The following is a 1,153,433-nucleotide window of genomic DNA, read 5'->3' as shown; positions in this document are numbered from 1 at the left end:
TGGAAGAAACAGCTGTTGCCCATGATAAGGAAAAGTCCATTGTCATGCCTGGGCATAAGACAAAAAAATCAATTTCTTATGTTTGGAATTATTTCTACCTAAATCCAGACAACAATTGTTAAGCCATCTGTACCCTTTTTAAAGCCAGAGTAAGTAGAGGTAGGAACCTGAACCAACTAGGAACTTCCTCCCATTTACATCATCTGCAGCGCATCCATCCAAAAAGTTTTTCAAAATTCAGTAACTTTGTCTAAAAAAGAGCCAACAAGCAGTCTAGCATCAGCTAGCTCCATTCTCTCTGCTAGATCTTAGCACCTGCCATCTTTACCACCTTCATCAACAATATCAATCATGAAGCGATTGGTTTGTTTGGGCCCCCACAAAACAAGCTACCAATTGGCAGCTAACATTGCTGGCAATGATCTCTGTGTGCACAAACTGGCTTTACAGAGGCAAGATGTTGTCGACATCATCATCCGATTCCTCACCCTCATCAGTGTGTACATCATCTTCACACAATATTAATTTGTCCCAGCTGGAATTCACCATTACAGCCATCTCTGTAATTTTTTTATGTAATTGGCATAGAATTTGTAGTTCATTTTGATGGACATCATCTTTTCCACATTTTGAGGAAATAACCTCCTATGCCGATCGCTGACAAGGTTTTTGGCTGTGCTGAAAACTCTTTCTGCGTACACACTGGAGGGTGGGCAGCTCAAGTAAAGCAAATCCAGTTTGTGCAAGGGCCTCCAAATTGCCTTTTTTTTCTGCCACTTGACAAACGGACTGTCTGACATGCCTATTTGGATGCTATCATTATAAAATGTAAAATAGTCCTCAACCATTTTTTGAATGGTGACCGTATCAGATGAAGTCATGGTACAGATCTCATTAATTGTAGGCAAAATTTAAAGACCCAACGAGAAAACTTGGATGTGTTGACTCATCTGCATCATCAGTGGGTCTTTTGGGAAAGTTTAGTTTTTTATCAGCAGATGCACTTGCTGGAGAAGCCATCACTGTATCACGTGCAACAGAATGTATGACTTACACCTTGGATCCAACTTATTCACCAAAATGTATTGATCCGATTGTAAGATCCTGATGAAGCGAATAAAGGACTTTATCTAAAAGTCCGACAGACTTAGCAGAATCGCTTCATTACAGTTCCTTCTTCAGTTTCTCAAGCTGCTTTTCCAACAGTCTATTTAGGGTAGTTACCTGATTTAAGCTGGCAGTGTCTGAACTCACTTCACAGGTGACTACTTGCACAACATGTAAAGTGCTTTCCGCTGAGCTTGATTAAGGTACATTCCCATTCCTCTTCCAATGTCATAGTACTTTATGTTGTGTTGCTTTGGATGGCTTTTTGCTGTTCCTCCATCTGCTGAAGCATATAAAGGGTGGAGTTCCACCTTGTAACTACCTCTTGCTTCAGCTGGTGGCAAGGCAAATACAACATTTCCTGAAGATGCTGCAATCTTCTACATTCACCTGCTGAATAGTGAAAATGTCCTGGCATTTTTTGGGCCACAGAGAGCATCTCCTGCATGGCCCTGTCATTTTTAAAAAAAATTTGCACCACAATGTTGATTGTGTGAGCACAACATGGGACATGTTGGAATTCATCCATCTGTAATGGTCTCACAATATTGGTGGCATTGTCAGAAATCACAAATCCTGAGGAGTGTCCTATTGAACTGCCACAGCTTCTGCAATCTTTGACATGAGGTTGCTGAATACCAAATACAGTATGTCCAGAAATGTTTATGGCCACAAACAGCATCTCCTGCATCTCTGGTCCTAGATTGGGTATCACCCTTGTGGGAGTGGGCAGATCCTCTGATGTCTAATTATGTTGAACATTAAAACTATTAAAAGAATATTTGATGAACCAGGATGGTCTATTTCAGTGTTTTCTGATATTCTATGACTCCATCAAGGTTCCCGTTTCTTGGGTCAGTACATTGTACAATTCCAGACCATGGCTTCTGATGTCCAATGGTACAATGCAGCCCTCAGAGCCTCTTTCCTACATGGTTTCTCAGATAAACTCAAGGATGAATTGGCTCCTAGAGATCTGCCAGAGACTCTAGCTGACCTGATCTCACTGTGTATCAGAATCGAATTACATCATAGGGAAAGGCAAGTGAGTCGGTGGTGTGAAGACTGTCCGTGGACTCGTCCATCTTCTACTCATCCTGCCAGTAGTCCTTCATCTCAGGAAGAGCCCATGAAGGTTAATAGGTCTCACCTGACTCCAGCTGAAAGAAGTTGTCATTTGCGTAATCAACCTTGTCTCTACTAAGGAGAATGTGGATATTTCCTGAGTTCTTGTCCCCAGCTTTCAGGAAATGAAAAACCCTAATCATGCAGGGAGGGCTCTGGCTGGTTTTTTTTTATCTAAGTCCTCTCATTCAATTGATCCTTTATTTCCGGTTACTCTCTGGGTAGCTTCACAAATGAAAAATCTCTTGGCATTAGTGGATTCCGGTGCAGCCGGGAATTCTATCTTTGAAGCACTTGTTCTAGACCTTGGAATACCAATTAGACCCCTACAGCATACTATGCTCCTATCTGGGGTAGACAGAAGAACTCTCCAAGCCAATTTCTAGTTCTTCCTAAAAGTACCCATGCTCTAGTGTTGAGTTTGCCTTGGTTAAAGATCCGTAATCCCACCTTGGACTGGGTTACTATGCAGGTATTAGCTTGGGGATCTCACTGCCAGAATAATTGTCTTTCTAAAGTCCTTCCCATGCGTAGACATCCTGTTTCCCATAAAGATGACACCTTCGGACTTCCTGTGACCTCAGTAAGATCTAAAGTTGTTCCTGACTTCCAAATTCCTGATCTGAGCTGATTTCAGTGATGTCTTTTGTGAAAAGCAACCAATTTATTGCCACCCCATCGCTACTGGGAATGTGGTATTGACCTTATTCCAGGGAAGATGCCTCCTTGAGGTCGAGTTTACCCTCTTTCAGTTCCGGAAACAACAGCTATGTCCAAATATATTCAACAAAATTTGAAGAAGGGATTTATTAGACCATACACTTTTCCAGGCGGTGCAGGGTTTCTTTTGTGAAAAAAAAGATGGAGGCCTTAGTCCCTGCATCGATTATCAAGGCCTCAATGACATCATTAAGAACAGGTATCCTCTCTCCTTCATCTCTGAATTGTTTAACAAGGTGCACTGTGCTTCTATTTTCACAAAATGATCTACATGGGGCATACAATCTCATCCGCATAAGAGAGGGAGATTAGTGGAAAACTGCTTTTAATACCTGGGTTGGCCACTTTCAGTATCTTGGGATACCTTTTTGGGGTTATGTAAAGCCCAAGCAGATTTCCATTGGTATGTCAATTAAATTTTTCATGACATTCTCTATCAGTTTGTTGCACTTTACCTGGACAGTGTATTTAGATTTTTTCGATAAACCTTCAACTTCACCAGCAGCATATCAGAGAGGTCCTCTCTTGTCTCTGGACTCATCATTTATTTGGTAAAATCTACAAATGTATTTTTGAGAAACCTGCAGTACCTTTTCTGGGTCATATTATTTCTGTAAAATCCAGACAAATGGATCCTGATAAATTGAGTGCCATCCAAGATTGGCCACAGCCAAACCCTTTAAAGGGGGTCCAACAAATCCTAGGATTCTTTAATTATTATTGGAGATCTATTCATGGTTTCTCAACCATCGTTGCTCCCATTACAGCTCTCACTAAGAAGGGAGCTAATCCTTCACGTTGGCCATCTCAAGCTCTAGATGCCTTTCAAACCCTCAAATTAGCTTTCTCCTCCACCCCCATCTTAAAGCAACCAGACTTGGAGAGACCATTTATGGTAGAAGTTGATGCTTCTACAGTAGGTGTGGAAGCCATACTATTTTAATTGGCTGAAGACAGGCAGAACTATCCATGTGGTTTATTTTATAGAAAATTCTCCCCTGCAGAAATGAACTATGCCATCGAAGACCAGGAAATTCTAGCCATGAGGCTGGCGATGGTGGAATGGAGATATCTGTTGGAATGGGCTCGATACCTTATTACTGTGATCTCAGATCATAAAACTGTCTTATATTTAAAAACTGCTCAACGACTCAACCCTAGACAGGCTTTTCTTTTCTTGTTTTGTTTTAAAAGTTTTGTTTCATCCTGGCAGTCAAAACAAAAAAGCGGATGTGCTGTCCTGATTTTTTCTGCCGCTAGAGGGAGATGAAAACCAACACAAGATTCAGATCATTCTCCATCCCACCATCTTTGCTTTTTGCATGATTGGACACTCCATCTCCGGGCAGAATTTTTGTAGTTCCCAGCCTCCATAAACAACTCCTCTCCTGAGCTCACACTTCTTTGTTTTCTGGCCATTCTGGGGTTCTCAAGACCATAACATTACTCCAACATTCCTATTGATGGCCTTCCATTAAAAAATATGTCAGCGGATTCATTGCCTTCTATGTTAAGCGTGCCCAGCACAAGTCTTCTTGTAACAAGGTGGTAGGTCCTCTTCATCCATTACATATTCCTAATAGGCCTTGGTCCCATCTCTCCATGGATTTTATTTCTGATCTTCCAGTTTCCAATAGATACAATACTATGTGGGCTGTTGTAGACCGATTCTCTAAAATGGCTCATTTTGTCCCACTAGTTGGCCTTCCCTCTGCACTGCATTTAGCCAAGGTTTTTGTACGAGATGTCTTATGACTCCACGGTCTTCCTACTGAAATCATGTCAGATAGAGGAGTAGAATTTGTTGCAAGATATTTGCGTGCCCTACTTTCCTGTTGTGGGGATAAACTCAAGTTTTTGTCTGCTTTCCATCCTCAGACTAATGTACAGACTGAGCACGTCAACCAGGAACTGGAAACATTTATCCGTTTGTTTGTGGTCTCTTCTCAGGGTAATACGGTTGATCTTTTGCCTTTGGCAGAATTTGCCCATAAATTTTGTTATCATATGTCTACAAATACCACATCCTTTTTAACAGTGTACTGTAGGCATCTTAAAAATCCAGAGTTTCAAGAGCTACCACCTCTCGAAGTTCCAACAGTTTCAAATCTCCTAGAGTCCTACTCTAGTATTTGGGATAAGGTGCACTCCTCTTTAAAGAATGCTTCTAGCAGTTATAAAAAATTGGTGTACCAGAAATGTTTGGCTGGTCCTATTTTTAAGTTTGGTGACAGAGTTTGGCTCTCTACCAAACATCTCAGGATGAAGGTACCCAGTATTAAACTAGCTCCTCAGTTCATTGGTCCTTATCCTGTTTTGCAAGTCATCAATCCTGTACCCTATAAATTGAAACTTCTTTCTCATTTAAAAATTCCAAATTCTTTTCATGTTTCACTGCTCCATCCCTTGGTTCTTAATCAATTCCAACGTTCTCCTCCTAAGACTCCTCAAGTTCATACTCATCATGGAATCAAATTTGAAGTAATGCAAATATTTGATTCTCATCTTCGCCTAGGGCATCTGTAGTACTTGATTGACTGGAAAGGCTATGGTCCTGAGAAATGTTCTTTTATTAAGGCTTCTGATGTCCATGCTCCACAACTCGTTAGTGCCTTCCATAGGAAGTATTCTAAAAAGCCATCTAGGTGTCCAGAGTCCCCCCTAAAAGGCGGAGGTACTGTCATGTTGCAGCCTGGGATTGGCCACCTATCACCTATGTACCGACATCTTCAATCTCTGAGGCAGTCAGACGCTAGGTGTGTGGTTGAGTAGTGGACTGAGTATTCTTCCCAGGGTCTTCTAGGACCTCCATACTGTGTCTCTGTGTCGCATTCTTGTTCATGGGCACAGTCATGTTGGTCTGTGTCATCTGATCTGGTCCCTCCAATAGTAGATTTTTGGTCACTCAGCTGATCTCTGCATCCAAATACCAGCTACCTAAGGGTATTTAAGTCTGGCTTCATGAACAGGAAATTGCCGGTGCAACTTTGCTTCTCTAGTGATTATTTGCTGAGACTGCATCTTAGGCTCCACACTATTCTCTAGTGTTCTCTATCAAGTATCCGTTCCTTGTGTTATCCATCGCTATTCAGCATCTGGATACCTAGTCACCTATACTTTGTATACAGTGTCAGGATCACCGGAGCTGTTACACATTGCTATTCAGCATCTGGATACCTGGTCACCTATCCTTTGCTATACAGTGTCAGGATCACAAGAGCTGTTACCCATTGCTGTTCAGCATCTAGATTCCCAGTATAGCCACTTCTGACGAACAGTATCTGGATCTCTAGAGTTGTCCCCATGGCTAATCAGCATCTGTTTCTTATAGCTGATTGTCATACTCTCAAGTTATTGCTCCAGTAAATTTCTAGTTCTGTTCCCTGTCTTCTCATTTTTCTCAGATACCTACTCTGGGGGTCATGACCTGTTCACTTGGTGCAGCAAAACCTGTCATTCAGCCATTTGGGGATTCCTACATTGTTGTTTATGGATCATGTTTTAACCAATGTGTATTAAATTGTCCTTCACTATATATGCCCCCTTTTTCCTTCTTTTATTTTATAGGGATATATGCTATAATACCAATGAGGAGGAATTGCTTATGAGTCATCTATATCATATCATTCGTTGTTGATGAAATCTGGAAAAGATTCACTATACTGTATTAACCTATGTTTACAAGTATTGTATACTAAGATTAGCGGTGGCAGCGCTGTGTCTATGTGGATATTAATACAAATCACTTACCAAAGCTCGAGATTGGGCTTTATCGATTTCTCAGCAACATTCCTTAACACCATTGACACAAAAACAGGTGGGTAGCAAACTGGTGTGGACACAACAATTTACCATAAGAAGTGATGAACTAATGAAGACTGCCAAGACAGCATGGCCTATCATTTCTCTGGATAAACAGTTGCCTGCCCTATATGGGTCCTCCATCTTACCGTCCTTCAAGAGAGGGTGGAATATGAGAGATATAGTGGTGCACAATGACATTGGACAAAAACTGACTAATCCTTTTTTGACATGCAAACCTGGTAATTACAGGTGTGTAGGTTGCACCACATGTAGCTTCTTAGAGATTGGCAACACCTTTGTTCATCCTATGTCAGGAAAAATCTTTCAGATTAAGTATCCATTGACATGTTCTAGCAAATATATACTCTACTATATCAGATGCCCCTGCAATTTACTATATATCGGAAAAACAACATGTCAGATGAAGGAAAGAATGGCATTGCATTGATCAAGTATAAGGGTGGCCCTTGAGGGCAAAAATTGTAACCAACCTTTTGCACACCATTTTCGAGACTTTCATCACAACCTTCTAAACACAAATTAAGTTATTGGTATCTGCCGGCGCTCTAATGATATAACATTGCTAATAAAAGTCATTATAGTATATTATATGCAGTCCTTCTTTATAAGTATGAATGTCTTATCCTTCAATGAATGTAAATGCTCTGTTCATAAAAGGCCAGACTTTCAGTCACTTTAAATCTTCTCAATCATGTCACCGATAATCCCTACTTCAGAGGGCAGAGATGAGGAAGTGACTCTCAAAAAAAGGAGAAAGAGCAAAACATAGCATAATCTCCTTTTAATTACAGATAGGCACATACAACATAATAGACAAACATGTGCAAAGTTAAATCCTGAATGGAAGAAAAAAGCACAATTACCATATAGGCTTTCAGAACCTGAATGAAGTTCTGGATTAGCATGTAAGGAAGAATAAGGGATACTTCCTCTGGTCTCCACAGTTTCCAATCAGCAACAGAAGCAGAGCCACCACTGCAGCATGTTCCAAAAGAGTAAACCTTTTATTAGCAATGTTATATCATTAGTGCTCTGGCAGATACCAATAACTTAATTTGTGTTTAGAAGGTATTAGATTTGAGGTTGTGGGAACAACGTCATAGGTTATTTGATCTGTTGGCTGCCACAGTGCACTGAGATATACTCCACTACCTTGTTTTTTTCATCACAACCTGTCTACTATAAGATACAAGATCATCGATTGGGTCCCTCCTAGCATAAAAGGTGGCAAAAGGTTGCAACAGAGATTGCATCCTTCTGCAAAAACAAGCCAAATGGATCCATACATTACAAACAGTCCACCCTTTGGGTTTAAATGAAACCTTATTTTTTATAAGTTTTTTATGAGCTACTTTAATAGATAGGTGCACTATTATTTTGGATTTAGGCCATTGTAGTACTGCGAGTGTATCCTTGTCTTGTCAGTATGTTTCTAGATAGGCACCCTATTATACAGTTATTGTTTGAGCCTTAATGCAGGTCAGACATGCAGATTTTTTTCTGATCTCTGATGATTTATTCTATCATGCATTAATGTCTATTTAGCTTTTTATCTGGGTTCCTGTATATGTACAGTAGGTTCCGGATATTTCTTCATATTTAGATTAGGAGCTCACGTTATTGTAGATAGTCTTGCCAGATGCACTATATAATTTTCTGTTTTAGACTACATGCCATCATGCTAGATGATATACTTTTGACAGTCTCTGAACTGCTTTGTATTTTGTATCATATATAGGCAAGTTGAGAGTTTAGAGTTCCAAGCACATTTCATATGTATATAACTGTACTTATTTGTTTACTTTGTCATGGTGACAGCACCATGGTGATTTTGACCACACCCTCCCATGCTGTCCACCCTGACGGTGCATCTGTGTCTGATGATGTCATTGGTGTGAGTGGCGGTGTCTGTGGGCCGGAAGGTGATGGACATGAGGTGATTGTTACAGGTATTTATACTGTGTGTTTTCTATACTGTGTACAGTATGTCTTGATAAAAGCGCGTAATCGCTGAAATGTTGACTTCTGACACCAGCTCTGTCTGCTGTTTTTTGCTGAATTTATCTGTCTGTGAGTGCCATCCATATTTGCCAACCAATACTATTTAATCAGGAGGAGCACCCTGGCGAGCTGTGGCTGTTGTGAGCGAGTGCCGGACCATGTGAGACTATAATTATATATATATATATATATGTAAAACAAAAAAGGGTGGAGAAAAGAGCACCTCCTAGTGCATTAAATATGTAAATGATGTAACCATCACCAAAGATAATCACCCTCTGTGTAGATGGGGGTGTACCTTATATAGTGGAATTCACCACTTATTCAACAGCAAGAACAATCACAATGATTCCTTATTTGTCCAACTTCTGGAAACCCTCAGGCTTTTCCCTCCATTTAGACCAAAGTGAATATGCTTTTCAAACTGCAACTCCTTTGAACATAGGGAATGTTGGTTCCAAAATATTGCAATAATTTGTTAAGCTGGCCACCGCTTCACGGTCATTCCCATCTAGCCAGTCCCTACACTGATTCTCAGATAAATGAACTTGATCAAGTTCAAGTATCATTTATCAGCCCAAACTCCTGGACCTAGAAACATGAAATTTTGGGAGAATGGGCCTGATTCAGAGCTGCTCGCAAAAAGCTCACGACCATCGCGACCATCGGGCTTGCGACGAGACTCTTGTGGTGGGGTCTCATCTGCCGCAAGCCCCAGTGAGCTTCCGGCTCTAGTAGAAACAGAAGCTCACTACTGACGTTCCACAAATGGCAGGCATCTCCGTTAGTCCAGCCACCCCCCCACCTACAAAACGGGGCCAGCTGTCGATCAACATCAACAGCCGCCCCATTTGTAGTGAGCCCCGGAGCGAGAGAATTTCTCTCTCACTCCGGGGCTAGCGCACACGCCTTGCGTACACCGTGAGTGCGCAATGCCCCACCATCGAGCTTGCGAGTGCGTAGCGATTGCGAGAGGGTCTGAATCAGGCCCTATATACCTTCCAAGATGTAGGCAACCACTAAGCAGGGATTTTCAATATGTGACTCCTAGGGGGGGTGAATAGGGCTAAAATGTTTTTACCCCTGTGCAATGTCCTGACTGACTTACCCATTGTGGCTGCAGCACAGTTCAATATTCAAATAGGGAAACCACACCAACTGCCACCCCTAAATGCTGCCAAACATCACTATCCATTGGTGTGGCTCCGCTATCTGATTATTAGACTGCGCTGCAGCTACAACTCTGGAGCCACCACTAGCCTTATGATCCTGACATGACTTATGAGGCAGACAGCACTGCATAGGGGTAAAGTAAGTTTTCCCAGATTCCTCAATAGCTCTTAGGCCACAGGTGAGGGAGGGTAATGTGTTAGTAAAAGTGTGAGGAATGGAATGTCTTACTAAAGAGGTGAGAGGAAAATGTACTACTCCCCAGGTGAGGGAGGAAAATGTGTTACAACAGCAATGAGGGGAATGAAATGAAATGAAAAGGAAAAGAAATGTGTTACAACAGAGGTGAGAGATGGGAATGTGTTACTGCATGGGTATGGGAGGGGAATGTGTTACTACACAGGTGAGGGAGGGGAATTTAAAATGTGTAACTACAGGTTTGACAGAGGAATTGTGTTTCTACACAAGTGAGGGAGGGGAATGTTGAATGTGTTGCAAGTAATACAGGTGAGGGAGGGAATTGTGTTACTACAGAGGTGTGGAATGGTAATATCTTACTATAGCAGTGAGGGAGAGGATGAATTACTATAGAGGTGAAGTATTAATGTGTTATTGGAGTGGTGAGATGGAAATGGAAACAGTAAATATCTAAGGTCTACCCAGGTGAATCTGGGCGCATCAGCTAGTACACAATATATAGAGGTTTCCTCATACACTATTGCATTGCTGCAGTCACATGAAACAGCTCTTCTCATTGTGCCAGGTGCCGTATGACACGGCTTGTATGATTGGCTATTTTGCTTATTTTTTGCTCTACTGTGCGTTTTAGTTGCAACATGGTGTGACAAAATGAGACTGCACTGATTAATTTGATATGCAACATTTTGTATATTTGCATGGGACTGAGTCTGAATCTATATACAAAGTGCTACGATGCAGTGACCGGGGCTTTTTTCACGGCAAGTTTAATTGTACAAGTGTCACCTATCAAATGAATCAGTGCAGTCTCATGATGTTGTCATATTGCGTTGTGACTAGGGACCTGATTCAGTGTGGATCACAAGTGCAATCGCAGCTGCAAAATCGCACGCAATGCAGCTGCAAAAATATGGTAATCTCTGCCACAGCTCAACAAGCATAGAGACGCCCGCTGCCGCTTTCTCACATTCTTCGAACCTCGCACCCTTCCGCAAACATCGGTACCATCGACATACATTAGCCTGTCACGCACATTTACAGCAGGTCTGACCAGCTGCAGAAACTGCAAGTCTTGTCACACACAGTGAGTGCTCAAGCTGTGTATGCAATCACAGTGGCTAATTTATGCACGCCCATGCAAAGACGTTCAGACAGGCATGCCTTCATTCCTCCAACCACTCCCCCGTCACCACCCCAAAACGCTCACTACCTGTCACTCACTCTGCAATGAATTCCTCTGTGCGTGCATGAATGCAGTACAGTGCGGCTTATATGCTTGCGCAATGGCTAATAATCGCTTGATCTGCATACGTAGCTGCATTTGCGATCGCTGCTGAATCAGGCTCTAAGACATTTAAAAGCTTACACCTCTTAACACAGCTAACTTGCACAAGGTGTCTCTAGCTACATGGCATATTGAGGCAAAGGGCCATATTCAATTTGAGGCAAAAAGTCTGAGGTCGGACTTTTCGCCATCATCGCCGTTTTTTCCTGGGATAAAGTATCTGGCGCGTACCCGCTTATCCTCGTATTCAGTTAGGAATCAGCGAAAGTATCCAAAAGTCCTGTCACTTTTGGGGAAATCAGCCGGTCACCCCCTATTAGATGGTCTGACATGGGGGATCACTATAGGTACCCCCCGATTTTCCCTGCTAAAGGTAATTGGGGTTTTTAAACAGCCGCATCACGTGCATAAATGCGGCTTTGAAGAAGTGGTGAAAAATAGCATTTTTTTTTCTTTGGGGGGGGGGGAATAACTAGTCCCATCAAATTTGGAATACAATTTTGCTGGTTTTTAAGTTTCTTCCACAAACGTTTTTTTTTGCCCCCAAAATGAAACCACTTTGTTTGGGGTGTCATATGTTTTTTTTTCTTTTCTTTTACACATATTAATGAAAGGGGACATTCCAAACGTTGCAGGCTACTTTTTTTAATTCTGCACCCCAAAACCCAATTCTGCACTTTTTTTCGCCACCTCTGCAGTGGTGAAAACTTAACCCTGTTTTTTTACAAAGACTTTTTGACCAATGATGGTCGATATCTATATCGACCATTCTTGCCAACGCATCGACCATTGTTTGGTCATTTGAGGGGGCCAGAAACAGGATGATATGAACAATAGATATAACGATATTGTTATTGTCCATATCGTCCTGTTTAATCGTAGGGCTTAATTTACTAGGGCTCGTTGGGCTTAATTTACTAAAGTAGTATGTAAAGTATTGGTACATTTTGCTGCTGGCACATTGGAATGTTTGTGCTTTATTAAGTAAACCAACACATGCCAAAGAGGGATGGATGGATGGATGGATGGATGGATGGATGGATGGATAGATAGATAGATAGATAGATAGATAGAGAAACATAGTTTTGATGCAATAAAATAACATAAAGCATGACATGAATAGCTAATTTACTTTCAAAAAGCAAATACCACTGACAGCTATTAATAAAGAATCCAACTTTCAGGACTGCAATGCATTTGATGTGTAGTGAATGCAAACTCCATTCAAATTGCAAATCAGTATGTCTGGAAGATTATTAATCAAAACTAAGGCTTGCCTGAAGGGATTGCTTCATATAAAGTGGAGTGCTGCTTTTAGTGAATACTAAAATAATGTTTTATTACATGTTGGCTTGAGCCAGTCTCTTAATACAGCTGATGGATGAATTTTAAGTCTTAGATATAGATTTACATTCATATCCATGCATGTTCATGTGGCCAGAGGTCAGTAATCATTTCCTTAAAAAAATTGCTAACACAAAAAAATATATTATTTTTGCATGGCTCCCAATATCTTTAATGTGTCTTTAAGGTGTACTCTTGGTAATAAAAACAAATGGATATCACATTTCACCACTGTTCTCTGTCTACTGAACATCACACTAGGATACAGTTAATAAAATAGCAATGGCCACTTTGATTTCAGTTGATCCATGTACCGCAGCGATGCACTGTGATGACCAGTGATTTCTGTTGATCCATGTACCGCAGCAATGCACTGTGATGACCAGTGATTTCTGTTGATCCATGTACAGCAGCGATGCACTGTGATTACCAGTGATTTCTGGGGGTCATTCAGACCCGGTCGGACCGGGTCGATGGCCCCCCACAAAACATGCGCACGGCGGCGGCGCCGTCATGCACATGTGTGAGACCTGCTACGACCGACAGCACCGGTTGTAGCGGGTCTCGATCCAAAGGGGGCGAGCTGTCGATGTTGATTGACAGCTCGCCCCGTTTGGAAGGCGGGCCGGGGGGTGGCAGCCCAAACGGAGGTGTTCCCAAGGGAATGCCTACCGTTTGGGGGCGTCCCCACTGACATCACTAGTGATGTCAGTGGAGAGCTTCCGGCTCTGACAGAGCCAGAAGCTTTCTGGGGCTTACGACAAGGGAGACCCTACCCTAGGGTCTCGTCGTAAGCCCCGATGGTCGCGATGGTCTCTGACAATCGCGACCATCACCAGAGCGGTCGTTAGAGCTGTGGGTGTTAACCCACACCCTAACGACCGCAACAGAGGCGGGCGGTCAGGATGCAAGTGGCCGCCCAGTTTCTGAGCGACCGCTTGCATCCTCCGACCGCCTCTGAATGAGGCCCTCTGTTAGTAACCCGAGACACACTGTGCAGCTGCTCAATAAAGGATACATACTTTACTCAGGGCCTGATTCAGCAAGGATCGCAGTTGCTAATATGCACGCCATCAGAGGATTATTTCGCACTGCGTATGAGTACGCATCACAGTGCGCATGCGATAACCAGATGCTGCGATCAGAATTGCTATTGCAGTGGTGACACAGACCCATCGCAGAATGATTGACAGGAAATGACATTTGTGGGTGGTAACGGGGCGGTGGTCGGGTGAACGCAGGTGTGCCAGTGCGAATGGCATTGCAGGGGTGTGCATAAATTAGCCACTGCATAACCATGCGCAGCCTGAGGCCTCATAGCATGCGCTGAAGTTAGCAGTTCCTGAGTGAGGTCTGACCTGCCTTAACTGTGCGCATGGGTCCGATGTTACTCAATTTTACAGATTATTCCGCTATGTTGCCATATGGATGTGTGTAAGAGGAAGTGGGCGTCCTTATGTCAGGCTGCATATCACCGCTGATATTAGAAACTGCATTGCGTTCATATTAGCAGAATAGTGATCCTTGCTGAATAAGGCCCCCAGTCTGTATGAATGCTACCCTAGAGATAACATACTGCCTATTGCTACCAACCAATATTTTATTAATCCTTTAGTACTTTTCTGCCAACCTGAATTCTGTGTTCCTGCTTTTCACAATAATGTGTTTCTGCAATAAATTAAACAATTGAGGTTAAAATAAATTGAACTCCGTCTAATTAGTTCTGTTAAATTAGTTTAAATTAGTGAAGTTGGAAAATCAGTGAAAACAACTAAAAACAGATAATTATCACCTGTAAATTTGAGTCAGTCTGGCTATTATTGTCCTGAATAAACTTTGGCCCTCATTCAGAGCCGTTCGCTATTTGCGGTCGTTCGTTTAAAAACAAGGGGTGGCTATTCAAATGATCCCTACGCACATTGCAGTCTGTTCACACCTCTAAGTCTGAACGAACGAGCAAAACATACGCTCGTTTATTTGTTAAAAACGCCCCCTGGCCGCTCGCACCATACGTCATGTCCGCTATTTATTAGATTAATCGAGTACATCGACCAGCGAATGAACTGCTCGCTATTCTTGTGGTTGGTGTTTGCTACCACAAATTTGCGAGCAGTTCTGGCTATAAAATAACCCAGTGACGTGGACAATGACGCTGCTGTTTTAAATATACACACCCATAAAACGCCCGTTTTGACCTTTAAGCACGCCTGCGTTCGGATCTCCACTCCCCATTTTCAAGCACCTTCCCCTGTTACCACCCACATACGCCTCATTCTGTCACTCAAAATAGCAGGTACTCGCAATATAGCGTACAAACGATTTTCGGCCGCACTGACTGGTTCGCGCATGCGTACTAAAAACCGTACGCATGCGCAGATGTGCAAACATCGCTCGGAACAAGCGTACTGCCGCTAACGAGCGGCTCTGAATGAGGGCCCTTGTTCACTACTTACAGTACCTGGTCAAAAGTATTTGGTAATATTGTACTTATATGGTAATGTTAACTGAAGGCCTTAGCCCTTACTTTCATCAGTGGTTATCTGTTTGGTTAAAAAAAAAATTCCTTCCTTGTTCCTTGGCCTTTATATTGTGTAGTTCAAATAAAATTAAACAGATTCTAAATATTTTTATATTGCTATTGATTTGCAAGGTGCCACAGGGCTTTGCAGTGCCGGACATACAGTATATTGCATAAAACCCCCCAAAAAACTTGATGTGCAAATGAGTATTGTAAAATTGTTTGAATCTATTGATTCATACCTCTACGTACAAATCAGAGAACTAGAAAGGAGAATATGAATATTCCAAGGCAACAGATGAGGCTTATGTAAAATGGCGCAACTTGCAGCTGCTGCGATAACTCCTGTGAGTCTTCCTGTATTTTGAAAGCAGCAATCATTTTAAAGGCAAAACCAGCTTGGTTTTGCCTGTATCATGATTGCCGCTTTAAAAATGCCCATGACCTAGTGTAAAGGTGTAATGGACTGCACACTACTTCCTTTCCCAATAAACCAACACAAGTACACTGATGGAAAAAGAATAGCCCTCATGGGTAGGTACTCTTTGCTTAGGATATAAAAAATATATGCAAAGATAACACTAATTATACAGTAATATAATAGTTAGCCCCAAACATGAATTTTTGTTATGGCAATATACAGTACACCAATATTTTCAGGTTAATCAACTTTTCTATGTACTATGCAAGTTTTCTACTTTTAAAACACTTTAAAAGAAATTTACCTTTGCAATATTTTGTAAAACAAGTAATACAATACTGTAAATAAAACATTTAACCGCTTAATACAATAAAATAGGTTCTAAGACACGTAAATAGGTTTCCACTTGAGTTACCCCTTGGTCAAATTTCCTTTCAATACTCTTAGTCTGACTATACAAATACACCAATTCCCTTTCCCATCCCCTAATTAAAATATAAAACCTTTACCGTAAAATAACACCCAACATACAGTCTTCCACTCATATTCACACCTCTAGATTCAAAAGGCAAAGATGTAATCAATTACAGTAATACTCATTAAATCACATGGATTTTATTGTTAATACATATTGGCCTAGAACATGTTACATAAAATGGTGCAATATGAGCCAGATTCAGTGTTTGAACTATAGTACTGTACCAATTATATTAACTAGCTGCTCACCTTATAATCACAATACTACCGAACCTGTTTGATCAACTTGTAGGGATATATCTGCTGTCCACTTTACCTAACTGGTTAAAGGACAGTTCAGTTAGAGTTTGGCTCTATAAGATTACTTCTAGATGTTAATCAGCATGCATTGGTAGCCTCTGATCTCTTCTCTGGAAGTAGTAGATAATTTGTTAGTAGATGGGCCAACTGTAGATTCAGTCCACTCCTCCAGTGGTGCTGAAAGTAATTTACAATTAGTCACTTTATCTGCAGCTCTCCAAGCTTCAGTATCCTTACAGTGATCTACTGGTAGAACCGCTTTGTCCTCCTCTCTCTTTATATCTTAATAAGGAAGCTGATTGTCAAAAGTGTCCTACAACTGCTACAAGTCAGTTCAGTAAGCTCCTGCGACTGCATTTCCAACTGTCACAAAATGACACTGAGGGCCTGACTCAGACTTGGGAATAGAGAGAGATATCTCTCTCAACTGATCATCTTGATGAAACCATGCTGCACTGCATGTGGGGCAGATTTAAAATGTGCAGAGAGATTTAGATTTTGGAGGAAGGTGTCCAAACTGACATCTAAAGTGCAGTGTAATAATAAAGCTATGCAGTATTTGTGAGCTACAAGCAAAAGTAGCCAGTGTTTACACTTCATGCAAAAAAAATGTATGTTTTTACACCCCTTGCATTGCAACATGGTTTGCCCAGGTACACAGTTAAGTGCTATCTATCTCTCTATTCCCAACTCTGAATCAGGCTCTGAGTGCCAACTCATGGGTCCAGTGGGGTCTCCAGGCATCCCACTCTCCTGCTGGTGAAAAGCTGCCGCAGTTAGGCTACGGCTATCTTCCCCCAGTGGCAGCATTTCCCATAAGGACGTGCACTGCATCCTCCCAACCAGGGCTGTAACTGGGGTGGTGCAGCCGTTGCCATTCCACAGAGCACAGGTGCCCTGTGGGCACAACTGGCTGCCACCACCACCATGGAACTGTAAGTGCCCTCACTGCCTAGAGCCTGCTGCCATGCAAATTAGTAGTGTTGCACCAAGCTCCTTCATTGCCAGGTGCACTGCTATTAATATATATTGGAGCGGGCGGTGCCGGTCACTGTCTCCTATAAATGTCTCCCACAGTGTCTGCAGGAAGAGACAGAGAGACATCATGAAGTCACATCTCTCCTGCAGAAGATCTGCAGGCTAGTGGGGTACCCCATTTTAGAGCAGGTTCAGGCATGCTCCTCCTAAATAGCATCCCATTGGCTGGCTCCTAAACAGAGACTTCTCAGGGTCCTCACAGTCTGGGTCATCTCCTAGTGTCCCGACGTCCTCATCAGCAGCAACAGCAGCAATCCTGGGCAGGTCCAGTCAGCAGCACACTCCATCACATCACTCCCCAGCGGTTTCCTCTTCAGCTGGAGCACCCTCCCAACAAGCGGCTATCTCCCTGCAGAAGCCCTCTGGGTCTCCTATTCTGGGGCTGTTGTCTTTGTTGCCCATGCTGGCCATAGGTTCTCTCTGGGGCTGGGGCTTACAGTCCTCTTCACCCAGTACTCGGGTGGTGATGACTTACGCATAAGTCCAGTTCTTGCTCCAGACCATTAGTCTTCAATCAGCAGCAGCCCATTACAGCAGGCACCAGCAGGTCAATTATCCAGCTCCAGGGGTCCTCCAGCTAGCAGGTAAGTGCTTCTTCTAGATGGCCAGTCACACCAGGTCCACGGAGTAGCAGGGGTCTGGGTCCCAGTCGCCAGTTGCCCCTACAGCAGCATGGGCTTTCTTCACAGCAAGGGAGAGGTAGGCAGCTGGACTCTGGGACTTTGTTCCATAGCAGCAGAAGCACCCCCGATGGTAAGTCCCTCTAGACAGTGGATGCAGAGTCTGCAGTGGTGTCCCCACTGGGGTAATCGGGTGCTCAACTGTGCTCTGTCCCGCAATCATCCTTCTACCTTCAGTGGGGCCTCCTCTAAAGCCTTCATCTCTAACTTTAGCCGACCACCTGGCTCCTGTATCAGGGGCCTCTAGTATAAACCTGCCCCTTGGGCCCTCTGCCTCACAACCCAGTTCAGCCAAAAATGGTCCACGCGGGCTTTTTGGTTGCTAGCCAGCTCTCAAATCTTCTTCCTTGGCTGCGTAGGCTCAGAAGCCCTAGGGAGAGAGAGAGATCACTTCCTGCTATTACAGGCTAAGGGCAGTGATTTGTATTATATGCATATCTGTGGAGCCCAGTACTTTATATAAAAAAATTAAATTGGGGTACCCCATTTGCCTAAATATGGTGATACAAGACTAGCGGCAGGGCAGGTAACCAGCGGAAGGTAAGTAACTTTAACTTAGTGTTAGGGCTGGGGTTGAAATTGATACTGGGGGCTGGGGCTAAAAGTGATACTGGGCCCTGAGGCTGGAAGTTACACTGGGGACTATAGATGGAATGAATGTAATAATAAATTCTTAATAGAGGCATAGGGAGGGGATTGGGGGGTGATAATTTGTGCTATAATGTGTAAACGGCATTACTGGGTAGCATAATGTGTTAAGGGCATTAGTGTGGCATAATGTGTATAAGGCCACTACTAATTTGTGGCATATTGTGTATAAGGGCACTAGTAATGTGTGGATGTCTAAGGGGCATTATGATGTGGCATAATATGTGAGGGGCAATACTGTGGCATAATATTCATGGACACTACTTTGTGGTATAATGTGTAAGGGGCACTACTGTGTGGCATAATGTGTATAAAGGGCTCTACTGTGTGGTATAATGTGAAAGGGGCACTATTGTGTGGCACAATGTGTATAAATGGCTCTACTGTGTGGCATAATGTGTAAGGGGCTCTACTATATGGCATAATGTGTATAAGGGTCTCTACTGTGTGGCATAACATGACTAAGGGACACTACTGTGTGGTGTGTGGTGTTATGTGAATAAGGTTTCACTACTGTAAGGCATAATTTGAATTGGGGGTACTATTGTGAGGCCACACCCCCTCCCCACAAGACCATGCTCCCTTTTTTTGGGTGTGTGCTGTCCATATTTAAAATATGGGGGGCACCAATGCTTTTTCTGGCACAGGGCACCAAAATGTCTAGTAACTGATCTGCTCCCAACCATAAAGGCACAGGTGCATGCAAATGTGATGTCCTAATGCCAAAATTAAATTCCTCTTCTATTTTAGGAAGGCTGTAGGCACTAATTAGTGCCAGAGTTTCATGTCACATCACCTTGCTCCAGCGTTTGTTAGACTACCTGTCTGTGTATTGACTACTGATTGTTCTAATTACTGTACATTTCTGTTACCTGACCTCGGGTTGTCTTACACTTATATATTTGCCTGTGCCCCTTGACCTCAGCTTGTCTACTGTACTGCTACCATACAGTACCTGTTATGCAAGATTTGGATTGCCTAACTACATTATTTGTTATGATGATTTTGTAACTCACTTTGATTACACATCCACACCGTCATCTCGAAGGTGCAGTTAGAGGGCCATGACCTATGGACTCCCAACAGTGAAACCCATCTCGTCTTGTGACACTTTAAAGGTGGCCCGTGGAGACTCCATGTAACCACCCCACCAGAGCAAATCCTGGTTTGACAGCATCCTATCTGCCCAGAATGTGATACTGTACAAATCAGCAGTTCCCCTCCACTAGATAATTACCTTAGGATAGTCCATGGGAGCATCTGTTTATATCTCAGTGACTAATGCTACACTTCATCCTGCCAGCAGCATGAGCTGTACCACTGAGCCACTGTCTGCAAAATAATTTATTTTGCCTGTCTTCTGGGACTACCTCTTTTACATAAGCATCCTGGTTTCTCTGAAGATGCTCCTCTCCCAGCATCTCAGTTATTAACCCCACTGCTATTGCATATCCACTACAGCCAGCAGTTGTAGGAGTTAAAACTTATTAAAAAATATTTACAAAAAATATTAACTTATATTAAGTTAAATAGAGTAAACGGTTCTATTTGAAGTTACTAGACATGTGCGGTTTGGTTTTGCAAGTCAAATTGAGTCCTGGCTCGGCTCTGCTGTAAGTTCGGAACTCTGATTTAAAAAACAAATCTTGGGTTTTGGATTGAATGTAAACAGGTCCAAATTACATGATTTTAGCTATTTTTTAAATCAATTTGAAAGAAATACAAAACTGACAAACAGAAAATAACAAAAACAGTTGTAGGAGCAGTTGTAGGAGTTGCATTTAATAAAAAGAATTTACAAAAAAATAACTTATATTAAGTTGAACAGTTTGCAATCTGCAACCAACTTTAATTCATTCTATTGTCACAATTCTACTGCCACTTCTTCCAGAAACATGACTCTATCTTTCTGGTTCCTTTTGAGCTTTTTACTGGAATAAACAATTCTATTTGAAGTTACTAGACATGTGCGATTCGGTTTTGCTGAAAACTGAACACACCCGATCTTCGGGGTTCCAAGTCGAATTGTGTCCTGGCTCGGGTGTGCTGTAAGTTTGGAAACCAGATTTAAAACTGATCTCTGGGTTTTGTATTGCATGTAAACAGGCCCCTATTACATGACTTTATCTGTTTTTTTAATCAATTTACAGATAAGAACAAAACACTTAATGGTGGTTTTGCCAAAACCCAAACCATAATATTTAAGAGTGCTTTTGCCAAAACTAAAACGTGTAAACACCTATAGAAGTTATGGTAGATACGATGCAGAACAAGTGTTGTAGCAACAGTGGCTATAAATGAGACCAGGCCAAGAGGGATAAGGAACCAAGATTTTGCACCTTACAATTTGTTATTAGTGTGGAACTAGCAATAGGGCCTCTGATCAAAAGGGAATAGCAGTGGACTCAATATTGTTTCTAAAACAGATTACATTTGAAAAACACCAGGCAAAGGAGCCATCCACCATGTACATAAGGAAATGAGTAATTGATAGACCAGTATTTATTTATAGGCTGTCTCCTAACCTGGTCAGTGTCACAAAACTGGAAGAATGCAGATATGATCCAGAAATAATTTATGAGCAAAATATTTTATCTGATTCTGAGGGTTACTCTTCAGAAACTAATTGTACAGAAAATTTCAGTCACAAAATGTCAACATGTTTTCTTGAAGGCCCAGTGATTAGGTTTTTGATGAGGAGGTACATTTCCAGCTGGGTCATAGTAATGCAATACAAGAGATATAATTAGACTCACAGAAACACATTACATGGGAGTACAGGTTGAGGGAAAGAACAAGAAATATATTTATAAAAGGAACATATTCAATTTAGGATAAAATAAAGTGAATATAGAGAATCCTATATACTACAAATTATATGTTATATTTTATTTAAAACAAATTATTTTACATTTTTCGTATTATGCTGCTTAAAATCTAAATTTATAATGCATAATAGTAGATGTTTTTTTACATATTGTACAGATTATACTCCAGCAGTTTTATTTGATAGAATAAACATAAATACAGTAGATAATGAAATATTAAGGGGGTGATCAGGGGATGTAACTCACAATACCAGGTCAGAATGCCGACAGCTTCTAATGGTAAGTATGAGGGTTAGGGTTAGACTATGGGATGGGGGATCAGGTTTAGGCTGTGAGAGGGGAGGGTCAGGGTCAGGCCATGGGAAGGGAGGGTTAGAAGGGGGATGGTTAAAGATAGACTGCGGGAGGGGAGGGTTATGGTTAGGCTGTAGGAGAGGAGGGTTAGGGTTAGGATTAGGTTAAGAGTCAAGTTAGCGTGAAAATACTTATCAAAATTCACAAGCATTTCATCATCGGGATCCCACTGCCAGCATTCCGACTGGGATTCTGACTGTTGGGCTACTGTATCCAACCCATGATCATGGCTATAATAACTAGGGGTGTGCGACCAGTGCTACCAAACAGAGCACCGTGCTCTGTGGACAGCACGGTCGCCATCCCATGGCTGTTGCTTCTGGATAGCAGGGTGCCTGGAATGGGACCCTGCAGCCAGGATTGCTTCTGCAGTGTCACCAGAGTTTCCTGTAGATGCTCCAGATAGGCAGTGCATTCAGGGCCTGATTCAGAGGTGCACGCTATTTCCGTGCGCTCGCTCTGAATCAGGGAATCCCTATTTTTTTCAAATTCTGGCCTCCAGGCCGCTCGCACAGCTGTGGGTGACCACCCTTGAGAAGTGAGAAATGCGCATCGGCATTTGGCTATATTATCTTTGTACTGTGCCCTGAGTAAATGTAACTGTGCTTTAACTGTGCTATAACTGAATTATCCGGACAGCAACAGAGCCGGCATTAGCTGTAATAGTGGATGGGCCGCGGCTATGGCCCCATTATTTTAAAGATACTGAATAGCATCATACGGGGATACCGAGAAAAGTTTATGTGTCTTAACATTTGAACCACTATACGGGAATTGCGAGAGAGGGAGTTACGAGCTTAGGTGACCATGAATAGTGGCATGGAAAGCAGCAAACAATACAACATAGAGTAGTGTGATCTTAGAAAGTAAAAGATGTAAATTCCTACTCTATTAGTACATACTCACCTGCTATACCTATGTGATGTGGTAACTGTGTCACTGAGAGTAAGACACGGGAATGCAGGAACCACAATAAGATATCATCTGATTAAGAAACAACAAAATGGGACATTAAAATAGTGTGTACATTAGGGACAATGATAATAGTGTTACCTTTAATGAAAGGAGTGAACTATATAAAACCTAAATTACTGCATGCTCAGTTGCAATACTGATAGTATACATTGTATAAACTGACACACAGGACTTCATTCAGAGTCGAGTCGCTCGCAACCGACTCGATGTTGGTCCACTCATGCGTGAGACCCGGCTAACAACGGGCACTCAGTCATTAGGGGTCTCGCAACAGACGGAGCGAGCTGTCGATGGTGAGTGACAGCTCGCCCCACTTGCTGGGCGGGCCAGGGGCGTGCCCGGCCAAACGGAGGCGTTCCTTAACGCCTGACCATTTGTGGGCGGACCCACTGACATCATTGCTGATGTCAGTTGGTAGCTTCCTGCTCGACCAGAGCAGGAAGCTCCCTGGGGCTGACGACTGCCCAGACCCAACCTTAGGGTCTGGTCATAAGCCCCGATGGTTGCGATGGTCTTGACCATCGTGACCATCACCCATGTTGGTCGTTAGAGCTGTGGGTGTTAACCCACAGCTTAGCGATCGACAAGGAGGCGGTCGTTCAGGATGCAAGCGGCCGCCCTGATTCAGTGTGACCGCTTGCATCTAACGACCGCCTCTGAATGAGGCCCACAGTCCTTTCCTTTCTCTTAAAGTACTCCAGATGATGAATTGTCGTCTTATTTTTCTTTTCAATTCTATATGTAGAAGGCTAATTACTTAGAAGTAGAGACTGAATACATTTGTTTCTGAAATCTATGTTTTTTTGCATCCGAGTAAAAAGAAACAAATGTATCAACTGTAAGCGTATTGAATCAGAGGTGAATACTAATGTTGGGTGCATACAGTGAAGGCATTGAAACCTGGAAATGTTATAAAAGGATCATTTACTTCACACATTAAGTATATAATTATATATTCACACTATTATTTAATTAATATCACACATATTTGTCTTCTGTATAAAGTGAACAGCTAGATGTACAGTATGTTGATATTTAAAATATTAACAAATCAGGCAAAGGATACTCAATAAATACAGCTTGAAGTACTAGTAATGGGACACAGAGATATTTACAGCCTTTTATTTTAATTTTCATCACTTCTATATTATTTTACTTTGCTGATTTTAATAATATTTCTTATTAATGATACCCAATAAAAGTTATGTTTTAGAACAGGCCTGGCCAACCTGTGGCTCTCCAGCTATTGTGTTTGCTGTAATCAGCAGCCACTGAGCGTCTGTCAGACTCTCAGCGGCTGCTGCTGCTCCCACTGCGGGAGCCATCTTCCGGCTCCCGCAGTGGGTAATAGGAGACACGTCGTCATGATGACGTCTCTCCCATGCAAAGCGGCCGGAGGAGCGGATAGCGGCGGGACCAGGAGTGGGAGTTTCAGGTAAGTGATTTTTTTATTATTATTCTTATCACATCTCTCTCTACTGGGGGGGGGACTACAGGGGGCACTACCAGGGGCGATTACTACAGGGGGCACTACCAGGGGGCGATTACTACAGGGGGCACTACCAGGGGCACTAAAAGGGGGGATTACCACTGGGGGAACTACCAGGGGAGGATTACTACAGGGGGCACTACCAGGGGGGATTACTACAGGGGGCTCTAAAAGGGGGGATCACCACTGGGGGTACTACCAGGGGGGATTACTACTGGAGGCACTGAAAGGGGGTATTACCACTGGAGGCACTGAAAGGGGGGATTACCACTGGGGGCACTACCAGGAGGGATTACTACTGGGGGCACAACCAGGGGGAATTACTACTGGAGGCACTACCAGATGCTGCCATTGCCCACACTAGGCTTATACTCAAGTCAATAAGTTTTCCCAGTTTTTTTGGGTAAAAGTAGGTACCTCGGCTTATATTCGGGTCGGCCTATACTCGAGTATATACGGTACATGTCCCAGCATGCCCTAACACTGTTTTAGGATTCCCAAATAGCAAAACTCTGGCAGGGCATGCTGGGACTTGTAGTTTCACAACAGCTGGAGAGCCACAGGTTGGCCAGGCCTGTTGTAGAATAATGAATCTGTGACTATATTAATATACATGTGCATTCCACTATTTGGACTACTCTGTCTGTATTGTTGAATTATTATTGGGTTGTGTTTGATATATATTGGGAGAGTGCAGAGTGCCCACCCAGCCTGTTTTGCTCTCCTCTTTGAGTAAATAGGAATATTTTCAGTAACCTATGTAAAGTATTTAATGCACTTTGTATTGTATTTTGCCTCAGATGCAACCTGAGACATTGAGAACCCATCCCCTTTCCTCTGGCTCAGTACCAGACCCTCCCACAATAGAAGTGACCAGAAACCCCCACAAAAGTGTTGTCAAACTCACCACAGTTAAAGGAGAGTACTCTCTAATCACATCATGTGACTCTACAATCTGGCCAATGAGTGCAATTCCTTTCACCAGAACCACAGCACACCACCAACTAGAGCTCTTAATAAGAAATCAAAATCACCTAACAACTGGTGAATAAACAGCCCCAATCCCTTATCAGAAACACAAATCCCATCAGATCAATACAGCTATGCATATCTAAACTATAATATATGATGCTTCATGACATGCCCACCTTCATTTCACTAAAAATAATGTTATGGCTGATTCCCCTTCTTCAAGATTCATCAATGACCTACTGGGTACCCACCATGACCTACTGGGTACCATGTATGACTTTTGAACTTTTGTATGGGGCCACCTGGTCATAGCCTCAGCTAAATCTGTATTGATTTTGTAAAAGGAGGTCTTTTAGATGTAGTCTCATCTTTCTCCTGCCAAAATTGTCCCCCAATCCCATATGTACAGATGTGTCCTGCTACATCATTGCTCATAGCATGCCATATAGGCCTCTAAGTCATGGCATGAGAATAGCACGGTGTGTCGTGTCAAGGCCCAGTGAGACTTGACAACATCCATGGCATGCAATACACAGCTTCACCTCTGGGTGGCCATGTGATTAAAAGTACATTAAGGCACAGAATACAGGGCCTGATTCAGACCCGGATGCTATTGTGGCCACTCGCTGGCTAAAAGGGGCCGGCTATTTAAATCATGTGCTCGCACTGCCTCGCGTAAAGCTGCCCACTAAGTAGTGGCCGCACTATGCGCTCGCACCTGTATAAAGATGCCCCTTTGTCACTCGCAACACATGTTATCTCCAGCAGTTCTAGGATTAATCGGGAACATCAAGAGCCATCGGAGCTGCTCGCAGTGCTTGTGGTAGCCTTTTCCCACCACAACATTGCGATCAGTTATGGCTAAAATACAACCCAGTCACATGTGTAATGACGCTACTTTGCTAATTATGCACACCCATTAAACACCATTCTGACAGTCGGACACACCTGCGTTCACACATCCACACCCCTGTTTTCAAGCACCTTCCCCTGTTACCACCCACAAACGGCACTATCTGTCACTCAAAATAGAGGCCTGACTGCGGACTATGGGCGAGCACTTTCCCATCACAATGACTGGTTTGCACACGCGCATTGCGACTCATATGCATGCGCAGATTGCGAAAAATTGCTCAATGTGAGTGAGCACAGCATAGTGCCTGGGTCTGAATCAGGCCCACAGTACAATGGAACAGTAAACTCTGACAGGCGGACCAATCAAATACTGTAGAGTAGAGTATTGCAGAGAAAATACTGTAGTAGTAAGGTCTGAGTAGCGAAACTGACTGTGCATTTTATGCTGCACACTTGAAGCACTGTCGGCGCTGTCCCAGCTGCAGCGCTCATACATGTACTGTACTGTAGTGATTTCATGACTTAGATACTGTACTGATTTCATGTTTTAGAAACTAGTAATGGGGTTTGAGTGAAAGAAGGGTCTCTGGATTACAAACTGACTGTGTGTTTTAAGTCGGGATGTGCAGGCTCGGTTCTACTCGGTTCCGTTCGGTTTTTTTTACCGAATCTTATTGGCTATCCAAAACTCGTGACAGCTGAAACCCAATAAGATTCAGGAAAAAAAACGAACGGAACCGAGTAGAACCGAGCCTGCACATCCCTAGTTTTAAGCTACACACTTGCAGCACTTGGGGGCGCATGCCCAGAGGAGCCGGTCGGGAGTGAGACACAGTGCATCAGCACTAGGCTGATGCATTGTGTGCTCAAGAAAGTGGTGTGCGGTGTTCCTTATGCCATGTAGCGCCCTGCTAGTCGCACTATGCTGCACATGGCCAGTGGAGCCAGCCGGGAGTGACAAACAGTGCATCAGCACTAGGCTGATGTGCTGTGTGCTCAAGAAAGTGATGTGCAGCGCTCATAAACTGTACTGACTGTACTGATTTCATGAATAGAAGCTAGCAGTGGGGTCTGAGTGAAAGAGGAGTCTCTGGATTACAGACTGACAGTGTGTTTTATGCTGCACACTTGCAGCACTGTTGGCGCTGTCACAGACGATGATATGTATTGAAGTGATTTCATGACTTAGAAACTAGTAGTGGGGTCTGAGTGAAAGAGGGGTCTCTGGATTACAAACTGACTGTGCATTTTAAGATGCACACTTGCGGCACTGTTGGCACATTGGCGCTGTGGTGGCTGCCGGATCTGGGGGCTCCAGTGTATGCCCAGTGGAGCTGGTCAGGAGTGAGACAGAATACATCAGCACTAGGTTGATGTGCTGTGTGCTCAAGAAAGTGGTATGTGGCACTCCATATGCCATGTAGCACCCTGCTAGTCATGCTATGCTATGGTGTATGGAATCTCATAGTACTGTGCATGCCCATTGGAGCCTGTTGGGAATGAGACAGTGCATTTGGTCCCTTCCCCCAAAGTAAGCAACAGCCTTTCATTAACATAACAATGGACACTTTGTTAGCCATTTAAGCAGTCAGCTCAAGGTCTACCCTTGTGTCCTGAGAAGGTGAAGAATGGTGACCATTGCTAAGGATACCATGCCCCATCCACTAGGACAACTTATGTGCAGCTATGAAAGTGTTGGTTGCTGCGGAACTGCAGAATACTGTACGTGATGGCATGTTTTAGCAAATTGTAGTGTTATCTGAACAGTGGCGCATAAAACTGCAAGTCAACCCAAGAAAACGTGTCTCTATATTACAAACTGACCATGTGTTTTATGCTATACTTGCGGCACTATCAGCACTGTCCCTGGCTGCACATTTGTGGACTGTCGGTCCTGTCCCAGCTGCAGCGCTCATACACTGTACTGTACTGTAGTGATATCATGTCATAGAGACAATCATAGCTCCAAAATGGGGTAGCAGTTGGGAAGCTGACCAATGTAATCCCAACTGCCGGCTTCCCGACTGTCTAATCCCAGCAGGGGTCTAATGACACCCATTTTACCGATCGAAGGTAAGCTGGCTGCCGGGCATGGACAGCCATGGGGGGGAGGGATAGGTTATGGGCTCCCAGGAGGATTTAGGGTTAGTCAATGCCCCAGGGGACCTAAGTTTAGGCAGTGGGGAAGGGGGGGTTAGGTTTAGGCACTTAGAGGGGGGATTAGGGTTAGGCATTTGGGGGGGAGGTTAGGGTTAGGCACCCCTAAAAGAGGGTTAGGGTTAGGCGGTAGAATAGGGTTAATAAATACTTACCTTTGGACGATCAGAATTTTCACCATGCGGCCGGCGGTAAATCATACTGATTCCCCAAAATGTTACTGCTATCGAGTACAACATCACTCTAAAATTAATCCATCCCCTTGATCCTCAGCATCTAATATTCTGCTCTACCCTCAGATGACTTTCTGATAAATACAAGTAGGAATGGGCTCATGTGACCATCTGTAACATGAAAAAACACTAACATTTCTTTTTAAGCATCTCTAACACACCCATCACCTTAAAAGCAACTACACAAAGCATTGCTTAGTCCTGGGAAAGGTAACAGGTAACACATTTCAAAAAAGCAAGAACCACATGCCAATTGGGCTCTCTTTAGATTTAGAAAATATCGACATTGCCAAAATGTCAACAGTCAGCATGTCAACCATGCAGTTTGGCATTTTTGAGGCAAGTATCCCTAACGCTAATCACAGTCTAACCCTAATCACAGTCTACCCCAAAATCCTTTAAAAAAATTAGCTGTCAGCTTTCTATTGTAGACATTTACAATGTCACCATTACTGTTAGCTTAGTTGACATTTTTTTATTCTTTTTTTTACTTGTTTATTAGGTTTCATCAAATTAAAATACATATATAATATACATTTTGTTCATTTGTACATTTTCCAATTTCTTCACAATTTTACATATTCAGATTATTTTTGCATTAATTATAATAATCATCTCTTTAAAAATACACAATTTTAGTAACATCTCATTTAGCATCCTATTACTTTTATCAACTTTAAAATGATTCAAGATGTAGATTCTCTCTATTTTTATTATATTACTCATATATTATTTCATCAAAACTATAGGTGGATCCCCCATAGTGATCCTTGTTTCAAACCATTCTGAATTTTCAAAGCACTTAAATAATTGAGATTTTATAGATTCAGGTAGTACATTTATAAACCCTTCCCAAGTCTCAAATAATTTCTCAACATATTTTTCTCTATGTATTTTTTTATTCTTGACATTCTGTCAATATTGAATTCCAAATGTTGACAATCTGTCATGGTTGACATTCTAAATGTTGACATTCAGACCATTTCGACATTCTGTAGTTGATATTTTGAACATATACCACTCAAATAGCACCTTTGGCATATTCCAATTGATGAGGTCCATTTTATGAGAATTTATTATATCTTGTAACCACCTTATTCTCACACACGGGTTTCACACACTGCTGTCTATGGCCTTATAGTGTTTTAATGTGTTTTTCACTTGAGACTTGGAACTATCTATTCCTCCTTCAAGTGTAAAACAGAAGTGATACTTTAATTCAGAATCTCACCAGATACAGGCTTCATGAAGATAGCCTTATCTTACATATTCTGTAAAGGCTGATCCAATCACTAACACTCGCACATTCATATGATGGTTACAAGATTAAAATAGTCTTCTAACGAAACAGAGAAAAATATATTGTTTAAATTATTCAATGCCAGTCAAGAATTAGATAATAATAAACATTTTACTTATACTTAACCATTTGTAAACAGAAAAAAAGTAAAGTACAGTATAAATACAAGATAATACAAAATTTTATTTATAGTTACGTGCAGCAACATGTCATCCTAGAGCTTCAATCCCCAGTCCTTTCTAACAGCCTTTAGTCACAATATTTATACTTTTCTCTATCTCTATTAATTTACATAAACATGACGTTAATTTTAAATATTAATCATTATAGTGGAATATCTAGAAATTGATTGGATGCATCCTCCATCTTGGTGGCCTTGGCTTCACCTAGCAATCATCATTGGTCAGTAATTATATGGGATGTTACTTATCCAAGGTCACTTGAATATTTGGATGCTATCCATAAGTCAACATCATCTTCGCACGTGTATTCCTTATCTGAAACATATGTCAGAATAAACTATATAGCGAGTTTATGGAGGCCATTTTAGGATCCGCTATTATATTTTTATTTGTTACTTGTTACAAATAGAACTTTTCTACATCAATATTAGTTATTACAAATATAATTTTCTTCATCGCTATTCTACATTGAATTTATACATATTTTATAACTAGAAATGTTGTTTCTTTAGAATAGACTTATCTCCATAATAAGATCTACTCTAATTCAAGGTTAGTAAAAGTTTCGAAAAAAAATAATTACATGACATGCCTCTTGTTCTAATGAAAAGTGCTGTATTCTTATGTCTCATTATTTTGCTGTCACTTTCTAAATCATAAAACAATTACATCCTATTAGTTGAATATTTGTAATTTATTCTTGTGTTTAATAAAAATTAGCTGAAGATGCATCTGTAAAATGTCTGTAGCAGCCATTTTAAATCTCTTTCTAAAAACTCTTCATTCCTTTATTTCTATATTTTTCCCATTGCCTACTATTTTATTAACACATTCTTAGCCATAATTACTTTACTGTTAATCATAATTAATATCATTATTCACATTAAGCATATCTTAGTAAAACATTTTAGTTTTAACATCAATCTTTTAAAACATAGTATTTTAGAAACTTTATTAGGTATTAATTAAATTCATAAAATGACTAGAAAGATACTAAAGCCATGACCAAAAGGTTTGAGAATCACAAGTATTGGTTTTCACAAAGTTTGCTGCTTCAGTGTTTTTAGACCTTTTGTCAGATGTTACTATGGTATACTGAAGTAAAATTACAAGCATTTCATAAGTGTCAAATGCTTTTATTGACAATTACATTAAGTTTATGCAAAGAGTCAATATTTGCATTGTTGACTCTTCTTTTTAAAGACCTCTGCAATTCGCCCTGGCATGCTGTCAATCAACTTCTGGGCCACATACTGACTGATGGGCCACCCATTCTTGCCTAATCAATGCTTGGAGTTTGTCAGAATTTGTGGGTTTTTGTTTGGCCACCCGACTTTTGAGGATTGACCACAAGTTCTCAATGGGTTTAAGGTCTCATGAGTCTCCTGGTCATGGACCCAAAATTTTGATGTTTTGTTCCCCGAGCCATTTAGTTATCACTTTTCCCATCATGCTAGAAAAGGCATTGTATCGTCACCAAAATGTTCTTGGATGGTTGGGAGAAGTTACTCTTGGAGGATGTTTTGGTACCATTCTTTATTCATGGCTGTGTTCTTAGGCAAAATTGTGAGTGAGCCCACTCCCTTGGCTGAGAAATAACACCACACATGAATGGTCTCAGGATGCTTTACTGTTGGCATGACACAAGACTGATGGTAGCACTCACTTTTCCTTCTCTAGACAAGTGTTTTTCTGGATGCCCCAACAATCTGAAAGGGGATAAATCTGAGAAAATAACTTTACCCCAGTCCTCAGCAGTCCACTCCCTGTACCTTTTGAGGAAAATCAGTCTGTCCCTGATGTTTTTCCTAGAGAGAAGTGGCTTCTTTGCTACCCTTCTTGATACCAGGCTAGCTTCCAAAAGTCTTCGTCCTGTGTCATGCAAATGGTAAATCATCCTGAGACCATTCATGTGTGGGGTTACTTCTCAGCAAAGGGAGTGGGTTCACTCACAATTTTGCCTAAAAACACAGCCATTAATAAAGAATGGTACCAAAACATCCTCCAAGAGCAACTTCTCCCAACCATCCAAGAACAGTTTGGTGACAAACAATGCCTTTCCCAGCATGATGGAGCACCTTGCCATAAAACAAAAGTGATAACTAAGTGGCTCGGGGAACAAAACATCAAAAATTTTTAGCCCATGGCCAGGAAACACTCTAGACCTTAATCCCATTGAGAACTCATGGTCAATCCTCAAGAAGTGGGTGAACAAACAAAAACCCACAAATTCTGACAAACTCCAAGCATTGATTAGGCAAGAATGGTTGGCCATCAGTCAGTATGTGGCCCAGAATTTGATTGACAGTGTCAGGATGCAGCCTGGGATTGGCTGCTACTCACATCCGCACCGGTGTTCTTGGGCTTTGGTGTTCAGTCACTGGGAGTGGAGGTAAGTGGTGTCTGAGTATTCTCCCTGGGGTCTGTTAGGGCTTCCATGCGTGCATCCTGGTTTCCGGGTTGCTGGGCATGGGCGCAGCCATGTTGGTCCATATCACCTGACTAGTTTCTCCCAATGGTAGTCCTGTTGTCATCTCTGCTGATCCTCTTATCCAATAACCAGCTACCCAGGGGTATTTAAGTCTGACTTCAGGAACAAGAAACTGCCATTCAACTTCGCTGTTCCTGTGATTATTATGCTCTCTGGTGTTTTCCACGAAGCATCTACAGTGTGTTGTTCCAGCCCTTATGCTGAACACCAGTGTTACTTATATTAGCTTCCATGCTAATTCCCAGCATGTTACTTCAGCTCTCACAGAACTCCAGTGTTTCTTGTAAATCCCTGTGTTGTCTTTTAGTGTGCTGCTCAGCTCTCTAACCACCTCCCTGTGTTCCTGTGGTGTCAGCTTTCCTGCTATTTGCTAGTTAGCTTTCAGCTGGATCTCTAGCTATTCCAGTAGATTATCCTATGTTCAAGTAATCATTCCATTTTATTTGAACTCCTGTGTTCAAGTATTAATTTCAACTTCTGTATTCAAGTATTAATTTCAACTCCTGTGTTCAAGTATTCTTTTCAACTCCTGTGTTCAAGTATTCATTTCAACTCCTGTGTTCAAGTATTAATTTCAACTCCTGTGTTCAAGTATTAGTTTCAACTACTGTGTTCAAGTATTCATTTCCACTCCTGTGTTCAAGTATTCATTTCAACTCCTGTGTTCAAGTAACCAGTTCATCTCTTTTGTTCAGGTATTCATGCTAATATAGTTCCAGTCTTCCCGTCACTCATAGGTACCTGTCCAGAGTGCTGCAACCTGCTCACTTGGTGCAGAAAAACCCATATCCCAACTGGGGGAGTCACTGGTGAAGACCACCAAGTGAGCTAGACTCTGTGCCTCTGGGCATGTCTAGCCAAACCTGGGTTTGGCTGCAATAGGGAGACCTAGCTGTCACTCACCTGCTTGTTCCCTAGCCACTCTACCCCCTGGCTTTTCCCATACAGTTCATGACAGACAGCATGCCAGGACAAATTGCAGAAGTCCTGGGCTCCAAATACCCTAGTTATGCCACTGTCTTCTAGACACATTTCTACCTATATAATAAAAATTATTTTGTAGCAGCTACACCAGCTTTACATTTGTCATCATAAATAAAAGTAACAAAATGGAAAGAACTGTCTTGTTCAAAAAGCATATAGTAGATATTGACTAACAGAAAGATGTTCATATTGGCAGTCTAGAGTCTATACAAGGTATAAACATGGGAGAATATCTTGACATATGACAGTTTGGGAATCATTTCTGTCATGCTATTTTGCAGTTATGTCAAATGTGAGTAAACAGAAAACTTTTTTAAAAATTACAAATAAAGCTATACCATTGTATATGTTCTTATGCAGGTCCCTTAGCTGTCAAAGTATTGGAAAAACTGTTTAGCCATAAAATCTAATAAGTTTTGTTTGAATATGGAAATACACATGGACAGAATCTATCAAGTGTGAAATATGATGTATTCTCCCTTGAGATTTGAGATAAAGGTGGACTAATTTACTATAGAAAACCCTTTTATTATTTACAGATCTATACTTGTTCATCAGGAGGATCAACATGATAAAAGACATACCATAGAAATGAGTTCTATTGAAGTATGTACTGCTGTGTACATATAAATTATGTAATAATATGGCTCCAATACCTGATAGAGTATGGATGTTGTGTTAAGTTGATAAAGACTATATACTCAATTTAAAAACTCTCTTTACCAGCTGGAGCTTGGATAGCTAGTTTAAAGATTGTATGTACCATAACTTCAAAAAAAAAATCTCAACATATTATAAATAGCATAAAGCAGCTTTACCTAATAGGATAGATCCAATTTCCTCTTCAGTAAAAAGTTTAACTTCTTGTGCACAAGTAAAGTTACAATATTGCATTAAAGGAAGTCACAGAATTGCCTTAACAAAAAAGATAAATAAAAAGAAAAGGAAAAAAAACTTAAAATATCCTAGAATGCAGCCATAGAAATATGGGTGTTGACAGAGGTACAAAGGATGTTAATAATTATTATGAATGCCAACTGTTGCCAAGATCCTTACCTTTTAAATCCTTATAAATGATTGACATAAGATATTACAAACCCTTAAAATCCTGAATTCTGAGGTTTATCCACTTATTAGTTATGAGGTACAGTACTGTGTAATATTATACTTGCTATTAGTACCAGTTGAAAATTACTTGTGCAATAGGAGAAATAAAATAAAAATACCAATGCATATATTCTTTGCCTATAAGTCTAAACATTCTTGTGTTTCCACCACACCATGGCTTTTTGAAATTAAAGTAACAGTTACAGATATGTAAAAAAAAATGCAAATATTGCCTTAAATCCAGCAACTGCTTTGACTTTATTTAACAATTATTTTTTATGTTCTTTTTTATTGCATGTTTTAAATGTAATATATAAAATGTCATACATTTGTATGTGACAGAAGACTATAGTATGTTAAAGCATATAAACACACAAAGCGTTACATAATACATGTTAATAAACAAATAAATAATACTTTAACACTATTGGCAATAAGAAAATATGTTTTATTTGTCTCCTAGAAACTCCTGTGATCAGGGCATCAATGTATCCTGCCTGACTCTGGTGGCCATTATGATTCATGGGGGATAGAAATCTCACCCAACATTTGAGCCAATGATATCAGGATTACTGAAGTTCTTTGTTGCAGCTATTTCTTTCTTGCATCTAACAAGGAGGGAGCAATAGCCTCCTAAATTTGGTATAACCCTCTCCATAAATCCTAGGACAAGGCAGCACCATACTTGCCAACTCTCTCTGATTGTCAGGGAGACTCCTTGAAATAACAGAAATCTCCCTGATTCCCTGAAGAGTCTACCAATCTTCCTGATCCTTATCCCCACTATGAAGCTATTATATATAAAAAACAGAGATATATACATTCAATTGGAATCACAAGTATCATTTCCATGCATTGGTTATAAGGCACAATAATCCCTATGGCTACATGTATTTTCTGAAAAGTATCAGTTTGTTTTCATCAACATTGTAGATCTTACTAACTGCTTTGAGGCTCATTTACATTTGGCTGTAAATCAGTTTTATGGCACATCTCTACTACTTCTCTCCCTCTACCCTGGTTTCCACTCAATTGTGCATTACTCAGTTTAAGAAGAAGGTGGCAATATACTGTAGATAGCACAGGAATTTAACCCCCTGTGTCTGCACCTCTCTGCTCACTCATGTGTGTCTCTTTCTGGTTCCCCTCTGTCTTTGTGTCTCTGCAATTTTGTATGTGTGCCTCTGCCCCCTACTAATGTGTACCTCCCTATGTGTGCCTCTTCCTCAATATTTTATGAGTGCATCTGACACCCTGCCCAAGTTGCCCCTGCCCCTGCTCCCCATACGTGCCTTTGCCAGCAATGGGATTATCTGTCCCAATCCCCATGCCCCATGTGTATCTATCTCTGCTCTATCTCTTCATATGTATCTCTGCCCCATCTCCCCATGCCTCATGTGTGTTTCTGCCTGAAGTCCATTCATGCCTCTGCCCCACCTTGTAAGCGTGCATCTGATCCCCCTCCCATATGTGACTCTGCCCCATCTATCCATGCGTGGTTCTGCTCCACCTTGTATGTGTGCCTTTGGTCCCCCTCCCTTATGTGGCTCTGCCCCACTCACTATGCGTTTCTCTGCCCATTTGACACTTTATTTTGCCCTTTTTATCCCATTATCTTTCTGTTTGCCCACCTTCTTCTCCCATCTGCCCACACCATGCACTTTCCCCTTGCTCCACAATTTCTACCCCTTCAGCTACTACTTTTCTCTATTTTATGCTTTTATATCCTCATCTTCTGGATGTTGTAGGTAGAACCATGTCTGGTGGCTGCTAATCTAAAGTAATCTGGATAAATAAAAGAACATCCATGTTCAACACTACATAAATAAACCCAAGGGTGGCATGTAAGCACAATTTTCCTTTATTAAATCATCAGAGCTTCCTCTCCCCTCAAACAGTTACTACTGGCAAGAACATTGATAACAAAAGTACTAAGAATGCCTTGCGTTGGGAATCCTAATTGATATAAAGAAGCTTTGATAAAGTTTCAGTGTTATAGCAAAAAGTGTTAGCAGTTTATTGATCGTAGACATGACATGATAAAAGCTAGTGAGCTTGTATTACCATGCACTACCCATGTGAGACTACATTGTTAATGACCTTGGAAACTAAGCACACTGAATTGTATCGCTATAGACTTTTAAGTACCTCATTTCCGATATTATTATAGAAGCTGGATATTATTATATGAACTGGCTACTGTTCACAGGATAGTAGACGGGGGCTGTGCTTGCTCTTAAGGATTTAACCCATTAAATTCATATATTTACCATCAACAGCTACATGGAATTGGGACTTTTTATGTTCCTTATTGTTACAAATAGATGCATACTAATAATAATTATTGCTCCTTTATAATTGCTTTTACAAAGATTATTATGATCTTCTCATTTTGTTCATCTGTGCTTTCTATGTCCAGTGTCATACTGGAGCATGAAGGGCCCACCGGGGAATTGCAGTGGTAGGTACCCATGCTTTGGGGTGTGGTCATCCCCCACAGAGGCTTAGACAGACATTAGAGACCATGTAACTAACCCTCTAATAGAGTAACAATGTATAATTCAAGTGCATAGTCTGAAACCTGACATTAGAGCAAATGGTAGGGCCCTCAGTCAGTGAGGCCCACCAGGGATTTCCCCTGTACCCCTGTGGGCCAGTGCAACCCTGTCTGTGTCTATCATACACATTTATGTAAAGTGTTAATCTACTATGAGAAATTATATATTATAAATAAATGTATAGTATTTATTATTTTTTTAGATATATACTGGTCTATTGAGTCTCTCAAGGTTCTTTGCATTTATAGTATTTCATTTTATTAAATTTTCCTTTTGCATATCAGACAGCACTCTCTAAACTTTGCCCATATGTCAATTTCAACTGTTAATGTCAACTTTATCTCTCTCTCTCTCTATCTCTCTCTCTCTCTCTCTCAGAGCTGCTAATTTTATTTAAAGTGCATAAGGGCTTTCAATAAACATAATTTAAGTTATTAGTGCCTAGCTTCCAAATATTGTTATTCTGGTGAATCCAATTTAATAAATATCACAGCAGTACTTTCTTCACTGGAATACATAAAGATATATATTTTTTATAAAGCCAATCTTTTCAAAAAATGTTTTTATTGTTATGTAACATTTGTGGAGCTCTGAAGAGAAGAGACTTGAGGGGAAATGTGGCCAACTAAAGTGGGGGGTTAATAGCATATTCATTCTCTGGATAAAAGGGCTCTATGCTTTGTGCCGACCAGGCTATTGGGGGTTGGGAGTCGAGAAACAGTGGGGGAGTTAAGGAGATGGGCATGCTACACATGGTGGAGTGTTTAAGTCATAACAGGTCAAATCTTATTCCCCTCATCACTCTTATTCTCCTCCCTCTTTTCACACCTCATTCCCTTACCAGTCCTTCTTTACCTGACTCTACTCCCCCCCATCCCTCTCACCCCTCTTTTTTTACCTTACTCATTCCTTTCAACTGTCGATTTCCATTATCTCCTCTCTTTAACAGCCTCAGTTGTTTCATCTATTTTACCTCTCCTTCTTTCCTGCCCCTTTCCATTTTTACACCATCCTCTGCCTACTGCATGCTATCCCCAAGACAAAATATTCCCCACTCCCTCAGTCAGTGCCAATGTAATAGCATAATGTATACACACACAAACAACACTCTCTCTCTCAATGCAATCCGTGGCTGGGCAACAAGAATTGCAAATCAAAAAAGTAGCAACCCCAATTCCTCTTGTTCCCAGGGATATATAAATAAATAACATACTGTATGTATCAATATAATGTATAATTTGGGTATAAATAATCTACGATAATCTACGGTAACATATACACATGGTTGATGGAAGCCTGGTGATGTGAACTCTGAATAGTGCCAATAATCTAATTTGCATATATTAAATGAGGATAGTATCAGGAATCTCATTTCCACATAATGAACCTAGGGCCTGATTCAGAGCCACTCACGAGTGCACAGCACTCGCAAGCAGCTCAATGTTTGGCCACTGCACATGAGCCACATCCAGCATGCGCATGCACTCGCACCGCTGAGCCACTGAACTTCAGTCGCTCCAGGGCTTGCTACAAGATGGGGCGGTTGTCGATGGTGAGTGACAGCTCGCCCCGTTTTGTAGGCAGGTTGGGGGGATGGCTGCACAAATGCTGGCATTCCCTTAGGAACACCTGGTGTTTGTGGTAGGACCTACTGACATCACTAGTGATGTCAGTAGTGGACTTCCTGTTCTATTAGAGCAGTGAGTCCACTCGGGCTTGCGGCAGCCAAGACCCTACCCCAGGGTCTCGTCGCAAGCCCGATGGACACGATAATCACAATGGTCTCCAACCCGCTCGCTGTGAGTGGACACCCACTGCTTTGCGAGTGGCTTGGAGACAAAATACAAAAAAAAAGCCCACAGACCCTGCGAGCTGCCTGCAGCAGCGAGCGGGTCTGAATCAGGGCCTTAATCTCATTGTCATTGTGGAGTGTTTGTAGGAGGACCATCAATTTTAGTTATTGGTAGATCTGTTGCAGATAGTCTGCTCTTCTCCAATTGTGTTACACTTGTTTTATGGCTGTGAATTTGGAGACTCTATGGTTGCACTGATGGTTTTCTTTAAAATGGTTTGCTAAATATTGTTCCTCTGTGTACCTTTTAATCTATGCTCTCGCTGTTCTCCCTACATAATGCATGGGACATAAACACTCTAAAAATGCAAAAGCAAGGGGTTCACCTATCTTTTAGAGTGCCCCACTCCCATACAGTATGTACGGAGAACAGTACAACTATGTGCATAAGACCAACAAAGAAGAACTAAAATGGATGGTGTTGCTAAGTCACAATGCTTGTGGTGGTTTAAGGATAAACTTTTGGGTACACATTTGGATACTACCGTATGTATATTATGTATGTCTATGGTAGCCCAAACTAGTATCTTCAATAGGGCCCCTTGGGGCATTAATCTTTCTCTAATCCTGTGACATTTTAGAATTCACACTGGCAATCTTCAAACAACCCCTTGTTGGTAATAAGAACAGTCAATCTTCAAACAACCCCTTGTTGGTAATAAGAACAGTCCTACAAGATTGGGACAATTATGATGCTGAGATCTGTCAACATTTGGCAAACACAAAAACCTACAGGAAACTAGATCACAACTCAGTGATGGAAAAAAAACCTAAATGAATCATTGATCATGGAGTATTTAACAACTGGATTGAGGACAATATGGCTTCCTTTTTCATAGTGACTCATCCAGTATGCCCAACATTCCACAAAACACTAGGAAGGTCCATCATTTCGGCCTGCAGTTCTTTGTTGCAACCCCTTTAACATTCCCTGGACAGTTTCCTGCAGATATTTGTGACAAACATGTCCACATACATTAAGGATACAGGGGATTTCCTTGCAAGACTATCCTCCATTGTACATACTGTATATCGCCCAATGCTTTGTTAGCTATGATGAACTTCATCCCTCTACACCATCATCCCTCATGAGAGAGATATTAATACAAAAAAAGTCTTCTGGCTGCTACTTTTCAAGCTGCAGCTGGTTCCACTGTCAGTGGTGCGGCAGACGTTATGTCATGACATCACGTGCGTGTTATCTTAATAAGAAAAAAAAAACATTATTGTACCAGGCAGCCACAATTCCTCCCACGCATTTCTCTCTGTGATCCCCCCACATTCACCTCTCAGTGATCCTATACATTCCCCTCTGTCTCAGTGACACCCCCATACATTCCTCTCTCTCTCAACAATCCCCTCCAGATTATCCTCTCTCAGCAATCCCCCCCACATTCCCCTTTCTCTCGGTGATCTCCGCCACATTCCCTTCTCTCTCACTCAGCAATCCCATCCACATTGCCCTCTTTCTCAGTGATCCCTCCATATTCCCATTTCTCTCTCAGCGGCCCTGTCCACATTCCCCTGGATCTCTCTCAGCAATCCCCTCCACATTCCACTCTCTCAGCGATCACCTCCACCTTCCCCTCTCTACCTCTCTCAGAAATCCCATTTGCCTGTCAGTGACACCCCCCACACACTCCCCTCTGTCTGTCAATGACCCCCATATACACCCACATTCCCCTCTGCCTGTCAGTGACACCCCCCACACACACTCGCCTCTGCCTGCCAGTGACATGCCCCCCACACATATACACACATTCACCTCTGCCTATCAGATTTATGTTACACACTAAAATGTAGTTCCCCCTTACTCACCTATTCATCATCTTCTTCCCCCAATAAGCCCTGCCCCTTTACCCTCTTCAGCCCCTTGGGTTCATGGGAAAGGAGACCTGGCTCCCCATTGGTCAGTGGCAGCCTTCATTCTATAGCCTGCTATGAGGGCAGCCTTTTTCTGTTAGGCCCTGCTGCAGTCTCAGCCTGCCAGATCCGAGTCATGTTACAGCATGGCTGGGGAGCAGATGGCCCTGAATCATCAATGGCCCAGCCTGCCCTTAATCACTGGTAAGTCGTACCCTGAATGGGCCCCTTGCTCTGTCCGGGCTCGGGACTCCAGACCTGTCAGTCCCCCCCTGATGGCAGCCCTGTATATTACTGTATAAATAAGTTAAAATGGCCCCAGGATTCTTATGAAATTATAGAAGTAAAATGGCCTCTGTATACTTATGAAGTTATATAAGTTAAAATGGCCCCTTGATACTTATGAAGTTATATAATTTAAAATGGCTGCTGAAATTACTTAAGCCAAATGTTATAGAAGCCAAGTGGGATAACTGTTAAAGTCATATAATGTAAGAGTGACAGGAGCCAAGTGGGACATAGGTCAAGGTTATGTAGAGCGACATGTTCACAGGCCTACACTTGTCAGATTAATCAAAGATGTTGAGACAGATAAGAATGACCATCTGGATAAACCTTGATTACATCATCTGATAGATAAAAATTAATAGTCCTGCTAAAGTGGGCTCAAGAGAGGACTTTTGGACTGAAATGCTTGGGATGCCGTGATGAGACGTAATGTTAATGTAATTTATTGGCTGAATTGTATTTCGCTTAATTACTTTTAATTTCTCTATTTGAACTGATTATCTTCTGTTAATGAATGTTTGCATAAAATTAAAATATATTATTATGTAACTTCTTACTGGACATTGAATAATTAAAAGAAGAGGTTTAATCAAATAGGTACCCTATCTTGTCAGACAGATGGAGCAGAAAGTATTGGGGCCTGCCCAGCAGAAAAGTTCAAGAGGGCTAAAGGCAGAAAGACATCTGCCAAAGTAAGTTCAATAGGAAAATCACAAGTGGGGCCATATGAGATTGGCACTGGCCATCTGGAGGTACACCCAGCAGGCAGTCCTTAGTGGTAGCAAAGACCTGGTCACAGAAGTGAGTGCGTGAGAGTGCGGGAGATGGCACCATGTTAGAGATCCTTGATTGGCAGGCCCCAGCACCCAAGTGATCCTGGGATGGGATGATGTGGCATTCTGAAGCCAGGCCAGCAGCTGCAGACATCAGTTGCAGCTGAAAGAGACCTGTTGCACATGGGGCAATGCACACAGGTCTTTCTCCAAAGAGAGTGTCAGCTGGGAGTCAGGTGGGACAGGGGTTGCCAGGTCAGTCACAGTCTGGAGGGGAGCTGGTGAGTGGGAGGGTCCATGGGGACCAGCGAGCTGGCATGCAGAGGACCAGTAGGCCACAGGACATGAAGCTGTGCTGGATACCTTTTGCAAATTCACAGGTAAGTTGGATTGTCCACGGAGTGCAGGGGGAGTAAGTTGGACCCAGCTGGTAGGGTTGGATGGCTCAGAAGCTCCAAGGGTCATAGATTATAAACACTGAAGGCCTGATTCACTACTGTTTGCAACTGCAATTCCACTTGCAATCTGCCAATTGTTGCATTCTGCGCATGTGTATGCATCACAGAATGCATGTGCGAACTTCATTTGGGACTACGATCGCAGTGACTACACAGACCCATCGCAGAGTCTTAGATTATAAACACTAAAGGCCTGATACATTACCGTTTGCAACTGCAATTCAACATGCAATCTGCCAATTGTTGCATTCTGCGCATGTGTATGCATCACAGTATGCATGTGCGAACCAGCCACTTCATTTGGGACTACGATCGCAGTGACTACGCAGACCCATCACAGAGTGATTGACAGGAAGTGCCATCTGTGAGTGGTGACAGGAGGGTGATCAGCGAAATGCAGGCATGCCAGTGCATTTGAATGCCGTTGCATCGGTGTGCATAAATTAGCCACTGCCTTTCCAGCCTGAGTTCTCATTGTATGCGTGGAAGTTAGCAATTTCTGAGTAAGGTCAGAGCTTCTGCAAGTGTGTGTGAGGCTGCGATGGTACTCGATTGTACCGATGGTTTTGCAGTCTTGCTAAACATTACGGATGGTAATGGTGGGTGTAGTGCTGCGATCGCAATGGATTAGCATACTAGCAGAGTTGAACTGCATGCGTAATCGCTATTGCATTCGGAGTTGCGATCCGTAGTGAATCAAGCCCTGAGTACAGAGCTTGAGCAAAATGTGGCTATGCAATAGAGATGTGCAGCAACCCCAGTATTTTGGTATTGGTTCTAATTCATCATCATGTTTTTTCTTTTGCCAAAACCACCCTCACGTGTTTTCGTTTTGTATCTCTATTTTTTCTCAAAAAATGATAAAAACAGCTAAAATCATGTAATTTGGGCCTGTTTTTGTTCCTACAGTATTATTAACCTTAATAAAATTAAGTTCTATTAATTTCCATTCAACTTTGACCACCTCACTGCTCACAAAATTGTTCACAATATTGTCCAAAGGTTGACTGGCTAAACTAAGCAACAAAACAACAGCACAAACACACAGCAATTTCGAAAACTATAGCACATCTGTAAAACATTGCCACACAGTAGTGGTGGCAGATAGGTTGGCACTTTAATAAACTATATGACACCATAGAAATTAATAATGTTTTCATTAATCAAGAACTAGATCAGAGGCCTGAGGGCAGTACAGGTAAATGTTAAATGGAGGTAAATTAAGCAAGGATTGCTATTGCAATCACAGCTCTATAATCACATGAAGGTCTGCTGCAAAAATATGCTAATGATTGCAATTGCAATGTTGTTGCACTGCTAGCATAGAGACACCCACTAATGCTATCTCACATTTGTAATACTTTGCAATCCTTTACAAACATCGGTAACATCGAGTACCATCGGTCCCTCACACAGAATTACAGCAGCCCTGACCATACTTAGAAATTGCTAACTTTGTTGCAGTGAGTATTTATGCTGCATATGCCATCTCTAAGGCTAATTTATGTATGCAACAAAAAGCAGAGAGAGAAAGAACTCTGTATTGTGAGCACTCTTAAAGATCAATATATAAGTTAAAACATAGCCTTTAATAAATCAGATATAAATAAAATGACCAAGAACCAGCCGGTACTTAACAAAACTGGACACATATAAATAGAACAGGAATATTAATCACATAAACAAATATATAGCAAGACAAAAACAAACACAGATGGACAACATCAAAAAACACAGTGATAAGAATACTGAAATAATGTGATACACTAATCAATATAATCACCTACTGTGGCTCTATCTAAATCATATATAGAGTTATCCTACAATAATATATGGCAAAATATAGAAAAACATGGATACCATATCAAAAAACCCAGATGGTATAATAAATAGAGAACTGGTTGGTATCATTAGACAACCACATACATTAAAATACCCCTAAGAAGAAGTATCAGAAAAGTCAGGAAAACAAGTATGATGCTGGCAGCTCTGCTGCATCCCCCCTGGCCTTAGGTCATCTATGGGAAAACTGCTAAGCCGCCTGCATACAATGAACCTTAGAAACAACAGAGTGATTGATACATTGCTCAGATATGCATTCTCACCCCTTGGTGTCTTGCTAACGTATAGGACGCACAAGGGAAGACCAATTTTCTGAGTTAGTTTTCAGTCAATCAGAGAGATATAGTTGTGATAAACTCATAAATAAATTTCTAAATATAAAATTCCGTATATTTTTATGTAATGCCCCAGGAAAAGTACTGAAGTAGACCAATCATCCGGCTCTATGTCATAAACGACAGGTTAGTAAACCAATCAGTGACCGTGCGCTGCTGAAACCAATAAAAAGGGAGGTGTGTAAAAATCCTCCTATCACCTCATACTATGGTGGGATGGGCCTGTTGGATGTCCAATGAGCATTCTTTAAACAGTATCTTATGTTGGAATAAGCTAGACTGTCACGTCAGGCTAGGTAAACAGCGCATGGCCCTTTGAGGTAAATACATAAAGGTATTAGTTTGATAACCCTATCTTAGTAAATCAGTCACCACATACATGATACCAGGGTAACCAGCCATAGAGTGATCTCATAATATCAAAGCCCCAAAGAACTGGAAAATCAACAGAAATCTCTGCCGTCCTAAGTTTAAATAGGCAGGTGAGAGTTGTCATTATCAAAGACCCTGCAAAAATTTAGTATATCAGATATCATAATGATAGAGTATACCATTGCTTTTGCCCCAATATAGGAAAAGTACAGATACTGCCATGTAGATCATCAGAGGAAAATAATAATAAATACCAAACATGTTAACTCCAAAACATCTGCCACATATTGTAACAGTGTAAAAAGGATGTTAGAAATATAAGACCATTAGAAATTCCTTACAATAGCAGTAGTGTTATGTAGTATCAATCAATGTTTGGTAAAACATTTTTTACATCCAAACATTATAATAATGAAGGTATAATATCAGTTAGTCCCATGCACCATGAAATATTGAATCATAGTGTAAATACTTCTGATATATCTTATCTAGTTAATATAATAGTCCTGGATACAAGTTGCACCAGTCTGCTAAAGGTGAGAAATAATCAGTGATGACGGACCCATGTAAGTAAGTAAGGTGATAGTGACTGAAAATCTGGTGAAAAAGAAAACAAGGAAAACCAAAGATATAGTGCGAAAAGAAAAAGTGATTACTAACAAGTCTGGTAATATAACACAATATATATTATTAATAAGACGTGATAATAGATGTCTGTGTAAGAAAGGGTGAAGTGTGAAGTACACAAAAGGCGTATCAAGAATACACATAATTTATAATGTCAGAGATTAAAAAATATATATATCTGGCATCTGTGAAAAAAATGTGTGTGAAAAAAGTTTTTTTATTAAATTATCTAAAAAGGTACATACAGTTATAAACTGCTCAAGAAATATAAACAAATCAAAAAAATATTATATATATATATATATTTATATATATATATATATATATATATATATATATATATATATATATATTATACTATCCATTAAAAATAAATGGTGAATTTGCAGTTAAAGTGCCTGGGATAATTAAGGATATTACCCGAAATATATAATCTGCAAAATCATGTGGTTACCACACTGGAGTGTGGCCAAGTTGATACATCTTTACAGAGAGTAGGTTTATATAAAGGGACTGTAGCTATTATACTCATTTAGCCCCTGGGGTGCTAGGGTGCCCAGTCTAAAGATCCATTCAGTTTCTTTTCTGAGTAAAGCCATGTTCAGATCTCCTCCCCTGATGCCCATCTTAGCTTTATCTAGACAGAAAACTCTGAGAAATCTAGGATCACTATTATGTCTTAGCAAGAAATGTCTATTTGAAGGACACAAGGGATATCCTACAAAAGATACATGATGTCAGATTGGAGGAACATCATCTGTTAATTTCCATCGATGTAGAGTCATTGTACACCTCCATTAGGCATCAAGATGGGCTGAAGGCAATGAGATATTTTTTGGAGATGAAAAGTGTTAGTGATTTCAATAATTTTTTGATTGACTTATTACACTTCATCCTTCATAAGAATTTCTTCACCTTCCAGGACAAATTTTATTGGCAAATTAGGGGCACAACCATAGGCTCTACCTGTGCCCCCACTTATCTGAACATGGCTTTACTCAGAAAAGAAACTGAATGGATCTTTAGACTGGGCACCCTAGCACCCCAGGGGCTAAACGAGTATAATAGCTACAGTCCCTTTATATAAACCTACTCTCTGTAAAGATGTGTCAACTTGGCCACACTCCAGTGTGGTAACCACATGATTTTGCAGGTTATATATTTTGGGTAATATCCTTAATTATCCCAGGCACCTTAACTGCAAATTCACCATTTATTTTTAATGGATATTATATTATATATATTATATTTTTTGATTTGTTTATATTTCTTTGAGCAGTTTATTTCTGTATGTACCTTTTTAGATAATTTAATAAAAAACTTTTTTCACACACATTTCGCAGCTAATCTTCCGCCCCATAGTCTCCCAACCCCTCCTCTAGCTAGCGAACGTTCTAAATAGCGACCGTCCGTCTCCTCTTTGGTTGCAGTGAACGCTCGCAAAAGTCAATTCCGGAAGTGGCCCTGTCAGTTTTCGATTGCCTGCTATTTCATTCAGCAAACATACTTGAATCGATTAATGGCAATCACTATATTAATTACCTTAATTGGTATTCACATGTTTGCAATCCTTTTTTTTTTCAATGTCAATAAACTTTATTATTGTTAGTGTGTGTCATTGATTCCGCAGAATACGTACGGATGGACCAAGGGGATGGTTGTTCAAAATTAAAAGTTTGTTTGAATGCTACTGTTGTTTTGCGTTTTCTTATATGCATATTTTTCATCTTTTTTAATAATATTTAAATTAGCTTGCGCATGTCACTGCATCAAGCCTATCATAACTCACATTATATTTGTGAGGGTGTAGGTCACATGACTCATACAATAACCAATAGAATGCTTTCTGTTAATTTACAAAGTACATTAGCCAATCAAAATTTTTCTAGGCCCTTTATTAAAACTGTTTGGTGTAAAAAAAATCATTGCCATCATGAGAGCCGCAGCTTTTTGCCACAGAGAACTCCTGGTCCTGACTGATGTGATGGACCAGAGATTAACGAACTCCATGGGCCCCATCACTAACCTCCGCAAGCGGCTTGCCTACACGGAGGTGCGGCGCCACCTGCGTAGGATCGGATTCTGCAGAAATATCATCCAGTTGGAAAGGCGGTGGTCCGATCTCCGGCGCCGATCCCCACGCCTGTTGGACAATTTGCGTCAGCAAATCATGGCAAGTAAGTGTTTTTTTTTATAATATTTAAAATGTAAGCATACCTGCGTGTGCATGTTTCACGTATAGCCCTCTTTCTTTATTTTGGACATACCTGCATGTGCATGGTTCCCGTATAGCCCTGTTTCTTTATTTTGGACATACCTGCGTGTGCATGTTTCCCGTATAGCCCTGTATTTTATTTTTTTTTTGGTGTGTAAATTTTGGATTCAAAATTGAAAATATGTAATAATATACATTTTTCAACATCATTTAGAGGCAGAGCGCAGACTACGACGTCCCCAACGTCACCGACATTGGGCTCGTCCCCTCTCCCCCACTCCCAACCAAACATCCTCTCCCCACTCTTCCGAAATTCCCCCTCCACCCCAGACCTTGCAGACCGTGAGGCCCCTGCCTCTCCTCACATTCCCATCCCTCCAACTTCACCCTCCCCTCCACCACCCCCTCTCTTTTCCTCACCCTCCCCTCCACCCCCCCCTCTCTTTTCCTCACCCTCAACGTCTTCCCAAATCACCCCTCCTCCCTCCGTGCAGCACTGGCCCACCTCTGAGGAGGACGAGTTTGGGGCACCTGGCCCAGGCAGCTTTAGGCCCGGTATGTTTCCCTTTTAAACTATGGTTGCTTTTGCATTTTTTGGTTTTTGGGTGATGTTGTCCTTTTGCCTGTGCAGTTCAAAATTGTAAAGTAGTTCTAATGTTTTGGATATATATGTTTGTGAAACAATGTCTAGGATGTTTTCCCCTTACACATATGACACATGTCCAAACACTCATACTTGTGTCTTTCTTGTTTACGGTAACAACAAATGTAGTATTTTTGCGTAGTTGTAACTCTCTTTTATGTTATTTTGTCCAAACAATTTTTGTCTTTGTTTTTCCACAATCTTTTCGTTTGGCATTGATTTTGTTTGGTTGTTTTTTCGTGTCACCTTTTTTTGTATAGTTTGTTTTTTTAGTTGTTTTCTCACATATAAATTAAGGTGTCATTTTAGTAATCCGCACATTTTTTTGACCCACAGAGGACCAGAGGCGTTATGAAGACATTTATGCAGGATTGCAGATTATGAGGGGCCATGTAGTTGGGCTGTTTGTGGCGTTGGATCACATTTTGGCGTGCCTGCGCCACTAATTTTTTTTTTTACACCACCAAAAATGTTGAAAAAAATAAATTATATTTTGGTTTATTTAAGTCTCATTCCTTGTGTGTCAATTTTAGATTGGTGAACCTTACATAAGTCTACTATTTGTCCATGTTTTTTAAAGAAATGTAAATGTGTTTGTCGAAAGCTCAAGTAAGTATGTAAGCTTGCACATTAAACACATAACAATACCAATAGGTTTGGAGAAGTAACCTCAAAATGTGAAGATTGTTTGGTGTGGGTAATGTTACATTGAAAGCTACCTGCTTAGGCCTACAATTGCAAACATACGGATTCACCATAATACCTTTGGTGTTTGTTTTTAGCAACAAAGCAGGGTACTAAACTTTTCCAAATAAGAAATTACAGTATTTAGCTTTAAGCAACTTTGCATTTTTAGAAACAGGTTACACTTGGTTGTAATTTACGATGGAAATGGTTGGTGAACGTCAAATAAAATTTTAATGCACACAAATAACACCAAGTGAATACACACAATAATTTCAAAAAACCAAACCACACACACAAGTTAAAAATCATACCCAAAACCCCAAAAAAACACAATCAGGAACTGTTTGAAGAAGTAGCATGCCAACATGAATCCACAAATGAGGAGAAGAAATCATTGTTCCCGAAGTAATATCCAATATGTCCACATAAAGTCATTTGTGTTGATCAGGTAGTAGGCATGGTTTTTTATGGTCATTTTAGGGATTAAAAAGAAAGAAAAAAAAACTGTTAAAAGAGAACTTTTAAATATTACTGTTAGGTAATACCACCCTGCAGAAGAGCGGGATGCCGCCATTCCACTGAACATTCAGGCCACTTACCTTCCCCACACCCCAGTTGCCACAAGTCTGTCGACCAAAGGTCCAGCAGGGGGATGTGCAGGAGTGAGGACCGCATGCAAAAGCAGCCCCCTAAAAGGGTCAACCCACCCCCCCAACCGCGGGGCCACAAAGACTATATAATACAAATTACTGGGCACCCACCCACGGAACCACCTTTGGGAGCAGTGTGTCTACCCAATAAAATAGTTTTGGATCCGCATACATTTGACAGTCTTCATTCCATCCATCCACCCACACATCTACACATCCCTCCCATTCCCCTCCCACCTCCAGACAACCACATCACACACCCTACACCTCCCACCACATTCCTTTACACTACACAGGAGCGCACGTATACCTATCCCTCTTCAGTGCATATGCCTAGCAAGATTTGGTACTCTTGCATACGTTGCAGCACCTACCTAACCCTTCCTAATTCCCTCACTTACTAATCCTACCCCACCACCCTAATTGGGAGCGCGATCCACCCTTTTCCAGTCTATTACATGTCTACATTGTGGCATTTTCAAACATTATGAGGAAATAATTACCTAAAATATCTGGCCACAACTTCATCGCGTATGGCCCCCCCACATACTGACCTCCGACCAACCTCGGGGGGCCGTCCTCAGGCAAGGCATCCTCTGGCTGCATTGGGACACCACTCCTTATGGCGATGTTGTGAAATATCCCACACAGGACCACAATTTTCGAAACCATAGCCGGCAAATACATGAGGTCGCCACCAGAGCAGTGGAAGTATCTGAATCGCCCTTTTAAAAGGCTGATACAGCGCTCCACCACCTGCCTGGTGGCTATAAGTGCAGAATTATACTCACTTTGTGGCCCTGGTGTGGGAGCCAAATAAGGAGTGAGCAGCCAGGGTGTGCAAGGGTAACCACTGTCTCCTGTGAAAAAACGAAAACAAACATCAGGACCATTGTGTAACAAGCTTTGCATTGGTTTCAACAGGTGTCATCTTACCCAGAAGCCACGCATCACCAGCTTGTAGGTTGTTTAATTTGTGCCAAATCCCTGATTGCTGGATGACGAACGAATCATGTGCACTGACGGGGAATTTGGCATTCAGGGACAGGATCTGGAGGGAGGCATCACATACCACCATTACATTCAGTGAATTAAAGTGCTTGCGGTTCCTAAAAATAGCCTCTAGCCTTGCTGGAGGCTGAAGTGGTATATGAGTGCCATCCACAACCCCTATGATGTGTGGGAAGCCAGCTATTTGGTAAAAATTCGCCTTCGCAACATTAAGGGTACCCATATCCAATGGCATTTTAATAAAATGATGGAGGTGTTTAAAAAGGGCCTCCATCACTGCCCTCAGGATCCTTGAAAAGGAGGATTGGGATATTCCCGCAACTATTCCCACAGTGGTTTGAAAGGATCCTGAGGCACAAAAATGTAACACCGACATTAATTGAGTAAGTGGTGGTATTGCTGTAGGTCTGTCAATTTGCCGTTCAAGATCACTCTATTAATGAGAGAGTGATCCATAACACCTCATCATCTGGCATTCCAAAAAGGGTGACACGTGTTCTATATATCTGGGGCCTTGCACACCTATGAGGCCTACGCCTGGGACAAAGTTGAGGTTGGTCGGGTTCTGGAACCATGGGCAATATAATATGAATAAACATCAACCTGAAATGGTAAGCCAGGTAGTTATTGTTTTAGACAAATGTGTAAAGAAAAATATACTTATCTTTTCTCAGAAATCCAAAGATGCTTACAGGCCTGGGACGTGTCATGTGCAGAACACCCTACATTTCAAAAGTAAAAAATATGTTTAAGATTCATTAAATAAAATATGATTCTAAACAAATTGTTTTCGTGAAAAAATAAAGAAGGGAGATAACATTAGTTCAGAAAATAGTATGCTACATTTAATGTTAAGACATGATTTTACACTGAAAATTTAAAAATACATTAGTTCGCGAAATAGTACGCTACTTTTACCGTTAAATCAAGACACATTAGTTCGCAAAATAGTACGCTACTTTTACAGTTAAATCAAGACACATTAGTTCGCAAAATAGTACGCTACTTTTACAATTAAAACCACTCAAACATTATTTCGCTAAATAGTACTCTACATTTAGTGGTAAGACATGATTGTTCCCAGAAAAAAAACATTAATTTGCGAAACATATGCTAAGAACAACACATCTAATTTGTAAAATCATGAAAACAAAAACACTTACCAGAAACAGACAAATATCCCAAAGTTCAAAAACTTCACTGGGGCAATGACAAACTAACTGTAAACCAAAAAAAAAAAATATTCTAAACATTTGTAAACTATTTACTATTATTTTTTACGGTGGTTTTTTACAATACTTACTCCAAAAATCACAAAAAAAAGCCAAACAATAAAAAAAATAACCAACGGAAAAGAAAGAAGCTAGAAAAATAACAAAATATCGCTCCGAAAATGTCCTCCTTTTACCCACTAAGCCTCAAAACCACTCCAACGCCAAACCTCCAACAAACAACATGCCACATCGACTCCAGTCACACGAAGCCATAAATAGTCTTTATTTTCCCGCTCAAATTAAGGACGGACAATAGGAGCGCATAGTGAATGATGCTGCCGAATAATGCTGACGCATGTATAAAAACGTCACTGAAAAGCCAAATCGGTCTGCTGTAGTGAGACCTGAAAGTCCAAAATGACTACAGAGCAGCAAAGCAGTGGCCAAGAGGCGCCAGGTAAGCATTTCTCTTTTTTGGGCTAAAGGATTCTGTTTAACAATAATTTTGGGAACATTTTACATTATAAATATTAATCCCATTTTAAAAAAAGGTGTTGAGGATGCCAAAGAAGAGGCTGCTGGGCCAAGTAGGCCAACTAAACAAAAAAAAAATGCAGCCACAATTCACAAGAAAGGAGATGGAGGTTTTGGTACAAATGTGCAATGACAACCAGCCACAGGCAGCAAGTAATATGGGTGCAAGCCAGAAATGGAAAATGTGGGATGACATAGCCAGTGGTGTCAATAGGGTGGGTGATTTTGAACGTTCAACCCGGGAGGTCAAACGCCGGTACGTAAAACTACATTTTACTAAAAAGTGTTTACAGGTCCAAATACTGCCGGAATAATGCCAACTTTTTACCCCACAGATGGAGCGACTTCAAATATCGTCTTAAGCAAAAACTGGCTGAAAGGGCTAGGCATGCAGGGGGGACAGGTGGGGGTCCCACCCCTGTGTCACTGGAGCTCACAGATTTGGAGGAGATGGCCCAGGGGTGTGTGCAGGATGAGGAGGTGTTTGGCCTGTCGAACATGGATACCGACATGCCAGACTTTTTAGCTCCTCATGTTGCCCCAGGTAAATGTTGTAATGTTAACAACTCAGAAATGTGTTTGGGACAATATCTAGATTATAATGTTACTCTTTTCTCTTTTTTCTCACAGAGACACAGGCGGATGAGTCTGCTCCAGAGGGGAGCTTTGGCTGCAGAATTTCTGCTGGCTCTGCAGGGGAGGAAGCAGTAGATCCGGCTGGGGACCCTGTGGCAGACAGTCCAGGGCATTCCCCCTCGCAGGCAGTGGGCATCCTCACTGATCTCAATATTAAAACGGATCAGCAGACCGAGATTCTGCTGAGGATGGACGCCAATCTGCTACGGGTGGCAGACGCCCTGGAGCAAAGTGCTGTGGCCAACGTGACCATTGCTAAGGCCCTGGCGAAAAATACTGGGGCCAACGTGCGAATAGCAAATGCCCTGGAGCGGCTCGTTCGCCAGCACATGTTGGAGCCGGCCTCCCTTCCAGCCGGAACATCAGGACCCTCCACTTCTGGCACAACAGCCATCCCTCCAAATGTGCCTAGCCCCATGCCTAGTCGAGAGGCCACAACATCTGCCTCTGGCCAGGCCAGCAGAAGGACATCCCGGACCCGTTCAGGCTCCCTCCCTACCCCTGTCAAATGGGCCAAAAGGCGATGACAGCACTGGCTAATTTTCCCACAATCCTTCTCAGTGTTTGCCCCATATTCCTTAATGCCCAAAACCTCCCTCTCCTTTCTTGTGAATTTTTTATTAATTGTGTTTGTTTGTGGATTTCAAATGCCACTTATTTTGTTTGTGTGTTTCTAAAATCATTTGTTATCTGTTTTTACGTTATCAAGTTTTTTTTATTTCCCCAAAATTTTTTATAAAGAAAACAACAAAAAATAAAATAAAGTTGAAAATCTGCACAATTCTATTGTTAATTTATTCAAAAACTGGTTAAAAGGTAATCAAACAACATTACAAGCAATACAACGGAAATCTAAACATTATTTTTGAATAAAAAAAACCAAGGGTTAAAAACAATTTATGAGTTTTAATTAACACTTAGCAAAAAACAAAAGGACGATTGTTTTCTTGGCCCCTAAAAAATGAAGAAAAACAAAAAACATGCGTACAATATTGTTGCCCTAAAAAAAAAAGAAAACAAATTTGGCAAAAACACGCAAATGTAAAATAAATTTGTAAGCTAATTGATTGTCTAACCCAGAAATTAGCAGCTGAGTAGTTCACCTGCGTACGGTTTTTTGCTACTAAAAAAGGTTATTGGCTAAACACCTTACAAGCATTTTTGCAATTCAAAACTGATTGTTTTTGAGGCCTCAATTGATAAATGGGAAAACCATCGATGAGCCTCGGGAAGAAGAGACCATCGTCATTGCGGTAGAGAATACCAGACCACAAGCTGAGCGAGCAGCTTTAATGGAAAGTGGATCAGACAGTGACGTAACACTTGTTCCGTTCACATTGGCCGTTCGCATCAGATAATTTATGTATGCCCAAAAAACGTCTCGACACGCCTGCGTTTTCCCATCTCCACTCCCATCACCGCCCCAAAACGGACAGTTCTGTCAATCACATTTGACATGTCACTTCCTGTTCGCTATTCGCCGAATGACTGAAAAAATGATCGCAATCAGCTGTACGCACATGCGCACTGTTACACCAACGCATGCGTGGTTTAACAACATCGGATGACTACGAGCGTACGACCGCTTACGAGCGGCTCTGAATGAGGGCCTACATCTTTGGTTTTCCTTGTTTTCTTTTTCACCAGATTTTCAGTCACTATCACCTTACTTACTTACATGGGTCCGTCATCACTGATTATTTCTCACCTTTATCACACTGGTGCAACTTGTATCCAGGATTATTATATTAACTAGATATGATATATCAGAAGTATTTACACTATGATTCAATATTTCAAGGTGCATGGGACTAACTGATATTATACCTTCATTATTATAATGTTTGGATGTAAAAAAATTTTACCGAACATTGATTGACACTACTTAACAGTACTGCTATTGTAAGGATTTTCTAATGGTCTTATATTTCTAACATCCTTTTTACACTTTTACGATATGTAGCAGATGTTTTGGAGTTAACAAGTTTAGTATTTATTATTATTTTCCTCCGATGATCTACATGGCAGTATCTGTACTTTTCCTATATTGGGGCAAAAGCAATGGTATACTCTATCGTTATGATATCTGATATACTAAATTTTTGCAGGGTCTTTGATAATGACAACTCTCACCTGCCTATTTAAACTTAGGACAACAGATATTTCTGTTGATTTTCCAGTTCTTTGGGGCTTTGATATTATGAGAACACTCTATGGCTGGTTACCCTGGTATCATGTATGTGGTGACTGATTTACTAAGATAGGGTTATCAAACTAATATATCTTTATGTATTTACCTCAAAGGCCCGTGCGCTGTGTACCTAGCCTGACGTGACAGTCTAGCTTATTCCAACATAAGATACTGTTTAAAGAACGCGCATTGGACATCCAACAGGCCCATCCCACCATAGTATGAGGTGATAGGAGGATTTTTACACACCTCCCTTTTTATTGGTTTCAGCAGTGCACGGTCACTGATTGGTTTACTAACCTGTCGTTTATGACATAGAGCCGGATGATTGGTCTACTTCAGTACTTTACTTGTGGCATTACAGGATGTGCCTCGGCAGCTGTTTCCTCCGTGAACAAGCCCTTTAGGCGAAACGCGTGCCAGCAGGACGGGTGCTCGTGGCTGCGCAGCATGGGACACACCAGCTACTAGTTGGTATCTCCACTCTTTCTGTTACTGACATTTGTATTATCGCATATGATGGGTGATGTTCTCACACAAGGGGTGGGTATAGCACCATATTTCACTTATTTCCCAATCAGCGTGAATACACGTGTATAGTTGACTTTGCGGTCTATACATGTGCTTCAGCAATTGGGAACTACATCTTGATTTATGGGATAAATTTTTGTTTATTATTATTTTTCAGCCATGTGGCTTTAATGGATGTGAATTTTGATTCATGCTTAATGATACATCCCTTGTGATGAATATACATACAGTATACTACTCTGTATGTTTTTCCACCGGATTTATACATTTGTATTTTTGATCAGTAACGGATGATCAGACAGTATAGATTAGCTGAATCCTATTTAGAACATATTATAAAACACTATAGGATGACTATACTTGTCTATAATACGACTGATTTTATATATTTAATTAACAGTCTAAGGGCCTGATTCAGACCCACTCGCGAGCGGCTGTCCGCTCGCAAGTGGGTCGATGTTATGGACTGAGCATGCGCACGACGGAGGGAGCTCCGTCGTGCGCATGCGCCAGACGCGATGAGCGAAGGAAAGTCCTTCGCTCGTTGTGTCCGATCAAAGGCTATGTTTTAACTTATATATTGATCTTTAAGAGTGCTCACAACACAGAGTTATTTCTCTATCTCTCTGCTTTTTGATGCCAATTATCTCAACTCTAGTGAGCACCATCACTACCTTAGTGCATTCCTTGTTTGAGGATCAGACACATTACTATAGGAATAGTGGTCTTTTGCTATGCATACAGGTTACATTTTCATTGGTCTGTGCGATGATATCCCTTTCCCCTTTTTCCTTTTAGTTTAGTAATTTATGTATGCACCTGTAACAGTGTTCAAACTCACTGATATGCCTGCGTTTCTCCGACCACACCCGTCAACAACCCCAATCTTCTTGTCAATCACTCAGCCATGGGTCTGCGTTGTCACTGAGATCACAGTGTGATCGCAGTGGAGCCTTCACGCATATGCACTGTGATGCATATGCATGCGCAGTACACAACATTCACCCCTCTGCATGCGTAATAGCAATAGCAATCCTTGCTGAATCAGGCCCTATGTATGTAGTGGAAGGCAGATAAAAAAGGTTGGATTGATTAGTTTAGGAAATTTAATTTAATTGTTTGACTGCTCAAAAAAAAGATGGTTTGACAATTGTCAAGATTTTGGTAAAAACAATTGCACACATAAGAGGTGGATTTTTTGGTCTATGCCAAGGTTTGACAATGGACTTCTTCTTATCACAGGCAACAACTGCTTACACTGGTGCCCAACTTACTCAAACAACATTATCAACATTAACATCCTCATTAGCACTGGCGTCAGCTACACAAGTGTCCCCCTCACTCTGTTACACTTCCTGAGTAGCATCCTCAATTTCTATGTCGCTATCTTTACTTATGCTGCTAATCCCCACATTTGAAGATTGCTGTGTTTGCAGACACAAATAGAATTGCCCTATATTAGTGTTTTTGTATAAATATAGTTTTATTTAGGTGAGTCAGGGTTAATTCATAAGATATGTTATTGCCAAGAATACATTGGATACATTGTAAAAATCAGAATAAAAACAGGTACAATTCACATATGATGCAGAGATCAGTAAGACATGTACAGTAAAATAGTACACCAGAGGACATCAGTTTAGAAGAAGGTAAGAGCCACTTGTTGCTTTGCAAACGGCATAACAAGCATCAAAGAAGCCAGAAAGCCTCACACCACATTCAAATATACCAATCATTGTCTATTTCTACTTTACAATCATCATAATATCAGCTTTAATTTTTTTTTTTTTTTAAAAACAGCAATATGGACTGCATATCATCAGTTGTGCAATTTAAGGACTACAATAAGCAATTTTTTTCTGTGCAATGTAATTTTTCCAAAAATGGTCAGCACTTGTTTTTACTATTTTACTGTATATGTCTTACTGATCTCTGCATGATATGTGAATTGTACCTGTTTTTATTGGTATTTTTACAATGTATCCATAATAACAAATCTTATGCATAAACGCTGACTCCCCTAAATAAAACTATATTTAAATACACTCATCTAGAGCCATTCTATTTGCCCCTGCAAACACTGCAATCTTCAATAGTATACAATTGTGACTTTGAAAAGGATCACAACTTTGCCGGCAGCATTAGCTTTAAACCCTACCTACAAGATGGGGAGAGCAGCACACGTTACAAAGTTTTCTACAGATCTTCCACACATTTGAGGAGGTTGCAGAAATGGTGGAAGGACACTTCTCTACAAGTACAGTATCTGAAATGTCAGACTCACACATAGCACTTGTAAAACAACCTAGTCTCTACTCAGGGATTTGTGACATTTCTGAACACACAGTTTGTTCTTCAGCCTCAGTGTTTTTTTCTGCACTGATTTGCGTGTTTTTATTTTAACACCTCTTCTACACTCTGAGTGAGAAGGTTTTGCATCATCCCTGAGGATACAGAGATAGATGCCTAACTGAAAGCAATAACAGAACGATCACTAACAAATAAAGGCCAAGGCCTGAGCCTTTTCTTGCCATTACATGTGGTGTAAGGCATGTTTGCAATTTTAGATTTTTTGGCAGGAAACTTTCCTTTTATTAGGTAATGTTTTTTTCTTTAACAATTTAAAATATTGTTATGACTCAGATGTCTTGACTTAAACCCTCTATGTGATTGAGCACTGGCTTTAGTAGATGTTGAAAGACTAGCATCATCATGGCTGGTGACAACAGCTCTAGTGTTTGGTTGCTGCTCCTGCTGTTCTACCAATTGATTGTCGTGATCCATATCGACTCTCGACTATTACAATATTAATGTGGTGACCCTGGACCTACTGACCATTCATTTTGGGTGTCTGAAGTTCTCTGAACACACATCAGTTTAAGCAAAAATATATATTTTTTCTCTGTTTTTTTAAGAAGTGACCACAAACTGTGACTCACTGTATAAGTGCGCAGATATTAATGAGATGGCCCTGCCTGGACCTGAATTTCTTTTTAAAAAAAATAAATCTAGTTTTTAACAAGTGACCCCAAGAACAGTAGATCATTGCTCCTAAATAACTTTTTTTAATTAAAGAATACATACAATGTGCTCATAATAACGTTTTTTTTACACACACAGACTTCCCCTGCTTGAATACAGTATTCCCTCCCTGATTTCACATCAGGCCTTATCCAGCAAGGATCGCTATTGCGTACGCACATGCAATTTCGTACGGAATGCAGCAGCACAAATATGATAATGCCTGCCATAGCTCAGCCAGCATAAAGATGCCCTCTCCTGTTTTCTCACATCGGAACTACCTAACACTCCTGCGTATACGTCAGTACCATCAAAGCACATCAGCACATCACGCAGCATTTACACCAGGTCTGACCAGCCGCAGAAACTGCAAGTCTCGTTGCACGCAGTGAGTACTCAAGCTGCATATGCAATCACAGTGGTTAATTTATGCAGGGCCATAATTAGGGTTGTGCAACCAGTGCTATGGCACAGGGCATCGCAGAGCAGGGGGCGCTGTTTGGGCTTGTTAATTTTCCTGTTTATTATCATTCTCAATTGTAGCTTCCTTTTCTTTTATTCTCAGCATCTCCTGGCCTCCCCTATCTCATCCCTGGCCCTTCCCCATGAGGCCATGGCCATTTTTCAGGTGTCCCTATTTAAAACATGGTGATGCATTCTCTGGCACAGGGCACCAAAAAATCTAGTTACGGCTCTGAATTTATGCATGCCCATGAAACAGCATTCAAATGGAGAGACATGCCTGCATTTTTCTAAACACTCCCCCATCACCACCCACAAATGTTCACAGCCTGTCACTCACTCTGTGATGGAATTCTCAGTGTGTCTGTAATTGCAATGCGACTGCAACGTACATGCAGTGCATACGCATGAGCAGTGGCTAACAATTGCTCAATCTGCATACAATTTGTAATTGCAATTTTGTATGCTGCAGAATCAGGCCCATAGTGCCCCTGCTTTAAATACAGACTTTAAGGAACACTGGAGCTCATTAAGACCCACTCGCTAGGTGCGTTCGCTCCTTGCGTATGCAAATCCAGCACACACCCGGCAGGCGATCGCACGTCAAGGCATTAGCACACCCACTATGTCTTGGCGAGTGATCACTATGTGTATGCAGACACCCACCAGCCATTCTTAAGACACCCACTTGCACATGTCATCTCCTGGAAGTGCTTGAAAACATTTTGTACTTCGAGCACCATTGGTTGCGATCGCAGCACTTGAGGTTGACTATACCCTGCCACAAGCACTGCGATCACTTCAGAGTGAAATCCCACCAAGTGACATGTACTATGACGCTGCCGTTTAATAATGCATGCATCTGAAATGGTGTTTATACACTCAGGCACGCCTGCATTCGCACTTCCTCTCCCCCGTTTATAGTGGCCAGCCCCTGTCATCACCCACACACGGTTTCTTCTGTCACTCACTCTGCTGGGCAGTCTATGCGCAGCTAGCGAACGCATCCCGATCTCTTGCACTGGTTCACGCACGTGCATTGCGCTACGTATGCATGCGCAGAAAGCGACTATTGGCCAGCTACGAGCGTTCGTATCATGGCGAGTGGTTCTGAATCAGCGCCACTGTGCAGTAGTTTTTTAGCTGCTGCTAATGCTAACTAACTTGCTAACCACTTTCACTAAGAGCACTGCCTGCCTACACAACTTTCCTGTCGGATCTTTAGCGTGAAATGGCACGCAGACACGAGGGAGAGACTTTTATATGTAATCCAAAGCACGCAAGATTCAACGTCGGGAATATGACGTTTTGCCTTGTTTTAGGATCCAAGTTAGCCGGGAAAACCCGAGCCGGGACTCGGATCACATCGAAAATGTGGGATTGGGGTGGATTTGGTTTTCTGAAAACCGAACCCGCTGATTTCTAGGATGCAATTCCTGCCAGGCCATGCCCCTCTTGTTGCCCATTTTTATGGTGTTTAATCCTGAAGTGAATAAGGTTATTTGAATTAACTTCTGTTTGGCAAGTGCAAGTTGGAATTCAAAAATGCTAGAGATGCAGCTGTAGTCAATCATCTCATGTATTATTTTATTATGGTTTATTGTTGATCACCATCAATATAAACCCTCTATAATTGTTTGCAAATGTAATTTCATTAGTAATGTATTCTAAGTATATAATAATAATTAGTACAGAATAGATATCTTCACTTAATGATTAATTTTGAATGAAGGGCCTGATTCACTACGGATCGCAACTGCGATCGTGGCTGCGATTACGCATGCAGTCTGACTGCGATGATATGCTAATCCTCTGCGATCGCTATACTGTAGCAGCACTACATAGGGATGCCCACCTTACCTTACACACATCCGTAATGTATAGCAAGACTGCAAAACCATCGGTAACATTGAGTACAATCGAAGCCTCGCACACTTACACAAGGTCTGATCTTACTCAGAATTTGCTAACCTCACTGCACACAGTGAGTACTCAAGCTGCATATGGCATCGCAGTGGATCATTTCTGTACGCCCCTATAAAGGCATTCAAACGCACTGGCACATCTGCATTTCGCCGACCAACCCCCTGTCACCACCCACAAATGGCACTTCCTGTCAATCACTCTGCGATGGGTCTGCATAGTCACTGAGATCGCAGTCCTGATCGAAGTGGAGTGTTTGCGCAGTCGCAATGCGATGCATATGCATGGTCAGAACGCAACAATCAGACGATTGTGTGAGTAATTGCAGTTGCGATCCGTAGTGAATCAGGTCCATAAAGTCATTTTTATGGAAATTGACTATATTAGAGAATATTACAATATGTTCATAAAATGCCTTTCAAGAGACAATACATTCCATTTAATTAAACTATTATAGAAATTATACTAATACAATATAAAACTTTGGGCCTGATTCAGAAGTGGACGCAAATGCCATCACAGCTGTGATCTCTCACGGATTTGCAATTGCAAAAATACACTAATGAGTCAGTTGCCATTTAGTGCTTACAGTCACCCACTGAAACCCTCTCACATTCGCCGCTCACACACGAAACAGGAAACATTGACAACAGATCAGGCGACCAACAGCCTTCTGAGTAAGTCTTAGCTGTTGCAGGCATAGAGTAGTGGGTCTCCAGACATGCAGAGGGCTATCCTGCTATGAGCAAGAACACAGTGGCTAATATATGGATGTTCAGAAAACTGTGCTTAAACGGTCCAACATGCCTTCATTTTTCCGACCAACCCCCCCGTTACTTCCCCCAAGCGCTGACTACCTGTCACTCACTTTGCAAATAAATCCTCTGTGCGAGCGTAATCACAAAATAATTGGTGTGTGTGCAGTGCAGCTGACACACATGAGCAATGGCAAACAATAGCGTAAACTGAAAATATCGGCAATGCGCCAAAATCTGAATTAGGCTCTTTATTAATTGATTACAATCTTGAGTGATAGGGCCTATTTTATATGTTTTTATCATGTAGAATAATGCTATTGTGTCAAACAGTACTGTTATGACATTCTGAGTCAGACTAGCAAAGTAGCTGACAGCTGAGACTAATTATATGGTCCTCCTGTACCTTCCCTGTATAAGGGAACAAACACTCAAACTCACCCATTCATGAGAAGGTGTTAATCAGCGTTGAAAGGCATTGAGCAAAACTCTACTCAACTCACCTCTGCAGAGCAGTAACTGCACATACGACTACTTACTGCCTTCCTCACCTTGGAAGTTAATAAAACTCTCATTTATGCCCTCATCATTTCCAGCCTTTACTGTAAACTGCTCCACTCTGATCTTCCTAAATCCTACCTTGTCCTTCTTCAGTCTAGTTTTCAACTCTACTTCCCACCTCTTTATCCTCTCTCATCACTCTACCTAAGCTTCTCACTCTGCCAGTCACTCCACTAGCTCTTTATACCACATAATTAATTGAAAACTTCTCTCTTTCACCTTCTAAGCTCCCAACATCACTGCTCCTCCCTATATCCCCAGCCTCATTTCCCCATACATTTCCTCTTGTCCTCCGTGCTCTGCAACTTTACCTCTTCCCTGATCACCCCTTTCTACTCTCACATTCAGGATATCTTATGAGCTGCTCCAAACCTCTGAAATGCCCTATTTTGCTCCATTCAACTTTCAGCCAGCCTTAAAGTGTGTCCTTAAACTAATTTTTTTTTCTTTCTATCTTACTACTACTCTTAAATGCTTTCTTTAACCTCTTCTCCCCATTGGAATCCCCCATATCCCCTATAGATTGTAAGCTCATATGAGCATGGCCCTTTACCCGTAATCTTTACTACATCATTATGCTAAGTGCACACTTTAATTATGCACCTATTTGAATTCCTATAACTGTGTATTAGTCAGTAATTTTTGTTTCAGACATTTTTATCCCTTTGTATAATGTTATTGAACCCTTGTGGAGCCTTATAAATAAAATATAATAATAGTATCACAAACTGACATTTTTGGAGTGAACAGGCAGATACACTTTCCACCAGATTTTCTTTGCTTCTGTGCAAATTGCAACCTTAGGACCACATCTGGGAAAGCAACTATTCAAGGGTTCAAGCTGCTTGCATATGAATAGATTAGTAACAGTCATATATTGCTATAGTATGAGTTATTCAGCTTTAGTTAAACTTCTATTCCTCCTACTCATTATTCCTTTTCTGATGTAAACATCTGCATTTGACACAAATTGCAGGTATACATAATAAATCTAGAACTTAGTATGGGGTAGGTCAACCTGAAATGGCATTTGATTTTTTTTAAATGAATGTATAATATTCAGAACATCATTTTACTGCACTTGTATAAACCTTCTGTGAAGCAGTTTGATAACTCATCAAGATTCTAAACTTGTGCACCTTTTTAAATTGAGCTATACTGTATGTCAAATGAATACATCGAAATATACCAAGCAGAACAATGGTAGTTCTCTACTGACAGATACATATATATTCTACATAAAGGGCATTTGAAGGATGTCAGCATATTTAAGGTAATTTCACCAAAAACTGTAACTTCTTTACTACTTCCAGTATCTTGGGTCAGTAGTCATGCAATCTAGTAGGTCCCGTGAGCTTTCTTCACTGGTTTGCTTTCTCCTGGTCACTTCAACTGGTAGTGTATTGTCAATGATTTCATATAGCTAAGCTTTTAAGTTCATGTTAAGTTCATGTATAATTTATAACTCAAACTGTAAGGTATACTTTAAACATTATTGTGTCACTAGTGAGCAGTATTATTTTGTCAATAAAAGTAGAAAGGAATAATAAGAACAAAGGTGAATATTGAACTTTCATTTGCTCTTCACAGAAAAACACAATGCACGACAAAAACACCAAAATTCAATGCACAATTATCAATGGAGAAATAAATGCAATAAAACCAAAAGATAATGCAAATGTTTAAGGCCTGATACAGATTTGACCATAGGTAAATCATAATTTATGTTAAACAAAGAAGGGCATTCAATATTTTCCCCCAGATGCAGAGGTAGGCACCTAAAATCTCTGCATCAATTAGTAAATGATCCACATTTATGTCAAATGCATAAATACCAGGATTCCACCCATATGCAGAGCTTGCCACTATTGCATTAGAAGCATACAGTATGCATCAGGTTTAGGTTAAGAGTATTTAGCACTTTAGGCAAATCAGAATGTTAATGCGGGCATAACCTCAGTTGGGCTCATTAAATATTAGACACTGGGGCTGATTCAGCCATGCAATGCTGAACACACATTCCTGATTATTGGTATTTTGTGAGTGTGCAGGACCCATTCTGCATACAGTATGTGCAGAACAGGTCCTGAGTGGTAGCACACAGGGCCTCATTCAGAGGCGGTCGCTCAGAAACTGGGCGGCCACTTGCATCCTAACCGCCCGCCTCTGTTGCGGTCGTTAGGCTGTGGGTTAACACCCACAGCTCTAATGACCGCTCGGGGGATGGTCACGATGGTCAGAGACCATCGCGACCATCGGGGCTTACGACGATACCCTAGGGTAGGGTGTCACTTGTCGTAAGCCCCAGAGAGCTTCCGGCTCTGTCTGAGCTGGAAGCTCTCCACTGACATCACTAGTGATGCCAGTGGGGCCTCCCCCAAACGGCAGCTCGCCCCCCTGGGGCGAGCTGTCAATCAACATCAACAGCTCGCCCCCTTTGGAAAGAGACCCACTACGACCAGTGCTGTCGGTCGTAGCGGGTCTCACGCATGCGCACGAGGGAGCCGGCTCCCTCGTGCGCATGCGCACTGGCAAAACATCGAGGCGGCCGTGCGGTCGTAGACTGTACGGCCACCTCTGAATAAGCTCCACAGTCCCTGCTATGCATCTACCTGAATGACAGTGGAAGGCATTTAAGGGGCGGGGTGGCCGGTGTTCCTGGAAATGGGGGCGTGTTGGCCCCGGTTTCTGGGAGTGGCAAGGCCAGGGCTGCGTCCATGGATGCAGTTTCCTGGCCTCGCAAGCCACCCAGCCTGCGTAAGCTGAAGCTTGCACAGCTGACCAATGGTAGCAATGGTTAATCCAGCCTTGGTCGCAGTGCTGGGATTGCAAATACAGCAGGGGTGTCAGACACCTGCTGCTGCATTTACATATTTGCAAGGACGGAATTGCAAAGCTGCTTGCAATTCTGTCCTCTGCCAGATTAGCCCCACTATTCAGTATTACCAATAAGCAAATGGTAACCCTTTTACATAATCACTGCAGATTTATGTTGCACTGACACATCCCTATTACTATCATATTACTAGAGATAAGCAGGTTCGGTTTCCTAGAACCCACCCTAACTTACCGATTACAAAGGAATCCGAGTCGTGGCCTTGGTTTTCCCACCAGGGTTGGATTCCAAAACAAGGTAAAACACCATTTTCTCAGCATCAGATCTCGCGAGTTTTGGATTCAATATAGGTCCCTCCTGCAGTGATTCGGGCACCATTGCACACAGATCTACCGGATGGAGAGCAAAGTAGCTCCTTCATACAGGGCAGCAAGCAGCATTATATTATTTTTTTACTGTTGCACATGCACACTCACAGCCCCCAGACAGCTCCTCCTAATATACAGGGTAGCCAGCATTATATTCTTTTACTGGTGCACACGGCTCCCAGAGCTCCTCCTAATATACAGGGCAGCCAGCACTATATTCTTTTACTGGTGCACACGGCTCCCAGAGCTCCTCCTAATATACAGGGCAGCCAGCATTATATTCTTTTACTGGTGCACCCAGCTCCCAGAGCTCCTCCTAATATACAGGGCAGCCAGCATTATATTCTTTTACTGGTGCACACGGCTCCCAGAGCTCCTCCTAATATACAGGGCAGCCAGCATTATATTCTTTTACTGGTGCACACGGCTCCCAGAGCTCCTCCTAATATACAGGGCAGCCAGCATTATATTCTTTTACTGGTGCACACGGCTCCCAGAGCTCCTCCTAATATACAGGGCAGCCAGCATTATATTCTATTACTGGTGCACACGGCTCCCAGAGCTCCTCCTAATATACAGGGCAGCCAGCATTATATTCTTTTACTGGTGCACACAGCTCCCAGAGCTCCTCCTAATATACAGGGCAGCCAGCATTATATTCTTTTACTGGTGCACACGGCTCCCAGAGCTCCTCCTAATATACAGGGCAGCCAGCATTATATTCTTTTACTGGTGCACACAGCTCCCAGAGCTCCTCCTAATATACAGGGCAGGGTTGCCTACCTTTAATATTCTCTTCCCGGGAGAAGCCCGGGTAAGAGAAGCAGCAGGGGGCCGACGGGGGCGGGGCTGGACGATTTGCGTCATAAAGCCCCGCCCCCTCACGGTAAAATTGCCGCGATTGGGCACAATTTACATAGGGGGCAGGGCCAAATGCTGTGATTCATGCAGAATCACAGCTTAAGCCCCGCCACCTTCACGGAGACCGCGATCGCCGCGGGTATTCTCCTAATTCTGCCCACTTCACTAGGAAGTGGGCAGAATGCGGGAGAAATGCCTACCCTTCCGGGGGTGCGGGGGGTTACCCGAAAAATTGGGAGCCTCCCGCGAAAACCGGGAGGGTAGGCATGTATGATACAGGGCAGCCAGCATTATATTCTTTTACTGGTGCACACAGCTCCCAGAGCTCCTCCTAATATACAGGGCAGCCAGCATTATATTCTTTTACTGGTGCACCCAGCTCCCAGAGCTCCTCCTAATATACAGGGCAGCCAGCATTTTATTCTTTTACTGGTGCACACGGCTCCCAGAGCTCCTCCTAATATACAGGGCAGCCAGGATTATATTCTTTTACTGGTGCACACGGCTCCCAGAGCTCCTCCTAATATACAGGGCAGCCAGCATTATATTCTATTACTGGTTCACACGGCTCCCAGAGCTCCTCCTAATATACAGGGCAGCCAGCATTATATTCTTTTACTGGTGCACACAGCTCCCAGAGCTCCTCCTAATATACAGGGCAGCCAGCATTATATTCTTTTACTGGTGCACCCAGCTCCCAGAGCTCCTCCTAATATACAGGGCAGCCAGCATTATATTCTTTTACTGGTGCACCCAGCTCCCAGAGCTCCTCCTAATATACAGGGCAGCCAGCATTATATTCTTTTACTGGTGCACACAGCTCCCAGAGCTCCTCCTAATATACAGGGCAGTTAGCAGCATTATATTTTTTTTTTACTGTTTCACATGCACACACACACAGCCCCCAGACAGCTCCTCCTAATATACAGGGCAGCCAGCATTATATTATTTTACTGATACACACAACTCCCAGAGCTCCTCCTAATATACATTATACAGGGCCGCATTTTGTTCTTTTTTTTGGTGCACACAGCCCCCAGAGCTCCTCCTAATAATACTGGGCAGCAATATATTCTTTTTTTTCTGTTGCACACAGCCCCCCAAAGCTCCTCCAAATATACAGGCAGCATTCATTTTCATAAACCTTTTATTGGTCCACTGGACAGTCACATTGGTGCTATAACTTAACCCTCCCACAGTGCAGCCCAGAGCTGCTGAGTCCTAATACAGGGCAATTGGTGCATACTCGTATTGTTTTTTGTCCCAGAGCTCTTATTGCTGGCAGCATTAACTCTTTATTGTTACACACTGGTGCCCACAAAACAATTTGGTGTGTGTTACCATTACTATAATATGCAGTGATTTGCAGCAGTGTGTAAAAAATTAATATAAAAAATAAAGAAAAACCTTGTGTGTGTTCAGGGCCATGCTAGGCCACCATGTTAATAATATAAATGCTATATGAGCGGCAGTTGTTGTCTATTGTTAAAAACATATATTTTTTCTAAAATGTGAGTGTACACTGGACAATGCACAGTAAATGTTATAAAATAACTTATAGTGAATGCAGTCCATCAGTTATATCAGTGCTGTGTGTAGTTGTCATTTCTTGCAAAAGTTTTAAATAAACCACTAAAAATCTTTTTATTCTAAAACATGTGTGTTCACTGGGAAGTGTGCTGTAAAAATGATAAAATAACATATAGTGGGTGCAGTCCACAGTTAATATCAGCGATTTGAGTTGATATGGATCACAATCAGTTGATAGAAGAGAAGGAGCAGCAAACAAGTACTAGCAATTGCAGCTGGTGCCATCAGTCATGATGATTCTAGTCCTTCAATATCTACTAAAACTAATGTCCAGGGGCATAGAGTGTTTATGTAAGGGCATCTAAAATCAAAACAATATATTACATTGTTTAAGAAAAAAACTATCACCTCTAATAAAGGAAAAGCTTCCTGTAAAACACTATAAAAAAATGCCAACATGCCATACACCACACACAGTGGCATAGAAAGACTCAGGCCTTGGCCTGTATTTGTGTGTGGTGGTTCTGCAACTGCTGTCAGTCAGGTATCTTCTTCTGTAACCTCACGTGACAATGCAACACCTTCTCACTCAGGGGTATATTTACTAAAGTGAGAGTTTTTAGATGTGGAGATGTACCCATAGCAACCAATCAGATTCTACTTAACATTTAACTACTACCTTCTATAAGATAATAGCTACTGTAGACTCTGACTGGTTGCTATGGGCAACATTTCCGCTTCTAAAAACTATATCTTTAGAAAATGTACACCTCAGAGTAAAGAGGTGTCAAAATACAGGCAAATCAATGCAGAAAAAAATACTAAGGCTGAAGAACAAAACTGTTCAGAAATGTGTTTACCTCTATTAACCTTACGTTTCCCATCATAGGATACAATGTAGTGGTTTCCACCATAGACTTAAATGGCATTTTCCCACAATTGAAGTCTATGGCCAGCCATACATGGTCGATGAGGCGACAGGGGATCCAACGTCCGACATATCGGGCAGTCCACACACACGGTGTGATTGGGTGGCCGACCACCTAATATGCCGCCCCCCCCTCATCTGCATAGCAATACATTGGATCGCACATTGCATCCCCTGATTGCATGATTCTGCAGTGTGGTCAGGCGATGCGATGTATGACCCAACGGGAGCGTGCTTTGTATGAAATCAGGCTCATACATGGTGCGATACCAATCCATGGAATTGCCTACTTTATTGCACCATGTATGGGCCACACATGGGGGAAAGTTTGACAGACAGGCTGACTGCTCAGAGCCAATCAGTGGGCAGCTCCTATGGAGGCACCCATTGATTGGCTGCCAGCTCCTGTAATGACAGGAGTCCTGCGGGTCCCTCTCATTTATGCGGTGGAAGAGTATGTGTTCTGCCCAGGATTGTGTACACTCTTTTTTTAACCCCTTGGATGCCTACTTGGATTGAAGAGGACATGATCTACAATAGGATAGGTGAGTATGAAAAGTTTTTTACATGTGTCGTGGATGCTACTGGTCAAGTGGACACGAATGGCTACAGACATTATAGGAGAGTATACATGAGTGTGAGTGTGCATGTATGTCTTAATAAAATTATACATTCATGGTGTGCAAGTCTTGTGTTTTATTTTAATATTTATTTTGCAGGTGAACTAAAGGTGCCAGTGGGCCCTTAATGCCCTACATGCTGTTACTTGTAGTCCTGCAAGTAGCAGCATGCAAGGGAGGTTTGCTGGGACCTCTAGTTCTCCAGTAAAAGACGATATTTATCATTCTTTTTTTGCACAATCAACCTGGCACCCACCAGCCAGGGGTGCTGGGGAGAGCCCCAAGCTATCAGCCCAGGCCTGGGGTGCCCTGGAGGGGGGGAACCTATTTATAGGGTGGGCCCCCACCTCCCCAGGGATCTTTGGCCTTGGCTGACTAGCAGTCACATGTCAATGCCTTGGCCGGGGAACCGAGTGAAAGGGTACCTGGCTGTGGCATTACACCCCTGCTACAAAGAGTCCGGTGCTAGTTTTAGAAAATTCAGGAGACCCCTACTAATTTTGTTGCCTGTATTTTCAGAACCAGGACTGTCTCATTAAACCTGGAGCTGGTTTATTAAAAAACACAGGGTAACCTGTATTTTCACAACCAGCAATGGCTCAGAAAAGCTTGGTGCTGGTTGTGCTTTTAGGGGGCAACCCCACCTCATTTCTATATTTTTTTTTTTACATTTTTAAATATTTTTAAACACGGACGCATGCATGGATCTCGCGGATGTGTGCTTGTTTCTGTGTAACTCAAATCTGCTCAGGCTAAACTCGCTAGCCTGAAGCAGATCTGTTTTTTCTCAGTTTTCAGTCAGTGTGCAAGTTAAACACTTGAGGCCAAATGTAATAGGTAGTCTGTTTTGGTAAATTGCGAGTTTGGTGCTAAACTCACAATTTTTCACAACTCTCCAATGTAATAGGGTGTCTGTTCACTAAAACTCGCATTTTTCAGAGTTACTAAAACTCTCCATTCTCAAACTTGCATCCAGATGTTTTCACATTGAAAACAATCACCTCACCCAATGTAATAGAGTGTCTGTTTCAGGCTCGCAAAAGAAAGATTACCAAAAGTCCCCAAATAATAGACCTGCTTCAGGCTAGCTAGTACATCCTGAGCAGGTCAGATTAACACAGAAACATGCACATATCCATGAGATATGTACATGTTTCTGTGTGTACTTATGTAAAATGTTTTTAAATAAAAAAAAAATGACGTGCACCCCCTCCCCAAAAGCATAACCAGCCCCAGGCTTTATAAAGCCTGTTCTGGTTCTAAAAATACAGGGGCCAAAATGCGTAGGGGGCCCCTGTATATTAAGAACCAGCACAGGGCTTTGTTGAGCTGGTCCTGGTTCTGGAAAATCAGGAGACAAAACGAGAAGGGGTCCCCTGAAAATTCCAGAACCAGCACCGAACTCTGTCTAGCGGGGGGATAATGCCACAGCCAGGGAAAACCTTTCACCGGTTTCCCCGGCCAAAGCATTACCCCTGACTGCTAGTCAGTCCAGGCCGGGGATCCCTGGGGAGTTGAGGACCCCCAATAAAGGGGACCCCCTCTCCAGGGCACCCCAGGCCTAGACTGATAGCCCAGAGCTATCCCCGGCACTCTATGCCCGTGGGTGCCGGGTTGATAGTGTTAGTGTAAAGTGTAAAAATAAACTTTCCATATTGTCTTTAGTTGTAGAACCACAAGTACCAGCAAGCCTCTCCTGCATGCTGGTATTTGGAGAACCACAAATACCAGCATGCGGGGCATTACGGGCCCTCTGGCACTTGTAGTTCCACAACTAAAGAAATATGTAAATAAACAAACATACACCGTGAAAGTATAATTTTAATAAAACATACATGCACACTCACACATACTCACCTAGTATCCGAAGTAATCCATAGGGGTGTACCTGAAAAAAAAAATCCATACTCACCTCTCCTATGCATCGATCATGTCCACTGGCAATCCAGGGGTTAAAATAAAAAATGCAAAAAAACCCGATCCATGCCAGACTGAGCAAAGGTATGTGTGAACACATACCTTTGCTTCGCATAAATGACCGGGGCACACGTGTGCCCCGTCAGTGAAGGGGCCGCCAGCCAACCAGGGAGCATCTCCGTCGGAGCAGCTCCCTGATTAGCTGAATGCGGCCAGCCTGTGTCTCCCATAGACTTCTATGGTGAGAAATCCCCATTGAAGTCTATGGTGGGAACCGCTACATCGTAGCCGCAAGATTAATTGAGGTTAATCTTGTGGTTACATCAATGATACAATGTCGCGACAACAAGGCTGTCTATGCACAGCGTGCAAATGTGTCCCGATCGCTCGCACTGATTTGTGCATGCACACTGTGATAAATGTGCATGCGCAGAATGCAAACCATTGGCTGGCTGCGTGCGAACGCATCCTAGCGAGCGGGTCTGAATTGGGCCCCAAATCCCAACAGCAAATCACAGGTCTCAGGACAATAAAGTTTTGAATATTAGAAAGTAGAAACAAAGTACAAAATACACAAAAGAAATTGGTAATCAGTCAATAACAACTTCACCAAGCAGCAAATTACAGGCCTCAGGCCTAAGTATTCCTAAATTTGTTTGATGTAGCCTCTTATGCCGATGGCTCACAAGGTACCTGCCTGTGCTAAACACTGGAGGGTGGGCAGCTTAAGTATACCATAGCTAGTTTGTACAAGGGCTCCAAATTGCCTTTTTTCCTTGAAGTATTCAAAGGAATGTGTGAGATGGTAATTTGTACATTATCATCAAAGTAGTCCTGCACGATTCTATTGATGCTTACTGCATCAGACTGAGTCATGATAGAGGTGCTAACAGTGACTTTTGCAAGATGGAGCCTGCAGCCCTTATCAAAACTGTCAGGGGGAGTTCAATTTAAACAATACAATTCTGCTCCAAATGCTGCTGTCCAGGAATAATCATTAAACTCACCAAGGTAGGATCAGCTGGATCTCTAATTGACAGGTGCACAAGATTAGCCCGCCCCCAGACTCCTGTGTCAGCAAAAGTAGCTCCCATTACCTAGTTTTAGCCATTGGAGCTACATTGTATTTGGCAGTTTTGGGGACGGGCTAATCCGGCTAGTCAAACATGCAGGACTTAGCAGAATTGCTTAATTGAATCTTTCTTCACTTCTAGCTGTTTTTCTAGTAGTTTAAATAGTAGTTAAAATAAGGATATGACCTGACTCAGGTTGTTAGTGTCTGAACTCACTTCATTGGCTACAATTTCAAATTGTTTCAGCAACTTGCATAAAACCAAGAGTATTATCTAGTATGCAGCAGTAAGGTGGTAACTTGTGCCCTCTCTCGCTGTGTAGGTTTGGATGGCTTAGTGTTGTTCCTCCAGTCTATAAAGAATGTAAATGGTGAATTCTACCTGGTTACTAACTCTTGCTTCAGTTATTGGCATGGCAAATACTACTGTCTTTGTAGCTGCTGCAATCATCTACATGCGGTTGCTGAATGCTGCAAATACCCAAAAATATTAAAGACACACTCAGCATGTCCTACACATACCTGTTATTTTTAAAGTGATCCTGAACCAACAAGTTTACAAACGGTATGTGATCAAATTGACCTAGTTGTAATGCTCATATAATGTTACTTGGAGATGACAAATCCTGATAAGAGCCATTTTGCTATCACATTCCTGAGTTTTTTTCCAGCAGATTGACACAGGTATGCCTCTTAATTAAGCCAGTAATACAGTACTGTGAGTGAGCTGGCATTGTGTGTTAAATACTGCTACTGCTGAAGGTAATATACCCATACAATGGACTGTCACAGTCATGTAATCTTTAGTTTCACCAGTACCACTTGTCCACATATCAGTAGTTAAGTTGATAGTTGGTACAGTGGACTTTTCTAGGTTAAGAGTAACTTTTTTTAATGTCTTGGTACAAGTGAGGTATTGTTGTTCTGGTAAAATAGAAATGAGATGGACGTGGACATATGACCTGAACTAATCATCTGAACCCTGATGCATTGATTTTGCATATTTGATGCAAATCTAAAACTAGTATAACCATCTTGGTTTCAGCGAACTGCTGTGCACTAGGATGGCAGCTGTCATATTTGGTTTCTCTTGCAAATGATTGTTTCATAGTCAATTGTTATTTGAAACTACTAGTCTTCTTGATCCCCTTCTATAAAGAAGATTCACCACCAGCAGAGGCTAAACTATTCCATGGACCCAAGATCCACAGTTAACCCTGCATCTAATGCCCCCAGGGATGTGGGGAACAGCCCTGCTGGTTGATCCTCGGTAGGGGGGACACCATTTTATTAAAATAAAATGGGGTCCCTACTTTCTAAGAATTTCTAGCCCTGGGCTGACCAGTTTGGGGCTGGTTTTACATTATGGCAGGGGGACCCACACTGTGTGTCTCCCTGCTATAGTGTAAGCTCCCCAGCTAGTTGCTGGAAAAACAAGGGGACCCAAGCCAGTTTTTCTCCTGATTTTCCAATATCAGACTGGGATAAGAGGTCTGGGACTGGTTATGCTTTTGGGGGGGACTCCACACAACCATTTACTCTGTAACACACTAAAACCTGCACAGTTCATAATAATCTGTGCAGTGTTTTGGACAAACCCGCCGGTCACCATCAGGTCTATTTAAAACTTCTATTCAGATGCAATTTTGGTGTGATTGTGTCATTTTTAACTACACAGTTCTTAGTAAATCTATTTCTATTGTGGTCTATGTAAAATATACAGTGTTTTGACTGATGGTCTAATGCCATCTATTGGCATTTAAAGTATTGTTTGAAATGTGATTTTCCATTGGCTTTGCCTTTAGTGAATCTCAGATCTGTCAAATTGATGGAATATTGCAGGAAAACATAAATTCGACCACAATTGGTAGTGAGTAAATGTACCAGTTAGTGTTTTATTTGTGCACGGATTAGCCAGTTTTAAAGGTGACACATCTAGAGTTAGCAAGACGATAGTGCATGCGAGGTTACAGAAGATGCCTGACTGTGTTTAGTCATGGCTTTTGCAATAGGCATTCTAGTGCAGGAAAGAGCAGTAGCAGTGACTAGCACTCAGAAAGAAAGGCAATGGTCAGCCTTTCCTTGACACTGCATGTGGTTTATTGCATGTTGGAAATGTTTTATTTTTTCATATGTAGTTAGATTAGATGTGAAATATTTTTTAGATATGAGGTGCCATTTCTTACACTTTCTTAGCTACTATGCTGCAAACACTAGTACTGGGTTTCTCATATTCTATCAATCATGATTGATTTAATTTATTGCTACCAGAACAGGAGTAAAGCTACTGTAGTTGATCTTCGACCACACCAAGTAAACTTACAATGAGATAGGGAAATGAGGGACAGTTACCATTACCCTGCAGTTTTATTAAAAGACTGGAGAATTTTTCTGTCACTTTGCAAGTTGTCATCGTCCTCGTCATCCCCATCAGTGTGTACATCCTCTTCTTCACACATTATTTTTTTGGGGGGTTCCAGCTAACAGGTACATGAAAACACCCAGAGTACATACAGTAATATACCCTGTCTCTTCAAGACACACACTTTTGAAATACTATTGAATTATAAATGACATACTGTAGATAATAAAAAATAACTTTTTTTTGCAATTATTATATTTTAAAAAAAGATGTATTCTTTTGGGTGCAGCTCACACAAGACAGTACTATTTTTGGACAAATAGGGGTACAATTATTAAAGTGAGAGTTTTTAGAAAAAGAGATGATACCCATATCAACCAATCAGATTCTAGATATTATCTTCTAAAAGGTGCTTGTTAAATGTTAAGTAGAATCTGATTGGTTGCTATGGGCAACATCTCCACTTCTAAAAACTCTAATTTTAGTAAATGTATCCCATAATCTTGAAATCACACTCTCTGCCCTCATACAATATAAGTTATATACCACAGTGTAGATATATTAGAGAGATATATTCTTGTGAAAAAACAAGTGCAAGAAATTCTCTTTAACTAACACATACAACAACCTCTTTGCAGCACTGGATTGCAGGTGCTGCTACTGTATGTCTGACAAACCAATATAATAAGAAGAGATGTGCGCCGACCCCCATGTTTTGGTTTTGGATCTGGATCTCCCCTGATTTTGGATCTGGATTGGTTTTGCAGAAACCTCACCTCTGTGTTTAGTTTCGTTTTCATGTTTTGGTTGATTTTTTCCTAAATAATAAAAAAACAGCTAAAATCACATAAAATGGGCCTTTTTTGTTCCTACAGTATTAATAACCTCAATAACATTTATTTCCACTCGTTTCCAGTCAATTTTGACTACCTCACAGCTCATAATATTGATTTTTTTCATCTAGTCAAAGGTGCAAAAGGTTGCATCCACCTTGCAGGCTCAAAATTGATTGATATAATTATTAATAGAGTTGAGGACTGTGCATAGATGATGGTTGGGATACCCTTGAAGATTTAAGAATTGATAGTTGATAGTTGGTGCAGCCCCTGGCTGTAAAATTGATAATAATTTAATTAAAATACAATTCATTGGTGCAGCCCCGGGCTGAATAATTAATAATAATTTAATTAAAAAGTAAAAAACTATTTTTCGGGTGCAGCCCCTGGCTAAATAATTAATAAAAATAAATTAATCGGTGCAGCCCCTGGCTGTAAAATTGATAATAAAGTAATTAAAAAACAAATCATTGGTTCCTAAACCAAACATAACATTAATTTAAAATGTCAGGCAGCAATGCCCCAACCAGCACATAATGGAAAGGAAAAAGGTGCTAGATGGAACAGTCCTTGGGACCTCCCACCCACCCTTATGTTGTATACAAAACAGGACATTCACAGTTTAACAAACCAATAATTTCAGTGACAAGGACTGCCAATTATGGCTGAAATGATTGGTTTGTTTGGACGACCATTAAACAAGCTGCCAATGTGCATTGAACATGGAAATTAAAATTATCCCATACACAAACTGGCTTTACATTACAAGTTGTCATCATCCTCGTCATCCCCATCAGTGTGTACATCCTCTTCTACACGCAATATTAATTAGTCCCCACTGGAATCCACCATAGGCGCCTCTGTAACTTTTTTATATAATTGTTGGTAGAGGTCTTCCTCGTGGAATTTGGAATTCATTTTAATGAACATCATCTTTTCCACATATTGAGGAAGTAACCTCCTATGCCAATCACTGACAAGGTTGCCAGCTGCACTGAAAACTCTTTTGGAGTACACACTGGAGGTGGGCAACTTAAGTAATGCAAAGCCAGTTTGTGTATGGGACTCCAAATTGCCTCTTTTTCCTGCCAGTACTGAAAGGGACTGTCTGACATGCTTATTAGGATGTTATCTCTGAAATAGTCCTCCACCATTCTGTGAATGGAGACCATATCACACATAGTCACGGTAGAAGACATGTCACTAGTAGGCAGTTCTCTCAGGCATGACCAAATGTAATTTTTTGGTGAACAATCTGCATGACCAGCAGGCATTCTGTAAGGAAAATGTAGTTTTTTCCTGGCAGCTGCAGAAACTGAAGGAGGAGATGATGGCGTTTCACGTGTGGCTGCAGCTAACAATTTTTTTACCAACAACTCTTTGCATAGTTTTATATTTTGGTCTGTTGGAAAAAAAACTCACATGGTTGGACTTAAACCTAGGATCCAGAATAGTCACCAAAATATATTTTTCAGATTTCAATAGATTGACTACTCTTGGATCCTGGTGAATTGAATCAAGGACTTGATCCACCGGTCTGACATACCTTGCACAATCGCTCTGTTTCAGTTCCTCCTTCAGTTTCTCCAGCTGTTTTTGCAAAAGTCTGATGAGGGGATGACCTGACTCAAGCTGGCAGTGTCTGAGGTAACTTCACGTGTGGCAAGTTCAAAGGATTTGAGAACCTTGCACAACACGGAAATTATTCTCCACTGCGCTTAAATAAGGTGCATTCCCCCTCCACAGCCTATGTCATAGGCCATTGTATAGCCTTGGCTGGCCTTTTGCTGCTCCTCCATCCGCTGAAGCATATAGAGATTAGAATTCCACTGAGTTACTACCTCTTGCTTCATCTGATGGCAGGGCAAATTTAACAGTACCTGCTGGTCATACAATCTTCAGCAAGCATTTGCCGAATGTCTAAAATGTCCCGATATTTTGTGGGCCACCAAGAGCATCTCCTGCACGCCCCTGTCATTTTTTTAAAAATGTTGCACCACCAAATTAATTGTGTGAGCAAAACATGGCATGTGTTGGAATTTGCCCACATGTAATGCTCTCACAATATTGGTGGCATTGTCCGAAATCACAAATCCTGAGGAGAGTCCAAGTGGGGTAAGCCATTTAGCAATGATTTCCCTGAGTTTTTCTAAGAGGTTCTCAGCGGTATGCCTCTTAGTGAAACCAGTTATACAAAGACTAGCTTGCCTCTGTATCAGCTGTCTTTTGGTAAATGTTGCTGCTGCTGTTGCTGTTGTAGGCAATACACCTACCCAGTGGCCTGTCATAGTCATGTAATCCTTAGTTTGCCCTGTACCACTTGTCCACATATCAGTGGTCAAGTGGACAGTGGGTACAACGGCATTTCTGAGGACATTAAGTTTTTTTTAATGTACTTGTACAGACTTGGAATTGCTGTTCTAGCAAAGTGGAATCTAAAAGGGATCTGGTAGCGATGACACAGGACCTAAATTAACTGTTGAAAACCCACTGCAGTAATGGTGGATACTGGCCACACATCTAATACCAGCATAGCTGTTATGATGTCAGTAATCCACTGTGCAACTGGGTAATTGCTGTCATACTTGTTTGCCCTTGAAAATGATTGTTTGACAGTTAATTGTTTTTTGGAGGATACACTACAAGCAGTCTTCCTCCTGGTCCCCTTCTGGGATGAAGATCCACTCACAGCAACAGCAGCAGCAACAGGCGTAGTCATCAAGGATCCTTCTGAGGAATCATAGATAGGAGAGGAGTCAATCATGCTTCGAATGACAACATTGGATGCAGCAGGACTACTCAATATGACGAATGAGGATGTTGATGCAGGTGTTGGTGTTGGAGATCGAAGGCGTTTGGATCCCACAGAGAGGGAGCAGGTAGGTGACACTGGACTTGTTATGTTTTGAGTTTTGGAACTTGGCGACATACACTTTGATATATGATGATTGCGCTCCAAGTGACGTAACAAGCAGGAGATTCATAGGTGGTTTAGGTCCCTCCCTCTACTCACTCTTGCTTGGCAATGGTTACATATGGCTTGAAAACTGTTGTCCGGATTGGGGTGGAAATAATTCCACACGTGAGAAGTGGATTTTTTTTTGTCTTTTGCCCCAGCATGAAAACAATGGACTTTGGCTTTTTCAATCCATGGACAACAGCTGTTGCCTTACTTACACAAAGGACATCCTTGGCATCAACAGCCTCATCACCAACATCTTCATCATCAACATCCTCATCATCCTTAGCACCTATAGCAACCAAAATATCCAACTCCTCCATGTGCAATTCCCCAGAAGCATCCTCACTGACTACGTCTGCAAGATGTTGACTGCCCTTCCCCAAATTTACAGAGGGCAAACAAATGTTGGAACTTGGAGGATCCTCCAGTACACTAGTATTTAGGTTTGGCTCACACATGGAAACTGTGGACACACTTGCACACTCCTTGGGGATTTGTGATTTCAATTTCTCAGGGCACACAGTTGGTTTTTCCAGAGCTGTCTTACTCTTCTTAACAACTTTCAATTTTTTAATGGTACCAACACCACTACTACTACAAGCAAAAGGGCTATCAGAACCAGCAGTCAACATAAATAAAGGCCAAGGCCTTATCCTTTCCTTGCCACTTCTTGTAGTGAATGGCATATTGACAATTTTTTGTTTATCTTAAGGCAACTTGCCTTTCGATTTTTTTTCTTTATTACAGTAAAAGTAGCTTTACCATATCCTTGGTGTGACTTAAGCCCTACGGCATGGCCCTTCATAGAGCACAAGGAAGTTGACGACCTTGAATTATCATGATGACATCTGGCTGCAGCTATATCATGTGGTTCTTGTCCTTGCTCTCCTGTCATGTGACAGCCCTCCATATTTTCTGCAGTCTTGAAGCAGTGTCACAAGCACCAATATTGTAGTCAAGGTGCGGTTACAAAATTCACACACGTGGAGTCGTGCACACACAGAAAAATATTAGACAAAAAAACAATTTTTTTTTCGGGTCCAGAACTTGAGCCCAGAGCACAGATTGATGACGAGACTGGAGTCAGGCAGCACTGGGTTGCAACTTGCATTGCTGGCTGTATCTTGTTCTTGTGCGGCTAAGCCTAACACGCACACACATACAGAAAATATTAAACAAAAAAGACACTATTTGTTTTCTTTTCGGGTCCAGAACTTGGGCCCAGAGCACATATTGATGACGACTGGAGTCGGGCAGCACTAGGTTGCATTGCTGTATCTTGGGCAGCTAAACCTAACACACACACAGAAAAATATTAGACAAAAAAGACACTATTTGTTTTATTTTATTTTTTGCATCCAAAACTTGGGCCCAGAGCACAGAATGATGACTGGAGTCGGGCAGCACTAGGTTGCATTGCTGTATCTTGTGCGGCTAAGTCTAACACACACACACACAGAAAAATATTAGACAAAAAAAGACACTATTTTTTTTTTTTTTTTGGTTACAGAACTTGGGCCCAGAGCACAGATTGATGACGACTGGAGTCGGGCAGCACTAGGTTGCATTGCTGTATCTTGTGCAGATAAGCCTAACACGCACACACAGAAAAATATTAGACAAAAAAAGACACAATGTTTTTTATTTTTTTTCTGGGTACAGAACTTGGGCCCAGAGCACAGATTGATGATGAGACTGGAGTCGGGCAGCACAAGGTTGTGTTGCTGTATCTTGTGCGGTTAAGCCTAACATGCACACACACACAGAAAAATATTAGACAAAAAAAACACTATTTGTTTTATTTATTTTTTTGGGACTAGATCGTGGGCCCAGAGCACAGATTGATGACGACTGGAGTCGGGCACCACTAGGTTGCGTTGCTATATCTTGTGTGGCTAACCCTAACATGCACACACAGAAAAAAAATGAAAAGACAATATATATTTTTTTGGGGGTCCAGAACTTGGGCCCAGATGGATGCAGCAGACAGCACAGCACCAGCCCAGATGGACACAGCAGACAGCACAGCAGTGACACCACCAGATGGATCAGCAGTGTACCAGCCCAGGACACAGCAGACAGCACAGCGACAGCACAGCACCAGCACAGCACTAGCACAGGTAAGTACCTCCCAGCCCTACACTACCCACCCTCCCTTTTCAGTCTCCACAGCTGGAGTGAAATGGCGGACGCCACTTGGTCCCTTGTACATAGAGACGAAAGCTTGCGAGCTGCGAGATTTCGTCTCTATGGTTATCCCTCGGTTTGAGATCCGGGGCTGGTGGGGGAACCGAACGCACAGTTCTCGCCCCGGATCTCAAAATTTGGGTGGGTTTGGATCTCTGAGATCCGAACCGCCTCATCTCTAATAATAAGTAACCTGTTTGCAGTGCACTGGATTGCAGTTGCTAGCTAGTGTGTCTGACAAACATATACAAAACACATACAAAGATTCCTGCAGGCACCCTTCCCACCTACTCCATCTACCTGCTAATCTAATCTAATCTAATGGCATCCTAATTGCATCCTAATGGCGTCTTTTGAAGACCAACTACAGCCTACACCCTTTCCATACACTCTCCTGTGTGAAATGGTGCCTGGTCTTGAGTAGGGCCAAATTTGCAAGTTTGGGGCTGAATTTCATCAAATTGAGTTGGGGATTTGGTCAGGATTAATGGTGTCCTCATTGCTGAGAAATACAGGCATGCAGTACCATCAGGGAGATGTCTGATTGGCTCCAAATTTATTCTGCAGCAAGACAACAACCCCAAGCATACAGCCTATGTCATTAAATAGAAATATTAGTGATGAGTGGTTAGGTTTTGTTGAAAACCGAACACACCCTAACGTTAATCACTTTTGGAGTTCCGAGTGGAACCGAGTCCCAATTATGGTCTTCACGTAAGTTCAGAACTCAGATCTAAAAAACATATCTTTGCCTTTGGAAATAGGTCCAAATTACATGATATTAATTGTATTTATAAATTTTAAAGAAATCCAAACCCCAAACCAGACCAAATCACTTGATGGTGGTTTTGCCCTGAAAACCCCAAAACCTAAATTACAATATTTGAGGGTGGTTTTACCAAAACTAATACACGTACAGTAGGTCCATGCACATCTCTAGTTTTTTTTATGAGGTCTAATGCTGAATTCACCTCAATAGCCACTCACATAGGAACAGGGAGGAGCTTGATTATCATCCTGTTGGAGAGGGAATAGGAAGAAATTACTATTTTTCCTGTTTGGCTACTACTGCACAATTATAATGCCAGCCTGAGCAGCATTATCTTTTATTCCAAACCTGAAAAAAATATAGCCTCTCAATATGATACATTTCATATACATCACAATACTCATAGCAGGCTATGGGAAGGTAGGAAGAAAATAAAATAGAGGGACTGCAGGAGATAGCAATGATTTCTCTGCTGAATCTTTTTTTATAATAGAAAGTGGTGTTAACCCCTTTCTCTGTCAGGAGAGCTGTTGAAACTTGTTAGATACTGCAGGTCCATAAGTACTAAGTGACTAGAAACATTTAAACATAGGCACATGAATTTAAGCTTGTGTTTATTGCTTATACAATATACTCTTTGACATTAGTGAGGCAACTTAGAGCAGCTGTCTCAAGCACCAATAGTTCAAAGTTTATGGACAATAAAATAAAGAAATAATTTATTAATACAAAATAAATAAGTCTTGCTTAGTTACATTTACCTTGTTTGATCCATTAATTATTAAAACCGACTATGTCTTTAAATTGTAAAAAACTCAAATATCTCTGACCAAGAAGTGGGGCATTCATTTTACTTTGTGCAAAGAATAATCTAAGACTTATTAAGTGATAAATAAGGTTTTAGAAGTGAGATGACAGGAAGAATGAAACTAACATTGAACAAAAGGGATATTAGCAGTTGAACATGATTTATGAGAATGGCCAATGATGCGCTGGCAATTAAAGTAATTTACTTGGACTGAAAATGGCATCTAGAGTATAATACTCTGCTGCACATCTATATCTATTTGTGCATCAAACGTTTCGTGGCCTTCAAAGTTTGGAAAAGAAATAGCTATAGTAGTGTGTAAATGATTTTAAATAAAAAAGATTTGTTGTGTTTTTTTCAGGACCTATGTAATGGCACATGTCTTTACTGAAGGTGGTGTATTTATTATATGCTGCCTTTTTGCTACTACCTATTGGAAGGTTCAGTGAGTTTCTCAGAGCAGCCCAATGTGGTTGGAAATGGCCCAGGAAGAGCATATAAAAGACCTTCAAATTTGAGAAGAAAAGATAAATATATGTAATTGTGATACCGCGCTATGATGTGTACAAATAAGCTGCTCTATTAGAAAAAATACTTGTAATAATATTACAAGTATTTTTAATAGAGCACTAATAGTATGCGAGTACAATGAATGAAAATAGATGTAGGCTATAAAAGAAAAAGAAACATTTGTTGCACAATAGCTATAAAAAAGAAAATTATATTGTTAGTTTATGTTTATAGCCTCTTTTGCCGATTTGGGCAGTTGATATGTCATATGAGGGGTTCCTATATAATGCCAATAGTGTGCCGCTCTGGGATGGTAAGGACTCCAATCTGTCTGTCCATCGGTTTTCAATTAACACATGAAAAATTATGGTTAGTGAATATAGATACAAACAAGATGGGAATCACTGTCATTGTTGGTCAGTTTTGATTTAGTAAATTTACTCCTAATGGAGAGAGCCTGAGAGAAAATGGCTGTAAATCGAGAGGGGGTACTTGTCCACCCAGGACCAGAGTTGTAGATGATGTGGAAAGTGGGATGGCTGAATTGTGACCCAGGCCACCAGGAGGACCTTCACAGCAAGTCTGTACATGTAAGTCATTTCATTACATACATTTTCTAGTAAACAAAAAACAAACAGCAAATAGTAAGCTTTTCTGCAATTAATTTGCATATCACTATAGTTTAATATCAAATATAAAGATATAGAAAACAATTGTGAATTTAAATTTAATATGAAAATAACATACTAAAATAGTACTTAATGTTATGGATACAAAATATGAAAATTCATAGTGTTCCGCTACATAAAAATTCTAATAATAGAAAACAAAAGTACAGTAGCTTCTTGTTAATTTTTTAAGACCTTAAACAGCTAATGTAACTGTATTAAATTATATGAATCATCTGATTTTTCTTATTATATCCAAACAGCTGAGTATGTAACTATGCTTGAGAATTAAAATAAACATCCACAGGGAATATTTAGCCTTCTGTCTGTTAATTTGCCAGAAAACAAAGCATACATATTTTTTATAGAGTCAGCAAAACATATAGAAACAGTCATAGTAGGATTTGATTTAAAAATGTGTTTTCTTTAAATAAATATGATCCTTAATGTATTTAGGTTCCCATTCATATATTAAAATTCTGAAATATATTACCCTAACAATTTTGTTATATCAATGTCCTATATGTAATCATTAATACATAAAAACAAACAAAAAATACCCATCAATATATTCAAACAAAATTTAATAGTTATAAAAATCATACCTGCAAAATGAATGAAGTATTTCAATTTAACAATTTGCTACTTTCTTTATTTTGTGTGATTCAAAATATAGGGAATGTATGTAGGTGCGAGCATGCTATTATTCCATTATTATCTTTATTAAATCATGTCCTCTCATGTTTAAGCAGTGAAAGGTTATGGGGCTTGTGCAATAGGTTGCGAGCGGCAGCTGCTGCAGGAATGTCTGCGAGTCTTCCTGTATTTTTAAAGAAGCAGTCATTTTAAAGGTAAAACCAAACTGGTTTTTACCTTTAAAATGATTTCCATTTTAAAAATACAGGTAGACTCTCAGAAGTTCCCAAGAGTAGCTGCAGCTTGCAACCAATTACATAAACCCCTTAATCTGTTGTTTTTGTACCAAAAACCTTCACTTGTTAAATTATCATATCCAATTTCAATGAGAGTTTATAGCAATCCCTGTTCGGATGGAAGTATATATTATTAAAGGTACAGATGTGTTCGCATACATCTAGCCTCCTTGCGCGTTAAACAGCCCTTCTAGTCACGCCATGCCATGTCATGACTCGATATGGCCAAGGGTCTTTTTGTGCAACTTTTCTGAGTCATAGAGATATCTTTCATGGACACAAATGGTGAGTTTTTACATTCAGCGCATGCCCAGAAGCAACTTTACCTATTTTAATCTACAGTATGTTCTATTTTGAGTTGGATGTAAATTAGCCAAATCTGTCTTTCCATGATATAGGGTGAGTTACGATGCAGTGCCAACGCGATCGCATAGATCCACCCCATCTTGTGAGTGTCATGGGAGTGTTGTGGGCATGTATCAAAAGTTCTGTGTGAGTCATGCATATAAAGAAGAGAAGCTTGATTCAGACATATCTATCGCATCTACCATAGGGCTGATGCCACTGCACATACTAATGATAAAAATGATGTTGCGACTGCTGGCATAAAATCAATGGGTGACTGGTTTCCACTTGCACATGCAGAAACCCCCACATTATTTGAATGGTATGAATTAGAAAAAGAAGAACAATGATTATGATGACTGTGTTGTACGTCAATAAGATGATGACAATAATGGTGATTACTGTCTTCAAGTAAGGACCCATAAGCACATTATTGTTATGCTTGTCCAAAAGACAAAAATGTCCACATCTCAGATGTGGAACTATTTCTAGTGGTTCATCCCAAAAAGTAAAACCACATGCAATAAACAGTACAATTACAGCTACCAGCGGCATGGGTAAATTCCTCATGCAATTTTAACTGCCAACACCTTAAGTAGTCCTGTATCATTGGATCAAATGCAGTCAGACTCCTGTAATGCAATCCATATTTTCCAAGAAGAATGTATGGGCACTAGGGCAGCTGTTGGATGTAGATTTTCAGAAGGTGAATGAGTGTAAGCCTAGTTTCCATCGCCTGTCTGCAAAACAATTATTTGAAAGGGGAAGCAAGTTTGACAACCATCGTCCTGTTGCACAGCAGATTACCTAAGCCATGACAGCCATGTTGGCACTTGATCTGCATCCTATAGCTGCAATAAGTGCAACAGGTTCAGCTGATTAGTAAAGGTCATCTGCCTACGCTATCAAATTCCATCTCAGTTTTATTTCTATTGAAAAGCAATCCCACAGTTATAAGGGAAGGTCAAAGCCAAAGCTATTATTCCCTTGAAAAGAACATCATACCCACTATCCACTTAACTACAGATATGCAGACAAGCAACTCTTGTCAAACAAAAGACTACATAGCCATGACATTCCACTGAACAGGTGCCACACCCTTAGTAGCAGTGAGAGCTGTAGTAGCAATATCATCATCATCTTAATTCTGTCAGCACAGCAGTGCTAGCACACAATGCCAACACATTCATAGGCAAGTTACTTTATGTATTGTTATGTATTGCTGCAGCTTAACAAAAGCACATACCGGTGTAAACTTGTTGCATAAACTTCATAATAAAAATCTCCTCTGGATTTCTCATATCTACTAATGGAACCAACATTGTGCAAACTTGAATGGCAAATTCAAAACATTCCATGCTTTGCCCACACAATAAACTTGGTGGTTCAGACTTTCCTTAAAAAAGAGAGGTCTTTGTAGTAGATGCTCTCTGTGGCATAATTGATCCTTTAGTATATTATGTCTTTTTTCCAAAAGACCCAGAGACATGTAATGAGTTCCTTGTCAGAAAGTTTACAGACCAAGGGGTATATTTACTAAGAATCAAGTTTGGTCAAGTTAGCATTCTCTGGAGAGCTTGGGCATTTTTTCCCACTCAGACATTTACTTATGTCAAATTTGGGAGCGATTTCTGAGAAAGTTGGCAAACATGCTTCAATTCACCATTGACCAAATTCGCAAGCCATTTCCCTAGTCAAGATAGGATTCATGAATTTACCAAGAATTGAATTGCAAAGCTCTCACAAGAATGTACAAAACTTGTGTCCAAATTCGGGAAATTAAATCACCTGTCTGTGAGCTGCAAATTCTGCAGAAGCCTTTCAACTTGGCAGAGTTTAAGAAACCCTCCAGAATTGTCAAGCGAACTCGGGAGAACTTTGCATGTGTTTCAAATGTGACTTAATTAATCCACTATCAGCATGCCTAGAAAGGACCAGAATCAGCTGCATTATTTTGTGTGGCAAGCACTTGGCTGGGATACCAGAGGCTCTACCAACAGGCTAGAGAGACACAGGAGCAAGAAACTGAACAGGCTGAGGAGGTTCTGGAGCTACCACAAAGGCTGCGCAGGCCACAGTTTTTTTAGAGAGATTTTGAACCTGAATGCATTGGCTGATGGCAAGGTCATACAGATGTTCTGGCTCAATTGTAACAACATATTCTATCTGTATGACCAAGCCGTACTTGACCTAGACACTGAGACAGGACACTCACATGTTGTCTCAGGCCTGAGTGTGTTGTACTTTTTTGCTTCTGGAAACTTCCAGTCTGTAACTGGAAGAGTTCTCGGTATCTCACAGTCAACCTGCTCATGCTACCTCACTCAGGTCATTGCAGCATTAGAGCCTCTCATAGACACCTGTATCTGCTTTCCTAGCCAGGATTCACAGTGGCTTGCAGTCAAGGTAGCTTTTTATAGCATTGCAGGCATGCTAAATGTTTTGGGTGCTGTAGACTGCACACACATTGGGCTGAGAGCATCTCGGGTCAAGGCACATGTATATCTAAATCACCATGATGGCCACTCTACCAACGTCCAGGTGGTTTGTGATACAAAACTCAAAATCATGCGTGTAGTAGTCATCTACCCTGGCTCATGTCATGATGCCTTTATCCTCAGCCATTCATCCCTCCAGAACAAATTTGAGGCAGGTAAAATGCCTAAGTGATGGTTGGATGGTAAGCTTGTGTATAACTCTTCACAAAAACAATCAGATATTTAACTTACTGTTGTTTATTTTAATTCCCATCAGGGGATTCTGGCTACGGCTATGTTAGCTGGCTTCTGACTCTGTTGTTGCTTCCAAATTCTCCTGCAGAGCACAAGTATAATTATGCTCATAAGGCCACCAGATCAGTGATAGAACATATCTGTGGCCTATTCAAATCTAGGTTTCACTGTCTTGACAAGTCTGGGGGCATATTGCTGAATTTTCCATGAAAAGATCCAACATTGTGCTCTGCTGCTGTGTTTTGCATAATATGTGTTTGCAGCAGCCTGTAATGGATGATTATGCACTAGACAGTGAGCAGGTTGGGTAATTTGTTGCATCAGGAGAAAGTCTGATAACAGAACGTAGGAGGAGGGTCAAGTTGCAGGTCATCAGAGAACATTTCTCTGGTAAGTATCCTTCTAACCATGCTCAATGTAAATTGTGTTTTATTTTGTTTGTTTTCTGCCAATATTATGTTTTATATCTCAATAGCCTTCTAATGACAACTGACAGCCTGTAAATGGTGTGGATCAGTAAAAATGTGGCAGTAGGACATAACAATGGCTCATTTTAATCTAGGGGTTTACAATATGCTGCACCTCAGCTGTTGGAGAACTATACAGTACATCCCAGCTATGCTATTTGAAAACTTGTCCAAGGCATGCTGGCACTCGTACTTCTATAACATCACTTCCTCACCACCGCTGTTTTATATTTTAGTGAATTATGTGGTTCTTTGGGATGTTGAATTGCATAAATTTAGTGATAAACAAAGATTTCCACTGCAGGTTATAAACTCTAAAGTTTTATAATTGTGTATAAACTTACTAATTTTTTAACCAGTATTTTTTAAAAATAACACATCACAAGAAATGAACCACAATATTTAACTGTTTTTAATATGTGCTTTCCACTGTTTAAACCTTGTGCCAAAAAATAATATATTCATAAATGTTTTTGTATTATTTGTATGATCAAAATGCTAACGTTAACCATTATTTGACTTTGTGTGTTTTTTTTCAAATTACTCAAGACCCGTGACCCCATCCACCCTGTTGAAAGGCCACTCTGCTACAGGTTTTTGTTTTCCTTATGTTTGTCGTAAAAAATGTCCTTCTGGATTAAGATGTGATGTTTGTGTTGAGTCAGGCTTTTCACATAGTAAGTCCACCATAATGTTTTAATTTCCCCAAAAAGTATCCTTAACACCATGTTCTTAACATTAACAATATGCATACATAAGGCAAAGTCATTTTACACAATACTATAGCACTATATAGTGTGTGCATGATTTCTTTTGAAGGCCTACGTCACTTGGTTTGTTGTTTGCTATGTCTTTAGCCAGCTAACTTCACAATTGCAAATATTTGCTATAGGTGATTCACACTTTCAAATGCAACTTTAAAGACATTAACCACACACATTTCATAAAATTTCTTTATTTTTGATGAATACTTTGGTATGTGCCAAATGTCAATCTCAAATGTGAGAAATAAGTAATTGGGCTGCAAATGTACAAAATTTTGTTTAAAATAATGCAATTTTTTTGGTCTTTTATTTTTTGTCCTTTTTTAATGTAATGTATTTGCATTTACATTATTCTCCTCATAGAATCCCTTCCACTACAGGAAAGTTGTGAGCTTCCCCAATTAAGGGCTGTCCACCTTGGTGGTGTGGAGACTGGTGTTGTGTTGGGGTCTGTGAAGTGCTGCTGGTGACGCTGGCATTGGTGTCAGGTAACCGTCCCAATATCTGAACCCCAAAATTTTGAACTGTGGCATTATGGTTGTGAATGGCATCATTTTGCTGCTGTAGGAGTCTCAGAAATTGTTCCTGGAAGGTTTTTTGTTGTTGATGCTGCCTTAGGTTGCCCTGCTGTATCAACTCGAGGGTGTTTGCCACTCTTGTCATTTTGACAAGTAGGCCAACTAAGTTGTGATTGAATTGATGGTGGGATTTTGTGGAAAATGATTTTTGGGTCACTTGACTTTGTAGAAGGTTTGTTTGTTGATTTTGGTAATCCAAAATTTGAGACCAGTATGGGTCTAGCTGTGGTGGAGGAGGGTAATGGGCTACTAGTGATGTTGTTGAAGTCACTATGGGTGTGGGTGGCATGGGTGGTGTTGGTGGGATGATATTTAAGGTTATGATATTTTCATCAGCAGCAGCAGGGTTCTCGTCATCGGAAAAGGCAGCTTGAGGCCTTTGATAAACATCTTCAGATGCTAGAACAGAGAGAAGTAAGTAAGTATTGCTTCATCATAACAATGTACAATGCAAATAGATTTTATGTAAAAAGAAAAACTTTAGTTTGACTAAACTGGGTTTTTAATGTCAGCTTCAGATATTTTTTTATATATGCCACAATGACACTGTCTAGTAATAATGTTTTTGCATTTTAGTCATTATATAGTAATGTAATTACTCACCTTTGAGTTATACCAAGGCAATATTATTGTGTGTAAGTGCACGGCCATTATGCAATTCATTTATATTCTTAGTACCACATGCATAGACTCTGGCTGTCCATTTCTAGTTTTCTGATATAGGAACAGGTTTTCATTTAATGTTTGTTAAATGATAGTTTAAAATGGTTGTCTTGTGTGTCACTATACCTACTATATAGTGTTTAAAAGTAAAAAGCAATGTGTGTGATGTAATAACATGCTAATGTAGTCAATGTCATTCTTACATACAAGACGCTTCACAACTTCTGTTGTTTTGTTTATGGGACACTGCGACATAATTCTAAAATATTGACTGACATTTTCAAACTGAGGGAAAATTATGTTATTTGACAAAAAAAATCTTTATTTAGTGTTATACGTTGTTCCTGAGCTCCTCAAAATATGCATTTGGGTTGTGCTCACCAATACCAGTTTCTTAAGTGTAATTAGAAATATGTCACAAACATTGCATGTATGTTTTGTTGTTAGTTAAATTAATTATACCTTGATCCTGTGACAAGAGAAGGTTCTGCTGCACAAATTTTTGTAAAGGAATGTGATTTGAAAAATTATTTAAATGCTATTAGGGGTATACAGGTTGAGTCTCCCATATCCAAATATTCCGAAATACGGAATATTCCGAATTACGGAATATTTTTAGTATGACTGAGAATGTGAAACCTTTGCTTTCTGATGGTTCAATGTACACGAACTTGTTTTAAAGCACAATTTCATTAAAATACAGTATACAATAACCTTCAGGTTGTGTGTATAAGGTGTATATGAAACATAAATGAATTTCATGTATGTACACAAACTTTTTTTGATGCTCAAAATTATAAAAAATATTGTATAAAATGAGCTGCAGGCTGTGTGCATAAGGTGTATATAGAACATAAATGCATTCTGTGTTTAGTTTTGGGTCCTATACCCAAGATACTTCATTATAGTATGCAAATATTCCAAAATACGGAATAATCCGATATCCAAAATACCCCTGGTCCCGAGCATTTTGGATATGGGAGACTCAACCTGTATTTACTAAAGTGCAGGTTCATAGATGTGGAGTTGATGCCCATAGCAGCCAATCAGAAAATAACAATTATCTTTTATAAGGTGCTAGATAAATAAGTTGAATCTGATTGGTTGCTATGGGCAACTACTCTACTTCGATAACATTTTAGTAAATATACTGCTTACTGTTTTTCTGTTAAGAAAAATGGGTATGTGTTGTTTAGTGGGTTTTTTTCCCCTACATAGACTGACCTTCCAAGTGTGGGGACCATGGTTCGCCTGGCTCGGATGATATATCTGGAGAATGATGGGGCACCATAACCTGATGGCTTGGACCTGCTTATTGTAGTCCTGAATGACCTAGGAGCAAAAAATGATCACAAAACCTTAGAATGTTAAATTGCTTTAATGCATGCTAAATTATTTTTCAGTTTTCTTACCGGCCTGGTTGGATACATACTCCTCCAAATGGCGTCTCTGACTGTACCAATGTTCTGTGAATAATGCAAGTAAATGTAAACATTTATTTTATGTGGCATGTGCACATGTACAAACTGTTTTTGTTTTGTGATGTATGAAATTTTACAATGGACACTAACATACTTCTGTCATTGCACAATTAAAATTACCGTCAACAATCAATGATAAAATTCATGTTTCTCTGTGTTTCAGGAGTAAAAGGGTCTTTGGGTAAAAAGGTTATTTGTGTCCTGCAATAACAAAATTATATTTGAGCAATATGACTATCACTATTTTATGTGACTATATAGAGCACATGATCGTAATGTGAATAATGGGTTAATGACTGGAATTAATCGAAAGTGTTCTTTAAAATCTAAGGCCAGTATGTTGTGACGCAGTTTGCATATGCTCTTATACCACGATTATAGCAAATCATACTGCAATGTGTACTCCCATAGCAGGTGCAGGCCAATATACTGAATTTGTCACCCCTTGTTTTATTGTGTTAATTAGATATATGGCTGCATAACACATTGTTTGTAACTAATAATATTAGTACATTTTAAATGTATTATATGGATAATAATTGGCAAACCATTTTTACATTTAAAATGTATTTTTATAAGGAAAAGTTTATATGTCAGACAGTATAGTTCACATGTCCAGTTTGTTCAACATAAAAAATAACATGGTTAAAACTATAACTGCATGGCTCTTTGTCTAAACTTAATTTAATTTAAGAATAATCTTTAGATGTTCTAATACAGACATATGTTAAAAATACACAAATAGCATACTGTATATATGCAAGTTAAATAGCTGAAGCACAATGAAAGCCATTTAGTACATCTACTTTGTGTTAGACCTAAGAGGTTGGCTCACTTTTTAAAGCTTCACAATTTGATACAATTATAACTTACCATGTCTCCTGGGGGCATAAGTGTCCCGGACATTGGGCCGATGCACAATCTCAGGCGGAATAAGTGCCGTGACAACTTCCTCATCCTGGAAATATGTTTCCTGACGTGGGGACCCTTTTCCAGTGAAGCGTGCAGCTTCTGCCTCATTGGCCATTTACTTTTTTACATGGTGCTTCAAATCTGAGAAGCGATTCTTGCAGTACGCTTCAGTGGGCCATCAGCATTTATGGCTTTGACAACAGTGGCCCATATGGCTTTTTTGGGCCTGGCAGAGGTGGTAGCAGCATTAAATAGCAATAGATGGTGGTGCCTCATGACTTCCCTGACAAGGGCCACATTCTGATTAAAACTTAACGTTCCTTCCAGACTTGGTTTTGCCTCTCTGGAGGGCCCCCTCATTTCTTTTACCAGAGCTGACATTGCCCTAAGCATCAGCCACCTCCTGTCCCTGACTCTGTCCTTGCCTCTCCTTACCAGCAGACATAGGGCCTAATTCAGCAAGGAACGTACGCAAGCAGACGCATGCACCCATCCCCTGTGAGAATATACTAATCAATGCATATGCACGGAGATCGCAGCACAAGATGTAGACGTTCAGCCCAATTTTAAGCCATCCATCTCCCTTTACTCAGAGCCTGATCAGCACTCAAGATAGCGTAAACATCAGTTACATCGAGAACCATCGGACCCATTAGAATAATAATGGTTGACCTGACCTGCCTCAGGAATTTGGCCACTTCCTGTGTACAGCTTACGGTATGGCTGCGTATGCCACCGCACTGCCTTAATTATGTAAGCCCCTATAACGGCGTCATAATGACTGTGTTCGCCTGACCACCCCCTGTCACCACTCACAAATGGGACTTCCTATCAATCATTTTCAAAATGGTCTGCACACACACTGCGTGTAGTATGCATACCATAATCGAATCGCACTGGCAAGTCTGCGCATGCGTAGTGTGATGCATATGTGTGCGCAGAGCAAAAACATCGGCCAAGTGCATGCATTCTCTCCTGTGCGTTCCTTGCTGAATCAGGCCCATAGTCCTCTACTTACAAAAGACACCTAATACAGAAAAATAAAGACAAACACAAACCTCCACTCCCACCACTAACACACACACCACACACACACAAATAAACACTGACAGTACAAAATATAAAACACAATAAAGACAATAACTATAGACAAACTGTAAAGTGACTAGACCACAAATATAGACAAGACTACTTACAGACAATTCAATCCATAATCACAAAATATATAGCACCAAAACTTTCCAAACTCTCCTAGCTCTCCCTATCTCCAAACTCCTCACTGAAACCCTTGTGGTTTGGCTGTTGCTGGGTGTATTTATAGTGATTTCAAACACATCCCCACATGTGACATGTTCAGCCAATGAAAATTAGCTAGCAAAACATATCCCTATTGATTCCTATGGACAAGTTCTCCTTCATTTGTAATGCGGACGGAAGATGTTGGTTTCGGGTGTAAAAAAACTCTCTTGGGTGAATCAATTATTAAATTGGGCGCGAGGTTTAGCGAGGTAAAAACCTGGCACCCCTCGCGCGCAATTTAGAAATACCATGGGTATTCGCACTCCCGATACCCGTGGTATTTAATTCCAAAAATACTGGTCACAGGGTTTTCAGTACTGAAAACCCTGTGGCGCATATTTTTTACTGAAAAAAAAACACCACTTGCCTTACTGGGGGTCTCCAGTAGTCTCCGCAGCTCCCGGCGGCATCCCCTCTCTCTTCTTACTGGAGAGGGGGCTGCTGGGAGTCCCAAGGGCTGCTGGGAGATGTAGTTCTCTTAGCGCCCATTCCGTGGGGGCCACACTAGCACTGCGGGGGCACAGTGACAGTGGGACACACACACATACTTACATACACCACACACACTGACATACTCACCACTGCTGCAGAAGAGCCAGCTCCCAATGCACGATGAAGAAGACAGCGGAGGTAAGTAATTAAGGACTAATAAAGCTAATTGGATACTTCCAATTGCTTAATTAGTCCTCAGGGTAGCCGCTGCAGGGGTGTCAGAGCAAGTGTCTGTGATTTAAACTAAAATCAACGATTTTAGGAAAAATCACGCTTGCTCAGGAGGTGCATGGAAAAAAACCTCCTGTCGAGTGTTTAATAAAAAACCATGCACCTATTAGAATAGCAAAAATCCTGCACCTGCAGGAAAAACCTTGCAGGTGCGGGTTTTTTGCTATTCTCACAGCCTATTGAATATGCCCATTACTGTTAAGTATAAAACTCTCGTGAACATAGCAAACTCATCAGGAAAAACTTGATTTCATTCACTATCGGAGAACTCTATTCATTCCAAACTCTATCCTTTGTAAATTTGCGTACTTCATTATTGTAATCTCTCCCGAGTCTTGGCAAAGCTCAGAGAGTTTGTTCGCAAACAACTAGGGGCAAACTCGAATGTTAGTAAATATACCCCCAAGTCTCAAGTGCCACATCCTATGCTCCAGCCTCTTCTACTAGTGCTGCTGTAAGTACTAGTAGTAGTACTGTACAAATAATAATAATGAATAATAATGATCAAAAGGTTGTTGTTATAAAATCTGGGCAGTCTTAATAAAATGCCCAATTTTGCCAGTTACAACTCTGATGGCTTCTATTGTTATAGTGGCTGATGGATCAAAAATGTTGAATGGATTAGAGCCATAAGTAAGAGGAGGCTGGAAATACAGAATAATGAATTGGCCGGGATGTAGTTATGAGACTCAATACTGACATTTGGTTAAATAGGCATTAAAATACCAACAACTATCTTAACCTAGACGCCGGAATGCCAAAGGATGCCAGCCTGAACGAGGTAAGTTCGGGGTGCCCTTAGCATTAGACACGGGGGAGAGTGTTAGGTTAAGGGAGCATAGTGGGGTTAGGTTTTGTTGGGGGGTTAGGGTTAGGCACTCACGGGGGGAGGTTAGCATGGGAGGGTTAGGTTTTGGGTGCGGTAAGGGGTGGTTAGGGTTAAGCACCCCCGGGGGAAGGTTAGGTTTAAGCATTAGGGGGGAGGTTATGGTTAGGCACCGCTAAGGGAGGGTTAGGGGGGAGGGGTAGGGATAGGGTACTTACCTGCCCTGTTGAGATCTTCTCCCTTCAGGCTATTCACCTGCTGGGACTTCATACCCATTCCGAATTGGCCATATGGAGCTCATAGTTGTTAAAGCTGGTTAACAGTGTTAGTTTTTGTTATTCTGTGCTGCCATATCCTGAATGGTGTTTACCAACAGACAGAGACTACCTATCAGCTTTGGCATTACCACTCCAGAAAATACACTTTTAAAAATAATAGTGGCATCTTCTTCTTTTCTAGCTATGGCAGATTCAGGCTTTCTGAATGTGACAGAGCAGTAGCTTTTTCCTTTCCCAATTCTTTGGGTCACTATACAGCTTGTTAATGAAAGATATGCATCTACTGAAGCAATCTGAAGACACTGTCTTTGTGCTAACGCAGGCTTAAAGATGCTGTCATATTATTACTACTACAATATATCAAGGAGTTTGTAACCTGCTCATTAAAAAGCTTTTTGTAACCATGTTCTTTTCAGGTGATTTCTTCTATATGTACTTCTCTTCAACTTTCTGACAATTTAACTCCTTATGGGGCAATGGGTGAAATGCAATTCTGGTCACTTTCATATCATTGCTTGATGCATTTGTTCCTGCTGTAAAATATTTTTCAACATTATTTAGTGCCCTCTGACTCTTTATATCACTATTTCCATTTTTATTGATGTAGTGTGCTTCCGCTTTAATACCATACCTTTATTAATGCCAGGTGCTTCCCTTTTGTAATTAACATATATAACAGAAGTTTTGTCAGTCTTTAAAGCTTTTGCCTTGCCAGGTACAACACTTTTACCCACAGCATGGTATTTGAGAGCTGAAGACTCATCAGTGCAATTTTCATTGTAAACTATTCTTTGTCGTCATGTTAAAAGGGTGCGGGAGCCAGATAGCCCCTGCACACCATAAAGGTAGCATGGGAGGTAGAGAGCTCCTTTACACAAGCATAGTCGTTGGAGCCCAAGAATATGAGCTATCTTTTCCTCGGGCCTAGTTACCACTTGCTATACCAGTCTCCCTAATTGTATTAAGACCTGAAGCATGCCTACTATGTGTGTCCACCCTACTTATAACATGAGGGCCGATAGCCCAGCACACCTCAGGCCTAGTGTCCACCTACTATTTGCAGCCTTCCTACTTATAACATGAGGGTCAAGTGTCCAGCACCACTCAGGCCTAGTGCCTGCCTATGATTGGCCTCCCTACTCATAAAATGAGGGCCTAGTGCCCAGCAGGTCAAGTGTCTGCATAATATGTGAAGCCTGATTGGCCCACCATGAGCATCTGTTCCCAGACACACAGCAAACAGTGATTTGCTCGCTGGCCTTGTTAGAAATTCATCCTCCTGAATGGCAGGGCCAGAATCCATTCATATGCAATGCTGCCAGGCTCAGAAGAACACAACAATGATGCAGCCCCATCACCAATTAGCCCTTCTACACTTGCAAGAACTTTCTTATATTTTGAGGTATGTACTGACTTTTTCATTTTGTCCACTACCCATCCCTGCAGAGACCAACTAGCTTTTGTTTTGATGATGGCCATTTTCTTTGCCTTTAGTAGTTTACCCTGAGATATTAGCAGACACAGCTGCTCCACAATAAATTAGTGTACTTTTTCAGGAGATTAAACTATTTTGACCTACTCGCCTTCTTTTAATGAATAAATTTTGTTGACACTACAAAAACATTAGAGATTATGTTGTGATTCTTACTGATTCCAGGTATAACATTCATATAAAGAACAAACTGAAACAGTATATTATAAATTACAACTAGAAATCACTGAAGGGGAAAAAACTATTCCTTACCCCACTTGCATGTGTACTAAGGGATACAGTCAGTATCCCGGTGGCCGCGATGCCAGCGCTGATATTACCGTCACTGGAATCCTGATGCCTCTCACAATAATAATGCCGGAATCCCAAGTGCCGGGATACCAAAGGTAGGTAGCAAAGCAGGGGGTAGGATTAGAGTTAGGGTTAGAGGTTAGGGTTAGGCACTATGGAGAGAGTTAGGTTTAGGGTACAGGGAGGAGGAGATTATGTTCAGGCACTAGGAGGAAGGTTAGGGTTAGACACCCAAGAGGGAAGGTTAGGGTAGGGAGAGGGGGAGGGTTAGCATACTAAACAATAAGTATCATTATGCTAGCCCTGTAGGGATGCCGGGGTCAGGATTCTGACAGCCGGGATCCAGACTGCGGGCATCCTATACCCAACCCGGTACTAATACACCTGTAACATTTATTAGATGGTGGTGAGGAAAGTAAGGAATGCCTTGGATGACTAGAATCAGTTCAATAAATTAATCCTAACAAAAATAACATACAAATGGGACAAAGTTTGATCAATAGTTCTCTCTGCCACTTTAACCACCCTGGTTCACGATCTGATATTCAACTGCTGTGGTTTGTGCCACTGCTCTAGACAGCCAACAAATATTGAATGAGTTTGAGATGTTAATTTATAAAATTGACTGTAAATGAACTCTAGTAATATTAATAGTAATGCAGGAAATAAAAAAAACCTACAAATTACATGGTTTTTACTTTTTTATGACCATTTTTAATGAAATCCAAAACCAATTTTATTTGGACCCAAGAAAAAAGCTCTGGCCGAGGCAACCACATCAGCACTTAACCTAAATGAGTGGCATAATAGATATTTTTTGAACTATAGTTAGAGCTCCTTACGAAACAAAAAAAATGTACAGTAAGCCTGGGAAGCTTACCTAGCCAGACAAATTTTAAAATCAGTTTCTATCTTGCTGTAGGGACTTGAATGTAATATACAGGAACATTATCTGGATAATATATTCATTTGTACAGCAACCACCCTTCCGAACCAAGAGATAGAGAATTTTAACCACAAAATAATTTTATTGTAGGCCCTTGCTTGTAATGTATGTGCACAGATATTGATTGTTTTATGGTTTCCAGTTAAAGTGAAAGTTTTGAGATAAACATTTGTCATTTTGGAGAATGTGGATGAGCAGTTCCTCTGATTTGGTGTTATTATAACCTGGCAGAATGAAATTCAAAGCAAGAGTCTTATATAGGTTTGGTAAGTAGTGGTATTGCCCAAAGTAACTAATCAGGTTAAAGCTATATATTGCATTGTAGAAAATGATAGTTAGAATCTGATTGGTTTCTACATGCAACACTCCCATATGTCTGTTTTAGAAGCTTTAGTAAATCTACACCCTATGGATTCAATCTGATAATAATCCATGTAAAGCACTTTGAAAATGTTGTGGTGTCTTACATATAAAAGATAGTAGTAGTAATAATCAAATTTGCTAAAATTTCAATAGTTAGTAGTGCAAACTATAAAGGAGACAGTGTGCCTGATTCAGATGTGGATGCAGCAACAAAGCAGCTGTGGTTTTGGATGCAGCTGCTGTGTGTGAATATTCTAATGCAGCAGGAGGTGTCTTAAGGAAATATACACTTCCCAAAAGTATCATAGATCCAAATGCTGCGTCTGAACACTGATGATAGCAATGTTGTAATTTCGTTCATCTGAGAAAGCCAAAGGCTACTCAGAATGTCCATCTTACCTGTGTTGCCAAGGCCAGGATAATCTGCATCTTCCTACACAGAGTCTGGCATCAGCACTATCAGAAAACAGGGGCGATGCGCCCTCATTTCCAGAAAGGCAGGCACACATGCTGCGATTGGCTTGCAATTCCACACATACAGAGGAACCATTCACAAAGTGAGTGACAGGTAGTCGAGGTAACAGAGGGGTGATTAGAAGAACGCAGGTGTGTCTGACCGTTTAAACGCTATTACATGGGCATGCATAAATTAGCCATTGCGATCTCCTATGCAGCATGAGAGCCATCTGCGACTTAGGAGAGCTGCCGAGTCTGCGGCCGGTCAAACCTGCTATAAGGGCAAGTTGGCCGCAGATGTGCGTTGATGTTACCAATGTTTACGCAGGTAAGCAACGTCACAGACATATGAGAAGGCATCGTGGGCATCCTTGTGCTCGGGTAAGCTTTGGAACTAATAAATAGCAAATATATATCCTCTCAATGGCGCACAATGCATATATTGATATAAAAGAAAGTACTTACACAAGCAATGGAAAATAAATGAGACCACAATTCTTCTGTTCTTTACTCAATTCTTCCCATTCATATAATTGATTCTCAGACTTTCAGTAGTTTCACTTCCCCTCAGACCATGTATAATCTCTCAAAAATAGAGACGATAGAACATGGTGCAATACTATCCAGAAATAGAAAAGATTTATTTTCAAGTTGCACTCACATTTAAAATAAGATAAAATGCATATCACCACACAGTGGATATAGGGTTTAACATTCATTGCTGAGTCCCTCCAATTACACTCCCAGATGGATAATGGGTACAAATCCAGAAGTCCAGAACTCCCCACGGCTTTCAGGGTTTTTAAAGGGAGCAGCCACGATATCCCCATAGCACAATCACCAGCTTAAAGCATTTCAAACCTTAGTCCTTCCTCAGAAACATGGTGATTCAAAGAACAGTCACAAATATTTATACTATGTCTAATTACTAAATCAGTCTCTGGTGTTCCTGTTAATTCCTGCCACATCCAGCTCTGCCTCGTTACTGAAAATTATGCCATCACAAAGATCCAAAACCGTAAGTTGGCGCTGCGTTCCATTGCTGCCGAAACCGGAAGTCATCGCTTGCATGTTAAATAGCATGCATTTTAGAGAACCAAAGGAAACAGAGGGCATAAGACTCCAGTTTCTTGTCCTCCAATAGATTTCAAATGATGGAGGAATCAATTTGTCCTTATAAAAACTGTTTCCATAGTGTTAACTCCATATCTCTTCATAAATGGGACATATAAAAAATAATCAAAAATACCAATAAGCAGTATAATATAAATACATAAAATTCATACAATGTACATTAAAATGCAGATAACATATTTATAAAAACCACTCTATCTCAAACTCTCCATTCAAGCCATTTGGGGTCAAAGTGTTAAATTTATGGACCCATTTAATTTCTGCCTTGGAAAGTCTCACTTCAAGGTCCCTATTTTTCATGTTGAATGGATCGCCTCAATCCCCCAAAAAGCTTTAATACAGCAAGGAGTAGACTTGTGCATCTGTTTAAAGTGCATTGAGACAGTGTGGGTTTCTAAGCTCTTTTTAATATTATAAGTGTGTTCAGCCAAATGTACTTTTAAATTTCTACTAGTTTTATACAAATTAAATCACATTGGCATTTAAGAGTATATATAACGTTTTTAGAATTACAGGTGATGAAATCCTTTATTTTGTAATCCACTCAATCAACCAGAATTTTTTCAATCTTACTTTGACTCTTCACAGTCCTACATATTGTACATAGGCCAAACTTATGCAACCCATGGCTTCTACTGCTAGTTCTTCCCTTTTCTGCAATATCACTACCCAACAATTTATAATTCAAATTTGGTGCCCTTCTATTGATAAAGGAAGGTTTCTCCGGTATACACTTTCCAATTATTGGATCCTTTTTAAATAGTTTCCAATTTTTTTAAAAAATGCCTCAATTTCCTTGTGTTGGGAGTTAAAATTACAAATAAAAGACCATTGATGATTTCTGGTAACATTTTCCCCTTTCCCCTCAAGTAAAACTTTCCTCTCTAAAGCTTTTACCCTCTCTTGGGCTTTAGTGATATTTCCACTCTAACCCTTATCTAAAAATCGATTGCCCATCTTGATCAATCATTCATTACAGACCTCTTCCTCTGTACAATTTCTCTTCAGTCGTAGGAATTGTTCATACGGAACCCCATCTAACCAATTTTTATGTTGTAGGCTATTGATTTTGATGTAGCTCTTTGAGTCAATACTTTTCCTACACATTTTCATATGTAGGTCACCGTTTTTAATATATAGTGAAAGGTCTTAAAAGGCAATCTACTGTTTACTTATGGAAAAAGTGAATTTAATATTAAAATTATTCATATTCAGGGAATTACAAAAACACTGGAACTCTTCCACTAAACACCTCTGGATGAAGAGCACATCATCTATAAAATTTTTCAAGAGCACCAGGTTTAACCCCAGCTGATCTTTATGCCATATCTTGGTATCCTCCCAATATGGCAAACAAAGTGCCCATAGCTGTTCCCACATTTTGCATACAATAAGATCCATCAAAATAAAAATAATTATTTGTTAAAATAAATCTAATACTATTTAAAATATTTTTTTAAAATTCATTACATAAAGTCAGACTTTTCGAGGAAATAAGATACTGCTTCTATCCCCCTTTCTGTATTTATTATCGCATATTAGGTGGATATGTCCCAACCGACCAGAATGAAGTCCTCTTTCCATTCCATATTATTTAAAGTCTTAACAACATCTCCCATATCCTTTAAAAAAGCTTTTGTTTGTCTCACTAGGGGCTGTAAATAAAAAGTAATACTGTTGACAACTGCTATTATAGGTCTACCTGGAGGGTGAAGAGGGTCCTTATGGATTATTGGCAGAACACAGATAGTCGGAATGGATGGATGTTTGATATTAATATATTCATATTCAGACTTACTTAAAACCCCCTTTTGGAATGCATCTTCCATTAATTCATATAAAGATTTTATAATACACAAAGTGGGGTCATTCTTAAGTTTTTTTTATGTTTCACCACTTTCCAACGGTTTAAATATTCCTGCCGTATACTTAATTTTATCCACAACGACCACACCTCCACCCTTGTCTGTAGGCTTGATGATCAAATCATCATGCTCTATCAAGAACTTAAGTGCTAGACATTCTTTCTTAGTAAGATTGCATTTTCTAAATTTTTTTTTTCTTTTACATTTTTTCAATTTCACTATTGACCATTTTGCTAAAACATTCAATAAAGCTTCCTTTTCTATAAACAGGATAGAAGGTTGATTTGGGTATAAAACTAGAGCCAGAGGGTTCTTCTGTCTCTTCTTTAATGTCATCATCCTCTTTACTCATAAAATATTTTTTAACTGTAAGCTTCCAAACAAATTTGTTTAAGTTAATAAAAAATTCAAATGGATCAATTAAGCGAGTAGGGGCAAACTTAAGCCTTTTCTTTAAAACCATTACTTCATCCTTACTAAGATGTCTGTAACTAAGATTGAATATTTTAGTTGTCTCTCTTTCCCGTATATTATTACTGGTATTATCATCAATCATCATTTTTTTAGATTTTCTCTGGGGCTTTATCCCACCCCTTTTACCCCTTTTTCTTTTTTGGTTACTTTTCACTTTATTCCTATATTTTAGAACCTCTTTTGATCTTGTGTCCCCATTTTAATAAATAATAATAATAATACATTTATTTATATAGCATTTTTCTCCTAAAGGACTCAAAGTGCTTTACATTTGCCTTTACAGTACAAAATACAAAATAAGCTTAAAAAGGGACATTAGTGAAATGCTTGGGTGAAGAGGTAAGTCTTGAGTCTATTTTTGAAAGATTCTAGAGTGGAGGCCTCTCGAATTGTGTGGTGAAGTGAGTTCCATAAGGTTGGAGACCCAAAACTGAAAGCTCAACCCCCAGACGAATTCCGGGAAATTCTAGGTACTGTTAATAATCCTTCATCAACTTTTCACAGTAATTGAGTGGAACAGTAAGGAATCAGAAGCTGCTTTAGGTACCTTGGGCCATGGTCATGTAGGACTTTCTAAGTTAGTAATCCAATATTGAAAACAATTTGCCATCTGACAGGCAGCCAGTGAAGGGAGTAGAGAATGGGTGTTATTTGGCTGGAACGGGGTTGGTTGGTTAATAGCCTGGCAGCTGTGTTTTGTACCATCTGCAAGTGGTGCAATTCTTTTGCTGAGAGTCCAAGGTAGAGGGTATTGCAGTAGTCTAGGCGTGATGATATAAATGCATGTATGACATTGGGCAGATCTTCTGAGGGAATTAAGTGCTTGAATCTGGCAATGTACCTCAGATGAAAGAATGAGGATTTGATTGTGGCTGATACCTGATGTTTAAGTGTCAAGCCACTATCCAGGACAACACCAAGATTCCGCACATGTTTAGTGTTTTGTAATTCTGATCCCCCAAGCGTAAGTCCTGTTGGTTGGCTATGCTGTAGCCCTGACTTGTGACCTATCATAAGGACCTCTGTTTTATTAGGGTTCAGTCGCAGCCAACTGGCACTCATCCACTCCTGAAGCTCAGCTAGCCAGCCATTTAGGGTTGTTATGGGGTCCTTTGTACCTGTAGTAAAGGACAGGTACAGTTGTGTATCATCTGCATAACAGTGGTAGACCAGGCCATGATGTCTGATTATTTCACCCAATGGTAGCATGTATACTGCAAAAAGCATAGGAGATAGTATACAACCATATGGGACACCGCAGAGAAGTGGCACTGGTGATGAAGAGTTTACCCAGAAGAAACTCTCTGTGACCTGCCTGTCAGAAATGATTTGAACCAGCTAAGGACTGTGCCATCCAGTCCACAGAAATTTTTCAGGTGCTCAATTAGAATCCCGTGGTCCACAGTATCAAATGCTGCTGAGAGATCCAGAAGGATTAGGATTGAACAATCACCTCTGTCTCTTGCCATCAGAAGATCATTAAGCACACATACCAGAGCTGTTTCAGTGCTATGTCTTCTCCTGAATCCTGACTGGAATGGGTCATAAATATCATTGGTAGACAGGCGGGTTTCCAGTTGCATTGCCACTACTTTCTCAATGACCTTTCCTAAAAATGAAGGTTTGATACTGGTCTATAGTTGGTCATGCAGTCGGGGTCTAAATTAGGTTTTTTAAGAAGTGGTCTAACAATTGCTTCCTTTAGTGGTTCTTGAAAAATGCCTGTTTGCAAAGAGCATTGAACTATTTTTGTGATTACAGGGCCAATCAAGTCAATACACCCTATGAGAAACGTGGTTAAGGCAGGGTCCAGATCACAGGTCGCAACATTCTGATAATTTTGGCAATATCTTTTACATCCATTTTGTCAAAGCTATTCCAGGGAGACTGGTGGCTTACCTTGGCAGGCTTGGTAGTTTGGCAATCATTTGATGGCACTGTGGGGATTCCAGCCTGGATGGAGGATACTTTATCTGCAAAGAATTTTGCAAACTCATTGCATCATGACTGGGAGAGGGTTTCATCAAGCTGCAGGCATGCTGGTTTGCAAAGCATTTCCACTGTACGGAAAAGCTGAGCTGGCCTATTGTTTGATGCCTTGATCTCATTTGAAATGTATGTGGTGAATCAATGGGCCCAACTACAGCAATAAATATAAGCGAGCTGCTGAAATTGAAGAGCTGGTAACTTTTAGCAAGTCATTCCATGACGAGGCTTCACCACAGTGGGTGAAAGCAAAAATACTAAATTTGCGTTCTGTGGGCCTGATTCAGAGCCACTCGTAAGCGGCCGCTCATTCGCTCTGAGCAATGTTCGCACAACTGCGCATGCATATGGGTCGTAATGCGCATGCGCCAACCAGTCATTGCGGTCAGAAATTGAGTGCTCGCAAAACAGCGAGTGCCTGCTAATTTGAGTGACAGGATGAGGCATTTGTGGGTGGTAACAGGGGAAGGTGCTTGAAAACGGGGAGTGGTGATCCAAACGCAGGCATGCCAAATGGTCAAAACGGGCATTTTAAGGGTGTGCATAATTAACAAAGCAGCATCATCGACAACGTCACTTGGTTGTTTCTTAGCCTGAACTGTTCACATGATTACGGTAGGAAAATCCAACCACAAGCACTGTGAGCAGTTCAGACACCTTTCGATGTACTCGATTAATCTAATAAATAGCGGAGATGACTTATGATGCGAGCGGCCAGGGGGCGTCCTTACAAAATAGTGAGCGCATGTTTTGTTCGCTTGCTCAGACATAGAGGTGTCAATAGACCGCAAAGAGCGAGTGCTCAATTTAAATAGCCAGCCCCTTTTTCTGAACGAGCAAGCGCAAATAGCATCCGGCTCTGAATCAGGCCCTCTGTTTTCTTACAGGTGATTGTTGATTGATATTGTCCAATATGTTTAATTAGTGTTAACTTATCTTTTACCAGGTTAGTCTGCCTCCATCAACTTTCAAGTCTACGCCCCCTTTTCTTGAGTTTACTCACACTATTGTCCAACCAAGGGGCTTGATGGTGTGGTATGCGGGGTCGTATACACACAGGGGCGATAATATCCATTGCAGATGTCACATCTCTGTTATAGTAATGGACTAGAGACCAAGGATCTTCACAGGCCCCCATTACCGCAGAAAGATCCAGGTTTGCTGCAAGAGCCTGGGGGGTCATGCCCCTCCTTGGATGATACCTTGTCAACTCCATGGGTAAAGTTCTGTTTTGAGGGGTTGCAACTAAGAAGCGAATTGAGTGGTGGTATGACCACGTGACTGGGTTTATATCTAGGTCAGAGACTTCTAATCCAAACTGGAAGACAAGATCAAGAGTGTGGCCACTTATATGAGTAGCTGTAGGAATGACTTGTGTGAGGCAAAGAGCATTCATTGTGCACAGGAGATCTTGGCCAAAGTGAGAGAGCTCATCATCAACCCATGCATTGAAATCCCCAAGGATCAGCCATCTTTGATGCTCCAGAACTAGTCCAGCAACAATATCTACAAACTCTTGTAGAAATATCTTTCCATCTCCAGGGGGCGGTAAATGAGAAGTACTCTGAATCCTAAGTCTGTAGAACTCCGAGCAGCAATGCACTCAAATGAGTGAGTAATTTCCATTGGGTGGATTAAGTTTAAGTTTTTTTTTAAAGCAGATTGCCCCTCCCTCTCCCCTGCGGTTAAGTCTTGGGTTGTAAAAGACATAGTAAATTGTTGGAACTGCAGCTTCCAAAATAGGAGCTGCATTTTCGTCTAGCCAAGTCTCTGTAATACAGGTAAGATCTGAAGATTCAATATGGTCAGCAATTGTAGCAGTCTTGTTTCTTATACTGATGTGCCCAGCTATAATGTGGCATCACAGCGCTATCTCTCATGCCATGCATGGTGCGCCACACACCACGCCATGAGTCGCTCCACAAAGAAAGTTTATTAGTGAAAAAAGTCATTACGTGTAATACAACAATTTGCCCACCAGATGTCACTTTTCCTAAACTACATAGCGCATGCATCTGATTTCATTAAGTGTAATACAACATTTTGCCCACTAGGTGTCACTTTCCAATGTACCGTACGGTATGTTCTGTATCACCGGCCGATGATTGTTTGACAGAAGCTTAGACATTAGACTTTACAAACTACAGAACTCTAGTAATGGGTGAAGCGTGTGGCCTAGCGGTCTAATGCCTAGTCTCACTGCTTCTCCTCTCTTCTTGTTCCGTGGGTTCGAGACCTTGAAAATACAGTATGTTTTTTTAATTTATTTTTAAAATCTTCACTTAAAATATTCAGTATTCAATACAGTACATGTGGAGCGCATGTCTGCCCAGTGCTTCGGGAGTCAAACAGCGAAACTAGGATTTTTATTATTGTACATACAGTACTGTACCTTAGAATGCAAACTTGCATCAATGCTGGCGCTGACATGAACGCGGACATTATAGTGATTTATTATGACCATCAAGTGGCAATGGGCCCTGTTAAAGAGACTGGTTTCTGTATATCAAACTGACTGCGCATTTAAACCGCAAAATTGCATCAATGTCTGCGCGTGCCCAGTGGTCTGATTTTAATCACAATGGAATGTGTGCCCCATGTCCAGTGGAGCCAAGCCATACATTAAGTAGCGCTATTTTATGGGGCATGCCCAGTTGTCTGTATTGCTAACAGTACTGTTGAATTTTCACACTAGTACCATTCTGCACTGTCCGAGACTTACAGTACCGCACAGTATACACAATAGTAAATTCATTACTACATAAGGTGCTACAGTAGTGGACTAACAGCAGTTTGTAGGGCAGATGCAGAGCGCAAACTTGCGTCAATGAAAATGCTATCTTAGACTTGGTAACATTAGTAATTTAATATGTTTAGTAACTGATAGTTGAATGTGTATAAGAGAGGGGTCTCTATAGTACAAACTGACTCGGCGTTTAAACCGCAAAATTGCATCAATGTCAGCACAGTTTGCGTTGTGGTAACTTATAGCCAGTTCTGATGGGTTACGGTACAAATAGGATCTCTGGTGCGTGCCCAGTGTCGGGGTTGCAATGCATTGCCAGTGGTGCTGCGCCATAGCCATAGCCTTGTAGCGCTATGGCTATGTACTGTACGCCATGGCGTACAGTATGGAATATCATACTGTACAGTACCAGGTCATGATTCACACTCAGTGAAAGTGTGTTATTATTACACTGACTGTGTAATAATAATATTACAAATAAAAAGTGTAACCTTGACTGCCTAATAATAATGAAAAGCTTCATTATTAAGCTTCCTGGTTTCGAACCCGGGTTGTACAGATGTCTGCAATGTAGAAGTTCCATTTCTTACCTCTACGCTACAGACGCCTGAGTACTGTACTTCATCGTATGGTACTGTAGATGTCACATAAAGACTGTAGAGGACTAGGAGAGACTTGTGAGCAAGGGCTTAGGTGATCCGTCTTGCTTACACTTCTCTCATTATGTTCGAGACCTTTATAATTTAATTTATTTTTTTAATGTTCACTATAGTACTGTAGTTCAATCTTGTTATCCAACCCTTACAAAAATCAATCTATTGTACTGTATATGTGGCCAGCTACAGTACTGTAGTTCGTTGCTCCATACGGTACGCCATACAGTATACCGCATTGTTGCGCGCTACACTGTGGCGTATTGAGTCTCATAGCACTGCGCATGCCCAGTTGTCTGTATTATACGGTACTTATAACTGTAGTTGTAAGTACAATACAGTAGACATTGTAGTGATTCCCTGACTCTAGGAACTACAGTACAGAAGATGCAGTAGTCTAGGGGGCTAATGCCTAGCACTACTGCATCTACCATTTTCTTGTCCCGCTGGTTCGAGACCTTTAAAGTACATACTGTATACAGTAATTTTATTTTGTTTTAAATCTTCACTAATACAGTACATTATCCAGAAATTCTGGTATTTCTATGCCACTAGTACTTTGATCAAAAAGAATAACCGTGTTAAAAAAAAATAAAAAGTGTAACCTTTCAAGCTTCGAACCCACAAAAGGGTTGTACAGGCATCGTAATGTATTGGTTTGATTATTTACCATTGCACTACAGCCACCTGCAATACCAAGTTTCCACCTGGCTTGAGTGTTTCCTACAATACTGTACATCATCGTATCTCAGGCGCATGCCCAGATCTACTGTATACCCATTTAGCGCTTTTTTTTTTTTTTACTAAACTCAGTACATTTTATATATTAGGGGGTAAATGTACTAAGATGGTAGTGCTATTAAGTGATGTTGCCCATAGCAACCAATCTGATTCCAGGTATTACTGTACAGTATCTTCTAGAAGGTGCTACTGTAGATAAATGCTAAGTACAGTAGAATCTGATTGGATGCTATGGGCAACATACAGTACAGTAACTTCTTAAATAGAACTCCCATCTTAGTAAATTTACCCCTACAAGTTTCACTTTTTCCCCCCAATTTTTTTTCTTCCGCCCCCCAAAATGAAAGTGAATTTTTAGTGTGTTCTGACTTTTTTTTAAAAAAGTTACGCAGTTTACAGTACCTTTAGGGTTCCGCCTGCTATTCATACAGTAGGCGAAACTTTTTTACATACTGTCTTACTGTACATTGCATTGACTTCCCACCTACAGTAGGTAGAAAAGCTTTCAAATTGAATACAGCGATAATTTCACGCCTGGCAAAATGACGTAATCTCCCAAACTGTTTTTAGCCAATCCCGTGTTTTTGCTCCAATGGGTGAAAAATTGCCAGCCAATGTTCTCCCAACTGTCATCTCACAGGCTGTGTTTGAAAAATGACAGTTGGGAGCTGATTGACTGACACCTTATAACTTTTTTATCACTTCTCACTGTCTAACACTGCTTAGTACAGTAAATAGACCCCCTTGGAGTGAAAAGACGAGACCGGCTAAAAACAGTAAATAGACCACCCCAAAATTGAAAACGTCCCTCAGTGTATACAGTACTGTATGTCTACTGTACTGTATTCTACTGTAAGTGCCGGGCAGCTGTGAAATCACTGTGATGGGCAACAGGGATACTGTACAGTATATGACTATGGGCGTCAACCCCCATCGGCCGGCGCGCCCCTGGTGAGTGAAATCCTGGCAGATAGGACGATACACCCCTGCATCTGTGTGTTATTGACTTTTTGTACAGTACCTTTTTAATGACAGATGCACGTGTTGTGTCTCAGGCGCACTTAAAGACTGAATTACATACAGTACAAACACCAATTGTATAAATTAATTACAATTTTTATTTAACCTACAGTAACATGCTTTACAGAGGGGGGGGTGGGGGAACTTGTTTAGCTTTCCACTCCTGTTGTCCTCTACTGTCACACGCTTCTTTCTTCTGCTGCTGGCATGTCCTGGAGATCCAAGCTGGACACGGACATGACTACTGTACAGTACCTACAGTAGGAGGAAAGAGATGACGTGAGAACAGTCCTTCCTCAATGCCGACCGATACGCCCTACAGGGGGACCGAGGACTACACAAAAAGAGTTGGCTTTTAATTTAAAATCATCACTGGCACTTTTGGCCTCAGATTCAGAGTTTCACCTATACCAGGTGCAGACTCTACCATGCACCAGAGTGCAAGGTCCACTGTACGCCCCGAAGAAAGGAGGATAGGCAGAGACAAACAGACAGTAAAAGACAGACACACAGGTTCTCACCGGAGATGCTCTTGTTCTTCATCCTGCTTGATCCCATACACCCTGTAGTGTAGGAGAGAGAATCCGCTGTGCAGGGCCCTTCCCTGCTCTAACAGTGTCACACTAATCCACTTCTCCACATTAATATATGCCCTAACTAACCAGACTAACAATTTTATTAATAACTACTGTAATTTGTATTATACTATAATTAAGCCTGGTGGTGAAATACTGTAAGCAGTGCCCCTAGGCCCACAGCCCATAATATAACGATAAAAAAAAAAATACATGAAACAAGGCAGTATTTGGGTGCCCCAGATGGAGGTGAACACCAGCTGTGTGAATACGATAACAGAGCACTAACATTACCAAAAATCTCACCTTATCCTGATGTCGAAGGGACCGCCGCTCTAACCATACAGTAGATGTACAGTAGAAGCCTGTCTCTCAATTCACGGTGCACCCACTACTGTATGTCTGCAACTATGGATGTGGATGTTGAAGCAGCCACTACTACTGTACTGTATATGAACTAAAGGAACCTGAAAACTTGAAACATCTGCATTACAAATGGCAACATCAAGCGCAGTAGCAGAAAGTGGCAGCTGCAGCACAATCTGTGACGATGCCAATGTGTGCCTTGGAACAGGGGTCAATGTAGGTGTAAGGAAAAGAGGAAAAGTATGAAGTACAGTACATAAGGTACAGTAAGGGAAAGTTATTGTAGACAAAGAGCTTATAAAATAAATTAGGAGAATACTGTATAATGTAGGGACAGAAAGCACAACCACAATACTGTACATGCAGTACAGTATGGACACAGTGTACAGTACTTAGCAGTCCGGATCACAAACTGAAAAGAGGAAGTTAAACCCCTCCTCCACATTATAAATTATATACAGTACAGTATAAGCTACATAGCAGTTGCTTGACCGTTTCTTTCGATGACAACTGGTAAGACTCTATGGAGATGATCAATATAATTGTTACACTGGGCACGTGTCAATACTGTTCTCCAAAACTTCATTATCCCATCCAAAAGTTCCTGTTTAGTTGTTGGTTTCACATCAGACCTGATGAACCTCTTCAACTGGGCCCAGACCATTTCAATGGGATTCATGTCCGGTGACCTACAGGTAAGTAAAAAAAAAATATTCAGTCACAGTACTGTACTTTAGTAAAAAGTGTACTAGAATAATTACTGCTTGGTACTGTACATACTTTTTGGTACAATAAACAGTTAATACAGTACTATAGGACAATACTCACTCTGGTGGTGTGCGTTCCCAATTTATCCCTCTCTCTTCCATGAATTTTGCTGAAGCCGAATGTTTGGGATCATTATCCTGGAATAATCGATGTCCTGATGGGAAGCATTTTCTCACAAATGGCACCATACAGCAATCTACTATTTTTTCTTGGAAGAAGGTCTTATCCATGATGCCTAAAGAGATGAGAAATTGTCATTAACAAGCATACACTGTACAGGACTGTAAATAATTTTTAGAACAAGCATTACTGTACTGCACCTTCAAAAATATAGATCGGTCCTGCACCCCAACGAGATATACCTCCCCATACATGGACTTTTAACGGATGCTTCGGAAGTGGTTTAAGTGAGAGATGTGCACGGTGTCGGAAGGACAGTCTTGAGAACCTCTCGAGAGAAACCGAAGTTTCATCTGTGAAAATGACGTCATTAAAATTCTCTCCACTATCTATCCACCGTCGTAGCTACCATGTGCATTTAGAAGGAAATCTATATCTGGTCCACATTCTCTCAAATGCATGATAGCGCACAGTCTGTAAACTAACAAGAACAACACACTCTTTCAGCCAGGCATGGATCTGTTGTGTTGTTTTGTGTTCTTTTTTTCATGCTTGCAATTATCTTGCTGATGGCTTTGCTGATTTTTGCCATGTTTGACGACAAAATCTGTGTAAAGAACAAGAGAAATACGTTACAGTACTGTTGCTGAGTATACAGACTGAGTACAGTATACAGTACATAATTTAATGTTCAGTATCTTAAACACAGGGAGGTATTACATTCTTACTGTACATCAGCCATAACATGTACAGTATAACCAGCTAGTAAATTTCATTTTGCAGGCTGTGTTTAATAAATGATAGTTTTGAGCTAATTTGTGATATATATTTCCCAATTTAATCTCACATCAAACTTTCATACAGTATGCCCCTAAAGATGCAAATATGCATCTACCGTATGAAAGAGACAAACAGGACAATAAACACAGCAATATTGCGACTGAAACTAAAATGGCCGCCGAGCAAAACAAGATGGCGACGGTCACTCACGGGAGACTATGAGGGGCAGTGGGAGGCTAGGGAACGATTGTTGTGTGTGTGATAGTTACTCCATACACAAATAAGCCTCTATGGGGATGGGTGAAGGACGGGGCATAACGAGGTAGCGGCATGATAAACACAGCAATATTGCCACTGAAACTAAAATGGCCGCCGAGCAAAACAAAACGGTACCGTATATGCATTGAAAAGTCGCTGCGCAAATCAGCGTCTAACACAGCAAACTGCAAAATGACCGTGAACCTAGTAAGCTCCCATACTTACAGTACTAGCGGGTTGATACTGTAGGAAACACCTGTAGAAGCTCAGGGTACTCAGGGTACAGCAACGAGCAGCAACAACAACAGCGACTTACAGTAGAAGTCAGGCAGCATTGCAGATGGTGGTAGTAGTAGTAGTAGTAGTAGTAGTAGTATCTCAAGGGTTCGTACTGTTGATACATGCCGATGAGACAATCCGAGCAGCAAGTCCGTACAGTTAAGTAGCAGATTCACAGTGTGGATAGCTAGTGCAGTCTGAGATGCTCTTTTATGCTACCAGAGACAAAAGAATTCCTTCCCGCAGAAAATCTGGCCGCTGATTGGTGTATTTGAAAAATGCACTTCCTTGTGGTCCAATGGCATGGCAGAGTTTCGGCAGCAAGGGGGAGAGGAAGAGAGAAAGACAGAGAGAGAGAGAGACTGACAAGGGTAAAAAAGGAGAGCGATACAGTGCTGTATAAAACAATGTGGTGTACTTTACTTATGCGGCATGGAGATGCCAGTCAGTGGTGGTGGTGGTGGTGTAGCCACCATTGTTGGTGGTGGTATGACTGTGACTGTGGACAAAGAACAGTTTCCATCAAAACCATTTGGAAACAAATAAACTGTGTAATGGTGCGTACACACTACACGATATGCTCCCTGAGTCATCCACTTTATCGCCTAGTGTGTACGCACCATAAATCTTGAACAGAGCCTCTATAACAACAAAAAACAAACACAGACAGAGGGAGAAAAAGAGAGAGGGAGGGGGAGAGGAAGAGAGAAAGATAGAGAGAGAGAGAGAGAGACTGACAAGGGTAAAAAAGGAGAGCGATACAGTGCTGTATAAAACAATGTGGTGTACTTTACTTACGCGGCACGGAGATGCCAGTGGGTGGTGGTGGTGGTGGTGTAGCTACCATTGTTGGTGGTGGTATGACTGTGACTGCGGACAAAGAACAGTTTCCATCAAAATCATTTGGAAACAAATAAACTGTGTAATGGTGCATACACACTACACGATATGCTCCCTGAGTCGTCCACTTTATCGCCTAGTGTGTACGCACCATAAATCTTGAACAGAGCCTCTATAACAACAAAAAACAAACACAGACAATGGGAGAAAAAGAGAGAGGGAGGGGGAGAGGAAGAGAGAAAGACAGAGAGAGAGAGAGAGACTAAGAAGTGTAAAAAAGGAGAGCGATACAGTGCTGTATAAAACAATGTGGTGTACTTTACTTATGCGGCACGGAGATGCCAGTGGGTGGTGGTGGTGGTGGTGTAGCCACCATTGTTGGTGGTGGTATGACTGTGACTGTGGACAAAGAACAGTTTCCATCAAAACCATTTGGAAACAAATAAACTGTGTAATGGTGCATACACACTACACGATATGCTCCCTGAGTCGTCCACTTTATCGCCCAGTGTGTACGCACCATTAATCTTGAACAGAGAGAAAAAGAGAGAGGGAGGGAGAGAAAGACAGAGAGGGAGAGAGAAAAAGAGAGAGAGAGAAAAAGATACAGTACTCTACTTACGCGTACAGAGGCCAGGGAGCTGTGGCTCCGGCTGCTCCTGTTTGAATTTTTTCACTGTGTGTTTAAGAAAAAAAGATGATACGGTAGAAAAATAACACCTACATACTGTACATAACACCAATACAAACACACAAAAAATGAGAGTGATACAGTAGAAGACAATTTATAGTACTGTATACTGTAGTAGTGTAAGGTACAGTACTTATGCAGGCAAAAACCCAAATTTGGGTCAGTGGGGGACTGCCGCCGAGGCTTTCCTTGTTGCAGAACTGTGGTGGGAAAAAAACAGAATGTTCCTGTTATACAAGTACAGTAGAGAAAGAATTACAGTAGGGCCTGATTCTGATCCACGCGTAACCATGTTGATTGTCCGGCAGTGCACACGCGAGCACCGGAGCAAGTGAGATGGGTCTTTGTAGTACGGGATGGAGAGAGAGACACTGTGAACGTAAAAATAAGTAGTGCGATACATTAGAAGACAATGTACAGTAGTGGACGGTACAGTACTTACACAAAATGGATTGCCTCCTTTTCCAGTCGTCCCTGGGAGTCTGGTGCCCTTCTGTGACTTGCACTGTGGGTAAAAAAAAATTGTCATTTTGCATGAAAACAATATGGAAAAATGTCGCACACGCATCCTTGGTGATTTACTGCATACAGTACACACTAGATGATATGAACAACACTGCATAATGTACTGTACTGTATCATTGAACAATATTGTTAGCATTCATCCAAATCGTCTAGTGTGTATGCACCTAAAGACAGGTCACCGAAACATACTGTACAGTACTGGAAAATAAGAAAAACACAAGGAGAGAAAGAATTAGTGTGTATTGAGAAGAGGTTGGAGATGCATGGAGAGAGAGAGACAGTAAGTATACAGTGGTAGAACAATGTAATGTACAGTACACTACTGTACTTACAGATCGGGGCAGGGCTGCTGCCTGCCTCCACGATAAAGCAGTCATCTGTGTGTCAAAGAAAAACAAATGTTGACAAGTCAAAAAATTAATGAAAACACACGACAGAGAGAAAAAAAAGAGAGAAAGAGACAGAGAAAGAAAAAGAGAGAGAGAGAACAATGTACTGTACTTACACAGACTCTCGCTGGGGCTGGCTGGGGGCATGGTCTCTGGAACTGTGGGGAAAAAAAACATGTAACATGAGAAAGGGAAAAACATGAGAGTGAGAGAAAGCGAGAGAAAAAAAAAAGAGAAAAAGAGATAGAGAGGGGGGAGAGAGAGGGAGGGAGAGAAAGAAAGAGAGGGAGGGAGAGAAAGAGAGAGAGAAAGAGAGAGAAAAAGAGAGAGAGAGAGAGAGAGAGAGAGAGAAACAAAGGAGAGGGAGAGAGAGAGAGAGAAAGATAGAGGGGGAGAGAGGGATAGAGAAAGAGAGAAAGGGAGAGTGATAGAGAGAAAGGGAGAGACAGAAAGAGAGGGAGGGAGAGAAAGAGAGAGAGAAAGAGAGAGAAAAAGAGAGAGAGAGAGAGAGAGAGAGAGAGAGAGAAACAAAGGAGAGGGAAAGAGAGGGAGAGAGAGAAAGAGAAAGATAGAGGGGGAGAGAGGGATAGAGAAAGAGAGAGAGGGAGAGAGAGAGAGAAAGGGAGAGAAAGAAAGAGAGGGAGAGAAAGAAAGAGAGGGAGGGAGAGAAAGAGAGAGAGAAAGACAGAGAGAAAAAAATAGAGAAAAATAGAGAGAGAGGGGGGGAGAGTGAGAGAGGGAGAGAAAGAAAGAGAGAGAAACAAAGGAGAGGGAGTGAGAGAGAGAGAGAAAGATAGAGGGGGAGAGAGGGATAGAGAAAGAGAGAAAGATAAAGAAAGGGAGAGAGAAAAAGAGAGAGAGAAAAAAGAGAGAAAGACAGAGAGAGAAAAAGAGAGAGAGACAGAGAGAATCAAAGGAGAGGGAGAGAGAGTGAGAGAGAGAAAGAGAAAGATAGAGGGGGAGAGAGGGATAGAGAAAGAGAGAGAGGGAGAGAGAAAGAGAGAGGGGGGGAGAGGGAAAGAGAAAGAGAGAAAGGTAGGGAGAGAGAGAAAGGGAGAGAAAGAAAGAGAGGGAGAGAAAGAGAGAGAGAAAGAGAGAGAAAAAAAGAGAGAAAAATAGAGAGAGATGGGGGAGAGGGAGGGAGGGAGAGAAAGAAAGAGAGAGAAACAAAGGAGAGGGAGAGAGAGAGAGAAAGATAGAGGGGGAGAGAGGGATAGAGAAAGAGAGAAAGATAAAGAAAGGGAGAGAGAAAAAGAGAGAGGGAAATAAAAGAGAGAAAGAGACAGAGAGAGAAAAATAGAGAGAGAGAGAGAAAAAGAGAGAGAGAGAACAATGTACTGTAGTGTACAGTACTGTACTTACGCAGACTCTAGCTGGGGGCGGCTGGGGGTACCGTCTCTGGCACTGTGGGAAAAAAAACATGTAAAGAGAGAGAAAGAGAGAGAGAAAAAGAGAGAGAGAGAAAGAGGGAGGGAGAGAGAAAGAGAGAGAGAGAGGGCGAGAGAAAGAGAGAGATAATAGGGAGAGAAAGAGAGAGAGACTAGGGAAATAAAGCAGAGAGATACAGTACTGTACTTACATGCATTGTGAGGCCACTGGTTGATGATGCTGTTGAAAAAAATGACAGTATGTTACAGTAAAGAGAGAAGACGTTGGAGATGTTTAAAGAGTGAGAGAGAGAAACAGAGAGAGACAGGGAGAGAGAGAAAGAGAGAGAAAAAGAAAGAAAGAAAAACATGGAAAGAGAGCGAAAAAGAGAGAGAGGAAAATTAAAGAGAGAGAAAGATAAAGAGAAAGAAAGAGGGAGAGAGAGAAAACAGAGAGAGAGATAAAGAGAGAGAGAGAAAAAAAGAAAGAGCGAAAAACAGAGGGAGAGAAAGAGAGATAAAGAGAGAGAGAGAGAGAGAGAGAGAGAGAGATACAGTACTGTAGAAAAAAATATGGTGTAGTGTACTTACGAGGCCAGATGAGGCCACTGGGGCCAGGAATGAATGCTTCCGTTGGTGATACTGTTGAAAAAAAATAATGTTACTATTACACTAGCACAGAAAAGAGAGACACTGAGAAAGAGAGAGAGGGATAAAGAGAGAGAGAGAAAGAGATACCGTAGGTAGAGAGAGACTGACAAGGGAAGAAAAGGAGAGATCTACAGTGCTGTAGAAAACAATGTGGTGTACTGTACTTACAGGGCAGGGGGCTTCCTGCAGCCTCCTCATCAATGACGAGTCTGTGTGTACAGTATAAGAAAAAATATATTATACAAAAAATCAAAAAGGCAGTAGCATGACACTATTGTGTCCATACTGTAACTGTTGTAATCATTACCACTGTCATTTGAGGAGGCTGCAGAAGGTGGTGGTGCTGGTGGTCGTGGAGGTAGGACTGTGGAAAAAGAACACTGTACTGTCAGTTTCCCTCAAAACCATTTTTAAACAAATAAACTGTACAAATTTTGTCCAGAGTCTCCATAACACCAAAAACAAACACACAAATGAGAGAGAGAGAGAGAGAGAGAGAGAGAGAGAGAGAGAGAAAGAGAACAGTGTAGAGTAGTGTGTACTGTACTTACTCCGAAAATTCACCCCACTGGGCCCTGCTGCTGACGGTGGTGGTGGTGCTGCCGGTGGGTTCGGCGGTGGTGGCGCTGCCGGGGCAGGGGGGGCTTCTCGCCCTGTGGGGAAAAATACATGTCATCATTAAGGAGAATTTGAAAACAAGAGTTCAGACCTCTATTCCAAATTGGAGAGGGATTACGGTACAGTACTGTAGATGGCCTTAGGGAATTAGCTATTGATTAAAATACAAACCAATACAGTATACTGTAGTACAAAAACTACTGTAGTCTGTGAAGCTGGCATTGGGCCCAACATAAAACAGTATGGTACTGTATTGTCCTGTATATAAAAAAATATACAGTCCAGTAAAGTACTGTATGACCAAGTGGTGCAACATCACACATACTGTAGGCTATGTGGGTGGCACTGTCGCCACCCCACGAGCTGTACAAGATGGCACATGTGCATGACACTGGAGCCCGAACCCAGCGGAGGACCCCGCTGAGGACTTTGCGAGACCTCGGCGTAGGGTACGTACGGTATGAATAAATACAGTACCAGTGGAATTTTCGTTTGTATCACAGTGATACCAAACAAAATGTCCCCCTGGTATTTCCATTCGTTTGTAAATGGGGCACAGAGTGAGAAGTAAAAAGATACCAGCCAATCAGCTCCCAAATTTCATTTTTCAAACACAGCCTGTGAGATGACAGTTGGGAGCTGATTGGAGACCCCTGAATCTGTCCATGACGTACAGTAATAATGTCAGACTTAAAGGGGGCAGGGCCAGCACAGAAAAATAGTGTGTACAGTACTGTAGGTTAACATAGATTTGGTCAACAGAGATTAGAATGGTGGATCAATCAACTTGCCTTTTGTTACTGTAGGTTTATTAATCAAACAAGCCATGTCGACCAATAGTGTGTAACCCTTTAGTCCATGTACAGTACTGTAGATTTAATCAGCCTGTCAATCAAATGTCTGCCAGTCATGTCAGTTTGTGTTAACAACTGTCAGTCATCGTCAGATACTGTACTATCCAACACCCTACAGTGCAGTGTACAGTAATGTAGAGTATGTCAGAGTCGTGCATTGTACTGTATTCGTTATTGTACAGTATACTGTAATTCATGTGATTATAGAGCAATACTGTACTTACTTTGCCTTATACGCCTCCGGATGCGCTGTAGGCGAGGCCTATCCCTCCTCAGCAGGTCCAACCACCTGCGCTGCAGTGAGCGAACGTTGCAGTGCAGGCCGTATAGCCTGTGTATCTCACGGCTTGCACTTCTGTAGGCGAGCTCTTTGTCTTGGTTAGTGGCGAACGCTTGGTTCCGCCACTTAACCAACACAAAGAGCTCGCCGGACGAGTAGCGTCTTGCCCTGATAGAAGCCATTTTGACTAGCCAGTGACGCACGTCATACTTCGCACGACGCACAACGCACGGCGTCCTCCTACTGGGCATGTGCCCGCCAGAGATGGAAATGCAACAGCATTACAGTAGAGTACAAATACTGTACCGACTGCAGTAATACAGCCAACTGCGCATGCTCAGTGATAGCAGTTATGAAATCACTATTCTGTGGTGCTAAATTGTACGGCACCGTCAGTTTTGAATATTCAGTACAGGCACATTCATAGCGGCACACTAGTTGTCCTAGCAGACGGGGGATGGTGTTTTTGGCAATGGTGACAATTCGTAGCATTTTTCAGGACACTAGGGCAGAGCTGACTGCTTACAGTAAATGGATTAACAAAGCTTCCTTTATTATGGTAATGTGAGGCTCTTGGCTTGCTTTGGGGGAAGGGACCTGATGCACTGTGTATGACTCTCGGCCCACTGGGCATGCGCCAGAAATCCCATCGCAACCCTCCTACTGGGCATGCGCCCGCCAGAGATGGAAACAACAGAATACAATACTGTACCGACTGCAGTAATACAGCCAACTGCGCTACATGGCGTATGGCTTGGCGCCACAGATCCTATTGTACCCCCTCCATTTCTAATCCATCGCAGATGGCTGACAGCCACCATAGCGCCAACTGTGTAATACAGAGAGCTCTCTCTCATACAGATCCCACTACTACCGTACTTAGTGTGCAAGGTTGGAGCAGCATCACCAATGTCATCAGTTTGCGATGCAATGCTATTTTGCGCATCAAACGCACAGTCAGCTTTGAACACTCCTTTTTCTACTTAGTGTGACCCCTCCCTTTCATGCACCTGATTAGTACTGCTGGATTGATTGAGCAGCTGCCATTTTTGTTTGTTTGTTATGAGTTGCATGAAGGAGCCAGCATTAGTAGGGCATTCTGGTTCTAGTAGTGCTAGTTGGAGTTCCCAGGGGGGACTCCCAGGTAAGCTGGCTCTCAATTTGGATGCATTTATGTATGTGCCTTTATCATGAGGCCTTACATTTGACAAAATTATATATGTGCCTTTATCATGTGGCCTTATAATTGGTATATTTTACATTTGGGGTGAGCATTTGGGCGTAGGGCCCCCGGGACTGGTCTGGCTGGGCCTCCTCAGGGCATCACCACTTAATACACATAGTTGCTTTTCACATAACCTTTTATGTTTGTTTATTATTCATGTATTTTTTCACATATATTTTAACCTCTCATTCCACACTTAATGATTACTCACACACAGCTATACTTTACACTGCACTGTCACTCTTTTTCCATTTTCGTGTGATGCCCTGGGGGGGTCCTGGGCTGGACATTTTTTGGGGTGCACTGCGCCCCGGACATGAACCCCTTAGTGTTAGGGACTGCTGGTAACAGAGAAGCCGTGACGTGGCCCAGCAGCCTCCCATGTATTTGCAAATGCATGCAACTAATATCTCTGAATTTCTATGACCATATAGTCTTCATATATTGTTGCAGGTATTATTCAGTGTGCTGAGGTACAATAGGGGGTTAAATCCCCCTCCTTTTTCTACTTAGTGTGACCCCTCCCTTTCATGCACCTGATTAGTACTGCTGGATTGATTGAGCAGCTGCCATTTTTGTTTGTAAGCATAACATGTCTCCTGGAAAAAAAATGGGATCCTTTGTTTTAAAATGACCAGACCTCCAGATTTCAGTGACTGGTGATACTGTATTTTAGATTATTAATGCAAGAAATCAGAGTTATTTGCTGAGAAGAGAACAGAGGTGAATGATGTCTTAGGGGGGAGATGGGGCCAAAGATAATTTGTATTCCACAGTACCTTGCTCTGGGGTGTCCATTGCAGAGGTAATGACAGTCTGAGTTCTAGTGGAGAAGGTAGAGATTTTAATCCAATCCAATGTGAATCTCAGTGCAGGAATGCAATCCGTTGATTTTGGAGAGATGTCCATGTAGTGCAGTACAAGATAAAAGGTAAGTCCTTGGGTATTTCTTGTGCTTCTGATGTCACTTTTGTAGAATTTAAGCTTGTTTATGGAGATGTTCAGGAGCATGTAAAAGGTGAGGCAGCCATCTTGGGCACCTGTAATCATCAATAAAGGTGACTGACTTACTTCTTCTTCCCTTAAAATTTCATAACAATTTCTGCTTATTGGCAATTCAAAATCATTTTTATAATGATCTCTTTTCCAATAAATACTTCCATTCCTACAATAATTACCTTGTGTAAAATTCCTATATCTAGGATATTGGTCATCATATTCCCAATTATAGATTGGTTTCTCAATATTATTATGATTTCTTCCTACTTTTGTCCATGTTCTTTCATTATTTCTATTCCTATCAATTTCATTTTTTCTGTCCTGATTTTTCCTTATATTTGATCTATAGAGTTTCTTAACTATGCTTTCATGACTAATAGGGGGGAATTCAATTGTTTTTTTTGGGGCGTACTATTTCTGTGCCCAGTTTCTTCACAGTCATCGCGGCTAGCCAGCCCACTGGTTAGGTTGCAATTCAAATGAGTTTCACACGGGCGTGTAAAATTGGTGAGCGGCAATGATCCTCTCTTCACGCCTTGTTAAATGCGTGCTCAGCCAGACCCAGCTTCCCGATGTTAGCCCAGGTAACTCATGTGTGTAGTGCAGACTGCACTACAAACAAACACACCAGTGCCCCCCAGTTTAGGTCCTCCCAATGAAGTGCCCCCAGTAGTTCCCTCAGTAGTGTCCTCCCATTATGTATTGTCTTTTAGAGTGCCCCCAGAAGTGGTCCCCCATGCCCATTACAAATACACAAACAAATACATACTTACCTTAATCCCAGCTCCTGCACCCACCACCACCATCCGCAGCTCGGTCCTCCAGTGTCTCTTCACCCACGGCGTGAGCCGGAAGGCTGAGCTCGGGAGTGAGCTCCAGCCGGCCCTGCCCATTGGTGCTTGGCTTCTAAAACAAACTGTTTTAGCAGCCAAACACCCACAGGTGGAGCTGGGCTGGAGCTCACTCCAGAGCCAGCCTTCTGGCTCCCACCATGGGTGAAGAGACGTGGGAGGACTGAGGTCCAGATGGCGGTGGCGGGTGCAGGAGCTGGGATTAAGGTAAGTATGTATTTGTTTTTGTCTGTATAAAGGGGCATGGGGACTACTTTTTGGGGCACTTTAAGGGGCAATATATATGGGGGACACTCCTGGGGGCACTCTGGGCACTACTGGGGGCATTTTATAAGGGGCAATTGAATAGGGGGGAACACTACTGGGGGCACTGCATTGGGAGGACCTCTAATGGGGGAACCCTATAAGGGTCATTGCATAGGGCGGCCCACTACTGGGGGCATAAGGGGCATTGCATAGGGGGGACCAAAACTGAGAGAACACTATAAGGGGGACCACTACTGGGGGCACTGTATAAGGTTGCATTGTATGAGAGGCACTACTGGAGCAACTGTATAAGAGAGCACTGCATAAGGGGTACTGTATATGGGGGCACTGCATAGGGGGGACCACTACTAATGGCACTGTATAAGAGGTACTACTGGGGGCACAGGTCAGTATCCTGACCGCCGGCATATTGAAGGTAAATATTGGGGGGTTAGGCACTAAGGAAGGGTTAGACACTGGGGAGGGAGGGTTAGGATGGGGGTAGGGACAGACTTACCTTGATTCTTTATGGGTGTCAGGATGCTGCTGTCAGTATTCTGACCAACGGCATCCCAACTGCGCAGATTTCATACCCAACCCATCGACTACATACTGATCACCTTCCCACTCCCCACACTGCTTATTTTTTCTCTGTACTTTGTCAACACAAAAAGTCATTTTATTGAAATATTTGATTAAAACAATGATATTCACTCTTAATAGTATACCAATTAATTAAAACTCACACCCTCTAGTGGTGGTGAGTACAGGTGATAAAGTGGAAAATAGGTTGACAAATATTTTTTATCATGCCTATTTTGCAACAATTAAATAGCCCTGGCCATGTTACAGATAGGGTGAAGTTAGGCATGATAAATCACAATTATAATGACCAAAAAATGTTCAATTGAATAGCGACTAAATTTTATCACACCTAAACACATGTTTATCACGGGAAAAAACACAGTGACAAAACAATTGAATTCCACCATTAAATTCTTTCCTTCCTAGATCCTTTTTTTTTTTTTTAAATCCCTATGTCCCTAAAATATTTATTTTGTTTCCTTTCTTTTAATTCCCTAGTCTCCTTATTAAGCTTCCTACTTTCTCAATTTCAGCCTCTTTGAAGTCTTCTAGATCTTTAAATGGCTCTACAAGGGAATTTAAACTATTAATCTCTTCTACTACCAATTGTAAATTCTGTCTCCATTCCTTTAGAATGAATCTAAATGAACAATGGTCTAACTTAAATCCTATTCTTTCCTAAAGTTTTCATTACTAGTACAGGTTGAGTCTCCCATATCCAAATATTCCAAAATACGGAATATTCCGAAATACGGAATATTTTTAGCATGACTGAAATAGTGAAACCTTTGCTTTTTGATGGTTCAATGTACAAAAACTTTGTTTAAAGGCACAAAATTATTAAAAATAAAGTATAAAATGACTGATAGGCTATGTGTATAATGTGTATATGAAACATAAGTAAATTTCATGTATGTATACAACCTTTGTTTGAGCCACAAAATTGTTGAAAGTATTGTATAAAATTATATTCAGACTGTGTGTATAAGGTGTATATGAATCATAAATGCATTCTGTGTTTAGATTTGGGCCCTATTTCTAAGATATTTCAATATAGTATGCAAATATTCCAAAATACGGAATATTCCGATATCCAAAATACACCTAGTCCCAAGCATTTTGGATATGGGAGACTCAATCAGTATTGAAAGAAGGGGGTTTGGAAATGTTTAAACCTTTAGGGATCAAATGATCAGTTTCATACCTCCCCATGATTATTATTTCCCACCATAACCAGTTTTCTTTTAAAACTGCATTTTCAAGTTTCTGTAAGACTGATGTTAAGTCCTCATCACAAATATCAACATCTCTCTTATCTCTACAGAACAAATTGGGAAGGAGTTTTCTACTATTATCCCTAAATGAAAGCGTGATTGCAGCAAATATTAACAAGTGAAGATAAATCAATCAAAAATAAAACAGTGAAAATAACTGAGCTACCAACCAATTGCACTGCCTAAAGCGGATATCAAGAATTCTTCACAATATCCTAGTATAAGCAAATAAATAACAAAAAATATCCTCTCAATGGCGCACAATACATATATTGATATAAAAAAAGTACTTACACAAGCAAAGAAAAAATATTTATATAATGGTTTCTTTCAGTAATTTCACTTCCCCTCAGACCATGTATAATCTCTCAAAAAAGGAGAAGAAAGAACATAGTGCAATTCTATCCAGAAATAGAAAAGATTTATTTTCATGTTGCACTCACAGTTAAAATAAGATAAAAAACATATCACCACACAGTGAATATAGGGTTTAACATTCATTGCTGAGTTCTTCCAATTACCCTCCCAGATGGATAATGGGTAGAAATCCAGAGGTCCAGAATTCCCCACGACTTACAGGGTATTTAAAGGTAGCAGCTTTGGAACTATAAAGAAATTTTCTCAGCTGCGTTCCATGTGAAATCGCAGCTGCGATCGCATTAGTTCCCATTTCTGAATCAGGCTCTAAATATGTAGAGAACCCTCATTATCCTCATAATAGTGTGTGTGTATGATTATATATATATATATATATATATATATATATATACACATACAGTATATATATATGTGTGTGTGTGTGTATGTGTGCGTGCGTGTGCGTGTGTGTGTGTGTGTGTGTGTGTGTGTGTGTGTGTGAAAATGGTAGTTGTAAGACAGTTCACAAATTAACGTCCCATATATTATTTTGGTGGAAAAAAGTTTGATGTGGAGTTAGAGTACAATACACAAATCCTTCTAGTGGAGGCAGCAGCAGTCTTTCTGTATATCCATATGGCAGCTGGGGATGTGATCTGAAAAGGGGGGTTGGAAAAAACATGTGCAAAACTAGTTTAATCAATTAGATAATAGGGTGCACGTGCTCTAAAAATAAATGTGCGTACAAAATAAAAAACTTTTTAGGCTTACCTGAGTTTCCACACAGGGAGGTCGATGAATGGGATGAACCCATGGTTCTGATGATGAGGAAACCTTGAGTTTGGGGGGCTCAGAGAGCCAGATAATAAAGGAAATATAGTGCAGTATTTAAATCAGTTCAATGGCACTATTAATGAAATATGCGTACCAGATAGCACTTGAAAAATGACATTTAACAGAAGTTAATGATCATTCCTCCAATATCCCTTAGTAACCCCAGCACTTCTCATATGGGTAGGTTATAAGCTTAATATCAAGCAGAGATGACCCATCATCAGTGGAAATTTTTCCAGATGGGGTTTATTATAGCATAACAATGCAAATGGAGATCTATTGCGCACTAGACTAATGCAAACATAAGAGGTATGGCTGCACTAGTAAAAAGGGTGTCCAGCCTTTCTAATATACAGAGAAACAAATTTGAGGACATGCGCTCTATACCCCTTACAGATATACAAGTACATAGGAATGAATATACTGCATCCAAAAATGACCCAATTAACTAAAAATATATATTTACTGGAAGAAAAACATACATAAACATGAGAAAACAATATTAGCAAAGTATTGTGATAATTGGTACATGAATCACCGGGATATACACATGCAGGTGATATGCAGTGTACGGCTGTGTGGGGCAAGTCTTGAGGTACGTGCCTCTCTGTAAGAGAATCAGTCTCCCACTATGAGAGAGTGGGGTATAGATATAACAAAATACCACACTGTAGGAATCTGGAGATAACTTGGCTGGGAAGAGTTAATGAGTGAGGGGGGAATTAGTTGGTGTGGTGTCCCGCACAGTAAAGTCAGTGGACAGCAGTGTGTATGCAGAGTATAGATGCCCGGGGTGATTTTCTGGGGTAAGCAGTATGGGTGAAAACCTTGATAGCAGTGGGAGGCGTAAGACACTGCACCGAGTCTGGCCCGTGGACTTTGCCGGAGAGCACCGGGTAGACCCCGTGACCACCGGCGCGCCTCGTCGGGCGGGACTGTGTGGTGTAGCAGAGATGGAGGAACAAAGACGGCTCTAGTGAGAACAGTCCCCGCTCTCCAGACCCGCTAAGGAACTCACCTCCTCCTGCCTCTACAGGACTCCGCTCTTACCCCTGCCGGCTCGATGATCTCTGAGGTCCTCCTCTCTGGTCTGGTGTCCCTTGTAACGTGTCCTGGCGGTTCGTGTCAATTGACACTGTGAAAATACTGTTTCTCTCCAGTCCTCGCTTGTGGGTTTAAATGGGATTATGGTTCTGGTTCCAACGCGTTTCGACCCGCAAAGGGTCTTCTTCAAGGCAATGTGGTTCATGTCCAGTCTCAAGGGTGTGTTTTAAACATTCAGTCCTGGTCGCAAGCTCCATTGATTGGTGCTGGAGTGGTGGGGCGTGGTAACCAGATTGCTGACTGAATCTGTTCTCTTAAGTGTGTATTAGCAACACTTGGTGCAATTAACTTCATATCATGAATGCACAGCAAATTACAGACATAACGGATGTGTAAATATACACATGGCTTATGTCGCTTGTGTATTGACCAAGTAAGGGCTGAAATAAAGAATAGCAGAACAATCTAAAATGAATCTACTACAGACACTATCTGACTGTAATCTATAGAATATAAGGTTATCTCAGTATGAAACGATTAGTTTATTGTAACCTAGGCAATAAAATAACTCAATATATAAATAAAATATAGACATAAATAGATGAAAAAAATCTAATATTAATATTTAGTCATAAGGAAAATCTCTGACCCTTACAACATAGGGGGATGGTGATACTAGTCTAGGTCATTTATCGCATACAATTGACCTGATTTCGTTGTCCAGATTAAGATGCCTAGGGTGGAGGGTGCCCATGTTAATGATGGTCCTAAGCTCTTCCTTATTTATTTTTTTGAGATAGTCACCCCCCCGCCAGTTGTGTTTGACTGACTTAAGTCCAGTGAACATCAGACATGTTGGATCTGAGTTGTGGAATCTCTTAAAATGTAACGATAATGGATGGTCCTCACAACCTTTCTTAATGTTGTAAAGATGTTCGTTCACCCTTATTTTTATTGAGCGAATTGTTCTGCCAATATATTGCTTATGGCAAGGGCATTGTAATAGATAAACAACCCCCTTGCTGTTGCATGTTAAGTTATCTTTGATCTTCCAGACCATATTGTTACTCACTGAATTTATGGTCCTGATGGGCTGGGTGCTAATTTGTTTCGTTGTAGTGCAGGCTTTGCATGTGCCACAGTAGAAAAAAACCCCTAAATTAACCCCTATGTTTGGGCTCCACATTCTAGTTAGTGTGTCCTGTGCATATCCCTCCTTGTTTGGGGGAATGTGATTCCTAGTGATAGTGCTTCTAATATCGGTTGTTTTACGGAACACTACTTTCGGTTTGTGTGGTAAGGCCTTTTGCAGCGTTTCATCTCCTAGGAGGATTGGCCAATGTTTGTAGACTAATTGTTTAATGCGTTTGGCTTGGTTGCTATATTGGGTGATAAAGTATATATCATTATCCTCATTGTTATGTTTTGTACTTTGTATTCTGTATTCTAGGAGTGGTTCCCTATCAGTTTCTTTGACATTTGTAAAGGCTGCTTCTACTAAGTTGGTATTATACTTCTTGGATATTAGTTGCGATTTTAAATGTTGCCCTTGTGTTTCGTAGTCTGCAATTCTTGAGCAATTGCGTCTCAATCGCTTAAATTGTCCTGTGGGTATACTCCTAAGCCAGCTGGGGTAGTGGTTGCTGGTGGCTAAGATATAACTGTTGACATCTACCTGCTTGCGATAGGTGTTTGTGTGGATGTAATTGTTGTCTATAAATATGTTTAAATCGAGAAATTCCACATTGGTTTTGCTGTATTTGCTGGTGAATTTTAAGTTGCAGTCATTGATGTTGATGTGATCAATAAATGATAAAAGTGATGATTCGTCTCCCCTCCAAATGAAAAATATATCGTCTATATATCGTTTCCAGAGGACGAGGGTTTGCGCCAAAGCCATGCCCGGACCAGATGTTATTATCCTCCCAATGGCTCATAAAGAGGCTGGCATAGCTGGGTGCAAACCTCGTCCCCATAGCTGTCCCTTTGGTTTGTAGATAAAATTGATCATCAAACCACAGGTAATTGTGTGATAGAATGAATGCAATACTGTTCAAAATGAAATCAGTCTGTTCCATAGGCATCAACGAGTCATGTTCCAAAAAGTGTTTAGTACTTTGTAGGCCTTGTGTGTGTCTTATAACCGAATAACACACAGGCATTGAAGAGTAAGACCCAAAATAAGTCCCCGAGCACCACAATAGACTCAGAGACTAGTCTATCTAGTGAAGATTCATTTACAGTACATGATATAAATGAAGACCCAGAATACCAGCTAGCTAGATTATCACTAGAACGAGGCTGGCTAGATACTGATCCCGAACTTCTAAATCTTACAATACACGACACATCTCAATCAAACCAACTGGACAGCACGTGTAAACCCTCGTCCTCTGGAAACGATATGTAGACGATATATTTTTCATTTGGAGGGGAGACGAATCATCACTTTTATCATTTATTGATCACATCAACATCAATGACTGCAACTTAAAATTCACCACCAAATACAGCAAAACCAATGTGGAATTTCTCGATTTAAACATATTTATAGACAACAATTACATCCACACAAACACCTATCGCAAGCAGGTAGATGTCAACAGTTATATCTTAGCCACCAGCAACCACCACCCCAGCTGGCTTAGGAGTATACCCACAGGACAATTTAAGCGATTGAGACGCAATTGCTCAAGAATTGCAGACTACGAAACACAAGGGCAACATTTAAAATCGCAACTAATATCCAAGAAGTATAATACCAACTTAGTAGAAGCAGCCTTTACAAATGTCAAAGAAACTGATAGGGAACCACTCCTAGAATACAGAATACAAAGCACAAAACATAACGATGAGGATAATGATATATACTTTATCGCCCAATATAGCAACCAAGCCAAACGCATTAAACAATTAGTCTACAAACATTGGCCAATCCTCCTAGGAGATGAAACGCTGCAAAAGGCCTTACCACACAAACCGAAAGTAGTGTTCCGTAAAACAACTGATATTAGAAGCACTATCACTAGGAATCACATTCCCCCAAACAAGGAGGGATATGCACAGGACACACTAACTAGAATGTGGAGCCCAAACATAGGGGTTAATTTAGGGGTTTTTTTCTACTGTGGCACATGCAAGGCCTGCACTACAACGAAACAAAGGAGCACCCAGCCCATCAGGACCATAAATTCAGTGAGTAACAATATGGTCTGGAAGATCAAAGATAACTTAACATGCAACAGCAAGGGGGTTGTTTATCTATTACAATGCCCTTGCCATAAGCAATATATTGGCAGAACAATTCGCTCATTAAAAATAAGGGTGAACGAACATCTTTACAACATTAAGAAAGGTTGTGAGGACCATCCATTATCGTTACATTTTAAGAGATTCCACAACTCAGATCCAACATGTCTGATGTTCACTGGACTTAAGTCAGTCAAACACAACTGGCGGGGGGGTGACTATCTCAAAAAAATAAATAAGGAAGAGCTTAGGACCATCATTAACATGGGCACCCTCCACTCTAGGCGTCTTAATCTGGACAACGAAATCAGGTCAATTGTATGCGATAAATGACCTAGACTAGTATCACCATCCCCCTATGTTGTAAGGGTCAGAGATTTTCCTTACGACTAAATATTAATATTACATTTTTTTCATCTATTTATGTCTATATTTTATTTATATATTGAGTTATTTTATTGCCTAGGTTACAATAAACTAATCGTTTCATACTGAGATAACCTTATATTCTATAGATTACAGTCAGATAGTGTCTGTAGTAGATTCATTTTAGATTGTTCTGCTATTCTTTATTTCAGCCCTTACTTGGTCAATACACAAGCGACATAAGCCATGTGTATATTTACATCACACATCCGTTATGTCTGTAATTTGCTGTGCATTCATGATATGTTGTTAATTGCACCAAGTGTTGCTAATACACACTTAAGAGAACAAATTCAGTCAGCAATCTGGTTACCACGCCCCACCACTCCAGCACCAATCAATGGAGCTTGCGACCAGGACTGAATGTTTAAAACACACCCTTGAGACTGGACATGAACCACATTGCCTTGAAGAAGACCCTTTGCGGGTCGAAACGCGTTGAAACCAGAACCATAATCCCATTTAAACCCACAAGCGAGGACTGGAGAGAAACAGTATTTTCACAGTGTCAATTGACACGAACCGCCAGGACACGTTACAAGGGACACCAGACCAGAGAGGAGGACCTCAGAGATCATCGAGCCGGCAGGGGTAAGAGCGGAGTCAAGTTGAAGCAGGAGGAGGTGAGTTCCTTAGCGGGTCTGGAGAGCGGGGACTGTTCTCACTAGAGCCATCTTCATTCCTCCGTCCCTGCTACACCACACAGTCCCGCCCGACGAGACATGCCGGTGGTCACGGGGTCTACCCGGTGCTCTCCGGCGAAGTCCACGGGCCAGACTCGGTGCAGTGTCTTACGCCTCCCACTGCTATCAAGGTTTTCACCCGTACTGCTTACCCCAGAAAATCACCCCGGGCATCTATAACTCTTCCCAGCCAAGTTATCTCCAGATTCCTACAGTGTGGTATTTTGTCATATCTATATCCCACTCTCTCATAGTGGGAGACTGATTCTCTTACAGAGAGGCACGTACCTCGAGACTTGCCCCACACAGCTGTACACTGCATATCACCTGCATGTGTATATCCCGGTGATTCATGTACCAATTATCACAATACTTTGCTAATATTGTTTTCTCATGTTTATGTATGTTTTTCTTCCAGTAAATATATATTTTTAGTTAATTGGGTCATTTTTGGATGCAGTATATTCATTCCTATGTACTTGTATATTTGTAAGGGGTATAGAGCGCATTTCCTCAAATTTGTTTCTCTTTATAGCATAACAAAAGGGATATGGAATACAGGAAAACAATCACATCAATAAAGTACACAAGGAAAAATTGCTTATCTGCATATGGTCAGGTGTTCTAGGATTGGCTGGTAAAGAGGTCCCAATGCGTTTTGTTCTGCTGGACTTCCTCAGGGGTGATATTGGGTCTTTGTGGGTGCCCCTTATATAGTGTGCTAATAGTAGTAATCAGCTAAATCAATTTTGCCACTGAACTCCTTTCTGCACATACACAGAGACATGGTGGCCATGTTTGTGACATCATCTATGATGTCCATAATGTCCCATAATGCTTTGTGGTTAGTGACGCGCATGCATGGTGGCCATCTTGTGGTGTCTGTTGCGGGAGAACATGAGCACCATGGTATTTCCGCTGGCCTCAGGTGTTTAGGATATCGGCCTTTGCGGTGTGTGAGGGCTCGTGTAGTATATGTTCCACCTATGACTGGATATGTAACTGGACATATGACTGTCTCTATAGATGTTACAAGGACATGGTGGTCATTTTGTTGGTTGTCTAAAAGCTCCATAGTGTCAGTGGTCATTTTGTTGGTTGTATAGGACATATAGTAGGGTAAGGAGGCAGCAATTTTCTTGGCTACATCATATTAATACACTGTGGGTAGCCATTTTCAAATGACTCATCAGCAATAGCAGCAAACAATAAACATAATATAATAAAAAGGGGGGATACAGTAAACAATTATCAATGGAATAATAATAAAAGGACTAAAATCGGTATAAAACCAATAAAGCAATACAGACTCTTAAAAACTCCTTAATAAAATAATTTACATAGCTAAATATGTGAAATTAGGCTAAGAGACAGGGAATATGTGAAATAGAGGTGCTGACATACAAATTATAATGTGGCTAATTTGAGGTATTAAATTGAAAGAATAATTCTAAAATTTCTTCTAAAATCACTGTTTTCACCAACAGAACATCATTAGAGAGAAGAAAAAAACCTTTTTTAGACACAGACTAAAAAGATTAAAAGACCTAAAAAAGGGAGGGTTTAAGAGTACCTAAAAAAAGTCATCATAAGAAAGGAGCAATTTCATAACTGTTGTTAAGACCGTATATGAAAAGATCCAGAACATTTCTTGCTGGGACAATCTGGTGGCCAGGTCCCCTCCTCTAGGTCCCAGCTTTACATGTTCAACACCTCTGAATAGTAGGTTCTCAGGGTTAGCGTTGTGATGTGTTTTGAAATGTCTGGAAACAGAATTACTTTTGACCTTGTTCTTAATGTTTCTAACAGGAAGAGTGATGAAATACCGCCGGCTGCATGGCCACAAGTTCAAATCCCGGCAGCGTGAGGCAGACTGCTGGAGAGATCCCGGCAGCGGCAGCCCGACAGTGCTGGAAATCCTGATCGCCCCTAGGTCAGTACTTACTAACCTATCCTAACCCCCCTAACCCTAACCCTCCTTAGGGGAGCCTAACCCTACCCTCCTCCCCTGTGCCTAACCCTAAAACCCCCTCTAAGTGTCTAAACCTAACCCCCCCTTCCCCGCTGCTTAACCCTAAGTCCCCTGGGGAGGTGCCCAACCCTTACCTCCCCCCGGGGGTGCCTAACCCTAACCCACCCTCCCCCTAGCCTAGCCCTAACCCTCCCAGGGGGGTGCCTAACCTTAAGTCCCCCCTGGGAGCCCTAAACCTAACCCTCCCCCCCGTGGCTGTCCACTTGCGGTGCACGGCATCCCTTCGATCGGGATGCCAGGCGCTGGTCTCCCAGCATCGGAAAAATGACAGGCGTCTAGATTTAGATGCCTGTCATTTAACCCTTGCTGGGATAAAGCAGTCAGGAAGCCGGCTGTTGGGCTTACGTCAGCCGGCTTCCCATTTGCATCCCTTTCTAAGATGCTCTTGTATACTCAACTTGAGGTAAAGCTTGGTTTTTCCTATGTATTTTAAGCAGCAAGGGCATTCTAATACATATATTACAGAGCATGTGTTACAATTAATTAAATGTTTCATATTAAAAGTTTTAGAACCGTCAAAATGAGAAAAGACCTTCCAATTAGGGTATAGATATTTGCACATATTGCAGTATCCACATTTATAAGCCCCTAAACATTTGTAAACTCCTAAACATTTAAAAATATCTTTCCTGACTGGTTCTGCTTGTTTAAGCATACTGGGGGCCAGGATGTGTTTACATTTCTAACCTTTTTAAAAATAATGGTAGGTTTACTGGGTAAGATATCCAACAGGATGGGGTCATCTTGAGGATCCCCAAATGTTTAGTCAGAACCTGTCAGATTCTCTTCTCTTCATTGATGAATTGTGTGATAAAAGGTACCATCTCCTTTTTTGGCCTGATTTTATATTTTAGAAGGTCTTCCCTTTCTAGCGTTTCAGACTTAGAGATAGCTAAGTAGGTCTAGCAGAATACTGAATGTTCAAAAGTGGCAAAAGTATTCTTTAATTTACAATTTATAAAGTAAATCATATGACTGCATTTAAGATCAATTTATGGTCCACCTCCGAATAAGTTTGGTGGAATAGTGAATAACCATAACCCACGGGTAAATTACGGCACTCTAATATTGCAATGGCATTTGCTACAAGTGAAATGAGGCACTTGCTAATGCCTCTAAAACAAATATAGAAAAAAGAAGAGGGTATTTATTGTGCTGGAAACAAGTAATACATCTTAAATGTCTGTTTATGGCCATACAACCAAAACTTTCTAGTGAAAGAAAAATGTATAGTATAAAAAGTTGCTTAAATGATTATAGCATATAGTATTGTTTCTCACATTTGGTTTAGAGGTCATCATTTTAATACATAGAAACATATTTTATATAGCAAACAGGAATTTATATTTTTCCACTAAAGATTAAACATTTATTTAGTATCTCACTTTAAAAAGAACATACACAGTGCCCTGTATAATGTATAATATATTTATATAAAATGTAATAAATTGCCTGGCATTTTAAAATATAGAACTGCAAAGCATATTTGAGAATAAACAATAACCCAGACAGCCCATTCTAAATGAAATCACCTCATTTTAAATTACCACATATCTTTCAATAAATAAAGGCATTTTTGAAAAAATCAATATCTACTATGTGTACATTGATTTTTTTTATACATAGAAGATGTTTATCCCAACAAGAACACATTTAATATGTGTGATTAACTTCCAGCTTGCCAATTTACAAGAAGCAATAGACTTGTTCAAATTTTCTAGTGTGATCACTTTTGCCTGTGGTGAGGTGACGTGTTCAATGCTGGGTGAAGACATATATGTTACAAGGAAAATGTAAGTGGTCAGAGAGATCATTGAATATTATTTATTTGTATTTGTTTTTTTAAGATGTCACTGAGTCACTTCAACTGCTTGGGTCGATATTTGCACTTGTGTTGGAAAGCAAAATAAATTTGCTATACTATCTCTTTTTTTTCAAATAAATGATACATCAAATATCAAGTCACTAAGGAATAATGAAAAGGAATCAGGTCAATTTTAGGAGAAAAACCAAGTGGTGATGCACTTACTGTACAACAAAATTCCGTCACCACAGATTGAGTTAAGAGTTAAACTCCAAATAATGTTTGTTCAAATTAAATACAGAAATGTACATCTGATTGATAAAGATTTATATGTACCTATTGTGGGAAGTAGATGTATAATCAAATGTTGGAATGGAAGGTCACCATCTGCCTTTTCAGAAATAATGAGCAGAACCTCAATTATGTGTCAAGGAATGTCTAGCATTAGTAGCTATTTTAGACAATACTGCCACTTTATCAAATTGGAGGTTTGCACCGAGATCCCCAGTTCTTGACCAGAGACGGACACCACATCTGGTGGGCATTGGATGACAGAATAACAAAACTGAGTGTTTAGTAGAATTATTGTCTGCTCTTGACAAAACTTTTCTATCATACTGTGTCCAACTAGACATGATCTGTCTTTGAGTAAGACTCAGGGATTGTCAGTCTCAGTAACCAGGCTTTTATATGTGCTTCTGTGTTATTAGGTGCATGATTGAGTGAGTGATTGATTTATGTTGTGCACAGGAATATGTCTGTCCCTTTGAAACCTTGGAGTAAAGACTAACACAGATCTACCACAGCTGGCTTGAATGGCAGGTTTACTTGGATGCCAATGACTCCTTGGTTGAAGAGATTTTTATGTTGTGCACAGGAATATGTCTGTCCCTTTGAAACCTTGGAGTAAAGACTAACACAGATCTACCACAGCTGGCTTGAATGGCAGGTTTACTTGGATGCCAATGACTCCTTGGTTGAAGAGATTGATAGACTGCTTGTGCCAATTGAATCAATTGATGGTGTATAAAGCTGCTCATTGACTCTGGAAAGGTTTCCTGTAGTTCCCTGTTGGTACCCATATGAGGTGCCTGGGGTCAGGAAATATGTCTTAAATGTTTGTTTAAATATTATAATACATAGATTGGCAGATTCTAATTTGAGGGGGTATCAGTGGTGTTAGATATTTGGACTTACATTTTGGCTAGTGAACACACATCTAGAGTTAGTTGTTGGCACCAGATTGTATAAGAAGTTGTAGTCAGTGTGTCTGTACTGTGATTCAGACTCAGTTATCGGGTGGGCCAATCATCCTTATCAGCATAGATTCAAAAGTAAATCCAAGGGATCCTTATGAAGAAGGATCAACTATTTCCATTCCACTCTGTTGCCACTTTCTGTGATATAGGAAAATGGTGGGATACAGTGGTAAACAATTCCAATAGATGACCACAAAGTACAGTGTCTGACGATCCTTTAAAAGGAAGTCAGATTAAGCTCCATTATCCTGATTCGAGATGTCTAAATTGTGGATTTTGTAACATTCCAGGAGATACCATATGTCAGAATTATGGTTCACCATGGTCTGAGTCTTGTCCCTCCTGTGACCATCCTAAGAGAAATATTACAAAATATTCAGACAGACTTACGGGGTCCTGGAGATATGGATTTACTAATGGTTTATATTACTGGTCTAGTAAAATTTATACACAATGTAAATGTCTTCATCCAGGAGTACCCCCCCAACCCTGGAATTGGCCATTCTGCTCCCCATTCATCATACTTCTCACTATTTTGAAAGCCATAGAGCAAAATCACAAAGAGAGAGTAGAAAGACATTACAAATCTGCCCCTCAGACTGTCTATGTTATAACACAGATAACCAAAACAATAGAGACTACCCTAGGTCAGGAAGAGGCAGAAAGGGACAGTAGGAACTATGGGCAGATGAGGCAAAATGCAGGGACCTTTGCTTCCAGTGCTATCAGCATGTTCACATGAAAAGTGATTGTTGGGCCCTGACAACAAAACTTCAGAGCCAAAGGGACAAACCCAAAGTGACAGGAAAATGGCTCCCATGTCCCCACTCTGCTGTGGTGACACACAATGTTTTAGGGCCTCAATGCACCATACTTGTAGAGTTAGAACATGAAGTGACTATACCCTGCTTAGTGGATAGTGGGGCTGCCAAAACCATTGTAAGGTTAAATCAGATTCCTCCCAGTGTAATAATAATGATAGTATGAATGTCATTGGCTTACTTAGCACTACTATTCCATTACAAATAACCAAACCCCTTTTAGTACAATTTCCTACAGGGAAATCAGTGGTAGCCTAGGTGTTAGTGTCAGAGACATGCCCAGTCAATTTATAGTGTGCAGACTTATTGTCAGCCCTTGAAGCTGCCATAATATACAGAGATGGGGATGTAGCAATTATAACTGGAGCAGGAAAGCAGCAGTCAGTTGCTTTTGACACCTATATGTATGCCCATACATTAGATGCACACATTAACCAGGCAGACATCAGTGAGGAGGAAATTCAGTCTCAAAATCCAGATAAACTTTGGGCCTCAAGTAAGTTGATGTGGCACTCTTGCCCATTACACTGATGTCTATACAACTCAAACCCAATGTCCAACCAATGTCCAACCTGTGCATATAAAACAGTATCCTCTTAATCCAGACCAAACAAATGCAATTGGCAAGCAGATACAAGAATACATACAGGCTGTAGTACTGAAGCCTTGCCGCTCCCCATGAAATACACCCCTGTTCTCAATTAAAAAGAAAACTAAACCAGGTGAGCCAACATCCTATGGGATGATTCATGACCTTAGAGAGGTCAATAAAAGGATGGTGATAGATAGCCCTATTGTGCCCAATCCCCAAATGCTGCCTAACTAACTTCCTACTACCTCAAATGGTTCACAGTCATTAATTTGGCAATTGCTTTCTTCTCAGTTCTCCTAACAGAGGAGAGCCAACTTATACTGGTCTTCACATTCTAGATTACCACAGGGAGAAGCTACATCATCCTCCTTTTCAGAAGCCATGTCACTAGTTCTTATAGAATGGCACTCTTATAATACAAGCACAGTTCTCATTCAATATGTTGATGATCTTCTTCTCTATTCAGATACTAAACAAGTGCATGTTACTATAAACTCATGTCCAGTTTCTTGGCCAATGTACAGTATATCAGCTAGAGCCAAGCACATTACAGCTGAAAGGAGAATGTCTATTTCACAGGTGCCACTCCCCAGTACATTAAAACAGCACAGCGAGTTTCTAGGCCTCATAACCTATTATAGGGAGTGGATTCCAAATGCATCACAGAAGCTTCAGGTACTGTATGATGCTCTGAAAGGACATCCTAAGTAAGGACTCATAGATCTGTGAGACTACCAAAGCCTAATTTTCACACAACTAAAAATTACATCCTTAGTGCCCTAGCTTTGGCACTTCTTGATTATATGAAACCATTTACACTTTTCTATCATGAAAATTCAAGTCATGCCCAGGTTTTATTTATACAGCAACACAGGGGAAAACAAAAGCTTCTTGGATACTATTCTTTACAGTTGGATTCTGTAATATGAGGAGCACCTTTGTGTGTCTGTGCTGTTGTTTCTGTAGCCATACTGTACTTATAGACAAAGTGGCAGATATTGTCTCAGGTGACCCACTTACAATACAGGTACTACATGCAGTCACTGAAATACTCAGTCAGGCCCAAATCAGACACCTCTCCGCTGCCAATCTCACCAAGTATGAAGTAGCATTACTAACACCATCCAATATCACCATTAGCTACCCTATTACTGCTGGGTCTAAAAGAGGGGAAAATAATAAAAATAATAATAATAATGATGTGGATGACAGTGCAGTGTCACAACTCTGGCAAGTTTTTTAACTTTTGCCTTGAGACTTACCTCTTCCAGCTGCTCCATGGATCTTTGTGTGCAATTTGCATGCTGGCTGCAACACTTCTCTGTATACATTCCCTTCCACACTGATTGTTCACCTGGGCTCTCCTCTGTCTGTGAGCATTGCTAGTCTTGATTGGAATAGCAGGTGTGGTTCTGATTCTCAGTGCTGGAGAGATGAATACTCCCTCTGCATGTTGTGCCTTCCACCACGCAGAATGCTACTGCCAGACCACCTGTCCATATCCACCAACTGCTGCCAGACCTAGGGTATGTATATCCTTCCCTGATGGCATTCTGGGCCTGAACATCTCGTTACTTCCCATGGTGTATGGTTCGTGCTGCTTCTGTGTACTAGTGTATCCCTGGCTCCTGCTACTGCAATTCCTGGCAATCCAGAAAACCTACTATTGTAACTCCTGGCAATCCAGAAAAGCTGCTACTGCAATTCCTGGCAATCCAGAAAACCTGCTACTGCAATACCTGGCAATCCAGAAATTCTACCAGTTCCCAGGCCAGTGCATTATGTCCATTGTTTTTGCATGACTTATGATCCTGAGTTCCCTGTGTGTTACCAGTGCTTCCTAGCACAGCCCCTGGATACTCCAGTCCGGAGTGACATTCCAAGTCCATCCCATGATACTCCAGTCCGGAGTGATATTCCAAGTCCATTCCATGATACTCCAGTCCAAAGTGATATTCCAAGTCCGTTCCTCGATATTCCAGTCCAGAATCAAGTTCCAAGTTCATCAGTTCAATCCACGTTATTCCAGTCCAGAGTCAAGTTCCAAGTTCACCAGTCCAGTTCAGCAAGTCTTCCTGCCGGTCCAAGTCTGGTTCCTCCAAGTCTTCTTCTAGTTCCAGTCCAACATTACAAGTTTCATGTTCCTGTCATTTATCAGCCAAGGCAGTTCTCACTGCTGTACAATTCTTTTGCAAATAGAGCTATTTACCTCAACCATGGTTCCAGTCAAGCTGGTCTCCACTGAATCCACTTCAACACCTGAGTCAGGTAATTCTCAAACACCAATCATGACATGCAGAAGGCAACTATAGGATACGAGACTCAGATACCCCCACTTTTTTCTCTGATGACCATGATGTTTTGAATTAATGAAACTAGAGACATGTGTCATTCCCACCATGGCTGACATGCACCTTCAGGATACAGACCTTTACCTTTTTATTGATCGGCCACATTATTATGTGGGGGGTAAGCCACACACAGGTTATGTAGTAACCACGGAAACTGATATTCTCATACAGGAGGCTCTACCACCTTCCAGATCAGCACAAGAAGCCAAGCTGTGGACCATAGCAGCCATGTCTATATATGCAAGAGGACAAACAGTGAATATTTAATGATTCAAGGTATGACTATGGGATAGATCATGATTATGGCACAATATGGAAGAGTAGAGAATTTATGGGATCATATGGCAAGCCTATTAAACAAAAAAAATAAAACCTTGTTTGCTGCTTTGCAGTTACCCAGGCAGGTGGTCTTTGTAAAGGTAAAAGCACACACCTAAGACAATACTATGGAAGTAAGAGGGAATGCATTAGCAGACAGGGTGAAAAAAAGGTTTCCCTGAAACCACCCCTAGTTAACATGTTAACAGTATCAGTAGGACTATTCAACCCTAGCCTACTGCAGAAAATGTAAGCACAAGCCCCATAGATGGAAATAGCAGCCTGCAAAAGACTAGGAGCAGAAGAAAGAGAAGAGAGGTGGATGGTGGACCAACGCCATTGTCTGTCCAGCTCACTCTACCCAGTCATGGCTCAGATACTTCATAGGAAAGCACATAATTCCAGAGACACTATGGATAATACTTTAAACAAACATTGGGTACCTCCTGGGTCCATGCAGGCAGCACAGGCCTATACCATTGGCTGTAAAATATGTGCCCTACATAACCAGGGAAAACAGCTTCTGTGCTTCTTAAGGCTACCCCTTCCAGATTGACTTCACACAGTTACCCAAAGTAGCAGGCTATGAGTATATTTTGGTGTGTAAGGACCTCTTCTCTCAGTGGCCAGAAGCCTGGCCTTGCAGATTAGCAGACACAAGAACAGTTGCAAAAAAATGATTGCATAAGTGATTTGTAGATTTGGAGTACCTGAGGTAATAGAGAGTGACAGAGGTACACATTTTACTGGGGTGGAAAGATTGAACTATAGCCTAAAATTGAAATTGCAGAAACTAATGACTGGAACTGGTTAGAATGTTTACCCTTGGCACTATTTTCAGTCACACATAGCCCAGTGGGAAGCATAAAATTACCTCTTTGAAGATACTGTTTTTGTCTCCAGCTAGAACAGAATGTTATTTCTCTCAGCAATTGCAGCATGAGCATGCAGATTTAACTGTCATTAACTTGCAACAAAAACTAACCAAAATACACCACCAAGTGTCTACCTCTATTCCAGATCCCAATTTCTCAGGAGAATCCCATTCCCTGGAGCCTGAAGACAGGGTGGTCATAAAGAATCATGTGAGGGAAGGATTGGACCCACAATTTGAAGGTCCCTACCAAAATCTTCTCACTACCCTGACCTCAGCCAAGGTGACAGTATGGATCCATGCATCCATGGGCTGCATAAACCAGTATTAATTTTGCCTATGGATTTGGATTCCTTGGGTTAAGGTCCCTGGGATAATGAACAGCTGGTTAGATGTTTCATTCTTGTTTATTGTATCATTAATTTATTCATGAAGAAAATGCATTTCTGGTGGTCTATTGTCCAATGGACTTTTAAGCAATGTTTTAGTGATGATCTCCATCTGATTTTTCATTACTATTTTTTATGATTGGATAGCCCAGTATAAAGTTAAATAAATTAAGATATAATAAAAAAATGACAAAATAAAATATGAGGTCTATCTATTATGACTGAACTAAAAAATTTATATATGGGTTTATTCCCAAGATTTAGGGGTAACTAATGAATTCATGTGAGAGTATAGAACTATCTATGTGATAAGGTTTGTGTTCTTTTGCCTTTGTATAAGAACTATCACTATGGTGTAGAGGTAATGTCGATGGGTTAGTGATATCAGGGTCATGTGTTTGAAACCTGGTTGAGATAACATGAATAATTTTTGTTGATATCATTAGTCAACAATTGTATTCATCATTTTATATGTTTTGAGATATTAATATAAAACAAACAAGCAATAGCAATTAGTATGTATTTCAAAGAATTAATTGTGATTATTGAATATATAAATATTAAGAACACTAAATGAGATGAGGTCTAGTGTTATTACCTAGGATAATATACCGCTTCTGTGGTGTAGAGGTAATGTTCAGTGAACAATGTTAGAAGGGTTATGAGTTCGGATCCCAGGCTAGATTAGAACTGATATCCAAAAGGCTATTAATTAAATATAATTTTTTAATTTATTTATTTTTATTTTGAAATACTTGACATTTTATGTGATCTTAGTTTTATGATAAGAATTTTCAGTCATGAGCTCCAAATGGGTAAAAGATATGTTTGTTTATATTGAATGTATATATTGATATTATATTTGTTATTGCATATATAGATATTTATGTAAATGTGCATATCAACTAAACATAAAAAATAGCATATTTTTCCACAAGCTCTATGTTACAGTTTTCAGTCGCTCATGATCCCATCTCACTAAACCTGCATGCAATGTATCCTTTAATGCTATCCACATTGTTCTGTAGACAGTGGAGATAGTGCCTAGGTTATTTCTCCTGACAGATGTCCTCAACTGTGGCTACAATATTGTAAAATCAGCAGATTGTTAGTGTATGATGACAGACAATATTGAACCTAAGGGATCATCCAGAGTTCAGAAAATACTTTCTGTTAGCCATCATTATAGAAAAAAAACTCTTGTCCAGGAGGGAATAGTTGGAGAAAAGAGTTTTTCTAATGGTAGAATGTACAGTTCTGATTAGGCTTCCACTAGTTGTGCTTAGGCTTCCACTAGTTGTGATTAGGCTTCCACTAGTTGTGCTTGGGCTTCCACTAGTTGTGCTTGGGCTTCCACTAGTTGTGATTAGGCTTCCACTAGTTGTGCTTAGGCTTCCACTAGTTGTGATTAGGCTTCCACTAGTTGTGATTAGGTTTCTACTTCTTAGATCACCTGCAGCATGAAGACACTTTCAGGGTGGGTGATAGTTTGAGAGTGTGCACTTACTATATGAACACCCTGCATGCTGCCAAGGAGATTTATTCTATAGTACTCAAAATGTATTAGATATTTTTTTTAGAAACCAATCTAATATATTATTCTATTATATTATATTGCATATGGGTTTAATACTAGATTAGATAACATTTGGCATCATTGTTAGATTTAGAAGAAGTCCACCAAAACTAGTTGAAGCCAACATGTAAAAATGTAAATCTAATAAGAGCAGCCTAGATATTTAAAACTAAGGGCTTATTCAGATATGTATGCAAACCCAATGGTTTGAGTACATCTCCGATGTTAGAAGATTGGCGCATGTGCAACATCTGTTTTGAGCATGCGTCAATTGTCTATTGTGAGATCTCTTGCAGTTCCCCAAAGCCACAGCCTGTTTGAAAGACAGGTGCTATTTGGGGACAGAGAGTATGTGGAGACAGCCTGCATTTCCAGAAATGGTGGCGTGTCATCCCCATTTTCTGGGAATGTGGGGGTCAGGTTCTGTGTCTTCCGACACAGACTTTCTGACCCCGACTGAGCAATTTCGTTGGCCATTCTGCATAAACTTAAGCTAACTCAGATGGACTTTGTGACCAATGGTGATCTGATGCTGCAGCTTTGTCGGTATTATACAATGTAAACTTTATCCTGTCTCTCCTCATTTAGCTTAGTGCCATTCTGTATAAAATCTCACCACACTACATATTTATGAGCCTTCAATATCATAGGTTTGTGAAAGCAATTTTCTGTAAAATATATTTTGATATCATGATGTTGTTATTGGTCACCATGTGGTCATTAAGCAAGGAAGGATTGGGTCTCCATTATTCCCTATTAAAATTGGCTACATTTGTTATATGTTAGGAATGTGACTCTCCCCTATTATCAGAAATAAGGAACTAAGTCTTACTTATATGTCCCAACCTGGGACTAGTTAGTTGTTGTAGACTGATTTGTTAAAATTTACGAATGTCTTCCTGCATCTTTTGCAATGCATTCCCACTTCTTCCATTAAGCAGAATCAAATCAAATGAACACTTGTTATATTCTGTCCTGACCATGCAGATTAGCATAACTGTATCTCCAAATATGAGATATCACAATATGCTTATTTTAACCTAAATGTTCAATCAAAATGGATAGATAGATAGATAGATAGATAGATAGATAGATAGATAGCAGTGGTGAAATGCAGGTAGGATGTGATTTATAACCTCAACGTGATGATCATGTGACTTGTTGTAGAGCTTTCAGTTATCAGCTCTACTGTATCTGCTAATATGTCTTTTGACCATGCACTGTAAGCTTTTCTTAACCTAAATGTAGGATAGATAGATAGATAGATAGATAGATAGATAGATAGATAGATAGATAGATAGATAGATAGATAGATAGCAATGGTGAAATGCAGACACCATGTGATTTTCCTCCTCAGTATGATCATGAGACTCAGCCTTTGTGATGTCACTCAGCTTTTATAGAAAGGTCACTGCTTTGTAGAAAACTGTCAGTTGTGAATAGTATAGGTTGAGATGATATCTCACAGTGTATTTTAACCTAAATGAAAATAATAGATAGATAGATCAGCAACATTTCAAGCATAGCTTTGCCCTTTATCAAGCAACTTTACAAGTGATCGTAAATGGTTTAAAATAAATAGGTTACAGGGTGACCAAATTGGAGCCAAAAAACAGCTGCATCCATTATTAATGTCACAGATTACAAGCACTAACCAATCAAAACAGTGCACAGAAATTTAAAAACATAAACTGCATTTTGTTATAGAAAGTAAAGTAAACTTTCATAAGAGAAAGTATTTAAGGGGGTACATGGTGGTGTGTACTGAAATTGTAACATATTATGACATGTTAGCACAATTTAAATAAGTAAACATGAAATGCACTCTGATCAAGAGCAATAAATATTGTGTAACCACATATATATTATAGGAACCTACCCTAGATTGTATCATCAGTGTACTCCCTGTGCCTGTATCTGAATCGAGCCATTGCATATAGATTCTGAGGCTAGTGTCAGTCTCAAAAGAAAAAAGGAGAAAAAAGGAAAGGGGTTTTCTTCTTCAGTGCACTTATCCCTTGGTAACATACAGTATTTATGTGTTGATTAGTCAAATTAAAACATAACCTTTAATTATTTTGTATATGAAACTGAAGCAACAGAATGTTTATTTAACAGTTAACAATAATAAATGTAGCAGTGAAATATTAATATACTGTAAAACCAACAGTAGTTGAAAGATCATCCAATAATATAAATTGCTGTACAGTATATGTTACCCATTACTATGTGATAAACTGTTATGTTTGTAGATTTGTGATACTGGATGGAATAAGGTACTGACTGTAAAGCTGCTGTGTGTGCAGATCCCTAAATTACAGCAGCGAATGGACTGGGAGATGTAACATTAAGGCAGTCACATATATTCAGGTTGTGCTACCATACATACCTCAGCCAATAAACAATTTATATCATAAAAGAATCACACTTCAATGAATATACTGTGAATATATAATACTGTCCACTTTGGGAGAAATCAGAACGGATGGATAATATATGTAGCTGTATGTGTTGATCAATATTAAGTGACTAGCTGTTATGTCAGCAGATCTGTGATATCAGAATTGTGTGGTGATGGTATAACCCATATATACACTAACAGCTGTTCTGTAAATGCCCGCTGATCAGCAGATGTAACTTTATAATAACCAAATACTGTATACTCTGGCTGCACAAACACACATATTATGGCTAATAAATTGAACAGTGCGCTGTATATTCTCACTATAAACCCTGTGACAATCATAATAGCAGCTTAGGGAAAGATCCTTTACAGCATCAGTGAAAAATAAGGTGCTTTATTGGATTTATACACTCCTTATAGCGGATTTCACTAGTAAGAATAAGAGACTGACAAATCATCAAACAGTAACAATATAATAGCTACTACACAGCAAGTGGATACATGGTACCTGATTCATTAGATACATAGTATCATGTACAAAACACTGAATAAAGTGTATAATGGGGGGCATCCACTAGACGATTTTATTCCTGTCCAACATCTTAACGATTTTCCCTTGAAGTTTCCCTTGAAATATGATCTTCCACTCTGAACAATTTGCAAAAGATTTGCAAAAGATTTGCAAAAGATATGCAAACGATTTGCAAAAGATATAACAATAAACTATGTTGTTTTAATCTGTGATTGAGAGTTTTCAGCTATAGTGGGCAGATAGTGGTTCATCGTTTGATCGTTCAGCGTGAACGATGTGTAAACGATGTGTAAACGATGTGTAACCGATTTGTAAGCAATCAAGTGAAATTGACCTGCATGTTCAGTCGATGGAGGAGACGATCAAACGACCAGCGGGAGCGCGCATCGTACATCGTTAGAAACAATTACTGCACGATTTGCAAACGATGTTCAGACGATTATCGAACGATTTTATCATTATCGTTCAATCGTTCAACTTTATCGTCTAGTGGATACCCCCCTTAAAAGAAATCATGACATCCAACTTCTGAGCAAAATATACAGACATACAATGATGATCTAACTAATGCAGAGCATGCGGTGACAGTATGATGCGAATAACAATAAATGTAAGATTTTTAAAAAATATTCAGAGCAGCACGTTTAACAGTAGTATCTATTTGATGAGGATACATCACTAATGATAGCTTGAGCCACATTATTCTATACACAGGTCAAAATAATTATGGAATAATTGAAATAAATAAGATATTTCATACAAGGAGTAAATAATAGATTCCTTACTAACTAGACCAGTGAAATAAATAATATATTTCTTGAGATCAAGTTGAATGATAATAAGCTCTTATAAGAGCTTGAATAGGAACTGGGTACAGAGGGCACTCCTTTCAATTAAAATATTTTAAACACTTTTTCTATCTACAGTATATACACTACTGTTAGTTTTATATTAATATTTTGCTACTACAATTACTATTGTTAACTTTTATGTAAACATTCTGCTGCTATATTTTAATATAAAAAATAATTAAAGGTTATGTTTTAATTTGACTAATCAACACAAATAGAGCAAAAAAATACTGCATGTTACCAAGGGATAAGTGTACTAAAGAGGAAAACCCCTTTCCTTTTTCTCCTTTATTCTTTTGAATCAGTTTAATTAAGGGGTATCAGTGGCACTTCTAAAAAGTAAATTAGTAATTGAGACTTACATATAATAAAAACATGAATATCCCTAGGACACCATTTATATAAATAAATGATAATAAGTAGGTGAAACTAGTGCAGGAATACAATTTTGCTTTCTCCATTAGGTTCACAAAAAATTACAGTTCCTGCAAGGGTCCAAAAATTGCAGTTCCTGTGAGGGTCCGTGTTGGATTTTATTGATAGTGGCTCAAGTGCCCAATAAGATGCTACCCAATTCATAAATAAACACTTTATATTTTCATAATAAAAAAATAAAATTTATTTTGTGAATGTGTTGCAAGGAACAGCAACATGTAAAACATATGGGCAAATGAAATACAAATGCAGGGTGCAACTGGGCAATTCAGAAAAGGGTAGGAAGTAAATAGTAGTTGGAGACAAGCACCATTTATGAACAGAATTGTTGTTAGTAACAGAATCTAGGTTGTAGTCCAAAGAGTGGCCTGAGTTAGTGAATACAACAAAGGGAGGCTTTGTATTGATAAAGGTACCCGAGGGGTTAATCAGTCAGGACCAGGCAAGGAGGGTGAAATATTTATCAACAATGACAATCATGCTTTATACTGTTATAAACAAGTACAGGTATCCCTCCAGACAATTAATATGTATACTGTGAATATATATATATATATATATATATATATATAGAGAGAGAGAGAGAGAGATATCATGTTACTAATTAAAAAATATGAATATATTAGATAGTATGAGAAAAAATAATGTAAAAGCAGTGTAACAAAGTGGAGAGGTGTCCAGGGGAACCAGACAATCAAAAATGTATATTAGAATGAGTACCTTAACTGCATAATGGTAGCATTCAAAAGTCAATATTTTAGAGAAAGCAAGAGAGGTTTTACTGTTCAATGAGCCCAGATGGATTAATAGCTTTCAGTTTGAAAATCTAGTATGCTTCCAGTATAAGTAACAGGTTGGATTGGTCACCCTCATGGGCAGATGCTGGAACATGTTCGAAGACCATGTGCTACAGTGAGTCGACAGGATGCTTTAATTTAGCAAAATGGTCAGCAAATGGTTGGTCGCTCATTCCCGTGGTGATGGCCTACTTGATGGCTGAGTAATGTAGAGCCATCCTCTCCCATAGGATGCGTTCAGTCTTGCCAACAGAGGGTAGTTGAAGGGACATAGAATTACATAAATCACATAAGATCTCAGGCAGCTCAGATAATATTTTATGTTAAAATGATGTTCCAGATTGTGATGGAAAAGTGTAATCCCAGTAATCATGTATCTGCATGTTGTGAATCTAATGCACTTATAGCAGAATTTCTTGTTTATTACTGAGGCAATATTAAACATGGGAGTCTCATATCAGGTGCACCAATAGAGATTTTATGTTATATACCCGTTTATAGCTGAGCAGTGGTCTGGCGTTCTGGAGAGCCAAAAGGGATTTGTCTGTGTTAATAGTGGCCAAAGTTGTTTGATTGATGATCAACATTCTAAATATCTGTGATTAAATTGGGTGATAAATGGCAATCTGTTACAGTCTACAGTTTTGTTTGATGTCCCAAGTAGTAGAGACTCCATGTTGGAACCTCCAGGGAGGCTTCGCTCCCTTACTGAGCTGGCCGCTGAACCTACTACTGAACATATGAAGTGCCATCTTGTTCACTGTGTTAGAGCACCACTGTGGGAGATTCAAGTCTCCATATGCTCTGTGAGACCTGAGTGTTTGCCGATTCCACACCAATATACAGAGAGCCTGTGTCACGGCCAGGGTATTTCAGCATGGCGCTAGGCGGGTATTACCTGTGAGGTCTTTGTGGCGCAGGCTGTCTGGTGGCGGAGCTGATGTCTGGCGGGGGGCTTTGGCTGTGCGCGTTGTTGTGCGGGCCTGTTGTCACTCTGCGCTGGAAAGGCCTGGCGGCATCTCCGTTCCGTTTGGCATGGGCGCCGCCATTTTGCCTTCTGGCCATGTGATGCGGCTGGCCAATCCTGGTGAGTCACATGTTCCCTCTGGCCAGTAACAGCACGGCGTGGGGTATTTAGGAAGGTTCAGTGCCTTCCTTCTTTGCCAGTGCAACGTGTATTTCAGCCTGTGTATTGTTCCTGTGTAATTCGCTGTCTGCCAGTCTGCCTGTCAGCTCCTAGCTTCCGCTGGACTACCCTGCTTCCTCCACCACCCTTGCCCATACCTGAGTGCCTGAGCCTGCTGACATCCTGCTCATTTGCCTTAGTTCACTACCTGCATACCTGGCTTATTTTTTTCCTGCATCACTACCTGCATACCTGGTTGATTATTCCAGTCTCACTACCTGCACACCTGGACAGTTCTAATTGTTTCTACTTGGACATTAACCCATTACTCCCACTACAGAACTTTTATTTACTGCCATATTTTATGTCTACTCAAGCACCTATTAAAAAACCTAGTTTTATATTCAAACCCTCTTCTGTGATCGCTCCTGCTACCACCCCGGGTCCACAAACAACCCAGAACATAACAGCCTGCACTGCTACCCGCTGCCCATATACACTCATCGGAGAACAGTGAACAAGCCAATTAACGTCTGTGAGTACGAGGTTCTGGTCTGTGCATGGACCAGACTTCAGAAGACTAATTTTGGGTATCATTGTATTGAGAAACTATGTTGACTTATCGTTGTGAATTACCGTGACACAGCCTATGTGACAGCATCTCTATTTCATTTTCCATTGGTGAACTCTCAATGTGGGCTGGTCAGTTTTGATTCCTTGCACTGGTATTCCATCAGGTGTCTTGCTCTCCGGTTCCCGCAACAGCAGATTCACCTCTATACTTTTTTATATTTGTTAGTGCTTGTTGCATGCTTTATCATCTTTTTGTTCACCTGCGGATCATTTTGGACATACAGAGAGAAAGCAGATGCGGATTCGGTGTTATTACAGCTTTTTACTCTGCAGCATCTAGTATATGTCATATTGGATTATCTGATTATGCATGTTGTAGGATCACTATAGGTGCCAGAGGGTTTAGTAACAGATGTGTATCTAGGAGCATGGTTTACTGCTATAAGATTGAATAATGAGCATCGATGTTTGAAAAGAATTATTGGTATACCACTACTAGTTTATATGGCAATATCTGTTACCTTACTGTTTTGTAAACGTGTCTGCACAACACTCAGGGGCTTATATGGCAGACTTTTTCAGGATCTAGAGGATTTATTGCCTCAGGAGGGACATCAATATATGTATGTGAAGCCCGTCCATTCCAAACGGTAATCTTGAAATACGGTTTTGAATGATCTACCTATGGATGTGTAGGTCTAATTGTATCCTCTTATATGCAAATGTTCTGATACAATGCAAATCCTTTATATTACTGTCACAAAAAGGTGAAAGGTTGACTTATAAAATATTATTTTGATGATTGGCTCTCACATAAGCAATATTATAGTAATAGAAAACCACAATTCATTAGCTCCAGGAGGGAGGATATAAGAGACACTGTTTTACTCTAATGAATTAAAGCTATATTCTCAGACTAAGATCCTCTCTTATAATTTAACTAATCTTTATATTTTCACCAGAGAATGGTTTTCCACTAGTTATGGAGATTCCTTCTCCTTGTATTTATCCACTGAAGGTGATTTATTTTATGTATAGATTTATCAAAAGTTAAGTTTTAAAAGTCATTAGTTTACAATATTTTAATTTGATATTCATATTTAAGAGTGCCTCCCAAAAAGAGTCTTCTTTTTCTTTACCCTGTATATGAGCTGTATGATACCCCACTCAGCTTAAGCTTTGCTCCATGTAACCAGTGTGTATAACTGTGAGTGAGGCTGTACTGTATCTACCATCAATAAACCACTTACTGGTTCAGCATTTAGGCTGTTTGTTGCCTCATGACATCCGCTGGTGTGTACTCTGGTGTTCTGGTGTGTAGACTACCTCTGCCAAACCAATCTGTATAAACACATGACAACAATAGTGCAATTTTTGGAAAAAATATTTGCCACTTAAGTGGTTAAAAAGACAGTTTCCAGGTTAACCACATGTGCTGTATATACAGGCTCCAATCAAAGTGTGCAACAAAGTGGTGCTCAGAAATAAATAGATAAAAAAGATATGTCCCTTTATGATGTTTAAAAGTTAATAGTGTTTCAATTATGTTCCACAGTCCATCAATGTTACCATTTGATTGGTGATATATATGAATGGAGCACTTCTATTTGTCAATAGTCTTAAATAATCCCATTTAAAGTCTCCAATTCTCCGCCTCCTTAGGAAGTTTTACTCCCAACATGTAAGGAATTAGAGAGAGAAATAGTGGGATAGTGTAAAAACGATATAAAATTAAGTAAAGGACAAAATAACAAATATACAGTTGGAATGGATAAAGTGCATTTGAAATGGACTCCTACCAAATGGTTTTGAGACAGAAGCCTCAAAATCAGCAGTTGGGTAAAGATGTTTCAACGAGGACATTCCACCGCCTGAAGTGTCGGTCTCCTCCTTAACCTTGGTAGCGTCAGGCACAGCTCCTCTGCCAACATGTTTCAACCACGCTGTGATCTTTATCAAATATGAATTAAGATCACCCCTTTGTTGCATTGTATATTTTAAAGTAATTGGTGAGACTGTAGATTTTAATTTATGCTTGTTTCTCTTTTTTGCGCTAATTGAACTCTATTGATTTTGTCTCCTATTACAGTATATTAAAGGTTATTTAGCTGTGGTTTTAAAAAACTATTTTTTGTTATATTTTAACTTCTTTACCTATACCTCCTGACATTCAAACATGACAAGGGTCCAAAATATGATCTGGCAAAACATCACCACTAATCTGTCCTAAAATACCTACTTTGGTCTGAATATTCACCATTTTTTGCATAAGCTTTCCTCTTTTGAAATCTTCAATTTTAGAGCACTGAATGCTAACCTGAGCCAAAATATTTATTTTGTTAACTATTTAGAGATCTCTTTGTTTATTTTATTAATCATTTTTCAGGGTTGTCTTGTCTTTCTGGGGTATAATCTCTCTTGTACTGTATGTCTTTTGTAAATGGCTAAAGCAAGTTTCAAAAATAAATATAGTGGGGGAGATGTACTAAGCTCTGAAAAGTGATACATTGGAGAGTGTTCAAGTGCCAACCAGTCAGCTCCTAACTGTCATTTTTCAAACACAGTCTGTGACATGACAGTTAGGAACTGAATGACCGGTCGTTTATCACTTTCCAATTTATCACTGTACAGAGCTTAGTACATCTCCTCCACAGTATGAAAATATATTTTGTAGCTTTAGATTTACACCAGTGACAACTCTATATTAGACTCCCAGGGGTAAATTTACTAAAGTGACAGTTTTTAGAAATGGAGATGTTGCCCATAGCAACCAATCAGATTCTACTTAAGATTTAACTAGCACCTTCCAGAAGATAATAGCTAGAATCTGATTGGTTGCTATGGGCAACATCTCCACTTGTAAAAACACTCACTTTAGTAACTTTACCCCCTACAGCAGTGGCATCACAAGGGGGATGCGGGCCGCACCCGGGTGTCATCCACTGAGGGGTGACACCAAAGTGCAGACTCTCCCTCAGTGACAGGAGCCAGGTGCTGCACTGTAGAATTATGTGTAGCACTTGGCTCCTGTCACAGTGAGAGAGCCGACATTACAAGTACTCTGGTCCCCGGGGGGCAGCCCACACCTCCGGACCCCCCCGAGAGACTAAAGCCAGGGTTCGGGTGCATGACCCCACCCTCATTCCTGAAGTCACGCCCCTTTTTCCCGGCGCGTGGCGTTGCTGCTCACACTGCTAAGTTACCCACCGCACCAGGTGCATCAACAGGTAGGGATGCCACTGCCCTACAGTCATTTAACCTTTTCAGGTGGGACTTCAATGAATGCAATTTTATCATTAAGTAGGCTTGCCAAATCTTCACTTTAGTTTGGAACACATGTAACTTACACAGGTTCCTGTGGCTAATTAAAACCAGGTGAAATGGAGACTTGAAGTCAGCCAGCCACAGAACCTGTGCATCTCATGTGTCCCAAATTAAAGGGTTGATATGGCAAGCCTATAATTAAGCAGAACTTAATATTATATTTGCCCTTTCCTCTTTGTTAAATATTTTTTTTTATCATACACTGCTTGTTTGGTTCTTATTTATACCTCATATACATTTGCATTTTTAAATAGTTGAAATAGTTTTTATAAATGTGTGCATTGCTCCTAAAACACATTTTTGTGCCATAATGGTGAATGTGATTTTCAGAGCAGTGCACATTTTAGATCCACTTGCAAACTAAAAAGCTGTTTCTTCCCATACTCCAAAAGTATACTGTTGACTCCAAACAAAAAAATAACCCTAGTGTGTATGTACATTATGTGTACATACTCTATGGTAGGGAAAATAGATTGTAAGCTCCACTGGGACAGGGACAGACGTGAATTGGTAAATATTGTCTATAAGGCGCTGCAGAATATGTGTGTGCTATGTAAATAACTGGTAATAAATAAATTATTATTATTCTGCAATCTCAGACATAAATTGAAAAAAATTGGGCAAATATCCATACTTTGAAAACACTGATGTCTGTGGCAGAGAGATCTAATTAACAGCACACTGCCACAGATACAGATTAACAATTTAGGAATAAGAGACATGATGCTAGAAAATATATATATATGGTGTATGCAGCCATACTGGAAACAGTTGTGTATGTAATAATATATACACAGATATCTGCAGTTGCAAAAGTCTCTCAAAGTATTTACCACATATTGCAGATGGATTAATAGAGGCTTTAACAGAGGGTAGGTAAGTCCAAGGTTAATTAAATTAAGTATGCAAACCCAGTGTAGAGTAGCATTAAACACAGCCAGATAGAGAAACTGTCATAAGGAATGGAGAAAAAAGAAACATTGCAAAAAACAATAGCCAGGTCGATACACAGGATTAAAACTTTGTTTCATTTTTTTTCTAACCATTTAGGTTCATTGCTTATATCCAGAAATCGCTCATTAACAAAGTGTTTGTTGATTGGGGTCAGGAACCCTAGGGCTAGTTGTATGGGCAGAAGTGTGAATGAACAGCATTTAATAATACTGTTCTTCATGAAGGTTTATTAGCAGCAAAAGACTGATGCTGGAGAATGGTATTGAGAATGGATGCAGGCTAGCATGATTATCTGTGGATGCAGCAGATGTAGAATGTGCAGAGGCACACTGCAATGAATTATTACTGGATTGCAGAAACACAATTGAGGCAGACTGCAATGACATATGCTGTGACGCAACACTGGAACTGATTTTCTGGGTAGTACTGGAGCAGAATGCTGTGAAGCAATAGTGGAACATGTTTTCTGGATAGCACTGAACTGAATGCTGTGAAGTAATGCTGGAACAAGTTTTCTTACAACACTGAACAGAATTCTGAGAAGCAATAACAAATCAAATGTTCTGGATAGCACTTAACTGAATACTGAGAAGCAATGCTGGAACAGGTTTTCTAGATAGCACTGAACAGAATCTGAACTAGGAGCCAACGTATAGAATCTCAGTGAGAGTGATTGTTCTGGCAATGAGTATTCAGCAGTTCCCATTTTAAAGAGGTCAACCTTAGAACTGATATTATGGATGAATCATGTACAGGAGTTGCTGAACACTGGTCTGAGCAGATCTTGTGATACTATCCAGGATGGCAGTGCCCATGATGCAGAGCAGCAGGAATTGCACATTTTAAGATGAGTGCCCACAGATCTCTTCGATGGCACATACTGTACAGCCAGCGGGGACACAGATGACAGTAAGGTGAAACCACCGGACACAGTAATGGGGACTTAGATCCCGATATGTGACAACAGCAATTTTATGTTTTGAAGATAACTTTATTTCCATTTATATAAGAAGAATAAGAGGGAGATAACAAATATGGAAATTAATAAGGGAAAAAAACATTATAATGTATCCACTCTCACCCAGTAATTTAACCACATCATGCATACTAACTCTACCCATCCCAAATACCAAAATGATCGAGTATTTACATTTTTTAAACTTCCACACACCTTCCCCAACATCCATTCCAGCAATACCATTTTTTTTCCATAAATGATATGTAAAATGTACCCATAAACATTCTCACATGAACTTAATTATGACTATTCTTCACACCAGAATGATAATGCCATAGCACAGAGTGGGGGCCCTCTGCCATCACAGTAAGCAGCCCCAAACTGTTCACCCCCCAAAAAAATATGGTCCCCCTACCCAAGGAACAACCAGTCCTGGCCTGAAAGCCCATGACTCTTCCACACACCCCCTGGGCTTTGGGTACTTAGGTAATAGTAAAATAATAGTTACTCTTATTGTTCTTTACAGGCAGTCTACAGGTCCCAGCAAGTCAGTCCCAACATGCCAGCACTTGTGCAATATCAAGTGCCTGCATGCTGGGATATTATGGCCTGCTGGCACCTGTACTCCACCTGTAAAATAAATATTTAAATAACCACAGTACACACACAACAAAAGTTATAATCCTTGTATAATATAAGTTTCCACATTTTATTGTAACCATGTAAACCTCCCCCCAGGGGTATCAGGAAGAGGCCAATGCTACATAGCATTGTCATGGAAAACATTAGGTGCAAGGGAAAATTTATGTTCAAGCCTCCATCTAGAATGGCAGTAGTTTCCCATAAACAATATATGGTTTACATTGAGCCACTTGATATTTAGGGGTTGGGTCAATTTGCTAGATAATAAAACCAGTAGTTTGGAGGGAAAAGCAGAGAAAAGCTGCCCCTTTATATATTTGATGTATATAGGAATGTACAGTATTTGGAAGAAACATTCAGAATGATTATTATCAGGGTGGAGTAGGATAGGTAGAGAAGTGGATGGCTTTTCAGAGAATGATTGAAAGTTTTAATTTTTGAAGGAAAATCTAGTGAGGTATAAACTTACAGAAATGGGGAGCAGTGAAAAGTCATGGAAGCAGAAGTACAGTAAAAGCTTACATCTAATGGAGGGTTGTATATTGTGACAAGGTTTGGTGATGTTCTTGAAGGTACAGTAAGTATAAGTAGTTTGAATTGAGTTAATAGAGAATAAATATAGTGATTTGAAGAGTGGTTCAATGGATGTGGATGACTGAGAAAGGAAGAGAGGAAAACATTATCCTCATTTGGGTTGGGTTCTAGAATGGAAATATGGGTGTTGCTGAACCAAGATTGAAGGAGGATGTGGTTGTTAAGTTAGGAAATTGTCAGAAAATTACATACTCTAGAAATGTTTTCAAGGAGATAATGGGCCAAATGTAATCGGGTGAAAGTTTAGAAATTGTGAGAGTTTAGCAGTAAACTCTGACACTTTTTAAACTCTGCCAATGTAACAGAGTCTGAGAACATGCAAACTCGCATGTTTTCAGACTAAAAAAAACTCTCACGATTTAAACTCTCATCCAGATGTTTTCCCATTTTGAAGATAAAACTCGACCAATGTGAGTTTACTGCTAAACTCTCACATTTTCAAAACTCTCACCCTATTACATTTGGCCCAATAAGGTAAAAAAAGGGGCGTATACAATTTCGAGCGAAAAGCCGTTCTCGGTGAAACTTTTTCGCCGATGATGTCATTTTCCCCAATTCCAATTTTCCCCGTATTCAATTTGGCTGACTTTTCGCCGGTGCAAAAACTCAATGCATCAGACCTGGCGAAAAAGTATCACCTAGGAATAGGTGGTGAGTAAAAATGCAGTATTGGGGTTTTTGGTGTGCAGACTTCCAAATACCACCCTGCACCCCTTGGACAGTCCCCTAAAGGTAATCTGTGTCAATTTGTTTTTTAAAAAGTACCTTAGGAGACCCCAAAAAAGTACTTTCATTTTAGGGGCAAAAAAAAACAAAGTTGGGTACAAACTTTAAAACTAGCGAAATAGACTCAGGGGGTGTCCCCAAGTATGTGCCAGGTGTTTTTTGGATTGCAGTTGGTTGCAGCAGGTGGATTTTTCAAGTTATTTCAAAATTCACATTAGCCACTTAAAAATATGCTAGCACCCATTTTCACGTACCCCACATTTGATGGGATTACTTATTTTGGCAAAAAAAACCTTCCTAAATGCTATTCTTCACCACCTTCTTAAAAATGCAAAACAGCAGCTATTGAGACTGTTTAAAGACCCCACATACCTTTATCAGGGCTATTTGGGGGGTCCCCGAAGCTAGCCCCCATGTCAGAGCATCTTTTGGGGGTGTCAGGCTGATTTCCCCAAAAATGACAGGACTTTTCGCTGATTAAGAATTTGTCAGGTCCCTTTTTTTCACCGATTTCAAATTCAATATGGAGATACGCAGGCACGAGCGATACTTTTTTGCACCTGATACCAGCGATGACGGCAAAAAGTCCTGCCATGGATGAATTAAATACGGGTCAAAATGTGTAGAGAGAAGCAGGATGTGGAGTTGAGGATGACACCAATGCAAACAGCTTGGAAAACTGGGGAGAGTGTGCTGTTTTCAATTATGACAAGTTTACATATACAATGTCATTGGAGAGGAATAGACAAGGATAGAACAGTGCAATGATGGTCCTAATAGAAAAACATGTTTAGGGGTCTGAAAATGCAACTGGAGCCTCCAAGGCTCCACACTCTACTCTCAACCATATCAGAAGTAGTTTCCACTCTGTATTTTGTGAGAAAAGCAGGACCACAGGAGGGACAGTGGAATCCTTGGGGAATTTGAGGTGACCTGGCATTGCTGTGGCCCCTCAACTTTGGACATTTACCATGAGGGCTAGATGAATACTACCTCTTTTCCACCGAAAACACGGGTCCGACCTGGGTTTGTAGACATGATTCTAACCCAGATCAGACACTGTTTACACAGCAACATCGATCGGGGTTATTCTCAGGTCAGCCCCGTTCACACTGAACCTGAGTCTGCCCTACTAAACTTGTGAGGTCATAAAAAGTAGGAGGTGACTGCTCCACAACCACCAATCAGCTCATTTTAGGTATGACTCAGGTTGGATAACCCGGGTTGCGCCATTTACACTGCACCATTACCCAGGTCCATCCTGGGTTTGACCCTGGTAGCTAACTGGGTTGGATTGCCAGGTCACTTCACCCTGGTTATTTTTCAGAGACCCTTTTACATTGAGCTGTGACCCGGATAGACCCAGCAAAAACCCAGGTTTTTGCTTTGGTGTAAAAGGAGTATAAGTAAGATAGTTGCAGACCTTGTCTTCAGTAATGGGAGAGAAAGAACAAAAGAGGAGGAGGTTATCTTGGAGTGATAGAGCTGGTGAGAGTAGGAAATAACTTTATGGATGTGGGTAGAGTGGGTATAGGAAGAAAAATTAGATGAAGGAGGCAAATAAATTACACAGCTTAATTGATTCTGTTGATAGAGACTTCAAGAAGGTTTGCCTGTTGAGAAAGAGGGAAACAAAGTATGAAGACAGAACAAATGTGTAACGAATGCAGTCAGCATTTGGGTGAGACCATCTATAATTCTACTCAACAGTACAGGGACACTTTTGCAGATCTGTTTTGAGTGTCACAGTAGGGACTTCCAGTAGATCTCCAGAGTTAATGGAGCAGACGCTGAGTTGAACAAGTTTGCATAGCATATAAATGGCAAATAGTTCTGTCCAGAAAGAGGCTCTATGCATATGCTTAGATTCAGATTTGCATTAATCTGACACTTATGATTAGCTGCGCCTGGAGTTTATATTGGGGCAGGGAAGCCACAGACTTATGTAGGCATAGTTGGGTATGGATGCAGAGCAGCACAGAGACACATATACTAAGGGAAAAAAGTGGATAATTTAGCTGCTGAAAACAACAGATCTGATAGCACTTAGATAAACAACACTAGCACCACTCAAAAAAGGACTCTGTTATTCCACAAAAGCATTAAAATAATAAAAAGACAAGTGGTGCTTTGTTTTATTAAATATAATTGTGAATATACACAAATATGATGAGCAGTGCATAATTTTAAACAATTTAAAAATGAATAGTAATAAAAAAATCAAAGCAACTCCTAGAAGCTTAAAATCATAATAACATCAGAAACATAGATATAAGTGTTAATTAGGGTAAGTTGCAAAATGAATCATCACATTAATACACATGAGCATATGAAAATAAAATAAATTAACAGATAATTGTAATTAGAATTGAAACACCAGTTTCAAACAGTCACCATAACTAGATAGAATAAATGTTCAGTCAAATTCGGTATCCCACGTGCCTCAAACCACTGAAGGTACAGTAAATGAGCAGATGGGGATTCCAACAAGTATAATGCCAAAGTTGATATTAGGGAAAAAGCTCACCTCATTGAGGGATACTTGTCCAGCAAATTGTATTAGGATGAGCAGTGACAGATTAAGGTCAACATGAGCCTGGAGCTGCTTTTATAAAAGGCCTATTGTGTGCTGCCGCAGTGGGTGTGACCAGCACCTACCTTCAAAAACTTCAGTCTCCCTCCTCTCTTTGTTTTTATCTGTAAAATAATGTGAGAGTCTACAAATGAACAAAGGGGAAATCCCTTGGTAACGTAAGCCTAATATGGCAAAAAAAGCCACCTAATGAAATGTAAATGTAAACTGCAAAATCTCTCTATATAAAAGAAGAGAGACCTTACAATACTAAATAGCTATATATAAGATTGACATAGACAGAGAGGAGGACCCGCCGGGTGTTGGGAATGGGTTAAGTAAAAGGGCTGGATGGAGTAGGTAGGGGGACAACGGAGATGGGGTGCAGGACAGGACAGATTGGTGGTGGGGGAAGCAGACAGAGCAGCAGAGAGAGGGGTGGAATGGGACAGAGACAAAGTCCGTGTGGGGAAGGGATGGGGTGGGGGGCAGACTGAGAAGACGCTTACCCTGGCCTCTGCACTTCCCAAATACGAGGGCAGAGTGCTCTACAGCCCCCAAAATGCAACAGCCTGTCAATCAGGCTGCGGCTTAGGGGACACTGCATGTGATCACGCATGACCCATTCTGCAAATGCGTAAAATGGGTCCTGTGCACCCGCAGATCCACAATTATCAGAGATGCACGTAAACCATCAAGTTTACGTACATCTCTGAATAGGGCCCAAAATGTTTTAGCGCACAGATGAGTGACAACTAAATTTAGATATGATGTTTAAGTGCACATATACATCAACTCCTAAATACAAATTGCTATACAATGTTATTAGTAACAGAGCTCCCCACTAGCACCAAGTAATACTTATGTTCGTCAAACCTCCTCAAACAGACTTTGGTCCTGCAAGATAAACCCCCTCTATACAGTGTATATATATATATATATATATATATATACAGTCAGGTGCATAAATATTGGGACATTGACAGAATTTTCATATTTTGGCCTCTATTCACCACCACAATGGCTTTGAAATTAAACAAACAAGATGTGCTTTAACTGCAGACTTTCAGATTTAATTTGAGGGTAATTGCATCTAAATCAGGTGAACGGTGTAGGAATTACAACGGTTTCTATATGTGCCTCCCACTTTTTAAGGGGCCAAAAGTAATGGGACTATCAACTCAAAAGCTATTTCATGGATAGGTGTGGGCTATTCCCTCATTATTTCATTATCAATTAAGCAGGTAAAAGGTCTGGAGTTGATTCTAGGTGTGACATTTGCATTTGGAATCAGTTGCTGTTGACTCTCAATATGAGATCCAAAGAGCTGTCACTATCAGTGAAGCAAGCCATCATTAGGTTGAAAAATCAAAACAAACCCATCAGAGAGATAGCAAAAACATTAGGTGTGGCCAAATCAACTGTTTGGAACATTCTTAAAAAGAAAAAATGCACCGGAGAGCTCAGCAACACCAAAAGACCCGGAAGACCACGGAAAACAACTGTGGTGGATGACAGAAGAATTATTTCCCTGTTGATGAAAAACCCCTTCACAACAGTTGGCCAAATCAAGAACACTCTCCAGGAGGTAGGTGTATATGTGTCATAGTCAACAATCAAGAGAAGACTTCACAAGATTGAATATAGAGGGTTCACCACAAAAAGTAAACCATTGGTGAGCCTCAAAAACAGGAAGACCTGATTAGAGTTTGCCAAACAACATCTAAAAAAGCCATTACAGTTCTGGAACAACATCCTATGGACAGATGAGACAATATCAACTTTTACCAGAGTGATGGGAAGAGAGAGGAGAAGGAAAGGAACTGCTCATGATCCAAAACATACCACCTCATCAGTGAAGCATGGTGGTAGTAGTGTCATGGTGTGGGCATGTATGGCTGCCAATGGAACTGGTTCCTTTCTATTTATTGATGATGTGACTGCTGACAAAAGCAGCAGAATGAATTCTGAAGTGTTTCGGGCAATATTATATGCTCATATTCAGTCAAATGCTTCAGAAGTAATTGGACAGCACTTCACAGTGCAGATGGACAATGACCCGAAGCATACTGTAACAGCAACCAAAGAGTTTTTTAAGGCTAAAAAGTGGAATGTTATGCAATGGCCTGACCTGAATCCGATTGAGAATGCATTTCACTTGATGAAGACAAAACTGAAGGGAAGATGCCGAAACTGCAGGACATTTGCAGTAGAGGCCTGGCAGAGCATAACCAGGGATGAAACCCCAGCATCTGGTGATGTCTATGCGTTCCAGACTTCAGGCTGTAATTGCCTGCAAAGGATTTTCAACAAAGTATTAAAAAGTGAAAGTTTCATTTAGGATTGTTTAGTTTGTCCCATTACTTTTGGCCCCTTAAAAAGTGGGAGGCACATATAGAAACCATTGTAATTCCTGCACCATTCACCTGATTTGGATGTAATTACCCTTAAATTAAATCTTAAAGTCTGCAGTTAAAGCACATCTTGTTTCATTTCAAAGCCATTGTGGTGGTGAATAGAGGCCAAAGTATGAAAATGCTGTCATTGACCCAATAGTTATGCACCTGACTGTATATAATATATACTGTAAATATACAGGTTGAGTCTCCCATATCCATAATTCCATTATCCGAAATATTCCAAAAACCGAAATATTTAGTGGCAGCGGTGACATCATGACGTGACCTGGCGTCATGACATCAAGAATCAATTACCAATCACTAGCGGTGTGGGTGTGGTCTATATGCCGCGCTCCCCCCAGTGCAGCGCACGCCAGGCACTTTGTGACACTCACTGGACTCCCCCGCAGCACCTGACAGACCCTATTGCGACACCACCGGCCCCCAGTGACACCTGCAGGACCCACCCCCGCCGCACATGCCGGGCCTCAAATGACACCTGCCGGACTCCACCCAATGGATCCCTCGTTACACTCACCAGACACCCCCGCAGCACATGCCAGGCCTCCTGTAATACTCGCCGGACACCCCGCAGCACACACCAGGTCTCCTGTGACATCTCCCGGTATTCTGAAAACTGAAATTATCCAAAATCTGAAATGCTCCTGGTCCTGAGCATTTCGGATATGGCAGCCTCAACCTGTTTTTATATATATATATATATATATATATATAATAATCCAACGGACCGGCACTCTGCTAAACTGGTCACAACAATTCTCCAGTGCCTCCTGTGTAATAACAATGCAGCAACAAAAATCAGCGGCACCTGGAGCTTTTAGTAGAAATTCATTTAATGTGTACCCAGACACGTGATACCAACATTTCGGGGCACTGCGCCCCTTTGTCAAGGAAAAGAGAAATAACAGGAGTAAGAAGAAACACCTTACCTTATACCGAAGAAGCCCGCCATGTGAAAGCGCCAGGACGCCGCCCGGGACCCCTCATGACGTGAATGGAGTCCCGCACTGATGACGTCACCGCGTCGGGCGTCCACGGGAACCATGGCAACCCGGGCACCCGCGCTACGACGCGGCTGGTCGTCCTGGAAACAGAGAAAGAATACAGAAAAAGTATTGTGTGTATGTACATATAGTAAACATCATATACCACACGTAATAAAAACACCTCCGTGACCGGGCCACCAGGCCCGTGCTACAGCTGAAAAATAAGAAAAGAAAAAGAATGTAAGATAACGTAAGGAAAATCAAAAAAATTGTACTGATACATTAGGATCACTGACAAGCATCGATAATTAGATCACTCTAACATATAGTGTCCTAAGTACAGAAAAAAGTGCAATAGGAGAACAGAAAAACAGGGAGACACTTAAGGAACTGAAGGCATATAAATGTTAAATCTAGATCACAAGATCATAAAGTCACCAACAAAAAGTCCAGGGACAGACCATTCGGGACCCCTGATAGGGAATACACTACACAGCTAGAACCTAGGTGTTTAATTGAATACATTCCAATTGATTCTCTCGTTGAGGCCAAGGGGACTGATGGTCTGCAAATTATATATCCATTTGGCTTCTATCTGAAGGAGGCGTGTTGCCCGGTCCCCCCCTCTTATAGTTTTGGGTACATGATCGATGGCCATATGCCGGAAATCGCTAAGGGTGTGTTTCTTCTCAAAGAAATGCTGGGCCATGGGTTGATCCGTAGCTTTACCAGAGAGGGCTGCTTTTATAGCGGAGCGATGGAGGGCCATTCGTTCCCTCATGGTTCTAGTAGTTTTCCCCACATAATGGAGGCCTCAAGGACAGCTGGCTAAATAAATGATATGAGAAGATGTGCATGTCAAGATGTGCTTAATGTGGAAAATGCATTGAGAGTGAGGATGAGTAAATGTATGTCCTACAGTCATATGCTGGCAGGTGGTGCATCCCAAGCACTTATAACAACCCGGCTTTTTTTTCAAAAACATACCGTCGGGGCTACTGACCTCGAAATTGGTGATGTCGTTATGGACTATCATATCTTTGATATTGCGTCCTCTAGTAAAACAGGCTAGCGGTCGTTTATTCCTCAAAGGTGTGAGATCCTTATCTGTATTGATAATAGGCCAAAGTGCCCGTGTGGCCCGATGTATAACAGCACTGCTTGTGCTGTATCTACTTTTCCAAGGAATGACATGTTCTTTGTCCCTATTTCTAGGGATAAACAGTGAGCTTCTGGGCATATTCAAGACCTCCTCTTTTTGTCGTTTAAGCATGGACAGATCATACCCTCTCTGTAGGAATTTATCAATAATACGGTCGATATTCATTTCCACCTCTGCAGGTTCACTAGTGATCCTTGCCACTCTCAACATCTGCGATTTTGGAAGGCCTTTTTTGAGGGCTGGGGGGTGATGACTGTTGGCCGACAATAAGGTATTCTTGTCGGTGGGTTTCGAATAAATGCTGGTGGTAATTCGTCCCTCTTTAATAGAGACCTGTACATCCAGGTAGCTCAATGTTTGTGAGCTGTATTGGTAAGTGATCCTTATAGGAGAATCTCTAGAATTGATGATGGATAACAGTGTCAAAAGTGCCTCTTCACCCCCTGTCCATAACATAAAGAGATCGTCTATGTACCTCGCGAATAATTTAATGTATTTTGACGTCTCATGGTTAGAGAAGAACATAAACTGCTCCTCCTTAAACATGTAGATGTTCGTGTAAGAGGGGGCGACATTACTCCCCATAGCGCAACCAGTGCGCTGGAGGAAAAAGCGCCCATCAAAAAGAAAATAGTTCATTGTTAAAGTTAATTCCAGTAGTTTCAAAAATAACTGATGATCGATAGAAGATACATTTTCCATAGTTAGAAACTCCTTCATGGCTGCCAATCCCCCTTCATGTGGAATGGAGGTGTATAAACTACAGACGTCCAAGACGCAGATCAAGGTGTTATCCGGTATCTCATGTATCTCCCCTAATACCTTAAAAAAACTGGAAGTATCTTTAATGTAAAAGGGGCATCTCGAAAGTAAGGGTTGAATGATACTGTCCAAGAATTGAGAGATTGGTTGGTATAAAGAATCTCTGGCCGAGATAATTGGACGGCCAGGAGGTCTCTCTACCTGTTTGTGGATCTTCGGCACTGTAAAGAGGATAGGAACCACAGGGTACTCCGTCATTAAAGCTTTCATCAATGAATCTGATATCTGTCCATCACTAAAGGCTTTGTGAAGAACTAGATCCAGTTCAATCTTAAATTCCGCTTTAATGACGGAGTACCCTGTGGTTCCTATCCTCTTTACAGTGCCGAAGATCCACAAACAGGTAGAGAGACCTCCTGGCCGTCCAATTATCTCGGCCAGAGATTCTTTATACCAACCAATCTCTCAATTCTTGGACAGTATCATTCAACCCTTACTTTCGAGACACCCCTTATACATTAAAGATACTTCCAGTTTTTTGAAGGTATTAGGGGAGATACATGAGATACCGGATAACACCTTGATCTGCGTCTTGGACGTCTGTAGTTTATAAACCTCCATTCCACATGAAGGGGGATTGGCAGCCATGAAGGAGTTTCTAACTATGGAAAATGTATCTTCTATCGATCATCAGTTATTTTTGAAACTACTGGAATTAACTTTAACAATGAACTATTTTCTTTTTGATGGGCGCTTTTTCCTCCAGCGCACTGGTTGCGCTATGGGGAGTAATGTCGTCCCCTCTTACGCGAACATCTACATGTTTAAGGAGGAGCAGTTTATGTTCTTCTCTAACCATGAGATGTCAAAATACATTAAATTATTCGCGAGGTACATAGACGATCTCTTTATGTTATGGACAGGGGCTGAAGAGGCACTTTTGACACTGTTATCCATCATCAATTCTAGAGATTCTCCTATAAGGATCACTTACCAATACAGCTCACAAACATTGAGCTACCTGGATGTACAGGTCTCTATTAAAGAGGGATGAATTACCACCAGCATTTATTCGAAACCTACCGACAAGAATACCTTATTGTCGGCCAACAGTCATCACCCCCCAGCCCTCAAAAAAGGCCTTCCAAAATCGCAGATGATGAGAGTGGCAAGGATCACTAGTGAACCTGCAGAGGTGGAAATGAATATCGACCGTATTATTGATAAATTCCTACAGAGAGGGTATGATCTGTCCATGCTTAAACGACAAAAAGAGGAGGTCTTGAATATGCCCAGAAGCTCACTGTTTATCCCTAGAAATAGGGACAAAGAACATGTCATTCCTTGGAAAAGTAGATACAGCACAAGCAGTGCTGTTATACATCGGGCCACACGGGCACTCTGGCCTATTATCAATACAGATAAGGATCTCACACCTTTGAGGAATAAACGACCGCTAGCCTGTTTTACTAGAGGACACAATATCAAAGATATGATAGTCCATAACGACATCACCAATTTCGAGGTCAGTAGCCCCGGCGGTATGTTTTTGAAAAAAAAGCTGGGTTGTTATAAGTGCTTGGGATGCACCACCTGCCAGCATATGAACGTAGGACATACGTTTACTCATCCTCACTCTCAACGCATTTTCCACATTAAGCACAACTTGACATGCACATCTTCTCATATCATTTATTTAGCCAGCTGTCCTTGCGACCTCCATTATGTGGGGAAAACTACTAGAACCATGAGTGAACGAATGGCCCTCCATTGCTCCACTATAAAAGCAGCCCTCTCCGGTAAAGCTACGGATCAACCCGTGGCCCAGCATTTCTTTGAGAAGAAACACACCCTTAGCGATTTCCGGCATATGGCCATCGATCATGTACCCAAAACTATAAGAGGGGGGACCGGGCAACACGCCTCCTTCAGATAGAAGCCAAATGGATATATAATTTGCAGACCATCAGTCCCCTTGGCCTCAACGAGAGAATCAATTGGAATGTATTCAATTAAACACCTAGGTTCTAGCTGTGTAGTGTATTCCCTATCAGGGGTCCCGAATGGTCTGTCCCTGGACTTTTTGTTGGTGACTTTATGATCTTTTGATCTAGATTTAACATTTATATGCCTTCAGTTCCTTAAGTGTCTCCCTGTTTTTCTGTTCTCCTATTGCGCTCTTTTCTGTACTTAGGACACTATATGTTAGAGTGATCTAATTATCGATGCTTGTCAGTGATCCTAATGTATCAGTACAATTTTTTTGATTTTCCTTACGTTACCTTACATTCTATTTCTTTTCTTATTTTTCAGCTGTAGCACGAGCCTGGTGGCCCAGTCACGGAGGTCTTTTTATTACGTGTGGTATATGATGTTTACTATATGTACATACACACAATACTTTTTCTGTATTCTTTCTCTGTTTCCAGGACGACCGGCCACGTTGTAGCGCGGGCGCCCGGGTTGCCATGGTTCCCGTGGACGCCCGACGCGGTGACGTCATCAGTGCGGGACTCCATTCACATCACGAGGGGTCCCGGGCGGTGTCCTGGCGCTTTCACATGGCGGGCTTCTTCGGTATAAGGTAAGGTGTTTCTTCTTACTCCTGTTATTTCTCTTTTCCTTGACAAAGGGGCGCAGTGCCCCGAAACGTTGGTATCATGTGTCTGGGTACACATTAAATGAATTTCTACTAAAAGCTCCAAGTGCCGCTGATTTTTGTTGCTATATATATATATATATTTATATACACATATGTTTTCTCTCTCTCTGTGTATATATATATATATATATATATATATATATACAGTCAGGTCCATAAATATTGGGACATTGACAGAATTTTCAGATTTTGGCCTCTATTCACCACCACAATAGTTTTGAAATGAAACTAACAAGATGTGCTATAACTGCAGACTTTCAGATTTAATTTGAGGGTAATTACATTCAAATCGGGAGAACGGTGTAGGAATTACAACAGTTTCAATATGTGCCTCCCACTTTTTAAAGGGCCAAAAGTAATGGGACTATCAACTCAAAAGCTATTTCATGGACAGGTGTTATTTCATTATCAATTAAGCAGGTAAAAGGTCTGGAGTTGATTCTAGGTTTGATATTTGCATTTGGAATCAGTTGCTGTCAACTCTCAATATGAGATCCAAAGAGCTGTCACTATAAGTGAAGCAAGCCATAATTAGGCTGAAAAATCAAAACAAACCCATCAGAGAGATAGCAAAAACATTAGGTGTGGCCAAATCAACTGTTTGGAACATTCTTAAAAAGAAAGAACGCATCGGAGAGCTCAGCAACACCAAAAGACCTGGAAGACCACGGAAAACAACTGTGGTGGATGACAAAATAATTATTTCCCTGGTGAAGAAAAACCCCTTCACAACAGTTGGCCAAATCAAGAACACTCTCCAGAAGGTAGGTGTATATGTGTCAAAGTCAACAATCAAGGGAAGACTTCACAAGAGTGAATATAGAGGGTTCAACACAAGATGCAAACTATTGGTGAGCCACAAAAACAGGAAGACCAGATTTTGCCAAACAACATCTAAAAAAGCCATTACAGTTCTGGAACAACATCCTATGGACAGATGAGACAAAGATCAACTTGTACCAGAGTGATGGGAAAAGAAGAGTATGGAGAAGGAAAGGAACTGCTCATGATTCAAAACATACCACCTCATCAGTGAACATGGTGGTGGTAGTGTCATAGCGTGGGCATGTATGGCTGCCAATGGAACTGGTTCCCTTGTATTTATTGATGATCTGACTGCTGACAAAAGCAGCAGAATGAATTCTGAAGTGTTTCGGGCAATATTATATGCTCATAGTCAGTCAAATGCTTCAGAACTCATTGGACGGCGCTTCACAGTGCAGATGGACAATGATCCAAAGCATACTGCAAAAGCAACCAAAGAGTTTTTTAAAGCTAAAAAGTGGAATGTTATGCAATGGCCAAGTCAATCCCCTAACCTGAATCCGATTGAGCATGCATTTCACTTGATGAAGACAAAACTGAAGGGAAAATGCCCCAAGAACAAGCAGGAACTGAAGACATTTGCAGTAGATGCCTGGCAGAGCATCACCAGGGATGAAACCCAGCGTCTGGTGATGTCTATGAGTTCCAGACTTCAGGCTGTAATTGCCTGCAAAGGATTTGCAACAAAGTATTAAAAAGTGAAAGTTAGATTTAGGATTGTTTAGTTTGTCCCATTACTTTTGGCCCCTTAAAAAGTGTGAGGCACATATAGAAACCGCTGTAATTCCTACACCGTTCACCTGATTTGGATGTAATTACCCTCAAATTAAATCTGAAAGTCTGCAGTTAAAGCACATCTTGTTTGTTTCATTTCAAAGTCATTGTGGTGGTGAATAGAGGCCAAAATCTGAAAATTCTGTCAATGTCCCAATATTTATGGAACTGACTGTATATATATATACATAGCGATCCCACAGGACGGCACTCAATAGGCTACCATCAATAAAAAGGTCCTTTATTAATCCAATGTTTCGAGGTTTCCCTCTTCATCAGGGACAGCAGCACAATGATAACATCATCACAAACAGACATATATAGGTTTAATCATAATTACAATTAACACAATACCACTCACCTGCAGAACGCTCACCTCCTGCTCCACGCGCAGGGCACTACCACGAGGCGTCGCACCGCCCGTGATGTCATCAAACAGAGTCTCTCACACACATGTCTCAGACCTCCCGGGCAGCGCGTCACCAGCAGCAGCCCGACAACAGAGGAGTCATCAGCCTGCGCCTGTAGGGAGTGTTGACAAATACTATATATATATATGTATGTATATCTACACATACATACATACATACACGCTAATATATATATATATATATATATATATATATATTTTAGTACTGTACACATACACACACTTCATTTTATTATATTACAATATGTGGTCATTCATACCCTGAATAACAGTCTACTCTATGTGAAGATAACCAATCATTTACAGTATGTGTGTAATTTACAAGTCAGGTTAGGGGGTGTCAGAGTGTCACGAATTGCAAAGCAGGAGCATTAGACAGTTTGCAGTGGACCTACCTTGGTTCCTGACGCTCTGCTGGAACTCATCAGTTTGACAGGTAGTGGCCTGAGATGATGAACCGGCGGGGCTGAGCTACTCACTGATTCAGTGCTGGCGGCATGCCTGTTCATTTACACACAGTGGGGCGGTCGCAGCACATAGGTGACGTCGCACAGCTTGAAGTCACGCAGCACGGAAGATGCACTGAGATCCTATGTGGTGCAGGGAGGGCTTGTGAAATCCTCCACTGCGCCGCCATTTGTATTATTCTCAGCATTCTCTTAGCTCCTGTCGAATGGGCAGGAAAGGATGGGGGATGGTGGGGGGAATGTTGCTGCCAGCCGGTGGGGATTAAACACGCGGTGCCTTGGACGGCCGCTTAGAGGCTGTGTAAGGAAATTTTTCTTCCTTTCACCAGCTCATCCAGTAGACGGTGGGCCTATTTTCATTGGAGGCCTGGAGCTGAAGCTCCGTCCGCCCCATTGTTATTCTGGCCCTGAGGATGAGTAGTGGTAAGTGGGGCTCCCCAAGTTGTGAAAGGTATGTACAGGGTTATAGGTCCCCCTTCTGCCTGAGGGCCCACCCTCTCTTCTAGGTGTCAGGTTCCAGACTGTGCACTAGAATTATACATATGTTACATTATACTGCATAGGACTATAGTCTTTTTTCTACAATGCATTGCTGTTATTAATCTGCTACATTATTATGCATGCACTAGCAGTATTTACTATATATATTTTTTAAAGGGGCCTAGACCATGTACTCTCTGTGGAGGCTGGCCATGCCCCTAATTAGGTGCCCCTATCACTGCATTCCCATGGTGGGCCCTTCATGCCCCAGTCCGACACTTGTTATGTATGGCATGTTTCACTAGTCTCTCAGTGCTAAGCGGCTTGGCAAATCTGGCAGATGGCATACACTGATCACGTGCAACACATAGAGTATAAGCCTCTCCAAGCAGTATCATTTATGTGTGCCCAAGGGTAGATGCAAGTAATACTTAATGAGTGTTGCATCACTGATTGTGAATTAATTTCTAAGCTCATGAATAGTGAAAAACTGCACATGAGTGACTACTGGCTTTCTTGCCAAATATAAAATCATTTGTGTCAGGAAGCTCTACAGAGTATTTATTTATTTATTTTTAACCCATTGGTCTATGCCAGATCAAGACAACAAGATCAAAATAGGTAGATATTACCCATTACACTATGGAAATATGGGAGACCATTATATAATAATAATAATAATAATAATAATAATAATAATAATAATAATAATTTAAAATTAGTATTAATATGGTGCATATAATATTGTTATAAATTACAAACAAATGAATTCATAAATTATTACTGACAATGGAGTCAATAATAATATGAATGGTAATGGGGCACATACATTAATGTATCATTATAAAGGGTGCACAGACATATGTTTTTATTGGGAAAAGAATAGAGATATTATTGTTATTTAATAAGGGGCTCACATTTTTTTTAACTCATGCACCAACCAGCCAACGTTGCTAGGAAGGGTATTACTAGATGTGGGTCCTTAGAGGATTGGACCAATGCTAAGTAGAACAAGCTTGTTCCCTTTTCTCAATTTTACAGTATGATAGACAAGATAGCTGCAAATTCACTTACTTGTCAAACCACTTATTTTCGTGTGTGATTTTTTTTCAGCTCATTACCACGCATTTTTTATAATTGCAGGTAATGTATTATTTTAATGAAAAAGTTGGGATGACAATTTGTAGCAGATCAGTTTTGAAAATAGTGGAACAATAAATTCCCCCAACTTATCCAAAAGATAACTTCCATACATAGCGATTACATACTGCAACATTAGATGCAGTCACCTTGTCGACATTAAAAATGTTTTCAGTAATAATATCGACAGTTAACATGTTGTTGAAATATAAAGATGGAACATGTCAAAATCACAATGGGCCTGATTCAGCTTGGATCACAACTATGATTATGCACACAATCAGCCAATTGTTGCATACTGCATATGCATCACAGTGCCCGTGCGCAAACACTACACTGCGAGTGGGACTACAATCGCAGTCACTATGCAGACCCATCGCATAGTGATTGACAGGAAGTACCGTTTGTGGGTGGTTGGCGAAACGCAGGCATGCCAGTGCATTTGAATACCATTGCAGGGGCGTGCATAAATTATCCACTGCAATGCCATATGCAGCTTGTGTACTTACTGCATTCGACGAGGTTAGCAATTCCTGAGTAAGGTCAGAGCTTAAACAAGTGTGCGTGAGGCTGCGGTGGTACTTGATTTTACCGATGGTTTTGAAGTCTTGCTAAGTTTTACGAATGTGTGTAAGGTAAAGTGGGCATCCTTATGTTGTGCTGGGATGGCATTGCGATCACAGTGGATTAGCATATCTTTGAAGTAAAACTGTGTGCATAATTGCTATTGCAATCACAGTTTCGATCTGTACTGAATAATACCCAATGTCAACATCTGAATGTCACCATGTGAAATGCCAACATTCTGCAGAACGCAAACATTAGGATTAGGCTGCGGGGAAGTGTTATAGGGTTAGGTAAAGGCCAAGGGTGAGTTATAAGGGTTAGTGTACTCACCATTGGATAGATGACACAGCCGGACTTCAACATCACCTGACACCACCAGACCTGAAAGACACTGCTCTACCACTGTAGCTGAACGGAGGTAAGTGATCACCGCTCCTCCAGGACCCACCATTTTGTCAACATTCTGAGCACGTCAACATTTTATTAGTGTTGACATGATGAATGTCAACATTAGAATCACATCATAATTGTCATGTTGACATGGTGAATTTCAACATTATGAATGTTGACAAAACATAGCAAACCCTGAGGCAGGGTTGAGTATGATATGTCGACAGTCATAATGTTGACATGTATCATGTTTACATGGTCATAATATCAAAGTTGGCCATGTTGACATTCATCATATACACAGTGATGAATTGTCAACATGTTAGAATGTAGACAGATCATCCTTAGTGACCGAGCATTGACTTCTGGGTCCTGGCGGTCATGTGACTGTGACTCCCAGGTCAGACCTCCAATCCTCCACTATTTGTTCTCTTTCCCTAACGCTAACCCTCCCTCTAGTGCTTAACCCTAACTCTTCCACCTGAAGCCTATCGCTTCTGTCCACAGCCTAGCCCTAATGTTGACTTTGTGACAATGGCGACATTTCACCGGCAGCATTCTGAGTATGTAGACACATAATAACTATCAACATTGTAGAGTTGACTTCTTAACTACATCACCTGGCCATGGAATTTGGTAAGAATGGAATTTTTAAGTGTGTACATGTTTCTAACATGGATGGAATTATTGAAACAGTCTAATGCTGAATTTTAGTATTACCTAATAATCCCAGTATGCTGAAGCAGTAGGGTGAATGATATGAAACTTATAAAATGTAAAAACAGAGACCATGAAAAAACTTTTTACAATGTGATGGAATTAATTTTCTCAGTGTTATTTTAGTGAAAAAGGAGTAAACAACAACAAAGAAAATACTGTGTTAGATCTAATGGGTCTTTGGAATCATATGTTATTTAAGCATCTTCATATCCTTGGAAACAGTAAGAATTCATATGTATGTTTTTATTTTCTATTGATATGGATAAATCTCATATTGTGCATTCTCTATTATTTATAGGAAACTTGATAACTGTCGAGTTTTACTTTGGAATCTTGTCCAATATTATAATGTATACAAAGATAAAATCTTTGTTGTTCATTTAATTCATTTCATTTGTCTCTCCAGGAATAGAATCTGCATGGTGTAATTTATAACACAATTACATGGTAAGCTCCAGCAATTGTTTCAGGAACAGTTGGCAACCCTAATTGTGAACCACAGGAGGAGGCCACTATAAGACTTTGTTTAGCAGGAAAAACTATTTTCTTCAGTACTAGTTAAACTTACAACTATTTTAATTTTAGAGAGCAAAATCAAACAAGCTACACATATTGTCAGTTCTTACAGACATATGATTATTTATACAATGATATACATAAGGCAATTAGGTAATATTACACTTTAGTTTATGGAAAGGCTAACCAGGCCTGGGCCTTAGCACCAAAATGACAACCTAGGCAAGTAACTGCTATGTCCAATTTGTCATCTTCAGGAAGTTATATCTCCTTTCTCCCTATAAGGATTTGTACTCGGAGCTTCTGCTCTACTGACTGAGTTACAGTATTCTGGCTGTTAGACAGCTCCCTGCCTCAGAGATGTGACCGGTTCTGGTTACCCCCAGTGTGCACTCTGTATCCCACAAAAGGGGTGTGGACCAACAAAAAGGCCTCATGATAAATCACTCCAGGGGTGTGCCCAGCAGCCCCAGTGATGCTGGGCTGCCCCCGGAGACTAGATCCTGCACTGTCAGCTCTTTCTCTGTGTGGTGCAGGAGAATGTCACAATGCAGCACCTGGCTCCTGTCACTGGAGCCAGGAGCTGGCATTTTGGTGTCACCCCTTCCGAGGGTGACACTCGGTGAGACCCACACCCTCAGCACCCCTATAGCGCCACTACTGCTCTGCCCTTTCTAGCCCAATTTAACTGTTTTCCTGATGTTCCAGCATGTTATAGCTCCACCCCCTTGACTTTCTATACAGCCTTTGACTGTTCCTGTCTTCCTTGACAAATTATTGTGCTCATGCCACTAATGTAGTTCCTGTCACTGCATCCTGCATTCTATTATCTACTATTCATGTACCCACCCCTCATTGTCCATGCCTATGCCTAAACCCTTTGTTTTATTTGCTTCTCTGTGTACCAGACCCAGCTACTGTTGACCATCTTTTATTGCACTATCCACTAGTGTCCCTCTTTCCTTCCTGCCACTGGACTCCAATTCAGTCTCTGGATCGTTGCACTCCCCCATCCAGACACACAATCTTATTTGACAGAGGAGTTCCCTGTAGAAAATATTTTCTGGTGATCAGTGTGATCAAAAGACAAAAACCGTATACACTGCAGAAAGACAGGAATGGGGAAAGATCTCCCCCTTCCTGGCTTCCAGTAATTCAGTGGCACTCACTTTAAAAAAGGGGAGTCCCTGATTTCAAATAATATGGCACATTGGTTGTTAAAAATCACATTGTACTATGGAAACCACTACAATTTTTCCATACACAGAAGGGCATATTCAACCCCTTACTGGCACAAATACATTATTCAGAGTCCCATCTTTCAAACAATATGGTTTCTTAGTAGTTATTGTCTGGTAATTGCATTTGATCAGATGACAATTATACCCTATATTACACACAAATTTTTTTTCCAGAGATGGAGGGCAACATGATGTACAGCACTTTGAACATACCCTATAACTTTATATTAAAGCTTGAGAATTAATAAAGATACATTAATACATTGTTTTCCTTATGAAATTCTGCATGTTTGATGTCACATGACTACCTTCCCAAATAAGAAATTTGTCCAAGATGGCCGACTTCAAAATGGCCAACATACTGGTGACATTCCCTAAAAAGTTTTCCCCCAATCCCATATCATGTGTGCAGACACTAGATTAATATTTCCATATTAATTTCCTTTTTGCAAAGGTGTTTCCACACTTATGGACCACCCTCCATGTATGTATGAATATACAGGTTAAGTCTCCCATATACAAATATTCCGAAATACGGAAAATTCCAAAATACAGATTTTTTTTTTTTAGCATGACTGAGATAGTGAAACGTTTGCTTTTTGATGGTTCAATGTACACAAACTTTGTTTAAGGCACAAAGTTAGTAAAAATAAAGTAGATAATTAGCTTCAGGCTTTGGCTCATATTCAATTAGAGGCGAAAAGTCGGAAAGATTTCGCCTGTCCGACTTTCCGCCTCCTTCGCCTGTTTCAGAGGCAAAAACTTTTCATGCCCGTCCCTGCTTTTCGCCCTTTCCAATTCCAAACCACACTAAAACGGAAAGCGGCAAATGCGGAACAGGCGGAAAGTACGGTCAGAAGTGGCGAAATCAGTCTGTACCCCAAAAAAAGATACACTAACATAGGGAATCAATGTACATGTGTACTAATAGCCCTAATAAATGTGTTTTGGTACTTAAGTAGTTTAAATTGCTTCTTGGTAGAGTCTATGCAAAAGTGGTGAAGAATACCGTAATGCAGCATTTTTGGGGGAGAATAAGTAATCCAGTCAAATTTGGGGTACTTGAAAATGGGTGCTAGCATATCTTAATGTTTCTAAAGTGAACTTTTAAAAAAATTCAAAAACACACCTGCTACATGCACCTGCAATCCCAAAAACACCTGACCCATCCTTGTAAATCCCCAAGAAGTCTATCTCGCTAGTTTTTATACTCATCCCTGAACTTTTTACTTTTTCACACCAAAAATGAAAGTAATTTTTTGAGGTGTTCTGGGTTCTTGGTCGTGTCCCCACCTTTGCACGCCAAAATAAAGAATTTGCACTTCTTTTCACCTGCTATTCAGAGGCAAATCTTTTTCGCCTATTACATTGCATTGAGTTTCCGCTTAGGCGAATTCTGGCTGGAATTGAATTTGGACATAAGTTCCGACCAGGCAAAAAACGGCAATATGCAAAACTTTTTCGCCGATTATGGCTTTTCGCCTCTAATTGAATACAGCCCTAAGTGTATAAGGTGTATACAAAACATAAATTTATTTCATGTATGTAAACAAAATACCTCTGGTCCCAAGCATTTATGGATATGGGGACTCAACCTGTGTGTATATATATAATATATATATAAAAATGTAAAAAAAATGGCGTGCACTCACCAGTCTTCTGAATAAAAATCATTATTGTAATTTATGGCATAGCAGGTTTCACATCATATCGACGTTTCGGTCCCAAGTTTGGACCTTTGTCAAGATACATAACTGAGTGCTGCAAACACCTGCAGACACCACCCACTCTAATTGATAACCCCCCCTAAATGTCTAACCTAAAAAAATCCCCAGTGAAACAATATCTAAACTAACAAATATACAACAATATGCAACACATCCATCAAAGTGTTATATAGCATATAGACATCTAATCTGTGCATAAACTTGCTAAAAACAAATAGCAAACAACTTGTGGCTGCTGTAAATTGTGGTCAATCGATCAGCCGCGTGTGCTGCACCCAGGGATCATTTCCTGTTGCTGGAACGCACGCTCGGCTCCAGTGTAGTCTGACTAGGACTGGGCTTGTACCGTGGCCGGCGGTGCCCAGGCCACGAACCCCGGCAGCCCTGCCCTAGTTACGCCACTGGTCTTGTGTTGTCAGAGCAGTACACTTTATGTGACAATAATAAACCAGTACAAGTGTACAAGTTCCAGCATTAAACTTTTGTTTTATCAGTTCCTGCTCTTGAATTCAAATATCTACTATTTAAGATATATGTAGGGTATGCAAACATCAATAAATCTACTTAGTCTGTAAAAAAAAAAATACTTCTCAGTAAGACCAGTATTGATGTTCATTGCATGTGTTTTTCTTTAGTGTTTAATGATACCAGGGGGATTATTTACTAAATGTCGAGTTGTAGACCCCAGCACTATTGTTCAAGATCTTGCCTGATATTTAAAAGGTCAGTGCTTTTACTAGCCGTGTCTTGCTAGTAAAAGCACTGACCTTTTAAATATCAGGCATGCAGGGACATTTTAAGAGAGGCACTCTGGAGATTATGGACAGATATGTACAAGACTATATGGGTGCATGGTGTGCAGTGTGGGCATCCCTGGACCCTGCACCCATTATAGATACACCCCTGACTGTAGGTCTTTCTTTGTGATTTTGGAAATATTAACATCTGCAATGCTAAGGGATAACATCCCCAATTGTAATGTAACATCCCCTACAGTACTGTAACATCCACAATATTAAGGTAATATCACAAATAATTATGGTAATATTCCCAACAATAAGGTAACTTCCTCAACACCAAGGTAACGTCACCAATACTAAGGTAACATCCCCAATAATAAGGCAACATCCCCAATAATAAGACAACATCCACAATAATAAGGTAACATCCTCAACAGTAAGGTACCAACCCCAATACTATGGGAACATCCCCAATACTATGCGAACATCCCCAATAGTACGGTAATATCCAAACAGTTAGGTAACATCCCCAGTACTAAGGTAACATCCCCAACAGTTGGGTAACATCACCAATACTAAGGTAACATCCACAACAGTAAGGTACCATCCATAATAGTAAGATAACATCTCCAATACTAAGGTAACATCCCCAATAGTAAGGTAACATCCCCAACTGTAAGGTAACATCCACAATAATGTGGTAACATCCCCAACAGTAAGTAACATCACAAAAATAAGGTAACATCCCCAATAGTAAGTAACATCCACAATAATAAGGTAACAGCCCTAACAGTAAGGTAACAACCCCAAAAGTAAGGTAATATCCCTAATACTAAGGTAACATCCCCAATCATAAGGTAACATCCCCAATAATAAGGTAACATCCACAATAAGGTAACATCCCCAAAAGTAAGGTAACAACCCCAACAGTAAGGTAACATTCCCAATAATAAGGTAATATCCCCAACAATAAGGTAACATCTCCAACACCAAGGTAACATCCCCAAAACTGAGGTAACATCCCCAATTATAAGGTAACATCCACAATAATAATGTAACATCCCCATCAATAAGATAACAAATACTATGGTAACATCCCCAACAATACAGTAATATCCCCAACAGTTAGGTAACATCCCCAATACTAAAGTAACATCCCCAACAGCTAGGTAATATCTGCAATACTAAGGTATCCCCAACAGTAAGGCGACAACCCCAATACTAAGATAACATCCCCAATACTAAGCAGGGTGACTAATTGACCTGTGCAGCATAAGGAGTTAGTTACTTCAATTAAATAAAAGCTAATGCATAGTAAGATTTCCTGCTACCACAGGGTCAACATCTTTTATTACTTTCATCCACACCATTTTCCTACCCTCTTTTTCACTTTATCCACCTGTTAGTGCCCGTACTACTCTTCCAGAGTGTGTAAGAAAGTAAGAAGATGTTTTTTTAGGACAAAGAAAACTGTAGGATAGCATCTGATTTGAGTCTATCCCAAACCTTGGCTTTGTTTATATAAAGAACCTTAAATTAAACACCTACAATAGAAATCATACTGAATGAAAAATAAAAGAGGTATTCAATTATCCATGGTATTCAACTAGCCTGCAGTCGCACTGAACCTCACAGCTCATGGAGGTGCGAGGGAAAGTCAGTGGAAAAAAATCCAAATCGGGCTCGCGTGGGGGAAAACCCATTGATTCCGCAGTTTACGCGGAATCAGTGGGTTTTTTCCCCACGCGAGCCCGATTTAATTGATGGCTATTTAATTGAATAGCCTTTCCCCTCGCCACAGGGATTTTGGCCAGCAATTAATCACAGGGTGAATCCCACGGCTAATTGAATATCCCCCAAAGAGACCCAGGTGCAAACATATAAGGACTGTGCACCAAAGTTTTAGTGGCTATAAACTAGACACTTGCATAGACATTGAATGGTTCCAAATATTGCAAAGTGAGAACAAATCATTTTATTGCAGGGTGAGAGTAGGACTGAATGGTGTGAGTGAAGGCTAAGGGTTAGGGTTAAACAGTTTTTAATACAAAAGGAGAAGTACAGTAATTAAATAAAGCTAATTTTCTAATTTAAGTTTTGTAAGTCTTTTAAATAGAAAGATTATCTGTACACAGTGAGTACAGGCTCTGAGATTTGAAGTATACCACTAGACTATAGTCATATTGCTGGGGGAGAATATCTATTTCTTAGCTTTATAGGTGGAAACATATGTAATCAGTGGTTTATAAATAAATAGCAAAGTAAAGTTAATGGACTACTATAGTATATAGAGGTTTTTTTTACTATAAGTGTTATTTTATTTGAAATGGGAGGGATTATGGTTAGCCACACCTACACCATAAGCATTATAGGTATCCCCAAGCTGACCCCTTAAGTCCCCTCTATTCAAGATGAAGAAGATCAAGGCTCATGTGGTGACATGCCAATACTCAACATCTATCTGAAAATCTTTTCAAGTTAGTTAAAGTGACCCTATCACCTACTAGGATGATAAATACCAGTGAGCAAGTGTTACACCAATAATGTAACTATAGCAAATAGTAATGTATCCCTTTAAGCCTCTGTTGTCTCCTTGTACCACATCAAGGAGTGTCCTTCACTGGGAATTTATAGCAACAGTGGAGAGTACAGTATGTAGTGAACACAGCAACTTAAAGAACAGAAGCCAAAGTACAGTATCAAGTCTGTTTGCTCAAAACATTGTGAATAAGTTATGTTTCAGTTTTCTGAGATAATGAAAGGGGCACAGGAATGGAACCCTTGTGAATGATACTGGGATAATGGATTTTAAAAGAGAATGTTAACTATGAGTAGTGAAACTGGATATGCATTTTAGCCCTTGACTCTGGGGGAGTGGAAGGATCGCTATGCTTGTAGTCTGCAAAAGGTTGGTACCAAGCCTTCAACACTATAAATGTAAATTCCAGCGCTAGCCATGAACATGGCCTTGTTCCATTCTTAACCTCTGCTTAATAGTAGTACGGGATAATTGCTATATTGGAAGGGTTACTCTATGAATCCTGAAATCCATAATTTGTAACATGGGGTGATGAAGATGTTCTTGCTTTACATTCCTACCAAAATAAAACAACATAAACAAAATGTTTTCATCTTATTCTAGTTTCTAGGAATAACACTCTTTTCACTTGTTTTTATCTATAAATACCATTTCTTTACATGTTAAACACAAGATATTCTGTAGAGCAATAATGTCAGTATCACATAATTTATTTTTGTTTCATAAATACTTTTGGAAGATGCAAGGATCTTACTGCAGATTTTGGTCTCAATGGTACAAAATGTTTATATTTTTTACATCCATTAAATTGGTAATTTTTGCTAAATGTCACATTACGTTTAACAAACTGCACAGGTTTGATCATATATTACAGATGACTAAGTGAGTTTGAGCTGAATTCCTGTAGTAAACGCTGCTGTGTCAAACACATTTCTTCCTGTAATTACAGTCACATGCACTGTGCTCATACAGCTGTCAAATGTGTACTTTACTGACAATTCAGCTGTAGCATTACTAATAAGTAAGCTTCTTCTGATAGTTTGCTCTGCCCGTCATTTATTGTAATAGCAGCCTTGTTAAGTAGGCACATACACGAAAAAAATGGGGTACCAATAATTGGGTACAGGTGCTGAAGTGAGTGGTTTCATCCCAGCTGCTACTTTATAAGGGCTAGTCAGGCCCATGCATAGGTAAACATACAATAGACAAAAGGTAGTAGCGCTTTGATGATGAAAATTCACAAACAATTTAAAATTGCATCAACCATATAGGTCACTTTAATAAAATATAATATATTACACTAGAATCAAATAAAAACAATTATAGCAAGCCAATATATACACCTAGTTTAGGACCACAACAGCACATTCCCTGTTCCTATAATACTGCCGGATACATGGGTAAATTTAAATGCAATGCTGTCACTTAGATGTTTAAAGTGGTAATGTCCAGTACATAAACACCGGATGTTGGTATAGACACTGAATCCAATATAATATTCAATTGTCCCATATATAGTTATCAGATCCTCATAGCGATAGGGGGAATGCTCCTATTGACATACAGGTGAGTATGCTGCACTTGGTGTCCTCCAAATTGTACAGTGTGGACCTCTGTTGTAAATCCAGGGTGTGGACAGCGAAAACAAAAGTTCAAAGATGTTCCCAAGAAGAAGTCAAATCCGGAAAGTTAGTTCATGGTGGCTGAAAAACAGGTCGCTGTGTGTGTAGACACTTGGCAAATATAGAGGTGTGCTGGTGGTCTCCTTGGTGGTCTTCTAATGCGTTTCGCTGTGCCTAATGACAGCTTTGGAAAAGGAGACCACCAAGGTCTTATTTTATTAAAGTGACCTATATGGTTGAAAACCCTGTGTCGCATAAAAAAAAAAAATTTCCGGGGGTCTCCGGTGGTCTCTGCGGCTCTCAGTAGCCTCCCCTCCATCTTGTCACGGGAAGGGGGCTGCTGGGATCCTCCAGAGGCTGGTAGGAGGAGCAAGGGCTGCTAGGATCCAAGCAAAATTACAGATATTAGGAAAAATCAGATTTGCTCCGGAGGTGCGAGAAAAAACACTTGATGATTTCTATAGAAATCATTGCGTCCCATTTTCAGGCAGCTTGTAAAACCCTGTGCTGCAGGTTTTTTTTTTTTTAAATTTCCCACCCATAATTGAATATGCCCCATAAAGTTGCTTTAAGTATTGGATGGGAAGAGAGTGACTAAAATATCATTCTCCTATTTGTACAGTAAGGGCCTAATTCAGAGATGGATGCTAATGTGATCACAGCTGCATTTTCGTACACAATGCAGCTGCGAAAATATGCTGTTTGCAAAGATTACCCGAGCATAAAGACATCCACTGCTGCCTTCTTACCTGCGTGCGATGACGCATATCTGCATAAATATTGGTAACATCAATGCACTTCGAGCGGCCATCTTGCCCCAGACTCAAAAGCAGAGGGCTCTCATTCTGCATAGGAAATCACAAGGGCTAATTTATGCACACCCCTATAATGATGCTTAAATGATCATACACGCCTGCATTTTTCTGAGCACCCCACTGTTACAACCCCCAAACAATAACAACCTGTCAATCACTGTGCGATTTATTCCTATGTGCATCCGTAATTGCAATGCAAATGGAGCGCACACACAGTGTGGTTTATATGCATGTGCGATGCAAACAATCGCTCGATCTGCATAAGGAATCGCCATTGCATTCATCTTTGAATCAGGCAAGGTCTTATGTGGGGTTTTTTTTCATTTTGTGAATCAGTCTTAACTTAATTACAGTAAATATATATTTACTTTGTTAGACCAAGCCTACTCAATCAGTAATTGTCAATGTTATGATAGCAAAGAGTGCTAAATGGAGACATTTTACTTAAAAAGACATGAGCTTTTGAGCACCCCATCAAAACCATAGTTGGCTGAGAAGATGAACCATTAGCCTGCTTAATGCTGAAGAACATGATTTGTACATTATGTACAGTACAAATCATGCTTTTCAGAAATGACTGTACTTTTTCATTAAGTCTGCAGGGATAGTGCAAAAACATGTCATATTAGTGTTGTATATATCAGATCCAGCTTTTGCTTTAACAAACAGAGAAAAAGTATTCTCTACACATTAATCAGAGGTAGCCAGGAGATTCAAAGTAAAGATGTTTTGTTTAAAAAATGTACATTTATGTAAACTATTAATGTTATTGATTTTATTCATTTTCAATATGTTTAGTGTTAATTAATTTGCTTGCCACTAAAATAATCAAATATTATGTGTATCAATATGTGGGTGCTGGCCGCACCAGGTGGTACCATCACACTAAAATAGCTGAGCTGCTCTGCTATTTTGGTTTCACCCTCTTGGATGGTGTCACCAATCAGCATCTTCCACTGTGCCGCTAGAGGCTTGGGTCTGAAAATATTTTTTTTCTGTTTTTGTTTTTTTAGCATTTGAAGCAAATTCCCAACTTTGGATTATGATAAAAAAAATGAGGCTATATCACATAAAATAACAATATTGCACATACTATAGGTTCATAAAAAGTCTTTACTGTACACTTTGTAACATTTTCAAATGATAAATGTCATGCCTTTATCATCATTTTATGTTTGTTGTATGCACTTATTGAAATGTTCTTATTTTCTTGGCTTCCATTAAAGTTTACCATTTTAGAATCCTTATGGTCACTTCAAAAGGAGCAACTATATTCTCCCCTTTGTAACAGCAACAATAATATGGAATTCTGACTTACATTTACTATCTTTAGATCTGCTGACACTTCAGAACTTAGTAATGTTTGTATGTTAACAGCCAGTACATTATCTTACTGTGTAGTTTCTCCTGTATGTTTTTAATGTTGTTTGCATACATTGATATAGCTCATACTGTACCTATTGTGGCCCTGATTCATAGGTAAATGCAGTGTCAATGTCGGATGCAAGTGGCCGATCTTTCTGTCTGCACATCCATCCAAGTCGCACTGTACATGTGTCCTGATGATTACCACCCAAAAGCCACAGAAGTACTTTGGATGTAGAGAGAGACAACTTCAGTGGGTATTCCTGGGTGGTAATAGGGTGCTGTCTAGAAACATGTGGTCATGTTGATGGCATGTCATGATTTTAGTGCCCACGTTCAGACAGACATTCTGCACCTCCATCATGCTGGTATAATGTTTGATGGTGCGACCGATGTGCTGCCGATGGGGCTTCTTAATATGCAAAGTGCTGGATTATTACCTCAGCCAGTGGGTATCTCTTTAGAAATCCCATCAGCTGCAGCTTTAGCACAAAGTCGCAGTCTTGCTATGAAAAATGACACAGTCGTGGTGGATGCATTGATGTCCACCTATGAATCATGCCCTGTAGGTTTTTTACATTGGGATTACATGAAGCGCATATTGTAACTCCATTCCATTATTTGTTTGTATTACAGTTTTACCAATACCTCCTATTATGACAATAGACACCATTCTCCACTTTTTCACATCTTGATTGGAGTTATTGAAAAGTAAGTGTGGTTATGCTGTCTGTCCATTTATACTCAGGCCATAGCGAAGTTTCTAGAGAGGACAATGCGGTAAATAATGGATGTCAGTGAGTGGGACAGATATATTCTGACTCACAGATCTGCCACACTGCAATAGTGGCTACTCAGCAATAGGAGTGCTGCCATTTGACTTCACAGAAACCTGCCACACTGTTAGTGCCGCCACTTGCTTGCAGCAATACAGCAGTCCCTGCACAGTCAAGCACCTTCTCAACAGTACGAAGATATTGACTTCTCAGAGACCTGCTACACTGTCAGCACAGTTACCTGCATACAGCAGTACAGCAGTATTTACACAGTCAAGCATATAAACCTATAAATATGGATTTAAACAAACCCATGAGACACTGTTACATTTTCTGATGAAGCCCTACGAGTGAAATGCGATAGAAGGCAGGAGTTACAAGAATGGATCAATAGGAGGATATCCCTGACGTAAGCAGGGACCCCCCATCAGGTGACCTAGGAATACCTCCCATCGCTAGCTCACTATTAAGACAGCCCGGACCAGCATGCAGCTGGGGAACGAAGTTGGAGGAGGACACAGGCGAGCTGCACATGCTCCAGGCGGCAGAGGGACCATGAAGAACACACGTCTTACCGGTAAGCAAAGTTAGGGTGGGATGCCGCTCCTATCATCACTCCGTCTGGAAAGTTGACTCTTGAATAGACTATGATATGCAAATGGAGCCTTCAGAAGGATTTTTAAGAGACGTTTAAGGTGTATGTACAACACATTTACCTACACCAATTGTATGCCTTGTATGGGATTTCACAGGCAATTAATACCAGATTACCATGCTGTTTAAAACTGTTAGGAACCTCCTCCCTGTGTATACAGACATTCATCGAATCGCAGGCACAAGGGAATATTGCAATATATATTTATGAAAAGTGACCATTCTTAATTATGGACATTTAAACAATAGTTATCAGTGATCACTATTCTGTTTTATATATGCGTACCAGTAATACAACCCCTGACTTTCTTTTTCAACTCCACGATTCAACTTGGTTGACTAGGGCTGCACACCCATGATTAAATATATTATTTATTCGATTATATTTGGGGCCTAACATTTATAAGATTCAGTGTGCAGATACTCTTCTTCCCTTTGTCCTCTTCATGATTATATATGCATACTTAAGGCATTACCTCACTTGCACACTGCACCTTCTCCATAGAATTCTGTGGTATATTTTTAACATTTATTGTGTATATTTATATTTTGAGACACATTGCTTGAGAACGCATAGTTTATGTGTATTATATATATTTTTATAAGGATTTATATAACATCATGCTGATATACAGTAAATAATAAATATTATTCATACCTATATATGTTTGGTGCCCATTTTCATACAAAACTTCTGATAAATAGTATAAATTGTACCTGCGCACTGAGCCAGATGGCTATAAATGTTTTCTGAGCTGCCGTATAAGGTACAGTAGCTGACTCTGGGCCTGATTCAGCAAGTAGTTGCCAGGAGGGTGACAGTAATGACCTGCAGAGTCCCACTCGTCTAATAACAGTAACTATGTGAGCACTACTAGTGTTGCCCAGGGTGATCTTCATGGGGCAAGGAGTTCGGCAGTAGAAAGACAAGTGGGGGTTATCTCCTGACTGAGTGTCCTTACTCCGGGCAAATATGCTAGTGGTGTGCCTGAATTCCCGATGCCCACCGGCAATGGACACCAGAGAAGACAGCTGCCATCTGGTGAGGGGATGTTACTGTTGTCCAAGGAACAATTTGCCATGCACTGCCTCCAGATAGAGACTTACCTCCCTGAACCTGTCAGTATGCCGCTCCTTCCCCTTGGTGGCTGTGTGTTCCTTCGCCATGTGTCTCCTTTCCTGTCATGTGCTTTACTCCCAGAAGAAGGCTTTAATGGCTGAAGCATGTTGGAGAAAAAGATTAATCACTAAAACACACCAGGAGGCTCTAAAGAGTTTTATAACCATTCCCTTCTTATACTTTGAGAAGCACTGGACTAGCCGCGATCACGTGATTTAACCCGGAAGTCCCTGACAGGAAAGGAGATACACACCAAAGGAACACACTGCCGTCAAGGGGAAGGAGCGGCATACTCACAGGTCCAGGGAGGTAAGTCTTTATCAGGAGGGTGTGCACGGCGAACAGTTCCTTGGATCCCTACCCGTAACATTGCCTCCCCAGATGGCAGCTGTGTACATTGTCAATGGGCGTCTGCAAACTCATCACTAGCATATGTGCCCGGAGTAAGGACGCTCAGTCAGGAGATAACCCATACTTTTTTTTTTTTTGTAAATCTGTTTATTGAACAGTGAAAATTGTTGTACAATAGACATCATATAAAGCAGAAATAAAATAGAACATTCAAATAAAAGACCATTGTTTCTTGATGTAAACAAATATAAATTCACTGTTTATTTTAAATTTTTCAATTTGGGACAAATATATATTGTAAATTGTAAATGAAACAGAATTTATCAGAAATAGACAAATTAAATTATCAATACAATATAATTGAGCATAAAATCTATAGCATGCGAGTCAATATACTTAGCACTTCACAATGCATAATAACTATCGTAATCCTAAATTACCGTAGAGGAATTTTTGTGGAGAAAAATGATACAAAAATTACATACCGAATGTGACACATAGAAATAGGGGGGAAATTGGTGGAACAATGCTGGGGGAGGAGATGTAATCTTGAGAGCTTAAGTGAGATAAACAAAAATGAAAGACACAGGGTGTCTCAAGAAGAGTAACATACAAAGGCACATAGGAAAAAATCTTAGGTAATCTGACATAGCAGAAACCATTCCGTGTGTTCAAATACCTTCCAAATATTATTTTGAGTTTGAATAGGTAGGCACTGTATATAAGGTTCCCATTTTCGTGAGAAGGCCAGAACTCCTTTTTCAACATTAAGGATAGCCATATGGCGTTCTCAATAAAGGACTTCCAGTACTGCAGCTTTCCACTCACTCAAAGTGGGTGTTGTTTTTAGGATCCAATATTTGAGTATTAATTGTTTGGCAGTTGTGACCATTACACTTAGGGAAGGCATCCACTGACCCAAAGACGTTTCTGACTCCCATACTGATAAATCCGCAAAAAGAAGGGCACTAGCATTTTTAGAGATTCTGATTTTCAGTGTAATATTAATATAATATAGGATTTTATTCCAAAATTTGTTGATCTTTCTGTAATACCATATATTGTGAGAAATAGAAGCATTTGAGCAGTTGCATTTTATACATCTCCCAGTCTCTAATGGTACAAAATGTTTTCTTTGGGCCGGAGATATGTAAGTGCGGTTAAGTATCCTAAGGTGAATCTCTTGTAACCGTGCAGATTTGAGGCATGGAAGAACAACATTTAGGCTTGAAAGAATTGACTCAAAGTCATTCAAATCAGATATTTCCGACTGCCATGCCAGTTTTATAGCTGACCAGGCAGTTGTGGGTAAGCCAATTAAATAACTATAAAGATTTTTTATCTTAAATTTAGTTGAGCAACATAAATTAAGAATACGGGATAGGGCATCTGAGATATTTGATTTACATAAGGGGCCAGTCAGTGATTGAATATAGTGACAGGCCTGCAAAAACATGAAAAACTGAGAGTGGGGGAAACCGTATTTTTCCTGCAGCTGTGCAAATTAATATATAGTGCCACCTGGGTCGAATACATCTTTGATGGACATAACGCCTTTATGTGTCCATTGTTTATACAAATGGTTGTCAAGAGAGGGAGGGAAAGTTGGATTACCCCATAAGGGGATGTAAGGAGAGGAGGAGGGGTCTGTCTTTAAATGCATAATGACCTGCAACCATGCATTATAAGTATCCCAAAACACTACGTTGGAGTGGAGGGTTGAAGGGAGTTTTGCTTTTGGTGTGTGTAACAGAGCTGCTGGAGCATAGGGGTAAAATAGAGCTTTCTCTAAAACAGGGTTACTGTAATGATCAGTATGAAGCAACCAGCCTGCTATGTATCTAAATAAGGCCGACTTTGCGAAAGCAGCAATATTTGGGGCACTGAAGCCTCCCTTGCATTTTGGTAAGTACATTCTGGAATGAGGCATCCTTGGTTTCTGATATTTCCAAATAAATTTAAAGAAAATTTGGGTATACCGTAGCAGGTCGGTTTTTGATAGTGTTATAGGCAAGGATTGTAAGATATATGCTAGTTTTGGAAATATTATATTTTTAATCACTATAACTCAGCCCAGAAGTGAAAGTTTCAGGTCTTTCAAATTTAAAAGTTGAGACTGTAATTTGTTTAGGAGTGGGGTAAAATTAATGTCATAAAAGGTAGATAGTCGAACTGGTATATAAATACCCAGATACTTAAACTTATGTGTCGTGATTGTAAAACAAGAAGCGATGTGAGGATGAGAGGTTAGAAAAGTAGGTGCATTAATAGGAAGCAATTCTGATTTGTCTAAATTTATTCTGTACCCTGCAAAAGAGCTGAAAATAGAGATTGTATCTAGAATTGCAGGAATGGTACATAAAGGGTTTGCAACGAAAACCAACATATCATCTGCAAATAAGGTTAATTTACATTCCAGATCCCCAATAGTAATGCCTTTAACATTTGTATTTTTTCTCAATGCAATCGCCAGGGGCTCAAGCGCAATTGCGAACAGAAGTGGGGAAAGTGGACACCCCTGCCTTGTTCCTCTTTGAATATAGAAAGGAGACGACATGTATCTGTTAGTGTGGACCCTGATGGTGGGAGAACTATATAATTTCATTATAATCTCTACAAAAGAGAGGGGTATATCAAATAATTTTAGAGATTCAAACAGGTGATCCCAGGTTACCAAGTCAAAAGCTTTTTCGGCATCAAGTGATAACAAGAACCTGGGATCACCTGAGTCAGCACCCTGTGAAGATTGCAAGGAGGTGAGGACTTTCCTAATGTTTGTTACTGAGCTTCTACCCCACACAAACCCAATTTGGTCTGACTGTATGATTGATGGAAGTATAACCTTAAGTCTCTCAGCCAGTATCTTTGTCAGCAATTTATAGTCTACATTAAGTAGGGATATGGGCCTGTATGAAGAGGGCAATAGGGGGTCTCTTCCTTGTTTCGGAAGGACTTTTACAGTGGCTGAATTGAAATACCGGGGGGGAGACTCTCCATCTAGTAAAGAATTAACATACTTGTATTTTTACTGCCGTACTCCTTGCCCCGTGAAGATCACCCCAGGCAACACTAGTATTCCTCACATAGTTACTGTTATAAGACCAGTGGGATGCTGCAGGTCTTTAGCATCATAGCCTCCTGGCAACTACTCACTGGCATATAATTCGCAGTCTATTGGGACCTGCTCCCATTTATTTATTCCCTTATTGAGATTCACGATATCTTAACAATTAACATTTTACATCCATCATCTAAGTTGTACTTATTTTATTTTGACTATTATTTTACATTTTTGTTGATGAACCATTGGTGGCTGATGATGTTAGAGGTGGACTTTTCACCTCTAATTGAATTCGGCCCTCAGTTGCACACATATATACAAGTTTTGCAAATCAAATTAATCTGCAGTCTCTTGGTGCATTCTAATAGCATCACATTGCAACAAAGATAAATTTTTGCCAAAAAAGACACCCAAATCTATCAGAGTTGCACGTGACCTGCTGCCTCAATCACGACAGGCATGTCGCGTTGCATAGCGTATTGAGGATAGATGTAGAAGGACACATCTGTACAATATATTCTTAGAATGATCAAGCAATCTTAAGCCAAATACTTCCAGCTCTTGGGGCAAAATCAGCAGCAGCTGAACCATAACATGTTTGGACTCTAGTCTCCAATGAATCCACCGCCAGACTTCCCATCTGGCAGTTCTGGCAATGCCAGAAGGGCCGATGGCCAGATGGGCCAGTCCGCTGTTAAAGCCTGGCCGAGAAGCTCCGCCTCCAGGTGCACTGCTCGGCCGGGATACTGAAAGACGGGGGTGTTCCATGAGGCCAAGCAGTAGTGACTCACAGCACGCCTCCGTAAGATGTAACCATGCCCCTCTTGCATATAGATCATAACCCTTTTTCGTGCATGCAGGGGGACTGTCAGGACTGATAAGCAGCCCTAGTTCATCCCTGAATGAATCTGTCTGTATTTGCAGCAGATGCTACCCTGTCATCAGCTCCTAAGGACAGTTAGATGGTATGCAGGTGTGGATCAAAAGTGACCAAACTAGATCATGAATAGCAATAGACTTAAGCTTGCAAAGTATCATACACACAGCAGCCACTGTACAGTTCTTGGTAATACAGCTGTGTGGCAACAAAGTATGACAACACTCGAGTAACTTGGTTAGAGTTCATACTAACCCTGATGCATTTTTCCATCAGTGTATTAGGATGGAGAAATGCATTAGGGAAAGTAATAAATGGTGGTTTAAGAGGGAATTCAATTAGCTGCAGCAATTTTCAGCTTGCTATGAATAGCCCCGGGGCTATTCATTTAGCCCAGAAAGCAGCCTGCAGGCTGCACTTAATGGGAATTTTGTTTTGGTTTGTTCAGACCTAAATGAAATCCACAATAAATAGGCTGTTAACGGGTGAAAAGACCCTGTTAATGTATATGTCCATGAACTCTTCACGGATTCCATGTGCTTACACCCGTTAACACGTTAATTTAAGGAGTGTTAAAAATGGACTTGGGTGATAAAAATTGCTCTAATTGAATAGCCCCTGGTGATGATGCCAGAGGTTATCACCCTCTTTCACAAACGTTAAATTAATGGGTCTAATTGAATTTCCCATGAAAGTAGAAATGTATGGCTTGGTTTTCCTGAAAAATGAACACACCCAAACTTGGATTCAAAAACCGAATCTTAGTTTTGTATTGCATGTAAACAGATTAAAATTACATGATTTTAGCTGTTTTTATTAATTTTAAAGCAATCCAAAACCAAAACTGAATCCGAACCAAAACACTTGAGAGTGGTTTTGCCAAAACTAAAACCAAAACCATAACATTTGAGGGTGGTTTTGCCTCTTTATGTTCACATGGGGGTGATAGGTCAAATGTTAAGGCAAATTCAGTTTTAAAATAACTGGTGCTGGTCCTTTATGTTCTGCTCAGAAAGATTGATTCTGCCATGCCTGGGAAGCTAAGCAGTATGAGCCCTGCAGTGCTCTGGATGGGAGACCATGAGCTGTAGGCATTTTCTGCACAATAGAGTCTCTAGTAGCTTTTAAGTATATCCTACTCAGGGCAATTAGTAGAGCCACCCTCATTATTGGCGATGGGCTAGCAGGTTGACCAGAGCTGTACTAATGAGTTTAGACCCAAAACCACTTGACATGCCCATTCTGGTAGATGTAGACCTCTTTGGCCAGATTTCATAAATGAGGTCAGGGGTCACATTCAAGGCACACAGGTCATGTTCAGACAGGTGTTTCCTAAAAATACTTTCAAGAGTATCCTCATGTACTATTCTTTCTAAAATATGCTCAAGGAGTTGTAGCCCCTTGCTAGATAAAGTCTTGTCTATAGCTTAGCAGCAGGGGAAAATAGATTTGGCAGGTATGGCCTCCAAAGTCTGCATGATTCATTTCCCATAGGGGTCAAATGTGTCACTCAAACTAGAGCTAAATGTGAAGGCACTGAATATATATATTAAAGAGAGATGGTGAAGGATAAAAGGGCTAACATATATCCCCTATTTCTTTTGCCCACTTATTGGTTTTGCCTCAAATTATACCTATAGGAGGTTTTCTATTTGGTCTCAGTCTACCACAACCATTGGAATTTTGCCATTTTCTAATAAAGAGACCACCTGCTTCAGTGGACTGTAATGGTGGTTGGACTCTTAATAGTACGTTACACCTGCAAATGTTTAATGAAAGCAAAGGTTACATTCTATGTTATTGTCACCTTCGTCAAAAAGGAGTCCACTACATAATAGACTGGGGTATATTAATCAGTCACCAAGGTCTAACTCTGTCTACCCTGGCCAAGCTCAGATTATCCATAATGAGCTAGAATCTGTTCTGACCAGAGGCATTTCTAGAGAGGAGGGGGCCTGTGTGCAGTCTCCAACACAGGCCCTTTCATCTCTGTCCGGCATCTGGCTCTGCACTGAGCGGTGCACGCCCAGTGCCGGACTTATAGACTCTAAGCACTAGAGTGTGCCTATAGTGCATACACAGGTCACCAGGATAATGGCCGTGCCGGTCATTTTCCATTTGTTTTTACAGGTGCAGGCACTGGATCCAACGTGGGACTCCATAGAGGTAAGTTTTATGGGTGCAGGGTCTGCAGTGCAGGTCCCCCCTGGACCCAGGGGCCCGTTTGCCTTGCACACCCTGCAAAACTATTGGTACAATCGAGTACCATTGCAGCCTCATGCACACTTGCACAAGCCCTGACCTTACACATAAATTGCTTACTTCCACACACGCTAACTGGCCTCAGGCTGAGTAGACCATTGCAGTGGATAATTTATGCACACTATTGCAATGGTGTTCAAATGCACTGGCACGCCTGCAATCAGCCAACCACCCCACCATTACAATCCACAAATGGCACTTCCTGTCAATCACTCTGCGCTGGGTCTGCATAGTCACTGTGATCACAGGGCCTGATTCAGAGGCGCTCGCAAAAAGCGATCGCTCGCTCTGAATCAGGGCAGGCCAGCGTTTTTTTTATACTGGCCTCTTGGCTGCTCGCTAAGCAGTGGGTGACCACCCACAGCTTTTGCGAGCGGCTAGGTGATGGTCGCAATGGTCGCAATGGTCGACCCACGAGACCCTTGTGGTAGGGTCTCATTCCCGCAAGCCCCAGAGAGCTTGCTGCTCTAACAGAGCTTGCTGCTCTAACAGAGCGATTTCTCACCCGCTCCGGGGCTCGAGCACCGCCGTGCGCACTGCAGGCCCACAGTCCTGATCGCAGTGGAGGGTTCGCGCACGTGCACTGCGATGCATACTCATGCGCAGTACGCAACAATCAGCCGATTGCCTGTGCATTAATAACTGTGGGCCTGATTCAGACCCGCTCGCAAGCGCATTGCGCTTGCAAGCAGGTCAATGGTGGCCCAGTGCGCATGCGCAGCAAACACGAACCCCGTAGCGAGTGAGACCTTCACTCGCTGCGGAGCTCACAGCAAAATGAGCCGGCTGTCGATGTTGATCAACAGCTCGCCCCATTTTGTAGGCGGGTAGAGGGGCTGGCTGAACAAACGGAGGCATTCCCGAAGGAACACCTGCCATTTGTGGGCGTCCCTACTGACATCACTCGTGATGTCAGTAGTGGACTTCCAGCTCTATTAGAGCTGGAAGTCCACTCGGCATTGCAAGTGCTGAGACCCTAGGGTTTCCTCGCAATGCCGATGGTCGCAATAATCACGACCACCATCTCCTGCCCGCTCGCACTAGCTGTAGGTGGGCACCCACATCTTAGCAAGCGGACAGGAAAAAAAAGATACTCCCCGTCCTGATTCAGAGCATGCGCTCGCAAATAGCAAGCGGCTCTGAATCAGGCCCTGTGCTCCTTGATGAATCACACCCTTACCCAAAGCTATTAGAAAAATTAGAGCCTTACACCTGAAGCTTTTCCATTTTTCCTTTCACTGTAAACAATCACAAAACCTATTGAGATTTGCATTTTTAACAGTTGGGGAACATTCACTCAGAACCAGACATGAGAGGCAAATGGTCCACAATGGAGCAGTAGATTTATATCAATCTGCTCAAGTTAAGGCCAATCATGTTAGTCCTTAGAGCTTTAAATGCCAGTCACCTATGGGAATTTGCAGTTTCAATTTGTCTGAATAACAACTGTGTTATCTTACCAACAATATGGCATGTTTTTGTTCTCTGTCACAAAAGCCTTAGAGATTAGGAAATGGGCCATTCAAAGGATATTCACCTAACAATTGCATTCTGGGAAACTAATGAACTGGACAATTTTCCATGGATATCATCTGATTTTGGACAATGTTGCCTTAAATTAATATTTCAAACATTAGTTCAAACCTTCAGGGGTTCCTTGAATAGATCATTTTGCAACTCTTTGCTAAAGCTCAGGTTCCCACCTTTGTGCCCAGAGTGTGGAAACAGGGATCATTCAAATGGGATGTAATGTCTTTCCCATGGTCAGACCTTATTCTCCCATATGTTCTCCCACCACCTGCTTTTTACTGAAGATACTGCACAAAATGAGAGATCAGGTATCCCATTTAATACTGGTTTATCCTTTCTGGCCATCCAGGGTATTGTTTCCTCTAATCAGTTTCTTGTGCAAAGGGCCCAAAATTCCTCTGAAACTCTCCAAAGACTGCTTCCAGGGTTGTTCAGATCTTCTGGACAGGTTGCCACTGTGCATATTTAGAATGACATGGATGGGCTACTAACAAGACTCAAGATTGTCATCTACTACAGTAGTTGTTATCATTACTCACTGAGTCCAGTCAAGGAACAGATATTCTACCATGATTAGAGAATTTAATGTATGGTATAGTACTGCTAATACAGCTAGAACAGCTTCTCTCCTTCCTGGGCTTCTGTCTGCCAAATATGATACAGGGCTTTCATTAGCCCCCATCTGCTATTATGGTACAGCTCTTGCCTTTTTACCACAAAGGCTAACTGAAGACAGTTTACCATTGCTTACTCAGAGGAGTTATTTCCTATCCAGCACATTTAATCCACAGTATTCTAGTACTTAGAATATAGAACTTATGCTAACCCTCTAAGCTGTCCTGGACACAAGCTTAGAGAGTGTCCTTTTATTGAGAAAATGTGCATTACTAGATTTAGCCTTAGGGGCCAGGGATACTGGGCTATCCTTAATTTATATTACTGATATAAAACAACCTCCTTTGAAAATTGTATAGTTGAGTTTGATAGGATCAAAGATGGGACAAATCCAATTTATCATTTAGTAATTTATCTCATAATTGAAACTTACTGCTTCACTAAAAGTTGAAGCTTCAAGGTTATTTATCTCTTGCCATTAACCCCTTTATAGGACACTCCATCTGGGGTGCTCCCACCTCTAGTGCAGTAGCAAAGGTTATGTTCCTACATTCCATAATGCATGCCACTTTTTGGTCCTTTGAGCATACATTTTCCAAGCATTATTGGAGACCAAATGATCTTCCAAGCAACCAACAGGTATGTGGTAGTCTGCCCACCAGATGTTGCAGTCCTCCCAATGAACAAACAGTAGGAATCTATGATCTGTAAATTTTCTATGTTCTATGGAATAGGATTGCCATCTAGCAACAGCACCCGTACTACCAACCCTATACCTTGCAAGGTCTGTTGGTTGCTCTCTCCAAAGTTGCCCCAGGAGATTGATACCTTTATTATTTTCTCCTGAGTGGGCCAGAGGATCATGAGAAGCCACAGCCATCAACTGTTAGATATATCAAATAATTATCTCTGTCTCACCCTTTGGTTGTCCAAATTATGTTCAAGTCAGCATCTGTTCTTTCTCCTTCATGCCATTTGGGCCTATAATAGTTCCTAGCCTGTGGATGCTCTTCATATTGCTATGTTTGAACTGTATAATTACTTAATTGAATTGATCAAAACTGTATTTTTGTTGCCAGTTCAGTAAACAATTTAACTGAAAAGATTAATGTCAGTGTCTTCTTTCCTTGCATTTGAACTGATAAACTTTTCTTCATTATCCAAGTCTAGGCTTGGGGTTACCATCAGTAGGCTACTAAAAAAATCTGAGTAGGCTACTAAAAAAATCTGAGGGCAGGCTCAAGGGGTCACATGACCACTAGGTCAGAAAGCAGATGCTCAGGCCCCGCCCTCCTGTTTAGGGACAAGCTAAGTTACATTTTTTCACTTTAAATATATATTAGTTTTTGCGGTAATCATTAAAGAGATCTGGCATGTGAATTATACACTCAAATACTCTAAAATACTTATATGAAGTTATTTATTGCTCCCAGAAAATGGAGCAAAACTGGTTAGCGACAACTTGCCTGGACACATCACTTTTGCTGTTCGCTAGCCACAGAGGTGTGCGCCTACACAGATGATGCATGGTGACACCAGGAATAGTTGCTCTGTGTAAGGGGGAGCTTTCACCCACCGGACTGGTGACAAGTAAACATGATTGTACATGCAAGCCACTCATTGTCTGGGGACGTGGCATAACAAACTGAGTACACAGCTAAAATGCACAGCGTTTTGTGCACCTGTGCTTATAATCTTACACAGGTTCAAGGCACTAAGGTGAATTTAGCCCAGGAGATCCTGTTAACCGGGCCAGCATTACAGGACTTTGGAAATTTTGTTTAAAAACTAACTTGTTGCTTACAGATCTACTTGGATACAATATCATTTACACCCGAAAAAGAAAAAAAATCTGCTGTGGTGAGCTTTCACACTAATAGCCATTAAAGGGGACCAATTTATAGACCCCTGGGGGTAAATTTACTAAGAATCGAGTTTGGGTGAGTTTGTGTGATTTTGCAATCTCACATGAGTTTAGGCATGTTTTTCATCTCACAAATTCGAGTGAGTTGGAAGTGAGTTTTCTCTTTTCACTGTTAAAACTCATATGAGATTGCAAACTTGAAAAAACTCACCATCGGCCAAATTAGTAAGTACTTTACATGAAAAAGATGCAATTCGCAAATTTACTAAGAATCAAGTTTCCAATCTCATGTGAGATTGTAGCAAACTCATTGTGAAATTGAATTTTCAAATAGACCACCTCCTGAGCTGCGAGTTTGGCAGAAACATACACAGATTAGTGTGATTTGTGTGTGTTTCTGCCTAATATAAAGTGTTTTTATAAAAATAATGACTTAGCCCCCCCCCCCCCCCAAAAAAAAAAGCCTAACCAGCCCCAGACTTGCCAGACAATCCTGGTTCCTAAAATTATTGGGAACAAAATGAGTAGGATTCCACCGTAATTTAGGTACCAGTACCAGGCTGCATGGCCAGTCCTGGTTTTAATTATAGGGGGAAAAAATGCGGTGGGGTCCCCCTATAAATTAAAACCAGCACCAGAAACAAAATGACCGGGGTGTAATGCCAAAGCCCGGAGACCAAATTACCGGGTCTCCAGGGCCAAAGCATTCTCACCCCAAGTCACTCATGCCAAGCCAGGGATCTCAGGGGAGGTGGGGACACCCCAAAAAAGGGGTCCCCCCACTCCCAAAACCCCAGGCTTAGTCTGAAGTAGAAATGTCCCTAATGGTGCACATGAAGATTACAATATAACTTTATTATTCAATATTAAATGATATGACACAAAACAGAAAAAATAGGTTGAAAAATATAGAAGTGTATATGAAATAAAGAATAGTGATTAAAAAGAAGCGTGCACTTATATCCCCAAAACTACATCACAGTAAAGTTATTATGGCAGGTTAATGATATATGATTCCTTGTATATACCACGTGTAGTAAGAATGCCTGATAATATAAGTATATATGTGATAGCCTCAAATAAGGCTATCAAGAATTATCTTCGAGATGCGTCCCCAAAGTGTATTCGAAGTAATTCTATCTTTGGGTACACATATAAAGATTATTGGTTGGAAAGCAGTTCTCATAAATCTCTAATGTAGTTATAGTGATACATACGTTAATCACTTATATAGTGCTTTCTGTCACCCTTGTATGCCTGATGTATCGCCCAGGAGTGATATCAAAATATATTTGCAAATAACTCCTGTCTTAAACACAGTGTTGTAAATCTCTTAGCATAGATACAGATGGTGCTGGGAAATATGCAAATGTAATACTCGGTGTAATGCCGTAGAAACACTACACCACATTAGTCACTGTTATCAAGCATGACAGAGCGTTTGGTAGTTAAAGTCACGTATATTTAGAACCCTCTCAGGATTATCACATATGACTTTTACTAAAACACATAGTAAAATAACTTTTTTCAAGACATGAGGGGTATAAACATTCGCCGCTAACCGACGCGGTGTTTCGCTTCTGTGCTTTATCAAGGTAAGCCGAATGTCTCATTGAGAAAGCCTTAAGTAGCCTTAGGTGCCGTGGTCAGCCAATCCCAGATGTTCAGACCTTAAACGGGCCTATTGCTTTATGACCACTAAGATAGTACCGCCTTATTGTCTCTGATTGACAGACATAGCTGCATCAGAGAAACGATGATGTCAACCAAGGATAACCTAGTAGGAGCTCGAGTATCCAGATCGTATTCAAGCTATAGTAATCAAGCCCCGATCAATATATGATATGATTCCTATAACAAAAATTTGACTCAGAAATAAGCATAATTGTGTATGAGATTGATTATATAATAGGTAGATCCTCTATATATGAGCAATCAAAGTTCTCATAAAGGAAATAAATAACAATATTATTTGTTATAGGTCACATGATCGCTGTACAGAGTATTGTATATAGCCTATTCATGTTGAATAGTTGATGACCTATTCGCGGATTGCCTTCCATTCTCACTTAGATAAATAGAATCTAAAGCCTATATTGGACATAACATATGATGCTCAAATAATTATAAAGATCACATATTATCTTGCAATAATATAATACCATCATAATGATAGCATCTGTATATGATTAAACAAAAATATAAAGTATCCACATACCCATAATTAAACTATACTTATATAAAATATAATGAAATTGTGTTAAGTACTGAATAAAAATTTCAATATTCTGAATAAAAATTAATTATTAGTGGTGTGATAATATAAAAAAAATATAAGAAGTGATATATAATATAATAATAGTGAATGAAAAATGAAAACTTTTTTTTAATATATTTTTTAAGACATAATCTCGATATCCAAATAAAAATGTGTATAAAAAGGTGAATTAAGGAGACTAATATATAGTCTCAAAAAAGAAAAGTGATGTGAAAAAAGGGGAAAAGGAGAGAAAAAAAGTAGGGAAGAAGGAAAGAGATAAAAATAATAATAATATAAATATTAGAATATATACTGTAATGAGTCTAACTTAGATATAATAAATATCTAATACATGATAATATCTAATAAGGACTGCATAATGTTACTCCATATTAGATCTTTCATCATCTGGATAACCTAATATAATTAGGATAATAAGATTTCTAAATATTAATATTGGAGGTTTTCACCATAACTCCTATTGGGTTGAATTTTACGCCAAAAAAGCTGTATAGGTATTTTCTTCATTCAGGCCCCTAGGTGTTAGAGTGTCCATGAGGAAGATGAGTTTGGTTTCTTGTTTTAATGTCTCTCCCACACTACCACAGCGCTGCAGAGAAGGGACCAGGCGTCCGCTGGTAATATCTCAGCGGCCGTCTGTTTTGGAGCCCTCCTGTGTCGCTGGGCTGGAGGACACTGGTGGCGGGTGCACGTGCACCTCCAGCCCCCCTTCCCCCGTCGTTGCAGCCCTGTCACTGTATCCTAGGTTCTCACATTTACATCTGATATTCTGTCACAATTCGCGAGTATCATGCCCAGAATAGCATTTTTTGAGTGGGCTCCTTCACCAATTGTTTGAGAGATGCTCCCTGAAGGGATTTTAGAAAATCGCCATTTCTAGAGGAACTTGCAGCAGACACATCCAAGTTTACATCAGGTAAATTAAAGTCTCCCATGTTTATGATCTCTCTTTCTAAAGCCATTCTAGTAATGTCCTGCAATAGGTACCTGTCCAGTTCCTGTCCCTGTCCAGGTGGTCTATAGATCACCCCAGTGTGACTTATGTCCTTGTCCCCCATTTCTATGTTCACCCAAAGTGCCTCAGTTTTTTCTTCAATATTTTGTATTATAGCAGCATTTTTGCTGTTTTTCACATACATAGCTACTCCTCCTCCAATCCTCCCCATTCTGTCCTTTCCAAATAGAGTATAGCTTTAGCCTGGTGTAGCTATAGTATGTCCCAGTCATGATTTTCATTACACATGATCCTGTAATTGCTACAATATCTAGTTCATCCTTTGTCATTATTGCACTTAGTTCAGAGATTTTATCAGCTATGCTCCTGGCATTTGCACACATAGCTCTGAGAGTTGTGCTTGTGCATCTTTTTTTTTAAAGACATGGTTAGACCGTATTTATTACAAAATGACAAAGTTTAAGATGAATTTTGGAATTACCTGGTCTCAGATGTTGTTCAATGTTTGGTCAACTGTTTTTTTAACTGTTATTTAAAATTTCTTCACACTGTATAATTTCCTCACTTCGCACTGTATATTTCCAACTCAAACAACTGCCCCCCTCAGACAACTACATCATTTACACCTCCACATACCTGTCCCACATCAATTACAGCTCCACAACCCTGTCCCACATCATTTAGACCATTTGAGCTTCTTAGCGAAATTCAACTGAAAACTGACTTATTAACGTCTTTATTAGCCAAATTATGTTATATAAACCCCTCTCATTGCATGTGCACAAAAATATCAAATTTTCCTCAGAAAAATCAATGTGAGTTTGGGATTGGATTTCAAATGTAATTGGCTGTGCAAGTTGACCATGAGAACGGCTTGCAGGACCTAACTTGCTCCTTAAACGATTGAGCGCATAGGATGATTTTATAAGTCCCAATGGAACAATATAAACATAAAATAATTTGTACACCAAGAGACTTTCAGTATGATTCAATCACAAATGTAAAAATATATCTCACAATAATGTAAAATGACCTTTTAAATAAATGATCATTTGTATATTGGAAAAATCATGAGGGAAATGATTTATGAAAGGGGGTAATTTCACAACCCTTTAAGTGAAAGAGTATCAAAAATAAATATCCAAGCAATGTGACTTTATGCAAATTTCATGTTTTTATAACCTTTCTCCCCACCCCCCCTGTTTAATGTAACATGTTCAAAACATTTTTCTGGATTTGATTTGTGATTGCATTAATCTTAACTCCTCTTTGCCTTTCCAGTATATAACTGGAATTCAACTACATTCAATCCTACATAATATATTTGACATATACTGTACTTTGTTGCAACTTATAAATATTCAAAGGTTTAGTGGTAGACTTCCGTACAGGATTAGAAAAACACAAAGTAATATTATAACCAACAATACCATATGTATCAATAAAGACCAAAGACCAAAAGAGAGGTCTTGTTAAGAATATTTGTGTCAAATGTTTTAGATGGTAGTGCACCCCATAGTCACAAAAGTATTTGTCATGAAACAAAAGATTCTCTACCTGAGTGTAGAGTGGAAGGAGACTTTTGGGGACACACTTATATAGTTTGATTTAATAGAAATTAGTTAAAACATAACTTTGAATCATTTTTGTTTAAAATAAAATTCAAGCATATTTTACAACTGTGCAAGCAATATTGCTCTCTGTTGAGTTACAAACTTTAATTGACAGATGCCATGATATTTGACACCTTTTACATAGAGTTAAAATTTTTACAGATGTCAATAACAAATGATTTAGTGAATTTGGTCTTAAATATAGACCCACTCTTGAATACTTATATGACAATATAACGTAAAGCAAATTATTTCTGCCATTTTTATTTGAATTTCAATATTTTGACCCCAGATCAGAGGTTCCCAAACTCCGCAAATACAGTCCAGGGTTTAAGGCTATCCATGTTTAAGTCCAGACATTAAAATCAAATTTACTGAGGTACTAATTAAGTCACCAATGTTCAAGCATGGATATCCTTAAAACCTGGACTGTAATGGCAGAGTTTGGGAACCTCTGCCCTAGACACTACCTACCTATAATTCAGGAATATTTACTAGTAGGGGTAAATTTACTAAGATTAGTGTTGGAGCCACGTTGATCCAAGTATCAAAACAGATCGGATCCATTGAACACGGGACTTCTATATCTTGGTAAATCTATAGTACTAAGCATCCGTGTTTCACAGAACCATGTTTTCCGATGGTGTATGTATTCGTAGTTGTGAACAGTGTTTTACTAGCGACTTCGTTTTTAATTGGTTGAAAGTGTCAGAGTGGGAGTGACATGCCTGAACCATATAAAAACGCTCTAAACCACCTGAACCTTATGGGTTTAGTGGGACAAGTAGGGAGAGGTTAGTGTTTAGTGGAGGTGTGTTGGTATTTGGTCTTGTTTGTGATTTCTGAGTGCTCTATTGTTGTTGAAAGTTGTCTTGTCTCTTTTGTTGTGGTGTAATTTCAAAGTCTGTCTTATTTTTTTTACTTTGTCTGTTTTTAGTTCAGTCTATTGTCATTCTTTGTGTGTTTCTGTGTTGTGTGGGTGCTGTGTGTGATGGTAGTGGAGGAGTCTGTTTGTCTGTCCTTATTTTAAAGGGTTTTTTTTGTTCTGTGTATTATGTCGGGGCAGAGGCTAGTGAGGTGGAGGAAATGGCACCACCACTAGGCGCAAAAAAACGCCATATGGGAAAAGGTGATGGTGTCTGTCAATGCGGAGGGACCTGTGCAGTGTACAGTGGATATTTGTAAAAAGTGCCTGTCTGACACAGGGCCGTCAAGAGCCGCGCCGCGCCCAGGTGATATGGTGCGTGGCCTAATCGCGGGAGGCGTAGTCATGCCTCCTTAGAAAAAAAAATTTAAAAATATTATTTCAACGCCGCAAAGCGGCGCTGCGCACTGGGGAGGGGGGCCGCTGTGTGCTCCTCAGCCAGGTGCACAGCCAATAGGGGCATGATCAGCTCGCCCCCCATAGGCATAGGAGACTTCTCCAGCAGCTGTTTTAGCAGCCACGAGCAGTCTCCCAGTGCAGCCCAGCACACAGCAGCGTGTGCTGGGCTGCTGTGACTTAAGAGGGAGGGGGAGCAGTGCCATATCTGGGCCCCCGTTGGGCCCCTGCAACAAGCCCGAGCCCGGGTAATTTGTACCCACCCCCCCTCTCTTGGTGCCCTTGGTCTGACATCAAGCGGAGGGTGAAATCAAAGATGGGGATGGATGTCAAGTCAGCTGCTGGGACAGGTGGAGGCTCCCCCTATATTGCCACTTTCCTGGACTATGAGGTCTTAACCAGCCTGAAATTTTGTGTAGGAAGTATGTGCGGGACACTGTTGAGCCTAGGCAGTCTGGTAATTACCGTATATACTCGAGTATAAGCCGAGTTTTTCAGCACAAAAAATGTGCTGAAAAAGTACCCCCTCGGCTTATACTCGAGTCAAGTGTAGCGCTGACCGGACGGAGTTCGGTCAGCGCTACACACTGCCAAACACACAGCCGCCGGAGCCGGCAGCTGCGTATTTGGTGTAATCAGCAGCCGCTGAGAGTCTGTCAGACTCTCAGTGGCTGCTGCTGCTCCCACTGCGGGAGCCATCTTCCGGCTCCCGCAGTGGGTGATGGGAGACATGTCGTCATGACGACGTCTCTCCCATGCAAAGCGGCCAGAGGAGCGGACAGCGGCGGGACCAGGAGCGGGAGTTTAAGGTGTTTATTTTTTTTTGATTATTTCACGTCTCTCTCTACTGGGGGGGGGGAACTACAGGGGGCACTACTAGGGGGCGATGACTACAGGGGGCACTACCAGGGGGCATTATCAGGGGGCACTACCAGGGGGCGATTACTACAGGGGGCACTACCAAGGGGCATTAACAGGGGGCGATTACTACAGGGGGCACTAAAAGGGGGGATTACCACTGGGGGAACTACAAGGGGGGGATTACTACAGGGGGCACTACCAGGTGGGGATTACTACAGGGGGGGATTACTACAGGGGGCACTAAAAGGGGGGATTACCACTGGGGGAACTACCAGGGGAGGATTACTACAGGGGGCACTACCAGTGCGGGATTACTACAGGGGGCACTAAAAGGGGGGATTACTGCTGGGGGTACTGCCAGGGGGGGATTACTACTGGAGGCACTGAAAGGGGGGATTACCACTGGGGGCACTACCAGGAAGGATTACTACTGGGGGCACAACCAGGGGGAATTACTACTGGGGGCACTACCAGCTGCTGCTATTTCCCACACTAGGCTTATACTCGAGTCAGTAAGTTTTCCCAGTTTTTTGGGGTAAAATTAGGTACCTCAGGTTATATTCGGGTCGACTTATACTCGAGTATATACTGTATTTACATAAAATTTTTAACATTGAAATCTGTGATACTGAGTGTTTGGTTTAGTAATGTAAATTTACAATGTACCAGCAAATTTGAGTGTGTTAAATCTCTTACATTTATGCAAATATATGTACATTGTAGTGGGAGCGGTGTTATTCCCACTCATATATCACTGTACTGTCCCCTCTCCCCTCTATAATATTAAACCCACATATCAGTGTGTGCTGGGAGCTGTGTTATACCGCTCATATAATCACTGTACAGTCCCCTCTCCACTCTATTATATTAATACCACATATCAGCATAGGCTTCTTTACAATGGGTGCAAGGTGTGCGGTGCACACAGGCCCTTGGGTCCAGGGGGGCCCTCACCGCACACCCTGCACCCACAACTAATCATACTTACCTCTCCTCTGATTCCTGAAGTGCTGCTCCGCAGCGCCGTTCCGGCGCTGCTGAGCAGCAAGCACTCTGGGAAAATGGCGGCGGTCAGCTTCCCAGTGATCTGCGCATGTGCAAAAATTATGTCCCTGGGAAAGTAGGTGCAGGCGCCAATTTCCTGGAGACCCGCGCATGCGCTGTTGATTCTGGCATGAAGCCAGAATCTACAGCACTCAGTCCTGCCCAGAGCCACCGGCAGAGAGGGGGGGCCAAACTGAGGCTGCACACGGGCTCCCTCCTCTCTTAAAATGCCACTGCATATCAGTGTGTGCTGGGAGCTGTGTTATTCCCCCTCATATAACTGTAAAGTCCATTCTTCTCTATATAATAATAATAATAATAATAATAATAATAATAATAATAATAATAATACCACAAATCAGAATGTGCTGGGAGCTGTGTTATTCCCCCTCATATATCACTATACAGTCCCTTCTCCCCTCTATAATATTAATACCACATATCAGAATGTGCTGGGAGCTGTGTTATTCTCCCACCTATATCACTGTACTGTCCCCTCTCCCCTCTATAATATTAAAACCACATATCAGTGTGTGCTGGGATCTGTGTTATACCTCTCATATACAGTATCACTGTACAGCCCCCACTCCCCTCTATAATACATACTTGCCGACAATCAGTTCCCTCCTTCCGGGAGGGAGCTGAAAGTCAGCTAACAGCGGGGGGCGTGCCCGGCCATGATGTCACTTTTGGGGGCGGAGCCGGGGGTAGAGCTGCGTGATCGCGTCATCGTAGCCCTGCCCCCTCTTCACAATGCCATAATTTTTGGCATTGTGAACCAAGGGGCGGGGCCACGATGACGCGATTCAACGCGAATCGCGTCACCGGCCCCCCCGCTGCGGGGGTTTTACGTTTATTCTTGGGGGTGGTCGGGAGGGTTGCCGGGAGGCTTGCCTGCCTTTCCGGGGGGCCGGGAGCGGCACCCGAAAATCGGGAGGCTCCCGGCCAAATCGGGAGGGTAGGCAAGCCTGCTATAATATTAATACCACACATCAGTGTGTGCTGGAAGCTTTGTTATTCACCCTCATATATCACTGTACTGTCCCCACTCCTCTCTATAATATTAATACCACATATCAGTATGTGCTGGGAGGTGTTATACCCCTCATATATCACTGTACTGTCCCCTCTCCCCTCTATAATATTAACACCACATACTGTATTAGTGTGTGCTGGGAGCTGTATTATATCCCTCATATATCACTGTACAGTCCCCTCTCCCTTATATCGTAACAATACCACTTATCAGTGTGCTGGGAGTTGTGTTATTCACTGTACTGTCTCCTCTCCCAGATATAATATCAATACCACATATCAGTGTGTGCTGTGAGCTGTGTTATTCCCCCTCATATAGCACTGTACTTTCCCCACTCCGATCTATAATATTAATACCACATATCAGTGTGTGCTGGGAGGTGTTATACCCCTCATATATCCCTGCACTGTCCCCTCTCCCCTCTATAACATTAATACCACATACTGTATCAGTGTGTGCTGGGAGCTGTATTATATCCCTCATATATCACTTTACAGTCCCCTCTCCCTTATATAGTAACAATACCACATATCAGTGTGCTTGGAGCTGTGTTATTCACTGTACTGTGCCCTCTCCCCCATATAATATCAATAGCACATATCAGTGTGTACTGTGAGTGTTATTCCCCCTCATATATCACTGTACAGTCCCGTCCCCCCTATATAACAACACCACACAATGTGCCGATGCGAGAACTGTATTATTCCCCATCATATAACACTATACAGTCCCCTCTCCCCTATATAATAACACCACCACACAGTGTGCTGAGAGCTATATTATTCCCCCGCATATATCACTGCACAGTCCCCTCCCCCTTATATAATAACACCACACAATGGCTGAGAGCTGTATTATTCCCCCTCATATATCACTATAAGGTGCCCTCTATTGTAATTGATAAAAATACCCCCCCTTTCAGTGTGTGCTGGGAGTTGATAATTAACACTCCCTCCCTATACCAGCCCTTCCAGTCTCCCCAGAGGGTCACTTACCAGCCATTTTTGAATGCTGGTCTCACTGGTCCCACAGTCACAGGGTGGCCTTGGTGAAAGAGGAGTGGGTCCTGTTACCTTCTGCACTCCTCCGTGTCTCCACCACTGAGTTCCGATTGAAAAGCAGGAATAGTCCAATGATGCTGCACAGCTGCTGCCTAGAGGAGGCTGCACTGTGTTGAGTGGCAGAGCCTAAGAATGGGCAACACCTGGTGGTGGGAAGAGGTAACTGCTAGTCAATGTTTCTATTCAGCTGTGAGAGACTGTGCTGCCTCTGCACTGTCCAGCCATCCCAGTCACCCGACATTGCCAGCCCTCTTCCCCGGCCGCACAGGCACAGCTCGGAGGGTGGTCACGGCAGTGAAGGGGCTGCTAATGAGATAGGTGTCCGGATCAGCGGGAAGTACCTCGGCAGCCCAATCCGCCCCTGGTTGCATAGCATGTCTTTCATTTATAATTAATTTGGACATAAATTTCCATTTAGGCATATTCATTGTTTAGTGATTGAAAATAACTGAATGGGATTGTTCACCCGCCGGATCAAATCCCAACAGTGAAAACCCATTGGTTGGAGATCCCGACGGGTGGTAAGTATCCTATCCCTCCCCTCTCCCCCCCTAACCCTAACCCTCCTTTAGGGGTGCCTAACCCTAACCTCCCCCCAGGGGTGCCTAAACCTAACCCCCCCTCCCCACACCCTAAACCTAACCCTCCCGGGGGTCGCCTAACCCTAACCCCTTGCTAGTGGCGCCTAACCCTAACACCCCTTCCCCTAGCTTAACCCAACCCTAAGTCCCCCACGGGGGACCCTAAACCTAACTAAGTGTTATACTTACCTGTCAGACAATGATCGGGATGGCAGGGGTCGGTCTTCCAGCATCAGGATTGACATTTTGATACCTATGTTAAGTCACGTGTCAGGCAGGAAATGTCTGTATTTAGACCAGCGGCATTGCGTCCGCCGGTCTAATAACTACATCCCGAAAATAACTGCTTATTCAGGTGTTGTTATCCAAATCAGTCCAGCATTTCCAGACACAATGATTTTTTTTGTTTTGTAAATTCCATAATAAACAACAATAAGGGGTAAATTTACTAAGAATCGAGTCTGGGAGAGTTTGCTTTTTTCAACTTGTTTAGCTTCACCTAAACTCAGGGGATTTGAGGCTCCTGAGACTCTCAAATTTATAAGAAGTGAGTTTAGCTGAGAGTGAGATGGCCGATGGTAAAGCAGAATGAGATTTCTCTCCCGAGTAGCAGGTTTTGCAGGAGATTTCTCCCCCGAGTATGACTCACTCAAGATTGCAGTGTCTTCTATCTGCAAAACTCTCCTGAGCAAGCAGCCTGCACATATCAGTCAGATATGTGTAAGCATCTTTTGTTGAACCTGTTAAAAAATGGGTTAAAAGTGTTTTTTTTAAATGACATAGGGCCCCCCCATAAAGCTTAACCAGTCCCAGGCTTGCCAGCCTATCCTGGTTTCTAAGATTACGGGGAACAAAATGTGTAGGATTCCCACATAATTTAGAAACCAACACCAGGCTGCAGGGCCAGTCCTGATTTTAAATATAGGGGCGGAAAATTGCGTAGGGTCCCCCCATATTTAAAACCAGCACCATACCTAAAATGGGCGGGCGGTAATGCCACAGCCTGGAGACCCTTTCACTGGGGCTCCAGGTCCAAAGCATTATCAGCCCAAGCTGGTCAGGCCAAGCCAGGGATCTCAGGGGAGTTGGGGACCCCCCAAAAAAGGGGTCCCCCCTCTCCCTTAACCCCATGCTTGGTCCCTACACCCTTGGAGCATTTGGTATCGGGGTAATAAAAATAAAGTGGGGAAATTTAAGTAAACTATTGTATTTTACAGTGGGACTACAGGTGCCAGCATGCCTGCCCTTTGGCACTTGTGGAACTACAAGTGCCAGCAGACGGGCGGCACCTGTACCCCCACTGTAAAATAAATAGTTAAAGACAAAACACACACACCGTGACTAGTAAAATTTTATTACACACACCTACCCATTCACACATACTTACCTATACTAGATTTCATACTCACCTATATCCTGGCGCTGGTCTATCTATAGTGCCTGCCACAGCACTGCCAAATCCAGGTCCCCCTTACCTGGTTTGGTGGTGCTGGGGTCCGGGCTGGCAGGGGACAGCGGGCGGGAGATTCCCGGCGCCCACTGTCAGCCGTTCTCCTCCTTCTCCGGCAGCTGTGTGCAGGCGGCCGCGGCTTCAATAGAAGCGCCTGCCGCTCTGCTAAAAGATTTAAAGAGACAGGCATGAAATAGGAAGTGCTGATTGGGGGCTAAATTGAAATCTGACCTGTATAAGGAAGTGGTACAGGAAAAAAGAGAGAATTCCGCACAGAACTCAAAGTAGGGATAATAGTAGTAATTATTAGTAGAAACCAACCATTAGATTTTTTAGATACAACTGTATCAATAATTTTTGTTGGTGGTGCTCCCACAGCCCAGTATTACATATGTAGAAAGGAAAAGAGGGAAAGAGAGGGCTAGTCGCTGGGGCACTCTTATTGACAAATGTCCACTTTAAATAATATTTGCTAGTTAATTATTTAAGATGATAACAAATCCACCCTACATAGCACAAATGTTGCACAACCATATATGAGCTGCAGATAGAAAAGAGTTGGGTAATTTGAACACATTAACAATGGATAATCCAACACAATTCCTATCATTAAAAATTAACTTTTAATCAAAGTTGTATTAAAATCAATATCCCTTCAAACAAAATATAAGAATGATCAATTTAGGGCGAAAATATGTGTACTAAATAGTAAAATCCCCACATGTATTCATATATACATGTGGATAGGTAAATACCCTGGTCGTAGATAGAATAATAATAGTGATACCAATATCCTATTATCTGGATATATGTAGATCGTAATAATGGTACTGAGTTGCCACTCTGCTGAGTTACCAAACCGTCCCAATCCACCTCCAGTATTAGTAACCTACAGCACCTGGTATTCCCAAGTGGTCTCCCATCCAGGTACTAACCAGGCCCATAACTGTATAGCTTCCAAGATCGGACGAGATTGGGCGTATCCAGTATGGTATGATTGTAGATAATTGCCCAACTGGGGAGTGTGAATACCCAGGTACACACAGCGTAAGAGTGTATGTAGGACTACCTCACCAGAGAAGTCCACTTTGTTAAATAATGCACAGTATCAATGAAAGTATTGCATGAGCGTACTTTAATTAAGAGTGCCCCAGTGACTAGCCCTCTCTTTCCCTCTTTTCCTTTCTACCTATATAAGGAAGTTCCTGGGAGCACTCCAGTGCCAGAGTATAGGCTCCATTACCATACTCCAGTGTTCCTGTGCATATCCTGATTATCGGTTCTGACCTTGGCTTTGTTCATGACTCTGATTCTGCTCGACCCCTCGTTCTGTGTTAGATATCTGGTTCTGACCTCGGCTTCTCCCTGTGACCCGTTTACACCTGCTCCCTGGTACCATCTAGTCCATTTGGTTCTGACCCGGCTCGTCGACTACTCTAAAGTCTTCTGTATTCCAACCAAGTTCGCCAGCACCTGTATAGGGAAACCTAACCTGAGGGCCGCAACCTGTGTGTCAGACGCAGCCAAGTCCATAACTTCTTGCGAGGTTCCCTGGTGAAAACCGCCAGCACATTAGACTCTGCGCCTCAGGAATAGGTCTAGCCAATTCCCTGAATACGGGTAGAATCCACAATCTGTCCGAGAGTTTGTGACAGTGTCTTGTACAGTACATTTTGTAGTGATAAGAAACTGCATTACTGTCACACAGTAATGAGGCCCCTTAAACATTATATTATAATCATGTGTAAAGGGCATTACTGTGTTGCTTAATGTATAAGGGACACTACTACTGCATGACCTAACGTGTTATTAGGGGCACTACTATTGTGTGGCATAATGTGTATAAAGGGTTCCATAGTGTGATAAACTACACTGATGAAGAGGAGGCATGTCTTTTTGAGTGGCCATGTCCCTTTTGTCCGGTGCATAAGTATGACCTTAAATTTTCCATACCCCCACTTCAAAATTCCACTTTGACCACTATACAGTATATATGAACATGCATTAGGTATGTGTACGTTTTTTCCCATGAGACCACGCCCCCTTATCTTTTTCGATCACACATGCACCAGTACCCATGGGTTCGCCCAAAAAATATTTGCTTACCTAAAAAATTGGGCTCGGGTCAGCCCTGCATACAGCCCCCAAAAATACATGACCCATTTTAAAATAGGCAAAAAATTTGTTACTCCAAAATGACATGCCATTATTATGTTCAAATAATGTAATTGTAAAATTATATTGGCATCATTAGTCATTAGGGGGGTGTACAAAGGGTTCTGAACCAAGTCCACACAATTTTAGTATCAAATATATTTGAATTTAACACTTCCAGAGATGAACAATACATAATATACAACAAAAAATATTGAAAGGCTTGTGCGATAACTCTGGAAATAGTATTGGATGATATGCATTTAGGTGCTAAACTTTAGCAAACTTAGAACAAAATGGTGCCCTTTTACATCTAATTGAAATCCACCATAGATCTCCAAAGTTTCAACGTTTTGGGGTAAAAAAAAAAACAACTCTTATGTCGAAAACCTAACAAAATATAATGTTTATATGCATGTAAAAACATTGTGCCAGACATACTAGCGCTACACACAGCAGTACTTACGGTAACTCAAGTTGCATTGTAGTCTTTTACATTTTCAAATTGTATTTAATGCTTTCCTTAGACTCTGAAAAAGTTAAAGTAAAGGTCAGCAGGATTACATCAATGTTGCCCATTAATAAGGGACACACAATTGGGTTCTAGACCCCTAAATTATTCATAATGCCAAAAAGAACATATTTGTGGACTACTATTACACGTGTTTAGTTCCTCTTTCAACAATATTAAACATGAGTAATGTACATGTATAAATACAGGTTGAGTCTCCGATATCCAAAATGCTTGGGACCAGGGGTATTTTGGATATCGGATTATTCCGTATTTTGGAATATTTGCATACCATAATGAGATATCTTGGGAATGGAACCCAAATATACACACAGAATGCATTTATGTGTTATATACACCTTATACACACATCCTACAGGTCATTTTATACAATATTTTCAATAATTTTGTGGCTCAAACAAAGTTTGTGTACATACATGAAATTAATTTATGCATCATATACACCTTATACACACAGCCTGAAAGTAATTGTATACCATATTTGTAATAATTTGTGCCTTAGACAAAGTTTGTGTACAGTGAACCATCAAAAATCAAAGGTTTCATTATCTCAGTCATGCCAAAAATATTCCGTATTTCGGAATATTTGGATATGGGAGACTCAACCTGTATGATTTGTTAAAAATAATATACAGTACTTACTCAGTTTACTCCCTTAGTTTCCGAAGATGACAACCAGGATGACACGCAGGCTGCAACCATGGTGGAGGATCCTATAGAGGAAGAGACCTTCACATTAAAATTAGAAGCTATACCTCATGCCACCACAACACCCCCAATGATGCCTACCCCACCTGCCCCACAATTTAGTGATCACAAGAACCAGCAGCAGGACATGAGAACAATTTTAGGCATGGTACCATCACCAGACACAACAGCTGGAGTTTATAAATAGGCAGGTGCAACAGATTGCTGATCAAAAAAAAAGTACCCCGCAGGTTAGCTGCAATGTCAGCAATTTGGAAACTGAGGTTACCCGAGTGGCTAACACCCTTGACTTTATTAGGGTAGATTATAATAGATTCCACGATTCTTTTCTGAGGCAAATGGAAGACAACCAAAAGTTTCACCAAACATATATTCATCTCCTTGAGACCAACACAACTAACCAGCAGACCCTAATTGGCCTACTTTAATCAAGAAAGGCTGTTATGAGAGATTTGAATCAAACTATTGCCCATTTAGGGTCCCAAATTATATACTGCCTCCCTGAGCCAGGATCTAGTACTTCTAGGGGCAACACCCCACAAACCACACCTATGGGTAGTCCCGAAAGGCGCTCACTGTCTGTGGCTAACAACAGCCGCCATCTCGATCCAGTAACGGTTGGCTGTAATTAAAGTATGACATTTTTACACTCTTAAAAAGTTATTTATGTTAGACATTCTGTGTAAGAAAAGGTTAATATATTTTGCATTTCATATATGCAATGTTATTTTTTGGGTTTACTTACAACAATGCTCAGATGTACTATTTTGTGATTACCTAACACTTTGACATTCTCTTATTTTCTTTCTAAAGATTTTCAAGTTATGATATGACCAGTGCATTTTGTAAAATTTGGCAAACATTTTTAGTTACATTTTAACAGTATGAGTGTCTGTAAATGCACACATATGGTTAAAAAATGACAGGTAAAATATACAAACATTCAAGAAGAGTTTACTGTAAGCCATATACTTACTGGTGAAGTGTTGGTGTATGAGGTTCTGCCTTACTTGCCTCCCACTGTATGATGTCAGATTGTCACCAGAAACATCAAAATCCTCTGTCTGCTCACTATCTCTTACATAATCATGTGCATGAGGTTGTCGCAAACACAGATTATGTAAAAGACAGCAGCTGAGCACAATGTCTGATATTTTAGATGGAGAATACAACAAAATGCCACCAGAACTGTCCAGACAGCAGAACCTAGTTTTTTCAGTAGCCCAAAAAAATCTTTCTATCACCACTCAAGTTGGCGGTGTGTTGGTATATGATCTTATTTGCGATTTCTGAGTGCTGTATTGTTGTTGAAAGTTGTCTTGTCTCTTATGTTGTGGTGTAATTTCAAAGTCTGTCTTATTTTTTGTCTTTGTCTGTTTTTAGTTCAGTCTATTGTCATTCTTTGTGTGTGTGTCTGTGTTGTGTGGGTGCTGTGTGTGATGGTAGTGGAGGAGTTTGTTTGTCCGTCTTTATTTTTAAGTGTTATGTGTTCTTTGTAAATTTATCATGAAGGGCAGACTGGCTGAGAATAAATGAGTCATGACATGCACCATGGTAACCCACCACAACACTCATTGCTTTCATGTTTGCATCACAATCCACCTGCACATTAGTGGAGTGTTGGTGGTGCCTATTGTGGTATATATGTGCACGCGCCCTAGGTGGTCAATGTGTGTGCAGTCAATCGCACCCAATACATTAGGCATGCCTGCAATATGATAGAAGGCTACCCTGACTGCATGCTGCCACTGTGACTCTCGGCTAGGGTAGCAGATATAGGCTCCAATCAAAGGCTGGAATGCAGCCAACACCTGCATCAGGTACCTGGAGAAGGTGGACAGTGCGATTCCAATGACTCTACCAGCGACAAACTGAAAATTCCAAGTAGCCAGAAAATGCAGCAAAGCTGGGAGTTTATTCAGGTTTGAGCATGAGCATGCTGTCTCAGGGTCTAGATCAAGTTCGACAAGGTCATACAGTTGGAGTAAGTTGTTATGATTGAGCCGGAACATCTGTATGACCTTAGCATCGACCAATGCATTCAGGTTCAAATGCCCTCTTAAAAAACGAGGCCTCTGCGGAACCGGCAAATCCTGCTGACCTTGCTCAGTTTCTTGTTCCTGGGTCCTTTCAGCCTGGTGGTAGAGTCTTAGAAATCCCACAGCACCCTGCATCAAAGCCATGCTGCTGATTTCAGCCATGATGTAATCAGAGGAATGTATGCAGCTGGTTTGTCCCCTTCTATAGGCATCATAAATGTGTGCAGCGTGTTCTAAAGTGGTTACACATGACAAAGATGCTGGGCAACAGGTGGTCTATTTTTTGTCCGATTTTTTCCACAAATCGTCCGATTTTGAAAATATGATTAATGGTAAATACCCATGTATTGCTGATGTATATGGAAAGTACTTCCGTGTTTAGTCGATGGTGTATTATTTTCTATTATGAAATTGGCCGATTTTGAAAAATAAACTCGGTCGTAATAACACAAAACACACCCAAGTTTAACTTTAGTAAATTTCCGTGTTGGCGAAAATTGCAATTTACCCACGTGTTTGAAATCTTGGACCAACATGAATCTTAGTAAATTTACCCCATAGTATCAGTCTCTTACTTCAGAACTAGTCATAAATTTTGATAGTTCAAGATGATTTTAGTACTTATTAGTATCCTTATTATTATAATTTTTTTTTACCTATTCTGAAATTATAAGCAAAAATGATTAAGTTATGTTTTAACTAATTACTATTATTCAAACTATATAAGTGTGCCCCCAAAAGAAGAGTTTCCTTCCACTCTACACTCAGGTAGAGAATCTTTTGTTTCATTGCAATTTATAAATGTTATAAGTATAATATTAGTCCCCTAAAGCCTGTTTCCAGGATTATTCTGGCTCTGCCTCCCTACTTATCAAGTCCTACTTTCTATCAGTCTCACTATCTTCAAAATGCACTCAAAACACATCTTTTCATCCTTCCTCTTAAATCTCCTCTATATTCACCTCTCTTTCCCTGCTCTTCTTCCCAGATCACTCTCCAACAGTTCACCCCTTCCCTTAATATGTAACCTCTCATGGTCAGTGACCTCCTTCCTTATGTTTGACCCCTACCCATCATATTAGTCCTCATGGTACCATTCAGTTACTCTGACACTGTATGCTTGACCATACATTGGGAAAAGGGTCTTCTACCTGTAACTCACCTCCACTTGTACATCAAAATGCTGTAAGTTACCCTACCCTTGTCCCTTTGTCCATGTCCTAAGGTTTATTTCTTTCTGTTGGTCCTAAGACCTGTCAACATTTACTGAACTAAAGTCAAGTTTCATTGTTGTTGTGCATAATCCTTGTACAGCATTGCACACACTATGTTGCACCATAAAGATAAAATATAATATTTTGACAGAAAATGTATTAAATTTTAATATAGATCAATGCTAAGTCAATATAATTTTAAAGGTTTTCTCTGAGTGGTTGTATTCTGTTTTATTTTTCCTAAGTAGTAAATAGTCATAATCAATTGCATAACCACTGCCTATGGAAGTACCACATGACTGTAAGAAGAATTGATTAAGAAAAACAAAATAATTATGTTCAAGATTGAGTCATGTCCATTGTAGAATAAAATATTTTTTTGTCATTAGATATCTTTGACTTAAACGTCCCCCAAAAGTCTTGACTCCTTTGATATGTAGAATGGAGGAATATAGGAATTGCACATCTACTGTGCCCTAAATATATATTTTTCCTAGATAATGTTTACAAAATGACTTAAAATACAATATTACAAAGTATAAATACTGAATAATTCTTCAAAAAAAACAGTAAATCAATAATTAAAAAAAAAAAATGTTTAGATACCTTACTTAAAAAAATAAATGACTGCTTTGAATAGAAATAGTAACCCTAAGAATTTTGTTATAAAGTAAAGTAATACTCACTCAGTCCAGTTTCACTGACAATTTGCAAATTGGGACAATAGATCTATTCTATACTAACTATTGACAAATGTTTAATTGTTGTTTAAAAAAAAAAATTAAAATATGATTTTTAGATACACCAATGCATTTGTAATGTATCCACAGTATTGTTATTTGACATTATTAATAGACTTTGTTGATAAAAATAACATAGAACAGATAAGCATACCAGCACACTTATTTCAGTGAAGTCACTGAGTAGGCGGGGAGGGGGGGGGAGTTGAGCATGGAAGTAAGTTTAAAAAATAATGATATGATTTTACACTTTTGGTGAATTAGCCTGCAACTGAGGATTGTTCTAAACTTCTAGCCTTTCTCCTGGTGGCAGATTACATAAATACTATATGAGTGCAGTTTTTTTTTCCTCTGCATTATTTCTGCTTTATTTAAAATAAATTGTCTTGCATTTTTTTTCCCAATGTTAAATTGTTATCACCATTTTTCATTCAACATTCAGCATTGTGACATTTGTCTTATAAAATTAACTTCATTAACATTCTGTCACTGGTTTCTTAAAAAATAATATTGTCAAAAAGGCTTGTTTTTAATGTATGCAGCGAATTGTTTTTTTTAATAGTAACTCTTTAAATTAGATTGTAGTTGTAGTTGTGGGTAAGTACCTGAAGAGTGTCAGCTCTTGAATGAAATATTAGCGGTGTCAGCACTGATTATGAGATATATTTTGTGCAGTCAGTTTAGTCAATTTAAATCAGAACCAGTGGTTTCAATTGGATTAGTTGTTTCACATCCACGTTTCACATGATGTATAAGGGAGTATCCTCATTTTTTAGTCAAACTGTATCTTCTCTTGCACACAATAAGGAGTTAAGAGCTGATGCATTTATAGCCATCCCCACAGCATGGGGATAGATACAAGGGTCCATTACTTTAAGCATAAAATATACTGCATTTATAAATGTTGTGACGGTACTGATTTTATACTAATGAAACTTCAGTATGCTCTGTAACTTTAGTATGGTATTACCATAATAATGCTACCATGTGGAAATGCATATCTAACTTACAGCATACATCATACACCTATTTATTTAACCATATAGTGTGAGCTGCTTGGCACAATTCCCATGTTGTCCATTTTTCCTCAATTTTGCTACTTTTTGTTGTATTTCGCATCAAAGTTGGCATATTGGGGCTGATTATAAGTCAGATACACTCCCGATGTTGGCTGCTGTGGAGACATTTCTCTCTTCTGTGTTGCACTGCGCATGCACAGTCTCAGAAATGTCTTGAAAATGTAGGGGCTTTCCTGGGTGGCTTAGCAGGCTCACCGATATGGTGCGTCAAATGGGTGTTTTATGGGCGTGTCATGGGCATGTCACAGAAAGGCAATTCCGTACAAAGACACCAAACATTTCACAGAAGGGACCAAACTCAGACAGAAAAATTGTACTTGTCATAGGGCTGGTGCAAGTTTCAATGTTGCAACCAATGGTGTATTTAAAGATGCACCAATTGGTATTTCAGCAACTACGGATGCTGTGATTGCGCTTCTCAGTCCATGCACATTTGGAAGCATGGATGTACACCAGGGAAGGGCTTTGTAGAGGCAAGTCACATACGGGTAACTGCCAAAAGTCCCATAGTGTATTTGTTACTTAGGAATAGTTTTCTGTCACAAAGGAAGTGGCAGAAAACACATTACATTGCATGGTGCAGGTGACCTTTTTAATGCATACCTAAATAAAGATTCCAAATTTTAATATGTGTATATACTGGCAAATATTATCTCTTGAGTGTACTATGATAATAAGCTCTCCTACTTTTCTTTTTGCGGTCATATTTGTTATGTATGCTAGAACTTGTTGTAACAACCTAGTACAATAAAATAAAATTAGAAGACCTGATTATTGTAATACTGGGTGGAGAGAAGTGAAGTATTCTATCTACAAAAAATAAAGATTGTTGTGGGATAATATGTCTTTGTGTGATATTATGACAAGGTCGACAAAATGTCCCTAGTGATTTAGCGGTAACTTTCCAGGTTTAGCGACTCTGGTGACTACAGTTATGTCTTCTAGGTCTGGCAGTCAGCTGACTAGGACTTCTGGTGGATCCAACGTCACTCCCGGCAGTGAGTCTGGATAACCCTAACCCTTCCCTGGTGCATTACCCTAGACTCCCTCCCATAGTTTAATCAGAACTCTCCCCATAGTTCCTAACCCTCACCTACTGCAGCCTAACCCTAACCCTCTGCTGCTGGTCCATGCCGAATGTCAGCATTTCACATGTCGACATTTACATGACGACATTGTGAACATGTTGACATTCTGAACATGCCGACAATGTCGACATCATAGCCGAGGACATTGTGGTGTCGATATTATGAATGTCAATATTGTATATGTCCACATTTTGTCTACATCCCCACCTATTTGCTACATGGGATGTAAAGGTAATTGGTTATACAGCAGCTGCAGCCATTCCACTGATGTATTTGTGTATTTATTCAGCTTATAGCAGTGCACATTTTCATTAGCCAAAGATAAGGAGAACAGTTAGGGGTTATTTGCATTTGAGTTTGCTGTTACTGTGATTTAGAATTGTAAGGAATTAGTTATTGATATATTCTTAGTTAAATATTCATATCTCAGGAAGTGAACAAAAAGTTTAAAAGTTTGTTACAGACCATTCAACATGTACTCTATACAGAATCTCACTGAAATATGAAATCCCCTGCAGTACTGTTGGTTTCTACTTACAATCATCTAAAGAATGCATCAGAGCAAAGTTCGTTAAATGCTTTTTCCGTTAGTTCTTCTAGACTGTTTACTTCTTTCCCATTTTGCTAACAGAATTAAACCCCTTTGTGCACTCATTGCTGAATTGCAGAGCCTGATTTGGTTTATTCTCTAGGAGATAAGGACAAAACAGCATTCTCTTACAGAACTAATGGGGTCTGTCTTTACCCAAAGGAATCAGAATGTTTATGTCCTTACTAATCAAACACCTAAATGCTATAAACCTAGAAATGCTGTCTCATAAATGCTTAAATATTACCTCAGAGGTTATTTTATGTTCATGTAGATTTTAGAGTGCAAAAAAGTCCTGCCAATCACACAGTCACATTTTACAGATTTACGTCTCAAGCGGCTTAAATTGCTCAGCATTAAGCGCTGTGCCTCGCAGGGTCCATAACTCTTTCCAGCACGTTCTCACAATGTGCACCCTGATGGGTATTTGTTTGCAATAAAAATTGTGCATTCAAATGTATATAAATGATCTTGGATCAGTCACTGTTGAAATGACTTGCCTTAGTGACATGGCAACAAAGGTCATGTGAACTTAAATAAAAGAAAAATGATTGATTAGAATGAAAGCGGTTTTGCAATGCTTTAAATTCTCATTTACTTTGTATTAGTACTTTGCTTATAAACCGTACTTTATTAAGAATTATTACATTGTAACATGTACTGCAGGCATCATCTTAATGCACTCTGTGATACACTTACATGTGATTAAATGTATGCATTAAGTATACAGTACCTGTTTCTTTTTCCTTGCGATTACATTTTGTGCAATTATAAGATGACTAGACCAATTTTCACAGATAGTCAAATAAAATTGCAGTAATCAACTATATATTCAATATCAGCGACACTAAAATATAGAAAAAAATTACAATTACAGCTGTTTGTTGCATTTATTATTTATTTTATAATACTGACAAATAAATAATACATGTTCAATCAAACCAGAGTTATAGAACACTATATTTTTTTGTACTTATTTCTGCATTTAATTTTGTACAGCTCTAAAACTCCATATGCCACCCTTCTTTATAGCCATTGCCACCTTGCATCTAATACACCCACAAATTACACTTTTTTACATATTGTCTGTAGTTATTTATGTAATGTCCACTCCAGTGTTATATGGCCACAGTATGGTTGCAGGAGGAGTGACACAGTCCTGAGTAATCCGCCAATAAGCTGTGTTTTTTTACCTAGAATTTTTTTAAAAGCCTGCTATATTTATTACTGGGATACATTTTATTGTTTATTATTTATATCAAAGACAAATAATATTATTGAATGTAATTTTGTGATTCGTACAAAAATTGGTTTTATTAAAATTTTAATCAACCTCTTTGATGGACATTCTGTGATTTCAGCTCATGTATGGAGTAATTGGATTTGTACCATTATGCTTTACCTATGATATTCAGGCTAATTCTTAAATAATATATGTGAATCTGCATTAATTATAGAGTTCATTATTTCTAAATCACTGCCAGAATACTAATTTCTGTATATCCTTATGTCAGGGTTTTCTTGGGTAAAATCAGTCTTTTCTGCTGCAGACTTAGATACCCCATTAGGCACCAAATTTTCACACCCCCTCTCTTCAAATTATGTGATGACGTTTAAGAATTGAGCATGAGGAGTAAGGTGTTGTTCTGAAGCCTGATGAAATTATATTTGTTTTCTCTAAACTATGTCAACCACATTACTAGGGGTGTTCGAATGGTGCCCCTGGGGGCAGCACTTTCGCACTACCATGGCACATTTATTTGTCTTGCAGGGTGCTTGGAATGCCAACTGCAGCCAGTATAGCAGCTGTAAAGACACAAAGAGTGTCCAAAGGTTTCTTTTGTAGCTGGTGGCCCTGCCCCCTCAGTGCAAGATCATATTGTCATTTCACTTGCCAGCATAGAATAGAAAATCACACTACTATGGCGCTGACCTGTGCACTGCCCATGCCAGTATCCACTTATGGAACTCCTTACCATGCCCTATCACACTTTTTCTCAGCCTTTACATTTTTAGGCACTCAATGAAATACCATAATTAAATTAGAACTTATTAGCCTACTCCCAAATATACTCCCCTCAGTAATGGTGTGAGACTGTACCCCACCAAAGGACTATTTATATACAATGTTGGAAAACCCTTATGCTAAAAAGGAACATATATATATATTGCCTCTGTTTAGAATAAACTGTTGTGTGTGGGCTGCATTAGGGACATGGCATTATGAGATACTGTGCAAGGGTTCCCCCCTCTCTCATGACACACTGTAGCTGAAAGAACCATTAACAGTTGGGGGAGAGGAAGAGTTTAAACCTGCTCATGGCCAGAGCAGGGGAGAATCCAGGCACTTGGCCAAAGAATATATATAAAGGGACGTCACTGGCAGTTCTGAAGTGGCTGCTGAAGAAAGGCACTGCACTGCCGGAGTCCCGCTGATAGCACAGTTGTGTGAGAGCTGCATCAAGGTGACTAGTGGATCTGTGGGGTGGAACTGGATGCAGGCACAGGTGGAACTGTAAGACAAGCTCCAGCCTCTCCATGGTGTCTGGACTGAAAGGAGACAGAGCTGAGGTACTGCTCCCATGAGTAGGGTAGAGCTGAAAGCAGACCAGTAGACACAGCTGTGTGGAGGAGAGACAGACTAAAGCTCTTCTACCTGACAGCTAACAGGCAGAGGTTGGTGATTCAGTTGACAAACTGCTGTACCTGAGGCAGTGAAGATTGGTCATAGTGGGGGCTGCAGTCTAGCTGAGCAAGTGTCACTTCAAGATTAAGATGGCTTCTGCAGTTCAGCTTAATTGACAGGATTGCATGTCAGTGGAGGGGCAGTGCAGAGTTGAATACAGGGAGACACTGATAGGATCAGTAGCCAGGATGGAAGACCTACCCAGGGGTGATTAGAGATGGCGTTCATCAGGAGCAGAGCTGAGGTTAAAGTTGTGAGCACAGCACATTATCTTGGACTGTACATGACTGAGGTAAGATTTACACCCAGCACACTCCCTTCACCAGTTGTAGTACTGATAGTGCAGGTAGGGAAAGAGAGAGAGAGCTGGCAGATCGTATGGAGTAAAGGTGAGAGATATGACTCACTAAGTTATTAACTCTCGGGAAGTGATGTAGTCAGGATCCTGACCATCAGAATGCCATTGGTCACAATACCAACAGTGGCATCCCAATGGTCACAATCCCAACAGATCCTATTAGTAAGTATTAGAGTTATGTTATGTTTGGGGTTAGGCACTAGGAGTGAGGGTTAGGGTTAGGCTGTAGGATGGGATGGTTAGGCTGAGTGAGGGCTGGGTTAGGATCAGGCTGTTGGAGGGCTTGGTTACGGTTAGGGGGAGGGTTAAAGTAAGTGTTACAATAATTAAAATACCTACCAAAATCTGTTGACTTTCAGATTTCATACCCAACTCTTTAGAACAGCCCATCAATACACAAATCTGATGTTTGCTATTAGATAGCCTGCGAGATAGAGCACCTAGGAAAAAACACCCCTCATCTTCTGGTCTATATAAAGATATACAGATTTATGGCATTATCTACAGTAGAGATATCTAGCACTGCATAGACTGTGTAATTTCAAAGAACTTAAAGGATAACGTCAGAAAGGAGCTCATCGGTTTATTGGCCCATTGCTCAGACTCAATAGCTTAAATTATAAACAATTAGCTACAGTTGCAGTTGTTTAACTCAGAAACTTGCTTGGAACAGTCTATTATTACTTTGATGTGTAATAGTGATTCCACGCTGTACAACTAAAGCTTACAGATATGTCCTGCTACATCTTTGCTCCATACACCATGTAGCGCGCCCTGCCGTGCCGCTGCTTGTTGCATAATGCTGGGAAAGAGGTAGCAAGTATTGTGAAAGCAAAAAAGATGGCCTTTAGGAAATACAAGCAGATGCAAAATAAAGAGGACAAAGAGATGTATCTTGTAAAACAGAAGGAGGCTAAGAAAGTAATCAGATGTGCAAAGGCAAAAGCTGAGGAGAAAATGACAGTCATTGGGTAAAGGGGGCAAAACTTTTTTTTGTTTTTTTAAATAGTTTATTTTTAATTAAAATATATAAGACATACATAACATAAGCTTTCAGATGAGAAAAGGGAAAACATTATGAGTCAAAATAGACATCTGAAGGATATATTACTCATAGACAATCGTATATGATATAACAAGATATTGTAATAAATTGTACAACTTTAGCTGCAAAAAAACAAAGGTAGGAGGAGAAAAAAGATATGTGAGAAAAGAGAAGAAAAGAAGAGTAGAGAATGAGGGGGGGAAGAAAAAAAGAGAGGGAGAAGGGATGGAGTAGGAGGCCTCGCTGGTACAAAATCGCAAAGCCGATTGCAGTATGAGCAAATGGTACTAAAATAGAATCAAAAGAGTCTGTAGGAAACACTTATAGAGTAGAAAGCGAGAAGGTAAGTGAATATGTAAAAGCATTTGATCAGAACAGAAGGGCCAAAAGACCACCCAGCAAGTGGGAGCTATGTGAGGGGTTTTGATAATTATACCAAGGTCTTCAAATCTGTACGAAATTAGAAGATCTATTATTAAGATATGCAGTGATCTTTTCCATACTCGCCAAGAGCCAAATTCTATCAGTAACTAGGCAGAGAGGAGGAGTGTCTAAGCGTTTCTATAAGGCATCTGGCAGCGTTCAAAATTTGAACCACCAACTTATTGGAGATTGTGTCTAACGTTGCTATTGGCAAGCCCAAGAGAAAAGACCAAGGGTCTTTAATTATGGGAGTATTAACTATCTTACTTAATGAATTTGCAATGATGTCCCAGTAACATGCTATTTTGGGGCAAGTCCACCAGATTTGAATAAAAGAACCTAGGGCACCGCAACCTCTCCAGCACCAAGGGGAAACAGAAGGAAACATCTTATGTAATCTTGTAGGAACCAGATACCACCTGTAAAAAATCTTGTAGGCATTCTCCTTCACCAGGGTTGAAATAGATGTCTTTGAGATCGAGATATTAGATGTCTTTGAGATCGAGGTATATATATCAGACCAAGTCTGCTCACCTGGTGGTGGATCTAGGTCTCTTTCCCCAAATGATGGGGAAGGAGACTGCCAACATGATAAGAGGAGCAAGTAAGTGACAGATATAATGCCCTGAGTTAGAGGACTGCGATAACACAGAGATTCAAGTGTTGACAGAAAGCAAAGTGGTATAGGGCTAACCAGAGAGGATACAAAATGCCTCAATTGAAAGCATTGAAAAAGGGTTCACTTCAGGGAACTTATATTTAGTTATAATATCTGGCAACAACATACATACATCATTATCCAAAATATCTATAGCAAAGCAGATATTCATATCTACCCAGGGGTGAGCACGGACCATGGATTGACCTGGTGGGAAGGCAGGATTGTCCCATATCAGGGTTAGGGAGATGATAGAAGTTTAAAGCGGTGGGTACAGTGATCCCAAATCTGACAAGTAAAATTAAGAACAGGATGTAAACCAATATAAGGAAGTCTGGATTTGGAGGGTAATAGTAGTTGAGAGGCCAGTGAGGTAGAGCAACCTAAATCCATCTCTAATTGGAGCCAGTGAAGAGTGGAGGTGGGGGCAAACCATGCAACAGCTCGACTCAAATGAGAGGCATAGTAGTATAAATGGATGTCTGGGAAACCCCTTCCTCCCTCCATTACATGTCTCCGTAAAGATGAGAATCCCATTCTGGGTACTTTGGCCCTCATTCAGAGCCGCACGTTAACAACAGTACGCTCGTTGCGTTCCGATGTTGACTAACCGCGCATGCGTCGGTGTTACACTGCGCATGTGCGTACGGCAGATTGCGAGCTTTTTTTCTCTCGTTCCTAAAATAGCGTACAGGAAGTGACATGTCAAATGTGATTGACAGAACAGGGCGTTTTTGGGTGTTGACGGGGGTGGAGATGAAAAAACGCAGGCGTGGCGAGGCGTTTTTGGGGCGTACATACATTAGCAGATGCGAACGTCAAATGTGTTCGGACCGTCTCATACGTCACTGGAACATCCGCTTTCCCTTCAAAATGCTCGCACAGCTTAGGGTCAGGATTACTCGACCACATTGGCGATGGCCTTCTCCTCCGTCCCGGGACTCAACGATGGTGCTGCGATTAATCGCGGCTGGTCAGTAAAGTAATTAGTGTTGGATTGAAAACCAGCTTGGTATGTGTTTGGAAAGCAGTTTATTGGGATAGCACAAAAGCGTACGCAGGTGGAAATCAGAGCTGCTAATGTCATGATTACACAATCAATTAGCGTACATTTTGGGTGTTTTATTTTGGCCACAATTTGTTGGTTATGGCCTATTGTAACAATAATGTCATCATGTTTTAATTATCTCCCCTTTTTTTGGTTTACTGTGGAATTTGCATCGCTATGTGATTTTTTAAACGTTCCTTAAAGAGGCCTTTTTTTTTTTTTAAGAGGGTCAGTTTTTGCCTTTAGGGCCAGGATTAAATGTAACCCATTTGTACAATAATGTCACAATACAATGTCAGTTTTTTGTTTTAAATTTATTGTTTAAACACAAACAAATTGGCCTAATATTTTTTGGCCTTTTTTTTGTGGCAAAGATATTTGTTAAAATAAAAAAAAAAGCCATAACTGGTAACATAAACGTAAATACAAAATTTAAAAAAATTTCACAAGAAAGGAGAGGGAAGTTTTGACCAGAAAGGAATATGAGCCAAGCACAGAAGGAGTGTGGGCAAAGTCGCCATTGCTGTCACCGTTTTCTCGCCCGTTTGGCTGGGTGAGGGTGGGCGCCAGACCGGGTCCGGGATGCCATCGGGCTGGCCTGTCCAGAGGCAGATGTTGTGGCCTCTGGACTAGGCACAGGGCAAGGCACATTTGGAGGATTGGCTGATGTTGTGCCAGAGGTGGAGGATCCGGATGTTCCGGCAGGAAGGGAGGTCGGCTCCACCATGTGCTGGCGAACGAGCTGCTCCAGGGCATCGGCGATGCGGATGTTGGCCCTGGTATTTTCCGCCAGGGCCTGAGCAATGGTCACGTTGGCCGCAGCATTTTGCTCCAGGGCCTCAGCCACCCGTATCAGACTGGCGTCCATCCTCTGCAGAATCTCCGTATGGAAATCCGATTTAAAATTGAGTTCTGTGAGGAGGCCCACTGCCTGCGAGGGGGCACGCCCTGGACAGGCTTCTGCAGGGTCCTCAGCCGGATGTACTGGTTCCTCCCCTGCAGAGCCAGCAGAAATTCTGCGGCCAAGGCTCCCCTCTGGAGCAGACTCATCCGCCTCTGTCTCTGTTAGGAAAATTGCGAAAAGACTCACATTAGAATCTACATATTGGCACAATAGCATTTCAGAGTTGGTGACATCACAAGACTTACCTTGGCCAACATGAGGAGCCGCAAAGTCTGGCATGTCCGTATCCATGTTGGACACGCCAAACACCTCCACAGCCTGCACACACCCCTGTGCCAGCTCTTCTAAGTCTGTCAACTCCAATGACACAGGGGTGGGACCCCCACCTGTCCCCCTTGCATGCCTAGCCCTGTCGGCAAGTTTTTGCTTGAGACGATATTTGAAGTCTGCCCATCTGTGGAATGAAATTGGAACCATTATCCTTTGTTTTACAATGGGGTTTGTTTATAGGATGGGAAAGTGTTTACTTACCGCCGTTTGACATCCCGGGCTAGACGGACATAATCACCCACCCTATTGACAGCAACGGCGACCTCCTCCCACATTCTCCACTTCTGGCTTTGGCTCATATTCCTGGCTGCCTGGGGCAGGATGTCAACGCACTTCTGGATCAAAACCTCCATCTCCTTGCTTGTGAAATGTGGCTGCCTTTTTTTTTTGGCAGCTTTGGCGGGTTGACTGGGGCCAGCAGTCTCTTCCATGTCATCCTCCTCACCTATTTGGGTAAATATGCAGATTTAGCCACTTCACAACTTGCACAATATTATGTTTTAAAAGAATCATTGAGACAAAATGCATGAAGGCCTTACCGCCGGATTTTTGGCCATTGTTTCCCTGGTCTGAAGCCATGTCTCTGCTTCCAGAATGAAATCAACCAGAAATTAAATGTGATTTCGTGACGTATTTATACATGCGTCCTTAGTTTGCGGCCGCATCATTGATTGTGCGTCCCTATGATTCATCCTTAATTTGTGCGGGAAAATAAACACTATTTATGGCTTGGTGTGTGTGGAGTCGAGGTTGCGTTGTTGGATTGTTGGCGGTTAAGTTGTTTGGATTTGGTTGTTTGCGGTTGGAGGATTTGGCGGAGTTTTTTTTGTTTTTGTTTTGCTACAGTTGTTTTGGTTTTCCGTTCGCATTTTTTTGGTTTATTTTTTTCCATCGTTTCCTGATTTGGTAAGTTTTGTGCAGTCTAATTTGTGGCCAATTGGTGTCTACTTCTGGTTTTTGGTTTTATATATTTTTTTTTACACTAATTTCATCTATTTTAGTTTGTTTTGGCTTTCGGACCCAAAGACCTTTTTGTTGGAAATCTTAGATATTCGAGTTGGGTAAGTCCATTTTTTTTCTTGCATTTGCGAACTAATTAACGCATTTTTGACTGTTGGTGTAGTGACTTGCATTTGCGAACTAATTAACGCATTTTTGACTGTTGGTGTAGTGACTTGCATTTGCGAACTAATTAATGCATTTTTGACTGTTGGTGTAGTGACTTGCATTTGCGAACAAATTAACGCATTTTTGACTGTTGGTGTAGTGACTTGCATTTGCGAACTAATTAACGCATTTTTGACTGTTGGTGTAGTGACTTGCATTTGCGAACAAATTAACGCATTTTTGACTGTTGGTGTAGTGACTTGCATTTGCGAACTAATTAACGCATTTTTGACTGTTGGTGTAGTGACTTGCATTTGCGAACAAATTAACGCATTTTTGACTGTTGGTGTAGTGACTTGCATTTGCGAACAAATTAACGCATTTTTGACTGTTGGTGTAGTGACTTGCATTTGCGAACTAATTAACGCATTTTTGACTGTTGGTGTAGTGACTTGCATTTGCGAACTAATTAATGCATTTTTGACTGTTGGTGTAGTGACTTGCATTTGCGAACAAATTAACGCATTTTTGACTGTTGGTGTAGTGACTTGCATTTGCGAACTAATTAACGCATTTTTGACTGTTGGTGTAGTGACTTGCATTTGCGAACTAATTAACGCATTTTTGACTGTTGGTGTAGTGACTTGCATTTGCGAACTAATTAACGCATTTTTGACTGTTGGTGTAGTGACTTGCATTTGCGAACTAATTAACGCATTTTTGACTGTTGGTGTAGTGACTTGCATTTGCGAACAAATTAACGCATTTTTGACTGTTGGTGTAGTGACTTGCATTTGCGAACTAATTAACGCATTTTTGACTGTTGGTGTAGTGACTTGCATTTGCGAACTAATTAATGCATTTTTCGAGGCTTATTCATCATGTAAACCAGTTTTGCTTTTCCCTTTTCCATTTTTGGGGTCCATTTGACCCCTATTTGACGTACGGTGTGCAATGTCGTTTTCATCGATGGCCAAATGTGTGTTTCGCCTATTTTATGTGTTGGCTTGCACCAATTTGACAAACAAAAAATCACCCTCTAAATTTTTGATGTCTCATTTTTGGCTTTTTTACAGTTTATACGTATCATGACAATACCCCGGCATGTAAGCAGCTATGGATGGTATCATAAAGCTAAGTTGTTTTATGTTACTTTTGGGGTGGCTCAAAAGCCTTACATTGTAAACTTTGAATTTCAGGTAGATCTGGGGCGAATTGTTCTGGCCCTGCTCCCGGAAGACGACCAACCTCAAACTCGTCCCAGGCGTAGGCATCGTAGGCATGCAAGGCCCCAGATATTTCGAACACGTGTCACCCTTTTTGGAATGCCCGATGATGAGGTTTTAAGACGCTACCGTCTACCTCCCAAAATCATCATAGACACTCTCTCATTAATAGAAAGTGATCTTGAGCGGCAAATTGACAGTCCAACAGCAATACCACCACTGACGCAATTTATGGCGGTGTTACATTTCTGTGCCTCAGGATCGTTTCAAACAACGGTGGGAATAGTGGTGGGCATCTCCCAATCCTCCTTTTCCCGGATCCTGAGGGCAGTGATGGAGGCACTTTTCAAGCACCTCCATCATTTTATTAAAATGCCTTTGGATATGGGTGCCCTTAGTGTGGCCAAGGCCAATTTTTACCAAATAGCTGGCTTCCCACACATCATAGGGGTTGTGGATGGTACTCACATACCACTTCAGCCTCCAGCACGGCTGGAGGCAATATTTAGAAACCGTAAACACTATCACTCCCTGAATGTAATGGTGGTATGTGATGCCTCCCTCCAGATCCTGTCCCTGAATGCTAAATTACCAGGAAGTGCTCATGACTCCTTCGTCATCCGGCAATCAGGGATATGGCAGAAATTAACCAACCTACAAGCTGGTGATGCGTGGCTTCTGGGTAAGTGGAGACCTTTAGTACATAACAATGTTAAGCTTGATACACAGTGTTCCTGATGTTGGCTATTTTTTTTCACAGGAGACAGTGGATACCCTTGCATGTCCTGGCTGCTCACTCCTTATTTGGCTCCCACACCAGGGCCACAAAGTGCATATAATTCCGCACTTACAGCCACCAGGCAAGTGGTGGAGCGCTGTATCGGCCTTTTAAAAGGCCGATTCAGATGCCTCCACCGCTCTGGTGGCGAGCTCATGTATGTGCCGGATATGGTGTCTAAAATTGTGGTCCTGTGTGGGATATTTCACAACATTGCCATAAGGAGTGGTGTCCCAATGCAGCCAGAGGATGCCTTACCTGAGGATGGCCCCCCCGAGGTTGGTCGGAGGTCAGTATGTGGGGGGGCCATACGCGATGATGTGGTGGCCAGATTTTTTAGGTAAGTTTGAACAAAACTACAGTGTTTATACCTAATGTGTTTGTGTTTGTTTGCGAACATCTAATTTTGTGTTTTTTTTCTCACCATCTTCTGTTTGTTCACATAATCTTTGGCACTCCAACGCTCACTACTTCCTGCTACCCTTACCAAACCTGGATATGGTCCTTTTGGGCATATATTCTGGAACCCATATTGCAACGCCATGTTTGTGGAATCATGTTGGCATGGTCCTTCGTCAACCAGTTCTTGATTTTTTGTTTTTATTTAATTATTTCTTGGTATGTGTTGTATTTGAATTTATCACTGTGTTCTTTTTTTGGGAGTGACCACTTTGTTTTCTCTGTTATGTTGTGAATAAATGTTTGGAGAGTGAAATGGTCTTCCTTTTTTGGGACGTTAACAGCAAGTGTAACCAGGTTAACACAAGTTACATTTGACTAAGGGGTAATCCAGTACTGACGCCAGTTGAGCTAAACTGAAATATGTTTTCAGCTTCCCAACCCACACCAAAAGGAAGCCTGGCCCAACCTTGGGATTTGTAAGATTGGCCTAAGCAGCTTGCGCACCAACTAGGAATCTGTAAAATGTAGAAATATGTAATTGACACTACACCCAAAAAGGGAAATGACATTGTTACTGTTATGTGTTTCTTGTGTCTGTTTGACATACAAAGACAAAACACAATCTAACTTTTAAAAAAGGGAAATCCTTGCAGGAACAGTCTACTTATGTCATGCTAAACTATCTTGGTTTTGGATTTAAAAAATGAGCCAGAACGTATATTTGTCTGAATAAATTTATTTAGAAACGTTAACAAAAAAAAAAAAACTACTGGCGAAGGAGGCCAGACAGCCGGTCGAGGGCCACCAGAATGCCGATTACATGTTGCCGCATCTGGCCAACACAATCCGCCACCTCTTGCCGACGCCTCTGTTCCTCTGTGGGTGAGAAAAGTGTGTGGGTTAATACAACAATAGGGAATCCACATTAAAAAAACAAAAACACAACGAAATCACTCCTAAACCTAAAAAAAAAAAAAAAAAGGGGGTGCTGCCAAAAATACAAGGCCTATGTACAAATTCCCTCAGGTGTGATATGTGTATGTTGAAATCACCAGGAAGAGGTAAAGGCAAACTGCAAAATCACCAAAAGTCAAGCCACAAAAACACGAAGAAAGGCACGACACATGATTACATACAAACAGTTTGTGCTTTAAAAAAAAACAAAATAAAAACATACCGGGAGCCAAAACGGGAGCTCCGGAAATGCCTCCATGATCCTCCTCGGAGGATCCGTCATTCCCCAAAGAATGGGGAGGAGTTATGATGGACTCCGGGGAGGGGGTAATTGGAAGAGGGGTGGGTGGAGGAGAGGGGGAAGTGGGACGGAGGGGAAGGAGGCCCGACATTTCCGGGAGAGGGTCTGGGAAGGATGGGGAGGAGTGGGGAATAGGGGAAAGATTTGGGGTGGAGTGTTGGCTGGGGGTTGGGGATAGTGGCCGGGAACGCCGTCTGGACGGACGGTGACGGCGGAGTCTTGGCTGTCCCCCTAAAATATGACAAAGAAATTGCGGTTAGTTTATGGACAAATCCGGGGACCAAAACTAAAAAAAAAAAACAACCCAAAAAATAAGCCAAATAGGAGTAGAATGAATAAATCAGAAATAGAGGGAAAACATGCACACGCAGATATGAGTACAAATAATAAATAGGACAGACAGGAAAACATGCACACGCAGATATGAGTACAAATAATAAATAGGACAGACAGGAAAACATGCACACGCAGATATGAGTACAAATAATAAATAGGACAGACAGGAAAACATGCACACGCAGATATGAGTACAAATAATAAATAGGACAGACAGGAAAACATGCACACGCAGATATGAGTACAAATAATAAATAGGACAGACAGGAAAACATGCACACGCAGATATGAGTACAAATAATAAATAGGACAGACAGGAAAACATGCACACTCAGTTTGCCCCACAAACACAAACATTAAAACCACAATACATAACACTTACTTTCCAGGATCTGCATGCGAAAGCATGCCAGCAAGCGGGGCGTTCGCCGTTGCAGGTCGGACCACCTGCGCTCCAGCTGCCCGATGTTGCGGCGTGAGCCGAAGGACCGCAGGCGGGACCGTGCCTCCGCATACGCGGAGCGCTTCTGCCGGTTGGTCATGGGTTGAGGTTGGCTGGTGATCCGGCGATCCATGACCTCCGTAAGCACCAGCAGCTTGCGCCTGGTGAATGCGGAGGCTCTCATGATGGCAATGGTGTTTTTCTTAAAAATCATTTTTGATAAAGTGTGTAAAAATTTTCTGATTGGCTAATGTATTTTGGAAATTAACAGGAGCAATTTTATTGGTTAGTGTATGAGTCATGTGTTCGACAGGGCCAGAAATCTCTGGAGAGTTATGATAGGCTTGATGCAGTGACATGCGTAAGCAAATTTAAATAAAGAAATGAACCCAGGGAAATATGCGGGGATCCACAGCAATAGAACAATTGTTTAATTGTGGTTCACATGTTTTTTGAACAATAAAAGCGAATGTTTCATCCGTAGGTATTCTGCGGGTAAACACAAACACGGAGAGTAAAGAGTAAAGTTTCTTGCATTGTGTTGAAAAAAAACAAACAATTAAGCTAATTGATACATTGATTGGCATGATACGATTGAGGGAGGTAGGCAGAATAAAGGAGCAGGTAATCGACATCTGACAAGGCCACTTCCTGTTTATACTTGTGCGTGCGTTACTTTCAAGCCATTTCGGGGATGTACGCTCGCTATTTCGTACGCTAGTTAGTTAGAGGAGGGGTCGTCAGAGTTTAGGGAGGAATTTTAGATGCGAACGAAAATACGAGCGAGCCATTGAATTTAAATATTTTTGTACGTACGCCTATCGTACGTGCGCCCGCTTGCGAGTGGGTCTGAATGAGGGCCTTTGTTCCTCCATACACAGTGGAGAAAACATGTAATTGAGCTAAAGTTGACACTGGGACTTTAACCAGTAAAGTTTGAAACAGGTATAAGAGACGTGGAAGTATATTCATTGTATGGACCACTATATGACCTAACCAAGAAATGATGAGAGATTGCCACCTGTGCAGGTCCGCTTTGATGGATGATAACAAAGGTATAAAATTCTCGTTATAGAAAGTGTTTTAGTGGTTTGTAACAAAGACACCCAGGTAACGAATTTTAATAGTCTGCCAAGAGAATTTTTAGTTGGTTTGTAAGAGTGACAAGCAGGCCGAATCAATATGAAAAGGCAAGGCTTCAGTTTTGGACCAATTAATTTTATAGCCCGACAAATGGTATATGCAGTGAGAATACAGAATACATTTGGTAGAGAAGTATGGGGTGAAGAAAGGGAAAGTAGGATGTCATCAGCAATCTCGTACTTGGACTCACCCACAACAATCCCCATAATATCCCCTGAAGCGTGAACATAGGCCACCAGGGGTTCGATGGTAAAGTGCCATTTGTAATCTCCAATGGGCAAAAAGCAAGACCATTTACAGACACCCTAGCCGATGGGCCCGAGTACAAGGCCTGAATCCCAGTGAGAACGTCGCCTCCATATCCGAAATGTCGCAAGGTCTCAAACATAAAGGGCCAGCTAATCCTATCGAATGCTTTCTCTGAGTCCAGAGAAAGCATAAGGGCAAGAATTTTGTGTCAAATGTAGGCAAGAATTTTAGCATATAACTAAATATTCTTGTTAAGCAAAGATATGGGATGATAATTAGCACAATTCAATATATCTTTACCCTCTTTAGGTATTACGATAATTTTGGCCTCAAGGGCTGATTTAGAGGGGGGGGGGGCTACCTGTAGATTATCATTAAATAAGACTGACAAATGGGGTATAAGATGACATTGAAACTGGTCATGAAGCCATCAGGACCCGGCGCTTTATTGCTTTCCTGAAGTTTTTTAGCGGGAGCGACCTCCTCCTCAGATATCTCAGCATTTAGTGTAGAAGCTGCCTCTGATGATAGGTTGGGTAGGTGGCATTGTGAGAGAAAATTTTAGATCACTGATCAAGTGAGGGCGAAACGCAGTATAGAGTTTGTCGTAAAATTTTAAAAAAGCCTGGGTGATGAGTTTAGGGTCTCGTAAGATGTGACCTGTGGGGGAACGATAGAAAGCACATAACTTCAAGCGATCTTAGACTGCAACCTAGAAGCTAAAAGCCTGTTGGCCTTGTCCCCTTTTTCGTAGAAGGACTGATTGAGCTATTTTAGACTAGTCTCGGCCTTTGCAGTTAAAAGTAAGTTCAATTCGCCCATAGCGGACGACAGAGCGGATAGATCTGTGGGAGAACCTGTGTTTGTGTTTTAAAGAAAGGGATCTTATCTGCTCCAAGAGATCTTGAATGCACTTGGTCCTAGCTTTAGTAGCGTGGACAGATGGTCGGATTAAGTAACCTCGCATAACAGCCCTATGGGCATCCCAAAGGATTATAGGGGTAATATTTGGAGTCTTATTGCAGTCAAAGTAATGTGTTAATTCCTCTCCTAGTTGAGCCTTGAGCAAGGGATTAAGAAGGAGTTTATCATTCAAACGTCATGAGGGCTGGCGGTTGGGTATTTGGGGAATGGGGATGGGTACTGTAATGGGCCCATGGTCGGACCATGTACTAGGATGGATAGTAGTGTCCAAAATACATTGGGCCAGTTCAGTGCTCAAAAAAATCATGTCCAATCTTATATATACAGTGCATCCAGAAAGTATTCACACCGCTTAACTTTTTCCACATTTTTTTGTGTTACAGCCTTATTCCAAAATGGAATAAAGTAATTTTTGTCCTCAAAATTCTACACACAAAACCCCATAATGACAACATGTAAAAAGTTTTTGAGATTTTTGCAAATTTAATTAAAAAAAAAAACTAAGAAATCACATGTACATAAGTATTCACAACCTTTGCTCAATACTTTGTTGATGCACCTTTGGCAGTAATTACAGCCTGAAGTTTTGCCCATTCCTCTTTGCAGCACCTCTCAAGCTCCATCAGGTTGGATGGGAAGTGTCAGTGCATAGCCATTTTCAGATCTCTCCATAGATGTTCAATTGGATTCAAGTCTGGGCTCTGGCTTGGCCACTCAAGGACATTCACAGAGTTGTCCTGAAGGCACTCATTTGATATCTTGGTTGTGTGCTTAGGGTTGTTGTCCCGCTGAAAGATAAAGCGTCGCCCCAGTCTGAGGTCAAGAGTGCTCTGGAGCAGGTTTTCATCCAGGATGTCTCTGTACATTGCTGCATTCATTTTTCCCTCTATCCTGACTAGTCTCCCAGTTCTTACCGCTGAAAAACATCCCCACAGCATGATGCTGCCACCACCATGCTTCACTGTGGGGATGATATTGGCCTGGTGATGAGCGGTGCCTGGTTTCCTCCAAACATAACGCCTGGCATTCATGCCAAGGAGTTCTTTTTTTTTGTTTCTCATGGTCTGAGAGTCCTTCAGGTGCATTTTGGCAAACTCCAGGCAGGCTGCCATGTGCTTTTTACTAAGGGGTGGCTTCTATCTGGCCACTCTGCCATACAGGCCTGATTGGTGGATTGCTGCAGAGATGGTTGTCCTTCTGGAAGGTTCTTCTCACTCCACAGAGGAATGCTGTAGCTCTGATAGAGTGACCATTGGGTTCTTGGTCACCTCCCTGACTAGGGCCCTTCTCCCTCGATCGCACAGTTTAGACGGCCGGCCAACTCTAGGATGATTGAGGCCACTGTGCTCATTGGGATCTTCAAAGCAGCAGCTATTTTTCTGTACCCTTCCCCAGATTTGTGCCTCAAGACAATCCTGTCTCGGAGGTCTACAGACAATTCCTTGGACTTCATGCTTGGTTTGTGCTCTGACAAGCAATATCAAGTGTGGGACCTTATATAGACAGGTGTATGCCTTTCAAAATCATGTACAAACAAATGAATTTACCACAGGTAGACTCCAATTAAGCTGTAGGATCATCTCTAGGATGATCATTGGAAACAGGATGCACCTGAGTTCAATTTTGAGCTTCATGGCAAAGGCCATGAATACTTATGTACATTTGATTTATTAGTGTTTTTTTATGAAATATGCAAAAATCTCAAAATAACTTTTTGCAAGATGTCATTTATGGGGTATTGTGTGTAGAATTTTAGGACAAAAATGAATTTATTCCATTTTGGAACAAGGCTGTAACATAACAAAATGTAGAAAAAGTGAAGTGTTGTGAATACTTTCCGGATACACTGTACATCATACTGTATATGGGAGAGTAATATGTATAGTCTCGGGCAGTAGGTTCTTTTACTCTCCAAGCATCAAAAAGAAGATGCTGTGATAAGAGGATATTTAGGGTGGCAGAGTTACGAGTATGAGATTGTTGAAGGGACCTAGGGAGGGGTTTGGACCTTTCGAGATGGCAATCAAGGGTCACATTAAAGTCCCCACCCATAACCACTATGCCTCATCTATGAAGAGCCAGTAAACTATTGAGGGAGTTGAAAAAAAGAGCTTGAGATTGGTTAGGTGCATATACACTCACAAATGTGTATGGGATCCCATTCAAGGTCCCATCTAAAATCAGTTATCTACCTTCAGGGTCTTTAATTATTTCTGAGGGCGTAAAGGTAAGGTGTCATGCAAATAGGATAGACACCCCTTTCTTTTTGTGAGAGGGATTGCAAGCATGAAAGGTGCTAGGGAATCATTTAGAGCAGAGGTTCTCAAACTTGGTCCTCAGGACCCCACACATGTCATGTTTTCCAGGTCACCCAGCAGGTGCACAGGTGTATTCATTCCTCACTGAGACATTTTAAAAGATTCACATGTGGTTATAATTATTTCACCTTTGATTCTGTGAAGAGATCTGGAAAACATGCACTGTGTGGGGTCCTGAGGACCGAGTTTGAGAATCTGTGGTTTAGAGTAGAGTTCAGGGTGGTGCTTACCATCAAAGTGAGTTTCCTGCAATAATATCACATCACCCCTCAGTTGCTGGAGAATGTGTAACAGGAGAGAAAATTTGTGGGGGCTATTCAGACCCTTTGTGTTCAGAGAAAAAACCCTAAGTACCATCTATAGATAAAAAAAAAAACAGACACATACAGAGAACTACCAGCAGGACCTCCAGGTGAGAAGACAGGAAAGAAAGAAGGAAAAGAAGAAGAAGAAGAAGGGGGAGGAGAAAGTAGAGAGAGAGCAGAATAGAAATAGAAGTCTGCCCATCAAATTGGATGCAGGGAGAAAGTAGGCCAAGGGGCCAAGTATGTCCGATGCCAGCCATGCAGACCGGATGGGGGGAATGGTCATAGCCGCCCGGAGAAAGGACGAAAGTAAAGGAAATAGAGTCTAAATCCCATGTGCAGATAGTTAAGAAAAGAAAAAACAAAGTTGGTATAAAAACATATTAACAAAATCGGGATGGTAGGGAGGTGGCGGGGAGAAGTAGGGAGACATCCCAGGAAGGGCACATAAAAAAATAAACATAGAGACTCAGCATTGATACAAGTAAAATGTAACATGTCAATAAAGGCAGAGCATCAACAGGGTGAATAATAAACAGGAGACCAGACGGTATAGGGCGTATAAGGGAACAGCGTATCTAAGCCATATATTGCATATATGTAGGTAAACACCCTATGAAGAACTGTTAATAACAATATTAGAGGACGACAGATATGTAACGAAGATAATGATTACAAACTGTAAAGAAGTTCCCACAAAGTCCAGGTTCTTCCGCAAGAACCCCCACATCAATGAGGAAGCAATGAGCCACCTCAATATCAATGGGGAAACTACAGAGGGTATTCCACATGTAAATAGAACATTAAAAGGAGGGAATGAGAACAGGTCTTAGGGAGGGTGCGAGGACACCCCAACTGTGTGCCATTCCTGGGATGGGGCTCTTCGGGGTGGGGAGGTGTTGACTGAAGGAGAGCATTGCGAAGGAGTAGAAGAGCTCAAGAGGTTTAAACATCAAAGCAGTTGTAGGGCTTCATCAGGTGTTTTGGCCGCCAAAACTTTGCCATCTGACAGAACTTGAAGGGCAAAGGGGAAACTCCAACGATATTTGAGGTTATTGTCTCTCAGTACCTTGGTAATATCTTTCATCTCATGACATCTTGCCAGAGTAAAGGGGGAGAGATCTTAAAAGATAAGGAGCGTGGATCCCTCAAAATAGATAGCATAGGTTAATCTGGCTTTTGTATAGATCTGATCTTTTGCCGAATAGTAATGTAGCCTCAGAATTACATCCCTCGGGGTGTTTGCATCCAAGGACCTAGAGTGATGTGTTCGATGGGTCCTGTCAAGGAGCAATATATAATCCAAGATAGTGGGGGCAAGGACCTCTAGGAGGCGGAGAAGATAGTCCAACAGATGATCCAATTCCACAGTTTCAGGAATGTTGCGAATCCGGAGATTGTTACGGCAGCCTCTGCTGTCTAAATCTTCTTGTTTATTAGGCAAGAGCATCACATCTCTGCGTATTTGTGCTACCACCTGTTCAGACTCTTGTTGAAAGGCAATAAGTTCTTCTTGTTTCCTCTCAATCATGTCAACTCTGGAACCCAAAGTGGCCACCTCTGTTTTAATACCAGACAGGGCATCCTGGACTTCCTCATGAATTGTATTCTCAATAGTTTTCATTTCAGTGAGGAGCATCGCAATGTCAGCTTTAGTAGCTGGCTTTGAAGAGAATTCCTCATCAGAGTCCTTTCCGGATATCTTGTTGGTAGGTGAGGTGGCAGCAGATTTCTGCAAAGATGAGAGTGTAGAGTTCTTGAAGTAGCCCAAAAGATTGTGGGATCATGATTTTTCCCCTCCTTTAGGCATGGTGATGAAGTAAGGGGAGAATGCGTGGCTGTCAACACCGATTGGGGAAGAGGGATATCCTTAAAGCTTCATTAGTATGCACAGGACTAGACTCTCAATATAGTGATATCACTATTCCGCGGTAGCAAGGCTGTGTATAAAGGAATTTGTGTCGCATACTGTATGAAAAATTTATTTATAGAAAAACCCCACTAGGAGGAGCTGTGGCTCCAGGTATGGGTTATTCCCTTATATGTATGACATTCATGAGTACCCACAAATATGAAAGTTAAGAGTGATGCAGTGCAGGGGGAGTCTGTTGGCATAGGTAGATCTCAGGGGTGCCAAACAGGGGGCACATCAAAGGAGGGTTGTAGTAGGAGACCCACACAGCACCATGAGTAACCCCGACAGTGACCATTATCTTTATCTCTGTGGAACAGTGCACTACTGTAAAACAGCACTAGGAGGGGGCCACAGGGCACCAGAAGGGACCGGCAGTGAACCTCCAGGCATGTGAAGCAGCCGTGTCGGCACCGGAGGCCACAGCACTCACCTCCGCGACAGTCAGAGCGGATGCGGGAGCAGAGAGGAGAACAGCTGGCTGGGTAGAGAGCAGGCAGCACAGGCAGCCAGATGGTAGCAGGAGTCCCTCAGCCACGTCCAGGTAAGTGCAGCGGCTGCATCAGTTAGCTAGTGTCCTCTGATGGCACGAGGAGACCACTTGCGCAGTCAGCCAATGGCCCCGGAGTTCTGGGTTGTGCTAGTAGCAGGGGCTATAAGTGTGGCAAAACTTTTTTTAAGTATATAAGTGAAATGAGACAAACAAAAGGTGGAATAAAAAGACTAAAGACAGAAAGAGGGAGTCTTGTTGAGGGAGACAAATAATCTTAATAATTATTTTTGTTCAGTATTCATTCCTGAAAGAGAGGGCAAGGGGCCACAATTAAGTTGCAGGTGTAATCAGAAAAATGAGGTACGAAAAAGCACATTTACAGAGGAGAAGATCGTGACAGAACTCTCGAAACTGAAAGTGGATAAATCAATGGGGCCAGATGGGCTACATCCAAGGATACTAAAAGAGCTTAAAGGGGTGCTGGTAACACCAATAACAGAATTATTCAACCAGTCACTAGCTACTGGAGTAATTCCAGAGGACTGGAAAAGAGCAAACATTGTCCCACTGAACAAAAGTGGAAACAAGGAAGAGGCAAGCAACTAGTGACTAGCTAGTGAGCCTTACATCAGTAGTAGGGAAATTGATGGAAACACTTTTAAAAGAAAGAGTCATAGATTATCTCAAATCCAGCAATTTGCAGGACCCCAAACAGCATTTATTTACTGGGGGGGAGATCATGTCAAACAAATCTTATTGACTTTTTTGACTGGGTGACTAAGGAAATAAATAAAGGGGGGCCATAGATATAGCTTATCTAGACTTTAGTCAGGCTTTTGACACTGTTCCACATCTCAGACTGTTAAATAAACTGGAAACCATGGGATTGGATACAAAGATAGTTGAATGGATAAGATCATGGCAGGATAGGATACAGAGCATTGTAGTAAACTTAGTGCAGTCTCAAGAGGGATATGTTACCAGTGGAGTACTTCAGGGATCTGTACTTGGACCAGTGCTTTTTAATATCTTTATTTGTGACATTGCAAATGGTATTGAAGGGAAACTATGCCTTTTTGCAGATGACACAAAAGTATGCAACAGGGTAGACACACCAGGAGGGGTAAAACAAATTATTGATGATCTAGGTAGACTAGAGGAATGGTCAAGAACATGGCAACAACAGTTTAATGCCAAAAAATGCAAGATCATGCACTTGGGTCTCAAAAATCCAAAGGCTAAATATAGTATTAATAGCACTATACTGGAAACTACTGAAGAGGAAAGGGATCTAGAAGTCACTATTTCAGGTGACTTAAAGGCAAGCAAACATTGTAACAAAGCAATGAGGAAGGCAAGTCAGATGCTTGGTTGCATAGGGAGAGGAATCAGTAGCAGAAAGAAAAGTGATAATACCACTGTATAGCTCATTGGTACATCCTCATCTCAAATACTGTGTTCAGTTGTGGAGGCCATATCTCCAGAAGGATATTAATACATTAGAGACTGTACAAAGAAGGGCAACTAAAATGGTGCAAGTTCTACACCACAAAATGTTTCCGGAAAGACTAAAAGATCTTAATATGTATAGTTTGGAGCAGAGAAGTGAAAGGGGGAAAATTATAGAAACGTTCAAATATATAAAGGGTTTTAACAAGGTAAAGGAAGGAGACATACTTCAAAGAAAGAGAAGTGTTAGAACAAGAGGACATGTTCTGAAACTGGAGGGTGGTAGGTTCAGGGGAAATTTGAGGAAAATTACTTCACAGAAAGGGTAGTGGACAAGTGGAATAGCCTCCCATCAGAGGTGGTAGAGGCTAAGACAGTAGAGCAATTTAAACATGAATGGGATAGACATAAGGATATCCTTCAGAATAAGTAAGGATCAATAATGGTGTAATGGTTAGCATTACTGCCTCACAGCACTGAGGTCATGGGTTCGATTCCCACCATGGCCCTACCTGTGCAGAGTTTGTATATTCTCCCTGTGCTTGCGTGGGTTTCCTCCGAGTACTCCGGTTTCCTCCCACACTCCAAAAATATACTGGTAGGTTAATTGGCCCCCATCACGAATTAACCCTAGTGTGTATGTGTGTGCGCATGTGATAGGGAACATAGGGCCTGATTCAGACCCACTCGCGAGCGGCTGTCCGCTCGCAAGTGGGTCGATGTTATGGACTGAGCATGCGCACGACGGAAGGAGCTCCGTCGTGCGCATGCGCCAGACGCGACGAGCGAAGGAAAGTCCTTCGCTCGTTGTGTCCGATCAAAGGGGGCGTGCTGTCAATGTTGATTGACAGCACGCCCCCTTTGGTGGGTGTGCCGGGGGCGTGCCTCCCTGACGGGGGCATTCCTAAGGGAACGCCTCCCGTCAGAAGCCGGCCCACTGACATCACTAGTGATGTCAGTGGGAGTGATTTTGGCTCTGATAGAGCCAAAATCACTCCTGAGCTTGCGGTTGAAAACCTCAACCGCAGGCTCCGGCTCGCAAATTCGATGGTCGCGATGGTCTCGACCATCGCGACCATCACAATGCACGCTCGTATAGCCTGTGGGTGGTGACCCACAGCTATACGAGCGTCCAGGAGGACGCTCCATGAAAATGGAGCCCGGCCCTCATTCAGAGCATGCGCTCTGCTCAGAGCGTACGGCTCTGAATGAGGGCCATAGATTGTAAGCTCCACTGGGGCAGGGACTGATGTGAATGGCCAGATATTCTCTGTAAAGCGCTGCGGAATATGTGTGCGCTATATAAATAACTGGTAATAAATAATAATAATAATAATAATAAGGGTTGAGGTAACAATATGTTTAAAAATGGGGCAGACTAGATGGGCCAAGTGGTTCTTATCTGCCGTCAAATTCTATGTTTCTATGTATGTTTCAGTAAGTCGCAACGTAATGTACTAAAGCCCTGGAAAAGCTGGAGAGTGTCATACAACTTTCTGTCCACCAGATGTCTCCTTTTTTTTGCAATAAAGTATTAAATCATTTGGTGTGTGAGTCCTGTGATTAATAAGAATACTTATCCACATTGGTGTGAAGACCAGGGGCGTATCTATAATGGGTGCAGGGTGTGCAGGGAACATGGGCCCCTGGGTCCAGGGGGGCCCTGCACCCATAATATTACTTACCTCTCCGGAGTCCCACATCGGTGCGGGGGTCCGGCACTGTAAAACGACTGGAAAATGGCCGCGGCAGACATTTTCCCGTCGTTTGCGCGTGCGCAGTACAGGGAAAATGGCCACCATGGTGATTTTCCCGGTGACCTGTGCATTCATTATAGACTCTGGGCACACTCTAGTGCCCCGAGCCTTTAACTCCGGCGCTGGCCGCGCACAGCTCAGTGTGCTGCCGACTGCCTGGCGGAGAGGAGGGGGCCCGTGTTGGACACTGCACACGGGCCCCCTCCTCTCTAGAAATGCCCCTGGTGAAGATGCAGCATTTCATAAAGACAGAGCAATTCAATTTCAATATTCTTAAGGTACTCTGCCGTACTTAATACATTGCTCCAAACTTGCCACCACCTTTCATTTATATGTTATGCCACCGAGCTGTATTTCACTCTAAACCACTATAGACATTGTATTTTACTCATGGGCCATCCATACTGTATACTGTTGGCACATGGTGTAAATATATCTGGCCAATAGAAGCATGGGCAGTTTTTTTATAAAGAGAGATCATTTCAGGATCAATACTCTTAAATTACTCTTCTCAACTTTGGGGATCATTCAGACCCATTCTCGATCAAAGGACGCCCGCAAACGGGTCGATGTTGCCCCACTGCGCATGCGCACGACGGAGGGAGCTCCGTGGTGCGCATGCGCGAGACCAAGATAGCGACGGGCTCTCCGTCTCTCCGGGTCTCGCACCAAAGGGGGCGTGCTGTCGATGTTGATTGACAGCATGCCCCCTTTGGTGGGCGTGCCAGGGGCGTGACTGCCAGACAGAGGCGTTCCCATGGGAACGCCTACCGTCTGAGTCTGGCCCCACTGACATCAGTAATGATGTCAGTGGGAGTGATTTTGGCTCTGATAGAGCCAAAATCACTCCTGTGCTTGCGGAAGCGAGACCCTACCGCAGGGTCTCATCGCAAGCCCGATGGTCACGATGGTCTTTGACCATCGCGACCATCTTTTTGGCCGCTCGCATAAGCTGTGGGTGGTCACCCACAGCTATTCGAGTGGCCAGGAGGCCGCTCCAAATTTAGCTGGGACGGCCCTGATTCAGAGCGAGCGCTCTGGTCAGAGCGTTCAGCTCTGAATCAGGCCCTTTATGTATTGCATGCACTTTCCTCATCCCTTCATCTTTATGTTATGCCATCCAGCTTCATTAGACTCTACACCGCTATTGACATTGTGTTGTACATGTTACTTGGTGTAATGATGCATGCTTAACTTGACATACACAACAGGTGTGAATACTGCTGTGGCTGGCTTATGTGGGTGAATGGGTAAGGTGAGCGGTTTCCATAGCCGGCACCGCAGGTTCGAGGCCCAGAAAGGGACAATGTCAATTTGAAAATCAGTATTTAAAAAAAAATATGTGAGTACTGTGTTTTCTAAAAATACATTTCTGTGTTTGTATAAAGACGCACATGCAGCATTTCATAAAGCATTTCATATAATGTAAAAAAAATGTGATATACTCTTACTGTACTTTAATCCTATTACTGTTCTAATAGAGTTTTTTTTCTCCACAGAACAACTAATCAGACTGATCATCATCCTGTGGGCGGTGGTCAACAGTTTATTTACATTATTACAATTTTACAGTAAATGTTTTATACGTTCCATACTTTGTAGTTGTTTTTTTTCTTCTTAGTATTAAAACAGTAAGATTAATAAGTGGTTTAGGGAACATGTATCATGTCAAGCAGATTAGACTTCAAGTCCATGCTTAGTTGGCTTTATAAAAGTTTCTGCTTACAGTATGCCCAAGCCTGTCACTGTGATAATGTAGCATCACAGTGCTATACGACTGAACAGTAATTATCCCAGGAGAGATTGATACTGTATATTATCATATTGACTACTAGTTATCTTCTATTACCTGTATCCTGTTATCTACAATAACATGATTGGAGTCAACATTTGGGCTAACCTCCTAGCTGACATCTGCTATGCACCAATAGTACTGTACCAACTTGTTGGCATCTGCCAATAGCTTATGGACCCAGAGCTGTGGCTATGAAGGACACATTCAATTACAACTTCATATTGAAGGTGAAAAAGTATGTACAGTATACAGTACGTAACATGCAGATTTGTTTATTAAATAGACAAAAGTAACACAATCATGATCAAAATAAAATACATTTAACAATGTTAATAGTAATAATAGTAATAATAATTTTTAGTAGAGCAAACAAGCAATGCAACATAAAATACAGTTACTGTAATTCACAAAACTCTTAATGTCTGATTTAAAGTCTTACTATACTGTAGGTTTATGAGTCTTTTTACAGTAAATTGATTTGTTTATTTATACTGTTGTTTCGTTATTATGAAGCAAATTACTTGCCACAAATTATTACTATACAGTAGTCACAATTTACCGTATCCAGTAGTTTCATATTTTTTTTACTTTTCTCTGTGGGGATATAGTTTACATGCTGGCTGTCGTGATGCCAGCGCTCAGAATGCCAGCACCAGAATCCCGACACCAGTCAGAAACCTGGCACCATCATCCCGACCGCAGGCATCCCAACAGTAAGTAGTGGGATTAGGGGGAGAATTAGGGTTAGGGTTAGCATTAGGTTCTAGGGGGAAGGTTAGGTTTAGGCTGTGGGGAGTGAGGGTTAGGCTTAGGGTAGCGGTAGGGTTAAGATACTTACCGACAGGTGTCTGTATCCTAGCCCTGTTGGGGTGCCAGTATTGGGGCTTTGTCCGCTGGGATCAAAAGTGCCGGCATCTTGTACCATGATATTACTGTACACTACAGTATACCCCATGCCAAAGATTATTAGTAAACAGTTTATAATTTGTCATTATCCATTTTATTTGTTTTTTACTGTACATATGTTTTAACTATTTTTGGTTTTCCTATTCATGAGTGACTGACTGTATACTGTTCAATATGTTTTATGAACTGTATTTTCACTGTACCTATTTTTTGTGTTGGGTCCTATACAGTACTGTAAGTTTTGTTAGTGGGTAGCACCTCTTCACCATTATACTGAAGTAAAATTACTGTATGTGGTCCAATAGAAATGCTATTAAATGTATATTGCATGGCTTATATTCTGTTGCGCTATACAGTACACCACACCATGCCATAACACATACTTACATGCCACAGCAGGGAAGACAGAATGCCATGCTATGAGCAAAGATGTAAGAGGACACATCTGTATATCAGCTTTGCATATACTACAGGGAAAAGTACAGTAACATTGTACACCACAAAGCTCTAGAGAAAATTAACTTTATTGTAGCAATTTATTAAAGATGTTCGATTTGGTTTTCCTGAAATACTGTATGAAAACACCTGAATTTAGGGGTTACGAGTCAAATCGAGTCCTACTGTAGCTCGGAACAATTTTGAAGTTCCGAGTCAAACAGAATCCTGGTTCGATACTGCAGTCACTTTGGAACTCAGAATTAAAAGCTGAACTCAGGTTTTGGATTGCATGTAATCAGGTAAAAAAAATGTTTTATTGATTTTTTTATGGATTTTTATAATTTTTTTATAAATTTTCATAGATTTTGAAGGCATCCCACACTGAACCAAAACCATATCCCAGCCAAAACGCTTGCAGGTCGTTTTGCCAAAACATGATGATGAATTAGAACCAAAACCAAAACATGGGGCCACGCACATTTCTACAATTTATACTGCAGTATAAAAATATTTAACTTTCGGTTTTTGGGGAGATACTAAATATTGGTTTATATAATGTTTTTAAGTTTAATGTTATGCATGTTATGTAGTGAAGTGTTAAATAATTTTAATGAGAATTATTATGTAATTGAGCATTAGATAACTATATAACTAAAAACCGGTTACTGTACAAGATAATTTGTTATAATTCAACTCAGTAAGGCTATTACAATGTGTGTTATATGAATTTACCTTTTCCTTTCTGGAAAGCATTGGCCAGAGGAGACATTTTTTCCTCAGTTCCTGACAAATAAAGCTAAACTGGTTGTAACTATTGTATGCATACAATATAAGTATAAGTAAACCTAATCTAAGGTATTGTAGGAGAACTTGCCTCTCTGAAGGGCTGGGGTAATTGAGAAAAGTCATTGAGAAAAACCTTTGTATACCCATCACCTTTGCATCACAAACCTGTTAGGCCACCTGGAATAGTGGATTTGGGTTATCATCATGGTATGCACTGTATTCATTAGTTCAACAATAACAATGTTGACATTCATAATGCTGACACCACAATGTCAACAGTTATGATGTGGACATTGTTAAAATGTCAAAAGGTAACATGTTAATTTTCTCAGAATGTCAACATGTGAAATGTCAACATTATCAGAATGTCAACAATAGGGTTAGGCTGCAGGATAGGAGGGATAGGATTAGGCAATAGGGAAAGATTAGGGTTAGGCTTCGGGAATGGGATGTTATAATTAGGCACTAGAGGGAGGGTTAGGCATTAGCCTCTAGAGGGAGGGATAGGGACTATACTTACCTTAACACCACTCCATCAGATCACTCCACTAGAAGTCACACTCATATGACCGCTGGGATCCAGAAGATGCCGCTGGAGCTGCTGCAGCCGTTTTAAGCAGATACAGTATGTCAACACTGGCTCACCAGGGATGATATGTCCACATTCTAACATGACGATATTTCATCAGTGTCTACACGATTAATGTCAAAATGGTCAGTATCGACAATATGACCATGTCCACATTCTCATGTCAACATAATAAATGTCAACATACTGTATCATATCACATGCCTCACAAATATATCCTATTAACTGTCCCATTATCTACTCTAAGAGACATGCTCGCTCCTCTTGTTACAGCTTTACACATTTTCAAATTGGAGAGTAAGCTGTCTCATGGCAGGGCCCACCCTACCATTTGTTTTCATGTCTGCATTTACTTTGTCTGCAGTGTTTTATCTATGCTCTAATAACTGTATTTTTCTAAACAAATTTATTTGAGGAGCTTAATTGTTTAAATGTATATTGTTGTTATTCACAACACTGATTACATATGGATAATCATTTATATGAAATAAAATCACAATACTACAGAAATGAAGCTTATGCTTTCAGAAATGCAAAAAAGGTTTCAATGGTCACAACTGAAAACCCACTATTGATTTTCTGTAGGTCTCACAGATTTTTATCAAAAGTACTGTAGTCTTGTGGTCTGCAGTGGAACATCAATGAAATGAATCAATGAATTTCTATAAATATGCAAATTGCCTCAGTCAAAATGACTGATTTTCATCAAATATTATCTAATAAATCTTGAAAATCCTAATACTAAGGGTCAATCCTATTACTAGTGCAATAACTATACTTACAGACTCAGGACCTGGCCGCACTACTGCATATGCCTGGTCATCAGAACATCCATATATGAGCCATATCCCTCTCACAGAAACTATTGTGGTATGTAGCCCATAGGCTACAATCGCTAGCACCATCTGGTAAATATACAATTTTAACAGCTTTCATAGAAATATACATTCATAGAATGCCTAATTTCTGAAAACGGGTGCCTAATACCCTGAAAATGGGTGTTTTTGGGGGGATATCCCGTAAATATTGTATGAAAAATATGCCCACAAAGTCTCCTGCAATTGGAGAACTCACTGGTTTGTGCATAGAGAAATATTATTGGATAGTGCTCTCCTGGAAACAGAAGTGACATTTGACTGACTAATTTAACTGGCTAATTTATAACTTTGGATCCCAAATAGTACAGTAAATAAATTTTTTACTCACACAAACTGTACTAATTATTATGCAGGAAAAAAATACTGTATTTTCAGGATTTTATAATGCAAACCCAATTATCTAGACTATACTGTATAAACAGTGTGTATATATATATATATATATATATATATATATAATATAAGAAGGGTACTAATATTGGCGCTACACCTCAAAGTTTGTTCACTAGCATTTTCTTTCCCTCATACACCTCCTAAATTCATGGTGGCAGCTCTTAATTTTCAAAAGGGGCTGTTGTTGTATGGCCCCCGAAGGTTATGAAATACAAAAGGTAAGAATACAGGTGCCTGACAAAGTCCTGCTAAACCAGATTAATAGGGGTATTCTATATGGGTGCGATAACATCGTTTTTTGGGTTAATATCGCACTTTTTAACGTTTTTGTGTTAATATAACTTGTTTTACTTTTACACCCTATTCAATTTCAAAGACTTATCGCAGTTTTGACAAGTCTTTGATAAAAACCGGTGATAACTTTTCACCATTGAATAGGTGTCGAAAAAAAGTGCAGAATTGGGGTTTAGGGGTGCAGGCTTAAAAAAAATAGCCTGCACCCCTGAGATTGACATTTAAAAAAGAATTGTGTCAAAAAAAGTAAAAAAAAAAAAATAGGGACACCCCAAAAAATTAATTTAAAAATTGGGGTGCAAAAAAAAAATGGGATAAAATTGTTTAACAATAGGCAAATAGGTTCAGGGCTATTCTGCAAGGATGCGGCAGGTGTTTTCTAGAATAGAATTATAGCGGCAGGTGCACAAATGCAGAATTTTTAAAAACTTACTTTAGGGACATCAAAATATGCTAGTACCCATTTTCATGTACCCCAAATTTGATGGGACCACTTAAAAAAACAAAAAAAATAACCTAAGTGCTCTTCTGCATCACTTCTTCAATGTTGGGAAAAAAAACACCTGCTGCGGCTATTTAAAGCCCTGACTTTCAATTAAAGGCTAAAACGGGGGTACCCATAGTGTTCCCCCATGTTTTTACAACTTTAGGGGGGTCTTACTATTATTTTAAGGAAAAATTCGTAACTTTACGCAAATCCAACTTCGGAGTTTCCCGTTTTCGTTAATTTGATATTGAATACAGGGATAAGCGGGAGCGCGCACCATACCTTAACGCAGAAAAAAACTCCGATATGAAACGTTAACTTCGCCATGGAAGTTAACTTTTCATATTGAATACCCCTATAAGGGCCTGATTCAGAGCCGGACGCTATTTGCGGTCGTTGGTTCTGAAAAAAGGGGTGGCTATTCAAATGAACCGTTCGCTCTTTGCGGTCTGTTCACGCCTCTAGGTCTGAACGAGCAAACAAAACTTGCGGTCATTTTTTGGAAAAATACGCCCCCCTGGCCGCTCGCATCCTACGTCATGTCCGCTATTTATTAGATTAATCGAGTACATCGACCAGCGTATGAACTGCTCGCTATTCTTATGGTTGGTTTTTCCTACCGCAATCATGCGAGCAGTTCTGACTATAAAATAACCCAGTGATGTGGTCAATGACGCTGCTGTATTAATTATGCACACCCATAAAACGCCTGTTTTGACCTTTAAGCACGCCTGTGTTCGGATCTCCACTCCCCGTTTTCAAGCACCTTCCCCTATTACCACCCACATACGCCTCCTCATGTCACTCAAAATAGCAGGCATTCGCTATTTAGCGAACAAACGATTTTCAGCCGCACTGACTGGTTCGCGCATGCGTATAACGATCCGTACGCATGCGCAGTTGTGCATACAACGCTAGGAATGAACGAGCGGCCACTTGCGAGCGGCTCTGAATCAGGCCCTAAATACGTTGAGGGTGATAGCAATTTCGATATCCTGATCCAGCACTTTGTGAGTCAGATAAGCCTTTTTGAAATATTTTCAAATGTAATTATCCATTTGCTTTTTGTATGTTTGGTGTATGTAATACATTATTAAAAATATACTACACTATACTATGAGATTGTGATATAGCTGGGGAAGTGAACTCTGTACTGGGGTGTCAGTAGTGTAGTGTTAGAAGCTGGAATGAGGGTCCACAAACAGCTTTCCAGGTAAATGAAAATATTGCTGTAAAGCATGCATCAAACTGAAAACAAAACACATAGCCCTCACTCAGGGCAACTATCTCACTTTTTGAGCCCTCACTATTCTTGGGCAGCTAATCTGCAAACATAAAGTTTCTCAAAGTCTCTCCAGTCCTGTCTCCCACAGGAACTGTATATCATAGGCTCCAGCCTGGCTTGGCTTTGGCTGTCACAGTTACTCCTATGTACAGCTTTACAATCTGGCCTACTTTCTTGCAGTTAACATAGGCTCTGCCTACTCATATTCACATAGCACAGCCCAGAGTTTGTTGGCCTTCACTATCTCCAACAGGTCTAGGCTCAGGCCTACTGGCCCTCAATGGCTTGCTAGCAAAATTGGCTTCCACAATCCCACTAGGAGTGTCTGACTGCTTCAGCCCCACCTGGTCTCTGAATCCACTAGGCAATCCACTAGGCAGCATCTAGATCTAGATGTGTTCCCACACTCATTTTCTTCTTTGTGTGGTAGGATCTCTCCTGCCCCACGCAGAATCTGCTGCTCACCAGTTCCATCTCTAGTGATGCTGTCACAATTTATATAATAAGTGAGACAATGTGTGTGTCTGTTTGTCTTTTATGCATGACCAGAGTTGTGTAACTAGCTCCACCAAACTTGGCATGGTGGTGTAGTTTGACCAGGATTAGGTTTCTTGCTATGTTGAAGTTTGTTAGGGCCATGAAGGTCTACATGGTGCCCACTAAGTAGGCCATGGAGTCTCTGATTTTAAATTTTGTTTTAAGCAAGTTCGCTTAAGATATCTTCCAGTGGCTAAAACTGCACTGATCTGAAGGCACAGGCTGATATGTACCACTGGGGAGCAGGCAGAACTCCAACTGAAGAGAAGTGAGTTAGAGGATCAACTGTCACACTGCACCTGTACTGACAGCTACTAATTTCTTCTAAGTACATTTTCATATGCCATGGTCTCCAGTGTTGTTCTGCAGAGATTTCTACTTAGTAATAATTTCTGTTCTGCAGTGATTTCTGTTCTGCAGTGATTTGAGAAGCTATACTGATTTCTGTCCTACCCCATTCCAAACAATCAGAGAAAATACCTGCCTGCACTGCCATGTAAGTTTCAGAATAGCCATGCCATCAAGAAAAGATCCAGTCTGGGTCGTAGCTACACAGCTCATAGAAGTAAAAGCAAGGCAACATGTCAGAAGACCTCAGAGGAAGTACAAGCATGCTTGGCAGCTCAACAAGAGAGATAAGCATCCATTTGAGAGAGAGAATCACTCAATGCAAGGCTAGCTCACCAATCTCCTGATGCTGCTAGACATGGAGTTCCCAGCTGCAAGACAAACACACCAGTCAGCTAATGCTGCTAGACATGCAACCTAAAGGGCCATGGAGTCAGCAGCTGCAAGAAAAAACACGTCAATCAAGGCTGCACAAACTGCTTAGCACAGGACCCGTTCTGCACATGCGCAGGACGGGTTCTGTGCAGATACAGACCCCTAACAATATGAGACGTACGTTCATCATCAGATGAACGTATATCTCTGAATCAGGCCCACTGTGTGCTTAAGTAACGTGTGGTGAGGTAAATGGCTGGGGAGGCACTGACTAGTATCAGAGCCAGATTTACAGATACATATATGAATGTGGTGTGGTCCCTCTGTCACTGGTGTGCTCCCTCTATCATATTGCAGTCACTAGGATAGTCTCTGTATTATATATCAGTTATTAAGATATACAGTACACTGTATTTTATATAGGTCACAAGCATGCCATCTGTACTGCATGCCAGTCACAGGGTGCTGTCTATATAGCATGACATTCATTGGATGTTCTCTAAATTGTATACCATTCCGTAGGATGCTCTTTGTATTATATATCAGTCACTTGGATGCTATTTGTATTGAATATTAGTCTCTAGAATTATTTATGTTTTGTATGTTAATCACTAGAATGTGCGATCAGATATTGTTTATTCCTTAAAAGAAATTCAAATTAATCAGCCTATTCTGAGCAATTTTTTCCTCCTTTTCTGTATCTCTTTCACTCTACTTTACATCATCTCCATGTAGGACTATTTTGTCACTACAGGGGCCATTTTATAAGATAGATATACCACTCTTGGGTATGCAGTTGTCCTCTGGTATACAAACACAAAAAGAAAAATTACAAGTGCACAACTCCAACATTACTAATTATATATAATACATTTTGCAATAGAATTTTGCAATAAATAGAGGTTTTAGCATAATTTGTTTAATATATATGTATTATTTTCACATCTCTATTTTTCACCTTACTTCTAATATATGCAGCAGTAGCTGCTCTTATCACCTTTTCTCATTAGAGTGATGCCCTGGGGTGGCTCAGCTGGGCTGGTTTGGGGGTGTTCTGCGCTCTGGATTTCAACCCCAGTATGTTAGGGACCTACCCTCAGAGGTTACCTGGGTGCGGTGGGTAGGCCCATAACCATGGTCATGATTATACTAACACCTCTATTTGTTTATTTATTTATTTATTGCAAAATTCTATTGCAAAATGTATTATATATAATTAGTAATGTTGGAGTTGTGCACTTTTTTCTTTTTGTGTTTGCAACAATAGTCTCCACAGGTAACACCTCCCATTATACACATTCAGGGTGTGCAGTCTAGGGCCCCTTTCCACGTGTTCTGGCATACACATGCCATGGGTGGTCCCTTTGTGATGTCATCACGGGCCACTGCCATGATTTCTTAATATTGAGGGTTCCTTACCCTATATCCTGTCACTAGTAATTATTTGTTGGGCTATGGTCAGTAAGTTTTTTACTTACTCATACCCTGCAGCATTAAAGATGAATGAGACTCATTTTTAACATGTTTTATGAACATGCTGAAGACAACGCAGACTCATTCTTATAAGTCAAGGGGCTAAAATATTCTACAAATCTATAAATAGTTTATTTGGTGTTATTCTGCAGGTGATTTTTTAATATGATTTATTTTATTATACTTGAATCATTCATCACATTGTTTCATAATTACCCATAACAACAGTGACATCCAATGTACCACCCAATAAGTGCATAGAGAAAAATTTGTAATTTTAAATAATGTGCACATTGTGGAAACAAATCACCTTTACTCATTACTATATGAACAACTGAAAATCAGGAACTAATTTTGAGCTCTTGCGGGGGCTTCTAAAATAACTGTCATCTATTGCCTTGGAGAATTGTAGTTTAGCAGTAATTGGAAATACATACAGTACATATCGCTTCTTGTCTTCTGAGTTGTTCCTCTATTTAAAAAAAAGCAATATTAACTAGATCTAAGAACATTTTAATCATTGCATTTCCCCCCCCCCAAAAAAAAAAAAAACTTTGCCAAGAGATTGTCACCATGGCAATATATTGCAACATGAGAAAGGTACAGATGTTGGATGAAAACAGAAGGAGATAACAAAATTATTGGTCTAAATTCACAATTCATTCAGAAGACTGTTAATAGAATCTGTTGCAGTAATGAGAAGACTAGTTTGATTAACACAGCCATTCCATGCGTACAGTTGTGTCAGTAATTGAATGTATGTTAATTACATTTCTTATTTATCTTCTTAATGTTATACAGATGATATTTACATTGCCAAATTGAAATGTAGAAGTGTGACAGCAGATAAAGATGAAAAGTCCATGAAGTTTGATCAATAACCTGTGATGAGATCACTCTCACTGCTTGCTTCTTGTAATCTTAGTGTAGCAAGTTGTGGCAGGAAGACATTTAATTAGAAACTGCATTTTCTGTATCTTAGTTAAACTGTATCCCTATAGCTGTTGTTGAACTACAGTACTGTGGTTACACCAGCTACAGATGATAGGAGTAAGGACACTGTCAGCACTAACAATTGCACATAATTTTCCACTTACTGCAATCAATACTTTTGTAGAAGGTCAAATCAATTAGGACTAATAGTCCTCACCTTCATGTAGCCTTCATAGGACCCTCACTCCAATTCCAATATTTGCACAAGAAAAGTTTTTAATTTACTTTTTCTGCTGGTGTTTCAAAGAGTCTTGATTTGTTTACCTGTTTATTTTGTTTTGCTTTGTCCCTCAAGATTCTACATTTTACTGGTAGGGGTTTGTCTCTGGCAGAAACTCCAGCCAAGGGGTTCTCTCCTGGGAGCAATAAGCACCATGAAACTATACTCTAAGCATGTATAGAGCCATAGATTGCCTTCCTAGAAAGGGTGAGAATCATAGCTGAGGGACATTTAGGCTCCATATTGCAAAATCTAATTAAGTGATTAAATAGACTCATAATATATTTCATAGTTATTGGATGATGTGATCTATTAGTATACATTTTGCATATTGAATATGATAAACAAGGCAGCACAAGTAATCAGCTGACATTGAACCCAGCAGCGAAATTAATCTTCCCTGCAAAACATTCTTTGACTGTGTGGTACCCCTAATTCTGGGAGTACCACCTGTGAGCCCTATTAAGGTTGAAGTGCCCCTGTATATGAGAACTATATATATTTGTTGTATTTGTGCCCTGAGTTGGCAATTGTATGCCCCACTGTGTTCCAGAGACTGTGCCCTGATTCCCCCGGATTGTGGACTTTTCTCCCTGCCTTGAACTATTAATAATGGTGGGGCGTGAGGCAAGGACTTCCCTACCGGACTTGGGAGGGAGCGCCAAGCATGTCCGTGAGCCCAGTTGCAGTGTACAGCACACGACCCCGGCGGGAAGAGTGGCTGGCGCGTGCAACAGGACCCGGACGGAGGACTTAAGAGGCGCTGCCCAGCTGACCATTGGGCAGTCCTGAGGCAGCGGAGTCAAGCGCAAGGTCTGCGCACTTATCTGGAGCCTGGAGGAGCCCATCGGTGGGAGCCACGGGTGCCGCTGAGAGAGGAAGTCCTGAGGTGTGAGTGACAAGGAGGGGACCTCTGCTGAGCGGGTTACCTGATTGCTGATGGTGACCAGAGCTGGGAGTGCAGAGAGGACAGCGCTGTCTGGTGGTGCTGTGTTCCGGAGGTGTGGTGTGACAGGGACCCAGAGACTGATAGCCAGCGTCATAGGGCGTGTCGGAGGCTGGAGCTCATCAGTCCGGAGGCTGGCTGGAAGGTGTGCTGGAGCCCTGAGACAGTGTCCATTGGAGGGGGCGGAGTCTGATTGCAAGGCAATCCCCTCCATCGGGAAAAGGTCTGTAAAATACAGCAAAGCCTTGTCTTAAGGTGCGTACACACTACACGATATGCTCCCTGAGTGATATCGTGTAGTGTGTCCCCGGCAGGCTGTGCTCAATGTCGTTCATGACATTGAGCACAGCCGCTGAACGATATCATTAACGATATCGTTCAGCACCGGGCTCTCTTCCCCCATTCTCGAACATGCAGCAACCTGACAACATCGTCAGATTGTGCTGCATGTTCAGGCGATGGACAATGTCGGAAATGACCAGCGGGAGTGCGCATCGCTGGTCGTTTCCGACATGAAAATGCACGATTTGTGCACGATTACTGAGCGATTGCACGATTACAATGTCGTAATCGTGCAGTTGCTCAGTAATATCGCCCAGTGTGTACTCACCATTACTGCCCTATCACTACTGACAGGATCTGCCATCACCCACATTTGATGGTGAAAGGGATACCTTCTCCCCAAACCCAGCAGAGTAGAGTGTACTCAGAATATCCCTTACTTTAGTTAAGAAGTTTACTCAAGAGGAGATTAGACAGCAATTACCTCAGGAATATTTTACCTTATAAAAAGGGAGCAGCCATTGTATAGACTGCCATTGCAATTAATCAACTCCAGACTCACTGCATTAAGCAGTTATAGCTGTCAGTTACCAACAGGATTACTACAGTTTAGGAGACAACAGGAAATGCTTTAATTGCTGAGAGGAATTTAATTGTCAATCCTAGGAGAAGTTAACATTTCACTGTAACATCTTGGTAAATTTATTGCTACTATTTGGATATTATTAGGGGTATTCAATATGGGAGCGATAACATCGTTTTTGCGTTAATATCGCACTTATGACGTCATTATCACAGGTTTTAGTTTTACACCATATTCAATTTCAAAGACTTATCGCAGTTTTGAAAAGTCTTTGATAAAAAACGGTGATAACTTTTCACCATTGAATAGGTGTCGAAAAAAAGTGCAGAATTGGGGTTTAGGGGTGCAGGCTTAAAAAAAATAGCCTGCACCCCTGGGAATGACATTTAAAAAAGAACTGTGTCAAAAAAAGTAAAAAAAAAAAAATAGGGACACCCCAAAAAATTAATTTAAAAATTGAGGTGAAAAAAAAAATGGGAAAAAAATGATTAACAATAGGGAAATAGGTTCAGGGCTATTCTGCAAGTATGCGGCAGGTGTTTTCTAGAATAGATTTATAGCGGCAGGTGCACAAATGCAGAATTTTTAAAAACTTACTTTAGGGACATCAAAATATGCTAGTACCCATTTTCATGTACCCCAAATTTGATGGGACCACTTAAAAAAATGAAAAAAGAAACCTAAGTGCTCTTCTTCAATGTTGGGAAAAAACAACTACTGCTGCTATTTATATCCCCAACTTTCATTTAAAGGCTAAAACGGGAGTACCCATAGTGATCCCCCATGTTTTTACAACTTTAGAGGGGTCTTACAATTTTTTTAAGGGAAAATTCTTAACTTTACGCAAATCCAACTTCGGAGGCTCCCGTTTTCATTAATTTGATATTGAATACGGGGATAAGCAGGCGCGCACCCGATACTTTAACACAGGTAAAAACTCCGATATGAAACGTTAACTTCGACAGTGAAGTTAACGTTTCATATTGAATACCCCTCTTAGACTTGCAAGTTACCAATGCTACAAAGTAGCTCTAGTGCACCACCTCTACAGATTCAGCTGGCCAGCATTACCGTTATGTACTGTTTTGATGCTTGAGAACTTTTAATTTAGATTAAACCAAGTTATAGGATAATATTGTATTGATGATGCATTTCTGCACTGTTGACCTTGATTAATGTTTCAGGAATAGTGATCGGAGGAATTGTTAGCCTTCAGTGTTCCAGTATAATAAAAACTGCATTGTGCTGCATGAGTTTTACTTACCTGTAGTAACAATTAACTGTATGTATCTTATTGTTCATATATATTGCTTTTTGTTTCAAATGCATATGCTAGTAGTGTAAAGTTTATTTCTTCAAATAAATAATGGTCTTGCTGACACTAATACCACTTTCAGACAGAAAAATCCCCAAAACCTGGGTTTTTCACGTATCTTTCAACCCAGGAAGGACCTGAGAATTTGCTCCTAACCCCCTTTCACACAGCACATAATTCCCGGGAAATTCCCGGGTCGATCCCTTTCACACAGAACACAGATTATCCCTGCAATATACAGTGTGTCATAATAAATGGACTGCTTTTATGGCACACAGAGATGATGTCATGAAAAGTGCAGCCCGTGCACCGCCATCTCAGCCACTAAGCACTGCTTACTTTGCCTGGAGTAGAAAAACCCAGGTCGGTACCTTTCAGACAGCCACCAACCCGTGTAAGACCTGGGAAAAACCCTGGTAAATACCTGGGTCCAAGTACCGGGAATTAGGTCCCATGTTGACCCTTTCAGACAGGAAAAAAACCTGGGTCGACCCGGCAAGAGCTGGAAAAAACCGGGTTCTTTTCTATGTCTGAAAGGGGTATAACTGGACTGATTCATTGTGTGAAGAGTAGACCTCCCTCTACACTACTGGAGATTCCACTGCCAAATAAATAAACTCTGAGTGTGACCAACTACATCTGTGGTAAGACACCTACACTCCACAACACAATCCAACTCAAGTTATCTGGGTATCACATTTGTTTTTCCCATCTCCAGTTATACTCACACCTTTACTGAGACCAAACAAGCTTAAATGGTGTCTGTAGTGTCTTTATAGTGTTGTTTTTTGTATGGATATTATACCAGTATTTTAGAATCGAACATGTAATGTGGAACAGTGTGATGGAATTTTAGGGCATATGAAGGAGTCTGCTGGCATATAAGGGGCATATAAATGGTCTGATGGGGCATATCCTGATGGCATATAATAACTGTTAAAAAGGGAGGTGGGGGCATAGGGTGTCAATCTGAGACTTTGCCCTCAGAGACAGAAGCGTAGCTTCACTCCTGGGTTTAAAGCCACTGATTGTAAAACAATACTAAAGAAAAGGAGATGATGGTGCAGGTAAGCAAAGAGAGTAGATGAGGGAAGATGGCCCAGCTTGTGAGAGCTTGCAGTCTATAGGGGAGAGGTTACTGAACAGATGTGACACAGAATGGTGATAGATGCAGAAAATGCACTGCTTTGTGGTCAACATTGTAATTTCCCAAACCTCCATTTTACTTACTCACACTGACACTGCCACTCAATGTTATTCTGGTCCCCCTCACCCACCATATAAAATTAATTACTAAGAAAGATAAATTTACTTCACTTTTTGTATTGCCTTCTGCAATAAGTAGCTAGCATAATGCTGATGTGAGAGGCTAAGATAAGTGTCCCTTCTCCTATCAATACAATGAACACTATAACTCCACATACCCCAGCCACATCCTCTCCAACCTTCATCCGCTTTCCCTCACACTGCAGTCCCATTCTCTCCTCTATCACCCTGTGCCTCTGGTCCCATCATCTCCTCTATCACTCTGCTCCTCCGATCCTATCCTCTTGTCCATCACCCTGATCCTTTCCTTACACTCTGGCCCATCCTCTCCTCTATCACCCTCCTTTCTTTACAGTCACAGTGCTCAGTGAATGTCAGAGAAAGCAGGTCTGCAGTGTCTCCATGCCTCCAACCTACCCCCTCTACACATGCAGCCTGCATGACCAATGTGTGCATGGTACACTGAGCCTGCACAGGCTGCCTGTCACCATATGCAAAAGTAGACATTTGGTAATGGGTGGTCACATTTTCAACTCATAGCCCTCCGAGACATCTTGCAAGTCTCATTGCTATAGAGTGAGCATGACAAAGCAAAAACAGTGTGGCCATTCATGCTCAGAAAAGGAGGTTATAAAGATTTTGAGCATGGCTGCATAGCAGCAATGAGCACTGAGGAGGGGAAGGATGTTGGTACAGGGCCCCCCCAAAAAACTAGTCCCCATAACTCACATTATGCCAAATAGTAATTCCCGCAGTTCATATTATGCCAAACTATAGTCCCCTCAATTAACATTATGCCAAAGAGTAGTACTGACAATTAACATTATGCCAAAACCATCACTTCCTTTTTTAGGCAGTTACAGTAGCCCCAACATCATAATTTTTATTTGTGCACCTCTATGGAGTGCAAGGCATTGCAAATACGTCAAATATTATTAGGAAATGTATTCTCCTGTGACTTTCTATTGCTAATCAAGAAAATGCTTGTGTTTGGAATCCTATGAACGGTGTTGAATGATATTCTGGTTATTTCATGCAAGATGAGGAGGAATGTGGCCAGTGCATCCTAATCATCTGTGGCCATACATTGGAGAGAGGAATAAGGGCATTCTTGTTTTATCATTCTTACAGTGCAGGCTTGTTGTATGAGATAGAAAATATTATATATACAGCCAAGGCCAAAAGTTTTCACAAAGTTTGCTGCTTCAGTGATTTTTAGACCTTTTTGTCAGATGTTACTATGGTATACTGAAGTGAAATTACAAGCATTTCATAAGTGTCAAAGGCTTTTATTGATAATTACATTAAGTTTACTCAAAGAGTCAATATTTTCAGTGTTGACCCTTCTTTTTCAAGACCTCTGCAATTCGCCCTAGAATGCTATCTATCAACTTCTTGGTCACATACTGAATGATGGCCACCAATTCTTGCCTAATCAATGCTTGGAGTTTGTCAGAATTTGTGGGTTTTTGTTTGTCCATCCATCTCTTGAGAATTGACCACAAGTTCTGAATGGGATTAAGGTCTGGGGAGTTTCCTGGCAAAGTGCTCCATCATGCTGGAAAAGGCATTATTCATCACCAAACTGTTCTTGGATGATTGGGAGAAGTTGCTATTGGAGGATGTTTTGGTACCATTCTTTATTCATGGATGTGTTCTTAAGCAAAATTGTGAGTGATCCCACTACCTTGGCTGAGAAGAAACCCCACACATGAAAGGTCTTCTGCTTCGGGGCTTGAACAGCTCCTGAGGAGATACTTGGTATGCATCCCATCTTTTAGGATGGCACCCATAGACTATTGAATCACTTAAACTGAATGCCAAGCTACAACTTAACCCTAGTCTCCCCCCCAAACCTAATGCTAACCCCGCTAGACTCCCTAACATAACCCTCCCCCCGTGGCTAATTCTAAGGGCGCCTTGGACTTACCTTCATTCGGGCTGGCGTCATCAGCATTCTGGCATTGGGATTAACATAGGCGTTGGTATTTCAACTCTTATATTACATCCCTTGCTGGGATTCCGCTGTCGGCATTGAGATCGGCGGCTCTCATCGCTACATCCCTTTATATTGCTGACATATACTGATGAGCCAGTTTACTATTGGGGACTGGAGGCTTTAGTGGGAGAATGTTTTGGACAATGCTAAGAGCAATACATGCAGAACATACAAAGCAGAGCTGGAGCAGTCAGTGAAGGACTGTCACTCAGGAAGATAATGGGGTCTAAATAAAAACAAGAATTTCAGCAGCAGGAAAAATCTTGTTGTCATGTGCTTAGACCTATTTTGGAACACAGGTGAGTGTTAAGAGTGCAGGGCAACCAGGTATTGTACAAGTGTAAAGGGTCTCTACCCCATAAAGCAGCACTCAGCAGCACCTAGGGAGATAACACTAATTTCCCCATTTACAGGCACATACCCAGACCTCATGTGCAAGTCAGGTAGATAACATTTACATTACATGCCAAATTGGGGTCATCTGGCTGACCTGTGTAAGTTTCTGCAATGTGGGAATGGACAGTGTCGCAGTATAAATTCTGTTTAGGCTGGTGCTGGGTCTGCACTGTTACATAGGGACAGATCTGAGCTAGCAATGCAAAGTTTCTCTGCAACTGATAGTGAACATGCATTGATCATGGTACACTAGCCATAATGTGATCCCCTGTGCAGCCATGTACAGTAACAGGGCCTTATATATTACACCTGCCTGTGTTCCTGCAGTCTGTTTCCCATCACCAGTTACGTTACATCTTCAATATACCAGAACTTCACCATGAAATCACAGCTGTGCACTATACAGGCTGCAAAATCAGTAGCACATTAACCCATGTAAAATGCAAAGAACACAAACGCACGTACCATATAAGTATCCTGTTGTTCATCAAGGGGCTGCTGCCTCGTCCAGGGGTGCTCTTCCCCACTGTAAAAAAAAATATTGTTCGGTGACACTGCCAGCCAGACCACAGTTTATCATCCACGTATTTGTGACTCTGCAGGTGGTCTATCTGCACTCCACAAGGGTGCTTTGTTTTCTCTAAAGGGGTGCTGTGTTGTTCATCAAGGGGCTGCTGCCTCATCTAGGGGTATTGTTCGGTGACTGCCAGCCAGACGGCAGTTTATCATCCATATTTTTGTGAGTTTGCTGGTCTTCTGTCCGCACTCCGCAGGGGTGCTTTGTTGTCCATAAAGGTGTGCTGTGTTGTTCATCAAGGGGCTGCTGCCTCATCCAGGGGTGCTCTTCCCCAGTTTAAAAAAACTAAAAGTTTAATAAACAATAGCATTCCAGACAAAATTAGAAAAAAAAAATTCAGTTTGTTTTGTGTGTGCTAGCTACGCTATTATTGTTCAGTTACACTGCCAGCCATACAGCAGTTTATCACCCATGTATTGTTACACTATAAGTCATAGCGCAGTGTCTTATTCTTATTAAAAAAAAATATTGTGACACTGTAAGTGGTAGTGCAGTATGTTATTATTTTCTTATTCATAACAAATCTTGTGACACTGTAAGTGGTAGTGCAGTGTGTTACTCTTTTCTTATTCATAAATATTATGACACTAAAGGTCATTGACACCACAGTGTAATTTTTAAAATTGGTACAAATTGATGTGTATGCTGTACCCACTTAATTTGTGTTTGTTGATATTCAGAACGATCAGTTGAGAGGAGAGCAAGAACCACATATTAGTGCTGGAGCTGCTGCCAGTGTCACCAGTCATGACGATACTAGTCCATCTACATCTCCACTTCTTATGTATGGAATCATTTCTACCCAAATCTGGAAAACAATTGTAAAGCCATCTGTACCCGTTGTCATGCCAGAGTAAGTAGAAGTAGGGACCCTAACCATCCTGGAACCTCCTCCCTGTTACATCATCTATAGCGCATCCATCAAAAGTGTTTGCAAAATTCAGAAACTTTGGCTATAAAAGTAGCAACAAGCAGTCCCACATCACCTATCTCTCTTCTCTCTGCTAGATTCAAGCACCTGCCATCTTCATGTCATGATCAAAACTAGTCCTGCATCCAATTTGATAAGGCTAACTCAGTCCTCCCCTATCCTGGATTCCTCAGAAGAATCCTTGAGTGCTCTGCCTACTGCTGCTGCTGGGAGTGGATCTTCATCCCAGAAGGGAACTAGGAAGACTACTAGTAGTAGTTCTAAAAAACAATTGACTGTTAAACAATCCTTTGCAATGGGGAGCAAGTATGACAGAAGTCACTCAGTTGCACAGTGGATCACTGATCATCTATGCTGGTATTAGATGTGCTTCTGATATCTGCCATTAGTGCAGTGGGTTTTAGACAGTTAAATGAGGTCAATTGTCCTCGCTACCAAATGCCATCTAGGTTCCACTTTACTAGAAAAGCAATTCCCAGCCTGTACAGGGTCATTAAAAAAGATAATTAGTACCCTCAAAAGGTAATTAGTGTCATCCAAAATGCTGTTGTACCCACTATCCACTTAACCACAGATAAGTGGACAAGCAGAACAGAGCAAACGCAAGATTACATGACTGTAACAGCCCACTGGGTGGGTGTATTGCCTTCAGTGGCACCAACAGCAGCAGCATTTAAGAAAAAGCAGCTTATTCAGAGGCAAGCTGCTCTGTGTATAACAGGTTTTACTAAGAGGCATACTGCTGACAACCTCTTAGAAAAACTCAGGGAAGTCATTGCAAAATGGCTTACCCCTCTTGGACTGTATTTGGGAATTGTGATTTCTGACAGTGCCACCAATATTGTGAGAGCATTACAGCTGGTTGAATTCCAACATGTCCCACATTTTACACACACTATTAACTTGGTGGTGCAAATTTTTTTAAAAGATAACAGGGCCGTGCAGGAGATGCTCGCTGTGGCCCACAAAATTTCCGGGCATTTTTGTCATTCAGCAAGTGCATGTAGAAAATGTCAGCACCTGCAAAGAAAGTTGAATTTGCTGTCACCAGCTGAAGCAAGAGGTAGTTACGAGGTAGAACTCCACCTTTTATATGCTTGAGTGGATGGAGGAACAGCAAAAAGCCATCCAAAGCTACACAATGAAGTATGATATAGGAAGAGGAGGGGGACTGTACCTTACTCAAGCTCAGTGGAAAATACTTTCTGTGTTGTGCAGAGTGCTGAAACCCTTCGAAGTAGTCGCTTGTGAAGTGAGTTGAGACACCCCCAGTTTGAGTTAGTTAATTCCCCTCATTAGACTGTTGGAAAAGCAGCTTGAGAAAATGAAGAAGGAGCTGAAACAAAGTGACTCCGCTGTGTATGTCGGACTTGTAGATCAATTCCTTTATTCACTTTGCCAGGATCCAAGGGTTGTCAGGATCTTCCAATCGGAGCAATACATTTTGGCGAACGTGCTTGATCCTAGATTTGTCATATGTTTTGTCTTTCTTCATAATGGAGACAGATCTGAAGAAATGCAAAGAGCTGTTGGTAAGCAAATTGTCAGCTCAAGAGGCACGTGATGCAGCGATTGCTCCTCCTTCAGTTTGGCCAGCAAGCGCAGCTGCCAGGAAAAATCTAAAGTTTCCCAAAAAAAGACCCACTGGTGATGCAGATGAGTCAACTCAACCAAATTTTGACATCTGGTCGGGTCTAAAAGAGTTGTCTACAATTAATGAGACCTCTATCACGACTTTGTCTGATACAGTCACCATTCAAAGAATGGTTAAGGACTATTTTAATGATGGCGTCCAAAAAAGTATGACAGACAGTCTGTTTCACTACTGGCAGAAAAAAAAGGCAATTCGGATGCCCTTGCACAAACTGGCTTTGCTTTACTTGAGCTGCCCACCCTCCAGTGTGTACTCAGAAAGAGTTTTCAGCACAGCTGGGAACCTTGGGCCTGATTCAGACCCACTCGCGAGCGGCTGTCCGCTCGCAAGTGGGTCGATGGTCTGCACTGAGCATGCGCACGACGGAGGGAGCTCCGTCGTGCGCATGCGCCAGACACGACGAGCGAAGGACTTTCCTTCGCTCGTTGTGTCCGATCAAAGGGGGCGTGCTGTCAATGTTGATTGACAGCACGCCCCCTTTGGTGGGCGTGCCGGGGGCGTGCCTCCCTGATGGGGGCGTTCCCATGGGAACGCCTCCCGTCAGAAGCCGGCCCACTGACATCACTAGTGATGTCAGTGGGAGTGATTTTGGCTCTGATAGAGCCAAAATCACTCCGGAGTTTGCGGTTGAAAACCTCAACCGCAGGCTCCGGCTCGCAATTTCGATGGTCGCGATGGTCACGACCATCGCGGCCATCAAAATGCACGCTCGTATAGCCTGTGGGTGGTGACCCACAGCTATACGAGCGTCCAGGAGGACGCTGCATGAAAATGGAGCCCGGCCCTCATTCAGAGCGTGCGCTCTGCTCAGAGCGTACGGCTCTGAATGAGGGCCCTTGTCAGCAATCGGCATAGGAGGCTATTTCCTCAAAATGTGGAAAAGATGATGTTCATCAAAATGAACTACAAATTTCATGAGGAAGACTTTTACCACCAATTACATCCAACAATTACAGAGGCACCTGAATCTGTAATGGTGGATTCCAGCGGGGACAAATTAATATTGTGTGAAGATGATGTACACACTGATGAGGTTGAGGTATCAGATGATGATGGCGACAACATCTTGCCTCTGTAAAGCCAGTTTGCACACAGAGAGATCATTGCCAGCAATGTCAGCTGCCCATTTGTAGCTTGTTTTGTGGGGGCCCAAACAAAGCAATCGCTTCATCCAAAATTGGCAGTCCCTGTTGCTGAAGTGATTGGTTTGTTAAACTCTGCATGTCCTATATGCAACAAAAGGGTGGGTGAAAAGCCTAAGGACAATTCCATCTTGCACCTCTTTTCTTTGCATTATTGCTGTTTGGGGCATTGCTGCCTGACATTTTTAATTTTATAAATTATGAAACTGCCATCCTGTCTGCCACTGCTGTGTTGCAAAAGTTCCATAGATGCCCTATATTTTTTAAAACTGCCGTGCTTTTGTGCCGTTGCTCTGATGCCTACTTTTTTTTATAGTTTCTCACTGTATTTATTTCAACTACAATCACAAATAGGTATACATCCAAAATACTCTTTTGCCATTTTTCAACCTTGATTTGTAGATACCAACATGGTGGGCTTGGTTTTCCTTGATCATAACAACCATGTTTGGTCAGATGCAACTCAAACACCAAATGGAAAGGCTATTTGTGATGGTATCTGGAGATGATCTCTTTTCTCCCTTCCCAGCCTTGACATCCATAATCCCAGAAGCACAATGATAACAGATGTTTAGTACTGTACCAGACTTTAAAAATCCCTCTGCCCACTTCCTGTTCAGAGCTTCCATTTTGTGTGCTGCCACAGACAGCACCTCCTGCATGCCTCTTTATTAAAGAAAAAAAACCTGGACCAGCACAAGAGCTGATGTGAATGAGTAAAATATTCTTTGGCAATGACTCCCCACCTCCCTCCCTCATAAATTTGCTTTTCGAATCCAACACCTAAATTAAATTTACTATGAATCAACCCTTCCTTTCCATGCCTTCAACTACATACATACTCCATCTCCCTCAAGCCTCTTGATTAATAATCACATGTTTCCTTATATGTCATGTTTGAAGTTGAATTGCCATGTGTTTGTGCTGCCCACTTCTGCCACTTAGCTTAGTCAGCCAGCTAGCTTGGTGCAAATTATGGGTCTAAAGTGGATGTAAAACAATTTCGTGGGTTGTGAGGTGGTCAAAATTGACTGGAAATGATTGGAAATTAATGTTATTGAGGTTAATACTGTAGGAACAAAAGCAGGCCCAAGTTATGTGATTTTAGCTGTTTTTATGATTTTTAGAAAAAATACAAATCCAAAACCAAAACAGGCAAGGGCAGGTTTGCCAAAACCAAATTCAGATTCAAAACACGAAGGAGATACATATCCAAAACCAGAACACGAGGGTTGGCACACATCCCTAATAATTTGATGGGTGGTCACAGACACTGATGTTACCGTCTTGTAGTATGTCAGCTTTCTGTACCACCTCTCTTCCTCTGCAACACTCTTAATTTCACTCCTTTAACAACACAGCAAAAAGGTAAGGAAATCTCCCCTAAATACAGACCTTAAATCAGACCAGAGGTCAATAACAAAAATGTTGTATTTATTGCTAAGTAGTACACCAGAAGTGTAAAGGTGTACCACTTTACTTAAAGGATATAGTGGTAAGGGTATTGAGTACAGTATCAAACAAATGTTTGGAGGAAAATATATACAATTGTAATTCTAAGGTCTATCACATGGTACTTGTTACTTTCATAAGTTAGTTTAGTGAATATGTAGGTGACTAAATTCTAACTAGCACATAGCTTTTTACATTTTACAGACCTGACACAATTGCTATCTTACTGAAACAGCTCTAGTATGTGTGCTTAATGATCTTCTGATGGCAAGAGACAGAGGTGATTGTTCAGTCTTAATCCTTCTGGATCTCTCAACAGCATTTGATACTGTGGACTACGGGATGCTAATTGAGTGCCTGAAAAATTTCTGTGGACTGGATGGCACAGTCCTTAGCTGGTTCAAATCATTTCTGGCCGACAGGTCACAGAGAGTTTCTTCTGGAGTAAACTCTTCATCACCAGTGCCACTTCCATGCGGTGTCCCACAGGGTTCTATACTATCTCCCATGCTTTTTGCAGTATACATGCTACCATTGGGTGAAATAATAAGACGTCATGGCCTGGTATGCCACTGCTATGCAGATGATACACAACTGTACTTGTTCTTTGCTCCAGGTTCAAAGGACCCCATAACAACCCTAAATGGCTGCCTAGCTGAGCTTCAGTAGTGGATGAGTGCCAGCTGGCTGTGAATGAACCCTGATAAAACAGAGGTCCTTATGATAGGTCACAAGTCAGGGCTACAGCATAGCCAACCAACAGGACTTACGCTTGGGGGATCAGATTTACAAAACACTGAACATGTGTGGAATCTTTGTGTTGTCCTGGATAGTGGCTTGACACTTAAACATCAGGTATCAGCCACAATCAAATCCTCATTCTTTCATCTGAGAAACATTGCCAGAATCAAGCACTTAATTCGCTCAGAAGATCTGCCTAAAGTCATACATGCATTTATATCATCACGCCTAGACTACTGCAATGCCCACTACCTTGGACTCCCAGCAAAAGAATTGCACTGCTTGCAGATGGTACAAAATGCAGCTGCCAGGTTATTAACCAACCAACCCCGTATCAGCCACATAACACCCACTCTCTACTCCCTTCACTGGCTGCCTGTCAGATGGCAAATTGTTTTCAAGATTGGCTTACTAACTTACAAAGCCCTACATGACCATGGCCCAAGGTACCTAAAGCAGCTTCTGATTCCTTACCATCCCACTTGATTACTGCGATCCGTTGACAAAGGACTATTAACAGTACCTAGAATCTCCTGGAATTCGTCTGGGGGTCGAGCTATCAGTTTTGGGGCTCAAGCCTTATGGAACTCACTTCCCTGCATAGTTCAAGAGGCCTCCACTCTAGAATCCTTCAAAAATAAACTCAAAACTTACCTCCTCACCCATGCATTTCACTAATGTCTCTTGTTTAAGCTTATTTTGTACTGTAAAGGCAAATGTAAAGCACTTTGAGTCATTTAGGAGAAATGCACTATATAAATAAAATTATTATTATTATTATTTTCAATATACTGAACAGATACCCAACTAATTAAAATTCTACTAAACGGTACTACAGTATACTGTACATACTACAGCTCTATCACATGTCGATGGTCTGGTAATCCCTACCTCGCAGTAATGGAATCTCACTCTCGTGAATCCATGACATCTTGACATCTCTCTGGATACTTCATCCTCACAGTCTCACAACTAGAGATGTGCACTGACCCTCATGCTTTGGTTTTGGTTTTGGATCTCCCCTGGTTTTGGATCTGGATGGGTTTTGCCAAAACCTCACCTCCATGTTTTGTTTTTCGGTTTTGGTTTTGGATCTGGATTTTTTTCTTAAAAAATCATAAAAACAGCTAAAATCACATAAAATAGGCCTTTTTTTGTTCCTACAGTATTACTAACCTCAATAACAATTATTTCCTCTAGTTTCCAGTCAATTTTGACTAACTCAAAGCTTGCAATAATAATTTTTTCATCTAGTGAAGGGATAAACGGTTGCATCCAGCTAGCTGGTTGAAAACTGAGTGATAAATAGAGTTGAGGACTGTGCAAAGATGAGGATTGAAGACTTGATAATTGGTGCAGCCCCTGGCTGAAGAATTAATAATTGGTGCAGCCACTGGCTGAATAAATTAATTGATAATTGGTGCAGCCCCTAGCTGAATTGATAACTGGTGAAGCCCCTGGCTGGCTGAAGAAATGATAATTGGTGCAGCCCCTGGCTGAATAATTCATAATTGGTGCAGCCCCTGGCTGAAGAATCAATAATTGGTGCAGCCCCTGGCTGAAGAATTGATAATTGGTGCAGCCCCTGGCTGGCTAGAGAATTGAGAATTGGTGCAGCCCCTGGCTGAAGAATTGATAATCAGTGCAGCCACTGGCTGAATTGATAATTGGTGCAGCCCCTGGCTGGCTGAAGAATTAATAATTGGTGCAGCCCCTGGCTGAATTAATAATTGGTACAGCCACTGGTTGAAGAATTGATAATTGGTGCAGCCACTGGCTGAAGAAATTCATTGATAATTGGTGCAGCCCCTGGCTGAATTGATAATTGGTTCAGCCCCTGGCTGGCTGAAGAACTGATTATTGGTAAAGCCCCTGGTTGGCTGAAGAATTGAAAATTGGTGCAGCCCCTGGCTGAAGAATTGATAATTGGTGCAGCCCCTGGCTGGAGAATTACTAATTGGTGCAGGCATTGGCTGAAGAATTGATAATTGGTAAAGACCCTGGCTGAAGAATTAATGATTGGTGCAGCCCCTTGCTGAATTGATAATTGGTGCTGCCCCTGGCTGGCTGAAGAATTGATATTTGGTGCAGCCCCTGGCTGAAGAATTGATAATTGGTGCAGCCCCTGGCTGAATTAATAATTCATGCAGCCACAGGCTGAAGAAAATAATTGATAATTAGTGCAGCCCCTGGCTGAATTGATAATTGGTGCAGCCCCTGGCTGGCTGAAGAATTGATAATTGGTGCAGCCCCTGGCTGGCTGAAGAATTGATAATTGGTGCAGCCCCTGGCTGGCTGAAGAATTGATAATTGGTGCAGCCCCTGGCTGGCTGAAGAATCGATAATTGGTGCAACCCCTGGCTGAAGAATTGATAATTGGTGCAGCCCCTGGCTGGCTGAAGAATCAATAATTGGTGCAACCCCTGGCTGAAGAATTGATAATTGGTGCAGCCCCTTGCTGAAGAATTAATAATTGGTGCAGCCACTGGCTGAATAATTGATAATTGGTGCAGCCCCTGGCTGAAGAATTAATAATTGGTGTAGCTCCTGGCTGAATTGATAATTGGTGCAGCCCCTGGCTGGCTGAAGAATTGATATTAGGTGCAGCCCCTGGCTGAAGAATTGATAATTGGTGCAGCCCCTGGCTGAAGAATCAATAATTGGTGCAGCCACTGGCTGAAGAATTGATAATTGGTGCAGCCCCTGGCTAAATTGATAATTGGTGCAGCCACTTGCTGAAGAATTGATAATTGGTGGTGCAGCCACTGACTGAAGAACTAATAGTTGATAATTGATTGTTGATGCAGCCTCCGGGCTGAGTAGTAGTGGAATACAGATTTATCATTAGGAAGGAACCAGTCCTGCAACAGCCTTGAGGCCTGGAACTCTTGGCAAGTTGTGGACATTACAGCCTTGAGGGCTGGTGAGGAGTGATGACAGGTGGCCTTTGGGCCATGAAGCAGGATGTGGCCTTTGGGCCGTGTAACAGCCTTAAGGGCTGAGAACCCTGGCTGAATGTCACTGTTGTGCGACTTGCGCCATTGGGTTGACATAACAAGCAGCAATTGGTTCCGAAAAATGAAAGGGGGCATGCAGGAGATGCTGTTTGTGGCCATTCCAATTTCTAGACATTCATAAACCACAATATTAAAAATGTCAGGTAGCAATGCCCCAACCAGCACATAATGGAAAGAAAAAAGGTGCAAGATGGAATTGTCCTTGGGCCCTCCAATCCACCCTTATGTTGTATGTGAAACAGGACATACACAGTTTAACAAACCAATCAATTCAGCAACAGGGACTGCCACTTGTGGCTGAAATTATTGATTTGTTTGGACTCCCCACAAAACAAGCTGACAATGCGCAGTGGACATTGGTGAAAATGATCCCATACACAAACTGGCTTTACAAAACATTAGATGTCATCATCGTCATTGTCATCCTCATCAGTCTGTGCATCCTCCTCTTCTTCACACAATATGAATTCCTCCCCATTGGAATCCACCATTACAGAGTCAGATGCTTCTGTATTTTCTGGACTTAAGTGCTGGTAAAGGTCTTCCTCATGGAATTTGTAATTCTTTTTGATGAACATCATCTTTTCCACATTTTGGGGAAGTAACCTCCAACGACAATCACTGACAAGGTTCCCGACTGCGCTGAAAACTCTTTCAGAGTACACACTGGAGGGTGGGCAACTTAAGTACAGCAAAGCCAGTTTGTGTAAAGGACTCCAAATTGCCTCTTTTTCCTTCCAGTAGTGAAACGGACTGTCTGACAAGCCTATTTGGATGCTATCCCTAAAATAGTCATCCACCATTCTCTGAATGGTGACCATATCAGACAAAGTCACGGTAGACATGTCACTCATTGTAGGCAGTTCTTTCAGACCCAACCAGATGTCATTAGATTTTGCTGACTGATCTGCATCACTACCAGCAGTGGGTTTCTTAGGAAAATGTCGTTTTTTCCTGGCAGCTGTAGAACTGAAGGAGGAGATGCTGCCATGTCAAGTTCCGCTTGAGCTGACAATCTTTTCACCACCAGCTCTTTGCATCTTTTCAGATTTATGTCCATCAGAAAGAAAGACACAAGATATGACTTAAACCTAGGATCAAGTATGGTCGCCAAAATATAGTGATCTGATTTCAAAAGATTGATGACCCTTGGATCCTGTCAAAGCGAATGACAGGCTTGATCTACAAGTCCCACATACTTAGCAGACTCACTCCATTTCAGCTCCTCCTTCAGTTTCTCCAGCTGCTTTTGCAAAAGTCTGATGATCTGAATGACCTGACTCAAGCTGGCAGTGTCTGAACTAACTTCATGTGTGGCAAGTTCAAAGGGTTTGAGAACCTTGCACAACATGGAAATTATTCTCCACTGCACTTGACTAAGGTGCATTCCTGCTCCTCTCCCTATGTCATAAGCCATAGTGCAGCCTTGGATGGCCTTTTTCTGCTCCTCCATCCGCTGAAGCATATAGAGGGTAGAATTCCACTTAGTTACTACCTCTTGCTTCAGCTAATGGCAGGGCAAATTCAACAGTTCTTGCTGGTGCTGCAATCTAAGACACACAGTTGCTGAATGTCGAAAATGTCCAGAAATCTTTCGTGCCACTGAGAGCATCTCCTGCACGCCCCTGTCATTTTTTTTTAAATGTTGCTCCACCTGATTGTGTCAGCAAAACATGGGATGTGATCAAATTCGCCCACATGTAATGCTCGCACAATATTGCTGGCATTGTCAGAAATCACAAATCCTGAGGAGAGTCCAAGTGGGGTAAGCCATTTTGCAATGATTTCCCTGAGTTTCTCTAAGAGGTTCTCAGCGGTATGCCTCTTAGTGAAAATGGTGATGCACAGAGTAGCCTGTCTCTGAATGAGCTGGCATTTGTTAGATGCTGCTGCTGCTGTTTGCACAGTTGGAGGCAATACACCTACCCAGTGGGCTGTCACAGTCATGTAATCTTTAGTTTGCCATGTCCCACTTGTCCACATATCTTTGGTTAAGTGAACAGTGGGCACAATGACAATTCGGAGGACATTAATAAGATTTTTTTGAATGCCCTTGTACAGTTTGGGAATTGCTATTCTAGAGAAGGGGAATCTAGAAGGCACATTGTAACGGGGACACAGGCCCTCCATTAACTGGGTAAAACCCACTGCATTAATGGCGGACACTGAATACACATCTAATACCAGCATAGTTGTTATAGCATCAGTAACCCGCTGTGCAACTGGGTGTTTGCTGTCATACTTGTTCGCCAATGCTAGGGACTGTGTGATAGTGAATTGTTTTGTTGAACTTCCTGAACTACTAAAATTAGTCTTCTTCCTGGTGCCCTTCTGGGATGAAGATCCACTTATAGCAACAGCAGCAGCAGGTGTAACACTCAAGGATCCTTCTGAGGAACAATGGATAGGAGAGGAGTCAGTCCTTATGATAGTGGATGCAGGAATACTTCCGATCATGAATTAGGATGTTGATGATGATGCAGGTGTTGGTGGTGGATATTGCAGGTGCTTGGATCCAGACAGAAGGGAGCAGCTTGGTGACACTGGACTGATTGTTGTTGTTTTTTTTGTCCCCAAAGTTTCTGTACCCTTTCTGATTTGATGAATGAGCTTCAAGTAACGTAACATGTAGGAGGTTCCAAGATGGTTATGGTCCTTACCTCTTCTCACTGTTACTTGGCAACAGTTACAAATGGCTTGGCAAAGGTTGTCCGGATTTGGGTGGATATAATTCCACACATGAGAAGTGGATTTTTTGGTCCTTTGCCAGGCATGGCAACAATGGGATTTTTCCCACCATGGGCAACAACTGTTGCCTGATTTACAGTTTTTACACAAACATCCTTGCCATCAACATCCTCATCATCCTTGTTGTTATCGCCAACTACATAAATATCCTTCTCATCCTCCTTGTGCAATTCCACAAAAGCATCCTCAATTTCTACGTCAGAAGGCACACAAATGGTCGAAGGAGGATCCTCTTCAAGTACAGTATTAGAAAGGTCAGGCTCACACATGGCAACCGTGGACACACTTGGACTCTCTTCTGGGATTTCTGATTTTTCTGAGCACACAGTTGATTCCGGTGTCTTACTCGTCTTAACAATTGTAATTTTTTTTGTACCTCTCCTACAACCAGAGGGGCTTAAATTATCACTAGAACCATCAGTCATATATACAGGCCAATGCCTTATCCTTTCTTTGCCACTTCGTGTAGTGAATGGCATATTGCCAATTTTTTATTTCTCTAAAGTTGACTTAGCTTTATTTTTTTTTTGCTTAACAGGGTAAAAGTAGATTTTTTTAGCCTGAATTTTTGGCCTGACTTAAGCCCTAGTACTGCGGCCTTCATAGATGACGTTGACGGCCTTGCATCGTCATCATGACTGCAGCTGGCAGCTACAAGACTGGTATGTGTATCCTGCTCTCCGGTCATGTGACTGTCCTCCATACTCACTACGAACACAACCACACACAAGAAAAATTGTTGGTTTTATTTTTATTATTTTGGGCAGAAGCCCCTCAACAGACAGGAGCACAGCACCCCTGTGCAGCTACACCGATGACAGTGACAACCAGGTGTGGCTGACACGCACACAAAAAAAATGTTTATTTATTATCTTGGGCAGCAGCCCCTCGACAGACAGCAGCACAGCACCCCTGCACAGCTACACTGATGACAGTGACAGCCAGGTGGGGCTGACAAGCACACAAAAAAAATTGTTTATTTCTTTTTTGGGCAGCAGCCCCTCGACAGACAGCAGCATAGCACCCCTGCGCAGCTATGCTGATGACAGTGACAGCCAGGTGGGGCTGACAAGCACACAAAAAAATTGTTTATTTATTTTTTGGGCAACAGCCCCTCGACAGACAGCACCACAGCACCCCTGGACACCTACACTAATGACAGGTGTGGCTAACACGCCACACAAAAAAAATTGTTTATTTAATTTTTTTAACACTGGGGTGAACCCCTGAAAAGAGGCAGCAGCCCCTTAACAGACAGCAGCACAGCACCCCTGCTCTGATGACAAGTGTGAATCCGACAGCGGGTTGATGACATTTTGCCTCGTTTTCAGATCCGAGTCTGGCAGGAGAACCCAAGCCGACTCGTATCTGCCTCGGATCCCCGAAGTTCAAGTGGGTCCGGTTCTCAGGGAACCGGACCCGAACAACTCTGTAGCACAGGTTTTCTGCCACAAGACATTCTGGTTAAAGAGTATATTCTGCTGTACAGTACACACACTCTGCTGTCAATGATGCCTTTCACTCTCTCTTCCGGCACATCAATCTGATTCCACTTGCTAACTTTTATGGGTTTGTCTACTTTTACCCCTCCTTTTTATAGTTTCCACTGTCTCCTAATGTGCATGCACCTTCTTCCTCTGCTGCAATGGCTCATGGGGTTTGTAGTTCCAGGCAACTGCAGCTCCCTTGCTGCCACAGCTGTGTCTCACCAATAAATGCAATACCTTGTGTTGCAGGGCATCATATCTACACTTGAGAAGTTGGAAGGATCAGAATATTTGTTGTGGAAAGAAAGGTTATCTATTTAATAAATATATAAATAAATATATAAATAAGTTTGCACTAATATTCTGATGGATAGCAGGGTGATCTGCTTGCCAGCCACCCCATTTGGCACTACACTGACACCTACCTATTTTCCGCTTCATTGTAAATCTGGTGGGTTATTGGTGAGAGAGAATGATGAAGAGGTACAGTATGTTGGTAGGAGCTGTGGGGGAAAATGAATTACAGATGTGCTGGAAGGATACCTAGCATTTCTAAACATTGGGGCATGCCCCTTGCAAACTGGTCATTTCCATATTTCTATATGATAATTGTATAAGCAGATGTCTCCAAGCTTCACAGTTATCTGCTACACCATTGTATGCATACAGGAAAAAGCAGAGGGAGAAACTTATATTTTAGATATTGGACAAACCTTGATGGTCGAGAGCAGTTCTCAGCCCTGATAAATAATCTTACTGTAAATGATGATGACCAAATCCACAAAAATTTGTTGCTCCATAAAAAGCTAGTCAGAACATTGAAATAATCTGGAAAAGAGGGTATATTTAAATTGGTCACATGGCCTTGTAGCTGGCAAATGGACCTAACAATTACATCACCATGGTAGCTGCTGAACTCAGTACATCATTTATAAATTTAAAGCCCTTATTTATTTTGTAGGTAACGTGTTTGTTTTGGAGAACATTTCTTATCAACACTGCACAAAATAGCGAATACATATTCTATCTTTAGTAAAAATTTTGGGTCAGTTTTCGCAGTGCACATGCGTCCAAGGCAGTCCGAGGTAGACATAGACATCTCAGTGGTCCTGCAGCGCTATTCAGAGTAGCGCAGTAGTCAGCTGGATCTCCACTTGTGGCTAAATGAAAATGGGTGTAACTGAGCGGCAACAGGGTATTTGCACTCACTGTAGCATGAGTTTGTTGAGGGCATGTTGATGGAATTGTGATATATTCATTAGTAAATATATACAAAGATCCAGCAATTTAATATGGATATCTTGTAACCAGGATAGGTCTGGTGCAAATGCAAATGCAATTACTGTTGATGGCTGCTCTCACAGATGGATATGTAGGGGCAGTGTAGTCACATAGGGGGTGATTCAGTAGTGATTGGAACTACAAAGCTGCACACAACCAGGTTTGCAATTCTGTTCTTGCAAAAATGCAAATGCAGCAGGAGGTATCTGACATCCCCTTCTGCATTTGCAATCCCAGCACTGCGACTGAGGTCGCAGGCTGGGATAACCATCGCGACCATGGTGGACTGCGTCGGCCGTCTGAATAAGCCTCAACTTACGCAGGCTGGCTGGCTTGTAAGGCCAGGAAACTGTGTCCGTGAACACAGATCCTCGCCTTGCCACTCCCAGAATATGAGGTCAACGCCCCCGTTTCCTGTACACAGTGGCAAGCACAGGATTTCTAGAGGGGGTTTCCAAATGCTTGATTTTAGAGCGAGTGTGGACAGTCCATGAAGAGGGCAGAATTAGTACTTATCCAGCTTTAATATGTTACATACTGTACAAAGTATATTGTGTGTCATAATTCCAGCTTATACAGGACCAGCAATCACAGTAAGCCATTTGATCTGGAAGTAGGTCCATTCTGTCTGAGCTGAATGTTTTTCTTCAGATGTGGGCATCATTCCAGAGCATTGGAGCAATTCCGGGGGAGCAGCAGAAGAACCTAGCACTGCCCTGGACATATATGTACATATTGGTCTCCTTATGTACTGGATAGTGTATTATTATACAGTATTAATAATTAACCCTATTTATGGTCTATAGCATTGCACCCCTAACAGTGTATGTTTTCCACATGTCCTAGTTGGTGCACAGGTATATTTATAACTAGCTGACACATTTGAAAAGATCCACAGGTGGTGCTAATCACTTCATTTGTGATACTGAGAAAAACATGCAGCGCTAGTAACATTCTATTATATTACTATTTCTACTGTGGTCATGGTGTGTGCTGGGGAGGGGGGTTTCCAGGCAGACAGAAACCCCCCCTGCATTTGCCTATTGCACACACGCAGATTCCTGATAATCAGGAATCTGCAATTCAGCTGAATTAGCCCCTCCGATCTGGTCTACTATAATTACAGGTGGAAATACGCAACTGCATATATTTTCAAGCATATGTGTAACTCTGAGTCAGCCCCTTTAGTGAAAATTCTGCAGATAACTTCTTCATCACATAAAGTAATTATTGAGCCTTTTAACATATTTGATGGTAACTCTGGCTGGTTACTTCATAGCCTTATCAGTGAGCAAATAAACCCTTTTTTACTTTGTAATAAACACATGCAGCTATCAAATACTGATGTGACATTTTCAACCAGTTGGCCAATGGTCTTCACCTTGCATTTTTTATTTTCTGGAAATTTGTTAGCCCTATACATGTACAGTATATACCATTTTCTATTATTCTGTCTTGCATGCAGTCACACTGCACAGCAGAGTCCCTAGTGGCGACTGGGAAAACATTGTAACTGATGTAGTTGATTCAACTTGCTTTACTATGATCCTGTAAGAACTACTGTACACATAAAACACACAAAGTTATAATGTCCAAGGGTTAAAAAAAACCAAGCAGTGTGTTTTTGACATATTGTTTGGAACATGTAGGTGTACTCCAAACAAGTTATGTTCAGAAAAGTGATTTTAAAATGAACAGGGTTTCTTTGGATAATGTAAGAAATACAGTTCTGAGCAAGTGATTTTCTTATTATTTTTTTAAAAGTAATCAGGACTTACACTGATAATAATAATAATAATAATAATAATAATAATAATAATAATAATAATAATAATTTGGCAACCCATAATCATAGAAATTAAAATGGACTATATCATACAGTAAATTTATAATTTGTTGTAACTATTTTGTCTGTTGTTATGGCAAAAATAACCAACTTAAATCATGCACTGAAAACAATAATCACTTATAGGAGCTGTCCACATGCGACTAGTTTGTGTATATGTTCTGTTTATATAATACCCATGTATGCTTTGTGTTAATATTTAATATTTGGCAAGTACTGGCAGCTATACAGGTCTTTCTTACTAATGAAAATATCACATCTTACAAACCAAAATCAATACACAAAGTGATTGTGGAACAAGTAAAGCTTTTTCTCATGAGAGCCCCATTTGAATGACTTTCTTTTTTTTACTGTAACAGGCAGCTGCCTTTCCTGGTGAGGGTTATGTGAATTGAATGTTTAAGCCACAGCTCTCTCTTGGGGATCCCCCTGAGGTGTCCAATCAAAACTGCAGGGACTGAGCCACAGGGAGCCAACTGGACACTAATTACTTCCATCTGGTGCAGTTCCAGACATCTCCTGAGAAGGAAGGAGTGCAGCTCTTGGCACCAATTGGCTAATTCAATTTACTTCAACAGCATTAACCTCTGTCAGAATATTCATGAGCAGGAGAATGAGAAGCTGTGGCACAAGCAGACAGAATACACTTAGAGAAAGAGTGTGTGAGTGAACAAGGTCCCTGCACCAAACTACCGTAGAATATCGATCCGCAGGCTCCACAGCCTCTGTCACTGAACAGTTACAAGACAAACATACACACACACAGAGGATTGTAGCGGAATCCTGAAGAGTGGGCAGCCGAAAGGCACGAACGGCACAAATCTTGTCCAGCACACACGCTGGGGGACGCAGGTAGATTTATTGGACCATTTAAAATCTGACAGAGGAAAGCAAGAGATGCTGCAACTGGACAGATGAAGTGAAATTAAGCAGGTAAATGATTTTTCTTTCTTACAGCTCTTTCTATTCTCGTAACATATTATGCATGGCAATCTCAAAAGAATGTCAGAGAGCAGACAGATGGAGGAAATGTAACATAGTAATGAGGGGAACACCATTGCTTTAGTGTGTGCCTTCTAGATGTGCGGAATACTTGTTATATATTAAATATAAAACCCTGAAAGTTGCACAATACATTGTGGGCTGTGATAATGGCCAAACAGGCATGAGGAGAAATCGGCGTGGAGATCAGGACGTTGGACAGCTCCCTGTGTCTTTGTACTGTGCTGTACTGTATGAGTCTTTGTACTGTGCTATACTGTAGGTGCCTCAGGGTTCACCACTCAGCTTTTTAAGGCTACTGTACGAAACGTAATTTCCCCAAACTTTTCAATCATGTTCAAATAAGTTTCTTCAACTTCATAGTGAACTTAAAACACGTTTGCTCTATTATACAATAGGTCAACTCGACCTATATTTTAGTAATCGAAGTTGTTAACTTTTTTCTCTGCTATATATACCCGCAGAGCTACGGGGACAATATCCAGGTCACCCTGTACCTAAGAGATTGCTGATAAACGCAGCAGCACTACGATTATGTTGAAGATTGGCACAGAATAGGGGGAATTAGATTGGAACATGTTCTGTTAGTAGAAGAAAAATGAAATTCAAGTGTTAGGAGCATTTATCAGACATTTACCATACACAGTGATATAACGGACAAGAATAGGACTTTTACCCATTAAAGCATTTTACTCAGCAGAGGCACATGAAGCAGATTATTGGCAGAGAAATGCAGTGCTACTTAAAAATGCAGGCAGCTGATTCTCAGGCAATCTAAGGGGTCCAGCTCGTCTCAGTTTATAAAAAAAATAGCTAGGCAGTCTCTGCCAAAGCTTGCTGTAAACACAGAATAAAGATTTCATTGTGTGTGAACTGACTGGAATAATTATGCACTTAATTGTTCATTCTGATAGAAGATTCTGTCATCAGTGCTAGTTTGTGTGTGGAGTATCAAGAAAAACACAGACTTTAGGCTAGTATATGCCACAGAAAATACCAGAGTTTAATGCTTGTATTATATTCCAGGTCACCCATCCCATTCCGCTCATTATCTTGGGGAGATGTAAAATCTATTTCTGATTTCAATTATTACATTTACTTTACAACTACCTTTTGTACTTCAGTTTATATCTTTATTAAATAGTTTGTTTGATCATTGCAAGAAGTCATTTCACTGTTGAAAAGTGCTAAAAAGTGCATGCACTAGTTTTCCCTATTAAAATGTCCCTTTATTTTTATTTACATAAAGTATACCGTAGTATATTTTATAATACTGTAGTTGTTGAAAAAAATATTTATAAACCAATGTAAGTCTTATATGTTCTTGTTGTACTTGTTCTGCATTTTGGGGCCAATTTTAATACTGTGAAGTTTAAATAAAATATTTTGAGCTATTTGGCCAGATATAGAAGAAAATTATAATATCCCTCCTTACAAAGTAATTTATTATGTATGTCTTATCTAATTACTGTAGCAGTATTTTGTATTGTGATTATAGGTGTTAATACAAAATAAATAGTGAAGCTTGAGGAATCCAATAATCACACCACACTAGTACAATAACACAATGTTTCCCAGCAATGTAGAACACTGTAGTCCACAATAATCACAGCATTGTAACAGTAATAAGTTTAATAATTTTTGTTTACTGCTTAAATCAAACTGTTGTTGTAGTGTACAGTAGTCGTAGTAGTGTTGAGTAGTTGACACTTAGCTTTTATCCCCAGAGTGCATTTTTGCATTTCTATATACAGTACAATTGTTTAATCATTGATATTAATAACACTATCTTAATCCCAGAAGTTGCTTAGTTGAGTACTCTACACTATCAGCTATCTAATGATTTTGCAAAACTATTCTGAAAAGCCAGCTATATTAGGACACTACAACAAATAAATAATTATGTCCGAAATGTATTATTGGACAAGATCCTCAGTTCAGAGTTCTCATTGAGATCTAAGGTTACTTCTGCAATATTACAAAAATCTGCAAGCAAAGCACCAGTTTTATGTTGAACTAGATTCAGAGGTTCTCCATGATGCATTATATGGGCTTGTTTTTTGAGCTAAGTTTGTGTTTCAAATGGAAAACACCTTGAAAAAAACAGTAGAGAACTAGCATAGCATACTGAGCCATTAAAATGTGTGTCACAGCTCCTCTGTTTTTTGTGCAGAGAGCAAAGATATACATTGCTGAGAGGTTACAGGAAGGAAATGATGCTGACATCATTTTATAGGTACCTTCCAAGCCATGTATTTCATTAACATTTGTGTGGATAACCTGAGAAACCAATTTGTCCATAAACCCTGAGATCTATCCTAAACTATTTTTATCTAATTAACACCTACTGTAGGAGTACAACTTTTGAAATGTCTCTAGGAATAACTGAATTCCGTAAATTGTAAAATTAATGTGGGATTACTGATGATCTATGTGTAACTTTTGAGAACAATCCATCAATAATAGTTATGCTGGGCATACACAGCCAGATAAAATGTCTGTCAGACCGACAGACATTTTATCTGGCCGGCTGCCAGTCGCAGATGTCCACGGCATACACTGTGAGAGAAATCTCACAGTATATAGCCCCAAATCCGTGCTCCGCCCCCGTGGAAGGAGACATTTCCCTGTTCCTTCCATAGGAAATGGCTGTCTGTCGGCCGCGCTGGGCATACACTGCCCGATGTGGCCGACAGTTACCGGGTAAATATCGCATCGGACGGGCATGCTGGACAATCCTGCATGCCCGACCGAGCAATATTTAACCCTCGGTCGCCTACACACACGCTACAATTATTGGGGTGATCCACCGATATCAGGCGGATCACCCCGATAATTATAGCGTGTATGGCCAGCATTAGTAATATCTCCTATGAACTCAATTTGTTATTTATGTATTTGATAATAAACTTAATAAAAGGAAACATATTTCTTTCTGAGTAAACACACTGGATTATTGTGGCTATAGACATACTTAGCTTTGGAGATGCTGCTACAGAGTATTGGGTGTACACTCGTATTGCTGAGTGAAAGGTTGTCAAGACAACTTGTTGAACACTATGGCCCATATTCAATTTGGAGCGAAAAGTCTGAGGCCACACTTTTCACCATCATCGGAGGTTTTGCCAGTGAAAAGTTATTGCGCATGTCCCTGCGTTTCCCCATATTCAATTCATTTTGTTGACGCAGTTAGTGTCAGGGGGTGTGTCCAAAGGGTGCAGGGTGGTCCTCGCAACATTGCACCCCGATTCTGCACTTTTTTCCGCCGGGTATTCATAGGCAAAACCTTTTCGTCTATTACATTGCATTGCGTTATCACGCCGGCGAAAAGACGCTACAATTGAATATGGGATAAGTTGAAACCAGCGAAAATGATGTCATTGGCGAAAAAGTATTGCCAAAACTGATTTTTCGCTTCTAATTGAATACGGCCCTATATGGCAGTAGTTCCATTAGCTACATTGACTGTAGGAGGAAGAGCTTCAGTGACTGGCAGTGCTATTAGAGCTGGTACAGGAACAAGAAATAACTTCCTCCCTGGATCCACCTATACTCTTCATTCATTGACTTGCGTAATGGAGGAAATTCATGGTGATTAGTCCATGTACTGTATTACCATTTGCTTCCTTATTCATTGATTATGGGCCTGATTCATTACAGATCGCAACTACGATCACAGCTGAAATTACGCACGCAGTCCTGCTTCAAAAATATGCTAATGTCTGCGATCGCTATGCCATTGCAGCACAACATAAGGATGCCCACTTCCCCATACACACATCCGTAATACCTTGCAAGTCTGCAAAACATATCAGCATCGAGTACCATCGGAGCCTCACACACACTTGCACAAGGTCTGACCTTACTCAGAAATAGCTATCCTCAGCGAACGCAGTGAAAACACAGGCTGTATATGGCATTGCAGTGGCTAATTTATGCATGGCGTTCAAATGCACTGACACGCCTGCGTTTTGCCGACCGACACTCCCGTCACCACCCCCAAATGCTCTCTTCCTGTCAATCACTCTGCCGTGGGTCTTTGTGATCTCTGCGATCGCAATGGTGCCTTCGCGCATGTACACTGCGATGCTTACGCATGCACAGAATGCAACAATTGGCCATCTGTGTGCATAATCGCATTTGTGATCAGTAATGAATCAGGCCCTATATATGATGTGAGAAGCATAGGAGATTCAAGTGGTCAGTTCAGGAGGGATAAGGCTGAAAAACCCAAGTGTGTATTTGTTAGGGTGTTTCCAAACATAGAGCCTGATTCAGTACAAATCGCAATTGAGATTGCAGCTGCGATTTCATAAGGAACGCAGCGACAAAATATGCTAATGCTTTCCAAATCTCAGCGGGCATAAGTACTACTGCATTCTCACATCGTCCAATGTTGTCCTTCTGCATAAATATCAGTACCATCGATGCACATCGACCACTCATGCAACATTTAAAGCAGGTCTGACCTGCCGCAGACACTCACACTGCAAGTCTCTTCGCACACAGTGGGCTCTCAAGCAGCCTATGCAATAGCAGTGGCTAACTTATGCACTCCCCCATCACCACCCCAAACACCGGCAGCCTGTCACTCACTCTGCGATGGATTCCTCTATGCGTCTGTAGTCGCAGTGCAATCACAGTGTCCGCACAGTGTGACTTATATGCATGTGCAATGGCAAACAATTGCTCAATCTGCATCCATAGTTGCACTTTCGATTATTACTAAATCAGGCCCTTAGTGTGTAAGAGTACATGTGTATGAAGGTATGTGTGTGTATATGTTGTGCTTACAGTTCTGAGGCAAAATTATAGTAGACACCTGGGCATACTGCCATAGGAAACAGAGACAGTCACTGCTGTGTTTTCTGAAATGGCAGTGTCTTGAGTGTATTGAAAATGGGTTATCACCAAAACTCATTAGTCTGTTGATAACAGCAAAGCCTTATTAGAATTAACTATACTTACCTATAACATGGTTTCCAATCAGGATATCTTTCATGGTAGTAAACTCATCCATAAAAGGGCTTTTGGGAAGATAAATGGTCACCATTTATGCCAGTCACCATTCTTAGTTCAGTCAAGCATCTTTTGAGGTAAAATAAAAAATAATTATATGGTGTAGAGATCACTACTTGGATACCTTTGCAATGACTATAATACTTTTGGGTATATGTACTATGACTAATAAAGTGGCCATTCAGTGTATTTATATGCAGACACAGTAGACCTGTCCTGTTCTGACAGACATGTCAGTTTTTTATGCAAGTTTTGCACTAATGTATATCCATTTCAGCCCTGAAGTGCTTGGTTAGCAAATATGGTGTCATTATTTAAAACATGAACTACAATGAAAGGGAAAAAAGACTAATAAAATGCATTTGAGGTAACTTGATACATAAACCTTTTAAATATAAAATGGAAACATTTCAATTCATCTTCTTTATAATTACATGTGCATAACTATACTATATACCAAAGAGCTGTTTTCAATGCACTCTCAATGCTCATAATGTTTTATATTTATATTCACTGGCGTACTTTAGTACCACTAAATGGAAGTTAAAAGCTTTGCAATAATGTTAACGCATGCAGTCCATGTGCCACTTAAGATCTGCTGTGCTATACAGTAGTATGTGCATTGTTATTGCTTTCCATTCTTTTTCAGTATTGCAGTACCTTTTGTTTGAATCATATGGGCATTTTATACTCTATTACTTAGTCATTTCCATTTGATCTTAATAACATAGTACTTCAAAGTATGCCTAGTAGGATACAGCTACACTACATTACAGGATTTCAAAGATTTGTTCTTCAGTCTCCCAACACCAGTGAAATGGAATGAATCTAGCATACATATTTTCATTCATAACACTATGTTCATTGGAAACTTAAAATCAGAACAGTCACAGATTTGAACATCATTTTCTTTTACATTTTCTTGCCACTACAAATTTGTATGCATAAACACAGATTCAGATCATTTTTAATAACTAAGGGAGGGGGATTGTAACACACTCCAATTAAAATTACAGACATTTTAAAATACCCAAGAGGGAGATATCAGTATAAAGGGTAGTTTTGGGACTGATTAATAGCTATGCTCTGCAGGTCCTGGAAGTCAGTTTCCTGTGTTGCATGTGTGGAAACTGTCTAAGTTTATTACATGGGTCTTCAACCTTTGGCCCTCCAGCTGCTGTGGAACTACAAATCCCAGGATGCCCTGCAACAGTTTTAGCATGCTTTTATATCAAAATGGTGGCAGGGCATTGTGGGATGTGTAGTTCCACAGCAGCTGGAGGGCCAAAGGTTGAAGACCCACTCTAAGAGATCCTGCTTTGTCTCCCGTGAATGCTATTATTCTTCTGAATACTCACTTATGCCAGCTGGAAGACTCAGACTGAAACTGGATACACACCTATAAAATTCTTAAACTGAGAATACGATATTGATCGAGCAGGGGGAAACTGCACATCTAATTGAGAAATTTTTACCTGATCAACCTCTGATTTAGAAAGTGTGTACCCAGCATGAGGCTGGAGGACTCTGGACTCTCAGGAGCCTACTTTCGCAGAGAATGGAAACCTGCAACCTCTCCAAGTGAAAAGTTTGTTGTCTGGGTGTTTCATAACTGAGAACTTGGGCACTAGTGGAAGACTGGTATAAACTTTCCTATGGATGTTTAATTAGAGCAGATTGCCATTAGCAATTGTCTTTATGGACACTGATAGAGCAATGCACGGAACAACCTTGCCGCAGGGTTCATGCCCAGAGTGTGGATTGGACACTCCATGCAGTGCTCTACTTCCGGAAACCAAGCTCATGTGACTGTGGGCTCTATTTACTACAATCCGCATATTGAATGCGGATTGTAGTGTGATATTACCGAGTGAATTCGCATTGCGAATTCAGGCAATATCACAGGGATTTACTATAAATCCCTTGCAGGGACAGAGCTTGCGATAAAGCTCTGTCCCTGCGGATCCCATCCGCACTCTAGTCGCGGTGTTTTCGGAAAAAATACCGCGACTAAGAGCCCGCGCATGCGCCGACCGACCACCGCTACTACCCCCCCACCAACGCTAAGCCCCGCCCCCGGTGCTAAGCCCCGTCCCCGGCAATCGCGGACCCCCGCGACCCCCCTCCCCCCCCGCGACCCCCCCTCCCTTCATTACACTTACCTGCATCCTCCTGGCCTCCGGTGATCTTCTCCGGGCTTCCCGATCAGGTGATCTCCCATACTGCACTGATACCCGATCACCTGATGACCGGGCCCCAGTGCACTGTGGGAGACCAGCTGACCGGAGAGGAGCCATCACCGGAGGCCCGATCACCGGTCCCTGGATTCAGGTAAGGAAAAAAAATTTTTAATTTTTTTTTCTTTTTTTTACAGTAATCAGCTTGCGGTCTACTTAGACCACACAGCTGATTACAGGTACCGGCTCCCGCCTCTGCTCTCTCCGTTAGAGCAGAGTGGGAGCCCGGTAACCGGGGGAGACCCTGGATAACGCCACCTCCAGGTGGCGTTATTATCACAGGGCTTCCCCCGGTATTTTTTTACAATTTATTTTTAGTAACTTGCACACAGATCACATTTCCCATTACAATTATGGGAAATGCGATCTGCTTTACTAAAAATAAGTGATACTGGGGGTTGGAGTAGAATTTTACTAATTCTACTCCAATTGCCCTGTAATAACTACAGGTGAAACTAAAATAATGTGAAAAGGGTGTGAAAACACCCTTTTTCACTTTATTTTAGTAAAAATAATGTTAATAAATAGAGCCCTATGAGTGATGCAGGGACTTGTGATTTGCAAGTTCAGTGAGGTTATATCAACGAAATTGTGGGGTATGCAGAGTTGTAAGTATAAGTAGATAAGCTTGTTTTCATTGTATCTTTTGCACGTAATATAGGGCTGGTTCAAATATGCACTGAAAATGAAGACGGCTGTGAAACCCTGTGTACACATAGTGGGCAGTCCGGTAACAAACATGCGTACAATTCTCTACACAGGAGACAATATGCAAGTAAATCCATGCAAGCAATAACACAGGGGTGAAGCTAGGCTTTCTGTCACCCAGGGCAAAGACTCTGCTCAGTGCTCCTTCTCCCCTCCCTTAATAGTTATTAGTTACCCCCAGCTTATTTGAATACAGATGTCAACATTGTAAAGTCTGAAATATATGTAGGATCAAGGCAAAACCCATTTTTAGTCCTGTGCATTGAGATACCTGAGCTCTCTGCATTTATTTTATGGTTTCAGCATGTCTTCACTTTTAAACAGCGCAATCAGGCTCCATTGTCTCAACACAAAAATGTAAGTGTCGTTGCCTCTACTACTACACTTCAGCCACCACAGAGAACATAACAGTGACCACCATACTATACAGAGAACATCACAGTGATTGTACAGTATATCATGCAGAGAGCATCAGTGACTGTTCGACCCAGTCACATACAGCTGGATTATAGGTGCATATCTGCACTGCTCACCACTTGGCTACTATGATTTCATTAATCTTCCTCATTATGATTTGACACTGCTTTACCCAATATGTTTATAGCTTTTTAATCTCCCCTTTCAGAAATGTACATCTTTAACCTACATAGTGAATTGGGCAGGATGGAAATACAGGGATTTGGTACGGAGGGGCGGTCCTGTAATGATATGAATCGCATCATCTATCCCCGTCCACTCCTCACAGACCCACGAATTGCGGCTTTTTCTCCCCCCCCCCCCCCCGAAACTGTCTGCAGCATCTCCTCTCCAGGCTTCTTTCAGAGAGGAGTTAACTAAAGTTGGCAAGTATGGAATATTAAATGCCCTCCCTACCCACTCCCCTGTTTTTTTTGTCATCCTATCCAGCTCGCCCCCCACACCACACACGCACACACACATATACACACTGGACATGCTCCTGCAATTACAGCCAACTTGCATTCAATTCTGCATCTGCCCTTGTTTGTATGTCATGTATGACAATCACATCAGTGTGCTTGTTCCTATTAAACTCTTGCTGGTTCCGTTGCTGCCAAACATTGGCACAAATCACTTAAAAATGTCGAGATAAATTTATTATGCAAAACTTTTCCAAGCTGCAGTGTCTTAGGAGGCTTTGACCACTGGATTTCAAGTGCCAATAATATTAACCACAAAGCCAGGTGTGTTTTGTAGAGGATTTAAAAATATAGGGCAGATTTACTATATTGGCAAGACCGAGCTGCTATAGCTCTTCCTCCGTCGCCTCTTTACCGAAAGGGAAGCAGGAAGCGTACCAACGAGATGTATTAACATCTCAACTGCCAGAGTAGGAGAATAACAGCAGCCCCCTCCGGCAATCCCTGCCAGCCGGCTCCAATGGGCATGTGCGAAATCTCCCAAGCACAGCCCTGAGCCCAGCAGGCACTGCAGCCAGGGACAGTGCTGTGCAAACGGCAACGACAGTTGTAGCTGTTGAAATCAATAGCTGCAGCTGTCAGAACGGTCAGTGCCACTAACCGTTCATACATTGTAGATAGCAGCGCCGATAATGACGGGGGCACATAACATCACAATAATACATGGGAAAAGCGGTATCTGCAGCACATAACATGCGCAGATATCTCTAATTCCCATAATAAAGCACCATACAACTACCCCATTGTCCCTTTTAAAGCAAGTGGGCAAAAGTGACAAAGGTGCAGTGGCTTTGAAAAGCACTGCAGTGTAAATTTATCAGTATGACTAACTTTGTGGATTGTTTATATTTTGCATATAAAAAGCAGGCAGTCATTATTTTGTAACCTTTATTTATATAGCACTTTCATATTATCAAGCTGTTTAAAAAGATAAGGCATCCTTTGGAGAATGGTTAGAACCCCTCCCTCCTTTACCTATGCACTCATTTATTGTGGGATTCAATATATACTTGTAAGCAACATGTCACACAGAGCTGGGCTTATTAGCTTAATTGCAGATTTCTTTTGGGTTCTCAAATTTGAGTTATTTTGCGTGCTCAAATTTCCTCCTACAGTACATTCTTAGGGGTATATTTACTAAAGTGATAGTTTTTAGAAGTGGAGATGTTGCCCATAGCAACCAAATAGATTCTAGCTATTATCTTCTAGAAGGTGCCAGTTAAATGTTAAGTAGAATCTGTTAGGTCGCTATGGGCAACATCTTCACTTCTAAAAACTCTCACTTTAGTAAATATACCCCTTACTGTAAGTCATGCTGGTAGTTTAAATGTTTGCTTACTAACATGGACCCTAGTGAATGTATGCGTGTATGTTAGGGAGTTTAGACTGTAAACCAATGGAGCAAGGACGGATCTGAATTCCAAAAGATTTCCTCTGTACAGCACTGCATAATTTGGTAGTGTTATATAAAATAAATAAGTGATAATTTCAATCCTGTATTGAAGGTTCATATGATGTCTTGTTTTTTAGTGCTACATTCTAATTTTGTTTTTCAGACATCTCATGAGATATTCATCCTTTTATCCATAAATTACAATCAAAAAGACAAAACTAAAGGATTGGGTTCTTTGCACTCTAAAGTTGTCTGTCCTGTAGTAACCAAAAGTAGAGACCTGCCATAACCTTCATAGATCACTAATGCATTTTAACACTGTAGGGTTCTTTCAATATACCAATATGCACATTCATTTTCATAAATGTTGTACAGTACTGTACAGTTATGTAGTGTACAAAATGAATGTATATTTAGCTATATACTTTGGCAATAATGTACAGTACAAAGCTCTTTGTTTAACAATGTACTATAGATTTTCATAATACCTCACATAACTTTGTTAGTCTCCAAATGTACAGGATTAATGAGAAATTGACATATAAATCACCAGTTTTTCAAACCTCTCAGCGTCACAAAATCACCTTAATCATCAAATTCTGAGTGTTAAGTATAACAGGAGGAATCTATGGAAGATCAATTTAGTGAATCACTGTAGAAATACTAAGAATGTTTTCACTGTTTCAACACACACTCAGGATTATTGGAAAACTAATGAGATGACTGAGATGGAAAATGAACCCAAACCATTCATGCATGTATAGAACTTTTCCCATTTAATTGAAAGATACACTACATTCATTTCCATGATGGTTTCAGCACTTGCAATGCATGTTCAAACCCCATCAAAATGAATGAGCCCATTGAATGAATGCCAAAACCACCAGTAATAAATACTTAATAAACATGCAGTGCCATCCTGCCCTCCAAATACTCACCCAGTGACATAATGAGCTGTACTGTCACTGACATCAGCCCTGCCCTAAAAAAAAACACTTTCTAAACCACAAAATATTTGAATTACTAAAGTGGAAGATTTCCCAGTATAATGGCCACGTACACACTATACCAAAATATTAAATATAAGCAAACTCAGATGATAACAAAAAAACTTTAATTGAATAATAGACTCGTCAAAATAACTATTACTGTACCACTTTATTAAATGTAAAAAAGAAATTCCATTATTTTTCCATCATAATCTAATTAGGAAATAAAATATACAGTATGTTCTTTCTTACAATGCAGCATTCACTCAAGTGGGTTGTGATTAATGTAATAGTGAATAGGTTCCCAAACGCGGTCCTCAAGGCTCCCGAACAGTTCAGGTTTTAAGGTGCCTACACACTATGCGATGTACTCACAATGCAGTTTCGTGCCCGATTTCCCTTGAACTCTCCCCGACAGCTCCCTGGCAGTTGTAGGCACGATTTGGTGTAAAAACTGTCCAAATTGACCTATCATGCATCATGCCCGATGTCCAAATCGTGAGATAGTACACAGTAAATCTTTAGCTTACACATCACGATGATTTGCCAGATTTCAAATAAGTTTAAATAATGGGCGGGTTTAAGTAGGGGGTATATAAAGCAGGTGCCATTTTAGGTCTCTGCACTTCTGCTTTGTGACTAGTAAGGCTTGGTGTATACCTGCTGAATGCTGTACATTGCTATTGTGCTCTGCTTTGTTTTGCCTGGCTCAACAAAGTGTGTTTATGCTGCATTCTATCCTGTATTCTGTGCTTATGGATCCTTATCAGTATAGAGTTCTGCTCGCTTATGCTGGAGCTAAGGTGGTGAAGGAGAGGGCCCAGCAAAGGAGGAGAGCATGCTGGACCAAGGAGTGGTTGCTGCAGAGGGATACTCACTCTTACATGTCGCTGCTGATGGAGATTTGGGAGAACAATCAGGACAACTATCGCAACTTCCTTCGCATGGATGACGACACCTTCCAGGAGTTGCTGCGTCTGGCGACCCCTTATATCCAGAGGCAGGATACTAAGCTGCGGAGGGCTATCCCTGCTGAGGAGAGGCTGGTGGTTACCCTGAGGTACCTGGCTTCAGGGAGGTCCCTGGCTGACCTGAAGTTTGGGAACCTCATATCCCCTCAGGCTTTGGGCGTCATTATTCCGGAGACCTGCAAGGCTATTGTCAAAGTGCCGCAGTACCAGTTTTGTAAGGTAAGAAAAAAAAACACTACACATTTGTTTCTTGTGAAAGAAGAAAAACGTTTTTTATTTTTTTGTTTGTTTGTTTTTTTGGGAAATGTAGAAAAGTACTGTCTAAACAGGTTAAAAAACAGTGTTAACATTTCTACCAATATGGCTGCGAGTGATAAAACTGTCTTTATGACAACAGTATAAACATTTGCATTCCAAACATGGAATAAATTACTTTGCAATTTTGTATTTAAATAAGGCTCCTATATGCCTTTATAATGTAAAACTGCATTATCTATCACCAAATTTTACCAGTCCCAATACCTAGCCTGCTCTATGGTATATGGTGGGTCAGATGAATAGGCCAATACATACATGGCGCAAGGACAGATTGTGGCCCTGGCTTCCAACAATCAGTCCTTGCGCCATGTGTGTACTAACCGTGTCCAATCAGCGTCATCACCACCGTATACCATAGGGGAGGTATTGGGAGTGATAACATTTGCAGATACTGCAGCCAACAACAATAAAAGTTTAGATTTCGTAAAAACCCTGGAATAACCTCCTCAGCATCTAAAAGGGCACTATATATAGCCTGGCTTGTGGGTGGGGGAGTAGGCTGCGACTGGGATGGAGGCATAACAGAAGCAGTTGGGGCAGGTGAGCAGGGCACAGGGTCACCAATATAGGTAGCTGGATACAAATTGTTATGCAGCGCCCTGATGAGCAACTCATAGACCAGATGCTGGAATTTGGTTTGTGTTTCAGAACTCATTTGCCACATGGTGCTGTTTATATGAGTGGTGAAGTTATCTAGGTGGTCTGGGGCCTTTTTAAAAGCTCTTCTGCCTGCTCTAAAAATTTGTCTGCCTGCTCCCTGCTTTGCGTTTTTTTTTTGCCATGGCGCTTTCTCTTTTGCTGGGGTGCGGTAGGTGCTGGGGGTGGTGCGGTTGGTAGTGAGAATGGGGATATCAACACATCCCCCTCACTGTCAGCAATGATGCTTAAATCAGGCGTAGAAGCCAAATTCCAGTTCTTGTGTCGGAGTCTGTGTTGAAAGAAAAGATTAAAAAAACTTTGAACGGCATTGGAATTTCCCTAACTGCAGGGGAGCCATCGAATAGAAACATATCCGCAACACCCTACCTGCCAACAGCGGATCCTACTATTACAACTACAAGGGGTGCTTCAGCATCATTCTCATGGTGGTGAATGCAAATTAAGAGTTTGTCTTTGTGGATGTTGGCAAAAATGGCCGTGCTTCGGATTGGGAGTCATTCAAACAGACGGCATTCTGCCAGAGGCTCACCTCCAAAACCCTCAACTTCCATCAGTGGAGGAGACAAAGCACGGCCTAAAATTTGTTTTTGTGGCTGACAAGGCTTTCACATTACATAAAAATGTGATGAAGTAATATGCTCAAAGGTCCTTGGCAAGAGAAAAGAGCAGCTACAATTATCAGCTTTCTTGGGCACGCCAGATTGTGGAAAATGCGTTTGGAATTCTCAGTAAGCAGTTCTGTATTTTCCACACCAGCATAAACCTGCGTCTGGACAAGATAGACTGGGTCGTGTTGGGGTACTGTGTTCTGCATAACTTTTTACGGCGCAAAACAACCCAACAAAGGGCATCAGGCACAGCTATGCCATAAATCCCAGACCATCCAGAGGATATTGCCCAGTTAACATCAGTGACAGAACAATCAATGCAAGCCACAGGGACTGCGTGGGCCAAACAGGTGAGGGAGGAGTATATGGCCTATTTTATAGAGCCGGGTGCAGTGCCATGGCAGGAGGACTGTCTCAGATAATTGCCAATTAAGTGGACATTTGTGGAACATTAAACAAGTGTTTTAAAAAATAAAAACATGGTGTGTATGCACTGTGGCCCTGATTCAGAGCCGGACGCTCTGACAGAGCACTCGCTCTGAATCAGGGCCGTCCTTCTGAATTTTTAGAGTTGCCTCCTGGCTGCTCGTATAGCTGTGGGTGACTACCCACAGCTATAGCAAGCGGCCAGTAAGATGGTCGCGATGGTCAAGACCATCGTGACCATCGGGCTTGCGACGAGACCCTTGTGGTAGGGTCTCGTTGCCACAAGCCCTGCAGTGCTTTCGGCTCTATCAGAGCCGAAAGCACTCCCACTGACATCACTTGTGATGTCAGTGGGGCTGGCCACAGATGGTAAGTGCTCCCATGGGAACGCCTCTGTCTGGCCAGCCACGCCCCCAGCACACCCACCAAAGGGGGCGTGCTGTCACTCACCATCGACAGCACGTCCCCTTTGTAGCGAGGCCCATAGTGACGGCTTGACCGTCACTATCCGGGTCTCGCGCATGCGCATGATGGAGCCGCCACCGTCGTGCGCATGCGCACTTGCCCAACATCGACCTGCTTGCGAGCGTTCACCGCTTGCGAGCGGGTCTAAATTAGGCCCTGTGTCTCTACTTATCAAACCTGCCTGGGACGGTTCACTGTGACCTTCATCCGCCTCCTCTTCTCCCTCACACTCGGCCATAAGTACAAGAGACTGACGCTGTTGTTCTTGTTCCATGATAAATTACATTATAAGATAGTACCAAATGGTGGGCCGATACACGTCATCAGTGGATTCTCCAGAACGTTTTAACTCCTGTACCTTTTTTCGTTCTTTGACAAACACTGTAGGGAGATTTTGGATTTTGGTGCGCACCCATATCACAGATGCATCAGAACAGTGTTGTCGGCTGTAATCCACCAATTCCTCCAATGCCAAAAGTTCTTTGGACTTATTGGAATAGTCGCGACAGCTAACCCTCCATAGACACTCCTTTGCCTCCAAACGCTCCAGGAAGCCGGTGATAAACTCAAGGTCCTTATTAAAAGACATTGCTGGTGGCAAAAAAAAACTTAATAAAAATATGGACACATACAATGTTCTCATAATTTTTAATAGTTCGGTTAAGTTTAAAGTATTTTTAATGTTGATATGTTTGGTTGTTTAGTAATGTTGTGTATAGTTTTACATTTTTAAAAATTGTTATTGATTTGGTTCTGTTCTTATGGTGTTTTAATTAATTGTAATCCAGATTGTATTTGACAATACATTTTAAAAATTCAGTAATTTATTGTATTCTGTTCCAAATATGATTTAAAATTTAATATATAGACACATTACACATTGGTTGGTCTGTTGATGCATTATACACATAGGTGGTCAGTGGGTGGTTTGGCAATGCATTATACACATAGGTGCTAAGTGGGTGGGTGGGTGATGCATTATACACATAGGTGGTCAGTGGGTGGGTGGGCGATGCATTTTACACATAGGTGGTCAGTGGGTGGGTGGGTGATGCATTATACATATAGATGGTCATTGGGTGGGCGATGCATTATACACATAGGTGGGTAGTGGGTGGGTGATGCATTATACACATAGGTGGGCAGTGGGTGGGTCATTCATTGTACACATAGGTGATCAGTTGGTGGGTGGGTCACGCATTATACGCATATAGATGGTCATTGGGTGGGCGATGCATTATACACATAGGTGGGTAGTGGGTGGGTGATGCATTATACACATAGGTGGGCAGTGGGTGGGTCATTCATTGTACACATAGGTGATCAGTTGGTGGGTGGGTCACGCATTATACGCATATAGGTGGTCAGTGGGTGAGTCACATTGGTGGACAATGGGTCAGGCATATTCATTGGTGAACATAGTCTGCATATACATTGCTGCTCAGCAGCACTAGTATCAAATACTCACCAAATAATAGCAGGTCATGTGATCAGGTGTGCTAAACAAGGTAATTGTGTCCATCTTCCTTGAAGTCATGATGCTGCACAAAATGGAGACTGGGGGTGTACATGGGTATGCCGGTCATGTGATGGAATGGACGATAGATCGAGCGATAGATCGTGAGTACAAACACACGTACGATCCGCACCACATCATGTCCGAGATTTGATCTGAAGATGTGATGTATTACCAGTGTGTACATGCACTGGCATCTTGATCGTGAGTGGACACTCACGATTTGGACATATTTTACACGATTTGATGTTCCGAGGTATCAAAATCGGCAGAATCGTGTTAAAAATCGCATAGTCTGTAGGCACCTTTAGAGATATGCATGGTTAAGCACAGGTGGTTAAATCTAATTGACAATCATGGATATCTCTAAAACCTGAACTGTTGTGGAGCCTTGAGGACCGTGTTTGGGAGCCTCTGCAATTATGCTTTGAGTTTACCCAAAATGCAATTGTTGACATTGAATCCTGTGATTCTGCCACAGATGAGCTAGCCACTATGAATGGTTGGCATAGTGGATAGCATCTGAGTAATATGTGTGCACTATATAAATAACTGTTAATAAATAAAATGAAAATAAATAAATGTAAGGTGAAAATTACATTAGCGGAAGTTACCCTCAGTAGTAAATAATGTTCTCACCTTAATATTAGTCTTGCATTGACATTAGTTTGCTTTCTCTCTTCTCTCTTCCATCTAATTCCCTAGCATTACAAATCCTTATTATACTGTGATAACATTGTAAAATGTTAGTACCTTTGTCTAACAGAGTAAAATGTGTGTGATATACTTTATGTACACTGATTTGCGATACGATCGCTTACTTTTATTATAACTATTTTCTACCAAATTATCATTAATTTATCTTGGGATATAGAGCCGTCTCACTTCTTTACATCAATTAAGTGCAAATATATGTGTAATAATGATACACGCAGTAAGATTATTTACACAGTTATTACCTTGTCCTCTGCTACTGCCAGAGATTTTTTGAAAAACCACACACACATTTTAAAATGTATAATTGTTATTCATGATCATTATTCATGTAATAAAGTATCACAGGCAAAATCTATCCCTTGAAGTAATGTGTCTTAGTCAAGCCAATTATGACTAAATTACTGCATGTCTGTGCTGTTTCAACTAATTAAAGACTAATTAATAAAATTATAATTCCATTTGATGGCACTGTCTACAGCTGGTTTCAGGAGCTAAATGCTGTTTGACATCTGGCTAAATGGTTAGCTTGTAGAAAGTAGAGCTACTAAACACCTGGCTGGAAAGTAGAATCAATCTCTATGCATTTTGGTACAATTATGTGTTCCAAGGTGTCATTGAATTTATGTCCACAGCTCACACTTCTTCAACAACAACATCATATATTATCCTGCAGCCCTTCTTAACTTCAAACAGCCTGCAAAAGGGACTGACAAATAACGAGTGAACCACTAGGCTTTTATAAATTTGCTGTGACTTACTTCACTAAGCAAGATGAATCTCACAGACATTTCAATTAATGGCCCACTGGCTACTATATTTTATTGCTGATTGATGAAGGAGAACACAACCGGAACTGTTTAGCTCTCTATGTATGCAGAATAATTGTATGTCAATAGAAAATATAAGTAAAGGAAAGCTATTAGGTTAATATTCCAGTGCTGATTGTGACTGCTTATATTTTTTGGTTAGGTTCTGCAGCTTCTCCATCATTGATCCTTTTAAGGTATGAAATTCATGGTTTCAAGGGAATTGGTATGAAATACCGCCAGCCGCATGGCCGGCGGTTCGATTCCCGTCACCGGCAGCCCGACAGGAGCAGAGTGCGACGCAGCGGAAGCCCGACAGCGCTGGAAATCCCGATCGTGGATAGGTAAGTATCCACTAACCTAACCTAACCCCCCTAACCCTAACCCTCCTTAGGGGTGCCTAACCCTAACTTCCCCCCCAAGTGCCTAACCCTAATCCCCCCTCTAAGTGCCTAACCCTAACCACCCCCTTCCCTGCTGCCTAAACCTAAGTCCCCCGGGGGGGTGCCTAACCCTAAGTCCCCCCCGGGGGTGCCTAACCCTAACCCTCCCTTCCCCTAGCCTAACCCTAAGTCCCCCCCAGGAGCCCTAAACCTAACCCTCCCCCCCCCGCGGCTGTCCGCTCGCGGCACCCGGCATCACTACGATCGTGATGCCGGGCGCCGGTCTCCCGGCATCGGGGAAATGCGGGCGTCTACATCTAGACGCCCGGCATTTCACCCTTGCCGGGATAAGACAGTCGGGAAGCCGGCTGCCGGTATTTAGGCAGTCGGCTTCCCGATTGCCTCCCGTTTCAAGCACTACCTTTGTGTTCCCTCTGCATTATTGGAAACATTAGAAATTAAAAATGTAACAAACTTGCTATATCAATTGGAATAGCAATGGAGGTAGAAGTGACAGCAACCCTAATATGGTGGGGGCTCAAGGCTGCTCTCTTTTTGAATCTTATGCTGGGTACACACTTAAATGACAGTTCAAGCAGCCGATTTGTAAACTAGACACACTTACCAATCGGCCGATCAATATGTCTCGCTTGACTTCACAACTGGGCGGGCATTTCAAATTGTCAGCGGTCTCTGCAGCCAGTGTACGGGCGGCCTGTGGGTTGCTCGTATACACAGCCAGACATACCGATATGTTGGCGTCAGCTTTGCTGCAGGGCCGACCTTTGATGTCTGTGAACGATATGCACTCACGATATATAGTTCGCAGATCAAATGAACAATATATCAAGTGTATCAGTGTAGAAACATCACTGTGAACTATTTATCATAAAAAGGAGGCTTTCAAAATCAGAGCACTGTGCAATTACATCTCTATACAACATTGCTGTGAAAATTCAGTTGTAAAGACTAAAAACATGGGTAGTGTAAGGGTTAGGCACTTGGCAGAGGGTTAGGGTAAGGCTGCGGAAGGGGAGGGTTAGGGTTAGGGTTAGGCACTAGGGGGAGGGTTCGATTAACTGGTGACCATTTGACCCTGTCAACCTTTTGACCCCTGTTGAACTATTGCCTGACGACCATCTGGTGTTGCCCTATCGACTGTTTATGTAGACACCTAGACAATGTAGATCTTTTATACCACACCAGTTGTCAATGTGTAGAAGTATAATGAGAAGACTATAGGGGCAGCATGTGCTGGATATTGAGGCAACTGATAGAAAAAGTGTAGAGAATATTCAAGGAAGACACTAAAGCAGTGGATCGGTGGTAACAGCCTGGTTAGGACAGTCCAGTAGTATAAAGCTGCTGAGCATCTGGGTAAATCATTCAAAACCAGCCTTTGAACTGATTGCCACAAATTTATCTGCAAACCTGCTTAAATCCCACTGGTTCCGTAATTTTGGAACCATTAGGTGTTAAAAATATGTATTCCACACATTCTAAAGTTTCGTGGCATAATTATTTATGGTGTCTAAGCTTTTACTATGGGTTTAGTAGAGAAATGACAACAATTCAGCAAGGAAATAAGTTTTCCAGTTTACAATGTCTGGCAAAATAGCTGACCAACTGAAAACCAAATTAGTGGTATATTTATTTATTAACTTTGAAAACTGTGATTGTTTATTACAAAATATCATAGTTATTAACAATGTCTTTTCAGAGAGATTTATTAAAATTTGCCATTTGCTCTGGTAGATCCCATCCTGGCGAAATGTAAAGTGATAGCTTTGCACTATCAATAACTAACACCATCTGAACATGGCTTGGTAAATTGGCCATTGCCTAAAGTGTTATATGTGATGATACCCTTGTGTTAAATGGCCCCAATATTAAATAATACAGCAATCCTCCCTCCTTTGAAGGATTGACTGCAATTTATACACTAATAAACAGACCCCCTGGTTTCATCCTATAGTTTTATTAAAAATATGCATGTTGCAACCTTCACTTGTACTTTGGGGAGATGCTCATTTATATTTGCTCTATGCCCATTATCAAAATTAGATTAAAATATGCAAAAAATCTGATGTGAAAAAAAATGTTTGGACGTTCCCCAAAATCTCATGATTATTTTAAGACATAAATGAGGCCTAAATGAGCAGTATTATTGGAGAAAAGTGGAATGCATGTTATTTAAGGAAAGGGCTTTTTCTAACACTGTTTGAGATTGGATGGTATGTTTACCATTGTACACAGGATATATATTCAAATTACAGCTTATACCCTCCCTGATAACTAAGGTGCATTTCTAGTTGTTGGAGGGGTCTACCAAGAGCAGATAATCGCTGTATACCTTGACGTGTTTTGGGTATATATAAATAGACGTACCAGTGCAAAATCAAAGCGATTTGTAGTGGGCATCCACTGCACTTTGGAAATTAAGACTCGAACAAAACCCACTTGTGGAATGTTTTTGTTAGATATAGTTTAGCAAAAAAAGAAAACACCAATTGCACTCATATACTACATTCATACATAGATCAATTTTAAATCGTTTTACAGAGTATTACCTAATAGGTTACAGTATATATGCAAAATATGTAATATGTAATTTGCCTCAGCTAAACATTTTGCTTTCATATACCCTGTGCCTCCAATTATTCTGTAAACGCCATAATGGATGCATATCCAACCTTTCTAGGGCTCAAATAGAAGAAAGTATTCAGGATATTGGCTTGTGTTACGCAAAACTGTGCTGAAATTTAATGATGTCACAATATAGTCAGTTGGCAATATGTAAACGATATTTCCAGATATTTTTGCTACTAGGCATGCCTGTTTGGTGAGTAGAATAGTTTGACACAACATGAATAGTGCAAACATTATGCCTTTTTTCAGTATACAGATATGTCCTCTAGCACCTTTGCTGCGTACGCGGCGAATCGCGCCAAGCATCACATGACAGGTGCCCCCGCGAGCGGATACATGCATTTCATTCACACTCGCGACTCCATAGGATTGCATGGTAAGATCGCAGTGTGCGCCATAGCGTATCGTAGTGTACACTCCTGTGGGTAATCACATGGCACGATGCGTGTGCACGTTTGTAGCGCGCTCGGCAAGGATGTAAGGGCACACATCTGTATTTAGGCATATATACGGTATGTATTAAAAGAATACTTATGACATTTTATTGATAAGCACTGGTTATAATAAGCACTGGTTAAACTAATTTCACCAAGCTAAGTACTTTGTTTTGCTCCTTGTGGCATGCTGTGGTAATTAGCAGGAATTCTCCTTTTAGTAGAGCCAGGATGCTTATAAATCACTGTCTGTAAGAGAGGCTTCTTCACATTGCAGGTGTTTTTTTTTACTCAAGTTATTATTTACCCTTCTAATACGATATATCCCAGAGATGATCAAAGTGAGCATCAGTACAATTAAAAGTAATAGGCATTAGAGGCTAAATCAAAAAATTAGCTAATGTATAATGTATTTTAGGTTAGGCTAATACCCTGTATCTCGTACATCTGCTGAGTATAGCTGCTGCTGCTACTGTATATATATATAGCGGCACATCAGCCATGCACCTATTCCCACTCAGTGACTGCCTGACTGTTTCCACCAGGTTGCAGAGCTGCTATTAACCTTTATTATAATGACTGACATCAGCTCGTTTTGCTCTACTGCACTGAAATCCAGTAGTTCATTTAATATAGAGGCTTTTAATTTTTTTTTCCTCTACTTAGACTATGATGGGTCAGTACAACATGTCTGTTAGTGGATGTTAGTATTTCATTTCTTTAGCTTTATTGAACTTGGCTTCTGGTCTTCAATGTAGAAGAAGAAACAGAGCTGCTAGCAGAAATATACCAGAGGCTGGAGCAGCTCATATATTTGGCACTAGCATGAACTTGGTTGAGATTGGTGAATCAAGGATTTCTAACATGTTGAATTTTTCCGATTCCCTGAACCCTGCAGAATGGGCAATTGGGGCAATAAATCGTAGATGTATGCAGGGACGGCAACAGAAATCATTGGGCCCAGCATTTTTTAGGGCCCCCAAATCCCGTTTTCCTGCAGCCAGCCCCCTGTCAGTGTCCCTGCAGCCAGCACCCTGTCAGTGTCCCTCCAGTGGCCAGCCCTCTGTCAGTGTCCCTCCAGTGGCCAGCCCTCTGTCAGTGTCCTTGCAGCCAGCCCCTTGTCAGTGTCCCTCAAGTGGCCAGTCCTCTGTCAGTGTCCCTTCAGTGGCCAAACAGCTTCCACAGTGCAGCCCCAACACTTACCATACCGAGTCTCCTCTGCTAGCAGTGTCATTGCAGCGCTGGGTGACGGCTACCACCGGTGCAATAAAGCTACATTAGTACACAGACTCCCCCTACAGTCCTGGCCTATACTTGCCTGTTGCGCCCTACCGATCATGCAGCAGCGCAGGTAGTGATCAAGGTAAGTATTAACTTGGGGCCCCCGCAACTTCTGTGTCCCTAATCCCCCCTGTCATAGTGCCTGGATATATGGGCCCCTATACTGATGGGATTAGTGTACTGCGGGCCATACATCTATGCCCCTGATTTCCCATTCTGCCAGTATGCCAATCGGCAATCAAAACCATCATCGATGACCGGCGATCTGGGAAAAACAGCATGTTAAAAAATCTACAACTCACTGATCCCGATAATTTTTTGGTCGAAATCTGTAAATCGGGAAATCCAACATATTGGATTTCTCTGATCCCAAACTAGCCGTATGGGTAATTGCGGCAATCAGTCACAGATGTATGGACCCCTTAAGAGGGAGGGGGCACCATAACATGTCATAACAAAGGGCCTGATTCAGAGATGGACACTATTGCACTGCCCTGTGACCTTGTACGTAGCGGCTGTGCAAGGATATGCTAATTGCGCAGAAGGCATCTTGTGTAAATAGGTACCTCCTGTCGTCTTCTCTGATCCACTGCTGTGTCTAAAGATGCAGCATTGGATCATCAGTGTGACCATCAGCCATCTGAGTGACCCTCTGGTGCTTTCATGCTGCCTGGGGCAGTGAAGTTGCATTGGTAGCCGTAGTCACTGGCCTCGGCACACCTTGAAAATGGGGAACACATGCCCCTGTTGTCAGTAACACTGGTTATTGCCACCCCGTCCAGGTTCCCAAACATATGCAGCATGTCAATCATGCTGCAAATTGGGGGCACTGCATGCGATCTCGCAGAACAAGATCTGCACATACACAGTGCTGCATCTGTGCACGTGCAGATCTCATGCCATCAGAGATGTATGTAAACCATTGGTCTGTGTACATCTCTGAATCAGGCCCAATGGTCATAATACAGTAGTAATAGTGCTTACATCTGAGCACCTGTTGCTGAATGTTTTACAGTGAAACATCTTCAAAAGCTGTAAGTGTTTCTTGGTCATGTTGTTATTATTCTATTTAATCTTAAACTAAATGAAATTGTTATGTACATATATTGGTGTATTGTCTATGTCCACACACACAAATACACAAGTACTGTATCTCCTGTAAACATTTTTTTTCCATTTTTCAGCAGTGGAAGGAACTGTTGTGAATTTAATTTCTGGGTATCAAATGTTTGAAAATATGCCAACTGCTATTCTAATATGTCCAGAAACCATTATGTTTTTATCTTTTCATGTTAAAAGTTTCAGACAACCCATAACGCTTTGTATAGAATTCATGGAAACTGCCATGACTAACACAGAAGGTAGCCAGGCCAGTTATCATCCAAGTTAAAGCAACATCTTTGGAATCTCACTGCAGGGTGGCTGTTTTCTCAAAAGGCAAAAGGCAAAGATGCAGAGCCTTGTGGAGCAGAATAGAAGTCACAGCTCTCTGTAACTATCATTGCTGCATTGTGTATTTTCTAATAGTTTTTCCATGTTGTACACAATGTTTATTTTGCAGAACTTGCACTGTACAATGTCATCCATTCATAATTTCATATATGTTAATAAAAATATGAATGAATTATGTTTGAGTAATACATTTTGCTGTTGTTAATATGGATATGATTTTAGTACTCTTTCTGATTAAGATTGCTAAGAAAAAAGTCATAGCAATAAAATATTTGCCAAGTAGAAACATAATCCTACATAGAGGCAACTTCACATCAATGCGCACTCCCGAGAATTCCCCAATCCAATTAAAAACTACTCACGAATTGACTGCCAAATGAGATATGAGAGAAGTGCATGAAAAAGTGGGGAGACCATCCTGAACCCCCCAAAATTGATAATTTTGTTAGCAGGACCATATAAAAGGCTGTTTGTGGGCAACAGGAAGGTACTTTAGGTTTTTAAATGGTGTCAAATGGCTATTAGTGTTTTTTTAAATGCAAGAAAATGATAAATAAAACAAACTCTTTTCGCTTAATCTCAAACAAATTAAACAAAAAATGCAAAAAAAGTAGGAAAAAATTAGATTTTGGGGTACTTTGAGGGCACCGAGAAAGCTAATAAAAAATTGGTAAAAAAAAACAATTATCTTTCAATTTAAAAAATATTGCAATTAAATTTGGGGTGCCTAAATTAACGAAAAAGTTGATTTTGGGGGTAAATTGAGGACAATTTTTTTTTTTACTCCAAAAAACTTCCAATTGCCTAATTAGTCATTAGTGGGGATGTCCAAGGGGTTCAGCATAGTGTACCAACATTTTAACCGTAAAATAAAGATTTTCCTTTCCATCTCCATCTGAAAATGGAAAAATCTGAATTCAGTCTGACTGATTCAATGTGAGTTGCTAATTGGACAGCAAAATTAATTCGCTATGCGAATTTGAAGAGAAAATAGCACCTCGCACCTTGCAATTCGCACCTAATTGGATTGACCCCATTGTGTCAGTCCCAGAATCGGCTGTTGTTGGTGGTCAAACTTTATGTGATATAATTTAGTAATCTTAAACTGGGTGCACACTTGTCCAATCTTCGGGAGATCTGACTCCCAACCGATGAGTCTGAACAACATTGGACAAGTGTGTACCAGCCGCCGACAAATCCACAGACCAGATCCTAGTCGCCTATAGAGTCTCCTGGTTTTTGTACATGCTTAAAAACTAGGAAACCCAACTGCCAATCAGGCGACCAATGTTGTAGTGTGTAGGCTGTGGAGACTGGAGCTGGCGTCTGATCTCCGGTCCCAGCAGCCCAGCACACTATCAGCGTAGCAGGAACCGGTGGGATCTCACACTGTCTGCCACTGCAGTGGGCCGCAGCGGGAATGGCGGCAGTGGTAGCGTCAGCAGGACACAGCGGGCATGGCGGCAGGAATGGTGGTGGGGGGTGTGGCGATGGTGGTGCGGGGGCAGCAGCTGGACATGGCTTACCTTGCAGAGTGCGGCAGCTTCCTATTTCAAAAATGGCATCGCGGTGTCATTTTTGAAATTCAAGATGGCCAAGGTGAGCCAATCACGACTCACTGCGTCATCGCCCAGCCCCTTTATGCTCGCTTATATAAGCCAGCGTGAGGCAGCATGTGTCAGTGCAATGGTGGAGGAGGAGCAAAGAAGAGCTCCTGAAGAAAGAAGATATTGGGGAAGTCTTGGGGGAGGCGGCGGCCATGAAAAAGAGCTTAATGGCTGTCACCCCCAGGTGAAGGTGCAGCAAAATAAATTACTAAAACATTTGATGATATGTTTTAATTTGACTATTTCTTTTACAGGGGTACTATAGGTACCAGCAGGCCCTTAATGCCCAGCCGCTGATACTCATGGTTCTCCAAGTACCAGCTTGCAGGGGAGGCTTGCTGAGAACTGTAATTCCACCTGTAAAAGACATTATTACACTTTTAATAATGGACTATCAACTCGCCACCCACAGCCCTGGAGAGCCTGGTGCATTCACCAAATATGGGGGACCCCTACACATTTTGTTCCCTGTATTTTTTGAAACAGGGCCAGCTCAAAGAGCTATGCCTCTGTGGGGGGAACCCCACGCCATTGTATTTTGATTTTTTGGTAACCTGAAATCCTGTCCCGTTCCAATTATCAGGTTATTAATTCTCAACCTCCCCCTCTTCACCATTATAATTAAATGTATCATTAATAAATCCCCTTTCCTGCACAGTGATTGTAGACACAGATTGGAGGTCTGCTGAAAAATTGGACAAGTGAGAAGAGAGGATTGGATGTAGAAACTGTGAGCAGGTCTGCAGTAGGATTGTATAAACAGTCTGATCTGTGGTCTGATCTGCTGTGGATTGGATAAGTGTGTACCCAGCTTTAAGGTGCACATCCTCTTGCCGACTGTGAAACGAGTGCACAATTACGACATTGTAATCGTACAGTTGTTTCACAGACTGTGAAGTGCCTACATTAAACGTTCAGTCGTTGAGTGTAGGCACATCAATCATCCCCGAACATTGTCAACCTGACGACGTTGTCAGGTTGACCAGCATGTTCGGGCAATGATAGATGTCATAAACGACCAGTGGGTGCACGCATCGCTGGTCGTTTTCGACATTACATGGCCGATTTGCAAAGATTAACAAGCGATTGAACGATGTTGTTATTATTCAATCGGCCTGCTTATTCGCATAGTGGATACGCACCTTTAGTCTAACATGGTTGAGGATTTGGTGTTCTGTTTAGCAATTGGCTTCATTGTCTAATCCAAGGACATGGTACACAATGTATTATTGATGGCAGGTTGAGAAACAAAGACTACATTTAGGGGGAATCCAATTGCGGGCATGAAATTTTAAAAACCCTGTGGTGCGGGGTTTTTCCTGCAGCTGCGGGCCTTTGCTATTCACTTAGGGGACTGAAAATGGGTCACAGGTGATTTCTATAGAATCCGTTGCAACTTTTTTTTCGCACCTCCAGAGCTAGTCTGATTTTCCTAAAATCATTAATTTTAGGAAAAATCAGCGGGACTTGCTCTGGGACCCTGGCGGCATCCACCTCTGATGACTAATTAAGCAATTGGAAGTTTCTAATTAGCTTTATTAGTTATTAATTACTCACCTTCCGAGGCGGTGTCTTCTGCATTCAGAGTCGGGAGCCGGGTCTTCTGCAGCAGGGTGAGTACGTGAGTGTTTGTAAGTGTGTACGAGAGAGTGTGTGTATGCATGAGTGTGTACGCATGTGTGTGAGTTACTCCCAGTGTGTGTGACCCCCCCATGTGTGTATACCCCCCTGTAGCAGGCGCTAGAAGAACTACATCTCCCAGCAGCCCTTGCACCTCCCAGCAGCCCCCGGAGCCTGCCAGTAGCCCCCTCACTAGTGATACCACAGGCAGGGGTGCCGAGAGGGGAGGGAGCGGGTACATATTACCCAGGCCCGGGCTTCCTGAGTCCGAAGCCACCCCCCTCCCTCACAGCAACCACAGCAGTCTCCTATGCCTGTGGGGGGGAGCGATCACACCCACCCTGGCTTTGCACCGGGCTGAGGGGGCTCAGAGCACCCCCCCTCCCCAGCGCGCTTCGCGGCGCTGAAAATCGTTGTTTTTTTTTCGCGACTCTTAGCGGGCCTTACCACAGGTATTGGTAGTGTTCATTCACGCAGTAATCCAAAATTGGGCTCGAAGGGCACAAGGTTTTTTACCTCACTAAACCTCGCGCCCAAGTGAATCACCCCCTCATTGAATAAATTGCAGGGTTACTTATAGTATGTACACATTGGGCCTGGTGCAGCTTTGAACAGAGCTCTGTGTGCTTTCGCAAGTTGTATGCCATGGTTGTGGTGTGTATCTCTGTATGCTTGGTTTGATACTAGTCATCATAATCATCAGTGTATATTTCCAATACCATAATACTGGGTGCAAAATATACTCCTGCAAACAACATCCAACTCTGTATAGCTCACAGTTGTGGCATCATTAAACTATGGCTGTGTGAGAATGCTCCGTTAGTCCAGTTTCACCTTTTCAGTCATAAGGGGAGATGTGATTGAAATGTATATGACTGCATCGCTTGTACTTACATGGGCACAGTTGCAGTGCATTTGCCGGACAAAAAACCATACTTGTCTAATTTTGAAAAAGCATTTCAGGGAGATTGTGAAAGCAACACTTATGAGCGCAGTGGTAAAGTGGACTGTACTGCTACATCTGAGAGGTGTGCCATAAAATTAGAATTTAGTCCACATGTAAACAAACCCCAAGGCAGTTAGCAAGATCTACATGTTGCTGAAAACATAATGATACTTTTCAGGGTTTGCTCATATATTGTTTTACAAGTGCTCCCATATACAAGTGACCACGAGAAACCTTATATGAAACTGCATGTAGCCATAGGGAACATAGTGCCTTACAACCAATGCAGGGAAATGGCACTGATGATCCCATTTGAATGTATATATATCTGATATCTATTTTTCTCCAAGTATATAATAGCTACATAATGTGATAAAGCTGCAATCAGGGAGATTGCTAGACCTTTCTGGGAGTCAGGGAAATTGCTACTATTTCAGGGTCTCCCTGACAATCAGGGAGAGTTGGCAAGTACGACGAAAGCACACAAGACTCACTCCATGAACAGATGTACATTCATCACAGCATCAGTCCCAGAATTGTGCACATAACGCTTATGTAGTCATTGATTAAGAGAAGCTTGAAAATGGGAAACACGCAGAGTGCATCAAAAAAGGCATCTGAACAATTATTAGTGGCACAACACATTCATATTACCACCCTTCAAACACAGAACCCTTTTTACCTTTTCAAACAGTTTTCATTGCTGATAAAGGGGGTGGGATGTACTAAGGGTAAACTTTGGTCAGACCTCCGTAAACTGATGTTTTCTGCATTCCCCATTTGTATGAAGGTCCAAAAAAGCAAAACTCTCTATAGATGGTGTAGACTTAGCATTCCCCTGAGAGGGATGCAAAAGATCCCTTTCTGACCCCCACGGTTTGTAAATTTGCAGGCCAACAGCTGCGCATGGTCAATTGCACTCCCAGGCCATAAACCTAAAAGTTCTCACAATGCAAAATACAGCTCTTATTGGAAGCGCTGTCTTTTGCATTTTAAATCACAATTATCCTTTCATACGATGTTTATAAATGTCTCTATGCATGCGATGGCAGAGTGTATAGCATACCTAAAGTAGATTAGAGATTGACTTTTGTACAGATGGGAGGAGTTGTTGGGCAATGGTGGTTACTTAATAGCAACATGGCATACTTGCCTACTTATGAAAAAGCTTCCCAGGAAGATTGTGAAAGCAACACCATGAGCGCTGCGGTTAAGTGGGCGTGTAGTGCTACATCTAAGAGGCGTGTCATAAAATTTACTTACATCCAAATTTAAACGAGCCCCAAAGCAGTTAGTAAGATCTACAGTACTTGTTGATGAAAACACACTGGAACTTTTCAGAAATTGCATGTAGGGATCATTGTGCCTTAAAACCAATGCAGGGAAATGATTCTAATGATCCCATTTGAATGTATATTTATCTCTGTTTTTTATATATCTTTTAGAATGTAAGCTCTCACAAGCAGGGACCTCTTCCCTCATGTGCTTCTCTTTACATTTTCTTCTACTACTAACTCCCCATAAGGGCACCTAACACGGGACTGCCAACTCCCTGCTGCTTATTGTGAGTGCTTTAATCGCTATTGCAGCTATGTATATAAATTGTGTCCTTGTCCTGCACTGTAATGTACTGTAAGTTACTTGTTTACTTATTATGTAATATGTAAGAGCTGCGGAACACTTGTGGCGCCATATAAATAATAATAATAATAATAATAATAATATATAACAGCTGAATAATGGGGGTAAGATGCAATCATGGAGATTGCTGGACTCTTCAGGGAGTTTGCTACTATTACAGGGAGTCTCCCTGACAATCAGGGAAAGTTGGCAAGTATGCAACATGGTAATGTGCAGGCCATCACTCACGCCATTGCTTATATTTTCTACATTACACTAACTATAATGATGGTAATTGCTGATTGGTTGCTACTGGGTACTGCACATTTTCACTACTGTATGCTGCTTTTGAAATAACTCGAACTGAGTACATTCAACATAGGTTTGACCTGGATTATCAGTATTATTTTATTGCAATGGAGCATAACTAAGCAGCCACTATTTTTGACTTTGCATATTATTTGTGGCCTTGGGTGAAAACATTAAAGCTATTTTAAGGTCACTACTTGTGGTAAAAGAATATAAACACATGTGGACAAACATTTCTTACATTCAATGTACAACAGACGTTCTAAAATCATATGCACTTATTTATTCATCATTATAGTCAAATGAAAATCCCTGATGTATTTTATCAGCTCTTGTTAAACATGAGGAATAAATAGCTTGTATTTAAAATTGTAAGGCTAATGCAAGCACTGTATCTCTTATGCATTGCCAAACAAAGAGCAGAATTATTAAAGAAAGTAAAGAACAGCATGAATATAGCATTACAAAGTGGATACAGATAGTACTAGAAATTTCCATGTGTTGGTTTATTTGCTGTGGCTTTCACATTGAGTATGTTATTTTAATGTACTGTAATGTTTTAGTCTGAATAATGCAGTAAGTGCACATTAGAATTCTGGACATAACTAATTTCCAGCACAGAAAATACAATATAGTTGCTTTACCATCTGGGCAAACATAATTTGCGTTTTCTTTTTATTATTCTACCTTTCTCTTTATGCCTTCTATCTTGCAAGAAAAAAAATGCAAATATTAATTTATTAACCTAGGTGTTGTTATTAATGTGTTAATTTGCTGATTAACTGTCACAGCTTTAATACACCACATGATCACTTAAGTGTATGGTAATTTAAGAAAAAAAATAGACCAAATAATATTAAAGCTACAGGTGATAGAGAACGAAAATGAATAAATGAATTGTGGAGACTATGGGAGGTACTTACTAAACTACTGTTTGAGCAGTCCGCAGGTTTTCATGAGCTTTGATATGCAGTTTGTAAACCATGTTATTAACTAGTTGCCAAACTGCACATGAAAGCACATGCAAGGTAGCAAACAGCATTTGTTGGTCTGATTCAGAGGTGGAGGTAGACATGGCTGTACTGTAGCTGTCTGAGAAGTGAAGATGAAAATGCCGCTACAAAGCCCTTCCTTGGTGTACATCCAAGTATCTAAATGTTTTAGGACTGAGACGCCCGCTAGCAGTGTCCATAGGCCCTGTTTAGCCAGCCCTATGGCATGTGGAGATTCTCCATCTATGTATGGCTTCCTATCTGAATGGTTGGGCATCTGTGTACACAACCATTTCCATATGCCCATAACACGACCCACCCAGGATTTCTATGGGACTTTACCAAGACATTTCTGATACTGTTTGTATTAATCGCAACAGCGGATTTGAGCGTAGACGTTGTATAATACATGCACTGTAGGAGTTTTTAGAAAGTTTTGCAGAAGTGTTGTGGCAAAAAATCACTCAACTACGTAAACATCGGCATTGCATACGGATCTGAAACAGGAGCATAAATCGGTGCTTTGCCAAACTACATGGCAGGTGGGATAGCTAAAACCACAAATAAATAAGTTAAAAAAGGAAGAGCCCAGTGTTATCCAGCATTGGTCCAGTAATCTCCAGGTTTGGGGCCAAAACATTGTTGAGTCCCCTCTAGAGGACTTGCCGATGCTGAGTAGGCTGGGCTTAGGAATGTAAGAGAGGAGACTTTTTATTTATTTTTTGTTTAGATTTAATACAAGTGAGCCCGGCAGGGTGGTGCACTTTTGATTTGTCACGCTGAACACAGTACACCTCACCTGGTGCTCCACAGATTCAAACCTCAAAGTTAAACCTGTTATGTCACATCCGCTTTTACCATACAGTTTGGCCTAAACCACATGTGAAATGTTTTTTGAGTTAACACCCTCCAAATTGCAGATTTGAATCGGAAAAAATTAAACCTATGTGTGGTGGTTTTCAAACTACATACTATATCATTAGAAAAGACCAGTGGCGTAACTTCATCCCAGTTGCCCGGAGGCAAGATAAAACCTGGCACCAAGATATCAAAGGTAAGTAGCGAGGTTGGGGGGGGTTAGAAGTTAGGGATAGGCACTAGGGGTAGGGTTAGGGTGCGGGGAGGGGCAGGTTAGGTTTAGGCACCAGCAGGGTAGGTCAGGATCAGACACCAGGGAGGGAGGGTTAGGCTAGGGGGAAGGTTAGCATACTGACCAACAAGTGTCAGCATACTAACCCTATCGGGATGACATGCTCTTTAAATATATGACTCGGTCATGACAAAATTAAAAAATATATATAGTGTAAAGATGGAGTAATAATGTCATTATTATGATAGATTAGATACACTACGAGTGTTACCATACAGCATATATATATTTGGTAGCACTGGAGGTGTATCTAATCTATATTAAATATATTAATGCACCATAATTACACTATCTTGCTCTTTAAATGTATAATGATGACAGAATGATTTACCTTGCTCTTTAACTTTATCACACTTCAAAAGTCACCTCCCAGCCCACTGCTACTTATATGCTGCTCTTCCACTGCACACCATGACAGCTGCGCCATCCACCTCTCTGTATGCTCGCACAGTCTCCTGGCACCTGTGGTCCATTCCACATAGTGACAGCCGCACTGTCCTCCCTGCACACCCGCCCAGTCTCCCATGGTCCATTCCACACAGACTATCAGTGACAACCGCGCCATCTTCCCTGCATGCCCACACTGTCTCCCGGCTCCCTTGGTCCATTCCACCCTGTGATAGCTGTGCCATCCTCCTCCCTGCATGCCCACACAATTTCCCAGCTAAGTTAGGTTCAGGGTTGCAGACGTATTTTACGTGATGTCCCACGACCAGAGCAGAGCACAGAGCAGGGGAGGAGCGCCACTGATGCAGACCAGGGCTCCGCTCGGTGGCTCCTTAGTTACACAGCAGGGAGGACACGGAACAAGACAATGGAGCAGGTGCCCCCTTCAGGGCTGGAGCCCTGAGTCAGCTGCATCCATTGTCTCCCGTAGCTCCGCCACTGGAAAAGACCATGACCCACTTTTTTTCTTCTTCTAGTTTAGGCCTGGCCAACCTGTGACTCTCCAGCTGTTGTGAAACTGCAAGTTCCAGCATACTCTTCCACTGATCAGCTTGTAAAGGATGCTGGGACTTGTAGTTTCACAACAGCTGGAGAGCCACACATTGGCTAGGCCTGTTCTAGCTCATCAAATGTTCCCAACAAATTCCATGTATACTGTGAACACAATCCTCATAGGTAGCAATGATATTTATTTTTAAAGATATTGGGGCAGATGTACTAAGCTCTGGAAAATGATAACGTGGAGAGTGATAAACTACCAACCAATCAGCTCCTAACTGTAATTTTTCAAACATAGCCTGTAACATGACAATTAGGAGCTGAGTGGCTGGTAGTTTATCATTATCTAGTTTATCACTTTCCAGAGCTTAGTACATTTTCCCATTTATGTCTACAAGTTGTCATTTTACTTCAAGCTAAAAAGTGTTGGATTTCTATTTAGGCAGTACCTATTTGGGAGCAAACTTAATTGGGGCGCAGCCTTAATCATCATGGTTTTCCCACTATAAATGATGGAAATTATGAGATGACCATGCTGCATTATATGACCGAAAACAATTCAGTTGAGCTGGACACAGTTATAATTGTACTGTACACTATGTAGACAAAAGTGATTGGACACTCCCGTGCAAGTGAAATGGTGTGCTCCTGCAGCAGACACGTGTTTGTGAAGGTATAAAACGAGAAGCATAGAGATGTTCTCGATATCTCTGTGCTCCCTACATTGTGACAACAAATGTTTTTATAAGGATGACAAAGCCACCTGTCATGTTTCCAGGGCGTCACTAGACTGATAAACAGAAAATTAAGTAACCCAGATGGACTGGCCAGCTCAGAGTCCAGATATTAGCCCCATTGAGAACCTCTGGGACAAAATGAAGTGATGGGTGCATTCTAGGCCGACTCGACTTTCTTCAGCATCACAGATGTCACTGTCCAAAAATCTGTGGACAGTTTGCCAAGAAGGGTGGCTGCAGTAATCACTGCATGGGGTGGACCTACAAAGATCTGATGTCAATAAAATCTTGTTAATCTATTTGCTGTGAGTGTCCAATCAATTTTGTCTACATAGTGTATGTACCAAATAAAAGTTGAACTCATGTATACCTCCTAACTGTCCTGCTTCTGGCGGTGCAGTCCCGCTAATCAGGGACTGTCCTGCTGTCTCATCCATGTAACACAGTGTCCCAGTGGGGGGAAGTTGGGGGAGATCACTCTCACTCAGCAGAGCAGCGGGTGAATTGATGAATGCCTGGCATATTTTCATTGTGAGGTTAGAGCCTGCAGGCAGCCCAGCAGCTCTGGGAGTGCTGGGCTTGCCTCCTGGGTGCTGTAAATGGGGGTGTACTGCAAGGTCACACCCTCTTTACCGATAGACTATGCCCCCTTTTTGGGCCTCTAGCGCACGGAAGTCACGCATCTAATATTGCAACTGTTTAGAGGTATGCATGTGCACAGAGGCAACCAAAGTAAATCATTCTGATGTTAAACACGATGTAAAGGGTTGGGTCCATAACATCTACAATCAAAACATAGACAGTCAAAACACTGACATGGTCAAAACACCGACAACAGGAGCGTTTCTAGAGAGGAGGGGGCCCAAAAATATCAACATGGTTAAGATGTCAACATTCAATATGTCAACAGTCATCGATCATCTGCTGCTATTCCCCCTTCGATTTTAGTATCATACTGGTGTATAGGGTTAACTATAGGGTTATCTACTCATGTTCGATATAAATAAAAGTAGATATGGACATTATTGTACTTGTGCTAGTATGGATTCCTATATGGTAACAAGTGAGCCTTGTTGAAAGTGATAAAACAACCTACAGTAATCAGCAGAGCCGTAACTAGACATTTGGTGCCCTGTGCCAGAGAGAGCATTGGTGCCCCCCCATTTATTAAATAGGGACATAAGATAGTGCACATGAAAAAGGGCCATGGACTCATGGGGAAGGGCCAGGGAAGAGATAGGGGAGGCCAGGAGATGCTGGGGCTAAAATAAGAGGAAGCTACAAGTGGGAATGATAATAAACAGGAAAACTGACAGACCCAACCAGCACCCCCTGCCCTGTGGTGCCCTGTGACATGGCACTGGTCACACTACCCTAGTTACGGCCCTGGTAATCAGACTGTTTTCATAAACATAAAAGATCTGAAGACACCCACTAAACAGAAATGGGACGTAGTTGATATACCGATGGCTGGGAAGCCGTCTGTCTAAATCCCGACATCTAAATCCCAACACAGGACTAAAGACAGTCATCAAAATACCAGTGCCTGTCTAGATGCCGACACCAGAATCTCGACAGATGGCTTCCCAAATGAAGGTAAGTCATCCCGGCTTAGCTTTAAGCCGCGTGGGAGTGTTAGGTGTTAGGCACTTCCGGGGGGAGGGTTAGGCTTCGTGGAGGAGGTGTTAGGGTTAGGCACCTCCAGGGGGAAGTTAGAGTTAGGCATCCCCCGTGGGAGGGTTAGGATTAGGGTGCGGGAGGAGGGGGTTAGGGTTAGGCACTTCAGGGGGTAGGGTTAAGGTTAGGCACCCCCCTGGGAGGTTAGGGGAAGGCACCACTAAGGGAGGGTTAGGGGGGGAGAAGGTTAGGGTTAGTGTGCTTACCTGCCCCTGTCAGGATCTCTTGCATCGGGATTCTGACTACTCAGCCATCGGGATATCATACCCAACCCAACAGAAATACCTCCACAAATGCATACCTCTTTAAATTAATTTCAGTATCTCCTACAGCTAATGAAAAATCTTAATTTTATATTTTCATATGGAATTAGCCTGCACTCTCCATGGACTGGTTTAATAAAATAAAAAGTCTGGTCAGCTTTCCTATAAGTACGAAACACTTAGGGGTATATTTACTAAAGTGTCGGTTTATAGAAGTGGAGGTGTTGCCTATAGCAACCAATCAGATTTTACTTATCATTTATCTAGCACCTTCTAGAAGATAATAACTAGTATATGATTGGTTGCTATGGGCAACAACTTCACTTCTAAAAACTCACACTTTAGTAAATATACCCCTTAGGCCCTGACTCAGAGTACTGTGTAAACCCGATTGTTTGCTTGCTTCTCCGATTATAAGAGACCTGCACATGGACAGGGTCTGTACTACACATGTGCAGGTCTCCATCTGCGAGATCTCTCGATGTTCCCCCAATCAGGCTGTGCCCATTTGTGGGTGGGGTTTGGGCGGGGCTTGCCTCAGTGTTTTGGAAGTACCAAGGCAAGGGTCTGTGTCATCCTATGCAGACTTCCTGGCCTGTACTATGGAGCTGCGAGGGTCAATCTGAGTAACCTCAGGGTTATTCAGTTTGCAGATGGTCTTGCAGAAAATCCAATATTGCATCTTAGGACATGGCACTCAGATTTGTGATGCAGTCAGGAGGCGTCTGTTTACACTAGACACCTCCTGCTGCATTTGCAGCTCTACAGTACTGTACAACTCTGAATCTGACCCTTAGTCCTTTCAAATCAGCACCATCATGCACCAGTACATGGAACCAGGACATAGGCAAGTGACACGACATAGGAAGAAGAAATATATCTCTGTATTTTTCCCCTTTTCTTCTGTTAATAGTTATCCAGAAAAAAAAAATAATATTAACCAATTTCTATTTCAATTTAAGTTTTTGTAAATCATTATAATGCTACCCTGATTTATAATCTTTGGAAATATACAGCAATGTATACATATGCATATTTAAATATAATATATATAAAAGTAAAATGTATAGAAAATGATAAGGTCAGAGTTAAATTGATTGGACACACTCTTGTTTCATCTCACTCATTTCATAGTATTAAGGAGACACACTATTAATATTCTTTACCTACCCACACTTTGTTCCCCTAATGGACATGTTGATGTATATATCCATGTTGTAACATGGGAGAATCAATCACTTTCCTAGGCTTTTATTACTGTGTCAATAAATAAGGTGCACAGTCATAAGGTATGATAGTGGGTCATAAGGAAAGGCATGAAATCACTAATTCATCATGTGTAGAACTAATGACATTCTTGTCAAGAGTTTAATTTATAGAACAGAAAAACGTCAGAGGCAACAGATTGCAATTATATTAGCAAATAATACAAAAATGTTAATATGTATTATTACACATCTATTGTATACTGCTGTCTAACACATTATGTTTGTGAGAAAATAAGACTACTACTGACGATTAGCTTTTCTGTATTATATTATTAGGTTTATTTTTATATTAATATTTGTATGATTATATTTTCTTTGTAATTTTTTTTAAACAGAAACAAATATATATCCTTCCATACATTTGGAGGTCACAATTAATAACACTTGCCGATTCCTTTAGGTCTACAATTTCAGCTTTTGATGACTGTGAACTGGTGTTTTTCAAAGTGGATTGTACTATGTTGTATGTAATGAGAGAGAGCAAAAATCCTTGACGGAAAAAATGCTTTGCTCAATAATGTAGGCAACAGATTGCAATTACAGTCAGGTGAATAAATATTGGGACACTGACAGAATTTTCATATTTTGGCCTCTATTCACCACCACAATGGCTTTGAAATGAAATAAACAAGATATGCTTTAACTGCAGACTTTCAGATTTAATTTGATGGTAATTACATCCAAATCAGGTGAACGGTGTAGGAATTAAAACAGTTTCTATATGTGCCTCCCACTTTTTAAGGGGCCAAAAGTAATGGGACTATCAACTCAAAAGCTAATTCATGGACAGGTGTGGGCTATTCCCTCATTATTTCATTATCAATTAAGCAGGTAAAAGGTCTGGAGATGATTCTGGGTGTGACATTTGCATTTGGAATCAGTTTCTGTCGACTCTTAATATGAGATCCAAAGAGCTGTCACTATCAGTGAAGCAAGCCATCATTAGGCTGAAAAATCAAAACAAACCCATCAGAGAGATAGCAAAAACATTAGGTGTGCCCAAATCAACTGTTTGGAACATTCTTAAAAAGAAGGAACGCACCGGAGAGCTCAGCAACACCAAAAGACCCAGAAGACCACGGAAATCAACTGTGGTGGATGACAGAAGAATTATTTCCCTGGTGAAGAAAAACCCCATCACAACAGTTGGCCAAATCAAGAACACTCTCCAGGAGGTAGGTGTATATGTGTCAAAGTCAACAATCAAGAGAAGACTTCTCAAGAGTGAATATAGAGGGTTCACCACAAGATGTAAACCATTGGTGAGCCTCAAAAACAGGAAGACCAGATTAGAGTTTGCCAAACAACATCTAAAAAAGCCATTACAGTTCTGGAACAACATCCTATGGACAGATGAGACAAAGATCAACTTGTACCAGAGTGATGGGAAGAGAAGAGTATGGAGAAGGAAAGGAACTGCTCATGATCCAAAACATGCCACCTCATCAGTGAAGCATGGTGGTGGTAGTGTCATGGTGTGGGCATGTATGGCTGCCAATGGAACTGGTTCCCTTGTATTTATTGATGATGTGACTGCTGAAAAAAGCAGCAGAATTAATTCTGAAGTGTTTTAGGCAATATTATATGCTCATATTCAGTCAAATGCTTCAGAACTCATTGGACGGCGCTTCACAGTGCAGATGGACAATGACCCGAAGCATACTGCAATAGCAACCAAAGAGTTTTTTAAGGCTAAAAAGTGGAATGTTATGCAATGGCCAAGTCAATCCCACTGACCTGAATCCGATTGAGCATGCATTTCACTTGATGAAGACAAAACTGAAGGGAAAATGCCCCAAGAACAAGCAGGAACTGAAGACATTTGCATTAAGTATTAAAAAGTGAAAGTTAGATTTAGGATTGTTTAGTTTGTCCCATTACTTTTGGCCCCTTAAAAAGTGGGAGGCACATATAGAAACCGTTGTAATTCCTACACCGTTCACCTGATTTGGATGTAATTACCCTCAAATTAATCTGAAAGTCTGCAGTTAAAGCACATCTTGTTTGTTTCATTTCAAAGCCATTGTGGTGGTGAATAGAGGCCAAAATATGAAAATTATGTCAATGTCCCAATATTTATGCACCTGACTGTATATTAGCAAATAATACAAAAATGTTAATATGTATTATTAAACATCTATTATATACTGCTGTCCACCACATTATGTTTTTGAGAAAATAAGACTACCACTGACGATTAGCTTCCCGGATTATATTATTAGGTTTATTTTTATATTAATATTTGTACGATTATATTTTCTTTGTAATTTTTTTTAAACAGAAACAATTATATATCCTTCCATACATTTGGAGGTCACAATTAATAACACTTGCCGATTCCTTTAGATCTACAATTTCAGCTTTTGATGACTGCGAACTGGTGCTTTTCAAAGTGGATTGTACTATGTTGTATGTAATGAGAGAAAGCAAAAATCCTTGATGTAAAAAATGCTTTGCTCTAGAATGTAATTTGTGATATATATATATATATATATATATATGTATATATATATATATATACAAGTAAACACGGAATAAATTAGTTGCCATTGTATTGTTTTCTGCTAGCGAGCTCATATTAGGTGGAAATTACAAAACCAGAAAAATACAACAGACCTTTCTAACCTTCAGAGTCCTCTGGAGACCTTGAAAAACGCTGATTCTTCCCTCTTTACTTTAAAACTGCCAAAGCTCCACTATAGCCATTGTATTCTTATTAGAATGCTAATGTATTTACTTATTCTTTTAATCAAAACATCACTGTGACGTCTCAGAAGTACCATTTGTAGAGGCTGCACAAGTTAATAGAGATTAGTGGCATAGGTTCACACAAATGATACAACATGGGGGAAGTAGTGTGTGTCACACAATGTGGCTGATTGTGAGTTGGGAGCAGAGTAAAAAGAAGCAAGTAACTTTACATCTAGGTAAAACCATGTGCATGCAGGTGATGGAGATTTATAATGTGCAGAGAGATTTAAGCTGGGTACATGCTGAACAATGTGTACCCAGCTGATATGTTTGCCGGATGGGCTGACATACTGTATCAGATCCTGTGTATACATCAGAATGAGGTAATGAATGACAGAACGATCCTTCATTACCTGCAATGGGGCTGCATGCGATATCCTCTGGTTGGACTGAGCGATGCGGTCGATATGCCATTCTGATTCAGTTGAAAATTACATATCATGCTGACATCGTCTCAGTGTGTACCCAGCTTAAGGTTTGGGAGGGGTGTACCCAAACTGAAATATAAATTGCAGTGTAAAAATAAAGCTATCCATCATTTGTGGGCTACACACAAAAGCAGTCAGTATTTACTCTGCATTCCCAAAAATAAATATATTTGCACCCCTTGCACTGCAACAGGCAGGGGCGTATCTACAATGGGTGCAGGGTGTGCGGGGCTGCAGACACTATAGACTCTGGGCACACTCTAGTGCCCAGAGTCTATAATTCCGGCACTGGCCGCGCACAGCTCAGTGCGCTGCTGGGCGGAGAGGAGGGGGCCCATGTTGGAAACTGCACGCAGGCCCCCTCCTCTCTAGAAACGCCCCTGGTAACAGGGTTTGTCCTGGTACACAGTTACTTTTTTTGCTTTGCTTCTAAATCAGAGCCAGTCCCAATGTGTGTATACTGGGGGAATGTGTATACTGGGGGAATAAACTATGGACAAAAATAAGATGTGAGAATTGTGGAAACAAAATAGTACCCTGTCTCAGTTATCAGCAAATAATATATGACACAATAGGACTTGTTTGGTGTGATCATATCCTTTAAGAGATAACCATCAGACAAAGGACCTGATTCACTCTGGATCGCAACTGCGAAGCAATAGGGGTTACACACGCAATTCCACTGCGATAGTATGCTAATACATTGTGATCGCTCTGCCGCCTTTGCATAACAAAAAGACACCCACTTAACCTCACACACATCCATAATGTTTAGCAAGACTGCAAAACCATCGGTACAATCGAGTACCATCGCAGCCTCACACACACTCGCACAAGGTCTGACTTTACTCAGAACGCAACAGTTGGCCGATTGCATGAGCAATCGCAGTTGCGATTGGTAGTGAATAAAGCCCAAAATGTATTAACACAGTAGTCACAATAAATATAATACTGGTTAGGTATTGCAATCACGCTTCCAGAAAACAAGCTACTGTAACATTTGTTTGTGCTATAGAAATACATTTGCAGCTTAAGACACAGGAAAGGTTACATTTTTCTTACAATAACCTTCAGACATTCTTTAACTTAGATGGAGTTTATATTACTAATTTCACATTTTTATACATGCTTAGAATTTTCCATATCCATGGGTGCTACTTTCATTTAAGACTCACTGCATTTCTGTTTCGTCTGGTAATGAACACTTTGAAACTTAAAGCATATTTCTGATTCATTATGCTGTGAAGGAAATCTAAGGTAGCAGAACACATGTGGATAATTGTGCACTTTCCTCCATTTCATGTACTCTATTCAACATATTATCCAATCCAGTGATTTGTTTTAGCTATGATTTACCTTCACTAATAAAACTATAATGATGTGGTATAAAAATTGTAGCTGTTTCACAGGAAAAGTGTAATCTACATAATCTTTAACAGAACTCTCTGTGTGTCCAATGTTCCTTGTATAGCTTGATATTTCCCAGCAAGAACAGCACACGGACGTCTAAATTGTGAATTGTTTAATCAAAACTCCCCAATATTGTACTCCTAAATAATTGTTTCAATAGCATTTCTAGGTTTTTGTCTAGCAGAATGTTTTTTACGATCCCTCATTTTAAACTAGAGTTTCACTTGGTAGTGGTCTGCCCTGTCTCCTGAATGCACATACAGTGGGAGCCACAATGGCTCCCACTGTGAGGGATACAGGAGAGAGATACAGTAGTGCCACAGAAAATGGCTGGCCACCAGGGGTAAGTATGGGAGTGAGGGATGGGGTGTTACCAATATGCAGTGGTTAGTACGTACCAAAATGAGTCCAAGGAAATACAACCAGTGACAAGGTCACGGGTGCCAAAGGCTCATTGATGCGTGTGGGGAGCGAGGACTAGCTCATCTGGTCCTATCCCACAGAAGAGCTACTTTAACACAGATTGCTGAAAAAATGTTTTTCATACATGTTGGAAATTTTTTTAATTACATTTTATTGTTTAAAAAAAAAAGTTTACAAACTCCTTCCCAATTCATATTAACATTAAACCTAAAGTGTATTATGCACTGTGGAGATTAGGTATATTATAAGCAGGAGAAAAAAAATAACTAATGTGTAAAGCTCAGTTCTTGAAACCTATAAAGTGTGTAAAACAGGGTATAAAGTATACATGGTGTATACTTTTTCATCACTTTCACTACTTTTCTCTCAACTTTGATTACTTTTCCTGCTATCTTTTCCCTAATTTTTCATTTTACTTTGCAAATAGTGTACTGAGTACTTAGGTACAGGTGTTTTTGTTACAAACGAATTGGTATAAAGTCGCAGATTAAGTATAACGATGCATGGTGTGTGTCCGGTCCTTTCTTTTGCCTGTTTAACCTGGATTTTTCTACTTTTTCCTCAACTTTGTTACTTTTTCCTGTACCTTTTCCCCTTAATTTTACTACTTTTTCCTCAGTATTGCTTCTTAATATGCTTATAGTGTACTAGGTACTTAGGAATAGTGTTTTGGTGCACTAGGTAACAAAGTCTGTGGTGAGATAAACATGAGGAAAGATGTATGTGGAAAAATCTATATAGATATATGAACCATCCAATGTTTCAGTGTGTTTTGCTGTTGATGTAGCTTTGGTTTTGGATTTTATCCAAAAATGTTATCAAACCATGAAATGATGGTGGTTTCATCCGAGTGCTAACGCTAATTATGCGAATCTATATTTTTCATATGTGTATTTTCTAAGTTGCTACTAAGTTGCTACTAAAAGAAAGTAGAACATGTAATGAAGAAAAAGCTAGAAATGTCACTTATCTATATTAAGAAATTAAAAAATACCCATTTTAATCAGTGCATTGCAAAATGTAAAATGTGGTCTGTGCATGCATGTACTCATGCAGAGTTGAATACAAAGTTTGGGGATGTATCTTATGTGTTTTTGAACTACTCAGCAGTGAGAATGCAACAACAGGTAATGCTGAGTCACATGCTTGGTTCAGAGAGGGCAGGTTGATGGAATTCCAGGCTACACAGATGACATAAGCATACACAATGCAAGCTTCTCACACTCACTTACAAAGCTCTCATCCATTCCTCTCCCAGTTACATTTCTGACCTTATCTCCTTTCACGCCCCAGTCTGCTCTCTTCTCTCCGCTAATGAATGCTGCCTCTCCTGCCAACTGATTACTTCTTCCCATGACCATCTCCAAGATTTTGCACATGCTGCTCCCTACCGCTGGAATTCTTTACCTCTTCCTGTCAGACTCTCTACATCTCTGCAAAACTTCTTCATGAAAGCCTTCCATCTCTCATCCTAACACTCTGTCATGAGCAGCGCCCTCTTCCCTTATGTATTTTTCCTTCCCTTACTATTACTTACGGAACCTAACCCTTGACTTCTGCCAATGTGCTACTTATTTGAGTGTTATGACCACTGTTGCAGCAATGTTTATATACTATGTACTTGTCCTGCTTTGTTGTCACTCTTCTCGTGTTCTGCTCATGCTGCAGAACCCTTGAGGTGCCATATACATAAAGAATAATAATAATAATGTGTCCACATACACCTAGCCTCAATACGCCATAAGGCACAAGACTATACTTAATGAAAATATGGAATAACCAGCGCTGGATGTTACTTTTCCTCTAATCAAGATATGGCTTCTCTTCTCTTTCATATAAGCTGGAATCCCACTTACATTTGTATTCCAACAGGTGTGTATACAAAGGTATCTTTCTACAGATCACCAAAATGGTATATGATGAGATGTCAAAACCCCCGTTGTAACGGCACTTACATTCTATTTCTATACCGCTTGTCTCAAAAGGTTTCTTTATACTATTCAAACTGGATACAATGTAGTGCAGAAAGGGGATACTTTTCTATCAGACAGAAACTTACTTTCTAGTTCTGTCTCGAATACGCATCAGGTTTTCTTTAAATCCTAAGGCTGGGAGTGCTATAGTTTCCGGAGCCACCAGATTCCCAAACTTAAGTAGAGTCCACAACAAATGTGTCAAACCAACACGAAGATTTATTAGAATACAAATTCTTCCACAATACGGATAAAATCCACAAAATAAAAACACAATCGTACAAAAATCAAAGTAACTCTGCTGGTAAGTAGAGATACATATAAAAAGTCAGTGGATAATCACCGCTCCAGTAAAATGTCTGGCCACACTAGCCGGCATCCACGCTGCAGACTGGGAATGTGATGGAAAGTGTAGTGTGGCTTACTTTCTTCAGGTGGTGTTCTCACAGCGGTCACACTGTCAATGCATTTCGGAGCTTGCTTCCTCCTTTTTCAAGACATGCTGCACCTAGTGAAAAGCCATTTTTTTTAATTTTCCGGTGTCTTTGGTCACGTGTATATTCTGTCCAATCACATCAAGTAAATCACGGAACCACATGAGTGAATTTCATTCAAACAACCGGGATATTTCGGACCACATCAAGTAAATCACGGAACCACGAGTAAATTTCATTCAAACAACCGGGATATTTCGGACCACATAATTAACTCTTGAGGCGTTACAATAAGATTTCATCCATGCATTATATAAAAATAAATAAAGGAACATCCATTAGTGATGGGAAAGACATATAATAAAAAAAGCACTGCCTATAGTATAGTATAAGGAATAAAACACACTATGGGGCATATTCAATTATCTGCATGATTTCACCCGCGGCTAATTGACAGGCTAAAGTCCCGCGATGCAGGGTTCAACTATTCAAGTAAATAGCTATTTCCCCACGTCATTAGATCGAGACTCCTGCGCGAGAACACACTGATTCCGCGAGAACTGCGGAATCAGTGTGTAATAACCTCTCACGCGAGGCCAAATAGGGCGGCCTCATGCTGATTTTACCTCGTACCTACATGAGGTGCGAGGTAAAGTCAAACAGCGGGGACTCATGCGCGGGGTCTCAGGGACACCCACGCATGGAATCCCTGCTAATTGAATCCCGCCCAGCGCAAGAATTAGCCGCGGGGTAAACCCCGCAGCTAATTGAATATGCCCCAAACTATAAGATATTAAGATAGGCAGAAGCCTGCAATTAATATAAATAAAATATGTATGAAAAGGATATGAATATGATAAATTATAATAAATATATTTAAAATATGAAACCTGGAGATACCTATTTAAACCATTTGGATTCAAAATCCATATTTAGACCTCCTGGTGTTAAGGTTCTTAATTCAAATATGGTTCTCATTTCCAATTTTGCTAGGGCAATCTCCATATCATTAGTTCTCCAATTCTATTTACAAATTTTAATTCCACAAAAACTTTTCAGTTTTCTTATATCACATGTGTGTTTTTCTTTAAAATATAGGGAAATATTATGTTTGTCATAGCCTTTCTTAATATTTCTTATATGTTCAGCTGTTCATTCCTTTAGCATTCTCCCTGTCCTACCTACATATTGATATTCACATTCCAAAAGATATATTACGTTTTTACTACCGCATGTGATAAAATCCTTTATTGGATAGGACTTGGATGTTACATTTGATTTGTAGTGGGTTATTTTATTTTCTGTTTTACAATTTTTGCACATATTACATATGCCGCACCTGAAAAATCCTTTGGAGTTAATTCGAGTAAGTCTTTTATCTACAGGTAGAGCAATTTTAACTAATACGTTTTTAAAATTCTACGCCTTCCTATATACAATTTGAGGTTTCTCTCTAATGTAATTTTTAAGAATAGGGTCTTTTCTTAAAACTTTCCAATGTTTTTTGATTATATTTTCAAGTTATGTTGTGAAGTATATTTAGTAATAAATAATACTTCATTCTCTATTTTTGACGTTATTTTTTCTTTCTTTTTTAGTATTTCATTTCGTTCTATATTTCGATTCTTTTCTTTAGCTGTTAGAACAATATTTTTATCATACCCTTTACTGAGAAACTGTTTTTCCATGATTTGTGCTTGGTCATCATATATATCCAACTTAGAACAGTTCCTTCTTAATCTTTGAAATTGACTGTATGGCACACTTCTTATCCAATTTGCATGGTGATTGCTATCTTGGTTGATATATGAGTTGCAATCCATTGGTTTTGTAAAGTTTTTTGTCAGGAGCTCTTCATTTTCAACATATGGTTAAGTCCGAAAGTTCACTTCTTTCTGGCTCTTTTGAAAAGATAATTCTATATTTCTTTGGTTTGAATTCAAATATGTACAGAATTCACTCAATGAAACATCGTCTACTTCCCATATAAACAGCACATCATCTATATACCTTATCCATAGCACTAGGTTGGCACCTTATTCATGGCCCATCCATACTTGTTGATCTTCCCACTGGGCCATGAAGAGGTTAGCATACCCTGGCGCCAACCTAGTGCCCATAGCTGTACCAGATAACTGTAAGTAGAAGTCTCCTTCATACCAGAAAAAATTGTTCTTAAGTATGAATTCTACACCTTTAATAATGAACTCCTTTTCTTGTTCATTAGTAATATATTTATCTAGATGATATTCCAAAGATTCCACACCTAAATGATGCTGTATAATGGTATATAGAGATTTAACATCTGCTGTTATTAAATGCATGATTGTCTGCCATTTGAAATCCTTCAATTTGTTATTCACTGATATGGTATCTTTCGTATAAGACTTAGTCTTAATTACTAAAGTTTGGATTTTGTGATCCAAAAAACGTGAGAGATTTGATGTGATGGAGTTAATCCCAGCTACTATGGGGTGACCTGGAGGATGTTCTGTACATTTGTGGACTTTTGGTAGTATATAAAGTCCTGGGATATAAGGTTTGTCCATGTTCATATATCTATTTTCCTCTTCTGAGAGGATATTACATGTTGTATATAAATTAATTAATACCTCCATCTTTTTCTGTATAGTACCAGAAGGATCGCCCTTAAGTTTTTTATGTTTTTTGTCTGTTAATTGTTTTAGTATTTCTGCATGATATTCATCTTTTTTAAGGACTACCACCCCACCACCTTTATCATCTGGTTTTATCACTATTTGGTCATTACCTTTCAACCTTTTTATTGCCTTTCTTTGTTCTACTATAAGGTTGTTTTTTTTTCAGAATTTTACATTTCGTGTTTTCCTGGTCTTCTCTTACCAGCCGTTCAAATGTTTCTACAAAACACCCTCTTTTATGTTTAGGAAAGAAAGTTGATCTTTTTTTGAAAATATTAATATTCGTATTTGGAATATCCATTTCTTTATTCTCATGGAAAAATCTTTTTAATGATAATTTCCTTATGAAGTGTTGTAAATCAACATATACTTCAAACTGATCTATATTATTGGATGGTGTGAATTTTAAGACTTTCTCCAAAACTTCTTGCTCCTCTTTTGTTAAAACATATTTGCTTAGATTATAGACCTTAGTTTTTCCAGTCTCACCTTTTTCTGAACCTTCTTCCTGATTATTCACTATATTCTTTTTATTTCTTTTAAGTCTTTCCTTTTTAGATAATTTTAAATGTGCCCCTGCTCTACATCCTCGTTTTTTCTTTCTTTGTTTTTTTTACATTTTTCCTGTTTTTTTGTTGGGATTTTTCTAGGTATAACGCCTCAGGTATTGGTCTCTTTCTAAAAAATTCTGGTGTCTAAATTTTCTTTCTTTGTTCTCTTCTCTCCAATGTTTCTGTTTTCTTCTATTTTCATTTTCGAAAACATCTTCTAGCTCATTCCTGTATTTCGTGTGTCTGCCATTATATTTAGGTATATATGGGGAGTCCCTATTTGGCCTTCTAGGAGTGTCCTGATTATACTTGGTTTGGTTGTATCTCCTTTGATATATCAATGGGTTTCTTTCTCTTTTATTATAGTACTCATCTTCCTTCCTACTTTGGAAGCTAATTTGTTTGTAGTCATTTCATTCTGATCTAGTTCTAAATTGTTTATATTGATTTCTAGAGGGACCCTCCTCCTTCGAATTCATTTGATTTATTCTTAAATCATCCTCTTTATCTCTGTCTTCCCATTTATTCAACTTCTGGCTATATTGGACTCCTTCTTTATAATCCTTTTTATCTCTTATGTATTTTTTCTGTTTTTTTAACATTAATTCTCTTTCATTTTTTTCTATTTTATGCAGAATTCTATTTTCATATTCTTCATATTCCTCAAGGCTTGTAAAGGGATCTATTAAAGTTTTCATTATTAAAATCCAGTTTGAATAGTATAACGAAACCTTTTGAGACAAGCAGGATAGAAATAGAATGTAAGTGCCGTTACAACGGGGGTTTTGACATCTTTCTCATCATATACCTTTTTGGTGATCTGTAGAAAGATACCTTTGTATACACACCTGCTGGAATACAAATGTAAGTGGGATTCCAGCTTATATGAAAGAGAAGAGAAGCCATATCTTGGTAATAGGAAAAGTAACATCCAGCGTTGGTTATTCCATATTTTCATTATCTTATTAACAGAGTATTGGGTGCACTCATATCGGAATTGGTACTGCAGCTGGTTTTATGTTCATAGAGGCGCAGAATTTAATGTTTTTATTTCTACAAGACTATACTTGCCTAATTTTGAAAACTAATTTCAGGGAGATTCTAGTTGGTAGTAAAATCTGCTGTGCGCCATTGAGGGTGTGTGTCATGCTCCACCCAAAGGGCATGTCTATAGGGGTATACGTGCTTAAATGCTTGTTGCAAGATATTTTTAGATAATATTAGTAGCAATATATTTGGGGAATTTTTGCAAGTATTGATACTAACATTTGTGCCAGCAATACTGGTTTTCTTGTTTCCAACTGTTAACTGTGATATTTGTTTTCTTCTCACTCAGCACAATATACATGTTAAAAGTGATGCCTATGCAGCTACTTTTGAACCTATATTTTTCCTAAAAACTATTTCTTTACCAGATATGATAAGAAATTACATACTTACTTTAATGATCATCTCTTAAAAAACAGATCTCAAAACTATTTGTTGTATTGTCCATTGTAGTGTGTTTAACTAAAGATTACTAATAAAACATTCTCACCATCAGCCACAGCTCACATACACTAGGAACAGCAGCAGACACTAAGATAAGAAGACTCTGGTTATCACAGAGGTTGGCAGGCTGTGGGCCTGATTCAGACCCACCCGCAAGCGCTTAGCGCTCGCAAGCGGGTCGATGGTGGGCCAGTGTGCACGTGCGCCATGCGCACTGCGCGTGCGCAAAAAGCACTCGCTCCGGTGCTCACAACAAATGGAGTGGCTGTCGATGTTGTTCGACAGCTCGCCCCGTTTTGTAGGCGGGGAGGGGGGGGTGGCTGGGCAAACAGAGGCGTTCCTGCAGGAACGTCTGCCATTTGTGGGCATCCCTACTGACATCACTCATGATGTCAGTAGGTGGACTTCCTGCTCTATTAGAGCAGGAAGTCCACTGGGGCTTGCGGCCACGAGACCCTACCGTAAGGGTCTCGTCACAAGCCTGAAGGTCACAATGGTCAAGACCATTGCGACCATCACCTGGCCGCTCGCATAAGCTGTGGGTTGTCACCCACAGCTATGCAAGCGGCCAGGAGGCCGCAACTTAAAAATCAAGCTCCCGCCCTTATTCAGAGCGAGCGCTCGCTTTTTGCGAGCACCTCTGAATCAGGCCCTGTGTTCCATCCTGCTGGGGCTCCAACAGGGATTTGCTGAGAGTCGACAGCAGAGGCTGATGAGCCCGGACTGCAGTCATAGTGACTACAGTAAATCATTATCTTTGCCCAGAAATTCCTTGGTGGTCTCCTGGCTGCAATTAAGAATCCAAAGAATCCAGGGGATTTGATATACAATGCAGTGGAGAGTTAGATCAAAGTTTAAAACAAGACTCTCCTGCAAGATTCAGGAGGGTAGGCAAGTATGTGCAAGACACCCAGCGCGACTGACTGACTCACAGTGGTGTACTGTCATTTTCTTTAAAATATGCATATTATTCTCATTTCAAATGCAGCGAAAAGCCACTCACAGTGTACCCGAGATGCTAAACTGCAACACTAACTGCACAGGAATTAGTTTTACATACGTACAGAGTCACAGATTAAGCACAATAGAACTCAACATTAGAAAACGCCGCGGCCGTTGCATCTTGGCACTTCATATGCAGATTCAGACTCACATATGTACAAATGTTGCATATCAAATTGATCAGTGTAATCTAGCAGAGTAGTTTTGTTGGTTCTAGTTGTTTTAATTGTTTGAAACTGCAACTTTAACAGCACAAAAATTAGTTATACAAATGGTACAAAGTAGCAGATGAAGCACAATTGAACTTGACATTAGATAAAGCTGTGGCCATTGTACAGAGGTACAAATGTTGCACAACAAATTGATCAGTGTAATCTAGCAAATTAGTTTTGTTGCTTCCAGTTTTAATTGTGCGAAAGGGATGAACATTTTGGGTGAAAAAGATGTTTGGTGTGGATGAGTCACCCAGGACCTGGGGCAACTGCAGCCACAGTGCATGAGGACACATCTGTAAGGGGATGTAGTCGGCATCCTGGCATGCAGGATGCCGACGGTCTGAATACCGGCACCGAAATCACAACAGGTCGGGATCCTGGCACCAGGGCCGTAACTAAGGTAGTGCGACCAGTGCCATGGCACAGGGCTCTGCAGGGCAGGGGGCGCTGTTTGGGCCTATCAATTTTCCTGTTTATTATCATTCTCACTTGTAGCCTCCTCTTCTTTTATCCCCAGCATCTCCTGGCCTCCCCTATCTCTTCCCTGGCCCTTCCCCATGAGGCCATGACCCTTTTTCAGGTGCACTATCTTATGTCCCTATTTAAAAAATGGGGGGGAGCCAATGCTCTCTCTGGCACAGGGCACCAAAAAGTCTAGTTATGGCTCTGCCTGGCACCAGTAAACCGACTGCCAGCATCCCAAAGCTAAGTATCGGGGTGTTAGAGGGCAGGTTAGGGTTAGTTAGTGAAGGGGGAGGGTTATGGTTAGGCACTGGGGAGGGAGTGTTAGGATTAGGGTGCAGGGAGGGAAAGGTTAGGTTTACACACTAGATGGGGAGGTTAGGTTTAGGCACCGGGGAGGGGGTGTTAGGATTAAGGTGTGGGGAGGGGGAGGTTAGGTTTAGGCTCTAGGGAGGCAGGATAGGGTTAGGCACCTGGGTGGGTGGGTTAGGGTTAGAAAAAGATATACCATTACTTCCTATGTATGTCGGAATTCTAGCTGTCGGGATGCCGCTGTCTGTATTCTGACCAGTGGCATCCCGACAGATGGGATTTCATACCCAACCCATCTGTAATACATCTGTTTTCAGACATGTTTTGTACTTAAGATGCATACAGCTGTGCATATAGGCAAATATATGAATTTAGTTCCTTTCAGGCAGTGCGGGAGCAATTATGGCCAACTTGCATTCTTCATCAGAGTCTTTATTTATTGAGGACTTCCATATCCAAATAACTAAAATATGCACATATTGCTTTACTGTGTGCATGCATGACCTATACCCTGTGTATAACATTGTTTATCTTTTTTATATGTAATGCTTTTGTATTAAGTTTTTACAAACTGTAGCATTAGCATGCTTTAATAATGGTAATAACTAATATGTTATTACAGTGTAAATTAGTTGTTGTTCATGTCTATTATGTATCCAGCCTATCACACTTTTTATTGATGTGCATTGCATCTATTATTGGCGTTACTTCCCTAATTTGCACATATTCTGCCCTTAGCATAAAGGGCATTTGGTAAATTATAAGTGATAACAAAATTCAGTGTAATTAGCTATGGTGATAAAAATAGCAGAGACCAAGAGGAGATACATTAAATGCTCTTTTTTTTCAAACACAAATGAAGAGCTCTGTTCCCTTAATAAGTTAATATGCAGACAGACTGTCAGGCCTTAGAGGTGTATGTTTTACTGTGGGTCTGCTGGGTCCACATCATTTACATTGACTGCCTTGGCTACAGTCATGCCCTAGGGTAAAATGAATAACACTTAATTTAATTATTAAACTTGACATTTGTGCTGCAATGCTAAGTAATAGCTCTTTTCAGAAACCTTTGCAAAATTAATGAAACTACCAATTACCATTGTGAATGATGAACAGCAGAAATACTACAGATATCATAATTTCACAGAAGTAAAAAGACCAAATAAAGGACAAAATGTTCATTACAAGTATGGAAACATACAGATTAACCATTTAAAGATAAAAGCAAAATGATTGTACATTTCTGTCCGCAAATGTGTGGCCATTCATCGTAGATCCACAGATAAACCTTAAGGAGAAATGAACCTGAAGCAATGTCCACCCATTTGATTGCTCCCACCAGGCTACAGAATGGTGGGTACCCCTTTTCTAGAACCATATAATTATCTATTGTTTCCTCTAAATCAGTGCATAAATCTTCACAGCTTATTCAGTACTTACATACATTATGCCTGGAGATCTTGGTGGGAAGTCTAGTTTGTCTATGTGGGGCTGTGGCAACACAATTTGCATAATCACTGCCTCACTCTCACTTCAAAATATTGTGATTTAACTATGCTCTTCAATGGGGATGTGGGAGTGGTCTGGCAAGATGGGTTATTTCTCCCAAGAGTCCAGAGGAACTTAGAAACTCCTAAGAGTTGATAATCATAGTTCACCCATTAAGACTCATCTTAACTCTAAATACTTAACTAAAATAATGACAACAAGAGTTGGGATCAAATTAAGGTTAAATTTATTTTTACATCAGCCAATAAAATGTAATCATGAATATTTCTTGAATCCTTAAAATAAAGTTAGTATGGTGGCAAAAAATAAAAATAATGGACACAATACAACAAGAACATGCAAGCAAATAATTTGCTTGTATTTAACTCTCCTGAAAAATCATGCCAAGACAGGCTGTCATTTCCCAGTAAGGGACTATTGGCCTATATTTGACTAAAGGAGAGCACACCCATCTAAAACATCTAACTAATCAACTAAAAACTTCTGTTCTTTCCACCACAATACAAAGCAACCACTGAAACCAAAGGGAAGGGAGGAAGGGATTTCCAGAAGAAGAAAGGCTGTAACTCTGTGACAGGCAACAATATAAATGTCAAACATGCCCCTTGGCACCCCCTTGACACCCTATAGGCTATATCCAATTCTAATGCAAAAAACACTCCTGAAAAAAGGGGCAGTTAAATTAACACTTAAAGGGCCACAGCTAATCCAACTTTGGGGTATAACCCAGCACATGCATAATAAATATACCTTATGCTACTCTTCCAGGAGAATAGGAAAAGATTACCTAGCCATGGTCTCCAGGCATTTCAGGAATGGCACATTATAGAAGGAACAAGAAACAATCCAAGCATTGTTGTAGGACTAGATGTCAGTATGAATTATTTCAGCATATAAATATACATCAGCCGGTGATAATTAAGATTTCTCTAGAGGTGAACCTACATATTACACCACCAATAAATCTGAAAATGTATGCCTGTATAATATAAATTGAAATATTAAAATCTATACTAGTTCTAAATTATAGACAATACCTTTCTTCAAATGAGAGGATATTTAAAAAGTTGGCAAGCATTATCTAGCCCAGTGGTTCCCAAACTGTGTGCCATAGCACCCTGGGGTGCCAAGGGACACTTGCAGGGGTGCCTCAGGATGGTAGTCCTGCACCAAATCAAATTCTTTATGGTCAATGTAATGTAAATATGTGGACAAACAGAAGTGCAAACCTGTCCACCACCACATAACTGAACATAAGGATGACAGGTAAGCAAAATTTACTTCACTTTACTAGTTTACTACATTTTTTCTGAATTTCTCGATAACAAACTTTTGGCTTAAAGGGTGTCATGGAAACAATGTTGATACTCTAGGGTTCCATGATTCAAAAAAGTTTGGGAACCACTGATCTAGCCACTCTACACCTAGTGATGCACAGCCGAACAATAAAATACACTGGGCTTCTCCTAGTACCCCTGGGTTTCAGATGAAAAAGTAAACAAAGTACCCATTCTGATGCACCAATATATAATTGCACTTCTATTGCCACAAGAAAAAAATACTACAATTAGTAGCACCCTCATTATAATAATAAACTAATTGTGTCGCTTGAGTGTAAATAAAATACAAATGTAACCAATTATTAAGAAAAATAGAGAACAGTGCCCCCTTATTGATATAGATAACTATACACAATAATTTATATATATATATATATATATATATATATATTTATTTATATATATATAGACCAGTAGCCCCTTATTTATATTAACATATAACTTATTGGTTCACAGTATTATTTATAATATTATTGTGCCCAAATTATTTTCTGCAGTGCAATGACCAAACTAAAAACCTTCCTGGAATCATCTTTTGTCTATATTCAATGTAAATCATAAGGGGAGAAAAATGGAAAACCTTCATAGACAATGTGCCAAATGAGTTAAAGCCTACTTAATGGATGGGTAGCCAATCATGAATGGTCTCTAATTTTGGAGGACTAATATTGGTGTTGAGTAGCACAAACTGTTACAGAAAAGGAGGAAGTGTTGTTGTTTTTTTAATTATCCTAGCTAATATAGATTAAAACTAGATATTTTGAAACCACCACTCAGTGCAACACATCACTAGTGGTTTGAGGTTTTAACCTCCAAACTGTTGGCTATTAATCATGTAGTTTGGAGGTTTAAGTACTGGTAAACTAATTTATTTATAATTTATTTTTTAAACAAATGTTAGGGCAAATTTTAAACAAATGCCCTTACAATGTACATGTAAATACTTAAGATACAACAGTTGAATTGTATAATTTATTGAAGAATATTTTAAATAAAGCTATTTCATTATCTATTATTTCTATTGAGAATGAATAACTTTTTAATTGAAGAAACTTGCCAAATGTTCACATTTTGCCTATGAATCATAAAATTTACAGTTTTCACCCCATAGACCAATTGTTTTTAGAATCAAATTGTTATCTGCTAATCTTTCTAAATGTATTGATTACTTTTAAACCCTTTAGTGATTCATGTTAAATCTTACTAAAAGGATTCAACTGAAGTGACTAATTTTTTGTGAACAATTAAATTGAGAATCTCATTATTATTTTGTTATCCGTGACATAAAATCAATTTACATCAAACTGATTCATAAGCTCTGTTTTTACTGTAAGTTTCTTTTAACAATTTTTTTTTTCAGAAAAAATGTCCGTGATTATGGACAATTTGGCTGCACCAAGTATAGCCAATTTAGTTTATATTTTTATATATATTATTTATTTGGAGAGGCACTTTAGAGGAACTTAGTTTAATTTGATCTGGACATTTATATCTTGGCACATGATATATAGTAAATAGCAAAGCATATACAATTTTTAAATCAGTGAGTGGCAAAACATAATGCAAATAAATCCATAAATGCATAAATCCACACAATTGCATAGACTTTCTAAAAGTCATCACATATGCCCGAAGAAAAATTAGACTTTATTCAGTGATTCTAAGGAACAATCAGCTTTTCTTATATATACTTGTCCAAAAAGTATATAAAGAACAATTTTATCAACATGTTAGCCTTTTATACAAGAAAGAGCTACTTAAACAACTACTTAAACAAATTCAGTAAATGTGGTGCCTTAGAAACAAAAATGTTAAATCTTACTTCAACAGAATTAGCCCTTTTTTTAGCTGATCCTCTTTAGGGTTCAATTTTTATTCACACAATGACTAATCATTTATAAAAAAAATCACTTGTAAATACATGTTAACACTGATAATTAGGATGAAGATTTCTATGACGTCATGTTTTTTTCATGATCATTTTTTATTTTCTAGTTTAAACACATTACAAACCTTTCTGATGACAATTATATGTTTTTGGGGGCATATAAATGAATGTTTTACTATGCTAAGATTTAGATCACATTGTTGAGGAGTTTTGGAATAAAATCATATTTTAGTCATATATTAAAGTAATGCCAATAACTGGACTGCAGGTAAATTGGTATTGTTTTACAGTTTTATGGTTACCTATTAGTCAAGATTAGTTACTAAATACAACTTAAACATAATTAACATAACTTAAAACTTCCTGTGGGAAACAGGAAAGTCCAAATAAGGATGCCAAGGGCCCAAATCTGATTTCAACAGGCTTAAGGTTACGTATTCAGATAGTGTGAGGTTAAGTGATTTTGGTCAAGACTTTGGGTTTTTAATGTTCAACAACATTATGATACTTATGTATGTTTCAATCATAATGTGCTAATAGTATATAAGATAACTCTGAAATCGAGTCCAAGTTTGTAATCAATTTGTAGTTCTGAGTTGAACCGAGTCCCGACTCGGGTCTTCAGTCAGCTCGGAACTCAGATTTAAAAATCAAACTTAGGTTTAAACAGGTCCAAATGACATGCTTTTAGCTATTTTATCGATTTTATGTCAATTTTTTTTTCATTTTTAAGGAATCCAAAACTGAACCGAAACCGATCCAATACATTTGAAGGTGGCTTTATCAAAACCACAACACGAAGATGAATTAGTACCAGAACTCAGGGGTCCATGCACAGTTTTTATATTATTATTAATATTTGTATTATACACTTGTAATTAATACACTTAAGTATTAGGTTATATAATACCCAATTTCCCAAAAAGCACATCCACATTATACTTTTTCACCCTGTTGGAGAACCACACTAGTATCAGATAGGTATTTACACTAGGGGGTACATTTATTAAAAAGAGAGTTTTTAGAAGTGAGTTTAGAAGTGATGTTGCCCATAGCAACCAATCACATTCTAGCTATTATCTTCTAGAAGGTGCTAGTTAAGTGTTAAGTAGAATCTGATTGGTTGCTATGGGCAACATGTCTTTTAAAACTCATCTCCAAAAACTCTCACTTTAGTAAATTTACCCCTAGGTGTAATTTCTGCAGATTTAGATTAGCATTATGGGGCATATTTATTAACATTATGTTTACTAAAATAATGTGAAAATGTGTGTTTTCACACTCTTTTCACATTATTTTAGTATCACGTGGATGTATTAAAGGGCAATTGGAGTAGTTTTCATGAAAAACTACTCTAATTCTTTCAATTCACCTTTTTTTTTTATAAGCAGATTGTATTTCCCATACATGTAATGGGAAATGTGATCTTCCTTAAATTTATTAAAAATAAATTATAAAAAAATACTGGGGAAAGCCCCTGTTTTACCCGACTACTGCGCTGTTCTGACAGGCAGAGCAGTGCCGAGAACTAGCATCTGTGATCAGCTGTGTGGTCTAAATAGACCACAAGCTTATCACTTAAAAAAAAAATAGTTAAAAAAAATACTTACCTGCACTCAGGGACCGGCAATCGGTGCTCTGCTGAGGTTCTCTGGGGCTCCAGTCAGGTGGTCTCCGGGACTCCTACACTGTTACCCTGGTCAGCTGCTGCATAGAGCATCTGACCTGGGTCACAGTGCAGGAGCCCAGAGACCAGCTGACTGGAGTCCCAGAGAGCAATGGATTACCAGGCAGGTAAGTCCAAGCTAGGGGTGGAAAGTACAGTGAAAAGTATGTGAAGTGGATTCGCAGGGATAGAGCTTTATTGCAAGCTTGTCTCTGCATTCTATATTTGATGCACCCTTGTGATGTATTTAAATATAGCATTGCGATATTGGGCAAATTTATCACAGCCAATAAGCCTCAGAGATGTGGATTGTGATAAATATGCCCTTATGTGTGATGGGGAATAGCCTTGAGTGTTCTAAAGTGAATGTTACAATTTTACATTGTAAGTGCATTTCTTTTATATATGCCATAACCTTTTATGCCTTTGGGGTCTATTTACTAATAAGTATTAGGAGACAGAGTGAAAAGTGATAAGAAAGTGATAAGGTGCCAGTCAATCAGGCTGTGTTTGAAAGATGACAGTTGGGAGCTGATTGGCTGGCACCTTATCACTTTCTTATCACTTTTCACTCTGTCTCCTAACACTGCTTAGTAAATAGACCCCTAAATCTTATTTGCCGAGAAAACTACTTTATCAAACTTTTGGGCTAGAATTTTGTTTAAATTAGTCCACATGAGAAAAAATATGTGACCACAAAGAAAGGTGATTAGACCAACCAAACAGGAAACGAAAACTGTCAACTTGTTAAATATGTGAACAGAGGTCATGAATAAACATGGATATACAAAAAGACAACATGTATAATAGTAAAATAAAATTATTATTTATGTGTAAAGTGTATAAATCATTAGGTAACAAATATACTGTATGCAAGTGTAGAACAGAAGGGAACATGTCACGGTTGTTTAGTATTGTGCTCTTGATAAATTTCCTTGTTTATGACTATGAATTGGATGATTGGTTTAGAAATAGCAAAATAAATCTTGGGGCCTGGTACACTCAGTCTCACCAGTCTCACACTCAGTACACCCTTGTGTCTCTCCATACTCTCAGCTCTCCCCCACCCATGTCTCTCTTTAGCCTCAGTTCCCCAATGTCACTCTATTGCCTCAGCTTCCCACCTGTGTCTTTGCATAGCCTCAGCCCCCCTAGTTCTTTAGCTGCCTCAGTTCCCCTCTGTGTCTCTCCATAGTCCCAGCTTCCCTCTGTGTCACCACAATAGCTTCAGATCCCCCTCCTCTGTGTCTCTCCAGTAGTCTCAGCATCCTCCCTGTTTCTCCAGCAGCCTCAGATTCCCTTCCTGTGTCTCTCCAGCAGCCTCAACTCCCCACCATGTGTCACTCCTTAACCTCAGCTCTGTCCTGTATCTCTCTAGCAGCCTCTGATCCCCTTGTGTCTCTCCATAGCCTCAGCTCTTCCTCATGTGTCTATCCAGCAGCCACACTTACGTACCCTGGATATTCTGCTTGCTCCTCTTCACAGCATTGGTGGCTCCTCCCTCCTCTGTTCTTTATTGGAAGGACATGAAGACATCAGGCACACTGCACTGAAAAATCTAAAAGTAGGCGATGGCGGTGAAGGGGCTTCCCTGTCCCTTCATGGCTGCCCCTGCTGATTATGCCAGGGGCACAGACACCAAGCACTTTCATAAGCAGCTTACCGGCCTGAGGCACAGGGTGGGGATGGTCTGAGTGGCCTTGGTCCTTCAGATTCTCTGGCCCTGGTAAAAGTGTCCCTCTTGTACCATCTTGTACCCCCATATTATGTCTGTATTAATAAATGTGAAGCTGAGAGCCAAGCAAAAAAGCAAGTAATTTTGCACCTTGGCAAGACCATGTTGCATTGCAGGTGCATGTGCAGAGAGGTTTAGATTTGAGAGGGGCGTGTCCAAACTCAAATCTAAATTGCAGTGTAAAAATAAACTATCCAGCATTTGTAGGCAACATGCAAAAGCAGCTAGTACTATATTTATCCTACAATAAAAAAAAATGTTTGCATCCCTTGCAGTCTAACATGATTTGTCCGGTTGCAAAGTTACTTTTTTTTATTTAATGACAATTAGAAACAGCACCTAAATGAACACTATGTACAGCTTTGTAGGGAGTGTGGCCTTCCTTATTGATCACAGGAAATCCTGTGAAGTCACAGCTCTGAGGTTATCAAGGATTTCCTTATGGATAAAAAAGGCCATGAAGGTTTCTGTTAGCACTACGAGTTGATGCATTGTATGCTGACAATAACTTTGGCTAATACTGTATGTCAGCTGCTGTCAGATGAAATTTACACTGAAACTGAATTAATCACTTCTGGCAATAAGGGAGTCTTGAAACAGGATCCCTTGGTTAATGAAAAATAGCAATTAAATGAAAACACATAAACAATATACAGTAAGCAATAAACATTAATATGTAGAAACAATCTGTTGAGATTTTAAGTCACGGACTATGGGTCTGATTCAGACCCACTCGCGAGCGGCTGTCCGCTCGCAAGTGGGTCGATGTTCTGCACTGAGCATGCGCACGACGGAGGGAGCTCCGTCGTGCGCATGCGCCAGACGCGACGAGCGAAGGAAAGTCCTTCGCTCGTTGTGTCTGATCAAAGGGGGCGTGCTGTCGATGTTGATTGACAGCACGCCCCCTTTGGTGGGCATGCCGGGGGCGTGCCTCCCTGACGGGGGCGTTCCAACGGGAACGCCTCCCGTCAGATGCCGGCCCACTGACATCACTAGTGATGTCAGTGGGAGTGATTTTGGCTCTGATAGAGCCAAAATCACTCCGGAGCTTGTGGTTGAAAACCTCAACCGCAGGCTCTGGCTCGCAGTTTCGATGGTCGCGATGGTCACGACCATCGCGGCCATCAAAATGCACACTCGTATAGGCTGTGGGTGGTGACCCACAGCTATACGAGCGTCCAGGAGGACGCTCCATTTTTATGGAGGGCGGTCCTCATTCAGAGCGTGCGCTCTGCTCAGAGCGTACGGCTGTGAATGAGGGCCTATGTGCCTGATTCATTACGGATCTACGTAAGCAGTTCTGCTGCAAAAATATGCTAATGTCTGCAACCGCTCAGCCGGCATAGAGACGCCCACTACCGCTTTCTCACATCCGTAATACCTCGTATACATCGGTAACATCAAGTAACATCGACCTGTCACGCAGAATTACAGCAAGCCTGACCTGTCTCAGAAATTGCAAGTTTCGTCGCACGCAGAGAGTACTCAATATGCGAATGTCATCACAATGGCTAATTTATGCACGCCCAGTAAATGTAGTTCAAACGGACAGGCACATCTGCCTTTCTCCAACCACTCTCCCATCACCACCTGCAAACCCTGATGTCCTGTCACTCACTCTGTGATGGCTTTGTATCTGCACATGTGATAGCAGTGCAATCACAATATTGGTCTGCACACTGCGGTGCATATGCATTGGCTGATCTGCATACGCTGTTGCAATTGCAATCCATAATGAGTCAGGCCCTATAACAATAGTATATAATCAGAGCGCTCATTTTTGTAATATGTCAGAAATACAACACCAGTGAAATGTCAAATTCATAAGTACATAAATGATGAAAAAGTGGTTATATGATAATAGAGCCTTTGGAGACCATCTCAAGTCTCCAGACTTAAAGATGAGCCTCTATTATCATGAGTATGATCTGAAACGAACCACAAGTTGAAATGGATTGGCCTGTTGTATTACAATTCATAATTTATTCACATAAAACAAAAAAGTAAGCTTCAGGTTTAGCATGGATGCAGTCCCTCAGCCCAGTTCATGTGCAAATGGATAATCTACAGCACTCAGCTACAATAGATGATACAACAGGGGAGGCTACTGTTCCACATGTTTTTCATTATAAAGACTCCATAACCTTGAAAGCATATGGTTTGTGTGTTATGTGAATAAAATTATAGATAACTGTATATAGTTATTGTCATTAATGCATTACTTCACATTGGGGTGATTGTGAATAACAGTTTTTTCAACTTGTGTAATGCACTTAGCAGAAAAAGAAACTAAAACTCATAAAAACTGAGACGTGATCTGGTTATATGCATAAACTCCTCTACAGATCTACTCTCTAAGGCACCTATGTATTAATAATCGCTGCACTGCAGAGATATAAAAACAGTGAAATGTGAACAGGTTACATGCATAAACTCCTCTACGGAACTACGCTCTATGGAGCCTATGTATTAATAATCGCCGCACTGCTGAGATTATTAACAATCTATCTAACCGGATATTTTCATTTTGAGTAAAAAATATCCCCGCTATGTACTAAACTGATCCTGCAGGGACAGCTGTAGTGTTAACCCATGTCCCTGCAAGTTACTTCCCTGGCATTTAGGAGGAATCTTTCACATTTGTGAAAAACTCCTCTGAGGGAATCTTTCCGTAACTGTCCGGAGGCTGCAGAAGAAGGATCAAAAGATTTCTCTCCTCCAAGTAAAGCCTGCATAGGCTTAAAGTGGTTTACTCCATCTGAAGAAGGTATATACTAATGGGGCCAAAATCAAAAAAGCTTCACTTTTCAGAGTTTGGTACATCGGAATCAGATCGTAGTCCCTATCGATAATAATGGGGACTGCGATCTGCAGCAGTAATTAGCCTTCTGCATGAGATTTCTGTGAATTATTTGCGTTATGCTATAAGTACATAGCAACAAGTAATCAGGGGCATTTACATGCAAGTTCAGTACAGTAAGGGCATGCACATGAAAGTTAAGCACAGCCATTTGAAATGCATTCTATGTTGACTTTAATGTATATTGAGATTCATTTTATACATAAATTTGGTGCCTACAAAAGCTTGGTGCAGGTTACAAAGATGATGAGAATAATTGGGACATCTTATTAAAAAATAAACTTAAAAAAAACATAAAAAAACAACCTGTGAATAACAGTACTGTATCTCAGCAATTTTTATATTTTCTGCAGAACGCTCAGTGGAGTTAATAAATGACTAATGTCTACAATTTATACTCTGCTCTATTAGCTGTGTGGGAAGTGTGAAAAGTGCTATGTGCTTGTATATGTGCACTCATAATAGAGTGGTGATGGCAGCATTAATTGGAAGCAATGCAAAGGTGCTGATAAAATAACTTGCAAGTTGTTAACACAATGAACAAAGAAGTTAGTATAATCCTAATAAATCATACATACCTACACTCCCAAAAGTTGCGGGAGGCTCCCATTTTTTCGGGTAAACCCCCAGCACCCTCGGCAGTGTAGGCACTTCTCCTGCATCCCGCCCACTTCCTAGTGAAGTGGGAAGAATGGGGAGAAACTTACCTGAAATCCGCGGTCTGCCGTTAGGGGGCGGGGCTTAATGATGCAATTCTATTATAATCGCGTCATTTGGCCCCGACCCTTATTAAAATGTGCTCAATTTGCAGGATTTTTGCCATGAGGGCATGGGGCCTCGTGACGAGAATGGTCCAGCCCCGCCCTCATCACTGCCCGCCTGCTGCCTCTCCCCGGACTTCTCCCGGGGAGGGCAGATTAAAAGTCGGCATGTATGTAATAAATGCACAGTTGTACACCATGCTTCCTTATAAAATCCTTAACTAGTGCTAGGCATCCATGCTTGTACCCAGTAACAGGAAGATCATGAGTGTGGGACACCCCTGTCATAGTAGAAATAAACATTCGGCTAGACAGCACTTGACCTTTTACCTCTATGGACACTGAGCACTGAAAGGTGCTCAGGCTGTTCCCAGCTTCCCTGGCTAGTAAGAGCCATTGTAATGAAAACAATAAGGACCCCTTGAGTTGTAAATCTGCCACTTCAGTGCTCCTACTATAATGGTAAGGGACCCTAAAATGCTATACTATTATCATCGAACAGATAATGAAATAAAACATTTGTAAAAAAAATGAATTCATTGAATAAATCACTTCCCCAAAAACCCGACATTTATTACGTTCTAAAAATATTAAATATTCTACTGTATCTGCCATAATTCAGTAGTACATACTCCAATCTTTTCATATATTGTAACCCCCTTAGTGGGTATAAAAAAGTAAGTAATTATGAAATAAATTTTACTTATACAAAATCTAAGAAATTTGATAAAAGGGGTTTATCAAATGTACATTTACTGAATTGCGATTGTGTATGTATTCCTATTTACATTATGATTTATGCTCAGAGGGGAACATTGCCCAGGGAAGGTAACTGAAGGCTCCCATAAATCGTATTTAAGAAAGTTCTGGAACGGGTATAGTGGTGTAGTGAGGGGAGGCTTAGGTGGGACGAGGTATAGGGGAGCTGCACGTATAGGTGAGGAAGGTATAAATGCCTCCTTCACTGCCATAACAGACAGAATCCTGAGGGGAGCCGCGCAGACAGGTGAGGAAGGTATAAATCCCTCCTCAACTGCCATAACGGACATATTCCTGTGGGGAGCCGCGCAAACAAGTGGGGAAGGTATAAATACCTCGGACAAAATCTTGATCCCCCCTCCAGCACTGACCGACCTGATGCTCCCTGAGCTACTCAGTAAGAAGCTTGATTAATGACAGCGGCAGGGTGATGGACTTAGGCCCTGATTCAGAGCCGGACGCTCTGACAGAGCGCTCGCTCTGAATCAGGGCCGTTTTTTTCTTAGAACGGCCTCCTGGCCGCTCGCATAGCTGTGGGTGACCACCCACAGCTATAATGAGCGGCCAGGAAGATGGTCGCGATGGTCAAGACCATCGTGATCATCGGGCTTGCGACAAGACCCTTATGGTAGGGTCTCGTTGCCGCAAGCCCCAGAGAGATTTAGGTTCTAACAGAGCCGAAATCTCTCCCACTGACATCACTCGTGATGTCAGTGGGGCCGCCCCCAAACAGAGGCGTTCACATGGGAACGCCTCAGTTTGGGAAGCCACTCCCCCAGCCCGCCCAGCAAAGGGGGCGTGCTGTCACTCAACATCAACAGCACGCCCCCTTTGGTACGAGACCCGGAGCGACGGATTGCCCATCGCTATCCGGGTCTCGCGCATGCGCACGACGGAGCCGGCTCCATCGTGCGCATGTGCTCTGGGCCACTATCGACCCGGTTGCGAGCGCTCAGTGCTCGCGACCGGGTCTGAATCAGGCCCTTAGTGCAGACAGAGTGGGCTAAGGATATGGGCACACACATATGTAAGAGGAGAAATTAAAGGAAAAAGACTTAATTGCTTCTTATCAGCTAATTGTTTTTAGCAGCTTGAACCTAGAAACTTTCTTTAGGTGGACTTCCTTCTGGACGTCTTGTAGTAAAAGAAACAATACAGGTTGGTTTTAATATTGCATTACTGTAAAATGAAGTACCCAAGTACAAAATGAAATGTAATGAGTTTGTATTATAAATCAAATGCAATTATTTTGTGTCTCAATAAGAGAAATGTATATTATAACTTTCTCAATTAATTAGCATGTAATGTGTGCAGCATTCACATGTATGTTTATTTGTTTAGCACTTATTATTTGTCCAGGTCGAAAGTTGAATGAAAATTTAAAGCAGTATTAAATATATTGAATTGATTAAATGTATTTGCTTCGTATTGTTAATATCTGAGTCTGATGCAACCATTTTAAATGTCGATCACTTACCTGACACAAGGAACAGAAGTTCAATAAAGTAAGAAAAGGAGAGGTTGGTGCGTGAGGAAATTGTATGTATGTATATATATATATATATATATATATATATATATATATTTACTAACTGATGTCAATATAACTTTATAATAAAATAATGTTCAGAATAAACATACAGGCTTACACAAGCAGGCCCATACCACAATTTTACTATTACACTAAGCTTGGATAATAATTAAACAAATTGGGACCCCATTGCTTTACATTGTGGGAATGTCAGTCTCTGGTAAGGAGGGATTTCATTTTGTTGTTATTGTTGCACTCACTCCCCACAAATAGAGACATCAAAACTGATCTGATTAACTCCATGAAAGGTCAACAAGGCAGTTGTAGTTCTCCTATTTAGAGCTAGTTCAGGTTAAGGATTGTTTTTTTGGGGGGGGGGTTTTATGGTGGTTTACTATTATATTTATATATTTTTTTTTTTTTAAATAACATACAGTAGTAGTATCTCATATAGATGCTTCCAGAGATAGAGATACATCCCTAAATTTAGTTCAAAACCTGGCACTAAATGTCAAAATGATAAAAGTGATCTTCAAATTCAGAGTGGGAAACTTTCCTGTACACTTTCAAAATTTTAAAACATAAGTTAAAGTTATCATTCTTTAGGATGATAACTATATCAAATGAAGGGCATGTTTCAGAGTAGCTACAGCCGCTGCGTCTTTGTGTGCTAAAATGTGCTAATGCCGCAGAAGGTATCTCGTGTAAATAGAAATCTCCTGCCAGCTTCCTGATCCGAAGCTGCATCCAAATATGCAACATCGGATCATCTGCATGACCATCGGTTACCTGAGTATGACCGGGGATTTCATGCATCCAAGTACGCAGCCACCGAGAAAATGGGGCAGTCACGCATTTTTCTAAAACGCTGGCTTCCTTGCACCACCCCCAAACGGCCGCAGCATGTCACTCATGCTGTGGCTTATGGAGCACTGCAATACAGTAACAGATCTGTACCTATTCAGTGCAGATGCTGAGCATATGTAACCATCAGAGATGTATGTAAATCAAGGAAATTGTGAAGCACAAGCAGAACTTTAAGATTTTATTTAACTCTCTGCAAAATCTGCTGCAAAACTCACTGTGCACAACCTTGTCCTATGATTTCGCTCATCTCTAGTCCGCATTCCAGCATTTTATTTCACGCTTCACAGCTAAAAGTATTTCACAGCAACAAATTCTTTCCTATTCTATCTTACTATATAAAGTAAGATGTTTAATACAGTATATTATATACATCTGAATACAGATTATGCATAGATACAGTTCACTTCAATTACTAGTAATTACATGGAAAATAACATGACATTAAACATATTCATGAATAGTTGAAAATGTCTTTATTTGTTTTATGCTGCTCCTCTTTGTTAAATGCTTAATCACAATACTACATTTACTGTATTACATATAATACTTTATAATTAACAATTTGTTTAATTGGGCTTATTTTGTGCTGTGTTATCTACAAAAACATTGTTAAAACTTTGAAGCATTCCAGCGTAATGTTTTGGCTAAAAATAGGGGGATATGTTATACCTAAAACAAATATACATTTGGTTACTTTGTTATCATATTATTACAGCAAGCTTGTCTTATTATTTAGAAAGGTTGCTACTTCTCTATATGGTATGGTTTCTTCCACATACTAATAGATATATTTTATTATTTTTGTTAATCTGAGAAACAATGTATCTGTCACTGTATTATACTATACATATATACTAGAGGGCTGGGTATGGAATCCCGGCACTTGGGTTGCCGTCTGTCAAAACAGAGACAGCGGCATCCTGATCCCGACAGCTAAGAGTGCCAGCTGTACTTACGATTGGGATGCCGGCTGTTGGGATCCCAGCATCGGCATCTCCATTCATGCCGGGATTCCATCGACGGTCTTCTTTCCGCAGTACGGGATTCCGGTGCAGGGATTTCATCATCAGGCATCCCGATTGTAGGTTTTTAACTGCATCCCACTACAATTGCACATTTTAAACTATGGCCGATAGCAGAGCCGTAGCTAGACTTTTTGGTGCCCTGTGCCAGAAAGAGCATTGGCGCCCCACATTTTTCAAAGGGACATAACCCAAAAAAGGGCATGGCCTTATGGAGAAGGGCCAGGGAAAAGATAGGGAAGACCAGGAGATGCTGGGGATGAAATAATAGTAAGCTACAAGTGAGAATGATAATAAAAAGAAATTTGACAGGCCCAAACAGCGCCCCCTGACCTGTGGTGCCCTGTGCCATGGCACCGGCTGCACTACCCTAGCTACGGCCCTGGCTGATAGAGATTGAGCATTATTCATTACCTTTATCAAAAGCAACACAATATGCAATCCAAAAATGTTACATTGTATATACAGTATAAGCTAAATATCAAATGATGTTAAAGAAATACAGGTGGAAATAGTATAAAATAGTTCTTGCTGAAACAAGAATATATGCAACATCCGCAAAAAAAAGCAGCTGCCTATAATACAATGAAGCACACCTTGTACCATTTAGTACTGTCATGAGCTGCTAAAAATCCTTTATTTAAAATTTGTGGGCTACACAGTCTGACTTTTGGAAGCAAATGCCATGTCTATTAATATTCATATCCACAGTACTTTCAAAGCAAAATTTACCTTAAAATTCTCCAAATAGCAACGTGGCAACAGAAAAAAAGAAACCTGTGTCAAGTGCTTCAGGCTGAAATTCCGTAAATTCAGAGATAATGAGATTAAATTGAACAAGTATAGCCTCTATAAATAGAGGATTTAGGCCATGTCTTTCAAAAATACAGAAATGATAGGTGCCTTTGTGAAATGTAAAGGGACTCTTTGCTAATGATAAGCATGTAGACATCTCAGCATGGCAGGTCAAGTTGCAATTCTTTGGTTATTCCTAAGGGAGTAACAAAGGTTTGAATTTTCTTTTTATTATATTGTCAGATATTGTTCAGTTCAAGTAACAATTTCAAGAAAGCCAATAACAGTATCACAAAAATATGGTAATTTCCTCTACATTAAACGTTACTGACGAATTGAACAAAAGGGAAAGACATATGTGCCCAGGGGCCTCATTTCTGAAGTACACAGAATGCCCACAACATAACAACCTGGTTTTGCATCGGCAAGCCAAGAAGGTTCAGCCAACATACATCTTGGTGCACAACAATGCTATGCTATAATAAAATGCCCATATCTTACAGTATACTTACATTTGTAGAGAAATAGAAAAATCTGAAGACGTGCACTGTGCAAAAATTTTGTATCAAAGTGCATCCTCTATCTTTAGATCCAACCCTTTCATTAAATTATACTTTTATTCCATTTTTCTCCTATAATTACTGGTCAGTGTTGTACATTTTAGGAATTATGAGAGTGAGGGACATCAGCGTTGTTTTTTATTACAACAGTCATTTTTTAGTATGTGAAGCTTTTTTGTTAAATGACTTGAGGGCAGATGACAAACGGGTTATTAAAGGGACGCATGGCTATTAGCAAGTATTATTGTGAAATAAAGTAAGCCAGGCACCCCTCCACACAGCTGGGAATGCATCTACAATTGTGCCTTCTCCACCCTTTTCTTTTTTTTTATGAATCTGGTTCCACAAAATCAAATTGAATTAATGTAGTGATCCATAAAGGAGGTAGACTATTGAGACTACTAAATATGACGTAATGCCTCACTCCGTTAATCCCGAGGGGGCTTCTATAAACGTCTGCTCTTCTGAAAATGCTGCCATATTACTTTATGTGCTTTAGTGGAAATCTACAGGTGTTGCACTTGTGCAAACTGAGACAAAGATGATTTTTTGATTTGTCCCTCTTCTTTATATAGCCAGCAACAGGGGATGAATAAAATCATATACAGAGAACAAAGCCTAATGTTCATCAAATGCTTATTGCTCTAGATGTTCAGATGTGGCAATCATTTACATGACACCCAGTCAGGCTTGCCTGCCCTGCCGATTTGGTCAGGAGCCTCTCGAATATCGGGTGCCGCTCCTGACTCCCAGGAAAGGCAGGCATTCCTCCCGGCTGCCGCCTGCCCCCCGGACTACTACTAGAAACCCCGCAGCGGGGGGGCCCGATGACGCAATTTGTGCTGAATCGCGTCAACGTGGCTCCGCCACATGCTTCACAATGCCTTAATTTTTGGCATTGTGAAGAGGGAGTCAGTACCCGGCCACCCCCACCGCTGTATGCAGGCATTCAGCTCCCACCCAGAAGGAGGGAGCTGAATGTCGGCAAGTATGCACCCAGTGCATCACATTACCATTACATCTCCCCGCAGCAGAACTCTAACCTTTCCGCCACCACCTAACCCTAATGTTGACATTCTAACATTCTTTTAACAATGTCGACATTGTGATGTCGTCATTATGAATGACTGTTTGACTACATCACAATAGAAAGCTGTATACAAAGGTGAGGTCTCCTAGTCCTGAGTGTCTTTACCTTTAGCAGAAGTGCACAGTGCTGCAAGTGTGATATACAGAAACAGTGTTGCATTATTCATCATGATTCTGATGCACAAGTTTTCACCTTTAGCTTAAGTGTTTTATGGGCCTTATTCAGAGTCCTATGCTATTGCTGCAGCAGCTGCGATTTTAGCAGTTGAGGATTTGCAAAAATATGCCAATGGAACAGCCACCGGGACTTGTACTGAGATGCCCACCAGAGCCATTGCAGCTGTCCACAGCTGTTTATACATACGCAGCATTGGATGCAGATCATGCACAAATCAACATTCTGAGTGAGTCCATGGTCTCTTAGAATGGCTGCCACAACTGAGATGCCGGAGGTATGTTATCTGCATATTGGATCGCAGACACATCCAGAAACACGCCCCTAAAAACAGCCGGAACACGCCTCCATTTTAGCTGTCACTCCACGTTACCTCCCACAAAAAATTCCTGTCAATCACTTGCGAATTAATCCTCACTGCAACTGTAATTGCTATTCAATCGATGTGCGTGCACATTGCAGCTGGGATGCATGCACAGACCACTGATAATAGCTCAATTGCGTGGACAGTGGAAGTGTGTACAACTCTTAATAAGGCCCTTTATGTAGTAAATGTAATATAAGAAGGTTGCAGATGTCAGTATTGATGGTGTACTGCCACCTGTCATCTGTAGCTGGATTCATTGCAGAACATCACAGCTCCATTACCAACTATTACTAATCAGATTCTTACATAGAATTTGACTGCAGATAAAAACCACTTGGCCCATTAAGTCTGCCTTTTTTTTTAACATTTTGGTAACCTCAACCCTATTTGATCCTTTTGTTCTTCCCCTTACCTGAGCCATAGGGAAATGTGCATGAAGATATTCTTCCTAATGCATCGATGAAGCTTCTCTGTGCCCCCAATACATTCCACATCAGATACAACTTTTAATTAGAACAAACACAAAACATACAGTAATTGTAAAATTCATTAACAAGACATACTATAATATTGTATTACAATGTATTCTGTAAATGTTCGATTATGGCTTCATCTGGCACAAAAAACATCTTATGTGACCAGAGCCAGATTCAAATCCCATAGGGTCTAGGCAAGATACCGGTTTGCTGCCCCCCTTGTCAGATCCATGCATTGCAGACCCCTATTTATTTGACCTATACATTTCCCCAACATTATTCATCCTTTTTTATCTTTGTATTCAGCATTATGACAAATTATTACATGTTAATGCATTTATTTCAACATTACAAAATGAAACTGAATATGTACCTGTAAACATGAACACAAGTAAACACATCGCAAACAAAACTATCACTAAATAAAGGCATACTTGCTGCCTTTCTGGTTGCCTCCTCCAGGAGGTGGCGGCAAGGTCAGAACTGAAGGGGGCATGGCAATATGGAGGAGGGTGGTTCTGGGCACATTAAGAATTGATAGCGTCATCATAGCTCCACCCCCACTGTATAATGGCGTGATTAGCAAATTGCATCATCGCCCACCTGTACCGCCAACTTAAGTCGGGAGACTACCCACCTTTCCAGGGTGCCAGGAGCACCACCTGCTTTTTAGGAGCTTCCCAGCCAATCCGGAACGATAGGTAAGTATGAATAAAGTAAGTTATATTAACTATTAACCCTGAATGCACAACACATTACAAACACAACAGTGCACCTACAGAATATATATGTCAGACAGAGGAGCTCACAAGTAATATATATGCTGCATAATAATACCCACAAGGAATATATATGCCACATAGCAATGCCACGATGAATATATATGCAACACAGCAGTCCACTTAATGAATATATACTGTATGTGACACAGCAGCTACCCTGAATATATATGCCACATAGCAATGCCCCAATGAATATATATGCCACATAGCAATGCCCCAATGAATATATATGCCACATAGCTATACCCCAATAAATATATATGCCACATAGAATACCACAATGAATATATATGCCACATAGCAATGCCCCAATGAATATTTATGCCACATAGCAATAGATTATCAAACCTTTTAAACAGCACAAGTGGAGATGTTCATCATTCTAGCCATTACTTTATAGAATGCACTAGATAAATTATAGCTAGAATCTGATTGGTTGCTTTGGGCAACGTCTCCACTTGTCCTCTTTAGAAGCTTTGATAAATCTTCCCCTCTGTCTCTTATGAGAACATTCCCATAAGGCTTCTGGTCACCAGGTGTCAAAGGATTACTCCAATCGAAACTACACACATTCTCCTGTGGCCGGGTCCATTCAGTTCTATTACATTTCATGGGGCTCTATAAGAAGCAGTTGTGTTTGTCTCTTGCATATTTTCAAAATGTCCCTTTGGATTATGCGGTGAATGAGGATCCACTGTAAATGGCTTAAATAAGAAGAATTCATTTGGATTGCGTTGTTAGATAAAATTGCTAACAAGGGCTTGCTACCAGAAGCGTAACTAGGCATTTGAAGGGCACATGTTTGTAATGTCCCCTATTTGCCAATTAATGGTACAACATGTATAAAATATGTAACAAGGAAGATCACACCCCCTCAGCTCTGGGCCCCTATAGCAGCTGCATCCCTAGCACCTATGGTAGTTACGCCCATGCTTGGGAGGATGTTTAATTTAAATAAAGTGTGTTGTGTTTATTCATTTACGGTGACTTCAGTGTGTGGAACAACAGGTTCCAATAAGTGTTAGTCAGCCATAGCCATTGACTAACACGTATAGGTCTACAAGTGCTGGCATAGTCACATATTTAATTAGGGTTGGGTACGGGATGCCAGTGGTCAGAATACAGACAGCTGCATCCCGACAGTCAGAATTCTAACAGGATCAGGTCTCCTCCTGCAGCCTAACCTTAACCCCAACACCAGCCCTACCCTAACCTTCCCCACCCCGCAGCCTAACCCTAACCCTCCCCCTAGTGCCTAATCCTAACCCTAAATCTAACCCTCCCCCTAACCATAATACTTACTGTCGGGTGGTCAGTGGTCGGGATTCTGGGGTCGGGATTCTGACTGCTTTCAGGATTCTGGCGCTGGTATTCAGGTATTCAGACCGCCAGGATGCCGAATACATCACATTTAATGGCTACAAGGACTTGCTGGAACTTATATTTAATATCAACTGCATTTCATTACTTTAAGCTAAGATGTTAGTGTAGGACTTGCAGACAATTAGTTATCATGACAAGGGCAGAGTTATTGATTTTTATTTAAAAGGAGACAGTTTTTATCCAACCTAATGGAGTGAATACTTGTAGTAGCAGCTCTTGTGTTTCAGTGCATGCTGGCATTTCTAATAATGACTACTATGTTTTAAAATTTTTATCCTGGTGCCACTGGGCATGGATATCATGAAGATCCCAGTGCAACTTAGCATTGGGCCAGGTAGCTATAGCAGCAGGGCCCAGATATTGTTCTGGACCCCCCAGGGGACCTGGTTTAATGTGTTACAATAGAGGATAGAGGGTAATTTTTTACATACTTACTGTATTTCTTTGCTTTTCCCATCTTGACAGGCCAAATACTATAGCTCACCCAGCATACAATTTGAGCTGTGTCTCGTCTTGAAATCATTAAGTTTTTTCTGCCATTGTTTTAGCTCTTTTTCCGGTGTTTTGAAAAACTGCAGCTTGGTAAATCTCATCCTTTGTATGCTTATCATGTAAAAGTTCAGGACAGTGATGTGCAATGTAGTTCTTTGTAAAAAAGTTTTTTTTTTTCTAGCAGTTTTCCAGTAGTTTTGCCTTTAGTACTTCTAAACCACTGTTTTTCCAATCTTCAGAAAAATTATGAAAACCCACCAAGATGTAATCTATGTATTTAGAATTCAAGTAGCTAAAACCATTGTGCTGGCATTTGAAAGTATAAACAAAATGTGTACTCTGGAAAGGTCAGAACACTATGATGAGATATAGGGCAGTTGTGGCCCTACAGGAGACTGTTTGAGCACCATACATGGACATCCCTCTCTAACCATATTCTGCACCTATGCAGTATACACATTCATGTTCAGCTTCACTTTACCCTACTGACATCCCCTTATGTGTATTCTCTTAATCGTGCAACTGTAATTCCCTGTAATTTAGACTAACATATCATTTATTTAAGTAATCTTGTTTTGCAATTCATGTGGTTGATGATCTGTTCTGTATATTTTACATATAATTTCTAGCAAAAAATAAATATAAAAATGTAAAATGTTTGTGTGTTGCTGTCAGTAGGACGGTTATCTCCAACAGGGTTGATGTTAATGTGATTGGCAATTATCTCCTGATCTTGGCATTAAAGGTTCTTTAAACGCTAGGAGACCCAAGCAATCTATGACAGTTTCCTCAATGCTGCAGTTCAAAGGAAGCCACATCAGAAAAATATGCAATTTACTGAGGAAAATGATGAGATTACAAAAAAAAGAAAAACTGTGATATATTTGACAAGATGTTATGCTAATATTCTGCCAACATGTTTACCTTTAAATTATACAGCAAGGCACTGTAATATACATTTATAGGAAATATACACATTGTACAGGATGCTTTCACAAGTAGTCAATGTAGAGTTATCGACACTACAATTAAAATCATTTTATAGACAAATGCAGAATGCTTTCCTATGAAAGAAAAGATGTCTACGAGTATAACACAAATTACGTGCACAGTCTGTAACCACAGACTTGGCTTAAGCTAAAAACATGTTAGGTGATGCTCTAAAGAAAGGGGTACCTAAGCTCTTAAATAACAACTAAAATAAAGGAATCACAGAAGGTGCAGACAGCATGTGCTAAAATGGGTTTTTATTGCCTGAAACAAAGAAATAATAAAAATGCAGGTTTAGCAGTGGAAAAACAAATAGAGTGTACTATGAATTGTTATTATTAATAATGCATTTAAATACTCTGCAGATGGATATCTGTGTAAATATTAGTCTCTCGTTCAAAAACTACAGGCTAAATATTGGAAAAGGACATTCTTTCAACTAGAGATGTGCGCGGACCCCCCATGGTTTGGTTTTGGTTAGGGATGAGCGGGTTCAGTTCTCAGAGAACCGAACGCACCCGAATTTCGAGGATCCGGGGCGATCCGAGCAAAGCTCGGATCTCCCTGCCTGCCCCGGATTCCTCTTCCGAGGCAAAATCTCACGATCTGCTGTCGGATCTCAAGGTTTTTGAGCGGCCATTTTTGAAAACCCCTTTGTCTTCAATGGGCAAAGCGCTGATTGGCTGACAGAGCCATCTGTATTTTTATACATTTTGTTGTTTTTATCAACTTTTGTTTTGTATTTATTTGATCATTGTATTTGCTGATTCATACAAGATGTACATCTATTTATACATATTTTTTTAACCTACTGAGGTATTTTATGATATAGAGACAATAAATGTGCTTTAAACTATTTTTTTAATTTATATGTCTACTGTAGTTACCAACCAACTAGCGCTCCCACAACTGTTCTGTCCTTTTTCTGTGAATTCTCTTGGGGTCTGCCTACCCCAATAGTGGTGAGCTGCATCTTGATTGTACTACTTAGTACTTCTGGAGCGCCTGATTTTTGTGTGTATATTTTTGTTTTTAAGCTATATAAAAACACACACACACATAGATGTATACATATATAAACACATACAAACAAATATAGCCCCCTTCTGCCTCTGCCAGGCAGCATATAAATCTTTTTACCTATTATTATTCCAGGAGGCAAAGAGTCAAAAAATATCTGTAGTCAAGTTAAAGAGTCAACAGCATGCGTTTGCACAAAAATGGAGCGTGGCATAGCTGTCACAAGGCCACGCCCCATTTTTGTGTGCACGATTTTGGTTTGACATTTGCAGGAGTCACCTTGTGTCATACCCCCATTTTTAGTCATGCTGGGGGCCAGCCCAGCACATGGACAATACAAGCCAGATCTACATAAAATACACTGAAACAAGCCAGATCCACATAAAATACACTGAAACAAGCCACTTCAGCATAAAATACACTGCAACAAGCCACTTCCATATTAAATAAATTTAAAAAAGCCAGTCACATAAAATATGCATTAAAAACCACATCCACATAAAATACATTTTGAAGTCCAGAACCACATAAAATACATTGAAAAAGCAAGATTCACATAATACATACTTCAACTCCTCCATATGTCACTCCAGCACCCTCCCTTGCCATTCCAGCCCACATTTATGTGTCATTGCAGCCCCCCCATACCACTGCAGCAGCCCCTCATGTGTCACTCCAGTCACTCCCCCTCCCCCCAGAGTTATCTCAACAGCCCCACTGTGCCCCCATAAGCATGAAAGCAGGCATCATCTCACCAGCTCTCATGCTGCCCCCCTCACTGGCTCTCAGTTAATAGTACCAATTATTCTGTGCCCCCTGTAGTTATACCCTTTATGCAATGCCACCTGTATTTGTGCCCCTTATGCAGCACCCCCTGTAGTTTTGCCCCTTATGCAGTGCCCCCTGTAGTTTTGTTCCATATGCAGTGCCCCCTAAAGTAGTGCTCCATATGCAGTGTCCCCTGTAGTTTTACCCCATATGCAGGGCCCCCTAAAATAGTGTCCCTTATGCAGTGCCCCCTGTAGTTTTACCCCATATGCAGTGCCCCTTATGCTGTGCCCCCTTTAGTTTTACCCCATATGCAGGGCCCCCTAAAGTAGTGTCCCTTATGCAGTGCCCTCTGTAGTTTTACCCCATATGCAGGGCCGCCTAAAGTAGTGTCCCTCATGCAGTGCCCTCTGTAGTCTTACCCCGTATGCAGGGCCCCCTAAAGTAGTGCCCCCATATGCACTACCCCTTAAAGTAATGCCCCTTATGCAGGCCCCCCTAAAGTAGTACCCCTTTTCATTATGCAAGGCCCCCAGCCCAGTACTTACCTCACCACACTCCCGCAGCACCACCGCTGCGGGTTCACCACATAGGATCTATCATCAACCCCACCGCTGCCTCTGACTGGTTTGACGGTGCGCAGGGCAGGCATGCTCCACACATCGCAGGTGACGGATGTCACCCGCACAGTGAATCACTGGGAACGCTGGCCTCAGGCCAGCATTCACAGTTCTAAGTAGCCGCATGAGTAGGGGTTGGAGTCGGAGCGCTCCGTGACTGTCTGTGCGGCGAGTTGGGGGGCAGGCGTACTGTAGGACAGGAGGCCCCTTTGTCAGTCTGGCAGTAGCGGCGGTGGGTGGTTGGAGCGGAGCAGGCCCCCCTTGTCTGATGGACTGCCCAGGCCCGAAACAGCAGTCCCTTCAGTCCCCCCCTGCTGGCGGCTCTGCTTGACTGCAATTCAAAATAGATCCGTTTTTTTAAATCCTAGTACTGAATTGCGAGAAGACCTGAGTTAGGACTCTGTTCGACCCCTAAGGTGATTCCGAACTGGGACTCGATTTGACTGGTAACCCCTAAGTTCGGGTGTGTTCAATTTCCATGGAAACTGAACCACTCATCTTTACTTTAGTTTAAACACAAAATAATCACCAACTAAAAGTAAGTCAGTCTGCCAGAATTATATCTATTAGTTGCTGCCATTAGTGTGCCCAGAGCTTTGAAATCATAAAAACATTGGCAATAGAAAGCTGAATTGGAAACAATCACATATACACACACACATTCTTAATGTATGCTGTAGAGATATGAGTGTGATCCAAGATAGTTATTGCTAATATAGAGCCTGTTTGAATATGACCACACGTGCATATGCACTATTAATAGAAATTCATTGTATGCTGTATTTAATTTTTCAGCACTGAATATTTATTGTATCAGTATTTGTATTATCAATTTGTGCACATTCTATCTGCACTTCCTAATTCTTTTATTTTATATGTTTGGATGTTAAACTTGTCTGTATGTTATACTAGCATTTTAGGGATCAATAAAATGCTTATGTTTTCACTTATTAGCACTTGATTAATACCTGCGCTCCAATTGGAGGTTTTTATATAACACCACTACCCTTTTTTTCTTTATTTTACTTCTTCAAAAGAACCTACCATACTTAAGCAGAACTTACATTTTTATCAATCTATGTACCCACATGTAATAGGCAAGCCTCAATAGAACTGAAAAAGCATACTATAGTATTTAAGGGACAGTTGGCAAATAAATATTAGAACAAAAAAGAAAATATAAAACAGAGCGCTGTGAACACAAACAAAATATGTATATATATGTTAATGTTGAATATTCCTAGCGCTGCAAAACCAAATGGAGCTAACTGTGAAAGTTCCAAAATAAATAACAGGGATAAAACACTCAGGTCTAGCGCTGCTAGGAAAAATATCAAAATTTTAATGTAATATATATATTATTAATATCAATAGTATAGGTGGCACAAAAATAAAAAATAAAAAGCTAAAAGTAACAGAGAAAAATATTATGATGCATCATAAAACAATAGTAACAATAAATGTATCTCTTACAGAAACATAGTATCATACGAATGACTTAATCATGTATCCCTTATAGGGGAAATCAATGGAGTCTATTAGTGTTATGAGTAATTCCTAGAAAAAATAGAAAAAGCCAGGTGGATTCAATATACGTGCTGTTGGATCCTGTAGTTAACAACTAGTATGAAGTATTTCTCAATTGAAGTATATACGGAGATCCTGATATAGCCGTAAAAGTCTGGGCTGAAAGCAATATGGGAAAGCCTTCACATCAAAATGCTAATTGTATACACTGTATATCCGATAGATTGGACAATATAGGGGTACCTGGTCCATCCGAGCGTCCTCGGATAGATGTAGGGACCAGATATCCACTGGTAACAGTGTCCAAATGAACGATAATTAATGGGAACAACCAAACGTTCAGCCCGGTAACTTGACAGGAAATGATCTCCTATAATAGATGACAAAGCTCCGTTGTAACAATCCGTAAGTAGCCGTACAAGTCACCAGTATTGCAGACTCTGTGAGTGATATCAATAGGATCAGCCCAGCACTTTCAGCCCCTGTGATGACGAAGGTGGCCGACGGAGGCAGCAGGAGCGATCCGGTGCAGTGACGGCAGGAGCAGCCGTGAAGGTAACCTATCTGGTCCCTACATCTATCCGAGGACGCTCGGACGGACCAGGTACCCCTATATTGTCCAATCTATCGGATATACAGTGTATACAATTAGCATTTTGATGTGAAGGCTTTCCCATATTGCTTTCAGCCCAGACTTTTACGGCTATATCAGGATCTCCGTATATACTTCAATTGAGAAATACTTCATACTAGTTGTTAACTACAGGACCCAACAGCACGTATATTGAATCCACCTGGCTTTTTCTATTTTTTCTAGGAATTACTCATAACACTAATAGACTCCATTGATTTCCCCTATAGGGGATACATGATTGAGTCATTCATATTATACTATGTTTCTGTAAGAGATACATTTATTGTTACTATTGTTTTATGATGCATCATAATATTTTTCTCTGTTACTTTTAGCTTTTTATTTTTTATTTTTTATTTTTGTGCCACCTATAGTATTGATATTAATAATATATATATTACATTAAAATGTTGATATTTTTCCTAGCAGCGCTAGACCTGAGTGTTTTATCCCGGCAAATAAATATTGTATAATACATACTGTACCTACCAACATTAATGACATAAGAATCACAAACGGGGGCATGGCCTTGGCATATTGGCGGCAAATTGTGCCAAATGTGCTGATTGTGGAGAAATGGGACAAATTGCTTAAATGGGAGTTATGATATACTTACTACAGGGAAATAGTTTAAAGGCAGATGACATAACAAATTGAGAGTCCATTAACATTTATTTTAAAGAAGGCACCAATGTAAAAAGAATAACAACAACTCATTTATGGTTAAAATTATATACATTATAGGCTAGAAACCGTGTAAGCTTCCATCATGGAATATTTCACGTCTCTCATCACAAAATAAAAATGGTAATTCAGAATTGTTTTGTATTTACTGACAATTATTCTGCCCACTTATTGGATCTGAAGGAAGCAAATACTGTATATCCCTTCCATAGTAAACCTGCCAGAATAAAATGGGAAACAAGCACGGCTGTATATGGGACTCTTTTCTGGTTAGAGAAAAAATTAAAGAATGACTCATTTGACCATATGACTGTTTAGAACTATTTAGGGGTCTATTTAAAAAAAAATGCGCTAATAGTTTGAAATATACTGCATGTAATCGCAACATTTTTCTAAATTATTACCGCACTATTTAACAGCTTGTGGTAGGTCTGTCCCAGTGAAGTTGCAGTATATGTCTGTCCCAATGAAGTTCCTGGAGATAAACCTCACTTCTCTAAAGCAAGGTTTATCTCCATTTCACATGCACCAGATGCCGCTGTCTCTGTACTGTACAGGCCGGCTGATGCTCTGTTCCAGGATCCCTTCCAGGATCCCGGTGTGACTGGGCATGAGGCTGGAGATACTGTACATGGGGCAGGAGGCTGGTGAGACATTTAGCAGGAGGAGAGAAATTGGACAGGAGGCTGGAGTGATAGGGCAGAAGACTGGAAAGATAAGGGGATGTAGTAATGTGGCAGGAGGCTGGAGTGACAGATGGCAAGATACTGGAGTGACAGGGGGCATGAGACTGGAGTGACAGGGAGCAGGAGGATGGAGTAACAGGTGGCTGGAAAGTAAGGGCAGGAAGCTGGATTGACAGGAGTCTGGAAAGACGGGGTGGTGTGACATAGGGCAGGAGGCTGCTTAGATTTACTAAAAGTATATTGTGAAAAAATACCGGGAAAGCCCTGTGATAATAACACCACCTTCAGATGGCATTATTAGGGCTTTCCCCATTTCCCCAACTCCTGCTCTGCTCTAACAGGCAGAGATGAGCCAAGAGCTAGCCCCTGTGATCAGCAATGTGGTCTAAATAGACCACAAGCTGATCAATTAAACAAAATTAGTAAAAAAAAACACTTACCTGCATCCAGGGACCGGTGACCACCAGTGACGTCCTCTGCGGCTCTGGTCAGCTGTCCCGGGCTCCTGCACTGTGACCCTGGTCAGCTGCTGCATAGAGCAACTGACCAGGATCACAGTGCAGGAGCCTGGAGACCAGCTGGCCTGAGTCCCCATGAAGCCATGGCCCTTTTTCAGATGTACTATCTTATGTCCCTATTTAAAAAGTGTGTGGCGGGAGGGAGCTGATGCTCTCTCTGGCACAGGGCACCAAAAAGTCTAGTTACGGCTCTAGTGAATGAACAATACAGTGGAAAGTATGTGAAGTGGATTCGCAGGGACAGAGCTTTATCACAAGCTCTGTCTTTGCATGCAATTTTTGATACATCCATGTGATGTATTCAAATATCGCACTGCAATATTGGGCACATTTATCACAGCCAATCCACATCTGAGATGTGGATTGTGATAAATATACCCCATGGTCTTAAATCTTTCAAGATTCTGTTGTAGGAATGGTCATGTCACACTTTATTTACCAATTTCACAGGAATTTTAAAGCTAGAATGACAACTGTCAATTTAGTCTGCTGTGTGATATTTTTGGGATAGGACTAGTAACACTTAAAGCCAAATTCTGCTGATAATAAAAAAATTTAATTTTCAACCTATTTTCACAAAGATGCAACTATTTTGCAGAACAGTTTTGAAAAAAAAATTTTTTTAATCTACCGGTAATTCCAACACAAAGTCAAGTGTTAAAATGATTTTCATTGAATATACACTTGTTCAGCCGCACAGTTCAAACTATTGTTCGCTGTTATCTGCCATTTCAGGTGGCAGATTCTTTAACTTGGCTTATAGAGCTGTTGTGGTCTGGCATGCATTAGAGAAAAATAATTCTTTAATGTTTATATCTTTTCTCAAATATTCTGAGTTGTCTTGTTAAGATGCAGTTTTATAAATAGAATTCTTGCCTTCATTCATTTATTATGAATATGTTATGTTAAGATACAGTACATGGAAAAATGTTCAAAAGCACTTAATTTAAAAGGTTTTGTGTTTCTTGTATGCAGTGTTATTTACGGTACTAATCTACTTTTTTCCTTGCTGGATGTTGCAACATAAAACACTGTGTAATTTTTGGAGAATAATAACTTACTGGTAAAGTGGTTTGCCTACAAAATTGCCCACTAGAGAAAGGTGCTAATGATATACATAAGTACAATATATGCGTCTTGATTCAAGAACAGTTTGAGAAAAATGAAGTGATAACATGCTACACCCTTATTTTACCTGATGCAGTATATATTCAAAATATATTTAAATAAACATTAAAACTAGTAATTAAGAAAAACTAAAGCAAAATGTTCACAAGCAACAGTCCAGATGTATCCTCGCACAGCTGACCTCAATTAGCGTATGCGCTGCAAGACATTTGGCGTATTTGAGCTGCGTCGAGCAGTGTAGTGTTTTTTCCGCTCAAATGTGTGTCTTATTTGCATTGTAATGCAACAAACCAATTCTCGAATAAAATTTTACAAATATCATCAAATCCTTTGAAATGCCAAGGGGCAGCTGTGCATAGTATTTCTTTTTTATGTGCTCCTTAATAATGGAACTCAATGCCATCACACAGCTACACTCTACGAGTATCTAGATCCCCTTTTCATGATCTCCCATGGAAGATCAAGGGACTCATTTAGGGATATATTTACTAAAGCTCAATTTTGAGTTTTGGGTGATTTCACATTCGGTTTACATTTGGTTTTCCTTTGATTTTGCCTTTGGAGATTTTTTAAAGGCAAAATCAAATGTCAAATTGAACATAAAACCAAATCCCACTCAAATCCCACTCAAAATTGAGCATCGGCAAAACATTGATACTTTAACAAAGACCAACATACAAATCCCTAATTTACTAATATTTGATTTGAAAAGGAACACCAAACAAACTCAAAATCAAACTTCAAATCCCCAAAATAATAGACCTGCTTCATGCTGGCGATTTCAGCATGAGCAGGTGTGAATTACACAGATGCATGCACAGATCAGTAAGCTCTGTGCATGCTTCTGTGTGTAAAAAGGATGTAAAGTGAACTAGTCTTTCTTGTGAAAATATGGGGGACAAAAGATGTAGGGGTCCACCATATTTTGCACAACCTACACTGGGCTCAGTGGGCCAGTCCTGGTTTTCGAAATAGTGGAGACAAAAGATGTATGGGTCCCCTATATTTTCCAAAACCAGCACCAGACTCTTTCTAGTGGTGGTGTAATGCCACAGCCAGGGTACCCTTTCACTGTCTCACCCGGCTAAAGCATTATACCTGACAATTAGTCAGCCCAGCCCGGGATCCCTGGGGAGGTGGGGCCCCCCCCAAAAAAGGGGTTCCTCCTCTCCAGGGTACCCCAGGCCTGGGCTGATAGCCCAGGGCTATCCCCAGTACCTCTGGCCAGTGGGTACCGGGTTGACTGTATATAAAAATAGATTAAATAATATTGTTTTTTACAGGAGAACTAGAGGTCCCAGCAAGCCTCCCCTGCATGCTGGTACTTGGAGAACCACAAGTACCAGTATGCTGGGCATTAAGGGCTACCTCTAATTCACTGATAGCCCATTCATCACAAAGATGATATCTTCTACAACTCACTTTTGTACTTTACACTATCAAGTTTTCTGTTATGATTCTTTGGTCATCTTATAGAATCCTTTTATGGCTCCAAATAAGGTCACTCATTCACTCATTTGGCTCAAAATATCTAATTTTAATTTTATCATAACACAGATCAAATGATTTTTTACTGTTCTATTCACATTAGACCACTATATTATACTTTCACTTTCATTTATAACTCTTGTAATATCACTCCATCCCTACATCTTCCTTTTCACAATACACCGGCACACTTGAGACCACCTTATTATCATTTGATTACCACTCAGTTTACTTTACTGGTCACATATAACTTTTTTGGATGTTTACACACAGAGATTTTATTCATTCATTAAAAACACAACATCAGAGGTTTAATTAATTTGGATTTATGAACAATAGCACACTTTTCTTTGCTTTACAGTATAAATTATACTCTGATTACACTGTTAAAACACAAGTTTTATGGAATTCCCCTAGAAATATGGAGAATTTAATCCCTATTAATCATTCAGACCCACAACCATTTTTAACTTTTCTATGACTAACATTATATGGTAACCCAAATAATTTGCGTAGGGTATTGAGTAACTGTGCAGAACTTGAATTTAAATGAATTCTGTACATAACCAGCACAGTATCTTACCACTTAACATTTGATTTATTGAGGGCAATTAATGTCCTAGTTATATTACCCAGTGTACTGTATATTCCTCTGATAACCCACACTGTAGTATAAAACTCTTCATCCACACAATGTGCCATGCTCTAAGGATTCACTTACTGAGCTGTCAGTTTCTTATGGTGATTTATTCAATTCGAGCCCTCGTTATCACAACATTATGAAATACATAATTAACTCCCTCATCACAATATGGAATTTGGAGCATTTGCTTTAAAATTTCCCCTTTTTAATAAAATTATTTATAACATGTCAGTATTCTTTGTTATATTCCTTTCTAATCAACTATTTGATGCAGTACCTAAGTTATAGTTTTAATGATTAACTTCCCTAACACTTGCTGAAGATTATGTCAATCAGGAAGAGCCTCACTGATGGGGCAGCAGGTGATTTTACACGCCCTGTAATTTCATTGGATTAGGCTGGATGGCAATCTTGATGCGATCCAACACACAGCTTGAAGACGGGACATAGACAGACCCCACAGCTTGTCCAATGGCGTCAGAGCCACATCGCAAAGAGGAAGAGACTTATTTAGTTTAAAAGACCTCATTTACACAAGATGCGGCAATGGACAGGTGAACAAGCCACCATCTGGCAAAACGCGTGTCCTCCTACCCCGGAAGTTCGGTCACTGCACGGACCGGACTCCAAGAAGATCTAACCCTGTGATCGTATTTATGCCTGCAGACTGACCTCAGTGTCAGTGCAGACACTGAATTCCACATTGAGTGGATGATATAATGTGAATTTATATTTGTGTTTTTACTCTGCATAAACAATTCATTTGACCTTCTATGTACAGAGAAATATATTCTCTCCTCTCCACTGGCACACATTGGGCTGGCTGCTTATATCTACTGAAGGGCAGACTGTCCTGAATTCAGCATGAATGAAATAGAGATATTTATACATGATGTGAGATAGCTGTATGACATTAAATGTTTGGGCTTGTCTTTATTACTGTTATCTTTTCTCACCTGGTTCATTGTGCCTAAAACAGCAAGACATGTAGCAATGTTATATGTATATCCCTGCTAGAATCATTGTATTCATGCTCTCTGCGCAATTGAGGCAATTATCTAATGGTAAAAATGTTCCTTCTAGTAGGCACACTACCTATGTCCTCCTTGCGCAACAGTTGTAACTGAATACGTATTTTGTCATGCAGGCTTTTTCAGCAGATTAAATGTGGCACAGCGCTTCTCTGCATAGCGGACACAATTAAGTACTGACCTATATATACAGGCTTGAGAAGTAGATTCATGGTGGCACTGTGCCCATAATATTTTTGTACAGTGGGTGCAGATCAGCATTGTGTTGGTCTAATATACAACCTGTTTGATGTTTGTTTTTGGCACAGTTGATACGTGCTATTTGCATAGCCAAGTAGGGTTTGTGTCAGATGATTATGTTGATGTGTAAACAACCTAATAAGTTTTGAGTCAGATGAACATGTTGATGTGTAAACAGCCTACAACGATACGATCAATTTTTTGAAACCAGCCTAAAATACACATGATTGTGCTGGAATGCAATACATTATAATAAATGTGTGATGATTTATTTCTGAACAAACAAAATACGCCTATGCAGTACTTTTGTTGAAACTGTGCATTGTTTATAAAGTGGACTCCTCACACGTTAGTCCTATAAACACTTCTTCATTGTGTATACCCGGGGATTCATACTCCCCCAATTGGGCAGACATACCTACAACTATACCATACTGGATATGCCCAATCTTGTCTAATCTTGGAAGCTATGCAGTAATGGGCTTGGCCAGAACTTGGATGGGAGACCACCTGGGAATACCAGGTGCTGTAGGTTATTAACATAGGAGGTGGATTGGGACAGTTTGGTAACACAGCAGAGTGTTAATGTAGCACAGCATTTGCATATTGCAGTTCCACGCATCTAGTGGTCAGGAAAGTCAGTAAAGCTCTCTTTATCTCATACATGATCAGGGTTATTAGGGTACCTGTCCTTCTACGTATCATTATTGATATGATATCCTAGCATTAATATGGCGGCGTAGGGGATCACTTACCCTTCATACAATATTTTTGCCATGTCAGACATTAGGAGACGTACATAGTTACTTTTTATATTACATAATTTTGCTCAACAAAGGGGCGTTTTTCAAATTTTAACTACATCTATTAATAGTTATATTTTACATTTAATGTGGATATCTACCTTAAGAGTACCGCAGCAACGAGTCCTTCTTTTTCTCTTTTTCTGTGTTCATAATCACTCAACTTTGTAAGGTCAGAGATTAAGCATACCAATATGTTGCGAGAGGCATTCACCCAGATTAGTGACTTATACACACACATAAGTACATAAAATGCCAGCATCAGTAGTAAGTGTACATTGCATGTACCTGCATGCAACATGCCACGTTATAGTGTCAGCGGCATGACACTGTAACATAGCATTGTGCATGCAGATACACTTGCAGCCGCACATAGAATATAGGCATGCCAAATAAGGTGCATTTGAAGGTAAAAAGTCACAGGAAAAGATGCTCCGCACTACTGAGTTACGCATGGCGCAAATAGAAAGGCTGTTTAACGCGCAAGGAAGTAAGATGTATGCGGCCACATCAGTAGAGCTGTGATTACCTGTTACAGGTACAATAAGTATGCATTAAGAAAAGAGCCGTAACTAGACTTTTTGGTGGCCTGGGCATCCTGGGCGATAAAAAGCATTTCCCCTCCCCCCCTGTTTTCAAATAGGAACATAAGATGCGCGCCCATAAAAGGTGCATGGCCATATGTATGGAGAAGGGTCATGAGAAATCTAATTTGTCCCATGTGATGATGAAGGGGTATCGATCCTGTTGTACAACTGTTATCCAGGTGTCACTGTTAAATACAGTATGAATTCAAAGGCTGCGGACATGTTACACAATAATTATGTTGCATAGTGTAACTCACTAGGTGGTCTATTCAGCAATGATTTTTTTCCATAAAAAAATGCGGAAGTCATAATTTCTGCATTTTTTATGTAAATTCATTACTCAGTAATGGGATAATGGAGAAGATAACACAATTATCTTCTCCATTAATTCCCAAGAATTCCCATCCAACTGTAGGGATCAGGCCATTGATCTCTACAGTGCTTTAATGCTCTTTACTATTCAGCAAAGCAAAAAGCGTTAAATTACTCGAAAAATCATTGCTTTATATAACGCCATCTCAGAATGGCGTTATATGAAGAAATTACATTAAATTCCCAGAAAACTGCAGGGACAGAGGGAAATTCTCCCATAAGTCCCTGCAGCATCGTTTAACACCGCCCACTCGCCGTCCCTGCTCTGCTGGGACTGCGGACAGGTAAGTCACTCTAGAGCCTGTTAAACCTGCCGAAATTGATTGACATGTGCATACTGGCTTTATATTAGCCTGTATACATGTATATTTATGTGCTATCATATTTAACATTTATATAAAAATGTTAAATATAAAAGCACATAAATATACATATATACAGGCTAATATAAAGCTTGTATACACATGTCAATTACTTTGGAAAGGCTGGAGATCCACTTACCCCTCCACAGTCACCTCAAAGCTGGGATGGAGATTGTTCGGAAGCGCATGACTGAGCATGCGCAGTAGCAGTAACAAAAGGTATTGTACAATACCTTCTGTAACATCGCAGGGACAGCATGTTACTGCAACCACTGTCCCTGCATGAAATATTGCTGCATAGCTTCCATAAATATTTATAATTGATAAAAAATTGTGACAATGTTGCCCGATAAAATTTTGGCCAACATCATCACTATTGCTGAATAGGCCCCTAGCTCTAGATGTAGGAGAGCACTGGTGAACCTGAACCTGCAGCAAGATTTGTCCATCAGAACAGCCGTGCACAAGTCTGGAGCCAGCAGTGTAGATCACTGACTGAAGGTATAGAAAGAGTGCTATTTGTAGTGCATATACAGCAAATATCAGCAGCAGGGAGATCCGAGTATGTACTCTGCGCTGCCAGTTGAACTCACCGACAAGGGTACTTGATGTGCGCTGTCAACAGGGCTGGCTCAAGGGTTCGGAGTAGCCTGTGCCAGCTCCTGAAAGTGCGCCCTGACATCGCTCGTGGCTTTGTCATGCGTGAACAAAAATTGCGGTGTGACCTAGTTACCATAGGCCACACCCCTATGTGACATTATTTGGAGGAGTGCCTGCATGGCACGCCTCCAAATAACATCAGGCTAGGGGGAGTCTCACTAGCTGGGCTGCCCCAGCCCTTCTCCCGTCACTGAATGGATGCCACACACATCGGGATGTTGGGGAGGGGTGGCGCCCTCTAAGGGTGGCATCCCTGTGTGACCGCACTGGTTGAACACCCCTAGATCCGGCCCTGGCTGTTAACACCTGGATCAGGAATCATTTGCTGTGTTCAGGGCTGCCATCAGAAATTGTGGGGCAGATATCTCCATGTGTAAGGTGTTGGACTAAAATATAGAAGGTGATAGGTTGAAATCCTGGGTATCTCGAAATCTATGTGTTAAATAAAATATGTGACTGAAGGTGCTTGGGGTGGCCAGATTGAGGGGGAGTTGGCCATGATGGGACGGCAAGGAGATGCCGGGGATAAAAGAAGAGGACGCTACAAGTGAGAATTATAAACAGAAAATTGACAGGCCCAAACAGTGCCCCCTGCCCAGCGCCATCCTATGCCATGGCACATATCACACTACCCTAGTTGCGGCCCTGGTTAAGAGTGAAAGAGAATCCGGGACACAGAAATGCATCATTGGGAAGATTGTGTGTCAGCAATTAAAGAATTCATGCTGTCACAATGAGCTGCATTTACAATGGTATTCTGTAGTTTGGACTATGGAAAAAATAATCCATTACACTAATGCTACAGGGCAGCAGCCATACAATTCAAGGAGCGAGAACGAAAGTAACAAAGTTAGGGACTGATTCAGAAATAGACGCAGCTGCTGCTGTGTATTCTATTGCAGCCATGCCTGCATCTTTATGCTAAGCCGCAACTGATTCTAAACTTACTGAGATGCCCACTTGCAACGGCGCTAACCCATCTCATTGCATCTTTAGATGCACCATTATTGCACCATCAGTTGCATCAACAAAGCTTGCACCAGCCCTATAGCAGGTGCAATTTCTCCATCTGTACATGGTGTCATGTGTCAGTGCCACTGCATCTTTAGCTGCAGCCCCTGTCAGCAACACCCCACATCTGCCTAACCACCCCCTGTTACATCCTAATACTGCCCACTGAAATCCTCAGCTCTTCTGTACAAATTCCTCCTGCATCTCCCTGCAGTAATCATTGGGATGCATGCGCTGTGTGACTCAAATGCATGCACAGTACTTTTAACTAGGGATGTGCAGGCTCAGATAGGTTCGAGTTTGCACGTTGAGTTCGGATTTTTCCCTCCAAAAAAACGGAACTCAGAAAGAGGCAAAACGTCATCTTACATGGACGAACATCATCATTCCTGGACAAAAGTCCCTCCCCGCCTACAAAACGAGGTGAGCTGTCAATCAACATCAACAGCTGCCCCGTTTGTAGCGAGCCCCAGAGCGAGTGAATTTCTCACTTGCTCCAGGGCTTGCGCATGCCGCACATGCGCAATGCCCCACCATCGACCCGCTTGCGAGTGCATAGCGCTTGCGAGTGGGTCTGAATCAGGCCCTGTGGTCACTGTGTACTGTGGGCCTGATTCATTACAGATTGCAGCTGCGATTGCAATAGAGATTATGCACTCAGTCTCACTGCGATAGTATGCTAATCCATTGCGATCGCTATGCCATCGCAGCACAACATAAGGATGCCCACTTACCTTACACACATCAGTAATCCTTAGCAAGACTGCGAAACCATCGGTAACATTGATGACAATCGCAGCCTCACGCTCACTTGCACAAGCTCTGACCTTACTCAGGAGTTGCGAACCTCATCGCACGCTATGAGTACACAAGCTGCGTCAGGCATTGCAGTGGATAATTTATACTCGTCTATGCAATGGTTTTCAAACTCACATCTGCGTTTTGCTGACCACGCCCCGTCACCTCCCACAAATGGCACTTTCTGTCAATCACTCTGTGATGGGTCTATGTAGTCTGGTCTATGTGGCTGGTTTGCGCACACGCACTGCGATGTACAGAATATGCATATGCAGAATGCAAAAATCGGCCGTGTTCAATAAAGTAATTATTTTATAATACAGGTTGAGTCTCCCATATCCAAAATGCTTGGGACCAGGGGTATTTTGGATATTGGAATATTCCGTATTTTGTAATATTTTATTACCATAATGAGATATCTTGGGAATGGAACCCAAATCTAAATACAGAATGTATTTATGTTTTATATACACCTATATAGAGCTATATACACACAGCCTGAAGGTAATTTTATACAATATTTTCAATAATTTTGTGGCTCAAACAAAGTTTGTGTACATACATGAAATTCATTTATATTTCATATACACCTTATAAACAAATCCTGAAGGTAATTTTATACTATATTTTTAATAATTTTGTGCCTTAGATAAAGTTTGTGTACATTGACCCATCAAAAAACACAAGGTTTCACTATCTCAGTTATGCTAAAAAAATTCTGTATTTCTGAATATTCCGTATTTCAGAATATTTGGATATGGGAGACTCAACCTGTATTAGTTGTCCAAGAGTGCATCTTTCTTTTCCGGGTTTTATTCAAACATGTATGTGCAAGGTTATATATTTGCTGGCTTTAACTTACAAAGCCTGATGGATGAGAGACTTATCTAAAGCTGGATGGTTGACCTAAAGACAATACCACATAGTAATTTTGCAGAACACACTGCTATAATGTAGCCATGCAATTACATGACTACATTGTAAGTGAAAGACAGTGATTAAATGGGATTTATTGATATTTCCTTATAGGTAGTACAAAAAAAGGATGTGAAGTCTCATAAGACCCATCATACTGGGGTGCAAGTAAATACTCCAAAGGATACTACCATGGCTATTGATTAATTAGACGGGTTACGTGAAATTATATTACCAGGGATTCATTTTAATTTACAGCCAAGGTGGCATCCCAAGGTATGTTACCTCACTAATTTATAAAGACAGCACAGACAAGTGTACCTGGCACATTTTAATTTATGGGGAATTAATAGATTTTATAGCATTAAAACACAGGTTACAAGTTATGTTGATTGTCACTGACCACTAAATATCATGCACTATTTATTGATTGAACCTTTTCCAAACCAGGTAATTCCCAAAACTATTGTTGGTCCTATTATAGAAAAGAGAAGCAAAACATCCCCCTCTGTCAGTCATGAAAGCAAGCACATTTGTTTACTATAAGAGGAAATTTACAAAAATTGATTTGAAGCGATTTGATGCTTTTCTGCAATATTCCACCGATTTTGCAAGTCGAAGATTTACTAAAGGCAGAACCAATGGGAAATTGCATGCTAAACGCGATTTTAGATGGCACCAGACTATCAATCAAAACATTGTATGCTTTACATAGACCACATTAAAATTCACAGATTTACTAAGAATTGTGTTTTTAAAAATAATCAAAATCACACCAAAATCACATCTGAATAGAAGTATTAAAGAGATTGGCCTGTGAGCAGCAGGTTTGTCCGAAGAACTGCACAGATCAGTATGAGCTGTACAGGCTTTGGTTGTTCCCCATCCCAACAAATAGCATAACTAGCTATAGAAATCTTAGCTCTGTCTGGTTTGAGATGAGTATGTAATGTCGACAGTCGGGATCCCAAGGTCAGAATCCTGACGCCGGGTTCCCAACAGGGTTAATATACTGACACTTGTTTGTCAGTATGCTGACCCTCACCCTCTCTCTACACTAACCCTCTTTGGTGCTTAACCCTAACCTCCCCCCTAGTGCCTGACCCTCCCTGTTGCCTAACCCTAACCTTCCCCCCTTAGCTCCTAACCCTAACCCTTCCTCTAGTGCCTAAACCTAACCCCTAATCTCCCCCTCTAACCCAGAATACTTACTTTAGGCATGCCGACGGTCGGTATTCTGGAGCCGTGTGAAGGCATGCTGACTACATCCCGTCTGGTACATGGTCTTCATAAAACAAAAAACGTTACCCCAATCCAAGCACTGACCAGGGTACAGTGTATAATGTGGAATGACAAGATCAATGGCGGTCATTCCCATTAGTGTAAATGGAACGCTGATTGGCTGAGAGAGCCATTCCCATGCTCTCTCATCCAATCAGCTGTTCTGAAGGGCCACCAGTGACCTTGTCATTCCACGTTACACACTGGCTTGGAATGGGATGGCGTTCTTTGTTTTATGAAAACTATGGACGTCTGCAGGAACCCAGGAGGATCCTCTCCATGGGTTTGTGAGTAAAGGTTTTTATTTTTTTTAATAAAGGACTTCATAATTCTGTATCCATGTCCTGTCATTTTTTTATATTTTTTTTACAGTGGGACTACAGGTGACAGTGGGTTGGGATTACAGATGCTAGTTGTTCCACAATTACCCACATGCTGGGGCAGGCTTGCTAGGACCTGTTGTCCCACTCTAAAGAACAATGTTTTTTTAATATTTTACACAATTTACCCCGCATCCAATGCCACCACAGTTACAGAGAATAGTCTAGGGGTGGTTGATCCTCAGATCATTGGGCATTATTATTATTATTACATTTTATTTATAGGGCACCACAAGTGGTCCGCAGTGCCGCATATACGTCAACAGTTGGACAGTACAGGGTACACAGAACATTACATTACCATACAGTAACCAAAATATAAACGGATCACAAGTAACAACACAAGTCTCCATACACAATACAGCTGGGAAGTTGAAGGCTGTCATTGAAGTGCTAGAGAAGAGGGCTTTGAGACAGTAGGGAAGAGGATCCTGCTCCTAGGAGCTTACAATCTAGGGGCAGCAATGAATTTTTAGTACATACTTTGTTCACACTATCTAATCCACTTTTTCAGGATTGATACATTTTAATTACAAGTTATATCACTCTAAATTCTTATTGTGCTCAGGACATATATAGTGCAGACCTATCCTGCTACATTGTGCTGGTAATACTTTTTCACTACAATACTGTAAGTCAAGTTATGTTTAGGGGTCTTACTCAGGAAATTATCCTCAGGATGTTTTTTTTCCCAATGTATATTAATCTTTCCTCAATTAATCATTGTGAGTATACATTTGATTTATTTTAATTTTGAATGAATTATATATTTATCATCATTTTGCTAATTTGCTTATTAATTATAGCATTTATATGCTCACTGATTGTAGATCCTGACTGATTTTTTTCATTTTTCTGACCATACTTTACAGTTCCATATACTGTAAGTGCATCCATCTAGGTCCACTACAGTGCTACACCAAATATCCTCATAAGATATAACTATGTGTCATGTTTTATGGGAAAACACACTAGTGTTGTTTTACAGCATTTTAACAAATTTTTTAAAATATTTATTATGGGGCAATTCTATTAAATGCAATGGGTGAAATGTGCCATTCTGTAATGGTACATCACATATTTTCTCCTTGTACCTAATATAGGTGCTCAGAAAATCTAGCATTGTTAAGAGTACAGTATATGGCAGATGTCTGCACTGTTACTCTTGGCGACAAACTGTGCTGAACTGAATTAGGGATCTATTTACTAATCAGTGTTAAGGGACAGAGTGAAAAGTGATAAGGTGCCAGCCAATCAGCTCCCAACTGTCATCTCACAGGCTGTGTTTGAAAATTGACAGTTGGGAGCTGATTGGCTGTCACTTTATCACTTTTCAATCTGTCTACTAACACTGCTTAGTAAATAGGCCCCTTAGCCCCTTAGTATGTAATTCATTATTTTATTTTTAAACAAGATTTTTGGCCACATGTTTTTTTCTTAAAAATTGGTTTATTTTATACTGCCTCATTCTCATTATTTGGCAGATATATTTATATGGAAATTGTGAAGCATGGCCATCAGTTGGGGATCCGCAAAATGCTCCCAATTAAGCAGGTGTATATGGCAAAACTCAGACATAAATTTGATTTAACCTACTATGTACATGCATTTATATTTTGAACTTTAAATCTTCACACTAATCTCAAAAACATATTTTCTTAATATTGATATGTCTGGAACATACCGATCTGACAATTTTCATATTTAAACAAATAATTTCTAAATTGCTTAACTTAAATCTGTGGCACTGACTGTTCAAAAACTGAAGCTTTATATTGTCTATTCTCCATACAGCACTGCCTTAAGCTTATTAGGAATAAGTGCAGATGTTATAATTTGCTGATGCAATATTTAAGAATATAACTCTTCTCCCTTATGATAAAGCTGGAGTGGAGAAAAATACACAATATATATATGGGGAACATGTAATAACCTGTGAGATGCAAGCATTGGAGTTATTCCAGCAAGCCTGCCTAATTTGTTAAAGCGGCAAAAGTTTAAAAGGTAAAACCAGCCTACATCTTGCAAGCTACAGTATTACATTTCTCCGTATAAATAGATTGCTATCAAATTAGTTATTTTGGTGGTGATATGTGCTCAACTCATGTTTCCAATTAGGCTTCTCATGTTATACAGTAGCTCAGATGAACAGGAATTACATATGATTTTGTTTGTTGTTTGCTTTTTTAAAGATCACAATTAGCTGATTTCGTAACTCTGTGGAGGGCATTTACAAATTAACAAAAATGTAGGACCACAACCCATTTCCCAGATGCAAATGCATTTGACTTTTTCAACTATTGCATGTTTATGTGTCTTTATATATAGGGGCATGTTCAATTAGGCAAAAAACTTATCCCACATTCAATTCCAAAGACTTTCTGCCTTTGCGGAAAGTCAATGCATTGGCATAGACAAAAAAGTGCAAAATTGCGGTTTGGGGGTGCAAAGGTGGGGAAACCACCCTGCACCCTTGGGACAGGTCCCCAAAAGTTAACTGTGTCAAAAAAAATCTGAAAAATACCCCAAAAAATGACATTTAAAAAGGGGGCAAAAAAAGTTGGGGTACAAACTTAAAAACTAGCGAAATAAGCTTATGAGATGACTGCAAGTATGGGGGAGGTGTTTTTTGGATTGCTGGTGCTTGCTGGAGATGCATTATTCACATTTTTTAAAACTGCATTTTTGCGTTTTTTTAACCATGCTTGCACCCAATTTCATGTACCCCAAATTTGCTGGGACTAGTTATTTTCACCAAAAAGAACTGCTAAATGCTATTCTTCACCACTTGTGCAAAGACGCTAATTAGCAGCTATTGGGAGCATTTAAATACACCATTCTGGGGCATCTACATTGATTCCCAATGTTATTGCACCTTTTGGGGGGTGCCAGGTTGATTTCCTCAAATCTGCCAGAACTTATTGCCTGTTTGCGTTTTGCGGGGTTCCGTTTTCGCATCTTTAGAATTGAATAGGGCGAATAGTGGGACCGCATATGAAAAGGTTTCACCTACTAAACACGCGAAGTCGGCGAAAAGTACGGCTCGTGAAACTCAGCTGACTTTTCGCGTCTAACTGAATATGCCCCTTAGTGTAATAATAATATAATTAGATTTTTCTATTATAGTTTTCAATATTTTCTTATCTGTGAATAATAATCTGTGGAGCTAAGGTCATGCCCTTGAATTTAGTATCGTGTATCTATTTGCCAGTTACCGCCACTAAGATTCAGATTTTAATAGTGCCAAGGTAAAGAAGCTTTGGATGACTGGTCAATTAGAAACCAATCCAAGTATGCTCATCCCATGTAGTCCAGTATAATATTATGCAGCATCGGACACGTTACTGCAGATATCTTACCTGCTTTATAAAATGCCCTGATCTGTCCATGTGTGACCAGAACTAAATATCCTATTAAGGAAACATTGTTCATGTACAATCAATGCCAAATTGCAGTGCTAATGTCTATGTGTGTCGATAAAAGCTGGGACACAACCATAAAGGAAATAATGTCATGTGTTCCAGCACTGTCTCACATGTTTGTGTCACACTAGTGCCTGTTTGCAAGTAATTGGTCTAATAATAAAATGTTCAAGGCTCCTAGAAATGTAGCCTAACATATAATGGAGCCAGAATTGCATCCAAGCCAGCCGCTATTGGACATGCACTACAAGCAAGGAACTAAATACATATATTCTCCCATATGCTGAGCTGTACTCATCTATGTAGTCGCACTATCCCATCCACCCTGCTCCAATTTTGCTTATCAAATAACCTTAATCACTATCAGCTTTCACTTTTGCCAGTCCTATCCTTGGTGCAAGAGCCTAGTCTGAAATCAAATGGATCTCTAACTATGCAGAGCTCAGATAGCAACTTCAAACCTACTTCCACATTCTTCCCTTCACATATGAAAGGTCCCCACATTGAAACTTTCCAAAAACTTGTAGAAAATGACATCAGAAAATTAACCAGCAAAGATAAAAAGAAATTTAACTTGACAAAAGAATAAAAATAGCACTTAAGGAACTAAAAGAAGATGACTCCATTATTTTGAAACCAGCAGACAAAGGAGGAGGACTCGTCATCATGGATAAAGACAAATATGAGGTGGAGGTTATGAATCTATTATCAGATACAGATAAACCTATAAAGGGGACCCCACATTAATTGACAAGAGTTAATTGAAAGAACTACTGGATGAGGGATTACATATGGAAATACTGTCCAAAAAAGAATACGACTTCTTATACATCAACCAACATTTTATCAACTACCAAAGCTGCACAATGACCCAGTAAATCACCCTGGTCATCCAATAGCATTGGGAATAGGATATTTATTTTCAAACATTTCAAAGTATGTAGATTAATTTTTGCAAAACAGAGTACAACAACAAAAGAATTACCTTAAAGACACTCTGAACATTCTACAACATCTTAAAAACATTCAATGAAAAGACAGTTATATCCTCTTCACAAGTGATGTATCCTCATTATACACTTATATAGCTAATGAATTAGGCTGCGATGCCACCAGATTTTTTCTTTCCAATCATTCTACTCTACATAATGCTCAAATTAACTTAATCATGGAATGCATCCAATTCATCTTGCAACAAAACTATTTTTGGAATGAAGGACAATACTACAACCAAATCAAAGGAACTGCAATGGGTGTGCCATTTGCACCCAGTTATGCGAACCTATTTGTGGCGAAGTGGGAGAAGGAAAATATTTGGCAGAATAACCCCCACCAACAACACATAATATTTTGGAAAAGGTATATAGATAATCTATTTTTCAACTGGGATGGTCCTGAACATATATTAACATAATTCTGTGAATATGTAAATAGAAATAACTATGGATTGGAATTAATTTCAACTTCCAGTAGAAATATAGTAATATACCTGGATCTAGAAATCTTCATATTTAATAACACCTTATACACCATAACTCATACAAAAGAAATCAGCAGAAACAACACCTTGTTAAATACCAGCAATCATCATACAAAGTGGATTCAAAATATCCCAAGTGGTCAATTTAACAGATTGAAAAGAAACTGTACACAGCATGAAACATTTCTGCAACAGAGTGAAAAAATGAAGAACAAATTCCTAAGGAAAGGATATGATGAGAAATAATTGCAAGAATAAATAGAGAGGATATCCCTTACAGAAAGAAAAGATTTGCTCAAATACAAACAAAAGAACAGACAGGAAGATTTCAACACAGCTTTCATTACTCAATTCAGCAATCAACATCATGTGATTGAATCCATATTGAATAAACATTGGCACATATTACTGTTGGACAATCAATTGAAACCACACATTCAGAACAAACTTTGGATCATCTATAAAAATGCACACAATTTAAAATAAGAACTAGTAAAAAGTCATGGTCACATAGAAAATAAACAAAAACATCAACCGAAAAGTAAAGGTAATTTTTTCTGTTTGAACTGTCCAGGAGGCAAAACCACCAAAAAAAAATTACACAGCCTATAACAGAATTCAAATCTAATGTGACAAACAAAAGCTACAAAATTTCAGATACTATCAGATGTGATTCAGAGGGAGCAATATGTTTACTCAAATGCTCTTGAGGATACCAATATATTGGACAGACGAGGAAATTAAAAACAAGAATTGCGGAGCATATTTTCAACATCAGTAAAGGTTTACAAACCCAAGTGTATCTGAACAGTTTTTGGACTGTCATGAAAAACCCCCACAAAATTGATATTTATGGGGATTCAGAATGTTTCTACTAACTGGAGAGGAGGAAATATCTCACAGGAACTGAGAAAAAAACAAAACAAATGGATCTTTTTTATGCAAACCCTGCAACCTGCACGTTTAAATATAGATATTGAGATAAATGCTTTTCTTTAATACCCCATAATTAACTAATACATTTTCTATTCCGATAATCATCAATATTTTATTAACACTTTTTTACATTGCCTATATATTTCGTTTAAATAGACACTTTTAACACTATATATTTAATTAATTGAAACGCAATACCATTGTACTATAAAAAGAGGTAAAGGGCCTATTTTATCAATTACTGTTTTTAATTGAATCAATTAAAGTTTTCAATAAATTAGAGGCCTCAAACAAGGAATGCTATCCTTGACAAAAGGCCAGGAGCCTGAAACCATTGGTTTAGCACACACTGTACTAAGAGTGATGTCATAGCATTGCGCTGTTGAACGGACAAACAAGATGCACACTGACACAGGGGATCAGCCAGACGGAGTGCAGGACAGAAGTCTAAAAGTAGGCAGTAATCGGCAAAGATAGATAGAGTACCCAATCTGTCTACATTAATCGACGCACATCTGGAATTACATCGGAACCCTCCTTTTCAATTTGTATGGGCATTTTAAATTGTATCAAAAGAGCTTTAAACATTGCTATTAACTAACATAATTTTTCCACAGGTTTTGCATTTACAAATTGATAACATATTTGTACAAGCGTTCCGTTTTATTGATTTATAAACAATTATGCTTTGTCATGAATGCTCATTTCTTACTTAGTAAATTAATCCATACAGTATTGCTACTTTCCTGTATATATAAATTAATTTTAGGTATACTTATCTGATGCAAGTGTTATGGATATTTGTATAATAGGCAAGTGTTCAAACATAAGCAATTTAGCTGTGTAGCATATTAAATGTTTTGTTCTAAATCAAAATGAGCAGAGATACTGATTTTTAAGATGAGCACCTGATTACTTTTTTTCTCATTGCATGGCATAATTACATTTTGCTATTTAAGAATAATATATATAAATACATTTTTATATATTGGCTGTAAAAAAACAGTCAACTCATTAGAAAATTGCCCATTTCTTTCATTAAATACCATTTTTATGTCACTAACAATAACATTGAATTAATAATACATTTTGGGAAAATTATACCATTGCTCAAATAGAATAATTTCCTGTTTGTGGAATATCTAATAAGAATGATTCCACATTCATTACAGAAATAACATTTTTGCTCTATTAAAATGATAGTATTTTTATCATTTGAAATGTAAGGTACAGGATAAATTCAAAAGAAATGTAAAAGATACTAAGTTAAATGCATAGAGTGAGTTATATTAGCATGAGCCTGTGATGCTAAACATCAAAACCATAAAAAATATCAACTAAAGATGAAAGGGCAATAAATCTAAAAAAAAATAGAGAAAACATTGTAAATGAACAAATCCATTTTTTTTTCTTTCTTTCTTTCTTTCTTTCTTTCTTTCTTTCTTTCTTTCTTTCTTTCTTTCTTTCTTTCTTTCTTTCTTTCTCTCTTTCTTTCTTTCTTTTTTAAAGTTTACTATTTAATACAATAGAAAATACAATTTAAATTATCTTCAAATGATAGTGCAATAAGAAAGGCTTTACTAATTTTTTCATTTTTAATTACATGTTTATTTTTATGTAAAACCCCTCTTTTCTACTATGTTATATTTTGAGCCCAAACCTCTGTGTCCATTCTTGTCCCTAGGGTAGACCTTAAAAAAGTTAAACAAGCTAAGAGCAACTGTCAATCTTGCAGGGGAAAAAAGAAAAGGGTAGACAGTAAAAAGGTAGACAAAAGATAAGGGGCATATAAATCATAGTGGGACAAGTGAAAAGAAGACATAACACAAGAATAACAGAAGAATGGCAAAGGCTACCACAGCGATTTATCTCTTATTAACTAATAAGCAATTTTAATTTGTCTTAGAATATAAATGATTAATTATTTATATTTTACATTTTATGTTTGTACTATTAATTAAAGTGTTCATCCAATAAAATATGGCTCTGAAGACATACTTTGGGAAAAGTTTTAACCAAACAGCTTCTGGAACCACAGATAAAGATAGCTAAAGCGGCAGATGTATCAAACCTTCTAAGTAGGACAAGTAGAGGTGTTGCCCATAGCAAACCAATCAGATTCTGGATATCATTTATCTATCCTATATGTTATATAAAATTGCAGCTATAATTTGATTAGTTGCGCTAGGCAACACCTCCAGCTGTCCTCTTTAGAAGGTTTGCTACATTTCCCTTAAAAGCCTTATACAGTGCCACATCACAAACAAAATGGCTAAGTACTGTATGTTGAAGAATGCAGCAAATCCCCCACAATGCAGGGAAATGCAATATATTTGCTTTTGTAGTGTATGCGTCCTTTGCTGCACTTGATGTTCAATTCAAAACCAATGGAAATTAGAAGCTAAAAATTGATGGCAAACTTGCCCAAACAGAAAACTTTGATTTGTGTAGGCTGAAGTAGGCTAACACCACTGAGGGCTTTACATTTACAGTACATCTTTCTCAACCATTTCAGCACTTTGCATGGCCTTCAATTTTAATAAGAATAACTTAATAAACTGACTGATCTTTACAGCTTTTGTATGTAGATATGACAGTTAAGTGATGCTGCATTGTAAAAGAGTCGATTTGCAGTCAGAATGGTGCCAGTGATGTAAAAACATATAGGAAATGGTGATTATGTATTTCAACCCGTTGATCTTTGGGGACATCTAAATCTTTAGATCACACACTAAATGTGCACCATTTTTCTATGATATCTAATAATTAAACATGAATTGAATTATTTGCGCCTTTCCGTAGGAAACATTTCATTATATATATATATATATATATATATATATATATATATATATATTATATATCCATAATATAAATCAGGCTTACAAGCTGATTTATGATTTATGATAATAATATTGTAGGAATAATTAAAAGTTCCCTTGAAAGTCTATCCAAATTACAATACAGCTTGAGTCTCCGATATCCAAAATGGTTGGGACCGGGGGCTATTTTGGATAATGGAATATTCCGTATTTTGGAATATTTGCATATCATAAAGAAATATCTTGGTAATGGGTCCCAAATATACACACAGAATGCATTTATGTGTTATATACACCTTATACACACAGCCTGCAGGTAATTTTATACAATATTTTCAATAATTTTGTGGCTCAAACAAAGTTTGTGTACTTACATAAAATTCCTTTATGTTTCATATACACCCTATACACAGCCTATAGGTTACTTTATACAATATTTTTAATAATTTGTGCCTTAGACAAAGTTTGTGTACATTGAGCCATCAAAAATCAAAGGTTTCATTATCTCAGTCATGCCAAAATTATTCCGTATTTCGGAATATTCCGTATTTTGGAATATTTGGATAAGGGAGACTCAACCTGTATACAGTATACACATGGAAATGTTATAATTCCAAATGAACATAAGCAAATGTTTTTGACTAATATTGTACATCGAGCATTGATATAACTTTGTCAGGTTTTGGCCTAGGATCGGCCATTACTCACCACAGCGCTGACTTCCCCTGACTTCTCGAGCAGTCAGACGTCAGGTGCGGCGACGAGTGACGCACTGAGGATTATTCCTTAGGAGCAAATTGACACCCACCTGCTACTCTGTGACTTGGTTACCGAGGTTGCCGTCATGGGTGCAGCCATGATAGTCGTCATCACCTGACTGACCCTCCATCCAATGGAAGCATGGTCATTGTCAGCTACCGCTGCCCTCCAATGGACTGCTACCTTGGGGTATATTACTGGGCTCTGGACAACAGGAAGTTGCCTGTATAGCATTGTTACTACTAGTGTTTGCTTGCCGTAACTTTGTTCCAGGTTCCCTTGCTGTTCTGCTCTCAAGTCATCTCTAGTTACTCTCCTGTGCCAGCAGTGTGTCTGATACCTTGCCTGCATACTATGTCCATCCTCCGAGTACAACCACAGTGTCACTCTCCTGTGCCAGCGGTGCACCTGGATACCTTGCCAGTGTACTCTGTTCATCATCCGAGTAGTACCACCACAGTGTCCCTTTCCTGTGCCAGCGGTGTGTCTCTCTGGATACCTTGCCCGCATACTCTGTATATCCCCTGAGTACAACTACAGTGTCACTCTCCTGTGCCAGCAGTGCATCTGATACCTTGCCCACATACTCAGTACAGCATCCAAGTACAGAATCCTTGCATGGGCTTCTTTTAGAAGTACACTCTCCTGGTACTTGTGGATGAGGAGGTCATACATCCAGGCCCCTCGCCTCCGACTCCTTCCACAACCCCAACCTCAGTAGGAGATCCTCTTGAGCCAGTCATGACACACTTGCCCTGTTTGCTTCCACTTTACATGCACTGTGCTGTATGTCATTATCATTGGTGAATACAGTCTATTCACAGTCCAGCTACTTGTTGCCACCAGATTATCTTTGTTATCCTCTTGTTGAAGTTGTATTGACAAAATGTTTTAGATGGCAACAGGGAGCTGAACTGCAATACATGCCATATGCAACTCCACTAGGAGTGCAGACCCATAAAGGGACCATTATGGACTTGAAAAAGGACTTACAGTATGCTGACTGAAACATTGTGCAGTATGCTTAATAAACAAGCAAATCCCAGCAGTTATCCTGAGTTCTGTACTTTCTTCATCATCCATACCTACATTGTGGATTAAAGCCTAAATAAAATAAGCTTTAATCCACTACACTTAATTATCTCTGGTGCCCGAGGTATGTAACCACATCATTTAAAAATCATACATGTACATTCAATTATTGCAATATTTTGGAACAAACATTCTCTGAATTTAAATAAAATACAGTTGGGAGTGTAATTACTAGGTGAGTGGAGAGCATGTATGATCTATACTCAGATCCACCAAAACTGGCTGCAGAGATAGAAGATCTGTTGTTGTTGTTGCACATTTGTAAGGAGAGTTCACAGAGAGATAAGGTGACTGACAGCAGGATTATACTGGCAAGAGTGCCATTTTCCCCAGGCATCGAATGGTTGCCGGGCTTCAGACATCAAATCATGAGATGTGATGGCAACTAGCCATTGCATCGCAACAATTTGATAGTATAACCACACTTGCAGAATGGGCGCTGTGCACGTGCAGATTCCTGATATTCTCAGACTGCAACCATACTGCGATGGTAATGCCAAAAGCTGCAGTAAGACAGTCCCTGCTGCTGGAGCCTCCTGCACAATCACAAAGTACAGAACCTAAAATATCATTAGTGACTGATGTGTCCTCCTCCTATTTCCTTGTAGTATAAAAATAGTCAATAAAAAGTGAAAAAATAAACAGTAACAACTGTCCTGGGGGACTGATGCAGCACGGACCTCCGAGTAAGACCCAGGACAACAGATAGGAGGACTCTGGCTGTGTTGTGCACCCATGGCAGGAGAGAGGGGGAGAAAGGGGGAGGGAACAGATCACTCCCTTTCTGCCGGGCACAGTACACAGCTTGCATATACTGAATGGAAGGAAGATGGAGTTAGTTTAGAGGCTCCCTTTGGTATTATTTAACAATTTGACTATAGTAAATTTGAACAGATCACATTTCCTATTATAGGTATGGGAAATAAAATCAGCATTCTGAAACTATGCAAATTCAAGGGCATGGAGGAGATTTTTAAAAAACATTTAAGTAATACTATAATAATGTGAAAAGGGTATGAAAACATCCATTTTCTCTTTATTTTAGGAAAAAAATATTGATAAATATGCCCCCTAGTTTATGTTAATATGCCTTGGAGAGAGATAAAGTGGCTGGAGATAAAGTACCAGCCAAACAGCTCCTAACTGTCACAATAGAGGCTGTGTTTGAAAAATGACAGTTAGGAGCTGATTTGTTGGAACTTTGGGCCTGATTCAGAGCCGGACGCTCTGACAAGAGCGCTCGCTCTGAATCAGGGCCCTCCTACCTAAGATTGGAGCGGCCTCCTGGCCGCTCGCATAGCTGTGGGTGGCCACCCACAGCTTATGCGAGCAGCCAAAAAGATGGTCGCGATGGTCAAGACCATCGCAACCATCGGGCTTGCGATGAGACACTGCAGTAGGGTCTCGCTGCCGCAAGCCCAGGAGTGCAAAAGCACTCCCACTGACATCACTATTGATTCCAGTGGAGCCGGCCCCAGATGGTAGGCATTCCCATGGGAACGCCTCCATCTGGGCAGCAATGCCCCCGGCACGCCCACCAAAGGGGGCGTGCTGTCACTCACCATCGACAGCATGCCCCCTTTGGTGCGAGACTCATAGCGACGGCTTGGCCGGCGCTATGTGGGTCTCTCGCATGCGCACGACGGAGCTCCTTCCATCGTGCGCATGCGCACTAGGGCACCATCGACCCGCTTGCGAGCGCTCAGCGCTCGCGAGCGGGTCTGAATCAGGCCCTTTATCTATATGCACTTTATCTCCAGGGGGTCCATTCATCATCACTTAATTTCTACAAAAGCAGGTGAAAATTTCCATTTTAACCTACTTTTGTTGAATTTAAGGATCGGAGCTGTTCATTATAAAGGTAATGCAGGAATTGTCACTGATATCTCATGCTTACCTTTCAGGACCTAAATTCCTCAAGCTTCGAAAAAAATTTGTATTTTTGGAGCTTGACTATTGGAGCATTCGTAATCTTCACATGTTTGTTCCTGCACCCATCCTGGTTTATGAAGAGGGGTCTATTTGAATGGGATGTAGTCCGGAAGCCGACAGTCTAAATGCCAACCACTGGCTTCCAGACACTGTAATAGCGACTAGGGACGAATGACAGGTGTCTAAATCTAGACCCTTAAGGCTTAGTATGTATACCCTTCTGTCTCTGTATGCTTGCCCTTTGATGGGTATATGTTCCATGAGTGCTGATCTGGCTTCTCTTTTCAATGACTCACCTCCACTTGCCTGTCAAGAAGCAGTGAGTCCCCAACCCTTGTACTTTAGTGCAGGTCCTAACTAGTTTGTCAGTTTTATTGACTTGTACTGTACAACAATATGTCACAGATACATTGAACTAGAAAAGAAAAAAAGCTGTGCCAGCGATAATGAATGTAGTAAAAGCAATGTATCCACATCCAATTTATTTAGCATTAAAAAAACATGGGTGGTAAGCATTTTGTGCAGTGCACAATGCTAAATAATCTGTGTTCATAGATTATGCCAAAATAATGAACAAATTAAAATTAGATTGGTCAGTCTCTTTTTTAGAAAATGTTTGTGACTTTTTATAAATCAGTAATGATGAATATGAAGCAGTCACACAGCTATATGCAGACAGTGCGGTAACAGGGCTTCCGAAAACTCTGTGCTCGCCCTATACCATTATATCATGCAGAGGGGTGGGGGCAGGGCGGCCAGCACCAGGAATTATAGCACTGCCCAGAGCATCCTATACTTACATGTAGCAGGGTGCATAACATGCTCGGAGAGTACAAAAGACGCTCCAGGCAGCACTGCGACAGTGATACTGGCTGCAGGGTGCCATTCCAGGCATCCTGCTATCCAGCAGCAAGGGCTGTGGTGGAGTGTTGGTGCCACCTACAGATCCTAGCTACGGCCTTGAATGCAGATGCCATTCAACCAGCACATACAAAATAAAAGATTCCCCATCAACTGAAAAGCAATGCTGCACCAATCCTGTCCCTAATAAAAAACATGCTGTGAATGAAAGTAAAATTTAAGTGGAAGTGTCACATTCAGTATGAATTACTGATGGCCGCATGGCCGGTGGTTCAAATCCCGGCAATGCCAGCCCGACAGCGGAGGAAATCCCAATTGTCCTAAAGGTAAGTATAAACTAATCTAATTCTACCCCTTAACGCTAACCCTCCTTTAGGGTGCCTAACCCTAACCCTCCCCCCCATGCCTAACCCTAATCCCCCCTCTAAGTGCCTAAACCTAACACCCCCTTCCCCACCGTCTAAACCTAAGTCCCCCGGGGGGTTCCTAACCCTAACCTCCCCCCGGGGGTGCCTAACCCTAACCCTCCCTCCCGCCTAGCCTAACCCTAACCTCCCGGGGGGTTGCCTAACCACCCTCAGCCCCCCCTGGGAGCCCCTAACTTAACCCTCCCCCCGGCAACTGTCTGCGGCCAGTGCCCGGCATCACTTCGATCGGGATGCCGGGCGACGGTCTCCCGGCGTAGGTAAAATGACAGGCGTTGAGATTTCGATGCCTGTCATTTAACCCTCGCCGGGATTCAGTAGTCGGGAAGCTGGCTGTCCGCATTGCGTCAGCCGGCTTCCTGAACATATACCGGAAGTGTGAAGTGAAATTTATAACACAATACTAGACAGTACCATGGCTGCTAGCTCTCCATCAGCTACAACTTTCAATGCAAGTGCCACGAGAGTTTCAAATTCACTAAATAATAATAATAATTGTTTAATTAATTACTCCAACTGCCATTAAAAGTAAAAAAAATGTTGGTTTGCAAACATTTTTGGTGTGACATAGATAACATGGAGATAATCAACTTTATATTATTTGCTGATAGGGTCAGCTGTGGTTTCCATGGAACAAAGTTTGGAACACCACCCCTCTTCCTCTTGGAAGTATTATGCAGATGGCAAAAAATACAGTGGGACACATTCTAGAACACTCCCTAAAAATGCACTTGCATAAGCACAAATTATAGCTTTAGAAATAATACTCTTCAATGTTGTTGAACATGTGTCATTTCAGGAATTGAAGGCTTGTGTCGAACCGAGATGCCAAGTAGTTATTATTCTTCAAACTAAGCAGTAATCTTCTTTATACGCTGACACTAAATAACCCCTACATTGTAACTTTAGTCTTCCTGTTTAGCTTTCGCTTACAGTGTTGTGCTGCCTGCTGCAGCCACAGAGATTGCAGATGGCTCATAGTAAGGGCGTGACAAATTGGATCTGGAATTAAATATAATCCCAATTTTCACAAAGAATTTTTAGAAACCTTTTTTGAGTCAAACCATTACATATATAATTTCTTCATATAAAGCTAGTTCTCAATACTTACAAAATTTTTTATGACTATCAGTCTGTCCTAAGGTGACATCCAGAAGTCATTAGATAACTTATAACACATCCTGTATCTAATATTGTGCTCAGTAAGAACAGAGTCTACCTAATGTATACAGGTATGTAAATGTTCTTATATTGCTGTGGCAGGTATTGGCACAATCTAGCTTCCTGCAAAGATGAACAAAAGTATGGTGAATGGAGCATACTACAGTTTTCTGTTCAACATATAACATCTTCATCTACTGTATATGTGAATGTGGTGAACATCATTTAGAAGATTTCCTGCTGTGTAAGTACTTATTGGGAAACATGCATATATTACTCCATGAGCACAATTTAAGTAATTGTACCACCAGTCAAAAAGCCTGTTGCCCCTGTAAGAAGGAAATCAAGAGAACCAGATAACTTCAGTCTACCGTTCCTGGTCTAGAAAGAGCCTTCTATTCTGGTTGTTTTCAGTGTTCATGTTACTGTTACTGCAAGCTAAATTTCTTCTGATGGGATTCCTAACCAGTCTATAGTTAGCCCCAAGATTATACAAATGTGTCTACATACACCTATCCCCAAATTGCACCAAATAGTCCTATTTGGTGCACTATGGACTTTGCCACGCAATACAACTTTTTCTGGGTTAAAAGGCAAAAGACAGAGTTCCTATATTAGAGACATGTGCCTATATTAGAGACATGTGCCATGCATCATTATGCTTAATCTGTTAATTTATACCAATTCCTTGGTGACAAAAAATACTGATCCTAAGTACAGTACTTAGGACACTATTAGCTAGTTTGTACACTATTAATGAATTTAGGGCCTGATTTATTGCAGATTACTATTGCGATCGCAGGTGCGATTATGCACGCAGACCCACTGCGAAAATATGCTAATGTTTGCAATTGAAATGCCATCGCAGCCCAACATGAGGATGCCCACTTCCCCTTACGCTCATCCGTAATACCTTGCAAGTCTGCAAAATCATCGGTAACATCGAGTACCATCAGAGCCTCGTGCACAATTACAATAGGTCTGACCTTACTCAGAATTTGCTAACCTCATCGCATGCAGTGAAAGCTCAAGCTGTGTATGGCATTGCAGTGGCTAATTTACACTTGCCCCTGTAACAGCAGTCAAATGCACTGACACGACTGCATTTCCCTGACCACCCCCTGTCAACACCCCCAAACGGTCACTTCCTGTCAATCACTCTGCGATGTGTCTGCGTGGTTACTGTGATCACAGTGTGATCGCAGTGGAGCCTTCACGCAGGTGCATTGTGATGCATTCGCAGTACACAACAATCGCGCGTAATCGCAGTTGCAATCTGTAATGAATCAGGCCCTTAGACTTAAAATTTGGAAACAAATACTCAAGCACGGGAATCGCTTCCCATGGCTGAGCATCTAAGTCCTGCCTGGAGTCTTGTGCCATATTGTGCAAAAGGTATACAGTAGGTGTAAGAGGACCCATCTGTAAGGATGGCAGTCATAAGGTTTACAAGGAAATCAGAGTTTACTATGGGTGCATTGATCTTGGTTTTGCCAGTCCAGTGGATGAGGATATAGGCTTTAATAGAATTTCTGACTCATAGAATATGTCCATGGACAAATCTGTTCCTGAAAATAGTGTAATGTGAAAGGGGTGAAAATGTATTTACTAGGGGTGAGCGGGTTCGGATTTCTGAAATCCGAACCCCCCCGAGCCCCCCCGATCCGAGTCCGATCCGAATCAGGCTCGACTTTTCCCGCCTGACTCGGATCTGAAATCGAGGCAAAACGTCATCATCCCGCCTTCCGAGTCTCGCGGGTTTTGGATCCTATATAAGGTACCCACGTCGGCGCCATTTTCTCACTCGGCTGTGGACAGTGAAGAGGGAGGGTGGGAGTTAGGGCTGTGTAGTGTAGTGTAGTGTAGTGCTGCTGTTGTCCACTACTTCAAAGTCCATAGGGGCTGGCTGTGTTGTGCTGTGCTGCTGTTGTTAATAGGGGCTGTGTCCACTACTTCAAAGTCCATCAGGGGTGCTCCCCCCAAGTGCTAAAAAAATAATATATTTTCTGTGTTTGTGAATTGTGTGCGCAGTAGCCGCACGTGCATCAACAAAGTAGTGCCAAGCGTGCGCCTGTGTCATAAGTAAAGGGCCGGCTGGCTTGACCGTTAAGGGTGCTGTAACCCCCGAAAGTACACTCCAGTCCAAACCAAGAAAAAAATTATTTTCTGTGTTTGTGAATTGTGTGCGCAGTAGCCGCACGTGCATCAACAAAGTAGTGCCAAGCGTGCGCCTGTGTCATAAGTAAAGGGCCGGCTGGCTTGACCGTTAAGGGTGCTGTAACCCCCGAAAGTACACTCCAGTCCAAACCAAAAAAAAAATTATTTTCTGTGTTTGTGAATTGTGTGCGCAGTAGCCGCACGTGCATCAACAAAGTAGTGCCAAGCGTGCGCCTGTGTCATAAGTAAAGGGCCGGCTGGCTTGACCGTTAAGGGTGCTGTAACCTCCGAAAGTACACTCCAGTCCAAACCAAAAAAAAAATTATTTTCTGTGTTTGTGAATTGTGTGCGCAGTAGCCGCACGTGCATCAACAAAGTAGTGCCAAGCGTGCGCCTGTGTCATAAGTAAAGGGCCGGCTGGCTTGACCGTTAAGGGTGCTGTAACCCCCGAAAGTACACTCCAGTCCAAACCAAAAAAAAAAATATTTTCTGTGTTTGTGAATTGTGTGCGCAGTAGCCGCACGTGCATCAACAAAGTAGTGCCAAGCGTGCGCCTGTGTCATAAGTAAAGGGCCGGCTGGCTTGACCGTTAAGGGTGCTGTAACCCCCGAAAGTACACTCCAGTCCAAACCAAAAAAAAAATTATTTTCTGTGTTTGTGAATTGTGTGCGCAGTAGCCTCACGTGCATCAACAAAGTAGTGCCAAGCGTGCGCCTGTGTCATAAGTAAAGGGCCGGCTGGCTTGACTGTTAAAGGGTGCTGTAACCCCCGAAAGTACACTCCAGTCCAAACCTAAAAAAAAAATATTTTCTGTGTTTGTGAATTGTGTGCGCAGTAGCCGCACGTGCATCAACAAAGTAGTGCCAAGCGTGCGCCTGTGTCATAAGTAAAGGGCCGGCTGGCTTGACCGTTAAGGGTGCTGTAACCCCCGAAAGTACACTCCAGTCCAAACCAAAAAAAAAATTATTTTCTGTGTTTGTGAATTGTGTGCGCAGTAGCCGCACGTGCATCAACAAAGTAGTGCCAAGCGTGCGCCTGTGTCATAAGTAAAGGGCCGGCTGGCTTGACCGTTAAGGGTGCTGTAACCCCCGAAAGTACACTCCAGTCCAAACCAAAAAAAAAATTATTTTCTGTGTTTGTGAATTGTGTGCGCAGTAGCCGCACGTGCATCAACAAAGTAGTGCCAAGCGTGCGCCTGTGTCATAAGTAAAGGGCCGGCTGGCTTGACCGTTAAGGGTGCTGTAACCCCCGAAAGTACACTCCAGTCCAAACCAAAAAAAAAATTATTTTCTGTGTTTGTGAATTGTGTGCGCAGTAGCCGCACGTGCATCAACAAAGTAGTGCCAAGCGTGCGCCTGTGTCATAAGTAAAGGGCCGGCTGGCTTGACCGTTAAGGGTGCTGTAACCCCCGAAAGTACACTCCAGTCCAAACCAAAAAAAAAATTATTTTCTGTGTTTGTGAATTGTGTGCACTGTGGCTGCACGTGCATCAACAAAGGAGCAGCGCCAAGCGTGCGCCTGTGTCCCATAAGTAAAGAGCCGGCTGGCTCATTTCTTAAAGGGTGGTGTAACCCACAAAGTGCACTACTCTCCAGCAAAAATAAAATAATATTTTCTGTGTTTGTGTGCGCTTTAGCCGCACGTATATATATCAATATAACATAAATGGAGGACCAAACTTTCTCCGATAAAAATAAAATAGGGAAAGATCAAGAACCTCTTCCTCCTAGTGCTGTTGCTGCTGCTGGGAGTTGTTCATCATCCCAGAGAGGAAGTAGGAACATCACTACTTTTACTAAACAATTGACCCTCCAACAGTCCCTAGCGATGAGGATGAAGTACGACAGCAGTCATCCTGAAGCAAAACGTATAACTGAGGCCTTGACTGCTATGTTGGTGTTAGACGTGCGTCCGGTATCCGACATTAGTGCAGTGGGATTTAGACAATTGATGGAGTTAGTGTGTCCTCGGTTCCAAATCCCGTCTAGATTCCACCTGCATCCTCAAAGCAGCAGCGACAAGCGTGCGTCTGTCTGTTAAAGGGTGGTGACACCCTCAAAGTGTGCTACACAAACAATTAAAATATTGTTCTTTTTTTTTCTGTCTTTGTGAATTGTGTGGGCTGTAGCCGCACCTGCATCCTTAAAGCAGCAGCGACAAGCGTGCGTCTGTCTGTTAAAGGGTGGTGACACCCTCAAAGTGTGCTACACAAACAATTAAAATATTGTTCTTTTTTCTGTCTTTGTGAATTGTGTGGGCTGTAGCCGCACCTGCATCCTTAAAGCAGCAGCGACAAGCGTGCGTCTGTCTGTTAAAGGGTGGTGACACCCTCAAAGTGTGCTACACAAACAATTAAAATATTGTTCTTTTTTCTGTCTTTGTGAATTGTGTGGGCTGTAGCCGCACCTGCATCCTTAAAGCAGCAGCGACAAGCGTGCGTCTGTCTGTTAAAGGGTGGTGACACCCTCAAAGTGTGCTACACAAACAATTAAAATATTGTTCTTTTATTTTTGGTCTTTGTGAAATGTGTGGGCTGTAGCCGCACCTGCATCCTTAAAGCAGCAGCGACAAGCGTGCATCTGTCTGTTAAAGGGTGGTGACACCCTCAAAGTGTTCTACACAAACAATTAAAATATTGTTCTTTTTTTTTCTGGCTTTGTGAAATGTGTGGGCTGTAGCCGCACCTGCATCCTTAAAGCAGCAGCGACAAGCGTGCGTCTGTCTGTTAAAGGGTGGTGTAACTCTCAAAGTGTTCCAAAAAATAAAAAACTATTTTTTTAATGTGTTTGTGACTTGTGTGCGATGTAGCCACACTTGCATCCTCAAAGCAGCAGCGACAAGCGTGCGTCTGTCTGTTAAAGGGTGGTGACACCCTCAAAGTGTGCTACAGAAACAATTAAAATATTGTTCTTTTTTTTTCTGTCTATGTGAATTGTGTGGGCTGTAGCCGCACCTGCATCCTTAAAGCAGCAGCGACAAGCGTGCGTCTGTCTGTTAAAGGGTGATGACACCTCAAAGTGTTCTACACAAACAATTAAAATATTGTTCTTTTTTTTTTCGGTCTTTGTGAAATGTGTGGGCTGTAGCCGCACCTGCATCCTTAAAGCAGCAGCGACAAGCGTGCGTCTGTCTGTTAAAGGGTGGTGACACCTCAAAGTGTTCTACACAAACAATTAAAATATTCTTCTTCTTTTTTCTGTCTTTGTGAATTGTGTGGGCTGTAGCCGCACTTGCATCCTCAAAGCAGCAGTGACAAGCGTGCGTCTGTCTGTTAAAGGGTGGTGTAACCCTCAAAGTGTGCTCCACAAACAATAAAAATATTCTTTTTTTTTTTCTGTCTTTGTGAATTGTGTGGGCTGTAGCCGCACTTGAATCCTCAAAGCAGCAGCGACAAGCGTGCGTCTGTCTGTTAAAGGACTACATCGGTGACAGCATCCAAGTAGGCATGTCAGACAGTCCGTACCTGTACTGGCAGGAAAAAGAAGCAATTTGGAGGTCCCTGTACAAACTGGCTCTATTTTACCTGAGTTGCCCCCCCCCTCCAGTGTGTACTCCGAAAGAGTGTTTAGTGCAGCCGGGAACCTTGTCAGCGAAAGGCGTAGGAGGTTGCTTCCACAAAATGTGGAGAAGATGATGTTCATAAAATGAATTATCAACTCTTCCAGGGAGACCAGCCTCCAGAACGTACAGAGGGACCTGTGGTTCCAGCAGGGACGAATTAATACTCTGTGAGGATGAGGATGTACACACTGAAGAGGGTGAGGAATCGGTGGATGAGGAGGATGAGGATGACATCTTGCCTCCGTAGAGCCAGTTTGTGCAGGGACACATTAATTGCCAGCTTGTTTTGTGGGGGCCCAAACGAACCAATCATTTCAGCCACAGTTGTGTGGCAGACCCTGGTGCTGAAATGATTGATTTGTTAAAGTGTGCATGTCCTGTTTATACAACATAAGGGTGGGTGGGAGGGCCCAAGGACAATTCCATCTTGCACTTCTTTTTTTTCTTTGCATTATGTACAGTTTGGGGCCTAGTTTTTCTAACTGCCATCCTGTCTGCCACTGCAGTGTCACTCCTAGATGGGTCACGTGTTTGTGCCGCCCACTCGTGTCGCTTAGCATAGTCATCCAGCTACCTCGGTGCAACCTTTTGGACATGAAAACACTATTGTGAGGTGTGAGGTGTTCAGAATAGACTGGAAATGAGTGGAAATTAAGGTTATTGAGGTTAATAATAGCATAGGAGCAGAGAAACCAACAAATTCTGTGATTTTAGCTGTTTTTATGCTTTTTTAAAAAAAAATACAGATCCAAAACACAAAACCCAGAACCCAAAACACGGAAGGGTGGTTTTGGCAAAACCAATCCAGATCCAAAACACGAAGAAAGATCCAGATCCAAAACCAAAACACAAAACACGAAAAGTGGCCGGTGCACACCCCTAGTATTTACTGTATTAGTCATACCCACAATCACCTTCAGGAAACTGTACTTTTCATTGACAGTCCTGGAACAAGATAAGAAATGATGCTAAGAAAAAAGGACAAAGAATCAGTACCCATCGCCCCTTTCTCAACCAAGCCAAGGGAACACTTTTTTATTGGAAACCTATTTACCACACTGGGTTTAATGTTATCTCTGGGGCTAGTGCCTCAAACAACCTTTTTAGTCTATAACGAATACAAGCATCAGACAATATCTGTCTATTGTGCTCATGTGTGTCAGACAGTATCTCTCTCAGCTTGCTAAGGGTATAAAAGGTTGAGAGAAGAAAGTGATGTGGTGAGCCATGATTGACTTCTGATTGACAATCCTTTCAGATTTAAGCTTTCCAATGGCAGGACTCAGAAAAAACGTAAAAATATACAAATAAGGTGTCTGCGCTAATCACTATATAAAAAACATAGGCTGTGAAAATTATAAATAGCTCCACGGCTCCGTAATTTAGGGAGTCACTATACACTATATCAGGTTTCAACAGAGTGACTATACCTACTTTACAGATTGATATCATTCTGGTTGACATTAGCAACATATGCTGATTACCATCAAGGCTCTACATAGAGATTAAAACATCTATCTTTATTCCTATGATATATTGGAAACAGTATGTGTTTAGATCATTAATGTAACATTCAATTTATTTTTTCATTTAATGTGTAATGTTTATATTGTTTTTCGAGTTGAACTGCAGTTCATTTTTTCATATGTTCAATAAAATAATAATATATTTATAATTTTCACAGCCTATGTTTTTTATATACTGATTTTCGCAGACACCTATTTGTATATTTTTTTGTTCCTTTTTGAGGGTGGTTTGCAGGTATCCCTCTGGTGTCAGCAGCAAGTCTCTATATTAGACAACGCAAAAGGAATACCAAAAAATTGGATACAGGCGCTGTAATGAGTGGTTATTCCTAGCTGCCACTGAAAAGAGGGCTAGTCAGGCCCAATATAAAACAAACAATGAACCAGGATGAAGTGGCGCTTTTTTGATGAATATGACACAAACACTGTCACAATTAATATAAAATTACAAAGACCCTATAGGTCACTTTAATAAAATATTGCATAAAATCAATATGGTGAAGAAAAAGCCAGTGTATACATATGATACAGACCACATCAACACACTTCCTGTTTATAATGCCAAATATTAGGGGAAGAAAATAGCACAGAAATGTCACTTGGATGGTTAAGACATATATATAGTCCAGAGCAAGGACACTAGATGGAATCGTGCCACACCAAACTAGTGTATATTCAAAAGTCCAGGGTATAGTTACCAGATCCTATTGCCGATAGGAGGATGTTCCTATTTACATACAATAGTACGCTGCACTTGGAGTCCTCCAAAGTATACGGCAGGGTCTGTTTGGGAAGTCCCGGTCTTTGAAGTAGGGCAATAAGATGAAAAATATCCCCAGGCATAAAAAAATTCCAGGAAGATGGATCCAAATCATTCAATCCAGTCGTTGTGTGTGTATAAACACTTGGCAGTATGGAGATAGTTCAATAGTCTCCTTGGTGGTCTACTAACGCGTTTCGCTGTATCAGCTAACAGCTTTTTCAAAGGTGTAGATTCATATGGTCAGAGGGGCCTTTTTATACCCCTTCCCTGATCTTAGTGCTAATTAGCACCTGCATACAATTAACATGTCATTTACTAATATAACAATAAAAGTTATAAAATATATCATAGAGGCAGACCTATTTGATTAACATTATCTAATTATATATACAAGAAAGATTAATAATATATAGATCATTTTATATTTCAGTTATATTACCTGGTTAGATTACTTCCTGTATTCTGATCCTGGTCACGTGATCGGAACACCATCATGTGACATTAGGAAGGGTTCTATACTCATAGAGTATCCTGGTCACGTGATCGGCAAAGGTCACATGGTTAGAGGAACTCTCTATATTCAGGAAGTAGCCACTCACGTCATAATGACGTATTGTCTCTAACTAGCGTGCTCCGTGTTGTCAAATGTCTATCACGTGGCTCTCTTCCGGCCACGTGATCAGTATCGCGACCACGTGACCAGGCGATCTCAGTGATCGTAATATTCACAAGACATTTCTTATAGTATAGGATGCTGGGAAATGTAGTTCTTCTGAATATATAATCAAAACTATGTAATCTTCGGCTTTATATGACAAATAGTGATATATCTTCTTATTTACACTATTTACACTAATTAGATAATGTTAATCAAATAGGTTTGAATGATTTGGATCCATCTTCCTGGAATTTTTTTATGCCTGGGGATATTTTTCATCTTATTGCCCTACTTCAAAGACCGGGACTTCCCAAACAGACCCTGCCGTATACTTTGGAGGACTCCAAGTGCAGCGTACTATTGTATGTAAATAGGAACATCCTCCTATCGGCAATAGGATCTGGTAACTATACCCTGGACTTTTGAATATACACTAGTTTGTTGTGGCACGATTCCATCTAGTGTCCTTGCTCTGGACTATATATATGTCTTAACCATCCAAGTGACATTTCTGTGCTATTTTCTTCCCCTAATATTTGGCATTATAAACAGGAAGTGTGTTGATGTGGTCTGTATCATATGTATACACTGGCTTTTTCTTCACCATATTGATTTTATGCAATATTTTATTAAAGTGACCTATAGGGTCTTTGTAATTTTATATTAATTGTGACAGTGTTGGTGTCATATTCATCAAAAAAGCGCCACTTCATCCTGGTTCATTGTTTGTTCTATATTAGACAACACCTGAGTGATTAGCGCACCAGTTTTTCTTTCTCAGAAGAAACTTACTTGATGGGTAACTAATGAAGGTAGCTTCTTCAAGATTGGCTCCTCCAGTGACAGATTGCTCCTCCTTGTAAGTGTATTTTACCTGTACCAAGCAGAGTCTTCCTCCAGTGCTGGAGCACATCTCATCAGTGCTATTGATTGATATCTGAACAAAGTCTGACTTCAGTACATGGCTTTGTATGATACATCTTCCCCTCAGTGAGGGCACTTTAATATCCAGAATTGTTGGGCTTAAAGACTTTAAATACAAATCTCTGTACTAAAGTCAGAGTTTGCTCAAGTATCAAGTGGTAGTATTTTAAAAGATTTTGTACATCCCCCCCTGCATATGGTGAGCCTAAAATGTCCATTCAGGGTTGCTTTATTTGCATGGCACTCACCAACTTAAAAATTATTCTAGAAAAAGTGCTTCCTGCCAACTCTGAGAATATTAAGTGTAATAAACGAAGAAAAAAAGACTCTTTGTTGGGGGCACTCTATGATATGATGATCAATATAATATTTAACTTTTATTAATTATAGGATATAAAATAATGGTACAGACACATTACACATAACATACATATATTAGAGTGTACAATTCTGTACACAAATATTGGATCTCATGTGAGTGTCAGGATGCAGCCTGGGATCGGCCTTTACTCACAGCTGAACTGGTGTCTTTAGGCTCTGAGGCATTCAGGCACCAGTTGTAGTGATGATTTATGGCTGAGTATTCTCCCCAGGGCCCAATAGGGCTTTCATGCATGCATCCTGGTTCCCATGGGGGCGGACATGGGCACAGCCATGTTAGTCTGTGTCATCTGACTAGTCTCTCCCAATGGCAGTCCTGCGGTCTGTCAGCTGATCTTACGATCCAATGACCAACTGCTTAGGGGTATTTAAGTCTGTCTCTTGCAGCAGGTAGTTGCCTGAACAACTTCAATTATCCAGTGATTACTACTGTGTATGCTTCCAGGTTTCACTATTGTACTCTGCATCTCCAGTTCTCAGAGAAGATTACCTGTTATCTTTCACTGGACTTCCAGAGCAGTACACACCCTTGTACCCAATATTTCCTAGGTTATCACCAGTAATCAGTGTGGATAATTGCTTTACTCCTCAGCCTTCCATTGTTATAGCAGCTATTGAGTTCCCTGACCTATTCCCAGTGTGCTGTGGTGTCAGCTTTCTTGCTGATTGCTAATTAGTTCCCAGCTGAGCCTCTGGCTTTCCTAGCACATCTCTGCATTCATCTCTCTGCTTCTCTATGCAAGTGAGTGTATCTTACTCAGTAACCTACTGTGTTTAGCTCCAGACTTCATGGCAGATACCAGTGCTCCAGTCTATTATCTCCATAAGCATTATTCTTTCCGTATATGATTGGTCCTCTGTATTTATTATCATCTCCTACATTTGGATATTTGTACCAGTGAAATCCTATCATTATCTCATGCGTCCAGATACCAGCTGTTATTAGTATTCCATGTTACCAGGATTCCAGAATTTATTCCAGTCTTCTGCATCTGATACCAGTATTAGTGAATTCTCTCAATTATTCCCATAGTGTTTACAGCGCTCTTCACAGATCACGATACCAGCACATCCACCTTTGTCCTCAAGCTTGTATATACATTCTTCCATTTGTCCACATTAGCATCAGACACTTGACCAAAGGACCGAGACCTGCCTATTGGATGCAGCTAAAACCCAAATCCCGATTGGAGGGGTCACTGGAGAACACCTCCCGATAGGTTAGACTCTGCACCTTTGACCAGGTCTAATCAATGTCTGGTGCTAGTGGATGAAGAAGACATATATACAGGTTCTTTGCCTCCGATTCCAACCTTAACCCGGGACCTCAGCTTTCACTCCCTCCAAAGGGGATTTCTCTACGGTGGGAGTGACAGTTTGTTCTGGCCACTAAAATATGCAAGCCGCCGGGTTAGAGGATAAGGCAGGGTTTTTTTAGTTACTCTCTCGAGTGGAAACTCATGAGACAATTCTGCAACTCATGAGACAACAACTGCAGGAATTTTCTGGTTTATTTAAAAAAAAAAATTCTGCTCATTCTGCACCATTTCCAGCTACTTTACAAGTTCCGACAATGAACCCTCCTGTGACTGTTTCTTCAGAGTCTCACATTTTACCTTCCTTTACAGCAGGAAAATGTTTTGGGTCTTCCAGTTCATCTTTTGAGTGTCCTTGGTCTTCACCGTCAACTATTACCAGTGATCCTAACCTCCTCACGAGTTTAACCCAGCTATTGGAGCAACTCCAATGTCTTCTCCCCATAGTATTTAAAGCTATTCCCAAGTTTTCTTGTGCTACTCCTGACATGTCTAACATCACTTTCAAGCAAGCTAAAGTAAGGCATCAAAGTTTCCTGCACCCTAAGCTTACTGAGATTGAACGTCAGCACCACCTGGAACTACTTTGCCTATATTGTGGTTATGATGACCAGTTTATTAAATACTGTGCTCCTCATCCTTCAAGAAGTGGGGGCAAGGGTGTGCTCCCCAAAGACTGCACTTTCAGTTCTTCTCCTCAACCATTTGTGATTTTGATTTCTCTGGTTTCAAGCAAAGAGTGAATGTTCTCCAAGCAAGTTTATGATTGAGGCCCGGTTATGAGATACTTCTTCCCTCGTCCAGGGAATTTTGGAGGAATAGGTCATCCTCCTAGAGTCAGAGACACACTTCATACCATATCTACTGGTCACAGTTTGGATATTTCCTGTTTGATAGGAGGTCTCCAGCTGGTTGTCCCTGAAGAACCATCTTAAAAGTCAGACTTAAACTCTTCAGTTTCAATACACCATGAGGGGGCTACAAGTTTCTCACTCCAGGAGGAGGTTTTAGGTTCTACATCGCAAGACAAAGTTTCAAGTCTTTTACCCCAAGAGGGAGATTCAAGTGACATACCCCAAGAGGGGGTTCTAAGTGTCATTCCCCAGGAGGGGATTCCAAGTGCTATTTCCCTGAAGGGAGTTTCAAGTTTCACTCCCCAAGAGGGGGTTCCAAGTATTATACCCCAGGAAGGGGTTTAAAGTTTTCCACCCTGGGAGGGGGTTTCTGTTTTGAGTTTCACACCCCAGGAGAGGGTTTCAAGTTTCGTTCCCCAGGAGGGAACTTCTGATATTATACCCCAGGAGGGGTTTTTGAGTATCTTACCCCAGGAGAGTGTTTCAAGTTTCATTCCCCAGGAGGGGTCTTCTGGTGTTATACCCCAGGAGGGTTTCTCAAGTATTGTACCTCAAGAAGGGGTCTTGTGTCTCTCACCCCAGGAGGGAGTCTCTGATCTTGCATCCCAAGATGGGTTTCACATTCTGTACCACAGGAGGAAATGTCAAGTCAACTTCCCCAGGAAGGGTTTTTTTAGTCCCAAACCCCAGCAGGGGTTTTCAAGTTCTGTACCCCAGGAGGGGGTCTCAAGTCTCATATCCCAAAAGGGAATTTCAAGTTTATTACCTCAAGAGGGGTTTCAAGTCCCATACCCCAGCAGGGGGTTTCAAGTCCTATGCCCCAGAAAAGGCCTTCATTTAGAGATTCACGCCCCAGGAGGGGGTCTTTGTTTCAAGTTTCATGCCTCAGGAGGGAGCCTTCATTTCGAGTTTCATAGCTCAGGAGAGGGTTTCCATTTCAAGTTTCATGCCCCAGGGTGGGGCCTTCGCTTTGAGTTTTAATTCCCAGGAGGGTAGTTCAAGTGTCTTAACCCAGGGTAAGGGTTCAAGTGTTATTCCTCATGAGGTAGTTTCAAGTATCTTACCCTAAGAGGTAGATTCAGGTGCTATATTCTAAGAGGGGGTTTCTAATTTCTCACTCCAAGATGAGGTCTCAAGTTTCTTACCCCAGGATGGAGTCTCAAATCTCTCATCACAAGTAGGGGTTTCAAGTCCTGTACCCCATGAAAAGGTTTCAAGTCTCTCAGCCCAAGAGGTAGTAATAAGTTTCATGCCCCAGGAGGGGGTTTTCATGTCCAGCTTCACTCCTCAGGCAGAGCTTTCGAGTGTGGTATCTCAGGAGAATTCTTCAGGTGTCTCTCTCCAGAGAGAGGTTTCAAGTGACTTGTCTTTTCCAACCGTTCTTTCTCCTGAAGGCAAGACTAATTCAACAGTTAAAGCTTTCAACAACAAGCAGAATTCCTTACGTGCAGATAAATGCTTGTAAGGTCTAACATTCGTGTTTACCAGAGTTTTGGAGTCCATAACAAAATATGAGGCAAAGACATTAATAGAAGGATATGGAGGCAAAGTCTTTGAAAATATTAGTAATAAAATTAATTACCTAATCATGCAACGTGATGGTGGAGAGTCCAAACAAAAGAAAGCAAAGGGCTTAGGGATTAAAATTATAGATGAAGACGGCCTTCGTATATTAATAAATCCCAGTTACAATTCTTCTGAGTCTCATTCGTGTTCTTCTGTCGATTTGAGTAAAGAGCTTCAATCAAGTTTAGTAGAGCCACCCAGTCTTCGGTCCAAGGAATCTTCAGGTGATATTGTCTAAAAAGAAAATTCTGTAACTCTGGACTCGTCTGACGCATTGGTGCCTATGGTCTTTGATGGAGAAGTGCCCCTATATACCGCATTGTTTAAACATTTCGACACACTAATGAGAACTGATCCGTCTTCTGTTATCACTTCCACCAACCTTGTCACGTTTCTTATCATGAACTTTAGAGGAAAAGCTTTGGAGTGGGCTAACCCACTTATCGAGTACAAGGATCCTATCTTACAAGATGTGATGGCCTTCAGTATGGCTCTAATTAAAGAATTTGCTACTGTGGATCCGTCTTCGATTACCTTTTCTGACAAAGGTTTTAGTATGACCTCACCACCTTCAGATATCAAACTCAGATGTACCACCTTACTCCCTTGTCAAGACAATATGGTACAGGAGCTATCTGTATGGAGGAAGAAAACATAATTTCATACTAAATATTAGCTCAACTTGGTAAATCTACAAAGTCCTCATAGTGAGTCTGGAAAGTTGTTTTTGAAGTTTGTGGGAGTCTAATTTTTTGTTATGTTTTCCACAAGATTTTTTCCAAGTCAAATTTTTTGATGTTTTAAGTAGAAATCTTTCGAAGTTCATGAAGTTTGCTTCTTGTGAAGATTTCTTCAAGTTTTTTGGTAAGCCTCCTTATATTCCTGGAATTTTTTATGGAGTGAATTCTTGTGCATGTTTTTGGTGTTCGGGGTCCACCCTGAAAGGGGGGGTATTGTCAGGATGCAGCCTGGGATTGGCAATTACTTACTGCTGAACTAGTGTCTTTAGGCTGCGAGGCATTCAGGCGCCAGTTGTAGTGATGAGTTATGACTGAGTATTGTCCCCAGGACCTGCTAGGGCTTCCATGCATGTGCCCTGGTTCCCACGGTGGTGGACATGGGTGCAGCCATGTTAGTCTGTGTCATCTGACTAGTCTATCCCAATGGCAGTCCTGCGGTCTTTCAGCTGATCTCATGATCCAATGACCAACTGCCTAGGGGTAATTTAGTCTGTCTCTTGCAGCAGTTAGTTGCCTGAACAACTTCAATTCACTAGTGATTACTACTATGTATGCTTTCAGGCTTTACTATTGTACTCTGCATTTCCCAGGCTGTCTCCAGTTCTCAGAGAGGATTACTTGTGATCTTTCACTGGAATTCCAGAGCAGCACACCCTTGTACCCAGTATTACCTAGATTATCACCAGTCCTCAGTGTGGATAATTCCTTTACTCCTCAGCCTTCAGTTGTTATAGCAGCTATTGTGTTCCCTGGCCTTTTCCCGGTGTGCTGTGGTGTCAGCTTTCTTGCTGATTGCTAATTAGTTCCCAGCTGAGCCTCTAGCATTCCTAGCACATGTCTGCATTCATCTCTCGGCTTCTTTATGCAATTGGGTGTATCTTACTCAGTAACCTACTGTGTTTAGCTCCAGACTCCATAAGCATCAAGTACTAGTGATGACCACTGGTCATGTGACTCGACAGGCTGGACACCATCCCATCAGACTTGCACATGGAGCTCTCCCTGCAGTCCAATACCGCTCGATCACTGACCAGCACCACAGATTGCCCGCCCTCCACTGCGCACAGCTGTTCGGGCTCACACATCTTGTAGCAGATGCAGGAAACTGGTATTATCAACAACGCGAGAGAATTACAGACTCGCTCTGCTGTTTATCTTTCCTGTCAGAACATAGCCGCCAGCTTCCACACCAGGAATAACAGTTACTCGGCATACCACACGATCTAAGGAGTGCATTTGCTAACCAATACAGTGTGCACTACATGAATGGACATATTAACTTTACTACTGTCTGGACACTGCTCCACTCACACTTACTTTGGAATATAGCCAGCTACCTCTATGGTGAAGCTCCACATATCCCATTGTAGCCTCATGGGCTTGATCATCATACTGTATAAAGTATATTACAGAAGTTTTCTGTCATTTACACAGCCTCTATAGCTAACTATCTTAAACTACCCGCTAAAAGAGGTATTCTCTTCACACTTGGGACCTCATTCAGAGTTGGTCAAAGCGGCCGCACGGTCGTACGCCACCAATGTTCGCTATACTGCGCATGTGTAAAGTTCGCAATGCGCGTACGCAAACTAGTAGTTTGATTGACAGATTGAGGCATTTGAGGGTGGTAACAGGGGAAGGTGCTTGAAAATGGGGGAGTGGAGATCCGAACGCAGGCGTGCCTAATTATGCAAACGGCATTTTATGGGAGTGCATACAGTTTGTGGGAGTGCATAATTAACAAAGTAGCATCATGGTACATGTGACATGGAAGGTTTTTACACTGACATGATCGTAGAGCTTAAGAGAGGGTATGGTCAACCTTAAGCTCTACGACCAGTTCCGATGGTTCCCGATGGTCTCGAGTAATCCTTATAAGCCCGGAGATGACGTGCAATGCGTATGAGAAGGGGGCGTATTTTTTTGAATTCCGGCCGCTTCCTCCCGTTGGTCGGCCAGCTACCGATCCGAACTTAGGGACGCAACTTGTGAGGGAATCATTTGCATATCCGGCCCCTTTTCCCGTACGACCGTGCGGCCGCTTCGACCGACTCTGAATGGTACCCTAGGTAATTTTCTCATACTCTCTCATTGGCTAGCCATCCTTTCCTGTACTGCAATGTCCAGGATGTCAGGATAGACAAGGTTTGTGCGAACAGACAGCAGAAGTGCTTTATTTTTTTCCTTCCTAACAGTTGCCAACCCCACTCTCTCATCCAAAGGTCCTCTGCCCCATACAGGATGTGGAGACAGCAGAAGTGGGGGGACAGTATCTGGGCCCCTTCATCTAAAACCTCTTATGTCACTCTCTTTGATATAACATATTTCAGGTACAACAACTATGATGTACCTATCCTCCAGCCACATTGCAGCTTTGGAGGATTAAATTTACATTGCATAGAGATAACATGTTTTGAATCAGCAAGCCTGTTTTTGCATGACTAATATTTCCTTTCTAGGTGACATTGTATCTGAACGTAATAACTTGACTTACTTTTCTATTTTCAGTTTATGATAGGGGTTAATGCTCCCGGGAGCAATATGTTACCACTTATCCTTTAAACATCTGAATGTTCTCTTTTTTCTTTACAGTGTGATATAAGAATATACCAAATTCTATTATTGTTGATTTTCTAGCATGCGGCATTTATCTGATTGACAGTGTGATATAAAGATATACCATGTCCATAATTTCTGATTTTCTAGTATGCAGTGTTCATTTGACTGACTCATGCCATACCTTATATAAACTTGAGAGTCATACATCTATCCACTCTGTTCTATCTTGGGTGAATATTTGTGATCCTTTGGCTATGTACTGTGATACATCTCTGGTGGAGCTTTGTACTTATACACTATACTGAGAGGTGTGCACACTATAATTATATTGCATGCAGTATATTAGGAGGTTTTTGAAACTTTTGTAACAATATTTTTTTTTATATATCCTGCAGTGTCATACGGGCTGATACATAATCCTAATTGATATATTTCGCCATCGCCATTTAGTATCAACGAATCTCTGTCACCCCAATTATCTTTTATTGGCATAATTTTTGCATTTTGAACTTCCTCACATGAGATCCAATATTTGTGTACAGAATTGTACACTCTAATATATGTATGTTATGTGTAATGTGTGTGTACCATTATTTTATATCCTATAATTAATAATAGTAACATTTTATATTGATCATCATAACATAGAGTGCCCCAACAAAGAGTCTTCTTTTCTTCTTTGTTTATTACACTGCATTTTTCTGACTCTTGGGAGCACCGCCAACCTTTGAAATTCATTCACAAATCTTGTGTCATTACCATACTTCGTTGCCAATTTTTCTCATCTCTTATACCACACCAATTATTGTCATTCTGAACATTCGGGAGTGGTATCAAATATCTTTGATTTGTCCTTTTGTTATCCTGTGCAAACTCCAAAGGAAAACTTCTGAACTCTGAGTATACAGTATGTAAGCTTTTGGTTGTTTTTACTTTTTTCTCTACTAAATTTAGTCTCAAAATAATTTATTTGCTTTTGGATCAATTTTTAGTTCACACACTTTCAAACCCAGTCCCTGAATGTTCTAGTTAGCAGAAATGAAGGCATTTTTTCTTTTATGAGAGTATAAACAGTTTAGACATGGGCCTCAATGCTAACTATAGACACACTAATGCTGGGTACACAATAGATGATATATTGTTCATACAGCTGACAAACAATATATTGTAGTGACTATCTGTAAGTGTGTACACACAATATATCTGTGAATTACGTCTTTCACAAATATATTGCATAGGCCATGCTGCATGGCAAATGTAATATATTGTACAGCTCTATTGTTCACATCTTATTGTGTGTACAGACACCCAAACAACCATACAATGCACTAACCCTAGGAGAGAGATAAAGTGGAGAGAGATAAAGTACCAACCAATCAGCTCCTAACTGCCATTTTTCACACGCAGCCTGTAACCTGACAGTTAAGAGCTGATTGGTTTGTACTTTATCACTCTCCACTTTATCACTCTGCAAGGCTTAGTGCCTCTCTCCCATTGCTGCAAGAATTATTGAAAATGTCATCACAAATGTGCAGGAATATTTAAATGGGTTATTCTGACCATGCGGCCAATTGGTAAGTGTGTATGCACAATAGGGTATTCTGCATCCTTGCCAAAGTCGTAACATTGGTCGGTCAGTCAGTCAGTCATTAAATCCATCCTTCAAGCGTGTAACACACATAAGAGTTAACAGAGATCCCAAGCAATCAGTATTTAATCGATGGGAGAACCTGAGAATCAAAATTAGATTTTTTCTTATTAAGGTTGCCAAGAAGAAAGACATCAGCAATTTAAGGCTTTAAGAGCCAGTTTTTAATATTTCACAAAATGCTTTGGTAAAAAAAAACTGCAAAGTATCATTTCTAGTTTTCAAGAAGAAATAAAGTGGGCCCTTGATTTTAAAAGTTAAAAGATTCTTATTTTTAATGCTATGTAAATTTTTTAGATGATGGTGGAAATGTTCCAGATATTTTTTAAACAATGCTTAGAGAAAAAAAACAATTGATGAATATAGAAGGCTAGATCCAAGGGCATTCCAAATACAGTTTCCAGTTTTCATAGAGCCTTTATTCAGCAAAAAGGCATTCAACTGGTCATTTTCAATTCATTATTTGAATATCCCTTACACTGAGCAGGATACACCATGTGCTTTTATCTTAACATTGTTGAACTTTTAGAATTTACAAAAGTTAAATTACTAATGCTAAACTCTCAGATACCATCTAATCACCATTTATATTTTAGGACATTTTGAGCATATTTTGACTATGTACTGTAGTTTCATCCTATAGAAAAGCTTTTCCCTCTAATCAATTCAAACACTGTGACATTGGCCTGATTGTGCGGGTATGGGGTGGGCATGTCCACTATTTGGGCAAAGTAGGCAGCTTCTTTTCGTTATGGTTTGCTACATGTACTGTACATGTTCTTTTCAACATAGATTGTAAAATGTTATGTGAATGAATTGTTAATATGGAAGGAGATGTAATACATTATTTCATCCAGATCAGGCTGATTAGGGTGCCCGATGTCTTACAATCTAGGGAAATTCAACATCAAAGACCCTGTTCTAGTATCAGTAGGAGAGGAAATGCAATAGCAGTCATCCTTTCATATAAAGGAATCCTTTGATTTTACAAAAAAACATTTTCATAAATATTGTATTGAGTATCTGTCTTTTATATTATTGTGCTTTTAATCGGTTTAAGTGAATGGGTTTTTAACAAATCAAATACTTCTTATTTAATGTAAAATAAGGTCACCTTTGTTCCCCTTCTTACTCCTTGTACAATTAAGTATCTTGTGTTTGCACAATGATAAGATGGTTCTTCATCCAAGAAGGTGGGGGGACTCAAACCAAGGACCTTCTATTATTATTATTATGCTTTATTTATAAGGCACCACAAGTGGTCCGCAGCGCTGCTCAGACAAAAAGACAGAACAATACAGTAAACAGTGCAATACAGTACACAAATTCATAGATAGTACTACAACACTTATCACAGCCACTGTTGCAAGGGGAGAGGGCAAATACATACTTACCGACATTTGAAATCTTGTTCCTGGGAGTAGTGGGCAGTAAATGGGGGCAGGGCTAGATTATCACATCATTAGGGGTGGAGCCAAATGACATGATTAGAATATACTCACGTCATTAAGCCCCACTCCTGCCCAACCGATCGCGGAACCACGGTAAGATTCTCCCCAGTCTGCTCATTCGCAGGTTCCGGGAGAGTAGGCAAGTATGGGTAAATATTTAGTGCAAGCTGAAACCTGTACTAATATATTTAACATAAGCTTTCTGCTCTTCCTCTGGTTGTAAATTAATTATATACAAGTGAATGGGATATTATTATTATTATTATTATTATTCTTTTTTATTTGTAAAGAACCAACATAGTACTTAATGCTGTACACTGAAGGGATTGTACTACAGATAGATAACACACATGGCTAAAAATAAAAGGTAAAGATGACCCCACCCAAACAAGCTTAAAATAAGGGGTAACACTTGGTACTGTGCTAGCTCCTGGATTCTCGGAAGTTGCTTATTACAGGAACTGTGAGATCTTCTGGCTCTAGGCATTTTATCACCAAATCTATGTTACATCGCTGCTTCAAGCAGTTAGTGATTGAAAATGCTCTGTAAATTTCAGGTTCTGGGCAGTCACTCTGCAAGTTTCTGACTCCAGGCAATGGGTAATCACAGGTACAGTGCTTGTTTTTGGCTACAGACAGCTAGCAATCACAGACACAGTGCCAAGTCCCTATACTACAGAAAATTATACATATAAAGTATCAGAATAAACAGGAGAAATAGAGAAATGTTTCTAAGCAGGCAGTTACTGTATTAACAATGGTACCTCGCTGCTAATGTCATACTGTGTGTGTGTGTGTGTGTGCGCGCGTGTGTGTATGTCTGTGTTTTGGTTTTGATTCTAAATCATTGACAATTTTTGGTTTTGGAAAAGGTGCCCTCAAGTATTTTGGTTTGGTTTTGGATTTCTTTAAAAATTGATAAAAACATCAATAACATTCATTTCCATTAAATTTTGACCACCTCACAGCACTTGAAATCAAGAGGGAGGGATGTAAATGCTATCCAAAACATGCAAGATCCGCTTTCTACTGTAGATCCGAGTTACAAACTTGATGACAAGACCAGGGGTGTATCTATAATAGGTGCAAGGTGTGCTGTGCACACGTGCCCCCAGGTCCAGGGGGACCCACACCGCACACCCTGCACATACTGTATATTATGTAAAACATACCCCTCCGAGGTCCCATGACAGGTCTCTCAGCGCTGCTCAAAATGACGTAAAATGTCTGCCGCGGCCATTTTTCTGGCATTTTGCGCATGCACTGTGAGGAAATCGCGGGGAAAATGGCAGCCGCGCCATTTCCCCGGCAATCTGCCCCTGGACAAGACCCAAGTTGGGACGCAATTCAACTCAGAATCCCAAAGTTCAGATGCCTTCGATTTACAGCACAACTGAATCTCTCATCTTATATAATTGCACATATATATATTAGGGGTGTGCACCGGCCACTTTTCGTGTTTTGTGTTTTGGTTTTGGATCTGGATCTTTCTTCGTGTTTTGGATCTGGATTGGTTTTGCCAAAACCACCCTTCCGTGTTTTGGGTTCTGGGTTTTGTGTTTTGGATCTGTATTTTTTTTTAAAAAAGCATAAAAACAGCTAAAATCACAGAATTTGTAGGTTTTTCTGCTCCTATGCTATTATTAACCTCAATAACCTTAATTTCCACTCATTTCCAGTCTATTCTGAACACCTCACACCTCACAATAGTGTTTTTATGTCCAAAACGTTGCACCGAGGTAGCTGGATGACTATGCTAAGCGACACGAGTGGGCGGCACAAACACGTGACCCATCTAGGCGTGAAACTGCAGTGGCAGACAGGATGGCAGTTTGAAAAACTAGGCCCCAAACTGTACATAATGCAAAGAAAAAAAAGAGGTGCAAGATGGAATTGTCCTTGGGCCCTCCCACCCACCCTTATGTTGTATAAACAGGACATGCACACTTTAACAAACCAATCATTTCAGCGCCAGGGTCTGCCACACAACTGTGGCTGAAATGATTGGTTCGTTTGGGCCCCCACAAAACAAGCTGGCAATTAATGTGTCCCTGCACAAACTGGCTCTATGGAGGCAAGATGTCATCCTCATCCTCCTCATCCACCGATTCCTCACCCTCTTCAGTGTGTACATCCTCATCCTCACAAAGTATTAACTCGTCCCCACTTGAATCCACCACCACAGGTCCCTCTGTACCTTCTGGAGGCTGGTCTCCCTGGAAGAGCTGATAATTCATTTTGATGAACATCATCTTCTCCACATTCTGTGGAAGCAACCTCCTACGCCTTTCGCTGACAAGGTTCCCGGCTGCACTAAACACTCTTTCGGAGTACACACTGGAGGGGGGGCAACTCAGGTAAAATAGAGCCAGTTTGTACAGGGGCCTCCAAATTGCCTCTTTTTCCTGCCAGTACAGGTATGGACTGTCTGCCATGCCTACTTGGATGCTGTCACCGATGTAATCCTCCACCATTCTGTCAATGGTGACAGTATCATATGCAGTGACAGTAGACATGTCAGAAATTGTTGCCAGGTCCTTCAGTCCGGACCAGATGTCCAAACTTGGTCCTGCCTGTCCTGCATCACCGCCAGCGGGTTGCTTAGGATACCTAAGTTTTTTCCTGGCAGCCCCAGTTGCAGGAGAAAATGAAGAAGGAGCTGTTGACGTGTCACGTTCCGCTTCAGCTGACAGTGTGTTCACCAGCAGGTCTTTGCACCTCTGCAGGCTTGTGTCGGCCGGAAAGAGAGACACCACATAGGCTTTAAACCTAGGATCGAGCACGGTGGCCAAAATGTAGTGGTCTGATTTCAACAGATTGACCACCCTGGAATCCTGGCAAAGCGAATGAAGGGCTTCATCCACAAGTCCCATATGCCGAGCGGAATCGCTCCGTCTTAGCTCCTCCTTCACTTTCTCCAGCTGCTTCTGCAAAAGCCTGATGAGGGGAATGACCTGACTCAAGCTGGCAGTGTCTGAACTGACTTCACGTGTGGCAAGTTCGAAGGGCTGGAGAACCTTGCACAACACGGAAATCATTCTCCACTGCGCTTGAGTCAGGTGCATACCCCCTCCTTTGCCTATGTCATAGGTGGATGTATAGGCTTGTATGGCCTTTTGCTGCTCCTCCATCCTCTGAAGCATATAGAGGGTTGAGTTCCACCGTGTCACAACCTCTTGCTTCAGGTGATGGCGGGGCAGGTTCAAGAGTGTTTGCTGGCGCTCCAGTCTTCGGCACGCAGTCGCTGAATGGCGAAAGTGGCCAGAAATTTTTCGGGCCACCCAAAGCGTCTCCTGCACGCCCCTGTCGCTTTTCAGAAAATTCTGCACCACCAAGTTTATTGTGTGAGCAAAACATGGGACGTGCTGGAATTTGCCCAGATGTAATGCCCGCACAATATTGGTGGCGTTGTCAGATATCACAAATCCCCAGGAGAGTCTAAGTGGGGTAAGCCACTGGGCGATGATTTCCCTCAGTTTCTCTAAGAGGTTGTCGGCGGTGTGCCTCTTACTGAAACCGGTGATACACAGCGTAGCCTGCCTTGTAACGAGCTGGCGTTTCTGAGATGCTGCTACTGGTGACGCTGCTGCTGTTGCTGCGTAAGGTGATACATCTACCCAGTGGGCTGTCACAGTCATATAGTCCTTAGTCTGCCCTGTTCCACTTGTCCACATGTCCGTGGTTAAGTGGACATTGTGTACAACGGCATTTTTCAGGACACTGAGGACACTTTTTCTGACGTTTCTGTACAGTCTCGGTATCGCCTGCCTAGTGAAGTGGAATCTAGACGGGATTTGGAACCGGGGACACACTACCTCCATCAATTGTCTAAATCCCACTGCACTAATGGCGGATACCGGACGCACGTCTAACACCAACATAGCAGTCAAGGCCTCAGTTATACGTTTTGCTTCAGGATGACTGCTGTCGTACTTCATCCTCCTCGCTAAGGACTGTTGGAGGGTCAATTGTTTAGTAAAAGTAGTGGTGTTCCTACTTCCTCTCTGGGATGATGAACGACTCCCAGCAGCAGCAACAGCAGCAGCGGCAGCAGTAGGCGTAGCAATGCAGGATCCTCCAGAGGAATCCCGGATAGGAGAGTCAGTCATGCCAGTGACATGGCCTGCAGGACTACTTCCGATCCTGACTAAGGAGGAAATTGACGAGGAGGGAGTTGACGGTGTGGTTTGCAGGCGCTTGGATACAACAGGACAACGGGATTTAGGTGTCCCTGGACTGCTTACGGTCTTAGCCAAAGTTTCTGAACTTGACAGTAACTTTTTATGAACGCGCTGCAGGTGCCGTATAAGGGAGGATGTTCCTAGGTGGTTGACGTCCCTACCCCTACTTATTTCACCTTTACATATGGTACATATGGCAAGACAGTTGTTGTCCGGATTTGGATAGAAATATTGCCAGACCAAAGAGGTGGAATGTTTGGTCTTCTGCCCAGGCATGACCGTGATGGGCTTTTTCATCCCACGGACAACAACTGTCTCCCCCGGAGCCTGATTTAAACAAACCACATCACCATCAGAATCCTCCTCGCCAACTTCCTCCTCAGCGCCAGCTACACCAGTATCCTCATCCTGTTGTACTTCAACAGTGACATCTTCAATTTGCATATCAGCAAGTGGACTGTGGGTGCTCCTTTCAGCACTTGCAGGGGGCATGCAAATGGTGGAAAGAGCCACCTCTTCCCGTCCAGTGCTGGGAAGGTCAGGCATCGCAACCACCACCACACTTGGACTCTCCTTGGGGATTTGTGATATCTTCTTAGAAAGCACAGTTCTTCGCTGTGCTTTTGCCAGCTTAACTCTTTTGATTTTTTTAGTGGGAGGAGGGCTTCCATCGTCATGTGAAGCTGAACCACTAGTCATGAACATACTAGGGATCGACCTTAGCCGTTCCTTGCCACTCCGTGTCGTAAATGGCATATTGGCAAGTTTACGTTTCTCTTCAGCTGATTTAAATGTCTTTTTCAAGGTCATTTTCCTGAACTTTGCCATTTGGGATTGTATGTGCCCTCTACTATGACATTGGGCATCGGCCTTGGCAGACGACGTTGATGGCATGTTATCGTCTATGTCATGACTAGTGGCAGCAGCTTCAGCACTAGGAGGAAGTGGTTCTTGATCTTTCTCTATTTTATTTTTATCGGAGAAAGTTTGGTCCTCCATTTATGTTATATCGATTTGATATATACGTGCGGCTAAACACAGAAAATAATTTTTTTTTTGGTTTGGACTGGAGTGTACTTTGTGGGTTACAGCACCCTTTAACGGTCAAGCCAGCCGGCCCTTTACTTATGACACAGGCGCACTCTTGGCACTACTTTGTTGATGCACGTGCGGCTACTGCGCACACAATTCACAAACACAGAAAATAATTTTTTTTTGGTTTGGCCTGGAGTGTACTTTCGGGGGTTACAGCACCCTTTAACGGTCAAGCCAGCCGGCCCTTTACTTATGACACAGGCGCACTCTTGGCACTACTTTGTTGATGCACGTGCGGCTACTGCGCACACAATTCACAAACACAGAAAATAATTTTTTTTTGGTTTGGACTGGAGTGTACTTTCGGGGGTTACAGCACCCTTTAACGGTCAAGCCAGCCGGCCCTTTACTTATGACACAGGCGCACGCTTGGCACTACTTTGTTGATGCACGTGTGGCTACTGCGCACACAATTCACAAACACAGAAAATAATTTTTTTTTTGGTTTGGACTGGAGTGTACTTTCGGGGGTTACAGCACCCTTAACGGTCAAGCCAGCCGGCCCTTTACTTATGACACAGGCGCACGCTTGGCACTACTTTGTTGATGCACGTGCGGCTACTGCGCACCCAATTCACAAACACAGAAAATAATTTTTTTTTTGGTTTGGACTGGAGTGTACTTTCGGGGGTTACAGCACCCTTAACGGTCAAGCCAGCCAGCCCTTTACTTATGACACAGGCGCACGCTTGGCACTACTTTGTTGATGCACGTGTGGCTACTGCGCACACAATTCACAAACACAGAAAATAATTTTTTTTTTGGTTTGGACTGGAGTGTACTTTCGGGGGTTACAGCACCCTTAACGGTCAAGCCAGCCGGCCCTTTACTTATGACACAGGCGCACGCTTGGCACTACTTTGTTGATGCACGTGCGGCTACTGCGCACACAATTCACAAACACAGAAAATAATTTTTTTTTTGGTTTGGACTGGAGTGTACTTTCGGGGGTTACAGCACCCTTAACGGTCAAGCCAGCCGGCCCTTTACTTATGACACAGGCGCACGCTTGGCACTACTTTGTTGATGCACGTGCGGCTACTGCGCACACAATTCACAAACACAGAAAATAATTTTTTTTTGGTTTGGACTGGAGTGTACTTTGGGGGTTACAGCACCCTTTAACGGTCAAGCCAGCCGGCCCTTTACTTATGACACAGGCGCACGCTTGGCACTACTTTGTTGATGCACGTGCGGCTACTGCGCACACAATTCACAAACACAGAAAATAATTTTTTTTTTGGTTTGGACTGGAGTGTACTTTCGGGGGTTACAGCACCCTTAACGGTCAAGCCAGCCGGCCCTTTACTTATGACACAGGCGCACGCTTGGCACTACTTTGTTGATGCACGTGTGGCTACTGCGCACACAATTCACAAACACAGAAAATAATTTTTTTTTTGGTTTGGACTGGAGTGTACTTTCGGGGGTTACAGCACCCTTAACGGTCAAGCCAGCCGGCCCTTTACTTATGACACAGGCGCACGCTTGGCACTACTTTGTTGATGCACGTGCGGCTACTGCGCACACAATTCACAAACACAGAAAATAATTTTTTTTTTGGTTTGGACTGGAGTGTACTTTCGGGGGTTACAGCACCCTTAACGGTCAAGCCAGCCGGCCCTTTACTTATGACACAGGCGCACGCTTGGCACTACTTTGTTGATGCACGTGCGGCTACTGCGCACACAATTCACAAACACAGAAAATAATTTTTTTTTTGGTTTGGACTGGAGTGTACTTTCGGGGGTTACAGCACCCTTAACGGTCAAGCCAGCCGGCCCTTTACTTATGACACAGGCGCACGCTTGGCACTACTTTGTTGATGCACGTGCGGCTACTGCGCACACAATTCACAAACACAGAAAATTATTTTTTTTTTGGTTTGGACTGGAGTGTACTTTCGGGGGTTACAGCACCCTTAACGGTCAAGCCAGCCGGCCCTTTACTTATGACACAGGCGCACTCTTGGCACTACTTTGTTGATGCACGTGCGGCTACTGCGCACACAATTCACAAACACAGAAAATAATTTTTTTTTGGTTAGGACTGGAGTGTACTTTCGGGGGTTACAGCACCCTTTAACGGTCAAGCCAGCCGGCCCTTTACTTATGACACAGGCGCACGCTTGGCACTACTTTGTTGATGCACGTGCGGCTACTGCGCACACAATTCACAAACACAGAAAATAATATTTTTTTTGGTTTGGACTGGAGTGTACTTTCGGGGGTTACAGCACCCTTAACGGTCAAGCCAGCCGGCCCTTTACTTATGACACAGGCGCACGCTTGGCACTACTTTGTTGATGCACGTGCGGCTACTGCGCACACAATTCACAAACACAGAAAATAATTTTTTTTTTGGTTTGGACTGGAGTGTACTTTGGGGGTTACAGCACCCTTTAACGGTCAAGCCAGCCGGCCCTTTACTTATGACACAGGCGCACGCTTGGCACTACTTTGTTGATGCACGTGCGACTACTGCGCACACAATTCACAAACACAGAAAATAATATTTTTTTTGGTTTGGACTGGAGTGTACTTTCGGGGGTTACAGCACCCTTAACGGTCAAGCCAGCCGGCCCTTTACTTATGACACAGGCGCACGCTTGGCACTACTTTGTTGATGCACGTGCGGCTACTGCGCACACAATTCACAAACACAGAAAATAATTTTTTTTTGGGTTTGGACTGGAGTGTACTTTCGGGGGTTACAGCACCCTTAACGGTCAAGCCAGCCGGCCCTTTACTTATGACACAGGCGCACGCTTGGCACTACTTTGTTGATGCACGTGCGGCTACTGCGCACACAATTCACAAACACAGAAAATAATTTTTTTTTTGGTTTGGACTGGAGTGTACTTTCGGGGGTTACAGCACCCTTAACGGTCAAGCCAGCCGGCCCTTTACTTATGACACAGGCGCACGCTTGGCACTACTTTGTTGATGCACGTGCGGCTACTGCGCACACAATTCACAAACACAGAAAATATATTATTTTTTTAGCACTTGGGGGGAGCACCCCTGATGGACAGAGCACCCCCTGGACAACACTACAGCACTCCTTTAGGACTGGGACACTGCACAGGACTTTGGAGTGGACACAGCCCCTATGGAGAACTGACTGCACAACACAGTCCAGCCAGCCCCTATGGACTTTGAAGTAGTGGACACAGCCCCTATTAACAACAGCAGCACAGCACAACACAGCCAGCCCCTATGGACTTTGAAGTAGTGGACAACAGCAGCACTACACTACACTACACTACACAGCCCTAACTCCCACCCTCCCTCTTCACTGTCCACAGCCGAGTGAGAAAATGGCGCCGACGTGTGTACCTTATATAGGATCCAAAACCCGCGAGACTCGGAAGGCGGGATGATGACGTTTTGCCTCGATTTCAGATCCGAGTCAGGCGGGAAAAGTCGAGCCTGACTCGGATCGGACTCGGATCGGGGGGGCTCGGGGGGGTTCGGATTTCAGAAATCCGAACCCGCTCACCCCTAATATATATATATATATGATGAGCGGTTTGGTTCTCCAGAAATCCAGAATTTTATGAATCCATACAGGTCCGAGTGGCAGCTCTGATTTCCTCCTGAGGATATCCAGACAGAACCAAGTCGTGGTTTTGCTTTTTCCGCGATTCAGAACTCTTATTTTAAGTCCGAATTTCGAGTTTTGGATTGCAAAAATTACATGATAATTAAATGATATTACATTAGCTGTTTTTAAAAACTTTTTAGCAATTTTTTTTTTCAAAAAAGTCCAAAACCAAAACACTTGAGGGTGGTTTTGCAAAACCAATTCCAAAACACGAAGATCCGAAATCAAAACATGGGGGTAAGCGCACATCTCTAATAAATAAATATGTATATATTAATTTATATACCATATCTCTCTCTCTCACACACTCTCTCTCTCTAAATATAATCTCTCTCTCTCTATCTCTCTATATATATTTATATATATATATATATATATATATATATATATTATAATTTTATTAAAATTTTCAAATATACAAGCATAAACAGCAGCGGGCTGTGAAAAGGTACATAAAAAACACTAATCAACTAAGTTAGAGCAGCATAGAATATTAGTGTACCGTATATGGAGAGCTGAAAATTATAACAAGTATAAAAGATACATATTGATTGAAAGTGAAAGAGAACATATTAACCTAGAGATGCCAGCAAAACTGCATACATACTGTAAGAAAAAGAAGGTAAACTCAACAAAATATACTGTATATCAGTGGTTCCCAAACTGGGTGCCATGGCACCCTGGGGTGCCTCAGGGCACTTGCAGAGGTTCCAATGGTTGGTAGTCCAGTACAAAAAAAAATATTTAGTCAGTGTGATAGGCAAAACCAGTGCTAGTGGCTGCCAATCAAAATGTGGACAAAAAGAAGCGCAGCCCTGTCAACCACCACATAACTGAACCTAAGGGTGACATATAAGCACAAGTTACTTCATTTAATTTTTGCTGAATCTCTCAATAAGAAACTTTTGGCCCAGGGGTGCCGTGGAAAACATACTGTTACTTTAAGGCGCAGTGATTTTAAAAAGTTTGGGAATCACTGCTGTATATCATAGCATATATCATGTTTTAGTGGCTCCTAATGAATATCTAATTTGAAAAAAAAATTTGGTATTCAATTGAGTGCAGGGTTTTAATCTATTTTTGAGTGCCTCCAGAGTAGGTCAAATTTTAAAATTTTTATTTTAAGGAAAATTGTTGGACTTGCTTCTGGATCTCTGCGGCACCATCCTCCCCCCAATGACTATATAGCAATTGGAAGTTTCCAATTAGCTTAATTAGTCTGATAATGATCCACTTTCAGGCAGCGCCATCCTCCTCCTCTGCTTCTCCGGGATGCTGCCGTCTTCCCCAGTCTTCCAATTTTGCTGTTATACTACAATAGAGACAAATCTCTATAAAACTTCTGATGAGTGCACCTCTATTTTTTATACTTTTTTATAAATATTTTTTGGCTGGTGCTGAGGTCTCAATGTCATTGTATTTTGTGACACCCCAGAACATTATCTATATATTCATAATATAATATGCATATTGTCAGGTCTCGGAGGCTGACTGTCCTGTGGGCACACCCGCTGCTGCTTCCTGGGTTCCTGCTGCTGCCATCAGTGCACCCTGCTTCCTCCAATGTGCCCCCCACAGTCTTTCCCACCACCTCTAGCTGCTGTGCACTGCCATGCTGGCCACAATCAGCTAACTGCTGTTCCCCCAACTGTGACTACAGTCTCAGTCAGCAGAAACTCTCCACCAGTCACAGGGCAGCAGGGGGGGATAAAAAGGAGTGTGGTCAGCACCCCAGCATGCGGGATGCCGACGGTCAAAATACTGGCATTCCAGAATCCCGATCACTGGTGTCTTGAAGGTAAGTATCAGAGGTTAGGGTGAGAGTTCAGTTTAGGTTTAGTTGTTAGGGTTAGGCACTAGGGGGAGGGTTAGGGTTAGGTACTATGTGGGGAGGGTTAGGTTTATGGTGCAGAGGGGATGGTTAAGTATTTGGTGAGGGCTTTGTAAGTGAGTGTAAGAACCCCTTAAATTGGGTTCTGAAGAGGAGCCAGTCTAGGGCTTGTAGAAGATGGGAGGCAGATGTAGAATGTTTTGAGAGGAATATGAGCCAAGCAGCAGCATTGAGGACAGATTGGAGTGGAGAGAGGTGGGAGTTAGGGAGGCCAGGTAGGAAGAGGTTACTTTAGTCCAATCTGAAGATGACCAGTGAGTGGATGAGGGGTTTATTAGCATTCAGGGTGAGAAAGGGTCTGATCCTGGAAATATTATTTAGATGGAAATGGCAGGACTGCGATACTTGCTGAAGGAGTGGGAGGAGTCCAGGATAACTCCAAGACAGCACACTTTGAGGCTAGAAGAGATAGTTGTGCCACCAATTGATAATAAAATTGTGGGAAGTGAGGTTATGCAGGAGGGGGTGAGATGATCAGCTCAGTCTTAGATAGGTTAAGTTTAACAAAGTGCTGGGACATCCAGGAAGAGATTGTAGAGAGACAGTTGGAGATATAAGTGAGGAGAGAAAGGGAGAGGTCTGGGGAGGAGAGGCAGTTCTGAGTATCATCGGCATAGAGATTAGATTGGAGGTCAAAGTAGCTCACCTAAAGAGGATGTATAGAAGGAGAATAGGAGAGGTCCAAGAACATAACCTTGGGAAACACCTACTGTTAGTGGAAGTGGGGGGTGGAGTCATGAGAGGTGACAGAGAAGGAACAGTCAGAGAGGTAGGAGGATAGCCAGGTGAGGGCAGTGTCATGTAGACCAAGGGAGTGAAGGATTTGCAGGAGGTGAGAGTGGTCATTAGTGTCAAAAGCAGAAGGGAGGTCAAGGAGCATGAGCAGAGACTAGTGGCCCTTGTATTTGGCAGCAAGGAGGTCATTACTGACTTTTATAAGGGCAGTTTCAATGGAGTGGAGAGAACGAAAGCCAGACTGAAATGAGTCAAAGAGGGAATGGGTGGAAAGAAAGGCATTAAGGCAGATGTAATCAATATGCTCAAGGAATTTAGAGGTAAAAGGGAAGAGAGAGATGGGTCAGTAGTTGGAGAGAGCATTAGGATGAAGCAAAAGTTTTTTAAGAATGGGGGAGACAGGGGCATGTTTGAATGCAGAATGGACAGTGCCAGATGAGAGGGAGTGATTGAGGAGGTGGACAAGATAGGAACAGGCAGAAGGAGAGAGGTAGCTGAGGAAGTGGGAAGGAACAGGGTCAATGGGGGAGGTGGAAGGGGAGGTGGACTGAATGAGGGCCATGACTTCCTCTCCAGATACAGGGGAGAAGGATGTCAGAATTGGAAAGATGGATGGGGAGGGTTGGTCTGGGAAAATGGTTGGGAGAAGTTACTCTTGGAGGATGTTTTGGTACCATTCTTTATTCATGGCTGTGTTTTTAGGCAAAATTGTGAGTGAGTCCACTCTCTTGGCTGAGAAGCAATCCCACACATGAATGGTCTCAGGATGCTTTACTGTTGGCATGACACAGGATGAAGACTATTGGAGGATGGCCTGGTGTCAAGAATGGCAGCAAAGAAGCATCTTCTCTCCAGGAAAAACATCAGGGACAGACTGATTTTCTTCAAAAGATACAGGGATTGGACTGCTGGGGACTGGGGTAAAGTTATTTTCTCTGATGAATCCTCTTTCAGATTGTTTGGGGCATCTGGAAACACAGCCAAGGAAGTGGGCTCACTCACAATTTTGCCTAAGAACACAGCCATGAATAAAGAATGGTACCAAAACATCCTCCAAGAGTAACTTCTCCCAACCATACAAGAACAGTTTGGTGACAAACAATGCCTTTTCAGCATGATGGAGCACCTTGACATAAGGAAAAAGTGATAACTAAGTGGCTTGGGGAACAAAAAATCAACATTTTGGGTCCATGGTCAGGAAACTCCCCAGATCTTAATCCCATTGAGAACTTGTGGTCAATCCTTAAGAGGCGAGTGGACAAACATAAACCCACAAATTCTGACAAGCTCCAAGCATTGATTAGACAAGACTGGGAGGCCATCAGTCACTATGTGGCCCAGAAGATGAATGACAGCATGCCAGGGTGAATTGCAGAGGTCTTGAAAAAGAAGGGTCAGCACTAAATACTGACTCTTTGCATAAACTTAATGTAATTGTCAATAAAAGCCTTTGACACTCATGAAATGCTTGTAATTCTACTTCAGTTATACCATAGTAACATCTGACAAAAAGGTCTAAAAACACTGAAGCAGCAAACTTTGTGAAAACCAATACTTGTGTCATTATCAAAACTTTTGGCCACGGCTGTATGTATAACAGTAGCAATAAATCAGAATAGTTTAAGATCCTCTTTCTAAGCATTACAGGGATCATATTGGAATTACATGCAATAGGATGCAGTGGGAAAAATACAACAGTCATTGATGTGCATTGCTCAAAGACCCATATTTTATAATAATATTGTTTTATAAATATTATATATTCTTTGATTAGTCAATAGCTCATATATTTATTGGGCAAAATAGTTGGGAAAAAGTTTTCATATGGAAGGTGATGAAAAATCGATCATTGACGTAAAAATCACTGGGGAGTATTGTGACCAAATAAAGCAGGGTACATCATATGACATCATAAGGTACTGTTTATACAAATATTATTTACAGAGTTTGTACATACATACGTATCTTGTACGTTTTAATTAATTAAACAGTTAAACAAGTCCCTGTGGAACAAGATGATTTCCATTTCATTCTTTTCCCTCCATGTTATAGTGGCAGGACATGTAATGAGGAGCAGAGAATCAGCTAATAAAGGATGTAGGTTGCTTGTATTCTGAGCCAAAAAGCAGTTAGCTAATTAATCGGGATGTGGTCAAAATACAGACAGTCGGGATTACGGCGCTTAAATGCCGATGCAGGAATCACAACACCTCTCAGAATCCTGGCATTGTCATCCCGACCACCGGCATCCCAAAGGTAAGTACTGGGGTTAGGGGGAGGGTTAGGGGTTAGAATTAGGCACTAGGAGGAGGATTAGGGTTAGGCATTATGGGGGAGGGTTAGGTTTAGTGGTACGGGTAGGGGGAGGTTAGGTTTAGGCACTAGGGAGGAGGTTAGGATTAGGCATCGGTGACGGAGGGTTAGAGTCAGAGGTAGGGAGAGAGGGAGGGTTAGGATATTGACCAACAAGTGTTGGTATCCTAACCTTGCCAGGATGACGGCTTCGGGATTATGACCACTGGAATCCCAGCACCGGCATCCCGTACCCAACCAGTTAATCTGTAGTCAACATGCTGGGTTTTAAATAGGTTTCCTGTCATATTACCCAGTTGTATATTGGACATATGAAAAAAATGTATAAGAGAGAATGTCTAGATATGTAACCTGTAATAGTTTAACACAAACTGTACCTTTTATAGAGGTTACTCAAATTTAATTACAGTAATACATTACTTACTAATATATAAACACAACAACATAAGACTAAAAACAAACTTGGATAACTAAACTGTGTAATGTTTAACATGTTTGCTTTAAGTTTACAATATATTAAACAGATAATAAAACTATGTAAAAGCTAAACAATCAATAAAAGTATTTTTAAATGTCTTCAACACAAAATAAGTAAGAGTCTAAAATAGAAATCAAATCAAGCTACTAAATATTTTCAAAGATTGATGTGAAGAGCTAGTGACAATTTCAGTATTGCTAATATCATGCAATACAAATATGAGTCATAAACTCTTTCAGACACTTGTAATACACACAGCAACCCCACATTACTAGATCAACATTCAGGTTGCAAACATTTTGTTTAATAGTGATGGAAGATTCAACCGAAATGCATAAGTACCTCAGTGGAGTATTATATTATTATGAGCAGCACATTTCCACAATAAAATCTTTTAGTATTAGTTCTCTAGTATTTTATATAGTTTTACAAGAAAATAGACCTTATATTGGTGTGCCTCTTCATATGAATTAAATTAAGCATTACATTCGTTATAGGTCTAGAAAGTCAAATGTCATAAGAACATTTAGAAGAAAATGTCAATGCATCTTGTCAAATACAAAGTGCATACTATGACAAGCCAGCAATTTCTGGTATAATTACATTTTGTTACTAATGTAAATGCTTGAAATCAAGACTGTAACAATATACCACACAGACAAATCACTAGCATTTAGCAACATGGCAGTATTCAAGCAGCTGGAGGATAGCAATATTCTTCAAGATTGGTGGGAGAAGATAGTATTTGGGTGCAGACTACTGTATTGCCGGGTACACTCTTAAGTGACCAGCAATCGTATCGGTGTCCAGGGTCACCCTGGACATCGCATGATTGTCGGTACACATTACAGCAATGTAATGATGGACGGAATGATCACTTCTTCTGTCCTTTATTAATATGCACGGCACCGCATGAGATAACATCCAGTTGGCCGTGCAGCACAACCGACTGGACGATATCGCTTGCGACCACGAGACCACACAAATCTGGCATACACACTAAGTGATCTGCCCAATTTGTCAGCCTGATTAGGCTAAATCAGAACAACATCGCTCCAGTATCTACCTAGCATTAGTCTTCTGGAATAATGTTCCATGTTTGCAATCGATGAGTGCTAGTTTTGATTCAGTTTATGTGTCTTTGCTTGCATTCCACTAAAGTGTACAACAAGTTGTCCATACAAGGTAATCAGCATATATAGCTATGTTTAATGGCCAGTGACTGTTTAGCATTCTGTTGCTGTATAATCTCAAAGAGAGTGAAAAGACACAATTGGCATGGACTTGTTTTTTCGTTTCATACAGATTGAATATTATGGAAATGGAAGGTTCTATGCAGTTTCTAGGCTTTTTGATTCCCAGGTGACATTTTAAAATGTGTCAGCTCTCATTGAAGATATTGCATTGTCAAATGTTACCATCTGCACTCCTGCAAATTATCCCCCAATGAAAAATGCAAAACTTTTATTTACATCCTAGAAAAAAGAATTTCTTCAATACTTCATACACCTTATGTAGACATGGTAACATGTCTTTCAGTATGAATTTTACACAAAATGCAGTAAAAAGACAAAAAAAAACTAAAGTCTTGGCATGCAAAGTTATATTTATTGTATTATTGTTTTGGAGGGTTATGTACGGTATCAAGCCTTGGCGAGAGATAAAATGGGGAAGGGGTCCATAGCAGCCAATCTGCTCCTAACTGTCATTTATGAAAGTTAGAAGGTGATGGATTGCTTAAGGCCATTATCTCCATTGTATCTTTCTCCAAGGCTTGATATATCCCATCCATAGTGAGACGTACCCTCTTTTATCTCTTTAACCAGTATCTCAGGATATGGGCCATAGGTTTCTTTCTAAATAAAGAGACATGAGATAGTTGTTGTAGAATAAGTTAAGTAATTTTGTGGAGCAACACATTTTGTATTGAGTTAATTCTGGCATTGAGGCTACTTTTGGTGATTTAGGGGCATATGTATGAAGCTGTTTTTTACATAAAATTATGCAGAAACTGCAGTTTGTGCATTATTTAATGTATTGTTCCTATGTACTAATAGCACAATGCAAGAGATTTCACAGAAATCTCCGGCAAAATGCTAGTTAACACTTCCTATCGCAATCCCCATTATTATCAATGGGGACTACGACCTAACCTCTATGTACTAAACTCCAAAGAACTCGGAAGTTTAACCCTCGTAGTTTACACCATCTTCAGATGGTGTAAACTGCTGCAAACCTATGGGGGCTCCAGGGGCAGGAGAGAGATCTTTTGATTCCTCCCCAGCAGCCCTTGGCCGTCCTGGAAGCTGACACTGTGCTCATGCGCAGCGTCAGCTTCCCCTGGAGAAGTCTTTTCACTTCTGTTAAAGACTTCTACAATTTGCTGAGATATAACTTGCTAGGGACAGCTGTTACTGCAACCACTGTCCCTGCGAGTTCCCCTTGGTACATAGATGAAAATATCCTTATTATATGGATAGATAATCGCAGCTGGTCTGCGATTAATAGTATACAGACCCCTTACAGCTGAATGTAAAATAAGCTCACTTGTCTGTATTATGAGTTACATACACTTAAGATATGTAAAGCCTTAAATTTAGCATACAGATGCATTTGGAGCAAATATGTGTCAATCTTCATCATCACCATCAACATAAACTATCTTGAATGCTTGATAAAGAATGCAATTAAAGAATATATGTAACCCAACAAAAAGCATATCACAGAGGGGTCTGCTTAGCTTGCTTACTGTGCTGCAGAGGACCGCAAGTGTTAAGCCGCATGTTGGGCTGCATGTACAGCCAAATGTGGATATCATTAATGACCCGCGGTAGCGCGTATCACTGGTTGTTCAGAGCATACACACTGGACAATATGAACGATATATCGTTGAACGATATAGTTATCGTTCATATCATTCAGTTTTATCATCTAGTGTATGTGCCCCATTAGAGGTGTGTAGTTTAAAAATATGGGCACAAGATTTGCTATTGACCAGTGCAACGCATTTCTCTTCATATATATTTAGACAATGCATAAATACTAGCATCAAATTCAGAATTACTTTCACTATGCATATGTACTGCACAGACACATTATTCCTTCCTCCCTCTGCTTGATCCAAGCAGGTCAAATACACCCGATGGAAGTAGTCTAACTTCTGCCTCTTCTGGATGCATGACTGATAGGTACAGCAAGGTTTCTTAACCGTCCAAGGTTCCGGCTCCCTCCACTGTCTCTGATGCTGAAAACAGTCCACATTCTCTTGTTTTAAGAGAGCAGGTGCCTGGAAGTCTAGAGTAATATTACCAGTGCCATATTTAGATTTTAATGGGGCTCTGTTTCACCTCTGCTACTGATTTAGGTTAATTAGTCAAAGGATGTCTGCCTATTGTAGTCTGTGAGTATATTTCGTATTCACTATATAAACACTTGCTGAGCTAAGGTTGGAGGTAAGATAAATATTCAAAGGTATTAAATATGTGCATGTCATATTTGCTAAATATATATATATATATATTTTTTTTCAATGTATAAAATCCATATTTCATTACAGTGTTCTTTTCACTGTATCTGCCATAGAGATCAAATCTGTATTGTTATTGCTATTTTTTTTTAAATTAAATTAATACTGTTTCTGGTCTAAATTGATTCCAAACCAAGGAATTAGAAAAGTCAGCAAAAAGTCACTAATCTGATATTATTCAGCTACACAATAGATATATAGGTAACATGGCTCTGCTCACAAGCTTAAAATCTATAGGGAAATTGGCATTGATATACAAGGATGTGTGCTACCTATTGCACATTGGTCCAGCCAGATGCAGAGGTTTTTGGGGGGCTTTATGTTCCAGTTACAAAGGAATGTTGGCCTAGGGGCAAAAATATGTGAAAGAGAAGATAGTGAAAAAATATATGTAAAGTTATGTGTGGACTGTTTATAGGGAATGTAATTGGATAGGCTAGCTTATGGAGGTTATGTGGGTTGTTTTCAGAGAACGCTTGAAGGTTTGGCGACTAGAGGAAAGTCTTATTGTGCATGAGAGGGCACTCCACAGAGAAGGTACAGCCCAAATAAAGTCTTGTAACTATGAGTGGGAGCAGGTGATGCGTGTGGATGAGAGATGCTGATCTTAAGCAAATAGGAGAAGTCAGGTTGGGAAATACAGTATTTTGAGACAAGCGAAAAGATGTATACTGGTGTAGCGTGGTAAAAAGCCTCATGTATAAAGTATGATATGCCCTCCTTTTAAAGAAAACGGGAGTTTGGACCCTGAGAAATGCGTTAAGGTGCAGGGGCATCTTGTTATGCTGCTACTACTGTTTTGCTATACTGTTGCCAAAATTACTTCACTGCCTTCCCGCTGTCAAACTGAATACAGACCAGCCCTCCCTGGCTGAAAGTGATCGAGACTCCCATACACTTCTGTCTGGCAGTATTTTTATGCTGACCATCAGCGGCTGCTGCTTTTTCAGCGTGCTAGATTGGAGAGCAAACACACTGTTGCAGCTGACTAAATAAGGAACTCGATTGCCTCTTCATAAATGCTGTGGTTGGATTACTGAGAACCTGATACCTGCACATTATCATGCAGCATGTGAGAAAGGCATAACTCTCTCAGATCAGTACCCCGGGATGAGACCACGCTGTGACTGGGATCCGGGATCACTGTACATTTCCACAATATGAGAAGGGGAGAAACTTACATTCTTGGAAATATCCTATTCTTTCTCTTGGTCTCCAATCAACTGGAGGGACTTTGTGTTCCAGAATATATAAATCTCTGGCAAAAGTTTCTAGCAATTACTGTACATTAACTGGCAATTTCATAGCTCAGTGCACTTACTGCAATTATTGTTGTTTATAAATTATTGTTTGTTTTAATAAATTATCTATTTATATTGTCTATTCTACCTCTCCTCTGTTTCTCATTTCTGTAATTTAGTGGATTGCAGTTCCCACTTGGTTTAGCAAGTTTCTAGGCAATATATGTTACAAGGAACACAGACCTGTGCACCTACATTCACTAATCCTGATTATGTGTAAGTAAAAGTACTTTATATTGAATTTGGTAGACTACAGGTAACCAATGGAGGGACTGACAGAGTGGAGTAGCAGACACTTAACATTTAGCAAGGATGACCGGCCTCATAGTTGCATTCAAAATGTATAGTAATGGTGAAAGTCTATTATGACCAGTAAGGAAATTGCAATAATCGATGTGGGAGATAATAAGTGCATGAATTAGAGTTTTTGCAGTGTCTTGTGTAAGATAAATGCATATGTTTTTTGTTGTAATTAACATGATTGAATGTGGAGAACAAAGTTCAGTTTAGAGTCAAGGATAACACCTAAGCAGTTGTGGTGTTGTGTTGATTGCCGAGTTATCAACAGTGATAGTGATATCAGATTGATAAATACTATTGTCGATGGAAATATTATTAATTCTGTTTTGGAAATAAAATGACAGAAAGACATTTAGTAACTTGGACCAATACAAATGGTGACAAGTCTGGGAAGGATAGTTCGGTTTGTGTATCATCTGCATAGAGATGACACTGATAAGTTTAACTAAAGTTTATCTTGCAGTTCCCAACATTGAGTTCAATGGAGGGAGCCGTTCATTGGCTGAGAGGCGGGGCCTGACCTCTCTCAGCCAATGTGCGTTCAGACCCGAAGCTTCAAAGGAGGAAGCCGCGTCTGTGTGCTTCATTCGGGAAGGAATATTCATCCTGGTTGGGATGAATATTGCTAAGTAGGATGGTCGCGTTTATCGTTTGTTATTTTACGAAAACCCATGGATGCCTATTGGACAAAGGGACCACTCGAGGTAATATAGGTGAGTATTGTGTGAGTGTGTATGTATGTATGTATTAAACTTATACTGTGTAAGGTGTGTGTTTCTTTCAACATTTCTTTACAGGTGAACTACATGTTCCAGTGGGCCCTTAATGCCCTGCATGCTGGTACTTGTGGTTCTTCAAGTACCAGCATATGGAGGAGGCTTGCTGGGACCTGCAGTTCTACTGTAAATACAATGTTTTATTCTTCTATTTTTACACTACACTAACACAATTAACCCGCAACCCACCGCCCAGCAGTGTCGGGGATAGCCCCATGCTATCAGCTTAGGCTAGGGGTGCCCTAGAGAGGGAGACCCCTTTATTGGAGGGGTCTCCAACTCCCCAGGGATCCCTGGCCTGGGCTGACTAGCGGTCAGGGCTGATGCTGCGGCTCGGGGGCCCAGTGCAGGGGCGTATCTAAAATGGGTGCAGGGTGTGCAGGGAACACAGGCACCCAGCACCCATAATTACTTACTTCTTAGGAGTCCCACGTCGGCGCTGGGGGCCGACGCTGGAAAATGACTGGAAAATGGCCATGGCAGCCATTTTCCAGTCGTTTGCGCATGCACAGTACAGGGAAAATGGCTGCCACGGCCATTTTCCCGGTGACCTGTGCATACATTATAGACTCTGGGCACACTGTAGTGCCCAGAGTCTATAACTCTGGCGCTGGCCATGCACAGCTCAGTGCGCTGCTGGGCAGAGAGGAGGGGGCCCATGCCGGAGACTGCACACGGGCCCCCTCCTCTCTAGAAATGCCCCTGGCCCGGTGATAGGGCTCCCCTGGCTGTGGCATCAGTCCCCTGTTAGAAAGGGTGCAGAGCTGGTTCTGTGAATTACAGGGAGACCCTACGCAAATTTTTCCCTGTAATTCCAGAACCAGCCCTGCTTCCCATAGCCCAGCGCTGGTTGTACTGAGTACAGGGAGACCCTACATCATATTTTCCCTGTACTTAGTCAACCAGACCTGGGTTTGCAATATCCAGGGCTGGTTCTGTTTTGGGGAGGACCTCACGTCAATTTTTTTAAAACTTTTAACTGTTTATTTACTTGTTACAGTAATATACATGCAGGCATCTCACTGATGTCTGCATGTATCTGTGTGAGAACGAACTGCTCATGCTGAAAGTGAAAGCATGAAGCAGTTCTATGCTGTCACGGATTTGCAGTTCGTTTTGAACTGTGATTTGCCATTCGATTTGTACATGAACATGCCAAATCGAACAGCAAATCACTGTTCAAAACCGACTCAAATCGAATTTTTTTGCAAATCGCAAAACAAATCGAATAGTAAATGCAATTCGATTTGAGTCGATTTGAGAAGAGCTAAATCACTCCTTAAATCGACCTGCAAATCGACCTTTGATAAATTTACCCATAGAAAAATGTTTGTTTGGCAGTGTTCAGACAATAGATGATGATGAAGATAGATAGATAGATAGATAGATAGATAGATAGATAGATAGATAGATAGATAGATGTCATTGTAAAAGAGAAAAATGGAACCCATCAAACCAATTAGAGATCTATAGATGTTTAACAAGTGAAGAACTAGAATCTCCTTACCTTCAATCAGTGGTTCCACAGATTCATCAGGACTGCTGGACAGAGGTAATCCTTTGTTTAGAACTTCTTTTATGATGAACCTGTCAGAGGCAGCTAATTTTTTGTAAATGTTTAATAAATCTTTACTATTAGTTTGGGAAAATCACCATTGTTATTTTTGTTCTAAAGTTCTGTAAGATTTCCCTGCATTTTTTCAACAGTTTTAAGTTCAGTAAATTGGCACGATGAAATTGCTGCAATCTTCCTGGGATTTTGATATTTAGTACAGTTTACCCTGAATGTTGGCTATTCTTTTATGTGGATGCCTTTTCTGACAACTAGATGTAGTTTATATGTTGAAGTACATTTTTTATGCACATAAATAACAAGTAAACAAATGCATTTCAATGTATAAATGTAACATCTATGAAATACAATTGATTGCTCAAAGAAATTGTGGCATCGCATTGAAATGTAATGACAGTTGGTATGACCTCGGACCCCTTACACCTGTGTCAGAGATAAACAGGAGAGAGTGAGATGGCATTGATATGAGTGAGTACAATAAACTGTGCAAGTGAAGAAATTGTGTGAGGCAGGTGTAAGAAGGTCTCTCAAGTAGAAAAAGTAGTTGGTAAAATCAAAATCTCTCTCCAATCATAGTAGGAGAGGGAGTGTGTGTGTTGGGGAGGTGTTGGGGTGGGGATGAGAGAAAGAAAAATGGAGGTAAGAGAGAGGTGGGAAGAAGAGAGATTGAGAGAAAGTGAAGGCAGTGGGGTGTATTAAGGGGACACACGTACTGGGCCCTGGTTTCCTGGGGGCCCTGGCACAATATTCCCCAGGGAATCAAACTGCAGACTGAGCTATCTGGTCTACACTGAGATTGCTCCTCACTCCCATGTAGTGACAGATGACACTAGGGCAGTGGTTCCCAAACTGTGTGCCACGGCACCCTGGGGTGCCTCGGGACACTTGCAGGGGTGCCTCAGGTTGGTGGCCCAGCACCAAATTATTTTTTTTATTGTCAATGTAATGTAAATATGTGGACAAACAGAAGTACAAACCTATCCACCATCACATAACTGTACCTAAGGATGACAGGTTAGCACAATTTACTTCACTTTACTATTTCACTGCATATTTTTTAAATTTTTCAATAACAAACTTTTGGCTTAGGGGTGCCATGAAAACAATGCTGATGCACTAATTTGCTTCAAAAAAGTTTGGAAACCACTGCACTAAGGGCTGTTTAATGCAGTTTTTTGTAAATTATACAGTTTTTGGGGCTGGCTATGGTGTATTAATGGCTGGCCTGCCCCCTACATAAATATAGTAGGGCTATACTTTGTGATGGCTGGCCCATCCCCAGGGATCAGCCACCACACAGCAGGAGCTGCCCTCTTTCTCCTGCCCGAATATCTGGTGCAGCCCAGTCCTCGAATTTCTCTTCCACAGGAGCCACTACTGGTAGGTAGTGATGGGGAAATATCACTACCAGTAGTATCATGCAATAGACACTAAAGCCCGGCCAGTGATGCAACCTCCATCAGATCGCCACACAGTTCACCAGGCACAGGCTTTTGACTGTTGAGGTTGTGAAACAAAGGTGAGAAACTAGTTCTGCTCCAGTAAACATATACCTGCAGAAAAATGGGGTCCCTTGATGCTGGGCTGCAGGCTTAAGTGCTTTGATCAAATCATGACAAAATCCCCTTTGTTTTATTTGCTGCACACACATAAATTTGCAGTATATTATTGTTAGCGCCGATAGCAAAAGTTTTCCTGTTTTGTATACATATATGGCATTAATATTGCCTTGCTGCTGGTACCATGTATGATATTGGTAAAACCGAGCGCGGGCATATTTCTTTTCTGTTTGATATATATATATATATATATATATATATATATAGTACTTTGCTTAATTGTTTGTTTTTTGGGAGGAATAGATTAGAAAATTAGCAGCTGAAAGTTTTTCATATAATCATTTTCAAATAAAACAATCAAGCTCTTCTGCTCCATTGGGTTATCTTTCTGTTTTTGAGCTCTGGGGGTCTCATGTAAAACTGCAATGGGAGACATCGTGTGGCATATAAATTGATATGGGGACATCATGTTGTATACAGTATACTGTGATTGTGAGGCACAGTGCAGCATATAATGGAATTTGGGAACACTTTGCAGAATATACTGTGATTTTGGGGCACAGTGCAATATATAATGTAATTCTTGGGCATACAGTAGAGCAGCATATAATGTGACTCTAGGGCACAGTGTGGTATATAATGTGATTTTGGGCACCATGTGGCATATACTGTTATTTGGGGGCACCATGTGGCATATACTGTTATTTGGGGGCACCATGTGGCATATGCTGTGATTTGGGGACACAGTGCTGCATATTATTTGAAATGGGGCACAGAGCGGGGTGGGGGCCAAAAAAAATATAAGTGCATCGTGCCCCAAGACTTCTTTTGCTGGCCCTGGTGGGGTAGTGAAGACAGAGAAAAAATATATATATAAAAGTCAGGCAATGCCAGGCATTACACCTAGTATAAAATAAAGATGAATTCAATATTTCCTTAAGGAAGCTGAACAAATGACAAACCTTCAAGTAGTCATATTTCTGTTAGATTTTGCCATAAGCATACTGTGCATACAATAGAAGTGGCAAAATCTCTAACTGGGCACAAATTAGTGTAGTTAGATGAGGTCCACAGATAAAACAGGTACAGTTATTATCCGATTGAATCTTAAGCTCCCAATCAAACATTGAATGTGAATGACAATATTTTGTACCTATACAGTACATGCCACCATTTATAATCTTAACAACATTAGGAGAATATACACATAGGAGTGAAATATAAGTTGCAATTAATTAAGATATGTCCAAAACCAACTGTAGACATTATTATGCAATATACTTTTTACTTTCCTGAATACATTTCAAATATTTTTCAAAAAGGCATATTAAAACAGTTGAAACAAAAAACAAATAGATTGCCGGGATCAGAATTCTCAGATAAAAATTCCTTAGAGACGTAATTTTGCATAATTTATCCTTTCATATAAACAGATATCATTCTCATTGACACTTTTTTCAACACAGTTTACATAATCATTATTAGTAAGATAAAATTTGCTATTCATTTTCATCCAAGCATATAATTAAATAAATGACTTACATTCCACTGGTATTTTAGACCTTTAGGCATTCTGCTATGTAATATAAAATTCCAATTTATTCCTCAATCAAAGAGAGATGCAGTATATTATTACATTAGTTGTGACAGAGACTGTGTTAATAGAGGTGTGGATTAGACAGAATTAAAGAAAAGTGGGGATGCAGCTCAAGTAGCATTTGCAATTAAATATTCCTATAAAAATCACAAGTTTGATATTAAATAAAATTGATACATTACTTTTAACAATTGTAACAGTATATTTGTATTTTATATTGTTAGTAGTAAAGAAAGTAGGTAGTAAAAATATAAATATTTTTTTACTTTGAAACAATTTGTTAGTTATGTATAATCGGATATCCTGTTTTGAAAAAAATGTCTAATTTTAAAAGAAAATTTACCTAAAATTATTTTGCTTATGCATTGTATACTAACTGGAGGTGGTCATAATACCAACAGTCGGGATGCCGCCGCTTAGAAAGCCGCGCCAGGATTTCGACACCTGTCAGAATACCACCGCCGCATCCTTGCTGTAAGTACATGTGTTAGGGGGAGGGTTAAGGTTAGGGGTAAAGGTTGCTCACTAGGGGGAGGGTTATGGTTAGGCACTAAGGGGGAAGGTTAGGTTTAAGGTGCAAGGGGGAGGTTAGGTTTAGGTACTGGGGGGGTTGGTTTAGGCATAGTGGAGGCAGGGATAGAGGTAGGGAGAGGGTAGGTTTAGGATTCTGACCGACAGCTGATGGTATCCTACCCCTGTCAGGATGCCAGCATCTGCATTCTGACCACCGGGATCCCCGAGCGTTGACATCTCGTACCCAACCCTTACTAACATGTATAACTAACCCTTATGTATTCTGTGCCTGCATCCTTTTGTACGTGTTATACTACGATATATGTGTCTAATGTATATGATCCCCTATGTTCCCTATTACTGCTCTATTAGACCTGTGTTTTACTGTAAGTGAAGGTCAAATCTGGTTAATGCACTAATATGTATATGGTTCCCTAATCAATATGCAATATAAAAAGAGGAAACAATGTAAAATTCTAACTGGGTTGTATTTGTTAGGATTTACAGTATATATGTAATGAAATATTATAGATGGAATTGAAAGATTACTCAAAAATAGACTTTAGGACTTATATGATAAATTATTTAGTCAGGAAAAAGGACAATTTTTCTCCTATAACCAGAAGAAGATAACAAATAATAGCTGTAATGAGGTTTTTTTACACTGACTATCTGTTGATTATCTCCCTTTTGGCATTTGTACACACATGTTGTATTTGGGAATATTTGTAAATTTTTGTAATAAAAGTCGCACATGAACCTGAAATGGTGCTGCAACTGGCATGATAATGTTTCCTTTTACATCCCAAATGCATACTGTACAGTATGTATATATTTCTGCATTAAAGTGCTATTAAAACAAATACACTCACTGTAACTACTCTGGTATTTTGGTAATTATATATCTAATATTGTAGGTAGTATCATATTCTTTAAGAAATATAGCAAAGCAACACAATATATGAAGTATAATTCAGTTTATACTATTAGTATATTTGTACATAATTGTAACAGTAATATATTGCTGACTTGTTACATCTAAAGGGACTATTAAATAAACCACTAAGCACTCAGACAGAAAATCATTCGGAAAGCTAACAAATAAAGCAAATTCACTTTAGTTGTGGTAAATTCCCATCTGTTAGCTTAATCTCTGTAGCACTGTAGCTTGTACTGGATATTAATTTTTTCCCAATTTAATCAGATTTGCTTGCATATCATGTCAAACAGTGTTATAAAAACAGGATTTGTTTCAAATCAAGCACATTTACGCTAAATTAAAGCATTGCCTATAGAAAATTAATTTTCATTTTGCTCAATCTTTAAAATAAAATTAAATGAAAATGAATTTTTTTTTAAATGATATGGACTAGTAAATTATGATTCCTACTTTCTGTGGCTGTTTGCCTATCTTGGTCAGAATAACAATGGGACGAGGAGCTGCAGCTCCTTCTCAGTGCCATGTGACATAATGCCATGTGACGTCACACAAGCACCACAGCACCATCACACCCCACACCATAAGCTCAGCTTCATGAAGGCATCCCAGGTTATCGTGACTGAACTGACCGGCTACTGTCGCTGCTGACCGGAGAAGGGCTGCTGCTGCTGCTGATCAGGAATGTGCTGTTAGGGGTGTCACCTAATTCTCTGTACCAACCTCCACTCTTGCTGACTCCCTCTTTGCTGTTCTGACCTACCATTGTGACACCCCCCTTTGTGTGTGTGTGTAAATATATATATATATATATATATATATATATATACAGTATATATATATATATATATATATATTATCTGTATGTGTATATATTGTGATGAGAGTGGTCTCTCATCTGAATTGCCCACATTCTGGTGGGATCAGCTCCTTTCAAGGGAGAGGAAAACAAGATCGGCACATTCTGCACCTACAATAGAAGTTTGGAATTCCGGGTTTTCTGGGCTGCGCAGCTGAAACTGGAAATATAGAATTCCGGGTTTTCCAGGTCTCCTAGAGCCAGCAGGAAGTCAGCAGCACAGGAAGGGTTTAAAACTCTCACACACCTGTTGCTCCTGGCTCCTGATGCCGGACAAACTGGCCTGGCAATAGGCCAGGGGTGGTGGTTAGCATTAGGGTGCCAGGACCTGGAAGATCCACAGACTTTAGCACAAGGAGTGCTGGGACATTTACTTTTATGTTTATTTGCTTATTTCCTGTTATATGCCTGTGTGTATCCAGGTCTATGCTCATGTATGATAAGGTTCTGCGTCTGCTACCATTAAAAGACACTGCTTTACCAAGTACCTGCCTGTCTGGAGTCCTCATTTCAATACCCCATGTTACAATATTTTATACTCATATATATATATACACAGAAATAAATATATATATATATATATATATATATACACAATCCTTGTGGATGGCACTCCCAATAGCATATTGAGTCGTCCCGGGTGCCCTCCGTGGGAAGACGGCAAGCATCCCCAATATGCACAGCAAAGTGGCGGCACTCCGGTATAAACAGAACACATAGGCAGGATAAGTGATCGACGTTTCGATGCTTTATTGCATCGTTATCAAGATACAACATATACAATACAAATACACTTACTTAATCCCTTCACCACACCACGTGCATCGCCGCGGTTCCGGGTCCAGCCAAAGAGCGCCCACATGTGACATCATCAGCGCGACCCCTGTTGCCATGGCTACCAAGTGAAACTAAAGACAAAGCATAGTAGCATATTACAATAATGTTAAGAACCTTGATATATCGATTTAATCCAATATACAAACTCCTTAGAGTATATTCCTACAAAGATAAAAAAGATATATGCAAGAGGATTTTGTGCAAATAAATTGGCTATACTTGTTCTTATACACAGTGTGTTAGATCAGACCTACAGATGATTATATATGATAAATTTTGTCCAACATAATCCTACCTAAACTTCAACCCCTACATTTTATACTGTATAACCGGATAGACATCCGTGAGAACAGCAAAAGGATCATATCAAGAACACCAATATAATGATTTAAATATATCTCATCTCACAATAGATAGCAGCAAATAGCAATATCTAAAATGGTTAATCACAAAGAACAATGCAACCCCAAGTTCTCATTCAGACCCTTTGGCTGTAGCGTACCTAATTTGTGGATCCAGCGGGATTCACATTGAAGCAATTTTTGTGATCTATTACCACTCTGATTTAACGGCGGTATATGATCAATGATAATATATCTGAGGGCGGACAAATTATGTTCCGCATCCACAAAATGTCTCGCCACCGGCTGGTCACTAGAGCCCATTGAAATTGCTGTCCTAATGGCCAACCGGTGTAAAGCCATTCGCTCTCTTAGTTCGGTCTGTTTTGTCGATGTAGCTGAGGCCACAAGGGCAAGTGATCATATATATCACGAATCTAGTGGTACACCCTACTCAATGTCGGATGATATATCGTTTACCACTATGTGGGTGAAAGAAGCTGTTGCCTGTATTTAAATATCTGCAGGTTAAGCAGTTTAAGCATTTGTAACAGCCTAATTTAGTTTTCAAAAAAATGTCTTGTTCTTTAACTTTTAACTGACTAATGTCTATTTTCATTATCCAGTCACGGATATTTCTACCCCGAGTGTAACTGGGCATTAAAGATGTTTCTGTCAAATTTAAATCACTGTCCCTCTGCAGTATGGGTCAATATTTTTTAGAGATGGTCCTAATCTGGTACTCAAATTGTTGTAATGGTTTACCCAGGGCAGTCTTTTTAACCCCTGTGTTCTAGCTTTCAAATATAACAACTGTTCCCAGGGAAGTAGCATAGCTCGTGCTTTTGCCTTAACCAGCAATTCTTTCTTATAGCCTCTTTTTAAGAATTTTTCACACATCTCATCAATTTCTCATCAAGCTTCTGAAAAAATTTAAACCCAAAAAACTCTGGATGGCATGTTCCCAATCCAAGATGGCATTCACCTTGCCAAGGTCCATGGAGAAACCTTTGCAAAGAAATAATGTAGCCTAAGAATGAGACCTCCTCCACATCAAACTCGCATTTCTCCAGCTTGGCATACATGTTGTTATCCAATAATCTTTGCAATACCTATGATGTTCCTAAACGGACTTGAAATCGATGAGAATGTCATCTAAATAGACCACTGCGGAGACTCCAAGGCCGAGCAGTAGTCACGGTAGTTCACACTTCACAGCAGCAGGCACAGCCTCGGAGGAGCATGTGATGGGCTCAGCCAATCAGAGCTCAGCACATGCTCCTCTGCAGTGACTACTGGGATTTATTACCCAGTAGTGCACAGCAGTGCTAAATCTGACTGCAGTGTGCTCAGGCCCTCGGTCCTCTGAGTGTAGCTGCTGGCTGGATCAGTCACATTCTTTATGACTACCTGGCAAGCAGCTGCACTGCATGCTATACCAACAACACCATAGCCCACACCCTCCTACAATAGAGTGCATGGCTACAAGTCATTGGGTCCCAGTCCGAGCCTGCACACATTCCCCACCTCACTAGCCACCCCCTGCTGTGCTGGTCACACTCCCTGTGGTGGACCACAATAGGCTCTTCATCAATTTGAGCCACTGTTGCCTATGACACCCTGTTGTTCTCTTGGTGTAACATCATTGAGAGCATTAAATCTGAGCAATACTCTGGAGTGTCAATTGGAATTCATTGCTGACACATAATTGTATTCTAAGGCCTTAGCACCTAATGATTTTGAGCAACAAGTGTGCAGTGCCAGGGAGTGTTACAGAGAGGGGTACGCTTTTTTTGAACAGCTTAATTTGTACCTGTGGTATTTGATTTACATCTTTGCAATGACTTAAACTGGGCATACACTATACAATTATCTGTAAGCTATCTGTCCAATGTGGCTGGTTGAAATGAAAACCTGGTAATGTATGGGAGCAAATGACAGTCGATCATATGGTTTTAAACACTAGAAAATGGACAAAAAACAATTATTCAAATTGGTTAAATTTGTGTGTTTTAAGTAATTTGTCTGAACGACCATTTTTGTCTGTTTTCCAGTGTTTGTGAGCAAATGGTCGATTGTCATTTGCTCCCATACATTGTCATTCCAACCAGCCAGATTGGACAGATATCTGACAGATAATTGTATAGTGTATGCCCAGCATTAGCCTTTTCTTTTGTACTGCAGAACATGTTATTACTGAAAATGTTCACTAGCTGAGCTTTTCAGAATGAATTTGAATTGATGTAACACAATTGCTCTCTTTAAGGAATATGTTTGTCTACTTCTGTTCTCCTATTGAATTTTTAAATAAAAGTGCAAGATTCACATTTTTAGATGTTCTAATGTGGTATTTTAGCCTGATTACTTTTTTTGTGCTGCATTCGTATGTAAACTCTGCACATTAGCTGAAGGGGCTTGGAAACACAATTTGCTAAGCAACACCATTCCTTTGGGAATGTTTCATGTCACTTCTCACATATGCTCCTCAAACAGAGTCAGATGGCAGGCTAAGCAATAGACGTGGAGTCTCTGTTAGACATGGTAATGCAAACCCAGTTGTGTTCTCAGCATAACTTATCACACACTGTGACTTTCTATCTCACAGCAACATTCTGGTTATTTTTTTAGTTGTTTCTATTATATGGACTTTCACAAGTACAATATGAGCCAATCAGTCCATCAAGGAAAACAGTTAACATGCTAAATACTGTAAATACATCCATTTTTTTCAGTATTTTTAAATTGAATTATCTATTAGATTTCTGTTGGTTTTGTTCTTTTTGTTAATTCTATTTAGAGATGTTCAGTTCTAAAACCTGTTAACTGAATCAGTGCTAAAAAATAAAAGATCAGAAAATTTGCAGAATGTTTTAGGGTGATTATAAAGAATTAAACTCAGTTTGAGGAATGCAAATAGGTTTGACCATATTCGATCTGTTCATGTGTGAAACAGCTGAAAGAAGCTTAAATTGATACATGATAATTGTTTTTAGTGACAAATGGTGAGCCTTGAGCTACAATGGTGACATTCATATTTTAAACACTCTAATATGTGCTATCCAAATGAAATAACATGTTAAATTGGTATTATTTAAAAATATAACTGTAACCCTTGAATGTTAATAGTGAACATTGGTCCTGATTCAGACCCACTCGCAAGCGGGTGTCCGCTCGCAAGTGGGTCGATGGTGTGCACTGAGCATGCGCACGACGGAGGGAGCTCCGTCGTGCGCATGCGCCAGACGCGACGAGCGAAGGAAAGTCCTTCGCTCGTTGTGTCTGATCAAAGGGGGCGTGCTGTCGATGTTGATTGACAGCACGCCCCCTTTGGTAGGCGTGCCGGGGGCGTGCCTCCCTGACGGGGGCGTTCCCATGGGAACGCCTCCCATCAGAAGCCGGCCCACTGACATCACTAGTGATGTCAGTGGGAGTGATTTTGGCTCTGATAGAGCCAAAATCACTCCGGAGCTTGCGGTTGAAAACCTCAACCGCAGGCTCCGGCTCGCAGTTCAGATGGTCGCGATGGTCAAGACCATCGCGGCCATCAAACTGCACGCTCGTATAGGCTGTGGGTGGTGACCCACAGCTATACGAGCGTCCAGGAGGATGCTCCATTTTCATGGAGGGCGGCCCTCATTCAGAGCGTGCGCTCTGCTCAGAGCGTACGGCTCTGAATGAGGGCCATAGATGTCAAACCTTGACCTACAAATTTTAAGCAACAAATTAATGGCTTGTGAAACAATGAGATTTGAATGAAAATTTAGTTGAATTTGACATTTCCAGTATCTTTACTCACCATACTCATACCCCATTCAATCCAATCAACTAGTCAGTTACTGAATGGGTTTGATACTATAAACCATACTCACAATGCTGCAGAATTCACAATTGCAAGTAATGATTTGGATTTTGTGCTAGCAACATCAAATGTATATTACTAAAAGATGGTCAGCTTGTTTGATGTTAAGACTGATCTAATAAATTCATAGCATATGCATTCAAATTCTGCTTCAACCACAAACCATTAATATAATATTTTAGCTTTGAAGATAATTAGATCAGACTTTACTGAATATATTATAACATCCAGTCCAGATGTGAATCTACTACATGCACTAGCTAACCTATGTTTCTGAGAGAGGACATTGCATATGTAAACCAACAGTATGTTTCAAAGGAAATTGATGTGAGAGCATCAAGCTTTATTGAACTGTTTGTAAGTATTTGTTAACTTGAGGATTATATTGCTGCACACTATGCTATACTATGCTTTTCCAAATACATCAATTTGTTATATAATATGTGAATCACTAATGCTGCCTGAGACCAAATATATTACAGCTGATTATTTATAAGGATCCTAGTGACGGTTTTGTTATATGACGTTAGTACTCATAGAATTTAGAGGTGCCTAATATATAAGTGGATGATTCCTGAATTCCAAAATCTTTCAAAAAGAGGTGGAGATAACATTCATTTTGACATTTATGGACACAGGATGAACTGTCAAGAGAAAGTAAAAAAAAAGGAGATAAAGAGTGTCCAGTGGCCTCAGTAAAGATTTAGTCATTTAATAGTTTAGTACAGTAATAGTGAGATGCCCTTTTTCAACTTGTGTTTCTATTCCTCTATAGAAAGTTTAATGTTAATGATCCCCAATAGATTAGTTATTTTTAATTAGTGGAAGCTGGAGAAGAGCCTATAAATATGGGTTTTACCAGATTATGAATTCAGGCAAGACACATATTATGCCAGGCTGTGCTTTCCCTGACACGGTCACATCTGATGTGATTGTGTCAGAGGAACCTGCCGGTAGCTGCTAGAAGCTAATCTACCAGCAGCTGATGGGATCTACCCACAATGCCTGTCCTTTGGTTGCTGTGGCAACCGCCCCCTCCTGCCAGTTGGACTGTACACAGAAGGGGGTGTTCCTGAAAGGATCGCTAACCCATGGCTGCAGGAAAATTGTCTGTCAGCTTCCCTTCTCTACCCCGGCTACAGGTGCTACAGGGGGTGGCTTCCTAATAGGATCAGCCACCAGCCTGGGCTGTTGACTGCACTGCAGCAGCCCTGCCTCCCCCTGCTTTCTCCAACCCAACCAGCAGTAATTGATGGGCGATCCTGAGGATCATCCCCTGCTGCTGGCTGCTGGAATAAAAAAGATGTTTTATACATTTAAAAAGAAAAAGTTTATGGCTTGTATATATAATGATCACATTATCTAAATTAGCTTTTTAATTGTTATTCAATATGACTTTATTAACAAATCTGCATATTTGTTAATAAAATTATATTGAATAGGGTATACAGTAAATAGCTCTTATTTACATAATTTGCTCATTAAAAAAATTACAATTTTGGGGCATTTTTGTAAAAATTATTAGCTAGTGATTAATTAAGCATACAAGACACAATAGATGGTATGGGGGGAGTATCCACTTAGCGATTTAACCAATCGATTGTATGATAACAACGTCGTTATCATGCAATCGCTTGCAAATCGTGCATGCATCGTGCATGCATCGGACATGTGTTGGTCGGAAGCGACCAGCGATGCGCGTGCCCGCTGGTCGCTTCCGACATCCGACATCGCCCGTACATGCTGGTCAGCCTGACGATCTCATCAGGTTCAGCATGTGCGGGGATGAGGGATGTGCCGGGACTGAACGAGTGAACGTTCAGTCTAGGCACATCACTAGATATACAAACGAGAGCATGTTCCAAAACCACAGCAGTGGAAACATTCTGACAAAATTGCAGGTACATTAATAGATGCGGCAAGTGAATCTGTACTAAATTTTGCACATCACAGTTGGACTTTTAATACCATTATCTATTTTATATTTATTGTTTTATAGATTACAGTTTACAATTTTCATTCACAAGAGCCACTTCTGATTGTCTGCTAGCTGTCAATTAAGCAGGCTTACAGGAGTTTAACTTTTTTTGGTGTGAGGAGCCCCTAGCAAGTAGTACACTGCACCTACTGTATGTGTTTTATTTTTTCCAATTTCCATATTGATGAAGTTAGATCAAGAACAGGTGAAATGTTTAGGTAAATATTTGAAAAATACATTGGAAATATGTATGCAACAATAGTGATAAATGACAGTATATCAAGGGAATCGGTATGATTTACCGCCGGACCCATGCCCGGCGGATGGAATCCCGACAGCGGCATCCCGGCAGAGGAGGAAATCACGATCGTCCAAGGTAAGTATTCTGTAACCTAATTCTACCCACTAAACCTAACCCTCCCTTAGGGGTGCCTAATCCTAACCTTCCCCCCCCCAGTGCCTAACTCTAATCGCCCCTCTGAGTGCCTAAACATAACCCCCCCTTCCCCACCGACTAAACCTAAGTCCCCCCTGGGGGTGCCTAACACTAACCCCCCCTTTCCCTAGCCTAAACCTAACCTCCTGGGGGGGTGCCTAACCCTAAGTCCCCCCCGGGAACCCTAAACCTAACCCTCCCCCCCGCAGCTATCTGCGCTCAGTGCCCGGCATGCCTTCGATCAGGATGCCAGGCACCGGCCTCCCGGTGTCGGTAAAATGACAGGCATCTAGATTTAGACACCTGTCAGTTAACCCTCGCCGGGATTAAGCAGTCGGGAAGCCGGCTGTCGGAATTAGGTCCACCAGCTTCCCGACTGCATACCATATCAAGTGGGGTCTAAGAATTTATTATTATTTCAATGGAGACTCTATGAGTACATATTTTTCTTAAAGGGGATCATCGGCAATTTATTATTTCTATCTATGAGGTGATTATGACTTTATTAATTTTTTTTAATGTGGGTGCTATCAATTTATTTTACAAGTTCTGTGATAAGAAAAGTCATGGGTTATTGATGCATTACCTTGATAACCACCGGCCACTGGTACCAGGAAATGACCAGTGCTAGTCAATGGGTTGATTTGCTCCTCCACTGGAGGACAAGGCGTAATGCTGAGTTTCCAGTTCTGGAGACTGGTGCGAGGGTTTTCTTTTTAACTTACCATTAGACAATATAGCTTAAATAGCAGGTGGCTTGAGCTATCTCAAGTATAATGGGGAAAGGGGAAGTATGGATACCCAAGCACAGGTGGACAGAAAAATAAATAACACTGATGCATGTATGATCACATTAGCTTGATAGCTTGAGCTATCTCGTCTATTACAACCATGTCTAAAAACATCAGCATTTCCCCTAGTAAATCAAAGCTTCATCTATTCTATCCCATGCTTTGTATACTTGCAATATGCAAAAATCAAGATTTTAAACACTGCATTTTAATTTTTTATGTGTAGTTTGGCATTTAATTAACATCATGAATTCCAAACCAATTAGAAAATATCCAAAAAACATGATCTTTTTTCAGCAGTACATTTACCGCTAGATGTTTACACTGTGAGTAAAGGCATTTGATGGTAGGTAGAAAGTTATTTACTGAAGTCTCCGATTGTAGAAAGCCTTACCTATTCATATATGTAAGAATGCAGGCGGACTTACCTCTTTTCTAAGTTCACCTATCCTTCTGCCATAGTCATTTTTCATCTGGATTTGCCACAATAACTTGCATCACACTAGAGTAGGTTAGATCTAGAATAGTCATCAAAATGTATTCTATAGGCTACACTATAAGGTTATGCATATATAGGATAATGGCATTTAAGTCAACCATACTATCCTTTTTCCTGCTTGTGCACCATACTACATGAAATATAATCATTTCTAACTGCTACCTGCTCTCTTTTATAAGATAGCAAATTTAATAAATACAATCTGGTGGCCACAGAATTTCTTAAGGGGCCTATGCATTAACCGACTTTGTGAACAATCCGACCAAAACCTGGAGGTTTTGGTCGCATTGTTCACAGAGTCAGGTAATGGCTAGCCGGCAAGGACCAGTGATGCGCATGAACGCTAGGTCCTTGCCGTCCCCGACTGTCTACTGAACAGGTTCGGCATGTTCAGAGATAGGATGTCGGGCTCCTTCACTGAATGACGTTCTGTGCTGTGCCCCCTACACCTCGGCGACCTGAAGGTCTGAACGCTAGACATTCAGACTTTCAGGTTGCCTAATGGATGGGCACCTTTAGTGAATTGAGCTCCCAGGAAATCACAAAGATGTTCTGTGGCACAGATACAGTATCATACACATTCTTATTTCAGTTGTATGTAGACTCATATTACCAAATATAACATAATGATACTTCTCTGTTAGATAATAACAAAAATATTTGAATTATGTTTTGGATTTTCTCAAATATATCCGCCAATACTATACATGGTTACTAAGCTGGATCAGCCCTCTCATTCATATGATATCAATGACATTAGAAACACATTTTACTTGACAGCATATCTATATCAAAAGCTTATTAGTGCTGAAACTTGCAACTAACTGACATTGTTTCAAGACAAAAGGAAGTTACTGTAACACAGTTCAGCTTGTTAACATAATTACTGTTAATGGATGAAGAAAAGCATAAGATGGATGTTTGGAACTCATTCCACAAAGAAAAACATTTAACATGTGTATTTCATTGCTGTTTTTAATATACATAGCAGCTGTTTCTGTTAGCTTTCTGTGTTGTGTTGCTCTGATCAGCTATACTGTATGATGGTCTAGCTGTGTGAGCATGTGCACAGATGGATGTCTCTGAAATAGATACAAATGAAAGATACCCTTACACACATTTCAAATTCACCTAATTGATGGATTGTTTGAAGGCACCATTATAACAGATCATTAAATCAAGGCTAAAAAGAGAATGAATTGTTGCAGTTAGCCAAAAATAATCTTGTAATACTTGAATGACAAGTGAAGCAATAACCTGTTCCTGTGTGGTGCAGCTCCAGGACCCCATAGTTAAGATCGGAGCTGGTTGTACTATTTGGGCATATTCTACTATTGAGTTGCACTTGCTGGTATACCAAGGGTGCCCATTGCATTCATTAACTATGGATATTATTTTGGATGTGCTTTCACTATTTTTTCCTCTGCCAAGATTACCTGATATGATTTGAGAATCAATATCCTCACATACATCTTTAACAAAGCACCTGTATACACAAGTGAACATTGCATTCATTAACCACAGATCTGGCTTTGCATGTACTTTAATTATTTGTTCCCACGCTGAGATTACCTGATACAGTTGGAGAATTAACTTACTGGCATATTTCTATAATAAAGCACCTGGATACATATTGCCGCATTTAAACGTTTTCACATTGTTGCCGTTTTCATTGGAATACTGTTGCAGTTTAAACAAGAGACTCTTGCAAAGTTATTGGTGCCATTATTCTATTCTGAAGATTCATAATTATTGTTATATGATATGTGATATATTTAAAATTGTGCTGGTTACTGGAAGTCAGGCGGCATTGGCACATGGGAATATGGGCCTGATTCAGACTTGGGAATAGAGAGAGAGATCTCGCTCAACTAATCATCTAGGTGAAACCATGCTGCACTGCAGGTGGGGAAGATTTAAAATGTGCAGAGAGATTTAGATTTGGGAGGAGTGTTTCCAAACTGACATCTAAATTGTAGAGTAATAATAAAGCTGTGCAGTATTTGTGGGCTACATGCAAAAGCAGCCAGTATTTACTCCACATGTAAAAAAAAATATGTATTTACACCCTTGCATTGCAATATGGTTTGTTCAGGTTCACAGTTCAGAGAAATATCTCACTCTATTCCCAAGTCTAAATTGGGCCCTATATATTTCAGGTAATTTGTATTTGTGTTTGTTATGTACCTTGAAAAAAGATGTAATAAACACATCTGAAATGTTGATGTAATGGAGGCGTAAGATGTAATTGATTTGTAAAGCCGAGGAGTGCTGCACTCTACAGAACATATTGGTGTGATACCTGCTGGTATCTCTGGAAGTGCACCCAGGTACTTGATTTTATATATGGAGTTGCGTTCCAAGGCTACATACATATAGAATTTTTATATGATCTGTGTATTCTTTATTTTTTTAATTGTTTGGTGTATTTTGCTATTTTCAAGTAGATAATACTGGATTTTGCGGTCTAGGTGTATTTATTCATAAGTGTGTCTATTATTTTAGTTATTTGTTACCCTATTTATTACTGGTCATTGGAAAGGTTCAACAATCTTCCACAGGGTTCTCACCTTTTGATTTGCTGTATGGGAGACACTCAAGTGGATTGTAGGATATTGCATTAGAGGTATGGACAAATCCAGTCTTTATAAGATGGCTATTGAGCATGTTTCTCAAATGCAAGAAAGAATAGCTCCACTGGTGCCAATAGTGGGAGAAGACTAAAGGTACAAAAAAGGACTTTTGTAAGACCCAGTTATGTACCTGAGGACAGAATGCTTATTTTGGTTCCCACAGCAGAAAGTGGATTCTTGGGCAAGTGGCAAGGACCATTTAAAATAATATAAAAATAAGTGAGGTTATTTATAAGGTGTACCAGCCTGGGAAAAGAAAGCAGAACAGATCGACCCTGTAAATCTTATAAAACCTTTGAAAGATTAGCTATCTCAGCCCCCTCAGTCCCTTGGGTAACTGCAGTACCTTTGGTTCCTGAAATTACAATAGCCAAAACCCTCTCAACTATTCAACAGTATGAGGCTAAATCATTTCTTGTAAGAAATAGAGATTTGTTTACCTGGTAAAACAAAAGTCATTAAATATGACATAATCACTGAACCAGGAGTTAAGGTTAACCCAAAGCCACATATATTACTAGAAGCCCAACAGTAATTGATGTCAAATGAATATACAAACGGTTGGAATTATACATAATTGAAGAGTCAGATAGTGAGTGGTCAAGTCCCATTGTATTCATACATAAAGTTTTACAGGAGCTTATGTTTCTATGATGATTTCTGTAAATTGAATAGTGTGTTTAAGTTTGATGCCTACCCAAGCTCTTGTGTGGATAAACTTATTGAATGGCTGGGAACAGCATGGTACTTAACCAGTCTAGACTTAACTAAAGGGTACTGACAAGTGCCAGTGACAGACAAGGCAAAAGAAAAGAAAGCTTTTTCTGCATCAGTGGGTCTGTTCTACTATAAGATATTGCCAGTTGGGTTACATGGGGCACCCACCACATTTCAGAGGATGATGGACAAAATTGAAATGCCCCATAGACAGTTAGCTGCTGGTTATGTCGATGATGTAGTCTTCTATAGTCCTGATTGGCAATATAATTTACACAGTGTTGGAGTCTATCCATGAGGCAGGATTGACAGCCAATCCAAACAAGTGTTGCCTAGGGTTGGAAAAGATAAAGTATCTTGGATACACCACAGACAGAGGTTTGATAAATTCCCAACTTAATAAAATTGAGGCAATACAATATTGGCCATGCCCCTAAATCATTTAATTAGGAAATTTAATATACTTGAGATAAATTATGCCACTGTTAAAAAAGAAGCATTGCCAATTAAGTGGGCATTACCGTTTGGGGTGAAAATTTTGATTAATTATGAATCAGGCTCCGTTGAAGTGGATGGCTGAGAATAAAGAAACCAATGAGAAAAAAAACTAGATGGTTGTTAGCACTGTACTATATGAAGTTTTCAGTGGAGCATATCCCAGGAAGTCAAGAAAGCCAATGCAGGTGCTCTATTCTATATTTTCTGCTTAGAAGCTACAGGTGTTCCACCTCACACATCAAAACAGGAAAAATATGTGACGAAAACACTGGAAAGGTTGTCAAGGGGATATATATATATATATATATATATATGTCCCAGATTTTTATCTTCTGTTTGGTAAACAGAGGCTGATTAACAGCTTTATTATCTAGACCACCTGCCTGGAAATCTGTGACTGATAAAGGGTGTGTACAGTTTCTGTAGTCAGTCCCTCACTGCCTGCAGGACAGTTTAGAGGCCTGTGTCACAATCGTGGGATTTGGAAGCTGTGTTCCCGGACTGGGCCTTTGACCTGTATTACTTGGCACAGACGCTCGCTGGAGGAGACTTGGCTTAAAAAAGTTTCTCCGCATGAGAGGGTGCAGCGAACTGATAGGAGTTTGAGGAATGTAGAAGTAGTGTGGTAACTTGGAAGCTATGTGGAGTGGCTGGACAGCTGTGGATAGATGTTGGTAGCTGGGCAGCTTCGTGGAGCGGCTGGATAGCCGTGGGTAGATGTTGGTAGCTGAGTGGCTACATGGAGCAGCTGGATAGCCGTGGGTAGATGTTGGTAGTGGAGTGGCTACGTGAAGCGGCTGGATAGCCGTGGGTAGGCGTTGGTCGTGAGTGGCTACGTGGAGTGGCTGGATAGCCGTGGGTAGACGTTGGTAGCTGAGTGGCTATGTGGAGCAGCTGGATAGCCATGTGGAGACGTTGGTAGCTGGGTGGCTACGTGGAGTGGCTGGATAGCCGTGGATAGGCGTTGGTAGCTGAGTGGCTATGTGGAGTGGCTGGATAGCCGTGTGGAGATGTTGGTAGCTGAGTGGCTACGTGGAGCGGCTGGATAGCCGTGGGTAGACATTGGTAGCGGAGTGGCTACGTGGAGTGGCTGGATAGCCGTGGATAGGCGTTGGTAGCTGAGTGGCTACGTGGAGCGGCTGGATAGCCGTGTGGAGACGTTGGTAGCTGAGTGGCTACATGGAGCGGCTGGATAGTCGTGGGTAGGTGTTGGTAGCTGAGTGGCTACGTGGAACAGCTGGATAGCTGTGTGGAGACGTTGGTAGCTGAGAGGTGAATACTAGCAGGAAACACCTTCGGAGCACAGTGGGAAGGCTCACTTAGTAGAACTAAGAAAGTAGTTGCACTGGCAACTAGTGTCAGCATTGGGGAACCTTTTATAGTGGATGCTGGGAGCTGACAGGCTGAGAGAGAAGGAGAAGACTCCTCATTGGTGGTAGTGGAGTCACATGGGCAATCCAAGATGGCTGCGCCCATGGACCGCAGGACAGCGCTTCTCAGAAGAAGTCAGCGGGGACCAGTGACCAGCAGGAGCCAGCATGGGAGCAGCAGAGCAGCAGGACCCTCCAGAGGACAGCGGAGACCGGCCATAGAGAGAAGGAAGCAGCGCACAGCACGGGAGCCGGAAGAAGGGGTCTGATTCCTTTTGTCTCCAGGGCAGCGTGTGACAGTACCCCCTTCTTCATGAGTGGCCACCAGACACTTCCTTGGTTTATGAGGAAAATTCATATGGAACGCTTTGACCAGACGGGGCACATGGACATCGGAGGCATTTATCCAGATTCGTTCTTCCGGACCATAATTTTTCCAGTCGATGAGGTATTGAAGACGATTGTATTGACAACGGGAATCTAAGATTCTGTCAACTTTGAACTCCTCTCCTTGTTGTGTTTGAACACTAGAAGCTTTGGGAAAGACCTTCTGAAATCAGTTTCAGACCAGTGGTTTTAGAAGAGAAATATGGAAAGAACTTGGAATGCGAAGAAATGGAGGAAGTTTTAGCTTGTAGGCTATAGGATTCAAGACTTTGACGATTGCAAATGGACCAATGTACCGCGGGGCAAATTTCATTGAGGGAACTCGGAGTCTTAGGTTTCGGGTAGATAGCCAGACCATATCCCCAGGCTGGAAATTGGGAACCGCTCGTCTTTGGCGGTCAGCAAATCTCTTGTACCGGGCTGAGGTTTTAGTTAGAGAGGAACGAACCTTCTCCCAAATGTTGGAGAACCGTTGAAGATACATCTTGGCCGCGGGCACATCTGATGTTGGAAGAAGAGGGAAATCTGGCACTCGAGGATGATGATCCAAAACTGTAAAAAAAGGAGTTGAGTTGGTGGATGTGTGATAATGATTATTGTGAGCAAATTTGGCCCAAGGAAGAAGTTCAATCCAGTCATCTTGGGAGGAGGAGACAAAAGTGTGCAGGAATTGTTCCAGGTCTTGATTGACCCTTTCGGTCTGACCATTGGTCTGGGGGTGATAAGCGGTAGAAAATTTGAGTTTTATTTGAAGGGCTGAGCAGAGTGACCTCCAGAACTTTGCTACAAACTGTACTCCCCTGTCGGAGATGATCTCTTGAGGAAGGCCGTGGAGCTTGAAGATCTCTTTTATAAAACTCTGGGTGAGTAGAGGTGCAGACAGAATCCCAGTAAAAGGTACAAAATGAGCCATTTTAGAAAAGCGATCCACGATAACCCAAATTGTGTTGTGGCCCCGAGATGGAGGAAGAGCAGAGATAAAATCCATAAAGAGGTGAGTCCATGGCTTAAATGGAATTGCAAAAGGCTGGAGTTGACCGTGTGGAACCCGCCGAGGTATTTTGTGTTGGGCACATTTGATGCATGACGACACATAAGACCTGATGTCCTTTTTCATCGAAGGCCACCAATAGGACTGCTGTATGAACTCAAGGGTTTTATCCATACCCAAGTGACCAGAGAACCGGGAAGCATGGGCCCAATGCAGTAACCTCTTGCGGAGTTCTGGAGCGACAAAAGTCTTCCCAACCGGGGGTATAGAAGATAATTTGGTAGAGGCGAAGAAAGCTGGATTCAGGATTGGTTGGGGCTGTTCCATGGGTAGATCAGGGTCGCTCGTCATGAAACGGGAGAGTGTGTCGGCTTTGAGATTTTGTGTGCCGGGACGATAGGAGAGTTTGAAGTTAAATCTGGAGAAAAACATGGCCCACCGGGCTTGACAAGGGTTCAAGCAATTTGCAGATTTAAGATAAAGCAGGTTCTTGTGGTCTGTAAAAATGGTAATGGGGTAGTGAGCTCCTTCTAGAAGATATCACCATTCTTCGAGGGCTAGTTTCATGACGAGTAACTCTTGATCTCCGATGATGTAGTTCTTTTCTGCAGGCAAAAACTTCCGGGAAAAGAAACCACAGGGATGAAGTTTTTCATCTTCAAACCGCTGGGAGAGCACAGCACCAATACCTTCGGAGGATGCGTCCACCTCCAGGATAAATGGCCAGGTGGAATCTGGTTGCTTTAAGATGGAGTGGAGATGAAGGCTTGCTTAAGGAGTTGAAATGCTGAGGTAGCTTCGATGGGCCACTTAGTTGGATCTGCTCCCTTACGGGTAAGGGCTGTAATAGGAGCTACCAGTGTTGAAAAACCTTTCACAAACTTGCGATAATAGTTGGCAAACCCTAGGAACCTTTGTATGGATTTTAAGGAAGAAGGGAGAGACCAATCAAGAATGGCTTGTAATTTTGAAGAATCCATTTGAAGGCCAGTTCCGGAGATAATATACCCCAGGAATGGTACACTTGAGACTTCAAACAGACACTTCTCTAATTTGCAAAAAAGTTGATTGGACCGCAATCTCAGAAGGACTTCTTTCACCTGGTCTCGATGAGTTTGGAAGTCTTGAGAAAAAATCAAAATGTCGTCCAAGTAAACGACCACGGACATGTACAAAAGATCACGGAAGATTTCGTTGACGAAAAACTGGAAGACGGCTGGAGCATTACAGAGGCCGAAGGGTATAACGAGATATTCGTAGTGCCCATTCCTGGTGTTGAAGGCCATTTTCCATTCATCGCCTGGACGTATACGAATTAAATTATAGGCCCCTTTTAGATCGAGTTTGGTAAAAACTGTGGCTCCCTTGACTCTATCGAATAACTCTGTTATGAGAGGAAGAGGATAGCGCTTCTTAATAGTTATTTCATTAAGACCCCGGTAGTCTATACACGGGCGCAGCCCACCGTCTTTCTTTTTTACGAAGAAAAATCAAGCCCCGGCTGGAGATGTGGAAGGTCGAATGAAGCCTTTACTTAAGTTTTCCTTAATGTACTCCGACATGGCTTGAGTCTCGGGCAGAGATAGAGGGTAGGTTCGGCCTCTAGGAGGATTCTTCCCAGGAATCAGATCTATGGGACAGTCCCAATCACGATGGGGAGGTAATAGATCTGCACTCTGTTTGCTGAAGACGTCCAAAAACCCATCATAAGCTTTGGGCAGGTCTGTAGAATCCTGTATGATGGAAGATCAGACAGGTACTACCTGCTGAAGACAGCCTTTGAAACAATTGGAACCCCAAGAGGTTATTTGCATAGTGGTCGAATCAATTTGTGGTGAATGTATCTGTAGCCAGGGTAGCCCGAGGACTAAAGAATGAGAGGCTTTGGGAATCACTAGGAAGGACAGTTGTTCGGTATGAAGCACCCCAATGGTAAGTCTAAGTGGTGCTGTACGATGGGTGATGGTTCCACTGGTAATGCGACTACCATCGATGGCGGTTAAAGTGATGACTCAAGGCAACGCTTCTATGGGGATTTGATATTTCTGGGCAAAGTCCGTAGTGACAAAGTTCTCTGCTGCTCCAGAATCCAGAAGAGCTAATACAGCTTTGGAACCTCGAGGAAGCTTTAACTGAGCCTGGATGGTGGAATCAGACTTCCTATGTGATTCGATGGCAACTCCTAACTTAACCTCTCTGTCATAAGTTAGGAGGAGGCATTTCCCGGATGAATTGGATGGATGGGACAGGATCTAACTAAATGTTGAGAAGATCCGCAGTACATACAGAGGTTCTGTCTCTGCCTTTTCTGTCGTTCCTCAGCCGATAGACGAGAGCGGTTGACCTGCATGGGTTCCTCGCCCATAGGAGGAGAGGGTAAACGGGAAGCTGGACGTGGCCTTCCGCGATCAAGTCTGCCTCTTTCCAAGGCACGCTCCCTATGAGGAAGATCCACCTTGTTGCAAGGGAAATTAAATCGTCCAAGTTGGTTGGTAGGTCACGGGAAGCTAAGTCGTCTTTGAGTCTTTCTGAAAGACCACTCCAGAAGGCAGCGATGAGAGCATCCTCGTTCCAGTTGAGTTCTGAGGCCAGAGTTTGGAACTGGACAACATATTGACCGACGGTCCTGCTACCCTGACGGAGGCGTAGAATATCAGCTGATGCAGAAGTGGTTCTTCCCGGTTCATCAAAGATCTTGCGAAATGTGGAAATAAATTCGGAATAGTTGGAGAGCAGAGGATCCGACTTTTCCCAAAGGGGCGAGACCCAGTCGAGTGCTTGGCCAGAGAGCAGAGAGATAATATATGCCACCCTGGTTCTGTCTGTCGGAAAATTGGCGGATTGTAGCTTGAACTGGATTTCGCATTGGTTTAAAAAAACCTGCATAATTTGGGGTTGCCATCGAACTTGCTCGGAGGGGAAAGCTGAAGACGAGCAGGAGGTAGAAGCAGGGGAGCAGGTGACACCACAGGAGGAGAGGCGGCTTGGGAGCCAGCGGGAGTGGGATGAGCCAATAAGGACTGAATGTTGTCCAAGCGTGACGACATATCTTGGATGAACTGGATCAACTGGGCCTGAGAGGTCTCCTGTCTTTCCAGACGAGATAGTACATCCTGCGAGGGATCTACCCCAGATCCTTGACCACTTACCGAGTCCATCTGGCCAGTGCAAACTGTCACAATCGTGGGATTTGGAAGCTGTGTTCCCGGACTGGGCCTTGGACCTGTATTACTTGGCACAGATGCTCGCTGGAGGAGACTTGGCTTAATAAAGTTTCTCCACATGAGAGGGTGCAGCGAACTGATAGGAGTTTGAGGAATGTAGAAGTAGCGTGGTAACATGGAAGCTATGTGGAGCGGCTGGACAGCTGTGGATAGATGTTGGTAGCTGGGCGGCTACGTGGAGCGGCTGGATAGCCGTGGGTAGATGTTGGTAGCTGGGTGGCTACATGGAGTGGCTGGATAGCCGTGGGTAGACGTTGGTAGCGGAGTGGCTACGTGAAGCGGCTGGATAGCCATGGGTAGGCATTAGTAGCTGAGTGGCTACGTGAAGCGGCTGGATAGCCGTGGGTAGGCATTAGTAGCTGAGTGGCTATGTGGAGCAGCTGGATAGCCATGTGGAGACATTGGAAGCGGGGTGGCTAGGTGGAGCGGCTGGATAGCCGTGGACAGGCGTTGGTAGCTGAGTGGCTACGTGGAGCGGCTGGATAGCTGTGTGGAGACGTTGGTAGCTAAGTGGCTACGTGGAGCAGCTGGATAGCTGTGGGTAGGTGTTGGTAGCTGAGTGGCTACGTGGAGCGGCTGGATAGCCGTGGGTAGACATTGGTAGTGGAGTGGCTACGTGGAGCGGCTGGATAGCCGTGGGTAGGCGTTGGTAGCTGAGTGGCTACATGGAGCAGCTGGATAGCCGTGGGTAGACATTGGTAGCTGAGTGGCTACGTGGAGCAGCTGGATAGCCGTGGATAGGCGTTGGTAGCTGAGTAGCTACGTGGAGCGGCTGGATAGCCGTGTGGAGACGTTGGTAGCTGAGTGGCTTTGTGGAGCGGCTGGATAGCCGTGGGTAGGTGTTGGTAGCTGAGTGGCTACATGGAGCAGCTGGATAGCCGTGTGGAGATGTTGGTAGCTGAGAGGTGAATACTAGCAGGAAACACCTTCAGAGCGCAGTGGGAAGGCTCACTTAGTAGAACTAAGAAAGTAGTTGCACTGGCAACTTGTGTCAGCATTGGGGAACCTTTTATAGTGGACGCTGGGAGCTGACAGGCTGAGAGAGAAGGAGAAGACTCCTCATTGGTGGTAGTGGAGTCACATGGGCAATCCAAGATGGCCGCGCCCATGGACCGGAGGATAGCACTTCTCAGAAGAAGTCAGCGGGGACCAGCGACCAGCAGGAGCCAGCGTGGGAGCAGCAGAGCAGCGGGACCCTCCACAGGACAGCGGAGACCGGCCAGAGAGAGAAGGAAGCAGCGCACAGCACGGGAGCCGGAAGACAGCGCGGGTCAGCGCCCGCAAAGGTAAGCGACGGGGTCTGATTCTGGGGTCTCCAGGGCGGCGTGTGACAGCCTGTTGATAGACACTGTGATTACTGAATGTTAGTGTTGTTCTAAAGACTTCTATTTTGTGAGAGGGGCATTAGATCCCTCCACTCAGAGAAGGAATCATTTTGTTTAGTTAGAGCCAGACAGGCCAGGAATTACTTTCATGTTTTGTTTATTTTTGTGCTGCTAATAAAAATAGCTGCATTTACCTGAACCAAGGTCCTAGATTGTTGTACTACTACTTGGCTACTGCATGACAAGTGCAACTGTTTACCCCAGAAGATGGAAACCTTACCCTGATCTTTCCACAACATTTCAAGTTTCAGGAGCAGCACAGGTATCATCTTTGCAGATTCAGTTTCAACTATAGATGTGCGCTGACCCTTGTGTTTTGGTTTTGGATCTGGATCCCCCCTGGTTTTGGATCTGGATTGGTTTTGCCAAAACCTCACCTCCGTGTTTTGTTTTCGGATCTGGATTTTTTCTTAAAAAATCATAAAAACTGCTAAAATCACATAAAATGGGCCTGTTTTTGTTCCTACAGTATAATTAACCTCAATGACATTTATTTACAATAATTACCAATCAATTTTACCACCTCACAATATTATTTGCATCATCTAGTTAAGGCCAAAAGGTTGCATCCAGCTAGCTGGCTGACTAAGCTAAGTGACACAGTGGGCGGCACTAACATGTGGCAGTTCAGCTTCTAATTTCCAACATGGATATAGTGTGTTATACAGTGTGGGTTGGATACACCAATAGTGCACTTACTGTGACCGCAGTGTCAGCAGAGTAGGGTTGCTGACGGTGTCCTCAGTACATGGAATGGCAGTACTGTGGTGCTGGCAGTGTTCTCAGTGAAGGGTACCGGTGGTGTCAGCAGAGCGGGGTGCCAACGCTGTCCTCAGTGCAGGTTTGCTGACTGTGTCGGCAGTGCAGGGGTGTTCTCAATGCAGGGTGCCGGCGCTGTTGGCAGAGTGGGGGTGCCAGCAGTGTCCTCAGTGCATGTGTGCTGACAGTGTCGGCAGTGCATGGGTGCTGGTGGTTTCCTCAGTGTGGGAGTGTTGGCAGTGTCGGCAGTGTGGGGGTCGCTGACTGTGTCCTCAATATGTGGGACAGCAGTGCAGGGGTGCCGGTAGTGTAGGCAGTGGTGGTGTCGGCAGCGGGGGATGCTGCCAGTCAGGGTGCCAGCAGTGTCGGCAGCGGGGGGTGCCGGCAGTGTCAGATGGCTGGGGATGGCAGGCGCCTTCTTATCTGTGTTCATTTTCAATGGGCTTAACGTTGATTGGCTGAGAGCCGTGAGAGATGGCTCTCTCAGCCAATCAGCGTTAGGCCCGCTCAATACAAAACCTTGCGACCCAACAGTGGGGTCGTGAGGTTTTGCCTTGGGTGAGAGATCCGGAGCAGGCAGGGAGATCCGAGCTTTGCTCGGATCACCCCGGATCCCTGAAATTCGGATGGGTTCCGATCTCTGAGATCCGAATCCACTCATCTCTATTTTCAACTAATACAGTTCCCACCAGTACCAGCTGCGCTGCCACTTACATATTACAAAATGCACTTATTAACCACTTGCCTGGTGTGATGCGTCCACACCATACTGGGTTTTCCCTGACATGGTCGTATCTGATTTGACCAGTCAGAAATGCCGACTAGGAGGCTGATGGTCCTTCTGCAACTATGTCTGCCTCTCCAGTGGATCCCAATCACTGCTGGCCACAGTGATTGGGCTCCTGGCAGCACACCCTCCTGGTGTGACTGCAGCCAGTCATGATTTCAGTAGAAGCAGCAGTTGCGGCTCCTAGTTGATGTGGCTGCTACTGTGTCCCGGTCATTGTGGCCAGCATTATAAATAGGGCTGTAACTTTACAATGATAGGAAAGCCAATATTTTTTTTACAGTAAAAGAGGCAACCATACCTGAAGTAGATAAAAGGGCTAGGTGTAATGTCAAGTATGTGTATAAAAATCAAGATTACTTGAATATTAAATTCAATACAGCAATTAAACTCTGAACACAAACTTGTGTTTGTGGGCAACAGGTGGAGAGGTTTATATAAAGCTTGTATATACAATATGGCTTTTTTTAATAATTCTCTCTATTTCATATATCCCAAGCCCTTATTGATTTACAGCATTTCAAATTGCACAATAGAGCACTGGTACCTTAGAATAGATGTTCTTTTCTGTTGATACCTATTTGCTTTGGCTATTATTTGATGAAAATGTAGTTTCAAATAACTATTTTGCTGTAGAACGTCAGTCATCATACAGTAATCACTCAGACATCTATCTTTTAAATCTCTCAAGGTTTAATCTAAATGGTATTCTTTTTTTAAAATATAACATTTATGATTGACCCAATGGTTGCCGGCAAATGAGAATTATATAAGTGAATATTAAAGACAGATTGTGATTCATAGTAATATTTCAGAATGACTCATCACCTATATAATGCATTATATACAAATCTGTGTGTGCTTTACACTCCATAATTTCTTGTGATTTTCAACTGTATGTGTCGCCTCTCTGTTTGCCTCTAGTACTGTGGTTCCCAAACTTTTTTGAATCACGGTGCCCTAGAATATCAGCATTTTTTCCATGGCACCCCTGGGCCAAAAGTTTCTTATTGAAAAATTCAGAAAAAAATGAAATTAAGTCAATTTTGCTTCTATGTCAAACGTAGGTTCAGTTATGTGGTGGTTGACAGGGCTGCGCTTGGGTATGCAGTTGGGAAACCGTCTGCCTTAATACTGACAGCCGGCTTCCCGGCTGCTCTATCCCGGCGTGGGATAAATGACCTGTGTCTATATCTAGACGCCTGTCATTTACCCGATGCCGGGAGACCGGCACCCGGCATCCCGATCGAAGGGATGCCTGGTGCCGCGAGCAGACAGCCGCGGGTTAGGAGGGTTAGGTTTAGGGCACCCGGGGGGGGACTTAGGGTTAGGCACCTCCCCGGGAGGGTTAGGGTCAGGCTAGGGGAAGGGGGGGTTAGGGTTAGGCACCCCCAGGGGGAGGTCAGGGTTAGGCACCCCCCGGGGGACTTAGGTTTAGGCAGCGGGTAAGGGGGGGTTAGGGTTAGGCACTTAGAGGGGGGATTAGGGTTATGCGCTTGGGGGGGTGGTTAGGGTTAGGCACCCCTAAGGAGGGTTAGGGTTAGGGGGTTAGGTTAGTTTACACTTACCTTAGGGACAATCGGGATTTCCAGGGCAGTCGGGCTTCCGCTGCCGGGCTCTGCTGATCTGTCGGGCTGCCGCTCCCGGGAATCAAACTGCCGGCCATGCGGCAGCCGGGATTGCATACCGATTCCCTGCGCTTGTTATTGTCCTCATATTCTCTGATGGGCAGCCATTAGTATTGGTTTTGCCTATCACACTGACTAAAATGTATTTTATTTGGTACTGGACTACCAACCCAAGGCACCCATGCAAGTGTCCTGAGGCACACCAGGATGCCACGGCACCCAGTTTGGGAACCACTGCTCTAATAATTTCACATACCGTTACCAAACAAAGGTTTGGACATAGTAAACAGAGATGGGACAATTAGGTTGGACATCAAAAACAAATGGGCTCTATCTGCTTAATTAAAAGAAAATAGGACACAATGAATTGCTAGTGTACCAGCATATATACACAAAAATAGGTGACGTTGTGGCGGAGGCCGCAGAATTAATTTGGACACAATGAGAGGCTATTTCAGTGGGTTTCTATGTATGAACAGAGAGGTACAGTAGCTAGCCAGACAATGGCTTGTCACTGGTGTGTTGTGGTCAGCGATGGCATCTTTTGCCTCACTTGCATTGACACCATGCACCGTGGCCATGTTAAGGCATAGATTCTGCACCTACATTGGGCTGGTGCAATGTTCTATGGTGTGACCGATGGTGTGGCTGTTGGGCATCTCTGCATGAAGTCCATTGGCTGCAGCATTAGCATAAAGATGCAAGTGTGCTGCGTCAGAGGATGCAGTCATAGCTGCAATAGCGTGCACCTCTAAATCAGGCACAAAGTGAACTATAATAGAGCCTCCCCCTCTTTCCCAACACAAATTGGGGTCAATAGCTAGCTTTATTGCTCCAATCAACATTTTTAAGGCAAGATTTTGAAGTGCTGGTAAACCAGAAAAAGAGCAAGGAACTGTGATAAAACCATGCTGCACTGCAGGTAGGCAGATTTGTACAGAAAGATATAGATCTGAGAAGGGGTTCTCCAAACTGAAATCTAAATTGCAGTGAAAAAATAAAGCTGCCCAGTATACTATTTATGGGCTTCATGCAACACAGCTAGTATTTACCCTGCATGCAAAAAACTTGTATTTACATCCCTTGCAGTGCAACATGCTTTGTCAAGGTGCACAGTTACCTGTTCTTTTTTTGCTTTATTCCCAACAGAAATGAATGGAGATTTTGGCAATCCAAACCTTTATGTTCAGTAGGTGCTGAATTAGGACAAGTATATTATTTTAGCGTGTTATTTGTTATTTTCTCCTCTTCTCCAACTTGCAACATTATATTATGCCATTCCAGGCACCCTGCAAGCAAACTTCAGGTGCCATGGGGTAGAGACAGTGCCACAATCACAAGTCAGGAGCAACCAAGTTTAGGGAAGGAGGGTGGGATGCTTGCAATAAAAGAGGCCTCAAGCAGATTGCAATACTCTTTGATTAATGTCAAAGACCTAAAATCCCCCCTTTAGCAGTATGTATGATTGGCCTGAACTGGTCAAAAGCACTGGCTCTGTCTCAAGGCATAACCTTCAGTCCTATAAGCACTTCTGTCATCCTTCTCTTATGACTACTAGATCATTCCTGACCTTGTACCATTGTAATTCTTTTAATTTAAAAATTATTTTAAGAAAACATTAGAATATCCTGTTTAAAGACCTGGTTTTGTCTCCATCAATGCATAGACCACTGATAATGTATATAAAGGCCAATTACTTGAAGCCCGAAGTTTGCTTAAATATAATTTCACTGACATTTCACTGCTTCTACTCCTTATCAATTGGTTTCTTTACTTAAAACAGGGCTATTTTGGGCACCCTGTATCAGTTAATTAATCCTATAGATGTTTATTAAATGAAATTAAGTAAATGCCTACTCACAATATGTGCACTATTAAAGCTATTCATTTTCATACTAACATTTGAAATTCACAAATATTTGCAGCTGTGAACTAATTTATGTAGGCAAAGGTAAAATAGAGTTAAACAGCCAGATCCAGGGACAATTGTGAAACAATAAAAATGGAGACCAAATTGATAGCCTACCTAGACATTTTGCCAGTGTTCACAGCAAAAGTCTTCACAAAAATTGCATACCATATGCTTTAAAATGTTGGCAGAGGGAGAATCCGGAGCTACGGGCACGGTATGCAGTCAGTACATTGATGTCAACGATATCGATATTCCTAATGTTGACACCAGAATGTTGATGTTGGCATTCAGATGTGTTCACATACACCTATCCTCATATCACACTAAATACTGTAGGTATTGATATTGTGTCTAGTCCTTTTTCTTAATTATGATATTTTATATATCAGACATTTTAATAATGTTCTTGAATTCATTTTTATTTTACTAGAGTTTGATTTATATTTATTTATAAGTGTTATATATACTTTGGTTTTATATTGTTAATTTTGGAAGTATTGCATATGTTTTAAGATGTTTAGTTTTATTATTGCTGTAATTACTGTTTTATTAGCTTTATCTTATGTCATATAGTTTGACCTTTTTCAATTCATGTTATTATTTGGAAATTCACTAATTTCATCATGTTTCAATTTCTTCCTTGTTTCATTTCATGGTATTACTTTTCAATTTTACTCATTTTATCACCACAATTTTGTTTTAAACTACCAGTCAAAAATTGTAAAATCCATTCTTCCATTTTCTTTTTTAAATTTAAATAATTCAAGTCAAGTAAATTTCCTGAAATGGTACAAAGGTACATTTTAAAATGCAGCAGGATAAATAATTAAATTAAGTTTAGATTAGCAAAAACTGAAAATAATGTAAATTACCGACTTGCAAAAATAAAGTTATTTTGTTGGGAACAACTCATGTTTTAAGAATTTACAGCTATTCTACAGCAATGGAAGTAAATTAAGCTTTAATAATAACAAACAATTTTCTGCAGGTGTCCAAATTACAAACCCCCTGTATCTATAAATGCAGCATTGTTAAACCCTCTGAAGCATTATATGGACAATATTGCACTGCGGGAATAGTATATTACTATCATTATAGTGACAGAAAGTCAATTAACAAAGGAAGACAGACAGACCATTATATCCCTTACAATGTGTAGGTACAGTATTTCCTTTAGAGGAATTGCAAAGAAAACCAAGGTGGTAATGAGTACGCTTTCCTACACGATCAAAAGTGAATTGGGAACTGGAGCAAACACTGACATGGAGAAGTCTGGCAGACCCAAAGCCGCAACAGAATCAGAAGACACATTTCTTAGTCAACAGTTTCTGTGAAAAGTGGTTCACAGGACAACAGCTTCAAGCACACCTTTACATTGGTCAAATTAAACAAGTCTGAGTTTCAACTGTTAAGAGAAGACTTCGAGCTGCAGGTTTGACTGGGCAAGTGGCAGTAAAAAAAGCTATTGATAAGATATCAAAATGATAAAAAGAGACTTGCCTTGGCCATGGGGCACTACGAGTGTATTATTGACTGGAAGAAGTTCTGGGGCTTTGTTGCTGGATCACTAGGGGCAAATTCAAATATCCGCGGGGTTGTCCCAGTGACTAATTGCCGACCAAAATCCCCTTGGTGCAGGGAAAAGCTATTCAATTGAATAGCCCTTTCCCCATGCTGTAAAATTGGGACTCACGCGCAGAAACACATTGATTCCGCGTAAACTGTGGAATCAATGTGTTTTTTCAGCACGAGCGAGGCCGAATAATGTGGATTTTACCTCGCACCACCAGGTGCTGCGAGGTAAAGTCCGACTGAGGGGGGTCGCATGCGGGGTCTCCCGCGAGAGGAGTCCCCGGCAAGTGCATTGGACTGGCGTGGCAATTAGCCACGGGGACAATCCCATGGCTAATTGAATCTGCACCCTAGTTGGCAACTTGTACAGAGTGACTGGCACCCTGAGCAAAAAGGGCATTTAGCAGCACCATGCAACACCCTTTTTGGCTACATCTAGTTGGTCAAGGGTGCATTGTACAGCAAGATAATGACCCAAAACATACTTCAGAAATACTTTTCAAGGTAAAGAACAAGACTTTAGGTCATGCAATGATTAGCAATTTGCAGATCTAAACCCTATCAAATTGGTTTGGGATGTATGGCGCAGAATGATTAAAGCAAAGCATCCTACAGTACAAGTTGACTACTGTACTCCTAATATTTTAATCTCTATTTTGCAGCATACAGTTGCACCATCGATTGCTTCGCATTTGAGCAGTTAACACAGCTCATAATTCCACATATTTCATTCCTATTTCTCCACTCTTATATTTATCTCTGCATGACTAGCATACTATGATCATTCATTCTAGATGTTTGGGGCCTGATTCTGAGTCAGACTCATCTATGACTGCTTTTCCTTTTGGCCGTGGCTTACTTCCATATTCTAAATGCGCCCATGTATACAAAAAATCTGTGTGCCTGCATGTGAAAGCCTATGCTGTCTCAGTCACAGCCATCATCGTTAGAATTTAGACTTGCACCCATCCCATGCTAGAAGCAAAAGACCTGTCTGAAGAAGATGCCCAATGTCTGTCCGCATGCTATGATTGAGCTAGTAAGCTGGCATACATACCTATGACACTCCCAGGACACTCCCAAAGATTGAAATAATTTTGTGTGTTCACTCCATCACCACCCAATAACCGTCCAGAAAAACCCTTTTTACAGATGCGATCTGTCGATAAACACATTAATCCATACACACTAGCAAACTACATCCATGTGTGCGTGTGTATACCTGATCTGGTGCATGCGCAGACACCACATTCATTTTTCCACATACGCAGCATGCAGATATGCACAAGATCCGTCCACATTTTCATCCATTTCTGTTATTTCTACTTCTTTTCTCTTTTCACCTTTTCACTTATTTTTAGCTGTCATCTGAGAGATAATACTTAATTACTGTAGACTATGGTACTGTCATAATAGCGTCTCACACTTATGTCAGCACAATTGGTGTGAACCGCATGACCTGCAGTTCAAATTCCGACAGCGGCAGCCCGGCAAGGGTGAAGATCCCGATCGTCCCTAAGGTAAGTATCGCTAACCTAATTCTACCTCTTAACCCTCCCCTAGGGGTGCCTAACCCTAACCTCCCACCAAGTGCATAACCCTAATCCCCCCTCTAAGTGCCTAAACCTAACCCCCCCTTCCCCTAGCCTAAACCTAACCCTCCTGTGGGGGTTGCCTATCCCTAAGTCCCCCCGGAAGCCTTAAACTTAACCCCCCCCAACCCCATGGCTGTCTGCGCCTGGCGCCAGGCTTACCTTTGATTGGTATGCCGGGCGTCGGTCTTCTGGTGTATGGTTAAGTTTGGCGAGTTTTCGACGCCTGTCATTAGTACCACGCCGGGATTAGAGAGTCTGGAAGCCGGCGGTTGGCATTTAGACCATCGGCTTCCAGACTACATCCCCAGCACAATATATACATGCTCACTTAATTAGTATTTGGCCACGAAGAGTGGGCTATTTATATTACCCTGAAATTTGGTAATTGCAAAAATGTTTAGATTTTAAGATGTTCGGGTATATTTTTACATTTTGCTTTGTTATCAATTATATACTGAATGTGAAATTAACAAATTATTTATATTAATACATATTAGTCCATTCATCCACTCCCTATTTTGTTAATTTAACTTTATCTTGGTTTTTCATTATATTTTATTTCTACATTAGTTTATTACTATGATGGTTGACACTTAACCTATGGAATGCACATGATTTCTGGCATCATATCAATTACTACTAGCCCAGCATGAGCAGGCAATCTATGATTTTACTATTGCCATTTTTTTAGGTTATAATTTACTACTCATTACCTGTCTAATAAGAGGAGAATCTTCACTTTGCTGTATTTACCCATTTCATGAGCAGGTGCTTTGTTAAAATCAGTCTTTCAGTTACTAATGTACGTTCATATATATATATATCTTTACATCAGTGGTCGAAGTGGGAAATTTGAAGTGGGGGTATGGGGAACCAGTGAATGTGCGCGCTGTGGGCGCATGCAAAAATGGGTGTGGCCAATGCATCACGGGGGTGTGGCCTTTTAAAACTAGGGCGTCATGCGTCCATCTCTCATTCTTTCCTTTTTTCTCACAAGCTTTGCACCTCTCACTCCCTCCTTCCATTTCTCACCCTCTGCACTTCACTCCCTTCTTCCATCTGTTTGTAACATCCTGCATCTCTCATTGCTTTCTGTTCTCATCCCCTGTTCCTCTTACTCTCTCCTTTAAGACAGGTCATATATTGGCACCGATAAGAAAAAAAAAAACATGAAATAAATATGCACACACAGGCTTTACATGAAAAATAAACGTACACATTTGTACCAATAGGGAAATAAAGAAACACATAGGCCCACACTGCAGAAAATAAATAAATCACAAACTTTGCATGAAAAAAAAAAAAAGAAGATTGGCCTCATAGGAAAAAAAAACACAAAAAAACAAATAGGGCTCGATTTAATTGAGCATGATTCTGAATTGCCCAGGGAGGGAGCTCCTGGAGAATTTCAAAGCCCACACGCTGTTTGGTCTGAGCACTTTAGTGGGAGAATGCATACAGGGGAATTCAATTATTCTGGGTGGTGCCTGATGTAATAGGCGCCCAATGGATTAATTCAAATGCTGCTCACTCGGGCAAGCAGTATTGTGGAGGACACATTGCTTCTCGCAGCCTCCTGAAGGGGCGAGAAAAATAATGTTTGAAAAGTCAAAGTTTGGATGCCAAAACGGCAGTTTGGGTGCTGATACCATGAGTTTAGACAGGCTTAGCAGCTATGCTTGGCTAAACCCAGGTGCTTCTGGATGCTTCAAAAATAATGGACGCCCGAATAAATCTAAAAAACATCTCCCAGTGGAATTGAATTACCCTCATAGGTTTTGCAAGAGGAATTCTAAAAAAAAATACATAGGCCGTGCATGAAAAAAACAAACAAAAAAAAACACAGTCCATATTGGTGGCAATTCAATTAAACATGATGTAGCACCAGGAAACAGTTCCCGGAGCTATTCAACCATTTCCCCCATGCCGTACACTCAGTAGGGAAATGCCAGTTAGTGCGCCTTAAGCCAGGTGTTTCGGCTTGCTAACCAGCATTTTCAAAATAAAGTGCCTGTTGCGATGCTGTCAGCGCCTCACTAAAATGAAAAACAGCATCGTCGATGGCACTTTAGTTTGATTTCTGCTTGCATCCTCAGGAGAGTGTAAGAATAAATCCTTTAGTTAGGTTTAATAGTGCGGTCAATTGAATAGCTCTAGGACCAAATTCCTGCTGCTATTCAACATCACAATTAATTGAAATTCCCCCAATAGCACCAATAGGAAAATAAAGAAAGACATAGGCTACAGGAAAATCAAAAAAAAGACACATACACAATGGCACCAATAAGAAAATGTTTTGGGGCACACAAGGGTAATGAGGCACAGGATACGGTTAATATATTGACAAAGGGGATACCGGCGCTGGAATCCTGACACCTGTCAGTATCACATTCCCGGAATCCCGAAGGTAAGTAGCAGGGAGAATTAGGCACTAGGGGGCAGTGTTAAGTTTAGGTTGCAGGGAGGGGTCGGTTAGGTTTAGGCCCCTGGGAGGGAGAGTTAGGATACCTACTGTCAGGTGTCGGTATCCTAACCCGTCTGGATTTTGACCGCCATGATCCAAAGCGCTGGCATCCCAACCCTAAAGCCGCATATCCACATGCCAATAATAACGGACGACTGAACAAATGTTCAGTCGTCCATTAATTGTGCATAAATCTGGCAGTATAATGTTGGAAACGACCAGTGATGCACGCTCCTGCTGGTCGTTTCCCACATCAATCATCGCCCGAACATGCCGGTCAATCTGATAAATGACAGATTGACTGTGTTTAGGGATGATGGAGGGTGCCTATACTGAACGACATATCGTTCAGTGTAGGCACTACAGGGGAGCAAGAACGACTGTACGATTTTGTAATCGTACTGTCTTTCCATAGTTGCGTAGTGGATACGCGGCTTAAGACAAACTGGGTAGCGAGGCACACACTATAACTAAATGTTGTTTTACTCACCGTTTGTTGCTGTGACATCGCTGAGGAGGAGGCTAGCTGAAGGATCCTTCCAGAGGAGTGAAGCAGAAAGAAGTGCAGTGACAGCTTTATTAGGGAGGGGGGCCTTCCCCCTGCAGTTGAGCCAGGCTTCAGGGCTCCTTCAGTCAGCTGACAATCCCCCTCACCGCGGAGGCCAGTATGAGGGACTGTGACTGTCAGGCTGTCACAGAAACCAACGGGGGATGGGAACATATAGGTAGCCAATGCTGGACTCTGGACTCTGCAGCAGCATCCATTATACGCTGCATGTGCAGATACCTCCCGGCGGGGGCAGGCACCTGGCAACATGGGCGGGAGGCAGTGGTAAATGACACCCGGCACACGCAGGCAAGTACAGGCCTCAATGTTGGACTGTAGGACGGCTCCGGGTATCTGGCAGCGGCGGCGCCGCGGCAGGCAGTTGCCGGAAGTCCACACTGCGGCTGGCTTAGGGGGCGTCAGACTATTCTAACGAGGACTCCTCCAGCTGGGGACGGACGCACATGGCGGAGGATGGGCGGGAAGATGGGCGGGAGCTGCAATGACTGACAGCCCAGCTATGTCAGTGAGAAAGCTGCATAGATACACACTGCGGCTGGCTTAGGGGGCCGTCCTAGCGGGAGGAAACCCGTGCAGCCGTCTTTCAATTAGAAAAAAAAAAACTTATTTGCTTGAAGTGCCGGTATGCCATACTGCCGCATACTGGCACACTTCGAGCACTGCTTTACATGTCATGTTTTGAAGATATTTTTAGTTTTGTTTATTAACTAACAGCTTAATTTCATAATTAATTTTGTTCATCTGGTTATGAATATTTGAACTAACTTTCACTATCCTTTACCATAATTCAGTTGCTTACAACAGATCTGTTCTCATGTTTTACTCATTCACTTGCACTGAGCAGATCTGTTTATTAATCACACTTAGGAGTAGATTTACTAAAGGTCGATTTTAACCGAATTTAGTAAATTTTGATAAATTTTAATTTGATTTAAATTGATCTAAATTGATGTTGTTGTTTCAGGAGCTAAATCGTACATTTACTAACAGAAGATGTTATATATTGATGTTTAAAATGTTACTTAATGTGTGATTTAGTCTCCGAAACACAACATTGATTTAGATCGATTTAAAATCGATTAAGACTGATTCACCTTTTCACATTTCATTTTTTAAACTTTTTCCCTTATGACTCACTTAGTTTATGTAACACACTACATATGAGTTCACTATGATCACGTAACACTGGCCTGTTAAAGTGATCAATATTAAGGGTGTACATCACAAAGATTTAGTGGATATAATAAGAAATTAGTTTTATGCCAATGCTTTCACATTTTGTCCCCCATTGGAAACTATTTGTCTAAATCAATAAGTTGTAGCTCACAGCTTATGTATGTCAAGTAAGTCTGATTAATCCAATTGGGTGTTTCTAAAACTCTGGTTAACTTTTTTTTTTAAAGATTCTTTGGTTCCCTTATTTGATAAATACTTCTGCCTGTCTGTTTCCTAAGGGGTCTGTTTCTCTTGGTTTACACATGTTCATATAGAACAGTTTTAGCCACAAGCATAGTATGATTCATTAGCTAGGGGAAGCCATAGCACTTATGCAATATTACTATGAAACGCGTAGGAGAGTCTCCCATGCCATTTTTTATGTTTTCACTTCCTTTCTGGATATTTGTGCCTTGCTTAAGGTTCCACTTCTGCTCTGGACTCCTTCATCAGAGAATTTCTTTGTGAATATCTACAAGACAGACTATATTGTCATTATTCCCTATTTGGATTGTGGCCAAAGAAAAGTCAACTATTATTCTCTTTTTTTTGTAAGCAGTTCTTAGACTGTGGTCCGATAAAGTGATCACTTAAATACTACACAAGACGGCACATTTCAGCCTCATTTTACATTCTAGTCTATAACATTTTTGGATTATGCATTAGTCCACCACCAGGAAAGTTCCACTAAAAAGCTGAACTACACAGGTAACCTATTTACTTCAAAACAGGATAGAAAGAGATTTAGCTTGACATGTTACATACAGTGTTTATGTGAAATGGGATGATCTGGAACTACTACAGATGAAACAGAGGTGGTTTTAGATGTATGTTTGGCATAAGTTCTACAGGTGCATTAGGTGGCAAAACTATCCTTCTCAGAAGTGGTGCCCCGCATCAGGCATTGTGCCCCAACTCCCCTGTTTTTTTACCATAACAGGTGGGAGGTAGAGGCTGCATTATCTGCTCCTTAGAGTGGGATTGTGGTACTTGGCTGTGACATCTTAGTCTAGCACCACTTTTCTAGTGTAACACAAACAGTGTAGAGCAGCAACTTGCAGCTTCACATGTAAGAAGAAGCTGCTGGCTGCTTTTATTCCATCTCAGCAACTGGTGTGAGTTACTCTAGAGTAGATAACATAGTTATACTGCTGGGGTAATTAGTGGCACATGCAGGGAGATTTATGAGTGCAATTCAATGCAACTAAGACCTATCAGGAGACTGCACTGATTAGTTTGACATGTGATACTTGTATAATTGTGTGTGACTAAGTCTGAATCTGTATATAAAGCAGTGATGTACGGTAAGGTGAGGCAGGTGAGGCAGAGCCTTTTCTCTCATACTTAGGTATATTCCACAGTTTTTACTATAAAAATTCTAACAAAAATGTAAAGAAAATATTATGAATATTTTCTTTGTATTATTCTAATCATTTTTATAGTAAAATCTCTGGAGTAAAAAGTATATAAAGGTACTGCCTCCCCTTTATATCCTTTACGCACATCCCTGATAAAAAATTACCAAATTTCCAGCACTATATATGTTGCACCTATGTATAATGCCCACATGAATCCTTAGGTTCATATATGTATCTATAAATATGGCTCTGATACTAGCCAGTGCCTCCCTAGCCATTTATCTCACTTCACATCACTGATATAAAGTACTATGATGCAGCGACCGTTGTGCTTCCTTTACAGACTCAGTTGCACACACATAATTCTCTTAGTGCATCTTAGTCACATCACATTGCAAAAAATGCTTGGCACAAGCAGGGTTGTGTGGGACCAGACAGCTCACTTATGCTAGGTATCTCATGCTGCATAGCGTATTGAGGCTAAGGACAGCATTGGTAAGCAGCCATATAAACGGCATTATATATCTCAGTCTACAGGGGCAAGAGGCACGCTACATGAGCCTTTTAAAAATATTCACTTATGTGTTTGTTTTTGCAATCTCTCTGTGGCTTTAATATTGCTGATATGTAGAATGTATGAACACTGTTACTGATTTATATACAGTCAGGTGCATAAATATTGGGACATTGACAGAATTTTCATCTTTTGGCCTCTATTCACCACCACAATGGCTTTGAAATGAAACAAACAAGATGTGCTTTAACTGCAGACTTTCAGATTTAATTTGAGGGTAATTACATCCAAATCAGGTGAACGGTGTAGGAATTACAACGGTTTCTATATGTGCCTCCCACATTTTAAGGGGCCAAAAGTAATGGAACTATCAACTCAAAAGCTATTTCATGGACAGGTGTGGGCTATTCCCTCGTTATTTCATTATCAATTAAGCAGGTAAAAGGTCTGGAGTTGATTCTAGGTATGACATTTGCATTTGGAATCAGTTGCTGTCGACTCTCAATATGAGATCCAAAGAGCTGTCACTATCAGTGAAGCAAGCGATCATTAGGCTGAAAAATCAAAACAAACCCATCAGAGAGATAGCAAAAACATTAGGTGTGGTCAAATCAACTGGTTGGAACATTCTTAAAAAGAAAGAACGCAACGGAGAGCTCAGCAACACCAAAAGACCCGGAGGACCACGGAAAACAACTGTGGTGGATGACAGAAGAATTATTTCTCTGTTAAACAAATACCCCTTCACAACAGTTGGCCAAATCAAGAACACTCTCCAGGAGGTAGGCGTATATGTGTCAAAGTCAACAATCAAGAGAAGACTTCACAAGAGTGAAATAGAGGGTTCACCACAAGATATAAACCATTGGTGAGCCTCAAAAACATGAAGACCAGATTAGAGTTTGCCGAACAACATCTAAAAAAGCCATTACAGTTCTGGAACAACATCCTATGGACAGATGAGACAAAGATCAACTTGTACCAGAGTGATGGGAAGAAAAGAGTATGGAGAAGGAAAGGAACTGCTCATGATCCAAAACATACCACCTCATCAGTGAAGCATGGTGGTGGTAGTGTCATGGCGTGGGCATGTATGGCTGCCAATGGAACTGGTTCTCTTATATTTATTGATGATGTGACTGCTGACAAAAGCAGCAGAATGAATTCTGAAGTTTTTCGGGCAATATTATATGCTCATATTCAGTCAAATGCTTCAGAACTCATTGGACGGCGCTTCACAGTGCAGATGGACAATGACCCGAAGCATACTGCAAAAGCAACCAAAGAGTTTTTTAAGGCTAAAAAGTGGAATGTTATGCAATGGCCAAGTCAATCCCCTGACCTGAATCCTATTGAGCATGCATTTCACTTGATGAAGACAAAACTGAAGGGAAAATGCCCCAAGAACAAGCAGGAACTGAAGACATTTGCAGTAGAGGCCTGGCAGAACATCACCAGGGATGAAACCCAGCATCTGGTGATGTCTATGCGTTCCAGACTTCAGGCTGTAATTGCCTGCAAAGAATTTGCAACAAAGTATTAAAAAGTGAAAGTTAGATTTAGGATTGTTTAGTTTGTCCCATTACTTTTGGCCCCTTAAAAAGTGGGAGGCACATACAGAAACTGTTGTAATTCCTACACCGTTCACCTGATTTGGATGTAATTACCCTCAAATTAAATCTGAAAGTCTGCAGTTAAAGCACATCTTGTTTGTTTCATTTCAAAGCCATTGTGGTGGTGAATAGAGGCCAAAATATGAAAATTCTGTCAATGTCCCAATATTTATGCACCTGACTGTACATTGTTATTAAATTGTGAAATTTTTTATATATAGATATATATATATATATATATATATATATATATATATATAAGCGCTCTCTTTTATAATATTAATTATTATAATTATTATACATCAGGTACACTTACATCCAATTTACACATTTACACATCTGTGCATTGGGAATGTTCTCTGACTTGTCCCATTTCTAAACAAATGTTTGATAGTGAAAGATACATTCGCTATTAGATTTAGTTTGGCTAAAATAAATCCAAGATAATGCTATAGGAAATGAAAATAGGAAAATATCATGATAAACTAAATCCACAAAGCCTGTAATATAGCACTTATGAGCTAATCCGCAATCAGTCAATCAGAATCTACCAGCTAATGCTGGTAACTGTCATTATCAGTGTGTATTTGTACATGCCTTCTGCAACTATAAGTGATATGGCTACTGATAGGTGTATCTCCATCAACACACGTCTCAGCCTCAGTAACCATTATGAGAATATGCCATTGCTGTACTTGTACTGCTCTGCCTACCACTTTCTCCCCTGTCCCACTTGCAAGTGTAAGATGTGATTAAATCGTGATTGGTATATTTTGCTGACATTCACAATGTTGACAATGACATTGTTGGCAGCATAATGTTGAGCACAATATAATTATAATTTAAACAAGATAGGTAAAGCAATAAGCTGACCAAGTTACAATGCTTTAACCAGCATTAGTACCGAGTCAGTGTACTGTTCCAACATTACATTGGGGAATGTGTCATTGTCGACATTGTGACTGTCACCAAATTATCTCCCTCCAGATTAAATCTGTATATATGGACATAGGTATATACTGTTTATTTGTGGACATGTGCATAACAATTTGCATACTTTACGCTAAGCAAATGATCTATGTGACTATTATGTCCCTAATCTCCCCAGCTGCACAGCTTTAGGGAATATGTCATTTAAAAGTAAATAATATTAATTTGTCTCGAGTCCAATAGAAGGTTTATTCAATAGACTACCAGGAAAACTAATAGATTTCATGGATCATTAATGCACAATAGATATGAAAATATTGCATAAGACAAGAACTCAAATGTCGGAATGATAAAATACTGAGGCCGCTAAGATGTTTATTCTGGTAACATTGATTTTCTAGTACTTGTAAGTCATCTAGTGCTCAGCTGCCATTTCTTCTTTGCAGATACAGTAGATGGATCATCTGCACTTGTGAATATGAGCAGAAAAAACTGAGGGGGTCATTCAGACCCACTCACGAGCGCAGGACGCTCGCAAGCAGGTCGATGGTGCCCTACTGCACATGTGCACAACGGAGGGAGCTCCGTCGTGTGCATGCGCGAGACCCGGCTAGCGACGGGATAGCCGTCGCTCCAGGTCTCGCACCAAAGGGGGCATGCTGTCGATGTTGATTGACAGCACGCCCCCTTTGGTGGGCGTGCCGGGGACGTGGCTGCCAGACGGAGGCGTTCCCATGGGAACGCCTACCATCTGAAGCCGGCCCCACTGACATCAGTAGTGATGTCAGTGGGAGTGATTTTGGCTCTGATAGAGCCAAAATCACTCCAGGGCTTGCGGTCACCGAGACCCTACCTCAGGGTCTCCGTCGCAAGCCCGATGATCGCGATGGTCTTGACCATCGCGACCATCATCATGGACGCTCGCTATAGCTGTGGGTGGTCACCCACAGCTACGTGAGCGTCCAAGAGGCCGCTCCATTTTCATGTAGGAGGGCCCTGATTCAGAGCGAGCGCTCTGGTCACAGCGTCCGGTTCTGAATCAGGCCCTGACTTCATAATCAATTATAATCAACAACAGTTAGGAATAGAATTTAACATACACTGATATAACAAGCGGTAAACCCCAATAAAAAGTCACATTACAGCAGTGATATGTTATAGTCATGGCACAAGAGACATATGATAAAACTGCTTGAAGACCGTATAAAAACCTTCTAGTATTAAATTTTTATTAAATATTTTATCCCTATTATTTTGTATTCTACATATAACACATTATACTAAATTATAGTAAACTCATTGTACTATAAGCTTTGCTATAAAACAAACTTCAATCACATTATTTTTATCCTGTATTCCATGGACTTGTTTTTATTATTATACAGCAAGTTAGCAAAGCAATCTTTATCTGTATGTAATTGTTTTCATGCAATGATACATTGTGGATGTGCACTCAGAAAATCTGAACAGTAATAAAAAACTGTTTTAAGACAGATGTAACAGCACAAAAGAAATAAGTTAATAGTGACCTACTCATTGCTAGATGTAAAGCATACCATAATTGAAGGAATAAAAGTGTGCACAGTATGTAGCGGTTTGTTGTAGTACAACTATTGTATGCATACGCTTAAATTACACAAGAACTGCGGTAACAGTCACAGGAGAGGGAGGGGACAGGCGTACCAAATCCTACAGCCACCGGGTAGTGGCAGTCTCATAAACAATGCCTCAGTCACACACAACTGTAGAGTCTCTGAATCACATAATGATTGAATCAGGAAAATAAGTGGCAGGGCAATACTGTACGTCTATGTTTAATATGCTTTAGTTTGCATTTGTCCCACTACATTAGATTGAGCACATTGGGAAATAGTTTTGAAAATAATTAGCTTAGTTCAGTGGAAAATACATTTTTAGCCTTCTGGGACATCATGATAATGTATATATACCTACAGTATATCAATGGATTTTTTTCCATGGTAGACAAATTTCTGTAGGAAGATGGCAACTTTTGAAAGATACATTTTGGCTGTGTGATTGAAGAATCCATGAATTCCTTTATACCTAGTCAAGGTTATTCATGCACCTATATGCCAAAACTACTAAAAAGACATTTTAATTTAAAAATGGTATATTAGTATAAGCTTCTATGGGTAGAAATGGTATAGACCAGAAAGCAAGAATAATTTTAAGTTATTACAGTGTCATGTACACCCCTCAAATGGGCTTGATTTTAAAAACACCACAAAAGATATTATTCAAACCATTAGAGGTTACATACCACTGATAGAGGTTACCAGTTACTTTTAATGGAGTTCAGTTAGAAATTGAATCAGTATGTAATACCAGCTGTCGGGATGCCTCCTTTCAAAATACCAACAGCGGCATCCCAATGGTTGGTATCCTTAGGGGTCAGGTAAGAATACTAACCTTCCGCCTTCTCCCCATAACCCTCCCTTCTTGTAGCCTAATCCTTACCCTCCCTACCCCGCCCCCTAATCCTAACCCTCCCTGTTAGTGCCTAAACCTAAGTCTCCTCCCTGCATGCCTAAATCTAACCCTCATTCCTTAGTGCCTAACCCTAAACAAACCCAGTGGTGCCTAACCCTCCTCCCTAGGGGTGCCTGATCCTAAACCAACCCTCACAAAACCTAACCCTAACCCCGCTACGCTGCCTAAATATAACATTCCCCACCACGCAGCTAACAGCTAAGGGCACTCCGGACCTACCTCATTCGGGCTGGCATTCTTCTGGATTCTGGCATTGGGATTAAGATAGGTGTCTGTATTTCAATGCCTATCTTAAGTCCCATGTTGGACTTTCAATGTTGGGATTCAGACTGTTGGCATGCCGTCCGCTGCTCTGATAATTACATCCCATTAAACACATGTATAGCTCAAAATACATTGATTTGACACTTAAGAAAAGATAATCCTGGCATCAAATTACTATGATGAATTATTTAATACTGTATCAAATTACTATGATGAATTATTTAATACTTTAACACCTTTGTTGTGGAGGAGGAGTGGGGGTTGTATTCCACATATGCCGTAAAACTGTGTATGATGAGTCCCACTTATCGTCCACAGCAAAGTGCCCACCGGTTACTTACCTTCTTCCCACTGGCACTAATCACTGATGGGGAGTCCCAAGGATCAGTGGTGCCAGTCCCAATGCAGTGGCATCACCATCAGAGATAGGGGAGGGACTTTAAGTCCATCAAGAGATGGGGGCACCATTGTTTGAAAGATGGGAGTCTCCTCTTTGCAGCAGTATTCCACCATATAGATTATTGCCTGGTGATCAGTGTGATCACCTGGCAATACCACCCACATTACAGAAAAATCATGGAGTCAAGGGATTGGAAAGGACTCTCCCCAACCTGGCATCCATGAAATTAAGGTCACACTTTTTAGAAAGAGAGGGGTTGCCTTATTGAAATGATGGGCTCCTTAGTATTATTGTCTGGTGGTCACCTATGATCACCGGACAATATTACGTTGTGCTATGGAAAATATATGTTTTCCATATATGGGGGAGGGCATGTGCAACTTTTTGGGCTTTACTATTTGAAAGAGGAGAGTCAGCTCTGTCAAATTATGTGATTCACTACTAGCTATTGTCTGATGATCACCTGTCATATTGTATGGTGATCACCAGACAATATTACCCTGTGCTATGGAAAATAGACATTTTCCATATATATGTAAGAAGCAGATGATGCTAAAGGAAGTGAGCAAAGCTGAGGAGACAGAGAGTGTTATACCACAGGGAGAGTGTGGTGATAGCTGCATGCAGAGCAAGTTGCTGCTGATTGAAAAAGGGTCTGCATGGACCAGAGTGTGTAAGTAGCGTGAATTATCCAATGACACTCTGGTCTGGGAAATGGGTCATCTCCTGAGCTGTGTTGGTGAAACGAAGCAATGCTGTTAAGAACAGGTTTTATAAATGCCAAGAGAGCAGAGGAGCTTAAGCTAAAGGCTGTATTCCTTGTTCCAGAGATATCTAAAGTACATGAGAAACTGAATTGTAGTTGCCTGTAGTGATTATACAGAAGCTGGTGATCAGAATTTGTCCTGATGCTGCAAAGTGCCAAGGGCAGGTTAACTTGGGATCTGTAGTACCACAACCTTCCATACTTCATTGTGTGGTCATCAGATTGGATGAGTTAAGACCAGCATTTTGTGTTGCTTTCAATCACTCTGATATAGACCTTTACCAAATTACAGCACTGTTACATAAAAACTGAGGGCCTGATTCAGACACGGTCGCAAGCGCTGAGCACTCGCAACCGGGTCGATGTTTGCCCACTGGGCATGCACACAACGGAGCCAGCTCCGTCGTGCACATGCACGAGACCCGGCTGGCGATGGGTGCTCCGTCGCTCTGGGTCTCGCACCAAAGGGGGCGAGCTGTCGATGGTGATTGACAGCTCGCCCTGTTTGGTAGGCGGGCAGGGGTGGGTGGCTGGCCAAACAGAGGCGTTCCCGAAGGAATGCCTGCCATTTGGGGGCAGCCCCACTGATGCGTAATGCCAGGAGGCCGAACAAAAAAAAAAAAAATGCTCTGAATCAGGCCCTGAGTTCTTCTTCTTATTTAAAAGGGCCCTAATAGTGCACTTACTGTAATTAATATTTTAACCATGGTCCAGCTACCCGCACAAACCTACTAAAATACTTGCTATTACTGTACCCAAGACGTTAGTTTAGGAGGTTCTCATTAAGTGGATGGACAGTGCTATAGGTCTGTAGTTCACTGTTGCTTAAATCAATCGATTGCTTCGACATATTCTATGTTATTCATAAGTAAACCACTGTGTGTAGTTCTGTAGGTTAGAAAGTAGCTACTGTGTGGTTATTGAGAATAGCTGAGTTCTAGTTGCGGATAATGAACCATACAGTATAAGAATATTGATCATTGATATTAACACAACTGATGATGATCAATATTACTGCAAATTTTTATTATTATTATTATTATTATTATTATTATTATTACTATTATTTTGAGTTAACACCTTTTGATATTAACCCAAAAGAGTAAACTTTACTTGATTATCTTTGATAAGTGTTCTTCTAGGTGCATGTGGCAGAAGCCTATTCAAAGATATTTGTGTGTGCTAAAAATATATTTATTTCAAGTGTCTATTTATGCTGAAAAGTCTATTTTTATCTAATGTGCATATTTGTGTATTCACTTCATTCAAGTAAAGTGTCAATTTTTTGCATTTTATCCATGTTCTTTACTGTATTTGAGCTGGTGCTCCTTGCCTCTCTGTTGTGGTGTGGAGGAGGGTTTACAAGGGTGCTGCAGAAGGTTAGTGTTGGACAAAGAAACCAACCCCACACCTCCTGCTGCACCAAGCAACATTGGGCTTGTAGTGACCAACCTTAATAATAACATCCATAAATTATGTAATTTAAAGGTTGCAGTTATATAATTATGCATATTTGATAAGTTGTGAATTTGTTTGTAACCGTGCAATGTGATAATCTTTTACCTATGTAATCTTGTTCTATGTAGGCACTACAGAACCCTTGTGGTGTCATATCAATAAATAATAATAAATAGTTTAGGAAAAGGTGCTCCACATTAAAAAAGTATGAAATTATTTTAGTCGGGAAGGTTAGAGAATGATTCTAAACCTATTTTCTTAAGAAATCATTTGGAAAACTACTTTTTTAAGAAATGAAATAGGACAAAAATTACTAAATAAAATATTTTCATAGAATATAATATAGTTGTTAAAGGACAAGTTGGGGACAAATCCACAATCCTTCCCTTTTATAAAGTAACTCCCAAAGCATCTTTGTCCTCCATAGAAATTTTTATATCCTGGAGAGAATAATTGGCTGAAGTTCATCTCTACAACATTAGTTCCAGAACTTCAGCAGGAGAGAAAAAGTAAATATATATCTAATCTCTAGCTGCATAACTTTCCACCCCACACACTACCATTATCCTATTCTCTTTCATACTGTACTGTACCTCTGCAAATAGATCCCACTTGTTCAAAGCTGAGAATCATTCCTGAATAGATACAGTATGAAAAGAAATTGACATCCTGATATAAGTGGTAATATTAACCCTTTCCTGACCAATAATGATTTATACTTTTGTGGCAAGAACATATTTCCCATGTTTTACTATGGGTAAGTTAAACTAGAAGGCATATATCTTTTTTTTAGGTCACAAAAAAAGTACAATATATGATCATAATAAAAAAAAAATCTTATTGTGGTCAAAGCTGCAGTAGGGTTACAACCATTTTGTTTCTCACATTTCAGGCTCACACATGCCATTTTAAATACTATATTCTTCACACGCACCTTAGATACCATCATAACCCATACATGCCCTTTATATGCCTCAGAGCTTCTATCAGGATTCTATTAGGCAATTACATGCCATTCCAGAGCCCCCTCATGCCTGCATATTCCTCAGAGCCCCATCATTCCCATTATATGTAATCAGCAATGGCGGCTCTAGAGGTGAGGCTGCAGCACAGTCCAAAATTCAAATAGGCGATCCACAGCATCTCCCTTTCAACTGCTTCGAAACATCACTGACCGGGACTCACTGGCAGTTGGTGTGGTTCCCCTATTTGAATTTTGGACTGCACTGAAGCCCCACCTCTGGAGCCACCACTGGTAATCAGTGCCCACACATGTCCCTTTATATGTCATCAATACTCTCATATGCCCCTTTATATGTCATGAGTGCCTTTACATGCCTCTTTATGTCATCTGTACACTCACATTCCCCTTTATATGTCATTAGTGCCTCCACATGCCCTTCTATATGTCATCGATGCCCACATATGCCCATATATACATATATCATGCACTGCAGAAGATGAAGAAAGATTGCCAGCCAACCTCGTGAGGACAAGGTTGTGTTTGATTAAACAAAACAAATTTGGCATTTCTGTTCTCATGATGCTGTCTGTACGGAAATACCTGCGTTGTGACCTCCAGACAGATGTACTTATTTCCGGACTGTCCGGAGTAATCAAGGATGGGTGGGCACCCTAAACACAAGGCAGGATGGATCCATGAATTCATGTTGTTCACACAAAATTCTGACCCTATCATTTGCACATCACAGCAGAAATAAAGATTCATAAGATCATGTGACAGTTTTCTCATTTTTCCTTGTCCAGTTTTGGTGAGCCTATTTTTACACCAGTTGCAGTTTCATTTTCTTTGCAAACAGAAGTGGAATCTAAAGTGGTCTTTTGCTGTTATACCATTTCAAGATTTGGCATCCTGTGTGTTCAGACAGGCTCTGTTACATACCACTGTTGTATGCATGGCTTTGAATTAATGTCTAACTGTCAGCTTGAATGAACCTGGTCCTTCTCTTCTGACCTCTCTCATTATCAAGGTATTGTTTGCCTACAGAACTGCCACTCATTGGATATTGTTTGTTTACCTCACATTTCTCTGCAAACTTTAGAGACTGTTGTTCATGGAAATCCCAGGGACCAGCATTTTTTGTAATAGTCAAACAATCTAATTTGGTACCAACAGACAGGGCCATAACTAGGTGTGTGACCATTGCTGCTGTACAGAGTGTAGAGTTCTATGAGTGGCACCATCCTGCCTTACAGCCCATGCTCCTGGCTAGCAGGGTGCCAAATGGCCCTCTTCAGCCAGGATTGCTGCTGCAGTGTCACCAAAATGTCCTCAGGATGCTCCAGTCAGCGCTGCACTTACCAGTGCTGCCAGCCCTACCCCCTCTAAGCAAAATTATGACATCATGCGTGTGATATCATGATGTCAGGTACTCAGGGGGTGAGCTGCTGCAGGGCGCATTTGAGCCCTGTTATGGTGCTGCCAACAGGTGACATTTCTTTCACATACTGGTGTTTGGTTGTAACAACAACTGAACCTCTTTACCATGTATGCTTGATTTTATGCATTTATTTGCTGCCTCATGGTTAATGGCTTAATGAATATTTGCATGAACTAGTAGTTATACAGTTGTAAAGTGGCCACAAGTTTACCTACTTTCATCTCGTCTCCTCTCTAACAACGGATCCCTTTCTTATTGTAGTAGCTAAGATAAATAAGCATATTCCTTCTCCCTGATGTATACAGTTTACAGTACTTAGCTGCAAGTTTACTTTCTTTTTATTTAAATGATCTTTTTTGTATATTATGCAAAGGAATTTGCCACCTTATATGCTAAACAGCTATTGTAGTCTTTAATTAGGAAACATTTTTTTTTATTCAAAAGCAGAAAAATGCCTTTGCGCATAAAGTGCTTTCACAAAGTTTTCCTGCATTAATTACTGTTGCATTACAGAATGAAAGTGAGCTACCGGATGTGTCTCAAGGAGATAAAGTCAAACTGTTTATAATTCATCAAATTTGTTATGTTCGTGGTGAAAGATATGTGAGAGTTATCTGCTTGGGTTCTGAATAAATAAATCCATAATATCAGATGTTTAAATGGATAACAGACATTCCTCTCAGGGCAAACTCTGAGTGAAACAAGCAACAACAGTAAAAACAAAACTCCAAAGCAAACAAAAAAGAAAGATATGCATTGTGGTCTTGAGTGAATTCGCTTAATAGTTTTATGTGTCAGGAATCATTGTACATATCATTTAGAATCGCAGTGCTTGACTCCTTTGTGCTTTATATTTTCCGTGAGACCTTGGCAGTGAGAAAACTGTTTGTGAAGGATTGTCGGTTCCTAGCCAGTGCAGACAAGTATTCCCTGTCAGGAATGGTAATACATGCAGACAAGTGCACATTAATTTTAGATTATTCATTCTGACAAGGATGTTGATGTGGTGGTTTTGTGCGTTTGTTGGTTTAGACAGACACAGAAGGGAGCTTTAAGGCATGAATAGAGTCAAAAGTTTTTATCTCTCTTGCGTGTATTAAAGGAGGGGACTTTTCATGAAAAATGGCCTTTTTAAATGCACCCACAGTCATGTTATCAACCGAAATAAAATGGATATATTTACAGTTGGGAGAGCAAACATGTAGAAAAACAGCAAATAAGAGGGTTGGCATAGCCTGTTACAAGTAGTTGAAAAACAAGCAATTACAGTTTGCCAAAGACAGTTGCTCAAATACCAGTATCTATTTATTTTGACTTAGCCAATCATTAGTCTTCAACAGTCTCTGGTATAAAATATGTTGATTATAATATTACAAGATAAGATATAAACTGCCAGAAAAGTTTAAATACTACATACATTTTGTTGGCATTATATTAAAAACAAATGTAAAATTATTATCATCAACAGTCTGCTACAAATACCAGTTTATGACTCTGTTTCCATGTTTATTATATACAGTGCTATACAGTCATACTTCAGGGTTCTTCACTTCTGGTAGTACATGATATAATTGTTAGGATCCATATACTTTTTTGGAATGGGCTAACATCGATATCATGTGAGTCAGATCCTGATCCTGAAATTTTGATAAAGCTAGGTACACACTAGATGACAAATTGGATGATTTGAGATGAATTGGAACAACAAGTCATCAACATTGTTTAGTGTGTACACACTATTGTGCGCTCCCATGCATCGTTGCATGATCCCAGGCACAGGTGAATCGCCCTGACTATCAGCAAGTTTGCCGGGTCGTCTAGTGTGTACCCAGCATTAAAACAGATATTGAGCATATTATATAGATTAGAGATGAGCATCGTCCAGTTTTGGATTTGGATTTGCCAAACCACTGTGACTGGTTTTGGACTTTAATTTTATTTTTTTGGATTAAAATCACATAATTTGGGCTTGTTTTTGTTTACAGACATTTACAGTCAATTTAGACCACCTCACAGCTTACAATATTGTTTTCACCATTATTGGCCAAAGTCTGCAGTGAGCTGGCTGGTTACTAAGCAACAGAGCAGCGGCACTGACACTGCAGTTTAAGCACTTCTATGAAACATTGCAACACAGCAGTGGCAGAAATGAAAGGTAGTGCAAGAGGAATTGTCCTTGGGCCCTCCAACCCATCCTCTTGATGGATATTAAAAAGGACATGCACACTTTTACAAACCAAGCACTTCAGCAACAGGAACTTCCACTTTTGTGCCTGAAGTGCTTGGTTTGTTTAGGCCCCCACAAAACAAGCTACCAATTGGCTTAAGGCAACAGTTCTACAGTGGCAAGATGTCACCATCATTGCTATTCTCACCCTCATCAGTGTGTGCATCACCTCACACAATATTAATTCATACCCGCTGGAATCCACCATTACAGAAGTCTCTGTATTGTGACATAATTGCAGGGAAAGGTCTTCCTCATGGAATTTCCAGTTCATTTTCATGAACATAATCTTTTCCACATTTTGAGGAAGTAGCCTCCTGCGACGTTCACTCACAAGGTTCCCAGCTGGGCTAAAAACTCTCTCCATGTACACAATGGAGGATGGGAAGCATAAGTAATGCAAAAACAGTTTGTACAAGGGCCTCCAAATTGCCTTTTTTTCTGTCCAGTATTGAAGGGACTCTGTGACATGTCTATTTGTATGGTGTCATGAAAATAATCCTCCACCATTCTTTGGATGGTTATTGTATCAGATGAAGTTACAGTAGGGGTGTCACTAATGTTGGGCAATTCTTTTAGACCCGACCAGTGGCCAAATTTAATAGGGTGAGAGTTTAGAAAATGTGAGAGTTTAGCAGTAAAACGCTCACACTAATACATTGATCAAGTTGTATTTTCAAAACAAGAAACACCTGGATGAGAGATTAAATCTTGAGAGTTTTTTGAGTCTGAAAAACATGCAGTTTGCATGTTCTGTGACTTTATTACATTGGCTGAGTTGAAAATTGTGAGAGTTTTCTCTCACATTTTCTAAACTCTCACCATATTACATTTGGCCCCAGATGTCAAAATGTTGGGTTGACTCATCTGCATCACCACTGGGTCTTTTGCGAAAGCTGATTTTTTTTTCTGGCTGCTGCTGAAGAAACTGAATAAGGAGACATCGTAGTGCCATGTGTCTTTTGAGCTGCCAACTTGATCACCAGGAGCTCTTTGCATCTTTTAAGATCTGGGTCAGTTGGACAGAAAGACACAGCATACAACTTAAACCTAGGATCAAGCAAGGTTGCTAAAATGTAGTGATCAGATTTCAAGATATTGGCCACCCGTGCATCCTGACGAAGCGAATAAAGGACTTGATCTAAAAGTCCGGCATTTTTTGTGGATTCACTTTGTTTTATCTCCTCCTTCAATTTCTGTAGCTGATTTTCCAAAAGGCTAATTAGGGGAATCACCTTACTTAAGCTAGCAGTGTCATCACTCACTTCACATGTAACTACTTCAAATGGTTTAGCACCTTGCACAAGACAGAAAGTACTCCCCACTGTGCTGGGCTAAGGTAAATTCCCCCTCCTCTCCCAATGTCATGGCTTGTTGTATACTGTAGCTATGGATGGCTTTTTGCTGTTTCTCCATCAGCTGAAGCATATAAAGGGTGGAGTTCCACCTTGTTACCACTTACCACCTCTTGCTCCAGTTGATGGCAGGGCAAATTTAACTGTTCTTGCAGGTGCTGCAATCTCCTGCATGCTGTTGCTGAATGCCGAAAATGTCCCAAAATTTTTTCGGCCCACAGACAGCATTTCCTGCACTCCCCTGTCATTTTAAAAAAAAATTTGCACCACTAAGTTGAGCAAATCAGAATGTGTTGAAATTCACCCAGCTGTAATGCTTTCACAATATTTGTGGCATTATCAAAAATCACAAATCCTGAGGAGAGTCCAAGTGAGGTAAGCCATGTTTCTATGATATCTTTTAGTTTTTCTAAGAGGTTGTCAGCGGTATGCATCTTATTGAATACGGTGATACACAGAGTAGCCTGCCTCTGAATGAGCAGGCTTTGTTTGTTAGATACTGCTTCTGCTGCTGCTGAAGGCAATTCACCCACCCAGTGGGATGTCACAGTCCACTGGGTGTCCACTACCACTTGTCCACATATCTGTGGTTAAGTGGATAGTGGGAACAATGGCATTTTGTAGGTCAGTAATTAGTTTTATTTTAATGTCCTGGTACAGCTGATTAATGGCTTTTTGAGTAAAATGAATCCAAGATGGGATTTGGTACTGGGGACACAGAGCTCAATTAACTGTGTAAAACCCACTGCATTAATTGCGGATATTGGACGCAGATCTAATACTAGCATAACCGTCACAGCATCAGTGATCTGCTGTGCGACTGGGTGAGAGCTGTCATACTTGCTTCCCATTGCAAAAGATAGTTTAACAGTCAATTGTTTTGATAAACTACTACTAATAGACTTCTTGGTCCACTTCTGGGATAAAGATCCAACCCCAGAAGCAGAAGCAGGCCAGCGCTCAAGGATTCTTCGGAGGAGTCCTGGAAAGGGGAGGAGTCAAATAGCAATAACAAATTGGATGCCGGACTGATCATTACTGAAGATATTGAGGTTGAGGTGTTGGCAGTGGAGATTGCAGGTGCTGTGCTCTAGTAGAGAGAAGGGAGCTAGCGGATCATGGACTGCTTGTTGTTATTTTTTTAGCACCAGTTTCTGATGAAATCAAATACTTGTCATGAGGTCGCTGCAGATGATGTAATAGTGTGAAGGTTCTTAGATGCTTAAAGCCACTACCTCTACTTACTTTGTTTCTACAAAGGCTACAGATTGCTTCTTAAATGTTGTCAGGATTTGGGTAAAAATTATTTCACGCATAAGAGGTGGATTTGTTAGTCCAATGCCCAGGAATGACAATGTCCTTCTTCTTATCATGACCAAGAGCTGCTTCCACTGTTGCCTGACTTACACAGACAATATCCTCATCCTCAACATCCTCATTAGTGCCAGCGTCAGCTACACAAATATCCCCCACATCCTCTTGCAATTTCACGGTGGCATTCTCAATTTCTGTGTCATCATCAATAATGCTGCTTATTCCCACAAATACAGAGGGAGCAGAAATGATGGAAAGCGGCTTCTCTGAAAGTTCAGGCTCTCACATAGCACTTGTGGACACACTTAGACTCTCCTTAGGGATTTGTGACATTTGTGTTTCTGAACGCACAGTTTGATCTACTGCCTTGGTGGTTTTCAGTTTTTTTACACTTCTTCTAAAGTCTGAGTGAAAAGACCTTTCATTGTCATGAAAGGCAGAAGATGCCTCACTGATAGTTGCAGAACCACCACTCAGAAATAAAGGCCAAGGCCTGAGGCTTTCCTTGCCACTTCGTGTGGTGAATGGTATGTTGTAAATTTTCTGTTTTTCTGCACTTACCTTTAGAGGTGTTTTTGTCTTTACCCCTGTAAAATCTAAAAAAAAATTATTTCAGATACCCTGATTTTTTAAACCCTCTATGCCCTTGAGCATCAGCTTTAGATGATAGTGAAGGACTAGTATAATCATCCATCATTACTGGTTGCAGCAGCTGCAGTGATAGCATTTGCTTGCTGCTTTTGCTCTTCTCTCGGTTGGTTGTTGTGATCGATATTGATGAAGACACTCAAGTTGTACAAAAACTTACTATTTTGTATTTACTAATCACCACTCACTACAGATTCACAGTACTTGTGTGTTATGGACACACAGGTTGGTACGGCCAGCAGAGTCATAGTACTTGTATATACAGTGGGCTACGGCCCATGGAGTCACAGTGCTTGTATACACAGTGGGGTATGGCCAGCAGAATAATAACTTGTATACAGTATACAGTATGGTACAGCACAAAAAAAGTTGTGTTTTTTTACTTTTTTAAACTTTTTTTTTAATTTTCTTGTGTTAACTTGTCACAGTACTTGTTTGCTATGAACACACAGTGGGCTACGGCTCAAGGAGTCACTGTACTTGTATACACAGTGGGGTATGACCAGCAGAGTCACTGTACTTGTATACACAGTGGGGTACTCTGGACACAGCAAAGTTATTATATTAATATATATAGCAGAGTAAGCACAGCATACAGCAGCATGTCCCCTATACACATTGGCTACAGCACAGCCCCTTGTGAGTCTCTAGACACAGCACAGTTGTTAAATAAATATATTAAATATAATAATATATAGCAGAGTCAGAGAAGCAAACAGCAGCATGCCCCCTATACACACTAGTTACAGCACAGCCCCTTGTGAGACTCTGGACACAGCAGCATAGTTGTTAAATTAATATATATTATTAAATAATGATATATGCAGAGTCAGCGCAGCAAACAGCAGCATGCCCCCTATACACACAATAGCTACAGCACAGCCCCTTGTGAGACTCTGGACACAGCAGCACAGTTGTTAAATATTATATATATGCAGAATCAGCGCAGCAAACAGTAGTGTGCCTCCTATACACACTGCCCTGAACACAGCCTGCCTGAACATAACCCCGAACACAGCAGAGTATGCGTAGAATACAGCAGCATGCAATGAAAAGGTGCCACACTGACTTATATAGGATACAAGCCCCATGAGATTCCGGGAAGATGACGTTCGGCCTCGGCTGGGGATCCGAGTCTAGTGGGATCACTAAAGCCTTGGCTCGGGTAAGCTCAGATTCCTGTTGTTCAAAGTGGTTCGGATTCCTTGGAATACTGACCGCTCATCTCTAATATAGACAGGACACATTAAAATGCAATACAACCTTTGTTTGGAATGCAACAGAAAGTAATAAGTGCTGCACACATACTTATCACTTTCACCCATATAATTACATTACCTTTATGCCAAGATCTGTACATTACTGGTTTGCCCAGCAAGAACATATGAGTGACTGGTGGGCTGGAAATTAAATTGGTTGTATCATTCCAAATGGAGGGATGCACAAATGCTTGTTTTTCTCTAGATCCTAATGATATCCACAGTACAATTATAGTAAATTTTAAATTATTATTATTATTATTATTATTATTATTATTATTATTATTATTATTAATGTTATCATTACCTATCCACTGCTTTTAAATTGTTCAACCACCAATCCTCTCTGTCCACCAATGAGAAGAAAGTGGAAGTGCTACTATGATATTCAGCAGATACTCCAATTTTCTCCAGAAATAGGCCCTTTGATAATTAGCATATTTGCATATTACATCATTGGCATATTTTCACACAGCCGCCGTGTACAAATTTGCAACAGTGGCGGCATTAGCCTATATATCTCTGATACAGGAAATTTGAACCCTAGACATCAGTGCTGTTTTTTATTCACTTATATTTCCACTGTGTGGAACTGAAAACCAAGATTAGGACTTTCATGTCCACTATGCTGTGCGAAATGGGTCACTCATGCAAAAATTGCCTGAAAATTACCTTTACCACTTTTGGTTAGTATTGTTGGTGACATTTTAATTCTAAACTGTGCAATGTGGTATTTACTACTGTATCTCCATGATAAACAGTCTTTTTCCAGCATGTTTATAATTAGATCCCATTGTGACCATGCTTAACCTTGCTACCCAACCACCATCTTATTTAGTTAAATGCCTGTAAGAATCTTATTGCATTTCAAAGTACAAATTTCCCCTTGTATGACAGATGCAGACCATTATTTACAGCCCCATAGTGTAGACTATATCAAAGTGTTGTGACCAACAAATCCATTGCCATTAGTCCCCAAGTCACAAGTCAGGCACACGCAAGGTATCCTCTAATACTGCAGATTCAGTGCAAGTAACTTTTTTGTAAATATAGTAAATCCAGCTACATTACTTTGCCAAGATCATAACTCATACTGTATTATGTAAATTCACCTGCACTACAGCAAAGCCCTTTGAGATAAATCATTGGTTCTCAAGTTCACAATAATGACATCACCAATGAAATCTAAATATAACAATAAATTAGTTGAAAATTAAATATGCAATTTAGAAAACAATAAAACGCAAAGAATAAAAATTTTTAGCCTAGTTCATTCAACTTTGAAATGTGTAATTCTATAATAACAATTAACTGTGGTTTTTTTTTAACATCTTTGTAGTTGACATTTCCCACTGGAAATGCTACATTGTCTGTTTTTTTGAAGTTTGCTTTTATACCTTTGATAAACCTTTAAAACTGTTGTGGAACAGCAAGGGATATTTCTGCACAAGACAAGTTCATAAATTATGCATCCGGATATGTTTGCTTGGCTTGATGCAGCATCTTGTCAACCTTTAGCAGTTGTGGAAACATTGCATTAAAGTCCCCAATTCAATTTAACAATTTCTAGTGTTCACTGGCTTATATGGAATAATGCCCCTAATCCTACATTACTTGTGACTGTGATGAGCCAAACATTTTAGTGACAATATTATTCTCATTATGTTCACTTGTTTATTTATTGAATCTAATCTAGATATTTACACTGAAGTTTTGTTTCCTTTATTTTCAGGTGCAGACTAGATATTTCATAGAAAAGGTAAGATCTCCAATGACTATTTAACTAATTAAAGTAGCAGAACAGATGAAGTTGCCATCTCAGATGTGGACGTGACAAAATGTCAAATTCATTAGGAAGAAAATTACACAATAATTAGTTTATAGTTAAAAGTTATTGTAAATAAATAAATATATATATATATATATATATATATATATATACACACAGTCAGGTGCATAAATATTGGGACAATGACAGAATTTTCATATTTTGGCCTCTATTCACCACCACAATGGCTTTGAAATTAAACAAACAAGATGTGCTTTAACTGCAGACTTTCAGATTTAATTTGAGGGTAATTACATCCAAATCAGGTGAAGGGTGTTGGAATTACAACGGTTTCTATATGTGCCTCCCACTTTTTTAGGGGCCAAAAGTAATGGGACTATCAACTCTAAAGCTATTTCATGGACAGGTGTGGGCTATTCCCTCATTATTTCATTATCAATTAAGCAGGTAAAAGGTCTGGAGTTGATTCTAGGTGTGACATTTGCATTTGGAATAAGTTGCTGTCAACTCTCAATATGAGATCCAAAGAGTTGTCACTATCAGTGAAGCAAGCCGTCATTAGGCTGAAAAATCAAAACAAACCCATCAGAGAGATAGCAAAAACATTAGGTGTGGCCAAATCAACTGTTTGGAACATTCTTAAAAAGGAAGAATGCACAGTAGAGCTCAGCAACACCAAAAGACTCGGAAGACCACAGAAAACAACTGTGGTGGATGACAGAAGAATTATTTCCCTGGTGAAAAAAAAACCCTTCACAACAGTTGGCCAAATCAAGAACACTCTCCAGGAGGTAGGTGTATATGTGTCACAGTCAACAATCAAGAGAAGACTTCACAAGAGTGAATATAAAGGGTTCACCACAAGATGTAAACCATTGGTGAGCCTCAAAAACAGGAAGACCAGATTAGAGTTTGCCAAATAACATCTAAAAAGCCATTACAGTTCTGGAACAGCATCCTATGGACAGATGAGACAAAGATCAACTTGTACCAGAGTGATGGGAAGAGAAGAGTATGGAGAAGGAAAGGAACTGCTCATGATCCAAAACATACCACCTCATCAGTGAAGCATGGTGGTGGTAGTGTCATGGCGTGGGCATGTATGGCTGCCAATGGAACTGGTTCCCTTGTATTTATTGATGATGTGACTGCTGACAAAAGCAGCAGAATGAATACTGAAGTGTTTCGGGCAATATTATATGCTCATATTCAGTCAAATGCTTCAGAACTCATTGGACGTCGCTTCACAGTGCAGATGGACAATGACCTGAAGCATACTGCAAAAGCAACCAAAGAGTTTTTTAAGGCTAAAAAGTGGAATGTTATGCAATGACCAAGTCAATCCCCTGACCTGAATCTGATTGAGCATGCATTTCACTTGATGAAGACAAAACTGAAGGGAAAATGCTCCAAGAACAAGCAGGAACTGAAGACATTTGCAGTAGAGCGTGGCAGAGCATCACCAGGAATGAAACCCAGCGTCTGGTGATGTCTATGCGTTCCAGACTTCAGGCTGTAATTGCCTGCAAAGGATTTGCAACAAAGTATTAAAAAGTGAAAGTTAGATTTAGGATTGTTTAGTTTGTCCCATTACTTTTGGCCCCTTAAACAGTGGGAGGCACATATAGAAACCATTGTAATTCCTACACCATTCACCTGATTTGGATGTAATTACCCTCAAATCAAATCTGAAAGTCTGCAGTTAATGCACATCTTGTTTGTTTCACTTCAAAGTCATTGTGGTGGTGAATAGAGGCCAAAATATGAAAATTCTGTCAATGTCCCAATATTTATGCACCTGACTGTATATATATATATATATATATATATATATATATACAGTCAGGTGCATAAAGAGTGTGTGTCTGGTCACTGCTGGGGTGTTGGCAGCAAATGCAGGTGGGGGAGTGTGTGTGACTGAGTGCCACCCGGGTATTGGAAGTGAATGCAGGGGAAGGAGAGTGCGTGTCTTGGCGCTGCTGGGGTGTTGGAAATGCATACAGGGGGAGGAGAGTGTGTGACTGGGTGCTGCTGGGGTATTGGAAGTGCATACAGGGGAGTAGAGTGTGTGACTGGTGCTGATGGGGTATTGGAAGTGCATACAGGGGGAGGAGAGTGTGTGACTGGGTCCAGCTTGGGTGCTGGAAGTGAATAAAGGGTGAGGAGAGTGTGTGACTGAGTGCTGCTGGGCTGTTGGTAATGAATGCATTATACATCATACACTTAAACCGAGAAATTGGAAATTATAAAAAAAAATGTCATCATCATCAAGTGTAGATTTTGTTGGTGAAATCCTCTGTATGGAATCCTGCCTTTTGCTATTTAAAAAGGTAGATTAATGCTAAAGAACCACAAAATATTTATTTGTGGCGATTACAAAAAAAAAATCACATTTGTTTTTAGTACACGTTCTTGAATTTTAATTAAAAAACAACCACTTTTTTGGAGTAAAAAGACTAACGGCATTTTCTGAAAATACAAGATAAGCTATGATTTGTAATATGGAATTTTGAATGTGATGAGAGTAAACATAGAAAAATAGACTAAGGACAACATTGAGAAAACTCTCAGCAGCAATAGAGTAACCTCTCATTACACCTAACATTATTTTTATCTATTGCAGTCAAGTGTACAGTAGTTTAAGTGCTTGAATTAAGATTTCAATCAAGGGAGGTAGGGAAAAAGAGACAAGTATTGTTTTTTAATGTTCTTGATACTATAGCATTTGAATATTCTAATTATAGTTTTGTATTCAAATAGTCTTAGTAAATTTAATATTTCAATATTTGCATAAAAACGTATATATATTAAATAATATTGCATTCAGCATTTAATTATTCCCATATTGTCTGCTAAAAGAAGTATGGGTTTTATGATTAGTAATACCACCCACTCAGTAGCGGAAATAGAAAGTGGTGGGCCGAGGTGCAAGAATATGCCTTGGGCCCCTCTAAGCAGTGCCCCCAGTAGTGGTCCCCCTATGCAGTGCCCCCAGTAGTGCCCCTTATACAGTGCCCCAGAAGATGTCCCCCTATGCAGTGCCCCCTGTAGTAGTCCTCCCTATGCATTGCCCCCAGTAGTAGTCCCCCCTATGCAGTGCCCCCAGTAGTGATCCCCCCTCTGCAGTGCCCCTTATACAGTGCCCCCAGTAGTGGTCCTCCCTGTGCAGTGCTCCCAGTAGTGCCCCTTATACAGTGCCCCCAGTACTTGTCCCCCTATGCAGTACCCCGTGTAGTGTCCCTTATACAGTGCCCCCAGTAGTGGCCCCCCTACATATATAAGACAAACACACACACACAAAAAAATACACTTACCTGAATCCCCACTCCTGCACCCACCGCCATCAGCACCTCTGTCCTCCCGCTCTGCATGATGGGAGAGACGCCATGACATCTCTCCTATCATCCACTGCGGGAGCCGGAAGGCGGAGCTCATGAGTGAGCTCCAGCCCGGCTCCCTCCGTGGATGCAGCAGCCATTGAGAGTCTGTCTGACTCTCATTGGCTGCCATAACAAACACACAGCCGCCGCTGGCAGCGATGTGTTTGTTACTGTGTCATGCGGACCGCTCTCACTGCGGTCCGCACTACACTTAAATACTGTGGGGCTCGGTGGACACTGGCGTCGGGTGCAGTGGCGCTGTTGGATGCAGGCGGCTATGGGCCCCTGCACCACAGCGGGCCCTGGTGCAAGGCACCGGCTGCATCACTGCTGGCTCCGCCACTGCACCCACTGTATATCATAGGTGTGTGCTCAGGGTGTGCAGGATGTACTTCTGCACACCTCTTAGGCAGCCCAAAACTGTAGTAAAAGATGTAACTAAGAGCTGGAAATGGAAGACACAGATCCTGACAATGTGATAAAAAATCTAATTTATTGCAGTTGATAAAAAAGTCAGTGGGTTGTACAGTTGTCTGTATGCATAATGTTCCTGTTTTCAGACAGATCTATTACTCCAGAGATATGGCTGTTAACGTTGACAGCTATGAAACAGTGCAGGGATAGAGCCGGTCTGGTCACAGAGGTGCATACAACTCTGCCTTCAAGTAAATAAGCCGCATTTAGGGCCTGATTCACTATGGATCACTATTGCTATTGTGGCTGTGATTACGCATGCAGGTCTGCTACGAAAATATGCTAATGAATGCAATTGCAAAGCCGTCACACAGCCAGCAATGAGACACCCAAAACTACTATCTCCGTAATACCTTGCAGTCTTGCGTATCGAGTAACATCGGCCCCTCACGCACAGTTACAGCAGCTCTGACCTTACCGTGATAGTGGCTAATTTATGCATGCCATTGCAATGGCGTTTAAACGGACAGGCACGCCTGCATTTCTCCGACCACTCCCCCATCACCACCCTCAAATGATGACATTCCATCCCTCGGTCTGCGATGGCTTTGTGTCTGTGTAAGTGATCACAGTGCAATTGCAATGCTAACCCATGCACGCGCACTGCGGTGCATACGCATGCGCAGTACACACCATCATCCGAACTGCATAGGCTGTTGCAGTTGCGATCTGTGTTGAATCAGGCCCTTAGTTCTATGCATGCAATGTGGGAGCAATTATGGTCGACTTGTGTTCATATATGCATCAGCCCCATACAGAGAGAAAAAGATGCTACTAAGGAAAGAATTTTGAATTTTAGAATCTATCAAATGTAAAAGAGTATAAAGAGTCAATTATTAATCCAATTAAAAAATATTGCAAATCACAACGGATTCAAATTTTGGGGGATTTTATGTACTGAGATATAAACTCTGAGTACCTGATTCAGAGTTGCAAGAAAGTCAGCCGCAAGTGCAGTCGCACTGACTGCCTGGAAATAAATGTGACTCTTCATCTGTAGTCAGAGTTGGCATAAATGCAGCTGCACAAACCCCTATCTATCCACTTGTCAAAGTAGCCGGTATCACTATCAGAGCACATTTGTACCAGCCTTGTTCTATGTAAAAGAGATCTTCCAGAAACCATTCCCTCTACGTGCCCACAACATGCTCTCAGAACACTAAAGGGTAAATCAACTTGCTACCCACTGCCCAGGGGTGGCAGGGATAGCCCCGGGCTATCAGCCTAGGACAGGGGTGCCCTGGAGAGAATGACCCTTTTATTGGGGGAGTCCCCAACTCCCCAGGGATCCCTGCCCTGGGCTGACTAGTGGTCAGGACTGATGATAAGGCTGGGGGGCCTGGTGAAAGGGCACCCCTGGCTGTGGCATCAGTCCCCCACTAGAAACGGTCCAGAGCTGGTTTTAAATATAAGGTGAACCTCACTCAAATTTTTTCTCCCTATATTTAAAACAGGTCTTGCCCTGCTGCCTGGTGTTGGTTTTTAAATTGCAGTGGAACCCTACACATTTTGTTCCCTGTAATTTTAAGAACCAGGACTGGCTGGCAAATCTGGGGCTGGTTAGGCTTTAGGGGGGACCCTATGTCATTTTTGTAAAAACTTTCATCCTGCTTTTTTACAGCCTAGAACACAAGCAGCTTACACATATCTCGCTGAAATGTGCAGGCTGCTTGCTCGGGAGAGTTTTGCAGAGAGAAGACATTGAAATCTCGGGCGAGTAATCTCCTGCAAAGCCTGCTACTCAGGGGAGAAATCTCATTCTGCTTCACCATCGGCCATCTCACTCTCAGCTAAACTCACTCCTTGGTAAATTTGAGAGTCTCAGGAGCCACAAATCACCCGAGTTTCGGTGTAGCTAATCGAGTTGAAAAAAAGCAACCTCTCCCAGACTCGATTCTTAGTAAATTTACCCCTTAGTCTATGTGTGAACACACAACTGCCACCCAATTACACTCACTCAACCACAAGTGGAGATATGGCTTAAATGCAATCTGTGATTTTATCTGATTGATTGCCTTCTAAGGAAAGTGTCAGTTAAATTAGAATAATAAAGACGATGATTACGATGATGAAATCAGCCACAAAGCATAATATCATTACCATATTTCACTGCAGTGTGGTGTTTTTGAGGTGCCAAAATGTTTTCCCTACATCAGAACTTGTTCCCTTTTGTGCTTTTTATTAGGGGTGAGCGGGTTCGGATTTCTGAAATCCGAACCCCCCCGAGCCCCCCCGATCCGAGTCCGATCCGAGTCAGGCTCGACTTTTCCCGCCTGACTCGGATCTGACATCGAGGCAAAACGTCATCATCCCGCCTTCCGAGTCTCGCGGGTTTTGGATCCTATATAAGGTACCCGCGTCGGCGCCATTTTCTCACTCGGCTGTGGACAGTGAAGAGGGAGGGTGGGAGTTAGTGCTGTGTAGTGTAGTGTAGTGTAGTGCTGCTGTTGTCCACTACTTCAAAGTCCATAGGGGCTGGCTGTGTTGTGCTGTGCTGCTGTTGTTAATAGGGGCTGTGTCCACTACTTCAAAGTCCATAGGGGCTGGCTGGACTGTGTTGTGCAGTCAGTTCTCCATAGGGGCTGTGTCCACTCCAAAGTCCTGTGCAGTGTCCCAGTCCTAAAGGGGTGCTGTAGTGTTGTCCAGGGGGTGCTCTGTCCATCAGGGGTGCTCCCCCCAAGTGCTAAAAAAATAATATATTTTCTGTGTTTGTGAATTGTGTGCGCAGTAGCCGCACGTGCATCAACAAAGTAGTGCCAAGCGTGCGCCTGTGTCATAAGTAAAGGGCCGGCTGGCTTGACCGTTAAAGGGTGCTGTAACCCCCGAAAGTACACTCCAGTCCAAACCAAAAAAAAATTATTTTCTGTGTTTGTGAATTGTGTGCGCAGTAGCCGCACGTGCATCAACAAAGTAGTGCCAAGCGTGCGCCTGTGTCATAAGTAAAGGGCCGGCTGGCTTGACCGTTAAGGGTGCTGTAACCCCCGAAAGTACACTCCAGTCCAAACCAAAAAAAAAATTATTTTCTGTGTTTGTGAATTGTGTGCGCAGTAACCGCACGTGCATCAACAAAGTAGTGCCAAGCGTGCGCCTGTGTCATAAGTAAAGGGCCGGCTGGCTTGATCGTTAAGGGTGCTGTAACCCCCGAAAGTACACTCCAGTCCAAACCAAAAAAAAAATTATTTTCTGTGTTTGTGAATTGTGTGCGCAGTAGCCGCACGTGCATCAACAAAGTAGTGCCAAACGTGCGCCTGTGTCATAAGTAAAGGGCCGGCTGGCTTGACCGTTAAGGGTGCTGTAACCCCCGAAAGTACACTCCAGTCCAAACCAAAAAAAAAATTATTTTCTGTGTTTGTGAATTGTGTGCGCAGTAGCCGCACGTGCATCAACAAAGTAGTGCCAAACGTGCGCCTGTGTCATAAGTAAAGGGCCGGCTGGCTTGACCGTTAAGGGTGCTGTAACCCCCGAAAGTACACTCCAGTCCAAACCCAAAAAAAAATTATTTTCTGTGTTTGTGAATTGTGTGCGCAGTAGCCGCACGTGCATCAACAAAGTAGTGCCAAGCGTGCGCCTGTGTCATAAGTAAAGGGCCGGCTGGCTTGACCGTTAAGGGTGCTGTAACCCCCGAAAGTACACTCCAGTCCAAACCAAAAAAAAAATTATTTTCTGTGTTTGTGAATTGTGTGCGCAGTAGCCGCACGTGCATCAACAAAGTAGTGCCAAGCGTGCGCCTGTGTCATAAGTAAAGGGCCGGCTGGCTTGACCGTTAAGGGTGCTGTAACCCCCGAAAGTACACTCCAGTCCAAACCTAAAAAAAAATTATTTTCTGTGTTTGTGAATTGTGTGCGCAGTAGCCGCACGTGCATCAACAAAGTAGTGCCAAGCGTGCGCCTGTGTCATAAGTAAAGGGCCAGCTGGCTTGACCGTTAAAGGGTGCTGTAACCCCCGAAAGTACACTCCAGTCCAAACCAAAAAAAAATTATTTTCTGTGTTTGTGAATTGTGTGCGCAGTAGCCGCACGTGCATCAACAAAGTAGTGCCAAGCGTGCGCCTGTGTCATAAGTAAAGGGCCGGCTGGCTTGACCGTTAAAGGGTGCTGTAACCCCCGAAAGTACACTCCAGTCCAAACCAAAAAAAAATTATTTTCTGTGTTTGTGAATTGTGTGCGCAGTAGCCGCACGTGCATCAACAAAGTAGTGCCAAGCGTGCGCCTGTGTCATAAGTAAAGGGCCGGCTGGCTTGACCGTTAAAGGGTGCTGTAACCCCCAAAGTACACTCCAGTCCAAACCAAAAAAAAATTATTTTCTGTGTTTGTGAATTGTGTGCGCAGTAGCCGCACGTGCATCAACAAAGTAGTGCCAAGAGTGCGCCTGTGTCATAAGTAAAGGGCCGGCTGGCTTGACCGTTAAAGGGTGCTGTAACCCACAAAGTACACTCCAGTCCAAACCAAAAAAAAATTATTTTCTGTGTTTAGCCGCACGTATATATCAAATCGATATAACATAAATGGAGGACCAAACTTTCTCCGATAAAAATAAAATAGAGAAAGATCAAGAACCACTTCCTCCTAGTGCTGAAGCTGCTGCCACTAGTCATGACATAGACGATAACATGCCATCAACGTCGTCTGCCAAGGCCGATGCCCAATGTCATAGTAGAGGGCACATACAATCCCAAATGGCAAAGTTCAGGAAAATGACCTTGAAAAAGACATTTAAATCAGCTGAAGAGAAACGTAAACTTGCCAATATGCCATTTACGACACGGAGTGGCAAGGAACGGCTAAGGTCGATCCCTAGTATGTTCATGACTAGTGGTTCAGCTTCACATGACGATGGAAGCACTCCTCCCACTAAAAAAATCAAAAGAGTTAAGCTGGCAAAAGCACAGCGAAGAACTGTGCTTTCTAAGAAGATATCACAAATCCCCAAGGAGAGTCCAAGTGTGGTGGTGGTTGCGATGCCTGACCTTCCCAGCACTGGACGGGAAGAGGTGGCTCTTTCCACCATTTGCACGCCCCCTGCAAGTGCTGAAAGGAGCACCCACAGTCCACTTGCTGATATGCAAATTGAAGATGTCACTGTTGAAGTACAACAGGATGAGGATACTGGTGTAGCTGGCGCTGAGGAGGAAGTTGGCGAGGAGGATTCTGATGGTGATGTGGTTTGTTTAAATCAGGCTCCGGGGGAGACAGTTGTTGTCCGTGGGATGAAAAAGCCCATCACGGTCATGCCTGGGCAGAAGACCAAACATTCCACCTCTTTGGTCTGGCAATATTTCTATCCAAATCCGGACAACAACTGTCTTGCCATATGTACCATATGTAAAGGTGAAATAAGTAGGGGTAGGGACGTCAACCACCTAGGAACATCCTCCCTTATACGGCACCTGCAGCGCGTTCATAAAAAGTTACTGTCAAGTTCAGAAACTTTGGCTCAGACCGTAAGCAGTCCAGGGACACCTAAATCCCGTTGTCCTGTTGTATCCAAGCGCCTGCAAACCACACCGTCAACTCCCTCCTCGTCAATTTCCTCCTTAGTCAGGATCGGAAGTAGTCCTGCAGGCCATATCACTGGCATGACTGACTCTCCTATCCGGGATTCCTCCGGAGGATCCTGCATTGCTACGCCTACTGCTGCCGCTGCTGCTGTTGCTGCTGCTGCTGGGAGTCGTTCATCATCCCAGAGAGGAAGTAGGAACACCACTACTTTTACTAAACAATTGACCCTCGAACAGTCCTTAGCGAGGAGGATGAAGTACGACAGCAGTCATCCTGAAGCAAAACGTATAACTGAGGCCTTGACTGCTATGTTGGTGTTAGACGTGCGTCCGGTATCCGCCATTAGTGCAGTGGGATTTAGACAATTGATGGAGGTAGTGTGTCCCCGGTTCCAAATCCCGTCTAGATTCCACTTCACTAGGCAGGCGATACCGAGACTGTACAGAAACGTCAGAAAAAGTGTCCTCAGTGTCCTGAAAAATGCCGTTGTACACAATGTCCACTTAACCACGGACATGTGGACAAGTGGAACAGGGCAGACTAAGGACTATATGACTGTGACAGCCCACTGGGTAGATGTATCACCTTACGCAGCAACAGCAGCAGCGTCACCAGTAGCAGCATCTCAGAAACGCCAGCTCGTTACAAGGCAGGCTACGCTGTGTATCACCGGTTTCAGTAAGAGGCACACCGCCGACAACCTCTTAGAGAAACTGAGGGAAATCATCGCCCAGTGGCTTACCCCACTTAGACTCTCCTGGGGATTTGTGATATCTGACAACGCCACCAATATTGTGCGGGCATTACATCTGGGCAAATTCCAGCACGTCCCATGTTTTGCTCACACAATAAACTTGGTGGTGCAGAATTTTCTGAAAAGCGACAGGGGCGTGCAGGAGACGCTTTGGGTGGCCCGAAAAATTTCTGGCCACTTTCGCCATTCAGCGACTGCGTGCCGAAGACTGGAGCGCCAGCAAACACTCTTGAACCTGCCCCGCCATCACCTGAAGCAAGAGGTTGTGACGCGGTGGAACTCAACCCTCTATATGCTTCAGAGGATGGAGGAGCAGCAAAAGGCCATACAAGCCTATACATCCACCTATGACATAGGCAAAGGAGGGGGTATGCACCTGACTCAAGCGCAGTGGAGAATGATTTCCGTGTTGTGCAAGGTTCTTCAGCCCTTCGAACTTGCCACACGTGAAGTCAGTTCAGACACTGCCAGCTTGAGTCAGGTCATTCCCCTCATCAGGCTTTTGCAGAAGCAGCTGGAGAAAGTGAAGGAGGAGCTAAGACGGAGCGATTCCGCTCGGCATGTGGGACTTGTGGATGAAGCCCTTCATTCGCTTTGCCAGGATTCCAGGGTGGTCAATCTGTTGAAATCAGACCACTACATTTTGGCCACCGTGCTCGATCCTAGGTTTAAAGCCTATGTGGTGTCTCTCTTTCCGGCCGACACAAGCCTGCAGAGGTGCAAAGACCTGCTGGTGAACACACTGTCAGCTGAAGCGGAACGTGACACGTCAACGGCTCCTTCTTCATTTTCTCCCGCAACTGGGGCTGCCAGGAAAAAACTTAGGTATCCTAAGCAACCCGCTGGCGGTGATGCAGGGCAGGCAGGACCAAGTTTGGACATCTGGTCTGGACTGAAGGACCTGGCAACAATTTCTGACATGTCTACTGTCACTGCATATGATACTGTCACCATTGACAGAATGGTGGAGGATTACATCGGTGACAGCATCCAAGTAGGCATGTCAGACAGTCCATACCTGTACTGGCAGGAAAAAGAGGCAATTTGGAGGCCCCTGTACAAACTGGCTCTATTTTACCTGAGTTGCCCCCCCTCCAGTGTGTACTCCGAAAGAGTGTTTAGTGCAGCCGGGAACCTTGTCAGCGAAAGGCGTAGGAGGTTGCTTCCACAGAATGTGGAGAAGATGATGTTCATCAAAATGAATTATCAGCTCTTCCAGGGAGACCAGCCTCCAGAACGTACAGAGGGACCTGTGGTGGTGGATTCAAGTGGGGACGAGTTAATACTTTGTGAGGATGAGGATGTACACACTGAAGAGGGTGAGGAATCGGTGGATGAGGAGGATGAGGATGACATCTTGCCTCCGTAGAGCCAGTTTGTGCAGGGACACATTAATTGCCAGCTTGTTTTGTGGGGGCCCAAACGAACCAATCATTTCAGCCACAGTTGTGTGGCAGACCCTGGCGCTGAAATGATTGATTTGTTAAAGTGTGCATGTCCTGTTTATGCAACATAAGGGTGGGTGGGAGGGCCCAAGGACAATTCCATCTTGCACCTCTTTTTTTCTTTGCATTATGTACAGTTTGGGGCCTAGTTTTTCTAACTGCCATCCTGTCTGCCACTGCAGTGTCACTCCTAGATGGGTCACGTGTTTGTGCCGCCCACTCGTGTCGCTTAGCATAGTCATCCAGCTACCTCGGTGCAACCTTTTGGACATAAAAACACTATTGTGAGGTGTGAGGTGTTCAGAATAGACTGGAAATGAGTGGAAATTAAGGTTATTGAGGTTAATAATAGCATAGGAGCAGAAAAACCTACAAATTCTGTGATTTTAGCTGTTTTTATGCTTTTTTTCAAAAAAATACAGATCCAAAACACAAAACCCAGAACCCAAAACACGGAAGGGTGGTTTTGGCAAAACCAATCCAGATCCAAAACACGAAGAAAGATCCAGATCCAAAACCAAAACACAAAACACGAAAAGTGGCCGGTGCACACCCCTACTTTTTATATGGTTAAGTTTAATTAATGACTTATTTTATACCACCTTTTCATTAAGGCCAGTGTTATACAGAGTTCTTCTTGATATGGTTGACTGGTGTTCTCCAGTTTAATGTTCTAAACTATTTAACTACTTCATTGTGATCATTGGTCCCTCTTTGGCTTGTCTGACAAGCTCCTTTCTGTTTTGTGCAAATAGTTTTGATGGATGACCTTTTCTAAGCAGCATCTGGGTGGTTTAATGTAGCTTCCACTTAGTGCTAATTGAGACAGCAGTGACCACTGGGAATTCCACACTTTTAAATATTGTTTGGTTCCCTTTTGCATTAGTATTATTTTAACTTATTCTTGGAATACTCTTTAGCCTTAATTTTTACAGCTGTCCATCAGAAACACAACATACATAATGATCCCTTAACTGTGCATTTTTCATATAGAAAATGTTCACAGATAACGAATCGTGGGTTGGGACAATTGTATCAATGTTTATTTATTGTAAACAGAGCTTTCATGACACAGGAATCGTGTAATAATTATTAAAATATGTAAATATACTGTTTGCCTAACATTCTATTGTAACTAAATAAATGTCACTTTAAACAAAATGAAAGTAATGCTTTAACATAAAAATATCAGTGAAAATAAAATGTCAGTATTTGTTATGGCAAAAGATCAGATAATTTGCCACTTTGCAGGGCACTAAATCATTTAGGCGTTACATACAAGGGGTTGGCGCTGTTGCTGGCAAAATAGGCATAAATTACACAAAATGTTAAGCAGAGTATATGCAGAGTTTATATACGGAATATGCTGCGCTAAATAAGAAACTGTTAATAAATAAAATAAATAAATAATATACACCAGTGGATTCACCAGATGTACTAAACAGCGCAGGTCTAAACCAGGAATTTGGTTTATTGTGCAGCAGTGTGTTTGTACAGCCATACTCACAGTTACATACACACAGTATCCTGGATGGAGCAGATCTTGAGCGGAACATATAAAGCACCAGACGGTGATGTATGTGGGTAGTGGAGCACAAACAAGCCAGCAGTATACCTTTACAGGATGTACACGTAGGTATATTGCAGGGTCTCTCTGGAGCTGTGTGAAACACATTTGTGTTCCACTGTGGCACTCTAACACAGTGACAAGATGGCAACGCACATGTGCAGAAGACCAAATGGTGGCCATCTTGGTAAAGGAAGCTGCTAAGGAGCATCACAGAGGCAGTGCAGAAATACACTCCATATTTCAACAAAATGAACAATGAAAAATATTGTTATTTCTGCCCATATTCATAACTGCAAATGTGTCTATTTTCTGAAAAGTTATAAGCATGTATTTGCACATTCGCTATAGCAAGTGATAAATATGTCTGTATGTCTGCTGGTAGGTATATATGCATGCTTCTGCAGGTTTGCAAGTGCCATATTTGTGTAAATATGCAAGAGAAAAATAAAGTATTCCAATGGGGGTACTCATGGGCATCCCCATATGTCATATATCTTGGTGCAACAATACAGAATATTTGCTAGTACTACCAGTATATTAAAATTGTTAGTCTCTTCCCATAATTACTAGTCCATACAGAGGTGGAAAGCCATAAACTGGTGTTCTTCCAGTAGGCCAGTGGCCTGATGGGGTACCTATTGGACAGGTCTTTTTCTCTTTTTAGCTGTTTTTTATACTTTTTGTGCATGAGGATGAGATGGTTGTTGGCATGGCAGGGAGAGAGGGTAGCTGGCAAGGCGAGTACAGTGCAATCTTGGGGCCATCCTACCTTACTGGGGACTAAATGGGGCAGCCTTGGCAGTGAAGCACATGTGACAGACAGGCAGCCTGTCTGTAACTGAATGCAGAGCAGTACACAGACCAGACAAGATAAAGGATTAGTACCCTTAGAGATGTGCAGTTCAGTTTTCCAGAACACCAAAAGCACGCGAACTTTTGGGTTGCAAGTTAAACATAGTCCCACCTCGGATCTGCTTTAAGTCCAGAATTCGGATTTAAAAAACAAATCTCAGAGTTTGGATCACATGTAAATATGTCAAAATCACAAGATTTTAGCTGCTTTAATTAATGTTAAAGAAATCCAAAACCAAACAGAACAGAACCAAAACACTTGAGGGTGGTTTTGCCAAAACAAAAACCATAACATTTGAGTCACACATAGGAAACTACTTTCTCCACAGCCGGTGACTACACTGACTTGTGAGTAGTAAAACAAACAAGTGTGCACTTAGGTGCTTATTATATACTTCCTTAATAGAAGATAACCTCTTCCTGATGTTATTTATAAAGGCTAAAGCTGTTTGATGAAGAAAGTTTATTTTTAAACCTTTATTATAGTTATTGTGAACAAGATATTGTAGAAAATAGCTGCCAGACATGCAATTAATCCAGACCACATTGTACAGGTATTTTTTTACATTTGCTTATAGTAACTGTCTTAGCTGTAAGTTGGTCTCAACACAGTAGTTTATTTTTATTGATCCAGTCCATTTTAGTGATACTTCATTGGTTAATTCTGTTTAAGGGGCATCTAGAGGAGTGGCACATAAGGGGCATATGGAAGGTTTTGACTGCATAAAGGAGGCATCTGTAGGGGTCTGATAACATACTGTAACAGAGGCATGTGGCAGGGAATGATGGCATTAAAAAAGGATATCTAGTCTGATAGCAAAAATTTGTCATATGGAGGGGTCTGATGGGGTAAGATGGGCATCTGGAGGGGGCTGCTGGCATGAAATAGTCATCTGGAGAAGACTGATGGCATATAAGGGGCACTTGTAGTGGTCTGATAGCATAAAAGAGGCATGTGAATGGGTCTGATGGCATTAAAAAGGACTTCTGGAAGGGTCTGTTGGTAACAATGGGGCATCTGGAGTGATCAGATGGCATACAATTGGCATGTGGAGGGGTCTGATGGCCTATAAAGTGTATGTGGAGGGGTTTGATTGTGTGGAACATGCATGTAGAAGAGTATACAAAAATATATGAGAGCGCTTGTAAATTCAGGAGGGAACACTTAAATTTAATAACATTTATTAACAGACATCTAGAAATAAAGCATCATGATAATGAAGGCCACAAATAAATGTACACTGTGTATACAACAGATAATAATTGTGGTGTAATAGACCCCTTGACGGTCTTTTCCTTTTAAATCTGCGGTCTGCAATAGTTCCACTATAGTTCTCTTAGTTCCACTATAGTTCTCTGTGGAACATGCGGCTATGGAATAGTAAAAATTGAAAAGTGTCACAGATGGGATAGTATAGATAGTCACCTGTGATTACTGCCAAATAAAACTGTTTGTGGACAGTCAGACAGGTACCTGATGTCGCGCTGGGATCCGTTCCAGACGGGAACCGAGCGCATAGCTGGTGTAGCTGGTGTCAAACGAGGCAGTATAAGCCGTGGCCACCGGCTGAAGTTGATCTTTGGTGACTCTATGATCTGTAAATCTCGGTCTATCGCTCTGTCTCTAGAACGGAGCCATGTGTATATGCTGTCTCTCTAGGCGCACTGGCCGGACCGCATTGTCTGTGGATATGAGCCGCATGCAGCGTGCTGGAGGTGATCACTTTACAATGGCTCCAAGTAAACCATTTGGGTGAAGCACAGCCCGGTGTACCTGCTCTCTCTCTCTGAGCACACCGCCGGACCACATTTACCGTGTGTAGTGGCCACGTGCAGCATGCTGGATGTAACCGCATCCCGATAGCTTCAAAAGGGCAGACCATGGGATGAAATGTCCGTATGCAGGGTATAAAGTTCTTAACGCGTTTCTCTGGGGTTATACTATTCCTGGTTTCATCAGAAGGTGGGGCATCTGGAGTGATCTGATGGCATAAAACGGGTATGTGGAGGGGTCTGATGGCCTATAAAGTGTATGTGGATGGGTTTGATGGCATGGAAAATGCATGTAGAAGAGTATGATAGCTTTTGTCTCTTTCTTTACACAATATTGTCACCCCAGTTTTCGGTTCTCGGGATTAGTATTTTTTGTCACAAATGTATAAAGTCCATGACATGCCATATGGGGATATTTGGTGCAATGTGAGGATAGGTGTGTGTGGATACATCTGTATGTAACTGGCTGTAACACTATCATGGTCAAACGTATATATTGATTTCACACAGCAATACATTAATGAATAATTTAATTTGGACACACAGAATAAGGTATTCAATTCTGTATTAATTTTGGGTTATTACTCTATCCTCACAAAACACTATTCTCCATTGTTTTTTAAATGTATATTAATAAAAACATATTTTAATAATCAACCATGTGAGCTAAACTTTTAATATAATTTGTAATATGGGGCATTGTATATGACTTTTGTAAGCAGTACTGATTGTACCATAGCTAAAGATAAATCAAGAATAATGCTAGTGCTCTGCTTTGCCCCTTTCCTGTTTTGCTACCATTCTCCCTCCTATGTTTTTGCCTTGTGCTCTCTCCCAATTCTTTGTTTTTGCCTAATGCTCCCCACCCTTTCAAGTTTTTGCCAATGCTCTCATCCCTTCTTCTTTATTTTTGTCTGAATTAGATTAAAGCTGCGCAATAGACTCTTCCATTCTCTACTTTTGTACCCCTTACATTTATCTTTAATATAATAATTCTGTTCTTGTGACTCTTAAAGGGCATTATTTTGAAACAGACTTACTTACAGTAGCAGTGCAAGTCCAGCAATTTTGAACACATGCAGCTACAGCAGGGCCGCAACTAGGGGGGGCTGGAGGTGCACGTGCACCGGGTGCCAGATTGCAGGGGGTGAAAAAAGCTGACTCAAGGTGGCTTGGGGGCTGCAGACTCAGAAAATGGCCATCCAAAAATGGCCACCGCCAAAGAGGAGACAAATGCTAGAGGTCCTTACTGGCCAGGGGGGTTTATGCTCATTGCCAGGGGGTTTATGCCAGCCATCCGCATGTATGAGCAAGGACAAACTTTAGGAAGAAAGGGGGTGCAAAACTGCTACCTTGCACCGGGTGACAGATATCCTAGTTTCGGCCCTGAGCTACAGTATATAATCTTATGAGACAAACAGCTACGTTGCCAGGAGCCTTAATCTTCCCAAGGTCCAGAATTGCCTTTATTATCAGTAGTCAGGAAAATACTCCACTATTATACTTGTGATGGTCTTTACATGAAAGCTCAGCTGGCATGAGTTTGACACTTTTTATATCTTAATTTTAATAGGTGACTAACTGGTTCTTTTTACCAACCATTAAACTAAATGATTGCATATCATTCAATAAATATTGAATAGAACATCTACCAAAGCATTTCAGAAACCCAATGTGCCAGTTCTCTTCTATATTTTAATGAAATAATCCCTACTGTAAACATTACCTTTCCTGTGACTTAAAGGTAAGAGACAGGGCAGAAATGTCAAATTGTTTGCTCAAACTAGTCCCACCACATTCGGCACAAAATCTGTCATCAGATGCTCAGATATGCAAGCAATCATTTATACCATTGAAACATGTACCAGCCCCATGCTAAGTGCAAATTCTCCATCAGAAAATGGCCTCCTGTGTGGGTGATTATGCATCTGAAATCGCAACTAGTTTAGCAACATACCTGCAACACTCCCATAACTCTCTCATAAGACCAACTATCTCCATGCATATGTTTAGCTACCTCCTTGTCAACTTACAGTCACTGCCCAGAAAAGCTAAATACATTTTCAAGCTATTTCTGATACCATGCCTCTAAATTGCTACTACGACTGTGCGCTTGAACTCTGGACACATGTACAGTGCAACTTAGATGCATGCGCAGAAGAAACAAATCATTTTCATTTAAAATTTAGGCCATTTAGTCTAACATTTGCACTGAGAGCCACCACGTTTTTTAACTAGAAGCATGGTAACATTTAATGGATTTTTACTCCTTTTCTCAGCAGGCTTGAATGGTCTAACCTAGCTATTAAACTTCTCCCTTATAACCTATATTTGTTTATGTGGTGGTAGGATTATAAATATTTCTGCTTGGCAGTTCCCAATTGGTAATTTGGCTTGTGCTAAAAGATAAGTTTTGTGTGGGAACCCAAATGTAAACCTCCCCCACCTCATCTAGACTCTTTGTTCCTGGAGAAGATCTATCTCTAGGATGCTTTTGGATAGAGAAGCCACCAGTTAATTGTTCCTGAACATAAATCATGAAAGAGAACACACCAGATTCCTCAGCTTATTAACCTTACACACACTGTATTAATAACACAAGTCTACGAAATTTACGGTATTGAAAGCTTTTTTAATAATACTCTTATATTCTTAATTATACTCCTGTGAACATCAAGAAATAGTATATTAAAACAAATTACCACATCACATTTACATACATTTTTAAGAAAAAACAAGAAGTTTAATTTTTTTTTACATATTTACTGTGAAACACGAGGAAGTGTAGATGATATCACTGTGTTTTTGTCTTAATTACATGATAAAATAACAATAAAATCAAACAGTAATAAAAATAAAAGCATAATTGTTGAAAAAATCGTTAATATCTTGTTTTTTTGTCTTCAAACATTGTTTTGATGCTTTTCGCTTATAAGCTTTGTCTGTGTCATCTCTGTGTATCATCCAGCAGCAGTCAGCCATCATGCTGATGTCCCAATGACCCTGGTATCTTCTTTCTACATCTTTAACGTCTTGGTGGAACCATTCACCCTGTTCTTCACTGTAGTGTAGTGTAGTGTGTGTGTGTAGTGTGTACTGTGTTTGTATGTGGAGGTAGGCAGGGGTTAAAATGAGCCGGCATAGGGCAAAACTGTGTTGCATCTGTTGTATTTGGGTCCACCTTCTCCAGCTCACCTTGTAGTTGTAGTTGTTGTGTGTGTGCAATGTTTCTTTAGACAGTATGGGGTTTAGGCCCTTTGTAAATTTCAGCTCCAGGCCCATGTGGACCTTAATCTGGCAATGGGCAAGGGGAAGTTTTATGACGAGAACTGAATTGCAATGTTCTATACTACCGACTAAATTAATTTAAGACAATGGTTTATAATAAATGTAGGCAGTTTACATTTATTACTTTAAAGAATTTTAAAAAATAACGTATTCATAAATACATATGATGTGATATGCAAAATCGGGAGTCATTTTCGTGTCCAGAAGCCAAAAATCTATAATTATCACATAAATTCGTTAAAAAATCTTTTTCATCACAGACCTATGTAATCACATTTACCTTATCTATAGAATACTGTGGGGAATTCCTCCGCTCATCCCCCTCAATTCCTCCCATCAGCCAGAGCAGATATCTGCAACCTGAGGCCCACACATCCTTTGTGCTGTGATTTTTTAAATGACAATTATTTGGAATTCATTTTTGCTTAGTCATGCACTGGGGGAAAAAAATTAACTTTCTACATTTGCTGTTTGTTTCAGGTCTTCATAAAGAAATTCTTATTGCATTCTTTTATTAAAACAGTGTTGGAAATCATGTTCCAGTTGACATGGTCAAATGGCATCCTGGCATAACATAAAATAATGGTATTCCTGAGAGTTTCCTGATGAGATTGAAGCAAGAATAGAAAGCATACTAGTTCTCTTACGTTTCTTTTCATCCACAATCTAAATTGAGGCTGATTTCTTAGGCCACTTATATGTACAGTTTCACAAGAATCTGATTATATTTCTTAGGTCTGAATATAGTTATAGCCTTACAGTCTTTAAATTAAATTGCAAAACTCTTCTATTGCAATATACCTTTACTGATATTGAAACAGTTTTCAAAAGTACAAAAGCCTTTAAAATGTATAACTCCACACACTTATTAATTAATTTGGAGTTTTAAGTGGACTACAATGAAAAGCTTTGGCATTATTTTAAGAGACTAAGGGGTCTATTTACTAAGCAGTGATAGTAGACAGAGTGAAAAGTGATAAGAACGTGATAAGGTGCCAGCCAATCAGCTCCCAACTGTCATTTTTCAAACACAGGCTGTGAGATGACAGTTGGGAGCTGATTGGCTGGCACCTTATCACTTTCTTATCACTTTTCACTCTGTCTCCTAACACTGCTTAGTAAATAAAACTTTTTGAGTGTCATGCCTTCATACAGTCAGGTGCATAAATATTGGGACATTGATAGAATTTTCATATTTTGGCCTCTATTCACCACCACAATGGCTTTGAAATGAAACAAACAAGCTTTAACTGCAGACTTTCAGAATTAACTCGAGGGTAATTACATCCAAATCAGGTGAACGGTGTAGGAATTACAACGGTTTCTATATGTGCCTCCCACTTTTTAAGGGGCCAAAAGTAATGGGATATCAACTCAAGAGCTATTTCATGGACAGGTGTGGGCTATTCCCTCATTATTTCATTATCAATTAAGCAGGTAAAAGGTCTGGAGTTGATTCTAGGTGTGACATTTGCATTTGGAATCAGTTGCTGTCGACTCTCAATATGAGATCCAAAGAGCTGTCACTATCAGTGAAGCAAGCCATCATTAGGCTGAAAAATCAAAACAAACCCATCAGAGAGATAGCAAAAACATTAGGTGTGGCCAAATCAACTATTTGGAACATTCTTAAAAAGAAAGACGCACTGGAGAGCTCAGCAACACCAAAAGACCCGGAAGACCACGGAAAACAACTGTGGTGGATGACAGAAGAATTATTTCCCTGGTGAAGAAAAACCCCTTCACAACAGTTGCCAAATCAAGAACACTCTACAGGAGGTAGGTGTATATGTGTCAAAGACAACAATCAAGAGAAGACTTCACAAGAGTGAATATAGAGGGTTTACCACAAGATGTAAACCATTGGTGAGCCACAAAAACAGGAAGACCAGATTAGAGTTTGCCAAACATCATCTAAAAAAGCCATTACAGTTCCGGAACAACATCTTATGGACAGATGAGACAAAGATCAACTTGTACCAGAGTGATGGGAAGAGAAGAGTATGGAGAAGGAAAGGAACTGCTCATGATCCAAAACATACCACCTCATCAGTGAAGCATGGTGGTGGTAGTGTCATGGCATGGGCATGTATGGCTGCCAATGGAACTGGTTCCCTTGTATTTATTGATGTTGTGACTGCTGACAAAAGCAGCAGAATGAATTCTGAAGTGTTTCGGGCAATATTATATGCTCATATTCAGTCAAATGCTTCAGAACTCATTGGGCGTCACTTCACAGTGCAGATGGACAAAGACCCGAAGCACACTGCAAAAGCAGCCAAAGAGTTTTTTAAGGCTAAAAAGTGGAATGTTATGCAATGGCCAAGTCAATCCCCTGACCTGAACCCGATTGAGCATGCATTTCACTTGATGAAGACAAAACTGAAGGGAAAATGCCCCAAGAACAAGCAGGAACTGAAGACATTTGCAGTCGAGGCTTGGCAGAGCATCACCAGGGATGAAACCCAGCGTCTGGTGATGTCTATGCATTCCAGACTTCAGGCTGTAAATGCCTGCAAAGGATTTGCAACAAAGTATTAAAAAGTAAAAGTTACATTTAAGATTGTTTAGTTTGTCCCATTACTTTTGGCCCCTTAAAAAGTGGGAGGCACATATAGAAACCATTGTAATTCCTACACCGTTCACCTGATTTGGATGTAATTACCCTCAAATCAAATCTGAAAGTCTGCAGTTAAAGCACATCTTGTTTGTTTCATTTCAAAGCCATTGTGGTGGTGAATAGAGGCCAAAATATGAAAATTCTGTAAATGTCCCAATATTTATGCACCTGACTGTATGCTACAGAGCGGTCAGGAAGAATCATGGAGAGACAAAGTAAGTCACAGTTACAGTAAGCAATGTGCTTTTAAATTGATTAATCACTGGTCACCAGGGAACGTCATCTTTAATGTTTGCAACATTAATTCCACATTGAGGCCCTCATTCAGAGGCTGTCGGAGGATGCAAGCGGTCGCTCAGAAACTGGGCGGCCGCTTGCATCCTGACCGCCCGCCTCTGTTTCGGTCGTTAGGCTGTGGGTTTACACCCACAGCTCTAATGACCGCTCGGGTGATGGTCGCGATGGTCAGAGACCATCGCGACCATCGGGGCTTACAACGAGACCCTAGGGTAGGGTCTCCCTTGTCGTAAGCCCCGGAGAGCTTCTGGCTCTGTCAGAGCCGGAAGCTCTCCACTGACATCACTAGTGATGTCAGTGGGGCCTCCCCAAACGGTAGGCGTTTCCATGGGAACGCCTCCGTTTGGGCTGCCACCCCCCTGGCCCGCCTTCCAAATGGGGCGAGCTGTCAATCAACATCAACAGCTCGCCCCCTTTGGAAAGAGACCCGCTACGACCGGCGCTGTCGGTCATAGCGGGTCTCACGCATGCGCACGAGGGAGCCGGCTCCCTCGTGCGCATGCGCACTGGCCAAACATCGAAGCAGCTGTGCGGTCGTAGACCGTACGGCCGCCTCTGAATAAGGTCCTGAGTATCATTCTGACCTTTTGATATATTGTTACAGGATATCCAGAATTTTTTTTTCAAATATCATATTCTAGCATTTTTTGTGGCTTGTGAAAACTGCTTAAAATATTTGGAACAGTGCGGGTGGTTCCTAGGAGGGCAACACTTGGCTGCAGAAGCTATCAGGGACAGATTAACTCTGAGAGGATGGATCTTGACTGAATTAGATGGAAAGGGGAAGGTACTATGATGAAAGATGAAGCCAAAGTCAATATATAGGCAAACAAAATAAAATTCTTTGAAGCACCAGCAGAGAAACTAAAATTCCAACTTTTCTCATGCAAACATTGGTAATAGATACAGCCTCAAGCTAGGTACATACTATTATTATCATCCTTTATTTATATGGCGCCACAAAGGTTCCGCAGCACCTTACAGAGTACATAAATGAGCACACAAGAAAAACAGTTACAGGACATGAGCAAAGTGTTAGGTGCTGTTGTGGAGAGTTAGGAGTAAATGATACTATACGTAGGGGGGAGGAGAAGCATGTGAGGAAAGAGGGCCCTGCTTGTGAGAGCTTACATTCTAAAGGGGAAGGGCAGACAGACAGGGGCGACACACATGGGGTAGATAGTGAGGAAAGAGCATGAAGCAATGGGTTAGGATATGTGCTGCGGAATGGGTGTGATTAAGATGACCTGATGTTATGTAAAAATTAAGTCCTTCATACATCTATCTCTATGACAGAAAATAGATTGTTTATGTGTTATTTAAATGAAAGATGTGTAAAATAAAGTTGTAGTACTTTAATGATTGTGTGTTACATTTTAGCATCTATATACAGCCTGATAAAAAATGCAGCTATTATGGGACTGTCCCACCATCCTAATACAGTAGTGACTACTTTAGTCCCAGCTGCTGGGTGCTATGCTATGCTCCTGTGAGTGGGTGCATCTCACATGTTAGACCCACTCAGAAATGTGTGCAGCCATACATGATGTGGTCCCACAGGATGTTGCAGTACCCGGGCCCAGAATTTCTCTTGGCAGCCCTGGAGGTGACAGGCAGAACCAGGAGGGCATAGTAGTGGGGTAACAAGGCCATGGAGGGAGGGAGGTGGTAGAGTGTAGGGACAGGAAAGGTGAGGGAAAGAAGCAGAGGGTTGGAAAGCAGACTGATAAGAGAAAAAAGGGGGAACAGCAAGTGGAGGAGACAAAAGGGAGAGGATGGGGGTGGATATAGTAGAGAATTATCTGGACATAGAATATGGGGGTTGTTTGAAGTAAGGGTGTTCATGCTGTGGACAAGGTAATAAGTGAGATGAAAACTGGAGTGGAAGCTGTGTGATATAGAGACAGTGTGGATTAAAGTTGTTAAATGTTCAAGAATACATGTAAAAAAACAGTGCTGCTAATGTATGAGTGCAGCTCCAAAAGTGATATATAAAGAGAGGTGTGTGAGTAGTGGGTGCAGGCATTAGTTATTAAACAAATGATTAAAGTGGATAGATGGGACACAATTGGAAAAGGCAACAAAAATTGAATTTATGTAGTATGAGGACAAAATTACAATGTACTCGAGCTGATCCAGTCCAAAGTGTTATGATCAACAAAGATCAATCAACAAGAGTAGCACACAGATAGAGAAGTATTTGCAGTGTCCAAGCAGTGAGTGCAGTAAGTAGTTGCCTGGATATGCATACAGGAGAAGATGTTGATTTTGTTAATTCACATAAGTAAGTTGCTTGTTGTCGTTCAGAAAGTGTTCTGGTTTTGAGTTTGTTTGCCCTCAGTTTTCCTCCAGTTTAACTCTGGCGTAACTCCGACTTAGTTATCAAATTGTAATTACACTTATAATCTAACACTTTTAATCTTAACACGGACTATGGCAGCCACCGGCTATGCAGCCTGAGTAAGCAGTAACCACTAAAGTTACACACATGTGTCTCTGTGCTCACTGATTGGGACCCCTCCCTGAAAGCTCAAACACACACTAAATTGGGATGCAATAAAGTCTAATATAAACAATTTGTGAGAAGGGGGGAGGCCAACACAGATTCACAATACATTCCTAACTTCCTTTATAGAAATTGCTCTTCGTATAGCAGTAGTGGTAATTTACAGAGTATAAATTTTTCAAAACTGTGCTGAGGCAATCAATAAAAAAGCATCTGATGGGAGCAGTAGTGGTAATTTACCGAGTATAAATTATAAGATGTTTTGTATGATATATCATTCCGACGCAGACCGAAACTATATACAGTATCATACACATTGTATAGTGTGTACACCCAATCTGTTGTTAAGGCCATCATTTATTACATCATCCTATCTTCTGTCCTGCATGGCAGATGGGAGGATGCAATGAATGACAGTTCTGTTACATGCAATATGTAACAATATATTGCGTCGTCATGCGCCGAATCATACAGTGTGTATGGCGCACCCAATGTTTTATGGTGTGTACCCAGCTTTAGAAAGGCTGAATACTGGTGAGGTAGCTTAGTTCTAATTGTTTAGATATTTAGCAAAATGTTGAATGTAGTAAGTGAAAAAATGTCCATCTGTCAGTGTTTATGATGCACTCCCATCTGTAGACTGTAGCTGGCATTGTGGTTGATCCTTACACTATATTCCAATAGTATTGTATGCACACTGCTATGTTTATTTCATCCAGAAAAGTAAAGTGTTCTGAAGTTACTCTAGTCCATAACAATGGGTCGCATTACAAAGTGTTCTGGATCTGTACCACAAAGCACCATCACTAGATGGTCCTTCCAATTCATTAAAACGTGGTCATCTTATCTCTGCTCCCTGGAATATGCCTAGGTTTGTTGGGAATTAGAAATATCCATTAAGGCAAAATGGAAATGTCAAAGTGCCCTAGAAGTGTACAGTAATCCTTCACCAAAGTGCAACTAGAAGGTATAAAATACAAAGCTTTAATATTATAGAACAAGACACAATTTCTACCAACACAGAGCTGATGGAAAATTAAAGCGGTTGTATCCTTCCATAAAGCAAGGAATTTCCTTAAAATGCACAAGCTCTTCTTTTTTATCTCATTTAAAAAATATTGCTTTGCAAACTATTGGTGCTCCACACACAGCAAACAAAGAGCCCACTCCAGGCAACTTAATTAGCTGGTGTTAACTTCTGCTTCATAGCAATAAAGGGAAAAACTGTTTCACTGACTAGATTGAAAACATTTAATAAGTGAGCAATTAAACCACAGGGGGCGATTCAATTCAGTGTGATTCGGAATAGACCTGGGAAGGAGTTCCTGGAGCTATTCAATTGACCGCTCTGTCAAGTCTGACTAGAACCACTTAAGTCAGAGAATGCCAGTTACTGCGCCTTAAGCTGGGCGTTTGGTTGCGGTAACGCTGTTCTCTGACTAAAGTGTCAGCTGCAAGGCTGTTAGCACCACACTAAGCTGGAAAACAGCATTGCGGCTGCCACTTAAGTCGGACTTCTGATCACACCTCACGAGGGTGCGAGCAGAAATACTGTAGTTAGACTTAACAGAGCGGTTAATTGTATAGCTCTGGGAAATCCTTCCTGTGGCTATTCAGTATCACACTGAATTGAATCGCCCCCTAAGAGGTAAAAGGAAAGGATCTGGAGGTTGATATGGAACAGCTCTTGATGGCCTTGACAATCTAAATGAATAGCCAGGCCTGGTCACACAGTGTATTTCCACTAAAAGAGTGTTGTATGTAGAATTCTCGTAGCTGAATTGCTTAGAATGATGATTTATTAATATATGGATAGTATTAGAAAAGACAAAAAATATACTGGGCAACCCTGAAAGAAAAACAGCTACTTTCTAAAGGACTTGGACTATTCCCACAAGTGAAAGTGATTTCTAGCATATGTACATGTTGAGGAATCGGTAGAAATACTGGTGGTTCAAATCCCTGGAGAAACTGCAATACTTACCAGGGTCCGGATTTTCAGGATGCCAATGCCAGTATCCTGATCTCCTTTGGGAGCTTGACGTCGGCATTTAACGAGCGGTGGGATTCTGTCATCAGTATTTCGGCGGCCAGCACCCCGTCCACAACAAATTTAACTACATCCCCATGTTGCTCAACTGATCCCATGCCACCTTAAAATGTTTACACGTGCTGGCGTTTGTAATTCTCAATGTCTGCTAGAACAATCTGGCACTTGGAGAACTACATCAGGTTATTCTGGTATCTAGCATAAAGAGACAAATGCAAGTGCACACTCTAACCATGCTGAACCTAATAATATAAGTGCTAAATAGCATCAAAGAGGTTATTTGCATAATAATGGCCATAATATTATATATATATATATATATATATATATATATGCTGTGTCAGTTTGGGACTGGTATTGGGGTGCGGGGCTCTCTGGGCTGGTGTGGCTGGACTGCTTCATGGCATCATAATGTACACTTTTTCACTTCTTTAGTTTGTTTTTTATATATGTAGCACTTTATACACTTTTTATTATAACCTCCTACTTAGGTAGGACTTAACACATAGGCTTCCTTTATTATTCTTTAACCCTCACTTTAAATCTCACACTAGTGTGATGCCACGGGGCGGTTCTGCTGGGTTGGCCTGGGGGGTCCCATGCCCTATATTTGTTTCATGGGAGTGTTAGGGACCTGCCTGATAGAGGTCACCTGGACGCAGTGGGCAGGCCCATAATTATGGCCATTATTATGCAAAGAACCTCTTTGATGCTATTTAGCAGTTATATTTTTAGGTTCAGCATGGTTAGAGTGTGCACTTGCATTTGTCTCTTTATGCTTGCAGCACTACAAGTCTCAGCAGATAGCACCTCACATTGTGCTTAGGGTGTGCAATCTAGGGCCCCTCTCCCTATGTATTCTGGTATCTAGGCCTGCTGAGACCCGTAGTGCACCTTAGAAAAATGCCTTAAACCCACCAAAGACCCCATGACACATTTATTTTAATAAAGACAACATAGCTTAAGTCTATTTAACCAGTTTAATGCTAAAAAAAATCCTGGGTTGCCAAGAGTCCTCGTCGTGGGGTCCACCAGCCATTCCAGTCATTTGATGATTTATTGCTTGCTTTATATCTTAGATAACTTTGCATAGATTGACAGTTACAGTCCAGGCCAGACTGGCCAACTGAGAAATGCCATTGATGGGGCTATTTTTAGTCCCAACTTGGCCCTGGTAACAATACAGTGCAGTTTATTCATATTTATAGACTGGGAATTTTTCACACCCGACTTCAGGGGCAAAGTCCAGTGCAAAGTCTATGCTAATGAGCATGATGATGATGGGGGTTGTAAGAAATAAGAGAATTAAGACAAGAAAGAGGGCAGAGCTGTAAGATGAAATAATCAGTTTAAAATAGAGCAAATCAGCTTGAGAGCAAGACTTCCTCCAGCTGTGCTAGAACATTTTTTGCTATTAACAGGAAGAATGGTGGCCGGAGCCGGATGTAGTCAGTATCCCGGTGCATGGGATGCCGACGGTCTAGATACTGGCGCCAAAATCCTGACAGGTCGGGATCCCGACACCAGAATCCCGACCGTCGGCATCCCAAAGGAAAATATCAGGGTGTAGGCAGACATTAACTATAGGTAGCGGGGTTAGAGTTAGGCATTAGGTGGCGGGTTAGGATTACGCACTGGGGAGGGAGTGTTAGGATTAGGGTGTGGGGAGGGTTAGGTTAGGTTTAGGCACTTGGGGTGAGTTTAGGTTTAGGCACCAGGGAGGGGGTGTTAGGTTTAGGGTGCAGGAAGGGGGAGGCTAGGTGTAGGCACTAGGAAGGGGGGGTTAGGTTTAGGCACCAGGTAGGGAAGGTTATGGTAGGAGATAGGGTAGGGCTAGGGAAAATACTTACCAGCAGTTCTTATGGGTGTTGGGATTCTGGCTGTCGGGATGCCGCCATCAGTGTGCTGAACAGAGGGATCCCAAAAGCCAGGATTTCATACCCAACCCAGCAGGACCAGCTGGGTCAAGAAAGAAGAAGCAAGAGTGCAGCTGGAATCAGAGTCAGCCTGATTGAGGCTAGCTAGGGCAATTATTGGATATAGAAGTGTATCACGTAAGGAGGAAAATGTTGGCATCAAGTTGATGCATGATGTGTAAGGTTTTATGTGATGCTAAATAAGAGAAGGTTGTAGTCAGTGAGCAGGAACAATTAGTCAGTAGTCAGATTTGACAAAGTGGTTGGAAAGATAAGATCAAGAGAGTGGCCTTGACATTGTGTGGGACAGGTTCCATGAGAGATCAAATGAAGGAGCGAGGTGGAGCAGTTTGGTGGCAGCAATTTTAGTCATATTATGAATAGGAATATTAAAGTTGCCCTGGATGAGAGAGGAAAGGTCTTCCCATATAATCATGGACCAATGCTGCACCAATAAAAGTCAAAAAAGTATCAATGCACCTAATTATCATCCAACTGTCCTGATTTAGGCAGGATAGTCCCAATTTGAAGAGGCTCAATTGTCAACACATTGTTTATTTTAACAATTTGTGAACATTTTTCTTTTCAACTTGTCCATGTCGACATTCTGACTGTCACATTCAGAATATGTTGACATTCTTTTGTCTACATTATGAATTTTGAAATAATGAATACCAACATTCTGACCGGATCCCCAGAATAGTGACTGCCCTAGACAGGATGCCAAATTAATAGAACATTACAGGAATTATTATTAGTGTAAATAATATTGCAACAATTGCAGAGGTATTTACTATATATTAATGCTGTAGTATCCCACTTACCTGTCATGTTACTTTCCATAGAGATATAGTACATTTTTCTTAAAGTTTTCATAATGATATATAATGATAAATAGAACTCTTAGTATGCCAGAAGTTATTCTGACAGGTACACAGAACCATATTATTTTCCATTCTATAGGCATCATGATGAAATTGAAAGCCTCGACAGCCTTGTCTAAAATACTTGCCAGTTTTCCTGCCACCTACCATGCAGTTCTGTAAACTGCTGTTTCATACATTCAACTGTTTCATTCTATGTTTCCCAGCATGGAAAACTGGAAGCGTGCTTTCAGTTCTTTTTTGTTTTAATTAGAAATTAGTGATTCAGTTTTACGAAAAATCCAAACACATTCAAACGTGGGGTTCCTAAGGAGAACTGAGTCCTGGCTTGGGTCTTCCTGCCAAGTTCAGTTCCCAAAAAGAGGCAAAATGTGATTTTCCCAGAAATGTCGAATTGCATATAACAGTTCTGCAGCTGCGGTTTCATTCACTAATATGCCTATTGCTAAAGCTGGGTCCAAGCATGCAATACCTTCTGGCTCTGAGTCTAGATGTGTCACCTTTAAAACAAGAAAATCAGTGCACAAAAAGAACACTAAGGCTCAAAAACAAAATGTGTGTTCACAAACTTCACAAATCCTTGATGAAAGTCTAAGGGTGTCCATGAGTTCAGTATGTGACACTATGTTCCTAGAGAACCCTCCTTCCACCATATCTGAACCCTCTGCAAATGTGAGGATGAGTAGTAGTTAAAGTAATGATGATGACATGGAAATTGAGGATGCTACTGTGGAAGTGCAACAGGCTAAGGGAAGAATTGTCTATTTGATGCTAAAGAGGATGCTCGTGATGAATATGTTGGACAAGAAGAAGTTGATACAATTAAGGAGGATGATGTTCTCTTTGTCAAAGTAAGTCAGCCAACAGTGGCAGCAATTCTTGCCAGTGATAAGAAGAACAAAATTGTCATGCCTGGATATTAGATCAAAAAAAGTTACCTATTCCATGTGGACATATTTTTACCCAAATTAATCAGAATCTCTAAGAGGCATACAGCTGTCAATCTGTTGGGAAAAGATGTGATAGCAATATGATGTACTGTACATTGCTAAGACTATTCTGAATATTTGTCATTTCTGATAATGCAAGTAACATTGTACAAGCATTACAACTGGGTGAATATGAACAGTACCATGTTTTGCACACAAACTAAACTTGGTAGTTCAGAATTTCTTAAAAATTGAAAGGTGTGTTCAGGATATGCTGGCTATGGCACATACAATTTCTGTGATTTTTTGGCATTCAGCAACCACATGTAGAAGACTGCTGAAGCTAAATGCCACCAAATGAATCAAAAGGTAGTAACTAGGTAAATTCCACCCATTGTATGCTTCAGCAACTGGAAGAACAGCAGAAATACATTGAAATGTACACTTCAAGCCATGAGATAGGGAGGTGGGCATGTTACAGTTGTCCAGCACAGTGGAGCAAACTCTAGGTTTTATGCCAGCTACTGAAACCATTTGAAATTGTAATCAATGAAGTAAGTTCAGAAACTGCCAGCCTGAGTAAGGTCATATCCTTAATTAAACTACAGTAAAAGCAGCTAGAGAAGCTGAAAGAGGAGATAAAAGTAATTGAGTCTGTTAAGTATATTGGACTTGTAGATATAGTTCTTTTTCCACTTCACCAAAGGGTTTGCAACATCTTGCCATTGGATCAGCTAGCAGAGATTCATGAGACCAGGAATGCCAGGAGGGTCTTTGTGTGGTGCAACTCTAGCAAAGATGAGTGAGGACACATCTGTAATAATGTGTGATGATGATATTAATAGTGATGAGGGTGATGATGAGGATAATAATGACATCTTCCAACTGTGAGGATGATTAACAACACTGTTAACTGCCTAAAGGCCATTTGTAGCTTGGCTTAATCAAACCAGCAATATGTTTTCTTTTATGAAGGACCAAACAAACCCAGCACTTCAGCCACAAAAGTGTCAGTCCCTGTTGTTGAAGTGCTTGGTTTGTTAAATTGTGCATTTCCTTTTAATATACAACTTTTCTAAGGACAATTCTTTGTGTACCACTTTTGATTATGGGGTTTGCTAAGATTGTGTGTGTTTGACCGACAGTATTTACTAACACTTTCTTCCATGTCTCTGATGGAACAAAAACAGAGCCAAATTACAAGATTTTAACTGTTTTTATTAGTTTTTAATGAAATCCAGATCCAAAACCAAAATACCATAGGCTGGTTTTGCCAAAACCAAAACACGATGAAGATTTCGAAGCAGAATCAAAACACGGGGGTCTGCAGACATCCCTAGTTTTAATTAATGAGATTTTTACTTTGATAATTTGCAGTCTGCAAACTGAACATCAAACCTGGTGAAAAATATTGGTTTTACAACTGAACTTTAATACATACATTATGCCCTGGGTATTATGCCAATATGAACCAGTAGCTTGTTTTCACAAGTGGCTGCAGCAGGGGTTTTGGTGATCATGTTTTTAGGATTTATTTAATCTTACACATATGATTTAATCTATTTTGCTCAGTCAGCAACTTCCCCAACTGTTTCCACAAGCAGAAATATTGAAAACATGACCTGCTGGGAGAACTTGAGGAATTGGCTACAGCAATGATTAGAATTACTATGTAATTGATTTTTAGAGATGAGCAGCTTGGTTTTGGCTTTAATTTTCCGGCCAATTTCAACCTCAGAATGAGATATAACATTATCTTTCACAGACAAAACATCATCTTTGTCCATTTTGCCTCGTTCTGAGGTCCGAACTAGGCGGGAAGATCTGAGCCATTTTTAATTCACTTTGAACTATTCATTTTGAGTTCACCCTTGTCTAGTTCAAGGATGATATCACATGTCAAGCAAGTTACACATTACTTTATCGCTATACTTTCAGACAACGTCCTGATTCTTATTTAAGGAGCATTGTTATAAAGTAATGACAATATATTATTAATTTTTATAAAACAAAGTTCATTGTAAAATTGTTCTCTCAACACTTTCAATTTTCAAACTTTGTATAATTTAATGCATAATGACAATTCATTCAAATTCTATTTACAGTATGTGAACAGTTATCTAGAGGAATGGGCTATTTAAAAAAAAGTGCAGGCTGTATAAGTGAATACAATACAGTCTTCCTTACCTTGATTAAAATTGCTTTGTTTTCCAGAGTGAGATTTCTGTTTTAGGGATTTTTATCATTATTGAGTTTCTCACTGGCTCTAAGATGATGTTCATTTACCCTCATCTGCTTAATATACACGGGTGTTATTCCACTGAGCATTAATGGCTGAGCTACTTCCCAGAACATGAAGCTATTATTTTGATGATTGTTATTCAATTCTTGGTATTCTCTCCATCACTGTAAAATGTAGTCTATATTCATTGTTGTTTAATAGGGTTAAGGTATGGTAATCTTGAAATAAATTGCAAATGGAATAAAATGCTCTAATGGACGTGTAAAGTATACATAGGCAAACACAGGCCCACACCATGACCACAAATGCAGTAGTACATAAAACGATTTTATGAGAGCACCACCTGGGTATCTTTTAAAATGTGTGAGCATGTGATAAATACAACTTTGCTCCATCTAGGAGATCTCGAAAACATGCACTGTTAGGGGTATACTGCTATATACCATCTACAGTATAGTATTAATTATTAATGCTGTATTACTCACCTGACTCCTAGTTCAGTTGACATCAGTGTTCACCTATCTTTCAGCACAAATTCCTGTTGACAGCTTTATATTGTTCTGTACTGATATTGAAAATATATTTGCATCTACAGTAGTACTTATTTATATTAAAAAAAACTATGGCACACTTATTTTACATTTTTTTTACATTGCTGTTTACTGTTGCAGACACCATTAAAGAAAGCTTAGCTAGCCGTGTACTTAGAATGTTATCATTATTCATAGTTATATTCGTTAAAACCTATGGACAAGTTTAAAAAAGCCAACCTTTATTTATCAGATATATACTGTATCTGCAACTTCAACATCTTGCTTGACCTTACACCAGGGCAACAAGTACACTGCATATGAAACATCAGTGCACATAATTTAATTGTATTAGATTTGTTAATTTCAATTGGTTGAACTGATAATTACTTATTAACATATAGTAACAAAAAAATATTCTAAAAGGTATATCAACTGTAACCATTCTTATCATTTTATAAATTTTAGCGCACATTCAGTAGTGTCAACTGGTGTACCTGTAACAACTTAACGTTTCTTCACCTATTCACCTCTAATTAGGGCACATTTATGAGCCAAGTACTGTAACAAATCTGCATGTATTTGCAAAGATTTTACAGTACTCACTGCATTTTTTGTTTTGGGAAATTTTTGATTTAGCCCTGTGCTGAATGTTTTAATTACATAAAATATTATTCATAGTAATTTAATCCATTATACTACCATCTTTAATGAAACCTAAAATGTGTATTAACTTATTTATATGACTATAATTTAATTTAATTTTAATTTAACTCATAAATTAAATATTATCAACAAATATTACCTAAGTGTACTGTTTGGTTTAAAATACAAAAAAATATTACACTTTCAATATTATTTATTTAATTTGAAGTTGGTTTTAGCCACTGAACCTCTATACATTGATGTAGTAAAAATCAAAATGGAATCTGAGGATAATGCAGCCCAAAGGTAACTTTATATGTTGCGTGATCTGTCATCAAGAATACCTATAACACCACCTAACAGTGACACATTGCACCAGCTGCACAAACAACACTGTCATAAATACCTTTATCAAACATTTGGGCTTTAGTCATTTTGCCTATAAGGTTTCATGCAGAATTTATATATTTATTTTCCTCATTGATCTACACATCTGTGTATATATTTACTGTGCAAACTGTAACTCAAATAAATAAAATTAATTTATTAGAAAATGTTGTTAAACACATGTATCAGAAATCTGAAATAATCTTTCCACAATAAATTATTTTTCTTTCTTTTCTAATAATATTGATGAAGTGTGGGAAAATGTCTGTCTATCCACTGGTCAATGTAATGCTCTATCCCAGGGAACTTTTTTACCTTTTACCCCAAAATATATTTAGATACGGCAAAGTTACCCCCTTGACTTGAAAAGAAGGAAATCCTATAGTAGTGCCCCCATATAATGCCCCTGTAGTAGTGCCCCCATAGTTATGCCCCTGTAGCAGTGCCCCCATAGTTATGCCCCTGTAGTAGTGCCTGCATAGTTATGCCCTTGTAGCAGTGCCCCCATAGTTATGCCCCCTGTATCAGTGCCCCATAGTTATGCCCCTGTAGTAGTGTCCCCATAGTTATGCCCCTGCAGCAGTGCCATAGTTATGCCCCTGTAGCATTGCCCCATAGTTATGTCCCTGTAGCAGTGCCCCCATAGTTATGCCCCTGTAGTAGTGCCCCCATAGTTATGCCCCTGTAGCAGTGCCCCCATAGTTATGCCCCTGTAATAGTGCCCCCATAGTTATGCCCCTGTAGCAGTGCCCCCATAGTTATGCCCCTGTAGTAGTGCCCCCATAGTTATGCCCCTGTAGCAGTGCTCCCATAGTTATGCCCATGTAGTATGCCCCCATATTAATACCCCTGTAGCAGTGCCCCCATAGTTATGCCCCTGTAGTAGTGTCCTCATAGTTATGCCCCTGTAGCAGTGCCCCCATAGTTATGCCCCTGTAGCAGTGCCCCCATAGTTATGCCCCTGTAGCAGTGCCCCCATAGTTATGCCGCTGCAGTGCCGCTTGTACAAAAAAAAAACTTACCTTAATCCCCGCTCCGTCCTGTCCCGCCGTCATGACATCTCTCCCATAGTGCGCTTGAAGAGACCTGGAAGCTGGAGTTCAGAAGAGAACTCCAGCCTCCAGCTAACGCGGCGCTGCAGGGAAGGAGCCGGGCACCCGCTGGTAATAACATCTCAGCGGGCGTCCGGCTTAGAGCCTCCCTGCACCCGGCGCCAGTGACCTCCATTCCTGGGGGTAATGGATGGACAGCTGGCATGCAATGATTCATATGCATGCCCGGTTGTCCGTCCATTATCCCCAGGAATTTTAGTTTTACCCCAAATCGGGTAATTTACCCCTGTTCCCCGACCACTGCTCTATCCAGTAGACAAATAATTAACGCAAAAGGTTATTTAGGGTGGAAATTAATTAGCCCCATTAAGGTAACGGGTGTTACAGTACTTGATCACCGGCAGCTATTCAATTAGCCCGTCTTTACGCGGATTTTTTTTCGGGTCTCATGCGACCCAAAAAGAAATAACTGAGAAGTTGCAGTTAATGAGTGAAAATACCCAGTTAACACATAAGTTAGTTAAAATGGGGTTTGGGTGAAAAAGGGAGTTTAATAAAGCCCAAGGCTACCTGCCTTTTTCACCCATGCAAACTTAATGGGCTGAATTGAATTTCTCCATAAGTTACTTACTTGTGTCACAGTATTATTACAAAAGAAGAAGAATGTTCTTTCAGAATAATCCTAAATATGCTTTTATTTATTATTTATTTGTTAACAGTTTTCCCATCACTTTTTGTAAACGTAGATGTTCCACTATTTTAAAATGCTTATTTAGAAAGGTTGAAAAATACAAATGTCAATAAAGCTATAGGCATAATCTTACTTAATCTATTTTTGTTTGAAGCAGATATAGTATGTTGTTCCTGAGTAAGGTAAGATAACTGTCCACTAAAGCATCTGCATCACATGGGCATATCATTTATTGTAAGGAGTGTATCCTATCCATTTAAATGGATTAAATAAATTTTCCATCTACCTCACTAGGTAAAGAGTTTCATAGTTCGACATGCATTTGAGTAAAAAGCCACCAAGTCCAATTTGTTTTATATCTCTTTATAATAAACAATTTCATTCCCCTAATAAAAAAGATTGCCAACTTTTGAACCTTGTCATGTTCTACTTTGTTCAACTTAAAGATAGGTGTTAAAAACTGCACCCATATCCATATGTGGCATGACAAATGATTTTTATAGGTTTAATGTGTGACTACTCTGTATATATCCCCGTTTTATGTATACACAAATTGTTTACATTACTAAGTAACCACTGACTGAAGTATTTTCTTGAAAAATCTAAATATGTTGAATATACTGTACTGCATTATCTAGTTTGAGGTTACAATTTACTTCTTCATAAAAACAATTTACATTAATTTGGCATGACCATATTATAATGATTGCATGCTAACATTGTTATATTATCTGGTACATAATTCTAAATTGTTTTCCTTTGAATGTCATAAAATATTTGACCCACAGATAGGTTAGTCTATAATTTCTTGACTCAGATTTGGTCCAGTCATGTGATGTGTCCTCTTCCATCTTTGCCGGTTTGCTGTGTCATGTGACTTGCTGTGCACATGTGTGACACAGTACGCCAGGCTGCAGTATCGTTCTCACAATGCAATCCTATGGACTGTGGGAGCAAACACAGCACGTATACCCAGTCACGGGTGTGTGACTCGCATCATATGTGGTGCGATTTGCTGCATCATCTGCAAATATACAAGAGGACAAATCTGTATGAGAAATATTATAAAGATTGGAATTAAGCAACCTCCTAAGATGCAAGTTAAACCTGATCTGCATGTATTATTGCTTCACATTAATCAATACCCTTTTCTTCCACTAGAGATGAGCAAACCACCCAGTGATTTTATTTTTGATTCCAAAGCTATCAACATATTTTGATGTTGATTTTGATTTTGGCAAACTAGGCTCATGCCTTAGTTTTGGCATTAATTTTGGATTTCATCATAAATTGTAAATTTAATGAAAGAGTATAACCAAATGTTATAAAACCATGTAATTTTCAGATAGTTGTTCCGGGATCAGTATGATTTACCGCTGGATGCATGTCTGGTGGTTCAAATCCCAATGCCGGAAGACCGGCAGCAGTGAAGATCCCAACAGCAGCTAAGGTAAGTACAAACTAACCTAACCTCCCTAACCCTAACCACCCCCCAAGTGCCTAACCCTAAACCCCCTCTAAGTGCCTAAATCTACCCCCTCCCCTTCCCCGCAGCCTACACTAAAGTCTCCCGGGGGGGGTGCCTAACTCTAGCCCCTCCCGGGGGTGCCTAACCCTAACCCCCCTTCCCCTAGCCTTACCCTAACCCTCCCAGTGGGATTCCTAACCCTAAGTCCCCCCCCAGGAGCCCCTAACCTAATCCTTCCCCCCCATGGTTGTCAACGCCAGGCGCCTGGCTTACCTTCTATCGGGATGCTGGGTGTCGCGATCCTGGCATAGGTAAAATGATAGGCATCAAGATTTCGACACCTGTCATTAGACCCTTGCTGGGATTAGACAGGAGGGATGCCAATGGTCGGCATTTAGACCGTCGGTATCCCGATTGCATTCTGTTGTTCCTACTGTAGTATCCAGGGGCGCCGAGAGGGGGGGGAGCGGGTACAGTTTACCCGGGCCCGGGCTTCCAGAGGGGCCCGGCGGGAGCCCGGCTCTGGCGCCGCCCCCCCTCACTTCCTCCCTCCCTCCCTCTGTGCTGGGCTGCAGCGGGAGATTGCTTGTGGCTGCTAAGTAGCAGCCACAGCAATCTCCTATGCCTGAAGGGGGGAGCGATCACACTGATCATGCCCCCCACTGGCTTTGCGCTGGGCTGAGGGGCTCACAGCGCCCCCTTCCCCGGCGTGCAGCGCAGCTTCACGGCGCTGCAAAACTCTTTTTTTTTCAAGGGGGCGTCGCCACGCCTTCTGAAATTAGGACACGTCCCCTCTTTACCGGGGCCCCGCGTGGCTCTCTACGCCCCTGGTAGTATCTACTTAATTTACATTTACTAGTTACTGTATTTTATGAGGATCATGATGATCATTAATATGGGAACTCTGAGGAGGACAGTTCTTCCTGTTAGTCCCTGATAATCATTTGCTGCTCATTTATGGGCCGCAACCTGCTGGGTTTCTGCCTTCATAAGTTCCCTGGCAAAGATCAGGCTCCATTACAATCTGAGTGAATCATGCCAAACCAATAGGGATGACAAGAATCCTAAAATTCACAGTAAAACCTGACAGTAATGAGAAATTCTTGTTCAATAGATTGATCCATGAAAAAAACTTAATTTGTCACGCCAAAAAACACAAACAAGTAACAAATAAATTAGAATGTTAAACTGCAAATCAGCCAGTGCCACTAATAATGTTTAGTACTATAGCTGTTTTAGCTCTATGATTACTTCCTAGAGCATCATAGCATACTGTATGTAATTTAGATATTGTCTGCACCTTCTTTCTATTGTGTGTGTTTGGTGAGAGCTCTCTTTATATGTTGTTTTGTTCTCTCATTTACATTTTGCTGCTTGCTCTGCCACACAACATTGCATTATATCATTTCACTTTTACAACGATGAATTGTCAGTCATGGCATTTTACTCTGCCTCTGACACACAATTTCAGAAGAATTTAAAGGTAATAATTAATAATATTCAACTAGTAGTTTTGCCTTGAATACATTTTTTGTGGTTGTTTCTGATTACCTCTCTTCTACTTCAAAACATGCAATGTTATCAAATAGTTTTCTGCATTGCTTGTATTGTGTGAGCTCCCTTGAACATTTGTTCTATATCTTTCCACCCAGCCAATTTTAACAGCTGCCTTGTCTGTCACACAATATTGTTTGATCAATTTCATAAATTTTCAGTGATGAAATTAATTGAAATCAACAATAACTGCCTTCAACTATGGTGCTTTGCACAGCCACTGACACACACAGAAACAAACTTGGAGGACTTTCATCTTAGTAATCAATAGTGTTCAATAATCCTTCTATAGTAGCCTTCTTGACTTGAATAGCCTTTTATGCCTCTGATTACTGTTTTTTGAGAGTAACATACATTTATTTAGACATATACAGTATTTTATTTTCTTAAATTATGTATTGTTGCTGAATTAAGGGCCTGATTCAGATTTGGGAATATAGTAAGATAAAGCAAATAACTCTGTACCTATTACTGCATACTTGCCTACTTTTGAATAAGCATTTCAGGGAGATTGTGAAAGAAACACCTATTACTGCGGCGTTAAAGTGGACGTGTACTGCTACATCTGAGAGACTTGTCATAAAATTGATTTGCATAAAATTTATAAATGAACCCCAAAGCAGTTAGTAAGATCTACTTGTTGATTAAAAAACACTGATACTTTTCTGAAAATGCATGTAACCATAGGGCTCATTGTGCCTTATAACCAATGCAGGGAAATGATACTAATGATCCCATTTGAATGTCTCTGGTTTTTTTTATATAACAGCTTCATAATGAGGGCAAGGTGCAATCAGGGAGATTGCTAGACTCTTCAGGGAGTCAGTGAGATTGCTACTATTTCAGAGAGTCTCCTGACAATCAGGGAGAGTTGGCAAGTATGTATTACTGTAATTATTGAATTTACAATTACAAACTGTTTGAAAAAGACTAAAAGAGTCAAATATCCTAGAAGATGTACCAGTCACTGCTGTCAATGAAGTATAAATGTTTTTAGGATTGACACCAGTTTTCATTTCACTGTAGCAGACAGTAAACCCCACTTTTGTACCTTGCCTGATAGTGGGTTGTAACTAAAGATGTGCGCAGAATCCTGTGTTTTGGTTTTGGTTCTAAATCATCATCATCATCATCATGTATTGGTTTTGGTAAAACCACCCTTAAGTGTTTTGGTTACTTTTTGGTTCTGAATGACTTTAAAAATTGATAAAAACAGCTAACATCATGAAACGTGGACCTTTTTATCTTATAGTATTATTAACATCAATAATATTAATTTCCCGTTATTTTCAGTCATTTTTGACCACCTCACAGCACAGCTCACTCGGGCTTGTGGCAGACGAGACCTTACCACAAGGGTCTCGTCACAAGCCCGATGGTCATGATGGTCCGCCCTGTTTCAGAGCGAGCGCTCGCTTTTTGCGAGCGGCTCTGAATCAGGGCCTCAGTTCTACTTGAAACCCCCAAAGTGATCCAAGCTGGGACTTGGTTCAACTCGGAACTCCATAGTTTGGGTGTGTTCAGTTTTCAGCATAACCACACAGCTCATCTCTAATTAATATAGAGAAGGAGAAAGAGCACAGAATTCAAATGTCTCAATATTCCAATTAAGTCACTACTATTTCATGTGTAAAAATAATATAACAACTTATACCGTCATAATCACTTTTGAGAGGAGGTCCCTAGAACAGATTTAGCAAATGAAAGACAAGAAGAAGAATTGTGTTATATTTCAGGGCACACTACTTAAGCAGTTTGCCCCGTAATAAAACACTTTTCTTCTTCTTGTCATTTGATCTTATAAAAAGAGGGACACATATCTAATTCACTATGTCTCAGTCTATAGGTCTTTGATTTCCATAAAGCTAATTAATTATTCACTAATTATTTAAATATAAAATTATTCATAGTTATTATAATTATGATCTTATTTTTACTGTTGTTGTCATGTATGCAGAGCATTCCAAGGGCAGCAACCTGAATTCACACAAAAGTGCTTTAACGTTGTGGCAATGGCAACTCGCACCCTTCGCAATCAATTGGATTGGTCCCTCTCCTTCCCAGAAATTTTTTTTTTCTAGCTATATAATTAAAAAAATATTTCATATAATTAGGCTTACTTTCCTTAGAAACCATTGTTTGCTCTTCTGATTATCACATTTTGTTATTGTTTGTTATTCTTTTTATTTACTTAATGCATACAAATACCCTTTTCATTTTAATATTTTAAAAGCTTTTTTTTACTTATAGAATATATATACTGTAGCCCCTACAGTATTTGCTAAATTACATTTGTTAAAAGATTAATTTGAAATTTGTGCTTTTTGGTTGAGAAGACTATAAACCCAGAGCTGAATTAGGGGGGGGGGGGGGGGCACAGTAGTAATGTGACCCAGGCCAATATCTCATTGGCCTCTCAGTAAGTATGCATTTCCAAGCTATTCCTGTCTGCTTTAATGCACGTGGAACACATTGCACTGTGTTTCCATACAAGGTGTAATGTATTTTTCATGAGGTGGGGGCATGTGGGGGTGGGACAGATTAGTGGGGGCGTGCTGGATGAGTTGTGGATCGCTGGATGAATACAGTTTGTGGATTGGATAGGCAGCCCGAATTCCTCACCAATGCTGCTGCTGCATAAAGGGGTGGCCTCAGCCACACATGCCCCTTTGCAGAAACTAATTGCAGCTGTTTAATCCTATGATAGCAGCTGCAGGTAGGCATTAAAAGCTTGCAAACTTGCAATAGCCAATGTGATTGGGTCTGCCTTGTGAACTTGATATTATTGGCCTGAGCTCTTCTACACATTCAGATGATTGGCTAGCTGTCCTTAAACTGTAACTTCTCTGATTGCCGTGATCATATCTGTCACAAAAGTACAGGAAGGAGAAATCAGGCTAAGTGCACATGAGGGACAGTAGCAGGGGGTTACAGGAGAGCATGAAGAATTAGTTTGGGGAGGAAGGACAGCAAGGGGATTAAAGCCAGAACAGAGAGAATTAGCTGGGGGCAGAAGAGAAAGAGAACAATAAGATGGACTGAGAGTTTTGGATGGAGAAATGTGCAGCCACTGGTGTTCAGGTGTCCTAGCAAAGAGTATGGTGGGAGAAGACCTGCAGACCAACTTCAGCAGAAGACAAAGGTATTGGATAATTTGACAGTGCTGGAACCTATGCAGTCAACGATCTTGAGATTAGTGTGCATTTGTGTGAATGTATAGAGCACTAGAGCGATGTAAATTATATTGTAAAAGTAAAATTAAATATACAGTTTGTCTAATATTTTTTTAATTAGATACTACGATGTATGCATATTTATAATATATATATATATATATAGCCGTGGCCGGTGTATCATAGCACTGCGTATGCTGATTCAGTGACTAAGGGGGAAATTCAATTAATTTAATGGAGGTGAAAAAGAATGGTAGCCTCAGGCTTTATTGCCTGGGGCTATTCAATTCCAGAGCTGAGAGGGGACTGTTTGGCGCGACTGCAGCAAAGATGTGAGGGGATATATCTGTATATAGTGACACACATAGCAGAGGGAAGCAGAGGGATCTAAGTGGGAAGAGTGAGCCACCAGTTTTAGTTGTCAGAGTCAAGCTCTGAAAACATTTTGTTCTCACAGCTTCATAAATAGCAGTGTATATGGACTGTGATCTGCTCTGATACTTTAAGTAATGAAACCCTCCCCCGTGCACAGTGAGGGAGATTAGTGATGACCATTGACCATCAAAAGTTTACAGTCATCAATGATTTGCCACAGATGGTTCTTCAACATCGATGATAGACTAGCAGTGAATTTTTTTCCCTGTCGGCACCAGTGACATAGATCTTAGCGCAGCGCCAGTGGCCACCTAAGCCCCTCCCCATGCACTGATTGACCCAAGCCTAATGTGCCTCCCAGCAGCAGTGGTCATTAATGGGTGCAAACCATTGATAATTTGCCATCAATGGTTTCATGCTGTTGATAGTAATCACTGATGGCACAATTGATGGTTATCCCACTGATGGCCATCTATGGGGCAACTGAAGTAAAATATGGGTGAGTATGACTGGTCTAGTGAACAACAGAACAGGTAACAGGGAAGGTGGACAGAGATGAGATTAGGAATGACTAGGAATGGGAGGAGTGGTTTAAGGCTTTGTTAGTTAGGTTTGGTTGCCGGTAAAGGAGGTTACAGAGGGGAAAGTCACCATTAAGAATAGATTAAAGTGGATTAAATAGATTAAAGTCCCAGTCTTCTGCACATAAACAGGAGTAAGATTTGCATATTTCAGAACAGAAGCAAACTTGTCATACAAATGGAAATGCAGTGCTGTACTGTATGTGATGTATGGCAGACAAATGTTGATTCATTATGTCACATCGCCGTATGTAGGGATGATGTGCTGTGGGTTATCTTCATAATAAACCATCTTTTGTAAGTACTGACATACATGCTACCAGAGGTCACTTTTTTGTAACTTATGTAATCAAGATTTTTAGTGTCATAATTTTTGTTCCATTTTATGGGTATTACATGTTCTAAAAAGAGTATGGTTTTATATATAGAAGTATAGATGTGTTACCAGAAAATGTATACAGAATTGCCACAGTATCCATATATGTATTTAGTCTATCATAAGTGAGTAGAGTAAATGCATATTTAAGAATGTGCTCAACCCCTCAGGGCATTTGGAAAGCATACAGCTAGTAGCTATAGTTGACAACTACAATTGTTATAGAATATCTTGTGAAATCTACTCAAAAAGTTAAAATTACAGATTAGAAAACCATCAACTTGTACAAATATGAAAACCTTGTAATGTCTCTGGCTTTGTAGTTTTGAAAATAAAACATGTCACTGTATTTATAATAAATAATAGTCAATGCAATACAAAGAAAGTGAACATTGTGAAATTGATTGCAGAATAAATTCTTCACCATTCTAACTGTACAAAGTATATATAAAAAAAAAAGATTTGTGTAAAATTTTGAATGAAAATAAAACATTTTACAATGTGCTATAGATAAAAAGCAATACTGTGTGAATATTATAACTCATTAAATGTTATTTAATTTGATATGTTTTGAACAATAGCTGAGCTTAACAGCTTTCTGACTACACTACCTGCTATTGTGGAAATTAGTTTAATGAAATAATAGGACTGTGGATTTTAAATGGGCTTTTGAAAGTAGCTTTTGTTTGGATAAACCACTTTTCATGTCTAAAATGGACTATGACAGAGTTAAAAAAAACTTTAAACCATATGCAATGTTGTTCCATCTGTTCTGCAAATACTAATGAAAGTTTGGTTTCCAGCATTTCTGACTGGCAGTAACAAAAAGCAGCCAAGTTCTACAAGTAAAAAGAGTTTTTGAGTTTAAAAGATGGATTACACATATACTATGTCTGCAGTCTTCATTTAAATGCATAGGTTTCTTAACTAATCTAAAATATACACACACTCTAACAAACTCAATTACTTTTCAATCCATTAGAACAAACACAGCACAAACTGGATGGGCAACTGAATGTTATCAGGCATTGTTTAAAAAATGCATAAAAAGGTCAGCAAAAATAGAACATCATGCTTTATTTAAGATTGTGTTTTACATCAAACTTTTATACCAAATGTAATTTGTTTTTTGTCTACATTGACATATTATTCTGCAAATCGAAAATGGGACGCTAAGGAGGTAAATGATAGACTATGATAGAAGCTGTAAACAGTTACACATAAAAATAGGATACTTATGCCCATTAGGTGAGTCGTACGTATCTGTAGTTGCATCCTAAAATATGGCCACAAAATCATATAATATAAACAATAGCAATATAGAAAGAACCTATCATACAGTCAGGAAATTAGAAGTGGCTAGCCAGCGCTGGTGCCGTTATCAACATCAGTGTATTTGCACCAGCCTTCAAGCACCCAAAAGTGATATGGCTGCTGACAGGCATATAGGCATAGCTAGGTGGGAAAGCTGGAGAGAAGGGGATGCAAAGGGCCATCATTTATTATCATATGTATTAATAATCATGGAACTGCTGTGATTATTAAAGTTCTGTATTGCGACAAATATTTAAAAAAAATTTAGGAAAATATCCCCACTATGTACAAAGGAGAACTGTGAGGACTCAAGCTGAGTAGGGTTAGGATTCTTACCGACAGGATCCCAAGCACTGGCATTCCGTACACAACCCCATCATAAGCGTCAACATTTTGATTGTCAATCTGACTTCATGTTGTTAGTGGGACCTGATGTTGACAGAGCCTAAGGTCTATGTGTTGCAAAGTCTGGGGGCAGTATGTTGATGCATTGAGCCACAAATGGCTCACCTCAAAGACTCCAGATTAGGCTGTAGTCTGAGACCTGATTGGTTAAACATGACAGCCCCTGAGCCCTGATTGATGAAAGCCAATCCATTCAGGTTCAGTTTTCCCATCATTGATGTTCTGCTGACTGGTTGCGGTAACAGCTGTGTCTGTGAGGGCTCAAGCTGAGTAGGGTTAGGATACTTACCAACAGGATCCCAAGCACTGGCATCCCGTACACAACCCCATCATAAGCATCAACATATTGATTGTCAATCTGACTGCATGTTGTTAGTGGGACCTGATGTTGACAGAGCCTAGGGTCTATGTGTTGCAGGGTCTGGGGGCAGTATGTTGATGCATTGAGCCACAAATGGCTCAGCTCAAAGACTCCTGATTAGGCTGTAGTCTGAGACCTGATTGGTTAAACATGACAGCCCCTGAGCCCTGATTGATGAAAAGCCAATCCATTCAGGTTCAGTTTTCCCATCATTGATGTTCTGCTGACTGCACCTAAAAATTTACCACTCTGTGCCCATCGACAATAAAGTAAGCTACCAGCTCCCTCACCTAATAGGTAGTCCATCCACACAACAATGTTGAATATCCTGTAATATACCTTTAAAATGTAATAACAATTAAAATATGATTAGTAACATTGTTCAGTACATGCCATCTTCTTGCAATATACAATTAAAGTATCACTCAGTAGTAAGGCTCACTATTGCCATTATCACTTGTAATGCCCAGCAATAGTCCATTACTGTGCCCCTTTCACTCTTTCACCTTGGTCCTGCTTGACTCCATGTGAATCATTTCACTGTACCGTCTTCCTCCTATTCCATTTTTTATTTCTATTCCTATTACTGTATCATGAGGGTTTACTTTATTGACATGCAAATAGTTATTGCCAGTGAGCAGTTACAAGCCAGCATGTGCTTACATTTAACTATATCATTCATTTGCTGTGGAACCTGTCCAGTCAGACCCCACATGAGTGAAAAATTAAATATTGTATTAAAAAAAGTTTTAAACTACAGCAGAGCCCTGATGGACACTTTTCTTCCTTTCAGTGCATATTCATTGAATTGTACACTTTGAATAGTTCCACCCTGGAAAAGAGACAGATAAAAAACGTAATACTTTTACTATTGCACATTTCATGTAGTATAAGTGAGATTTTCATACACCAAAATGGTAAAACAATACACTAGGTAGTAGAAATTGATGACAATGCTCATACACAGAACGCCATGTTCATCCACAGGAAACCATGTTCATACACAGGACACCATGTTCATACACAGGACGCCATGTTCATCCACAGGACGCCATGTTCATACACAGGACACCATGCTCATACACAGTACGCCATGTTCATACACAGGATGCCATGTTCATACACAGGACGCCATGTTCATCGACAGGACGCCATGTTCATACACAGGATGCCATGTTCATCCACAGGACGCCATTTCATACACTGGACGCCATGTTCATACACAGGATGTCATGTTCATACACAGGACGCCATGTTCATACACAGGATGCCATGTTCATCCACAGGACGCCATTTCATACACTGGACGCCATGTTCATACACAGGACGCCATGTTCATACACAGGACGCCATGTTCATACACAGGACGCCATGTTCATCCACAGGACGCCATTTCATACACTGGACGCCATGTTCATACACAGGATGTCATGTTCATACACAGGATGCCATGTTCATACACAGGACGCCATGTTCATACACAGGAAGCCATGTTCAGATTGAGAAACTGTGTCTGCCATAGGACTGGTGCAAACTTAGATGGTGTGACCAATGGTGGGGACTAAAGAGGTACTCAGATGGATAAGCGCCGCTGCAAGTGGACATCTCAGTATGATCAGAATGAACTGCGGCATTGACAAAAAGATGTGGCTGCGGCAAAAGATGTCTACCACAACATCAGGCCCAATGTGATTGAACCATCCATGTGTCAATTATAAAATGATCAAAGATATATGGCTCCAAGTATAGTATGCTTTGTTATACCTGGTGCCGTTATCCACTTCATTGTATATTTGTAAGTTGCCACAGAAAAAAATACATAGCACCACCAGACAATAAATATATAAAATCAAACATAAAAATAATTATACAGAGAAACAAATCATAGAGAACCAGATCAATTACTTTCAAACTGGCAAAAAAGTTAAATTTACTAAAGTACGGGTTTTTAGAAGTGGAGTTGTTGCCCATAGCAACCAATCAGATTCTACCTATCATTTATCTAGCCCCTTCTAGACTATAATAGCTAGAATCTGATTGGTTGCTATGGGCAACAACTCCACTTCTAAAAACCCACACTTTAATAAATATACCCCAGAGAGTAGAGGGGCCCTGCTTGTAAGAGTTTACAATCTAGAGCCATTTTCCCAAATCCAGTCTTCAGGGAACCCTAACAGTGCATGTTTTCCATACTCGTGCTGGAGAACAGGTGTATTCATTACTGACTGACATCTTTTAAAAGATCCACATTTGTTATCAGTTTTTTACTTGTGATTTTATCATTTTCATCTGTGTTGAGACCTGGAAAACAATTTCTGTAAAGGAGTGGTCACATAAATGTGGAGAGATAAAGACCTGTAAGGACACACAAATTCGCGCAGTTAGCATATCAGCTGTTTGTGCCTGAAGGCTGGTGCAAAGATTCATACTAATGATGATAATCATTGATGAGGTTTTTAGCCTCATCATTCATTACCTAGACTGGTAACAGCAAAATTGGAGATACACAGTGTAATGGTGCATCTGTCATTAATACCTCTTTTCCACCAAAAACCCGGGTTCGACCTGGGTTTTCAGACATGGTTCCAACCCAGGTCAGACACCATTTACACAGCATGATCAATCTGGGTTATTCTCAGGTCAGCCCCGTTCACCCAGAACCTTGGTCTGCCCTGCTAAACTTGTCATAAAAAGTGGGAAAACCAATTAGCTCATTTTAGACATGACCCAGGTCGGATAACCAGGATTCCACCGTTTTCACAGCACCATTACCCAGGTCCATCCTGGGTCCGACCCTGGTAGCTACCTGGGTTGGATTGCCGGGTCACTTGACCCGGGTTATTTTTTAGGGACCCTTTTACACTGAGCTGCAACCCGGGTAGACTCAGCAATAACCCAGGTTTTTGCTCTGGTGTAAAAGGGGTATGAGTTAGCAATTCCTAGCCTGTTCAACATGGGGTTTAAAGCATGTGGGCTATTTGCATTCATCGTGTGAATAAAACTTAAGTTGAAGGTTCAGTAAATTTTAGCTGTTTCACTAAAGGTCCCAGCAAGCCCTGACATGCCTAAACTGTATCTGTATGCTGCTGTTTCTAAATCTAAAAGTACAAGACTTCCCTGGTATCCAGAGCCTGCTAGGACCTGTAGTACACCTGTAAAAATGCAATAAAATAAATACACAAACACCATGTGTCAGAAATAAAAATGTTAGTTTTTATTGCACAGGCTTATCTATCAACAGTGTCTATCTACTAAATTTGACTGCTGGTAAAGAATTGTATCACCACATTGAACTGTAAGGACAGTTAGTAGAACCCCTTACACCCATGTCATAGGAGAGAGTGAGTGGGCAGTGATAGCAAGACAGTAGAGGAGGGAGAAGGAGAGGTGGGGCAAAGGTGTGGAGAGGGGGAATAGGAGAGAGATGGAGAGAAAGAGAGCTGATGGAAACAGAGAGAAAACATAAATAGAAAAGGCAGGTAACACCAGGCATTACAGATAGCATTTATATATGTATACATAAATCAGCATAAAAAATTAAAGTGTATTGAAATAGGCAGCTCTCTGCAATCATTTTATAAAATTGTTATCTTTATGCTGAATATGGCAGTTGACAAACATTTAACCAGTTACAGAGCAACACACGTTCACTCCCTACACTTACCAGTTCAGAGTTCTTCTAACTATGCCAAACTAGTTAGACCAATAAAGACTGTTAAAAATAGAATGAACCTTGTTTATTTTAAGAAAACAACATGTAGGCAATAAGTCAAGCTAACAATATATTTAGCACAAGTAAGCATTATTACTGAATGCATTATAAACTAGAAGGTTACATTTTGTACTGTAAAACTTCCATTTTATACTTCATTTGTACTATATTATTTATCTCCATCACCATACACGTAAATCAAAGAAATCTTCTAAGGAAAGGATTAGAAGACATACTGTACAACAAAAGTAAAGAAGATATGCATTGGGATTTCGCTAACTGCAAGTATTCTCTATAATAGACACTGAATTACTGTACTATACGTTTTTCTTTATCTGCCATGAGAAATCGTGTACAGTTTAGGACATTACACTTCTTGTGGGACCGATATAGCATTCCCACTGACTGCTTCATAATCCAGGGGCTTGGATTTCTCCTTGCCCTTTGCAGTAATCGTTATACTCAATAAATGTAAAGTTGTTTATTTGTCAGAATGTTACAAATTAAAGGCATTAGTTTAAATCAGTATAAAAGAGTAAAACAATTAGCCAATGTAGTGTAAAATACTGGTATATACTAGGGGTGTGCACCGGCCACTTTTCGTGTTTTGTGTTTTGGTTTTGGATCTGGATCTTTCTCCGTGTTTTGGATCTGGATTGGTTTTGCCAAAACCACCCTTCCGTGTTTTGGGTTCTGGGTTTTGTGTTTTGGATCTGTATTTTTTTTTAAAAAAGCATAAAAACAGCTAAAATCACATAATTTGTTGGTTTCTCTGCTCCTATGCTATTATTAACCTCAATAACCTTAATTTCCACTCATTTCCAGTCTATTCTGAACACCTCACACCTCACAATAGTGTTTTCATGTCCAAAAGGTTGCACCGAGGTAGCTGGATGACTATGCTAAGCGACACGAGTGGGCGGCACAAACACGTGACCCATCTAGGAGTGACACTGCAGTGGCAGACAGGATGGCAGTTAGAAAAACTAGGCCCCAAACTGTACATAATGCAAAGAAAAAAAAGAAGTGCAAGATGGAATTGTCCTTGGGCCCTCCCACCCACCCTTATGTTGTATAAACAGGACATGCACACTTTAACAAATCAATCATTTCAGCGCCAGGGTCTGCCACACAACTGTGGCTGAAATGATTGGTTCGTTTGGGCCCCCACAAAACAAGCTGGAAATTAATGTGTCCCTGCACAAACTGGCTCTACGGAGGCAAGATGTCATCCTCATCCTCCTCATCCACCGATTCCTCACCCTCTTCAGTGTGTACATCCTCATCCTCACAAAGTATTAACTCGTCCCCACTTGAATCCACCACCACAGGTCCCTCTGTACCTTCTGGAGGCTGGTCTCCCTGGAAGAGCTGATAATTCATTTTGATGAACATCATCTTCTCCACATTCTGTGGAAGCAACCTCCTACGCCTTTCGCTGACAAGGTTCCCGGCTGCACTAAACACTCTTTCGGAGTACACACTGGAGGGGGGGCAACTCAGGTAAAATAGAGCCAGCTTGTACAGGGGCCTCCAAATTGCCTCTTTTTCCTGCCAGTACAGGTATGGACTGTCTGACATGCCTACTTGGATGCTGTCACCGATGTAATCCTCCACCATTCTGTCAATGGTGACAGTATCATATGCAGTGACAGTAGACATGTCAGAAATTGTTGCCAGGTCCTTCAGTCCAGACCAGATGTCCAAACTTGGTCCTGCCTGCCCTGCATCACCGCCAGCGGGTTGCTTAGGATACCTAAGTTTTTTCCTGGCAGCCCCAGTTGCGGGAGAAAATGAAGAAGGAGCCGTTGACGTGTCACGTTCCGCTTCAGCTGACAGTGTGTTCACCAGCAGGTCTTTGCACCTCTGCAGGCTTGTGTCGGCCGGAAAGAGAGACACCACATAGGCTTTAAACCTAGGATCAAGCACGGTGGCCAAAATGTAGTGGTCTGATTTCAACAGATTGACCACCCTGGAATCCTGGCAAAGCGAATGAAGGGCTTCATCCACAAGTCCCACATGCCGAGCGGAATCGCTCCGTCTTAGCTCCTCCTTCACTTTCTCCAGCTGCTTCTGCAAAAGCCTGATGAGGGGAATGACCTGACTCAAGCTGGCTGTGTCTGAACTGACTTCACGTGTGGCAAGTTCGAAGGGCTGGAGAACCTTGCACAACACGGAAATCATTCTCCACTGCGCTTGAGTCAGGTGCATACCCCCTCCTTTGCCTATGTCATAGGTGGATGTATAGGCTTGTATGGCCTTTTGCTGCTCCTCCATCCTCTGAAGCATATAGAGGGTTGAGTTCCACCGCGTCACAACCTCTTGCTTCAGGTGATGGCGGGGCAGGTTCAAGAGTGTTTGCTGGCGCTCCAGTCTTCGGCACGCAGTCGCTGAATGGCGAAAGTGGCCAGAAATTTTTCGGGCCACCCAAAGCGTCTCCTGCACGCCCCTGTCGCTTTTCAGAAAATTCTGCACCACCAAGTTTATTGTGTGAGCAAAACATGGGACGTGCTGGAATTTGCCCAGATGTAATGCCCGCACAATATTGGTGGCGTTGTCAGATATCACAAATCCCCAGGAGAGTCTAAGTGGGGTAAGCCACTGGGCGATGATTCCCTCAGTTTCTCTAAGAGGTTGTCGGCGGTGTGCCTCTTACTGAAACCGGTGATACACAGCGTAGCCTGCCTTGTAACGAGCTGGCGTTTCTGAGATGCTGCTACTGGTGACGCTGCTGCTGTTGCTGCGTAAGGTGATACATCTACCCAGTGGGCTGTCACAGTCATATAGTCCTTAGTCTGCCCTGTTCCACTTGTCCACATGTCCGTGGTTAAGTGGACATTGTGTACAACGGCATTTTTCAGGACACTGAGGACACTTTTTCTGACGTTTCTGTACAGTCTCGGTATCGCCTGCCTAGTGAAGTGGAATCTAGACGGGATTTGGAACCGGGGACACACTACCTCCATCAATTGTCTAAATCCCACTGCACTAATGGCGGATACCGGACGCACGTCTAACACCAACATAGCAGTCAAGGCCTCAGTTATACGTTTTGCTTCAGGATGACTGCTGTCGTACTTCATCCTCCTCGCTAAGGACTGTTGGAGGGTCAATTGTTTAGTAAAAGTAGTGGTGTTCCTACTTCCTCTCTGGGATGATGAACGACTCCCAGCAGCAGCAACAGCAGCAGCGGCAGCAGTAGGCGTAGCAATGCAGGATCCTCCAGAGGAATCCCGGATAGGAGAGTCAGTCATGCCAGTGACATGGCCTGCAGGACTACTTCCGATCCTGACTAAGGAGGAAATTGACGAGGAGGGAGTTGATGGTGTGGTTTGCAGGCGCTTGGATACAACAGGACAACGGGATTTAGGTGTCCCTGGACTGCTTACGGTCTTAGCCAAAGTTTCTGAACTTGACAGTAACTTTTTATGAACGCGCTGCAGGTGCCGTATAAGGGAGGATGTTCCTAGGTGGTTGACGTCCCTACCCCTACTTATTTCACCTTTACATATGGTACATATGGCAAGACAGTTGTTGTCCGGATTTGGATAGAAATATTGCCAGACCAAAGAGGTGGAATGTTTGGTCTTCTGCCCAGGCATGACCGTGATGGGCTTTTTCATCCCACGGACAACAACTGTCTCCCCCGGAGCCTGATTTAAACAAACCACATCACCATCAGAATCCTCCTCGCCAACTTCCTCCTCAGCGCCAGCTACACCAGTATCCTCATCCTGTTGTACTTCAACAGTGACATCTTCAATTTGCATATCAGCAAGTGGACTGTGGGTGCTCCTTTCAGCACTTGCAGGGGGCGTGCAAATGGTGGAAAGAGCCACCTCTTCCCGTCCAGTGCTGGGAAGGTCAGGCATCGCAACCACCACCACACTTGGACTCTCCTTGGGGATTTGTGATATCTTCTTAGAAAGCACAGTTCTTCGCTGTGCTTTTGCCAGCTTAACTCTTTTGATTTTTTTAGTGGGAGGAGGGCTTCCATCGTCATGTGAAGCTGAACCACTAGTCATGAACATACTAGGGATCGACCTTAGCCGTTCCTTGCCACTCCGTGTCGTAAATGGCATATTGGCAAGTTTACGTTTCTCTTCAGCTGATTTAAATGTCTTTTTCAAGGTCATTTTCCTGAACTTTGCCATTTGGGATTGTATGTGCCCTCTACTATGACATTGGGCATCGGCCTTGGCAGACGACGTTGATGGCATGTTATCGTCTATGTCATGACTAGTGGCAGCAGCTTCAGCACTAGGAGGAAGTGGTTCTTGATCTTTCTCTATTTTATTTTTATCGGAGAAAGTTTGGTCCTCCATTTATGTTATATCGATTTGATATATACGTGCGGCTAAACACAGAAAATAATTTTTTTTTTGGTTTGGACTGGAGTGTACTTTGTGGGTTACAGCACCCTTTAACGGTCAAGCCAGCCGGCCCTTTACTTATGACACAGGCGCACGCTTGGCACTACTTTGTTGATGCACGTGCGGCTACTGCGCACACAATTCACAAACACAGAAAATAATTTTTTTTTGGTTTGGACTGGAGTGTACTTTCGGGGGTTACAGCACCCTTTAACGGTCAAGCCAGCCGGCCCTTTACTTATGACACGGGCGCACGCTTGGCACTACTTTGTTGATGCACGTGCGGCTACTGCGCACACAATTCACAAACACAGAAAATAATTTTTTTTTGGTTTGGACTGGAGTGTACTTTCGGGGGTTACAGCACCCTTTAACGGTCAAGCCAGCCGGCCCTTTACTTATGACACAGGCGCACGCTTGGCACTACTTTGTTGATGCACGTGCGGCTACTGCGCACACAATTCACAAACACAGAAAATAATTTTTTTTTGGTTTGGACTGGAGTGTACTTTCGGGGGTTACAGCACCCTTTAACGGTCAAGCCAGCCGGCCCTTTACTTATGACACAGGCGCACGCTTGGCACTACTTTGTTGATGCACGTGCGGCTACTGCGCACACAATTCACAAACACAGAAAATAATTTTTTTTTTGGTTTGGACTGGAGTGTACTTAGGGGGTTACAGCACCCTTTAACGGTCAAGCCAGCCGGCCCTTTACTTATGACACAGGCGCACGCTTGGCACTACTTTGTTGATGCACGTGCGGCTACTGCGCACACAATTCACAAACACAGAAAATAATTTTTTTTGGGTTTGGACTGGAGTGTACTTTCGGGGGTTACAGCACCCTTTAACGGTCAAGCCAGCCGGCCCTTTACTTATGACACAGGCGCACGCTTGGCACTACTTTGTTGATGCACGTGCGGCTACTGCGCACACAATTCACAAACACAGAAAATAATTTTTTTTTGGTTTGGACTGGAGTGTACTTTTGGGGGTTACAGCACCCTTTAACGGTCAAGCCAGCCGGCCCTTTACTTATGACACAGGCGCACGCTTGGCACTACTTTGTTGATGCACGTGCGGCTACTGCGCACACAATTCACAAACACAGAAAATAATTTTTTTTTGGTTTGGACTGGAGTGTACTTTCGGGGGTTACAGCACCCTTTAACGGTCAAGCCAGCCGGCCCTTTACTTATGACACAGGCGCACGCTTGGCACTACTTTGTTGATGCACGTGCGGCTACTGCGCACACAATTCACAAACACAGAAAATAATTTTTTTTTTGGTTTGGACTGGAGTGTACTTTGGGGGTTACAGCACCCTTTAATGGTCAAGCCAGCCGGCCCTTTACTTATGACACAGGCGCACGCTTGGCACTACTTTGTTGATGCACGTGCGGCTACTGCGCACACAATTCACAAACACAGAAAATAATTTTTTTTTTTGGTTTGGACTGGAGTGTACTTTCGGGGGTTACAGCACCCTTAACGGTCAAGCCAGCCGGCCCTTTACTTATGACACAGGCGCACGCTTGGCACTACTTTGTTGATGCACGTGCGGCTACTGCGCACACAATTCACAAACACAGAAAATAATTTTTTTTTTGGTTTGGACTGGAGTGTACTTTCGGGGGTTACAGCACCCTTAACAGTCAAGCCAGCCGGCCCTTTACTTATGACACAGGCGCACGCTTGGCACTACTTTGTTGATGCACGTGCGGCTACTGCGCACACAATTCACAAACACAGAAAATAATTTTTTTTTGGTTTGGACTGGAGTGTACTTTCGGGGGTTACAGCACCCTTTAACGGTCAAGCCAGCCGGCCCTTTACTTATGACACAGGCGCACGCTTGGCACTACTTTGTTGATGCACGTGCGGCTACTGCGCACACAATTCACAAACACAGAAAATATATTATTTTTTTAGCACTTGGGGGGAGCACCCCTGATGGACAGAGCACCCCCTGGACAACACTACAGCACTCCTTTAGGACTGGGACACTGCACAGGACTTTGGAGTGGACACAGCCCCTATGGAGAACTGACTGCACAACACAGTCCAGCCAGCCCCTATGGACTTTGAAGTAGTGGACACAGCCCCTATTAACAACAGCAGCACAACACAGCCAGCCCCTATGGACTTTGAAGTAGTGGACAACAGCAGCACTACACTACACTACACTACACAGCCCTAACTCCCACCCTCCCTCTTCACTGTCCACAGCCGAGTGAGAAAATGGCGCCGACGCGGGTACCTTATATAGGATCCAAAACCCGCGAGACTCGGAAGGCGGGATGATGACGTTTTGCCTCGATTTCAGATCCGAGTCAGGCGGGAAAAGTCGAGCCTGACTCGGATCGGACTCGGATCGGGGGGGCTCGGGGGGGTTCGGATTTCAGAAATCCGAACCCGCTCACCCCTAGTATATACATGTAATATCCCAGGTCCAATCCAAGTGGATGAGTCTCATCCTTCACTACCCATGCTTCATAACTGATTTTGAACATATTGTACTTTTTCTAAGTGATCTTTTACTCTTCCTTTGTGGTACAGGTAAAGGCATAGGTACAACCACAGATTCTACTACATGATCTAATAACATCATATTCTGTATAATCAGCTTTGCAATTTGTGTTATTTCAGCAACTGTCTAATTTACAGAGTTGTACATTATTCAGCAACCATATCAGCCATAAATGTTATTATAGGTTTCATTTCTTTTTCACTAGATATAGTGAATAAAGATAACAATGTCCCTGCAGTTCTTTCCAAATCTGAAAAACTAAAATCATCCTGGTCGCGCCCCCTGAATATGCGCTGGGGGCGTGGCTACACCTCCTGCGATTAGGTCACGCCCCTTTCACCCAGGCCCGGCTTGGCTCTTGGTAGCCTTGGTAGCGACTGGAGACACAGACAGAAAACTGAGGGCCTGATTTAGCAGCATACACAATTGCCACTACGTACGCAGATCGGCTGATTGGTCAGTACTGCGCATGCGTATGCTTCGCACTGCGCGTATGCAGTAATCGCACTGCTATTACTTACATAGATAGGAATCCATCGCAGAGTGAGTGACAGGCCGTGAGCATTTGGGGATGGTGAGAGGGGAGTGGTTGCAAAAATGCAGGTGTGTCTGTCCGTTTGAATGCCATTGCATGTGCGTGCATAAATTAGAGACTGCAATTGCATACACAGCTTCATTACTCTTCAGACCTTCTATAATTGTGCGTGACTGATGTTCTACAATGGTACCGATGTATACGCAGGACTGTAAGGTATTACAGATGTAAAATAGCAGCAGTGGGCATCTCTATGCTGGCTGAGCTGAGGCAGCCATTAGCATATTTTCACAGCTTAATTGTGTGCGATTACACAGCTGCGATCGCAATTGCGATCCATACTGAATCAGGCCCTCTGGGAGGAGGAAGAAGAAAAATCAAAATTGAAAAATGATTTGTTCCTTCTTCATTTTCCTATGGTACATCATAGACTGTGCAGAAGCGCAAAATGTTTAAGGGGTCTATTTACTAAGCAGTGTTAGGAGACAGAGTGAAAAGTGATAAGGTGCCAGCCAATCAGCTCCCAACTGCCATCTCACTGGCTGTGTTTGAAAAATGACAGTTGAGAGCTGATTGGCTGGCACCTTATCACTTTTCACTCTGTCTCCTAACACTGCTTAGTAACTAGACCCCATAGTCTGCTATGTCACTAACTGCTGTGTACACTAACTGCTGTGTACAAGGTTCAGCCACCCGTATCACCAAACACACTTTGTCATGTCAGTGACTTCCTCAGGGTTCTCCAAGTGTACGCATGGCATTTTGAAGTTAGGTGTACGAGGATACATCTGTATACACTGTAGAGCGGCTGCAGTCAAAAACACAGTGAACAACATGTAAAGTTTTAGCAGTTCAACACTAAAAAACTTGTAACAGTTCTTTCATCAGGGATGTGCAGACATTCAAGTAACAAGAAGACACAAACCGGTCGCTAGGTTACTAACTTTCGGTGTTGAATTTAATACAGCAGTTGGCAAACAATCAACCAATTACAGAGCAACAGATGTGTTCACTCCCTAGACTTGTCACTACTGAGGTCTAACTATGTTAAACAGTTCTCGATAAAACAAATGAATATGGTCAAATATTGGGTGAACCTTGTAATTTTAAGGAAAACAATATGTAGGCAATATGTCAAGTAGACAATATACATTGCTTACATAAGCAGTATTACACTTTGCTTTGCAAAGTATAAGCATACTGTGTATTTCATACAACTTTCATTTTGCACTTGTTCTGAACTATGGAGGTGATTCAAGGTCTGACACTAATGCTATTACAGCTGCTGCCATGGTAGAAGCTGCGATCGGAATATTATGGTAAAGCAGCAGGAGGCATCATACCTCCTGCATGCATTACTTTTCCGAGCTGCATCCATGGTTGCAGCATCGGAACATCTGCGTGATCTTCTGCTGCCACTCTGTGTGTGATCACGCAGGACCTGTACTGCACTTGCACAGTTGGGGTCTTGTGCCGATGCAGAACGGCACAATCGGAGATGTGTGCTAACCATCATGTTAGCGCACATCTCTGAATTAGCCCCTATATTAACATAAACAAAAAAAGTATTAAGAACAAAAAAATTCGCCACATACTCTCGCTCACCTAAATGTTTTGGGGGGATTCTTTTCTTTCTTCCAGCCTGGCAATCCATGGTGTATTGATTACAGAGCAAAGATGCAACTGACAGGCCATGTTTTCTGTCAGCTTCTATTCAATGCAAAGAGACGTCTGCAGTAAATGTATTCTTGCAACTAAACATATATATGTGGTACCCCACTAAATCTATATATGTAATTATAAGTGTACATCTGGGTAGTTTATTTTACTGATTTATTAATGTGTTAACGGAAAAGATATGGGAAGAACAGTGGATGCTGTACAAGCTATGATAGGATAGGAGATGATGCTACTAGGCAGACATTCTGGTAGAGTGTAGTGATTGGGGAAAAAGAAAAGTGGGAGGACACATGTGGGCTCACTACGGGTTCAAGAGGGAGCAGCTGTGACACGTGCCATAGCCATGTGACTTTGTCTATAAAAACCCAGATAGCAGTGGGCAGTGGGATGGGGAAACGGAGGAGGAGGAGGAGGACAAGTCATGTCCAAAGGAATTTCACCTCAGGGACTAAGAGTGGGTCCCAGCTGCCTGTTGTAGAGAGGTGGATCATCCTGGGGTCAATTATAGAAGTGGGACGTTACATTGGAAGTGAGTTCCCAGATCAGCATCCTGCACCAGTTCAGAGATGTACCTGTAATTGTGGTCCAGCCCTTGGCTTAGCTCCAGTGGTGGATAAGGTAAGAATAGCCAAGCCAGGGGGGCGTGGCTTGGCGGCCATTTGGAGTGGAAGTGAGATCCAGAGGCTCCTGGACAATTTTCCACTTTAGCATGTTTCCACCTTTTCTGCCCAGACTAAGTGACCCCTGAGGGCTTCCCACCAGTGACCAGTACCTGTGGGCTTCCGCTGGTGGCGATTACAGAGCCGCCGGAGGTCTTCTACCTCCTTGCAGTTTGTAGCCGCTTACCGCATCAGAAGCCGGGACCTCATCTGCACGGCTGTGCGGCGGCGCATAGTAGTGCTGGAGACTGCTGCCGGTGTTGTGCCTGCTGCCGGGTGCCCTGCTGAGCTTACCCTCCGGTCCTCTCCAAGTCCTGGCCTTCCGGTGCGCCTGGAAGCTGTCCGGATCCGCCGACAAGTGGCACCCGAAATCTTGGATCTTCCTAGGTGAGGTAGGGGAGCCAGTGAGCATCACAGTGCAGCTGTGAACGCTGATCACTGCTACACACAGAGCAGCTGCAGTCTTTTTTCTTTTTAAAAGAAAGACACTCAACTTTCATCCCCAGCTGTCCACCAACTACCCCCTCCATCTGCAGGCAGTATTATAAGCCTGTACAGAACCCAGTGTGCAGGTCTGCTCCCACCACTCAGAGGGCAGTTCAGATCTCAGATCTTGGATCCTTCTCCCAGCCTAGATTAACCTTCAGTTACTATTGCCCTGGTCTTCGGTTTGCTGGCAGTGGACTGAACCTGAGACAGATAAAACCCACAGACCTACACAAACTCCTGCTGATTGCTGAGCAGTTACTACACAGAAAATTTCACCTCCCCATATAATATTTATTGGGATCAATCTTTATACCCGTCATATTATACAAAAAGCCTCCATGAGTGTAATACATTGATTCTATGGTCATATATATTATCTGATCCTTTGGATTCCTCCTGTGGTGTAATTGCAGAGTTTCATATATAGTGATTTGATATATCTTTTCAACAGTGAAACTTTACACCCATTATATTTCACTCCAAGTGTTCTCTATATTAGTTACATCCATATATACAGATGATTTGAAGAACGAAGACAACTAGTACGGGTTTTCCTTTTCTCTTGTGTTACAAAACTACGCCCAGTCCTACTCTCTGATATGATGTGACGACGTTCCTGATGGCTGTCTAGGCCCATAGGAGGGACGGTACCTGGCAGTGACCCGACTCTTCTTTAGATCGGCTCTATTAATGGGAATTATTAATAATTGATCTTTCATGATACGCACTTATTTCATTTAATAAAGGCAGAATGGGGAAGGATAAGAAACAAAGGTCCAAGTCGGAAGCTGGAAGTAGAACGGATAACGGCTCTCATCAAGATTTGAGACAATTCCTAAAGCCTGCTGGCATGTCTGCCACAGGGGAGATCTCTGCACCAGCCTCCCCTACTATCTCTTCTTCTCCAGAGAGGATGTCACCGGGGATTACGCACACTTCCAGTTCCTCTGCCTCTACCTTCCGTGACAAGATCAGTGACTTTCTCTCTCATGTCAGATCTCTGTCCACGAAACAGGACTTTCAGTCTCTGGAAACCAAGCTTCAGTCTACTATTCTCCAGGAAGTGGCTACCATTCAATCGGACATGGCTGAATTGGCTACAAGGATTGATAGTCTGGAAGATCATAGAGATGTGTCTGCTGATGCCTTACTCCAAGTTACAGATATTCTTTCTCAACAACATTCAGAGATCCGTTCTCTTAAATCATGTATAGACGACTTAGATAACCGTGGCAGACGCAACAACATCAGAGTAAGAGGCTTGTCTGAAGATGTTACTTAGCCCAATCTTACGGATGCGCTCACAAAGATATTTGGAGAAATTCTTGGCCTTGTTCCTAATAGCGAAATTCTGTTTGATAGGGCACATCGGGCTCTCCGTCCTCGAGGTCTACCAACTGACAACCCCCGAGATGTCATCTACCGCCTTCATTACCATACTCAAAAAGAAGCTATCCTGCAGAAGGTACGCCAGCTTGAAGAGATTGATTTCAACGGTAATAAAGTTCAACTGTTTCCCGACTAATCATGGTATACTTTGCAACAAAGGAAATCTCTGAAACCACTGACAGAACAACTTTGCAAACATTCCTTGAGATATAGATGGGGTTTTCCGTTTAACTTGCAAATAACTCACAACGGAAAGAATGTAATTCTCCATACTCCAGCTGATCTGCCTTCCTTTTTCATGGCTTTGGGTATAGATCCAGTGTCACTTCCTGAGTGGGAAACCTTGCATAGCCCTCTGGTGATTCCTTCCCTTCCTTCTGCTGGAGAATGTTGGCACCGAGTATCTAATTCCAAGCAGAACACATGACATTTGTCCATTGCAGCGTCCTCAGAAAAGACTTGATCAGTTTAACCCCTGTGAGAGAGCGGTGAGACTGGTCCAGTTTTCCTTGTCCAAAAAGGAATTGGGTCTTCACCCTAAATTGTCATATATTGTTTTTGATACTTATTTTAGTACTCCTTTGCATTCTCTATTAATCTTAGTAATGTTTTCGATGCTTTCTGTGTGTATTAGTAATTTCTACAAAGTTTAGTTCTTTTTGAGATTCCCTAAATAAGGGCTATTTATATATTTTTCTGTTTTAATGGGTCATTGTTGTTGCTATCCCTCCAAACCCCCTCAGTGCTGCATTCCCTCACATCCTGGACACGGAGCAGATTTTTGTCTCCTGGTCGTCCAGATGTAGCATTCTGCTATTTAAATTTCTACTTATATTTACAATTTTTACAGTATTTGTCATATGTATGATTATGTTTCTTTTTTTTTTTTTATTTCATTTTTCCTACCCCTCTTTCCATCCTTTTTCCTCTTCCCCAGGTTTTTCATTTCTCAAGAGCCGCATATTTAGCTGGTTATTCCAGGCCTTGATCAGAGGGGCGAGTTGTTATGCTATTTTTAAATTAAAAATATATGTCTAGTCATAAACCTGTATTACGGATTGTTACTATTAATGCCAAAGGGTTAAATGTACCAGAGAAGAGATCCCAAATGCTTCGGTCCTTTTGGGCCGATAAAGTAGATGTAGCTCTGGTACAGGAGACGCATTTTAAGAATGGTCATGCTCCTCCCTTAAAAAACTACTATTACCCACACACTTTTTCTAGCGATAATTCTGCTGGCAAAACCTTAGGTGTTGCTATTCTGCTTGTCTGACACCTTCCAATATCTGATATACTGTATCTGTTCATAGGTTTGTAGAGGGTAGAAGTATCTTGGTCAAATGTACAATATACTGTCAGCGTTTTTCCTTTTTAAATCTTTACACACCTAATTCTGGCCAACCTTCTTTTATTTCCTCTGTCTTAGATAAAGCTGAGACTTTTTTGGAAGGGATTACTGTTGTTGGAGGTGATTTAAATTGGCCCCTTGACCCTCTCCGTGACACTTCCAATAAAACATCTCATAGACCAGGAAAGGAGCTCAGGCGAGTAAGACGCACCCTTCACGACCATCAATTGGCTGACTCCTGGCGAATCGCACACCCGGCTGAGTCTGACTTCAACTTCTTCTCCCTACCCACACCACACCTATTCTAGAATCCATTATCTTTTTTTAAGCCATAGACATTTACACCTAATATCTGACACTTCAATAGGATCGATCACGTGGTCCGAACATGCCCCAGTTTTTTTTACACTCTCCCTTCCGCAGCGCTCGCTTAAATCATGGACATGGCGTTTTAATGATCTTCTTTTACAAGATGCATGTCTCTGAAACCACTGACAGAACAACTTGCAAACATTCCTTGAGATATAGATGGGGTTTTCCTTTTAACTTGCAAATAACTCACAACGGAAAGAATGTAATTCTCCATACTCCAGCTGATCTGCCTTCCTTTTTCATGGCTTTGGGTATAGATCCAGTGTCACTTCCTGAGTGGGAAACCTTGCATAGCCCTCTGGTGATTCCTTCCCTTCCTTCTGCTGGAGAATGTTGGCACCAAGTATCTAATTCCAAGCACAACACACGACATTTGTCCATTGCAGCGTCCTCAGAAAAGACTTGATCAGTTTAACCCCTGTGAGAGAGCGGTGAGACTGGTCCAGTTTTCCTTGTCCAAAAAGGAATTGGGTCTTCACCCTAAATTGTCATATATTGTTTTTGATACTTATTTTAGTACTCCTTTGCATTCTCTATTAATCTTAGTAATGTTTTCGATGCTTTCTGTGTGTATTAGTAATTTCTACAAAGTGTAGTTCTTTTTGAGATTCCCTAAATAAGGGCTATTTATATATTTTTCTGTTTTAATGGGTCGTTGTTGTTGCCATCCCTCCAAACCCCCTCAGTGCTGCATTCCCTCACATCCTGGACACGGAGCAGATTTTTGTCTCCTGGTCGTCCAGATGTAGCATTCTGCTATTTAAATTTCTGCTTATATTTACAATTTTTACAGTGTTTTTCATATGTATGATTATGTTCCTTTTTTTTTTATTTCATTTTTCCTACCCCTCTTTCCATCCTTTTTCCTCTTCCCCAGGTTTTTCATTTCTCAAGAGCCGCATATTTAGCTGGTTATTCCAGGCCTTGTTCAGAGGGGCGAGTTGTTATGCTATTTTTAAATTAAAAATATATGTCTAGTCATAAACCTGTATTACGGATTGTTACTATTAATGCCAAAGGGTTAAATGTACCAGAGAAGAGATCCCAAATGCTTCGGTCCTTTTGGGCCGATAAAGTAGATGTAGCTCTGGTACAGGAGACGCATTTTAAGAATGGTCATGCTCCTCCCTTAAAAAACTACTATTACCCACACACTTTTTCTAGCAATAATTCTGCTGGCAAAACCTTAGGTGTTGCTATTCTGTTTGTCTGACACCTTCCAATATCTGATATACTGTATCTGTTCATAGGTTTGTAGAGGGTAGAAGTATCTTGGTCAAATGTACAATATACTGTCAGCGTTTTTCCTTTTTAAATCTTTACACACCTAATTCTGGCCAACCTTCTTTTATTTCCTCTGTCTTAGATAAAGCTGAGACTTTTTTGGAAGGGATTACTGTTGTTGGAGGTGATTTAAATTGCCCTCTCCGTGACACTTCCAATAAAACATCTCATAGACCAGGAAAGGAGCTCAGGCGAGTAAGACGCACCCTTCACGACCATCAATTGGCTGACTCCTGGCGAATCGCACACCCGGCTGAGTCTGACTTCAACTTCTTCTCCCTACCCACACCACACCTATTCTAGAATCGATTATCTTTTTTTAAGCCATCGACATTTACACCTAATATCTGACACTTCAATAGGATCGATCACGTGGTCCGAACATGCCCCAGTTTTTTTTACACTCTCCCTTCCGCATCGCTCGCTTAAATCATGGACATGGCATTTTAATGATCTTCTTTTACAAGATGCATGTTGCAAGTCCCAGATTGAGTCCTCCATAGACTCTTATATTGAACAAAATGATCAGGATGACATCTCCAAGGTAACGGTTTGGGAGGCGCATAAATGCATACTGAGGGGTACTTGTATTCAACTAGGCTCATATTTAAAAAAACAGAAAACACAACAAAGAGATATCCTTCTCGCTGAGATTAAATCCCTGGAAACTTCTCACAAAGCGTCCTTGTCCCCACATTATTACTCTAAGCTAGAGGAAGCTAGGTCTGCTCTTCATAGACTTTCAATGGATGAAACTAAGTTAACCTACCGTAAGTGCCGTAGCAGATTCTGCCAATGGGGCAATAAACCGGGAAAGAGATTGGCTAAGATTCTACGGGAGCAACGTGCTGTCACTTTCATTCAAGCTATAAAAGACGATTCTGGTCAGACCCATTATGAAACTAATCGAATCGCGGAATCTTTTCGTTCTTATTATTCTAAACTTTACAATTTGAAGAACTCCAGTCGAGATTCGGACATCTCTTCTCATCGAGAGGCAATATCATCTTATATTCATTCACTTGACTATCCTACGTTATCTCAAGAAGAGATTGATATTCTCGAATCGCCCTTTCTTGTCGAGGAGGTAGATCAGGCAATATCCTCTTCTCCGGCTGGTAAAAGCCCAGGCCCGGATGGATTCTCAACTGCTTACCACAAGGCTTTTAAGGGTAGATTGGCGCCTCTCCTGAGTCGTGCCTTTAATTCCAAACAATCGCTGGAGGCTCATATTACTGTCCTACCTAAAGATGGTAAGGATCCCACCTTATGTCCTAGTTATAGGCCTATTTCACTACTAAACATTGATTTGAAGCTTTTCACAAAACTCTTAGCCAACCGGTTGAGGACTCTTTTACCAAAATTGATTCATGGTGACCAGGTTAGTTTTGTCTTGGGTCATGAGGCTAGAGACAACACCACCAAAGTTATCAATTTAATACACCAAGCATCTCTCTCTTCTTCTCAGTCCATTATTTTATCGACTGATGCAGAAAAGGCTTTCGACAGGGTTGACCGGGAGTTTATCTCAGGTCTTTTGCGCCATTTGGGTTTGGGATCTGCTTGTTTGCAGAGAATTTTAGCTTTATATGACACCCCTACAGCAAAAATTAAGGTCAACGGGTCTCTTTCTGATTCTTTTGATATTTCAATCGGCACGAGGCAGGGGTGCCCACTCTCCCCACTATATGTCCTGTGTATGGAGGTTCTGGCAAGGGCCATTTGACTAAATACGAATATCTCAGGTATCCAATTAGGTGGTCAGGAATATAAATTAGCTCTTTTTGCTGATAATCTTTTAGCATTGATTACTAATCTGACTACCTCCCTCCCAAACCTTATACTAGAATTTCAGAGATTTGGCAGGCTTTCCAACTTTAAAATGAATCACTCTAAATCTGTAGCTATGAGCTTGACTGCACCTCCATCCTTGGTAAATTTTTTGAAACAATCCTTCTCTTTTGTCTGGCACCCTACTAGACTTAAATATTTGGGAGTATATCTGACTAAAGATTTATCTCAATTGTTCTCGAATAATTTAATTCCATTATTACAAGCTATACGTAATGATTTCACTAAATGGCGTAATTTACATTTGTCCTGTATTGGCAGGATTAACGTGGTGAAAATTAATTCCCTCCCAAAGATTTTATACTTAATGCAAACTCTTCCAATTCACATTCCTCCATCATGGTTTATTGATATGGAATGTAGTATTCGTAGATTTGTCTGGAATAACTCCACACCACGTTTTAAACATTCTATCCTATACCGACGTAAACATGATGGTGGGCTACAGCTTCCTCACATCACTAGTTATTATCATGCTATTATGCTTAATCGAGTTCTGGAATGGACTCGGGCTAAGGGTTCCAGACAATAGATTAGATTGGAGGAAAGTAGCCTGGCTCAGGCTATAGAAATAGTTCTTTGGCTTCCTAAGCTCCCAACTGTTAAACACCCCACTATAACACCCACATTACGTTGTTGGAAGAAACTGAGACATTGCCCTCATATTTCATCCACTATCTCTCCTCTTCCTTCCTTCCTGGACAACTCTGATTTCTTACCGGGCTACTCCTCACGGTCCTTTCAAAGTTGGTTACATAAGGGCCATTTTAGATTAGGTCAGTTGGTTGGTTCGTCAGGGGTGCGTCCATTTGTAGAGCTCCAAGAATCATGCAACTTACCCAAGTCTGATTTCTGGAAATACCTTCAGGTACGACATTTTATTTCCACCTCATGTAAGCTTTCTGATCTTAATAGATCTCCCACTTTATTTGAATCCTTATGTTCAGCTTCTCAAACACCGTCTCATACTGTATCTACATTATATTCGCTAATTATTGCTAACCTGTACGAATTATCCCCGGTATTTACTAAAGTTTGGGAAAAAGAGTTCTATGAGAAAGTTCCAGACATTGATTGGGAGTTAGTATTTAATAACACTTTTGCCAGTTCCTCCTGCATAGCTACTCTTGAAACTCTTTATAAAGTTATATCACGCTGGTATAGATATCCCGTAATTTTAAATAAAATGTTTCCACAGGTAACAAAAACCTGTTGGAGATGTAACTCTGCTCCAGGTAGCATGCTTCATATATGGTGGGACTGTCCCTCTCTAATCCCATTTTGGTTCAATGTGTTTGAGTGTTCTAAATTAATACTTGGAGTAGAAGTCCCTAGAGACCCGGCTTTCTGGCTTTTAAATATAACCTCAGGTACACTACTTATTTAAGAAGCCACTCAGCCCTCAGCTCGGCCCCCTGAGAATTAACTGCCAGAGTAACTAAATTTCATTCTGTCCTGGCCAGTTAACTGAATATGCAGATCAGCCTTCTGCTGTGAAAATGGGATTTTGCCAGAACTCTGGCGTTATAGCCCTATGCTTTATTATGTGACTGCCTAGAGTTTGTAAGAGTTAAACTTCGCTGACTGGGAGTTGCTACCTGATAAAGAGTGTCTGTCTGTAAACTTAGTTTTTCTAGTAGATAGAGAGGAGACTGTCCTATCGCTGACTATGCCAGTGTCCCTACTCTGCATACTGTAGACTGTACCCAGAAGCCCCCAGTGTTCCTAATCTACATTGACTGCACTTAGAATTCTTTGGTGTTCTCAAAATGTATAGACTACACTTAGAATTGTTTAGTGTTCCTAATTTGCATAGATGGTACCCAGAATCCTTCAGTGTTCCTAATTTGCATAAGGTTGACTTATGTTAGTACAAAGATCTCAGTCAGATAGCAAGTTAAGATTATCCAAAGGAGAGTAAGGGTTTTGTTTATGGCTGGAAACTTACCTCACACCAACCTTATATTCTGATTTGATACTTATGGGCATGCACACATATAGTATACTGTATATATTTGTTAAGCAGGCAGAATTATGCTTAATAGAAATTCGTGTTATTATCATAGATAATATTCCATTGAAACATCAACGTCCCTAAAATGGTCACAAGCTATGAACTTATAAATATCTATGATGGAATGTGCACATTTTGTCCTTATTTTTTGTGTTAAAAGTTCCCTAGTTATAGTTTGTGATTTGCTAGAAATTTGCCAGTAACTTTTATTATTTTCAGCTACTATTGTTTCAGCATGTGTGGGTGTTTGTGATAATTACAAAGAGTACAGAACAAAGACCTGTAAATCTCTTTTTTGTGAGCTATCAAATGTGAGCTTTTTGTTTGTAGGTAGTGCATGACCTTTTTGCTATCAAAGGAAAACTATTGTTATAAAAATATGTTGTGCCATGTACGTTACAATGTGTAGTTGTAGCTGTTTTAAAAAAACATATGGTTTTATAATGTATTTATAAACAGAAAAATGTAATAAAAACAAATTATAAACAATACGAATATGAAATATGGGAGTTTGGCACACAAACATATTGAAGCCAATGCAAAGTTGAAAGGAAAACAGCCATAGTTACATCCGTATTGCATTCACAGAAAAAATGCATAGCTTTATGCTGAGCTGCATTTGTGAGACCACACCATCCCAATCCATATGTGTGGTTTCATAGCCGTCATCACTATCAGTGTGCACCTGCATAAGCCCTACCTTTTGTGCAAGAGATCTGTCTGAAAGCAAACTTAAATATGCATATGCATAATGCTGCATTGCCTGCAATTCCATTGATATAGCTTCAACATGCCTCAATAATTTTTTTAATTATGAATTATATTTATTTATTGGGTATGCAGGTCTCCTGGGATTTGTTGTAGGGACCCTCTGGATTTAGTCTGGAGCCAGCGGCGAGCTTGACATTATCTATAACTATCTCGGAAAGACAAGTCAAATCAAGATTGGAGGATGTCAATGGGAGTAACAGAATTAACTAACATAATATCTGCCAGTATAGTGGCCTACTTGGAAATCCAGGAGGAGAGCTACTCAAATATCAGTATTTAATCATGTTTTTACTTGCTAGCTCAATGAAATTTGTATAGTTGTCAAAGCTGGGTGCATTGACTCAATGACTGTACAGATGGTTGGATAGCTATAACATTACAAAATAAAATATCATTACATACCTTCTTTATATAAAAAATAATCTCTGCACTAAGAGGTGTTAGAAATTCATATGCAACATAGGAGAACCAAAACATGTGAGAGTCTATTTACCAACTATTTCAATCATCTTACTTAAAATCAACAAAAATGCATCACATTTGTACATCTCATATATTTATAATGTGGTATTGACTTGCGCCAGTGGATATCTTGAGAAGGATAATACAAGTATGCAGCCAAGAACAAGAGGAATCCTTCAACACAGTTCCTCAGAGCAGATAAGACAAAAGAAATAGGTGTTACTTGAATGCCCGTATGTATTTCAGAGTGCAGTTACTCTTTGTTTATATAACACAGAATAAAAATATATAATGTACACTGTGGTATAATTTTAGTACTATTTTTATAATATATATACAGTATATAGAGTATATACATATTCACCCTTTCAGGAGGATATACAGGCGTTGGAAAGTTCTCACACTAATGTCCCACGGAGGTTGCATGAGCAACAATTAATATTAATCCAAACTGGAAATAGCCATTACAATGCATCACAACACTCCTTGAATCAGGGACACTTTGGAACCTCCTTTAGAGATCCTCCTTCAGTGTCATATCACTCACATAGGATGACAGAAGTGCCAGACATTATGCACGTCAATTATAAAGATAGTAGTTCTTATAATGGATAGATAAGTATACTTGCCATTTGTGTTTTAATAGCTTTGGACATTTGTTTTAAATCCTCAATGTACATAGGTTGTTGGTAACAAAAATAGTTCCAAGAAAATACTTAAAAGGATATACAATAACTGCATAAATAGGTTTACAATTTTTATTTTAACTTTATTAAAATTATGTAAAAAATATTATAAATACAGTGTACTGCACTATAAAAATACAGTAAAGCAGATAACAAAAGGGAATAATTATGAAATACCATAAAAAGCTACGATTTTCAAGGAACATCCATCCACTTCCTCGGGCTGGTGGATGGAGAATGACTAGAAGGGCTTTAAATAGGGAGAGTAGAGAGAACTAATGTTGATTGACAGGTCATGTGAAATATGAAATATTTTTTGTAGTAAAACTGAATGTACAGTACAGGATTAATGATGATAATATGTCAGCAAGAATAAAAGGGAGAATGGAGATAAAACTAAGATACTATGTTTAAAACATGACAAATAATTAGTGAGTGTCAATGTGGCAATCAGTGTATAAGTGCTTAGTGAAATAATAATTTATATTATCAGAACATAAATTAATTGTAATGCAGTACTGTCCTGAAAGAAGCTTGGTGCAGAAGTGTAAAGTTATAAGTTCCTTGATCATGAGCTATCCAGTATATCAGATAGTAGGACTCTCTAAGAGCATTAGGTTAGTTAGCTGGAACTATGCTGTGAAATTAATAGGTACTATACTAGATAGCCACTCTTGCACTGCTTGATTTAAGACATTTAGATATTGCAACATGTTTGGCTGTTTCTTCTGAATACTGGTTTGAAACCATGCTAATAAAACAGTCTATGTTTTATTTAATAACTACCCACGCATTCAATGAAAGAATAAACTAAGATGGTAGTTATTTTAATCATCTCAAACTGTGTATGCTGTCATGATGTATTGTTTGCAGTGGCAATTCTATAATGGGTGAGGGTGTGCAGTATACATAGACCAGTTTGTCGCACCACACACCATGCGACAAACCCTCTTATAAGTGCTCCTGGCGGGGCCATCTTTTCAGAATGTTTTCGGAAAGATTGTGCCAGCACAACAAACGGCAAAGATCTGGCAATGCTCCAGAATCTTTGTTCTCTAATGTGTAATGTATACCATGTTTACAAATATTAATGGAAAGATGGCAAATCCATCCAAGAGCACTTATAGGGAGGATCTGACACACAGACACTGGCCACTGGGTGCCGACACAGGAATTGGGGCACTGCTTCATGATGGAGCACTGCTTTATGTTCTGTTGAACACCTCTGCCTGCTTGGATAACCAGCAGTTCTTTAATTTAAATGTGCAAATCACAAACCAAATAGGTGTTTTGAAAAACAAATATTCTTTACATATTATGCTGCTTTAAGTTTACCTGCTGCCCAAAGCTATAGAACATATCGTGTCTGTTCAAATGTGAGCACATCAAGTGTGTCTAATTCAGAATTTATAACAAAAGAAACTCAATAAAGATTATCCTTCACAGTACAGCAAACTAAATGTGGAAAATATCATTACACTGATATGTGGGGACAATGACTCAAAAGGTTAAAAAGAAAAGAATACATTTATTGTTATATTTTATAAAGTGAGAATTATATTTTATAGAAATATTTTAAATGTACCTCTAAGATACAGCTTAGTGCAGATTTCAAATCTTCACCCCATGATGCCAATTTTTGCTGTGATCCTCTAAACTCCACCATCCGCATTGATGCTTAATATAATTACAACGTATTCTCTACACACAAAGGGAGAGGTTTACTAAAGTGTAGATATTCCTAAATACATGTTTTATGGTGGATTATGTGTGGTTTGTAAACCATGAAATTTACCAAAGGAAAAACACATCAAACCACATCATTTTGAAGTGAAAGTTCTCAAACAATCTCAAATGTTATACATGGACAGAATAAAATTCATGCAATGTATCAAGCTGCAAAATTGCTTTTCAAACCACCAGAAAAAAGGCATTTTTTTATGCATGTTCCTGATAGGCATGAAAGCCTGAACCACATGCTATTTCGGCTATCTGACCTGTCTATTATTTCCAAGCTGACAATGTCTAAATCAGGTCCTATATTTCAAAATATTCAGTGGGTGTCATACAAAAATAACATTATATTTTAATAACAAAAAGAATGTATTAAAATAATGACATGTTCATAATGTTTAAAATGATAACAAACAGAAAAATCTGAAAGAACCCCACATGCGATGTGGTAGAGTCTCCTACCAGAAGGTAAAGATGCGTCAGCTTGTAGATATTCTAGTTAAAATTACCCTTTCCCATTCAACAGAGGCCTGTATTCAGGGGCGTAGCTTGGGCATCAACGGAGGTGCGGGTTGCAGCTGGATGGCACCAGCAGCACTTGCAGTAAGATTCTGGAGAGAATGGAATCCTATTCCTGCAGGGGAGGGGCACAGGCAGCACAAGGGTGGAGAGGGGTGTGAAAAGGGGTCCCACTCAAGCCAATAACAGGCTGTGTAATCTCACACTCTCGAGCTGTATGCAGTACTTTGTACTGATAATTGTGGCTGGGATCAAAAGGGTGTTATGCAGGGCCAAATTAAGGGCCACACAGTAGCGTGTGCTGGGCTGCTGTGGATGGGGAGCTGTGCTGGAGTCGGGTAAGCAGTACCCGCTCGCGGCTCCCCCCCCCCCTTTCTCTGCACTCCTGTGTACGAGCGATCGGCTGATCGCCTGTACACACTTGTCGATGGACAAATATGTCTGCAGACATATTTGTTCATTGGCTGTGCAGCACAGCCAATGGGATATGTCTGTGAACGACGTTGTACACAGACATATCATCTGTACACACTGGCCGATGGGGGCACGATATATATTGGCCGATAAATTGATCGGCCAATATATCGGCCAGTGTGTATCCTGCATTAGGCTTTCAGACCAGTGCTGGTTGTCCTTAGTGATTGGGAACCCATTATTGGGAGGTCCTCACTTCCTTAGGGATTTCAGCTCTGGACTGATCAGTCTAGGGCTGAATGACATTATGGCTGCGAATCTCCCTGCTATAGTGTCACTATCCCTAGCTGGTTCAGCCTAGTGCTGGTTAGCTGAAAATGGGGGTGACCCCATGCAGTGTTTTCCCTTACTTTTCATTACTATACAAGACTTAGAGCCATATTCAATTTGAGCGGACACGCAATACTTTTCCGCCTCCCGGACTTTTCGCCTGCTTCGCCTGTTTTGCAGGTGGAAAAGTATCGCTCGCTGCCCACGTATCCCTGTATTCAATTTGAAAGTACGTGAAAACGGGACCCGGCGAAACTGAAACAAGCAGAAAGTCCTGTCAGATTTGGGGAAATCAGCCTGACACCCCCCAAAAGATGCTCTGACATGGGGGTTAGCTATGGTTACCCCCGATTTGGCTTGCTGAAGGTATTTGGTATTTTTAAACGGGCTCAATAGCTGCTAAATAGCGTTTTTATATAAGTGGTGAAGAATAGTATTCAGGAGCTTTTTTTGCAGAAAATAAGTTATCCCAGCAAATTTGGGGTACTTGAAAATGGGGGACAGCATATTTAAAAGTTGATAAAGTTCAGTTTTAAAAAACGTGAATAATCCACCTGCCGCAAGCACCTGCAATGAAAAAAACACCTGTGGCATACTTGGGGACCCCCCTAGAGTCTAGTTCACTAGTTTTTAACTTTGTCCCCCAACATTTTTTTTTTTGCCCCCAAAATGAAAGTGATTTTTTGGGGGTGTTTTTAAGTATTTTTTAACATTTTTGATGCAGTTTACCTTTGGGGGACTGTCTGAAGGCTGCACGGGGGTTCCCGCAATGTTGCACCCCAAAACCCCAATTCTGCACTTTATTCCGCCTGCTATTCATAGGCGATACTATTTCGCCTATTACATTGCATTGACTTTCCGCCTAGGCGGAAAGTCTTTCAAATTGAATACGGCGATACTTTTCCGCCTGGCAAAATGACATCATCGGCAAAACTTTTTTGCCGATCTCGGCTTTTCGCTCCAAATTGAATACGGGCCTTAGAGGCTTATGGCTGGTTATCAATTCAGGGGATTACAGCAGGTTCTTATACTGCTGCTTATTAAGTCTGGGGTTTATTTTTTTCTAATACAAAAACCATTGTTGGTCATTCTATTGTAAACTGTGGTTTCTTGAGGAGTTTGCGGTGGGTATAAACTTAGTAAATCTGCCGGGAATTTAAACCCGCCGTTTAGTAAATTTGCCCTAAAACTATATAGACATTCACTCGGGGGTATATTTACAACTGAGTTGTTTGTCAGAGCTGCAGATCATTGGCAGCTTTGACCGATAGTTTTAAAACGGCAACAGGAATCAATGCTTAATCAGGCATGTTTAGCATTCACTCCTGTTGCTGTTTCAAAACTATCAGTCAAAGCCGCATTGACAAACCATCTGTTAGTAAATATATCCCCTGGTGCCTATGACTTATCAGCTTATTTTTGGTCTGTATCCTCATCTTTATTTCATCTTCACAACTTTAAGGTTACACCAGATCGTTTTGTTTTCACAGGATAAAGTATTGATGATGAGGGCAAAAATAATTTATTAAGGTGGCAATATTAATGAATTACTTTGTGATGGGGAAAGTTTAGGTAATACAAATCTATTTATGAAAGAGACAGCACTTATTATTTCATAACGTGCACTGCACACCATTTATAATGTACTCTGTTACACTGCAAATGTCAGCATACCTATGTTTGCAAGTGCAAGCTGGAACTGCAAATGCCGCAAATGATAACTCTAACACATAAAAATACTTACATTCTTATTTTCCCAATTAAAAATAAAATAGTATTGTCATAATAAATACATTAATATTGACTTCTTAATAACATAATATATTTACCCTCAATAAAAATATATTGCCTCCATTATTATGAGGCCAATGTCTCCATAATACTGTATATACTTACTTGTTTTCTGTTCTGAAGGGCCACATATGTAGCTCAAACAGCATGTTGTCTCATCTATCAGAAACATGTGGGGAAATTAACCAAAAGTGTGTGTTGCCAGTGGTTTCTAACTGCTGCATATTACTTCTGCATCATTCATATCACTGCATATCACTGCTGCATATTACTGCTGCATCATTCATATCACAGCATATCACTTCTGCATCATTCATATCACTGCATATCACTGCTGCATCATTCATATCACTGCATATCACTGCTGCATATTACTGCTGCATCACTCATATCACTGCTGCATATTACTGCTGCATCATTCATATCACTGCATATCACTGCTGCATATTACTGCTGCATCATTCATATCACTGCATATCACTGCTGCATATTACTGCTGCATCATTCATATCACTGCATATCACTTCTGCATCATTCATATCACTGCATATCACAGCTGCATATTACTGCTGCATCATTCATATCACTGCATATCACGGCTGGTTGGTATGAAATCCCGGCAGTCGAGATGTTTGTTGTCAAAATGCTGACGGCGGCACCCCGATGCTGGGAATCCTGACAGGGGTCATGTATGTATGTTAACCCTCCCCCCTTCTCCGCCTAACCCTCCCTTCTTGCACCCTAATCCTAACCCTCCCCACCCCGAACCCTAATAACACGGCTGCATCATTCATATCACTGCTGCATCATTGATATCTCTTCATATCACTGCATATCACTACATGTCACTGCTGCATCATTCATATCACTGCATATCACTGCATGTCACTGCTGCATCATTCATATCACTGCATATCACTGCATGTCACTGCTGCATCATTCATATCACTGCATATCACTGCTGCATCATTCATATCACTGCATATCACTGCTGCATCATTCATTTCACTGCATATCACTGCTGCATCATTCATATCACTGCATATCACTGCTGCAGCATTCATATCACTGCATATCACTGCTGCATCATTCATATCACTTTATATCACTGCATATCACTGCATGTCGATGCTGCATCATCAATATCACTGCATGTCACTGCTGCATTATTCATATCACTGCATATCACTGCTGCATCATTAATATCACTGCATATCACTGTTGCATCATTCATATCACTGCATATCACTGCTGTATCATTCATATCACTGCATATCACTGCTGCATCATTCATATCACTGCATATCAATGCTGCATCATTCATATCACTGCATATCACTGCTGCATCATTCACTTCCAAACTGCTGGATTTACTACAGTAATCAGCCGTTTGGAGGGTGATTCTCAAAACCACCATTATAAAATGTTAGAAAAGCTGTCTGGTCAATTAAAATGTAACAAGCATTATACATTAATTAATTATGAAGGCAATCCTTATTTATTGATTAAGTAGGCAAAAACAATTAATATTTATCTTATGAGTGAAAAAAAAATATTTTAGGACTACTTTGGAGGAGACAAATTAATATGTGATTGTATTAAGAAGGATAATATGATATTAGTATTGCTTTTATGGAGGCAATATTATATAATAATTTATTTATTGATGCCAGTAGCTTATTTTTGGGTGACAGTGCAACACTCCAATCTCATGTCACTATAAATAAGTGTTGTCCTAGCAGTAACTATTGCCATCCATATTTCAATTATGACATAATATTGCCCTCTTAAAGTGCCATCATCATTAATAATGATTGCCCCTATAATTTAATTATTAAATAATTATGCCCCCTTGAAATAATGTTAAAATCATACTGAACAAATTACATGTACCAATACCACACCTGTAAACATAAAAGTTGTGATACTGATAATATAACATGACTCCAGGACACAGAGCCGTAACTAGACTTTTTGGTACCTTGTGCCAGAAAGAGCATTGGTGCCCCCCCCCCATTATTTTTCAAATAGGGACATAAGAAACGCACCCGAAAAAGTGTCATGGCCTCATGAGGAAGGGCCAGGGAAGAGATAGGGGAGGCCAGGAGATGCTGGGGATAAAAGAAGAGGAAGCTACAAGTGAGAATGATAATAAACAGAAAATTGACAGGCCCAAACATTGTCCCCTGCCCCGCGGTGCCCTTGCACTACCCTAGTTACGACCCTGCCAGGACAGCTGTAAAAATAAAGTCCTTTTGTGTGGGAAAATGCACCATCCCTACCCATTTATTCTCATTTACTGCAGTGGCGTAACTAGGGTATTTGGAGCCCAGGGCAAATTTGAAAAGGGAGGGCTCCGATGTGCGCGCGCAGCAAAAAAATAGGCGTGGTCACTTAAAGATGGGGCGTGTCTACATGGCACACCCCTTTATTTTCACACTGAAATATGCACCTTAACCCCAATAGTACCCCTTATACAGTACCCCCAGTATGCAGTTGTGGTCCCTCTTATGCAGGCCTATAGTAGTGCCCCTTATACAGTATCCCCAGTAGTTGTCCCCCTTATACAGCCCCCAATTAGTTCCCCTTACTCAGTACCCCCAGTAGTGGCCCCCCAAATTCAGTGCCACATGTAGTGTTCCCCCTTATGCAGTGCCCCCAGTAGCAGTCCCCACAATGCAGTGTGCCCAGTAGCAGTATCCCCTTATGCAGTGCCCTTTATATAGTGCCCCCAGTAGTAGTCCCGCGCCCCCTATGCAGTGCTCTTTATATAGTGCCCCCAGCAGTATTCCGCCCCATGCAGTTTTCCCAGTAGTGGTCCCCCTTTATGCAGGCACACAGTAGTGATCCCCCCCCTATCCAGTGCCCCCTGTAGTGGCCCTTCCTATTATTGCCCCCAGTAGTGGTCCCCCCAGTGCAGTGCCTCTAGTAGTAGGCCCCTTTTATAATGCCCCCAGTGGTAGTTTCCCCAAGTAGTAGTCCCCAGTAGAGGTTCCCCCTCCCGATTAAGTGCCCCCAGTAGTAGCCCCCCCAGTAGAGGTCCTCCCAATAATGGTGCCGCCAGTAGTAGCCACCCCTCCCCCGTTGTGCCCCCACCCCCAGTAGAGGTCCCCCCAGTAGTAGCTACCCCCCTCCCCCGTTGTGCCCCCAGTAGTGCAGACAGGTTTAAAAAATATATATATAAAAATATACTTACCTGAATCCACGCTGCTGCTGCTCCAGTCCGCGACACTGCTCCCGCCGCCGCCCGCCGGTCCTCCCGGGCTGGCGCGCTCAGCATTATGGGAGAGACGTCATGATGTCTGTCCCATTACCCACTGCAGGAGCCGGATGGAAGCCCGGCTCTTGCAGTGGGTGCTGCAGCAGTCAATGAGAGTCTATCTGACTGCTGTTTAACACACGCATCGCCCAGGGCCAGATTAACAATGGGGCGGATGAAGCTACAGCTCCAGGCCTCCACATACAAATAGGCCCATTGTCCTGACAACATGATGTTGACTGGCCATCTGCTCTCCACACACTCAGCCATAAATCATAAGTAGTAAAATTCTATTCTATTTACCTAAGCATTTTTTTCTTTACATATTTAGTGAGACATTGGGGCTGAGAGTATAGGGGTGTACATGCCCACATGGCACTGGCCACACCCACACAGCACTGGTCACACCTCCTCTGCTTCTCATAATTGGCCCTTGTTCCTTTTCAGCTCCAGGCCCATGTGGCCCTCAATCCGGCCCTGGCATCGCCGCCAGCGCTGGTGGCGATGTGTGTGTTATACACAGCCTGAGCCCGCCTCCTAGTGCTATTGGGCAAGTGCTCAGGGGGAGGGAACGGGCTCTGCTGTGCAGCACAGGACCGGCGCTGGAAGCCTAGCGCCGGTCCTGTGTAAATGTGTAGCGCTGACCGCACTCATTGCGGTCAGCGCTACACTGGCTAACTAGGGCGGGTGGGCCAGTACCGTTGCCCTGCGCCGCCGGTCCCACGGCGCCCAGGGCACGCACCGTGCTCGCCCTGCCCTAGTTACGCCACTGATTTACTGTAAGTATTTTTAGCATTTTGCCAATACAGAGCACATGATTGTGTCTACTAAAGTGCAGGTTTTTAGAAGTGGAGATGTTGCCCATAGTAACCAGATTCTAGCAATTATCTTCTAGAAGGTGCTAGATAAATGTTAAATAGTATCTGATTGGTTGTTATGGGCAACATCTCCACTTCTAAAATCCCGCACCATAGTAAATATACCCAAAGGATCTATTTAGTGCACTTGCTAGTGATCATTTTTCACATAGCTATAGGGCACTACCTTTCTCTATTCTGCTCTTTAGGACATATAATATCTTATACATAGCTATGTATTCTTTACTAAAGAAATATCATTTAAAACTTGAATTTTAGTTATTCACAATATAGAATAATCATCCTGACTTCATGTTAGTAAAGTAGAGCATTGCCTATTAAACTGATGATGTGGCCATCACAAATCATTGCAGATTCTGGGTGAATGATAATTTTTGTAACAGCAGCCAATCAATAATTATAATGGACAAAGCCCTTGCTCCTGTATTTTAATGACATATGGACAGATATTGAAAGCATGTACATAGGGATCATTATGGAGATATGCACACATCTTGCACATAGGCTTTTCAGCATAATGGACAATGAAAAAAGAAGGGCATGTTCTTTATGCAGCTGATACCATCCACCTCTCAATAAATGCAATGGAGCATAAAGGATCAAAACCTCTTTGCACATAACATTAAATGCTTAGTGCCTCATCCTGACATTTCAGTGAGACCTGTTATTCGGTTAGTCTGAACATAACATTACTTACAGTTTGGTTTCATTAATATACTTTATTACACTATGTGACAGACTTTGGGAAATACACTTTAGAGTAACCTCATATGTTGTACTTCTGTAAAATATGTCCTTTTAATAATCATTGGATGTTGTGTCAGATATAGTAAACTCTTTCAAGCTTGTTGAAGGATTTATATGAAGTGATTTACAACCTATGGCTACTTTATATGTGTCTATCATTCACATCAGCCTTTTGCCTGGCTGGGTTTTATGATTCAAGTAATTTTTTTTTAAAGATGCATCTTCATTGTATACAAAACCTATCTCATCCATCACACTTACAAGAGCTAGATAAAGGGTCTCCTTCACAAGGGTACATCAAATCACCTTTTTACTACTGCTGAATAGGAAATGGATAGACAAGAGGATTATATATGGCATAAATTCATATAACGGATTTCTGCTGAGATTTAATTAAAAAGAGGAAGTCAACTTATTAAAATATAATTGAGAGAATATTGACCAGAGCGGTATCAAATGAACGTTAGAAAAGAAATTAACATTTCATTTGAGAATTTCCGATTCAGGCTCCGCTCTTCAATGTTCATTTTGCTGTCCCTCTGTGTTTCTTGAATTCTGAGAAGTCTATGCTCAAAATATTAAGCAGTTCACATTCAATTTTTATTATCAGTGTGCTTCCCAGCTACAAAAACTATATACAGTTTTTTCCCCTTCCCCCACCAGAAAATGGAATGTGTTCTAGTCAGATCTCTGAAATAGAATTGGAGAATCTCATTAAAGTATTCCAGGTCCTTGCAGCTTTCCCGAAGATTAAAATTTATCACATTGTAAAGGAACCAAATACCAGTTTTTATTATTTTCCTCCAGGTCTACCTTTCTTCTCTGTGCCTTCCTGAATACTTGCATGAAACACACTGCACTTTTTAAAAAAAACATATTGACAATACGGATTGTGCACTTTGCTGAAAAAAGTGTACTACATTCTTATTTGTAACTGGCCATGTGACACTTCTAGGTCCTTTGTGTGGGACAATATTATATCAGACACAGCATTATTATTAAGAGTAATTATTAGTTTTCTGTGTCATGTAGAATTTATGCTATATATTATTAGTTAACCTTTTTGCTGATGAGGATTTTTTCACCCCTGTGCTGAGGCCAAATTTCGATGTTACCGATCATCACTTTCCAACATCAATATTGCTGTTTTTTGTTATGCAGTAGCCACAGAAATGACACCTTGTTATAATAAATAGATTTAAAAAAATTTTAAATACCATTAGTCTTTTTGTTTATTCTAACTCACCAGAATAATAAATATTTGGTTCTTGCTTTGACATTATTCCAATTTTCCAAAATAGCAAAAAAGCTGTTATTTTATGTGTAGATTTTCACAAAAAGATCTGCACTTGAAAATTATAATGCGTTCTACTGTCTCAATTTAAACTTCTACTATATGTAATTTTTTTTAAATAGATGGCTACCGCATTGTTTCTTAATCTCAGATCCCCTAACAGTTCACATTTTCTAGACCACCTAGAAGGTGCACAAGTATATTATCTCCTGTTACATTTTAAAGATTCACAGGTGATCTGGAAATCATGAACTGTTAGGATTGCTGAGGACTGAGTTTGAGAACCAATGACCTACTGCATTAAATGACGGGAACCCTTTTATATTTGACACAAGATAGGGGAGATCTGAGCTTTATTTTTTATATATTTTATTTCAGTTATTGTCTGGTGATCACTAAGGGGGCATAATAACTACATACTGTAATAACTATATAATAGTAACTACTAAGGGGGCAGATTGTTTGAAAGTGAAGATTATCCCCTTTGAAGGCAGAGTGTCCCTATGTATATGCAGGTCAGTGTGGGAAAAAATGACTACTATTGTCTCATGATCACAGGTGATCATCAGACAATAACTACTAGTGGGCTCTTTCATATATGGGTGCCCACACAGTTGCTGGTGTCATTATGAGAGGGCAGGTACATTCTTCATAAAACATAAAACAGGGTAAAATTGTCTGACTATCATGTGTTATCACGACAATAACTAGTAGGGGGACACATCAATAGAAAGAGAGGACCCCCCACTTTCAAATGTGGTTTCCCCTGATTTTATGGGTGCTAGGTTGGAGGCATAGGCAAAACTGAGGGGTGGTCCGGGAATGCACCGGACCACTCATTAGCCCTGTGGTGCCATATTTAATGTAGACATTGGAGCCTATTTGAGCCAGGCTGTCTGCATCAGCTGGGCCCGTTGAAACAGCACCGGCAGCATTTCAAACATGGCGATGGCCACGAGCCAATCACAGCTTGCAAAACAACAGCCAATTAGGAGCGGACGCTCCTGATAGACTGCTATTTTGCAAACTGTGATTGGCTTGCGACTGGTGCCATATTTCCAATGCCACCGGCTCTGTTTCACCGTGCCCCTTCTTGCTGCCAGTGCACCAGCTTCCTGCGGCAGGGACGTGGATCGGGACATACGCTTACCTCCAGCCATGGATTATAATCCTAACTGACCGTGACGCCGGGAAGTCTCTCTACTACTGATAGGTTATAGGGTTCTACTTGGGGGTGCCTGTTCACCATTCAGTGAGTGCAGCCTGCCTAATTATGAGAGCTAACATAGCTGTAGATACATTTGTGTGACTAACATCTATGCTTATCTCCCCACTGGTCATTATAGCCACTTTTAACCCTTTGTGAATCCCTATATGTATGTGTGCATACACATGTGGTAGGGAATATGGATGGTAAGCTTCACTGGGGAATATTCTCTGTAAAGTGCTGGGGATTATGAAAAAGGTGTGTATCTCAAAAACATGACCCTTCTGTTTTTGGAGCACGCGTCTACGGAGCGCGCAAAAGTTCCCTTTTCACTGAAAGGCACACTGGGCTTGATTCAGTGAAGATGCTCGCTAAAATGCATACTCTCGCTGCTTCCGATGGTATGCATTCTGCGCATGTGTATGCATCTCAGTGCACGTGTGCACATCTTAGCAAAAGTTCACAATGCATTCGCTCGCTGCACATAGACAGCCCAGCAGAGTGAGTGACAGGGAAAGCCGTTTGTAGGTGGTAAGATGGGCTGGCCACTAAAAAAGTGGGAGTGGAAGTGCAAATGCAGGCGTGCCTGAGCATCTCAACGGCGTTCTAGAGGTGTGCATAATTATAACACAGCATCATAGTACACGTCACCTGGCTTGTTTTTACACTGAAGTGCTCACAGTGCTTGCGGCAGGGTATAGTCAACCTCAAGCGATGCGATATCATCCGATGTACAGATGGTTGCATACACTTCCTGGACGTGATGTGCACAAGTGTGCATCTTAAAACAGGCTGATGGGTGTCTGCATACACTATGTGATCGCGCGCTAAGAAATACAGGGCGTGTTAATGTATTGCAGTGCAGTAGCACTGCCTATGCAATGTGAATACACATCGTGCGAGCGATCGCATCTAGCGAGCGGCTCTGAATCAGGCCCACTGCACCATGCAACTCTAGACTATATAAACATAATATGCTTAAACTGGGACCACCCATTACCAGATCTCTGATTTTGCCTATGGTTAGAGGGGAAACCTTCCCCCATCCCTGGCAGCAAACTCGAAAAAACTCGCCATCAGCCAAAATAGGAAGTACAGTACTTTAGATGAAAAAGATGCAACTCACAAATTTACTAAGATTCGAGTTTCCAATCTCATGTGAGATTGTAGCAAACTCACTGTGAAATAGAAGTTTTAAACACTCACCTCCTGAGCTGCTGGTTTGGCAGAAACATACACAGATCAGTGTGATTTGTGTATGTTTCTGCCTGTATACCTAATATAAAGCGTTTTTATAAAAAAAAAATGACATAGGGTTCTACCCTAAAGCGTAACCAGTCCCAGACTTGCCAGCCAGTCCTGGTTCCTAAAATTATGGGGAACAAAATGAATAGGCTTCCACCATAATTTAAGAACCAGCACTAGGCAGCAGGGCCAGACCTGGTTTTAAATGTAGGGTTAAAAAAAATTGTGTGAGGTTCACCCTATATTTAACCAGCTCCAGACCTTTTCTAGCGGCGGACTGATGCCACAGCCAGGGGAGCCCTTTTATCGAGCCCCCCAGTCACAGCATGGGATCCCTGTGGATGTTGGGGACCCCTCCAATAAAGGGGTCTACCTCTCCAGGGCACCCCTGGTCGAGGCTGATAGCCTGGGGCTATCCCTGCCACCCCTGGGAGGTGGGTGGTGGGTTGATAGTGTGGGTGTAGTGTGTAAAAATTTGAATAATTCACATTGTCATTACAGTGGAACTACAGGAACCAGCAAGCCTCCCCCGCATGCTGATATTTGGAAAACCACAAGTGCCAGCATGCGGGGCATTAAGGGCTCAATGGTACATGTAGTTCACCTGTAAAGAAATGTGTAAAAAAACACAACACACACTGTGAAAATAAAGTTTTATTACATACATACACACACATACATAGTCGTTGGTAGCTGCTCAATCACTTCAGTAATATCATTCAGAGACGCTGTGACGCAGCCCAGAGGCTTAGCCATATCTTCGCAAATATATGCAACTGAGATCTCTGAAATTTCTACTACCATATAGTTTTTCTAATCTTATTGCTGATTTCATTCTGAGGGCTGGGGGATTACTTTTTTTGTTTTTTACACATACATACTCACCTGCTCCCAGATGTTCACATCCCCTTCTCAACGTAAAGTATCCAATGATTGTACCTGAAAAAAAGATCCAATACTCACCTTTTCTCCCACGATGTTCTCCGCAGAAATCCAAAGAGGGCCCCGGAGACACTGTAACAAGACGCTACAACATATTGTTACAGTATCACTAATGTCACCTCCGGGCTTGAGCTATCATTAGTGCTGGGGCGCCAACCAATCAGCGGTGGCTTCCATTATTGGCCGCTCATTCCCAGGGACCCACGTGGGCTTAGTCAATGAGCGGCTCCTCCACGTAGGTCCCAGCCAATGAGTGACCACTAATGGAAGCCTCCGCTGATTGGCAGGCGCCACAGCACTAATGATAGCTCAAGCCCGGAGCTGTCATTAGCGATACTGTAACAATATGCTATAGCGTCTTGTTACAGTGTCTCCGGGGCCCTCTTTGGAATACTACGGAGAACATCGTGGGACAAAAGGTGAGTATTTGATCTTTTTTTCAGTTACAACCATTGATACTTTACATTGAGAAGGGGATGTGAACATCGGGAAGCAGGTGAGTATGTATATATGTGTATGTCTTTATGTAATGAAACATTATTTTCACGGTGTATGTTGTGTTTTTTTACACATTTCGGTACAGCTGAACTACAGGTACCAGTGGCCCCTGAATGCCCCTCATGCTGGTACTTGTGGTTGTCCAAGTACCAGCATGCAGGGGAGACTTGTTGGGACCTGCAGTTCTACTGTAAGGACAATGTTGTTAATTCAATTTTTAACACTACACCTACACTATCAACCCACCACCCACCACCCAGGGGTGGCAGGGATAGCCCCAGGCTATCAGCCTAGGCCAGAGGTGCCCTGGAGAGGGGGTCCCCTTTATTGGAGGGGTCCCCAACTCCCCAGGGATCCCTGGCCTGGGTTAACTAGCGGTCAGAGCTGATGCTGCGGCTGGGGGGCCCGGTGAAAGGGCACCCCTGGCTGTGGCATCAGCCCCCCGCTAGAAAGAGTCCAGTGATGGTTTTAATTTTAGGGGTACCCCTATGCAAATTTTTTAACCCTATAATTAAAACCAGGACTGCTCCTGCAGCCTGGTGCTGGTACCTAATTTACAGTGGAAACCTACTCGTTTTGTTCCCCATAATTTTAGGTACCAGGACATGCTGGCAAGTCCGGGGCTGGTTAAGCTTTAGGGGGGGACCCTATGTCAGTGCAGGAGAGGACTGAAGGAGAGGGTAGGGGTGGCCGCCACACTGCCTGCATGGCTCTGCAGGCAGACTAACTGATCTCACTGACAACAAGGTGAGAGAGTCCCCATCCAAATAACACTTTAGTCGTCAATTCAGTATCATTGAATAAAATGAATATCCACTCTGCATCATTGAATAAAATTAATAATCATTTGGCAACAACGGGTAGGAACTGCTAGTGTGTGTATATATATATATATATATATATATATCTATATATACTAAATATATATATCTTATATATATATAGATATATATATATAGATATATACAGTGTATCTATATATTTATATATATATATATATATATACATACATACATTAGTATATATTGAAGTGCTATCACAGAGCTCTTTACTACTATATACCTGTGAATTTATATTGAAGAAAGCAAATTAGAGAACAAGGGAGTTCCTCTGAAATTACAGTACCACATATTAAAGCCTGTTATTAGCTTTCTGACAAAAGGCAGTGTACAGAGCTGTGTATTGTTCCTGTAACAGTCAGTATGTGCATTAATGCATTGCATTCACACAGCTTCAATATAACATGCATTGAGCTTTAATGACGGCTGACAGCAACAACATACTCCTAGCCATAAGCCTATTGTGTAGATATTCTTCATTTAAGGAAAGCGAAAGGTGCACAATACAGTCTTTCAGCCCTCACATTATAATTTTTTGTTAAGCGGCTTTCATCAGAATAAAACAGAAAGGCTTAATTAAAGTTTAGCTATTTACCAGAGATAAATATAGAAAATTACACAAATTACAACAAGTGTCTGTCACCTATTGACTTTGATCTGATACCACAAGTTCAAAACAACAAAATAATGACAGCTCAATAAGAATCCAAGTTATGAGATACTGTATATTTGCTAGAACAGTTCATAATTGTGTTACTGAGCAGTAAGGAATTATAGTAGCACTGTGATTTGCCATAGGCCTGGTTGGGACTTTCCCAGGTGGGTCAGTGGCTGCTTTTTCTTTTTTTCTCATTCCACAAAAAACTTTATTTATTTTTACTCTGTGGTGGGGGTGTCGCTGGCTCATCGGGATGGCTCTAGGAAATCTGTATAAATAATTCAATTGTTCCCCTCGTCTAATTTTAAAGGTAGGATCCATGCAACTTACTGCTAGAGTAGACTGTCCCTACCTCCTCTCTACAAGCCCTATTCTGATCGAACCCCTTTCGTCCGCATCACTGTCATAGAATTCTGACCTTACACTGTTGGACTGCAGCTTCTTATGCCTGTGACTGGGGTCACATTTGGAAAGGGGGTGTTGGGGGTCAGTGTCATAAACATTAACTCTTCTGACTTGGTGAGTGACATATTTGCTGCTGTATAAATTTTGATCATTTCAAAGGTAACTGAAAAATATGTACATTACTATAAATGAGTCTTTACCATGGTCATTTTATTGTATGTTATTTATCAGAAACTTGTAACCAATGGAAAAAAAAATCTGCACTTTGATAAAGTTATCTTTGCTATTAATTCTATCAGAATAAATATTATTATATTCTTCATCTGGTTGTACTACTACCCTTGACCGCTGTTCATACACCCATTACAAAATAATAAAAAAAAAGGTCATTCTGTTCGTCATGCGCTATGCTGTCCACATGCCCTCTTCTTGTCTTCTCTTTTCTTTATATTCATTAGAAGCTGTAAAAATACTATTTATTTACAAGGACATACAGTACATACTGAACATTATTTTACAGAGACAGACATATTGGGCATACACTTACAGAGACAGACACACTGGGCAAACATATACAGAAATGGAGACACTGGGCATACATTTAATGGGACCGACACATTGGGCATACATTTGCAGAGATGTACACACTGGGCACACATTTACAGAGATGGAAACACTAGGCATACATTTAATTGGACCGACACACTGGGCACACATTTACAGAGATGTACACACTGGGCACACATTTACAGAGATGTACACACTGTGCACCCATTTACAGAGATGGACATACTGGACACACATTTACAGGGACAGATACACTAGGCACACATTTACAGGGACATTCATACTGAACATTAATTTACAGAGACAGATATATTGGGCACACATTTACAGGGACAGACACATTGGGCACACATTTACAGAGATGTAAACACTGAGCACACATTTACAGAAATGGAGACACTAGGCATACATTTATATGGACGGACACATTGGGCATACATTTACAGAGATGGACACACTGGGCACACATTTACAGAGCTGGATACACTGGGCACACATTTACAGAGATGGACACACTGGGCACACATTTACAGAGATGGACACACTGGGCATACATCTACAGAGATGGACACATTGGGCATACATTTACAGAGATGGACACACAGGGCATACATTTACAGAGATGGACACACTGGGCATACATTTAGAGGGACATACACACTGGGCACACATTTACATAGACAGACATACTGAGCACGCATTTACAGAGATGGACACATTGGGCACACATTTACAGAGATGGACACACTGGCCATACATTTGAGGAGATGGACACACTGAGCACACATTTACATAGACAGACACACTGGGCAAACATCTACAGAAATGGAGACACTGGGCATACATTTAATGGGACTGACACACTGGGCACACATTTGCAGAGATGTACTCACTGGGCACACATTTACAGAGATGGAGACACTAGGCATACATTTAATGGGACCGACACACTGGGCACACATTTGCTGAGATGTACACACTGGGCACACATTTGCAGAGATGTACACACTGGGCACACATTTACAGAGATGGAGACACTAGGCATACATTTAATGGGACCGACACACTGGGCACACATTTGCAGAGATGTACACACTGGGCACACATTTACAGAGATGGACACACTGGGCACACATTTACAGGGACATTCATACTGAACATTAATTTACAGAGACAGATATATTGGGCAAACATTTACAGGGACAGACACATTGGGCACACATTTACAGAGATGTACACACTGGGCACACATATACTTAGATGGAGACACTAGGCATACAATTACATGGACAGACACATTGGGCACACATTTACATGGACGGACACATTGGGCATACATTTACAGAGATTGACACACTGGGCACACATTTACAGAGATGGATACACTGGGCACACATTTACAGAGATGGACGCACTGTGCATACATTTACCTAGACAGATACACTGAGCACACATTTACAGAGACGGACACACTGGGCATACGTTTACAGAGATGAACACACTGGGCACACATTTACAGAGATGTACACACTGTTCATAGATTTAAGGAGATTGACACACTGGGCACACATTTACAGAGATGGACACACTGGGCATACATTTACAGAGATGGACACACTGGGCATACATTTACAGAGATGGACACACTGGGCATACATTTACAGAGATGGACACACTGAGCACACATTTACAGAGATGGACACACTGGGCACACATTTACAGAGATGGACACACTGGGCATACATTTACAGAGATGGACACACTGGGCATACATTTACAGAGATGGACACACTGAGCACACATTTACAGAGATGGACATACTGGGCACACATTTACATAGACAAACATACTGAGCACATATTTATAGGGCAAACACACTGCACACACATTTACAAGAATGAACACACTGGGCACACATTTACAGAGACAGTCACACTGGGCATAGATTTACAGGGGCACACACTGGTCACGCATTTACAGGGCAAGACACACTTGGCACAAATATATAGGCATACTAGGAACACATTTACAGGGACAGACACACATACATAAGCGCATCAAGCACATACTGTATTTCAAGGCCATATTCCCTGGGCATATATTTATAGACACACTGGGCATTACAGTTTTTTTAATGAGACTGAGGGAAGTAATGAGCGGGTCAATAAATTGCATGGTATTATTTGGTTTAATTGAGTACAGCGCTGTGGAAAAATATAATAATAAAGATGTATGGGCTAATTATGAGAATGAGGGAGTTAATAATTATGAAGGGAGTAATTTGTTAAAGGCATTGGTATAGTGAAACTGAAAGGGTTAATGATTTTTTAGGAGGGTTTAATGAATGATGAAGGGAATAATACCTTGTAGTGGTCACTAAAATCTTCTTTGCATTATATGGCAGTCACAAGTCTGCTCTCTGTATTGCATATTCAAAATAATTTTCATTGTTTTGCATGATGGTCACAGGTATACTTACTGAATTGTGTAACAGTTATTAGCATGCTCTCTGTATTGAATGGCAGTCACTAGGATGCTCTCTTTATTGTAATTAGAACATTTTGTTTTGCATGGTTGTCACTAGAAAGCCCTATCTATTGCATGGCAGTCACTAGGATGTCCTCTGTATTGTATATTGCTACGGGGTAGATTTACAAACCAGTGATCTAACAAAGCCGCAGTCATCTGTGACTTTGACTGATAGATTTTTATTTGGCAATAGAAATGAATGGTAAACTAAGTTTGTTTAGCATTATCTCCTATTGCGATTTTAAACTGATCATTGAAATTCACTGATGAACAGCTGCTATGACAAACCGCAGCTTAGTAAATCTACCTCTAGAATGCTATTTGTATTATGTGACTGTCACTAGGATGCTCTATGTATTGCATGACATTCTTAAGAATACTCTGTATTGTATGGTGGTCACTAGGTTGCTTTGTGTATTGTATGTCATTAACTAGGTTGTTCTCTATATTGTTTGGCATTCGTAAGAATATTCTGCATTGTATGATGGTCACTTAGATGCTCTCTGCATGTTTACTACATGTTGCAATACAGTACTTCCACTTACCACAGATGCTTCTAGGGCTAATGGTGTGCTGATCCTGCTTATTTTTATGTTGGTCCCATCTACATGAGGTAATTTTCTGAATTTTCATAGATAGTAAAACAACTTTTCCCTAAATAAAATGGGGTCTATTTTAGGGATGTGCAGGCTCGGATAGGTTCGAGTTTGCACGTGGAGTTCGGATTTTTCCCTCCAAAAAAACGGAACTCAGAACGAGGCAAAACGTCATCTTACATGGACGAACATCATCATTCCTGGACAAAAGACCAGGAATGATGATGTTCGTCCATGTAAGATGACGTTTTGCCTCGTTCTGAGTTCCGTTTTTTTGGAGGGAAAAATCCGAACTCCACCTGCAAACTCGAACCTATCCGAGCCTGCACATCCCTAGTATTTATAGAGCAGGACTTTTCACTACTTTCATCAATTTAATAGAGTGGGTTACCATGGAGAAGATTATTTCTTTTCCGGTGGCACCCCTGCTTCCCTATGCATTGCATCACCATACTTCTGTATGGTGAGTGTGATTCATTGAAGATGAATCACAATCAGGATGGCAATATCTGTACAGCAAAACAAAAAGAGCAGAGAAGTTAAATGGTTCCCTGCTCTCTGTCCATTACCTGGTTCTGGCTCCGCCCCCCTGCAGACCAGTGTCCTTTGCAGCAGGTCTGATGTGACCTGCTGCTCTCAGACACCAGCACATGCACAGTGGGAAGAAGACATATCAGATTCCTAATATGTCTGTCTTCACACTGCTTCCAGGTATCACGGAGGAGCAGTTTACTGGAGGAAGACGCTGGACAGATAAGAGTACATGAATGGATACAAGACATTACTATATACCACATTGCTGTGATGCAATATATAGGGATATAGATTTTGGTAGCCAGTTTATGTTTTACATGAATAGACCCCATTATATGATAAAACTGAAGCTTTTTGAAAAGAGATTCTTAATCTGAAGACATGATGAGCAAGTTCAGTGTTTTGCTTTTTTCTTTGACGCTTATTAGGCAAGGACATTTCTAGACACTAAGGCAAGGGTGTTAAAGGAAAAGTCTAATTTAAAGAGTAAACCTGCACTATTATAAACAACATTTGACAGTACACTATGAATTTCCCAACTGTAACTGTTTTCCTGGGACAGATGGTTTCCAATTATTAACATTTTGTAGTCTTTATTTGTCATCCTTTCTTTAAATACTGACAGCATTTAATGCAGTGCTTTAGAGAGAATGGTTTACCATTTCCAACAGTACCTGCCCCAGAGGAACTTATAATATAAATCCTCTAGCTCTCAAACACACTACCGGACACAGCTGGGCAGCACTAGATCTGGGAGGAGCAAGGGATCCAGGCAACCCTATGCCTCCCCCCCTCGCCTCCCCAGTGTCAACGTGATAGAGTTCCCAAAAAGGGAACTCTATCAAAGATGTAAAAGGGGAAGAAATATATAGGGAGCAAAAAGTACAGAGAAAATAAAACCAATACAGTACCACTGAGGACTAGGGGCAGATCTTCCGAACAAAGACCTATAAATTATGATTTAACGTAGGCAGTCCAGCAGACAGTAATAAGAATCTAACATATGGGAAGATGAATGACTAATCATGATTTAGAGCCATAAATTATTTCAGCACACTCATGCAGAATATACAGTATGCTTATTATACATGCTTACTATACATTTTTAGTTTAGCACCACAACTTAAAACAAATGTTACAGAAAGACCAGATATGCAAATTTTCTTATCCCAGACCCATCTCTTCTTGGAAGAAGAGTTTAAAAAAATTTAAATCTCTTATATATCTAATGAATCAAGTTAAGTTTAGACAGTAACCACTGGGTCCCACCTGTTTAACAGATATAGGGGTATATGTACTAAGCAGTGATAAGTGACAGAGTGAAAAGTGGTAAGTCTGTGATAATGCCAGCCAATCAGCTTCCAACTGCCATCTCACAGGCTGTGTTTGAAAAATTACAGTTGGGAGCTGATTGGCTGGCACTTATCACAGACTTAACACTTTTCACTCTGTCACTTATCACTGCTTAGTACATAGACCCCTTAGAGACACATAGTAGTGAAAAGCCTGCATACACTAGAGGATTCTCACACTACAGTAAGACAGAAGGTCCATAGATTACAAGGTCTAATAATTAAGTAGTTGTACCATAAACATAGACATTGACGAGCACCAATAACCTTCACCTTTCTAGTACGCGGCTCATACACAAAGCAAATGCTAATCCCAGTGCCACCAATCTACCTCCTCCCACTGTGACTGTGACGTCAATACACTGAACGAGGCTTCAGTGCAGTTTGAGCCCAAGGGGCGGCACTTTATGTAGCTGCTGGTCAGGAAGGCAGTGCGGGGGTCTACTGGCTCAGTGTCCCTCCCCCTATGTGATGGGTCTCCCCATGCATGTAGACCCCCTGCCGCCCCTATGGGTAGCCCTGATTATAATACTTGGGTTCACCTGAAAACAATGGCTAAAATAATAATAAAATATACACATGGAATAAAACATTTTTTTTTTTTACATAAAAGACTCTTCATCTTCTGTCTTGTTGTATACTTATGTTAAATTCGTTACTGATTGGCTGGGGTATGGGAAATACCTTTGATTGGGTGAAAGGTGAATGCTTGTCCAAGTTAATTCAATTGACAATAATTTTTCTTACAGCCTCTTAGATCCTCTGTGCTGTCTAGGCTGATTTTGTTTCCCACAGTGCCATGAGGTCAACAATGCAGTTTACCTTGCTAATAATATAAATGGCCCAGTCTGTCTAGGCTGGGGAAGGTTTCCAAACTAGCAATCCTCCATTAAGAAACAAATGCTAATAAAGGATTATAGGAGAGGAATATTTATCTATTAATTAACTAATTTATTTATTTACTTATTTATTACAGAGTTGATACAGTATGTTGCATTCAATACCAGGGAATTGAATCATATGAATAAATATGTGGTAAGACTCCACCAAGTGGCCAGTAGTGGTAATACCTAAACAATTTAATGGGTTCTTGTGTTAACAGCATGGTAAAACAAAGGTGAAATCACATGGAGTACAGATGGTGGAAGGTACCTGTAATTAAAACTTTTTTCTTCTACAATACTGCACATTTCAGCACTATTCCCATCTTTAATAATTCATGAGAGTAAAAAACCTTTTTGAATTTTGCATCTTATTCGCATCGCAGAAGCAGCTAAACACCACTGAGTGTACTAGAGATGCTGGGCTGTGACTATAACTGCACTGGAATATGTTTTAAACACCTACAAAGTCACAGATGAACACAATGGAACTTGGCATAAGAAAAAGCTGCGTCCGCTGCATCTCATATTCAGACTCATTCGCACACAGATGTACAAACGTAGCAAATCAAATTAATTACGTAATCTAGCAAAATAACTTTTTCCCTTCCAGTTGTTTTATTTTTGCAAATAAGGTGCAGATTTTGAGCAAGAAAGATGCTTGGCGCGGCTGAGTTGCCCGAGATCTGTCATGCCGAGAGGGCCTGTTTGGTGTAACTGAAGCCACAATGTAGGAGGACACATCTGTATTTCATGTGTCACATTTGTGTCTTTGAATCTTTTAATTATTAGATATTTCTCTGTATCTTCCCAGTACAAAATATTCCTGGATAGTGAAAAACATTCCTTTGATAATACCTGATGATATCCTATATCCTCAGATGGGGCTCATTCACAGTTGCATGCAAGTTTCTCTGAATTTAAACCAGACCTTCACCTGTATTCAGAGTTGGACGCCCCTTTCTGTCTGCTTGTTAGCCATCATTACTATAAGCTTGCAGTTTTAGCAGACCTATCCATGGTGCGAGAGACCTGTAACATCAGACGGATCTCTGCGTATGCTCACCATAATTCCACCTACACGTCCACAACACACCCTAAGAACACAACATACGTGTGAACGTCCAGCTGTTGCCCAATTACAGAGATTCAGCCACAAGTAGAGACATCACTGAGATGCATACAACTCTGACTCGCCCACAGTTGCTTAAAGTTCTGCATCCTTGGCTACAGAGCATACGTAGTGCGAAACATCACAAGATGCATCCACATAACGACTTACATGTAACTCTGAGTCAGCCCCAGGAGGTAAAGAGACTCTGTAGCCATCCGATATACTTTATGTGACTTCTCCACTACTTGTAGATCATTTAAATGTCTTGCTTTAGAATCAAAATCCTATGCTTGGGACAGTATCAGGCGCATAAATACCCCTCGCCTTAATATGCTAAGTCATGCTATGTTTAAAATACATGAATTCATGGAGACAAATGCATTACGCAACAAAATAAATGAGAAAAAATTAAGAATTGTATTGTATATCATTTACAAGTAATACTTTTAACAGCATTTCATCAGACAACCTATTTTCTGTCAGGATAGTTTGCTAAACCACCAATAATAACTATTCATTTGTTCAACCTTTTCCCAAAGACTGCAGTGGGAAATACATGACAAAAAAACCAAGATGCTTATAAAGATATTATGCCTCATCACAAGCTGATTCAGTGGACTATTTGCAAAATAGGTTAGAAAAGACAGATTGTCTATCACTGAGGTGATAGAAACTCCTTTTTAGCCTATTCAATAGAAAAAAACTGTCTGGTGGCAATTAGCAGAAATGTACTACATCACCAGCCAGTCAGTTGGGGTTTGTTCTGCACTTCAGTAAACCCAGCATTGCCATGTCACACATGCACACTGTTCTGGAGGCCTGGTGTCCTCATAGAGAGCAGATAAAACAAAAGAAAAATTTTAAATAATATTCTTATTATTCTTATTCTCATTCTTATTATTATCAGTGATAGATTTTACCTAGGGGCTGGGGACTGCACCCCCCCCCCCAGTAAAATCCTCCACCCGCAGGCACAGTTAGCTGTGGTAGCGACTTCTCACTGGAAGCACTCCCTGCTGACCACAGCCAGACAGGCAGTCCCATGAGAAGCCACTCCCCTGCTATGATGGCAGCTCTATTTGGCTCATATGGACTGCAGCTGATGCAGCCCCTACAAGCCAGCCTGTATGTTAGCAGCTCCGGGCTTAATTGAGGTTAACCTTGTGGTTACAGCAGTAGATCCAATGTCGCGGTTCCCACATAGACTTCAATGGAGATTTCTCCCAATTGAAGTCTATGGGGAGACACACTGACCGCAAACAGCCAATCAGCAAGCTGCTCCGACGGAGATGCCCGCTGATTGGCTGGCGGCTCCTTCAATGACGGAGCACATGTGTACACCGGTTATTCGCGTGGAGTAAAGCTATGTGGAAACACATAGCTTTGCTCAGTTCGGCTTGGATTCTGTACCACCCATTTTTTTGTTTTAACCCCATAGATGCCTACTTGGAGAAGAGGACATGAACTACGCATAGGAGAGGTGAGTATGGATTTTTTTTAATAGGTACCCCTATGGATTACTACAGATACTAGGTGAGTATGTGTGAGTGTGATAGTGAGTGTGCATGTATGTTATAATAAAATTTCACTTTCACGGTGTATGTTGTGTTTTTTTTCGTATTGCTTTGGTTGTGGAACTACAAGTGCCAGTGGGCCGGTAATGCCCCGCATGCTGGTATTTGTGGTTCCACTACTAAAGGCAATACTTAACCATTTATTTAACACTACACACTAACACTATCAACCCGGCACCCACCGCCCTAGGGTCCCGGGGATAGACCTGGGCTATCAGCCTAGGCTAGGGGTGCCCTGGAGAGGGGGACCTCTTTATTGGAGGGGTCCCCAACATCCCTGGCCTGGGCTGGCTAGCGGTCAGGGCTGATGCTGCGGCTGGAGGGGCTGGTGAAAGGGCACCCCTGGCTGTGGCATCAGTCCCCCGCTAGAAAGGGTCTGGAGCTGGTTTTAAATATAGGGGTAACCTCACGCCAATTTTTTAATCCCTATATTTAAAACGAGCCTTGTCCCTGCTGCCTGGTGCTGGTTCTTAAATTACAGGGGAACCCTAAACAATTTTTTTCCTGTAATTTTAAGAACTAGGACTGGCTGGCAAGTCCGGGACTGGTTAGTCTTTTTGGGGGGGCCTCACCTCATTTTTTTTTAGAAAATTAACCCTATTTTAACCATTTACAGAAATAAACATACACAAATCACAATGATTTGTGTATGTTTCTGACCATCTCGCAGCTCAGGGGGTTGAGAGTTTGAAAAGTGATTTTGACAGAGAGTTTGCTCCTATCTCACCCGAGCTTGTCATCCTGATTCTTGGTATATTTGAGAGATGTATGTTTTAGGTGAAAAGTACTTCCGATTTGGCCCGGTGGTAATTTCATTTGACATACCTATCTCACCCGAGTTTTACAAGTGAAATGAGAGAAATATCTCTCTAACTCACCCGACTTTTGCCTTTAGTAAATTTGCAAGCTGGAAATAAATGAAAAAATCACCCGAGTTGGTCATCTCGACATATCTTGATTCTTAGTAAATTTACCCCTTAGACTTAATTATTTAGTGATAATTAAGTATACGGGTACTTGACATGGGGAATAGGCTGTGCAAGGCATGGAAGAATAATTTCTAAGAGTGAAAGGTGAGGGCACTGAACAGATTACAGCCAGTGATGATGAGTTATGCAGGTGTTGAGACTGAACAGATTACAGCCACTGACGATGAGTTATGCAGGTACTGGGACTGAATATATAACAGCCACTGAAGATGAGCTGTGCATGTATGAGACTGAACAGATAACAGCCACTGATGATGAGCTGTGCATGTATGAGACTGAACAGATAACAGTCACTGATGATGAGCTGTGCATGTATGAGACTGAACAGATAACAGCCACTGATGATGAGCTGTGCATGTATGAGACTGAACACATAACAGCCACTGATGATAAATTATGCAGGTGCTGATACTGAACAGATTACAGCCACTGTACCAGACCTGAACAGATTATAGTAGACACTGATGATGAACTATGCAGGTACTGGGACTGAATATATAACAGCCACTGATGATGAGCTGTACATGTATGAGACTGAACAGATAACAGCCACTGATGATAAGCTGTGCATGTATGAGACTGAACAAATAACAACCACTGATGATGAGCTTTGATGGTACCAGGACAGAATGTATAACAGCCACTGATGATGAGCTGTGCAGGTATGAGACTGAACAGATAACAACCACTGATGATGAGCTGTGCTGGTACCAGGACTGAATGTATAACAGCCACTGATGATAAATTATGCAGTTGCTGAGACTGAACAGATTACAGCCACTGATGATGAACTGTTTAGGTCCCAGACCTGAACAGATTATAGTAGACACTGATGATGAGCTGTGCAGGTGCTGGGACTGAATAGTTAAAACATCCACTGATGATGTGTTATGCAAGTGCTGGTACTGACCAGATAATAGTCATTGAAGATGATCTGTGCAGGTGATGGGACTGAACAGATAACAGCCACTGATGATGAGTTATGTGGGTGCTGAGACTGAACATATAACCACAACTAAAGATGAGCTGTGCAGGTGATGGGACTGAACAGGTAACAGCTACTGATGATGAGCTGTGCTGGTCTGAGACTGAACAGATAACAGTCACTGATGATGAGCTGTGCAGGTGATGGGACTGAACAGATAACAGCCACTGATGATGAGCTGTGCCGGTGATGGGACTGAACAGATAACAGCCACTGATGATGAGCTGTGCAGGTGATGAGACTGAACAGATAACAGCCACTGATGATGAGCTGTGCAGGTGATGAGACTGAACAGATAACAGCCACTGATGATGAGCTGTGCAGGTGATGGGACTGAACAGATAACAGCCACTGATGATAAGCTGTGCAGGTGATGGGACTGAACAGATAACAGCCACTGATGATGAGCTGTGCAGGTGATGGGACTGAACAGATAACAGCCACTGATGATGAGCTGTGCAGGTGATGGGACTGAACAGATAACAGCCACTGATGATGAGCTGTGCAGGTGATGAGACTGAACAGATAACAGCCACTGATGATGAGCTGTGCAGGTGATGAGACTGAACAGATAACAGCCACTGATGATGAGCTGTGCAGGTGATGAGACTGAACAGATAACAGCCACTGATGATGAGCTGTGCAGGTGATGGGACTGAACAGATAACAGCCACTGATGATGAGCTGTGCAGGTGATGGGACTGAACAGATAACAGCCACTGATAATGAGCTGTGCAGGTGATGAGACTGAACAGATAATAGTCACTGATAATGAGCTTTGCAGGAGATGAGACTGAACAGATAACAGCCACTGATGATGAGCTGTGCAGGTGATGAGACTGAACAGATAACAGCCACTGATGATGAGCTGTGCAGGTGATGGGACTGAACAGATAACAGCCACTGATGATGAGCTGTGCAGGTGATGGGACTGAACAGATAACAGCCACTGATGATGAGCTGTGCAGGTGATGGGACTGAACAGATAACAGCCACTGATGATGAGCTGTGCAGGTGATGGGACTGAACAGATAACAGCCACTGATGATGAGCTGTGCAGGTGATGGGACCGAACAGATAGCCACTGATGATGAGCTGTGCAGGTGATGGGACTGAACAGATAACAGCCACTGATGATGAGCTGTGCAGGTGATGGGACTGAACAGATAACAGCCACTGATAATGAGCTGTGCAGGTGATGAGACTGAACAGATAATAGTCACTGATAATGAGCTTTGCAGGAGATGAGACTGAACAGATAACAGCCACTGATGATGAGCTGTGCAGGTGATGAGACTGAACAGATAACAGCCACTGATGATGAGCTGTGCAGGAGATGAGACTGAACAGATAACAGCCACTGATGATGACCTGTGTTGGTATGAGACAGAACAGATAACAGCCACTGATGATGAGCTGTGTTGGTATGAGACAGAACAGATAACAGCCACTGATGATGAGCTGTGCAGGAGATGAGACAGAACAGATAACAGCCACTGATGATGACCTGTGTTGGTATGAGACAGAACAGATAACAGCCACTGATGATGAGCTGTGCAGGTTCTGACACTGAACACATAACAGCAACTGAAGATGAGCTGTGCAGGCGATGGGACTGAACAGATAACAACCAGTGGTGGCTCATGAGGTGAGGCTGCAGCGCAGTCCAAATTTCAAATAGGGGAGCCACACCAACTGCCTTTTCAAACGTTGCCAATCATCACCGTGCGGGGCTCACTGGCAGTTGGTGTAGCTCCTCTATTTGAATTTTGGACTATGCTGCAGCCCCACCTCTGGAGCCTCCACTGATAACAACCACTGATGATGAGCAGATAACAGACACTGATGATGAGCTGTGCAGGTGCCCGGACTGAACAGATAGCAAACACTGTTGAGTTCTGCTGGTGCCCAAACTGAACAGATTACTGCCATGCAGTGATAAGCTATTTTACACTGACAGTAGGGAGTTTTTACATTAGTACCCATTTAATTAACATGCACCAATTATTTTACAGTTCTGTATCATCTATCTAGCATATAGGTTTTTTTTCCCACTCTAATAATTAAAAATCTGTTGAATATAGTTTGTTAAAAAAAATTATTAATAACTAATTTATTAGTTGAAAGTACCCAATTATTAGTATAGTAACCTGCTATAGATTCCATGTTGACTTATATTTCAGGTACAAAATACTGTATATTCAAAACATCTGTTTTGCCACAACAGCCTTATCAGCATGTTGTATTAACATACAGTACAGAATGTTTGGATTGCTAGGTGTAGATAAAGTACTGCTTGGAATCATTATACATTTTTTACCAAATTACTGTAACTAAGTATGAGTACTGCCTTGGAATCATTATACATATATTACCAAACTGTTGTAACTAAGTATGAGTACTGTCTTGGAATCATTATACATATATTACCAAACTGTTGTAACTAAGTATGAGTACTGTCTTGGAATCATTATACATATATTACCAAATTACTGTAACTAAGTATGAGTACTTCCTTGGAATCATTATACATATATATTACCAAACTGCTGTAACTAAGTATGAGTACTGCCTTGGAATCATTATACATATATTACCAAACTGCTGTAACTAAGTATGAGTACTGCCTTGGAATCATTATACATATATTACCAAACTGCTGTAACTAAGTATGAGTATTGCCTTGGAATCATTTTACATATATTACCAAACTGCTGTAACTAAGTATGAGTGCTGCCTTGGAATCATTATACATATATTACTAAACTGTTGTAACTAAGTATGAGTACTGTCTTGGAATCATTATACATATATTACCAAACTGCTGTAACTAAGTATGAGTACTGCCTTGGAATCATTATACATATATATTGCCAAAGTACTGTAAGTAAGTATGAGTACTGCCTTGGAATCGTTATGCATACTGTATATTACCCATGTACTGTAACTAAGTATGAGTACTGCTTTGGAATCTTTATATGGGATGTAGTTAAATTGGCGGTGGACGGGATTCCGGCCGCTGAAATACCGACACCAAAATCCCACAGCACAGCAAAATGCCAACGTCGATATCCCCAAGGAGATCAGGATACTGGCATCGGCATTCCGAACGCCGGTATCCTGTGTCGGATTTTGAACCAGTGGTATTTCATACCCATCCCCCTTATACATATATTACTAAATTACTGTAACTAAATATGAGTACTGCCTTGGAATCATTATACATATATTAACAAATTGCTGTAACTAAGTATGAGTATTGCCTTGGAAATATTATACATATATTACCAAAATGATGTAACTAAGTATGAGTGATGCCTTGGAATCATTATACATATATTACCAAATTGCTGTAACTAAGTATGAGTATTGCCTTGGAATCATTATACATATATTACCAAAATGCTGTAACTAAGTATGAGTACTGCCTTGGAATCATTATACATATATTACGAAAATGCTGTTTCTAAGTATGAGTGCTGCCTTGGAATCATTATACATATATTACCAAACTGCTGTAACTAAGTATGAGTACTGCCTTGGAATCATTATACATATATTACCAAATTGCTGTAACTAAGTATGAGTACTGCCTTGGAATCATTATACATATGTTACCAAAATGATGTAACTAAGTATGAGTGATGCCTTGGAATCATTATACATATATTACCAAATTGCTGTAACTAAGTATGAGTACTGCCTTGGAATCATTATACATATATTACCAAAATGCTGTTTCTAAGTATGAGTGCTGCCTTGGAATCATTATACATATATTACCAAACTGCTGTAACTAAGTATGAGTACTGCCTTGGAATCATTATACATATATTACCAAAATGCTGTAACTAAGTATGAGTACTGCCTTGGAATCATTATACATATATTACCAAACTGCTGTAACTAAGTATGAGTACTGCCTTGAAATCATTATACATATATTACCAAACTGCTGTAACTAAGTATGAGTACTGCCTTGGAATCATTATACATATATTACCAAAATGCTGTTTCGAAATATGAGTACTGTCTTGGAATCATTATACATATATTACCAACCTGCTGTAACTAAGTATGAGTACTGCCTTGGAATCATTATACATATATTACCAAAATGCTGTTTCGAAATATGAGTACTATCTTGGAATCAAAATGATTTCAAATTAAGCAATGCAATTCTGGAAAAAGATAAGAAATCTGACATGCTCTTGTAGCGCAATAGTCATATAGTTCTATAGTTAAAATAATCACGCTGATTATCTAGAAGGTAAAATTAGACATTTTTGTTATTTATCTGCAAAATAAGTTACATCAAAATGGGTGAAAATTCCATTATACTTCACTGAATAAAAGAGCATTAACAGAAGTATATTTGTTGTTAGTGTTATATGTTTGTAAATGGTTGGCCAAGAATCAGCTACATCTGTTTGAAGTGATAAAGATAAGAGACAGTAGTATTACAAACATCTCTATTTTAGCCTGTTTAATGCAAGAAGTAAATTGTCTTTCCACAATTATACATGGTTAATTGGCATGTCTAATTAGATGGAAATGTTGTAGTATTTGTTTCTTTATTTTAAATGCGTTGTGAGGAATGTAAAATCTCCTAAATGACTTATCAAACAAGGTTTTGTTGTTAATATTTTAACTGTAAAACACGATGCGATAAAGCAGCCGATCCGACTGATTGGTACAATTTGGCTGCTACATTGCACGTGTATGGGCCTGATGTCGGACCAAGCACGCACCCGTGGGGTCGTACATCGCACCCCTTGATTTTACTGTGGGTTCAGTTAACCAGGGGATGCGATGTGCGATCTCATGCAGCGCTATGCGGGAGGAGGAGGGGGGAGCTGGCATATCAGGCGGTCGGCCACCCAATTGCACCATGTGTGGGGACCGCCCGATATGACGGACGTCGAATCACCCGTCGTGTCGCACGGTGCCTATCGCACCGTGTATGGCCAGCATAAGTGTACAGTATTGTACAATTACATTCCAAAGATTAAAGTTTGTGATAGATTTATTTTATTTTTATATTCAAAAGTCAACTTTAGGCTGCTTATTCATTGGCAGTGGTACAATCTGACGTCCAGCTTTATCCCATGCTGTATTCATAACAAAATTATTGCAGCATCTGCTAGTCGAAATAGCAAACAACAGATACGTAAGACCTATAACTACGGTATACTCATGACAGTTTTCAGTTTTAAGCAAATGCAATGCAACATAATGGGCCTTGTAGATTTCCACCCGCCCAACACTAGTCACAAATACCAAATCATTTCAATCATAATGCACTTTGAAGGCTGATAAAGGTTTTATTTTTTTATGATTTTGTATTTGCCATGCTTACAACCCAGATAGTTACATTTGAGAATATAACGGACAATTGAAACATTACTCATATAATGTAGACTTCCAAACATCTTGAGTTAACACTATATATACTCTCCATCCTTTCACTGTTTAATGGAACGTTTGCTTCAGATTTTGGCATTTGTATGATTTATTGTTTAATGGTATGCTAAATGTAATATGTTGTAATGACAGGATCGCAGCAGGAGAAATTATGGATGTTTATAAAACATCTTACATTTTCAGAAGCAAAAAAGACATCTCTTGCAATTCAACCGAGAAACATAGAATTTGACAGCAGAAATTAAGTTAAATGTCCATCTAGCCTCCTGGGGGGGTTTTTTTGTATGCATTTGTTTCCTTCTTTAATTTATATTGGGGCTTTTTTCGTTTTCTTTTCTTTTTTAAAATATATTTTATATCTAAGTCTCAACAGCAATATTGTTGTTCTATGCACTCCTGAATTATTTTGCTATAGCAGCCCCACTACAAATGTGGGTATAAACTATTTACTACTCTTTCTAAAAAAAAATTTCTGTCAACAGCACTATGTTAACTTGTTGCAATGGCACTTGTCATGGGTGTTTATTGTCTCCCCTCATTTTTGTCCTCGACATTAAACCTCTGGCTGCCAGATTCCACCAAAACCTAGAAATCTCGGGTATCATAGTTGGCTTCAGCAAGAAGAAAAAACTTACAATATATGCCAATATTACCCTTTTTTCTATAGCGAAACCACTAACATCCCTCTGGAATAGTTTCAGGGAATTGCAAATTTTCAAATATCTTTCAAATTTTAAAATCAATGAAGACTAATCAGAAACCCTATATTTTTTTTCTTTCCTTTGCCCTCAAAATCTCCTAGTGGTCAAATGTAACTTCCAGCAGAACTGCATTGAAATGAAACTTTGTGGTATGTGCATCACTAAAAAGCCTGACTTCCCATTATCAAGCAAATTACACCAACCTCCTCCCACAGGTAAATCTGACCTCACTGGCTTAACAAATAACATTTCTTGGTTAAGTAGAATCACTGGGTTTGATACGGGATGCCGGCACTCAGAATCCCGGTGGCAGTGACGTAACTAGGGTATTTGGAGCCCAGGGCAAATTTGAAAACGGAGCGCCCCCCCCCCACCAAAACACCGATATGTGCGTGCCCCGAAGGCGCGCGTGGAAAAAATGGGTGTGGTCACTTAAAAATGGGGCGTGTCAACATGACACACCCCTTTATTTTCACGCTGAACATTCCTATCCATATGCACCTTAACCCCAGTAGTACCCTTTATACAGTACCCCCAGTATGCAGTTGTGCTCCCTCTTATGCAGGCCCATAGTAGTGCCCCTTATACAGTATCCCCAGTAGTGGTCCCGCTTATACAGCCCCCAATTAGTTCCCCTTATTCAGTACCCCCAGTAGTGGCCCCCCAAATGCAGTGCCCCATGTAGTGTTCCCCCTTATGCAGTGCCCCCAGTAGCAGTCCCCACAATGCAGTGCGCCCAGTAGCAGTATCCCCTTATGCAGTGCCCTTTATATGGTGCCCCCAGTAGTAGCCCCCCCCATGCAGTGCCCTTTATATAGTGACCCAGCAGTAGTCCCCCTCCATGCAGTTTTCCCAGTAGTGGTCCCCTTATGCAGGCACCCTGTAGTGATCCCCACTATCCAGTGCCCCCTGTAGTGGCCCTTCCTATTACTTCCCCCAGTAGTGGTCCCCCGAGTGCAGTGCCTCTAGTAGGCCCCTTTTATAATGCCCCCAGTGGTAGTTCCCCCCCAAGTAGTAGTCCCCAGTAGAGTAGGTCTTCCCAATGGTGCCCCCAGTAGTAGCCACCCCTCCCCCAGTAGAGGTCCCCCCAGTAGTAGCCACCCCTCCCCCAGTAGAGGTCCCTCCAGTAGTAGCCACCACCCTCCCCTGTTGTGCAGATAGGTTAATAAAAAAAAATATATATATAGCTATAAAAATATACTTACCTGAATCTCTGCTCCTGGTCCTGGTCCTGCTCCTGCTCTCGACGCCGCTCCCGCCCGGGCGGGCGCGCACAGCATTATGGGACAGACGTCATGACGTCATGATGTCAGTCCCATTACCCACTGCAGGAGCCGGACGGAAGTCCGGCTCTTGCAGTGGGTGCTGCAGCAGTCAATGAGAGTCTATCTGACTCTCATTGGCTGCTGTTTAACACACGCATCGCCGCCAGCGCTGGTGGCGATGCGTGTGTTATGCACAGCCTGAGCCCGCCTCCTGGCGCTATTAGGCAAGCGCTCAGGGGGAGGGAATGGGCTCAGGCGTGCAGCACAGGACCGGCGCTGGAAGCCTAGCGCCGGTCCTGTGTAAATGTGTAGCGCTGACCGCACTCACTGTGGTCAGCGCTACACTGGCTAACTAGGGCGGACGGGCCGGTACCGTGGCCGGCAGTGCCCCCCCACGCCGCCGGTCCAACGGCGCCCAGGGCACAAACCCCGCCCGCCCTGCCCTAGTTACGCCACTGCCCGGTGGTTAGGTCCTGCTGCCGGCATCCTGACAGGGTTAGGATACCGACACTGGCTGGTAAGTACCCTAAACCTACCCCTACCTAAACCTAACCCTCCCTCCCTACAGCCTATACCTAACCCTCCCACACACAGCCTAAACCAACCCCCCCAGAGCCTAACCTTAACCTTCCCCCTTGTGCAGCCTAATGCTAACCCTCCCCTGAGTGCCTAACCCTAACCCCTAACCCTCCCCTTAACCCAATACTTACCATTAGGATGCCAACAGTGAGGATGCTGGCGTTGGGATAACGGCGCAAGCATTCTGAGAGCCAGCTTCCTAACTGCTGAGATCTTAACTACATCCCGAATCACTTTTAAGATGAATATACTTTCCCAGTTTATCTATTTCAAGATATCCCAATTAGTATCCCTCTTAGGACTTTTAAGACACTCCCAGCATAATTCCCAGCATTTTTTTGTACTCATAAGAGACCTACAGTTAGGCTTGTCCTCATCCAATGACTAACTCAATCTGAGGAATATTGGTCCTTAACTTTAAGCAGGACATCTGTGTGGCCCAACTGACACAATGTAATCAGTGGCACTCCCCTACTTCTTGATCTTTGGATGAAGTCCTTTGTCTGATGAAACGAGTATGGGCGTGGCCTAACAAACACTCACTTGCAAGAAGCGATCTGACAGTGTGGAGAATATCTGGGTCAGAGACCGCTTTTAATCACTCCAGAGTATCCGGTGGGCAGGACATTGGAGATCCTTAAAGTATGTGACCTGTACTTCTTATTACTTACCTTTTGAATCACACTCTAATTGCTCCCCTTCTTCTTTTTCTTCTTTCTGCAAAATACCCTTAGATGAAGTCCATTGGAAAGGAATGCCAGAAGGGAGCAGCAATGAATGCATTGCAATTAATTGTTAGCTAAGGAGTGAATTGGGTTCTTTGGTTTTATATATATATATATATATATACAGGGGCACCAAGAAGGGGGGAGCAGGTACAAATTACCCGGGCTTGCTGCAGGGACCCGGCGGGGCCCGGTTCTGGCATTCCCCCTCCTTCTTAAGTCACAGCAGCCTAGCACATGCTGCTGTGTGCTGGACTGCACTGGGAGACTGCCCGTGGCTGCTAAAGCAGCAGACGGAGAGGTCTTCTATGCCTATGGGGGGAGAGATCAGGCTGATCGTGCCACCCATTGGCTGTGCGCCTGCTGAGGGGCAGAATGAGATATCTCCCCCGAGTAGCACATTTTGCAGGACATTACTCACCCGAGGTTGCAGTGTTGTCTCTCTGCCTAACTCTCCCGAGCAAGCAGCCTGCACATATCAGTGAGATATGTGAAGGCTGCTTGTGTTCTATGCTGTAAAAAAATGGGTTAAATGTTTGAAAAAAAAATGACATAGGGTCCCCCCCTAAAGTTTAACCAGCCCCGGATTTGCCAGCCAGTCCTGGTTCCTAAAATTATGGGGAACAAAATGAGTAGGGTTCCACCGTAATTTAGAAACCAACACCAGGCTGCAGGGCCAGTCCTGGTTTTAATTATAGTGGGAAAAAAATTGTGTAGGGGTCCCTGTATAATTACAACCAACACCGGACCCAAAACAACCGGGCTGTAATGCCACAGCCTGGAAACCCTATTACCAGGGCTCAGTGGCCAAAGCATTCTTTGCCCAAGCCGCTCAGGCCAAGTCGGGGATCTCAGGGGAAGTGGGGATCCCCAAAAAAGGGGTCCCCCCTCTCCCGAACCCAAGGCTTGGTCTGCAACTGCATATATTTACACTACGCAAACTGACAGATGATCGGAATTATCTGCTTTTTAACACGGCCCGCTGGCCAATCAGCGGCCACTTTACATGTAGTGGCCGCTCATTGGTTGGTCCCATGTGGGTCCCAGCCAATGAGCGGCTGTACATGTAAAGTGGCCACTGATTGGCCAGCGGGCCTTGTTAAAAAACAGACGGTATAATGGTTAGCATTACTGCCTCACAGCACTGAGGTCGTGGGATCATGTCCCACTACAGCCCCAACTGTGTGGAGTTTTGTATATTCTCCCTGTGCTTGTGTGGGTTTCCTCCGTGGACTCCGGTTTCCTCCCACACTCCAAAAATATACTGGTAGGTTAATTGGCCCCCAACAAAAATGTACCTTAGTGTGCCTGTGTGTATGTATGTGGTAGGCAATATAGATTGTGAGCTCTATAGGGGCAGGGACTGATGTGAATGGCCAGATATTCTCTGTAAAAGCACTGCGGAATATGTGTGCACTATATAAATAACTGGTAATAAATAATAATAAATAAATAAGTCGTAATTTTGTTTTGCAAAGACCCTGGATGCTACGGAGAGCAGCGCCAGGATGGAGGTGAGTATACAATCTTTTTTAACATTTAACCCGTTTTTAACCTATTTACAGGCAGACACGTATATGGATCATAGTGATCTGTGTATGTTTCTGCCAAACTCACAGATCACAGGCAGGTGAATTTTTTTTCGTGAGTTTTTACTGGAGTGTTGTCCCTACTCATGAGAGTTTAGCAACTTTCTGCTTGGTAAATTCCTGAATTCTATCTTCACTAGTGAAAAGGTTCTCGAGTTTAGCCGATAGTGAATTGAAGAGAGTTTGCTTTAGTAAATGTGCGAGTGGGAAAAATCCCCGAACTCTCCAGAGTTTGCAAACTCTCCCAAACTCGATTCTTAGTAAATTTACCCCTAGGAGTTATGATAAAGCTTTCCTTATATTACTTCTTATATTACTCCTGCAATCTGAGAATTACTCTATTGGGTAAATACCTCCATTTACTCTCCTCCCATTATTTATAAATGTGTCCCAAGTAAGTTATTGCCCAAAACCTATGCAATTATTCATATAAAACTTTCACTCAGTAAACTTACAAATATACCAGATCATAAATCTAGGTACTAGTACCATTACTTAAAGATATTCTAAGAATAAGCTTTCTTTAATATTTCCATATATTAGTTCAGTTGGCCAAATAAATCTTGGTGCACTCTCTAATTTGAAACTTAGAAATTATTACTTTAATTGGCAGATAGTAGAGGTTATGGTCAGTTTTACAGTATCCTAAATTGAAATCCTTACGCTGCTCTGTTACCTCAAACATTTAGAAAATCCTCCATTCTGTGACTGATCCTTTTCACAATGTGATATTTACACTATTAGTGTGTCTTGGAATGGGATTGGGACGTTAGCCGCCGGTTCAAATCCCGACAGCGGCTGCCCGACAGGATGAAAATCCCGACATAGGCAGGTGAGTATGCTAACCTCCCCGGTCCCCATCCCTAACCCTAACCCTCCCTTAGTGATGCCTAACCCTAACCTCCCCACCTTGTGCCTAACCCTATCCTCTCCCCGGGGTGCTGAACCCTAAACCTCCCCCTAGGTGTGAATAACCCTAACCACCCCCCAAAAAACCTAACACTAATTTTGCTAACTGCCCTACACCTAACCCTCCCTACCGCGGCTAACACGACAGGCGCCCCGGACTTACCTCGTTCAGGCACGCATCGTCCTGAATTCTGGCATTGGGATTATGATAGGCGTTGGTATTTCGACTCCTATCAAAAATCCCTAACCGGCATTCTGCTGTCGGGATCGTGACCAGCGGCCACAAGGCACGTAACTACATCCCATTTGTCTCAGTGAGGAATAGAAAGTCTAGGGGCAGTAAGGAACACAGTTACAGTGTAAAAACCTGCTTGAAATCTCCAAAGTGCCAGTTTAATTCTAGATATTTCTAGACGAAACACTATGAATTTGGTAACTCAATATGCTTACTTGTCTATTTGGTATGTTCCCATTATTGTAGTCCTTTCTAAGAAAGCTGTTCACCCCTATTTGTGATTAATAAGCTTCAATATATAGGGGCCTATATTAATATGAGTTGAGTTATGTGTTCTGTCTGGTATCCAGTCTTATGTAAAATATTTTAATAGCAGAGGAGTTGTGCTCTAAAGAATGTTCTTTACTTGCTACATAAGCTGTTCCTTAAGTATAAAGCTGTGGTGGTGTTGCTCAGGTATAATATCAGGGTATCACTAATTAATTAATTGCAAGTCCTCAACTTGAATTACACCTCTGGTCTGATAATTGTAGTCACAAGGGGTGTAACTGTATAGCTGTGCTGTGGGCCTGAGTACCTCTCATACACTCTGCTGCAGCATCTGCCTGCCCATATAAAGTAGCTCCACAGCCTCCACTAGATGCGCCCTGATTGCTGACTCCCTTCGACCAATCACACAGAGCACCCCCAACTGATGATGTCACCGGTACTCTGGACTCCTGTCACTCCCCTGTCTGGCAGTTCCTCTGCCGACGCAGTTGCTATCCCAACTCAACAGTGCTGTCTGCCATACTGCCTCCCAGGTAATCCTTAACTTTCTTCTCTGATGGTATCTTACATGCTGCTATCCTCCTCTCTGAGGCCTTAACAAGGCGTCCCCAGACAGGCTCTATGACCTATCTCTCTCTTCTCAGCTCCTGTAGCTGCTCCCTGGCCTCAGTTATGCCCCTTTTCACTCCCTCTCAGTTTCTGTTCCTGCTTCTGTTAATCTTTCCTCTCAGTAGAGGCAGGAAACACCGCTCCACTCAGCAGCTCCCTCCTTGGCCAGCAAGTACCTCAGCTCCAACTGTCACTCTCCTTGCCTCACAGCTATTTCTAACTCCTCCTGGGTGGCCAAGGCAACCTCCCTCACGTCACCCTATAGATGAGCACATAATGTATTCTCCTGGCCGTAGGGGGTTACCGGAGCTTAAACATTACTATGTGGTTTTAACTACACAATTTCTTTCCCTCTTTTTTTTCTTCTTTTTATAAACCTTTTTTTCGTCATTGTTTGTCATCAGTATCAGTGCCCATAAACATACTTTCATTTAATAGTATTAAAAATCCAAGCAATCAAAGCTGACCGAGCTACTGAACAAAACACTATAAAATATATATTTAATATTGGCAAATACATTTTATGGAAGTAAAGTTTGGTGACTAAAGGTATTAGTAATAAAGCTGTAATCAGGAGTGACAATTTCCCTGAACCCTGGACACTAAACTTCCTTCTTTTTTAACTGTCTTTACACTTCTTCTCTTAAGCTACAAAAATGCATGATAACAGAGATCAATAGCCTTCTTGCAGATGCATGGCAATTATAAATACAGTACAGTGACAAATATATAATATTTTGTAATACTGAACATTTGCAGAAATATTTAAGATTGTTTTAGGTGTCTTTTCATATTAGACTTATTGTAGGTTTAATTATTCTTTAAACTCCATGAAAACAAAAAAGTTGCACTAATGCTGTAATTCCTTCTTGCCCTATTCCCCCACTCCCACCCTGAAAACATAATGTCGAGGAGGCAGGGGCATTAGGACCAGCAAGAAGTAGAGTGCCCAGTGCATTCAGAGGATGCATCTTGGGCAGCTGTACAAACTGCAAGGTCCTGCCCACAGAGTCCTAATGGCATGGCAAAAGGCTCTGCAGGCTGCTGGATGGAGCACCTTGCAAGCCAAATGCAGGTGCCATGGGAACTGCAATGGTGCCGCCCCTAGACTTTGCACCATGGATGGTGGCACCGCTCACACAGCCCTAGCTACAGCCTTGAATTCTGGTTTTGCATTTAATTTTGTTGCCCTTTTAAATCCTGTATTGGCTTTGACAATTAGCCGCTTAGTTAATATATCCCTTACACTTTGTTTTAGTTTATTGAACAACATAAATCAATCACCATTACAGATATATTTAGTAAATCATATTTGTGTATATTATATAATTAAGTCAATAAATCATATACATTGCCTTGTATTATGTTTTATATGTAGGTCAACTCATGTATCTTTAAATAATATAGGTCAGCACAGACATTGAATAAAAATGTAAATATTTTGCACTCTCTCCTACTGTTCTTGCAAATGAAAATAAATCACTGCTATAATAGGTATTAGCAGGCTCCAAGTATTTAAAAAAAAATGAAATCATCAGTTTAAATGTAAGAATGTTTATAGAAACACTGTGTATCACAAAACCCTAGCTTCTGTCATATTCATCTGTGGATGTAGAAGCATAGGGAGTTAGTGCCAGGGAACATCATTGGCTGAGTATCAACGTAGTAGTCAGTGGAGATACTGTATCTGTTAATAAACTCATTACACACTGAAAACCTATGTAACTATTAATACATTATGAGGCATGCATACTACTGGTACAATACTGAACTTGAAGCTGTGTTAGAGCAAATTTATCAGCTTTATCTGTTAACCCATTAATAACCTTCTATCCATTGTAGCTTAAACAAGACTTCATTGAGCCCATGGGTGGGACCTCAAAATATAATTTCATCTGTCAATATGCATGCATAGTTTTCCCTGCATGGAGTTATGGGAATTTAACTCTTGGAATGAAGACAGGCATAATAAACATGTATATGTCCTAGAAGCATGTTGCCTGTTTTATTATGCACACTTCAAACTAGAGGAGATGTATCAAGCCTTAGAGAGAGATGACATGGAGACATTGCCCAATCAGCTTCTAACTGTCATTTATCTTGTACAGTCTATGAAATGACATCAAGATGATTGGTTGCTTTGGGCCACTTCTCCAGTTTATTGCTCTCCAAGGGGTATACTTACTAGGAATCGTGTCTGGCCAAGATTGCATTACCATGCGAATTTCCCCCTGATTGTGCAACTCGGAAATTTACTGAAGGCAAACACTAGTGCAAAAACATGATAGTCAATAGACCATTGAACCAAGACGCGAGTACTTTCCATAGACAGAAATACAACACGTGGATTTACTAAGATTATGTTTAAACACATGATAGAACACAGAGCAGAATAGAAGAAATGAGTTAAAGTGCCTGTTAGCAGTGTGTTCTGCCAAAGCACTGCATAGGTCAGTGAGTGCACAGATTAGTTTTGTAGGGCAAACATGGGTGTAGTGTGAAAGGGCGACGATCCGGGAATAACCCGAGTCCAACGTGCAGTGTGAAAGCGGTATGAACAGATGTAACATGGGTTGAAACCGTATTCATTAACCCAGCTTGGACCTGGAATTTTGGTGTGAAAGTTGACAGGTTATGAGGTGGGAGATAGGAATAGTAACAAAGAATAGAGACAATATAATAAGCAGTACATGTCATAAATATAAATACACACATATACACATTAATAGTCATATTTTATGTTTCAAGGTTAGAAGTAAACTTAAAACATTGACAAATAAGTTTTAGTTGCAAATCTTGATTGCTCTGCTTTTACATTTAAATGCTGTGGGAATTCAAGTACTGTAATCTCATCTTACATTTTCCTGACTTGGGAAAAACAATACATCAAAAGTTACAGAAAGAAAGAGTCTTCTCACTATTGATATGTTTCTAAGTTCTATCCTGAGAAAAATTGTTACATATCAATTGTGTGATCTATTTTATGTTTTTTGCACAAAAAATGTCAAGCTTCAGGATAAATTAATTAATTCTTTATTGATAAACAAGTTTAACACTATCCAGTAAAAGATGCAGAGTATAACAGAACCCCCGTTATTCACAGGACCCCTTCACAAGGCAGTTAGGTCTTTTGCGTGTTGAAGGTCTGCAGGTTGCAACCCTCTGATCTGCCTCTTCATATGGCTAGTTGGTTGTAAGACTGGGAGGCCACAGCCATTAACTGGAGAAACAGTAGCTTGGATGATGAAGCTGAAGGACAAGTCAGGACACATGAGAAACCAAAAGTCATTGAGTGCAATAGCAAATCAAAAGACAGAATTATTGGTACTGTAGGTACAAGCCAAGGACTGAGGACCTTATTCAGAGTTGGTCGCGAGCGCTGAGCGCTCGCAAGCGACTCGATGTTGGTCCACAGGGCATGCGCACGACGGAGACTGCTCCGTCGTGCGCATGCGGGAGCCCCAGCTAACGACGGATCACCCATCGTTAGCGGGCTCGAGGCAGATGGAGCGAGCTGTCGATGTTGATTGACAGCTCGCTCCGTTTGCTGGGCGGGCAGGGGGCGTGCCCGGCCAAACGGAGGCGTTCCTTTCGGAACGCTTGCCGTTTTGTGGGCGTCCCCACTGACATCATCAGAGCAGGAAGCTCCCTGGGGCTTAAGGTTGACGAGACCCTACCCTAGGGTCTCGTCATAAGCCCCGATGGTCGCGATGGTCTTGACCATCGCGACCATCTCCCTTAGCGGTCGTTAGAGCTGTGGGTGTTAACCCACAGCCTAACGACCGACATGGAGGCGGCCGTTCAGGATGCAAGTGGCCGCCCTGTTTCTGAGCGACCGCTTGCATCCTACGACTGCCTCTGAATGAGGCCCTGAATCTCTGAAATCCAACACAAGGAGACTGCAGCAAAAAGAACATTAGATACAGTAGTCCTGACACTAGCAGTGAGCAGTGCTTGAGACACTGCTTATATACGTAGGCAAAGCATGTTTAAATTCAGCACTCTGGTGACAACAGTAATCAGCTAAATGCAATTACCATGGAAGCCACAGCGAGTGCAGACGAAGAACTCCAGCTGCTGGGTCTGGTAAGTGCACTCTCTATTCTGGGACTGTTACAGAACCCAATTTATATACTATACGATCATTTCAGATGGCTGTGGATGTAAACCTTTAAAAACAATTGTGTAGATTTGTTGCTAATTAAGTGTCTGTTACCACTCCCAGGTCTAATTGTACAAAACTGACATCATAGGCTTAAACAAGTTGAACTCAGATTAAAACATTTAGTTAGTTAGCTAATTAGTTAATTAATTAATTGTATAGTTAGTTAGTTTCACAGTATGTCACCAGACACCACATAAAGAATAAAGTCCAGTACTATTCAAAAAAACTGCTCTAGTAATAGCTTTGGAGTCATTTTCTGCCAAGCTATCAACAGTGATAGCTGTTTCCCGCAGTTTCAAGAGTGCATTCCTGTGGAGTCTAATGCTGAGAGTTGTTTTCTACTGTCAAAGGGCACAAAACCCAAAAAGTACAAGTACAAGTACTTCAAGCATCACAAGATGGGACATATAGCCTCAGAATGCAGGTCAAGTGAACCAAGTGGAATGAGTCAGCAATAAGTGTTGCTTACAGTCACAGCAAAGATTGCTGGTACCTGTAATCAGGAGCCATGGGGCACTTCACCTGGAATGAGAGTTGGTTTAAGTCATTAAAGTCATGTGATCCTATAAATGTTAGAGGAATTGGTTGCTACGGGCAACATCTCCTCTTCTAAAAACCCACACTGTAGTAAATATACCCCTAATAGTGCAGAATACAAGAATTTAGAGGAAGCACAAACAGGCCTGAAAAGAAAAGTGCTGAAGTCTTACAATGGTGGAGAATATATATCTTGCTATCTTTTTAAAGAGGAATGGCATAAAACACCAACTAATGATTGCCTACACATCAGAAAAAGATTAGAGTGAGAGAGCAAAGCTAAGTGATGCAGGTCTCGAAATTCTGGGCAGAGGCAGTCTTGAATGCAGTGTACCTGAAGAATCTAGTATCTACAGTGACAGTTAAAGACAAAACACCATTGGATGCATGGCCCAGTACAAAGCCAGAAATTGGAATCACAGTGATCAACCGCAGAGCATGAGCTCTATGAGGAGCAACAAAAGAAAAACCTCAAAGATACAGTGAGGAATTTGCAAACTTTGGGGCAGATGTATGAAGCTCTGGGAAGTGATAAAGTGCAGAGTGATAAACGACCAGCCACTCAGCTCTCAACTGTCATGCCACAGGCTGTGTTTGAAAAATGACAGTTGGGAGCTGAGTGGCTGGTCATTTATCACTCTGCATGTTATCACTTTCCAGAGCTTCATACATCTCCCCATTTGACTGCTATTTACTTCAATATATACAGGTAGTCAAGCAGTGACTGGAACAAATGGATATCAGCCATAGATACAGAGCTAACAGCTTTGGACAACAAAGACACATTAACCATTGTGTATACTAGCTACAAAGCCTGACTTGTCAACGATTACAACCAGAAATCAGGCATTAACTGTGGGAAAATGTTCTCACCTGTTGCAAGGTACAGTACGTTATATATGATCATTAGTATATCTGCTATTTATGTTTTACTCCTGTACCAACTAGACTTTCGTTCAACCTTTTTAAATGGTGAACGACAGTAGCTGAATAAATTTACATGGAGCCACCAGAACACTACAACGTTAATACATTTCCAAAGTAAAAAGTATATCTGTAAAAAAATAAAGTATTGTATGAGCTAAAACAAAGTGGCCGTAGCTGGTACAGTACATCAAAAGTGACAGTGTGTTACTAAAGTTTTTCTTTGTACATTCCAAAACTGATCACTGCTTATACTTCAAGTGGAAAGAAAATAGCATATTCATCATGGTTGTGTACATGGATGATTTATTACTTACAGAGCAGAACTGGAGAGCCAGATAACTGAAGTGAAAGTGTTGCTATGTGACAGGTTCAAATAAAAAGTCATTAGGCCTGCACACCAACTGCTGGGTCTGAGCATTGTAAAATATTTGAATGCCGTTGACCAACAAGGATACTTTGAGGCAATGCTCAAAAAGTTTAGTATGGCGGACGCCAAACCTGTCAGCATACCAATTGATAGAATTGTCCTACGTCAGAGTCAGAGATAGAGGAAATGAGCAGAGATCCTTATTATTCTGCCATTGAAACATTAATGTATGCATTTGTTGGCACATGTCCAGACATTACACATGCAGTCATGTTAGCCAATTTGAAAACAGCCCTGGAAATAAGCATTGTACTGTTGTGAAATGTATTCTTAGATACATGAAAGGGACCAGCACCTTAAAACTAAAGATTTCAAAAGCTGAAAGTTTGAAGTTGCGGGCCTTCTGCATTGCCAATTGGGGACCAGATAAGGACAATAGGCATTCCTACACTGAATACCTGTTTGCACTAATGGGCATGACAATCATCTCTATCAGAAAACAACCTACTGTTGCCTTGTCTACCACCTAAGTTGAGTACATGCCATTCACAGAAACAGCCAAAGAAGCATTGTGGCTGAAGGACGTTTGTGTTCACTGGGTCTTTTTAGATCAAATGACCCCGTCAACATTGCATGCAACAATAAAGATGCAATTGACTTGCCTTTCAGCACCAAATACATACCAAGTACATTGCCATGAGACTAGTGACTAGTAAGAAAAACCTTGCTGATATGTTAACTAAGGGTCCGATGTCACATGTGCTCAATGCCGTACTGCAAAAATGTGGACTGGAGAGCATTTTGAGATGTTGATGAGTTATGTCATAACATGTTATGTATCCTTCTGTGTTTTTGGTTACAGGAATGTTTGTATTATCATGTAACCAGAGACAGCCTTGGGCAAGGGGGGTGTTGAGAAAATCACTCTGCACCATCCTCTTAGTAATGGAGGTGCCGTACTGTGCATGTCCGACCTCTGACCCAATGCACTACTCCGCATGCACACCATTAATGCGCATCTTCCGCTTCATCCTCCTCTTAGGACAGGAGGATGACTGTTAGGACGTGAATCAATGCTTTGAGAGAGATAAAGTAGAGAGAGTAAAGTATCTACCAATCAGCTACTAACTGTCATTTTGCAGGCTGTGTTTGAAAAACGACAGGAGATGATTGGTTGGAACTTTCTCTCTCTCTACTTTACCTCTCGCCAAGCTGTGATAAATCTCCCCGCTGTGCCACTATACACCTCGGTGCCGCTACCACTAGTTGGTCTGTTTATTCCACTGCCATCACTGAATGTATCTGTATGCACGTGCACCAGACACCCCATGCAAGCTGTATTATCCCACTCCTTGGCTGGATCTGTTCATAAAGTACCTTCCTGCATTGTGCTGCATTAAGCCTATGTTGTCTCACATCCTGCGTTTTACCTGATTAATAAACCAAACCCTGGCAAATCTATTCACTGTGTGGACTAACTTCTATTTCACACCACTGACACCTATCAACATATGTTCTGCCAATAGAATAAGGTACACGAATAAGGTACACTTATGCAATATATAGAGCAAGCGCTACCATAACTCAAATCAAGGTGACTGCTTAGGGTGTCAGTAGTTAGGGGGTACCTAAAACACTGAATGAGTGAAATAATGACACATATCCACTGTTTTAATGCCCCTGTGATGACTACTGACATGAAGGAGAAGCAGCCAGCAGCGTCTCGCGTGTGAAGAGCATAGAATGTCACCCTACTTCCTGTCTGCTAACGTAAGAAGCAGGGAGAACTGTCATTTCCAAGTTGGTAACAGAACATCTGATAGAGAGGGGAAGGCATCAGCCCTGTCAAGAAGAACATATAGAGACTGGCAGTGTAAGGATGAGGCCTAGAGAGGCAGAGTGACAGTCCTGAAAGAGAGAAAGTGTCTACCCCTGGGTTTATTTATGCAAGATACTACTTTTATGTGTATGGTAACAAATAACTACTGTATGAAAGAGGGAGAAAAGACATGCTAAAACTGTATTCATTGTCAGCTAATGACTATATTACAGAAAAACACACCTCGCTGAATTTTATATGCTATAAAGACACCAAGTTACATTAGACTCACCAAAGTCTAATAGAGAAGAACTGAGCTGGTGATGGAGAGAGGCAGTGGGTGATAGGCTAGAGGCAGAAGGTGTAAGGAAGGAAGTAAGTACAGGGCACTGACATATATATATGTGCAAGGACAATTAGTGACAGCACTGGGCAGTGAGCCCCGGGGGCCCCTTACAACCCAGGGGCCCTGGTGCGACAAACCGGCTGCACTGGTGCTAGTTCCATACCTGTGTACTGTATATGAAATAGTAGAGTGTCCAGTTTAATGGGTGATTGATTCTCCAGATCCTGCTACCAGAGGGTAAATTTCCAACCATGCCACACCAGCTAGGTAAATAGGTGAATTAAATACTCTTACAAATGAGTTGAAATAAAAATGAGCTTCCCTTTCTATCTTTTTCCTTTAGGAAACAAACAGCACATCTCTATTATTCATAGAACCATGGGGGGAAAGAATAAAAAAAAACTAGTTAACTGTAATAAAGACACTATAATGTATAAAAGATTGCACTCATAATAAACAAAGAAAGAATGATAGCATTATAAAATCTTAACACTGAAATAACAGTGTTGATGATTTACCCACCAGAGGACCAAAATTAGAGGTCATATCAGACATAATATTGGTTTCAGTTCTGAGTGATAGTCTGATAGACTGCAGAATGGTATGGCTCCTGTTCCATTGGTGGCATTCCTCCAGTCCCTGTCTGCTTGAGGCATTTCAATATGTTGGATACCTTTTTCAAAAGCCAGTCTTTTTCAAGAAATGTTTTAAGTAAATACTTGTCGGCATTCTGGCACCTGCCTTCCAGTGTCTACATTGGGCTTGTCGACATTTTGTTTGTTGACATGCACACCTCATACCGAAAAGATTTTTTTTTCTTATAGTCACCAGTTACTATGAATGTATTAGAGGATCCAGTTTACCATTAAAGTTAAGGGGAACCAATTTTATATTCTTTGGTACCCACTGCCCACATGTACAATTAAGGGTCCAATGTTATTCAGCATTAGGCCAGTCATCTCTACTTAGGGATACCCCATGTTCATTGGACCACCCCCAAGAGAGCTGGAATAAGTGTTGAATAGCATAGACGTGTTGCAGAAGGGGATGAGAATGTCGGGCAAAATAGCTGTTATTGTTTTTATTTTTGAGTGTTTGTTGGACATTTTGAACCTGATGATTATTACATAAATGACTAGTTTTCATAACATTAGAAACATATAGACGTGACTTGTGGTGACTCCTGTCTTAAAACCACAATTTTGTGTCATTTTTCCCTTAAATGTAACTCACTGGAATAACTGACAGAAAGCCATTATTTTTGTTAATCACAGGCATACAACATTTCCCCCACACACACTTGAAATAAAATTATAAACAAAATAATAGATTTCAATTACGTAGATAATATCTCCCTAACCTTAGACTGTTATAGGTAATTTGAGACTAATTACACTGCACAACAATGAAAATGTTTCCGATGTGAAAATAGTTACTTCGAATTGATTTCAGCATGCAAAGAATGAATATGACATTTAAAACTCTCAGTTAGCTCTGAGTTCAGAGATATAGCCCATTTATGACGATGTAGGGGTATTCCTAGTGAAGTGGGCAGAATGGAGAGAATCTTACCAGCAATCTGCGTTCCGCGCAGAGGGGGCAGGGCCTAATGACCCAATTAAATGAATCAGTTATTTGTCCCCTCCCCTATTCAAATATATGCTATTCACAGGATTAACCACACAAGATAACTGTGGTGCACTGAGTGACAAGCATAGTGAGAGATTCTACCAAGACATTTCAGCAATGGAACAAAGATATCAGGGTAGGTGAATCACTACTGTTGGACAGTGACAAGAGATGCCCCAGAAGAGGAGTACAAGCGACAAGCAAAGAGAAAGCACCACCATGAACAGGCCACTATATTAGATAGTACTTTCGTATGCTGTATGTTTGTTTCGTATGCTGTATGTTTGTTTCGTTTTGTGTTCTTATTTGTGATTGTTTGAATTAAAACAACTGTTATTTATTTTCTATCAAGAAAATATCAGATTATTTTAAAATAGCTTTTCACTATGACTATTACTAAAGTACATACAGTATAGTGCAAGTAGTGTAGCTCAAAAAATAGAGCTAGTACAAACATTCTGAAATCATTTTAGTTTTTCTTGGCCTCAAATTAGTAATGCATGACTATTTTTAGAAAGGAAACAAATTAAAAGTATTAATTTGTTGTACAGTGTTATTACTAAGTTACAACACAATTTTTGTGGTTATAAAATAATAATTGCTTCTAAAATACCATTTTCACACATGTATTTTTTTCCAGTAAATATGCAAAGTGTGTTTAAAAATAAAGCATAGCATCATTTACATATTTTCCTTTCAAGTGCCGATATATCTTTATAATAGAAAATGCATTAACATGAACATTCTAAAAATATCTTCTATATAAGTAATGCAAATTGCTTCTGCAACTAAAACAAATTGCTTCTTCAACTGCTACACATGAGTAAATACATATTACTAAATGAAAAACTTTCATCATAGAATGTTATATTACCCAGTGTAAAGCACATACAGATGTGTTCTCATACATCTGTCCTTTTTGCTCCATATGCTTGATTCCATAGATTTCCTGAATTTTTTCATTTTAATTTGCTAATAGTGAGCCTATTATAGCCCTCAATATAGCCAAGAAAGGGGAGAGTTGATGTTGCAACTGCATGGAAATGCTGGCAACAGCACCACAATTTGCCCCCCTTGCGGCCCGATTTTACTCCAGACCCGCACAGTACTGTAAGTTCGGCATACAGCTGCACATACTCGTGCCAAGAGGGAACTTAAACCTAATTGGATTGAGCCCATAGTGTTTTAAGTAGCTAATTATATACTAAGCTCTGTATTTAGGATTAGTATTGTTTGTCGCAAAGGTATTGTTATAAAGTATCAGATTAAGTATAAGGATGCAAATCACAAGTCACTCGTATAGGACTTCTGTCTTTTGCCTTTTTATACAGATTATCTACTTCTTCTGAAACAGGTGCTTTAGTACCTTTTATGTTATCTATTAAGGCAGATGCCGCAGTTTGTCCTATTCTAGTTAGCAGCGCTCGGCTACTTTCTCCTGCCCATATAAACGGTATGGGCTTTGTCTGCAACTTACCACTCATTGTGAAGAGTCAAACTTGATGCCAGATAATCATGATAGTCAGGTAGTTCATATCCGGGACATTACCCACAATGCAGTGCTGCAGCTCCGTCTTAACTTCCCTTCAACTGTCCGCCCATTCCCTCATTCTCTCTGAGCCTAAGCCATCACTCATCGGCGACCGGAGAGCAGAAAAAAACACTGCATGTTAAAATAACGCTACCACTCGCTGCACGGCATGTAGTGTTAAATACCAGCTGCAGTTAACTATACAAGCATCCAGTTAACTTTGTATGGTGTCTCCCGGTGCCACGCGCACCCCCCTCACCTGCCTAGTGATGCCAGTGCCCCACCCCACACTTTTTATTATGTAATAATGTCTACCATGTTCCGATTTCCCTCCACATTTCTTTATCTCTCTCTTTTGTTCAATCTTCCTCACATTACAGCAGGTCTAATCAAACGTTTTTACTAAGTACTCTCTAAATGCTAAATGAGCACTAAGAATGTTGTTATGTTTTTACATGTTTGTCAAGTGGCTGTAAATGTTTATTAGAAAAGAATAAGTTGATAAGAACATGTTAAATTCTTTCAGTTTTCTTCCTGAGAATTAATTTGAGCAACTGGATTAACAGATCCAATAATGTTCAATTATTGACATCAAACGTTTGCTGTCACCTCCGTTGTTATACTGTACTATATATAAACAGAACACTTGTTCTTTGCCCATGTTTCAAAAAAATGAGCTGTAAAATTTAATCTTCGGGGGGTTTTCAGTGTTTCAAAATATAAATCTAGTTGCTGTAATATGAAACTGTAATAAGAAGCAGTATTATATATGACTACCTTTGTGTATCAGGGAAATCTAAAACAATAAAAGTTTTATAAGACCAATAGGATGTGATAATTTAGCCTTGCTTTTGACTTGCTTTGTTTAATTAAAATGTTACTATTTATGTATATCAGACCACAATAGATTTAAGAAATCTGTTATTGGACAAATTATTCTGAACACCTGATAACTTCCTTTCTCCATTACCCCATGAACACAGACTTGCAGTTACAGTAATAATATGTCACTGGATAGATTAAGTGTATGTTTAATATCTTTATTAATATGATGATATATATTGTCTGTACAAGGAGTAATGTGAAAGAAGAGGACACAGGGTTCTATACGGCTGACTGATTCAAAGGGTTCATTAATAGGCTTTAAACATTACAACTGGTCAAAGTGTGATTACTATATTAATATTACTATATTAATAATGGTGAGCTATCAAGTGCTTTCTCCATTTTCAGAATTCTCCATGCTGTATATACATTCATTGCTTTGTGTACATGGCATGGTAACACAGCTAGGATTTACTGATAAACCCTCTGTTGCTGATACTTATCAGCTACATAAAGGTGGGTAACACCTCCTGTCTTCTGGGAGTCAAGTAAAAAATGTATAATTAGTCACTAATATCTTTCCATAGAATGTCAATGGGAAATTCATCAGAGTGTACATAGTTTTCTTAAAAACTATGTCAGTTTAACCTATCCATGGAAAAATACATGTTTTGTTATGTTAGACATGGAAATGCTTTCTCACAGATTATTATATTTACCAGCTTTCTAGCTTACTTGTAGTAAACCCTTATATAACACCTAACATGGCATTCCACATTATATAATACAATAGTACTTGAATTATTAAAAAACATTACACATCTCAGGAAAAAAATGCCTTCTAGCATCAAAGCCTGCTGATTTAGACCCAAAATTTCTAAATATATAACAAATACAGTATATATCTGGTCTCTAGTGCAGCTACAGAACTGATGTTAGCACTACACCTCCCATCCACTAGGGTATGCACAACCTCAGCTATGCCCTAGCCCGAAGCTGTAGCAGTTCCCATCCCCTTAGCTCCAATGACATGCTGTCAAGCATGCAATACAGGCAAAACCCAGCCTCACTTCTATCAGCAGTTCCCAACTTATATGACACTTACCAATAAGTTCACAAACACCAATTTCAACAACTTTATAATATTATCCCACTTCCAAGCAACTAAATATCACAATCATAGAAAGATGGGATAAATAAACAAAATAACACCTTTAATATCACGTTATGTCTTAATTTGCACAACTGCACCTAGTTTTTGGCCAGTTTGCAAAGCATGATGGGAGAAGTTGGGCTGAATAAGATTTTTTTATTTCCTTTCTTTGAGAAGTGTAAAAACTGGATTTCAGTTAGCACGGACAGATTACTAAAATAAGGAATAAATGGTGGAGAGGATGCATTTTTAGGGGTGTTACCTACAGTGTGGAGGAAGGGGTATATGGTCCCTTTCTCTGTACAAATTGCCAACAGTCTTCTGGTTTCAGTAAGGGCATTGTCCAGTTTCTCTTTGCACTTATATTGCAAATATGTATGTCAGTTTTTGGGTCGGTGCATGAACAGGTCTAAAACAGCAGCAAATCTTGGACTTTTAAAACATAAAGGACTGTTATTATAATAATAATAATTATTATTATTATTAGTAGTAGTAGTAGTAGTAGTAGTATTAATATTATTATTATTATTATTATTATTATTATTAGTAGTAGTAGTAGTAGTAGTAGTAGTAGTAGTAGAAGTAGTAGTAGTAGTAGTATTAATATTATTATTAGTAGTAGTAGTAGTAGTAGTAATAATATTATTATTATTATTATTATTATTATTATTAATAATAAAGTAAAACACATACTCCTTGCAGGGCACTACATTACTGCTTGGCCTAAGTGGACAGCTGGGCAACTTACCACTCTCTCTGCATTAGATTGTCCTACCTGCAGATTGTTGCTCTGGCACATTTTCTTTCCTTTTATCCTCTTGTCTGTCTTCTGCAGGAGAGGTCCGCTCTTCATCTCTAAGCTGCATGCTCCATCTCCTGCTCTCTGTACATGACTATCTGTAGGTTTGTCTCATCTCGTTTTTTATCCTATATGCATGGGCGTTAGAACCGGGGGATACAAGGGGGCAGGTCGTCCCTCCAAAAACATTTAAGTTAAAAGATTGCACATTACACCACCTCCTCTGTGCTGTGCAGGGGCTGTGCAGCCTATTGCTATAAAGCACAGCCCCTGACCATCCATGGCCGCTGCTTCAGTCCCTGTGTGCCCAGCAAAAGGTAAATTGGAGGGAGGGGGGACCTCATTGCATGGAGGCAGGGGTTCTGGAACGATTTTATGTTGTGTCCCTCAATATAAAATTGTTCCAATGCCCCTGCCTGTAGGGGAGGTGCCCAGAATCCAAAACCTGAACACATTATAAACACCACACATTCTTCTCCCCAGCTCACAATCTTTGGAGTGAATGAATGGGATGAGTTCATCTATGATAAAGTCCCTCTTCCATTTCTTTATCTGCAGCTTACACATCTTTCCTCTCACCTATCTCATTCACTACAGTCTAGTGGCTAATGCTTGGCAAAGACAAACAACTCTGATGCATGGTAGGTTCCTCCCCTGGAATCCCTTTACCAGGGCCGTAACTAGGGTAGTACCACCACAGGGCACAGCAGGGCAGGGGGCGCTGTTTGGGCCTATCAATTTTCCTGTTTATTATCATTCTCACTTGTAGCTTCCTCTTTTTTTTTCCCCAGAATCTCCTGGCCTCCCCTATATCTTCCCTGGCCCTTCCCCATGAGGCCATGGCCCTTTTTCAGGTGCAATATTTTATGTCCCTATTTAAAAAATGGGGGGAGGGGTGCCAATGCTTTCTCTGGCACAGGGCACCAAAAAGTCTAGTAATGGCTTTGCCCTTTACTGTGCAGTGAGTGGCACATGAAGAAAACAAACAGGCATCTACAAAAAGCACCTGATGAATGGAGTTTGTTGTATAGGGACACACTGTGGAGCATTATTTATTTATTAATATAGTGCACTCATATACCGAAGTGCTTTACAGACAAAATTTAGTCATTCACATCAGTCCCTGCCCCAGTGTTGTTTACAATCTATATTTCCTACCACATGTACATACAGCTGTGCCCAGCTAGTTTGTTGCTCCATACGCCATGAGTTGTGCCATGCATCTCGCGCCACACACTACGCCATGAGTCGCGCCACACAGAAAGTAATGGAACGTGGTGTAGCACTGAAAAAAAGTCATAATGTGTAATATAACTTTTTGTCCACCAGGTGTCACTTTTTCTAAACTACACAGAGCATGCGTGTGATTTCCAATGCATATTCTATATCACCACCCGATGATAGGCTGACAGAAGCAGTGATTCTGTACAATATACTGTAGTACAGCATTTTCCTCATGGAATCAGGGCTGTAGTAGAATGTCTAAGAAAGTTTTAAATCATTAAGTGTGTGAGTCCTGTACTTTTATATAAAAATATTTCACAGGCACGCACAGCTCTGTATTACACACTTACTGTGTGTTTGAAGCTGCACACTTGTGTCACTGTTGGTGATGTTTCAGACTAGTGATTTCATGACTTTTAGTAGTGGGATCTGTTTAAAAGAGGGGTCTCTGTATTACAAACTGAGTGTGCGTTTTAAGGCGCACACTTGTGGCAATGTCGGTGCTGTCGGCGCTTTGGTGGCTGTCAGCTCCGGGGGGGTTACAATGGGATCTCTGGTGCATGCCCAGTGTAGCCGCTCCATATGCCAGTCGTGCTATGCCATGGCGTATAGAGGATCATCGTACTGTGCATGCCCAGTGTGTCGGGAGTCACACACAGTGCATCCCAGACTTACTGTACAGTAAACACTACAGTGATTTCATGACTTTAGGAACTACAGTATACTGTAGTAGTGGGCTGTTTGAAAGAGGGATCTCTGTATTACAAACTGACTGTGTGGTTGAAGTTGCACACTTGCAGCACTGTCTGCGCTGTCCCAGACTTATAGGGGAATTCAATATGGAGCGATGAGTCCGTTTTTTGCGTTAATATCGCACATATGACGTAATTATCGCAGGTTTTAGTTTTACACTGTATTCAATTTCAAAGACTTTTAGCAGGTTCGAAAATTCTTTGAAAAAAAACGGGGATAACTTTTCACCACTGAATAGGTGGCGAAAAAAAGTGCAGAATTGGGGTTTAGGGGTGCAGGCTTAAAAAAAATAGCCTGCACCCCTGAGAATGACATTTTAAAAATAACTGTGTCAAAAAAAGTTTTTAAAAAAAATAGGGACACCCCAAAAAATTTATTTAAAAATTGGGGTGAATAAAAAAAAATGGGAAAAAATTGTTTAACAATAGGGAAATAGGTTCAGGGCTATTCTGCAAATATGCGGCAGGTGTATTCTAGAATAGGCTATTAGCGGCAGGTGCACAGTTGAAGAATTTTTAAAAAATTACTTTAGGGACATAAAAATATGCTAGTACCCATTTTCATGTACCCCAAATTTGATGGGACCACTTAAAAAAACGAAAAAAAAAACCTGTGCTCTTCTGCATCACTTCTTCAATGTCGGGAAAAAAACACCTGCCGCAGCTATTTAAATCCTCGACTTTCATTTGCAGGCTAAAACGGGGGTACCCATAGTGATCCCTCATGTTTTTACAGCTTTAGGGGTGTCCTACAATTTTTTTAAGGAAAATTTCGTAACTTAACGCAAATCCCACTTCACAGGCTCCCGTTTTCGTAGGTTTCATATTGAATACGGGGATAAGCGGGCGCACGCCCGATACTTTATCCCAGGTAAAAGCTCTGATATGAAACATAAACTTTGACAGCAAAGTTTACATTTCATATTGAATACCCCTCTAAGACACTATAGTGATTTCATGACTTCAGAAACTGGTAGTGGGCTCTGTTTGAAAGAGGGGTCTCTGTATTACAAACTGACTGTGCAGTTGAAGTTGCACACTTGCGGCACTGCCGGCGTTGTCCCAGACATCCCACTTTTGCTGTGTGTGACTCAGACTTAGACTTAGACACTATAGTGATTTCATAACTTCAGAAACTGGTAATGGGTTCTGTTGCTTTTTGTCGGAAGCTGATTACCTACTAGTATATTTTTGGATTGTGAGTGGAAGCTGAAGCACCTGAGAGAAACCCATGCAAGCACAGGGAGAACATACAAACTCCACACAGTTGGGGCATTGATGGGAATCGATCCCAAGGCTTCAGTTCTGTGAGGCAGCAAGCTAATAATTGTGCTACCTTGCTGCCCTATACATGATCCCTGTTATATCATGCTGCTCCTTCATTTTACTGATATAAAACGATTTGAAACTTGCAGAACTATTGTAGTTGTTATCTGCACTTTTATGTCCACATATTTTGCAGAAAATATGTGGTACAGTAGTATGATAGTGGACAGGCCCAAAAGCGCACTCCATGAGGCCAACTGCGCATATTTATTTCTACAATGGAGTGCTGTGATTTCTTTAGCGGTCACCCCCATTGCAGATATATTGGTTCACAAATAATGAATTCTTGCAATAAATATAATTTACATGTAATTCATTTTTTAAAATTACTTCTCCAAAATGAAGTGCCCTTTAAATAATATATTAAGCTTAAGAAATGAGACAATCTCATAAATTATTAAATCATAGTATAACATATCTGTATATCTACATGAGCAGCTGCCAAAGAATATATTCAATTAGTTGGGTCTGCGTTAATAGCTTGTTTAAGCTTCACATTTTATTGTTATTCATTTACTAAAGCTTTTTGTATTTGTGTCTTATAACTTTTACATCAATTGACTCCATCATAGTCATTTCACATGAGGGTGTCTATATTTCAGTATAGCAATAAGAAAGCATCTTAAAGTTTATAATGGAAAAAAGTGCTGACACTATGATTAATCCCTAATGTACTCTAATTACGAGGCCTCATAAAACCCACTGCTCATTCTAATTGCTACCATCTGACATCATCAAGAACTGGCAGGTCAAAAGACTCTATCTGCTTTGAAATCATAGTTGGAATACAGTATACATTCATTTACTAACAATGTTCTACATATATTTGTCCTGAAATGAACAGTGTAATTAATCTCCACTAGAGGTCTAGAGTAATTAAAATAAATATATAACATTTCAATTTAAAGACTAATGGTTACAATGTAACATGTTCTCTTTATAACACTAAAAATGACTTATTTACAGAGATTTGGAGTTTTGAAAGTTCTTTTAGTTTCTGAGCTAGAAATGGCTAGGCTCCAAGGGATTTGTTCATCCATAAGGATAATGCACCTTGTTTTGTCTGGCTGTTTCTTTAGTCTGTCAAGTAGAAGAGCGCTGCAATATTAGTTCACTAGATTGTTTTAGTAAGACATATATAACGTGTTGTTTTTTTAGCCTTAGGTTTCCAAAGGTTGAGGAAACTTGCAGAATCACAACACTCAATCTGTCAATTAAGGTTAAATCAAGTTATATATTATATATAAGTTTAAAAAAACCTAAAGTTTTTAGAAGCTAAAAATGCGAGACTGCTTAAAGCTTTCTCAACTTTTAAAAAGTATAATTCCAATTAACTGTTTATTAATGTATTTCTGATATCCCTAAGGGCTTGTAAGCTTTGCCTCCTGGTCACAGTCCATGGTTCATGTTACACTGTTCATGCGTGTATACAAGGGTGTAACTAGAACTTTGGGGATAACATCATATAGAGCCCCCTGCCCCAATGCTTCAATGATGACATATCTTTACAGTGATTGTTCACTTTGTGCATCATAGTAGTGCCCTAATCACCACCGCTGCCGACACTCCTGCACTGCTGCCCAATGTACTGAGGACTGAGGACACCTTCAGCGACCCCCGCACTGCCGACACTCCCTCAGTGAGGACACCACCAGCACCCCTGCACTGCCGACACAGTCAGCAACCCTGCAATGAGGACACTGCTGGCACCCCCACACTGCCAACACAGCCAACAAACCTGCACTAAAGACACCGCTGGCACCCCTGCACTGCCAACACAGCCAGCAAACCTGCACTAAGACACCGCTGGCTCGCCTGCACTGCCGACACAGCCAGCAAACCTGCACTAAAGACACCGCTGGCACTCCCACACTGCCGACACAGCCAGCAAACCTGCACTAAGACACCACTGGCACCCCCGCTCTGCCAACACCGCCGGTACCCTTCACTGAGAACACTGCCAGCACTGCCATTCCATGTACTGGGGACACCGCCAGCAACCCCCGCACTGCTGACACAGTCAGCAACCCTGCAATGAGGACACTGCTGGCACCCTCACACTGCCGACACAGCCAACAAACCTGCACTAAAGACACCGCTGGCACCCCTGCACTGCCGACACAGCCAGTAAACCTGCACTAAGACACCACTGGCTCGCCTGCACTGCCGACACAGCCAGCAAACCTGCACTAGAGACAACGCTGGCACCCCCGCATTGCTGACATCACCGGTACCCTTCACTGAGGAAACTGCCAGTACCGCAGCACTGCCATTCCATGTACTGAGGACACCGTCAGCAACCCCGCTCTGTCGACACTGCTGTCACAGTAAGTGCACTATTGGTGTATCCAACCCACACTGTATAATACACTATATCCATGTTGGAAATTAGAAGCTGAACTGCCACATGTTAGTGCTGCCCACTGTGTCACTTAGCTTAGTCAGCCAGCTAGCTGGATGCAACCTTTTGGCCTTAACTAGATTAAGAAAATAATATTGTGAGGTGGTCAAAATTGATTGGAAATTACTGGAAATAAATGTTATTGAGGAAAATTGTTTTGTAGGAACAAAAACAGGCCCATTTTATGTGATTTTAGCTGTTTTTATGATTTTTTAAGAAAAAATCCAGATCCAAAACCAAAACAAGAAAACAAAACACGGAGGTGAGGTTTTGGCAAAAACCAATCCAGATCCAAAACCAGGGTAGATCCAGATCCAAAATCTAAACCAAAACATGGGGGTCAGCGCACATCTCTACTCAGAACACATTATTCCACATTGTAGTGCCCCCCAGTTCACTTTATGCCAGTGCTCCCTGTTCACATTGGCGCACTCCTGTTTACATTACAATCAGAAGAGCCAACTTGTATTTAAGGAGCTCTTGGAGAAGTGAATAGCCAAGGTGTGTAGGGGTATTGGAGCATTTTGTCACTCTACTAGGATTGTAGTGCAAATTCAGTAATCATAAGCACATGATGTATACAGGGGCCTGCATGCATGTTTGAAGCAGTGGATGTCCACAGCATTGGAAATATCTTTCTTCTTGACTTTATTGAGGAAGTTTTCAGACCATTCTTTCCAAGGTTCCAGAGATATTACTGTGGCAAGTATCGGCGTAATGGCAGGGGAGAGTAGGCAGGCTCAGTACTGCATGGTAGTTGGGTATTAATGCTGTGTGTAAAACACAAGTGACTAACTTTACTGGCTTGACTTGCCTCCACCCCTTATTCCAGCTCTGTGCCAACATGAGCAAATTGCAGGGGAGAAGCCAGTGTGTCCCTAAGACTCTGGGCATCAAATCAATTTCACCCTCACCTATATTTATGACCCTGTGTGTATATATGATCATAGGCACCACATTGTTAGTGTTTATATTGTTCTTGTGGCCTTACCCCTATTATACTTGCTCCTCCCTTGTCGTCCTTCTACCCCTGTTACACATAGGTGGGTTTGCTTGATGTGGAGGAGTTTCTGTGATGTTTTTGTACTTCCCCTTTTACCATGCCTCTTAATTTACTATCTTTAAATGTTAAAGGACTGAATACTCCTAGAAAATGCTTCATTGTTTTAGCAGTGCTATAGAGATCGAAGGCAGACATTGTTCTCCTACAGGAGACTCACTTTATCACTACACACCCACCCATCCAGGGGAACCATTTTTTGCAATCTTTTATGCCTCTGCTTCCTTTAAGAATATGGGAGTAGCTATTCAGGTCCATCACAATGTCCCACTTACTGTTGAATACACAGTTTCAGATCCAGATGGCAGACTTCTCATGATTGGTGGTACCATTGGTCTGTTGTCAGTTATCTTGGTTTGCTGTTAGGCCCCTAATTCTGGTCATATGACCTTTCTTCATCATTTGTTCCAGCAGATTGAGAGATATGCCCAGAGCCACTTACCTCTAGGTCGTGATTTCAACCAGATGTTGCAACATCCTGGATAGATCTCCTCTTCCCAGCAGTTCAGTCTTGCCTCCTGGCCATTCTACTATATTAGCAAATACATTTTCTGCCCGCCTCAAAAAACATTTTCTTTGGCATGCCTGGCCAATGATTCAGAGAGGGGTTACATTTTCTATTACCATACCAAGGAAGTATACACCCATATTTATTATCTTTTCTTGGACTGTCATCTGACTTCCACAGTCATTGCTACCTTGATTCCCCCATTCACCTGAACTAATAATTGTAGTATTTGTATCTTGCTTGATATTGGTGATGCCAGGCCCAATTGAAGGTTGGATTACTCATTGCTTCTTATTCCCACTACTTGCTAATACCTCAATAACTTCCTCACAGAATTCTTCAACCTCAGTGAATCCCAGGGGCTACCTCAATCTGTTGTTTGGGAGGCCCACAAGGCCATCATCAGAGATACACTTATTAGTATTACAGTGGCTAAGTATAATTAGAAGTGGGAACTAGTCAAATGATTGCAGAATCAACTTCTATATCTTCTCCATCAAAATCAAGGGTTCTTGCTTCCTTCCCACCTCAAAGAGCTCTCCTCTATCTGGGCCATGGATCCAATCATATACTCCAGAGATCCCCTGTGGCAGGTGATCTGGGAATCCCTAAATTCTGTAACTACTGGTATGCTGCCAGGCTTATGCAGTGTGTACATTGGAACTCCCCTCCAGGAACCAGGGTGTGGGTGACATGGAGTCTGTGAAAGTTGGTAGTTTCCCTGTCTGCTCTCTTTTGTGGTTTATTGTTGTATATTGTTTGTTTGTGTATTGTTTGTTATTGTATTTGTATGGTGATCATATTGTATATTTGTATAAGCAATACACATATCCAATTAGACACTTTGGGACCTTTGGTGTGATTTTTTTCATCTTTTGCCTATGCGCGCTCTCGTTTTTTGCACTATTCTATTACAAAAGACGCAATGCGGCAGTTACCCGAAAACTGTCCATGGTGTAACCTGCAAAAAGTACAGCAGAATTTGGGAAAGTCTATCTGTACCCCATAAAACGGCTAAATGACATAGGAATTCAATAAAGAAGTGTATTAGTGATCCTAATAAAGGTATTTGGGGTGCTAAAATTATGTAAAAAATGCTGTTATATGCTTTTTTTTTTATCAGTGAATAAATAATAGAAAGCAATATTTTTTGGGGAAAATAAATGTTGTAGTTAAATTGGGGGTACATTAAATTGGGTGTAAGTATATTTTTTGTCATAAAAGTGAGGTTTTTTTTAATTTAAAAAATAGACCTGCAATTCTAAAAACACCTGTCCCATCCTTACAGCCTCCCAAAATACCTATCCCACTACTTTAAACCAACTTTCAAGGAATTTTTTTCACCCCAAAAATTATTGGCCAAATTAAGCTACCTGTATTTAAAAAATTACTTTTGCTTAATTAGTCATTATGGAGGGTGTCCAACGGGTTCTGAACCAAGTCCTGACATTTTTAGCTAAAAATAGGGATTTTGCACAACTTTTCACCTCCTCGAAAATGGTGTAAACTTCTCGTAGCTTTTGCCTATGGAGAATTTGCAAAGGCGAAAAGCTGCGGCTAATAGGATTGCACAATCCCATTAGTCGCGCAAGTGTAAACTTTTCGCACGTTCGTGACTTTTCGCGTCTAACTGGATATGGCCCATAGAGTGAGTTAGTTTATTTCATATATGCATTTACTAAATATTAACAAATAGGTAAAAGTCTCAAGGTTCACTTAGTTAATATTTCATATGTGCACATAGTATTTAATTATAATAACAATTAACCAATAAACATATGATACCTCTGTTTACCTGGGCCCGGGCTTGCTGAAGGGGCCCGGCAGGGGCCCGTGTCCGGCAACGCCCCCACCTCTTACATCACAGCAGCCACAGCAGTCTCCTATGCCTGCGAGGGGAGCGATCACACTGATTGCACCTCCAACTGGCTATGCGCTTAGTGGCGCTGCAAGAAATGTTTTTTTTTCCTCCTAAGGGGGCGTTGCCACTCCTCCCACAATTAGGCCAAACCCCCTTTACTATGTAATGCAACTGTATCATTCCTGCATGGGACTATCACTTGGTTTAAGAAGAAATTATTGACTTAATTATGTAATAGATAGCATTGACAACAATGACTCCAGTTAGCAGCAAGGAGTTATTATACAACACACTAGAGATTCTTAACTCTTCAGATATATATATATATATATATATATATATATATAGTTTCCTCAGTTGCGCATCCACTAAGGCTAATAATCGAATGCCCGGTTATAATATCACAACATGTGTGGTTGGCTAAAGTTTGTCAATATGCTTTGTGATTGATGGCTCTTTTTGTAAATTATAATATATTTATTTTTAAATGTAAAGATCATTAAAAAAAACCTTAAGCACTTTTTAATTTGATGTGGTGAATCACAACACTGAAAAACATCTGAGAATAGTACATTTACAGAAAAACTTTTGTCTCTGGCTTCTTATGAGGGCAGAGCAAATGCAGAAGGGTTAAATAAAACAAATGTTACATACTTTGCTTAAGGGGTTTGATAAAAGCAGAAGTAACTGGTATGTGATGTTTGAAGCAGAAACCAAAATCCCTATGGGCATCAGCTAGCTGTAGTTGACATATCCTACAAAAAAAATGAAAGAAACAGAAATATTCTGAGTATATAAAGATGTTTGCCATATAACGGTTTATAATCTACAAGTGCTTCAAATATCTGTATAAATTAGGGGTGTGCACCGGACACTTTTCGTGTTTTGTGTTTTGGTTTTGGATCTGGATCTTTCTTCGTGTTTTGGATCTGGATTGGTTTTGCCAAAACCACCCTTCCGTGTTTTGGGTTCTGGGTTTTGTGTTTTGGATCTGGATTTTTTCTTAAAAAATAAAAAAAAAACGCTAAAATCACATAAATGGGCCTTTTTTTGTTCCTACGCTATTAATAACCCCAATAACATTAATTTCCACTCATTTCCACTCTATTCTGAACACCTCACACCTCACAATATTGTTTTTAGGCCAAAAGGTTGTACCGAGGAAGCTGGATGACTATGCTAAGCGACACAAGGGGGCGGCACAAACACGTGGCCCATCTAGGAGTGGCACTGCAGTGGCAGACAGGAAGCCAATCAGCGTTATGGTGCCCATTTGCATGTAGCACGAACCCGGGAGATCCGTGCTACATGCATCTGTGTGATTGGCACAGAGCAATGACAGGTCCGTGAGACCCGTCTGTGCTGCTGTGGTAAAAAAAAAAAAAAAAACCTGTGTAAAAAAAGAAAAAAATGGCGTGCACCCCCCCAAAAAAGAGCAACCAGCCCCGGGCATTAGTAACCCAGTGCTGGGTGTGCTTAAATACAGGGGACAAATGACGTAGGGGTCCCCTGTACTTAAGCACAACCAGCACCGGGCTAGTCAGAACCAGCGCTGGTTGCCAAAATACGGGGGACAAACGACGTAGGGGTCCCCTGTATTCTGCGCAACCAGCTCTGGGCTCTGATCCGGTCCTGGTTCTGGAAATATAGGGGACAAAAAATGAGTAGGGTTCCCCTGTATGTTCCAGAACCAGCACTGGACTTTTTCTAGCGGGGGGCTGATGCCACAGCCAGGGGAGCCCTTTCACCGGGCCCCCCAGCCGCAGCATCAACCCTGACCGCTAGTCAGCCCAGGCCGGGGATCCCTGGAGAGCTGGGGACCCCCCCAATAAAGGGGTCACCCTCTCCAGGGCACCCCAGGCCCAGGCTGATAGCCCGGGGCTATCCCCGCCACCCCTGGTGGCGGTGGGTGGCGGGTTGATTGTGTGGTGTGGTGTAAATAAAGAATATCAAACATTGTCTTTACAAGTAGAACTGCAAGTCCCAGCTAGCCTGCCCCGCATGCTGGTACTTGGAGAACCACAAGTACCAGCATGCAGGGCATTAAGGGCCCACTAGTACCTGTAGTTCACCTGTAAAAAAAATGTTTAAAAAAACACAGGACACACACACCGTGACAGTATAAGTTTATTAAACATACATACACACACATGTACACATACTCACCTATGTAACCCTGTAGCATCGGTCCACTTGTCCGGTAAAGTATCCCTAGGGGACCTGTGAAAAAAAACATACTCACCATCTCCTATGCGAGGTTCTGTCCTCTTCGTTCCAAAGTAGGCATCCCCGGACTTGGCAAAAAAAAAAAACGAAAACGCGATCCACGAACTTAGTACCGTTCTATAGAACGGTACTTCCCGAATGAGAGCTTAGCGGCGGGGTATCACCATGGAAACCCCGCTGCTAAGCGTTCATTGGCTGAGAGAGGTCATCTCCCGTCTCTCAGCCAATGAACGGCTCCCTCCATTGTAGTCAATGGTGGGAACCGCAGGGTAAACTTTAATAACCTTGCGGCTCCCAGCATTGACTACAATGGAGGGAGCCGTTCATTGGCTGAGAGAGACGGGAGATGGCCTCTCTCAGCCAATGAACGCTTAGCAGCGGGGTTTCCATGGTGATACCCCGCCGCTAAGCTCTCATTCGGGAAGTACCGTTCTATAGAACGGTACTAAGTTCGTGGATCGCGTTTTCGTTTTTTTTTTTTGCCAAGTCCGGGGATGCCTACTTTGGAACGAAGAGGACAGAACCTCGCATAGGAGATGGTGAGTATGTTTTTTTTCACAGGTCCCCTATGGATACTTTACCGGACAAGTGGACCGATGCTACAGGGTTACATAGGTGAGTATGTGTACATGTGTGTGTGTGTGTGTGTGTGTGTATGTATGTTTAATAAACTTATACTGTCACGGTGTGTGTGTCCTGTGTTTTTTTTAAACATTTTTTTACAGGTGAACTACAGGTACTAGTGGGCCCTTAATGCCCTGCATGCTGGTACTTGTGGTTCTCCAAGTACCAGCATGCGGGGCAGGCTTGCTGGGACTTGCAGTTCTACTTGTAAAGACAATGTTTGATATTCTTTATTTACACCACACCACACAATCAACCCGCCACCCACCGCCACCAGGGGTGGCGGGGATAGCCCCGGGCTATCAGCCTGGGCCTGGGGTGCCCTGGAGAGGGTGACCCCTTTATTGGGGGGGTCCCCAGCTCTCCAGGGATCCCCGGCCTGGGCTGACTAGCGGTCAGGGCTGATGCTGCGGCTGGGGGGCCCGGTGAAAGGGCTCCCCTGGCTGTGGCATCAGCCCCCCGCTAGAAAAAGTCCAGTGCTGGTTCTGGAACATACAGGGGAACCCTACTCATTTTTTTCCCCTGTATTTCCAGAACCAGGACCGGATCAGAGCCCAGAGCTGGTTGCGCAGAATACGGGGGACCCCTACGTCGTTTGTCCCCCGTATTTTGGCAACCAGCGCTGGTTCTGACTAGCCCGGTGCTGGTTGTGTTTAAGTACAGGGGACCCCTATGTCGTTTGTCCCCTGTATTTAAGCACACCCAGCACTGGGTCACTAATGCCCGGGGCTGGTTGCTCTTTTTTTTGGGGGGGGGGCACGCCATTTTTTTCTCTTTTTACACAGGTTTTTTTTTTTTTATTTACCACAGCAGCACAGACGGGTCTCACGGACCCGTTAGTGCTCTGTGTCAATGACACAGATGCAAGTAGCACGGATCTCCTGGTCCGTGCGTGCATCTGTGTCATTGAAATACACAGCAGCACAGACGGGTCTCACTGACCCATCTGTGCTCTGTGTCACTGTCAATCACACAGATGCATGTAGCACGGATCTCACGAGTCCGTGCTACATGCAAATGAGCACCATAATGCTGATTGGCTGAGAGCCGTGACAGACGGCTCTGTCAGCCAATCAGCACTTTGCCCATTAAAGGCAAAGGCATTTTTTTTTAAATGGCCGCTCGAGGCAAAACCTCGAGATCCGACAGCAGATCTCGAGGTTTTGCCTCGGGAGAGGGATCCGGGGCAGACAGGGAGATCCGAGCTTGGGCTCGGATCGCCCCGGATCCCCGAAGTTCGGGTGGGTTCGGTTCTCAGGGAACCGAACCCGCTCATCCCTAGTATAAATGCCTGTCAATAATATCCGCGTAAACAAAATGTTTGGATGTAAGTGCTACAGATAGCCATACACTTAAGCAGATTACACTGTACAACAAATTAATACTTTTAATTTGTTTCCTTTCTAAAAATAGTCATACATTACTAATTTGAGGTCAAGAAAAACTAAAATGATTTCAGAATGTTTTGAGCTACACTACTTGCACTATACTGTATGTACTTTAGTAATATAGTCATAGTGAAAAGCTATTTTAAAATAATCTGATATTTTCATGATAGAAAATAAATAACAATTGTTTTAATTCAATCAATCACAAATAAGAACACAAAACGAAACAAACATACAGCATACGAAACAAACATACAGCATATGAAAGTACTATCTAATATAGTGGCCTATTCATGGGGGTGCTTTCTCTTTTCTTGTCGCTTGTACTCCTCTTCTGGGGCATCTCTTGTCACTGTCCAACAGTAGTGATTCACCTACCCTGATATCTTTGTTCCATTGCTGAAATGTCTTGGTGGAATCGCTCACTATGCTTGTCACTCAGTGCACCACAGTTATCTTATGTGGGTAATCTCGTGAATCGCATATATTTGAATAGGGGAGGGGACAAATAACTGATTAATTTAATTGTGTCATTAGGCCCTGCCCCCTCTGCGCGGAACGCAGATTGCTGGTAAGATTCTCTCCATTCTGCCCACTTCACTAGGAATACCCCTACATCGTCATAAATGGGCTATATCTCTGAACTCAGAGCTAACTGAGAGTTTTAAATGTCATATTCATTCTTTGCATGCTGAAATCAATTACAAGTAACTATTTTCACATCGGAAACATTTTCATTGTTGTGCAGTGTTATTTGTCCAACCATTCAACTAGTTGGCTGGTTGAAATGAAAATCTGGTAATGCCTGGGAGCAGATGACAATCGACAATTTGCTGCCAAACACTGGAAAATGGACAAAAATGTCCGTTCACACAAATTTGTTAAATTAAACTAATTAACCAATTTGTCTGAATTACTGTTTTTGTCTGATTTTGTTTAGCTCATTCACTGTGCAAACAAAATTGAAATGTGAATTATGTTTGCACACCACAGAAGTACCACATATCATTGGAAGCCCTTGTGAAGTCGCAATGTAATGTAACAGTTACTTCCCCGAATAAGCTATCCCATGCATTGCATTACTGATGAATTTATGTTCATGTGGCTCTCAGTAACTACTAGTAGTTGGGCTATTACAAACAAGGATAGAGAAGACCTACAGTATTTCACTCGGATAACTCCTAGATTTAAATAAAGGTTAAAAAACAAACCTGTTTCTCATGGTATTATTATGCTTGGAGAAAATACTGTAGTTTGCAGTAATCTAGGACCTGCAAACTATATTTGTTCTAGGGAATAGGATTGCCATTAGCAACAGTCAGTGGGCTTGGGTAGCAAGCATCTTGGTTCTCTGCTGAAAGGCAGGGTGGGGAATTTCAATCACTAACCTGCTGACAGTAACAGTGAATCTGTACCTGCCCAACAGATTAGGTTGTGAACAAGTCACATGCACACTAGCAGTTGGATGGAGCTATTGCTTACTGAATCAGATTTTTACACAGCTTAAGTTGATGAGAGTGAATATAATGTGTCACAGCTCAGGTAGCGCTATACCACTGAATCAAATGTAAAATCACACAAGCACCACAAAGCAACAACATTTCTGTGCTAAAATTATATTTATTATAATTAATTCTGAGGCAGCAGATCACCAGATTCCCGATTATCAGGAATCTGCATGTGCACAGGACCCATTCTGCAAGTGTGCAGAATGGGTCCTGCATAGTCGCACGCAGACGCTTCTGTGACTCTGCCTGATTGACAGACAGAGGCATTTAAGGGGCAGTGCGAGGGCAGGGTCGGCCGGGACTGCATTTTATGGGAGTGGCAAGGCCAGGGACTGCATTGACCTTTGCAATGTCCTGGCCTTGCAAGCTGCTCAGCCTAAGTAAGCTGAGGCTAACTCAGCTGGATAGCGGCCAGGCGCCATCCACCATTGCGACCATCGACCACAGTTGGTCGCAATGGTGATGCCAGCTTGCGACCTCCGATGCAGTTCTGGGATCGAAAATGCAGCAGGGGGTGTCATACACCCGCTAAATTTGTCTTATAGCAAGGACGGGCCTGCAAAGCTGCCTGCGAGCAGCTTTTCAATTGCAATCCTTGCTGAATCACCCCCACTGTGCGGACACTCTGTACGCAGATTTTTAAATATCAAATTTTCAATCTAATATACACACTTCCTATTTCTTTATTTTATATCACAGATTTTAATCAATTTGTTATTATTAAAAAGATCAAATAAAAATTATATTTTAATAACCAATTATCCTGTGCACCACACAGGACAAATCCTTTCTTTGTCCTTTTTTGTGTTCTTTGTTGAATTTATTTTTCAGTGGTAGCACCCCCTATCATCTAAAATGGATTGATACAGAAATATTAATTATTAGGGGGCAGATCTATGTAATCAGTATATTTTTCCATATACATGTCCTGTTCGACTGGTTTAACATGAAAAGGTAGACCTGAATCATAGTTTTGTACCAAGAAGTCTTGGGGGTAAATTTACTAAGAATTGTGTCCTGCCCGTGTCTGTCTGTATTTAAGCATGGGTAGGAACGATCAGACACAGGATTTTTTTTAAAAAGAAATTGGGGAATTAATGAAGCTCCCCTGTTTGTCAGGATCGTGTTTCCCTATGGTGTATGTAATTGTTCCTACCTCTGTTTAATCCACATGTTTCCTACCCGTTTTTTCCATCCCAAACAAGCAGCCTGCACAAATCAGTGCGATTTAAAAAAAATTACCAGTCCCGGTTCTAAAAATACTGGGGATAAAATGTGTAGGGTCCCCCGTATTTTATGAACCAGCACTGGGCTCCCTGAGCCTGTCCTGGTTTTAAAAATACATGGAAAAAATGGCGTGGAGTTTCCCATATTTTTAAAACCAGCACCAGACTCAAACTAACCAGGGTGTAATGCCACAGCCAGGGGACCCATTCACTAGGTCACCCTGGCCAAAGCACTAACACCCCAAGCTAGTCAGCCCAGGCCGGGGATCTCAGGGGAGGTGGGGACCCTCCAATAAAGGGGTCCCCCCTCTCCCGAGCCCCCCAAGGCTTAGGCTAAAGCCAGGGGCTCTTGGCTGTACACCTGACAACTGGCCGGTAGGCGCAGGAGTAATAGTGGGAATATTTAATATATATTATTGTTTTTTTACAATGGTACTACAGATGCCAGTGTGCCTGCCCTTTGGCACTTGTAGAACTACAAGTGCCAGCAGGTGGCCGGCACCTATACCCCCACTGTAAAAAAAAAAAGTAAAATAATGACAGTAGCCACACACAGTAGTAAAGTTTTATTACATACTAAACACACTCACACATACTTACCTTCTCCCAGGTGATCGGTCCCTTTGTCCAGTAGAATTCCCAGGGATTGCCTAAAAAAATCAATACTCACCTACCTCCTGGCGCAGGTCAGTCCTCTTCTCCAGTAGAGTCCCGGCTTTGGCATAATAACAGAACGATTAGCCCGGACCAAGTAGAATGTATGTGTTTCCATGACTCTGATTTAAAACACCATCCATTAAATTTTAAGAGCATACAGTATCTCTATATCTGACACACTGGTATGAGGTCTTAAGGAATTATTTATTAAAGCTGTGGTGATAGTCTGTGAGCAGCCTAGTAATGTTGCCATCCATATAGACAGAGGCAGTTTGTCCAATAGGTCTATGGTTTCTTAAAAGCATTTTCTGGGGTATCCCACAAGAAGTTTGGGCCCTATTCTGAGGTGTGGAATTAGGAGAAATCAGACTTTTGCTGGCCATATTACATATAGAAGAATAATTTTGGGAACTTTGTCTGTCCTGATTTTGTGTAGAAGTCTCAGTAACTGCTTGAACTGAATGCATATGGGAGTTCTGTCCACTGAATGGATATTTTATCCATCATCCAGACATGGAGTCTAAAGGTGGGTACACACCTGACAGATATATGCAGATCGAGTGATCTGCAGTTATATCTGCAGATGATGGTCGTTCATACACACTGAATGACCATCATCTGCATGCTGCAGCGTGTCCCGGCGGCTGGGGGGCTGGTAGGCGTGGCCTAATCGTGGACAGCGTGGCCTTGCCCCCTCCAGGGAAAAAACACAAACAACAACATTTGCGGTGCTGGGGAGGATTGCGCTGTGTGCCCCTCAGCCTGGTGCACAGCCAATGGGGGGCGCGATCAGCGTGATTGCTCCCCCCTTTGGCATAGGAGACTGCATGGGCTGCTGCATTAGCAGCCTCGGACAGTCTCCCAGTGAAGTCCAGCACACAGCAACGTGTGCTGGGCTGCTGTGGATGGGGAGATGTGCCAGAACCCCCTCTGCACCCCTGTGTACGGGCGATCGGCTGATCGCCCGTACACACTTGCCGATGGACAGATATGTCTGTGCAGCACAGCCAATGCGATATGTCTGTGAACGACGTTGTTCACAGACATATCGTCTGTACACATCGGCCGACGGGGGCACGATATATTGGCCTATCAATTGATCGGCCAATATATCGCCCAGTGTGTACCCAGCATAAGATGTAGCAGTGTAGCAAACATGTCTATGACTGGAGCCCCAAATATTTGCACCATTCTCTGAAGTACCACCTTCTGAAGAACTACTTTGTCTAATGTGAGGCTCTCTCTGGAAAGTGCACCTGCTAATTAGTTTGTGTGGCCTGGTATATATGTTGGCTTGAGAATTTTTAATTTTTGCATGAACCAGAGCCAAATTTCCAGTGCCTCTTTACATAGGGAAATAGAACATAATACTCTAATTCGGTTTATGTACGGTAGAATGCTTTTGTCAGGTTGTCTAGGCAGAGAAAGACTGTAATATTGTGTAGGTACCAATCTCTGAAGAGCTATTTTTGTTTAGAAGGGTTTTTTTTCGAATAGACCAAAGTCCTCGTATTAATTTTTGTTGTAAGAATGCTCCCCAGCCTGATGCATCTTAGGTTATTGTGATCTCTGGGTGAGAATCTATTAGTGGTCTGGAAGACGAAATGGACATGGTAATACAAAAAAATGTAGTCTGACCATTTCAGATGAGCAATGAGTAGGTCTCTTAGCAGATATTGGGCTTATCTGCAGTATAGGATAATATGGAAGTACCCTGGTGATAGTGCTATCATCTTCCCAATTACAATAGTCAGATCCCAAAGAGTTGGATAGAATTTGTGTATACTTTTGTGAAATTACATTTGAACTGCAAACTACTTGCCAACACCTTCAATGAGAAAGAAGGGGACATGACAGGGACCAGAACCTGGACTCTATGAAATGTGTTTGGTGGGTGGGACAGGTGCTGTATGTGACCCTGATCAGTGGGAGAGAAGTCTCTGACAGACTGTCTGTCCAGCTGTCTACCAAAGGTCTGTGCTTCTGCTGCTCTCTCAGTAAGAAGCATCAGCGCTGGACGATGAGGGGGTGATCTGATCTAGGCAGTTAGTAAACAGACACTGTAGTGGCTGTACTGGTGGCGATTGCCCCCCTCCCCTCCCTCATCGTTCAGTGCTGATGCTTCTGAGTGAGAGATCAGCAGCAACACAGACTTTTGACAGACAGAACTGGCCACAGACGGCACAGTTGGGCGGCGCCGGCGCCCCCCATCGGCCGGCGTCCCTAGTAACAGTCATCATGGCCAATAGGACCATACGCCCCTGGTTTCAGACACCAATTTAAAGCATTTACATTTAACACAGGTCTAAAGGAACCATCATGTTTCCTTATGGGAATATGTGACTGGTCCAACCTTTCTGCAAGGGGTTTGCACAATCTATTTTTATCTTGTGCCAGGGTTATGTTTAGTGTGTTGGCTAACCTGGGACTGCAATCTTTGAGAGGTACGCATTTTTGGTGAGGAAATCGTTTTATTGGCAAACAAACTGAGGGCACATAGTTTCTGCCATTTGTAGTGAACTATTTCTAAAGGTTGTGAGACTGAGATAGAATTCTCTATGAGTATGAGACAGTTACCAGGATAGTGACCTCTGTTAGAGGAGTTCCAGCCTGCACATGTGGCTTCTCTTGTGCTGGATGCAAATCCTGCTATCTGAGTTCAGGAAAAGCTTGAAAAATGTTTGGTCATACCTCTAGCTCTGGATGTACAACCCCCTTGTGCATGGGCATAACTACCATATTGTTACAAGGGATGGCAGCTGCTATTAGGCCCAGAACGTAGGGAGACCCAACTTCCTTAGCAAATTCACAATTGTTATATACATTTTTCACCATTGAGTGGTACATAGGGGCCATTACAAACTTTTGCTATGGGGCCTTTAAATATCTAGTTACGCCCCTGCTCCTGTGGAAAGGGCTACCTGTGTTCTTGGTTTTTATTTTTTTTATTTGGAAGGATCTTCTGGCTTTGGAACTATGTCCATTGAGTTTGGAAATTCTATAGGATGGGGATCAAACCCTGAAGGACCTGTTTTAGAAAGCCTTTTGGACCTTCTAATAATAGTATCATAGTTAAAGGTTTGACTAGTTATCAATGTGGCTCTGTTGATTGCTTTAAGCAATACATAATTTGAAGCCTCTACGGTTTCTAGGAAAAAAAACTGAATCTGCTTCCCTCTCAGCTTTATCTAATACAGTAGGTACTGTATAACAGTGGGCCCACAGCGTCGGCTATTGTATATATTTTCTTCAGAGCTGTATCTGAGGAGTCGATCAAATTTTTGTCACCCACTAATACTTTTAGACCTGGGTCGACCTCAGGAAACCAGAATGCTTCTAAGTACCCATTAATGTCCCTTGACCCATTAACTGATTATTTTTTTGCCAGCAAAACCAGTCAAAAATTTTCTTTTTTTTTATGTGATACAGTTTAAAAACCATTTTTAAAATATATAAAAATATTTTATTGAGAAAGAAATATGGGTTTGAGGGGGTATCTCGCATCAGGGGGTATACCAGTGGTGCGAGGGGGTATCTCGCACCACTCCATGTCCATAGGCCCCCATTATAAAATCACATTCCAACCTCCTTTCCCCTTCCCCATAGGCATTATACCACCCACTCAAATGCAGAGCACAGTGGAGCACGGGTCACAGGAGACCGATGATCAGCAGCCGCCGGCCACATACAGTGTGGGCAGCACTAGCTTCTCCGACAACTGCCGTTCTCAGCAGCTGCTGGGTATCCACAGTGGAGAGGGACACTCTTCCCGGCGGCTGCAGCTTTCTGCAGCCGTCGGTAACATCAGTGGGGAGTGGGACAGGCTTTTCGGTGGCTGCTCCTCTCTGCAGCCGCCGGGAGCAGGATATTCCAGGCTGCCCGATCATTGATTGGGACACAAGGGGAACAGCCATGGGTGTAGAGGAGCCAGGAGGTCCCTCTAAGATTGGTGACTGCGGAAATATTATCTTTATAGAGCCACCCAGTGGGCATTTCTGACTGGTCGCATCAGATGCGATCTTATCAGGGAAAGCCCAGCGTCGTGTGGTTGCATCTAAACTTTATTTTTTAACACGGTACCACTGCCCAAACATGCACAAGTTTTGTTGACATACTGCAACTCACAGCGCTTCTATTAATGGTGACACACTGGCACCTAATGAATGTTATTATTTTACAACACAATCCCTGAACCTGAACAACACACTCGTCATTTTATTTTTATTTTTTATGCACACTGCGGCGATTCACAGTGTTTCTATTAATGGTGGCACACTGGCACCTAATAAACATTATTATTATTTTACAACACAATGCCTGAACCTGAACTTGAACAACACTCATATTGTTTAATTTTTATTTTAGGGTAAGAGGCTGCAGCAGCAGAAGTCAGTCCTTTCTTTCTCTCTGAATGATGTGCGGGAGGGGGGAGGGGGGGCGATCGTACACGCGCCCCCCACCAGATCTGCCAGTGGCCGCAAACATAGTATACTTTCTAAACAAGCTAACAAAAAATTGAGTTTCATAATGAGTGCCGCCAATTGACCTGGATAAGAGGTCACTCACTCTTATAACTGGTAACAATATCAAACAATGGGTCAGGTGGTCTCTGGTGGTCTCAGATGAATTACACCTGAATCGTGCAGATCGTCGCTCCGGATGTTCTCCTCTGGTCTGTCCGCTCCCATCTTACACCAATGCATTTCAACTGCTAGGGGTAAATTTACTAAAGTGAGAGTTTTTAGAAGTGAGTTTTAGAAGTGATGTTGCCCATAGCAACCAATCAGATTTTAGCTATTATCTTCTAGAAGGTGCTATTTAAATGTTAAGTAGAATCTGATTGGTTGCTATGGGCAACATCACTTTTAAAACTCACTTCTAAAAACTCTCACTTTAGTAATTTACGCCCTAGAGTCTTTTTCATTAGTCACTAATGTCACTCTAAATATTGCAGTTTTTGATGTCGATTAAAGGTAAAAACAGTTTACAAGCGGATAATATATAAGTACAATTTGCCCAAAATAAGAGGTACTGTTTGTTTTAATGTTCAGGTTGCTTTTGGATGTATATCCCCCACTTCTGGTTATTAACCAATGGCAAGGAAGGAGGGAGGATATAAGGGATCTAATCCACCAGGTAGACACACCTTGAAAAAGACTCTAGCAGTTGAAATGCGATGGTGGAAGGTGGGAGCGGACAAACCAGATGAGAACGGAGGGACGACCTGCATGATTGTGTGCCATTACAGGTTTTAAATCTGGATTGAAACCTGTTTATTATACGCATGCTGGTGTACTAATTACACCCTTAGCTCTGGTACGCAGATAGATCCCACTAATGGTGGACATGTGTGATTATTTGTTATGTATTTGAATTAAAATGGTATTGCACTATATATGATTCCTCTTTTTCCCTATGTGCAGAGCATGGGAACTGGAGAAAAATCAAGAAAACAACACAGATTATTTGCCTTTGGTGAAGATTGCTGAACTGGCTACAAAAGACATGATGATATAAGAGACTAAGGGCCGTATTCAATTAGAGGTGAAATCGTCCGTTTCCGCCATCGTTTACGAATCGGTCGTCCAATCGCCCGATATATTAGTCGATATATTGGCCACGAACAGCCGACTTGCGCACGATTTGCACACAATTTCGCCAACGACGGCAAAAACGGCCGTTTTTGCCTAAAAACTGGAGAAAACTTTTCTCCAGCCTAGGGCAGGCGAAAAAATTAGCAAAATCACTATTTTTGGGTAAAACTGTAGGGATTTCATACAGAACCCTTTGGACAGCCCCCCTAATGATAATTTTGTGGAAAAAAAATTTGTAACTTGCGTACTTTGGCAAAAAAACGGGCGCTGAATTTTCAGTCTATATTTTTTTTTCCCGTGAAAAATGCGTTTAACGTATTAGGTCTGGTATTTCGGAGGGCCATAAGGCTGCGCCAAGTGTTTTAAACATCGCACGTGGCTGGTGCAGGTGAATTTTTTAAAACTGCAAAAAAAAGCGTGCGCCAGCCACGTACGATGTTTAAAACACTTGTTGCATCTTTATGTCACTTCAAAATACCAGCCGTAATACATTAAATGCATTTTTCAAAAAAAAAACCCATTTTGTCCGAAATTCAGCGGTCGTTTTTCACCAAAGTGCTCAATTTACGAAAAAAAAATTAGCCAAAGTATCATTAGGGGAGCTGTCCAAAGGGTTCTGTAAGAAATCCCCACATTTTTACACAAAAATAGGGATTTTGCAAATTTTTCACCTTTTTAAAATGGAGAAAAGTTTTCTCCATTTTTACATGAAAAATGCGATAATATCGCCGAAACATCGCCAATATTATGGCGGGCACGTTAATTTATCACGGGTGCCATAATATCTCCGGTAATTGAATAGGGGTCTGTCCACACCTCCCCAAGTTGAACACGCCCCCTCTCAGTACCAGGGTCCAGCAGAGCTGTCGGCAGCCCTGATTGCATCCACAGGAGTTTTGTAAGGAGGTGGCCTGCTTTTCTGCCCATACTTTTCTTAAACATTATTATTATGAGACTCCGGGTGTGCCTTTTATGTAATGTGGACTTTTTGCATGTTATTGTCAGCAATGTTTTTGTTGTTCTTGTTTTTACTAGACACATTACTTTACTAGTCTCAAAAGTTCTCTTGCTAGCCAATGTATTATTGGTGCTCCTTCTGCATTGACCACTACAGAGCAGCAAGTTCCCCCACTCACCTTCTCTATCCACTATAATCTTATCACACTTTTCTCCTAATTAGGAAAAAACAAATCAGTACTCATATTGGGTAAGGGTCCATTCATAAGTTACAGAAAATTAAATAACCAATCATTATTAATTAAGCAAAACTAGAAAAACAACACTCAAACAAAATAATATATATGGCTTAAAGACATATTTGTTGCAAAAGAGATACTGTATATTACTGTAGTCGTAAATATATTGTGGGTTTACAATGCCAAAAAAATAGTTTTTGTGTTGTTTAAAACAGATAGAAAAACTCTAGTGGCATAAGATTAACATACAATTCACTTATTTATAATGATATCTACTGCAGAATTAATTTGAGTGAAAAGCAGATGCTTATAAGGCAGGCCATTCTGTCACTGCAAGAATAGATTGTATTACAGAAAATCTGTATTCTACCCTCTGCAGTAAAGTTTATAGTGAAAACAATATTGGAAAGGAAGGATGTGCTGAAAGACAGTTAATATTAAAACCCCAAAACTTGTCACAATCTTATATTATACTAGCTGTTGCCCACAGTATGAAGTCGGGATGCCGACGGTCCAAATGCCGACTGTCGATGCAGACTCTCTAATCCCGGCAAGGGTCTAATGACAGGCGTCGAAAACCTAACACCTGTCATCTTACCTACGCCGGGAGCCCGATCGAAGGTAAGCCGGGCACCGGGCACGGACAGCTGTGGGGGGAGGGTTAGGTTAGGGGCTCCCGGGAGGAATTTAGGGTTAGGCACCCCCCCCTTGAGGGTTATGGTTAGGCTAGGGGAAGGGGGGTTAGGGTTAGGCACCCCTGGGGGGGATGTTAGGGTTAGGCACCCTCCCGGGAAACTTAGGTTTAGGCTGCGGGGAAGGGGGGGTTAGGTTTAGGCACTTACAGGGGGGGTTAGGGTTAGGCACTTAGGGGGGAGGTTAGGGTTAGGCACCCCTAAGGGAAGGTTAGAGTTGGGGGGGTTAGGTTAGTAAATAGAAAAAATACTTACCTGTCGGGATCTTCACTGTCGGTGTTCAAACGTCGTGTTCATGCATCCAGCGGTATTTCATACTGATCCCGGCACCCACGGCTTCGCCCATGATGAAATAGCGAGGAGTGGCCCATGTGACCAGCAGCGCTATACAGACTGGTGGCAGCAGTGCCTTCACCCACCACTCACACAGTGGCGGAACTCCCGGAGACAATGGAGTCATTTGCCGCCGGGCGTCAGCCCTGAAGGGGGCACCTGGCTCTATTGTTACCCGGAGCTGCATGTAGAAGGAGCGCCGCTGATCGGCGCTCCACCTCCAGTGGCGTAACTACGGAGGGTGCAGGGGGTGCGGGCACCCGTTGAGTGTGTTACCAGCGGGCACCCGGCTCCTTCTCTCCCCTCGGCGGTAGCCGGAGGACAGAGCTCACTCCTGAGCACCGACTTCCAGGTCCCGCAGTGCACTATGGGAGTGACATCATGACGTCACTCCCATAGTTCCGAGGAGCGGGCACCGGGGACGGACGGCAGCAGGCACTGGAGCAGGGTTTAAGTTAAGTATTTTTTTTTGTATGTGTGTGTGCGTGTGCGCGGGGGGGGCACTACAGGAGGCTTATTACAGGGGGCTTACTACTGGGGGCATTACAGGGGGCTTACTACAGGGGGCATTACAGGGGGCTTACTACTGGCGGCATTACTGGGGGCTTACTACTGGGGACTTATTACAGGGGGCACTACAGGGGGCTTACTACTGGGGGCACTACAGGGGACTTACTACAGGGGGCATTACAGGGAGCTTACTACTGGGGGCTTAATACAGGGGGTTTACTACAGGGGGCTTACTACAGGGGGCTTACTACTGGGGGCATTACAGGGGGCTTACTACTGGAGGCTCTACAGGGGGCTTATTACAAGGGGCTTACTACTGGGGGCACTACAGGGGGCATACTACTGGGGGCATCATATGGGGGCACTACAAAAGCATTACTACTGGAGGCATCATATGGGGGCACTACAGAAGCATTACTACTGGGGGCATCATATGGGGGCACTACAGGGCCTTACTATTGGGGGCACTACAGAGGCCTTACTATTGGGGGCACTACAGGGGCCTTACTACTGGGGGCACTGCATAGTGGGACCACTACTGGAGGTACTGCATAGGGGGACCACTACTAGAGGCACTGCAAAGGGGGACCATTACTGGAGGTACTGCATAGGGGGACCATTACTGGAGGCACTGCACAGGGGGACCATTACTGGGGGGCACTACATAGACGGGCACTGTATAGGGGGACCACTACTGGGGGCACTGTATAAAAGGAACTGCATAGGGGGGTGGCGGCAGCTGGGGCTGCCATAGGTGCTGGGAGGTGGTATATTTTAATTTGGGGGGGGGGCACCAACATTTATCTTGCCTTCGGGCACCTGGGATGAAGTTATGCCACCGCACTCACACCAATATCACTGTGTATCTGTGCACAGACTGCTATGTAGCCTATCCTATTCAAGTGAACATGGGCCCAAAGATCCTCTCCTTCCACCCCTCACCGGCCACACACATGGTGCCACACCTATCTTTTGTACTGAAGATGTCAATAAAATTTGTTTTTACTATTGCTCACCTTTAAATTGAAGGATTGAGATGAAACAAAGTGCAGGTTATTTCTAGGAGTTTTTCTCAAAAATCGTTTCAGCAATTTCTGCGCCACTTGGAACAAACAGACAGACACAATGTTCTTATTATATTAATATAGGGGTCTATTTACTAAGTCTTGGAAGGAGATAATGTGGACGGAGATAAAGCAACCAACAAGCTCCTAACTGTCATTTTTCAAACACAGCCTGTGACATGGCAGTTAGGAGCTGATTGGCTGGTACTTTATCTCCATCCAATGCATAGTAAATAGACTCGTAAACCAACAAATTTGTTCACTGCAAGTTATTATTTGGGTTTTTATTTTAATGACACAGTGCTTCTAACGGTGTTTTTTAGTGCCTGGCCCTGAACATACAACACAGTACCTCACAGTACTGCAGCCCACAGTCCACAGTGCCTCTACACATACAGTGGCCCTTTAACACAGTACACAGTACAAACCACCAATCAGGAGGGGTCTCTTATCTGTCAGAAAATAGGTAAGAATCTGGTAATTTACTTATTTTGCATCAGGAAGCTCTCTTGATCAGTCTGGTTCTTGTCAATGTTGGTTGATTAATACCCCTTTCACAATAGAGCAGAAAACCTGGCTTATTGAAGGATTAACCTGGGTAGCTCCTTGGTGTAAAAGGGTAAAGGGTTGGATTTCCAGGTCGAGTGACCCGGCAAACCAAATAAGGTAAATTGCAGGGTTTAACTTGGGAATAACCCTTGATACCCTGCAGTGTGAATGGTGCACTCCGAGTCACGATGACCTGGAGCGCGCCGCATGCCGGCCAATTGGTCCTGCTTCAGTGGCACTTGGAGATGACGTCATCTCCAAGCGTCCCCTTCAATGCTGGAAAAGTCGGGTCAATGCAGCCCGGCTCCAGTGTGAATGGCGCCAACTCAAGAATATCCTGGGTCAGCACTGGGGAAATTCAAGGTTTGATCCGGGTTGGAACTCTGTCCTTAAATCATATCAAGACAAGATCAAGAGTATAGGTAAGCAATGGAGAATACCACTTCACTACAGAAATCCTATAGGAAAATTTGTGCAGCCAATAAAATAACAAAGTTATATATATTTTTAAATGAGGCATTTTTAATTGAATAGCAAATGTAATGACTATTATAATTAATGGGGGGTGCATTGTAATAATTAAAAAATTTAAAAAATGATAAGTAATACAAGGCTATAGGGGGCCACTATAACTATTGAACAGGGTGCTACTATATTTATTAGTCATATATAGAGTGGTGATATTATTATATGTTTACAAAATCTGAGGGACACATTTAATTTAATACAGCAATGGGCAATGTGAAAGGGAGAGGTTTCTTTTTTGCATTAGTATTAGTAGGGATGTGCGCCGGACCATTTTTGCCAGATTTGGATTTGGTTCTAATTCGTCGTCCGGCTTTGGATTTGGATTTGCCAAACTGTGGTGACTGGCTTTGGATTTGGATTTGGATTTGGATTTTTTTTACAAAAATTGACAAAAAAAGCTAAAATCACATAAATTGGTCTTTTTTTTCTTCCTAGAGTATTATTAACCTCAATAACATTAATTTCCAGTCAATTTAGACCATATCACAGCTTATAATATTGTTTTCAACATTATTGGCCAAAGGTTGCAGTGAGCTGACTGGTTACTAAGCGACAAAGCAGCGGCACAACGACTCAGACACCACAGTATAAAGCACATCTATGACACATTGCCACACAGCAGTGGCAGAAATTAAAAGTAGTGCACCCACCCAGTGGGGTACGGACAGCAGATTCACAGTACTTGTATACATAGTGGGCTACGGCCCAAGGAGTCACAGTGCACAATCTTATTCACATTACACCGCACATAGGGCCTGATTCACAATACACCATAAAGTAGTGTCTCTTATTTATGTTACGACACACAGTAGTGCCCCTTTTACACAATGCCCACAGTAGTGCCCCTTTTACACAATGCCCACAGTAGCGGTGTCCCTTACACAATGCCCCCAGCAGTGGTGCCCCCTATGCAGTCCCCTTAGTAGTAGGGTCCCCTATGCAGTGCTCCCAGTAGTATGCCCCCCAGTATGGTGCCCCCCATTAGCAGGCCCCCCCAGTAGTATGCCCCCCATTAGCATGCCACCCAGTAGTATGCCCCCCATTAGCAGGCCCCCCCAGTAGTATGCCCCCCATTAGCAGCCCCCCCAGTAGTATGCCCCCCATTAGCAGCCTCCCCAGTAGTATGCCCCCCCCAGTAGTATGGCCCCCCCAGTAGTATGGCCCCCCCAGTAGTAGGCTGCCCCAGTAGCAGGCCCCCCTCAGTAGTAGGCTGCCCCAGTAGTAGCCCCCCTGTAGTATGCCCCCCCTGTTGTATGGCCCTCCCAGTAGTAGTAAGCCCCCCCCAGTAGTATGCCCCCACAGTAGTATGCCCCCCCCAGTAGCAGGCCCCTCAGTAGTATGGCCCCCCCTGTAGCAGACCCCCCCCAGTAGTATAGCCCCCCCCAGTAGCAGGCCCCTCAGTAGTATGGACGCCCAGTAGCAGACCCCCCCAGTAGCAGACCCCCCCAGTAGTATAGCCCCCCCAGTAGCAGGCCCCTCAGTAGTATGGACCCCCAGTAGCAGACCCCCCCCAGTAGCAGACCCCCCAAGTTGTATAGCCCCCCCCAGTAGCAGACCCCACCAGTAGTATAGCCCCCCCAGTAGCAGGCCCCCCCAGTAGCAGACCCCCCCAGTAGTGCCCCCGGCCCTTGCACAACTTTCACAAGTAAAAAAAAAAAAAAAACTTACCTGATTCCTGATTCCCCGCTCCCGCGCCGTCCGCTCTGCTGAGCCTGTCACACACTGCGGAGGGAGCAGGAAGACGGAGCTCATGTGTGAGCTCCAGCCGGCTCCCTCCGTGCAGCAGCCAATGAGAGTCTGTGTGACTCTCATTGGCTGCTGTGACAAACACACAGCTGCCGCTGGCGGCTGTGTGTTTGTGTCTGTGTAGGGCAGAGCGCTATCACAGCGCTCTGCCCTACACAATAGGAGCCCTGATGTCGGATTCTCTAGTGAGAATCCGACATCAGGCGGCCGCCTTTCGGCCCCAAACGGGGATCCGAGTCAGGCGGTGAACACCCGAACAGGGTTCGGGTGGACTCGGATCCCCAATGTTCGGAGCGGTTCGGATTCCACAGAATCCGAACCGCTCATCTCTAAGTATTAGTGGTTTCTTTTGCAATTATTAGTAAATCCAGTGGTTTAGAGATGAAAATTGACATTGATGAGTGATAATTTGAACCTGCCACAAAAAAAATAATTATCAGTAAATATAATCTCCAGAGCTTGTACTGTAAATGCATTTTTTCCATCTTGTTTTGTTCGCACTGTATATGCTTATGTACTTTGTAAGGCACTGTGGAACCCTGGTGGTGCCATATAAATAACATAATATTAATAATGCTCACAAATGCTATGCATTGATCACAAAAAGGCAGAATTTCCCCTTCAGAACTGATAAAAAAAAACCATGAATTGACTAAAGTTTAAGAATGAGTAAGTGCTAGGCATATTTGCATATGTTCATCAACAGATAGCATAATAAATAGTGCTAATACATGTCTGGTATATTTTGAACAACATCATAAACCGCAGGGGAGGGGGAGTTGCAATCTGCTTTAAAAAAGAACTTCAACTTAGAGTCCACCCAATGGAAATTACTCACTCATTTGAGTGCATTGCTGCTCGGAGTTCTACAGACTTAGGATTCAGAGTACTTCTCATTTACTGCCCCCCTGGAGATGGAAAGATATTTCTACAAGAATTTGTAGATATTGTTGCTGGACTAGTTCTGAAGCATCAAAGATGGCTGATCCTTGGGGATTTCAATGCATGGGTTGAAGATGAGCTCTCTCACCTTGGCCAAGATCTCCTGTGCACAATGAATGCTCTGGGCCTCACACAAGTCATTCCTTCAGCTACTCATATAAGTGGTCACACTCTTGATCTTGTCTTCCAGATTGGATTAGAAGTCTCTGACCTAAATATAAACCCAGTCATGTGGTCAGACAACCACTCAATTCACTTCTCAGTTACAACCCCTCAAAATAGAACTTTACCCATGGAGTTGACAAGGTATCATCCAAGGAGGGGCATGACCCCCCAAGGCTCTTGCAGCAAACCTGGATCTTTCTGCGGTAATGGGGGCCTGTGAAGATCCTTGTTCTCTAGTCCATTACTATAACAGAGATGTGACAGCTGCAATGGATATTATCGCCCCTGTGCATATACGACCCCACATACCACACCGTCAAGCACCAATAGTGTTAGTGAACTCAAGAAAAGGGGGCGTAGACTTGAAAGATGATGGAGGAAGACTAACCTGGTAAAGGATAAGTTAACACTAATCAAACATATTAGAGAATATCAATTAACAATCACCCATAAGAAAATAGAGTTCCTTTCAAATGAGATCAAGGCAGCAAACAATAGGCTAGCTCAGCTTTTCCGTCAGGTGGAGATGCTTTGCAAACCAGCATGCCTGCAGCTTGATGAAACCCTCTCCCAGTCAAGATGCAATGAGTTTGCAACATTTTTTGCAGATAAAGTATCCTCCATCCAGGCTGGAATCCCCACAGTGCCATCAAAGGATTGCCAAACTACCAAGCCTGCCAAGGTAAGCCACCTGTCTCCCTGGAACAGCTTTTACATAATGGATGTAAAAGCCATTACCGAAATTATCAGAATGTTGCGACCCACCATCTGTGATCTGGACCCTGCCTCAACCAAGTATCTCATAGGGTGTATGGACATGATTGGCCCTGTAATTGCAAAAATAGTTCAATGCTCTTTGCAAACAGGCATTTTTCCAGAACCACTAAAGGAAGCAATTGTTAGACCACTTGTTAAAAAACATAATTTAGACCCGACTGCATGACCAACTATAGACCAGTATCAAACATTCCTTTTCTAGGAAAGGTCATTGAGAAAGTGGTGGCAATACAACTGGAAACCCACCTATCTACCCATGATATTTATAATCCATTCCAGTCAGGATTCAGGAGAAGACATAGCACTGAAACAGCTCTGGTATGTGTGCTTAATGATCTTCTGATGGCAAGAGACAGAGGTGATTGTTCAATCTTAATCCTTCTGGATATCTCAGCAGCATTTGATACTGTGGACCACAGGATTCTTTTTGAACACCTGAAAAATTTCTGTGGACTGGATGGCACAGTCCTTAGCTGGTTCAAATAATTTCTGACCGGCAGGTCACAGAGAGTTTCTTCTGGAGTAAACTCTTCATCTCCAGTGCCACTTCCATGCGGTGTCCCACAGGGTTCTATACTATCTACGATGCTTTTTGCAGTATACATGCTACCATTGGGTCATGGCCTGGTCTACCACTGCTATGCAGATGATACACAACTGTACCTGTCCTTTGCTCCAGGTACAAAGGACCCCATAACAACCCTAACTGGCTGCCTAGCTGAGCTTCAGGAGTGGATGAGTGCCAGTTGGCTGCGACTGAACCCTGATAAAACAGAGGTCCTTATGATAGGTCACAAGTCAGGGCTACATCATAGCCAACCAACAGGACTAACGCTTGGGGGATCAGAATTACAAAACACTGAACACTGGATAGTGGCTTGACACTTAAACATCAGGTATCAGCCACAATCAAATCCTCATTCTTTCATCTGAGGAACATTGCTAGAATCAAGCACTTAATTCCCTCAGAAGATCTGCCTAAAGTCATACATGCATTTATATCATCACGCCTAGACTACTGCGACGCCCTCTACCTCGGTCTCCCAGCAAAAGAATTGCACCGCTTGCAGATGGTAAAAAACGCAGATGCCATGCTATTAACCAACCAGCCCTGTTCCAGCCACATAACACCCACTGTCTACTCCCTTCACTGGCTGCCGGTCAGATGTCGAATTATTTGCAAGATTGGATTACTAACTTACAAAGCCCTACATGACCATGGCCCAAAGTACCTAAAGCAGCTTCTGAATCCTTAACGTCCCACTCGATTACTGCGATCCGTTGACGAAGGACTATTAACAGCACCTAGATTCTCCAGGAATTCGACTGGGGGACGAGCTTTCAGGTTTGGGACTCCAACCTTATGGAACGCACTTCCCCGTACAGTTCGAGAGGTTTCCACTCTAGAATCCTTCAAAAATAGACTCAAGACTCACCTATTCACCCAAGCATTTCACTAATGTCCCTTGTTTAAGTTTATTTTGTATAATGTACTGTATAGGCAAATATAAAGCACTTTGAGTCCTTTAGGAGAAAAGCGCTATATAAATAAAATTATTATTATTATTATTAATATTACAAAAGGCTATTCAGTGCCATGCACAGAAATGATGTAACCCAACTAATAATATAACATAACACAGCTCATATTAAACACTCTAATATATGTAAGAGTTCCTTCCCCTAAATCGAACACACAAATGGCATAATGGCCTATCACCTTAATTAGTTTACGCTTATAATCTGACTTAGCTATTGCTATAAACAAAAGTTTAACATCAATGTCACAACATAATGCACCATCTAAAGATTTAAATTGTTTTCATGCTTTGTCAATCCATAAAACAAAACAAGCTAAAGACAACATATTAGTACCCATGAAAGTAGCATATCCCAAAACTGTTGTTACTTGTATGATCCTTTTCTAACTGCATCAAATCTATTTCTACGCTACATTGTAAGCAGTCAACATTGGTGTTGCATTTTTTTCTGCTTTGAAAAGGGAGAAAGAACAGATTGCCCCAGTATAATTTGTTCTGGCAATTACTGCAAAGCTCCCACTGTGAGGGAAGCCACTGCTTGCTGACGCATAAAACCATCCAGCCATCCAGGACCCAAACAAAAGGAGATCTTCTTTCTGTGTGTGTACTGAAGCATGCATTGACATATTGGCTGGGGTACTAGCCCATTACAATGCTACTAGAGGACAAAAAGAGATACACAAACTAAAAGACATGAAATGGAATCTGACAAGTGATGTGGATGAGTTGCTTTGACTACCTGGTCATATAATTCATCACCGCACATCTTTGGTCTGTTGGCCTTTTTTTCAGCTTTTCTCAAATAAGAAATGATTCACTTTTATAAGACATTCTCAGTAATATGAAACTATTTCTTTGAAAAGTCCAAAAATGACAGAGCCTCTGAATCAGGCGGATTATTGAAACTGTAGTGAACTGTGTAAAAGTAAGGCAAGAAATAAATAGCTGGTCTTGAGTGACAACTAGCTTGTGTGCCTGTATATTATTGTGATCATTGACATGTAATATTCTGTATATTGTCCAATTTTTAGTGCTCTGAATATTTATTCACACCCTTTTTACATTTAGCAGAACATGTTTAGCATAAAGCTTTGATTTTTTTTCTATTAATATATATTAGTATAAAGCAATATAACATTTATATTTTCATTACACTGTAGTTATATATTTCTAACCATATGATTAAAACTTATCTCACGTCCAAGAGTATATCGTGTTATTCATGGCACAGGATGAAATGATGCTCCCCATTCCAGCACCCACAATGGCAGCCTGCTTATGTTCGCAGCATCAATTTTCTTTTCCAAATTTTATTACGATTCACTTGAATCTCACTGGTGTGAGGTCCTGAAATATGTTCACAGTACAAACTTCAATATACAGTTATTCCAATTGTGAATTGTATGTGCCATTCATAGTTCGCATTTAAGGTTTCACAATCCACAATAGAAATGTAGAAATATTAGAAAAGCTATAAAATGTTAGTTGTTTCAATTATACAGTATTTGCAAATGTTTCATTCGGACAGCAAAAAAAGAGCAAGTAACTTTACACTTTCATAATACCAAGTTGCACAGCAGGTGGGGCAGATTTAAAATGTGCAGAGAGCTTTAGATGTGATAGGGGCAAGTCCAAACTCAAATCTAAATTGGAATGTAGTAATATAAAGCTGTCCTGCATTTGTGGGCTACAAAAGCAGCATTGGTGTATAGGTGCAGGGTATGTGGTGCACATGGGCCTCTGGGTCTGGGTGGGTCCACACCGCACACCCTGCACCGATTATCAATTTTAACTTTCCAGAAACCCACATCAGCAATACAGCAGCAACGCAAAAACACCAGGAAAACGGTGCAGCTGCCATTTTCCAAAATGTTTGCTCTTGCGCAATACAATTGTCTCTGGTACCGTGGCGCATTTGCCATGTTCCTGGAGACCTGCACATGAGCAGTAGACTCTGGAAATGCCAGAGTCAACTGCACCATAGAGAGGGGAGGGGGCCTGCTTGGAGTAGTCTGCACACGGGCCCCCTCCTCTCTTAAACTGCCCCACCAATATTGTATGAAACTAAGCTAATTAAGACACATGCAGAAATATATAAGAAGTACTGTATGTAGAATTAAGAGAGACCTCCATGTAGCTATTATCAGTCGACGAGCTCATTCTAGAATGTAGTGATGTCAGGTTTGTGTGTTTATGTACAAAAGAGAAACATCAAGCACAAAGAATATCAATGTGCCCAGATTAGAATTAGTATTGGGGTAGAGACTATAGTGTGCAGTATAAAACACATAAGGGCATATTCAATGGGCGCGAGGTCTAGCGAGGAAAAAAACCTCAGGCCCCTCGTGCCCAATTTTGGAATACCGTGGGTATGCGAGCTCCCGATACCTGCGGTATCCAATTTTTAAAAAGTGGTCACAGGGTTTTCAGCTCTGAAAACCCTGCACCGCAGAAAAATAAACAAATAAAAATTCTGCACTTACCTGCCTGGGGGTCTCCGGTGGTCTCAGCGGTTCCGGATGGCCTGGCCTCTATCTTCTCATTGGAGAAGGGGCTGCTGGGAGTCCTGGGGGCTGCTGGGAGGCTCCAGGGGCTGATGGGAGGGTAAAGGGCTGCTGGGAGATGTAGTTCTCCCAGCATCCATTTTGGGGGGGGTCACACACACACACTCATGCACACACACACTCACTCATACACTTTATATATTACTTGCCCAAAATCCACAAAAGTATTACCAACCCACCAGGGCGCCCAATAATATTACTCATAGACTCCTTGACCAGCAACTTGTCCCAGTATATAGACCACTTTTTACAGACCCATGTACGAAATCAGAAATCTCACATAAGAGACACCACTGATATCCTAAAATATTTGGAGAACTTAGAATGGCATACAGATTACTGGCTATGCACAAGTGACATAACATCACTCTACACGGTTATAGACCACCAACAGGGAACAGAAGCTGTTAAACATTTCCTGCAACAGGATGTAGACATGGACTCGCAACAGTTTCAATTCATAACTGAATGCATATTGTTTATATTACAACACAACTATTTTTGGTTTGAGGGCTCATTTTACAGACAGGACACTGGAACAGCGATGGGGACCAGGTTTGCCCCGAGTTACGCCAACCTATTTCTCAGTAGGTGGGAGGACCTTAACATCTGGTCAGAACATGAATTCGGGGCAAACCTGGTCCTCTGGCATCGCTATTTAGACAATGTACTGTTCGTATGGAAGGGGGAAGAAAAGGAACTCATACAATTTCTCAATTACATCAATAACAATGATAACCACCTCTCTTTTACAACCAACTATAGCAAGGCAGAAGTTAACTTTTTAGACATAACCCTATACATTGAACAAGGGAAGATAGGAACCAGAACATATCAAAAGAAAGTAGACGTCAACAGCTATATACTCTCAACAAGCAGACATCACCCGATTTGGTTAGACAATATCGCCCTAGGCCAATTCAAATGAGTTAGAAGGAATTGCAGTAAAACATCAGACTACCAAGCACAAGGGCAGCTGATGAAACAACAGTTCGTGAACAAAGGCTACAAACCAGAAATAGTTCAGGGTGCTTTTGAAAAAGTAGAAAGAGAGGAAAGAGAACCTTTACTGTCATACACAACCGGTCACACTGCACAAAATACAACAAACACTGCCTTCATCACCCAATTCAGTAAGGATTATAAGCATCTGAACAGAATCATCCAAAAACCCTGGCACATCCTCTTAGAGGATGAAGTCCTTAATGACCTGCTACCACTCAGACCTAGATTGACCTTTAGGAGAACACCAAACTTGCAACAAAAACTTGTTCGGAATCATATAAAGAGTAAGACATTTGCACAGAAGACACTGACAGGCCAACAACTGACCCCAGGTTTCCACTACTGTGGATCATGCCAAGCATGTAAATTAAACCCAATTTCCACCAAAAAAAGATGCCTCTTCAACTCCAACCAGAAACAAAAAACATATAAAATTCAAGATCATCTTACATGTAACAGCATGGGGGTGATTTATCTCCTCACATGTCAATGTGGAAAACAATATGTGGGAAGAACAAAAAGGAAATTAAAGGTGAGAGTTTCTGAACACATTAGAAACATCAGAAGAGGACTGGAAACACACAACCTGTCCAAACATTATAAGGATCAACACAATCAAGACCTGACAGGTCTCGACTACATAGGAATAAAATTAGTACCCAAGAATTGGAGAGGGGGCAACTATGACAAAAAGATTAATAAAGAGGAGCTAAAATGGATGATAGCACTGAATACACTTGCCCCACATGGACTCAATTTGGAGAATGAGGTAAAAACGGTCATTACGGGCTAAGAACCAATGCAGTGCATATATGTCCATTAAAACAACTAGTGTTATCCCCTCGATTATGCATCTACCCTACATCGGTACCAGCACCATTTCCATACGGCATGATGTACACAGGTGCTGCCCAGTACATATACTTGTACTCTAACCCCTCCAACACCATACTTGGCACATTACTATGGCCATTATTATGATTAATAATAATAACAATAATACAATTTGGCAATCATTCTTTATTTATTTATTTTCCTATATATATATATATATATATATGTGTGTCTTTTGATATATATATATATATATATATATATATATATATGTATAATTAATTTCATTATTATTCCAATCAAGTTAATTTAATTTATTTATTCTCATATAATGTATACCACTCCACAATAACCGGTATTGATTATTCAACACCAACCCCTCTTACTGTATTCATATATATAAACGTCTTTCCTACACATTGCCAATTCTATAGCCATCAACAAGTATGGACTGCACCCATTTCCATTCCTTTTTAAACTTCAGTTTACCCATGTTTTTATTTTTTTATTTTTTTTATTATTTATTATTTTTTATTATTTTCATTCAATTAACCAAAGAGCAATCGCCTTTATTTCCCTAACTTCACAAAATGTTCGCTGTTTTATATTATGCTTAAGCACCATGCAGGTTCATTCCCATTATTCAGTTGCCCAGGTGACCTTATTCAGACAATCCAAATCACCTGTCATTCTCACTCTGGACAGCAGTGCAGCCCGATCGTTACCATGACAACCCCTAACAGCCCAGTGACTAATTACAGACTTCCCGCCCACAGGACTCTATATATTCCCATCTCTAAGATGGTGCTATTCACAACTCCCTGAGGAAGGCTAGAGGTTAGCCGACACGCGTAGGAGCTTCTCATCACACACATCTATCACGTCCCTCCGCTTGCCCAAGTCTCCTCCCAGCAGAGTTGAGCACACAGTAGTCTGGAGCCTGCTCTTCCCCTCCAGCCCGCGAGATCTCACGAGATCGCGGGTCCGGACAGGATTCAGCACCTGACATACTGTGGAGACCAAACCAGCAGCCGCACTGAAGGCGCATGCTGGAACATGGTCTGACCAACGGCTACAGCAGGAGTGGATGAAGACTGCCAAAAGAAGATACCAGGACCCAGACCAAGAAAGAAGATAAGGTGAGGCCTCACCAAGACTGTCATCTAGACTTGTTATACTTCAACCCTGACTTTGTGATACTAACAGCTCATAACAACCATCAGCTGCTCAGTGCAGTGGGGTGCGGGGCACCCTCCCCCTGCACACTTAGTCACGTCACTGGACCAGGGCCGCATTAAAGGCCAAATGGGCCTGGGGCTGAATATGCTCAAGGGCCTATTATGACAAGTGGGGGAGGTGTGACCAGTGTTGTGTGGGTGTGGCCAGTGCCATGTGGGCGTTTACTCTATCAATACCAATATCTCCCTAATGTGTAAAAGTTTAAACATTGTGAGGAAAATAGAAATACAATTTTAATATTTATGGCCAGCTGGTGGCTGGCCATCATCATATTGTCATGATGAAGGGCCTATTGGTAGCTGGGGCCTGGAGCTGTAGCTCCATCCGCCCCATTGTTAATCTGGCCCTGCACTGGACTGTCCCCTGCACGATCCATCTGTCCAGTGCCTGTCCATTCCCCCTCCCCCCATCTCTCCCCACCACCTGCATATGTTCACCTGCATAAACCACGCAGATTATTAGCTGCCACATGCATGTATTTTAAACAGTTAGTCCTCACTATACTGCGAGTGACATCAATAAATTACTCTGTACATCCCCCTTGGTATATATCCAGTCTGCATTATTTCACTCACAGTGTTTCTGCAAGTGGGGTCCAATCTACAACATCTACAACATTCACTAAAGAGAGCGCGATCCCTACTATAACATAAATTGTGTTTACATTTATGTTCAATTGGTCATTTATCACACTAGTTTAGATTGGGGCATCTAAACATAGGGATCTATGTTTAGATGCTTCTAGTACCTACAGTGAGTGCCGAGAAACGGATCTACGTGATCTCCCTCTTCATTCACTCATACACTCACACACACTACATACTCACCGCTGTTGCAGGAGTCCGGGTCCCGACGCTGGATGCAGAAGACAGCACTTCAGAAAGTGAATAATTAATTACTGACTAATTAAGCTAATTGGAAACTTCCAAAAGCTTAATTAGTCATTAGGAGGGGTGCAGCAGGGGTCCCAGAGCAAGTCCCCCTGTTTTTTCCTAAAATTTACGATTCCAGAAAAAAAAAATTGCTCTGGAGGTGCGAGAATAAAAACCTATTTGAAAAAACCCGCACCTGCAGGCAAAACCTCGCAGGTGCGGGTTTTTTGCTTTTCTCGCATACAATTGAATATGCCCCATAGATGTTTGTATGCAAGAAACTTGAACACATAGCTATAATGAACAGCTGAACTCACAAGTATTTATTAGTAGGCAAAAAGTAATTTAAAAGAAAATGACAACATTTTAGGTATGAGGCTGCCTTTAGTCAAAACATGCATGGTGTATTGGCCTCAGTGCCAAGAGTCATATGACTAATGATAAAAGCTTATTCTTTCACCATGGCCAAAATAAAGTAGAAATAATTATGGTAGCTAATGGACATCCTATGATTGCAGAGTAAATAGAGAAAGATGCCCTGTCTACTTACACACCCAATGGAAAATAATGTACTATATGTACTGTACCTTGTCTTGAAAACAACCTGTTTGCAGTTAATAAACTCACACAGCAATCTAGTGTTGTGGCATTCAAGTATCACTGCTGCATCATTACAATAAAAGATATAAATATATGAGTGCTTCTTTGCTTTTTCTCACTGAAAATACAATTTGATCTGATGCAGCTTCAATGTCCAATTTATTTTTATTGAGAAAAGTAAAAGAAGCTTACCTTCCTAATCTAAGAACACCATAACCAATGATGTTTGGATTAGAAACTGTAAATGGGGAGGGGACACAAGAATCTATCAATAGAGGGAAGGGCATGGGCACTGGTCCTGAAGGGATAGCCCCACAATGACATGTCACAGATGCAAGCCATGAGGACTGTCGAGGAGGGGGCGTTACCAATCACTGATGGAAGCACTACAGTATACTGACTTGTCAGTGGGGATAGAACTACAATAACCTGTCCTGTCAATTGCTATTGGGTTACAATGACCTGTCACTTGGGAGGGTTGGCTACAATTACCTCTTACTGGTAACCTGGGAGAGGGGGCTACAATGACTTGTTACTTAAGAGGGGAGCTGCAATGATCTGCAACTGGATTCTGATGACACATAAACCAGTTTGAACACTAGATCAGTGAGCATGGAAGCCTCAATTTGCAATGTTGGGACTGATGTGTAAAAATAATCTATAAATGTCAATGTACAGTGTCCTTAACAACAGAGACATGTATTCCATATATTACATTACAGTATATGGCTCGGTATAAAGGTACCTTATACTTCTCTGCATCTCCATGTTGGGCTATACTGTAGTAAACTGCTATAGAGCAAAATTTAAGTGAGCTAATCTGATCGGAACGCTTGTAAATGATGTAGCTGACTGGACACATAATGAAGTTAGAGCAGGCGCAGCAGTGATCGGTGCAACTCAGTTGCCAGGCTATACATTGTCCCCTGGGCTGGGGGCCCCAGACTGGGCAATGTCTGGCTCAGTGTGTGTGGAGGTATTTGGGGATAGGTATGCTCCCTGTAGTCAGAGTAATGGGCTTTGCGTGCATGGGGGTCAATCCAAATAGGTGTGAGTTATTTTCACCCATAAGAAAGTGCGGCTGAATGCCACACGTACGGTACTGCCAGACTCGCACATTTCTATTCACAGCCACGTAGGGCTGCAAGCAAAAATGTACGAGTCCGGGGTAAGATCAGGCTGCAAGGGGGGCAAATTGCTTCCATTTCTATGCTATTCCAAAGGCAATTCACCCCTTTGCACCTAATTGGATAGACCCCATGGTGTGGGAGTCAATGTATGTGCTATTTTTATGCTGGAGCGCAGAGTAGACACATGCAGTGTTAATTGTTGCTAACCCTGTTGGTCATTTCTATATAAGTGCACTTTCCTATGCTTCTTTGCACCACTTCCGGTTTCAGATACTGTCAATAAAGAAGTTTCACTTGGAAAGGAGACACACTATAGCAAAAGCAAAAAGCACTGATTATTTATACCATCTGAACTGCTAAAAGCAGTCAACACTACCAAACAGAATGATGGTCCACCTGCATCCATAAGTGGCATCAATTGCTAGGACATAGGAGCCCTGACTAATTAAGGAGGTCAGTTAATAAATAGCTCACTAATTGTACCAAGATTAATCATAATCAGTTCAGACCAGTGATGAAATGCACTACCTGCTTGAAAAATACAGCTAAATAGCCTCTAGACTTGATACTCATGGACTAACGTTCACGGTCATGACTGATTAGTCAAGATACTTAATAATCTAACAGCAGACAGCAGCAGGGGTACTGATAAATTATCTCTGTGAATGGAATGTATTCAAAAGAGTCAAGCAATATCTTAAACAGACTCAAGACATAAATCCAATATATAAAGAGAAGGTGTCCTCATACTCAGAGGTGATGTGGATGCAGATTGGGCTGCTGACTCCATTTATTATAAATTACCAAGTGGTCATGAATTAAAATTTGGGGATTGCAGATAGCCAATCTCCTCAGTCTGCATAAAGCAAGTGTCCCTTGCCTTATCTTCTACATGGGATAGAATAAGCTGCTGCAAGATATATTGCCCAATAAGTGATTACATAGAGCCAACTGTTAGAGTATCTCCAAGAGAAAACAGTTCACCCAATAGTTATATACGGAAACAGCCAGGGGTTTATAAAGCTTACAAATAGTGAGGGAATCAATGTCAGAACAAAGCATATTAATGTCAGATAGCCCAGTCTATGTGATCTAATGGAACCTGATGTAATTCTCTTTGTATACTGGGAGGCTGACAAAATGACAGCTGGTGTTTTGACAAAGCCACTACCAAGGCCTCAGCTTGAAGAACTCTTGCAGTTATTATAGTAATTTTTGTATTTATGTTAACTGCAACAGTTGCTGTATTGTATGTATTTTCTAGTTCCATTCAAAACACTTTCTCTAAATGACAGTGTTAAGTAGTCAATAACAAGTTAAAAAAGACAGAAGAACAATTTACAACAAACTGTAGAATTACTAAAATCCATGAAATACTCAAATACTCAAATGCAATCATACACATAATCCATGACCCTTGCACTGTCTTCCATTGTCATAGGTATATATAGCTGTGCTAGTCAAGTGCCATCAAACAGCACAACAGCAAGAACTCCTCAATGTAACTGTAGGAGGTAACACTTGGTGATCATGTACATATGTATGAAATTGCAAATGAGCAACAGCATGGATTCACTCGTTTTTTTTTTTTTGTAACTTTCAAAACTTTTCATAGAACAGAAGAGTGTGAGAAAATGACACATCCACATATTAGTGTGTGTACTGTATAACCATTTATGCAGTAGTGTAAATAATGTATATTATACTTGACTGTCCCTCTTATTGTATATTAACCTCTGAAACATTTGTCTGCCTTTAAAATATATATAAAGGGAATCTGTTTCATTGTCATACAGTATACACGTACTTATACTTAGTTACGCTTAAAGCAATATTCAGAAAATGTCTATTAGTAATAGTAGTAAAAGCACACACATTTATAAACCTTCACTGAATTGCTATACTGTCAGGGTACATTGTGCTGCAGAATGGACAAAAATATGTCATATGTAGATTGTTTCTTAATTACAAAATGTGATACTATTTTGAAAACAATGCAAACTATAACTTCTCCTGTTTAACTCTGCTAATATAGCCATTTCTTATAGACTACTATCCTTACCAAGGTATCCGCCTCACTGCTGGAGGGACATGCAGCTCCACAGAGCTCAACTGCAGAAATAAGACAAAATATCTTCTGACAATGCCCCATAATGCTATCCCTCTGTGGTCCTTGGCCCTAGGCAACATTATTTTCTTTTAACATAGATTATGATTCTGTAGGATTGTTGTGAAACTTTGAGGGCACAGATCACAAATAAAGCACATACATTAAATTGAAATGTGCAGTGCATTAGTATTTCATTAGCAGACAAAAGGTATATGTATTTTATAATATGTAATTATGTCACAGCAGAAGAAGCAACGTAAACAGTGAGGAGAACTATGTGTGTGTGTCTGTTTGCGTGTGTGCGTGCATTTGTGTGTGAAATCTTTGTACTTATTTTGTTTACAGGCAACACTGGAAAATACAGGTCATGATCAAACAATGGGCAAGGAGTTCTAAGTGTAACTACATACCGCAGAATTTTTAGTAGTATGATCAATAGATGGTTGTGCTTGGACACAGCAGGTGTCATGTATGATGAAGATTGTTTTATTCATGAAGTTTCTCGTTAGATTGGACTTAAAGTTGCGAAACGAAGGCATTTCATGTGTATAATGTATAAGCATTCTATAGAGAAGAAAGGGACAAGAATTTAAAGTGAGAGACATCATTAGAGGTGAAGTGGGTGACAAGCAGATAATTCTGTGCATAATGCACGTGAATGATTAGGGAAATAGCAAGTAATTAAAGTAGATATGTAGACAGAAGCAGCATCACTTTGATGAGTAGACATACTTTGGAGGTGACCTTAGAGTTGATAGAGTGCCAGCAAAGGACTTGAAATAGAAAATGTATTGGGAACAATCTGGGACTATATGAAAATAAAGTGATTCCTGATGCAGAACACTGTATAGATTGCAGTACAGAAGGTGGGAAGCAAATGAGTTCTTGCTAATATTAGGTTACAGTAATCCACATGGGAGAGGATAATGGTGTAAATTACAATTTAGGCTATAAAGCAACAAATAAAATGAATGATATTAGTAAAGTATAATATAAAGAGTTGCAGGTTTGTGTTTTTTTATGAATATGAGCAGACATGGAGAGGGAACAGAGCAGAATGTCACACCTAGGTAACATAATTTGGTCACAGGGAATATAATAGTTTCATTGACTAAAATATCAATTCTGATATTTCAACTGGCTAGACTCTCAGCTATGATAGAAAATGCATCTTATTTTAAGTAGTGAATAACATAAAACATATAGTTAATGAATGGTCATGTTAATGTCAATACTCGATACATTCAGTGGCCATGACTATATAGAAAAAAAACCTAAGCCCTTCTGCTCCACGAGAGGTTTCTGTCCTCCCTGACCTCGCCTTAGGACACCTGCGTTACGGTTTGACAGGTGTACCGCCCCAGTCAAAACTCCCCACCGGAGCGGGTATGTGCTACTATTAGCCACAAAGTGGCATTTGTATAGTTGGTGCAATACTGTTTATTGAGATATGTGGCTTGTGCTCTAATAATATGAAATATAGAATAGGCTTGGATGATAATGGTATTTTAGTCTGAGCCTTGCAATTTGAGTGGTTGATCATTTTCCTTTCTAAAGGTGCGTACCCACTAGCAGATAGTGGAACGACAGTACAATCACAACATTGTAATCATACAGTCGTTCCTCTTCCCCTGCAGTGCCTACACTGAACGATATGTCATTCAGTGCAGGCACCCTTCCTCATCCCTGAACATGGTCCATCTGTCATTATCGGCAGATTGACCAGCATGTTCAGGCGATGATTTATGCCGGAAACGACCAGCGGGAGTGTGTATCGCTGGTCGTTTCCAACATTGTTATGCCCGATTTGTGCACGATTAATGAGCGATTGAACAATAACGATATTGTTATCGTTAAATCACTCATTTTAAAGGCAAGTAGATACCCGCCTTAAAAGGTATAGGTATTTTTATCATTCATAAGGTATCAGTATTATAGTATATTCATTATATGGGGAGTGTATACTATGTATAAAACAAGTCTGAGATTGTACACCAATCAGTCATAATATTAAAGCCATCTGCCTAATATTGTGTAGGTTCCCCTCATGCTGCCAAAGCAGCTCTGACCTGTCGAAGCATGGTCTCCACAAGACATCTGAAGGTGTCCTGTTGTATCTAGCACCAAAATATTAGCAGCAGATCCTTTAAGTTCTGTAAGTTGCTAGGTGGGGCCTCCTAGGCTCTGACTTTTTTTTCCAGCACATCCAAACAGATCAGATTGAGACCAAGTCAACACCTTGAACTCTTTGTCATGTTCCTCAAACCATTCTTTGTGCAGTGTGGCAGGGTGCATTACCTTGCTAAAAGAGACCACTGCCATCATGGAATACCATTGCAATGAAGGGTGTACTTGCTCTGTAAAAATGTTTAGGTAGGTGGTACGTGTCAAAATAACATCCACATGAATGCCAGGAACCAAGGTTTCCCAGCAGAACATTGCCTATGCTAGCTTTCCTTCTTCCCTTAGTGCAACCTGGTGCCATCTCTTCCCCAGGTAGACAATGTACATGCACCCAGCCTTTCACATGATGTAAAAGGAAATGTGATTCATCAGACCAGGTCACCTTCTTCCATTGCTCCATGGTCCAGTTCTGATACTTATGTGGACATTGTAGGCGCATTCAGCAGTGGACATGGGTCAGCATGGGCAGCTGCGCTGCACTGTTCTTACACCTTTCTATCAAAGCTTTCTATTTTTCAGCAAATTGTGCTGCAGTAGCTGTGAATTAGCCAGGTTAGCCTTTGCTCTTCAAGTGCATTAATGAGTCTTGGGTACCCATGTCCCTGTTGCCAGTTCACCAGTTGTCCTTCCTTAGAAAACTTGTGGTAGGTACTAATTACTGCATATCAGGAAACCTCACAAGACCTGTCGTTTTGCAGATGCTCTGATTCATCTAGCCATCACAAAGTTGCCAATTTTTCTTGCTTCAACACATCAACTCCAAGGGGAAATCCCAATGCCCAATCTAGACAGACAGCTTCCCAAACAAAGGTGAGCTGGGTAGTGTTAGCGCTTAGCTGCGCTGGGGGGGGGGGAAGGGTTAGGTTAGGGAACCTCCAGGGGGACTTAGGGTTAGGCACCACCCCAGGAGGGTTAGGTTTAGGGTGCAGGGAGGGGGGTTAGGGTTAGGCACCACCGGGGGTAGGTTAGGCACCACCTCGGGATGGTTAGGCTTAGGGTGCAGCAATGGGGGGTTAGGTTTAGGCATCATCAGGGGTAGGTTAGGGTTAGGCACTGCTAAGGGAGGGTTAGGGTTAGGGGGGGAGAGGGGAGGGTTAGGGTACTTACCAGCCCCAGTCGGCATCCTGATGGTTCTGTCTTCCAGCGTCGGTATTTAGTCTGCCGGCAATACATCCAGCAGTATTACATACCAATTCCACTTCAAGAACTGACTGTTCTTTTGCTACCTAATATGGCCCATCCCTTGAAGGTGCCATTGTAACAAGATATCAATGTTATTCACTTCACCTGTTAGTGGTTTTATTGTTATGTTTGATCTGTGTATGTGCTCTTGCATAAAATGTAGCAGTATGCAGAAAACTGTAACAATATTTGAATATGTCTCTTGGACATATAGTATTCAATTTTTGGCAGAATAATCATTTCATAAGCTACTAGACCTGTGTCCAGTCCTCAGGGCACCATAACAGTGCATGTTTTCCAAATTCTGTGCTGGAGAACATGTGTATTTACTACTGACTGACACTTTTTTAAAGATCCACAGGTGGGTCTAATCATTTCAATGCTGATTCTGTGAGGAAACCTGGAAAATAGTTACTGTTCCCTGAGGACCGGAGTTGCACTGGGAAGCACTGTTCTAGAGTGCATAAAGATAGCGAGAGCTGTATGAGATTACAAGCTTTGAAAAAGTCTATTTGAATACCAAATAAGTAATTTTATATAGTGGTACAGTACAATCAGCCTTTATCAGAAAGTTTTACGGTGCTAATGTTTGTTATACCATATATTGTCTTTGAGTGGAGTTACTGTATGATGCTGATATAATGTCAGGCAGCTCTAGGGCAGTTACTGTACTAAATTGGCTAACTGATGATCTGTGGTGGAACATCTGTATTGTCCAATTACTGAGGAACAATATATTTTCAAAATTATTTGGTATAATAGAGATTTATGTCCCTAAAGAGATCCTGAAGACATGTGAGTGAGGAGACTGGTCAATATTTGGGTCTGACCTAATAATTGCCCATGGGGAGCCCACACTCACTCACTCCAACGTATTCATCCAGGTGGGGTGCAACCTCAGTGTGAGCAGCAGTCCATTGTAGTCCACATAAGTAGAAGCAAAAATTGGAGGGCACTCACCATTACATTAGATAAAATGTTTTTTTTGGTTGATTTTTACTCACATACCACCAGTGTAATAGTAAATAGTCCTAGATTTCGGTCTCATCTCAGACCTTTTTGCCCTCCAATTTTTGCTTTGATATATATATATATATATATATATATATATATATATATGTATATATATCGAGAAATTGTGTCTGTCTATTTGCTCGGACAGAGTTTTGGACCTAGCTACACCAAATTTGGCAGGCTGGTGTACTTTGACCAGGATTAAGTTTTTGCCAAGGTTTGAACATCATCAGGGCCACACACTGTCACACAATCGCTAAAAATAGGGACACTCTTAAATTACACAGGTTCCAGGGCTAGCTCCAGTGGAGACTGGCAGTCTGACAAAAACATGTGAGAAAGTTACAAATGTTTCCTTTTAACCATAGACTGATGACTCATGCAAGTTCACATTAAATCCAGAGCCTCTGTGTTTGCATGAAAGGGTGTAACTTGTACTTTGTGGGCCACATAAGAAGATCTTAAAAGGGTCTCCCCAGAGGTAAAAATACATACATTTGCCCCCACATAGAGGCCATTGATGTTATGCCACACACACCCATTCAGGTTATGCCACACAGAGCCCATTCAGGTTATTCCACACAGTAGTACCCCTTATACACAGTATGCCATTCAGTAGTAGTGCCCCTTATACATTATGCCACACAGTAATGCCCCTTACACTACACAGTAATGCCCCTTAAACACATTATACCACACAGTAATGCCCTTTACAGATTATGCCACATAGTAGTAGTGCCCCATATAACACATTATTCCACACAATAGTAGTGTCCCTTACTCATTATGCTCCCCCCCAGCAACTCACCTCCCCATAGCCTCTCGCCTCCCCCTGTGTGGCATCAGCAGCAAGCAGGTGTGGATTTGGGGCTGGGCTGCCAGCTAATTACAGCTGGTGCACTGGCAGGCAGCAGCAGACATGAACAGACAGCGCCGATGCAATATGAATCTGGCACTGGTCGCAAGCCAATCAGAACTTGCAGATCAGCAGTCAATCAGGAGCCGCCACTGCTGATTGGCTTTTGGTCCATGAAATATGTTTGCCTTGTGATTAGTGGCACTGTCTATCCATGGCTGCCTGCCAGTGCACCAGCTGTAATCAGCTGGTGGGCCAGCACCAAATCAACATCGCTGACACCCAAGCCCCCCTTAATGGCCCTGACTGGACCAGCTCACCTTGTGTGCATGACTTGGTGAAATGGGAGCGGCAGGCAACAGAGGCAGCTCGGGCACCATAGCAGCCATACCCCTTGCACCTATGGTAGTTACACCACTGTTTGCATGCATGTTAGCAAACAGAGGGGTCCTTTTCAGGATCAATGGAATAGGTTATAGGTGAGGACAATGTAAAAAAATTAAGGCTGCAAGTGTACTTCAGGGTCCTGTCATCAACTCGGGCAACGCCAGGTATCCTAACTAATATATAATAACCGAGAAAGTGTGTCTATCTGTCAGTCTTTTATGCACGACCTGAGATTCATTTCTAGCTCAACCAAATTTGCCATGGAAGGTGTAGTTTGACCAGGCTTAGATTTTTGCCAAGGTTTGAGCTTCGTCAGGGCCACACACTGTCACATAATCCAATAAAGTGTATTCAATAGGCCAAGTCCAATGTAGCGTAGAGATTGCAAAACATAAAAGGCTCTCTGCTCTGGAACAGTTGCACTAAACAGTGTGTGTTTATTGCGTAAGTCAGCAACATTTCATACACAAATGGCCCAAAACAGCTTGAGAAAGGGACATTTGTGCCAAAAATGTTGCTGACTTGAACAAAAAACTCACCTTATTTAATGTAACTGTTCCAGAGTTCCATCTATTTTTTGCGCGTAGAAATCAAATGAAGACAAAGAAAAAGAGTCACGAGAGAGGTTTGAGGAGAAACTGGACAAAGCTGTATTTCTGAAAGTAAGAATTTCATTGAAAAGAGAGTGGTCGACTATGGCGTGGCCAGCTGACAGCTCAAGTGGTACATGTAGGGAAAATTTATTTTAACTGCATATTTAGCAATTTGAAGGTAATTTGCTAATTGTTAGCCAGCCTCTGTAGAGTGTATTGTATTAAAGCCAGATTGCAAAGGGACTAGGAGGCATTGTAAATTAAGAAATCCCACCATGTGAAAGAATACCAAGTGAGATGGAATGATCATTTATGAGGGATGAAGGGTACATTGTGTTGCTTTTGAGAATGGATGTGATAATTACTTGTTTCAAGGATAAGGAGAAATACCAATGGATGGGGAGGAGTTTAAAATGCAGGTGTGAGTGGGAACTATGGCAGGAGTAGGATCATTAACCAGATGATAGGGGATAGAGTCAATTAGGTAAATGGTAATAAAAGAGAAAGATAACAATATATAATCTTCCAACTCTGTGGCTGAAGAAACAAGTTTAAAGTGCAGGAGAGAGATTTTAAAAAGGGGGAGCAGGGACAAACAAGGAACATAGGGGATCTGTTTATGGATAGCTTTTACTTTGTCTATAAAGTGGTTGTGAGAATACAAGAAGGAGAGAGAATGTGGCAATGGAAGAGGTAGCCAAATATAAAATAGAGAGTCGGATTTGTGAGTGATATATAATGTGAAGAAGTAGAGTTGCGTAGCCAGAGTGACAGCAGGGTTTTTACCAGGTGATAAGACATTGATAGTGCCCAAAGTTTGCATCAGAGTGACACTTCCCCAATGGGTGTACTGAGCAGGTGCTACTGTACATGTTTATACATTTAGAAATGGTATTGGGTTTGCTGGGCATGTGTATATAAGGTGTAAGTGGGCAAACTGATCAAGCATGAAAACCTGAGCTGAGTTTTTCACCTTGACTAGCATATCAGGTACACAAAAGATGTTCTTACAATACATCTTAGGCATCCAATGTTTGGTATATTAATACAGATAGCTGCATTTAGAAAACAATTGCCTCATTACAAAATTGCCATCATGTGTGCATCAAATTATTTTATGTACTTGAAATGAATATTAAATGCCTCTTGTTTAAGGAAAGCTGCTAATTAAGAAATATAATTAACCAGAGCTACTGTATATTAAATACTGCACAGCAAACAAAACCATAGTGTTGTTGTTCCCTGGAGCTCTGATTTCAGGAAAGGACACCAGAGAAATGTATCCCTATGTCCTTGTGACTCATCAGGATTAAAGACCCATTAAGTTTCACATATAAAACATGCTGCTTATGTGGTATGGATGCGTCCGCACTATAATATATCCGCAATTAGTAATCTGTCAGAAGCTTCAAGCAAGCAAAAAAATGAAACTAGCAGCTACTGTTAATGACAGGAGTACTGTAATTCTTAATTAATAATGATTTAATAGGTCAGCCCATATGCATTGTTTATTTGCATAAAAGGATATACAACATTAAAAGACTGGAGCTTAATTAGATACAGGGAGCATCCAATTAGGCACAGACATTTAAAGGGAGGTTACAGGGTTCTTTTATATTATAGATTATATGCATGTTGTTTCTCATCTTAATTAAATAAGGTACTGTACCTGTAGCAAGTTATTATAAACAGAATTTTAAAAATTGTTTTTTTTTTTTGTCTCATTTAATTAGATTTTATGTTTGAAGGAGAATAAATATAGAATTTATTTTTATATATTAGAATATTGAGTTTATTTGTTTTTTATTGTTACAATCTCAGACTTTTACTTATGAATGACTTCTTCTTTAAGTCTCTGAGGGCTTGTTCAATGAATCAGCATAGAGGGGGTGGGATAAAAGAGGACAGAATAGCAGACTGAAGCACAGATACTGATTGGTGTGTCTTTTTAAAACTCTGCTCTCCACTACTCACTGAAACTGCTTGAATCAGAAGTGAAAATTCGACTTTTGTTATTTTAAGAGACAGTTAAATAAAATAGCTACTTCAGTGCCTCACTTTTTGCTTTACAGCAACTGACAGACATACAGCAGGGGTATCCTAAGTGGACTGAGAATTCCTGTTTCAACAAGGAATTAGTGAGAAAGGAGAAGAAAGGTACTGTATGACCCTGTTATAATATAAATCTTTATAGTCTGCATGTTATATGCATTTTCAATGCATATAATCTTAAATACTAAAGAATTAGAATAAGTAAAAATGTGTCAGGCTGATGTGTGTATAAGTACTTCATTTATAATTCATTGAAAATAGCAACCTACTGTACAAGGTGCATGCACACTAGAAAATAATAATAACATGTATCTGCAATGTTGCAACTAAAATAATATTACTACTGTATAAGCTAAACAATAACATTTACCTGTTTTAAGTGATTGTAGATAAACTCCAACAGGTCCCTGTGTAGCTTCTTATAATGAACTATATGATATTCATAACACTGGTTGTTTGTTTGACAGATTTACATGTAGATAAAGTAGTAATAATGTGATTGCAATGTGTCCATTATTTGTGCCAAGTAACTTCTATGCATAGATGTGGTTAGCTGTTATGATACACTTTAAGCCACTATCTGCTTTAGAAGATTGTTAAGTTTTCAAAATTAAAACCGCATCAGTGACTTAAATATGGAAATATGCTGTAAAACTGCCTTTTCAGTTTAAAAAGTGACTTTATTAATATCTATTTTACTATGCAACTCTACTTTATTTAATAAGAAGATAAAAAGCCTTCTCAACACATTTCTTTCCTGGGTTTAATTTCCTTCTCACCTTTTATGACAGTATGATAGGAAAGGTTGATCCCGTTATCTTTACCAAGTCTGAATAATGAGGCTGGTTATTTTCCATTCATGTACACATAATGTCGATTTACTATGCTGGGAAGGGAGAAAACACTTCCCCTGAAATACTAATTGGGATTAAAAATGTTACTTTGCTGAAGGGGATGTTAGAGAGCAGACATCCCACTTACATTACATCCTATTGCATTGGAGATTCAGATATTTCAAAGTGGAATTGCTCGTTATGTGTGCACTGTACTTAAATCAAATAAGCACTTCATTACTTTATTTTATGTATATATGTGCTTTTGACTATGAACCCAAGCTCCAAGGCAGAAATTAATGAGAAACCATTCCGTCACTTCTATGCTGAAATCCAGTTTATTAATTGGATTCATTTCAAATAGCTGCAGGGAAATTGCAATGAGTATCTGTTTTGTATTTTCCACACACCCTCTAACAAGGTATCAATGAGGTTGTCCCTTTTCATTTGCAAGGCAGAAGACCCATCTGAATGCAGTACAAAGCAGCAAGGCTGTTAGTCGTGTGAATAGAGGAGGACTGGATGCTTACTCAGGGTGATCATGTCACAGCATCTCTTTGAAGCAGATTCACTGTTCCAAAAGAGTTTCCTTGCATAAAGAGGGGAACACATCATGTGCCCTGTGCCTAGGTCCCATTCACACACTGCTGCCACTGCTGAGCTTTCATACACAACATAGTCATTTCTTCCTTATACAACAAAGAGTTGGAGAGGCTGATGTTTTGAAAAAAAAAAAGTAAAAGAGACTCTTCCTTGTGTTACTATATTGGAACAAAGAAACAGCTTTTCACTTTTGGTCTGAATTTCAAATCAGGTAATGTAAAAATGCTAATGAGATAAACCTTTCATCTATTTTTAATTTAATTTCTTCCTACGCCACAATTCTGTTCAAGATTAGACTAAGCTTTCCTAATAGTAATTACACACTGAGGTCAATGCTTCCTAATGCTGCATTCTGACATGTACAGTAGTCCTGGCCACCCTACAGCATGGCAGATAACTGAAACAGTAGCCATTGATTTAATTTGTCAATTTTGTTGAGAGGATAATTTGTTAAACAGTGGTTTATTTCTATATTAAATTATGCTCATTGGTAAATGTAAAAAGTAATGTGCAGTTTAATGCATTGTGTGCACATACATATTAGGTAATGTGTGTTTAGCTAAAAAGCAATATTTTCCCTTATTGTCTTGGACTCTAAAGATGCTGCTGAATTGACACTCCCAGCATGTCCTGCTCTGGCTTCCCAGCTGTTGCTGACTTGCAACTCTAAGCATGTCCTGCTAAGTATTGTAGCTTGTTCCCCTGGCATTATTGAGCCACAACTCCCAGCTTGCACAGTGAACTAGCATGGTTAATGCTCAATCTCTAGAGAGGTGATAGTTTACTAACCTTTAGTGTATTTTGTATCTGTACATCAGTAGTCAAATTTGGGTAAGCAATGCAAAATATTATACTAATTGGATGAAGAACTGAGAACGTTATATATGACATGGCAAAACCTGCTACATTCTCAATTCGCAACATAGGCACCATTCTGACGGCAACCACATAATCCCAATGCTGGTTATTCATCTCAGAAGCGATAAATCCCTTTAAACCACTTTATGCTCTTTTATTTGAGGATTAAGACTGTGTAGCTCTTATATTGGCATGGTTAAAACACTGTTAATTGTCACAGTTTAACACTTATCTTGGTTTTATTAACAGTAATCCTCTTATCAAAATACTTACAAAAAAACTTAATATAATTCAAACGCATCATATGGCCTATTTCTATAATGTAAATGTGATATTTCTGAGAAAAGAAGGCCTTTGCGTAATAAATACGGTGGCTTCGTTAAATAAACACAGTACATCTGCGGTCTAGTTTTTTTGTGCTATTTTTAAGCACAGGTGCTGAAAATGGATTATGTTATATTATATTTTCGTTTGTTTCAAAAGTATTGCCATTTAAAAAATACGCCACTTGTTATAAATATTTTATTTTTTGTTAGCATTAGGCAACTTTCACAGTATTTTCATTGTCAAAAAGAAGTGCTGATTAATGAGTGCCACTGTGTGTGGTTTGTAAATAGACATTACGTGCTTTCTGAGACCACCAGCTTAATAGAGTTCAAAGGGGTCTTCACGCTACCTAAAGAGCCAAAAGCTACATTTGTACCACTGAAATGTTTTCATTCTCTTCCAAAGTTTGACCATGAGATGTGGGGTGTTATCCAGCCAATCAATCTAAAAAGTAGATATGTGTCATAAAACAAGTGGTGCTGCAGTGTTTCTTATTTACTATGGGAGAAACAGTCGGTGTAACTTATTTCTTGATCAGTTTTTTTTATGGAACAAGTGAATAAATATAATGATGAACACATATGATACATGTGTAACAAATAAATACATTTTGGTTATGATGCAGAGTTGTTTCCAAAAGGGCATTCATTGTGATAAAAAATAGCACACGCAAAAATTATTTACACCCTTATACTGAGCCGTATATATATCTTGAGATGTGTCCTGCTTCAGATCAACACTATACACACTTGGTTTTCATCAAATCACCATCATATCTAGCAGGTGCAGAAGATACACCCCCTAACAGGCATGTAACAGGCATGTAAGTGTGCTGCTAAGAGCTGCTTGAGTCCCATTTTTGTAAACTGTACTCTGCCTACATCAGATTGCCCTTTCCCTCCCCTGATCCATGTCTCCATTTGTAAGGAGTTGCAAATGCCAGACACAAACAGGCCTGCAAACATGCATATGCACAAGCATGCATTCACCTACAATATGTCAACTGGCAGGACCATACAGTATAAAGTTTTGTGGGGGCCTCAGGGCAACTAACTTGTGGGGGCTCTAACCAATAAAATTGGCAAATTAATATACAGGCAATGTTATTAAAAAGGTATAATGTGTAAATACTCCAGTACCTACAAATGTGTTGAACATACTATAGTGCCCCAATCCACATTATGCCACACAGAGCCCTCAGTTCACATTATGTCACAGTGACCTCAGTTTACATGAACAATGCCCCCAGTTTACATAATGCCACAGTGCCCCCAGTTTATATTATGCTTGTTACAGCGTCATTTGATGCAGCCTACACCTTGCTCTCCCATGGGCTAATCCAACATGTGAGACCCTGCCTCCCAGAGCGGAAGCCTCTGGGTGACTGCCTTGCCTGCTCTGTTGTTAATTCTGCACTGTCAATAGGAGTATTATTGCCACTGCGTCAGCCTCATTGTGTCAATGTATTTTCCTACCAGTTCTGTGCATTGTAACACTAACTTCCAATATTTTTGGACCAACAAATTGTTATTGAGATGTAATATCCATTTTAAGTACAGTTTATTCAACAGAGTTTGCTTTCAAATGTTCCTTAAATGTAGAATATGTTGATGACGTGAGGTACATTTTGCATTCAATTGTTGTACTTGGCAATATAGAGCACAATCATCCTAAGTTGTATTTAGTGAAGCGTGTGAGGAGTCTTCTAGTTTATACGCCCAGGTGGCCTAGACATGTGTGCTATTGTACAATACATGTGAACTTTGTCAGCATTAAAGTTTGTACACGCAATATATTTTTCTACAACTAGTGGGGAGGTGTTGCTAGAATGCAGGTTGTTTATAAGAAGGACATTGTTTTTTCACATTGTACTGCAAAAAACATTGATTATTAGAATTGATGGCTGCATTATCTTTGGTTACAGTATGTTTAGTGTGGTTTACAACTAAAGTAGTCTGAGCCAGGGCTATTGAAGATATATGAAATAATGAGTCCAAGCAGCTGAACAATTATACAGGGGGTGATGTATCTAGGAGTAAAAAGAGAGAGAGTGCATCAGTGGAAATGATGTCCAACTAATCAACTTCTACCTATCATTTTATAGAATGTACTTGTTAAATGCTACCTCAAAGCTGATTGGTTGCTATGGGCAACTCAACCACTAATCCACTCCTCCACCTTTGCTTGATGCAACCCCACAGTCCCTAGATGTGCCCCTTAGATGTTTCCATTAATTTATAGGGTATGTACAGTATGTCTTCACATTCGTGCTTATCAAATCCTGCTACAATATTATCCATACAATAGTTGTGTTGTTTGTATGTTATGTGTCATGTGAAGACTGCTGTCACTTTCCATTGTAAGAGACACTGGAATTAACTTAAGCAAGACAGTCTATTTCTCACTTCTGTATTGAATATGTGTATCAAAGAGGCCTTTAGTTCCTCACCTCTGTGACAAAAACTTCTCTACCGAATACTGAACAATATAACTTCAAACTTGTGCTTCTATTTCTTGTACTTTCCAAGAGCATGTATGCAAACAGCTGTGTGTAAAATTAAACTGTAGACTGCAACGTCAGACTGTGAAAAATATATTGGAATTATTAGGCTGTGTACCCATGGGGCAGCTTCAGCACCTGTGGTTACCTTACGGTTGAGCTGCTTGCTGAAACTCAAAGCCATGCAAAATATGGCTAATTGATTTATATAGGGAAGTACACACAGCACTCAAACAGACCTTAACCGCAAGCAAATTATATCTAAATAATACAGAACAAAGAATAAAACGATTACCAAAAACTAGGGATGTGCAGGCTCGGATAGGTTCGAGTTTGCACGTGGAGTTCGGATTTTTCCCTCCAAAAAAACGGAACTTAGAAAGAGGCAAAACGTCATCTTACATGGACGAACATCATCATTCCTGAGTTCCGTTTTTTTAGAGGGAAAAATCCGAACTCCACGTGCAAACTCGAACCTATCCGAGCCTGCACATCCCTACCAAAAATACAATCTAAAATAAAATTATAACAAATCCTAAGGGGTCTGTTCATTATTACTTAATTTATACACAGTATGGTGAAAATTAACATGTTCACCCATTGGCATTTATTATAAAGGTATCGCAGGAGATATTACTGATATATCCTGCTTATCTTGAGTTTGACTGCAGGAACATTTGTCATCTTCAGATGGGGTTTGTTCCGGAACCCTGCTCTTTCCTTATGGGAAGGAGTCCAGGGTTGCTCCTTCCGTCGGACACCGGGGCTTTATTCCCCTTGCGTGAATCCCACTAGCACTGCCAAGTCAGATTCGGCAGTGCTAAGTTTCACCGCTAGTAAAGTAGCATTGAAAGTATTTTTGGGGACAGTTGATCTTCAGATCAGCTGTCTCCATGCTGGAGTAATGTTGAATTGCTTCGGCAGTCATGGCAAATTACAATGTTAAATAACATAAAGCATAAGCTCCTAACTCCCCAATTGCCTACTGGTAAGTGCCTACAGATTTTCACTCAGCAAGTTCATAAACAAGTTAATTACAACTCATTTATCAACTAATTCATCTTGTTTTGTATTTGTAAATTAAATTTTAAAAATCACACATTTTTACTAGCTCCTCACATCTTTAACATTTGCTGTAGTCGTGTTTATGAAAAATATGAAGTTTAAGTTTCTTCAGTGCAACTCTAGTATTGTTTTGTACAGTATAGTTGTTTCAGCAGTTCATCCTCTAACTTCAGCATTTGATCTTCCTTCCGTTTGATCAATGCAGCTTTAGAACCTCGTCATTTGATCTTAAAATAATGAATGATGATAAAAGAAAAAGTATCTTAAGCAAAAAGTATAAAGTTGGAATATCAGCACAGTGAAGAGTAAAGATGGGGCATAGCACTTTTGATCCAGATTCACCTTTATAACCACCATCTTTTTTGCTGTGCTAGCCCATGCTGCACCGTATACATCTTCTCCTATAGTTTTACAGAGTAACAATGGGTCTGCTTCAGAGTTCTATGTAAATCCAATGGTGTACACACAACTCATATTTTCAATGTTCGGCGCATGCGCAGAATCTGTTCTGTGTCCAATGTCCATTATAGCTCTATTTACCTTTTATTTATTTAAAACGACACTATTTTAAAATTTCTATTCTAAAAATAGGATACTCTAATTAATATTGCAAAATCAAGTTAATTATTTATGAGTGATCATTGTGTGGGTAGTTCCAACTACTTTGTCTCAATAGTTTTTTTTTACCCATTTGCCTTTATTTTTGGTTTGGCAACACAATGGGTCTGATTCTGATGTGGATGGTACTGCAGAGCCACAGGGAAGCGGCAGTGCAATATCATCTACAGAAATCCAAATACATCAGGAGGTGTCTGTAGGAAATAGACATCTCCTGCATATCCGATGTGAGAGCAGCGTCTGTTTCAGATCACCAATGCGACCATCAATGGTTGCTGCCCACGGTCAGGCTGTGTAAGCATTGCACCACCGTTTCCAGGAGCGCAGCCCCCTCCCCGCCCCCAAACGGCAGCAGACTGTCACTCACCTGATGTCTGCAGCTGTATTGCATGCGAGAACTGTGTGAAGAACCACCCAGACCTGAAACAGGCCCAATGTCTGAATAATTTAGTTGAGACAAGAACAAAAATCCCTTGAGTAGGAGAGATCCAGTTCTATAAAATTTCACACACTTTTCATTCTTTACAGATACCAATCAGGTTCAAACAGGTTCAAGCTTGCTGAAGCTAAAAGTGTTAGATTGTATGGTATATATTTATATCTTTTTCAATTCAAACAGTCTCAATTTAATATCCAGGTGGATAATTGACCTGGATATTAATTAATACACACCCATTACCAAAAGCTGCATTCTATCTCAAAGCCCACACTCTAAGGACTGTGGTAAATACCCTATATTTGAGGTGTTCATTTTTTAATTGACAATATACATACATGTTACATATCACTTCACATTCAGTTTTTGTAACTCACTTTTAATTAATGTAATAAAGGTTACATTTTAGGAGATACTGTTTATTTGAGTGCCACACATTAGAATGCTACCCCCTTTTTCTTGCATGTGATATTTATTCTAGGGTGCACCTCCCACATGAAATTAAATATATATCAATTAGACCATATGTATGGGTGCATTATATAATAATATGTAAAGAATTGAACTGCTCTTGTGCAGGTACTAAATCCCCCCTTTTTCTTCGTAACGACATGCACAGACTGACAATCGCGCATGTGCATGACAGAGCAGCCCGTCACTGGCAGTGTCAGGCTGCCAGCAGCTGAACGGAGGATGCCACCGAAGAGGGGGACATTGCAGGACCTCGTCCTTGTGTTAAGTAATGTTAAATACCAATAGCATGTTCATTAGTATCACTGCAATACTAAACGAAATATGCCTCTGGTATTAAGATCTGTTATTAAACGGGGCCCTAACTTTTTACCTGCAAAACGCAAACATTTAGGGCCATAACCCATTAGCCATGATAAGCCGCAGTTGTGCGAAAAGCTTACACTTGTGTGATCTTTTCGCCAAACATGCATATTGCGCTATCCTATTAGCTGCAGCTTTTCGCACATGAGAATTCTTCATAGTCAAAAGCTGCAAAAAGTTTTCACCATCTCAGAGCAGGTGAAAAGTTGCGCAAGGGATGTAGTTATGAGACCGGCGGCCATGATGCTGCGATACCGCCGGTCTCAATAACTACACTGAAATCTCGACAAGGGACTTAAGATAGGCATCAAAATACTAAAGGATGCCAGATTGAACAAGGTAAGTCCGGGGCACCCTCAGCGTTAGACGCGGGCGGGGAGGGTTAGGTTTAGGGAGTGTAGCGGGGTTAGGGTTAGGATTTTGGGGGGGGAGGTTAGGGTTAGGCACACCTACAGGGAGGGTTAGGGTTAGGCACTGCTGGGGGGTTAGGGTTAGGCACAAAATGGGAGGTTAAGTTTAGTCACTAACAGGGAGGGTTAGGGTGCGGGGTGGGGAGGGTTAGGGTTAGGCTACAAGAAGGGAGGGTTAGGGGGGGGAAGGGGGAGGGTAAGTATACATACACGACCTTTGTTGGGATACCAACCATCGGGATGCCGCTGTCGGTATTCTGACAGGAGGCATCCCAAGAGCCGGCATTATATACCCATTCCTTGTGCAAAGCCCCTATGTTTGGCTAAAAATGTCTGGACTTGATTCATAATCCCTTGGACACCCTCCATAATGACTAATTAGGCAAAAATAATGTTTTAATTAGCTTAATTCGGACAATAATGATATGATATGTGCATGTGACAGGTGCATTTTTAACATTTTTAAACATGCCTTTTTGTGAGAATAAAAACATACATTTATTTTAATGTACCCCCAATTTAACTACAGCATTTATTTTTCCCGAAAAATATCACTTTCTATAATTTTTCTGCTGTTAGCAGAAAAGGCATATAACAGCCATTTGACACAATTTAAAAAGCCCAAACCTTTTGATTTTGGCCACTAATACACTTCTACACTATTACCCTATCTTAGTTTACCTGTTTTTGAGGTACAGGCAGATTTCCCAATTTCCACCTGCACTTTTTGCCGCTAACGCCAAGGAAATTTTTCGGGCGAATGCTGCATTGCGTCCTTTGCAACATGATTGCATGTAAAATGGCAGACACGATAGACTTGAAAAGTGACACATTTGGGCGAACAGTGCGCAAAGTTTTCGCATGTGAAAACTTAACCTTTTCTCTTTTAATTGGATATGGCCCTTAATTTCAAATTCATCGTGATTTTGAAACTTTTTTGGTTGAATTTTGATCTCGAATACTTTAAGCATCTCTATCAATAATCTCCTAATCACAAATGTGGCACAATTAAGGGTTTATTTATGAAGCTGAAAACAGTCCTTTCTCAGGTTTTTTCAAAGGAATATTCGCAGGTTTAATTTACCAAAAGATGAACAGCAGAGATATCAGAGATTTAGCGCTCCTCACTGCTGTCACCATAGACCTCTATGGGTATGGCAGCATGTTGCTATTCATCAAGTGACAAAAAGCAATGTTTTTCATCAGTAATTAACACAATCTTGAGTTACCTACCCCTGGCATTGGGGAACTAGACAGGCTTTGTTAGTTCCCCTAAGGGCGAAACTACTCTGTGTGTGCGCAATTTAATGTAGCTCTGTGGCGGCAGCATTATGCTGCCGACACCCAGTATAAAACTCTTGCAGAGGAGCAGTGTATTTGCTGGGGATCCTAGAGGAGCCCAGGCATGGTAAACACCAGTGCAACCACAATCTGTGCCACTGCCATAAGTTAGTTACTGTAGCTCTTGGTATTGATAAATATACATCTTTACTGCCTGTGGTTAGGCTGCAATGACAGAATATTCTATATTGTTAACATTTTCAAAGCAGAGAAAATTTTAGACCACTACTGAGCACAATACTGTTTTGAACATGTTATTGTACAATAGATTGTTTTACCATTGTCAGCATTAGCAAGGGATGCACCACACTGAGATATGAGAATGGGTATCAGCAGGTAACCCTAAGCAAAAAATATATTCAAAAGAGTTGATGTGACAAAAAAAGTTGCAGAATATTTTTGATCAGCATATTGCCTGGCTCTCTGCACTTGCCAGCTTTGTGTCAAGTGACACACACAGTTGATATGAGTACACTTCTATTGCATTTTAATAATGTATTCTCTTACAAGCATGGACTTTGTAATGATCTGGTGCTTTCTGTGCTGATTCCGCACAATGTTGTCAGTACAATTCGTAGGAATGTTAACTTTGTGCACAATTTCTGGAAATAATGTATAAATTGTGCTAGATTACAATATTCAGTTACTAAGTTTTCCACAGATATTTATTTCACTTTTATTTGTTTATTTATATAAAGAAAGCTATTTTATAGATAAAAAATGTAGTGATGAAGCAAGTAACTATTAACCCCTTTGCTGCAGAGAACGAGTGTGGTTCATCCTCCCAATATCAGCTAGACTGTGGAAGAGACGGCCTACTTGTCCTCCACAGCGGCAGGTGTAGTGCTCCCACTTACCTTGTCCCTCTATTGCCCTCACCATATAACAGAGAAAAATGAGGGTACCCTCATTTGAAAGGTTTGTCCACAAATAGGTTAACGTCTGGTGATCACACTGATCACCAGACATCAACCCCCTGCACTACAGAAAAATAATGTAGTCCAGACATGGGGGAAGATCTCCCCCAACCTGGCTACAAATAAGCAAGTGGCAGCCACTTTAGAAAGAGGATGATCCCCTCTTTTGAATGTTGGGGCCCCTTAGGACTTATTGGCTGGTGATCACTTGTGATTACCAGGCAATGTTATCCCATGTTATGCATAACTTTTCCTTTAATGGGGTGGAAGGCACTATGCCCTTTCACTCCCATAGTGAAAGCTGTAACTGAGGGCCTGATTCAGAGCCGGACGCTCTGACAAGAGCACTCGCTCTGAATCAGGGCCCTCCTACCTATTATTGGAGCGGCCTCCTGGCCGCTCGCATAGCTGTGGGTGACCACCCACAGCTTATGCGAGCAGCCAAAAAGATGGTCGCGATGGTCAAGACCATCGCGACCATCGGGCTTGCGACGAGACCCTGCGGTAGGGTCTCGCTGCCGCAAGCCCAGGAGTGCTTTTGCCTCTATCAGAGCCAACAGCACTCCCACTGACATCACTAGTGATGTCAGTGGGGCCGGACCCAGACGGTAGGCGTTCCCATGGGAACGCCTCCGTCTGGGCAGCAACGCCCCCGGCACGCCCACCAAAGGGGACGTGCTGTCATTCACCACAACAGCACGCCCCCTTTGGTGCGAGACCCATAGCGACGGCTTGGCCGTCGCTATTCGGGTCTCGCACATGCGCACAACGGAGTGGGTCTGAATCAGGCCCAGAGTACGTACCCATATTTGAAATCAAGTTCCCACTTTAAAATTATGTGTCCCACTAATAGCTATTGTCTGGTAATCACCTGTGATCACCAGACAATATTACCCTGCACTACAGATAAAATAATTTTGCATAGCAGAGGGAAGGCTACATTGTGCCTTAGCTCCCACATACTGAGCCTCATACACATGGAGGCACCCTCTGTTGAAAGAGAGGAGTCTACTCTTCAAACAATTTGCCCCCTTTGTAGTTATTTTCTGGTGATCATACAATAATCATACAATAATGTAAATAGTATACAAAGCTATACTGTAGCTCTTGGTATTGATAAATATACATCTTTACTGCCTGTGGTTAGGCTGCAATGACAGAATATACTATATTTTTAACATTCTGAAGCAGAGAAAATGTTAGGTTACTACTGAGTACAATACTGTTCTGAACATTTTATTGTACAATAGATTGTTTTACAGATCTGCCACTACAGCAAGTACAGCAGTACACAAAAAATTTATTTTTCCACAAATGGGGGCGATCTAAAGCCTACATCTACCCCATCTTGTGTCAAATAAAAAAAATGGTCCCTCATAATGCGGTAGCTTGTCTAGTGTATAAAATAGTAAGCCTTGTTGTGCTGCCATACTCTTCCTACAAATAGCAAATTAAATTAATTTCAAGTGAAAATAGTTTTTTGTAAAAACCAACACATAGAATCCTCCGTGTGTGTGTCTATTTGTCCTTTATGCACAGCCAGAGCTTTGTACCTAGCTCCACCAAATTTGGCATGGTGGTGTAATTTGGCCAGGATTAGGCTTTTGCCTAGGTTTGAACTTTGTCAGGGCCACACATTGTCACACAATCCCATAAAACTGGGATAATCTTAAATTACACAAATTCTGAGGCTGAGGAGCTGGCTTCATACACACACTGGCACACTCTTAGCTCAGCACTCAATACATTCAGACTGTGGCAGACAGCATAATCAATCCACAATCTTGGTCCTGGCAAAGCATACAGAGATTACAAACAGCAGGGGAGATTGAACGCTGCCACACAGTGCCATTGTGGACAGGCCTCCTTCTGTCCGTGAACGAGACTCCAGTCCAGGCATTCTCCCCCTGATGGCAGTCCTGTTAGACACTGTCTTCAATGTTGATCTGCAGAGTGATTCCAGAGGGTGATTCAACTGGGGATGCAGTGACAGAGATAACACAAATTCCTGATTATCGGGAATCTGCGCATGCACCTGGCCCATACTGTGCATGTGCAGTATGGGTCTGCAATCACGCACACAGTCTTGCAGCAGACTGTCAATGATTAAAAATATGCAGCCATTGCTTGGCAGGGAGGGGGCTGCGACGGCCTCCGTTTCCCAAAATGGAGGCCTGTGGTCATCGTTGCGGGGCGAGTGGAGAGGCCAGGATCTCTGTAGACTGACAGAGGTTTCCTGGGTTCTTTTACTTATCTACAGCAGCTGACTTGCGTGACCCCCATTGTCACTCAGCCAGCCAAAGGGATTGCAAATGATACAATGCTGCATCCTTGATGGCAGCTGGATCAGTAATGCATATTACAGCTATCGCAGCTGCTAACATCCCGACCGCCAGCTTCCCAACTGTCTAATACCGGCAAGGGTTAAATGACAGGTGTCGAGATCCCGACGCCTGTCATTTTACCTATGCTGGGAGCCCAACACCTGGGAGCCCGACACCTGGCATCTCGATCGAAGGTAGGCCGGGTGCCGGGCGCGGACAGCCGTGGGAGGGAGGTTAGGCACCCCGGGAGGGTTATGTTTAGGCTAGGGGAAGGGGGAGTTAGGATTAGGTACCCCTGGGGGGTGGTTAGGGTTAGGCACCCCCCCCCCCGGGAGACTTAGGTTTAGGCAGCGGGGAAGGGGGGGTTAGTTTTAGGCACTTAGAGGGGGATTAGGGTTAGGCATCCCTAAGGGAGGGTTAGGGTTAGGCGGGTGGTAAATCGTACCAATCCCACGCAGCTGAATAAACCCCTCTGTTCTGCAGTGATTTCTCAAGCTCAAGTAATTTTGTAAGCTATACTGATTTATTGTCTGTAAGTCAGTCTGTTTCTTATATACCCCATTCCGAATGGTATGAGATTATGCCTGCCTAATTGTCATTTACTTCTATTGTCATTTGCATAGTTATCCAGGTTTTAGGAGTGTGTACTTCAAGGTCCAGTCTTCAACCCCAGCAACGCATGGTATTCCAGCTAGTATAACCTAAATTTTGATTGAATCTTTACTATTGTTTGTCAAGCATTCAAAAATAAATGAGTTCCATGAAAAGTGAAAACAATATATGTTAAAGATAAAATGGAGCTTAAATATGTATGTTTTGGTAAAAAAAAATAGAAACAGAATAAAGGTGTTCAAATATTTATTTGAATGTCACTGAGAAAGAAGCAAAGACACTGGAAATAACACGATAGATAGATAGATAGATAGATAGATAGATAGATAGATAGATAGAATAATTGATGGTACTCTGTCCTACCTCCATGTGCTGTGAGTGCAGGGTTGTGCACTGTAAGCTCCCACTGCAGCGATGGGGATGAGACATAATCATGAGAGGATTAGAAGAATTAGAAGAATGGAAAGTATAGCTGGGGGGAATAGGATGGGCGGGGAAAGATGGGATGGCATAAGGGCAGGACAGTGCAGTATGGGGTAGCCTGGCATTTGCTGGGTCCAGTTTACTAGTAAATTTAATATCACTATAATAGCAAAATGAAGTAGATAAAATACTGATTGTTCAGGAGACATCCATGGATGTGTGCTAAGGGAGTAGAGAACATGATTTCCTAACTTCTCTGGACATTTTAAGGGGTTCAGTACCTTAAGACAGTCGATTAGTGTTAAAACAGTTATCCCAAAAAGAAAATCACAACTAAGAATTTGTAGTTCTCAGTCTTCAAGATCATGGCAAACAGACATATATAACAGGAAAGTTATTATAGTTATATGAAGTACTATTTGTTCCAACCTGATTTAATTAGCCTTTTTAACTTCAACTTTTCAACTTGGAACCTACTAATATCTGTGAGTCATCTTTAATTCTCATTAATGCTGGCTATAACCTATGGCTCCTACACATGGAACGATGTAGATGACAATCCAACGCATTGCAGCAATAAAACAGCTACATTGGTCTGTGTGTATGCACGATATTGGGCATTGCACGCTCTGATGGGGTCATCCGTCACTCCGCCAGATCTTTCTGCATGTTCAAAAGATCTGGCGAATCGTCTGACGATCCCATGCAGCGTGATTTGGGGGGGCAGCATATCGAGCGGTTGGGCACCGGATCACCCTGTGTGTAGAGACCGCCCAATATGTCGGCCCTCGGATCGTCGGTCACATCAGTAGGTACACATCGTACAGTGTGTACCCACCTTTACTGTAAGTGCAATTAGTTTATAACTTACTGTAAATGCAAAATAAGTTGATTATAAGCTCCACTTTTGCAAAAAAGGAAGTCCTGAAGACTAGCTAAATGGCATGGAGACCCCAACTTTGGCTCCAAATATGTCAATACGTTAGGAACTTCCACTCCATGAGAAACTCATAAATATATTGGATCTTGGCAATGCAATTGAGGTGACATACTCTTTCACATAATATAGATGTAGATTGCAGAGTCCTGGGTGAGGGATACAGTGTATAATGCTTCTGGGATTATGTGCCTGGAGAAGAACCTTAATGAATATAAGAACATGTTTATATATTTAATTTATTTAATGGATAGTAAGATCCACTCCTTCACTGATAAAGCTTTAAGTTACAGTATAATATCTCTGAAATTAAGTCCTCCTTATTTCTATTTTAAATCTCATATGTCCATGGCTTTGTTGATTTAAACTGACATATAGTATAGCTAAACATAACCACATTAAACCAGGGATTGCCTCAAACAGTTCTTGCAAAAATGATGGTGATCATATTATTCACATATCAAAGAAATAAGAACATTTTTATTGTAGAACAGTATAGTAATTATTACTTAATCTCTATTAGATAATGAACCAGTAGTAACTAGTGGTAAGTTTTAGTATGTAAGCTTTTATTGGCAGGACCCTCTTTACATTTGTTCTCCTTGTCTTTTATTTACAAGTCCAGCCAATGGCTCTCATAATATATGCTAGTTATTACCCTTTGTATAGGCTCATCGAGTGGCAAACTGACTCCCCTCCCTGTGACTTACCACTCCCCCCCCTGTGACTTACAGTACCACTGCTTGCCCCTACAAGATAGTAAGTGACCTACACTCAATCCATGTCCTCACCCTACCTGGTCTGCCTTTATCAGTTTATGTTGTACCTAGATATGTGAATTTACATTCAATTTTATACTAATGATTTGTCAAGTTGTACTGTTACTATTTAGATTCCTTGTATGGTGCTGTAGAAATATTGTAGCGAAAAAAAACTTTACTTATTCAAAGCACTTTCTTAAAGAATCACTCACTTTAAGAAATGAGGTATTTTTTAACATAAATTACTCTGTTTACATGTAAAAAGATGAATGGAGTAAATAATTTTCCTTATGCTTTTGCTTCAAACTGCTATTAACCCTTTAGAGTAAGCTTAGTGTCATTGAATTACCATGTGAACCACAGTCACATAGAGTAACACATGATGTTGTGAGCAGAAATACTTTTAAAGCTTATAGCAAAAGCTCCAATCAATCACCTACTCCTTTCTCGGCCATCATGTTTAAGGAGATTAGTGACTAAGTGGTTCATACTAACAGATCTATGAACAAGCAGAAACCAAATGCTTCCAGGAGACTTTTTGTAGTGGCAGCATTATCACGCGTTGCTCCAGTTCAGTATCACCAATATAATTGTTTCAAAAATATTTAAGTCCGTCTTTACAGTATTAAATTGAAAATAATTTATGTAACTATTGTGTATATTTTTGGTTTATTCTAAAAGAATATCAATCATAGACTCAAATTAGTTAGATAATTTTTGTGCTTAACTTCATTCAGCAAATAGAATTTTTATACATTAGGCTGATATTAAGGGGGTCATTCAGACCCGGTCGTTAGCGCCGATGCGCTCGGACCAGGTCGATGGCCCCCCACAGAGCATGCGCACGACGGCGCCGGTGCCGTCGTGCGCATGCGTGAGACCCGTTACGACCGACAGCGCCGGTCGTAGCGGGTCTCGATCCAAAGGGGGCAAGCTGTCGATGTTGATTGACAGCTCGCCCCGTTTGGAAGGCAGGCCGGGGGAGGCCCCACTGACATCACTAGTGATGCCAGTGTTGAGCTTCCGGCTCAGACAGAGCCGAAAGCTCTCCGGGGCTTACGACAAGGGAGACCCTACCCTAGGGTCTTGTTGTAAGCCCCGATGGTCGCGATGGTCTTGACCATCGCGACCATCACCTTAGGCGGTCGTAAGGCTGTGGGTGTTAACCCACAGCCTTACCACTACAAAGGAGGACGTCTTGAAAATTCAAGAGGTCCTCCCCTCACTCAGACCGACCGCACGCTCTGTGCGACCGGCTCTGAATGAGATCCTAAGTCTTCATGGGTGTAAATGGCAGGTTTTTGCATACAGCACACATATAGAAATACATTGTCGCCTTTTTGCGTATGTCTGTCCTATTCTGAGTTGATAGGAACTTGTCTGGATCTGGCTTTCAGTAAAATAGGGTGTTCTGGGGTGTGACTTGGGTGGGACAAAGCAATCGCACTTAACCACTCTGACGTTAGGAAGTGTCATGGGTGTGCATCAAACGCTCTATGTGATTCTGAGTCTTGCATAAGCAAAGGGAAGCCTGTTTCTGGCAGATCTCTTGCACCTAGCATAGGGTTGATGCAAGTGCAGATATTAGTGATGATGGTTTCAGCGGCCAGCATTAAATGAATGGGCGACACAGGTTTCCATTTTCACATGCACAAAGGGCTTGATTCAGAATATGCTAACCTTATGATTGCTGGAGGACTTGCACAGTGGATTCAGTATTCAAATCCCGACAGCGGCATCCCGGCAGCAGTGAAAATCCTGATCGTCGAAAGGTAAGTATTGACTAACCTATTCTACCCCCTAACCTTCCCTTAGGGGTGCCTAACCCTAATCTCCCCCCCAAGTGCCTAACCCTAATCTCCCCACCAAGTGCCTAACCCTAATCCCCCCTCTAAGTGCCTAAACCTGACCCCCCCTTCCCCGCCGCCTAAACCTAAGTCCCCCGGGGGGGTGCCTAACCCTAAAATCCCCCCGGGGGTGCCTAACCATAACCCTCTTTTCCCCCAGCCTAAACCTAACCTCTCGGGGGGTGCCTAGCCATAAGGCAACCCCAGGAACCCTAAACCTAACCCTCCTCCCCCGCGCAGCTGTCCTTGGCTGTTGTCCGGCTTACCTTCGATCGGTAAGCTGGGTGTCGGGCTCCCGGCATAGGGAAAATGACAGGCATCGGATTTCGACACCTGTCATTTAACCCTTGCCGGGATTAGACAGTCGGGAAGCCGACGGTCAGGATTCCATCCATCGGCTTCCTGACTGCTTCCCTGTACAGGATGTGTACTGCGCATGTGCAGCCTTCAATGTGTGAGCCCACTCGCAGTTTCTCCCAGCCACAGCCTGACTGACAGGCTGCAGCATTTGTGGAGAAGAGTAGGGGCGTTCCTGGACACTGTTTCCGAAAATGGCGGGCATGTTGTCCTTGTTTTCCAGGAGGGACGAGACCAAGGTCTGTGTCAGTGGATGGAGATTTCATGGCCTCACAAGTGACCAGGCACTGGCCAGACTAAGGTAAGTTTCAGCTTATGCAGACTAACCAAAGGGGCAACCATCGTGACCGTGATCGCGATTGTGATATGAGGATGCTGTACGAAGGTGTCTATTTCCTCCAGACACCTCCTGCTGTATTTGCATCATACTTGCCAACTCTCCCCGCAATGACTGGGAGTCTCCCTAAAATCAGGTGGCGCTTCCGGCTCCCCGCAAGAGAGAGCCTTTTGGCTGTAAACTTACCCCCCCCCATGTACCTCGCACTCCCCCCGCCCACTTACCTGGTGAAAGTGGGTAGTCCGGAGGGGTCAGAAAGAAAGTCGCCAAGCCCGATGTACATTTTCTCGGATGGTATTGCACAGCCGCTTCATTTGTGAATCAGGCCCAAAAGCCCGCATTAGTTGAATGGATATTCAGATTAGCATAAGGTAATAAATCAGGCATCCATGGCTGCCTTTAGGACAGGTGCGCTGACAAAACAGATGATACCTCCTGAAGAAACAGGCAGCTCACACAGCATGTTCTGCACCTCTGGGTAAAAGACCACTTATTAAAGATACAGGTGATTACTGCACTCTGACTAATGTGGGCTTATACTACCTATTTAATTAATTGTCCACACGGCAATACCATATTGACTGAGAAACATTTTTAATAAGTGGACTTTTACCCAGAGCATATATTGTGGACATTCATAGGAGAGGGACCTTCATAGTGGTTACGTATTTCATTCCCTCATGATCCCGACTTACTCTACATTGTATATTATCCGTGTTCATTAATAGATGTGTGGTTAAAGCATTTTATTAATACTGTTTTTGCTTTCTTATAATACATTTTACATTTTTAATTGGTGTGGTCACTTTATCAAACTAGCGCTCCACTATTTCCAGTTGTTATCCATGGCTGCCTGCAACTATTGTACAGCCAGGGGCATATTAAGAGAGAAGGGGCCTGTGTGCAGTCTCCGTCTGGGGTCCCCTTCTCTCTACCCGGCGGCCGACAACGCACTGAGCCGGGCAATAGACTCTGGGCACTAGTAGACTCTAGTGTTGTGCCAGAGTCTACTGCACATGTGCAGGTCACCAGGGAAATAAATAGCGTGACAGCCATTTTCCCAACTGAGCATGTGCAAAACAATGGAAATATGGCCGCCGCACCATTTTTCTGGTGATTTGTACAGCACTGCTATCAATGACACAGAACTATGGAGAGGTAAATATTGAATAAATGAGTGCTGGGTGTGCAGTGTGGGCCAGAGGCCCCTGTTCACCGAACACCCTGCACCCATTATAGATATGTCCCAGGGTACAGCCACTTTGTGTGTGACTCAGAATCAGCCCCAAGGTCTACATTACTGCACATCACAGTTTTTAGCAACATTTAGGAGCTCATCTTGCTCCATCAATTTTTGAAGACACAGGTGGCGATGCAGAGTTGGTAGCAAAGTGAATATAAATTATGCAAAAGAAAATTGCAAAAGAAAATTGCTTAGGGTAATAATATATTTCTGCACATATGCATATCTCTACATATCTTTACCAGAAAAAGTCATCATCACCACCTAACAAGCATATATGTCTTTACTTGCTGATCTGCATTAACCACATTTGTGTGAGCACACACAGGGCCTGATTCAGAGATGGACACTAATGCGATCGCAGCTTTTGTATGCAACACAGCTGCGAAAATATGTTAATGTTTGCAAAGATTACCCGAGCATAAAAACGCCCACTGCTGCCTTCTTACTTTTGTGCGATGAAGCATATAGATGCGTCCTCTTACACTTTTCCTTTTTTGCTTAATTTGGCACAAGATGCTTGGCATGCCTATGACGCTCCATCACGAGTAGCAATTGGATACATTCCCAATTTTTTTTCCCTGCAAATTATTTTGCATACAGTAACAGATTAAAGTAGCAAATTCTAAGAAAAGTCACAGAGTTCATGGCATGGCAAATTTGGCCGTATGACTAGATTTCAGGAAAGGTGTATGTGGATACATCTGTACCTGCATAAATATTGGTAACATTGATGCAGATCAAGCGGCCATCTTACCCTTGCTGAAGGTCTGACCAGCCGCAGACTCAATAGCTCTCCTCTCACGCAGAGGGCCCTCATGCAAGATTGCAGGGGCTAATTTATGCATGCCCATGTACCGGCTTTTACACGGTAAGACACGCCTGCGTTGTTCTGACCACCCCCCTACTACCACTCCCAAACGTTGACAACCTGTCAATCACTGTGCGATGTAAATCCTATGTGCATCAGTAATCGCAATGTGATCGCAGAGCACGCGCAGTGTGACTAATACGCATGTGCGATGTCAAACAATCACTTGATCTGCGTACGGAGCCGCCATTGCGTTTATCGCTGGATCTGGCCCACAGAGCTTTCCCTACATGAGAATGCCTCTTCCCTCCCCCCGCTATGCCTCTCCTGTCATAAGGCTTGATACATGCAAAAGGCATGAGGCTCTGCATAACCACATGTGTGTACATCTGCTTTCTGAGCATGTGAATTCAATCAAAATATACTACACAAACTGGCATACGTTCATCTCACCATCTCACCCACAGAATCACCCATTACTGCTATTTCATATGAAGTAATACTTTACATTTCAGCATAATGAAAAATTATGAACATTTTCAGATCTATAATATTATAGATTACTAGATTTTAGGAGGCAAACAGGTCTAAATACTGGGTGGCATACAATGAGTACCATACTGATTGGAAGGAACAATATGCCTCATTTACTTTGCCAGTTAATGTCTAGGGCTCAGTGATCACCAGAAAATCTTTAGCACTTTAAAACATTTTAACACAATAAACTCATGACCTAAATCTGCACAACAAAAGGCACAGACATTTTTTACATTTTTTTGTCAGGAAATGTGTTGCAGAATTTTACTGCATTTTAGTTAAGTGAATTACAATGAGTAGATGGAAATGTTTTGTGCCTTAGGTGGTCCATGGCAGCTTTCCTTACACTTGAATTGTATTTACATGTACTTAAGTGTGTTTTTATATAGGGCAAATACTGTATGTACATATATAATTATGCTAATCAATGGAATGCAACTACTGTACATGTGTTAACATATCACATGTGTCATTATTTGGTAAATGTTGAAACAATATAAATACAAAGATATTATAGATACTAATGCTTTTAAGTAATAAATAGGATATGAAGTAGGTATAGAAAGAAGAAAAGCATTTTATTGCATGTATTAATCCTTTACTCACTATTTTTCCATTAATTAATAATCTTTCATTAAAAAGATATATTATCCCTATTATTAGTATTATTATTTTTGTTATTATCCTTTATTTATTTGGTTCCACAAGGGTTCCGCTGCACTTTACATAACAAAACCAGTATAAACAAAACAAAGACTTAGGGGTATATTTACCAAAGGTCAATTTTAATAGATTTTGCTCGATTTAAAATCGATAAAAATCGATTAACATTGATCTTGTGTTCCTGGGGCAAAATCACACATTTACTAACAGACATTTTTTGATAAGTATTAGTAAATGTGTGATTTAGCGCCAAAAACACAACATCGATGTTAATCGATTTTTATAAATTTTAAATATACCCCTTACAGTGAAAAACATTGTAGAAACTGGATTACAAGGTTTATAAACATTGCTGCATCAGCAGTCATAATACACAAATAAGCAACAACGGCTGAACCCAGAGCTTTGGGACCATTGTTGGCGGTGAGATGAGATGATGGTATAAGTGAGGGAAGTTTGAATTAGGTTCTGAAGAGGAGCCAGTGTTGGGCTTATAGGAGAGAAGAGTAAGACGCTGTACCTTTAGAGAGGAAGACAAGCTGGGCAGCAGCATTGAGAACAGATTGGAAAGGTGAGAGACAGGAAGGCCAGATATAAGGAGGTTGTAGTAGTCCGGTCTAGAGATTTGTTGAAAAGGAAGACATGACCCCTTAGCGAATTATAAAGAGGTTTTGTCCCATTGTTAAATGGGGCACTAAGTTCTCTTAGTGAAAGGCATGTTGCTGCCTCAGGAGAAGAAATAAAAAATTATCCTCTGGTCCGTTGTACTTTCTCTACATCTTTCATCTCGTGTAATTGAGCACTCTATAATGGTTTCCCTTGGAATCCTGATTCCAAGATGTGGATGAAACCTATCACTTAAGTAAACATTGTTCACTGTCTGCGGTTTCTTTATAATCCTTCTGTATTCAAGGTACTGGAAGGAACCAAGTATGTAGATGATCCAGCAGCAATACAGAGATAAGGGTGAGATTGATCTTCCTATCTGGTGTAGTCCATCCCCACAACAAGACTTTACTTTTATCTGAAATAAAAATACAAGTGTGTCTGCCATCAGAAATTAACATTTTCTGTTAGTGTATGAAAGCAAAGAGTACACATATGTATGCTCAATTATATTATCCTTACTATGGCAGCCATATTTAGTACTGTATGCTATTGCTGCTATCCACACAGTTTCAACTTACCCTATGCTGGATACAAGAGGTGTCTCTTTGCCATATGGACATATGCACATATGGCAATAACATGGAACTCTAGCTATATGCCCAGAACAATGCCATGACACTTCCCCAAAGTAATTATTTTACATGCGTTTGCAAAATAGCCACCCCGCTGCCACCGAGAAACTCCTATTTCATGAGAGATACGGATGAGGTCTGTCTGACCCAGAAACACACAGAGATACACAAAGATATATAAGTTTGCTTCTGCGTATGTACTGTTTGCTGAAATTTGCTAGATGTGGCCGCTTATGGAGCAGCAACTGCATCTAACATATGGGCCTTGCTATAAAGTTATATTACAACCAAACAAATACAATTACCTTATCTGACCTTTCTATGAAATCCTAGTTTGTGATTGGACTTCTAAAATTATTTACAGTGACAAAAATACATTTGATGGCAAATTTTATTTTGGCGGCATTATGGTATCGCAAGCATCACCAATTTTTTATATTAGTTCTTTATTTACAAATCTTCTTCATTCAACTAAAACACAGTAGTGAGTTCTCAAGCATGTGTGCTAGAGGTCAGCAATTCAATACAGACAATGGAGGAATATTGGGAACACCAGCGAGAAAGGTCAATGTACGATGAATGCTCAGCATGTGGGTGGGAATCACTAGTTCAACTGTCACATTTTAGCATAAAGTTTGAACTTGACATATATAAGCAAACTGTGGATTGTTTTTTGTGTTATAGTTCATTTTGCATGTACTGTACAATGTTAGTAAATGTGACTTATCAACTAACACTAACTAAGTTATTTCCAAGGACAATTCCAATTATGAAAGATTTTTTTGTTTTAGAAATCTTTGCCCTTAAAATGCCACTGATCAACTGCGCAGAACTTTGTATACTCAGGACCCTGCACTTAGTATATGTTTTATTCTGTATGTATGACCAAATGCACAAATGCTACTTCTGATTTCTGGAAGGTATTTCTTAGTATCTGAGTAAAATATAACCGATCTTATTGCTTTCTTCAATTATGTCATCATTAAATCATGAGAATAAGGGGACAGCGGGCCTTCTTTTAGCTCAAATGCTGTACTTGTTCATTTTAATATTTGACTTACTTTGTATTATGAGCGTATGCAGATACGGTTCCCATATACATCAAAGAGCCAAAACATTATGACCACTCCAATAAGAGGTGAAAATTTTGTAAAATTACATGTCAAGATCAGTGATATACAGTATGAGATGTTAACCTAACATTATGTACTCATAGTTGTGTTGAATACAGAAGATATGGGCATGTTTAAAGACCTGGGTGATTATGATAAGGGTCAAATTGTCATGGCCAAACGACAAGTTCAGAGCATTTCTGAGATGGTAAGACTTGTAAGCTGCTCAAGTTCAGCTGCAGGGAGTATCTACCGAAAGAAGGGGAAAACCATGAGCCAAGTCTTATTGATGCTAGAGGTCAATAAAGGCTATCCATTCTGGTATGAATTAATGGAAGGGATACTGTGGCACAATTTTCAGCATATTCTAATGATGGTGGTGGGATTAATGTTTCACAACACACAGTGTATAAAATGGCATAGCCGCAGGGCAGTTAGAGTGCCCATGTTAACCCCTGTCCTCTGTCAAAGAGCCTGCAACAGGCACGCAAGCAACTTGAACTGGCATCAATGGAATAAGGTTCTGTCCGATAAATCCCATTTTCTGTTTTATCATGTGTATGGAAAACAATCTGGTGAATGTTTTTGGGCAATGTTCTGCTGGGAAACCTTGGGTCCAGTCCAGCATGTGAATGTTAATTTGATGTGTACCACCTTCCTAACATTGTTGTAAACCTGGTACATCCTTTAATGGCAACGGTTATACTCTGATGGAAATGGCCTGTTTCAGCAGGATGATGCATCTTGCCACACTGCACAAATTGATCAAGAATGGTTTGAGGAACAGGAAGAGTTCAAGTAGTTGACCTAAGCCTTCCAATTCATGAGATCTCAATCCTATCGAGCTTTGGTACACACTGGAACAACAAGTCTGATCTGCAGTGGCTCCACCTTGCAACTTACTGGAGTTAAAACATCAGCTAATAATGTCCTAATGGAAGATACCACAGCATACTGTACCTTCAGACGTCTTGTAGAGTCTATAATTCAATGGACCAGAGCTGTTTTGGCACAGAGCAGCCACCTCATATTAGGCAGGTGGTTATAATGTTTTGGATCTTTGGCATAAATTATGCATACATGGTGATAAAGGAATCTCTTTGAAATGGTGTATCCAAAGCAATTTCCAGACAATGACCAAGTAGCCCTATAGAATGTAAAGGAGCAGTTCATTACATTATATTTGTTCTGCTAAATGATATCTTGATTGTGCATTTGGATGCAGAAACAAATGTAGCAGTGCTGCTAACGTGCTTTCTTTTCATGAAGGCCATATCTGCCTAGGCCGGTCCACCATGCATGGTCACTCATAACAATATTCAGCTCAAATGATTACATTTGTACATGACCTCTTCCTGCTTATGTAGTAGTGAGTGTAGTCATTCTGCAGGACCTAGATCTTTAAAGTATTGTATATGAACGGTGTAAACACAAATGCTTTTTTGTTGTTCATATTTTTTTCCCGTATGGCTGTGTTGAATATTAAGAAGTGGTAAGTGAAAGGAGATTGTATACATTAAGGCTTTCTTGCAGACATGCAGCTGTTCAGTAGCCATCAATAAATGAAAGTAAAAAAAATAAAAAACAAGTTGTAAAATGTATTGTCACTACTGTGTTGCCAAATCATAAATAAACATTGCTTTAATTGCTTATCTGAGCCAGATGGAGACAGAACAAGAGAGAAAGGCAGAGGGAGAAAGAAACTGAAGGGTCCTTAGACTGAGCAGCTCAACACTACTGCTATAAAAGATGTTCTGAGTATTTTGACAGAGTAACTTGAGCGTAATGCCACCTCATTAAGTCTTACAAAATTTTGAAAGAGAAACTTTCTTTGCTCAATAGCATAGAGTGAGGTCACCAGCTAATCTGACTTCATGACAACAAAAGACCCTTGACTGATGAGAGAGCTTCCTCCATTGGAGGTCGGCATTCCTTTGCCTGAACCAGGCTTTCAGCTAGAAGAAAGAAAATCTGTTCGTCTGACTTGCACAAATATCACACAATGGCATGTGACTATCAAGCCCCAATCTCCCATGTGGATTACATAATGATTAACTGACCATTGAAATCTGTGCTGTGTTACATTAGCATTGCTGAGATTGTTCTCTTTAAAGCTGCAAAAATAAGTGTGACAGCTGAATGCCACTGCAAGCGTAAAATAATAATAAAGGTCAGCAATGATACAGATTCACCTTAAAAATAACTCTTATGCTTTTGTGTTTCAACAAAATATATATTTAGAAAAAAGCATCTGTCCTTGGAAATTGCTTGGTAGGTATTCTATTTTCTGGATGGGAATGCTTATATTCAGCAGTTTCAAAGGGCTTCTCAGATCATAAATACTGTATTCTGAGAGCATGCTGTTAACTTCAGCAAATCAATAATACAGTGGAACCCTGTAGTAATCAAAGTAACCAAAGTGAAGTAATCTTCCCAACTAACTACAACCCCCAGTGTGCCATCATCCAAAGGTACCTTGTTGTACATAAGAAGATAACAGACCTTTTTGTTCCTATACATATTTTTCAGATTTTATTATCCAGCTTCTCATGCAAAAGACTGCACATTTTGTAGTAGAAAATATAATTATTTCTGCTGAAGATTTAATTTGATATCTGTTCTTTTTTTGTTCTTCCCAGGTATCTACACCTAGGACTACCATCAAAGCCGATCGAGATCAAATATCCTTTTACTACGTTTATGTTTATTTTACTTCAAGTAATACTGTATTTCTTTTGCCAATTAAAAATAAATAAGAACAAAGTTCAAAAGGATGCAGCATATAAAGAACCATCATATACAAGGATTTTACATTTACTACATGGTGCTGCTGGACTTAACAAGTGGAGTTTTGGGATTTTCAAGTCAGTTTATCAGAGAACAAGATGATAGATATGAGAACAAACAGTTTTTACATAATCGACTAAAGAGAAGCTGGGTATGGAACCAATTCTTTGTTTTGGAAGAGTACACCGGAACAGACCCCCTGTATGTTGGCAAGGTAAGGTACTCAAATTTAAAGTGAATTATGTGGTATCTGCATAAAAAAAAGACTATTCAGCTATCTATATTACAGTACTCTGCACATTTCATTTTCTGCATCTAAATAGAACTCGCAATTGGTGTCACTTTGAGATATAAGCAGATTATTACATTTGCTTTTTCTGTCCAGTGAATCGAACAGAATGCCTTGTGTTAATTATACAGTTTCAAGTTTTAATTTGCCAAACCTGTCTAGTATTCCAGTAATTTGAAACACCTATTATTGGTTCTTTGTTTAAGAGAACCATCAGCTGGCAGCCTGTTTTCATGGATAAAAATAAACTTTATTCCCTTTGTAAAATGATTAGCATCAGCAAAAGTGTTCATTAACAACATTTACAGTTACCAATAAAGTTTTCAAGTTCATTACATTTTTTTAGATTTGTTGCCTACGATCAAACAAAAAGTAGAAAATGTAAAAACAGTTCAACCCATAGAAAATGGGGTAGTAACAGCTACATGTATAGGAGCATGCAGATGTGTGAGGTTAAGGAGATAGTGAGAGAGAGTAATATGTGCCTTAATGAAGTGGGAGCCACCTATAGAAGTGATTGATACAAAGTTCAAGTTATAAACAGTTATAAATATTCTGTCTCTGAAACAACAGTAGATGCTTGGAACAAACCTCCGGATGTGGTTGGATACACAATAATAACAGAATTGAAATATGTATAAAATAAACAAAGGTCTATCTTGAGGTTAATTAGTACATGAAATGAGCAGATCAGATGGGTTAATGTTTCCAAGTCGTTAACATGAATAAAATTTGAAAACATCATTCAAAAATTTATATTTTACCACATCAAAGATTTGAAAGGCTTGCTTTGCATGAGCAATATGTGATAGGATGTCCTGTTTGGCCATATGTGTAATGACCAAAGTAAGTGATGCAGCTACACTGTATTTGGTCCCTTTGGCTGAGTGGAGGTTTCTTAGGGTGTGTCACAACTCTCAAATGGCAAATGGATGCAACCCGTATTTGGGGATTGGCGTGACCTATTTCTGAGGCACGGAGTCTAATGTGCTGGCGGTGTTCACCAGGGACCCTCGCAAGAGGGTATGGGCTTGGCTGTGTCCCACACACAGGTCGTGGCCCTCAGAATAGGTTACCCTATACAGGTGCTGGTGTACTCTGGATGCAATGGAGAAGATTCTCAGCGTAGTCAACAGACCGGGTCAGAACCAAACGGACAACAAGGTACCAGGGAGCAGACGAGTGCTGGTCGCAGAGGATAGCCAAGGTCAGAACCAGATAACCAAACGCAGTACCAGGGATTAGACAGAAGCAGATCAGAAACAAGCCAGGGTCAGGAACAGGTTTGCAGAGGCTGATTGCAGGAATCCTCTGATCAGTGCAGCTGGTGATTGCACTGAGCTGGAAAACAGCAGCATACAATCAGGACACAGGAACTGTAGATATAGAGCCAGGCAGCAGTGATGGTTTTCTGCACAAAGGAGCCACAGGATAGAACTTAATACTAGGAAGTAACTCTTTGCTCTGGCATCAGTGGGAATTCTCACAGGGGATATGAATCTGCTGCCAGTCCCTGATAGGCTGCTGAGGTCAGCTGTGGCAGGAGCACTCCCACTGGTAGAATGCTAGCAGCTAACATAGTGCATGATGGTGATGTCAGTGCATAGTTCTCGAACAAGGTCAGGCAGAAATCCTGACCTGCAACAAATGGCAAGGCAAGTCACACAATTTGTGCAGAGTGTGACAGGGTGTTTGAAAGAGGAGCACACATATGTGAGGACCATGCTGTCCTCATCTTCAATCCACATAGAGCAGGGGTGGGGAACCTTTTTTCTGTCAGGGGCCATTTGGATATTTAAAACATCAGTCGGAGGCCACATCGGCTGATGTGCCGACGAATCGACTGTGTTGACACAGTGTGTACCCAGCTTAAGAGACACACACACACACAGAATGACGGATGCCCCCCACCCTAAATCTCCAACAGCCCGTTACAAGATGTGCTAATGGGTGACTACAGGCAGCTCTGGTATGTCACATAAACAGTAAATTTTTGTCTCATAGAAGCAGCCTACTTCCTACCATTGCATGCACTCAGAGATCACTCACTCCCCATCACGTGCTCACCTGGTCTGGCTCTGGTCCCTGCTGCTCTGCCTGCCGCTGCTGAGGGTGCCGGCGTGCCCTGATTGGAGACAGCCTTGGCCGGTGCCGTGCCTCCCCGATCCAGTCGGCCAGACTGTGACAGCAGCCGAGGCTGGCCTGGGCACCCTGCAACCTCAAAGGCTGTGGGTGACTGCCTTCCAGTGCAAGAGTGTGGCAACAGATCCACATGAGACTATCACCATGCCCTCCTCCAGTGGCCCTGCCTGGACCACCCCGCAGGTTCCTATGCCTGCCGCTGAGTGGGACACCCGCTGCGCTGTCTCTGCTGCCGCTGAAGGGGACGCCCGCTGCGCTGTCTCTGCTGCCAGCCGGGCCTGATGAAATTATCTTGCGGGCCGTATCCGGCCCGTGGGCCGGAGGTTTCCCATCCCTGACATAGAGGGTACAGTACAACGGGTATGCTTGTCCAGGGCCCTGAGGTTAAGGGGCACAAAATGGGTCTGCAGCACCTAATAAGGGTCCGGCCGCCTGTCCAGCACAAGCACTGTAGCCTGTAGGCATAATTATAAAGCTGCCCCACCACACCTGCTGTCACTGACCTGTTCTGGTTCGCACCGGTCCTTCGCATAATACGAATGACGTCACAACTAGTGATGTCATCACACATGACACTGTGCCAGACGCCAGCCCCCCACTGCGGCTGTGGCCCGGGAAGCCTAAGAGGAGCAGCCTAGGAGAGCAGGTTTCTTCCAGAGATATCATTGTAGCACGCCCAAGAATGCTGTTGCTGGCCCTGCACAATTTTGAGCCATGGCTGCTAATAAGCAAATATGTATCTACAGTCAGTATAGGCTACATTGCTAATGCCCTCTAAAGATACACTTTGCTACTGGGTGCATTCTTCAAAATACTACATTTTGGAAATAGACTCGAAAAGAAAACTAACAGTGCAGCCAGGAATACCTATAAAAATATATACATATAATAAATGTGCTCTTGTAGAACAAAAATAAATATATAGAACCGGCTGTAATGGTACAGTAAAAAGATTTAATCATATTAGACTTACGCAAACAATATAAAATAAATACAAAAAAATTGAATTCATATAATGAAATACTCTAAAAAAAAGTCAGAAGTATATGTGAAACATATATAAAAACTCTAGCTGATGTACCCGGTTTCACCCGGGTAGACCTTAGATACAGTATTTACTGCTCTATTTCCATCTCACCACTCCAGTAAAACATTAATCCTTCACCTCTATAGTAATGCAACACTGCTATAGTAAGACATTAACCTCCCTTACCCGTGTACTAACGCATTTAGCTCCCTTACCTCTGTAGTAACACATTATCCTTGCTCACCTCTGTAGTAACACATTTTCATCCCTCATCCCTATTGTAATACATTCGACATTCCCCTCCCTCACCTGTGAAAATACAATCTCTTCCTCACACCTGTAGTAACACATTAGCACCTCTCACCTCTCTAGTAACACATTCCCCTCCCTCACACATGTTGTAACACATTCTCTTCCTTCACCCCGTAGTAACACATTTGACATTCCTCTCTCACATCTCTATAGTAACACATTCCCCTCCCTCACCTCTATAGTAACTCATTCCCCTCTCACTGCTGTAACACATCATGACCACAATAGACATAGTAATATAATAGAATTTTGCTAGTGATAAATGTTTTTCTCAGTATTACAAATTAAATAATTAGCACCACCTGACTATCTTTTAACATGTGTCAGCCAGTAATAAATACACCTGTGCACCAAATAGAGATCTGGAAAACATGCACTGTTAGGGGTGCACTGCTATAGACCATCAAAAGGGTTAATTATTAATACTGTATAATACACTGTCCAGTGCATAAGGAGACCAATATGTACATATATGTCCAGGGCAGTGCTAGGTTCTTCTGCTGCTCCCCAGACTCCCGGACTTGCTCCAATGAATTGGAATGGTGCCAACATCTGAAATAAAAACATTCATCTGAGGCAGGATGCCCTACTGCCGAATCTAATGGCTTACCGTGTACTAGTCATGTACATGCTGGAATTATGACACACAATACACTTAGTATAACACATGTTAAAGCTGGATAAGTGCTAATCATGCCCTCTTCATGGACTGACCACACTCACTCTAAAATTAAGCATCTGAAAACCCTTCTCTAGAAATCCTGTGTTTGCCACTGAGTGGGATACACTTCCTAATGCAGGAAATTCAACTTTAATTGGAGAACTGTTTAATTTTGGCACATCGTATCCTTTCTGGGACAGTCCTAATCTCGGAGTTCAATCCCTGCCCATATCTTACTTCACAATGGCTGTAATCAAGGAGAAGCCTACTTCCAACAGTGCAGGGTTCATAGCTCAGCTGTGACTGTGAGGGTGAACCCAGAGCATGAGAAATAGATCATATCAGTCTGTAGCTTACCACCTATATGATCACAGATGATCACCCCTTTTAATTCCAGGCAACAAGTTAGACCCAATTTCTTTGCAGGCAATTTCAGGAACTTGGTAGACAACTACAGTATTTGATCTGACTGCAGGGGAGTTATGTCCTGCAGGTGAGCCCATTAAGCCTGTGGGGCCCAAAGCAATGACTACCCCTGCACCCTCTACAGCTACACCCGTGGTCAAAAAACACCAGTGTCATCTTGTCTCATTGCTCAATACCCAATAGGGTAAATGTTGTGCTGTGCTTAATATAGCTATGTGTTCACTACTGCATACAAATAATAAAGGCATAAATAAGACATAAATAAAAAAACAGTATACAAATGTGTCCTCATTTACTGTTGCTTAAGTTGCACCAAATAGTCTGTCCCGGTGCATCAGTTCCTGAGCAACTTGGCTGTGCAAAGCGACTTTTTACTCAAAATGTGTATCCTATACGCACAAATAAAACTACTGTGACAACACTGTGTTGGTAGCGTTCGCAGACCACTGGGATGTGAGACATATGTACATCTGTGTATCTAAGCCTATATCTGGGCAAAAAGGGCTCTGATGAGAATAGGTGTAGCTCTCCCCACGCCAAGTTCCATTGTGCTTAATCTGTGATTTAGTATGTGTATGAAACCAATTCCTGTGCTGTTATAGTCACAGCATAGTGTCTCTAGTACACTGTGTGCAGCATTTTGCTGATTCTGTGATGCATTTAATACGCAAAATGTAAAGAAATGTATGGTACACTACTTCTCTTGAAGCATCTCAGTCTCGCAGAGTGTCTCGCGTCATATGGTGTATAGATGCTAGGTGTATAAGGACACATCTATAGCCATTCAAGTAAATGCAAATGTTGCTTGCATGTTACTGCAACTACTGTATACAGATAAAGCTTGCCCATTAAGATGGGTACACCCCTGACCGATATATATGCAGATCGACTGATGTGCAGATATTGCTGCAGACTGTGCAGAACATATGCTCTACATACAGACTGCCCGATGTCACAACTGGGCGGGCATTTACATGCACCTGCCCAGTTGAGCTGTCAATCACTGCCAGCCCTTCCAGCACGTGTACGGGTGGGTGGCATACCATACGTTTACAGAGCACAATCTACAGATATATTGGGCATTGGCTGTGCAGCACAGCTGACGTTATATGTCTGTGAGCGACATTCACTGACATATTGCTAGTACACACTGGCCGACGCACATATACGACATGTCGGCTGTTCAATTGAATGGCCTCTATGTCATCCAATGTGTACCCAGTTTTTGTGTGATGGATACAGTCACCCAACACATTTGTATAAATCTTCATAGTCTAATTTATAAGACTTCTAATATAATAAAGTCTGCACTTAAACAATTATTTATAATACAGGTTGAGTCTCCCATATCCAAATATTCCGAAATACGGAATAATTTTGGCATGACTAAGATAATAAAACCTTTGATTTTTGATGGTTCAAAGTACACAAACTTTGTTTAAGGCACAAATTATTAAAAATATTGTATAAAATGACCTGCAGGCTGTGTGTACATAAATGCATTCTGTGTGTAAATTTGGGTCCCATTCCCAAGATATTTTATTATGATATGCATATATTCCAAAATACGGAATATGCCATTATACAAAATACCCCATGTCCCAAGCATTTTGGATATGGGAGACTCAACCTGTATATACAGTCAGGTGCATAAATATTGGGACATTGACAGTATTTTCAGATTTTGTCCTCTATTCACCACCACAATGGCTTTGAAATTAAACAAACAAGATGTGCTTTAACTGCAGACTTTCAGATTTAATTTGAGGGTAATTACATCCAAATCAGGTGAACGGTGTAGGAATTACAATGGCTTCTATATGTGCCTCCCACTTTTTAAGGGGCCAAAAGTAATGGGACTATTAACTCAAAAGCTATTTCATGGACAGGTGTGGGCTATTCCCTCGTTATTTCATTATCAATTAAGCAGGTAAAAGGTCTGGAGTTGATTCTAGGTGTGACATTTGCATTTGGAATCAGTTGCTGTCTACTCTCAATATGAGATCCAAAGAGCTGTCACTATCAGTGAAGCAAGCCATCATTAGGCTGAAAAATCAAAACAAACCCATCAGAGAGATAACAAAAACATTAGGTGTGGCCAAATCAACTGTTTGGAACATTCTTAAAAAGAAAGAACGCACCGGAGAGCTCAGCAAAACCAAAAGACCCGGAAGACCACGGAAAACAACTGTGGTGGATGACAGAAGAATTATTTCCCTGGTGAAGAAAAACCCCTTCACAACAGTTGGCCAAATCAAGAACACTCTCCAGGAGGTAGGTGTATATGTGTCAAAGTCAACAATCAAGAGAAGACTTCACAAGAGTGAATATAGAGGATTCACCACAAGAAGTAAACCATTGGTGAGCTACAAAAACAGGAAGACCAGATTAGAGTTTACCAACCAACATCTAAAAAAGCCATTACAGTTCTGGAACAACATCCTATGGACAGATGAGACAAAGATCAACTTGTACCAGAGTGATGGAAAGAGAAGAGTATGAAGAAGGAAAGGAACTGCTCATGATCCAAAACATACCACCTCATCAGTGAAGCATTGTGGTGGTAGTGTCATGGCGTGGGCATGTATGGCTGCCAATGGAATTGGTTCCCTTGTATTTATTGATGATGTGACTGCTGACAAAAGCAGCAGAATGAATTCTGAAATGTTTCAGGCAATATTATATGCTCATATTCAGTCAAATCCTTCAGTACTCATTGGACGGTGCTTCACAGTGCAGATGGACAATGACCCGAAGCATACTGCAAGAGCAACCAAAGAGTTTTTTAAGGCTAAAAACTGGAATGTTATGCAATGGCCAAGTCAATCCCCTGACCTGAATCCGATTGAGCATGCATTTCACTTGATGAAGATAAAACTGAAGGGAAAATGCCCCAAGAACAAGCAGGAACTGAAGACATTTGCAGTAGAGGCCTGGCAGAGCATCACCAGGGATGAAACCCAGCGTCTGGTGATGTCTATGCGTTCCAGACTTCAGGCTGTAATTGCCTGCAAAGGACTTGCAACAAAGTATCAAAAAGTGAAAGATAGATTTAGGATTGTTTAGTTTGTCCCATTACTTTTGGCCCCTTAAAAAGTGGGAGGCATGTATAGACACCGTTGTAATTCCTACACCGTTCAACTGATTCGGATGTAATTACCCTCAAATTAAATCTGAAAGTCTGCAGTTAAAGCACATCTTGTTTGTTTCATTTCAAAGCCATTGTGGTGGTGAATAGAGGCCAAAATATGAAAATTCTGTCAATGTCCCAATATTTATGCACCTGACTGTAGGTAGCCCATCACAGATAAAAGCTTATACATTATTAGCGCAGAGGTTCTAGCTCTTGAACTTGGGCATATACTGTATGTCAGATTTTGTATAGTAAATTACTCTATACAAGAGAGCAGAAATTCATATCACATGTATACAGATCTTTTTATAAACACATCCAATATACAGTAAACTTTTTTTATATGAAATTATGCATTCCTGGTATTATAGGAGGCTACACAACATGTTAAAGTATGTAATTATTATAATGGGATATTTGTATATAATATATATTGTTATAATTTGAAACAAATGTAGAATAGTTCCTCCTGCAATTAATAATGAAGATGTTTCCGTCAGAGAAGGATTCATTTGTTACTTTACTTTCAGAAATCTGTTTTTTTTTTCATGAGTGCATAAATTAATTCTGCTTTGTATTTCTTGATGAGTTGTATAGAGCTGGATCTTAATCACTACAGCAGACTAATTAAAACATTCACTTTTTAAACCACACACCACAGAAATGAGCATTATTCACTGTGCAATTTCAAGTAACTACTCAGAATTAAACCAAATAAAATAACTTAATTGCCCTTTAATGTGGGGTGGCACTATCCTGGCCATAGCCAATAACCCCTCTCAGAGAAGTCACAATCAGATGGTTTGGATGAGCTTATGGGGCACATGCTGAGTTGGGCATGCAGCTTACTTTCAATTTCACCAATTTGTGCTTTGCATGCCTATAAACACAATGTGCATGGTTACATTCATACACAGATTTGGTACTTGCGTATCCTTACGCTTGGAGAGGTAGAATGGGGAAGGGACCACAGACTGGCTGATTCCATTTTTAGAGCTTCCTTTGTTTTTCTGCACATATGCTTCAACTCAGCATGAATCCCTTTGCATATATGTAGAATGTATCTAAATACAGTACTTCAGTAGGTAAAAGTGCTCAAATTATATATACAGTATATAGGCACTTTCATTATTATGGTGCTGTTTTGATAATTCAAATGTTCAAAATCATTTGGATCTGATCCTTTTTTTGTATTATCATCATTATTAATATCATTTGTACTTTGTCTAACTTCTCAGTTTTTCTTAAAGCTAATTATATTTGCAACCCTTTGTTTTTATAATGACTCATGGAATTAAGGCAAGTGCCAAATTCTCTTTGTGCTCCTTAGTGCATATTATGTACACAGAGCTAGTGCTAGGATTAGAAGTAATATCGCTGCTTAGAGCATCAACAATTTGGGGGGTGCCTAATACATGGAATGAGTGACATTGTTCATTAGAGTTAATATTTTCCCAATGGCACCAGCCACACTGGGCATGTCATTTAACCATCCTCTGTATTACCAAACAGTTGGGAAATGGGAAGTGTGATTAATTATTTCAACATTTTCTTGCCTTGAGCTATGATACTCCCAGCTGCTGCTCTTCCAGATCATGACAGGCTGGGAGTCTGTTGCTGTGTACAGACGTCACAGTATGTGCCATACTCCCAGCCTTTCAACAACATGAAAGAGCAGCATCATGGCATAAAGACTGACATTCAGGATAGTAACTAGGGGTTGGCCAGGGGCGCCGGTCAAAGGGGTGGCACTATCCTGGCCATAGCCACAATGCCAGGCCAGCAGTGCCCCGCCCAGCATTATAAATGATTCAGGTGTTGCTCCTGTCAGTGGGCCCACCTCTCCCTCATCCTCTGCCGTTATTCATGGCAATAACGAGACGTAACTTAGAGAAAGTGACAGCACAGGAGTGAGGACTGGAGCTGCTGCAGCATTCATAGAAGCCGAGATCAGTAAGTTAGTAAAAAATAATATGATGGTGGGGGTAGTGTGCCATATATATTGAATTAGGGACATAATGTGAATTTGGAGAATACAGGAATACACAGTGTGGAATATAACGTGAATTGGGGAATACATGGTGTGGCATAAAATGTGAATTGGCAGCATACACAATGTGGTATATAGTGTGAATTGACAGTATGCACAGTGTGGTATATAGTGTGAATTGGCAGCGTGCACAGTGTGGTATATAGGGCTTTATTCAGAGGCGGCCGACAGCGCCGGTCATAGCGGGTCTCTTTCCAAAGGGGGCGAGCTGTCGATGTTGATTGACAGCTCGCCCCATTTGGAAGGCGGGCCGGGGGGGTGGCAGCCCAAACAGAGGCGTTCCCATTGGAACGCCTGCCGTTTGGGGGAGGCCCCACTGACATCACTAGTGATGTCAGTGGAGAGCTTCCGGCTCTGACAGAGCCAGAAGCTCTCCGGGGCTTACGACAAGTGAGACCCTACCCTAGGGTCTCGTCGTAAACAGCGATGATCAATGACCATCGCGACCATCACCCTAGCGGTCGTTAGAGCTGTGAGTGTTAACCCACAGCCTAACGACCAAAACAGAGGCGGCCGGTCAGGATGCAAGCGGCCGCCCAGTTTCTGAGCGACCGCTTGCATCCTCCGACCGCCTCTGAATGAGGGCCATAGTGTGAATCGGCATCATGCACAGTGTGGTATATAGTGTGAATTGGCAGCGTGCACAGTGTGGTATATAGTGTGAATTTGCAGCGTGCACAGTGTGGTATATAGTGTGAATCGGCAGCGTGCACAGTGTGGTATATAGTGTGAATTGGCAGCGTGCACAGTGTGGTATATAGTGTGAATTGGCAGCGTGCACAGTGTGGTATATAGTGTGAATTGGCAGCGTGCACAGTGTGGTATATAGTGTGAATTGGCAGCGTGCACAGTGTGGTATATAGTGTGAATTGGCAGCGTGCACAGTGTGGTATATAGTGTGAATTGGCAGCGTGCACAGTGTGGTATATAGTGTGAATCGGTAGCGTGCACAGTGTGGTATAAAGTGTGAATCGGCAGCGTGCACAGTGTGGTATATAGTGTGAATTGGCAGCATGCACAAGGTGACATACAGGTTGAGTCTCTCATATCCAAAATGCTTGGGACCAGGGGTATTTTGGATAACGGAATATTCCGTATTTTGGAATATTTGCAAATCATAATGAAATATCTTGGGAATGGGACCCCAATATACACACAGAATGCATTTATGGTTCATATACACCTTATACACAGAGCCTGCAAGTAAATTTTATACAATATTTTCAACAATTTTGTAGCTCAAGCAAAGTTTGTGTAAATACGTTAAATTTATGTTTCATATACACAAAGCCTGAAGGTAATTTTATACAATAATTTTTAATAATTTGTGCCTTAGACAAAGGTTGTGTACATTGAACCATCAAAAATCAAAAGGTTTCATTATCTCAGTCATGCCAAAATAATTCCGTATTTTGGAATATTCCGTATATCGGAATATTTGGATATGGGTGACTCAACCTGTATAAACAAGGCCGGTCCAAGGTTTCTGGACACCCCAGGTGACATTTCACCCACCTTCCTTGCTCCCTCCAATTAATAATATGCCACACATTAGTGCCTCAATGTATAATATAATATGCCACACAGCAGTGTCCCATTTTCATAATATACCATTACTATATAGAAATGTCCCAGCTAATATGCCACACAGAAGATCCCCAGAATCAGACTGTGCTTCATAACACTTCCCCAATTCATAATATTCAACACAGGTGTACAGGGCCGTAACTAGAGTGGTGCGACCTGTGCCATAGCAGGGCAGGGGGTGCTGTTTGGGCCTGTCAATTTCCAGTTTATTATAATTCTCACTTGTAGCTTCCTCTTTTTTTTATCCCCAGCATCTGCGGGCCTCCCCTATCTCTTCCCTGGCCCTTCCCCATGAGGCCATGGCTCTTTTTCAGGTGCACTATCGTATGCCCCTATTTAAAAAATGAGGGAGGGGTGCCAATGCTCTCTCTGGCACATGGCACCAAATAGTCTAGTTACGGCTCTACAGCTGTATCCCCAATTCATAATTATGCTACACATCAATGCCTCCAATACATATTATGCTACACAATTGTGTCTCCAAAAATAATATGCCACACATTTGGGCCCCTGAAAAAGAGATTCTTCTTTATTTTTTGTGGATTCAGTGGTGCCCTCCAATGGCTGCCTATTGGTAGCTCCGGAAAGGGATTAAAACACGGTTGAAATCCCAACAGTGGAAGCCCAACAGGAGGAGATCCCGACGTCGGGTGGTAAGTATCCTAACCCTCAACTGTTCCCCCCTAACCCTAACCCTCCCTTGGTGCTGCCTAACCCTAAAACTCCCGTGGTGGTGCCTAACCATAAGTCCCCCGGTGGCATCTAAACCAAACCCCCCCTTCCCGCACCCTAAAACAAACCCTCCTGGGAGATGCCAAACCCTAACCTCCCCCCAGTGGTGCCTAATCTCCCCTCTCCTCCCCGTAACCCTCCCAAACACTCCCCCCCCCCCGACGGCTAACACTTACCTGGGTCCAGTCTCTTATGACCGGGATGCCGGCTGTCGGAATTCCGACGCCAGTATATAGATCGTAAGAGAGATATCGGCATTGGCATTTGCCCGGTGGCGGGATGCCGATGGCGGTATATTGACAGCCAGCATCTCGTCCGCCAGGATATTGACTACATCCCATAGCACTGGCCCTGCATATAAAGTAATTTGGCAGCATGCACAGTGTGGCATATAATGTGAATTGGCAGCATGTACAGTGTGGCATATAATGTGAAAAAAAGGGGGAGGGGATGGGCTGCACACCCTAATTACAACATTATCAGAGGTGCTACCATGCTGAGACCTGTAATTCTATTGCAAAAAAAAGGGGGGAAGCTGATGTACACTCTTAAGTACTAAGAATAATAAATATAAATAATATATAATAAACTATCAATTGACATGATTTTATATAGAGGTCTTAGTACATGTTTGGCCAAAGATGTTTGCCCACCTACAACTTCACGGTGACCTCATAAGGTGGGTCCCTAACATCCCTAATACTGACACATTGTATAAATGTATCTAGGACTTACCTGTAATAGTGCCCACTATATGTGTGTACTGCAATGCAAGGACCAATACTAATTAAAATCACCTGGGGCATCGGACCTGCATATAAAGTGATTTGGCAGCATACACAGTGTGGCATATAATGTGAATTGGCAGCATGAACAGTGTGGCATATAATGTGAATTGGCAGCATGCACAGTTTGGCATATAATGTGAATTAGCAGCATGCACAGTTTGGCATATAATGTGAATTGGCAGCATGTACAAGGTGGCATATAATGTGAATTGGCAGCATGCAGAAGGTGGCATATAATGTGAACTGGCAGCATGCACAAGGTAGCATATAACTTGAATTGGCAGCATGCACTGTGTGGCATATAATATGAACTGGCAGCATGCACAAGGTGGCATATAACTTGAATTGGCAGCGTGCACTGTGTGGCATATAAAGTGAATTAGCAGCGTGCACTGTGTGGCATATAATGTGAATTAGCAGTATGCAGAAGGTGGCATATAACGTGAATTGGCAGCATGCACAAGGTGGCATATAATGTGAATTGGCAGCATGAAGAAGGTGGCATATAACGTGAATTGGCAGCGTGCACAGTGTGTCATATAAATTCCTAAAAAAAAAACACGGCTGCGACTTTTTGCTATTCAGTTAGAGAGTCAATGTTAACACGAGTTCTATGGGAGTTTACTCTGATTTTCATTTGCGGACCCTGAGTATGTGAACAGCAATATTTTAAGGTAAAAATGTCAAGACTTAGGGGTAAATTTACTAAGAATCGAGTCTGATCGAGATGACAATCTTTGGTGAGTTTAGGCATATTTTTCGTCTCACAAATTTACTAAAGGCAAACACTGGTGAGTTAGGGAGGGTTCTCTCTTCTCACTCGTAAAACTCGGGTGAGATCGCAAACTCAAATCTTATCACCATTGGGCAAACTCGGAAGTACTTTTCACCTAAAATATACAGAATCGAGGTAAAAATGTCGGGTGAGATGACAGCAAACTCTCTGCCAAATTGAAGTTTTAAACACTCAACTCCGGAGCTGCGAGTTTGCCAGAAACATACATAGATCAGTGTGATTTGTGTATGTTTCTGCCTGTAAATATTAAAAATAGGGTTAATTTTTTTTTTAAATTGCGTAGGGGTCCCCTATGTTTAAGCAGCCAGGTGCTGGTTCCTAAATTACAGTGGAATCCTACTCATTTTGTTTCCCATAATTTTAGGAACCAGGACTGGCTGACCAGTCCGGGACTGGTTATGCTTTTGGGGGGGGACCCTACATAATTTTTTTTTAAACATTTAACCTATTTTTTACAGGTACAACACACAAGCAGCCTTCACATATCTCACTGATATGTGCAGGTTGCTAGCTCAGGAGAGTTTTGCAGTGAGAAAACACTGCAATCTCATCTAAACTTGCTACTTGGGGGAAATATCTCAATCTGCTTCACCATCGGAAAACTCACTTTGACCTAAACTAACTTCTTAGTAAATTTGAGAGATGAAAAACTGGAAAATCACCAGAGATTCGGCGATGCAAATCGAGATTAAAAAAAACAAAACTTGACCAAACTCGATTCTTATTAAATTTACCCCTTAGGGCCTGATTCGGATATGTATGCTAACCCAATCGTTAGCATTCACCTCCGATGGTCAGAGGACTGCACATGTGCAGGATGTGTATGGCATATGTGCAGCCCTCCATTTCTGAGTTCCCTCGCAGTAGCTCCATGCCACAGCCTAATTGACATGCTGTGGCATTTGGAGGGCAGAGCGGGGGCAGAGCGGAAAAATAGTTGCAATTGACACGCATGGTATCAGAAATGTATTGGAAATGTGGTGGGCATCCGTCTTATGGGCTTGTTATGGGAGTGTCGCAGGCGTGTCACGAACTCAGTTGCGAACTCAGAATCCTAATTACTCACACTTGCTCAGTGTTTACTTTCATTTGATCTCTTCAACAGGACTGGGAGGTCAGGAACAAGATAGCATTTTCAGCATGCGTTATGCCAACTTTCTGATCTGACCACTGCAGGAGCATTTGAGGCCTATTATTGGCTAACGCTTCTGCATACACATTTCCAATTATCGGGTAGTGTGTACCTGGCCTAAGACATTATGAAAACATTTCCCAAAGTCACGATGGGACAGGGGTTACCCAGCCACACTTCTCCAACAAGGCCTTGTCAGCAATAGTGGTGACATAACTACTGCACTCTCTCATCTCTACAGTGCAAGGCAGGTGTGTATCTAACCCTTGGCCAGGATGGACGGGGTGCTGCCCTGTGGTGCCAGCCATGGCCATGGACTAAAAATGAAGGCCTCCAATCATGACTTTGGTGTGTGATCTGGGCCCGGGCAGTCACTGACGCTTGCTGGTGGCTAGGGACTTATGTAGTGTGGGTGGAGGTGCTGGTAGCAGTACAGAGTCCCAGACCACTGGACCACACACACTGACTGTGACAAGGACTCAGGCAGCCCAGCCCCTACCTATCCAAGCCCACCCACTGTCCACAGCAGTGTCTTCAACACAGCAGGCAGTCGCTCTCTGCTGTGGACTGCGGTCCCTTCTGGTTTCCTGGCTCCCTAGACTGCAGCATCTTACCGCTGCAATGTGATGTCTGGCAGTGGGTTGGCCTATCACTTACAGAGTCAGAGGAGCCAGCAAGCAGCACTCAAATAAGAAGACAGAAGATGGTAGGGAGCAACTTTCCAGCATTGCCAGTTAGTTACTTAAAGTAACTACTGCTGGGAGGGCATCTGGTCCTATGGAGCTGAAAATGGGGGATCAATGTGGAGTGGGAACAAGGGAGCACACACAGTGGGATAGGGGACAGAGTGGGGGCTGGATGGAGAAGGGGAGCACAGTGTGGGATGTGGAAGGGGAAGGGAAGCTCAGTGTGGGGGCTGAATGGAGAAGGGGAGCACAGTGTGGGATGTTGAGGGGGAAGGGGAGCACAGTGAGTGGGCTGGATGGAGAAGGGGAGCACAGAGCACAGTGTAGGATGTAGAGTGGGAAGGGGAGCACAGAGTGGGATGTGGATGGGAGCACAGTGTAGAGATGTGAATGGGGAAGGGGAGTGCAGTGTGTGGGATGCGGATGGGGGAAGGGGAGTGCAGTGTGGGATGAGAATGGAGGAAGAAAAGCACAGTATGGGATGGGGAGCCCTTAATGTGTATTACTAAAAAGTTGTGCACCTCAAACCACAGTGATCCCGGCAGACCCGCCAAGAGCCGTGCCATGCCTGGATAAAAGGGGTCGTGGCCTAATCGCAAGAGGCATGGCCATGCCCCCTTAGGTAAAAAAAACTGTAAAATTTTGCAGCGTTGCAAGGGGGCACGATGAGCACCCTCAGCCTGGCGCATAACCAGCTTGATCGCTCCCCCCACAGGCATAGGAGACTGCTGTGGCTGCTACTTAGCAGCCGGGAGCAGTCTCCCAGTGCAGCCCAGCACACAGCAAGGCTGCTGTGATGTAAAAGGGGGGGAGCATTGCCGGACCCTGGCACCCGCCGGGCCCCTCCAGCAAACCTGGGTACTTAGTACCCGCCCCCCCTCTTGGTGCCTCTGGACCCCGGAAGAAGCTGTTACAGTCTCTGATGCCATCCAACAGGATTATAACTTTTGATTGACACACACTGATAGTGAGAAAGAGATTGGGTAGCTAAGTGTGCTGTTTATGAGGAGTGGGGTGTGGCTTGCAGGCACAGCGCATCTTAGCAGGCAGGGGCACCCTGGGGCAGAGCAGCTATTGAGGTCAGTCAGTGTGTCCTCCCCATAGGCAGAAACTAGTGACTGAAGGTGGATACTTTTTTAAAATTAATGACAATTATTCCGAAAATATGGAGGGGCGCCAGTGCCTTACTTTGCCAGGGGCATTCGGATCCCTAGCTATAACCCTGGTGCAAGGTTCCACCTCTGCAACTGGTTTGTTTTCAGTAATGGCATATCCCACCTTCCAACTCAACAGTTTCCTGCTCAAATAAGCCACAGGGTTCATCTTCCAGTCATGTTCTGCCTGGCTGTGTACTGTTCCAAGTATGTAATGGGACTCATCATTATTTAATAATAGTTTAATATAACACCCTCATATAGGAGCAATCCCTAGTGTCCTTTTCAAAATGTAAAAGCCAGCGGGTGTCCAGTCTATCCCGTTTGGGAGCCATTTCTTTGTGAGGTCTGTTTGGGCTTAGCTGCTGTGCTAAAGTAAGGAAAAAACTGCAATACTAATGACTATGGCATCTATCTGTGGGTCTCTTGATCTGATCACACATGTAGGATAAGAGAAAAAAAATTATAACAACAACATAGTCGGTGTGTAGCGCACCAGATTCATCATCATAATGATGACTAAAGTTTTAAGACATTTTATTGAATTAAACGTTTAAAAGTGAAACGTTTGATTTACTTTATTTTCATTGATTACTCATTTACCAACTATAAATATTTTATACTTATTAATTTATTTGAAGCTAATTATTATCTTTTTTTCATTTATAGCTTCATTCAGATATGGATGAAGGAGATGGCTCAATAAAATACATTCTTTCTGGTGATGGGGCAGGAATCACATTTACAATCGATGATACTACAGGTGACATTCATGCAATACAAAGACTGGATAGGGAAGAAAGGGCTCAGTACACCCTCAGAGCCCAAGCTCTGGACAGAAGGACTAACAGGCCCATGGAGCCGGAGTCTGAATTTATCATAAAAATCCAAGACATAAATGACAATGAACCCAAGTTCCTTGATGGCCCTTACACAACATCTGTACCAGAGATGTCACCAGTTGGTAAGCATTATATCCATTGTTGATTATGTCCACATATCTCTTTTTTGTTTTTGGTTGTTAAATCTGGTTCTGGTTCCAGTCATTGACCAAACAAGTTTACAGATTAAGAGTGTGTAATTCATCTAAGGAGTAGAGATGTGCGCCGACCCCCATGTTTTGGTTTTCTATCTGGATTAATTTCCGTGTTTTGGTTTTGTTTTAGCAAAACCACCCTCAAGTGTTTTGATTTTGGATTCGGATAACAATCTATAAAACAACTAAAATATCCAAACTAGGGGTGAGCGGGTTCGGTTCTACTCGGTTCCGTTCGGATTTAAAAACCGAATCTTATTGGCTATCCAAAACTCGTGACAGCTGATAGCGAATAAGATTCGGTTTTTAAATCCGAACGGAACCGAGTAGAACCGAATCCGCTCACCCCTAATCCAAACCCAAAACCCAAGTTTGGTTTTAAATCTAAGTTCCGAAATGGTAACAGATCCGAACCGGGACTCGGAACCCCCAAATTCGGGAGTGTTCGGATTTTAGAAATCCGAACCCGCACATCTCTAGAAGGCAGTGACTACAAATCCACCCCTAAATCACAAACATTTATCCACTTTCCAGAATAAGTTTCAGAATGCAGAGTAACTAATAACAATGTGCTTTATTAATCATTTGTAGAAAAATAGAGTGGATAAAATAACAGCTAACAGAAATTTATAATTATACAAAGTAAAATACAGTACAGATAACATATGAAATATTTGTGGAGGACATAAGCATGGTCACTATTACACATTAGTAGGCACAGGACAGCACTAACACTAGTGGGCTCCATTCACTTTTAGAAAACACAAAGGGGAAGTTTGCAAATGCATCCCAAAAGTAGGGTATTGCTAGTTTTCTATAGAGTAAAGGTTTATCCACTGGCACAAATTGTGTGAGAATTTATTACACTTTGTATAACTATACATACATTACCAGTACGATCTCTCCCCCTAAGCAGTACTATACTTCTGTGCAGAAACAGATCATACACAATGTGTGGAGTTTGCATATTCTCCCTGGGTTTCTTCCAGGTGCTCCGGTTTCCTCCCACACTCCAAAAATATACTGGTAGATTAATTGGCTCCCAACAAAAAAATTAACCCTAGTGTGTAAGTATGTGTGTGTACTTGTGTTAGTAAATATAGATTGTAAGCTCCACTGGGGCAGAGACTGATGTGAATGGACAAATATGCTCTGTAAAGTGCTGCGGAATATGTGCGTGCTATATAAATAACTGGTAATAAATACATAATCTGTCACCAGAAGTTAACAATTCTGTTACATTACTTTATTCCTCCTAACAAAACTGATCGCAGCACAATCTAGTTCATCGTAACACAATTGCCTCAAATATAAATGGAATATTGCAGGGCAAACTATCCTTCTTGAGAACTTCCCCTACTCTAACTATCTGGAAGAGATATTATATAATGAGTGGAGAGTCTTACAGAACTTTCTGCCAGACAGACAGACTCTGGGGCTAGGGCTGATTCAAAGTTGAGAGCAAAGCAAATTAAAAAAAGAGTAACAACACTTTGGAAAAACCATGTTGCACTGCAAGTGGGGCAGATTTAAAATGAGCAGAAACATGGGCAACATGCAAAACTAGTTAATATTTTCCCCTGCATATAAAAAACTATTTGTACCCCTGGTATTGCAATGCTTTGCTCCAAACTAATCTGCCCCTCTTTTCTTCTTGCAAGTAAGGGTGTACAGTATGTAGAGCATCACATCATCAACTCCAATACCAGCACCCGATTCCTTGCAGCCGTACAGTAAAAACTATGAGTTTATAACAATTGCTGAATTAAATGTTTTGTTGGCCTAGTAGCATAGATGCCCCTTTTGTGAAGCATTATGTTTCATTATTTAGGAAACACAGCAGAGTGTCACAGTGTATACGATCTAATATGAAGTCATATAGATTCATGTATAGACTTTTATTTGAAGACACAACATACTGTATGTTGTGTATCAAAATCAAAATATCAGAATTATACAGGGCACATTTAGACAAGATTAAATATATGAGTTTCCATTTAAACAAAAATATTACGGTATGTAGTTATTGAGAAGTGGGTGGATTGATGGCCGGGCAGCCCAATCACTTCCCTCAAAGTCACATGCCCTAATATCCCGGCTTGTGTGTGGGATCCATTTAAAGTAGTGAGCGTAAAGTTATAATGTTGTCACAAGTATCTTAAAGATGGGTTATGTGTCAGCAAACATTCTTTATAATGACAATAGACTAGTTACTATATAACACAGTCATGCATGGAAGGAAGTAATGAAATGAATTCTTAGCACAGTAACAGGTGGCTTAAACACTGCTCATCTTACTATGAATGGTAAATCCAATATGCGAAAAGACAGAAAGACATTAATAGCCTTCTGCAGCTTATCTCTAAAAATGGTTTCTTCATTATATTGTTAGGAGGATGCATTAGTGGAATAGAAGATGCATGTGGCAATTAATCTTCTACTGACAGGTGGTTAAACAGTTAGTGTTGCTGTCATTATGCAAACTTTGCATGTTTTCTATTTATTTTTTATTGAAGAGCTAAATTAGATTTTCAGCTTTTAATTTAAAAAGGTCAATGTTTTCTATTTTGTCAGGTACCTCTATTATCCAGGTGTCAGCAACAGATGCAGACGATCCTACTTATGGAAGCAGTGCAAGGGTTGTGTACAGTATTCTGCAAGGACAGCCATATTTTTCTGTGGACTCTAAAACAGGTATTCACTGAAATTGCATATTTGCAAGACGAAACTTAAGGCACCATGTGTCTTGTTAAATTAACATATGATATGCTATTTATTGACTCAGGAAAATAAATATGTGTTTAACTCTACATTTGTAATATGATATTGCTTAGTCCAGTGTTAATATGTCAAATTATGTGAGTAATGCTAAATAATTGTTTCACAATGCCATTGACCTCAATTACCGTATAATTTATTCATTAACATTTCTGACAGAGCTCAGGCTCCATCTGAAAAGCAGGATAGCAGAATATTGCTGTTCTGGATTGGGACCCTACATAAACATGGACAGATTATAATGGACAGATACATTTTTTAACACATATTGCAGTAAGACAGATACTGTAGTAAGACAGGTCATTGCTTATGTCTTACTACAGTATGTGTCATGCAGTTTGTGATAGTATTAGCAGAGAAGACCAGCTAAACATAACACATACATAATAGTGAACATGTTGCCCCATAATCAGGTGTAATATGAATGACAGTAAATCAATAACTCATACTATACTAACTCCAAAGCTGTTTCACATATAATGGTTACGTAGAACACAATTGTGCTGTCTTTTGAAGATTTTAGATTGTTAACTTGTTATAAAACAGTGCAATAAGCTATTAATAGTTGAAACAAACTAGTGGTCATAATCATATATAACTGTGGGGATGGGCATCTGGCATATTCTATTTTGTACAGATCTACCAACATTGCTATAATAAAATTTGTTCTCTCTAGTGGGAACCTATACATTAAAATATTGCAATCACAGCTAGCTAGTATTCACTCAGATATCTCAGATACAAATCACAGTACTTTAAAAAACAGAAAGGTAAATACGTACCATGGTAAATAATTGACAGGCAAAAACATATTTCTGAGTGTATTAATATCTATATCAGATTATATAAGGTGAGTTGTAAATAGAGGGCATGAAGTATAGTACATCCATGTAACAGAAAGGGTGTATGGCAATTGACTGTAGCAATTGACTGGAGCAACAGAAAGGGTGTATGGAGGTTTAAATGTGTTTCCCATTGCTTTTCGCTGCCTTGTTGCCATTTTACCTAAATTAATTTTGCCCACTTCCTCTTTTAGCGCAACTTGCACTTTTATTTTGTGTCATGCACACAGAGCCGTAACTAGATTTTTTGGTGCTCTGTGCCAGAGAGAGCATTGGCACCCCCCCTCCATTTTTTAAATAGGAACATAAGATAGAGCTCCTGAAAAAGGTCCATGGCCTCATGGGGAAGGGCCAGGGAAGAGATAGGGGTACTCCTGGGACAGCCAGGAGATGCTGGGAATAAAAGAAGAGGAAGCTACAAGTAAGAATGATAATAAACAGGAAAATTGATAGGCCTAAACAGCGCCCCCTGCCCTGCGGTGCCCTGTGCCACGGCACAGGTCGCACTACCCTAGTTACGGCCCTGCATGCACACACATAATAAAAACTTAGTAATAAATTTGCATCCATTACGCACCTACAATACTTTCGCCAGATACGCAGTATTCATAGAGTATACAGTAGCCACATACAGTAGTGTGTAGGATAACGGCGGTAAGAATCCTGACAGGGTTAGGATACCGACACTTGTTGGCCAGTATCCAAACCCTCCCCCTCTCTCTATCCCTAACCCTCCCTCCGCAGTGCCTAAACCTAACCTCCCCCCAGTGACTAAACCTAACCTCCCCATCCCCACACCCTAAATCTAAAAAGGAGGGTTAGGGGCAGAAGGGCGGTGGGTAAGTATACCTTCCTGACACCTGTCGGGATACCAACCATCGGGATGCCACTGTCTGTATTTTGACAGGAGGTATCTCATCAGCCTGCGTTACATACAGATTCCTAGCCATTATCAATATTAGCAGAGCAATGGCAGTGTGATTGTGCTCGGTACACTAGTTCTCAAGATAAGATGGTGCACCAGGATATAATATATCTTGTCAGAGTGTGAGTGGTATTGTATAGAACAAGTGTTGGTGCTTGTGTTGGTTAATCCACCTGTTGTATGCTTAAGCAGTTCTTAGATTTATTATATCAAGTAGACCAACAGGTAGCATTTGATACAGGGCATACCACAGGTGTGAAAATGGTAGGTATAACATGGATTGTGGCAGTCTAAAGCTTAGGGTATCGCTGGGTATTATAGTGCGTGAAACATGGTTGTGGTACTGACACCGGTGGATGGTAGCACTGGTGGTCTAGAGTACAATGGTGGTGGTATAGTGTACTAGTGGGTAATACAGCGGCACTGCTAGGCTCCAAAGTGGTGAGAGTCTCCCGGATCTTACCATCCATGCAGAACACCAGGGAATAAAGGCATACTGGGACACAGTGCATATGCCATAGCACATGTCAGAGGTCGGACCTCTCTAGCTGGGTCCGGGAGGTTCTAGGGAGCGCTGGCTCAGTCCTACCTGCCAGATGCTGAAGGGAAGCAGCACAGGAGTGCCCTTCTTCCAGCAACATGGGCTTCCACCAGTCCACAAGATCAAATGTCTCCATTCCAGGATCTGTTTTCAGAAGATAAACTGCACATCATCTAAGCATTCTATCTTTCCACAATGTTGCACTATTCCCACTGTCAGGGCATCTTCACACCTATCTGGAGCCACACTCTCCCTTGATGCATAGTCTTGTCAGCACCAAAATAATGATGGAGATGTTATTGTAACAAAGCAAAATAAAATGATGAACACTCTAGGATGCGCACGTGTTGCAGCCTAAATCACACTTTCAGTAAGCACCATCTAAAAGCTTAAAAAATTCAGGATAAAACACAAAAAGACGAAGATGTTATTGTATCTATGTATAAGTAACAGTGCATGATCTGAGATATACTTCTACACCATTGTTTACTTATATTACATGACATGACCTGAATCTATTACTGCAGCTGCTTGATCTCTACATGTCAAAAAAATAAAATTATCTTACACTTACCTCTTGATTTCTGGGTGTTGCCCACTCCGGTGTATCCTAACTACCTGTGGCATAGCAGCAGCCGGTTATTGATTTATTATTATAAAAAAGTATATCTGGCAGACCGTGATGTAGTAGTGGCGGGATTGGTGGGTAAAGCTTTGATGGGTCATATTACATGTATAGGTTGTTAAGCAGAAGAGTCTAGAGGTGGGTAGGCCAGTCATTCCATTTATGTAGCATTCTATGGACCCTTTCTGTTTACAAATGAAGCAGTTCCAGGAACCTTCTATTATAGCTGTTTGAGCCACCACTGATCCCACCAACATTTGTACTGTATAATTGTTAATGAAAGACAGCTATTGGCTTCATCAAACCATTTAATTTCTGGGATTTGCTTGGACAGCTTCTTGGGTGTTTTTTTTTCCATGAGCCCTCTTATGCTGCTAGTATAGTTATATTGTCATTTCAATGAATAAACCAAATCCCAATGACCTCATCTGGTAACAGGTTGCTCATCCTCATGTTACTCATTGGTCACTAAGCATCATTTTGGGTACTTTATGATACAATTTTTATACCCTTTTCCACCACTCAAAGTACAGGATGCCTCACTAAGAAGCGTTGATCAAAAAAGTGCAAAGTCTCAGATGAAAAAAAAACATATGTTGGTATATATAATTGATAGATGGCAGCAAACTACATGTAAATCAAGGGTTTTTTTTAGTCTGTTTGGGAGTATTAAGGGTGCTGCCCAGTCACACAGCAATAAGCAATATCATCCTTAACTTTATCTGCTTGCTATCACGGGCCTGATGCTACACCTCACACACGAATACTGTTCAAATGTAATCACTTGCATTTTTTATTTGATTCTTTTTGAGAGGGGGGGTTGCTGTGCACTGTGATATGGGCAGAGTAACAGCAGACTGTGGGCCTGATTCATATCCGGACGCAAAGTAGAGGTTTCAGGCAAGCAGAACGATTGTTTGCCATTGTGCATGCGCCAGAGCTGCAATGGGCATGCATGGCAATTGATTAGCAATCTCAAATACATAGAGGAATCCTTTGCAAAGTGAGTGACAGGTAGTCAGCATCACTCAAGCGGCTGCTTGTACGGACCTGAAAGTAATATCTATAACCGCTACCTGCACGGCTACAGTGATCAGCAGGTCAGGGCGCAAGCACTGGTTATCCATGGAGCTCTCTGAACTCCCACTGTGCAGCTCACCAGGTATCGGCGGTAGCAGCCAGGAGCACACTCCCCTATCTGTCGGGGCCCTGGACTCCAGTCCCGGTAGTCCTCCCCTGATGGCGGTCCTTATCAGAAGATACAAGTTTACCAATGCTTTCTGGTTTAAAATGGCAGCTGAGAGTAGAAAGGATCGGTTTATATACCATCCAAAACAAGTGAGATCCAAGATTTGTGGGAAATTAAATTTTGCCTGTTTTTGACATATGATTTTGACACATACTGTACAACCAAACATAGATTAGCTTTGACTTGTACCCCAAAATTTCGGTTCTATCGGATTTCGTCATGTTGAACCGTTCACCACTGCTTTTAATTACTTTTTAAAACTGCTTTGTTTATGAGCACAAAATCATAAGCATATATTTTTTACATTATTTACCATGTTTAATAGTTTATTGGCAAATTGCTCGTTTAAGGTTACACACGTGTCTGCAGACTATTCTTCATTTCCTTTTTAAATCTTGATAACTTTGATGTGCAGATTTTGATTTAATTCTAAACTATTATGCTCTTGATATATTCTTGTTTATTAAATTTTCTCTGCACAACAATACGATGCACAACCCACACATAATATCTCTTCTCCCATTATCATCAAAGACTTCTGTATCATTTGTACTGCTCTTCACTATTGTCTTTCCCTCCTTCTCTGCTCTAATTACTTTCCTGGCAATACATCCTACTGGCAGTCCTGTCCCTGTAATTATCTATGTCCCACTATCCCTCTTTCAATCCATCTCCAAGTCTATATTTTCATTGTATAAAGAAGAGCAGACACATAGTCATTAACATGAAAGTGACATAAGTACATCAAATCAACTGTGCTCTTTTTATAAGCCCCAAATTTAGCTGCAATACCTCATTGAAACTTTTAAAAATTCTTCTTCAGATAATCCTGATTTCACATATTATGTATTACAGTATTTATTTAAAAAGGAACTCAAAACAGATTACATATTTTTTATTGCAGTATTTTTTTATGGAAGGATAGACTTTGGGGTCTATTTACAAAGTGTCGGGTTGTAATACCTGGCGCTTCTGATCATGTTTATGTTCGATAATTAAAAGGGCAATGATTTTACTAGTGAGACACGGTTAGTAAAAGTATTGCCCTTTAAAATATGTCATAAACACAATCAGAAGCGCAAGGTTTTACAACCTGACACTTCGTAAATAAACCTCTTTGTGTCCACAATAATAGGGTAGTCACACTTCCAACCTTTCCAACTCTATTGATATTAATCCTTGTTAACACTGTCTCTTGGATCCTCTTCAACACAGCTTCTGTGCTGGCTCAGGCATCACAGTATACAAAGCTTTAAGGGTACAGGGAACAAATAAAGGGGTTCTACTTCCTGCAGTATTGTGTAGAGTGAAGAAGAGTGAGATGTGGTTTTTAAATGGAAATGTGGGGGTGGAAGAGCACCAAATGGTCTAGAAGATCCTTTCTATGGCTGCAACTGTTTGCCTTACAGTAACTGTGGTGTTGGTCTGTACAGTCCAGAAAAGAACAATTTCATCAACAATGCCCTGAGCTGAAAAAAAATGCTTCTTTGCTACAAATACGTTCTATATAATCTTATATTGCTGTGAAAGTGCATACAAGTTTTATCACATAAAAAACTTATCTTACTGCCACTGACCTACCCAGATTGCCAAACAGTTTAAATCACAATCAGAAAAGTCACTCTGTTTCAAGTTATTGGATCTAAATTCAGAAAATGAAATCAATGATTTTTAAACTACATATGAGAAAATAAATTCAGGTATGTAAAAGAGCATAGAGAAATAATCCACACAGAAGAAAGGTTATGTGATATGGGTGATAGTACAGAAAAATGTACCGTACAGTAGATCTCTAAAAAACTAACTGAAAAAAATGTTTACCAAACTCAGTGTTAAAGTGAATATGTAAGTTAGATTGTATTTTAGTTCGGCCAGTTAGTGGTGGTCCCCAGAGTCAATAAAACTAGTGTAGACTGGAGAGAGAAGAAAAAGAGACTCTTTGTGGGGACACACTTCAATATAGAGACAAAGGGCCGTATTCAATTGCCGGACTTTTCGCATGGTGCACTTTCCGCCTACATTGCTGGTTCTGAGGCTGTAAAATTATCGCGTGCCCGGCGAAGCTCAAACAGGCAAAAAATTATGTCAGTTTTGGGGAAATCAGCCTGACACTCCCCAAAAGATGCACTGACATGGGGGATCAGTATGGATACCCCCGATTAGTTCTGCTGAATGTATTTGGGGTAGTTAAATGATCTCAATACATGCTAATTAGCGTATTTGCATAAGGGGTGAAGAATAGCATTTAGCAATATTTTTTCATCAAAATAACTAGTCCTAGCAAATTTGGGTACCTGAAAATGGGGGCTAGCATATTTAAAAGTTGCAAATGTGAAGTTTTCAAAATCATGGAAAATCCACCTGCCGCAAACACCTGCAAAGTAAAAAACACCTGGGGCATACTTGGGGACCTCCCTGGAATCTATTTCACTAGTTTTTATTTCGCTAGTCCCCCAACTTTGCATTTTTTCGCCCGCAAAACTAAATAACTTTTTTGGGGTGTTCTAAAGGGTTTTTTTTATCTTATTTTTATGCAGTTTACCTTTGGGGGATTGTCCTAACACTGCTCAGGGATTCCCGCATCTTTGCACCCCAAAACCCCAAATCTACACTTTTTTCCGCCTATCCGATTGCATTGACTTTCCGCTTAGGCGAAAAGTCATTGCAATTGAATCGAGCGGAAAGTTTCCGACTGGCGAAATGATGTCATCGGCAAAAACTTTTCGCCGAGAACGTCTTTTCACCTGCAATTAAATACGGCCCATAGTTGCAGAATATGTGAATATGGAACGAAACAAAACTTAACTTTTAACAAATCATATTATAAAAGAGAAAGCAATATTAAAATGTCTCTCTCTTTATATTGCTCTCTCTTCTATAATTTAATAAAAGTTTTATATCACATGATGCCCCATCTAGGTGTCATCTCTGGTAACATTTTACAGTTATTGTGATTGGCACATAAAGTGCTCAGACCAGTGGTTCCCAAACTGTGCGCCACGGCACCCTGGGGTGCCTCGGGATACTTGCAGGGGTGCCTCAGGTTGGTGGTCCAGCACCAAATCAAATTCTTTATGGTCAATGTAATATGTGCACAAACAGAAGCACAAACCTGTCCATCACTATATAACCAAACCTAAGGATGACAGGTAAGCACAATTTACTTCACTGTACTACTTCACTGCATTTTTTTCTGAATTTCTCAATACCAAACTTTTGGCCTAGGGGTGCCATGAAAACAATTCTGAGGCACTAAGGTGCCGTGATTCAAAAGAGATTGGGAACCACTGGCTCAGACACAAAGATAATAAAGAGTGGATGAAAGAGTGCCCCTCTATAACAGTTATGTGCTGTCAGGTGAGGCAGGTTAGCAGAGCCTTTCCTGTCATACTTAGGTATACTCCAAAGCTTTTACTATAAAAAATAATAAGAAAAAAATAATATAAATTATTTTTCTAATAATTTTTGTAGTCAAAACTCTGGAGTATAAGTGTATTGCAGGTGAGGCACTGCCTCCATTGTCTACCTTTCCTGCACATCCCTGGTCAAAACACACCAAATTTCCAGCACTATATACTGCTGCACCTTTGTATAATGCCCACATGTACCCTTGGGTTCACATATGTATCTGTAAATCTGGCTCTGATACTATCCAGTGCCTCCAGCACGTCACTGGCTCTGATACTATCCAGTGCCACCGCACGTCACTGATATATACATATATATATATATATATATATATATATACAGTATATTGTGAAGACCTGGGTTGATTAACTCAGTAAATGGGACAATGGTGCAGTGTCTAGGTGCTTAAATAAGGGTCTACATGCAGATTTGCAGTTTTAAACAAACAAAATGGAGCTTTACTGTCAGAATTCAGGAACAAAAAAATAAATGATCTAACCCCCATGAAGGGCACTACCTCACTTATTAAACCCTGACTATAAAGGGCAACTAGTCTGCAAACGTAACACAGTTTCTTGTCGTCTTTTCTCCCACAAGTATAGTCACGCAAAGTCTATATTGGTCCTCCCTGCCCCACGCAAGTATGGACACTGGCCTCCTGGCTTGCAGCTTCAAGGCGCACTGTCCTGGCTTAGCTGCCACAACTTCACATAAAGAGATTTGTGGTCCTCCCTGCCTATTTGCAGGTCTTGACACTGGCCTCCTGGCTCCAACTGGCCTCCAGGCATACTGAGCTCTATAGCTGCCACAGTGCCTCTTGAACTGTCTCCTCTGGCAGCCTGACTGGTATGCCTCAGTCCTTCTTGGACTGATTCCAGTCACCAGCCCTTAGGTGTGGTTAAACCTCCTTTTTCTTCGATACCAATATATATACAGTATATATATATATATATATATATATACCCCTACTAATATATACAAATTAAAAGTTTTATGTGTGTGAGGCTTGGTTAGAACATACAGTAGGCTATGTGTTTTCCCACACCTCCCACTCACATTCATGTCTGTTAGGTACTAGCTTACTAACTCCAATGGCACGGAACCAGCCACACAGAACACATAATAGGGAGATCTGTAGTGCTGCCATTCACACGTGACCCAGAATAGCTCACTTGAAATATAATGCACATTTCATTGTACACATACTATTAAAGACATATACATATCAAATATATTACATTCCAATATCCCAAAAAATATATATTTAGCACAATCAAGTTGATACAGTTAATTTGTTTCAAAGAGATACTAAGGTCAAGTAAAAGTACAGTATCAGAGAGATGCTAGGCTAACATTAAAAATATACACAAATACACAGGTTTCAAGCAATGTGTAAGTACAGTGCATCCGGAAAGTATTCACAGCGTTTCACTTTTTCCACATTTTGTTATGTTACAGCCTTATTCCAAAATGGAATAAATTCATTTTTGTCCTCAAAATTCTACACAATACCCTATAATGACAATGTGTAAAACATTTGTGAATACTTTCTGGATGCACTGTAAGTCTGAAATTGCTTACCACAGAACTTTGGAATGGAGTAGCTACACGTAGTAACATCCACACTGTTTGTAGCTTACAGTATATCAGCATCTTCAGTCACAATGTGTAGGAGTCTGCAACAATAAACATGTCATGTCCACTGATTGCTGGTAATTATAGATAGTCTGCAACCATAAATGAATGTGAAGATACAGTACTATCCAAGACCAATATTCAGCTGCCAGCCCTCACAATGCAGATAACTTAAAAGTGACTCGACATTATAAGGCTATCCTTAGGAGATGTTGGGATTTGTTTTAGAAAAACTGTTGACACAGTCCTGGTACTTTGAGCTCCTGAGCACTGTCACCTGGCAGATTACTTGCAGCTGCAGGCAAACAGTATTCTGCCATCCAGGCTCACTGTCCATGTTCACTTTTGGAGGTACTAGACTACCAACTCCAATGCACATGCATGGCTCGTACCCTCTGTGCAGAGCACATAATAAGAAGATCTGTAGTGCGTACAGCCGTGCAGCCAATAACACGCGAATGTGCAGTGATAACACCCGCCAGTGTAGTCACTGTCTTTTTCACGTTGTTGAAATCTTTACAGTAAACATTCCTTTTAATGTTGTCAGTATATGGAATTGCCCGGACAACACGGGGTGCCACCGCTAATATATATATATATATATATATATATATATAATATATATATATACACATATATTATTTCTAAGAGAGAATTCATCCTGTTATTTTGTTTGTTTTTAGTTACACTTTAAATAAGGCTGTTCTAAGAGAACGCACTCGTAATAACTACTTTAAATTCTACTTCAAAGTCCAGAAAGTCAAAACAAGTTGTCTGAAATAAGGTTTATTCATCATTGTGATCAGGGCCGGCTCCAGGCACACTCCGTGGGGCCCCCGGAATTTGGCTGCGTAAGATTCCGGCCCTCCACCCACCTAGTTCTGTTATTATTTTATGATCTGGGGAGGGCGCAGTGAGGGAAGGGGCAGGGAGAGCACGGGACAGTGCTGCGTACAGAAAAAAAATACTAAGTTGTGTCAAGGAAAATAAACTTTTACAAATCTTAAAACATTGCAATATTGGTGTTGAACGAGGCTTCTTGAATGATATCTTATTTTAATTGATTCTTAAAGATTATAGAAGCTTTACAATGACATTGAATATCTGCTAAGATTTGCTTTGTAACACTGTACCTGTATGCTTCTTCACTATAGCTCTTATTATTCCTTGCCCTTCTCTCTATCTTGACAGCATAAAATGCTACTTGACGTTGGTTAAATAGATGTGAAGGATTCTATTGCTAAGTACAATACTAAGGATTATCTCTTTGCATTGCGATGACACATTTTTTATAAAGTCTGTACAATCGGCTCACTTTGACATAAAAGTTATCAAAATCATCTCATTCTAAATTAAACTTCAGTCTTGTCAGGTAGTCAGCGATAAGATTGCATTCATTTGCATATACATATATTGTTTGATTTTCAATTGTACCTGAGGCTCACAAACCTCAGGTGATCTCTTGCAGTCTGAAACGCTTTTGTCAATTCCTTTCGGTATAGCGCCTTCTACCTGCAAAACATATTACTGCAGCTTTTACATATTTTTAAAATGAGTAAAATAAGCAGTGTACAGCTGAAATTGTTCTTGATAACACCTACTGCTGTGCGTGTATCAGTACATGGATGAGTTATGTTTGTCCATAATGGAAACTATTATGCTAAAAATATTGCAAGCACCATACATTAGTAATATCATTGAAGCAGCTATTAGTTCATTGTGTTGTATAGTTAATTGCACTGAAAATACTGGAATAGGGGAGACATCTCTGCAGAAGCATTATGTTTCAGTGCTGTTTTGTGTACAGAAAAAGCATGAACAATCTTGGTTCTTGATGCCATGGAAACAAAGCTTCATCTCAAGTAAATTACTGTGATGAAAGTAAAAGCCTGCTTAATTAAACAACCCAATCAATCAGGTTTAAATATTCTTAGTCACATAGGGGAAATGATTTTCCTATTGTTCTAATACTGCATTAAGAGTCTCATTTACAGTTACTGTATGAGTAAATTCACCCAGAAAGTGCAAATTTGGATATTGGCAAAGCAGTGTTGTACTGTAAGAGGTATATTTACTAACGGTCAATTTGAATCAATTTTGATTAATTTAAAATTTATGAAAATCGATCACATCGATGTTGTACTTCTGGGCCTAAACCACACATTTACAGTGTGATTCAGAACCAGAAACACAACATCAATGTTGATCAATTTTGATCAATTTTAAATCGGTCAAAAGCAATTGAAATTTACCTTTAGTAAATATACCTCTAAGGGAGAATGTGGTGGATTTCAAATGTATACTTGTAGTGGTACAACTTAGCTTACCTCTAGACTGCAGTGCTGCAATAAAGATGCCTAGTACTGTATTTATGTGCTTCTGTACATATAAAAGCACCATTAGCTGGATGTTCTCCTACTGTACCTCTAAATGGTTATTTCAATTAATTTCAATAGACATAATGTCAAAGTTGACCATTTTGACATTCATCATGTAGACACTGGTAAAATGTTGACATGTTTGGGGGGGTGGATTAGGGTTAGGCACTAGAGGAAGGCTTAGGGGTAGGGTTTAGGGTTAGAGATAGCCGAAAAATACTTACCTGAATGCCAGGGGATCAATGGTCTGGCCCGAAAGTGACAGTCATGTGACTGCTGGGACACGGAAGCTGCACTGGAGTCTCCGCAGCCACCTGGAGCATGTTAGTCACTGCTGTAACAACACCTTGACTTACCTGCTGCTGGTGGATGCAGAGGCTCCAGTGGGGCTTTCGGGCAGTGTCGTACTGAGACATGAAGGGCTCTCCAGAGAATGCAATCACAGAGGCTGCTAAGAAGTGTGGTCAGATGCTGGAAGGGGCATGGTCATCCAACCAGAGAGAAGTGGCTAGCCATTAAAGGAGCGCCATAGTATAGTATATAAATGTAACCTTTCAATAAGGCCAGTTTCACATGTATCATTGATCTCCATCATACTAGCAGGACATAGCATAATTATCACAGTATCCCCATGTTTGATCCTTATAAAGGTTAGATGACTGCCTGATGTGGCCCCTAAAGTTGATCAGGTTGGATGTCACTGCCATAGTGGATGGTCCTGCAATTAACCAGGGAAATACTGTATACTGTACTACTGTTTTCTCCTGCACTTCTGCGTCCACCACTGATTCAGGCCCTCTGTCTGAGATTTAATTTTTTCCATGAAAAACAAATTAGAAAGTTTTAATTTACACAGACACTTTTCACAACAAAATGTGTACATACAGGCAGCTGTCAAAAAAGGTTTATGTCCCAGACAGGTGGACACTGAGGGTTAGGGACACACTTACTAATAGGATCAGTAGACAAATGAACAGATAAATGTATTTGTGGACACCCAGTGATTTTCAACCTATATTAACTTGCAGCACACCCGAACAAGATTTTAAAATTGCAAAGGCACGCCATCAGTCCGCCATGGGAACACAAATTGTCCATCACGGGAAAAAAACACACACATTGGCCCCCACATGAAAAAAACACATAATTGGTCCCCACGGGGGAAAAAACACTAGCCCCCACAGAGTAAAAATACACTGGCCCCCACAGAACAAAAATACAATACACTGGCCCCCCTACAGAGTAATAATAATATACACTAGCCCCCACAGAGAAAAAATAAAATACACTGGCCCCCACAGAGAAAAGTACACTGGCCCCCACAGAATAAAAATAAACTTCACTGGCCCCCACAGAGAAAAATACACTGGCCCCCACATAATAAATATAAAATACACTGGCCCCCTACAGAATAAAAATAGTATACACTAGCCCCTACAGAAAAAAAAAGAAAATACACTGGACCCTACAGAAAAAAAAATAACATACACTGGCACCCACTGAGTAAAAATAGAATACACTGGCCCCCACAGCATAAAAATAACATACATTATAGCCCCAACCCTCCCATAAATATTTACCTGACCTATCAGTAGCAGAGAGAGGAGCTCCCAGTCCGTCCCTGTACACTGTTCTCACAGGAAGCCACAGACTCAGTCAGCCGGGAGCAAAGCAGACACAGTCTCACAAAAAGTAATTCCCATGAGGCTGTGCTGCTGTTGATCTCCATGGGCCGGAGGAGCATGTGATAGGCTCCTCCAATCAGAGCCCAACACATGATCCCCTGACCCCTTTGCAGAGTCTCACACGGGTATTACCCAGTAGTGCAGTACTGAGTAGCTGCACTACGCCCTGTTCCCCATTTTAGAGAACAGTGCTGTCACCCTGCCATGATAGATGGCATGGTTACAAATCAGCAAGGCCCTCAGGGGATTTCGCAGACTCCCCGGCAGCCCAGTCCGAGTCTGGTTCTGGGTCCCAGCGGTCATGTGACTGTTACATCATATTGATCCCCCAGCATTCGGGTAAGTATTTTTCTGCTTTCCCTAATCCTTACATTTAACCCTCCCCTCTCATCCATATTGTGAGCATGTAGACATGTTGCCTGTTGATATTTTGACAATCTCGACATCATAAATGTTGACAATGTGGTATTGACATTACATTTGTCAACATTGTCATTGTGGACCTTTTGACTACATCACAAAAAAACAACAGGTTTTTCTACAGATATAAAAAACTATTCCGGTGCCCGTACCTGTTAACAATCCTCTCTTTGGGTGTAATAAAGGGTTGCAGCAAACTAAACAAACTCTGTGTGGGTTTGCAATATGGAAACAATGCAAAAAAAACGATAGTTTTCTCTCTCTCTCTCTCTCTCTCTCTCTCTCTCAGAACAATTAGAAATAATAATTATAGACACTTTGTAACAATTCAAATACAAAATGGCCTACTATTGAATGAGATGGAATGAGTGTGCTGAATAAATAATATTTTATTAAACACTAAAGAAGCCCCATGTTAACATCAGTATAAGTTAAAAATGAAAAAACAGTATAAAATAATAAATAAAAAATAATAAAAACATCAACAACTAATGAATGAATCACAATGATACAATATTACACATAAATATAGAGATGTTGCTGATCACTGAGGTCCGTTTACATATGGATACAAATGGTAATTCGTGTAGTGTGCAATCCAAAACTGAAAGTATCTCTACGGATGCAGTTATTCACAATCCAGCAGAAATATAGTGAAGCTGACTCCTACCAAATGTAAAGAGGAAGATCGTATGGACTCAAACAGCATAAAGTCACCAAATCAATCCGATGATAGGGCAGTAGCTTACACCATTTGTTTTATATTGATACCATAGACATAGGCACACAAACTAGCTTGTTCCAATGTTACTTGATTGGCATCCAGCTGTAATAAATCTTATATGCAGAATGTCCCGTCAATGTTTAGTAAGTAACCCGCTGTAAAAAATTGAACACCGTTAGAGGCAAAATAATATGCATAAACGTAGCCAGGGAAAATTTCACAGCCACATATAGATCATGTCCAAAGTGACTGGGCCGTAATCACATAATGTTTTCTGTGTGTACTCACGGAGGATTAGTAGAGTAACGTGGGGGCCCCTGTTCTCTATGGTCCGGAATCCTGTGTATTCAGCCAGGGTATGTGGAGGCTGTGCCGGATACTGCGGATGTGTTTGCCGCTCAGCGGAAGCCAGAGCAAGGGTGTAGATAAGGCATGGATCAAGTACAACGGAGCCACAGTGTATCAGAGTACATCAAAGGAGCGTCCTGACTAACGCGTTTTGTCACATCATGTGACTTTTTCAAAAGTAGACTTTCAGCTTTGGATTGCATTATGTTAAATAATATATAATTGTGATTAATTAATTAGTTGTTGATGTTTTTATTATTTTTTGATTTATTATTTTATACTGTTTTTCCATTTTTAACTTGTACTCATGTTAACATGGGGCTTCTTTAGTGGTTAATAAAATATAATTTATTTGACACACTCATTCCATCTCGTTCAATGGTAGGACATTTTGTATTTGAATTGTTACAAAGTGTCTATGATTATTATTTCTAATTGTTCTGGTTGAGATTATTCATATATATAGAGAGAGAGGTAGCGCAAACTATAATTTTTTTTGCACAATATGCTTTTCTGCCTGTGGTTGAACTACATTGAAATTGCATTTCGTGAGATGATCCTCAGATAGTCAGAGCTGGAAAGTCATACATTACCTAATGACTTCTACGAGTCATTGAAAGAACTACAGATGTAGACAGCGTAAATGTTCACTTGTTACAGTGTTTCAGGAAAACCAACACCTTTAACACATTTCCTAAAATGAATTCCTAAGTAAAATCAGAGCAGGAAGGCTCAGGATGAAATGCTTAATTTAGGATAGGATAATAGTGACTGCATAGTAGGTAATGAAGCTCAAGACAAAATAATTTCTGTTTGATAGTATGCTGGCTATCTGTATACAAATGTCTGAAACTTTAAATACCATAGTTTAAATATGTGCATAGTTAATTTAATGGGGTATTAACTTTTGAAGATGTTTCCTATCTAAATTATCCAGACAATGAACCTTATTTTTCTAAGGTTAAATAATGATACAATTTGTCATTATTCTGGTGTCTCTACTATTTTAGATGAGATGTGATCACCTCATTTTGGGCCGACTCTGAGTTTCATGTAAGTTTCTTTTGGGGACGTATCTTGTGAATTTTAGCACTGTGCGTGCCAATTAGTAGAGCGCCGTCGTCTATGTGCAGTTCCAAGTCTCAGACATTTGGTTCACACGTTAACCAAACTCTCTAAATAGCCCTTCATGAAGTGGCTTCAGCTACCCGTCAGACTTCACGTAAACTGATATAACAGCCATGGCTTTCCACAGACACCTACAAAAACTGCCTCTTAAAGTAGAATGTCAGTGGCGTAAATCTTAATTCAAATGACTTCCACACATACTGTAAAATAGGAATCCAGCCATCTGTCATCCTAACCCTCTGTCCCATGCTCACTGTCTACCCCATCTGTGTCACCCCTGTCTGTCTGCCCATCCCCTTTAGAATGTAAGCTCTCACGAGCAGGGCCCTCTTGTGCTTATCCTTTCTTTACTTATACTATCTGCTCTATACTCAAAAGCACCTAACCCGTGACTTTTGCCATCCTGCTTCTGTTGCAGCAGTGTTTATATACCATGTACTTGTCTTGTAGTGTCTTAAACTGTATGACACTGTTTTTTCTTGTTCTGTTCAACTGTTTATGTACTATGTTTATGTACTATGTTTATGTACTATGTTTATCTACTATGTAAGGCGCTGCGGAACCCTTGTGGCGCCATATAAATAAAGGATAATAATAATAATAATAATCTCAGGCACACTATTCCAAGTCTCACTCACCAGCGACTATTTATTAGCAGTGTGATTGACAGTCAAAGAGCGTTTGGGAAAAATAACAGGGAGTGACGGCAAACAATGCAGGCATTTCGCAAACGTTTTGAGGGCATGTCACATCCAGCATATGCGATCCCATACATAAGAAATATGTCGCTGGCATCTCAATTTCCACTGCCAGTCTGCGGGTTCTCTTGCACCAGGTATAGGGCTGGTGCATGTGCGTGCTAATAATAATAATAATGATGGCTATATGAACAAGCCTATAGATAGGGCCGTTGCAGATGTGTGCTAATAATGATGATGGCTATATGAACAAGCCTACAGATAGGGCCGTTGCAGATGTGTGCTAATAATGATGATGGCTATATGAACAAGCCTACAGATAGGGCCGTTGCAGATGTGTGCTAATAATGATGATGGCTATATGAACAAGCCTACAGATAGGGCCGTTGCAGATGTGTGCTAATAATGATGATGGCTATATGAACAAGCCTACAGATAGGGCCGTTACAGATGTGTGCTAATAAAGATGATGGCTATATGAACAAGCCTACAGATAGGGCCGTTGCAGATGTGTGCTAATAATGATGATGGCTATATGAACAAGCCTACAGATAGGGCCGTTACAGATGTGTGCTAATAATGATGATGGTTATATGAACAAGCCTACAGATAGGGCCGATGCAGATGTGTGCAAATGATGATGGCTATATGAACAAGCCTACAGATAGGGCCGTTACAGATGTGTGCAAATGATGATGGCTATATGAACAAGCCTACAGATAGGGCCGTTACAGATGTGTGCTAATAATGATGATGGCTATATGTACAAGCCTACAGATAGGGCCATTACAGATGTGTGCTAATAATGATGATGGCTATATGAACAAGCCTACAGATAGGGCCGTTGCAGATGTGTGCTAATAATGATGATGGCTATATGAACAAGCCTACAGATAGGGCCGTTGCAGAGGTGTGCTAATAATGATGATGGCTATATGAACAAGCCTACAGATAGGGCCGTTGCAGATGTGTGCTAATAATGATGATGGCTATTTGAACAAGCCTACAGATAGGGCCGTTGCAGATGTGTGCTAATAATGATGATGGCTATATGAACAAGCCTACAGATAGGGCCGTTACAGATGTGTGCTAATAATGATGATGGCTATATGAACAAGCCTCCAGATAGGGCCGTTACAAATGTGTGCTAATAATGATGATGGCTATATGAACAAGCCTACAGATAGGGCCGTTACAGATGTGTGCAAATGATGATGGCTATATGAACAAGCCTACAGATAGGGCCGTTGCAGATGTGTGCTAATAATGATGATGGCTATATGAACAAGCCTACAGATAGGGCTGGTGCAGATGTGTGCAAATGATGATGGCTATATGAACAAGCCTACAGATAGGGCCGTTACAAATGTGTGCTAATAATGATGATGATGGCTATATGAACAAGCCTACAGATAGAGCTGGTGCAGATGTGTGCAAATGATGATGGCTATATGAACAAGCCTACAGATAGGGCCATTGCAGATGTGTGCTAATAATGATGGCTATATGAACAAGCCTACAGATAGGGCCGTTACAAATGTGTGCTATTAATGATGGCTATATGAACAAGCCTACAGATAGGGCCGTTACAAATGTGTGCTAATAATGATGGCTATATGAACAAGCCTACAGATAGGGCAGGTGCAGATGTGTGCAAATGATGATGGCTATATGAACAAGCCTACAGATAGGGCCGTTGCAGATATGTACTAATAATGATGATGGCTATATGAACAAGCCTACAGATAGGGCCGTTACAGATGTGTGCAAATGATGATGGCTATATGAACAAGCCTACAGATAGGGCCGTTGCACATGTGTGCTAATAATGATGATGGCTATATGAACAAGCCTACAGATAGGGCTGGTGCAGATGTGTGCAAATGATGATGGCTATATGAACAAACCTACTGATAGGGCCGTTACAAATGTGTGCTAATAATGATGATGATGGCTATATGAACAAGCCTATAGATAGGGCTGGTGCAGATGTGTGCAAATGATGATGGCTATATGAACAAGCCTACAGATAGGGCCATTGCAGATGTGTGCTAATAATGATGGCTATATGAACAAGCCTACAGATAGGGCCGTTACAAATGTGTGCTAATAATGATGGCTATATGAACAAGCCTACAAATAGGGACGTTACAAATGTGTGCTAATAATGATGATGGCTATATGAACAAGCCTACAGATAGGGCCGTTACAGATGTGTGCTAATAATGATGATGGCTATATGAACAAGCCTACAGATAGGGCCATTGCAAATGTGTGCAAATTGACATATGGGTGAATATCCTCATTTAGATACATGCATGAAGTGTAATTGTGGCTGATCTGTGTGCAGTTCCAAATCAAGCCCTTTATTTGCAATGTGGCCTCTACTAGGAACAAACTATTTGTTGGAATAAATCTGCCCCATAGCTGAATCTTTTAATCACATATACAGTATGGTAGAGATGCCCCAGACTAATGGCATTCTGGGGTTCAATTAGAAACCTCATTCGCATTATTGGGCAATTCAATATTCCTTTATCTCTTACATATTCCTTGTTCCGGATCCATCTGACACTTCAAAAAATGAAATAGATACAGTCTCTATAGCAACTTGCCAGTTACAAATGCCCCCTTTGGGCCATGTGGTCTATGATATGTATTTTAAAAGAATCCTCAAAGCCATTCTGCAAAACATGGGAACCATGGTGCCCACAATCTATGCTGCATTTGTATAATAAAATGATGACAGACCATGATACGGTCAACCCAATCTTTAATTACCCTTCACTTTTTTCCCTTCACTCCTACCTTATAAAATGGATCAGAAGAGCTATTAGATGCAATCAAACATGATTGTACATTCATTTTATATATCTACTGTACATTTAAATATGTCTGCTTTTACAAACTTATAAGTTGGGAGAATGTTTTCATATTTGATATCAGATAATCATTTTAATTTAATCTTATCTTAGTATTTGTCATTTAACTTCACAAGTCTGTTATTTTGCTCCTATAATATTGTGGAGAAATCTAATTATAATTCTGCACATCTCAGGTAGTCAATGTAAAAACATGTTCTTGTACAAAATGAAAGTAGACATTCCAAAAAATCTTGATCTTTGGGTAAATATTCTATGAAGAGGTCAGACTCGTGATAGTCTTTTCAGCAAAAGCAACTCAGAAGCTGTAGTGCAAACCAAGCATTTCAGCCAAGCACTAATTATGTCTCACATATTCATCCACGGCACATTTAAGAGGCATTGCTGCCACCTATTGGCAGAATCTTGTAAATCTATTCCAATCTTTGGTTATTCTCTAGTACAGAATGACCTGTTACTTACAGAAAACTGCAACAACAAAATGAGAGCTAAATTGTTTGCGGAAGTTAGACTAATTTGTGCACAGCCTGCAATTACAAAACTGATAATTATTTTTCAACTCATGATGTGTATGTCCTTAAGACTATATTGCAATACCCTTAAGTACACAGTACTTTCGTTTGTTTAATTGGACACAGCACATGAATTACATTGATGGGATAGTTTTAGCATCTGGACAATTATCTCTGGTTTTGTAAATAACATACTGCCAGATGGAAGGATTTCAATAGCATTTTTACAGGATATGTTTGCAGTATCACCCATCTCTCCCTCTTCTTTTCCCACTTAAAGAATCCACTTCTTTCATTTAAAAGTTAAATGAGCTTTTCCTCATAATGTATTGTGCACGCAAATTGTGATATTGTTTTTCTCTTACAGGCATAATTAGAACTGCTTTAACAAACATGGACAGAGAGGCAAGAGAGTATTATGAAGTGATTATTCAGGCCAAAGACATGGGTGGACAGCTGGGAGGATTAGCTGGAACAACCACTGTTAACATCACTCTCAGTGATGTGAACGACAATCCTCCAAGATTCCCTCAAAGTAAGTGGCAGTGACTATCAGCTTGTGTAATGTACTGAATGCTGCTCTCCTCTGCTTTACAACTTTTTCTGGTTTCTAACTTGTAACGTCAAGTGCCAAGATAACTCACTGACATAAGGCTTCAGAACAGTGTATCAAGGAGAAAAACTGAACTAGTTTATTTTCCTTTCCCTTTTCAGAGCCTTAAAATATGTGAATATTAAGTAGTGTTAAAAATCTCTATTTAAACAGCTTGTAGAATGCAAATTAATTTGCTACATCTGTGATATGCATACAAAACCTTATGACAAAACTTTTCTTGTTAAAGATCAAACTGTACAAAATGTACCTTTTAATACAATGGAGGAGTTAAACAATTAATTTTACTGGTTCTAAAAATTTCCATGCAGTGTCAATTCTCCATGGGCCTAAAACAGATACAGTATGGTGGGTCACATCAGTTTTACATCATCATACAATGTATAGTTATCCATTTGCTATAAGTTTAACTGCAACAGATAATGCATAACTGACAGGTGTGTTTTGTGGGGAACATGAAACAGATTGTTCAGAGCAACAAGGAGGACAGAAAATGTAGTCACAAAATGGTCAGAGCAGGCATACATCCTACAGTATCTGAATGACATACCGCTAGGGAAAAACCCTGCTGGAACAGGTCAAAAATACACTTTTGGTTTCCATCAGGGTAACCCTCCAGGCCCTTGTACTCAACCCTGCCATGGTTTTCCACCGCTGCATAGTGCACTGTGTGATAAACAAGTGTGCTATCATTAACGCACACTTTCCCCATAAACCCCCATTTATCTGTCCTTGTTTCCTAGAGGATATGTAGATGGAGCACATACAATTACCACATTGTGGAGGCACATTTTTGAAAAACATGGGAGTTTGATGTGCTAGTGGCTGGGGCACAGATAGTGCTAGTGGCTGGGGAACAGATAGTGCTAGTGGCTGGGGCACAGATACTGAATTTCAGATTGTTACATTTAAGCTAGCAATATAAATAATTGAAACAGCACATATATCAATGCAGGTATTTTCAGATGTAGTAATACAGGAAAGGTCCTTGTTTACAATATATATACAGTCAGGTCCATAAATATTGGGACATTGACAGAATTTTCATATTTTGTCCTCTATTCACCACCACAATGGCTTTGAAATGAAACAAACAAGATGTGATTTAAATGCAGACTTTCAGATTTAATTTGAGGGTAATTACATCCAAATCAGGTGAACGGTGTAGGAATTACAACGGTTTCTATATGTGCCTCCCACTTTTTAAGGGGCCAAAAGTAATGGGACAAACTAAACAATCCTAAATCTAACTTTCACTTTTTAATACTTTGTTGCAAATCCTTTGCAAGCAATTACAGCCTGAAGTCTGGAATGCATAGACATCATCAGACGCTGGGTTTCATTCCTGGTGATGCTCTGCCAGGCCTCTACTGCAAATGTCTTCAGTTCCTGCTTGTTCTTGGGGCATTTTCCCTTCAGTTTTGTCTTCATCAAGTGAAATGCATGCTCAATCGGATTCAGGTCAGGGGATTGACTTGGCCATTGCATAACATTCCACTTTTTAGCCTTAAAAAACTCTTTGGTTGCTTTTGCAGTATGCTTTGGGTCATTGTGAAGCACTGTCCAATGAGTTCTGAAGCATTTGACTGAATATGAGCATATAATATTGCCCGAAACACTTCAGAATTCATTCTGCTGCTTTTGTCAGCAGTCACATCATCAATAAATACAAGGGAACCAGTTCCATTGGCAGCCATACATGCCCACGCCATGACACTACCACCACCATGCTTCACTGATGAGGTCATATGTTTTGGATCATGAGCAGTTCCTTTCCATCTCTTCTCTTCCCATCACTCTGGTACAAGTTGATCTTTGTCTCATCTGTCAATAGGCAAACTCTAATCTGGTCTTCCTGTTTTTGTGGCTCACCAATGGTTGCATCTTGTGGTGAACCCTCTATATTTACTCTTGTGAAGTCTTCTCTTGATTGTTGACTTTCACACATATACATCTACCTCCTGGAGAGTGTTCTTGATTTGGCCCACTGTTGTGAAGGAGTTTTTCTTCACCAGGGAAATAACTCTTTTGTCATCCACCACAGTTGTTTTCCATGGTCTTCCGGGTCTTTTGGTGTTGCTGAGCTCTCCGGTGCGTTCTTTCTTTTTAAGAATGTACCAAACAGTTGATTTGGCCACACCTAATGTTTTTGCAATCTCTCTGATGGGTTTGTTTTCATATTTCAGCCTAATGATGGCTTGCTTCACTGATAGTGACAGCTCTTTGGATCTCATATTGAGAGTTGACAGCAACCGATTCCAAATGCAAATGTCTCACCTAGAATCAACTCCAGACCTTTTACCTGCTTAATTGATAATGAAATAACGAGGGAATAGCCCACATATGTCCATGAAATAGCTTTTGAGTTGATAGTCCTATTACTTTTGGCCCCTTAAAAAGTGGGAGGCACATATTGAAACTGTTGTAATTACTACACCGTTCACCCGATTTGGATGTAATTACCCTCAAATTAAATCTGAAAGTCTGCAGTTAAAGCACATCTTGTTTGTCTCATTTCAAAACCATTGTGGTGGTGAATAGAGGACAAAATCTGAAAATTCTGTCAATATCCCAATATTTATGGACCTGACTGTATAATGCATTTGAACCCATATTATTTAACCTGTTTGCATTTTAAGAGCCAAAATTTCCAAATTGTATGTATTTTCCAAATAATTGTGGCACAATGCCCCAAGAGCAATTAAGCATTTATTTATTTATATATTTCTTTGAGTGGGGTGTCACTGTTGATGGTAATCTGGTAAAAACAAATGTTAAAAGCATAATTGTAATGGTACTTATGAAAACTATTAGGCGTGTTACGATTGTGGGCTAAATGTAATAGACTGCGAGCCGGTGCCGCTGAGGGAATGCATGGGTGTATGCCTGCTTTCTAAAGCAGCAAGCATGTTAAAGGCTAAACAAAGCTGGTTTAGCCTATAACATGTTTGCTGCTTTAAAAAATACGGGCATGCATTCCTGATTTGGCGCCGACTCGCAGTCTGTTACATTTAGCCTACTGTTTCTTACACAACAGCTGTTAATGTTCTGTATTTCTTCCTCCATCAGAACACTACCAAATGAATGTGTTGGAATTATCTCCTGTAAATTCCACTGTTGGGAGAGTTCTTGCGATGGATCTAGATGAAGGAGTCAATGCAGAGATGAAATACACAATTTTAGATGGAGACGGACTGGACATGTTTGATGTAACAACAGATCCCACATATCAAGTTGGAGTAATCACAGTAAAAAAGGTAATCTTTATATCTGTTAACACACAGTAGTAAAGTCAACACATCTTCTAAATACCGTAAAAAGAATATCTAGTTCAAGGCATTGGACACAATATAGTAACGAGCAGATCATGAATACAGAGAAACATGGTGCATACTAATTATACTCTATTTAATGTAGTATTGCTTCACCTGACTGTGACTACAGATGAGCAATTTACCACTAGTGATCCTTTTACTACTAGTGATCAAGGTTACTATAGATGCTGCTACATAAGTAAAAGACATCAGTATGCGGAGCTGCAGAAACATATCTTTACTCGAGAAGTGCCAACACCAGACAGAATTTACAAAATGGCCGTCGGGTATCATTAAGGGGAAAAAGGGCAAGGGTCACAGTGATGTAAAGCTGCCAATCACAATAACTTTATCAACAGAGTGAAGAACATAATAGGCTGTGTGTGTACAAGACAGTGTAACAATGTTGAGTGTAGAACATACCTGCTCCCAAAAAATCGGGTTGCACTGGGGTCATTCATGTTGTATTACGTCATCGTGGCTCTGCCAACCACTCCACAAATGCCGGTAATCTGGGCATTGAATAGCAGGGGGCGGGGCTACAATGGCGCAATTGCGGCAATATGTCCCTGGACCCACCCACCTTTGCCAAGCCCTGGCCATCAGTGGCGACCTGGAGGAAGCAGCCAAAAGGTTGCCAACTATGTTGTAGAACAATGTGCCAGAAGAAAACAACAATAAAAAATTCATGCAGGATAAATGTCAAATGGAGGTAATTATCAGGTACCAAAATAATGGAACCTGGGATTGTAGATCCTGCAAGATCTTGTAATTAAGATTGGGCAATTACAAGGATTCCTTCTGGGAATTAGCTACATTAAATGTAGGGGGAGAATCATCTGGGACCATGCAGGGGATGTTGGGTATGGAGTCCCATGGAGGAGTGTGGTCTATTTCAAGATTCACCAGTGAATTGGACATGAGAAGAGTCTCAGGAAACTTCAGTAACTGGTGCCTGTTGCACTCATATACATCACAGGCAGCCTTGATGATGTAGCTGTTGGACCTATGGACCAGTCCTTGTACCTTTCCTAGCTTGTCAAATCCAACTGGGGTTTCTAGCAGAGGGTGACAGGGAGAGGCAGAGAGTGAATGGTAGAGGCAGTGGATGACTAGGGAGGCGGGGGGTGGCAGGTGCGGATAGTCCAGTGCAACAGGTAATGATGGAGGTACCAGGAGGGCCAGGGCCCATGCCAGAACTGCGTGGCTGGTATGACTGTGAGGTGACTGGCAGGCAGAGGCACTCAGTTATACATTGTAACAGTCCCAGTATGACTAAACATATATTTAATTACTGCTGCAAGCCAGGGCCTGGGCCCACACAAGAGTACCGTGGTTGGCTTGGCTGAGGCTGTAAGATGTCTGTACTGTGCAGGCAGGAGGAGACAGCTTCTCCTATGCACTGATGCCATCCATCATCCTTGGTAGCAAGAACAGGACCGCCTCGCCCTCAGCACACAGCAAGTCCCAGTCACTCAGGATGCAGAGAGGAGGAACCAGGGGAGAGATGTGGAGAGGCCTCCCTGCCCCTCAACCTCTACCTCTGGCCAGACCAATGCATTCTATTAGTCATGGCCCATGATGGATCAGCGAGTGGCAGCATACTAATGAGTCAGTTTGACTCATTATAAAATTGCCACCTGCTGGCCCATTCACAGTGGCGGGCCACCGCCACTAGTTCTGCCCCCGGACACACGCAGGAACTACTTGTTCAATGTCAGAAGACATGGTAGGCCAGAGAAAAGCAACCTTTTCCATCTTCTCACTGACCTCTACTACAGTTCACCCTGATGAACCTGGATGGTATAGAATTATTGCAGAGAGTGGGAAATAACAAAACACTAACCATGAAGGAGCGCACCATCAGTAATAGTCAGTTCAAAATGCATGACATGGAAGGGATGGAGGTCCTGGGACAGTTCCCTGGAGGATGAGGGCCAACCATCCAGTACGACTTTGGACAGATGATAACATGGTTAATTGTTACCTCAAGGAGCTGGAAAAGAGGACATCCATTTGTATAATATCCAGATTCTCATCATCAACAGGTGAGTCAGCTACAGTAACACAGGCACAAGAGAATGCATTGGCTACATGAAGATGACGGTCTCAACGGTACACTATATCCAAATTATAGCGCTAAAGTCTCATCATGAAACACTGTATCCTACCCCAGGCTTTGTAAATAGACTTGCACAGAATAGTGATGAGAGGCTGATTGTTAATTTCAACAATTACTGGACAACTTTTTCCACTTAAACACTAAGTCTAGGAGCTTTTTTCAATTTGTGCATGCCAGGGCTCTGTGTCAGTGAGTCTCCTGCAGTCGAAAGTGACTGGTTTGTGCACAAGTCCATGTTGTGCAGCATCCGCAGGCATCAACACTGGGAGATGAACATTGAAGAAATGCAATACAGGACTGCATTTCAAAAAGGCCAGAGCAGTGTCATGGGGAGAATCCCAACACCATGCCGCATCCTGATGTAACTATTGGCACAGTAGTGCAGTCACTTCACTGTAGTGAGGCGTAACTTAGGAAAGATAGTTGGTCATGTCCAGGGAATACTGGAGGGACAGCTTGTCAGATGGGTTGGGCATCAGCTGTATCAACTGAATATTTGCAGGGTCCATTTTGACACCTTGAGATGTGAGAAGGTGGCCCACTTAAGGGACTTCGGTCATGCAAAAAAGACACTTGTCAAGATTGTCATCCACAATGATCAAGCAGGGGAAGTCCTCAAACAAATGCTACATACACGACTGGAAGACCTCACTGTCAATGTAGATCCCATAAGACATATGTAGAAAAGTTTATTTTTCCACTGGCATCATGAAAGTGGTCAGCATGGTTCAGTCCTTGTCTAATGTGATCTGCCAAACCCACATTGGCATCCAACATGGTAAAAAATGGGTATGTCAGCAGTCACTTGTTCAACCATTTTCAAAGGATGATGTGGACGTATAAGTGCATTGTTGAGATACTTAGGGTCAATGCAGATGAGGACTGACACACTTTTTTACAGTCGCCACCATTACAGAAACCCATAGAATGTCTTCCTCCACAGCTATAATAACACCTTATGTAGTCATGTTATTAGGTCTAGCAATTACCTTATCCTTCATCGCAAGTGGTATACACCTTGGGGCACAGAGTATTGGAGTAACAGATTCATTCAAACACATATGGTATGTCACAGGTAGCTTGCCAATGGAAGAGTTGTCAAAAAATCAACCAAGTCTTTGAGCTCAAGGACATCCAGCTGAACTACATGTACATCAGCACTTAACATTATAAGACCAAGCTTGATGCAATACTAGTAATGGTATGACGTTACTATCAACTATGTGAAAGGTTAATGGACAGATGACACCTGACCACCATAGGCTATAAGTTTAATTGAACTGGAGGCATCAATCACAGTATTTTGGTTGCTACAATATAGGAGATTGTTTTTTACATTATGTTGCACTGGGCACCCGTATGGATTTTGATGGCATTGTTGGTCTCCGTCAGTCAGGATGGTGAAAATATCACCCTTCTCAGCTCTCATATCCATAATTTCACAGTGGAAATCTTGGCTGGAGGAAATGACTGGCATGGATTTAGCTTTGTAAATAAAACAAGATGGAGCGCTCGTACAAGTGTATAAACTAATATGTTACAAGAAAAAAAGGAGAATAGGCAAAATAGGAGAGAGAAGGAATGGTTAAAGCAAGAGGATAGGATATGGTATAGAAGCAATAAAAATAGTAAGAATGCTGAAACACTGTAAGTTTAAACAAATGTTTATACTCTTTTGAGAGTGGTTGGCGGGAGACAGACAGCGGGGTTCCGGACGGGGACACGGGGATGGTGCCATATGCAGGATGTCTTGAAGACACTGCTGGTGGCTAGCTGTCCCTACGCTCACCTTTAGTCTTCTGGCAACGGGTACCTTACCCTTTTCCTCCAAACAGTCCGATCCTTTCTCCCCGTGGGTCTTCAATTCCAGTCAGGGCACTGTATTTTCCATGTGTATGTATGTTAATATGGTAGTGAATATAGATTGTACACTCAATGACAAGGACTAATGTAAATGAGTAAAATATTCTCTCTATAATAAACTGCTTAATATGTAAGCACTAAATAAATACATTTTAATAATGCATAAAAAGGTACTAAATTATTAACGAAGGTCATGATAGGTTAAGAGCAATAGAAATAAGAGCAGTAAGTGGCAGCAATTATTTGCTTTAAGGAGATCTCTGGCTTCAGGTGAGTAGACTTAATTAGCAATATGGCACTCTAGTGCCCCTGCCATTACCAATATTCAGCGCCCTACTGTATTATTTCAGCACAGTACCAGGAGAACATTGAAATGAAGAAAAACTCCTGATTGGTTGGCAACTGTAGCAATCTAATCAGGTGCTGATGATATGTCAGCACAAATAACCATTGGCATGTATGTTTCAAGAAAATACTCCCAAAGGGGGATATCTATCACTAATTCAATATGAGCATAAAAAGACATAAACAACATGAAATATACAACACAATCAGGGAAATTTATCCCTGAAGATGGCAAATTATCTCTAGGGGCACACGTAAAAGTTCTAAATAAACTTCTAACTCTAAATACAGCTATACTTCTACATCAAACGTGTTTACTTTTGTCCAAAAATATGCCTCCAAAGAAGTGTATCTGGGGATGCGTCCGTGTCTCATTAGGCGGCATCTCCAGAGAGCATGCTACACTTACATGTACACACCCTTATTGCACCCAATAGTATCCTTACAGTACTCACTAGATACTAAAGGCCACAAGTTTAAAATATGCACAAATCAACACATGGACATATTTTGTTACACATGTGCAGGTAATACTCTTATTGACGTTCCACAAATGTTCAACTTTAAATGAGGCCCTGTAAGCACAGACGTGTAGCTTTAACCAGAGGATAAAAAATAAAATCAAACAAAAAAGTTATTAAAACTGTGTATCTACAAACTATTACATAGTGTTTCCTTAGACCAGTGCCTACATAGCCATACCTGTCAAATCCAGCCTTGGGACTTTGGGATACTCTCTAAAGGGTCCTAGGGGCAAGAAATGTAGTTATAAATAAACTTCCATTTCACATGTCATTTATTTTATTAGTATTGTAAGTGTCCCAAAACAACGAAAGTCACTTGTGCTTATGTCTACAGTGCTACATATTTAGTATGAAGCTAACTGAAACTGGCAACTTGTTTTTGTTTTGTTATTTTTTATTTTAGCACATATTGTATGATTGACAACATCCATACGGTGAATATAAATTTTATGGAAATGAGACTAAAATAACTAGGATCCATAAAAGCTTTATGGCCATAATTGTTTATTTAGAGCTAAATATTTTTAAACAGTGGCCTAAAGTTAAATGTAACTCTGTTGTTTCCTATAATAATGGTAATTGCAAATAATAAAACAATCTTTACTGTATTTAGCTAAATATTATAATAATGGGTTTTATATTTAAAATGTAGCACATGGTTGAATAATGTTTAAAGGGTTTCACAGTGCTATGTTTATATGAAGAAGCAAGATGTATGTAAACTGATGTAGGGTGACCGCCGTAACAATTTTAAACATTCTAGAAAATAAAACCATACAGTAGCTCCACAATCTCCCAGCATTAGCTCAATACTAACTGGTGCTGCTGGAGGACCCTGCTGCTCCTACTACCCAGCTCTCACTGATGCTTTCCTCTTGCATCTGTCTCCCTTCTTACAACATGGAACTGCCTCCCTCTATTACATGCAGTCATGCTGTGAATTTTCTGATAGTGTAATTGGCAATAGGTTGTTCTATCACAGGGCACTTCAAAACAGATGTAATCCCAAATGATCAGCATATGTAGGATGATAACGATCTAACTCTAGTGAAATAAACCATTAAAAGTGTACAGTTTTTGTTTTTGTACAGTTTTGTAAATAAAAATGCTGTTAAATACATTATATCATTATATTATTATACCATATGTATGAATGCCAGGTCACAAAATGGACATTACGGTTTATGAACCACAAGTTTAAGAAAAATAAGGATTTTCTTTAAATGGCATAAGATGAAAACTGCATAAAAAGATGCAAACTATCATGAAAATTATCCCCATCTTGTGTCCATAATTAAACAATATTTATCATCCTGGAACTCCCAATTCATCTCCTGGATTGGACAAATAAATTCGGCAAAATTAATATATTCCCATGACTCCTTTATTTTTTTCAGGCTCTGCCCATCTATGTACCCCAATAGACTTTGACATTTCTCTAGCATTTCTCTTCTGTTTTCATTTGGGCTAACAATCGCCCAAGAGTTTGCTTCAAAACTCTGCAAAGATCCACCAGCACTATTGGACTGAAACTTCCCAATTTTAAAATGCTATTACCTTGCAGCACAACTAGACCAGTGTGTTCAATGGAATGTAGCTCCCCTTCCTAAGGTATGGGTCTCCATTGAAGCTGACAGCATTCGCATCCCCACACTGTCTTCCCTCTTGTGGCACCCATGACCCCAACGCCCAACTTCTGCATATACCCACCTAGTAATAGTGTTTTCTTTCTCTATTTGGGATAGCACCAACATATTTAATGATCTGACCCCTGATCCTTCTCCCATAATTCCTATTTTTGGGAATCCTTTCTTCACCCCATGACTCAAACACTCATTCGCTGAACCAAGGCTGGCAGGTGGCGTACGGTTCCTTTCTGACCTCATCTGCTCCTTTCTTTTCCCACAGTATGCAGACCTCTCTAACCGATTAAACCTTTCCCAAAACAATTCTACCAATTCTTACAGATTACACATTTTTTCTCCTTCTGCAGACCCAATTTATTGCTCAGGCCCCTTAGAACTTTTGAATCCCTTTGCAAGAGGCAGGCTTCCTCTCGAGGGTTGGTTTTCACCCTACTCTCAGACCTCGATTTGTCTCCTGCAGAATCACATGAACTGGCATAGGAGGCAAATGCAGGCGAACCAACTGATCAGAAGGCGTGGTCTGAGATATGGAAGAACAATGCTTCTAGTGCCATTTGTGTTAAAATTAAAGAGAACACTTACAAACTTTTATATCGATGGTATTATCTTCCAGCCCGCCTCAGTTCTTTTAGATTGTTCCACATTATACTTACATAATTTCACTTTATCATTGTTACGATTGTTATTTTTTACATTTTAACTCACCTTTCTTGTTTATTACTACTTTTTTCCTATGTACATCTGTTTTGAGACCTTGGAAATAAAAAAACAATTTATAAAAAAAACATGCATGCTACCATGTTGGAGAAAATACAGTTTGATACATACCACCCCAGTGGCGGAACTACTGCCATTCCAGCGGAGAAGGCACAGTCACTACAGGGCCCAAAGGAGAGGGGTGCCCAGCAATGCCATCCACCCTCCTAAAGCTTTACTTACTGCTATGCATGTACCAGCCCCCAAACACTCTCAGAAAAGCAGAGCAGGGGCCACAAGGTGATGAACTGAAATCGTGGGATCCTCTCCCAAATTTTGCTAAGTTACCATTATGTCTTCATTTGTGCATTATTGTGCTCTAAGTTGAAAAATAAATAAAATCTAACCTGATTTAACAATTGTTTTCTATCTTACTTGGATCCATTCCAATATATAATGTCAAAAGGGTTTTCCTCATTATTAACAATGTGTTCATAAGCAAACATACCCCTCGTGTGTAATAAATTGAGGTTAGCTATAGATACATTTTCAGCTATACTTGCCAAAATTAATAATTTTGTATAATTTGACATAATGAAATACAAATGAAGATTCATTATTTCTGGGTTTATAAAATGTTGATGATATAATTCTGAGAAAAGTCTCCAACATGTGTTTACTCCAAGAGTTTTTTTTAGAGGAAAAGCTCTTAACCACTCTTTTTTATCTTTAATGAATGTTATGTGTAAGGCTTTTTATCTACTTTATATTTTATTCATATTTTGCAATCTTTCACATGTAAATATTTTGTTCATAACCTCAAAGCAGAACCTCGTGTAATTAGAAAGTAAGATACTGTAAACATATCATTCCTGTAAGAAGTAGTTTACACTGTTTATCTGCTCTGAGATAGTTGGATTAATCACTTACTGTTTGACTGAGTCTATTAATAGTTGCATTTGAACACTACCCATTTTTCACTCCAGTCTACCATAAACAGCAATAAAAATAGGCATGGATTATTTATAAACCAATAAAACCTGTGCATTTTTTAATTGGAGCTTGAAGATCCATAAATGCTAATTATGCTTAGAAGAAGCTGCCTTAGATAAGGCAGATGGAGAATGGCTCGTGCACAGAGTGTAAAAGTAACTAAAGTATTCTATGTGATAAGACTGTCACTCTACCAATACTAATAAATTGTGCTATATTAGCCAACAGTAAAACCACAGACTTATATATTGTTTTGCTAGATCAACTCACAAAGTAGCATGCAACAACAGCTTGCAGTAATATATCACACAGGCTGAATCACAAAGAGAATATTAAAAGGTAAATTATGTTACAAATACTTGCATTGCTATTTCCTGTATAAACAGTCTAATTATAGCTGTCTCTTTGAACAATTTGTATTTTCCTTTTGCTATAGTCTTCCTGAAGTTAGTTTTCTATGTTTTCCATTTCTATGAGTATGACACGGTTGCTGGGTGTTCCTCATTTTTACGGACAGCATCATTTTGCAGTGGAAATGTTCGGATTTCAGTATTGGCCAGATGCACAAAAAACATTAATTTTCTGCTTATTAGATAACGTTCTTACAATCTATTATTACTATCTAGGCCACATGTTTCATATTAAGAAAGTATTCTGTTACCATATTGAGTAAACATGGCATGAATGGATGGAGTATTCCAAGGTTAAGTGAAATTATATTGTGCATAACGTGGGTCACGGCCTGAGGAGGGCTCTGTGCGAAGCTGTGACATCATGACGCAATGCCTAGAGTGTGGAGCTGCCGGCACTAGGAAGTAAAGCACCTTAGGGTGCGTGCCAGAGTGTCCCTTGGATGCTCCAGGCTGCTCTGCAATAGTTCTACTGGCTGCAGGGTGCCATTCCAGACACCCTGCAACCATATGCAGGTGCTGTAGGGCATCAGCTAATATATTACCCTGGGCATCAAATTGGTCAGGGCCAGCCCTGAGTTGTTTGACTGGGGAGGCGGATGTGTGATTTTGGGGGTAAGTATAGCACCTTAGCAAAGTACCATGCAAATCAGGAAAAATAAGGAGGAGGGCATGCTATAAGACAGGGATCAGGGAACTTTTTTACCTTTTACCCCAAAATATATTTAGATACGCCGACGTTACCCCCTTGATTTGAAAGGAAGAAAATCATATAGTAGTGCCCCCATATAATGCCCCTGTAGAAGTGCCCCCATAGTTATGCCCCTGTAGTAGTGCCCCCATATAATGCCCCTGTAGTAGTGGACCCATAGCTATCCCCTGTAGTAGTACCCCCATATAATGCCCCTGTAGTAGTGCCCCCATATAATGCCCCTGTAGTAGTGCCCCCATACAGTGCCCCTATAGTAGTGCCCCCATATAATGCCCCTGTAGTAGTTCCCCCATATAATGCCCATGTAGTGCCCCCATATAGTGCCACTGTAGTAGTGCCCCCATATAATGCCCCTGTAGTAGTGCCCCCATATAGTGCCCCTGTAGTAGTGCCCCTTATAATGCTCCTGTAGTAGTGCCCCCATAGTACTGCCCCCATATAATGCCCCTTTAGTAGTGCCCCCTTATAGTGACCCTGTAGTAGTGCCCCCATATAATGCCCCTGTAGTAGTGCCCCCATACAGTGCCCCTGTAGTAGTGCCCCCATATAATGCCCCTGTAGTAGTGCCCCCATATAATGCCCCTGTAGTGCTGCTTGTACAAAAAAAAAAACTTACCTTAATCCCCGCTCCTGCATCTGCCGCCGTCCTGTCCGCCCGGCTGCTCCTCGGAACTATGGGAGAGATGTAATGACGTCTCTCCCATAGTGCGCATGGAGAGAGGCAGAAGCTGGAGTTCAGAAGAGAACTCCAGCCTCCGGCTAACGTGGCGCTGCAGGGCAGGAGCCGGGCGCCCACTGGTAATAACATCTCAGCGGGCTTCCGGCTTAGAGCCTCCCTGCGGCACAGGCGGGCATGCATATGAATCATTCATTACCCCCAGGAATTTCATTTTTACCCCATGTGGGGTAATTTACCCCTGTTCCCTGACCACTGCTATAAGAGGAAACACAAGGCACCACTTTGGTGGTTTGAGCAGAGAGAAATACAGAGTGTAGTCTCTTCTCAAGACATAGGGTCTGATTCAGAGCCAGACACTATTTGCGCTCGCTCGTTCAGAAAAAGGGGTTGGCTATTTAAATTAACCGTTCGCTCTTTGTGGTCTGTTCACGCTTCTATGTCTGAACGAGCTAACAAAACATGCGGTCGTAATTTTGAAAAAAACGCCCCCTGCCCGCTCGTATCATACGTCATGTCCGCTATTTATTAGATTAATCGAGTACATCGAACGGCGTATGAACTGCTCGCTATTCTTGTGGTTGGATTTTCCTACCGCAATCATGCGAGCAGTTCAGACTAAAAGACAACCAAGTGACGTGGTCGCTGACGCTGCTGTATTAATTATGCACACCCTTAAAACGCCCGTTTTGACCTTTAGGCACGCCTGCGTTCTGATCTCCACTCCCCGTTTTCAAGCACCTTCCCCTGTTACCACCCACAAACGCCTCCTCCTGTCACTCAAAATAGCAGGCATTCGCTATTTAGCGAGCACACGATTTTCGGCCTCACTGACTGGTTCGCGCATGCATATTACAATCCGTACGTATGCGCAGATGTGCGAACATCGCTCGGAACGAACGAGCGGCCGCTTACGAGCGGCTCTGAATGAAGCCCATAGTCAACCTAGGATTTTTCATTTCCACTACAGCTAACACCTTCCTTTACCACTGACTAGAGAGAGAGCAGTTTATACACAGACTAACAGACTGAAGTTACTATCTATGGTGTATTCTCTGCAATACATCCTTCTCTCTTTTACTGTCTCTATTTGTATTGCTTTGCACCCCTCTCTTTGTTGCTCTGCACAGCTATTAATTCACAAGTGCAGTGTAGAAAAATATATTTTTTGCACCTGGGTCACCCATTTTTTAGTTCTGCCACTAGGGAAATCCCAGGACTGACTAGCTGGCTACTACTTCATTATTCAATGTACTAATTTGATGATTATTGTAAACATTTTGCCAATGTCCAACATTTTCAGTCTGATACAGTACAGTACTTTTTAGTGATTGCACAAACTAAGAACTTTGCAAAGTCAAATCAGGCTTAAGTATTGGCAGATTTACCAAGCATTTCCAGATAGCATATCAAGTTGTATGTACTATTTGGCTGGCAACTAATCTGCAGCTGTGCTGGCATACTGTACACTGATTCTGACTACACACTCCTATGCAATTAGGGAACTATTCATAAAGCAGAGAAAAGCCCTGTTTTGTGGTAAACAGGGCTTTTCTCTGCTTACTGTTAATCACAGAGCAGGTTTTTTGTGTTTTTTGTGGAGAAATTCATTACTTCTCCAGCAGTATCCCCGCTCCGTGGATGAACCAAATCACAATACTTTTGTATGGTGAGTGCAGTTCTCAGGATGGCGTAATCTGTGCTGCGATCCAAAATGAGCAGGGAAGTTCCCTGCTCTCTGCTTGGCAACCGGTGCTGGCACCACCTACCTTTAGCCCAGCGTCCATTGCAGCAGATCTGTCGTGACCTACTGCTCTCAGATGCCAGCGCGTGCACAGTGATAAGCAGACATATCGGGCACCCAATATGTCTGACTTCTCACTGCTTCCGGCGATCACAGAGGGGCCAGTTACCGCACAAAGACACTGGACGGGTAAGTGTACATGAATGGCTACAAAACTTCACTACATATTGGATTGATGTAATGCGATATACTGCATACCTCCCAACATGACCCTCTCCAGGAGGGACACAATGCTCTGGTCCTGGACTTCCCTGGTAATTTATGATTGGTAGAGGCTCCAGAGGTGGGGCTGCAGCACAGTCCAAAATTCAAATAGGGGAGTCACACCAACTGCCAGTGAGTCCCAGCCAGTGATGTTTGGCAGCGTGTGAAATGACAGTTGATGTGACTCCCCTATTTGAATTATGAACTGCGCTGCAGCCCCACCTCTTACCAGGGAAGTCCAGGACCAGAGCATTGTGTCCTTCCTGGAGAGGGTCATGTTGGGAGGTATGATACTGTATAGTAATATTTTTCAGTAGCCAGTTCATGTTCTACATGAATAGACCCCTTAGTCTCTCTCTGGTTCACAGGGGTTTAATCATTTGCCTGTTATAGTGGTACAGTATCAGATGCGACCATGCGAAGTTAAGCTTTCCCTTACACGGTCGCATCTGATGTGACTGTGTCAGATCGCCCACTGAAGTCTGCTGGAAGTTAATCTACTTCCAGCCCCTCTGTTACCTTGGCAACCTCTTCCAGTCCCCTTTTTCTACCCTGTCTACAGTAAAGGGCTATCCTAACAGCAGCCCAAGCTCTGGGTTACATTGTAGATATCAGCAAAGGAGAAGGGTTGCTAAGGTGACCAGACACACATCAGTGATTTAGCTGAGGGAAACTCCTGACTGTGCGGGAGATCAACCAACTATGATAGCAGGGAGCTGCCTACCTGAAGACAGGAGAATATAAATAATGTGTGTAAAGACTGTGGGGGCAGTTGCTGAGGTACTGGCTGAGGAGTGAAATCAGTGTTTCTACTTACATGTTTTTCCTGTTTACAAGGAAATCTGACAATGTTAGGGTATAGTGGAGTGTATAAAACCAGTGGGAACACTTAGATTAGATTTAAGAAAATATTTTACTTCACATGATAATTTACAAATATAAAACAGACATAAAATCAATATCTACAGAAAATCACATAAAACCAGCTGAATGAAATGGATACGAAGGTAAGACACTAAATTAACAGCAGATTTAGATTAGGCAGTCTCATGCAGTCGATTAGCTGTTAAGTTAGTAGCCAGACATATTAAAAAGTCCCATGCAGTTGGTTAGTAGGTCTTGGTATGCCACTAACACACACACAGCAAATTAATTAATTGAGTAGGTCATTTGTATGATGTTAGTAGTTTGTTTAAAAGTTCCAACGAATCTTCCCTCAACCCAATATCAGCCGTCCATGGCTGGAATAACAGACACTCGCCACAATGCCCGGATAATTGGGGAGGAAGTTGATATTATTTGTATTGCTCCATATGCTCCTACTCCTTTGACAAAGGGAGGAATCCAACATCCAATAACAGATTTTTATATGTACACAGTCTTGTGCATTAATACCAGTAGCGCATATAGCGCTGCTTATCCGGTAACCGGCGGGCCAAAATCCATCACAGAGGGACCTCTCCTCCCAGTCTGCGGCTTCTCCAATATCCTGGGCAATAGAGATATGTAGTGTCCGCTACTCTGCAAGTGTGTGCTGCCTCTGGGAGAGAACTTCCGGTAATGTGACCTGCGTGTCACATGCTTTCCAAGGCGAATCAGCTGATGCGTTTCTCTGCCCACTCGTATGGCGGTTTCTTCAGAGGAATAATCATTGGTCACATTGTATCCCATTTTATACCTCACCAGGAGGCTGCTTATTGGTACATTTTCAAGCTGCTTAATTTCATTCTCATATAAAGCAGCTGTGGATTCATATAGCAGAAATAAATAAAAAGTATACAACTGATATAGACAAACATTTCTACATGTCAGTATGTCTACATAATATGTCCACACTACTAACTTAACAGCTAATCGACTGCATGAGACTGCCTAATCTAAATCTGCTGCTAATTTAGTGTCTTACCTGCATATCCATATCGTTCACATGGTTTTATGTGATTTTCTGTAGATATTGATTTTATGTCTGTTTTTTATTTGTAAATTATTTAATGTAAAGTAAAATATTTTCTTAAACTAATCTAATGGAGCATACACACTAGACGATATGCTCCCTGAGCAATATCGTCTAGTGTGTTCCCGGCAGGGTGTGCTCAATGTCGTTCATGACATTGAGCACACCCGCTGAATGATATCATTAACGATATTGTTCAGCGCCGGGCTCTCTCCCCCATTCCCCAACATGCAGCAACCTGACAATATCGTCAGGTTGGCCTGCATGTTTGCCCGATGAACGATAAAGACGAACGACCTGCGGGAACGCGCATCGTTCGTCATTCATCGTTATCGTTCATCATTTAGGTAAAAAAATGGACGATATCGTTATCATTCAGTCATCCACTTTAACCGCCCAGTATACGCACCTTAAGCGCTCCCACTGGTTTTATATATTTTTTTAGTTTACTTATTGATGTGGATCACCAGATCCATATATATGTGGGTGCTGCTGGATTGATTTAAATATCAACTATCTTTTAATCGGATTCATATTTATAAATACTATATTATAAAATACATCTTATTTTAAAACAAATAGCTTATTTGTAAATAAAGCAAAACGCTCAAAATTACCATCTATAAATATTTAAGTTTTTTTAGAAAAAATAAATATTAAAGCAACAAAATTTCTGTGCTGTGCTGAATTTGTTCATGTATTGGTTACAGGAACAAAGTGCCCAACAACAAGATAATTAAATCTAAGAGGGGCAGTACCCCTCTAATGTGCAGGAAACTCTCAGACCACCCCTTGACCCCAGTTTACAAACATCATGTTAAAACAAAACACATTTAATTAATTCCAAGAAAAGAGACCACCTTTATGCATTAGTTTAGGCATACTTGCCAACCTGTTGGCTGCCTTCTCTGGGAGGTGGCAGCCAGGTCTTCGCTGCAGGGGGTGGGTCTCGGTGGTGGTGGGCGGGTCTGGGGCGGTGGGTCATGGAGGTGGACAGGTCAAGGGCGTGACGAGTGGACAGCACAGGTTCCCGATGATGCAATTAGCGTTGAATCGTGTCATCGTAGTCACGCCCCACTATGCAATGCTGAGGTCACCGGCATTGTAAAATGGGGGGCGGAGCAACGATGACACAATACAATGCCAATTGCATCATCAGCCACCAGTGCCGCTCATTTCACTCGGGAAGTGGGCGGCCGTGGCCTGGTGGCCCCAGCATATGGGAGACACTTGTCCACCTTTCTGGATGGCTGGGAGCACCACCCTATTTTTTGGAGCCTCCCGGCCATTCTGGGAGGGTAGACAAATATCAATTTAGGACATTTGGACTCAAAGTATTTAGGGCCTGATTCGTGGGTGGGTGCAGTGTCAATGTTGCATGCAGTTGGCTGATGTTGTAAGTCTGCACATGGGTCTGAGTCACACTGGGCCTGATTCAGAGCCGCTCGTAAGTGGCCGCTCGTTCGCTCCGAGCGATGTTCGCACAACTGCGCATGCGTATGGGTTGTAATACGCATGTGCGAACCAGTCATTGCGGTCGTAAATAGTGTGCTCGCAAAATAGCGAATGCCTGCTAATTTGAGTGACAGAATGAGGCGTTTGTGGGTGGTAACAGGGGAAGGTGCTTGAAAACGGGGAGTGGAGATCCGAACGCAGGCGTGCCAAACGGCCAAAACGGGCGTTTTAAGGGTGTGCATAATTAACAAAGCAGTGTCATCGACCACGTCACTTGGTTGTCTCTTAGCCTGAACTGCTTGCATGATTGCGGTAGGAAAATGCTACCACAAGCACTGCGAGCAGTTCATACGCCTTTCGATGTACTCGATTAATCAAATAAATAGCAGAGATGACGTAGGATGCGAGCGGCCAGGGGGCGTTTTTTTTAACTCGTTCAGACATAGAGGCATCAACAAACCACAAAGAGCGAGCGCTCTATTTAAATATCCGGCCCCTTTTTCTGAACGAGCGAGCGCAAATAGCGTCTGGCTCTGAATCAGGCCTACAGTCCCAATTGTTATCGCACAAATACTCAGTATAGAAATAGATGAAGAGTCAGTGGATTTTAGTGGGCATTCCTGGGAGGTAACAGGGGTGTGGCTAAGCCACCACGGACGTGTTGTAAGCATGCCACTAAAAGTGGCTGCTTCCAAAGATGTAAAGCTGCTCACACAGGACGTCCGACAGAGAAATTGCACTTGCCCTAGGTTTGGTGAGGGTTTTGATGCTGCAATCAATGGTGCATCTAAAGACACTGGAGATGGAAAAGCACTGTCTCAAGAAGCTGTAAGTGGGTGTCTCAGTTTAGCTGAAATCAGCTGCAGCATTTGCATAAGATTCAGTCCGACTCAGAATCAGGCCCTTAATGTGTCAATCTAAATACTCTCACGTCTGGAGAGATCTAACTCCTGTCACCTCCTCTTGGATGCTCCTGAACTACTTCTAATGCTAGGAATACACTATACAATTATCGAGGTGTTCCGCCTGATATCAGCAGATCCACCCCTCCCCGATAATTATAGTGTGTGCAGGCGACCAAGGTAAAATATCGATCGGTCGGGTATGCATGATTGTCCAGCATGCCTGTCTGATGCAATATTTTGTCACTTAAATGTCGGCCACATCGGGCAGTGTATGTCCAGCCGCGGCCGACTGACAGACATTTCCCCTGTTCCTTCACAGGGAAGGGATGGGGAAATGCCTCCTCCCCGGGGGGGCAGAGCACAGATATCGGGCCAATACACTGTGGGATATCTCACAGTGTATGCCCGTGATATCTGCAGGCTGACAGGCTATCGATTAACATGTCTGTTGGTCTGACAGGCATTTTATCTGGCAGTGTATGCCCAGCACATTTCTCTAAATCTGACAGTAGGGTATCCCTACTGTGTTTTTCACTAAAGTGTCGTGAAACACTATGAATCAGCAGACCGTGCATTCTGGTCCTGCATTCTAATTTTAAGTTGTCTTTTTCCCACATACTGTACTAAAGGCCGCATCTACAAATGGTTAGATAGATAACAAATGTTGAATTGCAAGTTATCAGGGTTTGCCAGGATGTTTTTTTTCCTTCCTTATCTTCTAAAAGGTTAGTCTCGTCAATATGTGATTAGACATGTTGCAATGTCTGCATGGAACATCCCATACGTAGTGCTGATGATGGTTAGTGGATTTAGGCCCTCATTCAGACCCACTCGCGAGCGGCTGTCCGCTCGCAAGTGGGTTGATGGTCTGCACTGCGCATGCGCACGACGGAGGGAGCTCCGTCGTGCGCATGCGCGTGACGCGATGAGCGAAGGACTTTCCTTCGCTCGTAGTGTCTCATCAAAGGGGCGTGCTGTCGATGTTGACTGACAGCATGCCCCCTTTGGTGGGCGTGCCGGGGGCGTGCCTGCCAGACGGAGGCGTTCCCAAGGGAACGCCTACCGTCTGAAGCCGGCCCCACTGACATCACTAGTGATGGCAGTGGGAGTGATTTTGGCTCTGATAGAGCCAAAATCACTCCTGGCCTTGCGGTTGAAAAACTCAACCGCAGGCTGTTGCTCGCAGTTTCGATGGTCGCGATGGTCAAGAACATCGCGACCATCATCCTGCACGCTCATATACGCTGTGGGTGGTGACCCACAGCTATACGAGCGTCCAGGAGGACGCTCCATATTAATGGAGGTGGGCCCTGATTCAGAGCGAGCGCTCTGGTCAGAGCGTCCGGCTCTGAATCAGGGCCTTAGTTTCACTCACTTTTAAGGTCGCAATATCATAGGAATCCAAAAATGCTTTAGGATATTTGGCCTTCCTGTAAATTACGGCTTAAATGGAAGATTCGGACCCAGAACTGGGGCCTGGAGCAATATGCCCCAATGTTTGATTAACATTTTTCCAACCTTTTTATAGTCCTCACTGTATCTGGTGACAAAATGACAGGTAGTTTTGCTTTTATTGTTATCAGAACATTTGTCTTAACACTCTAATAAATTGTTTATTTCAGTTCTGAGAACTTTATGATTATGATATGCTTTAGCTATAACTCATTGGGAATATCTCTTTTGCCGGAACTATTCTTTCAAAATCTGGGGTTGCTTTATATACATATCCACATCCATACAATTTCGGCATATTCCCAGTAATTGAGAAAACTGAATATTTGGTACCTAGCGTAAGAGGGAATGAATGAATGAATTAATGAATTAATTAATCAGTTATTGAAGGGATAAAGGGGATAGCTCAAGGATGATTTAGAAATGTATACTTAAAAGAAGGAAATAAATAACAGAATAATAGTATTACAACATAGTATTAGTATATTAAAATGTTATATTATTTGTTTATGGACTATACTTCTTAATGGTTATGGGTTGTGTAATGCAGGTTATATACATATAACTGTTATAAGGTTTCAGATTTCCTATGGTATAATTTTAGGGTGAAGATCTGCTGTATGTATTTTTCTAAAGCAATGTGTTGCCAATTAATGGTTATATCTTAGATATAAAATTCATTGGCCTGTTTTGTTTGTTTGTCTGTCTGTCTGTCTGTCCGGTTATGCATTCGGACACCCCTGCACTGATTGGGATGAAACCAGTGTGAGGTGGCCCAGTTGGATCTTGGCCAGGTGTTAGGGGGGTTAAGGTTCCAGCAGCCCTCCCTTTGGTGTACGTTTGGCAGAACTTTGACTCTGGGAGCCTGTTCTGAGCCTTCCACTGAATGGATTTAGACGAAAGCTTCACAGAGTGGTAACATTGGATCCCAGAAAACAAATTGGGGGTTGAGGTCCTGGTTGGACCTCCCGTCAATGTGCACTGGGAAGAACTTTGGTCCAGGGATACTGGGCAGAACTTTGACCTGGGGAGACTGTTCTGGGCCTTCCACTGGATGGCTCTGGATGAAAATTTCACAGAAGGGTGGCATTTGATCTGGGATGCCTAATGAAGTGGTTGGGGTCCCGGTCTAACCTCACATTACTGCCCACCCGTCTGATTGTTAACTTTTATTATACTATACATTAGGTTTCATGTTATACCCTCTTCAATATACATACAGTAGCCTTTGATAGATATTTACTATCCATGCAGAAGATATGGGGGCCTCTACCAGTAAGCATAATGGGAAAGGTGGCTGTTATAAGTAAAGTCAAAGGTCCTGTTTCTAAGAATTTTTCATGTATCATTATGTAATAGTTGCCAATATTTGTGTGAACTGTGTCAAAAGATGAATAGACAATAATAAAAAACTCCTGCATATCATACAGAACTCAACTAATGTAGGTTTGTTAAATGAGTTTAACAAAACTTTTAGTAATAGCAACAGACAGGATACCATCTACGGAGCTGTAAATTGGCTGGTAGGGCTATGTAGAATTATTCCATGACATCTCCCTGAGATCCCTGGACGCTTCACTGCATTCTCCAAAACAAGCAACCAGTGTCTAAAAAGCTGCGTTTTAATCATGTAATGGTTATTGAGATAGTAAATTATTTTTGCACTTGCTCTCAACCACATCAAATTCATAAATCGCATTGCTGAGGTCAACCAAGGACTTCATGTTGATCTGCAGCTTCACTGTACTTTAAGGACACTGTGAAGGTTTTCATGTAATTGAAGCAAAACAAATACTATGTGATCTCAGATCCACATACTGTTTTATATCTGGCATTTCTGGTGGACATCCTGTGGCATCTGAACAGACTTTACCTCCAAGGGGGCTTTATCTCCAAGGGATATTATAGTTGATATCTGAAGTGTATTTGTGTTTAGCAACAAACTCAAGCTGTTCAAGATGCACGGACAAAGGAGGGAGCCAACACATTTTTCCTCACTGGTAAGTGCCAGTTAACAAGCCCCCTAAGTCTTGAAAAATATGCAACATTGTACCGTATGCAACATTGATTCAAGATGGCTTCCTGGAAAGATTCCATGATCTACAACTGATAAGAGTCAGTTTACGGACCTGGTGAACCCTTTCAATACTGATGCGAACTGACTGAAAGACAATTTAGTCACAGATAAAGCAATTTATCAGAGTGAGAAGCTTGGGCTTTCTGAGGTTTGCATGCATAAACCTTTCCTAAAGAAAGGAACCTTTGAGTATTAGAGAACTGTTTCAATGGAGCTATATCCCAATGTCAAATGGGTTGCATTCAAACTGCTGTCAATTTCTGGATCAATATAGCTTTGTGAGTCCTTTATTTAACACTGAACATGAAATCAATGCATTGATCTGTTGTAACTAATAGATATGTGAGGGAATGTGATGGGATTTGTATTCAAGGGAATTTGAATTCTGCTGAGGGCACTTTGTTGGACTCAACTGAATATAAACTAAATTTTTAAAAAGATTGTTGAAAACAATGATTATCAAAAGACCCACTTGATGAAAATATGGAACGCACAAGGAAATATATATATAGCAGTATAAGTCCAGAACACTAGACAACCCGCACACCAGTTTCAATGCAAAAAGATAATGGTTTTAATCCGGTAATAAAAGCTCTCAAGAAAAACAGTAGCTAACAATGTCCGTTCATATAGATCAAAATGCAATTATGCAATCATGCAATAAAAGCTCATCATATATGTCGAACCCTCGTTGTAGCATCAATATTTGCAGCCGGGCCGCACATAATGATGCTACAACGAGGGTTCAACATATATGATGAGTAGCATGATGGAACTTTTATTGTGTGACTGCATAATTGCATTTTGATCTATATATCTTTTTGCATTGAAACTGGCGTTCTGGACTTATGCTGCTATCAATGTTTATAACCAAGCACCCTACATATTCAAAGAAGTTAGAGTGTGCAGGATTTGCTGTTTTTTTCTTTTATAAATAAATATAAATACATATATATATATATATATATATATATATATATATATATATATATTTATTAATCATTTTGTCTTACAAAGATAGTGTACATTTTGTTATATTTAAATGCATGTGTGTATGGTTTGTATGTGTGTGTTTATACTGTGTATATCTAAATTCACACATACATGAAAAATAAATTTGCCTCTTTGCAGTATCTATAGATTTTTAGCTTTAGACTGTGACTTATTGGCCCCCTTGGCATAGGACAAACAGTTTGCCAAAGACTAGAAACACAGAACAAGGTTCATCTATCAGCAGAACAGCAAACGTAAAGCATAAGCAACAGTGGTGTTGAATGTGCTTAAATGTTCTAGTCAATCCCATGCGTGAATTCAGAACCGAGCTACCGAGCTACAGTATAACTAAATTTAAAGATCACAGTCCATAAATGTGCCTCAAGACTTAGTAATATTTTTACTTATAGCAAAAAATATTGGTCAAAAGCTTAATAATTCTGCTTTTTGCAAGACTGAAATAAATCATGGTTGGTACAGGAAAATTAAATCTTAATTTAAATAACTATTTGTTGATATTGTTGGGGAGTTGCTAGAGCACTGCACACGGGGTGTCTGTGTATCTAATCTCCAGATATAGTGTCAAATCTGTGAGTTGATAATGTTGGTGTATTTGGTGTGGTTATGTAAATTGTGTTATTGGGTGAGTTGCATGACGCATCGCAGTCGGAATGTGATGCATCCCACCACTCATCGCATACATGCCTGTGTTAGTTACACCGGTATGCATGAACAAAGTCACAAAGGACCGTTCTCTCAGTAATAGCTGTCTTTTGCAAATGAGGGACTTCCTGGTGTATGACCCAGAAGTCCCCCCTCTGGTGTCATTCTGTCATTCTGCCCATCACTCTCCAAATAGAAGCCCATAGGCTCCTATAGGGTAACGCCATCAGAAGATGGTGTTACCCACCACCTATGAGAAATGCAGTCAAACCAGCTTTTTGGGGGTTTGATTGCATTTCTCATGCTGCTGCATCCCGCCCATTGTGGGAAAATTATGTGAAGTGGCACTATGTGTGCGGGCAAATGTAGGAGTAAGAGAAAAGAATAGTATTAAGCGGGGTGATGTTATAAATGCTTTTATTGAGAGTCATAGTGTTCTCTCCTTAAAATATCAAATGTGCCTGGCTTACTCCAGGAGACAACAATAGGATATATGTCCAGTTTACACCATGAGAAATAGCTTGTCGGTGTTAGCAGTACATGTTAAAGTTACAATACACACTTCATGCATAATAGTACATCATCTACTGTATGTCTGGACAGTGTTATTGATAGCTTTTTTTCATGGTACAGGAGTTTCCTATTTTAACCAGATACAAGTACAAAATTAAAGTACTAATTAAGTTCAGATAAATGCAAACATCTATTACCTTCCCATTTAAAAGATCAAATCCAAACTACTTTCTTGCTGAGGACCGATTGCAAATATCAATTTAATAATGCAAATAGATCGCAGCCATACTGCTAACAGTAATGGTTTCAATGGGAGGGATTAAGACACATTGCCAATCAGAAGCGGCGGCTTGCAGTGATGTGCGGTGAGGTGAGGTGAGGTGAGGCAGGTGTGGCAGAGCCTTTCCTGTCACACTTAGGTATACTCCAGAATTTTGACTATAAAAATTATTAGAAAAATTTTAAGAAAATGTTAAAGATATCTTCTTTGTATTATTCAAATAATTTTTATAGTCAAAACTCTGGAGTAAAAAGTGTGTGGCAGGTGAGGCACTGCCTCCCCTGTCTACTTTTTCCGCACATCCCTGATCAAAAAACACCAAATTTCCAGCACTATATACTGCTGCACCTCTGTATAATGCCCACATGAATCTTCGGGTTCATATATGTATCTGTAAATATGGCTCTGATACTAGCCAGTGCCTCTCCAGCCATTTACCTCACCACACGTCACTGGCGCTTGTATATTGCATGAGAGGTTGAACACCTGGACTTGATCTGCCTCTAGATAGGAACTTATTCTTCTTTCTTGTGCTCAGGGCCGTAGCTAGGGTAGTGCGGCCGGTGCCGTCGCACAGGGCACCACAGGTCAGGGGGCGCTGTTTGGGCCTGTGAAATTTCTGTTTATTATCATTCTTGCTTGTAGCTTCCTCTTATTTCATCCCCAGCATCTCCTGGCCTCTCCTATCTCTTCCCTGGACCTTCCCCATGAAGCCATGGCCCTTTTTTGGGTGCATTATGTCCCTTTGAAAAATGAGGGGGTGCCAATGCTCTTTCTGGCACAGGGCACCAAAAAGTCTAGTTACGGCTCTGCTTGTGCTGTCACACTCTTAATGTTTTTTGCCCATGCTTACATGCTCCCTCCAGCCTCCATTCCACCAGGGAGAGGGGGTTTGCTTGTTTGTTTGTTTGTTTGTTTGTTTGTTTGAAACATGGCTGTGCAGGTTGGCAGGGGAGATTGTGTGACAAAAGTTGTGGAGGAGGGAATCTTATAGCATCTGTAGAAAACGTTTTATTTAATTTTTTCTCTTTTAGTTTAGAATCGTTCAGTTGGATAGAAGTTGGCTGGTCTGATAAGTTGTTTAGGTGTTTGGAGTACATTAGTTGAACAGACAAGTTGGACAAAAGTTGAAAAGTGGGTTATGCTGCCCATCCACTAGAAGAAAGGCAAAAAACTGCACGATTATAGACATTGTAATCATGCAGTCGTTTGTCTGTCTGTTTATTATGTGATGGGCCTACACTGAACGAGCAGTCGTTCAGTGTAGGAACATCAATCATCTGCTAACATGCTGTCGTCAGGTTGACCAGCTTGTTTGCACGATGATAGATGGTCTAAAACAACCAGCGGGCACGCGCATCGCTGGTAGTTTTAGACATTTAGTGAACGATCTTTAAAAGATTAATGAACAATTGAACGATAACTACGTTGTTATCGTTCAATTGCTCAATTTAATCGCCTAGTGGATGGGCACCTTTAGTTAGATGAAAGTTGGTTATATGTGAGACCATCTTAACTTTCAATGATTCCCTTTTGGCAGGTTTGCCTAACTCTCTCTCTATAGAAAGTTTGATATTCTAATACATTATGTAAAATAGTGAAAACAATGTTTGCTGTGTGCAATAAATTAAACTAATATTTTTGCAATGGAAACAGAGCCATAACTAGACTTTTTGGTGCCCTGTGCCAGAAAGAGCAGTTGTGCCTCCCCCCTAATTTTTAAATAGGGACATAAGATAGTGCAGCTGAAAAAGGGCCATGGCCTCATGGGGAAGGGTCTGGGAGGAGATAGAGGCGGCCAGGAGATGCCGGGGATAAAAGAAGAGGAAGTTTCAAGTGAGAATAATAATAAACAGGAAAATTGACAGGCCCAACCAGCGCCCCCTGCCCTGCGGTGCCCTTTGCCATGGCATAGGTTGCACCACCCTAGTTACAGCTCTGAATGGAACAGGCTATGTCACATAAGTGTCAATCTGCTCTGTGTTTGTAAGTTCTTACTCACGCAACTGAATTTATAGTTTACAAACAGACTTGGAAGGACAATGGTAAGTGAGGTGTGGTTTCATTCTGAAAGAAACAAAAAATGTTAGGAGTAATTTCACATGGAACACTTAAGGCCAAATTCCTAAAGAGAAAAACAAGACATTTTTCATTCAAAACAATAAGGCAAATATTTAGCAGAACATTTTACAAATTTTCACTCCTCTACAGACAATGCAACTCTACCTTACAAGTAATGTTTCTTATATAGCCTCTTTACTTTTTAAATTAATGAAAAAAACTAATTGTAAAAATTTTAAAAAGTGTTAGGCTAATTATTGTAAATAAAACCTATAATCTCATTTTGCTATTTTATCAGCCACTGGATTTTGAAAGCAAGAAGAGCTACACACTAAAAATTGAAGGCTCAAATCCACATATTGAAGTACGATTTTTTAATCTGGGTCCATTCCGTGATACCACCACCGTGCACATTAGTGTAGAAGATGCCGATGAACCTCCCGTGTTTGAGTCTAGCCATTATTTTGTGGAAGTCTCTGAAAATGTGGACATTGGGACTACAATACAGATTGTTTCTGCCAAGGACCCAGATGCAACCAACAACTCAGTCAGGTAAGCAACTACAGTATGAATGTTGTTATTACATATGTGCTAATATGTGCAAAGGAATAACATTTCTTTTCTTAGGGACTTCAAATTAATCCACACTGGTGTGCTCTCAATAAATACACAAATATTCTATTTATTTCTTGTATTAAGTAGAAGTTGTATCAAATGTGCATCATTTTTTATAACTCCATGTACAAATACAATGGGCATGATTATTAAGAATTGCTATTGCGATCGTGGCTGCGATTAGGCATGCAGATCTGCTGTGAAAATATGTTAATGAATGCAATCGAAAAGCCATTGCACAGCCAGCATAGGGACGCCCACTACCGCTATCTCACATCTGTAATATCTTGCAGTCCTGCCTATACATCGGTATTATCGAGTAACATTGGCCCCTCACGGACATTTACAGCAGGTCTGACCTTACTCAGAAATTACTAACCTCGTCGCAGGCAGTAAGTACACAAGCTGCGTAGCGCCGTCGCAGTGGCTAATTAATGCACGCCCATGCAACAGTGGTCAAATGGACAGGCACACCTGCGTTTCTCCGACCACTCCCCCATCACCACCCCCAAACGCTGACCTCCTGTCACTCACTGTGCGATGGCCTTCTTTCTGTGTAAGTGATTGCAGAGAGATTGCAATGCTAACTCATGCAAGCGCACTGCGATGCATACTCACCATCGACTGATCTGTGTATGCGGTTGTAATTGCGATCCGTAATGAATCAGGCCCAATGTTATTTAATAGCATTAATCAAACATAGGCATTTACATTATTATCATAACACATACAGATGTGACTCTGGCTTATTGTAAAGCATATGTGTATATTCCAGATAGCTTTTACAGCTCTGTTATTTGCTCTGAGTTGGACCGCTATGTGTGATAAGAATCCCATCGATAGGACCGTTATCCAGCATGACAGAAAATACAATTGGTTTATGACCGCTTTCAGCCTGTGATTGTCACAAAGAGCCTTGAGCCCGTTTGGAGAAAAGCGCTATATAAATGAACTTATTATTTTTATTATTATTACTATCTATAATAGGCTAAGTGAACCCTACATGTATGGTCAAATTACAGAAATTTCCTGTTGCCTGACGCTCAGGGCAGGATCGGCCTGTGTGTGCCCAACATAACATGCATGGAGTGCTATGACATAAAAACATGGCATTTGAAAAAATGACATACAAATGTATGTAGCATTTCCAAATGGAGGTATACTAGGACAGTATTTTAACTTGGTAACTGGTACAAAAACCTTGTTTTTTAAATGAACACTAATGTACTGTAAATATAACAAGCTCATCTCCTGTATACCTATAGTAATTATACACATACTGTTGTTCCAGTCACTGTTCAAAACATCATTAACAATACCTACGGTAACACATTGTGTGAAAACAAGCAGCATATCAATGGGATGGCTAATTCCATATTAGAACAATACTTTGTCCCCTGGATTTTGAACTTTGCATTCCTGCACCTAATGGGAAAACTGGTATTTGGCTGGAATATAGACATTTTCAGTTGTTAATATATGAAGAGTAATAGGTCTGGTTATTAAATGAGAAAATGGGTAATTTAGAACAAAGGTATTGCCTGTGGAGTTTGGCATTAGAGATTAATATAACATAATGAACATAATCTTAAGGCAGATCTAACCTTCAAATGTCAAGAAAATGAAAATGTGTTGAAAAAACCTTTAAAAAGATTCTTAACAAGTCAAACTCTAGAAGTCCGAATGTGTGAATAACTGAGTTCAGTTTACATGGACTTATAGAGCCTTCTGTCTACTTGAAAAGCAGCAATTTCTAGGGCAGTAGATCCCAAACAGTGCCCTTAAGGGGAGGTGTACAGTATCATACCTTCGAGAGAAGCAACCAATTAGCTTCTAGCTATCATTTACCTAGCACAGTCTATGCAAAAGCAGTTACAAATGTATTGGTTGCTATGGGCATATTCTCCACTTTATCTCTCTTGAATGTTTGATACATCTCCCCATTTAGTGTTTCAATTATTTTTACGGTATCTGCAGGCCAACATCTTTCTATTAAGAGATTAAAGTAGAGAATTGTGCTTACCTGCCATCTTTATGTTTAGTAATTTGGGGATCTATTTACTAAGCAGTGTTAGGAGACAGAGTGAAAAGTGATAAGAAAGTGATAAGGTGTCAGCCAATCAGCTCCCAACTGTCATGTCACAGGCTGTGTGTGAAAAATGACAGTTGGGAGATGATTGGCTGGCACCTTATCACTTTCTTATCACTTTTCACTCCAAGATGTTAGACACGTTCTGCTTCTGTTTGTTTATATCACTTGTGATCGACAGCCACTAGCACTGGTTCTGCCTAACACATTGAGCGAAAGGCTTGGAAAGAAAGATGTGAAGAGGGAAGTGGAAGCCAAGGGTGAGAAGTGTGGTAAAAGTAGACAGTGGGTTGTAGGAGCAGATGAGTAAAAAAGAGGGGGAACAGATAGGATGGAGGGTCAATGGGAGACATACACAGAAGAGAGGACAGAGGGGCCAGTCATTGAGAGATAGAGGTACAGGTGCATATACAATATTGGAAACAGAGAGTCTGTGTAAGTGGCCTCATACTGCCTCTCCAATGTTTGCAGGCAGTGTGTGGCCAATACTACACATTTGTTGGCCCCAAGGTATAGCAGTCCAGAGTATGGGAACCACTGTCATATGGTGTAGAATGATTTTGATCTATCTACAATTTCTTAGAAAGTCATAATTTTGACTTTAAAAGGTTGCATCCAGTTTCTACATGTTTGTACTATTGAGACAGTACACAGAGGTTACAGTTACAAAGTATATAAGCCTAAATCTGCTACTGATGTACATAGATTTGAATTTTCTGTAAGACTCCAGCAGTAATTCTGTAATTCACAATTAAACAGCTATAACCTGAGCCTTGTCATATTTCAGGAGGTATTTTGTATTATATTGTATTTAGGAGGTTTATTGACATTGACTACATAAGAACATGTGTTTCAAATAATATCTTGAAAAGACATTAAGGGGTCTATTTACTAAGCAGTGTTAGGAGACAGAGTGAAAAGTGATAAGGTGCCAGCCAATCAGCTCCCAACTGTCATTTTTCAAACAGAGCCTGTGAGAGCTGGTTGGCTGGCACCTTATCACTTTTCACTTTGTCTCCTAACACTGCTTAGTAAATAGACCCCTAAGTATGGCAGGTTGGGTATTTGCCAAACATAGTGTAATAATCAGTGGCGACTCCAGAGGTGTGGGCTACAGGGCAGTCCAAAATACAAATAGGGGAGCTACACCAACTGCCAGTGAGTCCAGGCCGGTGACAGTTTGCAGCATTTGGAAGGGCAGTCGGTGTGACTACCCTATTTGAATTTTGGACTGTGCTGCAGCAACACCTCTGGAGCCACCACTGGTAATAATACAGATTATTTTGCACAGCATCTCTTCATTCATGCAGTTAATGTAATGTACTTTGCTGATATTTGATGCATTTTGTTTTAAAGATATTCCATTGACAGGGAGAGTGATCCTGGGCGATATTTCTATGTTGACATAGCCACAGGAGCATTGATGACAGCTAGACCGCTGGACAGAGAAGATGTGTCTTGGCATAATATCTCTATTTTAGCAATGGAGATGAGTAAGTAAAACATTTCCATCTATAACAGAATTACACTTTAAATATGTTTTTGTACATATGGGGTAATTTACAGCTAGAAGCACAGTAGAAAATTGTACGCGTTTAGCTCTCTGGGAGATAACTATATGCTATAACCCAGGGGTTCTCAAACTTTTTTGCTCTGGGAAATTTTGAAGCCCCTGTCCCTGCAAGGTGAGGCAGAGTGACTGAGGAGACAGTGGGTTACTGGTGAGGCAAAGGGTGACGTAGGAGGCAGTGGATGACATAGGCTGTGGGTGACAGGGAGAAACAAAGGGTGACAGGGGTGAGGAAGATGGTGGCAGAGGGTGGCATGGAAAGGCAGAGGGTGACTGGGGAGGCAATAGGTGACATAAGAGGTGGGTAATAAGGAGAAGCTGAGGGTGATGGGGAGGCAGAGGGTGTCGGAAGGTGTTGGAGAGGCATGGAGTGGCAGTGGCTGGCAAGGAGCAGCATAGGGTGGCAGGGGAGACAGTCAGAGACTGGGGAGGCGGTGGGACGCAAAGGGTGACATAGGAAGCAGTGGGTAACAGGGAAAACCAGTGGGTGACGGGGAAGCAGAGGGTGAAAGGGAGAGACAGAGGTGGCAGGGGGTGATTGGGTGACGGGGAGGCAGGGAGAGGCAGAGGGTGACAGGGAGGCAGTAAGTGAGAAAGACAGAGGGGGTAGATAGTGGCAGAGGGTGGCATGGAAAGGCAGAGGGTAACTGGGGAGGCAAATTGTGATGTAGGAGGCTATGGGTAATAAGGAGTAACGGTGGGTGACAGGGGACGGCAGAGGGTGTATGTGGGTGACGTAGAGGCAGTGGGTGGCAGGGAGAAGCAGTGGATGACAGGAAAAGGGAGTGGGTTGCAGGAGGAGGCAGTGGAAGGCAGCAAGAAGCAGTTCGTAACAGGGGAGGAAGTGGTGACAGAGAGAGGTAGTGAGTGGCAAGGAGAAACAAAGGGTGGCAGGAAAGACAGTGGGTGACTAGGGAGGCAGTGGGGGGGCAAAGGGTGACATAGGAGGCAGTGGGTGACAGAGAGAGACAGAGGGTGGCAAGGGGTGATTGGGTGATTGGGAGGCAGAGGGTGACAGGGGGGGTAGAAAGTGAGAAAGACAGAGGGGAGCAGTGTGTTTCATGGGGGAGGTGGTTGATGACGTGGGAGGCAGTGGGTTTTTAATACATTCAATTATTTTCTGTTTCCCCCCTCCAGTTCCCACACTATGTGCTCCCCTGTTCCCCCCTGGGCTCTGTGCTCAGCACTCCCCTCATTCCTCATGCTCCCCTGCTGATGTTTCTTCCCCCTCCACAGCAATCATCACACATTCTGTGTCCACCCATCCCACCATGCATCTCTCAGCCAGTGATCCAAGGAGTCTGAAATAACAGACAGCTCAACTGGTTTCACTCTCCTCAGATCACTGGCTGAGAAATCAGAGGAGTCATCAACTTGACCCCAAGCTGAGATGGCCGCGACCCACTTTGGCGTCATGACCCACAGTTCGAGAACTGCTGCTATAACCAATCATGTACCATGACAATGTATTAGTATTTTCCTTTCTTAATAAACCTAGAACTCAATAAAGTATACACATTTTATGTAGTTAAATGCAAGAAGAACTGATGTGCCAACAGGTGTTAAAACGGGTTACGAGCGTTAGCACACAGATCCGTGAAAAGTTCATGGATTTGTGCTTTAACAGGGTCGTAGCATCCGTTAACCACACAGTTGTTGGGGATTTTGTTTCACTGCCTGTGAAGTGGTGAAAAAATCCCCGATAGATGCTGCACCTCGGGCTAATTGAATAGCATCGGGGGATCAGTTAGCCTGTGGTAAATTACTTCTGCTAATCCCTGCTGAGGACTTTCTCACCTTTGTGTTTTAGTTATTTTTTCATTTGTGCTTGTCACTTTCCAACACCAATATTAATGTTTTTACGCAGTACCCACACAAATTATACCACATTTTTTTCAAAAGACTTTGTATTTTTCTTTTTACCGATTCTAACAAAAAACCTTTTTTATTCAAGAAAAGGAACCAAAATCAAATATGATTTTTTTATATTATAAACACCACAAAGAAATTATTTGTAGTTCTTGTTTTGCCAGTAATCCACTTTTCCAAAATAGTATAAAATAAGTATTCTATATGTAGGTTTTGACAAAAAAAAATCTGCAATTGAAATGAAAATGCATTTTTTGTTCATATTTTCACTGTCTCGATGTAAACACTTATTATGTGTAGGGAGAGCATGATAGTCCAAAAGACCTGCCATTTTTAAAACTAGACAACCTATTGCATTAAATTAGGGACAACATACTGTATTTTATTTGACACAACATTGGGGAGACATGAGCTTTAGATCCCCCATCTGTGGAAAATAGTATTTATTGTGTACTGTTTGTTATTGTCTGGTGATCAACAGACAATAACTACTAATGGGACACATAATGTGAAAGAGGAGACTCCCCTCTTTCAAGAAAGGGTGCCCCATATGAGTGAGGGCCAGATGGAGAATATAGGGCACAATGTGCCCCTCCCCCATCCATGGAAAATATTGTTTTTTCTGTAGTGCTGGTCAATATTTTCTGGTGATCACAGGTAGCTCCTAAAGTGTCCACATAATTTGAAATAGGGCATTGCCCTCATTCATATGTTGGTGATTTCACATTTACAGATGTAGTCATGGGCATGATAGGCCCTCCCACTCATATATGGAAAATTATGATTTCTGTAACGCAGGATAATATTGTCTGATAATCACAGGCGATCACCAGACAATAGATACTAGTAGGCAGTACTGTATGGGTTCCCTCACAGTTGCCAGTGTCATTATGGGGTGAGCGGGCATGTAGTGCCCATCCCCCATGTACGGAAAATGTAGCACATGGTAACAATGTCCGGTGATCATGTGTGATCCCCAGGCACTAACTAGTACGGGACCACAATTTGAGAGAGAGTATCGCCTCTTTCAAATGTGGAAGCTCCTGATGTTATAGATGCCAGGTTTGGGGATCCCTGGACTTCAACATTTTTCTGTAGTGCAAGGGTTATTGCCTGGTGATCACTTTGATAACCAGGCATACAGTACCATGGGTGCACATAGTTTGAAAGCGGGGACTCCCCTCTTTCAAACCAGTGTGCCTGCATCTTTGTATCTTTTACAGTGTAGGAGATAGAGGGACTTAAAGTCGCTCCCCCGACCATTTTCATTGATTTTTTTTGTTTCACCGATCACTTGCAGGAAGTCCTGGCGGCTGCTAGAGTATCTCCACCGGTCACCTGGACCAGTGGAGACGGTTTTTTAAGCGGATGAGTCCCACTTGTCATCTTCAGATTTTATACATGTGGATAGGATTCGTCATCCACAGCGAAGGGATTAATTGTAAGATCTAAATTAAGTTTCAGATTTCTTAAAAAATTTGGCAAAACCTTTCTGTAAGGATTTGGCATTCCAAGAAGTACTACAATACAGATGTGTCCTCCAGTCTCGCCAAACAGCCCCTTTCTGTGTGCCTGAGGCTAGATGAGCAAGGACACAAACTTTATACATCGAGTCCTCCCCATTACATTAATGGAAGATATTCATTCTCAGAACAGTATGTAACATTTATAATTATGTAATCTTTTAGATAATCCAGCACAGATTGGAAGTGTTCCAGTTACAATCAAAATATTAGATGTCAATGACAATGCACCAGCGTTCACCAAATTCTATGAAACCTTCATGTGTGAAAATGCAAAAGCTGGACAGGTAAGACTGAGCTACGACTGGGCTTTTTCTTGCCATTGACACGACTATGGTAGCAAATATAATTAAAAATAGTAATGAAGAACTATTTCAAGACATTATTGGGCGATATTAGCAAAACAAATTCTGCAAACTTAATATTTACAAAAAGGTATTAAGGTAAAAAGACATGATGCTTTAAATAAAAGACTTGGCTCATTCATGGGTTTATGCAAAGTATTAAGAAAGTATTTGGCTGATGTACTGTATATACTACTGGTTTCTATTAAATAGACAGAGAAAATATTTGCCACAACTTGCATTCCTTAGTTAAAGAGATAACGAGCAGAAGTTTTACTTTACTGCTGTTGTTATATTTGCCAATTGTATATATGTCTTGAATGTAGTAAAAATAGACACGATGGGATACATTTACTAAGAATCGTGTTTGGTCGAGATTGCAATTTCGGGTGTGTAGAAACCATAAATATGCATGCAATCTCTGGTGTGTTTAGGAATTTTATTCAACTAGCAAATTTACTAAAGACAAACTCGATTGGGTTTGGGAGAGATTTTTCTATACACACTGAAAAATTTAGGTGAGATTGCAAACATGATTAAATAAACCATCACTTCAGGTGTCAGTAGCCAGAGGCACCAGCCAATCAGCGGCCCCTAAATGTAGAGTGTCCACTGATTGGCTGGCAGCTCCGGCCACTGACAGTTTCCATGTGGGGTCTCCAGTCAATAGCCGGTTAGAGATGTTGGTGGTCACACATACATCACTAAAGTCCGTTCTGGTCCGGGTATTGTTTTGTTATTTTGTGAAGACCCCTGGATGCTACAGAGACAAACGCAAGCACTTAGGTGAGTATAGGATTTTTTTTACAGGTAACCCATTGGATATCTACTTGGATAAGGGGACCGAACATCTGGCAGCAGATAAGTATGTATGAGTGTAGTAGGTATGTAATATATTTTTACCTACTACGTTGTGTGTGTTTTGCTATTTTTTTTACAGTGGGGGTACGGGTGCCGGCCGCCTGCTGGCACTTGTAGCTCCACAAGTGCCTAAGGACAGGCACGCTTTAGTTCCACTGTAAAAAACAATAGTTTAATTCTATTTTCAACACTATTACCCCTGCACAAACTGCCCAGGGGTGCGGAGAAGAGCCCTGGGCTTCAGATTAACCCTGGGGTGCTCAGGAGAGGGGAGACTGCTTTATTGGGGGGGTCCTCACCTCCCCTGAGATCCTCAGCTTGGGCTGACAAGCTTGGTGTGATAATGCTTTGGCCGGGGAGACCCGGTGAAAGGGTTCCCTGGCTGTGGCAGTACACCCCAGCTGGAATTGTCCAGTGCTGGTTTTAAAAATAGTGGGAACCCTATGCAATTTTTCCCCCCTATATTTAAAACCAGGACTGGCTCAGCAGCCCAGTGCTGGTTCCAAAAATACAGGGGAGTTTAGACAATGTGAGAGTTTAGCAGTAAACTTTCACACTTTTTAAACTCGCCCAATGTAATAGATTCCGAGAACATGCAAACTCACATGTTTTTAGACTCAATAAAACTCTCACGATTTAAACTCTTATCCAGATGTTTTCCCATTTTGAAGATAAAATTCGACCATTGTGAGAGTTTACTGCTAAGCTCTCACATTTTCTAAACTATCACCCTATTACATTTGGCCCCTATTACTGTAAATTATGCTTTTAATTCATGCACCTTCTAGTTATTTGTAACATGCTGTGTCCAGTGCTCTTTAGGAAGCTATCAAATCTTTCAGATATTATTATTACCATTAAGTATTTATGGTAGAAATTGCAACATTTGACCATTTAAAAACCATAATGGGAGTCAATGAAAGTAATAGATTATGACATTACCACAAATTTCACAGAGCAAATGCAGCAATCATTGTGTCTGTCATCTACTCCTATAGAAGTATGGACAATTACTCTATTGATATTTTGTTTTCCTCCTATAGTTACAATTTCCCAACTGTATTGAAATTTTTTCCACATGTTATATAACATGGTTTTCAGTTTTTTGTATGATGTAACTGTTTGTTCTTGGAAGTAAGTAGGCAGGAGGGCAAACCAATCTGGAAGGTCTATTGCTCCAAGCAGGATAATCCACTATGCATGGATTTACTGTACATCATTAAAACTTAGGGCCTGATTCAGACCCGGTCGCAAGCGCTGAGCGCTCGTAACTGGGTTGATGTTTGCCCACTGGGCATGCGCACGACGGAGCCGGCTCCGTCATGCGTATGCGCGAGACCCGGCTAGATCCGGGTGCTCCGTCGCTCCAGGCCTCCCACCAAAGGGGGCGAGCTGTCGATGGTGATTGACAGCTTGCCCCGTTTGGTAGGCGTGGCTGGGGGGTGGCTTCACAAACGGAGGCGTTCCCAAGCGAACGCCTGCCATTTGTGGGCGGCCCCACTGACATCACAAGTGATGTCAGTGGGAGAGCTTCCTTCTCTATTAGAGCCAGAAGCTCTCTGGGGCTTGCGGCCATGAGACCCTAACACAAGGGTCTCGTCGCAAGCCTGATGGTCTTGACCATCGCGACCATCATCCTGGCCGCTCGCAATAGCTGTGGGTGGTCACCCACAGCTATGCGAGCGCCCAGGAGGCCGCACAAAAGAAAAAAAAATGCCCAGATTCAGAGCGAGCTCTCTTTCAGAGCGTCCTGCTCTGAATCAGGGCCTTAAAACATTAGTTACCTTGTGATATTTGGTGAAAGTGAAATCCATGCAAACTAGTAATATACGTGTAAGAAAGGCTGCAAAACATTACTAACGCCGGGTGCACACTAGACGATATGTCATCAGGTCCGACGGGTGATATCATCAATGGTGCCCATGCTGCCAAATGCAGCATGGCCGATGCTGTCACTCCCAGCATCGGCAAGTGTGTATGCACCCCGCCGGGTCCCGCCGCACGCAACATCGGCACTGGGTACACATCATTAAGTGTGTACCCAGCTTTAGACACGCATGATACTCATGTTCAGGGCTTCTAAACCACATTATACCAATGACAAAGTACAGTAAAGTATTGTTCTGGTTCTTTTTGATCCAGGGAATACATGTACAAGACAGGTAGGTTTTCACCAAGGTGGAAATTACCAACTTTATTTTTGTGGTGTAATAAAGGATACATGATCTTCAGCAAATGCCTAATGACATAATTCAGTTATATTAAAGTTAATAATCATATTTCCATATGACCTTCCTTTCTGGTAATTCTCTTCTGAATTATGAATGTCATTTATATGTTTTATAGTCAAGTGGTTTAACTTTTATAACACAAGACATTCTAAGAGAATGCATTTTATCAGTTATTTTACCTCTTTTATTCTTTATCTGCATTTTAGCTGATTCAGACTGTAAGCGCAATAGACCAAGACGATCCTCCGGAAGGTCATCATATATACTACAGCCTGGCTCCTGAGGCAGCTAATAATCCAAATTTCACATTAAGAGATAACCAAGGTAATCTATATAACAAAATGACCTTTGAAATTATTTAGTGTTCATATGTATTTAAAATATCATAGAGAAAATACTTGTTTAAGTTAACTTTTTACACAGTTATGTAAGCATTATTTAGATTTGTTAGTCTATAGACAGAATGGGTACTGTATGTAAAATGTGAATACGTATGTACTGTACAGTATGACCTAAAGTTAATAAACCCCCTAAGCAGTCTATTTATTAAGCCATATTACTGTTTTTTTTTAATTATGATTATATATTTCAAAGACTACCTCCAATGGAGGCTATCATCAAGCATCACCTGCAGTAATCATCTCATGCAATAGCTTCCCATGCTGTGTATGGGGAAGATAACTGTTCCCTATTTACCAAGGACATGGGTGGTACATTTACCAGTGCTGTCATCCAACCACCATCGCCGCATGGTAATAGTTGGGGGCGATACAGTAAAACAAATATTTTAATGAAATAAAGCATTTTTTTCCTATATTCAATACATTTATATATTATAGTTTAGTTTTAAAGCCAAGACAAGCATGTGCATAGGGGACTTGGACTGGCAGGTGAAATATCTATTCATGTCCTATAAATAAATAACTGACATGATGGAATGAGTTTGATGGATCAGGATCTTTACTTACTGAGTTCTGATTAGTTGGATAACTTAATTTAATGGGGTCATTCCCTGTAAAAAGCACATAGCCATTCTCTCCCCTCAAAATTATTTTTTTATTTCTTGTTACCCTAACGTGACAGAGGTTGGGACTAATCCTGTTCTTTTCAATGGGAACTAAATGGAGTGTAACAACAGATTTGCCACTGTCATTTTTGTTGATAAAACGGAAAGGAAAAGAATAAAAAATGAAGACCGTTCTTTAAAGTGATAGTACACCCTTCATATGTTTTATATTAAAACTTGTATAAGAAAAGTAATCTTACAGCTGTTATTTTCAAATCATTAATTGGCAAGAAGCTATAAGTAACTTTTACTAGGCAAAGTTATTTTTTAGTATTCCCAAATCCCTATCATGATATTTATAATGATAATAGACCTCAAATTATTAGACTTGTTTTTGTTCCTATAGTATTATTAGATCATAAGTTTTTATTTCCAGTTATATCCAGTCAATTTTGGCTCACAGCATCTGAAATAATGAGGGAGGGACTTAAATGCAATCCAAAATACACAAGATCTGTTTTTTAAATCTGAGTTCCGAATTGTGAGATGACCCGAGTCAGGACTTGGTTCTACTTGGAACCCCAAAGTGATTATGATCTGGGACTCAGTTCAAATCAGAAACCCTAAGTTCAGGTGTGTTTGGTTTTCTAAAAAACCGAAATGCTCATCTCTAAAAAAAATATACAAATTACCATTGTTTTTAAGCGATATTACATTAATGGATTCAGTAGGCATCTCAAGTACTTTAAAAAGATAGATTGAGTTGCGCTGACCAAAATCTATCAATACAAATAGAGTCTGATATATGCATAAAAAAAATCAGATTGCTGATTAGTATACTCAACACTACACCGGTGTGGACAGAATATATGGAGATCTTCTGGTACAATTAATAATACTCCTCATATCATCTGGACAGCTGTTGAATACAATCAAGCAGCGTTTGTGGCTCAGATTAAATGTATGACTGTGATCACAAGTACGGTACTGTAAATTATACCATAAGGCTCATACCCTGTTCTCCCTCACTACATATAGGGTTAATACAATCAGGAATACATTATACTTATAATCGCAGTGACTATACCAACATACTGTATTACCAATTGCAACCATGTATAATAACAAGATATACTGTATACATTTGTTGCTATTTCAGCTGTGAAAATTATCTCAATAAATACTCTAGATACATTTGTATCGAAGAAATATCATTGAGAATTCTCTGTTCAAAGCATGCTGCATTACAGGACTAGATTTTAGATAATGACTACTAATTTTTACAAATTTTACTAATGTTACTAATTTTATTGTAGTATAATTTGGTGTGTATGATTTTTGTAAAACATTTTTATTTTCCATTTAAAATAAATTGTTTTTTATGCAAATATCAGACTCTATGTATATTGATAGATTTTGGTCAGCGCAATTCAATTTATTTTAAGTGTTGGATTTTTCTGGAGGTTACAAAGGCACCTTTTTTCAGGTTGCTGTAGACCTATCTCTGATGTAAATTATTGATATTTAATCTATAATTGACATTTAGTATTGTTGATTGACACCATTATACTATTTTGGTATTTCATAAGTACTTTGTAGTTTGGATAGATAGAAAAATTCAGGATAACTACAGTTTTTTCATTTATAGATAGCAGAAGTGTAATCAACAAGTAAAGCAATTACTCTATTTCAGATAATAATAATAATAATAATAATAATAATAATAATAATAATAATAATAATAATAATAATAAATGTGTCTTTATTTGCCTATTTAGATAACACTGCTTGGATCTTAACTCGAAAATCTGGCTTCAAACAAGCAGAACAGAGCACCTTTTACATACCCATCTTAGTAGCGGACAACGGACTGCCCATGCTCAGTAGCACTGGTACTCTGACAATACAAGTCTGCAGCTGTGATGAAGATGGTGATATTATGTCTTGCAGTGCTGAACCGTATACATTACCCATAAGCCTCAGCAGAGGCGCACTCATTGCTATTCTTGCCTGCATTTTTGTATTACTGGGTATGTTAAATATAATCTCTACAGATGTAATATTTACCCTGCTATAACACTTGCTGATCTGAATATATAATAATTTTATAGTATCGTATATTCAAAAGCACAAAAATGGAACACCTAAATAGCACCTGTACATTACGGGAGGAAAATTCTAGATATGAGTATGGATTGAGGCAGGTTATCATCTACTAAAGGCTGAAGTGAGTTCTGTCTGTCACCTATAAATAAAATTAATTAAGAATAATCAAATGTTGACAGAATTGATAGATAAAAAGGTGGTTATTTATTGATAATAAACAAAGGGGGAAATGTATTAATCCTTCTAAAGAGTGAATAAGTTGCCCATAGCAACATATCAGCTTGCATTTATCAAGTACATGCTATAAAATGATAGGTAGAAGCTGATTGGTTGTTATGTATAACTTCTCTAGTTGCCCACTTCTCCGTGTCTCCCAGATAACTGTATGTCCCCTAATCAGCACAATCCAACAATGCAAAACCCAACAGCAACAACTGCATTGATGGGTGCCTTAAACCAAAACAAGGGCATCCAACTCATCTTTCCACCATAACTATCCATCTGGTAAAGGTGGATTTGCTGTTCCAGGTCTAGTGGTCCATATTTGCTCAGATTTGCAATGAAGGTGAGTCTACCCAACAAATCAACTGCACCTGGGCTTATTATTAGCCATTCTTTCTTGGCAAAATAGCCAACAACCATGGGTGTCGGAACAAGGAGGGCAAGGTGGTGACTCGTCCTCCCAAGCATGTTAAAGGAGCAGCGTCCGCAGATGGTCAGGAGCTGTTCTTTATAGCAGCAGGTTGCATGGCCCCTGCACCACATGAAGGAGGAGGTATAATGTGCAGTCTTCAAGTTAAAACACTGCACATTACACCTCCTCCTCCGTACAATGCAGGGGCTATTGCTATAAAGCACAGCCACTGCTCAGGAACGAGAAGGGGGGTTGGGAGGTGAAGGGAGGAGAGGAGGGGGTGGGTGGGTGGGCGGGAGCTGGTACAATTTTATGTTGCCCCACCCCAACATACAGTCAAATCATTCCGATGCCCCTGCTAACAACTAAACATCACAAGGAAATGAAGAAATCAGATGGGAATTTTTTTTCAGGGAAAAAGGCCTGTGCCCTGAAACCAGAGACTTAAATATCATCCAGACACACCATTGGCGCTATTGGCTGTGAGCACAACAGGTGGCCACCACTTAATCCAGTCTTGTGATTTAAGACAATCGGGGTTTATATCAGCCTTCTGTTATTCAGAACGTCTCAAAACCATTTGCAATGTACAATTCTCAGAGCACTTGATAAACCTATTGTATTTCCAATGCATTGTGTTAAGTATCCCTAAAACCACAGGAGGAGCTTGGGAGAATATAAACCTTAAATGTTAGTGATGTTTATATAATGTTTTTATTAAGTAGTATCAGCTATATAATATTAATAATATTTATAAGGATACTTTTTTTTCTACAGTTCTGGTTTTGCTTATTTTATCGATGAGAAGACACAGAAAGCAGCCGTACACTATTGATGAGGAAGACAACGTTCATGAAAACATTGTTCGATATGATGATGAAGGAGGCGGAGAAGAAGACACTGAGGCTTTTGACATTTCAGCTTTGTGGAATCCACGGGAGGTACATGTTGGAAAAAGCAGGCAGGATATGCAGCCAGAGATTGAGAGCCTGTCACGTTATGTTCCTCAGTCGTGTCTGATGGACAATAATGTTCACAACTATATGTTGGCTAAGCTCTATGAAGCAGATACAGACGTTTGTGCACCTCCATTTGACTCTCTTCAGACATATATGTTTGAGGGTGAGGGATCAGTGGCTCAATCCTTAAGCTCATTACAGTCATTCAGTACAGACTCAGATCAGAGCTATGACTACCTTACCGACTGGGGACCACGCTTCAAAAAGCTTGCTGAGATGTATGGTACCAAGGATAGCAATGCATCTTTGTGATAACAAGAAGGATAATTGAGTCATTTTATGCAGGGCAATGAGCCCCACCTGACCTGGATCCATTTTCTTTAGGGTTTCAGCATAAAAGGAAAAGAAAATTGATGGAGACGGTAGACTTTGATGGAAACAGGAAACAGGATAACAGGAAATTACCATGCTACGGATAAGCATTACTTGGTCTACATGTATAAACAAAATACTATTGTTAATGTTAATAGTGGGATTAAGATAAAAATGTTTCTTGAATTCAAAGGACTTTTACAGTGAGTCCCAGAGTAATATGACATATATTTTTATACAACACTGGTATCTTTACATCTCCTTTCAAGCATACAAAATGGACAATTAACTAATGTAAAACATTCTTTCTCTCTTAATTTATAAATTCTCACTTCTCTTAGAAATACTGAATATGAAAAAATAACACTGTCTTTAATAGATTGCTATTGCTATTGTTTGATCTCATATTTTTTCTTCAGTCACTATGAGATCTTTAATAGTTAAGGATCGAACATAATAATATTAATATTCTTCCTTTTTAGTTAGTGTAATCGTTTTTCTCTATTCCTGGTGTAATATGGTGGCACTTCTTGAGATGAAAACTGGCCAAACGGCAAGTGATTGCACAAGATGTGTCACTACCATGTGCCAAATGCAAATACTGGATTCTATACTCGAAAGCCAAACAGTAATTTAAGGCGTACACTCTGTACCCAAACTTTAACTGGCTCAACCTGTATATTTTCCATAAAATTAACCCAAGGAATGTTTACATACATGTGTTATCTGATAAATTGAGGTAGCCAAAAGAAAAAAAAAAGATTTAAGTTAAGTTTTGTACATTTGTCAATAATTTTGGTAATAAATATAATGTACTGAATGTCCAGTACTTTAGCACTTCTTTAATAAAATTTGAACCTAAAGGATGTATCTATAGCATTTGCTTAATTACATTCTAAATTGGCAAATATGTATAGTTTTATGAATTGCCCCTTCATATTGAGTGTCAGTGTGTGTGTGTGTGTGTGTGTGTGTGTGTGTGTGTGTGTGTGTGTGTGTCTGTGTGTGTGATTGTGTGTGTCTGGTAGGGCACCAAGTAAATATAAATGTGATACCCCCATACATCCCTTAACATAGCTGGCACAAGATGAGAGCTGGGGCTCAGAAGGGGCACATGCCTCTGTATAACAACTATGCGAAACATATTGTAGAAGTTTATTGGATGACTCCTGTGATTTGCCTTGGCAAAGAACGACGGGTGGAAAGATACAGATCTGTGTGATTTGCCCTGTCAGAGAAATATGACAGGCCTTTTTTAAAGGCCTGGGCCTCACACGTGAAATAGCTAAAACCACCTAGGGCCTAGACCAACTGCAGCCCAGTGTGAGAATTATCATTTGGTGCCCCCCCTCCTGCCCCTATGGCCTCACACACGATGCTCCCCATAGTCTCACACACACTCTGCCCCCATAGCCTCACACATGCTGCCACCATAGCCTAACACCACGCTGTCCCCATAGCCTCATGTACATGCTGCCCCCATAGCCTCACACATGTTGCCCCATAGCCTCACACACATTGTCTTGTTAGCATCACACACATGCTTCCCCCATAGCCTCACACCATGGGTGCCAAGAGGGGGGGGGAACGGGTACAGTTTAACCAGGCCCGGGCTTGCTAGAAGGGTCCGGCGGTGCCCGGGTCTGGCGCCGCCACCCCCCCCTCCTCACAGCAACTCAGCACACAGCTTGTGCTGTTCTGCAGTGCGAGACATCCTGGAGCAGTCCCAATTGGCTGTGGGGGAGCAATCACACTGATTGTGCCCCCCCATTTAACGCCGGGCTGGGGGGCTTACAGCGCCGCTGTAAAAGTGTTTTTTTTCCAAGGGGGCATGGCCGCGCCTCTCGCAACTAGGCCATGCTTCCTCCTTTACCCGGGCCCGGCCAAGCTCTCTACGGCCCTGCCTCACACACATACTGCCCCATAGCGTCACACACACTGCCACCATAGCCTTACACACATGCTGCCCCCTTAGCCTCACACATGTTTCCCCATAGCCTCACACACACTGCCCCCATAGCATCACATGCTGCTTCCATAGCCTCACACACACAAACATTGGTCCTATAGCCTCACACGCACACAAGCTGCCCGAGAGCCTTACACACATATGCTGCCCCCACAGCCTCACACACACTCACTGACCCTTTGCACCCGCCCCTCCATTACTGGGCACACTTAGCACACCCCCTCTCTTACTGGGCACAATTAGCACACCCCTTCCCTTACTGGGCACACTTAGCACTTGCTTCAGAGTGTTACCCTTATAATTTCCCAGCTGCAACAGGCATCAGCAATTTACACACAAGACCTGGCTGGTGCAGAACAAGACAGAAAGTTTCCCTGACCCTGGCACATCAGGGCAGGGAACCTCCGCAGTCCAGGACACAGCAGTGTGTGCAGGGCTAGGGAGCACAGGCTGCTACCATTAAGTAGCATTCTCCTCTCTCCCTGCCCTTATGTGCAACTGACTGTGGTAGTGGGCAGAGAAGTGTTATGAGGGGGGCAATCGCATTCCTACTAGATCCACTCCTGCCAGTCACCACTATCCACTCCAACTCCTGCATCTGATGCTGCCAGAGACTCTGCCCGTCTCCCGACTCCGTCCAGTATCTGATATGAAAGAGGTCCTTTCCGGCATTCTGACAGGGTTAGGATAAAGACAGTGGTCGGTCACTATCCTAACCCTCACCGAAACCCTAACCCTCCCTTCCCAGTGCCTAAACCTAACCCTAAACCACCCTCCCCGGGGCCTGAACCTAACCTCCCACCTAGTGCCTAAACCTAATCTCTCCCTCACCGCACCCTAACCCTTCCCCCTTAGTGCCTAACCATAACCCTCTTCCTAACCCAAGTACTTACCGCTGGGATGCTGACGGTCGGGATGCCAGCACAGGGATTCTGACAGGTGTCTGGTTTCCGGCATCGGCATTCTAAGCACTGGCATCCAGTCTGTCAGGATTTTGACCAGATCCCATCACAAGCTGTAGTGATCACCAGTGGGAAACGTGGACAGCCATGCGACCGACTTCCGGGTACTAAAGTTGGTGGGCATGTGTACTGTAAGTTTGGTGGAAATAACAAAAAGGGTGCCATAGAATGGGGTAAGGACTTTAATTACCTATGGGCCTAATTCCTAGTTGTACATTTCTGCATCCATCTAAAACTACAGCCACGGTATTGTACTTACTTTTATATGCTAATGCCACAATAGGTTAAACTAAGGGCCTGATTCAGCACGGATCGCAATTGCAACTGCATATGCAGATCGGCCAATTGTTGCGTACTGTGCATGCGTATGTACCGCATGCAGCATGTGCCGCAATCGCACTGCGATTACCATACCTCCCAACTTTTCATCTTCCCAATGAGGGACAAGTCGAGCACCGAAGGCGCGCGCGGCCGAAAAGGGGCGTGACTTACACAAAAGGGGTGGATCTTAATGAAAATGGGGCGGAGCCTCGTGGCTTCCCCCGTTTTCATCACTATGGGGGTGTGCCCAGCACTCTCCCAGATGCTGGGCAGCCCCCAGGCTCTCCCTACACTAGTGAACAGATGCCGTGTGCATGCACACAACATCTGTTCTCTCCCTGCACACCTGCTGCTCTGTTATGCAGAGCAGCGGTTTGTGCTCTCCCCAACTCCCCCCAGCGCGGGACACTGTGGCCCGCGGGTGGGACGGCTGGACATCCCCATAAAAATGGGACTGTCCCACTGGATGCGGGACAGTTGGGAGGTATGGATTACGCATGCAGACAGTAATCCATTGCAGAGTGAGTGACAGGCTGTGTGCATTCGGGGGTGGTGACGTGGGAGTGGTTGCTGAAATGTAGGTGTGCCTATCCATTGGGGCATGCATAATTTAGCCACTGCGATTGCCTGCATGCAACGAAACTTGCAATTTCTGAAACAGGTCAGACCAGCTGTAATTGTGCATGAAAGGGCCAATATTCTCATATATTACCGAAGTGTATGCAGAACTGTGAAGTATTATGGATGTGAGAAGGCAGTAGTGGGCGTCTCTATGCTGGCTGTGTAGTGGCAGACATTAGCATATTTTCGCAACTGCATTGCATGCAATTACGCAGCTACGATCGCAATTGTGATCTGTGCTGAATCAGACCCTAAGCCGCAAATCCGTGCAAATGAAAATGCATGCCTATCCCACCCAGTGCTCTAGTGTACACAGGCGCAACTGTCATCATTAGTATCGATGTGTCCCCATTGTCTGATCACCAGATGATGATTTAAACAGTACACAAATTTTTATATATTATAGGTCTCCTCCATCTTGTGTCCCCTCATTTAATGAAGTAGGTTTTCTAGTTTAAAAAATGGCATGCCTCTGTGACTTACCCTATTATTCCTACACATTGTAAGCATTTAAAATAAGGCAGCAAAAAAAATCCATAACATATTTTTCAAGTGCATAATTCCTTGTGAAAACCTGGACATAGAATCCTGCTGGTTGCAATCTTGGAAAGCTGGATTAATGCTGAATTGTTGTGCATGGGCTGAAGGATTAATGGGAGGGGTGACACCCATGAGCCCCTATGTAAAATTCACACTGCTAGTGGTATCTTGCAGCTTCCCATGTCCCTGTGTCATCATTGTAACATTACCTTCAACCCCACAGTGGCAACAGATCCCAGTGACATTATCCTTCCACCCACTAGTAGTAGTAAATCTTCAGTGGCATAATCCCCACCCACCAGTGTCCATTGGTCCCCAACCCCAACCCCCCCCACACACATACACATACATGTAAGTATTGTACCTCCCCTATCCCCACAGGGCCTATATACACGTATATGGATTACCCCTCACCGCCTATACATCAAATGACATTTCCCATTCCCCATGGCATTACCTTTCCCCCTTTGTAACTCATGCAGAGTGCATGGAGTGTGCAGTCTTTCTGATGCAGTCGTAGAAATCAGCATAATAGTTCTAGTCCCCCCCTTTGCAGTTCAGTCATCTGCACATCCGCTGCTGGGTGCCATTCACATTGTAATCTAGGGCACAAAATTGGAAGTGATGTTGGAAGTCAGAGACTACTACATCTTGCCAGGGACCAGATGAGAAGGAGGTAATCCATTTTGTACATGTGCCCTTTGGCACTTGTGGAACTACAAGTGCCAGCTGGCGGCCGGCACCCATACCCCAACTGTAAAATAAATAGCTAAAAACCACAGTACACACACACCGTATACAGTAAAACTTTATTACATACACCTAACCCACTCACACATACTAACCTGTGCCAGGAGGTCTGTCCCCTTGTCCCATGTAGATTCCACAGGTGCAACTGGAAAAAAGATCCCATACTCACCTCCATCCTGGCGCCACTCTCTGTAGCAGTCCGTAACCAGTCCGGGGCTGGTTATGCTTTTGGGGGGGAGCCTACGTCATTTTTTTAAATACAAACACTATACATTAACAACACATGCAGAAACATACACAAATCACACTGATCTGTGTATGTTTCTTGCAAACTCGCAGCACAGGAGGGCAAGTGTTTGAAACTTCAATTTCTCTGCGAGTTAGCTCTAATCTCACCCGAGATTGAAATCTCGAATCTTAGTAAATTTGCAAACTGCATCTTTTTCATGAAAAGTGCTTTTGAGTTTCCCCGATTGTGAGAAGATTCGAGTTTGCGATCTCACCCGAGTTCTACGAGTGAGTTTAAAGAACTCTCTCCCAAACTCACCTGAGTTTGTCTTTAGTAAATTTGTGAGATGAAAAACATGGCAAAACTCACCCGAGATTGTCATTTCGACCAAACTCGAATCTTAGTAAATTTACCCCCAGGTTTATTTATAATATTAGTCAATACAGGAACTATTGCTTTTTGAGTTAATGATGCCAGCAGCACTGAGCAGACAAGTGAGGAACATTTTTATTGACATAAAATTGATAATCACATCACAAATTGCTAATTGGTAAGACATATTGGGCCTGATTCAGCAGTGCACACAAGTGCACTGCTGATCGCAGATTTGCGAGTATCAGGAATCTGCATGTGCGCAGGTCCAATTCTGCCAGTGTGAAGAATGGGTCCTGCATAGTTGCACACAGACCCTTGTATGCCTCTGCCTGACTGACAGGCAGAGACATTTAAGAGGTGGTGCGGGGGCGGGGTTGCCCGGCATTCCAAGAAACGAAGGCTAGTCCGCTCCATTTTCCGGGAGTGGACGGTCCAGGATCTGGAGCCAGCCAGTCTGAGTAAGCTGAGGCTTACTCAGCTGGCCGGAGGCCCACCGACATCCACCATTTCGACCATTGACCACCGACAGGGGCATAGAGAGCGCCGCCGGGTCCCGGTAAAGAGGGGGCGAGGCCTAATCACGGTAGGTGTGGCCACACCCCCTCGAAAAAAATACATACTTTTGCAGTGCCACGTAGCAATCTCCCACTGCATCCCAGCACACGCTGTGTGCTGGGCTGCTGCAAGGGAGGGAGGTGGGAGGAAGGGAGGGGTGGCGCCAGACCCGGACCCCCGCCGAGCCCATCTGGAAGCCCGTGCCCAGGTAAATTGTACCGGCTCCACCCCACTCTTGGCGCCCCTGACCACCGATGGTTGCAAAAGTGATCCCAGCCTCCGACCTCTGTCGTAGTGCTGTTTTCGCAAATGCAGCAGGTGGTGTCATACACCTCCTGCTGCATTTGCATAATAGCAAAGATCTCAATTGCAAAGCTGCCTGCACGCAGATTTGCAATTGTGATCCTTGCTGAATCAGGCCCCTTATTCAAAACTGAGTTTGTTTTTTCAACCAGCTGGTGCTTACTACCACTGTGTATTTAGCAAATCATGGGGATTTTGTTCATATTTTGGGTGTTGCTCACAAACCAGCCCTTGTGTACATCTGTGCAGCTAAATGTGCAAGGACTGAGATGCAGTGGTGAATTTCCCATTAGGCATGTGAGACATGTGTCTAGGTGCGCAACCTGTTGGGGAGCAACACTTGTATATTTGTTTTAGTACTGTCGGTACCAAATTTTACCAGTAGCTACAAAATATTTCCACTCAACTGTACCATATGCCGTCTTCAGTGGAGTATTAATGTGTAGGACATGCACAGTCTGCCCCTGTAAGCAGTCCTACTTAGTAAGTATGTATACATATTTAAAAATAAAACAAAATATTATACTGTTGTGCCTAGGTGAGCCCTGATCCCTAAATATGCCCCTACTGAGATGCCAATTTTACCATTTGTGCACTCTGTAATACAGATTGTGGTGTCCTTATACTGTATGCTTCATCAAAACATGCAAAAGCCCTTCGATAGGTGCAGTTTGTCTATCTGACCATGCTTGTGGCTGTGTGGCTGTGAACGCGGCTGCTTGTATTGACACCTTTGAGAAAGCTGTGAGTTCACTACAGCGAAATGTGTCAGAAGACCTGCAACATCAGCCCCAACATCTCTATTGTCGTCAAACCTCTAGCCGGTCATTTTGAGCGCCTACACCATGCACAAAGCTATTCCAATGCGTTGTGCCATCTTCACTAATAAAGACCTTCACATTCTTCACACAGAACTAGTAATATCTACCTTAGCTGGAATTATGTGACATTTAAAGGGCCACATTCACATGTGACTTATCCCTGTGTCTATTATTGATGGATCATTTTGAAGACAAGGTATCCTATCCACAGTACTTCTGATTATTACCAACATTTTAGGTTCTGAACTTTGATTGTCATTTATTTACTGTTTTGTATTTACATATTATCCTATTTATTGTCTAAGAATAAATTTGTTTTTATATATTCCATCTGTTTTTATGATTGTACAGTAACTATTACATTGTTAACTTTACCAGTTTATAGGCCTGAGGCCCATTTGAGTGCTGTTTCTTCTTTTGTTACATTAACTGTTTAAACCATGTTGGAGATTGATTCTCTCCCATAAAACAGCTGTTTTTTGGATGAATTACCCTAGGTAGCGTCTGATTGGGTTTATACTTGGTATCACACCTTCTCGCTTATATTGACACACCTGTAACACACCCACTGAACTAACCATATTTGTGAGCCCATCACTATTCCGACTCATTTCTGATACCATCTGACCTGATCACAACAACAGCACCTTTGTGCAAAGGGGTTCTCAGGAAGGCTTTTTAGTAATGCACCATAGAGTCTTCAGAAATGCACCATAGGGTCTTCAGAAATACACCGTAGGGTCTTCAGAAATGCACCGTAGGGTTTGCCGTATGTGGGAACACAAGGGCTGGTGCAGGGTTGTGGGATTGTCTGTATGCTGTAACACAAGGGCAGGTGCAGGTATTCAAGACATCCAATATAGGAACACTGGAGCAGGTTTAAAGGATGCCCAATGGAGGAACACAGACATACTGGAACTGATAAGTAGAATGCAGAACAGAAACTCGGAGCCAAGGTACTAGCCTCTGGAAAAATAGCTGTACTTGCAATCCTTAACCAGCACCTCCTGACTTAAATAGGGCACCTTGGTTGGTAATTGGTCCATCCAATCACATGAATGTGGCATGCTGTTTACTGGCTCGAAGTCCGGGTGTCTTTGTTACAAGATTGTGGCGCCCACAGACCGGAAGCCACCAGAAGGAGTACGCCAGCCACATGCAGGGGCTGCACAACAGGAAAGAGGGAAGAAGAGTCTTCTTTTATGCAAAAGACCTGTTCTAACAGAGTCAATCTAAAGCAAATTAAGGATGTTAGGCCTCTAATTGCTAAAATAAAACTTTTATTAATTAATAACAAAAATTGATTAATTCACCAACATAGTACATAGTTTAGCAAAGTATTTTAAATTTAAGATATATTAGAGTGAGATACGTTCGCTGATGTTGTGTCTGTCTTTCTATCCAATTATTATTAGCTAAAATAGAATGAGTTGGTTGTTAGCTGTCAGTTTGTAGGTGTGATCATACAGTATAAATGTAGATTTTACCTGCCCAAATAAAGGTATATGTTAATTTCCCTACAATAATATGGAGGATCAAATAATAGTGTTTTCATTATAATTAGTCCTTCTTTTTAAACATTCATATTCAGGGACGTAACTAGGCAATTGAAGGGCCCATAGCAAAAGTATGTAAGGGCACCTATGGTGAATATTGTATGTGACACATGTAACTTTGACAAGAAAGATAGGGCCCCCTCAACTCTGGGCCCCAAAGCAGCTACACCCCTTGCACCTATGGTAGTTATGCCCATATTCATATTGTATTACAGAATCTAGGGATATGGATGCAGTAATTTTCTGTGGTTTGTAATCCACTTGCTGCTTGCCCAGTTTCCCCACAGTAAGTGAAGGGGTATGAGTTTAATTCATAGTGCCCTCCCTCTCTTTTTTTAGAGTGGCCTCTTGGCGGCTCGCATAGCTGTGGGTGACCACCCACAGCTAAAGCGAGCGGCCAAAAAGATGGTCGCGATGGTCAAGACCATCGCGACCATCGGGCTTGCGATGAGACCCTTGTGGTAGGGTCTCCTCTGCCGCAAGCCCTGGTGATGTCAGTGGGGCCGGCCCCAGACGGTAGGCGCCTCCGTCTGGCAAGCCACACCCCCGTCACGCCCACCAAAGGGGGCGTGCTGTCACTCAACATCGACAGCACGCCCCCGTTGTAGCGAGACCCATAGCGACGGCTTGCCCGTCACTATCCAGGTCTCGCGCATGTGCACGATGGAGCCGTGTCCGTCGTGCACATGTGCACTGGACAACATCGCCCCGCTTGCGAACGCTCAGCACTTGCAAGTGGGTCTGAATCAGGCCCTGATTCTGATGAAGAATGGGGAGATACATTTTTCTTGTATTCTATTTCAACAGTAAAATTAATGATGGTATTAAGGGCCTGATTCAGAGCCGGATGCTATTTGCGGACGGTCGTTCAGGAAAAGGGGATGGCTATTCAAATGAACCGTTCGCTCTTTGCGGTCTGTTGACGCCTCCATGTCTGAACGAGCGAACAAAACTTGCGGTCGTTTTTTGGATAACTACGCCCCCTGGCCGCTCGCATCCTACGTCATGTCCGCTATTTATTAGATTAATAGAGTACATCGACCAGCGTATGAACTGCTCGCTATTCTTGTGGTTGGTTTTTCCTACCACAATCTTGCGAGCAGTTCTGACTATAAAATAACCCAGTGACGTGGTCAATGACGCTGCTATATTAATTATGCACACCCTTAAAATGCCCGTTTTGACCTTTAAGCATGCCTGCGTTCGGATCTCCACTCCCCGTTTTCAAGCACCTTCCTCTGTTACCACCCACATATGCCTCCTCCTGTCACTGAAAATAGCAGGCATTCGCTATTTAGCGGACAAACAATTTTCGGCCGCACTGACTGGTTCGCGCATGCGTATTAAAATCCGTACGCATGCGCAGTTGGGCAAACATCGCTCGGAACGAACGAGCGGCCGCTTACGAGCGGCTCTGAATCAGGCCCTAAGCTTTTACTGTAGATTGTTACACCTATTTTAGGTTTTGTGCACTCTTTTAAATTCAGTGCAGTGATAAATATTCAGTGAATTATGTTTTTCACTTTATGCAGGTTAGAGAGTGATTATGTTACATTTGCTATTTTCTAAATAGTTTCCGGCGGTATGTCATACCGATTCCGTTTCAGCAGATGGTTGTTACTACATTGACACAAAATTACTTAGTACTCCAAAACACTAAGGGCCTAATTCAGAGCCGGTCGCTATTTGCGGTCGTTCGTTCAACAAAAAGGGGTGGCTATTCAAATGAACCGTTCGCTCTTTGCGGTCTGTTGACGCCTCTATGTCTGAACGAGCGAACAAAACTTGCGGTTGTAATTTTGAAAAAGACACCCCCTGACCGCTCGCACCATACGTCATGTCCGCTATTTATTAGATTAATCGAGTACATCGAACAGCGTATGAGCTGCTCGCTATTCTTGGGGCTGGTGTTTGCTACCACAAATTTGCGAGCAGTTCTGGCTATAAAATAACCCAGTGACGTGGTCAATGTAACTCCAGTAGTAATTATGCACACCCTTAAAACGCCCGTTTTGACCTTTTGGCACGCATGCGTTCTGATTTCCACTCCCCGTTTTCAAGCACCTTCCCCCATTACCACCCACATACGCCTCCTCCTGTCACTCATATTAGCAGGCATTCGCTATTTAGCGAACAAACGATTTTCGCCCGCACTGACTGGTTCGCGCATGCATATAACAATCCGTACGCATGCGCAGTTGGGCAAACATCGCTCGGAGCGAAAGAGTGTCTGCTTATGAGCGGCTCTGAATCAGGCCCTAATTCACAGATAGTTTGTTGCAGCAGATGGATGTTACTGCATTGATACAAAATTACTTAATACTCCAAAATGTTAATTCCCAGATAGTTTGTTTCAGCAGTGGTTGTTACTGAGTTAATATAGAATTATGTAACACTCCAAGTTACTGTATAGTATATTGGCAATTTATTGTTATGGTAATTAAATATAATGCGCTGTTTAGATGTCTCATGGTGTAGTTTATTTTGTTAGGTTAAAGTTACTCACTGCCCTATTGATAAACTAAGAGGCATATTTCTAAGTGTAATATAGTTATTGAACCTTTTTAACTAAAGACACTGGGCAATATAATAATGGATAATTAACAGTGTGTAACAGGGCCAGATTAGGGATCACTCTACTGGGGTAGAAGGACTCCCTTTTCACACACACGGCAGCTGGGAAAATACTACACCAGTCTGGGGTCTCGTACTAGCTGGTCGGTACCAGTCTTTATTGTGCAACAAAAAAGAAAAACAAAACATAAAAGTAAATCCTAGCCCTGTCTGGGCGCTAACTAGACAAGAGGTTCCCTCTCTAAAGAAATAGTGGGACCCACTGCCTCCACCATCAACACAAGCGTATGCACAAGACTTGCAGGTACTTTTCAGCAAATGTCTCTGAGACAGCCAGTCTGCTTGCTCTCCCAGGTATGAGACACTAGCTTACAATCACACACAGCCTATATCAGCCAGTTCCAGGTGCAGAACCTAATGGACTGCTAACAGGCCAAAAAGGCCAAAACAAGGAGTGGCCTGTGGATGAAGCCTTCCCTCTCCTCACATCCACACCCCCAGGTCCCAAACCGGCTTTTCAAAAAGCCGACACTCAAATCTGCTTCACTGCAGACTTTCTCCTGGGGGTTTTAGAACACATAGGTCAAAAACCTAGGACAAATGTATCTACCACTGACCACTTTACCAGTGTCCCTATCATATATCCCCCCTCCCTTTGTTTCGACCTGTGGGGTGGAACAACTGAAGCCCCCAAGCAATGAACACATGACAACGCATCTGCATTGGCCAGCTGTCTTCCTGGCCTGTGTTCTACCGAAAATGTAAAGGTTTGTAGCACCAAGAACCATCTCGTTATTCTTGCGTTACTATCCTTGTTTTCTGACATCCACTTCAGAGGGGCATGGTCAGTAATCAGTTTGAACTTTCTTCCCACCAAATAGTACCTGAGAGTCTCTAACGCCCATTTTTTGGCCAAAGCTTCCTTCTCCACTGTGGCATAGTTTCTCTCATGTATATTCAATTTCATTCTTAGGTAAAAAATAGGGTGTTCCTCACCCTCTTTGCTTTGGGACAGGACCGTTACGATGCCTACACCGGACGCATCGGTTTGTACCACAAACTCTTTGTCAAAATCAGGGGTCACCAGAACAGGTTGGGTACATAAGGCCATTTTTAATTATAGGAAAGTTTTCTCTGCTTCAGGACCCCATTCCACCATGATTTTTTGTTTGCCCTTGGTAAGTAAGTGGGACCGCAATGGTGGCAAAATTGGGGATGAACCTCCTATAGTATCCAGTGATCCCTAAGAAGGCTCTCACCTGCTTCTTATTGAGGGGTCGTGGCCAGTTCTGTATTACCTCAATCTTATTGAGCTGTGGTTTTATCAATCCTCTGCCAATGGTGTATCCCAGATATTTTACTTCCTCCATCCCGAGACAACACTTTTTCGGGTTGGCTGTCAAACTTGCCTTAAAGATGGAGTCTAACACTGCTTGTACCCTGGGTAAGTGAGACTGCCAATCAGGACTATGTATGACCACATCATCCAAATAAGCCACAGCATATCATCTATGGAGTCTTAGAATCCTATCCATCATTCTTTGAAAGGTAGCAGGCACCCCATGTGACCCAAAGGGCAACATCTTGTAATGAAACAACCCTTCTGGTGCAGAGAAAGCTGTTTTTTCTTTGGCAGTTTTGGTTAATGTCGCTTGCCAATACCCTTTGGTTAGGTTCAGAGTGGTTAAATATCTTGCTGTCCCCAGCCTTTCAATTAGTTCATCCACCCTTGGCATCGGGTAGGCATTGAATTTTGAAACTCTGTTCAGCTTTCGGAAGTCATTACAAAAACGTACACTCCCATCGGGCTTTGGAATCAGCACAATGGGACTTGACCACTCACTGTGTGATTCTTCAATTACCCCCAATTCTAAAATTTTTTAAATTTCCTTAAACACAGACTCTCTTTGGGCTTCGGATAACCTATAGAGCTTTAGGTTAACTTTAACTATGTCATGTTTGAGGACCGTGGTTTTTCCTGGTAGGTCAGAAAACAGTACCGTATTCCTGATCAAAAATTCCTTGACCTCCTGCTGTTGACTGGTTGACAGGGTTTTTGCCATTGTCTCTTCAGGTACCATGGGCCCTGGATTTACTGGAGGGGCTTGGACAGCTGACAGTGCTGCTCTATCCTTCCAGGGTTTTATCAGGTTCACATGATATATCTGTTCTGGTTTTCTTTTCCCCGGCTGGTAAACTTTATAGTTGACCTGTCTCACTTTTTCTAAGATCTTAAAGGACCCTTGCCATTTATCCAACAGTTTACTTTCTACCTTGGAAACCAACACCAACACTCAGTCCCTAGGAGCAAAGTTTATTAACCATGCATTGTGGTTATATACCCTCTGCTGTGCTAGTTGGGCCTGTTCCAAGTGTTCCTTAACTATCGGCACTACAGCCACAATTCTCTCTTGCATCTGGGAAACATGTTCAATTACTGTTTTATAAGGACTGGACAGCCCTTCCCACGTCTCCTTGGCAACGTCTAGTAACCCTCTTGGATGTCTCCCATATAACAAGTTGAAAGGTAAAAACCCGGTGGAGGATTGGGGAACCTCTCTTATGGCCAACAGCAGATAAGGCAACAAATAATCCCAATCTTTACCATATTTGTTGACTACTTTCCTTAACATATGTTTTAAGGTCTTGTTAAACCTCTGAACTAAACCATCAGTTTGGGGGTGATAAACCGAGGTCCTTAACTGGTTTATCTTAAACAGGCGCCACAACTCCTTCATAACTTTTGACATGAACAGGGTACCCTGGTCAGTTAGTATCTCTTTAGGTATTCCCAACCAGCTAAAAACATGGACCAGCTCTCTAGCAATGGACTTGGTTGATGTATTGCGTAGTGCTATCGCTTCCAGGTATCTGGTAGCATAGTCCAGAATTACCAGAATATATTGATGTCCCGGGGCAGACTTCAACAAGGGTCCAACCAAGTCCATAGCTATTCTTTCAAATGGTACCTCTATAATTGGTAGTGGGACTTGAGGACTTTTGAAATGTGGTCTGGGAGCATGATACTGGCATTCAGGGCAGGAGGCTCAAAAGTCAGATACGTCTTTATGGACACTGGGCCCAAAAAACCTCTGCACGATTCGCTCAGTGGTTTTCTCTACCCCTAGGTGACCTGCCGTTATATGGCCATGCGCCAGATCTAACACCATTCTCCTGTAAACTTTGGGAACTATCAATTGTTCCACAATCTCCTCCCCTTTCTTAGTCATCTGATACAACAGATCCTGACTCACTACCATGTGAGGATACGTCAATGGACTATTGTGATCTACGGGTTTACCATTAACCACCTTGACAATCTCCCTGGCTTACACCAGAGTAGGGTCAATTAACTGCTCTATGGCAAAGACCTCTCTTCTGACCTCTAAATCAGGCAGACAATCAACGGGCTCTACAACACTTGGCGAGCCACCATCACGCTCCGCATTCTCTAGTTCGCCAATCATACTAGAAAATGGGAACATCTCTGACTCTGTCACTACATCAGTAACCCTTTCAGATGAGACAGGGTGATTCACCTCTGTGCAAAACCGGCTTTCCCACAACTTCCAGAAGTGAGCAAAGTCTCTTCCCAATATCACATCATACATTAAGCCCGGTACCAAACCCACAGAGACTACCGCGGAACCACATAGCGTCTCGATGTTCACTTCAGCAGTAATATAATACAGAGTATCCCCATGTATGCATGTCACACCAACAGTTTTCCCGTATGCTTCAAAGGGTTCACCAGCTCAGTTCTCAAAAGTGTAAACAGACTACCAGAGTCTAACAGAGCCTCTACTCAGTTGCCTTCCATAGTGAGTACACACATGTGTTTATCTGATCTGTCTCAGCCTGCCGGTCAGCAGTACAGGCTGGCTGTGCAAAGAAAGACCCCCTGCGCTTAAAAAAAGCAGTATATCACATTGCATGGGCTCAGAGGTAATTGAACAATTAGCTGCTATATGGCCGAAGCCACCACATCAGAAACATTGAGTCACACTAATCTTTAGTCTTTTGTGGGGTAGGAACCTTCCTGGCCTGGCAGGCCTATCTTCAGGTCCCCCACCCAGCACCTATCTTAGACACATTCCACCACCCAGCACCCTTCTCCCCGGGAACAGTCTTACCATTGTTCATGGGAGTTCGCTGGTGCGCCATCGTGGCTCAGTGGGGCAGACTCATCAGCTCCTCAGCCACCACGTACCTCTCCACCAGTTCGACTAACTGGTCTGCGGACTTAGGGTCGGCATGGCTCACCCACTTGCGCAAGGATGCAGGTAGGGATCGCAGGTACCGGTCCATTAAGACTAGGGATGTGCAGGCTCAGTTCTACTCGGTTCCGTTCGTTTTTTTTTACCGAATCTTATTGGCTATCCAAAACTCGTGACAGCTGAAACCCAATAAGATTCTGGAAAAAAAAACGAACGGAACCGAGTAGAACCGAGCCTGCACATCCCTAATTAAGACTTGTTCGACGATTTGTGGTCCTGTCAGCATCTTGGGCTGTAGCCACTTGGTGCATAGATGGACAAGGTTGTGAGCGTGGAGGTCTGTCCATTTGGAACTCCCCAGCAGTGGACTCATTGGGCACGAACAAAGGTGGTGACTCCCAAGCGAGTTAGGATCTCCCATTTTAATTTCACATAGTCCTTAACATTGGCCAGGCATAAATCGTAATAGGCTTTTTGTGGCTCCCCAGACAGGAAAGGTGCCACCAGACTTGCCCATTGCTCCTTGGGCCTACTCTCCCTTTCGGCTGTTCTGTCAAACGCGGTGACATATGCCTCCACATCATTGCCTGGAGTCATCTTTTGTAGGAAGTGACTGGCTCGTATGGAGTGAGTGGTGGTGGGAGGACTAGTAGTAGCATCTCCAGACCTGACTACTAACTATTGTACCACGTCTTTTAAGGCCTGGTGGGTTTCCTCTATGGCAACTTGTTGTTGCCTCAGGGCTTCCTCCATGGTGACTTGTTGTTGCCTCTGGACTGCCTCCAAGGCCATTAGTTGCACATTGGTAGATTCCTGCTGGGCTCTGGTAGTTTCCTGCTGAGTTTAGTTAGTTTTCTTCTGGTTTCTGATAGCTTCCTGCGGAGTTTTGTTAGTTTCCTGCTGGGTTTTGTTAGATTGGAGCAATGCCTTAACGATGTCCTCCATGTTGTCCTGGGGTATAGGTTGGAAGCAGAATCTGGCTTCCCTAAGCATCTGCAGATGCCACCTCTATGGACTTCAAAGGACACAACTTTTTAGGGACTCAATAATCCCGTGTCTGCCCCTTTAAATTTTAAAGGACTAATTTTCCTTGCTGCACTTTTCAGTGTGTGCATGGCCGCATTCTGCACCAATTGTAACAGGACCAGATTAGGGGTCCCTCTCCTGGGGTAGAAGGACTCCCTTTTCACACACACGGCAGCTGGGAAAATACTACACCAGTCTGGGGTCTCGTACTAGCTGGTCAGTACCAGTCTTTATTGTGCAAAAAAAAGGAAAACAAAACATAAAAGTAAATCCTAGCCCTGTCCGGGCGCTAACTAGACAAGAGGTTCCCTCTATAAGGAAATAGTGGGGCCTACTACTGCCTCCACCATCAACACAAGCGTATGCACAAGACTTACAGGTACTTTTCAGCAAATGTCTCTGAGACAGCCAGTCTGTTTGCTCTCCCAGGTATGAGACACTAGCTTACAATCACACACAGCCTATATCAGCCAGTTTCAGGTGCAGAACCTAATGGACTGCTAACAGGCCAAAAAGGCTAAAACCTGGAGTGGCCTGTGGATGGAGCCCTCCCTCTCCTCGCATCCACACCCCCAGGTCCCAAGCTGGCTTTTCAAAAAGCCGACACTCACACCTGCTTCACTGCAGACTTTCTCCTGGGGGTTTTAGAACACATAGGTCAAAAACCTAGGACAAATGTATCTACCACTGACCACTTTACCAGTGTCCCTATCACAAGTGATATACCAGCCAGCGGCAACAATCTTAGTCTGTGAACTGTTGTACAATACACAGCCATAGGGATGAGGACGCAACATTTGAATGTCACTACACAGATACACTATAAATTACATATTTAGCATACCAAGTGCATGTTGCCTGGACTGTTAATTAAATAATATATACTGTGATACAATTTTTTTTATTAAGTCTATTAAAGCAGCTATTGGGGATTGGAGTAACCAGGGGCAAACACAGGATTTTTACAGGGGGGGGAGATTTACACACACACATATATACTATATATATAAATAGTAGGCAAATTTGTGCACTTTTGCATCCTGTCTACGGAGTTTTAAAAATCTGTCAAGTGAACTGTGACTGCTTAAATCATTTCATCTTCTATAAACTGTAGTGAGAACACTGGGTTGTTGTGGTGTGATCCCGTCTTGTTACAAATAGAGACTGTGGGTTTACTGCTACAATGGTATGTATAGGAAGTTTCCTCTGTATGTATTTTCTGATATTTTTCTAGTTCATGGCTACTAAAATTTATTTTAGACATTATTAAATATTTTCTGTTTGTTCTATACCTTGCACTTTTATACACCTGTTTATCTTTGTTTTAAAGATGTACCCCTGAGGAAGTTCCGTTAAGGAACGAAACGCGTTGGGTTCTTCATTTATTGTATGCTTCCATTTGAATGTAAGCTCTTTTAATAGACACCAAAGTTGTTTATGAAATAAAAACAATATTTTTAATCAAGAAAGTATTTTTTGCTTATTGATAGTGGCCATTGTGGCCCTCTTTCTGGGTGTGTTTTGGTGTGAGGGTGTCTTTCAGTAAAGACTGCAAAGAATTATCGTGTACCCAAAAGAACGGTGCATCCACAATTTCTACAAAGGAGCAACAGAAGTTCATTAATAACAGCATTTCTAACTGAAAAAAGGAAATTACATCCTACCTCTTGATACAGGACTGATCATTTTATGATTATTTATTTTTTGTAGAGTGTACCAATTGTGGTTATTTATATAAAAGATCTTTTTAATTTAAATTATAAGCGCCCTTTTTTCTCTTCTTTGTTTTTGTGTATATATATATATACACACACATTAGGCCCCTCCTCCTAGCTGCAAAATGCCTCCTCCTGATTGATCCGGGAATCGTGCATTTTGCTGCAAAGTAGCAGGGCTTAAGAAGATGTTGCCAGGCCTCTGGTCTGTCAGAGGGGATTTCTGGGTACTCAGAAATCCCCCCTGCGTGCACTAATGAGATGGACGTAATGAATGATTATGGGTGATCTGTTCTTGCATCTGAAGTGCACTGTGCAAGCATCAAGTTTCTTTACCCATGGCGGTCACAGCGAGAATTTGGCCTCAGTGTGATTGACAGTCAGGGAGTGTTTGCTAGAGGTAACCAGGGAGTGGTGACTAAAACTTGGGTGTGCCATGTCCGTTTTACAGGCATGTCTCAGACTACAACTGCAATCCTGTACACAGTTGTAAATACTTTGACATTTAGTTCCCACGGTCATTCTGAATAGCCTTAACATTACTCAGAATGGAGACTGATGCTGCATCTTTGTATGCAGCTGCTGGGATATGTGAAGCCACCAGTGGATGTCTCAATAGAAATCTTGGTGGATGTGACATTTGCATATTTTCGCACAACCACTGCGTACTAAGGGCCTGATTCAGAAGTGCATGCCAGTGTACTGCTGAATGCATGTCACAACCAGAGGTGTTGCACCTGGCAGTTCGTGGTCTCTGCCTGTGTGGGTGCTTTGGCGTGATCCTACCGGTGGGGGTGCTGGTGTCTGGAGGTTGGTGCGAGGTGTGCTTGGTTCAGACCTCTGTTCCTCAGTCACATCTCCATTGGACTTTGGGCCTGATTCAGAGCCGTTCGCTATTTGCGGTCGTTCGTTCAAAAACAAGGGGTGGCTATTCAAATGATCCGTTCGCAAATTGCAGTCTGTTCACACCTCTAAGTCTGAACGAGCGAGCAAAACATACGCTCGTTTATTTGTTAAAAACGCCCCCTGGCCGCTCGCACCATACGTCATGTCCGCTATTTATTAGATTAATCGAGTACATCGACCAGCGTATGAACTGCTCGCTATTCTTGTGGTTGGTTTTTGCTACCACAATTTTGCGAGCAGTTCTGGCTATAAAATAACCCAGTGACGTGGTCAATGACGCTGCTGTATTAATTATGCACACCCATAAAACGCCCGTTTTGACCTTTAAGCACGCCTGCGTTCGGATCTCCACTCCCCATTTTCAAGCACCTTCCCCTGTTACCACCAACATACGCCTCATTCTGTCACTCAAAATAGCAGGCATTCGCTATATTGCGAGCACATGAATTTCGGCCGCACTGACTGGTTCGCGCATGCGTATAACGATCCGTACGCATGCGCAGATGTGCGAACATCGCTCAGAACGAGCGTACTGCCGCTAGCGAGTGGCTCTGAATGAGGGCCTTTGTTTTCTCTGCGTAAACACCTGTTTCAAGCTTCGTTAATTGGACTTTGTTTCCCTGCCAGTCACTTGTAATTCAGCCACACATCACTTGGATTTGTTTTCTGCCAGTTTATATATTTATCACCGTTTCATGAATCATAATACTCCTATTAAACCTGCTGCATTTCAATACTGCAAACCTGTTCCAGTTTTCTCTCCTGCATCCACCCGGGTTCAAATAATAATCCAAATCTGACAGTTTGCACTGGCCAAATGGACTCGGCCACTGGACAGGAGTCTAGAATGGATTTGCTACATTGTATTGCCAATCAACTGGAAGGCCTGGAGGCCTCGCAGCAGCAACTGGCACAATTCCTCCAGGAGGTGTCTCACAGACAAGATGCCTTACAAGCCTTCCTCATCACTAATTAATATTCCAGGGAACACCAATCAGCCCACACGGATGGTCTCGGTTCCCAGTGTCTCACCTCGTCTGTACTTACCTATGCCCAGTAAATTTGATGGCAACCCCAACATGTGTCATGGTTTTCTTAACCAGTGCGATGTGCACTTTACCCTTCAACCCTCCAACTTCCCTACTTCTAAGACCAAAGTGGCTTATATTGTGTATCTGCTGTCTGAACCCGCATTGGACTGGGTTACCCCATTATGGGAATGATCAGATCCTCTACTGGATAATTATTTGCACTTTCTAGCATCATTCAGGAGAATATTTGATGAACCCAGAAGGCCGACTTCTGCATCCTCCGAAATTATGTACCTCAGACAAGGGGTTTGTCCTGTCAGTCAGTGTGTTATCCAGTTTCAAACGTTAGCATCAGAATTCAAATGGAACGAGGAGGCATTAACATCTGCCTTCTGGAACGGCCTTTCTGATCTGCTAAAGGATGACCTAGCCACTCGGGACCTTCCCACTAAACTCGACGACCTCATCTCTATGTATAATAAGGTGGATTTTTGGTTTTGGGAACGACAGGCAGAGAAAAGTAGTAGTGATCGTTCCAGGTTGCATCCTGCAATTTCTCCCATCACCTCTGTCCTAGGATCCATAGATGATGAACCTATGCAGCTTAACTGGGCTTGACTCACTAATGAAGAATGGCAGAAGCAACGCCGAGAAAACCTCTGCATGTATTGTGGGGAGTCCGACCATCTTATAGCTTCCTGCTACCGCTGTCTGGGAACCTCCTGCTCCTAACCAGCCCTGGGGACACTCGGTTAGGAGTAGTGACTCCGTCCTTGAAGTTTGCTGAGTCTGTTTTGCCCATAACCCTGGACTTAAAACAAGGTCCTGTGTTTGTTCCCTCCCTCCTAGATTCTGGGGAAGCAGAAAATGTTATGACTCTCAGATTTGTCAAAAACCTCAATTTATCCTGTATTACCCTCTATCACCCTATCTGCAGTCGATGGCAGCCCTATTGGCAATGGCATAGTTTCCAAATGGACTATGCTGGTTTGTATAGGAGCCCTTCATTCAGAACTCATCAGCTTCTTGATTATTCCCAAGGCATCTCACGATGTGATTCTAGGATACCCCTGTCTATGTAAACAAATTCCAAAATCGATTGGAATTCCATGCATGTCCTTTCCTGGGGTCATGCTTGTCGAGAGTCTTGTCTTCCACACATCAAACATGTAAGAAAAATTCAGACATCAGAAAATCTACAACTTCCCATTCCATACAGGTCTTTTTCTGACATCTTTTCAGAAAGTAAGGCTAATATCCTACCTTCACATCGAGACTGGGACTGTCCAAATGATTTGATGCTGAATAAGACTCCTCCCAAAGGTCGTACATACACTTTGTCTTTGCCTGAAACCAAGGCCATGTCAGAATATATCCAGGAGAATCTGAAAAAAGGCTTCATTAGACCATCCACTTCTGCCGGAGCCGGATTCTTTTTTGTGTCCAAGAAGGATGGGGGTCTCTGACCCTGTATCGTTTATCGGGGACTAAACTATATCACTATAAAAAAAGATACCCTTTGCCTCTCATTACAGAGCTGTTTGATCATGTCAAAGGAGCTACAGTCTTCACTAAACTGGACTTACGAGGGGCTTATAACCTCATTAGAATTCGCTCTGGTGATGAATGAAAGACCGCCTTCAATACACGAGATGGGCACTTAGAATATTTAGTGATGCCATTTGGGCTTTGTAATACCCCTGCAGTCTTCCAGGACTTTGTAAATTAAATATTCAGAGACTTACTTTATGTTAACGTGGTTGTCTATCTAGATGACATTTTGATTTTTTCTTCTGATCTTAAAGGACATTGGTACAATGTTAAAGAAGTCCTGACTTGGCTGAGAAAAAAAAATCTGTACTGCAAAATCAAAAAATGTGTCTTTGAAGTGCCTTCCATTCTATTTTATTATATACTATTTCTGGCTCTGGATTGGAGATGGACCCAAAAAAAGTTCAAGCAATTCTGTACTGGTCTCGTCCCACTTCTCTCAAGGCAGTACAAAGACTTCTCGGGTTCTCCAATTATTACAGGAAGTTTATAAATGGATTTTTGTCTCTTGTGGCTCCCACCACAGCCTTAACCCGTAAAGGAGCCATTCCCTTCAAGTGGCCTCCTGAGGCAGACAGCTTTTCAGATGTTGAAACAGGCCTTTATATCGGCTCCAATCCTGAGACAGCCAGACACCAACAGGCCTTTTCTATTAGAGGTGGATGCTTCCTCTGAGGCAGTTGGAGCTGTTCTCTCACAGAATTTCAATTACAACAAGATTCATCCATGTGGGTTCTTTTCTAAAAAATGTTCTCCTGCAGAAAGGAACTATGCCATCAGAGAACAGTAATTGCTGGTGGTCAAGTTAGCCTTGGAGGAGTGGCGTTATCTTCTCGAAGGTGCCAAGTTCCCGCTTACTGTATACACCGACCACCGTAACCTGTGTTCCTAAAAAATATCCAGTGCATCAGTTCAAGGTTGGCACGCTGGGCCATGTTCTTTTCACGCTTTAATTTCTCTCTGATGCTCTGTCACGCTCCTTATCTTCTGATAGCAATATGGAAGTCCTCAGAGGAACCCCGGTCCTCAACTCAAGGGTCTTTGCAACCATTCAGATACAACCTCCTCTTTGAAAAACCTTTGTGGCTCCGGAGTTAAAGAAGCAACTATTGTTTTGGGCTCATTCATCCCGCTTTGCTGGCCACACAGGTATTCGTAAAACATTAAAGTTTCTGCAGCGCTCCTATTGGGGGCCTGCCATGAAATCAGAGGTGGCTGAGTTCATTGCCTCTTGCACTCAGTGTGCTCAACACAAATCATCTAGACAAGCCCCTGCCGGAGATCTGGTGCCTCTTCCTATTCCTACTCGTCCTTGGACCCATCTGTCTATGGATTTTGTGACAGACTTGCCGGTGTCCACTGGCTACAACACCATCTGGGTAGTGGTCGACCATTTCTCTAAGATGTTTCATTATGTACCACTACCAGTGGGGGTGCTGGTGTCTGGAGGTTGGCGCAATGTGAGCGTGGTTGTTCCAAGGGTACATGCCATCTGGTGACAGGTGAGACTGGTAGCACTGTCGCGCTGAGCACTGCTGGGCACTGCCATCTTGGTTTTGGGCATGTGACCTGAATAGGCCAATCAGGTTGGAGCTTCTGGCATGTGACTCTCAGCAGCCTATCATGCACATTCCCATGGTACTTAACGGTGTTCAGCACACCCTCTAGTTGTCAGTGCAATGTGTACACAGCGCAAGCTGTGTGAGAGTTCTCTGTGCTCCTTAGCTCAGTGTGATTATTGCAGTCCCAGCAGTGCTCCGTTTCCTGCTCCGTCTCCACCCTGCTATACCCCATTACTCACCCCATGGTTTGTGATCCCTTCAGCTTTCCGGACTCAGAGCCCACTCCAGCACTTCAGACCTCTGTTCCTCAGTCACATCTCCATTGGACTTTGGGCCTGATTCAGAGCTGAACGCTCTGACCAGAGCGCTCGCTCTGAATCAGGACCGTCCCAGCTAAATTTGGAGCGGCCTCCTGGCCGCTCGCATAGCTGTGGGTGACCACCAACAGCTTATGCGAGTGGCCAAAAAGATGGTCATGATGGTCTTTGACCATCGCGACCATCGGGCTTGCGACGAGACCCTGCGGTAGGGTCTCGCTTCCGCAAGCCCGGGAATGATTTTGGCTCTATCAGAGCCAAAATCACTCCCAATGACATCATTACTGATGTCAGTGGGGCCGGACTCAGACGGTAGGCGTTCTCATGGCAACCCCTCCATCTGGCAGCCACACCCCCGGCACGCCCACCAAAGGGGGCGTGCTGTCAATCAACATCGACAGCACGCCCCCTTTGGTGCGATACCCAGAGCGACGGAGAGCCCGTCGCTATCCGGGTCTTGCACATGCGCACGACGGAGCCGGCTCCGTCGTGCGCATGCCCAGTGGGGCAACATTGACCCGTTTGCGAGCGTCCTTTGCTTGCGAACGGGTCTGAATGACCCCCTTTGTTTTCTCTACCTAAACACTTGTTTCCAGCTTCATTAATTGGACTTTGTTTTCTCTGCCAGTCACTTGTAAATCAGCCACACATCACTTGGATGTTTTCTGCCAGTTTATATATATATTTATCATAGTTTCATGAATCACAATACTCCTATTAAACCTGCTGCATTTCAATACTGCAAACCCATTCCAGTTTTCTCTCCTGCATCCACCCCGGGTTAAAAAAATAATCCAAACCTGACAATGCACACTCCCGATGATTGGGAATCTGCGCAGGTGCAGGACCCATTCTACGAGTGTGCTAACTTGCTTGCAGATTGGCAGCAGACTGTAAGTGATTGACAGTCTGCTGCCGTTTGTGGGCATGGAGGGGGCGGCGATGCCCTCCGATTCCCAAAACGGAGGCATGTTGCCCCCGTTGCGGGGGAGGGAAGAAGCCAGGATCTCTGTCGGCTGATGGAGATTTCCTAGCCTCTTACACTAAACTGTGGATGCCTCCCGCTGCATTACCATATCTGCAAGGGTCGCAATTGCAAAGCTGCCTGCGTGCAGCTTTGCAATTATGATCTTTGCAGAATCAGGCCCAAATTCTCAACAGTGGTGGCACTAGCAGCCATCCCTGAATCAGGCCTTTATTGTCAATATAAAGGAAGATTGAAAAGATAAAGTGGGTATAATGATTAGATTAATGTGTGTGATAACTGATGTTATAGTGCTAAAATTGTGGTATCATAACTTGTATAATAGTGAGAAAGTGGAATAAACGTGTGAAGAATACTTTGTGTAATATGAACCTGAGTACAGGGCAGCACAGGTGTGTAATGGTTAGCATTACTGTCTCACAGCACAGAGGTCGTGGGGTCAATTCTCACTACGGCCTTGTGTGGGTTTCCTCCGGGTGCTGTGGTTTTCTTCCACACTCCAAAAATATACTGATAGGTTCATTGGCTCCCAACTAAAGTTAACCCTAGTGTGTAAGTATGTGAATGTTCATGTGGTAGGGAGTATAGACTGTAAGCTCCACTGGGGCAGGGACTGATGTGATGTCCAAATATTCTCTGTAAAGTGCAGCGGAATATGTGTGCGCAATATAAATAACTGGTAATAAATAAATAATGAATCTAGGTTTTTAGGGCTATATATCTGGTATATTGGTCAAATGTTAGTGGTAATTAATATTGAATATTCGATTGTGAAATTGTGTATGAATATTATTATTAAAGTGTAATTATAAAGGCGGGTATCCACTTATAGATATACAAACGAGAGCACGATTACGACATTGCTGTCGTGCTCTCGTTTGTATATCTAGTGATGTGCCTAGACTGAACGTTCACTCGTTTAGTCCAGGCACATCCCTCATCCCCGCACATGCTGAACCTGATGAGATTGGCAGGTTGACCAACATGTACGGGCGATGTCGGAAGCGACCAGCTGGCACGCACATCGCTGGTCACTTCCGACCAAAACATGCCTGATGCATGCACAATACATGCGCGATTTGCAAGCAATTGCACGATAATGATGTCATTATCGTGCAATCACTTGGCTAAATCGCTAAGTGGATAACCCCCTTAAGTGGAATAGGGATCTGAGATAGTTTAATACAAGTTTATTTGTATTTTTTATTCCATAAAGATAGAAAAATTATTATTTTCATTTCATTCAGGAAACCACTGTATTCATTAGGAAAATCATTTGGATTTCACATTTAGCTAACTCTTTGATTTAATCACCTCCTCTAAATCCAAGCTCTATTCTTCATTCCGAAGGAATTCATGCATGTGGGATCACCACTATGTGCTTTCATATAGTGTCTCGCCACACATCAAAGATGTTTGGGCTGTAGGTCAACATAAACACACCGCATGACACAGCAATGGAGCCGCAGGATCCAGCATGTGACATACAGAGGTGTATGAAGTTTGAGATGTATACAACTCATGCAGATGCAGTTAAAGTGAGAGAAGTTATGAAAGGTCACAAGTTTTCCCAGGATTCCGGGGAGCACTCCAACCCAAATGATGTAGATAATGTAATGGGAACCATAAGTGACAGCATGCACAATGTGGGTGGCTTTACAAACCTCTTATGAATATAAAGGCTCAATGAGAAGAATAAACCTAAGGCGCACTCTATATGGCAGTGTGTGGAAAAATATTGATGAATATACAGATAGTAACTGTCTATCTCTCAGTAATTGAGATCACTAGACATCCGAGTACAGTGTAGATGTGCAGGAGGTTACAATGTCAATGCTGCAAAACCTAATGTCAGAGTATGATTTTCTAGTAGTAGCCTTGGAGTCTTGCACTTCTAATCTATCAACAGATATAGATTCAAGAGCGTATTCCTGTTGAGAACAATGCTGAGAATTATATTCTCCTAACAAAGTGCTTAAAACCCAAAAAGCCCAAGTACAAGTTCTTCAAGCATCACATGGTTGGACTTAAGGCCTCAGAATAAAGTCAGCTGAACCAAGGGGTATTCATTATGCAAGCATGATAGAAAAAAAATGAGTCAACATTAAATGTAGCCGACAGTTACCACAAAGATTGCTGGTCCACCTTTTGCCCGTAAAACAGCTTGAATTCTTCTAGGCCTGGATTCTACTCACTGTTGAGTTAATATTCCCCACAAAACATACCAAATGTGATTAACTGCATCTTCATAAACATTACCTCCACCAACCTGAAGAGTAGTGACTATGCAAGAAGTATCCATGCTTTTGTTTTTTTGTCTCCATATCCTCACCCACCTGCATTGAAGTGTCAATTAAAAAGGTGATTGGTCAGACCACATGACCCATTTATAACTTATTATCATTGCCCAATTCCTGCGTTCCTGAGCAAACTGGAGGCAGTTCACCCTGTTTGAAACAGGTAGCAATCACGTATGATCAGGCCTTCTGCTTCTTTAACCCATGCAATGTAATGTGTGGCTTACTGTTAATAGAGAGGTCATATGGAATGGCTCCTGATTCAGATTATGAGTGATTTTATCCACTTTTACCCGACTATAGAACTGAACAAGTCTGCCCACTCTTCATTCCACTAAAACATCCAGCAGCTGTTTATGAGCACAAGCCTTGCATTTTGACCCAGTTTTTTTGTCTGCTTGTCCACTCTGTGTACACTTTAACAACTGCCACCCTCAAACAATTCACCAGTGCAGCCGTTTACCTAATGCTCGCATTGCTGCTGCAAGCGCCAACAATTATTCCACGTTCAAAGTCTGTCAGATTGTGTCATAAACCCATTATTTCATGAGTGATACACTTCATTAGTCTCTGCATAGCTTCAACTTTCCATTTCTATACAGATTCAGGCATACTATGTCAGCATTATGTGGGGAAAAGCAACTCTAAATAAAATCACCTAGTGGTCATTGAAGATGTATGCTGTAATGTGGATGGCAGAAGTAGGATCACGAAAAGGGGGGATGGCCTTGCAGGCAGGGGATGGGGCCACAAAGGAAGGGGTGGGGCCTTATGGCCTGAACCACCATGGTTATTATTGGGGAACGGGGGTGCCAGAGATACGGAATGCCCTGTATGCAGTGCCAGTTCCCTCACACTGTAAGGAGCTGCACTTAATGCTACAGTGCAGCACCCGGCTCCTGTCACTGAGGGGGAGTCTGCACCTTGGTGTCTCCCCTCGTTGGGTGACACCGTATGAGGCCTGCACCCCCCTTGTGATGCCAATGCTAGTACAGACACACTTCTGCAAATCCCCCGCATTCTGTGGTGATTCACACACAGCTCTGTTTACATGGCGTCAGAAGTCTGGCTGTGACTCCACAAGGTCTTTGACACTTAAGCTGGGTACACACTAAATGATGTATACCCAACAATGCAACACACGATCTAGCTGCAGATGGGCCAACATTTGTGGGCGCATAGCACTGCATGGGCTCGTCAGCCTCATCGCCTGATTTTACTGCATGTACTGTACCAAAGAACAAACAATACTGCTGACAACCCCATGGGAGTATGCACTACACGATGTAATGCATGCACACTGCACGATATTAATGATTTGTCTTTCCAATGCATAGGAATCGGCCAAATCGCGCAGTGTGTACCCAGCTTAAGATCCGCTGGTTTTTGACTACACCTTTGCAAATACATGTCTTAAATTCAAGAAGGAATGGAGCACAAAGGGCTGTCCGGGCTCTCAGACAAGTTAAAAAGGTACATGCATATACCCTGATTAACCTAGTTGGCAGTGGCGTAACTAGGGTATTTGGAGCCCAGGGCAAATTTGAAAATGGAGCCCCCCTATCTGACTCTCATTGGTTGCTGTTTAACACACACATCACCGCCAGCATTGGCGGTGATGTGTGTGCAGCAGCAGCAGCAGCCAATGAGAGTCTGTCTGACTCTCATTGGCTGCCGATTGGCTGCCGATTCACACACACATCGCTGCCGCTCGGTGGTGATGTGTGTGTAGTAGCAGCAGCAGCCAATGAGAGTCGTCTAACTCTCATTGGCTGCTGGTTAACACACACATTGCCGCCTCCCACCCTCCTCCTGGTGCTATTGGGCAAGCGCTCAGGGGGAGGGAAAGGGCTTGGCTGTGCAGCACAGGACCGGTGCTGGGAAGCCTAGCGCCAGTCCTGTGTAAATATGTAGTGCTGACCGCACTCACTGCGGTCGGCACTACACTGGCTAACTAGGGCGGGCCGGTACTGTTTCAGGCTGCGCCCCCCGTGCCCCGCCGGTCCCACGGCGCCCAGGGCATGTGCCCCGCTCGCCCTGCCCTAGTTACGCCACTGCTAGTTGGTACAGAGACTGTTGATAAAGAAAACACATTTGTGTTTTCAGACTGAGAGGATCAGGAGGAGCCAAAACACTAATGAACAAGTTTGATGTGATATGCTTACCACTTACCAGTAATAAATGTTATAATGGACAGACATGTTTTTAACACTATTGTGCAGAGCCCCTCTGAGAGTAACCAGGCATGTACTGCCAGATTGAAAGTAATAGCAAAGCAATGTTATTATGGTGCATTAGCAAGTAAGCTCATCAGTGACTGGATTGTGTGTGGGACTTATAATGATGTAACGCGCACATAAAAAGGAATTAACACTGGACACTGGTATACACATATTCAAGGTACATGAGCAATACAATCAAGGTGCAATGGAGTTTAAAAAAGATTGATGTATGTGACTTCCAACAACACATACAGCAACAAACACACTGAGCTAAGTGAAATTGTAAAAAATTAGATTTTAGTGCTAAACTCGCATTTTTTACTCACTCACAAATGTAACAGGGTGAGACTATAGTAAAACTTGCATTTTTCGGGCTTTACGAAAATTCACAAAAAAGCATCTCATATACAGATGTTTTCCCATTCTCAGGATAGAACTTGGACAATGTAAGAGTGCAAGTGCTTCACTCGCACATGATATTACTGCTTGAGAAATTGCAAAAATAATAGACCAGCTTCAGGATAGCGAGTTAATCCTGAGCAGGTCAGAGTAATACAGAAACATGCACATATCCATGAGAAAAAAAACAATTTGTAAAAAAAAAAATGACATGCTCCCCCTCCCCAAAAACATAACAAGCTCCGAGTTCTGTAGAGCCTGTGCTGGTTTTTAAAATACAGGAAACAAAATGCATAAGGGTCCCCTGTATTTTCTATAACCAGCACTGAACTCTAGCGGGGGAGTAATGCAACAGCCATGGGAACCATTTCACCAGGTTCCCCAGCCAAAGCATTAGCCCTGACCTCTAGTCAGCCCAGGCCGGGGATCCCTGGGGAGGTGAGGACCCCCCCAATTAAAAGGTCCCCCTCTCCAGGGCACCCCAGGCCTGGGCTGATAGCCAGGGGCTATCCCCGGCTCCCCTGGCCAGTAGGTGCTGTTTTGATAGTGTAAATGTGGTGTCAAAATTAGAAGTGAAAATATTGTCTTTTGCAATAGAACTACAGCAAGCCTCCCCCGCATGCTGGTACTTGGAGAACCACAAGTACCAGCATGCGAGGCATAACGGGCCCACTGGTACCTGTAGTTCTACTGCAAAAGACATATTAAAAAAACTACAAGACACACACACCGTGACAGTACAATTTTATTTAAACAGACATGCACACTCACATACACTCTCACACTCACTATCACTCATACTCACCTAGTATCCCTGTAACCATTCATGTCCACTTCTCCATGTAGCATCCAAGGATAGTAAAAGAAAACATTCTCATCCCTTCCTGTGCGTTGATCATGTCCTCTTCGTTCCATGTAGGCATCCAGGGGCTTAAAAAAAAAAGAAACGAAAAATCCTGATCCATTACAAACAGGACCCACATGTGCTCAGTCATTGCAGGAGCCACCAGCCAATTAGCGGGCACCTCCATAGGAGCTGCCTGCTGATTGGCTGTGCGCGGTCAGCATGTCTCCCCCATAGACTTCAATGGTGGGAAATCTCCATTGAAGTCTATGGTGTGAACCGCTACATTGTAGTCAATGATGCAACCGCAAGGTCAACCTCAATTAACCTTGCAGTTACATCATTGGCTACAATGTAGTAGTTCACACCATAGACTTCAATGGAGATTTCCCACTACTTAAGTCTATGGGGGAGACAGGCTGACTGCACATAGCTAATCAACGTGCAGCTCCTATGAAGTCGCCCGCTGATTGGCTGGCAGCTCCTGAAATGACTGGGCATACATGGGTCCCAGTCATTCACGCGGAGGAAGGGTATGTGTAAACATACCCTTCCTCCTGTTCGTAATGGATCAGGATTTTTCATTTTGTTATTTTTAACCCCCTGGATGTCTACATGGAATGAAGAGGACATGATCAACGCACAGGAAGAGGTGAGTATGTTTTTTTTCAGGTATGCATGGATGCTACATGAAGAAGTGGGCATGGATGGTTACAGGGATAGTAGATGAGTATGTGTGATAGTGATAGGGAGTATGTGTGTGAGTGTGCATGTCTCTATAAATAAAATTGTACTGTCACGGTGTGTGTGTCTTGTGGTTTTTTTATATTTCTTTTGCAGGAGAACTACAGGTACCAGCAGGCCAGTAATGCCTCGCATGCTGGTACTTGTGGTTCTCCAAGTACCAGCATGCGGGGGATATTTGTTGGAACCTGTAGTTCTATTGCAAAAAACAATATTTTTACAAAACATTTACACTATCAACCTTGCACCCACCGGTCAGGGGTGCCAGGGCTGGATTAACAATGAGGCGGTTGGAGCTACAGCTCCATGCCTCCCATGAAAATAGGCCCACTAGATCATTTGCAATTCAGTGTTGACAGGAAATGACATAAAATATTAATAAACACACCTGCCCCCAACCACCCCTGTGCTGACCACCCCCAACTCACGCTAAGCTCAGCCCCCATCTATCCAAACCTGTGTCACCAGAGTCTGAGCCCCTACCCTGGTTGCAGTAAACTCCACCCCTGTTTATGCTAAGCTCTGCCCCCAGTCTTCCAATGCTGTGAGAGCCCCTTGTCATGCTAAGCTCCGCCCCCTGGTCACACTAAGCTCCACCCCCTGATGCTGTGCCCTCAGTGTGGGAGTCCCCTGGTCTCCTTAAGTTCTATCCCCAGTCATGCTAAGCTCCTCACCAGGTCACCCGGAAATGTGCCATCAGTGTGTGAGCCCCTGGTCATGTTAAGCGCCACCCCCATGGGTATCCGAAGCGCTTACACTTACATAGGCCACATCAAACCATAGGAGTAGACAGCCCTTTTTTGCTGGCAAAAACCCTGGCTACCCTGGAGCCTGGACCAAATACAGCATTGGAACTCTGCAACCCAGGAAAGGTGAGTATTGCATCCGATTTTTCCTACTTGGTTGTTTTCCTTTTAGTTGTCTGCGATTCAGGCACCATATGGTGATTTAAGAACAACAGGGCCTGAGTCAGAGTTGTACATAATTCCGTTGGTTTACGTATATTTCCAATGTTTGTGGGTCTGGGCATACACAGGACCCATCTTGCGCATGTGCAGAATGAGTCCTCCCCACTCACAGTCCTCCCTCAGCCGCAGCATGATAGACAGGCTGCAGTGTTTAGAGGACTGCGTGGGGGTGGCAACCTGGACTGTTCTACAAAATGTTGTAGGTGTGCCAATTCCAGGATCTGTGTCTTTGGATGCAGATATCTTGGCTCTGGCAGAGGAGTTCCGGCAGCTGGTCTAAGTAAGCTTCAGCTTGCTCAGATGGCCGATGTATGCGATGGTGATCTGATGCTGCATCATCGGACGCAGCACTCAGGTCAGTGTTGCATGAGGAGGTGTCTCTTTCTTATAAACCACCTCCTGCTGTATTAGAATATTTGAGCATCACTGCTGTGTCCAAAGATGCAGCACTAATGCTCACTGCGTCCATCTCTGAATCAGGCCCTCCAGCCACTATGGAATAGAGATACAGAGAACTTTACATATACATTTGGGACCTGTGAGAAGCATATAACTCTTCACCAGGACTATACAGGAGCTTCTTAATACTATTTAACCCTATTCAGTGGTTGATGTGTGTCGACTTTGCCCTTTTTTAACTATATTTTTATATTTTTGCATTTTTTTATTTGACTATTTTTTTAAAAATGTTATTGTGTCTTTAGTTTGTAATTTGTATACCAGTATAAGGCAATCACAACATACATTACTAATTGTTATTTCTCTGTAAGATCTACAATTATTTCTATGGGGCATGTTTACTAATGATCAGGTTTCAGACACAATAATTAGAATTTCTTATTGCCGCTATTTGTGGCAATAAGAAATTAACTTTCCTCCAAATGTACTAAATATCACATGCAGGGACAGGGGCTCTAAAAGGAGCTCGACCCTGTGATGTGTAGAGAAGGGAAATGATGGCAAAAACAATCATTTCCTTTCTATATCCAGCTTCTGCCAAATATGTGTGTTTCGGTATATATGTATATATACTAGGGGTGTGCACCGGCCACTTTTCGTGTTTTGTGTTTTGGTTTTGGATCTGGATCTTTCTTCGTGTTTTGGATCTGGATTGGTTTTGCCAAAACCACCCTTCCGTGTTTTGGGTTCTGGGTTTTGTGTTTTGGATCTGTATTTTTTTGAAAAAAAGCATAAAAACAGCTAAAATCACAGAATTTGTAGGTTTTTCTGCTCCTATGCTATTATTAACCTCAATAACCTTAATTTCCACTCATTTCCAGTCTATTCTGAACACCTCACACCTCACAATAGTGTTTTTATGTCCAAAAGGTTGCACCGAGGTAGCTGGATGACTATGCTAAGCGACACGAGTGGGCGGCACAAACACGTGACCCATCTAGGAGTGACACTGCAGTGGCAGGCAGGATGGCAGTTAGAAAAACTAGGCCCCAAACTGTACATAATGCAAAGAAAAAAAGAGGTGCAAGATGGAATTGTCCTTGGGCCCTCCCACCCACCCTTATGTTGTATAAACAGGACATGCACACTTTAACAAATCAATCATTTCAGCGCCAGGGTCTGCCACACAACTGTGGCTGAAATGATTGGTTCGTTTGGGCCCCCACAAAACAAGCTGGCAATTAATGTGTCCCTGCACAAACTGGCTCTACGGAGGCAAGATGTCATCCTCATCCTCCTCATCCACCGATTCCTCACCCTCTTCAGTGTGTACATCCTCATCCTCACAAAGTATTAACTCGTCCCCACTTGAATCCACCACCACAGGTCCCTCTGTACCTTCTGGAGGCTGGTCTCCCTGGAAGAGCTGATAATTCATTTTGATGAACATCATCTTCTCCACATTCTGTGGAAGCAACCTCCTACGCCTTTCGCTGACAAGGTTCCCGGCTGCACTAAACACTCTTTCGGAGTACACACTGGAGGGGGGGCAACTCAGGTAAAATAGAGCCAGTTTGTACAGGGGCCTCCAAATTGCCTCTTTTTCCTGCCAGTACAGGTATGGACTGTCTGACATGCCTACTTGGATGCTGTCACCGATGTAATCCTCCACCATTCTGTCAATGGTGACAGTATCATATGCAGTGACAGTAGACATGTCAGAAATTGTTGCCAGGTCCTTCAGTCCGGACCAGATGTCCAAACTTGGTCCTGCCTGCCCTGCATCACCGCCAGCGGGTTGCTTAGGATACCTAAGTTTTTTCCTGGCAGCCCCAGTTGCGGGAGAAAATGAAGAAGGAGCCGTTGACGTGTCACGTTCCGCTTCAGCTGACAGTGTGTTCACCAGCAGGTCTTTGCACCTCTGCAGGCTTGTGTCGGCCGGAAAGAGAGACACCACATAGGCTTTAAACCTAGGATCGAGCACGGTGGCCAAAATGTAGTGGTCTGATTTCAACAGATTGACCACCCTGGAATCCTGGCAAAGCGAATGAAGGGCTTCATCCACAAGTCCCACATGCCGAGCGGAATCGCTCCGTCTTAGCTCCTCCTTCACTTTCTCCAGCTGCTTCTGCAAAAGCCTGATGAGGGGAATGACCTGACTCAAGCTGGCAGTGTCTGAACTGACTTCACGTGTGGCAAGTTCGAAGGGCTGAAGAACCTTGCACAACACGGAAATCATTCTCCACTGCGCTTGAGTCAGGTGCATACCCCCTCCTTTGCCTATGTCATAGGTGGATGTATAGGCTTGTATGGCCTTTTGCTGCTCCTCCATCCTCTGAAGCATATAGAGGGTTGAGTTCCACCGCGTCACAACCTCTTGCTTCAGGTGATGGCGGGGCAGGTTCAAGAGTGTTTGCTGGCGCTCCAGTCTTCGGCACGCAGTCGCTGAATGGCGAAAGTGGCCAGAAATTTTTCGGGCCACCCAAAGCGTCTCCTGCACGCCCCTGTCGCTTTTCAGAAAATTCTGCACCACCAAGTTTATTGTGTGAGCAAAACATGGGACGTGCTGGAATTTGCCCAGATGTAATGCCCGCACAATATTGGTGGCGTTGTCAGATATCACAAATCCCCAGGAGAGTCTAAGTGGGGTAAGCCACTGGGCGATGATTTCCCTCAGTTTCTCTAAGAGGTTGTCGGCGGTGTGCCTCTTACTGAAACCGGTGATACACAGCGTAGCCTGCCTTGTAACGAGCTGGCGTTTCTGAGATGCTGCTACTGGTGACGCTGCTGCTGTTGCTGCGTAAGGTGATACATCTACCCAGTGGGCTGTCACAGTCATATAGTCCTTAGTCTGCCCTGTTCCACTTGTCCACATGTCCGTGGTTAAGTGGACATTGTGTACAACGGCATTTTTCAGGACACTGAGGACACTTTTTCTGACGTTTCTGTACAGTCTCGGTATCGCCTGCCTAGTGAAGTGGAATCTAGACGGGATTTGGAACCGGGGACACACTACCTCCATCAATTGTCTAAATCCCACTGCACTAATGGCGGATACCGGACGCACGTCTAACACCAACATAGCAGTCAAGGCCTCAGTTATACGTTTTGCTTCAGGATGACTGCTGTCGTACTTCATCCTCCTCGCTAAGGACTGTTGGAGGGTCAATTGTTTAGTAAAAGTAGTGGTGTTCCTACTTCCTCTCTGGGATGATGAACGACTCCCAGCAGCAGCAGCAACAGCAGCAGCGGCAGCAGTAGGCGTAGCAATGCAGGATCCTCCGGAGGAATCCCGGATAGGAGAGTCAGTCATGCCAGTGATATGGCCTGCAGGACTACTTCCGATCCTGACTAAGGAGGAAATTGACGAGGAGGGAGTTGACGGTGTGGTTTGCAGGCGCTTGGATACAACAGGACAACGGGATTTAGGTGTCCCTGGACTGCTTACGGTCTGAGCCAAAGTTTCTGAACTTGACAGTAACTTTTTATGAACGCGCTGCAGGTGCCGTATAAGGGAGGATGTTCCTAGGTGGTTGACGTCCCTACCCCTACTTATTTCACCTTTACATATGGTACATATGGCAAGACAGTTGTTGTCCGGATTTGGATAGAAATATTGCCAGACCAAAGAGGTGGAATGTTTGGTCTTCTGCCCAGGCATGACCGTGATGGGCTTTTTCATCCCACGGACAACAACTGTCTCCCCCGGAGCCTGATTTAAACAAACCACATCACCATCAGAATCCTCCTCGCCAACTTCCTCCTCAGCGCCAGCTACACCAGTATCCTCATCCTGTTGTACTTCAACAGTGACATCTTCAATTTGCATATCAGCAAGTGGACTGTGGGTGCTCCTTTCAGCACTTGCAGGGGGCGTGCAAATGGTGGAAAGAGCCACCTCTTCCCGTCCAGTGCTGGGAAGGTCAGGCATCGCAACCACCACCACACTTGGACTCTCTTTGGGGATTTGTGATATCTTCTTAGAAAGCACAGTTCTTCGCTGTGCTTTTGCCAGCTTAACTCTTTTGATTTTTTTAGTGGGAGGAGTGCTTCCATCGTCATGTGAAGCTGAACCACTAGTCATGAACATACTAGGGATCGACCTTAGCCGTTCCTTGCCACTCCGTGTCGTAAATGGCATATTGGCAAGTTTACGTTTCTCTTCAGCTGATTTAAATGTCTTTTTCAAGGTCATTTTCCTGAACTTTGCCATTTGGGATTGTATGTGCCCTCTACTATGACATTGGGCATCGGCCTTGGCAGACGACGTTGATGGCATGTTATCGTCTATGTCATGACTAGTGGCAGCAGCTTCAGCACTAGGAGGAAGTGGTTCTTGATCTTTCTCTATTTTATTTTTATCGGAGAAAGTTTGGTCCTCCATTTATGTTATATCGATTTGATATATACGTGCGGCTAAACACAGAAAATAAATTTTTTTTTGGTTCGGACTGGAGTGTACTTTGTGGGTTACAGCACCCTTTAACGGTCAAGCCAGCCGGCCCTTTACTTATGACACAGGCGCACTCTTGGCACTACTTTGTTGATGCACGTGCGGCTACTGCGCACACAATTCACAAACACAGAAAATAATTTTTTTTTGGTTTGGACTGGAGTGTACTTTGGGGGTTACAGCACCCTTTAACGGTCAAGCCAGCCGGCCCTTTACTTATGACACAGGCGCACGCTTGGCACTACTTTGTTGATGCACGTGCGGCTACTGCGCACACAATTCACAAACACAGAAAATAATTTTTTTTTGGTTTGGACTGGAGTGTACTTTCGGGGGTTACAGCACCCTTTAACGGTCAAGCCAGCCGGCCCTTTACTTATGACACAGGCGCACGCTTGGCACTACTTTGTTGATGCACGTGCGGCTACTGCGCACACAATTCACAAACACAGAAAATATTTTTTTTTTAGGTTTGGACTGGAGTGTACTTTCGGGGGTTACAGCACCCTTAACGGTCAAGCCAGCCGGCCCTTTACTTATGACACAGGCGCACGCTTGGCACTACTTTGTTGATGCACGTGCGGCTACTGCGCACACAATTCACAAACACAGAAAATAATTTTTTTTTTGGTTTGGACTGGAGTGTACTTTCGGGGGTTACAGCACCCTTAACGGTCAAGCCAGCCGGCCCTTTACTTATGACACAGGCGCACGCTTGGCACTACTTTGTTGATGCACGTGCGGCTACTGCGCACACAATTCACAAACACAGAAAATAATTTTTTTTTTGGTTTGGACTGGAGTGTACTTTCGGGGGTTACAGCACCCTTAACGGTCAAGCCAGCCGGCCCTTTACTTATGACACAGGCGAACGCTTGACACTACTTTGTTGATGCACGTGCGGCTACTGCGCACACAATTCACAAACACAGAAAATAATTTTTTTTTGGTTTGGACTGGAGTGTACTTTCAGGGGTTACAGCACCCTTTAACGGTCAAGCCAGCCGGCCCTTTACTTATGACACAGGCGCACGCTTGGCACTACTTTGTTGATGCACGTGCGGCTACTGCGCACACAATTCACAAACACAGAAAATAATTTTTTTTTGGTTTGGACTGGAGTGTACTTTCGGGGGTTACAGCACCCTTTAACGGTCAAGCCAGCCGGCCCTTTACTTATGACACAGGGGCACTCTTGGCACTACTTTGTTGATGCACGTGCGGCTACTGCGCACACAATTCACAAACACAGAAAATAATTTTTTTTTAGGTTTGGACTGGAGTGTACTTTCGGGGGTTACAGCACCCTTAACGGTCAAGCCAGCCGGCCCTTTACTTATGACACAGGCGCACGCTTGGCACTACTTTGTTGATGCACGTGCGGCTACTGCGCACACAATTCACAAACACAGAAAATAATTTTTTTTTGGTTTGGACTGGAGTGTACTTTCGGGGGTTACAGCACCCTTTAACGGTCAAGCCAGCCGGCCCTTTACTTATGACACAGGCGCACGCTTGGCACTACTTTGTTGATGCACGTGCGGCTACTGCGCACACAATTCACAAACACAGAAAATAATTTTTTTTTAGGTTTGGACTGGAGTGTACTTTCGGGGGTTACAGCACCCTTAACGGTCAAGCCAGCCGGCCCTTTACTTATGACACAGGCGCACGCTTGGCACTACTTTGTTGATGCACGTGCGGCTACTGCGCACACAATTCACAAACACAGAAAATAATTTTTTTTTTGGTTTGGACTGGAGTGTACTTTCGGGGGTTACAGCACCCTTAACGGTCAAGCCAGCTGGCCCTTTACTTATGACACAGGCGCACGCTTGGCACTACTTTGTTGATGCACGTGCGGCTACTGCGCACACAATTCACAAACACAGAAAATATATTATTTTTTTAGCACTTGGGGGGAGCACCCCTGATGGACAGAGCACCCCCTGGACAACACTACAGCACCCCTTTAGGACTGGGACACTGCACAGGACTTTGGAACTGACTGCACAACACAGTCCAGCCAGCCCCTATGGACTTTGAAGTAGTGGACACAGCCCCTATTAACAACAGCAGCACAGCACAACACAGCCAGCCCCTATGGACTTTGAAGTAGTGGACAACAGCAGCACTACACTACACTACACTACACAGCACTAACTCCCACCCTCCCTCTTCACTGTCCACAGCCGAGTGAGAAAATGGCGCCGACGCGGGTACCTTATATAGGATCCAAAACCCGCGAGACTCGGAAGGCGGGATGATGACGTTTTGCCTCGATGTCAGATCCGAGTCAGGCGGGAAAAGTCGAGCCTGACTCGGATCGGACTCGGATCGGGGGGGCTCGGGGGGGTTCGGATTTCAGAAATCCGAACCCGCTCACCCCTAATATATACATATATATATATATATATTTATATATATACATATATATAGTAGAGAAAACCGGCACTCACTGTGGTTTTGGATCTGGATCTTTCTTCGTGTTTTGGATTGGTTTTGCCAAAACCACCCTTCCGTGTTTTGGGTTCTGGGTTTTGTGTTTTGGATCTGTATTTTTTTTTTTAAAAAGCATAAAAATAGCTAAAATCACAGAATTTGTCGGTTTTTCTACTCGTATGCTATTAACCTCAATAACCTTAATTTCCACTAATTTCCAGTCTATTCTGAGCACCTCACACCTCACAATAGTGTTTTTATGTCCAAAAGGTTGCACCGAGATAGCTGGATGACTATGCTAAGCGAAACGAGTGGGCGGCACAAACACGACACCCATCTAGGAGTGACACTGCAGTGGCAGACAGGATGGCAGTTTGAAAAACTAGGCCCCAAACAGTACATAATGCAAAGAAAAAAAAAAGGTGCAAGATGAAATTGTCCTTGAGCTCTCCCACCCACCCTTATGTTGTATAAACAGGACATGCACACTTTAACAAACCAATCATTCAGCGCCAGGGTCTGCCACACGACTGTGGCTGAAATGATTGGTTCATTTGGGCCCCCACAAAACAAGCTGGCAATTAATCTGTCCCTGCACAAACTGGCTCTACGGAGGCAAAATGTCATCCTCATCCTCCTCATCCACCGATTCCTCACCCTCTTCAGTGTTGTATACATCCTCATCCTCACAGAGTATTAATTCGTCCCCATTGGAATCCACCACCACAGGTCCCTCTGTACGTTCTGGAGGCTGGTCTCCCTGGAAGAGTTGATAATTCATTTTTATGAACATCATCTTCTCCACATTTTGTGGAAGCAACCTCCTACACCTTTCACTGACAAGGTTCCCGGCTGCACTAAACACTCTTTCGGAGTACACACTGGAGGGGGGGCAATTCAGGTAAAATAGAGTCAGTTTGTACAGGGGCCTCCAAATTGCCTCTTTTTCCTGCTAGTACAGGTACGGACTGTTTGACACGCCTACTTGGATGCTGTCACCGATGTAATCCTCCACCATTCTGTCAATGGCGACAGTATCATATGCAGTGACAGTAGACATGTCAGAAATTGTTGCCAGGTCCTTCAGTCTGGACCATATGTCCAAACTTGGTCCTGCGTGCTCTGCATCACCGCCAGTGGGTTGCTTAGGATAGCAAAGTTGTTTCCTGGCAGCCCCAGTTGCGGGAGAAAATGAAGAAGGAGCTGTTGACGTGTCACGTTCCGCTTCAGCTGACAGGTCTTTGCACCTCTGCAGGTTTGTGTCGGCCAGAAAGAGAGATACCACATAGGCTTTAAACCTAGGATCGAGCACGGTGGCCAAAATGTAGTGGTCTGATTTCGACAGATTGACCACCCTGGAATCCTGGCAAAGCGAATGAAGGGCTTCATCCACAAGTCCCACATGCCGAGCGGAATCGCTCCGTCTTAGCTCCTCCTTCACTTTCTCCAGCTGCTTCTGCAAAAGCCTGATGAGGGGAATGACCTGACTCAAGCTGGTAGTGTCTGAACTGACTTCACGTGTGGCAAGTTCGAAGGGCTGGAGAACCTTGCACAGCATGGAAATCATTCTCCACTGTGCTTGAGTCAGGTGCATACCCCCTCCTTTGCCTATGTCATAGGTGGATGTATAGACTTGAATGGCCTATTGCTGCTCCTCCATCCTCTGAAGCATATAGAGGGTTGAGTTCCGCCGCATCACAACCTCTTGCTTCAGGTGATGGCGGGGCTGGTTCAAGAGTGTTTGCTGGTGCTCTAATCTTCGGCACGCAGTCGCTGAATGGCGAAAGTGTCCAGAAATTTTTCGGGCCACCCAAAGCGTCTCCTGCACGCCCCTGTCGCTTTTCAGAAAATTCTGCACCACCAAATTTATTGTGTGAGCACAACATGGGACGTGCTGGAATTTGCCCAGATGTAATGCCCGCACAATATTGGTGGCATTGTCAGATATCACAAATCCCCAGGAGAGTCTAAGTGGGGTAAGCCACTGGGCGATGATTTCCCTCAGTTTCTCTAAGAGGTTGTCAGCGGTGTGCCTCTTACTGAAACCGGTGATACACAGCGTAGCCTGCCTTGGATCGAGCTGGTGTTTCTGAGATGCTGCTACTGGTGACGCTGCAGTTGTTGCTGCATAAGGTGATACATCTACCCAGTGGGCTGTCACAGTCATATTGTCCTTAGTCTGCCCTGTTCCACTTGTCCACATGTCCGTGGTTAAGTGGACATTGGGTACAACCGCATTTTTCAGGACACTGAGGACACTTTTTCTGACGTTTCTGTACAGTCTCGGTATCGCCTGCCTAGTGAAGTGGAATCTAGATGGGATTTGGAACCAGGGACACACTACCTCCATCAATTGTCTAAGTCCCACTGCATTAATGGCGGATACCGGACGCACGTCTAACACCAACATAGCAGTCAAGGCCTCAGTTATATGTTTTGCTTCAGGATGACTGCTGTCGTACTTCATCCTCCTCGCTAAGGACTGTTGGAGGGTCAATTGTTTAGTAAAAGTAGTGGTGTTCCTACGACCTCTCTGGGATTATGACTGACTCCCAGAAGCAGCAGCAGTAGGCGTACCAATGCAGGATCCTCCGAAGGAATCCCGGATAGGAGAGTCAGTCATGCCAGTGACATGGCCTGCAGGACTACTTCCGATCCTGTCTAAGGAGGAAATTGATGAGGAGGGAGTTGATGGTGTGGTTTGCAGGTGCTTGGATACAACAGGACAAAGGGATTTAGGTGTCCCTGGACTGCTTATGGTCTTAGCCAAAGTTTCTGAACTTGACAGTAACTTTTTATGAATGCGCTGCAGGTGACATATAAGGGAGGATGTTTCTAGGTGGTTACCGTCCCTACCCCTACTTATTTCACCTTTACATATGGTACATATGGCAAGACAGTTGTTGTCCTGATTTGGATAGAAATATTGCCAGACCAAAGAGGTAGAATGTTTGGTCTTCTGCCCAGGCATGACCGTGATGGGCTTTTTCATCCCACGGACAACTGTCTCCCCCGGAGCCTGATTTAAACAAACCACATCACCATCAGAATCCTCCTCGTCAACTTCCTCCTCAGTGCCAGCTATACCAGTATCCTCATCCTGTTTTACTTCAACAGTGACATCTTCAATTTGCATATCAGCAAGTGGACTGTGGGTGCTCCTTTCAGCACTTGCAGAGGGCATGCAAATGGTGGAAAGAGCCACCTCTTCCCATCCAGTGCTGGGAAGGTCAGGCATCGCAACTGCCGCCACACTTGGACTCTCCTTGAGGATTTGTGATATCTTCTTAGAACGCATAGAACGCACAGTTCTTCGCTGTGCTTTTGCCAGCTTAACTCATTTGATTTTTGTAGTGGGAGGAGGGCTTCCATCGTCATGTGAAGCTGAACCACTAGTCATAAACATAGGGAAGGACCTTAGCCATACCTTGCCTCTAGGTGTCGTAAATGGCATATTGGCAAGTTTACGTTTCTCCTCAGATGATTAAAAAGTTTTTTTAAGGTAATTTTCCTGAACTTTGTCATTTGGGATTTTATATGCCCTCTACTATGACATTGGGCATCGACCTTGGCAGACGACGTTGATGGCATTTTATCGTCTAGGTCATGACTAGTGGCAGCAGCTTCAGCACTAGGAGGAAGTGGTTCTTGATCTTTCCCTATTTTATTTTTAGGGGACAAAGGCCCTGATTCAGAGCCGGAGGCTCTGACAGAGCGCTCGCTCTGAATCAGGGCCGTCCTTCTTAATTTTTAGAGCGGCCTTCTGGTCGCTCATATAGCTGTGGGTGACCACCCACAGCTATAGCGAGCGGCCAGGACGATGGTTGCAATGGTCAAGACCATCGCGACCATCGGGCTTGCGACGAGACCCTTGTGGTAGGGTCTCGTTGCCACAAGCCCTATAGTGCTTTCAGCTCTATCAGAGCCGAAGGCACTCCCACTGACATCACTTGTGGTGTCAGTTGGGCCAGCCCTAGACAGTAGACATTCCCATGGGAACACCTCCATCTGGGCAGCCATGCCCCAGGCATGCCCACCAAAGGGGGCGTGCTGTCACCATCGACAGCACGCCCCCTTTGGTTGGAGACCTGGTGCGACGGCTTGCACGTCGCTGTCCGGGTCTCGCGCATACACATGATGGAGCCGGCTCCGTCGTGCGCATGTGCACTGGGCCAACATCGACCCGCTTGCGAGCGCTCAGCGCTTGCGAGCAGGTTTGAATCAGGCCCAAAGTTTGGTCCTCCATTTATGTTATATTGATTGATATATACGTGCGGCTAAGGCGCACACAAACACAGAAAAGAAGAATTTAACATTTTTTTTGGAGTGCACTTTTGGGGTTACAGCACCCTTTATCGGTCAAGCCAGCCGGCCGTTGATTTATGACAGAGGCGCATACTTGGCGCTGCTCCTTTGTTGATGGATGTGCGGCAACAGCGTACACAATTCACAACACAGAAGAGAATAATTTTTTATTTTTTTTACAGCACCCTTTAAAGGTCAAGTCAGTTGGCACTTGATTTATGACACAGGTGCATGCTTGGCGATGTGCAGCCTCCTGGTCGCTAGCTAAGCTGTGGGTTACTGCCCACAGCTTTAGTGACCGACCATGTTGAGGACCATCAGGGCTTGTGACGAGACCCTAAGGTTGGGTCTCGGCAACCACAAGCCCCAGGGAGCTTCCTGCTCTGATCGAGCATAGAAGCTCCCCACTGACATCACTGCTGATGTCAGTGTGGCCACCCACAAAACGGCAGGCTTTCCATCAGGAACACCTCTGTTTGTGTAGCCACCCCTCCGCCCAGCGCTCGCAACCAGGTCTGAATGAGACCCTCAGTATATAAAATAGCTTAAACGGCTGCTGTAAATACATGTGCATATAGTCACCAAATAAAACTCAGCATGGGGATGTCAATAATGTCATCAGCATTACATTAACTAATTAAAAGTGTAAAGTGCAATATATTGTCTATTTATCTAAATACAAAAGTGATATAAATGATGTGAAAAAACACATCCTATGTGACTGAGAAAAACATGTCATTTTAAACAGATAAAGACCTTGGCACAAGTGGATCACTGATCACTAACAAAACTACTAATAACATAAATACCTGAACAAAATAACACAGTGATATATGCAAACACATCTAAAAAAGTGAATATGTATGCATAAAATGATCATCTATAAATCGCTCATGACTTATAATGTGAAGAAAGAAATCACATAACACCAGAACAACAGACATCACACAATTCCCCATGCTGTATAATACTTATAAGTAGTACCAAGAATATATATTGAAAAAATGATGACTACTGAAACTTTAAAATGCTTGCTATATATAGATACTGATAAAATAGATATGGGTCTCTACCCTAAATGATCCAATATACATCTGCCTTAGAACCAAGTAATCATAAAAAAATAGTATTTGTAAATATATTTAAAGATGGCACTGAAGACCCAGTGTCTCATTAAGGCCCCGGGGTACTAGGGTGTCCAGACGAAAGATCCAAGACATCTCCAATTGGAGCAATTTTTTAGATCTATTGCTCCCCCTCAGGGTGACAGGCACATGATGAATTACCTTGTATTTGACCGTGGCAATGCTATGCTTAAGTTGGACGAAATGCCGAGCAACCGGTTGGTCGCTACGGCCTGAAGCAATGGCTGCCCTAATGGCGGCCCTATGCTGTGCCATGCTCTCCTAGAATTGACGCTCTGTCTTGCCCACGTAGTGAAAGCCACATGGGCAAGACAGAACGTACACTACAAAACGAGAGCTGCAAGTCAATGGCCAATTAATACTGAATTTTTTGCCTGAATACGGGTGAAACACATGGCTGCCCACCAACATATAACTAAATGTGGTGCAGCCAAGACATTTGTAATAGCCATTTCTTCTACCCAAAAATTGCTCCTTGGAAACCTTCGATTTAAATGAAGATACATCTGTTTTCATGACATAATCCTTAATACTATGGCTACAGGTGTAGCAGGGCATCACCCGAGTACCATGTAACAATGAAATATCGGGGTCTGAGGCTATCATGGGCCACCATCGCTTAACCTGAGACGATAGTTGGCTACTTTTGTTGTTAATTTCACTGATCCATGGAACTGTACGTGTAAGATGTTTTTTGTCTTTGGGCTGTAGCGATGATTCTCTGTTTTTGCTGAGGGCCTTAGTCCTCGCTTGTTTTAGCAACTTCATTGGATAACCTCTCTTGAGGAACTTGTTTGTGATGATGTCCAATTGTTGAATTGTTTCACATCTATCTCTAGTTGTTCTACATACCCTAAGAAACTGTGAAAACGGTAACCCACTGATAGTTGACCTCGGATGAAAATTGTTGAGATGCAAAAGCGTGTTTCTATCTGTCGATTTTACAAACAATGAAGTTTGTATATGTGAATCAACAATTTTTATATTAATGTCAAGAAAATTAATTTCCCTTTCACTAAATTGGGTGGTTAACTTAATCAGGCTAGGAGAATTATTTTGTGCTCTGACCAGTTCTAATAACACATTAATGTCTCCATTCCAAAAAATCAATAGATCATCTATGTAACGATAGTATAACAAAATATGATTAGAAATGGCTGTATCCGAAAAATAAGGCTTTTCTCAATTTCCCACATAAAGAAATTAGTAAATGACAGGGCTGCTGGAGAACCCATAGCACACCCCGTCCTTTGTTTGTAAAGGGCTCCATTGAACAAAAAAGTTATGGCTCAATGTAAGCTCAAGTAAGGACAAAAAAAATGTATATAGGGACCTTCATATTTGGGGTTATTCACCAACAAATGCTCTACTGCCTTAATCCCAGCTCCAAGTGGGATGCAGGTGTAGAGACTTGTTACATTAAGTGTAATCAACATAGTATCTTGTGGTATACTAGACATTGATGCTAAACATCTCAACAACATGGTAGAATCCCTCAGATAAGAAAATGTATCCTGTATACATGGTTGTATATAAGAATCCAAAAAAACAGCGATGAATTCACACAGAGAACCCCTGGCAGAAATAATGGGTCTGCCAGGGGGTCTCTGTGAATTCTTGTGGATCTTAGGTATTATGTAGAATAAAGGCACTACAGGAAATTCAGTAATCAATTTTTTGTAAATCATCTCTGAAATAATGCCCTCACTCTAAGCTTGCTTCAATAAGTCATCAAGACATCTTTTATAATCACATGTAGGGACATTAGGTAAACAACAGTAAGTGTCGACATCGTTAGGTAATTTGTAACACTCCTCCTTATACATTAAATTATCCATAATAACCACAGCTCCCCCCTTATCTGCACCCCTTATAACAATGTCTTGTTGGGCACTCAACGATCTCAATCTCTTCTTGAGACATGTTGGGCGATAAGTATGGGGTCTGAGTCTTTTGTGGCAAAGCATCCATCATTCTGTGGAATGTCTTAATTGAAGAGTTGGTAGACATAGGATCAAAAGTTGATTTTGGACCTATTTTAGACAGGGAAGGTGGTATAGACGGGCCTACATTAATCAATTTTTCTTTGCTAAAATATTTCTTGATTTTAAGGGTTCTGAGGAATTTATAGTTGTCAATCTTCCATTGTAGCATATCAACATCTTTTGTAGGCACAAACGTCAAAACTTTGCTGAGGACTTGGTGTTCTGTTGTTGTTAGTGGGACTGAGGACAGATTAAAAATGAAATCCTCCTCCCTCTCGGTGGTCTTCCTATGTTTTTGCCTCCACGTCTGCCCCCCCCCTTTCTAGTAGGTTTTTTCTTCTGGTAGTCATTCCCTCCATTGTGCCTACACCTAAAGGGATACCTTGTTGTTGTGCGGATCTTTGGCTATGCTGAGCCTCGTCAGTATCACTTGTCAATGTACCAAGAGATATAAGGGTGACCCAATCTTGGGGGATTAGAGCTCATGCCCAGCCAGGGATAGACCCTATGAAATTCATAATTCTGCTGTACCTTCACCAGCTTTTGTTTTTTGAACTTAAGTAATTTGGTCCTATACTGCTCAATTTGTTTTTTTATTTTTTCTGACCAATTCATAGCAGGATCTGCATTAAGAGTGACAAGATGTTCTGTTTCTAGTGCTTGGATTTTTTCTTTGGCAATGTTACTTTCACACGTGGATTCCTCAAAAATCATCAGGATTAAGTCTATAGAACATTTTTTTTAAATTGACAGGGGCATGCAGGAGATGCTCTCGGTGGCACAAAATGATTTCTGGACATTTTTCGACATTCAGCAACTGCGTGTTGAAGATTGCAGCACCAGCAAAAACTGTTGAATTTGCTCTGCCATCAGTTGAAGCAAGAGGTAGTAACTAGGTGGAATTCTACCTTCTATATGCTTCAGTGTATGGAGGAGCTGAAAAAGGCCATCAAAGGCTACACTATGGCCTATGACATAGTGGGAGGAGCTGGAATGCATATTAGCCTAGCACAGTGGAGAATAATTTCTGTGTTGTGCAAGGTTCTCAAACCCTTTGAACTTGCCACACATGAAGTTAGTTCAGACACTGTCAGCTTGAGTCAGGTCATTCCCCTCATCAGACTTTTGCAAAAGCAGCTGGAAAAACTGAAGGAGGAGCTGAAACGGAGTGATTCCGCTAATTATGTGGGACTTGTAGATCAAGCCGTTCATTCACTTTGACAGTATCCAAGGGTCATCAATCTCTTGAAATCAGATCACTATATTTTAGCGACCATACTTGATTCTAGGTTTAAGTCATACCTTGTGTCTTTCTTTCCGATGGACATAAATCTGAAAAGAAGCAAAGAGCTGGTGGTGAAAAAATTGTCAGCTCAAGCGGAATGTGACACGGCAGCATCTCCTCCTTCAGTTTCCACAGCTGCCAGCAAAAAACTACATTTTCCTAAGAGACCCACTGCTGGTGGTGATGCAGATCAGTCAGCAAAATCTAATGACATCTGGTTGGCTCTGAAAAAACTGCCTTCAATGAGTGACATGTCTACCGTGTCTTTGTCTGACACTGTCACCATTCAGAGAATGGTGGATGAATATTTTAGGGTTAGCATCCAAATAGGCATGTCAGACAGTCCATTTCACTACTGGAAGGAAAAAGAGGCAATTTGGAGTCCTTTACACAAACTGGCTTTGCTGTACTTAAGTTGCCCACCCTCCAGTGTGTACTCTGAAAGAGTTTTCAGCGCATCCGGGAACCTTGTCAGTGATCGTCGTAGGAGGTTACTTCCCCAAAATGTGGAAAAGATGATGTTCATCAAAATGAATTACAAATTCCACAAGGAAGACCTTTACCAGCACTAAAGTCCAAAAAATACAGAATTGTCTGACTGTAATGGTGGATTCCAGCGGGGACGAATTCATATTGTGTGAAGAAGAGGAGGATACACACACTGATGAGGATGAGGATGATGTTGATGACATCTAATGTATTGTAAAGCCATTTTGTGTATGGGATCATTGCCACCAATGTCCACTGTGCATTGTCAGCTTGTTTTGTGGTGGGTCCAAACAAACCAATCATTTCAGCCACAAGTGGCAGTCCCTGTTGCTGAAGTGATTGGTTTGTTAAACTATGAATGTCCTGTTTCATTTACAACATAAGGGTGGGTTGGAGGGACAAAGGACAATCCCATCTTGCACCTTTTTCCTTTCCATTATGTACTGCCTGACATTTTGAATGTTATGGTTTAATCTCCTGAATGCCCCCATTCATTTTTTTTTAAAGAAAATTCTGAACCAATTGCAGCTTGTTGTGTCAACCCAACGGCGCAAGTCGCACAACAGTGACATTTAGCCAAGGGTTCTCAGCCCTTAAGGCTGCTACACTGCCCAAAGGCTGCATCCTGCTTCATGGCCCAAAGGCCACCTGTCGTCACTCCTCACCAGCCCTCAAGGCTGTAATGGTCGCAACTTGCCAAGAGTTCCAGGCCTCAAGGCTGTTGCAGGACTGTTTCCTTCCTAATCATAGCTCTGTATTCCACTACTACTCAGCCCGGGGGCTGCATCAATAATTAACTATCAACTATCAATTCTTCAGTCAGTGGCTGCATCAATTATCAATACTTCAGCCAGGGGCTGCACCAATTATCAATTCATCCAGGGGCTGCACCAATTATCAATTCTTCAGGCAGGGGCTGCACCAATTATAAATTCGTCAGCCAGGGGTTGCACCAATTATAAATTCTTCAGCCAGGGGCTGCAACAATTATCAATTCTTCAACCAGAGTCTGCACCAATTATAAATTATTCAGCCAGCCAGGGGCTGCACCAATTACCAATTCTTCAGCCATGGGCTGCACCAATTATCAATTCTTCAGCCAGAGGCTGCACCAACTATCAATTATTCAGCCAGTCAGGGGCACCACCAATTATCAATTTTTCAGCCAGAGGTTGCATCAATTATTAATTCTTCAGCCAGCCAGGGGCTGCACCAATTAATAATTTTTCAGCCAGGGGCTGCACCAATTATCAATTCTTCAGCCAAACAGGGGCTGCACCAATTATTAATTCTTCAGCCAGGGGCTGCACCAATTATCAATTCTTCAGCCAGAGGCTGCACCAATTATCAATTCTTCAGCCAGCCAGGGACTGCACCAATTATCAATTCAGCCAGGGGCTGCACCAATTTCAAAACTTCAGCCAGCCAGGGGCTGCACCAATTATCAATTCTTCAGCCAGCCAGGGGCTGCACCAATTGTCAATTCAGCCAGGGGCTGCACCAATTATTAATTCTTCAGCCAGGGGCTGCACCAATTATCAATTCTTCAGCCAGAGGCTGCTCCAATTATCAATTCTTCAGCCAGCCAGGGGCTGCACCAATTATCAATTCAGCCAGGGGCTGCATCAATTTCAATAATTCAGCCAGCCAGGGGCTGCACCAATTATCAATTCTTCAGCCAGCCAGGGGCTGCACCAATTATCAATTCTTCAACCAGAGGCTGCACCAATTACCATTTCTTTAGCCAGCCAGGGGCTGCACCAATTATCAATTCTTCAGCCAGGGGCTGCACCAATTGTCAATTCTTCAGCCAGCCAGGAGCTGCACCAATTATTAATTCTTCAGCCAGAGGCTGCACCAATTATTAATTCTTCAACCAGGGGCTGCACCAATTATTAATTCTTCAGCCAGGGGCTGCACCAATTATCAATTCTTCAGCCAGCCACGGGCTGCACCAATTATCAATTTTTCAGCCAGCCAGGGGTTGCACCAATTATCAATTCAGCCAGCGGCTGCACCAAATCATTAATTCTTTAGCCAGGGGCTGCACCAATTATCAATTCTTCATCCATAGGCTGCACCAATTATCAATTCTTCAGCCAGCCAGGGGCTGCGCCAATTATTAATTCTTCAGCCAGGGGCTGCACCAATTATCAATTCTTCAGCCAGCCAGAGGCTGCACCAATTATCAATTCTTTAGCCAGCCAGGGGCTGCACCAATTATCAATTCAGCCAGGGGCTGCACCAATTATTAATTCTTCAGCCAGGGGCTGCACCAATTATTAATTCTTTAGCCAGTGGCTGCACCAATTATCAATTCTTCAGCCAGAAGCTACACCAATTATCAATTCTTCAGCCAGCCAGGGGCTGCACCAATTATCAATTTAGCCAGGGATTGCTCCAATCATCAATTAATTTCTTAAGCCAGTGGCTGCACCAATTATTAATTCTTCAACCAGGGGCTGCACCAATTATCAATTATTCAATCCTCATCTTTCCACAGTCCTCAACTCTATTTATCACTCAGTTTTGAGCCAGCTAGCTGGATGCAACCATTTGGCCCTTAACTAGATGAAAAAATCATTATTGTGTGCTGTGAGGTGGTCAAAATTGACTGGAAACGAATGGAAATAAATGATATTGAGGTTAATAATACTGTAAAACAAAAAAAGGCCCATTTTATGTAATTTTAGCTGTTTTTATGATTTTTTTTAAAGAAAAAATCCAGATCCAAAACCAAAACCGAAAAACAAAACACAGAGGTGAGGTTTTGGCAAAACCCATCCAGATCCAAAACCAGGGGAGATCCAGATCAAAAACCGAAACCAAAACACGAGGGTCAGTGCACATCTCTACTTTCTCTGGCATTGTGGTAACTTTTGGCACTGTTAATGAGCAGCATTACGGGTATGACTATGGCATAATAAATTGCATGTCAAACTTTTAATGAATCTGGTGAGTGCTTTTTTATCTATGCTATTAGATCGTATATAAAATTTACCATAGTTTGTTTTATTTTAGAAGCACTGTGCCAAAAGTGTTTGTTGCAAGTATTAAACCACCAGGTGGTGCTAAATCTACAGAATGCCAATATACGCATCTTAAAATAAGGAAACAGAAAATCACTGCTGAAAGCATTGTTGTTTTTCATAGTTGAAAATCTATTAACCTCTATTAACCTTTTCTATTCAATTTTATACTGGGATGCTTGTCACGGGGAGAAATTCTTAAATGTAGAAACGAAGCATCCATGCAATGTTAATCATGTTGAATTTGCAGCTGTCCGCAGCTATGTGCACATGCAGTATGCAGCATTGGATGCAGATCAGGCAAACAATGATTCCCTAAGTGAGTCTATGGTCCCTTTAAATGGGTACCTTAACCGAGAGGCCAAAACCATTTTTTCTGCATATGGGATCGCAGATGCAGGATATGACACTACCCCGAAATGGTCGACACACGCCTGCATTCTGGGCTTCTCCCAGAGAGGGGATGAATGCGTCTTTTGCTGCAGCATGACTGTATCTTTATGCTAATTCTGCAGCCTATGGTATTCGTACAGAGATGCCCACTGGCTGAGGCACTAATCACCACTGTGAATAATAAGACACACCTTTGTTCGCACCATGAACCAGGCCTATGGAGGTGCAGATTATCCATCTGACCATGGCCTCCTGTCGGTGACCATGACATGCCCATGTCTTTTTAGCCACCCCCTGTCATCTTCCAGGAAACCCACTGACATAACTAGCTCTTGCATCCAAATTTGTTCTGCGGCTCCTGACCGTACATTTTTTGCCTTTGTCCTGTTATTTTGTCCTGATTTTAGCGGAGTCAGAAAGTACACATTTAGTTTATTCCTGCTTTGAAGTTTTAACCTACCATTACAAATACTGTGTGTACTGAGACTTATCTTTTTTGGCATCAGTGTTCATTATCATGTGTTTTCGTGTTTTTATCTGAATACATCTAATGGCAACAGAGACAGTACCCATGTGTATGTATCCTTACTGATCCACAAATGCATAGGGCTAAAACTGAGTTGGATGTATGCCTGACTTTTTGCTGTAGCGTCACTATGGGACATGGTGGCTCGGAGAAAACACAGTAGGGGTAAAATAAAGAAAGGAGAGTCCAAAAAGGAAAATATGGCAGAAGAGGACTATGAAGAAATGAAACATGTGATACTTTTTAGTCTTTATGTTTAGCCCCTGTTAATATGACTGTTGTCTCCATTTGTTATCCTGACCTAGTCACACAGTAAGTAACCATGAGAGAAATGTAACATTTCACTGGAAAAGCACCTCATGGGTTAAATTCCACCTCTGCAGAGGACACTCAGGACTTAAACCAATTACCCTGTCATTGTTCCTTCTATTTGATTCCTTTTGTTCCTCTCTGGACTTTATCAGTCAACACAGAGCCAATCCAGCATGTGGTCATCAGGAAAATGATATCTGGGGAAGGTAGGAGGCAGGGACAAGATAAGGGACCCCCACCAATCAGAAAACTGTGAAACTCCCCTGGGTGGCCACAAGCACTGTGGGAAATTGGAAGGTTTTAAAGGAGGTCACCCAGGGCAGTTTCTTATGCTAGCCACTGACTTTGGCTAAGGGGTGAAACTCTGCCAAGGTGCTTAGTGGAACGCATCACCAGTCCTGTGTGAGCGAATCTGCTATCACTGCTGGGTGGAATCCATGATAGTTTCTCCTGTGTGGAATTCTGGAAACTCCTGTGTGGAAGGTCTGGTGCTCCTGTGTGGACTAATCTGCTATCACTGATGTGTGGAATCTGATAGCTTCTCCTGTGTGAAACTGTGTGTCCTTAGCTCTTGTATGGAATTGTTGTGGAACTTTACCCTCTATCCGGAATGCTATCTGCATATTGTCTTTTCACTACATTTACCTCTTGTCTCCATGTATTATAAATTTTTGTATGTGGTGAAAAATAAACCAATACTCCAGTTTCATCTGCTTGGTTTCTGGGTGATTGACAGCACCCCGTATCCTCACAGTTGGTGGAAGCAACAGTGGGATCATTCAGACATCAATCAATGAGCACTGTAACTATAGAGAACAGAGGATCAGGCCATATTTAAGGGAAGAAATACTGCAGTAAGGTTATCCCAGCAAGTGAGCAGTGTCAGTACTGTGAAAGAGAAATTTCCAAGGAAAGAAAATCAATGCCTCAAGTCTCCCAGGGACAAATTGTGTTATCTGCTGGACACTGCTGCAGAAATGCCATGTACAGATCCCCAATATTTGCCTGCACTTGGGCAGCTGTTACTTGTACAATGGGGAGAGGTGGAAGGTACCCACTGTCCCAGTGTTCCAGAGGTAAGCATATTAGGACACCCGATTGTGTGCGCTATATAAATAACTGGTAATAAAATAGATCTGGGGGATGCTTTCCTGCACTGCAGAAGTGAAGCAGCCACATTGAATCTGCTAGGCAAGTCAAAGTTTGTAGAATTCGCGGAGGAAGTGATTGCTAAAGTGGCCCAAATGACACAAATAAGCTAATATCCAGAGACAAAAGGGCAAGCCCAGGATAAATTGCCCTCCTAGATAGATCAAATTCAAATATCCAAAATGGGGCTGCTGCAACACGGGCGAACGACCGAGTGGTCTATTCTGCAATTATCAGTTACTAATGGAGAAGAGTCATTGTCAGTGGGGCACCTAACCCCCCTGGAAGAAATGAGCATGGAGGAGTTGATAGCAGAATGCCAGCTGCGAGGCATCCCTTTCCAATTCTGCACTCACAGGGAAATCCTCCAGTGTATCCTGCAGGACCAGGGGGACCCAACAAAAGCGTTCATTGTTTATCGGACGTGGATCCTTCATCTCAGTCCACGGATGAGTTTGTGGGAACAGCAGGGAATATCTGGAGGAGTGCCTTATTGTTGTAAGAGGAAAAGGCATCAGAGCAGAGGCTCCTGGGTACCCCAGCCTGATGAGACCAGTGTTACAGGGTGGATACTAAAAGACACAGGGCCTGCTCCAGAGCCACTCACAAAAAGTGAGCGCTCACTCTGAATCAGGGCGGCCGCTTTTTTTAAAAAAAAAAACGGCCTCCTGGCCACTCGCATAGCTGTGGGTGACCACCCACGGCTTTTGTGAGCGGCCAGGTGATGGGCTTGTGACAAGATCCTTGTGGTAGGGTCTCATTCCCGCAAGCACCAGTGAGCTTTTGGCGGGAACGCCTCCGTTTGGCCAGCCACCACCCCCGACCCGACCTGCCAAACGGGGCATGCTGTCAATTTCTGTGTGCTGTGAAAAATAAACCAGTACTTCGGTTTCATCTGCTCAGTATCTGGGTGATTGAGGGAACCCCGTACCCTCACAGGGGCAAAGAGGTAAAGGACCAGAAGGCACAAATAGAGGCACAAGGGGGCATATATAGAGGAAGAAGGTTTTTTGGGGGGGTGGAAGGGTGGCAAAGGACAGAGCCTTATAAAGCTCTAATTATTGTATCACTCTCCAGCCCTTCGGCTGAGAACTGGCAGACACCAGTGACCCAGGAACACCCACCTACTGTTCGTAGAACTCTGGGCCTAATTCAGACCCGCTCGCGAGCGCAGGACGCTCGCAAGAGGGTCGATGGTGCCCTAATGCGCATGCGCACGATGGAGGGAGCTCCATCGTGCGCATGCGCAAGACCCGCATAGCGACAGCCAAGCTATTGCTCGGGGTCTCGCACCAAAGGGGGCATGCTGTCGATGGTGACTGAAAGCACGCCCCCTTTGGTGGGCATGCCGGGGGCATGGCTGCCAGACGGAAGCATTCCCATGGGAATGCCTACCATCTGGAGCCGGCCCCACTGACATCAGTAGTGATGTCAGTGGGAGTGATTTTGGCTCTGATAGAGACAGAGAAGCCTTGACGAGGCCTAGCAGCATCCCATGTATTTGCAAATGCATGCAACAAATATCTCTGAAATTCTATTACCATATAGTGTTCATATATTGTTGCTAGTATAAGTCAGTGTGCTGAGGAACAATAGGGGGTTAAACCCCTCTCTCTTTTCTACTTGGTATGACCCCTCCCTTTCACGCACCTGAAAAAAGTGCTACCAGATTGATTGAGCAGCTGCCATTTTTTTGTTTGTGGTTATGAGATGCATGAATGAGCCAGCATTAGCAGGGCATGCTGGTTCTAGTAGTGCTAGTTGGAGTTCCCAGGGGTGACTCCCAGGTAAGCTGGCTCTCAATTCGGATGCATTTATGTATGTGCCTTTATCATGAGGCCTTACATTTGTCAAATATATATATGTGCCTTTATTATGAGGCTTTAATTGGCATACATTACATTTGGGGTGACCGTTTGGGCGTAGGGCCCCCGAGGCTGCTCTGGCTGGGCCTCCTGAGGCATCACCACTTAATACACATAGTTACTTTTCACATCACTTATTTATGTTTGTTTATTATTCATGTAATTGTTCACATATATTTTAACCCCTTAACACTTAGTAATTACTTGCACACTTCTATACTTTACACTGCACTGTCACTCTTTTTCCATTTTTCATGTGATGCCCTGGGGGGGTCCTGGGCTGGATGTTATTTTGGGGTGCTCTGTGCCCCGGATGTGAACCATTTAGTGTAGGGACTGCTAGTGACAGAGAAGCCTTGATGAGGCCTAGCAGCATCCCATGTATTTGCAAATGTATGCAACTAATATCTCTGAAATTCTATTACCATATAGTGTTCATATATTGTTGCTAGTATAATTCAGTGTCCTGAGGCACAATAGGGGGTTAAACCCCCCTCTCTTCTCTACTTGTTATGGCCCCTCCCTTTCACGCACCTGAAAAAAGTGCTACCAGATTGATTGAGCAGTGCCATTTTTTTGTCTGTAATAATGAGTGTCTGCAGGCAACAGTGAAGCATGATGAAGGTTCCTTGCAGGTTTGGGGCATTTCTGCAAATGGAATTGGGGATGTGGTCAGGATTAATGGTGTCCTCATTGCTGAGAAATACAAGCAGGTACTTACCTATCATGCAGTACCATCATGGAGGCGTCTGGCTGGCTCCAAAATACAGCCATACAGCCAATGTCATTAAGAATTATCTTCAGTGTAAAGAAGAACAAGGATTCCTGGAAGTGATGATATGCCCCCCCCCCCCCCCCCCCCGAGAGCCCTGACCTCAACATCATCAAGTCTGTCTGGTGAGAGACAAAAGGATTTGAGCAAGCCTACATTCACTGAAAATCTGTGGTTAGTTCTATAAGATGTTTGGAACAAACTCCCTGCTGAGTTCCTTCAAAAACTTTGTGCAAGTGTACTTAGAAGAATTGATGCTGTTTTGAAGGCAAAGTGTGGTCACACCAAATATTGATTTTATTTAGATTTCTCTTATTTTTATTCACTTTGCAAAAATAAACTAACACTTCTATTTTTGAAAGCATTCTTACTTTGCAGCATTTTTTCTACACCTGCCTAAAACCTTTGCACAGTATTGTATAGAAATAAATTATATACACAGAAATTGTATATATATGCGTGTGTATACAGTGGTGCTTAAAAGTTTATGAACCCTTCTGAATTTTTTATAATTCTGCTGAAATCTGGCCTAAAACTACCTTAGATTTTTCCACAAGTCCTAAAAGTAGATAAAGAGAACCAAATAAAACAAATGAGACAAAAAAATTAGACATGCTCATTTTTTTTATTGAGGAAAATGATCCAATATCACATATCTGTGAACCTTTGCTTTCAGTACCTGGTATGACTCCCTTGTGCAGCAAAAACTGCTTCTAAACATTATCGGTAATTGTTGATTAGTCCTGAACATCGGCTTGGAGGAATTTTACCCCATTCCTCCATACAAAACAGCTTCAACTCTGTTATGTTGTTGGGTTTTATCCCATGAATTGCTCGCTTCAGGTCCTTCCACAACATTTAGATTGGATTAAGGTGAGGACTTTGACTTGGTAATTCCAAAACTTAAAATTTATTCTTCTTTAACCATTCTTTGGTTGAATGACTTGTCTGCTTTGGGTTGTTGTCTTGCTGCATGACCCATGTTCTCTTGTGATGCAGCTCATGGACGGATGGCCTGACATTTTCCTTTAGAATATTCTGGTAGAATTCAGAATTCATTGTCCCATCAATGATGGCAAGTCGTCCTGGGCCAGATACAGCAAAACAGGCCCAAACCATGATACCACTAACACCATGTTTCACAGATGGTATGAGGGTTTTGTGCTGGAATGCAGTGTTCTCCTTCCCCATACATAACGCTTTTCATTTAAACCAAAAAGCTCTATTTTGGACTCATCTGTCTACAAAACTTAGTTCCAATAGTCTTCTGGCTTATCCAAGAGATCTTTAGCAAATTGCAGATGGGCAGAGAGCAGTGGCGCAGAGAGCAGTGGCTTTCTCCTTGCAATCCTACCATGCACACCATTGTTGTTCAGTGTGCCTGATTCAGAGCCGCTCACAAAAAATGAGCGCTCGCTCTGAATCAGGGCTTGTGCTTTTTTTTTTGTTGCGGCCTCTTGGCCGCTCGCATAGCTGTGGATTACCACCCATAGCTTATGCGAACGGCCATGATGATGGTCACGATGTTCAAGACCATCGCGACCATCGGGTTTGCGACGAGACCCTTGTGGTAGGGTCTCATTGCCGCAAGCCCCAGTGGACTTCCTGCACTATTAGAGCAGGAAGTCAACCTACTGACATCACTAGTGATGTCAGTAGGGCCGCCACAAATGGCAGGCGTTCGCATGGGAACGCCTCCATTTGTGAAGCCACCCCCCCGCCACGCCTACAGAATGGGGCGAGCTGTCAATCAACATCGACAGCCACCCCTTTTGTAGTGAGTCCTGGAGCGAGTGCTTTTTGCATTCGCTCCGGGGCTCGCGCGTGCACACTGGGCCACCATCGACCTGCTTGCGAGCGCATTGCACTTGCGAGCGGGTCTGAATCAGGCCCAGTGTCCTCCTGATGGTGGAGTCATGAAAATTCACATTAGCTTATGTGAGAAAGGCCTTCAGTTGCTTAGAGGTTAACTTGGGTTACTTTGTCACCTTGCAAACTATTAACGCCCTTCTCTAGGCGTGATCTTTGTTGGTCAACTACTCCTGGGGAGGGTAATAATGGTCTGGAATTTCCTCCATTTGTACACAATCTGTCTGACTGATTGGTAGAGTTCAAAGTCTTTAGAGAAGGTTTTGTAACCTTTTACAGCCTAGAAAAGCATCATCAACTCTTCTTCTGAAGGTCCTCAGAAATCTCCTTTGTTCGTGGCATGAGACACTTCCACAAACATGTGTTGTAAACATCAAACTTTAATACTGTAGCTGTTCTTTTAAAAATACAAGTTGTCCACTCACACCTGATTGTCCTCCAATAGATTGAACATACTGTACCTGACTCTAATTACACCTTCAAAATATCTGCTAAGCCTAAAGGTTCACATACTTTGCCACTCCCAGATATGTGATACTGGATAATTTTCCTAAAAAAAAAATGAGCATGTCTAAAATGTTTTTGTTTGATTTGGTTGTCTTTATCTACTTTTAGGACTTGTGTGAAAATCTGAGGTCGTTTTAGGCCAAATTTCAGCAGAAATATAGACAATTCTGAAGGGTTCACAAACTTTAATTTATGTAGTTTCTGTGTAGAGAAGTGTGCAAATATGCAGTTTCTGTGTATGACAGCTGCTGGTACAAATATGCAGTTTCTACAGGATATTGGATTTAATTTATTGAATGTGAAATTAATGTAAGGCACAGTAAAAATTACATAAAAATAATTCGAACTGATATTATATGTTTATTATATGTTTATAATATTTCAGACTAATTGACAGGTATGGGGTGGTTTAAGTATAATGGTTGCTAAATGTGTACAAGGATGTGGGTCCAAAGATAGCTATCTTACCTATACCTACCCAGTCCTCTGGCGTGCTGTTGGTCCACAGTCTTTCAGCTCCAGTCGGTCCACATTAGCACTCATTATTACTTTCAATTAATTACCTCCAAATGGTGTGGTAGCAACTTATGTGGGCAGTGTGGTGGCGTGCTGGCGTGATTGTGTCCTTGTGGCCCCGCCCCCTGCTTTTTGATGCTAATATTATTACCATTGTAAAGCAGGGGGCGGGTCTACGTTGATGCAATTCAGCGCAAATCATGTCATAACCCCTTCGAACCGCCCACTTTTGCAGGGGCATGCGAGGGGGTGGCAGCCATTCCGGGAGATTCGCCTACTCTTGCAGGAGGCGGGAGCAACCCCCAATTTTCGTGAGGCTCCAGGCAGACCTGAGAGAATAGGCAAGTATGTGCCCCTCATAACATTATGCCACACACAGTAATGCCCCTTAAACATTATGCCACACACAGTAATTCCCCTTACAACATTATGCCACACACTGTAATGCCCCTTGCACATTAAGCCACACACAGTAATGCCCCTTACAACATTTTGCCCAGGGCCGGATTATAGGAATGTCCCTCCAGCAGCCTCTCAACTTGTCCCCCTGTGTCCCTTCAGCAGCCTCTCAACTCATCCCCCTGTGTCCCTCCAGCAGCCTCTCATCAATATCAGCAGTTTTGTATTTGGAGCCACACACCCACGCTTGTAGGCAGCTGAATTCACGAGGGAGGTATTTAAATGAAATCCAAAACACACCAGATACAGATACTGTATGGTTTTACATCTGAGGTTTACCAGAGTGATCTGAGTTGGAATTGTTTTGAGTCAGAACCCTAAAGTTCGTGTCTGTTTGGTTTTCAGCAAAACCAAACAGCTTATCTCTAATTGTGAATTGTAAACTAATTGTGAATTATATGGGCAGCAAATAAAAAAAATATAGCTAAGAAACTAAGGACCTGATTCAGACCCACTCGCTAGAGGTGGCCGCTCGCGTCCAGCATATGGAAATTCAGCTAAGTGACATCAAGGCAGGCGCTTGCAAGGCATAAGCACACCCACTATGTCTTGGCGAGCGATCACTTTGTGTTTTCAGAAACCCACCATCCTGTCTTTAGCCGCCCACTAGCGGACGACATCTCCAGGAAGTATATACAACCATCAGTACATCGGGTTCTATCGGATCTGACCGCAGTGCTTGCAGTTGACTGTACCCTACTGCAAGCACTGCGAGCACTTCAATGTATAATTCAACCAGATGACGTGTACTGTGACGCTGCCGGTTAATTATGCACGCCTCTGAAAAGGCATTGAAACACTCAGGCATGCCTGCGTCCGCAACTACACTCCCCCGTTACTACTGCCCTGCCCCTGTTACCACCCACAAAAGGCCTCTACTGTCACTCATTCCACTGGGCTGTCTTTGCAGGGTGAGCGAGCGCATCCTGATCACTCATACTAGTTTTCGCATGCGCACTGCGAACTATACACATGCGCACATTTGCAAACATCGCCAGCAACGAGCGAACGCTTGCTAGCGAGCAGGTCTAAATCAGGTTCTAAGTTTGTTTACACTAAAAACCTAATCCATCTTAAAATTGTACTAATTTTTAACGGGGAGTTGGATGCTTATCTAGTATAACAGAAATCACTGTGGTACCTTAAGGCTATTTATATATATATATATATATATATATATACTGTGCGTTTGGATATATTACAGAGGTTCTTTATGACCTCCGCAATTGTCTAGTCTATTGGTATGTCTGTGGCTCCAGACAATGCGGATCTTGCAGGACTGTCTAGTATCACTTTACCATTAGGTGAAATTCTAAGCTTCTCAGATGCCGTGGCCAATAACATCTTATTCAAGGAAAATTTGGATATAACGGCAGGCGAGGAAAGCCTTGAACAATTGACAGCACAACTATTGCGCCTCAAGAAACGTGAAGTAGATTTTCATCTATATGGTGTGACTCTCTCGGATTACTATCGTGATAAGAAAATTCCGAGAGGTTTCAGAATTAAAAATATCCCCACTATAGGACGCTGCAATTTTGAACCAATGTTCATTTGACCTTATTCTGTTGGTCATTGAGGAGTCGGCAAGAGAACTCGCTGTGGCTAAAGACAATATTGCTAAATTCGAGACTGCACACATTAAGAACTTACCAGCTGAAATCTCGACAGATGTAATTTCCAAATTGTCGGTACAGATAGACCAATATAAAGCAGAACTAATCAAGTTCAAAAAATCTAAACTGCAAATAGTCAATCGTGACTATGCGGAATTAAAGGTCTATAGCTGGATTAACAATCGTGGATCTACCTTTCAGAGGAGACCAAGGTATAGACCACGCAAATTTCAACTAGACACAGAATCCTCCAGCGGGGCACCCTCTTCTAGTGAGACGGAATGTGTTACGGGGCCAGTTAACAAATATACACCCAAACCCCCTTTAGGGGTCAGAACTCGGGCCAGACCCGATACACAAACAGATCCAAAACCCGCCGGGGAGGCCAGTGGACGAGGTCGTCCAAAAAAAATATACAAAAGGAAAACGTAGTTTTCAATTTGTCCTCACGGTCCCTTTCAACTGATGAGATCTCTATCCTCAACAAGGGGTTGTCATTTGTACCTTCGCATATGCCAAATACATTCAAGAATAGAGTGGACTTATATAAATTCACCAGAAAAGTGAGACTTCGAGAGCATTATGGTGATCAGGACTTTTCATCAACACCAGTGCCCACGTATTTAAAAATTTTTAATTCGACCCAGTTTCCAATAATCCGGCTATTAAATATTTTCATAACAGTATGGAACAATATATAGAAGAGAATGCAACGTTGGATCATAAACTCCCATATGGCAATGGCAATTCCAATCTATCGGGTGTTGAAAGAAAAGCGCTGAAAAATCTTAGCACATACAAAGACATCGTAATACGCCTGGCCAACAAAGGAGGAGGGATTGTTGTACAAGATATAGGAGACTACAAACAGGAGATTTACAACCAACTCTCAGATCCTGGTGTATATCAACAACTGAAAGGTGATCCTACACCCATTTTCAAGAAGGAGCTGGATGACATCCTGACAGAAGCTCTGACAAGCGGTGTTATTTCAAGGAAAACGTTTGATAGTCTGACATATGAGTGGCCGAAGGTCCCCATCTTATATACTATCCCAAAGCTGCACAAAGATGCGGTTAAACCTCCCGGCAGGCCAATCATTGCGGCCAGGGAGTCACTCTTCTATTCAGTATCACAATATTTACATTTTATTTTACAGCCCATTGTACAGGCACAATCCACTGTTTTGCGGGACACTACTTCTTTCATTCTACAGATGCAACAATGCTCACCACTACCCACTAGACAGCTTATGTGTGTAGTGGATGTGGTTAGCCTTTACACTTCTATACCACACCAAAGGGGCCTTGATGCTGTGAAACGCATTCTCATTGGTCATCCGGCGTATTCGGGACCTGATTTGAAATTTATTTTGACATTGCTGGAGCTGACGCTCACAAGAAACTATTTTTTGTTTGATGACAAATTTTATTTGCAGAAATCTGGCTGTGCGATGGGGTCCTGTGTAGCCCCGAGCTTCGATAATTTATTTATGTGTGAGGTGGAGAGGGATCTTTTCTTCACCAATAAGGCTACACAGGGCTCCATTGCATCATACCACAGATACATAGATGATATATTCATTCTATGGAGGGGCACTGAACAATCCTTTGTTGAAACGATGTCAGAGATTAACTGCATGGATCCAGCCATTAAATTCACATTTGAATGCAGCTTCAGTTCTACCCATTTCTTAGATGTGGCACTTAACATAGATGAACAACTGAATATCAATACTTCAGTGTTTTTCAAAACCACTGATCAGAACACTTTTTTTGAGAGCTGAAAGCTTTCATCCACCTGCCCTCACTAGGGGTCTGCTGTATTCACAGTTCCTCATGATCATACGTATTTGTAGTGATCCAGAGGATGCCTGTACACAGATTGATAATATGATCCTGAAATTCTTAGCAAGGGGATACAACCCAAAATCACTAAGGAAAGCCAAGAATAAGGCACTTACAGTGTCTAGAATAGTGGCTTTGAGTTCTAAACGCAGAGATCAGGATGTGAAGAATCAAATCCTGTGGTCTCTAGAATTTTCAGATAAATCTAAAGATATTGTCACCAAAGCTAAACAACTGTGGCCAATTGTGTCAGATGACTACGCTTTAAAAATTCTGAAAGGGTCCAAAATTACACCTGCCTACAAGAGGGGTCGTAACATTAAGGACTGGATAGTACATAATGATGTTTCACTTCATAAAGCAGTAGCACCCACACATTTCCTAACAAAGAGACCAGACAACTACAGATGTACAGGTTGTATTACGTGCAGCCACCTTGAGATAGGGGATAGTTTTGTATATCCCCATTCAGGCCAGAAATTCTCTATAAGGTACGCATTAACCTGCACCAGTCGCTACGTGGTGTACTATATTAGGTGTCCGTGCGGACTCCTATATATAGGTAAAACGACAAGCCAGCTCAATGAGCGGATGGTGCTCCATCGCTCCAGTATTAGGGCTGCCATTGAAGGTAAATCCAGTGATCAGCCGGTGGCCAAACATTTTCGTGATTTGAAACATAGTTTGGCTACCCTACGATGCAAAATGATAGACTGGATCCCCCCAGTAGTAGGGGTGGTGACAGGGGTCGCATCTTGCTTCAACATGAAGCAAGATGGATTTATAACTTGCGGACACTCAAACCTTTTGGATTGAATGAAATTAATTAATTTAATTGTTTCCTATGATACCAATACAAATACATGGGTTTCTTGATACAGATGGTTGTCGTTCACGCTTATTAGCGCTCCTATACAGGCACTACTATGGTTATTAGATTATATATGTATAATTGTATCTGTTGTGATTGTCTTTTTGATATATTTCTGTTGTCCTTTTATACAGTTCTTGCTTAAGCCGCTTACTGAGTTGCTATGTTGATTGTTGTACACACTGGGTGGACACGCCTCCTGGGATGATGGTGACGCCGGCGTCATGGCGCCACATGTTACGTCATCGAACTCCCGATGGGACGTGACAAGGTGGTGGAGCACAGGGTGAAGTCTACATAAGGTATGTACTATTGCTGTTATGTATGTCTTGATAAAAGTGTGTAAACACTGAAATGTTGACCTTAGCAATGTAGTGCTGTGTTCTTGATTTATATTGGAGTCTCACTGAGTGCTGTCCCGTTCTTCGCTGTGATTATATATATATATATATATATATATTATATATATACAGTCAGGTGCATAAATATTGGGATATTGATAGAATTTTCATATCTTGGCCTCTGTTCATCACCACAATGGCTATGAAATAAAACAAACAAGGTGACCGGTGTAGGAATTACAACAGTTTCTATATGTGCCTCCCACTTTTTAAGGAGCCAAAAGTAATGGGATAAACTAAACAATCCTAAGTCTAACTTTCACTTTTTAATACTTTGTTGCAAATCCTTTGCAGGCAATTACAGCCTGAAGTCTGGAACGCATAGACATCACCAGACGCTGGGTTTCATCCCTGGTGATGTCTTCAGTTCCTGCTTGTCCTTGGGGCATTTTCCCTTCAGTTTTGTCTTCATCAAGTGAAATGCATGCTCAATCGGATTCAGGTCAGGGGATTGACTTGGCCATTGCATAACATTCCACTTTTTAGCCTTAAAAACCTCTTTGGTTACTTTTGCAATATGCTTCGGGTCATTGTCCACCTGAACTGTGAAGCGCTGTCCAATGAGTTCTGAAGCATTTGTCTGAATGTGAGCATATAATATTGCCCGAAACACTTCAGAATTAATTCTGCTGCTTTTGTCAGCAGTCACATCATCAATAAATACAAGGGAACCAGTTCCATTGGCAGCCATACATGCCCAAGTCATGACACTACCACCACCATGCTTCACTGATGAGGTGGTATGTTTTGGATAATGAGCAGTTCCTTTCCTTCTCCATACTCTTCTCTTCCCATCACTCTGGTACAAGTTGATCTTTGTCTCATCTGTCCACAGGATGTTGTTCCAGAACTGTACTGGCTTTTTTAGATGTTGTTTGGCAAACTCTAATCTGGTCTTCTTGTTTTTGTGGCTCACCAATGGTTTACATCTTGTGGTGAACCCTCTATATTCACTCTTGTGAAGTCTTCTCTTGTTTGTTGACTTTGACACATATACACCTACCTCCTGGAGAGTGTTCTTGATTTGGCCAACTGTTGTGAAGGGGGTTTTCTTCAACAGGGAAATAATTCTTCTGTCATCCACCACAGTTGTTTTCCGTGGTCTTACGGGTCTTTTGGTGTTGCTGAGCTCTCCGGTGCATTCAGACCTTTTACCTGCTTAATTGATAATGAAATAACGAGGGAATAGCCCACACATGTCCATGAAATAGCTTTTGAGTTGATAGTCCCATTACTTTTGGCCACTTAAAAAGTGGGAGGCACATATAGAAACCGTTGTAATTCTACACCGTTCACCTGATTTGGATTTAATTACTCTCAAATTAAATCTGAAAGTCTGCAGTTAAAGCACATCTTGTTTGCTTAATTTCAAAGCCAATGTGGTGGTGAATAAAGGCCAAAATATGAAAATTCTGTCAATGTCCCAATATTTATGCACCTGACTGTGTATATATATATATATATATATATATATATATATGCTCTGATTGGCTGAGATAGTGACAGTCAATTAAAGGTAGCAATGTGCCCTGCAGCTTAGCATGAGCCTAGAGAGGGGAGGGACTCAGAGAGGGGAGGGACTCAGGGATTGAGCAGGCTCATGTCTGGGGCAGACAGAGAGTGAGAGACAGCCTCCAACAAACCCATGAAGATGGTTAATGCAAGAAGCGCTTTTTTTGGATTTGTATATACTAATTACTATTGATACCTGCTGGTCCACAGAAAAGTGAATAAATAAATAAATAATCAAACTGCAAACCAAACGAACAATAAAAAGGAGGTATGTAAATAATTAAATAAAATAAAAAAGAAGAAAAGAGGATGAGTTACTTTGAAAAGAAATGAAGATAAAATAAAAATAAAATCAAACAACAAAAATGAAATGTGGATTGTGCAAAATTAAATGAAAATGATAAAGTACCAGTGATATTTAAGAATTAATGTTTACACTCCTTTTGTGGGAATGATAGGTGCCCGCTGCTTTGGTGCAGTGCAAACGGGTAACTGTCCCTATCTTACCCTAAAAGCGGCGTTGTCCTTTGTTGCTGGTGAACATGTGCCGCTAGATGCTGTACTCACTCCCACTCTGCTGTCAGCGGACCGTACCCAGTCTGTTAGCGGGGGTTGCAGCTCAGCATGCAGCGATCTCCGCTGTGCCTCCAGCAATCTTTCTGGCCTCTGGCTCTATTGATGAAAGGTGGCTGGTGGCTTGTGTAGTGGTCTGGGCTCCAACATGTTTCGTCCACGTGACGGACTTTTTCAAGGAAGCCAGGCTGTTGGTCGTTGCTCTAATTTATACTATGCTGATCGCACCAATTACTGCAAGTTAATGCAGCTGTGTGATAGATTTTTTTTTTTTTTTTGTATTTTAGAAACAAACTTTATTAGAAAAAAAAACTATATATCAGCATAATTGCTGACTAAATGAAACTAATAATTAAAAATAGCATAATACTTATATAGATAAATGAATTGGTAACGAAAAGTTTGATAATGGTATAGATAAAAAATAAGATATCTATGTAAAAATTAAAATAAATAGAAAAATGGAAAATAAAAATTTGGACATACATATAAAAAAATTTAATGAAATAAAATAAAATAAAATAGAATGAAGTAAAAATAATAAATAGTGGACCACAGGATGTATAAAAACAGGTTATTCAGCACTAGTTAAAAATGAACTCAGTTCAAAATCTATATTGAGTCCTCCGGGATGCAAAGTTTTCAGTTCATAAATCCATTGTGTTTCTTTTTTGGACATTCGTTGTATAAAATTCCCCCCTCTCCAATCGTCTTCTATTTTCTGTATAGCCATGAATCTTAACCCTTTAGGATTACTGTTGTGTTTAATGAAGAAATGGTCAGAGACTCTGTGTGTTCTTAAGCCTTTCCTGATGTTATTGATATGTTCACATATTCTAATTTTCAACTTTCTTTTCGTGCGGCCCACATACTGAAGTCCACAGTCACATTGTAGCAAATATATGACTCCTTCTGTATTGCAAGTTAGATGTTCTTTCACCGTATATTCCTTATTTGTTACTTTTGATAGGAAACTGTGTATCCCTTTAGTTGTTACCTTTTCCAATGTTGTACATCCTTTGCAGTGGTTACAATGGAAGAATCCCTTGCTGCCATTGTTTGTGCTTGGTTCTGCTAGCGGGATGTAGCATGCAGTAAGAGATGTTTGCAATGTGTTGGCTCTTCTGTAAATTATTCTCGGTTTTGGAGGAATTATTCCTTCTAACAATGGGTCTGTTTTGAGGATATGCCAATGTTTGTGTAGAATATTTTCCAATGCTTTTGTATTACTATTATATCTGGTTATGAAAGTCATCTGTGATGTGACGTGTGACGTAAAATCATTTTACACCTGTATAAGACATGCTGATGGTTGTGCCCACACCTATCATTATTTATGTAACCAGCCGGACATCCCAAATAGCAAAACAAACTTTATTATGAGCTGCATAGAATTCATACTAGAACACAATTTCTTTTGGTATGAGGGTAATTACTATAAACAACTGACTGGGACTGCTATGGGTAGTCGATTCGTACCAAGCTATGCAAATTTGTTTGTGTCAAATTGGGAAGATGACCACATTTGGACCAGTAACCCATACAGATCTAACATTCATATGTGGATTAGATATATAGATGATGTACTAATGATATGGGATGGCAGAACCAAGCGCAAACAATGGCAGCAAGAGATTCTTCCATTGTAACCACTGCAAAGGATGTACAACATTGGAAATGGTAACAACTAAAGGGATACACAGTTTCAAAAGTAACAAATAAGGAATATACGGTGAAAGAACATCCAACTTGCAATACAGAAGGAGTCATATATTTGCTACAATGTGACTGTGGACTTCAGTATGTTGGCCGCACGAAAAGAAAGTTGAAAATTAGAATATGTGAACATATCAATAACATCAGGAAAGGCTTAAGAACACACAGCGTCTCTGACCATTTCTTCATTAAACACAACAGTAATCCTAAGGGGTTAAGATTCATGGCTATACAGAAAATAGAAGAAGATTGGAGAGGGGGGAATTTTATACAACGAATGTCCAAAAAAGAAACACAATGGATTTATGAACTGAAAACTTTGCATCCTGGAGGACTCAATATAGATTTTGAACTGAGTTCATTTTTAACTAGTGCTTAATAACCTGTTTTTATACATCCTGTGGTCCACTATTTATTATTTTTACTTCATTCTATTTTATTTTATTTTATTTCATTACATTTCATTTTTTTATATGTATGTCCAAATTTTCATTTTTTTCTATTTATTTTAATTTTTACATAGATATCTTATTTTTTATCTATACCATTATCAAACTTTTTGTTATCAATTCATTTATCTATATAAGCATTATGCTATTTTTAATTATTAGTTTCATTTAGTCAGCAATTATGCTGATATATAGTTTTTTTTTCTAATAAAGTTTGTTTCTAAAATACAAAAAAAAAAAAAAATCTATCACACAGGTGCATTAACTTGCAGTAATTGGTGCAATCAGCATAGTATAAATTAGAGCAATGACCAACTGCCTGACTTCCTTGAAAAAGTCCGCCACGTGGACGAAACATGTTGGAGCCCAGACCACTACACAAGCCACCAGCCACCTTTCATCAATAGAGCCAGAGGCCAGAAAGATTGCCGGAGGCACAGCGGAGATCGCTGCATGCTGAGCTGCAACCCCCGCTAACAGACTGGGTACAGTCCGCTGACAGCAGGGTGGGAGCGAGTACAGCATCAAGCGGCACATGTTCACCAGCAACAAAGGACAACGCCGCTTTTAGGGTAAGATAGGGACAGTTACCCGTTTGCACTGCACCAAAGCAGCGGGCACCTATCATTCCCACAAAAGGAGTGTAAACATTAATTCTTAAATATCACTGGTACTTTATCATTTTCATTTAATTTTGCACTAGCCACATTTCATTTTTGTTGTTTGATTTTATTTTTATTTTATCTTCATTTCTATTCAAAGTAACTCATCCTCTTTTCTTCTTTTTTATTTTATTTAATTATTTACATACCTCCTTTTTATTGTTCGTTTGGTTTGCAGTTTGATTATTTATTTATTTATTCACTTTTCTGTGGACCAGCAGGTATCAATAGTAATTAGTACAAACAAATCCAAAAAAAGCGCTTCTTGCATTAACCACTTTTACAATATTTCGAGTAGTGACAGAAGTACTATAAATTTCACAGGTGCGCTACTAGATTATCAACCAAAACCCATGAAGATGTCCTGATGCAGACACAGTAGTCAGGAAGGAGCCAGGGGAGACATAGCTATCATTAATTTAAAAAAAACACCCATCGGAACACCATCAAATGATTTCCAATCAATGATGGCAAACATTAGACCGCCACCATCAAATGGTAAAAACACTAACATCAGAACACTAACATCAATTTTTAGTAACCATTGGATTCCGATGTCCATCCCTACGCTGAAACTATAGGTGAACTCTGGCCACACTCTTCCACCGTGAAGTGCTTCCTCTCCAGCATGATGTTCCCACTCAGCCTCATGGCCTCAGTGAACAGGAGGCACATCCCATGGAAGTCTGCTCTGTTATTGGATGAGGCACCATGGTGAGGAAGCTCAAAAGGAAGCCTAGGAAATACAGGGTACATTGTGCAAAGAGGACATTGCTCATTGCCATGTTCGGCAGTTAGGGAGCAGTGCACATGGAGGCTGAGGAAATATGTACAGGTGCCTCAGCCCCAGGGACATGTTGCTGATAATGCTTAAAGTAGCTGCAATGCAAATCTCTCATCCATGATCCTCCTGCCCTTCCCAGCACATCCCAGTGGCCGGGCACCAGCCAGCTGCAGGGCAGCAGGAGTGGGGGTTGTGGTCACACTGGTGAGATACAGAGGGCAGGGGTGTAGTAGGTATTACCGTATGGCCGGCGGTTCAAATCCCGACAGTGGCAGCCTGGCAAGGGTGAAGATCCCGATTGTCCCTAAGGTAAGTATCGCTTACCTAATTATACCACCTAACCCTCCCTTAGGGGTGCCTAACCCTAACTTAACCGCCAAGTGCCTAAACCTAACCCCCCCTTCCCCGCTGCCTAAACCTAAGTCCCCCGGGGGGGTGCCTATCCCTAACCTCCACCCCGGGGGTGCCTAACCCTAACTCCCCCTTCCCCTAGCCTAAACCTAACCCTCCCAGGGGGGTGCCTAACTCTAAGTCATTAGTACCACGCCGGGACTAGAGAGTCTGGAAGCCGGTGGTCGGCATCTAGACCATCAGCTTCCAGACTACATCCCGAGCGCAGGAGTGAGAAGCAAGGGGCTTTGGTGAGATGAAATTGCTCCAGTGCGGAGCTGGGGTGGGTCTCTAGTGTATATATATATATATATATATACATACACACACACATATATATATATATACTATATATATATATGCACACAGTATATATATATATATATATATATATATGTATATATATATATATATATATATATATATACTGTATATACATACATCCACTGAAGCCAGGATTCTATTGTTAACTACTGTTTCGAAAAAGAAGTTACTTCTTCAGGAATCTTGCACCGTCAAAAACAACAGTTACGAATTGCACCCAATAATGTTTATTTAATATTTAATATGGTACATATCTGTATCTAATTGCAAAATTCAATTGTTGGTTAGGTTAAGGTGTATGTATACAGTATATGAGGGGAATATAAGATTGGGAAATGGGGAGGGGTGTTTTCTGTTATAACAAACAATATAAAAGGTGATATTACCCTTATTAGTATAGAATAAAATAAACATTACCTCTATTGCTATCTAATAAAAGGAAACCTCATGTAATGTAATCAGACTAAGAATTTCAGACTGAGTATATTGTTGCTCCATTTGTTAACGATTGTACTCTAATATAAAGTGATATACCTGAAGGGGTTAGGTACGGGATGCCGGCGCTCAGGATACCGCCGGTCAGATTCCAGATGCCAGCAACCTGACAGGGTTAGAATACCGACACTTGTTGGTCAGTATGATAACCCTCACCCTCTTTCTACCCTAACCCTAACCCTCCCCAGTGCCTGCCCCTAACCCCCCCAGTGCCTAACCTAACTTCCCTCTAGCTAAACCTAACACCCCCATAGTGCCTAACCCTAACCCTCTCCCTAGTGTCTAACCTCTAAACCTAACACTAACACCACCCCAACCCCGCTTCCTACATTCGGTATGTCAGCTGTCAGAATGCCGGCGCTGGTATTGTTACCGGCGTCGGTATTCTGGCACCGGAATGTAAGCATCGGCATCCCGACCGCCAGGATACCGTACATGTCCCATCTGAAGGGCTTAGTGGTTTGTAAATGTATACTCTTTAAATCTCAATGCTTGTGCATGTTTGCTCTTCTCATTGACATTCCTTCAATTTTGTCCAATTCTATATCTCATATTACAATTGTATTTTGAAAGGGTTAATAGGGGAATTCAATATGGAGCGAAAACTCAGTTTTTTCCGTTAATATCGCACCTATGACGTCATTATCGCAGGTTTTAGTTTTACACTATTCAGTTTCAAAGACTTTTCGCAGGTTCGAAAAGTCTGAAAAAAAGCGGGGATAACTTTTCACCACTGAATAGTTGCCGAACAAAGTGCAGAATTGGGGTTTAGGGGTGCCGGCTTAAAAAAAAATAGCCTGCACCCATGGGAATGACATTTAAAAAATAACTTTGTCAAAAAAAGTTAAAAAAAAAATAGGGACACCCCAAAAAATAATTTTAAAAATTGGGGTGAAAAAAAAAATGGGAAAAAATTGTTTAACAATAGGGAAATAGGTTCAGGGCTATTCTGCAAGTATGCGGCAGGTGTTTTCTAGAATAGATTTATAGCGGCAGGTGCACAAATGCAGAAGTTTTAAAAACTTACTTTAGGGACATCAAAATATGCTAGTACCCATTTTCATGTACCCCAAATTTGATGAGACCACTTAAAAAAATGAAAAAAATAACCTAAGTGCTCTTCTGCAACACTTCTTCAATGTCGGGAAAAAAACACCTGCTGCGGCTATTTAAATCCCCGACTTTCATTTACAGGCTAAAACGGGGGTACCCATAGTGATCCCCCATGTTTTTACAACTTTAGGGGGGTCCTACAATTTTTTTAAGGAAAATTTCGTAACTTTACACAAATCCCACTTCGCAGGCTCCCGTTTTCGTTAGTTTCATATTGAATATGGGGATGAGCGGGCGCGTGCCCGATACTTTATCCCAGGTAAAAGCTCCGATATGAAATGTAAACTTCGACAGCGAAGTTTACGTTTCGTATTGAATTCCCCTCTAAGTGTTTTCCAAGTTGTCCCACAATATTCTGAAGAATACAGAAGAAACTCGGGAGGATGCACAGTCAGATATAAACCAACTATTTAGCAGTGTGACCAGTCACTAAGACCAACCTAAGGTGAGCAACTAATTCTAAAGTAAAAATGATCATCCCCCACACCAATAGTCACAACCCCATAATAGGCCATTCATAAATTTCCATTCCAGGCCCATGTGGACCAATCAAGTGTGAACATCTCTGTCTTTTCAGACAAGAGAGGTGTGGTGAAAAGGCAAAGTAAAAGCTCAACTCATGCACCTAGCTATGATAGGCTGGGATGGTCACACTATAACAGGGATCCCCCCATCATAATGTGACACAACCTTGGCCAGTTTAGCACAGGGCTAAATACCTTAGGGCAATGTTTTCCAATCTAGCCATTGGCTACAGTGCATGTTCTCAATATCTCACTGCTGACGCATGGGTGTATTCATTGCTGATAGACACATATTAAAACTAATTAATATACTAATACTAATTATTTCACTTAATACTTATCCCACAATCCCCCACCCCAACCTGCAATATCTGACAAGTAAAGGTGCCCATACACGGGACGATTTTTAACACGATTTTGGCAGTTTCTACAGGTTGGATAGACCAATCGTTTGAAAATAGATGTATTTTGAGTCTTCTGCGACCCCAATGCGCGTCCCCGCCGTCGTCTTGTTGGATCGCAGATCAAATAGTTTTGCAGAGAGATCCCAACCAATTGTGTACGTTGTGACACACTTCTATGCATCTTATCCTATGATAGTAACGATCAATCTTACACCATTTGACCAAATCTTCTGAAAAATTTGAAGGGAAGAATTTCAAGGGCAATCGTCCAACTCATCTTACCAACTTTGAATCTTACTGTGTATGGGGGCCTTATGTCTGCAACTGTGCACATGAGCAGTATGTATTTTTGAAAAAACATACATAAGGCTGTGAGTGTGGTGTTTATGAGTGTACTTGGCATCAAGTAGTGTCACACTATTTGTCTAATATTAATTTGGCACTGTAGGAGTAGACTTTGTATATTCTCCCTATGTTTGTTTGAGTTCACTCCAGGTGCTCCAGTATTCCCCCACACTCTAAATGCATACTAGTAGGTTAATTGGTAATTTGAGTATGTTAATGTAGTGGGGAATATACAGTATGGCAGCTCCAATTGAGCAGAAGTTGATGTAAATAATCTCTGCACATGGCTGTGCTTTATGTAGACACAATATAAATGACTGTTAAGAAAAACTAAATCTAAAATAAATAAATCTAAAAAAATATAAATAAATTAAATCCAAAATAAAACTATCTGTAAATTATATAAAAAATATTTGATGTATTAAACCTTTCAAATAATCTTTGTGCCCTACCTATCAGGATGCAGTTACCTTGCCGACGTACCGGATGCCGGCTGTTGAAATCCCGGCATCGGAATCCCAACCCCGGACTAAACATAGGCACCTAAATCCCAACGCCAGTTTTGATACCGATACGGAATCCCGACAGCTGGCATCCCAACAGCTGGCATTCCGAACGTAAGTATAGCGGGGCTGGGTTAGGTGTTAGCCACAGGGGGGAGGGTTAGGTTTAGGCTCAACAGAGGGGGTTAAGGTTAGGCTCCAGGGGGGGGAGGTTAGGGTTAGGCTATGGACAGGGGGGTTAGGGTTAGGCACCACTGGGTGGAGGTTATGGTTAGGCACTAAGGGGGGACAGTTAGGTTCAGGCACCAAGGGGGGGGGTAAGTTTAGGCACTAACAGGGAGGGTTATGGTGCGGAGAGTTAGGGAGCAAGAAAGGAGGGTTAGAGGGAGAAGGGCGGTGGGGGAGGGTTAGCATAGTTACGAACCCATACCTAATATATGGTTTGCGTACATCTCTGATGGAGGGGTACCTGCGCAGGACACATCACCCTGAACCGCAGCCTGATTGACAGGCTGTGGCCATTTCACGGCAGTGTTGGCAGGGGGGGCTGCCATTAACCATTCCTGAAAACAGGGACATGTCAACCAATGTTTTCTGGTAGTGGCAAGGCCAGGGTCTGTGTCTTCCGACTCAGATTACCTGGCATGGTTGATGGTCTCGCAGATGGTCTCTGATGCTGTGACTCAGGATGCAGCACTTGAATCTGAGATGCCTGCAGAAGGTGTCTTTTTACGCCTCCTGTGGTATTACCATATTTTCACACCGCTGCTGCATCCAAAGATGTACAGTAGCAGCAATATGAACTCCCTCCATCTCTGAATCAGGCCCAAAGATGTATGCATTTCTTTCTACACGTTAATTAGCACTAATATGCTTGATATTGTTAAAACAAGGGCTCAGTTTAAACAAACTAAATGAAATTATGAATGTACTGCTTCTCATTAATGTAGTGAATAACAGTTTGCCTTTGTATGAATTATAGATATAATTTAGGACTAATAATATTTTGCTAAAGTGTACCTTAAACATGTCACGTGAATCACTGCACATCTAGTTAAATCGTTGAAAAAGACATTTATACAGCACTTAAAATATATGATGGCAAATTGTTATGCTTATCATTCATCTGGAAGATCGTGTGAGAGAACACATTTTATTGTAATGCGAGTGACAGCATTAGTAACTATTGTTTCATGATCAACAATATTCTTTATTGCACTGAGTTTTATAGCATCATATTGCTGGTTTAAATGTGCCATCTCAAAAAAAAAATATTTAGTATATTATCTTAATTATGAGTTTTCATTTTAATGTCATCAACATAAATAAATACAGTAAATTGTTTTGATAAAGGTAGCAAGTAAGGGGTAAACACTTAATGGCTTGAATGGTGATCTTTATGGCTTCTTCCTATTATTTAAAAACGCTAATTAACTGAGGTCCTACAGCAAATGTGACTGAACCCATCACTTTACTGCTTGTTCAGGCAGTGCAAATAAAAAATAATGGAAGTTGTAATTAAATGCGCCTGGTAGCAGCTGATTCTTTGGTGCATGACAGCAAAAGTTTCATTAGGCATATAGCTCTGAATGGCTTTACAGATCAAAAGTTTTACCTTTATGAAGATAGATGATCAATTAATATACTTGAAATAAGATTATTTTAGTCAAAAATACTTTTTTTTCCATAAGGCAATCAAACAATTATAATTGAGAGCTGTAACAAAAATACCTGTAACATATCTATATATATTACCTATAGTTAAATCATGGAGGTTGAGAGAACCCCTTCTGTTAGTTGCTGGGAGGCTGGGCAGAGGGTTTCTTGTAGCCAATCCTTATGCTGGGCATACACTATGCAATTATCTGTCAGATATCTGTCCAATCTGGCTGGCTGGAATGAAAACCTGGTGATGTATGGGAGCAAATGACAGTCGATCATATGGTCTTAAACACTGAAAACCGGACAAAAAACAATTGTTCAAATTGGTTAAATTCGTGTGTTTTAACCAATTACCAATTTGTCTGAACGACCATTTTTGTCTGTTTTCCAGTGCTTGTGAGCAAATGATGTATGCCATTTGCTCCCATACATTACCAGGTTTTCATTCCAACCAGTCAGATTGGACAGATATCTGACATAATTAACTCATAGTAAGAGCAACCCTGTGCTGACCAGGGCCAGATTAACTATGGAACAGTTGAGACTACAGTTCTGGGCATCAACAAAGAAAAATAGGCCCATCAATATGAGAGTTTAATGATTATTAGCTCCCCAACAGGCCAATGTTTTAAAATTGTATTTCTATTTTCCTCACAAAGTTATTAATTGTATTACTTTGACATGTTATTGAGCACTGGTCACAGATCCTCCACTTCTCTCATTATGAGGTAGATGTACTAAGCCTTGGAGAGACATAAAGTACCAATCATCTTCTAACTATCATTTTTGAAACACAGGGTCTATTTACTAAGCCTTGGATGGAGATAAAGTGAACAGAGATAAGGTACAAGCCAATCAGATACTAACTGTCATTTTTCAAACACAGCCTATGACATGGCAGTTAGGAGCTGATTGGCTGGTACTTTATCTCAGTTCACTTTATCTCCATTCAAGGCTTTGTAAATAGACACCAGTAGTGGTGGATTTTACCTAGGAACTGCGGGCTGCAGCCCCCCACTAAAATCCTCCACTTCAGTGATACAGTGCAGTCTGTGACTGCATTGGCTACAATGTCACTGGAGGTGGCTTCTCAATGGAAGCGCCGCCTGCCAGTCACGCACAGGACAGGCAGCCCCTGTGCACAGCTGGGGGGGTTAGAGCGGGGCTCAGGAGACCTGCGAGTCGCGGGTAATAGACGTGATGAATGTGCATGCGCACGCCGGTCATTCGCACACAGGCTGGTCATGTGCACGCGCTCAGTATAAAAAGCTGAGCCACAACCCCCTTGCTAGATTTTACCTCAGCGTGATGGAGGACACAGTGTCTGTATCTGTCACAGACACACTGCTGGTGTCCCCATCCATCAGTAAAAGAGATAACCTGGATGAGGCTGCTAGTGGTTCTTCCTCAGGTGAGGAAGTAATATATAAAAGAAGAAAGTCAATGAACCCTGTCAGGTCGGAGGGCAGTAGGGACACCTGTGAAGAGGGGGAGATTAGTCAGGCTGCAGAGACTCCTTCCCCTCCTGTATATTCTCACAGAGTGATAAGAAAATGCTCCTATAGAAACATATTGACCGTGTTTCTTCAAGAGATGCCTGGTCAGGAGAAAACATCTCTTTCCCAGGTATTCCCCTTAGCTGGAATACCTCTAATGTCCACAGCAGAACTCTCTCTCCTGCCCATGGCCAGCACATATTTCTTGCCCCAGACCACACAGCACACTCATAAGGGGCTAGTCACCACCACACACCGCCCCTGACTCACTTACATAGGGATGCTAGCTAACCTCCAGTAGATTGGGAGTCAGAGGAGGTAAATAGGACTAGTGCGTCCTCTCACAGAGGCGAGTAACGTGATTTACAAATGGCCTGGGTAGCATTAGCCGGTAGAATGCCCCCGTCCAAAATTCATTCCTTTCACTGGGCCCTGAGCTAGTGGTCCTAGGTAGGCTTTAGAATAGCTCTCATTAAGGAAGGCGAGATGGTTCTCTGCAACCATACTGGCATTCCTAACTTTCCCACTCTGTTTGCCCCAGAAATTGATCTGGCACTTAGGTCACTCATTGGGGATAAGACCCACAGTGATTCTACAGATTAACTACTGTACTTAGAAAATTTCAGCTTAAAGTTTCCGATGCGGCTGGTCCTCTGTTATTTGTCCTAGATAAGGAAGAAAAAGAAGGGGTCTCAGGGGGCTCCCTAGATTCCCTGGTAGATTCCAAGATGGCCCTCTTAAAAGCTATATGCAGGGCTACCCTAATGATTGGCCAGACTTTTGATTTCATATCCAATTCCCGTAGAACTTGCTGGCTGGTTAGTGCAGGTCTGACTAATTTAACCCCCAGGCCACTAGACATTCCTAACTTAACAGATTCTGACCTTTTTGGCCCTGACTTCATAGATGAAGTGAAAGTCCGCTATAAAGCCCATAAGTCATTCACAGACCTGAAGGGCCCCCAGTCTTCCAAATGGCCCTTTCATCAGGAGGGTCATTCAGTGGGAGCCAGCAGTTCGACCCAAGACTCCCAGAGGAGGATTCTCCTAGATACGGATCATGAGAGGCACAGGATTGAGCAATGCATACTCCTCCAGGAAAGACAGAGGGTATGGTAAGTCAGTTGCCTTTGCTTCCTCCTGCTTTTCTTTCCAAACAATAGTTTCCTGGAGACAGATCACCACCGAGAGGTGGTTGCTAAGGATTGTGGAGAAAGGTTTGTCCCTCCCACTTTTCCATTTTCCACGTCAGGTTTATCCCTGCTCAAAAAATGCCAGTCCTTTATTAGATGGGGTCCTATTCCTTGCCTTCAGCAGGGCAAAATAGAGTTGGCAGATCCTTCCAAGAAAGGCTGGATCAGTCACCTGTTTCCCATCAAAATACAGGATGGTTCATACAGAACAGTTTTAAATGTCAAAACCCTAAACCAGTATATAAAACCTTAGTATTATCATATTGAGGGCTTAGCGGATGTACCCTTCCTGCTAGCCAAGAACAATTTTTGTATCAAAATAAACCTCAAAGAGGCCTTTCACAAAATTCAAATGCATCCAAATCACAGGAGGCTTTTAAGATTCTTTTGTAATGGTGCCCTCTATCAGTGGACAGGCAGCCTTCACACTCCTCATGAAGGTAGTAGTTTACACACCTCCATCAGATGGGAGTCCGCTGTATAATCTACATGGACGATCTCCTGGTGGCCCACTTGGACCAGGACTCCCTTATACTCCACAGGGAGCTTATACTGTCGCTCCTACGGAATTTAGGGTTTACCATAAATCTGGACAAATCCGCATTAATGCCTTCAGAGTCAATCATATTTCTGGGATTCTTGATAGATACCCCTTCTTTATCAATAGCAGTTACCCCAGAAAAGTGGAGGTATATTCAAAACTTGGCATCTCAAACCCCTGAACACCAATTCTCAATTAGGGATTTAGACAAAGTTATTGGCAAAATGAGAGCCTTAGATCTAGGTTTTCTCCATGCTCCTCTGGTATGCAGGCACTCTCAGAACCTTCTCTCAGCTCTCCTTTGACCGGGCTGGGATTGAAGGGACAAAATCCTCCTAGATCCCATAGTTTGCAGAGAGATCCGCAGCTGGACAGCCCTTCCCCTACTCTCTCCCAGACTTCTGCTTCCTCCTCCACCGGACATAGTCATCACGTCAGACACATCTCTTTCAGGCTGGGGAGCATATACAAAACTCACAGCAGGGGAACGTGGTCTGCTCAAGAGTCGACAGCTCATATCAATCTCTTGGAATTGAGGGCTGCCAAGTTAGTTCTTTCTGCACTAATCTCTCCAAATTCCTGGGAGATATTGGTCCAGCTCTGCCTGCAAAACAGGACCAGAGTTTCTTATCTCTGCCAAGAGTCAATAGACATCTGGAACTGGGTGGTGAAGTGATCCATACTCCTATGCGCAAAGTTCCAGGAGAGCTAAATGAGTTAGCAGATTCCTTATCCAGGAAAAAAAACTCACACTGGATCATGCAATTCTGAAACCAGAGGTTTTTCTCAACTTTGTGAAGACCTTTGGACAACCCCAGGTGGACCTGTTAGCAACTCTGTCAAACACTCAGGTTCCAACCTTTGCCTCCAGAATCTGGACACAAGGTGCCATGCACATGGATGCAATGTCCTTCCCATGGACAGACCTTACTTTTCCTTATGCCTTTCCCCCTCCTGCATTGCTACTGAAGGTCCTCCACAAGATCAAAGTGAACAGGGTATCGCAACTCATTCTAGTATACCCAGTCTGGCTCTACAGAGTTTGGATCCCTTTGATTACCCCTCTATGCAAAGGTCCCAAACTTCCCCTAGGCATGTCCAGACTGCTTCCAGGGGACTCCAGACCTCCTACAGGATCTTCCCCATTGCATGTGGATAGTGACATCACTCAGTTGTTGACCTCTACGGACCTCTCGGCTTCATCTATGGCCTTGATAAATGCATCTCTTAGACCCAGAACAAGGTCCAGATACCAATCCATAATTGATGAGTTTATGGCCTGGTGGGCTGCTCAGGCTCCCTTTCCAAGCCTAACATAGCCCTAGATTTCCTGGCTACTAAGTGCGAGTCGGGCCTCGCTTCTGCCATCATACGTTCTTATGGCTCGGCACTGGCTCTCCTTATTCCAAGCCTCACAGAAAATAAACTATACCTTACACTACTTAAAGGTATTTTCTTGTTCAGACCTACGTGTCCACGTTACTCTACCAAGTGGGACATTAATCCCTTTCTAAATTTTCTTTTATTCCTTCTACGGCTGACATCTATAATCTTTCAAGATAGCTGGCTTCACTAATAGCTCTGGCATTTGCAGCCGGAGGAGCCGAACTTTCTTTAATACACACATCCGAACCCACTGGGTTTCCAAATTGTTTTGAGAGGATACACAAAGACCAGTTCCATTCAGTCCCCTCTGGTGGAGTTTGATCTACTCAGAGACCATTTTGACCCAGATCTTTGCATAGTTGACTGCTTATCTACCTACCTAACACTCACAACCCCACTGAGAGACAACATTTCTAACCTCTTTATCACTTGCCATAAAGCCTTTTGTCCCGCCATACCTTCCACAATTAGAGGTTGGACAGTTTCTGCTATGCAGAGTTCAGGGATAGACAACTCTCACTTCACTGTTCACTCCCTTCTTGGGGCTGCCATCACATCGGCAGTGGCTAAGGGCTTGCCACTACAGTCCATAATGTGAGCTGCTTGTTGGTCTTCCACATGTACCTTCGTTAAACACTATTGGAGGTCTTCCAATACGCAAAGGATAGAATTCCTTAGAGCAACCACCAGGTATGTGGTAATCTACCCACCAGCTGTTGCTAGGTGGCAAGCCTCCTGATGAACAAACACTAGTTTGCAGGACTCTATGACTCTTTTGTTCTAAGGAATAGGATTGCCACCTAGCAACAGCACCCACATAACCTACCCTATACCTTGCTAGGTCTGCTGGCTTTAAGCTCTAATGTCAGTTATTAGTTATATCTGACCTCTCCTTTACTTTCAGGCACTCCACAGGTCCAGAAGAAGGAGCAGCAGTCACAGCTACCTAAGGATCAGAAGTAGTTTTATCCTTATCTTCTACAGTCTATGCAAGTTCGCAGGAGTTTAAGACTATGTTCCAGTTTCAAGGCAACAGGATAAATGATTACATGCATTTTAAAAAAAAGACACTTTAGTGTTTGCTAAGAAGTATCACTATCTTCATAGCTCCTATCTGTCTATACTTAATATACGAAGAAGCAACACAGATGCTAAATGAGACGCTTTTACCATCCCTGCTATGGAGAACTATTATCTATATTAAAAATACTAATTACACGTATTAAAAGTACAATTAAAAGTACTAATAGCAGATTGTGTTCACACGTGAAGCTGCTGCTTTCTGAATATGCACTTCATTCAGAATAAAATAAACACAAAATAGAAGTATTCCTACAACCACACTGTGCACTAAAAAACAAATCAGTATTATACTGAAAATCCCTTAATATATGAATTATATAGGTCATAGTGTGCAAGTAGATAGCCTGGACTGAATGATAACAGCCAGGTTGGAAATATCTATCTCTATGACTGCCAGTCTCTTTTAATATTTTTGTATCTAGGAAAACCATGCAGTAAATGTATCAAATTTGAAGAAGAGATACATAGATTTTTTGAAACACACACAGTGACTAAACTAAAAACTTACAAATTGAGACAGCACACAGCCTTGGTTTTAAACAACTCTTTATTCACTTATAAAATTTCATTTCTTTATCATTCTGTATTTCTTTTGATTTTTAGATTATATTTCGCTAGATGACCTTATTTAAGGGCATACAATTCTTATATTATAATATATCCTTCATATAATAAATAGAGTAGGATTTGAGTACTCTTAATACATATAGACCAAAAGATATTGGTCCTTTTAAGGCATACCTAATAAAGATTTTTTTAATATGCAAATATAATTCTGAGGATGTGAGTGCACCTGATGAAACTGATTATCTTTCTTCCCAAAAATGTTTGTCAACATAGGAGATCATTCTTCCACCAATCCCAGTAGCTTTCCTTATTACCTTATACTGCAGTTTGCTGGTTTCTAGTAAACGTATTGTTTCTGCATCAACATAGTCTCCAGTCTCCTTTGTTCTTAGGTTTCTGGAATTAGGGTGATTTCACCCTTCCGAACCTCTCTCTTGTTCTAGTCGAGATTGCCATCTGTAAGCTTCCATAAAACTTAGCAAGTGGAGCGTTGCTCTGCCTTTATACTGAGTGCATGCACGTGCCTAGCGAACGTGTGCCTGACCGCGCATGCATGTGAAACAATGTTCATGTTATCGATTAATTTTGCATTCTCCACCATGTGTTGCAAGATCAGGTTAGGGTTGCCGTCTTCTAGGGTAAATGACAGTACCTTGCATTCAGCAGTCAAGTAACCTTGGTACAAGTATCTGCAGCTAGATTTATGTGAGAGCACAAAATAAACAAAGCATAAAATAAATCCTAGCTGGTCTGGCTCTAACAAACATACAACATACAACTCCCTCTCTCAAGATGGAAGGACTTAGGGGTATATTTACTAAAGGCAAATTTTAATTGTTTTAAAATTGATCAAAATCAATAAACATCAATGTTGTGTTTCTGGGGCTAAATCACACATTTACTGATACTTAAAAAAACAAAAACAAATCAAAAATAGTCTTATAGTAAATGTGTGAGTTAGCTCCAGAAATAAAACACCGACCTTTATTGGTTTTGATTGATTTTAAAACAATTAAAATCGACCTTTAATAAATACAACCCCTAGTGTCCAACTCACAAAACAGCATTTAGCACAGCACTTGTGTGCGTGTGTGCGCACGTGCATGCATAAGTGCGTATGTGTGTATGTGTTTAAACATAAAGGCACTATATTTTGCATCCACAATTTTTTTTAACTCTGCTTGAATTATATTGATGTCCTTGTAATCTGATGGTGGAGCTAAAGTTCCAGGAATGAATTTACTATACTAATACACAGAGAATATAGCAGTCATCTGCATTTGTACAAGTTTGCTATATAAAAGATAGCTAGCAATTGTCCAACGGTATTCTAGGCAATAAATACTGCATGGAGACTGATTCATTATTGGCATAAACTCCAATTAATAAACTCATGCTCAATTTAAGAGTCAAAGCACTATTTATTTATAGAGATGCTGACAAAACACTTAGCTTGCAGCATAAACTAACATATTTAGCAAAAATATGCCTTGGGAAATAGATAAATGTAATCAATTTGTTTGATGTAGATGGGCATTTTTATGTTTTTATTTATATTATAAATGTAATAGTTTATGAGTTTCTGGCAAGCCTCCCCGATGTTTTAAAGGGGTAATCACTTGAGTCAATCCAATTTGGTTTTGCCTTTTTAAATGATTGCCATGGTAAAACATCAGCCAGACTCACGGGAAATCACCAATCCCTGCATCGATCAGATTATTGCTTTTACCCCATGTGTCTTTTTATTACATATTTACCTGGCTATGATGATTTTACATAATGTAATATTTAACACAGATGTGTCCTTTCTCACCTTAATCCCATTGAAAACTTGTGGTCAATCCTCAAGAGGTGGGTGGACAAACAAAAACCCACAAATTCTGACAAACTCCAAGAATTTATTAGGCAAGAATAGGCGGCCATCAGTCAGTATGTGGCAAATTCTCAATGGGATTAAGGTCTGGGCAGTTTCCTGGCCATGGACCCAAAATTTTGATGTTTTGTTCCCCGAGCCACTTAGTTATCACTTTTGCCTTATGGCAAGGTGCTCCATCATCCTGGAAAAGGCATTGTTCATCACCAAACTCTTCTTGGATGGTTGGGAGAAGTTGCTCTTGGAGGATGTTTTGGTACCATTCTTTATTCATGGCTGTGTTCTTAGGCAAAATTGTAAGTGAGCCCATACCCTTGGCTGAGAAGCAACCTCACACATGAATGGTCTCAGGATGCTTTACTTTTGGCATGACACAGGACTGATGTTAGCGCTCACCTTTCCTTCTCCGGACAAGTGTTTTTCCAGATGCCCTAATCAATCTGAAAGGGGATTCATCAGAGAAAATAACTTTACCCCAGTCCTCAGCAGTCCAATCTCTGTACCGTTTGCAGAATATCAGTCTGTCCCTTCTTTTTTTCCTGAAGAAAAGTGGCTTCTTTGCTGCCCTTCTTGACACCAGTCCATCCTCCAAAAGTCTTCGTCCTGTGTCATGCCAACAGTAAACAGTAAAGTTTCCAAGCCTCACAAGCTGGCCATCCTGTGTAAGCTGAGGCTTACTCAACTGGCCGGCGGCCCGGCACCATCTACCATTGTGACCGATGGTCGAGATGGTGATCCCAGCTTGCGACCTCGGTCGCAGTGCTGGGATTGCAAATACAGCAATGGGTGTCATACACTTCCTGCTGCATTTGCATATTGGCAAGGATGGAATTGCAATTCCGTCCTAAGCTGAATCACCCCCCTGGACTGGAGTGCACTTTTTTATGGCAACTATATATCTGCACTGTTTATGGCAAAGGACACTATTTATAAAAAAGGGGATAGGGCTTCTGTCTATTTAACAATCCCACAGCCAACAACAGCTATCACTAGGAGTTTCGGATGGCAAGGCATGGGGAAGAATATTTAACAGGGGAAGAGGTAGCAATAGTGCAGACAGCTATACTATTGCTATCAAAACAAAAATTAATTTATTGTCAGCACTATCACTAGAACTGCACATCTGTGTATATCTACCAAAACAATTGTTTAGGATTGTGTTCATATTTTGTTCAAAACATATAAGCTTGTAGCCCGTCATCAAGGGACCCTCAAAGTGCAGTTAAATGCACTCACCTCTCAGGTGCAGAGGGTAACCTTCAGATTGCGATCAGCATCTAAGGAGATAGTACAAGATCATTATTGGAAAAAAAATGTTAAGTTATTGTAAAAAACTATTCTTTCTTTTGCACATTGATTAAGTGATGTGTTGATATTACAGATTAGCGGGTATGGTTCCCTGAGAACAGGACACACCCAAACTCCAGTTCCAAGGCGAGAACCAAGACCGGCTCGGGTTTTCCCATCTGACTCAGATCTCAAAACAAGGCAAAACGTCATCATCCCCCATGTCGGATTCTCACGGGTTTTGGATTATATAAAAGTCCCTCCCCACTGTGATTGGCGCCATTTGCTTGCTAAGTCTAGGGCTGTCAGGGCGGTGCTTCATCCAATAGGGGCTGCTATGTTCATACAGGGGCTGCTGTGTCCATCAAGGGCAGGGGCTTCTGTTTCCATCCAGGGTCTGCTGTGTCCATTCAGGGGTTGCTGTATCCATTAAGGGCAGGGGCTTCTGTGTCCATCCAAGGTCTGCTGTCCATCCAGGAGCTATGTCCATTCAGGGGCAGTGGCTGCTGTGTCCATCCAGGGGCTTCTGTGTCCATACAGGGGTTGTTGTGTCCATCCAGGGCAGGGGCTGCTGTGTCTATCCAGGGGTTTCTGTGTCCATCCAGGGGCAGGGGCTGCTGTGTCCAACCAGGGGTGCTCTGTCCATCCAAGGGTGCCCAGTGTATAAAAAATAAAAGCTAATAATAATAATATAATTAATGAAAAAATTATATTTTTTTTTGTGCTGTACCGCAGTGTATTATATTATTATTATTATTATTATTATTTTACTGTGACGCTGCCTGTCAGACCGCAGTGTAATATTCATACACATATTGTTTGTGACATTGTAAGTGGTAGCGCAGTATATAATAAATATTGTGACACTGTAAGAGGAAAACACCGTGCATTCATAAAAAATATTGTGACACTGTAAGTAGAAAATGCAGTGTATTCTTAAAAAATATTGACACTGTTAGTGGAAACACAGTGTATTCGTAAAAAATATTGTGACACTGTTAGTGGAAAATGCAGTGTACTCGTAAAAAATATTGTGACACATGGGGCCATATTCAATTTGAGGTGAAAAGTCCGAGGTCGGACTTTTCGCCATCAGCGCCGGTTTATCCAGGGATAAAGTATCGGGCGCGTGCCCGCTTATCCCGTATTCAATGAGGAATCTGCGAAAACAGGACCCGGTAGAAAGGTAGGTATTGTAAAGTCCTGTCACTTTTGGGGAAATCAGCCTATCATCACCCAAAAGATGATCTGGCATGGGGGATCACTATGGGTACCCCCGATTTGGCCTACTGAAGGTAATTGGGGTTTTTAAATAGCCGCGGCAGGTGCATAAATGCGCCTGTGAACAAGTGGTTAAGAATAGCATTTATTTATTTTTTAGGGAAAAAATAACTAGTCCCATCAAATTTGGGGTACATGAAAATGGCTGCAAGCATATTTTTAAGTCCCTAAAGTGATTTTTTTTTAAATTCTTCAAAAATCCACCTGCCGCAACTAACCGCATTCTAGAAAACACTTGCCGCATACATGGGGACCCCTCCTGAGGCTATTTCGCTAGTTTTTAAGTTTGTCCCCCAACATTTTTTTTTGCCCCCAAAATGAAAGTACCTGAGGAATTTTTTACATTTTTTTTAACACAGATTACATTAAGGGGACATTCCAAAGGCTGCACTTCTTTTCGCCACCTAAACAGTGGTGAAAACTTATCCAAGTTTTTTACAAAGACTTTTCGCAGCGAAAATGGCGGAAATTACATCATCGGCGATAAGTTATCGCTGCTAATGGACTTTTCACTCCAAATTGAATATGGCCCTTAGTGGGAAATGCAGTGTATTCGTAAAACATATTGTGACACTGTTAGTGGGAAACGCAGTGTACTCATAAAAACTATTGTGACAATTTAAGGGGAAAACACAGTGTATTCATAAAAAATATTTTGACACTGTAAGTGGAAAACACATTGTATTCATAAAAAATATTGACACTGTTAGTGGAAATGCAGTATATTCGTAAAACATATTGTGACACTGTAAGTGGTAGTACAAATCTTGTGGCACTGTAATTGGAAACTTCACAATTTTACAATTTAATAACACAAAGTTAGCAATAAAAAAATTCTACTTTTCAATTCTTTCCTCAATCATGAATAAATGATTAGTCTACATGCCAAATACAAGGCAACATTAATGTTCATAATATATTAAACATAATGACATCACAAACGCCTCAGCTGAGATTCACATAAACATATTTTCAAAAGGTGAAAATAGAGGATATGGTTTAAAAAATGGAAAAATGGAATAAAGCAGCTAAAACTACGTTCTCTTATATAGTGTCACTACTCCCTACCTATGGCCCCTCTACCTGAATTTTAGCGAGTCAGAGGGGCAACTCCACGCAACCGTATTCCAGAGTGCAGCTGCTCCTCCTGTATAATCTGGGGTGATGGTATAGGCTGGGGTAATGACATAAACTGGGGTTATAGGCTGGAATAATGCCTGGGCATAAGACCAGAAAAGCCACATTTTGGGTGTGGAATTATTTTAACCCAAATCCCGACAACAGTTGTGAAGGCATCTGTACCATTTGTAAAGCCAAAATTAGTAGAGATAGGGACCTTAACCATCAAGGAACCTCCACCCTGTTATGTCATATGCAGCGCATCCATCAAAAACGTTTTTGCAAAATTCAGAAACTTTGGCTAAAAAAGTAACAACAACCAGTCCAGCATCAGCTAGCTCCCTTCTCTCTGCTAGATCCTAGCACCTGCCATCTGCACCACTAACTCCTTCATCAACAATATACTCAATCATGAAGTGATTGGTTTGTTTGGGTCCAACAAAACAAGCTACCAATGGGCAGTTGACATTGGTGGCAATGATCTCTACGTGCACAAACTGGCTTTACTGAGGCAAGATGTTGTCGCCGTCATCATCATCTGATTCCTCACCCTCATCAGTGTATACATCATCTTCACACAATATTAATTTATCCCCGCTGGAATCCACCATTTCAGATGCCTCAGTATTTTTTGCATGCAATTGACAGTAAAGGTCTTTTTTGTAGAATTTGCAGTTCATTTTGATGGACATCTTCTTTACAATATTTTGGGGATGTAGCCCCATAGGGTGATCACTGACAAGGTTCCCGGCTGTGCTGAAAACTCTTTCTGAGAACACACTGGAGGTGTCAAGCTGGAAGGTGGGTTTTTGAAAGCCAAGGTCTGAGGCTGTGGGAGGAGGTGAAGGCGAGGGGCCTGGATGTATGATCTCTGCATCCACAAGTCTTGGTCATTGGCTAGACCTAGTCAATGGTGCGGAGTCTAACTCACAAGGAGGTGTTCGCCAGTGACCCCTCCAAGCGGGATATGGGCTTGTGCGGCTCCATGTAAGCAGGTCGCAGTCCTTTGACTTGGTGACCAAGGCCTGCAGGGAAAAGAGAATCAAAACACCCATGGCCCAAGGGTAATGCCTGGAATAGGCACGTGGGGAGTGGGATAGAACTCCTGGCTGGAGAAAGGCACTTGAGGTGCTGGCTGGAGAGGTGTGGAGATTTATTGGTAGGCTGAGGTAACAGCTGGATATCCCACAAAGTATATACCAGATTGCCAGCTGGAGATCATGCACTAGGGTGCAATGAGACGAAGGGTTAACCTGCACACAGGCTGTGATGGTGAAAGCACTGTAATGAGATGAAGGGTTAACTTGCAAACAGGCTGTGATGGTAAAAGCTCTGCGGTGAGATGAAGGGTTAACTTGCACACAGGCTGTGATGGTAAAAGCACTGTGATGAGATGAAGGGTTAACTTGCCCACAGGCTGTGATGGTAAAGCACTGTGGTGAGATGGAGGGTTAACTTGCACACAGGCTGTTGACTTAGTAAAGGCACTGTGGAGAGATGTAGGTTGAACTTGCACACAGGCTGTTGCTTAGTAAAGGCACCATGGAGAGATGGAGGTTAAACTTGCACACAGGCTGTTGATTAGTAAAGGCACTGTGGAGAGATGGAGGTTAGCATTCACACAGGCTGTGATAGTAAAGGCACTGTGGAGAGATGGAGATTAAACTTGCACACAGGCTGTTGATAGTAAAGGCACTGTGGTGAGATAACTCAGAAGCTCTGGAAGAAACACACTGGAAGCATGGGAACCTGGAGCTAGACTCCTCTAGTTACACTAGCAGCGACAATGATTGTTCAGGCAACTACCTGGAGCACAGGAGCTGGATATATACCCCTGGAAGCCTGCTGATAGGCCCACAGCATCAGCTGACCAGCCGGGCAACTCAGGGAAGGAAGTACTGACATAGGGAAAGTGTCATGGTGGCGCCCATGACGGAAACTGCGATCCCCACTCACCGGGTCGCCTGACACCACAGCTATAGGGTGAATGCTCAGCTCCTCCCACGTCGCTGCGCCAGCCACCCGACTGCCCGGGAAATCAGAGGAAGCCGGCGGGACGGTAAGGGACGGCCGATCCTCGGCTGATCTCTGACAGGAGGGTGGGGAGCTCAAGTAAAGCAAAGACAGTTTGTGCAAGGGCCTCCAAATTACCTTTTTTTCCTGCCAGTAGTCAAATGGACTGTCTGACATGCCTATTTGGATGCTTTCATTAACATTTTTTAAATAGTCCTCAACCATTCTTTGAATGTTGACCATATCAGATGGAGTCACAGTAGAGGTGTCATTAATTGTAGACAATTCTGATCTGACCAGATGTCAAAAGTTAAAACTTGGTTGTGTTGACTCATCTGCATCACCAGTGGGTGTTTTGAATGTTTAGTTATTTCTCGGCAGATGCACTAGCTGGAGAAACTGAAGGAGAAGTCATTGCTGCATCCTGTGCCACTTGAGCTGACAATATGCTTACCAACAGCTCTTTACATCTCTTCAGATCTGTGTCTGTTGGGATGAAAGAAACAATGTCTTCATCCCTTCTGGAATGAAAATCCACTCCCAGCAGCAGCAGGCATGGTGCTCAAGGATTCTCAAAAAAGACACAATGTAAGACTTAAACCTTAAATCTTGCATTTGCTCTGATTTGCTTGTCCACATATCTGTGCTGGTTAAGTGGATAGTGGGTACAATGGCAGTTTGGAGGCCACTATGTTTTTTTAATGTCCTTGTACAGGTTGGGTAAATGCTTTTCAAGTGGAATCTTTGCAAAGGATTATTTAACAGTCAATTGTTTTGGAATGCACTACTAGTAGTCTTCCTGGTCCCCTTCTGGGAAGAAAATCCACTCCCTGCAGCAGAAGCAGGCATGGCGCTCAAGGATTCTTCTGGGGCATGGATCGATGGGAATGAGTAAAATATTTTTTGTAAATGCCTCTCCTCCCCTGCCATTCTCCCTCATAAATTTACTTTGGAATCTAAAAATGAAATTACATTTACTACCAATCAACCCTTCCTATCCCTGCCTTCAACTACATACATACTCCAACTCCCTCAGGCCTCTTGAATAATAAAAACATTTGTTTGCTGATGTGCCATGTTGGAAGTTGAACTGCCACGTGTTTGTGCCACCCACTGCTTAGTCAGCCAGCTAGCTTGGAGCAAATTTTGGGCCTAAACTGGATGAAAACAATATTGAGAGCTGTGATATGGTCAAAATTGACTGGAAATTAGAGGAAATTAATGTTATTGAGGATAATAATACTGTAGGAACAAACAAAAGCCCAAATTATGTGATTTTAGCTGATAAAAAATACAGATCTGATTTATGTCTTGACAAAGGTTTGTTGTGAGCCAAAACATCGACGACTGACTTTATATAGATTAAAAACCTTTTGCATAAAAATCTTTAAGTAGTCTGGTGAGTGCTCTCCAAATATACTTTCAATATATATATATATATATATATATATATATATATATACACACCCATATTTAGTGCTTACTCTAGGTGCAGGGTGCTGTAACTGTAGCAATGCATCACGTCTAACATTTTGTCCTCCAAATTACCCAGAGATGAAAATAGATACATCCAAGCTGAATCCTTATTGCTGCGAATTCCGGCAAGTAGGATTCTTCATTTTTTGGGGGGAGACCACATATTTTGATAGATATCCCCCTATAGTGATTAGTAAGGTAATGTCTCTTTTTTTATTAAGAGAGATTTCCCTTTCATGGCATCACTAAGTTACCTATATGCTATTTAGTAGAAAGCTTACACATTTCCATAATCATTAAGTGTCATTTTTCTATTTTGTCATATTACGGTCACATTAACAAGGGGTGTTTCCCTTTTGTATATTTGTAGACTATCATATTAAGCAAAGAGGGGAAAGAGATTGAGGTTTTTAAAGGTAGGCACTAGTTACATACCTAGGCACAGGCCCCCTGTGCAGACCACACCCCTACAGAACTGGACACACACCCCAAAACACTAGTCACACTTCCACGGCACTAGTCCCATCCCATGCAGTGACACACAGTAGGCCTCGGAAATTTCAGCTCCAGGCCCATGTGGACCTTATTCTGGCACTAGTTTTACTATTACTTGCAAAAAAGCATCTCACATCCAGATGTTTTGCCATTCTCTGGATAGCACTCGGGCAATGTAATAAAGTGTAAGTGCTTCACTCGCACATATTACTGCCTGAGAAATTGCAAAAGCAATAGACCTGCTTCAGTATAGTGAGTATATCCTGAGCAGGCCAGAGTAACACAGAAACATTCACATATCCCCAGGAGAATAAAATGCCCCGGGCTCTGTACAGCCTGTGCTGCATTTTAAGATACAGGGGACAAAATGTGTAGGGAGGCCCTGTATTTTAAAAACCAGCACTGGGCTATTTAAAGCCTGTCCTGGTTCTAAAAATAGAGGGTCCAAAATGCATAAGTGGCACCTGTATTTTAAATACCATCACAGGGCATTTCTGCTCTGGTCCTGGTTGTGAAAAATACAGGGGACAAAAGGAGTAGGGGAACGTGTAATTTCTATAACCAGCACCAAACTTTTTCTAGCAGGGGGGGGTAATGCCACAGCCAGGGAAACCCTTTCACCGGGTTCCCCTGCCAAAACATTACCCCTGACCACTAGTCAGCCCGGGCCAAGCATGCCTGGGGAGGTGGGGACCACCCAATAATGGGGTACCCCTTTCCAGGGCACCCCAGGCCTAGGCTGCAAGTCTGGGGCTATCCCCGGCACCCCTGGCTGGCGGGTGCCAGGTTGATAGTGTAATTGTGGTGTAAAAGATAGATAGTGTAAATATTGTCTTTTGCAATAGAACTTCAGGTCCCAGCAAGCCTGCCCTGCATGCTGGTACTTGGAGAACCACAAGTATCAGCATGTGAGGCATTATGGGCCCTCTGGTACCTGTAGTTCTACTGCAAAAGAAATATAAAAAAGAAAAGACACACACACCATGACAGTACAACATACAGACACACACACATGCACACTCACACTCACTATCACACATACTCATGTAGTATTCCTGTAGCCAATCACGTCCCTTTCTCCAAGTAGCATCCACGGGTACCTGAAAAAAAACATACTCACTTTTCCTGTGCGTTAATCATGTCCTCTTCAGTCCATATACGCATCCAGGGGGTTAAAAAAAACACAGAAAATCCTGAAACCATGATGGACAAGACGAAAGGTATGTTTACACTTCCTCCACATGAATGACTGGGGCCCTGGTGTGTCCAGACATTGCAGGAGCTGCCAGCCAATCAGCGGGTGCCTGCGTCGGAGATGCCTGCTGATTGGCTGTTCCTGGTCAGTCTGTCTCCTCCAGAGACTTCAATGGTGTGAAATCTCCATTGAAGTCTATGGTGGGAACCACTACATTGTATCCAATGATGTAACTGCAAGGTTACTTGAGGTGAACCTTGCGGTTACATCATTTGACACAATGTATTGAGAGACTTTTTACTGCATTTTTCATGTATATATACTATGTAGACAAAAGTGATTGGACACCACTGTGCAAGTAAAATGCATATCATGCATACCATTGCACATGAGTTCCAAATGTCCACTAATGTGGCGGTTTCAACAAGAACACTTCGTAGGAAGGCCCATGCACTTGCAGTTCTATGGAAACAATTAATGTTTTTATCAGGAAGACAATGCCATGGAATGGGATTGAAATGTCAGCTGATGGTTAGCCACCCGTTCAAATCCTGACTGCCCGACAGGATCAATATCCTGACAGAGGCAGGAAAGTACCCTAACCTCCCCTATCCCCCCTAACCCTGCCTTGGTGGTGCCTAACCCTAACCTCCCCCCTAGTGCCTACCCCTAACCTACTCCCAGGGGTGCTTAACCGTAACCCCTCCCTTAATGCTCCTTAAACCTAACCCTCCTGGGGCATTGCCTAACTCTAACCTCTCCCTGTGGGTCCCTAACCCTCCCCCCTAGGGGTACCTAACTCTAATCTCCCCCCAAACCTAACCCTAACCTCGCTAGACTCCCTAATCCTAACCCTCCCACCCCCGACGGCTAATGCTAAGGGCGCCTTGGACTTTACTTCATTTGGGATGTCATCCTCAGCATTCTGACATTGGGATTATGAGAGGCGTCAGCATTTCTACACCTATCATAATTCTCTAGCCGGATTTCTGCTGTCAGGATTGTGACTGATGGCCTTGCGGTCACCGGTCACATGACTACATCCTTAATGCCACCTGTCATGTTTCCAGAGCAAGGCTGGACTGCTATACAGATTCACCAGCCAGCTCAGAGTCCAGATCTTAACCCCATTGAGAACCTCTGAGATGAATTGGAGTGACGGGTGTGTTCTAGGCCGAATCAATCTTCTTCAGTGACACAGTTGGTCACTGTACTCAAGGTGGCAAGAGCAAGGTAAGAATGCAACTCTTGGGGTAAACAATTGTCCTTATCATGCAGCAACAAAGTAGTAGTACACCAGTCCAGGGCCCTGGTACAAGTATCCACATCTAGTTTTATTAGCTGCACAAAAATATACAAAACCTCTCTTTAAGAGTGGATGGACCTAATGTCCCTCTAACAAAACAGAAGTCCTTAGCACAGCTCTTACATTCAGTAATAACAGTGTATCTCAATAGCCCTCTGAGCTGTTCTCCAAGCAGTGAGAGACTGACTACAAAGACTGACACAAACTTTATCAGTCTCTCACAGATGGTCTGGCAATCAAGGCTGCTAATCAGCTTCTGTCTACCAGACAGAAGCTAAAAACCTGGTTCATATGTATCTATCTGGACAACAATAAATATGGGACAAAGCATGTGCATTGGTCAGTTGGCTTCCCAGCCAATGCATTACTGAAACATTTGCAATGACAATAATCTTCTTGTCATTCTCTCATTGGTCTCTTTATTTTTAACCATCCACTTCAATGGAGCATAATATATCTAAATTTTCACCCCAAAAGGTAGTACATTAGTGTTAATAATGACCTCTTAATTGCCAATGCTTCTTTTTTAACAGTTGTATTCTTTATCTCATGTATATTCAATTTTGTACTTAAATAAATAGGAGGATGCTCTTCACCATCTTTGCATTGAAACAATGCATCTCCTATCCCTACATTTGATGCATCTGTCTGCATGACAAATTAATTTTTAAAGTCAGGTGTCATCAAAACTAGTTGGGTGCACAAAAGTAGTAGTACACAAGCATTACTGCCTCAGGATTCCACTTAACCCCAACTGACTGTTTACCCTTGGTAAGGTCAGTCAAAGGGACAGCAATGGTGGTAACATTGGGTAAAAATCTTCTATAATACCCTGTGATTCCTAAAAAAAGCTCTCACCTGCTTCTTATTTAGGGGTTGTGGCCAATTTTGTTTTACCTCAACTTTATTAAGTTTGACTTTTATCTAACATCTGCCTATGGTGCATCCAATACACTTAATCTCTTCCATCCCTAAGAAACACTTTTTTGAGTTGGCTGTCAATGCTGCCTCATGGATGGAGTCCAACACTGCTTGTACCATGGGTAAGTGAGACTACCAATCATGACTATACATGACTACATCATCGAGATAAGCAGCAGCATATTGTCTATAGGGGCTTAAAATTTTGTCCAACATCCTCTGAAAGGTGGTGAGTGCCCCATGTAACCCAATTGGCATCATCTTATATTGGAACAGAAAAGGATAGCCTTTCTTTTGCCTTGTTTGTCAACCACACTTGCCAGTACCCTTTGGTTAAGACTAGAGTGGTTAAGTCCTGTGCTGTTCCCAGTCTTTCAATGAGTTTATCCAAAACGAGGCATTGGATAGGCATCAAACTTAGACACACTATTCAATTTTTGAAAATCATTGCAGAAGCATAAGCTCCCACCGGGTTTTGGAATGAGTACAATGGGACTGGACTACTCACTATGTAACTCTTCAATTACACCTAATACCATTTTTATAAATACCTTTAGGCACCGATTACTATTATGCTTCTGATGTTCTATAGGGTTTAACCCCTGGTTCAGTGATTATGTGATGTTTAATCACTGTTCTTTTACCCGATGTGTCAGACAACAAATCTTTATTTCTTACAAAAAAATATTTAGCCTCATGCTGTTGAATAGTTGAGAGGGTTTTGGCAATTGTGACTTCAGGAACCATAGGTACTGTGGTTACCAGAGGAACCAGGGTGACTGGTAGAGCTAATATATATTTCCAAAGTTTTATAAGATTTACATGATAGATATGTTCTGGCTTTCGTTTCCCAGGCTGGTACACCTTATAATTATCCTCACAAACTTTTCTATGATTTCAAATATTCCCTGCCACATCACCAAAAATGTACTTTCTACTGTAGTAACTAAAATAAGCTCTCTGTAACTGTTGGGCCTGTTCCAAGTGCTCTCTCAATATCGGCATCACTTCAGCTATCCTTTCTTGCATCTGAAAAACATGCTCAATAACCCTATAATAAGGACTGGGTTGCCCTTCCCATGTCTCTTTTGCAATATCCAGAAATAGTGGAACCTCTCTAATGGCCAGCAATTAATAGGATAACAAATAATCCCAATCTTTTTCATATTTATCCATCACTTTCTTAGCATATTATTTAAGGCTTCGTTAAATCTCTCCACTAAACCATCAGTCTCAGGGTGATAGATGGACATCTATAGCTGAGTAGTACCTTAAACAGGCTGCACAACTCTTTCATGATTCTTGACATAAATAGGGTACCTTAATCCGTTAAGGGCTCCTTAGGTATTCCTAGTCTGCTAAATACATGTACTAGTTCCCTAGCAATTGTCTTTGTTGATATATTACACAATTGTATCACTTCAGGGAATCTGGTAAAGTAAACCATTAACACCAAAATATACTGATGACCCCGGGCAGACTTTATTCCAATCAAAGCCATAGCTATTCTCCCCAACGGGACCTCAATAATGGATAATGGGACAAGTGGGCTTCTATAATGTGGCCTGAGAGCATGGTACTAACACTCAGGGTGGGATGCATAACAGTCAGATACATCTTTGTGGGTCAGAAAACTGCTGCAAAATTCTCTCAGATGTTTTTTCTACCTCTAGATGTGCCACAGTTATGTGACCATGAGCCAGGTTTAACACCCTTCATCTATATGCCTTAGGAACAACCAATTGTCCCACAATATCCTCTTTTTTTGGACATACAACAAATCTTTCTTTCCTACCATGTGAGGGCATGACAACCTAGGATTAGGTTCTACTTTTACTTTGTCTCTAGCTATTACCAGAGTAAACTTTTTAACTTTTCTTAGGAAAAAATAACTTTACTTAATTTAAGATCAGGCATACAGTCAAATGGTTCAACATAATTTTCTAGTTGAGTAGAGCTCTCCACTACTGCTCTCATCATTTTCTGACTCCACAATCATGCTTGGAAAAGGGAACACTTTAGACTAGGGGAAAATTTCCACTGCCACTGTATCAGTAACAATATCAAATGGGTCTAGGTTATTTACTTCTGTAGCCAAATGGGTTTCCCTCAGCTTCCAGAAGTGGGAAAAATATTTGCCCAATATAAAATCAAACATCAAATAAGGAACTAAACCCTCAGAAACTACCAAGAGACCACATTGTGTTTCTCTGTTCACTTTAGCAGTATCATAATGCAGAGTATTCCCATGTATAATCCAACAGTTTTTCCCTGATATTTTACATGGCTCACCAACTTGTCTTTTACAACAGTAATCAGGCTACCAGAATTTAATAGAGCCTCTACCCATTTGCCTCCTACTGAAATTATACACATACGTTTATCTGGCTCAGCCTGTCGGTCTGCAGTGCAGGCTAGTTGAGCAAAGAAAAATAATCTGCAGTATCACATTGCATAGATTCAGAGGTAAGTGGACAAATAGCAGCAACATGGCCCAAACCACCACATCTAAAACGTGATCAGATTTTTATCATCTTATACAATGTGTGAACCTTACTGGCACAGCTGGAAAATCTGCAGGTTACAATCCTGGATGTTTAAGTTCATTCCACCACCCTGCAGCCTTACCAGAAATCACTGGAGATCTTTGTTGTAGGACTAGGGGCCATTGTGGTATGCTAACAGTTCCTTGGCCACCCAATACCTCTCCACCATTTCTACAAACTGGTCTGCTGTTTTAGGGTCCCCATGGCTCAACTGCTTGCACAAAACTGCAAGCAGGGACTGTAGATATCAGTCCACAGCAACTCTCTCCTCGATCTATACCTCTGTTAATGTCTCTGGCTGTAGCCACTTCTTGGTGAGATGGATGAGGTCATGCATTTGGGAGTTGGAAGGTTTATCCACTTGGTATCCCCAGCAATGTACTTGTTGTGCTCTACTAGGCATCATGACACACAAACAAGTTAAACTTTCAGTTTTTAAGGGGAGATTTAATAAAGCTTGGAGAGCTCCTGTCACTTTACAGGCTGTGTTTAAAAAACAACAGTTAGGAGCTGATTGGTTGATGCTATTTATCTCCAATTGTATATCTCTCCAAGCTTTATTAAATCTCCTCCTAAGTTTGTCATAATAAATAAGGTAATTAAAGCAGTTCAACTCTGTTTAAAAATTTTTTTAGACAAAATGTATTGAATGTTCAAAATTAGGGTGCTAACAGAATAGTACTATGATATTTCCCTCCCTTTCACACAAGAATAGTGTGAGACCCTGTATTGTCTTGTGCCTTTAAATCCTGTACTGATATATGAAGCCACAACACTGTGATTGTGTAGTATGTAGAGTGTAGAAGGTAAGAAAGCAGTGCAGTTTTTATTAATCCCACAAATTTATGAGAGTAAATAGACCCAATAGCATTCTCCTCACAAACCTACTTAAATGCTAAATATTACCTATAAATTCTTTGCCCCAAAACTTTTAAGTACTGAAAATCATCCATTAATTTGATAGAAAATACTGAATATAAAATACACCATGACCTTGCATGTTATGTATAGTTATTTGAGAGCGATGTCCTTATCAAGCAATGTTTTGTGAGATGCCAGTTTGATTTGTTAGGTAGAAGTAACAAACCAATAAAATAAAATATTGAGCTGTAAGTCACCTTCTTCCTCTTTTTGCACCGCATAAAATAATAATTTGTGTTGAACTCTCTACTCTGAGACTGTATGAGCGTAAATAGGATAAATAAAAATAATTGTTAATGCACAGAGAAGTGAAGAACTATATTTTGGAATTGTATATTTAAAATCTGGTCTCTTTCAGAAATCTCAGGATTGGTGTGGTGAAATAGTTAGAAAGGGACACATAGTAACTTTTAAGTGCACCTGGTATTCCTCTCTCCCACTAGGTACATACTTTATAGGACAAGAAAGTGTTAATAGGGTATCCTCGCCAGGGCCATAATTAGGGGTGTGTGTTCAGTGCCGCCACACAGAGCGCATTGTCTCTGCCTCATGGCTTATGCATCTGGCTAGCATGGTACCTGGAATGGCCCCCTGCAGCCAGAATTGCTGCTGCAGTGCCTCCCGGAGCACACTGCAGCGTGTACAGCTCCCCAAACATCTTGAGGATACTTTGGGAAGTGCTGTAATTCCCGGTACTGGATTGCCAAATGAAACAGGGGAGTTGGTGTAATAAATTCAGACTGGATTGCAAATGCAGCAGGACAGAAGTTGGTGTAGTACTGCAGGCTGGATTGCAACTGCAGCAGGACAGAATGCTTAAACTGGGGCAGGACTGTAGAATGTAGAATAACAGCCAGGAACCAACAGCAGCACAGAGTATCCACCAGTGCACAGGGACCAGGTTGCAAAACACTTACAGTAGACATGAAACTATCACCGGCAGTGAGGATAATCAGAGAGCACACTGAGTCAAGTTCCCCTGCTTAGGGAACTTGCTGCAGCTGCCGGGATGGAGGTCGGGGGGGAGGTGTCCCAATTGTTACAACAGCCAGGATCAGCCTGCATTGGGGTCGACAGCATCCTGTTTTCCTAGCAACAGCCATGACCCAGCGGGGAGTGTGATGCTGAAATTCTGAACCACCAAGTTTTTTTGTGCACAAAACATAGTAATGTGTTCAAAATCACCCAGTTGTTATGGACCTACTGTACAATGTTACTTACATTATCGGAAATGACAAATCCTGATTAGAGTCTTAAAACCTGCACAGGTCCCAATTGTCCCATATATGCATCTCCGAAAGATGGCGACAGGCAGAGGTCACGGTCCCCAAAGGTAAGTTTAGCAGTGAACAGCTTTTGAGAAAGAGGATACTGTACTTACCTTTGGGGACTGCGACCTTCTTCTGGAGACTCATAGATGGGACATTGGGAACCTGTATGGGCAATATACTGTTATATGCCATATTTAATCTATTTCCGGTAGACTTTCACCATGTGCATTTCATATTTTAATGTCTAATTTATTTGATTGATGGACTCCATGAAGATGTTAGTGCACATGTTTTATCTTGTTAATGAAACATTTTTAGCTGTACTATGCCATATTTGTTTCTTCTTCTTCCCAAACATAACAGTTTGGAATTCTGTCAAATTCTACTGAAAACTCCATTATGTGGGAATAGAATATATCTTAAGGATTTAAAGACACCCTAATATGACAGGTCTAAAAGTTCACCAGTAAGGGAACATCCAAAGTTGAAAACTTAATCCACACTTTTACATTTCTATCTTGGAAGATGCTTTGGGATCTGAACACTATTTTCTGTTTCTGACACCAATTAGGGTTTTTCACATACCAAATGTTATTGCACAATTCTTGTTTTATATTTTTATTCTCATATTTGATCCTGTGAAAAACATTTATATGCTGTTTATTACTTGTTATCAGGGAGAGCGCCTGAACATGAGTACTTACCTTCCTACAAATTGTCTTTTTTAAAGATTGGGTGATGTTTTATCTAAAGTAACCACAGGCTACATCTATCAACCCAATCTAGTGTGCAGGAGCCTAACTTCATTGTTTAATTTTATTGCTTTAAAGGTGACATATCTAGGAATAAATTTACAATGCTGCGCGTTTCTCCAATTTTGCATTCACAGGACTATTTAGCTATTTTTACATACACAGGAATTTACTATGCCAAAAATGAGTGTATTTTCAGAGGACAGCATGGCCGAATCAGAAGATAAAATGCACCCGTAAATATAACTTGAAATTAATTCACCATCATCTGAACGTAATTGGTATGAATGACCGCTGGACCTAATCCCAGTGGTTCAAATACCGACAGTGGATGCCCGATGGAAGAAATCCCGACAAGGTAAGAATTTAACCTATCCCTAACCCTCTCCCCCCCTAAACCTAACCTTCCCTTAAGGGTGCCTAAACCTAACCTCCCACCCTAGTGCCTAACCCTAATCCACCCTGTAAGGGCCTAAACCTAACCCCCCTTTCCCTGCAGCCTAAATCTAAGTCTCCCAGAGGGGTGCCTAAACCTAACCTCTCCCCGGGGGTGCCTAAACCTAATCCCCCTTCCCCTAGCCTAACCCTAACCTCCCGGGGTGGTGCCTAACCCTAAATTCCCCCGGGAGCCCTAAAACCTAACCCTACCCCCCCCCCCACAGCTGCCCATGCCTGGTGTTCAGCTTACCTTCGTTTGGTATGCCGGGCGAGGGGCTACCAGCTTAGGGATAATAGGATACAAATACAAGATCATTTGGAAGTTTGCGCAATCAGTGGATAGCAGCACATGGAAATGAATGAGGAGTCTTCACAAACCCCTCCCAAAACAAGATAAGAATATGTACAATGAACCACAGTGGCACACTTCACTTTTTAAATGTCCATAAGTCCAAGCAAACAGTTCTTATGTTTTTGACAAATTAAAATGGATGTATATGTATATCTTCTGGCTTTCCCTTATAAGTTCTGTACACATTTTTATTCACTTTTGGGGGACTTTATTTTCCTTCCTCAAACAGAAAAAATTACAACACATAGTGCAATATTGTCACACAAATAAAAGTGGTGATCCAATCTATCCCATTCACATGTGAACGAAAAATTGAAGCATATCACAACCAGAAAGGGGGGTTATTGATTTTTCACTTCCCAAGGTCACTTCTTTTCATGGGTAAAAATATCCACTCCTATTTCTTGGCCCTTAGAGTCATTGCAGGTACATGGACTCATGAGCCACGAGGCATTTTTGATGTAATTAAAGTTGGTTCAAGTCACTAAAGTAATGTGAGCCTGTAAACATCAGGGGAATGGGAGATAAAGTCCTAAATGCCACAAAAGTCAGGACATTAATGTGAGATTAAGAATTAAAGGTAAAACAGTTGTCACAGACATAGAAAATGTACTATTTTGTGCAATTGCACCATCTCGGGTCTCCTGATCTCCATCGTCTGCTGGCCGCCCACTAGGGCAGGACCGTAACTAGGGGTGTGGGAGTGGTGTGACCGCACAGAGAGCAGAGCCTTGTGGATGTCGCCGCTGCTCACCCATGGTCCCTGCATCTGGCTAGCAGGGTGTCTGTAATGGCACCCTGCTGCCAGTATCTCTGCAGCGGTGCCATCTGCAGCATTCTTAGGATGTTTCAGGCACTCCCACCACTGCCCTTACAGCACCCTGGAGCATCCTGAGGATGTTCCAGGCATTGCTGTGATTATCGGCGATTGTGGCCATGTCCTTTCCACATGCTGTCATGTGGAGGGGGCGTGGCCAGCACCAAGTGCCGGGAAATGTAGTTACAGCACTGCACTAGGGGTTATTGTAAAAAATGTGTGTCTGTCTTGTTCTTTTATTGATAACTTTGAACTCCCCTTTTTTCAGTTTGAATGTCATTCCAGCATAGTATATGGCCCTCTAGAGAGGCAAGTTTGTGTTAGATTAAAAAAAATTGCTTTGGATCGATCAAAATACATCATATAAATTCCTTATAGAAAATAAAACTGTTCTAAACAATAATCATATCCACATGCATAAACACAACGGAGGAACAACTAAGAAAGCATCAGTCAGGATTTCATCACAGCTTATTACCCGGGAGATATCCTCCTTGAACTTCTATTGCATATTTCCAGAGGTGCACTATGTTTTCACTACTATTTCTCCCCATGTAACAAGCTATATACCAGTTAATTGTAAATTAATTGTGAAGAAAGATACTGAATATCCCTGGTGAATATTGAAAGAAACCTTTGGCAGTGTATCTATGGTGAAGGAACCTACCTTTAACATTAGGACCGATGTTACAAATCTTGCATTTATACAATTTGCTACACAGCCTAATACCACTTTTCAAATGGCAGACGGTACAGTACCTCTCCAAAAGTGTACAGCATCTTTGTTAATCAGCTATTGTTAAACAATTAATGTCTAGGCCCGCCTAGAAAAATAATCACAGTACAATTCACAATATTCCTGAACAGTGAACTGTATAATAGTATAACAATAAACTGTGGGAAGACTATTTGGTGTTTGAGTATTAAACTGTAATCATACAGTATGATAAAAAACAAAACAAAGCTTGATATTTTCACTAAACATGTGAGACTTAATTTTACAGTATACAATGTAGCCTATCAGTGAAACGCAGCGACAAACAGGGATTTCCCCCTGACATGGTTGCATGATCTGCATCCATAGCCATGGCACTGCAATCATTTTTTACAAAGGTGTACAATACCACTCGCAACAATATTGTCACACATAGAGTAACTTACTGACATGTGGGGGTTGATCGCATTGTGGATATACAGTAGCACTGCAGATGCAAAGCACTGTACATGTTGACGGTTGCTGTTGCATGAGACCATGAAAAACAGGGAATGCAAAAATTGGATCTTTTCAGAATCTTCCACCAATTCATGCTGGAAGTTGATCTTTTTCCAGCTGCCGTACCCAGTACACACTGCCCCCAGCGCTTTTGCTCCCTCAGCTCCTCTCCAAGACAAACTTACCTACTTTTATAGTCTACTCTCTCACAGAAGCCTGGAGAGTAGATGCAGCATAACACTTTAGGGGGTGGGGCCAAACTCTTACATCATTAGGCCCTGCCCCTTCACGGAAAAAATGCAGCGAATCACAGGTCCATGGGGAGAGGAGAAGCTAAAATGACGTGATATGCATAATTTTAGCCCATACCCTGCCTACATTCTAATAATTCCTGGTATTATCTCCCAATCCTACCCACTTCACTAGGAAGTGGGCAGGATGTGGGAAATCCGGCCACTTTTCTGGGGGTGCGGAGGACTATATTCTGGGAGCAGAGGCAAGTATACCCAAAAGGCTCCTACTACTGCCCTTCCTCCCTCTATTATCTCTCCCTCTTCTAGACAGCAATGATAGGAGATTTCCATCACTGAAGGCTTTCCGCAGAGTGGACCACACCACCACTCCCATACAGTAAACTGAAAAGTAGTAGCTTTGGTTCAGCTGCCAATTTGGAATGCCTTTGGACTACCCATCCCCCTCACCAAGTCTCTGATTAAAGTGATTATTCATTGCTTTAAGTATTGCTTTAAAAAATCTGCAGACTGTTGATAAGCACATATAGGAATGCACATATATAACGATAATAATAATAATGTGACCCAACACTCATATAAAGACTATGCAAACATGATATATACACTAAGGTGATATATACACTAATCATGAAAAATTATGGCTCTGCTCTGTTACACTGTCTATCACTGATAGCAGGGAAGATGCACCACGTCATAGGCCTTGCCTCAAACTTGTTTTGTCATTCAATTTTTCCAGCACTGATTTAATATATGCTCTGCACTCACCTAACTACACTCAAAACTGCATTTTGTTTAGATTCAGGGAATGTTTGTTACAAAATATTAAAAGAGATATACACTAAATATAGGTCCTACAGCATCAATTCTTGAGTATTTTAGATGAGTAACCTCAATGTAAATTTTTAGATCAACTCATTTATATGTTGCACTGTAATATTTTTGTCTGAAGTTATTGTGAGCATCCTACATATTGTGACACTGGTAACCCATTCTTCAGTGCAGGTGGATAGTGGCACCTAGAATCATATGATCAGAAGATTTTTTATACAAAGTTGCTTCAAGACCACCAAAAGAACAGTACACCCATACATCCAAGAAAGCAATGTTTTCCTTATGGGCTTCCAATTGGTTCAAATCAGCAACCATGGCCCAAAAGCCTAATGGGTGCTGGCCCACCATTATGATGTGCCTAAAGTATTGCAGGATGCTGGGACCATATTCAGATATATATACCGGTTCTGCCTGCCATATAAAAATTGGTTTATGCCGGAGACAAATTTGGACCCATCGTGGTCCCAGCATCCTGCATGCAGTAAGAAGCACCATATTGGAAATGGTTATGCATCACTACCATTTCAGTAAGGCTACTCAAAAACTTAATAGGGGGTCCATTGTAAATAACCGTAATCAGCCTACTTCTCTTGGCTTCAATTAATCTCAGATGTGGAATAGCTGTGTATAGGGACAAAACATTTACAGTGGCAAGTAGAATACAAGTGGTAATATCAGACATAGCTCTAATGAGAGTTTAAAAAGGAGATGTATCTTGTTATATCATTGAAGATTATCAATAAGCCCCTGAAACCACTTTTCTGATTTGTTATTACTAGTCATAGGGTTAACACTAATATTCAAAGTCCCTAATTCTCTTCTAGTTTTTTAAGTTCAGATCCCACTTGCGAGATAACCAACAGAATGAGGTCTAGTGAACATTTTTTTTAAGACCAGCTGCCACAGAATGACGGATTATTATATCTTCTAGTTGGTACATTGCCAATACGAAAGCCTCTTGGAATTTTTATACTGTGAAAATAATAGAAATTGTCCATGTAGAACAAGATCTATTTACTTTTTGTAAAGTCTTATGCTGGACAGATAAAATGTGTTTTAGACCATCAGACAGTTTATCTGGCTGCCTGTAACTCAGCAGATATCATGGCCATACACTGTAAGGTATGTCATAGTATGTAACCATACGATATCTGGGTTCCTCCCCTGAGAGAAGACATTTCTCCGTTCCTCCCCTGAAGGAACAGGGGAAATGTCCATCAGTCGGCTGCCGCAGTTACCATCTTGTAACTTCAAAAAATAGTTTCAAACAGACATGCTGGATGATTTGACATGTCTGAGTGATCAATATTTTCGATTAGTCGCGCACATACACAGTACAATTATCTGGGCGATCTAACGATATAAACCAGATAGCCCAGATAATTGTATAGTGTTTGCCCAGTATTAGTAATTTGTGATATAAATTTAAGGGGAATTCAGCTGGTAGATTTAAAAATTCTTCCTGTTCAAGCAGAACTTTTTCAGAATCTTCGCCATTTAAATAATTAAGTATCTGATCATCCAAAAGCTTTACATTTGTTTGTGACATAACAAAAGTAAAAAATGGTTAAAATCAAAAATATAAAATATATACTTGATAATGAGATTGTGTGACTGAATAGCACAGCTGATCTTGTATCTGGAAATTTACACCAACTAGGAGCATGTATTAAATAAACCAGTAAAGGTTCTCAATAGCGAACAAAACTCTACTGTAAATTATCTACAATTGATAAGGAGAATAAGTGGCTAAATGACACAGTTGATTTTACAGTATGTTTAAATTTCCACACCTATAAGAGGCATACTAAAGAGCTACTGTAGGCGAAGTCAAATAAAACAATTTCTATATTGATAGTACATTAAAAATATATGTTTAGTAACCTGAATAACTTAAGCAACCTATGACACAAAACTAGTAAGTGGCTCACTAATTGTTGATTAAAGAAGAATCAAATAAAAGTAAAATCCATTGATAGAAAAATGGCCAATTGTAATACGATTCTGGGTGCCAACAGCCACCATCCTCCTGCACATAAGAATGTGTTACCAGTAGTAAATAAAAATACAACATCATGAAACCAAGCTGTTCAAAAATCAAAAGTATTAAAATTGTACTTTTTGTGCATTTTTCTACTTTTACATATTTAGGGAGACATTGGGGCTGATAGTGTCAGGGGTGCACACACCCACATGGCACTGGCCACCCTAACAAACCCTACTTTAGTAGCAAAAAAACTTAGCAGTGCCTAGTCTGACTTGGCAGTGCTACTGCACATGGGTGAACTTGGGTTCATACAAGCGTGACTTTTGGCAGAAGGAACCAAGTAGTGGCGGAGGGATCCCTGTTTGCAACTGGGACTTTTTTACATTGCAAAGAAATGGGGTGCGGGAACAAGCACAATATGAAGATGGCAAGGGTTCCTGCAGTCAACCTTGATTAAATTAGGTCCCCATAATAGTTTATGGGGACAGCAGGCCAGAGTGGGGCTGAAAGGTAAGCAGGAGATATCTGTGCTATCTCCTGCATTACCTTTATAATGAATGGCCCTGCAGTGGATTTTGAAAGGGGGGGTTTTCAAAACTGAATGAGATTGAAATATATACATATATATTTATATATATAGATACATATATAAGACAAAAGACAAAAGAAAGAGGGGCACTCACCAGGCTTGTAAAAATGTTAATCCAGTTTTATTTCAGGCAATATATCTTGCTCAACGTTTCGGTCACAACATGTGACCTTCCTCAGGAGAAGCAGCAACAGATAGCAAAACACAGCAACAGTAGCAAAGGATACAGGAGTATATATATATAAATAAAACAATGTCAAGGCGGCACTCGGAGACTAATAAATGCAATACCCTCACCAGAGGCATTTTATTGTGGGTCGACCCAGAATAAAATCCCTCTGGTAATGGTACTGCATTTATACGTCTCCGAGTGCCACCTTGACATTGTTTTATATGAATTTGGGGGGCTTTCCCCTGAGGAGAGCACCAGAGCAAAGTGGGGGCTGAACGCCCAAATACACTGAGTGCTGGAGTGCCAGAGCATAGGATTATATAATATATATATATATATATATATATATATGTATATATATATATACAGTATATATATACAGTATATGGTACATGTGTAGTTTGCAGACTCATTACCTTATTAAGTGTCCAGCGTCATTCCCTACCATCCAAGTGGGCATAGAGAGGGAATATAACCATGTGGCAAGGGTACAACTTTATCTATAAAGTACACAAGTACTATATATATATATATATATTATATATATATATATATTAGGGGTGAGCGGGTTCGGATTTCTGATATCCGAACACCCCCGAGCCCCCCCGATCCGAGGCAGATCCGAGTCAGGCTCGACTTTTCCCGCCTGACTCGGATCTGAAATCGAGGTAAAACGTCATCATCTCGCCTTCCGGGTCTCGCGGGTTTTGGATCCTATATAAGGTACCCGCGTCGGCACCATTTTCTCACTCGGCTGTGGACAGTGAAGAGGGAGTGTGGGAGTTAGGGCTGGCTGGGCTGTGTAGTGTAGTGTAGTGTAGTGTAGTGTAGTGCAGTGTAGTGTTGTGCTGTGCTGTGCTGCGCTGTGCTGCTGTTGTCCATAAGGGCTGTGTCCACTCCTCCAAAGTCCCTAGGGGCTGGCTGTGTTGTGCTGTGCTGCTGTTGTCCATAGGGGCTGTGTCCACTCCTCCAAAGTCCATAGGGGCTGGCTGTGTTGTGCTGTGCTGCTGTTGTCCATAGGGGCTGTGTCCACTCCTCCAAAGTCCATAGGGGCTGGCTGGACTGTGTTGTGCAGTCAGTTGTCCATAGGGGCTGTGTCCACTCCAAAGTCCTGTGCAGAGTCCCAGTCCTAAAGGGGTGCTGTAGTGTTGTCCAGGGGGTGCTCTGTCCATCAGGGGTGCTCACCCCAAGTGCAAAAAAAAAGAAAATATTTTCTGTGTTTGTGAATTGTGTGCGCAGTAGCCGCACGTGCATCAACAAAGTAGTGCCAAGCGTGCGCCTGTGTCATAAGTAAAGGGCCGGCTGGCTTGACCGTTAAAGGGTGCTGTAACCCCCAAAGTACTCTCCAAACAAAATAAAAAAATATTTTCTGTGTTTGTGAATTGTGTGCGCAGTAGCCGCACGTGCATCAACAAAGTAGTGCCAAGCGTGCGCCTGTGTCATAAGTAAAGGGCCAGCTGGCTTGTCCGTTAAAGGGTGCTGTAGCCCCCAAAGTACACTCCAAACAAAATAAAAAAATATTTTCTGTGTTTGTGAATTGTGCGCGCAGTAGCCGCACGTGCATCTACAAAGTAGTGCCAAGCGTGCGCCTGTGTCCCATAAATAAAGGGCCGGCTGGATTGACCGCTAAAGGGTGCTGTAACCCCCAAAGGGCACTCCAAACAAAATAAAAAAACATTTTCTGTGTTTGTGCATTGTGTGCACTGTGGCTGCACGTGCATCAACGAAGGAGCAGCGCCAAGCGTGCGCCTGTGTCCCATAAGTAAAAGGCCAGCTGGCTTGTCCATTAAAGGTTGCTGTAACCCCCAGAGGGCACTACAAACAATATAAAAAAATATATTTTTTTGTGTTTGTGAATTGTGTGCGCAGTAGCCGCACGTGCATCAACAAAGTAGTGCCAAGCGTGCGCCTGTGTCATAAGTAAAGGGCCAGCTGGCTTGTCGGTTAAAGGGTGCTGTAACCCCCAAAGTACACTCCAAACAAAATAAAAAAATATTTTCTGTGTTTGTGAATTGTGTGCGCAGTAGCCGCACGTGCATCAACAAAGTAGTGCCAAGTGTGCGCCTGTGTCATAAGTAAAAGGCCAGCTGGCTTGACCGTTAAAGGGTGTTGTAACCCCCAAAGTACACTCCAAACAAAATAAAAAAATATTTTCTGTGTTTGTGAATTGTGTGCGCAGTAGCCGCACGTGCATCTACAAGGTAGTGCCAAGCGTGCGCCTGTGTCCCATAAATAAAGGGCCGGCTGGATTGACCGCTAAAGGGTGCTGTAACCCCCAAAGGGCACTCCAAACAAAATTAAAAAAAAATTTCTGTGTTTGTGAATTGTGTGCACTGTGGCTGCACGTGCATCAACGAAGGAGCAGCGCCAAGCGTGCGCCTGTGTCCCATAAGTAAAAGGCCGGCTGGCTTGTCCGTTAAAGGTTGCTGTAACCCCCAGAGGGCACTCCAAACAAAATAAAAAAATATATTTTTTTGTGTTTGTGAATTGTGTGCGCAGTAGCCGCACGTGCATCAACAAAGTAGTGCCAAGCGTGCATCTGTGTCATAAGTAAAGGGCCGGCTGGCTTGACCATTAAAGGGTGTTGTAACCCCCAAAGTACACTCCAAACAAAATAAAAAATATTTTCTGTTTGTGAATTGTGTGCGCAGTAGCCGCACGTGCATCAACAAAGTAGTGCCAAGCGTGCGCCTGTGTCCCATAAATAAAGGGCCGGCTGGATTGACCGTTAAAGGTTGCTGTAACCCCCAGAGGGCATTCCAAACAAAATAAAAATATATATTTTTTTGTGTTTGTGAATTGTGTGCGCAGTAGCCGCACGTGCATCAACAAAGTAGTGCCAAGCGTGCATCTGTGTCATAAGTAAAGGGCCGGCTGGCTTGACCATTAAAGGGTGTTGTAACCCCCAAAGGGCATTCCAAACAAAATAAAAATATATATTTTTTTGTGTTTGTGAATTGTGCGCGCAGTAGCCGCACGTTCATCAACAAAGTAGTGCCAAGCGTGCGCCTGTGTCCCATAAGTAAAGGGCCGGCTGGCTCATTTCTTAAAGGGTGGTGTAACCCACAAAGTGCACTAGTCTCCAACAAAAATAAAAAATTATTTTCTGTGTTTGTGTGCGCCTTAACCGCACTTATATATCAATATAACATAAATGGAGGACCAAACTTTCTCCGATAAAAATAAAATAGGGAAAGATCAAGAACCACTTCCTCCTAGTGCTGAAGCTGCTGCCACTAGTCATGACATAGATGATAACATGCCATCAACGTCGTCTGCCAAGGCCGATGCCCAATGTCATAGTAGAGAGCACATACAATCCCAAATGACAAAGTTCAGGAAAATTACCTTGAAAAAAACATTTAAATCATTTGAAGAGAAACGTAAACTTGCCAATATGCCATTTACGACACGGAGTGGCAAGGAATGGCTAAGGTCTTTCCCTATGTTCATGACTAGTGGTTCAGCATCACATGACGATGGAAGCCCTCCTCCCACTAAAAAAATCAAATGAGTTAAGCTGGCAAAAGCACAGCAAAGAACTGTGCGTTCTAAGAAGATATCATAAATCCCCAAGGAGAGTCCAAGTGTGGTGGTGGTTGCGATGCCTGACCTTCCCAGCACTGGACGGGAAGAGGTGGCTCTTTCCACCATTTGCACGCCCCCTGCAAGTGCTGAAAGGAGCACCCACAGTCCACTTGCTGATATGCAAATTGAAGATGTCACTGTTGAAGTACACAGGATGAGGATACTGGTGTAGCTGGCGCTGAGGAGGAAGTTGGCGAGGAGGATTTTGATGGTGATGTGGTTTGTTTAAATCAGGCTCCGGGGGAGACAGTTGTTGTCCGTGGGATGAAAAAGCCCATCACGGTCATGCCTGGGCAGAAGACCAAACTTTCCACCTCTTTGGTCTGGTAATATTTCTATCCAAATCCGGACAACAACTGTCTTGCCATATGTACCATATGTAAAGGTGGAATAAGTAGGGGTAGGGACGTTAACCACCTTGGAACATCCTCCCTTATATGGCATGACTGACTCTCCTATCCGGGACTCCTCCGGAGGATCCTGCATTGCTACGCCTACTGCTGCCGCTGCTGCTGTTGCTGCTGCTGGGAGTCGTTCATCATCCCAGAGAGGAAGTAGGAACACCACTACTTTTACTAAACAATTGACCCTCCAACAGTCCTTAGTGAGGAGGATGAAGTACGACAGCAGTCATCCTGAAGCAAAACGTATAACTGAGGCCTTGACTGCTATGTTGGTGTTAGACGTGCGGCCAGTATCCGCCATTAGTGCAGTGGGATTTAGACAATTGATGGAGGTAGTGTGTCCCCAGTTCCAAATCCCATCTAGATTCCACTTCACTAGGCAGGCGATACCGAGACTGTACAGAAACGTCAGAAAAGTGTCCTCAGTGTCCTGAAAAATGCGGTTGTACCCAATGTCCACTTAACCACGGACATGTGGACAAGTGGAACAGGGCAGACTAAGGACTATATGACTGTGACAGCCCACTGGGTAGATGTATCACCTTACGCAGCAACAGCAGCAGCGTCACCAGTAGCAGCATCTCAGAAACGCCAGCTTGTTCCAAGGCAGGCTACGCTGTGTATCACCGGTTTCAGTAAGAGGCACACCACCGACAACCTCTTAGAGAAACTGAGGGAAATCATCGCCCAGTGGCTTACCCCACTTAGACTCTCCTGGGGATTTGAGCAAATTCCAGCACGTCCCATGTTTGCTCACACAATAAACTTGGTGGTGCAGAATTTTCTGAAAAGCGACAGGGGCGTGCAGGAGACGCTTTGGGTGGCCCGAAAAATTTCTGGCCACTTTCGCCATTCAGCGACTGCGTGCTAAAGACTGGAGCACCAGCAAACACTCTTGAACCTGCCCCGCCATCACCTGAAGCAAGAGGTTGTGACGCAGTGGAACTCAATCCTCTATATGCTTCAGAGGATGGAGGAGCAGCAAAAGGCCATTCAAGCCTGTACATCCACCTATGACATAGGCAAAGGAGGGGGTATGCACCTGACTCAAGCGCAGTGGAGAATGATTTCCGAGTTGTGCATGGTTCTCCAGCCCTTCGAACTTGCCACATGTGAAGTCAGTTCAGACACTGCCAGCTTGAGTCAGGTCATTCCCCTCATCAGGCTTTTGCAGAAGCAGCTGGAGAAAGTGAAGGAGGAGCTAAGTTGGAGTGATTCCGCTCGGCATGTGGGACTTGTGGATGAAGCCCTTCATTCGCTTTGCCAGGATTCCAGGGTGGTCAATCTGTTGAAATCAGACCACTACATTTTGGCCACCGTGCTCGATCCTAGATTTAAAGCCTATGTGGTGTCTCTCTTTCCGGCCGACACAAGCCTGCAGAGGTGCAAAGACCTGCTGGTGAAAACACTGTCAACTGAAGCAGAACGTGACACGTCAACAGCTCCTTCTTCATTTTCTCCCGCAACTGGGGCTGCCTTGAAAAAACAGGTATCCTAAGCAACCCGCTGGTGGTGATGCAGGGCAGGCAGGGCCAAGTTTGGACATCTGGTCCGGACTGAAGGACCTGGCAACAATTTCTGACATGTCTACTGTCACTACATATGATACTGTCACCATTGACAGAATGGTGGAAGATTACATCGGTGACAGCATCCAAGTAGGTATGTCAGACAGTCCATACCTGTACTGGCAGGAAAAAGAGGCAATTTGGAGGCCCCTGTACAAACTGGCTCTATTTTACCTGAGTTGGCCCCCCCTCCAGTGTGTACTCCGAAAGAGTGTTTAGTGCAGCCGGGAACCTTGTCAGCGAAAGGCGTAGGAGGTTGCTTCCACAAAATGTGGAAAAGATGATGTTCATAAAAATGAATTATCAACTCTTCCAGGGAGACCAGCCTCCAGAACGTACAGAGGGACCTGTGGTGGTGGATTCCAGTGGGGACGAGTTAATACTCTGTGAGGATGAGGATGTACACAACACTGAAGACGGTGAGGAATCGGTGGATGAGGAGGATGAGGACGACATCTTGCCTCCGTAGAGCCAGTTTGTGCAGGGACAGATTAATTGCCAGCTTGTTTTGTGGGGGCCCAAACGAACCAATCATTTCAGCCACAGTTGTGTGGCAGACCCTGGCGCTGAAATGATTGCTTTGTTAAAGTGTGCATGTCCTGTTTATACAACATAAGGGTGGGTGGGAGGGCCCAAGGACAATTCCATCTTGCACCTCTTTTTTTTCATTGCATTATGTACAGTTTGGGGCCTAGTTTTTCAAACTGCCATCCTGTCTGCCACTGCAGTATCACTCCTAGATGGGTCATGTGTTTGTGCCGCCCACTCGTGTCACTTAGCATAGTCATCCAGCTACCTCGGTGCGACATTTTGGACATAAAAACACTATTGTGAAGTGTTCAGAATAGACTGGAAATTAGTGGAAATTAAGGTTATTGAGGTTAATAATAGCATAGTAGCAGGAAAAACCAACACATTCTGTGATTTTAGCTGTTTTTATGCTTTTTTAAAAAAAAATACAGATCCAAAACACAAAACCCAGAACCCAAAACACGGAAGGGTGGTTATGGCAAAACCAATCCAGATCCAAAACACAAAGAAAGATCCAGATCCAAAACCAAAACACAAAACATGAAAAGTGGCCGGTGCACACCCCTAATATATATATATATATATATATATATATATATTTTTATTTTTTTTTTATAGACAGTCCAGCATTGCGCAGACATGCACACACACTGACAAAGACTACATACTGTTACACACACATACTGACACACACAAACTGACAAAGACTACACACAAAACTCTTTCTCTTAAAAAGTTAATGCAGGCAAATAAATACAGCATAATTTAGTAAAGATTCCCACCTCCCTTGCCAACAACCCCATCCCCTCACCCGGCAACCACCCCGCCCTGGCAAGACACCACATACACATCCCCGCTGGCACCTCCTTTCCTATGCATCCCCACATGTAATACACACACCTGTGGGGCTCCGGGGGAAAGCGCCATGGATACAGTCACTGGGCACAGCTCATCATTCAGCCTCTCATGATGCTCCATCGTCGGAACAGCCTGGGAGGAGCTACAGCTCCCCCTTAATCTGCCAGCCCAACCAGTGTAAAAACCCGGCTGCTCCTTCTCTGCACGTTAATAGAGCGGTGGCCAGGGGGGGTTTCTAGGCACTCGGAAACCCCCCCTCCCCCACCCGCATGCGTGGGTGCCCCGATACTTAATTGCTATAAAAGTAGGTGAAAAATGTTAATTTTCACCTGCTTTTGTAGAAATTAAGTGATGATGAATAGCCCCTTAGAAATGTAAATACAGGTTGAGTCTCCAATTTACAAATATTCAGAATTACAGAATATTCAGAATTACTGAATTTTTTTTAGCATGGCTGAGATAGTGAAACCTTTGCTTTTTGATGGTTCAATGTACACAAACTTTATTTAAGACAGAAAATTAAAATATAAAATTACCTTTAGGCTTTGTGTATAAGGTGTATATCAAACATAAATGAATTTCATGTATGTACACAAACTTTGTTTGAGTCACAAAATTCTTGAAAATATTGTATAAAATGACCTGCATGCTGTGTATATAAGGATACAATCAAAAGATATCTCCAAGTGTGTCCAGGAGGCGCTCCTACTAATGTAAAATAGAAATTCTTGATTCAAATGTCTCTCGGTATATCCGTCCACCAGAATTTCTTTATTCCCCGGATAATCACCTCAAAGAACAAATAATGAAATCATAGTGTAATATTTAGAGTACTGATGAACTAATTCAAATAATTATGATATTCAATTACCCCAAGAATTGGTCTACCGATTAGAGTAGACAATCAGGCACTGTCAAGGATAATCCTTACGACATAGACTGCAATCTCCTGTAGTTACTTCCAAGGTTCAGGGTTCCATAACCATCCCACAGGATATACAAAGCATAAAGAAAAGCTCCAATAGTGTATTAACGTTTTACTTATAAAGACACCATACAACATAAAATTCAAGTCAAGAAGCACCCTTACCAAGTGTAATGGTCTACTAGTGTGACAAAGTAGACAAATCTCACTTTTTGAAACATGGGTGAAAGAAGCCCGGGCATCCCCAAGAGTCACCAACCATCCACCAGGTAAGGTCCAGAAAATATCCAAATCACCTCTTACCAACGCGTTTCGATACATGAAGGTGTGTATCTTTCTCAAGGCATAAGGTAAGAGGTAAAAAAGACCCGCTTTTATACAGCTTCTAATTACATTCACAATAACACCTAATTCCAGACATAGATTTACTAATTGCTAAAATCCCATAATAAAAACCAAAACTCCAGTCCATAATCGGTCACACCGTATGTTCCTCACAAACCCATTCGAGATTAGCAGGTGTACTTCCATGTGTTCTCATTTGAAGAATTACTGGTATACAGGAACAGAACGCGTCCGAGCATTTCCGGTGTTCACCAGAAGTTCATCTGCGCATCCTCTGATCGACTTCTCCACCTGGAAGTCACCTGACATTGCGGCGGGTACTAATGACGTCTTGCCCATTTCGTCAACTTTTCCACCCGGAAGTCACCTGACATTACGGCGGGTACTGATGACGTATTTAAATTCCGTCTCGCGGCCTTTATTTCCGGATTAGTCCCAAATATAATCAATATTACAAGGGTCGTCTAACATAGCGGAGGGTACTGATGGTGTGTTGTACATTCCGTCTAGCGGCCATATTGGTTCCCCATGTGATCAACGCTATGTGGATTATGTGGCGGCCATCTTAGAGAAAGGCATAATTACAATAAAATAGAAGATATTAAAAAGATATACATTAAACACTTAAAAAATATATATAAAAGTTAAAATCCATTAAAACATGTATTATTGATAACAACACCTACAAGAACCATGTAAGTTCAAAATCTTTGTTGAGACCAAAAGGTATTAAGGTTTTAAAATTGAAAATAATCTTTGTTGAGACCAAAAGGTATTAAGGTTTTAAAATTTAAAATAAAGTGCATTATCATTTGACCTTATTCCCTTATTCACCTTTTTCAACCCATAAAAATTACTAATATGTGCAACATTACAGTCATGTACATTCTTAAAGTGCTGTGATAGTGCATGTGTTTCAACCCTTCGTCGAATATTGCGGAGATGCTCGCTAATTCGAACCTTTAGTGGGCGACTGGTTCTACCAATGTAGAATTTTTTGCATGAACACTCTATTCCATATGTAATATCGCATGAATGACAGGTAATAAACTCCTTAATGGCACATTTTTTTCCATTGATTATTACCTCTTCCTTTTTCTTACCGAAATTATTAGGGATATTTTTACAGCCCATACACATACCACATCTATGAAAATCAATAGTAAGATTAGACTTATTATTAGATTGAGGGGCATCGTAAGTCTTAACAAGTTTAGATTTTAGGTTCGGGGCTTTCCTAAAGATGCAGACTGGAGCATCGGGCACGTCATCTCCAATGACAGGATCTTTTTTAAGTAAATTCCAGTGTTTTTTCAATATTTTTTTAACTGAATGATGTTGAGACGTAAAGTTAGTGATGAAAGCCCATTTCAAATGATCCCCACTTTTAGATTTTTCCCCTACTTTGTATTTCAGCAAATGGATGCTATCTAATCTAGACACCTTTTCCAAGGAATCATTCACCTCTCCTACATTATATCCACATGATGTGAAACCATTCCTCATTTCCTTTGCTTGTTCTAAGAATACATTATGGTCCGAACAATTGCGTTTTACTCTTTTAAATTGACCAGTTGGAATAGACTCAAGCCAATTTTTGTGATGGCAACTATTTATATTAATATACGATCTTGAGTCAGTTGGCTTGATGACATTTTTTGTCGTCACTTGATCTCCATCAACATAAATAGTTAAGTCCAAGAAATCAACATCGGTTTTACTTATTTTAAAACTCAAATTGATGTTTCGATCGTTTGTAGAACCAGTCGCCCACTAAAGGTTCAAATTAGCGAGCATCTCCGCAATATTCGACGAGGGGTTGAAACACATGCACTATCACAGCACTTTAAGAATGTACATGACTGTAATGTTGCACATATTAGTAATATTTATGGGTTGAAAAAGGTGAATAAGGGAATAAGGTCAAAAGATGTTGCACAATTATTGGCTAAGAGTGAAATGCACTTTATTTTCAATTTTAAAACCTTAATACCTTCTGGTCTCAACAAAGATTTTGAACTTAAATGGTTCTTGTAGATGTTGTTATCAATAATACATGTTTTATTGGATTTTAACTTTTATATATATTTTTTAAGTGTTTAATGTATATCTTTTTAATATCTTCTATTTTATTGTAATTATGCCCTTCTCTAAGATGGCTGCCACATAATCCACATAGCATTGATCACATGGGGAACCAATACGGCCGCTAGATGGAATGTACAACACACCATCAGTACCCTCCGCTATGTTAGATGACCACTGTAATATTGATTATATTTGGGACTAATCCGGAAATAAAGGCCGCGAGATGGAATGTATAAATACGTCATCAGTACCCGCCGTAATGTCAGGTGACTTCCGGGTGGAGAAGTTGACGAAATGGGCAAGACGTCATTAGTACCCGCCGCAATGTCAGGTGACTTCCGGGTGGAGAAGTCGATCAGAGGATGCGCGGACGAACTTCCGGTCAACACCGGAAATGCTCGGACGCGTTCTGTTCCTGTATACCCGTAATTCTTCAAATGAGAACACATGGAAGTACACCTGCCAATCTCGAATGGGATTGTGAGGAACATACGGTGGGACCGATTATGGACTGGAGTTTTGGATTTTATTATGGGATTTTAGCAATTAGTAAATCTATGTCTGGAATTAGGTGTTATTGTGAATGTAATTAGAAGCTGTATAAAAGCGGGTCTTTTTTACCTCTTACCTTATGCCTTGAGAAAGATACACACCTTCATGTATCGAAACGCGTTGGCAAGAGGTGATTTGGATATTTTCTGGACCTTACCTGGCGGATGGTTGGTGACTCTTGGGGACGTCCGTGCTTCTTTCACCCATGTTTCAAAAAGTGAGATTTGTCTACTTTGTCACACTAGTAGACCATTACACTTGGTAAGGGTCCATCTTGACTTTAATTTTATGTTGTATGGTGTCTTTATAAATAAAACGTTAATACACTATTGGAGCTTTTCTTTATGCTTTGTATATCCTGTGGGATGGTTATGGAACCCTGAACCTTGGAAGTAACTACAGGAGATTGCAGTCTATGTCGTAAGGATTATCCTTGACAGTGCCTGACTGTCTACTCTAATCGGTAGACCAATTCTTGGGGTAATTGAATATCATAATTATTTGAATTAGTTCATCAGTACTCTAAATATTACACTATGATTTCATTATTTGTTCTTTGAGGTGATTATCCGGGGAATAAAGAAATTCTGGTGGACGGATATACCGAGAGACATTTGAATCAAGAATTTCTATTTTACATTAGTAGGAGCGCACTTGGACACACTTGGTGATATCTTTTGATTGTATTCATTGTAAAGTGTATGGTGACACTTCTTTTTCATTAAGGAGTCTGAGGGGCTGCTAATTGTGCACGTGTTATTTTCAAAAAATTATTTGTGTATATAAGGAGTATATAGCACATAAATGCATTATGTGTGTATATTTGGGACCCATTCCCAAGATATTTCATTATGGTATGCAAATACTCCAAAATACAGACTATTCCGATATCCAACGTGGGGGGTGGAGAGGGGCCAAATCGTACACCCGCGCGTGGGGAAGGGGGGGGCAGTGAAGTCTACAGCCTATCTTCAAGCTGCGCATTGAAGACAGGTAGTGAAAAGTTTCACACTTCCGAAAAAATGCTTAGTAGAAACAGCAGTTTTTCGGAGGTGATAGTTTTGAACAGGAGGCATGATGAATGCCTCCTAAACTGTGTTTGAACTCGCAGCGAGTTCAAACCATAATTATCATATGTGATAATTATGTTTTGATGAATAGGCCCTTAAATTCCCTAACTCACAAACATATACACTAGGGTTAAACTTTGTCTGCAGCCAATTAACCTACTGGTATATATACATATATATATATATATATATATATATATAAGAAAGAAAATGCCCTTATTTTGCGCTATGACACAAATGCTGCTCCTCAAATGGAACCCCTGTTAGTGGGAACAAATAATCCAAGAATACAAAATGTTATGAGGGCGCAAATATAATGAACATCAATTAAAAATAGAGGGTTTGAGACATATTGTAGTTTGGATTTCAAGCCAATAAATTGTCCAATATGATTCCTTTATAGGAATCATATCGGACAATTTATTGGCTTGAAATCCAAATTACGATATGTCTCAAACCCTCTATTTTTAATTGTATATGTATATATATATATATATATATATATGTTTTGTTTTTGTTTTTTTTCTCTGAGTATAGAGCAAATCACTTTCATTCATTCACAGTTCGCAATGGATTTCGTAACTGAAATAAGTCAGTATGAAACACAATACTTACATGGATTTTAATAATTGTGTAATGTTTAAAGGTTTAGGTACACCTAACATCATTAAAACTGATCTCTGCCAATATTCTTACTCAGCTAATTTACATAAATTGCAATTAATGAATAATTTCACTCTAAAAAACATTATTATCTACCCTCATTGGTACAGTTAGAAAACAGTACTAATAATTATAATAATAATAACCGTAATAAAAATAATATGATTGAAATGATTAGACAATCATCCCATGAAGACAAAACTAATTTCCATTCTAATTGTTGTAATTAATATATGTAAATCGTTTCCTTCTTGGTTTAGTACATAATTGGATTTGAGACACATTCCACATGGGATGAATTGATGAAGTACTGTAAATGCAAAGGTTACTTAGTTCAGGACAAGTTATGGAGATATTTACATTAATAAAGAACCATAAGCACAGATCATTCATTCAATATTGTTTCTTATTTATGTAGTGACAACTTACTTACTAATTGGAGCAGTGAAGAGTTATAGCTAACGGAACTTAGCCACTTTCTTGACAAAATAAAATATGTCTAATGTAGTGGTTCTTTAATCAAATACTTACATTTAAAATAATATAAAAATGTCTATACAAATACTGTACATGGTGACACATTTGTGAAATTAATTAAGAAAACAATAGATTTGAAACCTTTGACCACTTGGCTGTTCGGTCATTGCATGCACGAAAACACTAAATAACAGTAATAGAAACAATAAAATTATAATAATTGAATCTAATGTACTGTCCTGTTGTATACATTACATTAGCCAAAAGTTATATTCTTAAACAAAGACACAACGCAGGGAAAAAATAAGGCTAATAGAACCCAAAACACCAACAATTAATTCGCCATTTTGTTGAAAAATCAGCAAAATCCAACATGCTGGAAATTTTCGATTTGCGATTCCGACCCAAAAAATATTGGTATTGGTGAATCAAATATTTCTAAAATGTAGGTTCTTGCTGATCATCAGCAAATCGAATATCAGGGAATCAGATCGGAGATCGAGGTACAGTATCAGGCAATTGATGTATGGGCCCCATCAGTAGGATTTTAGAGAAACAAAATGTACAGGACCATTAAGTACATTTTTGTCTAAGAATACAATTAAAATACATTTTAGATTAAGTTAGAAAATAAAGTATTACTAACTGTTATTATGGCACTTGATGGCACAAGTTCTCTGCAGTACCATAACTCACCCAGTGGTTTTATTAATCCATACTCAAACTTATTAAATGAACTAGAAATAAACACAAGGAAGACTGATGATTAAAGAGGTCACAGACAAATTTATTGAATTACAATTGTACAGTAGTTATGAAGGGTGGCAAGAAAAAAACAGTGCAAATCTTGGCCACAGTCATATAAAGATATTTAAATAAATAGGGAGGCACCCACCCCAGCACAAACAGGATTGGAGGTATCACTCCCCCTCAATTGGCAGAGCACTGGGTTCTCCCTGAGATGGAGATCAGGTCCTCCCCTGAGGCAGAGACAATCCAGGGGGAGTGCCACTCAACCATTCTTGTGCTACAAGAGGCCATCGAGGAGCACTGCTTTCTGCCAAAGCCTGGTTCAAAGAACCATGGCCTGCCACCCGAAAGTGAACTCCTACCCTGATCTACCAAAAGCAGGAAAGCCCTGCAACCCCCCAAAAAACTGACTGTCCACTAACCAGCTGCATTCCATACCCTTACAAAAAGGAACTATCCTATACCATAAAAAAGATTATCTGATCATGCTCCCCCAACCTCACAACACATCTACATATGTAAGCATTTACATTTGTCTCATACTTGAACTAAAATTACACCCCATGACAATCCAACCATAACCCAAGAGTCATGATGTCTAACTATACCAATAATAGAGGGAATAATTAGAAAACTATCCATAATTGCAAAAAACTTGTACATTACAGATCAAACTCCCTAAAAAGGAATGTAATACCAACCCCCATTAAACGTATATCCTGGAGTTTTTTCTTGACCTACACTGTGTCATATTTCAATAAACCTGACTATATCCTGCAAAGCATCCTAGTCAAATGGACATAAACCTGAAACCTGTAATACTCCTTTACAACCTGTGCACATAAGTCCCCATAGCAGACCCCAAATGCCTATGACGTAACATACAGAGAGAAAACAAAAACGAGCTAGGAAGTAAACAATAAATACAGGCAGAATGCTGCATGCTTAACCAGCTGCTGCCCAAACCACTACTGCAGACCACTGAAGAACTACAGGTACATCTAACCTCAGTGCACTACAAGTCGCGTTACAGAAACCGCATGAATGCCTTGTGACTCGGTAGCGCCTTTTGTCTTTTTGTGTGACTTTTCTCTTGAAATGCATCTTATTTGCAAGGTAAAATGTTATGTTACAGTGTTAGTGGCTGTGACAATGTAACGCAGCATTTTGCATGCAGATACAGCCGCAGTTGCACATAGAATATAGGCATGCTGCATATCATTTTAATCAGTATAAACTGCTTGTGTGTTCTATTCACATTGCTTTGAGAATAAGATGCAGTTTAAGTGAAAAAGTCTCACAAAAAGATGCTTGGCGCCGCCAAGTCATGCCATGGCCTGTTTAATGCGCATGGAGACTAGATGTATGTAGACACATCTGTACTACAATAGTTACCATGACATTTATTAAACGTATAGTCCCTATACAGCCGTGTCATTCAATGTCAAAGCCCTGGAGTAAACATAAATTAGGTCCAGGATAATACATCTAACAACTGCTCTCCATTCTAAACATGCATACAAAGAAGCTGAACCAATATCAGTAAAACTAAAAAATTAACATTATTATCATTAAGCAGTGGCGTCGCCGAGTCTTCATTCCCCCCACGCGGCTCCACCACGTGCGCCCGTAAAGGGGACATGGCCTAACATAAAGGGGGTATGGCCTCATGGGAAATCCCAATTGCATCACTCAGGGGGCATGTCCAGCATCCTCGGAGATGCTGGGCTGCCCCAGGAGACTAGTGCCTGCACTGTCAGCTCCTCCTCTGTGACAGGAGCCAAGTGCTGCTGGAGAATGTCACGCTGCAGCACCTGGCTCCTGTCACTGAGGATGAGCTGGCATTTTGGTGTCAAGCCCTCTGAGGGTGACACCTTGGTGTGGTCTGCACCCCCATAGTGATGCCAATGCATTAAGTTTATTTGGAAAGCCACCACAAAGTTTATGCAGCAACATTCAGGGTAAATAGGACACAATAACAAACAGAAATATAGCCCACAATGTCAAACCATGACATAAGTACACAGCTTAAATGCTAAAATCACACCACAGCCTGGTTAGACAAATTAATAGCAGCTGGTAGTTAGAGTCACTGAAAATGGGAAAACTTGGATAGTGCTATGCCATTATAGTTAATAACGGGATTAGGAACACCTATAGAATACCTAGAAATTCCAACATGACATGGTCTTGTAACTCACAACATAATGCCCCCTGCATGTACATTCCCAAACCTTAAATCTTACCTGCAGTAAGGAGCAATGAAAACCTCTAAAGCCATGTAATGGAAAGCTCAGAGGCGCTTTAAGAGATGAGGGGGCAGGCTCCGATCGGGCCCCCTCCTCTCCAGCGCCTCAGTAGATTCTGGCATTTTGCCAGGGTCTACTGAGCATGCTCAGGTTTCAGGGAACATGGCGCCTGCACCATGTTCCCGGGACATCTGTACTGCGCATGCGTGACTCACCGGGGAAATGGCCCATTTTACACATGGCAGGAACCCATGCAATTTGATTAATTGGCAAGGAGATTAAATATATATATATATATATATATATATATAAAGAGACAAGTCCTGGTCGCACTCCTAAGACAAACTCCACAAACTGGAGTGCTTGGCACATGAGCATTGGTAGTAATAGTAAAAAAGGAGCCAGCACATACATTTAAATGCAAAAAAAATGTATTCATGTTCAATAGCAATAGAAAACATGATGAAGTTCACCATAATAGCACATATATGTAGACGGTCATGGATGTGGCATAACAAATGTACACATATACAAATAATGAATAATCTAAGAACAATCTAGAACCATATATAGGTTATTCTAAAGAAAGCAATTCAAGTATTGTCCCTCATTAAGCCCATTGGGTACAACAGTGTTTAAGCGGTCAATCCAATAGCATTCCTTCTGTAACAATGCCTTATTTCTATCATCCCCACGTCGCAAAGGAGGGATACGGTCAATTGGCATGCATTTAAATTCTCTCAGAGTGTGTCCAAGTGTTGCAAAATGTCTCGCTACCGGTGGTGTATTGAGATCCACCGAGATAAGAGCTTTTTTAATAGAGGACCGATGTATCGTGATCCTCTCCTTAAGTGCGTGAATGGTCTTTCCCACATAGAGAGAGTTGCAGGGACATCTGTTCAAATATACCACAAATCGGCTATTGCAGTCAAGATGATGTCGGATTTCATATTTGGTACCAGACTTGGGGTCAAAAAAATGATCACCCAAAATTAAAAATTGGCAATTGACACACCCATGGCATTTAAAGGCTCCATTTTTAGCGAGTAACCAATTTTTATTCCTTATTGGCCCTATATACGACTTGGCAAGCACGTCTTTAAAGTTCTCACTTCTCTTATAGCAAAAGAGGGGTTTATTCATACAATTATGACCAATAGTTTCATCAGACTACAAAATGTGCCAATGACGTAAAATCGTGTCCCGAATATGTCTGGAGGCAATTGAATATGTTGATGAAAAAATCATCCGATCCTTATCAGACTTAGATTGTTTGGTAACCAATGTGTCCTCACGACTGATACTCAAACATCTTGAAATAGCCTCATCAATTTCCACATCTGGGTAACCTCTGTCGAGGAATCTCTGTCCCATCTCCCACAATGCAGTGGATAAATCCTCAATATCAGAGGTAATGCGCATTACTCGCAACAACTGAGAGAAAGGAAGCCCTTTCTTCAGTGGTGCCGGATGAAAACTGTTAGCCATAAGGAGAGTGTTTTTATCAGTCTCTTTACGATAAATTTTAATGGACAATATACCATCACAATTGGACACACAAACATCAAGATAGTTTATAGTAATGTTATTAAAAGCCAATGTAAACCTAATATTGGTGTCCAAACAATTGAGAGTGTCTATGAATTGAGTCAGGAGTTCAGTTCCTCCAGTCCACACTACAAAAAGGTCATCTATATAACGTACGTAAAAGAAAATAAATTCTGAAAAAATAGGATGCGACATGATGTGTTGATTTTCATACATATACATATATAGATTTGCATATGATGGGGCCATATTAGACCCCATCGCAGTTCCTCTGAGTTGTAAATAAAAAGAATTTTCAAATAAAAAATAATTTTTACGTAAAACTATAACCATTAACAGTAATATAAACTCTACGCAAGGACCTTTGTAGTGTGGACTGTTGGAAATTAAACTCCTGACAGACTCAATACCATCAACATGGTCTTAGATTATTCATTATTTGTATATGTGTACATTCGTTATGCCACATCCATGTTCTTTGTTGTCTATTGTGTTTGTTTGTCTGTTGGTACTATATTATATTGTGTTTATCGTGGCATCATCTATACCCTACTCATTGGCTAACTCACTGATGAGCGTTGTTTACATTCTATTTTTATGTGGCTGTGCCTCTTTGTTGCAGCGCATTACTTGATGCATCTGTTTGTTCAACAATGCTGGTTGTTATTGTATTTGGTTGTCATGACACCCGTGATGTCACTTCCTGATGTGACGTCCGGTGTTCCGGATGTTTACACATGGCATGTTGCACGTGTATTGAGCCACGCTTCCGGGTTGTTTGGAGAAGGCTGCGGGTGTGCGCCTTTCTGCAGGTGAGTGAGATTGTCATTTATGAGGTTGGGTATATATGTTGCCACGATATGTCAGTTATGATGTCCTTGATGAAGGCGCTGGATGCGCCGAAACAGCTGTTGGATGGCTAACTGAGTTCATGTTCCCATGCACTGTGACGGCTTTGGCAAGTGTGTTTGACCACCCTGGCTTCTCTTGTTCGGTACCTGACCGTCTACATATATGTGCTATTATGGTGAACTTCATCATGTTTTCTATTGCTATTGAACATTAATACATTTTTTTGCATTTAAATGGATGTGCTGGCTCCTTTTTTACTATATATATATATATATATATATATATATATAAAATACTGTGCAAAATTTTTAGGCAGGTGTGGAAAAAATGCTGCAAAGTAAGAATCCTTTTAAAAGTAGAAGTGTTAATAGTTTATATTTATCAATGAACAAAATGAGTGTGCTCAGTCTTGCAATGGTGTATGACCTGTGACATGAAACCAGGGGCGTATCTACCCATTGGCCAGGATGGCACTCGCCAGGTGCGCTGGCTAATGGGAGATGTCATCCGGGGGTGCCATCCATGGCCAGTGGGTAGAATCAAGACAGGGCCACCTGTGGCTAGGCAGCTCTTCAGTGCAGCAGTAATAGCAGCAGCAGAGATGAGGCGCACATGACGTATTGACATTATGCGCGCCTTGTTGAAAAAAAAAGCTTTATTTATTCTATGTACCAGGCAGCCACTGGCAAGCGATGGCAGCTGCACGCACCTTGACATCTAGGAACTTCCTAGATGTCAAGGTCCGGGCAGCCACCACTGCTTGGTGGTGGCTACCTGGTAGGTACATAGAATAAATAAAGCTTTTTTTTTTTAACAAGGCACGAGTGATGTCATGACATCCTGTGCACCTCATCTCTGCTGCTGCACTGAGGAGCCACCAAGCCGCAGGCTGAAGAAGTCGGTAAGAATTTGTGGGCTGCGGAGGACTGGTAGCTGGATGGTGGGAGCCAGGGACTGGAGCCATGGACTTGATGCGGGGAGTCAGGGACTGGTGCAGGGGGCTGGATCTGGGGGGCCAGATGCTAGAGCCCAGTTTTACAGGCAGGCTAATGGCTGGGAAGACAGGAGGGTGATGGCTGGGGAGACAGAAGTGGGACTGGGTAGACAGGATGAGGATGCTGGGGAGACAAAAAGGGGGCTGCCTGAAGAAACAGAAGGGGGTAATGGCTGATAAAACATGGGGGTTGGCTAGGGATACAGAATTAGGGCTGGCTGTAGAGATGTTATAAGTACAGAGTAATTATTCAGAAAATATGTGGGGGAGGGGGGCACCAGTCCATTACTTTGCCAGGGGCACTCAGAGCCCTAGATATACCCCTGCATGAAACTGTCTGCCACAACCTCATCTTTGTAGCAAAGTTTGGCTGTTCCTCACCCAGTTTTAAGCCTACTACATAGCTATTTCTGTTTCAGTTAATGACTGTGCTTTGACCTACTTATGAAAATGATGTTTGCTATGATTGGTTAATCATACACCTGACTATTATCTTACAAAATCCCTGACTGTGTGCAAGTGTACCTAGAAGAATTGATGCTGTATTGAAGGCAAAGGGTGGTTACAATAAATATTGATTTGATTTACATTTATCTTCTGTTCATTCACTTTGCATTTTGTTAATTGATAAAAATAAACTAACAACTAATTTTGCACAGTACTATATATACATAGTACAAAAAATGGCAGCACTTGGTCCGTTCATTGTTTTTCGGACTGTGTGGGCATTTATCATGAGCAGAGCAAAATATAAACCTTATGTAGCTCAATATCCTAAGCCTAAGGGTTCATGAACAAGTGCCACCGGATGCCTCCCATTTACGCCACAATTGTGTGTCCGTACATCGTCCAAGACCTTTGAGTGCTGCTGTTTTCCTTACCATGTATATTGCTGATATTGATGTATCCTGGAGGGCATCAGGGCATTATATGAGCTATTCAAGTGAAGTGTCGATAATCTAATTATATATTTGTCTTGTGAAATTTCTACAATTTCCCTGGACTACGTGAAATTTCTACAATTTCCCTGGACTACGTGGCAATCCCTAGTATTTAAAATTAATTTGAATTGATACCAATAAGCTAATGATCCAATCAAAAATGTAAAATTTGCATTGTTGTTATATACAGTGCATCAATTCTTGTAAATTATCTCTGAACTTCACTCAATTTAGTTTAAACAATTCCTTGTAATATTATCAGTTAGAAGAGGTGGAACGTTTATTGCATGATACCCAGATTATGTGGTTTATTTGATCCACGTTGGAATTATGTCTACTAGAACTAGTTCATATATAGTTCACCCTTTGGATGGGAGTGGCTTTCTTAATTTACAATTACCTACAGTATAGGTGAGATACTCAGCTTCAGTAAAACTGAAGCAGAAAACTTATATTTCAAAGACATTTTGCTTGATAAAGGTTGCACAGATTCTGTAATGGAATTATTTCATGCACTACTTAGAATAAGAAAGAAATAAGTAGACTACTATCTTCATGGTGTCACTTTGCCAGATTATCACAAGGAACGAAAAATCCCCAAGGTAGTTTGTATTAAAAATGTTCATACCATCGATCGCAACCACATTGAGTTCTGTAGACGTTGGGATGCCAAACTCAACAAATGTTTGCTTGACCTATTTGGTTATAAAGGATTCAACCAGGGAACTCAATGTGTTACAAAATTAACATGTTTGAAATGTTACATAAACTGGCACTTGTCAGTGATATTTCATGTAACTGGAATGAAAAATTGAACACACAAATAGATCAATACAAAAAAGATCCTATTAAATACAAAAAAGAATTGCTTGCCAAGATCAACGTAGACTATTAGGAGCAAAGAGTATATTCCTGGGCCACAGGCAGAACATGTGCCAATAGGTTTTTTAGACCTAAGTATAGACAACAGAGAAGTCACTTGGATTCAGATTTATTCAATACAGCCAGTTCATCTCAAAGTGATCAGGAGACCAACCAATACAATCATTTAGAGGCCACCTTCAGGGGTTATTACCACTCATGCCAAGAAAGACAGACTAGGTCCCGCACATGACGTTGTGGCCAGAGAGGCAAAAGGGCCTATAATAAGAAAGTCTAATAATCAATCTGTCCAGTTGAATCGTTACAGAGATGGAGGCTAAGGTCCTTAATAGAGTTGTACCCACTAACAGAATGGTTTTGGATGGAAAAAGGATGTTTGGCGATTCAATTGAAATTTGAATTTAAAAGAGTTTTTATAATAATAAGAAGAAGAAATAAGAAGAAATCATTGTTTGAGCCACAAGTAAACAATGCCTCACTTATAAGATTTGTTAGATAATTGAACTATGAGATCATGATGGAATGAAAACAACAAAAACAATACAGAATAATTTTTCAAAGGGGAAATTTGTGGCTCTTCGAGGCTTAAGTAAGGATAAAAACATTGTAATCCGTTCAGTGGATAAAGGCTATGCACTTGTTATCCAAAATTTCTCTGTATAAAAGTCACTATTGTATACACAATTGTATGACCTGCTAGTATACTGCAAATTAAATTAGGATCCAATTCAGCAGTAAAAGAAGAAACTTGATGACCTAATAACGAAAGTGTAGAACAATGATTGACTGTTGGCAACAATTAAGAAAAGTTTACAGGTGGACAAACTCCTTGTCCCGATCAATTAAACATTACCAAAGATACACAAGTCCCTGATTTTGCCCCCAGGATGACCAATCATATCAGCACATGGGTCAATGTATACACCATTTCCAAGTTTCTAGATTATTATCTTCAGCCCTTGATTGTAAAGGGTATCACCTTCTTGAACAATATGAATATCCCCCTGGAAAATGTTTATAGACTGAAGGATCTTCTGAATAGGTTACTATTGTATACCAGCATTCCTCATAAACAAGTCTTGAAGTGCATGGACAATTTCCTATGTATAACGCCAGAGTATAATGGGCCGCACTAAAGTTTTTATGACACTGTTGGAGAAAACATTGACGATAAACTAGGTTTTCTTTGATAACCAGTACTTCCTTCAGTTAAGAGGTTCACATATAGCACCTTACTTCACTAACATATACATGTGTCATTTGGAAAAACTATTATTCTTGGACAATCAGGAATTCTCTAAGCCTGCTGTATTTTTTATTAGATACCTAGATGACATTTTGGTACTTTTATCTGGAACTGACATTGATCTTATCTTTGTTATCTCCAATATTAACCAGTTGCACGAACATATTAGATTCACCTATGAATACAGCTTTGAGGATGTGCATTGTTTGGATTCCTTGGAATTCCACTGAATTCAATACATTTTTGTACAACAATTTAGCAAAAGCCAAATGAAAGGTGCTGAAAATGACTTAGACCGAGCTTTCTTATCCTTGCACAAAACCTTTGAAGAAAGAGAATACTATGCTGTTCGTAAACAACTTTAACACAGCTAGCAAATTTATCAATTTCAAAAACACTTTGGCCTATTGTAAATACCAATGCATCCATCAAATCTTTACATAATTCGAAAATCATGTTAGGCTACAAGAGAGGTAAAAACCTCATGGAAAGGTTAGTCCTCAATAATGTTTCATCTTCTCCATCAGATCCTAGTCCCCATTTTCTATAAAAAAAACAGATGCACGGGATACATTACATGAATATAGGCAATGATGTGTTTCATCCACATTCAGACAAACAGATTCCAATAAAACAAGTTTCCAGTTGTTTTAAATGAGGGCTGATTGAAAAGTAATGAGACTGCCTCTGTTTTTCTGTCCCATAGGTAGATGTGGCAACGCTATGCTGCTTATTGTGAAGCTCATACATCGATGTGTCTGAACCTGCAGTTGAACTGCCGTAGTCTTCTTTGTTTGGTCACAGCGAATAAAAGATCTTCGTACGTTTTATCATGGCGCATGAGGAAGACATATCTGTGAGATTACATCAGAGATGTGTGATTGAATTTTGTGTTAAACTAGAAAAAAGCAGAAATGAAACTCATGAAATGTTACTGCAAACATACTGTGGAGAAACAATTAGCCATGGTGGAAGCACTTCAAAGACGGTAATACGCGAGTGACTGATGAAGCGCATTCTGGCCGACCACCCACTATGGTTACAGATGTCAACATTGCCAAAGTTGCAGAGATGTTGAAAAATGAGAAGGCTAAATTTACACGAACTTTCAGCTACACTTGGAATCTCATTCCACCGGGTTCAGCATATTGTGACAAAGGAACTGAAAATGCATTGCGTGTGTGCCAGGTGAGTACCCAGAAATCTCACAAAAGAGGAGATGCAACGACGAGTTGAATCGTGCAAGAACACTGTTCGAATGTCAGAGAGGATACCTGATTTCCCTACATCGATTGTGATGTGTGACGAATTGTGGATTTGTCATTATGATCAGGAATCCAATCAACAGTCCAATGTATGAAAACAAGTGAGTTCAACCCCCCCAAAAAAATTCTGTGATTCTTTCAGTGTGTAAAATCATGCTTCTGCTGTTCTTTAAAGTGCACGGTATGATTCTTCAGCATTGAATTCCTAGTGGACAGACAATTTATGGTGACTACTATGCAAAAGTCCTGAAAACCCATTTGTGTGGAGCCATAATGAAGAAAAGACCACATTTGCTAAAGAAACAGTGGTTTTTGCTCTAAGACAATGCCCGACCACATGATGCTGCTGTTGCAATGGCAGCACTTACTGAAATTAATGGGACAGCACTGGAACACCCTCCATAAGGTATACAATAGGGAAACCGGCTGCCTTAATACCGACATCCGGCTTCCTGACTGTCATATCCCGGTGAGGGTGAAATGCCGGGTGTCTATATCTAGACGCCTGTCATTTCCTCGATGCCGGGAGACAGGCGCCCGGCATCCAGATCGAAGGGATGCCGGGAGCCATGAGCAGTCAGCCGCGGGGGGGAGGGTTTGGTTTAGGGCACCAGGGGGGGACTTAGGGTTAGGCATCCCCCCAGGAGGGTTAGGGTTAGGCTAGGGGGAGGGAGGGTTAGGGTTAGGCACCCCCGGGGGGGACTTAGGGTTAGGCACTCCCCCGGGGGACTTAGGTTGAGGCAGCGGGGAAGGGGGTTAGGCACTTAGAAGGGGAATTAGGGTTAGGCACTTGGGGGGGAGGTTAGGGTTAGGCACCCCTAAGGAGGGTTAGGGTTAGGGGGTTAGGTTAGGTAAGTTTATACTTAGCAATGATCGGGATTTCCAGCGCTGTCGGGCTTCCGCTTCCGGGAACTCTGCTTTTGTAAGCCAGGCGCTGCCGGGAATTGAACCGCCGGCCTTCTCTCCATGTAGCCCGGACTTAGGACCTCATTCAGAGCCGCTCACATGCGGCCGCTAGCTCGTACGCGGCCAATGTTAACAGACCATGCATGCGTGCACTTCGTTGTGCGCATATGCGTACGAAACCTTGCGATCTCAAAAGCCGTCGCTTGTACTGCTTGCGAGCAGGAAGTGACCCACGATAGTTGATTGACAGGAATGGCAGTTTGTGGGTGTGTATGGGGGTGGTGGTCTAAAAATGCAGGCGTGTCCAAGCGTTCGCACTGCGTTTTAGGTGCGTACATACATAACCTGCTGTGAGCGACATAGAAGTCTGGAAGTTGCAATACGTCCCGCAAGCCCCATAGTACATTCAATACTATCTAATGTAACTGATGTTTGGAGTGATGTTTCTATTTGTAACCACACTATGCAAGCTCCTAATAATCTTCTCATTTGTAACTAATAACATGGCTAATTGCCTGACAAATTATTCAGATGCGTCAGCATTTGCGAATCATTCTAATAATTTCTTTTTATATGGATGCCTTAGCAAACGTGTACATACTTTAGTTGTCCCGTAACTTTTGCAGTTTTTTGCCAGTAGCAGTTTTGTGGTTTACAATGGCTTTTGCCTGGATTGATTAACCCTTTTTTAGTTGATTGGATAATAAATGAGACATTTTGCTGGGTTTTTTTTTATTAGCTTTTAAAATAATGCTTTTTTAAACAAAAAATGTGGAGGCATTTCCAATCATGCTTTTTTATGTTGTTGGAAAAAAAATGCAAAGGTTAACTTAAACTGATACAATGTTTAAAAATCACGAGAAAGGAGTTGGATGTATTGGTTACAACAAATATGGGGACTGCACAGGAATGGTTAAAGGTGGAGATAGGCAGGACTACTTGCTGCATTTTGGCCAGCTTGGCTGAAGATTCCACTCCGCAACAGTTGACTGGCGTGTAACACGCTGACTTGCCTGGCCAGAGCTTGATGGTCTTGGCTCTGGCCTAGTCATATGGCTCGCCATAGTTTGGGGGGTGGCTGTTGGGCTGCCAGAGGTGGTGGTCCTTGGTGGTAATTCGGGAAGGAAGGTTCGCTCCAGCATGGCAATTCGGTTTGCCTGCTCCTGGCCATCAGCCAACCAAATCAGGGCTGCAGCACATATCTCCATGGAATCCGCCACCCTCAGCAAATTGCCATCTATCCTCATCAGAGTGGTCTCCATCCTCAGGAGAGAAGATGTATTCTCCTGAGTCTGGTTGACCAACCCTTTGAGGAGAGGCAATGCTGGGGGTGGATGGTGACCCAGGATTGGGCTCCACAGGGTCCCCAGATGGAGAATTTGGTTCATCCCCTGCAGAGCCTCCATATGTGCTGGGCCCTGCCCTCACCTCTGGAGCAGGTACTTCCTCCTCTGGTTCTGTAAAAATACCAAAAAAATGTTTGAAGCTTTGTTTTGGTTTTTTTTGGTTGTCTGGTTTTTTGAATGAACAATCTTACCTTCTCTACCACTTGGAGCACCAAAGTTGGCCATGTCAGTGTCCATATTGGACACGCCGACTACCTCCTCTTCCTCAATACACCCCTGAGCCAACTTTTCTGAAGAAGTTAATGTGAGGGACTCAGGGGTGGAACCACCACCTGTCCCCAAGGCATGGTCCGCCCTATTTGCAAGCTTCTTCTTCAGCCGATACTTGAAGTCTGTCCAATTGTTTTTTTGAACATAAAATTTTTGATTAGAACTTACATACATTTTACACAACATTTTGTTAACAACATTCATACTATCAATTCCGTACCGTCTTCGCACCTCCCCAATGGTTCGGTGCCTGTTCCCCACAAGATTCACAACCCTGCCTATCTCGTCCCATAACCATTCCTTTTGTGCAGCCCCCATATTTCTTGGTGCATGGACAATAGTGTCCATGCACATTGTAACCAAGACCTCCAACTCCTTCCTTAGAAAATAGTGGCTGCCTGTGTCTCATCCTTTGTTGGCTGGTGCCAGTCTCCTCCTCAGTAGGTTCACCCTGTTGAGGGTATCCACCTACACAATATAAATTTGGGGTTTAGCTTGTGAAGCATGTGTAAATGAGTCATTTGTTGTAGTGTCAACTGCAAACATTGTTAATGTTACTTACTTAATTGTAGTGTACTCTGGGTTTCATGCTCCTCCGAATCCATAGTTTGGTTTGGATTTTAAGCATGAGTACTAGTGTTGGTTTGTGGCCTATTTATAGATGCTGATGCATCATTGTTTGCGTACACATAATTAACCACACCTTTGAAATTTGTAATTAATAATAAAAGGTGGGAATTGGATCCCTATTTAAGGTGCACCTGTTTGGCCCATTCCTTGTGCGTTATTGATGGTTGTTGGCTGGTGTTTGCTGGAGTGTTGGCACAATATCTTGTTGTCTTTACAGTCTGGTAAGTACTTCACAGTCCTGCATACAGCTGTACTTTGGTTTGATCCCTTACCTGCCATGTTTTCCATGAAGTGTTAGTGTTACTTTTCCAAAGATTTCAGTTTTGTCTTTGCTTTTTTTTCTTTAGTTATTTGCCTATATCTTTATTTGCCTGAGTTGGCACATCTCCTTTTCTTTTGTCCCTGGTAAGTACTTCACAGTCCTGCATGCATCTGTACTTTGGTTTGATCCCTTACTTGCCATGTTTTCCATTTTTTTCTTCTTTTTTTTTGGAATAATTTTTACATTTTTAAATTTTATTTAATGTTTCCTTTTTTCTTGTCTACTTAATTTAATGCTTTGAAGTTAGCTAATGGTTATTTTTGTTTTAAATTTTTCTCTTTTTTACATTCCTAAACAAAAACATGTAGGTCGAATCCAAGATGTCCCTTCCCAACCCTGTATGAATATGCATCATTCTGCCTAAGTTAAGTTTTGTTTTCATCTTGGTTCTGGTCATTATGATTAAATATTTTTTTTTGTACACACATTTCAGAGTGACGTTGGACAGTTGATTGTGTCAATGCTCTTACACCCCTACCTACCTGATCATCCTCCTAGTCGTAGGCATCATAGGCATGCAAGGCCCAAAATATTTAGAACACGAGTAACCCTTTTTGGTGACCCGTGTTCTAACTACCTACCACCTCCCACCCAGCATTATCCTAGACACTCTTTCATTAATAAAGAGTGATCTGGATAGTCAAATTGACATTCCAACATCAATACCACCACTAACACAGTTGATGTTGGTGTTACATTTCTGCACCTCAGGGTCCTTCCAGACCACTGTGGGTTTGGTGGCTGGCATTTTGCAGCCATCATTTTCGCGGATCCTGAGGCATGTCCAAGCTGCTTATTTTAAACATATTGGGCAATTTATTAGAATGCCTTTGGATATGGAAACTCTTGGTGTGGTTAAGCAGCAGTTTAGGGATATTGCTGGCTTTCCACACATCATAGGGGTAGTGGATGGTACTCACATACCACTTCAGCCTCCTGCTGAACAAGAACAAATATACAGAAACTGAAAACATTTTCATTCTTTGAATGTGATGGTGCTATGTGATGCCTCCCTCCAGATCCTGTCCCTGAATCCAAAATTCCCAGGAAGTGCACATGATGCATTTGTTATCCAGCATTCAGGGATAAATTTTGTTGTTCTATTTCTTTTGCTACAGGAGACAGTGGATATCCTTACACGCCCTGGCTGCGGACTCCTTATTTGGCCCCCACACCACGGCCACAAACAAAATTTAATGATGCATTTACTGCCACCAGGCAGGTGGTGGAGTGCTGTATTGGCCTTTTAAAGGGCCGATTCAGATGTCTTCACCACTCTGGTGGTGCACTAATGTATTCGCCGGATATAGTATCGAGGATCGTGGTCCTGTGTGGGATATTTCATAACATCGCCATAAGGAGACAAGTACCAATGCAGCCAGAGGATGCTTTGCCAGAGAATGGCCCCCATGAGGTAGATGGTGTGAGACGGTCCAGGGGGACCATACGTGATGATGTTGTAGATTGATATTTTAGGTATGTATTTTTATTCATAATTTTATATCTATGTTTGACTTTGGCATTGATGCTTTGTATGTTATTATTTTTTTTTCTTTCTCCCTACAACATTTTTGCTGGCTAAAAAACATGTTCAACACATTGACAATACCATTGTTTATTTTTTTGGGGGAAAAATTGATTTTGGTGGATTGTACCAACATGTGAATCTACATCTTCAAATATTTCTTGATTGTCGAGTGTGGGCCACCTTTTTTTAATTTTTTTGGTTTACTACTTTGCCTTTATGTGTGGCTTTTGGTTTGTCTGGTCCTATTTTATTTACCAAAAAATAGAATTAACATAAAAAAACATACCTTGTTTCTTTGTAGTTTAAAGGGAAACAATAGGAACACCTCTTAATCCTTTTTTTTTTTGCTTTTTTGGTGATATTGTTTTTGATATGCCCCCAAAGTGTATTGAGCGCATTTATAGGGCTTTGTTTGTTTGATTAAAGAACACTAAACTTAAGTGTTCCAGATTCAAACAAGCTTGAGGAACATATAGTAGTTTTGCTTTAGAAAAAAAAATAAAATAAAAATTTACTTAAGGACATCCTTTCATTTTTCAAAGTCCCTTTAAGAAAATGGTGCCATATAGATACATTTTGAAACACCTGTTAGCAAAACTTGTCCCCTAAAAATTGGCAAGCCACCAATACATTGATTTGGGAAGGTATGTATTAAATTGTAAAGTATGTGAATTACCCCAAAAAAATTTAAAACAGGATGAAACCAGGATTATACACTTTGAGAAATAAAACACACGAGTCTATAGTAATGCCAACCATAAAATATATTTTTACAAAAGGTAAGAAAATCCAAACTCAAAAATTAAAAAAAAAATCAGGAATGCTCCAAAATGTCCAGGATTCATTCAAAGCAGCCATCTAATTGGCCCAGAAACTGCCATGCCAAATGCAATTCCTGGAGCAAAACTGCATTCACCATCTGTGCATCTGTAGAAAATATATGATAGTTTTCTTTGTTTAAAAATGGCTAAAGCAGAAAAACACATTGTAATTAACTACATAATAAAAGGCCCAAAAAAGTGGGGAAGAATGAATGTGAGGCCTAGCATAAACAAACCAAAACTAACACACATGCCTGGGCCTATATGGATTATCTTTGATGGACTCAACAGAAATTTTAAGGCCTGAAAAATCAACACCACAACACCTGTTAAAACAAAAAACAAACCTATAAGTTCAAAAACACATCTAGACACATTCACATTCTCATGCCAACAAACCACACAAATATGAAGAAGGCTGGTTTTCAAGTTGGCCTAAACCCAGTCCAAAAAATACATTTAGAGAAAGCCACACATTTTGAAACCAAAAAAAATTTGTGTAGATCCTAAAGTGTAAATGATGAAGTAGACAAAACAACAGGGACTAGTAGTGAGCATATGATGATGCAGGTTTTTTTTTTTTTTTTAAATAAAAAAATGTTCGGGGTAAAGGGCTTATGGTTGCGTTGATTTTAGGTTGACTATGGAGATATTGGTAATATTGTTGGTTTTGCTGGTTTGCTGCACCAAAGCCAAGGTTGCCTTCTATTTGTAATTTAATAAAAAAAACATTGTTAAGAGTGTTTGCATATGTAATTTAGGCCAGTGAAATCCAAACCTGTAGCAGCGGCACATTTAATTGACTACAATAGCAATACGTAGGGCCAATATTTTGGAGGCCATTATTTACCCATAAAAAGCACACTTGAGATTAACAAAACAAGGGCCTGTAAACCTACAATTATATGGGCACCCTTAACAACACTACCATGTTCACCGACCAACATGCATGCTAGTTCCATTGTTTATAAAAATGAACACATAAAAAAAAACCAAGTACACATTACCAGGATTTCTGCCCAAATCCGGGGACGGCGAGGAGTCCACTGCATATAGGTGAGGGGAGGGAGGGGTAATTTGGGATGAGTGGGCAGGGAATGGAGAGGTACTTTGGGAGTACTGGGCAGGGGAGGGAGGGGTAATAGAAATAAAATCCCCATAGGGAGGGGTAATTTGGGAGGATGGGGACGGGTCAGGAGGGGAAATTAGGGATGTGGGCAGGGGAGGGTGTGCTAAATTGGTAGGGGGTGAAGGGGAGGGGTTAGTTGGAGACACGCTGGACTCAGGAATGGGGTGTGGTCTACGCCGCACTCTCCTCCTCCGCTGTACTCCTAAATAAAGTCAAAGTACGCATTAACTAATTGTATCTTTAAACATTTCAAAGGTAGATAACAAGAAAAATAGATACAGCAACAATAAGTAAGTATGGTTTAGAAATGTTTTTTTTAAAAAAAAGAATAACATACTAACCCAATTTAAAAAAAAAGGCACATACTGGACACTAGCTCCAACATACATGACTGCTTCTTAACATTTTTAATAAACACTATTAAACATCAAACAAACTTACGTTGGCAAGTATGCGTCCGCAAATTGATAAGTAGTCCAGGTGAGCGTCGGCGCAAATCTGACCATCTGCGCTCTAACTAGGCAATGCTCCTCTGGAATCCAGCAAGTTGGAGGCAACAACGCACCTCCGCGTATGCCTGCCACTTGACAATATTCGGGATGGGGGGGTTCAAGGTGGACAAACGCCGATCCATTACCTCCACCATAATGGCGAGCTCACGCCGTGTGAAGGCTAAGGCTCTCATGATGGCAATGGCATATTTTACAGTAAATACAAAATATACATGGCTGATATGCAAAATGATTGGCTAAATTATTTTCATAGTTCACATATGCTCACTTCAATTGGCCAATGCTTTAATCACGTGACAGAAATAATAAATAATATTGTCATATATGATTGGCTCAAGCCGTTTATGTGTGAATGCAAAGTAGAGGGCTAAATACCCATACTTTAAATTTAAACATATTTAATACCAAGCACTTAACAACATCAAAACATTATGAAGCAATAAAGAAAGCAATAAAAATGAATACCAAAAAACTAAGGGTTTCACATTTATTAAAATCGACATAGGGAAATGACATCTGAACAATAAAGTTTATTGACAAATTGAAAAGCCAAAAGAAACCACTTCAACAACACTTAAACACATTAATTACATAATTGACAACAAGCAATTAACAAATGCTGGTAGAAAGGCCATCGATACATGACATGTCAGCCGCGACTAAACACATGCAAGCGCAACCATCACAAACAAATAAACAAGCAACAAGTGACTCGTTCGCTAGCTGCTATCGCTCACTAGCTAGAGGAGGGCCATTGTTCAGGAATGGGCGTCACATTAGTTGCGGGCGACCGGACGTGCGAGTGCATCCAGTTTCCTTTTTGCGCGCGCTCGGCATACGAGCGAGCAGCCGCTTGCGAGCGGCTCTGACTGAGGTCCTTAGTGCCCTGTGATTTCTTGGCATTCCCAACCCTGAAAAAACAACTGCACGGAAAGAAGTTCTCAATGGATGATGAAGTGAAAAATGCCACAGCTGCAACACTAAAAGTGATGTCACAGAACAGTCTACTGCACGTCTTTGAATCGTTGTTGAAACCTGCAAAATATGTATTGAATGTGAAGGATGCTACTTTGAAAAAGAAAAATGTTCAGATCCTGTGGAGTCATTTGATTCTGTATACAAAAAAAAAACTCACTACTTTTCAATCAGCCCTTGTACATTATCAAATGCCCATGCAGTTTGGTTTACATTGGCAAGATATCCTGCACCTTTCGTTAAAGGATGGCACGGTATTGTTCTGCAATTGGTTAGCACTGGATGGTAAAGATGGAGACTAGAATTTGGTACTTGACTTCAAAGAAAAGCGACATTTGTTGGTATCGACCACATACCTGTGCTCAAGAGAAAAGGATACTGTGATAAACAGCTGCTAGCTTTTCAAATAAATGCATGAAGAAAGAATCACAAACCTCTACAAAGTAACACCATGAATCTGGTTTTATAAAGAAGAAGTTCCTTCAAATAACTAGATTACTTTTAACAGAATATCCTGCCTTTGTTTGCCCTATGTCATACAATAAACCATATGAAAGGGAAATATTCACTGGCAATACTTTAAGATATCAGTTTAAAGAGAACAGTTTGTCATTCAATATTAAGCAAGTGGAACCTGATTTGATTTCTCCCTGGCTTGACATAAAACTCATCTCAATTTTTGCAAGAAGAGTGCATAAGTCATAGCTGCATTCAAACATATTGCACATATGTGGATATTAATTCCATTCCGGATACATAACATCCAACAGTTATACATAGTTATAGCGTGAGCATCATCTGAGGCCATTGAAATTAGAGACTGAAGCCTTACCCCAGCTTGTATTTGCTTGCATGCTAAAACAGACAAGTGGTATCTCATTAAAAGATTGGGACTACACGTTACTATGGGCCTGATTCACAGGGTCAAGCAAATCCCTTCTCGACTGCAATTCCATATGTAGGGGACTTGCAAAAATATGCTAATGACTTAGCTGATGTCATGTGCAAGGAGATGCCCGCCTCTGGCGTCTCACAACTGCAGCTATGTACAAAAGAGAAAACATTGGTCGCACATTGAACCTCTGAGCAACCCTATGCTATCTCAGAATGACGCCGGGGACTCTGAAGCTGCATATGGATTTGCAGAGGTGAACTGGGCACGACCAGAAAATGGTGCCGACTAAACTGCATTCTTTGTAGCCACCCACCATTACCTCCCTAAATGCTGACTACCTGTCACTCACCTTGCGAATAAATCCTGTCTGCAACCGCTGTCGCTAACCAAGCACTGCGGTGCATGCACAATAGAAATAATCAGCAACATTGTGTCAACCTCTGAAACAGGACCCCATGTACCTCTAATCCAAATAAGACAGCACATTCATATACCTGACAGACAACCTCGGCTGTAGCTAAATACAGCCATATTACCATAGCAGATAATGCATTCTTCGTGTGCCTCAATTGGTCATTCTAAGTTTTCTGATATAGGAGTAAAGTGATCTGATGATAAATAGTTCTACAGGCTGAATCTATGAGGCACATGTATAGAGGGCTCCTGTACATGGACCACGGGAGGGAATGAGGTAAGTGCTTACACACACACGTGTAATAAATGGTTGCGAATTAGGCAGGCAAAAATGAATAGGGAAAATGGATCAACCACAAGAGGATGATGAGTGATTATTTTTAAATGAAAATATATATTAACACATGGATAGGGATTTCACCAGCACCATTACATTAGAGGACATTTGTTAAAATATTATTAGAGTTAGAACAATACAATTAGTATTGGGTGTGTTTTTTGCCCAGTGAAACGCGTTGAGATTTTCAGGATTCCTGTTAATTTACTGGACTTTACAAATTGGAGCTTTTCTTCTCCCCTAGATAATCTGCAACACGGGACTTATTTACATGTGGATTTCTTCTACAGCCTGAAGATTTGCGTTTTGGATGCTAAGGACTATGCAGGTGACTGTCTACCCACCATATGGTAAAGAAGTGCTGCTCTCAAACTTATTCCATCTCTGGGACATAGAGGAGCTTGTCCTAAGTCCAGTTTAATGTTTAACAGGAACAGACTCACATGCTGACTAGACATTGGTAACTTCTATATGTGATTATTGCTGCTATTTTTATTTTAATGCACTTGATTTTTAAACTTACTATTAATAAACGTATTATGGTTTACAATTTATGAAACTGTCCTTCTGTTATATGTAGCGCTGGTATCTTTCTTATATTTTTATGCCTTTCTGTGTTTAGGGACTGTACCAGCTGTCCCTAACATGTCTATATCTATTTGCTTTACAATTAGTGGAAAGTTATGGATAGCTTACACATGCATGAAGACTTCTGAGCTTATTGTTTCAGATATAGGTTTTCAATTGGCCTTTGCTGTGTGGCAGCAGAGTGCTTGTCGTTTGGAGGGGTTGGGTACAGGTTCTCATCGGTCAGGATGCCAGCGGTCAGAATACCGGCAGTGGCATCCCAACAGTCAGAATCCCGACACTATTAGGTAAGTGTCCTAACCCTACACCTAACCCACCTTTCTGGCAGCCTAACCCTCTCCCCCTGCAGTCTAGCCCTCCTCCCGCAACCTAACCCTAGCCCTCCACCCCACAGCCCAACCCTATTCCTCCCCCAGTGCCTAACCCTACTTACCATCAGGATGCCAACGGATGAGATTCTGGCACCAGGATTCCGATTGCTGTCGGGATCCCGGTGCTGGTATTCTGAGTGCCAGCATCCTGACCGCCAGGATGGTAACTACATCCCGTTTGGAGCCCCTGCAACTTTTGCCAGTTACTGATTAAGAACTTGCTGTATTCTCTTTTCTTTCCTCTTTCAAGTTACTTTATTTATTTGAACCATATATAACAGATTTGTTAACAAGTTTTTGTAATAATATAGAAACATTGCCCCAATATTGCAAATTGTCCCACTACATGAGCTGTGGGAAATGTCTTTACTCTAGTAACTGGCAAGCATGATGCCTGCTGTAGCTAAACAGTAGTTGTTATACCACATTTGCCTGCCCTTGGGGGACGTGATCTCTATCATGTGCGAAGTCACATCAGCAAAAAGACAAACTGGGAGACAATAGAATAGCTTGAAGGGATACAAAAACAGATTAATCATGAGATGGAGATATGATAATTGTTTCTAAATTTAAATATTATTCAACACAGGGATACAGATGTTTCTAGCAACATTCTAATTGTGCACATATGTTAAAACATTATTAAAGTACTAATTTCAGGCAATATGCTGCTAATATTTAGACAAGGGTGTAGAAATATTAAATTGTTCTCTTTGAAAAATCCAAAGATCCAATCTGGTTAAAACGACAGTATATGTATGGAAGAAAATAAATGAGCAAATGTGGTTTGGTTACCTTTGTGTGGATGGCTAGACTAATAATAAAGTGTTCAAAAATACACTAACCCTAAAATTAAATAATCAGACATGACCAAGAGAAGTAAAAATATATTGTTCAGTAACATGTAAGATGACTTTCTTCTGCAGCTCTGTTTAAAAGTAAATAATTACTTTATTATTATTATCATTTATTTATATGGCTCCACAAGTGTTCCGCAGCGCCTTACAAAGTACATAAACAAATAAGTAACCAGTGACTTACAATACAAAGCAGGACATGTATAATAAACATTGCTATATTAGCGACCTTTACGCCCACATAAGCAGCCGAGTTTTGGTTGCCTTAATGGGGAGTAAGAGATAAATTAAATTACAGTAGGGAGAAGCACAAGAGGGTAGAGGGCCCTGCTCGAAAGAGCTTACATTCTTTAAGGGAGGGGCAGACGAACAGGAGTGACACAGATGGGGTAGGCAAGGAGGAAGGAAGATGTAGCAGCAAGTTAGGATGAGCTGGAAGGCTTTAATGAAGTAGTGGGTTTTAAGAGTTCATTTGAAAGATTGTAGAGAGGTGGAGAGTCAGATGGGGAGAGGGAGGGAGTTCCAAAGATGAGGAGCAGAGCGGGCTTTGAAACTCTTTCACAGAAAGCTGACTCTACTTTCACATCTTCATAACAATGTCCTTATGGGATCTCATACAGGTTTAAAAGCTGCCAATGGAGTCATCTGAGCTACTGTGACATCACTGGCCCTGCCCTGTATATGAGTCCTAAATGTGCATTTCTTTACAGTAAATCTAGAATGCTGTCACTTAAACTTTAAACTGCTTAGTTATATAAACACCTTCCTCCTGCCATGAAAATTTGCTTCAGTGACATGACAAAGACACAATTGGGATGTGGTCAAAATACAGTCAGAATGCCGGCGCTTAGAATGATGGTGCCGGAATCCCGACACCTGTCAAAATCCCAGCGCCAGCATCCCGACGATAAGTAGTGGGCTTAGGGAGAGAGTTAGAGGAGGGGAAGTTTGGCTTAAGCACTATGGGGAGGTTAGATTTATGCACCAGGGAGGGAGGGATAGGGGTTAGGGGTAGGGAGAGGGGGAATGTTAGGGTTAGGAACTAAGGGAGGAGGGTCAGTGGCATCCCTCACTGAGGTGACACTCGGTGCGGTTGGGTGAGGGAAGAATGCTGTGTGCTTTGCCGTGTGCCATCAAAAAGGGGACATGACCTCGCGGGACAGGGGGTGTGGCTTTGTGAGCAGGGGGCATGGAACTCCCATTTTAGTCATTCCGGGGGTCCAAGAGATGTGGGCTGAACTCGGGGACAAGTCTGTTTCAAAGTGCTGGCTCCTTTACTGTGTCAGGAGCTGAGTGCTGCATGTAATGCGACAGTGCAGCACCCGGCTCCAGTCACTGAGGAGTCGGCACTTTGGCGACCCGCACCCCCCTTCTGACGCCACTGGGGAGGTGTAGGTTTAGGGTGCGGGGAAGGGGAAGTTAGGTTTAGGCACTAATGGGGAGGTCAGGTTTAGGCACTGTGGAGGGAGAGTTTGGGTAAGCGGTAGGGATAGGGGGAAGGTTAGGATACTAACCAACAAAAAAGTCTGTATCCTAACCCTGTCAGGATGCCAGCATCTGGATTCTGACCATCAGGAACCCAAGTGCCGGCATCCCGTACCCAACCCACACATTTAGTAAAGTAATAACTATTTAAATCATGTATTTTATTAAGCTCAGTAATAGACAGCATTTGCTCTATATTAGTATCAAACACATGCTTTGCTTGCTGTTCACGGAGACAAAGTTGCTGAAGAGGAGACATGCACAATATCAAAATGTGTAGTAGAGAGGAAAATAATGTGTAGAACTGGCAGAGATGCCTGTCACAATCCGGTGCAAGAGTTCCTCTGTGGAGGACGGTGAGCCGGGGGTTAGGGTGGCTAGGAACTACTAGGTAAGTGGCAGACTAGGTCTCCCTATTGTGACCAAACCCAGGTTTGACTAGACCTGCCCAGAGGCATGGAGTCTAACCCACTTGGTGGTCTTCACCAGTGACCCCTCCAGTTGGTATATGGGTTTCGCTGCACCAAGTGAGCTGGTCGCGGCCCTCTGGACAGGTACCTGTGAATGGCAGAAAGACTGGAACTAGATTAAATTAATAAAATACTTGCACACTGGAGATGCACAGAATACTTGAAGACTGGAGATGCACTGAACACTGGATATACTGAATACTTGAACACTGGTGATGAACGGAATACTTGAACACTGATGATGAACGGAACACTTGAACACTGGTGATGAACTAAATACTTGAACACTGGAAATGAACTTGAGAATGTAGAGATCCTAGTCGCAGGCTTGCTTGAGAACACAGGGAAATGTACTGGGAACTGCTACAGATTCAGGTGCTGATTTGCACAGAGAGACACAGAGAGAAGTGAAACAGACATGTACTGGGGATAGCTATAGAACGAGCTGAGAGCTAACTAGAAATTAGCAGGAAACCTGACACCTCAGTAACACAGGTAAGCTGCAGTAGAGCTAGCAGCACACTACAAGACACAGGAAAAAACAACATAAAACACTGGAGTTCTGAGATAGCACTAAAGTCTCAGACTGAGTTAGCATGCAAGCTAATACAGGTAACCCTGGAAAACTGTGAATAACCTGTAGCAACACTCTGCAGGGAATAACACAGAGCAACACTGGTGAGAATCATAGTCACTGGAACAGCTAATTTGAACAGCAGTTTCCTGTTCCTGGAGTCAGACTTAAATACCCCTGGGTAGCTGATCATTGGATCAGAGGATCAGCTGAGTGACCACAGGACTACCATTGGGAGAGACTAGTCAGATGATCTGGACCAACATGGCTGTGCCCACGCCCAGGACGCACGCACAGAAGCCCAAGCTGACCCCAGGGAGAATACTCAGTCACCACTCACCTCCACTCCCAGCGACTGAACACCTAAGCCCAAGGACACCAGCGCAGAGGTGAGTAGCGGCCGATCCCAGGCCGCATCCTGACAATGCCCTTACAATATAGAAAACCCCATGCTACAGTAATACCACTGAAGAAACATTACTGTCATAAATGAAACTTTTCTGTTCACCTCATTCATAGCTTAAATGAATTATAAGTGTGAATGAACATCAGGACTGCTGTTACTACATGTAGCACATTTATTTGTGTTTTATGTGCATTCAAATGTGCTTCTCTGCCAAATGCAACTGAAAGGTGCAAATACTGTACTTTAAAAGAACAACACAAGACCCAAACTCTATTAAGAGACAAAAAATCTAACAAAAATTTGTGCTCATTAGTAAAAACAGTAATTGTACATTGTATTATATCTTAAAATGAATGTATGTAACACAAATAACAAACTCTGGGCCTGATTCAGACCCGCCTGCGGGCGTTGAGCGCTCGCAAGTGGGTCGATGGTGGCCCAGTGCGCATGCGCACGACAGAGCCGGCTCCGTCGTGCGCATGTGTGAGACCCGGATAGCAACGGGCAAACCGTCGCTCCGGGTCTTGTACCAAAGGGGGCGTGCTGTCGATATTGAGTGACAGCACGCCCCCTTTGGTGGGCATGCCGGGGGCGTGGCTACCCAGACGAAGGCGTTCCCATAGGAACGCCTACCATCTGGGACCGGCCCCACTGACATCACAAGTGATGTCAGTGGGAGTGCTTTCGGCTCTGTTTGAGCCGAAAGCCCTCTAGGGCTTGCGGCAACGAGACCCTACCACAAGGGTCTCGTCGCAAGCCTGATGGTCGTGATGGTCTTGACCATCGCATCCATCTTCCTGGCCGCTCGCTATAGCTGTGGGTGGTCACCCACAGCTATACAAGCGGCCAGGAGGCCACTCTAAAAATCAAGAAGGACGGCCCTAATTCAGAGCGAGCGCTCTGTCAGAGCGTCCGGCTCTGAATCAGGGCCTTTGCCCATTCATAGTTGTTGCAAAATGCAAGTTTTTTGTGGAGTAAAATGGCTATAATCCCCTATGCACAGCAAAGAACATCCACAAAAATGTGCCCTTTCCACTATTTACCACAAATCTAGGTACAAGTCAGTACTCAGCAAGGCACCAACCAACTCCTCCATCAGCTAATGCAAGTCCTACTCCACCACAAACAGGAGTGCTGAGATGGGAGGGCAGGAACCAAGTACTTGGGATGAAGCCTGCCAAAAAGGTACTACCCCCACTGCACCCAAGAAGGTGTAGCCACACCCCTTTAGCTGCCCTATGCTCACGCAGAATTGCCACCTGAACTGAGCTGTCAGAACCACTTTATCTTTGTATGGGATTGCAGACGCAGTCTACCACATGTCTGCATTTTTTGCTGCTACTCCCCATTACCTCTCAATCACTTTGTGAACAAATCCTTTCTGCAAGTGGCATCACAAATGTGCCTTGGTGCATGCACATTGTGACTGCGAAGCATGTGCATTCGACCAATAATCACTCAATTGCATAAATACCAAAATAGCATACATCTGAGTCAGGCTCTCTGTCATTACATCTGTGTAGTGTTATCCCACATACTGCTATACAGTATCCCCAGCCCACTATGCACCAGTCACACAGTGCTGTCTCTCTCTAATATAAAAATAGAGTCCATCTCTGAATCAGGTCTATAGATCAGAGTTCTTGCCATCGGTGCTGTGCTGAGGGGAGGATATATGCACCTGTTTGCAGTAGCCAATATGTAATCAAAGATGGAGACTGCTCTATGACCTGCCTAGGATGTATTGGGGACCTTCAATGGTATCCTATAAGGCTCAAACTAAGCAGATAAAAACTGACCACTAGGTGGAGCCCACACAGAATCAATGCATAAAACAATGATGCTGAAAGCATGACACATACAGTAGCATTGTGGCTGGCTTTGGTCTATCTTGCAAGATCTCTAAGGATTCATTACCTGTGGTTATTTCCAACTCTATTTCCACTGTTTTTGGTGCATTTTGCCTAGAATCAAAGACAAAAACGGAACATGCACCATATCAGTTCTGATCTCTTTTTACAATATTCAATTGTGAGAAGCTCTCACATTTTTACAGAGGGACGATCCCTATATTTTCAGCAGAATATTCAGTTTTGAAAACAATGAGTCTTACATGGAAAAATATGTTGATTTGAAAAAACCCTTAGGCTCAGGATTACTGAGATGCATCACTTGTCCATTTGAAGAATTATAAATACTATTTTTATATTTTAAAATTTTTGACTTATTAAAACAGTAAATCTTTTTAATATGTAATATAATGGAATTTTGACACATATTTGTATTTCACATTCATTTTAAGTTTAGTTTTAGCACTGGGAGCCCCACTGGGAATCATTTGGAGCACAGCTGAAGCCCAGAGGCCGTGCTACTTCATTCTGACTGCATTTGCGATATGCAGCAGATGGTGCATGCATGACCTGAATTATGAACAGTTATACTTGTTTCATGTACTAAGTATTAAAAACAAACAAACAAGAAATACAAGATAAACTAAATTGTTTGTTAACTAATAACAGGTGAGCAAAACGTACATCTGTGCTTGCCCTGAAAGATATACTGCACCCCAGCATGAATAATTGATTTGCCAGGATATATTGCTGTACATTTTAAAGTAGTTAGTTAGTTCATAGCATAAATTTAAAAGTGAATTAATATAATGCAGTACAAATTGCTAGAAAATAAACAATGTGTGTTCAGTAAAAGGCTAAGACAAAATAGACTGAAGCAAAAATAATAACTTCTTGTCATCATATCCCTTCCAACACATTGGCAGATGTCAAGCAGTTTTTCACTAATGATTAAGAGTAAGTGACACTTGCATTACAAAGACCAAGGAAATGTACTTTAGGGTGGGTGGAACTTACAATTTAGAAAACATGCAGGCAGGGGCGTTTCTAGAGAGGAGAGTGCCCGTGTGCAGTCTCCGACATGGGCCCCTTCCTCTCCGCCCGGCAGCCGGCAGCGCACTGAGCTGTGCGCGGCCAGTGCCGGAGTTATAGACTCTGGGCACTAGAGTGTGCCCAGAGTCTATAGTGTATGCACAGGTCACCTGGAAAATGGCCACAGCGGCCATTTTCCCTGTACTGCGCATGTGCAAACGATTGGAAAATGGCCGCTGCGGCCAGTTTCCAGTCATTTAACAGCACCAGACCCCCGTGCCAATGTGGGACTCCGGAGAAGTAAGTAATATTATGGGTGCAGGGTGTGCGGTGCGGGGCCCGTTTTCAACGCACACCCTACACCTATTGTAGATACGCCCCTGCATGCAGGGGACAAAAAATGCAGGTGCACACTCCAAGAACTAAAGAACAATAATAGTCAAAATAATCCTGATAAACTCTACAATTAACTAGAAATGTGCACTGGACCATTTTTGCTGGATTCGGTTTTGGTTCAAATTCGTCGGCTGGTTTTGGTTTTGCCAAAATGCCATGACTGGCTTTTAGTTTTAGATTTTCTTCAAAAAATTGGCAAAAAAAGCTAAAATCACATCATTAGTGTCTTATTTTTGTTCCTAGAGTATTATTAATCTCAATAGCATTAATTTCAACTAATTTCCAGTTAATTTTGACCACCTCACAGCTCACAATATTGTTTTCAATATTCAATATTGCAACTGGGTGAGAGCTGTTTCTGATGTTGTCAAAAGATTTTCATGAGTTTGCTGCAAATGATGTAATGGGCAGGAGGTTCCCAGATGGTTAACATCAATACCTCTACCATGGTTTAACAAATGCTAAAGATGGCTTGACAATTGTTGTCAGGATTTGGGTAAAAATATTTCCACACACAAGAGGTGCATTTTTTGGACCTATGCCCAGGCATGACAATGGCCTTCCTCTTATCATGGCCAAAAGCTGCTTCCACTGGTGCCTGACTTACACAAACAATATACTCATCCTTAACATCATCATTAGCACCAGCATTAGCTTCACAAATATCCTCCTCATCCTCTTGCACTTCTTCGGTGGCACCCTCAATTTCTATGTCATCAGCTATATTTGTGCTGCTAATCCCCACATTTTCAGAGGGAGTAGAAATGGTGGAAGGTGGCTTCTCTGTGAGTAAAACCGTATCAGAAAGGACAGGCTCACACATAGCACTCCTGAACACACTTAGGGCCTCATTCAGAGGCGGTCGGAGGATGCAAGCGGTCGCTCAGAAACTGGGCGGCCGCTTGCATCCTGACCGCCCACCTCTGTTTCGGTCGATAGATTGTGGGTTTACACCCACAGCTCTAATGACCGCTAGGGTGATGGTCACGATGGTCAGAGACCATCGCGACCATCGGGGCTTATGACGAGACCGTTGGATAGAGTCTCACTTGTCGTAAGCCCCGGAGAGCTTCTGGCTCTGTAAGAGCCGGAAGCTCTCCACTGACATCACTAGTGATGTCAGTGGAGTCTCCCCCAAACGGTAGGCGTTCCCATGGGAACGCCTCCATTTGGGCTGCCACCCCCCCGGCCCGCCTTCCAAACGGGGCGAGCTGTCAATCAACATCGAGAGCTCGCCCCCTTTGGAAAGAGACCCGCTACGACCGGAGCTGTCGGTCGTAGCGGGTCTCACGCATGCGCACGAAGGAGCCGGTTCCCTCATGCGCATGCGCACTTGACAAACATCAAGGCGGCCGTGCGGTCGTAGACCGTACGGCCGCCTCTGAATGAAGGCCTTAGTCTCTCCCCAGAAATTTATGACATTTCTGTTTCTGAATGCACAGTTTGTTATACTGCCTTAGTGGTTTTCATTTCTTTTATACCTCTTCTACACACTGAGTGATAAGTGATTTTATTTTTTTTATGTTGCAGCTCTATTCCTGCGTGGACTGGAGCCACAGATCTTATATGTGCAAAGGAACAAAGCGTACCAAAAGTACAAACAATACAATTATTTATATTTTTGATGTTGCAGCTCTATTCCTCTGTGTACTGGAGCTACATATATGCACATTAACAAAGCGCACCAAACAGTACAAACAATACAATTATATGTTTTATTTTATGTCATAGCTCTTTTCCTGTGTGGACTAGAGCCACAGGGCTTATATATGCACGTAAACAAAGCGCACAAAACAGTACAAACAGTACAAACAATACAATTGATTTATGTTGCAGCTCTATTCCTGCATGGAGTGGAACCTCAGGGCTTATATATACACGTAAACAAAGCATATTATAGTAACGCGCACCAAACAGTACAAACAATACATTTACTTAATTTTTTTTTTTATTCTGTGATGTCAAAGCTCTATTCAAACTGCATGGAGTCACAGGGCTTATATATGCATATGAATGTCTTTACTGATGAACACAGCACAGCCTATATACATCAGAGTACAGCACAACATGCAGCAGCATGCACCCTCTATACTCATTGACTAAGAGCAGCACAGCCACTTGTGAGTCTGGACACATCACAGCCTATATACACTACAGCAGAGCAAAGCACAGCATACAGCAGCATGCCCCCTATTATTATTATTATCATTTATTTATATGGCGCCACAAGTGTTCCGCAGCGCCTTACAAAGTACATAAACAAATTGTTGACAAGTGACTTATAGAACAATACAATACAGGACCAGGGCATGGATAATATATATTGCTACATTAGCGACCATAACACCCAGATAAGCAACAGAGCATAAGCAACCAAGTGTTAGGTACCCTAGTGGTGAGTAAGAAGTAGATGAAACTAAAGTAGGGAGAAGCACAAGAGGGTAGAGGGCCCTACTTGTAAGAGCTTACATTCTACATTGACTAATCAGCACAGGTACTTGTGAGTCTGGACACAGCACAGCCTATACAGCAGAGTACAGCACAGCATACAGAAGTGTGCCTGACATGGAAATGGTGGAGTCCCATCCGCAGCACCTTATATAGAATCCAAAACCCAAAAGAATCCAACGTCGCAAGGTTGACGTTTTGCCTCAAAGTGGAATCTGAGTCATACAGGAAGACTCGAGCTGCCACTCTAATTGACCCAAATTCCTGATGTTCAGGTGGGTATGGATTTCAAGGACTCCAAACCGCTCATCTCTACAATTAACAGGGAGTATAAGTGAGGTTCTTAGTACATGTTTGGCCAAAGTTGTTTGTCCATGTACCACATTAAGATGAACCCCATAAGATGGCTCCCTAACATCCCTAATACTGACACATTATGTCAATCCACCCATCTGCACTTAGGTGTTTGTAATCAGCACAGGTTCCTACATTGCAATCTACATACTAGAATGGGCACTATTATAGAATTATAAACCTATTATAGAACTGCACTTAGAACAGTCCGCTCCAAGTCACCAGGCTCTACTGGTGATTTGTACATAAAGATATCATTCACACAGGAGATTGCTCTGGGATATATATATATATGTAATAGAACACTGCAGGTGGCACTGCCTTACACGGCATATAGTGTCCAGGTGCCCTCAGTAGAAGCACCCATACAGAGCTCCAACATATAGACCAGAATGGCGGCCAGGGCAGGATTAAGGGGGGGCAACATGGGTGGTCGTCCCTGGGTCCCCACACACAGAGGGCCCCCACACGGGGTCAGTGTGACCCTGCCGAGAACAGGTGCCGGCGGCACCTGTTCCCGGGAGGAGGGCGCTCTGCAGCTGTTGCCATTCTACTGCATGCAGCAGCACAGTCAGTGCTGCTGCATCAGCTGGGGGCAGGGTGGTAGTGTGGACGGCACATAAGTGCCATCCGCACTACACATCACAAACACACAGCCGCCGATGCCGGCAGCTGTGTGTTTGTTTTAGCAGCCGCTGAGAGTCAGTCAGACTCTCATTGGCTTCTGCTCCCACTGCCAGAGCCTCCATCTTCCTGCTCCCACAGTGGCTGATGGGAGAGACGCCATCACTAAGAAATCCAGGAGCTGACTAGCTCAGCAGCTCAGGGAGATGAGGACACAGGCAGGTACTGGAGTTTGCTAAATATGCAGGAAAGCACAAACATATACTGGGGATTGCATATACAAGAGTAGAGTGGACTCAAGGAATATATTGTGAATGCTAGAAATGTGGTACTGGACAAAGGCCAAATACTGGGAGAGCTAGAAATGCTGGTACTGGGAAAAGGCAAATACTGGGAATAATTATATATGCAGGTGCAGATTGCACAGACAAGACATATAGAGAAGATAGGCATACACTGGGAGAGTGCTAACTGCAAGTGCAGATTTGCACTGACAAGACACAGAGCAGATTGACACAGACATGTGCTGGGGGGTCCAGCTGTGAGCTAATTAATACCAGCAGGTAATCTGACACTTCAGTGATACAATGTAATAGCCACAGGAAAGCTGCAATAGAATTAGCAGCACATATACAAAGACACACAGGGAAGGGACATGAAACACTGAAGTACTGTGAGAAAGCTAAAGTCTCAGAGTAAGGTTTAGCATGGAAGCTAATACAGGAAACTGGGAAACTGTGAGCAGGCTGAAGCAACTCGCTGAAAGATTTGGCAGCGAGCAACAGTGGTAGTAACACAGGCGCTTGGAATAAAGAAGTTGAACAGCAACTTCCTGGAGTTCTGGAAGTGGATTTATACCCAGGGGTAGCAGATTACTGGAGCACAGCATCAGCTGACTGAAATCATGCTACCATAGGTTAGGAGTACTGTCACATGAGAGGAACTGTCATGGCGGCGCCCATGACAGGAACTCCGATCCCCAGCACACACAGCCGACCATGGAAGCTCGCAAAAAGCAGCTAAGGCAGAATACTCAGCCCCACATCCATCACTGCACCAGACGTCTGACCGCAAGGAAGTCAGGGGAAGCCGGCAAGGAGGTGAGAGAGGCCGATCCTAGGCTGAACCCTGGCAGTACCCCCTCCTTTTAGGTTATGCACTGAACACCCATAAAGGCTCAACTGGAACTCCTCAGAAAGACACAAAAAATATACTTGAAAAACACAGGAAACTCGAAAATCCGACTTGAAAACATCAACAAAAAAAAATCTTGCTTGAAGACACAATAAGAACTGGGTTCCAGCAGACTAGAAAAAATAACTTTTCAGATATCCTCCCAACTTTCGTATCCGTTTTTAGAGACTGGAAGTACTGGAATACTACATAAGGAGGCTTGTTCAAGAAGTAACTGTTTGCTGAAATAAATGTCCACCAATTCAAAAAATGTATCCTCATTAATGACTTTGACCCCCAAATCTTTTGCTTTTGCTCACCTGGATCTCCCACCATCACGGCCCAAAATAAGATAATTGATTTTACTGCTGAGTTTCTCAAAAACTTTGCCTCCATAAGTTTCTATTAAAGATTTGGCTTCATTATTCTCAACAGATTCTAAGACTCCCGAGATCACAAAAGACAAGTCCTTCAGGCAATTATCTGTTCCCAAAAAATTTTGCTCAGAGATAAGGTCTTTAGTTGAAGAACTGGTTTTATCCACAGAGGAAGGTAGGTGAACTGGTTGTGAGCATGAAATTTCTTTGGTCTTTGATTTAGGGCTTTTCCCTTTTGGAATTGAAGATACCTCAGATACTTTAGTTGAGCATACTGGAATGGACAAAACACAGTTAGGAATGGACATGGAATTATACTGGAGATCCATCGATTGATAAACAGGAGATGTAATTGGCATTAATTGATGTTCTTTATCTGCACCAGAATTAAAAAATGTGTTATTCTCAGGGATTATATGGTCAGTACCTACTACGTCATTGGACGAAGAATACATTAAATCGAACAATTGGTCCTCGTCGATGATCTTGATACCAAGATTTTCTGCCACTTTCCGTTTAGATTTATCACCGTTGGGGCTTATAATGAGGTAATTGGTTTCTTTACTAAGATTTTCCACAACTCTACCTCCAACTGCCTCAACTAGAGACTTGAGTCCTTTTTTCCCCAGAAGCCCAGGGACCTCTGAGATCACAAAAGTCAAATTTTTCAAGTGGTTATCAATCTCCTGGGAAGTCTGTTCAAAAACGCTAGACTCTGATTCAAAAGAGCGTGAGGCTTGTGAAGATCCTCTGAACATAGGAACAGAAGAATTTATAACTGGGATGGACAAATTAGCGGAAGTTGTTCTTTGAAGTATACTACTCAAAATCCCCTCCTGGGGAATGACACTGGGAACCCCATCCTGGAGTGAGACACTTGAAGTCCCCACCTGGGGAAGGACACTAGGAACCCTCTCTCTGGGTAAGAAGCTTGAAACACCCTCCTGGGTTGAAGAACTTGAAACGAAGATTTCCTCTTGGGGTGTAACACTTGAAATCCCCTCCTGGGGTATAACACTAGAAACCCTATCCTGGGGTGAAGAACTTGAAACAAGAACTTTCTCTTGAAACATAACACTGGAAATCCCCTCTTGGGGTATTACACTGGGAACCCCATCCCGGGGTGAGACACTTGAAGTCCCCTCCAGGGGAATAACACCACGAACCCCATCTTGGGGCATTACACTGGGAACCCCATCTTGGGATGAGGCACTTGAAATCCCCTCCTGGGGTATAACACTGGGAATCCCATCTTGAGGTACAACACTTGGAACCCCATCCTAGGGTGAGACACTTGAGGTCCATTCTTGGAGAATAACACTTGAAATTCCCCCTTGGGGTACAACCCTGGGAACCCCATCCTGGGGTGAAGAACTTGAAACAAGAACTTTCTCTTGAAATGTAACACTGGAAATCCCCTCCTGGGGTATTACACTGGGAACCCCATCCTGGGGTGAGACACTTGAAGTCCCCTCTAGGGGAAGGACACTAGGAACCCTCTCTCTGGGTAAGAGGCTTGAAACCCCCTCCTGGGGTAAAGAACTAGAAATGAGGATTTCCTCTTGGGGCGTGACACTTGAAATCCCTTCTTGGGGTATAACACTAGAAACACCCTCCTGGGGGATAGCATTTGAGGCCCCCTCCTGGGAAACAAGATTTGAAACCTTCTTTTGGGGTGAAAGACTCAAGGCCCCCTCCTGGAGTACAGAACTTGACACTCCCTGTTGGCGTATGGGACCTAAAACCCCCTTCTGGGGAAGCTGATTTGGCTTTTCCTTTCGGGGTACACAATATGAAACCCCCTTTTGGGATGCAAGAACAGAGACTTCCTCCTGGGGTGAGTGGCTCAGAACCCCCTCTTGAGGTATGGAACTTGAGACCCTTTCTTGGGAAGTAACACTTGAAATTACGGTCTGCTCCTGGGGCATAACACTCAAAACGAAGGCCTCCTCCTGGGGCGTGAAACTCGAAATGAAGGCCTCCTCTTGAGGCGTGCAACTCGAAATGAAGGCCCCCTCCTGGGGCATGAAACTCGAAACGAAGACCCCTCCCTGGGGTGTAAAACTTGAAATGAAAGCCCCCTCTTGGGGTACAACACTTGTAACCCCCTTCTGGGGTGAGAGATTTGAAACCCCCTCCTGGGGCATGAAACTTGAAATGAAGGCGCCCTTCTGGGGTGTGGAACTTGAGACCCTTTCTTGGGGTGCGAGACTTGGGACCTCCTCCTGGGGTGCGAGACTTGGGACCCCCTCCTGGGGTAAGGAAGTTGAGACCCCTCCTGGGGTTACTGACTGGAGTCCCGTATTGGGAAAAGCAGAATCCGGACTGGGACCGGAACAGGCAGAATCCGGGCTGGGACTGATGGAAATGGAATCCGGGCCGTGACCAGTAGAAGTGGAATGAGTAGTGTCCCTGACTTTAGAAGGTTGAAATATCCTCCCAATATTTCTTAGACGACAGTTGAAGCATCTTGTAGCAGGGCCCCAATCGAAAACTTGAACTTTCTTTTGCTTAGTGGACATCACCTCCTTATCTGTAACTGAAGAAACGGGAATCACTGATGGATGATGGGGAGAACTTAAAACGCAGACATTAGGAGTCACACACTTGTCACCACTTCTCAGTGGGCGCAGAGTACAGTCCTTAAGAAAGTGATCATCATAACTGCAATATAAACACAGATGCAGATCCCGGCGTCGCTGACGTTCAACCTCAGTAAGTTTAGGGCGCAGGTAACTTTGATGCTTTACTTTAGTTTGCTTGGAAAAGCTGTTAGTCAAGTCAGCAGTGGCACTAGAAAGCTTGGAAATAATTACTTGAGAACATTTTGGGACGGAGATTTTGTAGTGGTTCTAGAAGCCAGTAGAAACTCTTGAAAGGTTCAGGGTCACGAATATCAGGAAATTGGGGAACCAGAGGACACTTGAGAGGTTCACTAGCTTGCACAGAAAATGTTTCATCTGTAGGGGTAATTGAAACTTCGGAACGAAACTGTGGAGAATTCACTGGCGGAACTTGTGGTGTGTCTGGGGACAAAGCAGTTAGCACTGAATGAATAACCATCATTTGACTAGAGAGTTTTTGCAGCTGCTGTCTGACGGATTGCAAAGCTGTCTCCTGTGCAGACACACGAAAGAGTAAATCCTGAAAACCTGCTTCAACCTGGAACCCGGCGGCTTGCATATTAGGCTGTTCAAACTGTCACAATCCGGTGAAAGTGATCCTCTGTGGAGGACGGTGAGCTGGGGGGTTCAGGTGACTATCGGAGTGACTGTGGCTAGGTCTCCTATTTGCGGCCGAACCCAGGTTTGGCTAGATCTGCCCAGAGGCGCAGAGTCTAACTCACTTGGTGGTTTTCTCCAGTGACCCCTCCAATTGGGATTTGGTTTTCTGCTGCACCAAGTGAGCAGGTCACGGCCCTCTGGACAGGTACCTGGGAATGGCAGAAGACCGGAAACTATATTACGTTAAGTTATTGCTAGAACACTGGAGATACACTGGAACACAATTAGAAATCCTGATCACCGGCTTGCATGAGATTACTGAGAATGTACTGAGAATCACTAAGAAATCCAGGAGCTGACTAGCTCAGCAGCTCAGGGAGATGTGGACACAAGCAGGTACTGGAGTTTGCTAAATATGCAGGAAAGCACAAACATATACTGGGGATTGCACATACAAGAGTAGAGTGGACTCAAGGAATATATTGGGAATGCTAGAAATGCTGGTACTGGGAAAAGGCAAATACTGGGAATAATTATATATGCAGGTGCAGATTGTACAGACAAGACATATAGAGAAGATAGGCATACACTGGGAGAGTGCTAACTGCAAGTGCAGATTTGCACTGACAAGACACAGAGCAGATTGACACAGACATGTGCTCGGGGTTCCAGCTGTGAGCTAATTAATACCCGCCGGTAATCTGACACTTCAGTGATACAGGGTAATAGCCACAGGAAAGCTGCAATAGAATTAGCAGCACATATACAAAGACACACAGGGAAGGGACATGAAACACTGAAGTACTGTGAGAAAGCTAAAGTCTCAGAGTAAGGTTTTTTAGCATGGAAGCTAATACAGGAAACTGGGAAACTGTGAGCAGGCTGAAGCAACACGCTGAAGGATTTAGCAGCGAGCAACAGTGGGAGTAACACAGGCGCTTGGAATAACGAAGTTGAACAGCAACTTCCTGGAGTTCTGGAGGTGGATTTATACCCAGGGGTAGCAGATTACTGGAGCACAGCATCAGCTGACTGAAATCATGCTACCATAGGTTAGGAGTACTGTCACATAAGAGGAACTTGGTAAATAATGCGAGACGAGCGCTCTGAGCCGTAGTATATATGATGCAGATTAAAAGAGGTAGGGGCAGCTAGATGTCGTGAGCGGTCCTCAGGCCCACATGGAGTATCTGATAAAGCAAAAAACTACACAACTATTTCCAGCGTGCTGGAAATGTGTGTAGTAGACACCAGCGCACCCTGCCTGTTGTGCTAGAAGGATATAGCCAATGGTGTGTGTACAATAATGACAATGATAATGACAAGAAGACTTATGTGGGGAAAATGCTGTCTTTTATTGATAAAAGCAACTTGCTTGTTCGATTATTGGCTATCCTGTTCCAGATGTAGCCAATCCTGACAGACACCGCTGTTTGTCAGTCACCTTCTGGATATATACACTGCTCAGATGTCTATATATCTGTATGATGCAGTGTGGGCGGTGATGCAAACACAAGGAAGGGGGGGGAGGGAAAGGGGGGTTGGAAGTTCTGGTAGGTGCGGTGGGCCCCGCGACCTCAGGGGCTGGGCTGAGAGTGACTGTGGTTAAATATGTCCATGAGTGCTACGCGAGGTGTGTGAGTAGTGTTCTGGTATGGCAGCGGCCCGACTCCCCCAGGTGCACAGTACTCACCCTCAAGCGTCCTCTATGACCACCTCCTGGTGGCCTCCGGTGGACGTATCGGCTGTCTTCCTCTTCTGGTCCTGGAGCTCTCTGGCGCGGCACACCCTCCGAGTGCTAACGAAGAGAGGGAGCTCCACGCTGCTGTGGCATGAGACTTCCGGGTCCCGCGATCTTGCGAGATCACGCGGTCTCCGGGCTGTACCAACTAGTGCAGCGGCTCAACTCAGAGGGGGGCAGGCTGAGGAGACTGATGGACAGTGCTTAACAGGGGTAATGAGGTGGTGTGGATCCAACGTGTTTCTGCCTTCTTAGAGGCCTTTCTCAAGGATAACTGTCATGTTATGTCCTCATGTTATAAAGCTGCTGCTGGCCAATCAAATGGAGGAATGACATGCAAGGGTGTGCAACGAGATGTGCCGATTGGTCCTTGAACATTAGGTCTTAGTCTCCTAAGGTGTGCGTTCAACACACAATGCATGTTTCTCATAATAAGAGAATAAATACAAATGTAAATGTCCTGCGTAAAGACAGGAGAAGGGGAAAAAGGTGAACAGATGAAAAGACATTAGTATCTTTTTCATAGTGCTAGGTAGGAATTCAAGGCGAATAGGGGAGAAAAAAATGGAAGGGGGGGGGAAAGGGGGAGTAAACAACATCCACCCTCCCTCAATAGTACCCATATGTTGTGTATTAGGGGTCACTATTAGCCTCTGTCGGCTCTTATTCATATTTTATCATAATGATAATAAAGATAATAAAGAAAACCTCATTCTACAGTAAGTGTTCATATCAATGCTCCCAGGTTGAAATCGATGTTCAAACCCAAAGGAGACATCGTTTTAAGTAAAAAAATCCATTTCATTTCTGCTCTATTGATAACATCAGTGTGATTACCACCTCTCCAGTTGAGTTTTGGTTGTTCCAAAGTTACAAATTCCAGAGAGGCAGGGTTATAATGATGATAATCTTTAAAGTGATTGGAAACACTATGCTGGGCGAAAACCTATTCTGATGTTCCGTATATGTTCGTAGATTCTGACCTTCAGTGCCCTTGTGGTCCTACCTACGTATTCCTTCCCACATCCACATCTTAATAGGTAAATGACCCCTTTGGATTCACAGGAAAGATTTTGTTTAATCGTGTAAGTGTCATTGGTTGTAGTTGACGTTATTGAAGTAATTTTCTTTGATGTTATACGTGTTGTCTTGCAACCCATACACCTCCCACAATAGTGAAAGCCTGTCTGGTGTGTTGCGAATGATAATTTAGATTGCGTCTGACTCGTGGGTTCGATATGACTCTTGACTAGTTTTCATTTAATGTCAGGGGCTTTTTTAAAAACCACTTTAGGTTTGTATGAGAGTATCCCCTGTAGGTCCTTATCCTGAAGAAGTATATCCCAATGTTTGGATAGAGCCTTTTTGATATGAGAGGAATGATTATTATATTGTGTGGTGAAGTATGTCTCTTGTATGCCAGTGGTTGCAAAGTCTTTTTTTTTGCTTAATAAGATGGCCCTGTTAGTATCCTTAATTTGATTGAATGCGGCGTGAACAAGTGATTTATTGTACATTTTGTCAGTGAATTGTTTTTCCATTATTTCACCATACTTAATATAATCAGTTTGTTTTGAACAGTTCCTTTTGATACGTTTAAATTGACCTTTAGGAATATTGTCTATCCATGTTTTGTAGTGTGCACTAGTGGCCAAGATGTAGCTGTTTACATCAACCTCCTTCCTGTATATTCTTGTCTGTATGGAGTTTTTCTCTACAAAGATCTCTAAATCCAGGAAATTGACTTTCTTTTGACTAATATCAGTGCTAAATACAAGATTTTTGTTATTAATGGAGATATATTCCAAAAATTCCCTTACTGACTCTTCTGAACCTTTCCATATACATACTATATCATCTATGTATCTTCGCCATAGGATCAAATTAGGCCCCCAACCATGCCCCCCCCATATGCACTCCTCCTCCCACTTGCACATAAAGAGGTTGGCATAGCTAGGGGCCACCTTCGATCCCATGGCGGTCCCTGTGGTCTGTAGGAAATATGTGTCTCCGAACCATACATAATTGTGTTGTAGAATAAATCTAATGGATGCTAGTATGAAATGTATCTGTTCTGTAGGTAAGTCGTCCTCTTTCTGTAAGAAATGTTCAACACTAGAGAGTCCCTGTTCATGTTGTATAATTGTATATAGTGAATTGACATGATTAACCAAAAATCAGGTTCCCATGTTACTGATTCTAGTTGTCTGATAATGTCTGTAGTGTCCCTTATGTATGCTGGTTGTCTTTTGACTATGTCTTGGAGATAAAAATCTACATATTGAGCAAGATTGGCTGTCAGTGATTGTATCCTGGAAATGATGGGTCTTCCTGGTGGTGCTATTGGATTTTTGTGTAATTTGGGAAGGAAATAGAAAACTGGTATCCTGGGATTTGTGTTGTATAAAAAATCGTATTCTTTTTTCGTGACTATCCCTTTGTCCTGTCCATTTTTCAGTAATTCTTTAAGATCTGATTGAAATTTATTGGTGGGATCACATCTAAGTGTCTTATATGTGTTAATGTCGTTCAATATTCTATTGGCTTCTTGAATGTAATAGTCCTTATCCATTATCACTATGGCCCCCCCTTTGTCTGCTGGTTTTATGATAATATCTTTGTTCTGCTGTAATTGTTTAAGTGCTTGTTGTTCGCCTTTGGTTATGTTGTTGGAATATAGACCTGATTTGTGTCTATGTTTGTATGATTTTGTGTTAGGAGCCATCTTCTCAATCTCTTGTGTCACCAATGATTCAAATGTCTGAATGAAATTATTTTTTGATTGAATCGGATAAAAGCTTGATCTTGGTTTGAAGGCCGTGTGTTTAAAATGGGCCTGTTTTATGGTATTGTTATGATTCTTAATGATGGGATTACTGGCAAAAAAAATTTTTAGGGTAAGTTTCCTAACAAAAGACTGCAAATCGCAGTAAATGTCAAATTTGTTTGGTTTGTTAGTGGGTGCGAATTTAAGCCCTTTTGAAAGTATGCTTTCCTGATGAGATGTTAATGTGATTTTGCTAAGATTGTAAATGCAATCTTTTGTTGTGTCATCTGTTTGTGCTGCTTGTGTTTCTGTTTCTGTTTTTTGTTGTTCTTGTTATTGTTGAGTCCTTTGCCTCCTCTGCATCCTCTTCTATATCTATAGTTTTTCTTTTTATTGACTGAGCAGGAGTGAGGCAGGTCTTTCGGCCTGCCTCCAAGTCTAAAAAAGAGTCCCCCCATGCTGTTTTATCTGTCTCAAGATTCTCCTCTGTGTTGGAGTAATGCTTTTGTTCTGAATGCTTATTGGTGGTGGTGATTGATAGTGGGGTACTGCTGTCCCCTGTGATTGGCCTCTCTATGTCCCTAGGGTCTGCAGTGTCGTGTTCAAAGGATAAGTTTATTAGATCCTGCAAGGAGCCAGCTCCCTCGGTGTTATAAGTGGAGAATGTTAGCTCAGAAGTTGTATCTAGGACTTCAATCCGTTGTTGTGTCCTGATAGCTAATTTTTTCTTAGTTTCTTTGTGTAATTGTGTCATGTACTGTTGGTACGTGAGTCCAGCCTTCTCATGTTCCTTTTTATGATGATATGTATGTCCTATACTTGTAACCTTGTTTTTCTTTATTGAAAAGCTTTTATGGTGTGCACATTTTGTGGGATCTCTATGAGTTTTATGGTTGTGTAATAAACTACTATGCTTGACTCTAGTCCTATCCCTTATAATTTTCTTAACTTTCTTTTGAACAATCTTGTTCTCATATGTTGCCAACCTGCCACTTATTTGCTTTTCGAGAGTGGCAAATGTCTCTCTGTCATTACACGTATCTAACTGGCTCTTAGTCTGTTTGATGTCATCAGCGAGTTTCTCTAGTTCAGAAAGATGAGTCTTCGAAATAAGCCACATAAGTTTAAATGAACATTCTGTTAGTATATGGTTCCATTCGGACAAAAATATAGTATCTTTGGTGTGGTGTGCAGGATGTTTCTTAACCACCTGACCTTTGGGTATTAGTTTTTGTGAGATGTACAATTGAATGGTGTTGTTATCCCACCATAATCATGTTTCTTTGTTGATTAACCTTTCTAAAGATCGATATGCATTTAGTGTATCTTGGGGAAATGTAGGTGGGATTGTATTTCTTATGGGAGAAAACTCCAAATGGGCCCTATCTACTCTGTTGTCTCTAATATCTAGAAGACCCATATAAGTATTCTAAGAGTGCTTCTAGTGTAGAAAAGAAAAATGAGAATATCTAGCTCGAGCTGCTCGTGGATATAGAGGACCAGTAAAACTTGGTAAATAATGCGAGCCGAGCGCTCTGAGCCGTAGTATATATGATGCAGATTAAAAGAGGTAGGGGCAGCTAGATGTCGTGAGCGGTCCTCAGGCCCACGTGGAGTATCTGATAAAGCAAAAAACTACACGATAAAGCAAAAAACTACACAACTATTTCCAGCGTGCTGGAAATGTGTGTAGTAGACACCAGCGCACCCTGCCTGTTGTGCTAGAAGGATATAGCCAATGGTGTGTGTACAATACTGATAATGACAAGAAGACTTATGTGGGGAAAATGCTGTCTTTTATTGATAAAAGCAACTTGCTTGTTCGATTATTGGCTATCCTTCGTTAGCACTCGGAGGGTGCGCCGCGCCAGAGAGCTCCAGGACCAGAAGAGGAAGACAGCCGATACGTCCACCGGAGGCCACCAGGAGGTGGTCATAGAGGACGCTTGAGGGTGAGTACTGTGCACCTGGGGTAGTCGGGATGCCGCCCTACCAGAACACTACTCACACACCTCGCGTAGCACTCATGGACATATTTAGCCACAGTCACTCTCAGCCCAGCCCCTGAGGTCGCGGGGCCCACCGCACCTACCAGAACTTCCAACCCCCCTTTCCCCCCCCCTTCCTTGTGTTTGCATCACCGCCCACACTGCATCATACAGATATATAGACATCTGAGCAGTGTATATATCCAGAAGGTGACTGACAAACAGCGGTGTCTGTCAGGATTGGCTACGTCTGGAACAGGATAGCCAATAATCGAACAAGCAAGTTGCTTTTATCAATAAAAGACAGCATTTTCCCCACATAAGTCTTCTTGTCATTATCAGTATCGTACACACACCATTGGCTATATCCTTCTAGCACAACAGGCAGGGTGCGCTGGTGTCTACTACACACATTTCCAGCACGCTGGAAATAGTTGTGTAGTTTTTTGCTTTATCACATGAGAGGAACTGTCATGGCGGCGCCCATGACGGGAACTCCGATCCCCAGCACACACAGCCGACCATGGAAGCTCCCAAAAGCACCTAAGGCAGAATACTCAGCCCCACATCCATCACTGCACCAGACGTCTGACCGCAAGGAAGTCAGGGGAAGCCGGCAAGCAGGTGAGAGAGGCCGATCCTAGGCTGAACCCTGACAGGGCACTGCTGGGGAGGATTACTGGGGGGTCTACTAGGTGCACTGCTGGGGGTACTACTAGGGGAACTGCTGGGGGTACTACTAGGGGCACTGCTGGGGGGACTATTAGGGGCACTGCTGTGGGGAATACTCCTGGGGGGACTCTGTCTGGCTTGAAGGGGCCCCCCGCAACTTAGTTGCCCTGGGGCCCCCACAAGCCTTAATCTGGCCCTGATGGTGGCACCCTGTAATAATTCACTCGACTGCAGGGTCAGTATCACGTATCATGTATCACGTTTCGATGTTTACTGGCACATCATCATCAGGATATCCTGATGACGATGTGCCAGTAAACATCGAAACGTGATACTGACCCTGTTGTCGAGTGAATTATTATAGAGTGCCGCCATTCTGGTATATATATATATATATATATATATATATATATCAGTTTATAATGCTAGAAAAATGGAGAGTGCACAACAGTGAGGTAATATGCAAAAGCAACTTTACTTGAAATCAATGCTCACATACATTAAGATAAAATGCAATCAGCAGGAGTATACCAGTGTTCAGATCTCTTCGTCCAACCAGTGACAAAATGCGTAGAGCATGGCCAACACACGTGGATGTAGTGACATCAATAGCTACCTCCAGAGATCCTGTTCTGTGATCAGACAGCGTGTTCCAGGAGTTCCCTGTGGTGGAGCGTGATCCGGCTAAGAGACCTGGACACTAGTAGCCTCTTTCTGTATTTTATCTCAATGTATGTGAGCATTTATTTCAAGTAAAGTTGCTTTTGCATATTACCTCACTATTGTGTGCTCTTCATTTTTCTAGCAGTTTCTATAGACGAATTGGTTAAGGCTAGAGGAAGAAGCTGCACTGCATTTGGGACAATTAATCACTGATGTATGGAGACCTAGTGAATATTGCGCATTTAATATCTGTATTGTAAATATATATATATATGAGGTTTGCGCAGACCCCTGTATTTTGGCTTTGGTTTTGATTTGAAATCTTAGTCGTGTTTTGGTTTTAGCAAAACCACCCTCACATGTAGGGTGGAATCATGTAAATTGGACCTGTTTTTGTTCCTACTGTATTATCACAGAAATCACAGGCCCCAGGCCAACAGCGGCAATTCAAACCAGTGTAACAACAAGCTAGTTCACAAAATTGAAAATGAATTAATAATTGAAGAGGCGATTGAATGTGTTATTTAACAATTTTCTGAAAAATTACTTTTTTCAATGGATGAAGGTGTTTTCACCTGGGGATCATAATAATGTTATTTTAAAAGTTGTTAGTTTATTTACTGATATATTTTATGGATAAAAGTGCTATTTCCAATTCTTAAGTTCTAATAATTTATCTTTAACTGTAAAAATCTCAGTATCTTCTAAATGTAACATAATACCTTTATCCTATTCAATGATCAATTAAACTAAGGAACAGAGCAGTGAAACAAACACATGGCAATTTAAATAATATAACACATATATGAAACATAGTGGCACTGCAGTGGCAGAAAGGATGGCAGTCTAAAAAACTATACAACATTGCAGAATGTTTTCATTAATCAAGAACTAATAACCTAAAATTAAAAGTTTAGTAGAAAATATAATACTACCAACACACTTCTCCAAAGTTGCTAGTATAGATGCTGCTTGAAGTAGCGAAATAGCTGACGTTTTTTTTTTTAAATACATGGGGTACCAACCCCAAATCATTAACCAGCCCTGAACCTCTGAGTCTGGTCTGGTATTTGAAAATAGGGTAAAAAATGTTTGAGGTTCCACCTATTCTCCAATAAACAGCACCAGTCTGAATCAGCTGGGAAGCTGATGCTATAGCAGGGAGACACAGAGTGTGGGGTACACCTGCCATACCATCAACCAGCTGCAAACTGGTCAGCCCAGAAAGGGCCATAGGGAGCCCAGGTAAGGGGACATGGCCTAATCGAGGAGGCATGACCACACCATCTTAGAAAAAGAAAAACTCTTTTTGCAGTGCCCTGCGTTGGGGAGGGGAGCACTTTGAGCCCCTCAGCCTGGCGTAAATCCAGGGGGGGCATGGTCAGTGTGATTGCTCCCCCCACAGGCAGAGAAGAGGAGACTGCTGATGCTCAGGTAATTAGTACCCGCTCCTCATGAGCCCAGGGCTGGAGATCCTATGAAAGTGGGGACACGAAAAATTAAATGGGTCCGCCCCCCTGAGGAACCACCATTCCCTGTGCTCATAGCTGATTGCTAGTTACTCGGGAGGAGGACCCCTCATTTCATGTTTGGTGTCCCCACTTTCCAAGGAATTCCAGGCCCTGTATGTCTCAAGAGAGGAGAAAGCTATCCAACACCCAAAAAAGGATCACCTTCATCAAGTAATGCCAAGCTATACCAGGATGTCAACTTTGTTTAAGGGACACTTTCACCATTGGGAAGAGAGTGTATATACTGTAGGGTAACATGGTGTAGAAGATTTTATCAGCTTCTTTATTTAGGGACATAGGGATCCAAGCCATAGTAAACAAATAGGAGTTCCTGGGTGACATCAAAACATACTTGCCTTTAACTTCTGCAGCTGTTCATTTTGGGGGTGGGCAATTTACATCATTAGGCCCCACTTAAGACTATTCACATAATTTTAGTCTGGTCCCCTCCCTGTGGACCAGCAATTCCCGGTATTTTCTTAGCAGCAGCAGCAATTTTAGCCAATAAAAGCTGTGTACTGATAGTAAACTAGTTGACACAGATGTGTCCTTTATACATCTTTGCAGCAGTCATGCTAAAAAGCTAGCGCTGGCCATAATTTTTGCATCTTTTTCTGCTGAAAATGCATATTGTATATCTGAGTGCGACTTAGGGGCCCGCTCCGAGTCCAAATTCGCTGAATTTTGCTCAGAGCCCTATGGGGCTGCGAGCAAAATTCAGTGAATCTGGGCTGCAGTAAAGTGTGGCCATTCCACTGGCGAGATCATCGTAGCTAATATTATTGACCCCTTAAACTGCCCATCCACTTAATGATGTGGGAGACGACGGCACGATTACGACGCCGACGTCTCCCGTGGGGTGAACTGCATACACCGAACGTTCAGACATTCAGTGTATGCAGATCACGGTGGTCGTCAGGTTGACCGTCATGTTCGGGGGATGATTGATGTTAAAAACGACCAGCGGGCGCGTGCATCGCTGGTCGTTTTTAAACTTTTGCTGCCTGATTTGCGGGCAATTACCAAGCGATGGAGTGATTATGACCAACGTTATCGCTCCATCGCAAGGTATAATCGCCTAGTTAATGGGCAGCATTAGTCTCTAAATCTGTATACAAAATACTACAATGTAATGGCTGCAGTTTTTTTCATTCCAAGTTCCCTTGTGGTTTAGATACAGACTACAAACAGATATACAAGTGTTGGATATCAAATTAATTAGCACAGTCTGCTGGTGCATTCTAGCGATTCAGCACGCACGCAGTCTCACTGAGATCACATGCTAATCCATTGCGATAGCTATGCCATCGTAGCACAAAATAAGGATGCCCACCTTACCTTAAACACATCTGTAAGGTTTTGCAAGACTGCGAAACCATCGGTAACACTGAGTACCATCACAACCTCACACACACCTGCACAAGGTCTGACCTTACACTGGTTCTACGCATCGCAGTACACGTGCGCGAACCAGTGCAAGAGATTGGGAAGCGTCTGCTCACTGCGCATAGACTGCCGAGCAGTGTGAGTGACAGGAGAAGCCATTTGTGGGTGGTGACAGGGGCTGGCCGCTAGAAACGGGGGAGTGGAGATGTGAACGCAGTAATGCCCGAGCATCTTAACGCCATTTCAAGGGCATGCATAATTAAGATGCAGCATCATAGTACACGTCACTTCGTTGTATTTCACACTGAAGTGCTCGCAATATTTGTGGTAGGGTATAGTCAACCACAAGCACTGCATTCGCTTCCGATGGTCCTCTATGTACCGATGATTGCATACAATTCCTGGAGATGACGTGCGCAAGTGGGTGCCTTAAGACAGGCTGGTGGGCATCTGCATACACAATGCGATCGCATGCCAAGACATACTGGACGTGCTTATGCCTTGCTGTGTGATCGCCTGCCTTGCTGTCACTTAGTCGAATTTGCATATGCATCGAGCGAGCAAACGCATCTAGCGAGCGGGTCTGAATGAGGTCCTTTAATCGCAGTCCCGATCACAGTGGAGTGTTCGCGCACGCGCACTGCGATGCATACTCATGCATAGTACGCAACAATCTGCCGATTGCATGCGTAATCACAGTTGCAATCCCTACTGAATCAGGCCCAGAAACCTGACAGGCGATGTGGTGAAAAGCAAGAGCCTTTGTTTTGGAGGTGTAGATTTGAAAACTGCTATAATTAAAATTTTGAAAATACAATAATAAATCCTCCGCAAAAGTGAAAATCTTTATATCATGGTTAGCAATGGATTTTCCGTGCCAGACGGGCATTTTCTCAAAGTGTTGTAACCAGGGCTATTTTTCTGGAAAAATACGTTCTTAAACTGTGGATGGAGCTACTGAAGGAGCGGGCTGGGCCAGAGTGCAGGGTGCCATCTGCCCCCCGGGCCAGTATAATTTCACTGTTATGGGGACGTCAGTTGTCTTATTCTCCATACACTTCTGGCGGCAGGGAGACATGCAGAGGATTCTCCCCGGCCATTCAGTTTGTGTAGCAAGGATAATTGGTGCGGCCGTCTGCGACACTGATTTTCTTTGCAGTCCTTATAATAAGCAGCCGCCCGGGGAGCATCCTGTGCATGTCTCCTGGCCGAGCCGGATTCAGGGGCAGATCATTCAATATTCATCATGACTACAATGACTTAGCTGGGAGCAGAGTGCCACTGGGTGAGGGGAGGTAGCAAGGCACCTCCTCTTCTGTTCCACTTCCTAGCTGTCCCACGTGGACTGTCTCTACAGTGTCAGCATACAGTGATCCCTGTGGCGGCTGAGCTGATACAGATGCCTGGAGGCTTCCCCTGGTAGCCAGAATCACCTGGACCTTACCTGGAGGTAACAAGTCCGGGGGTCCTACTAATAGGCTACTAACTGCCTGTCCAGCTGAGATGAGACTAAAAGTCCCAGCATTCCTTGTCAACTGGATGTGCTGGGACTTGAAGTGCCATCGCAACTAGCGATGCCCTGAAAAAATGAAGTGCATATATATATATATATATGTACTGTTGAATCTGGAACCTCGTCCGTGATCCAGCGGAGTTCGGATAGTGACCCCCAAGTTCTATTTTCTTACAGTGGCCACTGGTGAGAAATCAACATAGGTGTGCAGGCAGTTGTGCATATAAAGAATTCTCCAACTTTATTTCTCCAAACAGGGGTTTTAATAACATCTCGTTTCTATGCAAATTTCACTTGTATAAAGGGCGTTATCAGCCCTGGCTTAACCAATCACGGAACAGTGCTCAGCTCATCTGTAGCTCATTGCTTAGCCAATCATATTACACTATTTGTGCTTAAATATAGATAAATGCTCTTTGTGTAATAAAAGCTGTGTTACTTACAAGGGTAAAACTATAGTTACATGTTTCTGAAATGTTCCAGCATATGAATAAATCACACTTATGAAGCTGTGCAAGGCTATGATTATACACTTCTAAACAATTCTAATTCTTATACATTATAAATATCACAAGATGGTTCCTTTAGTGAACAATATGGCACCCTGACTTTAACATTTTCCACCTTTTTATTAAAATCTGACCAAATCTGACATACTTATTTTATCTAGCTTACCTAGCTCATGGTTCAACCCCTATGTATTTGGCCTCTACTTCACACATCTGTCCACCTAAAGTGTAGGATGCATGGGGTACCATTCTACCCATTCAAAACCACATAGGAAGTGTGTCCCTTATTCCTTATGGTCCTGGGTCTTCTTTAGCTTGTCCAACATTCTGGTACAGTCTTTCAATATGTCCTTTTCAAGCAGAGCTGTTTTCTTTCTGCAAATCACACAAATCTGTTCTTTGTCAACATAAAGGAGCACCATCATAGCTTAGTATAATAGTGTAAGTATTTTGCCTATCACACACACAAGCAATTTTATCACTATGTATATCACAAACAATATTATTAATCCCTTAGCTATTACACTAAGTATGCCTGAAATCCATCCACCAATACCCTTAAGCCAGTTGGCAGGGTTTAACCAGGAAAACCAGCCTTCTGTAGAGGTATCCCAGGAATCAATGTTATGTTTATTCCTGAATTCTTAAGTTTATTAATCTTTTTCAAATGTCCATGTATGGAAGCAGTGAAGTTATCAGATAAGTAGTTGCAACAGGCTGGTCCCAGTATCTGACACATGCCACCTTGTGCAGCCATGAGATAGTCAAGGACCAGTCTAAACTGCCCCAAAACTTTCATCTGGAATTGCAACTCATTAGTGACTATTTTAAGCACATCAAATATGTCATCTGTCACATTGTCAAACAATCTAGAAAAATCTTCTGATAGGCCAATTCAGCAGGTCCCATAGTTAGCTTGTAATACCATCCTCACAATATTATCAAATCCTTTGCTTTCTGAGGCTTTTTTACAGATCTTTTATTCTTCCCCCAAAACTTCTCTCCAGTGTATGCAGTGGTATTCCTGCCGTAGGTATGGATTTTACTGTCCAGGTGGCAGGACTTATCCTAGCCAGTGTGCAGCTTCCATATCCCCCAAATGGCAGGAATTTATAGGCCTTGTAACCACATACAAAATAGAGAGAAGGAGGAATTGTAACTTGCCCCAACCAAGTGACCTCTGTCGATATATACAGAAGTAACTGCACTTTTCTTGGCACACAGGTGGCATATACCTCCTAAGCATGATGTTGGAGTGTGGCAGTTTCTTTAACCTAACCTAATGGTCCCTTGTATACCTGGACATATATCTGTGTATTGTTTACCCAAACCAGTTGTGTAGTCTGTTTGCTAAAAGGTGCATTCCTGATGGCTTTCCACAAGGGAGGTTTTAACCACCCAACAGTTAGGCCACTGTGATTATAGCCATACTTGGTTCTGGGCAACAGTACAACTTTTGATTGTTTTCTAAAATACTTCTGGGAAAGCTGTTTAAATTCTCCCCAGGAAACAGGGACTGCTACATAGGGCATGGTCTTTGAGGATATGGGAGAGTGGGTACACACCCAACAGTCAGTGGTATTGGCAAATTGTACCAAAATATGATGCATGTGAATAAATTTGTTATCCCATACCTCATTCAGTTGACAGTGGAGTTCCCTCATTTCTCTGGATGTACTACTATTTGTACAGTTACCTGGTTCAGTGCTTGTCATAAAGACCTCAGAACTGAAAGCTAAAGTCATAATTAGATAAAAAGTACAACAAAGTATACATCCTCACAAGCCTTTGTCTGGCTTTGAGCCTAGTAACATATATCTATTCATAATTTCACATTTCTACCCTTGTGATATCCAGGTACTCTTTTCTGCCAACTTTACTGCCATCGGAGTAGTTAGGAGAACTTGATAAAGATCCACGTATCTGGGTTCTAGGGCCTTCTTTAGATGCTTCTTTATCACAACCCAATCACCTGGTTGCAGTTTGTGTGTGCTGCAATCTGAATTGGGATCTGGAATAGAAGAGAACACCTAGTGGTGGATTTTTGTTAGTTGGTGCTGTAACTGAACCATATAACTTGTCAAATCGCCATGCTCATGTTGTAACTGTTGTAGGAAGTCACATCCTGTTCTAGCAGTTGTACCAAATAGTATCTCATAAGGTGTCATCCTATGTTTCCAACTGGGAATGTTCTTGACTAACAAGCATGTTAAAAATAAACATTCTAACAAACTCTTTTTGTATTTCAGCTTGAGTGTATAGTTCAGTCTTTACACTTTATCACTGCTTTGGGGCTATATATAGTCGCAGATCCACCAAGATACGTTCTAAAATCTCTTAATAAAAATGTGTATCTCTGTTACTCTGTATTAGTGTTGGCTAACCTTGACACTCCAGCTGTTATGGAACTACATAACCCAGCATGTACTGCTACAGTTTGCTATTAGGGCATGCTAAAACTGTGGCAGGGCATGCTGGGATATATAGTTCCACAACAGCTGGAGTGTCAAGGTTAGCCAACACTGCTCTATTACCTCATGTACTTCATATATACAAATCACTTCTGCAATTAACTTCCTCTCTCCTATTGCTCTTTTGTGTTTACTGCCCTGCAAAACCACAATCAATTTACAACAGGTCCGTGCACAGAATATTCATACCCAGAACACTTAAATAACTGGATAAAATTAATCTGCAATATCTGGAAGGGATCACATGTTTGTGGGGTTTTTACTAGTACCTTAACTACATTTCCTGGGTTGTGCAAAACTCAGATTACACACCCTGTAACAATTGGAGGGTAGGCCAGTGTGGCCTATCTCAGATTACACACCCTGTAACAATTGGAGGGTAGGCCTGTGTGGCCTATCTCGGATTACACACCCTGTAACAATTGGAGGGTAGGCCTGTGTGGCCTAACTGAAGCCTGGTGCTACCCGGTGCTGGTTTAGCACCCTTACCATAGCATCTCTTGACTAGTGAGTATTTCCATGAAGTATCTGGGCTAAAGACTGGGAACAGTGTACGTGGCAGACAGAAACAGTGCTTAATCACCCATCCATCACCCTGAAGTCATGCACTTAGTCTTTTCCAGGTTTCTACTTCATTCTGTGAAGCCTGGGCCTGTAACTGCTTAAAAAGGTCCATGTCCAATGTCTCTAGTGTTATGGCCACCAGTATCAGAATATCAGGTAGGAATTTTACTGCGGCCTATTTGGCGGCTTGGTCTGCTAGGGCATTGTCTCTTACCCCTGGGGTATTTTCTCCAGGATGTAATTTTGACCTTAATTACAGCTAAATTTGTAGGCAATTGAAAAGCAGCAATTTGTGTAACTCATAATAACATGACCTTATCAAAAAAAGGTTTCATTAATTCAAAACAATCCAACAAAATTAAAAAAGTAACATTTGAGTCCTCTATCACATAATCCCATAATTATCTTCTCCCCTCTTTTGAATTTAGCGATAATGTAATAGCTGGGTTCAAACCTGTACATCCTTGGATAGTAATATTAGATTAAAACTTTTATATACTTGGTGAATCTGGTATTCATAATATAAACAATCTGAGAAATCAATTTAAACCAGCAAATACTTTGAAACATTCTTATCTCTTTGGGCTTCACTAACTCAAACCCTTAATTTATATATCTGCAGAGTATTAAGTCATAGTAGTCATGTACTGATTAACTCTTCTCCTGCCTACTGTATATTCTATATATGTAAAATAATTTTTTGCTGATTTTTCTGAAGCAATTTAACATCTTAATCTGTAAGCATAGATCATTCAGCTGTTTCATAAACCATTAACCAATAAAACATTTTGGGCCTGATTCAGACTTAGGAATAGAGTGAGATATCTCTCTCAACTGTGAACCTGAACAAACTATATTGCAATGCATAATACATAATTTTTTTACATGTGGGGTAAATACTGGCTGCTTTTGCATGTAGCCCACAAATACTGCACAGCTTTATTATTACACTACAATTTAGATGTAAGTTTGGAAACATTCCTCCCAAATCTATATCTCTCTGCATATTTTAAATCTGCCCCACCTGCAGTGCAGCATGGTTTCACCAAGATGATCAGTTGAGAGAGATAGCAGGCCCTTTGTCAGCGAGTATATTGCAATCTATATTTCATTATTATTCACAAAATCTACATTTATTAATTATTAATCAACTTATAAATTGTTATACATCACTATGTACTAAGGGCCTGATTCAGACCTGATCACACGCAGTCTGTTGATGTTTGCATTCTGCACATGCGTATGCACCACAGTGCACGAACCGGCCGCTGTGATTGGGAATCGACCTCAGCGAGCACACAGAGCCTCCAAACAGTGATTGACAGGACCTGACCATTTGAGAGTTGTGGCGGGGGTGGTCATAGAAACACAGGTGTGCCTGGGAATTTCAACGCCGTTACAGGGACATGCATAATTAAACCCAGTGATGGCATACGCATCCTAACATCTAGTTACACACACAAACATTAGCAATGTCTGCGGTAGGGTCAGGTCAACCACAACTTGTGCATGTGGGTCTGATGGTTCTCGATGCTACCAATGTTTTCACTGTCTTGCGAGAACATAAGGGAAGTAGGCGGCAATATGTAGTGTTGGGTGTCTACTTATTGTGCTGCGGTAACATTGCATATGGGGTTATTAGCATATTTTTGCATTGACAGGCTGCGTGCGAACACAGCCATGCGATAAGATCTGAATCAGGCCCTAACCCCTCTTTTTGTGGTAATTAAAAATCAATTCTACCATTTTTATTTCATTTTGCAATTACATCTTGTGTTTTACACCATGTAAATATATTTCTTCACGTTGGTTGTCTCCTGTTTCAGGGGCATGTGCTATACTTGCAGTCCAGCCTATCTCACACCCACTGGCTTTTGGTAACTCCCATTTTTCATCAGGCAATGTAGTAGGCATCAAGTCCACCCCTTCACTTGGTTCCACCCCTTCTAATAGGCACTTGAATACTTCCTGATTTCCTGTTATATAGAACTATGGCCCTCATTCACTCTGAATGAGGGCGGGCACTTCTTGTTTTGAAGTGCTGCCTCCAGGTTGCAAGCTAAGCTGTGGATTACCACCCACAGCTTATCTTGCGATGAGGGTGATGGTCGCGATGGTCATCACCATTGCGACCATCGGGGCTTACGACCAGACCCTTAGGTTGGGTCTGGGCACTCGTAAGCCCCAAGGAACTTCCAGCTCTGTTTGAGCAGGAAGTTCCCCACTGACATCATCAATGATGTCAGTGGGGCCGCCCCCAAACAGCAAGCGTTCCAACTGGAACGCCTCCGTTTGGCCGGGCACGCCCCCGGCCCGCCCAGCAAATGGGGCGAGTTGTCACTCAACATCGACAGCTCGCCCCGTCTGCTATGAGACCCCTAGCGACGGAGCGCCTGTCGCTAGCTGGGTCTCAAGCATGCGCATGACGGAGCCTGCTCCATCGTGCGCATGCTCTGTGGGGACCATCGACCCGGTTGCGAGCGCATCGGCGCTTGCAACCGGGTCTGAATGAGACCCTATATCTCACAGCAAAATGTTTGTAAAAGTTTCTGTATTGAGAGCACCCCTACCAACACATCAAAAATCACATCCCTCTGCATCAGCCTCACTGCCATCTCCTAGCACACTTTCTATATTGATAAAGTCTCTCTCGTCACATATAATAAATATAATTTGATTCAAACAATCTTTCACTACAGATTCACTTTACTTTCTCTCATCATATACATACATTAGGTTAATTACACTGTACAAACAAACGTGTTTCTTTACAGCACTTAGGACCTCATTCAGAGTCGGTCGTTGCGGCCGCTCAGTCGTAAGGGAAAAGGGGCCAGATATGCAAATTAAGCACTTGCAAGTTGCGTCGTTAAGATGGGATCGTTAGCTGGACAAGCGAGGGGAGGATGCGACCGTAAGACTAAAAACACGCCCCCTTCTCGTTCGCAATACACATCAACTCCAGGCATATAAGGATTAATCGAGACCATCAGGAACCATTGGAGCTGGTTGTAGAGCTTAAGGTTGACCATACTCTCTCTTAAGCACTACGAACAAGTCAGTGTAAAAACCTCCCATGTCACATGTGCCATGACACTGCTTAGTTAATTATGCACTCCCATAAAACGCCGTTTGCATAGTCAGGCACGCCTGCGTTCGGATCTCCACTCACCCATTCACAAGCACCTTCCCCTGTTACCACCCACAAACGCCTCATCCTGTCACTCAAACTAACGACCTGGCCAAGTTGAAGGGGAGAAAAATTTCCGATCGCAACAGCTAGTTTGCGCACGCGCATTGCAAAACTTACGCATGCGCTGTTTTGCAAACATCGCTGGGTATGACCAAGCGGCCGCTTACGACCGACTCTGAATGAGGTCCTTAGTTTCTTAGTTTCTGTGAAATTCTGCATTCCAAACATTCCATTGTAATCAGACTAGCTTAACAGAAACTCTATTATCGTAATACAAAGCGAATGATTCAACAATGGCAGTACAATGAAAATACCTTTTGAAAAACTACTAGTTTATTTAAAACACAACAGTCCAGCAATTCAATTGAGTCAAGGGGTCTATGAGTGCTTCATCCTGTCCTTCTTCACACCGCCTCGCTGGACCATGTAAATCAGTCTCTATCACTGCGTTTTCAACTTTCCCTATGGAATTTCTTAAAGGGAAGCTGTCAACCTTGTACTCATCCGAGCATTGCATATATGTTTCAGCTATAACATACACACTTTATTTTTACTTTAGAAACATACTCATGCTCTGCCAATGTGTGACTAGCTTGATCTTTTGTAATGTTATTCAGTGTTTACGGCACTTCACTCGTACAGATGTGTCCTCATACACCTTTCCTTTTTTTCTTCATTTGGCACAAGATGCCATCACGGCTAAGACGCACCACGATGAGTGGCAATTAGATAGATCACAATTTTTTTTTCCTGCAAAAGTACTCATATAAACTATCAGATTAAAGTAGCAAATTTTAAGAAAAGTCACAAGGCATGGATAATACACAGATTAAAATGCATGGCAAATTTGGTGACACGGTTCGATTTTAGGAAAGGTGTATGTGGACACATCTACCGACTAAGAACTAGCATTTTGACTATTCAATTTCTACACCTACGCACACCTGCTAAGAATGTAGCCAACTGAGCGTACATCTTATCTCTCATAAGTGTAACATTTTCTTAATTTTGCCTGTTTGTCGATGCTCTGGGCTACAATGAAAGTCATAACAGTTCCTCCTTATGTTCCCCCTCCTCTCACAGCAGAAATAGTCACTTGTATCGAACCGTCTGTGGATTAACTTTATTCTTCCTAGGTCTATTTGATCTACGGGTATTTGGATTATTACACATTGGACTGTCTACATGCCCAATAGAGATATTTAGAGTTTTTCCTATTTCTTACTGCAGTTTGACTATAATCTTCAAATGCCATGTCTAACATTTGTTCTTGCATTTCATCTATTTCTCAATCCAATCATTCAGTGTGTTATCTCGATTATGTGTGTTGATATAACTTTTGCTTCTTTTCCTCACCTCTATCATTTTGTAATGACAGAACCAGTCACTTTCAGAGACCCCAGTCCTCTGGAACATTTTAATCATCTTGTCAGCCCTATCTTTATCATAGAGCCTCCTAAGTATCTGATAGGCAGTGCCCTGATGCACATTCTTACTGTTTGCACCACCTATGGTCAAATAAGTACCTTGTTTGACCTTACTGTAGAATCACGTTTCCTTATGATTCATTTCTGTGGAGTCAAATCACCTTATGACTCCCTGTAAACCCCAATTATGAAGATAAGAGTTAATTATCTGTGGAGTCAAAATACCTTATGACTCCCTGTAAACCTTGATTATAAAAATCAGAGTTAATTATCCCTGACTATAAAAGTCAGAATCCCTGACTATAAAAGTCAGTCAAATAGTTGGTGCATGCAAACTTCTAGTATGACTTTATATGTTCCAAAAAACTGTCTCTCCCTTATGATCTATTCATTCACATTATGAAGATGATGTGAGCCACTACCTAACTCCTGACGCACAGTCAACCAGGGTCTCCCCTGGTGCCTTTCAGCAACCCAAAAATGACAGAATACACACTTCAGTAAATCAAATCCTTCCTGCCAGACTCCAGAGTCTTTACTTTCGGCCCCGAGTGGGGCATCCCCCATTTCACTAACCTCAAGAACAAACCACTGTTGTCCTCCCTATCCACTTTCTAAATCTGTTGGCCATATTAAGGTAACCATACATGCACACTCTGGACAAATAGTATACATTTCCTTGCCTTATATTATTTAGACAATGACATATTCTCTGACCGAGGGTACCTCATATGGGTCAATAGATGCAACTTGCATACGCTACATATAACAACATATAACACATAAAAGAACATGTAAAGAAATTTAAGGGTGAATATCAGATACTCACTGACAGAGCGTAACACAGGGTGAATAGAGAAAGTCTGAGAGAACAAAAAAAAATTACTCACCACAGATATTCCTAGCATCTCTCCCTCCAGTCAGCATCTAGATGTTCGTCAGAGAATCAATATTCATGGGCATCTCGGTGTACTGTTGAATCTGGAACCTCGTCCTGGTTCCAGCAGAGTTCGGATAGTGACCCCCAAATTCTATTATCTTACAGTGGCCACTGGTGAGAAATCAACACATGTGCAGATAATTGTGCGTATAAAGAATTCTCCAACTTTATTTCTCCAAACAGAGATTTTTATAACCTTCTCATTTCTATGCAAGTTTCACTTGTATAAAGGGCATTATTAGCCCTGGCTTAACCAATCACGTTACAGTGCTCAGCTCATCTGTAGCTTATCGCTTAGCTAATCATGTTACACTATTTGTGCATAAATATAGATGAATGATCTTTGTGTAATAAAAGCTGTGTTACTTACAAGGGTAAAACTAGTTACATGCTTCTAAAATGTTCCAGCATTTGAATAAATCACACTTGTTCATGAAGCTGTGGAAGGCTATGATTATGCGGTTCTAAGCATTTCTAATACTTGTCATTATAAATATCACAAGATGGTTCCTTTAATGATCAATTTGGCATCCTGACTTTCACTTTTCATATATATATATATATACAGTATGAGTATATATACACAGTCTATACTGTATATAATATATATATATATAGAAATTGTGGATGGCACTCCCACGTACAGGGAAACAGACCAAGGTGCCCCCCGTGGAAAGCTGGTAACTTCCCCAATACGCCCAGTGTATTGGCGGCACTCCAGAATAAAAAACACCACAGCGCAGGTAAGTATCTTACCTGCGCTGTGGTGTTTTTTATTCTGGAGAGCTGCCGATACACTGGGTATATATATATATATATATATATATATATACAGTCAGGTCCATAAATATTGGGACATTGACAGAATTGTCATATTTTGGCCTCTATTCACCACCACAATGGCTTTGAAATGAAACAAACAAGATGTGATTTCACTGCAGACTTTCAGATTTAAATTGAGGGTAATTACATCCAAATCAGGTGATCGGTGTAGGAATTACAATGGTTTCTATATGTGCCTCCCACTTTTTAAGGGGCCAAAAGTAATGGGACAAACTAAACAATCCTAAATCTAACTTTCACTTTTTAATACTTTGTTGCAAATCCTTTGCAGGCAATTACAGCCTGAAGTCTGGAACGCATACACATCACCAGACGCTGGGTTTCATCCCTGGTGATGCTCTGCCAGGCCTCTACTGCAAATGTCTTCAGTTCCTGCTTGTTCTTAGGGCATTTTCCCTTCAGTTTTGTCTTCATCAAGTGAAATGCATGCTCAATCGGATTCAGGTCAGGGGATTGACTTGGCCATTGCATAACATTCCACTCTTTAGCCTTAAAAAACTCTTGGGTTGCTTTTGCAGTTTGCTTCAGGTCATTGCCCATCTGCACTGTGAAGCACCGTCCAATGAGTTCTGAAGCATTTGACTGAATATGAGCATATAATATTGCCCGAAACACTTCAGAATTCATTCTGCTGCTTTTGTCAGCAGTCACTTCATTGATAAATACAAGGGAACCAGTTCCATTGGCAGCGATACATGCCCACGCCAAGACACTACCACCACCATGCTTCACTGATGTGGTGGTATGTTTTGGATCATGATCAGTTCCTTTCCTTCTCTTCTCTTCCCATCACTCTGGTACAAGTTGATCTTTGTCTCATCTGTCCATAGGATGTTGTTCCAGAAGTGTAATGACTTTTCTAGATGTTGTTTGGCAAACTCTAATCTGGTCTTCCTGTTTTTATGGCTCACCAATGGTTTGCATCTTGTGGTGAACCCTCTATATTCACTCTTGTGAAGTCTTCTCTTGATTGTTGACTTTGACACGTATACATCTACCTCCTGGAGAGTGTTCTTGATTTGGCCAACTGTTGTGAAGGAGTTTTTCTTCACCAGGGAAATAATTCTTTTGTCATCCACCACAGTTGTTTTCCGTGGTCTTCCGGGTCTTTTGGTGTTGCTGAGCTCTCCGGTGCGTTCTTTCTTTTTAAGAATGTTCCAAACAGTTGATTTGGCCACACCTAATGTTTTTGATATCTCTCTGATGGGTTTGTTTTGATTTTTCAGCCTAATGATGGCTTGCTTCACTGATAGTGACAGCTCTTTGGATCTCATATTGAGAGTTGATAGCAACTGATTCCAAATGCAAATGTCATACCTAGAATAAACTCCAGACCTTTTACCTGCTTAATTGTTAATGAAATAACGAGAGAATAGCCCACACCTGTCCATGAAATAGCTTTTGAGTTGATAGTCCCATTACTTTTGGCCCCTTAAAAAGTGGGAGGCACATATTGAAACTGTTGTAATTCCTACACCGTTCACCCGATTTGGATGTAATTACCCTCAAATTAAATCTGAAAGTCTGCAGTTAAAGCACATCTTCTTTGTTTCATTTCAAAACCATTGTGGTGGTGAATAGAGGCCAAAATCTGAAAATTCTGTCAATGTCCAAATATTTATGGACCTGACTGTGTATATATATATATATATATATATATTTATATATATATATATATATATATATATGAAATATTACAGCACAAAAAGGGGGTGCCACATCGAGTATCAAATATAGACAAAAGAAAACATAGAAAACAGAGACTCCAGGTCAGTGTGTATACCAAAGTAGGCGGTCTAAAACCACTGCAAGTGTAAACAGTGATGTAAATAACAAAAAGGCTGGTGTTTCACCCGAACGTCTCCAGGATCTAATCCAACCAGCCAAGCAGTCAAGCAGTAACAGAGGGTCATGCCAGGCTACGCCCTAACATGTTTCATCCTTGGACTTCATCAGATTTCTACCCATTCAGATCTGGGTCTGTGGGAGGGGAAGACACCAGCTGATTTGCTGTGGCTGCTGGCCTGTGCATTATTAAGATTTCAATTGAGACCAAAAAGACACAGTTTAGTGTGTCTCTGCAAATTCACTTCAGGACTGTGGTATCCTGTTCTATTTAATTGACTATTTTGTACTAGCGCACTGACTTTCTTTGTTGTTTTATATATATATATATATATATATATATTATCCAAAAATAGGGTGCATTCACCAGACTTGAAGCAGACAAAAAATTATTTTATTGAAGCATAAAGACATAGTCAGCCAATCGACGTTTCGATCCTCACAGGGATCTTTGTCAAGATAGTTGTATACTGGCCCCTTATGTCCACTTTATACCCAACAGATCACATATACCACACCCCCAATCCGATATATAAATCCACCCCCAATTAGATCATATTTAACATGGTACACTTACATACCTGTTCCTCCTATGTACGCTGCATAAATGTGGAGTATAGTTGCAGTGGATTTATATCGGATTGGAGGAGTGGTATATGTGATGTGTACAACTATCTTGACAAAGATCCCTGTGAGGATCTAAACGTCGATTGGCTGACTATGGGCCTGATTCAGACCCACTCGCGAGCGGCTTTCCGCTCGCAAGTGGGTCGATGGTCTGCACTGAGCATGCGCACGACGGAGGGAGCTGCGTCGTGCGCATGCGCCAGATGCGACGAGCGAAGGACTTTCCTTCGCTCGTTGTGTCTGATCAAAGGGGGCGTGCTGTCGATGTTGATTGACAGCATGCCCCCTTTGGTGGACGTGCCGGGGGCGTTCCCAAGGGAACGCCTACCGTCAGAAGCCGGCCCACTGACATCACTAGTGATGTCAGTGGGAGAGATTTTGGCTCTGATAGAGCCAAAATCACTCCGGGCCTTGCGGTTGAAAACCTCAACCGCAGGCTCCGGCACGCAGTGGCGATGGTCGCGATGGTCAAGACCATCGCGGCCATCAAACTGCACGCTCGTATAGGCTGTGGGTGGTGACCCACAGCTATACGAGCGTCCAGGAGGATGCTCCATAATTATGGAGGCCGGCCCTCATTCAGAGCGTGCGCTCTGCTCAGAGCGTACGGCTCTGAATGAGGGCCTATGTCTTTATGCTTCAATAAAATAAGTTTTTGTCTGCTTCAAGTCTGGTGAGTGCACCCTATTTTTGGATACTACATTTATCCCTGGCAGTTGGGAATTGGTGTCGTACCCCAGCATAATATGGATATAAGGGAGTGAGTGTGGACCTTGTGACTTTCTCTATATGTTGGCAATTTGCCACCCTTGTCCAGTACCGTCCAAAGTTTTTATCATGGATTATGGTGTTTGCTGTTTTATGAGGAACTATTAAAAAAACACAAACTTCTGTCCGTTTATATCTTTTTCTCAAAGCAAAGTAACATTTTTTGAAGATATTTCCATTACAATTTGAATGATGTCTCAAACTATTTTTTGATAATCATTCCAGGATTATCTCTTCACTTGAAGATTTCTCTGTGGTGTTTTTTTTTAATTTTTTAATATTTGTATTTTTATGTTTTCTATACTTTCTTATTTTTTTCAATTTTGTATTATTTTTTTGACTGTCTTTGAATGTTTATGGGCCAGTGCCAGTGACTTAATATATACCTAGGGTGTCGATGGATAATCTAGTATCTGCAGAGTTGCTTCATTGGGCTGAAAATTATCAGCTGGTATTAATAGACAATGATGCTGCTCGTGTATTGTTTGAGACGGATGATTTCAACTCATTACCTGCTGAAAACACTTTGGATGTGTATTACCATCTATTATAATTAGAGAAGAGAGAGGTTGATTTAATATTGCATGACCAATTCTTATCGGATTACTTTCGCAATAAACAAATCCCTAGGGGATTCAGAATTAAGAATGTCCCAACCAGTGTCGGACTAGGTCATGAAGGGCCCACCGGGGGAATGTGTGGCACCCCAGTATTTAAACAGAGAGAAAGAGCCCTTTCTTCCACCTAACTAGTTATTGGTTATATGTAACTTCATATATGTTCATATTAAATGGTGAAAAGAAGTACTGTTGTGAATATATATAAATATCTATGTATTATGGTACAGTGATGGTGCTTTACTGCTGTGTGTTTATGCCAATTAACTACCCATTAAACAAGGACATATTGGCACTTTCCGTTGAACTTAGGCCCTCATTCAGAGCCGTACGCTCTGAGCAGAGCGCACGCTCTGAATGAGGGCCGGGCTCCATTTTCATGGAGCGTCCTCCTGGACGCTCGTATAGCTGTGGGTCACCACCCACAGGCTATACGAGCGTGCTTTGTGATGGCCGCGATGGTCGAGACCATCGCGACCATCGAAATTGCGAGCCGGAGCCTGCGGTTGAGGTTTTCAACCGCAAGCTCCGGAGTGATTTTGGCTCTATCAGGGCCAAAATCACTCCCACTGACATCACTAGTGATGTCAGTGGGCCGGCTTCTGACGGGAGGCGTTCCCGTGGGAACGCCTCCGTCAGGGAGGCACGCCCCCGGCACGCCCACCAAAGGGGGCGTGCTGTCAATCAACATTGACAGCACGCCCCCTTTGATCGGACACAACGAGCGAAGGACTTTCCTTCGCTCGTCGCGTCTGGCGCATGCGCACGACGGAGCTCCCTCCGTCGTGCGCATGCTCAGTGCATAACATCGACCCACTTGCGAGCGGACAGCCGCTCGCGAGTGGGTCTGAATCAGGCCCTTAGTGTAATAAACTTGCAGGAGAGGTCGTGTGATCAGGACTCTTCCAACTGAGTTTTAGGGGGGACTCCGTCATGTTTAAGTTAATGAGAGCCCAGAGTGAGAGAGGGGCCCTGACAGGAAGAGCAGCCTGACCTGTGAACTGAGGAGGCGGAGCCTGTTAGGTGGGAAGACATAGCTGTGAGAAGAGCTGGAGTGACTAGAAGGAGTCTGAGCCTGCTATCCGGAGGGCTGAAGTGCAGAGCAGGTCTGTCAGAATCTTAGGTCACTGCACCCCGCACCAAACCTCGTAGGCAATGGAGAATATAATGGTGATATGAAGCCTTGCAGTGAGTAACTCATCCTCCCCATATCAGCACAAACAGAGTCTGTATATATCTTTTGCTGCTGTTCAAGCATTTCAAACCCACAATCCAGTGTAAAGCATCTGTGAGACTTTTGGAGGGAGTCAGGAATAAACAGCAGCCATTTATTCAAGTATCTACAACTGAGTTCATTATAGACAGATATAAGACAGGAGACATTAACTTTGTCACTTGGTACAGTCCAATTGCAGCACTGCTAGGAGAATTGATACCTGCAACCACAGTAATTATCCAGGGCACCGTTTGCAAACATTGACTTCTATTTATACAATCTCTTGCATGCAACAGAAGGGTAGGCAAAATTGTCCTTGTTTGTGCACAAACTAACGGAAGGTTATTCTTGCTTCACACTTGCCAGTATGTGTGAATGCTATGTAATATGTATGCCTGCATTTAACCCCTTGTTTTGCAGTCTGCTCTGAAGTTCCAGCATTCCCGCTCAAATAAAACTTTATGGATCCAAAGGTCATTTGCTTGTTCAAAGTGTATAATAAGAATTGTATTTCTAATTGCTGAACCATAATAATTGTCATAAAACTTGATATTTACATTGTTATTTGACAATAAATTCTTGCATTGTCTGTAAATTCCTTTGGTAAAATACTTTTGTTGCCTGTAATAGAGCCTGACGACTGACAAGAACCAAGGGATAAACCAGACGGGTAAGGTACCCTTTGTATCACACCACACTTGGGGTCATTAGTAACAATTGGTTACCACAAATGCAGTGGTAGGGGCCCATGCTTAAGGGGTGTCGTCAGCCACCAGAGGCACTTGGTTAACCAATAGGCAAATCTTGTTGTAGTTTCTATAGAAAGGAACCAAGCACCCATGTTGATCAGTGGTACTACTCCACCAGGTTCTAATAGACACTCTAATAGAGTAACAATGTATGATTTGAGTTCTGGAACCAGAGACAGACAGAGTAGGGGGTGGGCCCTCAGGCAGTGGGGCCCACCGGGGATTTCCCCTGTACCCCTGTGGGCCAGTCCAACCTTGGTCCCAACAATAGGATGCAACAACCCAGTGTTTTGCCGCAGGTGGTGTTCTGTGTTGAATAAATGTTCACTTGATTTGCTACTATTAGCTGTTGAAGAGGTGGGAGTTGATTTGAAAAAAGTGAGAACAGAACTAGCTACCTATCGTACATCAGCAATACATCAAGTACAATTAGATACGTCTGAAGCCTGGTTAAATAAACTGAAATTTTAAATCGATAAATAGCAAAGATTTGATGTCTTTCAAAAAATCAAGACTTGAAAAGGTCAAACGAGATTACCAGGAACATTGCATCTATCGCTGGTTGTCCGGTAGTGATCCCCTCAATACACATGGTAGATTCAACAGGAACCATCAGAGACAATACAATTTTGAGAGTGGCACATCTTTTTCTTCCGCAAATCAGGAGTATACAGACTCACGTCACCACTAAACCACCCTTGTCAAGGGCTAATACCCGATCACTAGTAGGAAATCCCCCTTTAGACAGAGAAGGTCCCACCCAAGGAGGGACCACTAGAAGAACAAAGAAAGAGAAAATAGCCAAGGGTCAAAAGAATCATTGATCAATTTGTCCACACATAATCTCACAGATTCAGAGTTAAGGGTATTGTCTAGGGGTATGTCATTTATACTAACTGTTCCTTTTGACCCCCTCAGTTGGTCAGTAGACAAATATAAATTGGGAAGAAAATTAAGATTAAAAGAGAATTTTGCTGAAGACCCCAATAGCAGTGCTACTAAACAGCGTTTCAAACGTAAAAGTACCTTAGACCCACCATCTAATAATCCTAGTATCAAGACCTTTTCTAAGTTGTTAGACAATACTATTCAACAATCACTTAAAAAACAGAAGAGAGTGAGGTACAATCTATCATTTGAGGAAAGATCGGCCCTTAGAAGCCTCAAGAGTAATGAAAACATTCCGATCAGTTTTTCGACAAGGGAGGAGCGGTCGTAGTGTTGAACACCAGTGATTACGAAAGATAAGTTTACTGACAATTAGTAAACCAATTGGTTTAGAAGAAATTACAAAGTGATGCCACACAGGTGTTCAAATAACAATTAGATGGTATATTGAAAATAGCACTTGATCAACACTGGATTAGCCATAATGTCTATGGTTTTTTGGAAACTGACTTTCCGATTTGTCTGATCATGTACCAATTGCCAAAGATACATAAATCCTCGAAGGACCCCCCTGGCAGACTGATCATCTCGGCAAGAGATTCTTTGTTCTCTAATGTGGCTATATATTTGGACAGCTTCCTACAGCCGAGTGTTAGAAAGATATCTAGTTTTCTCAAAGACACTAGTGACTTCATTGAGGGCATCTCACAAATTACGAGAGTGGATAACTCGCTACTGGTTATGATGGACGTGTCACCCTTGTACACCATCATATCACATAGCGATGGTATCAGGACTGTTAAAAATGCACTGCTTATGCATCATGATAATAACCCTCCAGCTGAAATTTTTTTAGAATTGTTAGAGTTAACATTAACTAATTACTTTAAATATGGCGGACAATATTTTCTCCAAATCTTGGGAACTGCCATGGACAGCAATATCATGCCTTCCTACGCAAATCTGTATATGGATGCATATGAAAATACACAAATTTTCCCGCGATTTGGAGAGAAATTTAAATTTTTCCCCCGATTTATTGATGATGTATTTTTTGTGTGGTGTGGTATTAAGGAGGATCTGGACGACATGCTACAGTTTCTTAATAATCTTGACTCACCCATATGGTTCACAATGAATGTTTATGCTGAACAAATTGATTTTCTAGATATTACGGTATATGTCACTGACACTGGATATGGTTATAGACTCTACAGAAAACCCACTGATCACAACACACTTTTGAGTTTTGATAGTTTTCACCCAGAGAATCTCAAGCGTAGTTTACCAGTTTCACAGTTTTTTAAGAGTTTTTATGTAATAACTCGGATCCAGATATGTCTGAATTTCAGAATGAAGAGATGGCCACTCAGTTTGTACAGAGGGGATACAACAAGACCACCATGATACGATGCTTAGCCAGAGCCCATAATATTTTTTCAGGGGATCTTAATGGAAGAAGGGGTGTACATTCTGGAGAACCCTTCATAGTGACAACCACATATGACACAGCTGGGATAGGCACTAAATCAGCACTAAATCAGCATTGGTCAATCATGACCACAGACCCAGTATTTAAAAAGAAACTACTGAATAGACCACTGGTATAAAAAAGGTCCCAACTTCAAAGATCTACTTATGCATCTAGAATTATATTTGAAGAGGATGCCGAACACTTGGCTTACACAACATAAACAGAAACAAGGTTGTTTCAGGTGTGCTGGCTGCATAACCTGTAGGGGTATGCTGATAGGCGAAACATTCCATCATCTGCATATGGGTCGTAAGATGAAAATTAGGTGTTGTGTAATGTGCACATTAGATCATGTGGTATATATCCTGAGCTACCCATGCTCACTAGTTTATGTGGGCAATATGATTCGCCCATTTCGCGAATGGATGAATTAGGTCTGCTATTGAAAGTGGTATGACGGATAAACCGGTGACTAAGCATTTCATGGAGGCTCGTCATGCCTTATCATCATTGAAGTGCATGGTGATTGATGCCATCCCCCCACCCACACGAGTAGGCAATAGAGTGAAGATGTTGCTACGCAGAGAAGTGTTCTGGATCTATAAACTGGATACAATTTGGCCCCGTGGCCTGAATTACTCTATCTACTATGAGAGTTTTCTGGACTAAATGATATGTGGAGACTTTATCAACTAGTCAATTTTGTGGATACAACATAGGATTCTTCAGCTTTGAAGAACATTTTTGTGTTTAATATTTTTCCTTTTTTTATTCTTATTTATTTTTTCTTTATTCTTATTTTTTATCATTATTTTTTGGTGTTTGTAGCGCTCTTACTGGGTTGTATGTGAATTCTCTAACTAAAATGAATATTCAATTATATAGTATACATTCTGATGTTGGTGAACAGCAATATTTTGGGATATGTAACGTATAAGCTTTGAGACATGTAATGTATTTAAATGATGCATTCTTGTTATTACGCTGTTCCACTCCTGATGATTGAAGGGTTAATCACTTGTTCATATCACAAAATGTACATCCTGCATGACTGGGTCCAATGTTTCTCTTGGCTTATAGAGATCCACTGGATGTTTGATATGTTTATAAGGTTGTTTCTGTTGATTTACCTCTATGCATCATTGCTAGTCAAACAGTTGACTAGTCACTTTTTGCAGTTAGCAAATTACATACAGCAGCACTAGCTGTGATCATGTGCCCAAGGAGTAGTGTTGTGGTTAGTTGGGCCATCCTGCTGCTGCTCGAGTTGGGTCTAGCAGTCAGCATGAGATGGAGACTGGAAGTTGATGTGCGTTACAGCACCTGTAATACGCGATGGCTTGCGCTCTACACCATGGCAACGGCTGACTTCCTGCTCTGGATCAGGAAGTGTGGCTGCCACTATACTCCACGTGCATGCAGCGTACATAGGAGGAATATGACTAGGAGTGGAACAGGTATGTAAGTGTACCATGTTAAATGTGATCTAATTGATCTAATGTGGGTACTATGATTTTAAATGGGGGTGGATTTATATCAGATTGGAGGAGTGGTATATGTGATCTGTTGGGTATAAAGTGGACATAAGGGGCCAGTGTACAACTAACTTCACAAAGATCCCTGTGAGGATTGAAAGTGGGTGACCACCCACAGCTTTAGCGATCAGCCAGGATGATGGTCCCGATGGTCAAGACCATCGCGACCATCGGGGCTTGCGACGAGACCCTTGTGGTCTATTAGAGCCGGAAGCTCACAAGTGATGTCAGTGGGGCCGCCCCCAAAAGCAGGCATTCCGTCGGGATCGCCTCCGTTTGTGTAGCCACCCCCCCACCCCGCCTACAAAACGGGGTGAGCTGTCGATCACCATCGACAGCCGCCCCTTTTGTAGTGAGTCCCGGAGCGAGAGAATTTCTCTCTCGCTCCAGGGCTTGCGCACGCGCAGTGCGGCCGCTGTGCGAGCACAGGGCCTCAATATCGACCTGCTTGCAAGCGCATAGGCGCTTGCGAGCGGGTCTGAATGAGGCCCTCAGAGCGGGAAGTGAAAGATGGAATAAGAAGAAAAGTGGGGAGGAGAAACAGGGTTGGAAGAGAGAGAGAAGAAAGAGAGAGAGAGTTAAAAAAAATTTAAAAAAAGCCAGGCGAGGCTGGACATTAAATCTAGTGTGTGTGTGTGTATACAGTGTATATAGATATATGTCCAGTATGTTCTTAAATGTTAATTCTTGTGTGGATATTTTTTTTTGCTGTAATGTTGTGTGTAAACTAAGGTGTCTGTGTACTAAGTGTTAGAGAGAGAGATTAAGTGGATGGAGATAAAGTACCATCCAATCAGCTCCGGTCATTTTACAGGCTATGTTTGAAAAATGGCAGGAGCCAATTGGTTGGTACTTTATCTTCATTCACTTTAACTCTCTCCAGGGCTTAGTGCTGTGCATTGTGATCTGCAGTGACTTAAGGTGCCCATACACGGTGCGATTTGTATATGAGCCAATCTCGTATAATATTTATATTGAAATTCTTCCCTCGAAATTCTTTACGATTTGTGCCAACAAATGGAACGATTGTACAAATGAGCATATGATTAGATGTGTCGTAAAACGATTGAAAATATATATATATATCATTGCAGCAAACAACCTCATGATGCATCTGCTCTTCTCCAACGTTGTCTGTCACAAAATGGAGGAGAGGAGTGGCCAGGGACATCGTACATCGGGTCATTCAGCAAGCAAAACAGCGAACGATGTGTGTCACATCATACATGATAGGTCGAAATCTTACTGCAGGCTCAGTTGATTTGCGATGCCGATACACTGTAATTGTCCAGGAAAACGCCACTTTTTACACGATTGGTCATTACGATCGATTGGAATATGGCCAAATTGTTTAAAAAATCGCACCAAGTATGGGCACCTTAAGTCACTGACGCTGCTGCGCGCCGGGGCTGAGGGCAAGTGGGAGAATGGGAGCTCCTCTCTCTATTCTGCTGTGTGAATCTGACAGGTCTGGTCAGACTTTTGTAGGGCGGCATGGGCAATGAATGTTTTTTCTTTTTTTTCCTGTAATGGCCATTGCATTTGAATTGTTGTTCTTGTAGGGAACAATGAGTTTTATTTTTTTTCCTATGAGGGCTATTGTGTTTTGCGTGCAACCTCTAGTCAGGGTTAACAACACCAGGGCCACTAGCTTGTGTTACCCCCCAGGGTGAAAGTTGCCAGCTAGCCCCTGAGCTACTGGGGGTGGAGTTCCTGCTTGTTCCTGCTGAAATATATCCTGGGTCAATGGCTATATTAAAGCATAGTGGAGAAAGGTGGCAACCTTGTTTAGTGCCCTTGTGTAAGGTAAAACTGTGGGTATTCAGTGCAATCATAGTTATAAAAGCTGAATGGGAATGATAAAGCATTTGAAATATATGTAAAAATTCAGGACCAAAATGTTGATAATGGAAAGTTTGAATTAGGCGAGACCTATAATCCCTTTACGTATCACAGCTAACTACAACATTTTGAGTCTCATGAGCTTTTTGGGTCTTAATCAGTGCTGCCGAGTGTTCTGATATTATGAACTATATGCCGGCCTTTGATAAATCCTGTTTGGGCTGGATAAATCAAAGTAGGTAATATGTCTGTAATTATAGGGCAAATCATTTTGAAATAAAATTTGAGGTCTGATTGAAAAGGGAAATGGGACGGTAAGACTGGACAAGGATAGGATCTAAATTTGGTTTGGGGAGAACTATAATGTGGCTTAAATTCAGCAGGGGCATTGTTACCTTTAAGGAGAGAGTTATAAAGGGCAGTTAAATTGTAGAGATGTGTGCCGACCCTCGTGTTTTGGTTTTGGATATGGATCTCACCTGGTGTTTTATCTGAATCTGGTTTTGAATTTTTTTCCTTGGTGTTTTGTTTTTCAGTTTTGGTTTTGGATCTGGATTTTTTCTTAAAATATCATAAAAACAGCTAAAATCACATAAAATGGGCCTGTTTTTGTTCCTACAGTATTACAAAACCTCAATAACATTTATTTCCAGTAATTTCCAATCAATTTTGACCACCTCACAATATTATTTTTTTTCATCTAGTTAAGGCCAAAAGGTTGCATCCAGCTAGCTGGCTGACTAAGCTAAGCGACACAACATGTGGCAGTTCAGATTCAAATTTCCAACACGGATACAGTATGTTATACAGTGTGGGTTGGATACACCAATAGTGCACTTACTGTGAAAGCAGTGTCAGCAGAGCGGGGTTGCTGACGTTGTCATCAGTACATGGAATGGCAGTGCTGCAGTGCTGGCAGTGTCCTCAGTTAAGGGTACCGGCGATGTCGGCAGTGCCAGCGGTGTCTGTAGTGCAGCTTTGTTGGCTGTGTCGGCAGTGCAGGGGTTGCTGACGGTGTCCTCAGTACATGGAATGGCAGTGCTGTGGTGCTGGCAGTGAAGGGTACCGGCAATGTCGGCAGTGCCAGTGGTGTCTTCAGTGCAGGTTTGCTGGCTGTGTTGGCAGTGCGGGGTTGCTGGTGGTGTCAGTACATGGGATGGCAGTGCTGAGGTGCTGGCAGTGTCCTCAGTGAAGGGTACCGGCGGTGTCGGCAGTGCAGGGGTGCCAATGGTGTCTTCAGTGCAGGTTTGCTGGCTGTGTGACAGATGGCTCTGTCAGCCAATCAGCGCTTTGCCCATTGAAGGCAAAGGGATTTTTAAAAATGGCCGCTCGAGACAAAACCTTGAGATCCGACAGAGGATCGCAAGGTTTTGTCTATCTGAGGGCGATCCGAGGAGCACTTTGGATCACCCCGGATCCCCAAAGTTCGGGTGGGTCCGGTTCTCAGGGAACCGGACCCGCTCATCTATATGAAATTAGGGTCAATAACTTTTAATATTGTGTTCTTAGACCATTTGGAACTGGTGTTTTCCCAGGGGATAGTGAATTAATGGCAGCTTGCACTTCTAAATCAGTCACAAGGGACGTTAAAGTAGTTAGTTCAGTCTTAATAAATTTACATAGCCCAACCTAGTGTAAGAATTCCATACTTGAAGCTGGGCCTGAACAACTTATAGGGAGTCATAATACTGTAGAAATGCCTCAGCAAATTTATTTGGCTCAAGCGCAGCGAATTTCAGTAATATGTTTAGGGGTTGCTTATTTAAATTAGCAAATAATTTCTCAGACTTGTTGCCCCATTTAAAATATTTGTGTTTTTGGAAATTTAAATTCATTGGGGTATGTTCTGATTTAGACGTCATGGTGCCCTAAGCAAGACATTGATTTGGGGCCCCCCTTCCTCAAACAAGCAGGTTCTTAAATAAATATTTAACATTCATAGGGCCTCATTTAGACCCCCATTTACTAACGAGTTTTATCACCAAAGCGATTGATAAATTTCACTGTGTATGATAAATGGTGCTCCAGCCAATCAGCTCCCAACTGTAATTTTTCTACCAGTTGACAGTTAGGAGCTGATTGGCTGGAGCACCATTTATCATACACAGTGAAATATATCACTCGTTTTGGTGATAAAACTCGTTACTAAATGGGGGCCATATTTTCTTGACCTGTAAATAATCATGCAGCAACTTTTTGGTTATGCTTTGTATTGCTACTTTAATGCTTTCATTTCTTAGGCTGTAAATGATAGGATTAAGCATTTGGGTCACCACAGCAAAGAACTCTAAAATGATTTAGTCCAATATAAGATGTGTCTCCAGCCGATGGCTTCACATTCATGAAAGAGTATTGAGGGTAAACACCTACAATGACACCAGAACTTGCCCCCTCGTGGCCCTATCTCGTCCCAGATTCCTGAATTTTTGTACACAGCCCTATGGGGCTGCAAACAAATATCTGCAAATCTGGCAGTACTGTATGTGCGGTATATAGCTGCAATTACTCATGGGGACGAGGACATTGTGGCTAATTGGATGGAGCCCTTAGTTTGAGTTTTAGGGAGGGTAAAGGCAGGGAAATTTAGGAGTTACAAGGAGGCTGAGGGCAGGGACACTGAGGGGGAATTACAGGGAGGCTGAGGACAGGGACACTGATGGCGAGTTAAAGGGAGGCTGAGGGCAAAAGACACTCAGGGGGAATTTATAGGGAGGTGAGAGTAAGAATACTGAGGGGGAGTTATAGGTAGGGTGCTAACCTTTCAGACCTTCAGTAGCACTGTGAACTTAATACAAAATCCCTGAATGCCTAGGCCCATGGCACTGTGCTGCCATTCTCCTCATTTCACTGGGATTGCTGCAGCACACTGGGAACTTCTCCCTGACAGGTGTATAAGGTGCGCTGTGATGAACGCCCCCTCTCACTTACTGCAGAGTCCTAGGAAGTGGAAGCCAGTCTTCATCCTTGCCATGTGGTGCCTTTGATCACTGTCAGCTGCAGGCTCCTGCCATGCCAGCACTAATTCAAAGTTGTATGCTAACCGATGGTGTGAGGACTGCGCATGTGCAGGATGTGTATAACGTATGTGCTTCCCTCCATCTGCTAGTTCACTCGCAGTGTCTCCCAGCTGCAGCCTGTTTGACAGGCTGCAGCGTTTGTGGGTGGAGCGGGGGAGTTCCTGGACAGCATTCCTGGTTTTCTAGGAAGAATGAGGCCAAGGTCTGCATCAGTGGACGCAGATTTCCTAGCCTTGCAAGCTGCCAGGACCAGGACAGGCTTGTGCAGCCTGGCCAAAGGAGCAACCAACGCGACCAATGGTCGCAATGGAGGTCTGTCAGTGTTATAACAATCTCTACCAGGCTTCAGTTTTTTATATATATATAAAATTAACTTTATTAGCATAAACTAATGGTCTAAATCTAACAAAAGTACTTAATCTGCAGACTATATTCTATGCAGAGAGTCCCTTCCCTTTTCGAGAGCAGCAAATATTTTCTGTCAATTACCTGATAACAGCTTTGAACAGTGGGCCTGATTCAGAGCCGGACGCTATTTGCGCTCGCTCGTTCAGAAAAAGGGGCCGGCTATTGAAATTGAGAGCTCACTCTTTGCGGTCTGTTGACGCCTCTATGTCTGAGCGAGTGAACGAAACATGTGCTCGCTATTTTGTAAAGACGCCCCCTGGCCGCTCGTATCATACGTCATCTCCGCTATTTATTAGATTAATCGAGTACATCGAAAGGTGTCTGAACTGCTCGCAGTGCTTGTGGTTGGATTTTCCTACCGCAATCATGCGAACAGTTCAGGCTAAGAGACAACCAAGTGACGTGGTCGATGACGCTGCTTTGTTAATTATGCACACCCTTAAAATGCCCGTTTTGACCATTTGGCATGCCTCCGTTCGGATCACCACTCCCCGTTTTCAAGCACCTTCCCCTGTTACCACCCACAAACGCCTCATTCTGTCAATCAAATTAGCAGGTACTCGCTGTTTTGCGAGCGCTCGATTTCCAACCACAATGACTGGTTGGCGCATGCGCATTATGACCCATGCGCATGCGCGAACATCGCTCGGAGCGAGCGAGCGGCCGCTTATGAGCGGCTCTGAATCAGGCCCTGTGCCCCCTCTTCTCTTCTCAGGGAACAGACAGCTGTCACACTGGGTCTCTTTCCACACATAACTGAGGCTACCTGTGTAATGGTGATCCTGCTCTTGGAGGTTGTGCGCTGTTCCTCCTTACTCAGCTCTTCTTCCTATGTGGACACCCCGCACATACTGCAACTGAGCGCATAGCGTGATGTCGTCACATTGCGCATGTACTCAGGGGGAAAAAGCCTGCAGTTTTCAGGCAGCCTACAAGGGACATGCAACTCGGGACAGGAGGCGGAGCTACTTGACAGGAGGGCCGCGGTAGCGTTGAAGGTTAAATAGATTTATTTAATTTATGGCAATCTGACTAATGAGTGGTCCCCTTAGTTTCACTGATGATTATAAATCCCAGTCGGCGGCCGCAGCTTTGCCCTAAGTGTGCACCTGCATTGCCTAGCAGTAAATCTACTTCTTGTCCTGAGCAGATATTATCATAAACAAGCTTGATCTCTTTATATTTCCATTATCATCAACAGGTTGGATAGGAAAGCCTAATATGCGGCTGCCAAATCATCATTGAAAGTCTGAAATCTCTGTAACAGAGTTTTGCTTTGTGGGTTGTATAACTGTCAGGTTGCGGCCTATGATCGTCCGTTGCTCACCTCAGCACCGGCTTCCCCTGATCTCTAGAGCATTTATTTGGCAGATGTGGTAGCATGTGATGCGCTGAGGATTATACCTGGGGTCTGCTAGGACATTCATGTGCTCGCTCCGTGATGTGGTTTCTGTGGTTACCATCATTGGTGCAGCCATGACAGTCTGTTTTCACTTGACTAACCCTTTACCCAATGGTAGCATTGGGTGCTGTCAGCTGACAGTGCCCTCCAATGGACTGCTACCTTTGGGTATATAACCTGGCTCTGGATAACAGGAAGTTGCCTGTACAGCATTGATACTTACCATGTAAACTTGCTGTTGCAGCATTCCAGGTTCCAAGCTCCGTTCTCTCTAGTGATGTGTTCCTAGTGTGTTCCACGGTGTTTGTACTCATATTGTTTTCTGAGTATAATCTATTCAGAGTCATCTCATATACTAACTCTGTGTCTAAAACCACAGCGTGTGTACTTAGTACATTCATAAAGTACCATCTCGTGATAACATTTTTCTGTGACAGTGCTGCGTCTAAAGCCACAGTGTGTGTACTTAATACATCCATCAACTACCGTCTCGTGATACCAATCTCCTGTGCCAGTTCTGCGTCTGAAGTCGCAGTGGGTGTATTTAAGTACCATCTCATTACATCATCCTCCAGTGCCAGCTCTGTGTCTGAAAACCATTAAGTGTGTATTTTACACATCACATTATTCTAAACCTCCAATACCTATCCCCTATGTTTCCCTGTGATAGTGTTCTTTCATTTGTTCCCACTTGTGCCAGATACCTGACCAAAGGGCCGCGACCTGCTCACTGGCTGTAGCTTAAGCCAAAATCCTGCTTGGAGGGGTCACTGATGAACATCTCACAGTAAGTTAGACTCTGCGCCTTTGGTCAGGTCTCGTCAACATCCAGTACTAGTGGATGTGGAAGACACTGATCCAGGCCTCTCACCTCCTGTTCCCTCCTCAAGCTAGATTCATGTCTTCCAACTCCGTGGTAGAGAAACAAAAATAATAATAAAATAATATCTTGGGAGTGTAATAAATGATCATGCATGTAATTCTTAAAGGATTTCTCCAGATGCAATCTTAAATCTAGCTATTAATACAACAATTTTTATATCTCTTTTTCTTTTTCTGATCCATCTAACTAATCGCACAGACTACAGCATTAGTTCATTTTACTCTAACATGTTGGGGTTATGGTCTGAGTTAGATTTGCGGTGGTTTGTGGCAGTGCATCGATGGCGTGCTCTCCACCCTGAGTCTAAATATATCTTGGATGGATGGCGCGTTCTTCTTTGCACTTCCCTTATCATTGTTGATTTATTTTATTTTATTTTATTCATACTATTTATTTATTTTAAAAAAATAAAAAAATAATAAAAAAATAAAAAAAAATTTCCTTAATGTCATTTCTAATCGATTAATCGATATACTTAGGTTAAGAATCGATATATCGTATACATAATATCGGACATTAAACCTATTCAATGTGCACTCTCTTTTGGATAGTAACACTGATTTGATTCAATTCATCAAAATTCTATTATTGATTTTTTTCTTATTTTTTCTGATAAATCATATGATAGCTATAATACGGTATATTAATTTCAAATAATACTGTTACAATCTTTGGATTTCGCATGTAGAGTTCAATATTATTTATTTATTTATGTATCAATTAATATTCATTTATTTATTTACTTATATTGGAGTCTTGATTTAATGAATTAAATTAGGTGTTATATATAGTTTATTGTATTGTTATTCTTTCTTTTTTATATGATTTTTGTAAAAAATGCACATTTGTCATATGAGTTTATAATCCTAAATATGTGAGAGGTTTAACTGAAGACCTTTCCTGAATACAAAAGAGGCATATAATATAAAAAAGGGAAAAGCACTTCACCTGTCTCCTTTTTACCTAATGACTGGAGGTATATATTCCCACTGCTTGTGGAGCAGAGATCATTGTCTCTGAGGAAACGGCCGGACGTTTAAAGGCTGAGAAACGTGTTAGCCCACTTCTGTTCCACACCCATTTATTGATTCCACACGACCACCTACACAGTACCATACGGCATCTATTAGAGCATTCATATGGTGACTTTGAACTATCCCGATCCAACCATCTGACGGAGGTCGGAGTGTGTCAGCACGGCCCTTTTCCATCACGGCCATTCATCAGCTGAGAGTTGGCGCATTGACCCCCTGGTTCTCCTGCACACGGAGTCCCGACAGCCGACAGCAGAAGCTATGAATAGCCATTACCACTCATAGGACGGGCAGAGACCAGTCCTCAGATATTTTCATAGCGGCCTCACAACAGCAGTTACTCCGCATCCAACTTTCCCTGCCACCGCACTCAACATTCATTCCCCTACATTGGTAGGAGGCCGGATCATTCCTTGGTCGGTGAGATATATACCAGAGAGGCATTCCGGACACTGCCCTCTGTGTTTCAGTGAAGTCTAACCGGGAGCCACATCTCTAAGGTTAGCCTGTATTGTGCACAATACCAACGCTAATTTACCTTTTACAGGAGCATTCTTATTGTCTTTTTCTATATCATCCAAGACTATTATTTCATTTTGTCCCATAAGAATATTTCCATTGGTTCTATTTTATTAATTGGGTTAATTACTTCATTCTGTCTCACAGACAGAAATAAAATCATTACCAACTACTCATCTGTACATTCAGTATTTCATGTGTATTCTATTTATGCATATATTTGATGCTATTAGTGTCTTTTCATTGTATATTCTGTGTTTTTATTAATTCTTTGTGATATAGTACTATTTTTTACCAATTTTCCATACATCACATCCTTATTATTAAATTATCTATTATTTAATTGTTATATCTCATTGCGCTTTCACATCTTTTTTATCTTTTTGGGTTACCCACCAAAGTGACTAGTCATCAATTTTTTAGAGAGCAGCAGGTAGATTGACAACATCATACATCATTTAACCACAGCGCCTTCATTTCCGATTATTGTTTTCTTTTTAAATCATGCAATGAGTTTAAATAAATTGGGAACCACCAGTTGAAGTAGCTGCGAGTAGGGGAGTATACTGTAGTTTAAGAGAGAACCATAGAAGGTCATGATCAGAAATGATGATATTATGAATACCAGAGTCAATCACTCTATGAACGAGATTGGGGGAAATCAGCCAGTAATCAATTCTAGTGGAGGTGTCATGGGTGTAGGAGTAGAAAGAATATTCTTTAGTAGGCAGGTGTTGGAATCTCCATGGGTCTATCAGCTATAGGGATTCTATTAAGAAGGACAATGTACTCCTGTCTGAGTCTCCAGACCTGTGGTGTGGAAATATCTTCCCAAAATGAGATAGCCCTCAGCCAAACTTTGTAACTTGGAATATAAAGCTGAAACAAAGGAGACACTAGGACCTGTTGAAGCATAAATATTAGTTATAGTAAATTAGACACCATCTATAAACAATTTTGAAAATAAAAAGCAGCCCTTAGGGTCTAAAATACTATCTATTAGTGTACATTGGATATAAGTGCTGAACAGTATAAGGAACCCCTATTGCATAGTAGAATAGGAGGCAGTTTTAAATTATTTGATCCATTTACACTGCAAAACATTGTTAGCAATAGTTCTCCAATGAATTTCCTGTAATAACACTATATCAGGATGTAATCTCTTAGCTGCTGAACTATTGCTCTCCTCTTAAAGGGGGTAATTAAACCTTCAACATTCCAAGAGATACATTTTAGTGAACTTTCAACTCAGGAAGCGCCTGAAGTGCCTGGTTCAAGGGAACCCAATTTAGTGAAGACAAACACAAGAATAAGGGCTTACACTATAGCAGGGAAACACACACACTGCTTAGTAAATTTGTGATGTTGAGTCTAAAATAGTCCGGTGAAGTCCACCGATTTGATTTAGATGTCGAATGCACTTCTTAATAAATTTACTCCTGGGAACCCAATGATGCAGAGATTATTTTTTCGGTTTCTGTTTTCTAAATCCTCAAGCGTCTCTTGGAATGCAGCAATGGTCTATTCATGTTGGTGAACCATGGCAGTTCCTTCGAGAGGATCATCCTCGACTGATGGCATCTTCTGCTCAGCTTCTGTGAACCTCTGAAAATGTTGGATTAACTGAGCCAGTGCGGACTCAACAGAGCCTTTCAGGTCTTTAAGACTGGCTAATTTTTTTATCAAGAAGAAGAGAAATAATATCCAATTTTTCATGGGCTTTTTGGAGAGATTGTGAAGTAAAGAGAGAAGAATCTTCAATGGTGGCAATGAACTTGTCTTGTGTTGGAGAGGATGGAGAATGAGGTACAGATGTGTCCACATACACCTAGCCTCAATACGGTGCAAGACTCTTGGCTTGAGTTAATCACCAGGTTCCGTGTGACTTAGCTTGTAGATCTGTGTGCATCTGAGTCTGTGTAGGAAAAAGCACAATCGAACTTGGAGTGGAAAAAGCTACAGCCACTGCACTTTGTATACAGATTGCATTGTATACAAAATCAGACTCAGCTGCACAAAGATATAAAAGTGTTGCATATTAATCAGTACAGTCTCTTGAAGTGGTCAGTCACATCCAATTGTGGCTAAGATGCATAATTGGTTATAAAAGATGCTCATCGCATGCCGAGTAGCACCGGACCTGGAGCACCTAGAAGAGCTGTTTGGTGTGACTGCATCAATAGTGTGTGAGGACACATCTTTAAGTCAGCAGTAGAATGAGACTTACCTTAACCTTATTATTCTACATGATGAGCGTCAAATAACACTGGGCTACTCTTGCCATTGCTAGTCATAGCTGTAGAGTAGTACAACCACTGGGTATGTAGGATACAAGTAGGAATGCAATATACTGATCCTGTCTTAAGCTTGGGCAAGCTGCAGGAGTGCACAGCACAAATATGGCACAGTGCAGTAATCCACTGTATGTGTCAACCCTCATCTATATATTTATTGTAGTGTGATACTGGGAAAAACCCTGAATATACCTGTATGTTAGACCAAAGTCAGAAAAAAAGGGAAAGATATATACTGACAGTATAGAGAAATAAACAGACAGGCAGCGCTAGCATAAGTCACATACAATGCAGAAATACCATATAACTGCAGAATGGCACTACAATTAACTACACAGATTATGTGGTCAGTGACTCAACATCTGGTAGGCTATAGTACTACATATCCTAACTCCAGGGAGAGGTATGTAGGGGGACCGGACCTTTTGTTTCCCTGAGAGAGCTGTGGCTGAGCCTGGAGAAAACGGCCGCCGGAGACCTCTGAGGGGACGTGGTCAGAGGGGGATAGCAGTTCAGGGAAGCAAGACCTCAGAGGAATGGTGCCCTGAGCTGAGGGCAGGGGCCACTTTAATAGGGAAAGCTGACCTCCTCATGCTGATTTTTTAACCACCGGGATGCTGGATTCCCACTCCATATGTACCATGGTGGTCTAGTGGATCACTGTGGACAAAGCCTGTGTTCACTCTCAGCTCCTCCAGTTTGTCCCCTGAGACCGGAGGTATGAATGCCAATCCGCGGGTCACCGTGAGCGATGACCCACCTTACCTGTCCCCTTGTGTCCGAGCTGCAGTCCGTCCATCCGCGGGGCCAGCTAGCGAGGACCCCAGGATGCCCGTTGAATTCCCCAGTCGAAGCTGGCGTTGCGGGGCCCGGAGCAGTGACGGAGCGACAGTGCAGACGTCCTGTGGACAAAAAAAATAATCATAAAATGAAAGCTTCTTCACTGCATAATGGTGACCCGACTCCAGTCGGGCACCGACGAAACTGTGGTGCCTCTGGCTTGGGGGCAGGGTATAGGGGTTGGACCAGTGCATCCTGGGATCTGAAAGCTTTAACTGTGTGGTACCTGTTCCCCAACCACCACCTACACCCTTCCCAAGGTCTCCCTGTGGAGCCCTATGGACCCTGAAGAAGAAATATTGTTATGAAACATTATTCTACCACAAATATGTATTAAATATATAGTATATAGTTATATATGGTGGTGTGGGCCAGAATCTGGCATAAGGTTCTGGCTGCCTAGTGCCAGAACCTTCTGCCAGGGCCAGTGCTGCAGACTGTGCACATGGACACGGAGAGGAATAGTGACAGTTGGGGTGAGGTGCCCTAATGTGAGGGAGAAAGCGCATGTGCTCCTAAGAGAGGAGGGGCTCAGATAGTGACAGTGAGGAGCTGTTATTCGGGAGGTGGCCGGATTGAGTGATGAGTTGCAAAAATTAAGTTGGGGAAGCGGAGCACAGTGCTGCCTTTTAAAGCAGATGGAGAGACTTACAGGAGGAGGAGCTGAGTGAACAGCAAGTGACTCTGCTGCTGATGTGAGGTAGAGAGAAGGGGGAGGATTGGCCATCTTTTAGAAGTAGGGAGAGATAAACCTTGCTCCCAATTACATCCAGTGGGTGGTACAGAGAGAGTGGACAAAGCTATCAGACCTGTCATGGAACTGACTGGAAAAAAAAACTGGCTAGAGCACAGGTTCTCAAACTCAGTCCTCAGGACCCCAACCAGTACATGTTTTCCAGGTCTCCTCACAGAATCACAAATTAAATAATTAGCTCCACCTGTGGATCTTTTAAAATGTGTCAGTGAGTAATGACTATACCTGTGCACCTGCTGGGTTACCTGGAAAACGTGAACTGTGTGGGGTCCTGAGGACTGAGTTTGAGAACCTCTGAGCTAGAGGGATACTGCAATGCCCGGAGAGGTTGGTACACACTCCCCAGTACAGCACCATACACCAGATTATAACAAGGGGCTGCATACTCAGATAACCCACTACAGACACTGATACTGAGAAATAAATTCCTCCGCAACTCTCCGCCTCACTGACATGATATGAAGATTGCTGTAAAATATATATATATACAGTATATTACACGTGGCTGGCTGCATGCGGTATGCAGTTCAAAGCACAAGCATCCTGTGACAGGGCAGACATATTAACTTCAATATTAAGGCTCGTTATATACTGTCAGGACCTTGCTGTGAGGATTACTTGCAGGATGTTACCCCAGGAGAGGCATCCCTCAGTCAGAGCAGCATAGAAGCAGCATATAATCCATGACAGGAAAGGGTTAAATTACACTGCTAAATTTACCTGGAAGCACACGAGTCCCATTTTTGTGGCATCACAACATCTGCAAGTGATAGAAGAGCCTATCTGATAAGAAAAGAATATATATATATGAGCCCCTTTTATCAATAACCTGAACCAGAGTTGTTTGAATATGCACTTCGGGGGAAAGTAAAACTGGAAAAATAACTGATATCCTTCAATCTCCACGGCTGTAGCATAGATTGTTTAGGACAAGTGACTACCACAGCTGTATTAAATCTCATTGCATCAGACATTGTCTAAAAAAAAATCAGAACTGTACATCTGGACTGATTATATAGTCATACAGCTTGGGGTAATCAGTAGAGTGGGGTATGTTTATGGTATAGCTGGTAAAAAGTTACATTACGCTTAAGGTGTAACTGTTATATAAATATATATTATCCTTGGGTAGATAAGTATATAAACATAGGGTGTGGGGAGTTTAAATAGGTCTCCATAGATATTATAAGCATTCATTTTTTAAGTTTAAAGTATTGTTATTAAAACAGTGCTATTGCTGCATTCACAAAATAACTTTTCCTCTAGGACTCTCTGTCCTGAAGTTATCCATTATAATAAAGTTATTATTATATATAACTAATTTAGATGTATAATTTGTGTCTATCATACAGCCTATATATTAATGTAGGTGGTTTCCCGAGTCAACCCCTCTTTCACCAACCTATACAAGCTTATCGACTCGGGTGGAGGCATCGCCAAGGTGAGACAGTGACAAGGCCTGTGTAACCCTGCAAATCCTAAGAAAGGTATTATAGAAGATCCATAATATGGGGTTACATAGGCAATCAAATACTTTCCGCACTTAAAACACCATCTAGTAGCAAAGTTCCCTCTTCTCAAAGACATCCCTCTTGTATTGGAAATACTAGATCTTTAAGGAGGATTATTTCTCCCACTATACAAATATATAATCTGATCTAACTTTTCATTTTGTTCGTCTACTATTGTTATCCCTTAATTTTTTTTTTACATTTAACTCTGACATGACCATTTTCATTAAAAGAGGGGGGTTCTGTTGTAACCCAAAGCAACAAAGCCTTTGAGCCACGGGGTCAGAAGTGAGAGCCCTACATATTAATTGCTCAATACAGGAGTAATCTACATCTTTCTTCTCTATTCCTCGCTTGTCAACAATCTTGTATCTCCACTCGTGTAATCAATATATATAAGTTGTTAATTTCTCCACAGGCTCCTGAAAAACCTGGATATTAAATCAGATATATCCTTTAATGTCCCATAAGCATTATCAAGCGCCTATAAATAATTATTCATGGTGACAGAAGGATCACTACTCCTAGTTGCATAATACAAATAAATACCTATATATTAACAAATTACATCTTTTTGAGTGTGTGACTCACTGCAGTTAATAAGCCACATAAGTTCTAATAAGTCATTAATTAATTTGCCACTTACTACATTGGTGCACATAATAGTTACATATATGGTAGTGACCTTCTTTTTCTGAGGGTATACTCCTCCTTAGTTATATTTGTCTAAATGTCTGTGGTATAGTTAGACAGGTGACAAACCTTCTTTATCTGACAGTATACTCCTCCTTAGCTATATATGTCAAAATGTCTGTGGTATGGTTAGACTGGAACTAACCTTCTTTATCTGAGAGTATACTCCTCCTTAGATATCTACTGTTTGTCTAAATGTCTTTGATATGAGTAGACTGGAAACTAACCTTCTTTATCTGAGAGTATACTCCTCCTTAGCTATATACTGTATGTCTAAATGTCTGTGTTATGATTAGACTGGAAACTAACCCTCTTTATCTGAGAGTAAACACCTCCTTAGTTATAGATGTCTAAATGCCTGTGGTATGAATAGGCTGGAAACTAAACTTCTTTATCTGAAAGTATACTCCTCCTTAGCTATATATGTCTAAATGTCTGTGGTATGGTTAGACTGGAAACTAACCTTCTTTATCTGAGAGTAAACACCTCCTTAGTTATAGATGTCTAAATGTCTGTGGTATGAATAGGCTGGAAACTAAACTTCTTTATCTGAAAGTATACTCCTCCTTAGCTATATATGTCTAAATGTCTGTGGTATGGTTAGACTGGAAACTAACCTTCTTTATCTGAGCATATATGCCTCCTTAGTTATATTTGTCTAAATGTCTGTGGTATGGATAGACTGGAAACTAACCTTCTTTATCTGAGAGTATACTCCTATTTAGCTATATATGTCTAAATGGAGTGTAGTGTGTATTACCGCAGGCCGCATAGTTCATATCCCCACAGCAGAAGCCAAGCAGGGGTAAAGATCCTGATCGCTAATAAGGTAAGTATAACTAACCCTATTTTCCCCCCTAACCCTAACCCCCCTCTAAGTGCCTAAACCTAACCCCTCCGTTCTCACAGCCTAAACCTAAGTCTCCCGGGGGGTGCCTAACCCTAACCTCCCCCCGGGGTTGCCTAACCCTAGCCCCCCTTCCCCTGGCCTGAACCTAACCCTCCCGGGGGGGGGTGCCTCACCCTAAGTCCCCCTGGGAGCCCTGACACCTAACCCTCTACCCCCGTGGCTGTCTACGCCCGGTTTACCCTTCGTTCAGTATGCCGGGCGTCAGGCTCCTGGCATAGGTCTAATGACAGGCGTCGGGTTTTTGCTGCCTGTCATTAGTACCTTGTCAGAATTTGACAGTCGGGAAGCTAGCCTTTAGACCATCTGCTTCCTGACTGCATCCCTCTAAATGTCTGTGGTATGGTTAGACAGGGGAGAGTATACTCCTCCTTAGCTATATGTGTCTAAATGTCTGTGGTATGGATAGACTGGAAACTACCTTTGTCTGTCCTCCGTGGTGATTAAGATATATGTTGCTGTATAACCTTAGTACAGCTGGTAAATAAATTTATTAGTCATGATTCAGCTCTACTACCAATTCATTATCCACTCTGTTAGACTGGTGAGTATAGAGAGCTGGATTTCCTGATGAATTGAATTAGTTTAAGATTATATTAGCACATTTTAGCACATACTCAGTTGGTGGCTTGTTGGTGCAAAGCAAACACACAGTAAAGTTGTACAGTCAGGTCCATAAATATTGGGACATTGACAGAATTTTCAGATTTTGGCCTCTATTCACCACCACAATGCTTTTGAAATGAAACAAACAAGATGTGCTTTAACTGCAGACTTTCAGATTTAATTTGAGGGTAATTACATCCAAATCGGGTGAACGGTGTAGGAATTACAATGGTTTCAATATGTGCCTCCCACTTTTTAAGGGGCCAAAAGTAATGGGACTATCAACTCAAAAGCTATTTCATGGACAGGTGTGGGCTATTCCCTCGTTATTTCATTATCAATTAAGCAGGTAAAATGTCTGGAGTTGATTCTAGGTATGACATTTGAATTTGGAATCAGTTGCTGTCGACTCTCAATTTGAGATACAAAGTGCAGTCACTATCAGTGAAGCAAGCCATCATTAGGCTGAAAAATCAAAACAAACCCATCAGAGAGATAGCAAAAACATTAGGTGTGGCCAAATCAACTGTTTGGAACATTCTTAAAAAGAAAGAACGCACTAGAGAGCTCAGCAACACCAAAAGACCCGGAAGACCACGGAAAACAACTGTGGTGGATAACAGAAGAATTATTTCCCTGGCAAAGAAAAACCCCTTCACAACAGTTGGCCAAATCAAGAACACTCTCCAGGAGGTAGGTGTATATGTGTCAAAGTCAACAATCAAGAGAAGACTTCACAAGAGTGAATATAGAGGGTTCACCACAAGATGTAAACCATTGGTGAGCCAGAAAAACAGGAAGACCAGATTAGAGTTTGCCAAACAACATCTGAAAAAGCCATTACAGTTCTGGAACAACATCCTATGGACAGATGAGACAAAGATCAACTTGTACCAGAGTGATGGGAAGAGAAGGAAAGGAACTGCTCATGATCCAAAACATACCACCTCATCAGTGAAGCATGGTGGTGGTAGTGTCATGGCGTGGGCATGTATGGCTGCCAATGGAACTGGTTCCCTTGTATTTATTGATGATGTGACTGCTGACAAAAGCCGCAGAATGAATTCTGAAGTGTTTCGGGCAATATTATATGCTCATATTCAGTCAAATGCTTCAGAACTCATTGGACAGCGCTTCACAGTGCAGATGGACCTTGACCCGAAGCATACTGCAAAAGCAACCAAAGAGTTTTTTAAGGCTAAAAAGTGGAATGTTATGCAATGGCCAAGTCAATCCCCTGACCTGAATCCGATTGAGCATGCATTTCACTTGACGAAGACAAAACTGAAGGGAAAATGCCCCAAGAACAAGCAGGAACTGAAGACATTTGCAGTAGAGGCCTGGCAGAGCATCACCAGGGATGAAACCCAGCGTCTGGTGATGTCTATGCGTTCCAGACTTCAGGCTGTAATTGCCTGCAAAGGATTTGCAACAAAGTATTAAAAAGTGAAAGTTAGATTTAGGATTGTTTAGTTTGTCCCATTACTTTTGGCCCCTTAAAAAGTGGGAGGCACATATAGAAACCGTTGTAATTCCTACACCATTCACCTGATTTTGATGTAATTACCCTCAAATTAAATCTGAAAGTCTGCAGTTAAATCACATCTTGTTTGTTTCATTTCAAAGCCATTGTGGTGGTGAATAGAGGACAAAATATGAAAATTCTATCAATGTCCCAATATTTATGGACCGGACTGTATATCTTTCCGCTGAAAGGTAGAATAGCTACTTCTTGTTGTCCTCAGATGGAAATTAACTAGTAAGCTGAAACTGAGTATTAACATCCAATAAAGTTTTGTCATAGATATATTATATAGTTGGGAGTTTCCTTAAGCACTGTAAAATACTTGGCAAGTCTCCGGTGAAAGCTGTAGTGTGTTATTCAATCAAGTTTTAGCGGAATAATTGATGACTAGCCTAATTACTAATTAGCTGAGGAGCTGGAGGGTCTACAATAGCTATTCATCTAATAACTAGCTGCTTATAGGTGCTTGTTTCACCAATCTGACCTCCAATGAATATGCTCTTAATTTCTCTCCTGGAGGTGACTTTACTATATGTCCATGCTGTGTGTTAATAGTGGTTTAATGTGATGAAGTCTGTACCAACCTCAGTCATTGTTTCACTGTAGCTCCTTAAAGCGCAATAATTTCTGAACAGAATCACTTGCACCTCCTTTATCAATGGATCTGTCCCACAGATAACCAGGATAGACGAACTACACAGATGTGTCGGCAAAAAGGGATGACTCCGGTCATTACCCAGATTTTGCCAATGTTTCCCACGCCACCAGGCTATGATGACACAGCTGCTTCAGGAGGCCTCCAACTCTGGTGCTCATCACAGGTTAGCTGGACCCAGTTTCTTCAACAGGCATCTCACCAACTGCCAATGGCACCTCCTACTCCATTTTTACTCCTCGCCAACTGCCAATGGCACCTCCTTCTCCTCCATTTTTATTTAAAGGCCATGTTCTTTCACTAACAGACTGCTGCTTGCGCTCAGAAAGGGTCCTGGCCCCTTCTACCAATTTCTCTCCCATAAGCTCTTTACCTTAACTATTATATTATAAAATTTACCTACTTCACACATAAATTAATACATTTAGACACTACCATACTATTAATTACTGAATAAAGTATTATAAACATAAGTGAAATAAAGGGGTTACATATAATAAATGGTTAATCAAGGACAATGTTTTCAGCTGGGATGTCCTGTTACATAACATTATCATCACTATTTTCCTTGGGAATAATAAAGAACCAATAGAATTATGTTTATTTGTATTTCTCTCAAATTCCTTTAGGAACTGCCTTAGGAAATGCTTAAAATATTTTCAGACCCACATTTGGCTGAAAAATGTAAATGAAATAAATGTGCATAGTTTGCTCTATAAACAAACTGAAGGTTATTTAATATGTAAAAAATGCTTATTTACAAAACACAAAAAGAAGCAGTTTTATTTATTAAACTGGCATACAGTAAATGCACTGACATCATCAAAACATGTCTCAGTGTGGCCACAAAGCGATTGTATGTCAGTCAGTGAATTAGTTGATCAAAATCAATCCAATTTCTGTTAAGAAAATTCAAACAAGAAGGAAAAGTACTCTCGGGTATCTGGGCCTCTGCTTATGTCTGGAAGATGTGTAAAGTAAAATGTAACCTTCATTAATGTCTCATAAATTTGTCCACTGCCGCACTAAGCATACACACATAAAATATCCAAGAAAATAAAAAAATCCTGAAAACAAAAAAAAACCTCATAGCTTAAAACATGCAATCTGGAAAAAAAAAACCTCATGTCTGTAAATTCAGTCAGCTGCTAACCACTGTTATGTGTCAGCAATCCGATCTGATCTAACTTGGCCACCAGTGTGAGTGGCCAAACTGGAAATTGATCTTGTCACTTCAGCTGAGTGGCAGGAACAGAATGCCCTTCAGGAGAGAACTATATGGAGAAACATCGAAAAGTTAACCAGCATTTTAGATATACTTTAGTTAGTTCTCATTTAAAAAGCATTTAGCTTAAAATACAAGTTGGTCCAAATAGACATTACATGAAACTTAAGCTGGGTACACACGTAAAGATTTTCTGTCCAACTAGTTGATTGGTTGGAATGAAAATCTGGTAAGGTATGAAAGCAAATGACAATCAACAATTTCCTCCCAATTGCCGGGAAATGGACAAAAACTGTTGTTTGAACAAATTGTTTAGATCAAACATTTAACAAACTTGTCTGACCGACCATTTTCCTCTGTTTTCTGGCATGTAGGAGCTAATTGCTGATCATCAGTTACTCCCATACGTTACCAGATTTTCATTCCAACCAATCAACTAGTTGGATGGTTGGACAGAAAATCTTTACGTGTGTATGCAGCTTAAGAGACAAGAGTTCCTATAGGTTGTCGAAATCAAATAATTGGTTATGATCGCACTCAATTATTAGCTGACGATCTGGTCGTCTATGGTCTGACAATGCTTTTTTCCATGACGCTACTTTGCGTTGTACAATCCGATGCGCTAAACTGCGTATGCACAACACACACATACACTGATGCACATAACGCGCAAACACATAAATGTATATATACTTAATTATATACACGGACGCTCATTTGTATATAGTTGCTATTTCAACACACAGACGCACATATGCAGACGCATATGTGCAAGATGGTTCCCTACACATTATAGTTAATGACCAGTGTTATTAAAGATATTATTGTCTAATAATTATGATGTAGTATGTACTTAAATGAGATCTAAGGTTTAGAGCATAGTGGACATGTCATGTTTGGCATCATACTAAATCCCTGTTTATTTGCAGACTCACGTTCCTATCGGCAAAGGAGTCGCATCTTACGTCCGCTAGTTATGGATGTTAGGGAGTTATTGCATTGAATGTTAGTATCTATATGCAGAGCTGTAGCTAGTATTAACCAGTTGTTCGGCGGGAAACTATACAAAGAGACCGTTGGAGAACTGAGACATGCCCCTGATGACACCATATGGATTAACCAGTTACCAGACAATCCAGAAGCAAGAACCAATGGAAACCTGTAAACTAGTTCCCTTGTTAACGTAGAACTCTGTAAGGTATATAAGCAGTGACCCGACGCCAGTGTACAGACATCCTCTTTGATGATCACAGACTTCTGGATTGATGACTGTATACTGGGACCAGTGCGCATAAGTATGTATCGGCTTATACAATTATTGATTGCTTTTTACTCTAGTTGTTAAATCTTTCACCGTTTTACTTTTTCTTTACATAAATAACTTTTTGTGCTTTGGAACCACACCATTGGTCTGGAAAGCAGTTCTTTCTTAAGCGACTAGCGACTATTAGGAATGAATAAGGTAAACTTTTTTCACATTCTAGGCCTGATTCAGCAGCAGATGCTAATGTGATCGCAGCTCCAATGTCACACACAAAGCAGCAGCGAAAATATGCTGATGCCTGCCGAAGTTCAGCCAGCATAAAGATGTCAGTTTGCGATGAATTGCTGTGCGTCCATAATTGCAATGCAATCAGTGCACAGTATGGAATGTGCGATGGCAAACAATCGCTCCCCTAGTTATATTTCCACACCTCTTATCGGCATCTGTAAACTTTATTGCTATAAATATATCAAATTATGTGTGAGTAAATTGTAGGTCCAGAGCATGAGCCACTGCTATTAAAAGCAATGGAACCTAGATAGGCCGATATATACGTGTTAAGGAAAGTTTTGAGTAATATGCTTTTAAAGAGCTGGCTATCTTCTTATGGGCAACACGATGCTCATCCTAAAAGGTAAAAGGTCATTATTATACATCCATAATGTATAAGTGTCAGGAAGTTTTGGTACCTAGAGCCCTGACTTACATCATTCCCATTTACAGCCACATTGATATTTGTTCCTCTGATATTACAGCTTAATACTATCAACCAATAATTTCTTTAAAGTGGCTCAAGCTTTGATTAATTCTGCCTGGAGTGGATGCAGACGAACGTTTTCATTTCTGACAGGTTTCAAGTGTTCTTATCTTAGGCAGAAGTGCATCTACTGTTTTTTGTTTTTTTTTTAAAGTAAAGGGAGTTACATTTCCTTAGCCTTAAAAATATATAGACTTCCTATATTGTGCTATATTGAGGTGGCATTATTGTCATCAAGGGAGATGTAATCCTCTATGGGAATCAGTATGTAATACCGACAGGCAGGATCCAGGCGGTCAGATTCCCAACACCTAGATCCCAACAGGGTTAGCACTTGATGGTCGGTATGCTAACCCTCCCGCTCTCCCTACCCTATCCCTGGTGCCTGAACCTAACCTCCCCCCTAGTGCCTAAACCTAAATTTCCCTCTCCCGCACCATAAACCTTACCCTCCCCCTAGTGTCTAACCCTAACCCTCCCCCCCACCCTGCTACATCAGTATTCAGCGCCAGTAAAGTAAACTTTGGCATCCAGACAGCCGGGATGCCGAACGCATTCCCATCTATGGTAGTAGCTATCTGGAACATGCACAGGGGCTGGCTGGCAACTTTTAGCCTGGGGGGCAAATGCATGCAGACGGCCCTGGCAGAGGAGTAGCGTGTAGCCAGGGTGCCCAAAGAACGTGCATGCTATGGCGCCCCCCCCTCAAGTGTTCCAGGGAGGAGGCTGGCCATATGGGATTAATGTAAAGTAAAAATAAAGATTAGGTACAGCCCTGTCTTGGTGCCCATATGCAGTGCCCCAAGAGAGGACCCCCTTATGCAGCCCTCCAGTAGTGCCCCCAGTAGTGATCCCCCCTATGCAGTGCCCCTTATATAGTGCCCCCAGTAGTGGTACCCCTTATGCAGTGCTCCTTATATAGTGCCCCCAGTAGCAGTCCAAACCCCATGCAGTGCCCCCAATAGTGGTAACCCTTATGCAGTGGCCCTTAAATAGTGGCCCCAGTTGTAATCTCCCCCCTATGCAGTACCCCCAGTATTGCCCTTTTTATAGAGCCCCCAGCAGTGGTCCCTCGATGCAGTGCCCCCAGTGGTAGTCCCACCCCCTATGTAGTGCCCCTAGTAGTAGTCCCCTCCCCCCTATGCAGTGCCCCTAGTAGTTGTCCCCTCCCCTTGTAGTGCCCATAGTAGCAGTAGTCCCCCCCTTGTAGTGCCCCAGTAGTAGTCCCCCCTTGTAGTAGTAGTCCCCCCCTTGTAGTGCCCCAGTAGTAGTCCCCCCTTGTAGTAGTATTCCCCCCCTTGTAGTGCCCCCAGTTATAATCCACAGTAGTGGTCCCCCTTTGTAGTGCCCCCCCTGTAGTGGCCCCAGTAGTGATCTCCCCCTTGTAGTACCCCCAGTAGTGGTCCCCCTCTTGTAGTGCCCCCCAGTAGTAGTCCCTCCCTCTGGTAGTGCCCCCAGTAGTAGTCCCTCCCTCTTGTAGTGTCCCCAGTAGTAGTCCCTCCCTCTTGTAGTGTCCCCAGTAGTGGTTCCCCTTTGTAATGCCCCCAGTAGTAGTCCCTTCCTCTTGTAGTGCCCCCAGTAGTGATTCCCCCTTTGTAGTGCCCCCAGTAGTCCCCCCCTTGTAGTGCCCCCAGTAGTAGTCCCCCCCTTGTATTGCCCCCATTAGTAGTAGTCCCCCCTTGGAGTGCCTCCAGTAGTGGCTCCCCCCTTGTGGTGCACCCAGTAGTGGTCTCCCCCCTTGTAGTGCCAGCACCCCCCCCCCCCTAGTAGACACACATAGTAAAAAAAAAAAAAAGAACACTTACCTGAATCCCCGCTCCCGCCGTCGCCATCCGCTCCTCTGTCTGTCCTTCCCGGGCCGCACCGCTGTGCATTATGGGAGAGACGTCATATGTTATGACGCCTCTCCCATTGCCCACTGCAGGAGCCGGAAGATGGAGCGGCTCTTGCAGTGGGCGCAGCAGCAGCTAATGAGAGTCTGACAGACTCTCATTGGCTGCTGCTTACAACAAACACACAGCTGTGTGTTTGTCACTTGTGTAGCGCTGACCGAACTCCGTCCGGTCAGCGCTACACACGCGGTGCAGTCTGTGTCACAGAGACACAGTCTGCACCGCGGCCCACATGACGCTGCGGCCCGGGGGGCACATGGCACCCTGCCCCCCGGCCCAGCCCGCCACTGAACATGCAGTATGTACCTTGCAGGAGACTATTATTAAACCACTGTTATGTAAATATATGGTCAGTGCAAGTCACTTGTCCATTTGTGTGTATTTCAGTATTGGGAGATGTTGGTGACTTATTAAGAAGTAGTAAACGTGAATTTAGGTATCGGATATGAGAGTACAATTTGTAATCCCTAATATTAGAATGTTGAATTTTCCATGTATTAGCCAGATGATGTTTGTGCAGAGTGCGTCTTACCTTGTGGCAGTCCTTGAAAGGGGTTGGGTACGGGAAGCCAGCGCCTGGCATCCCGACAAGGTTAGGATACCGACACCCTGTCGGTTGGTATTCCAACCCTCCACCACTCCCTACCCCTCCCATCCTTGTGCCTAAATCTATCCCCCCCCCTAGTGCCTAAATCAAACCTCCCCTTCCCCGCATCCGAAACCTAACCCTCACCCTTTTGTGCCTAACCCTCCCCCTAAGCCCGCCACCTACCTTTGGGATGCCGGCACCAGGGTTCTGACAGGTGTCTCAGCGGCATCCTGAGTGCCGGAATCCCTGTGGTCGGTATTATGCCAGCATCCCCCTGAAGAATAAAGTGAGCATTATTGGCGGAGTTTTATATGGGTTTCACTATCCAGCATTAGAGAAGATCTGTGGAATTCAAATAGAGGACCTAGAGGCCCCATCGTTTTTAAAGTGAATTTCCTGTAAGAAACCAAAACCAATCTTCCCTGGGACATAAAGCCATTTGACATTAAGAGAAATGAGTTTCAGTTGGCTGTTATTGGGGAGGGACAATTGAAATAGGAAGTGAGATATGAGCAGATGATAGTTTAGACTTGGCACCTACAAGGCAAAAAAGGCTTATTGGAAAATAATGTAAACTGACGGATTAAGAGGAGGGGTGAAAATATAACTAGGGGAGCATAACATGAAAAGATAACAGCTATAAAAACACAACATGGAGAATTCTGCACAAAGAAAACATGGGTACAGTCAGGGAACTCATGTTCAATACTTCAAGGTTTGACAGAATTTACTGAGTTGGAGGTAGTAAATAAGTGGCTTGAGCATACATAAATTATGCTATCCTGCTTAAACCTGTTGTCCAAATTGTATAGGCATTTCTGGAAATGTAGAAAGTGCACAGGCTTTGATGCGCTGGTCTTTTGCATCTAGCAGAATTGCCTCCTGAGTTTCTTCCAGGATGGTCATACATGCTCTCACATAAGGGATAGCCAAATGAATTGTAGCTAAGTTCTGAATATTGCTTAGAGATCCTATGTCAGCTCCTGTTTTAAAGACAGCAGGTCTTGATTAGTAGGTAAGCATATTAGGTAGTAAAAGTTTCCCAAGGCTCCTGCCTATGAGATCGCACTGTAACCACCACATCGCAGGGAGCTCGCTCACGCTCTCTTATTCATATGATTTGTATTCCACTAAAGGGCAGACCCCCTAGCGAGAGTGCCACTTACTCTCCACCTCTAGTTAGACTCCCATTTCAATGCGAAGGTTTCAACATTATCTGGGGATTGGTTACAAATATCAAACATTGTGATAGATTGCAGTAGCCACACTAATAATAATCTCAGTAGGAGGGCTCAAGATGTACTGTATTCAGCCAATGCTTGCATGCCTCCTCCCTCGAATGTACCTCCTCTCTAATCATGTGAAATGTGAAGTTGTAAACTGAAATGAAACCAAATCTACATACAGACCGATGGAGAAGAATTACTGTATACATACATAGTAAAAGAAAGGCACAATTTGCACAAAGAAAATATGCTTGTTATGTCCCTCTACATCAGCCCCTCTGTGCTCCCTCAACCATTGTATAAAAAAGGGGTTGGGTATGATATACCCAACCCTGGAAGCCCGACAGATCATAATCCTGATGCCAGCTGGTAAGTATATTTATCCCTCCCCTCTCCCCCCCTATTCATCCCTTGGGGGTGCTTATCCCTAAGACTCCGGGGAGTGTGCCTAACCCTGTCCCCCACGTGGTGCCTAACCCTAACCCCCCTCCCTGTACTCTAAACCTAACCCTCCTGGGGGGTGCCTAACCCTATCTTCCGCTCTCCCTAGCCCAAGCCTAACCCTCCCAGGGGGGTGCCTAAACCTAACCCTACCCCCCTCAACTAACAGGTCGCTATGCCCGGCTAACCTACATTCGGGGTGCCGGGCATTGGGATTTCGGCGTGAGGCTATGTATAGGCATCGGTATTTAGACGCCTATCTTTAGTCCCATACCGATCTTTCAGTGTCGGGATTCTGGTGGTCGGCGTTTTGACTGCCGGCATCCTGACTACATCTCTAAGAAAGGTGATGTGTGTGTACATAAATGTTTGAAATATTTACTACTCATGGCTTCATATTCTAGGCAGCAGTCTCTTAAGTTTTTCTAGGAGTACTAGGAGTTAATTTACTAGTAGTGTTAGTAAATATACCCCTATGGGGAAACATTAACTAGTGTGTTTGAATGGCAAAGCTTTTAATAGCAAAACACCTCATGTGTTGGCTTGTACATGCTGCCACTTGGTAATAAACCCCCTAGACTTAATGCAGAGTGGAGGAAGGTTTTGGAACAGTGGACATTTGAATATTGATTAACCACACAGTACTGTCGTCATCAATATGGTATTTGTCAAAATCGTGAGACAGGAATAAGGAAACTGCATGTTGAATAAAAAGTCTTTATTTTGGTGAAAATAAGTTTCAATATGGATTGTTACAATGATCACCACCAGGCTTTGTTTTATGTCTGAGGGACGAAACCCATGTAAAATATTGAGTGCTATAGAGATTGTTTCATGGTTTTCACACAACCTTTCATCTACCTTTACATTTATCAATAACAGAGTTTTATTCCCAACAGCTTCAAAAGAAACAGATTGTGATTTGTTTGATGTCTAAGAGGAATAGAAGATATCATATGTGCATTAGAATGTAGCAATAGAAGAACATAACAGGAAAAGACAACTATGAGAAATGAAGGTGAATGACTCCCCCTCCCCTCAATATGATGGAACAGAGGAAAGCATATGTACTTTGCTTCCATTTGACAGATCATACTAATAAATGCATGACATTTTATCCTTGGTGGGAAACGTAAAATGCATTTTATTCTACCCATCATTAATACAGATTAAAACACATTTAATTAATTACAAAACTTCTTAAAAGCCAAAAGTACAGATGTGTCCTTTTAGACTGTGGCTTCAGTCAAACCAAAAAGCCCCTCTCGGCATGCCAGGTTCCAGGTGACTCAGCCACACATCGTATTTCTCGCTCAAAATGTGCATTTTATTCACATTAATAAAACAACTGCTTTACTGTTCTAGATTACACTGATCAATAAGCCCGTTAATGCAAATGCATTTGCGAATTTTGTCACTTAGTAATTGCTAAAATATGCATCAGCAGGCGGAATTTGTATTGAGACGCCCACCGGAGCCCTCGCAGCTGCCCGGAACTGCGTACACACCGCAGCATTGGACCCAGATCCACAAAGCATTGACTCAAGTGAGTCTATGGTCACTCAGAATGGCAGCGATAACTGAGACGCTGGACCTTTGTTCTCTGTGTACACGGTAACAGATGCTGGGTTGTACATGCCCAGGAAATGTCCCCAACATGCCCCGTTTTGGCCTGAACCCCCCGTAACCACCCACAAAACGGTCTCTTACTGTCAATGAAACCGATTCATTATCCACACGTGCAATCACAATTCCCATGCGTAGACCACCCATAATCGCTCAACTGTGAAAGTCGGCATAGCTTTCAACTCTGAATCAGCCCCTATGTGCAACATTTAAACAGCAGTGTGTCACAGCCTAATTCTGAGTAAGAGGGCTCCAAACCGAGCAGCCGCAGCTTTTTTTCATGCCATTGTGCTTCATCTGAGACTTTGAAGGTCTGTAAAATCAAATCCTGTGCATTTAACGTCTCAGACTAGCATCTCTGGTACATTGTGAGTGGCTTTATGCTGTGACTAAGACACAAAATGTAAAGAAAGATACAGTATGGTACTCTTCTCGGAGCATCAGAGTCGCGCCAGGTGCCTCATGCCATATACTGTAGAGGCTCACTGCATGAGGACACATCTTTATATAGTACATGAAAATTCATAACCTGCAGGACATGTATATACTTGTAATAAGTTTGTTCTCATGCATTAAATAATATTTCAGTAAAAATTCTACCTGTAAATTGTATGAACACATCAAACCTATGTTGCTGTGCCCATAAAGCTTAGCTAAGTATATGAAACGTTTTTGTCTCTCTAAGGCAATAAGCACCGGATTCAGAGCCGCATGTAATCTGCACATAGTTGGGTGATTATTTGCAACTGTACATGTATGAAAACCCCTATGGCACATGCGTTACACAGCATGTATACACAAAGGTGCTGTTGTGAATGGGTCGGACGGTATCAGAAATGTTGCGGAAAAGTGATTTGTGTTCCTGGGGGTGGTGAATGGGAGATGGCTAGTAGTACACGCAAAAATGGTCCACTGAGTGGGCACAATATGGTGTCACGTGTCAGTGCAAGCAGGTGTGTTCCCAGACACCATTAGATGGAGTAACTGCACCTGCCATAGGAATGGTCCAAGTTTCCATGGTGCATCTGATGGTGTCGTATAAGGATGCGTCAATCGGTATTAGAGAGTTCATAGGAGTTAAAAGTGGTTATCTCAGTCCTTGCACATTTGACCTAATGGGAAGGGAAGGAGGTTGTAGAGGAATTTGCATAAATTTGCAGATGAGCGACAACCATTAGACGTTGCTGTGTGTGCCTTTGCGTGTGACTCAGAATCAGCCCAAGTCTCATTTAGGTCCACTAACATTGCATTTAGGTCACAATTTTGATAACTACAGAAACCAATCATAATTTAGCTTTTGTCTAGAGAATGCTAGACAATGAAAGAGTGTATGATTGATGGCTGAGTTCAACTGTTGCAGCTAAAAATACTGTTAGTAATTAAGCTTTGTGGTTTTCAAAGTAGTTATGGTGGAATTGTATGTACAGTTTAATACAACACAAGTACATAGACAGATTTCCAATATTAAAATGCATTGAATAATTTCACAATTATGTTCTTACTAAAATCAACTGTAAATGCTCTTAACCACGGGTTCTTAACTGGAGGAAGGGAACCCAAACAACTGAGCTCCTGTGGCACTTAGGGCACAACCTCATGAGCTTCTTTGTGCAAAACAATAAACCAATATTACAAATGAATAAACTAATGATTAATCATATGATCAAATGCTTAACAGTCAAATAGTAATAAAAATTATTTATAACATAGCCCTCTGTAAATTAATACACTAATAATCAAAGATTAATTACTGGTTATAAAGCAGACTACCAGACCATTTGTAAAAAGGTGCCAGGTTGTCAACACCAAATTACATCCTCAAAAATTATTCCTGTATAAGCAAAATGTAAATAGACATATGTATATTATTGTCTGATAGATGCCAACATAACAACAGCTGCCAACTGTCCATAATTTTCAGGAACAGTTCCAGGTTTTAAAAGTTGTCATGTTGGATCTATTCCTGTTCCCTGGTTTTTATTTTTTAATAGTTAATATTTATTAAGACTACATCATTAACTACAGCATGTGTGTCATATAGTGTCCAAGGTCCTAAAAACAATTATTATACCAAATGTGCTTAGATGCTCTTCTACACTCACCTCAGTCACAAAGGAACCTTGGAAATAATTTAGAAATATTGTCAGCTATTTAATACTTCAATAGGATTATCTACATTTCTAAAGTATTCCACTCTATGGACCCACATGCATTTGGAAAAAGAAAGATATGGATTTCTATTTAAAAATGCGCTAAATGACACATGGCAGGAAAAATAAAAGAGACTAAAAAATGTTTCTAAGAAATGCGGCATCGAATTGTAAATCCAGACTGTAAATTGTACTATAGGAGTACTAATACATACAAGATTAGATCCATACTTCTATAAAAGAAAAGAAACTCTGTTTCCAAAATACTTTGTCCGTTAAAATTACTGTAACCTTAAAAATATCCTTCACTTAATATGTCCGTTTTCTATTTTCCTTGTAGCTGGGATGGTCAGCTAATGCTACATGTTACTTTCAGTCATATTTTAGGTCCTTTCCAAACCTGGCCTAACCTCCCAACTCCATGTGTCTGCATAGGGTGTATGGTCAAATCATTATGAGAGCTTGGATGTATGCCAATCCCCTAATGACGTAATCTGCACTCAAGGCCATCACACATGTAAGGCCAAGCCACCATCCTAATGAATTATGAAAGGAATATCACAATTCAATAAGATTAACAGGAGGAATATGGAAGATACAAGGAAACAGTTACATATTTGCTGAACAGATCTACTAGCACCAGGATACAAAATAAGAAAATATCTACGTTTGCTGTCTGCAACAATGTCTCTATCAATGTTAATCAAATGCTTAGTCAGGATAATTACACAGTGCCACTTCTATTTTGTATCATTAAGGTGTTTTTAGAACTTCAAAAGTGTTCTTCACTTATACAGTTCCTACTGCCAATATAGAATATATGGCAGTACCCAAAGTCTGCCTAACATGGGTCCGGTATGAGAGTAGGTGAACCTTCGGCCTTGCAAACAAATGTATGCTTTAATCATTTTCATGTATCAATTGTTAAAACTATAATGTTTGCCAAGCTTCGCAAATAAATGCGGTGTATGGTTAAGACAAAAGAATGTAAACCAAATCACATAATAAAATATTAATTACTTTGAACAAACTTATGATGATTACAATTCCATTGAAAACAAAAACAGTTCATATACTGTAGTGTACAATGCATCATGTTTTAATGTGTCACTGGTAAATAAAAGGCAGAGTTATCGAAGAAAAACAGCATGAAACAGGTACCAATTGTATAATTTCTATTATCTATGTTGCATTGAGAATATTACAGTCCATACAGATAAATGCAATATGCAGGCTGTCTTTCATTTATCAAGCAAGTTACTCTAAGTAATAGAACATACTGGCTATAACATTTTATCAAATACAAATAAAAGTCTGCTTGCAAAACAATAAAATGATATAGAAAAAAGTTAGTTATGAAAACTTATGCAAGTAGCATATTTTTTTTCATGGCTTATATACTGTAGTCGAATTTGAATTTAAAATATAAAATCAGGCATAATATTATAATTTAAAAAAAAATCTAAACTTTATAGACTTAAATATCCAGTTTTATATTTCATAATTAGCTCATCTAACCAGCCTTGCAAAGACAATAAAATCTTAATGTAATTTATTACTAAACTGTTCTTTTGCTCTGCCACACAAATACAAAACAGGATTTGAAACCCTTCATACCAAAAAAAATAGATCGATAGATAGATAGATCTATCCATCTCCTAATTATGTGTTTTCTTTTTGTAAAAATATCTCAAATAAAACAGCCACTTATCTTTTATTGTATTACATAGACTCTCTAGGTTTATGGATGGGGACTGACAAAATAAACTTATTAGAAGTCTTCTTAGAATAAATAGTTACTGTTTTGGAATGTGGACTTTGTGAATTTGGTCAAAGAGATGCAATTATATTTTCTACAACAGAAAAGAATGCAAGGATTGCAAATCCCTTCTAGGTGATTATTGCTCCACTTAACACTTTGTTTGTTAGTACACATTGATTTATTTCACCAAGAATGATACTTTAATTCAACATTACTATTATAATTTATTGCAAGAAGATGGGTGGGTTTCCATCCAATTGTGTGTTGTGTTAGATGTGCATCACCATAAACCACTCTGACATATAGAAGCCTACAAAAATCAACATTGTTTACATGTTGCACTTAAATCAGAGAGAACATTCAGTCTCGCCTGTTTTGGTGGCACCTGAATAAACACAAGATATCGATAGACATAACATGAGACAATCACTTAATAGTAGTACTATTTTTAGAGTACTAATAAGAAAAGGCATCTTTATATAAGAGCCATGTTATTATAAGAAGACCGCAGATGTCTGCAATTACATATCACAGATGTGCTAAATAAGTAAACTATTTCTTTCAGCGTGACTTCACTTAAACATAACAGGTTTAAACTCTAATTAAATTTTCCTTTTCAGCTTAAAAATCTAAATGTTCTCCTGTTCATATTCATTTCAAATTAATTTAATTATCAGGAAACATGTTACTTGGTCGTGATCTAGTGAATATGGCCATAGCACAATGAGCTAAGAAAGTCATCTTACTACCCTATATTCAAATGTACCAAACAAGTCCTGTTTGAGAAGGAATGATAGCTGAGCATGCAATCTTCTTAGTGCTATCCACACAGAGGGAATTGGCACACTTCTCTCATAGGTCTTCTAACTTTATGGAAGGTATCAAGTTCCCAACCTTTTGCAGTTGATTTTTTATTTTCATTGTACAATGCTGCTTTGTACATTTTCTTCTAATCTGACATACATGAAGATAGAGAATAAACTGAATCCATTTCAGCCACACGAAATCACAGTGAAACGCTTTGAAATGCAAGACATGTTGTGAAGGACAATTCCAAGCAGGAAGACCAAAACACATGCTACTAAAATGACAGTGCAAACTCCAGACCAGGTGGAATTTTTAACAACCCCTCTTCTCTCATGTTCCTCTTCTGCAATATCCTGTGCAATGGCACTTTGCAAAGGTTGTTGTTCCATTGGCATAGTCACTACAGTGACTGGTTTTTGCTGATTTGTTAGTAGTCTGCAGCCTATATCACCAGGCAATAAAGCCCTTTCTTTGCTGACAGGAAGAGGCCACATATAGCATCCATTGCTTGGTAATTTAATAAAAACTGGGGTGTTTTCCGAAGTATGTGGTATTGTAATAACGGCAACAACATCTGGATCATCAGGCAGTTGGGATACAGAGTATCCAGGTGGTAACCGTGTAACACCTCGACACCAAGGACATCGAAGGTCTTTCTGACTAGCCTTCATTTGTTGCAGGCAGATCGAACAGCATGTATGTTTGCAATCAAGCAATTTTGGCCTTCTCCGAGGACTATAATAATTGAAACAGATCTGACATTCTAAAAGAGAATCCTGTGACAGAGTTTCCATTGTCAATTTTGACTAATTCTTCTGTTTCTTCAATCAAATGAAGCTGCAGTGCTAGTGTCACACACCGTGGTTTTATTCTGCCCTTATGGTAAAATCTCAAGTTACATATGTAGTCTTGACAGAATCTACAAAAAAAACAAAACAGCAATATCAAGTTACTTTTTAAATTCAAGCAATAGCTTTACAAAAACATTACATACAAATTTGAGACTCCTCAAATATCATCAGTCAATCAAGAGATGTTTAAATGGGTGGTGGAATTCAAGGGTGGGTGGAGAAGGTGGCAGATGCTTGGTTTTTGAATTGGGGAAGGTGGGTCACAACTAATCAAATGCCACTCAAATCTTAACTCCCTTCTCTTTCATGCACTTTTGTTAGCAGTAGTTTTCAGTCTTTACTGTAAAGGGAGTATATAACCTCTTAAAGAAATTATTGCTCTCTTCATTTAGCAATAAAATGTGCAATGCAATGTTTATAGACTTCAAGGTTCTAAACCACCAAAACTGTTAAAAATATAGTTTGAACTCTAGTACAAAAGTCAATTTTTGTAGCGGATGATTCAAAAACATTCTCTCCATTAATTAGTTGAAAAATGTTTATAGCCAACGGGTTATTCTTCAATTGACATTCATTACAGCCTAGCATAAAAAAGTACAAGCAGAATGTACATGTAAAGACTTTATTAAATAATTGAACCAGCCAGGAAAAGGACATTAAACTAGTACAGAATCTGACTTGTAAATGAAAAAGCAGTTGGAAAATTAGAAATGTATTAAAATGTATTACAAATGAATAATAACCAAGTTGGAAGTGGCTTTTTGGGTGTATTTACCTATAAGCGTGAACTGTACCTAAGTGTATAGGTTATCCAGTGTTCAGAGACCGATTTACACTTTCCAACTAATTACTTTCAAATTCCAGTACAAATCAGTTCCATAGGAAATAAAATGCCTGTTTTTCTAATAAAGTTGTACGTGTTCATTGTTTTACCATAATAATATATTTTTTCCATAAGGGTTCCCTCAAATCCTGTGACATGGTTAATAAAACACCTCACCCCTTAAAAAAAAAAAACCCTCTACTTGAATTAATGAAATATGTTTGGAAATTAAGGGCTTGATAACTGATTAAGGTTTAAATACTCCTGATGCTCAGGAGTCTTTGATGATAGCAAATAATCACCATCCACAATAGTTTGAGATTTAATCTACATGTATGCAAATTTTTGTACACCTATACAGTTACATTAAGGTTATTTTTCAGAAAAGAAGACATCCTTCATATTTTGATATATTAAAAGTCCAACTATAACAGAATTTTAAAATATATAGTTTTGTCAAACATTTATTGTATGTACTTCTTTCGCACTCTCTCTTATCATTAACGCTTTTTTTTGTTTTTTGTTTTTTTTGTAGATATTTTGTACATAAAAGGGTTAATTCTGCAAAATATGTTTTGGTGTACATTCATTTTTTTATTGACACTGAATGATAACATGCTTGATTTTTTTTTTTTTAGGAAACAACTTGTGTGGCTATCTTTACAGATGGCCACATTCTGCGGTAATGGCCAATCAACCATAAGAGATATGCTAGATTATAATCTCCAATAGTAATGCAAAACACCTTAGCCGATATTAGTTATTAACCCGTGTATGCAGTCAGTGGTCACGTAGTTTGGACTGTATGGCAGGATCAGTTTGTGTATGGCCAGCACAATATCCACATACAGTATTAGCCTCATTTTTAAAAATGTTTCACAAGATTTATGTAATTAAGATATAAAGACACATATTTACATAATAACTGTAGATAAAACTGCAATTTGTCCTAAATACTGTACAGGTTGCAATGGGAGGACCTAACTTGATGACATGAATATGCCCCAGTGGGTGGGATGACCAGATTTTCAAAATCCAGTAAATGGGAGAGTGCTTTAACATCTAAGATGCTGAGGGTCTTCTCACTACTGTGCTGAGCCAATTTTTTCATGTTTGCGCTCGGCACATTGCAACATCAATATTACTAGTTTTATATTAAGTACACACACACTATACTTTTTATTAGAAGGCTTTCCTACTTTTAATGTGACAAAAAAACCTAACCAAAACAGTGGGGGGGTTTTCTTGAAATTTCAAGACAGCAAACGAATAGCAAAACCTCCATTGTTGTGGATCGGAACGATATATGTCGTGTGGATCACAGTGTGTACCCCCAATCGCGCGTGCCTGCAGATCGTTCATCACATCGTCCCATCTGTTGTGCTGCACAGCACATGGGATGCAATGAATGATGGCATGCTAAATGCCGTATGGAATGACATATGGCACCATCCTCCACTGCATCGTCCAGTGTGTACTGATGGCGCGATTTATCGCTTTGTCCTGTCGCTGGGTACACACATTGTGCAGTGTGTACCCAGCATTAGGGTTATTCAGGGCTGTCTTCTGTGTGTAAACAAACTTAAAGCCCCCCATAGAAATGTATTTATTCAGAGAGAGAACATAAAAATATATTGTAACATAAAAACCAGTGTTTAAAATCAGCACACGCACACACACACACAGTATATATAAATAATATACTCATAAGATCTATTCTAAAACAAAAACTATCCTGCTATCTAAACCGCAAGGTAAATACACTCCCCATTAGAGTTAACTGAAACTAGAAGTCTTAAGCCAGGCATTGTATGAGAGGGAGAATGTGTTGCCCATACGTCATCGTAGTGCCTATTTTGGCTGGATTGTTCTGAATCTCAGACTCAAAAAAAGCTATTTTGGAATAGATCTTATAATAAATACAAGAGGAATTGGCAACGTACAGTATTCTGCTTAGTAAGCGTATGATCAATGAAAAGTGTTACATAATAATTAATTCTACAAAATACCTTTACTTATTTCCATAGCAAGACCAAAAGATGGCATTGTTTGAGCAAGAGTGGGGTGAACATACAGGACATGAGCATTTATGCTTCTTATATTACACAGTCCAAAAAGTTTGATATATAAAGTTTATATAAATGATCAGGTAATAAAAAAAAAAAGCAGGAAGAAAAAAAAAATAATGTTGTGGTTGATGTTGCTGTCGCAACTCACGGATTTATAGTGGATGCTAGCCTGTACTTAAGAATTGAGGCACAAAGTCTAACGTGCCAACGGTATTCACAAAGGACCCCCACATGGAGGTTTGGACTTGCCTGTGTCCAACACGCAGATCACAGTCCTCAGACTTGGTTCTCTAGTACAGATGCTGGTGTAGTCTGGATTACAGTGGTGTACGATGAAGGTGTACAAATGTAGTCGTCAGGCCGGGTCAGAACCAAAGGGACAGGACGGTACCAGGAATCAGACAATATCACAGTCAAAAACAAAGTCGAGGTCAGAACCAGAATACCAAGCGCAGTACCAGAGAGGACACGGAATCAAGCATCGGAAAAGCCAAAAGGTCAGGAACAAGCAGGAATACACTGGATTATGGAACGCTGGATTAAGGTTGGGAGCCTATAGTCTAACACCTGTTTAGTGCCAGAGACTCTTTCTTATAGGGAGGAGTTCAATTCTTGCACCAAATGTGACTACATGTTTGGTGTGCCTGCACATGAAACATATTAAACAAACTTTGAGGATTGAATACATGTATATTTATCATTAGTATCTAGTTTCTAAAAGACAGAACTGTAATAATTGTAATGATAGCGTGGTGTATACAGCTAAGACATTTGAGTAGAACTCTAGATGATATTACAATTAAGTTATAAGGGCGTTCTAAAAAACATATTAAGGAATAAAGAGGTTTGTGTGTGTTTAAACATGAAACATTTGCCATGAAGACAAGAGGAATGAGAGCTGCAGTGAGAACCTGCCAAGGAGAATGAAGAAAGGAATTAGTTTGAGGTTTGAGAAAGTAATCTTGCATGAACATTGCATAAGGAATATAAAACTTGTTTTGGCTAACTATCTACATTATATATACAGATACATATTTACATTCTAAATAAAGACAATAACTAAAATGAAATTACTGTACATAAGCCAAGTGGGATAAAGGGTAAAATCATATAAGGTAAGAGTGATAGAAGCCAAGTGGGACATAGGCCAAGGTTATGTAGGTTGACATAAGGCAGGGTACACGTGTACAGGTCTGCACATGTCGAGAAATGTTGAGACAGATAAGAATAACCATCTGGATAAATCTTGATGACATCTGATAAAGATAAATAGTCCTGCTAAAGTGGGCTCGAGAGGGACTTTTGGGCTGAAGTGCCTGGCATGACGTGCTCAGAAATGTAACGTCACTTATTGGCTGAATTGTATTTCTCTGTATTACTTTAGATTTCTCTATTTGCACTCTAATAGGTTTCTGCTAATGAATATTAGCTTATAAGAAAAATATATTATTATTATTATTATTATTTAAACTTCTGACTGGACAAGGAATAATTTTCGAAAAAAGAAAAAGTTTTTATCAAATAAGGATATTATCACCTATAAAAGTGGGTAATATTCAACATGTGAAAATATCCCAGCTGTCGCTCTTCATAAATAAGTGCATGAAAAAACTCAAACAAAACATTTATATTTTTCTAAAATATAGTCGTCACAAAAGAAAAAAGAAAGTAATACATATATGAGCCTATCCAAAAATATTGCTACAAAAGCTATAAATAAAAGATAACTGGAATGTTAGGTGAAGTTAACTAGTGGATATATACCTTCAACAACTACCTACCTCTCTACAACAACTTTCACCAATTTCTACATTCACTTCTCCTGAGACTGCTGCATCATACCAAAACCAGATTCTAGAAAAAGCCCTCGATAAAGTAGCTCCAGCTACCTATCACACACACCACGTAGATTTAGATGTCAACCGTGGCAGTGTAACTTAACAAGGCATCTACAAAAACTCTCACGTAAAGCTGAACGTCAGTAGCGAAAGTCTCATACTATAAGTGACTTCCTCACATATAAAAGACTATCTACAACTCTTAACGTACTGCTCTGGACACTGCCAAACAAACATATTTCCAATCTCTAATCTCTGCTCAAGCCTCTAACCCCAAGCGATTTTTTCATACATTAAAACTGCTTCTTACCTCTCCATCACCCAAACCACCTGCTACTATCTGTGCGAAAGATCTTGCTTCCTATTTTAGGGACAAGATTGAGAAGATCCGAAATGAAATAGTAGGCTCTTCCTCAGCTAGTGACCTGCTCAATTCCCTACCTGAACCCTCTGGCACATTCTTTTCTTTTGTTCTCACAAACGAAGATTAAGTATCTACACTATTCTCATCCTCCTACTCTATTACCTCTCCTCTAGATCCTATACCCTCACAAATCAGTAAAGCTCCGTCTCCTGTGCTTATCCCAACCCTGACTAAATCTGTAATCTCTCTCTCTCTACTGGCAACTTTCCATCACTGTTCAAGCACGCGGTGATTACTCCCATTCTGTAAAAAAAAAAAAAACTTCTGACCCGAATACTCTCTCAAATTACTGTCCTATCTCCCAGCTCCCCTGCCCCTCCAAGCTACTTGAGAGACTTGTCTACACCCGCCTCACACACTTTCTTAACTCACACAACTTATTGGACCCACTTCAGTCCAGCTTTCGGTCCCAACACTCCACAGAGACAGCACTAAGGTAAAATGATCGTCACTGCCAAGGCTAAAGGCCATTACTCACTCCTAATTCTTCTAGATCTCTCTGCTGCTTTTGACACTGTTGACCACTCTCTTCTCATACAAGCGCTGCAATCCCTAGGTCTTAAGAAAACAGCTCTCGGTTCTCTTCCTACCTATCTGATCGCTCTTTTACTGTTAGTTTTTTTGATTCTGCCTCCTGTTCGCTATCTCTATAAGTTGGAGTACTGCAAGGCTCTGTCTTAGGTCCCCTGCTATTCTCAATCTATACCACCTCTCTTGGCAAACTAATCTGCTCTTTTGGATTTCAATACCATATGCGGATGATACTCAAATCTACCTATCTTCCCCAGATTTATCGCCATCTGTATTGGTCCGTAGAACTGAATGTCTTTCTGCCATTTCATCTTGGATGTCATCTCGCCACCTGACACTTAATATTTCTAAAACAGAATGAATTATATTTCCACCAGCCAATAACAGTTACCAACCTGATCTCTCTATCACTGTTGATAACTCGACCATCCACCCTACCCCACAAGCTCGCTGCCTTGGTGTCATCCTTGATTCTGAACTGTCCTTTGCTCCCCACATTCAATCTGTCTCAAAATCATGTTACATACACCTAAAAAACATATTCAAAATTCAACCATATCTCACACAAGACACTGCAAAAACTCTAATACATGCACTTATCATTTCCCGCATTGACTATTGCAATAGCCTCCTTACTGGTCTTCCCAAAAACAGGCTATCGCCATTACAATCCATTTTGAATGCAGCTGCGAGGCTTATCTTCCTTGCAAAACGTTCAACGTCTGCTGCCCCGCTCTGTCAGTTCCTCCATCGGTTGCCGGTTTTCTACCGTATTCAATACAAAATAGTTTCACTTACACATAAGATTAACCAAACCACACCAAAATACATCTCTTCACTCATCTCAAAATATGTCCCAACCCGACCTCTCCATTCAGCACAAGATCTGCATCTCTCATCCCCATGCATTACTTGCTCCCATTCACGGTTGTAGGGCTTTCTTTGGGCTTCACCCACTCTATGGAATGCCCTACCTCGCACAATAAGACTTTCCTCTAGTCTCCAATCCTTCAAGCGTTCACTGAAAACTCACCTCTTCAGGCAAGCTTATCAGATTCCAGAACCGTCCGCATACCCTTCATAGCTTCCATATCTAATTACATCCCCTTTTACAGTCCACATCGTCTTTCTCTCACATCCTCATGACATTTGGTCTACATTCCTGTGTGACTGGATCATGCAGCTAACCAATAATCTGTGCATTCTGGCTGGACCAAAATGCAATTTATGGCACCTATCCTTGTGTATCAATGCCTATTTCCCTATAGATTGGAAGCTTGCGAGCAGGGCCTTCCTACCTATATATCTGTCTGTTATTACCCAGTTTTGTTCTATTAATGTTTACAATTGTAAAGCGCAACAGAATATGCTGCGCTATATAAGAAACTTAATAAATAATAAAATAAAGCTGTATCTTTCAGAATCTGGGGTCTTTTTCCCCCATAGTCACCCTCTCTGACCTCACTTTAAATATTGTGCTAACCCTACCCTGTAGGGCCCCCTGTGCGATTCTATACTAAACACACTGATCCACTACAAATGTGCCAGCATTGGTTGTGTCCTTAGCAAGAATAGAGAATACTTTTATTATTCTATATAAAATTGTAAGATAAAGCACCAAGCAATCTGCTCCTAACTGTCAGTTTTCAAACACAGCCTGCAAAATGACAATTCTTATTTGGTCTATGATGAATGCAGAACAATAGTTTTAATTTATATTTAATAAAGTGATGAACTATGGTTGGGGACGGGGAGCCTATTATTCAGCTAAAGTTTACTTTAAGAATGTGTTTACTTAAGTTACAATGGGAAAATTACTTTGGGCCTTATTTACAACAATCCACATTTCAAATGCGGTTGTAGTGTAATATTTTTGCCTAAATTCATGAATTCAGGAAATATCACAGGAATTTATCAAAAATCCATTGCAGGGACCACACAGCTGATCACAAGAGCTGGCTCCTGGATCTGCTCTGCCTGTCAGAGCATAGCTGGAGTCAGGGGACCAGGAGGAAAGACCTGATAACACCATCTGAAGATGGCATTATTATCACTTGGCTTTCCCACTTATTTTTTTTAAAAAAAAATGTATTTCTCAGGCAGATCACATTTCCCATTACAAGTTTCAATTTATGGGATACTAAAATAATGTGAATAAGGTGTGAAAACACCCTTTTTCAAATTTTTTTAGTAAAAATAATATTTTTTATTTAGTAAAAATAATATTGATAAATTGGCCCCTTAGTGCCTGTCCTCCTTATTCTGGGGCCACGGTGTTGGCAAAGTCACCAGTTCCATTGGTTTGCCAACCTAATTGAGCCTACAGGAGTCTTTTCAGTGCAGGGTTTGTATTTCCTGGGAGGAGGTGGGTACCAGATTTGTTAGCACTGGTTGAGGATTTGGGTCAAGTTACACACTGCCATTTTTAATTTCTTTAGTCCTTAACACTGGCAAATCAGTTATTTTGAAATGTCTGCAAATGTTTTGGACATATTGGTGATTTATAGATCAATGTGCCATTAAAAGTGATTAGTAAATCACTGAATAAAAATAGATATTTTTTTCATTATTTCTACATATCTAACTTTAGCATATCACCCTCCCAAAATGCATATAAACTGGTAAGGATTAACTATGCTAAACATTAATGATTACATATACTTTGTATACTATAACATTTTTAGGTTGATTGGTAGACTAATTAAATTGAGGAAGACTTTAAGCAAAGTCACACTCATCACTTCTTTGAACAGTGATTGTTTGCGTTATACAACACTTTAATTTAAGCCTAAAATAAAAACGATCTCTTTAAGACCCCATGTTATTAAGTACTGACTACTGGAAATGCAACTAAAAGGAGTTACCTTATTTTTACTTCTTTGTAGCAGATTAAATAGTATGAAATATTAACTATTATTCCACCATTTTGTAATTGTACAGGAAGAGACTATACACTAAGATATTCTTTGTTATATACTTCACTATAATGCAGTATATTTTTACCTTGTAGTGAAGATTAAAAGTCTACAATAAAAAATTGAGATCTGAATAAGTTTCCAGCATAAGGAAGGCAAGTGCTGAAATTATTATTCATTATAAATGTATGTGTTTGTGTCTGCATAGCCAACATTGTATTGTTATTTTAAACTGATTTATTCAAATTGAATATCCAGTTATGGCTAAACTGCTGATCATATTCTGCCTAATGGAAAATGAATCATTGTTGTCAGATAGAATTTTGTCACAATAAAGAGATGGGCTAGAATATCATGGTCACTTGGTCTATCTGATAGTTTCTTTAGTTTAATATAGTGTGTGAAATATTACACTATGAAATATTTTTTTAATGCAACATAATGTGTGTTTTAGATCTACTAGCAATATACATTTTATCCATTATTGTTTTTCTTCTATTAGAACCTACTGACAGGGGTATAAGGGTGATCTCAGATGGGTGCTCTGAGCTCTGGTGCTTTTCCAGCAAACTCATCAACTGAAAGAGATTGTTCTCAGAAAATGTTACACGCAGTATCTTCAGAGTTTAATCATTGCCATGTGACAGGGGATCAATGCTCCTCATTCAAGTTATTGTTTCCCCACGTTAGGAATTGAGACTTGAGAACACTGGAGCATTTCTTGCAGGAAAAGCACTAGTGTTGAGACCAACATAAATGTTCCGAAAATGTATTTAAGAAATAATACATACAGATATGTATGCATACACCAAGGGGTACATTTACTAAAGTGAGAGTTTTTAGAAGTGGAGATGTTGCCAATAGCAACCAATCAGATTCTACTTAACATTTAACTAGCACCTTCTAGAAGATAATAGCTAGATCTGTTTGGTTGCTATGGGCAACACCTCCACTTCTAAAAACTCTCACTTTAGTAAATTTACCTCCTAACATCAATACACCATACAGTGCGAGAGCCCGGCGTGACAGAGATGCTCTGCGAGCAGTATACCACAGTTTTCTTTAAATTATGCATCTTATTCGCATCACAAATGCAGAAAAACACCACTCAAAGTGTACTACAGATGCTGGGCCATGACTAACTTCACAGGAATTAGTTTTAAACATGTACAAAGTCAAGGATGAAGCACAGTGGAATCCTTGTTACCCGGGACGTTGCTTGTCAAGAGAGACTATTTGCCGCGACTTGACCAACAGTATATGAGGACACATCTAAATTGCTTAAAGGTAGAGATTTAAACCTTTGTAAGTGATAAATGGGTATTGGTTTCTGGCTTTTATAACAAGTACAGAATCAGTGATCGCTATATTGGAGCAGCCATGATACTAAGTTGTATGATATGAGGAAATCGAAAAGTGATATATTATTAAAGTTAAATATTTTTTTTGGGTTGGGCATGAAATACCGGCAGTCGAGATGCCAGCTGGCAAAATACCGACAGCGGCATCCCGATGCACAGTATCCCGACAGGGGTACGTAACTACGCCCCCCCCTTCTGCCTCTAACCAGAACCCTCCTTTTATGCACCCTACCCCCCTACCCCATACCCTAACCCTCCCTGTTAATGCCTAAACCTAACCCCCCGCTTGGTGCCTGAACCTAACCGTCCCCTCTTGCTGCCTAACCCTAACCCCCTCCCCCAGTGGTGGCTAAACCTAACCCCCCCTGTCCATAGCCTAACCCTAACCTCCCCCACTCACGGATCCTAACCCCCCTGTGGTGTCTAAACCTAACCTTCCCCCCCCTGCGGCTAACACATAAGCCGGTCCCGCTATACTTATGTTCGGGGTGCCGGCTGTCGGGATTCTGGCATCTGTACCTAAACTCACGTTGGGATTTAGGCGCCTATGTTTAGTCCCAGGTCAGGATTCCGGTGCCGGGATTTCAACAGTCGGCATCCCATCCGTCGGCATCTACAGTGAAGGAGCTACTAAGAAAAAACATTTACCCAATCCAAGTCCTTTAAATTAAGAATTATAAAAAAAATTGTTCTTAAAATGACAGCAACATCAAAAAAGCAAGTAATATTTTATAGAATAAAGCATAATGTGGAAAATAAATAAATGCCACCTTTAGTCTGTAACATGTACTTTAAATTAATTGACCCACGGAAATTCTAAATTTTTAGAGAGTGTGAAACCGGCTATGCAGGAGTGCGCATATATTTGCCATAAATACGGAACCTTAAGAATAGCAGCAAAATCAGAGATTTTTGTGTGCAACTCTATGAAGGTAAACAATACACCTCAATGTAAATGCGATGTGGAAAGCAATTCCAGAATGCAATCCCCACCTAATTAAATAAACTGCATAACGTATTTACTTTAGATAAGAATGATGTTAAAAAAGGTAAGTACACCCTCTTTGTTTTTACCTACCTGGACATAAAGAATCTAGTCCTATCTTATGTAATAAAGATTCCATAGCTTATTTTTCATTTTGTCTTTAGTCAATATAACATACATTAAAGCAACTTGAAGACGTCACTTGTAAAAAAGAACACTTACTACTTCCATATCAGTAAAGAAGGTAAACATGAGCCAGGTGCTGCCAGTGTCCCTCATTATGCTATCATGAAGTGCTCCCACCTCTATATAAAAGCAGAACTTTAGGCAGATTAGTCAAGAGAATTCAGTTTAGGGTTAATATCATGTCAAGCAGGGGCTGGCTGGCAACTTTTAGCCTGGGGGGCAAATGCATGCAGGCGGCCCTGGCAGAGGAGTAGCGTGTAGCCAGGGTGCCTGAAAGAACGTGCGTGCGACGGCACCCGCGCCCCCCTCAGGTGAGGACACCCTTATGCAGGCCTCGAGTAGTGCCCCCAGTAGTGATCCCCCCTATGCAGTGCCCCTTGTGCCCCCAGTAGTAAGCCCCTTATATAGTGCCCCCAGTAGTGGTAACCCTTATGCAGTGCCCCTTAAATAGTAGCCCCAGTTGTAGTCTTCCCCCTATGCAGTACCCCCACTATTGCCCTTTATATAGAGCCCCCAGCAGTGGTCCCTCGATGCAGTGCCCCCAGTGGTAATCCCCTCCCCCCTATGTAGTGCCCCTAGTAGTAGTCCCCCCCAGTAGTAGTCCCCCCTTGTAGTGCCCCCAGTAGTAGTCCCCCCCTTGTAGTGCCCCCAGTAGTAGTAGTCCCCCCCCCTTGTAGTGCCCCCAGTAGTAGTAGTCCCCCCCCCTTGTAGTGCCCCCAGTAGTAGTATTCCCCCCTCCTTGTAGTGCCCCCCCAGTAGTAGTAGTCCCCCCCTTGTAGTGCCCCCAGTAGTAGTAGTCCCCCCATATGTAGTGCCCCCAGCCAATCTCTTCCAGGAGTGGAAGCTCAAGTAAATGCATCAAAAGGATTGCAAAGAACTCAAAACCTACATGCATTGGTGGATCTATAATGAGTGTAAGGCAGGGCTCGACAAATCCCGGGTGCCAGGTCGCCGACTAAGATTTTAGTCCTGGCGACCGGGATTTCCAAGCCCCCCACCGCCGCCACAGGGAAGCTCCTGCCGGGGCCCGCTGAAATGTTACCGGCAGATGCCCGACTCCCCGCAGCGGCAGCTCACTCCTGAGCTCCGGTGTATGGCTCCCCACGCGGGCATTATGGGAGAGATGTCATGATGTCTCTCCCATAGTTCCAAAGAATGGCAGACGGCAGCAGACGCAGGATCATGGCCTAAAGTAAGTATTCTGTCGGGGGTTTTTGTGTGTGTGTGCGGCACACTTAGTACTGGGGGCACTATCAGAGGGGGCTTAGTACTGGGGGCACTATTGCAGGGGGCTTACTACTGGGGGCACTATTAGAGGGGGTTTAATACTGGGGGCACTATTAGAGGGGGCTTAATACTGGGGGCACTATTGCAGGGGGCTTAATACTGGGGGCACTATTGCAGGGGGCTTAGTACTGGGGGCACTATTGCAGGGGGCTTAGTACTGGGGGCACTATTGCAGGGGGCTTAGTACTGGGGGCACTATTGCAGGGGGCTTACTACTGGGGGCACTATTGCAGGGGGCTTACTACTGGGGGCACTATTGCAGGGGGCTTACTACTGGGGGCACTATTGCAGGGGGTTTAATACTGGGGGCACTATTAGAGGGGGTTTAATACTGGGGGCACTATTAGAGGGGGTTTAGGACTGGGGGCACTATTAGAGGGGGCTTGGTACTGGGGGCACTATTAGAGGGGGTTTAGTACTGGGAGCACTATTGCAGGGAGCTTACTACTAGATTGAGGGGCACTGAAAGGGCATGTGTGGTGGTCTATTCAAGCTTTCATATATTTTGGTAATGGACGATGGTCTGGCTCCTAAACTTTTAAGATGGCTCCTAGATTTTACAAAAATTTGTCGAGCCCTGGTGTAAGGTATGCACTGCACACAGAGCCTGATTCATAGCCGCTCGTAAGCAGCTGCTCGTTCGCTCTAAGCGATGTTCGCACAACTGCGCATGCGTCATAATGTGCATGCGAAACCAGTCATTGCGGTCGGAAATCGTGCACTCGCAAAACAGCGAGGGGCTGCTAATTTGATTGACAGAATGTACCGTTTGTGGGTGGTAACAGGTGAAGTTGCTTGAAAACGGGGGAGTGGAGATCCGAACGCAGGCGTGCCAAACGGTCAAAAGGGCGTTTAATGGGAGTGCATAATTAGTAAAGGAGCGTCATCGACCACGTCACTAGGTTGTCTTTTAGCCTGAACTGCTCACAGTCATAGCGGTAAGAAAAACCTACCACAAGAACTGCAAGCAGTTGAGATGCCTTTCGATGTACCAGATTAATCTAATAAATACCGCAGATGACGTGTGTTGCGAATGGCAAAGGGGAGTCTTTACAAAATAGCGAGCGCATTTTTCGTTCGCTCGCTCAGACATAGAGGCATCAACAAACTGCAAAGAGCGAGCGCTCAATTTAAATAGCCGGCCCCTTTTTTGGAACGACCGTCCGCAAACAGCGTCCAGCTCTGAATCAGGCCCACAGTCCCTTATGTCAAGAGGCGCCCACGGCGCACACCCTGCAGCCAGGCAAAGCCGGATTATCGACAACTGATACAGGTGGGCACCTAGGGCCCAGTGATCCTAAGGGAATTGCCACCTGCCTGCACTGTGCACACACCCCCTACCTCACTTTGTGTACCTCTTACTCCCGCTGTCCAGACAGTGAGGAATGGAGGACAGCTGCTCTGAGGTCACGTCACTTTACCCCTCTGCTGAGTGAGATTCCCGATGTGCAGTGAAGATGGAGGCATAGTAATGGAGACCACCTGCACCAATCACAGCCAGGGATCAATGCCACCGTAGACTGCCAGCTCCTGAACTAATAGCCTGTTGAGAAGGTAGTGTGTAACACTTACTGAAATCAACTCAGTGTCAAAACTACAAGAGTGTCAGATTGATACCCTCTGGCTGCTGCTAGTTGTCAGGGGAGTGAACCATTGGGGGAAGAGGTGAGTGGAGTTGATGTGGAATTGTGAATGGAGTTGTGCGAGGGGTGTGGATAAATGGTGGTGGAGTTGCGAGACGTGTGAGGGCTAATGGTAGTGGAGTTGGGGAGTTGTGATGACTAATGGTGGCTGATGTGGGAGAGGTGTCAGAGCTAATGGTAGTGGAGTTGAGGCAGGTGTAAGGGCTAATGGTAGTGGAGTTGAGGCAGGTGTAAGGGCTAATGGTAGTGGAGTTGAGGCAGGTGTAAGGGCTAATGGTAGTGGAGTTGGGGAGGTGTTGGGGCTAATGATGGTGGATGTGGGGGGAGGTGTGAGGGCTAATAATGGTGGATGTGGGGAAGGTCTGAGGGATAATGGTGTTAGAGTTGGGGAGGTGCGAGGGCTAATGGTGGGGCATATGGGGGAGGTGTGAGGGCTAATGGTGGGGCATATGGGGGAGGTGTGAGGGCTAATGATACCTAACCCTCTCGCTCTCCTAACTCTCCCCGATGCCTGAACCTAAGCCAACCTCCCCCTCCCCGCACCCTAAACCTACCCTTCCCCCCTAATGCCTAACCCTCCCCCTTAACCCTGCTACTTACCTTCGGGACTTCTGCGATCGGGATGCTGGCACCGCAATTCTGGCAGGTGTCGGGAGTCTGGCACCGGCATTCTGAGCACCAGAATCCCCGCAGTCGGGATTATGACCGCATTCCATTAATACATGCGACGACATTATTGATGTCGATATTTTACTATGTCACCATAGTCAGTGTCAACCTGCTGTCGACATTCTGAATGCCGACATTCTGAATGGTGACTGCATACCTATAGTGCTACCATATTACACAGTGCTGTACCGAGAATATTTCATCAGTTGCTGCCCCTTTAATGATTATAGTCCAAACTCCCTAGCCCCCACCCCACACAATAAGGTCCAATTTAATGAGCAGCTAATAGACATGGAATTATATATTTTCCCTAGACCTCTGCAGAAACATGAGTTATGTTGAAATGTGTTAGGAACTTTTAATATATTTATTACGGAGAGGCAGAATCCAGATTATCGGTTTATTGCATTCAGATATTGTTACTTTGGACATTCATCTTTTGCCCTATATTTTTTCGATCTTGTAATTTAGTAGTAGCTGATTCAAAATAATTTTATTGAAAAGGAGCAGCAGTTTTGCTGGGGGGAAGCTTCTAACTTGGGACAATCAGTCCTCAATATAGCTCGAGAGAAAACATCAAGATTCAGAAAGAACAATCACATTATCCAGATGAAAGCCTGATTTACCACTGCAATTTATGAATGAAATTGACTTTCACTTGTATTATTATTACACAGCTCTATGTATTCTGTACCAATCTAATTCTATTGTATGTACACTCACGATTACATATAATTTGATTTAAGTTAGATTTAATTTTTTACATATAGTGTTCTTTGATTCTGGTTTACACAAAAAATATTTTTTTGTGTTTATATGGAGGAGTGAAATAGTTGCATGGCTCGAAATATATATATATATATATATATATATATATATATATATATATATATCACACACACACTTACAGTCCAGTTTATTTATTTCATGTATTTATTACCAGCTATTTATATAGTGCATGCATATTCCACAGCCCTTTAAAGAGAATGTTTGACCATTCCCCTCAGTCCTTGCCTCAATCCATATTCCCTACCACATGTACACACAATAGTGTTGAACTTTTTCGGGAGCCAATTAACCTAACAGTATATATTTGGATTGTAAGAGGAAACGAGCGTACCCACAGGAAACCCACGCAAGCACAGGGAGAATATCCAAACTCCACAAGGTTAAGACCTCAGTGCTGTGAGGCAGAAATGCTTGCTATTTTTACAAACAGAGCTTCCCCAGTTCCCATTCAATTGCATTTGGCATATACTAATATAAGTTATATAATTAATAAAGGAGGAAATTGATATACAAAGGGTGTTCTTTAAGTAGAAAATACTTTGTGCTCAGGTACAGACTATATTGCTATACAGTTTAATCCCTTCTTTAAAGGAAAAGGATTTTCATTTGGAAATTTTAATATGCTTGCATTTAGAGAAGCAAGAAGAAAAACTTAAAAAGCAATAATACTAATTTTTTGATCTATTGTCAACTGTCAGTCATGTAAATGACTCGCAGTAGATCAGCATGCAGAAAATGCATGCAGTTGCAATACCACTTGTAGGCTAAAGATATCCAAAGTAATAAATTAGTTAGGATTGGTGTGTGCATTATATGTGGTGACTAAGAAGATTGGCTACAGACCCTGTCCAGTCACCTACATAGGCACGGGGGGGTTATTAAATCACCCCCTGAATTGCATTATCTACTTTCTCCTCTCCTCCTTAACCAAAGCCAGTGGACCTGTTTTGATAAAGATTCCACCGAAACGCGTCAGCGGGATTCATGCATTGCAGCATTTAAAGATTGTCCAGAGGTAACTTTACCATCTTTAAAAGGACCCTAGAAGAGACTCACAGATTTCCACAATATGTGGCTTTACTTAAAGTGCTCTTTATTCTCACTCCAGCAAGCTGCTACACTTTTATTGCTTTTTATCTAAAGGTTTCTTATGTTGAAAAGCAATGCGAGTTCATTTATAAATAAAAACTGGATTACACTATATGTGGTCAATTCATTTAATTGTGAGTTGGGTTCTGCAAGCCGTTTCCCCCAACGAACTCACACTGAATTATGTTTGAAATTATCTTCCAATCTCGCATTGAGGATATTCACGTCTTTTTGTGCACACCCCCCTTGGCAGGTGAAAAGGTAGGGAAACAGGGGCAGAAGTATGGAAGACAAGGGAGTCACCTGCCGCCGGGCACCAGCACTGAAGGGGCACCTCCTCCATCACCCACACTACATTCACCCCATTTAGGGCTGTAAATTTGGGGGATAGGGGGCACTAAATGATAACTTGCCTCTGGGCGTCTGGGATGAACTTACGCCACTGTAGGGAAAAATCTTTATTTTAAAATAAAAATGTCAGGACATGGAGCAGAATCTCTGGTACACCCCTCCCAATGAATGATCACACACTTGGAGAGGTTTAAATATCATAATTTCGCTAATAAAGACATGTCAGTTTTCAGTTTAAATTCAGAGGAAAAGCTCAATAATGGGTTAGATGATGTGGAACAGGAATGTGGATGTGTATTGATGGGAGAGGTAAAAGTATTTATTATAACTTTTTACAAACTTGTATGAAAACACTGAAAAATTACTATACATAAATTTTTTCTGTACCCCAAAATGCTGGAAAGACTTTAATTTGAAGAAAAAAACACTTCCTATCGTTTTTTAACCATTAATAAAATGTGCAGAAAATCAGGCATTTGTCATCTTTTAAGAACCTCCAGTACTTTTCTTATTCCCACTAACAGCCTTCTATATTGTCTTAATATCTCTGTTGTCAATTTTTTGGGGTCCAGCATGGTGTCCCCATTTTTGCATTCGCTTCTCCCAGGTTGCATTTGTAGAAAAGTCATGCAACCTTGCCACGTGTTCCACAAATCAGTATTTCTATTATCATCATCCTTTATTTATATGCTGCTACAAGGGTTCCACAGCACTTTACAAAGTACATAAATGAATGAGCAAGCAAGAAAACAGCGACTTACAGTACAAAGCAATGCAGGACAAAGACATAGTTTATAAACATTGCTGCAATAGCGATCATAACACTCAAATAAGCAGCAGGGCATCAGCAGCCAATTGGTAGGTGCCCTTGTGGGGAGTTAGGAGTAGACTATAGTATGAGAAAGGGAACGAGAAGCACATGAGGGAAGAGGGTCTTTAGATGGCGTTACCCAATAGAAGCCTATGGGCATTTTTCTGCAAACTGCTGTCAGAGGGATCTAATCGGATCCCTCCAGCACCCTCGGCGGCACGCATGCACATAGGGACTTCTAGTTCATAAACCCGGAAGTCCCTCTATCGCAAAGGACAACTCTTATCGGGAGAGCTATCCTTTGGGATTTTCTTCATGCACACCGGCATAATTAATTCCGGCATACATGCGAGGAGTGGCGGGATGAATCACATGGAAAATGCGATGCTTGATGCATCCGGCCACCTATATTAATTCTTCCTTGTTACTATTTGGTCTTTTCATTTTTTAAATTACTATAGTATTTGTTTTTTTTTAGAAGATTGTTGTCCCGAGGATTCATTTCCAGTTATGATCTCTGTTTAAAAGCAAGTATTTTACTTTGTGCAGAAAATTTTAAATATATATTTAATATCTATTTGTATTTGGGAAGATATTGGTGGTTTCCCTTGCTTTTATATATGTGTTAGTGGTTCAATTTTGCGCTGATTATTTCCTTATTCTAAGTTTACAAGGAATAGATTGCCATAATAATTGTCGCACATTAGATAGACAAAAATTATAAGTTCTATATCAGATTTTTGTTAATTTCACCATTTTTATTTTTGATGGTGGTTATTTTAGTTTAGCAGTAGTTCTAGATTGCAAATTGTCTAGGAAAAAAGTAGACAATATTATGTAAATTCACTATTGCAAGTGACCTAACTAGCTAAAATGCCAAACTGAATTTTCCCGGTATAGACATTTAAAATTTTCGGGGTCTATGTACTAATAATGGCGGCACTGCCGTGATTATTATGTATCCATCTCACCAGGAATATTTTCATTTTTAATGAAAATATCCCAGCTATGTACTACGGGGAACTCGCCGGTACAGCGGTTGCGGTAACCGCTGTCCCCGTGAGTTATATCCTGGCATTTACAAGAAGTCTTTCACAGAATTGAAAGACTTCTCCGGGGGGAGCTGACACTGCACAAGGTCACAGTGTCAGCTTACGGGATTGGCTGGTGGCTCAGAGAGAGTTCGAAAGATCTCTCTCCTGCACTGGGAGCCTCCATAGGCTAACAGTAGGTTTTTTTGTTTTGCTTTTTGGAGTTTAGTACATAGGGGACAGATCGTAGTCCCCATTGACAATAATGGGGAAGGGACTGCGATCTGAAGTGCTAATTAGCACTTTGCAGAAGATTTCTGTGAAATCTCCTGCATTATGCTATTAGTACATAGGCACAATACATAAAATTATGCAGAAACTGCAGTTTCTGCATAATTTTATGTAAAAATCAGCCTGATATATTGGCCCCTTAGTTTTGTTTTGCAAAACTGTAAATGTACAAGAGTGACTCTGAAGTCCTTTTACATTGAGAGAAAGTATTCTAAGACATTCTCATGTTAGCTATCATTGCCATTTCATACACCTCATGCTTACGTTTCTTGGACCTGTGATCTTTATCATTTGCAGAATTATATACTTGGTAATCGCATGCAAACATATCAGCCAAACAGTGCAGTAATTGTGATGTCAGTTTAATATGTCTGATTCACAGGTTGCAATCAATGGACACAGAATTACATGTAGCACAACTAAGAAAATAACCAATAACGGACACTCTCCACCCCAGCCAAGGGAAAATATCAGTACTAGATTAAATGTATATACAAAACACTACAAACTGTACAGAATGTGAATTTAAACCTTACAGACATGTCTGTACTAAATCACTTGATTCACAGGGTCTGTTATTCTAGAGAAATGTTTTAATAATCAATATTGACATATAGTCATTCTTTCCAATCTTGTAGTCTCAGTGAAAAGCCAATATGTACAGTACATAAAATACTGAGCAGGGGGATGAGAATACCATTGGTGAACATTTCTCTACATCAAGATTTAAAAGCAAATAATGGAACCGCTCATAGTAGTATAAATAGATGCTGGCAAATACCAGCTAACAAACCTGTCTTTTTTTCAATATTACTATGTAACTACACCCATAATTTAGGGAGTACTAAAAGAGAATGATAATATTACTAACTTTATCTGTAGTATTTTGATTTATACAGACCACTTATTTTCATCTGACTAAAGAAGACTGAAACTCAAGTACTCATATTTATTCACACACTGTGGAAAAATAACATTAATCCGGGCCTACAGTAAAACAAGCACATAGAAATATGGATTAAAGTCTTTATAATCTAGCACAGATAAGTATTTGTGACTGGCCTAATAACTGAACAGACTGCTGGTATGGTATGGCACAAGAATGACATTGCAGCTGACTTAGCAAAATTAATTGCACATTTCTGCAGCCCATTTCGCAAAGCAGCTGAAAATAAATAACCAATATGGCAATTAAATAGTCTGGTATGTCAACTGCAGGTAGCAAACCACCTAGCCTGAACTTGTCAGAATGTATCTTCAATACAACTAATAGGATTCAATTAAAAACAAATCAGGTGGTTACAAATGTACATCCTAGGCTTCCAGATATTCCATCTATGTTAAGCAGTCACCTATTTAACACCTAAACACTGCAGCAGTTAATCCATTACTAGTAAACAACATGAGGTTAGTACTAATAACCAGATTTTGTCTTGACAGAAAGACCTGTGCCAATGGTGAGCAATGCTATTCTGAGGGGTTACTGGTATAGACCGACCTTGTGAAAAATGCCCATTCAAAGAATATGTAAAATACAGTAAAGCATACAACTGGAAAACTGTCATAAAACAGATATAAAAATCTAGGATTATGCTGTCTTTAACACAATTTAATAAAGTACATTGGAGGTATTATGGTTTTGTTTTATATTTTGTAATATTCATGCACAAGTTCTTATGTACCAGAGGAAAAACGTTGTTGAATATTTAATCTCTAGCAAAAGACCCAGCTTTGTCTGTATGTATGTATGTATGTATAGATGTATGTATGTCAGATGTGTTCAGCACAACATTCTCCCCACATTACCAGCCAAATCCCGAATTCTTACACCATGAGATCACTCCCTTGTTATTAGTTACAAATCCAATCCCATATAGACATACACAGCACACAGGACGCTATATAGAAATACATATACGAGGATTCTTTGTTTCTAGTAAACAAAGCGTATCATTCCAGTTTACGTGCATGGAAATTGTATAGCGCAAGATGCTTGTCTCGTTAGACGTCCCATAGAGGGTCTAGCTGTCTGTGGTTGGTAGTGGACATTACCTGGATGTCAGTGTGTCGTGCTGCTGCCCAGAACCTGCATGATGATATCAGCTGCTGTTAGCAGCGCTCAGTGTTGTGCAGGCAGCAGCAGGCGACAAGCAGGAAGCAGTAACTGGCTGCTTTGTTCTGCCTGCAGTGAATCATAGACAGACAGCTAACCCAATCACAGCATCCTCTGTACTACTCACCCTCTTTCACACAAAAAGTAAATAATAATTGCTTATCTTACATCCCAATCCTTGTGAGAGATCCAGCAAGATGACCTGATACCCAGTCCTCACATCAGCCAACAACAAGCCTTTGGCCATTGAACTAAGTATGTGGCTGCTACTGGAAAAAAATACCAATTTCTCTGTTTATAGGCAGCTTCTCTAATTCGAAACGGATTTCCTGGAGCTCAACACAGCCCACAGTCATAGTATGCGGCAACAATAATAACAGAAGAACCGATACTTACACATACACTGTGTCCATTCACGATGGTGCCGCAGAGGTAATATTAAAGTCAGCCCAGGGGACAGGCAGCATAAGCAGCATGTCATAGAGACATACATAATAAGCTATATTAACTGGGGATGCAGACGGGCTGTCAGCACAAGCTGTGGCTCTATTACCGTCACTTTCACAAGAGGAGACTTCTTACACAATACTGCCATAAGCACACATCTCTGGTGGGTTTTCTATCCCGGGGGCAGTGTGTATTGCCCAGTGTCCTGTACACGGTATGGCTAGCAGAGTATGAATACAGGCAGCCAGGGATTGGGAATATACTCCAGCAATGCACGGACTTCAGCTACTCAGAGGACTTGTAAGGCACTGCCAGGATAGGGTGGTAGTCCTAGTTATGTCAGGCAGCTGTAAGGCAGGAAGGTGCCAGTCCCTGCATGGTGACGAGATGCCAGCTACTGAGTCTGCAGGGAAATCCCCTAGCCTGTTACACAGTGACTTACAAGCCCCCAGACAGTGCCCACAGAACGCAGCGAGCTGCAAGTCCCAATAGGCAAATGAAATGCAAATAGTAGTTTGCTCGTTCCAGCAGCTGTGAATGGCCAGAGCACTAATGTATCCGACCTAATAAGTGTACTGCAATTATTTCATATTGGTCCTCTGCATCCAATGGAGCAGTGTGTATACGGGCTGCTATACTAGCATCCTGTGTGTGCTGATGTAATAGGACCATGCTAGCGGCTATATGGGTTGGTCATTATACGTCCGTAGTCCGTACAGGGGCAGTCACCTGTAGGCAGAGAGGACACTCACCTGTACGCGGAGCGCACACTCCCCTGACATGCGGCAGCTTCCGGCTGCCCACCAGCAACACCAATGATATAGCTCCCAGGGCTTTGTGTGCGTGCGCCTGATCCCTTCTGCTGCCGCTGCTACAGGGAGAGAAAGGGGTGTTTCTTTTTTCCCCTTTTCTTTCCGTAAAGTTACTTGTGACCGCTTATAGAAGAGTGCTGCTGTATGGCAGCTAGACAGTGGCTGCAGCTGCCACCGCCTGTGGAGATTACCAGTGTTTTGTTTATCTGAATACCGACACTTCTATTACTATAGTATCCTGTAACTGAGCGTCTATTTATGGGAAAGGTGGGCGGAATAAATCTGGGCTGAAGCACCACACCTTCCTAGGGCGACGGATAGAAATATTTTCTGTTTAAAACTATAATACATCAGAAACATTTATGGTGATGTGGAAATTGTATGCTTTAAAACACAGATACCATTTTAAAGTATTAGGGGCCCATTTATTAAGGATCGCATTTTGCAATGCGATCAGGGCATGCAGTGCCGGCCGAATGTATGACCCTGCACATGCAGGGAGACGGGCTCCGAAAAGAGCCCGTCCCTGCGATGTGGCCAGAGTGCATTCCGGGCTGCTGCACATGCGCAGTCCCGAGGACTGCACATGACAGGCGCCCATTGCCGGTGGAGGGATCTGGAAGATCCCTCCGTCGGCTGAAATGCGGTAAGTGCCCATAGGACACAGCAGCTAACGCTATCTTCAGAGAGCGTTAGCTGCTGGGGTCAATATCGGGAATGCAAAGCAATCCCGATATTGATACATTTGGCAGCATCGCATTCCCCATAGAAACCTATGGGGGAGGCGGTTGCTGGCGGCAATGGAGGGATTGCAGCAGGTATCGGAGATACCTGCTGCGGTCCCTCCTTCATGCATTCGGGGGATACTTAGTATTTGAGGTAAACCCCCGAAAACAGGCGTTTTCAGGGAATTTACCTCAAATGCAGTTTGATAAATGGGCCCCTTAGTATCAGTGCTGTAACTAGTGAGATGCACCCAAAGCCATCACCCAGGACACAAGGCCGAGTGGTGGAACAGATGTTGCCCATGTACGGTTCCTGGAGAGCCACCATACAACCTAGAGAACTGCTGGTGGATGTGCCAAATGCTCTGATTCTTTGCTTCCAGATCAAACTTGTGACATCAAAACTTAATATGTAGGTGAAACTAGACATTTGGTAATGGATGGTCCCAGTTCCAACCCCTCACCAGAACTTATGTAACCATCAGTGTTGCAAATCGAAATAATTTTTAGAGGCAGTGCATGCGCGCTACCAAAAAATAAGCGTGGCTATGCATCACGAGGGGCGTAGTGACTTGAAATGGAGGCGTGTTCTCATGACACTCCACCTACTCTACAATAGTGCCCCAACTCACATTACTCCACACAGTAGTACCCCTTATTCACATTATGCCACATAACTCCACACAGTAGTGGCTACAATGCCCCCATAGTAATGCCCCTTATTCACATTATGCCACACAGTAGGGCCCTTTATACACATTATGCCACACAGTAATGTCCCTTATTCATATTACGCCACACAGTAGTATCCTTATTGCAGATTATGCCACATTTTAGTTCCCTTTATTTACCTTATACCACACAGCAGGACCGTTATTCACATTATGCCACTCATCAGTGCCATTATTGCACATTATACCACACAGTAGTACCCTTTATTCACATTATGACACACAGCAGTACCCTTATTGCACATTATGCCACACATTAGTTCCCTTTATTCACTTTGTCACACAGTATTGCCTCATCCACATTATGACACAGTAATGCCTCTTATTCACATTATGCTAGCCACAGTATAGCCCCTTACTCACCTATTCATCGTCTTTCCTCCAATAAGCAAAACCCCCTTTTTTCCTCTCTCCAATCCCTTGGGGTCCTGGGAAAGAAACCATGACTGCCCATTGGTTCACAGTGGCCATCTTTAAGTAGCCTTCTGGGGGCAGCCATTTTCTCATAGCCCCTGCTACTCAGAAAGGTCTATCCAGTGCTTAAAGTGGTCCTAGAGAAGTGATGGAACTCACCACTCCCCCTTGATGCAATGTCAATAAAGGGACAACGCGTGCCAAAAAAAAGGGGTGTGGTCTCCAAAGAAAGGGGTCACATAATAGTATTCCTGATACAAATTATGCCACATGGTAGCACATTCTTGATTCACATTAAACCACATTGTAGTGTCTTTTATTCATGTATGACACACAGCAGTGTGCCTTTTACACAATGCCCACGTTTGTGCCCCTTATACACAATGCCCACAATTGTAGTGCCCCTTATACAATGCCCACAGTAGTAGTGCCCCTTATACAATGCCCACAGCAGTAGTGCCCTTTACATATAATGCCCACTGTAGTGGTGCCCCTTACACATAATGCCCACTTTAGTGCTGCCCCTTATGCAGAACCCACAGCAGTGGTAGTGCCCCTTATGCAGTGCCCCCAGTAGTAGTAGTGCCCCTTATGCAGTGCCCCTTATGCAGAGCCCATAGTAGTGGTAGTGCCCCTTATGCCGCCTGTAGTGGTGTCCCTTATGCAGTGCCCCCAGTGGTAATGCCCCTTATGCAGAGTCCACAGTAGTGGTGCCCCTTATGCAGAGCCTCCCTTATGCAGTGCCCCCAGGAGTGGTGCCCCTTATGCAGTACACTCTATGCAATGCCCCCATTAGTAATACCCCTGTAATAGTGCCCCCAATAGTAGTGCCCCTAGCAGTAATGCCCGCTGTAGTAGTGCCCCAATAGTAATGCCCATCTTTAGTAATGCCCCCAGTATTAGTGCCACCAGAATAATGCCCACAATAGTAATGCCCCCAGTAGTAGTGCCCCAGTAATGCTCTCTGAGTATTGCCCCCAATAGTAATGTCCCCTGAGTAATGCCCCCAGTAGTAGTGCCTCCTGAGGAATGTCCCCAGTAGTAGTGCCCCCTAAATAATGCCCCCTATAGTAGTGCCCCCAACAGTAATGCCCCTCTTTATTAATGCCACCAGTAGTAGTGCCCTGTGTAATGCCCCCAGTAGTAGTGCCCTGCGCAATATCCCCTGTAGTAATGCCCCCTATTGTGAAGCCTCTTACACAAAAAAAAAATAATACTTACCGTAAGCCCCGCTCTCGCATCCACTACCATCTGGTCCCCCTGGTCAACCAGGCTGCTCCTCAGTCTGAACTATGGGAGAGACGTCATGATGCCTCTCCCATAGCGCCCTGCACACAGCGGAACCCGGAGCTCATGAGTGAGCTCCAGCCTCCGGCTGCCGCTGGTGCAGCAGGGAGGGAGCCGGGTGCCCGCTAGTAACAAAGTCTCATCTGACGCCTGGCAAATGGCGTATCCCTGCAGCAATGGGGTTAGGTGGGTCGGAGGAGGCGAAACTGGTTCCGGCCCACTTTAACCACTGGATCTATCCTGGCTGGCAGCCATGGGGTAACAGTAGCACAGATTGGCTGGGGAGCATGCGAATGAGTGGCGGAGGCTAATGGGTGTTCCGATGCACCCCCGGACCACCCCTTAGTTTTGCCTATGGTACTTGGTTAGCGGGACAAATGCATAGTACAGAAATCCCCTACGACTGCCCTGATAAATATTTAAGGCATTATGGGGCTCATTTATCTTAAACTATTTGTGGAATTGTCCCTGAAAACACCTGTTTTCAGGGCATAACCACAAATAGTGTCCCCCAGATGTATTATTGAGGGGTCGCAGCTGATATCAGAAATACTGTATCTGCTGCTGTCCCTCCATTTCTAACAACAGCCGCAGCCCCCATTGGTTTCTATAGGGGGTGCAATGCTGTTGGATTTACTGTCACATTCTGGAGCTTTACCCCCCGCAGCTAATGCCATCTAAAGATTTTGTTGTGTGCTGTAGCCTATGGGCTACGGATCACAAAAATTACCGGGAGAGGGTAAATATGGATGGGACCAGCATTTAGAGAGTGTGCTGGTTCTTGTAGTGCCATGTAGAGGATCTTGGGGTACCTCCAGGTGAGTTGGCTGTCAACTTAGATACAGTATATTAATGTATGTGCTATTATTTATCACGTGGCACAACAGTATGCAATCATATGACCCAAAGTGGGTGTTATTATTTTGTAGTATTAGAGACACTGGTACAGAGATGCCTTTATGTGACCCAGTGCTTAAATATACCTTTACAAAAATATGCAACAGATCTCTAGATTTTTCTTATCATGTAGTATTTGAATCTTAATGCTGGTCTTTTGCAGTGTGCTGGGAGAATAATTTTCCTTTTTTTCTAATCCAGATTAAACCCTTCCTTTTCATGCACCTATGAATGACCATTAGGTTGATCTGAGCAGCCACTATTATTAATGTACTGAGAGGCATGTATGGGACCAGCATTTGGAGGGTATGCTGGTTCCTGTAGTGCCATGCATAGGATCTTGGGGTACTTCTAGGTAAGTTGGAACTCAACTTAGATATATAAATGTATGTGCTATTAGGTGGCACAACAGTATGCAATCATATGACCCAAAGTGGGTGCTATTATTATGTAGCATTAATGTTCTCTGTGGAACGAGATAAGATTCTTGGATACAAAGACGTTAAGCCACACAAACAAAGATCAGTTAAAAAGACATTTATTACAAAGTAAAAGAAAAAGTAAATTATTAACACTTAACTTGCTTATCATCTACTCAGAACATAAATGGTTCAATTCCGAGGAGCCCCTCCAACACCTTGGAGCTGGAATCTCATACTTCGAGCATAGGCTGATTCTATACAGACAAATTACATCTTATAGAGGCTGCTCTTTAAGAGAATAACTCCTACATAAGCTTTTTACTAGGTGTAAAGGTCATGTTTGGAAATATACATAAATATTAATAGACAGTACAGGGCACTGTTGTCTCAATTATGAATGTTAGAAATCTCAGCAACAACTGTTTATGGTGTATGTTTTCAGATTAACTGAAGGTATAACAATGTTGACTCAGGATTAAGTGTGTCTGGTAACAGTAATCTTTGCTTCTCAAAAACACCTTATGCAATGTCTGACCACCTTCTAATTTCTGACCATTATCTAATGCCTGATACATTCATCTAATACCTGATACATGCATAAAATAACTGCACACAACATGGCTTTTAGCAGCCATTTTCTGCACTCCCATTACAGTTAGGGACATCGGTACAGAGACGCCTTGTTGTGGCCCGGTGCTTAAACATATCTTTACGAATACTGCATATGCAACAGACATCTCTGGATTTCTATTATCATATAGTTTTCCTATCTTATTGCTGGTCTATTGCAGTCTGCTGGGGGACATTTTTTTCTTTTTTTCTAGTCTAGATTAAACCCTCCCTTTCATGCACCTGTGAAACACCATTAGGGTGATCTGAGCAGCCACTATATTATATTAAATACATGTAGCTCAGTCTCTAGCTGTGCAGTGCTTCCCACCATTGTTACCTTTCTATTCTCCTCCTCCCCCAACTTCCTCCGCTGGCCAATTTTATTATTGCCATGCACTGCACAATCCCGGCAGGACCAATATTTACAGCACCTGGAGATTTCCACCCAGGAGAGGATTTACATTAACTGTGACCAGATAAATATGTGATCTTATCTTATACCATATGTTTGTTTTAGTGAGACTTAACAGAAAGTGATCATTTTTAAGATATGCATCTGAATAAGTTAAATATGTAGCATATTAATAATTAAAGCAGGGGTTCCCAACCATGGTCTTCAATGCACACTAACAGTCAATGTTTTAAGGAAAGCCATACTTGAGCAGGTGTCTTTATTAGTACCTGTGTTATTTTGATTTAACTGTGCTCAAGCATGGATATCACTAAAACCTGGACTGTTTGTGTGCCTTGAGAATCGAAGTTGGAAACCACTTAATTAAACCCTTCTTAAAACGGAATACATACGATTTAGCACCAGCCCCATGGCCAGCGGTTCTAATCCCGACAGCGGCATCCCAGCAGAGGAGGAAATCCTGATCGTCAAAGGTAAGTATTAACTAACCTTTGGGGTGCCTAACCCTAACCTCCCACCAAGTGCCTAACCCTAATCCCCCTCTAAGTGCCTAAACTTAACCGCCCCTTCCCTGCCGCCTAAACCTAAGTCTCCCCGTGGGCTAACTCTAACCTCCCCCCAAGTGCCTAACCCTAACCTCCCCCCTTCCCCTAACCCTAACCTAAACCTAAACTGCCGGGTGGGTGCCTAACCATAAGTCCCACCCGGGAACCCTAAACCTAACCCTACCCCCCGTGACTGTCCGTGCCCGGCTAACCTTCGATCAGTACGCCGGGTGTCGGGCTTCAGGTGTAGGTAAAATGACAGGTGTCGGGATATTGACACCTGTCATTTAACCCCTTGCCGGGATTAGACAGCGGGAAGCCGACGGTCGGGATTCCATCCACGGGCTTCCCGACTGCTTCCCCTTAAAACATGCAGTGTTTCCAGCACCCTGAACACTAAGCAGCAATCAGGAAAGAGAAACAAAATTTTCAGAGAACATGAAGATAGGGGCTTGTTTATTAAATACATTTTGCAGGAAATCCAGCAAAAGCTGACTTTTCCAGGGGACACCCACGAAATGAAAGTATCCCCTGAATATATTACATAGGTTCCACAGAAGATATTGGATATATCTGCTTGACCCCATTAGCTAACACCATATTAAGATGGCATTAGCCATTGTAGCCCATGAGCTACAAATCACATCATTTACTGGGAGAGGGATACTCTGGATCCCAGCCTGGTAACAGCCACTCGCACATGCGCTGATTGATGACTGTGCATGTGGAGTAGGCCATCCGAGGTCCCGCAGCATACAGTAAGGTGACTGCTGATGCAAATACTTTACTTTTGACATCTCCGGGGGTGGACTGCTATTGAAGCCCCTGTCCCTGCATGTGTTATTTAATACATCTGGGTGATTAAAGAAATTTTTATTGATTAATTATATTTATTGGGTGTAAAATCTCATAAATAATAAATGAGTCTCTGTCACAAGCCTGGCTAGGTTTTACCTTTTGTGACTTACCTCTGCCAGCTGCTCCATGGATCTGTGTTTGTAATTCTCCTGGGACATCTGCTCTGGCTGAATCATGCTGGCTGTTACATCTCTGTGTGTGCAGAGCTCTCACCTCCCCACACTGATTAAACACCTGGACCCTGCTCTGTCTGTGAGCATTGCTAGTCTTAATTGGAATCACAGGTGTGGTCCTGATTCTCAAGGGCTGCAGAGATGAATACTCCCTCTGCATGCTGTGCCTTGCTCCACTCTGAATGCCACTGCCAGACCACCTGTCTGTATCCACCAATCGCTGCCAGACTCTAGGTATACAGATCCTCCTCTAATAGCACTCAGTGCTTGAACATCTTGTTACATTCCGTGGTGTACTACTTGTGCTATAGCTGTACCTCTGCGTACCATCTCTCACCCACGGCTCCCAGGCCGCACCAAGTAGCTATCCACACTACCAGCCTCTCATCTATGGTTCCCAGGCCGCTCCAAGTAGCTTCCACGCTACCAGCTTCTCCACACGGCTCCCAGGCCGCACCAAGTAGCTTCCATGCTACCATCTCTCACCCACGGCTCCCAGGCCGCACCAAGTAACTTCCACGCTACCATCTCTCACCCACGGCTCCCAGGCCGCACAAAGTAGCTTCCACGCTACCAGCATCTACCCACGGCTATCCATCCACTCCACGTAGCTACCCAGCTACCAGCGTCTACCCACGGCTGTCCAGCCGCTCCACGTAGCCACCCAGCTACCAACGTCTACCCATGGCTATCCAGCCGCTCCACGTAGCTCCCCAGCTACCAGCGTCTACCCACGGCTATCCGGCCACTCCACGTAGCGACCCAGCTACCAGCACCTACCCACAGCTATCCGGCCACTCCACGTAGCCACCCAGCTACCCGCGTCTACCCATGGCTATCCAGCCGCTCCACGTAGCTACCCAGCTACCAGCGTCTACCCATGGCTATCCAGCCGCTCCACGTAGCCACCCAGCTACCAGCGTCTACCCACGGCTATCCGGCCACTCCACGTAGCCACCCAGCTACCAGCGTCTACCCACGGCTATCCAGCTGCTCCACGTAGCCACCCAGCTACCAGCGTCTACCCACGGCTATCCAGCCGCTCCACATAGCCACCCAGCTACCAACGTCTACCCATGGCTTCCCAAGCCACAACAAGTAGCTTCCACGCTACCATCCGTCTGCAAGCCCATCTACTAGTAACCCGACCAGCTCAGTCAGTCTTCCTGCCGGTCCCAGTCCAGTTCCTCCAAGTCCACTCACCTCACGGCTCATTAGCTGCACCAAGTAGCTTCCGTGCTACCATCCACCTGCAAGCTCATCTACTGGTACCCCGACCAGCTCAGTCAGCCTACCTGCCGGTCCCAGTCTGGTCCCTCCAAGTTCCTTCTGGTCTCATTCCAATGTCTCAAGTTTCCAGTTCCAGTCACTCATCACCAAAGGCAGTTCTCACTGCTACCCACTTCTTATATTAAAAGAGCTATTCATGTTACCCATGGTTCCAGTCCAGCCGGCCTCCAGTGATTCCAGTTCATCACCTGATACAGGTAACTCACTAGCACCAACTGTGACAGTCTCCTAGAGATGGTGACACATGATGACAGAAGGTGCAAGATGATGGTGGGTATGATATATAATAACAGAACTGTGACATAATGACACGAGGATATAAAGGTTGCAAAGTAAAATGATATAAGTGGTAAATATGTGAGGAGATAAAGTTGGTTAGTAGAAGTGCCCAAACCCATTCCAAATGGTCATTGTCCACACTTGCTCCAAGCACAGATCTGTGTGGGATAAACTAAAGGAAGAAAAGAAGGTTTTGGTTTTAGGACCATAGAAAACATTATTGACCAAAGTATAATTGCCAAGTTCCACTTGATATAATAAATAAACAAACATATGTGACATTGCGGTCTCAATTTTTGCACTATTTGGCTGAGGTAAAAATTTAATTTGTAGTACAGATTTCCAACTAACATTCCAAAAGTTTGAATTGGAAATTAGTTTTTCTTTATACAATTCTAGTTATACAATTCTAGCTATATTTTCTTTTAGATAAATATCTATATAGTAGTACATATGCCTGCATATAGATGTGTCCTTATACGGTGTAGCATTTAGTCCAAGAGGGGCTGCTTGGCGTGCCCGGTCCCAGGCGACTCGGCCGCGCCAAGCGTCTTTCTTACTCAAAATGTGCGCCTTATTCGCTTAAATAAGACAACTGGAAGTGACAAAACTACTCTGCTAGATTACACTGTCTGATGTGCAACATTGGTACATCTGTGTGTGAATGAATATGAATCTGTATACAAAGTGCTATGATGCAGCGGCCGCAGCTCTTTCTTATGCCAAGTTCTGTTGTGCTTCATCTGTGTCTTTGTACCTGCTTAAAAAGAATTCCTGTGCGGTTAAAGTCGCAGCCCAGCATCTTTAGTACACTGTGAGTGGTGGTTCGCTGTGTCTGTGATGTGACTAAGATGCAAAATGTAAAGAAGAAAGATGGTATACTACTCTTATCAGAAAGACTCAATCGTGACGGGCATCTCACACGATATGGCTTTAGGTGTATGAGTACAAATCTGTACACAATGCATGTTTAAGATACTTTTAATCTGAAATAATTAAATTGTAATAGATGAAAGAGAGGACAGGGCATTACCTGCACCCTTTCTCTCTAAGGTTTAAATGGGCTACACATTGGGGTCTATTTGTAAATATGCAGCAGTAGGAATGGGTTTCTATAGCCACTTATCACTAAAAGAAAATTTACTATCACTGCAATTTACCAGTGGAAGTTTGCCGGGGCAGCTGACAGATGCTCAGCTACGATATGCATTCGGCATCCCGGCGGTCTGGATGCCAATGCTTACCTTACCGGCGCCAGAATACCAACGCTGGTCAGAATCCTGGTGCCAGCATCCCGACCACCGGGATGCCGAAGGTAAGTAGCAGGGTGGAGGGAGGTTTAGGGTTAGGCACTAGGGGGAGGTTTAGGTTTATGTACTAAGGGGGGAGGGCTAGGTTTAGGGTGAAGGGAGGGGGAGGTTAGGTTTAGGCACTAGGGGGGGAGGTTATGTTCAGGCACCAGGGAGGGAGGGTTAGGGTAGGGAGAGGGTTAGCATGCCGACCACCAAGTGTCGGTATGTTAACCCTGTCGGGATCCAGGTTCAGGATTCTTAATGCCTGGATCCCGTCTGTCGGTATTACATACCGATTCCCTCAACTACACAGTTATTCTGGCTAGCAACAGTAAGAAGACAACTCTTTGCAGACCAGTCATTTCCATCCTATTCATACCTATCCCAGTTTTGCTGGATCACACATGTGAGCTGCACTCGTAGAATGGACCTAAGTTTCCAGTTGCAGAGAAAAATGTAATTTGTGCAAAAATAGAAAAAAATATTTACATATATATGGCAAAGGAATAAATGTACTTTTCCTGTCCAAAGTCTCTGCTGTTGCGTCCTAAGATGATAATAATGATAGGAGGACAGCTGGTGGTACTTGTACGTGTATAGGCTTCCCCATGCAAATAGAGCAGAGGCAAGTGGTGAATGCATCAGTTCTTGCCAGATTTCAAACTTTCAATAAATAGACACCTTAATATAAAAGTCTTGACATTTGTACTTACCAGAACATGGATGAATTAAGTAATAAATTATCAATTATATACGGCCATGGCCAAAAGTTTTGAGAATGACACAAGTATTGGTTTTCACAAAGTTTGCTGCTTCAGGTCCTCAGAAATCTCTTCTGTTCAAGACATGATACACGTCCACAAACATGTGTTGTGAACATCAGACTTTGAAAGATCCCTGTTCTTTTAAAAAGGCAGGTGTTCCACTCGCACCTGATTGTCACCCCATAGATTGATAATACCTGATTCAAATTTCACCTTCAAAATATCTGCTAAGCCTAAAGGTTCACATACTTTTTCCACTCACAGATATGTGATATTGGATCATTTTCCTAAAATAAATGAGCATGTCTAATTTTTTTGTCTCATTTGTTTGATTTGGTTGTCATTATGTACTTTTAGGACTTGTGTGAAAATCTGAGGTAGTTTTAGGCCTTCAGCAGAAATATAGAAAATTCTGTAGGGTTCACAAACTTTTAAGCACTACTGTGTGCTGTTTTCACAAAACGTTATCTTGTCAAAACATATAATGCTCTGCTCAGTCTAAATCTACATGTAAAACATAAATACAAACTAAATACAGTAGGTGCTCCATTAGCCAATATGTATCAACCATTACAATTTCTTTTAAACACATTTTATATTTTAATATTTTGTAAATACAGTTACTGTACCGTGTTTTCAGCTGGTGTGCTAGAACACAAAAACAGTGCTTAAAACCTGCCATTCATATCCAAATGAAGTAAAAAGAAAGATCTAAAGGTACAACTGACTTAAGCTTCAGTAGCTACTAATTTAATCAACAGTCTAGTAACTTAAAAGTTTTATCTGTCTGATACTGGTATCCCTAAAAATAAAATAAAAATAAATAAATAAAACAAAAAATGGAATATAAATAAAACAAAAATGGAATATTGGTAAATGATACTACCCTCCCACACAACATTTTTTCTTTATTAAACAGGATGGGAATAACAAACACTTGCCATAGATCAAAGATAATTAAAAAAATGTTTATTAAAGTTATACAAAGTACTCACAGACATGAATGACCATAATAAATAAATGTCTCAGAGCAACAGTTGTTTTGCTGGAAACCTTGTGTCATCCAAACAATGTGATTCAGGGATACAATGTGGTTTAAGTATAAGTCTATGGAGACACTGTTTTAGCATCTTTCATGGGGCAATAGTAATAATTTCACCTTATATTGAAGGGGAATAGAATGTGTTTATTTAATAAGTACATCTAGATATTCTAAAAAATGAAATTTTTATATATTTAAGTGTCAGTTTTAATGATGGATCAACTGAAGTCCTATTTATTACTAAAGTCTAAGAGGTAAGAATGGTCTATTTTTACTAGATGACCTTTGTCGGATACATAGTTATACAGTCAAATACATGACGATGAGCAGTAGTGGCCTTATTCCTTTGACTGTCAGATCTAGGACACAGAGACAGTATTGCCTCCTTTAAATAAACCTTTTCTCCAAAATGGAATAGATATGTGTGTGATATTAGGTTTTTCGGAGACACAGGCTGTGTGGCCACATACCACCATCTCACCACATTTCTGGTTTCTCCTACCATACATGCACACACAGTATAAAGTAGGGGTGTGCACCGGCCACTTTTCGTGTTTTGTGTTTTGGTTTTGGATCTGGATCTTTCTTTGTGTTTTGGATCTGGATTGGTTTTGCCAAAACCACCCTTCCGTGTTTTGGGTTCTGGGTTTTGTGTTTTGGATCTGTATTTTTTTTTTAAAAAGCATAAAAACAGCTAAAATCATAGAATGTGTTGGTTTTTCTGCTCCTATGCTATTATTAACCTCAATAACCTTAATTTCCACAAATTTCCAGTCTATTCTGAACACCTCACACCTCACAATAGTGTTTTTATGTCCAAAAGGTTGCACCGAGGTAGCTGGATGACTATGCTAAGCGACACGAGTGGGCGGCACAAACACGTGACCCATCTAGGAGTGACACTGCAGTGGCAGACAGGATGGCAGTTTGAAAAACTAGGCCCCAAACTGTACATAATGCAAAGAAAAAAAAGAGGTGCAAGATGGAATTGTCCTTGGGCCCTCCCACCCACCCTTATGTTGTATAAACAGGACATGCACACTTTAACAAAGCAATCATTTCAGCGCCAGGGTCTGCCACACAACTGTGGCTGAAATGATTGGTTCGTTTGGGCCCCCACAAAACAAGCTGGCAATTAATCTGTCCCTGCACAAACTGGCTCTACGGAGGCAAGATGTCGTCCTCATCCTCCTCATCCACCGATTCCTCACCCTCTTCAGTGTTGTGTACATCCTCATCTTCACAGATTATTAACTCGTCCCCACTGGAATCCACCACCACAGGTCCCTCTGTACATTCTGGAGGCCGGTCTCCCTGGAAGAGTTGATAATTCATTTTTATGAACATCATCTTCTCCACATTTTGTGGAAGCAACCTCCTATGCCTTTCGTTGACAAGGTTCCCGGCTGCACTAAACACTCTTTCGGAGTACACACTGGAGGGGGGGCAACTCAGGTAAAATAGAGCCAGTTTGTACAGGGGCCTCCAAATTGCCTCTTTTTCCTGCCAGTACAGGTATGGACTGTCTGACATGCCTACTTGGATGCTGTCACCGATGTAATCCTCCACCATTCTGTCAATGGTGACAGTATCATATGCAGTGACAGTAGACATGTCAGAAATTGTTGCCAGGTCCTTCAGTCCAGACCAGATGTCCAAACTTGGTCCTGCCTGCCCTGCATCACCGCCAGCGGGTTGCTTAGGATACCTAAGTTTTTTCCTGACAGCCCCAGTTGCGGGAGAAAATGAAGAAGGAGCCGTTGACGTGTCACGTTCCGCTTCAGCTGACAGTGTGTCCACCAGCAGGTCTTTGCACCTCTGCAGGCTTGTGTCGGCCGGAAAGAGAGACACCACATAGGCTTTAAACCTAGGATCGAGCATGGTGGCCAAAATGTAGTGGTCTGATTTCAACAGATTGACCACCCTGGAATCCTGGCAAAGCGAATGAAGGGCTTCATCCACAAGTCCCACATGCCGAGCGGAATCGCTCCGTCTTAGCTCCTCCTTCACTTTCTCCAGCTGCTTCTGCAAAAGCCTGATGAGGGGAATGACCTGACTCAAGCTGGCAGTGTCTGAACTGACTTCACGTGTGGCAAGTTCGAAGGGCTGGAGAACCTTGCACAACACGGAAATCATTCTCCACTGCGCTTGAGTCAGGTGCATACCCCCTCCTTTGCCTATGTCATAGGTGGATGTATAGGCTTGTATGGCCTTTTGCTGCTCCTCCATCCTCTGAAGCATATAGAGGGTTGAGTTCCACCGCGTCACAACCTCTTGCTTCAGGTGATGGCGGGGCAGGTTCAAGAGTGTTTGCTGGCACTCCAGTCTTCGGCACGCAGTCGCTGAATGGCGAAAGTGGCCAGAAATTTTTCGGGCCACCCAAAGCGTCTCCTGCACGCCCCTGTCGCTTTTCAGAAAATTCTGCACCACCAAGTTTATTGTGTGAGCAAAACATGGGACGTGCTGGAATTTGCCCAGATGTAATGCCCGCACAATATTGGTGGCGTTGTCAGATATCACAAATCCCCAGGAGAGTCTAAGTGGGGTAAGCCACTGGGCGATGATTTCCCTCAGTTTCTCTAAGAGGTTGTCGGCGGTGTGCCTCTTACTGAAACCGGTGATACACAGCGTAGCCTGCCTTGTAACGAGCTGGCGTTTCTGAGATGCTGCTACTGGTGACGCTGCTGCTGTTGCTGCGTAAGGTGATACATCTACCCAGTGGGCTGTCACAGTCATATAGTCCTTAGTCTGCCCTGTTCCACTTGTCCACATGTCCGTGGTTAAGTGGACATTGTGTACAACGGCATTTTTCAGGACACTGAGGACACTTTTTCTGACGTTTCTGTACAGTCTCGGTATCGCCTGCCTAGTGAAGTGGAATCTAGACAGGATTTGGAACCGGAGACACACTACCTCCATCAATTGTCTAAATCCCACTGCACTAATGGCGGATACCAGAAGCACGTCTAACACCAACATAGCAGTCAAGGCCTCAGTTATACGTTTTGCTTCAGGATGACTGCTGTCGTACTTCATCCTCCTCGCTAAGGACTGTTGGAGCGTCAATTGTTTAGTAAAAGTAGTGGTGTTCCTACTTCCTCTCTGGGATGATGAACGACTCCCAGCAGCAGCAACAGCAGCAGCGGCAGCAGTAGGCGTAGCAATGCAGGATCCTCCGGAGGAATCCCGGATAGGAGAGTCAGTCATGCCAGTGACATGGCCTGCAGGACTACTTCCGATCCTGACTAAGGAGGAAATTGACGAGGAGGGAGTTGACGGTGTGGTTTGCAGGCGCTTGGATACAACAGGACAACGGGATTTAGGTGTCCCTGGACTGCTTACAGTCTTAGCCAAAGTTTCTGAACTTGACAGTAACTTTTTATGAACGCGCTGCAGGTGCCGTATAAGGGAGGATGTTCCTAGGTGGTTGACATCCCTACCCCTACTTATTTCACCTTTACATATGGTACATATGGCAAGACAGTTGTTGTCCGGATTTGGATAGAAATATTGCCAGACCAAAGAGGTGGAATGTTTGGTCTTCTGCCCAGGCATGACCGTGATGGGCTTTTTCATCCCACGGACAACAACTGTCTTCCCCGGAGCCTGATTTAAACAAACCACATCACCATCAGAATCCTCCTCGCCAACTTCCTCCTCAGCGCCAGCTACACCAGTATCCTCATCCTGTTGTACTTCAACAGTGACATCTTCAATTTGCATATCAGCAAGTGGACTGTGGGTGCTCCTTTCAGCACTTGCAGGGGGCATGCAAATGGTGGAAAGAGCCACCTCTTCCCGTCCAGTGCTGGGAAGGTCAGGCATCGCAACCACCACCACACTTGGACTCTCCTTGGGGATTTGTGATATCTTCTTAGAAAGCACAGTTCTTCGCTGTGCTTTTGCCAGCTTAACTCTTTTGATTTTTTTAGTGGGAGGAGGGCTTCCATCGTCATGTGAAGGTGAACCACTAGTCATGAACATACTAGGGATCGACCTTAGCCGTTCCTTGCCACTCCGTGTCGTAAATGGCATATTGGCAAGTTTACGTTTCTCTTCAGATGATTTAAATGTTTTTTTCAAGGTCATTTTCCTGAACTTTGTCATTTGGGATTGTATGTGCCCTCTACTATGACATTGGGCATCGGCCTTGGCAGACGACGTTGATGGCATGTTATCGTCTATGTCATGACTAGTGGCAGCAGCTTCAGCACTAGGAGGAAGTGGTTCTTGATCTTTCTCTATTTTATTTTTATCGGAGAAAGTTTGGTCCTCCATTTATGTTATATCGATTTGATATATACGATATATATTTTTTTATTTGCTGGAGAGTAGTGCACTTTGTGGGTTACACCAGCCTTTAAGAAATGAGCCAGCTGGCTCTTTACTTATGGGACACAGGCGCACGCTTGGCGCTGCTCCTTTGTTGATGCACGTGCGGCTACTGCGCACACAATTCACAAACACAGAAAATTTTATTTTTTTTGGTTTGGAGTGTACTTTGGGGGTTACAGCACCCTTTAACGGTCAAGCCAGCCGGCCCTTTACTTATGACACAGGCGCACGCTTGGCACTACTTTGTTGATGCACGTGCGGCTACTGCGCACACAATTCACAAACACAGAAAATAATTTTTTTTTTGGTTTGGACTGGAGTGTACTTTCGGGGGTTACAGCACCCTTTAATGGTCAAGCCAGCCGGCCCTTTACTTATGACACAGGCGCACGCTTGGCACTACTTTGTTGATGCACGTGCGGCTACTGCGCACACAATTCCCAAACACAGAAAATAATTTTTTTTTTGGTTTGGACTGGAGTGTACTTTGGGGGTTACAGCACCCTTTAATGGTCAAGCCAGCTGGCCCTTTACTTATGACACAGGCGCACGCTTGGCACTACTTTGTTGATGCACGTGCAGCTACTGCGCACACAATTCACAAACACAGAAAATAATTTTTTTTTTGGTTTGGACTGGAGTGTACTTTTGGGGGTTACAGCACCCTTTAACGGTCAAGCCAGCCGGCCCTTTACTTATGACACAGGCGCATGCTTGGCACTACTTTGTTGATGCACGTGCGGCTACTGCGCACACAATTCACAAACACAGAAAATAATTTTTTTTTGGGTTTGGACTGGAGTGTACTTTGGGGGTTACAGCACCCTTTAACGGTCAAGCCAGCTGGCCCTTTACTTGAGATGACACAGGCGCACGCTTGGCACTACTTTGTTGATGCACGTGCGGCTACTGCGCACACAATTCACAAACACAGAAAATAATATTTTTTTGGTTTGGACTGGAGTGTACTTTCGGGGGTTACAGCACCCTTTAACGGTCAAGCCAGCCAGCCCTTTACTTAAGACACAGGCGCACGCTTGGCACTACTTTGTTGATGCACGTGCGGCTACTGCGCACACAATTCACAAACACAGAAAATAAATTTTTTTTTGGTTTGGACTGGAGTGTACTTTGGGGGTTACAGCACCCTTTAACGGTCAAGCCAGCCGGCCCTTTACTTATGACACAGGTGCACGCTTGGCACTACTTTGTTGATGCACGTGCGGCTACTGCGCACACAATTCACAAACACAGAAAATAATTTTTTTTTTGGTTTGGACTGGAGTGTACTTTGGGGGTTACAGCACCCTTTAACGGTCAAGCCAGCCGGCCCTTTACTTATGACACAGGCGCACGCTTGGCACTACTTTGTTGATGCACGTGCGGCTACTGCGCACACAATTCACAAACAAAGAAAATAATTTTTTTTTTGGTTTGGACTGGAGTGTACTTTGGGGGTTACAGCACCCTTTAACGGTCAAGCCAGCCGGCCCTTTACTTATGACACAGGCGCACGCTTGGCACTACTTTGTTGATGCGCGTGCGGCTACTACGCACACAATTCACAAACACAGAAAATAATTTTTTTTTGGGTTTGGACTGGAGTGTACTTTTGGGGGTTACAGCACCCTTTAACGGTCAAGCCAGCCGGCCCTTTACTTATGACACAGGCGCACGCTTGGCACTACTTTGTTGATGCACGTGCGGCTACTGTGCACACAATTCACAAACACAGAAAATAATTTTTTTTTTGGTTTGGACTGGAGTGTACTTTGGGGGTTACAGCACCCTTTAATGGTCAAGCCAGCCGGCCCTTTACTTATGACACAGGCGCACGCTTGGCACTACTTTGTTGATGCACGTGCGGCTACTGCGCACACAATTCACAAACACAGAAAATTATTTTTTTTTTGGTTTGGACTGGAGTGTACTTTGGGGGTTACAGCACCCTTTAACGGTCAAGCCAGCCGGCCCTTTACTTATGACACAGGCGCACGCTTGGCACTACTTTGTTGATGCACGTGCGGTTACTGCGCACACAATTCACAAACACAGAAAATTATTTTTTTTTTGGTTTGGACTGGAGTGTATTTTCGGGGGTTACAGCACCCTTTAACAGTCAAGCCAGCCGGCCCTTTACTTATGACACAGGCGCACGCTTGGCACTACTTTGTTGATGCACGTGCGGCTACTGCACACACAATTCACAAACACAGAAAATATATTATTTTTTTAGCACTTGGGGGGAGCACCCCTGATGGACAGAGCACCCCCTGGACAACACTACAGCACCCCTTTAGGACTGGGACACTGCACAGGACTTTGGAGTGGACACAGCCCCTATGGAGAACTGACTGCTCAACACAGTCCAGCCAGCCCCTATGGACTTTGAAGTAGTGGACACAGCCCCTATTAACAACAGCAGCACAGCACAGCACAACACAGCCAGCCCCTATGGACTTTGAAGTAGTGGACAACAGCAGCACTACACTACACTACACTACACAGCCCTAACTCCCACCCTCCCTCTTCACTGTCCACAGCCGAGTGAGAAAATGGCGCCGACGTGGGTACCTTATATAGGATCCAAAACCCGCGAGACTCGGAAGGCGGGATGATGACATTTTGCCTCGATTTCAGATCCGAGTCAGGCGGGAAAAGTCAAGCCTGACTCGGATCGGACTCGGATCGGGGGGGCTCGGGGGGGTTCGGATTTCAGAAATCCGAACCCGCTCACCCCTAGTATAAAGTGATGCTAATAAAAGCTGAGACTCAAAAAAATCAAAGATGACCTGGGCCTCGATGCTTAAGACTTTGGACTTTGGTTCCCCTGGTGCCAAGCTTTACTAATACCCCTGAGATGAGGCTATAGGCTGTATATATAGCGCAGTAGTTTTGCACTCTTGGACTGATAAAATGTAACGCTGTGACATTAACCAAATCTAATTCCGCTACTTTAGATTTGTGTTTTTAGATCTGGAAATATTTAAATAAACAAGAGCGCTTGTAAATGTAATTTATAATGTAATAATAATGTAATAATCACCTAAAATCCTTGACAAAGATGTAAGAAACAAATTGGAGCAGCTGACGGGGACCGGAAGTTCGGAAAATTGGAAGGGACTTCAGCGACCACCGGAAAACGGCCGTGGAAGATGTCACCAGTGGCACAAGAAGGGAAAGCAGCCGAGTAAAAGCCAGGAAGGCAAGGTATGATACTTTAGATAGAGACAGGTTGTTCAGCTTTCCTGACATACAAGTCTTCTAACACCAGGCATCGGTTAGCACCTGCTTACACCACATAAGAAAACTAAACATCGAAACCCACCCTAATACAAAAAAAGAGCATAAACATTATCTATTTTTTTTCTTCTTTATTTTAATAAAGAATTTAATGTTTTAGGTGGTTATTACATTTACAAGCGCTCTTGTTTATTTAAGTATTGCCTTAAATAAAACTTTTTAATCGGAGCTGCTAATCACAATATTTTTCCTAAGCGCAGTTCTTTTTACTCACTGAGATTTGGAAATAGTCAAAGTTTTATGTGTTATCATGCATTTGACTAACCCATTTTTGTACCTCATCTATGTGGTTATTATCCATAGCGATGAGTAGTAGCAATCTTTTTGGTATTACTGTCAGAGTCAGACATTGTGAAGTTTCCAGAATTTTATACAATATAATCCCCGTATGGTAATACTATATAGTAATAATGTTTAGACAAGTGATTTCTCCAATAACCCGTGTACACCAGTGGAATTAATTCCGGACACTATTAGGAAATTTTGAAAATTTTGCATTTAGTCTTTATTTTTACATTATAATCACTCATAATTTATATTCCAATCGAAGTATATGTGAGTATAATCATTACTATTTATTTTTAAGTTATCATTTGTCCAATTTCCAATGAAAAATTCCGTAAAACCACAGTTTTACAGGTATGCTTTTATTATGGAAAAAAAATATGCAATTTTAGCAATACACAAAATTAATATTTTATTGGATATAACCTGTTTTTAAGAACAGCTTTGATTAGTCGAGGCATCGAGTGAACCAGACGTCCCAGTTCTTCAGATGAAAATCACGTGGTACCAGGCCTGGATTATGGCTTCGATCAGCTCTCTCTTGTTACTTGGATTTTTTCATGATATCATCACTTTAAGCCTTGACCAAAGATTTTCTATCAGATTTAAATCCAGACTATTTCCTGGCCAAGGCAAGACAGTGATTTGGTGATCACCGGACCATTTCATGGAACTGTTGGCGGTGTGGCATGGGGCTCCATCCTGCTGAAAGATACACTTCCATGGGTCAATTTCGAACAAATACTCAATTGTGGGCAACAGTTTTGCCTCCAGCATTGCTTCTTGATACTTTTTGGCATTGATATTGCCATCAACGACAGCCAAACATCCCACACAATGGCTGGCCATGCTGCTCCACACCATCACACTCACTGGGTGCTTCATAGTTGCCATGGTGCACTCGGGCAAAAGATCTTCCCATTCCATCACTCCCGAAGATGCAGATTTTGGTCTTGTCGCTACAAATAATCTTGTCCCAGTCTTCTTCTGTCCACTCATTGTGTGCCAGTGCCCAATCTATACGTTTCTGTTTCTGGTTTAGATACGGCTACTTTCTCGGGGTCCTAGCTCGCAAACCTTTTGTCACAAAGTTTTTTTTGTATGGTTCAGTCACAAACTTGGACACCAGATGTTTTCATTATGTTGCTGATAGCTTTTGCAGACCTTCGATGGTCCTGCAGGGCCAGACGACAGATTCTGCGCTCATCTTGTTTTGTAAGCGTGGGCTTCCTCCCAGTTCTTGCAGCCGATTTTGTCGATCCACTGCTCACAATCCTTATGCAGAGACTTTGTTGCCCAACCGCCCAACCTCCTTGCAATTTGTTCATAAGTATACCCTTCCTCACGAAGCGTCATGGCTTTGCCTCTCTTCCCAGGCAACCAGTCAGAACGTTTCGAGGTATTCAGAGCCATTTTATTCACAGTCGTTATTCACATTTTGACCAGAGCTGCAACTAGCTTTGGGGATTGATTTTGAAGGCTGCCACAGTCTGGATGAATTGAGTGCTGAACAAAGAACATGAGCCTGCATGGATGTTGTGTGGGACCTGCTCCCGGATCCTGTCAGCATGCTGCCTGCTTTTACTGGTGACAGCCTGCATCTTCACCACTGACAGTGGCTGGTAAGTGTATTTCAAAACCTTCTCTCTCTCTCTCTCTCTCTCTCTTTTCTTTCTCCCACTCTATCTCTCCATCCCCTTCTCTCTGTTTCCTCTCTCTTTCTGACAAATCATGTTAAAATATTAAGTAGAAACATCACAGATTATTGATTTGGTATAGCAGAATATGAATTTTCTGCATAAATAACAAATAAAATTTTTTTTTATTAAAAGTGTCCAGAATTAATTAGTAGCCAGAGGAGAAAAATGTAATTTTTAAGTACACCATTTTGTTTGTGCCTTTATATATATTCCTGCATTCAAAGGCTTAACTATTGTAGTGGCAGTGGGTGTATCCAGCAGATTAGTGTAGTGGGAATTGCTCTGTTCCTACAGAGGGGAAGTAGAAAGGGAAGGTTCACCTTTCTTGTATAATGAAGTATATTTTCTCTTTCATTATTCATAGTTCATTATTATACCCCTAAGTATAATAAAGTTACTTAGGGGTCTATTTACTAAGCAGTGTTAGGAGACAGAGTGAAAAGTGATAAGAAAGTGATAAGGTGCCAGCCAATCAACTCCCAACTGTCATCTCACAGGCTGTGTTTGAAAAAATGACAGTTGAGAGCTGATTGGCTGGCACCTTATCACTTTTCACTCTGTCTCCTAACACTGCTTAGTAAATAGACCCCTAATTCTTTCATACAGGTGAGCAGCTTTCTGCTTTTTACTTAAACCCAGTTTTTTTCTAAGTCAGCGTAGATCACATCTTACCAAATACTGTAGTGTTTTACTGGAAATTATGTAAATGCTCTAAATACAAACGTCTTATCTGTTTTCTATTTATTTATTTTTTATTTTTTTTAAAATGCACATGTAAATGCATATGACCTTAGAAACAATTAATTTGCCATTGGGATTTTCACATTATATTTTTATAATTACATTTTATTAAATTTTCAGTCAAATAATAGAAAAGATATATAAAACAAAAAGGAAAGGGAAAGAAAACACAGAGGAGTACATAAATAATTTCCATAAACTGTTCTTACATGAATATCAAGGCATTAATAAGGGACATACCTAAGCTTTGAGCTTGCAAATCTAGAGTACACAGGGATTGCTTTGACAGTAGACTTTCTCATTTGACAGGCAGGATAAGAGGACTAGTTTGTAGTGGATAAAGTGTTAAAGAGGAGTTAATATCTAGTTGCCTAAAAGTGAGAGCTCCAGGGTGCCATAATGCAGTTAAAATGATGTGGTCCATTATGTATTATATGGGATGTAGTTATATGACGTCAAGATACCGACGCCTGTCATTACACCAACGACAGAATACAGAACGCCGCGGCCCCAATCGAGGTAAGTACGGGCGCCCGTTCTGATGACCACGGGGGGGAGGGTTACAGTAGGTTTAGGGCATCCCGAGGGGACTTCTGGTTAGTCACCCCCCAAGGAGGGTTAGGGTTAGGCTGGAGGAAGGGGGAGTTAGGTTTAGGCACCCCCCCAGGAGGGTTAGGTTTAGGGAGCGGGGAGGGGAGGTTAGGTTTAGGCACTAGCGGGGGGAGGTTAGGGTTAGGCAATAGGGGGGGAGTTTAGGGTTAGGGGCGGAGAGGGGTGGGTTACAGTACTTACCTCAGCCTGTCGGGATTTCAGCCTGTCGGTCTCTCCTTGATTTGAACTGGTTATACATTTAAGATGGTGGATCTGCCAGACTTTTATTAGTAACTGATGTAAGAGGTAGGAGGTTGCTATTCCAGCAGAATTTGTTATTAGTCATTAGCTGCCTATAAGATATGATTTGGATTTACACATGAAATCCTACAGTAAACTATAAAATGCTATTGTAACTTCCACTGCCTTCTTTAGACCAAAATCAGTAGTGACGGGCTTAATGCAGAACACCAGGCAGTGCATGGCACTGAAAAGAGCTGGCAAAACAAGTTAGAACAGCTGACCATATGAAACTCATGCAGCCAAATGCACCTTATGTAGAGTAGAGACCCAGAACCCCACAATCTGGAAAACTACCAGTAAAAAATAGTCAGCATGAGCCAGACAGTGATGAAGATAGAGAGCAATGTGAATTCAGCACTGTGTTTTGTTTCAGGTTTCATGGATCAGATTGCTTCTGATCTACAAAAGGTTATCTCTAAAAAGGCAAAATCTAGTAGAGGCAAAATGTTACAATGTTGGACAAGACATAGCACTACCACAGATCTCCCTACAAAGAGTGGTCTTGAATAAGTTTCAGGAGAAAAGACCCACACATCTCCACTGGAGAAGCTATTGTAGAGCAGCCCAGATGGTTTGCAGTCAATGAAGAGATAGGGGGGAATCCAGTTGTGTATACTAATATAGTGTATACTGTATGTCAGGGGTTCCCAAACACGGTCCTCAAGGCACACCAACAGTCCAGGTTTTAAGGATAGCCATACTTGAGCACAAGTGTCTTAGGCCCTGATTCAGACCCGGACGCAAGTGGGCGTACGTACGTTCGGCGTACTTAAAAAAATATTTAAATTCAAGCACTCGCTCGTATTTTAGTACGCAGATAAAAATCCGCCCCAAACTCAACAGACCCCTCCTCTAACTAACGAGCATGCCAAATAGCGAGCGTACATCCCCGAAATGGCTTGAAGGGAACGCACGCACAAGTACAAACCGGAAGTGGGCCTGTCAGATTCCGATTACCTGCTCGTTTATTCTGCCTGCCTCCCTCAATCGTATCCTGACAATCAATGTATCAATTAGCTTAATTTTTTATTTTTTTTCAACACAATGCAATAAACTTTAATCTTGTCCGTGTTTGTGTTTACCCGCAGAATACGTACGGCTTAAACATTCGCTTTTATTGGTCAAAATACATGTTAGCCCCAATTAAACAATTGTTCTATTTGTTTGGATCCCCGCATATTTTCCGGGGTTCATTTCTTTATTTAAATTTGCTTACGCATGTCACTGCATCAAGCCTATCATAACTCTCAAGAGATTTCTGGCCCTGTCGAACACATGACTCATACACTAACCAATAGAATTGGTCCTGTTAATTTCCAAAATACATTAGCCAATCAAATCTTTTTTTGGTGCTTTATTAAAATAAATTTTAAAAAAATACACCATTGCCATCATGAAAGCCGCCGCATTCACCAGGCGCGAGCTGCTGGTGCTCACGGAGGTGATGGACAGGCGGATCACCAGTCAGCCTCCACCCATCACAAATCGCAGCAAGCGTTCCGCATATGCGGAGGTACGTCACCGCCTGCGCTCCTTCGGCTCACGCCGACATATCGGCCAGCTGGAGCACAGGTGGTCGGACCTGCACCGGCGGACGCCCCACTTGCTGGCATGCTTTCGCATGCAGATCGCGGAAAGTAAGTTTTATGGATTGTGGTTTTCATGTTTATCTTGTGGGCCCTAACTGCGTGTGCATGTTTTCATGTCTGTCCAATTTATTCATTGTACTCATATCTGCATGTGCATGTTTTCATGTCTGTCCAATTTATTCATTGTACTCATATCTGCATGTGCATGTTTTCATGTCTGTCCGATTTATTCATTGTACTCATATCTGCATGGCCATGTTTTCATGTCTGTCCGATTTATTCATTGTACTCATATCTGCATGGCCATGTTTTCCTATTTGTGTTGTTTTTTTTTGTTTGTTTTTTTGATTCATGTTGAAACTAACCACAATTTTCTTAACATCTTTTAGGGGCACAGCAAAGACTACGGCATCATCGGCAGACAAGACGCCGGTCACGGCCCCTCTCGCCAACCCCCAATTCCTCAATTACCCCCTCCTCCCCAGACCCTGTGGCCGAGATTTCAGGGCTACTTCCCCTCCAGCCCAATTCCCCCTCTCCTCCAACCGCCCCTCCTCCAAATACCCCCTCCCAGGATTCAGCCAACACCCTGCCCCTAGGTTTGGGGAATGTAGCCACCTCCGAGGAGGTCGAGGGAGTGGCTTCTCGCTCTGGCGTTTTGGCGAACGGTATGTTTTTTTTTTGTTTTTATTGGCACCACAAACTGTTTGTATGTAATCATGTGTCGTCCCCTTTTTTGTGGGCTTTTTGTCGCCTTTTTGTTTTTTTTGGGGTTGTCTTTACCTGTTCATGCTGATTTCACCATACACATATCACACCTGTGGGCATTTTTTTTGGGCCCTTGTATTTTTGGCCGACAACATTTTGGGGTGCTGGGTTTTATCCGTGTAATGATGGTTTTTTTCACAAGCTTTTAAGTTTTGGTTTGTTTTTTTTTTGTTGTTTTTGAATGTGGCTTCATTATTGATGTATTAATCCCCAAACTTTTGTCACCCACAGAGGAACAGAGGCGTCGGGCTGAAATTTGTCAGTGTGTGGCCCGTATGCGGGAGCAAGTCACCGGGCTGCTGCAGGGCCTTGACCATCTGGCGGTCCTCCTTAGGAATTAGTTTTTTTTTGTTTGTTTTTTAAATTTGTTTAAAAAAAAATCAGTTTTAATTAACGCTCTGTCTCATGCGTTTTTTGTAAATCAAAGATTCTTTACACTGACATAAGCAAGGATTGCCAATTATTCTCACTAAAGATTGTGTGTTGTATTTTGAAGGCAAACAGGCACAAGAAACACCTACCAGTACCAATGTCATTTTCCTTTTTTTGGGGTGGGCCACATTATAGTTTAAAACATTTTACAGGTTCCGATTTGGTGTGCAAGCTGCTTAGGCCGATCTTACGAAGCCAACTGATTGTACAGGATTCCTTGGTGTGTTGGTTTGTACCCCGAAAACATATTACATTTTAGCTCAACTTGCTTCATTACTGGGTTACCCCTTTGGCAAATGTAACGTTTGTGAGCCTGGTTACACTTGCTTCTAACGTGCCCAAAAAGGAACCAAATTACACTCTCAAAAAATTTATTCACAACATAAAGCAAAAAACAAAGTGGTCACTCACAAACAAAACACAGTGATAATCAGAAATACACCACATACCAAAAACAGCAAACAAACACACAACAAATCAAGAACTGGTTGACGAAGGTCCATGCCCACATGATTCCACAAATATGGCGTTGCAATATGGGTTACATAATATATTCCACAAGTTTCCACATAAAGGTTTTTGAAGGGTAGCAAGAAGTAGTCATCGTGGGAGTGCCAAAGATTATGCAAACAAACAGAAGATGGGGAAAAAAAAAGATGAACGCAAACAAATCGAAACACATTGGGTATAAACACTGTTGTTTGGTCAATAATTACCAAAAAAATCTGGCCACCACATCATCGCGTATGGCCCCCCCACATACTGACCTCCGACCAACCTCGGGGGGGCCATCCTCAGGTAAGGCATCCTCTGGCTGCATTGGGACACCACTCCTTATGGCGATGTTGTGAAATATCCCACACAGAACCACAATTTTCGAAACCATATCCGGCAAATACATGAGCTCACCACCAGAGCGGTGGAGGCATCTGAATCGGCCTTTTAAAAGGCCGATACAGCACTCCACCACTTGCCTGGTAGCTGTAAGTGTGGTATTAAACTCACTTTGTGGGCCTGGTGTGGGAGCCAAATAAGGAGTGAGCAGCCAGGGCATGCAAGGGTAGCCACTGTCTCCTGTGAAAAAGAATAGACAACATCAGGATCACTGTGTATCAAGCTTAACATTGTTATGTACTAAAGGTCTCCACTTACCCAGAAGCCACGCATCACCAGCTTGTAGGTTGGTTAATTTGTGCCATATCCCTGATTGCCGGATGATGAAGGAGTCATGTGCACTTCCTGGTAATTTGCATTCAGGGACAGGATCTGGAGGGAGGCATCACATACCACCATTACATTCAGGGAGTGATAGTGTTTACAGTTGCGAAATATGGCCTCCAGCCGTGCTGGAGGCTGAAGTGGTATGTGAGTACCATCCACAACCCCTATGATGTGTGGGAAGCCAGCTATTTGGTAAAAATTGGCCTTGGCCACACTAAGGGCACCCATAACCAAAGGCATTTTAATAAAATGATGGAGGTGCTTGAAAAGTGCCTCCATCACTGCCCTCAGGATCCTGGAAAAGGAGGATTGTGAGATGCCCGCCACTATTCCCACCGTTGTTTGAAACGATCCTGAGGCACAGAAATGTAACACCGCCATAAATTGCGTAAGTGGTGGTATTGCTGTAGGACTGTCAATTTGCCGCTCAAGATCACTCTCTATTAATGACAGAGTGTCTATGATGATTTTGGGAGGAAGACAGTAGCGTCTTAAAACCTCATCATCGGGCATTCCAAAAAGGGTGACACGTGTTCGAAATATCTGGGGCCTTGCACGCCTACGATGCCTACGCCTGGGACGAGATTGAGGTTGGTCGGCTTCCGGGAGCATGGCCAGAACAATCCGACCCAGATCAACCTGAAATGGCAAGATTTGAATGTAAGGCTTTTTACCCACCCCAAAATAATATTAAAACAACTTAGCTTGATGATACCATCCATTGCTGCTTACATGCCGGGGTATTGTCATGATACGTCCAAACTGTAAATATTCCCAAAATCAAAAAAAATCTGTTTAGTCTGTGCATTTATGTTTGTAAATTTGGGGCAAGACAAAACATAAAATAGGCGAAACACACATTTGGCCAACGAGCAAAACGACATTGCACACAGTACGTCAAATTGGGTTCAAATGTAAGCAAAAAATGCTAAAGGGAAAACACAAACAAATTTACAGGATGAATAAGCATTTAAAAATGTGCTAATTAGTTCGCCAATACAAGTCACTATACAAACAGATAAAAATGCGCTAATTAGTTCGCAAATACAAGTCACTATACAAACAGATAAAAATGCGCTAATTAGTTCGCAAATACAAGTCACTATACAAACAGATAAAAATGCGCTAATTAGTTCGCAAATACAAGTCACTATACAAACAGATAAAAATGCGCTAATGAGTTCGCCAATACAAGTCACTATACAAACAGATAAAAATGCGCTAATTAGTTCGCAAATACAAGTCACTATACAAACAGATAAAAATGCGCTAATGAGTTCGCCAATACAAGTCACTATACAAACAGATAAAAATGCGCTAATTAGTTCGCAAATACAAGTTAAAAAATGGACTTACCAAGAGCTAATATATAAGATTCCCGATCAAAAGGTCTTTGGGGCCGAAACAAATAAAAACCTAACAGAGAGGAAATTAGGAAAAAAAAACTTTAGAAAAATATGAAAAAGAAGGAGACACAAATTGAACCAAAGTTAGACTTCCCAAAACTTACCAAATCAAGAAACGAGGCCAAAAAAAAAAACCAACAAAAAAGCGACCGGAAAATAAAAACGCAACAATAGCAAACAAAATAACCTCCCAAAAACGCCAACTCCAAAATCCGCAAACCAGAAACTCCGACCAAGGTAACCTCCAACAATCCAAAAACGCCACCTCGACTCGAGACACACCAAGCCATAAATAGTGTTTAGTTTCCCGCACAAATTAAGGAGGGATCATAGGAACGCACAATCAATGATGCGGCCGCAAAATAAGGACGCATGTAAAAATACGTCACGAAACACAATTAAAATTCTGGTGTATTTCTTGTTTGGAGCTCAGACATGGCTACAGACCAGGGAAACAATGGCCAACAGTCAGGCGGTAAGTATTTCATGCATTTTGTCTCAATGATTAATTTGAAACATAATATTGGGCAAGTTGTGAAGTAGAAAATTCTGCATATTTACACAAATAGGTGAGGAGGATGACATGGAAGAGGCTGCTGGGCCCAGTATTCCGGGCAAAGCTGCCAAAAAGAAAAGGCAGCCACAATTCACAAGAAAGGAGATGGAGGTTTTGATACAGAAGTGTGTGGACATCCTGCCACAGGCAGACAGTAATATGAGTACAAGCCAGAAGTGGAGAATGTGGGAAGAGGTAGCCATTGCTGTCAATAGGGTGGGTGATTATGTCCGTCTAGCCTGGGATGTCAAACGGCGGTAAGTAAACACTTGCCCCCCCTAAAAACAAACCCCATTTTAAACAAAAGGATAATGGTTCCAATTTTATCCCACAGATGGGGCGACTTCAAATATCGCCTAAAGCAAAAACTGGCGGACAGGGCTAGGCATGCAAGGGGGACAGGTGGGGGTCCCACCCCTGTGTCATTGGAGTTGAACGATTTAGAAGAGCTGGCACAGAGGTGTGTGCAGCCTGTGGAGGTGTTTGGCGTGTCCAACATGGATACGGACATGCCAGACTTTGCGGCTCCTCATGTTGTCCCAGGTAAATATTGTGATGTCACCAACTCCGAAATTTTATTGTGCCAATATGTAGATTCTAATGTGAGTCTTTTCTCATTTTTCCAACAGAGACACAGGCAGATGAGTCTGCTCCAGAGGGGAGCCTTGGCCGCAGAATTTCTGCTGGCTCTGCAGGGGAGGAACCAGTACATCCGGCTGAGGACCCTGCAGAAGCCAGTCCAGGGCAATCCCCCTCGCAGGCAGTGGCCCTCCTCACAGAACTCAATTTTAAATCGGATTTCCATACGGAGATTCTGCAGAGGATGGACGCCAGTCTGATACGGGTGGCTGAGGCCCTGGAGCAAAATGCGGCGGCCAACGTGACCATTGGTCAGGCCCTGGCGGAAAATACCAGGGCCAACATCCGCATCGCCAATGCCCTGGAGCAGCTCGTTCGCCAGCACATGGTGGAGCCGACCTCCCTTCCTGCCGGAACATCAGGATCCTCCACCTCTGGCACAACATCAGCCAATCCTCCAAATGTGCCTAGCCCTGTGCCTAGACCAGAGACCACAACATCTGCCTCTGGACAGGCCAGCCCGATGACATCCCGGACCCGGTCTGGCGCCCTCCCTCCCCCAGCCAAACGGGTGAAAACACGGTGACAGCAATGGTTACTTTTGCCACACTCCTTCTGTGCTTGGCTCATATTCCTTTCTGGACAAAACTTCCCTCTCCTTTCTTGTGAATTGTTTTTAATTTTGTGTTTTACGTTTCATCAAACTTTTCTGTTGGCCCAATTATTGTAACTTTGGGAACGAACCCTGCAAGAAATCTTTTTCTACAATCTGTTTTTTATTTTAGTTTTTGTTTGAGCAATAAAATTAAAAAAAAAGTCTGAAATTGTATTCTCACATTATTGTCAAAATGGGTTACATTTAATCCTGGGCCAAAAGGCAAAAACTTGCAAAAACCACATTTTACATGAATTAACAAAAAGGGCTCTTTAAGGAATGTTTAAAAATTTACATAACGATGCAAATTCACCAGGCAAAAAGAAAAAGGTAAAAACAAAAAAAACATGATGACATTATTGTTACAATAGGCCCAAACCAACAAATTGAGGCCAAAATAAACCCCCCAAAATGTACGCAAATTGATTGTGTAATCCTGACATTAGCAGCTATGATTTCCACCTGCGTACGCTTTGTGCTAACCCAAAAAACTGCTTTCAAAACACAAACGAAGCCGGTTTTCAATCCAACACTAATTGCTGTTCTGACCACCCGCGATTAATCGCTGCAACATCGTGGAGTGCCGGGACAGAGGAGAAGGCCATCGCCAATGTGGTAGAGTAATCCAGACCCAGTGGCGTAACTATGGAGGGTGCAGGGGGTGCGGTTGCTATGGGGCCCGGCGGCTTAAGGGGCCCACCGGCCCAGCGATCGCACCCCCTGCACTTTCCATATGCCGGGCGCCCGCTGAGATTGTGTTACCAGCGGACGCCCGACTCCCACTCAAACCCCCGGCGGCAGCCGGAGGACGGAGCTCACTCCGTCTTCCGGGTCCTGCAATGCACTATGGGAGTGACGTCATGACGTCACTCCCATAGTGCCGAGGAGCGGACGCCGGGGACGGAGCTCAGGAATGAGCTCCGTCTTCCGGGTCCCGCAGTGCACTATGGGAGTGACGTCATGACGTCACTCTCATAGTGCCGAGGAGCGGGCGACGGGGCGGTTGGCGGCTTCACATGAGCGGGGATAAGGTAAGTTTTTTTGTTTGTTTGTTTTGTGTGTGTGCACGCGCTCACGCGCGTGGGGGGAAGTTACTGGGATCTCGCTACTGGGGGCATTACAGAGGGCTCACTACAGGGGGCAGCTACAGGGGCTCGCTACTGGGGGCTCACTACTGGGGGCTCACTACTGGGGGCATTACAGGGGGCTTACTACAGGGGGCTCAATATTGGGGGAAACTACAGGGGGTCACTACTGGGGTCTCACTACTGGGGGCAGCTACAGGGGGTCGCTACTGGGGGCTCACTACTGGGGGCAGCTACAGGGGCTCACTACTGGGGGCATTACAGGGGGCTCACTACTGGGGGCAACTACAGGGGGCTCACTACTGGGGGAAGCTACAGGGGCTCACTACAGGGGGCAGCTACAGGGGCTCGCTACTGGGGGCTCACTACTGGGGGCTCACTACTGGGGGCATTACAGGGGGCTTACTACAGGGGGCTCACTATTGGGGGAAGCTACAGGGAGTCACTACTGGGGTCTCACTACTGGGGGCAGCTACTGGGGGTCGCTACTGGGGGCTCACTACTGGGGCAGCTACAGGGGCTCACTACTGGGGGCATTACAGGGGGCTCACTACTGGGGGCAACTACAGGGGGCTCACTACTGGGGGAAGCTACAGGGGGTTACTACTGGGGGCAGCTACAGGGGGTCACTACAGGGGGCTCACTACTGGGGCAGTTACTGGGGTCTCACTACTGGGGCAGCTACTGGGGGCTCACTACTGGGGGCTCACTACTGGGGGCAGCTACAGGGGGTCACTACTGGGGGCTCACTACTGGGGGCAGCTACAGGGGGTCACTACTGGGGGCAGCTACAGGGGGTCACTACAGGGGTCTCACTACTGGGGCAGTTACTGGGGTCTCACTACTGGGGGCAGCTACTAGGGGCTCACTACTGGGGGCTCACTACTGGGGGCAGCTACAGGGGGTCACTACTGGGGGCTCACTACTGGGGGCAGCTACAGGAGGTCACTACTGGGGGCAGCTACAGGGGATCACTACAGGGGGCTCACACCTCTGGGCAGCTACACAGGGCTCACTACTGGGGGAAGCTACAAGGGGCTCACTATTGGGGGCATTACAGGGGGCTCACTACTGGGGGCAATTACAAGGGGCTCTCTACTGGGGGCATTACAGGGGGCTCACTACTGGGGGCATTACAGGGGGCTCATTACTGGGGGCAACTACAGGGGGCTCACTACTGGGGGCACTGCGTAAGGGGCACCATTACTGTGGGCATTGCATAAGGGGCACCATTACAGTGGGCATTTAATGTTTTAGGGGAACTACTGTGGTTATTGTGTAAGACCTAAGTTAGGGGGGGCCCTTAAAAATGTTGCTATGGGGCCCAAAAAGTTCTAGTTACGCCCCTGTCCAGACCCTAAGCTGTGCGAGCATTTTGAAGGGAAAGAGGTTCATCCAGTGACGTATGAGTCGGTCCAAACACATTTTATGTTCGCATCTGCTAATGTATGTACGCCCCAAAAACGCCTCGCCATGCCTGCGTTTTTCCATCTCCACCCCCGTCAACATCCAAAAACGCCCTGTTCTGTCAATCACATTGGACATGTCACTTCCTGTACGCTATTGTACGAACGAGTCAAAATAAGCTCGCAATCTGCCGTACGCACATGCGCAGTGTTACACCGACGCATGCGCGGTTAGTCAACATCGGAACGCAACGAGCGTACTGCTGTTAACGAGCGGCTCTGAATGAGGGCCTTAATTAGCACTGCAGTTATATTGATTTGACCATCTGTGTTCAAGCATGGATATCACTAAAACCTGGACTGTTAGTGTGCCTTGAGGATCGAGGTTGGGAAACACTGCTGTATGTAATTGAACAGAATCAGATCAGATTCAGATTCAGCTTTATGGTAAAGTGTCCTATAGTTATAGTCTGCCATAGTGCTGCAAGTTTTAAAAAGGTTGGGGGCAACTGATATAACTTTAAGTGATACCTGTGATAATCTTGCATATATCTTTCTTATATTTAAAGGGTTATTCATCAACTTTCTGTGTACCTGTGCATAATTTATTGGGCAGGAAGGAGAGGTCCAACGCACCTGCGCAACAGACCATTGGGGTTTCCTTGAGCTGATGATTGGTGGACCTCCTCTACTGGAAAGAAGACAATGGCTTGATTGGAGGTACCGCCAAGATACAAGATACACTTGAGGTGTTACTTGCTTTTCAACTGTCCCTTGAGTGTTGTGTTCTGCTATTCTTTCTTCATCCGCTATGTTTACCAGGTGGTTCTAGGTTTCTATTTAATCTTACCAAGGTTACACTCTGTTGCTGTTAGTCTATCCACAGCAGTCTATTCTCACATTGGGGTAATCTTATGAATAGGCAAAAAATTGCTGGCAAAAAATGGGCGTCAGATGATACTGCAATTTTTTTTAAATAAATTGTTGTTGGCATTGAGCTGTGGTACAAATACACACTTATCAAAGCTGTTTGTTTCTCCAGACTCCTCCTCAGAACACCTCAATGCCTCACACTTCCTCACCAGTGATCTATTGCTGATTATGGTATCTGGGAGCCATGCAGTCTTAATGTTATCTTGGGAAGGATGAAGACAGGTAGGTGATTTTACATGCACAACACTACAGCAGGGCCAGATTATCCACAAGATGGTAGAGACAGCCACCTAGGGCCTGGTGAACCCCAGTGGGCCCTCTTCTCAATTGCTTGAGGTATGTGCTGAGATCAAAGTTGTCACCATGTTTCCTAACCTTAGTATCTTATTCTGACATGCAGGGTGGACTTACAGCTGTCAAGTAGGCAGGAGGATCACCTGCTGAGCTCCTGAAGGGCAATATGATCTATGCCTCCAGGCTCTGCACACACCACTCTCCATGCTTGGAGGCACTGATCTATAAATGTGCCTCAGTGGCCCAGCAGGTGATCTCCCAGTGATAGGATGAGATCAGCGGCAGTGAGAAGGGGTATCTGTGTGGATGGGAGAGGAGATCTGTGTGAAGGAGAGAGAGTTGTGTGTGGGTGGGTGGAGGAAATCTGTGTGAGTGGGGAGTGTTGTGTGTGGGGGGAGAGATCTGTGTGAGTGGGGAGTGTTGTGTGTGGGGGGAGAATCTGTGTGAGTGGGGAGTGTTGTGTGTGGGGGCAGAGATCTGTGTGAGTGGGGAGTGTTGTGTGTGGGGGGAGAGATCTGTGTGAGATGACAGGGTCTGTGTGAGGGGAAGATAGCTGTGTGAAGGGGGGTACCTGAGTGGGGGATGGAGAACTATGTGAAGGTGGATATCTGTATGATTGGGGTGGATATCTATGTGAGGGGGTATATACAATTTCAGTGCAGTGCTCAACCTTTTATGCGGCAATATAAATATGACTAGAAAAAATAATTTTTCACAAAATTTTACTTATTCATTAAAATATACATCAAATGAAGTTAGTGTACTATATATACACCAGACCTATGTGTTAAATGTGATACACTATTGATATGTGGATGTTATAACCATACAATAATAGAGTTGTGTATCTAAGTTCAACTAACCACGTGACCGCTGGGAACCAGGAAGTATGCGCGATAAATGCACTGCGGGCAAGTTTGTGCAGAAGTGGAATTCCCCAAACTGTGGAGGGGCTAATGAAAGGAAGCATGTTTGAATTATGCTGCCACCAAGTAGTGGTTTTTACTTCTACAACTACAGTACAAAGGTTTCTTTAGCATTATACAGTACTTATGGCCATTGCTAATCCTAACTCTGAATTAATTTTTGTGGACATTGGTAAAAATGGGTGTGTATCAGATGGGTGTGCATTAGACCTACGGCCTGATTAACCATGGAATGGGTGGAGCTACAGCTCCAGGACTACTATTGAAAATAGGCCCACAGGAAACAAATGCTTTTCCTTTCACCACCACCAACAGCCCAGTTCACTCACCTCCTGGCCACCCGAAATCAGCCCATTGATTGATTTCACCCTCTCCTCTCCAGTGGTCAGTCGGCCCAAAGCTCCACCTACTTCCATCCCGCCAAAGCCCCAAATAATCTGAAGGTCTGCCCCCCTTTACCATACTAGATAGTCCTACTCCAAAGCTGTGTACACCAGGTGCCTAACTCAGAAGGCAAAACAGCCAAGCATGTCATGATCACACAGATCACTGTAATATCTGGCCCCTGAGTATATGCTCTTGACAGCTGCAGCAGCTCCAGCACGGTTTCCGAGTCCCACTGGTCAGGATCTCTGCTGCTCCAGCCTTCCAGTGAGTATTCCCCTCTATCCCTAGCCCTCCATGCACTGCCTAACCCAATCTCTTACCCTGCAGTCTAAATCTGGGTACACACTAGGCGATATGTCGTCCGATCTGACAGATTGGACCGACATATTGGGCACATCATCTAGTGCTGCACATTCGACTGCTACATGGTCATCTCCCTTCACAGGCAGAGGTAATTAGGAGGGCACTGGCCACCACAGCACCATACATTGCACATGAGTGCCACACACTCCTGCATTGATAGGAGTCACTCCATGGATGCAAAGAAGCTTATTCATATGCATGTGAATGAGCTTCTTTAAATCTGTGCGGTGCCACCTATCAATGCTGGAATATATTACACACACACACAGTTATCGGTATAGCAGGGCTAGGTCAAGAGAGCCCTGTGCCATCCCTGCCCCCTAAGCACATGATGTCATGCCATCACACAGAAGGGCTGGGGCCGCCGGCTTGATGCATATTTAGATAGTGTATATGCAGAAGGGTTAGCTGATAAACATCTTGAAACGCTCCTGCAATGGTCAGATTCGGAGGCTGGAATAGCATGTGCTGCACACACTACATCATTTCTGACCTCCCTATGCTGTTGAAGAGATGAAAATAAGGTACACAATGAGCGAGAAATTGCTGACAATACAGTTTGCATCTTTTGACAAAGTTGAAGGTAGGCGCCAGCTATCCCCTCCATAGAGCAAAACACACCCACAGCACAGGCCACACCCCTATGTAAACCACACCTACATCGCTCTGGTCATGACCCCACATCACCAGTCACACTGCTGCAGCACTTGTCACACCCCCTGCAGCGGCACACAATAGGCCCATCAAAAATTTCAGCTCCTGGCCCATGCGGACATTAATCTGGCACTGATTGGACCAGACTAAGGGCCTGATTCAGAGATGAATGCTTTTCCACACAAATATAAATTACGCCAGAATAAAAAAAGTTGTTTTCCCTTGCTATGTCCTTCATAATTATCTACGAAGGAAAATCATTCAACATTTAGGTACCATAGATTTGGTTGATAATCATGATGTAGAGATAGAGATTGACACCACTGGAGCCCTGTACTGTCAGAAATCACTGTAAGTATTTAGAAAATTTCTATGATAAGTTTGCAGTTGTTTGGCAAAATGAGCTTGTTGTACATACTCGCTGACAGCTCTGGGGGGGGGGGCTCTCCACATCATTAGGTCCTGCCCCATCATGGCAAAATGCTGCAAATTGCGGGTCCGTGGAAATGGAGCAGAGTTAAATTCCACTATTAGCCCAGACCCTCTGTACGGACCCACAAACTCACCGGATAATTTCCCCTTCCGACCTACTTCACTAGGAAGTTGACAGGATGCGGAAGATCCACCTATTCTTCCGGGTGTACAGGGGCTACGCAAAAAATCAGGAGCTTCCAACAACTTCTGGGAGAGTAGGTTTGAATGGTATAAATGTAGCATAATTATATACTAAATTGTATTGTAAGTACAGTATACCTGCACATGTAATTAGAAATGTGTAATAAACTTCATTTACATAAAGTGGACTGTGTTGTGTGCTTTCACTTCAACTTACCATGCCACTAAGTTCAATGGTTTCACAAAGCTGTCCCTCTGCCATGTGTGCATAGTTGTCCAGGTTGGATATACATGTACCGGCAAGTTCTTATTTCATAGTAAACCTGGCAAATGTCACACCCCCAGATGCAAACAGACAGCATCAAAATTAACAGATCTCCAGTACTGCAAAAAGTACAGTGTACAAGTCCAATTTTTTTGTAAATTCGTTAGGGAGTGGTTTACAAAGATAAAACAGACTTTTTATAACCATTTATTCCGACGGAAGCCCAGAGGAGAAAATGCAAGCAGAAATGGTGAAGGGTAGTAAATATTTCATAGTCAAGCACCAACATAATATTCTCACAGACAATTCAGTACATCAGACGAAATTACCATTTTGGTCAATGAATGTACTGTATGTCTAAAATAAGCAATATAAAAGAATATCCAGTGATAGAGCCAGCCCTAGGCATAGGCAAAAGGGCCTGCTCAGCTTGACAGCAGGCGGCAGAAGCAGAACAGGCACAAGCGGATGGCGCCGGCGGCTCTAAGAGCTGTCCTTTGCGGATCCAGGAGAGAAGGGAGGCCCACAGGGCGATCGCTCCCCGTAACACACAGCTGCCCACAGAAGTGACTGACAATAGTATTACTGCAGTGATACAGACTCAGAGTCAGAGTCTCACTGTCGGAAGGCAGGGAGGACTGTGTGTCGGTGCTGGGCTGTCCATCGGACGGGCTTATCAGATCTCCTTCACCCCCACCATCCGCCCCACCCCTGACTCTCTGGTGCTGCTCAATCACTGCTGGCTGGCTGCTGGGCGGAGGGAGTCACCGGATCTGACAATAGCCCCAGAGACTCCTCCCTCTCCCCATCTTACTGGGAGCATTGGGCAGGTCTATTGGACATTTGACATGGCACAGGTAAAAGTGTATATTGACTGTTTAACCACTCTGAGGATAGATTAATCCCTTGCTATTCTGCTATATCATACAAAGCATCTTTCACTACTTGTCAGACTGGTTTAGGAACACCTTGGTTCTTCTAGCTATGCTATTTTATTTGCATTGGGTTGTCACTATGATAACAGATTGCTGCCTGTGGTGTGAGGGGCGCCTGCGGCGGGATCGCGGCTTGATGACGTCACTCCCCCGGCGTCGGCTTCAGTTTGTTTGGCATATGGGTGACTGGTCCCTGAGGAAAATCTCTAATTAAAGAGATTCTTATAATGCATGTCCTTATGTGTATAATGTGAACTACTGTGTGGCGGAATGTGTATAAAGGGCGCTACTGTGTGGTATAATGTGAATAAGAAGCAATACGGTGTGGTGTAATGGGAATAAGGAGCACTACTGTGAGGCCTAACGTGTATAAGGTAAAGGTAGGGGCGTATCTATAATGAGTGCAGGGTGTGCGGTACACAGGGGCCCCCGGGTCCAGGGGAGCCCACACCGCACACCCTGCACCCATACTTTGTATCACTTACCTCTCCAAAGTTCCGCATCTTGTCTCCCAGCGTTGTTCAAATGCCGAAAAATGGCTGTCACGCCCATTTTTCCGACGTTTTGCGCTTGCGCTGTGAGGAGATTGCTGGGAAAATGGTGGCCGCGCCATTTCCCTGGAGATCTGCGCATGCGCAATAGACCCTAGGCACACTCTACTCCGTCGTGTGCATGCGCGAGACCAGGCGAGCGACGGGGAAGCCGTCATTCGGGGTCTCACACCAAAGGGGGCGTGCTGTCGATGGTGAGTGACAGCACGCCCCCTTTGGTGGGCGTGCCAGGGCGTGGCTGCCCAGACGGAGGCGTTCCCATGGGAACGCCTACCGTCTGGGTCCAGCCCCACTGACATCACTAGTGATGTCAGTGGGAGTGATTTTGGCTCTGATAGAGCCAAAATCACTCCAGGGCTTGCGGCAGCGAGACCCTATCGCAGGGTCTCGTTGCAATCCGATGGTCATGATGGTTTTGACCATCGCGACCATCATCATGGATGCTCGCATAAGCTACGCACCCAAAAAAAAAAAAAGACACCGATTCAGAGCGGGCGCTCGTTCAGAGCATCCGGCTCTGAATCAGGCCCTCAGTCCAAAATAGAAGTTTTAAATAGACTACCTCCTGAGCAGCGTGTTCAGCAGAATCATGCACAGATCAGTGTGATCCATGCATGTTTCTGTCTGTAATTAACCCAAAAAAGGGTTAAAGTGAATTAAAAAAACAGTGTAAAGAGCATAACCAGTGCCTGGTATGGGGTATAAGGGGTACAAAATGTGTAGAGGTCCCCCATATTTAATAAACCAGCACTGACCTCTGTGAGCCGATCCTGGTTTTAAAAACATGGGGAAAAAATGGCTTGGGGTTCCCCATATTTTTAAAATCAGCACCGAACTCCACTAGTCGAGGTGTAATGCCATAACCATGGGACCCTTTGACCAGGTCCCCAGCCAAAGTATTAACATCCCAAACTAGTGTGCCCAGGCCTGAGGGGGTGGGGATATCCCCTATAAAGGGATACCCCCCTCTCCTGAGCACCCCAGGCCTGGGTTGAAGCCCAGGGCTCTTCCCTGCACAGCTGACTGGTGGGTGCAGGGATAATAGTGATTTTATAATTTATGTTTCTTTATTACTTTTTTATTTTAATTTGGTATTTTTTTTTTTATTCTAATTTGTTGTATACATATATCTTTCTTATATTTAGAATATATTCCATGTCATTTATTGCTGACACATTATCATAGAGGTTAATTTACATGTATTTGTGTATATAATACACATTCATTTTTATGTAGCTTTTTTATTACTTAGACAAAAAACAGATATTGAAGCGCTGTCTATGAAATATAATACAGATTTATTCACAGAAAAAATAGCAATCCTTGAATTTATGACACAGTGCAGTAATTAGAAGAATTGTTCCAATATCTGTGTTCTTTGTTAGTTCTCAGAGATTAATTGGTGATGCATATTTGCTGAAATTAATAGTCCATTTTAATAAGATGGTACACGGAATCGAGTAATTTCAATATACTGACAATAGTTAGCTGAAATGAAAAAAATGGCAGTTTTGTACCTCCCTGTGTCATAAATTCAAGGATTGCTACTTTTTTATATCAATGAATTAATTGCTTGTGCAGGACTGATATTATGTTGTTTGCTTAGAGTCAGTGTTGCCAACTAGCTGTGTTTTCCTATATTGGTTTTTACATTGTGTCCAATAACTTCCTAAATCATTGTCCTAATGAGTCCCTTTTAATTGTTTCGCTCGCTCTGAATCAGGGCCGTCCTTCTTCATTTTTAGAGCGGCCTCCTGGCCGCTCGTATAGCTGTGGGTGACCACCCACAGCTATAGCAAGCGGCCAGGAAGATGGTTGTGATGGTTAAGACCATCGCGACCATCAGGCTTGCGACGAGACCCTTGTGGTAGGGTCTCGTTGCCGCAAGCCCCAGAGTGGTTTCGGCTCTATCAGAGCCGAAGCACTCCCACTGACATCACTTGTGATGTCAGTGGGGCCGGCCCCAGACGGTAGGCATTCCCATGCGCAGCACGCCCCCTTTGTAGCGAGACCCGGAGCACATATAGAAACCGTTGTAATTCCTACATGGTTCACCTGATTTGGATGTAATTACCCTCAAATTAAATCTGAAAGTCTGCAGATAAAGCACATCTTGTTTGTTTCATTTCAAAGCCATTGTGGTGGCGAATAGAGGCTAAAATATGAAAATTCTGTAAATGTCCCAATATTTATGCACCTGACTGTGTGTGTATGTATATATATATATATATATATATATATATATATATATATATATATTAGCATAGAAAGCTGCACACACTGCTCCAATAACGTCTTGAAGGATGCTCCATTAGAGACACTATGATCCAAATATAAATTCGAAGGGATGGGCACTCACCACTGTTGAAGTAAAATCAGCATAGTCTTTATTTACTGACAAACATCCATAAAGTCAGTCAACATTTCGGTCAAAGCAGACCTTTGTCAAGACAAGACAACTCCATAGCCTCCACATAAGCCTGCTTTGACCAAAACATCGACTAACTTTATGGATGTTTGTATGTAAATAAAGACTATGCTGATTTTACTTCAACAGTGGTGAGTGCCCATCTCCTTGGATTTCTATATATATATATATATATATATACATATATATATATATATATATATAGTTTATGTGGGTAGAACAGAGGCAGCTCCCAATGGGACTAATAATGATGTAGACCTCAAATCACATCACAGCAGTGCAGTCCAATGTTTCAGTTTATTCAACTTTTTTCAAGGACAAAATACAAAAATCGTCTTACCTTAAGTAGATTCTCACCCATGTGTGCATAACCCTCGCGTCTGGTTGCTTACGGGAGTGGCACACGCTCATTATGTCGCTACATCAGGAGCAGCCCCACCGTTCAGCGCTGCCTAGGGTAACCAGTGTAAACAACTACTTAAGGTAAGACTTTATTTTTCTATTTTGTCCTTGAAAAAAGTTGAACAAACTGAAATGTTGGACAATACAGCTGTGGTAGTGGTCTAAGGGCCTTATTCAGGTTGGATCGCAACATCGGCTGATGTTTGCACTCTGCGCATGCATTGCAGTGTGTGTGCACAAACTGGCTGCTGCGATAGGGACATGATCGCAGTGAGCACGCAGAGTCTTCAAAGAGTGATTGACATGAAGTGACCATTTGGGGGTGGAGAGGTGGGGTGGTTGGCAGAACGCATAATTAAGCCCCTGCGATTGTATATGCTGGCAAAGGTCTAGATGGTGACAGGAAGTCAAGCAGTTTGTGAGGTAGGGTCAGGTCAACCACAACTTGTGCAAATGGTTTTGATGTCACTCGATATTACCGATGTTTACACTGACTTGCAGATGCATGTCATGAGCAGGGCCACCATCAGGGGGGACTGTCGGTACTCTAGTACCGGGCCCGGAGAGAGAGGGGGCCCGGCTGACAACGGCAAGAAATGCACCGGGCGGCAGGCAGGGAGAAAGGGCATCAGCGGCAGCACCGCTGTGGCATTTCATCTATGGACTGGAGCCAGCCGCAAGCTGTGATTGGCTCGCCAAATGGCAGCCAATCAGGACCTGCAACTCCTGATCCGCCAATTGGGAACGTCTGCTCCTGATTGGCTGCCGTTCCAAGAGCCAATCAGGAGCAGCAGTTCCTAATCCGCCAATCAGGAGCGGTGGACGCAGTTCCACAAGCTGTGATTGGCTCGCAGCCGGCTCCATAGATCAAATGCTACAGTGCCGCTGATACTCGTGGCCGGCTCCAGTGACAGCCCATAGTTGAATGCCACAGCGATTATGCTCTTTCGTTCTCTCTGCCTGCCGCCTGGTGCACTCCTTGCAGCTGCCAGCCGGGCCCCCTCTCTCTCAGGACAAAAGAATGAAGAAAGCAGGTATGCTGACCCTGCCCTGTGTCCTCCCCTCTCTTGTCCAGCTAGTCTTCCCTGCACTGTACCCCCAGTACAGCCAGCCTTTCCTGAATACTGTCAAACCTTTTGGCTTAAATGAACAGCTGTCCTTAAGTTGTTTTCTTTAACATAGCTTTCTCAGGTCAAGTTGGACGAGCACGAGTGACGTCATCGGGGGTGGATGAATTGCCAGAGTATATATATATATATATATATATATATACACACACACACACATATATATATATGTATATATATATATATATATATATATATGTTAAAAAATAACATACTTACCTTTATGCCGAGGCTGTGTGAATGGTCACTCATGATGCTTGACTTGGCTTGGGAGAGACCCTCTCAACACTTTTTAGCAGGAGGAGGACTCAGGGTGTGGGGTGCCGTGAGAGGGGGGGTCAGCAGGGGTGTCGCAAGAGGTCGGGAGTGAAGCAAGGAGGGGGGTTTTGGCAGACCATCAGACGTTGTAAGGGGAGGAAGCCGATGGGAGAGAGGAGAGGAACAGGAAGCAGGAGGGCTAAGAATGGATTACTGTCAATGCAGGAGCTGGGTTCAGGCAGGGATGCGGGCCCAGGAGGAGGAGCACCGGCCCTTGCGTGTCACTCACAATGCGACTGTGGTGTTTGATTTGGGTATGGAAGGGTGATGGTGCGCGGGGCTTCTGCTGGATGGCTGCTGTAAACAAGGAAATAAGATTCCTGTCTACAGCAGCACAGCAGGTGCTGCGGACCCATTTTTTCTCTCCCTGAATCCTTGGGGCCCCCATGACCCTCACGGCACGTTACAGGTGTCCTCTTTTTTCCCCCCTGTCACTGGGCCTGGCTGATGGGGAGAATGGACCTGAAGGCCATGCTGCCAGATCCACTAAGATGATACTCTTTATGACTTACAGCACTGGTTCCCAAACTTGGTGCCATAGCACCCTGGGGTGCCTCAGGGCTCTTGCAGGGGTGCCTCGAGTTCGTGGGCCAGTACCAAATAAAATTATTTTTAGTCATTCAGTCATCAAAACCAGCGCTAATGACTGCCAGTCAAAAAATATGTGGACAAAAAGAAGTGCAGCCCTGTCCCCCACCACATAACTGACCCTAAGGGTGACAGGTAAGCACAATTTGCTTCAATTAAATTTTGCTGATTTTTTTAATAAGAAACTATTGGCCCGGGGTGCCGTGTCAGAAAATGCTGATACTCTAGGAAGCAGTGATTCGAAAAAGTTTGGGAGCCACTGACTTACAGTATAAGGTGTAAGCATACTAAATATCATTTCAGAGCTCCATGCCCTATAAAAAGCATTCAACCTGATTTATCTATGGAGAATCTGAGTGTAAGAAGATAGATAGATAGATAGATAGATAGATAGATAGATAGATAGATAGATAGATAGATAGATAGATAGATAGATAGATAGATAGATAGAGAGATAGATAGATAGATATTGTATTCTTTATGCATCAGATAATATAAGGCATATGTAAATTTGCATCTTGTCATAATATCGTATATACTATATCATATCGTTATTACAGAACATGATGTCCAATAGTCCTTTTTCTGCACTAAAATATAACAATACAATTGCTATTTTCACTGTAACAAAATATTCCATTTGTGTCTTCTTTTATCCTAAGAAATTGTACTCCTATATCTTCTTAAATTATGATGTATCTTCTTCTACATTATAAAATGTTTCTGACATTTGTGACCTGGGGCTCATGTACTAAGAAATCAGAAATAAAGTGGTATACTTGGTGTGAAACATGGATCAGGATTATTATCATTTGGTGAAACTAGGCCAGAATGTACAATAACAGTAGATGACTTTCTAAAATATTTATATATCCTGAGAGCAGTCACTTGGGAATAATTATAGTTACAACTTAAAATCTAATGGTGTACCTTTGATAAAGAATAAAACTATTTGGGTTATACATCAGTCCCAAATTAATTCATTTTTAATTAGAATAACAATTTCGAATAGACATCACAAATGTACTCAACATATCTGTTTGTACAGCTTAGATAATTAGGCTTATCATTAGTATTCATGCTTGGAAAATCCTTTAAACACTCCTACAAAATCTAATGTTGCAAGAGATTTATAATACACATTGTCACTGGTTCCAAATGGATTTGTGTTTTCTAAGCATCTATTACATAGAGTCCATTATTTTTTGCAAAGTTTTATTTTTTTACTGCAGGCAAAACTAAGTTTAGCAGATACGAGAGAGCTTCCCACCATTTCATACTGTGAAGTCGCATCCAAATGTTTTATCCCTCTGGAGATGTTTCTTTGGGCTAGTAACTGTTTGTCTGGCGGCCTGTCAACAAAATAATGAAAGCCATCTGGGAAACTGTGCGATACACTTCATAGGCACTGCATAGTGGCACTGGGAATATGGAATGTGGTGTAGTGTCTGTCACCAAGAACAATTTCCCAGAAAGCGGGATCCCAAAGGAAACAGAACACAAGGTGATCTAATGCTATATAAACTGCTTCTAAACTTGCAAAAACATTAACTCATGCAAGAAAGTATCATTAGACAATTTTTTCACTATTGTATAAAATATATGGGTAAATGTCATATTTACCACTGATGCAATAAAAATACTTTAATATTAAATTACATTGTAAAGAAAAAATCATACTTTTCAAATAAGGGGAATCTTCTTTTATTATATGTTTACAGACCTTATACCAGGATTTGCACATTACCTCTACCAAAGCTTCCTTGACTCTCAAACTTACAACAGCAGTTTGGATTAAGTGCTGACATTGTATAGCAATGCCAATGAGATGCTGGAAAGTCACAGGATTTCCCATGTTGCTTGCTCTCACACCAAGAGAATGACTGAACAGCGTAAAAAATACAGCTGTCATCAGTTACAGCATTTCAGTTTATAAGGAGAAGCCAGTGAACCAAATAATGGAAACACCTGGATAATTGAGGGGCACCAAGCATATTGAAAGCTCAGTTGTAGCTTATGCATTAATTAGCAAAAATGATCCCAGCATGGTTACGATCCTATATTAAAATGCTGGACTTCCCTGTTGTCTATAGTTATGACTGGGATGATTCAAAGGCTCAGTGGGTATGTGGAGTGTTTAATATGGAGCATTTGGCAGGAGATTTGGTGACATGCGCCATGTAATATAAGGTGTTGTCAAATTGGAACTCTGAGGGAAAACATACGAGAAACAGTGGGTGGGAGTGTACACTCCAGAAGGACCATGTCCTATAAGGTTCATATGATGGGAATTTTCCTGGAATGCTTTGGGTGCAGTCATCTCCTTAGCAGGCAAGGAAAATGCTAATTGCTGCTAATGGTTATGGTATATTGTGTTCTTCTTTACCTATGTCTCAACAACCAGATCTTAACCTTTTTGATCCTTTACAGCAGGGGTCTTCAACCTTGGCCCTCCAGCTGCTATGGAACTACACATCCCGGTATGCACTGCCACCTTTTTGATATAACAGCATGCTAAACCTATGGCAATGCATGCTGGGATGTGTAGTTCCACAGCAGCTGGAGGGCCAAGGTTGAAGACCCCTGCTTTACAGGTTAGAATGTGTTATTACTCACAACCTAAAACCAGTCAATAATTGAATGACTGCAGAATATTGTTGCTGTATTCCCCCTGCAGAATTGCAAACTTTGTAACATTGGTAGACTCAAAGCAATAGTACATAGATACTGGACTATTTATTGTCCATGTACAGTAGGTTGTCAGCTCTGCCTGAATAACACAGCTAAAAAGCTACATTTCTCAGCATAAATGTTCTGAGCATTTTTTCCTCTGAGAAGTTCAGCAGAAGAAATGCCAGCTGTAAATTTCTCAGTATTGTTTAGTTCTGAATTTAATCCAAAAGCTAAAATGTTAACTATTTCAGTGCAGCTGAAAAACACTCTGCTAGAATGATTAAAAGCTATCTGTGACAGCTACAATAAAAATGAAAACATTCATTTTAATATAACAGTATCTGTTGGTAGCATTCTCTATGTTAGCCCTGGTTGCAAATAGCATTTGGAGTGATCATAACTACTAAATAATGAGATCTGAGTGCCATTATTTAGATTATTAATTTTTATCACATAGGGCATTTAGGGCCTGATTCACAGATGGGCCAAATTGCAGAGCCGCACACAAACGGTAATCATGCGGTAATCACTTACAGTTCTCATGGGGTAGCTAGATAGTGCTTCCTCATTATGCCGTCCAGGGGAACTCAATGGGGACTGATGATATATCCTCGTAGCATACTCACAAGCCATGGTTTGCTTTAAAAAGGCAAGACTGAAACATCAAAGAATTAAGTGACACAAAAGGGGCTACCAGTGATCGGCTGGTAATTAATATAGACACTGGTCAATCATGCAAACAAACCCTAAGTTACACCTGAGAGCCAGCAGACCACTGATTTCCTATAAGTGGGGAACCAACCTGAAGGATCTTCTCATGAGACCTACATTATTTTTTGAGAAAAAAACAGGATCCACATGACTGGGGAAGGTAAAAGTCAGATGTGTTCATTGTGTGGCATGCACCACGTACCTGAGCATGCTTACTGGCCAATACTTTGCACGGGTGTGGTATGAATAGTCTTCATCCAGTATGTCGACAGTCAGAATGTTGATACCAAAATGTGACACATGTTCTGAATGTCGCCAGTCTGAATGTCAACATGGACATTAGGTCGACAGAAAAATGGTCAACATTCAAAAATTTTGACATTGTCAAAATGTTGACATGTAACATGCTGACGCCAGAATGTTGCATTACCTTTTTTTTATATTTTAGCTTAACCCTAAACCTATATCAAACCCTAAACCTAACCCTAAACCTAAAAATAACACTAAAACATTTGCAACCTAAAAAACAGAGACTTCAAAAATAGGCATGTAAAAGTACTAGTCCCAGCATGCTTTACGAGCTAATTGGTGGGAGGGTATGTTAGGACTTGTAGTTTCACAACAGCTGGAGCGCCACATGTTGGCCAGGCCTGATCTACAGACTTCCATTGAATATCACCTGTGTTGTACTTGGACTATCCTATAGGGGGATGTTTATCAAAGCATGTAGAGAGATAAAGTGAAGAGAGATAAAGTACCAACCAACAAGCTCCTGTCATTTTTCAAACAAAACCTTTAAAATGACTAAAGCTGATTGGTTGGTACTTTTCTTCTCTCCACTTTATCTTTCTCCTAGCTTTGATAAATCTCCCCCATATATGGACTGTAATGTTGGACTGTTTTCTGTGTATAGTACTATAATGAAATTTACTCAATAGCTTTTCTACAGGATAACCAGAGTATTTACGTTTTCCTTTTTTTTTGCCTTTTTTTCTTTTTGATCTCATATTTGTTAATTTTTTTCATTATTTTCATTACTTATAAGTACCTTCATACTGTATATCACGGGATAACTACACCATAAGTTCACAAATTAGTTTAATTCTATTTAGTTTACATTCTATTAAATTGAGACCAATTACGACATCAAGTCCGGTACCTAGTTCTGGCATTTCGCTAAATGATAACATCATATTTACTATTTATTATAGGCCTAACCCAAGGGCACATATGTTGTATGCATTGTGCTCTATAGCGAGCCCCCTTTAGTAAATATCATGCGCACAAGTTACTTTAGTTTGCAACCGGAAGTGATGTAACTTCTGGTTGGTTTCGGTGCCACTCGCAGATTGGGAGTATGTAATACTTCTGGTGCTGAACGATGTGGCCGATTACTAGTGCAGTCCAGACCAGAAGGCACAATAGTAGTAACTTATCTTATTCTAAAGATCTTATACTAATATCCTCCCTTGAAACAGCCAAAACTGGAAGTGAGGTTACTTTCAGTTTTGGTGCCAATCGCAATCCGAAAGTGCATTGCACTTCAAGTCTGTGTGGCAAATAGAAAGGGTTGTTTCACAACATTTGCAGGGTATTCTAGAGATAGTACAGTACAGTATGTGCCACTTTATATGGGGACTTGAGGCAAGCTGACAACATATATGATGTCTCCATTGCGCAACCTGTGGTGACCTTCAACCTTCAAGTAAAGTGTTCCTTCTCTAATCATACAAGTGAGTGCCCTCCATTATATATATATATATATATATATATATATATATATATATATATATATATATATATATATATAGGAAAAGAATATAGGCGGCACTAGAGGTCTTAAATGCAAATGGATTCAATCCAATGTTTCAGGGCATATACAGCCCTTTTGTCAAGGATACATAAAAGCAGAACAAAGAAAGGTCTTACCTTAAGTAGAGTCACCCAGTGAATGTGTGCTGTCAGGGAGGGAGTTGCGCGTCTGCACGTTGCAGAGAGCGTCTCCCACTGATGACGTGGTGTTCTTTCAGCTCTCCTGGTTGTCAAGACAACTAGACACTATGCATGCAATAGCCGCTGTGAAGAAATAGTGAATTGATAAAGTACCATCACCCACATTGTGCTAGATAGCAAAAAAATGGAACAGCAGAATAATATGTATATAGATAATCATAGAGGTAATAGCATACATAGTATTATACTGATAGCAAGATAAAAAACAGATGCAATGGGAATGAAAAGAGGGACTAATAAATAGTCAGAGAACAGAATCCAGTTACAAGGAATTCCAACAGATTTTATCATTAAGTCCATGGGGTGTAATTATATTAATTTTTATTATCCATTTAGCTTCCATTCTTAACAAGTGACTTGCCCTATCTCCTCCTCTTAAATTTGGGGGAACATGGTCTATTATCTTATGTTGAAAAGTGGCTAGATTATGCCCTCTTTCCGCAAAATGGCGAGCCACGGGCTGCTTACTGCTTTTGCCTGCAATTGCTGATCTTATGGCAGTTCGATGTAACGCCATCCTTTCTCGCATGGTCCTTATAGTTTTTCCCACATAGTATAACCCGCAAGGGCATACTATGATGTAGACTATATACGTGGAGGTGCAGGTCAGTATATGGTTAATTTTAAAACTTTTGTTAGGGAGATAGGCCAAGTCACTTGTTAAGAATGGAAGCTAAATGGAAAGTTAAACTTAATACAATTACACCCCATGGACTTAATGATAAAATCTGTTGGAATTCCTTGTAACTGCATTCTGTTCTCTGATTATTTATTAGTCCGTCTTCTCATTCCCATTGCATCTAGTTTTTATCTTGCTATCAGTATAATACTATGTATGCTATTACCTCCATGATTATCTATTTACTTATTATTCTGCTATTTTTTGCTATCTAGCACAATGTGGGTGATGGTACTTTATCTTATTCACTATTTCTTCACAGCGGCTATTGCATGCATAGCATCTGGTTGCCTTGACAACCAGGAGAGCCGAAAGAACACCACGTCATCAGTGGGAGACGCTCTCTGCAACGTGTAGACGCGCAACTCCCTCCCTGGCAGCACACATTCACTGGGTGACTCTACTTAAGGTAAGACCTTTCTTTGTTTTGTTTTTATGTATCCTTGACAAAAGGGCTGTATATGCCCTGAAACATTGGATCAAACCCATTTGCATTTAAGACCTCCAGTGCCGCCTATATTCTTTTCCTACATACACTCTCATAAGGAAGGCACGGAGGCTACAAACTGCTGGAGGGTTAAGAGTGCCGGACCGATTGGATTCTATAAAGTATTTGGACAGCCACCGATTGTGCAGTTGTTGCACTTTAAAAGATGAGAGAGGTCTGTAATTTCCATCATAGGTACACTTCAACTGTGAGGGACAGAGTCAGAACAAAAAATTCCGGAAATCACATTGTATGATTTTTAAACAATTTATTTGTATATTCTTGAGGAAAAAAAATATTTGGACAATCAAAAAGTTTAACTTAATACTTTGTAAAGTAACCTCGGTTGGCAATTACAGAGGTCAAATGTTTCCTGTAGTTCTTGACCAGGTTTGCACACACTGCAGAAGGTATTTTGTCCCACTCTTCAATGCAGATCTTCTCTAGATGTGTCATGTTTTGGGGCTGTCGCCGGGCAACACGGACTTTCAACTCCCTCCACAGATTTTCTATTGGGTTGAGGTCTGGAGACTGGCTAGGCCAATCCAGGACCTTGAAATGCTTCTTATGGAGCCACTCCTTAGTTGCCCAGTCGGTGTGTTTGGGGTCATTGGCATGCTGGAAGCCACGTTGCATCTTCAATGCTCTTATTGAGGGAAGGAGATTTTTCCCCAAAATGTCACGATACATGGCCCCATTCATCCTCTCCATAATACGGATCAGTCATCCTGTCCCCTTTGCAGAAAAGCATCCCCAAAGCATGATGTTTCCACCCCCATGCTTCACAGTGGGTATGGTGTTTTTGGGATGCCACTCATCATTCTTCTCCCTCCAAACACGGCGTGTGGAGTTTTGTACCAAAAAGTTCTATTTTGGTCTCATCTGACCACATGACATTCTCCCAGTCCTCCTCTGGATCATCCAGATGGTCACGGGCAAACTTTAGATGGGCCTGGACATGTGCTGGCTTAAGCAGGGGGACCTTTCGGGTGCTGCAGGATTTTAATCTATGACGACGTAGTGTGTTACTAATGGTAACCTTTGTGACTGTTGTCCCAGCTCCCTGGAGGTCATTGACCAGGTCCCCCCATGTAGATCTAGGCTGATCCCTCACCATTCTCAAGATCATTGATACCCCAAGAGGTGAGATCTTGCATGGAGCCTCTGGTCAAGGGAGATTGTCAGTGATCTTGTATTTCTTACATTTTTTTAATAATTGCACCAACAGTTGATCTCTTCTCGCCAAGCTGCTTGGCTATTGTCAAGTAGCTCATCCCAGCCTTGTGCAGGTCTACAATTTTGTCCCTGGTGTCCTTAGACAGCTCTCTGGTCTTGGCCATGGTGGAGAGGTTGCAGTCTGACTGTTTGAGGGTGTGGACAGGTGTCTTTTATACAGTTAGCCAGTTCAAACAGGTGTCATTAATTACAGGTTTAAAAATCATACAATTTTATTTCCAAAATTTTTTGCTCTGATTCTGTCTTTCACATTTAAAGTGTACCTATGATGGAAATTACAGACCTCTCTCATCTTTTAAAGAGCAACAACTTGCACAATCGGTGGCTGTCCAAATACTTTATAGAATCCAATCGGTCCGGCACTCTTAACCCTCAAGCAGTTTGTAGCCTCCATGCCTTCCTTATGAGAGTGTATGTAGGAAAATAATATAGGCGGCACTGGAGGTCTTAAATGCACACATCATAACAATACAACAATGTACTCCTTATACACCTAACATATCCCAACTAAAACACGTGAATTACATAAGCATCAAGGTGGAAACTAATTAACAACATCAAATCCTGGTGTACGACTCTGTCAAACACAACATCATTAGAAGGGTCACGCCCCCAACGCCATCTGTGTAGACGAACTTCAAGTTCTGTAATTGCCTTGCCTCCACCTGTATAATTACCTAACATTACAAAGACAATACAAACAACATAGCAAAAACTACAAATGTGAAAAGATTAAAAAATATATATAACACGTCATTAATGCACTATGTATTATATCTAGAAGCCCCAGCAGTGAGCTTGTGATAATAAACCATATTAGAACAGTATTATTCTGCTGATAGCTAACTTTGTAATAAATACACAATACATTGTATTCTAGACAGTTCTGTTAACAAGCTGGCTGCAATATGTAACAATTACTGCTTAAACATTCAGATACTTAAGGAAACAAAGCACTATTACACAGACCAGATAGCTAAATTATACTGTCAAAACACCAATGTGTATTGACAGAACTCTAAATATCCACAGAAAACAGATTACACACACATATATGCCAGTGTTGTTACCCAAAAATGAGGGCGCAATGCTACTAAACACAAAAAACATGAAAATACTATTTACATCACTGTTGTGACCAGTGCACCCAGCACAAAGAATATTACAATGGGATAGGAATTAAACCACTATAAATAATTTACCCCTCAATATACTCTGTCTAAATTGTAAGAGATATAATGATACAACTAATTATGGACTACCTTTATATAACTGTTTAAGCCTAATTAATAATTTTACCCTTTAGGTGATAAGGTGTTTAACAAAAAAATCCATTTGGACTTTAGTTTCAGCAAACTTCTGGCCCTGTTCCCACCTCTCAATAAAAGGAGGACCTGGTCAATGATCCTATATCTCAAGGTGACTAGCCCATGTTTTGCTTGTGCAAAATGGCGAGCCACTGGCTGCTCGCTTGTTCCACATAGTAGGGCAGCTCTGCTGTCTGACTTGTGTTGGGCCATTCTCTATTTAAACTGTGTTTCTCAGAAGGTATATCACAAAGCTCGAGCTACATGTACAAAAATGACAAATGAAAAGTTTTTTCCTGAATAATGGAGAAAAAGTTAATCCCCACGAATAAGATATTGGCAGGTCAAGCACCCTTTGCACCTATAGCAACCTTTCTTACGTTGTAAGAAATGTGGAGTGTTGGTTACTGTGAACTTAGAAATGTCAGTTTTAACAACATAATCTTAAACATGCCTAATTCCTGAACAGATTAAACAATGGGCCACAACTCTTTAGACTTTACTTTAATGTGTGAATTTTTGGTATTGAACTGACTGATCCAAGAAAAAAATCTCCCTTTTGTTAGATCTATTGCTGGATTGCAACATTTGACTTCTACCCAGGGCTAAAACCTTTTGTTTTCTGGCTGTGACAGAGTGGGTCTCTCCCACATTCTGACGAAAGGGTTATCCTCCTGTCACCAGGGTGGAACCACACCCTTACCTCAATTAAGACCAGCTAAGGTATAAAAACCTGGTAAGTTTAGTTAGTCAGAAGGAATGTGAGGTAGAAGTTGCACCTTCAGCAGCTCTCTCTATGCTGGACAATCTGAACCCTGACTGTACTGGGAATACTCTGCTCGTTTGAACTGCTGTCTCATGTAAGCTGCATTATTGTTCCTGAACTGTGTTTGCCTTATGTAAGAAGTCATTGCACTGGCTCTGCCTTTTCAAGCCTGGAATAAAAGTTTACTTGTTTGCAAAATCTCAGTCTTCCATTGCTTGTCTGGAACTTACCCGCTACACTGGATAACAAATCTTTCCTGGGACACCCTCTTAAAATACATTTTTTAACCATGATATTAAATTGTGTTTCAGTTTCAGCCAGGTCACTAGTAATTCTTCTAACTCTTAAAATTTGTGAGTACAGAAGACCATTAACCATGCTTCTAGGATGAAAGCGGTCATGTTGGAGCAATGTATTATGGTCAGTCGGCTTAATATATAAAACAGTACTGAGACAGCCATTTACTTGTGAAATACAGTATGTACATCAAGGAAATTAACCTTGGATTCATGTAGAGTAAAGTTTAATCTTGCTGGGCAGTCAGAAGCATTATAGGACACTACCAGAGCCCTAAAAGAATCGGTGCTACCTGTCCATAATATCAAGACACTGTCTATGTATCTATAATATTTATACACATGTTGTTTTATGTTAGGGTCAGTGAAAAACAGCCTACATTCTACATCATACATGTACACATTGGCATACGATGGGTCCACACAAGATCACATCGCACAACCTGATTGTTGTAAAAAAGAACTTGCTGTCATGTAAGAACAAATTATGAGTTAGTGTAAACTCCAATAAAGACAAAATGATTGAATTGATGGACCTTTATAGAGAGGGTTATCAGTAATAAGCTCATTTTCTGCCATAAGACCTCCTGAATTCAGTATGTAGGTGTTGTCAAATCTGATCACTAGCTATGGCCAGTAAATTGAGTTCTTTATTGGTCACTCTTAAGATCTTGTCTGTTATAACCTACATATGATAATGTGAAAGAAAGAGACACAGGACACAACTGTATGTACCACAAGCATCTCCATCTCTCTCCTCTTTAATTAACAGAGCAGCCCACATCTATAAGTTCCATCTAACACATCTGGTATTCATTATCTGCAGTGAGACTATAGCTCTGTTTAAACATTGGAATCGCATACCTTACCATATATGTACATATGCTTTTCTGTGCACATATGACAGGGTCTGTACAATGAATTAACTCCATCCTGTCCTGTGCACCCACCCTCCATGCATACATGGCATACAAAATGGATTCTTATTCCAAAATGGCTTCTACATATTAAAACATGGAAGTTCTCACCGAGATGCCCAGCAGTATTGACCACAGGACAGAGGCTGTGTCCCCATTGCAGTTGATGATCTGTCCTGCTGGAATCAATCCTTGGGTAATTATTGGTCACCCTAAAGGTGTTGTTATTTAAACATGTTATAATCTGTTATATGTTCAGTGAATGATAGGTGAATGTTTAAAGTCTTGTTTGTCTGTTTGTTATGTAACAAACCTGTCCTTATTGTGTTTTTAGAGTAACTTTGATTTAGCCACTGATTTAACTTTAGAAGAGAGCCCCACACAGTGATTTGTTATGAAATAGAAGAATGCCATGAAATTCCATTAGATTTAGAAAAGTACATCAGAGAAGGATTGGATACATTTACAGAAATGTGTTTTCATTTATTAGTGTATGAAAGAACAGAAAGGGAGACCCTGTCAGGCAGTGTGTTCAGAAATAGGAGGAACGTTACATCCAGTCAAAAGTGTTAATAACTGAGGCAGGAAAAGTCAGTGCGTGGCTGGCAGCCTATAGATAAACATTTGATATTCTTGTGCACGAGAATAGTAACCTCTAATAAGAGGGGGGCCATTATTAGGTCTGATTTTAGTCATAAGGGACTTTGACTAAGCTAGACAAGGGAATGTTCTAGCAAAGCTTTATGGGAATAATAAAGCAGGATATTTGATGAATGTTTAAAAAAGCTGACACTGCAGATACTGACTGGTTTAAACCTCACAAAATGAGATATGAGAATCAGTGGTTAATAAATATAACCTAGATGACAAACTGAAACGTCTGATTGAGAAATGTAATAAACGTGAATAAGAATATAGAAATTACCCCCAGATGCCCACTTAATTATCACTGAAGAGGAATGTTGCATTTTATATAACTAGTGTTTTGTTTGTTTTGTTTTTCTTTTCTTCTCAAAATGTATATTTCATTTGTATTGTGAAGGCATGCTGTGATAGAGGTGCTTTGCTGATGACAATGGAATGCAGGATGTCACAGAAAATGGCTGCCATGCTGTAACTGAATGTCTGCTTGTGAATGAAATGGGCCCATATGTAAGTGATAAAAGAGAGTCGAGTGAACTTGAGAAAGTAGAGTTGTGTGGAACAATTATGTTGATCAGATGTGACATGTGTGAAGGATTGTGCGTAGTGAAAGTGTACTAGGGTATTGTGGAGAAGTTGTGCAGGAATTGAAAGGGTTAAAGTGCTAGTGCAAGTGAGTTGCCATTTTTTCATGGGGACGCCCATAAATAAAAAATGTGCATTGCAAGATTGGAAAAAGGATTGATGTTGAATGCATTAGTAACAAAATGCTTTGTTTGATATTTTCTATATTTTTTCTGTAACTTGTGAGATCAAAATATTGCAGAGACATATTGTAATTCTAAAAGAAACAGTAATTATTTTTGATTGCTGCAGAAGGGATTAATAAAAGTAAAAGTGATGTAAAATTTCCCTAACAAAATGTTTTATCAGTTCATGATTTCTTTAAACTGTTGAATGATGCATGCTTACAGATTAAGATGTTAATTGTTTTAGAGAATATAGGTAGAATAGGGGCTATTTAGATATGACTGGACTGAATTAATTAGAAGCAGCACAGAAATGCATATTGCCAATACAGTTGCGCAGGTCAAGTAAGCTTTAAATGATAAGAAAAAAATCCAATAATCCACTCCAGATGTTCCAAGTTTTGGAGTGTAAGGGAATGTGGTAATATACCCGTTATAGAAGAGAAATTATCCTCAGTTGTATAATATCATGAGAAATTGTTAAAAAAAGACATAGTTTAAGGGATTCATGGATTGATAGGTACTTTCACCCTTGGAAATGTCAGGATGTTGAAACTAATTTTGTTTACAGGCATGTAACTAGAATTACACTGACACTACTTAAAACATGCCGGATGTTTTTTGTATGCTTCTAACTGATTTGGTTAAGATACTCAGATCAATATTAAAGTTTAGGATTAAGTAAGATAAACAGAAACAATTTTTTTGGTTCAAAGCTCCAACCCAACCTAACCAAGAGAGTGTCTGGACCCCAAGGGGGGGGGGTGAGTACAAAAAGTGCCTGTACTAAAGATATTTAAACAATTGAGAGGATTTTTAGGTCTTATTGTATATTGTATTGTACTTAAAAGGTGATAGACAGCAGGAATTTAAAAGGACTGTAACTTAGTTCTTGTGTTAACTCTGCTATATTACAGCAATTAGTTAAGATTGAATCCAGATATCACTTTGTTTCTCATGTATTCAAGAGGAGGGAGGAAATGTACTGTGGGGGGATGATGCTGGCATATGAGAGAAGATCCAGCAGCACAGCATATGCAAATTGGAAGGGTCTGAGCCTGCACATCCCTAATGCAAATACTATATGTAATTCAGCTAGCAACCACAGGGGACTAGTGAGACACAGGAAGATGAAAATTAGGATTACTTTTTTTATTTTTCATCTTTCTTTAATGATGATTGTTTTGAATTAATGACATTTTTTTTCGATAAGTTATGTTATTGTAAAATATAGATTATACATAGTTTGTATTAGATTTTTTGTTTGCTGCTTTTCAAATGCCGACCAATTTAGTTTTAAGTAAGGTCAAAAGCACATATCAGAGAACATACCCCAGAAGAGGAACTGCTCCAGCAAACCAAGTTGGCCAAACAGGCTACAGTAATATAATTATGTGATATTGGCAACCAAAAACAGCAGAAATATTGAACCTGATTTTAGTAAAAGTTGCAGTTACAGGTTCCTAAGAAGTATACCTTGGAAAGACTTGCACAACTTCAGGTGATGGATGGATGGTTGAGCACCACCTCTGTCTGCCACGTGCACTATTCTCAGTCTGAGCCCAAATACTTCATGGAAGCACTCATCAGTTTAGAGATGGTATGGTAAAAATAGCCAAGACGCTCTGGATAGCCCCAGACTTCAGTTAGGCTGCATAAGCCTATCCCTAATCATTGCACAGCCCAGGAAAAGTGATCAAGGTACTAGAAGAAGAAAGAAAGGGTTACCTCACAGATGTTATTCCTTCCAGAAACGAAAGATTGATTTTATATAGTTGGTTAAGTGTTGGATATGTTCTGTGCTCAGACCTGTTGTCAAATTGACTATGGTTTTGCAAGGTAGCAAACACAAAAGAAACACAATAGAAACAATATGAAAAAGGAAAATAAATGACAGAAGCAATTCGTACATGTGAAGTACTTGAAGTAATAGAGAGTGACAAAGGTACACATTTTATTAAAAACATATTTAGAATGTATCTTGGAGAATCTGAGAATAAATAGGACCCAAAGCAATGATAGAGTGTAAAGACTGAATTATACAGTCAAATTGAACTATGAAAAGTTTGTTAGAATGTTTATTTTTAATATGATTGATAGTCAAGAAATTCCCAGTGTGAAACGTAGGATGATAGCTTATGGAATACTATTTAGTATAGCTGTTAGAAAAAGATGTGATTTCCTACAACAGTTACAATATGAGCATGGTAACTTGATTCAATATGTGATGCATATATAATAGAAACTAACCAAAGTCCACCACCAGGTGTTCTCTTATGTTCTAGATCCCAATTCAATTGCAGCACCTACAAACTGCAACCAGGTGATTGGGTCGTGATAAAGAAGCATACAAGGAAAAGTCCTAGGACCCAGTTACAAGGTCCTTATCAAGTTCTCCTAACTACTCCGATGGCAGTAAAGGCGGCAGAAAATAAAATTTGGATTCGCCTCACACTGCAAGATCTTTATATAAGGGGAGTTGGAGTAATTTGAAGTTATGAATTGATATATGTTGCTAGGCCTTAAGCCAAACAAAGGCTTGTGAGAATGTACTGTATACTATGATTCATTCTTGTTATAGTTTTGTTTCTAGTTTTATCAATATCCATACCTAGTGTAAAGAATGGTCACTATATAGAAGCTTTAGCCAGACTATTTAATACTGTTATAGATGAAATATTTGATGTGTTTGAAATAATTACTAATGAATTGAAATTTCAGGTGAAGGTTTTGGGACAGTTTAGGCTGATCCTTGAGTATCTCACAGCTACACAGGGAAGTATGTGTAAAATAGTGAGACCTGTTTGCCGTAATTATATAGCTGATAATTTATCTGACCCGTTATATGTACACTTAGAGAAAGTTAAGAAATTGATTGACCAGTTTAGGAAGATACATAATGATCCAGCGTATAATATTGATAGTAATAGATAGTTTACACGATTGAATATCTCAAGTTGGTTCAAGGGAACAGAAGAATAGTTTTCAGGTATTTTCATGTTAATAGCTAAAGGATTGAAATTACTAGTCATCTACATGATTGTCAGGATAGATATATGACTAATAAGGAAAATACTTACACTTGATTACTGTTCTAGGTTTAAAGCGTCTAAAGAAATGTCAAAGACAACTATGATCCTGCTACATGAACATACCCAGAACTTTTGTGCAATTTGAAAGACAAGAGAACCATTGCTTTGCAGAGACTTATGTGAACAATGTATGGAAATAATTGAAGGCTTTTACAAGAATACGGATGAAAAGAAGATACAGGACTATAGGAACTGAGGGACTCATCGCCTATGTGGTCTTGAATGGGCACTGCCCCATGCAGCTACCTTGTTAGGAGGGATAACTTGTTGTGTGAAGTAGGGACCAGATACATAGGGGGTGGGACATGGCTAGGAAAGCTAGAATGATAATAGTATGTAAAATTTGAATCGAAAGGGCGGAATATGTAGAAGCCATTTTGGAATAAGAATCCATTTTGTATGCCATGTATGCATGGAGGGTGGGTGCACAGGACAGGATGGAGTTAATTCATTGTACAGACCCTGTCATATGTGCACAGAAAAGCATATGTACATATATGGTAAGGTACGCGATTCCAATGTTTAAACAGAGCTATAGTCTCACTGCAGATAATGAATACCAGATGAGTTAGATGGAACTTATAAATGTGGGCTGCTCTGTTAATTAAAGAGGAGAGAGATGGAGATGCTTGTGGTACATACAGTTGTGTCCTGTGTCTCCTTCTTTACACACATGAACATATGTAGGTTATAACAAACAAGCCTGTGGGTGACCAATAACTAATTCATTCATTAGCTCTATAGCTAGTGATCAGATTTGATAGTGTATACATTTGCAAAATCAGCACTGCGAAGCAATCAATTATCTGGTAATTTGTATAACTTGGATAAACTCACCAATAAGGAGGAAGTGTCCTTCAAATAAGTAAATAAATTGATTCAAGTAGCTATAGGATGACAGAGACCCACAGGCAGAGATGGTGGGTCTGCCAGGGCGGCTTTGTGTGTCCTTATCAATCTTGGGAATAATGTAGAACAATGGTACAATTGGAAATTTGACAGTAAATGCCCTACACAATTCTTTTGAGATAAGCCCCTGGGAAACAGCATTAGACAATATTACATCCAAAGCATTTTTAAACCTCACTTTACAGTAGGATCATTAGGTAACTTGCAATATGTATGTACATCAGACAATAATCTATCACATTCATTAGCATGAAAGGATAAATCCATGATGACAGTAGTGCCCCCTTGTCTGCTCCCCTAATTACTATGTCATTTTTTTACTCATAGCTTTAAAAGCTTGAAACTATTGTTTGCACAAATTAGGATTCTTTAAGGGGTATCTATAGAGGATGAATCCAAAAGTCTTGAAAACATCTTAAGCGAAGCATTAGTTGACAACGGATCAAATTGGGATTTGCTGGAAATCTTAGATATAGCTGGCGGAATGTCTTTAATCATGGTGGAATCTGTTAAATTAGAAGACTTGCCAAGATATTCCTTTAAATTAACTGAACGTTTAAATCAATGTAAATCTACTTGCCATTGAAAATCATTGAAACATGTTGTTGGGACATAGGACAGTCCTTTGCTAAGTACTTTAGTTTCCCAATAAGTTAAAGGGGTAGAGGATAAATTCATTCAAAATGAAACTCTCCTCGGCACTGGTGGCTTGGACTTTCCTCTGCCTCCTCGTCTGCCCCCCCCCTTCTTTCTGGTGGGCTTGGTCTTTCTCCCATGGGCCACGCTGTGTTGTTTACTCCTAAAGGGGTCTGCCTTATGTGTTATTTAAAGTAGCAGACATGCTTTCAGGGTCACTTGCTGAAGTGCTGGAATTTTTTTGATTATAATGTGGAGGTGCTTGTCTGCGGCAGTATGTTGGAATAAAAGTAGATTGTGACTGTGTGTTGAACCATGCATAAACTTTATGTTGTTGATAATCTTGTTCAACTAATTTCACTTTTTAAATCTAATTAAATCACAACAGTATTTTCCTATTTGTGTTATAAGTTTTTCACTCCAATTGGTGTTTGTATCAGAAGATAATGTTGGTAAGTGTGTAGATTCAAACAATTTAATTTTATCCTTAGTGATGTTTAATTATTTAGCAGATTCCTCAATAACAAGTAACATCAAATCCATTGAAAACTTGTTCAAAATGTCTATTTAACATTTGCAGAAGGACACATTATATCTCCCTATGGTGGGAACATTATGGATACGAAACCCCCTCAGGATGTGTTTCAGACAGCAAAATACTGTGATACAAAAAATCTATTTCATGTTTCTTTAATGTAAACCACTCCCTTTATAAGTCCTCCTGGGATGTAAGTGGACTAAGATCAAACAGTTTTTCTTTATAAAGATTTTTTCTGCTTCCAAATCCGAGTAACTGAATGTCTCTCCTGTATCACATTGTAACATTTGTACAGCTGAATCATCAATTTCAAGTTCAGCTGCCGACATAATGGACTTAATATCCTCAGAAACATTCTCAGAACAATATCACAACTACTGCGTTTTCAGCTTCAAGATAGTTCAAAACCTCAGTGCACTTCAGTGTACGCAGATAAAAGGAGTCCTGTTTAGATGAATGTAAGTAAAACAAACTTACAGGTGCCTTGACAGGTTCCACTCACCACCTCTGTCAGCGGGTGTTACCAATATGAAGCAAGTTTCAGTCCGGCACTCCATCTTATGAATTAAGAACTGGCTCCGGTGCCTTCCTTGGGAGGCATGCAGCCCCCAAATATAGAGATCATGAAGAAGGCGACAAAGAGACTTTCACCAGCATTTAAAGAAAGAGGTGATTAAACACCTCTTTCTTTAAATGCTGGGAAAGTCTCTGAGTGCTGCCTCCACAACCTTTCATAAATTGGGGGACTCTGGGGGTCATTCAGACCCGCTCGTGAGCGGCAGTACACTCGCAAGCGGGTCGATGTTCCCCCACTGCGCATGTGCACGACGGAGGGAGCTCCGTCGTGGGCATGCGCGAGACCCGGCGAGCGACGGGCTCTCCATCGCTCCGTGTCTCGCACCAAAGGGGGCGTGCTGCTGATGTTGATTGACAGCATGCCCCCTTTGGTGGGCGTGCCTGCCAGACGGAGGCGTTCCCATGGGAACGCCTACCGTCTCAAGCCGGCCCCACTGACATCACTAGTAATGTCAGTGGGAGTGATTTTGGCTCTGATAGAGCCAAAATCACTCCAGGGCTTGCAGCAGCGAGACGCTACCGCAGGGTCTCCGTCGCAAGCCCGATGGTTGCGATGGTCAAGACCATCGCGACCATCATCATGGACGCTCGCTATAGCTGTGGGTGGTAACCCACAGCTATGCGAGCGTCCATGAGGACGCTCCTAAAACAGGTAGGAGGGCCCTGATTCAGAGCGAGCGCTCTGGTCAGAGCGTTCAGCTCTGAATCAGGCCCTCAGTCTTCCCCTAAAGGTATAATCTATTCCTTAAAGTCATATATATATATATATATATATATATATATATATATATATATATATATATATATAGACAGCAATCAAATAAATATAAAAATTTCAAAAACTTAGCGCTCCTAAAGGAAAGCATATAAGAAAAGACTTATAATATAAAACATCTAAAACAAATAATGTTTAGTAGCTCTTTTGAAGAAAGAGTAAGATTGAACGGTGTAATCACTGTAATTACACCGTTCAATCTTACTATTTCTGCAAAAGAGCTACTAAACATTATTTGTTTTAGATGTTTTATATTATAAGTCTTTTCTTATATGCTTTCCTTTAGGAGCGCTTAGTTTTTGAATTTTTAACCCATTTATATTTATTATACTGAGCTGCTGCACATTATTCAGAGAGCAGAGCAGGTACACATATTGTTTTTATATAAATAAATATATTAGAGATGAGCGGTTTGGTTTTACTCGGTAACGTTTGGATCTAAAAAACTGCATCATATTGGCTATCCGGCTCTCACGTGTTTTGGATGGCAAATAAGAAAAATCAAACTAATCAGAACTTGTGCAAATTTGTCGAAAAGAACTGTGTCAAAACTTAACCGCTCATCCCTAATATATTTTATTATATATATATATATATATATATTTATATATACATATATACCAGTCTAATCGGCGGCACTCTGATAGAAATAAATACAACCCACATAGCTGTGAATGAAGCGACGTTTCAGCGCTCTTTAATGGCGCTTTCCTCAAGCTGACATAACAAAGACAAATACAAAAACCTACCTTAAATAGCTGTCTCGTGCTGCAGCAGACTTCCGATCTCACAGGTATGCCCTGCCTGTCAGTGGGCGCACAAACTGTGACATCACAAGACCATGCTCTGGTTGCCATGGTGACATACTAACAAACAAGTAATGATCCCGGATAACTCTAATACAGACATGTATCAAAACCCACATGGTGCGCCTAAAATAGATCAGCAAACAATTGTGTGAATTAACATTAAAACAAATCAAAATATGCTAATGCACATCGACAAGCAAATGCCAGGCGATGTGCCGTCCGCAATGAATAACATACAAACATATGCATACATAAACAATGAATAAAAACACAAGCAAAAGATCGACCCATAAATAAACCTGTAATACAAACGACCAGGCTAAACAAAGTGTTGTACAGCTCTGTGTGTGCATTTGCATTTGAGCTGCAATTTGAAGCACTAGAATCGACACGTTTCTTCAGCAAGTTTACTATCTTGGATGTAGGTTGTGGCCAGTCAGTTACCTACATACCCATCCCAGCTAAAAAAAGTGGTTTAATATATTTTACATATTAATATGGCTAATTCTAATGTGGAAGGCTTACATCAACGTATTACATTGGAAAAGGGATCCATATTAAGCTTTTCAGATTCTGAGGCGGATAACATTTTATTCACAGAGAATCTAGCTGATCATGTATCAACTCCCACCACATTGGAGTTGTACAATGATCTTCTAAGGTTAAAAAACAAAGAATTGGATTTTTTCTATCACGGATTAACGTTGTCCAATTATTACAAAGATAAGATGATCCCTCGTGGGTTTAGAATCAAAAACGTACCCACGATAGGACGGTATAACGTCGAGTTTTGTAAGAAATGGACCTCAGTGTTGAATAAGTGTTCGTTCGACCTCCTTTTATTAGTGATTGATGAGTCTAAAAGGGAAATGAATTGTATAAAAGAAAATATTTAGATTTTTGAGACATTGCACGTATCCACATTACAGAGTGATAAACAAAATAATTGGCTGCTCAAACTGACTGCTCAAGTTGAATTATATAAAAATGACTTGATTAAATTTAAGGCGGAGAAAAAGAAAAAAGTGAACTTGGATTACGAGCAACAGCATGTTTACACCTGGTTGACTGGGGCATATGTCAAATCTGATACTAGATCCAACATCAGACGGCCATACCATCATTCACGAGAGGGGTTACAAATGTTCCACCTTGGAGAAGGCTAAAAAGAAAGCATTGGCAGTCCCATATGATCAATTACTTAAGATAGATCTGTCTAAATCTGAGCGTACCAACAATAGTCATATCTGGGTCAGGAGGAATAATCATATGAGCACAGACATTAATCGCAAGGCCAAGTAAGTCACTATGGCATATTGTCATACTGACAAAGATCTAGTCCCATTGAAAGACACGAGGCTGATGACTTGCTATCGAAGAGGGACTAATTTGAAAGACATTCTAGTCCGTAATGACATTACCCATATAGGCACTAACATGAATTCTAAAAAAAAGCACATTTTTGGGAACACCTAAATTGGATTGCTTTAGATGCACTAACTGCACTACTTGTGGTTTTTTGCAAACAGGGTCAGTATTTTTCCACCCTTACACGGGGACTAAATATAATATTAGATATCATTTGACTTGTACCAGCACTTTCATAGTCTATGCCATCACATGCCCGTGCTCCAAAATGTACATCACCAAGACCGAATGCACTTTACGTATCCGTATGGCCCAGCATCGATCAGCCATTAGGGCAGCTATTGTCACTGGTACAAGCGACCAGCCGGTCGCAAGACATTTTTCTGAGGCAAAGCACACTATTGCTATGCTCTGTTATAGGATTATTGATCATGTACCCCTTTGTCTCCGGGTGGTGATCGTAGCAAAAAGTTATTACAATGTGAGGCTAATTGGATAATGAGATTAGACACTTTGTCACCGCGTGGTTTAAATGAGACCCTGGGACTACATCGTTTCATTTAATAATGTAGTTACTGTTATACAGGGCATTAGATTTATAGTCTCCATATATCTGTTTTTTAATCAAGTCCTGCTTATATTTATATGAGATTAAGCTATATCTTGTTCCACTTTGATTAGCCTGGTCGTTTGTATTACAGGTTTATTTATGGGTCGATCTTTTGCTTGTGTTTTTATTCATTGTTTATGTATGCATATGTTTGTATGTTATTCATTGCGGACAGAACATCGCCTGGCATTTGCTTGTCGATGTGCATTAGCATATTTTGATTCGTTTTAATGTTAATTCACACAATTGTTTGCTGATCTGTTTTAGGCGCACCATGTGGGTTTTGATACATGTCTGTATTAGAGTTATCCGGGATCATTACTTGTTTGTTAGTATGTCACCATGGCAACCAGAGCATGGTCTTGTGATGTCACAGTTTGTGTGCCCGCTGACAGGCGGGGCATACCTGTGAGATCGGAAGTCTGATGCAGCACGAGCCAGTTATTTAAAGTGTGCTTTTGTATTTGTCTTTGTTATGTCAGCTTGAGGAAAGCGCCATTAAAGAGCGCTGAAACATCGCTTCATTCACAGCTATGTGGGTTGTATTTATTTCTTTCAGAGTGCCGCCGATTAGACTGGCGTATTTCGGTGCTGCGTTGTGACACTGTGGAGGGCACCTATGATTACAAAAGCCTGTTTACCGCTGAGTGCCGGATTTTTTGACTGTATATATATATATATATATATATATATATATATATATATATATATATATTTATACAATCCAAACTGACCGGCACTCCAAAATACACAGTGATACTTGGCCAGGTTCCCTCCACACACTGTTCAGTGTAATAAATAGATCCACAAATAGCGGCACTCATTGAACTTCGTTCTGAATTAAATCATACACTGCTCATATAAGGAGTATTTTCCAATGTTTCAGATTACATTTATTCTTTTGTGGATTTAAATATATATATATATGTATATATATGACAAAAATAAACTCCAAGACTTGTCAGAAAACGAGTGTATTTCAAATCAACGTTTCGGGGTCGTTCACCCCTTCATCAGGACATACATAGTGAAGAACAAACAGTGCAAATAAATACCATAACTAATCAAGACTTACCCGTCCTCCCGCGGATCCCTGGCGTCCAGCACATGCCGCGCCTCCAATCCAGGAAGTGACGTCTCACCGGATGTGACATCATGCAAGATGGACCCTGGGGAGCAAGGGTTGCATGGTGTCCGTGTCAAATTTGTCAAAGCTCAACCCCCTACTTAGTACCTACACAAGTCTTTGATGAATTTCAATGGAAACTGGACACTTATAAACTACATCGCAATTTACGGTTAAAAGAACACCTTGACAAATGTAATAAAATGGTCACATTAGTGGATCACACCATGCCGCAGCAAGTAAAAAAAGTTGGATCATCATCAACATATGATCCTCAATCTATAAATCCTTCAATCAAAACGTTTGCCAGACTATTGGAAAAATCAGGCACAGAAAGTGTTCCTTTGAGACATCACATCCTCACCAAGGAAGAATGCACGGCAATCAGGGACTTGAGTTCTCGTAGAGATATTATCATCAGAGGGGCGGATAAGGGAGGATCTATTGTGGTGATGGATCTGGATATGTATAAGACAGAATGTGAGAGATTGCTTTCTGATACACAGATATATACACAGTTGCAATCGGATCCCACAAGAATATTCCAGAAAAAACTGGAGAGTATTCTGGACAAAGCAGTATGCGCAGATGTGATAGACAGTGAGATTAAAAGGGTATTGTTTAAAAAGTATCCTGTGGTACCCATTTTGTATATCATTCCCAAGATACATTAAAGCACACAGAGGCCCCCAGGCAGGCCTATTATTTCTGCCAGGGGGTCTCTGTGTGAACCAATTGCTATGTATCTTGATGCATTTCTGCAACCCTGTATACAGGAAACGTTTACACATCTTAAGGATACGTCCACGCTGATACGTTCTCTGATGGAGGTGGGGGAATTGCCTAGTGATTTAACATTGGCCAGCATTGATGTCACCAGCCTCTACACATGTATACCTCACGTTAGAGGACTGATGGCTGTGAGACAGCTTATCACAGGCAATTCCAAATACACAGGTCCAGACATCGATTTTTTTATTGATCTATTGGAATTCACCCTAATGCACAATTTTTTCATTTAAGATGGACATTTTTTTGTTCAGTTAATGGGCTGCGCTATGGAATCTTGCGTAGCCAAGTCATATGCTAATACTTATATGTATGAAGTAGAACAGGATTTATTTTTTTCTGATACAAGAGTGAGCAGCAGGGTGTATAAATATTATCGATATATAAATGATGTCTTCATTTTGTGGCATGGTTCCCCTGAGGATTTGGTTGTTTTGATTGATGAACACAATGTTTCTGATTGTTCGGCGAAACTCACATTGGTGTGCACCCAATCTGATATTAATTTTTTGGATGTCAACATTTCAATAGGGGCAGGTACACTGCACACTAGCTTATATTCAAAACCCACAGATCGCAATACTATTTTAACATTTGAAAGTTTCCATCCTAGATCCACCATTGACAGCCTTCCGTACTCACAAGTTGTGAGAGTATGTAGAATTACCAGCAATGTGTGTGAAAGAGATATACAACTCGATCTGATGCTTAAAATTTTTTTAGCCAGAGGTTACCCTAAAAAATTGCTGCAACAAGCTATGCTTAAAGCTAAAAATATTGAACGGGCAGAATTATTACAGATCAGGAAAAGTCAACAAAAGAAAAATAAAGTGTTGCCTTGGGTTAATAGATATAACAACAACAGTTATTACACCAGTAAAAAAGCCTAAGAACTTTGACCTTTGGTTACTACAGACCCAGATCTACAAAGCTTGAAGGATGTCAAAATCATGCCAAGCTTTTCAAGGGGTCCCAACATCAAAGATCTAGTAGTACACACAGATATTTCCAATTGGCACACAAATTCTGGAACTGAGAAAAAAGGTGGTTGCTATAGATGCATTGGTTGTGCTACATGTACCTATATGATTTCTGGCAACACATTTTCGCATCCATATTCAGGAAGATCATTTACTATCAAATATCGTCTAACATGCACATACATGTTTGTTGTATACCTTCTGCCTTGCCCATGTGGCTTGCACTACGTGGGCAAGACAGATAGGCAATTCAAAGAGAAGATGGCACAACACAGGGCAGCCATCCGGGCTGCATTGTTGTCGGTGACTAGTGAACAAGCAGTAACCAGACACTTTGCAGAAGCCAGACATAACATGGCTATGCTTAAGTATCATGTCATTGACCATCTACCCCCTTTTGCGGAGAGGTGACAGGTCGAGGAAATTATTACAATTGGAATGTAATTGGAGCTTTTGTTTATATACAGTGAGTCCTAGAGGGCTCAATGAATCACTGAGCCTTAGTTGCTTTCTGTAGAGGTTATTGACATTCATTTGAGTTTAGGTACATGTATACATGCATATCAGGGAGCAGTTATTTGGTGGAGTTTCAGAGTAAAATGTACTCACGAGCAGTCACACATCATTCAACTCTGGTCCACCTAGTTTATGTTATAAGGAATGGGTAGAGACAGTGGCAGTCACCGAAGTAAGTTCATGTTTACCCTAATAGGGAGAGTACAATATTATAGACCAGGCAGAGAGTGACACAGGTGACCAGTGTCATGCACAATATTGTTGTTCTGACTAGATACAGTTAAGGGCACTATTTAAAATATTTAAGTTTATGATTTAACACTAATTCATATACTGTTTACACAGGCATGTTGCACAGATAGATTTGGATATTTTAAAAAAATTAAAAAATATATTTTTTTTTGTGTGTGCGTAAGCAACTTAGCTGCGCTATTATTGTTTGGTGACACTGCCGGCAAGACCACAGTTTATCATCCACATATATGTGACTCTGCAGGTGGTCTGTCCGCAATCGGCAGGGTTGCCTTGTTGTCTATAAAGGGGTGCTGTCTGTGCTGTTCATCAAGGGGCTGCTGCCTCATTCAGGGGGGCTCTTCCCCTGTGTTAAAATTAATATTATCAATTCACAAAAAAATGTAAAACATATATCAAAACATTAAAATGAAAAAAATAAAATCTGATCAATCCTTCCGTCCTTTCCCTGTCTTCAGTCTATAAACATATTCCAACTCCGTCGGGCTTCTGACCTAGATAAGGAAAACATTCTTGGTTTTTAAACTTCCAAGAGGTCGTATAGTTTGTTAAACTGCCATCCTGTTTACCACTGCAGTGGCACTCTGTGCCATGTTGGAAGCTGAACTGTCACATGTCAGTGCCGCCCACTGCTGTCGCTTAGCTTAGTCAGCCAGCTAGCTGGATGAAACCTTTTGGCCTAAACTAGATGAAAGATGTGAGCTGTGAGGTAGTCATAATTGACTGGAAATGACTGGAAATAAATGTTATTGAGGTTACTAATACTGTAGGCATATAACAGGCCCAAATAATGTTATTTTAGCTGTATTTATGATTTTTTTTTAGAAAATATACAGATCCAAAACCAAAACAAGCAAGGGGTGGTTTTGGCAAAAACCAAATCCAGATTCAAAATATGAGGAGATATGGCGCACATCCCTAATACATAAGTATATACAGTCAGGTCCATAAATATTGGAACATTGACAGAATTTTCAGATTTTGGCCTCTATTCACCAACACAATGGTTTTGAAATGAAACAAGCAAGATGTGCTTTAACTGTAGACTTTCAGATTTAATTTGAGGGTAATTACATCCAAAGCGGGTGAACGGTGTAGGAATTGTAACCGTTTCAATATGTGCCTCCCACTTTATAAGGGTCCAAAAGTAATGGGACTATCAACTCAAAAGCTATTTCATGGACAGGTGTGGGCTATTCCCTCATTATTTCATTATCAGTTAAGCAGGTAAAAGGTCTGGAGTTGATTCTAGGTGTGACATTTGCATTTGGAATCAGTTGCTGTCAACTCTCAATATGAGATCCAAAGAGCTGTCACTATCAGTGAAGCAAGCCATCATTAGGCTGAAAAATCAAAACAAAACATCAGAGAGATAGCAAAAACATTAGGTGTGGCCAAATCAACTGTTTGGAACATTCTTAAAAAGAAAGAATGCACCGGAGAGCTCAGCAACACCAAAAGACCCGGAAGACTACGGAAAACAACTGTGGTGGATGACAAAAGAATTATTTCCCTGGTGAAGAAAAACCCCTTCACAACAGTTGGCCAAATCAAGAACACTCTCCAGGAGGTAGATGTATATGTGTCAAAGTCAACAATCAAGAGAAGACTTCACAAGAGTGAATATAGAGGGTTCATCACAAGATGCAAACCATTGGTGAGCCACAAAAACAGGAAGACCAGATTAGAGTTTGCCAAACAACATCTAAAAAAGCCATTACAGTTCTGGAACAACATCCTATGGACAGATGAGACAAAGATCAACTTGTACCAGAGTGATGGGAAGAGAAGAGAAGGAAAGGAACTGCTCATGATCCAAAACATACCACCTCATCAGTGAAGCATGGTGGTGGTAGTGTCATGGCGTGGGCATGTATGGCTGCCAATGGAACTGGTTCCCTTGTATTTATTGATGATGTGACTGCTGACAAAAGCAGCAGAATGAATTCTGAAGTGTTTCGGGCAATATTATAAGCTCATATTCAGTCAAATGCTTCAGAACTCATTGGACAGCGCTTCACGGTGCAGATGGACAATGACCCGAAGCATACTGCAAAAGCAACCAAAGAGTTTTGTAAGGCTAAAAAGTGGAATGTTATGCAATGGCCAAGTCAATCCCTTGACCTGAATCCGATTGAGCATGCATCTCACTTGATGAAGACAAAACTGAAGGGAAAATGTCCCAAGAAAAAGCAGGAACTGAAGACATTTGCAGTAGAGGCCTGGCAGAGCATCACCAGGGATGAAACCCAGTGTCTGGTGATGTCTATGCATTCCAGACTTCAGGCTGTAATTGTCTGCAAAGGATTTGCAACAAAGTATTAAAAAGTGAAAGTTAGATTTAGGATTGTATAGTTTGTCCCATTACTTTTGGCCCCCTAAAAAGTGGGAGGCACATATAGAAACCATTGTAATTCCTACACCGTTCACCTGATTTGGATGTTATTACACTCAAATTAAATCTGAAAGTCTGCAGTTAAATCACATCTTGTTTGTTTCATTTCAAAGCCATTGTGGTGGTGAATAGAGGACAAAATATGAAAATTCTGTCAATGTCCCAATATTTATGGACCTGACTGTATATATATATATATATATATATATATATATATCTCCACACTCACTTCACAATTCATAATGTGCTGGGGTAGCTACCCAAATAGGACATAAATCCATACAAAAATAGTAATCAATTCCAGCGGTGCACTCACCAGTCTTCATAGAAAAAATAATTTTTATTCCATATCCTTATTAATTGAAAGCAGCATTGATGTTTCGGTCCTGTGCATGGACCTTTGTCAAGATACAATCTGAAGTGACATGTACACAATTATATACCCACTCACACATTGAATCCCACCCCCTAATTACTATAATGAATCACCTATAGCAACCCTGCAAGCAATATACAAATACCCATCACAATGAGTGATCCATAAAAACAATAACAGCCACATCCATTGGTAATCATACCTTAAAATGTAAACATTACATTGCGGAGCTCCGTCCTGTAAGTCCAGCTGAGCCATCGGAGTGGCGTGCGGTCCATCGCTCTCAACTTCCTGTCAGTGGAACGCACAATGCTCCATCACCTAGGTAACAGCTGACCACATGCTGTATTCACATAAGGTGACAGACAGGATCTGTCATAAGTGCAAAAACCCACTGTAGCATGTCTAAATACTGTACTGTTAATGTGGTTGGCATATCACATAAACTGTCCGGCACTTGTTCTTTTGATGACCTGAAATCTTATACTACAATGTCTTTCTGATTGGGACTAAAACTACAGTGACTTGCAGCTTTAATTGCCTATATACCAGGCTGAATCTATTACTATTTTTTTAGATTTTTTTTGTTTCCTTTTTTCAGCTCTTTTATTTTTGTTTGTTTATTATTATTTTTTGTCCAGAATCAGTGGTGTGGTGGTTTATTGATTTAATGGAAAATTTGGTATCAGCAGAGCTGTTGTTTAATGCAGAACATGAACAATTGGCTTTAACTGATGAGGACGTGGAGCATGTCCTATTTCAGGTAGATGATTTTAGCCAACTACCTGCAGAAAGTGCTTTGGATATTTATCATAAAATTCAATACTAGGTTCCAATTAGATCTCCCTTTAAATGCAGAAGGCCCCACCGAAGGTGGGGCAAGATTAAGAGGAAGGAAGAAAGAAACAAATAAAAATGCAGAAGGGTCAGTAATCAACCTGTCAACTTATAATCTTACTGGCGCTGAGATAAGTCTTTTATCTAGAGGTCTGAGTTTCATCTCCACCATCCGATTTAATGATTTTAGGTGGTCTATAGACAAGTTTAAAATGGATCGTAAATTAAGGCTTAAAGAAAAGTTTACTAATGAACAAAATACATCAGAAAAGAAATTTAAGAAAAAGAACTCCTATGATCCCCCCTCGCAAAACCCTAGCATTAAGACCTTTTCTCGTCTTGTTGATCAATCAATACAGGAGTCTTTGAAAGCACAACGCAGAATAAGGTATTACCTGACTCCACTTGAGAGGAAGACTTTGAGTGACTTGTTTGGTAAGTCTAAAATCACTTTGAAATCTGCTGACAAGGGTGGTGCCGTTGTTTTACTTAACACATCTGATTATGACAATGAGGCAAAAAGACAACTATCAGACAGTATGACCTATTGTGTGTTACATGGTGACCCACTGGTGAGTTTTAAGAAGAAATTGGATGAAATAATGGATTTGGGTTTATCCAATGGCTGGATTGATATGGATACTTTTGGATTTTTGAGTAAACTGAATTGCCCATCTGTCCTATTTTGTACTTATTACCCAAAATCCACAAGACCATTGATTTTATTTTAAACATAAGTTTTAAGGGGTCTATTTAATAAATTAAATAAAAGCTTTTCATTTTTCCACCTTTTCTTTTCTCTAATAACAGAGCTGCAGCCCCAAACCCATTGGTTTCAATGGGGGCTGCGCACAAACTATATGTAATAAAATGAGAGAAGCAAAGCTTCTCTCTGCAACATAACACCATCTCAGGATAGCGTTATGTGTGTCCTCAGAGGAGATAAGCAGGTAGAGACTAATCTCTTCCTGCTCTCTCCCATACTGCATCACTTCCTCTGCCACTTTGGCCTGGAGGTACAAGCGCACAGGGCACATATCAACTTTCGTAAAATCAAAATCGAAATACAACATTGTCATCTGTTGTATCCTCGTCAGGACGGACTTACCGCTAGGTCTGTCCTGGCACCCAAATAAATATAAATATGGAGATAAAAGGAAAGTGAAAAGCCACTTTTCTCTTTCCTTTTAGAATATAGCCCTGAATCTGATAGCATCCTTTGAAAGTAAGTCTGTTATGACACAAGAAGTGGAAATAATTCCAATGCTCATCTAGTTAAAATGTGATAAATGTGTCTTGGTGTCCTTTATTATTGCATATAGGGGCCTATGTATCAAAGCTTGATGAGAGATAAAATTGTGAGAGAAAAAGTATAACCAATCAGCTCCTAACTGTCATTTTTCAAACACAGTCTATAAAATGTAAATTAGAAGCTGATTGGTTGGTAATTTATATCTCACAATTTTATCTTTCATCAAGCTTTGATACATAGGCCCCTAAATGTGTTAAGGAAATATGGAATTAGGAATATATGATAAGTTACTGTGCCATATGTGCCACCTGGTCGGCCTATCATATCAGCCCATAACTCCCTATTTTCACCAGTGGCTCAGTATGTGCTTACCTTTTTGCAAATATGTGTCAAGAAAATTGGCAGTTATCTAAAAGATGCTAGTGATCTGATAGGTAAGAAAAGTGGTTTAGCAGTTTGTGCACAAGGTATCCTGGTCACCACGGATGTTTCATCCCTATATATAGTGATCCCATACTATGAGGGGATTGAGGTAGTGAGAAGGGCCTTGGTTGAGACACATAAAAGTTCCCTGCCAATAAAGTTTTTAATTGAACTGCTTGAATTGACTTTGACCTCTAATTACTTTAGATATGGCGACCACTACTATCTCCAGACAGCAGCTACTGTGATGGGGAGCAACATAGCACCATCTTATGCTAATCTATATATGGATGCATATGAAAGTAGGTACATCAGCCCGCTGTTTGGAGATAGTATTGTGTTTTACTGTTGCTATATTGACGATGTGTTTTTAATTTGGAGGGGCTCAAAGAAGGCTCTCTTGGAGATGTTGGCTCATTTAAACCAACTAGACTCTCCAATTAGATTTACCATGTCATATGATCTTGCTCAGATTGACTTTTTAGATATCACCATCTATACCACTGATTCTGGATATGGTCATAGACTATATAGAAAGCCAACAGATCGCAAGTGGAACTTACTGGTGTCTGTGAGTATTCCGAAATAATTCACATCCAGAGGTGGTGGAGATACAGTTAAGGGAGATGGATGAAAGATTTATCGAGAGGGGATATGAAGAGAAGATTGCTGAAGTTTGTTTCAATAAGGTGAGGAGGATCTTTTGGAATGGGAACACTCGAAAACAGTGAGATACAAATCCCTTTGTTATCACTACCATATTTGACACTGCAGGACCAGTGGTGTGCAGTGTGATACATAAACATTGGCATGTGTTAGCTACAGATCCTGGTCTGAAGGGACGGTTGCCCAAGAAACCACTGATAAGCTATAAGCGCAGCTGTAATTTAAAGGATATACTGATGAGACCTGAACTTGGCCCTTCCCAAAATGCCCAGAGTTGGTTACAGCAACTTAAACCAGGTTGCTTCCGCTGTGTCAATTGCACGACATGTAGGAGTATGTCCGTGGGACAATTCTTTCATCATCCTCACACAGGGCACAAGATATCAATACAACATCAGTTGACATGCACCTCTGACCATGTTGTGTATATTCTGATATGCCCTTGTTTGCTATACTATGTGGGCAAGACAATTCATCCATTTCGTGAGAGAATGGCGAATCACAGATCGTCTATCAGAAAGGCCCTATCTAGTGGGGTTTCTGACAAACCAGTGGCCAGACATTTTTTTGAGGCCCATCATTCCTTGGCCTCTTTAAAGTGCATGCTGATTGATTGGGTACCCCCTTTGAAAAGGGGCAGTGACAGGACAAAGATATTGCTGCGCAAAGAAGCCATGTGGATACATAAATTGGGCACCACTTCTCCTCGTAGACTGAATGATGCCATACATTTTGGAGTCTTCCTTGATTAAATATTGATGGGGTGCATCACCATGAAGGTATATATTTACTTCATATATTTTTTTGCAACTTTTGTTTTTACTTTTTTTAGGATTCTATTTTTATTCTTCTTTTTTTTAATTTTTTTATTGGCTTATATCTACTGGTCTATTACCAGTCAAGAGGGTTATTGTTTTTTTACTTATTATTATATTGTATTTAGGTGATTGATATACTCTGTATACATTGATACTGTGACTAATTACTCTTATGAGTCACCATGTTAAGACCTAATGCTATATAGGGGATTTTTATGATCTATATGTTATACATATGGGGATTGTATATATTGCCTGTAAAGTCTAGATAGCTGATTGCCCCAGTGGGTGTACACAGGTCTGGACACTTTTTATTTTATACTAACCTTTGGTACCAACAGAACCTGACAATTAGAAGTTATTTATAGGTGATCTAGCTACAGTGGGTTCATGCACTTGTGACAGATCCTGTCTGTCACCTTATGTGAATACAGGATGTGGTCACCTGTTGCCTAGGTGATGGAGCATTGTGCGTTCCACTGACAGGAAGTTGAGGGCGATGTACCGCACGCCGCTCCGATGGCTCAGTTGGACTTACAGGATGGAGCTCCGCACTGTAATGTTTACATTTTAAGGTATGATTACTAGTGGATGTGGCTGTTATTGTTTTATGGATCACTCATTGTGATGGGTATTTGTATATTGTTTTCATAGTTGCTATAGGTGCTTCATTATAGTAATTAGGGGGTGCGATTCAATGTGTGAGTGGGTATATAATTGTGCACATGTCACTTCAGATTGTATCTTGACAATGGTCCATGCACAGGAGCGAAATGTCGATGCTGCTTTGAATTAATATGGAAATGGAATAAAAATTATTTTTTCTATGAAGACTGGTGAGTGCAGCCCTGGAATTGATTTCTATATATAAATATATATATATAATATATATATATATATATATATATATATATATATACTGTATACACAATCATATAAGTTTAGCTACATACAGGGACACTATACATTGCTAAGCCTAAAGTTTCACAGATATTCACTTTGCTAGCAAGACACAAAAGAAAGAAAGAACATTTACATGTGTCTAAAGAAATGCACCTTTGCTGCAGAGAGTATCACAAACAAATTTGTAGTCAATCAGCTACACTGTAATATAGTTCGATTTTTAGTTTACAACAGAAGAACATTGGAGGGGTATGATAATGTCATCTGAATAAATGTCTCATTATAAGCATGATTTAAAAGATGATTACAGAAGAGAGTAAAATGGACTAATAATTGATTTATGGGGGAATAATAACCATATATCTAACATGACTTCTTGTGTAGAGTCTGCTCTTCAGTGCAAGCATCATGTGCATTCCTGTGCATGTGCCTAGCGCCCAGCACAGTACTGCTAGCAGATTTTATATCACAAGCACAGATAGTTTTTCTCCATAGAACATCTGCAGCCTAAAGAGCAGAGACTTCAGAAATAGGTATGTCTACAGAATCTGTCCAACCAATCATAAGTCACGAGGAGGGAGTTATATTTACAAATAATCTATGTCTGGATCTATTATATCATAATATCGTGGAATTTAAGCTTACTTTGGGAATAGCATATTCATTTCCCTTTGATATATGTAAAATGAAAAAGGTACATTTGTTACAAACATGGCAACTAATCTGTGTAAACATTAATACGATTTAATTATAGATTCAGTAGAAAGAAATTTAAACTATAACCATGCTAACTATATACTCACTGATGCCAAATTTTTGTCTCCACTAAATGAAAGCATAATATCCCTCCATCACAATTTGGCTGGAGCCAAAAGAACAGACTTTGCTTGATGGAGTACTTAACACTGAGATTAAATAACTCTTCATGGAAGTTTAATTCCACCCCTATGGGATATTTATATATCAGAAAGCATAAGCTGAATATCCTGAATGTTTAAAAAGACAAACGCAGGATTTGTCATATACATTTTCTTTCATCTTTTTCTCACTTCACTGTCTATGAATCTCATCCCAACCAATGTCCCTTCTTACAGCTGGACACACACAGATCAATTTCATTGTTTCATATTGCAATGTGATACAATTGGCATGTGCAAGCCTAAACAAAATGATTTCATATGCATTCATATTGAAGTGTGTATTACATGCATATGTCTGTCTGTCCTCCCAGATGAAAATTATGTGAGCAAAGCAATTACTTATTTTTTATGAACTTTCTGACTACAGAAATTGTTTTACTTACAATGCTAATTTTTTGGACACTAAAATAAATTGAAATACAGTATGTCAGTTTAGATTCATGGTAGGTAGGCACATACAGTTCTCATGTGTGAACCAAACATAAATTGATTGGATTATTATTGTAATGATATGTGCGAGCAGAATATGACTGCAGATCATTGCAACTGGCCTGTGTATACCATCATCTTCCAATCACATTAACAAGTTGCGGTCAACTTTTAGCGAACCAGCTTCTCAACTTGTGTAACTAAAACGCTTGATGTCACTTACAGTATGCCCAGCAATATGTATAACCAAATTGGATACTGATCCTACCTGTATGTGACCAGTGTTATATTTTTTGTTTATGATAAATGATACATATAATAAAAAAGTCTTATTAAAGGTCACATGGACATTTATTAACTTAAAGTGCGTACACACTGGGCGATTAAAGTGGACGACTGAATGATAACGATATCGTTATCGTTCAGTCGTCCACTTTATCTTCCATTTTTAACATCAAAACGATGAACGATAATGACGCGCGTTCCCGCGGGACGTTCGTCATTATCGTTCATCGAGTAAACATGCAGACCAAACTGACGATGTTGTCAGGTTGCTGCATGTTGGGGAATGGGGGAGAGAGCCCGGCGCTGAACGATATCGTTAATGATATCATTCAGCAGGTGTGCTCAATGTCATGAACGACATTGAGCACACCCTGCCGGGGACACACTAGACGATATCGCTCAGGGAGAATATCGTCTAGTGTATACGCTCCTTTACTCATGGATTTATTTATTTTGTATTTGATTTTATTTTAAACATAAGTTTTAAGGGGTCTATTTAATTAATTAAATAAAAGCTTTTCATTTTCCACCTTTTCTTTTCTCTAATAACAGAGCTGCAGCCCCCAAACCCATTGGTTTCAATGGGGGCTGCGCACAAACTATATGTAATAAAATGAGAGAAGCAAAGCTTCTCTCTGCAACATAACGCCATCTCAGGATAGCGTTATGTGTGTCCTCAGAGGAGATAAGCAGGTAGAGACTAATCTCTTCCTGCTCTCTCCCATACTGCATCACTTCCTCTGCCACTTTGGCCTGGAGGTACAAGCGCACAGGGCACATATCAACTTTCGTAAAATCAAAATCAAAATACAACATTGTCATCTGTTGTATCCTCGTCAGGACGGACTTACCGCTAGGTCTGTCCTGGCACCCAAATAAATATAAATATGGAGATAAAAGGAAAGCGAAAAGCCACTTTTCTCTTTCCTTTTAGAATATAGCCCTGAATCTGATAGCATCCTTTGAAAGTAAGTCTGCTATGACACAAGAAGTGGAAATAATTCCAATGCTCATCTAGTTAAAATGTGATAAATGTGTCTTGGTGTTCTTTATTATTGCATATAGGGGCCTATGTATCAAAGCTTGATGAGAGATAAAATTGTGAGAGAAAAAGTATAACCAATCAGCTCCTGTCATTTTTCAAACACAGCCTATAAAATGTAAATTAGAAGCTGATTGGTTGGTAATTTATATCTCACAATTTTATCTTTCATCAAGCTTTGATACAGAGGCCCCTAAATGTGTTAAGGAAATATGGAATTAGGAAAATATGATAAGTTACTGTGCCATATGTATAAGTATATCAATGGGAGAGATGATGGGTCATTACTCTTGCCAAATTACTTATGACTCAAAATGCTTAAAGAGATTTATACATGTATAGTGTTCCTTTACACAACAGATTTTAGTGAAATTAAAATATTATGTTTTTTTTAATTTACCAAACACATATTAATCAGATTGTTTTAATTGTTTACCTTAAACCATTCCCAATCCCTAGACTAGCAGCAAAAAAAATTACACCATCAGTGATGGAGGCAGCAAGACTACTTGTTCATCCAATCAATTAACCAATTAATTAATCAATCAACAGTAGCTTGTATGGGGTGACTTGATTATTAAATCAGTTAATGAGTGTAAATCATTTCAGTTAAATTAATGAAACAAAACATAGTTAATGCACCCGAGCAGGTGTCTTGCTAAGTAATGTGCCATTTATGTTTGTATTATGTTTGTATTTTAAGAGGCTTACACTAGCAAGAGCTGGAGAGTGATGAGAAGCCTCCTGATTACCGCTGAAACAAGGTAAAGTGAAAAGCTGGTGGACGTGGCTGAGCATCTGCTCTCTGAGCTAATGGTCATATGGTTGCTTGATCCTGTTCTTTTTTCTACCGCATGTGCAACTAAGGAAGCTGGGTATGTTTCCCTAACAGACTCCTTACAGCTGTCCTCCATTGCATTGTGACAGGAGAGCTACTAATATTCTTAGAAGCAGGCTGACTGTTATTTATAGTAAAAGAGGTAAGTAGAACAATTTTTTTCAACTTCAGAGTCTGAGGTAAAAGTGATTGCCAAAATACATCTTTCTCCTCCCTCTGTTCAAGAGATAGAGATACAGTGGTCTCTTCCTGCTGGCAGCAATCCTTTATTAGTTGAACTATTATTTATGATGGGTTTTTTTCTGTCAGATAAATGGATTCAATGTTTTCTTTCTCAGAGTCTGAGGCAAAACTCACTGCCAAAAAACTCCTCTCTCTTCAGACTATTCTGAGCAAAATGTGAGAAAGTATGAGGTGAAAAAATAAATGTGTAAAAAAATGGCACACAGAGATGCCTTCAGCAAAATGTATTCTTCCCTATAATTCCCCAAAGCAGTCAAAACACCAATGTACGCAGCATGCACAATTCTCCTGCCCATAGCTGGTACAGTACCTCTACCCGAAGCAGACAATTTAGTACACCTGTTTAAGACATGGTGATCCCAACATAAATCTCTACTACTGAACTCTCCCATGCATGTATGTCCACAAGGTACCTCTCCAGTGGACTGGGAGACAGTTCTCAGTGTTTTCAAAATAGATGAGTGCAGTAACAATGCAGAAAGCCAGGATGGCAGGAGTTGGTAAATTATATCCTCTACAATGGGAAAGGAAGAAGTCTGAGGTCCACAAGTTTGCCTAGCTGGCCTTTAAAACAGTGTTTCCCAATTCCAGTCCTCAGAGATCCTGAATAGTGCATATTTTACAGTTCTCCTAGTTGGTGCACAGATGTCTTCATTACTGGCTGACACATTTAAAAAAATCCACAGGTGGAACTAATTATTTCATTGCGATACTGAGAAGATCTGTAAAACATGTACTGTTGGGATTCTTGAGGACTGGAGTTGGGAAACACTACTTTTGAGAAACCCTAGTCAAAGAGGACAAATGGGTTTTAACGGTTTGTAATAAACCCACATCATTTGACCAGCCCAGAGTCACCCTGCAAAGACAAATCATTACATAGGCAGGGCCGCAACTAAGTGGGGGCTAAGGAGGCACGTGACCCGGGTGCCGGACTAGAGAGGGTGCCGGGGAAAGGGTGCTGGGAGGCTAAGTTGCTGCTCTTGTTGGTTTGGAGCTGCATCCCGGCCTTGAGAGGCACAGAGACAACATCAGTCTAATGTTTTGCCGGTCGCAAGCCAATCAGTGCTTGCAGTAGTGGCTGCTGGTCCGTGAGCTCCAATTGGTTTGTGAGCAGCACCACATTACAATGACCGCAGTACTGACGGTTACCCAGCTTGTGACAGCCCGTCTCACGCCACCCCAAGCTCACCCACCACACACCCCTGGAAGGTAAGAGAGGGGAGCTGAAGCCTTACTGTGGCTTAATGTAAAGAGGCCCTACTGTAGCATAATGTGTAAGGAACCATACTGTGGCATAATGTGTAAGGGGCCTTACTGTGGCATAATGTAAAGGGGGCCTTACTGTGGCATAATGTGTAAGGGGCCTTATTGTGGCATAAAGTAAAAGGGGCCTTACTGTGGCATAATGTATAAGGGACATTACTGTGGCATAATGTGTTATAAGGGACATTACTGTGTGGTATAATGTGTTATAAGGGGCATTACTGTGTCACAAAATCACACACCCGTTTTGTCCTCTATGTTGTATTTTCTGGGTGGGCGTCAAATTATGGCCTTGCCCCGGGTGACAAAAATCCTAGTTTCGGCCCTGACATAGGGTCCAGTTTAAGTAGCTGTTGCTGGACAAAGCAGAAAAAGAGGGACTTTTTTTTTGCAGACTAGAGTCAATTGTGGCCTTCATATATGCCCTACTAAAGGTCATCAGAAGAGCTACTGTCTTCTCATTATAGGCCAAACTTTTAATTTTATTACAAATACCAGATGGGCTCCCATGTTAGCCATAGTGGAACTAATAGGTTTAACCCTAGGACCTCTTGATATGCCACATCGGGTAGATGCTGACTGAGGTCCACAGATCCTTTTTTTTACCTTAATAGTAGCTGGCCTGAGACTACAACTGTGCTCTAAATCACAAAGAGTAGGCTTCAGTAAGTCCCCTGGGCCTGATTCACAGGTGGACGCAAGTAAAACATTGGGTGTCGATGTTATACTTATGTGCATATGTATGAGATATACTGCATATGCATCCCGATGGTTACTGATGTCAAACACTGCATGTGTCAGGGACGTGCTGGCTCACCAGCAGCCAAATACTGTTGACCATTCTGAGCAACGATATGGTTGCTCAAATGGTCAATGGTGCAGTTGATGTCTGGTTCATGTTGCACCTTTGTGCACACTATGGTGGATTAGAGCTGCATCCCCTGAATCAAGCCCTGCACCTGTACAACAATAGCAAACACTCTTGACACATGGATGAAGATTACTACAGACAGGTGTTCCTAAATATAAATTTCCATTGGGATGAGTCTTCCCCTGATGCACTTTTTGTACCAAAAAATTCCTTGTTCAAGGAATTGCTTCCACTTCCTAGATGAGATCTTGTTTATAGCTTGAGAGCATGGGAAGATAGAGTTAACTGTCCCAACCTCCAAAGGCTGGGTGAGCCATGTGTTTCCCATAAAAAAGCCAGACAGGTCATACAAACCAGTGCTAAATGTGAAGGCACTAAATACACACATACCTGTAAAATTCGAAATGGTTCAAGCAATGGTACATGGTACCCGAGTGCCTTCATAAAATGGGCCCCAACACTTCTGCCCTTTGTTGGAGAGATTGTAGCCATGTAGGTACCTTTTTCACATTTGGTGGATGTGTCCTAAAATTACCTCTTAGCCCATGCTGTAATCTCTCATAGCAAACATTATTAGTCATACCATAACTCGCCCTCGGCTATAAAATTGTCCAATTATGACAGCAAAATCAGCAGATTTTCGCCTAAAAGCAGGTGAAAATTGGAGGTGCAAAAAAATAGGCAAAAATAGGCAAAAAAGTCAGGAAATTGCATCTGTACTCCAAAAAATGGCTGACATACATTGGAAAATAATTTAGAAATAATTTTTATTGGAAAATATTATTGGCCGAAATAAAAGTATTTATGGTACTTAAATGGCTTTGGTTGGCGGAAATTTGCATATATGAAAAACTTTAAAAAAGATAGAAAGCAATTTTTTTCCCAAGAAATTATCATTCCACATAAATTTGGGGTACGTTAAAATGGGTGCAAGTATATTTTCGTGTCGTAAAAATGCACTTTTAAAAACCATAACAAAAGCACCTGCTGCAACAATGTGCGATGTTTAAAACACTTACTCATCCATATCGCCGCCCAAAATACCAGACCCAATATGTTAAACCCATTTTCATCAATTTTTTTTTTCTCCAAAAATTGGACCGGACATTTTTCACCCAATTACCCAACTTTCAAAAAAAAATGTAGAGTCATTTATCATTGGGGAGGGGGGAGGGGGGGCAAAGGATTCTGAAAGAAATCCTCACATTTTATGTCAAAAATTGCATTTTTTTTCTCCTGGTCTGAGATGGGGAAAACTGTGGCTGTTTTCAACTTTTTTTGGTGAAAAGCGGACGATTTTGCTGCTAATTGAATCCGCCCATTAGTCTTCTATTATGCATACTCATCCACTAGCTCACTAGGCACATCAATAAATTCATCCTTCACATTGCATGAACAGTAACATACTGTACCAATTTGCATGATGTTGGAAAGATCCCCTACTAAACAAGTAGTACTGAATTGGATCTAGTATGATTCACAGATGAAGTATATACTTCTCAACAACACAATTCCTAAATTCCATGTCACCTGAGACCCCATTCCAGGCATATACTGTACCTATTCCAGACATGTCATGACCTACCCTTGGTATCTGTAAAGCTGGGTACACACTTGTCCAATTGATCAGGGAATCCAACTCCAGACCAGACTGTTTACACAATCCTACTGCAGACCTGGTTGCAGAATCAATGTAATCTACAGTATGTGTACACACCTGTCTAATTTTGCAGCAGATCTCCAATATGGCACTGCTGAAATACTCTGTGTGTACCCCCCCACCCCAAATCAATAACCAGCCCAGGACCAGCCAGGTCTGGTATTGGAAAATATGGGGGAAAATTGCATGTGGCTACCCATATTTTCCAATAACCAGCACTAGGTTGAACCAGTTGGAGGATAATACTATAGTAGGGAGACACAAAGCGTTGGGTGCCCCTGCCATACCATTAACCATCCCCAGACTGGACAACCTAGAGGTGGAATTCAGTGGAAAGTTGGGACTCCCCAAAAAAAGGGTCCCCTTTCCTGAGGGTCAACAAGCCATGTAACCATAATAATTTGTATAGTAGTGAACACTTCATCCTACCAAAACTCTTGCTAGTTTTTCAGTAGTGTATACACATTTATGTAAAAAGACGTGATTAGAAATTAGTACACCTATCATACTACTATCGGGAAGTTGTGTGGATGAAAGTGGACACCTTTGTCTGTGTTTGCAGAAGTAGGACTGTTGATGCTGAGCATATTTTGGCAAAATAAACCAGTACAGAGACATGTTGCCAGCTATTATGTTCAGATACGAACATTCTCTTTGGCCAAATAAACTCCTGACCAGAGGGAGCTGGAGAGGCTGCTGATAGGCACAGCATGAGGCCAGGATATACACCTGAGAGAGTGTGACAGTACAGACACTACAGCATGCACATACATACTGTGGGGAGAGAACCATGTTTACTGGCACATGAAGACACACATTGCACCTACTTTTGCTTTTTGCAGTGGCCTGAAGTGCAGGTCATGCTCAAATGGGTTCCTGAACCCTGATTGGCCTGGTCAGCTCCTGCACCCCACCAGGTCTGGTGTAAGGCTAGCTTAAGGATGGAAGGGTTGTCAGATTTCTCTTTTGTTTTCTCCAAAAATTGGTTTTGCCTTAAACAGAACTAAACAATGCTTTCTATTCAGGGCCTGATTCAAAGGTGCTCATAGTCGCCGCAGCAGCTGTGTCTATTTGCGAAGCCGCGTTGGCGATAATGCTAGTTTCAGTTTCCCCTTTGTGTACTAGCATGCACTGGAATGTGCAAGCCCTGAGATGCTCACTTTCAGAGTCCATGCACCCTGCAACACCAGTGGTTCTGGACAATCCATCATCGGTGCATCATTGCATGCAACATCCACATTTGCGCCATTGTCTCCACCTGAACTGGCCTCTGTGTAAGAAAACGCAACAATTTCAATGACATGCCTGCAACACTCTGATCACGCATCCACACAACATTATTTTTGTGTCCACTTCAGGCCATATCCCAGTCTCACCCATGGTTTTCCCTCACCATTTCTGATACCAGTAGTCCAGTAAGCAACAGCACATGTGTGCATATAAACAGGGTAATGCATGCACCATAGGGATTTTAAGAATATGTTACACATGTGTAGTTGCAAACAATCACTTAACTAAATGAACATCGGCATTGAATGCACTTAGCAAATGCTTGGACATTTGGAATGTCTAGGGGCACCAAGCCCGCCTAGGGCCAGCAGAGGTTTGGGGCAGGCATGGCTGGGGCACCTGCTGCTAGCTGGGCAGAGACTATGACAGCTGCTCCTGTCACCTTGCAGCGTCCATGATCGAAGCTCAGCTGACAGCTCTGATTGGGCCAGGCAGCAGCAAACAGTGAGCATCAGTTTGCGGGGACAGGGAACCTGGATGATGGCTAGTGGTTAGCACGGGTCCTGTGTTGGGAGAGGGGTGATGGGTGCTGTGCTGGGAGAGGGGTGCTGGGTGATGTGTGCTGTGATCTGTGCTGGGTGAGGGGTGCTGGGTGCACAGCACAATGGGGAAGGGGCCACAGCATAGTGAGACCATGACCCATCAGTGAGGCATGAAGGTTATTTAGCTCATTTCATCCAACGTCCAAATTTATACTTCAAATACTTAACTGGAGTCATTAGGAAGATGACGGCTTCTTTCATGTCCCTCTACCCTGTAAAAAATGACAAAAAGAATTGAAAAATTACAAAAAGAATTGAAAGAGTTGCTACTCAACAATTACACGTGGGCAGACGTCAGACAGGATAAACACTGGCTCTTGCAGTACAACAAGAGATTGCAAAAAGGACATCTTTACCTTCATCTCTTTACAAACTTATTCCAAATTCCCCTCTGGTAATTATAATAATCTCTTCAGCTGCATCTCTGAGAGGCTTTCATTCAGTTGAAAGTAGTAATAGGTAATAGGTCTATAAAGGGACAGAAGTCTCATATAAATGTACTGGAATTGAGGTCAGCGAAGTTAACCCTCAAAGCATTAGTTCCCAATCACCTCCAGGGCATTTCAATTCAGATTTGTTTGGACAACAGAACTGTGGTGTCTTACCTAAGCATAGAAGCCCTGTAAATTTGTGAGTGGGCTATTCAAAAGACTATTTACCTAACAGCAGCAGCAGTATACATTCCAGGAGAACTGAACAAACTGTCCGATTCTCTCTCTCGCCAACATCTAACTTTAGTAAGGTGGCCTTGAAGAAATTAACATTTAAAAAATTAATCAAGCATTTGGCTCCTTATAATATTTATTTTTACAACCTCTTCTGAGGCACAGGTGCACATCATTGTGTCCAAAGTGTGGACAAAGAGAGCTTACAAGATGGGCGCAATGTCTTTCCCACAGTCAGGCCTTGTTCTCCAAAAAGCCTTTCCACATCTGCTGTTCTGCTGAAGACAATACACATAATGAATCTTTGTTTATCCTCTCTGGTCATCCCAGTGTCACAAGCCGCAGCTTGCTTCCTGCTCAGGTCCCAGTTGTTGCCAAGCAACTGGGACACCACGTCTACCAGCTGCTGGGTCCAACAGTCCCATCAGTTGCCAGCCAATGGGGATGCTGGGCTAATATGGTGCCTGCATTTGCCAGGGGACCAGGATGCTGAGTGGCTTTGGCTACTTCTTTCTGTCAAGGCTGCCGGGTGGACATGCAACACTGCAGCTGCTCAGTACTTGAGAGTTTCTCCTTCTCAGGCTGCAGTTGATTGGTGCATCTCTCTGTTAAAAAGCAACCAGCCCAACTTCTCCCTGCCGGTTATAGCTTATACTCTAGTGTAAGTAGCTGGTATATGTTCCAGGTCCCTGTACTTGTACATTCCTGTGGATATTCTGCCCATTTCTGTGATACTCTACCTGGCCCTGTGGATTCTCTGCCTGTCAGCCATGCCTGAATCCTTCTTGGTCCTGTGCTGCCGCGTTGCACCAGACCTATGTTCCCAATGTGTCTTCCTCTACAATCCACCTCTCAGTGCCTCATTTGCTGCGGCTGTAGTCCAGACCCAGACCCGTCCCTTTTCCCCTCAGTGTTCCAGTCCTGTCTGCACCTTGACATTTGTTTCTCTAACCATTTACCCTGCGCTCCCCAGCCAATTGTGTAAGCTCCTACTGCCTGAGGTTTAAGACCTGGCACCATCCTAAGTACCAGTGTACCCTAAACCCTTTTGGCCTGATAGATCCTTTACAATTTATAGTTGTAGCTATGAAAAGCTCTGACATTGACAATTCAAGCATGCTGCCACCATTAGTGCGATACTGCAGCAAAAGGTATGTCCCTACAATGCATAATGCAGCTTGCACGTACAAATATTTATTATCCAGTAGGGTGCTTCCTCTAAGGATCCATAGCCTAAATAGCCGCAAGCTCATCAATATAAATTTGAAAAGAAAGGTCACCCACCAAATATCAGCAATATATGGAATAACAGTCATAATCTCCATCAATGTTTCAGACCACTATGGAGCTTCTTTAAGCTTACATCTATATACCACACACATCTGTGAAAAATTAAGAGACCTCTTCATTTTTCACAGATGTCACCATTATGGTCACTGCTGAGCTCCCAAAGCATGGGCCCACCATCCCTATGTCCTTACCTCATCAGCCCTGCTTATGGTAAAGAAAGGTATGACACATTCTTTAGCGTAATGGAATATTAAGGACAGTATTCACCAATATCTAGAATGCAGCCATTTAAATGAACTGAGTTATTAACAGGTTACATATAAAATTTAGAATATATATGTGACTGAGTTATCCACCAGTGTCTTATCTTGTCCTATAATTTGCTATTTTAGCTTACAAAACTTGTTTGACTGACAAATGCATACTTTGCTTTCTGTTAGCACTATTACTAGCACCAGTCTAACACTATAAATTATAAATTGTTGCTTCTAACTTTGGCTTTTGCATGTATTATGGAGAATTGATATGTAGAGTAATATTTTTTTCCCAATTAAGCCACACATGTTTAAGCATAAAAAATGCAATGTTTTTAATAATAGCATCGCTACAATACTATAGTAGAATCAGCCAAATGAATGTATATTACTTTCTTTCTAAGTGCATTTTAAATACAATTTTCTAATGCTAAATGGGCCAAATTAAGAATAAATTGACTTACTTTACTATGGTCAATTCAATGTAATCAATTAAAAGAAGAAAGAAATCTATTTGTGAAACAAAGCATCATCACTTACACATAGAAACATTACATTAACAAGTTGGAGCTATATGCATTTGTGATTAATGATCTCTATTTGACCTGCCATTAATTGGTTGAAAAGCATTGATGCAAACCTTGATTCACCCTCTGCGAGACAACAACAAAGCACAGCATTTTATGTTACTACTTATATCTGGCAATACAAGCACAAATATCCAGCAAGAGTACACTTATCATTTTGTCAAGGCTACAAATGCTCTAACAAAAGTTTTTCAATATTTTTTGTTCTCTTTAATAAGAATTAGTGTAATGTTCGCAAAGCAAGTAAAGCCACCTCTGGATGTTAATATGTACCAAGCCCTGAGTATTACTAAGTTAATTATATATTTGATATAACTACACTGCTTAAATTTAAGCCTATACAGCATGTTATTCTTCCCATTATTTGACTGCCGATTCGATTTGGCAGCTCAAAATTAGAGTCTCTTACCTAACTCCAGATTCCAGAACTGCCCACATAACCTTCATAGCTTCCATATGTAATTACATCCCCTTTCACAGTCCACACACAACCTCACACTTTCATATCCTCCTGACATTTGGCTGACATTCCTGTGTGACTGGATCATACTGCCCACCAAGAAACTCTGCATTCTGGCTGGACCAAAATGCAATATATAGCCCCTATCCTTGTGTATCAATGTATATTTCCCTATAGATTATAAGCTTGCGAGCAGGGCCTTCCTACCTATACAGAATGTCTGCCTGTTATTACCCAGTTTTGTTCAATGTTTCCAATTGTAAAGCGCAACGAAATATGTTGCGCTATATAAAACTGGTAAATAACTCATAAATAAATAAAATATAAAAAAGAGATTGAAAACTGTAAGTTAAAAAACATAAACCCTTTTCTTGGCTATCTGAGACCATTCATAATCACTTAATGGCCCACTAGACATGCGGAAACACTAGTTTCCATATATTTTAGATAACGGTCCATTTATCATCAGGGGTTCGAAAGGACCACCTGATATTCAGCAAACTCCGAAAGGTTTTCAGAATCTGCCTGTGAGAACAAACGCTTATCTTCAGATGGTGCTTATTGTCGAAAGCCCGCTTCTTTCTATGGGAAGGGGATCCCTCCACCGCCTCTCCTCACTGCATGACCAGCGGCTCTGCACATGTGAGACCTCAGGACACACATGCACAGAAGTCAGCGACAGGGGAGGTAAGTAATGCTTCTACAGAAGTAGCAGTGTTACTGATCTCGGGCATGGCCCCCGATAATGAATAGATCCCTTAGTCACTTATACATATTAGTCTCCCAGTACTTAGTACAATGGAACAAATAACATAATTGTAATGTATAAGTTATAATGCATAAATACAAATAAATAATACAAAAATGTTTTAGTCTTAGTCTAATGTTGGGTACACACTGGTAGATATATTGGCAGATTAATTGATCAGCCAATATATCTTGTGTGCATTGGCCAGTGTGTACCAGCGATATGTCTGTGAACAACGTCATTCATAGACATATCACGTTGGCTGTGCTGCAAAGCCAATGCCCAATATATTTGCAGATATATTGGGGCATCGTGCTGTGTGTACAGGCGGTCAGCCCACCGTCCGTAGGCTAACTGCACAGGCCACGGGAAGGGAGACTCTACCTGTTTATAGCTACCTGTTTTCTAGCACTTCTTTTGCTCTTTGATTGTTTTGTATATTCTGGAGGTTGAGTAGCCCTAAATGATAGCTGCTAAAAAAACAGATGATTTATACACACTTTTCATCAGCACCAGGTTTTTCTTTTTTTGTGACTTTAATTGTAAAATAGTAAGTACTGTAAGGGAAGAATATTGGTGCTGCATCTTTGCAAGAATATGCTAATGCTGCAGGAGGCGTCTTGTGTAAATAGGCTTCTCTGACCCATTGCTGCATCCAAAGATGAAGCATCGGGTCATCTGTGTGAACATTGGTCATCTGAGTAACCCTCAGCCTCAGATCTGTGCATGCACATATCTAAAAACATTGGAGATGTACATAAACATTGGATTTATGTACATCTCTGAATTAGGCCCTTAGTGCTAAAAAATGTACAAAGAATCATGTCTGGTCTTAATTTAAACACTCACAGCATCGATGAAACACGGGAGACTTTTAACAGCTGAAACACTCAATTTTTTCCAAGAATAGGGTTTTACTGAATCGTGTTTTTCGATGGTGCATGTGTTCTTGTGTCTCCCCATGTTCCCTGTGTCTGACCGCAACCAAATTACACCCAAACAAACTGCCTGAACATATCAGTGAGAAACATGCAGTCTGCATGTGTGAATAGTGTAAAAAAAATGTGTAAAAATCTGAAAAAAGACAGCATGTGGTTCCTCTTCAAAAGCATAACCAGCCAGTCCAGGTTAAAAAAATATGGGGGATAAAATATGTTTGGGTCCCTGTATTTAATGAACCAGCACTGGGCTCTATGAGCCAGTCCTGGTTTTAAAAATATGAGGAAAAAAATGGCGTGAGCTTCACCATATTTTTAAAACCAGCACCTGGTTCCACTAGCTGGATTGTAATGTCACAGCCATGGGACCCTTTCACCCGGTCCCCTAGCCAATGCATTAACACCCCAAACTAGTCAGCCAAGGCTGGGAATCCCAGGGCAGGTGGTGACAACCCCAATAAAGGGGTCCCCCTTTTCCTGAGCACCCCAGGCCTGGGCTGAAGCTCAGGGCTCTTCCCTGCACCCCGGGTGGAGTGTGCTGGGGTAATAGTCTTAAAAATAATAGAGTAATATTGTTTTTTACAGTGTGACTACAGGTCCCAGTGTGCCTGCCCTTTGGCACTTGTAGAGCTACAAGTGCCAGCAGGTGGCCGGCACTGGTACCCCCACTGTAAAAAAAATATTAAATTAACCATAGTACACACACACACCGTAACCAGTAAAAGTTTATTACATACAATCGCACTATATTCACCTTGTCCTCAGTGTCCGGTCCCCTTCTCCAATAGGATCCCGGTTTTTCCCTAAAGAAAGAAAAAATTAATACTCACCTACCCCTTGGCCCAGGTCGGTCCTCTTCTCCAGTAGCATCCCGGCCATTAAAACAAAAATATGACATGTCCTGATCCATTTGGGACTGAAGAGCTATATGAGGAAACCAGGCAACTATATATTAAGCACTAACCAGGCAGCTTACATTGACTCATGAAGTTGCAGTATACATGTCAATCCAGTAGATGGAGCTCCAAGACAAATACTACATATCATAGAGTCGCTGCTCATGTTACTTGCAACCTCTCAGTGTTACTGTAGGTTAAGTAGCAACAGATTTGGGATCTACAAGATAGTGCAGCTGGACTTCCAGTGCACAGCATTGCAATGAAAGTTGGTGTACTGATCATGCTTCTGTGGAACTTGACTCCACCAAAGTTATGCAACAGAACCTGACATAACAAAGTCACTGTTCTACAGAGGAACCTAATTGAGACACAGATTCTAATGGGATCTGGCACAGGTGAGACTGTGTTTATACCACATATGCTCATAAAAGAAAACACATAAATAGGTAAAATATACCACAATTAGCACATGAAAATGCCTAATAATGGCGAAGGTTATATAATGGCAAAACTCTAGATATACTGATCATTTGTAGAAATAAGAGTCTCTGTTCCTGTATAATGAATAAAGTGTGAATAGGACCTAGGACTCCTTCCACTGTGTTCAAAATTTGAGAGTGAATAAGCAGCTGTTAGATAATGAGCACATAGGTTTCAACACAGTCTTGAGCATCCAAAGTGCAAATTAGGCTGTATGTAATAATCCACCTGTATTGTCTCCAGCGCCGCACTCAGTTATAGCAGGGATATGGAAGTCCAAATGGTAGTCCAATAAAATACAGGAGTATTAGAGCTGTCACCTCAGCAGAGATATGGAAGTCCAAATGATAATCCAATAAAACACAAGAGTGTCAGAGTTGTCACCTCAACGCGTTTTGCTGGGTAAATGTATACCCAGCTTCTTCAGGAGTTTGAAATCTATGTGGCATAGGGTGATTTAAATACCCCAAATTATTGATTAATTAGCAACATATGCGATAACTATTGGTAAGAAAACCGTCCATCAAATATAATTAAAAGACTTAAATATAGCAAGGAGAAGGCAGTCCCACTGGCGCTCAACACAAAAAGAAATATTATTAAAATAACTGTTAGTAAAATACCATATTACCTGGTAAGGGACAGCATAATTACGTGGATTCAAGTGCCTGCAGTTTCCTGTAAATCCCAAACACCTTTTTGTGTTAATCCCTGAAGGAAAACCAGCAAATATTGTTTACAAAGACATTTTGTGATTAATGTCTACAATATTAAATATGCATCACAATATTAGATGCCACTACTGTCTTGGTAAAATTTGTTCCGCTGAGCAATAACAGACAAATGAGCGAAGCTGCAGGCAAACACTAGTATGTCATAAAGTCAAAATAACCTTATAGGAAGGTCTGATATTTTGTGTCCTTGCTATGGTGGTGTCATCATTCTTCTTCTTCTTCTTCTCCTTCTCCTTCCTCTTCTTCTCTCTTTTAAATGTTTCTATTTATGCGTATTCTTCTCAACTAGTAAAATCTGATGTTGAACTATTTAGTACTTTTGTCTGTACAGCAGTCTGGGGAGTGCAAAAAATTATCTTAAACATTATGACAAGGCTTTTTATCTACTTTAGGATTTGCAGTTCTTTTTACATTATAAATGCATATTTCTGTTTACCAGAATGCAAGGTTGATAGACCCTTTCTAAAATCTAAAATGTTATAAATATAAAATCAATGCTTTCTTTATATAATTTGTGGATGCAAAAAAGACAAATAGCAAAAAAGGAAAAACAACCACAGCAAATAAAACAGAAATAAAAATGACTTCATATTACAATTGCCAAACATCCCAAATTTACATTTGGTGCCTATGAAACAGCTATTCAAAAACCAAAGGGTTGCCTGTCGACAATTCACGTTTAACAAACATCATTGTTTTGAGTTTGATGGATAATGGTTTTTCCATTGATGGTTGTAGGCCAATTTTTTTCCCACCACCATTGGCAGGATTCCAATGTGGCATGGAATAACTATCAACAAACCCTCTAAACTGTACTCTGCCAGGTGTCTCTTTACAATAACAGCACACACAGAGCTGCATATATTGCACTAAAAATTTGTAAAAAACACCCAGAGAGTGATCAGATCTTTCAGCAATAATGAAAGTGGTACTAGTATACTCTGTCCCAAAGTGGACTTAGATGGTCACAAAGGGGGCAAATCAATTTGGAGCAATGTTAGCAATGGGTTGTCAGAATGCAACAGAATTCCAACAACAAATATATGATCACTATAATGTGTTTTTATTCAGTATACCAATATACTTATATATTATTGTAAATAAATAAGAAATAATCTAACTTATTGTTCAAGACTGGTTCTTTACAATTAAAAGGGTGGTCCTTATACAGTGTCTTATGCTATCACATAATTAATGTGAATATACACACATCATAATTCTTACAGCTAATGATGAACCACATATATAATGTCACTCACTACTAAGAGCTTACCTTGATTGCAAGTCCTATACAAGATCAATCATAAATGTATTGGATCATCTATTGTGCTTAATATCTCTCTCTATTATTTTAAATGTATGTGGGGTTGGAATACATACATGAGCTTTTACAGTTTAGGTACAAATATATACATTATTCATGGACCGCTTAAAGGCATCAGAGTTCATTTACTTTAAATTTCAAAAACAACAGATAACTCTGTATAGTCACCCATAAACAGAGTTGTACTCATCTTTGTCAGTGGACAATCCCCATCCATATGCTTGGTTTGATGCCAGTCATCATCATCAGTGTACACTTGCACAAATGTCCCCCTTTGCAGCACGTGGCAACACATATAGTATTTTCCATTATTTTTTTCCAAAGGGGGCCATGTCCCTCTGATTTGGCCATGCCCCCTTCAGTACCCAGGCCCTGCACCTGTCTCAGAGACCCTGTTCTGCATTACAGATACTTTCTAATGCTTGGTTCCAAAAGCATGTCCAGTCCGACTCCTAACAGATAAAATATGTGCTCTGCAAATTGAGATACAATCAACATGGTATACACTGCCCAGTACACATTTTCATTCCCTTGCAAAATATAGAAGTTAAAGGAGTTATTGGGTAATTTCCTTATTCTCTGATATCCTTTAAAGCTGGTAACAATGTAACCAAATTATCAATCACTTTTGGAATTCTACTTTGCATCATATCTTCCTTCCTTATCCAGAATGTTACAAGATAGAGTAGCTCTTTCCTCCTAAACAGTTTTACATAGTAATAAAACTTAATTGTTTATAATTACTTTCATTATTGAGTCATAAGATTTAGTTCAGTAATGTAACGGCTACAGTGAACTTCCATGATAAGCAGATAATATCAGGGTCATCGAGAAAAAAGTTAGAAGCAGCCAACAAACAAACTGTATAAACTATTTCCGTCCAAAAATTTTATTCTATATTGTGATTGGTGGTAAATTATTAAGTTGTGCTTTTTACTAAACATAACCATATGTATGTAACTTGGTAAATTAAGAAATAAAAGTAATGTATTAAAAATATTATAATGATTCAAAAAGGCAAGACAGAGTACTAAAAATATATCTGTAAGGGTTAACGTGTTCATGTGTAATCTGTAATTTGTCACGGTCAAAGGTTTAGCTTAGTATGTGTCAAGGTCTTCAGTAAAAAGTTTTTTTTATAAGTTGAACTTTAGACCAACTTGCTTAATTGCTTCCATTTCAGGAGGATTCTGTGTTCCCATGAAAATACTGCCCAAATGACAAGCAAATTATATCTAAATCCCATGGAATATGTGAAGTCATGAACTGTGCATACACTGCAAATCCAGATTATCCATTACCTTTCATTTCTTGGTGCCCAAGATGTATAAATCTCTGACAAATTTCTTTCCTAGTGCTATACCTCATAGTACTGCATCTCTCAACCACCTATTGAGTTTTTGTGTTTTTTAAGACTAAATAAATTAATAGATAATTAAACTAATATTCAATTTTAATGTTAAGATCCAGGATGTTATTTGCTTGCAATGATCATGAAAACCAAACTGCAAGACTTCTAGCATTCCGGTAGTTGGAATCCAGAATGCAAAAACATTTTGTTAGGTCATGTCTATCATTTAATTTAGTATCTGTTCACATTAGGATACTGAAGTTCAATGAAACCCCATGTGAAGTCCATATGCAAGTAACCAATCAGAGCATATATCTCATACTTCACCCAATCAGGATTAAGCCACACTGATTGGTTGCTTGTGGACAGGCCCTTGTAGGTCAATTGTATTGTTGCTCCACTAAGAGTAAATTGTGAGGATTTTTTATCCATTTTAACAACTACATTCCCAGAGAAGAAAGAGGAAATTAATGAAAAAAAGAAGGCAGAAGACAATCCCAAACCCTTTAAGGATGCATGTATGCTCTAGCAGACATAAGTATGCTGCCACTTGCAGCTCTACGATAGACAGCACCCTGAAACAGTTAATTGCTACAAGGGTTTGCTGGGAGCAGTAGTGCCACATATTAAAATACAATTTTTTACTACTCTTAAATTATTCCCAAGCTACACACCACCCAGTTTGATAGGGGGAAAGAGCATGAGCTATGATCATCAATTTCCTTTGGTGGAGGGAATATTAATATGGGCAGGCTTTGTCTAGCATTAATCCATAAGAGGATTGGAGTACAGAGCAGCAGACAAGCAATTTCTTAAGACCACATTAGATTGGTTTTCTATCTGATTGGTTGCCCAGTCATGAGCAGTTATTTAAAAGATCACTACTGATTGGCTGCAGGTCGATAATGTTGGTGGGCGTGCCAATTCTTAACTCATTTGCATTAGGAAGCTCTATGGAGCAGTCTGGATGTTTGTTCAAGTTGTTTAAAATAAGATCAAGAAAGGTAAGTGTAAAATGCACTACACTACAGAAAATATTATTGGACATTATTATTATTATTATTATTATTATTATTATTATTTATATGGCACTAATATTATTATAAATTATGGAGCCACAGATATTATTTGAAATAATAAGGTTCCAATATTATTTTTTATAAAGTGGTCAATATAATAATAATAATGATAATACTAATAATAGTAGAGAGGGCACAGAAATTAATCTCTGTCATGGCTCCCACAGCCAGTGATGGAGACAGTGCAGACAGTGCACACCAGGAGAGAAGAATGCACCACAGAGTAAGTACGTATACCGAGACAGGGATGAGTGCGGGGACAGGGATAGACTATTATATATAGATAGATTTGGGGGTACATATGTTTATCTCTATAGATAATTGGGCACAGACAATAATTTCTTTAGATAAGGGGCACAGATCATTTTCTTTAAAAGGAATAGGGTATCTTGGAGTACTAGGGACAAGCCACCTGCATCCAGTACTGTCATGGGCAATCTTAAATGCAGGGGATTTGGACATACGTTTGAGCCCCTCCCTAGAAGTACAGGACTGATGCTAAGCCTGTTCACAATGTGGATAAGGGTGGTTTCTATTTTGTTGCTCTACAGAATGAAAGATAAGGTAGCTGCAATTTCACCCTATCTGGTCTGTTGAAGCCACCTATTTTGGGGGTATGGCTGTACCTCCTCAGCAGCACGGACATCCTGAAAAGCCCATGCATGGGAACTTTAGGTATGATTCAGATCCGCAGGCAAATGTCATGGCACCTGTGATTTCTCATGGATTGCAATTGCGTAAAGATGCTAATGACTCTCTTGCCATCCAGTGCTTAGGGACGCCCACTGTATTTAAACATATGGAGGGACATATGCGCAGGACTGATGGTGAACACTCCTTCTTGGTGGGCAATGTCAATGTTTAGGCCCTGGTGCTCAGTTTTCATAGCACGCTGCCTTATTTAGGGAATGAGAGTATGCTCAAAGACAACACAGTGAGCATGGCAAGTGTTGAAATGAGATGATGGGCACTTATCACACAACCAGGGAGTCAGATAATCAGGATGATGGGTGAGGGTAGCTGCTCATCTCCTGCTTGTCTGCTCCCTTGTCACATGGCACATTACTTGATGATTTGCAGAATGGAGAAAGACCTGGAGCCTAATGAGCTGGCCATTAAGATGCCCACAGACTGTGAAGCATAACAGATATGGTTCTGTTAGGACTGGATGTAGGCTAGTTGTCATGACTCTAATTTAGTGGTTGGGAGTAACGGGGTGCCCTACCTGTGGTAATGAGGTGCATTGCTGCCCTGTTGGGATAATGTGGTGCTACACATGTGCCCTTGCACACTGTTGCTCAAATGGCACAAAATAGCTCCTATCAGTGCAACAGGTCCCGGACAACTTGTCCATGCTAGGTGGCATTTCACTCAAAATGTGCACCCTATATGCACAAATCAAACTATTGGAAGCAAAAAAAACTGTTTTGCTAGTGAGCGCAGACCACTGTGATGTGTGACATTTGTACATCTGTGCCCAATTGTGTCTGAATCTTTGCAAAAAAGAGCTCCAATGCGAATAGTCGCAGCTTTCCTCACATCAGATTCTGTTATTCTTAATCTGTGACTTTGGACATGTGTAAAACCAATTCCCGTGCAGTTAAAGTCATAGCCTAGTGTTTCTAATACATTGTGTGCAGCTCTTTGTTGTTTATGTGATGTGTATAATACTCAAAATGTAAAGAAATATATAGTACGTTACTCCTCTCTGGCACATACACTAGATGCTAGGTGTAAGAGAACACATCTGTGGGATGCCCTGCCTGCAGTAATGAGGTGCAAGTATGCCCTTTCTGGAGAAATGATGATGATACAGTGGGATGCCGGTTGTGAAGTGACGATGAGGTGGGGTGCCTCAATTTAGACAATTGCCTCACAGACACTGTTAAGATATACAGTATGGTTTGTGGTGCAGGCAATTTTTTCCCATTTCTATCCAAACTTAAATACATGATAATAATAAAAAATTTAAAATATATTAAACAAAGTTAAAATATTTTAAAACTATTGACATTAAAACATGCTTTATTGAAGGACTCAATCATTTTAGAAAGCTATTAAATTATTTTAATCAGAATATGCATTGTGTCAGTAGTACTGCCATCATTCTTTTGCAATTCACATGGTGATATCTTACAGACAAAAGCTGGGGAATAGTTTCTGCTGACCAGGATACCAGTGCCATAACATTTACCGGGATTCAATCACATTGTCGACAGTTACAATGTTGATGATCATATTGTAGACACAACAATGTCAACGTAAAAATGGCAACACGGTTCAACATGTCGACAGGTACCATGTCAACATCCTCAGAATGTGGACAGGTTCACAGTTTTGACATCTGAAATATCACCATGTGAAATGTTGACATTCTCAGTATGTTGGTGGTTAGGGTTAGGTACCGCCGTGAGGGTTAGGATTAGGCACTTGGGGAAGGTTAGGGTTAGGCTGCGGTAGGGGAGGGGGAGGTTAGGGTTAGCCTACAGGAAGGAAGGGGGATGTTAGGCTTAGGCACTGCAGTGGGGTTAGGATTAGGTACTAGGGGACGGTTAGGGTTGGGCTTCGGGAGGGAAGGGTGAGGTTAGGGTTTGGCTGTGGGAGGGAAGGGGGAGGTTAGGGTTAGCCTACAGGAAGGAAGGGGGATGTTAGCGTTAGGCACTGCAGTGAGGGTTAGGATTAGGCACTAGGGGAAGGTTAGGGTTAGGCTGTGGTAGGGGAGGGGAAGGTTAGGGTTAGGCACCACCATGAGGGTTGGGATTAAGTACTAGGGTTAGGCTTTGGTAGGGAAGGGGGAGGTTAGGGTTAGGCTGTGGGAGGGAAAGGGGAAGTTAGGGTAAGGCACCAGGAGGAGGGCTAGGAGTTAGGTGTAGGTATAAGGGTAAAATCCTCAACAAAACTGCCACTCTCTCAGAGTTTTGCACAGAAGTGGCAGTCATATCTGCACTGGAAACCAGGTAAGTGACTGAAGGACCACCAGGGACGTTATTTCAACATGCTATCATGCTAGGCCAGTAGAGATTCTATACTCAGTCATTTTAAATCAGTTTTATTTCTTTGAACACTATTTCTACTAATTTTTTACTAATCTTCTGTTCTTGATTTTTAAATTACTTCACTAGTCCAGTGGTTCGCAAACTGGGTGCCGTGGCATCTTGGGGTGCCTCAGGGCACTTGCAGGGGTACCTCGAGTTGGTGGTCTGGGATCAAATTTCATTATTTATGATCAGCAAGATTGGCCACAAGCACTGATTTTGCCTATCAAAAATATATGTACAAACAGAAGCACAACCCCAGTACTAACCTTAGGATGACAGATAAGCACAATTTACTTAATTGAATATTTTTTACTGAACTTCTGAACAAGATAATTTTGGAGTAGGGGTGCCGTGAAAAAATCCTGATACTCTAGGGCGCCGTGATTCAAGAAAGTTTGGGAACCACTGCACTAGTCTATCTTTTCCAATCATGAGAAGAATGAGAATAAAATTATATAATTATACCTTTATACTGATAAAGTAAACTTATTTATTATTGAATATTCATACAAAATAATGTTGGTATGAAAAGTATTTAATAACTTTTCCAATAATCTTAGCATGTGCAGTACAGACCACTAAATCAAGCAGATACATTTGGACGCTCTAACTCATTTTTCTCAAGATTTATAACACAGACAAACAGGAATCTACAAATTATAATTAATGTTAATTCTTAAATGTCCATTGGTTCAAAATGACAGGCTCTGGGCTTGACTTGAATCGCACTACACTACATCCTGGGTATTGGCACTTCCTTGAATGGAATGTATAAGAAGCATGTCCCCGTAATTGGACATCACCAAATGCTAGTGGTCACTTAGAGATATGCATGTAATTAAAAATATTTTAAACTACTTTTTTGGGTCCAACCATGAGTACAGCAAATGTAACTGTGATAAGGATATATTGTGTGTTTTTGAAAACTCTTGCTTCATTTGTACAGATGAGTCCACATACATCTAGCCTCCTTGCGCGTTAAACAGCCGTTCTAGTTGCGCAATGCCGTGGCGTGTTTCGGTAGCGCTGAGCGTTTTTTTGTGAAACTTTTTCCCTTACAATGTATTTTATTCGCACAACCATGTGAATAGGATGCACAAGCAGCTTCTGCTGATTAAAATGATATGTGGAATGACTATATTCTGTGTGCGAATGTGTCTGTATCTGCATGCGAAGTACTACGTTACAGTGCCACAGCTGCTGACACTGTAACATAGCATTTCGCATACAGATATAAACGCAGTCACATACAGATTATAGGCTTTCCGCATATCATGCCACATAGCACCTACAACTTACTGTAGCTAGCATCACTTGCAGAGGGAGCCCATGGGTTTCCTCTGCCAGTGCTGCAAGCTAAGTTTTAGGTGCCACTGGCTTGCCATTTCCATCTTTCTACATGGCATCTTGTCCATATCCCTTTGACTTTTTTTACTGAGTAGTACAAAACTTTAGCAAATTAATGAATACTTTGTCAGTAATTTACTGAAATAACATTAAATTTGCATCCTGTGAAAAATGTTAGTTAGTAATGGTTGCTACATCTTTCGCTGCCTCATCTGCTCATCTATTTCCTTTAGCAATTAGGGGCCTGATTCAACAAGCAATGCAAGTGAGAGAATGCCCGGTGCGAGCCGCTGTTTGCGATCTGCGCATGCATATGCATCGCATTGCACGTGCGCAAACAGGTTGCTGAGTACTGTAAGGGCTCTCTCACAGTACACAGGGAGCCCGCAGAGATCTTCGCTGTTGATTGACAGGAAGTGCCGTTTGTGGGTGGTGACAGGGGGGTGGTCGGCCAAACGCAGGCGTGCTTGTGCGTTCGCACTTTGTTATTGGGGCGTGCATAAATGAATCTCAGCAGCGCCGCTAGCAACCGGGCTCCTCTCTGCGTGCAGGAATCTCTTCAGTCCTGCGGCAGGGTCAGGTCTACCCTTAGCTTACATGCAGCTTCAATGGCACTCGATGTTCCCGATGTGTATACTGTCAATCACGGCATTGGTGGGCAGCTTTATGTTTTGCTGGGTGTCTGCTTCTGCAGTCTCCATGTGTATGCATTGATTAGCACATTCTCGCAGCGGCCGGGTGTGTGCATCTGCTAGCGTGCGTTCCGGTCCTAGCCATGGACCTTTGTCAAGGGTCCATGGCTAGGACCGAAACGTCGGAGCTTTACTATGATGCTGTAAAAATTTTTTTAAAAAGATGAAATAAAAACTCATTTTAGAAGACTGGTGAGTGCACCCCCTTTGTTCATTTTTTGTATGCAGGGATACAGGTGATCCCTTTTGGGTGGCTATATATAGATATATAGATATATATATATATATATATATAGATATATTTCCAGAAAATATTATGTGGCACTCGGAGTAAATATGCAAAGAATAACACGGAGCCGTTAACATTTCAATTCAATTAAAGAATTTTTGTCAGGGCATAAATAAGCAAACAACATACACACACACATATATATATATATATATATATATATATATATATATATTGTGACACAGTTAGGTTAGGGGGTCCCTCTCCTGGGTAGAGGACTCCTTCCTTACACACACACACAGCAGCAGGGAAGCAGCACACCAGTCTGGATGCAAGTACAAGCTGGTCGGCGCCAGTCTTTATTGTACAATGACAGAAATATAAAGAAATGGGATAGGACCGCTCCTATACCTACTTCTGATGCATCGGTTTGTACTATGAATTCCCTTTCAAAATTAGGAGTCATCAGGACTGGTTGGGAACACAACGCTACTTTCAACTCCTGAAAAGCTTTCTCTGCCTCAGGACTCCATTCTACCATGACTTTTTGTTTGCCTTTGGTCAGGTCAGTCAGTGGGACTGCCATGGTGGCAAAGTTGGGTATAAACCTCCTGTAGTACCCCGTAATTCCCAAGAAGGCTCTCACCTGCTTCTTATTCAGAGGCCGTGGCCAGTTTTGTATGGCATCAACTTTATTGAGCTGAGGCTTTATCAGGCCTCTGCCAATGGTGTATCCCAGATATTTTACTTCCTCCATGCCTAGACAACACTTTTTTGGGTTGGCTGTCAAACCTGCCTTATAGATGGAGTCCAACACTGCTTGTACCCTGGGTAAGTGAGACTGCCAATCAGGACTATGAACGACCACGTCATCCAGATAAGCAGCCGCATACCGTCTATAGGGCCTTAGAATCCTGTCCATTATTCTTTGGAAGGTAGCAGGTGCCCCATGTAGCCCAAAGGGCAACATCTTGTACTGAAACAAGCCCTCTGGCGCTGAAAAAGCTGTCTTTTGTTTGGCGCTCTCGGTTAACGGTACTTGCCAATACCCTTTGGTTAGGTCAAGAGTGGTTAAATACCTTGACGTCCCTAGTCTCTCAATCAGTTCATCCACTCTTGGCATCGGGTAGGCATCGAATTTTGAAACACTGTTCAACTTTCGGAAGTCATTGCAGAAACGCACACTCCCGTCGGGCTTTGGAATCAACACAATGGGACTTGACCATTCACTATGTGATTCTTCAATAACCCCTAACTCTAGCATATTTTTAATTTCTTTCGACACCGATTCTCTTTGTGCTTCTGGTAACCTATAGGGCTTTAGATTAACTTTAACCCCTGGGTCAGTGATGATGTCATGTTTAATGACCGAGGTTTTCCCAGGTACGTCAGAGAACAGCACCCTATTTCTAATCAGAAACTCCTTGACCTCTTGTTGTTGAATTGCCAACAGGGTTTTTGCCACTGTCACTTTGGGAACTAAGGGCCCTGGACTTACTGGAGGGTCTCGGACGGCCGACAGTACCGTTCTATCTTTCCAGGGCTTTAACAAATTTATATGGTATATCTGTTCCGGCTTTCTTTTCCCCGGCTGGTAAACTTTGTAATTGACCTGCCCCACTCTTTCTAAGAATTCAAAGGGCCCTTGCCACTTAGCCAAAAGTTTATTTTCCACAGTGGGAACCAATACTAACACTCTGTCCCCAGGAGCAAAGCTGCGTAACCGAGCATTGCGGTTGTATACCCTCTGCTGTGCCTGTTGAGCCTGTTCCAGGTGCTCTCTCACTATCGACACTACCGCAGCAATTCTCTCCTGAATTTGAGAAACATGTCTCTTTGGCAATGTCTAGTAACCCCCTTGGGTGTCTCCCATACAACAAGTCGAAGGGTGAAAACCCGGTGGAGGACTGGGGGACTTCTCTTATTGCCAACAATAAATACGGCAATAAGTAGTCCCAATCCCTACCATCCTTGTCGACCACTTTCCTAAGCATGTGTTTTAACGTCTTGTTAAACCTCTTGACCAGCCCATCGGTTTGGGGGTGATAAACCGAAGTTCTTAACTGTTCGATTTTGAACAGGCGGCATAACTCTTTCATGACTTTTGACATAAACGGTGTACCCTGGTCAGTTAGTATCTCCTTAGGTATACCCAGCCTGCTAAAGACATGAACTAGCTCTCTGGCAATGGTCTTGGTTGACGTATTGCGCAACGGGATCGCTTCCGGGTACCTGGTAGCGTAATCCATTATGACCAGAATATACTGGTGTCCCCTTGCAGACTTCATTAAGGGTCCAACCAAATCCATCGCTATTCTTTCAAACGGCACCTCTATGATAGGCAATGGAACTAGTGGACCCTTAAAATGTGGCCTGGGAGCATGATACTGACACTCAGGGCAGGATGCGCAAAAGTCAGATACCTCTTTATGAAGCCCGGGCCGGAAAAACCTCTGCATTATTTGCTCAGTGGTTTTCTCTACCCCTAGATGGCCTGCCGTTATATGACCATGGGCCAGATCCAACACTGTTCTTCTGTAGGCTTTGGGAACTATTAGTTGTTCCACAACATCTTTCCCCTTCTTAGTCACCTGATATAACAAATCCTGCCACATTGCCTATCATAGAAGTGAGCAAAGTCTCTCCCCAATATTGCATCGTACATCAGACCATGTACCAAACCTACAGAAACTATAGCAGAACCACATGGTATCTCGATGTTCACCTCGGCAGTAACATAATATCGAGTATCCCCATGTATGCAGGTCACACCAACAGTTTTCCCCTCACGCCGCAAGGGGTTCACCAGCTCAGCTTTTATAAGTGTCACCAAGCTACCAGAGTCTAACAGTGCCTCTACTCGGTTGCCATCTACAGTGAGTACACACATGTGATTATCAGTCACAGCCTGCCGGTCAGCCGTACAGGCTATCTGTGCAAAGAAAGACCCCCTGCGGTAGACATGAGCAGTATCACATTGCATAGGTTCAGTTGTAAGTGAACAATTAGCGGCAATATGGCCGAAGCCACCACATCGGAAACAGTCATATTAATGTCTAGTCGTTTATGGGGCAAGAACCTTCCCAGCCTGGCAAGCCTGTCTCCAGGTTCTACACCCCCAGTCTTAGGTACATTCCACCGCCCAGCACCTTTCTCCCCTGGAACAGTCTTACCAGTGTCTGTGGGAGTTCGCCGGTGTGCCATCGGGGCTCGGTGGGGCATACTCATCAGCTCCTCAGCTGCCACGTACCTCTCCACCAGCTTGACCAACTGGTCTGCGGACTTAGGGTCTGCATGGCTCACCCACTTGCGCAGAGTCACAGGTAATGATCGCAGGTACCGGTCCATCACGACCCTTTCCACGATCTGTGGTCCCGTCAGCATCTCGGGCTGTAGCCATTTTGAGGAGAGATGGACGAGGTCAAGCATCTGTGAATGTGGAGGCTTGTCCTTATGGAACTCCCAGCGGTGGACCCGTTGGGCACAAACAAAGGTGGTGACTCCCAAGCGAGTTAGGATCTCCTGTTTTAGTTTTTTATAGTCCTTGGCATCAGCCAGGCATAACTCGAAATATGCTTTTTGTGGCTCCCCAGACAAAAAAGGTGCCACCAGACTTGCCCACTGCTCCTTGGGCCAACTCTCCCTCTCGGCCGTTCTTTCAAATGTGGCGAGATAGGCCTCCACATCATCGCCCAAAGTCATCTTTTGGAGGAAGTGACTGGCTCGTATGGAGTGAGTGGTGGTGGGAGGACCAGTATTAACATCTCTGGGCCGGGCGACCAGGTGCTGGACCACCTCTCTTATGGGGCTGTTTTCCGCTAAGGCCTGGTGGGTTTCCTCAATGGTGACCTGTTGAAGTCTGTTAGTGTCCTGCTGAAGTTTGTTTGTCTCCTGCTGAGCTGCTGTAGCTTGAAGCAAGGCCTTAATAATGTCCTCCATTTTGTCCTGGGGTGTAGGTTGGAAGCTGAACCTTGCCTCTCTGAGCATTGGCTGACGCCTCCTCTATGGGACTCCAAGGACACAGTGTTATTTCCACACTCACAAATTGGGTGTCTGTCCCTTTAATTTTTAAACGGAAAGTTTACCTCTCGCTGCAACTTCAGTGTGTGGGGTTGCCCGCATTCTCCACCATATTGTGACACAGTTAGGTTAGGGGGTCCCTCTCCTGGGTAGAGGACTCCTTCCTTACACACACACACAGCAGCAGGGAAGCAGCACACCAGTCTGGATGCAAGTACAAGCTGGTCGGCGTCAGTCTTTATTGTACAATGACAGAAATATAAAGAAAACATAAATATAAATCCTAGCCCTGTTGGGGCACTAACTTCACAGGTAGTTCCCTCACTACCAGAACCTGGCAGGGCCTAATGCTCTCGCCAGCAACAAAGCACAGTACAGTACTCACAAATAGGTTTTTCAAGTGTCTCTGAGCAAACTCCCTGCCTGCTCTCCCAGGTGAGACACTCAGCCCTAAACACACTAGGCTTATATTGGCCACTCTCAGGTGGAAAACTAACAAGCCTGTTACCAGGCTGCGAGAACCAAAACCTGGAGTGGCCGTGGGTGGAGCCCTCTCTCTCCTCTCACCCACAACCCCCAGGTCCCAAACCGGCTTTTCAAAAAGCCGAAACTCAAGCCTGCTACACTGCAGACTTTCTCCTGGGGGTTTAAAACACAAAAGACAGGAATCTGGGACAAATGTACCTGCCACAGACCACTTTACCAGTGATCCTATCACAATATATATACATATACATACATACACACACGTGTGTATGTATATACACACATATATATGTATAAACATGTATTTATGTATATACACATGTACAGTATATATACATATATTTATATAAACACTCATACAGTATATATAAATACATTATATATATATACAGTCAGGTCCATAAATATTGGGACATTGACAGAATTTTCATATTTTCGCCTCTATTTACAACCACAATGGCTTTGAAATGAAACAAACAAGATGTGATTTAACTGCAGACTTTCAGATTTAATCGGAGGGTAATTACATCCAAATCAGGTGAACAGTGTAGGAATTATAACGGTTTCTATATGTGCCTCCCACTTTTTAAGGGGCCAAAAGTAATGGGACAAACTAAACAATCCTAAATCTAACTTTCACTTTTTAATACTTTGTTGCAAATCCTTTGCAGGCAATTACAGCCTGAAGTCTGGAACGCATAGACATCACCAGACGCTGGGTTTCATCCCTGGTGATGCTCTGCCAGGCCTATACTGCAAATGTCTTCAGTTTCTGCTTGTTCTTGGGGCATTTTCCCTTCAGTTTTGTCTTCATCAAGTGAAATGCATGCTCAATTGGATTCAGGTCAGGGGATTGACTTGGCCATTGCATAGCATTCCACTTTTTAGCCTTAAAAAACTCTTTGGTTGGTTTTGCAGTATGCTTCGGGTCATTGTCCATCTCCACTGTGAAGCGCCGTCCAATGAGTTCTGAAGCATTTGACTTAATATGAGCCTATAATATTGCCCGAAACACTTCAGAATTCATTCTGCTGCTTTTGTCAGCAGTCACATCATCAATAAATACAAGGGAACCAGTTCCATTGGCAGCCATACATGTCCACGCCATGACACTACCACCACCATGCTTCACTGATCAGGTGGTATGTTTTGGATCATGAGCAGTTCCTTTCCTTCTCTTCTCTTCCCATCACTCTGGTACAAGTTGATCTTTGTCTCATCTGTCCATAGAATGTTGTTCCAGAACTGTAATGGCTTTTTTAGATGTTGTTTGGCAAACTCTAATCTGGTCTTCCTGTTTTTATGGCTCACCAATGGTTTGCATCTTGTGGTGAACCCTCTATATTCACTCTTGTGAAGTCTTCTCTTGATTGTTGACTTTGACACATATACATCTACCTCCTGGAGAGTGTTCTTGATTTGGCCAACTGTTGTGAAGGGGTTTTCCTTCACCAGGGAAATAACTCTTTTGTCATCCACCACAGTTGTTTTCCGTGGTCTTCCGGGTCTTTTGGTGTTGCTGAGCTCTCTGGTGCGTTCTTTCTTTTTAAGAATGTTCCAAACAGTTGATTTGACCACACCTAATGTTTTTGCTATCTCTCTGATGGGTTTGTTTTGATTTTTCAGCCTAATGATGGCTTGCTTCACTGATAGTGACAGCTCTTTGGATCTCATATTGAGAGTCGACAGCAACTGATTCCAAATGCAAATGTCACAGCTAGAATCAACTCCAGACCTTTTACCTGCTTAATTGATAATGAAATAACAAGGGAATAGCCCACAACTGTCCATGAACTAGCTTTTGAGTTGATAGTCCCATTACTTTTGGCCCCTTAAAAAGTGGGAGGCACATATTAAAACTGTTGTAATTACTACACCGTTCACCCGATTTGGATGTAATTACCCTCAAATTAAATCTGAAAGTCTGCAGTTAAAGCACATCTTGTTTGTTTCATTTCAAAACCATTGTGGTGGTGAATAGAGGCCAAAATATGAAAATTCTGTCAATGTCCCAATATTTATGGACCTGACTGTATATATATATATATATATATATATGTGTATATTTTACTCACTCCTTGGTGGGTTCAGGTGTGCAGAGGGAGGGGTAGCCCTGAGTGGTCATGGCAGGCCAGGCAGAGTGCAGCACTGGTGGGTCCAGGTGGGGCGGCAGGTAGGGTGCAGGAACAGCTGGGGGTCCTCTCTCTGTCTGTGTGCCAGCGGGGACTGAATTGTGCCCTGGCAGCTAATCAGTTCACTGCCGGATGGCGCTCCATTCGCGCCTGTATAGCTGGTGTATCGGGCTGGCCCTGCGTCCGCCGGGAGTCCCCTATCCACCATCTGCCAAGGTGAGTCAGTAGACTCTTAAGTCCAGGGGAGGAACCTGTCCCATGGGGAACCAGCAGGGGCTCCCTCTATCCCGCCTGCCCGCCGACCCTTTTTTTAAGCCTGGGGAGGGAAGTCCGACAGTGTCCTCATTCCCCCCCCCCCGACTATTGGGCTCCGAGGGGAACTGACCCAGCCTCCCGCCCACTGGCCTTTGCTTTAAGCCTGGGGAGGGGCCAAGTGTTTGTGAGTAACCCTCCCCAACTCCGGCATGGCCGCCCGCTCTACCGCCGCAGAGCTTTAATAAACAGTGGGGGGTAAAAAGGCTGCAGGGTGCAGGGAGTTGCTTGCTGAGCCGGCGGGCACCCTAAGCCGCCGGGCCCCATAGCGAGTGCACCTCTTTTATTACTGAGGGAGTTTTTTCAATTGCCAGACAGCTGTGGATTCTGGAACCTCATTTGGGCTCCAGCAGAGGTCAGATAGTGACCCCTAAATCCTATTATCTTACAGTGGCCACTGGTGAGAAATCAACACACGTGCAGATGGTTGTGCGTATAATGAATTCTCCAACTTTGTTTCTCCAAGCAGGGATTTTTATAACCTTCTCATTTCTATGCAAGTTTCACTTGTATAAAGGGCGTTATCAGCCGTGGCTTAACCAATCACGTTACAGTGCTTATTGCTTAGCCAATCATATTACACTATTTGTGCATAAATATAGATGAATGCTCTTTGTGTAATGAAAGCTATGTTACTTGCAAGGGTAAAATTATAGTTACATGTTTCTAAAATGTTCCAGCATATTAATAATTCACACTTGTTTATGAAGCTGTGGAAGGCTACGATTATGCGGTTCTAAGCAATTCTAGTACTTGTCGTTATAAATATCACAAGATGGTTCCTTTAGTGAGGAATATGGCATCCTGACTTTCACACTGCTAACTTAATGGCTGGGCACACCACTGACTAGATCATCATAAAGTTGTTATTTATCAGTTATATTTGAACTTATTATACTCTATGAGGGGAATTCAATATGAAACGTAAACTTCGCTGTCGAAGTTTACGTTTCATATCGGAGCTTTAACCTGGGATGAAGTATCGGGCGCGCGCCCGCTTATCCCCGTATTCAATATGAAACTAATGAAAACGGGAGCCTGCGAAGTGGGATTTATGTAAAGTTACGAAATTTTCCTTAAAAAAATTGTAGGACCCCCTCTAAAGTTGTAAAAACATGGGGGATCACTATGGGTACCCCCGTTTTAGCCTGTAAATGAAAGTCGGGGATTTAAATAGCCGCAGCAGGTGTTTTTTCCCGACATTGAAGAAGTGTTGCAGAAGAGCACTTAGGTTATTTTTTTTGTTTTTTTAAGTGGTCCCATCAAATTTGGGGTACATGAAAATGGGTACTAGCATATTTTGATGTCCCTAAAGTAAGTTTTTAAAAATTCTGCAATTGTGCACCTGTCGCTATAAATCTATTCTAGAAAACACCTGCCGCATACTTGCAGAATAGCCCTGAACCTATTTCCCTATTGTTAAACAATTTTTTCCCATTTTTTTTTTTTCACCCCAATTTTTTAATTAATTTTTTGGGGTGTCCCTATTTTTTTAAAAAACTTTTTTTGACACAGTTCTATTTTAAATGTCATTCCCAGGGGTGCAGGCTATTTTTTATAAGCCTGCACCCCTAAACCCCAATTCTGCACTTTTTTTCGACACCTATTCAATGGTGAAAAGTTATCCCCGTTTTTTATCAAAGGCTTTTCGAACCTGCAAAAAGTCTTTGAAATTGAATAAGGTGTAAAACTAAAACCTGCGATAATGACGTCATAGGTGCGATATTAATGCAAAAACTGAGTTTTCGCTCCCATATTGAATACCCCTATATATGTTGTGTTTAAGCATTACTATTGTGTTTAATACAGATTAAAACCCTTCAAATACATCTGTCTGACAGAGTCCATTCAAAACTGTTTTTCTGGAGCAATAGTCTTTTATACTGTAATTAAGGATTTTTCCATATTGTTATACATTAACTTAGTTTGGTGCATTTATTTTACTTTAGATAAAATATTCTGCTATTATTTTATTGTATTTATTGGACCATGTTTTATTAATTCCTTAGGCATATTCATAAAAATGAGTGTTTATTATGATGAAGACTAAAAATAAGAAGCAATGGCTGAAGAAAGACTGCTCACAAGTTTAAATAAACACTTTATATACACAGAGAATAAGTATGGTACACTTAATTAATAATCTGCCACATGAAAACTGCTAATGTGAAAAACACACGTGTACTAATATTACAGAGAATAAATGATGCAAAACAAATCGATTATGGCAGCCGTGTATTATAAGCACTAAGTGTAATTTATGTAACAGTTAAAAAACAGTTGAACAAACATTGAACAACATCTAAGACAAGGTAATTACAATATCATTCCTTAACAGTAATTTGTGTGTTGCACATTTTTGAATGTTTTTTGAAAAAATGTATCAAAAACTTCAATTAATGATCTCACTCCATAGAATCATCTCTAAGACTACTACATCCTTTACTCTCCCTGCAGCTCATCCTTCTGTATATATTACTGCCTCATTACTTTTCTCTCCCCTTACAAACACACAAGCTTTTCAATTATCTATACACATTGACAATAACATCCACAACCTCTCACCATAAAAATCATTCAGACAAATCCCACAAATATATTTATATATCTCTCCTGTTGCTTCTATTAGCTGGTGACATATCTCCAAATCCAGGCCCGACTCACATGCCACACCCACAACAAACTATAAATCCAGCTAACCTCATAAACATTGCATGCCTCCCTTCACCATCCAAGTCACTAAAATGTGCCTTATGGAATGCACGCTCTGTCTGCAACAAACTAACATCCATCCATAACCTCTTTATTTCAACTAACCTCAACCTTCTGTCAATAACAGAAACATGGCTAACACAATCAGACACTGTCTCCCCTGCTGCACTTTCCCATGGTAACCTACACTTCTCACACACCTCCAGGCCTGGTAATTGTAAAGGAGGTGGGGAAGGAATTTCACATCTTTCACATTTACAGTTCTCCCACAGGTACCTTCATTTACATTTACATAATTTGAAATACATTCTATCAGGACTTTCACCCCTTTCTCTCTGCGAGTTGCTGCTATCTATCGCCCGTCTGGGCCACCTCAACAATTTCTGGAACATTTTTCAGCCTGGCACCCTCATTTCCTATCCTCAGACATTTCCACCATCATTATGGGTGATATCAATATCCCCATTGACAGTCCACAATCTCCTCATGCCTCCAAACTACTTTCTCTAGCCTCCTCTCTTGGTCTCTCCCAATGGACTGACTCCTCTACTCATAAGGAGGGCCACTGCCTTGATCTTGTATTTACCAGACTATGCTCAGTTTCTGATTTCACTAATGTTTCTTTACCTCTCTCAGATCACAACCTTATCACCTGCACACTCTCCTCCATTACATCAACCTCAATGTCAGTGAAATCAACCAAACCTCCTAAAACTCTACCCCTCTACAACAATGACTCTCACCAATTTCTACATTCACTTCTCCTGAGACTGCTGCATCACACCTAAACCAGATTCTAGTAAAAGCCCTCGATGAAGCAGCTTCAGGTACCCATCACACTTAGACGTCAACCGTGGCATTCTAACTTAACAAGGCATCTACAAAAACTCTCACGTAAAGTAGAACATCAGCGGCGAAAGTCTCGTACTCCATGTGACTTCCTCACATATAAGACTATCTACAACTCTTATCGTACTGCTCTGGACACTACCAAACAAACATATTTCCAATCTCTTATCTCTGCTCAAGCCTCTAACCCCAAGCAACTTTTTAATACATTTAAACTGCTTCTTACCCCTCCCTCACCCAAGCCACCTGCTTCTATCTGTGCACATGATCTTGCTTCCTATTTTAAGGACAAGATTGATAATATCCAAAATGAAATGGTATGTTCTTCCTCAGCTAGTGGCCTGCTCAATTCCCTACCTGAACCCTCTGGCACATTCTCTTCATTTGACCTCACAAACGAAGATGAAGTTTCTACACTCTTCTCATCCTCCTACTCTATTAACTCTCCTCTAGATCCTATACCCTCACAAATCAGTAAAGCTCTGTCTCCTGTGCTCACCCCAACCCTAACTAAAGTCTATGAATTTATATTTTGCAGTACAATACAGACAGAGAGGCATTCTCTATGAAGTTCATATTAGACAGGTTTTACTTATAATTCTCCTTTTTCATGTACTATATTTCATTGTAAAACTAAAGAGCTCTCAATGTGCTTTCAAAGGTTTGGTTCCTTATGCTCAAAAGCGGTAACGCACTGAAATAATTTTGTTTTAGGTAGTGTTTTGTGCTCACTCGTGTATATGGGGATTTCAATAAAGAAATTATTATTGTGGACATAAGATCTGAATTATTCTATAAAGTAAAAATAAATCACCACAATTATATTTATTTAGAAGTCATGTATGTACCTGAGAAAGCATTTACATTAGCACTGATCAATGCAAGCTTCATAGCACCCCTCTCATTGATTATGCTGGATTACTGTGTTCAAAGATAAAATTACACTCTAGACTATCTCTGTTCTGTAGAAGGTAAACAAGGTTTGAGATGCAAAGAAATTACTGTGTACACTAAAGTGGAAGGCATCTAGATTGCTTTTAGGGAAAGGAGGACATTTTCTCTGAGTCTCAAACTCCTCTTGGACCATATTTGGATTCTAGTGCAATTTACTTTTCATTCTGCCAGTGTTGGACATTTATTAATGATGATGATGATGATAGTAATATTTTCCTTCCGTGCAATTGCATGCTTGCGTTTGAAATTTTTTAAGATCGATAAGTTTGACAGCCTGGTTTTACTTGCTCATTTTCAGGACTATGTGGGCCTACTATACTGATATCATCCATACTGGCATACATAGGTACTTTTCAAGAAGAGCAGAAAAAATTCTTCAGGTTTTTTTTCCATCTGATTTCTTCTTATTAGGTCTCCATTTATAAACCAAGGTCCAAAAAAAGAAGATACTTGCTGTAAATCACTGCAGGCAGATGAACATGGCAGCCATTGCATGCAGAAGCAGCTATTGTCGGAGTGGCTGGAGCAGAGTGCCACAGAAGTGTGAAGCTGGATTGCCACCGAGTTCACTTCTAAGTTTAGTAAATTTTAGAAGAGAATCCTATGTTTAGCAGCATATCATATAAAAAGGAATTATTCATTTTTAATATTTGTTTCAGCTTAGATGGATGGAATCACCTAATTTCTTTTAGCTCACCAAAGTCATTTTGATTACATTTTAAGTGCATTTATGATGCTAATTAGTTGCATTGCAATATGTATTTGCTTCAAATATTATACACAAAATAATGCAAAATTACACACACAGATAAAGGCCATGGTAAATACACATTTAGATTTTAATTACTCATGCATAAACAGTTTATTTGTAAATGAAACGTATACCTGTATAACTGATTACTTACGTGAATATTACCATAAGTACCAGATGTGGTTGTTTATGGTGTACAGATTGGTTATTTAAAATTGTTAGTGAAAAATACATTACTTGTATCCTCGCATCTATATACAAAAAAGGATCAATAAATTAGTATTATTATTTGGAGAGACGGATATAATTTCCTTTAAGTAGTTAACATACCATATGCCCCATCTTCCAGAACAGGTTGCAATCATATAAAGCACCCATAATAATTTACATGTGTCAAAGGAACCATATAAAGAAAAGCTGCTGCTTTGTACCTGAAGAATAACAAATTACCACTTCAACAGCTTACCATGCAAAACAGCTGCTAATCTTTATATAGACTCAAAATACTGTTATGGGAAATATACTGTATATATATATATATATATATATATATATATATATCTCCTATATCTTCATGAAAAAAATATTCTCATAAAACATTCTGTTCTGCTCACATGCATTTTTAACTAAATGATGTTTAGACTGTGGACATAATTTAATTTCTAATCTCTAATGAGTTCTGTAAATTATAGGGTAAGCTGAATTTGCTATTCACCTCTGAAAATGTAATATCTCATGCTAGACATTAATATGTCAGGTTATTGTAACCAGTGATCCCTATATCAAGCATGTAGTACCCATCATTTGGTATTCAAAGCAGTCATGGATTTTGGTGCAATCATGAGCCGATACACACTAGAATAGAGGGAACAAGGACTAGCTTGTCACTGCTAGTCATGATCCAACATACTAAAGCAGTTAGTAAAAGTGAGGTCTGGGGCTCCTTTCTGTAATGTCTTCCTCTATACAGGACAGAGGAGGAAAGAGGAATGGAGACACCACTCGTGCAGTAGCGTAGTTGGTCAGGGTTGGAGGTCCTGCCTCAAACAGTCTGGGAGTCCTAGTGCCAGACAGAAGAGGAGACAGTGCAGAGCACTCTTCTCCAACACCTCCCTTCGCTCATGGCTGTCGCTGGCTACAAAATAACATTCGACATTCTGGATGTCTCAACTGTAACCAAAATCAGGATGATTTATAAAACATAACATAACTTAGCACATCAAAATTTGAAATGTATTTCAATTCACAGTATTGTAGAAAGGCATTTGATGTCAGACCTTTGGTCAACATATCAATAATATTCTCATCACTTGTCACACATTGTATGCTGACTTAAATGCTATCTACCAGCTCTTGTATAAAATGGTGTCTTATGGCAATGTGCTTAGACCGGAATCGGTATGTAATGCCGGCTGTCGGGATGCCTCCTGTCAGAATACCAATAGCGGCATCCCGATAGTTGATATCCTGACAGGGGTTGGGTAAGTATACTTATATACTAACCCTCCCCCTTCTCCCACTAACCCTCCCTTCTTGTAGCCTAACCCTAACCCTCCCCAAACTGCACCTTTTCGTGCCTAAACATAACCATAATCCTCTTAGTGCCTAACCCTCCCCCCTAGGGGTGCTTAACCCTAACCCTGCCAAAACCTAATGCTAACCCCGCTACGCTACCTACACCTAACCCCCCCCCCCCCCGTGGCCAACACTAAGGGCCCCCGGACTTACCTCATTCAGGCTGCCATCCTTCTGTGTTCCGGCATTGGGTTTAAGATAGGCATCGGTATTTCGACGCCTATCTTATATTCCTTGTTGTGATTGAGACCGGCTGCATCGCGGCTGACTCTCTCATAAATACATCCCGGTGACCATGATGTTTGGTGCTGGAAGAGAGGTCAATTGCAACTTTGTTGTCACTAGCAATGCGGATAGTGTTGTTTGAACTAAGAAGACCTAACACACATTCAGTCTCCTTCAGCCACAAAACCTCCTTGGCTGTTTCTGTGAGAGCCATATACTCTGCCTAGGTAGTGGATAAGGCAAATGTAGGCTGTTTTCTGCTTGCCCAACTGATGGCTGCATCACCAAAGCAAATCAGTATACAGTGTAGGATGCTTGCAGTCCTAATTGATTCCCCAGTCCACATCAGAGAATGCTTGTAACTCCTAACTTCCAGTTTTCACATTAGCTTTAAGGAGCTTGTACCTTTTATGTATCTGAAGATGTTTAACAGCTATCAAATGTTCTCTTCCAGGATTGATTGCAAATAGGCTTAAATGGTTGACATTATAATAAACAATGAAAGTTGCTCCTGCACCACTAAGGACCTGATTAAGAGATGTACGTTCATCCGAGGATGAACGCACATCTCTGATGTTAGGGGTCTGTGCCTGTGCAGGACCCATTCTGCGCCTATGCAGAACAGGTTCTGCGATCTCACTCACAGACCTCCCATTTGGGGGGCGGAGCAGGGGAGTGCCTGGTTGCCGTTTCCTGAAAGGAGGGCATGTCGCCCCCTTTCTCCAGGAGGGACAAGGCCAGGGTCTACATCAGCAGATGCAGATTCAAGGCCACTTGCATGACCAGGCACCAGCCACCAGCCTGCAGGAAGCTTCAGCTCGCAAAGCCTGACCAAAGGAGCAACCAATGCAACCATCAGTCACGATGGTTGCAATGGTGATCCCAGTCTGCATACATCGGTTGCAGTTCTGTGATCACAAATGCAGCAAGGGGGTAGCTGGCACCTCCTTCTGAATTTGCATCTGAGATTAACAGATTTGCACAGCCACTTGTGTGGGGCTCTGCAAATCCATCCATCTTTGAATAGGGCCCTAGATCAGGTTTTAGGGGTGCAGCCTGTGGTTACTAAGGATAAAGGATCATCCAATCTTTAAAATAATTAAATACTGTGTATAGGGAAATCAAGTACTCATATTTGGGCGCTCCCCCTGTTATTAGAAGGAGTGCCCAAATGTAAGTACTTAGCTTTCCTACAAATTACATGGGTGATGTCTGGACATGTGCCAGCATTTGCATCCATTACATTTGCAATGGTACATTGATAAGGAACTCTCGTCATTTCCTCTATCTCTGCTTCTGTTGTTGGACACGTAGCTTTTGAGATTTTCACACTTTTGTCAATTGGTGTACTGACTAAGTTACCATCTGTCATTCCAAACTTGTTGAGCATCATGGTACTTGTACTGACTACTGGTCTTGATAAATAGGCTTCTCCATGGGTTTTATGATGAAGTATTACAGGGGTCTCTCAGTGAATACGATCTCCTACAATAGTCTTTACCAGCAGGAAGACTTTAATATATATTATAACCTAAATCCAGGGAAAACATTCCGAGCTTTATCATTTTACTTTTGGTCATGATAGATAAACATCATGTAAGAAGTTTCCCTTACAAAATAATTTACCAATATACAGATATGCCCAGCTATATCCTTGCCGCTAACATGGCAAATCATGCCACACATAACGTGAGATGCGTTCCCTGGAGCAATAGGAATGCATTGTGCAATCTCAGTGCACATCATAGAGTACCGTAGTATATGTAGGCACGGGGAATCGCATGGCGCAATGCGTGCGCAGTTTTGTGGTCTGATCAGCCACAATGTAACTGTGCACATCTGTATTTATCCATGTTGATAATATCAATATTAGCTAATTTTTTATATCTGCTAGAGAATAACAAAATCACCATATGCTGTGATGTAATATGCAATATCAATAAATACATATTTTTATTACACTTAATTAAAGCATATGCAGTATATTCTGTTTATTTATATCTGATCATTATTATTTAGTCATTTGTTACTGTAAATTTGCCAATTAATTTCAACTACCCCTGTTTTATAACATTTGTAATTGTAATAGTTTTTTTGTTGTTGAAGCCACTTATCATTAAGGTAAGAATTAAACACGAACTCCTTAGACATTTAACCCTTGTCCTTTACCATTCACAATGAGTTGTACTAAATAAGGATCTGATTAAAAGATGGATGGTAACTGCATGAAATGCCCATATTCACGCAGTTGGACGATTTTGCAAGTACTGCACAAGCCCACGCTCCCCAACGGTTACAGTTGGGAGACTAAGAATGAATTTGGACATGAGCATGGGATTTCTGTGGGTGTCCCTGGGAGGTAACAGTGGGGTGGTTAGGGATATTCAGGAATGTTGCGGCCATGTTGCAGACTGCAGATGCATCTAAAGACACAGTAGAGCTGACAGGTCCCCATGTACAGACGGAGAAATTGCACATGCATGGGACTAGTGTAAGTTTCGATGCTGCAAATGATGGTGCACCGATGGTGCGTCTAAAGATGCACTGAGACATTAATAACGCTGCTGCCCATGTGTGTCTCAGTAGGAAGAACATTGGTTGCAGTATTAGCATAAAGATCCCATGGCAGTGACAGTGGGGACCTCTGAATCAGGCCCAAAATATTCTTCTGGTGAGTAACATTTAGATTTAACAAGGCATTGCTTTCCTTATTGCATGCCTGCCCACATTGGATTAAGGTAGGAAAGGGCAGAGCTGAGAGTCCCTATGGTCTATAATTAATAGAGTTGGTTTCCTCTTGGACTATTATTTTACTATCTTCCTCCCTGTTTTGCTCTTGTTGGACTAGACCATATTGGTCTTTTACAACTTGACCTTGAATGGGAGCTTTGGGATACTGTGTTAAGGCAAATTTAGTATTTACCTCACTTAAGGAATCACTTGGACAATGTTTAGCAAAATGTCAGAAGGTGCCAATTTTTCAAGGACTAATGTCACAACATCTTGACCATAGGGCTTAGTCGTCTGTCACTGCACCTGGAACAATATTGGAGTAAGAATGGAGCATGTATGCTGGGTGGTTCTCTTATAATATGATGTTTTATTCTCAATCTCGCTTTCATTCAATGGTTCAGCACATACTTCTGCTCCCCCAACATTCTATCTTAGTGGTGCATAACAACATGTACAGTAAAATCATTGATGAGGAGCGAGTTGGCTTCCTACCCACTCCACCATCGCCAGCCATACTTTAAATTCTATGTTTTCTTCATCTCTCACACTTCGCAGAAGCTTCATTGGGATATTCTTGGTTATGCTGGTCCAATAGACAAAAACATCCCTCCCGGTGTCATGTCGTTTATTGAAGCCACAGTTTTCCCTAACATGGAAACCCTACCACAGTGCCAGATATTTAAGGAGGATATGTTATGTGGCCCCCCAAAATCAGGTATATTATTTGTTTTTTTTTTGGATCAGTAGCATCTACCTATTCAGTCTGTAAGTCATTTTCATTAGCATCCTTACCTATACAAAACTTACAAAAATGAGTTTCAGAAGAGGGTTTTATAAAGCTGCCAAGGGTGTTGTTCTCAGAGTCTAGCTGCATTAAATGTTCCTTCATTTTATAAACACTAATCTGGTCCTTCAGTTTAGACATTTCAGCTTCTCCCAATAGTTCAGATAGTTTAATGATTTGAGATTACAATGAGTGTATTATTTCCTCCTATTATAGTGATACTTGTATATTTTGCTGATCTCTGGGGTACAGGACTTAATTTCTTTTCATATCTCCTAAAGTCCTCTTTCAAGCACCTGATTTTTTTAATCAATTTTAATCTTGAATGTTTGTTCCTCCATTTCAGTTCTCCTAGAACACATTTGTTTGATTGGTCACATCTATATGGGACTGTGCATCAGCTAGACTATCCTTTCTCACCTGCTCCTTGAAAGAGGTAGTGAACAGAAAGACCAAGTTCATCTGTATTTCTTCGAGCAGTGTTGAAACTAATTTCCCATGTTTCCTTGAATCATCAGTTATTTCTTTCATCACCTTTTCTAGCTTCTGGTAATTTCCTCTGATTGATTCTGTTATTCTATTAACTCTGTTTTTCTCTTCCTCTTTCTTCTTTTGTTTATTAATACCATCTTGTTCACTCACATGGACAACTGCTGCAGACTCTAATTTCTTCCAGTACCATTTCTTCTTGCATAATAGCCTGTCTGTCTTGGAGCACTTTTCACTGCTATCACCATCATTGAGTTTAGATCTTTCTTTCTTGCCCTTTGGTCTTTATTTTGCTTTTTGGCACTAGCAATGGAACATTTAGAATGAATTCCTCCCTCTTGCCTCCCATTTTATCCTTATTTTATCCAGCTCCCCCAATTGCTGTTAGACCACTCTCTTCCTTGTTCTTTTGCTTCTTTTCATGGTGGGACATTTGGGAAGTAAATGCACTAATTAACTGTGGTAATGGCACCTGGTCTTTGTATGGTAAATAGACTTCTTGAGTATTGCTTGTTTCCCAGCGGTGCCTCCAAATGAAGTCCTTCATTCCTTAAGCTTTTACCAGGTACATGATTCTTTAAGTTAGATCTTTGCTGTTTGGGTTTCTTAGCAGTGATCCCACCCAAGCCTCTGTTAAATAATGCTATCCATTAGGGGGTTGACTTCAATACTGTATAATGGATATATTTTCCTTTCTAGTGTAGGATGGTGACTTTTATTTGCTCAGGAAAACTGGTTGTTGAATGGTCCTTCATCATATTCCCTAAAATTATGGGATACTCAGGGAAACATAACATCTCAAATACAAAACTATAGTGTTATTAACAGTACTCAAAATTTCTCAAGAACTCTCTTCTCATTACTCATACCAGCTATCTCTCTTGGAATGTTTATTATTCTACCTTTTATTTATTGTAGAATTATCTACTTACTAATCATTTTGCTGACTAAACCCACTAACTATACTTTTATTCCTTTAATCAATCAAATCTATGAATAAATAAAGATGTAATCTCACATATACACTAAATCCACATTAGCTTCTATTAGGATCTATGAGCCTGATTCAGAGTTGTACACAAACCCAATGGTTTACTTACAGCTCTGATGTTTGGTGATCTGTACATGCACAGGATCTGTATTGTGCCTGTAATGATGGTCACAGTGCCCTATAAGCCACAGTATGATTGACATGCTGTGGCTGTTTAGAAGCAGGGAAGGGGCATTGACACAGAGCATCCCTAAAAATGGGAGAATGTTGGTCCCATTTTTGGGGTGTGCTGAAGCCAGTGGTTGTGTCCTTGAATGCTACTTCACTGGCCCCGGCAGCATAATTTACCCAGATATCCTTGAGTAACCTGTTGGTTACTCAGATATGTCTGATTGTCATGCAGTTGATCCAAATCCTGCATCTCTGGACACAGCTTTGGATCAGAGAAGCCGGCAGTGTGCATCTTAGTACTTAATACACCTCCTGGAGCTTTTGTAGAAATAAAAACTCCAGATAATACTGATAGGCTGATGGACATATCCTCTAAATAGACTATATACAGACCTTCCTGAGAAAATGGGCTTCATCTCTCACATAAGGTAAAACTCTCTCCTCAATTGCTGCCTGTTGCTGTGTCTTCTCTTTTTATATCTTTATGTCACATGCCTCCCCACTCTGGGAATGCAATGCTTGTCCAGCCAGTAAAGCCAGCTCTGGTAGCTTCCAGGGCATTCTCCCTTATGTGCCAACCTGTATAATACTGCAGCTCTCACTATAACAATTAACCCAACCTATGACCTGATTTCCCTTGTGAATGTAATGTAAATGGCTTATATGAAATACACCATAAAATCCTTTTACAGATAGATTCATAAACTCTCATATGTTATCAGTTAAATAAACATATTCTGCATAGGGGTTACAGAGCCATATGGTTACACTAAAGAATAATCCTGCCAGCACTGGTTAGAACTGGAGAACATATTGCAGTTTATGGATCACCATTGGTAGCTGATTCTAGAAATTCTATCCTAGTTGTGATCCCATACTTTACATTATAACGAGCTCTACACATTGGAGACCAGTGTGGATGAAGTTTTAGCCAATCAGTTGACATCTCAATTACCTGCCCAAGAGGAACCAGCGAACACTTTGCTTGTTCCTCTTGTAGTTGTTTGAAACCTATTCTTAATTTTGCTTTTCAATGGATCATATCTCATTAAGGAACTTCTATGATATTTTTAAACTTTATTTTATATTGAGACCCTGAGCAACTGGTACAGAATAACAAAGCCTTGGATTATAATATCTCTACTGCAGGGTAACTCCAAAAATGAGATCTTTGGTCATGAACCCCAAAGCCACCCCACCACCCATTTCTTGTGTTGATTGAATTTTGTATGCATTATGGATCTTTATAATGACCCTTATCAGGTGCCAAGTCAAATATGCAGTCTCTCCATTAGGACTGTAATTCAGTTGAGTATAGTTCTGAATTTTGGCATTAGATATCTGATTCTGTCTGCAATGATACATATTTATGTATCCAGTTATGATTAGGGTTGTCTGGCTATTGTGCACCCTGGTCTTAAAGAAGCTGATCCTATGCACATTGGCATGTCTTCTTTGTCAGCTATGAAGATAGGCTGCTGGGCTTTGACGTTTACTGCGGCTGTTAGAGCCATTTCACCTCCAATTATACTAAGAAATCTAGAGGACTTTTCTACGAGGACTAGGTGACATTGGGAAGACTCTTCCAGGCCTGGAAATATTCTCTACAAATATAATTGTCCTCTGGTAAATATAGCATCTAGTGCTCAATCAGTTACTGTCCAGGCTTTTATGGATTGTGGGACAGCAGGAAATATCTTAGAAATTTGTTTGGATCAGAGATTAGAGATACCTGTAATTAATATACCTGTAATAATCTGAATTGTGGAATAACCATTTGTATGTTGGATGGAACTCAAACATCTGAGTGCTCATTACATTCAAAATCCTGAAGCTAAACTTGATCCTATTAATTGGATTTCAGGTAAAATAACCTGTTGGAGTATGTTGTGCCTGCAGGTAGATGACACAAAATACCATAAGAGAGGTAAGAGTACAATATTGTGACCATAGCAGTGACAAGAGATAATAGTATTCATATCGGGTTTAGCAGGTACTTGGACAGTAAACTAAGGAGAGAGAAAATCCAAGTGAATATATTGGTACCTATTTTATACTAGGTGTAGGTTTCTCCAATAACATAACAGCAAGAGCTCCAGTGTAATTTGAAACTGTATTATCAAATCATCAAATGAATATGGACCTGTATTGTTAATGAAATACTGTCTTATTAATTAAGCCACCAGTCTATCGATGTTTGAAGATTTATGTAGGATCAATTGATAGGATCACTAAGTATATTCCAGAACCCAGCTAGCATATGATTTCTATACTAGGAATTATACTCAAATTAATTAAATTAAGTATTGGATCAATATAAAACATTGGAATCAACACATTGAAGACAGGACGCGTCAATACATTTTCATACTCAATTTTTAATAGTTGTCATATTTCGCTTACTTGTAATTATAAAGATATATAATAAAAGTTATATTTTATACTTTTTGGGCAAATTGCCTTTATTCTTGATTCCCAGATTACGATTGAATAATATTAATACACAACATGATTTTGGGCTCTATTTATTAACATTATTTTTACTAAAATAAAGTTAAAAAGGGTGTTTTCACACCATTTTCACATTATTTTAGTTTCACCTAAAGTTACTACAGGGCAATTGGAGTAGAATTCATAAAATTCTACTCCAAGCCCTAATTCCAAGCCCTAATTATCACTTATTTTTAGTAAGCAGATCACATTTCCCATAATTGTAATGGGAAATGTTATCTGACCAAAGTTACTAAAAATAAATAGTGAAATACCGGGGAAAGCCCTGTGATAATAACGCCACCTGGAGGTGGCATTATCCAGGGTCTTCCCCAGCTACTGGACTCCTGCTCTGCTCTAACGGGCAGAGCAGAGCCCGGAGCTGGCCCCAGTGATCAGCTGTGTGGAATAAACAGACCACACGCTGATTACTGCTGAAAAAAAAAAGAAAAGAAAAATAGTAAAAAAAAAAACTTACCAGAGTCCAGGGACCAGTGATCGGGGCTCCGGGTGATATCCTCCCTTGGGTCAGCTGGTCTCCCAGCCTGCACTGGGACCCGGTTGTCACCTGACCGGGTCCCAGTGCAGTATGGGATGTCAGCTGACCGGAGCCACGGAGGACATCATCGGAGCACCGAACACTCCAGGTAAGTGTAATTAAGGGAGGGGGGGTCACAGGGGTCCACGAGCGTGGGGGCGGGGTTTAGCAAGGGGGCAGGGCTTAGCGAGGGTCGGTCGACGCATGCATTTGCTAAAATACTGTGATAAGGCTGCGGAGGGGATTCGCAAGGACAGAGCTTTATCGCAAGCTCTGTCCCTGCAAGGGATTTGTAGCAAATCCCTGTGTAGTAAATCCCTGAATTTGCAATGCGAATTCAGTCGGTAATATCACACTACAATCAGCATTACAAATGGGGATTGAAGTAAATAGAGCCCTTTGTGAGTGCCCCATAGTAGGAACACATGTTCTTTTGTTTCTTCTAAGCTAATTCGGTTCCTGGGTGCACTCCCTCCATGATAATATCAATCTGTGCGGATACAAATCTGTTTTTGTTTGTATGTCAGTGTCAATGCTTCTAAGGAGCTGTGGCTACCTGCACACTAGCAGAGAGGAGGACCAGATGCCTTGCCAGAGACACAGGCAAAGTGGAGACTTGGCAGCCCATGAGACCAGAGCCACCGCACACTGTAAGTGAGCTCCGGGCTCCGGCACACTGAGCCACTGGTTTTTCAACCAAATTAAATTACTTTCTTAAATAAATTTACATGTAACCCACAATCTGATTCATATCCAGAAGGGGGATGAGAGTAAGAGAATATTTAACACCAGTAGCAGCCATTATGAATATTTTGTTATGCTCTTTGGGATCTGCAATGCTGGTTTCCAGTATTTTATTATTGAGGCTGTCAGGAACTTCGAGGAGATATTCTTATTAATAGCATGTTATTACCTTTATTATTGAACCATATTACTCCTTAGCACTTTATAATTGGGGAAAAACAGTAATAATACAGGACTGTGTAGTAGCATACACACACACACATATATATATATATATATAATTTTATGCTATTTACTTTCATTTTATACAATTTACTTTAAGTCAACGCTGTTACAGATACCGTAAACCAATAGACCATAGAAAACAGTCGATTACATGGAAGGCATCAGCGGTTGTTGGACTATATTTTACATATTTTTTTATCCAGACAATACATAAAATGAAGACAAGTGAACAAAGGCAGACAAGAAGTGGTGGAAAGGGGGAGGGTAAAGAGGGGAAAATACATTTGAAGAGGAGTGACGTTTGTTAATCTAACATCTAGATTTAAGAAGAAAGAGAAGCCCACAATTTAGTCCCATAGCATGGGGACTAAATTGGGGAAATGAGCACAAATAGCAAGATCTGTCCCCTCACATTCCCCTGCAAAGTGACTAGTAATGGTTATACTCATTACATACAGTAGGAGCAATGGGGACCAAACTGCTGTAAAGTCTTGGAGCTCACTCATCAAAGGAAAGAAGAGATTATCCATAAACATTTAAGGGTAAATGTAATAGGGTCCAAGTTTTGTGGGTGGGACAAACTCGGACCCTATTAAAGGTCCAAGTTTGTCCCACAACTCAGCAAACGTGGTAGCCTGCAAACTTGTTTGTTCAAGGCTATTACACTGTGTAATTCCATGTAAGTTTTATCGCTTGGAAACTTGGACCTTGCAATGCGACTTTCATTACAAGGTCCTAGTTACAGATGGGCCCAACTAGTTTGTTGCTCATAGCACACCATTCAGGCCTCTGTGTTGCACCATGGAATGTTACGTGATGGGTGTACTTTGGCGTACCGTGGTATTCTACAACGAAAGATAGGCTACGGCATGTAATACAACGCTTAACCGATGGGTGGTCGAGTGCTCCCCTGATGTAATTTGTACTACTGAATACCATACTGTTCAATTGGATGGATATCACATTCATGCAGTGTATTTGCATATTGCATGTTCGCACAAATAATCTTTTTAATATCACATAAACTCTTAGAACGGGACGCAAATCAGTACACATACTGTACATAACTGTACAGTAGTGTAATTGCCATGTTCTTATGATGGTAAAACCGGTACTATAGCTTAATGAGATGCACACACAGTTTTCAATGAGATTAGATGAATTATTCTCTAATGGTGGGGTACTGTGTATATATTTACTAGTATAATATTTAGAAAGGAAAACAGCAGTGGGTGGGTGGAGTGCACAAGGATGAGCCTGCTATTGACATTGTACACATTGCCTGCTGTAATTTGCAGACATCACATCACATCCACAACAGGTACACCTCTTGATATGGCTAGCGTGTGGGCTAGAGGTTTGGTGAGCTCCTTGCAACAGTGCTTGTACTGGGTTCGAGACCTGGAAAAGAACTTTTTTTTTTAAATCTTCACTACAGGATTAAAAGGAAGTCACTTGGTGGTGTGTGAGTTCTTCATTTATACAGATATCTGTGTTGACCAAAAAGAAGCACTCCCAGCATTGCATAAAGACCAAGCAATTGAAGTTCAGTATTCTTATCCAACCCTTACTGAACTCAATACATTATCCACAACTTCCCACCACCTGGCATTTCTATTCTACTTTATGCCACTGTACTGCTGATGCACTGAGTGCACAAGAAAGTGATGTGCGGCACTGAATATGCCATGTATCACCCTGCTAGGTGTGCTATGCTAAGGCAAATGGAGGCTCATAGTACTGTGCGGGCCCAGTGGGTCGGGAGTCACACACACTCCGTCCCAGACTTAGACACTATAGTGATTTCATGACTTTAGAAACTAGGGGATAAATTTACTAAAGTGAGAGTTTTTAGAAGTGAGTTCTAAAAGTGATGTTGCCCATAGCAACCAATCAGATTCTAGCTATTATCTTCTAGAAGGTGATTGTTAAATGTCAAGTAAAATCTGATTGGTTGCTATGGGCAACATCACTTTTAAAGCTCACTTCTAGAAACTCTCACTTTAGTAAATTTACCCCTAGTAGTGGGGTCTGTTTGAAAGTGGGGTCTCTATATTACAAACTGACTGTGCGTTTGAAGCTGCACACTTGCGTCAATGACAGCACTGTCGGCACTGTCCCAGACTTAGACACAATAGTAATTTCATGACTTTAGAAACTAGTAGTGGGCAATGTTTGAAAGTGGGGTCTCTGTATTACAAAGTGACTGTGTGTTTTAAGAAGCACACTTGCGGCACTGTCGGCATGTCGTCGAGGCTGCCAGCTCCGATGGGGTTGCACATGGGATCTCTGGCACATGTCCAGTGGAGCAGCTCCATACACCATGTACAGTAGTGCCCTGCTAGTAGCGCTATGCTGTGGCATATGAAGGCTCATAGTACTGCGCATGCCCAGTGGATCGGGAGTCACACACACTGCATCCCAAACTTAGACACTATAGTGATTTCATGACTTTAGAAACTAGTAGTGGGCTCTGTTTGAAAGTGGGGTCTCTGTATTACAAACGTTTGAAGATGCACACTTGTGTCAATGTCAGCACTGTCGGCACTGTCCCAGACTTAAACACTATAGTAATTTCATGACTTTAGAAACTAGTAGTGGGCTCTGTTTGAAAGTGGAGTCTCTGTATTACAAATTAACTGTGCGTTTGAAGCTGCACACTTGCGTCAATGCCGGCACTGTCCCAGACTTAGACACTATAGTGATTTCATGACTTTAGAAACTAGTAATGGGCTCTAGGCCTGATTCAGACTTGGGAATAGAGAGAGATATCTATCTCAAATGATCATCTTGGTGAAACCATGTTGCACTGCAGGTGGGGCAGATTTAAAATGTGCAGAGATTTAGATTTGGGAGGAGTGTTTCCAAACTGACATATAAACTATAGAGTAATAATAAAGCTGTGCAGTATTTGTTGGCTACATGCAAAAGCAGCCAGTATTTACCCCACTTGTAAAAAAAAGTATGTATATACACCCCTTGCGTTGCAATATGGTTTGTTCGGGCTCACAGTTGAGAGAGAAATTTCACTCTGGGCCTGATTCAGACGCGGTCGCAAGCGCAGAGCACTCGCAATCGGGTCGATGGTGGTCCAGAGCGCATGCGCGCGATGGAGCCGGCTCCATCGTGCACATGCGCGAGACCACTTGTGATTTCAGTGGGGCCGGCCCCAGACAGTAGGCATTCCCATGTGATGTCAGTGGGGCTGGCCCCAGACGGTAGGCGCTCCCATGGGAACGCCTCCATCTGGGCAGCCTAGCCCCCGGCACGCCCACCAAAGGGGGCGTGCTGTCACTCAACATCGACAGCACGCCCCCTTTGGTACGAGACCCGGAGGGACGGTTTGCCCCGTCGCTATCCGGGTCTCGCGCATGTGCATGATGGAGCCGGCTATGTCGTGCGCATGCGCACTGGGCCAACATCGACCCACTTGCGAGCACTCAGCGCTCGCGAGTGTGTCTGAATCAGGCCCTCTGTTTGAAAGTGGGGTCTCTATTACAAACATTTGAAGCAGCACACTTGTTTCAATATCGGCACTGTCGGCGCTGTCCCAGACTTAGACACTATAGTGATATCATGACTTTAGAAACTAGTAGTGGGCTCTGTTTAAAAGTGGGGTCTCTATAGTACAAACTGACTGTGTGTTTTAAAACGCACACTTGCATCACTGTCAGCATGTTGGTGCTATGGTAGCTGCCAGCTCCGGGGGGTTGCACATGGGATCTCTGGCGCATGCCCAGTGGAGCCGCTCCATACGCCATGTAGCACCCTGCTAGTCACTCTATGCTGTGGCTATGGAGTCTCATAGTACTGCATATGCCCAGTGGAGCTGGTCGAGGGTCACACACAGTGCATCAGGTCCCTTCCCCCAAAGCAAGCAAGAGCCTTTCATTACCATAATAAAGGATGCTCAGTGAGATATGTGAAGGCTGCTTGTGTGGTCTACAGTATCTGTAAAAAAAAGGGTTAAATGTTTTTAAATAATGACGTAGGATCCTCCTCCCTAGAATAAATATCCAGCCCCAGAATGCTCAGCCAGTCCTGGTTCCTAAAATTATGGGGGTAAAACATGTAGTATTCCACCACCATTTTGGAACCAGCACCTGGCTTCAGGGCCAGTCCTGGTTTTAATTATAGGGGGAAAAATGCATAGGGGTCCCCCTATATTTAAAAACAGCACTGGACTCAAACCGACTGGGGTGTAATGCCACAGCCGGGGACCCTATCACTGGGTCTCCATGGCCAAAGCATTCGCACCCCAAGCCGGTCATTCCAAGCTGGGAATCTCAGGGGAGGTGGGGTCACCCCTCTCCCAAAACCCCAGGCTTAGGCTGAAGCCCATGGCTCTTCCCCGCACCCCTGTAGTGGTGGGTACAGGGGTAATAATGTTGCATATAGTTCAAAACTATTGTAATTTACAGTGGAACTACAGGTGCCAGCATGCCTGCTCTTTGACACTTGTAGAACTACAAGTGCCAGCAAGCGGCTGGCACCCGTACCTCCACTGTAAATTAAATAGTTTAAAAAAACAGTACACACACACCATCTAAAGTAAAACTTTATTACACACCTACCCACCTCACTCACACATACTTACCTACTGCCAGCTGGTCGGTCCCCTTCTCTAATAGAATCCGTTTGGAGTACCTCTATCCTCACGCTGGTCTTCGTAGCATCCAGGGGTCTTGGCCAAAAAATTACAGAACTTGTGGTGTTGTGTACAATGTATTGAGTTTGGCGGCATTGAACAGAAGTGAATGATGGTTGGGGAGCATTAGTGAATATTTATCCCGCCTCATTAAAAGCTGTGCATGTGTGTGAAATATTTATATAATAAAGTACAGGACTCACACACTTTATTAGACATTCTTCTACAACCCTGATTCCATGAGGAAAATGCTGTACTATAGTGTACCAAATCGCGGCTTCTGTCAGTCAATCATTGGGCGGTGATACAGAAAATGCATTGGAAATCAGACGCATGTGCTGTGTAGTTTAGGAAAAGTGACACCTGGTGGACAAAAAGTTGTATTATATGTTATGACTTTTTTCCATTGCTATGCTATGTTCTGTTATGAAACATTCTGTGTGGCACGACTCAAGGCATAGTGTGTGGCGCGAGATGCATGGCATGCTACCTGGCATATGGAGCAACAAACTAGCTGGGCACATCTGTATACAGAAGCCTTCACAGATCAGTGAGATCTGTGGAGGCATCTGTGGTAAAAAAATAAATACATTTAAAAAAACATTAAAAATAATGTGGGGTCTCCCTCTAAAAACACAACCAGCACCAGGGTCTTCTGAGTCGGTCCTGGTTGTGAAAATACAGGGGAAAAAAAACATAGGGTTCCACTGTATTTTCATCAACCAGTACCGGGCTCAGTGAGCCAGTCCTGTTTGTGCAAATACAGTGGACAAAATGAGTAGGGGTCCCCTGTATTTCCACAACCAGCAACAGACTCTTTCTAGATCCCCCGGCCAAAGCATTATCACCTGACACTAGTCAGCCCAGTCCAAGGATCCCCAGGGTTGTGGGGACCCTATGTTTTTTTCCCCTGTATTTTCACAATCAGGACAGGCTCAGAAAAGCCAGGTGCTGGTTGTGCTTTTAGGGGAGACCCCACATAATTTAATTTCTTGATTTTTAACAGTTCACTATTTTCTTTTAACATAGAAGCATGGACAGATCTTATGGATCTGGGCATGTTTCTGTGTATCTCAGGCCTGCTCATATTAGACTCACTAGCCTGAAACAGGTCTGTTTTTTCACATGTTTTAGGTGAGTAATAGTGTGTGAATTAAAAACTCGCACTCTATTATACTGGCCGAGTTGTATCCTCACAATGGCAAAATATCTGGATACGAGTTTTGAATTCAAGTTGCAGGGGTGTGAGAAACGTGAGTTTGCTCTATACTCGCACATTTCCCAAACTTGTTGCCTATTACATTTTGCTCATGGTGGTCGAGCTGCGCATATAACTCAGTCATAGATAGGGCGCTTGTGGATCGCCAATGGACCGGGATGACTTCCTTAGAAGCACTGAGAATATGATGCAGCAGTAACTTATTATGGTACTCTCAGAGTCAATGTTACAGACTCAAGAGCCAAAAACTAGGGCTAAAGGGTAGATATTCCTGGAGGATAAGGCCGGCAGTCACTATCACCTTATTTCAGAATGGACGCAGGGCGCAGTGCAGAGCATTCCCATCATATGTGTAGCAGTGTTCCAAGGGCCTTATAGCACCTCCAGCTGGTGTTGAGAACCCCAAGATACATCTTTGCCAAAGAACTATGGCATCTGTACCAGCAGGACTTTATAGTGTCTCATCCTCCAGTATATTAACTGAGCCTTTAAGAATGTTACTAAAAATGAAATAATAATAATAATGTTATTTATATAGCACTTTTCTCCTAAAAGGACTCAAAGTGCTTTACATTTGCCTTTACAGCACAAAATACAAAACAAGCTTAACAATGGACATTAGTGAAATGTTTGGGTGAATAGGTGAGTCTTGAGTCTATTTTTGAAGGACTCTAGAGTGGAGGCCTCTTAAATTGTGTGGGGAAGTGAGCTCCATAGAGTCTGAGCCACAAAGCTGATAGCTCGACCCCCAGATGAATTCATGGAGTTCTAGGTGCTGTTAATAGTCCTTCATCAATGGATCGCAGTAATCGAGTGGGACAGTAAGGAATCAGAAGCTGCTTCAGGTACCTTGGGCCCTGGTCATGTAGGGCTTTGAAAGTTAGTAATCCAATCTTGAAAACAATTCACCATCTGACAGGCAGCCAGTGAAGGGAGTAGAGAATGGGTGTTATGTCCGGCAGCTACAGTTTGTACCCTCTCCAAGCAGTGCAATTCTTTTGCTGGGAGACCAAGATAGAGGGCATTGCAGTAGTCTATGTGTGATGATATAAATGAATGTATGACTTTAGGCAGATCTTCTGAGGTAATTAAGTGCTTTATTCTGGCTATGTTCCTCAGATGAAAGAATGAGGATTTGATTGTGGCTGATACCAGATTTTTAAGTGTCAAACCACTATCCAGGACAACACCAAGATTCTGCACATTTCTGTGTTTTGTAAACTCTGAGCCCCCAGGCATAAGTCCTGTTGGTTGGCTATGCTGTAGCCTTGTCCTGTGAACTATCATAAGGACCTCTGTTTTATCAGAGTTCAGTTGCAGTTAACTGGCAATCATCCACTCCTGGAGCTCAGCTAGGCAGCCATTTAGGGTTGTTATGGGATTCTTAGTACCTGGAGCAAAGGACATGTACAATTGTGTATCATCTGCATAGCACAGGTAGACCAGGCCATGACGTCTGATTATTTCTCCCTATAGTAGCATGTATACTGCAAAAAGCATGGGAGATAGTATAGAACCCTGTGGGACACCGCATGGAAGTGGCACTGGTGATGAAGAGTTTACTCCAGAAGAAACTCTCTGTGACCTGCCAGTCAGAAATGATTTGAAACAGCTAAGGACTGTGCCATCCAGACCACAGAAATTTTTCAGGCACTCATTTAGAATCCCATGGTCCACGGTATCAAATGCAGCAGAGAGATTCAGAAAGATTAAGATTGAACAATCACCTCTGTCTCTTGCCATCAGAAGATCATTTAGCACACATACCAGGGCTGTTTCAGTGCTATGTCTTCTCCTGAATCCTGACTGGAATGAATCATATACATCATGGGTAGACAGGTGGGTTTCCAGTTGCATTGCCACCACTTTCTCAATGACGAAAAGGAAGGTTTGATACCAGTCTGTAGTTGGTCATACAGTCAGAGTCTAAATTAGGTTTTCAAGAAGTGGTCTCACAATTGCTTCCTTTAGTGGTTCTGGAAAAATTCCTGTCTGCAAAGAGCATTGAACTATTTTTGCAATTACAGGGCCAAACAAGTCCATACACCCTATGAGAAGTTTGGTAAATGCAGGATCCAGATCACAGGTGGTGGGTCGCTACATTCTGATAATTTTAGCAATATCTTTTAAATCCATTATGTCAAAGCTGTCCCATGAAGACAGATGGCTTACCT

At 41.5% G+C, this 1,153,433-nt stretch overlaps 2 protein-coding genes and 4 pseudogenes across 5 annotated transcripts; 3 read left to right on the top strand and 3 right to left on the bottom strand.

The window, feature by feature from the left end:
- Positions 1-163,742: 163,742 nt before the first annotated feature.
- Positions 163,743-165,413, bottom strand: LOC148524847 (uncharacterized; annotated as a pseudogene).
- A 44,961-nt stretch (positions 165,414-210,374) lies between these two features.
- LOC148524846 (5S ribosomal RNA) lies at positions 210,375-210,493 on the bottom strand (annotated as a pseudogene).
- A 68,911-nt stretch (positions 210,494-279,404) lies between these two features.
- CDH20 (cadherin 20) lies at positions 279,405-775,163 on the top strand. 2 transcript variants are annotated; one of them, XM_088471824.1, is made up of 14 exons: positions 279,405-279,572; positions 487,492-487,518; positions 662,421-662,505; positions 688,987-689,348; positions 706,719-707,013; positions 709,660-709,779; positions 730,231-730,398; positions 733,546-733,733; positions 758,437-758,690; positions 762,199-762,335; positions 765,970-766,091; positions 769,447-769,564; positions 772,025-772,276; positions 773,764-775,163. In XM_088471824.1, the coding sequence occupies exons 4-14, from the start codon at positions 689,121-689,123 to the stop codon at positions 774,255-774,257; spliced, it is 2,376 nt and encodes a 791-aa protein (XP_088327950.1). In that variant the 5' UTR covers positions 279,405-279,572; positions 487,492-487,518; positions 662,421-662,505; positions 688,987-689,120; the 3' UTR covers positions 774,258-775,163. The 2 variants fall into 2 exon arrangements, with proteins under 2 accessions (XP_088327950.1, XP_088327951.1); XM_088471825.1 differs by lacking the exons at positions 487,492-487,518; positions 662,421-662,505.
- Positions 365,308-365,426, top strand: LOC148524845 (5S ribosomal RNA; annotated as a pseudogene).
- A 76,913-nt stretch (positions 775,164-852,076) lies between the features above and the next one.
- Positions 852,077-853,382, top strand: LOC148524843 (uncharacterized; annotated as a pseudogene).
- Positions 853,383-995,310: 141,928 nt separating this feature from the next.
- On the bottom strand, positions 995,311-1,020,306 carry RNF152 (ring finger protein 152). Of its 3 annotated transcripts, none has more exons than XM_088471820.1 (2): positions 1,020,045-1,020,306; positions 995,311-997,707 (listed from the first exon to the last, which is right to left on the bottom strand). In XM_088471820.1, the coding sequence occupies exon 2, from the start codon at positions 997,580-997,582 to the stop codon at positions 996,974-996,976; it is 609 nt and encodes a 202-aa protein (XP_088327946.1). In that variant the 5' UTR covers positions 997,583-997,707; positions 1,020,045-1,020,306; the 3' UTR covers positions 995,311-996,973. The 3 variants fall into 3 exon arrangements, with proteins under 3 accessions (XP_088327946.1, XP_088327949.1, XP_088327948.1); XM_088471823.1 differs by lacking the exon at positions 1,020,045-1,020,306 and adding an exon at positions 1,019,242-1,019,796; XM_088471822.1 differs by lacking the exon at positions 1,020,045-1,020,306 and adding an exon at positions 1,018,785-1,018,841.
- Between the last annotated feature and the right edge of the window lie 133,127 nt (positions 1,020,307-1,153,433).

Source organism: Taudactylus pleione, unplaced genomic scaffold (genome assembly GCF_031769625.1).
Source record: "Taudactylus pleione unplaced genomic scaffold, aTauple2 ptg000116l, whole genome shotgun sequence".
Taxonomy (NCBI): domain Eukaryota; kingdom Metazoa; phylum Chordata; class Amphibia; order Anura; family Myobatrachidae; genus Taudactylus; species Taudactylus pleione.
The sequence above is the reverse complement of the archived record's forward strand: the minus strand, read 5'-3'. Positions and strand labels throughout refer to the sequence as shown.

What these genes read in the sequence shown, in the direction of transcription:
- CDH20 (XM_088471825.1), top strand. Translation starts at nt 689,121, where the DNA reads ATGCAGCATATAAAGAACCATCATATACAAGGATTTTACATTTACTAC. An exon ending in GCAACCAACAACTCAGTCAG is followed by an intron (nt 758,691 to 762,198) that starts GTAAGCAACTAC and finishes TTTGTTTTAAAG; the next exon opens with ATATTCCATTGACAGGGAGA. An exon ending in AAAATGCAAAAGCTGGACAG is followed by an intron (nt 766,092 to 769,446) that starts GTAAGACTGAGC and finishes TCTGCATTTTAG; the next exon opens with CTGATTCAGACTGTAAGCGC.
- RNF152 (XM_088471820.1), bottom strand. Translation starts at nt 997,582, where the DNA reads ATGGAAACTCTGTCACAGGATTCTCTTTTAGAATGTCAGATCTGTTTC.